Source organism: Schistocerca cancellata, chromosome 4 (genome assembly GCF_023864275.1).
Source record: "Schistocerca cancellata isolate TAMUIC-IGC-003103 chromosome 4, iqSchCanc2.1, whole genome shotgun sequence".
NCBI classification, from domain to species: domain Eukaryota; kingdom Metazoa; phylum Arthropoda; class Insecta; order Orthoptera; family Acrididae; genus Schistocerca; species Schistocerca cancellata.
In genome coordinates this window covers 668,220,190-669,373,622 of record NC_064629.1, presented here as the reverse complement: position 1 = coordinate 669,373,622, position 1,153,433 = coordinate 668,220,190, and the positions used below count along the sequence as shown (strand labels likewise).

The window sequence follows — 1,153,433 nt, the reverse complement described above, 5'->3', positions numbered from 1 at the left end:
AGTTGTGGACTGTGTGACGGTCCCGGCGGAGGTTCGAGTCCTGCCTCAGGCATGGGTGTGTGTGTTTGTCCTTAGGATAATTTAGGTTAAGTAGTGTGTAAGCTTAGGGACCTTAGCAGTTAACTCCCATAAGATTTCACACACATTTTTTGTGTTTAAATAACTTGAAATTAAATAAATATTCCTACAGCTGGACCATAAACACGCTCTAACACACACAATTAAATACATAAACAAATTAAATAAACTTATATCAAGGGAATAGAAACAAAAGGTAGGCCACTAGCCTAAAGTCTCAGTGCTTTCTAAAACATAGTAAATATTTGACCAATTTCTTCGTGAATAGTATATATTTGATATAAACAAAGACGAATAAATATATTTATAAGCATGCTGCTACCGTATTTTCGTGTAACTGTGGAGAACGTAAGGCTTGACACGATTAATAGTAACTGGCCACTTTGACCTCCAATAACTCAGGTACTATTCAAGTTACATGCCTGTAATTCATACCAATTTAGGTTTCCATTAATAGATTTCTAAAGACACGTCTATCGACGAAATCGGATGAGCCGTTTAGATTTTGGAAATTTGTTGCAGGGTGTTACTTGTATAATTTACTGTCAGATACTAAACTTTAAACTCATTAACTCTATCTGGCTACTATTATTTCCTATAGGAACTGTGAAATGTCTGCCATGGTGGTTTCACAAAGTCCGCCATCTTTGGCACTCTCGGCATACAAGTCTCTTTCATCGACACAGAGTCACCAGCCACGTGGTCGGCCTGGACCCCGGTTAACGTTCGGCACCATGCGGCCGCCGACAAGCCACCACCTGCCGAGAAGCCCCAGCACGGCCACGCCAACTCCGAACTTAGTTTTTGGGCGTCACAATTCGCCCGTTACCTCACAGTCACAAAGTTTAATTTACTTTTTGAAGTCCCCTTCTACAAATCGCGTAGGGACCGCGAAAAACAAAATAACAGAAATTACTGTTCGTACAAGGGCAGGGCCGGTTTAAGGCACAAACAACACAAGATGCCACTTGGGACGCAACCTTATAGGGGCACCAGTGACGTTACAACTATAGCATTTCCAGTGATCTCTAGACTACCAGGATGTTGAAGTTTAGCTGTCTGATCGTGCCAGCCACAGCTGCTCATATTTCGTTTCTTGCCAAACTACAAATGGCTGCCAGGAAATGTCGCTAGGACACGAAAAGAAAATACTTTTCGATTCCCCTCCTACATCAGCCTATTACATCACATGTTGACAAAAGTTCAAAACAAGAAATCAACCTGCAATTCTTTGTTACGTACAGACCGATGAAAATTTGTTTGCCGAATTACAACATGACGGACGATACGAAGCACGTGAATCCGCAGACACGCTACAGTTCTGTTCTCTACATTCAGGTTGCGTAGAGGTCATTGAAGATTTCTGTACACTTCGGAGTGTATGACAATCAGTAGCGGCTGCTTGGGGACCCAAGATGGGAGGAGCGCCCAGATACTAAATTTGTACGCACTGCGTATCACAATTAGTAGCGAAATCTGACATGAGTGAAAGTGAACAAGGGAAAAGGAGAAGGAGGGCGGCAAATGATAGTCACTTGTGTGGAGAAATGTCCTCGAACCGACCCTATGCGAAGACATACAGACATACAGGTTTTCCTTCGCTTTGTTTGCGAGTGGAAAAGGAAATGGGATGACTAGTAGTGGTACAGGATACCATTCGCCATGCTCCTTTCGTGGCTTTCGAAGTATGTACGTAGATGTAGAAGGACAAGAGTGCGACAAGATGCGCGTGCTTAATAGCTAATATTGTTGGTCGGAATTGTTTTATGAGCATCAACGTAGATGAGAAACAAATGATGTAATCCAAAACGCAATACACCTCGTTTTAACCTAATGTTTACAAGTAATGTATTTACAGTCATCTGCATTAAAATAAAAATAGAAAAATTTACTTGACTTGTACGTGAGGGAGAATGAGAATACAGACGGTGAAACTCAGCTGCAACAAATGGCTAGTCTCTAATTCGTCCGAATTGGTTTTCTCCAGTTCGGTGCTCCCTCTTATTGTGTGATGCTGTTCCTCAAAACATTCTCGCGACATACGGAAATACTGTAAAACCTGAGTGAATTTTCACTCTGCAGCTGAGTGTGCGCTGATGTGAAACTTCTTGGCAGATTAAAAGCGTGCGCCGGACTAGTTTCATTCTCAAACCACTACTTACATTACAAGACACAATGCTATTAATAACGCATGAAATACAACATTTTCAAACATTTTATGTGCACAGATTACAGTAGTGCAATAAATATTTTATGACATACCTGCATCTGTTATGTTTTATCATACATAATACATTTGTTTTTACATCAGATCGATGTAACAAATGTTGCTTAACAGTATAACGGTCGTCTTGATGCATTCGAAGTTCGACAGACGTCTTTAGTTATTTACATACAGAAATTTCACTGGAGCCTTTAGTTGTTTATTACATCTCCATATGCTCTGTCTCTCAGAGATTATAATGTTAAACTAAATACATAGATGCTGTATTAATAAATATCTCAGACATCATCTCATTACTTTATAAATTACTGGTGTGTAACCGCTTCACAGAATCCTGAATCACTTTCAAAACGAGCAAAACAGCTTTTGTATATAAATGTTTTAAGCTTCTTTATTTCTCTTTATATATTTCCCATTATTCAAGTTGGCCCAACTTCATTCCTTTAGGTGCCACGGGTAAAATTTTCATAGTACTCTCAATAGCACCCGCTATACGTTAATAAATTACAAATATATTGAGCTGCTGATCCTGATACCAACACAATGTTGGAATTACGTAACATTCATTCTATAAGTTGTTTTTAAAACCAAGTGTAACGTTTCTCCTTTAACAACATTTCCTCTTTTTCGTTATATTTTTACAAATGCCCTTGGCTGAAGAGCGGCGTATTGTACCATTCCCATATCGGGCATGGGCTGTTAAATTGCAGTAAAAGGGAAAAAGCTAGGGAAAACGAATTTATTGGCAAAATTATCCTGTAAGAGTTCCATTTTTACCGAAGATGTACGGAAATCTAAAGCGCGACGACATGCAAATGCGATTCTTTAACTTCCGTTGCGAAGCACGGGCGTATAGATAGTTTCAAAAGAACTGTGTGCCGGCACACAGTTTTAATCTGCCAGGAAGTTTCATATCAGCGCACACTCCGCTGCAGAGTGAAAATCTCATTCTGGAAACATCCCCCAGGCTGTGGCTAAGCCATGTCTCCGCAATATCCTTTCTTTCAGGAGTGCTAGTTCTGCAAGGTTCTCAAGAGAACTTCTATAAAGTTTGGAAGGTAGGAGGCGAGGTACTGGCGGAAGTAAAGCTGTGAGGACGGGACGTGAGTCGTGCTTGGGTAGCTCAGTGGTAGAGCTCTTGCCCGCGAAAGGCTAGAAAAATATTGTTTGCAACTCTGATAGAAACATTAACTAATAAATTACAAAGATGAATTTTGTTGGTGTACATAAAACATTAGCATAACTTCCTTTTTTAATGGAAAATCAAAGGACAATCAGACAGACACATACGAGAAAGATGAAATTCATCTACGAAAAAGCATTGCACTTTCACTTAAAATCTGACGGATCTGCACTAGAAGAGAAGTATTTCATGGTAGAGAATATTTTCCATAGAAGATGACAAGTGTGGGTAGAAAAGATAGGGTCTGCCAGGAAGGAAACTATGCAGATGAGGGTAGGTGTTGCGGTGGGTAGTGGGAAGACAGGGGGAGAGGAGGAGTTCAGTGTGTGGATAGGACTGCGGCATTAAGAGGAAAGAGGTGGGGATAAACGGAGAGCAAAAAGGAGGTAGGGCCCCTGGCGTGTAGTGGCATAGGTGCGGGAGAGTTAAAGTCGGTGGAAGGGAAAAATATTGGGGCGGATTTCATCATCTGGGAGAGAGAGTTAGTTGAAATTGCTTTGGGAGAGTATGTGGAAGGTATGTAGGTGTTAGCATTGGTGGGGACTGGCGGAGAGTGTCGGTAGAAGCGCAGCAGCATATGAGGATTGGAAAGTAAAGGGGAACCGATAGGATTATTGGAGTGGAGTTTGCAGATGGTGTAGTTTATGCAGAAGTGTTCAATATGAGTGAGGAGACGCGGGAATATAACGAGTTGGTAATGGTTCCTCGTGGGAGAAGGTTAACGGATGTGGAAAATGAGGCAGAGTGCATGGCTTTTCAGGATCTGGGGGAACTTACAGTACTTTAGTGGGATGGGTATCTATGCAATATTTGCATAACAAAAGGTGTCCTTTTTTAGGTGTGGAGGACAGTGGAGGGATGCAAATTCCAAGTTCGGTCAGTTAGTAGTTTTATTCTATTGTGGGCCATTTTCTGGCTGGTTATTAGTTGTGGTTTCCACATTAGTAACCAGTCAGTGGTTAATCCAAGATATTTTAGTGTATCAGTTAACTGGATGGGACAGTCGCAAATGTTAAGGTAGAAGCCATGGAGGCAGAAAGTGGAGGTGGTTCATCCTACAATTATTGCCTGTGTTTTGGAGGGAATGATCCTTAGGAGCCACTGGTTACACTAGGAGGTAAACTGATTGAAGTGGATTGAAGGGATCCTTGAGATTTCTGGAGTATACGGTAGAGGGCGAGGAAAGTAGTGTCGTCGGCATACTGAATGAGGTGGCCTGGTGGGGGCGGTTTGGGCAATCAGCAGTGTAGAGGAAATAAAAGAGAGGGGAGAGGACAGATCCTAGGGCCACTCCTGCAGTGGGATGGATGGTATGGGAATTGGTATTGTTAATAGTGACACAACATTGGCGATTAGACAGGAAGAATGCAATAAGACCGACACAGTTAACTGGAAGTGCTCTGTCTAGAGAATGAAAAGGAGACTGGAATGCCAGACACAGTCGAAGGCTTTCTGTAGGCTGAGGGACACAAAAATAGCAGATTTATGGGAGTTGAGTTAGTGGGATAGCAGATGGTGAGGTGCAGGAGCAGGTCATCAGAGGAGACACTGGGACAGAAGCCATACTGGTTAACTGGAAGATGGTGGTATTGGTTCAGGTGTTGATGGGTGTGTTGGGAGAGGATGGACTCAAAGACCTTGCTAATCACTGAGGTGAGGTAGATGGGGTGGTTTGAAGGAGGTATCAGTAAGGGGTTTGTGTGGTTTGAGGAAAAGTAGGATTTTGGAGGTTTTCCTCACTTCAGGATAGTAACCTGTGGAGAAGATAATGGTATAAAGGGTTGCAAGGGTGACAAAAAAGCAGGCAGGGCATTCTTTGAGGTGTTGGCAGGTAATGCGGTAGTGAGCAGGGCATGTGTTGCGTTTTCTGTGAACTACTGGTTTTATGTCATGTGCTGTGACTATGGTGTTTAAATCTGTTTTTGGTATGTTGTCCAAGTACTGGTAGCTGGGAGCCAGTGATGAGAAGGTGATATATCTGCGTTTGTGGATGAAAGGGAATACGGAGTAATCAAAGTTAGTATCGTCAGGTACTGAGAAGATGTCAGAGAAATAGTGGTTTGTTTTGCTCAGGTTGTCAGGTAAGGGATCGTTGTTGTGGAGGAGTGGGTAGTGAGGTGTGGAATGATTGCCAGTGAGTCGGTGGAATGCTTTACAGTACTGCCAAGAGTTAACCGTGGAACGGAGCATTGAGTCTGGTGCATAAAGCCCCTTTTACATCATGCATGTAAACTGTACACCTATGCACCAGCGCCCCAGCCGAGCATACCTGTAACAACAAGCTGGTTCACGTAGACCTATTATACCATCCACTTGGGATACACCTGGCGCACATGCGCATAGACGTTAGTAACGCGCGAACGCAGACAGAACTGTGTAATCTCTTGTTAAGGCTAGGCGCTAATTGAGACGCGTAGTTTTTGTAACATCACAGGTTCAAATGGGACCGCGCAAATTGCGACGCGACGCGACTGGGACGCGCTATGCGCCTGCGCCAGGTCGCGCGGCGTTGTGGTTGTGGCATAGTTCCTCGCGCCGCGCGTCGCACGTGCCTCGCTAGCACCGTGGGAAATTTGATGCGGGGAGCGGAAAAGTAGCCCGGCCATACGCTCACACCGGAACGGCGCATATGAGCAGTGGTAGTATTTATTGCCCATACGATAAATTTTGCCTTACTGTGTACTAAATTTCATTGCCTTTGGATAGCGTTTCGTTTTTCGTCATTTAAACGCTCCAGCTTCCTTCGTTAGTACATCATACTTTTCTGTTATTTATATCTGTATAGTTTTGTTTTGTTTTTCTTCTGTCAAGAAAAATGCATACTTCAGTAACTGATGAGCAATTGGCCGCTGGAATTGTATCATATGCCTCCCCGATGTTTTCAGATTGCAAGAAGGGACAATGAATAAGGAAGCAAGGAATATTATAAAATCATGTGATTAAGAATCAAAGTAAGAAAGTAAAACAAGATTATCTTCTCGCTGCCTAGTATGCTGGGGTATCTGTACGATCTGTTACAAAAATGTAGAAAGGGATAATCTGCACAGGTGTGATCCCTTTGTGCTCCTGGTAAAAAGCGTCCAAGATCTGAAGTATAGAAGTCTCACTGTGGTTACTCTGATATGGATGTAATAATGTAATACGACACACTGTACTACATGCATGTGAACATCACATTTCCACTGCAAGCTAGAAACAGTCGAAAAGCAACCACAAATAACAATGTTTTAATTGGTTCGCCGTGATGAGAAAAAGCATTTCAGTTGTTGCATGCACATTATCAGCATTAATAAACTAATTATACAACAGGCTACACAAATGAAGAAAATGGTCGGTATTATTACGAAAGTAGGAATATCCTAAAAGAGTATTATGATTAGATATATTTATTTTTGTTGAAATGTACTGCTGACAAAGGCAGATCTACTTTCATGGCAATGTTTTTCGAACTCCAACTCACAAGGCACACATGGCTAGCTTGTGTGTTCCTGTTGCGCGCATTATCCTCCGCTGTTGACAATACACTGACCACTGTGTTGTGCGACAGATCATTTTTTTATTTTTATCAATAACAACTATTTTATTCGAGATCACACATTGTCAGTTTGGCAATCCCATGGTGAGTAACAAGTATCTGGCATGTGCCTATCATTCTGCCTGAAGGAACGCTCGTCATTGTTTTAATACTGCTGAGATCAAGAGAAGGAATAAAATCCTTTGGTAAGTTTCCATTCCAGTCCCCCAGTGTTAAAAATACGCTGGGTTACGGGGATTCCACCAAAATTCCAACGGAATTGGCAATCTATTTTTGTGTGAGTTGTTAACCTTTTCTCATTCGAAGAAGCACCACCGTTTGTGAGTAACGGCCACATTTCACTTGGTGTCTGGTTTAACTGTACAGTACTTCCTTTGTCAGAGTGTAATTTGCCAAACTCATCTCACAGCAGCTATTGAGACAGAATTCTGAAACAGACTGCCTCATTAAACAAGTAATTGGCAATCACAGAGCTCAATAGCTTACGAGAAACTTCATAGTGTCGGTTTTCAATAGCATAAAAGAAGAAATTCATGTTTATTTTCATACTAGGAAGCTCTTGTTTCGCTAGCTGTCGATAACTCAAAAAAACTTACAGTCACTGGAGTGAAATAAATAAAAAAGGAAGTATAAGTACTGATATATCGCCATAGATAAGCAAGTTTCGTGTGTTTAAGAATTAGCAAAACACTCTCCCCTTGTGTGCTACCATTCGCCAAACTTTCGTTTCGATGTCTCGAGGGGTTTAGGAGATATAAGAGCTGTTGCAGGTATTTCATTCTCGCCGGCGTCAGATCGGAAGTGAGCGCGCTACATGTTATCCATTTTCTCGAGATCGGAGACAGATAGAGACCTCCTCCCAAGTCTAAACAAAAATTCAGCATGTTAACTAAATTTCATACGCAGCAACATATGGTGTAATACGCACCAAACGCAAAATCATAGCGAGCCCTAATTTTCGTTGCAAACTTTTTGAGTTTTGCGTAGTGTCTTACTAAAATGTGCACATCACAATAAGAATGGTCATTAGCGAGGTGATGGGCACTTCGTCACGAAGCTGACATACAACGCTACAAGTAAGGCAAAAATCATACGTTTTCAGTGAATAGTTTCTGTAAAATCGTTTGAGAAAGGTAACAGGTTGCGCGCGCATCGGTTCTGTCAGCGCAGAGCGTGGCCAGTCGGTGCGTGCGAAGTACGGCGTATGCGTCGCAATATGCGCTGCACCAGCGCGACTTGTGCGGCACGTGCGTGTCACGCTGTGTTGTAGTGTCACGTCACATGTGCTATACACGTCTCAATTTGCGCCTAGCCTAAAGTCCTTCATTCTACTGCGTCAAACACAAGGGGGATTGTGTGACGAATTGGAACGTCATTCGTTCAAATTATTTATGTGAGCTCAAGGTTCCTATCTAATAAGAAATCGTTTTTATCATTATTTATTAAGTAATTGTTATTCTCTTATGTAGGTTACTACTGTTACAGATTCAATAGTTAGTTTTATATTACGACACTTGTTCGCAAAGGTGTATGTATTTATACAACATTTTGCACATGGAGGACCCACTTCTTTTTACAGCTATTGCCCTGGCAGTGACAGTAAATCTTCAGATTAGGGCAGAACGACGACGAAAACGAAAAGCCCGACGTTGTTGAGTTCGATCCTGGCTGAAAAGAAGGGACGAAGGTAGGGGATTGTACTCACTGCTTATGAAAGAACTGAGACTCAAAGACCCGCAAGAATTTCGAAACTTCGTGAGCATGGACATGGCCTGTTTCTAGAAGCTGCTGTCTATGACAGAAAATGGAAGTAAAAAGTGTGACATAGTCATGAGGGAGGTTGTCCCACATTCTCGAAAGTAAGAATTAAATCATATGTTTATACGTTTTGTGATCATGCTAGCTTAGATCACTGATAAAATACCTGTAAAAACTCTGTTATGTTGCAGGTTGGTTGTAACGTTACATTTCCTGGCGACTTTCTCCCCTACCACTGCATCTGGCATGCTGAAATACCACAAGAGATGCAATCAAATCTAACATGAACTATCGTAATTAAGGCATTACGATAAAAATTGAAAATCGCCGTGTAACGTTATATGCATATTACTCAGAAAGAAACGATTGTCGATGTACCTTATTATGATACAACAGGTCGTACATACACCTTTCCTCGCTATATACCTGAATTAAGGCGCTTAACGCCTCTTTGCGCCATTTCATTTCTAGAATACGAAGCAATCAACAGACAAAATGCTTTCACAAACTCATAGTATATAAGAGCCTACCGCCCAAAAAATTTTTCTGCATTTATGAAACTCTCTATTGAAAAAAATGCGGGAAAATCCCCAACACTAAAATCTGAAATTAGTCAATAGCCACCCAACAATAAGCAAATAACAAGCCGAAAGCACTGCAGTATCCCTCACTGCGCATGCGCCAGTTATCGCTGCCTAGTGCGCATGCGCGAACTGACTGCAGTTTAGAACTGCTCTCTCTCCTGGCGCGCGGATAATGTGTCTGCTAATTTTCGTAGTTTCACCATTTCTACCGCTAGATGACTGGCACGCTAGACCAGTCCCTGTATGTTTTAGCATTGTTAGCATTGAGCAAATTCCTGCAGTGTCTCTGTATTTGTCAGTGGCATGTGGGTGTATCCCAGTCATGAGTCGTTAGGAGGAGTGGTATAGGAAATGAGTTTCTCGGAGATGGAGTAGGGCTTGTGGGGGAAGAGTGGGATGATATGGATATATAGCATTGGCAAGCATGTGGGGAGATTTAGTGTGAGAAAGGGTCTGCTGTAGGATGTTCATGGCATGGAGTAACATCATCGAGTTGCTGGAAGGTTAGGGAGTGGCTTCCCATTTGGGTATCTATGGATTCCCAATAGGCATTCCACTTGGCATGGGAGTAGTCATGGATAACTTTTGGATGGATTTTGGGAAGGGGAGCGTGGAGGCAAGGTAGTGTGCAGACGATGGTGAGTAGAACAAGTAGATGCTCACTTGCAATTTGATAGAGGACCTCTGCAGTGAGGTATCCAAGGAAGTTGGGAGATGTTACGACGGCATCTGTGATGGTGCTACTTTCTGGATGGATATGCTGTTGGATGGGGACAATTTCACTTTGGAGGGAGTCTGCAAATTGACGCCTCCACTGGAGTTCTGAAGAGGGTCTACTATAGATGTAGATGTTGAGCTCAGTGGCAATAACATAGGTGGGAAAGGGATTACTGAGTAAAGCTTGTGGCCAGATGAGTATGTTTTTGTGGTAGCTGATTGCAGCTCCACCTCTAGCCAGGGGAAGGAAATTATCTTGAAACGTCCCCTTTGGAAAACTATGAATTACTGTGCTGGTAAACTTCTACGTTATTTGATACAAAGACAGCTGAGTAAAACTGAACGTACTCAGACAGTTCTCTCTTTACTTATTTTGATCATCACTAAACTGACACACGATAATTTTCTAGCTCAACGCAATCTGAGTTTCAATAATCCCTACAAAAGAATGACCCTGACTAACAATAACCTGTACCTTTCATGAATCACTTACCTTACAAAAATCTTCGTTACTCGAGCTACTGCAATACAGCGAGCGCCAATACTGCCAGCTAAATAAAAGATTGTAACTACTGAAGGCACCAACTACTGATAGGCATAGTTAGCAAATGAAAGATTTTGATAGAGAACAAACAATGTATTTACCTTAATACTGTTCAAAAGTCACCATATATATATATATATATATATATATATATATATATATATATATATATATATATATATATATATATATATAAATTCATGACATCCATCTTTACAAATTTCCTTTTTCTGGCGGACACATGTCCAGATCGTCCTTTCTCAAAACTCTAGCATCTCTCTCTCCACATCTACCTCTGCTGGCCGTTCACCTCCAACTGCACAACGCTACATGCTGTTCACGTGCAACTGCCCAACACTACAATAGCGCCGGCCGCGGTGGTCTAGCGGTTCTAGGCGCGCAGTCCGGAACCGCGCGGCTGCTACGGTCGCAGGTTCGAATCCTGCCTCGGGCATGGATGTGTCTGATGTCCTTAGGTTAGTTATGTTTAAGTAGTTCTAAGTTCTAGGGGACTGGTGACCACAGATGTTAAGTCCCATAGTGCTCAGAGCCATTTGAACCATTTGAACCACCTTCCCTAAACGCGGTTCCAGACTGTAGCGCCTAGAATCGCTCGGCCATCCCGGCCGGCAAGGAAAGTGGTACCTGTGTCTTTGTAGACATAGCGGACTGTGCAGATTTCTAAAGCACGATTGGAATTCAGTTCAGAGAGCACCTCCTCTGCCATGATCTCAGGACTGCCCTTCGTTATTATAGCAGAAAGGGTTGGGAGATGGCAAGAAGGCTGGGGTTGTTTAGATGGGGAGTGTAACGCCCCACGGGCAGAAAACCCCAATTAACAAACTTTGTGGAAACAAAGAAGGGAAGTGAGTCATCTTGACAGCGACGGCAACTATTGACGATAAAATCTACACTGGTAATATTTTGATTAACACCTATATTATTCAAATACTGAGAATAGCATACAAAAAGGGGAGATAAAAGGGAAGGATTATCATAGATTCTTTATCAAACATCTATAAAATAAATTCAAAATCATATGAACGAAGGTTAAATCCAAGAAAGTAATTCAGTCAAAGGTAACATTTACCATGGAAGACAATTGTAGCCGCATCGAAAAGGAAATTCAATACGACTACAATGCAACTCGGATATGGCAATGTTCAGTTAGTTAGTTGCTCTTGAGTCGCTCTAGAGTACTTTTGCGATAGTTGTCTGGACGCAAACGCTATTGGATTGTTTCAGTTTTTGAAGTCTGATAATTCGTGAGGTAGAGACTGAAGTATAGCTCAGTCATTCGACTGATGAAAGTTAATCTTTACCGTTATCAATGTGACGGTATAGTAAGACGAGTGTTAGACTTCAATTGAGTGATAATGGTTTATCGGACTTAGCCTTCGTACTGATGAACAGTTACAAACTTTGAGAGCAATGGATCAACGACAGAAAAACAATTCGTAGTCTTGAGTAGGACACAATAAAACGAAGACACGAAGAAAGACAAGTACGCCCATTAGTCAAAAGTTGTCGTCAGCGTTACGATTACTGAACTGAACAGAAGTTAATCTTGAATGACATATCGGTGTGCGTGTGTTGTAGGGACAAACAATTAATTACCGAAAGAACAATAAAATCTGAATCAAAAGATAACTCTTATGTGTCGCCTAACTCTTTAAACATTTTAAGTGATTAAGTGAGTACATGAATAATGGACAGTGAAGAGTGATTAGTTTAAATCAGTATTATGGCGTATTAAAAAAGAAAAAAAAACATTTACTCCAACGTAAGTTATCTCTGGAGTTACAGGTACTGCTCCACGTCACACCGACGGGGTCGAACATCGTTACGAGTCGCGTCTCCTCCCGGCGAGTGAAGAAGGAGGTTCAAATGGTTCAAATGGCTCTGAGCACTATGGGACTTAACATCTGTGGTCATCAGTCCTCTAGAACTTAGAACTACTTAAACCTAACCAACCTAAGGACATCACACGTATCCATGCCCGAGGCAGGATTCGAACCTGCGACCGTAGCGGCAACGCTGTTCCAGACTGAAGCGCCTAGAACCGCACGGCCACACAGGCCGGCCGAAGAAGGAGGGAAGGGACGTCACAGGAGGTAGAGTTGAAGGGAGTGGGGGAGGCAGGAGGGCCAAAGGTAATGCGTGGGATTTTGAGGAAAGGTCTGTGTGGAAGTTGGGAATCGTGGATATGATGAGCATTGAATATGGGTGATGAGAATGTGAGGGACATACTTCTTGATTTCAGTAGTGAGAATTTTGACATTTAGGAATTTGGGGTCGGGATGGGATAGTATGAAAGAGTGAAGAAGAAAGGAAGAAGGTGCAGAGGAGGGAGCAGTGTTCATTTGTTCTGTGGGATCAGGATCTGTTTCGATTTTTTTGGTTACAGTGCTGGAAGTAACATCTGCATTAGGGCGCTTTGGAGCTTTTTTGGAGAAAAATGGTTGGAGTGTTGATTGGGGGATTGGTCAAGATGGGATATGGCCTGGTATAAGTTCTTCCAGCTGGACTGAGTAGGTTCGGCTCCATGTTGATCGTAAAGTGGTTCCTGGCATTGCCACTGTAACTCGCCACATTATTATTTTTGCTGGAGTTGCAGGGGAAGTAGTTGGTCTTGGAAAACTTATAAGTGGGGGATAGGCAAAAGATGTGGCAGAAGGTGTGGAAGATGTTGTGGGAAAGGTAGGGTAGGCGGAGGAGGTGACTGCGTATGGGGACGAGGCGGTTGGAATGGGAGGATGAACATAGGGTGGTGGACTGGAGGAAATAATCCATATAGTGATACATAGAGCAGGGGAAGAGGTGGAATAACTGATGAATGTGGTTGGGGTGTCCATTGTGGGACAAGAAAACAGGGAACTGACGGTTGTTATGCTTACTGTCTGCGCAGTGACTCCGAGCTTAAGGGATGAGAGCAGTGACATCCGGATGATGTGATGACAGCAGGTGAGGATGATGGCGGCGACGACGAAGACGGAGGCGGCGAGCAGACTGCAGCGCTGGCGACGACGGCGATGAAGACGAAGACACGGAGACGACAGTAGTGGCAGCGACTGCGACGGCAGGGGGAGAACTGTAGCGGCTCAACAAAATATTTTCGCATTCGGAAGAGTAAGTTGGTGACTGAAATTTCGTAAATAGATCTCGCCGCGACGAAAAACGTCTTTGCTTTAATGACTTCCATCCCAACTCGCGTATCATATCTGCCACACTCTCTCCCCTATTACGTGATAATACAAAACGAACTGCCCTTTTTTGCACCCTTTCGATGTCCTCCGTCAATCCCACCTGGTAAGGATCCCACACCCCACACCGCGCAGCAATATTCTAACAGAGGACGAACGAGTGTAGTGTAAGCTGTCTCTTTAGTGGACTTGTTGCATCTTCTAAGTGTCCTGCCAATGAAACGCAACCTTTGGCTTGCCTTCCCCACAATATTATCTGTGTGGTCTTTCCAACTGAAGTTGTCCGCAATTTTAACACCCAGGTACTTAGTTGAATTGACAGCCTTGAGAATTGTACTATTTATCGAGTAATCGAATTCCAACGGATTTCTTTTGGAACTCATGGGGATCACCTCACACTTTTTGTTATTTAGCGTCACCTGCCACCTGCCACACCATACAGCAATCTTTTCTAAATCGCTTTGCAACTGATACTTGTCTTCGGATGACCTTACTAGACGGTAAATTACAGCATCATCTGCGAACAGCCTAAGAGAACTGCTCAGATTGTCACCCAGATCATTTATATAGATCAGGAACAGCAGAGGTCCCAGGACGCTTCCCTGGGGAACACCTGATATCACTTCAATTTTACTCGATGATTTGCCGTCTATTACTACGAACTGCGACCTTCCTGACAGGAAATCACGAATCCAGTCGCACAACTGAGACGATACCCCATAGGCCCGCAGCTTGATTAGAAGTCGCTTGTGAGGAACGGTGTCAAAAGCTTTCCGGAAATCTAGAAATACGGAATCAACTTGAGATCCCCTATCGATAGCGGCCATTACTTCGTGCGAATAAAGAGCTAGCTGCGTTGCACAAGAACGATGTTTTCTGAAACCATGTTGATAACGTATCAATAGATCGTTCCCTTCGAGGTGGTTCATAATGTTTGAATACAGTATATGCTCCAAAACCCTACTGCAAACCGACGTCAATGATATAGGCCTGTAGTTCGATGGATTACTCCTACTGCCCTTCTTAAACACTGGTGCGACCTGCGCAATTTTCCAGTCTGTAGGTACAGATCTATCGGTGAGCGAGCGGTTGTATATGATTGCTAAGTAGGGAGCTATTGTACCAGGAAGTACCCTAGCCGATCTAGTCGGTTGGAGCTGGAGGAGGATTTGTCATCTTCAAGAAATAAAATGCAACTGAAACTTACCGAAAGAAGCAGAGCAATGTTGTTAAATTTATAATACACAAAGCGAAATCAGTCAAATTTGTATATTCCAGCCACGTAAATTAAGTGTTAGTTTGTACTCATAAAGGTATTAGTCGACCGCAATATTATTGCACTTGGGAGTGAGGGCGCGTCGGTCGGCTTTTCTTTAGTTTTTATCGTGAGATTTCACGAGGACACGATAAACCACTTAACATTACACACACAACTATCTTGAAGTCATTCACAGCGCAATGCGTTTTCAGCGGTCTAAGGCGCTGCAGTCACGGACTGTATGGCTGGTCCCGACGGAGGATCGAGTCCTCCCTCGGGCATGGGTGTGTGTGTTTGTCCTTAGGATAATTTAGGTTACGTAGTGTATAAGCTTAGGGACTGATGACCTTAGCAGTTAAGTCCCATAAGATTTCACACACATTTGAACATTTTTTGAGCAATGCGTTTTCCTTGGTCACCACTACACTGTAGCGTCGCCGATAACAGCCAAGGGAGGTTCAAATGGTTCAATTGGCTCTGAGCACTATGGGACTTAACTTCTGAGGTCATCAGTCCCCTAGAACTTAGAACTACTTAAACCTAACTAACCTAAGGACATCACACACATCCATGCCCGAGGCAGGATTCGAACCTGCGACCGTAACGGTCGCGCGGTTCCAGACTGTAGCGCCTAGAACTGCTCGGCCACCCCAGCCGGCAGCCAAGGGAGGCCAAGTGCAATAATACAATGGATGGGTAATAAGTCTGCGGTGCTTAATTCTGACAGTGACGTACACTTTCGAAAATACTTATGTCGCTGAGGTAAAAAGCAACTAACAGCGCCAAGTACTGGTATGTTGGCGTACTACGAAACTAACACCGCCATCTATTTGTTCATTAATATACATGGTGAACATTAATGAAACCGACAACCTGAAGGGACGATTTTTTTCTGGAAAAAAAAGAAAGAAGGTCCTATGGACATCTGTCCGGAAATGCATCGTTGCCACCGTAGATGGCGCTGACGAATGACAAATCCTGTGGCAACCTGTCGTGTGTTGCAGGCTGTGTGACTGACACAGCGTATTGTAGGGAGCCATTCTGGTAAAGATTGCTTCATCGGTAAAGAGGACTGATGACAGAAATCTCATAATTGTGATGGTCTGGTCTAAAAACCATCGAAGAAATCCTTCCCGTAGAGGGAAATCCGCTGCTGATAATCCTTGCACTCGTTTCAAGTGATAGGGATAGTAACGGTTGTCATGAAGAATGCACATATTCGCAATTTGGCTTACACCATGTTGCCGGGCGACTTGCCTGGAGCTTGTACTACGGTTCGTCTCAAAATCTTACAGAACGTGGTCCTCCAAATACGGTGTACGCACAGCCCGCAGCCTCCCTGCACGTTCGTCTATCTTAAAGGATCCATGACCGCAAAAATGCCCAAAAAGGGCTTGAAATGATGTGTTATGTCGTCGGTGTCTGTGAGAGTACTGGTTTTGGTATAGCCGAGCTGCCTCTCTACCGTTTCCATCCGCTTGGCCGTACACAAACACCATTTAGGTTATTCCCGACATGAATACAGCACCATTCTGCTTCTTACAGTATGCTGCACAATCTCAAAGCATGCAACACACAAGGAACACACGGCAAGTGGTCAGAGGAAATGTCATTCTACATCTATGTCTACATCTATGTCTACATCTACCCAGTTACTCTGCAATTCACACTTAAATGCCTGGCAGAGGGTTAATCGAACCATTTTCATACTACTTCTCTACCATCCCACTCTCGAATGGCGCGTGGGAAAAAGGAACACCTAAATCTTTCGTTCGAGCTCTGATTTCTCTTATTTTATTATGATGATCATTTCTCCCAATGTGGGTGGGTGTCAACAAAATATTTTCGCATTCGGAAGAGTAAGTTAGTGATTGAAATTTCGTAAATAGGTCTCGCCGAAAAGAAAACCGCCTTTGTTTCAGTGACTGCCACCCCAACTCGCGTATCGTATCAGTGACATTCTCACCCCTATTGCGCGATATCACGAAACGCACTGCCCTTCTTTGCACTTTTTCTATGTCCTCCGTTAATCCTACCTGGTAAGGATCCCACACCGCGCAGCGCTATCTACCGTTTCAACGATGCATTTCCGGACACATGTTCATAGCACCTTTTTTCCTCCATTTGCAGTCAGGAATACGTCCCTGCAATTTGTCGATTTTATTAATGTTCGCCCTGTACTACGTCGTCACTAACGTAAACATCCGAAATACTTAGCTGAGCAGACTTAAATCACGATGTCTTTTTTTCGTGATACTATTCCGATTGAAAAAATACCGTACTTTGCCCCAAGCAACGCTCAAGTTACTTTCAAAACCCCACCAACTTTCGTCAAGTGGTTATCGAGTTTAGTGTGTTCAAACAGACCTGTGCATAGAACTAAAAGCTACATCACAAAATGGCTCAAATGGCTCTGAGCACTATGGGACTTAACATCTATGGTCATCAGTCCCCTAGAACTTAGAACTACTTAAACCTAACTAACCTAAGGACATCACACAACACCCAGTCATCACGAGGCAGAGAAAATCCCTGACCCCGCCGGGAATCGAACCCGGGAACCCGGGCGTGGGAAGCGAGAACGCTACCACACGACCACGAGCTGCGGACTGACCTCATAGCTACACGCCGGAGGCCGCTATAAGTAAAATTTGCTGAAAATTGTCTATGTACTTTAAAGAAGTGATTCGGAAAGGGGATGTCACTCGTACTTTAAATATGAAGTTGAAATTTAAACCTTCAATAGATCTTTATTGCCGTTAAGCAAGATCATCAGCCCACATTTACGAAAATTACTAATGTTTCTGCTCACAGTTATCACCATACCTAAAACAGCCAGAACTTTTACCTTCCCAAATTCCGAAACCAATTACTTGTAAGATAGTCAATGATCGGCCAATTACTTCTGCACACGATATTCAGTGGTTGTCATTAGTAAAAGCTTATGCTCGCCATAAAATACTCAGTACCGCCACGCTACATAATTCGAAGTTCACTCGCGATTTTTGTCGGAACGAATTATCACAACGCTATATAGTTTGCATAAACAGTTTCTGGTCACTACCAGATACCATTAACACTGTACCATAACGCGGAAGTCATCCCAAGACTTCATCTTAAACATAATGCGAAAAGTCACATCCAGCATAACCGCCTCCAATCAAAGCTAGCTCGCGACTCCCCCCTCACTCTCCCACACTCTAAACTATATCTCCTCGCTAGGCGGCCAACCGTCTTGCTTCTCATTGGCTGTCAGTACTTACGGCCAATGAGAACTCACTTCTAAAGCGCGGCTCGCGCCAAAATCTAGCAAGCACCAACCACTTCTCAAGGCTCATTGACGTCATCAAATTAAGTAACACAAAACTCTCTAATTAAATAAACAAAACAAAATTAACTATAAGCTTTACTGTACATCTGGAAATTTATTATGTAGTCGCGAATGTTCTGGCTGTCTTATACATAAGCATACATACTTGGACATCCGACATTCACTAGCAGGGGAACCACTAGTGGCTTCGTTCCCACGTTACAGAGTTGGAACACTTGCCAGTTCCTGTAGAGAATTACATGAATGATTTTTTTTTAATAATGCCGAACGTCCCACATATTCTCACGCAAGCATTCTCATTCACACGCACCCTAACACACAATACACATATGTACTTAGAATTCTTGGAATTATTATTATAGAAAAGTTACAGAGGTTTTCTGAAACTAAAAACTTTCCAAATTTATATATGAACACTGAATGTGTTATCAGATCATCGTACATAGTCACTGAAGGTGAACTATTACATCACTGTATTTATTTAAATTCTTCACTGTCGGAAAATTACGTTTTTTTTTTTTTTTTTGGAATTTTACTAACTTCCAAAATACCACTATTTTTAATCTCAGACTTTGACATCTTGTTTGTTTTCACAACAGAAGGTTGTACATCAAATATGACGTTCCTCAGGTTATTCCTTTATTAGTTATTAATATTTTTAGTTTCGTATAATGTAAGTGGCCTGCCAGCGCTACTCCACTGCTTTCAAGCACGCAGCAGCAACAGATGGTCGTGACGTCAGTCTGCAGGACACAACTCGTCCGTTACTGACCGTGTAATACTCTACTGGCATACATTGCAGCCCACATACATTCTGATGTAAGGCTTTTAATAGACAAATGGGCGATCACGCACTAGTTGCGACGCCACAGTGCGTTCACCGCGATGTCGCCAAACACGGATGCGACCATCATGATGCTGTAAACAGAACCTGGATTCATCCGAAAAAATGACGTTTTGCCATTCGTACACCCAGGTTCGTCATTGAGTACACCATCGCAGGCACTCCTGTCTGTGATACAGGGTCGAGGGTAACCACAGCCATGATCTCCGAACTGATCGTCCATGGTGCTGCAAACGTCGTCGAACTGTTCGTTCAGATGGTTGTTGTCTTGCAAACGTCCCCATCTGTTCACTCAGGGATCGAGACGTGGCTGCACGATTCGTTATAGCCATGCGGACAAGATGCCTGTCATCTCGACTGCTAGTGATACGAGGCCGTTGGGATCCAGCACGGCGTTCCTTATTACCCTCCTGAAATCACCGATTCCATATTCTGCTAACAGTAATTGGATCTCGACCAACGCGAGCAGCAATGTCGCGATACGATAAACCGCAATCGCGATAGGCTACAATCTGACCTTTATCAAAGTAGGAAACGTGATGGTACGCATTTCTCCTCCTTACACGAGGCATCACAACAACGTTTCACCAGGCAACGCCGGTCAACTGCTGTTTGTGTATGAGAACTCGGTTGGAAACTTTCCTCATGTCTGTAAGTTGTAGGTGTCGCCACCGGCGCCAACCTTCTGTGAATGCTCTGAAAAGTTAATCATTTGCATATCACAGCATCTTCTTCCCGTTAGTCAAATTTCGCGCCTGTAGCACGTCATCTTCGTGGTGTAGCAACTTTAATGGCCAGTAGTGCCACTTTAATAAACGTGAACCTGTAATAACACAAAAATGAAATATACATAACAAGTCTGTTGACGAGGCCATCATCCGCAATAAGCACAGCAATATTCGTTTTGTAAACAAGAAGATATGTAAAGTGAACACACAGTAGTTACGACTTTAAATCACAATTTTCGGTAAAATGTCTACAATTAGTGACAAAAGACTAATAGTGCTCCGCAACAATTAGTGCAAAGACAATGAAAATTCTGAAGAAAAAAGTTCTTAACATGAAAATGTACTTATGTTTCATAAGTGAAGTTATAATGCGACCTCCAGCTTTTGACCAGAGGAGCGGAAACACAGATACCAGCCAAAAACTCGAACAACTATTCCACCAAATATGACTTAAAGCAAAAGGCGAAACGCGTCTGGAACAAATAAAATACGCTGCAGAAGGAAAAAGGCGGTTTTTATTTACAAAACGAATGGAAGATACATGTCCACTCAGGAAAAACATCAGCTTATAAAAGTTCACCAAATGAAACAAACTCACTCCTGACAGAGACACTCACAACCTTTCAGAAAACAGGAAGACTCTATCGCGGTGCCTCAGCCAACTACGTTATACCGAAACTCTGCTTCAGTCAGCCTCGTTTTCAGGACTTTAATTACTTAAATGCTATTTGGATTTAATTATAGCATATCTTAACAAGAAAGTCAAGTTTTCATGAATCTTAAATGATTCGTTACCTTAACACAACGTACTCTCATAACACGCGAGTTATAACCCGAATATAAGTAAATATGAAAATTCCTTAACCACCAATGTGACGTTTGCCGTCATCATATTACAACAAATCCTACCAATAGCGATTCGTTCTCGAGACATTCAACGTGCTGGTGGTCAGGAACAGTATATATACATAGAGTGTAAAGTATAACATAAAACCCATAGAATATGAGCTTCTGCTGAACCCGACAAATACAGTATGGCGTCCGTCTTGCTTTCAGCTTGTGACGTAGGGAGTGCTATTGCTTCTTAATGGTTCAGTACATAGACAATTTTCAGCAAATTTTACTTATAGCGGCCTCCGGCGTGTAGCTATGAGGTTACAGTTTCCTCAACACTGCTTTTCTGTGATCTCGTAAGTAGCTGCAGTCAGGAGTTTACGTGTGAACACCTACCGCTGTAAAGAGGTAGGTGAACAAAAATTATAAAAGAAATTGCATTGCAGCAGCAACGTATAATCCGTCGCAATTGGTGCATCGCACGCACGAACGTAAAAATCCGTCGCAGCACATTGGAAGCGTGTATTCGTCATCGCCATACTGGCGTATCACCCGACGTGATGGTATGGGGTGCCACTGGTTACACGTCTCGGTCACCTCCTGTTCACATTGACGGCACTTTGAACAGTGAACGTTACATTTCAGATGTGTTACGACCCGTGGCTCTACCCTTCATTCGATCCCTGCGAAACCCTACTTTTCAGCAGGATAATGCACGACCGCATGTTTCAGGTCCTGTGCGGGCCTTTCTGGATACAGAAAATGTTCGACTGCTGCCCTGGCCAGCACAGTCTCCAGATCTCTCACTAATTGAAAACGTCTGGTCAATGGTGGCGGAGCAACTGGCTCGTCACAATACGCCAGTCACTACTCTTGATGAACTGTGGTATCGTGCTGAAGCTGCATGGGCAGCTGTACCTGTACAGGAATATCGCAGAACTTGTTTTGTGTTTCCCGTGACGAAATCGCTTCTAGAAGAAAAATAGCGGGAAGTGACGTCACAAAACTTGTAGAGCGCCACGTCAAAGATAGCTAACTGGTCCCGTGTGCGGACGGTTTTCTCCCGTACACTTCCACCAAGAACTGCATCAGAATGTTTCCAGAATAGTGTACATTTCTATCAGTTCGACACAACAACAAATCCCAGGCAACCTGAACTTCTTCTCCGATGTTCTTTTACTCATGAATGATTCTTCTCAGACAAAGGACAGGTAAATAGACTGGGGTGACAAAAGTCACGGGACACCTCCTGATATCGGGTCTGAATTCGTTTTGCCTGGTTTAGTGCAGCAACCCGACGTGGCATGGACTCAACAAGTAAGCGGAAGACCTTTGCAGAAATATTGAGCCATGCTGACTGTATAGCCGTCCATAATTGCACCAGTATTGCCAGTGGAAGTTTTTTGTGCACGAACTGACCTCTCCATTACGACTCCATAATTGTTCGATAGGATTCATGTTGGACGATCCGGCTGACCAAATAATTCGCTCGATCTATCCAGAATGTTCTTTAAACAATCGAGAACAATTGTGGCACAGGGACACGACGCATCGTCACCCGTAAAAATTTCATCCTTGTTTGGGAACATGAAGTCCATGAATGGCTACAAATGGTTTGTTGCCACTGACAACTCTACGCAAACGCTGCTGCTCTCTGTCGTTATGTGGAGGCCATCGGCTACTGCGTAGTCCATGGTGAGGGGAAATTCCTGAAATTTGGTATTCCCGGTATACTTTTCACACCTGACCACCTTTGATGTTCTCCCCCTTTCTGTGCCCACAACGGATTACTGTACTATAGTATGGTGCTAAATATACCTATTTCTAAAAATGGATCAGTTGGGTCTGAGCACTATGGAACTTAACATATGAGGTCATCAGTCCCCTAGACTTAGAACTACTTAAACCTAATTAACCTAAGGACATCATACACATCCATGCCCGAGGCAGGATTCGAAACTGCGACCGTAGCAGCAGCGCGATTCCGGATTGAAGCGCCTAGAACCGCTCGGCCACACCGGCGAGCTAGCTGTTTCCCTTTCTTATTAAATAAAATGTTGTGTTTATGATGCAGTTCCTAGTACCGATATCTTCGCATCGAAGAAAGTTACAAGAAAGGCAGTCATACTGTTTAATATCCCATGGTAGCTGAACAACGTTTGCTTGATACCCTGGTTTTCTACGAATGGTCTCACCCACATTTTTAAAACGACATAACATATTCAGTTCTGCATATTTATAGGTGCTACACGAATGATAAGTGTAACACTTGATGTGAATTTGAAATGGAAAAAGCACATTCTAGAACTCCTAAGTTCAGCCAATTTTCACTTAGAATCATTGCAAATATTTGGGAGAGACAAATCAGAAAGCTGGCATATTTCGCATATTTTCATTCAATATGTCGTATGCAATAATTTTCTGGGGTAATTCATCTTTAAGAAAGTCTTTATTGCTCAAAAACGTGCTATAAGGTTAATGTGTGGTGCTCATCCACGATCATCCAGGATTTGGGAATTCTGATTAATGCCTCACAGTATATTTATTACCGCATGAGTTTGTTGTAAATAATCCATATCAGTTCAAAAGGAACTATGATGTACATAATTACAACACCAGAAGGAAAAATTGCGTTCATTACACCAAATTAAGTTTGTCTTTAGCACAAAAAGAGGTGTGCAATGCTGCAACTAAATTATTTGATCGCTTACCCAGCGATATAAAATGTCTGACAGACAGGGAAGTAAAATTTTAAAACAAACTGAGAAACTTTCTCCTTGACATCTTTCTCAGTTCCCAGTTCCGTAGAAGTATTTCTATTATGGCGATGTGTAAAAGGTGGTGGGTAGGATTTTCTGACTCAGATCCATATATTATAAAGATTAAGAACAGAGAACAACCTTGTAAGTGACAGCATGTAGTCATATTTACAAATTAATTTGCGATGTGAATGTAAAATGACTCGTTCCACATAATTACGATTTATCGTGCAAAATGATCAATGGAACATAGAACTTAACAACTAATTCTTTAATTTTCTTCTGTCCAAAAGTCATTTCGGGGGTGATCAAAATACATGGAACTCCGTGTGTAAATTGTATTTCGGCCCGTTTCCTTCTTTAATTAATATGTTATATATGGGCTATTGATCTCCACATATAAGAAATGAGATCTTCTGTCGACTTTCTTACTGTAGGCCCTAATACCTGCGAAATAACCCGAGCGTTATCCTTACAAGAGACTTAAACATCATTGTTTGAATTGTTATTGTGTCAAAAAATCGTATTGCCTGTAACTTTTAATTAACCTATGAAACAGTAATTAGGGGACTTCTGTCTACACTAGTGATTTATAACCGAGACTGAGCTTAAAAGTATCCACACATCTAATATCTGCAGACGACGGTAAATGCTAAACAGATTTTCCACGTATGTGCCGAGCCAAAATAGAGAAGATTTCACGTAATAAACAAAGTAAGTAAAAGTTGCAATAACCCCGTTTCACTTACACAGTCAGTGACAGTAGCATATTTTCGCACGTAAAACTCATACACAGATTAAGAAATAAATAGTAATTCGAGCAGACAGTGTATCAAATTACAACACAATAAATATAAATACAACTGTATGACTGTTCTGCATATACAATAAAATGCTGAAAAAGGAAGTATTTTACATGGCATGCAACATCTACAAATCTACGACGACCCAAATAAATAAGCACTGAAAGAAATATTCCAAATAATACTCTGAGAAGGAATATGATTTCCTGTGGACAACTAGAAGCATTACGAGAAAGTTAATAAATCAATAAGACTGTGAACGGCTTCAATATATAACGGATAAATTGTGTACAGTGTGCTTTCTTGCACTGTTATGGAGTTCGTGCACAAACACATCTGGGACGCGACCAAGAGTGATCAATAGACGCCATTCTGTTGTTCAAATAGTCAGTTCATTCAACTAATTGTCGATTAGGCAACTTCTCAGTTCATGGGTATTATCATTTTGTAAACGTATTTCTCTTCTTCGCTCCAGTGCACACTTTTTGACTCAATTATCAACATATGGGAGCTAATAAAGCACTATGTGCTCTGTACAGAGGCAAATCCGTGTAAGCCGAGCCCTTTCGGTAATATTAAATTGATGCGTGTTGCACTCCGGATCACTGCACGTTGGTGATATAGAAATATTCGTGACTCATCAATGAAGAGAGCTGAAAATATTTGCACCTCACCGGAGAATTTCTTTTTTCTTCCTGCAGCTGCGTATGAAAAACAGACGCCTAGTTGAGGAGTCAGTGCTGTCTAGAGGAAAATCCACCACATGGTTTTTGGTTGCCATACGAAGGGTAGATAGACTGGATGAATCGGCCAAGTTTTTTTTTACATGACAGAAAATTACAACCTTTAATTGTAGATATGATGTAAGGGTTGGCGTCACCATATTTTGAAACATCTACTGGAGTTAATATAATAAGCTTTCGCGGTCGAAGTCAATTTCATCAAATTCTCCAGGGCTGTAGACCGCGTTTGTAAGCAAGACAAATTTCATGGAAACATTTCTTAAAAGTTATTATTTCTGTTAAAGGTATTAGGATTATTTTATAAAAGGGGAAAACAGGAAACAGAGGTAGCACCGACTTCAAATTCAGCAAACATTTTTATACATCAATGATTTTCCATAAAATGTTAGACATAGGAAAAAATTCTTTTTGCTGATGACAGCAACATTGTAATCACAGATAGAACACCAGAAATCCTAGTAGAGAAAGCCAATGAAACCCTCAAGGATGTTTATAATTGGACATATGCAACAAACTTACACTAGATTAGATTAGATTATTTTTTGTTCCGTAGTTCCATATTGAGGAGGTTCTCCAGGATGTTGAACATATCAGAAAAAAAGGAAACGCTATAGATGTTTACAGAGAAACAAATGTATGCTAATGTGACTTTCACAGATCTTAGTGGAATAGCCCTTATAGATATGAACTTAGTCAAAAATTCTTAAGCATTTTTCATTTAAGCTGAAATAACAAACTTGTCGCAAAACATGTAAATGATTTTTACACTGAGGAGCTCGTGGTAATTCTTTGGCTATTGTAGCCACACGTGATCAAATAGAAAAATTATGTTACAAAACTTATTTACCTTCGTCCCATTACTGCACTTAAATTGTACATACACTTCTGTCTCTTCTACTAAGAAATTTGTCACTGGACTAGGAGTTGGCCACCAATAAATCCTTTCGGCTGCCCTTAAACTGAGCTTTATTAGTAGTTTAGCATGGATTGATGAGTTACCCCAAAAAATAATCTCGTATGACACTGTAGAATGAAGCTAAGGGAAGTGTGCCTTTTTTTTAAACTTTTATATCACCTGTATCGGACATCATTCGCATTGGAAATAAATATTTGTTTAGGCGCTTCAGAAATTCTATGATATCCTCCTCTCAGCTGAATTTGTTATCAACCTGTAACCTCAAGAATTTAAGATTGTCAAATTTTTCTATCTGCTTGACATCATATTTTATGCATATAGTGGGGGGGGGGGGATGGGGGTGAGGGGGAGGGGGAGGAGAATTTCTTACAAGCTCTGAACTGCACATAGTGAGTTTTCTCAAAGTTCAATGACAGACAATTGGCTAGGGACCATTTATTAATGTTCATGAAAATTTCATTAACCGACCTTTCTAAAACTATATTCGATCTGCTATTTACTGCAGTGTTTGTGCCATCTAGAAACGAAACAAACTTGACCTCTGGTAATATTACTGTTGAAAGATCATTTACACACACAAGAAAAAATAAGAGCCCTAAAATGGAACCTTGTGAGACATCCTGTCAAAGAGATACAATTTGAACCATTTTGCAGCATTTTCTGTTAAACTGTAATATTTTAATTTATCTAAAGCGATATGATAATATATACAGTCAAATTCCTTTGACAGATCACAAAATATACCAGTATATTGTAATTTCTTATCTAATAAATGAAGTAAATGCTTGGCTTCTCAATATCAGAACCTTTTAGGACTCCGAACTGTGACTTTCACAATGTATTATTTGTTGTCTGACGAATAAGAAGCCGATTACATATTACCTTTCATAAAATTTTCGGGATAGTTGGTATAAGTGAAACTGGACGGAAATTTTGTAGTATTTCTTTTTCTTTCTTACATAAAAGATGGTTACAGAAATAACTTAAAATGTTACTAAACTCAGAATCAGACTTTTTACCTAACTTTGTTGATGCAGTTTCAAAGCAACTGGAATTTTTTTGATTTTAAAACTTGTATGTTGGATCCACTTCTGTTGTTGCAGCGAGGGTCATAGTCATGTTACTTACTTTAATTTGCGTTACTCTACGGTATCAGGCCCAAAGGGCTATGCGCAGTTACAAAGGTTCTTCCACTGGAATCTGTTGCCTGCTTTCTGCCGCCAATCACCCTCTATACCGATCTGCAGCAAATTATCATAGATTTCACCTCTCACATTTCCTTTGGGCTCCTTAGTAGTATTCTTCCGCGGGAGGTAAAATTCCATGGATTTCAAAGGCCATCCGAGTGACATGCCCTGGCCAAGCTGTTTGATTCTTATCTTGTCTACAATGTTTGATCTGTTGTAGATATCATCCAGCACCCAGTTATGTCTGATCCTCCTTCCCTAGTGATCTCATCTTGTACTTGAACATAGATCTTCCTTAATACTTCTCGCCCGAAACCGGGGAGGTTATTGGAGTGGTCTCTCAAATAAGCGTGCGTTCTGTTCATCACTTGGTCTTCGATTCATTCACAAGGAGAGCGCTCTTGCTCGCTGCCACCTCGACACTGTCGCTCATCCACACCAGTTCTTCGTTACATCTGGACAACAGGGTCACGTCATCGGCAAATACAAAATGTGTGATTTTCTCACCTTGTACCTCATTCCCTTCAAAACTGTTATAGAAATCTTCCATCATTATCCTTTCGAACACCAATTTGAACAATATGAGTGACACTCCATCTCCGTGTCTCATCTGCGTCTTGGTTCGCGAGCTTCACTTTGCCATTTGAATCAGTGAGACAGAGTCGCAGCAGGGTGTCGAGTTTCTTTGGTATTCCAAACTAGGTTAGGCGGTTCATCAGGCTCTCCTGGTGAACGCAGTCGTATACCTTCTTAAAATCTATGAGCTGTCGCACTATATTGATTTTGTCTGTCGTCGAAAGGCCCTGATATTCACTAATCACTTCTTTTGCAAATGGCTCAATTATATCCAGTACACTGTTTGACAAAATCTTCTAGCAGACGTTCATAAGGGTGATTCCCCTATAGTTGGTGCAGTCCATTCTGTAACCTTTCTTGTGTAAAGGACAGATAAGCGCTGTCTTCCAATCTTATGGGATTTTCTGCACAGTTCACATCCTTTCGACTATGTGGTGGATTCTCTTGTGTAGTCTCTCTCCTCCAGCTTGAACGACTTCTGCCTGGTTTCATTTTCTCCTCGACTTTTTTTCATTCATTTGTATTAGTATCCGTTTCCTTATTTCCCCCGGTGTAGGTGACGGATAATCTAGATCTACAATGTCATGAGGCTGGAAATTAAACAGATCTTTGAGTTCATTAAAGTTCAGGAGCGCCTGAAGTACTGTTTCCTTGTCCTTGACGAACTTTTGGCGATTCTGGAATCCCTTCTTAAAGAAGTTTACTTTACGATACATCTTTTCAGCCTCTTTTTCCCAAGCAGTTTTGTCGAGCCTCCTCTACCATTACTTTGATGTACATTCTCTTTGCTTTCTTCGGGCTTCATTGAGTAGCTATCCGTGCTTCTTGGGACTGTGCTTTGCCTTGTGCAAATCTGTGCCTCTTCTCGGGCCCTCTTCTCTTGGCTAATGACTTAATGCATTAGTCCCCAGACAAACACTTCCTTCACCCGATCAGCTTCTTAGTTCAAATGGGATTCAAATGGCTCTGAGCACTATGGACTTAACATCTGAGGTCACCAGTCCCCTAGAACTTAGAACTACTTAAAACTAACTAACCTAAGGACATCACATACATCCATGCCCGAGGCAGGATTCGAACCTGCGACCGTAGCAGTTGCACGGTTCCGGACTGAAGCCCCTAGAACCGCTCGGCCACAGCGGCCGGCGATCTGCTTCTTGAGGACTGCATTTTTTGCCTTATTTACAACATCCCTGACTCCTCTCCAAAGTTCTACTGGATTCTTTTGTGAATCCTGTTCCTGTAGAATTTCAAAGCGGTTACTGCGCTGGTGCGTCAATCATGTTTCTTTGTTGTGTCGTTGAGCGTATCGACGTGGTAGTGTACTACTTTCTTAAGATTGCTCCTGACTCTGGGTTGGGTTGTACTGTATCCAGATTTTTACTATAAACCGGTCGTTCCCGCATTCCGCACCCCATACTGTCTTTACGTCCATCACAAACTGTTTTGCTATGATGTCAATTGCAATGTAATCTACTCGTATCTCATTAACTATTTTATCATCTGGTGACACTCAAGTTCCTTTGTGTATATCCTTCCGTTGAAAATTTATGCTGCTGATGAAGATCCATTTCGATGTTGCAAAGGTGATGAAACAGACGCAGTTGTCTTTATTGAGTTGATGTAAACTGCGTCTTCCAGTTGTTGAATGGAATCCATCATCTCTTTCCACTTCAGCATTCATATCACCCAATAGGACTTTGCAATTGCGGTTTGGAATGGCATCCACTACTACTTTTAGTCCCATATAGAATTCGCTCTTCGCTTAGGGTGCGGCTTCTTCTATGGGAACGTGCCTGTTCACAAACAACATTCTATACTTCTTCGTGTCTATTGTTAATACCGCATAGAATTTGTCCTTCGCCTGGGATGTGCTTTCTTCTGTGGACGCATGACAGTCCATAAATCACATTTCACATCTCTTCAAGCCACTGACAGAAACCTAGATACAGTAAAAGCTAGAGCCTTATTGACACAAAATACTATACCTGATTTGCGTCCTGAATCACACCTTCCATAAAAGATGGTACGCGTTTCTAAATCAAGCGTGTCAGTAAGCTCCAGCGAAATACCTCTAAAGTGACTAAATCCATTCTGTACATTTCGATATCCTTCTCTAGACTGATTGAGTCACTTGTTATATACACTACTGGCCATTAAAATTGCTGCACCACGAAGATGACGTGCTACAGACGCGAAATTTAACCGACAGGAAGGAGATGCTGTGATATGCAAATGATTACCTTTTCAGAGCATTCACACAAGGTTGGCGCCGGTGGTGACACCTACAACGTGCTGACATGAGGAAAGTTTACAACCGATTTCTCATACACAAACAGCAGTTGACCGGCGTTGACTGGTGAAACGTTGTACTATCACGTTTCCGACTTTGATAAAGGTCGGATTGTAGCCTATCGCGATTGCGGTTTATCGTATCGCGACATTGCTGCTCGCGTTGGTCGAGATCCAATGACTGTTAGCAGAATATGGAATCGGTGGGTTCAGGAGGGTAATACGGAACGCCGTGCTGCATCCCAACGGCCTCGTATCACTAGCAGTCGAGATGACAGTCATCTTATCCGCATGGCTGTAACAGATCGTGCAGCCACGTTTCCATTCCTGAGTCAACAGATGGGGACGTTTGCAAGACAACAACCATCTGCACGAACAGTTAGGCGACGTTTGCAGCAGCATGGACTATCAGCTCGGAGATTATGGCTGCGGTTACCCTTGACGCTGCATCACAGACAGGGGCGCCTGCGATGGTGTACTCAACGACGAACCTGGGTCCACGAATGGCAAAACCTCATTTTTTCGGACGAATCCAGGTTCTGTTTACAGCGTCATGATGGTCGCATCCGTGTTTGGCGACATCGCGGTGAACGCACATAGGAAGCGTGTATTCGTCATAGCCATACTGGCGTATCACCCAGTGTGATGGCATGGGGTGCCATTGGTTACACGTCTCTGTCACCTCTTGTTCGCATTGACAGCACTTTGAACAGTGGACGTTACATTTGAGATGTGTTACGACCCGTGGCCCTACCCTTCATTCGATCCCTGCGAAACCCTACATTTCAGCGGGATAATGCACGACCGCATGTTGCACGTCCTGTACGGGCCTTTCTGGATACAGAAAATGTTCGACTGCTGCCCTGGCCAGTACCTTCTCCAGATCTCTCACCAACTGAAAACGTCTGGTCAATGGTGGCCGAGCAACTGGCTCGTTACAATACGCCAGTCACTACTCTTGATGAACTGTGGTATTGTGTTGAAGCTGCATGGGCAGCTGTACCTGTACACGCCGTCCAAGCTCTGTTTGACTCAATGTCCGGTCGTATCAAGGCCGTTATTACGGCCAGAGGTGGTTGTTCTGGGTACTGATTTCTCGGGATCTATGCACCCAAATTGCGTGAAAATGTAATCACATGTCAGCTCTAGTATAATATATTTGTCCAATGAATACCGGTTTATCATCTGCATTTCTTCGTTGTGTAGCAATTTTAATGGCCAGTAGTGTGTAAACTACGAATATCCCATGTTCCATATCGTACCCTTTATTCTCGCACTTTTCGTCGATTTTGTATTATGAAATTCCGAGGCTTCCTTGTAGTCTGTTTACTGTTACCATGTTTTCTGTGATGGGGTGGTAACCCATCGCCAACACCTAACCTGGAGGACCAGGGTTACTGATTTTCAATGAACCTCCCCCTAGATGAATTGCTTTTAGTGCAGCTGTCAAGGTTCATCTCATCCTACCTAAGAATGTGAAGGGATAAAGGGCAGGGAGTGAGAAGATAGGATGCTGTGAGACATACTTCCTTTGGATCATTGACTAAGACCTTCCTGGCTTCGGAAACCCTGCCAGTTGCTATGTACCGCGAACATAGCTTTTAGTCTCATGTGAACACGCAAACCTCTCCGCCCGCACGGACAGTGCTACTTCAATTTGCTATCCCTAGGGGAGGTCATTTTTATATCTCAGACATACCAGCACAAATAATTTCATATTCATACATGGTCCACTCACATTAATGTGACCGGCACCTATGTTCGACGTAAACGATCAATAATCCCTCACAGATGGAAGGTGGCAGTACTAGCAGTGGACGGTATATAAAGCTCGTCGGGTAGGGGGAGGGACGGGAAAAAAGCGCAGTCGTTGTCGTAATACGGAAACAGAGCGACATATGTGACTTCATAAGGTCATGGACATTGGTTTTCGGGCCAAGGTTGGAGGCATTTCCTTAACAGCAAAGAATGTAAAGTGGTCGTGTGCCGCTGTGGTTAAAGTGTACTGTGCATGGCAGATTGATGGTATCGAAAAACGGCGGAGAGGCAGCTATGGTGCATCACAGGCCACAGGTGACAGAGGTAAACGATGGTTGCAGAGATTTCGACGGGCATTTAGACGTGCAACTGTTGAGCATTTAACACCCAGATGAACGAAGGAGCTACCAACAGTGTCTCCTCGACAACCCTTCAGCGAACGTAGCTGCGTATGGGCGCTTGGTTCATGCTGTAATGCCGACCGCTCTTCATAGGCTACGAAGGCTGCAATATACATGCCAGTTCCGAAACTGGGTGTCCACTGAGTGGCGGCAGGTGACCTTTCCAGATGAATCATATTTTATGGTCCATCGGACATACGAGGTGCGACAATAAAGTAATGAGACTGATTTTATTTGCAAAATGTAGCAACTCTGGAGGCTTGCGTAGGCACAATATCTTTGACCTTGTTCTATAAGCTGCTTCTAGTCCAAGCGGTACATCGATGCAACTGCTCAGTCGTGATTTGTGCTGTAATAAGTTAACACGTGTTTGTGTCTCTTGTCACGGAAATGGAACCGCATAATATTGCCCAACGGTATGCCATTTCTTTTTGCGTTAAATTTGGTCAAAACGCGACGGCAACTTTTGGTAAGCTTTAGAAGGCTTTTGGAGAGGATGTTATGTCAAGAGCTCAAGTTTTTCGTTGGCATAAAATGTTTAGTGAAGGCAGAACGAATATTGAAGATTGTGGTGTGCGTACTGTAAGACCTTCGGTACACACACCATCAGATTATTTGACTTGTCGCTCTAACGAAGTAGGCGAGTGTTAGCAATATGTCTCGTGGTCTTATTGTGGCGTGTTTATCTTCTGCCGTTAGGTAAGACGATAGAAATGCCACTTGCACACTTAGAGTAGCAGATTGACGGTGGCCAACTTTAAACAGAACTTGATTAATTTTCACACACATTTATTAAAATAATAAAAAGGATAGACATTACGTAACTTGATTCTGGATGCCGTTTACAATTGACAATCTGAAGTTCTTTGGTCTTGGTACGTTAATCTTATTCTCACATATCTCTTATACTTGACAAAGTGTCTATACATTTCTCTTCATGGCTATGTACAGGAATATGATAATCTTATCAGGTGCAGACTGAAACTTGACTACAGACTGGTGCAGACTAATGCAGACTGGTACAGACAGGTGCAGATAAATGCAGACTGACTAATCGGAGGTCTGTACACTCGTTATAATACCTCGCACGTTCAGGTACCACTGCGCGAGTGTGATCCGCGAGGAGAAAAGGTTCTACGTTAGCCACAATGTCATTGGCTGCGTTACATATTAATACACAGATCGGCGGAAGCAGAATCTGGTCCGTCTCTAAGACAGCGCCATCTCGTAGTGGGGAGATGGACGAGCGCTGCGCCTGCGCTGTTGTGCTTAGCGGGGCGCGCTCTAGTGGGAAAGTCGTGTACGCGCTGACTACGCGGAACTATGTACACAACAAAGATGAAGACCGCAGTGGACGACCATCAACCTGCTTGTGTGCTTCTCTGATATCAAGGGAATTGTTCATAAAGAGTGGGTGCCTCCTGCATAAACAGTTAACCAATATTACTACAAATAAATTTTAGAAAGACTTCATAAAAGAGTTCTTCGTGTCCATGCCAACATTGCTGATAACTGAATTGTGCAAGTCCCGCAGCTCGTGGTCGTGCGGTAGCGCTCTCGCTTCCCACGCCCGGGTTCCCGGGTTCGATTCCCGGCGGGGTCAGCGATTTTCTCTGCCTCGTGATGACTGGGTGTTGTGTGATGTCCTTAGGTTAGTTAGGTTTAAGTAGTTCTAAGTTCTAGGGGACTGTTGACCATAGATGTTAAGTCCCATAGTGCTCAGAGCCATTTGAACCATTTGAATTCTGCATCATGATAATGCGCCATCCGATACTGCTCTGTCAGTACAGCAATTTTTAACCTCAAAAGAAATTTCAGTACTACCACAGCCAACTAATTCACCAGATATCGCTCCGTGCGCCTTTTTTCTATTTCCAAGAGTCGAAACGGCGGTCAAGGGACACCATTTTCAAACAACACAAGATGTCCAAAAAGCTGTGACGAGGGTCTTGGAGAATATTACAGAAGATGAGTTCCGGAAATGTTACCAACGATGGCAGAAGCGCTGGAAAAAGTGTGTGCAGTCAGAAGGGAACTACTTTGAAGGCGACAACACTAAACTTGACTAAAACGGTAAGCAACATTTTTTTTCCACATCAGTCTCATTACTTTATTGTCGCACCTCGTATGGCCGTGGGCGTCTATGGCGTGAGAAGTCAGAAAGCAAATACACTGCAACAGTCGTCGGAAGCGTCCAGGCGGGAGGAGGGAGAGTTATGAGCTGGGGAAAGAGTATGTGGTATTCCCTGGGTGTTATTGTCATTCTGGAAATCACAATGGATCAACACAACTATGCATCTGTTCTTGGGGACCATGTATACACCTACATGCAATTTGTTTTCCTTTGGCACGATGGTATCTACCTGCAAGACAATGCAATGCAATGCAATGCGTGGTTTGAACAGCACCAGGATGAGTTTACCGCACTCCACTGGTCACGAAACTCCCTGGTTTTAAACGATATCGAGAATGAGTACAACGCCCCACAGATCCTCAACTGAGGAACTTAGAACAGCTGGCCACGGCTCTGGAGTCAGCATGGTTCCACATCCCTGTCGTCACCTTCCACAACATCACTGACTATCTTCCTGCATGTCCCACAGACTTCTGTGCCACAAAAGTTGGTTATTCAAGCTTGTGACAGGTGCTCACATTAACATAACTGGCCACTATATTACCGAAGTTATTTGTAACGGTCGGTCAGAGATATTTCATGGCAGTATAGTCTGAACCTGATAACCCCATCTTTCCAGTAACAGTAAAGAAATGCTTATCAAGAAGTTTTGCAACACTGCACACATTTGTTACAGTGTATCATTAGGAGCTATATCAGGACAGTTCTGGTGCCAAATAGGTCATCGATTACATCATCGATTAAGTCAACGATTATGAGATTTCCCCCTTCTGAAATATCTTGTAACCCTATGTATAAAATGGAAGAAATTCAAATTTTGGTGGGGCATTCTAAAAGAACCCTAATTGGACTAGTGTGTTTCATGTAGGAACAGGGCTATTGTCTGAAGTATAAACTGGCAGGAAATTCAAGACGATGTATTATCATTGTAGCGGCACCACCATTTAGGATAGTGAAAGTTAGTTTTGTGCAATATTCTGAGCACAAGTTACAGCCAAGTGTGGGCCAGATTGCAGTGAGTTACACATAATAACAGTTTCAAAGTAGAATAGAGGCCACATGGCCATCAAATTGCTGAAAGTGTATATGTAGTGGTTTTGCATGTCGCAGATCACAGGCAGAAGGGGCCCACTGGCCAATCTAGCGTGTTATGAGTTTGTGACACAAAGCGGTGCGTATGGCAAAACAGAGGCACACAGCATCGTATAAATAGGTGCAGGTTTCTAACGAGATTCACTCAAGTGTAGCAGCTCTCCTGGATGGCAGGACGTGTCACACCACGAGCTACACGCAGCAGCAGATGGGGTGCCAGCGTTCCAGTCAACAGCAGGTCGCTGGTTCGACCCTCTGAGGCTGATGCGGGGTCCGTAGCCAGCCAGCAGCAGGCCACTCCACGGCTCGCTACCATAGCCAGTTGTCAGGGCTTCCAATACACGCCAGTGGCATCCCGAGGCGAGCGCCGCAGATTCGGACACCGGGACGCAGGCGCTTGTTGTCGCCGCGTCCTAAGCCACGCCGGCAAGGGAACACGGCGCGGACCATCTTGCAGTTGTCACTAGGCCGCTCGGCAGCTCCTTGGAGCGGCGCTGAGGCAACGAGGATGCGGACAGCTGAGTCGGCAGCCGGCGCATCCTGACGCCATCGGAACTCCGCAGCTGGCCAAGCCCAGCTCGACACAGCATTGCATTGCATGGGCCGCTGGGGTGATTCCTCAGCATTGCGGGGCCTTGTAACGCAGACCGAGGTGTACGAGGGCACTCTGGTTGGAAACAATAAATCACTTGGAAAGCTCGGATGAGTCTTAATACGGTGCCTTCTACCTCTTCCCACTACATTTGGTCATCCTGATACATTCGGTGGCAGAAGTTGCCACTACATCATGATTGATAACTTGGAACATTGGCCCTGGCTCTATGAAGTCAAAATTTGAGTCTTGGAATAGAAGCACCAGCCTAACTATGATATGAGAATCCGAGATGGCTGACCTGGAATGCAGGATGACGATCGAACATGGTGCCGGGGCATGCTGGCACAGCCTTATGACATCACAATACAGCTCAGCTCAGACCTGTTGGGCTATTTACAGCACAGCAGAATTCCATCATAGAGCCTCAGAGAAGAGATACTGGGACTGGTTCAATGACATCAGAACCTGGGTACCAAAGTACTCACACTATGAAATCTGAGACAAAGGATATTTGTTAAAGTGCAATTGTAGGTGTGGCTCCAGGCCTGTCTCCTGACCTACATGACATGTTTTCCCTGGTCACTGATTCTCCTAGTTCTAAGTTTTAGTCTCTCTCTTCATTTAATCAAACACTGGGGGGGAACAGACCTTCCAGACACAGCCCCCTCGATTTATTCATCTAAGTTAAAGTCCAAATTGTACACCATTTATAAGGAACACTTCTGTCTTTATTTAAACAAATACCTTTTCAAGGAGAGCGTCCTTTCTAGAAGTCGAGAAGTCCACCATCGTGCACCACTGAAGCTCCCAGAAGATTGGGCAGAGCTGTCAACCTCTGTGTTTACTGTGTTGCTTAAGACTAAGAGTCTGGCAGCTGGTAGTCAGCCCACCATGCGTCAGTGACAGCTCTGGAGAGCGACGGGCATCGTACACATACTACCAATTCGATAATGTAACACCAAATGGAGTATAGAAGCTCCGATTCCAAATGCTGTGGTGGAAACTTGTGCGGTAGACTTACGCCAAAAAACAAAAAAAAGTTATTGTGCTATGCTTGTAATATTCATCACAAAAATAAACTGCATGTGGAAGGTTGGTGGCTATTTTCCGTCAATAAAATAACAAACATCACAGAGGAACCTTGTTTATCTTTATTGTAATTTCATCCCCCTGCACTATTTATGGGTGGGGAGGAGGGAGTGGGCTGTCAGGGGTACAGGCAACCCACTCATCAGCCAACTGAGAAATAAATTAAATGAGATGGAAAAGAGACAAGAAACAAATAATGCAGATATCTGCACTGAAATTAAAACTTTTTAGAGGTGAAAAATAAAATGTTTTTAGATGTACGACGATAGAATTCTGGTAGATAAAAACAATAAAAATAAAAGGTAAAAAAAACACAATAAGTGCACATTTAAAGACATTTAAAACCTGGTGCCGAAATACTGATATTTAAAAGAAGCACTTCCCTGTCACTAAGAACTGGAAGGATCTGCCCTGGGATAGGGAGCATGTTGTTGAACAGGGAAAGATTGGGCGGTGAGGAAGGTAGGAAAGTGGTGGCATAAGGATGGATGACGGGTGCACAGCAGCAATGGGGTAGGAGTGGTTGTTGGGACAGAAGAAGGGATGGAGCAGGGGGGAATTGGTGGTGACAGCAACAGTTGCTGGGAAAAGGGGCTGGGGAAAGAAAGGCAGATAGGAAAAGAGATGTTATGAGGAAATGTGGGGAGGGAGAGGAACCTCTCGTGAGGTGGAATGGGTGGGATGGACTTATGGGTGGCAGGGTGAGTAAATGTAAGGGTGGAGTTCATGAGGTTGTTAAAGTTTCTTTGAGAGAGTATGTGAAGGATATGTAGGTGTCGGGTTGGTGGAATGTGTTGGTAAAGGCATGGCAGCATCAGAGAATTGGAAAGTAAAGGGAAAACGATAGGATTATTAGAGATGAACTTGCGGAGGTGTAAGTTTGAGTCAAGAGAGGCGCGAATTTGATGCGTTGGTAAAAGATCCTGGTCGGGGAAGATAAACGGGTGAAGAAAGTTAGGAGGAGTGCATGGCCCTCCAGGATCTCGAGGCACAGAGAGCTATGCAACATTCACATAGCAAAGAATAGGTTGGGTCAACGTGTTTTACATGTGGAGAACAGTGGAGGGGTGCAATCCCCAAATCCGGCCACTTAGCAGCTTTAGTAGTTTCACTCTATTATGGGCTTTCTGCTGGATGGTTAGTAGGTAAGGTTTCCACCTTAGCTGCCTGTCGAAGATTAGTCCAAGGTATTTTAATGTGCCAGTTCGCTGGATAGGACGGTCATAACTGGTGAGGCAGAACTTGCGGAGATCGAAGGTGCGAATGGGGCATCCTATTATTATTTCCTGGGTTTTGGAGGGGTTAATCTTATGGAGCCGTTGGTTACACCATGAGGTAAAGTGATTGAAGCCGATTTGGAGGACTTGTTGGAACTTCTAGAGCATAAGATACATTAAAAAAAGCAGTGTCATCAGAATACTGAAGGACGTGTATGGCAGGAGGTGTTTTGGACGTATCAGAAATGTATAAGAGATAAAGGAGAGAACGGAACATTGGGGCACTCCTACAGTGGCGCAGAAGGTTTGAGAATTGGTGCTGTTAACATTGATATAGCAGAGGCTATTGGTGAGAAAGGATGCAATAAGGCGAACATAGTTAACTCGAAGTGCTATGTCTAGAGACTGAAAAGGAGCCCAGAATGTAATATGCAGCTGCATGCTCTCTCTAGGTCAATGGAGCCAAAGCTGGTGGATTTACAGTTGTTGAGCTGCTCAGGAGTTGATCACCAGCAGAGAAGGAGGAACAGAAGTCACAATGGGTAGTAGGAAGCAGACAGTGTTTGTTCAGATGTAGGTGGATGCGTCGGGAGAGGGTGGATTTAAAGAACTTGTTAAATACTGAGATGAGGCAAATGGGGCAATATGGGGGGGGGGGGGGGGGTTCTGTTTCAGGAAAAGCAGGATGCTGGCTGCTATTCACAGGTCGGGATAGTAGCCTGTGAAGAGAATAGTGATATACAGGATTCAAAGGGTTCAAATGGCTCTGAGCATTATGGGACTTAACATCTGAGGTCATCAGTCCCGTAGACTTAGAACTACTTAAATCTAACTAACCTAAGTACAGCATACACATCCATGCCCGAGGCAAGATTCGAACCTGAGACCGTAGCAGCAGCGCGGTTTCGGACTGAAGCGTCTAGAACCGCTCGGCCACAACGGCCGGCTATATACAGGATTGCAAGGGTGATGAGAAAGAAGAGAGGACATTCTTTGAGATGTCTGTACGTAATACAGTCACTACCAGGGGATGCATTGCGTTTTCTGTAAAGTACTTGTTTTGTGTCCTGTGCTGTGACTGGCGTGTTTAATTGTGTTACAGGTATGTTGTTCAAGTACCAGAAACTGGGCGCCAGGGGTAAGACATAGCGGTATGTGCGTTTGTGGACAATAGGGAACTGGGAGCAGTCGGAGTGAGGATCGTCAGGGAACGAGAAGATGTCGCAGAAATAGGATGCAAATTGATTGGTTTTGCTCAGGTCGTCAGGTAAGGGAAGGTTGTTGTGAAGATCGAACAGCGAAGGATGGGGTGAGTGTCAGGAAATCAGTGGAATGGTTTCCAGTACTTGGTGGAGTGAACTGGAAGTGTAGGATTGACTATAGTGCATGTCTGGCACCAGATATAGATCTCTTTGGTATTGAGTAAATTTCTGATGTGTCATTACATTTCCGGTGGCATGTAAATGTATCCTAGTGACGGGTCCATAGGGAAAAGCAGTATAAATTATGGGATTCTCAGAAAAGGAGTGCAGCTTGTCGTGGGAGACTGCGGTAATGAGGATATATGGCTTTAGTAGGAATATAGGTGGAGACTGCATCTGACAAGGTTTGCTTCAGGATACTGTGGCATGGGTATATCATCAGGTTGCTGGAAGGTTAGGGTGTGGCTTCCTATGTGTGTATCTATGGATTCCCAGTTGCTATTCCAGTTGGCACTGGAGTAGCTGTGGACAACATTCAGGTGAAGATGGGGATGGGGAACATGAGGATGGAGTACCGTGTATGATAGCCGGCCGGTGTGACCGTGAGGTTCTAGGCGCTTCAGTATGGAACCTCGTGACCGCTACGGTCGCAGGTTCGAATCCTGCCTCGGGCATGGCTGTGTGTGATGTCCTTAGGTTAGTTAGGTTTAAGTAGTTCTAAATTCTAGGGGGCTGATGACCACAGATGTTAAATCCCATAGTGCTCACAGGCATTTGAACCTTTTTTTTGTGTGTATGATATGGTGAGGAGGACACGTAGCTGATCACTTCCAGTTGGGTCGAACACTTCTGAAGTGAGGCATCCAAGGAGGCTGGGAGATGCTAGGACAACATCTGGGGTGATGTTGCTCTCAGGACAGGTATGCTGGAGGAAGTCTGTAAACTGATGCCAGCACCATAGTTTCACAGGGGATCTATTGTGGGCTGTGGCAAAAATACAGGTGATAAAAGTACCGTCATTGTGGGTGAGAAAATCATATGGGATGGACTTATTAGTTTGGATGTATATAGTAGCACAGGCAACATGGTTTTGAAGAAGAGGCTAAGGATAAGATATTCGTTGGGATTATTGAGTAATGGCTGTGACTGAGCAGTGATGTTTTTGTGGTGGCCGACTGCAATGGAAGGTTGTTATCTGTACAGTGGAGGATACAGGGAGAAAATCAGATGGTCTGATATGGCTGGAGGAACGTATCGTTAAGGATGAAGTTATCAAGATTGTGTTGGGACAGGCACGCATGAAAAGGGGCTTTTTCACAGGTAGGGTTATGGTATAGGATGATGTATTGTTGTCGCACCATGATGGGAGGTTAGGGAGTGGGTTGCATAGGTGAAGGGTGAAGAGGTTTAAATGAATGTGTTGAAATGATGAAATGAGTGAAAATGAAGTGAACTTGGCTGTGGAAGTAGCTGACCGGGGTACTGAGGTGGGAAACAGAGCAGGTGACAAGAGAAGATTGTTGTAGGGTATGAGGTTATTCGAAAGGGAGTATAGTTTGGAGGACAATGGTGAGCAATCTGATGATGTCTTAAGCATTGGGAGTTTGATGGAGTGAGTTACTGGGATGGATAGTATGATCAGTAGGATGGACGGGTATTGTCAAGCCTGATTTGATGGGTGGGAGTTTAGCCTTGCACTTGGCAGAGTACGTAGTGTGAGCATCATTGCAGTTGTTGCAGATGGGAGGGGAGGCGAGATTAGGACATCGTTTGAGGAACTGGGACTCTTGACAGTGAGGACAGGTGGGGGGGACTTTTACATTCGGTAATGATGTGCTCATTATAAACTTGGAATTTTGCCAATGGAAGGATTGGGGTAGGGGGGGGATTGTGGAACGTTGAACTTTATGATGGTGGTTGTAAATAAGGGCTCTCTCTGTGAGGAGGTGATCAATGGAGCGGTCAGACTCTCTGAAGACTCACATGAGGTAGGTGACACCTGAGTCATTTTAGATATAGTGGGCTGCACGGATTTCTAAAGCAGGATTGGAAATGACTTCGGTAACCACCTCCTCTGCCGTAATCTCTAAGTGAATCTTCGTTATCGTGGCAGTGAAGGAGGGTAGACGGCGAAGAGGCTAGGATTGTTTGGATGTAGAAGTGGTTATGAACGAAGTGAGGGAGGCATGAAGGCAAAGATAATGTGTGTGACTTTGAGGAGTAGGTCAGAGTGGAAGCTGGGATTCATGGATTTGAAAAGGACAGAAACTTTGCACGAGATGATTGGAATATGAGAGATGTACAGGGTGATTATAATTAAAGTTCAGCTTTCAAAACGCTGTAGAATCAACATCATTGGCCAGAATGACGTCAAATTGCAATGGAATATTGTCGAAGAAGGGGAAAACGTATGGCAGAATAAAAAAATGGTGTGAAAATTTATCAATAGATGGCGCTGTATGTGTCAGAATACGTAAATGAAAACACCTGTCATGCGCACGACTCACTCAATTTCGTATAAACACGCCGGGTACACGGCTTTCGCCATGACTGTCTCAATGAAAGATCGAGCTCTGCTTGTAAAGCTGTATTACAAGTCTGATGACCGTGCACACGTCGCTCTGCAGAGTTCCTGACACTGAAGGGTTTGAAAAAAGGCGTTGGTTCGATGACTGCCGCGGGTCTGGAGAAAATGATTCGGAAATTCGAAAAGACGGGTTCTTTTGGTGTGCAACCTGGTAGAGGGAGGAAACAAATTGATTCGACGCCAGTGGAAGCAGTGGCCACAGCAATGCGGGAGGAGACTAGTGGTGGTGTTCAAACGTGTAGTGCACGGAGAATTACACTTACATTGGACATACCCGTGAGCACGGTGCCTAAAATCCTACGAAACATCCTTCTTTGTTAGCTATTCAAAATTACCCATGTGCACGCGTTGCTTCCTGTTGACTTGCCAGCAAGAGAGACCTTTGCTTTAGAATTTCTTGCTGGCATGTAAGTGGACAATGACTGGCCGTGGAAGATTTTGTGGACAGCTGAAAATCAACACCCAAATCAACCAGTACCACTTTATCCTGAAAAGGTCACTGTGTGGTGCAAGTTTACGGCACCATTTATTATAGGGCCATATTTCTTCGAAGAGACAGATGTTTGCGGTCCTGTTACCTGTACCGTCACTGGTAAACGCTATGAGTATCTTTTGCGCAACCACGTCATTCCAGCTCTCCAACAATGTGGACGGAATCATGTTTATGCAAGATGGGGCACCTCCGCACATAGAAAATCCAGTTAATCAGCTCCTGAAGGCCATTTCGGAAATGCTAGAATTACCAGCCGCCATGTCCCTACAGCCTGGCCGTCCCGATCACCTGATCTCAATCCGTGTGACTTCTGGCTGTGGGGCTGTCTGAAAGATGTTGTGTTCAGTGTTCCGACTGCAAATTTAGCTGCATTGGAGGCATGCATTGCGCAACACATTCTGATCGTGACACCGGAAACACTTCGATCAGTTGTGGAACATGCTGTTTCTCGATTTCAGCTTGTTGCAGAAAACGGTGGACAGCATATTGTACATGTTATGCACCAGTCACACGGAAATTAATAATCCGATTTGATTTTGATTGATGCTTTTTATGCGGGTTTTGGCCTCAGGACGATTAAAGACCGATTTTTCTCATCCAGTGTGATATGACCTTGCAGTGGTGGATGGGCTTACGTAACTAACAGCATCACACCTCTTCAGCCACGCACACTCAGTAGTACAGTTTAATGTAAGACTTGCACCTTAAGCGTTGTTGCATGATTCATTTGTCATTTGTTGTCCACCACTATTAAATTATGATGGTTACAGCGCCATCTATTGCCACATTTTGTAACTATTTACTTTCCTTCTGTTATGGATTTTTTCCCCCTCTCCAATAATATTACGTTGCAATTTGACGTCATTTTGACCAGTGGTGTTATTTCTACCCCAGTTTTAAAGTTTAACTTTAATTATAATCACCCTCTATTTTATTATTTCTAGAGTGAATGATTTGGCATGTAGGACTCCAGGTCAGCGTTGTAGAGAAGGAAAGTGAAAACAGTCTGGAGAGAAGTTACAGGGGGAAGGAGTAGTGTCCATGTGTTCGGTAGGCTCGGGAGTTGTTTATAGGTTTCTGATTATGGTTGGGATCTACGTTAGGGCACTTCTGTGGTTTCTTGGTGATTGTGGAATGGGGTGGGGGCTGTAGAACTAGCGGGGTTGGAATGTGGTATGGAGGAGGTCGTTGCAGTAGGCTTGAGTAGGTCAGCCACATGTTGATTGTAATGTGGTTTAAGTCATTGTGATGGTAGCTCAACGAGTCGTTACTTTGGGTGGAGTTGCAAGAGAGGGAGCTAGTGTGGGAAAAGCTGGAAGTGTGGGATAGGCATAGGATGTGGTGGAAGGTGTGGGCACGAGTAATGTAGGGAAAAGAAGCGACTTTGGATGGGGACAAGACTGTTGGAATGGGAGGATGGACGTGGGGTGATGGGCCATAAGAAATGCTTCACGTAGCGATAGTAGGAGCAAAGGAGCGGGTAGTGTAAGTGAAGGAGGTGGCTACAGTATCCATTGTAGGTCAAAGGTAAACGGTAGGACCGATCGTCGATGGCGATTCCACTGGCTGTTATGAAACTGTGCTCTTAGGCGAATGGTGTGGAGTGATACTTCTATTACTACTTCTCTTAGCTATGCAGGATATACACACAATATTGATCACACCAGTATCTTGTATGCTATTGCCTTCACAGTACACAGCATGATCCACCTCCATGCAGATAGGCTGAAAGGCATGGAATACATGTTGTTTTCGTTCTGTCTCCAGAAAGGATATAGAACGTTGTAAGTAGGCTGTTTAGGTTTTTATATTGGTAACTCCACGTAGCACTCTGTATGAAAATCACTGGCTGTGTTGTGTGCAGTCTGAGGCTGGTCGGCATTGTTGCAATAGTCGCTATTGTAGTGTTGGGCTGTTGGCTGTTAACAGCACGTAGCGTTGCGCAGTTGGAGGTGAGCCGCCAGCAGTGGTGGATGTGGGGAAGTGAGATGGCGGATTTTTGAGAGCGGATGATCTGGACGAGCGTCCATCAGAAACAGTACATTTGTAAGAATGGATGTCATGAACTGCTATATATATTATGACTTTTGAACACTATTAAGGTAAATACATTGTTTGTTCTCTATCAAAATCTTTCATTTGCTAACTATGCCTATCAGTAGTTAGTGCCTTCCGTAGTTTGAATCTTTTATTTAGCTGGCAGTAGTGGCGCTCGCTGTATTGCAGTAGTTCGAGTAACGAAGATTTTTGTGAGGTAAGTGATTTGTGAAACGTATAGGTTAATGTTAATCAGGGCCATTCTTTTGTAGGGATTTTTGAAAGTCAGATTGCGTTGCGCCAAAAATATTGTGTGTCAGTTTAAGCACAGTCATGTATAATTTTTCTAAGGGGACGTTTCATATGTCGACCCTTAGCCGAGTATACCTCACAGGAATCTTCTGATTTTTTTTGGTAGTTTGTGTAATTAGTGTAGTTTTTGTTTATTGCTAGCGCGTAATTGTAGAGAGAATCTCCTTTGTAGTTGCAGCCTTTCATTGTTGTACAGTAAAACAGTTGTGGCATGCATGTAGATTTGCACCAAGTATTTCGCAGCAGCGCTTGCAATTAAGCAGATATTATTTTCAGTGCTATGTTAATGTGTTTTCTTATTTCGCTCTTCAAATTGTACTTTTCTGTGTTATCGTGTGAAATACGTGATAATTATGGCGTGTGAAAAACGTAACACTAGGCTCCAAAGTAAACTGAGAAATAATAGTGACGACGAGCGTAGCTTATCAGCACCACTGTGTAATGAATTAACAGACATTCAAAGTAGTAATTGGGTAATTGTGCGTAGGAAAATGGAGCGGGCGGCAAATAATGGCGTAGACAGTGAATCAAATAGTGAACAGGAAAGCATTTTCGATCGATCGGTCGGCAACAGCTCGCCTCAGGAATCCGAAATGACAGGGCACAATCTTGCAAATACTGTAGATTCAGGTTTTGCGTCCTCGCCGTTTTTTCAAATAAGTCAACACACATTTTCTGCTTGTCAAAATGTGAATGTTGCCGGTGCAAATTCACAGCCGAATAGCACTGAGGAACGTGTTTCAGACACCAGTGCATTGTTATTACAATTAATGCAACAAATGGGACAAAAGCTTCAAAAGTTAGGCACAATGGAACAAAATCTTCAAAAGTTAGACACAATGAAACAAAATCAGAGACAAACACAGCAAAAGCTTCAAAAGTTAGACACAATGGAACTAAATCTTCGGAAGTTAGACACCACGCTTGAACAAACACGTGAAGATTTAACTACTGCTTTACATAACATTGAATCGAAATATCAAAAAGTCTGTAATGACGTAAAAACACAAATTTGTGAGCATTTTCAACCTATTTTTTCGCGGCGTGAAAATGCATTACAGAATCACGAAGCAGCCATAAAAGAACTGCAAACTATTGTTCATGAAAATCATGAGACCTTGCAAGCTAAAATTGACTCAGTTGCATCTACCGATTCGGTTACGCAACTTTCAAAAACTCAGGAAAACTTAAAGGACACTCTGAAAACTGTTTCAGAAAGACACATGGAGGAAATTAGTTCATTATCAGAGAAAGTAGTTGAGCTTTCGGATCAGCTAAATAATTTATCTACGAAGGTAGATGATAATCTGAATGACACTAAACCGGTAGTCTTTAATGACACAGAAGAGTGTGAACAAATTAGGAAAATAAAAAAAAATCAGAATCAAATTAATACGCAACACCAAAGAGAAATCCGGGAAGTACAAGATCAGCTGACACAGGTAATACAAGAATTACGTATTTCAGAGGACACTCGCGCTTCAATACGGGAAGAGGGACATAGAAATACAGAACAGCCACAAAGTAATAACACGGGGTACTTCGGAAATTATGAAAGAAATTGGCAAGGTACACCGAATTTTGAGATGGAACCTCCGAAACGAAGTAACAATGACCGATATGCGACTCGCCGACATGATGATTTTGACTATAAGCTGTTTATTACTATACGTAAATTCAAAACATTTAAGAATTCCGGCAACGACATTCATCCACAAGCGTGGCTTCATCAATTATATCATTGTTTTCCTCCCAACTGGTCATTAGAGCACAGATTAGAATATATGTGTGGCTATTTAGAGAATGAACCAGCTGTAAGAATGCGATCGGTCATTCACGACTGCCACAGTGAAGGAGAATTTTTTCAAGCCTTCCTCTCAGCACATTGGTCTCAAGCTACACAAGACTGAGTAAAACATAGCATCATAATGATGAAACATTTCGAACAATCTGAATTCTCCAGTCTTGTGAAATATTTTGAAGACATGTTGCACAACAATCAGTACCTGTCAAACCCATACAGCCCCTCAGAACTCATCCGCATTTGCTTAATCAAATTACCTGAACATTTATGACATATTATTTTGGCAGGACGTTGCAAAGACGACATTGAAGCTTTTCAGGGACTCTTACAAGAACTAGAAATTGACACTGGGGAACGCAGAAACAGGAACACAACAATTACAGGTCACATCCGTCGCAATTCCGCGATGAAAGAAATAATAACTGGACACGACAAGGCTATTCTCACAACACAAATCGTTACCAAAACAGACACCACCCGTTGGCAGAGTAGTAATAATTACAGGGAAAGATCACCTCTCCGCAGTAGTGACTATCACAGAGACAATCAGAGAAACAGACAATATGGGAACCAAAATAATTATTATCAGGGGAGACAGAATAACTTTAGACGCAACGGTCCAGCGCGCAGTTACGATTCAGGGAGAAATTCTCCACCACGTGACCGACAAGAAAGAAACTATCGAATCTACCGACATGACGACAGACGATATGATCGTAACGACAGACCTCAATTGCATCAGAACTGGCGGGATTCAAACAGGGCAGGGCCCTCTCGACAACGTGAATTTGTAGAAGTTAGGTCTCCAAATCCCAATAACGACGCGCGCCAAGAAAGACACAATAGGCAATGACTCATACCGCTGGCAGCCACAAAATGTACTTATGAAACTGACGACGCAGCTGCCGTAGCTAGTAATTACGTAAAAATGGAAGACTTAGGGACATCTTACTCCAGGAACATGACGTAAAACATAACAACATTGCATATCCTGTGATTCACATTACAGTAAATGACATAAAATTTATGGCAGTACTTGACTCTGGCAGTCTCATTTCAGTAATTAGTGAAACAGATTTTAGCAAATGCAACAAATCGAACGATTGCCCCACACTTCCGTTACGTAAGATTAAATTACAACGTGCAACCTTTGGAAAAAGTGTAGATGTACGCCAACAAACCAACTTAGAATTCCTTTGTCAAAGCCACAGCATCTCTATGAACTTTCTTATTGTTCCATTATTGTCCACGGAAATTATATTGGGAGTAGACTTTTTTAATGAATGCAAAGCAATCTTAAACTTTCATGATGCTGAAATAAGTTTAGAGAAGGAAGGTAAGTCAATAGCCTTGAAATTTGAAGATTGGCTCTCAAACCATGACGAAGAAATTAATCGGCTTTACATCCTGTTAGACAACAGTTCGGAATTTTCGACGGAACTTGACACTAACAATCACTCTGCAAGTACTGACAGGGATGATATCGTCGGCGCATTTGATACTAATGAGTTAATTCAGAATAAAATTCAAACAATTGAGAATTGTAATGACACTGATAGGCAAGACCTTTTTGAGATTTTACAAGCACATTCCACAGTTTTTACTCACAAAACAGGAACAATCAAGAAATTTCAATACCAATTTCGTGTTCGTGAGCATACTAAATTTTGTGTTAGACCATACGTAATTCCGGCACATTATAGGGACCGTGTTAGAACAGAAATACAATCTATGCTTGACGAGGGCATTATTGAGCCTGCAGTAAGCTCATACAACAATCCATTATATGTTGTTGAGAAGAAAAATGGATCGATCAGGCTTGTCTTGGATTCGAGACAAATCAATACTATCATCATTCCTGAAACAGACAGGCCGCAAACGTTGGAAGAACTTCTTCAAAATTTTAATGGTGTAAAAGTGTTGTCTACTATTGATCCCAGATCCAGCTTTTATCAGATCGAACTTCATCCAGAATGTAGAAAATACACAGCTTTCCTTTGTTTCGGCGTTTGTTATCAATTTCGGAAAATTCCTTTTGCTTTGAACATTTCTTCGGCAGCGTTCATTCGCGGGCTAAATTCCATATTACCTGATTTCTTAAAACGTCACATCACCTTATATGTGGATGATGTTCTAACAGCGGAAGCCTCATGTTAACGACATAATCGCATCCTCAACAGTTTGTTACGTATTTTTGCAGAATCTGGAATTACAGTTAACTTGGAAAAGTCTGAATTCGGTAGGACAAAGGTGAAGTTTTTGGGACATATTATTTCTTCTGAAGGCATTCATCCGGATCCTGAAAAGTTAGAAGCAATCAGAGCCATTCCAGTTCCATCCACAAAGAAAAACAAGTCCGCAATTTTCTAGGTCTCGTAAATTTTTACCGTCGTTTTCTGAATATGCAAATTCTAGTTACAAGAAAAATTTGTTCTCTCACTGGAAAAAATACTATTTGGAACTGGGACGAACAAGCACAGATGGAATTCAATTCTTTGAAAGAATCGCTACTTAACGCGCCAATACTAGCTCATCCAGATCTGTCACAAGATTTCTGCCTTAGCACGGATTCTTCTAAAGTCGGTCTTGGTGCCCATTTATTTCAAGAAGCCACAGAAAATGTCACTACTGTTCAGAAAACCATAGCTTTTGCTAGCCGAGTGCTAACAATATCTGAAAAAAATATTCCGTTACTGAATTAGAAGCTTTAGCTATAGTTTGGGTATTTAACAAATTCCGTTTCTTTCTTTCTGGTAAGCACGTAAAAGTATACAGTGATCATCATGTTTTACAATTTCTTATGTCTTCAAAATAAAAGCATGACAGGTTAAAACGTTGGGCATTGTTTCTGCAAGAATTCCACTTCACAATAGTCTACATTCCCGGCAAGGAGAACATTGTTGCGGACGCACTGTCACGCGCACCGGCTGGCCTTGAGAAAAGTAACACAGAAGGCAACCTTGAGAAAAATTTCAGTATTCTTTACATAAAGTCGCTTTTGAAAACTTCATCACCACATCTTTAAAGGACATTGCTCATGAACAAGATGTTGTTGTTGTTGTGGTCTTCAGTCCTGAGACTGGTTTGATGCAGCTCTCCATGCTACTCTATCCTGTGCAAGCTTCTTCATCTCCCAGTATCTACTGCAACCTGCAACAAGATAAAGATCCGATTTGGAATGTCTTCAAAAGTAAATGGCATGAAAAGACACACACTCAGATTCGGCATTATTATCTGGTTCGAAACAACATGCTCTTCAAACGCTGCACTGTTGATGACAAGCTATGGGTACTTTGCATTCCAGATGATTTTGTTAATAAGCTCATTTGGTACATTCATTTCAGCTACGCACATTTTGGTCCACGAAAATGTTATCATATTCTTCGAACGACTTGTTATTTTAACAATATGGAAAAGAGAATTCGAAGAGTCTTGTCTATTTGTAAACTTTGTCAAAAGGCGAAACCATCTGCTATCTCACATCGTGCTTCGTTGTTTCCTATCATTCCTTCTAAATTAAAAGAATTTGCTGCTGTTGATCTCTTGGGACCCCTTGTCAGAACATCGAATGGATTTTCGTACGTTCTAGTCGCTGTTGAACTTACTTCAAAATTTGTTTCTTTCACTCCGTTACGTAAAGCCACTGGACGGTCTGTATCCAATGCCTTTGTTAAAAATTTCTTACGTGAAGTTGGCCACGTTGCTAAAGTCATTACAGATAACGGACCGCAATTCAGATCTGCTGTTTGGTCACGCATGCTTCGGAATCATAAAATCAAACTTGTTTTTATTTCATTGTACTCACCACATTGTAACCCGTCTGAACGGTTTATGACAGAAATCAATAAGCTTTGCAGACTTTATTGTCAAAGAAAGCATCAGCATTGGGACAGATATTTACACTTATTTCGAAACGTGCTGAATGAAATGCCTCATGACTCCATTGCTTTACCACCTATTCTTGTACTAAAGAATGAAGAACCACCGAACAGAATCAGAGAGCTTGTACCTTTTCCGAATACACGTAAACTTCGACACAAAGACATAATTGATTTAGCTATTAAAAATATAAAATCTGCAGCAGACAAAAGGAGAAAACTACACGATAAAGCAAATGCAAAGAAATTATATATTGGTCAGAAAGTTCTCATTAAAGCTCATTCATTGTCACATAAGAAGAAACACTTGAGTCACAAATTCTTTCTAGTTTTCACATGTAAAACCGTTTACTGAAAGATAATCTGCTTTTTAACTCAGTCTTTGCCATAAAATTTTTCACTTCACGCTACTAGTACAATTTGTCACACTGAGAAACTGTTAACATGCAACAATGTTTGAAGTTAAATATCCAGTCAAGAACCAAGAGAACTTATTTAAACAGAAATTACGAATGCATTGTTATAGTGAACAGACGGCACAGTGTTATTGTGTATGTACATTCTTGCTTGTTAATTGCACGATTACGTAACGACTATAAGGCTTACATACTTAGAACATATACTGCTAATGAGATTTTAATGCAACATTTTGGTTTAGTTGAAAAGGTATTCTTTATTTGAAGTACTTTCTGTGAGATTAAAGATGACGTAGTATTTGGTTTCTTTGACAGCTACACGATTATATCACGACGCTACTAATATGTGACACAATTTACATTGTTGCTTTTGCGGTGTATCTGTTCTATATCTGCACAGTTTTTCTTTATTAGTCTGGAAAGTAAAACATGTTTTAGTAGTAACTTTTGTGGTATAGCTACAATGAGACAGCCTTTTCCGTACCACAACAATACGTTACATTATAGTACTTTCTTGATCACGGTAAGGTACGTAATGACTACGATATCTATACGCAAAGCATTTCACTTTCGTTTATGATGAGGTAAGTACATTGACTTCAGCAGAACTTTGCTTACAGAGGACGATAACTACGACACTTCCACAGAGATTATCTTACAGCAAGACGCACATTTAGCGCTACAGGACACGCATTTGAGTGATTAATTTTGTACTTAAACCATTTATTTTTCAAGATTTTTGAATTAAAAAGAAAGTTTTCCGTGATACATTTCATTCCATTGCTGTAATCTGTAACTCCTAAGGGTATAATTACATTAATCCTCAGGGGGGTACATGATTACTTTGTGTACCATGTGTTTGGCAAGCACAAGTAGCCCTAGCTAATATGGTATTTGCTTATACAACTTTACACATCGGTACCATATTCCTCTAACACAGAATTACACAGCTATCTGCTTATTTAACAGAGAAAGAAACATTTTTTTACTACGTCAGTGACAGATGTTTACGTAATTACACAGTTGGATAACTTCACACTTATGAAATTGTATTTTGTCTGTACTTTGTGAACTGTTCATATATTTTTTGGAACCATTGTGATACTATGAGAGCTCTGAATGATGTATTTGGTATGGGATCATGATTTTTAAAGTACATTTGAGGTAGATGACACTATTGAAATGTGCAGGGAATTTTTTTAGGTTTTGAAATTATTGCAGAAAGCTACGACGTTTTTGAGATTTGACTGAGGTGTTATGATGTTATTATTACGACGACAATGTGTATTATGCTGCTGAGGTATGTTTATGATCAATAAAATGATGCTACCGTATATGAGGAATTTGATTATGCTACGTATTTCTTATGATGAAATATTGAAGAAGTGTCGACAAATATGTATATGTGTAATAAGGTAAGGAATAATGAGCAGTGGATAGGGACTCTGGTTTGTGAAAAAGGATGTTGGAAACCAAGAATTGTACTTTAAGAGTTATGAAATGTGTGTATATGTGTGAATGTATCACAATGCTGGGAAATTTTTTTGGACGCTGTTATATTTGTAGGATTTTGTTTCTACACATTCGAAACGTAAATTCTCTACCTATGAAATTTTTTTTCTATGAGACTGTCACTGCTGTCGTAAATACTTCGGTAAGAAAGTTAAGTGACCTTCACGTAATGCGTCGTGGACGCCCAGCTGTGCCACCTGCCTGGAGAAAAAGCCATTAGGTGGAAAAAAGAAAAAGAGAGACCATTAACCTCGCTATTGACATTCCTTTGCAGAAAGCATCGCAAATACGACACGCTCAAACTTGAAAATATATGATTACACTGTGGAGCTCTTAACTTACGATATTTACTAAAATGCCTAATGAAATGATGAGAAACATTTTACATCTATTGTCTTTCTAGTTGAGAGTTTTTTTTTTTTTTTGCCTTTGGAGACGCCATTTGCCTAGTGAATGACGTTATATATGTTGCTTTATAAATATGTATATTTGCTCATTTCGTTTAATATCTAGTTTCTAGCTGCACTGCAGCATTGGTTAAAATAAAATTTAATAGATGTACTAATACAGATATTTTATGCCTACAGATCCAGTAAATAACCATTTTATGATCTACTTCCAAAAAAAACGAGGGAGCACAAAAAGACATTTCCCTTCAGAGGAATTACATATATAATTTTTGTCAATGACTGGGTAACTTGTTTCGTAGATAAATCAAGGTGATGCATCACTCTATTGTTAAGATGTGACATAGGTGTTAAACGAGGCCATTTTTACTGTAATATTTTTTCTGCTTGAGCTTTGTCATGTTTAGGTGCAAGTTATTGCATTTGCTGCTGCTGCTTGCCAGGCATTGTGCTACTAAATTTGACTTTGTATTACTCTGTTATGCCAGTTTTACTAATGATTTATTTTTATTGTTTGCTGCACATTGCCTTATATTAGTTGTAATATTGCAATTGCTCTGCTAATTTAGATTTAATGCTGCTAGCTTTGCCAATTTGCATTTCTTTCATTGCTGTTTGTGTTAATTGTTTCGTGTTGCTGCATTGCCTTGTCCCTTAGTTTATGCATCTGAGCTCAGTAGATTTAAGTTAGCTTAAGAGGGGGTAGGCTATATAAGAGAACGAGTTGTGATGAATTGGAAGAAATGCATTCAGAAGCTATAAGAAAATGGTTTGCCCAAAAAAGGATTTTGAAAGAGGATGAATAGAATACAGAAAGCAGGCTTAGATAGGACTTTTTGGGAATAATCATGAACGAAGGGAGATCTCCATGCTGAATACTGCAGTAAAACAAACCCTGTCCTTTACTTTTGTGTTATCCCTCTATGTGTGTGTGTACTCTTGTGTATTTGTGTTTTTCCTGTCTTTATGTGTTTAGTTAATAAGATTTATGTTGTAGAATTTTTCTAGTACTAAGCTACATTCACTATGATGAGGAATACTGATATCTTCAAATATAATTTGCATTTATAATACGTCATTTTCTTTGTAAAGATGTTTACACATTATTAATTCTGTTCTGTTTCAATTCCCATGTGTGAAATTAATGTTTCGAAAACTATTCTCATTATTTTATTTATTTACTTATGTCATAATTCCTGTAACACTGGTGTATATGTCTATTTCTATTCTTTTGTAAAGCCTGTATTCCTACAAATGTTATCTGTACCAATATGTTCTTTAATTATGTATTTTGTACCTTTGTAATTGTATTCTTATGTTGTAAATTTATAATTGTATAGACACCAGTTCTTCAAATTAAGTTACATTTCACTGCACACGTTTCTGTTGGTCATAGTAATGCACAATATGTGAGAAGTGGGGACTATTAGTGTAAATAATTCAGCAAGGGACTAGTTAACAGCATTGCTGGTTCTAAGGACAATTCCAAAAACTTTGTGAGTGCATAAGTGGTGGTTTATGGACTTGCTATATTCTCCGCAGGACTCTTCGATGGTGATTGTGCACCTGCACAGTCGCAACAGATGGCTGTTGGCCGTCTCTACAAGGACTACAGTGGGTCTGCACCTCTGGTGGCCCACCAATACCATTACTTCTACAAGGACTGCAGTGGGTCTGCACCTTTGATGACCCACCAATACCATACTCTCGACCAGGACTACAGTGGGTCTGCTCTGTGATGACCTACCTACCAATATTCTTCAAAACTTAGACTGACTCTGCTGTGGGTTTGCTCTGTTGTGGCCCATTACCTGCCTGCATGTCAAGAGTCAGCACTGTCTTTCCGTTGGAAGGACAACGCTACTTCTTCAAGACTGCATGGAAATCCACTACTTCCGTGTGCATTCTCTTTTACTGCTCAGACTTTGAGAAAAACACTGCAATTTTACTGTGATGAGCGATGAGGACTGTCTTTATGGACTGTGCGAAAATTTTAGCTTTTGACCAACATTGTATCGATAAGTGTGTGCATTTGATTTCTTTGTTATTGTAATTATGAAAAAAATTTTCAAATCTGTATTGGCCACTGCCCAAAACAAATTGTAAATTTTTTTGTGGGGAGCATGGGTCTATGTAAGTAGGCTGTTTAGGTTTTTATATTGGTAACTCCACTTAGCGCTCTGTATGAAAATCACTGGCTGTGCTGTGTGCAGTCTGAGGCTGGTCGGCATTGTTGCAGTAGTCGCTATTGTAGTGTTGGGCTGTTGGCTGTTAACGGCACGTAGCGTTGCGCAGTTGGACGTGAGCCGCCAGCAGTGGTGGATGTGGGGAAGTGAGATGGCGGATTTTTGAGAGCGGATGATCTGGACGTGTGTCCATCAGAAACAGTACATTTGTAAGAATGGATGTCATGAACTGCTATATATATTATGACTTTTGAACACTATTAAGGTAAATACATTGTTTGTTCTCTATCAAAATCGTTCATTTGCTAACTGTGCCTATCAGTAGTTAGTGCCTTCCGTAGTTTGAATCTTTTATTTAGCTGGCAGTAGTGGCGCTCGCTGTATTGCAGTAGTTCGAGTAACGAAGATTTTTGTGAGGTAAATGATTTGTGAAACGTATAGGTTAATGTTAGTCAGGGCCATTCTTTTGTAGGGATTTTTGAAAGTCAGATTGCGTTGCGCCAAAAATATTGTGTGTCAGTTTAAGCACAGTCATGTATAATTTTTCTAAGGGGACGTTTCAACATTTCCCAAAACTGAGTAGGCTACAACCTTTGGTTGTGTGCATCAACTTGGTGATACTTCGCACAATATGTTTTACATTTCTGCTACACCTCTGAACTCGCAGAACAGGTGTATTTGAGATATGGTAGTACTATCCAATGAATTATCACGTTGAGGTATTCGTGTTCCTACCACAGATCAGAAACCACCACAACTTGGAAGCTGAATTTTCCATACACATTTCCGACGAGAAGTGCAATTTTTCAACCAGTAGACCATTTTATAGTCTTTCTTGAGAATCAAACGTATGTACACATAATGCGGTCATCCCGATGTTTTAACGTCATCCATCAATCCTAAAACATACATCTAGCTAGCAGGTTCCAGACTCTGCGATCACAAACTTTACGAGGGTAAAATTGCTACCTTTGACACTAATTATAGCATTGATTCTGTCCAACAGAAAACATTTATATTTTTCTGAAGGTGTATAACAGCAACTGCTTTCGAAATTAATAATGGATTACACTCTGGAAATTATGGTATGTACACATTGTCCCAGATAAAAAGATTGTCAGCAGGGGTAAACGTATGTGACGAAACAGCGACGTCTTAAGATAGTAATAGTCTGTTCCCTTCTTATCCATGACATTTTAACACAAACAACAGTCGCCAGTGCCAGCTGCTAGACCACAATGCTCCCTCTAATTAACACCGACCAGAAGACGGGAACTCTATTTTCATGTTCCAACAAACACTTAACATAATCAAAGAGTACTTATGATATGTAGTTTCTGCATAACGATCCATATTGCAGAGTACAATTCAGACAGGTTCACCACACTCGAAAGCTTAAAGTTACTTGTCAGTGACACATATTTGTTCCCCCATTACTCATACGGAGGTAGAGTAGCAAAAGTGATCGACTAGCAACGATATAAGATGTTCTATACAATGTGCATAGAGTATCTCCATAGCGACCCATATCACAGGGTGCAAGTCGCACAGATTCACAACATATGAACACTTAAAACAACTCATTTGTTATTTCATTGCTCCCTACGCAGGAGGTAGACCAAAAGAGACCGACCAGCAGTGATATGAGATATTTTCCACACATACACACACACACACACAAATGCGCGCGAACGCAACGCACACCAGAAATCGCTCATGATAGCTCTCATTTGTGACGAATTCTATGGGTGCTTGTACAAAAAAATGTGCTGCAATAGTTCATTCAGACATGTGGGGCGCTGTAGGTCAGTTGGTATAGTACTAACGATTGTAGTAGTAGTTGTTGTTTAAATACACGCATCAAAAAAAGTTTTGCATCACCTCGGTTCCGAGAGTTCCGGAACCTGTACAGAAAATTGGAATAGAGATTAACATAAACTTCATTTCCGCCCTTTTTTTTCTCATAAAAACCACACATTGCATGTTGTACCACAGCACAGCGAGACCTTCAGAGGTGGTGGTCCAGAATGCTGTACACACCGGTACACCAAGTAGCACGTTCTCTTGATGCGTGACTGTATTCGTCGTGGCATACTATCCACAAGTTCGTCGAGGCACTCTTGGTCCAGATTGTCGCACTACTCAACGGCGATTCGGCGTAGATCCCTCAGAGTGGATGGTGGGTCACTTCGTCCATAAAAAGCCACTTTCAATCTATCCCAGACATGATCAATAGGGTTCATGGCTGGAGAACATGCTGGCCTCTCTAATCGAGCGATGTCGTTATCCTGAAGGAAGTTATTCACAAGATGTGCACGATGGGAGCGCTAATTGTCTTCCATGAAGACGAATGCCTCGCCAATATGCTGCCGATATGGTTGCACTCTCGGCGTACGCCGCCCCACATAATACCATCCCAAAACAGCAGAGAAACTCCACCTTGCTGCTCTCGCTGGACAGTGTGTCTAAGGCGTTCAGCCTGACCGGGTTGCCTGCAAACACGTCTTCGACGATAGTCTGGTTGAAGCATATGCGACACTCATCGGTGAAGAGAACGTGATGCCAATCCTGAGCGATCCATTCGGCACGCTGTGGGGCCCATCTGTACCGCACTATATGGTGTCATGGTTTGCAAAGATGGATCTCTCCATGCACTTCGGGAGTGAAAGTTGCGCGTCATGCAGCCTATTGCGCACAGTTTGAGTCGTAACACGACGACCTGTGGCTGCACAAAAACATTATTCAACATGGTGGCGTTGCTGTCAGGGTTCCTCCGAGCCATAATCCGTAGGTGGCAGTCATTCACTGCAGTAGTAGCCCTTGAGCGGCCTGAGCGAGGCATGTCATAGACAGTTCCTGTCTCTCTGTATCTCCTCCATGTCCGAACAACATCACTTTGGTTCACTCCGAGACACCTGGACACTTCCCTTGTTGAGAGCCCTTCCTGGTACAAAGTAACAATACGGACGCGATCGAACCGCGGTATTGACCGTCTAGGCATGATTGACCTACAGGCAACACGAGCCGTGTAACTCCTTCCTGGTGGAATGACTGGAACAGATCGGCTGTCGGACCCCCTCCGTCCAATAGGCGCTGTTCATGCATGGTTGTTCACATCTTTGGGCGGGTTTAAGTGACTCTCTAAACAGTCAAAGGGACTGTGTCTGTGATACAGTATCCAAGGCAACGTCTATCTTCAGGAGTTCTGGGAATTGGGGTGATGCAAAACATTTTTTTGATGTGTGTAGATTCAAACAGTAGGTCTCGTGGGGCTTTCGGATTGCAGTAGGTTCCCAGCCCGCTGTAGGATCCTCAGCCTACTGTACTGCAGTGATCTGTACCCTCATTTGGTGAATGACGGTGCTATTTTTTAACTAACACCGATTTTCGCCGTAGGTACTCCTTGGTGTGACTCCAAGCATTCTTTCTATAAACAGAATGTGATCTGATGTCCGGCCTAGCACTATATCTTTAAGTGATTCCTCACACAAATTATTCAGCATGCAGAATTACTCGCAGACTTCAGGTTTTCACTGTCACCATGGTCTCAACCAATCGTCAAACCGCTACCGTTGTTCAGTGCAACTATGTAAGTGTTACTGTTCGCTGCAACAAACAAGTCAAAAGTGAGTGACAGTAAATGAGTATTTGCAGGCATCTCCTCACGCCATGTGTCAAATGTAACGGTAATTTTGGAAAATCCACTATTTAATGACATTAAAGTAGTAATTTCAGACTATGAATCAATTACTTCAGAAACTGACGCAAATAAATGCTAAGTTCAACACTCAAACGCCTCCGGTGCTGCTAGATGGTCAAACAGTATACGTGAGGGCGATCTGAGAACAGTGAAAACATACAACGAGAATACTACACAGTGCATTCACTTTCAGGCATCTACGTGAAGAAACTTCATGTATGCTAGTACAGCCGTCCCGAGTGCAGTGTATGAGCGTGGTGAATGGTGCCCATATGTATATGGATTTTTTGGAAGTGTTTGGCATTAGCTTACACGTCATAATTCTTCAGAGGAAGGCTTCACTACGAATTTCGATGCATACTCTGGTTGAGCGCGCAGTATGTACGACGGATCTGCATCATCACTACCTGATGTTGCTACAGAATTACTTGCATATTTATACACTCCTGGAAATTGAAATAAGAACACCGTGAATTCATTGTCCCAGGAAGGGGAAACTTTATTGACACATTCCTGGGGTCAGATACATCACATGATCACACTGACATAACCACAGGCACATAGACACAGGCAACAGAGCATGCACAATGTCGGCACTAGTACAGTGTATATCCACCTTTCGCAGCAATGCAGGCTGCTATTCTCCCATGGAGACGATCGTAGAGATGCTGGATGTAGTCCTGTGGAACGGCTTGCCATGCCATTTCCACCTGGCGCCTCAGTTGGACTAGCGTTCGTGCTGGACGTGCAGACCGCGTGAGACGACGCTTCATCCAGTCCCAAACATGCTCAATGGGGGACAGATCCGGAGATCTTGCTGGCCAGGGTAGTTGACTTACACATTCTAGAGCACGTTGGGTGGCACGGGATACATGCGGACGTGCATTGTCCTGTTGGAACAGCAAGTTCCCTTGCCGGTCTAGGAATGGTAGAACGATGGGTTCGATGACGGTTTGGATGTACCGTGCACTATTCAGTGTCCCCTCGACGATCACCAGTGGTGTACGGCCAGTGTTGGAGATCGCTCCCCACACCATGATGCCGGGTGTTGGCCCTGTGTGCCTCGGTCGTATGCAGTCCTGATTGTGGCGCTCACCTGCACGGCGCCAAACACGCATACGACCATCATTGGCACCAAGGCAGAAGCGACTCTCATCGCTGAAGACGACACGTCTCCATTCGTCCCTCCATTCACGCCTGTCGCGACACCACTGGAGGCGGGCTGCACGATGTTGGGGCGTGAGCGGAAGACGGCCTAACGGTGTGCGGGACCGTAGCCCAGCTTCATGGAGACGGTTGCGAATGGTCCTCGCCGATACCCCACGAGCAACAGTGTCCCTAATTTGCTGGGAAGTGGCGGTGCGGTCCCCTACGGCACTGCGTAGGATCCTACGGTCTTGGCGTGCATCCGTGCGTCGCTGCGGTCCGGTCCCAGGTCGACGGGCACGTGCACCTTCCGCCGACCACTGGCGACAACATCGATGTACTGTGGAGACCTCACGCCCCACATGTTGAGCAATTCGGCGGTACGTCCACCCGGCCTCCCGCATGCCCACTATACGCCCTCGCTCAAAGTCCATCAACTGCACATACGGTTCACGTCCACGCTGTCGCGGCATGCTACCAGTGTTAAAGACTGCGATGGAGCTCCGTATGCCACGGCAAACTGGCTGACACTGACGGCGGCGGTGCACAAATGCTGCGCAGCTAGCGCAATTCGATGGCCAACACCGCGGTTCCTGGTGTGTCCGCTGTGCCGTGCGTGTGATCATTGCTTGTACAGTGTCCGGAGCAAGTATGGTGGGACTGACACACCGGTGTCAATGTGTTCTTTTTTCCATTTCCAGGAGTATATTTACTTCGGTATCTTACAATGATAAACAAAATTTTAAAACAAATGAGTATTTACCTCTCTAAACTGTGTTTCGTTTCAACAAACACCTCAAGCATATTGTATAGAATATATAATTAATAGGACTAAAGTAAAAATCACAACAAAATTCTTTACTTGTTCAGAAGTCTACATAAAGAGGCAGTCAAGACATATCTCGTAAGGAGGAACTGGAAACATTTATCTATGGCTAGAAGCATGCAAATGTGCGGTAGCTCAAGCTTAAATGAGTAGATCTCCATGCACGGGATACAGACGAATCGAGTTCAACAATTCTTGTTATGAGGGAGAGGGTCTTACCTTCACACTCGAATTATTGCTATAACGAAAAGACTTAAAGCGTTCTACGTGAGATGAATCTTAACAGTTCAACTACAGCAATGTCAGAGAGAGGCTTAGCAGTTCAAAAATTTCCAATTGCTGCCACAGGGTTAGAAGGAAACTTATAAGCTCATTAAGTCAAACAAATCAGTAACAGCTTGCACTGTACCTGCTTGAGCATTGTCCCGCAAAGTGATAGTCAGGTCGTGCAGAGAGTATCATCACTTCTGTCTCTATGCTGTTCATTTTTGGAACACAACCTACGATCAACTTAGAGACAGAAGTGATGACACTTTCTGCAGGACATGACCATCATTTTGCAGGACAATGCTCAGGCACGTGCGGTGCAAGCTGTTACTGATTTGTTAGACTGATGGGGCTGCTAAGTGCTATACCACCTACTGCACTCCCCTGACTTAAGCCCTCGTGAGTTCAACTCTATTTCTAAACTGAAGGAAACACTTCACGGCATTCGCTTCAGAACTGCTACAGATTCGTCGGGCAATAGACCACGCCACTCAAACTGTCGACACAACTGGCATTACTAAGAGTATCCTACGATTTCCACATCGCTGGCAACCGGTTATACACAATGCTTGTGACTACTTTGAAGGTCAGTAAAACTTTGAAACACGTATCCATTTTGTACGAGCTATAAATGAATAGTTGCCATTATTAAAGTTCCAACCATCGTGTATATTCATTTCGGGTCATTGTCTGCCAGAAAATAGTTAATTTTATTTGTCCTTTCTTTCCTTGTGGCGTATTTCGGGCTTGTTTATTTATGTAGTTATGAAAGTTTTTCTCTTCAACTTCACTCTCTTTCAGCTAGTACTGGCTTTTCTCACTTCTAACCATCATCAGGTCAATTCCAATACAAGTTTTCTGTAGCAAGCAGCACCATCTCTGAAAGTCGAAATCCTTTGCCCCTAAGAACCTGAAGATGTCTGTTATATTTCAACACTAACTAAAATAAGGTTTTGGAAATCTAGTTTTTGTAACCTTAGTGTGCTCCAGCCAAATACAACCCCAGTCATGCCAACTTTAATTACTTTTCACAGGATGGGTACTGCAGGTTCGCTGAATCCATTCGAAGTAGCCATAATAGTTTATTCTAAATTTCCCAAAGGCATTTTAGAAAACACGGTGTTCATTTTTCATATTATGTTAATCTGAAAAGTACATGTGTGAAAGGAAAAGCTTTTCATTCGTGCAAAACATTTTGTATACCACAAGAATGTGATCGCTAATATCCACCGAGACATATTTTTTTCGTATTTCAGTCAATGATTTAGAAAGACTATCTCCTGCTAAATGGTCTCAAGTCCTTAACACAGATTTCTACACACTTGTCTTTGTCCTCTTTCAAATACTTATGGCGTGAGGAAACAGCTAGCCAAATTTACAAACATGTCGTAATATACTCCAGGTTCGCAAATGAGAGTAAGGTAACTTTTAACACAATTTGGATTGCGACACACTTACCGATTTATTTGAAGTTTCTCATAAACACAGGACAACTTTTGCCCTGCTGGAGTTGGGTTCCCTTTCGTAACTGGTTTATATTCCCCAATTCTTAATTTCTACACACTCTCCTTTAAGTTTCGTTTGTTCTTTTCGCTGCTCCCACCGTTGCGTTAAATGAGCCGTAGTTGAAACTGTCTGCTCAAATATATTGCTGGCTTGTCACGTTGGATTGATGGCGCAAGCTGTTGTCAGCTGCAGCAGGCTGAACGGGTCCCTCGAAGCTTTAACCACTGTGCTGCAGTACACGTGTATTCTTGAGGCGCCGTTGCGGCAGCTTCAGCCGCTTCAATGGTTGCGGCGGAGATAGGGGCAGGCAGGCTGAAAGGAGAATTTTGTACATCTCTGTATGTAGACGGACGCCATGGCCAGGGTAGTACGATGCAGCTGTACACGGATTACGCGGTGTGTGGAGCGGATCTCCGGAAACAATACCCGGGCTACACAGCGCGCGGCGAGAAAAGCCGGACGCGATACCGACCGCGGCGCCGGCTGGCGTGGCGCGGAATGAGCGAGCTACACAAAGCGCAACGTGGCATCCGCTATCGATACCGGGCGCGGCGTGGAACTGGGCGGCATTCGTGAGGGGAGCAGTCTCTCTCCCTCCCTCCCACAGACATGCTGTGTAGTGTCTCCGTAGATACTTCCAGTTTTTAGCAATTTCATTCCACACACAATTCGCCTCTTCTGGTAGTGGACTTCTAACTTACTCTCTAACATTGTTGCAGCAAGTGGACATTTATAAACTGTTAATTCTCTATTTGACATTGTTTGTTCCTATGGGCACCCTCACTCCCTTCTCTCCCCCTTCCCTCCTTCCTCCCTTTCTCCCCATTCCTCCCCTCCTGCTACCATCTCCTCTGCCATTGGCATCTTTACTCACCCGTCCCCCTCCCCCTTCTTACCCTCTTGGCAGGTCCCCGGACTCGCACACGCTACGTGGATATTCGAGCGCCGAAGATCATCGCCATCAGTTTCTCGTATGTGTGCCATCGTGTTTGTGTTTAGTGTCCGCCGTCACGCTCCAACGTTCACATGTGCCGTCGAAATCATCAGTGTTTGTGCGTCGTGTCGACAGTTTTAGTGGTTTTTCGTCTAGTGTGAACGGCTTCGTGTTTTTTTATGTTCTGTATCTACTGTTTTTTACCCGCCAATTGTTCAATCTCTTATGTGTCTTCTATATATTTTATCATTGTTAACTCTGAGGCTGAAGAGCGGCATAAGGTGCTGCTGCCAGCCTACCTGATGTACAGGTGTTGAAATTACAATACAGGAAAAAAAACAATTTGACATTGCAGCAGTTGAACTGTTAAGTTTCATGTCATGTAAAATGCGTTAAGTGTTTTCAATATAGAAGTAATTGGACTGTAACGTTGAGATCCCCCCCCCCTCCCCCTCACACCAAAAACTCTTGTACTGGGTACACAGGGTGGTTCATTGATAGTGACCGGGCCAAATATCTCACGAAATAAGCATCAAACGAAAAAACTACAAAGAACGAAACTCGTCTATCTTGAAGGCGGAAACCAGATGGCGCTATGGTTGGCCCGCTACATGGCGTTGCCTTAGGTCAAACGGACGTCAACCGCGTTTTTTTTAAATAGGAACCCCCATTTTTATTACATATTCGTGTATTACGTAAAGAAATATGAATGTTTTAGTTGGACCACTTTTTTCGCTTTGTGATAGATGGCGCTGTAATAGTCACAAACGTATAAGTACGTGGTATCACGTAACATTCCGCCAGTGCGTACGGTATTTGCTTCGTGAAACATTACCCCTGTTAAAATGGACCGTTTACCAATTGTGGAAAAGGTCGATATCGTGTTGATGTATGACTGTTGTGATCAAAATTCCCAACGGGCGTGTGCTACGTAAGCTGCTCGGTATCCTGGACGACATCATCCAAATGTCCGGACCGTTCGCCGGATAGTTACGTTATTTAAGGAAACAGGAAGTGTTCAGCCACATGTGAAACGTCAACCACGACCTGCAACAAATGATGAGCCCCAGGTAGGTGTTATAGCTGCTGTCGCGGCTAATCCCCACATCAGTAGCAAATAAATTCCGTGAGAATCTGGAATCTCAAAAACGTCGGTGTTGAGAATGCTACATCAACATCGACTGCACCTGTACCATATTTCTATGCACCAGGAATTGCATGGCGACGACTTTGAACGTCGTGTAGTTCTGTCACTGGGCACAAGAGAAACTACGGGACGATGACAGATTTTTTGCACGCGTTCTATTTAGCGATGAAGCGTCATTCACCAACAGCGGTAACGTAAACCGGCATAATATGCACTATTGGGCAACGGAAAATCCACGATGGCTGCGACAAGTGGAACATCAGCGTCCTTGGCGGGTTAATGTATGGGGCGGCATTATAGGGGGAAGGATGATTGGCCCCCATTTTATCAATGGCAATCTAAATGGTGCAATGTATGCTGATGTCCTACATAATGTTCTACCGATGTTACTACAAGATGTTTCACTGCGTGACAGAATGGCGATGTACTTCCAACATGATGGATGTCCGGCACATAGCTCGCGTGCGGTTGAAGCGGTATTGAACAGCATATTTCATGACAGGTGGATTGGTCCTCGAAGCACCATACCGTGGCATTCACGTTCACCGGATCTGACGTCAACAGATTTCTTTCTGTGGCGAAAGTTGAAGGATATTTGCTATCGTGATCCACCGGCATCGCCTGACAACACGCGTCAGCGCATTGTCAATGGTTCAAATGGTTCAAATGGCTCTGAGCACTATGGGACTTAACATCTTGGGTCATAAGTCCCCTAGAACTTAGAACTACTTAAACCTAACTAACCTAAGGACATCACACACACCCATGCCCGAGGCAGGATTCGAACCTGCGACCGTAGCAGTCCCGCGGTTCCGGACTGCAGCGCCAGAACCGCACGGCCACCGCGGCCGGCCATTGTCAATGCATGTGCGAACATTACGGAAGGCGAACTACTCGCTGTTGAGAGGAATGGTGTTATACGTATTGCCAAATGCACTGAGGTTGACGGACATCATTTTGAGCATTTATTATATTAATGAGGTATTTACAGGTAATCACGCTGTAACAGTATGCGTTCTCAGAAATGATAAGTTCACAAAGGTACATGAATCACATTGGAACAACCGAAGTAAAATGTTCAAACGTACCTACGTTCTGTGTTTTAATTTAAAAAACCTACCTGTTACCAACTGTTCGTCTAAAATTGTGAGCCATATCTTTGTGACTATTACAGCGCCATCTATCACAAAGCGAAAAAACTGGTCCAACTAAAATATTCATATTTCTTTACATACTACAAGAATATGTAATAAAAAATGGGGGTTCCTATTTTTAAAAAAAACGCAGTTGTTATCCGTTTGACCTATGGCAGCGCCATCTAGCGGGCCAACCATAGCGCCATCTGGTTCCCCCTTCAAGCTAGACAAGTTTCGTTCTTTGTAGTTTTTTCGTTTGAAGCTTATTTCGTGAGATATTTGGCCCGGTCACCATCAATGGACCACCCTGTATACTCGTAACAATTACTTCCACAATAACCTGCACGGATTGTGAGGCTCTTCCTATTTCAGACAACATTTACTTGCAATTTTTCGTCTCGTATTTGAACGCTACGTGTGAGATGGATATGTATCCTGTGCGTGAGAACTACTCACTTACCAGGTGTAGAAGTAAGAAACGGGAATTTTCTTCCAATAATTACACGTCTGCTGTTTGAAACTGATAAACAATATTTTATTCAAAATAATCTCCATTGCTATTTCTCCCAGCCCTCCGGCAAGCTATGAATGCCACGTCAAAAAAAAAAAAAAAAAAGAGAGAGAGAGTTCTTCTTTTCAAGCGAACCAGTCAGCGAGCCATTTTTGTACATTTTCATACGAATTGAATCGGTGCTCAGAAAGAGTGTGTCCCACTGATACAAATAGATTATGATCGGATGGAACCAAGTCTGGAGAATAAGCCGCATGCCTTAGTATTTCCCAACTGAACGCCTCGATCGTTTCCCTAACCCGCTTTGCTGGGTATGATAGGGCGTTATCATGAAGCAATATAACTTTGTGTTGCCTTTTTCCATATTCCGGTCGGTTTTCACGTAACGCTCGATTTGAATCGATCATTTCCTGTTGGTAGCGATCACTGTTACCGGTTTCACCAGGTTTTAGCGTCTCAAAATAGATCACACTCTTCTGATCCCGCCAAAACAGAGAATTGTCTCCTTCCAAAGCGATTTGGTCTTGCAGTGGATGTCGATGGTTCGATGGCTTGCCTGGATTCACCCATGACTTACGAAGCTTAGAATTCACAACATATATCCATATTTCATCATCTGTCACTATTCGATAGAGAAACTACTTTCTTTTGTATCTGGCGAGCAGTATTTCACAAGTGGTCTTTCGATCTGCTTGCTGTCTTTCATTCAGTTCATGCGGAAACCATTTTCTCACTTTCCATAGCTTTCAACCGAACAGAAACAACTTTCTGCGGCACATTCAATTGTTCCGCGAGCTCCTGTTGATTCTGAGTATCATCTCCATCCAATAAGTACTGCAATTTATTGTTTTCAAACTTTACGGTGCTTTCCCGCGCTCGTCATTTGTCACGTCAGAATCACCACTTTTGAATTTTTTTGAACCACTCGAAACACTGTGTTTTCCCAAGAGCATGCTCGCCGAAATCTTCGACAAGCATTCGATGATGAGATTCTGCAGTAGTTTTATTCAAATGATAATAGGAAACCAATGCTGTCCGCAAATCGTAGTTCGTGCACACAAAACTCGACATGTTTACGTGTTTGAAACAGATACCGATGTATGGAAATTGGGTTACTATGTGCTGTTACAGGAAGCAGATGGCGCTGCAGACGTAGTTTCACAGGCACTACACTGAAGGCTACCATCATCTAGAGGGAAATTCCGGTTTCATACTTCTACGCCGAAGTGGCCGTGCGGTTAAAGGCGCTGCAGTCTGGAACCGCAAGCCCGCTACGGTCGCAGGTTCGAATCCGGCTTCGGGCATGGATGTTTGTGATGTCCTTAGGTTAGTTAGGTTTAACTAGTTCTAAGTTCTAGGGGACTAATGACCTCAGAAGTTGAGTCCCATAGTGCTCAGAGCCATTTTTTTTCATACTTCTACACCTGGTAAACTAGAGCTCAGTTCCTCTGGATGCTTCTGCCCATAGGTAAATGTTGCCAGTTCCTCCTAGAGAGAGAAGTCTCGCCTGCCCCTTTATCTAGAGACTGAACATGTAAAGAATATTGTTGTCATTTCTACTTTAGTCGCATTTACAACATGCTTGAGGTTTTTTTGTTGAAATGAAACACAGTTTAGAGAGAGAAGTATTCACTCGTTTTCAGTCTTACCTGGTTAGTTTGACACAGTATGGGACAGAAATAATTATAAATTGCCACTTAATTCTCTAGCAGCGTTGGATAGTGATGATGCACTACTTTCATGACATTAAATCGTGGATTTTCAAAATTTACCATTACGTTTGACTAATGATCTGAGAAGATGCCTACAAATACTCGTTTACTGTCACTCGCATTTGACTTGTACGTTGCAGCGAACTATTTTTCCTTAAATCATCAAGAACAAAGGAGCGACGGACGCAACCAGAGTTCACCACCTTATTGCAGGTAACACAGAGCACATTACGTTATTTATTTTTATGTATTGCCACATACTCTATGAGCTATTCTGAGAAGTTAAAGACACATCAGGATACTCTTTGAAAATAAAAACAATGGAATTTAGTGTTCAAAAACACGTATTTCATGTCACAGACACTTTCACTAACGTTCTATTTTGCAGTGAAATTACACCTTATAAAGACAAGTAGAACTGTTGTGTAAATAAACAGTCGAATTGACATTGAACAGATATAATCATTAATAGTGTAGTTGCATTATATTGTCTTATAAGATATCTTCATTCCATAAGTAATTAGACTTTGGTCAAATCTGACTTAGTTTTGCGGGAATATAACTTTCACATAAGGTAAGGACTTTATAACGACAGTGGCCGTGATGGTCTAGTGGTGTTCAAAGACCGATTTCATTTGAAAGTGAGACATGGCTATAGGATGTTGTGAAAATTTCTTCTGAAGATATTATAGGTAGCTATCTTTCAACTGTGAGCAGCGTAGTGTACGTAAAGCTTAAAAACACGGAATTGTGTGAAACAATCGTAGAATTCGGTGTGGAACATCTAAGTATAAACATCCTCATGGTAATATTAGTGAAGTTTGTGTCACGAATGCAGGGTTTCGAAGTATGACTCTTGAGTTACCTTTCGAGTCGTTGGTGAACAGATCAATTCGATGACAGCTCCTTGTGGAAGAGTAATCAGCAATTTTGCAGAAAAGGGTCTTCTGCTCTCAGGTTCTCTATTCTGAACAGAGTTAGGTAACTGCGAGTGGATTTACACAAGCACATACCCTGATACACCAATATTTGCGGTTATCGTGCTATCGTAATATACGATGGGCAGCAGAGAACCTGCGCGTCATGCTGCGCTAAGGTTCGTGTCTGCACGCAATGTATACAACGCCGAGTGGCGCAGCTACCGGCCAATGAAGCTGTGAGACCGGAGACTATGTCAACGCTGCCTTTAACCTCCGTAGCAGCAGCCAACGGACAACGCCCTATACCTCAAGCCCCTGTAATTAACCGGAACGACACGGCTCGTGACAATGCGTTAATAATGTACGATAGCGATTAGATAGTGACAACACAACCGAAGCTTCGAGAGGAAGAACCGAGTGTAATTGTTAAGACGGAGCAAACTCCAGAACAAACAGTCGTTCTTCAGACCGAACAGACCCCAGAAACAAGAAGACACCTGAGGCTCTACATGCTGACAAACAGGACCGTTAATAAGAGTAAAGCGTAGCAACCGTAAAAGCTGAAACACTTACTACACATACTCCTCAAAGAAATTATAAAAAAGAGGAGATGGACACATAAAGGTGCTGAACAACCAGCACCGTCTTTGCGGGAAAAAGCGAAGAAAATCGGCAACAAGCTATCTGAGGAAATACCTGGAAATGTGGTCTCAAGCATGTATTCATTTGATTCAGTGACAGCGGAAACAAACATATCTTGCCCCATGTCATTGACCCATTAGTTATACGAAAAACTGGAGCCGGAAACCACCCACTACAAAGATAAAATTCTTCTTGAGAGTGGAAAAATGGAAAACAATACATCCAAAATTAATAATCACGAAAATTTGGGGTACGTAACGACGAAACGAACCAAGATGCAAAAGTGGCTGACTTTCAAGAAACGGGGCAGATCCCAACCCGACAAGGAAATAAATCGATAGAAAAAACTGCGCCAGAATGGACATGTGGAAAAGGTTATGTTTCCTTCAGCACTTCCTACGACAAATTTTAAAGGTGAGAATGAATAAGAAAACATGAACGCAGCACAAACATACATAATCGCCAAGATGGACATTAATAATATCCGCTCCTCCTTGCATCCATAACATCTGCAAGACTTCCTGTACGCAGCTGACATTGATAAACTACTTTACAACTTCTAATAGATATTCGATTGCCGGCCGCGGTGGCCGAGCGGTTCTAGGCGCTTCATTCCGGAACCGCCTTAATGCTACGGTCGCAGGTTCGAATCCTGCCTCGGGCATGGATGTGTGTGACGTCCTTCGGTTAGTTAAGTTTAAATAGATCGTTCTAGGGGACTGGTGACCTCAGATGTGACGTCCCATAGTACTCTGAGACATCTGAACCATTGAAATTCGATTAGAGACGATAAGTGGGTATGACGCCATGACCAACCCTTGTATTGGGGCGGAGCTGGGAACCGCCATTCTCGCGAAAGAAGGCATTCACGTTGCGCAAATAAATAAACTGGCAAATAGTAGAGGAACTGCGGCAACTGCTGGTAACGCCCGCCTCATCAACGTAACATTAACAGGCGCGCTAGAGCGGATTTATTTTTAAAGTGAGATCTTTCCTCTTTTCGCCAATCATCAAGCTCACATAATCTTAGCTCGCAACTTCTATACTACTCTCAGCCCGAGGAGTTTATGGGCGCTTAGCGACGAGGCTATTAGGTTTCTCAACCCTAAAGATTGTACTCAGAAGTTCATTGATCGAAACATTGGAACATAACCACGGTGTAGCACCGGCTTTATATACTGTATCAGCCATTCAGTAAGTAGAGTGTAAAGCATCTACGTATCAGCCGATTTAAAGAGCCAAGTCCTCCAGTCTGAAGTGTGGCCCACTAGTTTCTCTGATTATTCTGCGTACATCGCCATAGTTAATTTGCAAAAACAAGAGACTTACCGAGTTACGGACATAATCTTCAAGATTAGGAATGTAGTGTGGCGCTTATTAATACATAGAAAGAATGAGAAAAAAATTGCAATTATATAATTCTACTCTAGCTTCGTGTCTGCTGTGTGCAAAAATACGAAAACTGTTGATCGAATGCTGAGCAAGGAAAATTTTTTAGTACAAAAAGACGACTGAGTTTTATTTTAACTGCCTAAGAGACGTGTACACGCAGAACGCTCGAATAACAGAGAATTACACAAGAATTCAGAAAACCAAAGCGGAAGTCCCAGTTCTGAAGCGGCACCCATCAGAAGGTTGTAAAATACGGGCGACAACACAGAGTATCATAGAGGGGGAAGAACCATCAATATATCATGTCATGCAAGAGAATAAGAGAGGGAACAGAAAATTTCTGGCACAAATTAAGCTAACCGGTGGAATAACTACTGCAAAACACAACGAAATCAAGGACGCAGTTCACAGCTACATCTCGAAAGTAATGTCCAACAAACCTACCGACGTCAATGCGTGGCAGGATCTTACAAGGTACGTACAAAGCAGAATGAGCGCAGAGGAAATAAAAAATCTCGTATCTGCGACAGAAGAGGCCGAGCTGAAGGATCTCGTAGTAGGAAGCCCTAAAAACCAATCGCCAGGGCCTGATGGCATCACCATAGAATTCCTACAGCTGTTCTGGACACCTATGAAAAACAAATTGCTAAGGATGCACAATGATTTACTGAACGGAAACGTCGACGTTCGTAAGGAATTTCCAGAAGGGATAATAGTTCTAATTCCCCAAAAACTCAGTAAGCAAAGGAATTGAAAACCAACGACTAGTTACTCTACTCAATAGTGATTACAAGATTATGGCCAGTGTTTTAGCAACAGGAATAAAAATGGTAATGAACTCCATAACTGTTTCTTACCAAACACGTGTGATGAAAGAAATATCCTTCAGACTATATGCGAGTCCAAAAATATAATATCAACTGCAGAAGCCGGTCGAAAAAATGTGCAATAATAACATTAGACATCGAGAAGGTGTTTGGTAGAGTAAATCATCAGTACCCTTGCTAAACCATGGGAGTCGTGGGATTCCCCGTCACGAATCGCGCGGATAATTCAACGAATATTAAGAAACAGTATTTCCGCGACGTTAGCCGAGAGAGCTAATGCACTGCTTCCTGCACTCGGATAGGCTCGCGCCGGCCCCGGATAGAATCCGCCCGACGGATAAACGACGAGGGGTGGTGTGCCAGCCAGCCTGGATGTGGTTTTTAGGCGGTTTTCCACATCCGACTAGGTGAATACCAGGCTGGTCTCCACGTCCCGCCTCAGCTAAACGAATCGCAGACATTTGAAACACATTCGCACTATTTCATGATTACCCTAGACACAGATAGCTGGGGTACACTGTGTCTGTCCCGGGGTGTACGGGGTGGTGACTGGAAGGGCATCCGACCACCCCTCCAATTAACCATGCCAAATCCGTTCGTAACCACGCCGACCCTGCGAAAACTGCGGGACAAAAGCGCAAGCCAAAGAAGAAGAAGAAGAAGAAACAATATAGCATATATAATGACGAACAGACAGCTATGTAAGGTTGTTGAGATGCACACATACCTACAATAAGACTGCGCCATGTCTGTGGCTTCCTAGCCACAAATGAAAATGAAGTAGAACAAACTCCGCAGATCGTCAACAGATACGAACATGCATCTGGTGCTCAGTTAAATAAAACTAAATCCGGCATCTAGAATGTAGGCAGAAGGATACGCACGCACAGTGAGAGACAGCTAACAGAAGTATCCAAACTGAGATGTTTGGGTATTGAATTCAGGAGCAACATCTGACACACTATTGCTAAATGGTTCAAATGGCTCTGAGCACTATGGGACTTAACATCTGTGGTCATCAGTCCCCTAGAACTTAGAACTACTTAAACCTAACTAACCTAAGGACATCACATAAATCCATGCCCGAGGCAGGCTTCGAACCTGCGACACACTATTGCTGATTACTACAGAAAACTAATGAATGTACGAGCATCTGTACAAGCAAACACTTTGAGGCAATTTCGTGAGAGTCAGAAAACCACCCTTGTCAATGTATACATAACTTCTGCACTTAACTACGTTGCACAAGCTTTACCTGTCCCATTAGAAACAGCAAAGAGATTCATGTCGGTGACTGGGAACTCTGTGAGCCAAGGTAACATTTTCAAAGTGAAGATCGACACACTAACACTCCCTACAACAATAGAGGGTTGAACTCCACCGATGTCAACTACAAGTTACGAGCCTTATGCGTGTGCAATACATACAAGCTGTGGAAACAGTCACCAAACAGTGTAAAGGCCGACCTGCCAGGCTACAACAACCGATAGATGTTCACCATAACCCAAACTGTCTTCATCATTTAAAAGACTTTTTAGATGAATATAGTTACATCTTCTTGAGAATACGAGAGCGGAAGATGACAATTGTGAAGAACGTCTACAATGAACTGATGGCAAACAAGAAAGAAATACAATCGAACAAAAATAATCCTACTATAACTGGCAAGCAATTTCGAAAGTCATCCACGATCGGAACTTACCCTCGAACATGAAATCAACATGGCATTTTACAGTCAACATAAAAGTACCGACTAATTCTAAACTGAATGCTATACATTTAGCAAATTAGCATATACGTACATCATGCAGCCCCACTGATACAGGAGATAGATTTGCGTACGCGAGCGTAAAAGACATTTGGCAGGTGGCAAAAGAGAAATTAGTGATTATGAGCAGATCTTCACCCAACGCTTTCACATCCAGAAACTTTCTGAATCCACACGCAGGGACTCCACAACAAAATTAAATGCTGTAAACAGGATAAAAGGGCACACAGTGCATTATAGCTTGAAAGAAGCAAATAAAAGTAAAGAAGATTACTAAATGTATTTCACTACTCAATACCACAAACTCACTCGCACAAAAAGTTACAAAGAAAACTATGGATTTTTTTGCATACATTCATGAACTGAAACGTTTCGGAGCATGTTAAATAGAAAAATACTGATAACAGCATCAAATATTTTACACTGTTATGAACTCTGAATGAAATTTAAGGTTCGATATATGTTACTTTTCCCTTTTACTCCGTTACAAATTTTATGACGAGCAAGGTTTCATTTTTCCTTCAATAGAAGAAATGAAACAGTTTTTCTCTTAATTTCAGAAAATAGAACAACATCTTATCAGAAAAATTTAAATCATATCTATAACTAAATTTTACGTTTTCCATAAAAGAAGATGAATAACTTCTCATTTAGTTTATTTTCGTATCATCAAGCTTTCAACTATTAAACAAAAGAAGGTTAATTTCCGTTGAATATCAACGAGAAAGAGGATTAAAAGAAGAATTAATTTTCCTCTTATAAGAGAAAATCATTATTAAAATAAACGGGGCTTCGCTGAATAAATTAACGTTCTGCAAAAAATTCTGAATGGCGGAGAAGCCAAGCCAATGAGGGTACTTTCAGCGACCTGAAGGTCCCAAGATAGGGACGGGGATTTTTCCTCGTTCCAGACCCTCCAGGGTGGCGGAAGGTCCACTCAGTCTATTATCTAATAAGTACCGGGGATTCTTCCTGGAAGTACAAGGCGACCAAGAGCGATGTGCCCGACACCACAACGCGTCGAACAAAGGCTATGTTCAACCTACAGTTAGTCACAGACGGGTCACGGTTCTGCACCACAAAATTTTGTTAGTAAAAATGTTGTATTTTTCATTCATGTCATCAGCGCTGTATACATCACACCAGCTGGGGTCTTTGAGGAGCTTCCTAAAACAATCAATTTTTTGCTTACTGACTACCCTCATAACCGATATTTACTATAACTTGATCAGTATTAACATTTAAGAAAAGGAAATGCATGTCATGGTTTGTGAAGTCATTGACTGTTGGTTTTGTAATATAATTTTGTTAATTAGACCTTTCTATAAAGATACTATTCATGTCTGTTTTTAAACAATTAGTTACCCTAGTTGGCAAGTTTGTGGTTCAAAAATGGCTCTGAGCACTATGGGACTTAACATATGAGGTCATCAGTCCCCTAGAACTTAGAACTACTTAAATCTAACTAACCTAAGGACATCACACACATCCATGCCCGAGGCAGGATTCGAACCTGCGACCGTAGCGGTCGCGTGGTACCAGACTAAAGCGCCTAGAACCGCTCGACCACTCCGGCCGGTGGCAAGTTCATGGTAGGAATTAAGTTGATCGATTATATTACTACTGCAGTAAATTCTTGCTGCAGGAGTTTTTGCGAAAGTCCATATTAAAATCACCAATAACCACTTTTTTGTTTTCTCGCTATTAAATAGTCCGTTAAAGCTTCAAGGTGATTGTTTTCTTCCTAATTTAATGAACTCTTTTTTGTCTTGATTCACCTTTAGCGCATCCTTCTGTGCGTAGCTGTCCTTTTTCTAGGACATTTCTTTCAATTCATTCTTTGATTCACTCAGTAGTACTACATCTACTGTATATGCGTGACAGTTGAAATTGCCATTCATCTGTGCTCCAGCCCACTTCTGTTGCCTACATTCATTTATTACTTTCTCTAAGATGACAATGAGCAGAACACTTGAGAAGGCTTCCCCTTGTCTGAGACCTGTCTCAGTCTCGAACGTTTCTGATGTAATCCCTCAGAAACGCACTGCTGCCCTTTACCTATCCATACAACTCTGCACCATTCTCACTGTTTTCTCAGGAATTTTGAGGTTACACAGTACGTTGTATAGACTATTCCTGCTCGGTTTGTGGAAATTTTACAGCGCCATGACCAACCAGCGCTAGTCCCGGCGGAGGTTCGAGTCCTCCCTCGGGCGTGGGTGTGTGTGTTTGTCCTTAGGATAATTTAGGTTAAGTAGTGTGTAAGCTTAGGGACTGATGACCTTAGCAGTTAAGTCCCATAAGATTTCACACGCATTTGAACTAACGACAGTAAAAACGGAAGTACAAAATAATGCATCACGTATTCTGACGCACTCCAAATTGACAGATGGGCGTGGCCCCTGTGCAACATTACGTTCATCTTCAATTTTAGAACGAACGGAAAATGAAAATGCCCATAAACTAAACATTTTTTAAATCAGCATGAAATGCTCTTTTCTATAGACCAAGAAATTTTTTTCAAATTTTTGTTCATTTTTCACGAGCATGTCCCCTAATAAAAAATATATCTGAGAATAAAAACCACTTTCTCGGAGAAAAAGAAGAACCAGTTCATCTCTCCGTACGTCGTCTGTAGAGGCAACAAATCCTAAAGACCATGCTTAGCAAGGAGAGCCAGAAGGAGTGTCTATTCCACTGAGATTTGAGTTACAGTCTGTAAGGCTTCACAAACACAACGTGGGGATGGCTTGTTGCATAACATAAAACAGTGGGTCGATCTGGTAAGACCAATCTGGAGGCGATGTAGTGTAGTGGCTCCTTCTCCAGTGCCTACCTAACTAGGATAATGAAATGTATTCACAAACTGTGAATATTGTATCACCACAGCTATACAGTTTACGGGAAAGAAATGGAAATGTGTGCCAAACTGGGACTCGAACCCATATTTCCCACTTTACGCTACCGGTTACCTTTACAACTTCGGCTATCCGAGCACACTTCACAGACAACAATCACTTCATTCAAAAACGTAAATATTTTGTATCAAATGTTTTCTCTACACGGTAGTATGTAATAACAGTTTTACGGAAACGACGTAAAGTAACCCACTGAAGATAGCACAAAGAGTGCTGAAACATGTCTGAGTAAAACAAAACTCCAAATTTTTAGACAACATAGCTGTATTGAGATAAACGGTGATTAATTTACTTATAATGAATTATTCAAAATGACAGTTAAAATCGCATTATTTATTTTGCCGCCAACCGGTTTCAACCCGCGATGGGGTCATCTTCAGGGCATATTTACACTGTAACGTTATAATATTAGTAAGTAATCATGTACGTAAACTACAAGCAATTAGCCAAAGTTACATAAATAAACAGATTTTATACCCATTTGGTCGCTCGCTGGAGTCGTCACCCTGCCTGTGCACGGTGGCTCTCTGCATGAGCTTAAATAACGGCCAACAACACGTGGGCAGACTGTGACGCCTTCCACGGTGACCAACGGTGGTTATATGCTTAAGCAGGAAATCGTAAATTTTAAATTTTGATCCAGTTGTAATATAAAACATAATAAATAATAAATATAACTACTTAAACCTCGAGAAATTTACAATTATTTAAAATTCGGGTAACTTTTGTCCCATTCATTTTTCACATCATTTGTGGATAGAGCAGAGCCCTCTATCTTTTGTGGTAGGGACGCCGTTGCCATGGGTGATAGTATATGTCAAGCGCCCCCTAGCCTATGTGGTGCCAATGACCTTCTCCTTCACCTCACTCATCTCCTTTCCGAACAGCTCAACTCCCATAGATCCGCCATCTTCCTCTCCCTCAATCTTGAGCGTGCTAACGACCGTGTATGGTATTCCGGTCTCCTCTTCAAGCTCAAAACCCTCGCCCTTCCATCAACTACGTTCGTCCGATCGGGTTCTTTCTTTCCCAACGTCCTTCCTATGTCACCATCCATAACACGGATTCCTACACCTTCTACCCCTCCGCCGGTGTGCCCCAAGGTTCTACATCTACATCTACATTTATACTCCGCAAGCCACCCAACGGTGTGTGGCGGAGGACACTTTACGTGCCACTGTCATTACCTCCCTTTCCTGTTCCAGTCGCGTATGGTTCGCGGGAAGAACGACTGTCTGAAAGCCTCCTTGCGCGCTCTAATCTCTCTAATTTTACATTCGTGATCTCCTCGGGAGGTATAAGTAGGGGGAAGAAATATATTCGATACCTCATCCAGCAACGCACCCTCTCGAAACCTGGCGAGCAAGCTACACCGCGATGCAGTGCGCCTCTCTTGCAGAGTCTGCCACTTGAGTTTGTTAAACATCTCCGTAACGCTATCACGGTTACCAAATAACCCTGTGACGAAACGTGCCGCTCTTCTTTGGATCTTCTCTATCTTCTCCGTCAACCCGATCTGGTACGGATCCCACACTGATGCGCAATACTCAAGTATAGGTCGAACGATTGTTTTGTAAGCCACCTCCTTTGTTGATGGACTACATTTTCTAAGGACTCTCCCAATGAATCTCAACCTGGTACCCACCTTACCAACAATTAATTCCCTCTACTCTACCTTCTGTATACGGTGGACATGCCGCCGCCTCCACCCCCCATCCACCTTCTCCAGTACGCCGATGACACCGCCTTCCTTGCCCTCGCCCCCTACTATGCAACGCTCCCAACACCTCCTCCAATCCCATGTTGACCGGTTCACCACTTGGTGCAATCAGTGGTTGCTCAAGGCCAATCCTTCCAAGGCCCAGGCGATCATTGTAGGCAAAACCACTCCTTCCTTCCATCTCCTCGACTTCTATGTCACAATTTATGGCCGTCCTATCACCCTCACCCCCACCCTGACCTTGGTGACCTTGGCATTGCGAGGTGCCGGGGCTAGTAGTGTATTTAACACTAAATTCTTCGAGAATCTTCATATATAAATGATGCTCTAAGCCCCCCCTATTCTAACTCCGACTTTTGCTGTTGCCCATGGATTAAAAAGAAATGCGAACTGACTGCAATCGACCCTGCAAGTGGAGTAGAAAAGAGTTTGGCACCTGCAATAATTTAATTTGATAGACATTAATTAAATAAAGGAAAGTTTCAGTAACGTAGTGAGAAATGAAAGGGTTGCTCTACCGATTAACAGAATGAAAGTTCTGTCCGAAATAACAATTTGATTTATTATGACTAAACTCAAAATCATAAACAAAACACATGAAACATTTACAATACATTAAAATGGATCAAACTGGATACTCAAATAAATGCTGTGAAGGTGAAGTTGTCTATAAACTAGATTGTGACATTTATGACAAGTGGTATGTGGAGCCAATCCCTTGCAACTCAAATCTTAAGAGAAACACACAACCAACCCAACATTAATTGCTGCTACAGTAGTGAGAACTCAGACAATGAACACCCAAGACAGAACAAAGTTAGAAAAAGACAAACAGGCGCGCTCTGCTGAGCTCTGATTATCACAGTGCAAATACCCTAATCTGTCAGTGCTGCGGACATACATTACCAAGCTGCCTTCTTAACTGCAAGGACATGATCTGGCGTCCGAAGCGATGGCTGGTTGCTTCGACGTCCCGTCGTGGTGATGATAATGTCGCGAGTATAGCCCGAAACAAATTGTCCTGGTCTGGTTGTTCCAGACTAAAGACTTCCTATCAATACAAATGCGTCTCTGAGGGAGACGAAGAAGGCTCGCCACACAATCACTGACGGTACAGTGATTGATCTTAACAAGCGAAGTCGCACAATAACTCTGATACAGTCAACTTTAGCCAAAACTACCCAAGACAGACAACATAGGCCGCTTGTACGCAGAACGCTCAATTGCCAACTGAACTCGGAAAGTTACGTTGAAGTTGAAACTTCAGCAACTTCGTTAAACAGTTACAATCAAATAAAAGTATATTAGACAGCCAACGGAAGGCAGGCTGTCCAGAGCAGCGAGAGCTCAGTCTTGTAACCTAATCCGACCGAAAGGCGAGAGCCGACTACCACAAGAGCACCCGTACAAACCAAACACAGAACATTCCCGCCCCCACGACAGTGGCCGTGGTTAAACGTTCCAATCAGCAACTCGAAAACCGGCGGAAAATTCTACTCTATTGCCAAAGCACTACCATTCCACCAATGGAGGTTCTTGGCGCCAGTTTCTGCGCCGATTTTGCTACGTTACGGAGTTATGCCCTGAGCAAGCCAATCACAGTTACGATTTTGCAGAAAACGCGGGAATTTGCCCGCCAAGACTGCCTGGGTACACAAGTCATTCCCACGCCTCGCTGGTAGCCCGCCAGAAAGTGTTTTCGCTAAGTTTCTCTGAAGTAATGGAATCTCTAGCCCAGCCGCTCCTTCAGGCCCCTGCGAGCGTGTCTCTGCCGCTCTACTGACAATGTCGACGTCTGGAAAGCATTCACTCGACTCCCTCATACCCATCCGCTTAACCCTTTCAAGATCACCAGAGCCCGACTGTCACCAGACCACCCGGGTGACGAGAGACGCTGCATGGGAAGTCCGCGTGTGAAGGAATAGCAACTTATCACCACATGCAATTAGAGAGGAAAATCGAATTACTCCGAGTAAGATAGAAATATGAGAGGGGGCTTCTGCCACCTCTCAGCGTCACCCTTGGCCGTCGCCTCTCCTGGAACCCCCATCTCTGGACAATCGAAGCCAAGGCGCCCTCTCGACTCCGTCTCCTCAAGCTCCTTTCTGGGGTTTGGACCCCTCCACCATACACTATAAATCCCTCATTCGCCCTATTCTCTGCTACACCCACCCTGCCTGGATCTACGCCCCTCCTACCTTTTACAAATCCCTTCGAATCCTAGAACGCCATGCGCTCCGCCTCGCCTATCGTATCCATCTCGCCTCCCCCACGCAGATCCTGTGTGACCTCATACCGTTCCCGCACCTCCTCCTTTTCCTCGAATGCATACGGATCCTCTACACCTCCCGTAAACTTGGACCCCCTTACCCGCTTGCCTCTCCCATCCTCTCCCACCCCCGTCCACTGCTGCTCCTGTATTCCCATGTCCCACCTGCTCTCCATCTCTCCACTCTCCATACACTCGCCCAAGGTGGCTTCCACCAACTCCTCCTCCCTGATGATGCCCTTGCCCCTCCATCTACCACTCCTATCAACTTTGATCCTCCCAATCCACCCCCTGTGTCTATTCCCAAGGGCACCCTCTCTCCCTTCTCTCCCTACTCCCTTCCTCCCTCCCTCCTCTCCCATGGGCTTCCCCTACCCCCCTACCTTCTTTCCTCCCCCACCCATCTCCTCTGCCACTGGCATCTACACCCTCCCCTCGTCCTCCTCCCCCACCTTTTCCCCTTTGTCAGGTCCCCGGACTCGTACACATACAGTGAACATTCGCGCTCTGGACATCATCGCCATCAGTTTGTTGTGTGTGCCATCATGTTAGTGCTTTAGTTTATCGCCGCCCACGCTCCATCGTTCACGCGTGTCATTTCAGTCATCTGTGTTTCGTGTACCAGTGCTAAACGCTTTTTATTTTACTACGCCTGTGAACTGCTCCGTTTTTTTCACTCAGTGTGTCTACTGTTTTTTGTCCATCATTTTGTTTTGGTTTTCTATGTATTCCTGTTTCTACTTGTTTTATCTGTGGCCGAAGAGCGGCGTAATATTGGCGCTGCCGGCCTACCTTGTATAAGGTGTTAAAATAACAATAAAGAAAAAAAGCTTGTGTGGTTGGGACGCTGTCGTCATAGTAGCCGCTTCGTATAAGTCGTCTGCTGAAATACCATCTTTTGCGTGGCGTTCGTTGTTATGGTAACGGCGTACCATAACCATGCTTCCGCCACGTTGTTGTCAATTCATGTGGTTTTCTGCTGCGGCGTTATCTTTGCACAGCATGCGTTGTCATGGTGTGTTCTGGCTGCTATCCATAAAAGTTGTTCCTAGTAATTAGTAAAAAATTCAAAATCAGTGTATTCTCCGTTATAAAATTAACATATTAGAAAAAGAAGTATATCAAGTGCCCCTTAGCCTATTTGGCTAGAAGTCCGTCGTCATAGTAGCCTCCTCGTTCGCGTCGTCTGCTGCAGCACGGCATTCGATATCGTAGCATCGGTTTACCACAATCCACCCTTCATCATGCTGCCGTCGATCCACATAAGTCGTTGCATTATGGAAACTCATCCAAAAAGTTGTTTCTGAATTATATATGAATATTTTAGGACTTATATAAGGATATCTTTAACTTTGCAGGTCTTCATTATAAACTTAAAACACTATGATAAAAGTACTATCAATATACATCGTCATACAATATCAATATAGCTGAGAAGGAGAATCAGTATCGTCATGAACTAATAATATTTGCGAAGATTTCAAAATAATTATTATCACAGTTTACTTTTGTATCATTAAGAATTGCCGTTGGATCCTGTGTATTGTGCAGGAAGATCTCTAAATTTTCCAAGCTGTCCATCATGGGTCCCTTCTGGGCCACAAGCAATGCCCTTACATTTCCTTCTATATTAATTTCTGTCTGTTTCTCGGCATCTAGGTGTTGTCCAAATAGCGATTTATTGCGTGCTATTCCCGTGGTATGTTCTTTGAACCTAGTTTTAAAATTTCTCCCTGTCTGTCCAATGCAGATTTTTATACAGTCTTTGCAAGTTAGTTTGTAGACGCCCGATGTAGAGAAGATTTTATTTTTAAAATCTCCTATGCTATGCCTCCGGTTATTTGCTAGAGTGTTCGAGAAAAAGGCTATCGTAACGTCTGATTCTTTAAATAGTCTATTTACTTTACCCGATATCGTCCTCATACACTCCTGGAAATGGAAAAAAGAACACATTGACACCGGTGTGTCAGACCCACCATACTTGCTCCGGACACTGCGAGAGGGCTGTACAAGCAATGATCACACGCACGGCACAGCGGACACACCAGGAACCGCGGTGTTGGCCGTCGAATGGCGCTAGCTGCGCAGCATTTGTGCACCGCCGCCGTCAGTGTCAGCCAGTTTGCCGTGGCATACGGAGCTCCATCGCAGTCTTTAACACTCGTAGCATGCCGCGACAGCGTGGACGTGAACCGTATGTGCAGTTGACGGACTTTGAGCGAGGGCGTATAGTGGGCATGCGGGAGGCCGGGTGGACGTACCGCCGAATTGCTCAACACGTTGGGCGTGAGGTCTCCACAGTACATCGATGTTGTCGCCAGTGGTCGGCGGAAGATGCACGTGCCCGTCGACCTGGGACCGGACCGCAGCGACGCACGGATGCACGCCAAGACCGTAGGATCCTACGCAGTGCCGTAGGGGACCGCACCGCCACTTCCCAGCAAATTAGGGACACTGTTGCTCCTGGGGTATCGGCGAGGACCATTCGCAACCGTCTCCATGAAGCTGGGCTACGGTCCCGCACACCGTTAGGCCGTCTTCCGCTCACGCCCCAACATCGTGCAGCCCGCCTCCAGTGGGGTCGCGACAGGCGTGAATGGAGGGACGAATGGAGACGTGTCGTCTTCAGCGATGAGAGTCGCTTCTGCCTTGGTGCCAATGATGGTCGTATGCGTGTTTGGCGCCGTGCAGGTGAGCGCCACAATCAGGACTGCATACGACCGAGGCACACAGGGCCAACACCCGGCATCATGGTGTAGGGAGCGATCTCCTACACTGGCCGGACACCACTGGTGATCGTCGAGGGGACACTGAATAGTGCACGGTACATTCAAACCGTCATCGAACCCATCGTTCTACCATTCCTAGACCGGCAAGGGAACTTGCTGTTCCAACAGGACAATGCACGTCCGCATGTATCCCGTGCCACCCAACGTGCTCTACAAGGTGTAAGTCAACTACCCTGGCCAGCAAGATCTCCGGATCTGTCCCCCATTGAGCATGTTTGGGACTGGATGAAGCGTCGTCTCACGCGGTCTGCACGTCCAGCACGAACGCTAGTCCAACTGAGGCGCCAGGTGGAAATGGCATGGCAAGCCGTTCCACAGGACTACATCCAGCATCTCTACGATCGTCTCCATGGGAGAATAGCAGCCTGCATTGCTGCGAAAGGTGGATATACACTGTACTAGTGCCGACATTGTGCATGCTCTGTTGCCTGTGTCTATGTGCCTGTGGTTCTGTCAGTGTGATCATGTGATGTATCTGACCCCAGGAATGTGTCAATAAAGTTTCCCCTTCCTGGGACAATGAATTCACGGTGTTCTTATTTCAATTTCCAGGAGTGTATATTGCATTTTCGAGAAAATTATTTTTTGGGGTATTTGGGGCCATGTGCCTGTATTTTCTTTTGTATTTTCTCTTCTATATTGGCATCGTATTCATTGGATATAGCTATTTGTTTTAATACACTACTGGCCATTAAAATCGCTAAACCAAGTAGAAATGCAGATGATAAACGGGTATTCAGCGGACAAATATATTATACTAGAACAGACATGTGATTACATTTTCACGCAGTTTGGCTGCATAGATACGGAGAAATCAGTACCCAGAACAACCACCTCTGGCCTTAATAACGTCCTTGATATGTCTGGGCATTGAGTCAAACAGAGCTTGGATGGCGTGTACAGGAGCAGCTGCCCATGCAGCTTCAACACGATACCACAGTTCATCAAGATTAGTGACTGGCGTATTGAGACGAGCCAGTTGCTCGGCCACCATTGACCAGACGTCTTCAATTGGGGAGAGATCTGGAGAATGTGCTGGCCAGGGCAGCAGTCGAACATTTTCTGTATCCAGAAAGGCCCGTACAGGACCTGCAACATGCGGTCGTGCATTATCCTGCTGAAATGTAAGGTTTCGCAGGGATCGAATGGAGGGTAGAGCTACGGGTCGTAACACATCTGAAATATAACGTCCACTGTTCAAAGTGCCGTCAATGCGAACAAGAGGTGACCGAGACGTGTAACAAATGTCACCCCATACCATCACACCGGGTGATACGCCAGTATGGCGGTGACAAATACACGCTTCCAATGTGCGTTCACCGCTATGTCAAAAAAATGTTCAAATGTGTGTGAAATCTTATGGGACTTAACTGCTAAGGTCATCAAACCCTAAGCTTACACACTACTTAACCTATATTATCCTACGGACAAACACACACACCCATGCCCAAGGTAGGACTCGAACCGCCGCCGAGACCAGCCGCACAGTCCATGACTGCAGTGCCTAAGACCGCTCGGCTAATCCCACTCGGCACCGCTATGTCACCAAACACGGATGCGACCATCATGATGCTGTAAACAGATCCTGGATTCATCCGAAAAAATGACGTTTTGCCATTCGTGCACCCAGGTTCGTCATTGAGTACACCATAGCAGGCGCTCCTGTCTGTGATGCAGCGTCAAATGGAACCGCAGCCATGGTCTCCGAGCTGATAGCCCATACTGCTGGAAACGTCGTCGAACTGTTCGTGCAGATGGTTGTTGTCTTCCAAACGTCCCCATCTGTTGACTCTGGGATCGAGACGTGGCTGCACGATCCGTTACACCCATGCGGATAAGATGCCTGTCATCTCGACTGCTAGTGATACGAGGCCGTTGGGATGCAGCACGGCGTTGCGTATTACCCTCCTGAACCCACCGATTCCATATTCTGCTAAGTCATTGGATCTCGACCAACGCGAGCAGCAATGTCGCGATACGATAAACCGCAATCGCGACAGGCTACAATCCGACCTTTGGTACGCATTTCTCCTCGTTACACGAGGCATCACAACAACGTTTCACCAGGTAACGCCGGTCAGCTGCTGTTTGTGTATGAGAAATCGGTGGAAACTTTCCTCATGTCAGCACGCTTTAGGTGTCGCCACCGGCGCCAACCTTGTGTGAATGCTCTGAAAAGCTAATCATTTGCATATCACAGCATCTTTTTCCTGTCGGTTAAATTTCGCGTCTGTAGCACGTCATCTTCGTGGTGTAGCAATTTTAATGGCCAGTAGTGTATGTTGATTTCTTTTTGTCTCTGCTCTGGCATTAATGGTATCTTATTCAACCGATTTATCATCGTAACGAAATAACCTTTTTTATATCTCATTGGGTGGCATGATTTGGCATGGATTAATGTATCAGTAGTGGTCGGTGAGAATAAAAATCTGTTTACTTATGTAACTTCGACTAATTGCTTGTAGATTACGTACGTGATTACTTGCTAATATTATAACTTTACAGTGAAATTTGCCCTGAACGTGACCCCAACGTGGGTTGAATCCGGTTGGCGGCAAAATAAGTAATGCGATTGTGACTGTCATTTTGAATAATTGACAAAACTCGAAAGGTGTCTTGCATAAGTCCCAATTCCTCATCCAGTCACGAAATTGTGCGAGAAACATGGGAAGTAGACACTGGGACATATTTAAATGAGGGTCTGCCTAGGAAGAGTGCTCAAATAGCGGAAGCGGTTAAGGTGACCGCTAGCATAAAACGGGAAATCCAGGTTCGAGTCCCCATCTGGCACAAAATTTTCATTTGTTTCCAGTAAATTGTATAGCTGTGGTAGTACTGTATTCGCAGTTTGCGAATACATTCCATGATTTAGGACAGCTATAAATCGTCAGCAGTGTCTGTTCCTTCAGGCATGCTGCTCATCGTGTCCGACGGAACATTACATCGAAATATACAGACACTGTCAAATAAAGACACTGCGCGAATGTGATTAGGATGCAGTACGCGGTGTAGTTACATTAATGTCACCACCGCATCTGCTCAACATCAACGCGCAATAACCACTCACAGAGGGAAAGTTGCAGCACTAGCAGTGAAGGGCATGTAAAGCGTGTCTGGGGGGCGTGAAAAGCAGTGCAGTCGTTGTCATAATGCGGGAAAAATGCGTCCAAAAGGGTATGATCATTGGCTTTGGTTCAAGGGTAGAAGCATTTCCGAAGCGGCTAAGTTTGCAAACTGTTCATGTGCCATCATAGTTAAAATATACCACGCATTTCAAAGTGGCGCTATCCAAAACCGATGCGAAGACAACTTGATACACCATGGTCATAGATGAAAACGGCAAGTCGCAGCTGTAGAAATGTGTATGAGAGAACGGAAGTACAACTGTTGAGTAACTGACCACCCAGACAAACGAAGGAGCTGCCAACAATGACTCCTCAACCACGCTTCAGCGAACGTTATTGTGTATCGGCCTCCGTAGCAGGTGCCTGGTTCGTGTATCGATGCTGACTGCTGTTGATCAGCGACGAAGGCTGGAATTTGCAAGCCAAAACCGCAACTGGGCGTCCATTGACTGGCGACAGGTGATCTTTTCGGTTAAATCGCCTTTTATGCTCAATCGGCGTGAAACGTCTGAAAGTAAACACTCTGCAAAAGTCGTCGGAAGGATCCAGCCCGGAGGATGGAGAGTTATGATGTGAAGAATGTTTTCGTGGCACTCCTTGGGTGGTCTCGTCCTTACGGAACGCACATCGGATCAAAAAAAGCACCAGGTGGCCCAAGCAAGCCGTCCTCTGTAGTTTTATGTTTCCCGCATACGTTAGCCAAGAAGAGTTGCCTCGTCCACTTACAGCGAACCTCCACCAGGCGGTGCCGCCATCTGCGTGTGTTTTCCTCCTGGTTCCTCTTTGATAAGATTGCGTGGCCGTCTGTTTGAACGAATGAGGTCTTATAGTATAACAGATAACAACAATGGAATCCACCGAGTACTACATCGATATAATTCTGATCTATGGGGAGACGCACCGCAACGCAGCTCAGGTCCGAAGAACGTATTCACAACGCATTCCAAAGCATTCTGCGCATTTTTTAGATTCACAGAGATGCGTTTAAGAACCGAGACAGCTTTTCAGGTACAAAGTGTCTTGGGAAGACCAGTCCGCGAAGCACCCGATGCCCGGAACGTAATTGAGTATTTTGGATCACATCATATGCACGATAAGCATAGCTTAAATAAAAACAAGGCGTAGGTACAGTGGAGTATAAAAGAAAATGTTATCGTGATATTGCATTTGGGTTGCAGTATAATTTGCACCTACAATAATAATAATACTGTTATGGTAATTATTGTTAATACTATGAAAGTCATTTGATCTTGCCGCTTAATATCTATTTCTCATCGTAATTAGGACAAAGAAGAGCTGCAGTGGACCTGGGAATATCGAAGTCTTGTCTGTAAAGGATTCTGGAGGAACGAAAACGGCATCCATTTAAGTGCACCTGAACCAACAGCTGTATGGAAACCATTTCCAAAATCTGACTTCGATTTGCAGACGTCTCGTAAATGAAGTAGGCGTAAACCCTGATTTCATCAGGCAGATTTTATGAGGAGACGAATGCTATTTCATCAATGATGCCACCGTCAATAGACACAATCTACATTGCTGGGCTGCTGCAAATCCTCACTGATTACAACCACTTCACATGCAGGCGCACTGGGGTGTTAACGTATGGTGCGGTGTTCTGGGAGACCACAACACTGTACCAGTTTATTTGGCTTCCAGGTAACCAGTCTGTTGTATTTGCAATTCCTATAGAATGGAATGAATCTTGGGCGTCTCCTAGAAGACATCCCACTTCAGCTAGCTGTGACGCAACGGTTTTAGCACGATGGTGCACCACCCCATTATTGTAGAGGGTTAGGGAATATCTCAACAATGTGTACCCCAAACGATGGATAGGTCAAAGTAGTTGCATTCGATGGCCATCGAGATCGCCTGATTTAACGGCCTTGGATTTTTATTTCTGCGGTTATATCAGAGGCAGGTTTTACGAAATGGAACTGGAAAATCCAGATTTGTTAAATGAAGGAATACGTCATGCTTACGCTTCAGTATCTGCAGAAATGTTACGAGGTCTCCATGCTAATACCGAGAGGCGCTTACATCGATGCATCCAAAAAGGCGGAAATGAGTCTGAATATTTGTATTATGAATAATGCAATTATAAATACCTGTCAATCTTAAACATAATTTTAAAGGAATATCATTCACGATATTCATTATATACATTGTTCTGTATCGCAATCAAAGATATGATAGAATTTGCCCGCATCTCGTGATCGTGCGGTAGCGTTCTCGCTTCCCACGCCCGGGTTCCCGGGTTCGATTCCCGGCGGGGTCAGGGATTTTCTCTGCCTCGTGATGGCTGGGTGTTGTGTGCTGTCCTTAGGTTAGTTAGGTTTAAGTAGTTCTAAGTTCTAGGGAACTGATGACCGTAGCAGTTAAGTCCCATAGTGCTCAGAGCCATTTGAACCATTTTATAGAATTTACGTAATACTGCCAATTGTGAAACACGCTGTCTTGTTAATAAATTAGCTGTCATATATTGATATGTCTTGAAACAGAGCCGGCCGTTGTGACCGAGTGGTTCTAGGCGCTTCAGTCTGGAACCGCGTGACCGCTACGGTCGCAGGTTCGAATCCTGCCTTGGGCATGGATGTGTGTTATGTCCTCAGGTGAGATAGGTTTAAGTAGTTCTAAGTTCTAGGGGACTGATGACTTCAGATGTTAAGTCCCATAGCGTTCAGAGCCATTTGAACCATTTGAACCATTTGAACCTTGAAACAGATAATTGATATGCTTTGGCTCATGCACGTATTGATTTGGTCGGGTACAATTATTCTTTTACACAGACAGCTTTCTCGAGTCCAGGCATCGAACCCGGCAACCCTCCTGCAGCAAGCAAGTGTCATAGCAACGACCTATAAGACCAGTTATAACTGTAAAGTGTTTTGTCTTCAAGCAATGGTCTTATGTTTAGCAGGGCCTCCTCTCAGTTGGTATGGAGTTCCGTTTACTGTTCTGCTTAGGCAAACCTTTCGGCGTCTGTGGCATCCAGGGTTAACTAACATAAAAATGGAGGGCCGTAAGTGTGGGCCACATGATATGCATCGATCCTTGGGGACCATGACCATTCCTATATGCAGTTTGCTTTTTCTCGGCACGGTGGCTTCTACCGCCAGGACAATGCAACGCCTCACCTAGCTTGCATTGTATATACGTGGTTCGAAGAACACTAGGATGAGTTTATCGTACTCCCCTGGCCATCAGACTCCCGGAATTTAAACCCAATCAAGAATCTGTGGGACTACCTCGATCGAGCTGTTCCTGCAATGGATACTCAGCCGATAAACTTAGCGCAGGTGGCCACAGCACTGGGGTCGGCATGGCTCTACATCCCTGTTCAGTACTTTCCAGAAGCTTGACTCCCTTCCTGCTTGTCTCGTGGTGTTCTGCGCAGCGAAAGATGCTTACTCAGGCTTTTGACAGGTAGTCACATTAATGTAACAGGACAGTGTATAAGGATTGTTCCTGCCTTGACACATGACTGACATGCTAACAGGGCAAGGAGGAGGCTTGCATACCTCGTGTCTTGTAAACCAGTCTCCACGTCCCCATTGGTTTTGTCCTCCGCTGGTCGCGATTCTAACATGTCATCAACTGTGAATGATGGAATGGCAAATGAGAAAGTCGCAACGTTACTTTAGTGAAAGTCTGAAGATAAAAGGGTACCACCTTATTTTTGTGACAAAATAAGGAAAAAATAATCATTAGAGCAGGTCTTAAGTTCGCGGAGATTGATATTCGCCTATCGGCCACCATTTCAAGATCATATAATCATTTCCACACGACTTTAATGATTGTTTGAAGTCGCACACGTGAAAGATTGCATATAAACGTTCTCTGATGCACTTTTAATCTCTAAATAACATTTACGTGAAAATACAATCCACCCACAGACATGTGTGTTACATCTCCAAAAACTAGTCCAAGACTGAGTAGTGGGCTAGCTTATGTTTCGCACCTGCCTGCACAGAGCACGTTTCTGATTGGCCGGTTTATTCGCTTAATGACTGGCAACGTTAAAGAAAATTCTTATTAATATTTGAGCTTTATCTTGGAGTTAATGAAATCATGGGTAGGAAGCTGTCACTGTGCATATTGCCAACTGACTAGTTGGAGGCTTATATAAACATTTAAATAATTAATATTGATAAAAAAAGTTATGCACTTGCTGTCAAGCCTCGCTGTGTGAGGCATCGCATTGTCTGAAAGCTCCAGTAACACATGGCTCTTACTAGCACCTTCGTTCTCACGTTTCGTGACCATCTGTCGTTTTGTGGGACGGGGAAAGCTACCAATTTTAACTGCTTGGTGTCTTGCAGCAGAGCGATCTTTACTACAGTGTATGATGAAATCTAATCAAACGTGGGCTAACATGGGCCATAAATGCCACAACAGGGCGGTGGATTCCTTCCTGGAAGAACGAGAGGAGAAGCTCCATGAAACAGTAGCCTGCTTGATACGTAGTTCGTAGTTAATTAGAGGGGAGAATCGCCCAGCATAAGTTATTCCATCTCTGAGTAAGGTTTAATGTATGCGTCCAGCAGTGTATATATCAACATTCTTTAATGTAACATTTGAATATGTATTGAAACTTAAATTTGTTTAATCCTTTTGTTCATAATTGTGTTATCGTTACATTAACGGGTTGTAAATTAAATATAGTGTACAGTATTTCACATCCCATAACAGTTCATCTAGTTTTTATGTAACCACGACATACACTGATTGTTAAATTCCTAATTATAGCTTCAGATAACTACACTCCTGGAAATGGAAAAAAGAACACATTGACACCGGTGTGTCAGACCCACCATACTTGCTCCGGACACTGCGAGAGGGCTGTACAAGCAATGATCACACGCACGGCACAGCGGACACACCAGGAACCGCGGTGTTGGCCGTCGAATGGCGCTAGCTGCGCAGCATTTGTGCACCGCCGCCGTCAGTGTCAGCCAGTTTGCCGTGGCATACGGAGCTCCATCGCAGTCTTTAACACTGGTAGCATGCCGCGACAGCGTGGACGTGAACCGTATGTGCAGTTGACGGACTTTGAGCGAGGGCGTATAGTGGGCATGCGGGAGGCCGGGTGGACGTACCGCCGAATTGCTCAACACGTGGGGCGTGAGGTCTCCACAGTACATCGATGTTGTCGCCAGTGGTCGGCGGAAGGTGCACGTGCCCGTCGACCTGGGACCGGACCGCAGCGACGCACGGATGCACGCCAAGACCGTAGGATCCTACGCAGTGCCGTAGGGGACCGCACCGCCACTTCCCAGCAAATTAGGGACACTGTTGCTCCTGGGGTATCGGCGAGGACCATTCGCAACCGTCTCCATGAAGCTGGGCTACGGTCCCGCACACCGTTAGGCCGTCTTCCGCTCACGCCCCAACATCGTGCAGCCCGCCTCCAGTGGTGTCGCGACAGGCGTGAATGGAGGGACGAATGGAGACGTGTCGTCTTCAGCGATGAGAGTCGCTTCTGCCTTGGTGCCAATGATGGTCGTATGCGTGTTTGGCGCCGTGCAGGTGAGCGCCACAATCAGGACTGCATACGACCGAGGCACACAGGGCCAACACCCGGCATCATGGTGTGGGGAGCGATCTCCTACACTGGCCGTACACCACTGGTGATCGTCGAGGGGACACTGAATAGTGCACGGTACATCCAAACCGTCATCGAACCCATCGTTCTACCATTCCTAGACCGGCAAGGGAACTTGCTGTTCCAACAGGACAATGCACGTCCGCATGTATCCCGTGCCACCCAACGTGCTCTAGAAGGTGCAAGTCAACTACCCTGGCCAGCAAGATCTCCGGATCTGTCCCCCATTGAGCATGTTTGGGACTGGATGAAGCGTCGTCTCACGTGGTCTGCACGTCCAGCACGAACGCTGGTCCAACTGAGGCGCCAGGTGGAAATGGCATGGCAAGCCGTTCCACACGACTACATCCAGCATCTCTACGATCGTCTCCATGGGAGAATAGCAGCCTGCATTGCTGCGAAAGGTGGATATACACTGTACTAGTGCCGACATTGTGCATGCTCTGTTGCCTGTGTCTATGTGCCTGTGGTTCTGTCAGTGTGATCATGTGATGTATCTGACCCCAGGAATGTGTCAATAAAGTTTCCCCTTCCTGGGACAATGAATTCACGGTGTTCTTATTTCAATTTCCAGGAGTGTATCTTACAGAACATCCATGTAATTCAGCTCTCAGTAATTTGGACTGGGACTTGTCCCAGTTAATCCGAATCAGTGAGATACTACTTAGTCACGACTGAACATGCGTGGTCCTTCCTCATCAAGTCCCTTTACATTGTCTCTCCCAGATGTTTAAATGACATGACTGACTGTAGTTAATGCTGTAGTCTAAGGATACCACACTTTTACGTTTCGTAACGTTCACCACTTTACATTTCAATATATCCTGTAATATCGTCGACTGGAGTAGAACTGTCTTCATTGATAAGTTCTGCTTCGAACTGAGAACTAATGACCAGCGAAGACATGTCGAAAGACTCCCCGGACAGCAATGGGACACCAACCTGACTGTCGCCTGCCATACGGCCGGACAACCAGGAGTGATCGCCCAGAGTGTCATTTCTTTTCATAGCAGGATCCGTTTGGCTGTCATCTGTGGCACCTTTGCAGCATAGCGGTACGTCGACGACATTCTACGCCCCGTTTTGTTGCCCTTCATGGCAAGCCATCCTGGGCTTACATTTCAGCAAGATAACACCTGCCTGCACGTGGCGAGAGTTTCTACTGCTTGCCTTCGTGTTTTCCAAACCCTACCTTGGCCAGAAAGGTCGCCGGATCCCTCCTCCGATCTAATTCGCCAAATGGGTAAAATGTGGCACGATATCCTTCAGCAGGACATCCAATAACTATCGATCAGCGTCAAGTTGAATAACTGCTTGCATAGAGACCAGAGGTGGATCAACGCTTTATTGACTTTCTCAGACTGTGAAGCTCGTTTTCCTGAATCAATTATCCACTTTTCTGAAATTGTAATCATTTGTTTGTCTATACATGTACATCACATCTGCCGATTTCCGTCCCATTCGGATAATTCTTTTGTGGTGAGTCATTATTTTTGCCTTAGAGTGTATTTTGCTCCGACTCGCCCTTCTCTGTAGAATGACTGCAAACATTTTTCAGCCCACTCAATAATTGCCAAAGTATCCATTAATTGTAGACCTGTGGCTTCCAACGATGTTATTGCCGCAGGCAATTGCGCAAAACTCTATTTCATGTAAATCGGGGTTTGCTTCAAAGATGTTTTTCTTGCATGCCACTTGTCCGTCTTTAATGAACGCTGCACTTCATGGGCTGCAAAACTGTCTACGACGAACAACGAAACAAAGAAGTCAGTTACGGGGCAGTACGGTAAGGCTTTTCAGTAGAATGACGCAAACAGATGTTAGCTTCAAAAACCTGGTGGGAATTTACGGTCTCTTAAAGACTTAACTTATTCAAAATTATCACAGTAAAAGATGCAGCATTTATCCAGGTACCCCATACGGTTAAAATATGTTGTGGTAGCAAAGCTGAATCTGGCAGTATATGTCCAAACGTAACAACAAGGACAGGTGCTTAACAGGGAAAAAGTCAATATATGATTTAATTAATGTTGTCAGAATTATCAAACATTTGTATTTTATGCATCTATTTATCTTCTTTGTGGAGGATATCAGCTTATTCATACTGTCGTATTTTAGGCGTGTGGTTTCAGCTACACGATGTAGCGCGTTGGCTAAACGTGTAACGTTCTTTAGGTTAGGATAAAATATTTTACATTTCTTTCTCGCCCTCCATCATATACGGGACAGCATCGCTTAACAATAGGTCCAATTTTATTTGAATTTACTGGTCATAATATTCCTAAAATTCTAAATTACGAGGTACAGTCTGTACACTTTTTAGGAAACCCAATTCCCTTTGTTTGCGGATAAAGGGGTAGGAGCGTAGCGGCTTCTGAAGGTGAGGGGTGGTGCGACAAGAATCAGTTTTTGCCATTTTGTACAGTGCTGGCAACAAACTGCTTCATAGCTCAAGTACAGTAATTCGTACCACTCACAGTAGATAGCAAGGACTGGCAGCAGTGAGACAAGGCATGATGCATTTCGACTTTTACGGACACCTCCGGAGTCGAATTAGGTTCGCTTGAGGTCACTACGAAGTTTACAGCATGTTCTGCACTTCGTCTAAAAACATCAATAAAAGGTGCAATGACGCGTGTTACTGTAATACGTACACTGAAGCCAGAAAAATGGTATACACTGAAACGCGAAAGAAACTGCTATAGGCGTGCCTATTCAAATACAGAGATATGTAAACAAGCAGAATACGGCGCTGCGGTTGGCAACGCCTATATAAAACAACAAGTGTCTGGCGCAGTTGTTAAATCGATTACTGCTGCTACAATGGCAGGTTATCAACATTTAAGTGAGTTTGAATGCGGTGCTTTAGTTGGCGCACGAGCGATGGGACACAGCATCTCCGAGGTAGCGATGAAGTGGGGATTTTCCCGTACGACCATTTCACGAGTGTACGTGAATATCAGGAATCCGGTAAAACATCAAATCTCCAACATCGCTGCGGCGGAAAAGGATTCTGCAAGAACGCGACCAACGAAGAAACGTGACAAATGTAACCCTTCCGCAAATGCTGCAGATTTCCATGCTGGGCCATCAACAAGTGTCAGCGCGCTAACCATTCAACGAAACATCATTGACCTGGGCTTTCGGAGCCGAAGGCCCACTAGTGTACCCTTGATGACTGCGCGACACAAAGTTTTAAGCCTCGCCTGTTCCTGTTAACACCGACATTGGACTCTTGATGACTGGAAACATGTTGCCTGGTCGAACGAGTCTCGAGTCAAATTGTATCGAGCGGATGAACTGTACGGGTATGGAGATAATCTCATGAAGCCATGGACACTGCATGTCTGCAGGGGACTTTTCAAGCTGGTGGAGGCTCTGTAATCGTGTAGGGCGTGTGCAGTCTGAGTGACATGAGACCCCTGATACGTCTAGATACGACTCTGACAGGTGACACGTACGTAAGCATCCTGTCTGATCACCTGCATCAATTCATGTGCATTGTGCATTCCGACGGACTTGGGAAATTCTAGCAGGACAATGCTACACCCCAAAAGTCCAGAACTGCTACAGAGTGGCTCGAGGATCACTCTTCTGAGTTTAAACACTTCCGCTGGCAAGCAAACCTCCCAGACATGAACATTATTGAGCATGTCTGGGATGCCTTGCGAAGTGTTGTTCTCCACCCCCTCGTACTCCTACGCATTTATGAACAGCCCTGCAGGATTCACGGTGTCAGTTCCCTCCAGCACTACACATTAATCGAGTCCATGCCACGTCGTGCTGCGCCACTTCTACGTACTGGCGGGGACCCTACACGATATTAGGCAGGTGTACCAGTTTCTTTGGCTCTTCGGTGTAAAACGCGCTATAAATGTCTATATTCGTGCTACTGTATCGAAAATATCTTCTAAACGTGCATTTGCTCCCCAAATGGCCAAAACATGCACACATGCATGCCATGCATTTGCATGGAAATCGGGGCTCCAATGATGACACTGAGTTACTCATCGTTTTCTTCGATTTTTAATCATAGCTCCACGCAGTGACCCGTAAACAAAATTACCACTGTTCCTGACAAGTTGTCACGGCGTAGATACTTAGTGTTATCGCTGGGAAACCGGAGCAGGTGCCGGCCAGAGTGGCCGTGCGGTTATAGGCGCTACATCTGGAACCGCGTGACCGCTACGGTCGCAGGTTCGAATCCTGCCTCGGGCATGGATGTGTGTGATGTCCTTAGGTTAGTTAGGTTTAAGTAATTCTAAGTTCTAGGGGACTGATGACCACAGCAGTTAAGTCCCATAGTGCTCAGAGCCATTTGAACCATTTTTTTGAACCGGAGCAGGTAGCCAGTTAAGAGCTAATTGCCGGTCTTTGTGCCATGCTGATATTCTCCGAAGTCTATCTGGAAATCGCTGCTATTTTTAACGGATTTTTATGAGTCTAGGTGGCTTAATGGATCGCACCACAAATGAAAATCTACGAGATTCGATCCCTGGTTGGCCCTAAGATATTTTCTGTCATTTATCTCTTGTTTGTTATTGTGAAAAATGAGTTTCATCGTTGTTTGGAGTCCATGTTAAACAGCAAGAACCCTACAACTGGCTGACTGTTAGTTCAGATATCGGAGGTATCTAATGGCATACCCCCACCATTATAACCATGCCGAGGAAAGCATTCTGGCATTCAAACCAAAACTAACCTCCAAGGCGGATACAGCTTAGCTTTACTATCTCCTCATAGATAACTGCATCATCTGGGAAAAGCCTGAGACAGCTGCTATCTGCCAAGTAGTTAACGTAAAAACTGTAGTCAGCCAATTGTCATTCGTCAGATGGCTAGTGTCTGTTCGACGATGGATATAGACGGTCGCTTGTACGAACCTGCTAGAGATACTCGGCTTAGTTTTTGCTTACCAAGCTACAATAACCAGTAGCTATAAGAAGGGGTCTCAAGAAGTAAGTTACACATAATTGTGGCAGCCCAAGTAACTTTTACTGAGTAGTGCACTATACTCCAAAGTGACACAAATTTATTACACTGTTTTTCAACATAGTCGCCAAGACGGAAGATTCTAGTACTCCTTCACTCCCTCGGCGATTGAAATCCACTCCATCAGCACGGAGCTATTCGTGAATCGCTGAGTGAACGTAGTCGTCGTTGGAATATCTGCGATTGCAGCGAATCAGTCTCTCGATTGCCTGGAAATTGCCGTCTGTGGTGGTCTCGATCAGTGTCACCCGCGTCTATGCGGCCTTGGTCAAATTGTTAACACCATTTCACTACCACTGGGCGCTACATTGCGTTACGCACCACCGGAATTTTACGGTGAATATGAGTGCAATTTAGACGTTTTGTTTATAAGAACCGTATTGTCACGCGTTCTTCAAATTTGGAGTACATTTCCAGTTACCTTGTCATTTCATTCCTACATTGTGATGCACCTGTTATCCATACACCTGCAGAACTGTCTGAGGCAAACACCGAACACAAATTCTCTTTTGATAATGTGTCACCCTTGTTGGGCAATGGTCTTAGTGTGGGGCGACACGTGTAACTAACTTTCTGAAGTTCCTACTAATTGGCAATCCTGAATTTTTCTGGAGACTGAAAAGCTGCTGTCCAACTCCAAACTGAAGAGATTCGTTTCCTAACTGCAGTAGGGCCGTTGGCAGGAAAACAATAGCATTGGCGAGGTGCCTGGAGTGAGTCGAGCGCGAAACAACGGAGCTAAGCGGCTAATTGGCTTCTCATCACAAGAGAACTTCCAGTGTGTACGGTCCGAATACGGATTTACGCGTCGTAGCACGAGGAACCGTGGAAATTAAGCGAAGTTTATGACGAGGCTGACGCAAAACGACAGCCACACGTGCTCCATCCCAATGTACATGCTGCATTTTCTGGTTATGAGCTAGCGTACCATTTTACTCCTGACATGCAGGCCACACTCATTGTCTGTGAGCGGCAACTTTCTGATACACGTGTGCAACAGACAAGCGTGAAGTCTGCTCGTGCTTCGTACAGTGAGCATTACTGCACCTCTGCGAACGTGTTGCTCATTAGCGGCGGGTTCCACAAGCTGTCATTCTCCGCTATACTCCGCGATTCTTTCTGCGCTAACCGACAACACTGCCGTAGTCTGCAGACCGAACATTGACTAACGCTGTGCCATCGCATCTATGTGCTGCTTCCAATTTTCCATTTGCTAGGTACCGCAAGCAGGCTATTGCTGCTTGCTAGAGGTTTTAAAAACCTTTGTTCATTAGCATACTGCGTAAGCTCTCTAGCAAAACCTTCTCAGTCGCTATGCGGAATTCACTGATACTATTCCACTATTTCCCAACTTTGTGTTAAATGTTAGTTTGCTTTCATCCGAAACCTTTCTAGTTGTGCGTAACATTTTCTTGTTTACATTAGCAATTTTTTATTTTGGTATTGACCAGCTAGAATCACGTAACAACTTCGGTTCCTCTCCTGTCATTGTTATTGTTTCCTATTTTTCCAGTTCTCTCTCATTTTCTCCCCATGCTGCCCTTTCGTTTCTCTTGTCCCAGTTGTTTCCACTTTCTTATTTCTTCTGCTTGAAAGCCTCCTAAATTAAGTATTTTATTCTCAAAAAGTTTTCTGTTTATTATTTCCGATTTGTTGATGTTTCTTTCTAGTTCTTTCCTTATTTCGGTAATCCATGCTACTGTCGACTTCGTCTTCCATAAATACAGGAATATTTGTTTCTTTTGCCAGTTGTCATTCATTCGGCACATGTGTCAAAGAAATATTGATCTTCCCTTGGCCATTACTTCTGATATTTTCTCTATATTTTTGTAGATCTACTCATTACTTCTCAGTTTTCAACCATCTGTACTTTACATTGCACCCATTATTTTTCTGATAATCTGTCTTTCAAGTACGGTACATCTGTTCTGTTGAGCCTATAGCTCATCGTTAGCCATTCACTTCCATATAAACATTCTGGTCGTACCACTGTAGTATACTGTTTTAGTTTTGTTTTTCTAGATATGCATTTCTTATTGTAAATATTCTTTGTCCAACCATCTGCTCTTCCTATTTCGTCAACTTTTACATCTAATGAAAATTGTTCTAGTCCATTTTGTCGTGTAGCCTCTCCAAGATATTTAAACTCACATACTCGCTCTATTTTACCTGTTTGTGTTTTTATGAATTTTGGTACATTTTTTTATATTTCTCGTGAATTTTGTTTTTTTTTTCAGTTGAAATTTTGAGACCATTTCGGGTTACGATTTTTTTCCAGAATATTTATTTGAATAGCTGCTTCAGATTTCCTAAGTCTTGTAAAATCATCTGCAAATGCCAGACAGTTTACCTTAATTCCATTTGCTTCCTTTCCAGAATTATTGGTTCAGTTTCGTGACCTTTAGCTCCGAACTGCAGATCCTTACAATTTTTTTCTAAAACCCAGTTAAAAAACAGTCTTACTCCAGTTGTTATTTCAAATGGCTCCCTTAAATCTAACTTTAGGTATCGTATTTGTTAAAATTTCACGAATCATTTTCGATAATTTAGTTTTACCACCAAATTCTCTAATGATTTGTTTCTCTGTCTACTGATTCAAATGCTCTCTTGAAATCTATAAATGACACTATTATAGGTTTGCTTATTAACACTGCGTGGCGAACTATTGATTTTAAGTTCAAAATCTGTTTTGTGCAGAATCTTCACTTTTGAAAACCATTCTTTCAGTTGATTGTCTAAAGTTTCTACAGCTCTGTCCAGAATAATTTTTGATAATATTTTGTATTCCATTGATAGAAGTGACACTCCTCTGTAACTGTTACCACTTTCTTTGTCTCCCTTTTCTATGTAGCGGGTAGATTACTGCTATTTTCCACACTTCTGGAATCTTTTTTGTTTTCCAAAAGTTCTCAAAAAAAATTGTAGATCATTTATACCTTTGGTTCTGATCGTTTGAATAATTATACTGTAAATCTGTTTTCACCACTTACTTTGTTATTTTTGAGTGTTCTGATGGCTTCATGAACAGCCGACCGGAGTGGCCAAGCGGTTCTAGGCGCTACATTCTGGAGCCGCGCGACCGCTACGGTCGCAGGTTCGAATCCTGCCTCGGGCATGGATGTGTGTGATGTCCTTAGGTTAGTTAGGTTTAAGTAGTTCTAAGTTCTAGGGGACTGATGACTTCAGAAGTTAAGTCCCATAGTGCTCAGAACCATTTGAACTTTTTTTTTTATTTTTGCTTCATGAATATTTAGCGCTGTTGGTGAGAAATCTACCTCCAGATTTTGTGGTATTGCTGGAAATTCGAGTTTAACTGTTGGAACTGGAGAGCTTAAGATCACATCAAAAATGTTGCTAATATTTCATAATTTTCTTTGTTATTTAATCATTTTTTGCCATTTTCATCTTTGAAACAAATACCTGGTGCTTGATAACCTTTTATTACATCTTTAAAATTTCGGTAAACATTTTTGGTAATATTTTTGGTGAAATTTTCTTATATTGCTATAAGTTGAGATATTCCAAAGGTTCTTCTGATTTCCGGGTCAGTTTTGATGTTTCTTTTCTTTGTTGTTTGAATAGTTTCAAGTGTTCTTTGTGTGAACATCTCCATTTACTCCATTTTTTGGCTATTTGTCCGTGTGCTTCTTCACACTCCTCATTTCACTAAAACTTCTTTTTATTCTTGGCGAATCCTAAAATTTTCTCAGTAACTTTAGTAGTTTGTACCTGTAGTTCATGCCAGTCACCTTTCTTTGCTGTATTTTTTGGTTTAGATGGGAGTAAACGTATTTTATTTCCACCATACTTCTTTTAGATATGGCCACGTGATCCATTTGAAAGTCTCCTTGCCGGCCGAAGTGGCCGTGCGATTCTAGGCGCTGCAGTCTGGAACCGCAAGACCGTTACGGTTGCAGGTTCGAATCCTGCCTCGGGCATGGATGTGTGTGACGTCCTTAGGTTAGTTAGGTTTAAGTAGTTCTAAGTTCTAGGGGACTAATGACCTCAGAATTTGAGTCCCGTAGTGCTCAGATCCCATTGAACCATTTTTTTTAAAGTCTCCTAGGTTCAGACTTAGATATATCCAAGTTTTGTCACTTATTAGTAATTTGCGAAAATGTGTGGACATTACTTTCAACTCGAACATTTTACACGTGCTGGTCAGTGTTTCGCCTTTTCTGTTTGTTCTTTAGTACGCTGGATATACGCCGACAATAGTCTTACATTTGTCCTTCCCGACTTGCACACTGAAGTTGCCGAGAAGTACAGAGTGATTATAATTCAAAACAATGTAAAAATAACACCACTGGTGAAAATGACGTCAAATTGCAAACGGAATATTATCGGCGAAAGGGGAACAGAAGGCGGGTGAAAAAAATTCTTTTCCTCCTTCCACGTCGGTGACTTTGCAGGATCGCGTATTACGAGAATGATGACTGTGCACACGTCGCTCTGCGGACGTTGCCGGCCAGGGTGGCCGTGCGGTTCTAGGCGCTACAGTCTGGAACCGCGCGACCGCTACGGTCGCAGGTTCAAATCCTGCCTCGGGCATGGATGTGTGTGATGCCCTTAGGTTAGTTAGGCTTAAGTAGTTCTAAGTTCAAGGGGACTGATGGTCTCAGCAGTTAAGTCCCATAGTGCTCAGAGCCATTTCTGCAGACGTTCCGGACAATGAAGGCGTTGGTCCAAAGACTGCTGTGGGCTTGGAGAAAATGATTCGGAAATTCAAAAAGACGGTTCTTTTGGTGTGCAACCTGGTAGAGGGAGGTAACGAATTGATTCGACGTCAGTGAAAGCAGTGGCCACAGCAGTGCAGGAGGAGACGAGTGGTGGTGTGCAAACGTGTTGTGCTCGGAGAACTGCCCGAACATTGGTCAACTCGTGAGCACGGTACGTAAAATCCTACGAAACATCCTTCTTTGTTATCTATTCAAAATTACTCATGAGCACGCGTCGCTTCCTGTTGACTTTCCAGCAAGGGAGACCTTTGATTTAGAATTACTTGCTCACATGTAAGTGGACAATGACTGGCCGTGGAAGTTTTTGTAGACAGACGAAGCCCACGTCCATACGACAGGATATGTCAATACACAGAGTTGTTGAATATGGGCAACGGAAAATTCAAAATGGTTCAAATGGCTCTGAGCACTATGGGACTTAACATCTATGGTCATCAGTCCCCTAGATCTTAGAACTACTTAAACCTAACTAACCTAAGGACAGCACACAACACCCAGCCATCACGAGGCAGAGAAAATCCCTGACCCCGCCGGGAATCGAACCCGGGAACCCGGGCGTGGGAAGCGAGAACGCTGCCGCACGACCACGAAATGCGGGCGGGAAAATTTACACGCAAATCAATCAGTACCACTTCATCCTGAAAATGGCAGTGTGTGGTGCGGGTTTACGGCATCATTTATCATAGGACCATATTTTTTCGAAGAGGTGCTTCCAGTCCTGTAACCTGTACCGTCACTGGTAAGTGCTATGAGTGTCTAAAGCGCAACCACATCATTCCAGCTCTCCAACAGCGTGCATATGCGTTTATGCAAGATGGCGCACATCCGCACATTGCAAATCCAGTTAAGCAGCTGCTGAACCGCCATTTCGGAAATGCTAGAATTATCAGCCGCCATTTCCCTACAGCCCGGCAGTCCCGATCACCTGATCGCAATCCGTGTGCCTTCTGGCTGTGAGGCTGTCTGAAAGATGTTGTGTTCAGTGTTCCGACTGCAAACTTAGCTGTATCGAAGGCATGCAAAGCACAACACATTCTGAACGTGACCGCGGAAACACTTCGATCAGTTGTGGAACATGCTGTTTCTCGATTTCAACTTGTTGCAGAAAACGGTGGACAGCATACTGAACATGTCTTGCACCAGTCACACGGAAATTAATAATCCAATTTGATTTTGATTGATGCTTTTTATGCGGTTTTTGGGCTCAGAACAATTAAAAACCGATTTTTCCCATCCGATGTGATATGACCTTGCCATGGTGGATGGGCTTACATAACCAACAGTATCACACCTGTACACCCATACACACTGACTAGTACAGTTTGTTTAACGTCAAACGTACACCTTAGGCATTGTTGTATGATTCATTTTTCATTTGTAGTCTACCACTATTAAATTATGATGCTTACAGCGCCATCTATTGCCACATTTTGTAACTATTTATTTTTCTTCTGCCATCGTTTTCCCCCTTCTCCGACAATATCCGTTGAAATTTGAAGTCATTCTGGCCAGTGGTGTTATTTCTACAGCGGTTTGAAACTTTAACTTTAATTATAATCACCGATGTATTTTAAGGTTGTTCTTACGTGTGTTGAAGGTTTCAGATTCGACGAGATCCAAAAATTAATTTACTTTCTGCCATGATTTACATTTTCTTATAATACGCGTTCTCCAAAATGTGGCCAAAACCTCCCGAATTCTTCACTAATTGTGTTCTTTTTAACGCCAGAATATGAATTCCAGGACACATAAGCGTTTGTGATAGCTGCAGCACCAACAAGAATATGTCTACCGAACGATTAGGTGCAGTGGTTATTAGACACCGGACACGCAGTTCATATCCTCGTCCCTCTACGCAGATTCAGATTCTCCGTGGTTTCCCTAATTTACTTTACCTATTCTGTCCTTACGTAATAGGTGTGCTACATGTAGTTCTTTTCTAGCACAGTAAATAAACTAAACTCTCTGTGCACGATTGTGGCATGTACTGTACAATTCGTGCTCTCTGTGCATCACGTGTTTTTGTTTCTGCAGGTTCCCAGTAGGTGGCAGTATCTGCTTGAAGAAAGTTATTTATCTCAGTGTCAGCATGCCTTCGGGAAATAAAGGCAATATCTGTTTAGTTTTAGTAATTCTTATAGTTTAACTAGAATGTGTTTAGAATATGGTGTAATACGCTAATATACGTGCACCTTCAAATAAGTGATTGTTCATTTCATCACAACAATTTAGCGATATATTTTTCCCCAGTAGCACTAGGTCTGCCTTCGGCAACGATCTATATTTTCACATTCCAGCGGCATTGTTTTCATAACTTTTAGGTGTTTAACGCTGAGTTTTCTGAGTGTAGCATATATTTCAGCTATTTCCTGACATAAATATTATTCACTTGGAACATGTCCTAAAAATTTAGTGAAGCACGTCAGTTTGTTTCAAATTCAGTATTTTAGTCTTATTTTGTCCCATAACAAAGCACTAACCATCAAAATAAACTTTTCATTCATAAAATGTAAGCTCAGGACTAAGGAGGTTAAGGCAAATGCCGAGACGACACATAAGAAAAGGACATCGTCGTCTATTGTGCATTAAACACCAATCTTCTAAAAATATATCTCACCGAAATGAAGACGTTAGGAACTTGAAGCCGGCCGTCGTGGACGAGCGGTTCTAGGCGCTACAGTCTGGAACCGCGCGACCGCTACGGTCGCAGGTTCGAATCCTGCCTCGGGCATGGGTGTGTGTGACGTCCTTAGGTTAGTTAGGTTTAAGTAGTTCTAAGTTCTAGGGGACTGATGACCTTAGACGTTAAGTCCCATAGTGCTCAGAGCCATTTAGGAACTTGACAATATATACACGATCACAACAGTAAGTGATCTGTGGTTTTCATACCACAGAAATGCTCACAGTATTGCAGTGCCTGCGTTGTTCAGAATTACGACGCAATGTGCATGCATGCATGTCCGAAGGATCATTGCATCGTAATTCTGAACAACGCAGGTACTGCAATATCGTATTTATTCGCCGTCATCGGGCAAGCGACTTTCAATTACAATTTCTTCCTTGTACGGGAATATGCACAATGAATGTACCAGCGCAAATTGTAGACACATGATTGTTGATATACGGAAGTTAGGGTCTGGCCGTGGAGCGCAGTCTGTTAACCTCATGGTAAGGCGACCACTCGGGATAAGTGGGATATCCGGGTTCAATACCCTGTGCGGTACACATTTTGATTGCTGTCATTCCATTTTTCAGCTGACGGTTGTGCATATTCGCAACTGCGAATGCATTTTATGTATCAGACATGTTTAGAATCTAATACGAACGTACTGGTCGTGGAATAACTGGTACCATCCGCTCATCTACAAAGACCTACATATTACACACCACAAACAGCCAAAAATTGCCCTCCTGGAGTTTTGCATGTCGAGTTATATTAGAGAATGGCAAGTCATCGGGTTCTAAATCCTTCCTGACGTAGCAGCTGTTGTTAAGTTACCCTCAGTATGTAGGCGTCGAGATCGCAGTTCCCTGCCAATGGCACCCCAAACCATCGCATTTGACGTTTGTCCACTATGTCATTTCATTGCAGCGTGAAGTGTTTGTGTTTTTTGTACGATGGCGATCGACACAATACCGTGGTTGACCCCGTTCCAGACCACAACAGATGACGTCGAGACTTCTGCCCAGACAGGTCCACACCGTTTGCAGTGCTCCCGTACTGCACAACAGACGAAGCTGAAAGGCGTGTTATGACCATTAGACCAATGTGGTTACATATTCCAAGGGGGGGGGGGTACTGTTGAATCCTGACTAGTCGTCAAATATGGGGTTTCTAGGAAGCCTGTTTTCTCGGATCGCTAGACAACAAGTCAGGCAAATCGTATTAATGAGTTTTATTACGAAAAGAAAATGACAATATTTAACTTTGAATATTACACAGATGTGTCGCAAGCAAAGGGCGACAGATAAAATAACCGAGTTTATTCAGTATAACAATTCCAAGTTTGAGCGACAGAGAACGTACGAGCAAAGTAATGAGCTTTGACGCTTCTATTCAGGTCGCTGATCTTGAAGCTCCTGCACAACTGTGCCGCGGCCAGTCGGACGCAGAGCTTATGTTCTCTTCGCATAGAGGCCGCTGCTGTCGCGTTGTCGTCCAGGATAGGGGTCGGTCAACGTGCAATTGGCTGACGTCTTCTTCGAAACCCTCCCTGCTCTCACGTCCCCCATTGAAAAAAAATGGTTAAAATGGCTCTGAGCACTATGGGACTTAACATCTATGGTCATCAGTCCCCTAGAACTTAGAACTACTTAAACCTAACTAACCTAAGGACATCACACAACACCCAGTCATCACGAGGCAGAGAAAATCCCTGACCCCGCCGGGAATCGAACCCGGGAACCCGGGCGCGGGAAGCGAGAAAGCTACCACACGACCACGAGCTGCGGACATTCCCGATTGACGTGCCGGCGCTTGACGTTACGTGCGTGCCGCAGTAGCCGCTCGAGGCACGCTATGATCCTCTTCTGTCAACTGGTTCCACACATTCGTTACTGCCATAAAACCATAATCTGCAAGAACAGAAAGGTAACGGTTTGACAAACCCATTTGTTCAAGATGATCATGCTCGCTCCTTCGACTCACAATATTTTAAATATCAACATTGTACAACGACATTTTCAATGAACTCAGTGCCCCCATCACCACTCAGAAAATCATCACTACACTGCGCACGAAACGCAACACCGCTCCCGGTCACGATCGTGTTACCTGTCGCCACCTCCGAGAAGCTCCCGCCTCCTTCCTCTCCACCCTGGCCAGGTTATATAATGTGGTCTTGTCCACTGGCTATTATCCCGACCTGTGGAAAACCTGCCATATCCTGATACTCCTGAAACCCGACAAACCGTCATCCGCTATCTCCTCCTACCGCCCCATCAGCCTTACCTCGGTCTTCAGCAAGGTCCTGGAATCCATCCTTACCCAACGCATCCACCAGCATCTCCGCCAGCACCGCCTCCTTCCCGCTACCCTGTGTGGCTTTCGGCCGTCCTTCTCCGCCAATGACCTCCTCCTTCACCTCACTCATCTCCTTTCCGAACAGCTCAACTCCCGTCGATCCGCCATCTTCCTCTCCCTCGACCTTGAGCGTGCTTAAGACCGTGTATGGCATTCTGGTCTCTTCTTCAAGCTCCAAACCTTTGCCCTTCCTATCAACTACGTCCGTCTGATCGGGCCCTTTCTTTCCCAACGTCCTTTCTATGTCACCATCCATAACACAGATTCCTACGACTTCTACCCCTCCACCGGTGTGATCCAAGGTTCCGTCCTCTCCCCTCTTCTCTACCTGCTGTATACAGTGGACATGCCGCTGCCTTCACCCACACCCCCCGGTCCACCTTCTCCATTACGCCGATGACACCGCCTTCCTTGCCCTCGCCCCTAACCTGCAACACTCCCAACACCTTCTGGAATCCCATCTTGACTGGTTCACCACTTGGTGCAACCAGTGGTTGCTCAAGGTCAATCCTTCCAAACCCCAGGCGATCATTGTAGGAAAAACCACCCCTTCCTTCCGTCTTCTTGACTTCTATATCACCATTTATGGCCGTCCTATCACCCTCACCCCCACCCTCAAGTACCTTGGCGTCACGTTTGACCGTCGCCTCGCGTGGACTCCCCATCTCCGGACAATCCAAGCCAAGGCACGCTCCCGACTCAATCTCCTTTCTGGCTGCACATGGGGTCTGGACCCCTCCACCATCTTCCACACCTATAAATCCCTCATCCGCCCTATCCTCTGCTACGCCCATCCTGCCTGGATCTCCGCCCCTCCTACATTTTACAAATCACTTCAAATCCTAGAACGCCATGCACTCCACCTCACCTATCACATCTGCCTCCCCTCCCCCACGTGGATCCTGTACGACCTCATTCCGTTGCCACATCTCCTCCTTTTCCTCGAACGGATACGGATCCTCTACACCTCCCAGAAACTCGATCCCCCTCACCCGCTTGTCTCTCCCATCCTCTCCCACCCCCGTCAGCTGCCACGCCCGTATTCCCACGTCCCACCTCTCTCCACTCTCCGTACCCTCGCCCGAGATGGCTTCCGGCAACTCCCCCTCCCTGATGATGCCCTCATCCCCTCCATTTACCCCTCCTACCAGCTTTGATCTTCCCCTTCCACCCCCTGTGTCTTTTCTCTCGGGCACCCTCCCTCCCTTCTCTCCCTCCTCCCTTCCTCCATCGCCGGCCGGCGTGGCCGAGTGCATTCCACAGGTGCCATTCGTGGTCAAATACAACAGCGCCATCTCCATGTTCAAAAATATGCCCGCATCTCGTGGTCGTGCGGTAGCGTTCTCGCTTCCCACGCCCGGGTTCCCGGGTTCGATTCCCGGCGGGGTCAGGGATTTTCTCTGCCTCGTGATGGCTGGGTGTTGTGTGCTGTCCTTAGGTTAGTTAGGTTTAAGTAGTTCTAAGTTCTAGGGGACTTATGACCACAGCAGTTGAGTCCCATAGTGCTCAGAGCCATTTGAACCTTTTTTTTTTTTCAAAAATGGTTCAAATGGCTCTGAGCACTATGGGACTTAACTTCTGAGGTCATCAGTCCCCTAGAACTTAGAACTACTTAAACCTAACTAACCTAAAGGCATCACACACATCCATGCCCGAGGTAGGATTCGAACCTGCCACCGTAGCAGTCGCGCGGTTCCGGACTGGAGCGCCTAGAACCGCTCGGCCACCGCGGCCGGCATGAGGTTCGTGTAAGACTGATCTTTCCTGTTGCGTAAGAGAGGACACTTCTAGCATACCTTAACGCCACCTCTCTGTAGTCTTAACCACTTACGGGTTGTGCAAATTCCGTTCGTTGTTCCAAACCACCATACGAGTCTCTCAGTTCAGCCGCGATTGCGAAGAAATGGTACAGATAGTGTATAGTGTACTGTTCAAGACATCCTACTGTAGACTGTGCTAGCTGAGTTGACCCTTTCATGGATTATCTGAGTGAATCGGCACGCAGGATACTGCTCTCTCTTCTTTGTGAAGCTCATGCAGATGTGGTCTCTCAAAGCAGGTCTTGTAGTGAAACATCCCCTTAGGAAAATTTATGAATTACTGTGCTGGTAAATATCTACGTTATTTGATTTTCAAACAGCTGAGCAGAACTGAACGTACTCAGACATTTCGCTCTTTACTTATTCTGATCAACACTAAACTGAAACACAATATTTTTAGGGAAACGCAAGCGTCTTATAAGCCACTTCTTAAATGGGTGAGTCCCTTAATGTTCTTCCTACGATTCTCAGTCTGGCATCTGATTTTCCTCCTATTTGTTTGATGTGTACAATTAAGGTCGCTGCTGGATAGTTACTCCTAGATATTTCACTGCAGATGCTGTTTTTAGCAGTTTGTCATCAGTAGTGTAGCTGTACAGTAGTAGATTTCGTTTCCTATGTATGCGCAATATGTTACATTTATGCACGTTCAGGGTCAACTTGAAACGTCCCCTTAGGATAATTATAAATGACTGTGCTGAAATTGACATACAATATTTTTAGCGCAACGCAATCTGACTTTCAATAATCCCTACAAAAGAATGGCTCTGACTAACAATAACCTATACCTTTCATGAATCACTTACCTCAAAAAAATCTTCGTTACTCGAACTACCGCAATACAGCGAGCGCCAATACTGCCAGCTAAATAAAAGATTCTAACTACTGAAAGCACTGACTACTGATAGGCATAGTTAGCAAATGAAAGATTTTTATAGAGAACAAACAATGTATTTACCTTGATGATATTCAAAAGTCATCATATATACATCAGTTCATGATATCCAGTATTACAAATTTACTCCTTCTGATGGACACACGTCCAGATCTGCCATCCCTCTCCCCACATCCACCACTGCTGGCGGCTCACCTCCAACTGCGCAACGCTACGCGTTGTTCGCATCCAACTGCCCAACACTACAATAGCAAATATTCCAACAATGCAAACCAGCCACAGACTTCACACAGCACAGCCAGTGATTTTCATACAGAGCGCTACGTGACGTTACCAACAAAGAAACCTTCACAAGATGCAAGCAGCAAACCCGTAATCTTAATTAGTGGGGCGGGTATCCAATTTATATGAAATAGTCCTGGGATGCCATTATGATGAATTTATTTGCGAACACCATAAAATAGCAACAAATTAGTTTTCGGAAATGTTACCCCTTAGGCCGGCCGGAGTGGCCGTGCGGTTCTGGGCGCTACAGTCCGGAGCCGAGCGACCGCTAAGGTCGCAGGTTCGAATCCTGCCTCGGGCATGGATGTGTGTGATGTCCTTAGGTTAGTTAGGTTTAATTAGTTCTAAGTTCTAGGCGACTGATGACCCAGAAGTTAAGTCGCATAGTGCTCAGAGCCATTTGTTTCCCCTTAATAAGGTAACAAAATACGAGATTATAGTTAAGCCGACTATCACGTATTAACAGGCTAAAGAGTACATCCTGTCACCACCTGGCGAGATTGGAGCACAGCAGAAATCTCTTGCTTATATCATAAAACTTTGTGCATCTTCGGTAAGTTAACAATATTCATTTGTTTCTTGGATTTATTGGTTTACTGTGCAGATTTATGACCCGTAGGCTTCTGCTAGTACCAGCTATGTAAAAGAATCACTTTAATCGTTAATATTTAATAAAGTAAAATCAGCGTTACGCGCCAGAACACTAGTGGTGTCCCTACGTATTTACTGCCGATTAATACCTGTTCTCGTGGGTCGCATCCCTCTTTCCTCTCTCCTGATTCACTATTGCGCCATGTGGTCCTGTTGCTACCCCTGCCTCCGTGGGAAACAGCTTTCTGCTTGCTGCCATCTAATTCTATAGCACTGCTTAATGCAGCGATATGACTTCGGCTATCAGCCGAGCTCCAGTAAATGTAAAATTGGATAAATCAATCCCCTTCAAAACAGAGGAAACTTCACAGTTATACATTGTCCTCTCAATCGAATTATTACCACTGACATGGAAAAATGAATATTTATTGAATAAAGCTAGAGACGTGAAATGAAATCAGGCAAGTACGCTCATACAATGCTGCCTTTAATGCAATGAACACGGCGTAACTAATGAAAATTCTGTGCAAGGCTGCAACTCGACCTGGGATCTCCTGCCTGCTGCGAGCAGTCGCCATCAAGTCCGAGCCCGATGTGGATTTTCATTAGTCACGGTTTGTTCATCCTATATAGCCTCCTGGTTAAGATTCGTTCAGGTCATCCATTCTGGATGTTATTAAAGTTTTCACAAGTATTAGTATATGTCTGTGCAGGTACAACACCTCAAGATCACAGTCGCGTTTATGTAAAACAAGAAAAGTGGATGATTTCGAATAGGACATTAACGTTGGGACCCACAAGTCTGGATTGGCATTCTGCCAGAGTGATTTCCCAGTGGTAACATGCCCCTAAATCCGCTGTCACCAATGCTAGCGTGCAGTGGAAAAGGCGTGGGAATGCTAAACTTCATCATCATAGCTGTACACCTAAAATATTAAGTAATGGGGATCGCTGGACAATTAAGTATACTAAACGAACAAAACGTTAATCTTCCTTATCAAATGCGACACTGCTGTCACATACCGCTATTCGATATCAATTTATTTTTCGGTCCCTATTTTGCACTTAGCGTTTGTGGACTTTGGAAATACGTGCTGGGAGAGAAAGTTTGTATCCTGCTTGCGGTTCAGGAGGACCACAATAAGATCTCTGGTCTCCTTTGTCCTGTGGCTCTCATTAAGTCAAACACGTCTCCCTGGTGTACAGAAACGTCTTTGCGGGAGCCAGACTGCGGGCCTGTTCCGTCGTTTTTGTATATACACTGCCGGCAACTGACCAGACGCCGAACAGTGAACGCTAGGCCTGTCTCGCCATGCCCTGGGAATACGAGCGCGACAATTCTGCGTTACTTCTAAGGCCTAGAGATAATGCCGCTACACGGCTAATGTAGGTGTGGCAGTGGCGTTTTCGCTCCAATAATTTTGTTTACCCAGCGACATTGCGTCGCCCCTCCAAGCGCATGACGCGGACGGGTCGACCAATCAAGCACTCAGTCGTTAGGCCACAAGTGGCCCATCGGGACCATCCGACCGCCGTGTCCTCCTCAGCTGAGGATGCGGGGAGGAGGAGCGTGCGGTCAGCACACCGGTCGTTATGATGGTTTTCTGTGACCGAAGCCGCTACTATTCGGTCGAGTAGCTCTTCAATTGGCATCACGAAGCTGAGTGCACCCTGAAAAATGGAAACAGCACATGGCGGCCATGATGGTCACCCATCCAAATGCCTGCCACGCCTGAGAGCGCTTAACTTCGGCGATCTGATGGGAACCGGTGTATGCACTAAGGCAAGGCCGTTGCCCCCGATCAATCAAAGTAACACAGTTTCAGTCCAGTGGCAACCTCGTGATGGTAAAATGTGTATTTTGTATGCAGAAAAGTGGGTTTTTGCTGTCCATTCCCTTATTTTTCGTAAAGCTTCTTACATTTCTTGACCATCCCATTGGCAAAAGCTGGAGTCTGATGTTAGCTCCGCCACAGTTCGTCGCGTGTCCTGTTTTACCATCTACCCAGTTACGACATCCGACATCTGTAATGAGTGGTGGCCGCCCAACCCCACGACGTCTGGAGGTGGTTCCACCACGTTTAGAAGGCACTCACCACAGCACTCCTCGAACTCCAGTTTCTGAAATACTCATGTCAAGCCTCCGGGCTATCACAATATGCCCTCGGTCAAACTCACATACACTCCGGGAAATGGAAAAAAGAACACATTGACACCGGTGTGTCAGACCCACCATACTTGCTCCGGACACTGCGAGAGGGCTGTACAAGCAATGATCACACGCACGGCACAGCGGACACACCAGGAACCGCGGTGTTGGCCGTCGAATGGCGCTAGCTGCGCAGCATTTGTGCACCGCCGCCGTCAGTGTCAGCCAGTTTGCCGTGGCATACGGAGCTCCATCGCAGTCTTTAACATTGGTAGCATGCCGCGACAGCGTGGACGTGAACCGTATGTGCAGTTGACGGACTTTGAGCGAGGGCGTATAGTGGGCATGCGGGAGGCCGGGTGGACGTACCGCCGAATTGCTCAACACGTGGGGCGTGAGGTCTCCACAGTACATCGATGTTGTCGCCAGTGGTCGGCGGAAGGTGCACGTGCCCGTCGACCTGGGACCGGACCGCAGCGACGCACGGATGCACGCCAAGACCGTAGGATCCTACGCAGTGCCGTAGGGGACCGCACCGCCACTTCCCAGCAAATTAGGGACACTGTTGCTCCTGGGGTATCGGCGAGGACCATTCGCAACAGTCTCCATGAAGCTGGGCTACGGTCCCGCACACCGTTAGGCCGTCTTCCGCTCACGCCCCAACATCGTGCAGCCCGCCTCCAGTGGTGTCGCGACAAGCGTGAATGGAGGGACGAATGGAGACGTGTCGTCTTCAGCGATGAGAGTCGCTTCTGCCTTGGTGCCAATGATGGTCGTATGCGTGTTTGGCGCCGTGCAGGTGAGCGCCACAATCAGTACTGCATACGACCGAGGCAAACAGGGCCAACACCCGGCATCATGGTGTGGGGAGCGATCTCCTACACTGGCCGTACACCACTGGTGATCGTCGAGGGGACACTGAATAGTGCACGGTACATCCAAACCGTCATCGAACCCATCGTTCTACCATTCCTAGACCGGCAAGGGAACTTGCTGTTCCAACAGGACAATGCACGTCCGCATGTATCCCGTGCCACCCAACGTGCTCTAGAAGGTGTAAGTCAACTACCCTGGCCAGCAAGATCTCCGGATATGTCCCCCATTGAGCATGTTTGGGACTGGATGAAGCGTCGTCTCACGCGGTCTGCACGTCCAGCACGAACGCTGGTCCAACTGAGGCGCCAGGTGGAAATGGCATGGCAAGCCGTTCCACAGGACTACATCCAGCATCTCTACGATCGTCTCCATGGGAGAATAGCAGCCTGCATTGCTGCGAAAGGTGGATATTCACTGTACTAGTGCCGACATTGTGCATGCTCTGTTGCCTGTGTCTATGTGCCTGTGGTTCTGTCAGTGTGATCATGTGATGTATCTGACCCCAGGAATGTGTCAATAAAGTTTCCCCTTCCTGGGACAATGAATTCACGGTGTTCTTATTTCAATTTCCAGGAGTGTAGATCGCGCGCCTTCCCCGTTCAACACATGGACAGCACGCTCACTGACACTACATACACCGTCATTCCTGGCCAGGTGGCGCTGCTATCCCCTGTACGGGTTTATACCGATAGCACGAGGGTTGTTCCAGAAGTAATGCCTCCTATTTTCGCTCATGGAAACTACAGGAGATACGTAAATCACAACAGCACAGTTAAACAGAGCAATATTTCAGTTACAGACTGTCATTTTTCCGCATAGTCGTTATGTACTTTTGCCAACGATGAACCAGAGCCTGCACGCCGCGCTTGTAAAAATCGGAACCAGCCGAGGCTAACCACTTCCTTACGGCTTTGACAACAGCGTCCCAGTCTTGAAAATGTTAGCCACATTGTCCATATTTCAGAAGCCCAAAAGAGATGGAAGTCTGAAGGTGCTAAATCGGGACTGTACGGTAGATGTGGTAAGACAGTCCAGCCGATTTTTGCAATGAGATTCGCGGTCGCAAAACTGGTGCAGGACCTGGCGTTATCATGTTGCAGGTGAAAGTTGGTCTTCTTCTCTGACTTTACAAGGGAAATTCGGTCTTTCAGCTTAGTCAGTTTCGTTTTGTAGAGCGCTGAATTAAGTTTCTCCAGGCTCCAGGACATCCAAAAGAAATACACCGTGGCAGTCCCAGAAGACTGTGCATATCACTTTGCCTGAGACACCTGTGTCTTGAATTTCTTCTTTGATGGAGAATTCGCATGTCCCCACAGATAATTCGCATGTAGCCATTCCAAGGACTGACTTTCGGATTCCGGCTCGTAGTGATGACACTACGTCTCATCTCCGGTGACGATGCTATTCAGAAAATTGTGACCTTCAACTTCATATTGGTCCAGCAGGTCCCAACAAATTTCCATGCGATAAGCTTTTTGTTCTTCTGTAAGCTTTGGGGGGGGGGGTCCTTCTCGCGCAGACTTTGCGATAACCAAGATATTCCAACATTGCTTCCAGGGTATTACACGCGACATTCAGCTTTACACACAATTCCCTGGTCGTTATCCGCCAGTCAGCATGGATGAGTTGATCAAGATGTTCATTGCGAGGGATGACAGCTGTGTAGGGTCGACCGGACTGGCATGTCGTGCACACCCTTTTCACCACCTTAAAAATGTCGCACCCATCGCCTCACATTTCTCACGTCTATTGCATCGACTCCGTACACCTTTAGCAAGCACCAGTGGATGTCAATCGGCCCAATTTCTTCAGCAGTGTGGAATTCAATCACATATCGCTGTTTTTTGCACGCGTCCATATCAGACTCCAGTTTGGAACACTCCTCTGCTGGCGCCAACTACCGCAGAACAACGGAACCACCTGCAAATGAAAGAGGAAGGTTCAAGCATTAGCACTACACCAACATCTGGCGCAGAGATACAAAGCCAACTCAAAAAAATAGGAGGCATTGCTTCCGGAACGACCCTCGTTCATCGGTGGTTATTCTGGCTTATAAGTGTACTGTATATGGCAGACACAGCACTCATTCAGCTGACACTCAGACAAGAAAATTACGCCTGCGTTTACCCAACTGTCTTAAAGCTTTTCCGCCGGCCGGAGTGGCAGTGCGGTTCTAGGCGCTACAGTCTGGAACCGAGCGACCGCTACGGTCGCAGGTTCGAATCCTGCCTCGGGCATGGATGTGTGTCATGTCCTTAGATTGGTTAGGTTTAATTAGTTCTAAGTTCTAGGCGACTGATGACCTCAGAAGTTAAGTCGCATAGTGCTCAGAGCCATTTGAACCATTAAAGCTTTTCCATTTGTTTATTCGTGAAACAAAGTCAGCATTCCTCCACAATGAAGGAGATGTCAAGTCGAGGAAGATGAAAGATGCCTACTGGGTCATTCCATGAGAAGTGAAGAGTTTGCTACGTCTGTAACACTTCCTGTTCCCTTGCTTAGTGGTAAGTTAACACAGTTAGCGTCATCAAACCTTCGCTGTACATTGTTCTTGTCGAGGCCTATCTATTTTTTACGTTAATATTTCAATACTAATTGTTCAAATGTTACCTCTGTAATTATAGAATGACCGTACAATTATTCGTCACATATGTTTAAGTGTCTCTGTAAATATTTTGATATTCGTTCGCTCTTTACTCTCTCTGGCTACTAGGTTGTACAATTTATTCCCTGGTATAAAATATATTTTTGAGTTTTTCATTTTTTGTTTCTTGGTAAAAGTAAGGCAAGTCTGGCTCTTAGTCAGTGACCAACTACAGAACTGCTAAGATAATAATTACCAATCCTTTCCTCAATCAGGCCGCCAGCTTGGCTGAGTGGTAATGAGTTTGCCTCCCATGCAGCGGGCCCAGGCTCGATTCTTGGGCGTGTTGGAGATTTCCTCCGGTCGTGGACTGGCTGTTGTGTTGTCCTCCTCATCACTTCATCATCAGCAACATGCAAGTCGCCCAATGTGATGTCACCTGAAATAAGACTTGCAACCCAGCGGCCGAGCTCCGCCGGACGGGGCCTTCCGCCCAACAATGCCACACGATCATTTCATTTCATTTTACCTTAAATTGCATAATGGATTGTTTGAGGTAATCATTATTTATTTCTAATTTCTTCCACCAGTCACTTTTTATTTTATGTTTAATCTAACACAATACAACGCGTTTCGAACATGTTCTGTTCATCTTCAGGCGTTTATGCTTACATACATATAGAGAAACGTTATTTAAGAATAAACAGTCTTAAACTAGATTAATCTAGAACTCTTTGTCCATTGTTTGTTACTGTAGCGGATGGTGTGGCATTTGGGGGGGGGGGGGAGGAGGACGGGGGCAGTGGATGGCTAGAAATCGAAATCATCGATGTCTTCTGCTAGTTTTCTTCCTTGTGATTGACTATGTATGATATCTCAGCCTGTATAGGATGCAGATAGATTTGCATCAGTAACACATAACTGATGCAAATCTATCTGCATCCTATACATAGTCAATCCCAAGGAAGAAAACCAGCAGAAGACATCGATGATTTCGATTTCAAGCCATCCACTGCCCCCCTTCTCCCCCACTCCCCCCAAATGCCACACCATCCGCTACAGTAACAAACAATGGACAAAGAGTTCTAGATTAATCTAGTTAAGGCTGTTTATTTTTAAGTAATATTTCTCTGTATGTATGTATGTATAAACGCCTGAAGAAAAACAGGACGTGTTCGAAACGCGTTGTATTATGTTAGATTAAACATAAAATAAAAAAATGACTGGTAGCACAAATTAGAAATAAATAATTATCCCACACAGTCACGGTTCACAGACATAGCTATTGTGGCCGAGAATAATAATGAGGTAATCATATTGTGCGCTTGTAATCACCAATGCTTTAAACAGGTTTTTACCTGGAACCCGATTATTGTTGTTAATTATTATTCTTTTGACAGCTGTTTGTAGTCTGAATATCGTGTACTTATTTTGTAAATTTTATCCCTGAAAAATAATAAGACACTAGTGGTGCATACCGGATGTAAGGACTCCACAGATATAACATTTGCTGTGTTATTATCTTTGTGTCAGCTGCAATTTGCATGAGAATAACGTGAGACGACACGGCCATTTTGATGCTCAAAAATGGTCAAACGGCTCTGAGTACTATGTGACTTAACGTCTGAGGTCATCAGTCGCCTAGAACTTAGAACTAATTAAACCTAACTAACCTAAGGACTTCACACACATCCATGCCCGAGGCAGGATTCGAACCTGCGACCGTAGCGGTCGCGCAGTTCCAGACTGTAGCGCCCAGAACCGCACGGCCACTCCGGCCCGCGTTTTGATGCACATTTAATGACTTTTCTTATGTGTTAACCACACTTTTAGTTTTCCAATAACTTTACCCGTTTCGACTTTCCGTCATTTTCCAAGGCAATGTTATGTCAGTCATATAAAATTGTTCATTAGATACATTGCATCACGTCAACATTCTCGATCACGAGAGGAGTGCAAACTTGTCTCGTACACTGCACTTGTCTCGTGATCGAGAACACTGACGTGATACAATGCATCTAATGAACAACTGTATGTGCCTGACATACCACTGCCTTTGAAAATGACGGAAAGTCGACAATCCTAATGTTGGAAAAATAAAAGTGTGGTCAAGACATAAGAAAAGTTATGAAAAGTGTACCTTCGTGTCTTCGTTCCACTTCAGCTGACAGCCAAATACGTATTTGTTGCATAATCTTTGTCATATTAAAATACGACGTTATTTTTGTACTATTTAAGCTGAAACTCATATTGTCTGTTTTCTCTATGCTCAGTGTTAGTGTGTTGCATATTGAGCAGTTCTAAACCTCCCTGAGGGTTTTATATGCCCTCTCAACCAGGAGTTACAACGTTTTATGTGTAACTACAATGTTTTGAGATCATTTTGGATGTGATAAAAAACTTGTTCTTGGTTCTAGATCTCTGTAATCTTTTTCACGGATATGTACCGAACCAGTTATTTGCTGCGCCTCTTATTTCATATCATTCTAATTTCTTTATAAGAAAAACTACAATTAATAGTGTCAAAGGTCTTGGGTAGCTCTAAAAGGTGCAGGTGATGATGTCATCATTATATGGTGCATCTAGTAGCATTTTTTAATCCCTACTGGGGCTGCATATGTACTTTCAGTACTACAAAAACCAAATTTACTTCGCTGTGGAAATTAAATTTGTTCAGATAAATTAAGTGAGCCGTCAAAGGGGACACGGTCCTATTTTCATGGTAGTGATGATGCCAAGAACTGAATGATCACAGGGATGAATTCGAAGCTTCGCACAGACTGGTACAAACGAAGCTTTCATTAGTTTGTATATCAGAGGAAGAATATTGTACGCGTTGATGAGGGACAGAACGTGATGTGGGACTCAAGTGGCCGTGTGTGTAGCTGGCGATCGTAGGAATTACAGCGGCAATGTATTTCTGTGGAAGCTGTTTTTTTTCCTGGCTTCATATTGTATCGCGCCCATGAAAATAATTTACAGCGCGGTCAGTTCTTCGCGCGGTGGTAACAGTCCGGAATCTGACAAATTCTGTCGCCGAAAGGTAATTGCTATGCCTGAGAAGCAACAACAATTATACTATTATTCGAGGAAAGCCAAGTGGATTTGTTGCACTTTTTACATTCGAATCTACAGAGAAGCTATACGCAACAAGTCTAATCCTAGTTGAAAGAAATTTATCAGGGTGAATAAACATTTACGAGAAACTGGATGGTTCAGACCAATGAGAGCTCCACAAGGTACTCGACAAAGAATTATTCGACTAGTAGAAAACTGACCTGAATATCTGTGGAATAAACTAGAGCTCGGATACGTATTACGCAATTGACCAAAAAACACAGATACGGCAAATAACCGCGCTTAGAGAAAGAATGGAAACTTATTTCATTTTCTTCGTGTCATAACTTAATCGAAAGTCTTACCCGATAATTAAACGCTGTAACGGTAGTATTGTATTGTATGGTAACCGTGGGCCTAGAAACGACGGAGAGGCTCCGTCCCCGCCGCAGCCGCAGTGGTCCACAACCCCACGACGAATACCGCAGTCCACTTCACCCCTCCGCCGGCCCACACCGAACCCAGGGTTATTGTGCGGTTCGGCCCCCGGTGGACCCCCCAGGGAACGTCTCACACCAGACGAGTGTAACCCCTATGTTTGCGTGGTAGTGTAATGGTGGTGTACGCGTACATGGAGAACTTGTTTGGACAGCAATCGCCGACATAGTGTAGCTGAGTCGGAATAAGGGGAACCAGCCCGCATTCACCGACGCAGATGGAAAACCGCCTAAAAACCATCCACAAACTGGCCGGCTCACCTGACCTCGACACAAGTCCGCCGGGCGGATTCGTGGCGGGGACCAGGCGCTCCTTCACGCCCGGAAAGCCGTGTGTTAGACCGGGCGGGCCATATTGAATATTACAAATATGATACAGTAGTACATTTAGTCTATCCACGTTTAATGAATTTGACGTATTGGAGTTATTCATGATGAATAAAGGCAGAACAACTACCGAGTAAGGTGGCGCAGTGGCTAGCACACTAGAGTCGCATTCGGGAGCACGACGGCTCAAACCCGCGTCCGGCCATCCATATTTCGGTTTTCCATGATTCCCTAAATCGCTTCAGGCAAATGCCGAGATGGTCCTTTGAAAGGGCACGGCCGACTTCCTTCCCTAATCCGATGGGACCGATGACCCAATCCGGAAAGCCGTGCGTTAGACAGCACGGCTAACCAGGCGAGTCTAACAGTAGTAAAAGGTGGTACTACGCTAGGTAAAGTTACACGGCTTGCGCCTTTCGGGTGGTCAGCAGTGAGCATCCGTGGACATTTAGCAACATAGCTTATTTTAATTGTCTGCTCGGACTTCACGAGTTCACCGTTGCTGCATCTGGATATTGACAACAGATACAACCTCTGGGAGGTGCGACAACGTGCGGTGAAGCATATTTGCGCGCAACAGTGAGTTAACTGTGGCCTGTTTTCGAGCGCGCGCCAGAGCCGTGATATAGTCTTCGGATGTGGTCGACCGCGAACTCGCGGTCGTAGGAATCCAAGTAGTATCCTGAATTTTCTGGTCTCGTGTCGGAAGAATATTGAACAGTAATTCTCAAGAAGAGAATGTCGTCCAATCATTCATGAAAGTTGAAATTTTATTCGAATCGCGTGGCATGATATTATTTCTTTGATTCAACAATACCTTTCGACAAAGGAAGGAAGGAAGATTATGATTTAACGTCCCATCGATATCGATGTCGTTAGAGACATAACAACAAGCTCGGTCTGTTTCAAGAATGGGGAAGGAAATCGGCAGTACCCTTTCAAAGGAACCTCCCCGATTTTTGCCTGGAGCGATTTAGGGAAATCACGGAAAACCTAAATCTGAGTGGCCGGACGGAGACTTAGGTAGAGCCAAGTTTAAAAACAACACACGATCGTCTGTGACGTGGCCACGGTGGAACTTAACACTGTTTACAGTTCATAGCTGGTTGTTGTAAATGGAGCATTACACAGTGCAGACACTTATTTAATGCGTGGTGTACCACGATGTAGTGCATGGAAAGGCGAACAGATCTAAAGAAAAGCGTTTCTCCACAGGCGTCATCATAATTGAAAGAAATTTATCGCCGAGAGTAAATATTTAGGAGGAACTGTACGGTTAAAACCACAGACACAAAGAATTGCTCGCACAGTAGCATTTCAGAAAATGGTAAAAATATAAATGACGTATGGCATTGTTGGCTGAGATATCGCACATGGTGGCTTAAGCCGCCTGTCCAAGGGTGTTCTTCTTCCATGCACATTGGCCCTTTTTCATGCGGATACGCGAGAACGGTGTCGTATGTGTATTTGTAAAGTGTAGGTGACTGTAATTTAAGGATGTATAGCGCAGTGTTAGATTTCTGTTGTATGATGATGATGATGTTGATGATGATGATGATCGTGATCATGACAAAAGGGAGAGCGTGAAACCTCGTGCCGGCACGTAGCGTACTCCTCGCAAATAGCTCCGAGGGGGGATCCGAGCTAAACGACCCCATCCAATAGACGGATCACTATTAACAGTGTCACGCGCCGTCACTTCGTGAGCCACTGCGGAGAGGTGTGAAATTTAATCCAGGACTTTGGCGCAAAGGCTGTTGCTCAGGGATTTTACGCTAGTACCTCTCCTCCCGTTGCCGGCCAAATACGGGCATTAAAAATTTCATGCACCACCAGGATTCGAACCGGCTTACCTCCGAGCCGAGCTCCATCACACAGGCGTGTATTAGAGACGTCGGCTACGGAGACGTCTTCAGGAGATGGAGTTCGATTGTAATGGAGAAGTTCCAACAATGAACGTTCGCCACCTTGCCAGTGAAATGCGCACTTCAAAAAATACAGTATGGAGAGTACTTGCGGAGCAGCTATCACTCTCTCACCGTAAGCAATGCATACAAGCGTTGGAGGCAAACAATTTTGAAACCAGAGTTCAATTCCCTCGATGGATTATGTTGCAATACATGCACTGAGATTGAAGGTCGTCATTTAAAAAAAAATGTCTATGAGCTGAAATTTTTGTTGTAAGGTTCAAAATGTTTGTTTTATAAAAACATTTACATTTAAATCATACCCCACAAGCCACTTAAAGGTGCGTGGCGGAGATTATTTCTGATACCACTAACTGCGTCCCCTACCCTGTTCCACTCACGAATGGCTTGCTGGAAGAATGACTATCGGTAACCCTCTGTATTAGCTCTAATGTCTCGAATTTTCTCGTCACAGTCATTTCGCGAAATGTATGTGGGAGGAAGTAATACACTACTGGCCATTAAAATTGCTAAACCAAGAAGAAATGCAGATGATAAACGGCTATTCATTGGACAAATATATTATACTAGACCTGACATGTGACTACATTTTCACGCAATTTGTGTGCATAGATCCTGAGAAATCAGTACCCAGAGCAACCACCTCTGGCCGTAATAATGTCCTTGATACGCCTGGGCATTGAGACAAACAGAGCTTGGATGGCGTGTACAGGTACAGCTGCCCATGCAGCTTCAACACGATACCACAGTTCATCAAGAGTAGTGACTGGCGTATTGTGACGAGCCAGTTGCTCGGCCACCATTGACCAGACGTTCTCAGTTGGTGACAGATCTGGAGAATGTGCTGGCCAGGGCAGCAGTCGAACATTTTCTGTACCCAGAAGGGCCCGTACAGGACCTGCAACATGCGGCCGTGCATTATACTGCTGAAATATAAGGTTTCGCAAGGATACGTGTGATACGCCAGTATGGCGATGACGAATACACGCTTCCAATGTGCGTTCACCGCGATGTCGCCAAATAGAGATGCGACCATCATGATGCTGTAAAAAGAACCTCGATTCGTCAAAAAAAAAATTACGTTTTGCCATTCGTGCACCCAGGTTCGTCGTTGAGTACACCGCCGCAGGCGCTCCTGTCTGTGATGCAGCGTCAAGGGTAACCGCCGCCATGGTCTCCGAGCTGATAGTCCATGCGGCTGCAAACGTCGTCGAACTGTTCGCGCAGATGGTTGTTGTCTTGCAAACGTCCCCATCTGTCGACTTAGGGATCGAGACGTGGCTGCGAGATCCGTTACAGCCATGCGGATAAGATGCCTGTCATCTCGACTGCTAGTGATACGATGCCGTTGGGATCCAGCACGGAGTTCCGTATTACCCTCCTGAACCCACCGATTCCATATTCTGCTAACAGTCATTGGATCTCGACCAACGCGAGCAGCAATGTCGGAAACGTGATGGTAAGCATTTCTCCTCCTTACACGAGGCATCACAACAACGTTTCACCAAGCAACGCGGGTCAACTGCTGTTTGTGTATGAAAAATCGGTTGGAAACTTTCCTCATGTCAGCACGTTGTAGGTGTCACCACCGGCACCAACCTTGCGTGAATGCTCTGAAAAGCTAATCATTTGCATATCACAGCATTTTCTTCCTGTCGGTTCAATTTCGCGTCTGTAGCACGTCATCTTCGTGGTGTAGCAATTTTAATGGCCAGTAGTGTATGATACCCGACTCTACCCGGAAAATTGTCTCTCGAAATTTCAATAGCCAACCCCTTCGTGATGTACAAAGACTCTCTTGTAAAGTCGGCCATTGGAGTTTGTTGAGAATCTCTGTCACGCTCTCGTACCGACTGAACGATTCTGTGACGAAAAGCGCTACTCTTCGTTGGATCTTCTCTATCTCTTCCATCAGTCCTAACTGGTAAGGATCCCATATTGATGAACGGTAATCAAGAATCGGTCAGACAAGCGTCTTATAAGCCACTTCTTAAATGGGTGAGTCCCTTAATGTTCTTCCTACGATTCTCAGTCTGGCACCTGATTTTCCTCCTATTTGTTTGATGTGTACAATTAAGGTCGCTGCTGGATAGTTACTTCTAGATATTTCACTGCAGATGCTGTTTTTAGCAGTTTGTCATCAGTAGTGTAGCTGTACAGTAGTAGATTTCGTTTCCTATGTATGCGCAATATGTTACATTTATGCACGTTCAGGGTCAACTTGAAACGTCCCCTTAGGAAAATTATAAATGACTGTGCTGAAATTGACATACAATATTTTTAGCGCAACGCAATCTGACTTTCAAAAATCCCTACAAAAGAATGGCCCTGACCTACAATAACCTATACCTTTCATGAATCACTTACCTCACAAAAATCTTCGTTACTCGAACTACTGCAATACAGCGAGCGCCACTACTGCCAACTAAATAAAAGATTCTAACTACTGAAGGCACTAACTACTGATAGGCAGTTAGCAAATGAAAGATTTTGATAGAGAACAAACAATGTATTTACCTTAATAGTGTTCAAAAGTCATTATATATATATATATATATATATATATATATATATATATATATATATATATATATCAGTTCATGATATCCATTATTACAAATTTACTCTCTCTGATGACACACGTCCATATCATCCGCTCTCAAAACTCCGCCATCTCTCTCCCCACATCCACCACTGCTGGCGGCTCACCTCCAACTGCGCAACGCTACGCGCTGTTCACATCCAACTGCCCAACACTAGAATCGCGACTATTCCAACAATGCAAACCAGCCACAGACTGCACACGGCACACTCAGTGATTTTCATATAGAGCGCTACATGGCGTTACCAACATAAAAACCTAAACAACCTACTTAGAAACTGCTAGAGCCTGCACCTTTCATGAATCCTCTGCAGGTCATTCTGCAAATCGATACTGTCTTCTGGCGTTGCTACTTTCTTGTACACAACCGCATCACCAGCGAACAGTCTTAAAGAGCTTCCGACGCTTCTACTACATCATTTATACACACTGTAAACAGTGTAGGTCCTATCATACTTCCTTGGAGTACTCCGGAAATTATCTTCACATCTGTCGATTCCGTTGTGTTAAAAGCAACATGTTGAGTTCTGTTTGCGAAACAATCTTGTATCCAGTCGAAATAACATCCGATACTGGATGAGCTCGTATTTTATTCACTAACCGGCAGTGCGAGGCGGTGTCAAACGCGTTCCTGAAAGAAAGGAACGCAGCACCAACACGAGCGCCGTTGTCTGCAGCGCTATGGATCTAATGGAGAAACAGAGCGTACTGAGTTCTGTAAGATCTCTGTTCGCGGAATCCTTGTTGGTTTTTATAGAGGATATTTTCATTCTCGAGAAACGTCGTAATTCTTGAGCATAAAATATGTTCCATGGCCCGCCCGGTTAGCCGAGCGGTCTAACGCACGGCTTTCCGGAGTGGGAAGGAGCGCCTGGTCTCCGGCACGAATCCGCCCGGCGGACTTGTGTCGAGCTCCGGTGAGCCGCCCAGTCTGTGGATGGTTTTTAGGCGGTTTTCCATCTGCCTCGGCGAATGCGGGCTGGTTCCCCTTATTCCGCCTCAGCTACCCTATGTCGACGATTGCTGCGCCCGAGCGGTCTAAAGCCGCGCGGGATTAGAAGAGTGGTCTAAGGCGCTGCAGTCATGGACTGTGCGGCTGGTCCCGGCGGAGGTTCGAGTCCTCCCTCGGGCATGGATGTGTGTGTTTGTCCTTAGGATAATTTAGGTTAAGTAGTGTGTAAGCTTAGGAACTCATGACCTTAGCAGTTAAGTCCCATAAGATTTCACACACATCTGAGCATTGCTGCGCCACAAGTTCTCCACGTACGCGTACACCACCATCACGCAAACATAGGGGTTACACTCGTCTGGTGTGAGACTTTCCCAGGGGGTTCCACCGGGGGCCGAACCGCACAATAACCATGGGTTCGGTGTGGGGCGGCGGAGGGATGAAGTGGACTACCGCAGTCGTCGTGGGGTTGTGGACCACTGCGGCTGCGGCGGGGACGGAGCCTCTCCGTCGTTTCTAGGTCCTCGGTTAACATACAATACAATACAAATATGTTCCATAATTCTACAACAAACTGACGTCAATGACATAGGACTATAATTACGTCAGTCTGTCCTACGACCCTTCCTGAAAACGAAAATGACCTGCGCATTTATCCAGTCGCTAGGTGTCCTTCGTTGTTCCAGCCAACTATGATGAACTGCTGCCAGAATGGGAGCAAATTCTTTCGCATAGGTTCTGTAGAGTCGTATAGGTGCCTCATCTGGTCCTGACGCCTTTCCACTACTAAGGGATTGTAGTTGCTTCTCTGTTCCGCGATAGTTTAGCTCTATATCTGCAATTTCGTCTTTCGTATGATGATTGAAAGGATGGACCGTATTACGATTTTACGCTGTGAAACAATTTCGGAAGATCGAATTCAGTATTTTAGCTTTCTCTCTGTTACCTTCCGTTTCGGTGCCAGTATGGTCCCTGAGTGACTTACTGAGCTTACGTAAAACCAAAACCAAATGTTTTCAGTAAGATCGGTTGGAAAATTTTGATTTCAAATTCAATGAACGCTTCTCTCATTGCTCTCCTTACTGTCATCTGGGTTTTTACTTCTCTTGAATCTCTGATGAAACTCTCCCTGTTTACATAGCTATTTTCTCACATGGCTATTAAACCATGGTAGATCTTTCACATCCCTTAAGACCTTGCTAGGAATATACTTCTATAAGGCATATTGAACGATGCTTTTGAATTTTTTCCATTTATGCTCCACATCTTCGTCCTTATCACTGCATATTTGATTCTGACTGCTCATATATTCTGCAGTTTGTATCCTGACCCTCTTACAAAGCAAAAAATCGTCCTACCTTTCTTAAAAGGCCTTGTCAAACCGGTAGTTACAGATGCTATCACAGCCTTGTGCTCATTGATACCTTCCTCTACTGTAATATCATATTAAACTTTTTTACACCCGATCTGCAAGGACGAGCTTTCTCTGAGAACATTGTGGATGATGTAACTTCGATTTTGGCAGGCAATTCGTATCTGATTCCAAAGGGGGAAGGGGTCTGAACAAAATCCATATGTGAACATTGTAAGGTGCAATATTTGTGGTTTACTTATTCTAGGATTGAAGAAAACTGTGTAAGCTGGAATGACATGTTTAATGTTGCAATATTATCACAAAAATACACGCTTTTACACTGTTTCTAATGTGACAACAAAAAACAGTTGTCAGGATAACGCATCTCGTCAGCATCAAAACATGAAATAAGCCTTAACACAACAATATTATATATTAACTCTCAGAATGTTAAATTATCCTAAACACGACAATATTAAAGTTTAAGTACAAGTTTCTTTACAAAATTGTTCCTACACTTACGTTATGATGTTGGTCAGTACTACGAAAATCGTCCGATTCCGGTTCAAAGTTCGGTACTATTTTTAGGATGACAATCAAGTCTACGGTGGATGGTTAGTTATGTGACAAATTGCGCAAAAGATTACCCAAGGTCGCTCGAGTTTACAGTGGACGCAAGCTGGTGAACCACGCGGTATTTACCTTAAGCCGCAAAGAGCTGTCATCTGCTAGGCCGCTCTCCTTCGCTGAAATTCCTATAAAACTAATTACACCTTTGCTGAATTTTCCAGCAGAAACTTTCCCTGTGTTTCTCGTTATGCAAGAGACCATGTACTCATCCCTAGTCTTAGAATATGGCGATATACACGTGCATGGTTGGAGCGGCGTGTATATTATAATGCCCTCTCAGTTCTCGAAAGAACAATTAACTAATTGGCTGGTTCGTTTCTACACAGTTGGAGTTAAACGATGCTACAGCTAATTTATAGCTGGATATCAGCCACTGTGAACGCAGTGTTCACACAAATTACTCCTCTGCGTCGTACAGAGCATTATGCGCTCCGTTCTGCACTTGACGCCAGTTCAGAGAAGAGTCCCCTAAAATTTCCGTCTTGTCTTACTCATAGCCCAACTGTCTCCGCATTTGGGTTCTTTCGTTCTGCACGTGACGGCTTTTTTCGACCAATAGGAGCGTTCCTCTTATTTTGTGGAAACTCTCTCTACTAATCATAAGGTCCCTACCATTAAACTGCGTCGAAACTTTGGTTCTTTTCTCTTTCCTAGCGCGTTTCCGCCAATCGGACGTTTTGTGCCCGTTCCAGACGCCTAAATGCGTACATCGACTCTCTCACATTTCTACCACTCACTGGATACGTGGTCTAAAGTGCGTCACTGTTCTTGTTTTGTATCCATTTGGAATTCCGAAACGCAGTTTTCTAAAAGCTTTCTTTCCTGTCCTCCCTCAGATGGACCGTTATACTCGATTTCCCCATCTGAGTCGCCTGGTCGGTCGTTGACTTTCCGCCTGAGACACCCCATGGTTTCTATGGTACCCCCTGTAGCGCGGCCTTGCCTCTGCCCTCGTCCCTCTGAATTCCAAACGAAAACGCCTCTTGCTGCTTGTTTCACATCCTGCTCAAACATGCATTATAGGAACGGTGTGTTAATTACCGTCGATTGAGTGTCATCCAATTTTGCATTACGTACTGCTAGGCAAATTTGCTCATTACCACCGAATTAAGTTAGATGTCATATTCACCTTCCCACTGCGATGTATAAAGCTCTCATGTAAGGTGCGAATCTGACCTTCATTTATTCTGCCACCTTACGTCACACCTACTCCGCTATCCTAGTAGGCGCTTCCTGGGTGTATTACATGTATGACCCATTAAGGGAAATTTAAGGGGAATCCTACAAATCTGCACTGCAGAGCGGAGGTAGATAAATTTGCATCCGATACCATCGCAGAGTCATCTGAGCCTCTGGTTTAAACCTTCCCCTCTACTTCAAACCAGAGGAGTGTGATCGACCCTGGGTACAGTGCCACAGATAGTTAGCTTAGCCTGCACAGCAGGCACGATGTTAGCTGTCCTCACCAAATTAGCCATCCGCCAAAAGGAACTGAGGATGGCCTCAGAACCCAAGCGGCAGGCGTTATTTGGACACTTATCGTTAGGGACAGCTCGGCCCAAAATGTGAATAACCAGCAATATTTCGGAGTAGCACGAGCCAATAGGACTGTTTCGTTTCGAATGAGCCTGTGCGCAGTCTGTCAGAGATATTTTTATCTTTGGTGTTCTGTGGGTGCTGTGGCAGACAATCAAAACTGAATGTTTACATGTGAAACATTGCGGGAACAATTTGACAGCAAATGATTCGTGGCATAGTCCATTTTGTCACTGCAGTTATTTGTGTGAAAAAGGGGAGGGATATGAAGCTTGGTCCGTATTTTCAGTATGAGAGTGCTCGTGTTTCTAGCTTTTGCTTTTGGAACTTTCACGTATTCTAAAGATTCACCTAAACATTTACTGTAATTTGTTGCAGTCAATGTATTGAACAGCTGTCTTGGCGAATGCTGTTGCTTGCTACAGTTAAGTTTATATTTTGTCTTTAAATGTTCACTTACCAAAACGTAAAACGTAAAGTGTGGAAATTATTATACAGATCACAGTCGGACACCATAACATGAATATCCATTCCTTATTGTGCACAAAGTTCATTGTCACTCGCTGTGTGGTGCGATCTTTCTCTTCACCGCTGAATTTAAGAAATTATTGTTAACAATTCGATCGCAGTTAAATACTTGTGACAAGCCGTTCCATTCGTAGTAATTTAGGCTGTACTCTTAGGTTCCTGCCTAACCACATCCTCGGAAATCACGACATATTCGGACTAAACAGCAAAGTATACGAATAAAATTGCTGTCACAAAATCGAAGGAACTCGTTCCTGAGAGAGTACGTTCTTATATACAGTGTGTCCCATTGATAGTGACCGCTCTAAATATCTCACGAAATAAGCATCAAACGAAAAAACTACCAAGAACGAAACTCGTCTAGCTTGAAGGGGGAAACCAGATGGCGCTATGGTTGGTCCGCTAGATGGCGTTGCCATAGGTCAAACGGGTATCAACTGCGTTTTTTTTTTTAATAGGAACCCCAATTTTTTATTACATATTCGTGTAGTACGTAAAGAAATATGAATGTTTTAGTTGGACCACTTTTTTCGCTTTGTGATATATGACGCTGTAATAGTCACAAACGTATAAGTACGTGGTATCACGTAACATTCGGTCAATGCGGACGGTATTTGCTTCGTGATACATTACCCGTGTTAAAATGGACCGTTTACCAATTGTGGAAAAGGTCGACATGGTGTTGATGTATGGCTATTGTGATCAAAATGCCCAACGGGCGTGTGCTATGTATGTTGGTCGGTATGCTGGACGACATCATCCAAGTGTTCTGACCGTTCGCCGGATAGTTACGTTATTTAAGGAAACAGGAAGTGTTCAGCCACATGTGAAACGTCATCCACGACCTGCAACAAATGATGATGCCCAAGTAGGTGTTTTAGCTGCTGTCGCGGCTAATCAGCACATCAGTAGCAGACAAATTGCGCGAGAATCGGGAATCTCAAAAACGTCGGTGTTGAGAACACTACATCAACATCGATTGCACCCGTACCATATTTCTATGCACCAGGAATTGCATGGCGACGACTTTGAACGTCGTGTATAGTTCTCCCACTGGGGTCAAGAAAAATTACAGGACGATGACAAATTTTTTGCACGCGTTTTATTTAGCGACGAAGCGTCATTCACCAACAGCGGTAACGAAAACCAGCATAATATGCACTATTGGGCAACGGAATATCCACGATGGCTGCGACAAGTGGAACATCAGCGACCCCGGCGGGTTAATGTATGGTGCGGTATTATGGGAGGAAGGATAATTGGCCCCCATTTTATCGATGGCAATCTAAATGGTGCAATGTGTGCTGGTTTCCTATGTAATGTTCTACCGACGTTACTACAAGATGTTTCACTGCATGACAGAATGGCGATGTACTTGCAACATCTACATCTACATCTACATGATTACTCTGCAGTTCACATTTAAGTGGTTGGCAGAGGGTTCATCGAACCACAATCATGCTATCTCTCTACCATTCCACTCCCGAACAGCGCGCGGGAAAAACGAACACTTAAACCTTTCTGTTCGAGCTCTGATTTCTCTTGTTTTATTTTGATGATCATTCCTACCTATGTAGGTTGGGCTCAACAAAATATTTTCGTATTCGGAAGAGAAAGTTGATGAGTGAAATTTCGTAAATAGATCTCGCCGCGACGAAAAACGCCTTTGCTTTAATGACTTCCATCCCAACTCGCGTAATCATATCTGCCACACTCTCTCCCCTATTACGTGATAATACAAAACGAGCTGCCCTTTTTTGCACCCTTTCGATGTCCTCCGTCAATCCCACCTGGTAAGGATCCCACACCGCGCAGCGATATTGTAACAGATGGATGGATGTATGTATGAGTGTTGGGCACATAGCTCGCGTGTGGTTGAAGCGGTATTGAACAGCATATTTCATGACAGGTGGATTGGTCGTCGAAGCACCATACCATGGCCCGCACGTTCACCGGATCTGACGTCCCCGGATTTCTTTCTGTGGGGAAAGTTGAAGGATATTTGTTATCGTTATCCACCGACAACGCCTGACAACATGCGTCAGCGCATTGTCAATGCATGTGCGAACATTACGGAAGGCGAACTACTCGCTGTTGAGAGGAATGTCGTTACACGTATTGCCAAATGCACTGAGGTTGACCAACATCATTTTGAGCATTTATTGCATTAATGTGGTATTTACAGGTAATCACGCTGTAACAGCATGCGTTCTCAGAAATGGTAAGTTCACAAAGGTACATGTATCACATTGGAACAACCGAAATGAAATGTTCAAACGTACCTACGTTCTGTATTTTAATTTAAAAAACATACCTGTTACCAACTGTTCGTCTAAAATTGTGAGCCATATGTTTGTGACTATTGCAGCGCAATCTATCACAAAGCGAAATAAGTGGTCCAACTAAAACATTCATATTTCTTTGCGTACTAAACGAATATGTAATAAAAAATGGGGGTTCCTAATTAAAAAAACGCAGTTGATATCCTTTTGACCTAAGGCACCGTCATCTAGCGGGCCAACCATAGCGCCATCTGGTTTCCCCCTTCAAGCTAGACAAGTTTCGTTTCTGGTAGTTTTTTTGTTTGACGCTTATTTTGTGAGATATTTGGCCCAGTCACGATCAATGGACCACCCTGTATAAATAATATCGAATATTGCAGAATATACTTCTATCGCAAAAGAACCTGTTGCATAAAAATCTTTTGCAAACTTGACAATAGAAAGAAAAATTCTTGCCTATAGCATTTCGCGAATCTGCTTCTTCTAACAGCACAACTACAAGCGTATACTGTTCACATATAAAATTCGGCCTTGGTATTGTTTATCTTAGAATGTACTAAAGGCTTGTTATTGCTGATGTGTCGTTAGTTGAAATTTAACTTAATTATTATAACAAATCATACAGATAACTGAATACGATAAAATCAAATATGGGATCTCCAAAGCAGCAAGCGAACGACGTCACGTGACTCGACCAGAAACCTGTAAAATGCTATTGGTAAATGTTGTTTCGGGCCGAGCTTCCCTAAGTCATTGGGGACGGCACCTTTGCAGGCGGTTGCACTTGTGCGCTGTATAGCCGCCGACAGGGCCTCTTCCACGTCACAGATGAAACCCCCTGGCAAACATACCGAGCGCCCACTTACATTCTTTTCCGCCCTGCATGTTATTTCCTTGAGGGGTTCGATTACCCGCCTGATGTTGGAGCTCCGAGTGACTAGCAAGCCTGTGGCCGAGCGGTTCTAGGCGCTTCAGCCCGGAACCGCGCTGCTGCTACGGTCGCAGGTTCGAATCCTGCCTCGGGCATGGATGTGTATGATGTCCTTAGGTCAGTTAGGTTTAAGTAGTTCTAAGTCTAGGGGACTGATGACCTCAGATGTTAAGTCCCATAGTGCTCAGAGCCATTTGAACCATTTTTTGACTAGCAAACCCTCCCTCTGCACTTGTCCAGAGTGGGCAGAAAAATCGGCCTGTGGCCCGACAAGAGAGAAATCCCGTGCTGGCTCAGATGTATTATCAGCACCGGGTAGCACCTCGTATCTGTTGCTAAGGTGTAAGAAGCCAGCCGCGTGGCCATTTCCCTCCTTCGCCTTCCGCCCAGTGACACGAGAACTCACCACTTTCCGCCATTCTCTCTCGAGTCAGGACGAACCGGCCAGATGTTGCGTATCAAAAGACGCAGCAACAACCAGGTCACCAACGGAGTCCAACGCCACCAAAGGTGTCGCAAGTCTCGTCACCTGCTCCGCGACGTCGCCGCAGTTTGAAGAGTTGTCAGAAGCCTGTCCCGATGGTCAGTGCAGCTTCCAGTTGTCAATGGACAGTAGCCAATTCTCGTTGCTTCCGCTCTCAACAAGCACAGTCCCTAGCCATATCGTACTGTCTCAGAAATTGATATAAGACCTTGTAACGGAACATATTAAAGGCTTTACTGTACCGAAGTATGCGATACCCTCCAAATTCAACAAGTTAAACGAGTATTTATGATTATAGAAAAGTTATTGTGTATGTTAACAATGATTGCGTAACATGTCTCCATAAACAGTCAACCCATTAAATTATACTGAATAACTAACCCACACAAAAGTTAATATCACTTGATCACTGATACAGCAAATGTCATCATGTAAAAACACTGAGTTCATCTTAAATAATTAATATGAAGTACGAAAAATAGTGTACAACTTAGGTATTTTGGATCTCCTTAAATAAAAATCACCCAGTGAAACCTATTTGTTCACTAGGAGCGGTTTCACTTAGTATTCACGAAATCAATCCTGTTTTAGACGAAAACCAATGTATTTCTTAATAATTCATGTTAATTACTTATTTATGCAAATTAGAGAAGTCAATTGACAAACTTCTAAAAAACGGACTTTTTGTAACAAAGAATTATTCTGTCAAGTCAACAAATCTGTCTGTCATTTTAATAACATGTTAAATTATGTCACTCGATGCAAATTAATAACTTTTCTGCACAAATTGTGATAACAGATGTACATGTGACTTGTAAACTATATCTCTTTTTAGTAGTTCTTTGACAATGTTATAAATACGAGCAGCAAGAAGGGTCGAAAGGCAGTCGGAATGTCACTTTGGTACAGTGTGTTTGTGTGTTATTGTTTGAGGTGGATAAACAATGCAAAGAACATGTAAAGGAAGTTGTGTTGTGTCATAGTCTTTGGTGGACAGTGGAATTAAGATGGCCACCAGAGAAATAAATATTTGAAGTTCACATATTTGTTGGTTTCGTTCATCCTTTATCATCAAAAGCACATAAAACAAAACACGGGACCTCATGTTTTTAACCCTAGACAACCAGATATAGAGCCAGCATCAACATCGAGACACAGCAGCGATCCAGCAAGCAGCAGTGATTACTACAATGCATTGTAATGGCGCCAACCTAACATCAAGTGCTAACAAGCTCCGTAAATGGGAGTGGAATAGTGCGATTATAGCAATTAGCAATATCTACGACCAGGCGACCATTACAACCTCTAAAAATACAAAGTAGACGGGAGTAACTTAGAAAGTACTAACAGACAACGCAAAAGAGAAAATTACCCGACTGTGGGGCTACTGAGGTTGCAATATACACAAAATATAACAAGGAGAATAAACAAATGCTAAAATCTGCTCTGAAGGGCTCTCACTAAAGCCTGAGGCTGCAAGATGCATAACTTCTTAAAACAAGAATAAATTTATCTTCTGAAAATGAATATATCAACAGTTACTTTGTACTAGAAACTCTACTCGCACAAAAGCTACTGCAGTAAATAAATATGGAAGCTCTATTGCGTTGATCTAAAGTGTAAGCTGTGTACTTACACGACATTTAAACGCAGTCACGTGAAGTGGCGCTTCTGGAGGCGGAAAAATTACACAAGGATATGCACTAAGATTTATGCAAGAACAGACGTAAAGGAAGTTGGTAAACACTAGTCTCCTCAGTAGAATACACAGATACTGTTCACTTCTTCGCAGAAGTAGGTGATAAAAAAAAAAACAGAAACTAAACTAGATTACTGTGTATCAGACAAATGCTACTGCTGCTGCCGCAAAGGCGCGTACTCTCGCCTCGGCGTCTGCCGCTGCACTAAATATTAATTTCTGATCTCTATAATTTTGTCGCTAAAGGCTTGAGACCGGTGTATATTATGGAGGCAGTAAAAGCGTATCATAGTCAGTGAGAATTACATACTGGTCCGCGAAACTTATCAAACAGTACTAAAGAGTAGAAGATTGCCTCTGTGACTACTTCTGACGAATTAAACAAGCCAGTTGCAATGGTATTCTTATGTCTCTGAGTAGCGTCATGTATTACACCGTGTGCTATTTTTTTAAGTTATTTCATTCTGTGGTAACAGTAGTAATAGCATCGCCGACGAGCACTTTCAGAATGCTGCTTACTAGGATAAGTCATTTACGTTCATTGATAACGTGTTTTCTTAAAGATCTTATTTCTAATGAGATTTTACCGCTCAGTATCACGTTTTTTTCTTCGATTTAGAACAAATTTGGGGAGACAGTCCGTATTGCCTTATCAGTATCCTCTTTTGTCCGCGACTCGTGGTCTAGCGTTCTCGCTTCCCGCACACGGAGACCCGGGTTCGATTCCCGGCGGGGTCAGGGATTTTTCTCTGCCTCGAGATGACTGGGTGTTGTGTTTCTTTCATCATCATTTGATCCTCATTCACTCGCAAGTCGCCGAGGTGGCGTTAAAGAACTTGTGGAGCGGCGGCCGAACCGCCCGGCGAGGGGCCACCAATGCCATACGCTCATTATCATAAGTGTCGTCTTTTAACGGTATTTTGCGATGTTAGACTCTCTTCGCGGTTCCCTGCGTCCACGATTTGCGGAATGTCGTGTGTAGAGACATGAATTGTGTTTCACACGAGTACGAATTTCTTATTCACCTGGGCCTTGTCGCTGCGTGAGAGATTAGTTGTATATACAGGGTGATAACGATATCCACCAACTAAATTTCGGAGGTTGTGCGGGGATATTTCCTGAGTATTTTTGCATAAGGGTCCCGCAATCACCGAGCATTTACATTTTATTTGATAACTAACCTTCCATTTACCTATGTAACGCTACTGCACTGAAAATATCTGCACACCACTGCAAATGTATGCGCTGTGAGTCTTGTTTGGAAACAAAGTTGTTCCACTCACTTATGGTACTTTGTGTTGATAACATTAATGCCCACATACACTAAGTGATCAAGAGTATTCGGACACCCCTATATACGGCGGAACTGACCACTACATATCACGAGTATATAACAGGGTGGGAAGTATTGTGTTGTTAGTAGAAAAGCAGTAACAGTAGACTGGGTCGGTCAGGACAGGTCAACGACATCGAACGTGGACTAGTCATTGGATATCACCAGTTACAAATCCATCAGCTTTTATATCAAACAGAGAGTGGGAAAACGAATGGAAAGGGATGGGTGGAAATTCGTGACTTCTAGCTGCACAGAGCGTTGTGGTAATGCAACGGTGAAAGGTGATAATTTGTACCGGACATGGGCCTTGAACCCCGGATTTTCCGCGTTTCACGAATGGTTGCATTAATCGCTTTAAAAAAAACACTCATTTTGTTCGTTGCAATTCGGGGCGGACGTCTCATGACACCAATTCAAGTTTCAAGTTCATCATTGACTTATTCACTCGGTTTTTTATTACAGAAAGCAGCTAACCCGCTGACTGAACACGCTTTTTTTTTTTTAAATCTCATTTTGTTCTATATTGCTCGTTGACTTTGTTCGTGGCGGACGTCGGATGACACTCGTTCAGGTTGTTCATTGATCCATTCACTCAGTTTTTTTTTTAATTATTATTACAGAGGGTAGCTAAATCCTCTTTTTCTTTTTTCATTTTGTTCCATATAGTTCGTTGCGTTTGGTCTGGGCGGACGTCACAAGCCATACGTTCAAGCTGGTCGTTGATTCCTTGACTCAGTTTTTTTTTACAGAGAGCACGCACTCCTCTGTCCGAACACGCTGAGCTACCGTGCCGGCGTCGGGTGACACTCCTTCAGGTTGTTCGTTGATCCGTTCACTCAGTTTTTTTTTAATTACAGAGGTTAGCTAAACCCTCTGACCCAACACGTTGAGCTACCGAGCCGACTGCTTTGTTATTTCGACACGGTCCGTGACCGATTCAGAGGCTCAGATGGCCAACTTATCGCAGGCTGCAATGCAGTGTATATATATATATATATATATATATATATATATATATATAAGGGCGACGGCTCCTTGACGTTTGTTTTAGTGCGGATAAACCAATATCGTCCGGACTCGTACGGAGATCAATAATTTGTGATTAGGAAGTTAGTGGACGAGTGACACTGCATTTCAGCGTGCGATAAGTTGGAAATCTGAGTCAGTCAGGGACCGATTCCGGATGGCCGAAGCAATTAAGGCAATCGCTTGTGAAAAGCGGAAAATCCGGGTTCGAGCCCCAGCTCGGCACAAATTTTCAGCAGTCGCGGTTGCATTACCATAATGCTCTGTGCAGATAGCAGTCACGAATTCCCGCCCATCCCTTCCTTTCCTTTCTCCATTCTCTATTTCATATAAAAGCTGATGGATTTGTAACTCTGTTGATACCCAATGGCTAGTCCACGTTCGAAGTCATTGACCTCTCCTGACCGACCCATTCTACTGTTACTGCTTCTCTATTAACAACACAATACTCCCCGCCCTGTTATATCCTGCCTGGACCGCCTCGCGCGAGTGTATAGTGGTCAGTTTCGCAGTACATAGGGATTTCTGGATACTCTGGATCAGTTAGCGTATATGGGCATAAGTGTTATATACGAACATATATGATTGTGAAGTGGAAACGCGAAGGAACAACCACAGATAAACCAAGGTCAGGCAAATCTCACTTATTGATGGACGGGGACCGTCGAACATTGTGGAGGATGATCGCAAAAAATAACATGAAATCATCGAAAGCAATGATTTGTGAATTCCAATGAGCTACCAGTAGCCCAGCTAGCACAATGACTGTGCGTAGGGAGCTACGGAGTTAGAAATAATGGGGTACCACGGTCGAACAGCTCCTCATAAGCCACACGTTTCTGTAGTCAGTTCTAGGAAGCAGCGCGTTTGGTTTAATGAATCACGCTGTACCATGAGGCATTCCGATGGAAGCGTCTGGATTTGGCAAATGCCTGGAGAACGCTACCTGCCATCATGTGAAGTGCCAACAATGACCCATAGAGAAAGTGGTGTTACAGTACGGGGGTGATTTTAATGGTTTGTGTCTAGTTGTCCCAATGCCATTATAATAATCGCTGAGTGCGGAAAGATACGAATACATTTCACACCATTGTGTACTACATACAGTAGAGGAATAGTTCGGAGACGTTGATCGTTTGTGTCAGCATGACAATGCTTCCTGTCACGAAGCAGCATCTGTGAGCAATGGTTTGTAAACAGTAAAATTTCTTAAATGACTGGCCTGCTCAGAGTTCCGACCTGAACCCAATGGAACACCTTTGGTGTGAGTTTGAACGTCGTATTGACTCCAGACCCCAGCGTCCTATATCACCTCTCTGATTCGGCTCTTTAAGAATGGGCTGCCATTCCTCGCACACATTCAAACACCTCACTGAAAGTGTCCCAGCAGAGCTGAAGCCGTCAGAAAGGCGAAGGGTGAACACACCTTATATTAATGTCCACTAATAGGAGTCCGGATTCTTTTGATCAGATAGTGTTACTCTTCGCCCTGAAGCTTACATTCAGTGTTGTTCGGTTCTGTCTCGACTTTGTTTTCCCGGAAGTGTTAGTTGTACATCATAAGTGAGACACGGTTGAACGGATGGGTTTTCTGGTGAAGAGTTCGCCGATGCGCGCTTCTTTTATGGTATTTCTGAATACAATGGAAGAGCGACAGAACGATGGTATGTTGAACTGTTCCAGAAGCGACGGCAGTCACATGTCACTTATTGGGCATCTGTTTGAGGATTGTTCCAGTACTCTGTGTTTGCAATGTACGTTTTTCTGTTTGAATTTTACTGACTTTTTCACTGCTATGACAGTCCCCACAGGGGGCTCCCTTCTTGGGAGTATGTGGGTGGCAACCACACAGGCCCTTAGCTAAGTCTGGCATTGCTTTCACTTACTTGAATCAGACTTCAGCTTTCTTCTTTCCTGTCGGCCTCTATTGGTCAACTCTTGCTGCTTCGATTCCGACGGTATTAGGTTGCGAGGCCCGAGGGTGTCTTTCATTTTCTTTTCTAACTCATGGCTGTTAACCGAATGGCTCCCGGTATAAGAAGACCAACCTTACCAAGAGCCAACGGACAGTAAGGGGTGGATGAGCGGGTAAGGAAGGGGCACTACCTTGTCCCAGGGATGAGAAATTGTCCCTAAAGGAGGAGGAACCATTAACATGGTCAACGGCAGGAGCATGCAGAATCCAACGGGAAACCACTGCATTAACGATCCCATACAGGATTCCCAAATAGAAAAATGACAGGATTTTCACAGATACAAAGGTAAATGTTGTAACAAAACCAATCAATCGTAATTACATGAATACTCAGTAGTGAGCCACCGGAGACCACGTGCTCCGTTCAAAAATTCTCAGAAAATATCCCTGATAAACCTTCGAAATGTTGTCGGTGGAACAGGATTCACCCAACATAAGCATGGAAGGGGAATGGACTTCCAACGATTTTGGTGTTGAAAGTAACAGAAAGAACATTTAGTATCAGTCGCCATTATTAGTTTTTAGCAGTTTCAGTTCCACTTCAACACCAAGGAGACATTTCTATACCATCCCTTCGCGAATTCGCGGGAAACTCAAACGACGGAGTGTTGAAAAATCTTACTGCAAAAATGGAGCTTTATATGTAGAGCCCAGAGCCAGATGAACACACATCAAGAATTATCCTTAGGATAAACTATGACTCTTTTGTGAACAAGCTACAGCGACGGCTCGTGGGTCCATTCATAGTTTGTAAGACACTACTGGCGCTTAGTTACAGGTGGAAAATGCATATGGTGAGTAGCTGAGAGTACATAACTACCTCTTTAAACCGATGATACATTATTTGATGGGATATGTGTTGTCCAGAGGATATCACGAGATGTCGGTTCACGGAAGGTGCCATGCTGTCTGGCTGCAGTGGTTAGCACACTGGACTCGCATTCCGGCTGACGACGGTTCAAATCCTCCTCCAATCACCCAGATTGAGGTTTTTCGTGATTTCCACAAATCTCTCCAGGCAAATTCCGCAATGTTCCCTTCAAAGAGGACTACCGATTTCCTTCCCCATCCTTAATAAAACGATCCAGGCTTGCGCTCCGTTTCTAATGACCTCGGTGTTGATGGGACGCTAATTCCTAATCTCTCTTCCTTTTCTGTATGTTTTAGGGCAATCAAGTAAAGGCACTGAACTTTGGCTTGTGGTAGCTCTCACTCGTAACGCAACTGCTTGTTTCCTCTCTCTCTTTTCTACGCTCTGGGCAGCATCCTACACTCGGCAGACTCCGAACTAACTGTGGTCAGTTTCAAAGCTGCCAATGAGCCGCCCATGCGTAATACCATACAAATGTGCTCGCTGTCCCTTCCTGGTAGCTTACGATTCGAAGACTTTGTACGAAATACATACACAACGCCCAGTCGGAACCACCGTACCCAAGATCTCTGTCCACACGGTCTGATGCAGACACACCAGGTGCTGGCGTGACGTGTGCGTCCCATGTCTCCTTGTTCTCCCGCCACAGTTTAGTTCATACAGTACTCCCATCACACAATTTTGTGTGTGGAGCCTTTAGATCCCATAACTTGTGGACACGAATGTACGTGTTATGATTGCTTATGTTGCGATCGTGGCTTTATATAAATGTTATGGGCAGTAAACACACAAAGTGTGAAATTTGGTCCACTCAGCATATCTGTACGTCGTAGTAGATAACACCTAAGTATTTTTTTTCGTTTAAACACTTAGAAATACTGTCTCACGCCATAGCTCAGTCCAGTTAATGGGACACTTTAATTGCACGTCTCTGACAAACTACTACAGTCAGAGCGCCACGGCGAACATAGAAATAGGTCAAAAATGTTGTTTTAGTTTTTAGTGAATTGACTGTTTAGAAGAACTACATGAGTTTTATAAATGGGATGAATGAGTGTTCCATATGTTCGAGCTGCAGCTTCACCCTTGTCGAGGTCAATACAGCCACAGTTTGAAAGAAGCGATATTACTTAATAGTAGCTCGAATGTTAAGTTTTGTATCGTTGTCTGGCATTAACTACGCCACTGCCGCCAAGACAGATACTAATTCGATGGCCGCAAACACAGTCGAGAGCTAACGTTACTACCGTAAGTAATATGAGCCCAAATCAGTGCAGATTACAAAAGCCACAACTGTCTGCCACAGCTACACTCAGTCAGACTTCCAAATCAACGTGCACGTTCAGGAAAGCCTGATAGCAGTTAATTATCCATTTACATAGAGGCTCTTTCGTCAGAAAAACTAAAAGAAAATCCCCATTTGCCTTCCATGTAGCTGAAGGTGAACATCAAGTGACTCACGTAATACACAAATGGTTCAAATGGCCCTAAGCACTATGGGACAAATATGTCACCTGGCCTACAAAGGCAAAATAAATTAAAATTTATTCTCACAAATGTGCATTTCTCAATGGCATTCTAAAACGTCAGAGTTACATCTGAGGTCATCAGTCCCCTAGACATAGAACTACTTAAACCTAACTAACCTAAGGACATCACACACATCTATTCCCCAGGTAGGATTCGAAACTGCAACTGTAGCAGCAGCGCGGTTCCGGACTGAAGCTCCTAGAACCGTTCGGCTACAACGGCCGGCCCTAATATACATCCTACAAATACATCACCTGGCCTATAAAGGCAAAATAAATTAAAATTTATTCTCACAAATGTGCATTTCTCAATGACACTCTAAAACGTCAGAGTTACCCAGGAAGATATTTCTAAAAACCTTCCATAATTTACTTTTCAACCCATATCTACACACACACTAATTTCAGTCCTGAAAAACTATAATACTAATAACAAATAAATCATCATCTTTGTTCTCCCTCCTAACGAATCTAATAACTTTCTAATAAAAACTAAATTCAACTAAACTCCGTCCGAACAGGCCTTCGAAGACCCAACGGTGCCGACCGGCCGTGTCATCGTGAGCCCACAGGCGTCACTGGATGCGGATATGGAGGGTCATGTGTTCAGCACACGGCTCTCCCGGCCGTATGTCAGTTTACGAAACCGGAGCCGCTCCTCCTCAATCAGAAAGGTAATCAGTTTGCCTCGCAAACGCTGAGTGCACCCTGCTTACCAACAGCGCTCGACAGATTGGATGGTCACCCGTCCAAATGTTAGCCAGCACGACAGCGACTTCCGTGATCTGACGGGAACCGGTGTTACCACTGCGGCGAGGCCTTTGGCAATAACTCTCTAATTCCTCTCTATAATGTAAGCCATTTGGTCCGCCTGTATTCATTCTAAAATTACGTCCAATAAGTCAGTTTATAAATAGTAGTTAAAATATATGTGATACTAAATCTTTTATATAAAATGTGCTGCATTACTTTGGTAATCTTCAAAATATTTTTTAACCATTCACTACTGCACTTGGTAAAATAGCCGCACGCACCATTGCTAACGTCACTTTAAAAAACGGCTTGTACAATAACCTAGACCGTCTCAGCACACTGCACAATAAGCAATTTTAATTTTTTAGTCACACAGAAGCTTAAATTAAATTTAAAAGTCATCAGCATTTAATCTATACATCTTACTAACTTCACCAATACTTTCAGAACCTGTAACCGAAGTACAGCTTTGACCTTAGCCGTAATTTCCGATGTAAACTGTCAGTCGGCAACACGGCGAATGCTACGCGTATCAGAAAGAAAAAGTGTTTGTGCCATGCTTACGAATACGGAAAATAGGAGGGAAACAAGCAGAACAGAAAGTAAGCGCATCTAACGAATAATAAACTGTCATTACACCACTCGCTAAACATATTAGGTAATCATGTTGTTTGTTTGACGAGAGGAAAGCAGTCCATATCTTAATGATGCGCCAATGAGAATTTACAGGGTGTTTCAAAAATGACAGGTATATTTGAAACGGCAATAAAAACTAAACGAGCAGCGATAGAAATACACCGTTTGTTGCAATATGCTTGGGACAACAGTACATTTTCAGGCGGACAAACTTTCGAAATTACAGTAGTTACAATTTTCAACAAGAGATGGCGCTGCAAGTGATGTGAAAGATATAGAAGACAACGCAGTCTGTGGGTGCGCCATTCTGTACGTCGTCTTTCTGCTGTAAGCGTGTGCTGTTCACAACGTGCAAGTGTGCTGTAGACAACATGGTTTATTCCTTAGAACAGAGGATTTTTCTGGTGTTGGAATTCCACCGCCTAGAACACAATGTTGTTGCAACAAGACGAAGTTTTCAACGGAGGTTTAATGTAACCAAAGGGCCGAAAAGCGATACAATAAAGGATCTGTTTGAAAAATTTCAACGGACTGGGAACGTGACGGATGAACGTGCTGGAAAGGTAGGGCGACCACGTACGGCAACCACAGAGGGCAACGCGCAGCTAGTGCAGCAGGTGATCCAACAGCGGCCTCGGGTTTCCGTTCGCCGTGTTGCAGCTGCGGTCCAAATGACGCCAACGTCCACGTATCGTCTCATGCGCCAGAGTTCACACCTCTATCCATACAAAATTCAAATGCGGCAAACCCTCAGCGCCGCTACCATTGCTGCACGAGAGACATTCGCTAACGATATAGTGCACAGGATTGATGACGGCGACATGCATGTGGGCAGCATTTGGTTTACTGACGAAGCTTATTTCGTCAATAAACAGAACTGGCGCATATGGGGAACCGAAAAGCCCCATGTTGCAGTCCCATCGTCCCTGCATCCTCAAAAAGTACTGGTCTGGGCCACCATTTCTTCCAAAGGAATCATTGGCCCATTTTTCAGATCCGAAACGATTACTGCATCACGCTATCTGGACATTCTTCGTGAATTTGTGGCGGTACAAACTGCCTTAGACGACACTGCGAACACCTCGTGGTTTATGCAAGATGGTGCCCGGCCACATCGCATGGCCGACGTCTTTAATTTCCTGAATGAATATTTCGATGATCGTGTGATTGCTTTGGGCTATCCGAAACATACAGGAGGCGGCGTGGATTGGCCTCCCTATTCGCCAGACATGAACCCCTGTGACTTCTTTCTGTGGGGACACTTGAATGACCAGGTGTACCGCCAGAATCCAGAAACAATTGAACAGCTGAAGCAGTACATCTCATCTGCATGTGAAGCCATTCCGCCAGACACGTTGCCAAAGGTTTCGGGTAATTTCATTCAGAGACTACGCCATATTATTGCTACGCATGGTGGATATGTGGAAAAAAACGTACTATAGAGTTTCCCAGACCGCAGCGCCATCTGTTGTTGAAAATTGTAACTACTGTAATTTCGAAAGTTTGTCTGCCTGAAAATGTACTGTTGTCCCAAGCATATTGCAACAAACGGTGTATTTCTAACGCTGCTCGTTTAGTTTTTATTGCCGTTTCAAATATACCGGTCATTTTTGAAACACCCTGTAAATAGGTATTACGCGAACTGATTATGGACGAAAACCGAAAGGCATATTAGGATAAAGATAAAAGTATAAAAAGTGGCCGAGTGCCCTACTTCTGAAAGTAATGACGTACCAGTTATATTCAAGAATCGGAATGTCATGATATGTACGGTCGGTCCAGCCCTCGGAACGGGTATTATGAGAGGCGTTCAGTAGGTGAAGCAATACACTTTTTTCTCAGCGAATTTCGGTTGAAAAAATGCGAATTTGTCGTGGGACATCTTGGAATATTTCCATTTCAACTCCTATAGTTTCATGAAGTCCCGATAGGTGGCAGCGCTATACGTACCCTTCAAAATGGCGCCCATAACGGAGGTGCTCAAAAATGGTTCAAATGGCTCTGAGCACTATGGGACTTAACTTCTGAGCTCATCAGTTCCTTAGAACTTAGAACCACTTAAACCTAACTAACCTAAGGGCAACACACACATCCATGCCCGAGGCAGGATTCGAACCTGCGACCGTAGCGGTGGCGCGGTTCCAGACTGTAGCGCCTGAACCGCTCGGCCACTCCGGCCGGCAATGGAGGTGCGTTCCAAAGAGAGAGCTGTCTTTGAGTTTCTTTTGAAGGGTAACCAAAGCAGCACGGGTACTGAATATGCGCTTGTAGAGTATCTACGGAGACCTGGGACTGAACAAAAGCACGGTGATCGTTGGGCGAGGCGTCTGTCATCGTCGCATCGGGTTTTGTAGCCAAAAGAGTGGGGAATAATATGATGTATTGGAATCCTGAATAAAACCGATCTACTTTCAGAAAAAAATGGTTGCGTTACTTATTGAACGTCCCTGTAGAGAGCTAACAGTCATCCCCCTGAAAGTGTTTGCCGCGACCCGTGCGTCTAGTCTTCTTAAGGCGCCTCTCCTGGAGCCTGTCTCCATATGGCTGGAGCTACTGCATTTTGAAATAAGAGAATTTTAAGGAAAATGGAGTTAAGAGACGGAAGGAGGTTCCACGTGCGTTGAATAGAATGTTAGAATGGAGTCGTCCACCATTAGGTAGACGATATACGGCAAAAAATATTGACAACACGCGTTAAGGTCAAAAGCAGAGCATTGTTCATGTCTGCACCAAAGGCGTCTGTCGCTTAGGGCCCGAAACCATCCCTGTTCCTTTCCGAACATTGGCAGAATAGCCTCATTCGCGGGTTCTCTTCATCATCTTTCCTAGAGCAGACCGGAACGGAGTCCTTGTTTTGTTAAGCCGAGAGAAGGCTCAGGTATCTGCGGTTCTTCGATTCCGTGACGCTTCAGACTGCAGACTCTCGGCGTGTTTTGTAGCACTCAGGCTTACAGATTTTCACGGTACATTGGAAATGTCCATAAAGAATGCAGAGTACAAGTCTAGTGAACATTGGGAATTTTTAGGTTAGGTGAAACTAGAAAATCTTCACGAAAGTTTACTGGTCCACGAAAGACTTATGAAACATTTCTTAAAAACGAAAACAGAGAAATAGAAAATTACGATGCTTGGAGCTGCCCTTCGACCGTTTCCATTACAGCGCCAAAATTGTATCTGCAGTAATCCAACAACGTGCACATCATGCAAGCAATTGAGAGGTGGATGAAACGCAAGATAGAAAGTGATGAGTTTTTTAATTAGCCATGAAATGTGTATCGAAAAGATAGGTTAGCTTCCGCGGAAGGTGACGTACTAATTGCACTAAGCAAAAATGTTACGTTAGGTTTAGGGAATCTGCAATCGACTTACACTGCTGACTGTACAGAGCTGATCTGCCAAGATCGACTCAAAATAACAGAGGCCTTTTTTTAAACAACCGCCAGAGTTTCCTGAAAGCGCTCAAAACAAATGCTAGTATAGTTCCTTTGAAATGACGCGGCAGGTTTATTTTCACCATCCTCAATCAGAGCTTGTATTACGTCTCTAATGACATCGCCGTCGACGGTACTTTAAAACCCAATCTTCATTCCTTTTTTTCTCTTGCTACTATCATTTCCCATTTTCGGGCTCCATTCGCGAACGATACTCGAGAAGAACGACTTTTTATAAGACGCCCTATGAACTCAAATTTCTCCGATTTTTCCGAGGTATTCATTTCACGAGATATATTTAGAAGGAAGTAATATGTCGCTTGACTCTGCTTAGAACGACACCTGCCAGACTTTGAACAGTAAATCGATCCGAGAGGCATAAAGTCTCACTTGTGGTATCGGTCACTGGCGTGTGTGTGTGTTGGGGTTTATGGGCGCTCAACATCGAGGTCATCAGCGCCCTTCGGTCACTGGCATTTGATGAGCACTGAACATGCCTTCGACGCAGGACAGCACCCCTAATATCTAATACCGCCGCCACTAACAATTTCTCACTTTCACTTCCAGAGAGCGTTTGTCAGACAATATTGTATCGAGCACTGTTTGACGGCCGTATCCGTCGTACGCTGCGCATGTGTGTGTGTGGAGGGGGGGGGGGGGGGGAGGGAACTTTCACACACAGCAAATGGTGAATTTCCATTACACCTGTGTTTCCATCACGCTGTCAATGCTACCAGAGCGTATTTTGGTACGAAAGTTATGACCGTGCATCATTATTTGTTTCTTTGATGTAGATCCTTCAATCAGTTAATAAAAACGAGTGAGCACTTAATGCACGTACCTGTTGCAAAAGGAAGAAACACTATGGTCTAAAGTCAAGTCAACAAACAGGCCTGTAAAACCGAAACTTCATACAAAATGTAAAGTAATGCTGTCATCAACCCGAAGATCAAACTTGCTTTACTACGTTTGCTCAAATTGGAATTGGTGTGACCGCCTCCCCTCATCTTCCCCCCCCCCCCCTATCTCCTCCACATTTCCTCGCCCCATCCTCCAGCTAAACATAAATCCGAACCATGTGGCAACAAGCCAGTGTTTTAGAATTCGAAGAGAATTTACAAATGCAAAAGTCACGTCAGAGTACTGGAAAAATTTCTCCTTGTATTAACGATGATAGAACTCTGAACCTTTGTACTGGCTGTTTAAAAACGACTATTGTAATTCTCTGTTGCGGAATTTGTAATAAGGAGAACGTCAGGAAGCGCAAATCCTCGTCTAACAAATTCAGCAAACACTCATTTGACATTGTGGTCGACTGAGATACTACTAATAAAAGAACTACAAGATCATCTAATTTGTTTCTTCTCGTTCTAACTGCGTAAGAGGCATACTGGAAGCGATTCTACCGCTCCTTCAAACATATCGAAGTCATGAATAATGGAGAGGTGTTGCTTGATGTCAGCAATATACGTCGAAAACGAAACAGAAGATGACAGCATCTAGTGGATAACGACGGAAGATCCGTGAAGCTATCCGCGAATAATGCCGTTGAATAGAGGAAAGCTGCAACGCTAGAAACGTGAAAGGAAACGTGCACACAGTCGTGACTTGTTGCAGGGCGACACTGTACCCTCACCGTAAATAAATGTAACGTATTGTGCATAAACAGGCGGAAAGCCCCATTACTGTTCTATCATGCTACTGGCGACAAATCACCGGAAACAGGAACAACCGTAACGTACCTGGGACTAACAGTCCGGAGTGATACAAAGTGGAACGACAACATAAAGCTCCGAGTAGAAAGTAGGTGATAGCCAGGCTCCTAAGGAGTTGCATCTTATTCAGGAAAGAAATGTCTTACAAAACACCTACTCGACCAGTTATTCGTCAATTCGGGACCCATTGTACTGTATTGTATCGTATGGAACCAGGGACCTAGAAACGACGGAAAGGCTTCGTCCCCGCCGTAGCCCTCAGTGGTTCAGAACCCCACAACAGGCTACGGCAGTCCACTCACCCCACCGCCGCCCCACACCGAACCCAGGGTTATTGTGCGGTTCTGACACCAGTGGTCCCCCCCAGGGACCGTCTCACACCAGACGAGTGTAACCCCAGTGTTTGCGGGGTAGATTAATGATGGAGTAAGCGTACGTGGAGAAAGTGTTTGCGCAGCAACCGCCGACATCGTGTAACTGAGGCAGAATAAAGGGAACCAGCGTGCATTCGCAGAGGCAGATGGAAAACCGCCTTCAGAGCCATCCACAGACTGGTCGACACCCCGGACCTCGACACTAATCCGCCGGGAGGGTTCGTGCCGGGAACCAGCACGACTTTCCGCGCGGAAAGCGTCAGACCGCACAGCTAACCGGGCGAGCTTTGGACCCATACTATGTAAGACTAATAGTGGATACAGATAAGATCCAAAGAAGAGCTGTAAGTTCAGTCACAGGTTTGTTTAATAATCGCGAGAATGTTGCTGAGCTGCATAACAAACTCCAGTGGCAGACGCTGCAAAAGAGGCACTGTGTGTCACTGAGAGATTCATTCTTGAAATTCCGACAAGGTAAAAGAACGTTCCAAGAAGGATCAGGCGTCATATTGCTTCTGCTCACATACTTCTCGCCAAAATGATTACGACAGGAAAATGAGTTTACTAACAGTTGTTCTACCCCCACATCATTTGGTAATGTCTCAGGAGAGAGGGGAAATAATAGTGATACACAAGGTACCCTCCGTCATACACCATAAGGTGGCTTGTGGATAATAACTGTATATATAGTTGCAGCATAACGTCTCGATGTCTTCGAGGTAACAAAGACGTTGGACAAAAATATGAAAACACAAAAAACACGATACATTTTCGTGTCTAATTCGGTGTAGGAAACACGATGGCATTCAAAACAGCTTCCATTCGTCTTGGAATGGATGAATACAGGTCCTATATAGTTTTCAACGGAATCTCATACTTTTCTTTCTGCAAAATAGTGGCAAGTTCAGGTAATGATGATGGAAGTGGATAACTATCACGCATCCTTCTCTCTAAAGTAGACCACACAGGCTCAACAAAATACAGGTCTGCTAACTGTGGTAGCCAGGGGAGGTTCTGCTAACTGTGGTAGCCAGGGGAGGTCCAACAATTCATCGTCGTGCTCGCAAAACCAGTCCTGGCCGATGTCAACTGTGTGAACAAATGCCCTGTCGTCTTGGAATACAGCATCACCATTGGAGAACACTGAACCATGGGATGATCAGCCAAAGTGGTCACATAATCCATGGTTGTAATGTGACCTTGCAGAGTAACCATGAGGCCCATGAAATACCACGATATAGCTACCCAAATCATCACGGGATCCCTACCATGTTTCACTCTTGAAACAAACTCAGCCAGAAGTTGACAAAGTGTGCAACAAAGATGGTCCGATCAAATGGCTTTATTCCATTTCTCCATAGCCCAAGATTGATGGCTTCGGCATCACGTTTTTCTGTTAAGGGCATTTGCATCACTGATGCATCGTTTTGGAATTCGAGCCCATCCTGCAATTCCCAGCTTATGGAGGTCCCTTCGCGTTGTTTTGGAGCTGACAGGGATCGTGAGTGCGACATTCAGTTCTGTAGTGATTTTTGCTGCTGTTGTCCTGCTAGTTTTCATCACAATCCTCTTCAATGACCATCTGTCTCGATCACGCAACCCGACTTGTGACTTAGCGGATCATGTTTTCCGTTTTCCTCGTATAAATCTTTGATATGGTGCCTCTTGAAATAACCAAGACTTCGGTTACCTTGTTTTACAGGCAACTGTTCTATAATAGAAGAGGGTGGAGCGAATGACAGTAGGGACAACATTAACACTTTAAACATTTATTTTAAAATTAGAAAGTCGCACCAACTTGGTTACTGATAACCTAACAACAGTACTCAATACAGTTATCCGATGCAGCGTAAACACTTCCCATGAAATGATTTAGTTAAGGAAACTAATATTTCATAAAAACATATTACAAACATACCAATGAAATTTACAGTTTAACATCTTAGAAACTGAACCTTTTATGCAAGTCTTTTAATTATTGTTCTTCTTTAGAAATTTCAGTTGCCTTAATATTACTTAAACCAATAACGAAGTGCCTTCTTTCCAACTTACTTACGAGGCACAATAACCAAAGCAACTCTCAAATTTTTAAACTTACGGGAACGTATAAGGAAATAAACAAATCTTGTTTAGGACTTAGAGAAGACTGATTTTAATGTTCACTAACATTACCTTTGATACAATTAGATATGAAACATTGCTTCCCCTTGAGTCACGTCTAGTTGTCACGACCGCTGCTCCATCACACACCTTGTCCAACGATATGCAAAATCCGTCTACGTCTGTCCACATAAATACAAGACAATATCAACTCGTACGCTTGAAACAGACTAGTGTTACAGACCAGAAATAAGGCAAATAGCTTCAACTGCAGTTACTTCATACCACAGGCACTAGTGGCCACTAGTGGCCTTTACCAGCACGACTAGTAATCAACCAGACACAAGTGAGCATCAACTAATTCGGTAATTAGCGACAATCCCCAATTTATGAATCCTCTAACACAACACACTCAAGGAACCGTTTAGTCTCTAAGTCAAGGGCGTCAAAATCCACAGAAGATAAGGCTTTAACCACAAGGACGAGCAACGTGATACCGCCGCACCGAAAGTTAATGTTCCACCAAGATGATGACCTATAATATCGGCGAATAACAGTTCCTTTCGCAAACATTCCATTACCCCAGCGGCTGCGTTAACTCTTCACGTACCTAGTCATTTGAGACACGTTACATGCACTGCTGTGTGCTTTTAATCACCGTGCTTCTTACTTCCTTCGTGCACGACGCTAACCGCCCTTGGCAGGATAGTATCGATCAAGTAAACACCGACACACTCGCTTGGTGCCACGCTTTCCACACACGCCCGTCTCTCCACAACAACCGATCTTCCTCCCTTCAAAGTCTGCCCGTTCCACAGATAAACCCCTTTCCTCCCCAGAGGAATTCTACGCACGTAGGCAATGCAGTCGGGCCAACCCATATCGGCTGGTGCCAACCTAAATCATAGTGCCGTACACGACATACTTGGTTGTGGAAGCACCCAGGATACTACCACCAGCAATTCACTTAGCTCCGACGTAATGCACTCACAACTACACAGAACACTATTATGACCACAGCTGACACCTGCAACGTATTGACGACACTGCACAGGTACCGTTCATGGTCAAATACAACAGCGTAACCTGCAGGCCTGGCAAGCATCTGCATTTATATTCAAGCATGCATTCCTCGCGGTGTTTCCATATTTTAGATCAAACCCCTGTAGCTCAGGTCCGTTGAAGAAGGGGAAACTAACTGGCTGCATTCTGCTGAAGCAGCTACCTAAACATTTGCCTGAAGTAGCTCAGAAAACCGTGGGAATGCTAATTCAGCATGGCCATAGGGATATCTGAAAACCACTCCTCTGAGTCGAGGTCTTGTCTCATCAGCGCACCAACTCGCTCTGTAACGATGTGTATGGCTATTGATTTCAGATTTGGGGTGATATAGGGAGTGATGCGTCAGGAGAGGTTACATATTGGTACGCCGGAATCGACAGTATCCATGCGAACTGCACACTATGCTGCCAGCGCGCTTCACCGAATGCAGCCGAGTACAAATCCAGGCTGGCCGCCAGAGGGCGCTGCGTTCGCCCCAATACCGACAGTTGGCGCTGTGTATGAAGATAGAAGCCGCAACTAACAGCCACGGGAACAGAGGAAATTGTATCGTTCCGTGCCTCTTTATACAGGGTGATTTAGCTGCCCCTACCACTGTTGTTTTATGCACCCCGCAGCGTTATATGTGGGTTTCATGAACCACCTAGGAGATTTTGGTATTCCCTCGCTCGCTATGCACAAACTATTATCCCTAAAGAAAAAATGAACAGGACTCCTTTCCCAGAATCACCTTGATCTTTTTGTCACATGGTGTAACCAGTGTCTCCTGAAAATCAATCATTCCAAGAGCCAGGCAATCATCATAGGTCATACCACTGGCACCTTCTGGCTCCTTGATTTCTCCCTTACCATTTGCGCCCGCCCTGTCCGCCTCTCCCCCACCCTCACCTACGTTGGACTCACCACTGAGTGCCACCTCACCTGGATCCCTCATCTCTGCTCTATCCAATCCAAAGCTACGTTGGACTCACCATTGAGTGCCACCTCACCTGGATCCCTCATCTCTGCTCTATCCAATCCAAAGCCCACAACCGCCTCCAACTCCTCAAATTCCTCTCTGGCTGAATATGGGGGTTGAACCTCTCTACTATCCCTCCACGCCTACAAATCCTCAATTCGTCCCATCCTCTGTTATGCCAGTCCTGTCTGGATATCCGCCCCCCCCCCCAAAATTCTATAAGTCCCTCCAGATCCTCGAGTGCCATGCACTCCGCCTCATCTTCTGTATACACCTCCCATCCCCATGCAGATCCTCTACAACCTCATTCCTTTCCCTCATTGGCTCCTTTTCCTCTCATATCCACATCCGCTACACCTCCCACCACCTTGATCCCCCTCATCCCCTGGTTGTTCCTCTCCTCTCCAATCCCCACCCTCTGCCGCACCTTCACTGTTGTGTCCCCCCTACCCTTCACCTCTACACCCTTCATCTCCTTTCCCAAGGTGGCTTCCGTCGATTCCCCCTCCTGGATGATGCCCTCTCTCCCTCCATTTATCCCTCCTACCAAGTCTGATCCTCACCTTCCCCTCCCTTCCTCTGTCCTTTCACTGGGCACCTCTCTTCCCCCCCATCCATCCTGTTTTCCCCTCCTACCCTGTCTCTGCCTCCCTTCTCTCCCCCAAGTCCTTTGTGCTCTCCCCTCCACTGCCTTTCCCACTCCTTCTCGCGTCTGCCCAGTCCCCCCTTTTCTATGTCCCCTCCCTCCATTGGCTCCCCCCTTTTTTCTTTTCCTCTCCTCCCCACTTTTCCTCCTCATAGGTCCCCCCATCTGCCGCCGTGTCACCTGTATAGTGCTGTTATAAGTGAGTGTTCAGTGTTGTGCATCCCCTGTCAGTGTTGCGCACAGCCGCCATACTGTCGCAAGTTGTTTTTTTTATCTCGTGCTAACAGAAACCAGACTGTCGCCATGTTTTTTTTAATTGTGTCTGTCTACATCTTGTGTGTCTTCATCCACAACGTTACCACAGTGCTTTTTATTTTACATTCCACAACTTTCCGCCATTTTACATTTTTTTCCAATGTCACTGTTTTATCGCCTGTTTTTCTTGTTTGTTTATATTCTCATTATGTTTTTTAACTTTTCTGTAGGCTGTAGAGCAGCATATTATGAAATCCAATAAAGAAAAAAAGAAAGGACTCCTTTGTGGGAAATTTAATGTAGTTAAATTTTGTGCTGGGTTATGGTTTCGCTAGCGGCCGCAGCTTTCTAGTTATTCAGGAAAAACGTACAAAAGTGACCTTCAAACGCACCCACACTTATCCCCACTGGTCAGGATTTCTAGTACGTTGTTCATTGCACTTCCTCCTACCGCTGTACAAATATTTGCGACTGCACGAATTGTTTCCTACATTCGACCCTTTTTTGGTCTTCCTTGACTGGTCTTACTATGCCACCGGCTTAGGAGAGCACTTACAAATGATAAAACAGATGTTTGGATAAATTTTGCCTAATAATTTTGTGAATTTTAACGGCATAAAATGAACAATTACATCGTTGTATTCGCCAGGCCTTCCGATTACCAAACTACTGAGCTTGTAAGGGCTAAATTTGGCTCTAACTGTCAACTAATTACTTTTGACGTAATGTTTACAAAACTAGTTTTTTGTTCATTACCCTCAGGGCACGTTTAAATTAATGATGTTAACGAAATAACCGACCATGCGGGTGGTGTAGTAGCCCAATCAACAGAGACCAAAAAAGGTCGAATATCAGGAACAGTTCAAGTAGTCTGAAATTTTTGTACGGCGGTAGCAAGGAGTGCCACGAACCACACACTAAAAATCCTGTCTAATGAGGAATGACTGTAGGGTGGAGCGTTTGGAGGTCACTTTTATCAGTTTTGCTTGAATAACTCTAAAACCGTGATCTATAGCGGAAACGTATCCCTAAAAAAAGTTCCTGCTCATTTTTCTGTAAGACTACTGTTTGGCGTATCGAGCGAGAGAATATGGAAAATCTCGTGCATGGTTTATGAAAGCCAGATATAACATTGCAGGCTGCATAAAACGTCAGCGATAGGGGCAGCTGAGTGACCCTGTATGTCGACGCATGCAGAGAAGACCCAAGCCACTGCGGTTGTTAGACGATCAATGATAGCAGCACTACCACCAGTTACTGTCGGGGAACGGCTGTATCGTGGGGCAACACGGCGCTGCTAAATACCTGGACGGCACCATCGGTCACCGATTGACATACAGGCAGCACATAGAGCACCTTTTCCACATGGCCTTAACCAGGATGAGAGTTTTCTACCTATTTTTGAATCCACAAACCACACTTATGACTCTGCTGGGCGTCGCCATCTGCCTGACACTAGAACGTCCTATCTTTAAGTATGTGGAGGTTGTCTGGGCAACGTGGCGGACACACACATCGACCGTCTGCAGACGCTACAGACCATTGCCCTCCGTTGGCCCTCCATCTGCGACAACGCTTCCCAACTGACGACCTTCTAAGGGAGGATGTCATTGACTTCGGTCCCTCTAGTATTATGGGTAACTCTAAAATATTTCTGTTTGCTGATGACACTAGCTTGGTAGTAAAGGATGTTGTGTGCAACATTGATTCGGTTTCAAATAGTGCAGTACATGGCCGCAGTTCATGGCTTTTAGAAAATAAACTAACGTTAAATCACAGTAAGACTCAGTTTTTACAGTTTCTAACACACAATTCAACAAAACCTGACGTTTTAATTTCACAGAACGGGCATATGATTAGTGAAACTCAACAGTTCAAATTTCTAGGTGTTCAGATAGATAGTAAGCTGTCGTGGAAAGCCCACGTTCAGGATCTTCTTCAGAGACTTAATACTGCCATTTTTACTATTCGAACGGTATCAAAAGTGAGTGATACTTCGGCACGTAAATTAGGCTACTTTACTTATTTTCATTCACTTATGTCGTATGGTATTATGTTTTGGGGTAACTCTTCCCATTCTAGAAGGATATTTTTGGCTTAGAAACGGGCGGTTCGGGTAATAACTGGTGTGAGTTCACGAACCACTTGTCGATCTCTGTTCACGAGTCTGGGTATTTTGACATTGGCCTCTCAATATGTATATTCCTTATTGTCGTTTCTTGTTACCAATATTAGTTTATCCCCAAGAATAAGCAGCTTTCACTCGGTTAATACTCGGCAGAAATCAAACCTCCATTTGGATCGGACTTCCTTAACTCTTGTGCAAAAAGGTGTGCAGTATACTGCTGCATCCATTTTCAATAAGCTGCCACTCGAATTCAAAAATCTTAGCAGTAATCCATGCCCTTTCAAATCGAAACTGAAGAGTTTCCTTATGGGTCAATCCTTCTATTCTGTCGAGGAGTTCCTTGAAAAATTAAGCTGATTCTTATTTTATTGCTGATAGCGTTTACTTAAACTTAGGGACAGACTTTTTTTTCAGGTTCATGAACATTTATTTTTATGTGTTATTACTTTTGTGTTGTAAGCTCATGTACTGACACGTTCCATGACCTTGGAGATTTGCTCCTCAATTTGGTCCTACGGAACTTGACGAGTAAATAAAAAAATAAATAAAAAAAAATAAAAAATCCATTTTTCAAAAATATTTTTTTTTCTTACTCGACAGAGTTTAATGTATGTTGTGCACAAATTTTATCTTGATAGCAGCGTTTAACTCGGCACTCGCAGCCATGCCCACCTTTTCAGACGTTCGGAAATTGTAATGGTGACTCTTCTTCTTTCGAAGTTATAATATCTTACACATACAATAAACGAGAAAATTGTGAGAGTGGGTGTTAGTATGTTCGTTACTCCTTGATGCTGAAACGGGTGGACGGATCTGGATTAAATTCGGAGGGATAGTTTATACCCTGAATTAACACATACGCTGCCTTATGTATAGTTACTTGTCAAAGGAGTAGGCGTGTGGTTGAAAAAGTAATTTAGCCCACCACGCGCGAATACCCATTCTTCACTCATCAAATATTTGAGAATTAGAGAAACTTAGTAAACTTCAAAAAACTTTGCATATAATATCAAACCTATTCGAAACTTTTTCTCGCTAATAACCCCCATAAAATAGCTTAGTACATTTTTGCTGTTCGGGGAGTAAAACTGTCGCATGAAACATAACGTTTTAATTTATTACTTTTTTACTACTAATTCTATTCGCACCACATTTCGCAAACAGTATTCACATATGTTGCTGAATGTGCCTAGAAAAATATATCATTCTATGACACATAATTCAGGAAATACGGTGTCATAAATACTGTGTGAAAATGAACCTGGAGGGCGAAATTCACTAGCGATACAGGTGAATTATGTGTAGAAACACGTGTGAACTATGTTAAATACATGTTGAATAGATTTGACTTGTGTGTATGAGGCCAAATTCATGGGCAAAAGGCTCATCCTAAACCCCTGGAACGGTTTCAACCAAGTTTAGTAGACATATTAGTTACGACCTAGAAACAAATACTGTGGGAGTAAGATCAACACCGACTCAAAGGAAGGCCTCGGCGCTTGTTCGTGACGTCACGGCAGCTAGGCACGGCGAACACCAGGTCTGTTGCAGGCATACTCATAATAGTGGTGTCTCCCTCTCTGACACAGGAAAATGTGAAACTATTGGCAGTAGTTGACCAACACACATTGTTCTGAGAGATTTCTGCAATCAATTAATTGTGTAATTCATTACACTTCTTAACAAATAGTGTCCTCCTGAACCTAAATTTCCACCTGTTTTAAAGACTGACATACAAAAACAACTTCATGGTCGAGCAGCAACAGAATTCGTGCTTCTTTAACCTTATTTGTAAATCTGAGGAAGTTACGTTTGTACTGGGTTGCTTTTATAAGAAACTGTGAACATATTGGTGCTCTTCTTTATGTATCTTGGTTGACTATGGGGTGAGGAGCACTGAATGTTAATGAAATATCTTGCAATTGTACACGTTGGGGGAGGGGATGAGGGACAGAAGAAGAGGCAAAAGAGAGATACTTGTTTTATCAAACAAAATATTTTTATCTTATAAAAGTTTCTCTTTTCAGTTGCAAGAGGGGAATATTTTTCTTTTCGAATGTGCATGTTTAAAAAAGTTTAAGCTCAGCAGTATTTTCGATGTATGAAGCTATTTTGTTTCCTGTTTAGAATTCCTTTCGTTGAAAACGACTGTAATCTAATCACTGGCAACAGTTGGACATTTACACATGTAATTTAGCTCACATTTCCAGTGACGATGTCAAACGAAAATAAATAAATAAATAAAAGAAACGAGTTAGATGTAAGGGGGTTGGGGTAAGTTTCGATAACAAAATAGATCAAGTAAATATAGTTACTTGAATGTAAAATTTCCGAAGCTTGCAATAGGGCAAAGCATCTTCTCATATTGATCTACGTTTGTTTCGACAGGATTCAGTAATAGAGAACTATGATCTTCATTTGTAGCTTTACGATAGTAAGAAAATCTTTCATCTAAATAAAACTGCAGAATCCAAAACAATACCAAACATTTTGTCCAAAAATAAGAGATTTATAGTGATAAGCACGCCCAGGCGTTTCTGCCTGCAACAGACCTGGCGTTCGCCGTGCCTAGCTGACGTGACGTCACCAACAAGCACCGAGGCCTTCCTTTGAGTCGGTGTTGCTAAGATCCAACAGCCTCCTACTGGGATGGGTGCGATAACTTTGAGACAGAAGGGGGGAGGAGGAGACAGACGGACTTAGAGGAGAGAGGAACGAGGTGGACACAATCAGGTGGGGAAGAGGGTACAGACAGAGAGAAACGGGAGGAGCAGTTGGACAGGGCGAGGAGGGACAAGAAGATAGACAGAGGACCTAGGGATGTTCAGGAGTGTGGAAATCTCGCGTACAGACGTATGATACAAGTGAAGCCCAATCACCTGACCTCGTTAGATGTGCATGAGTGCCACGGAGCGCCCCGTTCTGCTCTCTCACGATGTCGAATGACTACTGAGGTCGCTGATATGGATGTACCTGGCAGTAGGTGGCAACACAATGCACTCAATATGAAAAACGTATGTTTTTTGGGGTGTCAGGATACTTTTGATCACATAGTGCATACACAGAGAACAAGTTTCGGAACGTTGTTTACAGACACTGTACGTATTGCAGCACATTTCTGGCTCTCCATACACATCGGACAACTGTGATCTTTCCCGTGCTAAGCATGTCGCAAACAGTCGTGAAATGATTTACTTCCTTCCCTGACACATATTGTAATTCGGTACTCAGTCGCGCAATAGTGTTTTTCATGGAGTAAACGATAGTGTTTTTCATGGAGTAAACGATTGAGTTGCTAGTGACATGAGTTGCGTCTGCTTTTCCCATCGTCTCAAATTTTTTCTCGTTTTCCGTTGTCGCACTGTTTGCTGGGCCGCAAATGGTTCACGGCGCAAGACTTCCAGGAGAAAACTTCCTTGATGCCGCATGCTCGTGGATAGTGAGCTTCGGCATTAACATTTTTTTTATATAAATTACAGCAAGCTATTGCAACGCCGCGGGACGCAGCTAACAGATGAGTCATACAAAACTCCAATAGAAAAGTTAGAATGTGTTACCCACATTCCAAAGAAGCTAAATAACAGGATTCCTTGCTTACTGAAGGAGAAAAGTGTCTGAGCACTTGCGGATGAAAAACCACTTGTAGGCAAAGACAGGCTTACTCCTAAAGAAAATTATTCTCGTTGGTTATTTTATGGAAGCGCTATTAGGAAAAATACAAATAATCTAGAGGCCAAACACCAAGGCACAGTCTGTGCTGTAAAGACGGTTGCTATAAACACAATATAAGAAATGAGACTTATTCACATAAGCACTCACTACCAGAACCTATTATGAAAGCACTTTAGCAGACATTTGTGTTGTTTGCAAGACTCATTATTCGCGTGGGAAATGTCTTCATGGAAAGACGCAGAATGCGAATGAAAGCCTATGAAAATTAATTTGAATTAGATGGCTCAAATGGCTCTGACCACTATGGGGCTTAAATTTTGAAATCAACAGTCCCCTAGAACTTAGAACTACTTAAACCTAACTAACCAATGGACATCACACACATCCATGCCCGAGGCAGGATTCGAACCTGCGACCGCAGCGGTCGCGCGGTTCCAGACTGTAGCGCCTAGAAACGCTCGGCCACTCTGGCCGGCTGAATTAGATGCTCAAAAAGTACATTCTATGGACAATGTACTAAAAATAGGTGTTATGATGCAGTTTCATATCTTGCTGCGGAAAATACTGGCGGAACTGTAGTTCTGAAGAGGGTTAGTATAAATCTAGGAGTGTATACGGCAAAAACATTTCACACCATCGATCACAGCAGGATCAACAAAGCTAACACAGCACTGCCTGATCTACAATAGAGACCAGACAGAGTAGAAGGGGAGAGAAGAGAAACCGGGTAGATGAGGAATCTTTGAAGTAGATCTTAATCTGCGTTTTCTCGGTTTTATATTTTTGCAATATTGTAAGCATTATATCGAATATTACATGAGCTAACGCAGATCGAAATATGTAGCTGTATCAGTGGAACCAAGAAATATGATATCCCATATTTAAATTCTGATTTACAGGATAGCATATTAGTAAAAAATAATTAATTCTGATTGTGAAGAATTCGAAACTTCGTAAATAATAAAATTTTAAACACAAATTAATGACTGTATTTCAGTGATTTTATAACCCTCTCAGGACCCTAAAATTAAATTTCCAAGTTGACTACAGGTTTAGAATTTCAGTTATGGCTTTTTATGAGAATGCGATTAAAATTTTTAAAAATTAATACTTGCCGCGAAATACGAGGGGCCAATTTCGGTTGAAAAATGTGGAATTTGTTGTGCGACATTGTGGAATATTCCAGTTTCATGTAGTTCCAATATGTGACGGCGCTATACGTAGCCTTGAAAATGGCGTCTTAACGGAGGTGCGCTCCAAACAGACAGCTGTCACTGAGCTTCTTTTGACGGGAAACCAGCCCATGGCAGATATTCATAGGCGCTTGTAGAATGTCCACGGGACCTGGGAGTGAACAAAAGCACGGTGAGTCGTTATGCGAGGCATCTGTCATCATCGCAACAACTTCGCACAAACCTGCCCGATATCTCGCGTGCTGTCCGGCCGAATACAACTGTAACTCCTGCAATGTTGGAACGTGCAGACACTATCATTCGAAGCGATCGATGGATCACAATGAAACACCTCGCTGCTCAACTGGATGTCTCTGTTGGTAGTTCTGATACACTCGTCCACGATTGAAGCATTCAAAGGTGTATGCCCGCTGGGTTCCTCGCCAGCTAGCAGAAGACCATAAACAGTAACGAAGAAGTATCTATGCGGAATTGCTTGCGCGTTATGATCGTGATAATTTTTGTCGGAGATCGTCACAGGCGGTGAAACATGGGTTCATTACTTGGAACCGGAAACAAAACGGCCATCCATGGAGTTTCGCCGCACCACCACTCCTCTGAAGCAAAAGATCAAAGCTGGTAAAGTCATGGTTAGGGTCTTCTGGGACTCTGAAGGGGTTATATTGTTTGATGATTTCCCCCGTATTGCAACGATCAACTCTGATTTGTATGCTACGCTCAGTAAATTAAAGAAATAACTTCAGCGTGTTCGTAGCCACAAAAATGCAAACTAACTTCTCTTTCTCCATAACAAGGCAAGGCCTCAACCAAGTTTGCCCGCCCGAGAGGAGCTCACAAAACTTAATTGGGCTGTTCCGCCTTATCGTCCCTACAGTCCGGATCTCGCACCTTCCGACTTCCATCTGTTTGGCCCATTAAGGATACACTCCGCGGGAAGCAGTACGTGAATAATGGGGAAGTTATTGGTGCAGAAAGACGTTGGCTGCGACGTCGACCAATAGAGTGGTACCATGCGGGGTACACAGGCCCTCCCAGTGAGGTCGTTGCATTGAACGGAGATTATATTGAAAAATCGGGTTTTTTAGCCAAAAGAGTGGGAAATAATATGGTCTATTGGAATCCTGAATAAAACCAAACTACTTTCAGGAAAAAAAGTGTTACATTACTTATTGAACGCCCTTCGTACTTATCCTGAGTCTTTTAATGTAATTTTCCATTAAAATACAGCTTTTTTCAGTTGCACATGCAGAAGTTCAGATATCTACCTTACCGACTTTCAAAGAGATGTTTACATTTTCGGTTTCATCCCTCCTTGAGAACCTGAGAGATATCACCGTTGGCCAGAGATGCCGTTAGACTGCTCGACTGTTCTGACGAAAGACAGAACTGTCTAGCAACGCGCACGTGCGTGCACTAAGCACGTGTCTGCAGAAACTGAACAACACATGTTTGACACCACCACTAAGTGTCTAATCGTTGTCAGAATGAGAAGACCCCGAAACCAAATCGAGCACCACCAAGGACAGACAGAATAACAGGGCAGCAACGCACTACCATAACTTGGAGTCACAACTCGACGAGTTTGAACCTCGCCGAGGCTCGGGGTGTCTATGAAATCCCGTTGTGCAGAGCCACGACGACAATGATCCGACAGTGCGACGACGACGATGATCCGATAGAAGACACGAAAGAGACACAGAGAACCGTGGAGTAGTGCCATCAGCGCCTGCGCCACAAACATCAGTTACTGGAAGCAACTTGTCAAATGGACTGTATTCAGTGAGACAAGAGAAGAAGTTAAGTATCTCTTACTTGTCTTTGCCAACTGACTAAGGGTAAATATTCAAAATGAAATTGTATGAACTTTACCCATGCAACCGTATGTCTTTGTGTTGGTAGCGTACGTACCTCCGACGGTAACTGCAGACACATATACTTGCACATTGCCCACGCCTTCGATTGGGTACGGTATCATGGTTTACTGTATGAATTACTAAAATGACGATTTCCACGGTGTGTTGTCAGATTAACTAGTTCGTATCTAAAAGGCCGTACTTTTAGTATATTCTTTGGTGCCATTGCTTCTGATGTCTACCCTGTAAGCACCGACGTGCCACAAGGTTCCCTTTTAGTTCCAACACTGTTTAATATACACTCCTGGAAATGGAAAAAAGAACACATTGACACCGGTGTGTCAGACCCACCATACTTGCTCCGGACACTGCGAGAGGGCTGTACAAGCAATGATCACACGCACGGCACAGCGGACACACCAGGAACCGCGGTGTTGGCCGTCGAATGGCGCTAGCTGCGCAGCATTTGTGCACCGCCGCCGTCAGTGTCAGCCAGTTTGCCGTGGCATACGGAGCTCCATCGCAGTCTTTAACACTGGTAGCATGCCGCGACAGCGTGGACGTGAACCGTATGTGCAGTTGACGGACTTTGAGCGAGGGCGTATAGTGGGCATGCGGGAGGCCGGGTGGACGTACCGCCGAATTGCTCAACACGTGGGGCGTGAGGTCTCCACAGTACATCGATGTTGTCGCCAGTGGTCGGCGGAAGGTGCACGTGCCCGTCGACCTGGGACCGGACCACAGCGACGCACGGATGCACGCCAAGACCGTAGGATCCTACGCAGTGCCGTAGGGGACCGCACCGCCACTTCCCAGCAAATTAGGGACACTGTTGCTCCTGGGGTATCGGCGAGGACCATTCGCAACCGTCTCCATGAAGCAGGGCTACGGTCCCGCACACCGTTAGGCCGTCTTCCGCTCACGCCCCAACATCGTGCAGCCCGCCTCCAGTAGTGTCGCGACAGGCGTGAATGGAGGGACGAATGGAGACGTGTCGTCTTCAGCGATGAGATTCGCTTCTGCCTTGGTGCCAATGATGGTCGTATGCGTGTTTGGTGCCGTGCAGGTGAGCGCCACAATCAGGACTGCATACGACCGAGGCACACAGGGCCAACACCCGGCATCATGGTGTGGGGAGCGATCTCCTATACTGGCTGTACACCACTGGTGATCGTCGAGGGGACACTGAATAGTGCACGGTACATCCAAACCGTCATCGAACCCATCGTTCTACCATTCCTAGACCGGCAAGGGAACTTGCTGTTCCAACAGGACAATGCACGTCCGCATGTATCCCGTGCCACCCAACGTGCTCTAGAAGGTGTAAGTCAACTACCCTGGCCAGCAAGATCTCCGGATCTGTCCCCCATTGAGCATGTTTGGGACTGGATGAAGCGTCGTCTCACGCGGTCTGCACGTCCAGCACGAACGCTGGTCCAACTGAGGCGCCAGGTGGAAATGGCATGGCAAGCCGTTCCACAGGACTACATCCAGCATCTCTACGATCGTCTCCATGGGAGAATAGCAGCCTGCATTGCTGCGAAAGGTGGATATACACTGTACTAGTGCCGACATTGTGCATGCTCTGTTGCCTGTGACTATGTGCCTGTGGTTCTGTCAGTGTGATCATGTGATGTATCTGACCCCAGGAATGTGTCAATAAAGTTTCCCCTTCCTGGGACAATGAATTCACGGTGTTCTTATTTCAATTTCCAGGAGTGTATATTTGTCAGACATAGCAGACTTGCGACCGATCAACATAGCTTCCTTCGTTAATGATACGTCGATATATTACACTGACAACAACGCACCGAATATTCGTTACAAACTCCAGTGGGCTCTAAAACTACGTGGCTATTACAAATGATTGAAGCGATTTCATAAATTCACTGTTGCTCCATTCATTGACATATGGTCACGACACACTACAGATACGTAGAAAAACTCATAAAGTTTTGTTCGGCTGAAGCCGCACTTCAGGTTTCTGCCGCCAGAGCGCTCGAGAGCGCAGTGAGACAAAATGGCGACAGGAGCCGAGAAAGCGTATGTCGTACTTGAAATGCACTCACATCAGTCAGTCATAACAGTGCAACGACACTTCAAGACGAAGTTCAACATATATCCGCCAACTGCTAACTCCATTCGGCGATGGTATGCGCAGTTTAAAGCTTCTGGATGCCTCTACAAGGGGAAATCAGCGGGTCGGCCTGTAGTAAACGAAGAAACGGTTCAACGCGTGCGGGCAAGTTTCACGCGTAGCCCGCGGAAGTCGACGAATAAAGCAAGCAGGGAGCTAAACGTACCACAGCCGACGGTTTGGAAAATCTTACGGAAAAGGCTAAAGCAGAAGCCTTACCGTTTACAATTGCTACAAGCCCTGACACCCGATGACAAAGTCAAACGCTTTGAATTTTCGGCGCGGTTGCAACAGCTCATGGAAGAGGATGTGTTCAGTGCGAAACTTGTTTTCAGTGATGAAGCAACATTTTTTCTTAATGGTGAAGTGAACAGACACAATGTGCGAATCTGGGTGGTAGAGAATCCTCACGCATTCGTGCAGCAAGTTCGCAATTCACCAAAAGTTAACGTGTTTTGTGTAATCTCACGGTTTAAAGTTTACGGCCCCTTTTTCTTCTGCGAAAAAAAAAAAACGTTACAGGAGACGTGTATCTGGACGTGCTGGAAAATTGGCTCATGCCACAACTGGAGACCGACAGCGCCGACTTCATCTTTCAACAGGATGGTGCTCCACCGCACTTCCATCATGATGTTCGGCATTTCTTAAACAGGAGATTGGAAAACCGATGGATCGGTCGTGGTGGAGATCATGATCAGCAATTCATGTCATGGCCTCCACGCTCTCCCGACTTAACCCCATGCGATTTCTTTCTGTGGGGTTATGTGAAAGATTCAGTGTTTAAACCTCCTCTACCAAGAAACGTGCCAGAACTGCGAGCTCGCATCAACGATGCTTTCGAACTCATTGATGGGGGACATGCTGCGCCGAGTGTGGGAGGAACTTGATTATCGGCTTGATGTCTGCCGAATCAGTAAAGGGGCACATATCGAACATTTGTGAATGCCTTAAAAAACTTTTTGAGTTTTTGTATGTGTGTGCAAAGCACTGTGAAAATATCTCAAATAATAAAGTTATTGTACAGCTGTGAAATCGCTTCAATCATTTGTAATAACACTGTACTTAAAAGATGGTTTACAGCATGGTGGGTCAAGATAAACGTGGGAAAAAGTCAAGCCTCGTTTTATATAAAAAAATATAGGATTTAAAAAATCCACTACAGCTATACAATGAAGGTACTCCTTGGACTGACTCCGCCAAATAGTTTTGAGTTCACCTCGATATACGTTTTATTTTCAAGAAACACATATCAGATGTCGCAAGCAAAGAACACAGTGTATTAGCTACCTTGTCTCCCTTAATAAACAGAACTAAACTAAACTTCGTCCGAACAGGCCATGGAAGACTCAACGGTACCGACCGGCCGCCGTGTCATCCTCAGCCCACAGGCGTCACTGGATGCGGATATGGAGGGGCATGTGGTCAGCACACCGCTCTCCCGGCCGTATGTCAGTTTACGAGAATGATAATATACAGAAGGTCTTCTATAAAAAGGAAAAACAGTCTCCTACTTTGTAAATCGGTAATATGACCAGTCAAGTTGCGTGCCTCACCCATATGGTGACATGTCGCGTCTACATATCTCCACAGACTTCAGGTTGTTCAAAATAAGGCATTGCTCATCATATTAAATGCCCCATGTTTCGATAGGAATACAACGATTCACAGTGACTTACAAATAAACACTTTTGCAGAGGAGATCCGATCCATATGTGAAAGCTTTTATTCCAAATTACGTTCTTCCACCAACACACTGATTCGTCAATTATCCACATAGGATCTCAATGGCCAGCACAAACATAAACTTCCTAAACTGGTACTGTTACCGCGTCGGTAATCCAACCAGAGGCTAACCATTGTTCACACATATTTATGTATTTTGCTGGTCATACGTCATAGTAAAAAATATTTTGTAATAATGTAAATTGTAATTCTGTAATTCTAATACTGTACAAAGTAAATAATGTTTTGCTCTTATGTATATTGTTCAGTACTTACCTATAAGCCTATCAATAATTCTTCCATTACTTACACACTGCCGGAAAAAAATAGTGCATCTGGAAGGACGACGTCGATTTTGATCCGAAGACGGCATACATCACTTGCGGGATATTAGATGTACTGATAATGGCTTCTACGTCGTCCACTAAAAGATATCGTAGTGTCGTGGCCACCAAAGCGCTATCTGATTCAACCCTTCAATAGGGAATGCTCACTGCCAGATGGCTCAGTGGGGTGCAAACGTGTGAAAAAGCAGGAAACCACGGCAAGGGTACGAACTAGTGCTTCCTACAGCTATCTGAGCGTGTTTGAAAGGGGTCAAATTGTGGCCTTTCGAGTGCCAGGATTTTCCTTTCGAAGAATTGTCACACAAGTTGGACGTGCTGCGTCAGTTGTTCTGCGATACTGGTATCAATGGTCACGTGAATATCCTCACACCTGTACATCTACATACACTCCTGGAAATTGAAATAAGAACACCGTGAATTCATTGTCCCAGGAAGGGGAAACTTTATTGACACATTCCTGGGGTCAGATACATCACATGATCACACTGACAGAACCACAGGCACATAGACACAGTCAACAGAGCATGCACAATGTCGGCACTAGTACAGTGTATATCCACCTTTCGCAGCAATGCAGGCTGCTATTCTCCCATGGAGACGATCGTAGAGATGCTGGATGTAGTCCTGTGGAACGGCTTGCCATGCCATTTCCACCTGGCGCCTCAGTTGGACCAGCGTTCGTGCTGGACGTGCAGACCGCGTGAGACGACGCTTCATCCAGTCCTAAACATGCTCAATGGGGGACAGATCCGGAGATCTTGCTGGCCAGGGTAGTTGACTTACACCTTCTAGAGCACGTTGGGTGGCACGGGATACATGCGGACGTGCATTGTCCTGTTGGAACAGCAAGTTCCCTTGCCGGTCTAGGAATGGTAGAACGATGGGTTCGTTCGATGACGGTTTGGATGTACCGTGCACTATTCAGTGTCCCCTCGACGATCACCAGTGGTGTACGGCCAGTGTAGGAGATCGCTCCCCACACCATGATGCCGGGTGTTGGCCCTGTGTGCCTCGGTCGTATGCAGTCCTGATTGTGGCGCTCACCTGCACGGCGCCAAACACGCATACGACCATCATTGGCACCAAGGCAGAAGCGACTCTCATCGCTGAAGACGACACGTCTCCATTCGTCCCTCCATTCACGCCTGTCGCGACACCACTGAAGGCGGGCTGCACGATGTTGGGGCGTGAGCGGAAGACGGCCTAACGGTGTGCGGGACCATAGCCCAGCTTCATGGAGTCGATTGCGAATGGTCCTCGCCGATACCCCAGGAGCAACAGTGTCCCTAATTTGCTGGGAAGTGGCGGTGCGGTCCCCTACGGCACTGCGTAGGATCCTACGGTCTTGGCGTGCATCCGTGCGTCGCTGCGGTCCGGTCCCAGGTCGACGGGCACGTGCACCTTCCGCCGACCACTGGCGACAACATCGATGTACTGTGGAGACCTCACGCCCCACGTGTTGAGCAATTCGGCGGTACGTCCACCCGGCCTCCCGCATGCCCACTATACGCCCTCGCTCAAAGTCCGTCAACTGCACATACGGTTCACGTCCACGCTGTCGCGGCATGCTACCAGTGTTAAAGACTGCGATGGAGCTCCGTATGCCACGGCAAACTGGCTGACACTGACGGCGGCGGTGCACAAATGCTGCGCAGCTAGCGCCATTCGACGGCCAACACCGCGGTTCCTGGTGTGTCCGCTGTGCCGTGCGTGTGATCATTGCTTGTACAGCCCTCTCGCAGTGTCCGGAGCAAGTATGGTGGGTCTGACACACCGGTGTCAATGTGTTCTTTTTTCCATTTCCAGGAGTGTATATACTCCGCTAGCCACCAAGCGGTGTGTGGCGGAGAGCACAATTCGCGGCAAGGTCATATTCCCCCCCCCCCTCCCCCCACTGTTCTACTCGCGGATCGCGCGAGAGAAAAACGACTGTCTGAACGCATCAGTACGAGCTCTAAATTCCCTTATCTTTGAATGGTGAATGGTGATCATTGCGCGATTTGAAAGTTGGTGGTAATAATATATGCTCTACATCCTCGGCGAAGATCGGATTTCGGAATTTAGTGAGCAGCCCCCTTCCGTTTAGCGCGTCGTCTATCTGCAAGTGTGTCCCACTTCAAACTTTCTATCACATTTGAAACGCTCTCGCGATGGATAAATGTACCAGTCACGAATCCTGCCGCAATTCTTTGAACCCTCTCAGTCTCTTGAATCAGACCCAACTGGTAAGGGTCTCATACAGACGAACAATACTCTGAGAGTGGACGAACTAACGTATTGTAAGCAATTTCCTTTGTAGAAGGAATGCATCGCTTCAGGATTCTGCCAATAAACCGCACTCTAGAGTTCGCCTTGCCCGTTACTTGTGAAATCTGATCATTCCATTTCAGATCATTTCGAATAGCCACAGATACTTGACGGATGTTACCGCTTCCAAAGACTGGGCATTTATTTTGTACTCGTACATTAATGGGGATTTTCGCCTTGTTATACGCAGTAGGTTACACTTACTAATATTGAGAGATAACTACCAGTCGTTACACCACGCATTTATTTTCTGCAAATCCTCACTAATTTTTTCACAACTTCCGTGATACTACTTTCCTGTAGACTACAGCATCATCGGCAAACAGTGTAATGCAGCTGTCAATACCATCAACCGTTTCGTTTATGCAAATCGTAAAAAGCAGCGGACCTATCACGCTGCCCTGGGGCACACCTGACGTAACGCCTGTTTCTGTTGAAGTCACCTCATTCAGGACGTCATACTGCTCTCTGTCTGTCAGAAAACTTTCTATCCAACCTCATATGTCATCGGATAGACGGGATTCTGGACTCCCAAGTAGCACAGACGCCCGCCAGGATCGTCGTATTGTAAAGGCAGCTGTGGAATATCGTACAGCTGCCACAGCACAGTTATAAGAGGGCTTGTGAGCCCAGCCGTTTGAACACGAACTGTTGCGAACCGGTTATCAGCACTGCCACTATGGGCACGCACACCTCTATCCCGCCGTGCCCTCACGTCACAGCGTCGACGTGTACGGCTCGACTGGTGGCGTCAGCGGCTTACTTGCTGTTGTTGTGGTCTTCAGTCCTGAGACTGGTTTGATGCAGCTCTCCATGCTACTCTATCCTGTGCAAGCTTCTTCATCTCCCAGTACCTACTGCAACCTACATCCTTCTGAATCTGCTTAGTGTATTCATCTCTTGGTCTCCCTCTACGATTTTTACCCTCCACGCTGCCCTCCAATACTAAATTGGTGATCCCTTTGTGCCTCAGAATACGTTCTACCAACCGGTCCCTTCTTTTTGTCAAGTTGTGCCACAAACTCCTCCCCAATTCTATTCAGTACCTCCTCATTACTTATGTGATCTACCCATCTAATCTTCAGCATTCTTCTGTAGCACCACATTTCGAAAGCTTCTATTCTCTTCTTGTCTAAACTATTTATCGTCCATGGCTATACTCCATACAAATACTTTCAGAAACGACTTCCTGACACTTTAATCTATACTCGATGTTAACAAATTTCTCTTCTTCAGAAACGCTTACCTTGCCATTGCCAGTCTACATTTTATATCCTCTCTACTTCGACCATCATCAGTTATTTTGCTCCCCAAATAACAAAACTCCTTTACTACTTTAAGTGTCTCATTTCCTAATCTACACTCCTGGAAATTGAAATAAGAACACCGTGAATTCATTGTCCAAGGAAGGGGAAACTTTATTGACACATTCCTGGGGTCAGATACATCACATGATCACACTGACAGAACCACAGGCACATAGACACAGGCAACAGAGCATGCACAATGTCGGCACTAGTACAGTGTATAACCACCTTCCGCAGCAATGCAGGCTGCTATTCTCCCATGGAGACGATCGTAGAGATGCTGGATGTAGTCCTGTGGAACGGCTTGCCATGCCATTTCCACCTGGCGCCTCAGTTGGACCAGCGTTCGTGCTGGACGTGCAGACCGCGTGAGACGACGCTTCATCCAGTCCCAAACATGCTCAATGGGGGACAGATCCGGAGATCTTGCTGGCCAGGGTAGTTGACTTACACCTTCTAGAGCACGTTGGGTGGCACGGGATACATGCGGACGTGCATTGTCCTGTTGGAACAGCAAGTTACCTTGCCGGTCTAGGAATGGTAGAACGATGGGTTCGATGACGGTTTGGATGTACCGTGCACTATTCAGTGTCCCCTCGACAATCACCAGTGGTGTACGGCCAGTGTAGGAGATCGCTCCCCACACCGTGATGCCGGGTGTTGGCCCTGTGTGCCTCGGTCGTATGCAGTCCTGATTGTGGCGCTCACCTGCACGGCGCCAAACACGCATACGACCATCATTAACACCAAGGCAGAAGCGACTCTCATCGCTGAAGACGACACGTCTCCATTCGTCCCTCCATTCACGCCTGTCGCGACACCACTGGAGGCGGGCTGCACGATGTTGGGGCGTGAGCGGAAGACGGCCTAACGGTGTGCGGGACCGTAGCCCAGCTTCATGGAGACGGTTGCGAATGGTCCTCGCCGATACCCCAGGAGCAACAGTGTCCCTAATTTGCTGGGAAGTGGCGGTGCGGTCCCCTACGGCACTGCGTAGGATCCTACGGTCTTGGCGTGCATCCGTGCGTCGCTGCGGTCCGGTCCCAGGTCGACGGGCACGTGCACCTTCCGCCGACCACTGGCGACAACATCGATGTACTGTGGAGACCTCACGCCCCACGTGTTGAGCAATTCGGCGGTACGTCCACCCGGCCTCCCGCATGCCCACTATACGCCCTCGCTCAAAGTCCGTCAACTGCACATACGGTTCACGTCCACGCTGTCGCGGCATGCTACCAGTGTTAAAGACTGCGATGGAGCTCCGTATGCCACGGCAAACTGGCTGACACTGACGGCGGCGGTGCACAAATGCTGCGCAGCTAGCGCCATTCGACGGCCAACACCGCGGTTCCTGGTGTGTGCGCTGTGCCGTGCGTGTGATCATTGCTTGTACAGCCCTCTCGCAGTGTCCGGAGCAAGTATGGTGGGTCTGACACACCGGTGTCAATGTGTTCTTTTTTCCATTTCCAGGAGTGTAATTCCCTCAGCATCACCCGACTTAATTTGACTACATTCCATTATCCTCGTTTTGCTTTTGTTGATGTTCATCTTATATCCTCCTTTCAATACACTGTCCATTCCGTTCAACTGCTCTTCCAAGTCCTTTGCTGTCTCTGACAGAATTACAATGTCATCGGTGAACCTCAAAGTTTTTATTTCTTCTCCATGGATTTTAATACCTACTCCGAATTTTTCTTTTGTTTCCTTTACTGCTTGCTGAATATACAGATTGAATAAGATCGGGGAGAGGCTACAACCCTGTCTCACTCCCTTCCCAACCACTGCTTCCCTTTCATGCTCCTCGACTCTTATAACTGCCATCTGGTTTCTGTACAAATTGTAAATAGCCTTTCGCTCCCTGTACTTTACCCCTGCCAACGTTATAATTTGAAAGGGAGTATTCCAGCCAACATTGTCAAAAGCTTTCTCTAAGTCTACAAATGCTAGAAACGTAGGTTTGCCTTTACTTAATCTTTCTTCTAAGGTAAGTCGTAAGGGCAGTATTGCCTCACGTGTTCCAATATTTCTATGGAATCCAAACTTATCTTCCCCGAGTTCGGCTTCTACCAGTTTTTCCATTCGTCTGTAAAGAATTCGCGTTAGTATTTTGCAGCTGTGATTTATTAAACTGATAGTTCGGTAATTTTCACATCTGTCAACTCCTGCTATCTTTGGGATTGGAATTATTATATTCTTCTTGATGTCTGAGGGTATTTCACCTGTCTCATACATTTTGCTCACCAGGTGGTAGAGTTTTGTCAGGACTGGCTCTCCGAAGGCTGTCAATAGGTCTAATGGAATGTTGTCTACTCCCGGAGCCTTGTTTCGATTCAGATCTTTCAGTGCTCTGTCAAACTCTTCACGCAGTATCATATCTCCCATTTCATCCTCATCAACCTCTTCCATTTCCATAATATACATCGCCCTTGTATAGACCCTCTATATATTCCTTCCAGCTTTCTGCTTTCCCTTGTTTGCTTAGATCTGGGTTTCCATCTGACCTCCTGATATTCGTACAAGTTGTACTCTTTTCTCCAAAAGTCTCTTTAATTGTCCTGTAGGCAGTATCTAACTTACTCTTAGTGATATGCGCCTCTACCTCCTTACATTTGTCCTCTAGCCATGCCTGCTTAGCCATTTTGCACTTCCTGTCGATCTCATTTTACAGACGTTTGTATTCCTTTTTGCCTGCTTCATTTACAGCATTTTTATATTTTCTCCTTTCATCAATTAAATTCAATATTTCTTCTGTTACCCAAGGATTTCTACTAGCCCTCGTCTTTTTACCTACTTGATCCTCTGCTGCCTTCACTACTTCATCCCTCAGAGCTACCCATTCTTCTTCTACTGTATTTCTTTGCCCCATTCCTGTCAATTGTTCCCTTATGCTCTCCCTGAAACTCTGTACAACCTCTGGTTTAGTCAGTTTATCCAGGTCCCATCTCCTTAAATTCCCACCTTTTTGCAGTTTCTTCAGTTTTAATCTACAGTTCATAACCAATAGATTGTGCTCAGTGTCCACATCTGCCCCTGGAAATGTCTTACAATTTAAAACCTGGTTCCTGAATCTCTGTCTTACCATTATATAATCTAGCTGAGAACTTCCAGTATCTCCACGCTTCTTCCATGTACACAACCATTTTTTATGATTCTTGAACCAAGTGTTAGCTATGATTAAGTTATGCTCTGTGCAAAATTCTACCAGGCGGCTTCCTCTTTCATTCCTTAATCCCATTCCATATTCACCTACTACGTTTCCTTCTCTTCCTTTTCCTACTATCGAATTCCAGTCACCCATGACTATTAAATTTCCGTCTGCTTTCACTACCTGAATAATTTCTGTTATCTCATCATACATTTCATCAATTACTTCATCATCTGCAGAGCTAGTTGGCATATAAACTTGTACTACTGTAGTAGGCGTGGGCTTCGTGTCTATCTTGGCCACAACAATGCGTTCACTATGCTGTTTGTAGTAGCTTACCCGCACTCCTATTTTTTTATTCATAATTAAACCTACTCCTGCACTACACCTATTTGATTTTGTATTTATAACCCTGTATTCACCTGACCAAAAGGCTCACTTGGAAGGCTCACTTGGAATGGCGCTCCCCGGCTCTCAGTGATGAAAGCAGAGTCTGTCTGCACGCAAGTGATGGTTGTTTGTGCATAGGACGTAGAACAGGTGAGCGCTGTCTCGTAGAGTGCATTCTTTCAAAACACCCTGGCCCCATAACAGGCATTATGGTCTGGGGTGCCATAAGCAAAGATCCTCGTTCCCCTTTGGTGTTTCTGGAGGGGGCGCTGATCAGCGCTCGGTACGTGCAGAATGTTGTCGGACCTGTTCTTTTGTCGTTCTTGCGACAGTAAGGTGATATGCTCACCTACACGCAACTCAGTGTGTTCTGCAACTTCCCTGGGAATGTCTCTGAACATGTCTCTAATCGAGCATGTGTGGGGTATGATGTGACGAGAAGTGATTTGTGCGACAACTACGTGAACAGGTCGAGCAGGCGAGGTATAACGTATCCCAGGACAGTATTCGTCATCTGTACGATCGACTGGATGCCAGAGTCAGAGGCCCGTGGAGGCTACACGACGTACTGATGCGGGTGTTTCAGTATGGGCCCATACCTGGTGCCTCTAAAAGGATGTACTACATTACTGGCCATTAAAATTACTACACCAAGAAGAAATGCAGATGATAAACGGGTATTCATTGGACAAATATTTTATACTAGAACTGACATGTGATTACATTTTCACGCAATTTTCGTGCATAGATCCGGAGAAATCAGTACCCAGAACAACCACCTCTGGCCGTAGTAACGGCCTTGATACGCCTGGGCATTGAGTCAAACAGAGCTTTGACGGTGTGTACAGGTACAGCTGCCAAAGCAGATTCAACACGATACCACAGTTCATCAAGAGTAGTGACTGGCGTATTGTGATGAGCCAGTTGCTCGGCCACCATTGACAAGACGTTTGCAATTGGTGAGAGATCTGGAGAATATGCTGGCCAGTGCAGCAGTCGAACATTTTCTGTATCCAGAAAGGCCCGTACCGGACCTGCAACATGCGGTCGTGCATTATCCTGCTGAAATGTAGGGTTTCGCAATGATCGATTGTAGGGTAGAGCCACGGGTCGTAACACATCTGAAATGTAACGTCCACTGTTCAAAGTGCCGTCAGTGCGAAGAAGAGGTGACCGAGACGTGTAACCAATGAGCCAGCCAGGGTGGCCGAGCGGTTCTAGGCACTACAGTCTGGAACCGCGCGACCGCTAAGGTCGCAGGTTCGAATCCTGCCTCGGGCATGGATGTGTGTGATGTCCTTAGGTTTAAGTAGTTCTAAGTTCTAGGGGACTGATGACCTCAGACGTTAAGTCCCATAGTGCTCAGAGCCATGTGAACCATTTTTTGTAACCAATGGCACACCATACCATCATGCCGGGTGATAAGCCAGTATGGCGATGACGAGTACACGCTTCCAATGTGCGTTCACCGCGATGTCGCCAAACACGGATGCGACCATCGTGATGCTGTAAACAGAACCTGTATTCATCCGAAAAAACCACGTTCTGCCATTCGTGCACCCAGGTTCGTCGCTGAGTACACCATCGCAGGCGCTCCTGTCTGTCATACAGCGTCAAGGGTGACAGCAGCCATGGTCTCCGTGCTGATAGTCCATGCTGCTGCAAACGTCATCGAACTGTTCGTGCAGATGGTTGTTGTCTTGCAAACGTCCCCATCTGTTGACACAAGGATGGAGACGTGGCTGCACGATCCGTTACAGCCATGCGGATAAGATGCCTGTCATCTCGACTGCTGGTGATATGAGGCCGTTGGGGTCCAGCACGGCGTTCCGTATTACTCTCCTGAACCCAGTGATTCCATATTCTGCTAACAGTCATTGGATCTCGACCAACGAGAGCAGCAATGTCGCGATACGATAAACCGCAATCGCGATACGCTACAATCCGACCTTTATCAAAGTCGGAAACGTGATGGTACGCATTTCTCTTCCTTACAAGAGGCATCACTACAACGTTTCACCAGTCAACGCCGGTCAACTGCTGTTTGTGTATGAGAAATCGATTGGAAACTTTCCTCATGTCAGCACGTTGTAGGTGTCGCCACCGACGCCAGCCTTGTGTGAATGCTCTGAAAAGCTAATCATTTGCATATCACAGCTTCTTCTTCCTTTCGGTTAAATTTCGCGTCTGTAGCACATCATCTTCATGGTGTAGCAATTTTAACGCCCAGTAGGGTATTTTTTTCCGCAGTGTATTTACTAATCACGTAGTCCTTGTAACGCAAAACTTGAATTCATCTTCTATATTCATACGTATTTTGTCATCTTGTGGTTTTTTTTTAATGTTTTTCCCCGTTACTGTCTTGTCCTGTCAGATATGTGAATCGTTATAAAGTTGGATTGAGGACCCTTGAGTCAAAATCCTGTAAAATATAAATAAATACAAAATAACTGTAAAAAACTGCAGGCACAACAGATATGCTGCCGCACGAAACTGAGATTAGCGCCTGGGTACCAGGTTAGTTTCAGTTTGGTAGTGGGCAGTATAGGTATAAAATTTTTTCACAAAGATGAGGATAAGTGGAAACTGTGTGATGGTACACGCGGTAGTCTGTGAAGGAAGAGGAGGCAGGTGGGTACATAAGAAGAGGGAGAACGTAGCATCTTTAGCATTTGAGGTATTTTAAATTTCCAGTGGACTTAATTCTCAGTTAGGTTTAAGTAGTTCTAAGTTCTAGAGGACGATGACCATAGATGTTAAGTCCTATAGTGTTCAGAGCCATTCGAACCATTTTTGAGAGCACTTAGTGATTTGCAACAAATTTTACACATAATTCCAAGTCTTTACGAGACTTTTCCCGCTCTCAAGCCCCATAAAATGATTAAAGGAAAAAAGCTTATCGCGTACTACATTTTTGCTGTTCATGCACTGAGACTGCCGCGCGGGATTAGCCGAGCGGTCTCAGGCGCTGCAGTCATGGACTGTGCGGCTGGTCCCGGCGGAGGTTCGAGTCCTCCCTCGGGCATGGGTGTGTATGTTTGTTTAGGATAATTTACGTTAAGTAGTGTGTCAGCTTATGGACTGATGACCTTAGTAGTTAAGTCCCATAAGATTTCTCACACATTTTTTTGCACTGAGACTGTTGCATCACGCATGACCATTTAATTTATTGTATCGTTATTAACAAGTCTATTTCCATCACGTACCGCAGGAATATTGACATACACCAGTGCATGTGTCTACAAAACTATATCGTTGTATGACACATAGTTCAGGAGATATGACGTCTCAAACATTGAGCTGTGCGAAAACGAAATTGTCGGATGGAATTCGCTGGAGCTACAAGTGAAATGTATGTACAAATATGTGTGAAACATGTTAAATATTTGAGACATTTTCATATGCATGCAATGTCGCCAGTACATATCTCCTTCTAAACCCATGCATCGATTTCAACCAAACTTGGTACACACGCTACTTACTATACGGGGAAGGGAAGACAGACAGAGAGATGGGGGTGGGGGGAGAGGGAGGTGGGCAGAGCCGGCCGTTGTGGCCATCCGGTTCTAGGCGCTTCAGTCTGGAACCGCGCGACCGTTACGGTCGCATGTTCGAATCCTGTCTCGGGCATGGATGTGTGTGATGTCCTTAGGTTAGTTAGGTTTAAGTAGTTATAAGTTCTACGGGACTGCTGACTTGAGATGTTACGTCCCATAGTGCTCAGAGACATTTGAACCAAGGAGGTAGGCAGAAAGTAGAAGGGAGAAGGAGATGTGAGAGCAGGGAGGAGTTGATGGACAGAGATAGGGGAGGAGTTGATAGAGAAAGGGAGAGGAGGAGATGGGCAGAGAGATTGGAAGGGAGAAAAGGAAAGAGAAAGGGAAGAGGAGATGGACAGAGAAAGGAAAGACAAAGAGATGGACAGAAAGAAGAGGCGGTGGAGATTGGCACGGGGGGGGGGGGGGGGAGAGGAGGAAGAAGAGGATATAGAGAGGGCAGGAGGAGATTTACAGAAGTGGAAGGAGCAGGTGGACAGAAGGGGGAGGAGCGAGAGAGGGGTAGTAACAAATGCACAGAGAGAGGGCAGAAGGAAATGGACAGCGAGTAGATATACAGGCCTTCAATATCTCCTTACAGCCAATTCATTCGCTTTCCATTTTTTGACCGCTCAAATACGGAGACGGGTAAATAAATATACATAGTGCACTTATTCAAGGAAAATCTGTTGGTAACAGTTCTTCTTCCGAACTTCACCAATATAGGATGCGTGGTGCGCAGTTAAACATTAAGATAGTTCAACTGCGAGACAAATGAGAAATTTGATTTATGGATGAAGGTGGACTATTGCACGCTACAGATAGTATTAGGTGTGCCAATTTTCATCTGAAACCCTCCGACGGATTAAAACTGGATCGTAATAACATAACGTAAAATTTGTAAAATGTCTGGTTAGAAGTAAGAGATTGCTTGACGGTCCTAATCTTGTCAGGAAAATAAATAAATCAAATGTGTGAGTAAAATGAGGTTTCAATAAGAACCATTAGCATTCGCAGATAACGCTCTTACGTACTGTGTTCTGTTGCCAAGACCTTTACCTGCGAAAGACAACAGTGACTTCGAGTTCCTGTCTGACACACAGTTTTTCCTTGAGTAGGCTTACTATGTTTCTTTGGCTCCAACCCAGGATTTGTTTTTGAAATTACTTTAAAGTTTCAACAGTTACCTTAAACATTAAACTTAATTTATTCAGTTGTATTTTTCACTAGCCATGACTTTTGTAATTTACTATTTTTGTTTTACTTACATCACAAAATTTACAATATGATATTTCTGAAATAATTTTAACATTTGTCAGATATGTAACAGTAGATACAGAAAGTCTACCGCTTTCTACAGGCCAAATGCTCCCTATAACTGAAAAATCAGATGGATCTGAGCACTATGGCACTTAACATCTGAGGTCATCAGTCCCCTATAACTTAGAACTACTTATACCCAACTAACCTAATGACATCACACACACCCACGCCCGAGGCAGGATTCGAACCTGCGACCGTAGCGGTCGCGCGGTTCCAGACTGAAGTGCCTAGAACCTCTTCGCCTTGAAAAATCACTCTTAACTGTTATTCCCATCTTTGGCTTTAAAGGAAATCTCTTATGTTTGGTGAAGGAGTAGCTGTTTTTATGTGAACCTCAATGTCACACTTTCCTTTATGTGCAACAGAAATTTCTGTAGTACGTAGTGTGCAATAAACACGTTCATTGTAACTGATTTTACACAGTTCCAAAAATGTGTATTCCTGTCGCAGGTTTACGTTAAACACACGCTCTCTGTCGCCCTTTGCTAAACGACGAGGGAAAAAAAACAATAGATATAAGTTGATCAAATACGTGTAGACGAATTAATTCACACACGAAAACAACATCAACAGATTGCCTTTGTTGTGTTTCCAAAAGACTACGTGGCAGTTGTGGCGGAACCGGTAACCACGCCTCCCCACTGACGTCACCGCTTGCTCCAAGGTCGCCTGAGAGACGCACGACCGTAAGAGAATGTTTAAAAACGCGATGTCGAACAACTAGGTCTAAAATTTAAAAAGAAAAAAAAATCGCCTAATACTCAAGTCGCAGATAATTTTGCTACCTCTGATATTACCGCGGACCACTGGACCTGTGGTAGACCTAAGCTTTAGTTAAGTGTATACATTGCACTGTAGTCTGAAAGAGTTATTTACTTTGGATTTTGTGTTAAATGGTTACGAAATAGGCGTTCCACTGCAGTTGTTTGACAAGCGTTAATCAGTCTTACGAGTTTCACTTTGTTGGTGAGAGTGTGATTAAGACCTGTTCCATCTAAATGCGTGATATTGCGGTTAGAAGCACGTTAAACTGCTCTCGAACTCCTCTTTATCTGTTTCTGACTACTGAGACAATTTAATATTCCTCGCCTACTTCGCTTTGATGGTAATAGACGAATAGAGCTATTTTGTAGGAAATATGCCGTTATGTTACGATAAACAGATTTCCAGATGAGTACAACATGAATCAACATTACTTTATTCTTGAATTAATCGTTCGCTCGAAAGAAGCACACAGAATGCACCAGACCCGTCAACACGTAAAGGAACCTACCATCACACAGCGACACGGCCTGAATTTCACTTTTGTGCAAGTATTAACGCAAAACTTAAGCGTTTCTACAAGTGCGAACGTAAAGCTGATAATATCGAATGAAGCATAATGCATTGGGTACGGGACTGCCCCGACCGCGCATCCCGTCTCTGCGCATGCGCGTGGAGGGGAGCACCTATCTGAATGGTGGGGAGGAGGGGAGGCTTCTCTGGGGAGAGCAGAAAGAGCCGGGCCGGCCGTTGTCATTCAGTGACGAGTCGCCGAGTCAACGGCCGGGAGGGGAGGTAGTTTTCAGCGGCTTTTTTAAAAAATGTATTTTTGTCACATTCCTTCAGCTAAATTTTCAATTTAACGTATGTGCGAGTGTGGTGGGAAGCTTTATGTGGATTTGAAAGATTTCAGTTTGTAGTATACTGAAATTTATACGGTAGTTTACATCTGACAAAAATTGAGAAAGCCTCTAACCAGAAAAATCTTAACCATGCCGTCTCTCTATTGGAAATGAACAGATAAAACGGCCGAAGCGAGGCCCGCACATATGCGTATAAGTAGTGAAATGTGTTTGTGTGCGTGTGATTAATAAAATGGCAAAAATTGTGAAGTAACGAATTTGTGCTCAAAAGTGAAGACGCCGACTTTTCGTATTAATTGTGGGATTAGACAGTTCAACGACAACCTTTACGGCGTGAATTAGTGAGAGGTGCATGCTGGATGTTTTAGTTCTGCAGCTTTAGCCATAGACATTTCTTGCTGGACTGCCGTTCGTCTCAAGGTAAGTTGACCGCATATTGTTTATCATCACAATGTTTTAGTTTACATCTTGTAGTGCTGTTTACTGATGGTGTGAGGTGAAACTTGCGGAGCTTTCCTTCGCTGGGGATAGCCAAGGAACTCTGGTTCCAAGCCAAGGCTTCCCCCACCCCTTTGTCAGAGTGTGTGCGTGTATGTCTGTGTGTGTATCATTGAGAATGCGTTACCCATCTTCCGGCGTCTTTCTCCATACCCATGCATACACCTAGGAAATTCTGGCGATATTACAGTTAATGGACGACCAGTAGTTCCTAGGGTAATTGCTGCCTGACATCACACTCCACGTTTGTAATATGATACTTCACAGTCGCGTTCCACAATTGCATTAAATCCACTCTTATAGTAATAAAATACTATACCGTTCAAAAGAGAACGAACAGTGTCCGTGACGATATTGTTTCTAGTTCAAGCCACGTATTTATTAACCCAAGTGGACTGTGGTTTGAACTGGATTGATTAGAATTGCTTTAAAATACTGATCACCATTTTAGCGTGAAACATTAGCTGCGCAAACGTATATACCGGACAGCAGTTGATATTCTGCAGTTCTTACGCATCCAAAATTTATGGCGTTTTTTAACTACGAAATTATCTTTTTTTTAATTTCTCTATTCAGTGAATGCTGTGCATGACTTTCAAAGACCTGGGACTATAGTTGTGTGGCTTCATGAAACGAAAATGGACAATCTTTTTTTTCCTATAGTTGCAGAAAATAGTTTATCCACTTGGATTATTCATATGATTCAGAATTTTTATGAAGAGGCTTGTCACAGATGAACAGCAGCGGACCGTTAGGGGCGTGTTTTTTGTTGTCTGTGGTTTTTAAATATATTTTTATGGCAATTCCTTGTGTTATCTTATGCGCAATTAAGAAATAATTCCAGGGGCTCTGCAAAACGTTATAGTGTTTACTTTCAGTTGTTTATTTTTGCGTAAGTTCGTGTACCCTGCGTATCACATACCGCGAGAAATACAGACAGTACAGCAAAGTTAAACAAAAGTGGGGAGATAAGAGTTCTGTTCTTACATCCCCTGCAACTTAAATGCGATTACATTTACTTACAGTATTCTAAAAGGCATAAGTGTAAAACACGTTATATACTTGACAGTGCTGGTATCAGGTTCTACCGAATAACAGCCAATTAATTGGAAAAACCAACGTAGTTCGGTCGTGGTGTTATTCTAGGCTCACTGAGGTTACAGGCCTCACTACTTTCATAGCTGCGTCTTTCAAGAAAGCTCTTATAACACTTCTACTCACTTGCTTAATGTTCTATTGTTACAAAAATCAAAAACTTTGCTTTCAAAGCTTTGGGTGATTTTTTTTTTTTTTTTCCAAAAGCATTAAATTTCCTTAACGCGTCTTTTGAAACATTCCTGTGTATACATGTGTAAACACGAATTTATTGGTATTTTTGATCAGTGACTCGATGACTATGTAAATTTATTTGTTATTGGACTTAATAGAACGGACACTGTTGTATCCTAAATTGTGACTGAGGAATCCTAAGGCGGACGCATACAGCTGAATCAGAGTATATTTGTTCATCGTTTTCCGTAACCGACCAACACTTAGATCCTTTTAGGAGTCTGTACCGTATAAACAACAATATCGAGGTGTTTAAATTGTCAAAATTTTCTTTTGTAGTGCGGTTATTACTTCCAGTAGCCAGCTGAGTTCTCCCTGTTGAATTGCGGCTGTTATTTTGTTCGGGGCCAGGGGGTGGTGTAACTTTCCTGATACGGTTGCCTTTTCAATCTCTTCCTACAGAACTTCGTCAAGGACATAAAAGTTCTCGAATTATGTTGCTTCATTCGATTGTATTGTGCGGTTTCGTTACAATTTTTTGTTGTTTTTATAGCGCTAGCGTCTCTACGCACAACAAAGACGGTTTTTATAAGACCTAAAAACTTCTTGAAGCCTTAGGTGCATTTTAAATCCTAATCCGCTGTTATTATTAATTTTTTAATTCCTGTCTAAATCTTTAGGCAAAATTTTTCCATTTCTGCAAGATCCCGGCTGAGTTTTTGCGATTGCATATCGCCCAGTGCGTCGTGGTTTCTTAGAAGTTAAAGCCGATTATATAGATATGACGAAGACGTACTATAAGAGGAGGAAAAAGGACCCTTTTGTGTCGCGTGTCTCCTCCATTCCTGTCAAAAGATTTTATTCACGTGGTTAACACGTGCGTGTCATCTGCCTTCTTCATTATTGTCAAAATACTGGGAATCTCGTAGGCCTAGTTAGGTTACGCTGTAGCCACACATCGGATTATAAATATAGTTGATGTCAACAAATATAGGCGATCATCGGGAATGGCAGAGGTGTTTCAAACTGAAGGCATACAAGTATTTTTAGTTCTGGTGTTTTTATTACATTTGATGAGTGTTTTTGCCTGCATTTACATTTTATGCGACACAGAAAATGAAATATTTTAGATCAGCGTCGGTAACAATATTGAACTAGACTGTAGTGGCCTCTTCCCTCAGTGACAGTATTTTTTGTTCTGATTATTAACAACGCAAAGATATTCGAATGGATAAGTCAAGTGATGTGTAATTAGTCGTGTCTGTTTGGTAAAATATTTGATCGTTTGGATTTTTTCACCAGTTACAGAGTCATATTTCCTATAACTGCCTTACTACACTCATGATTATTTAAATATAAAATAGTTTTTCCTCGTGAGAATAATTGTTTATCAGTCACAACAGTTCATCAGCCTGAAATAGTTCATAAACTAAGCAGAACAAATCAAACAAGCATAACAAAGTTTCAACCACGTTTTATGGTTTTTCTGTTAATTATAGAAGCTGCCATCGCAAACATATGCATGTCGTGCACGTATAATGCTTAATACATTCATATCATACCTACGTAACAGTGTCGTAATTGCTTCAGTAAATTGTAAGTTGCCATTACATTGTGTGCTAGCGTCAGATTGTTTTCATTATTAGTATCAACGAATGATTCGAACATTCGACATAGGAAATTTTAATAGCGTTATACATATACATGTGCTTTTAAATTACAACGCATGTTATCCCTGTAAATCAGTGTACCATGATCACTTTAATAAAATTTTGTTTTCCTTAGACTGTCTTCGAAATATTGATAACAGTAAAATACGAGCGCGAAGTTACTTACTATAACGTCACGATTGGTTGTTTGGGCTCTTCTGTTGGCAACGCTGAAGTCTCATGCATTTACTGGGAGTGCGTGATGTTCTGCGCACATTGATCGACAGGAGTTTGTAAGTAAAAATTTTGCATCCTCAAAGTAAAACAAATTGAAAGATCATACTATATTCTGTAGTCCCGTGCAGTTTGAGAGGTCAGGATAAAACCGTATACATTTCACATTCGATCGCGTACAACAATTATATTATGATTATATACTTGATTAATTTCATTGGGAAAAATGTAGTGGATGATGTTAGTATCTTGCTTCTTGCGCCTCAGAACTATGTATGGGAAGTACAGGAAGACTGTGTACTAAACTGGTGTGTACATTTTGGTTTCGTGGCTGATGCAACGTTAAGTTCGTGTATTTTTCCTGAGTCTAGGTATTACAACATACTCGCATAAGACATCCAAGTAAACAACGTTATTGCAAATTACCTGCATAAAATGCTATTTCAGTAACTAACAAATTTAACCCTAGAATACTACTGGTAGTCGATTCGGCGAACACATTCCGCTTCAATAACCCCCTTCTGTTATGGAGGGGAGGGTTTATGATTCTACCGTTGCGCCGCTTTTTAACAATTTTCCTGGCCAAACCTAGGTGTGTTAGTCGAATCAATGAAGGTATAGGTATGGAAGGAATCAAAATTGGTATAATATTCAAGGATTAATGGTAACGGTTGTACTGCTCGTGCTGTGACACGATCTGACGCTTTATAGTCTTGTAGTGTTTCCATTGCTTGTATAGGTACTTTGAGAATAATCTTCAGATAGCAGGATAGTGATTACTGAAACTTAAATATTACATTCCGTCGTGTTTTACTTGCAGGTACTGCGGCATCAAGTAATCTATGAAAGACATCGATAATTTTCAAGGTTATTTGAGTTTTTCGTATAAAGGGTATTTTAGAATGGTTCTTCCCTGACTTTCGCCTAACGGTTATTCACTGTGATCTGATAACAGATAGCAAGATTGTCTTGTGTGTCAAACGTATAACAGAAATGTGAACTCGCATACAACGTGTCGTTACTGAAGAACTGGTTCACACACTAGGAAAGGGAAGTAGTGTACGGCCTACGTAAAGTGCTCTACATCATTTCCTAGCAGTCACTTAACGACCGTAGCCAGTATATCCACAAAGGAAAAAAAAAATCATTACTTCAGAATTTCTGTGTCGTTCGGTCGAATTTTTCCGTGAATGTTGGAACTGGACGCGTATCTTGCGGAGAAGAAAGTTTCACATTTCGCTTTACATTATCTAATTTAGCGAGACCACTCGCTGTGCAGTGTGCGCCTCTTGTGGAAAGTGGAGATACCAGAAAAGCAGGACGACGGAATTAGTTCTTAGTTCCTTGTTAGCCATGCGTGCGAACTTGTACTCCGTTGCCGGTGGCACATTATGGCTGCTTTCATCTCAGTTCATCTGAAGGTACCACCACAGAGTAGTCAGAGGTATACATTTATAAATGTTTCATTTCAAACCGTCTGGAATAAAATATATGCAACGCATTTACTCGTGACTGCGCTGGCAACGTACGCGGAACATTAAGTCAGTGCAGTGTTCTCTGTCAGTCCAGAGACACATTGAACGGATGATAATACGTCGGTACAGCTCATGTAAAGGTGCGACAGAACGGTGATCTTCGGAAGAAACAAGCCATTTTCGCTAAACCCAGTTGGATATATAATTGCGTAGGCTTTCGCGGGGCTTTTCTAAGCACGCCAGTCAGATATATTTATCGAGCCTGTTTTCGACGGGGGTTGTGCGACAGTTCTCTGCCATATTGTGCATCTTACGTAGGGATACTGAGAATAAGACGAGAGTGCATACAGAGGCATATAGATTGTTACTTTTCCCTCACTCAATATGCGGATTGAACAGGACATAAATTCTTTAACATCACTGCGAAATACCCTTCTGTGGACTGTGCAATGTCTCACGGAGAATATATGTAGAAATAAAACATGAACTGAAGAACAGTTAACTGTTAAACAATTACAGTATTTTGCAGATTTGTTCACAGCGAAAACCGTATTACAGCAGTGCACAATACGCTTTTCTCTCGACTTTACGAAATCTCAATAGTTCAAGCTTATATAACTTAACGGTAAGAGTGGAGTATCGTTCCTACCCATTATTCAAAGGTGAATGTAATCGCGATTGGTAATACAATCGAGACTTCAGCAGTGGGCCAACATTCAGACTAGTCGCTGCTTTTCGTTTTCACGGTGAAAAAAAAAAAAAAGGCTCAAATGGCTCTGAGCACAATGGGACTCAACAGCTCAGGTCATCAGTCCCCGAGAACTTAGAACTACTTAAACCTAACTAACCTAAGGACATCACACACATCCATGCCCGAGGCAGGATTCGAACCTGCGACAGTAGCAGTCGCGCGGTCACGGTGAAGCCAGTGGGGATAACTAGTCGGAAAAGCTCGCTCCTAGTATCAGCTAATTAATCAGAAAGATTCCAACACTAATAATTAATTGCGAGGTGCAGGAAGACTTCAAGATGAAAGATTGTTGATCTATAACGTAAGAAAATATAATGCACTGTATGGTAAAAAAAAAGCGAAAATGTATTGTTTCATTGTACTGTCACAGAGCAGTTATTGGGGTCAGTGTCAACACACACACACACACATGTTTGTGCTTCTCCCAGAAGCAAACAATGGAGGGATGCATATTGAAAAATACTCAGAGAGACAGGAAAATGAACAAATGGATAAGGGAATAGATTGTAGTGGAATACTGTCATTAAATTGAGGTAAAAAAGAGATGTAGCCAGGCGAATGCATAGTAGACAGATCAGGGGAATTCACTGCTAGATTCCTAGTGATAAGAAAAGACAAAGGCCATGGCCAAACGGAATCTTGGCAGTTACTAGAAAACAGATAACAGCAACAAGTATGCGTATGACAGCACACTAATCAATGGAAAAATGTCGGGCAGGACTATATACAGCAGTTAATATTAATCGACCGATGGTCTATCATAAGTGTTTAAGGTGGAAAAACCATATAAATCTAGTATTGGGGAAACAGAGTGAGGAGGATAAGTAAGGGAGATGCACGGAGAATACTTCAGAACTCTTATATGACCCTTTCTTAAGTACTGTTCGTTATCCTAGGGCCTTTACCAAGGTAGAATAATGCAGAAGATGGAAAGATTCGAAGAGGGATTTTGCGATTCGTCACGCGTATGTCCAGTCAGCGCGAGAGTGTTGCAAAGATGTTCAACAAGCAGGACAAGTTTCACGGTAAATCTTCGCCTTAAAATTCGTACTAAGGTATTTGAAAGTATTGGAGCAGTATCTCGTTCTTACTGTGCACGTAGCGCTTCAGAGGCAGTACATTTTTTTATGTAGTCACTCTCCTTTGAAGTTTCAACCTGTATGAAAAAATTTCCAGTATAAGACCGAAAGGTAGCACCGTGAAGGCAGAACTTCAGGTTTATTTTAGAAGTATGTATTATCAGATTACATTGCTGCCTATAAAGTGGTGTAAGTATTTTGAAAACATTTGTGCTTCGAAATTAACGTTAGATACAGTACACAGGCGGTAGTTGGGCGGACGGCGTAACACGCAGGGGCCAGCTACCCGTCGTTTCGGCTTCGCCTCATTGCTTCGCTCAGTGCCCTGAGTCAAGAATTGTTTTTTATTTAGTCAACACGACGAGCTGAAGTCACTTGCGAACCTCTGTTGAAAAGTTGTAACAACAGTTAGTTCAAAACACCACATATGCGACGGACATACAGATAATGGCACGATAATGACAACTGAGATTTTGAACACGGGGCTCTTTGGTAACACAAGCTTTTCTTAGTTTAATGCCTAAACTATTGTTGGAGGGCGCTGCAAATTTAAAACTTCGTGAATCGTCAGTGCCATAGCATCCTGAGAATGTAGCGAATATTTGTGCCTGTATGATGCGGATGCAAACTGTGGATTAAGCTGAAGATTTCTTTGAGTAAAACGATGAAAATGACGGGCTGTTAGCTAGTGTGCAAAGACAAAGGTGCCTAGATATGAGAAGCAAGTGAACAACGGCCGCGGGCGTTACAATGTGTTGACAGTGTTGATGAAAAAAGACGAATATTTATAATCATTTTGACACCCACGGCAAAAAGAACTAACGGGAGAGCTTCACGATCCGTCATGCGCTCGTTTACTCAGCGCAAGAGCGCCACAGAAGTAAGACGCGGCAAGAAAGATGATTTGCATTATTCATAAAAATTTCCAAAATGGATGTCTGAAAAGGAATTCAGATATTTATTGCCTGCTTTTACATCCTTCACAGCTGATGACTGTTACTGTTGTGTAAGGGTAACTCTGTTGTCCTGATGAGGAAACACCCTTGAATGGTCTAGGAAAAGAGCGAGAATGGGAAATATTACTGGTAACCTGCAGTAGACTTCACTGAAACCCCTGCAGTTTTCCTTCAAGCTTTTTCTCAAGCGCTTTATTCAGTTGGTGATTGCCATCGATGGGTTATTGTGAGAAATTATGTGATTACAGAAAACACGTGTGTGGAAATTGTGATAAAAAATGGGTAAAATATTTTGGCGAAGTGTGCTGAAGGGACGTAATGAGAAATGTTTGTAATTATAATTCCTGAATTTCATATTTCAGACGGACACCGCGTGTCTGTTGTGGATAGACCACTGCGGTAATAGTCCATTAGTGGAGAAGAAACGAAACAAAAATGTAAGTTTGGCGCTAGGAAAAGTAGCGTGACTTGAGATCGCCACGACGATCAAGTACACACTCATTCGTTTACTCTCACTGTCACCCTTACGGATGTACGTACAGTGATGCTTTTTTTAAGAAGTGTAATCGATACTGTCTTCAGCCCTTCGAAATTGGAAGTCCATGTCTGATACCTGTTTGTCATGTTTGAGAAGGAATGGTAAATGTTGCAGAAGACGGCAGTCAGGACTTTTTCGACGTAAAAAATTGACATTGTCCTCTGTCCAGTTTTAACTGGCTGTTGGAATGCTATGCACAGGTCAGATCTCATCAAAAATACTCAAGAATACACAAATAGCGTATTAAAATATTATTGAACTCAAAAGGTGCGAATAGTTGACGACAGTTTAAACTCAGTTTACAGAAATTCGACCAGAGAGTTCAGTAAACTTTTCAGCGTACTTCACAACATTGCGTGTTATCCATCCGAGGTCGTCTTGGTGTGTTGTTGTGGAATAGCACTATTTAAAATGCGAACGATCAATCCGTTCTTCTGGCTACATTTTTAGTTTCGGATCTGCTTTTCCGCTAACTTTACAGACATGTTTCTTATAGAGTAAGGCCCGGCAAATCCTGATGGGCCATGAACGTGACCGATGCGGCCCCAGGACTGTTAGATCCACATGCGCTGCCTGACAGATAATTTGTTCAGGATCTAAATCGTGGCGAAAGGAAAATATTCAGCCTTTTATTTTAAAGAATAGCTTTTCAATAACAATGTCAGTTTTACTGAAAGACTTCGCATTGAGCCTTGCGTTGGGTCCGGCCGCAGTGGCCGAGCGGTTCTAGGCGCTACAATGTGGAACCGCGCGACCGCTACGGTCGCAGGTTCGAATCCTGCCTCGGGCATGGATGTGTGTGATTTCCTTAGGTTAGTTAGGTTTAAGTAGTTCTAAGTTCTAGGGGACTGATGACCTCAGATGTGAAGTCCCATAGTGCTCAGAGCCATTTGAACCTTGCGTTGTGGTGCGATAAGACAACTGGCCAAACTGGCAACTGCTGATCATATATATATATATAGAACAGCGAAATTGAAAATTTGCCTTCAGATTTTTTAATTTTTTTTTCCAGTTTTTGTCCCACAACTGATGTGAATTACGGGTGTTGTAGATGGTGTTGCATGTGAAGCCAACTTCATCAGTGAATATTAGTAACATAGTTGATTGAAGATTGGCACTTATCCATCGACCAATATTTAATCATGAAGCTTCATCCCTCAATGAAAATATTGCATTTGTTGTTTAGCAAGGCTGAAAGCTAAATTGACATAACATTTGATGATGTGACCCGACACATACTAAGTTCCTGCTGTGCTTAATGCGGGACTAAGTTGTACAGGCTGAACAATGGCTTGTAATTAATCAAAATTTTGTTCAGTGACAGGTTCTGGATAAATAAGGGTCAGTCTCACGAAGTTAGCTGTATACACTTGAGTGCGGTATTCCGTGGTCAGGCAGTTTTATACTAATTTATTCCTAAACGTTAAGAGCATAGACAGCCTGCGTAAAGTTAAACGGAATTCAGTCAAATACTCCTGATTCCAGAGGTAGTCAGATTGTAACTGCAGTATAGTTTGACTCTCAAGACCGCCAGTTTTTCTCGTCCGGTTGAGATATACGCCCACACACAGGAAGTGTTCGCAAAACTTAAAGTGGCTAATTTCCATCCACGCACGCATCATTACGTGGATTTACTAATTCGAAAGTATCCATACAAGTGGTCCAGTAACGTACGTTACTCCTTTTGAGAGGTAGTTTCTGAGTTGTGTTGTTGTGGTCTTCACTCCGAAGACTGGCTTGATGTAGCTCTCCAAGATAATCTATTCTGTCCAAGCCTTTTCATCCTTGCATGGCTACTGCAACCTACATCTGGTTACTACTTTCAAGCTTTGGTTGCACTCTAAAATTCCCCGCCCCCCCCCTCCTCCCACACTTCCCTCCATTAACAAAAGATGATCCCTTGATGTCTCAGAATGTGTCCTACCAAGCGATCTAATCTTTTAATACTGTTGTCCCATAAATTTCATTTTATCCCCCTGTTCGATTTATTACCTCATCATTAATTTTACGATCTATAATCTACTCTTCACAATACTTCTGTAGCACACATTTCAAAATCTTCTCCCTCTTCTCGCTTGAATTGTGCACGATTCACTTCGACACAAGGTTACACTCCAAATAATGGCATTCAGACATTTATGATCGATGTTAACAGGTTTATCCTTTGCAGAAATGTTTTCTTGCTATTACAGTTCTGCACTTTATATCCTCACTAATTTGTTCTTCGACGTTTATTTTGCTGGCCGAATAACAAAGTTCATCTGCTATTTTTAGTGTCTCATTTCCAAATCTAGTAGCATCACATGAATTAGTTAAAGTACATTCCATTACCCTAGTTTTAATTTTGTTGGCCAGGGGACTTTGCGAAACTTCCGCACTTTCATAGTTTTAGATAAAGACAGTCTTTGTAATAAGGGTAGTTGTGGGAATGAACAGAAGACATCTTTAAAAATGAACCAAACGACTCGCAATAATAATCATGATTTAATGATACATTCTTCTGTATACCTTTCCGTGTATCAAAAACTATATATTGCATTCGGAACTTTCGTCCCAGCTTGTATGATGGGCAGAGACCAGGGACTGTCAGTAGGGCCACATAACCTATAACTTTCTCTCGACAAACATTTTCAGTTACAGTAAGCATGTTACGCCGTGGGAACAATAGGTAAATCACAGTGACAAATATGTTTGTCGTTTCGAAAAGTATATTCGTTGAGAAAAGTCAGCTTTAAGACGGGTAGAGATAATGGATTACTGCAGTAGTCTCGGTTTTATGTATGGCAATGCTGTGCGCAAAGTATCCGGTTATTGAATACTTTAAAACAAATAAAATGTTTTTTTAACACCATATTCGCCGATGACTGTAAAAATCATGTATTTCACAATTGCAAAATCGGCCTTGGGCAGTTTTCAAGTGCTACTGCAAAAGATTTTGCTTCAGCACATGACAGACTTCAAAATCCTCTGACATTTATACATATCATCGTGAAAAATAAGTCTCTTCACCGTAGAAATACAGGTAATACCAACTGTATTTCGATGTAATTCTACAGTGAAAACGCTTAGTTTTGGCGATGGCATGTATACATGTTAGAGGATTTTAAAATCAGATATGTGCTGAAGCAAAATCTTTCAGTACCACTTGAAAATGGCCCAAAGGCCGAAATTGCAATTGTGAAATAAATCATTTCTACAGTCAACGGTGAATATGACGTCCTTCAAAAAATTCTAAGTGACTATGAATCCCGACCGTGAGACGTTAATCAAATAATGTAGTGTTTGTAATAAGTTAATGGGAAAAGGGCGTCTTATTCGTAATTAATAAATTAGCTTCGTGAAATATAGGTAGAAAGCTGGGCATCCATGACGTCCTTTTGCCTATGATAGTTAAATCTCTTTTATGTTAAAATTTACCATAAACAGTAAGTTTTAGCGCAAAATCGGTATGCAATGACAGAAGCAGGCTACAAAACGTTTCTGATGATATTTGATTCATCCCTGTACGATTAGTATCTATGGAGAAAAAGGGATATTAACTTGAGAAATAATATATATGATGATGATCTCACAATCTCTTTTCAAGACACCATCTGTCTAGTTTAACTGCTATTTCAAGTTGTCTGCCGTCTCCGACAGAGTTACCTTGTCATCGCCAAAGATCCTGATCCGTAATTTCTTTTCCAAATTTGTCTTCGATTCTCTTCACTGCTTGCTCAGTGTACCTTTTTCACGCCTTTCTCATGTACTGATTTCTTTTCATGTCTTACAACTGCAGTCGGGTTTTTGTGTTCGTTGAAGATAATGTTTCGTCCCTGTATTTTATCCCAGCTACCTTCCGAATTTCTACAAGCGGATTCCAGTCTAAATTGTTCAAAAATGGCTCTAAGCACTATGGGACTTAACAGCTGAGGTCATCAGTCCCCTAAACTTAGAACTACTTAAACCTAACTAACCTAAGGACATCACACACATCCAAGCCCGAGGCAGGATTCAAACCTGCGATCGTAGCAGCCGCGTGATTCCGGACTGAAGCGCCTAGAACCGCTCGGCCACCGCGGGCGGCAGTCGAAATTGTCAGACACATTCTATAAATCTACGAATGCTCCAAGCGTAGGTTCGCCTTACTTCAGTGTAGAGTAGGTTACATCCGCGCAATACAGCTCATATTTATGGTGTCGTTTTTAGCGTTTTTTGTAAAATGCTTCTAACAGTAAAAGAGCGGATGCTGCGACTGTTCGGCAGACACTGTAATTAAATGTGTGGACAGGCAAATTGTGTCAGGTGCAGCTGTGGCTTTGTTTTCGCCAGATGTGCCGCGCAGTCAGAGGAGAAAGCTGGCGCGGACGAAATGCGCGCGTTCGCGTTGGACCGACCGCAGCCATTTGTTGGCGGGAGAATGGTACGGCGCGATAACTTATTGTTGCGAGAATCCACAGCGGCGTGTTTCCTGCGGAAACGTGGTTGCCGTTATTCCGCTGAAATACGCGTGCTGATGACACGTGTCCGGCCCAAAGCTGTGTCGTGGGCGTTGCGCCTCACTGCACCTGCCGCCTAATGCAGTCGGCGGCGGCTCATTCAAAAACATCTGCTGAAAAGTGACGCCTGTAGACGAATTAAATCGGGAATAAATGACGGTAAAGATGGACAAAACGGTAAAATAATATTCTGTTACACAGTCGCGCGAACAGTAAAGGTATTGGAATCGAATACCTTTGGTCGTACTCAGAAAAGCCTCTGTTAATGTGTTTCAGTCATTGGTGGTCTTCCGTAGTGAACAATGTCTGAAGTCAGAGATTTTTTGAAATGTTCCCGCGACCGCTTCCATCTTTAGATGTGATAATTGATTAATGAAAGTCCGTTTCTCTTGCTGTCTCTGTTAACACAGCTGTAACCATGGTTGTCTATGCCCACTGACATTTACACACAACCTATTGCCATCAGAATATTATTTTCGAAGCAATACAAGCACCGGAGATTCGATCTTTCGTACATCGGCTCTATCACTATGTTACAATTTTTCCTCATCTCTTTCCTTCTGCCCTCAAATGCCCGCAGTTTTATTAAAAGTGATAGTTCATTAAAAATATATTTTTCTTTCACTGTGAGTCACTACACAGTAAATTTGCCACGCCCTAACGCAGCTCCATGTGTACAAAAGAAATCTGGTTGCTTCTCAGAAGGGAACCATCACACATGTGAACCACGAATTTTGACGAGCTTGATGTATGTTGTAGAGGCAAAGGGCCTGGGAGAGCAATTGAACGGAATGGACAGTGTCTTGAAAAGAGGATTTAAGATAAACATCAACAAAAGCAAAACGAGGATAATGGAATGTAGTGTAATTAAATCGGGTTATGCTGCGGGAATTAGATTAGGAACTGAGACGCTTAAAGTAGTAAAGGAGTTTTGCTATTTGAGGAGCAAAATAACTGATGATGGTCGAAGAAGAGAGGATATAAAATGTAGACCGGCAATGGCAAGGAAAGCGTTCCTGAAGAAGAGAAATTTGTTAACATCGAGTATAGATATACGTGTCAGGAAGTCGTTTCTGAAACTATTTGTATAGAGTGTAGCCATGTATGGAAGTGAAACGTGGACGATAAATAGTTTAGACAAGAAGAGAATAGAAACTTTCGAAATGTGGTGCTGCAGAAGAATGCTGAAGATTAGATGGGTAGACCACATAACTAATGAGGAGGTACTCAACAGAATTGGAGAGAAGAGGAGTTAGTGGTACAACTTGACTAGAAGAAGGGAACGGTTGGTAGGGCATATTCTGACGCATCAAGGTATCACCAATTTAGTATTGGAGGGCAGTGTGGAGGGTAAAAATCGTAGAGGGAGACCAAGAGATGAATACAGTAAGCAGATTCAGAAGGACATAGGTTGCAGTAGGTACTGGGAGATGAAGAAGCTTGCACAGGATAGAGTAGCATGGAGAGCTGCATCAAACCAGTCTCTGGACTGAAGGCCACAACAACACACACAGGCACCTTTCGAGCTAGCAGCTTTTCACGCGACGACCCCTAATTCCCGAGAAAATCGATGTTAAAATTTCATGCGTACCTCCTATATCTGGAACGTTAACCATATTTCGGCCCAAGCGAACATAGGGCAGCTGCCAAGGTTCATCCCTAACGCACTGGTGGTACTGGTTCCAATCCTACCTGTATACTTTTTTCTCCTTCTTACTACCGAATATCATTAAATAGTACATGCAGTTTGGAGAGGATTCCAGATACAGACGAAAGTACTCATCGTAATTGTGGCCTCTATTACGTGGTTAATACTAAAGAAACAGTCTGCCAATCGGCGTACAATAGACCCCTTCCGAAACGAGGAGTACAAAACGTCCCTTCGCAGAAAAAAGATTTGAATAGCATTAGTCATTCCTTCGCAGCACAGTATACTCTAACTGCACTAGGAAAAATATTCTCTTATGCATTTTTATATATTCAGCAACCATCCAGAAAATTTGGTTGATTTGTTCAAAAATAGAGTTGACCCATCGATTAAAATATACAATTGCGAGCTGCACGATATCAGGGAAGTTACAAAAGTGCTGTATGTAGAGTTTTCAAAATCTGTCGTTGGTGAACGTACATGGGACAAGAGAAAATTCTTTACATTATTGATTCATGGGAAGGGCACATTGATCACTTTACGATCAAGTCTTCGTAGATGAAACAGGTATTCACCTGCACCGTAAAAATTATCCCACTCAAATGTACTCCATTTTGCCATTCCTGTGATATTTATTTTTACACACAGGTTAAAATTTTCAGGAAAAAAGACAAAATTGCTAAAGACTAGCTTGGAGGGAAGATGCCATGAAAATACGTTCTTTAATTCTGCATCAATTTTGTGCGCCTGCTGTCACCTGATTCTAATAGGACTGAAGAAAGAACAAACTTCTTTTAAAATTTAAACGATCTCTGCTTTCCGGTACAGTACAATAGCGTTCATTAAATTCGTGCTGTGCTCTACAAATATGTTTCCTTTACTTCTACGACAAATAACATCCGGAGTTCTGTTCTAGCACAGTAAGAAACAGCGAGTAAGGAGATTCTGTAATCTACTCTGTAACAAACAGAATGCACAGTGGAAGAAAGTTTGCTGCGATTATTAATTTACTGATGGAATTATCCTGGCGAAAATGAATATTTTTGAATAATTTTGTAAGACATAGAATGTTTAATGGTATTCTTTACGATAAAATTGAAAGAAAAGAAAAAGTACACAGGCAGGATTGGAACCAGTGTCGCTATCATGTTAGCGGTGCCTTAGCTGCAGCGCTACGCTCGCTTCGCCTAAACATGATTAACATTACAGGTATAGGAGGTACGCATAAAACTTGAGCGTCGATTTTTCTCTGGAAACAGGGACAGTCACATGAAAAGCCGCTAGCCAGATACTCGGGACAGGTCCCTCTAGAACATATCTAAGACTCATCAAGATCCATGTTTAATAGGGCTGATGGTCCGCTTATCAGAGAACCATTTTAGGAACGTTATAAAACCTGAGGGAGATAGATGTCCACACAGCTGCCTATGTTGGCTCGTAAGTCAGCGATGACAATGCTTCTTTATTCATGTGTCACATTGACTAAAATATCCTACTGTCGGAAACTACACGTAGGTAGCAGTCGGTCTTTTAATTCGTCTAATTCGATGTTTTTTTTTTGACAGATCATCCCGAGCAGATACCTAGATACGCGTCCAGCGTCACACACAGCGCGGGGAAGAGAGGGAGTTGTGCTGTGCGCTATGACGTTGAATGAAATTCCGCGGATTCAGATGTGTCAAAGGTCAGGGTTTTTGTGGTCTGCACGTTCCAGCGCTCTACAGCGTTGTCAGGCAATCGTTAACAGAGGGCGTCTGCGACCTTGCAGTATTTTGATTCCTGTGGTTTCCAAAATTCGGTAAAAGGTATGCAGTGTCACTCTGTACCTGGTGGCCTAGTTATTGAATAAATAGCGACAAGTTCACAAAATGACCGACCTACCCCAAAACACCAGTAATTGAGATGTGGCAGTGGTCATGGGAGAAAACGTTCAATTAACAGCTGATAGCTGGGCAGCCGATGATGTGAACAGGACTGGCCACTTCAGTACCGATGCTGCTAAGTCACGAGGAACGCTATGTTTTATCTCACTTGTTCACGGATTATATTCTTAAATTTGCTACATCCTTTTTCTTCCCAAACATCGTCGCTGTAGATAGCTGAAATGTTCAAATTTGTGTGAAATCTTATGGGACTTAACTGCTAAGGTCGTCAGTCCCTAAGCTTACACACTACTTAACCTAAATTATCCTAAGGACAAACACACACACCCATGCCCGAGGGAGGACTCGAACCTCCGCCGGGATCAGCCGCACAGTCCATGGCTGCAGCGCCTTAGACCGCTCGGCTAATCCCGCGCGGCGCTGTAGATAGTAATAGACGTTAGCTTGTAGAATTTTCATCCGGATTCTCGTGACGTATTACGTCTCCGGTATCCAGAAGTTTGACCACACATTCTGAGAGAAGAAAATTGACAGCTTAGTGCCCTTCTAAAGCTTGGGAGACAGGGACATGAGACGGCCTTGTACCAAGGCCGCGCGTTCGCTCTGGCCACCAGTTTTAAGAGGAGGGTATCCAACCAGAACAAGAAGTTCTAGATCCACGGTAAGAAAAGGCACAGATGTAGCAATGCTTCAAAAATAGCAGGATAAAACTGCGGAAAAAATCTCCGTGACTTGACGTTTACCGAAATTATTTCAAATGCGATGCTTGTCAAAAGGTATATTCCACGCAGTTTTATTTCTTATACTTCCTCGTGAAGAACAGACCATTGCTCTCCTCTGTCTTTTTTATCTTCATTCGTAAATTTCGCACATCGGTTTTTCTGTATTGTATAACTGATGCTGTGATTTATAAAGTCATCTTCACAACAGATGATAACAGCATGGTAGTCACTGGAGTAGTTCGTTTGTTTTAAAAATTTAAGTGCCCGTGGTAGCTAAGGTTTTTTTTTTCACTGCCTTCCAGTCCCACTGGGATTTTAAAGCAGCTTCAAATATAATAATGAGCAGTATGCTGCCATCCAGCGTGAAGAGAACAGCCGGCCCGTGTGGCCGTACGGTTCTAGGCGTTTCAGTCTGGAACCGCGTGACCGCTACGGTCGCAGGTTCGAATCCTGCCTCGGGCATGGATGTGTGTGATGTCCTTAGGTTAGTTAGGTTTAAGTAGTTCTAAGTTCTAGGGGACTGATGACCACAGATGTTAAGTCCCATAGTGCTCAGAGCCATTTGAACCATTTGAAGAGAACAATTAATTTCGATGAAATAAAATTATATCCTATTCTTGGTAAAAGAGCCAGGAGCCTGATTTCATTCCACGTGTTTCCAATTAATCCTATTTGAAATGAGCTGTTTTTAATAATTTTCCTTTCAGATACACCACAGAAAAATGTGAGCTGCTCCTCGGCTGGAGTATAAACGTTCTATAGCTTATTTCCAAACGAACGCACGTGCGTCCTATTCTTGAGCAGTGTTAAAGAATGTGGGCAGCGAGCCAGAATGGGTTGACGGAAAACGTCGAGCTCACCGTTAGTATCGTAGTGTCATAGAGTTTACGTATCGCCCTCTGCTTTGGGTTCGTGCTCCCTGATCTCATTAAAGACTAAACGGTCCTTGAAGCTTCAAATTTTGGCTTGCGCTACATGTTCTATACAGTTTAATTTTTTTTTAATTTAGTGACTTTCGGTAAATGCCCATAGAGCCATCTCAACCGTGGATTGTGACGATCCGAACGTAAGGAAAACACACAACCCAGTCCCCGAGAGTAGAAAATATCCGACCCGGCCGGCAATCGAACCCGGCCCTCTTCGGTTAGCAGCTCGCCGCGATGACTGCGCAGCTACGTAGGTGGATTTTTCCTACAGCTCGCAAACGTGTCAAACACATCCTTCACATCCTAGCAATGCCGCCATATCTGAATCAGATGAATGTTGTGTTTTTCGCAGACCTTTTTCCATGGGGTGAAGACTGAAAACCAGACGCACATGTCAATGTGGTGATACACGGAAGCTTCTAAAATGTATCGGTAATTAAAAAGTAATATGGGATATACTACGTCTGTTCAATTTAATAAAGGTATTATTTACAACTGACGCGTTTCGCTTTATTTTAAAGCTTCTTAAGTGATAAACTTTCTTTTTTTTTTGGGGGGGGGGGGGGGGAGTTCTACTTCATTTATAATGGTTCTTCTACACACAGGTGTTAGATTTATATCACAGTGCTATCACAGGATACATAATAATTTTCGTGTTTTATAAATTCAAATTTACCTCGTGTTCAAAGTACATTGTGATACATATCAACCACCTACCTGTAAGAAGACGATCTTTAGGACACTAGTACGAGCCAAAGATTTTTTAAAATATAGCGAAACGCGTCTGGTCAAGGCTTCTACTATAGTTGCGTCCCATTTTACTTGTAAAACTGCGACTGCGGAAGACAGGTCTAAAAAGATAACATGTTGGCATTGTTTCTCGACTCATGCTGTCTACGTACGGGAATGAAATGAAGCCTAATATATTTTCAAATGACGAAATTCCCTTTTTATGCGCTCCGATAAGTTAAGGTTTTTTTTTTCCAAAAGTAAAAATATGTTCCAGGGTACAAGTCTTGTACATAGGAACAAATACTCGGTTGAAACTGAAAAGCGTTGCAATTCTGTATCTAATAGTCTATTGTCAGCCGGCCGCGGTGGTCTAGCGGTTCTGGCGCTGTAGTCCGGAACCGCGGGACTGTTACGGTCGCAGGTTCGAATCCTGCCTCGGGCATGGATGTGTGTGATGCCCTTAGGTTAGTTAGGTATAAGTAGTTCTAAGTTCTAGGGGACTTATGACCTAAGATGCTGAGTCCCATAGTGCTCAGAGCCATTTGAACCATTAATCAGTATGTGAAATCAAGTTAAGGACGAGTATTACCAAAAACCAGTTACAAGTCTGAAATGGAAGCTCCCAATAAAAAATTTCGTTTTCAAGACAGGTAAAATTTTTAATGCATTAAAGAAACTAAATTCATTTGCAAGTATCACATGTTCCATGGTAAAAACCTTCTGTTTCAAGGACAAGATGGTGCGCGACCGACGAAGTGTGGCTTAACTGTCCACTTGTTATGCAAACAGTTCTAGAAATGTATAACATTTTGCTCAGCGTAAAATTATACAGCTGAAGAATTAACAATATATTCCAAATGCTTTAAGTATATAATACAGCATTTAAATGCGTAGAACGCGAAATATTTATAAATGCTGCGCAAAACACAACCTCATGTCTAATAATAAAAACTGTAGAAAACTGCGGAAACTGCTTATTGTGGTCTGTAGTGCACATTCCTTCGTGTGATTCCAAAATCAGTCATTAGACTGAAGTATCGATCGACAAACACAGTGTGTTCCTAGATACACTATGTACTAGGTACAGTACTCTCCCCTACAATTAGTCACCTTTCTTTTTATTATAAGTAACAAACTACACACTGATTTGCTAATAAAAGAATTCCAGATATGAATCTGCTGCGTCACCACCACCACCACCACCACCACCACCACCACCAGCAGCGGCCATTTGTCACGCAACGTTGCAAACAGGCTTCTTCCAAACATCATACACCAGTCTGCAACTTGATGCATACAAGTTTGTCCTACTTATTCTTTATTTCATCAATCCATCTTCCATCAAGTTGTCCTTTCAGCCCATCTCCACTTCAGTTTCTTTAAAGTCTTCCTTATATCCTCTACCCACTGCTCATTGGACAACTCAGTTTTTAACTATCTGCGCATTTACCGTATATTTCGCATTCACAAATTAGTACTGACAGTATATACTTGTAACAGACTTCGCAAGTATGACATATTGGCAGTTTTCTTCCGTTTAGCTTCGTTGATAACCTGCTAGCCATTTGTCTGGGTAGAAAACGTTTATTAAACGGTAGTTGAAGGACACGGTCATGGCAAAAAAAAAGACGTCCGTGAGCAATATCTACCACGTTTAACAATTACAAATGATTCAAATGGCTCTGAGCACTATGGGACTTACCATCTGAGGTCATCAGTCCCTTAGAACTTAGAACTACTTAAACCTAACTAACCTGAGGACATCACACACATCCATGCCCGAAGCAGGATTCGAACCTGCGACCGTAGCAGTCGCGCGATTCCAAACTGAAGCACCTAGAACCGCTCGGTAATAATTACATGATTGTCGTGGGTCCATCCCACATCAGACTATTTACCGAAGTGTAATAAAGTCGCAAACTAATGTTTAGAATGAGTTGCTTTGATTAATATATTCACTCCAACAGCCACATTCTTCACATTTTTTTGCTCTATCTCACGTGGAGTTGCTGTACATTGTAGTGCTTTAGGCCGCCATATACGATATTTTGTAGCTATTCCACGGTTCCAGAGTGTATACGTAACGTTATTAAACAATAGTTTCACTTTCAGTTATTTGTTGTAATTTGGGGGAAAATATGAAATTTGGGTTCTGCGTCCATATTTACACTGTACAAGCCGCTGAATAGTGCATGGCGGGGGAAGTACGTCGTGCCAACATTGTCGATTCTCTTTTGCATTCCATTCCCGTATTGGGCGAGGGTAAAATGATTGCCCATATGCGTCTGTACGCACCATAGTCTCTTACCTTCATCACATAATCCCTATGCTAGATATACAACGTTGGTAGCATGATGGTCTTCGAACACGGCTTCTCCAAATTTTCACAACAGGATTTCGCGAGAGTTACTTCGTCTTTTTCCCAATAACTTAAATTGAAGTTCCTCGAACATAATAAAAATACTACTACTACTAATAATAATAATAATAATTATTATTATTATTATTATTATTATTATTATTTATTCTGTTTCTCTTTTGTATGTGCTGGGCCGACCTGTTAAGATACTAGCAATCCGTCTGTGAATATGTTTGATATCTGTTGTCATACCTACTTGATAAGGGCTCCATACACTCGAACAATACCGTAGAATTGCTAGCATTAGCGTCTTGTCTGTGATTTTCTTGACAAATATATTGCATTTTCGCAGAGCGCTTCCAATAAATCTTTCATTCGCATTGCCACATAACTGATTTTACGTGATCGTCCTTGCCCGCATCTCGTGGTCGTGCGGTAGCGTTTTCGCTTCCCACGCCCGGGTTCCCGGGTACGATTCCCGGCGGGGTCAGGGATTTTCTCTGCCTCGTGATGGCTGGGTGTTGTGTGCTGTCCTTAGGTTAGTTAGGTTTAAGTAGTTCTAAGTTCTAGGGGACTGATGACCATAGATGTTAAGTCCCATAGTGCTCAGAGCCATTTTTTTCGTGATCGTCCTATTCAGCAAAGGCGTGGATCTTTTCAAATTTAACTAGCTGCCGCCTCCACCTTTAATGTGTCAATAATAATAATAATAATAATAATAATAATAATAATAATAAATACAAAATTTTAATATAATATTAGTTGACATGAGCGCTTAGGATATCCCTTTACTATCAGTTTCAGATAATTGTATTTCGGAGAAATTGTATATTTTAAAAACATGCGTTTCAATATTAGAGAACTATATGTGTCATAAATCGAATGAAGAACTGAAACAGCAATAAAGACGGTCTTCGTAACCGAACGGTTAACGTCGCTGCCGCAGGTGCGGAAGAATCTGGATTCGATTCCCAGTGCCTTCTTCGATCTTTTTTCTGAGGTAGGGAGATATGGAACGGGATCCACTCAGTTTTGTGATTCCAAATGAGGAGCTGCTTGAATAAAGAAGCAGCGGCATCATCTACTGGCAATAACGGCTGGAGGGACCGGTGGCATGATGATCACATTGCCCACCATCATACATCGCTCGTCGTACAGCCTTGTAGGCAACAGTCGACCTCTGGGAACTGACATAAAGCCTAAGCCCTGAGTGGAGTTTACTTTTATGTTTTAAAAACAACAAATTTTGTACTAAAACAGCGAAATCTATACGATATAAAATTGAAGTGTATAGTTACAATTATCAGTATTTCACTTGGACTGAACACAGGTTTGCAGGCTATTGCTTTGCAGGTATGTAACTGAGGGGAAAGCTGTTTCGGCCATTATATTATATTAGGGAAGTCAGTCTTCCTGTCACTTTTTTCTTAGTTGGGGGTTGTAGGGTTTCTTTCACTTTCAACGCTGTCTTTACTCGACTTCGTACCGTTTATCGGTTCTATCTTTGACGTCACGAACCGTGTCGGGTTTGTTGCCGGCAGCACGTACACTCAGCTTGTGAATGGGTGCATTTACTTGAATGGAATATTCTCCACAGCTGTTCAGGACGGGATCCCATCCACGTGGACGAGACTGTGAAAAATGCTCGTGTTAAATATACAGTATAAGGGGGCGATCAGAAGTTTACGTTTGAGGGCGTTGCTGCAGTGTATATGCAGCGTAGCCCGAATACGCTAGGGTAAACAATCAGTGACATGTTGGCAGAGGATTAGTGTGGCATTCGTGTCCTTCCGACGTGCGTGCAGCAAATGTGGAAACGTGAGCGCTGGCGACGTTATTATCAAATGCATCCAAACAGAATCAACGTGTTACTGCTTCATGATAACGTACGTCCCCATATCGCAAATGTCGGAACGCAGAAATTAGGCCAATTCAAGTGGGAGACATTCGAGCACCCGCCCTGTAATCCTGATCTCTCCACATGCAATTATCACGCCTTCGGTCTCATAAGAAAGGCCTTGAAGGGTCACCGACTCTTGTCGCACGAGGCAGGACACGATGTTTTACCAAATGGGTATCTTCAACCTGGTGCGTCGTTGGGACGATTGCCCCAGTGCTCACGGCGATTTTGCCTCATTGACGTACCTATTCTGGGCTGTACCGCCTTCGGACAGAAACGTTTTCAGAATGAGATTTTCACTCTGCAGCGGAGTGTGCGCTGATATGAAACTTCCTGGCAGATAAAAACTGTGTGTCGGACCGAGACTCGAACTCGGGAACTTTGCCTTTCGCGGGCAAGTGCTCTACCATCTGAGCTACCCAAGCACGACTCACGCCCCGTCCTTACATCTTTACTTCTGCCAGTACCTCGTCTCCTACCATCTAAACTTTACAGAATGACTCCTGCACACCTTGCAGAACTAGCACTCCTGAAAGAAAGGAAGTTTCATATCAGCGCACACTCCGCAGCAGAGTGAAAATCTCATTCTGGAAACATCCCCCAGGCTGTGGCTAAGCCATGTCTCCACAATATCATTTCTTTCAGGAGTGTTAGTTCTGCAAGGTGTGCAGGAGTGCTTCTGTAAAGTTTGGAAGGTAGGAGACGAGGTACTGGCAGAAGTAAAGCTGTGAGGACGGGGCGTTACTCGTGCTTGGTAAGCTCAGATGGTAGGGCACTTGCCCGCGAAAGGCAAAGGTCCCGTGTTCGAGTCTCGCTCCGGCACACAGTTGTAATCTGCCAGGAAGTTCCAGAAACGTTCTGATTGTTCCTTCAAAAATTGTTTAAATGGCTCTGAGCACTATGAGACTTAACATCTGAGGTCATCAGTCCCCCAGAACTTAGAACTACGTAAACCTAACTAACCTAAGGACATCACACACACCCATGCCCGAGGCAGGATTCGAACCTGCCACCGTAGCGGTCGCGCGGTTCCAGGCTGTAGCGCCTAGAACCACTCGGTCACTCTGGCCGGCAGCTGACTATCATGCGGGGAATGTTTGTTCGATTCCCGCTACTTCCAGGGAATTTTCATAGTGGGAGGATTGGAAGGGGGTACACTCAGTCCCGTGCTACCAATTCAGGAGCTACTTGACCGCCGAGTAGTAGCGGCTGCAGGTCACGAAAACTGACAACAGTTTGGAGAACGGTGTGCTGACACAATGCCGAGCCATATCGCATGGTGAGGAAGACACGGTGGTCGGTCGGTACCTGTGGGGCCTCCAGAGCCTGTGGACGGAGTTCACGTTTCTACTAAAATAAAAAAGCTTTGGAAGAGATCGTATCCCCGTGACCACACCTCCACATCACGCCTCTTGGATTCGCGTCTGATTCAGCATCCCCCGAAACGATAGCGATGTCGCAACTGGCGTGTGGTGTCACCGGTTTGGTATGCACGTAGCAGCAGTGTATGTGAGCTCGTGCTGCAGCAGCAGCAGCAGCAGGTAAGGGTGCAGCAGCGGGGAGGCTCGGCGAGGGTGTCCCGGGCTGCCCGGGCAGCGGTGGCGGCACCTGTGGCAGGGCCCACCAGGGCTGCGGCGTTGCCGCCCCGCGTTTCGCCGCCGCCGCCGCCGCCTCCACCCCCGCTCCGCCCGCGCCTATATTAATAGCCGCTCTGAGGAATCCACGCCGCACGTCTTGACACGCCCCCGCGCCGCGTCATCTCCGTGCTCGGTACGCCTAGGCTGCGGGTCGCAGCCGACCTGTGCCCGATATTTCTCCACCGTAGTGTAACGGGAAGCGGTTGCAGGCCCGCCGCTGCAGCCAGCGCCACTTTCCCGCTCCGTGGCCGGACGTGGCCGTGCCCGGCGGAAAGCGCCCATCGTTTCTCACCGACGGATGCCGTCGCCGCTCCCTATACTGCTTTCACTTACCGGCGCGTCGAAATACGGCTGGCGAGGGAAGCATACACGTAATGTATTTTTCTAAGTTTTCGCACGAGTGCAGCACATGTTTCCAAAGGGACCGCGCTTACTCGTCATTGCCAATTTCGTCCAAATTTGTGGTGTATGTCGGTCAGAAATGAACGTTAACAGAAATGGGATCTCCATATGTCCAAGCGTTTGGGAGAAACATAGCATTTTTGCGTAGGTCGGGCGAGGAATGAACTATTTCCGTTAGTGAGAGTTCGAGGCAGCGAATGGTCCAACGGTTAGACTAAACAACCGTAATCGAGATTTTATGCGGAAAATTCATTTTAATACGTTACTTACATTGGGCACAGGCCTTGCCGCAGTGGATACACCGGTTCCCGTCAGATCACCGAAGTTACGGGCTGTGGGGCGTGGCCGGCACTTGCATGGATGACCGTCCGGGCCGCCATGCTGTGTTGCCATTTTTCGGGGTGCACTCAGCCTCGTGATGCCAATTGAGGAGCTACTCGACCGAATAGCAGCGGCTTCGACATAACAACCGGGAGAGTGGTGTGCTGACCACACGCCCCTCCTATCCGCATCCCCCGGGAGGATGACACGGCGGTCGGATGGTCCCGATGGGCCACTTGTGGCCTGAAGACCGAGTGCTGGGCTTACTTACACTGCAAATCGACCGAAGTAATGGTCAGTGAATTGTATTTATCAATACTTTCGTGAAAAGGAAATGTACAGGAAAATTTGGGATTGCAGACAAATTACCAGAATCTCACACGAGAATCTCGGAGATAGAATTTGATAGTTTTATTATTTTACAGTTAATGATTTACATGTGCTGGGGTGATATTTATCATAAAAACAGTAGAAGCAGTAGTGGTTAAAATGGCTCTGAGCGCTATGGAACTTAACCTCTAAGGTCATCAGTCCCCTAGACTTAGAACTACTTAAACCTAACTAACCTAAGGACATCACACACATCCATGCCCGAGGCAGGATTCGAACCTGCGACCGTAGCGGTCCCGCGGTTCCAGGCTGTAGCGCCTAGAGCCGCTCGGCCACTCCGGCCGGCGAAGCAGTAATCTTTAAGGTATATTGCACACGCCATAATCACTGCATTTTTGGAATTACAAGGTTGGCTTAAAGCTTATGTAGAAAAACAAACGTGGTTTACACCCATAAAGCGATCTCTCTCATCAGACAGTGTGACAGTAAACCACACTAAAGGAAGTCCTCTAGCCGGCCTGAGTGGCAGAGTGGTTCTAGGCGCTACAGTCTGGAACCGCGCGACCGCTGTGGTCGCAGGTTCGAATCCTGCCTCGGGCATGGATGTTTGTGATGTCCTTAGGTTAGTTAGGTTTAAGTAGTTCTAAGTGCTAGGGGACTGATGACCTCAGCAGTTAAGTCCCATAGTGCTCAGTGCCATTTGAAGTCCTCTACCGTTGAATTACAATCAATCCCTTCTTGGAAAGTTATTTGCAGAGATTTTGTGGACGCTGTAAGTGCAGTCGCATCCTGCAAATTTATTTGTAATCCCAATTTTTGCTTTACCTTTCCTTTACATGATTTTTACGTTAATATTAATAAATACAATATCGCCAACATTATTTTGGTTTGTATGCAGTGTAAGTAATGTAAAAACTGAAAATAAAAAATGTTTCCGCTCACGTCTCCGACCCTACATCCCTCCGATTGCTGTCCTGTATCCTTTCCGCTGCGCCAGCGTCTGTCTGGAAACTAAGTTAACATAAATGAGTTTCGTCTTGCCCGATCCGTGCCCACATTGCTATTTTTTTTTTTTTTTTCGAAAGGCAGTTTCATTTTTGGCCTAGCCCTGCATATGTCGTAACTTTGGACGAAATTGGCGATAGTGTGTAGGCGCGGCCTCCTTGTTAGATGCAACCAATGCTGCTGCTCTAGCACGATGCGCTTGTCAAGCATTTTCGCCAAATCGAGGTGAAAGTTTTACGAGCATATTGAAAACCACACAAGAACTTTTGTCGTCGAGCAGAGCTGTTCGCGGAACGGCGACATGCAATACCCATTTTGGGCTAACAAAATTATTGACATTTATTTGCTTTTTGCTTTTAGCCTGCTACCGAGATACAAGAACAGACAAGATGCTACGTATGAATTCTGGTATATGAATATAAAACACAATTTTTAATGTAATTTCAAATGTGTCATTAGAACTAAGCATTACGGTGTTTAAGGGAAAAAAATGTACATAAAATACCTACTTTTAGAAAGAATACAAATAATTTACAAATTTACATACTACCCTTTGGTCATTTGGCGCACAGATACGCGTTCATCTGGGATCCAGAAGGCACATACTTTGGGTCTAGCGTGCTATGTTAAATCACAAAATTTGTGATTTAGAGACTACACTACATCTCTCTTCTTTGTATCAGCACCAAACTAATTTGCTTATTTTGCATGGATAATTTGCCTCTGACACGCTGAGGCACAACTCGAGATTCACAGGGTCTGTACAGCCGTGCCATCCGAGGTGAAGAGGCTGCGAGCTGGGGATGAACAGCTAGTTGTTTACTAAAGACTGAAAAGAGCTATCATAGCAACAACCAAGCAAAGAACGAGCTTGATGGCGCCATTGTCATCTCGCTTTGCTGACAATTGCAACCGCTGACGTAACTATTGTGATTCGCTTTCGTCATCTACTTAGTTTCTTTCAGCAGATTTTTTTTTTAATATAATACGCAAAATAATGTCTGCGGCGAATTCAAAATTGTGATAATATGGGATTGTGGGCCCGCTTTGATGCAAAACAGTTTTGTCATTTATTTTGTTCCCAAACTAATTTCAGCTACAATATCGCAATTTTCGGTGGGTTCTTTAATTCTAAAACCTGCAAAATAGCATACTTACAAACATTGTAAAACGTTGTCACATGTGTACTGTTTGGTTCCAAATATTTTTTTCTGTGTATAGTTTCATAATACCTTATTTATTTTACGTCACAGCATGGCTTTTACGATTTTTGCCGCTGTTTCCCGCACATTTTCTGTGTTTCTTTGTTACCGGTTTTCTCGGCATATGTCATGTCACTTGCAACTGTATGAGTGGCTGTTACTAAACAGATATGAAAACGTGAACTTACGTGCACTACTACAGTAGTGTCGTGGATTCAGTTTTGGTGTGTACCAGCTTGTGACGTAGTTTGTCATGCACTCAAGTTCGTTGTATGGCATGGAGTACAAATGTAATAATGTTTTACATGTTTACAAGTATGCTATTTTGCATGTTTGATGATGGCGATATTGTCGCTGAAACTAGTTAGGGAATAAAGAAATCAAAAAAATTGTTTTGCATCAAGGCGCATCCACAATCCCATACTGTCGTTTTGATGCAAACAGGGACCAATGGAAGAATTTCAATATAAAATTGTAAGCTGTCGGGAAACGTACGAAGGAATTCAGTACTGAATTGCACAGGCCGCAGTGATATTGGACATGTGGATAACGATGAACCGACAGTCACCTTCCGTGTCTGTCCCCGAATTTTTTTCTTAGGCTTAGAGTTCAAGTAACATCTTTCTTTTGCATTGATGATGATTGACAGCTGTTCGAAATTAGATCGAAATAAATTCGCTGTATGCGAATGACTTGGTATCAGCTGTATTAGGTGCAGGTGTTCTACCCGTTGCTGACATAGGGTCTATGAAAATTTGTGATGCAGCGGGACTCGAACCTGCATTTCCTGCTTATCGCGAGCAGTCACCTTCCCGCTAGGCTACCCGTGGATACCTCCCGGACCAACCCAAACCCGCAAGATGTCATCTTTCATTAAGCTATCTGTGTACTTCTGCCTCACCAACCCAAGTTTCCATATGTCACACTTTCTATACTCCTATACCGTAGTCTGATACATTCATCACTGAATGCCCTCACCTCAATTCTGTATTCCCGCATCAGTGAGAATAAGACTACAGGGGATCGAGAACTGTGAATTACCTTCTAGTGCCCGCACACTGGTTCAAATGGCTCTGAGCACTATGGGACTGCACATCTGAGGTCATCAGACCCCTAGAACTTAGAACTACTTAAACCTAACTAACCTAAGGACATCACACACATCCATGCCCGAGGCAGGATTTGAACTGGCGACCGTAGTGGTAGCGCGGCTCCTGACTGAAGCGCCTAAAACCGCTCGACCATCCCGGCCGGCTTGACGCCTGTATCACAATGAAGTAATACCCGGCTAAATCTGCTTCGAATAATATAAACCGTATTTACAATATGCAAATGAATGTAGCGTTAAATAAATGTTCATTTCACCACGGTTTCTTATTATACCTTGCCAAGAATGTACCACAGTGGTTATCATTGTCCGTACCACGGGTTGCTGCTTTAACTCTGGAGCCAGGGGAAGTCCTGGTGATAGGGCTCGAATTTTCATCTCCACTATTCGACAAGACTAGGAGAAATGGAGGCATATGCGTTCTAGACCTTGCGTTGAGGTTCTGCGCTAAATCTTTAGGCTCTACGTTAATATAAAGACGACGTTAATTCCATTGGCTTACTAATTGTTTGAGAGCAAGAGATTATATACTTATACACAATTCGTCCGTCATCTCTCCATTCATTTGCGCTCTCATCTTGTGTAACAAGAGAGAAATTGTGCTATATCTTACAAACACCCCTTAGCCACCCATCTGACACAGCTATTGATTCGAAACGACTTTTTCCCTGGAGTCGAACCCCTAAACTGCGCGTCCTACGAACAAGTACTGACGGTTTTCTGAAGTGCCTATTGGTTTTTACAGAGTTGCTTTAGCGAGCAATAAATTTCTGTGTAGTATGTGACATTTCTGTCTAAAATATGAAATACACTGCAGAACTCTGTACTGGCGTAAGCACTGCCTTCAAAAATAAGTGGAGGTAGGAGCGCGACAAGTGTGGAGATGGCTTAGTTAGTTCCTCTTCATGGCAGAGCCACAGTAGGGAGTTCGTAAATTATTTGTAACGCTTACATTTTGCATATCGCGAAAATATATCGTGGGAAAATATATTAGGTCAGAACTTCTGTTAGTGTCGTGCACTCAGAGAAGTAATAGGCGGCAGGTTCACGATAACAAGGCATCGGCAATGGACTGGACTGCTTAGTATTCATTTTAACCCAACTGAACGTTTATATCACATTTCACGACGCCGACATGACGTCGTATAACTTTTATGCTCTGCAGTGATTGATCCGGCATTTCCAAGAAAATTATTGAGCATCACATGATGCGAGTGCTCCAGAGAGTGAAGGCTATCCGAAGGTAGACTGTATACTTGTCTAGTACCAGACGCCCAGATCGAGTCATGCGCATAATTCGGCAGCAGTTTCATGTGCATGTCAGCAAACATAAAACAAATGAAATGTAACACTCAAGTTACTATTACAAGCAAATTTAGAGCTGGCTAATCTTTGCAGGCCAACACAGAATAAAACTCCAAAAGTAAGATAAAGTATGGCAGGTAACATCAACTTATATCTCAAATTTAATTTAATAGGCATTTTATTCGTAGAGAGAAAAACATTAATGATTTTACAGGTTGCCTGAGGTAACACAATACTGTTATAAAACAAAGATAAAACAGAAACGCGTTACAGGATGATAATAATGACAACATAAAACACGTTTCGGTATTGACTTGCCCGAACAAAAGCGAAGACTTGCTCAGGGCTCTATTGTTGATTGGGATTAAACTGAGAAACAAAGGATATGTTATTCAGATCGTAAAGAGTTTTTTTTTACTTTGTTATTAATGTTTTTTATTTCTCGGCTTCTGACATGTTGTTAGAATTTACAGTCAATATACAATAGTAGAACGTTAACGAATGTGGTGGCAGACGCATGTAGGTTCTGTATTGGCGATGGAAGCTTTTGACATTTCAGGCAGTCCTCGCTGCCTCTCCCCTCAACCCGGAGTCTCTCCCGCCGCCCCTCCCCCCCCCCCTCCAACCTCCCAACCATCAGAAATCACCTCCGCCATCCCCTGGCACCTCCCTTTTGGTTCAGTTCTGGGGAGGGGAAACGCCCAATCATGATTTTGCTTTTCTTCAAAGTCCTGCTAGGTCGCAGGGGTTCCGCGAATCCCTCTCTCGTACACTGATTGTCATTTTGCAAAACTTGCCCCTTCGTCTTTCCCTGGCTGCATTCTTTGTTTTTCCCCCTGGCTTGTCGCCGGCTCAGGTCGTGTGTGCCAACGTTAGAAATTCCGTCGCTCTGCCTAAGTTAAACGCTTCAGAAAACGTAAATGTATTAATATGGGAATTGGGTTCCGCTTGAGTACGCAAAAGAAAATCTTGTTATTGCCTGAACAGATTCGGCATGTTTTTGCCATCATCAATGGATCTTATTTTATTGAGCTCTGAAAATATATGTTTTACAGAATAATTCCTTAGTGGAAAATTAGGCCTGAGAAAATTTTCGTTTCTATTGTAATCTTAATCACGATTGTGGATTTAAAGAGATCGAACATCTGAGGTCATCAGCCTCTTATTCATCCCACACGATGGAATCTGTGTACTGCACCTACCAGCGTCGAGAGTAAAACAATTGTGCGTCAACGTTTACTAAATGTTCACATGTAACGGAGACTCGACACGTGTACCAGCCCGGTATTCACCTAGTGAGATGTAAAAACTGCCTAAAAACCACAACCAGGCTGGCTGGCTTAATAGCATTTGTCTGAGTTAGGCTCGCCTCCCCATGTACCCGAAGCGGCGCGTTAACGCTTTCGGTTATCCGGGCGTGTTCTATTACTGTCTTCACTGTAATCGCTAGAAGTTAACAACAAATATTAAGAAAGGTCTTGGCCTACTTTTCTCTCAGGAACTGTACTTTCAGATCCCGATAAAACAGCGCCGAGTGGTGATGGCAGAAATATGGCGAAACATCTTCGGGCAGTAAGATGATTCGTTGCGCGCATTATCAGACATAGCCTAGTTCCAGCATCAAAAAGCAAAGGATGATTATGTAAAAACATAGAATTTACTTAGATTAATGAACCAAAAGCTGAATCAGTAAAGCAATACAGCCATTCCGAAGCAACACTGTGTCACCTAAGCCCGCCCGCCGGGGTGGCCGAGCGGTTCTAGGCGCTACAGTCTGGAGCCGGGACCGCTACGGTCGCAGGTTCGAATCCTGCCTCGGGCATGGATGTGTGTGATGTCCATAGGTTAGTTACATTTAATTAGTTCTAGGGGACTGATGACCTTAGAAGTTAAGTCCCATAGTGCTCAGAGCCATTTGAACATAAGCCCTAAGGTATGTGCGCACGATGCCTCTTTCCTCTTGCACAGTCGCAAACAAACGCATAGGAATAAAAGCACATGCGAGGAAATTACTAGAAAGAACGCATGTACGCATGCGTGTTCTCGTGTCCACTTCCCCCCCAGGGGGTCCACAACTCTTTTGTGGATACGTGTGTGGCGAGCACGGGGCCCCGAGCCATTGCAGCCTTCTTTCTCTCCCGGGCTGCATTTCCTTTCCCTTCCCCTCCTTTCCCCTCCATACCCCTTTCCCCTCGCCCTCTCCTCTCCCTCTATTGGTGTCCTTGCTTATGTTGGCCCTCGCTATCCTCCTGGTTCTGTTGGTTTTACACTCCGGCTTTGTTGCGTAATCATCTCCTCCTTTTGGCATTCCTTGGTCCCCCTCTGGGGTTTGACCTCCATTCCAAAACTTCTCTTCCGTAGTGTGAGCCATTTGGGGAAGAGCACCTTACCTAGTGTCTCCGACGTGTGCCCTTCTAGTACATTCCACCTTTTCTTTTACGTCGTTGTCTGATGCTAGGGTGCATAGCCAGCACGGTAGCCAGCCCGTGTGGTGGGGTCGCTATGTACCCTTTTGGTTGAGCCCCCTGAACACACAGGGATCACACTTCTGATACCTGAGCTGTGACCTCCTCATGCATGCCTTGGAGTGGTTGCTCGTCATCCTGGAGCATCGGAACTCCCGGCAATGGCCGCCGTGCCAGACGGCCCTTGCTGTGGCTGGGTGGCGCCCGTGAGGAGAGCCCCTGATCGGAGTGGGTGGTATCAGGGCGGACGCTATGCAGATGAAACGCATACGGGTCCAAACCTCTGGCCGCTCTTCTGCGGCCGTCTCTCTGCGTGGTACTGATTCCTCAAGTGCTGCTTCTCTTGCTCCTTCGGCCTTCCCTTCCGTGGCTACCCCCTGGGAGGAGGGTCAGGCCCGTCGTCTAGGGGCAAAACCTTTCCCCCGTTATTTAGTTTGCACTAGGACTGATGGAGATACTTTCACCAGTGTCAAACCTTTATTCTTTGTGGAACACATTGAAGACAAGTTCGGCGAAGTGGACTCCCTGAGCAAGATGCGGTCGGGTTCGTTGCTGATAAAAACTGCTTCGGCTGCCCAATCTGCGGCCCTTCGTGCCTGTACCCACCTTGGCACAATTCCCGTGTCAATTACCCCTCACCAGTCTCTAAATATGGTACAAGGTGTGATTTTTCACAGAGACCTCATCCTTCAAACTGATGAGGAACTTCGGGACAATCTCGGACGGCGGGGTGTTCACTTCGTCCGGCGTGTTCAGAAGGGTCCTAAGGATAATCGTATTGATACTGGTGCCTTTATCCTGGCCTTTGAAGGGGATACCCTTCCTGAGAAAGTTAAGATTATGGTCTATCGCTGTGATGTGAAGCCGTACATCCCACCTCCTATGCGGTGTTTTAAGTGCTTGCGTTTTGGCCACATGTCTTCTCGCTGTTCCCAGGACCCCCTCTGTGGTGACTGTGGACGTCCACTCCATGAGGGGAGTCCCTGTGTTCCCCCTCCTGTATGTGTAAATTGTCATGGTAGTCATTCTCCACGTTCAGCAGATTGCCCAGTCTATAAGAAAGAAAAAAAGATACAGGAGTATAAGTCCCTTGATCGTTTAAGCTACACAGAGGCCCGTAAGAAATATGCACGATTGCACCCTGTGTCCATGCAATCTAGTTACGCCTTGGTTACATCTTCATCCCTTCCTCCCCCTTCCTTACCCCCATCCCGGACCCCTCTCCTTTCCCCCTCCCCTGCGGCTCCCACCCCCTCTCCTCTGGGCGCTGCTCCCCCTCCCCAGCCGGAGAAGTGTCCCACTCCTTCGGCGTCTGCCGGTCAAGGGCGCCTCTCCCGGGATGCCCCTTCCCGGCACCTTCCAGGTCAGAGGTCTGCTGCAGCGCGGCGACCGCGAGAGCCGCGGTCTATCGGCCCCCAGGTCGCCCGGTCTCTTTCTGTTCCTGATCTTGCTGCAGCTGGCTCCATTATGCCACACAGCCCTCCTCGATCTCAGCCTGAAAAGAAGAAGAAACATAAGTCCCGGGACAAAGAGCCTCTGGTACCACCGGAGGTCCCTTCCCCGACTTCGCAACCGGATTCTGACCTGTCTTTTATGGACGTCGCCCCCTCCTTGTCGGTGACGGGTGGGGACCCGGCAGTATGACTGGATTCAGCATGTTCAGCCCTCATTTAAACCATCGTTCTGTGGTTCTCCAATGGAATTGTAATGGCTATTATCGTCACCTTCCGGAATTGAAATCCCTTCTCTCGTCCTACTCAGCAGCTTGTGTGGTTCTCCAGGAATCTCATTTTACTGATGCTCACTCACCGACCCTCCGTGGGTTCCGTGTTTTCTGTCGAAATCGGGTCGGACCCTTGCGGGCTTCTGGTGGCGTTTGTACGTTGGTCCGTACAGACATTGCTAGCACGTGGATTCCTCTCCAAACTACATTGGAAGCGGTTGCTGTTAGGGTCCACTTAGACTCTGCAGTCACAGTATGCAATCTTTATCTCCCTCCTGACAGGACTTTCACACCTGCTGCCTTAACCACCCTTCTTCAGCAACTTCCTCCTCCCTTCCTCCTCCTTGGGGATTTTAATGCTCATCATCCTTTGTGGGGCAGTGCCTTTCCATCTAGACGAGGTCTTCTTATCGACCAATTTATTGCAGACCACGACCTGTGCCTTCTTAATGATGGCTCCCCTACTCATTTCAGTGCTGGTCCTGGTACCTTTTCTGCCATTGATCTTTCTCTTTCTTCTCCCTCTCTCCTCCCTTCATTACACTGGTCGCCACACGACGACCTTTGTGATGGTGACCATTTCCCGTTGATTATCACGCTCCCTTCCCGCTCCCCGATGGATGGGTTACCTCGTTGGTCTTTCCACCGCGCCGATTGGCCTCTATACACTGCACAGGTCGAGTTTTCTCCCTCTTTGTCGGGTTGTATTGATGACGTCGTACGTGACGTGTCTGACGCGATTGTTCGCGCGGCTACCCTTGCTGTCCCGCGCTCATCTGGCAAATTTCGTCGTCGGCCAGTCCCGTGGTGGAGTACGACCATTGCCATTGCCATCCGTGATCGCCGTCGAGCTTTGCAACACTTCAAGAGGCACCCATCTGTAGCCAGCCTTTCTACCTTTAAGCGCCTTCGCGCTAAAGCCCGTTATTTAATCAAACAGAGCAAGCGGATATGTTGGGAACGATTCGTTTCTTCCCTTGGTTCCACTGTCCCTCTGTCGCGGGTATGGGCTACACTTCGTTCTCTCCAAGGTTGCCATCGGCAGTCCACCCTCCCAGGCCTTCACCTCCCAGATGGCATTTGTACGGACCCATTAGTTCTCGCAGAACATCTTGCGACACATTTTGCCATGGCATCGGCGTCGGCCTCCTATCCAGCTGCTTTCCTTCATCAAAAACAGCAGGCTGAAGCTGTCGCCTTATGTTTCACCACTTGTGCGTCAGAATCTTACAACGAACCTTTCACTGAATGGGAATTTCTTTCTGCTCTATCTTCTTCTCATGATACGGCCCCTGGCCCCGATTCCATTCATAACCAGCTGCTTCAACATCTCAGTGCTCCACAACGGCACCATCTTCTTCGGGTGTTTAACCGTATCTGGCTCCAGGGTGACTTCCCTTCTCAGTGGAGGGATAGCATTGTGGTTCCTGTCCTTAAGCCTGGTCAGAACCCCCTATCTGTTGACAGCTATCGGCCAATTAGTTTGACCAATGTTGGCTGTAAGTTACTTGAACGGCTGGTAGCCCGTCGGCTCACTTGGGTCCTCGAATCTCGGGATCTATTGTCCCCATACCAGTGTGGCTTTAGAGAGGGACGATCTCCAATCGATCATTTACTTCGCTTGGAATCCGCAGTTCGGCAGGCTTTTTCCCAGCGCCGCCATTTGGTTGCAGTGTTTTTTGACCTTCGCAAGGCCTATGACACGGCCTGGCGCCATCACATCTTACTAACCCTTCATCAGTGGGGTCTTCGGGGCCCACTCCCGATTTTTATCCGCCAGTTCCTGATCCATCGGTCATTCAGAGTTAGAGTTGGTACTGCTTTTAGTTCTCCACGGACCCAGGAGACGGGCATCCCACAGGGTTCTGTCTTGAGTGTCCTTCTTTTCCTCATTGCTATCGATGGACTTGTGGCCTCTGTCGGTCCCTTGGTCGCTCCTGCCCTGTATGTGGATGATTTCTGCATTTGGGTTAGTTCCTCCTCGATAGCATCTGCAGAACGGCAGCTCCAGGTGGCTATACGGCGTGCCTCTGCATGGACCCACTCACACGGGTTTCAATTCTCTCCTTTAAAATCGCGGGTGGTCCACTTCTGTCGCCGTACTACGGTCCACCCTGATCCAGAGCTCTATCTTGCTGCACAACAATTGCCTGTGGTTCCACAGTTTCGTTTCCTGGGTCTTCTTTTTGACAACAAGCTCACTTGGCTGCCCCATATCAGACTCCTGAAGGTAGGATGTTTCCGTAAACTCAATGTCCTTCGCTTCCTTGCCCACTCCTCTTGGGGTGCGGACCGTTCCCTCCTCCTCCGTCTTTATCGTGCTCTAGTTCTGTCACGTTTGGACTATGGTTGTCAAGTTTATGGTTCAGCTGCTCCTTCCACGCTGCACGTGCTGGATCCGGTCCACCATCGTGGTATCCGTTTAGCCACCGGTGCCTTCCCTACTAGCCCTGTTGATAGTCTCCTGGTTGAAGCTGGGATCCCCCCCCTTTCTGTTCGGCGGTCCCAGCTTCTGGTGTCTTATGCCCTTACTATCCGTTCTTCTCCCGCTCATCCTTCCTATTCTATCTTATTTCCAGACCATGGACGTCGCCCGCCTGACTCCCGCCCTCGGGCGGGTTTACCGGTTGGGCTGCGCCTTGCGTCTCTTACCCGTGATTTCCGGCTTCCTTCTTTGTTCTGTCTTCCTCGCTCCCTCCCCTCCACCCCTCCTTGGTTAGTTCCTCGGCCTCGAATTCGGATGGATCTCCGCCGCGGTCCGAAAGATTCCATCTCCCCGGTGGTGTTCCGTTCCTTTTTCCGCCAAATTTTATGGGAGTTTCGGGATGCTGTTGTTTTTTACACTGATGGCTCTAAATCTGCTGATCATGTTGGGTATGCCTTCACGTCCTTTGTTGGAACGGAAAATCATCTGCTGCCACCCTCATGTGGGGTGTTTACCGCGGAATTGATGGCCATATCCCGGGCCCTTACCTTTATTAAACAATCCCAACACAACCGCGTTTTGTTATGTACGGACTCGATGAGTGGCCTTCTTGCTATTGACCGGTGTTTTTCGCGCCATCCCTTGGTCTCTGCCATCCATGACCATCTCGCTGATCTTCACCGTGCTGCTTGTTCCATTGACTTCCTATGGGTCCCGGGCCATGTGGGTATCCCGGGTAATGAGCTCGCTGATCGTTTGGCTGGGGGAGCAGTTACTTACCCCCCGTTTTCTGTAACCCCTCCTGCAGCGGATTTACGGCTTCACATCAAATCCCACTTTGCACAGTCATGGGCCAGTTCTTGGGAGGCTACTCCACTGTCTAATAAACTTCGTGCCATTAAGGTGAATCCAGGCCCATGGCGTTCTTCCTTTCGCCTCTCCCGCAAGGACTCGACCACACTGTGTCGTCTCCGCATTGGCCATACCAGGCTGACCCATGGTTTCCTTTTGCGTGATGAGCCACCCCCGCTATGTGGTTGTGGAGCCTTCCAGTCAGTGGCCCACATTTTGGTTGAATGCCCCCTTCTTTTGGCTCTGCGTGCGAAGTACAGACTCCCCCACACTTTACCTTTGATGTTGGCTGACGATTCCCGGATGGTCTCTCTGGTTCTAGGTTTCCTCCGGGAGAGTGGTTTTTATTCTCAGTTTTAAAGTTTTTAATCTCCCTCTGGTGTTGGGGCAGGGCGGTGAGTGTTTGGGTGTCTCCTACTGTAGGCGGTGTTCAGAGATTCCCGATTCACCTCCCTGCCTGGAATCCTCTTTTCTTTCCCTTTTACTCTGTTTTTACCCCTTCTTTTTAAGGCTTGGTTAGTTTTTCTATTCCCATCCGTACTTTCTGCATTATAGCGGTTGTCCCTTTTAAGTCACAGGTGGTCTTGCCTATGCTGCTTCAGCATAGTGTTGGGTTCGTTCTCTTGCCAACTTCCCTCGTTTGTTTTTACTAATGACAACGTGACTGCCCTTTTACGTTTCCCCTTTTTCCGTTTTATTGTTCTGCCTTTTCTGAGATGTCCCGTTAGCAGCATGGAGTCTATTTGAAACAAGGGACTGATGACCTCGCTGTTTGGTCCCTTTCACCTCAATCAACCAACCAACCATCGTGTCCACTTCCCTCGTTGTTCGAGTTGTCTGTTACGCATGCATTACTTTGCTCGGCAGTTCGTGCTGCGTTTATTGTGATGAAATGCGACAGAAAACGAGAATACTAAGGCGACTATGGCTTACACAGTATTACACAACAGAGGTACGAGAAATATAAAATGACGGCTACGTTTCCTTTGCAAATTCCAGGAGGTGGTCACAGGGAGATTTTAGATTTTATGCTTGGAAAACTGCACTGACAGGGGACAGGGCAACATTTCGTTAGCTGGCAACTGGAAACTTACATAGCAGTTTGAGCTATGTACTTCGCGTTTCAAAACAACGCGTTGCAGTGAATTTTCCTGAAACTGCGAAATACTCAAGGGAGGTTCATAGACTTTATGCACAGGTTAATTGAGTATCAATATACCCGCCAGGTTAGCCGAGAGCGCTAATGCACTTCTTCCTGGACTCGGGTAGTTGCGCGGGCCCCGGATCAAATGCGCCCGGTGGATTAACGACGAGGGCCGGTGTGCCGGCCAACCTGGATGTGGCTTTTAGGCGGTTTCCACATCCCACTAGGTGAATACCCGGCTGGTCCGCACGTCCCGCCTCAGTTACCTCACTCGCAGACATTTGCAACACGTTGGCGCCCTTTCATGATTTACACTAGATACTGACAGCTGGGGTACACTGGTTCCGTCCCGGGGGATACAGGGTGGCGGCAGGAATGCCATCCGGCCACTGCTTCAAATTAACCTTGCCAAATCCGTTTGTAACCACGCCAGCCCTGCGCAAACTGTGGGACAAAGGCATCAGCAAAAGCAATTGAGTTTCGATATGTCATTTATATTTAATTTAAAAGAATGTGTTTATACAACTTCAAAAATGGCTCTGAGCACTATGGGACTTAACATCTGAGATCATCAGTCCCCTAGAACGTAGAACTACTTAAACCTAACTAACCTAAGGACATCACACACATTCATGCCCGACGCAGGATTCGAACCTGCGAGCATAGCGGGCGCGCGGTTCCAGACTGAGGCGCCTAGAACCTTGTTTTGTTCGATATTGTTCGTTGCGTTTGGTCTGGGCGGACGTCATAAGACATCCGTTCAAGTTGATCGTTGATTCCTCTACTCTGTTTTTTATTACAGAAGGTGTGCAGCCCTCTGACCGAATACGCTGATCTATCGTGCCGGCTCATGTTGTTCGTTGAATTTGTTCGGCGCTGACGTCCGATGACACCCGTTCAGGTTCTTTGTTGATCCGTTCACTCAGTTTTTTTATTACAGAGGTTAGCTAACCGTCTGACCGAGCACGCTGAGCTACCGTGCCGGCAAACCGCTCGGCCACACCGGCCGGCTATAAAAGTTCAGTCAAAAACGAGTGTATATGGCTAACGTCCTCGGACAGTACAATTTCTGGAATGCAATAATAGACCCCAGAATCCGCTAGAACGGAGGTTGTGTTTTCCAATATTGCACGGTTTGCATCATCAATATCCTTCATTTCAAATTCGAGTAGCTTTTTGATGACCTCCACCTTTTGTTCAGATGTCAGTCTCCGCTGTTGTTGTTCTATCAACTCTTCATAACATGAATCTGTCCATAGCTCTCATATGCACGTTTTATAAATTTGTAGACTTCGCCTTCTCTGTTCCTATTCTTAGAGACTTATTCTTTATAGCAATATGACCAGACCCTTTTTATCTTGTACTTCCCGCTCGGGGCATCACGTCTGCATATTTTTTTAAAAAAATTTCCAAATAATCCTTAGAGTCAAGATTCCATGACATCTTTTCGTGTAATCAACTGATGAATTTTAGCGTGCTCTCATTGGAGTCAGCAGACGTTATTGCACACAATAAATCGCCTTAAAGCGTAACCTCTGTACACAACACACGAGGCACCACCTGCCTGTCGTCTGCTAAACTGCTCAAGAGATGTCCGACGACCCCGGGAAGCAATGCGCCATGACGCACGCCCTCCATTTCGAAGAAATAACGCATGCACAAATACGCACGGTTGCTTGCGCTGTTGGAAATCTAAGCGCATGCGCAGAGTTGAGCAGAAAAAAGGTATGGTGTGAACGCACCCTAAGTTGTTAGTGCATTGTGCCTGGGCAGAGAGGAGCGCGGCGGTGAAAGACGCGGAGGCCGTCCTTGGAGCCGAGTTCCGCCTGCCATCTGGTGCGCCGGCAGCCCCAGACGCAGCCAGCTCTTCCCTTTTTTTTTTTCCTTTTCCGGCAGGGCGTGACTTGATGGGTGCGCGGCTACTGCCTCGTGCCCTAACACCAGCGCCTCGGGCGGTCCGGCCGGGGCGCCGGGCTACCCGTCTTGCGGATAATACCCACCAGTCAGGCTCGTCAAACTAAAAGGCCCAACACAACCATTTTGGTCACACCGAGTAGCCAGCTGGCTCAGGTCTCCGGCTCAGTTCGTATCCGGGTGCTGCGCATTCTCCTTGGGACGTCAGAGGTTTCTTGTTTCACGGTTTCCCTGAACCGCTTCAAGCTGTCACTGTGGTTTCTTTCACGCCTTCAGGGAAGCTGAGCGGTTTCTCTGCTCCTGTACCCTCCCTCCTGTACGAAAACCAGTACCGTTTTTGATACACAACAAGTCGATAAAGTGCCGCCATCATTTCAAAAAATTGTAACTTAGAAAGTATAACAGATGGAGCGTCATGGTTTGTTGTAAAACGTTTAACAGCTCTAAGTTTTTTTTTAGCCAGAAATCGTCACTTGTAGAACATAAAGGCCTCACTCGATTTCCTCCCACGCAGAGGTCAGCAAAGCAGCCGCATCAGTTGTTCGGATTGTTTCATTGATTCGTGCACGAAGAGTAACACTGTCACTGATTTCGTGTCTACCCGCGGTCCTTGTAGTAACCTAACAAAGAAGTATCAAATGTTGTGAGATCAGGAGAGCGTGGAGGGCATGCAATGGATCCATACGACCCATCCTCTTTCCATCCCGCACGTTCAGACTGCAATATGGAGGTGCACTATAATGATGCAGGATGATGGTCGGCAGCAGCTTTTCGATCTGTGTCAGCAGGATGTTCGAGCATGTCCAGGTAAACATTTCCCTTTATGGTTTTCTCTGCGAAGAAAAATTCCACTATCACCACCCTATTTTGCATTACACACCCAAATTTAAGCTCCAGACTATCACTGGTGTGTTCGTCTGTATCTTCATGACTACTCTGCAGTTCACACTTAAGTGCCTGGCAGAGGGTTCATCGAACGACTTTCACACTTTTTCTGTACCGTTCCAATCTCGAGCAGCACGCGGGAAAAACGAACTTTTAAAATTTATCCGTGCAAGCTCTGATTTGTCTTTGATTACCCTTTCTTTATTTCTCCCTATGTAGGTGGGCGTCAACAAAATATTTTCGCATGTGGGGGAGAAAGTTGGAGATTTAAATTTCGTGAAAAGACCTTGACGCAACGAAAGACGCCTTTGTACTAATGATTACCACCCCAACTCGCTTACCATACCCGTGACATTCACTCGAACGTTTTTGATGTCTTCCGGCAATCCTATCTGGTATCCTTTCATGCGGCACAAAAATACTGTAGCAGAGGACGGTCGAGAGTGGCCAATAAAACGCCGTTTTTGGTTATCCTTTCTCTCAACATTATCCAAGTCATCGTTCCAGTTTAAGTTGTTCGTAAAAGTTATCCGTAGGTATTTATTTGAATTGGCAGCCGTCAGATTTGTGCAAGTTATACGTAACCTAAATTTAATAGTTTTTTTTTTTTTTTTAATTTAGAGGACCTTCACACGTATTACTCTACACACGTATCTGATCTAAATCATTTTGCAGTTAGTTTTGATCACCTAATGTATCTACTAAACGGTAAACGACAGCATCATCTGCAAACAATCTAAGAGGGCTGCTCAGAGTGTTTCCTAAATCATTTATTAATATCTGGAACAGTACAGGGCCTATGAGACCACCTTGGGGAACGCCAGAAATCACTTCCGTTTTACTCGATGAATTGCCGTCAGTTACTACGAACTTTGACCTTTCTAACAGGAAATAATTAATCTAGTCGCACAACTGAGGCGATGCTCGATAGGTATGCAATTTGATTAGAAGCCACTTGTGAGGAACGGTGTGGAATGCCCCCTGGAAATCCAGAAATATGGAATCTGTCTAATATCGATATTACTCATAACTTCGACAGAATAAAGAACGATATTTTCGGAATCTGTGCTGACTGCGTGCGGTGTCTGGGTTTTCGGAGCCTCAGATACTAACGTTGTACCGATTCACGTATCCAGATGTGCGGAACGTCGCTTCTTCCGAAAACACGCACTTTTTTCGGGTTGTAATTGTTGGAATCTACAGTGGCGAGCATGGAACACGCGAATGCATACCGCATAGGGCGATCGATTGTTTGGCTGCAATGCACATTGCGCCTTCTCTTGGTTCGTCGCCATTGTGTTGCATTTCAAGTCAAATCTGCAACAAAGTACAAACGAAAAAAAACTTCGAAAGCTGCTAAAAGCTTTATAACGAACCATGATTCTCTCTCTCTAAATTATGAATTTTTGAAATGATAGCTGGTTTTCGTGAGCATCTAGTGCAGGGTGGAAATCATCAACCTCCCAAGGTCAGAGCTTTGGACGGGACGTCGTACCAAGCAAAATTTTCGTAATAACAAGAATTGCAAATGCAGCGTTGTGGAGTTACACCAACGAAACAACCAGCGATCAGCATGCGGAAGTGCGTCCATTAAGCCAAAATGTTAGAGTGTGCTGTTTTATCCGACTGAGCTGACTGTGCTTTTTAGAATAAAAGTTCATTCATGCTATCTGTATATTAGCAAAAATAAATACATTTGACCTTTAGATTTAATTATTAACAACATCGCACCTTACGGTACCAAATATGGACTACTTTACTGCAGAGCAGATTTGCAGTATAACTTATTATCGTAACAAATTAATGACACTGCGGTGCTTTAAGCGTAGTTGATTGGCTAGTAAATCTATATGCAGTGAACATCACAGGAAATTAGCATCTAACGTAACTAGCCATAGATAGAAATTTAAAGCTCGCGTAGCTTTGACCGTTCATCAGAAAACCATTATCTTCAGCTAATTTAATTAGTAATTGCGCTCTTTACCATAGAAGGTATTAGCTGGGGTGCAAATTAGTTTAAATGCACACAATGATTGATGTTTTATCGCCGTATTTCCACAACGGTGCATTTTTAACCTATGGTTATCTGAAAAATTTTGCTCTTAGCGACGTAGCCCACCAAGCTCTGACCTTATCAGGGTTTTTTCCTCCAACCTTTATATAAAAGTACCCTTTCTTATATTTAATCCATCCTTTTAATGCGCCGATAGAGGTGGCATAGTGATGCCAGCAAGGGACTCGTATTGGTAATATACGGTATTTATATAACCGCTCTTTTAAAGCGTCAAATAGGTTTTATTCTCTTTCATTTCGTAATGTAATCTAGTGCTCTACGTACAATTACCTTTTTGTGGATATATCGTTAAACTCTTTACCTTTCCATCCTGTTAGTGGCCGATACTAAGATCCGTTGCCCTGCAGATAGCCAGACGTCAGTATACGTCGTCCTTCGGTTTCATACAATCGTGCTGATTGTGATCCAGAAAAAAATGTACAAAATAATTTATACTTCAATTCCCGGCCGGCCGCGGTGGCCGAGTGGTTCTAGACGCTTCAGTCCGGAACTGCGCTGCTACTACGGTCGCAGGTTCGAATCCTGCCTCCGGCATGGATGTGTGTGATGTCCTTAGGTTAGTTAGGTTTAAGTAGTTCTAAGTCTAGGGGACTGATGACCTCAGTGTTAAGTCCTTTAAATATCACTTTGAGCTACATGATAATCGTAAGGAGACGCCAGTGAATCCTACTTTTGTTAAAGCAGTTTTAAATTCCGGACAATAATAAATTTATATGCTTATGTTAGATACAGTATTTATATTAATCTAAAAATAAAAGTGTGATTGTGCCAGGAAATAAAAATAATTTTAACAAAGATCAGGTCGCTAGTGTGTTCAAAGTATGTGAGGAATAAAAATGAAAAAAAAATAATAAATTCCGTGCTGCATACGTGTAATCTCAATGAAAAGGAAGTTTCAGGAAATGGGCCAGCGTACTGAGAAAACGTGGCACTTTTAGGAGAAGAAGATTACAATTTTACGGTGACATTCGCAGAAAGAATTACTGGCTGACCAAGGGATTTCTCAGTGTTTTCATTTCAGTGAAAGTTACGAGCAACTAATTACTTGAAAGTGGCAGATCTCTTCAGGAGACTGGTATCTCACGTTGTTTCGTCCGAGATAGACCTTAATTCAGAAAACTTTTCGAGAGTCATCAGTTTGCAGGAAGACCGAGAATGGGTATTATCAGAACCCGGACTGAAGAAATGAACGTTCTTCGACAAAATGAGATTTTGAGAGAAAGTAAACTCATTACCTAAACAAGTTCCGTCGTGTTCCTTAGTTGAGCGTAACAATGTAAAATCCAGTATTATTATTTCGGAACCCGCATGCCTGGCTATTAGCAGTAACATACGCTTGTGCGGTGGCGCTCGACGAGGTGTACAGTTGTTATCACCTGACTGTAGAACAATAATTGTGTTCAATTGCAAATGTCTCCTCAGTCTGTCGTGTACTGAGAATATGATATACAGCTGATAGCTGATCCGTTGCATCGGAATGTTCTACACGAAGGCTGCCTTGGCGCTTTTCAATCAGAGCGACGTACGCGCAGACAGTGGATTTCACTCTAATTCTCTCTTATCTGCACCTACATACATACTCCGCAAACCACGGTACGGTGAATGGCGGAGGCTACCTCGTACCACTACTAGCCATTTTCTTTCCTGCTCCACTCTCAGGGCCGACCAGTGTGGCCGAGCGTTTCTAGGCGCTTCAGTCCGGAACCGCGCTGCTGCTGCGGTCGCAGATTCGAATCCTGCCTCGGGCATGGACGTGTGTGATGTCCTTAGGTTAGTTAGGTTTAAGTAGTTCTAAGTCTAGGGGACGGATGACCTCAGATGTTAAGTCCCATAGTGCTTATAGCCATTTGAACCATTCGCAGGTAGAGGAAGGGAAAAACGACTGTTAAGTCTCCGTACAAGTCCTACTTTTTCGTATATTATCTTCATGGTCCTCAAACGAAATGTACTTTGGCGACAGTAGAATTGTTCTGCAGGAGGGCTCAAACGCCGGTTCTCTAAATTTTCACAATGGTGTCTTGCGAAAAGAACATTGTCTTCCTTTCAGGGATTCCCATTTGATGTCACGAAGCATCTCCATAATACTTGCGTGCTGATTGTACCTACCGATATCAAATCTAGCAGCAGGCCTCTGAAACTGCTTCATGTCTTCCTTTAATGCCACCTGGTGGGGATATGAAATGCTCGCACGGTATTCAAGAATGGGTCGTACTAGTGCTCCATACGCTGTCTCCTTCGTGGATGAGCTACACTTTCCCAAAATTCTCCCAATAAAATTGAGTCGAGCGCTCACCTTCCCTATTGCCAACCTGACGTGTTCATACTGTTTCATATCGCATTGCAGCGTTATGCCTAGATATTTCATCGAAGTGATTGTATCAAGCTGTACCATTACTAGTGCTGTATTCGAACGTTAAAAGACTGTTTTTCCTACTCATCCCTATTAACTTACATTTTTCTACATTTAGAGCAAGCTGCCATTCATCACACCAACCAGAAATTTTGTGTAAGTCATCTTGTATTTTCCTACAGTCGCTCCTTTTCGTAGGCATTCGTAATAGCATAGAACATTAAAATTATAACGTACAGTCACTCACTAGCCATCCAACTATACTGATTTTCGCCTGACATTTCTGAGCAGGTCAGCGGAGTACCAGAGAAACAAGTACATACGTTCTCGATTTTGCGTCGGACAGCAGTGCATTGGAGTCCTGTGCTGTACTGAACACACTAACACCGAGCGTGAAGGCGCAGTAATTAAGACGCTTGACTCGTGTTCAAAAAAGGTTCAAATGACTCTGAGCACTATGGGACCCAACTTCTGAGGTCATCAGTCCCCTAGAACTTAGCACTACTTAAATCTAACTAACCTAAGAACATCACACACATCCATGCCCGAGGCAGGATTCGAACCTGCGACCTTAGCTGCAGCGCGGTTCCGGACTGAAGCGTCTAGAACCGTTCGGCCACAACGGCCGGAGGACGAGAATTCAAATCTCTGTTCGGCGATTCGGGTATACGTTCTCCGTCATTTCCCTAGATCGCTTAGGGTGAGTACTGGCATGGTTCCTTGTAAAGGCCCAGCAAATTTCCTTCCCTCATCATTACCGCACTCAGTCCGAGTTTGTGCTTCGTCTCTGATGACATAGATGTCGACGGGACATTAAAACACCGAGCTTCTTTTAACGTAGGACAGAATTTCATTATTGTTCTGGTTGAAGTTTTCAAACAATTGAATGTGGGCAGAATCTTCAAAGCCTGGAAACATTGTGTGGTTCGTGATTATTTCCGATTTTCCGGACTGCTACAAAGTCAGATGCGGTGGTGAGGCGTGGCACTGTTGCCACGTTTTAGCTCTCGAGAGGTCACCTTGCACCGCGACCTATGGGAATGCGCCTTCGGAAGAAGTATAGCCGCTTCGTGTTCGATTGCCCGCTCGAGCGGTGCCGGCGATGTGGCGTTGCGAAACGCCAAGGACAGCCTCGCGAGTATCCCGTTACCGTGGGTACAAATATTTATGGAATCGCTCTGCGCCGCGAGCGCGGGAACTCCTGGTCGTGGTGACTCCTCTGAGAGTGGGGAAAAGTATCGTTTTTATTTTGGTAGTGGGAAGGTGGTATTGCTCGATTTGCATCTGGCGCGGAGAGAGGCGAGACCGTGATCGGCGGCGTGTTTCCCACGCCGGCGAAAGCTGGCCTCGTTGCGCGGCCTCCTGTCAGCTTCCTCCCAGATCGGTGCCACTCTTAACGTAGGCGCGCACTATTCTGCTGTCATCTGAAAATAACAGAAGCTGCATTAGTGCGTCTTTTAGTGGGGGGAAGAATAGGATTTAACACCCCGTCGGCGACAAGGTAATAACAGTCGGAGCACATCTGCGAAGGAAGTCTGCCATTCTCATACCAGAGGAATTGTTGTGTTCACCAAAATACACAAGGCCTCTAACAAAAAGATGGCAGGAAGAGAACCCCCTATCGCAGGAAGTACACTACTGGCCATTAAAATTGCTACACCAAGAAGAAATACAGATGATAAACGGGTATTCATTGGACAAATATATTATACTAAAACTGACATGTGATTACATTTTCACGCAGTTTGGGTGCATAGATCCTGAGAAATCAGTACCCAGAACAACCACACCTGGCCGTAACAACGGCCTTGATACGCCTGGGCATTGAGTCAAACAGAGCTTGGATGGCGTGTACAGGTACAGCTGACCATGCAGCTTCAACACGATACCACAGTTCAGCAATAGTAGTGTCGGGAGTACTGTGACCAGTCAGTTGCTCGGCCACCATTGACCAGACGTTTTCCATTGGTGAGAGATCCGGAGAATGTGCTGTCCAGGGCAGCAGTCGAACATTTTCTGTATCCAGAAAGACCCATACAGGACCTGCAACATGCGGTCGTGCATTACCCTGCTGAAATGTAGGCTTTCGCAGGGATCGAATGGAGGGTAGAGCCACGGGTCGTAACACATCTGAAATGTAACGTCCACTGTTCAAAGTGCCGTCAGTGCGAACAAGAGGTGACAGAGACGTGTAATCAAACGTTGTCGAACTGTTCGTGCAGATGGTTGTTGTCTTACAAACGTCCCCATCTGTTGACTCAGGAATCGAGACGTGGCTGCACGATCCGTTACAGCCATGCGGATAAGATGCCTGTCATCTCGACTGCTAGTGATACGAGGCCGTTGGGATCCAGCATGGCGTACCGTATTACCCTCCTGAACCCACCGATTCCATATTCTGCTAACAGTCATTGGATCTCGACCGACGCGAGCTGCAATGTCGCGATACGATAAACAGCAATCGCGATAGGCTACAGTCCGACCTTTATCAAAGTCGGAAACGTGATGGCACCCATTTCTCCTCCTTACACGAGGCATCATAACAATGTTTCACCAGGCAACGCCGGTCAACTGCTGTTTGTGTATGAAAAATCGGTTGGAAACTTTCCTCATGTTAGCACGTTGTGGGTTTCGCCAAACTTGTGTGAATGCCCTGAAAAGATAATCGGTTGCATATCACAGCATCTTCTTCCTGTCGGTTAAATTTCGCGTCTGTAGCACGTCAGCTTCGTGGTGTAGCAATTTTAATGGCCAGTAGTGTATTTCCCCGTCCTGTGTCTAATTCACGGTATAATCATACACACTGTCAACAGATGTCCATACGATCATGTTCTGCACAGAAGGCGGCTTTCCGTTCAATGGACAACCACGCCAACAATGACGTCAGGGCACCTACCAAATGGGATAGTGTTCACTGGGTAGTCCTTCATCCACAATCGGTGTGTGCAGTCACAGACGATGCAGTATGGCATAGAGAAGGCCCTTACCAGACTCTTGGCGGTGGAGGACCATAAGAAGAACGGAAGCAGGACAGTCGCAAAGTGATGTCGCCTGACGGCTTAATCGGAATCTTTCTGTTGCTTCTCGGATGGGGCGATAGTTTGTAGAGACCGAAACTGTATTACGAAGACCAGGGCAGGGCTGACCCCGTGTGACATCAGAAAGAGAGGACTGTCACTTGGCTGTAAGGGCATGACGGAGCCGCCTCAGTACTGCACGGCAACTGGCATCTGACCTCACAGCATCCACTGGACGTGTTGTAGCGAGGCAAACGGTGTACAGAAGGCGTCGGCAGAGTGGCCTTTGTCGGAGACCTGCTGTCTGTTTACCTTTGGCGTGTCTTCACAAAAGGGAACATCTAGAATGGAGCTCTCAGCATGCCACGCGGACGGTCGAACAGTAGACCAGTGTTCTTCTCACAGATGAATCCGGATTTGGTCTGGAGAGTGATTCTCGACGGATTCCCATCTGGGGCGAACGTGGATCACGATTTCGGGACCTAAGCAGTCTGGAAAGAGGCCGATATAGAGGAGGATCCCTAATGGGTGGACAAGTATTATGTTGACCACTCGAACAATTGTTCAACTGCTGTCAGGTATCGTGAGGAAATCTTGGGACATCGTGTAAGGTTGTTGCGAGGTTCTGTGGGGCCAGACTTCGTACTGATGCACGATAATGCCGATATCATAGAGAACGGACGGTTGTTTTCTTGGAAACGGATTGCACGTATGGCTTGGCTTGGTCGCTCTCCCGATTTCAATCCTATGGAGCATGTCTGGGGACGGGTTGCATCACATCAGCATCCACAATCGCTCTCCAAGACTTGCGAGCAGCTCTGCTGGAAGAATCGGAGGTATTGCCTCAACATGAGATTGATGGTATCATTCACAGCATGACCCGTCGTTGTCAGGCCTGCATTGCTGCCAGAGGTGGTCACATCCCATACTGGGCACATAAATCAGTTTTCGGAATGTGTGTGCAAATCCGTGAAGTTGCAAAAAAACGAAGAACAATTTTTTCTACCATTATGCATGTAGCAGTTGTTTACATTCTGTATTCTTCACAATGGTTCTACTTTACTATCATTCGTTTATGGTGTTTTGTGGCAAAATAAACGCAATCTTCCAAAATTTCCGTTTGCTGCTGTTGTATTGTGGTAGGTTGCTAAGCACGCAGCAATATTTTCGATGACGATACAACAAGGAGAATTTGTTAAAACTTTGTACAGTACATAACTTGAGGATGAAGATGACGTTTGGCAAGTTTGTTGAAGTTAATATAACTACAGAAACTGGCCTGTTCCTGAATCCAGTGGAAGATGAATAATTAAACTTGAAGAATTTCCAGTCTTGGCTATGCTGGCGGTGACAGTGGATAAGTGTTTTGCACGCACACTACGACTGACGGTCAGACACTGGCTGAGTGGAGCCTTGCGTCCGCTTAACACAATCCGGACGGATCCCGTATTTCGCGCGCCATCCGTCACGGACGGATCTCGAAATAAACTATGTTTTCTACGCGCTGTTTGTAGATGCCGCCTGCTGTGATACATTTTAACTACTTTGTCTATTTAGGTGTTTACACCAGTAGTCAGTTTATCAAACTTTGCCTTCATGTACTTTTTGCTTATTTAGCACTTCGACTACATTTTGATATTTCAAATAGTTATCTTTTTCGTATTGAAGTTCATCCAGCTTTTAGAGGAGGCCCTATTCAGAGAACGGAAGGAAATGAATGATTCTGAAATACTTTCGGTGATTTTTAACGATGATTATTCAAATGTTCCTAGTGAAATAAAGATCCGGGTGGACAGTGTGAGTAAATGTTTGTATGGCTCTGAGGACGATTTTAGTGACAACAGTATCAGTGACATCATTACGCCTGGTGGCAAGGTGGCAGTGTTTCCAAGTGATTCTGACAGTAAAGATGAAGGTGATTCTGTTCTTGTGACTAATTCGTTTCGTCATGATATTAGCCCTTTCGAGACGGCGCCCGAGTCTCAGTCGAGCGCTGATTATGCCAATGCCCCAGTAAAAATTGAGCGCCGTCTGCAATGTGTTAAATCCACACTGGGCAGATGAATGTTGATTTGCGAACAATTTTCAGGATGATGATATCTTCTCGGGCTTTCAGTCGGGTGGCTGCGTCGAAATTCCACGACGGTTTTTTATTTTTATTTTTTTTAATTTTTTTTTTTTTTTCCATCTAGCCACGCCGTCTAGGGGCCTTGCCACGGTTCGCGCGGCTCAGCCGTCGGAGGTTCGAGTCCTCCCTCGGGCATGGGTGTGTTGTTGTCCTTAGCGTAAGTTTGTTTATTCTAACTTAAACTGTGTGTAAGCCTAGGGAGTGACGACCTCAGGAGTTTGGTCCCATAGGAACGTACCACAAATTTCCAAAAATTTCTCATCTTCTCGCGAAGACAGAAGATGAATTTCGACGCAACCACTCGGATGATAGCTCGAGAAGTTTTAGTCAGTAGTATACGCCGGGAAAGTTTACATTCACATATTTGCGTGGTGTCAGTCAGATGCATGATACATGTGATTTGCGCCCTCCATAGCGTCGGAGCGGAACTACTGCGGATGCATAGGACAGTTGAATTACGTATGTCGAAAACATAATACAGTCCGCTGGATGCACCCCTCTACGGCGTCTGACCGTAACTATGTGGCGCCCTTTCTGGATGGCTGTCAAACGTATCTACAGATGGACACCACGGAAAGGCTAACTATGCATGGCAAGACGGAGATATGAACAGTAGTTAATGCCAGACGAATATTTGGCGTCGAAGGGAAATTAACTAGTCAGGAGGCGCTAGAGACCAGTGACACGACTCGTTCTCTGAGGGATCATAGTGCTGTATAACAACATAAATATTGTATTTGAGGGTTGTGTGGGACATCGTCGATGCCCACCTCATCGTGCGTTGATGGTGTGTGCCAGCAAGCGCCAATGCGTGAAGTAAGAGATGTACTTACCGTTACATTAAATTTATTTTTGACGGAGCACACACATTTTGAGTCCGATGTTCGGCAGTTTCTGCTTCTCATAGGGAACAGTAGATCGCTTAGAATCTCCGCTTCGTATACTTTCGATAGATTTGTGCAGAATCTGTCGGAAGGTGACATTTAGTGCATCTTATTGCAAAGACATTCTGACGCACTGGGAATGGTGTGCAGTGTGCTTTATATTCATAATAGAACAGCCGCCTTATAATACGTCCGTAGACATCTACCAGAAGGTTGCGACATGTACGTTAACGGTAATCGTTTGAAGTTTCAGCGTTCGGTATCAAGTTCACGTTTTTTGATGTCTCTTGAACCAGATTTTGTACGTTGCACAGGAGCAAATTTTCAGCGATTCTGCTTGTAAGGCACTGTCGTTCCGTGTTCGAAAAACACTCGTGAGCGTTGGAGTGTCTGCTCATAATCCACATTTATGTTCCCCTACATAGCTTTTCCTTCTCTCTCCCGCCCCTCCGTACACACACACACACACACACACACACACACACACACACACACACAGTATATGGTATTTGTACAATTGGGTTGTCTTGTCACTCGTGTTGAATAAGCGCTTTTCTGCACTAAAAAGTTGTAAGTACAGGTAGGAACGAAGCATCGAAAGAACAGTTGGAAAACTGAACTGTACGTAACAGTACTGACATGGGAAGATGACGCGAACGCAAACCTCAATGTATGTACATTCTCCTTTTTGCGTTTTTTCTTTGCTGTCGCGTGGTCTTTTTTTCCCAAATATGCTTATGGTGACGTTCCGCTCTCGGCTTCTCTCACGGCGCCATGTGACCATGAGACATGTGCACGTCGTACGTCTACGAATATTATAAGGAGAAAATGGAACCAGCTCAGCATTCAGATAATAACCGGAAAGCCAAGTAGAGACTGTTTGGAGCGCGAGGCTATAACACTGCCAATTAGACATGCGGCTTTCATTCGCATGTGGGTCATCTTCCACGATTTCACAAAACCATCTGTTTCTAGAAAAACCTGAAACCGCAGTAAAATCAGACTGGAGTGCCTGAGACAGAGTTCGACTCGACCGTGTTAATACGAAATTAATCTCTGAATGTAGCGTCGGCACGATCTGCTCTTTGAGTTGCTAGAGACATGCTACTCTGGTGGACTGTAAATTGTAAGTACGTAGCTTGCGTTGGCGCCGACCAGTACAAACAATCTTACGCAAAAAAAACACTGCCTAGCGTTAAGTGGTTCGAGACTGCAGATACCTTATCGCTGTTAAAAATGCCGCCAAGTGTTCACTGCGGAAAAGTAAAACTTGATACTTCTACTGCGGGACTATAACAGTTATTTCCAAAAGAGCAGCCCTAATACATCGGCGTAGCTAATGTGGTCACATATGACGTTAACGATCGTAAAACAACGTCTTCTTTATGGCGAGTATTGCATGGTATCCTCTGCTGTAACCTGTATGGTAATGGGCTTAAATACGATCTCATATAGCGACTGCAGCTCAAAGTTCCGTCATATTTTTGTTAATAACGAGCAGCAGAGGAGAGTAATAACAACAGGAGTTAAATGGTATTCTTCAGCTGACAGGTTTATTTTGCGGCTTACTTTCTTTAAGCGTCGCGAATGTTTACGACGTTGGGTCAAGCGCGAAAGCTTTCGCTATTGTTAGTCGGTGAGAAGAAAAGAACGAGACCAGTTTTATCATCATAGAGAACTGCTGTTGGATAAAGAAGTGTTGTCGGTAATGTCCGCATGCTAGACATTTCAGTATCAGCTATTCGCAATAAAATTCAGGCTGTAAGTACTTTAACAGCTATATATGTTCTCGCAAACATTCCTGTTAATGAAAAACGTTCACGGAAAGAATCTCAAGGTAACAAAAAGCACGCTTTTCCGGTAAGTTTTTGCTTTCTTCTCTGTTATTCCATAAATATTCCTAATATACCGAGTGTAATGGCACCTGGTTCGTAGGTGACGGCGGATTTTATCCCTCTGCATTTATGGCGCCGAGATTCATTATAAAACTGCATTTTCATATTTTCTCGGTCGCTACGCGCAAACTACTAGTTCTACGGAAAAAATAAACAAGACGTTTCTGTAAGAAATTGAATGTAGTTATTTTTTGTACTGGGATACGTTTTCGTTAGAGGCCGTAGATGTAGTTATTCAAGAAAATCTACAAACGTGACCTTCAAACGCACTTCCGTCCCACTCTTAGTCCCCACCGGTCAGGATTTCTAGTACGTTGCTCATGACACTCCCTCCAACCGCTGTACAAAAATTTTAGACCTTTATTCGTCTTCATTGAATGGCCTTATAACATCACCGGTTTAGTCGAGCACTTATAAATGATAAAACTGAGATGTGTGTAAATTTTACCTAACAGTTCTGTGAATTTTAACAGCTTAAAATGAACTTTTACGTCGTTGCATTCTTCAGGCCCTCTGACTACGAAGTAACTGTGATTCTAAGGGTAAATTTGGATAGACTTGTCAACGTGATTAGTTTTAGCGTAACGTTTACAAAGGTCTTTTCTTCATTTCATTGCCCTCACGGGCACGTTTAATTTAATAATGTTAATGAATTAGCCGACTATGCTGGTGGCGTAAGAGCCCAATGACTAGAGACAAAGAAAGGTCGAATGTCGGCAGTAGTTCGCGTATTCGGAAGTTTAGATGTAGTGGTAGGAGGGAGTGCCACCAACAACATTCTACAAATCCTGACTGCTGAGGGAAGTGTGTGGGGATAGAAGTGCGTTTCAAAGTCGCTTTCGTAAGTTTTTCTTGAATAACTCGGAAACCATGGCCCCCAGCAAAAGAGTATCCCAACACGACATTGAATTTCCTACAAAAAGGTTCTCTTCTTTTTTTTTCTGTAGGGCCGATAGTTTGAGCGTAGCGAGCGAGAGAGTATGAAAATCTCGCACCTGGTTTTTGAAGGCCAGATACAACACTGCGAGCTGCGTAAACGACATCCGTAGGCGCAGCTGAATCACCGTAATATCTATGAAGTTCTATAAAGCTCTGCTGTAGAACTATCAATTCTGGTACGTACGTCACGCAGGATGAACCAGATGAGGGAAGTAGTGTATCGTCGGGGGTATAGCGTTACCTGTTGTTATAGGGTGTGTGTGGGGGAATTGTGAGGGGGGAGTAAATTACACTACTGGCCATTAAAATTGCTACACCACGAAGATGACTTGCTACAGACACGAAATTTAACCGACAGGAAGAAAATGCTGTGATATGAAAATGATTAGCTTTTCAGAGCATTCACACAAGGTTGGCGCCGGAGGCGACTCCTACAACGTGCTGACATGAGGAAAGTTTCCAACCGATTTCTCATACACAAACAGCAGTTGACCGGCGTTGCCTAGTGAAACGTTGTTGTGATGCCTCGTGTAAGGAGGAGAAATGCGTACCATCACGTTTCAGACTTTGATAAAGGTCGGATTGTAGCCTATCGCGATTGCGGTTTATCGTATCGCGACACTACTGCTCGCGTTGGTCGAGATCCAATGTCTGTTAGAATATGGAATCGGTGTGTTCAAGAGGGTCATACGGAACGCCGTGCTGGATCCCAACGGCCCCGTATCACTAGCAGTCGAAATGACAGGCATCTTTTCTGCATGGCTGTAACGGATCGTGCAGCCACGTCTCGATCCCTGAGTCGACAGATGGGGACGTTTGCAAGACAGCAACCATCTGCACGAACAGTTCGACGGCGTTTGCAGTAGTATGGACTATCAGCTCGGAGACCAAGGCTGCGGTTACCCTTGACGCTGCATCACAGACAGGAGCGCCTGCGATGGCGTACTCAACGACGAACCTGGGTGCACGAATGGCAAAACGTCATTTATTCGGATGAATCCAGGTTCCGTTTACAGCATCATGATGATCGCATCCGTGTTTGGCGACATCGCGGTGAACGCACATCGAAAGCGTGTATTCGTCATCGCCATACTGGCGTATCACCCGGCGTGATGGTATGGGGTGCCATTGGTTACACGTCTCGGTCACCTCTTGTTCGCGTTGACGACACTTTGAACAGTGGACGTTACATTTCAGATGTGTTACGACCCGTGGCTCTACCCTTCATTCGATCCCTGCGAAGCCCTACGTTTCAGCAGGCCAGTGGTGTAAGAATTATAGTTAACTAACGTCTGGTGGGGCTCTGCGTATTGATTCTGTAGACGACATAGAGCATCAATCCGCTCCATTAGAATGGTTATATAAACAGGTTGCAGCATCGGCTGCGCGACCTTGTGCGTACGTGGCTTTTCGATGGCGTGACGCACAGCGGCCGACTGCATTCCAGGACGGGCATGGGCACCAGCGCCGGCAGACTTTCACTGCTGTCTGCAGGACTCCACAAAAACCAGCTGCTCTCTATCACTGCACACTTCGCAGCGCTTCGTTATCGACAGCATTTGGTGCTGTCGCGGCATTAATGTGGTGGAAAAAAACGGAGATATTTGCTCCTCGTCGCGTATGACAGATACGTGGCAGTGTTGCATCCTTTTAAAGCAAAACTTGCCGGGAAACTTCAGTGTTACACGTCTGGCTGTTTTGTGTAACAAGTACATCTCAGAAAGAATTCCTTTTATAGGAATTGAAAGAGGTCGTTCATTTTTCTGATGGCGACCGAGTCTACAGTTCTCATCTCTAGGGCCATCTCACTGTGACGCACAGTTGACCATAAATAACGGTACTGCTCACTTGTCAAGGTCCTTTATCTCCAGAAATGGAGTATTGTGTAGTCAAATTCAGGTTTGAGAATCTCTACGAAAGGCGCATACGTTTCGGAATCGTATTAAAAAGTGTTCTTTTTTCTTTCCTTTTTTTAACTCTGTGGTTCCAGTGAAACTGATTAAAAAAGTAATTTAGGGACTGATCAACTATACGGAATACTTATTCATCCCTTTATGGCAAGTTAGTAGAAAGAGCAAGGATTGCGGAAGCCAAGAGATGAATGAGGAATGGGTCAGAAGCCTCCATATAGCTTTTGAACATTATTATTATTATTATTATTATTATTATTATTATTATTATTATTTACTTCCTGAAAGGTGAAAATGTGTGCCACCCCGGTGCTCGTACCCATAGCCTTGTTTTTCGCAGGTAGTACTTTTACCAGCTGAGCTATCTAAACAACTTATGACACTCTTCTGCCATTGCTTTTAGCATAGTTCCAAAACCTACCCCGCCCCCTCCCCCTTTCTCTCACTCACTCATTCGCGCGCGCACACACACACACACACACACACACACACACACACACACACACATTCACGACGATTTTAATCTGCCTGAAACTTTCAAAAGATCACGTACTTTGGTGAAGAGTTCAAGATCTATTCTGCAGAATGTTCATCTACGCTTATGGCTGTCACAAGCTTCATTCATTGCAGTTACAACGTCCAGTGATCACATTATCAGACTCATACAATAGGTGTCATGATATACACCGTTAATCCTTTAGGTGAACTGAACGTGCCGGGACCACACACGGGAGTGACAAACAGACGAATGAACGGCGAAAATAACAAATCATCTGAAAGGGTTTGTAATCCTGTCACCAAGGAGGTAAAACTAATTAAGAAATTCGGGTGTTACGCTGTTTTCGTCGGTAATTCGTGTCATTGCCGCCATTGTAATTAACTTACAGCATTAGCAGTGCTTGCTATAGCAAACCTTTTATATGCTTGATAAAAAATTACTCTGAATTGCAATTGCTAGCAATAAAATTCTTTGACAGCCATAAGAGTAAATATTAATGTACAGAAACGACCGAAGCAATCCACAAAATAGCTTTACAATTTTGTGTTTTACTAAGCGACCGAAGGATATTATTTGTGGACAAACATGCTGTTGATACAGAATCCGCAAACCGAAGAGACTAATAGAGTTCCTTACGAAGTTTTGCAAAATTATAAGCGACGTGTTCCACATATAAGAGATTAAAACGTTGGCGGAATAACGACAACCACCACTACTATCACCACCTCCACCACCACAACAACAACAACAACAACAGGGTGTAACATGCGTAGTACAAAATATAAAGCAATAAAATAGCTCTTGTCTCCAGTCGTGTAAATTTCCTCCTTTGTTGCTTAAAACAAATAGTCAGACGCGACCTACAGAAACAACGAGGCTATAAATGTGGCCTATCCGTGGGATAACAAGAGAAGAGAAAGCGGTGAGGACAATCCCTGGGCTCGTAGGACAACTAATGCCCAGGCAGATAGGCGCCGCTGGTGTTGATAAAGCGACACCATCGCCACGCCCTGGCGCCACAGGCTTGTGATAAGAATCAGAAATTTGTCCTTAGCGTGCCACCTCCGTATCGCAGTCGCTGGATCTGCCGCTGCATTTATCCATTGACTGAACTCTACTGCGTTTACATTTCTCACTAGTGAGTTTATCGATGAGTGGATGTTTGCGACATTGTTTTAATTTTCGTGATAGTCCGCCTCAGTAGCTGCGCGGTCATCGCGCCAGGTTGCTAACCGAAGGGGCCCGTTTTGGATTCCCGGTCGGGACTTAGATTTTCTCCGCTCGAGGACTGGGTGCTGTGTTGTCCTTTTCTTCGTAGCGTCATAATTGACACGAAAATCGCTCGCGTGGCGTCAGATGACGAGTTTAAGCCTAGATTGCAGCTTGGCCCTAACGAATGTTCGGAATGTCGAAACACACTGTCATAACTTCCATTGTTGAGATGGCTGTATGGGCACGTCCCGAAACCCAGTTAAAAAAAAAAATCGTGATAAGTAATAGAGGAGAAATGGTTCGGAAAACATGCACTATCATTTCCTCTAGTGATTCGGGCACTTAATAATAAAGTGAGAACCAAATAGTTCTCGTTACACTTGCGTCAATTTTTTGGTGTAGATCCGTAGGTGACAATATTCATCATACGGCACTGTTCATGTTTGTGCCCCCGTCAGTACAGTACGTCTTGGTCGAACGACCTAACTGTCAAACATTGATTTTTCTAGCATTCTTGATTTGTGTGTGGCATTTAATAAAATTAATCGTCTCCTTTTCCTCCATCCTCCAAGGAATGAAGGTTTAGTCTGTCCAGTAGAAGTTGAACGTATTCGAGACGAAGCGCGTACTAAGGTTAAGAAATACGGGCATGGAAAACGTTAGCGGACCTCGTGGAGGACCATAGCAGCATTCGCATTATATAAAGTGCAGAAACTTGAAACAACGTGGTTCGATGTTATTTTGAACTCTGCTCGAATAAATTCGAATCTAGCGCTTTTACTGCGTCACCCTTAATTGGCAATTAATACCTTATTGTGACTTAGGAAAGTAAGTCAACCCGTATTCTGTTACAGTTCATATACATTTCTGCAGGACAAAACAATCAAAGTATAGAGCCGTGTGGTGATGGTTCAAGGCTTAAAATACGGAATTCGTTTCCGGGAAAAGCGCAGCCGTTTAGTGATAAAAATGCGAGCTTTCCGGGTAAACGACCACATTTGATTTAAGACTTCCTTGGAAGCTAAATTTCTGGAGTACGCCAGGAAATTGTGGTATGACCGTTACTGTTCACAATGTACATTGGTGTCCAAAATTAAAGCAACGAACCGACATTTTGCAAAGTTCCGTTTATTTTGCTACGAAACTGGATAATCTGGTGAAAGTAAAGTAGAAACAATATAAAGAATACCGAACGTAAACAACTGCAACATGCGTGACGGTAGACAAAAATGTACTTCGTTTTTTCTAACTTAACGAATTTTTACACATTCCGACAGCTGGGTTAATGCGCTCAGTATGGGGTGTGACCACTTCTGGCAGCAATACCGGCCTGACAAACGACAGGGCCGGCCGCGAATGATTTCATCAATCTCGTGTTGAAGCAATAACGCCCATTCTTCCAGCAGCGCTGCTCGCAAATTTTGAAGAGCGGTTGCCGGATGCTAATGTGATGCCACCAGTGTCCCTAGTGCATCCCAGACGTGCTCTATGGGATTCAAATCGAGAGAGCAAGCAACCTACGTCATGCGTGCAATATCTTCCATTTCCAGGAAAACATCAGCCACCTATGGTCTATGAGGTCGAGCATTATCGTCCAGCAATACGGAGTCTGGGCCCATGGCACCTCGCAACAACCGCACATGATGTCCCAACATCTCGTCACGATACCTGACAGCAGTTAAACCTTGCCGATTTAACCGTACGCCATTACGGATCATCCTCGATATCAGTCTCATACAGCAGGTCTCTGACAATAAAGGCCACTCTGCCGAAGCCTTCTGTACCCAGTTTGCCTCGATAGAACACGTCCAGTGGATGCAGCGAGGTCAGATGCCATCTGTCGTGCAGTGCTAAGGCGGTACCGTCGTTCCCTTACAACCAAATTTTTTGATGTTACACGTGGTCGGACCCGCTCTGGTCTTCGGCGTACAGTTTTGATCTCTCTAAACTGTCGCCACATTCGGAAAACTGCAGAACAATTCACATTAAGGCATCGGGCCACATCAGTTTGCGACTGTCCTGCTTCCATTCTTCCCAAGACCCTCCACCGCAGATAGCCTCGTAGGCGTCTTCTCTGTGACACACTACAACGTCTCTGGCTGTGTACACAGCGATTGTGGATGGGGGACTACCCGGCAAACACTATTCCGTTTGATAGGCGTCCTGACGTCATTGTTGGCCTGGTTGTCCGTTGACCAGAATGCCATCTTCCGTGCAGTACACGATAGTACGGACACTGTTGACAGTTTGTGCGATTATTCGTGAATTACACAGGACGGGGAAATAGTGAGTTGTTGCTTTAATTTCCGATACCAGTGTATACTGTAAAACTACACAGTTCATGACAAAAAGCTGGGAACAGTGTCAACCGTAAAGTATCTAGGAGTAACTATCCAGATTGTCCGTAAGTGGAATGACCATATGAAACAAAAAGTAGCAAAAACAGGTGCCAGATTGAGATCCATGGCTTGTTCGACCGATACTTGCGTATTGCCATCTACTTGGAAGCTTTTCAAAAAATGGCTCTGAGCACTATGGGACTCAACTGCTGTGGTCATAAGTCCCCTAGAACTTAGAACTACTTAAACCTACTAACCTAAGGACAGCACACAACACCCAGCCATCACGAGGCAGAGAAAATCCCTGACCCCGCCGGGAATCGAACCCGGGAACCCGGGCGTGGGAAGCGAGAACGCTACCGCACGACCACGAGATGCGGGCAGGAAGCTTTTCGAGGTGGGACTCAGAGAGAGAGAGAGAGAGAGAGAGAGAGAGAGAGAGAGAGATAAGGGCGGCGCGTTTCGTATAGTCTGCGCGAGAGCATTGTAGATATTCTCAACAAACGCCAGAAGCAGACGTTACAAGAGAGAACTTATGCATCACAGAGACGTTTACTGCTGAAATTTCGAGAGAGCACTTACCTTGAAGAGCTGGACAACATATTGCTTCCTCCCACATTCATCTCACGAAATGACCATGACGAGAAAATTCGAGAAATTAAATAGAATACAGAAGCTTACCAACAATCATTCTTCCGACGTGCCATTTCCGAGTGGAACAGGAAAGGGGAGATCAGGTGGTGGTACCAGAAGTACCCTCCGCCACACACCATTAGACAGCTTTCGGAGTACGATGTAAAAATAGTTGTAACTGAGTTGCTGTTCCTGCCTGGCCATCCATATTTAGGTTCTCCGTCGTTTGCCCGAATTATTCCAGGCCACTGTCAATTTCCTTTCTAGTCCGTCTACAATTCCACACCTACACTCTGTTTATCGTGAGAATAAACCTGATGTAAACATTACACTATGTATCCTTCCGCGTTTGCTTGAATCTCCTTGGATTTCGTTTCACGTGGGGCGGAAGCCAAGTTGTGTCGAGTACAGTCAGGTACGATCATAAGGATACGTGTTATGCAATGTTACCCGCACACAGACTGAGCGATAACGAGGGACAAGAGCATTACTGGAGCATTTAACTTGGACACGACTGGCCAGCCATCTGGTCCAACTAACCAGTAATGATGGTTCAAAAATGGTTTAAATGGCTCTAAGCACTATGGGACTTAACATCTGAGGCCATCAGTCCCCTAGACGTAGAACTACTTCAACCTAACTAATCTAAGGACATCACACATATCCATGCCCGAGGCGGGATTCGAACCTGCGACCGTAGCAGCAGCGCGGTTCCGGACTGAAGCGCCTAGAACCGCTCGGTCACAGCGGCCGCCCACAGCCCACCCCTTCAGAAGTTGTTGTGGATGTATGTACGGCAATTTGCCGCACTTGAAAGGACCAATACTTAAAGGTGTACTTGTTATTTTTCCAGGTTTTGAATATACGCCGGCCGCGGTGGTCTAGCGGTTCTAGGCGCTCAGTCCGGAACCACGCGACTGCTACGGTCGCAGGTTCGAATCCTGCCTCGGGCATGGATGTGTGTGATGTCCTTAGGTTAGTTAGGTTTAAGTAGTTCTAAGTTATAGGGGACTGATGACCGCAGTAGTTAAGTCCCATAGTGCTCAGAGCCATTTGAACCATTTTTTTGAATATACGGTATATAAGTGCCAGACAGAGTTTCAGTCCTCGTCTATCGCACTGGGCGGAACTGCACGGACTCTGTCGCCTATCACTGCCAGTTCCTCTTTTCTGGCATGCTGAAATAAACATGAGATGCAATCAGAACAAACATGTACTTCCATAAGCTAAGGCATTACGATACAAATCGGAAATCACTGTGTGGCGTTATATGCATATAACTCAGAAAGAAATGATTGCTGATGTATCGTATTATGATACAGCGAGTCATATGTACATCTTTCCTCGATCTGTGCCTGAATTAAGACGCTTAACGCCTCTTTGATCCATTTCATTTTTAGAATACGAAGTAATTAGTAGAACTAATACTTTCACGAACAGCTAGTATAAAAGGAAGTCTACTGGCAAAAAAAAAGTTTTTTCTCTGCATTTATGAAAACATGCTTACTGAAAAAAAAACGCGGAAAATCCCCAACACGAGAATCTGAAATGAGCTACTAGCCACCAAGCAGTATGCAAACAAGCAGAAACAATGTGGTATCCCCTTCTGGGCATGCGCGCGTTATCGCTACATAGTGCACATGCGCGAATTGACAGTAGTTTAGAACTGCTCTCAATCCTGGCGCGCGTATAATGTGTCTGCTAATTTTCATAGTTTCACCCGTTCTACCGCTAGACGGCTGTCGTGACAGACCAGTACCGTTCGCGGCGGATCGCCGTGTAATACCCGCTTAAAGAGCAACGAGTGATTTGGAGTGATGAATTATCCTGTGGCAATCCGAGGGAAGAGTTCGTGCTTGGCGAATGCCTGGAGAAGGTTGCCTGCCATAAAGTGAAGTACATCATGGTTAGGATGTGGTACCCTTATAGCGCTTAAGAAAATGCTAAATGCGGAAGGATATGAACACATGTCATAGCTTTGTGTACTGCGTACAGTAGAAGACCAATTGGGAGATGATGACTGACTGTATCAGCATGACGATGCACCCTGACGTACAGCAGCATATGTGAGACAACGAACTGTGGATAGTAACATTCCTGAAATGGACATGCATGCCCAGAAGTGACGACCTGAACCAAAGGAATACAACTGCTGCGAGTTAGAACGTAGACTTCGCTCCAGGAACCCGCGTCCAACATAACCATCGTTTAGTTTCGGCTGTTGAGGAAGAATGGGAACCCATTCCTCCACAGATGTTCTGAGAGAGTTTGTAACGTCCCCTTAGAAAAATTAATGAATTACTGTGCTGATAAACCCCTACGTTATTTGATTTTCAAACAGCTGAGGAAAACTGAACGTACTCAGACATTCACTAAAGTGACACACAATATTTTTAGCGCAACGCAATCTGACTTTCAGTAATCCCTACAAAAGAATGGCCCTGACTAACAATAACCTATACCTTTCATGAATTCTTACCTCACAAAAATCTTCGTTACTCGAACTACTGCAATACACCGAGCGCCAATACTGCCAGCTAAATAAAAGATTCTAACTATTGAAGGCACTAACTACTGATAGGCATAGTTAGCAAATGAAAGATTTCGATAGAGAACAAACAATGTATTTACCTTAATAGTGTTCAAAAGTCATAATATATATATCTCAGTTCATGACATCCAGTCTCACAAATTTACTGTCTCTGTCCAGATCACCCGCTCTCAAAACTCCGCTATCTCACTCCCCACATCCACCACTGCTGGCGGCTCACCTCCAACTGCGCAACGCTATGCGCTGTTAACATCCAGCTGCCCAACACTACAATAGCAAACAACAATGCAAACCAGCCACAGACTGCACACAGCACAGCCAGTGATTTTCATACAGAGCGCTACATGGCGTTACCAATAAAAAAACCTAAACAGCCTACTTACAAGTTGAAGCCATCATAAAGACGAAGGGTAGACAGGCCCAGTTGTCCGGATGCTTCCTATCAGAGAGTCTCATGGCGGTGTCGACCGAAGTGATGTAATGGTTAAGACACTGGACTCTTGCTTTAAGACAGGTTGTCCGATCCAAGCCAGGCGAGCTAATTTAGGTTTCCAGTGTTTTCCCTGAATTTTTCCAAGCAGATGGTCGGAGATTCCTTAGAATTGGCCAAATTGTTTCGTCATTCTTGTCCAGTTGAGCGAGTGTTCTGTCTCTAGTGATCGCGACGTCGGCGGATGTTAAACTATAGCCTTCCTTACTCCCTCGTTAACATTTGTGACGATGTATAGTGCGATACCCGCGAGATGGAGTAAAGCCCCGAGTGAGGGAGGGGTTTCGGGTGTTGTGTCCGCTGGAAGGCGTGGCCGCATTCTTGTCCGCCCACCGCAGCTGCTGCCGCCACCGCCGCTGGCTTTGTACGCTGCCACTCCGCCATTACATTCGAACGCCGTATCCACTGGCTCGTGCGCACAGCACCGAATTGTGTGTTTTCCATCTCTCATTAAAGTGGCCCACAAGCTCTGTTAGTCCCCGTACTAATCTAAGTACGACCCGATAGCTCATAATCCAGATGGATGGCGCGCGTCGGGTGTATTTGTTGATTCGACGGCGGGAGAGCCATCTGCGTTCACTGACGTTATAGCACCGAGTGCAAACAGATCCATTTCCACCAGATGTACCACGAGTGTGCTTTTCCATTGCCGGAGACACCGTCGCTGACGTTTTATTAAACCGTCTCAGAAGAGTCTACTAAATAACTGGGTACTGCAAAGGGACCTGAAAGCTGAGATCGAGTGGGGAAACTTGGGCGCAAAACGCAAAAGTGTATCGCCAGACATTGTAAAGAAGTAGTGAAAAATCAGATTTTGTAAGAACTCATTGTCTTCGGGCACATTAGTTACAAAAACTGTACCGTTGTTACATTGGCAAAAGTCTGCTATTAACATAGGGGAAAAATTAGCTGCCACTTCTTTACGAATGTCGAACTTACAGAAAGTCGCAATGTACACTACTGACCATTAAAACTGTTATACCACGAAGATGACGTGCTACACACGCGAAATTTAACCGACAGGAAGAAGATGCTGTGATATGCAAATGATTAGCTTTTCCGAGCATTCACACAAGGTTGGCGCCGGTGGCGACAACTACAACGTACAGACATGAGTAAGGTTTCCAACAGATTTCTCATACACAAACAGCAGTTGACCGGCGTTGCCTGGTGAAACGTTGTTGTGATGCCTCGTATAAGGAGGAGTAATGCGTACCATCACGTTTCCGACTTTGATCAAGGTCGGGTTGCAGCCTATCGCGATTGCGGTTTATCGTATCGCGTCATTGCTGCTCGCATTGGTCGAGATCCAATGACTGTTAGCAGCATATGGAATCGGTGGGATCAGGAGGGTAATATGGAACGCCGTGCTGGATCCCAACGGCCTTCTATCACTAGCAGTCGAGATGACAAGCATCTTATCCGCATGGCTGTAACGGATCGTGCAGCCACGTCTCCATCCTTGTGTCAACAGATGGGGACGTTTGCAAGACAACAACCATCTGCACGAACAGTTCGACGACGTTTGCAGCAGCACGGACTATCAGCTCGGAGACCATGGCTGCTGTCACCCTTGACGCTGTATCACAGACAGGAGCGCCTGCGATGGTGTACTCAACGACGAACCTGGGTGCACGAATGGCAAAACGTCACTTTTCGAATGAATCCAGGTTCTGTTTACAGCATCATGATGGTCGCATCTGTGATTGGTGACATCGCGGTGAACGCACATCGGAAGCGAGTATTCGTCATCGCCATACTGGCGTATCACCCAGCGTGATGGTATGGGGTGCCATTGGATACACGTTTCGGTCACCTCTTGTTCGCATTGACGGCACTTTGAACAGTGGACGTTACATGTCAGATTTGTTACGACCCGTGGCTCCCTTCATTCGATCCCTGCGAAATCGTACATTTCAGGAGGATAATGCACGACCGCATGTTGCAGGTCCTGTACGTGCCTTTCTGGATACAGAAAATGTTCGACTGCTACCTGGCCAGCACATTCTGCAGATCTCTCAACAATTGAAAACGTCTGGTCAGTGGTGGCCGAGCAACTGGCTCGTCACAATACGCCAGTCACTACTCTTGATGAACTGTGGTATTGTGTTGAAGCTGCATGGGCAGCTGTACCTGTACACGCCACCCAAGCTCTGTTTGACTCAATGTCCAGACGTATCAAGGCCGTTATTACGGCCAGAAGTGGTTGTTCTGGGTACTAATTTCTCAGGACCTATGCACCCAAACTGCGTGAAAATGTAATCACATGTCAGTTCTAGTACAACATATTTGCCCAATGAATACCCGTTTATCATCTGCATTTCTTCTTGGTGTAGCAATTTTAATGGTCAGTAGTGTATGTACGAGGTGACTTCAAAAAGTAGGGAGTACTCTATTAGGGCAGGCCAAGCAAATTTTATTTCATGCTGCACTACACATTAAAGTGACACAGATGCAAGATACAGAGTTTCAACATAGTGATCAATTATTAAAAAAATTTTCACCGGGCCAGCCGCGCGGGGTGGCCACTGGGTTTGAAGCACCATGTCACGGATTGCGCGGCTCCTCCCGCCGGAGGTTAGAGTCCTCCCTCGGGCTTCGGTGTGTGTATTGTTGTTAGCATAAGTTAGTTTAAGTAATGTGTAAGTCTAGGGACCGATGACCTCAGCAGTTTGGTCCCTTAGGAATTCACATACATTTGAACATTTTCACCAGGCCAGTCGAGAACCGCTGTACGAATGTGCTCACCGACGGCAAACCTGAGGCTGTTGCGAATCATTTTCTCGATTGCCTGGATATTGCCGCGTATGGTTGATGCTGATCGGGAAGGAAGGCCTTAGACATCACCCACGTCTGTGCGACCTTGATCAAATTGTTGGCATCATTTCACTACGGCTGGATGGGACATTACATTTGGTCCATAATCTGCCAGAATTTCACGATGAATCTGTGCCTTTTGCCCACAAGAACCGTACTGTCTCTTGTACTTCAGTTTCGGAGTAGGTTTCCAGATGCCGCGCCATTTGCTCGTGTGCTGTGGTGCACCTGTTACCCGTACCTTAGCAGAACTGTGTCTGCACGAAGCACAGAACACGTACTTTGTTCTGACAGTGTCCCACTCATGTTGGTTGGTGGTCTTAATGTGGCTCGACATGTATAGCTTTCTTTCTGAAGGCCCTATGCACGTGCACCAGTTAAAGACTACGTACATCAGAAAATCGTATACCATTACAGCTTCTATCAAATAATATACAACATTATTTTAGATATCCCACGTAGAAATAGTTACGATAACAGAACATATTAGGACATGAACACAAAATCAGGTGCGTCACGAATTGAATGGCTAACATAAAATGACTGAAGAAAGTGCCATCGTATGATGAAAATTTTTCTCGATGCCACTCATGGTTCTTAAGGTAAGAACCAAACAAATGTAGCGTTGCCAGTTATTTTTTCCACTTTTACAATCTAACTGCCTAATAATTTGCGTAGGTTTTCCAGCATTTAACAAAATGGAAGTGTTAGTATTGCTTGAAGTATGAAGACATTAACCCCGTTGGTCCTTTTCTAGAGTAATGAGCTACGTTGCGATACCGTATTATCTCCTCTACCCCTTCTGAAAAGAAACACAGAACTTTCTTTCTAGAGTACTGATGGTAGACACCAACTCTGAATAACTGCACGTCTCAAGAGGAACCTCCCCACATGGATTTATTGGAAAGTTCTACAGTTTTATAGCAGTTTACGCCTTAAACAAATGCATTAAGTCTTTTCTGTCTTACCCCATACAGTCTGTGATGTTTATGGTGTGAACGTTTCTTTTATTCTGCGACCTTCTGTAGAATGTCTATTCACGGTGAACTTGAAGTTATTACGCTCCCCGAACAACTGTCAGACTACAGCAGGGCATGGAGGAGTTCCAAACCATGAAAGCTACTCGTAATGATTTTCCCATATTATATTCCTGAGAAAATTTTATCAGGACTCAACTAAGTATGTTGTAAACATAAAAAGAAGCTGCAGTCTGGAAATTGTCCCTCTGACGGGACAGTGAGTTCTGTCCAGGGTATTATGAGCGACGTGGCAATCCTATGAAGCGATTTGAAAAACCGAAATCCTGTCCAAGCGGAGATTCGAATCACACTTTTGTTGAATGTGAGCCATGCGCTTTAGCCATTGAGCCCCCTAGCTGTGTAATTAGTTTTAGATAATATCCACAATCATCCAAGGCGAATATGGAGACGTCTTCCAGTGATCTTGTGACTTACGTCGATGTAACATTGAACACCTTTCACAATAAAAGAATGTTAAATCAGGACTAATGACAAACTGCACTTTGCAGTAATAGGTATGAATAATTTCATGATGTTTTAATGCTATTTGTAGTAACGTTACCAGTATTATTTACAGTGTTGCACTCGTACAATTTTTATGTTGTCACGGTTCATTCTTCAAACTTAGATCTAAAGATGATCCGCTAGGTAGACTTAAAGTGGTCATCATTAATTTAAAAAAATTGTGATCAAGACGATATATTTTGTTCATCATACCAACGGATATATGGTTTTCTGAGGAAAGTCGTCAATTATGAAAAATTTTAAGTCAGTTCATACGGCGGTTGAAACATTGAAAATGAGAAGTGGATAATTAAAAATAAATATCTTATAAATATATCCGTTTTATGTTTCTAGAAACTGGACAGTATGCAAAATGAAAGAAACTGACAATTATGTGGAGAAGATGTACTAACGCACACTTTTTATTATCTACTTGTTCTGAGGCATAAATGTTGTAAATTATTACATTTGGTTTTTAATAAAGTGTCATTAAATATATGCATCAACTGCCACCGTGTTCCAGCGCAACCTTGGGTTCGTTTCGTTCCTGAACGTCGGGAAAAAGTACTCTCAAACACAGCACAACGTCCGTTGGATCAGTCCCTCAGTTTTAGTCATTGATGAGGAACCAGTACTTGGTTAAAATATTAAATAACTATCTACTTTATAAACGAAACTATAGTATCTAGTTGAACCTTCACGGCTAAGGTATAGTGACCAACCGGTGGATTTCCTTATTTCACGGCATTCGGGAGGACGACGGTTCAATCCCGCGTCCGGCCATCCTGATTTAGGTTTTCCGTGATTTCCCTAAATCGCTCCAGGCAAATGCCGGGATGGTTCCTTTGAAAGGGCACGGCCGACTTCCTTCCCTAATTCGATGAGACCGATGACCTCGCTGTTTGGTCACTTTCCCCCAACAATCCAGGCCAATCCTTATTTCACGGGTCGTGGCTCCTGTGACAGTGATCATGTGGCCTTTATTTTGGTACCAGGTTTATTGAGCCATGCAAACAAATTACATATATACTAAAAAGTACTCAGATCCGGGGCGGACCTGCAGAAACACTCGCAAAACAGTTTTCACGACCATACAAGAGTAATCAAATCGCGGACAGTCACGAGCAAGATGTATACGGCGTGGTGTCTTTTGACAGTGAGGAGTATTGGCGGATTACGCCGTGGCTGTTTGCGGTCAGTGTGGTCCATCTAGACACGCGGCACCGCATTCCTGGTCAGCGAGTCGGCAGCGGAAGCTACGTGGATGACTAGGTGGATTCGAGGGCACGACGGTCCGGGAAGTGGCGAAGGAAAGTCCGGCGTCCGCTGGTGACGTGGACTTCGGATGCAATCGCACAGAGTCGGCGCCACACAAGCAGAGTTAAGCGACATCGGGCACAATGAGATTGTGCGCGTGGCGGTGTTCACCACGTTGTCGTGTTGACGAGACATAGAGCGAGCTCCGTTGATGATTATGATGATGATGATGATGATGATGAAGATGATTATGATTATTATGATGCGACCACTAATATGCAAGGCACAGGACTCCACATTGCGGTTTCGTCCACAGTTGACGAGACCTGTAACTTAAAGTCGATTACAGTTCGACCGTATCGTTGAGCAATGGTTGAGGAGTGCGACAATTTCGAAAGATAAATAAAAAAGATGATTTTATATGATTTTATGAGAAATGCAGATACCAGCCGCAACTGGACAGTGAATTAAATAAAATGGCGACAAGAGCGAAAAATTGTGCCTGACTGGGACTCGAATCCGGATATCTCGCTTTATGCGAGCGGCCGCCTTGACAGTTTCGGCTATCCGGACACGCTTTCCGTCCCAAATTCTCAACTTATCGCGCATTACACATGTAGCGTCCGCCATCCGTAACCCCCACTGTTCGCAGCATTACTTGATACTCTCAAGAGTTCGGACATGGTGTGAATCCGGCCTGAAGTTACCATTACCTTCAAGGCGCATATATGTTATTTACATGTGTGATGTCTGTTCTGTCGGACGTGTCCGACATGTAGGAAAAGCGTGTCCGGATAGTCGAAGCGATTAAGGTGACCGCTCGCGTAATGCGAGATATTTCTCTTAAAATATATATAGAGTCGCTGTATCAAAAATGGTTTTGTATCTAATTGCTTGGAGTCCTATACACCACTATCCAAGCAGGAAACCAGACAGATGATCTGAAGCAAGCGATGAGTGATTCCTGAAACGTTTACTTGTCAAAAGAGTGCCCAATTTCTTCCTAAAAAATCTTACAGTATCTGTTTTACGTGTCGCGTAATGGATTAGTCGCTGAGTGTTAGGCTACAAGGCTCGGACGTCGGCCAACGGATTCCATCAGGGCCTGGAGCTTTGTTCAGTTTTAACGATTTCAGTTGTTTCTTAACAACACTGGGTCGTAGGATTTTTCTACGGCAGTTAATCTTTTGGTGGTGCTTCGTGAAAAATGGCAAGCTGCACCACCTCAAAGTATGTGTGTAAGTATTACGATATGACACTGACTAGTAAATAAGCTCAATGGACTAATATTTTGTCACCCGCTTTAAAGGGTGCACAGATCGCTCTGGAGCGTTGTAGATTATCAGACAGCCATGTGACCTTCCTCCACAGACGTAAGGCATAGCACTGAAGTGATGTGTATGCGCTTTTCGGTTCTATGGAAGCAGTGCAGTAAGATGGTTCGCCGGGAGGGGGGAGGGGGGGGGGGCGGGCGAGAAAGAAAGAGCAAAAGGAACTATCGTGTCTGATGGTGCTCATGACGACACCGTGAACGAAATCTCCCGATCTGTTGGTGTATCCCACCGTGTCCACAAGGAATGGCCTACTACTCGCAACCAACTTTTTGTCCAATGTACTTAACCCTGGTGTTCAAACAAACTTCTAAGCTTGTGACTGCTTTACGTATACCTTTAACATAAATATGATCAGACATTTGCCAACGGCCTTGCCGCAGTGGTAACACCGGTTCCCGTCAGCTCACCGAATTTAAGCGCTGTCGCGCTGGGCTACCACGTGGATGGGTGACCATCCGGTCTGCCGAGCTCTGTTGGCAAGCGGGGTGCACTCAGCCCTTGTGAGGCAAACTGAGGAGCTACTTCATGGAGAAGTAGCGACTCCGGTCTCGGAAACTGACATACGGCCGGGAGAGCGGTGTGCTGACCACATGCCCCTCCATATCCGCATCCTGTGACGCCTGTGGACTGAGGATGACACGGCGGCCAGTCGGTACCTTTGGGCCTTCATGGCCTGTGCGGGAGGAGTTCAGTTTCTTTTTAGATCAGACATTTATTATTCGAATTATTCGACCTTGATGTGCCGAATCTATAGTGAAGGAAAAGTTATAGTAAAATTATAGCTACTGAACGCACAAAAAACAGAACAGCATACCGTTTCACAAGACGTAGCATCATCTTACAGATCATGAATAAGACACTGAAGCTATTAGTAAATATTTTAGAAACACCAGATCACATTCGCCGACGAAGTAACCTAAGTCACCGTTGCTAACAGTGCGATACGGGCAATAAAGTGAAATATAACGAGCCCAAGAACTGTTGCTCGGGAAACTAAATCATCTTCCTATGCCGATAAAAACTTTCTCACTCCAAGCAGGTGAAATTGTCTTACTTTGTCTACTTTTCCTATTTGTTGTGGTGTGGAATAGCACTGAGCGAGCAGGTGAATTTTTTTTAACCTACAGACAAGCTGCAAAAATCATTTGTCTAGTTCAGTGATCGGGTGGTAAAGTGTGCAGAATGTAACGCAGATTGAAATTTTTGTAAGCTTGATGGCTCCACAGGTATTTTCCAGAGTGCAAACACAAGGGCTTGGTGTCCAGTCTTCGGTAGACCATGTTAGTTTTCTTATGTCAGTAACTTTCACCACTGGAATAAAGGGCAAGTTGCTTCGCGTCTCAGATGGCGAGATAAACTTGTAGGTCTTCTAGAACTATCGGCGTGACCTAGGTTCACAGGACAGAGGAAACGAGGGCTGACCATCTGGAATACATCCATGTCCGGCGAAGCACTTTGAATCTAAAACCACTCTCGCTTTGCTTTTCGTGTAAATACAACAATTTAAAAACAGCGTGTTCTGCCCTACGATTTATACTGGTATTTCAAACAGTCACACTTTGAAAACATTTGTAGCTGTATAATTCCTGGCCTCCGTGGTCTCTTGAGTTGTGTCCGAGCCTCGAGAAGAGAAATGAAAGTTGGGGGTGTGATTCTACCACTCCAGCTGATAAAGGAAAGAGAGGAACAATCATACGTATGCTTATATTTAGATACATATTGCACACATCTCGAAAATTTAGTTGAGCTGGCTAAATGGCGCCGTAAACGGAAAAAAATAAAAACGTATATTTTTATGATCAAGAGGTTTTAGCGTATTAGGAAAGTTTATTTTAACACGGTATATTATTTGCTTTTTAAACCGGTTGCTGCGTAATATTGTCAGTAAATAATCTATTAGTACTACACCGCAGCAATTTGCATTGGATTATTCGAATAAAACACTGATCTGTAAGTACTTGTCCGGTAGCAAGTAAGCTACTGAACCGTTATATGACTGATGAATGACCGTAACATCTAGTGTAGTCAATTTAATAAACAAAAATGTAAAACCTACGTCTAGAGCTACTTGCCTATACATACCTATATTTAGTTACGTACAATCACTTAAATCCCAATATAAATAAATGTGATCAGGGTGGTTACAATTAAACTTTCGCTGCTTGAGAGGGCCTCATGAAAAACGCGTGATCGTAGAAAACTGTGCAGAAGAGAAATAACAAACTATTGAAAGAAACACATTTTCATTCCCACATGAGATGGTAACATTTGTTAATTACGTACCATGTTTACGCTCCAGTTTGAAAACGTTGCCCATTGTGACGACAGCCTGAAACTGCACTAGAGATTGCCATTACACAACTATTCACAGCACTTTTCGAACGGTGGGCCATGGAATCTTCAACTGTCAGACACGGCTCGTGTTCTGCTTCAAGATTGCACATTACGTCCCGTATTGTTAGCCATGGCAACAATAACTTCTTCAGCAGTTTGTGGCGCAATTGGCCGTCAGCCTGTCCCAGGAGTAGTTTCCAAATCGCCAGTTAATTCGATCTGCCGAATCATGTTCGTCAAATCCGGTGTGGAAAGAGGACCGCTCCGTATTTTTTTAATGCGTCAGTATTCACGAGAAGCAGCAAGACCACTGTTGTTGTTTGGATAAAACAACTTCACGTGTAAAGTCCAGCTCATCTTGTCCAGATCCATGTTGAGTCTCTGCAACTGTGCACTGAGGCTTGTGTTCAACCCTACCAGTACCAGCGCCTAACGACTAGACATGACACTACAAACAACGCAAATCCCGCAGCGCACAGTCTTACTGCTGTAAAGTTAGGTGCCCATGCGGTACATTGTTTTCCGTCTATACTGGCTCAAATAGTGAAAGTTTAATTAGAGCCCTCCCCCCAGTATTCAACGTTAGGCAGTTCCAAGTGTCTATTCGAGGACGATGCAGTGGTGTGGAGAGAAGTCGCAAAGCTAGAAAATCGTAGCGGCACGATAGCTGCTAGAATAATATGACGACATGAATGGAACACGGGAGAATATCACAACTACTTGTACGAAGTACCCTCCGGTGTGCACTGTACAGTGGCTTACAGAGTATTTATGTAAATGCAGATTTAAGTCCGTGATGCACATCCAAATGCAGTAGCAGACATTACAAGACAGGCATTATGCATCACGATGTGGCTTACTGTTCAGATGTCTTGAGTTCATATTCCTAGAAACTCGACCAACAAATTGTTTCATCCTATAAATCACTAGCGAAAACGCGAAGTTAAAATTAGATATATGTTACAAAGACAGCCATCAAACGACTAACTTGACATTTTTCTTCAACAAATTTCATGCAAAAAATAAACTACCTTAAGGAAAAACAGCAACTAGTTATTAGCTGGTAGGTGTTTTATAATGCATCTCCTAATACAGCCACAAGAGTGACATCTAGTGATAAAATAGCTTTAAAACTCGTTTTACTTAAAGAAATACAGCAACCATAAATTTTACATACTTTTATTTAAGCCAAAACGCGTTTCGGTGGTACACAGACCTTCAGTTGGCGTAATACGTATTTATGTCTTCAATTCGTACAGACATAGACGGCAGTTCGGATGCAGCAGCTGTCATGTGTAAAATACTATTGCACTTTGCGAGTTGCATATTTTCAGTATATTACTCATTAGATGAAGTTACCTTCAATTCTGCTTGTTTTAGCTCCAATCCTCGCATTTATAACCATAGCACAAACACTTTGTCTTTTTACGTTGCACAAAAACAGCGCTTTAACCGCCATGCTGCCCACTGACAAGTTTGTTTGTATCGGAAAATTATGGTTTTCGTCAGAGCAACATTATTTACGACGTGCGGTAGTGACTGGATAACTAAACTATATTGAATATTACAAATATGATACAGTACATTTACTCTATCCACGTTCAATGCATTTGACGTATTGGAGTTATTTCATGATGAATAAAGACAGAACAGCTACCGAGCCAGGTGGCGCAGGGGATAGGACACTAGACTCGCATTCGGGAGGACGACGGCTCAAACCCGCGTCCGGCCATCCGCATTTGGGTTTTCCATGATTCCCTAAATCGCTTCAGGCAAATGCCGAGATGGTTCCTTTGAAAGGGAGCGGCCGACTTCCTTCCCTAATCCGATGGGACCGATGACCTCGCTGTTTGCTCCCCTCCCCCAACAAACCAACCAACCAGGAGAACAGCTGACTTACCTAGTGCAGAATTACTATTTACAGTGGATGATCTCATATTGGGTATGACAACATAACTATATGGTCTTCCATTTAGTTATTATTCAAATGGTTCAGATGGCTCTAAGCACTGTGGGACTTAACATCTGAGGTCATCTGTCCCCTAGAATTTAGAAGTACTTAAACCAAACTAACCTAACGACATCCACACATCCATGCCCGAGGCAGGATTCGAACCTGCGACCGTAGCAGCAGCGTGGTTCCAGACTGAAGCGCCTAGAACTGCTCGGCCACAGCGGCCGGCATTTATTATTAGTATTATGTTTTTTTCACAACTATCCCTTACGGGGGACATCGTTTGGTTCACCGATGGGTCGAAAACAGATAAAGGCGTTGGGGCAGGGTTGAACGGGGTTCAGCCAAGACTGGAGAGCAGCATCTCTCTAGGGAAACTGGCCTCTGTATTCCAAACCGAAATTTCTGCAATCAGGGCATGTGTGGAGGACAATATGAGTAAGTGCTACAATGATCGTAGCATCTACATCTATTCAGACAGCCAGGTATCCCTGAAATCATTGACAGCTCCTGCAACGAGATCTAAGATTGTTGCAGATTGCCACAGGGCTCTGGTGGAGCTAGGGGAAACTAATAGGGTGTACCTAGTGTGGGTCCCTGGCCACTCAGGGATCTGTGGCAATGAACAAGCCGATAGATTGGCTAGGATGGGGGCAACAACTCCATTTATTGGACCGGAACCTGTCTTGACGATCACCAAGGCTATGATAAAATTAGAACTACGGAACTGGCTTAGGAAACAGCACGTAGGATATTGTACCAAGATCCATAAACAAAAACGTGGTAAGGTAATGATGCCCAAGCCGTGTTTTAAAAGAAGCTCTGTAATCCTGGGATTGAACAGGAAAGAGATCAAACTCAGGATTGGACTGATGACCGGTCATGGGAACTTCAAAAAACACCTTCACAAAATGGGTATAATGGAAGAGGACCCTAAATGTAGGATCTGTGATGAGAGTGAAGAAACGGCATCACACCTATCTTTGAATGCATGGCATTGTAGAGTAAAAGATACAGAATCTTCGGGACAACTAGACCTGAAGGAATTGTGTCTAACAAAAGCAGGTAGAGGGACTCCTCGCACTATTTAAGGGCACTGGTTGGCTTTACTAGATAGATAGTGAGCGATCCCGCATAATAAACCTAGTTTTGGTGTCGTCAGTGGCGGGATAGACCTAAGCTGTTCTATCTCTCCTGTTAAAATCAAATCAAATAAAAAAAAATCAGTTACAACTATACTTGATGTGTGGTGTGGTTGTATTATGGTCGTTTAGTATAAACATTTTGTTGGGTAGCATTTCGTTAGAATTTCAGTTGGGGATGCACATATGTGAGAAAAAATGTCAGTTTCTTCGAGTAGGTTCATTCTTTTACCTTTGTTCACCAAGTGAAGTACTTGTAGGTTGTAATTAGTGTTACTCACTCAGAGGCTTTCCCGAGCATTATACGCGTCTTGGAATCTGGACCGTAAAGGTGGGAAGTGACAGTAGTACAAAAAGCACCGTCGCCCATACACCGTAAAGTTCCTTGCGGATTGTAGATTAAGATGTAGAGTATGGACGTAAATGTTTTTGTAAGTAGTGCTACAGAACACGGTCTGTCAAGTAAATAATTTGTATTCTTGGCTGAGGACGTTTTCCCGACGGTCCTCTCGGATGAAATGTGCGGAATACGTGCGTGACGACGGAGAGGGGAAGGAGGTGGTCGGAAGAGGGTTGCGAGGGGTAGCGCGTGTGCGGTGGCGGGGCGACGAGATGCAGAATGGTTGTCGGTGGTGTGAGGCTGCGGCCTTCGGTGGCAGCGTGGGCCGCGCGGGCCCGCCCGGCCGCGTTGCCAAGTCTGGCGGCGCCCAGGTGCGGCATTCCTCGCGGACAGCTCACGCAGCCTCTCCAGCGCCGTTCTCCAGCATACGGCACCCAACTGCGGCAAATTTAGCGCGGCCCACACCGCTCCTCTCCAGAGGCGGAAACGCCTTCGCACTACGATAAGTAATAGGCAGCTATGACACGGCAATACGTCGAGCAGTCCGCGGACTCGTCAGAACATCTGGAACGTAGTAGAAACATCGAACATCGTGCACAGCTGGCCCCGTACCACTCAACAGCTGCCCACAGCTCACCCGGGCCAGACGGTGCTGTGTCCACGACGTACCAGATTGCTGAACACGATTGTGGCCGGGTGAGCGTAGGAGGTATGGAAACGCACACGTGTTCGTGAAATGTTCCTCCAACCAGTTTTGACGCAGTTGGGGAACGATGGGATGGTGTTTTCTCTTGCTTTGAAAGACCTAAGTCGAAACAAGGCCCCAGGAGTAGACAACATTCCATTAGGACTACTGACAGCCTTGGGAAAGCCAGGCCCGACAAAACTCTACCATCTAGTGAGCAAGTTGGATGAGACAGGCGAAATACCCTCAGACTTCAAGAAGAACATAATAATTCCAATGCCAAAGAAAGCAGGTGTTGACAGATGTGAAAATTACCGAACTATCAGTTTAATAAGTCACAGCTGCAAAATACTAACGCGAATTCTTTACCGACGAATGGAAAAACTGGTAGAAGCCGACCTCGGGGAAGATCAGTTTGGATTCCGTATAAATGTTGGAACACAGGAGGCAAAATTGACCCTACGACTTATCTTAGAAGAAAGATTAAGGAAAGGCAAACCAACGTTTCTAGCATTTGTAGACTTAGAGAAAGCTTTTGACAATGTTGATTGGAATACTCTCTTTCAAATTCTGAAAGTGGCAGGGGTAAAATACAGGGAGCGAAAGGCTATTTACAATTTGTACAGAAAGCAGATGGCAGTTATAAGAGTCGAGGGACATGAAAGGGAAGCAGTGGTTGGGAAGGGAGTGAGACAGGATTGTAGCCTCTCCCCGATGTTATTCAATCTGCATATTCAGCAAGCAGTGAAGGAAACAAAAGAAAAATTCGGAGTAGGTATTAAAATCCAGGGAGAAGAAATAAAAACTTTGAGGTTCGCCGATGACATTGTAATTCTGTGAGAGACAGCAAAGGACTTCGAAGAGCAGTTGAACGGAATGGACAGTGTCTTGAAAGGAGGGTATAAGATGAACATCAACAAAAGCAAAACGAGGATAATGGAATGTAGTCAAGTTAACTCGGGTGATGCTGAGGGAATTAGATTAGGAAATGAGACACTTAAAGTAGTAAAGGGGTTCTGTTATTTGGGGAGCAAAATAACTGATGATGGTCGAAGTAGAGAGGATATAAAATGTAGACTGGCAATGGCAAGGAAAGCGTTCCTGAAGAAGAGAAATTTGTTAACATAGAGTATAGATTAAAGTGTCAGGAAGTCGTTTCTGAAAGTATTTGTATGGTGTGTAGCCATGTATGGAAGTGAAACGTGGACGATAAATAGTTTAGACAAAAAGAGAATAGAAGCTCGATCACATAACTAATGTGGAGGTATTGAATAGAATTGTGGAGAAGAGGAGTTTGTGGCACAACTTGACAAGAAGAAGGGATCGGTTAGTAGGACATGTTCTGAGGCATCAAGGGATCACAAATTTAGCATTGGATGGCAGCGTGGAGGGTAAAAATCGTAGAGGGAGACCAAGAGATGAATATACTAAGCAGATTCAGAAGGATGTAGGTTGCAGTAGGTACTGGGAGATGAAGAAGCTTGCACAGGATAGAGTAGAATGGAGAGCTGCATCAAACCAGTCTCAGGACTGAAGACCACAACAACAACAACGTACAGGACGCACGCCGTTTTTCTCGTCCTCCTCCTCCTCCTCCTCCTACTCGTCGCGTTGTACCGTAGTCAATTTCTGGATTAATGTCCGCCAGCTGTTCCGATCCATGTCCCTCTCAGACGTAATATATCTGTCGATTGCTCCTTTGGTCTTTCTCGTGGTTCTGATCCATCCGAACTGTGGAGTACCGACCTTCCTATTGCCTTGTGCTGCTCTCTGTACATGGCAATTACCACCCAGTGTGTCCCTTTCGCATCTAGCTGATAGGCACTTCGCTGTCCTGCAGTCTGATGGTGCTGTTTTTTATGCTGTCAAAGTTACTGACTTAAGCCCGATTTACACGAGTGACTTTCTGGTCAAAACAGACTACTCGAAGTGCGTGCGCCGTCCGTGCCTGCGTGTAAACCCACCACGACTGGAGTGCGTTTATTATATCGATGATCTATAGATTGTGACAAGTGTGGAGGTCTAAATTTCCGAGTATGCCGGACCCTGCGCATGCGTAGAGGCAAGGGACTATGGCGGCGTCTGCTAACATCAGAAGTTATAACCTATTTCGATCGAATTCACTCTTATTATAGAAACGCATTTTGTGCTTTCGTGTCTACTTAATTTTTATGTCGGTTGCTTTGTTTTCGTGGCACATTGAGAAGTTACACAAGGTCGTGGTATTTTTTCCTACTAGTATTATCCTAAAAGAGACGAAGTATCTGAAAGCGTAAGTATTTATGTTTCACAGAGAAAAATCTAAACTATGCGTAAATAAGAACGTAAATATATAAACGTCTTTTAATGAACATTATTTCAACAGTCAACAAGATACAAAGGATAAAACAAAGAGGCGCTATTTACTGCGTTCTACATGTTGTCTGATGGTTTGCAAGTATATATGTTCTTGAGTAAATAAGTGTATATGTTGTGAAATATTTGGATGACACATTTCCTATTATTTCAGATCTCAAGAATGTGAAAAATTTACTACACGACCTTTGACAAGAAATTCCACTATGAATTCTGCGTTCGTCATTGATAAACTCTATTGTCGTAGCTTATTCCTACTTTTTGTTACCATATATCGTTTTTACCGTAAAACACGTAGTCCCTCCTAACCTCACTTTCACCATTCACATGCCGAAATGCACAGCAAACAGCTCTCACAATACTGGAAATTTTGGTGCTGACTTGTAAACGAAAATTACTACTCAAAACAGACAAAATTCAGTACGAGAATAAAACGCCACAGGGGCTGCAGTAGACGCACTTGTCTCGGGTAGTCTGTTGAGACAAGAAAGTCGAACGTGTAAAATTGGCTTTAAGTTGTGCCATCGGGTACTCAGCTGAGCTATTCCTACTTTTAGGGTTCCGTGTCTCAATTGCTAAAAACGAAACCCTTAACCCTTATAGGATCACTTTCTTACCCGACTGTTAACGACACATTTTTCTCAGGAACGGGGGGGGGGGGGGTAGTCAAGTTTCAAGTTGAAATTTACGCCACATACTACTAAGGTGTACGGTATGTTGGCGATGTGAAAAAATTTAAGCTTTAATGTCAATGCAATGCAGTCAAAACATACGCCCATGTACGTCGGATGTTTCGATGCTTGCAAACACACCCATCAAAACCTATACAGCATTGCCCGTTTCCCTAGACGCATGAAATTTAACAAGCAGCAAGGTTTCGTAGTAAACGCGAAGGAGAATTTCGTAAAATTGTTTAATTTTAAGTATATGACATTTTTTTGCCATTCGTTGTCCGTCCATGCATGCGTCTGCTTGCTGAAATGTGTGTGAAATTCTAAGATCTACGGTAACTTGCCGGTGTAAATAATTTAAGCTTCTAAGTCAATGAAATCAAAATACACTTTTATAGAAGTATTTCGGCACATGAAAAATCCTTCATGAAAACCTATAGATGAGCTATATAGGTACACGTCAGGCCTGGTGGTCTAGCGGCAAAGCGCGTGCATGGAAACCGAAAGGTCGCAAGATCGATTCTTCAGTCTTCGTTTTAACCTAGCCTTCACCTCTCACCGATGTGAGGGGTCGCCAGAAACATGTGGTTCGGATTCCACATGAAATGTTAGGTTCCTTTTCCCCGGTTTGACAACTGGGAAGGTTAGGGACGCACAACTCGCCGAAATAGCGTCCGCAAGAAATACTTACACCATTCATGCCATTGAGCCACACGAACTTATTATTATTATTATTATTATTATTATTATTATTATTATTATTATTATCATCTATATACACAATTAAGTTTGTACGGAACCCTCAGAGTGCGTGTCCTACTTTTTTTTATACACAGTGATAACCTAATTAAGGAATACGTACAAATCAAATTGTCGGAAAACATAATAAACCAGGGCAGAGATTTTGGTTTATACAAGGCTTTATGAGATTTAGTCGGCTATCTCGTCCACCAGAAGTAGGAAACGCAGAGAGAATGTGGGTTTCGCCGAATAACAGTGCGGGCACTGTAAACCAAATAAGCGTCGAAGGACATAGCGCGCGTTGGGAGTCAAACTGGGCTATAGCTAGCAGTGTGCACCAACAGTGCATCTCTGTCTGGTTGGAGTCCACACGGGAAGGACGCACAACACCACAGCTTGTTGCACCTGAAGCAAACAACTAGGTCGGTCATCGAAATAACGTGCATAAAAACTGCACCAACAGTTCGGCTAAACATAGGAAAACACCATAAATCAATCATGCCGAGAAAACCCGAGAGATCACAAAGTACTCCTATTACCTGACGCAGAATGAGCATTTCCATTAACACACAAGAATTCTTTGTCGGGTTTGGTATTGGCCATAAACAACAGAAGGTCGTAACATTGTCTGATACACAATGCTTTGAAGTTGGAGTGAAATTCTCTGTCGCAGTCACTCTGGCTCGTGCTTCATTTGTGCCACCATCGCTTTGCAGGTACCTATTCTAGTATGATATCGCTTTATGTAATAGAGCCAGGGATTTGCATGGTTCTCAAGTATTTCGAATTGTGAGCGTTTATATGCAGGAAGGATTTTTGGAATGAGTTACACTTTTCAGTTTATTTTCGAGAAAATTGCCATGATAGAGCGATGGTGTAGTGTATTGTCACGCAGAAAATGTAAGTCACCTGCGATATTTATTGGCGATGGAATGCATATGACCGGAAAGAAGATTCGTATACCTTTTATCGATTAGTGACGTACGAGGGAGTTCTATTGCATGCCATGTAAACATCTGCCGCACGAGAATATTTCCACCACCTTCCTGAACGGAGCCCCTTTGGCAAGCAGCATACATCGCGTCCCAGTTAGCAGCGCTTTTCCGCGAATGGAGAAACACTCCAGTACGCAGAGGCGCACGAGAAGCTCGGCACCTGAATAACTCCAGAGGCGGAGAGACACACACGTCGAGCACTTCCTATCTGGTCGCGATATCATATACTGATATCCAGCGTCTTGATATCCACGCACCGGTGACGCGTAGTTCACCGAACACGAGAGGAACGCGCCGTCTGCAACACACGAGCTGAAACTGCGAAAGGTCCACGAAGAAATTGTATGACGTACAACTTGAATAAACAGCATAGTTCGGAACAAGTACACTGGAATGGGAAAAATCTGATTTTTAGAAATTATTTTTTTTTTTATCTAGACGAACTGTCCCTCTGTTTGACACTTTTTGTAGTTCGCGTCGTGTGAACCTGACAAAATTTGATTTATTTAACCTGATTCGATTTATTTAACCTGATCAGATTAGGACCATCAGGCCCTCTCTTACATCGGGCCAGTGTTCCACACATGCAGCATTTCACACATCAGAGTTACATCATGGCAATAGTTTAAATAAGAAAATTAGATTACTCTAGTGACAATATGAATAAAGAGTAAAGTAAATTCTGGCAGTATTTTTACAACAGGTGCTATACATACAAATTATGATAAAAGCAATAATAATAACAGTAAAAAATCAAATAATAATGACAAACATGAGAAAAATTGGCAATAGTAATGAAGATTTGTGCAGATGTACATTAATATCTTGGTGTGTAAAGTAATGAGTATAGCGAGTTTTGGGGAAGGGAGATTTAAGGAGGGGGAAAGAGGGAAGTAATGAGGTGAAGTGCATTCATACAGAGGAAGGCATTACTGTTGCTTAAGTAGATACGTCATTAACTGTTTTTTGAAGCCGGACATGTTTTTTAAGTTCTCTAACATAACGAGGGAGGTTATTCCAGATTCGGGTTCCCGCTACTGTAAAGGACTTGGAGAAGGTGACTGAGCGATGCAGTGGAACAGACAGGATTTTGTTATGATGGGAACGTGTGTTTCTGTCATGTTGTTGCGACATAAGCGTTAAGGACGAGGAGAGATATGAGGGACAGTGTACATTTGAGGCAGTAGATGAGACAGAGTGTATGGAAATCTCTGCGTTTCTCTGCACGCAGCCAGAACAATTTTGCATATGCTGGTGAAATGTGATCAAAAAGTCGAACGTCACATATATCGGACGCAGGCATTCATGACCAGTTACAGACATCGCGAATTTTCCTGAGAGAGGCCTTGTAGGATAATATCGCAGTAGTCAGATCAACGTAGGAAAAAGTACTGGTTGTGTTAGATGGGATGAGTTGGTTAAAAAAAAAAAAGCTTCCGAAAAACACATCCAAGCTGCCCAATGGACTAGGCGAATCGTCGTCAGCTGCCTTTGAGAATCGACGCACATCTTACAATTTTCCGTGTGTGGTGAGGTAAGGCTTCACGCGTTTGACTGTACGCTTAGTTCCGTTTACGTGCTGAAAAAATGTAATTAAAAAGGTGAGACGTGAGTTGTTAAACTGCAGAGCGCATACTGAGACGCGTCATGTCTGTTAACGGGACTGTACTGGAATAGAAGTGTGGATCAGTATCATACGTATAAGTGTTTTTCAGTCTCGGACACGTTTCATTATAATAAGACTTCTAGATATTTAATAATATAAAATATTTGCTTCTTAGTGTCCCACTTAATCGTGACGTGAAATAATGGAAACAGTCTGGTCTTTGGACTGAGTACCACACTAGATCTAAAGTGTGCGATACAAACTTCATGTATAAGTAATTTTCGTAACTTTTTATTTGAAGGAGGTATGACCCGACAATACAGTCTGTTACTTACCTTACAGTTCTGTCCTTGCATTCTGTATGACGACATATTAATCCTGACTATATAGTAGCTATGTCGTTATGACAAACTATAACAGCAATGACGTGGCATATCCAGTTCCTAGACAAGCATCCATCGTGATGAGTATTACGTAATTTGGAAGTTGTGAAGTTGTGAAGTGATCGATTTTAAACCTTGCAACTTTTCTAATTGACATTACTGAATTCCTTGTGTGTGTGTGTGTGTGTGTGTGTGTGTGTGTGTGTGTGTGTTTTGCTCAAGTATGGTTCACAATTTGTGCTAGACATGCTGTGTAGGCAATGAGTTAATTTTAATTTGAATCCTATGGTCAAGTGCACTGTAATTACTTCATGATCGCTTCGAAATGTCTCTCTATAGTTTAGTGATACGTGTACATTCTTCTAAATATACGTAGCGCATTATTTACCTGTGTGTAATATTTGTAGCATTAAAGTACCGCGTGTTTGTCTCCCTCATCCCAAATATCCCAAATGCTGCTCCCCCTCTCTTCCCCTCTCTCTCTTTTTCTTTTCGTTATCCCTCCTTCTCTCTCTCTCTCTCTCTCTCTCTCACTCACACACACACACACACACACACACACACACACACACACACACACACGAACCAATAATCCCAGCGCGTAGACCAAGCTAATGCGAAAATTTTTTATTATCGAGTAAGCAGGGCGAAGGGGGGGGGGGGGAGAGAGAGAAAGAGAGAGAGGGGAGAGAGAGAGAGAGAGAGAGAGAGAGAGAGAGAGAGAGAAGGGAGCGGGGAAAGGGTCGTCGTTTGGCTTGTGTATATATGGCGCCAGCGCTGAGCGCTCCCCTACTTTCTGGAGTGGTGGGAAATGCGATATGGTGTGCCCTCCCTGTCGTGTGCAGGTAAATCCGCCTGCTAAGCCGCTAGGCGTAGACAGGGGGAAGCCGCACCGCTGCTTGGTCAACACGTTCCGAGCTTGCCACCAGCGTTTGCTTCGAGAGTTGTCGGGTCATAAGTCGGCTTCACTTTATCTGTTTGGAAACGACTGTTATCGATGCGTTTGTATACTTGCGCCGTAGTCTCAAGCTTTGACTTCGGTTGATACACTATCCTAATATGTAACGGTCATTTAAACTACATGTTTTTCGCAGCTCTAATTTTTCCGAATTTGAAGACAATATTACTGTTCAAAACAGCAGGAGGATAAGACGCCCAATTTTAATCTTTATTTTTTAGCCCCATCCTAAAAAGGGTCCTCGTTAGCACAGTTCTCACCACAGAGGATTATTTCTATTTCCACAACACCCAGCTGTCATTTCTGCCTTTCAGTCCTAGTTTTTGATATCGTATATCCTTGAACATGCAGCAATCTCTTAAATATGTATTGTCGAGACAGTAACATAACACGTCAGTCACTTTTATAATAGTTAACTTTTAAGTGAATGCTATTTTTAGTTTCACTTCATATCTAGATTTATCAAGATTTTTTTTTTTTTAACAGATCTGAGGTGATTGGTGGTGACAGCTGAAACCGGTAATTTTGTATGATTTTTGTCTATAAATAATACATATTTTAAAATGAACCCTATTACGGAATACTTTTCCGTTACGACATAATGTCTTAATATAAAATAATTCCCGAATTTAGTTTTCATATTGTTGCGTACTTAAATTGTAGGAGCTGTGTGTGTGTGTGTGTGTGTGTGTGTGTGTGTGTGTGTTTAAATTGTGACGATGAACATAACGAAGTCACCTTTTTATTTCGTTTATCGTGAGTATCATGAGAAATTTGGAAATATACAATAAGTGTTCATGAAACTATTCTTACTTACATATAATAATAATAATAATAGTAATAATAGTAATAATAGTAATTGTTATTATTTCAAGAATGGATTTCCATATCAGACTTTTATTAGTGATTGCTCCGAACAACAAGAAGAAGGAGGAGGATAAGGTATTCCTTCAAGTTCTTAAGCTATCACTGTTCACGGAAGCCGTTTCGCATCTGTTCCCATGGCACTGACTGACATTACTGACAAGCAACCACGGTGCTGTTTCTTCCACAAATAATTACTCGTACATTCCCGCGAATAAATCAGATCATAAATCACGCTTACCCCATAAACTGACGTAATACAAACTTCTCATCAGCAGTTTCGCATATTCTTCTAACAATTTATTTGGGAACCCAAACGACGACTCCCTGTTCACATATTATACGCTGAAACTGACACTCGGAGCGGTGGTTGATGGGAGCGACCCTAATGGTATTTCCTCCCACATAACGGTCGCTCCCATTAACCACCGTGCCGTATGTCAACTTAGTTTGCGCAGACAGCAGATGCGCGTAGCCAGCAGCGCTTGGGCACTGGTGACGTCAAATAGCAAGACAATGCCCCCGCCAGAGAAAATGCGCACTCTCCATTGGAAGATTCAGAAACCAGCGATATGTAAGGAGTAAGATTTCCTACGTCACAACACCAAAGTCAGCAAAATTCCTCTCAAAGTTCCATTCGGAACACTGTCTCGAATAAAAACTCTTAAATATAGGAAATTCGCAACCATTCCCGTTCTCAAGAGAGTTCTGTAGACTATCTGGTGCTGATGACCTAGCAGTTGAGCGCTCCAAACCAAATAGTCCTAACATCATAGCAAGTAGCCTATACCTATGATATCACACAAACCTCTCTCGTTTCACGGGCAAGAATACGAAATATTTCACAATTCACCTACACGCACATCTGGTTCTTGTTCATTCTCTTATTCCGTCTTTCTGACGACAATACGAAATGTGCTTTAGTAACGGTTACTCAAACATCAAAAAATTTGATTCAGCTTAGCAATAATGTCAATGTAAGTAATTTGTCAAATGAAACTTCCTAGCAGATTAAAACGGTGCACCGGACAGAGACTCGAACTTGGGACCTTTGCCTTTGGCAGGAAAGTGTTCTACTAGATCTGTAAGTTTCGCAGGAGAGCTTCTGTGAAGATTGGAATGTAGTAGACGAGGTACTGGCAGAATTAAAGCTGTGAGGACGGGTCATGAGTTGTATTTGGGTATCTTAGTCGGTAGAGCACTTGCCGAGAAAGGCAAAGGTCCCGAGTTCGAGTCTCGTTCGTGCGCACAGTTTTAATGTGCCAGGAAGTTTCATATCAGCGCACTCTTCGCTGCAGAGTGAAAATTTCATTCTGGAAGTTGTCGAATGATTGTAAGTTAATTCTACAAAATTAACTGCTGTAGAAAATTCATAGTAACTAGAAAAGACTAATGACTGGGAATCACAAATTCTCGTTAAAAGCCGTCAACGACGTCGCACTTGACACGCAAAAAGCAGACAGCAAGGTCTGGTACTAAAGAGGCGTCGTACTTGAAGCACACTTTATGGCTTGCGTTCCTGAAAATGCCATACGTTTTTCACGGTTCTTAGCCTATAGTCCGGCAGGCCTGCACGTGATAAAAACGTGAATGCTCACGAGTATATCTGCACAAGAACGCGACCGCTCGGTTGTCATTCTGAAAAAGAAGTGATATATTTTAATAGGTGGCGAAAAAACTTAAGTTAATAGGTTATTTTTAATTTGCAACTAAAGGATCTGTATGTCGTACCTTATTCAAAAACGAAGTAATAAAAGCAGCTGGTGAACTGTTCTGAGGAACACCTGTCCAACATGATGTTGACCAGATGGGCGCTTAAAAGGAAATTTTGCAGTGTACTTCGGGGCGAACAGTAGCAATTAGTTTAGTGACCAGTACAAATGATTCATGAAAAATCGCTACTAGAAATAATTGATGCAAAACATCGTTCCTGCTGGAGACAAGTTGCATTCGAAATGCAAGGAACGTAGTAACTTATGTTTACATAATAAGAAAGCTATTAAATAACTTTTTTCCGAATGTAAGCTTGTGTAGAATGTTGTGGCGTAGTAAATCGTACTCCTTATACATGGCTGGTTGCCGGCAGCTGTGACCGAACGATTCTAGGTGCTTCAGTCCGGAATCGCGAGACCGCTACGGTCGCAGGTTCGGATCCTGCCTCGGGCATGGATGTGTGTGATGTCCTTAGGTTAGTTAGGTTTAAGTAGTTCTAAGTCTAGGGGACTGATGACCTTAGATGTTAAGTCCTACAGTGCTTAGAGCCATTTGAACCATTTGGTAATACAAGAGTGAATGAGGCACGTCATTGTTAGGGACTGTGTTGTGTGACTAAAGGACAGTAAAACGAGGTAATATGATCTGTACTCCTATTATTTAAAAGTTGCATTTTTCATTTCATGATTGAGGAACTTCACTATTTGACGAGAATAAGAGAAATATGTTCGTTTTAGGCGACACGGGCAGGTTTATATAGCAACAAAGCTTGTTCTCTCTGTAAGGCTTCCGTACTCGAATCCGACAGCTGCAAAGTTAAGGAACTAAATACGTTAGAGCTGTGTACCAAATAGGCCCCAGCAAGCGTACGTGCATTCTTAGAAAAACCGGACTACTCTCATCACGAGGTGTTCAAACCGCCAGTCAGCTAAGCTTTATGCGATGTTGTTTTTTGCTGGAGAATTCTTCTCCGTTTATGCGTCGCCATAAATGTCGTTCAGCTGTTCACCCGTTGCTTGTGTGTCCACTTTATATGCGTAGCTATGTATTACAAGGATTATTCATTTTATGTGTGTAACGACCTTGCCAAGAATCCGCAAATGACGACTCGTAAGTCGATCCCGCAACGACTGCAAGTACTATGCATCATTGACGGACGCCCAGAATGTGGGCTGCCATTGTTCGGCGAGGCGGCAACAGAAGCTGGGGATATATTGCAGTGCTCCTGTGCGGGAACAAGCCGGCGGGGCTGCAGCGTTCGTGAGCAGAGTGCGCAAGCTGACCGTGTCGCAAGAGACGGCGCGCTTGCCTGCACGCCCATGTGTGGACTGCCGGCGCCGTGGGAACGCGCCAATGTCAGCCCGGCTAATCTTTCTCTGCCTCGCTGGCAGTGTGTTTCGTCTCGTGTACTGCCATTTCCTTCGTAGCACACTGACCCCTTCAACAGATGACCAAAGGTCCAGGTGGCGTGTCCTCGCTTTCTTCAGGTCTGCGGAGCCTGCAGATTTACTTACAAGGGAACATCCCCATCGCACCCCCCTCAGATTTAGTTATAAGTTGGCACAATGGATAGGCCTTGAAAAACTGAACACAGATCAATCGAGAAAACAGGAAGAAGTTGTGTGGAACTATGAAAAAATAAGCAAAATATACAAACTGGGTCGTCCATGCGTAAGATAGGCAACATCAAGGGCAGTGTGAGCTCAGGAGCGCCGTGGTCCCGTGGTTAGCGTGAACAGCTGCGAAATGAGAGGTCCTTGGTTCAAACCTGCCCTCCTCTGAAAATTTTGCTTTCTTTATTTTCGCAAAGTTATGATCTGTCCGTTCGTTCATTGACGTCTCTGTTCCCTGTAATAAGTTTAGTGTCTGTGTTTTGCGACCGCACCGCAAAACCGTGTGATTAGTTGACGAAAGGACGTGCCTCTCGAATGGGAACCGAAAACATTTGATCGCAAGGTCATAGGTCAACCGATTCCTCCACAGGAAAACACGTCTGATATTTTGTATACGACACTGGTGACAGCATGTGCGTCACATGACAGGAATATGTTGTCGACCCACCTAACTAGTACACTTGGCGAATGGGTGAAAAGTTTCTTCTACCTTGCCCGATTTAGGTTTTCTTGTGGATGTAATAATCACTCCAAAAAAAGTGATGAAAACATATGAGTTTTTCACATAAACTGAAAATAAAAAGTTAAAATTTTCGGTCGAGAGAAGATTTGAACCAAGGACCTCTCGTTCTGCAGCTGTTCACGCTACCCACGGGACCACGGAGCTCCTCGCCTCACATTGCCCTTACTATTGCCTATCTTACGCATGGACGACCCAGTTTGTATATTTTGCTTATTTTTTCATAGTTCCACACAACTTCTTCCTGTTTTCTCGATCGATCTGTTTTCAGTTGTTCAAGGCCTATCCACTGTGCCAACTTATAACTAAATCTGAGGGGGGTGCGATGGGGATGTTCCCTTGTTAGTGCTGCAGTCAGGCTTCTGGGAGGGGCATTCAATAAGTAATGCCCCCGGCAGCTGAGTGGTGCCGCGGACGTATTTTCAAAGTCAAATATGACATTCTGATGCTCCCTACGAAATGTGGTGGGTTAAATCGCACCGATATCAGCAAAAAAGCGCAAGCCTTATACCTTTTTACCACATACAAACAATGGAAAGAACCACGTGGCACCCTTGCTGCACATTTGTTAAATGAAATAGCTCCTGCTGACATCAGTGCACCTATAAATGTCCAACACATACCCAGCGGACTATATCACTTGAAATACTTTTTAGTGGAATACAGCTACATACAGGCAAGGATCGCTGAAAAAGACATCATGAAAGTGAAAGAACTTTACAATAACTTGATGAAAGACAAACCCAGAAACGACGTAGAACAAAAGTATCCTTGTTATAACTGGGAAACAATATGGGAAAATATTCACTGCCGCAACGTGCCAACGTATGTCAGATCGACCTGGTATTTTGCTGTAAACAGGAAAATTACGACAAACTTTAAACTTCTCTATTCGATTGGGCGAGTCACCGCTGTGTACATGATGTAATATACAAGATGCCGAAGAGCATAGATTTTTATGTGACAAGGTAAAAAGACATATGGCTCTACATAAGACAAAAGATGGCGAGCGTTAGCAGAACTACGCCCAACGCCGTTACGCCTGCTGAATTTTTAAACCCTGACGGTATACCTTACCCTAAAAAAAAAAAAAAAAGAAACGCAATCAACTGGTTGAAAAGCCAAACGATGCATTACACCCTAACAAGATAATCAATCAAAAGGGAGGACTTCTGGGTATACCTTACAACTGAGCACCACAAGTTGATGTGTACTAAAAAATACAAAGCAAATTACGCAAATTTTTTAAATAAAACAACACTGTAACCAATAACAGTGCGTAATTTACATTAACCATCCAAGCATTTCGTATATTAGACGAATGCTTTGTGGTACAAAGTTGTTCTACACGTAGCAGGAGGAGGATTTCCAACAGGAAGTAATCAGAGAAGATCATCAATATTCACCAGTTAAGCCTGTATGTATATATTACTTTGTTTTGCGGGAAGCATACGACACAGTGATGAAACTGGTATATACCCTTTATTTAGTTTCTTTCTTACCTTCCTTCTTTTCACAGGAAGACATATTTATGTTATTTATGTGTAAAATGAAGCAGCAGAAGCCTACTTTAATTCATTACCTTCCTGAAGAAGAGAATTTTACTTATCAGCAATAATGAGTTTGCTTGTTTCCGTTTTTCCACGCACGGAGAAAGAGAGTTATAGATGCAGTTACTTTTCCATAACAATTATGTGAATGCCTTCTCAATGGATTTTACATTTATTTTTATTCAAGTCATGTTGCAAACAAAGGCAGCAGAAGGGGCACACTTAGCTTGTCGTTCAGAAGAAGCGCGTTTCCACATCATCATGTTACATTCTCTCTGTAAAGGGCGGAGAAGCCGGGCCGAGGGGGCAAAAATTGGCGAGCGTAAAGAACGGGTTGAAGGGGAGGAAGGAGACCCGATTTTTATTTTTATTTAAGAAAAGGAAAAGAAAAAAAAAGATAATAAAATCCAAAAGAAAAAAAGCGAAGAACGAACAAAAAAAAAACAAAAAAGAAAAAAAGTGTTCAGCGCGATAGAATGTCAATCCTGCGGGCCTGGGTTCGATTCCCCGCTCGGTCGGAGATTTTCTCCGCTCAGGGACTGGGTTGTCCTAATCATCATCATTTCATCCCCATCGACACGCAAGTCGCCAAAGTGGCGTCATATCGAAAGACATGCACCCGGCGAATTGTCTACCCGACGGGAGGCACTAGTCGTGCGACATTTACGTTTAGTAATGCAACACATTTTTTTCTGAAATCAGGTTGGTTTTATTCATGATTCCAATACACCATATTATCCCCCGCTCTTTTGGCTACAAAACCCTATTGTTCAACATAATCCCCGATCACTGAGATGGCCTTAGGCAACCTGACTGACAGGGCCTGTATGCCCACATGGTACTACTCTCCTGGTCGACGTCGGAGCCAGCATCTTGCTGGACCAATGTCCTCCCCATCATCCACATACTGCTTCCCGCGGAGTGCATTCTTCATTGGGCCAAACACATCGAAGTCGGAAGGTGCGAATTCCAGGCAGTACGGTGGATGAGGAAGAACAGTCACAGTTTTGTGAGCTCCTCTCGGGTGCGCAAATCCGTGTAACGCCTTGTGTTATCACGGGGAAGGAGAAGTTCGTTTTCTTTTTTGCGGCGAGAACACGCTCAAGTCTGTTCTTCAATTTCCTGGGGGTACCACAGTACACTTCAGAGTTGATCGTTTCACAGCGCGGGAGGACATCAAACAGAATAACTCCTCCAGAGTTTCAGAAGACGATCGGCATGATTTTACCGGCTGAGGGTGCGGCTTTGTACTTTTTCTTCGAAGAAAATGGTTCAAATGGCTCTGAGCACTATGGGACTTAACATCTGAGGTCATCAGTCCCCTAGAACTTAGAACTACCCAAACCTAACTAACCTAAGGACATCACACACATCCATGCCCGAGACAGGATTCGGACCTGCGACCGTAGCGGTCGCGCTGTTCCAGACTGTCCTTGGAAGAAGAGGTGTGGTCCCACTCCATGGTTTGCTGTTTTGTTTCCAGTTCGAAGTGACGAATCCATGTTTCATCGCCAGTGATGATGTTCGACAAAGAGCAACGCGCAACCAATTCCTCACAGATGGTCGTTTGTTGTTCTTCATAGTCTTCTGTTAGGTGGTAAGGGCCCCAGCAGGCACACACTTTCGAATGCGCCAACTGGTGGAAAAGTGTGTCAGCAATACTAACATACATCCAGCTGAGCATCGATGTGTTCGACTGTGGTCCGTCGATCACCTCGAATGAGTGTGTGCACGTTCCAACGTTGCAGAAGTGACGGATGCGTGCGATCGGCCGGCACGTGTGAGACCGGACAGGTTTGCGCGATCTTGTTGCGACGATGACTGATGCCTCGCACAATGAGTCACCGTGCTTTTGTTCACTGCCATGTGTCTGTAGACATTCTGCAAACGCGTATGAATATCTGCGCTGCTGTGGTTCTCCGGAAAAGAAACTCAAAAGACAACGCTGCCTGGAACGCTCCCCGTTTACTGACGTGAAGGCAACTTGCAGCGCTGCCACCTATCGGAACTTCATGAAACTAGAGAGACTAAAGCGGGAATATTCTATGTTGTCCCACAACAAATTATGCATTTTTTCAATCGTAATTGACCGAGAAAGAACTGCGTTCCATTACTTACCGAATGCCCCTAGTACTTTCTTCCGATCCTTCATTTCCTCCTCCTACTTTTCTTTTAGTGTTCCTTCTGGTTACTTTGCAACTAAAGTGACTATTGTCCTTGTTGTCTTCAGTCCGAAGACAGGTCTGACGCAGCCTCTTCATCTCCGAATGACTACTGTAACCTACATCCACTTGAATCTCTTCGCTGTATTCAAGGCTTGGTCTCCCTCTACTGTGTCCTATCAATCAACCTCATCTTTTAGTAAAGTGCTGCCACAAATTTCTCCTCTCCAAAATTCTATTCAGTACTGCCGTATACTCATCTAATCTTCAGCATTTCAAAAGCTTCTTTCCTCTTCTTACCTGAATGCTTATCTTCCACATTTCACTTCTGTACAAGGCTACATCCCAGACAAACAATTTCAGACAAGACTTCCTAACACATTTACATTCGGTGTTAAAAAAATTTCTCTTCTTCAGGAGCGTTTTTATTGCCGTTGCCAGACTAAATTTTATATCCTCTCCACTCCCACAGTCGACAGTTATTTTACTGCTCAGATAGCGATAGTCATTTACTTGCCTCAGGAGACCATATACTGGCTTTGACATCCCTCCGTGCCGAATCAGCGCAAGTATCCAGCCAGGGTGATAAGTGGACACATACTGCCAAGTTCTTTCTAAATTTCACTCGATTCTGTAATCACTGAAATAACGTAGCATCATCCGGCGAAGTTCCATTGCGTTTCATCCTCCCCTCCTCGGTGCTTCACTTTTTTTTGTCATGCGGTATATGTTGTTTCGGTGTTAGAAATTGTTGCTGCGATAGAGATCAAATGATGACCTACTCGTATATTGTAGTGCACAGCGAGCTAACTTGCGAGACAGGAAGATGATACATACCCGAATCGAATCTGCGTGGTGGATTAACGACCGGCCAGCCTCAGTGTCGTTTTTAGATCCGACGCTGCTTTAGGCAAGTGCTAGCCTGAATCCCAATTTGTGCCTCAGAAAATACGATAATCAAACACTTAAGTACCATCATACACAAACAAAATTTACGTCTGACGCACTAATTTGCACAGGTCGTACAACACTCGAATCTAATTTCAGAAGAACTGAGTTTGTGTTCCCGTCCAGCTACCTCGCGCTTCTTTCACTGCTAACAATGATATTTTAAAGTGGAAAAATGCCGAGTCGCACCGTGATTCGGAGTCGATGTTAAAGTATAGGTCCCCCTGTAAGTGGCTGGATGCATTATTTCAAAGATCGGATGAAGGCAACGGCATATCACCTCCAGTTGGACCATGCCTCGTAAAGCACTCTGCTTTCAAACCAGCCTTCAGGCTGAGAAAACTTTTTTTATGGTTTCGTACGTCAGTCGGTAAAAGCGGAACCCTTCTAGGATGACTTTCTTGTCCCTATGTCTGTCCCAGTGTTAAGAACCTATTCTTTCAGGAACGGGTAGAGGTATGAAGTTCAAGTTTATATCAGTTACTATCTTCCACAGCCTCTTCACGATGTGCAAAATTTAAGCTTCTGAGTCAATGCAATCAAAAGATCGGCCATTCAAGTCACAAATTTCATTAATTTCAGACTCAATCATCAAAACTTACAGGGCACTTCCCGTAGACCTATAGTCATGAAATTTGACTAGAAGCAATATTTTACAGCAAAAACAAAGGAAAAACTCCGAAAATTGTTAATCTATAATTATATCACATATTTTTTCTACTTGTTGCCTGTCTGCCTGTTCGTTTGTTAGTCTGTTTGTTTGTGCGTCTCTTAAGACCCCTTTGTTCTCAGGAACGAGCAGAGGTATCAAGTTGAAATTTATATCAAATACTAGGTCTAGAGATCCCTTGGCAGTGTAAATAATTTAAGCTTCTAAGCCAGTGCGATCAAAAAATATGGTGATATATGCCACATATTTGGACACACGCAAACTCACTCATTAAAACTCATAGATGAATTAACTATAGTCATAAAACTTTGAACATAGCTGCTAAGGTTCAGTGACCGTGTCAGAATTATATTAGAACAAATAAGCCCTCGGTCACAAACATTAAGTCAAAATTGACCAGGTTTCGACGCTACTATGAGCGTCGTCTTCAGAATTAGACTGTTCTTGTTGCAACCCTTGTTCACTAAAGTACGAGTAACCCTTAGCGGCTCGCCATCTTACAACTATTCATGACGTCGCGTTTCCGGCTTAGATCTTTTTTAATATGTGACTTGTAAGTACTGCATCTTTTTCCAGTCATAACAAAATTTAATTTTGTTAATGTATTATATACCTAATGTGTTTTAGAACAGTTAGTCTAATTCTGAAGACGACGCTCATAGTAGCGTCGAAAGCTGGTCAATTTTGACTTAATATTTGTGACCGAAGGCTTATTTGTTCTAATATAACTATAGTCATGTCGGGCCTGACTGTCTTGCGATAATGCGCGCGTATAAAAACAGAAAGGTCGTGAGATCGAATCTCGGTCGCACCAGAGACTTTTCAGTATTCGTTCTAACCTAGCCTTCACCTCTCAACGATGGTAGCAGTCGTCAGAAACAACACGTGCTCCGGATTCCACGTTTCTCCGGTTGGATAACTGGGGAAGGTTAGGGATATACAACTTAGCGAGTTGATTACATGTTTGTCTTTGGTATTCCAGAAGTCAGTCAGCCGAATGCCGTGACTGTTCCTTGAGCGTGCTTACTGCTGTTTCCGTATTTGTCCTTATCCAAACGAGATAGTTGTCTGTCTGTAACGAGCGCGATATCGTTTCAAATGTAACCTTCCCTCCTTTTTTCTTCGTTCTTTGTGCACCTCTCTACCGATGTTTTCCGTACCCGCTAGTTTCACGAACTTGCTGTGACTCAGCCTTTGTTGGTCTCACTTCTGACGTGGCTATCATTTTCTTTTGGAATTTCTTACATGCTGTTGTCGTTATAGCTTAGGTAATTTACTAGCTGGCGTTCTTGTAGAGGAATACGTAATGGATGCCAGAGGTTGGGAACTGTGCTTTCTTGGTCTTCAAGCCGCCTGCCTGCGTGCAGAATCGGAACTGAAGTTGGGTCATGCAAGCTAGAGATCCTTTCCCAGCACTGCTTACTTGCGTAGTTGTGTTCGACACGGACGATAGGCTGCTTTTCCATAGATCAATAGTCTACTAAAACACACACACACACACACACACACACACACACACACACACAAGTAGGCGCGCGCGAGCAAGACATCATTTACATCAGGGCTTCCCAACGTGTGGTCCGCGGACCTCTTAGGGGTCCGCCGGCTCTTTCTAGGGGGTCCGCAGCCACCTTTCACCAAATCGTGTGAAGTAATGAGTAAAATTATTGAATAAAAATGTGAAAATCAAATTCATCACAATTTTTTTTCGTGTGAAAAACATGTACTTTTACTTCAGGCCGTATTCCCAAGCAGCCTTTGCGGTTCCTAAGTAAGAACGCATACACAGTTTAGTGCCGGAGAATGCGGCTTCTTTGATCGACTGTTTCGCAACAATACGGGGGTCGTTTGTGCGCCGGCTAACGGCGCTAGATGCGCTGAAACTTTTACGCATGCGCGGAGCGAGCTTTGTTGACCAATCGCAGCGCTCGCTGGCACGTATGTGGCCCAGGCATCGTTAAATGTTAAACTTGCTTTGTCAGTGCACTACCTATTTCATAAGCCGATTTTTGACCAGTTTATTACTTCTAACATGGATCCGTGGCTGAAGTCAGGATCATTGAAGAAGGGTGCGGTTTCTCCATCGCCTTCACAACAAGGGAAGTTCCAGTTGAAATGAATGAGCAGGGAGGACGACCAAAGGAAGAACAATCACAAGAAGCTCCAAAGACTATTGATACTTCAGGGAGGGGGGGGGGGGGGTTCATTGGGAACATGGCACTTGCATTAAGAAGCTTTCAGCTCCCATGGGTTTCGCTCTGAAAGTTAAAGTTATTCTGCTCTTGATTGACTAGGGGTCCGCCAAGGATTTTCGATTGTAGAAGGGGTCCGCCAGCTGAAAAGGTTGGGAAGCCCTGATTTACATCATAACATAGTAGAAGGTATTGCAACAGCGTTACATAACGTGCGGAACGTCCTCTCTGCACTGACAAATACAAGACATCGCCGAAACTAAACTGAAAAGACAAAAAATAGCCGAGACTTACGGGAATAAAGCACTGGTGTAGTTTCCTGTGCATCCATTCAGTCCATCAAAAAGTTCAGACACGTGTTCAGTTATTAAAAAAAAATCAACAAACAAATAAAAATGCTTTATTTTGCATAGGTCGTTTTATTTCTCCGCTCGCCATATTCAGTTATTTTCAGCCGCCGAACACTTTGAAAACACACAGACTGATTGCCAGTATTTATTACATTGCTCCACAATTGAATTAACTGACGCTACGATAAAAAAAGTAGAAAACACGTGTGTGTGGTTCGGTAGCTTTTAAATTATTAAAAATGTTTGTATGTATAATTTAGAGCTGACAAAACAGATATGCTACATAGAATATATTATTTTTATGCAATTGAACAATTATTATGGCGTTATTTTTACTTTCACAGAACAGGCGAAGAAAAACAGTAATGCGACTGCTCATTCCAAATTCATTTGAAATATTTGAAAAGAAATTCGTCTAATAATTCCAAACACTTTCCTCATTTGGTGATTTTTCTTTATACCTTTACTTATTTTATAAACAATTCACTTTGGTTCGGGTCGGGTTCTCTTGTTAAAGGGCCCACATTTATACACTGTTCTTCCGAAAAATAGATGGAACTCTTTTAATTAACAAATCTATAATTAAAGGCCGTTCTTAAGTTTAATTTTCAACCTTAGGTTGGACGATCATGGTAAGAGACCGCCCTCAATGACGCATTCTAACAAGAAACAGACGTATTTACAGTTGGTTTCGTGACTATTATGCGCTTTGTACATTGTTTCTCTTCTGGTGTCAATTTTATTACAGGAAAAAAAAGAAAAAATGCAGTGGGGTGACCTGTATGTTTGGACGGTTACTATAATGCTCTCTACCTATAATCTTCTAAGATTCTCAAGAGCCATACTTACCGTCATACTGCAAAACTGTTGTGTGCTTGACGGTGACAAGTACTACTATGTTGGTTATTTCTTTTTATTTTCTTTGTCCGATGTGAGAGCACTGAGATCAAAACAAGCTAATATGTTTGAGCAATATGTTAAAAGGCAAAAATCGTGGTGTTCTCTCCCTTCCTCCCTCCTGTGTGTGTGTGTGTGTGTGTGTGTGTGTGTGTGTGTTAGGAAAGAACATGGTCCGTAATCTTTTGAAAGAAATCATCTCGGCGTTCGCCTTAATCGAGTTAAGGAAACCACGAAAAACCTAAGTATATGTGCCTGAGCGGGAATTTGAACCTCTTTAACCACTGCAAACCTTGTTTAGTCAAGGTAAACCACCAAATCATTTTGACCAATGACTATAAATTAGAGACGACGTCACAACTCTTAAATAACTTTACCAGTTAATCCACTTGTGGTTCATCTATTTAATTCGTACGTGTATTATAGATCAACTGCAATGCCATCGTGGATACTGAACGTTCTTAAGCCGCTGTATCTCTTCCACTGGTAGACGTCCCTAACGTCTGGCGAGCTCCGCCTACCTTATGATAAGTACAGTTGCTCTATGAGGTGACGTTCTCACACTCACTCACTATAAGTATTTCTGAAATAGAGCTCTGTTTTAGGCCCATTTACTAAGGCATCCCAGCACGACTGGGCGAGGTAAGGCATTATTAATACGTTTTTCGTAAAGAAGCAAGTCCAAAGTAAGATTCCACCATCCCGTTTTTTACATGAAAACATACACGTAAAAATTACCGAGGTCCTTTGCTGAATCTGGCCGATATTCTTGCGGGTGACATAGCTGTGCGAGTCTCTGGTGCACCGTCTAATGTTGACTTCACCCCGGTTTTGCAGCGAAAATTCACCACGTTTTTGACGTTCCTTTTAGATGCCTAAGACGAAACGATTATTATATCTCACGAAACAACCTCACTCGAAAATCCATAAAGCGTATTATCACACAGTCGCCGGTACTACAGAAAGCATGTCTTTCTTGGTAATCACTCAGCTTGGTGGTCTTTAGTTTCACATATAACTGGAATAACAGCATGCAAGTAAATGCAATTAGTGCCACACACAAAACTTGATTTCCATTCGACAACTACTGGCTTCAAATTTCGGTTCCGTAATCCTCATTTCGGTTCTCCAAATAATTTCAGACAAATTCCGAAATATTTCCTTTATTGTGCCACGGGTGTAACCTGCCCCCTTCGCCTGTCTCCTTTTCGAACATCCAATCGCCTGTACTTTCTTTGATCACTGGCCGTTAAATTATAATTAAAGGGTTTGTAGTGCCCCAAAATGCTGACCGGAATATCGAAACAGGAGCAAGAACCAATGGTGATGTCCGCTGTGAAGAAAACAAGAGTGCCTATAAATAAGCGTAATTAGAGACTATATAGCACGAAAGCGCTAATATGTCTTTCGGCATTGGCCGCTGTGTACAGGAGATAAATACCAGTGGATACAAACAGAGTTCATGTTTCCGGCGCTTCAGTCCGGAACCGCGCGACTGCTACGGTCGCAGGTTCGAATCCTGCCTCGGGCATGGATGTGTGTGATGTCCTTAGGTTAGTTAGGTTTAAGTAGTTCTAAGTCTGGGGGACTGATTACCTCAGATGTTAAGCCCCATAGTGCCCATAGCCATTTGAACCATTTGATTTGAACCACCACGATCGGGCTGTTCGCTCCATGGACCATCAACCGAGAGACGTAGCACAGCTAGCCACGGCACTACACTCGGCATGGCTCCAAATCCTTGTCGTTACCGTCCAGAATCACACTGACGCTTTCCCCGCGCATGTTGCTGCCGTCCGCGCTGCGAAAGGTGGTTATTCACGCTTTTGACTGGTGATCAATGGGAAATACTAGAGCGTTGCTTAATTGCAGGATTCTAGTAATTTAAAGTTTGGATGTGAAGAGATGACGATACGCTGAAACGTCAAATCAATTACAGAACACCATTGTATCTTATGGCGTCCTCCTTAGAATCTACTGACGATACAGATCAGTAATCAAGCTTGGGCAACTGAGGACGTGAAAAAACTCTGACACTTTCACAAGATCATTTCGATGACGCCAGGATAAAGCGCACTTGGTCTGGCTCGTAGATACCGATTCGAATCTTTAACAAGCGACCGTTCTGAGTTAACCGGAATATGCTACCGGGTACTTTAGTATACCTGTTGAAAGCTAGCGTCAGAATGTTCTGCAGGTTTGTCTGCCTCGCATTTGTGATGGGGATGTTGAAACATGTAACTCACAAACACACACACACACACACACACACACACACACACACACACACACAAAAGCGCGCACGCGCTCACCCACCAAAATTCCGCCATCCTTATACGTTCAGTGAGTCGTAGTCTTGGTGTTACAGGTTACACCACGGGAGGTCTGGCAACTCGGTGATAAAGTAGAAAGGGTGGGAAAGTTGCCAGCCACGCAACAGGCGAGGAGGGCACGTACAGATTTGATAACGGAAGAAAAGGACGATGTGTTTTTGTGGGAGCCATGGTGGGCTTTACTATTCAGCTCTGTACAGCCGGAGTTAGTGGAAGGAAGAGCAGATTTCGGATCGAAACCGGTCTATTGTACAGTGACATCGTTAATTTCTTAGCCGTCTCATCACTTCAGAATCGGCTTCTTCTGTCTTTCTTCAGAATTTGGTGCTCATGCGGCTAGGTTTGCTGCTGATAGGCAGACACACGTCCTCGATTTGACGATCGCTCCTCCTTTACTTTTGTGAGCAGATGTCTGTCTAGTTATCACAGGAATTTGCTTACCCTAAGTCGTGTGCGCCATCTTTCCGCAAAGCGTGTAAACTTCCTCGAAATTTGTATTGTTTTTGTGGTGTTTCTGAGGCAAGACGAGACGTCAACTCATGCTTCATCTAGAAAAGTGCGTAAAAGCTCAAAGAAGCCAGCCAGTGCTCTACACAACCGTCGTTAACCCGATGCGCGGGTGTGGTTCAACACCCTTTCTCGCGGTCAAGTTGTACAGGCAGGCTATTGCTTCACATCCCTTAAAAGTGTCTATTCTGACCCTCTTATTTTATCTGCATTCGTTGTGTGGGACTTGGGAAATCGCCGGCCGCTGTGGTCGAGCGGTTCTAGGCACGTCAGTTCGGAACCGCGCTGCTACTGCGATCGGAGGTTCGAATCCTGGCATGGATGTGTGTGATGTCCTTAGTTAGGTTTAAGGTGTTCTAAGTCTAGGGGACTGATGATCTCGATATCAAGTCCCATAGTACTAAGAGCCATCTGAAGCATTTGAACTCGGGGAGTTGCTCTAGTCAGAGTGAAAGTCGGAAAGTAACGCACAATAATTCGTAGAAGTCCGTTTGATTGTAGTATAGCCGTCTGCGGACTGCTGGTTTCATTTCCGCGTGTGTCGCAAAGCGTTGGCCGGCTAGGAGTTCCTTCATGAGACCAAACACATGAAAGTCCGACGGTGCAAGGTCTGCACTGTCTGGTGTATGCTGGAGCACCTCCCACCCAAATTTGGCGATTTGCTCAAGAACAGGAGCAGCAGTATCGGGGCGAGCATGAAGTCTGACACCGTCAGCATCAATGTCGTAGGGTTTGTCACGAAAGGCACGACGCAACTTAACCAAAGTTTTAATGTAGGCTGCAGCATTCACAGTGGTCCTGTTTTCAACAAAGTCCACCAGTAAAACACCATGCATATCATAGCACACTGTCACAAGTACTTTCCTAGAACATAGTCACTTTGAATTCTTTTCGTATTGGGGAACCAGCATGTTTCCACTCCATAGACACATGTTTGATTGCGGGCGTGTAGTGGTACGCCCACGACTCATCACCACCGACGATTCCTTTCAGAAAGTCGTGCCCTACTGCGGGGGTAACACCTTAAGTGATCCAAGATTGTCATCATTCGCTGGACCTGGTGGTTGTCTGTCAGGTTCTTAGGCTCCCAGCGAGCACCAATTTTACAAAATTTCATCGTGTCGTGTCTTGGACAGTATCATATACGGCACCATAGGAAATGTTGAAATGCTGCGATAAGGTTCCCAGTTGCACGCGCCGATCGTTCAAAATTGCTCCCTAAATGGCTTCCACATTCTGAGGGGCTGCAGTCGTTACTACTCGCCTGGAGCGTAGCGAATCCCTAAGGTTCACACGGACCTCTGGGGGAGAATGCAGACCATATGGAGACATTGCTACGGTCCATACTGTCATCCCCACACACGCCACGCATGTCCCTGTGAATTCCACTTGGTTTATGCCCTTTGGCCCACAAGTATCGAACTACACTTCGTTGCTCTTCACTAGCTGACAACCGTAACATGCGCGCCATGTCTGTTTCGTAGTTCTGTCTTCTATTGCTAGAGCTGCACATGAACACAAAATAGCCTCTGTAGCGCAAACTTCAAACTACATTGTCGTGAAATTTCAACATTCCAGCTGCAGTACCCGGGGGAAAAAATATATTGTGCGTTACTTTCCGTTGTTCCCGCGTGTTAAGTGCATTCGCATACAAATGTTCGGTTGAACAGCAGGAGAACATGTAACGTTGCGGGAGATACCGACCAGCAGTGGAAGCTGTGCGATATACTGAGCGTTTTAGAAATATTCATCCGATTTCCCCACTTCTACGTGAAGAGAGAAGCATGGGATAAATTTTAGCGTATGCGTAGTACGTCAGAGTATTTACGTACGAAAAGAATCGTCCGGTTCTACAACGGTACACCTTTTACATGTATGCACATACAACCTTCGGGTAGTTTAATATTTAAAATCAATATTTTCATTTTCCTCACACAAACGTTCGATGTTCCGCGCACCGGTCGCACGGCGAAAATGCAGACGACAATCATACTTGTTCCATCCATTTCGAACGTATCTCCTGTTGCTATGCGGCGTCGCAGCTTACCCAGTGCTGTTGGAAGGGTAGGTGCGTAGACGGAGACTTCGTACCACCACCCTTAAAAATCCATAGTGTTCAGTGATGCAGTGCGAAATCTGTATGCTTCTTACGAGTCGATATACCATTGATGCAGCCAATTGGTAAGAAATGCTCTTACATGCAGGTGTCAGTGCGGTGTTGTTACGTCCTGTTGAAAGATCGAATTCTGGAATGTTCTGGTAAATATGTAAAGCAAGATTTCAAGAGAAACAAGAAACTCGGTCGCAATTGAGCACCGAAATAAGTTCAACCGTGACTAGTGAAAATTTGTGCCGGACGGGGACTCGAACCTGGATTTCTCGCTTTAGCGAGCACTCATCTTAAACGCCTCGGTCATCCGTACACGCTTCCCATCCGACCCAAATTTTCAACATACTGCGCGCTAGGAGATCCTCTGTCCATTAACCCCTTCGCTCGCGGCTTTCGGCTGAGTACCGCGAGAGGTCGGTGTATGTGAGCATAGACGGCTCACGGTAATGTCAGTGCGGACGCACACTACGTCCAAACTCTTGCGGGACTCAGCCAAAAGCTGCGAAAAATGGGGTTAAGAGACAGTGAACGGTACTAGCGTGTGACAAGATGAGAACCTGGGTCGGCTGGGGAGCGTGTCCGGATGGCCGAAACGGTTAAGACCACCCCTCGCATAAAGCGGGAAATCGGGGTTTGAGTCCTAGTGCGGCACACATTTTCACTTTCCAGCGTTGAATTCGTTCCAAGCCCAATTCTGGCCGTGTTCTTCGTTTCCCTTAAAGTATTGTGTACATATAAATATGGCATCTGCATCCCAGAGTGGTGTCTGACACCACTCAGATGTGTACTAATTCTGTAACTAATGAATGGATGAAAGAGCGAGCTAGTTGCACCAAGGAGACAACTACTGACAGCCCCGTGAATCGGCAATTTAATAACTAGCGCCAAGATAAACTTGCAGTTGCGGTGCTTAAGTCATGGACTGTGCGGCTGATCCCGGCGTAGGTTAGAGACCTCCCTCGGGCATGGGTGTGTGTGTGTTTGTCCTCAGGATAATTTAGGTTAAGTAGTGTGTAAGCTTAGGGACTGATGACCTTAGCAGTTAAGTCCCATAAGATTTCACACACATTTGAACATTTTTTTTCCCCCCCAACTGTCGACGGTCTCTGCAGTCAACAGACGAGGTCGGCCTGTACGCTTTTGTGCCGTTTCCACTTCACTATAACATCGGAAACAGACGTATTACACAAGTGACACCCAATCACCTGACCACGTACGAAGTCCGTGAGTTCCGCGATGCGCCCCAGTCTCCTCTCTCACGATGTCTAATGACTACTGAGGTCGCTGCTATGGAGTACCTAGCAGTAGGTGGCCGCACAATGCACGTAACATGAAAAACGTATGTTTTTGGGGGTGTCCGGATACTTTTGATTACATCGTGTACCTCATTTCATACTAGCGCTCTCAAAGGAAAAATTGTTCTAGGTCTTCAAATGGCGCTGAGCAGTGTGGGACCCAACTTCTGAGGTCATCAGTCCCCTAGAACTTAGAACTACTTAAACCTAACTAACCTAAGGACGTCACACACATCCATGCCCGAGGCAGGATTCTAACCTGCGACCGTAACGGTCGCGCGGTTCCAGACTGTAGCGCCTAGAACCCCTCGGCCACTCCGGCCTGCCTTCTAGGTCTTCACTGCCTGCCATTGCAACATACGCCATCCGCAATAATCAACCACATATAGTACTTCGTAAGCACTGTAGACCCGCTGACTCTTTTATCTATGACTGACGCTCTTGCTACGTACAGTGCCATTTCTAACGCATGTGCGTTTACTCCACGGTGTTGCGTAAAGTGATTTAAAAGTTTTGTGAACGACTAACCTTGAGTGTGGTTGATTTTTCAGACGCAATATCGGAACAAAAATTAATAATACCCAGGCTGCACACCCCAAAAATGATGGAATGTTAATTAGTCTGTTTGCGAATCTATGTTTGAGAGCAACGCCTCTTGTTTTGGAAAATACAGCTGTACGAAACGCTTTTTTTATTATAGTATGGTACAATTAGCGTCACAAAAGATTTTGTCGTTTGTACAGTGAGGGCCGATACTGAATGGATTTCCGGCTGACCGGGGTGGCCGAGCGGTTCTAGGCGCTACAGTCTGGAACCGCGCGACCGCTACGGTCTCAGGTTCGAATCCTGCCTCGGGCATGGCTGTGTGTGATGTCCTTAGGTTAGTTAGGTTTAAGTGGTTCTAAGTTCTAGGGGACTGATGACCTTAGAAGTTAAGTCCTATAGTGCTCAGAGCCATTTTTTGAACTGAATGGATTCATTAGTATAAAGTTTGATTTTTATTTTTTCACTTTATGTTCGTCAGTGCCTTCTGCCTGGTGGTATGCTGCAGCGTCTGTCACGTTGCCCAGAACCGGATAGAACCACCCTAAAACTCACGTGTTGAACCATCAGCAGCTAAACTCACGTGTTGCTGACGAGGTAACGCTACCGAACTACGCGTCTTACGATCTGACCGACCAATAGGGAGGCTTGGAGGTGGTGAAGTGGGGGTGGAACCGCGGCCGGCTGCCGGGAGCGGACACGCCGTTCGCTCTCTTCCGCTGGCAGCTTCCAAACCGATCAGACGCCCTCCTCACCTGCTCTCTTGTGCGGCTGCCCATTCGGTCTCGGCGGCTACTCCAGGCCTGCCTTTCTTTACGGCATTAAAACGTCACAGGTTAAACTATGTTTTATACACTCCTGGAAATTGAAATAAGAACACCGTGAATTCGTTGTCCCAGGAAGGGGAAACTTTATTGACACATTCCTGGGGTCAGATACATCACATGATCACACTGACAGAACCACAGGCACATAGACACAGGCAACAGAGCATGCACAATGTCGGCACTAGTACAGTGTATATCCACCTTTCGCAGCAATGCAGGCTGCTATTCTCCCATGGAGACGATCGTAGAGATGCTGGATGTAGTCCTGTGGAACGGCTTGCCATGCCATTGCCACCTGGCGCCTCAGTTGGACCAGCGTTCGTGCTGGACGTGCAGACCGCGTGAGACGACGCTTCATCCAGTCCCAAACATGCTCAATGGGGGACAGATCCGGAGATCTTGCTGGCCAGGGTAGTTGACTTACACCTTCTAGAGCACGTTGGGTGGCACGGGATACATGCGGACGTGCATTGTCCTGTTGGAACAGCAAGTTCCCTTGCCAGTCTAGGAATGGTAGAACGATGGGTTCGATGACGGTTTGGATGTACCGTGCACTATTCAGTGTCCCCTCGACGATCAGCAATGGTGTACGGCCAGTGTAGGAGATCGCTCCCCACACCATGATGCCGGGTGTTGGCCCTGTGTGCCTCGGTCGTATGCAGTCCTGATTGTGGCGCTCACCTGCACGGCGCCAAACACGCATACGACCATCATTGGCACCAAGGCAGAAGCGACTCTCATCGCTGAAGACGACACGTCTCCATTCGTCCCTCCATTCACGCCTGTCGCGACACCACTGGAGGCGGGCTGCACGATGTTGGGGCGTGAGCGGAAGACGGCCTAACGGTGTGCGGGACCGTAGCCCAGCTTCATGGAGACGGTTGCGAATGGTCCTCGCCGATACCCCAGGAGCAACAGTGTCCCTAATTTGCTGGGAAGTGGCGGTGCGGTCCCCTACGGCACTGCGTAGGATCCTACGGTCTTGGCGTGCATCCGTGCGTCGCTGCGGTCCGGTCCCACGTCGACGGGCACGTGCACCTTTCGCCGACCACTGGCGACAACATCGATGTACTGTGGATGCTTCAGCCCCACGTGTTGAGCAATTCGGCGGTACGTCCACCCGGCCTCCCGCATGCCCACTATACGCCCTCGCTCAAAGTTCGTCAACTGCACATACGGTTCACGTCCACGCTGTCGCGGCATGCTACCAGTGTTAAAGACTGCGATGGAGCTCCGTATGCCACGGCAAACTGGCTGACACTGACGGCGGCGGTGCACAAATGCTGTGCAGCTAGCGCCATTCGACGGCCAACACCGCGGTTCCTGGTGTGTCCGCTGTGCCGTGCGTGTGATCATTGCTTGTACAGCCCTCTCGCAGTGTCCGGAGCAAGTATGGTGGGTCTGACACACCGGTGTCAATGTGTTCTTTTTTCCATTTCCAGGAGTGTATTTACCTCAACGGGTGCCTACCGCTTTCCCCTCCTGGCCAATCCTGACGCATTAACACGTTGAACCAACTTGTAGATTATTCTTCTTCTGCTTTGAATGTTAAGATCTGAGAGCAGAAAGTGTGTGCTGATATACAGGTGACTCGGCGGTGTGAGGCAGCTACGTCCGCCGCTGGCTGAATGACTCACGTGAGGCTCGCCGCCGCTGACGTCGTGCCAGTTCCTGCTGTGCTCGTCACCACCGTGCGTGGAGACGCGTACACTCGTGTGTATCATCAGAAGGCTGGTGGGGGCTCTAAAACTAAGACTATGCCTTTATTTCTGCGTAGCTCATGTGTAAGGCGGCAATCAAACGAAAACGAGACAGATGGAGAAGGAAGTAGGTAAAGCGTTCATGATTTCGGAGGTAATCGCCGTAACTGTTAATACATTTATCCCACTGTGAGGAAAGACATTGTCCGTCTTCATGGGAAAGTGTTGGTGGCTGCTTACGGAACTATGATTATTCCCAGGCGTGCATCTCTGCGTCCGAGCAAATCGACTGTCACGAATGTCTTTCTTTAGGTCTCCAAAAATATCTAAATCGCATGGGGAGGGATAAGGACTCCATACAGTGAGGGCTTTCCAGCGAAACCTCTTCAGCGTAGACCAAACAACCTTGTTAAAATGTGGGCGGGCATTGCCCTGCAACAGAATGATGCCGTCCGTCAACATTCCTGGGCTTTTGTACGTCATGGCGCGCTTCAATCCTTGCAAAGTGTCCGTGAACTACTGTGCGTTAGTTGTTTAGTTGTGGCGCCGTGTTCCAATAAATCAATGAGCAACGGCTTGACTGACGGCATGATGCCGTTGCAGGATAATGCCCGCTCACATGTTACCAAGGTTGTTTCGAGTATGCTGCAGAAGTTTCACTGGGAAAACCTTATAATCCTGCAGAGCGATTTCCATGTCTTTGGAGCCCTGAAGAAAGACATTCGTGACTGTCGATTTGCTTCGGAAGAAGAGGTGCACGCTTCAGTGCAGTCTTGGTTCCGTAGGCAACCGGCAAACATTTTTCCATGTAGACACTGATCGTCTTCTCTCACAGTGGGATAAGTGTATTAACAGTTACGGCGATTACTTCTGAAATAACGTCGCGCGGTTTGAGGTGCCATGTCACGGATTGCGGGGCCCCTCCCGCCGGAGATTCGAGTCCTCCCTCGGGCGTGGGTGTGTGTGTTCTTAGCTTAAATCCGTTTAAGTAGTGTGTAAGTCTAGGGACAGATGACATCAGCAGTTTGATCTCTTAGAAATTTACACGCATTTGAACATTTGTGAAATAATAAACAGTTTACTTACTTGAAACTTCCTGACAGATTAAAACTGAGTCATACGAAAGTAAAAAGAAGAGATTTCGAATGAGCTAGGAAACGTAGTATGCGGACCATAAAGAGTGGAAGAAAGTGTATTTCAGGAATGAAGCGAAAATCGAGATTTTTTGGTGGCAGGAGGAGGATATTTGTTCGTCGATCTGAAGGAGAAAGGGTGGCCCACCAGTGAATTCTATGTACAGTTAAATGTGGTGGGGGTTCTACTATGGTTTGGGAATGTTTTGCAGAAGACAGAGTAGGTGACATTGTGAAAATAAAATGATGTATAGACCGGAAGCGCTACCATCGCATACTTCAATATCATTTGATACCATGTGGATTGCCCGTGATAGGGAAAGGCTTCACATTACAATAGGATAATGAGCCAAAACAGTGGTCGCCGTTCTGTAAGAAGAAATTTGCATCAAAGGAAAAATAGAAGGTATTGAATTATATGGCGCGGCTGTCCCAAAGCCCTGATTCTAATCCTACAGAAATACTCTGCGATGAAGTGGACAAACGTACCCGGAAAGTTCACATAATAAGCAAGGAACATTTCTGGAACATAGTTAAAGATGTGTGGAGTCACACAGGCTCGTAATACTTCCAAAATGTTAATGACTACATGCCTCAAGTTTGTGGGGCAGTCGTTAAATAAAAGGCAGGATGCTTTGATGAAAGTAAAATACAAATTTACTGTTTGTATTACATATAGACATAATTTTTGGAGAAAAATAAGTTTTGTTTGTGCTCATATTTGATATATTAGACATATCATATATCAGTCACGGTTTATTGAAATTAATAGCGGCACTGTACCTGCACCAGACAGACCACCATTGGCTCCCATGTAAACTGGCAACTTAAAACTGGCGCCAAGGTAAATTTTAGTTCGATGCGCAAGTTAAAATTCGCTGCAAGTTTCTGTCCTTCTTGACGTGAAAGATGTAGTCTCGTGAATTCTGTTGAATCTGTTTCGGAGAGCCTATACTCCCTGCTGCATTTCTTGCCGTCGTCGTCTTATTTCCGACGCACTAGTCAGTTACTCCTATGAGTGATTTCCCGACACTTTCTTTCATATTGAATACATTGTTAAGCCCCGAGGAAATAAAATGGCTTGCTTAGTAGTAAACATTGTGTAGAGGTAACAATGAAGATAATTAAGATCACTTAAATATCTCACAGCTGATTTGCCGTTGAATCCGAGAGCAGGACACGAGCGTACGCTGTGGTTGTGTTATATGGATGAGACTGCCGTGTGGCAACCACAGGTACTGTGGAGCTTCGACTCATAGTGGTCTTGAGTCACGAACGCTTTTATCTACTGGTGCCACCTACATACTAAGGCCGCCGCCTGCTCGTTTCGTCACTGGGAGTTCCGGGGCTTACAGTGTCCTTGCACTAGTGGGACGATGCGAGAACCAGGAATACTGTCAGGCGCCAAAAAATCACATACGTATGCTCATCAGAGCCACACACTGGGGCGAAGAAAGTGGGAAATCAGAAGTAACCTCATAACTAGGGTATTTTAGGTGTTCGGAAAGTGCGTTTGAATGTTTGATACCGTAAGCAGTTGCACGGAAAAGGGAGGGGTAGGTGAAAGGAGACGTATTATGGCTATGAACCACCTGAAACTATACAGAAACTATTACTGAATCGTAATATGATTCTATATCGGCACAGTTTTCTGTCCACAGAGCGTACCTGGAAGGAAAGAATTTTGCAAAAATATCCTTCACTCTTACAGTATGAGAAAAGAAGTAGAAACAGATCATTTAACCTTGTAAAGAAAAAGAGACGAGAAATAATTCCACACAGCACATCAGAACTAAAAAGAGGAAAGCCCCGTCGACAAGCCAACGAGAGAAATATAAAGAATGCGACTCCAGCCCAAATTGGGAAATTCGTTTCTAATTTTAGCGTTAGTGTGTATATTGCCCTGTCGGCGATAAAACTTGTGTTTATAGCCGCGCCGAAGTATTGTGACATGCGGCCTCCAAGAGTATTTATACACATCCGCTTGAGATGTCAGCATCGCCTTTGCTACCGTCACTGTCTTTGTGTTATTTCAGTGAGTGTGTCTACTTTGTAACGTTGCACTGAGACTACTTTTGATAAAGCCCGTTACAAATAGGAGTAGAGTAGATGAGCAAGTAGGGTGTAATCCAAAAATCTCACACGAAACTACCGAAAGTGTGGACAATATCCCTCGAATAATGAATGGCTTATCCTTTTACCATCAGAATAATAAATTACCGCCACATTCACAAGAACTAGAAATGTGAGGAACCGTTTGTCGTCGTTCCACAAGAAACCGGTTTTTTAATCTGTTCTGGAACACAATGCAAATTCTGCAACACTATACTGTACGAGGAGAGTAGAATTTTTGGGAATAATATGTATCGGACCTTTTTATATAGTAAATAAACTAGTAAAAATCTTACACATTTACTTCCGTGTCGGATAGTAAGTAGCATCCATAAAGATAAAAATGAAACCTTTAGAGATAATTGGCTGGACTGAAGTAAGACAGTTATTGTCTCTTAAGTAATTCTGAGTTGTAATGGTTGCATTACATAGAGTACCTTTAATCCTCAGTGTCAGAATTTGTATCATTGACGTTAGTGTGGAGGTACGAAAATAAGACTGATATTAACATGGCAAGTTATCTAGAATTGTATATGTATATAAACACAGTTCTAAGAGTGGGTTGTGGCGAAGTGCAACTCAGTGAGCAGTTAAAGCTGCTTCGCTTCGACACCGAGAACTTCAATTGGCTTGAATTAAAGTGGGTGAATTTGAAATGAATCTGATCATACTGTGGGAATGGTTTGCCAAGAGACTCGCCTACGAGGTCGGAGACACTCCAACACCTCCCACCCCCCGCCTCTCCCCCTTCCCCCCCCCCCCCCACACACACACACAAAATGTCCACGACACAGCACGCTTTGCCCCTCGTGTATGTGGCGCTGGAGTTCGAAAAGTTGCGGGCTTTTTTCAACAACCTCTCCTTTGCCCGGTTCATCTTACCGTAATCAGCGCTAGAATTCTTCCAACGCCTCCTGTGTGTGTGTGTGTGTGTGTTTTAGTAGAAAGGAGATGGGCAACAAGGCATTTCGTAGATGAGTGTGGAAAAGTGAAAGAATTGTAACTCAGTACTTAAACGAGCTACCACCTCCCAGCCAGTGTCGAGTCTTTCCAATTTTCAGAGGTTTTTGGATTCCTTTGAATTGCGTCCACGTCATAAGAAATAGAAGTACTTCCCAAAAACGTATGAAAAGAGTGTAGCTGATAATTTGCTTCAGGCAGTATCGATCAATACTCACGTTTTTTCGCAATGAGGACAAATTCGAGCTCCGAAGATGCTTTATAAAATGATACAGCGTACGCAAGATAATGTCCTTTTGCCAATATGTTAATCGTGAAGCAACAAATAACTTGCTATGGAGCTTGTAGTTGTTCTTAACACGTGAAACCAATATGAAAATGGGAGAGCGGAAACTTCATTTCTATGAATTTCATTACACGCCACAGTGAACATTCTTAGAGGCTATCAGTTTAAACAGATTCGTCAGAGCTCATGGTAGAATCATTAGTGATGTTGCCTAAAGATACGACAGCTGCAACTAGCAGCTCTAAAAAAAAACTCTTTTTTGCTAGCGAGCTAGCTAAGTAAATTTTCCTTTTTTTCACATGATGATAATTTCTCAACATAATTTTACAAAATATAAATAGTGCCATTTCTAGTGTATCACCAAGTCTACGGGTCTAGGCGCTACAATCTGGAACCGCGCGACCGCTACGTCGCAGGTTCGAATCCTGCCTTGGGCATGGATGTGCGTGATGTCCTTAGGTTAGTTAGGTTTAATTAGTTCTAAGTTCTAGGGGACTGATGACCTCAGATGTTAAGTCCCATAGTACTCAGAGCAATTTGAACCACAAAGTCTACGGCATTGAAACCGCGATTGCCGTGTCTTTAATAAGAACTGAGGTAATAGTTACGATGAGCCATCGTTGTAAAATAATTAGGTAATGAGTAGGTACTGATAAACTGACTGCGTTAAATGTTACTTTTCTCCCACAAAGAATTGCTGTACGATGTCTCTCACTGTTTACTAATACGCAATTTCAGTGTTAGTTCATTAGAGGCAATACAACTACCGTGATTTTATAGATTCAAACATTCTAAAATATTTGTCTCTGACGGGCCGAATTCAAGTGTGAATGGCGCAGAACTTTGGTCTACTTGAACATAACGTGATTGTTAATACTTCACGTGGCTAATTCAGCTCGTTTTAAACATAAGGCTGTGTTCTGCCCCCCAATAGAAAGGAGGACTTAGTAAAAATTGTGAAAAGTAAGATGGTATGCTGATAGGACGAGGTCACCTGCAGGCGAAGGCGGACGAGGGCAGTGGGCGTGGCACGTCGTGCGCATCGCTCTTCGCTTCGAAGTTGCGCAGCGACTAGGCAAGTACCTCAGTACCCCACGGCTAGGCTCACTCCCTACACCACTCAGCTTTTACTTCCATTACCACAATGCCCATCACAGTTACTGCTGCGTCTATAAAACCTCAACTACATAATTCTACTTTACTCTCTTATTTTTTGCAACGGCGGCTGACTTTTACGGCAGAGGATCTCTAGCTTTAATTAGCCAAAATTTGGTAATTGCTGCCATGCTCCATGGTCGATGTTTGCACTAACATTTTTCGTGGGACACCTAAATCGCAGACAAATGCAACGATGGCATCGTAGCCCGTGGACAATCCAACGTTCTTCCATCTGATTGGATAATAGTGCAATGGTAGTAACACACAGCATAACAATCACTCGTCCCAAAAATTCATTTGTTGGAATAGGTACATATATACTCTCTGCACTTCGTCTCAGTGATCTACTCGCACATTATTAAAAATTTCGTAGAAGTTCATCGTTCTGGGCTGAAGACAGCGTAGACGATCAGTGCGTTGTGACTTCAAAAACTGAATTATTATATATATATATATATATATAGTGTGTGTGTGTGTGTGTGTGTGTGTGTGTGTGTGTGTGTGTGTGGGTGGGTGGTGTAAACACACTCGCAAACAAGGTCTGTAATTTCTTTGTGTCTTGAATAAAATTGTTAAACTGATGGAATAATAGCGGACGTTGGTTCAAGGGATGTACGTGGAGTGTGACGAGAAATTGAGTACCTCATAGTTGCAAACTGTTTAGCTTTTGCAGTGTCGTTTTTATTTCAGATGGGATTTGTGTTGCCATGAAGAACATCATGTCTCACCGCGTATTTAATCTGCACAACTGATAATTTAAAATCCATTTCATCCATAAATCTCAAAATTCACTGTTAGGTCAGTTTTGAAGAATTTCTAATGATTCGTAGTAATAGTACACGGTTGCCATAGTTTCCTTCGCGTCAGGGGATTGTGCAGTTTTTGTGAAATTCAGCGAGTAAAATTCTCCCTTTGCTTAGATTTAACATCCTGCCGACAGTTATGTCGGTAGTTCGCAGTGTTACCTACGTACCTCAGTTGGACAACACTGGGAAAAGGAAACTCTCGTAGAATTGCTGAAGAGACACTCGTTCAAAACGCGGAAAAAAAAAATCATGATGGGGATAAAGTAAAGTTTTTTCACGTAACATAAAGGAGCCGCAATGATGAAAGTCTGTGGCACTGCTGTTGGACTATACTGTATAGAACTAACAAAGTTCACGCTTGAGTTCGTATCTGAGCATCATTGATTGTTGTTGCCCTAATGCTGTGAGCTCAGGAGTGCTTAAACTCCTTTGATTTCAGGTATATAGAGGGAAGTAAGCAACTGTTAAGACAATACTGACAAGGGGATCAAGCATACTCGTTATCACAGATTTCGTCCAAATTAATGGCATACGTAGGGCTTGGCCAGAAATGGAAGAGAGATTTTGGAACTCCAGAGGGCCGAGTGTTTAGAAAAAAAATAGCGTGTTTGGCGTGGTTAGGCAAAGGCGTGAGCCATTTATATTGGCGTAGTTTCAGAAGCTGCTGGTGCACCGGAAAGAGTACAGACGGCAATCAAAAAGTCGCGGGATCGAGCCCCTATGCGGAAGCTGTTTTTATTTTCAATTTTTACGTGACTTTCTCTGCAAATAGACCGAGATGATGCTCAAAATATTATATTTGATGTGATGGGGCTCTGTGTTCAAGAGACAAATTTCTTCTGTTAATTGACTCGCAAGGGAGACAAACAAATCCACAATTACAGGAGATTTTTGAATATGGAGGAGGATTTCCATCGTGCAATATTAAGGTGGTTGTCTCCCCACCCCCTCTCCTCCTCCCTCCCCCCCCCCCCCCCCACGAAAAAAAAAGAAAGCACTCCGCTAGTGCAACCCTGCGATGTCCAACTTTACAATCAGCTAAAGAATCTGATCAAAAATCTTCAAAACTGCTCCTTCCTCGGTGAGAGAAAAAAAAATCACTTTCCGAGAAGACTGCACCAAAATAAATTCCGTTGCACATCGCCAGCTATCCTCGCCTATATTTGGCGACATGATGCTTTCCCCGTTGTTTTACCAAACATTGCAGTGGGAGAGAAGCTTTTATGAATGTAATCCAAATTCTTGTATAGAAACTCCAAAACAACTACGTGGTGGTAAAAAAGCGCTTATAGCATGTACAAGATGAGAGAAAATGTCTGCTTCCCCTGTTTCTTCGGTGAATATTACTACAGCATGTGCAAATTAATAAAAGTATCTGATCTCGTGCATGTCTCACAATACCTTCCTAGAAATTTATCTGCAATTCCAAGTTTTCCTTTGCATTTCTTACGTGAAAATATTTTAAATACAGTATAATGAGCATTTTTCAGTTTATTTGCGGTGTAAGTAATGAACAGCCTAAAAATAAAGGTACATACACCATCTAGGCTTATCACGCAGCCTGCAACACACAAGGAACACACGGTACGTGGTCGGAGGAACTGTCATTCGTCAGCACCACCTGCCGTGGTAACGGTGTGTTTCCGGCAACATGCTCTTAGGATTTTTTTTCCTCAATTTCCATTCAGGTATCCGTCCCTGCAGTTGGTCGGTTTCATTAATCTTTACGCTGTATACAAAAGCCTTCCTCGTGAATCAGTGTATCTCTCAGTTAAAACCAGTTCAAAATGCCCACAGCAGTTCACGAAATTAGCCTGCATGTACAAATTGATGCGAGCAAGCGACGTCGGATTATATATAGAAAGCAGCGAAGAGATAGAATATTCGCTACACATTTAAGTGTAACAAGTCAGGATATTATCAAGTTTGTTGCGCGATCTTCGTGTGCGCTTGACTAACGCACCACTTACGATAATCTTGTTGATACGGCATCACGCTGTGAATCACTTGAATGTTATCTCGCAAAAACTGTACTTTGTACTATCAGATGCTAAGGACTGTTCAGACGACGAAAACACAACTTGTAGTATGTCGTTCCCGGTTTGGAGAAAGGGTACTATGATAGAATGATGCAAAATTTAACTGCACTGGGATGTTGATATAATTCAGCGGCTGCGTGCCGAGTCCCTGCCAGTGTCCGTACCTGGCACGCGTATTCACTGACATGTGGGCTGACCTGTTGCTAGCTGCGTTCCTCTGGGACGGGCCGGTTTTGTTGTGACTTCCGCTTCCCGCATTTTTTTTTTTTTTTTTTTTTTTCGTGCGGACCAAATGCGGTGGTCCACAGTGCTTTAGCGTCAAACTTTTGAGCTTGTCTCCAACGGGAGTTCCGTTGTTTAATATTTAATACGCTGCTTACTGCAAAAGCGCAGAGAGGCATCAAAGCTAAACTCTTCCGGAAGCGAGTGAGCTGTACTTGTTTCAGAAATATCTTGAGAGAGGAAAAGGGAGAGGCCAATCAGAACGTATTTCTGGAGCGACACAACTCCTCTGAGGCGTACCGCCATTTAAAAACTCTCGTCAAATGACGGAAATTGCGGCCTGTCTGGCACGACAGGCTGTTTGGAGGATTAAGGCCCGAGCAAGCGAGCCGTGTGCCCTTGGTTGAATCGAGCAAAACTTTTGAACTTTCGGCTTTCAGCTTACAGTTGTGAACCACTCGGCCAACTCCAGTGTGGTTTTTCGTCCGACAACTCCTGTATTTTGTGAGTTAGAAAAGTACAGATGAATGACACACACACACACACACACACACACACACACACACACACACACACACAGAGAGAGAGAGAGAGAGAGAGAGAGAGAGAGAGAGAGAGAGAGGGAGAGGGGGGGGGGGAATCACTAGCTCTTACTACCTTCTTGGCGTAAAATGGAAATATACTGTACTGTCATACAGAAGGTGAGTCAGGAGGGAAAGGCATGTTTTGAGGGGGGGATAGTACTGATGATTCTGAACAAAGAAATTCAAATGAACACATGCCTTTTCCCTAACCGTGTCCGACATCCGCTGTTCGAAAATCAAGGGCGTCAGTCGCATGTCCTTCTTCAGCACTCAAATTCCGAACACAATCAAAGCGACATTAGGCTACGTAGTGTTGTCTTTACTGAACAGTTCAATGCGCAGTTCACAAAGGAGGAACTTCTCGCTCGTGCTTTATATGCGTGTGCTCAAGTAAAGGGCCGTACGAACGAGCTCGCATCAGCAACAAAAGTGCCTAAAAGAGCTGCAAAATGCATTGCAACTATCGGTGGACTGTTTCTACATTTCCTTACAAAAATGTTCAAAGTCAAACAAAACACTAGGTCACAAAGATTCATTTACTATCACGTGCATTGTCCTGTTCCCCGTTGTTTTCGGAAGTTTCCTCGTAAACGGTTAATAACAGGATATACATTCATATGAGGTTTTTTTGTTCACAATCCACTAATACTACACTACTGGCCATTAAAATTGCTACACCAAGAAGAAATGCAGATGATGAACGGGTATTCACTGAACAAATGTATTATACTAGAACTAACATGTGATTACATTTGCACGCAATTTGGGTGCATAGGTCCTGAGAAATCAGTACCCAGAACAACCACCTCTGGCTGTAATAACGGCCCTGATACGCCTGGTCATTGAGTCAAACAGAGCTTGGATGGCGTCTACAAGTACAGCCGTCCATGCAGCTTCAACACGATACCACAGTTCATCAAGAATAGTGACTGGCATATTGTGACGAGCCAGTTACTCGGCCACCATTGACCTGACGTTTTTAATTGGTGAGAGATCTGGAGAATGTGCTGGCCAGTGCAGCAGTCGAACATTTTCTGTATCCAGAAAGGCGCGTACAGGACGTGCAACATGCGGTCGTGCATTATCCAACTGAAATGTAGAGTTTCGCATGGATCGAATGAAGGGTAGAGCCACGGGACGTAACACATCTGAAATGTAACGTCCAATATTCAAAGTACCGTCAATGAGAACAAGAGGTGACCGAGACGTGTAACCAATGGCACCCCATCCCATCACGCCGGGTGATACGCCAGTATGGCGATGACGAATACACGCTTCCAATGTGCGTTCACCGCGATGTCGCCAAACCCGGATGCGACCAGCATGATGCTGTAAACAGAACCTGGATTCATCCGAAAAAATGACGTTTTGGCATCCGTGCACCCAGGTTCGTCGTTGACTACACCATCTCAGGCGTTCCTGTCTGTGATGCAGCGTCAAGGGTAACCGCAGCCATGGTCTCCGAGCTGATCGTCCATGCTGCTGCAAACGTCGTCGAACTGTTCGTGCAGATTGTTGTTGTCTTGCAAACGTCCCCATCTGTTGACTCAGGGATCGAGACGTGGCTGCACGATCCGTTACAGTCATGCGGATAAGATGCCTGTCATCTCGACTGCTAGTGATACGAGGCCGTTGGGATCCAGCACGGCGTACCGTATTACCCTCCTGAACCCATCGATTCCATATTCTGCTAACAGTCATTGGATCTCGACCAACGCGAGCAGGAATGTCGCGATACGATAAACCGCAATCGCGGTAGGCTACAATCCGACTTTTATCAAAGTCTGAAACGTGATGGTACGCATTTCTCCTCCTTACAAGAGGCATTACAACAACGTTTCACTAGGAATCGCCGGTCAACTGCTATTTGTGTATGAGAAATCGGTTGGAAACTTTCCTCATGTCATCACGTTGTAGGAGTCGCCACCGGCGCCAACCTTGTGTGAATGCTCTGAAAAGCTAATCATTTGCATATCACAGCATCTACTTCCTGTCAGTTAAATTTCGCGTCTGTAGCACGTCATGTTCGTGGTGTCCAGTCGTGTATTATTCTTACTTCTGAAGACATGACTAGACACAGAATGGAAGAGTAAAGTTGTATCTGAACGTATAATAACTAAAGTGTTCTGTTTGCAAGGCGAACGAGTTTCTTCGTGCGACTAATTATAAAAAGTAACTCAAATCCGTAGTATGTAAAGTTAAGAATCCTTGAATAAGGACATAGTAAACGTATTATAATGTAGCAGACCAGAGTATAAATGTGGTTTCGATATGGAAAATTAGGTTTAGACCTCAACGTCTCGTCTATGATTAGGTCACGAGGGACCGAACACAAGTTCAGTTGTTTGGAGGAGGGGAATTATGTTGTGTCTAGACAAGACAGCCTAGACACAATGAGAGGAAGCCGAAAGGCACGCGCTTAAACTCACGCAGGCTGGCGTTAGGTCTGAAACAGGATACGTAATGAATGCTATAAAGAAAAGTACGTAGCTTCTGGAATACTTAACTTTAATCCACATTTGTAGAACATCGCTCTTGATGATACATTAATAGAATCTCAATATCAATGGAATACGGCGCCTTGCTAGGACGTAGCAAAAGTAGCTGAAGGCTGTGCGAACTATCGTCTCGGCAAATGAGAGCGTAGTTGTCAGTGAACCATGGCTAGCAACGTCGGCTGTACAACTGGGCCGAGTGCTAGGACGTGTCTCTAGACCTGCCGTGTGGCGGCGCTCGGTCTGCCATCACTGACAGTGGCGACACGCGGGTCCGTCGTATACTAGCGGACCGCGACCGATTTAAAAGCTACCACCTAGCAAGTGTGGTGTCTGGCGGTGACACCACAAATTAAATTGTCCGTAATCCTTCTAAGACATCAACTTCGTCTTCCCCTGAAGTGAAGTGATTCAGGGAAATCACGGAGAACGTAATTCCGGAATTGATGAAGAGGACTGCGTGTGGCGGTGACGCCTCTCAACGTGCCCTCCCGGACGGTGCGCGACTGAGCGTTGACGCTGTGGGCGATACCAGAGGCCGAAAAGTCCGTCCTGCACGACGGTGGGAGTTTCCCAGCCCTCCACAAGTTAATTACGACCGCACGACGAGGGCTCCGCGTACGATTAGAGTCAGATGGACAGCTCGCCTAATGAACAAGCCTGCGCCCGTCGCTGCAGCCTTGTCGAGTTAATTGCGCGGGGATCCTCTCAGCTCCGACATTTGACACAGCGGGGTGGCTGGGTCCAGTCCGTCGATAGGTAATTATTGCATCTCAAAATAGGTACGGACCAGAAATTCCCAGCTAAAACTACACAAGTACCTATTGTGTCCACGTTTACTTCGACGAACAGGTTAATCTGAAGAACTCGTGTCAAATAAGTCTTCTGCAGCAACTCTGGCGTGTTATTCCAGCACCGAGTCTCACCTGTCACGAAGGTCTTTTTTGTTTACGCGACGCCAGAATAGCGTGTGTTGTGAGAGCTGTAAAGTTTGGCTCCGGAACGGTGAAACTGGGAGAGTGAGCGACCATATTTCTTATAGAAAGTCTAGATAAAGAAACAGAATTAATGAACTCTCAATGACAGCAGAGCTGTTAATGTCCAAAACAAAACACGCTGTGGATGTTCTCGAGGAAAGTCATACAGTAAATGCACCACTCTGCGCACTCATTCTTCTCTCTGCACACTCAAGAAGAATAGCACTGTCATCCGAACATTTCGAAACATCATCAGTTATTTGTTCGAGAAAATATATAATCGCAAATGCATCAAAAATATTTAGAATGCAGTAAATAGCGAATAGATCCATCGTGTCTTGGTTTCTTTTTGAGTGCCAATTAACATCGAAAATCATTTTTCTGTTTCAATAGATCTGACTTCTTCACTGCTTAAAAAAGTGTCATTAAAACGTTTATTTACGTTCATGTTTATGCACGGTGTAGGCTTTTTTGTGAAAGTATTGTAACCGAATATGTGATGCAATCTTCACAAAGTATCACGAAAACAATCTCTATACTGCACATAAAAATTCAACCTGTGTATGTTCATGCTTGCAAAACTCGAAAAGTAGTAGGTCGATGTACTTAAAATTTTGACACAACGTTGCATTCGAATACGTGCGTGTTTTATCTAACTATTTTTAAATATATGTAATATATAAATAAATATGTAATATAGAAAGGGGAACATTGTTACCAAAACCACAAAAATTTTAGCAATATTTACTTAAAATTATTTACATTACTCAAATGAACATTGAGAGGAGCAATTGGTTACATACGTTTTAATGGCATATAAAAATATGTGTAGTATATAGGGTGATTCAGCTGTCTCCACCGGAAGAAAAACAACTTTTGTAAACGTTACGCTAAAACTAATTAAGCTGACAAGGCGGCCCAAACTTATCCTTAGAAGCACAGTAGTTTCGTAGTCAGAAAGCCTGACGAATTCAACAATGTAATTTTTTCTTTAGCGCTGTTACAATTCACTAAATTGTAAGGTAAAAATCACACAACAGTCAATTTTACAAGTTCTCACATAAGCAGGGAGCCTAATAATGCCATCAGTGAAGACGAAAAAAGGTCGAACGTAGGAAGTAAATCGTGCAGTTGCAAACTTTTGTACAGTGGTAAGAGGGAGTGTCATTAACAACATACTAGAAATCCTGACCGGTTGGGACTGATTGTGGGACTGGGGGAGAGTTTGAAGCACACTTTTGTTCGTTTTTCTTGAAAAACTCTAAAACAACGGCATCTAGCGAAAATGTATCCTAGTGCAAAACTCAACTGTATCAGATTTCCTACAAAAATGTCCTGTTCATTTTTTTCTGTAGATCTGATAGTATGCACGTAGCGAGCGAGAGAATATGAAAATCTCGCGCATCATTTTTGAAAGCCAAATATAACATTGCGGTTTACATAAAACGGCATCGATAGGGGCAGCTGAATCATCTTGTATAAACGGGAAACATTTTACCAAAAATCTCAAAGTAATTGGCCGATTTGCTCAAATTTTTACATGTTGCTCCACTAAACGTTTGGACGAATGTAGGCTACAAATTTGTAATATATAGTAGTGAAATGTTGTTAACAAAAATCTCGAAAACTTCGTGGACGATTTACTTCAAATTTTAAAACCCACTGCAAGAAATGAAATGCTCTGTTATGTTCAGATGTAAGAATGTAGTGTTTTCTTCTTCCTCGCATCCTGTTTCAACTGCGATACTCGCATTCGGGAGGACGGCGGTTCAATCCCGCGCCCGGCAATCCTGATTTAGGTTTTCCATGATTTCCCTAAATCGCTTCAGGAAAATGCCAGGATGGTTCCTTTGACAGGGCACGGATGACTTCCTTTCCCATCCTTCCCTAATCCGGTGAGACCGATGACCGTTTGGTCTATTCCCCAAGATCAACCCAACCCAACTACGATAGTTGGGCATTTAAAGTGTTACACAAATTGTTACTCCCATATATATTCCTTCTCATCATATGTATTTTAAAACATAAATTGTGTACACAACAATGTGCTGTTTCGTTTTCTTCGTCGCAGACGGTCGACTTAGCAAATTTAGCTGATTGTGATTAGAATACTAGTAAAAAATTCGAATTTGCAGTAACAATATACAAGACTCAATGCCAGAGAGTTGGGGAGGGGGGAGGAGAAGATCGACAGAGCGGAGGGACAGTGGAGGGGAACGAAATGAACGAAGAGAGCGGAATGGTGGAGATGGACAGAGGAGATGGATAGAGACAGGGGTAGAAGGAGATTAGGACGTATATCCAATTCCTATACATATTACAAACGTGTGCATCCGCTTTTCTTTCTTTTCCATTTAACCAGAATGAGCCACAGCAACGTCACAGCTAGAAAGTACAAATAAAGAAGATATATATAATCACAGAATCCATTACTGTAACGTAAGCGAGCATCGGTAAAATCGGTGCTGGGCCCTGAAAGTTGCTTTGGGCGGTATTGCTGACACTCATTGTTAACAAAATAGTAGTAACAAATATTGAATGACTACGAGTAGTACTTAATTCTTTGGTTGATAAGCAGTGACGATGGAAGCTGCCAGTAGGATGTTGACAGTAATACGATCCATACTGCCACATGTAGCAAACTCCAGTTTCCGGCATAATGCTAAGAGTGACTGTGCAGAATTCCGCACGTGAGAACCGACGACGAGTCTGAAAAGGCTCGGAAACTAGTCCATGAAAGTAAATACAGGGTGAAAATTATTGAACTATATGAAATAAAATCGTCATAATTGTGAAGGATTTGCGTTAGGACGTTCAAATTGCACCGTTGGCCGCGGGGCATGATGGGAATCAGTATGCGGTATGGTTCGGTTTAGCGACGAAGCCCACTTTCGTTTGGATGGGTTCGTCAATAAGCAAATTTGTCGCATTTGGGGGACTGAGAATCAGCATTTTGCGATCGAGAAGCCTCTTCACCCGCAACGGGTGACTGTGTGGTTTGCAATGTCCAGTCACGGGATAATCGGTGCGATATTCCTTGGTGGTACATTGACTACCGAACAGTACATGAAGATTTGGAAGATGATTTCATCCCCATTATCCAAAGTAATCCTGATTTCGACAAGATGTGGTTCACGCAAGACGGAGCTCGACCCCATCGAAGCAGGAAAGTGTTTGACGTCCTTGAGGAGTACTTTGGGGACCGCATTCTAGTTCTAGGGTACCCAAAGGCCACTGGCATGGCCCTCGATTGGCTGCCATGTTCTCCGGACCTGAACACATGCGGCTCCTTTTCGTGGGGCTATATTAAAAACAAGATGCACAGGAATAACCACGAAATCATTGCTGAACTGAACTGAAAACAGCCACTGAGGAAGTCAACGAGAGCATCGATGTTCTGATACTTCAGCGGGTCATGCAGAATTTCGCTATTCGTCTATGCCATATCATCGCCAGTGATGGCAGGCATATCGAACATGTCATAACCTAAATCCGAATATATGTAGTGACGTGTGCGTGTTGAATAAAGTGTGTACATGCCATAATTTGTAACAAATTTACGTTTCTTTCATATAGTTCAATAACTGTCACCCAGTAAATATTTCATAAATGTCTAGTCGCCACTATCTGTGTTCATATTTGATTTAATATAGTTACGCCGTTCTGCAATATTCGCCATGGATAAGCTTAACTAGTTTTAACGCTGTGGCCAGCTGCCTTTCCTACCGCCACAGTTGACAGTTACCATGAAGGAGGGAAAGTCGTGAGCGTGTAAACTTTGTACTGTATGTTATCATATTTTCAGTTTTTTACTATCGAGTTTTCGGGGAGGGAGGGAGAGGCGGGTATTGGGAACAGGCCGGCATTTGCGTAGACAAACTTTGAGAAACCACCTGAAAACCACACTCGGACTAGTCGGTGCGCCACACCAACTGTCGTTAATTACGCGCACGTATTCGATCCCAGTGTGGCTCACCAGCTTTCTTAATCCAGCACGCTGTGCGATAAGCTGTACGAAGCAAGTCAGAGCTACATATCCGTCGATGGGAGGTAACGATGACCTTTGACCAGTACGTGCTTGGGGTTTGCTGTGACGATCTTCAGATCTGGTAGTCTCACGGGGCCTTCCAAACGCTCGTGCGTTCCATCACGTTCTCGCCGCTGCCAATGCTACAGAACAATGTAATCGGCTCATCCCAAGTAGCAACCAATTAGCCGAAATAAGCAGCCAACTTATTTCAGTCGGACGATGTCCCTGCACGTCTCTAACAATGATGACGTGCAGAAGAAAGACCTACGTCCTGATTGCGTCCGGATGATCTCCCCCCGCCGCAATTTCCGGAGATACTGATTACCATTTGGCCACGGTGATTCCATCCACAGTCTTGCGGCCGCTATTCTATCGACGGATACCGGCGCAGAAAGATTGCCTCTTCTACTTCGAGCGTCCCCTGGCGGAGTCGACAATCTCTCTGACGCTTATCTGCCCACCCCTCTGTACCTGTTAGAAAGAGAAAGATAAAGATAACTCTGTAGGAAGCTGCAATATATTCAGGTAATGGAAGTCGGTCTTCTGGCCACGGATGAAGCAATGTCACGAGCGAGTGCTCTCGCCCGTGCTTTTCTCTTCGTCTGTAAATAGAACTCTGGGGATGCCAGTACGACGGACGCCGGAAGGAGAATAGGTTTCGTTACCGCGCGGGCGTGAAGCTTGTTACGTATGCCCTTTTGATAAACTATTTTAATCTGTAGGTTTGGGACCAGTCCCTGGCCAATCAGATGAGTTTTTCTGGCGCTTAACTTGATTGCAAGTCCTGGCAGTGCCTTGCAGCCAGAGCTTGCCAGGTTGCACTCTGGATCGTACCTCGAATTGCCGAGTGATGTGGCGCACTGGTTAAGTCAGCTGGACTTGTATTCTGAAGGATTCGGGTTCGGTTCCCTGTCCGATCACCCATATCTAGGTTTTCTGTTGTTTCCCTTAATCCCGTAAGGCAAATTCCAGGATGATCAGCCGGCCGCTGTGGCCGAGCAGTTCTAGGCGCTTCAGTCCGGAACCGCGCTGCTGCTACGCTCGCAGGTTCGAATCCTGCCTGTGACATGGATGTGTGTGATGTCCTTAGGTTAGTTAGGTTTAAGTAGTTCTAAGTCTAGGGGACTCATGACCTCAGATGTTAAGTCCCATAGTGCTTAGAGCCATTTCAAACACTTTGAACCGAAATGGTAAGAATTCTTAATATACGCGAAGTGCATATTTTGTATATATTTTTTATTATTAATATGAATACCACCATTTTGATTCAACACTCTAAAATTAAACCCATCTTCTGATTAAATACATAGTATTGAGCTCCGAGCACTATGGGACTTACCATCTATGGTCATCAGTCAGATACATAGTATTTAGCGAGCTGTTAACAAGAAACAACTTTGCTCGTATACCAATAATGTTTTCACCGAAAATTATGAATATGAAAAAAAAAATCATGAATACTGGGAAGATCCTGCTGGATAGCAACAAAGAAATTAGGAAAAAAATTCCAAATTGTTGCCCTTCAGTGTGGAGAAACAGAATTATTCTTGAAAAATCACAGTATTTCCAATCGCGCTCGGCAGTGCAGGTGTTTCTCTAGAACCGCACAGACAGTCTACATCTACATCTACATTTATACTCCTCAAGTCACCCAACGGTGTGTGGCAGAGGGCACTTTACGTGCCACTGTCATTACCTCCCTTTTCTGTTCCAGTCGCGTATGGTTCGCGGGAAGAAAGACTGTCTGAAAGCCTCCGTGCGCGCTCTAATCTCTCTAATTTTACATTCGTGATCTCCTCGGGAGGTATAAGTAGGGGGAAGTAATATATTCGATACCTCATGCAGAAACGCACCCTCTCGAAACCTGGACAGCAAGCTACACCGCGATGCAGAGCGCCTCTCTTGCAGAATCTGCCACTTGAGTTTGCTAAACATCTCCGTAACGCTATCACGGTTACCAAATAACCCTGTGACGAAACGCGCCGCTCTTCTTTGGATCTTCTCTATCTCCTCCGTCAACCCAATGTGGTACGGATCCCACACTGATGAGCAATACTCAAGTATAGGTCGAACGAGTGTTTTGTAAGCCACCTCCTTTGTTAATGGACTACATTTTCTAAGGACTCTCCCAATGAATCTCAACCTGGTACCCGCCTTAACCAACAATTAATTTTATATGATCATTCCACTTCAAATCGTTCCGTACACATACTCCCAGATATTTTACAGAAGTAACTGCTACCAGTGTTTGTTCCGCTATAATATAATAATACAATAAAGGATCCTTCTTTCTATGTATTCGCAATACATTACATTTGTCTATGTTAAGGGTCAGTTGCCACTCCCTGCACAAAGTGCCTATCCGTTGCAGATCTTCCTACATTTCGCTACAATTTTCTAATGCTGCAACTTCTCTGTATACTACAGCATCATCCGCGAAAAGCCGCATGGAACTTCCGACACTATCTACTAGGTCATTTATATATATTGTGAAAATCAATGGTCCCATAACACTCCTCTGTGGCACGCCGGAGGTTACTTTAATGTCTGTAGACGTCTCTCCATTGATAATAACATGCTGTGTTATGTTAGCTAAAAACTCTTCAATCCAGCCACACAGCTGGTCTGATATTCCGTAGGCTCTTACTTTATCAGGCGACAGTGCGGAACTGTATCGAACGCCTTCCGAAGTCAAGGAAAATGGCATCTACCTGGGAGCCTTTATCTAACATTTTCTGGGTCTCATGAACAAATAAAGCGGGTTGGGTCTCACACGATCGCTGTTTCCGGAATCCATGTTGATTCCTACATAGTTCCTACATAGTAGATTCTTGGTAGTGTCTTGAAAGGAGGATATAAGATGAACATCAACAAAAGCAAAACGAGGATAATGGAATGTAGTCGAATTGAATCGGGTGATGCTGAGGGAATTAGATTAGGAAATGAGACACTTAAAGTAGTAAAGGAGTTTTGCTATTTGGGGAGCAAAATAACTGATGATGGTCGAAGTAGAGAGGATATAAAATGTAGACTGGCAATGGCAAGGAAAGCGTTTCTGAAGAAGAGAAATTTGTTAACATCGAGTATAGATTTAAGTGTCAAGAAGTCATTTCTGAAAGTATTTGTATGGAGTGTAGCCATGTATGGAAGTGAAACATGGACGATAAATAGTTTGGACAAGAAGAGAATAGAAGCTTTCGAAATGTGGTGCTACAGAAGATTAGATGGGTAGATCACATAACTAATGAGGAAGTATTGAATAGGATTGGGGAGAAGAGAAGTTTGTGGCACAACTTGACCAGAAGAAGGGATCGGTTGGTAGGACATGTTTTGAGGCATCAAGGGATCACAAATTTAGCATTGGAGGGCAGTGTGGAGGGTAAAAATCGTAGAGGGAGACCAAGAGATGAATACACTAAGCAGATTCAGAAGGATGTAGGTTGCAGTAGATACTGGGAGATGAAGAAGCTTGCACAGGATAGAGTAGCATGGAGAGCTGCATCAAACCAGTCTCAGGAATGAAGACCACCACAACAACACAACAACAACAATAGATTCTTGGTTTCCAAAAACGACATGATACGCGAGCAAAAAACATGTTCTAAAATTCTACAACAGATCGACGTCAGAGATATAGGTCTATAGTTTTGCGCATCTGCTCGACGACCCTTCTTGAAGACTGGGTCTACCTGTGCTCTTTTCCAATCATTTGGAACCTTCCGTTCCTCTAGAGACTTGAGGTACACGGCTGTTAGAAGGGGGGCAAGTTCTTTCGCGTACTCTGTGTAGAATCGAATTGGTATCCCGTCAGGTCCAGTGGAGTTTCCTCTGTTGAGTGATTCCAGTTACTTTTCTATTCCTTGGACACTTATTTCGATGTCAGCCATTTTTTCGTTTGTGCGAAGATTTAGACAGTCGTTGCTAGAAATTGGAGAAAATTTTTTAATAAATATAAAGCAAGGTTTATATTGTCGGATCGCCGCCTGACCTGACATGGTTCTCCCATTGAACTGATTCGCGGTACCGTATAATTTCCCTTAACAGTTAACTTAAATCCCGGGTAACGTGTTAACTGTCATTCCTCATTCCTGTTGCGTGCACAAAGGAACTTGATTTTCCTAGGGTGGGGCATTCATTCTGACCGTCCGCCGCTCGTGGTCTCGCGGTAGCGTTCTCGCTTCCCGGCACGGGGTCCCGGGTTCGATTCCCGGCGGGGTCAGGGATTTTCACCTGCCTCGAGATGACTGGGTGTTTGTGTTGTCCTCATCATTTCATCATCATCCAGGAAAGTGGCGAAATTGGACTGAGCAAAGATTGGGTAATTGTACGGGCGCTGATAACCACGCAGTTGAGCGCCCCACAAACCAAACATCATCCTCATTCATTCTGACCCCGAGTTCATCGTCTTTTTCCGTAGGAAGCTTTTCCCATTGGCTCACCATCCGGCGTTTTTAACTCGCCGCCCTTGCGCGTTCCAGCAGTAGTGCATACGATAGCGGCTTTCTGCCAACAGGCAGGCATTCTGTTAAATGTGGTGTACCGTTACGCTGACGTCAAGGCGACAGTGAAACGACTGCCCGGCTGCCGCCCTCCGGCTGACGCCTTGTGAAATCTGCAGGTCGCTACCCGCCACGAGAGGAAACTGGCATCAGCTGCTCTCAGCATTGCACTCCTCATTTCTCGCTCCTTCGACACCGACGAATTTGGAAGCTATTTTGATACATCAAGCTATATTAACGACTAAATTTTCTCTCTTGACTTAATTTCAAGTAATATAGAAAGGTTTAAACCTCCATGATCGGGTGGATTTACATTAGTTAGTATGACATTTGTGTTACGATTTTTTGGAGGAACTTGTGGCACTGTCTAGTGAAGAAACAAGACACTATTTCAGAACATGGTTTTGGGTTTCTTCTGACAAAAATTAAACTGATATCTAACGGCAAACATAAAATAAGTAAAATAGAGTACCTCCAGTGTTCACAGGTTCCTTTCGGTGTCGTAACACATCACTTGTATACTGTCATATTTGTAATCAAATATGGCGTGTGGAATCTGCTGGGTGCAAGGTTTGTATAGCAAAAGAGAAGACATAATCGCAAAGTACAAAGAATATAAATCGTAACAACATTATTACAGAATAATTATTTGAAGGATTTGGAGGTGTTTGTTGAATACATGTGTGTGTGTGTGTGTGTGTGTGTGTGTGTGTGTGTGTGTGTGTGTGTGTGTGTACAAGTTAAAACAACTTGAACTTCAAACTCGTTTATACAATCAGGTGAAATGTTAAAATGGCTTAAACTTCATACTTGTTAATGACAATCAGGCGAAATGTTACAGACTTTCGGTATAATAATAATAATATTGGGTACAGCAGTAAAATTATACATAAAAGACGATACTTGATTGGGATTAATAGACAGATGTGGCAGGCTGGAGGCAGAAGGAGAGGAAGTGAGAAAGAGAGAGAGAGAGAGAGAGAAAGGAACCTGTGACCAATGGAGGTACTCTATTTTACTTATTTTATGTTTACCGTTAGATATCAGTTTAATTTTTGTGAGAAGATACCCAAAACCATGTTCTGAAATAGTGTCTTGTTTCTCCACTAGACAGTGCCACAAGTTCCTCCAAAAAATCGTGACACAACACATACACAAATGTCATACTAACTAATGTAAATCCACCCGATGATGAAGGTTTAAACCTTTGAAACGCGTCGTGGAAATAAATAAAACGGTGGCTGGTAACAGTAAACTTGTTGTTTCATTTAATGTCAATAACAGTCACGGTAAAGCCTAACCTAAAATGTTCGCATTTAAACATAGAAAGGTCTTTCGGAAGGCTATTACTATTTTCTTCAGAGATAGCATCCACTGTAATTTTTTATCTACAGGTCATTTTTTTAATCTTTGCTTCCAGAAGAATAGACAGTTAAGAATCAGTTTCCACTTTCAGTCCTATTTACTATGTACGCTATGCTGTGGACCGGCCTAGGCCCGTGTTTTGCTTAATTTTCTTCTGAGGTAAAGAGAGGAAGAATGTAACACCCACTTCATAAAAAAAATGTAGCTATCGTATGCAGCTGTAGTTTTTGGCAGATTTACGTACAGAATACTGTCGATGAGAGTAGTGCTTGGCAAAATGAAAGGCAAATAAGAGTGACTGGAAGCGAAAAACATTTATATTAGAAGTAAATCTGCAGGAACTATGTCGCTTCCTTTGATGGCACCAGTGAAGTACACCTAAGCCAAAGCTGGAGAATACGCGAGTCATGCCCTACAAGTGGGGCAGTTTCCCATGAATATGAGATATATCAGGAGACATTAATTTTTGTCCGAAAATGGCGTGATTTAGCGTTCAGTATGCAAATTTGTGAATAGATTCACATCTCTTTTGTGTCCTTCAAAAAACACAACCGTAACAACAGTATGATTGATTCCATTCATAGATTTGTTTTCCGTGCGTGGGTACTAAGACGACAGCAAAAATGGCTCTGAGCACTATGGGTCTTGACCTCAGATGTTATCAGTCCCCTAGAACTTTGAACTACTTACAGCTAACCAACCTAAGGACATCACACACATCTATGCCCGAGGCAAGATTCGAACTTGCGACCGTAGCGGCAGCGCGGTTCCAGACTGAAGCGCCCAGAACCGCTCGGCCACACCGGCCGGCTAGACGACAGCACTCACTGGTTTTGTCAAATGGACAGTTTTTAAGTTTAGAAATACGCTGTACTGCGTAAAACCTAACCAACATTCAGAAAACTATGCATGAGGGAAATTCAGTAAATAAATAAAACAGAAATATGTCTTGGATATTTTTGTTGGTAAGAGATAGAAGTGAAAAGTTAAGTATTTTTGAGCTTGTTAAACGTTTACGAGCAGCAAATTTAGCATTACGGGTGACAGAAGAATCTGTTGTGAGCAGCTGTTGGACGTACTCATTACAGCCTCGGATTACATTTCAAATCAGTCGCAATTGCAAGACAGCAGTATAATTCATAAATATCATTAGAATAACAAATGACTCACACTGCCCATCACGGCCTTAATATCACATAGAAAGGGGTAAAATAAATAAGTAATTACTTACAGTTTGTTGGCATCTGCGTTTCCACTCATCTGGTTTGGAAGTCGCACTACGACTTTATTTCGAAACATAAGCACAATTTTGTATTCCTGTCTTTTTCTTTCACACTGTTCACTATGTATCTCCTTTTTCTTTGTGGTTCACTATTATTTTTTTTACCACTAGTTACAGCTATTTGCTAACTAGTGGCAAAAGAATAATAGTGCACCACAAAGAGGAAGGAGAAACATGGTGAACAGTGTGAGAGAAAAAGTTTGGAATACAAAATTGTGCTTATGTTTCGGTAAAGGTGTAGTGCAACCTCCACACCAGATGAAAGGAAACGCAGATGCCTACGAACTGTAAGTAATTACGTATTTACTTTTTAAAAAAACGCGACGTGGGCTGTTTGATAATCTAAAACCAACAAAACTGTATCGTTCTTGATCCCACTGAAGATCCCTTAGAGTAAGAAAAAGGCGAAACGCGTCTGGGAAAAATAAATTAAGTTGCATGAAGAAAAGGCGGTTTTATTCACAAAAGAAGCATTGCTTAATGTTTTAGAAATTGGCCATATTGCGCAGTAAGTTCGCCAAGAAAAATGGCGATAAAGTGAAAATCATCAGCAAAAATATGAAATGACTTTTTTTTACTTCCTTCGAACGCCTACGACCTCTAATAAATGCCGTTCCTTCCGAACAGGTCTCGGAAGGCCCAACGGTACCGACCGACCGCCATGTCATCCTCAGATGACAGGAGTCACTGAATGCGTATATGTTCCCCCTAATATGGTTTTATATTTGGTAGTGCTATTTTTGTCAGCTGGGTTAGGTCTGCAAGCAACTTAACTGATCAGTGATTACATGGTAGTGGCTAACATCAAGGCTCCTAATCATGAATGTGCCTAACTGAATTAGTTTAAAATAGTTAATGTACATTAATGGTTCAGTGAAACTGTGGATGTACGTGCGTCATTGACTTACATGTCTAATTCGAATATTAATTTGGTAAATTAATTGAGGATTCTTTCGTGTGAAATGTAATGCACACTACTCCTATAACTTACACAGGGAGAGAGCTGACAGGGTAGTTCAGATAATGCACACGTAATAGAAGTAGGGTCCAAAGGACTGCATTGGACGCATTCTTTTGTGCACATGGTCTACTGAAAAGCGCGACAAGCACTGGCATAACGTCAAGTCGAAGAGCGGTTCTTAGTTTCTCCAGGCCAGAAAAGCTTTGTTACTAGAAAAAACTGTTTCATTATTTCAGCTGTTTAAGCTCTATTTAGCACTGTAGTATCAAACTGTATCCATCAGTCGCGTTATGGCAATAGGCTTCTAATCTGAGGGTCGGAAACGGTTCATTTATGACGTCGACAGAATTACATTTCATGAAGTTTCATAATGGTGGTAGAACGACATAAACTGGTTACAAGAACGAAGAAGTAGCTGAAGTTCCACGGTTAAATCCGGGGAACCATGCAATGCTGCAGACCGATCACTTCTTTCCCTCTTTTCTAAGGGTGTCGTTATATAACGAGGAGCCGTAAAATCGAGTGGTTGTCAATTACTGTGCGAAGCACCGCCAGCTTGCGGACGACGACATGTCTGAGCTGCCACATTTAAACTTTTATCAAAGGTGGCCCGTAGTCACATAGTTAGACCTAAACGAGCGAGGCCCGTTATAACTGTGCATGTCTAATAATTAAAACTGAGGCGCATTGACGCATTTTAAAAGAATAAGTTAGCCTTGAATTAACCTAATAGTCTGGCAGTAGGAACTTCGGTGGTTTGAGCTACTAGCCACGGAATAATTCACTTACGTACAGTTAGTTTCATGGCTGTTCAGAAGCCTAATAATCTGACAATACGAACTTCAGTGGCGTAAGCTCTAACCAGGGAATAATTCACTTACGTCCAGTTAGTTTCATGGCTATTCAGATGCCTAATAATCTGGCAATACGAACTTTGGTGGTGTAAGCCAGTAGCCACGGGATAATTCACTTTGTACAGTTAGTTTCAAGGTTTTACAGAAGATGCATTCACTAAGCGGATATTTCTGCTCTCTCGACGTAAAATAGCTCAATAAAACGGATTTTTTAGGGTCTCTTAATTATGCAGTCGTTAACTTCTCCCTCGTCGAATCGAACTGAAGTTATGTTACGTCACCATCAGAAGCTGTACCTAGTAAATTTTACTAGAACTGCAACGTTGCTTCATTAAGCACCGAAACACGTTAGCTAAAACGCATATTCACTATTCATTTGAGCAGTAAATTCATGTATCAAAGTTCCATGCTAATGACACCAGTGAACAAATAAAATATTCTTGTATTTAATAGGCAGGTACAAAACTAATATCCTATAACTACATAGTATGTAAGTGAACAAAAACAAGGAAGTTGTCTAAAATAATTCTGTCTTTGTATGATAACGGCACATAATATTCTAGTAAAGCAGAGAAACTTTTAAATTATTTTTATTAACTGCTTCGAATAGTGTAAGAACTTCTTTTTTAACGTCGGGATCAGCTAAGTACGAAGTGCACAGTGAATTCTGATTATTCTACATTTAGTCACTTACGACTTCTGAACTGAAGACTTAAGCAAGACGGATGGAATGGTTTTACAAGGTATGACGGTGTATCAGCTTTTGCTACTCCAGCAAGTGGCCAGAGTTACATAGACTGAGAACGATAGTGCGCTCGCTAATGGAGTTGCGTGAATCTGGCTCATCTGAGACGGACTATTCTGACTGGGCTCTTCTCCATCATCTCGATTAGCGTGTAGACTGTAACGACAGTCTTCTAGCAGGTAAGCGTTGACGCATAACTTAAGGCATGTGCATTCACGATGACTGTCGTCCTGACTCATCTCTTTTGCGCGATAGTATACGAGTCAACAAAATAGTGTTATATTCGTGCCTATAATAGCAGAACCTTTGCGCGCGCGCGTGCCCCCCCCCCCCCCCACACACACACACACACACATATATATATATATATGACTTCTACGAATACGTCAGCGCAACATGGTGTTGCTTTTCAAAAATTCATTTATCACAACAACAAACCGAAAAAAGTATAAACGTCATGACATGTGAGAGAGAACACAAATGGACGATGTTATTCGAGGGACATGTCACTTCAGCACATCAGTGTCTTGGCAGTTTCCTTTAAGTTCTACAAAACTTACTGTTATAAATTACACCATTCTCTGTGAGGGTTTTGTACAGGACAACAATAAAAAAAAGAACTTCGCGGTTCATGTATCGAAAACACACTTTAAACATATCAAATAATTATGTCGTTTGTTAATATACACTATGTGATCAAAAGTATCCGGACACCTGACTGAAAATGACTTAAAAGTTCGTGTCGCCCTCCATCGGTAATGCTGGAATTTAGTATGGTGTTGGCCCATCCTTAGCCTTGATGACAGCTCTCACCCTCGCAGGCATACGTTCAATCAGGTATGGAACGTTTCTTGAGGAATGACAGCCCATTCTTCACGGAGTGCTGCACTGAGGAGAGGTATCGATGTCGGTAGTTGAGACCTGCCACGAAGTCGGCGTTCCAAAACATCCCAAAGGTGTTCTATATGATTCAGGTCAGGTCTCCGTGCAGGTCAGTGCATTACACAGATGTTATTGTCGTGTAACCACTCCGCCACAGGCCGTGCATTATGAACAGGTGCTCGATCATGCTGAAAGATGGAATTGCCATCCCCGAATTGCTCTTCAACAGTGGGAAGCAAGAAGGCGCTTAAAACATCAATGTAGTCCTGCGCTGTGATAGTGCCACGCCAAACAACAAGGGGTGCAACCCCCCTCCATGGAAAACACCACCACACCATAACACCACCGCCTCCGAATTTTACTGTTGGCACTACACACGCTGGCAGTTGCCGTTCACCTGTCATTCGCCATACCCACAACCCATCGGATCGCCACATTGTGTACCGTCATTCGTTACTCCACACAACGTTTTCCACTTTTCAGTCGTTCAATGTTTACGCTCCTTACACCAAGCGAGGCGTCGTTTGGCAATTACCAACGTGATGTGTGGCTTATGAGTAGCCGCTTGACCATGAAATCCAAGTTTTCTCATTTCCCGTCTTCTGTCATAGTACTTGCAGCGGCTCCTGATGCAGTTGGAATTCCTGTGTTATGGCCTTGGTAGATGAGTAGTTAATCGGAAAGGAAGAGACTTGCACAGGATAGAGTAGCTTGGAGAGCTGCATCGAAGCAGTATTCGGACTTAAGACCACAACAGTAATAATAATAAAAGTATCAAGACCAGTTTCTTGACATTTTCCCAGTAATTATAACTATAAATGTGTCTCTAACGACTATAGACATGTATTTGAATAAAGGACGTATTTCTTATCTGCCCGTCCACTGTAGCACGAATGTGTCGTTGTGCGTCGCCCCTTGCAGGCGGTGACCGTGACATCAGCAGTAGTACTGTATCTGCTTGCGTTGTAGGAATCTGACTCCAGTGCACTGCTGTGGAAAGCAGCCTCTTCGCCTCAGCGTTCTGCTATCACTGTGATGTACTTCTGCATTTGGGAGACGGCTCCAATATCACTAATTTATTTCGATCTGATTGTGCCTGGGTACACTTTCCTTTGGGCCGTCGTTGGAATGTGTGCGCTCAGCCTTAATTTTCTTGTTAGTCACGTGCCTTAAAAAATTCAGTTCCTCGGAATATTGTAGATATTACTGTTAGATATTACATATGATGGTAGAGGCTTGGTTTCTGAATTTTTTTCCTGTTTCCGTGACCCACTTCGTCACTCCCGCCTTTCTCTTAAGTCATCCAGTAACTGAGTTCCAATTTATCCTCTTCCTTTTCAACTTCTTCATCGGACTGGGCTCCTTCCCTGTTTTCTTTCACTGACGTCGAGGAATAGACATTTCCTTCTAAATGTGTGTCCTATCCAGTTAATTATTATCGTGGATATTATAGCTAGAGTCGGAGCAACAGAAAGTCTCGTGAGCATCTTTTCATTTGGTGTGTAGCATTTTACAGTTTTTTGGAACATTCTCATAACAATCACCTCGGTCCAAGTTTCTGAGCCATGAAACACTATGTCCCAAATGTAGTGTCATTTAGGTTGTTTCTGTAAGTTCAGGACTTACTCGGGTGTGCAAAATTAGACGCAACAAGTAGATAACACCTCTTTTTCAGATCAACGTACACATACGTACTCCGAAAGCCGCCATACAGTGCATGGCAGTGCAATCATTCCCTTTCTTGTCTCGCTTGCATATGGAGCAAGGGAAAAACAACTGTCAATATATCACCGTAAAGCCCTAATTTCCCTTGTCTTCGCGGTACTTACTTGAGATTAAATTGGTGGCAGCAGAACTGTACTGCAGTCAGTCGTAAATTCGGTTCTCGAAACTTGCTCAGTAATGTTTCGCGGAAACAACGTCTTCTCTCCAGGGATTCTCATTTGATTTCACAGAGCATTTCCGTGATACTTGTTTGTTGATCGAACCTACCGGTAACAAATCTAGCAGCACGTCTGTGAATTTCCTCGACGTTTTCCTTCGCTCCAACCTGTTGGGGCATCTCCATCACTTGAACAGTACTCAAAAATGGGTCGCACATGTGTTCGTTCTATACGCCGTCTCCTTTATAGACGAGCTATACTTTTGTAGACCTAACAAGCCGAAGTTGGTCATTTGCCTTCCCGTCAAACGCCCCTATGCACTCTTTCCAGTTTATATTGTTTTACAACGTTGATTTTTTTTATATATTTTTATTTTATTGACGTGGCTGTGTAAAGCAGTATACCGCTAACGCTGTATTCGAACATTGTGGGATTGTTTTTACTACTCATCTGCATTAAGTTAAATGTATCTACATTTAGAACAATCAGCTATTCATAACACCAACTAGAAACTGCGCCTCAGTCATCGTGCATCCATCTAGTGACTCAACTACACTTTCCCGTACACTACAACGTCACCGAGCGAGGTGGCGCAGTGGCTAGCACACTGGACTCGCATTCGTGAGAACGACGGTTCAATCCAGCGTCTGGCCATCCTGATTTAGGTTTTCCGTGATTTCCCTAAATCGCTCCAGGCAAATGCCGGGATGGTTCCTTTAAAAGGGCACGGCCGACTTCCTTCCCCGTTCTTCTCTAATCCGATGAGACCGATGACCTCGCTGTCTGGTCTCCTACCCCAAACAGCCCAACCCAACCAACACAACAACGTCATCAGTAAACAGTCACAGATCGTTGCTTACACTATCCGTCAGATCGTTTACTTATTTAGAGAACAAAAGCGGTCATGTGACACTTCTCGTGAACACTCCAACGATACCCTTGTCTCTGATGAACACGCGCCATTCAGGACAGTGTGCTGGGTTCTGTTACATAAAGAATCTTACATATCTAAGGGCCTACTCCGTACGATCGGACTTTCGTTTACCGTCTGGAGTTTGGCACCATGTCAAAAGCTTTCCGGAAATCTAGGAGTATGGGATCTGCCTTTTGCTCTCAATCCGTTGTACGATATCACGTGAGAAATGGGCAAGCTGAGTTTCGCACGAGCGATGCTTTCTACATCCGTGCTGATTTGTGGACAGAAGCTTTTCTGTTTCAAGGAAATTTGTTACATTCGAACTCAGAATGTGTTGAAAAAACTCATCAGCAAACCGGTGTTAAGAATATTAGTCTTACTTTTCGGGTCCGTTCTTTTACCGTTCTTAAATACAGGAGTCGCCTGCGCTACTTTCCAGTCGCTTTGCTCTGGGCGAAAGATTCACAATAAGTACAAGCTACGTAAGGGGCCACTGCCGAAGAGTACTGTCTGTAAAACCGAAAGAATATTTCCTCCTGACTTAGTGACTTGCTGTTTTTTTAACTGTTTGAGGTGCAAATCAACGCCAGGAATGCATACTTTTATGTCCTGCATACAGGAGTCAGTGCGACGGACGAACAGTCGGATGTCTGTGCGGTCCTCCTGTGTGAACGACTTTTTAAACGAGCAATTTGAAACTTCAGCTTTCCTTTTGATGTCTTTTGTGGGCGCACCAGACTGGTCGACGAGTGACAGTAGAAGCCTTCGACCCGCTTAGTGATGTTACGTGGTGCTAGAATTTTCTCTGGTTCCGATCAACATCGGCTGAATCGCACACCTGAAACGATATTCCATAGGTACGCAATGTGACAAGAAGCTGCTTGTGAGGAACAGTATCAAAAGCCCTCTGGACATCTAGAAATATGGAATTATTTTGAGAGCCCATGTTGAGAGCACGCATTGTTTTGTGCCAATAAAGAGCTAGTTTTGTTTCACAGGAACATTATTTTCTTAATCCGTGTTGACTGTGTGCCAGTAGACCAATACCTTCGATGTAATTCATAATGTTCTAACACAGTACAAACTCTAAGCTCCTACTGCAAATCGAAGTCAGTGATATGTATCTTTTCAAATGTCTCTGAGCACTATGGGACTTAACATCGGAGGTCATCAGCCCCCTAGAACTTAGAACTACTTAAACCTAACAACCTAAGGACATCACACACATCCACGCCCGCGGCAGGATTCGAAGCTGCGACCGTAGCGGTCGCGCGGTTCCAGACTGAAGCGCCTAGAACCGCTCGGCCACATCGGCCGGCTATGGATCTGCAATTAAAATAATTACTCCTCTTTCCTTTCTTGAGTACTGGTGCGGTGTGTGCAACTTTCCAGAGTTTTAGTATGGATCTTTTGTCGAGGGAGCAGTTGTATAAGACTGCTAAGTGAGGGGCTATTGTAATAGCGTTTTCTGAAAGAATTCTAACGGGTGTACTGTCTGGACCAGAACACTTGTATTTATTAAGTGATCTAAGCTGCAACGCTACACAGTGGATATGTTATGTTGGCAGCTGTTCTTGATTCAGCGGCAAAGGATTTTTCCCATAGAAGAGCGTCACGAAGACTTGCACAAATTGAAATGATAGATAGTTGAAAATGACGCCACTTGTTCCGTGAAAGCATACTAACAGAATTCCAAGAATCGGTATTAATTAAGGAATCTAGGAATGTACTATAGCGTCTTACATATTGCTCCCGTAGGAACCACGAGGGTAATTAGACTCATTACGGCACGCACTGAGACATGTTATCAAACTCTCTCTCCACGTTCTATACGCGAATGGAATGGGGAGATGCATTACTATGTGGTGCAGTCGGAAGTACTTCCTGCCGCCCACTTCAGTGGTTTGCAGAGTTTGCATATAGATGGAGAGCCAGAATGTGGCTGGTTCGGAATGCGTGCTATTTTCCCTAGCGCCACGTCGCTGGTATTCTCCCACAGTCATAACTTCCGAAACTTTCGCCTTCCGTATAACGTTTGAGTGAAGACAGTCCGTCCCGAGCGATGCCTGGCCACTGAGGTTCACATGTGCCGGGCTGTTTTTCTGTGGGAAACGGACAGAACTGTTGGGAGTTTTCAGGGAATACTGAAAATACGGCTGTCGTCGGCATTCCACTGTGTGAAGAAGACAAAAGACTGGAGCAGCGGTGTAGCGTGGTTTGTTTTGCTTGGGGCGCCCTGGGAGTGGACGGCTGGACGCGAGGCGCTGCTCCGTTACGCGCCGGGCCGGCCAGCGGCCTTCAGCCTAACTGTAGGTCGCCGCCGCGTTGCCACGTCAGCCGCGCACCACGTGGGCGTGCTCGCCAGCCTCCAGCTCCGTCCTGTGCGGAAATGGCCCACGCCTTGGTTGACATCTGCTGCTCGTATATCTTAATACTGAACTCGCAAACAGCGTCTGGATTCAAATCTCACCCACTTTGTCCGTCCAGGTCTAGGTTTTCAGCACTCTCCCGGAATTGCTCTAGGCTAGTACTGTATTGGAATGAATTCTTTTTTCCAAACTGGTAGCCGACTCGTCCCCTGTTCTCCTCACAACGGCGATACTCGACCGTGGATAATGACCGGTAGGTACCACTTTTACAGTCGCCTATCCGATACAGATCGGTATTTCTACCGGGTGGCGATAATTGAAGTCAGCTGCTCACGGAGGTCTGGTGTGCGCTATAATTATAGTATGGCAACGAAACATAGTACATACGCTAATGCGTTAACGCGGAACCGATTTGCACTGGAAAAAATTAGTTCCAATTTCGGCCACTAGATGCAAATCTGGCACTCCACAGCATCTCATCGACGTCTCCAGTGCGCGTGTTGAACAAATTGTGCAATTGAAGGTTAATGATAAAATCAACATTTTGCCTGACCCACTTGTTTGAGCATTTCTGCCCGTGTCCCGTTCCCAATCTATTAAATATGGAAACGTTTCTATACGTCTTCCTTTCATTTGCAGCGCCAGATTTGCACCTGGTGGCCAAAATTGAAACTATTTTTTTTTTTTTTTTCCAGTGTAAATCTGTCCCGTAGTAAAGCATTCGAGGATCTACAAAGTTTCGCTGCCGTACGATAATTACAGCCCACACCTGGACCTCTCTCTTCCCGGCCGGCCGGGGTGGCCGAGCGGTTCTAGGCGCTACAGTCTGGAACCGCGCGACCGCTACGGTCACAGATTCGAATCCTGCCTCGGGCATGGATGTGTGTGATGTCCTTAGGTTAGTTAGGTTTAAGTAGTTCTAAGTTCTAGGGGACTGATTACCTCAGATGTTAAGTCCCATAGTGCTCAGAGCCATTTGAACCTGGACCTCTGTGAATAACTGCACTTTAATTATAACCATTCCGTACATCCACAGGATACTCTGCAATTCACACGTAACTGCTTGGTAGAGGGTTCATTTATCCACAGTCTTACTACTTTTCTACTGTTCCACGCTGGAATAGCATATGGGGAAAACGAACACTTATAGCGTGCGCGCTCCGATTTCTCGTATTTTATTGCAGTGATGATTTCCGTCTATGTTGGTGGGTGCCAATGAAGTATTTGCGCATTCGGAGCAGAAATTTGCTGGCTGAACTTTTGTGAAAAGGTCTCACCGCAACGAAAAACGCATTTGTTTTAATGATTACCACCCCATCTCGTACATCGTATCCGTGACACTCTCTCCCCTAGTCTGTTTGAAGTTTTTTGATGTGCTTCCGGCAATCCTATCTGGTAAGGATCCCATACTGCGTAGTAATACTCCAGAAGATGGCGGACAACCTTACTGTAGGCAGTATCTTTGGTGGAATTTTTTGAATCTTTTAAATGTTCTGCCAATAAGGCGCAGTCTTCCGTTCGCCTTCCCAACAACATGTTCTATCTTATGATTCCAATGTAAGTTGTTCGTAATTGTAGTCTCTAGATATTTAATTTAATCGATAACATTTAAAAATGTATGATTCATCTTGTAAACGACGTTTAATGGACTCTTTAGTACTCATGTGGTAGGCCTCACACTCTTTAATGTTTAACGTCAATTGCCACTTTTCGCACCGTGAGTATATCTGATTGAAAACTTCTTGTAGTTGTTTTTGATCTCCTGATGATTTTACAAGACGGTGAACGACATCATCATCTGGAAACTAAGAGGGCTGCCCAGATTGTCTCCAAAATTGTGTATAAATAGCAGGAACAGCAGAGGGCCTGTAACACTTCCTTGAGGAACGCCAGATATTACGTCTATTTTACTCGATGACTTTCCGTTGTTTACTACGAACTGTGACCTTTATGACAGAAAATCACGAATTCAATAGCACAAATGAGATGATACTCCATAGGCTGACAATTCGTTTATAAACCGCTTGCGAGGAACGGCGTCAAAAGCCTTCTGGATATTTCGAAATATATAATCTGTTTGAGATCACGTGTCAGTAGCACACATCGCTCCGTGTGTGTAAAGAACAACTTATGTTTCACAATAACGATATTTTCTAAATGTTTGCTGACTGTGTGTCAATAGATTGTTTTCTTTGAGGTATTTCATAATGTTGGAAAACGGTATATGTTCCCAGATCCTACTGCAAATTGGTATCAGTGATACGGGTCTATAATTCAGCTGATTACTTCTATTCTTCTGTATTAGTGTGACTTGTGCAACTTTCTAGCCCTTAGGTACGGATCTTTCGTCGACCGAGTGGTTATATTTAATTGCCTAATATGAATCTGTTACAACAGCACATTCCGGAAGGCACTTAGGTGGCGCAGCGCGGGGTAGCCGTGCGGTCTAGGGCGTCTTGTCGGAATTTTCGGGCCTGCGCTGTGACTTCGAGGGCGAAGAGTGAAGGAAACGAGGGAACCAGCTTGACCGAAATTTTAGGTAGTTTTCAGTCCCCTGCCGTCGAAGGAAGATAGGGGTTTAACGTCCTGTCGACATCGAGGTCATTAGAGATGGAGCGCAAGCTCGGATGAAGTCCAGAATAGGGGAGGAAACCGGCAGTTCCTTTTCAAAATAACCACTCCGGCTTTCGTCTGGAGCAGTTTTAATGTAAACCACAGAAAACCTAAATCTGGATGACCCGACACAGATTTGAACCATCGTCCGCCGGCCGCCGTGGCCGAGCGGTTCTAGGCGCGTCAGTCTGGAACCGCGCGACTGCTACGGTCGCAGGTTCAAATCCTGCCTCGGCCATGGATATGTGTGTTGGCCTTAGGTTAGTTAGGTTTAAGTAGTTCTAAGTTCTAGGGGACTGATGACCTCAGATATTAAGTCCCATAGTGCCCAGAGCCATTTGAACCATTTTGAACCATCGTCCGTCCGAATGCGAGTCCAGTGTGCTAACCACTGCGCCATCTCGCTCGGTCTCATCTTATAAACCGCTGCAATAATTTCAATTAGGAGTCATTTCGCCAGCATACAGTACGCAGTACATTTTTCCCTTGCAGATAAACCGGATGTATCTTAAACTGCCAGCGGTGGCCTTGCTGTCGTCGAAACACCAGCCGCTGGGAAAAATAAAAACTGCTGCTAATGCACGCTTTCCCGGTGCTGTTTATGGAGGTGCTTCTCTCGACCTGTGTGAGCAGATTCTGGGACCAGACATTAATGAAGGTCATGGTCGACGGGTTCTCCGCGACCTGGAGGGTCGAGACCTTCCCCCACCGAAGTCCCTCTGAGATGGGCTCGCTGGGCATTAGACGATAAATTGCAGAGTACCACTTACTGCTTCCAGATGGAATAAGTTTGCGCAACAGACCTCGTGGAAATACTCGTATGTGTAATCCCACTGTCATCGTTCAAGTGTATCACGAATGTACAAAGTGTGTGATAAGAAGGGTCTTCTATTCTCACAAGACTTGGTACGGATCAAAACTAGAATTTATTTATTTTATTTAGCATATGGGTACATCACAAACAAATGGTGATGTAATTGTCTCAAACTGCAGACTGATATCCAGGCTACGGATATGGTCTGTTGATCCCTTCGTTATCACCAGGGAAATGTTGGATCGCCAAAGAAAGCGGTCAGAGGACATTATTGAATGACTTGGCGAACAGCCTGCTTTTCAGTGCCACAGTCACAACTTGGTGAACCTATTTTCTTTCACTTGGTTCTTATTCGGTTAAGTACGAACAAGATATTGGGTGACAATTCAAAGCCATGCGACTTGGTCGATATGCATGACTTCTCAAGTTGTTCGTACATTTTGAATCCCAGAAATTATTTAAAAAATACTTTTAAAATTTTTCACAAAATTGACAATTATCATAGTAAACACAGAGTAAAAGATGAAATTGGCAAAAAGTAAACCATTAGTTGTTTTAAAGTAGGGGTTTCGCTTTGGAACCACCGGGACATTCAGTTCGCGCAACCCATCATTTAATGATACATTTGAAAGCAATTTCGCATTTTTTCCTAAACACACTCTCTCACTTGAAACTTCCATGAACTCATAATGCCAGAAACAAATAACAGTCCTATATAACAAACAAACATGGGTTTAAAGATTAATAAATTAATATCAGATGTACACAGTGCTCCAGTGGTTTCATTTCGAAACCACCCGCAATAGCAGTAGCACAAACTCAAGTTTACGTTACAGTAACTTTAGATTGAGTCACTCTCAATGTCAATGATGTTCTCAATATGATCACTGTTAAACAAAAAAAGAACATTTCTCAATCTCCTAGAATCACGTAGCACGATCTCCGCGCCGACTGCTGCTTTGAACATTGTGACAGCTACAATGCGCAACATGCCTAGAAGTACCTCAGTGAACCACTAGATGTCTCTATCTTATAGTAGCATCGGTGGTTTCATGCGAAAGGCGCTGGTACTTCAAAAAGAAATCAGTAAAATGGTCGTTTCAGGCAGAAAGTGTTAATCTGCCATGTGTCTCCAGCAGTCATCAGTATTAAAGCCGTTTCCAACTACCATTCCTGCGGTTTCCAGTCGTGGGTGACTACAGCGAAACCTGCCTTCTCTGATGGTTTGAATGTCTGCGTGATCAGTCATTATAAACATATGTCCGAAAATACTTGTTGAGATGTGGGTTATTTTACTTGTGCTGAGAATGATCAGTATTCAGTGATTTATGCTATATTCATGTGCCTCATTTCTTATTGGTTGTGTCTGTACTTAGTCCTCTGCTTGTGACGCTGCCGTCAGACATAGCACGGTTGTGTCTTGGATCAGGCATTCTGTACCTATCATTTTGAGTTTGTGCTGCCATGAGGACAACATTGATTCCGCTGAGTGTGAACAACGTAAAGAATGAAACAGAATCCTGTTGTCTTACGCGGGAAATGGCAGACGTATTATGTTGCGATTATTTAGTCAATGGCGTTAATCGACTGACATGCGTCATGTACATTAAATGGCATCCTCAATGTCGCATTTCATTTGGAAAAATATGTCCAGCAAGTTCTTCGAGGGACTTGAAGTCACAGGATCATTCGCGGCAACAAGGGATCGCGATGGATCCCGGACAATTCGCACAGTGAAACACGTCTGCAAAGCATTGGAGCGGATCAAGTTGTAAACCACGCTCTTGCGTTTTCAATTCTGGCAGTTCGCTTGTTGTGTAGGGTGTCCCAGGAGGAGTGGTCAGTATTCAGGGAAATGACAGAAACGCTCATTTGAAATAAACTTTATATGGAGAGATACCCTATTTCGAAAGGTTCCCGAGATAGAACACATTTACTGTGCTTTTTTTGGGCCTGTGGTGCGCACGTATGCGTCTTACCCACCCAATCTCTTCGACGTCTTATTCTAGCTCAGGCTACCTCGTTGCTTTCAGCCTCTTTGCACTGTGCTTCCAGCATGATTGAGCCCCTCCCCGTTTTACCAGACGTGTGAGAGAACATCTCAAACGCACGTAACCTGTACGCTGGATTGGTCCTGGTAACACAATTAACTCCCCAGCAAGGATGCCAGACCTTATGCCATTACAGTTCTGTTTAAGGTTCAAAAAATGGTTCAAATGGCTCTGAGCACTATGGGACTTAACTTCTGAGGTCATCAGTCCCCAAGAACTTAGAACTACTTAAACCTAACTAACCTAAGGACACCACACACATCCATGCCCGAGGCAGGATTCGAACCTGCTACCGTAGCGGTCGCGCGGTTCCAGACTGTAGCGCCTAGAACCGCTCGGCCACTCCGGTCGGCGTTCTGTTTAAGGGGTTGGATGTTGTGTGAGGTGTGCAGACGAAAGGTGAAGCACGAGATGATTTGGTTGGTTGCATCATGGACGTTGCTGTCCTCTTTAGGGAACGTACAGAAGCACTCAGACAAGCAACACATGTTCTCCCAAGAGTGCACAAATGCATCGAAGTTGACGATTTTTTCGAACATTTTTCTGGAAGTGTAAAACAGCTGTAATGTGATGTGTACGATAATGCTTCGCGTACGATAGTGGTTGGAGGTAAATGTGTTAAATAAAGTTTTTCAACGGATACTTTGTAAGTAAAAGAAAAGTTGTTATGTTTAATAATCCTTGTAAGTGTGTGAATCTGTCAGTGTACTAAAGAACGCACAAAATAAATAATATGTACATTCAGTGTGTTCTGTGTCCGAAAACATTCGAAATAGAACCTCCAGTTTCCTCGCGACAAATTAACCGCGCTACTGGAGAACGCTACCCCGGCAGAAAGGCAACGGATGTGGTTTGTGCGGCGACGGGGTAATTTAAAGCCGGCACCAGATAGCATCGTAGGTATGTTCTACAGGATTGATACCCGGCAAATTCTAGGGTTAAGGCAACAAATGGAATTCAGCATCATGCCCCTCAAAGAACCGTAGCATGAGTCTAGCTTCATGGCGTGGACTGCTGAAAAATAAAATGACCGGCGAAGGTACAAATGGTAATCATTACATAATTCGAAGCGCATGCTGTAGTCACAGGTACCCTGAGATGTCCAGTGAAATGTCTCCCATATCGCATATCGTCATTACCACCGTACGTATACCTTGCGCCGCAAGTGCCGAGTTTAGAAGGGGCTAGGGGCATATTCTGTCATATATCCTCTACAGAATGTGACAGGTGACAAAATTCATTCTGACAGAACCGCGTAGTTGTCAGAAACGGAGTCACATTGTTACTGAATCCAGTATAGACGTTGCTCGCCGAACACAGGTACCCGTACATGTCGTCTGTTTTTGAGCATCATTTTTAGCAACATGCTTCAAACACTTTCTCTTTCATCAACTTTTTCATCCGCCCTCATTTGCGCAACACGCAACAAATTACCGCCTCTTCGTCTGCCCAGCGTTCTCAAGCCATCGACGTCCGGAGCACAGATGCCTAAGGATTTATACATACACACTGCACCTGGTGCACAGGACGATTTTAAATTATTCTTATGAATTTTTAAGATTTGTAGATGGTGCAGTCTAGATCAGGGGTTTTCAAACTATGCGCCACAGCGTTACAGTAGAGGCGTTCCGGTAGTTTCATAAATATAACAACTTGGGTTATTTGCTTGGTAAGTGGATAACGTGTGCTCTAGTAGTGACTTCTAGTGCGCTGGCAAGTAAGTGTTGTTACTACGGCAGCAGTCGAATATTACCGAGGAACTCACTTTTTTTTTATTCAGTTAACAACCACTTTGAAGCCTGATTTTGTCTAATGAAGATACCTTTTTAATTGTTGATGGTTTTCTGCGATTTGCCTTTGTCGGCAGGGACGAAGTTTTAAATGTAAGTACAAAACGTGATATTTCACATGTTTCATGCTGTTCTAGGTACATGAATAGACGAAAATGCAGAAAGTTTGGTAACAGTTATTTGTATTTCTGGTGTAGGTGTACTGCAGCTGGAACTGACGAACGACCACAGTGTCACTTGTCTCAATGTCGTAGGTACTGAAAACATGTTCCTAACAAAATGAAACAACATTTGGAGTCAAATCATGATAGTTTGGTAAACAAACAACGAGAAACTTTTCCAAAAGTTGAAAGAAATAAAAAAAAGTCCCCAAATAATTTAAGATACCTACAAAGGCTCTTCCTTCATCTTACCTCCCGTGACGCAAAGATTAGGAAACCTCAGACCGTAGCGGAACATCTTATTCTACCAGCTGCTCTGGACATCGTATCTATAACGACACGCGATATGAGAGAGACGTGTCATGCAACAGGCAAGTCTGTGTTTGTCAGAGAACTCCATTAGTCGTCGAATACTCAATATGGCTAACGACGTTAACGATCAGTTGGTTGAAAACCTCAAAGGTAATGCTGATTTAGCTATTCAGTTGGATGAAGCTACAGATAACCACAATGGTGCACATATAATTTGGTATGTGCGGTTTATACAAGACAACAGATTTCGTGAAGATCGTCTTTTATGCAAGAAAATAACGCTCGGAACGAAAACAAGAGAACTCTTTGAAATACTGCACTCTTTCACGGAAGAAAACAATATTAACTGGGAAAACTGTAAGCGTGTGTACAAATGGAGGTCGTAGTATGACTGGCTGTTAAGCCGGATTGCAAGCTCTGATCCGTAAAGAGACTCCTCATCGTATTTAGACACACTGTTTTATTCACCGGAAAGTAATGACATCAAAAAGGATGAGCCCTGTCCTTTGTGAGATTCTTCAGAGACCTAAGTGATAAACTTCATTAAAAGTCTAGCACTTACGTAGAGATATTTTCAACATATGTTTGTTGATATGGAAACTGAGCACATTTCCTTTATTTACTATCGCAAATCTCGCTGGCCTTCGCGTGTAATATCTTGGAAACTGTGTATGAACTCGGGAATTAACATTAATCGTACCTTGTTAAAGAGAAACATTTGAGTTCCGAGAAGTTCGTTGACAGTGACTTTGTTTTGAAGCTGGTGTATCTTTGTGACATCTTTGAAAAACTCAGTTCATTGAATGTAGTCCATCGAGGTACTGAGACTAACGTTCGGCAGCCACACAAAATTGCAGCCTGCAGAAATAAACTAGCATTGTGGAAGAGAAAGTTAGATGATGATATGTACTGTACATTACGCTGTCCTTGCTCTTTACATTGTTTTACGGAACAATGACACGGTTTCAGAAGACATGATTTTCAGTTAAGTGAAGAATTGAACTGCGCGTTTCTGACAAGGGGAGGCCGCCAATTGTGAAATTCAGATTCGATTCATACTGCGCAAAATAAAAGCTCATGGCCAGAGGTGTATTGTGGCAAAGCACCAATATGCACTTCTCAGCCGTTGTCGAGAAAATCTACAGTTAAAAGAAACCGTTGCAGTGAAATACTCTCTACGATTTATAATTTCCTACCGCGTCGTGGCACAGCGGTAAGCGCTCGGGTTCGTAATCCGAAGGTCGCCGGATCGAATCTCGCGCCATGCAACTATTTTTTTTTTAGTTTTTGTTTTTCGTAATTCATATATATATATATATATATATATATATATATATATATATATATATATATATATATATATATTCCCGGCAAGCAGTTGCAACAATTATGCATATAATAAGTTGTTGAAAGTCGTTTGTCGTGGAAAAACTGGCGACTTCGAACATGATTATGTTTTCCGCAAACAAAGTTGTATTTCACAAATGTTATTAATTGTCTTCATAATGTTTACACGTGTAGTTAACGGAAGGCGTAGAAACGATATTCCGAAACGAATACGTATAGTGTAAGTCAAACGTTCGAATTAGAGCAGAGACCCCACGAGATATATATATATGAATTACAAAAAACAAATACTAAAAAAAAGGGTTGCATGACGCGAGATTCGATCCGGCGACCTTCGGATTACGAACCCGAGCGCTTACCGCTGCGCCACGACGCTGTAGGAAATTATAAATCGTAGAGAGTATTTCACTGGAACGGTTTCTTTTAACTGTCGATTTTCTCGACAACGGCTGAGAAGTGCATCTTGGTGCTTTGCCACATTACACCTCTGGCCATGAGCTTTTATTATGCGCAGTATGAATCGAATCTGAATTTCACAATTGGCGGCCTCCCCTTGTGAATCATTTAACGGTACACGCTGATTACGTTCTGAAGTGCTTTCCAGAAGTTCATTAACACAACTGGATCAAAGATCCTCTCAATCCAGAACTTCCACCCACATTTACCACTGAAGGACAGGAGCAATTTATTGATACTTCTTCATACTCCACATTGAAATGGAAGTTCGTTTTATCATCACTGCTAGAGATTAGGTTTCTGGTGAAGCAGGAGTATCGGCAAGTGTTTAACAAGGCCCCAGAAGTTTTGATACTTTTGCAGTATCCTACTTATGTGAGGTAGTATTTTTAGCATTGGCAGTCATCAACACGAAATATAGATCACGAATGAATGTGGAGAAACAGATGCGATTCAGTTTTTCCAGTCTGGTGCCGTAATTTGAAGAACTGATGATAAAAAAGAAAGCGCATCCTACCCATTTATTTCTTTGTAAAAATAATATCAATAATACTAAAAGTTGATTAAAATGTGATATATCGGCGATTAATAAAGAAATTACTCCTATTCAATTTTTTTCGAGACTTATGTTTATTTACTTCACACTTCAAGTCAGATGTCCATCACGAAAGGAAAGTGTTGTTCAGATCAAGGGAGCCGGAGACTCAAACAATTTGAAAACTACTGGTATAAGTAATGATTAAAAAAACTATCTTCTGAGCCGAGCTGTTTCAGTGCTACAGGAAGAGGTAGATAAAAGAAATAGTTTTCTTCTCTAATGTCCACTGGGTAAAAACGCGGTAGTAATTTTCTGTGACATGGGATAGTTTGTACATTTATAAGCAGCTAAGTAATGCGGTTAAAATTCCCAGTGCTTAGGAACATACAAAGCGTACGTTATTCGCGTGTAGCATTGTGCAGTTAGCGACTCATATCTGATGACGGGCTGCGCCCCATTCAACTGTACCAACAGCAATCATTGTTAGTAGTAGTTATCACAAAATGTAATAATTATTATCAGAGTAACCGTAAATTGCTATCGCTCTTTCATCGAGCGGACAGGACATAGTGGTATCTATTTTGTAACACGTTTGCTCGTATAGAATGCAAACGGTAGTTTCCGAACATTGGTGTCTCTTAGGAACGGTTTTGTATCCAGCGCTGCCTAAGCGTCTTGGGAAGTTGTGGAAATTGAGGAACACCCTGTATACGTTTTGTACCTGGAGAGACGCCCTGCGCGTGACCTAAGCGTGTTCATTCCCACGGTACAGGGAGTGGAAACAGCGTTCTGACTGATCCTCGTGCGTGCGTGTGTGTGTGTGTGTGTGTGTGTGTGTGTGTGTGTGTGTTCGCTGAAAATAAGCGACAAAGCAATAGAGGAAGAGGCGTGCCATTGCGCTCTCTCTCTCTCTCTCTCTCTCTCTCTCTCTCTCGCTGTCTCTCTCTCTCTCCCCGTAAAGAAGTGCTCCACATACTGTAGAACAGGGGCGGGCAGGAATCCTGCACATGTGCGGTGCACTTGCACGCGTGCAGTTAACAGGTGTTCCGCGTGCACACAGGGGCAAGCTGGCCACCCGCTTATCTCCCATCCACACCATACCTTCTGTCCGCTCCTTCCTCTGTAATGCGTTTTGTTTCCTAGCTTGCTTTATTGAGTGAATGAATAAGGTTAGTAGGAGTGCTTGAAAGAAATCATGGTTTGAAAGAGTACCTATTACCTACGATACGTTTTATTTAATTATCACAGGTGGAGTTTACAATACGTCTAATATCTGGAACAAAATTTCTACATACAGACAAACAAAAACAGTTACGTAAATTTTCATCATTGATGTTTGCTCTTAACCAAGACTTATTAATTCAGCAAATGGTTTTCCAGCTCTCGCTATATTAAGCGCAGTCTTATAACTTGCACATACCGCTGGGCTATTATTGTTGTCGTCCTGAAAACTTGAAAACAGTGCTCCATAAAATTTTAAATCAGTTAGACGAGAGACATGACGAGAGAAAGTCGCAGATCTCTCGTGACAACAGCAACTACGACAAATTCAAATGGCTCTGAGCACTATGGGACTTAACTGCTGTGGTCATCAGTCCCCTAGAACTTAGGACTACTTAAACCTAACTAACCTAAGGACATCAAACACATCCATGCCCGAGACAGGATTCGAACCTGCGACCATAGCGATCGCGCGGTACCAGACTGTAGTGCCTAGAACCGCTCGGCCACTCCGGCCGGCCAACTACGACAGATTTATCTGGTATCGTCAGATCGCTCTTCTTAAGCTCAGTCAATTCCCCATCCGCTCAGAATCCGACAATAAATTGTACTCGTCCTTGTGAAATTTATTATAATGGCCTTCAATACTAAACTTCCGTTGACCAGCGAGAATACTGCCACATATTAAACATTTCGAATTTTCACGTTTTTGCACAAAGAAAAAATGATTCTCCCATTCCTTTTTAAAAGATAGCAAATGTACACTTATCCGTTTCTTGAAATACAACGTTCACTACATAGTGCTCGCTTCGCATCAACGTCCGCAGCTTAGCCTGGCACTACACTGCCGCAACCTGTCGGCTGTCGCCACAGCCCCGGTCGACGCCTGCACGCGACCAGCACACGTGCAGCGCTGTGCGCTCGTGAGCCGCGTGCAACGTTTGCCCGCCCCTGCTGTAGAACATTGATATGTGTTTGGTGTTGGTACGAACATAAGGGCAGGTGTTTCGCAGAATGGACTAGATTGATTTTACCTGTTCTTATTTTAGTGTGTGATCTTTCAACTGGTATGCCTTTCCTTCTTATTCTCCATCCTAGACAAATATTGCCACCTTTACGTGTCGACTTACCCAATTTAATGATCTCTGCTACATGCTACATCCTTGTCATCGTGTAAGCATTTTTTTCTGTTTCCGCCATCGTGAAGGTACGCAGTCATGAGTGGCTTGGGTTATGACGAACCAATTTGGAATTCCTACGGTTAGGATTTTTATAAGAACGTATGCACTCACCTACTCTATTACCCATTAAATTTATCCGTTTCATTTCCACAATATATTTAATATCGATACCAAATACTTAGGTTTAGTTCACATTCCGCACGAACCGTAAGAGAAGCTGTTTGAGAAAATATTTTTGAATTGACGGTAATCCTCCGAACGTCCCTGTTAAAGAGGCATGTGGAAAGAAAATGCTCGATCTGACAAGCCGTAAGAGAGAGAAAAACAACGCAGAAATACAAATAAAAGTGAAACCTGACTGTCCACCTGTTTGGAACGACGTGCGTGTGCTAGTGTGTAATACTTGATGATAGTCAGTGCCTCGAAAGATAAGGTCTGAATATATCCGTGCTGTTACTATCCCACCTTCACCATATATCAAAAAGGACTACAGAATAATTTGCAGAGGGCTTGAAATTCTGAACACGAAAGTTGTTTGTCCTTGGGCGCTTAGTAGCGAGCAGGCAGGCAGGCAGGCGAAAACACCGTAGTCCTCTTCGCTTCCCATAGCCGCGCGGTCTGGGGCGCCTTTCACGGTTCGCGCGGCCTACGCCGTCGGAGGTTCGAGTCCTCCCTCGGCCATGGGTGTGTGTGTTGTCCTTAGCGTAAGTTAGAATAAGTAGTGTGTAAGCTTAGGGACCTATGACCTCATCAGTTTTGTCCCATAAGACCTTACCACAAATTTCCAAATATTTTCTTCGCTTCCTCCTTGCCTCAAAGCCTAGATGACGATTATTAGTGTTTTAGGGCTCAAAGCCTAGATACAGTGGTGTCACACAGTAAGGAAATTTTCTTCTACATTAGCCGCAACATGTCTGAACGCTTCAGCTAACACAGTCGAAAGAACAATTCTCTGGGATCTCACCTATCTTCCATTCTTTCCGAGCAGGTTTTCGGTATTGGTAAATCACTAGTGACGCAGATGAGGTATTTTGTGGGAGTTTGCACTCGCTAATAGCTCTATAAAGTAGATTACAACTATGAATGAACTGCAGGGTGCTCGCAGAGAGGAAGACAGCATTCGAAGAAAAAACTCAGTTTAGTTTTAGATCATTGTAGACATTAAATACATCGTGTTCCTCATGGGTGCCAGCATGATACCTAGAAATAAATCGTAGTGTGGCAAATGAAGTTTTCGTGGCATATAGTTGCTACAAAAGCTTCTAAGGTTTTCAATCGCTAAAAGAAAGTATAGAGCGGTTATGATTAAATTTTCACTACTTGAGAGTGCCTCCATGAAAAACGACGCCTCGTAGGTTCAAATGGCTCTGAGCACTATGGGAATTAACATCTGAGGTCATCAGTCCCCTAGACTACTTGAACCTAACTAACCTAAGGACATCACACACATCCATGCCCGAGGCAGGATTCGAACCTGCGACCGTGGCAGCAGCGCGGTTCCGGACTAAAGCGCATAGAACCGCTCGGCCACAGCGGCCGGCTCATCGCAGGACAATGGTAATGTGTTGAAACGTTTGTAGAAACATTTTTAAGGACACGCCGAAGAGAAATGAGGAAATTAGCCTATGGAAGAACGCATTTTAATTACCACACGAGAGGGTAACATTTGTTGACTGCGTACCTTGTTCACATGCCAGGTTACAAACGTTCCACAGTGTGAAAAATGTTCAAATGTGTGTGAAATCTTATGGGACTTAACTGCTAAGGTCATCAGTCCCTAAGCTAACCTAAATTATCCTAAGGACAAACACACACACACACACACACACACACACACACACACACACACACACACACACACGCTCGAGGGAGGGCTCGAACCTCCGCCGGGACCAGCCGCTCCACAGTGTGACGACCATGTGCATCCATGATAGCTTGGAACCGCACTAGAGATACCATTTCACAATTGTTCGTAGCATTTCTCGAATTGTGGGCCATGGAATGTTCAGCTGTCGTGACACGGCCCGTGCACTGCTTGAAGATTGCACATTAGTTCCAGCACTCTCAGCAGCTTCAACAATTTGTGGCACAGTTGGCCGTCGGCCTCTGCCAGGAGCAATTACTAAACCACAAGTTAATTCAAACTTCCGAGTCATGTTCTTCAACTTCGATGCGGAAGAGGACCTCTCTGTATTCCTTTAATGCGTCGATACTCGCGAAGAGCAGCAACACTTTTGGTATTATTTTGGTAAAACAGCTTTATGAGCAAAGCCCTGCTAATCTTCTCAAGACCCATGTTGACTGTCTGCAACTGTAATTCACGCTGATGCTTGCGTTCGAACCCCACGTCACAGTACCAGTACCGGCGCCTAATAGCAAGTGATAACACTAACACTACTAACAGTGCAAATCCTGCGGCGCGCACTCTGATCATCGTCCCTATAAAGTTGGGTACGCATACGGTATGTACGAGGGGGAGTTGGAAAATAAGTTTCCCCTGTCGACTGTGGGCAGAGTTGTGTGATATGGACTAAAGACGACACGGCATGTGAACGCGCACGCACAATACACCGATACACCATTGGGTAGAGGTCGACCGCGATATGGCGCTGTCACAGTGCCTGCGCAAAGGGGAGTCCAGCCGCTCGGTCTTTTCACGGAACTATGGAGAGAAGGTGCGTTCTGGAGTCGTGGTCAAAGGCGGAAGTGAGAGCTGTTATCCGCTATGAATGGGCGCGTGGAGTATCAGGCACAGACATTCATAACAGTCTTGTTGAGGTGTATGGGTCAGGTGAGATGTCGAGGCAAATGGTGCGAAGATGGTGCCAGCAATTCAATATTGGACGTCAGCAAGTGCAGGACATACCGAGACCTGGTCGGACGCGCACGGCCACTACAGTTGTAAATGTCAGGAAGGTGGATGGCATAATTAAAGCGAACCGGAGTATCACCATCGATAGAGTAGCGGCAGAGCTTGGAATCGGACATGAGCGAGCTCACAAGATCATCCACGACATTCTTAGATACAAGAAGGTGTCAGCACGATGGGTGCCCCGCCAGCTGACCCCGACGCACAAGGAACAACGTATGGCGTTCAGCCTGGAACAGCTCGTGCGTTACCCTGAATCTGGCAATGACCTTCTGTTTCGGATTGTGACGGGGGATGAAACACGAAGGCCGCATCCGTGGAGTGGAAACATTTGTCATCACCTGTCCGAAAGAAGTTCAGAAGCACTCTGTCTGCAGGTAAAGTGCTACTCGCCAAAGGAGTTCTGCTGCGGGACTTTCTGGAGGATGCAACCATCAATGCTGTGCCACTCTGTCGAAATTGAAAGAGGTGATTCGGAAAAAGCGGCCTGGCCTTTTCAGATCTGGCGTTCTCCTGTTGGATGGCAATGAGAGACCCCACACGGTGACGGCAACGCAAAACCATATTGCAACTCTTGGTTGGGAGCGCCTTACAGTCCGTATCTCGCACCAAGTGACTTCCATCTGTTTCCTGCTTTGAAGAAGACTCTCGGCGAAAGGCGCTTTGTTAGCAATGCTGACGTCAAACAAGCCGTGCAACGCTTCTTCCGTATACAACGCTCTGATTTTTTCCTGGAAGGCTTTTTGAAGCTTATAAAGCGGTATGACAAATGTCTCAATGTCCTTTGAAATTATGTGGAAAAATAAAGATATGTCTTATCTTTAGTGTCTCATTCTCTTTTTTTTCCTTTCACACAGGCGACAGGGGTAACTTATTTTCCAACTCCCCCACGTAGTTTCCCTTCTACACTCCCTCAAGTAGCGAAAGTTTAGTCACAACCATCCTGTAAGAGTGCAACGTTCCGCCACATTAACAGTGTACTTCCTCAGGTAGATGATAATGAAAATAAAATCTATTATATTCATAGGGACAGTTATGCTATTCATGAAAAGTGTGGAAAACCTGGAATCACTAAGTCAAAATGGTCGAACAGGGATTTGAACCCAACTCGTTCCAAATAAAAATTCAGTGTCTTATACATTCCTTCAGATCGTTCGGTTTCTTGACGGCGTCAATTTACAGGATACCCACTTGGTTTCGAGAAGATCATTTCTATTGGAAACGTTGCGAAAACGCTACGAAATTCGTGACTAGGAATTCCGGACAGCTTTCGTAGTAATCATCGTTGGCTGGTTGGCACCCGCAGATCTAAAGTGCTTTCGGCGGAAGATGAGTGTGCTGCAAAATAATATCGTAAGACTTTTAAAAAAGGAAAGAACTTGGACATAAATATCTAGTGCAAGAAATTTAAGTGATAAGAATCAACTTGTACGATATTGGGAAGCTAGTTTTACTAATACTTCTAAAATGCTATGCGTTAACATTAAATATGCTTCGTTGTTGACTCGCTGTGCTCATTAAAAGTGTATGTTTGGTTAGCGTTCCGCGAGGCACGACTTATTTCTTACGCGGATAATGGCCGTAAAAGTTTGGGAACCGCTGATCTAACCAGTACCAATTATTTTTTCACGGCGCATTACAGCCATAAGTCCGAGGTCTCTCATCTCAGCTACGACCAAAATATCTTTAACCTTGCGTCCCTCCCTTAACGACCTTACTATCAATGGAACGTTAATCTTCAAACAAGAGTAAACTGAGGAAAAAATACGACACAGTGGACCAAAGAGCAGAAAATTGTTTGTGCGAGAGTCTTGTTTGCTCCGCTTTAGCAGATTTTTTATGCAATAAGGCAAATGTAGTTAGGTTAGTGTTTTTTTTAACGTCCCGTCGACAACGAGGTCAATTAGAGACGGAGCACAAGCTCGGGTTAGGGAAGGCTGGGGAAGGAAATCGGCCGTGCCCTTTCAGAGGAACCATCCCGGCATTTGCCTGAAACGATTTAGGGAAATCACGGAAAACCTAAATCAGGATGGCTGGAGACGGGATTGAACCGTCGTCCTCCCGAATGCGAGTCCAGTGTTAAGGCAAATGTAAACTGCTAGCGTACACGCGAACAGGTATTTTCATTACTATCATTATTGTTATTGGTTTCCTTGTTTTCAGCAGTAGCTACTGCTGTGCAGACATTACTCTGTTTAGAAAGACGACAAGAAACTGCTCCCAGATGTGCAATTAGCGTGCTCGTGAATTATTATGTGAGCAGTGTGCAAACTGAATATCTCTGTCACTTAAATGAGTGTCTTTTGCTACGCCCAGTTCACAGCTGCGGTCGTTCCTGTTATCGCTACCGTTTTTGCGGACTTGTGGAGTCCTCGCTGGTGACCGCATAGTCGACGATTGCTGTCCTTTTTGTGTGTTTCACGAGATGCAGAGCTAGCAACTGGAAATACATCAAGCAGATATCGGCACACTTGTGAAGTGAGTCTTCGCTGTCGCATGGGCGGATTTATGTGCTTGACCTTTTCGTAATGCAATTTAACCACGACGGAGATTGTGGCTGGCATAGCTCCCGGCTGGTGTGGCCGAGTGGTTGTAGGCGCTTCAGTGTGGAACCGCGCGACCGCTACTGTCGCATGTTCGAATCCTGCCTCGGGCATGGATGTGTGTGATGTACTTAGGTTAGTTAGGTTTAAGTAGTTCTAAGTTCTGGGGGCCTGATGACCTTAGATGTTAAGTCCCACGGTGCTCAGAGCCATTTGAACTAGCATATTTACATGGATATTTTAAAATAATCAAGACATTCGCTCTTACATTCGTAATCGAGACGTAGAAAATGGTAAGGATGTCACAGTCCGAAGGTAGCTTACACACTATAGTGCGTCACTAGCATGTTGGTATTGGAAGTGATATGCCGTTGCCTTCCCCCGCCCTTTGATCTGACTTACCTAGTCCGTTCAACACGGACTGCGAAACACGGTGCGACTTGACGTTTTTCATATTAACAAACATTGCCAGTTGCGAAACAAGGGATAAGTAACAAATGAAAATCCTAGAACTGACTTTATCTTTAGCTCCGTAGTCAGTAGATACGTAACGGTAATATCAAACTGCAGGGACTCAGCAAATAAGCGACACATGTGATTCAGTCTTCAGAATTCTCGGGAGACCGACTGTCTCCTGTGAGGAAGCCAAAATGGGTTGCGAGGACCAACGAGATCGTATGAAAGCCAGCTGACTCTGTTCGTCCACGAGACCCAGAGAACAGCAGATACAGGCTCCCCGGTAGATGTCGTGGTCCTTGGCTTCCCGAAGGCATTTGATTCACTTCCGCACTGCCACCTAATGAACAAAATACGGGAGTACGGAATATCAGACCATCTGTGTGGTTGAACTGAATAGTTTTTGGCAAACAGAACACAGCTTGTCATTCTAAATGGAGAGAAGTCTTCAGACATATAAGAAACTTCGGACGTATCCCAGGAAAGTGTTACAGGACCAAGAAGAGCAGATAGAGAAGTGACATAATAGATCACGTCGGAAGTTCCATGAGGCTTTCGGGGGATGATGCTGTTCTGTACAGAGAAGTTGCGACGTTATAAAATTGCAGCAAAATGCAAGAAGACTTGCAGAGGATCGACGCTTGCAGCAGGTAGTGAATTGGCGCTCAACATATACAAATGTAAAATAATGCGAATATGTAGAGAGAAAGACCCTTTATTCTGATATTGTATAATCATACAATAATCACTGGAAGCTATTACTTCCATAAAATTTCTAGGAGTATGTATAGAAACGATCTGAACTGGAAGGACCACATAAAATTATTTTTGAGTAAGGCAGACGCTAGACTGTGATTCATTGGACGAATCCTCAGGAAATGCAGTCCATCAGCAAAGGAAGTATGAAGCTTCCTGACGGATTAAAACTATGTGCCGAGCGGAGACTCGAACTCCGGCCTTTTGCGTTCCGTGGGCAAGTGCTCTCTCGCAGGAAAAGTTATGAGGTACTAGCGGAAGTACAGCGGTTAGGATGGGTCGTGAGTCTTGCTTGGGTAGTTCAGTTGGTAGAGCACTTGCTCGAGAAAGGCAAAGGTCCCGAGTTCGAGTCTCGCTCAGGCACACAGTGTTAATCCTCCGGGAAATTTCATATCAGCGCACACTCCGCTGCGGAGTGAAATTTCCATTCTGGGAACAAAGGAAGTAGCCTACAAAACACTAGTTCGACCAATACTCCAGTACTGCTCGTCACGTCAATCAGGACTGATTGAGGAGCTAGAGAAGATCCAAATAAAAGCAGCGCATTTCATTACAGGCTCATTTAGTAAGCACGAAGCAACCAACTCCATTGGCAGACGCCGAAAGAGCGGCGTTCTGCATTACGGGTGTTTCAGTGTTAAATATCCGAAAGCGCACGTTCCTAGAAGAGTCTAAAAATATATTAAATATATTGCTCCCTTGACACGAACTGTTCGCGACTGGAACACGAAAAAAAGGTGGTGGTTTGGGGGGGGGAGTGACATTGGTATAGGAAGTTACCCTCCGCCACACGCCACAAGTTGGCTTGCGGACTATAGATGTACACTCCTGGAAATGGAAAAAAGAACACATTGACACCGGTGTGTCAGACCCACCATACTTGCTCCGGACACTGCGAGAGGGCTGTACAAGCAATGATCACACGCACGGCACAGCGGACACACCAGGAACCGCGGTGTTGGCCGTCGAATGGCGCTAGCTGCGCAGCATTTGTGCACCGCCGCCGTCAGTGTCAGCCAGTTTGCCGTGGCATACGGAGCTCCATCGCAGTCTTTAACACTGGTAGCATGCCGCGACAGCGTGGACGTGAACCGTATGTGCAGTTGACGGACTTTGAGCGAGGGCGTATAGTGGGCATGCGGGAGGCCGGGTGGACGTACCGCCGAATTGCTCAACACGTGGGGCGTGAGGTCTCCACAGTACATCGATGTTGTCGCCAGTGGTCGGCGGAAGGTGCACGTGCCCGTCGACCTTGGACCGGACCGCAGCGACGCACGGATGCACGCCAAGACCGTAGGATCCTACGCAGTGCCGTAGGGGACCGCACCGCCACTTCCCAGCAAATTAGGGACACTGTTGCTCCTGGGGTATCGGCGAGGACCATTCGCAACCGTCTCCATGAAGCTGGGCTACGGTCCCGCACACCGTTAGGCCGTCTTCCGCTCACGCCCCAACATCGTGCAGCCCGCCTCCAGTGGTGTCGCGACAGGCGTGAATGGAGGGACGAATGGAGACGTGTCGTCTTCAGCGATGAGAGTCGCTTCTGCCTTGGTGCCAATGATGGTCGTATGCGTGTTTGGCGCCGTGCAGGTGAGCGCCACAATCAGGACTGCATACGACCGAGGCACACAGGGCCAACACCCGGCATCATGGTGTGGGGAGCGATCTCCTACACTGGCCGTACACCACTGGTGATCGTCGAGGGGACACTGAATAGTGCACGGTACATCCAAACCGTCATCGAACCCATCGTTCTACCATTCCTAGACCGGCAAGGGAACTTGCTGTTCCAACGGGACAATGCACGTCCGCATGTATCCCGTGCCACCCAACGTGCTCTAGAAGGTGTAAGTCAACTACCCTGCCCAGCAAGATCTCCGGATCTGTCCCCCATTGAGCATGTTTGGGATTGGATGAAGCGTCGTCTCACGCGGTCTGCACGTCCAGCACGAACGCTGGTCCAACTGAGGCGCCAGGTGGAAATGGCATGGCAAGCTGTTCCACAGGACTACATCCAGCATCTCTACGATCGTCTCCATGAGAGAATAGCAGCCTGCATTGCTGCGAAAGATGGATATACACTGTACTAGTGCCGACATTGTGCATGCTCTGTTGCCTGTGTCTATGTGCCTGTGGTTCTGTCAGTGTGATCATGTGATGTATCTGACCCCAGGAATGTGTCAATAAAGTTTCCCCTTCCTGGGACAATGAATTCACGGTGTTCTTATTTCAATTTCCAGGAGTGTAGATCGAACTGTGAACGTGGCAACCTGCTGGTGATGACAAGCAATAGGAGCTTAAAACAGTAGACGTAGAGCTTACCTTTCGTTGGTTCTCTTGGTCTTAGTATCCGCTTCTTCCCAAATTCTAGCCAGTTGCGTTGCTGACGGAGCATTGTCGTAGTACTTCCAGGTACTTCCTGCCGTGATTAATGTCATACAAAGTATGTCTTGTTAACTTTCGAACCTTGATCATTCCAGCACCACGTAGTTGAGACCACCAAAGTCAACTGGGTGAGGACGAAGATCAGAGCTCTTTTCGCCCTGTACAAATGTCACGAGTAACAATCCTTGTCCCAACCTAATGGGAATTCTTGCAGATGTATGGTGTTTAGGTTATCCTGTTTGAGAGGATATTGGTTTTTTTCGTGATGTGAGACTGAATGTTTGCATATGTCAACCTTTGCTAGATAATCTAGTATCTTTCAATGAGGGTCAAAGACAACAGTTCGATAAACATGTTTCATAGTTGTGTAACCCGTCTCTGGGGAGGCACAATGATTGTGGTCGAAAGCCAAGTGGTTACTTGTGGCCTTACAAAATTTAATGGTCAGTTCTCGAATAGACAGCAGTGTTTTATTCATTTTATGGGAACCAGAGACCAGGCGTCGACTAGAAATACAAGTCGAGGGAAGACAGCGAATACAGAAGAAAAAAATTAATAGCCGGTTTCGTTTCCATGGAGCAAGGTAGAGTAATGTACTTACAGTAAGTATATTAGAAAAGCAACTGACGCTGACAGTTGGCATGGTATGAGGTTCACGTAAAATATCAAGACAGTGAATACGGGTATGGCAGGAATGGTACATGTAGCAAATCCCAGCAGTTCTGTAACCGGTTCGACCGTGTTGGCAAATACAGAGACTTCCAACTAAAGACAAATTTTGAAGCTAGATGGCTGCACGAAGTGATTACATGTCGATAAGGAAATGCTGCCGATGTTACGATATCTCTGGTTCTCCATTGTCTTAATTCTCTCCTGCTCCCTCTTCTCTAGTTCGGATACAGAACGTTAGAGACGAATCACAAGCTCAGATCAGATGAGCTGTAGCTTTGTTAGTACCAACCCGGTAATTTTCTTAAGTGATCGGTTGAACATTTAAATATCTTCAATTGGAATAAGAGCCCGGTTATTTAATTAAACCACCTCCTCACTCGGTATTTTGCTTCAAATACAACGTGCCCACTAATTGTGTATTTGGAATAGTGTGAAAAAATGGTGCTTAGCAACGAGAAGCCGTCAGTCACATTAGTAGATCGCAACGGGAAACGGAACTCTGATGTAACAATAACTACCAGTGAATGTTTTACATTCAGTTGTAAATTTCGTGACAACTTAAAGGAGAAGAAAATGCCATACAATAATAAGCTTCACCTTAATTATCAGTGATGATGCCCACATACGAAGCAAAAGAAATTAGTAGAGCCTTTACAGAATGTGATTTCTAAAATCAGTACTATGTTGAAACTGTCACAGTTCTGTAGTGTTGTGACGCTAGACTGGGAGGGAGAGAGGAAGGGAAAACAGATGTCCCTATAGCGTACGTGTACGCGTGACTGAATCACTCAAACTGTAGTGACACGTTGTACTAAGGAAAGAAGACAAAAGTTCCGGGATCATTAGACGCAGAGGACTATTCGAATTGTAGAATGATGGGGAGAAGGAACTGACCGTAACCATCTTGGTATTCGCCTTAAGTGATTTAGAAAAACGAACAACAACCTAAATAAGGCTTTCCAGATGGGGATTTGAACTCACTTCCTTCTGAATATGTACAAGCTGTAGTGTACCAGGCCGAGATCAGACATCTGAAGCACTTTTTCTCGAAAATGATTAATACCTCACTTCTCTGTAGTGGATCCCTGAGTTCTCATGGGTTTCTCAGGTTGGGATGACGCAAATAGCAAATTCATGTCCGAATTATTACACTGGAGACAACCTGGCGTCAACTATGGTCCAATCTGGTTTCCACGTTTAGCTTCCCGTATTGTGCTGGACAATACATTTATTGCACATGTTACGAGACTAGGGCTGGAATTAAAGTAGAGAGAGAGAGAGAGAGAGAGAGAGAGAGAGAGAGAGGGGGGGGGGGGCATGTACCTGCCTAGCACTGTATTATAAAATAGCCAACCGAAGTGAAACGCAGAGACAACGGAGTTGCACCATTTTTGGGAGGAACGAGGACTAACTGTACGCTGTAGGTGTTTTCCAGTCGTGGCGTCAGATTGTGGCGCGAGCGAGTTTGCATCCGCGTCAGCAAACTGTGCTCTGCATTCGCGGCCGCTCCAGTTCTGCCAGTGTTTGCAGCGTTAATCGTATTAGCGCGCACCACGGTGGATCGTAAATGCGCCACATTTCATTGCCCGTAAAACGGAGGGCGACTCCGGTGCGCTATCCTACTGCACCAACAGCGGGATACTAAACTCAGCCCAAGCGACTGATTTTTCAGCAGCACGCACCACTGCGCCGCGTAAGAGCGACGCTTTTTAATTTCCCAGTGCGGTGCTCCAGCACACCTGGCACGAATTTAATCTGTTTCTCGCCTTCTACCTTCGTTGCTACAATGATCAACGCACCGTATACTCCGCTTTGAGTAAAAATAATTGCGTCTCACTTCGTTGGCAATTCATTGGCGTTGTTCACTGGTAAATATAAAACATTGATTGGGCCGTAACTTTAACCGCAGGTTTCAGACCAGTGCATATTACATAGGGTAGTGTTACGTGAGAAGGACAAGTTTTGAATGATACAGTCCGCTAAGTGCTTCTACTTACTCACGATGTCCCGCAGTTCAATACAGAAATCGTTAGAGTGGGATCCAACTATAAAAATTCATAAATAATATGGGTTGCTGAATATGTATTGAGAGAAGTGTAGCTTTCTTGGAATGGACCCTTGAATGCCAGTGTATGCAAAGTATCGACATCACAGGGTCATTTTTATCAAAGAGGAGGAATGTTGTGAACACCACCTTTGTGTTCGTTGGGAGGCGAAGGCAAGGAATCAGAGCAGCATTAACTTCAACATGTGAGGTCATTTCCTGAAAAACAAGACTCAGATTGACTGTCTTTAATCCGACGTGCGAATTCCACTGGATCTGGCTGTTCTCCGTCTCACACAAGATTTCACTTTACACGATGTTATAGTTGACGACGACGCACGACGACGACATGATGATGATGATGATGATGATGATGATGATGATTACGGTTACGATGACGGTGATAATGATGCTGATTACGGCGTCTTTGGTGGTGGAAAGAAGAAGCATCTTAAATTGTATTATTTCGTTGTTGTTGTTCTTGTTTTTGTTGTTGCTACTGCTGCTGTCTTCCGTCTGGAGTCTGGTTTGATGCAATTGGGCATGCTAGTTTATCCTTTGCAAGCCTTTTCACCTCTGTGCAACAGCTGCAGCTTAGATCTATTTGAACCTGCTTACTGTAGCCGAGCATCGGACACCGTGTACTATTTGTGCCCCATATGCCTCCCACCGTAACCAGATTGGCTATTCTAATGCCTTAGGGTGTGTCATCTCAACCGATCCGTTCTTTTAGCCAAGTTGTACAGTAACACACTTTCCTTCACAGTTCGTTTCGGTGTCTCTTCAAGCTGTGGTTTCAGTGAAACCCCCAATAGCCAAGATGGAGAATATAATTTTATTGATTACTAGCTTGGCTTATCGACCAGCCATCTTCAGATCATAACAAAATACACTGATGAATGTACAACTGCCAAACTGCGGGACACTTCGCCATAATTTGAGAGAGTAGTGTCGTTTGTTGTACAATCCAAGGGAACAATGACGAAAATTATCCCAGAATAAAACGTCGTCATATGTAACGCACACGGACATAATCAGTTTACATATGTGGACATGGAGATCATGGTTGCCATTTTACTTTATTGTAAAGTAACGTCAGTGGCAGCGATTGTTATGGACTCGTTAGAACGAGAGGACTTTCCCACACCGTAAAGTAGTGGAGGTCACATAGCGTTAGTTCCTAGTGTGGAACAGGCATCTCTTTCTACAGAGTCAATGTCACCGCTTCTGACGTTACTTTAGAATAACGTAATGTGGTAAGCATGATCTGAGCTTCCACATACGTCAACTGATTTCATCCGTATGTATTACATACGACGACCTTTTATTCTAGAATAATTTACATCATTGTTCCAGTGAATTAAGTAGCAAACGATCTTGATCACACAAATTACGACGATGTGTCCCGCCGTTTCGCAGTTGTATCTTCATCAATGTATTTTGTTATGATCTGAAATGTCTTGTAGATAAGCCAAAGTAGTCATCAATAAAATTATATTAGCAATCTTGACTATAAGGGGTTTTCTGAATCCACAGTTTTAACGCACCTGATCGCTTACCTTCAAATATGGCGATGTCAGATAATAACAATGTATCTTCATTTGTTACAGGATATACATATCCAAACTTCAGTATTATCCTATAGCACCATATTTCAAAAGCGTATATCCTTTTCTTGTTCGTACTGTTTATCGCCCACATTTCACTTCCATATAAGTCTTCATTCCAGACAAATACAATCTGGAAAGACTTCCTAACATTTAAATTACCATTTCATGTTAAAATATTTCTATTTTTCACAAACACAGCTTAAGATCCATAGGGAAAATTCTTCAGTACGACGCTGACGTTCGTGTCTCATTTGCGCTTACAATAACTTCATCGAATTTCTTTGCACTGTCTGTACTGACGTCGTTTGTTTGGGAATGGGCAGCTTGTACGGAAAAACGTAATATTTGTATACTGAGGGGGCTGTAGTGTTAGTGACTCGTTTGCCACGGTCATCGGCGTTTAGAAAGTGATCAGCAGGCCTGTCTGTGCGCCCTCCGTTTTGACTCTGCAGCAGTAGCTGTGCTGAGTTTGGAAGTGAACAATGTGTGCAACATTCATTCTCTGTACAACCATGCACCGCCGACTAGCACGTACTCGTGCTGACCAACTTCAACCATTTAAACGGGGTCGCATTGCGGGCCCGCAGGAAGGTTAATGGACGTTTCGACGGATCGCTGCAGAGCTTGGGCACAGTATATGGCTGGTGTGTCACTGCTTTAAGCAGTAATCTTTGGGGCATGACGGCACGTCAAGATCGATGCATTGTACGAGCACCTGTGACCGACCGGTCATCATTCGAAGGCGAAATCGGGGTGCATGTTGCACCTGCGGTGTCGCCAATCAGCATTGGGAACAGTCTGCTTGCAGTAGGACTACGACAACGTGTGCCTCTTCTGACCAGGCTACCACTGACGTAACGACGCCGCCAAGCACTGCTACTATGGTGCCGTGGAAGAGTCGACTGCAGAATGGAACTGCAATCAGTGGCCTTCAGTGACGTGAGTAGGTTGTGTCAGCATGCAAGTAATGGACGTATACGAGTACGGCCTAGACCTGGTGAGCGGCCTATTCCGGAGTGCATTCGCCCACGACCCAAAGGTCCCATCGCAGGAGTCATGGTATTTTGGGACGGGCGGCGGCATCAGTTACAACTCGCGGTCACATTTTGTTGTTTCTGAAGTGTAAAGTAACCAGTGCCCGCTTTATTGCGTAAGTTGTTATCCCCATGCTATTTTCATTTCTTCGACGGGAAGGTGATGGGCTCTTTCAGCAGGACAGTGTACGTCCTGCTGTGGCCAGAAAGATCGTCAGCTCAGTGGCCAATTGAATGTGTATGGGACATAGCCAAGCGACAACTAATCCGTTCTCCAGAAGCTGCACGAACCATTGTTGAATACGAACAAAAGTTGCAAGAAGTTTGAGATAGTCTGTTGCAAAATACCATTCGACATCCTTATTTTGGTTTGCATGCGAGAATACACGTCTTCGTTGCCGCCAGAGGGAGGAGTGAGGGTACACTTTTTATTGACGGGACTTTTCAGATACCCTTTACTGTGACATACGAGTTTCATTTAGTCTAAATTTGTTACCATATTCTCGTAACAAGAATGAACTACGTGTCACATCACTAGTCAGCAAAATAACCTTGTGCTTGAGGATGTTGCAACTTTTTTCGGTAGTGCGTATTCTACATAACTTGAATATAAGTGTATGTAGTCTCTCTAGGGAGTTCTTTATCGTCCGGCCGCTGTGGCCGAGCGGTTCGAGGCACTTCAGTCCGGAACCGTGCTGCTGCTACGGTCGCAGGTTTGAATCCTGCTTCGGGCATGGATGTATGTGATGTTCTTAGGTAGCCGGCCGGAGTGGCCGTGCGTTTCTAGGCGCTGCAGTATGGAACCGCGTGACCGATACTGTCGCAGGTTCGAATCCTGCCTCGGGCATGGATGTGTGTGGTGTCCTTAGGTTAGTTAGGTTTAATTAGTTCTAAGTCTAGGGGACTGATGACCTCAGATGTTAAGTCCCATAGTGCGTAGGGCCATTTTAACAATTTTGAAATATTTATCTTGGCGAAAAGAATGCTTTCTGATTTTATTATATTTTCTTCCCGATAAGTGCTTCTGTTCTGGAGAAGGGACACTGGAATATTTCAATTATAACTCGTTTTCCAGGTCTCGTGCAAACTCAGCTACAGTACTGAATAACTTTAATCCCAACCCTCTCCTAAACTGATCTGACCAAAATAAGGAGAAAATTTAATTTCATCACGCGTCATAGTAATGAAAAGTCGGTCTTTCATTAGGTGTAAATAGGTACCTGGATTTTAGAATTTGGTCTAATTATACATCAGACCTACAGGTGCCGTGAAACGCTGTTTCCGTGTCGGTTGGCAGAGTAGGCGTCTGTCAGAGCTACGGCCATTACTGCTGCCCAGAAAACAGACAAGGTCTACTCAGGGGTAAAATATCCTCCCGGCGCAATGGCCGTACTTCGGATCTCCAGGCGGAAATTGCTCCCACAGGTACCGGGCTGCGTGGGAGGAGAACGGAGGGAGTCGTGAAATAACGATATACGTACACGCGATGTCTGGGGGAATGAGCAGGTCGAGACAATTTCAGACGACGGAACTTCGTATGAGAACGAATGAGATCGTTACTGAATAGCAGGCGTCGCGGGTACTGCGAGCTCCCTGTCGACTACTCAGGTGTCAATAAGTTCTGCAACTACGTTCAGGTGTCAGATTTGTTGCAAAGGGTGACAGACGTAGCAGTTTAACTCGTACACTAATTTTCCCAGTACGATACCAAGATAATACACTATTTGATGACGAAATAGAGCCAGTGATTTGGAGAAACGTGGACGAACAGTCTCTTCAAATGGTTCAAATGGCTCTGAGCACTATTGGACTTAACTTCTGAAGTCATTAGTCCCCTAGAACTTAGAACTACTTATACCTAACTAACCTAAGGACATCACACACATCCATGCCCGAGGCAGGATTCGAACTTGGGACCGTAGTGGTTGCGCGGAGCCAGACTGAAGCGCCTAGAACCGCTCGACCACACCGGCCGGCGTTGGCTGTACAGTATGGTCTTCTAGTATGGTGTTCTGTGTATAAAGTAATCAAATCTCTCACGAAAAAGAATGTTGGTTTCAACACCGAAGTGCTCTAGAGTTCCTTGCTATGAGTTGTCAAATTAAAAAAAAAATTCGTTCTATTGTAGTCTTTTTCTCTAACTAAGTCGTAAGTTGAGAGGGCGGTCTTCTGCCGACAGTGCGCCACGCATTCACCAAACCATGAGGCGGCTGGGTTCAGAAGTCCGTGTCGGTGTGTTCCACGCACTGGCTAGCGAGGTCAGTGCACGCTCTGTTTGGAGGCGAGCTTTCCACGTGCCCTTCCTTCCTTCCTTCCTTCCTTCCTTCTTTCTTGCACGAGCGTTGAATGTTCTCCATCATAATGTGCGCCGTGCGCAGCATTACGCGCTCTAACGTTCAACATTCCAGAGTCAGCCGTCTTGGAGCCTACGGTTTTCTGGCGTTAGCTAGATGATACTTTCGTTGTGTGGTCTCATGGCAGACAAGAACTGGAAAAATTACTTTGTCATTTAAACCCTTTACATGAGAACATCAAGTTTACTATGGATATTGAGAAAGATTGTACTTTACCCTTTCTAGATATGTTAGTACACCGTAAGAATGATGGGTCTTTGGGACATTCGGTGAATAGAAAACCCACATATACAGATCTATATCTTCAGGCCTCCAGCTGCCATCACCCCGCACAAACCTCCGGTTTTCTTAATACTTTAATTCATCGGGAGCATGTAATATCGGTTGCTAATAGCCTTCACGAAGAATTAGTGCATCTGGAGAAGGTTTTTAAAGAGAATGGCTATACTTCGCTGCAAATACGGAAGACCATGCACAATTATAATAACAAGAAGCAACGCTCTGAGGAGACTGATGACGACTATAAATCAACTGCGTTCCTTTCATATGCCGGGAACGTGTCTTCTAAAATAGGCAAATTGCTCAGGAAGAATAATATTAATGCCATCTTCCGTCCACCACCAAAGGGCAGGGCTTTCGTCACTGTAGAACGTTTGATTTCGTTGACAGAGCCATAACATCACCTCTGCTTCCACCAAAGGTGTTCCTTTTGAGTTTTGAAACACATGAAAATTGGATGGAGCCAAGTCGGGACTGTATGAAGGATTATTGTTGACAGTGGACACAAGGCGTCGGATTGTTCCAGATGTTTCAGCGCTCGTATGATCTGGAATTGTCTCGCTGAATTAGAGGGTGCTCCATGTGTGGAGGAACTCTTCGAATTCGTGCTTTTTTCTGAAGGTACCTCACGCACCGACATAGTTACTTTACACACCATCACGTTACAATTGGGAACTCTCTTGCGGCACGGAGTTGGAACATGCATCAGCGAAGCGGGAAAGTCGACCGAGTAATACGCTACTGGCCATTAAAATTGCTACACCACGAAGATGACGTGCTACAGAGGCGAAATTTAACCGACAGGCAGAAGATGCTGTGATTTGCTTATGATTAGCTTTTCAGAGCATTCACACAAGGTTGGCAGCGGTGGTGACACCTACAACGTGCTGACATGAGTAAAGTTCCCAACCGATGTCTCATACACAAACAGCAGTTGACCGGCGTTGCCTGGTGAAACGTTGTTGTGATGCCTCGTGTAAGGAGGAGAAAGGCGTACCATCACGTTTCCGACTTTGATAAAGGTCCGATTGTAGCCTCTCGCGATTGCGGTTTATCGTATCGCGACATTGCAGCTCGCGTTGGTCGAGATCCAATTACTGTTAGCAGAATATGGAATCGGTGGGTTGGTTGAGAAGGGTAATACGGAACGCCGTGCTGGATCCCAACGGTCTCTTATCACTAGCAGCCGAGATGACAGGCATCTTATCCGCATGGCAGTAACTGATCGTGCAGCCACGTCTCGATCCCCGAGTCAACAGATGGGGACGTTTGCAAGACAACAACCATCTGCAAGAACAGTTCGACGACGTTTACAGCAGCATGGACTATCAGCTCGGAGACAATGGCTGCGGTTACCCCTGACGCTGCATCACAGACAGGAGCGCCTGCGATGGTGTACTCAACGACGAAACTGGGTGCACGAAAGGCAAAACGTCATTTTTTCGGATGAATCCAGGTTCTGTTTACAGCATCATCATGGTCGCATCCGTGTTTGGCGACATCGCGGTGAAACGCACATTGGAAGCGTGTATTCGTCATCGCCATACTGGCGCATCACCCAGCATGATAGTATGGTGTGCCATTGGTTACACGTCTCGGTCACCTCTTGTTCGCATTGACGGCACTTTGAACAGTGGACGTTACATTTCAGATGTGTTACGACCCGTGGCTCTACCCTTCATTCGATCCCTGCGAAGCCCTACATTTCAGCAGGATAATGCACGACCTCATGTTGCAGGGCCTGTACGGGCCTTTCTGGATACAGAAAATGTTAGACTGCTGCCCTGACCACCACATTTTCCATATCTCTCAACAATTGAAAACGTCTGGTGAATGAATGGTGGCCGAGCAACTGGCTCGTCACAATACGCCAGTCACTACTCTTGATGAACTGTGGTATCGTGTTGAAGCTGCATGAGCAGCTGTACCTGTACACGCCATCCAAGCTCTGTTTGACTCAATGCCCAGGCGTATCAAGGCCGTCATTACCGCCAGAGGTGGTTGTTCTGGGTGCTGATTTCTCAGGATCTGTGCACCCAAACTGCGTGAAAATGTAATCACATGTCGGTTCTAGTATAATATATTTGTCCAATGAATACCTGTTTATCATCTGCATTTCTTCTAGTTGTATCAATTTTGATGGCCAGTAGTGTTTGTATGACATGCGATACCGCAACCAAAATCGAGATCAGAATTTAAAAAAAAGTCGGAGGCATTAGTCTTCAGCACGCCCTCCCACTCCGACCCAGAATCTCCTGCTCTGAATGGTAGTACTTGAAATAAGTAAACTTCTGTAATTGTTTTTGTCTTCTTCTCCTCTGTCGTACCTTGTTATATCATATAGTTTCCCTTCCCATTGCTAGCCGTTGTTATGGCTGTCTAGGCGGCTAACACAGTGTCAAATGAGGCTTAAAAACTCAGTGCCCGTATGAATGTATTTCGTTAGTTATCACTCAAAGTACAGTGTCATTTAACAGCACGACAGACAGAAACTAAACTGCACCCCTCGACCAACAGAGTAAGCCAACGCACTAAAATTGTAATTCCATTTTTCTTTAATTTTTGATTTTGATATTTTTTTCCTCTCGTAATAGCGTTTCCTGTGTGTTAACGAGACGAGAAAGAGAGTTAAGAAATAGTCTAGTCCTTCAGTCAAGGTGTAAAACTCACTCAGGATTAAGTGACCTGAAGCTGAAATCTGTACGCTAATTCAAAGGCAAGAGAGCTGCCGTCTGTGTAATGCGGACGATGCAAATAGCTCCACAGTAAACAGGATGTCGAGTGAGCTGAAGAGAACCGAAACGGACGGGACGACCGCAGACTGTGTGACGTAGCTAAACTCGAAACTGACGTAGAAATGTCTCGCTGAGAGTACACGGGATATTCCGCGAATTACCTCATCGTAGTGCAGCGCTCACTTCTTCGCAGTTCGCTAAGTGACCCGTCTTCTTTGGAATATGTACTCTTGCTTTCTTGATGTCAAGCTATGTTTGCCCAGACTGCCTCTTCTGGAACTTGGATGGCTGCTGATATTTACAGAATAAAACAGTTGAGATGATCACGTACGCACTGCATAGCGTGATCATTCCAAAATCGCCGAACGTTGGGATAGCTAAGCTCATAATCCACTGCTCTGCAGTTCATTGGAAGACAATCAAAGTGGTGAAGCGAAGAAATAAGCGTCGGACTGGGCTGCTGATTAGCAGAGATGGAGAACGGGGGGGACATAAATCAGGAGGGATGTTCTGTTACTGATTGCGTGGGGGACGGGATGCTGAATCACCTACCGAGAGGGAAGGGTTGTGCGCTTCGGTCGACACAAAAGCACTACACACAGTGTGTGCTTGCAGCTCGGCCCCCAATCCTCGATTTCGAGTAGACAGTCAACGGAATAACTACTAACGTAATGTTGCACATCGAGCACGATCTCTGGCCACGCTTTGCAAACGTTCAAAATACTTGACCAGATTTACTTTAAAACCAAGCCATTACCAGAGTTCATTTAGAAACATGCTTACATTTAAAATTTTGTTAATGGATGCTTCAGCGACAGTAAATGACTCTGTTTTATATCAGGCCATGATCCGTTAACTACCTATCATTGCGTTTGCTGTACAGAGTATGCTAGAATCAAATTAAACACAGGGTGCATCAGAAACACACGACGGTTTTGAAAATAAAACAGCATTTCAGAGGAAAGTGTAAATACTTATTTTGTATTAGAGAGACATTGATTTTTTTTTGTAATGGAAAGTTAGTGTGTGTCGCTGTTTATTGAAAATAATATTTGGTATGTGTCCACCATGCTGAACAACGTATTCATGTAGTCTGTCTCGAAGAGAGAACATAACTCGCCACACCATGTTGTTGGGAATTTTCTTAATGCACTCAATAAATCTATCTTTTAGCTCGTATATGCTGGTTGGGCGTTGCTCATAAACTTCCCGTTCAAGACTGCTCGACAAAAAGTAATCAGGTACAATCAGGGCGAACGAGCACGCCAGTCAACATTTCGTTCAGTGCTCCATCTTGTGAGAACCATAGGTAACGATGGGGATTGACTTCATGGCGCAGAAATGTCTGCGACATGGCTGTGTAACGCTCAGAATTTATTGTTACAGTGTGGCACTCAATTCTTTTTTTTTTTTTTAAAAAAAGAAGGATCGATAATGCGCTCCGAGGCAAAGGCGCATCATACTACCGCTTTTGCTCTGTGCGATGGTCGCTGCAGCACTTCACACGTGGCGTGTACTGCCCAGATCCGACAGTTTCGTTTGTTTACAGACAAGTGGAAAGGGTCCTCACCTGATATCAGTAACCTGTTCATAGTATCCCCTTCAACTTGCAGAGACTTGAAGAACTCGGTGCAAATTTGAAGTCGCGTCGTCTTGTCCCTTTGAGTAAGCTAATGGAAAACTTAGATCTTGTGCGTAGGGTAGTGAAGTTCTTTGTGCAGGCTGCGGCGAATGCTGGTACCCACCAACCTAAGTGCGATAGCTCGCTGCCGAGCTGACTGTTGAGGACAGTATGAGATCGCGTCCTGTACACTGTTCGCGTTTTTCAACGTACGTAACTAACGAGGACGTCCTACTGGTTTACTGTCCTTCACAATTCAATATTGATGCCACTTCGATACCCATAGCAACAGAGTATTTCGACTGGGGGCATCACGTCGACCAAATTTAGGTCGATAGTTACGCTGTGCAGTTATGATAGCCACTTTCTTTATGAACTCCTCTGCCACCGCAATGCGCTGGTCACAGACCAGCGCTTTATCTCTGCTAAATTCCAGAGAACGTGCCGAACGTGGCACGTTGTACTTGTATTACAGTGACGCGTCGTTGGTGCACTGCGAATGAAAGTTTAAAAGCCTCTGGGTGTTTCTGGCGCACAGCATCCAAATTAATTAATTAATTAGAAATAATTCTCTTTTCAATCATACATTTCCCACTAAGAAGATTTTCTAAGGCTGTATAATCAGTTGTTGGTAGTTTAGATATGATTACCCTGATCAGCCACAGCTTTTTAACCCTCTCTTGTTCAAGTTTTTCATCGTAGTAACAGTATTACGTGCAGTTGCCAAGTATTAATTTTGTATGATTTTTCTCCAATAACAGCAAGAGCGGTTAAAACAGAAGTAATATGAAGAATATAGCAGATTTTTAAGATGACTCGTCCGGACAGCCGCGCGTGTTAGCACTCTGCTTCCGCGATTCGGGGAGGCGCGCCGGCCCCGGATCGAATGCGCCAGGCGGATTGATGAACAACGAGGCCCGGTGTGCTGGACGTGGTTTTTAGGCAGTTTCCCACATCCGAGTAGATGACGGCTGGCTTGGTACCCACGCCCTGGACGCAAACATGTGGGTCCATTTGTGTGTGGGGGAGGGGGGGAGGGAGACAACAGGATGGCAATCCAGCCACACCTTTCAGTATTAATATTGCTAAATCTAAAAATTAACATGCCGGTCACTTGAAGATAACGGTATGAAAGACAGGATAAAGAACGAGAATAGATTTTACGATACCTATATTTTAATTTGGAAAGTGTCGATTCTTCAACAAAAAACTATAATTATTTTGTTTTTTATCTTTGTCACGTTTTCTTATTTCTTCGAGCACTGAGTGGAAGCTCCCATAGGAGAGTTCGTGTGCTTCATCGGATATTATTTCTTATGTCACGCTGTTGGATTCTTCAAAGTGGGAACAAAGAATATTTACAGAGGTATTTTTCTGGTATATGCATTCTGAAATAGTATTTGTATTGCGACGCGGTGCTTCATACAATTGCTGCATTGTGCCTGTTACACGGAACCACGACTTATGCATTCTGTATAGCCTTTCAGAAAGTTTTCAGCATCTCTGCAGCGCCATACAGTTAAAGATAGTTTGCTGGGAGTTCCTTGTAACGCGCACACGCGTAATATTTCATAAACCTCTCTGGGCTATCACAAAATGATTCTTCGATAAGTGACGGTACACAAAGAAGTGAGTAATTTTCTGTTTTGTTAAAAGTACGAAGTTCCATTTTTTGAAAAAGGCAACGGTTACTAGTTTTAACAACATATGCCTTCTCTTGATTTGAAGAGTACAGTAATACAAAGTTCGAGAAATGATTACAGTGAAAAAGTAGTCGGAAAAGATGTTGCATTTGAGTTGGCAGGAGGCACCTGTCAAGCCCATTATGCACTATTAATGTGGAAATGTCCGCCCCTGGTTGCTGAGTGGTCAGTGCGACGGAATGTCATACCGAACGGCCCGGGTTCGATTCCCCGCTGGGTCGGAGATTTCCTCCGCTCAGGGCGTGGGTGTTGTGTTGTCATCATCATCATCATCATCATCATCATCATCATTTCATCCCCACCGACACGCAAGTCGCGGAAGAGGCGTCAACTCGAAAGACTTGTACCAGGCGAACGGTCTACCCGACGGGAGGCCCTAGGCACACGGCGTTTCCATTTATATGGAAATGGATGATGTGTACTCAGGGAGTGACATGTTTTGTTTGCCCATCACATTAAGTTACTATGGCTAACGAAATGTGTCTGTTAGGACACTGACTTGGGACAACTGCATTTATTTTAATTCCGATTTGAAATTGTTTTTTGAGAAGTGAGTGCGCCAGCTGTCCTGCCGAAATGAATATTTCTGAGTGTCACGTGGCTGGGGTGTCATCAGACCTTATTTATATGTCGGCGTGACTGTCACGCGCACGATGGACAAGACGCGCGACATCAGAGAGTTTGAGCACGGCCAGACCGTGGCTGCCCAACTGCCAAATACGAGGTCATGCAAAAACTATGCTCTTCGCATGCCACCGTGTCAACAGTGTTGTGTCGTTTCACGATTCGGGGAAAGCCGTCGCCGTCAGTCACAACCATGGGCAGCTACATATTAATGACAGAGATGAGGTTCGGCTGTTGCAGATTGTAGAAGCGGTGGACAGGTACAGTGCAGCAAATCACGCACCAATATAATGCTGGGACAACGGCATGTGGGCAGCCTACCACCCAGGTTCACAGCCAGTATAAGGTGATCAGCTGCCACCGCTCCACAGCCCACAGGAGTAGCTCTGTTCTCCGTATGACACAACAGAACGCAGAGTTACGGGCGCCAGAACAGCGCCATTCTGTTTGCCAATAGGGCACCTTTATAACATGTGGTGAAGGTATTTCCACGTGGGGGATGTATACTGAGAAGATATGAGGCTCGTGATATGTATGCTATCAATCCTCCCAGACGAACAATGCAGGATGATACAAGATGATTTAAGACAAAATTTCTAGTCGGTATTATGAATGACAGCTGGTTTTAAATGTAGAAACATGTATATTAATGTGGATGAGTAGGAAAGCAAACCCGTAATTTTCGGATACAGCATTATCAGTGTCCTACCTGACACAGTCACCTAGTTTAAATATCGAAGCGCAACGTTGCAAAGCGATATGAAATGGAAAGAGCATGTGAGGATTGTGGTAGTGAAGGTGAATGGTCGACTTCCACGGAAGCATATAGATATTCGATTTTGCTCACTCTATATGCAAGTACAACAGGAAAGGAAACGCCTATAATAGTGACGGTACAGGGTACCCTCCGCCACGCACCGTACGGTGGCTTGCGGAGTATGTATGGAGATGTAGATGCAGGAAGTCGCTGTTCGATCATGTGCGTCCGTTCTTTTGCTTGTACCACCCCATAGGCGACCTACAGTGCAACGCCCTACCAATCTGACTTGTCAGAACGGTTTGATGCACACGTAAATCCTGCTCCAACCAGTGACACAGTTGAGAGCGGCGGATGAGCGGTCGTACATCAAGATGGCTTCCCAATGCATGGGATCCCGTGGAGTCCATGCTGCGACGTATCGCCGCCGTCAGGCTATACGCTACTAGGTAAGCATTTCTGACAAAATATTAGCCCCTCCGCCTTCTCTCATTAAAACAGCACTCTGGTCGCTTTGGAGAGCTGCAGATGGTGTTGCACTGGAACCAGGCGATCATGTGACCCTCCACCGCTGACTTAAATGATGGCAGTGAAGTAGTATCTATGTGTCAGTCGGTTATGTGAAATCAGCGCAGTAAGTTGGGACGACGTCGCGATGTGACAGAATGGCAAAAAAAGGAGCCCCATGATATCTTGAATCTAGTTGCGCGATTGGTTGTATCAACAATGACTGTCCGGCATGTCTGCAAAATATGGTGTAACACGGCGTAAGAACGATGTTCGAATAGATATACTTACTATCAGGGACTAGATAAGTGTCACCCTATGTCGATTTCAAACACAACAGGAATCTCTACCGCCAGTGAATGCAGGCCCATCTCAACGAGTTTCCGAAGGGACCTGAGTGCAGTGGAGATTTGGAGATGGTAAAAAGCCATCAGGCCCTGAAATCCAGGCGATAGTCGACCGACCGCCGTGTCATCCTCTGTTATTCATCATCGGATGCGGAACATAAGGGCGTGTGGTCAGTGCACCACTCCCCCGACCGCTGTCGGCGTTTCGATCTTCTAGCTGCTACCTCTCAATTAGGCAGCTCGTCAGTTGGCTTCACGAGGCTGAGTACAGCCCGGTCCCATCCTTCCACTGAGGGTTAATCCGTGGAAATACAGGGAATGGAATGTGGGACCCCCACTTGGTAACCAAGTGTTGCACTGTCCTCTGCATCTCCATGATGGATATGCTGTGGACGATCGTCTTCCAGAATCACAACAGTCGTGTTCACCGACTCGCACGGATACTTTCAAGGTTTGCCGTATCACGACTGCCTTAATAAATTACTCGATCGTAATTCCATAGATGGTGTTGAGGGACGATATGGAACGAGGGAGTGAGGGTGGGGGGGATGGGGTTTGGGGGTGGAGGAAGTGTAGGAGACTAAATCTCCGCAATTTGTTATCTCCATGGGATCTGATCAACAGTGAGTCAGTGGCCTAAGCCGGCTATAACGCAACTGCGGAATGTTGTTGAAGCTCTTCCTCGCCGAAAGGCTAGAGGTGATGTTAGGTGGTATTAACGTGGTGGTTCTGGAGGCGACTAATTTCTTGACCGCTGTGCTTAGGTAAGTGTTCAGTTGATATTAACTCTGTGTCTTTTTCGGCATCCATGTTCTGATTAATCTAGTACAGTGCCTGCAACAGGTGTGGAAAACTGACATTAGAAACGCTCATTAACATTGTTTTGTTTTACAGGTAAGTCTCGAAATTTGCGGTACAATATTGTTTAACGGATAACTTCCAGAAGCGCGCGTTTTGCGGCTACTTTCGCTGCCATTAAAGAGCGCAGCTATTTTCATTTCTATTCAGGAAGGTTTCTTCCGTGCACTGTAGGTGCCCAATTACTATAACCACTATCTCGCTCTAGGCGGATCGCTTCGGCTGCCCTTATATCCTGTGGCAAATCACGCCGTTAGTAATTACACCACTGTGTGCGCATTAGAAACTGGAAGGACTTCTATTTGTTCTCAGAAAAAAACTGAAGTATGATGATTCTGTGGCCATTACAGTAGACATTAAATACCACACCGGAGTGTATCATCGTAATGTAAAGGCGTGAGAGACCTCGTGAGCTGTTTTTAATTATGTAGCTGAAGACAGATACAGATTGAAAGCAGGCATCTTATACAGTAATGGTTCAAAGAGCAATGTTACTTCTTAGCAATTTGAGGTTAATGGGATTTCGGATCGGCTAGTGGAAATTAACATGCAAAATGTCAGAGTTCCCTATCTGAGACATAGTCAATTTCAGAAGACACGTGGAGTGTAGGAAAGGAATTGAAAGTCTGCAGGACTTATTAAATAACACTAATTCCTTCCGTAAGGGGCTATACGTATAAAGTAAGGGCAGCCAGTACGAAACTGCGCATGTAATCTGTTACATTAGCGATAAGAGCGTTTATTGCGGCGACTCCTGGGGTAGACCAAATAAAAGCGACGACAACTACCCGGAGCAAATAAAAAGCCGGGCAGCGCTACGATAAGCGGAACTGGTATTTCATGGTTCTTTTTTTTGGGGGGGGGGGGGGGAATATGAAAAGAGACTTCTTGTGTGATTTCTTGAATGAGACTAGTTGGTACATCGTTAAATGCTAAGTATTATGCTAGTTAGACTACAAACTTTTCAAGTGCATTGGCTAGTGTTCGAAATTTGTTTGTGTGGTAGAATGTGGTGCGGCATCGTAATCGACCAGCAGATAATTCGGCGAACCCAGGTGAAACTGTAGTCGGGATCGCCGTGTAACGCAGGAAGATATACTTCAGGCACGTCTTTGTAAGAAACATATACGAACTGTTGCATCAGAGTATAGAATGCAGCAAGGAAACGAAATATAACAACGACGAATAAGGTCTTTTTTTTAATTACTTGGAACATTTTACAATCGTGAAGTTCCTAAAGTTGAGTTACTATAGTATGGCGAGCGCAAGATAAAAGAAAAGCCGTATCTGAATACAAGTCACCATGAAACGTAGATAAAGCAAGTAATCCCTAAGAGTGAAACGTTTACTAGAAGAAAGTAACAGATCTCCAAGGATGTGTAACACTTCGCCGATTATATTGTGTAAGTATAACCGCAGGACTCTGCAGAAGAATGGGTCTCATCTTAGAAAGAGGATATTGTCATCCACGTGAGATCAGCAGCTGATTCGAGGACATAGTTTTCGCGAAGATCACTAAACTGTGCTATTTAAAACGGTCGCTTTATCACATCGAGGTAGGATATAAGGCCAGTGTGTAAAGTTTCCGGAGGCGGAGCATTAGCACATACTGACGGGAAGGAAATCAGCCTTCCGTACTTACGTGAACCATTCCGGCATTCGCCTGAAGGTATTTCGGAAAATCGCAGAAAACCTAAAGCAGGATCGGCGGACGGGTGTTCTTATATAACATCTGTCTCAGACTTTACCACATCACTTACTGGGAGAACAGGTGTCGATAGCACACGCAATTTTGAAGCTAATTAGTGAGTTACTAGGAGAGGTTACACTTGCAATAAAAGAAGTCAACTGAAAATATTTTTCTTTTGGCAGAAATGGGGAGTTCTTGGGAAACCAAAATATTAGCATATAGAGTGTTTCCAGATGTTGAAGAAATGTTGAAATAAAGTCTTTATCAGTCTTTCATTTCCTCACGGGAGATGGCCCTTCTACATACAAATGCAGCAAGGGGAAACAGGCGATATCAACGAAGGACTGTGGATATAAAACAAGTACTCCACGAAATATCACTTTCGAATACCCCTGGAATAATGAGGTTGCTCACTGGTGAAAGAGGCGAAAAGCAGTTTATAAAGGTCAACGTGTTATCCAGAACACTACGTCGCATGTGTAGACAGGCCACCAGGTTTCTGAACTGGCCCGTGCACTGCTGATACGATGCATGAATGGACGTTGGTTGGGAGTTACTTACATGAAGATATTGTTCGCGAATGTAGAGAGGGCTCCAGAACGTAATGCTCGTTAGATACAGTAACAGACAAAAAAAAAGTTCCTAAGACTGCATAAAGCTGACAGTTATACATCCACCTAGCTGAACTCCGCTAGAAGGCTGTACTCTGCTCATCTGAACTTGTGTGGGAGAAGACAAGACGAAAGATAGCAAACCTCTCCAAAAGAAAGAAATAAATGGACTACACAATCAATGAAGCCTGTCGCAGGTTAAAGTAGGCTGCTTGTTTTTCGGACTTATTCTCGCCCACCCGCGATCTGGCACCTGGAACATAAAATGTAACTGCAATAAGAGAAACGACGACTCTATGTAAATGTCGAGTATGGTAGGTAAGGAATTTGTGCTACAACTGGAAGCATCTGTATCGTTGCAAAGACCATTATACGACGGTTGGAACTTAAATAGTGGCAACTATTTATACACAACCCATACAAAAGAGTTACATGTTTGCGCCTGTTACTGTCCCGCAAAGTGGTCACGAGCATTGTGTAGAACCCGTTGTCAGCGGTGTGAAAGGCGTAATATACTGTTAGCAGAGGCTGTTCTGTTGATGGTGCGAATGGGGCGGTCTACTGCATGTCGAATCTCTGGAACAGTTCTGAAGCGAATGCCACGAAGTAGTTCCTTGATCTTCGGAATCAAATCAAAGTCACAAGAACTTAAGTCCGGGGAGCATGGTAGATGGTACAGTACTTCCCAGTCCCATCGACCGAACAGAACAGCGACAGCTTGCACTGTATGCGCCAGCGCATTGTCGTGCAAAATGATGGCTGGGTTGCGCAGAAAGTGTCGCCGCTTCTTTCGCAAAGCTGCTCGCAGGTGATGCTCCAGAAACGAACAGTAACACTGTGCGTTGACGGTCTGCCGTGGAGGGACGTAATGCGTTAGGATAACACAATCACAGTCGTACACGAGAATCACCGTAACTTTCACCATACTAGGGCTCTGACGCACTTTAGAGTTTCGCGGCGACCCATAATGCTTTGCGAAAGAAGCGGCGACACTCTTAAATAACAAGTCATTTAAGCTGAGACTTCTATTGGGGAAAAGTGCTTTTGAGCAGTTGGAACTAAGGCGCAAAGACTATCTAATGAAGCCAATGAAATGAAACCAACCACTGACTCCAATGTGCATGTTATTGTTAACATTAAAATTTTACCCCACAGGAACCTTTCGAATAGTGGTTGGTGATCTGTTTAAAGCAGACACAGCAACAGCTTTCAGAGCTGTCCATAAGGTATCGGCCTTACAAGAGAATTAAAGTCAACAGCAATTTCTCTGCCTGCCTTTTCCTGCTTGGCCACAGTGACTTCATCTGCTTTTTTGCACTCAATTATATCTTTGTACTGGCCCAACACAATCTCTAGCAGCAATTCTTTCTCGTTATGAGAACAGTTTGACGATTACTCCTAAATCTCTCTATATGCTCCCATGGTTATAGCACTACACCTTCGATAATAACTTCTGCGTATCTACGATGTACGATAAATATCTGCTGTCGAACCACAATAATCGTGTCGATAGCCGATTTTAGCCGTGTTGCCAAGCACGTTAAATGCTACCTAAGATGAAATCTGAAACCGCTTCCGTGGATCCAAGTTTAGCGTTATACAACAGAGCTGAGTCCTGAACATAGTTCACTTTCTGATCTGATGTCAAATTTGATGTCCGGTCAGCGATGTTTATACTGTCGACTCTTAGTGTCAGTTGTCATAGCGTAGATAGCGCAAGAGACTGCTCAGCCTTCGGCTCGGGTTCGATCCTTACTACCCTCCCATGGCCAATTTTTGTATCGCAGTGTTGTTTGGTTTTAGGAAACCAAATGAAGAACACTTTTGGCGACCGCTTGAATTTGTGCGTCCTGATTGGCTAACTTCAACGCTAGTTAATTCGATAACGGCACAACGTATCGAACTTTTTTCTTAACAATTATTTCTCAGTACAACCTGCCCTGCAACACTCTTACAAGCTTTTCAGACTGTTTCTGTCCACCCTTAATAATGTAATGCAAAATAAATCACTTCTGGACAGGATGTGAGTCGAATATAGCTTATACTGCCTGACATGAAAATCAAAGCAGAACAGTAGAGTTCAGGAGTATGGCTCATTTTAGATACTAGGCTGTGGGCTTTAATGTAATCATCATATATGCAAAAAAGGGAAGACAGTATCTCAGTCGAAGGCTATGCGGCCTAGAAGCAGAGACCCTCATTGACACCGCAACTGTTGCATAGCATAGATCTTGATATGCGGTTTCTGGATTCGGCTTTACGTAGAGAGCCTTCTCGCGTCATTTGAGGCAAAATTGGATGAACAAATTACATTACACTTCCCTTATGACACTCCCTGTATTGCTGTAAGTGCAAGAGTGGTAATGGGAGATGTGGGAAGAGGGATCGCCAAAATTCATTGCATGCCGAAAGTGGGCGGTGTTCATCAACAAGTGTCTCGACTTCGCTTTGTTGCCGCTAATTGATTTGAATATCTTCGTAAGCAAGTCCTAATTCTCGTTCTATATATGTTGCGCATCTTCCAGCCCCTCCCTCTTTTTTTCCTTCCTTCTTCGAAAGTTCCACCTGCACCCTCAACTTAAGACTGAGGGTTTCCGTTAACGTCATATGACTATTAATGTACACCATTGTGAATAGTCCTCTTTTTTGTAATCCACTGTCAAATGTTATATCTCCTTAAAGATACATTTAGTCAGTTTGTTTCCCTTGTAGTGCGGATTACAACAGTAATGACAACGTTAGAAGTCTAACAATGGCTGTGGCGTTACAATTCAAGCTCTAAGGTTACCCAGCTCCTTTGTTTTTCAGGTAACTGGCTCTTCTGAAAATGTGGTGTGCCCGGTTCTGGACTTTATGGTCTTGGTATCAGCCCCAGATAACACTGGGAAGATTCGTCGTATATAGGTCCAAACAAAACGCGCTATCCACGAACTGCCTAAAATTATAGTTACGGGAAAGGATATGAAATGTAAGTACACGTGTAACAGTAGATAGCGATTTCGCTTTTCAGACTACTTACAACGTTCTCTCTTATGCACGAGAAAGCAGATAGTATTCGCACCCTATTTTCTTTATAGAACGTTAGCTCCAGGACCTTTTGAAATTCGAGAAACGTCGATACGTGTAGTAAAAGGAGTATTTTTCTTTTTGTTTCAGACTCGTGAACTGGAATTTTCCGGAGACGACAGCGGCCTCTCAGCCTCCCGAGGAGAGACTGGAGTAAACTAAGTAAGTGCAGGTTAGACCATTATTACAGTTGCTTAAATAAGATATCACTTCGGAGCTCTGTCGGCTGCTGTAAATGCAGACTGAAATCACAACAGTTACAGAGAATGCGAAACTAAACACGCATGTCCACAGTATGTTATGCTTCTGAATTGGATACATGAGAATTGCATGTTACATGTGACTTTAAATACATATGAGTCACTCAAACGTGCCAGTGCGATTATTATATTATTCAGCATGTGCAGAAATATTTCAACAAAGACGAAGTCAGTCGTCAACCTCACAAGAAAACCTTTATTTGGTTCACTTTACCGGTTTCGGCAGTTTTAACTGTCGTCTTGAGAAGTGAAATAGGCTCAGATCATTGGTAAGCCAACATTAGAACAAGAATCAGACGGTAGTGTCCTGTGCTACAGTATCAATAAAACAGTGACATCACTAAAACTTTATATTTGCGATGAGTGGCAAACAGTTAACTATCAAATCTCCCATCGTACTTAGTATTTTTCGAAAACTCTGTCGATTATAAGCGTACTTGTTTAGGTTTATCTGTGTAGAGGTGACAGTAAATGACCTGTGTTGAGCAATGAGAACTTATGGAAGAAAGCAGAAAAACCAAAGTTATAATTATATGAAGAGAGAATTTTTTCTGTTTCTTTGAAGTACAAAATTCCATTAAGAGATTTGTGCCATACAAGGAGCAGTTAGACGATGAAAATAAGAAATTGTGTCCTGATACAAAAGGAGTGGATTCAGTGAAGCAGAGTAAAACAAAATCAGAGTAATTGGTTGGTTGGTTGATTTGTGGGAGGGGACCAAACAGCGAGGTCATCGGTCCCATAGTATAAGGGAAGGATGGGGAAGGGAAGAAAGTAGGCCGTACCCTTTCAGAGGAACCATCCCGGCATTTGCCTGAAGCGATTTAGGGAAATCATGGAAAACTTAAATCAGGATGGCAGGTCGGAGGTTTGTTTCGCCGTCCTCCCGAATGCGAGACAGAGTGGTAACCACTGCACCACCTCGCTCGGTAAATCGGAGTGATCCCATCAAGACTTGTTTCCGGTTCCTCTCAAATATGAGACTATTACTGAGTGACAGAACGCAGACGTTAAGGCGTTTGGGCCTCATTCCAGAAAAGTAAGGTTCAAATCCGCGCCCGAACATGCGGAATTACATGTATAGAATCATTTACCGAAATCGATTAAGGCTAACGCTGAGTTGGTCGCTTTAATAAGGCCAAGCGCGATTTCGTGCCGCGTTCTTGTCGATTCCGAGCCGTGTACGTCTCTAATGACCTCATTGTCGACGGCACGGTAGACATTAACCTTCCTCCTTCTTGCTATCAACAGGCGGTTGTCTTAGCTTTTGCACAACTTCCCTCGGCATGAAGGCAGGAGACCAGGGTGCTGAGGGCAAATACACGTGAATGCAAAACGCTTTCACTGATGTAGGTAAAGAAGCAACAGTAGCGTGGAGAAAGATGGGCCTATAGTGTAACAATACGGAATAAAAATTAAGGAGAACATAATGAAGCAGTAGTAAATGAGGACACCGTTACGCCAAATGTACCTGTATGTAGTTAAAAGAAAACTGTTGACGAAATTAGGTTTTGCTGCGATGGATTTGAATCAGCTAAACGAAGTACAATCGATAGGTATAAAAAGTATGCATTAGTTGACAAACCCGCGAGAAAGTGTTGTAGCTTATCCACGATGTTATTTAGTCTGTACTTGGAGCAAGCGAGCAAAGGAAACCAGGGATGAATTTGGAAAGAGAATTCAATTCATGGAGTCCAAATAAAAATTTTAAGGTTTGCGGCTGCCATAATTCTGTCAGATGGCAGAGGACTTCGAAGGTCACTTGAACAGAATGGATGATGCCTTGAAGACAGATTGTTGTTGTTGTCTTCTTCAGTCCTGAGACTGGTTTGATGCAGCTCTCCATGCTACTCTATCCTGTGCAAGCTTCTTCATCTCCCAGTACCTACTGCAACCTACATCCTTCTGAATCTGCTTAGCGTATTCATCTGTTGGTCTCCCTCTACGATTTTTACGCTCCACGCTGCCCTCCAATACTAAATTGGTGATCCCTTGATGCCTCAGAACATGTCCTACCAACCGATCCCATCTTCTAGTCAAGTTGTGCCACAAACTCCTCATCTCTACAGTTCTTTTCAATACCTCCTCATTAGTTATGTGATCTACCCATCTAATCTTCAGACAGATTATAAGACGAAAAGCAAGAAAAGTAAAACAAAGGTAATGGACTCAGATTATGCTCTGTAGTTAGGTTAGGATATAACACACTAAACGTAGAAAACGAGTTTTGTTATCTAGGCTGCAAAATAAGCGATGTGACAGAATTGGAGGAAAATAATATGCAGTTCGGTAATATCAAGAAAAGCGTATGTGAGAAAGAGAAATTTGCTAACATCAGATACCAATTTAAGGGTTAGGAAATCTTACCTGAACCTGTAGCCTTGTGCGGAAGTGAAACACGAACAATACACAGTTCAGACAAGAAGAGAGGAGAAACTTTTTAAACGTGCTGCTACGGAAGATGGGTAGTTCGAGCAATTAATAAGGAAGTCCTGAATCTAGATGTGAAAGGATGAATTTATGACACAACCTGACTAATAGAAGGTATTGGTTGATAAGACACAGCCTGATGCGTCAATTTGATAATTCAGAGGAGTAAAAAATGATGAGAGAGGCCAAGGCTTCTCTGCAATAAGCAGATAATTGTCGGTATACAGCCTCAACCATTTTAACATCACTACGCGTTTCGATGGCCATATCAAAATCTTCAGGTGGGTTAGAGTATTTTTGCATGGTCTAATTTGAAACTACCTGGAATATTAAAATTGTGCTACGGAGCAGGAGTCGAAGCTGAGACCTTTACCTTTTCAAAAGTAGGAGAGGAGGTACTGGCAGAAGTGAAGCTGTGGGGGCGGATCGTGAACCGTGCTTGGTTAGGTAGTCCCTAGAGCACTTACCCGCGAAAGGAAAATGTTCCAAGTTCGAATCTCGGCCCGGCTCACAGTTTTAATCTGCCAGGGAGTTTCTGATCGACTCTTCTGCAGAGTGAAATTTCATTATAGTAGAGTTTGTTTCTGTTTTCCACACGTGTTGTCCGTTCGGAAAATAGCGCTGTTGATGATGTTTGGAAAAAAAATAGTGACTGAAGTAGTAAACCAATAATTAATTGTATCTAAACAGTCGCAGCTCTTAATAAGTAGTTCATTATGGACGACATATTCGTTTGCAATAATCAGGTTCAAATGGATGCAGATTGCAGTCGTTAAGCAGAGGTGGAGAGGTTTGAATAGAATATATTAGGTCGGTGCATTAGTTCGTAGCGTTTAATACACACAAGAGATAGGGAAAACAAGAGACTTCAGTCATCAATAATATATTCTCCTTCACTATTTACAACAGCCTGCCAACGTTGTGGTAGCTTTTCGATTCCGCGACTGTAGAAATGACGTGGTTTTAGGGTCGGAGAACTCGTCGAACGATTTTCGGAGCTCATATTCATCCGGAAAGGAAGTGCCGTAAAGATTGTTCAGTGGAGATCGGAGGAAAGTTAAAAATCTGAGGGCGCAAGATCAGGTGAATAAGGTGACTGCGGAATGACTTCCCAACCCAACTCTTGTATAGCGTGTTTTGTCAGTCTAGCAGAATGCGGTTGGGCGTTAACGTGGAGTAACATCGCTTCACGCAGTCTTCTTGGGCGATGTTCTTGGATTGCGTGTGCAAGGCTGGTTCAAATGGCTCTGAGCACTATGGGACTTAACATCGGAGATCATCAATCCCCCGAACTCATGACTACTTAAACGTAAGCAACATAGGGACATCACACACATCCATGCCCGATGCAGGATTCCACACTCGATTTTTAAACCTTTGCCATTCCACGAAAATGTTGGACGCTGGTGGAATGATTACAGTTCATCACATTTGACAGTTCTCGAGTTCACTGGCGTGCATCATTGTGGGTTAATGCATTTAAACGATTTTCGTTAAATTCCTGTGCATGGAGAGTCACTAATGTCAAAACGAGAAAACCATTTTCATTGCCGTGCTCTGTCCAATGATATAATCTCCATACACGGCGCAAATGTTTCTGGCTGCCTCCGCTGCTCTCACCCCTCTATTGAACTCCAACAGAAGAATATATCGGAAATGTTCCGATTTGTCCACTTCGCACAGTTTTAATTTTTAGCGCCCACAGCTCCATTCACTATCTCCAAATGACAATATGTAAACTCTGATAGCAATATTTATCTATAAATAAAAAATGACAATCGATAAATAAACTCGTAGCAACCGGAATAGCAACATGCGAAACAAAAATGCTACGAACTTACGCACGAACTGTATACAAAGTGGGTAGGACGTGATAAGCTTTTGGCAGCCTTGTTTCATGACAGTTCGTGAATACGTTGTTGTAGGTGAACGTAACATTTCTGTCACTGTATGTGTGTGTGTGTGTGTGTGGGGGGGGGGGGGGGGCGCTTGCGCGAGTGGCAAACCGAGGTATTCTGTAGCTAATGTAGCTCGTAGCGCACCCGGAAGTTGGCCGGTGGCTACACTCGCTGGCCGCGCGCTTTTGTATACAGAGCGCCGGCTGCATCCCATTCGATGATCAAACGAACTTTTCGCACTTATCCAGTCGGAACGGAAAACTGCGACCACGTGAAGGGCAAACGCGGGTGCAGATGGCCGGCGAGTGAATGGTCAAAGCGAGCCTTCCCTGTGTGGGGACGCTGCACCACGGCGCAACACGCTCTGCAAGGTTTGCTTGCCAACCCGCAGGTAATCAAACCGCCTCTTTCATAAGAAACGGTCGACGTTTGCGTGCTGTGCCGTGTAATGGCATTGCGTGCATTATTTCTGATAAAGTGATCGTAACCGCTATACTGATGATACTGCAGTATTTGCTGACAGCTGAAATAGTCTTCAGCCTCTTCTATTTCAAAATAACAAAAAGTAGTGTGCGTTGTGAGCTAGAAATCAACGTAAGTAAAACAAAGAAAGCAAGAAAGACATACCAAATTCTCATCCAAACAAAAAGGTAAACTTATTCCACAAGTAAATACACATGTCAGGAAGCTAACCTTAATAACCAGTGGAATTACTCGCAAGAAATTAAATTCAGTATCGAGAAAGTCAGAGCCGCATTTTAATTCAGTATCGAGAAAGTCAGAGCCGCATTTTGTATAATGCCTAATGTGCTCAAGAGCCCTCATCTTTCAATCGAAACAAAATTAAGATTTCTGCGTTGCTATGCGTTCATCGTCCTTTTCTATGGAGATGAATCTGGGACTTGGACCGAGACGACGGGCAAACGACTTGAAGTATTTGTGATGTGGCTGTACAGGAGCATGCTAAGAGTTCCATGGACAGATAAAATTACTAACAACGACATCCTCCGCAATATTACGAAACAAAAAGAAGTCCTAAACACAGCAAAATGCAGAAAAATTCAATATCTCGTTCAAGTAATGTGGAATGGAACAAGTACAAACTGCTGAGGAACATACTTCAGGGTAAAATACCTGGAAAAAGAGGACGACATGGAAGAACATCATCTTGACTCGGAAACTTAAAGGGCATCGACGTCACACACGAGCGAGGAACTTTTTAGAATAAGGAAAATTGTTATAACTATGATAGTGATCAACATGCGAAACGGATACGCACAAGAAGAACAAGAATAAGAATCTTTGTCTGTGTCGATCGTAGTTGGGCGGCGGGAGGAAAGAGAGAGAGAGAGAGAGAGAGAGAGAGAGAGAGAGAGAGAGAGAGATGCTGTCAGGAAATTGAGCGGTGCAGTTACATGATGATTTACTCTGGAAGAAAGACGAAACGAAAAAAATATGTCGGCTGACATGAAATTTCTCAGGACAGTCATAGGCTGCACGCTGATGGAGAAAATACGAAACAAAGAAACAAGACATGAGCTACAGATTTTAGATTCCGAAAGCAAAATTTAAAAAAAAAAATATGTCAACTGTTGTAACTGTTCAGGAAGTATGCAGCAAGATCGTCTGTCTAGAATGGTCATGAACAACAAACCCACTGTACAGTGAAATGTTGCGCATGCACAACAATGGAGATGACGCTATAGGATCAGTATGGCGCAATAAAATTCTGCGTTCGTTTAAACCATACAGCCACTGAAACTTAGCACGGTAAAGCGCCATTACCTAGCGAGACAGAGTTTAGGTGGTTCGAAGACTTCAAAGAAGACCGACTTCTCCGTGTTAAGCTGGGTGGGCCTGGCGTTTCGGTTTCTGCTGTAACTGAAGTGCCGGCCGAAGTGGCCGAGCGGTTCTAGGCGCTACAGTCTGGAACCGCGCGACCGCAACGGTCGCGGGTTCGAATCCTGCCTCGGGCGTGGATGTGTGTGATGTCATTAGGTTAGTTAGGTTTAAATAGTTCTAAGTTCTAGGGGACTGATGACCTCAGATATTAAGTCCCATAGTGCTCAGAGCCATTTGAACAATTTTTTGTAACTGAAGTCAACATCAACACAGCTGCTGCGTTTGTCCGTGAGAATCAGCGAATAAAATTACGTAACCCCAGTAAAGCGTTGAGAATTTCGTATGGCAGTGTCTTTAAAGATCATCCATGACCATTTTCATATAACCCGTGTTTGTGTCAGTTGGTTTTGCGAGTGGTGACAAGTCGTGAGACACTGCGTCAATTTGGTGATGGACGGAATGCATTTCTGGAATCGATTATCACCGACGATGGGTCATTATGATCCTGAAGGAAAACGAGCCAGCACAGTGTGTAAATCGCCAGGTTCTCCAACACCATAAAACGCGAAAGTTGTTTAATCTGCAGGGAAAGTGATGGTGATCACATTTTTTGACTATCATGGAATGGTTTACCAGCATGCAGTTCCCTCTCACGCTACTGTTACAGGATCATACTACATGTCAGTACTGACTAAACTTACGAAGCACATCGCAAGGAAACGACGAGAACTTTCTCGAATTCGATAGCGACTTCTTCATGACAGTGCGCGGCCTCATGTCGCAAATCAAGTCGTGCAGTTTCTGGGTATCGCATCCGCCTTATAGCCCCAATATTGCAACCTAGGATTATTTTTTAATCCCATCATGAAAGGCAAAGATTCGGGGCATTCGATTTGAGAACTCTGAAGCAGTGCTCAAGAAAAGTGAGGCGATTCTCAAGGTAGTGACGAAGGTGGCTTGCACTGGTAGAGACGCTAAAAAATGTGCATTCAAATGAGGGGAGAACTTTGAAAAGGATCATGTAAGCATTGGAATGGAATAATAAACATGTGTGTCTGCTGATCAGCCTTCGTAGACAGATGCTCTGCTGCTGTTCGAAGCCTACGTCTATATTCCTCATTACACATGTATGTAAAACGCGATAGATGAGGTCAGTCCTTGCTGGCATTTGTGAGACTAGGTTTCGGTATTAAGCGAAGTCGGTGAACAGCAGTGTAGCGGGGAAACAACACGGAAGTGAATAATCCAGTGCCCAAGGAAGGTTTCGTAGAGGTGCTGTGTCACTGGTCACCAGGAACTGGCAACCGTTCGCACCGATTTGCTATCACATAATAGTCCAGCTTATCTTAGGAACATCCTCCAAATACTCTGGCAAATAGATACGCAGAAACTGCAGGTACTATAATCCGTTGTGTAAAATTGCTGGACTAATGTGCTCCTTACCATTCATGCTACGTGATTCGCCAACTGCAAAACACCACCAAAAAATTACTTTCCACATTATTGTTATCATTTTTCAACTGTTAAGGTGTGAGGTATATACTTTCAAGCGCTCAACATTATAAACGCAGTGAGGTTTGGATTACTGTGTGTTGGAAATATTTGAGAATAGAGCAAAGATTTATATGATTTAAATGATAATTTACTGCACTAGTTGCGTTTTATCATGTGTAGCACAACTCGTTTCGAGAACTCGTCACAGTTTTCAAGTGTTGTGGGAGCCAGCCGGTGTGGCCGTGCGGTTCTAGGCGCTCCAGTCTGGAAGCGCGTGACCGCTACGGTCGCAGATTCGAATCCTGCCTCGGGCATGGATGTATGTGATGTCATTAGGTTAGTTAGGTTTAAGTAGTTCTACGTTCTAGGGGACTGATGACCTCAGATGTTAAGTCCCATAGTGCTCAGAGCCATTTGAACTTCTTTTTTGTTTTTTTTTTGTTTTTTTTTTTTTGTTTTTTGTGGGAGTTGATAAATATTGGATGTAATATCTGCTGTACGGTGTTCTGCCCCCAGTTTTCTTTTTATATTCGGCATGGACTGCAGGGAAAGAGAGGTACAAAAGCACACAAGCAAACATCTCATCGAGTGCCTATGTAAACTCCTACAGACTTGTAAATGGGAATACATACTTCAAACGTGTCGTGCCACAAATGAAAAAAAGTAATTTCTGCAATATTTTATCAATCGAAACATTATTGACGTAGTTGCAGGCGTTCAAAAAACGTCATTCGTAATGGAGGAAGTTACATAATTGTGTTAATTTTTAAAAAAAATGTCCGTAATAGAAATCTTCTATCACATGCTTCTTTCTTTCTTTCTTTCTGAAACGCCACATATTTAATCCGTGCTCGTTTGTAAAAGAGAGAGAGAGAGAGAGAGAGAGAGAGAGAGAGAGAGAGAGACGATGAATGTACAGAATTTTCACAGAATGCACGGAGCTACTGTGAGAAGAGATTTCATCAACGGGTGGATCCTAAAGTAGCATTTGGAAGTAAAGACGTTTTACAGCAACCGGCTTATTTCAAAATACTGAAGTGCGTTTTCTAAGTTGCTGCTTCAATTTACGTCATGACTCTTACATTGCCACGAAACCTTGTGCACATGCACAGGAAATGATGCGCGAAAAACACATCATCGGCGTCCTAACTTGTTCTCCGCCCGCTTTTGTGCATCGTACGACGGAGGTGCGTGATTAGGGTATAATTTGCGCCTTCCTCTTTCTTCAGTTCGTCTGAATGGGTATCATTACTTTTCTCGAATTATTGTTATTAGGCTTTCACGAAACGTATTTAAGGGGGACCGAAGTTGCAGGCAGCCCAATCATGCTTAGAAGCCTTGCATGGAATACCGCAGTTTTTTTTTCTCCGCACAGCATGGGGTGCTTCCTTAAGATCTTTCCCATGTGCAACTAGTGTCACCAAACGTAGGCCACACTGACCGTGTAACTAAGCACAGAAGTTTTATTTGCAGTTGATAATCTCACTTGTCTCGCAGATGCAGTAATAATTTTCTTCATGTGATGTACCTCAGCCGAATATTTGTTAAAGGACATTTGTGAAGTTTTCCTTCTCGGCTCTTTTTTTTTTTTTTTTTTTTTTTTTTTTTTTTTTTTTTTTTTTTTTTACAAGTACTCATTTTATTATATCTTGCACTGTTGGCCAATTTCAGCCTTACAGGCCATTTTCGAGCGCAGTAGGTGTGTATGTATTGTACAATTAACGTGTTATTAAACAGCGTATACAGCCAATCAGAAAGCGAGTACATAACATGCGTCAGAATTAATAGAAGAAATCTTACTGCGTGCAGTAATAGACGTCTTTATCTATAACTGCATGCAGTAAGCTTTCTGATATTAATCCTTAGGCATGTTATGTATTCGCTTTCTGATCCGCTATATCCGCTGCTTAATAATATGTACAACACATAGACACCTTCTCCGCTTGAAAATAGTATGTAAGGCCGAAATTGGCCAGTCGTGCAAGCTATAATAAAATGAGTACTTGTGAAAAACACCTCAGATGGAAAACTTTAAAATCTCCTTTAGATCAACTACAGATACCGCACACACCTTTTCGTAAGTAACGGCAGTCTGCTTCTTGAGGTTCCCATTTTCATTTCAACTTAGAAATTAAGCTAAAGAATGGCAAAACTACATTTACAATGTTTGTGCATAAATGAAGCTTTTGTAAATGTTTACAGGAATAAACTCATCTAAAATCTGAAGGTAGCAACCGATAAAATACGGGGAGCGAAAGGCTATTTACAACTTGTACGGAAACCAGACGGCGGTTACAAGAGTCGGGAGTACATGAAAGGGAAGCAGTAATTGAGAAGAGGGTGAGGTGGGGTTGTAGCTCTCCCCGATGTTATTTGGTGTGTACATTGGCCAAGTCGTAAAGGAAACGGAGGAGAAATTCGGGGGTGAAGGACCAGGGAGAAGAAATAAAAACTTGGAGGTTTACCGATGACACTGTAATTCTCTGAGGCAGCAAACTACGTGGAAAAGCACCTGCACGGAGCGGATGGAGTCCCGAACAGAGCTCATAAGACGAAAATCAACGAAAGTAAAACAAGGGTAATACAATGTCGTTGTATTAAATGATTCTGAGGAAATCGATTAAGAACTGAGACGCCGAAAGTAGTGAATGAACAGTAAAAAAGTAACTATAGCAGAGGTATAGAGTGCATAAAAGGCAAGTAGCAATAACAAGAAACGAATTTGTGAATAAGAGAAATTGGTTAATATCGAAAATAAATTTATTAAGGTGTATGTCTTGAGTGTAGCCTTGTAAGGAACTGAAACATGGGCTATAAGCAGTTGAGACAAGAAGAGAATAGAACCTTTTGACACTGCTGAAGATTAGATGGGTTGATCAAATAGCGTAACCAATGAGGAGGCACTGAATCGAATTGGGGTAGGGGCAGAAATTTGTGGCACAACTGGATTAAAAAGTGGTGTCGGTTGATACTGATAACAAACATGAGCCATCAGGGAACTGTCAGTTTGTAATGGAGGATAGTGCGAGGAGGGATGGGGGTAAAAATTGCAGAGAGGGTCAGGGCATCAGCACAGTAAGCACGTTAAATTGAATGTATGGTGCAGTTGTTACGCAGAGATGAAGACCTTGTACCAGACTGACTATAGTGCAGAGCTACATCAAACCTCTCCTAGGATTGACGACGGCGACAACAACAACAACAACAACAACAACAACAACAGACATCTGATATCAGCATCTGTAGCCTGCTGGGAAGGACAGAAGAATTAAGAGTTTAACGTCCTGCTGACAGCAAGGTCATTCGAGATAGAGCACCTGCTCAGTGTGACAAGGATGGAGAAAGAAATCGGTAATGACTTCGTTGAACTATGCAAGCATTCACTTGAAACCACAAAAACCTTTATCATGTTGGTTGGATGGGAATTAAAACAGAACTCCTACTACTTAAACACTATACAACCCCATACTGTTTCATTAGACTTAAATAAGCTGCATATAAGTTTTGTAGCACTGCTTTATCATCCCTGTCCCATCTCTTTTGACTTGTCTGTGCATATTCTTTGTACAGGGTGACAATTGATGAACTATATGAAATAAAATCATCATAACTTCTGAACGGTTTGCGTTAGGACATTCAAACCGCACGGTTGGGCGCGCGGCATGATGGGAAATTAGTATGCGCATGGATGGTTTGGTTTAACAACGAAATCCACTTTCATTTGGATGGGTTCGTCAATAAGCAAAATTGGCGCATATGTGGGACGGAGAATCAGTATTTCGCGATCGAGAAGTCTCTTAATCCTCAGCGGGTGACTATGTGGTGTGCAATGTCCAGTCACGAAATAATCGGTGCGATATTCCTTGGTGGCACGGTGACTACTGAACGGTACGTGAAGGTTTTGGAAGATGATTTCATCCTCACAATCCAAAGTGACACTGATTTCGAGAATATGTGGTTCATGCAAGACGGAGCTGAACCCCATCGAAGCACGAGAGTGTTTGATGTCCTGGAGGAGGATCGCTTTGGGGACCGCATTTTGGCTCTGGGGTACCCGGAGGCCACTGGCATGGGCCACGATTGGCCGCCATATTCTCCGGATCTAAACAAATGAGACTCCTTTCTGTGAGGCTATCTTAAAGACGAGGTGTGCAGCAATAACCCCAAAACCATTGCTGACCTGAAAACAGCCCTTCAGGAGGTCATCGATAGCAGCGATGTTCAGACAGTGCAGCGGGTCATGCAGAATTTCGCTATTCGTCTGCGCCACATTATCGCCAATGATGGCGGCAGACATATCGAACATCTCATACCGAGGTCCGAATATCTGTAGTGATGTTTACATGTTGAATAAAGTGTGTGCACCCCATAGTTTGTAACTAATTTACGATTTTTTTCATGCAGTTCAATAATTGTCACCCTCTATCTGTTTTATGTACGTTGGCAGAATGTCGTCCAAGATAGTTTTGAGAGTGACATATTATGATGTAGAGAGAGGTTGAAAGTTCAGAACAAGCAGAAAGTCAATATCCTGTGTATTTCGAAACGTGGAACGCGCATATGTTCTCGTTAGGCACGTGGCCATCACTGTTTATGGTGTCGGAAATTGGCGATCAGCACAAGAACGTGAACTGAAGTATATATGACGTTCCGTAACAATACATTCAGATAATGCGAGAATTACGCCAAATCCAGCATGCAACACATTTAATCGCTTTTGGGTTACAGCGAGGCGGACGACGCTAAGCAGCTAAGCTTTGGTGATAGTAATAATATTGGCAGACTGAAGCTGTGAGCCGGTACATGGATCGTGTCTGGATAGCTCAGTCATTTAGAGCATTACCTGCGACAGCAAAGGGTTTGAGTTCAAGTTCCAGTGCAGCAGGCAGTTTTAATTTGTGAGGAAGTTTCACAAGAGGACACACTCCACCCCAGAATGAACGATTCATTCTGAATAATAAAAATACTGTTAGTAGTACTTACGTCGTTACCATAGTGGTTAAGATCCAGTGAACAACAATTAATGACTCTGCAATTGCTATTCTTCCGAAAGGGGCATTGATAAGAAACACCTGTTGTAGATTAGTTTACCCCTAAACAGGACACCACACACACACACACACACTCGCGCTCTCGCTCTCTCGCTGCAGCCCGTTCCAATCACGAACCTTGTTCCTCTTTCGCCTTTATGTCAATACTAACCCTATTAGCAGAAAGTAACTACACCTTAATCAGAGTGCTATTCGCCTATTGCTAGTCTCTTTCTTTCTCTTCGTACGTTCGTTTGTGTAGGTCTCTAATCTGTTGTTGCTGTCTACGGAGTAAAACAAACAAGTCGCTGAAAAAGGAGCAAACAAATCGACACAAAGCCGCATAGTGCAATTTGTCTGGTTCTTACTGAAGAGTCGTCTCTTCAAAAAGCCTACTGTATTGTTGACTTCGTGTGAGACATTATTTCGTTGTGTTCTGTAAAATATTAATGAGAAATACAATTAAAACTGACTTCTTTCAGCACAGAGAGCAACCTATCAATCCAATAGAACTGTGACACAATGGTGACGACTGCTGTAGTATCAGCAGAAAATATTCCTGTGGCCAATCAACTGCATTATTAAGTCTTCCCCCCCCCCCCCTCCCTCACTCCCTTTGTCACAAAGAATGGTTCAAATGGCTCCGAACACTATGGGGCTTAACATCTTAGGTCATCAGTCCCCCTAGAACTCAGAGCTACTTAAACCTAACTAACCTAAGGACATCACACACATCCATGTCCGAGGCAGGATTCGAACCTGCGACCGTAGCGGTGGCGCGGTTCCAGACTGAAGCGCCTAGAACCGCTCGGCCACTCCGGCCGCCCCATTATTAAGTCATTCTAGATAGCATCAAGCTGATACCAGACCATGTAATATACTGGACGAGCTCGATTGCTGGTGGGAAAAGAAAAACACACATTCAGCCATCTTAAATCTATCCTTATTTGCAGCAAGAAGAGAGGCAATAGTGTTTACACTAAATGGCACTTCAGTGTAGCAGAGGCACAGATATCGAAGACAGTTCTCCTGTTTTTCCAATGAAATTACAGAAATTTATCCGTAGGATAACAGTTCTAACAGTTCTTATCTAGACAAGCCTAGTATCGAGTCGTCATAATTCGAAACGCGAGAGATTGGTCCCGCGAAAGACATTGCCTAAATGCAGGCGACACACACAATAGCGCAGCTCATGAGTGGGGAGTTTTTCGTCTAGGCCCGCAGTGTGAACGAGAATGTGTGAAGAGACTATGAACTTGGCCAACAGGAATCAAATACTGCTTACTTCCTGAAACACTGACTGTTCAAGTAAACAGCTGTCCGATTAAGTCTTTATAAGTGTATCACTCCACGTTTGTCGGGAATGTGCAAATGCTACTGACAGTGGGTGAATATTATCTTTCTGGTCGTAATAGGTTTTCTACTTGTGCTTCATTGAACTTTATAACTGAGAACACAAAGTTTTACAGATTTTTCCATTATGTGTTGATGAAATAACCGACTAAACATGAAATTTGTTAAGGATGAAATCTGAAATGACTGTAGTTAGTTTAACACGTTCTGTAATTTATTCAACCTCCTGATATTTTTTGTCACAGGAACCATATGTTATCGAAATCATAATGTGGCAGCTTAAAAACATTAAACGGATTTTTAACCTCCAGCTGAAAAAAAACTTTCAATCCAGAGAAAAAGGGAACAGATTCATTGTCGATTACTTTCTGCACTTGTGTATGATATTAAGAACTCTTTTATTACGTTTGCTAGCGGTCTGTTTCTAGCGCGTTACGCGATTCGTACCAGTAACAACCATTCTCCGAATGATCTTCCCATACAGCCTTTTTCCTTTAATGTTTCAGGTCGTCGAACTTCCGATGAAGAAGCTTTCCCAGATCATTCCGTCTTGCTTTCTATGTTTTTGTTCAATTCAATCTCCCTCTCCCTCTCTGGTCATTTCTATATTCCATCGCGTTCCTACTAAATTTTATTCGATCTTTCGATCTAATTATGGTATGATTGTGGTATTATAACCTTACAGCATATGTCGACAATATAAGGGGTGCCGCCCGGCCGGGGTGGCCGAGCGGTTCTAGGCGCTACAGTCTGGAACCGCGAGACCGCTACGGTCGCAGGTTCGAATCCTGCCTCGGGCATGGATGTGTGTGATGTCCTTAGGTTAGTTAGGTTTAAGTAGTTCTGAGTTCTAGGGGACTGATGACCTCAGAAGTCAAGTCCCATAGTGCTAAGAGCCATTTGAACCATGTTTTGCTCTTTACGGTCTTCCGTTAGGCAACGAGAAACCCAGTAGGCACACACTTTTGAGTACCCCATCTGGAGGACGAGTGTGTTAGCACTATCAACAGAGACGTCCGGTTGTGCAGCGAGGCGTTGGATCACCTCGAAAGAGAGTGTCCGCACGTTCCAACATCGCAGGAGTAACAGCTGTGCGCGGCTGGCCGGCACACGGGTGTTCGGACAGGTTTGCGCGATCTTGTTGCGATGATAACATCCGCCTCGCTAAACGACTCACGGTGCTTTTGGTCACTGCCAGGTGTTCGTAGAATTTCTGCAAGCGCTTATGTGTATGTGCGATGCTATGGTTTTCTGCCAAAAGAAACGCGATGACAACTCTCTGATTGGAACGCACCTCCGTAAAGAAGCAATTTTGAAGGCTGCGTATAACACCACCTCCAATGGGAACTACATGAAACAACAGGGACTGAAGCGGGAATATTCCAGTGTGTCCCACAAAATACACTACTGGCCATTAAAATTGCTACATCACGAAGATGACGTGCTACCGACGCGAAATTTAACCGACAGGAAGAAAATGCTGTGACATGCAAATGATTAGCTTTTCAGAGCATTCACACAAGGTTGGCGCCGGTGGCGACACCTAAAACGTGCTCACATGAGCAATGTTTCCAACCGATTTCTCATACACGAGCAGCAGTTGACCGGCGTTACCTACATTTCTGCAGGATAATGCACGACCGCATGTTGCAGGTCCTGTACGGGCCTTTCTCGATACAGAAAATGTTCGACTGCTGCCCTGGCCAGCACATTCTCCAGATCTTTCACCTATTGAAAACGTCTGGTCAATGGTGGCCGAGCAACTGGCTCGTCACAATACGCCAGTCACTACTCTTGATGAACTGTGGTATCGTGTTGAAGCTACATGGGCAGCTGTACCTGTACACGCCATCCAAGCTCTGTTTGACTCAATACCCAGGCGTATCAAGGCCGTTATTACGGTCAGAGGTGGTTGTTCTGAGTACTGATTTCTCAGAGTCTATGCACCCAAATTGCGTGAAAATGTAATCGCATATCAGTTCGAGTATAATATATGTGTCCAATGAATACGCGTTTATCATCTGCATTTCTTCTTGGTGTAGCAATTTTAATGGCCAGTAGTGTACTCCGCATTTTTTGAACAGACACTTGCCGAATGTGTTGCAAAACATGTTGAACGCCCCTCGTACATTTGACAGTAGTATCGTACACTACTTATTTTAAAATTATTATCGATTGCTATATTATATGTGGAATGGAGACTAAGAACTCACTACAATGAAACTTACTATCCTGAAGCTCAAAGAATGTCCCTGTTTGAGTTAGAGCTGCTTCGTATCACGAGAAACAGCAACCAGGGAGCCCTGAGAATTGTCGTGATGTTCTTGTGAAAGCGTTTACAGTGGGGGCAGCGTTCTGTGGCGAGGTTTATCTCCGTCCCGGATGTGCGGGTGGCCGTATCGCTATCGCCTGCCCGAAGAAGCTCCACCGGGCCCGGTATCTGCCCTGCCCGGAAGCCAGCCGCACGCAGCCGCCGTCTGTACCACACTAGCCAGTTGCGAGCATTTCATCCATCTTCTGCAAAATATCTTCGCGGAACCAGTTCGCCATTTCACTTCCCTACCTAGGATACTAATACCGGGTGCTGAATTCTAATCATGTAAGAATGGTTACAAGCAGGAGTTTCACCGTCGAAACCAGTAACATGAAGATTAAACTGTACATACACTCTAAAATTTGTACAGATACTACAAATAAACACTTGCAGGGGTGTACCACTTGCCCCAAGGTCGAACAAGTTTGTTAATGCTGCAACTGTATACCAAGGCATAATGTTAATTCACCCATAGTAATCCATCTTCACCCGTTTTCATTGGATAAATTAAAATATTCACATAGGATCTCTCATCTCTGCAGCAAGTTAATGACTACGAGGTGCGATTATTGGCGAACGGAAGGATGGAACAGGGATGAGGCACGTCGCTGGATCGTTGTTCAAAAATGGTTCAAATGGCTCTGAGCACTATGGGACTTACTTCTGAGGTCATCAGTCCCCTAGAACTTAGAACTACTTAAACCTAATTAACCTAAGGACATCACACTTATCCATGCCCGAGGCAGGATTCGAACCTGCGACCGTAGCGGTCGCCCTCCCAGACTAGCGCCTAGAAGCGCTCGGCCACTCCTGCCGGCTTGGATCGTTGTCTCTACTCAAGTAGCTTGCCGAGCTTAATATCCCCAGCAGACATACAAACCGTCATCAAATATGTTTCAACACGATCACTGCAATATTAGCGACAGAGCTACATTACTCCTTCTCTCCCAAACAGTCTGTCCAGTCGGTCTAGTTGTAGTAGATTCATTTAGTCGAACAAATATGTTTTCCTTCAGTAGCAGTTTACGGTATAGACAATAAAAGATTTAGCTGACAATAATTAACTACGAATCGTTAACTGCAATGCCGAGAAAAAAATCTAACACCCTCCAGCACATGGTCATTTTATGGAGAAGTGACATAAGATGTATTTGATCATTGTAGGAGTATACGATTACAAATTCAGACTAACTGAGACACGCGTCAGTACACAATGTACCACCCTCCGGCGGCAACGCGGGCGTGCATTCCCTCGTGCAAACGTTCATAAAAGTGCCGAACGACATCTTGCGATAGATTGTTTCAAACACCTTGCACTTTTTGTTGCAATTCGGCAATGATTCGTGCAGAACTAGTTATTTCCCGCTTCACCATGTACCATACGCGTTCAATTTGCGCGTGAGTTGATCCTGATGGCCAGGGCAGTTGTTGCACACCGCGGAAAGCACGCTTCGTCGCAGCAGCTGTATATGGACGTGCATTATCCTGCTGAAAAATCACATCACATTTTTGTTGAAGAAATGGCAATAGCACGGGGTTAACAACCTGTGCAATGTAGAGAGCACTGGTCACTTTACCTTGCAGAAAAACCAAATGTTTATGCGAGATGTAACTGATGCCCCTCCTCCCCCTCCCACACACACCACGAAGCCTGTGGTGAGACCTGTGTGTCGTGGACGAATATACTCAGGAAGAGAACGCTCACCAGGTCTACTCCGAACACATGTACGTCTATCGCGTGCTTACGGACAGAACCCATTCTCACCACTGAAGACAACGGTGGCTATTCTGCTCTCCAGTCGACTCTCTCACGACACCAGAGTATCCATGGTCGGCGATGTAGTTATCAGGAGTAGCGTGGCCAGAGGCACACGTGATCTCAGTCAAGCTGCAGGCAGACGGGTCCCAGTGCTCCTTGGTGACGTATTAGGTGCGACATGTACCCAGATTTCTTCCCTGACCGGCCGACCATCGCTGCTCTCTCAGTGCGTCGCTCTTCATGTGCTTCTGCACTACATGGACGTCCAGAACCTGGCCTACGGATGTGGGAATGTTCTACAGACCGCTGCTGAAAGCAGTGACACACCACCGACACAGTGCCCAACATGGGCAGTACCCTGTCGATATGTCTATCCGGCTTCCCACAGATACATATTGTGACCCTGTTGAAATGGCTGAAGTACAACAGGAATACGTACTTGTCGATGGGCATGGTTGTACCCTAGAATGATAGTTGCGCACATTGTTTACCTCTAAACCCAGCAGAGTTACTGCCTGCAGAGTCAGAAAAGAGAGCAGACGGACTGGCTTCCAGAGTGCCAGCTGATCGCCGATGACCGTGACAAATTAATCACTAACACGAAAACCCCTCAGTATACACATATCTAATTCTACATCTCCATCTACATGATTACTCCGCAAATCGCACGTAAGGTGTGTTCGATGAGCGTGAAACCATGGTCTAGCAAGCCAAGCCAGCAGTAATGCAGTGTAGGGTACCTAGGAGCTATTTTAGGACTGGAAGTAAATGTTCTTCCAGAATGGTTTGTGGGCCAGCTAGGATGTCACTTCACAGCTACACGAATTCGGTCGTCGTCTGTATCTGGATGGAGTATGTATGGATGCGACAGCCACTCAAATTGTACGCACGAACGTGTAATTCATACACGTGCAGATAAGGAAATACTACACGGCCCAGTCAGATTAATGTGACCAACTGTTAGAAGCAGGACGAAGAACCTTTTGCAGCGCAGACATGCAGAGAGAGTCGGCGAGGTTCTGGGAGGTACAGACAGGTTCGTGGAGCCATGCCGACTCACGTGCCGTGGCTAGCTGTGCTAGGTTCCTCAGTTGAGGACCGATGACGCGAATAGCCCTATCAAAGTGGTCCCACGGATTCTTGACTGGGTTTTAATCTGGGGAGTTTGGTGGCCAGGCTCTATCTCTAAGCACGATGGGACTTAACATCTGAGGTCATCAGTCCCTTAGACTTATAACTACTTAAACCTAACTACCCTAAGGACATCACACACACACACACACACACACACACACACACACACACACACACACACACACACACGCACACGCACACGCACACCCATGCCCGAGGCAGGATTCGAACCTGCGACTGTAGCGGTCGCTCGGCTCCAGACTGTAGCGCCTAGAACCGCACGGCCACTCCGGCTGGCAGTCCCATAGTGCTTAGAGCCATTTGAACCATTTTTTGTAAGCACGGCGGCACGCGAACAGTTTACAAACTTAGCCGTTTCCGAATTGATTCCACACTTGCCTCGAAACCAATGATGATACCCATCTGGACGTCAGATTAATCGCTCCGTTTCCGCATTACGACAACGACTGCACTGTTTCCCGCGTCTCCACGACGCGCTTTATATACCCTCCATTGCTAGTGCCGCCACTTTCCATCTGTCAATGGTTATTGTACGTTGACGTCGAACATAGGCAATGGTCACTTTAACGTGACTGGACACACTATTTAAGTGACGACAAGAACATATTACTGGTCCACGCAGGTTCGCTCACAAATGCTGGAGCATACCTCTTTGTGATGGAAAACGATTAACTGCGACTGGTTTTTGCTTTAATAATGATGAGATGATGTCCTAAGCTAGTAGTTTCCAGAGGCTCTCGGCAGCCTTAACGATCCGTGTCCTCCCCTGCTCCAAGTGCCTTGCGCAGTTTAGGGAAAACAGGCAGAAATTGGGTTAGCTTGCTGAAAGTGGCCAGGATCCCTTTTAGAGTATGAGGGCTCTCTCTCGTTAGGGGACACCCTTTTGTTTAAAAAGCTATCGAATACTTCCGTGTGGCATGTTACATGCTTATTCACTATCATTTTTCACGATTACACTGATTAGACTGACTTATTAAGCGTTTCCCAGTCGTTTAAATCAGTCTCCTAGAGTAATCGGACGCTTGCCAATATCGAAGAAATGTAATCAGAGACAAAACATGCTACAGTGAAATTCATAGCAATGTCTCTGTTGTTCATCATTCCATTATACAGGTAGGAGTACAGCGAGCAGACAAAACTAACTCGAGGATTGGCCAGCACAGCTTGTTGCTAACAATAGCTCCCGACTTCAGTAATTTTATCTTTTTCCCCTACTTATAATTGACAGTGTGAGTAATACAAACATTTTTATTTATTCTAGCAATCAATTTACAGATATTCATTGTTGTTCTGAGATTGTTTATGACTAATATAACTTTGTTTATTAAAATTAGTTGTAACTCTTCCTGTGTCAGAGTTACGAAGTCTTTCTGAAGTCATATGTGTAGAGTGTAGCGTAGTGTAGAAGTGAAATATCGACGGACGACAGTTCAGACAAGAAGAAACTGTAAGGTTTTGAAATGTGGTGCTACAGACGAATGCTAAAAATTAGATTGGTGAATTGGGCAACTAATGAAAATGCACTGAATCGTACTGGGGAGAAAAGAAATTTTCAGCCCAACTTGAGAAAAAAAAGGCTCGTTTGGTAGGAGACCTCATGAGGCATCAATAAATTGTCGATTTGGTACTAGAGGGAAGTGTGAGAGGTAAAATTCAGAGGAAGAGAGAACGGCTCGACTGCAGTGTACAGCTTCAAATGGATGGAGGTTGCAGTGGTTCCACAAACAAGAGGAGTCTAGCACAGAGGTGCAGGGCTCATCAAACCAGTCTTCGGAAAGGAGGCTACAACAATAAGAACAACAACAACTCTTTCTTAAGCGTGAATGTGAAACACTTGGACTGTCTGCTGTGTTCAAGCCCAGATGTCGTCCAACATAAATGTGAGGGGAAGAGAATACCCTACCACTGAAAGTAATTGACGCTTTGAGATGATTTACTTACACACAGCTCCTGCACACGTGCGTCACAGGACGAAATAGGTCCAGATCAACTGTGGCAAAATGAGGGCAACAGTGATAAGCAACAATTTATAATAATTTATGGATCATCATCAACAACACAGGTCATCGTGCTCACAGCTGAAACAGAGAGGGGTAGCGCAGTGGCTAGCACACTGAACTCGCATTTTGGAGGACGACGGTTCGAACCCGCGTCCGGCCATCCTGATGCAGCTTTTCCGTGATGTCCCTAAATCGTTTCAGACAAATACCGGGATGGTTCCTTCGAAAGGGCACGGCTGCTTTTCTTCTCCATCCTTCCCAAATCCGGGCTTGTGCTGCTTCTCAAATGACCTCGATTTCGACGGGACGTTAAACATTAACCACTTCCTCCTCCTCCTCCTCCTCCTCCTCCTCCTCCTCCATGAACGAAGTCTGTCTATCACGGACGGTTACCAGCTTCTCTTAGATCCGGCTGATGAGGTAGACAGGATATCTTTGATTTGATCTATCCATCTGTTCGCTGCGCTTCCCCCCGGTCTTGTGACGTCGACATTTCATTTCATGATTATTTTCTCTAAATTTTCTCCCATATTTTCTCACAACACGGTCAAAGAACTAGAGGATTTTTGAATTTTTTGGTTGATGCGAGAAGAAAGGCGCCAGGAGATAGTGAGTAGCTCAAAAACTTTCTTCTCTCGGGCCACTTTATGTTCAGCAACCTGCGGCAGCACCGAGGTTCAGATGTAAGGTTGATACGTGTCAGTTTAGCTAAATGTTCAGTTGCACTTGATCTCTCTCTGAACACTGGTCTAGGCCATAATCTAGTGAACTATTATTAATATGCACACATCAAAAAAAGTTTGCATCACCCCAGTTCCCAGAACTCCTGAAAATAGACGTTTACTGTGGATATTGTATCACAAAAACAGTCCCTTTGACTTTTCAGAGACGTCACTTTACCCGCCCAAAGATGTAAACAACCATGCATGAGCCTATTAGGCGGCGGGGGTCCGACAGCTGATCAGTTCCAGTCATTCCACCAGGAAGGAGGTACACGGCTCGTGCTATCTGTGCTTCAACCCTTCAAGCATGCCTAGACAGTCACTACCGCGGTTCGGTCGCGTCCGCATTGTTACTTTGTGCCAGGAAGAGAAGTGTCCAGGTGTCTCGGAGTGAACCAAAGCGATGTTGCTCGGACATGGAGAATATACAGAGAGACAGGAACTGTCGATGACATGCCTCAGTCAGGCCGCCCAAGGGCTACTACTGCAGTGGATGGCCGCTACCTACGGATTATGGCTCGGAGGAGCCCTGACAGCAAAGCCACCATGTTGAGTAATGCTTTTCGTGCAGCCACAGGACGTCGTGTTAAGACTCAAACTGTGCGCAACAGGCTGCATGATGCGCAACTTCACTCCCGACGTCCATGGCGAGGTCCATCGTTGCAACCACGACACCATGCAGCGTGATACCGATGGGCCCAACAATATGCCGAATGGACCGCTCAGGAGTGGCATCACGTTCTCTTCACCGATGAGTGTCGCATATGCCTTCAACTAGACAATCGTCGGAGACGCGTTTGGAGGCAGCCCGGTCAGGGTGAACGCCTTAGACACACTGTCCAGCCACTGCAGCAAGGTGGAGGTTCCTTGCTGTTTTGGGGTGGCATTATGTGGGGCCGACGTACGCCGCTGGTAGTCATGGAAGGCGCCGTATCTGCTGTACGATGCGTGAATACAATCGTTAGACCGATAGTGCAACCATATCTGCAGCATATTGGCGAGGTATTAGTCTTCATAAACGACAATCCGCGCCCCTATAGTGCACATGTGGTGAATGACTTCCTTCAGGATAACATCGCCCTACTAGTGACCAGCATGTTCTCCAGACATGAACCCTATCTAACGTGCCTGGGATAGATTGAAAATGGCTGTTTGTGGACTACATGACCTACCAACTCTGAGGGATCTACACCTAATCGCATGTTTGGGAGTGGGACAATCTGGACCAAGGGTGCCTTGATGAACTTGTGGATAGTATGCCACGACGAATACAGGTATGCATCATTGCAAAGAGGACGTGCTACTGGATATTAGAGGTACCGGTGTGTACAGCAATCTGGAACACCACCTCTGAAGGTCTCACTGTATGGTGGTACAACATGGAATGCATGGTTTTCATGAGCAATAAAAAGGGCGGAAATGATGTTTATGTTGATCTCTATCCCAGTTTTCTGTACAGTTTCCGGAACTCTCTGAACCGAGGTGATCCAAAACTTCTTTTGATGTGTGTATTTCATAATGAGAATGAATATATCGAAACCAAACTAGCGAATAAACAAACGACAAAGGCTTAACAGCAGCTGTTTATGAATTTATTTAATGCGTTTCTGAACTGGTTCCGTCGCGGTCCCTTAAAAATATAAAATGCACAAAACATTGATGTTGTCAAGAGGTTTACAGATAATCACTGAAAGAAGCTCGCGTATTATGACTTTCTTGGAGACCGAAAATCTCCGTTGTAGGGACCAACAAGGGTTCCGAAACTAGTAGTCGTCTTAAACCCAGCTCGCTGTGCTTGTCCACGAGACACAGAAAGTAGTAGATGTAGATGCCCAGGTAGATACTGTTTTCCGTGACTTCCGAACGGCATTTGATACAGTTCCACACTGCCACCAAATGAAAAAAATACGAGCGTATGGAATATCTGACCAACTGCATGACTGGATTGAAAAGCTTCTAATAAACAGAGCACAGCACGTCATTCTGAACGGAGAGGAGTCTTCAGACGTGTAAGTAGCTTCGGGCGTGCCCCAGGGGAGTGTAATAGGACCATTAATTTTCGTAATATATATAAATGACGTAGGAGATGATGTCGGAAGTAGCATGAGGCTTTCCGCGGATAATGGTGTTGTATACAGAGAAGTCGCGCAGCGAGAAAATTGTAGAAAATTGCAGAAAGACCTGCAGAGGATCGACGCGTGGTGCACGGAGTGCCAATTGAGCTTCAACATAAACAAATGTAACGCCTTACGAATGCATAGACAAAAAGATCCTTTGTTGTATGATTAAGAAACTGCAGAACAATCACTGGTAGCAGTCACTTCCACAAAATTTCCAGAAGTATTTGTACTGAGCGATCTGAAGTAAAACGACCACATAAAACTAATCGCGGGTGAGGCAGATGCGAGACTGGGATTCACTGGAAAAATATTCAGGAAATATAATCCAGCAACAAATAAAGTAGTTTACAAAATACTTGTTCCGTCAACACTGGAGTATTGCTCGTCAGTATGGGATCGTTACTAGATATGACTGATAGATGAAAGAGAGGAGATAGAAAGAAGAGAAGCACGTTCGTTTAGTAAGCACGAAAGCACCACGGAAATACTCAGTCACATCCAGTGGCAGATACCTGAAGAGAGGCGTTCTGCATCATGTTCTACCGTTATAGAGCGTACATTCCTGGAAGAGTCAAACAATATATTGGTTCCCCCCTACGTATATCTCGCGAAAAGACCATTAAGATAAAATTAGAGAGATTTGAACCCACAAGGAGGCTTACCAGGAATCTTTTTTCCCGCGCACATTCGGGACTGGAACAGGAAAAGTGGGAAATATCGGTGGTACACAAAGTACTCTCCGCCACACACCGTAAGGCGGCTTGCAGAGTATAGATTTAAATGTAGAGGCGGCGAGGATTTCATCTTTAAGAACGGTCTTATGCAATAGATTCTAACACCTGGGGACACGTGACTGTGAAAAAGAAGAAACACGCAGAAAGATATGCGATGGCCGGTTCGATGAACTGTAATGCACAAGCCCTGCTGGCACTGCTGCCAGGGACGTTCTCAAGAGACTTCAGAGTACTGTGCTGAGAGATACTGCCTCCAGAAAATGTTGGCTCAAGTTCGGCGTACGTAACAATGAAATGAGGGAGCACCTGAGGTGTGTTTTAAAGGCACCGGAAGCTCGGGATTGCTCATATTACAGAGAGCTTGCCAGTAATCTGGTTCCTCTGTCCCTTTCGCTCTCTTCTGCGCTAAGCCGCAGAGATTGAATCCGCGCGTAAGGCTAGGCTTTGCCTCATATCTCCGGCTCTGCGGCTCATCTTGCCGCTTTCTGAATCTCCACCTCTCGCTTATTACACTGCTCTTCTCCGCCTCCTTCTTCCTCGTCTTCCACCATACCACATTCAATCGAGTCACAGCGCTCTCGAATTTCTTCCGTGCCTTTTAGTTCACGGGAAGCCTCAGCGTTTATCTGTTTTCCTTACAGCGTCATACGAAATATAATTTCGCCCTCCGCACGACAGTAATTGCATTTCGTTCTTGACTTCCTTGAATCTTTCCACCGTAACCACAATTTCTCCAGGATTCGTCACCTGCAGACGACTGAAGCTAGATCGCCCTGAATAAGTTTAGTGAACAATTTTCAGTTCTCTTCTACGCGAATTATCGATAACGACCATTTTCTTCTTACTTTTCAGGTCTTACCTCCACATACGCGTTAACAGAAATCGTCGATAAATGGGAACATTTTTCCTAAAAAAAAATAAATTAAAAAATATTCTCTGCATGGTAGTCAAGAGCGGGGGCGAACCAGTTGTCGCTTATCTTTATAGAGCATTGCAGAGAGCATACCGTGTAGTTACGACAGAGGTCAGTACTCAGTACGTCAAGAGGCAACAGCACTTTTAAAGACCAGTCTTCAAAACCGAAAGAGTTAAAATATACTAGCAAAGTGGCACTGGAACCGAAGAAAACAGGTTCGAATACAGGTAGTTGGAAATAATTTAAGTTAATAATATTTGGCGGGTGGCGAAGACGTGAAGTTGCGGATCAGTCTCTGTGACATATCCTTAGTTAAATCCCAAACCTCATTGCGGTGTCACCATTTCTGGCGATGTGCCTATAGGTTGTTCTAAAATCGACTGTCCCTTGATGCTGTATGGGCTCTCTGCTGGGATCACGTTTCTTCTGTTTCCTTCCATCTTCCCTCGTTAGCCACTCCGCAAACCTTACACTAAACTGTGCCTGCGCGAGTCACAGCCATCTACAGTAACTAACTGCATTCCAGACACAAAACGCTGCTCACGAAGGAAAGGAACCAAAGTGTTTGTCAACCTGTCGCTCGGGGTCTGTGAGCCCAGAATGCCATTTATACGAATATAAAGAATCGCGTCATCTCTCTGTGGACCAGAGGAATGACGTCTCGTGGAGTGAAGAGTCATGGTACCCGATGTAACACTCTGATGGACGTGAGCGGACGGTGATAGCTACTAATCCATAATAGTTAAATGTTTCAAAGCTTTCGCAAGTCGTGTGCAGTCAGTACAGTCCGCACCGTACCATGTATATTCAGACAGTTCAGTTAACATTTTCGCAGTTTCCCTGCAACACTCCCAGCCAATACTGATGTGTAGCATAGCCAAAAACTGCGCGCAATTCATTCTTCGTAAATCATTCAGACTCCAGCCATCGTGATCTGGCTGCAGTGATGATGTTCTGTCGGCGTAACGTTGACTACCGACTTCAAAAGAGGAAGTTCATGAATGATTGAGTAGAGCGACAATGTTTGTCGCGCGCTAATGGCAGTGGCCGCGTACTGAGACGTGGCTGCGGCAATCACAATTTCCCATTGTACTGATACAGCACTGTGTAGAGGCAAAAAGGCAGCTCGATAGCAGCTTTGCGCGGTGAAATAAATATTTAGGCAAAACATGAGGAGGCGGCAGAGAGAGGCTGTTTATTTGGCTTACAGTTTGACGGCCAGATCTCTGTCTTAAAGTTGAGCTTTTAATTACAGACAGATTGAATTTGGTGAAAGACGATGTTACCGTAAGCGTCATAACAATCACATCTGAATCGTTTGTCCCTTAAACACGAAGAACGCTTCTCTCGAAACCAGCGATATTCGGCGTATTAATGGTAGCCTTAGAGATCGTACGTTTCACAATTCGTACCTCAACTTTCAAGTTTTTCGTATTTGTATCATTATAAGGGGATATCGAAACGGTTCCGTGCAAGGCAATCCTATTTGAACCAAAAGCAAATGCTATGTCTGTAATGACTTTGGTGTTGGTAAGTCCTAAGAATAAGTAGCATAAAAAAAGGGAGCATTGATTGCTGTATTCTCTCTAAAAAACAGACACAGTTTCGGAAGAGAAAATATTATATTCAATTTAACAAATGCCAAAAACGACCGAGGAGATGCCTATGGATACTAACTTAATTGATATAGCGAATACATGAATAACATTAAATAAAGAGGCTTCACGTTGTTGGGAAAGGTTGGACAGTGATAAGACTTCGAACTCGCATTCGGGAAGATAGCACCGTAATTCCCTGTACGCCATAAAGGTTTACTTTTTTTTTTATTCCTATAAATGCGTAAAAGCCAACACTTGAGGATTCCTTTGGAAAGGACACAACAAGTTTCTTTCCCCAGTCCGTCCTTGTCTTCCGTAATCATCACGTCCACGGCGGGACGTTAAACCCAGTCTTCCTTTCTGTCATACGGCGAATCTCTACATATGACGGGTTCTTGTAGACATGAAATGATGATGGTCCCCAGACACCACAACACTGTTGGCATAAATGGTTTCGAAGGATTGGGATATTAATGGAACATAGTTCAGAATATTTTAAAAGTGAGAAAAAGAGGCGGGGTTGTTGTGTTGTCAGTAAAGAGGCAGCAACAGCCGAGTGGGTCATTCAGGAGTGCTCAGGGAATTCGAGCGTGGACAAGTCACTGGCTGTCACCTGAGCAACAAATCCATCAGCGGCATTTCAACCCTTCGCAGCTGCCCAAGGTCGAATGTTGGTGATTATGAAGTGGAAACGCGGAGGAACAATCACAGCTAAACCAAGACCAGCCAGACCTCATGCACTGACGGGCAGGGAACATAGATCATCGGTTGTAAAAAAAAAAAAAAATTACTTGCGATTTCCAAAGTGATACCAACAGTCCAGTTAGCACAATGACTCCGCGCAGGTCGAGCAGTTCCTCATAAACCACACATTTCTCTAGTCAGTGCAAATGTCGCTGGAGGTGATGTTAAAGAGCGATGTCACTGGACAGTGAATGACAGGAACCGAGTGGAGTGGTTTGGAGTAATGAATCACGCTGTACTCTGCTGCAATCCGATGGGAGGGTTTGCATTTTCCGAATGACTGGAGAACATTACCTACCACCACGTGTACTGCCAAAAGTGAAGTGCTGAGGAGACGGGTGTTACGGTATGAGGCTGTTTGTCGTGGTTTAGGTATGGACCCTTATTGCCTAGCGTCCAATATTACTACTGTCTCTCGTTTCGGTTCTTGAGGAAGAATGGGCTGCCATTCTGTTTGAAAGTGTCCCTAACAGAGTTCAAGCCGTCATAAAGTCCAGGGGCGGACACATTCCATATTAATGTACACTAATAGGGTCCAGATACTTCTGATCATATAGCGTAATTTTGCGGTGATGGAGTTCGTGAGGTATCGGGTTGCCTGGTAGAATTTTTTCATTTTCTCTGCTTCAGAGCATACGAACACTATGTTTTTCTCAAATGTATGAAGGCTCCCTCTGCCTGTGGTTTATGCACGGTGTCCCACCTAACTCTTTCGGGTTCAATAACTGTGTAATTTTTTTCTGACAAGAAGATGGTATAGACAAAGGCTGTTGCATTCAAGAAGCTCTGTCGCGGTCAGCAGACATGAATGACCTTTCGAAGACTGAAATCTGAGAAGAGACTTCTCAGAACATCAGTCGTACTCACAACAACAGAGGAAATAGCCAGGTTAAAATTGTGGGGAAACCCTTCCCGCTGGTTCAAAAAGTGTATCTGAAACTCCTGATTATGACAAGGGATAGCTGACATGGAAGTCCTTGAACAGATCCAGATCAGGAATTTGCAGATCCAGGGTTAATATGGAAAGAGGGGGCTACAACAAAGACGGCAATGTCAAGTGAGTCTGCGGTGAATATCGTACAGTTAAACATGCGCTTCAGTGTCCACTGTGTCCAAACTCCTACACTCCCTCTGTTAACCGTTTTGTTTCTGTTTCTGAGACAATAATAATAGTAATAATAATAATTAATAGTACTAATAATAAAAATAACCTCGCGCGGGAAGTACCACACTACCATTAAAAAATGGTAGTGACCGTTGTATTTTTTTATAATGTGTCATTCAAGGCATCAGTTAAGGCTTCTGAAACAAATCAACTTTTGTCTGAACAATTTTCTGGTCACATGAAATTTAACATAGTTATGGTTGACGGCAAAGGTAGGTGGGACACTTAGCATATAAAACTAGTACAGTGCACAGAAATGTTCATATTGAGCGCGAAATTCACAGTTATTTTGTACTATGGATCGGGGAACACAGCAATACGAACGTCATGTCGCTTCCATTATTTTATTGGCTTAAAAAAAGTAACGAATCAGTGGAATATGAATAGGGAGTTGGCGCAAAGGTCGACGCTCTGGTATCGGAATCGGCAGCAAAGGAATCAAACCACCTTTGCGCCATCCCGATCACAGTGTTTTCCGTAAACTATATCAGCGTGATGCCGGAATGATAGATATAGGAAGATGGGGTTAATTCCATCCTCATATCTGTCCATTTGAGCAAATGTTCTGTCTCTAATTAACTTAATGCCACTGGAACATTAAACACGAACTAACGAACGACAGGTATGTCTCTACCTAGTTTCTTCGACAAGTTTGATTCATAGTTTCAGACTCAACAGGCGGCTTGCAGGAGACATTCACGAAAGGTGAGGTATTGGGAGTAATATAAAACAGTAGTTATCAGGGAATACAGAATCGATCCTTTTATGATTATCAGTTTATAGGATTTGGATGAAATTCACTCACAGCTTTGCAAGACGCTATTGCCTCCGTCGACAAATGCAGAAAACAAATGAACTGTGTACAACTGTTCGATTCGAAGTTCTCAAGAACTTCTGCGTATTCCTTCCCACGGGAAACAATGTCGTGCATTGTGCAAAAAAACGCATTTCTGAACATCTCGAGCAGATGTTCGCAGATCTGTATTATCGTTCTTTTTCCTAGAATCAATTTTAACCATAGGTTGGTTAAGAACACAACTTTAAAATGGTGGTACGGCCTGTTTATAGATTATGTAATTGGTGCTTTTCATCTGAGTTAATGGTGCGCCGAGGAGGTTTAAAAATATAATGCAATTCCGAGCTGCTTTTAATTTGCAAGAAGAAAGGCTTGTTAATAGTTACAGCGCAGTAACTCTGTATTAACCTCGTCTAATTAACATTAAGGTGAAAAGAAAGGCAGTAAATGGTGTTAAGAAGCGAGGTCGCTTCATATTTTGCAACAAAAAGTGAGGTAAACGCTGCATCATAAATAATGGTGAGTTCGAAAGCAAGACTGAAAAGACAAAATGTGCGAGGGACGTTAGAGGCTGCTAAAGATTCCTCACGGTTTTCAGCTCCAAGGAATGTCTACGGCAGAGCGTCGTCTTTGTGTTGGCATCGACAGCTGCGATTTGTTTTTAGCGCACAGAGTTCAGATAATTTGCTATGTCGTCCATGAAGGCAGTAGCAGCGTAACAAAAAGTGAACTACTTTCGAAGAACGAGCAGAGTGGAGGCGATGCTTATTGCGCAAGTCTAGTGCGCGTTTCTGAGTAGAAAAAGGCACGAATGGGTTTTTTCCTTTCTTTTTTCCATTCTGCGTCCGGTTCTGTATCTACGTAAAGAAAGCGCTTTCTGTGTTCGTTATACCGAACATGGTTTGTCAAGGCAGCTACGGTAGCGCAACGGCGAAAATTATTGTTTCGCGATTCTGTATGTCTTTTAAAGCGAACCACCATATGTGAATGTGGAAAAAAAAACTCACAATCAACTGAGACGCCCCCAAGAATACGTTCTAAGCAAATGGAGAACCATAACCATTGAAAGGGGAGAACATAATTAGTTTTATGGAAGCCATTGACAAATATTGTACGACATAGTCATATAACCGTCCTCAGTGGTATATAAAGGCTGAGACGCAAATTTGCCAGAATCGACATAATATGACTCCCATCTTAACGCGTGGGGTGTAATTGTCGCCGATCGAAAAATTTGACCCTGTTTCCCCTCACCACCGCTCTGTGTCACCTGATACTTACCCCAAGTCGTTTGAATAAGACTAATAAAATGGTTCAAATGGCTCTGAGCACTATGGGACTTAACTACTGAGGTCATCAGTCCCCTAGAACTTAGAACTACTTAAACCTAACTAACCTAAGGACATCACAGACATCCATGCCCGAGGCAGGATTCGAACCTGCGACCGTAGCGGTCACGCGGTTCCAGACTGTAGCGCCTAGAACCGCTCGGCCACCCCGGCCGGCATAAGATGATGATGATGATTAGTGTTTTAGGGCGCACAACAGCGAGGTTATCAGCGCCCGGCCGGCATAAGACTAATAGCTAGTCGTCCAAGTACACTAGTGGCCATTCAAATTGCTACACCAAGAACAAATGCGGATGATGAGCGGGTATTCATTGGACCAATATATTATACTAGAACTGACATGTGATTACATTCTCACGCAATTTGGGTTCAAAGATCCTGTGAAATCAGTACCCAGAACAACCACCTCTGGCTGTAATAACGGCCTTGATACGACTGGGCATCAAGTCAAACAGAGCTTGGATGGCGTATGCAGGTACAGCTGCCCATCCAGCTTCAACACGATACCACAGTTCATCAAGAGTAGTGACTGGCATATCGTGACGAGCCAGTTGCTCGGCCACCCTTGACCAGACGTGTTCAATTGGTGAGAGGTCTGGAGAATGTGCTGGCCAGGACAGCAGTCGAACATTTTCTGTATCCAGAAAGGCCCGTACAGGACGTGCAACATGCAGTCGTGCATTATCCTGCAGAAATGTAGGGCTTCGCAGGGGTCGAATGAAGGGTAGAGCCACGGGTCATAGCACATCTGAAATGTAACGTCCACTGTTCAAAGTGCCATCAGTGCGAACAAGATGTGACCGAGACATGTAACCAATGGCACCCCATACCACCACGCCGGGTGATACACCAGTGTGGCGATGACGAATACACGCTTCCAATGTGCGTTTCACCGCGATGTCGCCAAACACGGATGCAACCACCATGATGCTGTAAACAGAACCTGGATTCATCCGAAAAAGTGACGTTTTGCCATTCGTGCACCCAGGTTCGTCGTCGATTACACCATCGCAGGCGCTCCTGTCTGTGATGCAGCGTCAAGGGTAACCGCAGCCATGGTCTCCGAACTGATAGCCCATGCTGCTGCAAACTTCGTCGAACTGTTCGTGCAGATGGTTGTTGTCTTGCAAACGTCCCCATCTGTTGACTCTGTGATCGAGACGTGGCTGCACGATCAGTCACAGCCATGCGGATAAGATGCCTGTCATCTCGACTGCTAGTGATACGAGGCCGTTGGGATCCCGCACAGCGTTCCGTATTACCCTCCTGAACGCATCGATTCCCTATTCTGCTAACAGTCATTGGATCTCGACCAACGCGAGCAGCAATGTCGCGATACGATAAACCGCAACCGCGATAGGCTACAATCCGACCTTTATCAAAGTCGGAAACGTGATGGTACTCATTTCTCCTCCTTACACGAGGCATCACAACGACGTCTCACCAGGCAACACCGGTCAACTGCTGTTTGTGCATGAGAAATCGGTTGGAAACTTTCCTCATGTCAGCACATTGTAGGTGTCGCCACCGGCGCCAACCTTGGGTGAATGCTCTGAAAACCTAATCATTTGCATATCACAGCATCTTCTTCCTGCTGGTTAGGTTAAACTTCGCGTCTGTAGCACGTCATCTTCGTGGTGTAGCAATTTTAATGGCCAGTAGTGCATTCCCTGCTGCCAATGCGTCTCAGCGACTGAGGCATGGGGGTCCACCTTATATTGTACGTAGTGATTGTGGACACTTACGCACTACATGTATCGTAGCAAATGTGCTTTCTGTGCTAGTCACATAGAAAGGGTGCAATATTGTTCTATTTCGAGTCTCTAATGAAATACTCGCTGAAAACTCCGTCCACTGTGCCCCTTTGTTTTATCAGTTGAATACGTTTGACATATTTAGTACATAATATCTATGGATAAGCAACAGTGCTGCCGTCTTAAAATTCACTGCTTGGCAGTTGCTACGGAATAATTGCCAGTTGCTACTGAACAACTGCCAGTCACTGCCCGATCAATGACAGCAAATGGAAATGCAGACTTTGGTATGTGTTAACTGCAGCGAAGAGAGTGGACGAACGTTTTTGTATGAATTTGACAGTTCATGCAGTACGGTGTTTAACGAAGGATGTTGTGTAACCGGTAAGCGCGACATTCCGTGTGGTACTGCAACATGTCTGCAAGACGACATTTGAGTGCTTACGATTATGTACGAGCAGTTAGTTGGACGGCTCGAAGCCGGTCAAAGTGTCACTACTGTGGGTTCGTTAATGGGTGTGTCCAAAAGTGTCATTTTCCTATCAAAAAAGGCCGCTGAAGGTGAAAGTGCTATGCGGAAGCATGCCGGTAGTTGTAGACGGATCACCACACAACGAGAGGATCGATACGTAGCCCTATTAGCTATAAGGACAGACATCTCACTCCTAGGGAGGTCACTGCGGATCTTGTGACCGTTACCGGTACACATGCCTCCACCAGAACTATTTCGCGGCGGTTAAAGCAGGCTGCTTTGTATGCTCGGAAGCCTGTTAAGTGCGTGACACTTCAGCCAAGCCACTGTTCGTTGGTGTAGGGACCATGTTGGTTGGGGTCAGCAACAGCGGTGCAGAGGGATGTTCTCCGACGAATCCCACTTCACTGTGGCAAATGATTCAGGATACTAGTTAGCGTAGAGAGAGAATAAAGCACGTTGCACACCGTGGAATGTTAACAGACATCATAGGTATGGCCTGAGTTTTATGATATGGGCAGGCATTATGCGCAGTGGCCGAACACCGCTGCATATCTTTCCGCGAAATGCTGTTACAGAGCAACGGTATTACAGGGCAATAGTTCTGGATAGTGTCCGAATGGTTATGGGTGCGGTAGGCGTCAAGTTTTTTTTTTTATGGACGACAGTGTCCACCCACACAGGACACACTGGAAGGTGAAGATATTAAACGTGTGGAATGAGCTACGTACTTCGCTGCTCTAAACCCTGTGTGCCTGGATGCCGTTGGCAGACTTGTTTTTCAACGGACACCCTCTCCCCAAAACCATGCAGGACCTAAAAACCGCCTTGAGACACGAGTGGAACAATATCCCTGAATAACTCCTCGAGAACTTGGTAGTCAACATGTATAAAGGTGCAAAATGTGAATTAGAGCTCGCAGAGGCCACATTCCTTACTGAGTGCCCAATATCGACCTTTATGTTGTAAGTCTGACCAGCGCCAAACATGAACGTTATTTTTGTCTGTTATCCTGGTTTCCCATGTGGTGAAATCTGAACTGTTTTCCGTTATAAATATATCACTTCACGTGTATTACGTATTTATTGTTTTTCATGTCGTCTGTCATTGTCTATGATTATCCCTATCCAACAACGTCTCTCTTCCTTAGCAATTGCCAAGCGGTGTACTTGTGCTGTGGAATTTGTGTTGAGAATTTTAAAAAGTCATCTTTATGTTTGAAACGTATTCTGTATAAGAGGTTGTGCACATTGCACACAAAATGAATAAAATAAGGTTAAGAATGAACAGCCGTTTGACAATAAGGCCATGAGACGGAACATAAGATTAGGTTAGAGAAGATTACGTAAGGAAACCAGTTGTGACCTCTTTGAAGGAACCATCCCGCCATTGGCTTTAAAGCGGTTTGTGGAAAGCCAGATCTGGATCTCTGGGTGCGGATTTGAACCTAGCTCTTCCCTATTACGAGCTTTTGACCGCTGTATTGAGTAACACGTGTGTAGAGATGGAATTTCTTTCTTTCACATTCGTTGGATTCGCCACTTCACAAACTTGGCAGAAAAACCTAAGAAATTTTGATCTGATGTCAAAGCGGTAGGTGGATCAAAACAAAATGTCCAGACACTCTGTGACCAAAATGGTACTGAAACGGAGGATGACAGACTAAAGGCCGAAATACTAAATGTCTTTTTTCTAAAGCTGTTTCACAGAGGAAGACTGCACTGTAGTTCCTTCTCTAGATTGTCGCACAGATGACAAAATGGTAGATATCGAAATAGACGACAGAGGGATAGAGAAACAATTAAAATCGCTCAAAAGAGGAAAGGCCGCTGGACCTGATGGAATACCAGTTCGATTTTACACAGAGTACGCAAAGGAACTTGCCCCCCTTCTTGCAGCCGTGTACCTAGGGTCTCTAGAAGAGCGTAGCGTTCCAAAGGATTGGAAAAGGGCACAGGTTATCCCCGTTTTCAAGAAGGGACGTCGAACAGATGTGCAGATCTATAGACCTATATCTCTAACGTCGATCAGTTGTAGAATTTTGGAACACGCATTATGTTCGAGTATAATGACTTTTCTGGAGACTAGAAATCTACTCTGTAGGAATCAGCATGGGTTTCGAAAAAGACGGTCGTGTGAAACCCAGCTCGCGCTATTCGTCCACGAGACTCTGAGGGCCATAGATACACGGGTTCACAGGTAGATGCCGTGTTTCTTGACTTCCGCAAGGCGTTCGATACAGTTCCCCACAGTCGTTTAATCAACAAAGTAAGAGCATATGTACTATCAGACCAATTGTGTGATTGGATTGAAGAGTTCCTAGATAACAGAACGCAGCATGTCATTCTCAATGGAGAGAAGTCTTCCGAAGTAAGAGTGATTTCAGGTGTGCCGCAGGGGAGTGTCGTAGGACCGTTGCTATTCACAATATACATAAATGACCTGGTGGATGACATCGGAAGTTCACTGAGGCTTTTTGCAGATGATGCTGTGGTGTATCGAGAGGTTGTAACAATGGAAAATTGTACTGAAATGCAGGAGGATCTGCAGCGAATTGACGCATGGTGCATGGAATGGCAATTGAATCTCAATGTAGGCAAGTGTAATGTGCTTCGAATACATAGAAAGACAGATTCCTTATCATTTAGCTACAAAATAGCAGGTCAGCAACTGGAAGCAGTTAATTCCATAAATTATCTGGGAGTACGCATTAGGAGTGATTTAAAATGGAATGATCATATAAAGTTGATCGTCGGTAAAGCAGATGCCAGACTGAGATTCATTGGAAGAATTCTAAGGAAATGCAATCCGAAAACAAAGAAGTAGGTTACAGTACGCTTGTTTGCCCACTGCTTGAATACTGCTCAGCAGTGTGGGATCCGTACCAGATAGGGTTGATAGAAGAGATAGATAAGATCCAACGGAGAGGAGCGCGCTTCGTTACAGGATCATTTAGTAATCGCGAAAGCGTTACGGAGATGATAGATAAACTCCAGTGGAAGACTGCTGGAGAGACGCTTAGTAGCTCGGTACGGGCTTTTGTTAAAGTTTCGAGAACATACCTTCACCGAAGAGTCAAGCAGTATATTGCTCCCTCCTACGTATATCTCGCGAAGAGACCATGAGGATAAAATCAGAGAGATTAGAGCCCACACAGAAGCATACCGACAATCCTTCTTTCCACGAACAATACGAGACTGGAATATAAGGGAGAACCGACAGAGGTACCCTCCGCCACACACCGTCAGGTGGCTTGCGGAGTATGGATGTAGATGTAGATGTAGATGTAGATGTAGATGTTCACTGACGACCACCTGCGAAAATCCTCTTATCCCAGCAAGATCCCCGGGCTCCGCAGAAGTCACTCTACACAAGTGTCGCAGCCCGCCCTGTTAGGAGCAGAAGCACGTTGTCGCCGGGATGTCTTGTCCAGTCACACGTAGTGAGCGCGAATCGTATGCAGCTCTTAATAATGACGTGTTTTTAATTCTCATGAAGTTCTGAGTGTACGACTATGCGCTATTCTAATTGAAACCAACATCTAAAATTACTAATAGACCAGTGTCAGTTACAACTCCACATAGGATAATACGCTATAAAAAAGACAGATCACGTATAGGTGTCGACGGAAAATGCAAAATTGTTAGCTTTGGCAGCCTATGGATGAACGCGTGACGCTGCAGCGCAATTTCATCGCGCAGCTGGCAAGGAATGAATTTCAGTCCGTGTACTCAGGTGCACAGTAGCTGTGCCTCGTAGACAGGCGCGTGAACAATAGACGCAGATGTAAGCATTTGAGAGAGGACGAGTAATTGGGCTCAAAGAAGCCGGTTGGAGTAATCAGCGAATCGCTCGGCATTTGAATAGGAGCGATGCCACCATTGGACAGTCATAGCAGGAACGGGTGAACCACGGCCGAATATAGCGTCGAGAAGGAAGCAGTCGACCTAGAGACACGACAGAACATGAAGACCGAGCAGTCGTCAGAGGGGCACTCAGATCCCCAGATTCGTCACTATCATCGATCCGACGTGTAGTTGGCGCTTCAGTGACCACAAACAAGGACCGTCAATAGGCGGCCTACAGAAAGAGGACTGAGCTCACGGCGCCTCTGTAAACCAACAAACCCGTTTCCAGTGGTATCGGGCACATTCAGCCTGGAATCTCATTGACTGGAGTAAAATTATCTTCAGTGGTGAGTCGCACTTCGGCTTGAGCCCCGATGTCCAGAGAAGACGCGTCCGGAGACGCTCCAGACGATGGTGGGATACCAACCTGACTGTTGCCCACCATACGGGCCGACTACCAAGAGTCTGTCCGCCCCTGGTAGCTGAGTGGTCAGCGCGACGGAGTGTCATATCTAACGGCCCGGGTTCGATTCCCGGCTGGGTCGGAGATTTTCTCCGCTCAGGGTCTGGGTGTTGTGTTGTCCTTATCATCATTTCCTCCCCACCGACCCGCAAGTCGCCGAAGTAGCGTCAACTCGAAAGACTTGCACCAGGCGAACGGTCTGCCCGCTGGGAGGCCCTAGCCACACGGCATTTCCATTTTACCAGGAGTCTGGGGTGCCATTTCATTTCATAGCAGGACCCCTTTGGTTGCAGTCGCATCACAGCGTTGTCGACACTATTCTACGCCCCGCTTTGTTGCCCTTCATGGCAAGCCATCCTGGACTTTTGTTTCAGCAAGATAATGCCCGTCCCCACACAGCGAAAGTTTCTACTGTGTGTCTTTGTGCTTGCCAAACCTTGGTCAGCAAGGTCGCCGGATATCTCGCCGATTGAGAAAATTTGGATCATTATAGGCAGGGCGCTCCAGCGATCTAACGCGCCAATTGGACAGAACTTTGCACGTATCCCTCAGGAGCACATCCAACAGCTGTAGCATCAGTGCCAAACGGAATAACTGTTCGCATAATCTCGAGAGGTGAACCAACGCGTTATTGACTTGCCTAATTTGTGAAGCTCTTTCTTGTGAATATTTCACCAAGTTTCTCTGAAACTCAAACTGAAACTGTTTGTCTGTACATGCGCATCACATCTACCGATTTCTGTCCCATTCGGGTAATTTTTTCATGGTGCGTAGTTTTTTTATCTTAGTGTATTTCTCCTTGCTCTACAGTTGCCACATTCGTGAATGAATTATAAGCATTTAAACTATGCGTGTTATGATAACAGCTTGTAGAGTAGTGATAACGTGGAAATAACTACAACTAACAGTAAAATTTCAGATGATGATTTACGAAAAAAATGTTAGCAGTACTAAACAACACAGGCAGCAACGTGAACAACCAATATACTGTTAAGGAGGAAAAGAGTGAAATCCACTTACCATGGGGAGACATGAATGGGAAAGCAGGAAAAGCAGGAAATTGTGTATTGCTCGAGTCGGAATCCTCAAAATATATTTATTGCTCAAACACGGACGCAAAGAGTGAACTTCCTGGTTGTGATGATGGTGGTGGTGGTGGTGGTGGTGGTGGTGGTGGTGGTGGTGGTGGTGGTGGTGGTGGCGGTGGTGGTGCCCATTGGGTCTAACCTCGGAGCCGCAAAAAAGCCAGGCGATGCCTAGCGTATAGACAGGACCCCTTAGGAAGTTCCTATGGGACCAAACTGTCGAGGTCGTCGGTCCCTAGGCTTACACACACACACACACACACACGCCCGAGGGAGGACTCGAAGCTCCGACGGGGGGAAACGCACGAACCGTGGCAAGACGCCCCTGACCGCGTGGCTACACCGCTCGGCTTCCTGGAGGAAATGACCTCGAGATGAATGTTTAGTAATTTATTACTATTGTGCTATAAGTAGAGTTTCACTTGTGTGATCATTTCCAAATTGTACATACAGTTTTAATAACGTAAAGTTGGGTCATTGAAATATATTGCGTAAGCTATCCGCCTCATGTCATATGTACTTCATTGATGGTTATCGTTTAATTGAATCTGACAACGACGTGGAAAGTTAGGCCCTTACGAGCGTTTTATACGTCCTATGTAAAATTTCTGTGGACAGTGCACGTGGGGACTGCACAATAAGTGTGTAGAACCTTGCTGAGTCGGAAATTAATCCCTTATCCGTCACAGTGTTTGTAAAATGCAACAGTGAATAGTTTAGTAACCTCGTGTTAGCTCCCAGAACGCCATATTTATTCATTGTACTAAAGAGTTTTCTCTCAGCGCATATGGTGCGTGAATCAATGTGGATGTTAGACGGATTAAGCTAGCTATTATTTACGCGTGATATTTCTCCGATCAGCACGCTGCATCATCTCTCAAAATAAGCCCATTGGGTCTAACCTCAGAGCCGCAAAAAAGCCAGGCGACGCCTAGCGTATAGACAGGACCCCTTAGGAAGACGTTTAGTGTCAAACTACCTCCTCTTCACGCGACTGTGAACAAATTCCTTAAAGTTCCGTGAACAAGTTACACAAACTTCAGACGTACACAGAACACCATTTTTTTGTATTAGTTAGCGCTAGCTGATATTTACATAGATACCTGTGCGTTTGTAATAATAATAATAATAATAATAATAATAATAATTATTCCACTGTAAAAAAAAATAATTTATTTTGGACGTCCTTGTTATGCTTCATAACAAGCAATAAATAGATAAATGCCGCAAAAGGTGTTTTCCCCTCTAATATCACCACAGGCACATTGCACAATTAATAGCGTGTTTTAAACGGGACAGCTATGAGTGCTGAGAGTTCGTGTGTAGATCTCAGCAAAAATAGATGGCATTATATTATTCTGTTACAGTAGCTAACAGAGAAAAATTGAAATATCACTGTGCCAACTCCTCTGCAGTTTAAAATGCGTTTCTGACGCGCTTCAAGTTACGCCATGTTCTGTTTAGTAGTTTACTGGTTGATTGTAATCAGATGCTATTTTCACCTATCGGGAACATTTTTGGGGGGTTTTGAGACATAATAATCACATTTGTCGCGATGTCTCAAAATAATATGCGTACGAGCTCTGCAGCATTGATAGCCGCTTTTTGTTAGTGGTGTGTTTTTGGCCTGTTTGTCTTAAGAACACAGCCACGGTAGAAGGATAAGAGGAAAAAGAAGCCTGTGTGGTGGAAAAGTGTCGATGTTTCTGTAGGAATTTAGCGTGTACCTCCGCTGATGACCGATTACACGTTTACTTGGAAAGGTACGTAGCACGAAAGTGTAAAATCACTGTGGCCAAGAGCCGTCATGTTCACAGCAAGAATGGTGTCTGTATGAAGCACCAGGTAAGAGTGGTAGCATTCGGCACACACAGACCCACCACATCGCGACTCTCGAGTCGGTATCATTGACTGTCATGATGTGTCCATAAAGCAAACGACGATGTGGTCTAATTACGTCTGGTTGGCAGCAAAAATAAATAGGTTGCCATTACCCTTGTTTTTAAATTCAAGTAAATGTACAACAGGATTTGTTCTTCCGTTCGTCGAAACGCCAAACTTGATAGATTTCCGATTGTGTCGAAAAATACGTATTTCTTACAAGTAAATTTGTAAAGTATGTTTTTTCTTCTCTGCTCTGTCTTTCCGATTTCCACACAAACAGATTTTTCATATGTTACATCGTCGTGAGTTAATGCCATCAGCAATGCTGTGAAATCTCTGGACGATTTTGCAAATGCTGATAGATGTTTCTCGTTGCAATATTCGAAATGTATACTCTAATTGGTCCGCCGATGTCCTGTACATATGAGGATAAACTGAGAACACAGGTAAATTTCTATCAAATAGCGAAAATGTTTGTTAAACTACGTCGGTGCTATTTTGACGCTTCAAAAAAAATACAAGGTGCCGTTGTTAGTCGATAGTCCTCCAACGTAGTCTGTGTGTGTCAAGTAGCGCGGAAGACTGAAATACACGATTTTCGTGTTTGTTATTAGCCTCCTTGCGAGACAAAACCAAATTGGACTAGAGTCATAAATACCCTGGACTAATGTTTAAGAATAATTATGTCTGGATTAATCATTTTACAGATGTACGCAGAACAGCAGCATTCGATGCACGTTTGAGCCTCTCAGTTGTCATCACACAGTATACCACTGACGAAATGTTTGACATGGAAATAGGAGGTCGCAGAAGAAAATGTGCGAGATGTAGCGGATACTTCGGGGATCTCATCTGAAACACATACTTCACTAAAAACTGGCCATGCCAAAGCCCCTCCTGGACTGGCTTTCACAGTTGCCTACTTTCGAGAAAAAAGGAATGCAAAAGAACGTTTTAACGCAATATTCGGCACTATTTAGCTGCAATCCTTACAATTTTTGCTCACATTCATGACTGCTGGAAAATTCAGGATCCATCGTCACCTGAACCCACCTAAGTCACCAAAGCCATGGACAAAGATTTACGAAAGATCTCTGGGGAAGGTGAAGAACGTTTTATCGGTTGGGAACGTGATCCTTACTCGTTACAGAGTTTCTCATTATATGTAATGCTGGTATACTGGTCGGAAAAACTGCTCCCAAACTACCCAATACCTTTCTCTACTACTGAATCGCTGAAAATAGAATTTGACTAGAAAAGACTCAAATTGGCAAACAAGAAAATGCTCTTTCACAGGGACTAAGACAGATCCGCCGCCGACACAGCAACTGTTATAATGGCGAATCGATGAGATTCCAACTGGCTCCTGGTCCATCTTAGTCTAGGGACTCACATCAAAATTATTTATCCCTATTACCTAATTTGAAAATTTTGTTTGATGGGAAGAAATTTCTGTCAAACGGGAAGTGATCGCTTTCATAGCAAATTATCTTGTGGAATTTGACAAAACCTCCTTCTACAAAAGAACGAAAACATTGGAATCTCGTTGGACGAATTACACAGGCGTCGAAGTAGACTGTGTTGTAAAGTAAATTCACAATTGTTAGTTAATTTTTGCGTGACATATCAATAAACTCTCGTATTTTAAAGAAATCAAGCAAGCTTAAGAGGCAATCCCATTGTACCGTTAACGCCAAAAACTCGTTATGGCGAAAGAAAAAGACCATTATGTTTTAAGAAACTTTCGCCGTTATTTAGATGGCGAGGACAAGTCTTGACGTTTAATTGCAGTGTGCAAGTAGAAACGTGAGTGCAGTTCTGAGTCCGGTGGTCACACCAGCACTAGTGAAAGTACAAAGGACGATCAGAAGGATTTTTATATTACGTGGAGCATAGATATGTATGACGTGAAGGCAGTGTCCAGCCTCACCAAGGAATCTGACGTACTGTAAGATAACGTCGACGGTTCCTCTTGCTGTCGGTCGTGAACTTTGCATCGATTATTTCCAAAGGTATCAACAGCTTGGCGTAAATACAGTTGATACCAATGATCAGAGCATGTTTATACACATATTTACAACCCGCCATGAGCTGTCGTGTACATTTTAAAGCCAGTTTTCAAGAAATTTTTCTGTTACTGACTTACTGAAGAAATATTTTTATTATCGTACACAGAATCAGAATGATAGGATAAAAAATGCGACATGGTCAGAATTAAGATCCTTAGATCCATGAAGGTTCTTCGTACTGGTTGTCTGAGTTGATATCTACTCACGCATAAACTGTCTCGTAGGTAGCTTCTTTTTTAAAACTTTTCGTGAACAGTGTCAGGTTTGCGCTGAACTAACATGATTCACAAATTGCCGGCAAACATACTACATTATCCATGTGTCTCCGTCTGAAACGGAAACCTTTAGTAGCGTGTTGGTCAACTGCGGGAAAGTGTTCCACGGATACATTGTCTGTGAAATTATTGGAAAGCTTGTATCAGTTTTTTTTTTTTTCAGATAACGTTCCACGATAATCTTAAGTCAGTAAGTTTTCAGAAAATGAATTAAAAATACTCAGAATTTACCTAAATACGAAATATAAACGCCATTTTAAACAAGAATCTGTCTTCGTTTTACATAGTTTGCGCCCCCATTGGAGCATATGAATAAGTCCGTATACAGTTCAGTCTTTCAGGGAGAGATTTGGCTTTTCAGCTTCCTCTTCTGCGCCCAGCGCTTTCTCATTCATTCCGACCAGGCTGCTATTTCTTCTTTAGTTACGTGTATGATTTTCGTTTAAAATGTCTTTAGTTCAAGTCCAGTGTGTGTGTGTGTTCCACAGAATCGTCTTTTCTTCTGTGTTTTTTACGTAGTGCACTCTTACATTTAAAATTTGTAAATCATCGTGGACCTCTTTAAAACCTATTATTCCAGTTTTTGTTTTTCCAAAAGTAGTTGTTTCACTAATCTGGTTTCTGTATATCTCGCTATACGGCAGAAAAAGTAATCCTCCAATTTTACGTTGTATCCATTACTGACGCATTTTCCGGATACACCACTTCATTATGGTTACGAAGTCTTTCGGGACGGTGTCCTTGAATAAAAAGTAATAAGTAAACTTGCCACCTCTAATGCGGTTAAAATCCCAAGCTATCGATGAATGTCTCTATCATAGCCTTCAAGGATGACATTAGGCAACAATCTGCATTACCGCTATGGTGTTTTTCTGCTGATGATTGTTATGATGATTCTTCTGTCTGTCTTCTGCAGTTGTTGTTGATTTCGTGTTCAACTTGAATAATGTTTCGCTTGCTTACGTTGCTTCAGATTTAACAACGTAGTCGTAGTTTTCGAATTTGATATCCATCGGGAGATTTCTTGTTGTTTGACCACGTGTTTCGTTGTGTTTCAGATTATAAGCGGTGGTGAAACGAAAAAAAGAGACGGATGGAAAAAATAAGTAAATATTTTATTATTTGAAAAGTAATCGCTATAACAGTTACTACATTTATCCCACTGTAGGACGAGACGGTCAGAGCCTTCATGGAAAAATATTTGCGGTTGCCTTGCGAAACCATGATTATACCCAGATGTTCACCTCTTCGTCCCAGGCAAAACGACCACGAATGTCTTTCTCCAGTTCTCCAAAAATGCGAAATCAGGACTGTATGGAGGATGTGTTACGGCTTCCCACTGAAAATTATGCAGCGTGTTTCAAACAACCGAAGCAACATGTGGGCGGGCCCTGCGGAAACACATTCGTGGTCGCGATTTACGTCGGACGGAGAAATGCACGTCTGGGTACAGTCATGCCTCCGTAGACAACCGCAACCGCATTTTTCCATGAAAGCGCTGAGTGTGTTGTCTATAGTGGGATAAATGTAGTAACAGCTATGGTGATTACTTTTGAAATAACAGTTTTATTACTTTTCTTCCATCTTTCTCGTTTTTACATGACTGCCACTTACAATTTTTCCCTTTGTTTTCGGGTTTCCAGGTTTTTATTCCACATAGATTTTTAAATTAATTAACAATCTTATTTTGTTAGTTATTGGTCAGTCGAGGAGCTGGTGTTTCAACATTGAAAACTGGCTTCATTTCCATTTTTGGAATGAAATCTGAAATGAAAGTTTTTGATATTATTTCGAGTACTTCAGATTGAAGAGTAGCCTTGAACACATCATTTGCCAGTAGTGCCAGATCTTTTGCGAATTGCTAGTATCTACTGGTTTAGTAAACAAAAAAGCAAAAACTGAAATTTTTCGTCGTTTGCAGGGACCGGCTCTTTTTAAAATGTGTTGGTAGATACGATTATGACATTTCTAACCTTGGAATATAGAAACTTACTTTAGTACAATTATTGCTGATTGTGTATAGGTTTAATTAATTCTACATCTACATGATTACTCTGCAATTCACATTTAGGTGCTTGGCAGAGGGTTCATCGAACCACAATCATACTATCTCTCTACCATTCCACTCCCGAACAGCGCGCTGGGAAAACGAACACCTAAACCTTTCTGTTCGAGCTCTGATTTCTCTTATTTTATTTTGATGATCATTCGTACCTATGTAGGTTGGGCTCAACAAAATATTTTCGCATTCGGAAGAGAAAGTTGGTGACTGAAATTTCGTAAATAGATCTCGCCGCGACGAAAAACGTCTTTGCTTTAATGACTTCCAACTCCCAACTCGCGTATCATATCTGCCACACTCTCTCCCCTATTACGTGATAATACAAAACGAGCTGCCCTTTTTTTTTGCACCCTTTCGATGTCCTCGGTCAATCCCACCTGGTAAGGATCCCACACCCCACACCGCGCAGCAATATTCTAACAGAGGACGAACGAGTGTAGTGTAAGCCGTCTCTTTAGTGGACCTGTTGCATCTTCTAAGTGTCCTGCCAATGAAACGCAACCTTTGGCTCGCCTTCCCCACAATATTATCTATGTGGTCTTTCCAACTGAAGTTGTTCGTAATTTTAACACCCAGGTACTTAGTTGAATTGACAGCCTTGAGAATTGTACTATTTATCGAGTAATCGAATTCCAACGGATTTCTTTTGGAACTCATGTGGATCACCTCACACTTTTCGTTATTTAGCGTCAACTGCCACCTGCCACACCATACAGCAATCTTTTCTAAATCGCTTTGCAACTGAATTTTATATTGGAAGTGTGGATGTGTTCCAGGTCCTATGACGTGACGCACGCTGTGAAGATGAGAGCGCTGCTAGCGGTCCTGGGCGTGGGGCTGTTTCTGGGGCTAGGCGGCGCCGCGGCCAACATCGTGTGCACCTTCAGCGACGACGCGACCGAGCGCTTCAACCACCTGGTCGTCGACAAGAACACGGGCCGCGTGTTCGTGGGCGCCGTCAACCGGCTGTACCAGTTGTCGCCCGACCTGCAGCTCGTCATGAAGGACGTGACGGGCCCGCAGGAGGACTCGCCAGAGTGCTCCGTGCTCGACTGCCCGCCCACCGTCGTCAAGAAGCTCACCGACAACGTGAACAAGGCGCTCGTCATCGACTACACGACGACGCGCCTCGTCGTGTGCGGCAGCATCTTCCAGGGCATCTGCTCCGTGCGCAACCTGCACAACATCTCGGACGTCTCGCAGGTGGTGCGCGAGGCGGTCGTCGCCAACAACTCGACGGCGTCGACGGTGGCGTTCATCGCGCCGGGGCCCCCGAACCCTCCGGTGACGCAGGTTATGTACGTGGGCGTCACCTACACCGGCAACTCGCCGTACCGGTCCGAGGTGCCAGCCGTGTCGTCGCGCAGCCTCGACCGCGACAAGATGTTCATGATCGCCGAGACGGCCGTCACGACGGGCACGCGCATGTTCGTCAACTCGCTGGCGCGCGAGCGCTACCCCATCCACTACGTGTACGGCTTCAGCTCGGAGGGCTTCAGCTACTTCCTCACGACGCAGATGAAGCACACGTCGCCGTCGCCCTTCATCTCCAAGCTGGTGCGCGTCTGCCACGACGACGAGAACTATTACTCGTACACAGAGATCCCCATCGACTGCATCAGCGAGGGCGGCAGGCCGTACAACCTGGTGCAGGCCGCGTACGTGGGCAAGCCCGGCTCCGACCTGGCCTCTGACCTGGGCATCAACGCGCAGGACGACGTGCTGTTCGCCGTCTTCTCCGAGAGCGACCACAGCGAGGGCGAAGTCTCCAGCAAGCCCGCCGATTCCAGCGCGCTCTGCGTCTACTCGCTCAAGGCCATCCGCCGCAAGTTCATGCAGAACATCAAGAAGTGCTTCAGCGGTAGCGGAAGTCGCGGGCTCGACTTCATCTCTCCCAGTCACCAGTGCGTCCTAACGGTAAGTCCCTATTTATCTTACTAAACTGTCATTGTCAACATACTGTTACTGAACTTTAAGGTTGAAGTACTCACAAGGGAACCTCCCCATCGCACCCCCCTCAGATTTAGCTATAAGTTGGCACAGTGGATAGGCATTGAAAAACTGAACACAGATCAATCGAGAAAACAGGAATAAGTTGTGTGGAACTATGAAAAAAATAAGCAAAATATACAAACTGAGTTATCCATGCACAAGATAAGCAACATCAAGGATAGTGTGAGCTCAGGGACGCCGTGGTCCCGTTGTTAGCGTGAGCAGCTGCGGAACGAGAGGTCCTTGGTTCAAGTCTTCCCTCGAATAAAAAGTTTAAGTTTTCAGACAATTATCAAAGTTCAGGCACTCACACATAATCAACTTCGCTCTCCAAAATTCCAGGATATGTTCAAATTTGCTTGGACATATGCAGGATTTGACGATCTACACATGGAAATATTTGAAAACGTTAAAAGCACATGTTTTGACAGAGCACAGGGAAAACTGTGCGACTGTGAAACTGTTGAATTCATTTGTTGCAGTTCATGTGACAAACTCTTCTGTTTTCATGCCCTAAATCGGGCAAGGTAGAAGAATCTTTTACCCATTCGCCAAGTGTACAAGTTACATGGGTCGACAACATATTCCTGTCATGTGACGCACATGCCGTCACCAGTGTCGTATAGAATATATCAGACGTGTTTTCCTGTGGAGGAATCGCTTGACCTATGACCTTGCGATCAAATGTTTTCGGTTCCCATTGGAGAGGCACGTCCTTTCGTCTACTAACCGCACGGTTTTGCGGTGCGGTCGCAAAACACAGACACTAAACTTATTACAGTGAACAGAGACGTCAATGAACGAACGGACAGATCATAACTTTGCGAAAATAAAGATCGCAACGTTTTCACTCGAGGAAAGACTTGAACCAAGGACATCTCATTCGGCAGCTGCTCACGCTAACCACGGGACCACGGCGCTGCTGAGCTCACAGTATCCTTGATGTTGCCTATCTTGCGCATGGACTACTCAGTTTGTATATTTTGCTTATTTTTTTCATAGCTCCACACAACTTCTTCCTGTTTTCTAGATTGATCTGTGTTCAGTTTTTCAAGGCCTATCCACGGTGCCAACTTATAACTAAATCTGAGGGGGGTGCGACGGGGAGGTTCCCTTGTCAGTAACAACCCACTGTCTTCGTCCACTGTACTGTGTGTCCCTCCTAAGAGTCGTCAGGCGCATTTTCTCTGTTTCGTCCGACATTTGACTTCGTAAGTAATGGAACCCAGTACGTTGTCCTCGTTGGTGAGTGTTCATCGGAGGTGAGGGTATCATCTGACGTGCCCCAGGGAAGTGTGGTAGGTCCGCTGTTGTTTTCTATCTACATAAATGATCTTTTGGATAGGGTGGATAGCAATGTGCGGCTGTTTGCTGATGATGCTGTGGTGTACGGGAAGGTGTCGTTGAGTGACTGTAGGAGGATACAAGATGACTTGGACAACATCTGTGATTGGTGTAAAGAATGGCAGCTAACTCTAAATATAGATAAATGTAAATTAATGCAGATGAATAGGAAAAAGAATCCTGTAATGTTTGAATACTCCATTAGTAGTGTAGCGCTTGACACAGTCAAGTCGATTAAATATTTGGGCGTAACATTGCAGAACGATATGAAGTGGGACAAGCATGTAATGGCAGTTGCGGGGAAGGCGGATAGTCGTCTTAGGTTCATTGGTAGAATTTTGGGAAGATGTGGTTTATCTGTAAAGGAGACCGCTTATAAAACACTAATACGACCTATTCTTGAGTACTGCTCGAGCGTTTGGGATCTCTATTAGGTCGGATTGAGGGAGGACATAGAAGCAATTCAGAGGCGGGCTGCTAGATTTGTTACTGGTAAGTTTGATTATCACGCGAGTGTTACGGAAATGCTTCAGGAACTCGGGTGGGAGTCTGTGGAGGAAAGGAGACGTTCTTTTCGTGAATCGCTACTGAGGAAATTTAGAGAACCAGCATTTGAGGCTGACTGCAGTACAATTTTACTGCCGCCAACTTACATTTCACGGAAAGACCACAAATATAAGACAAGAGAGATTAGGGCTCGTACAGAGGCATATAGGCAGTCATTTTTCCCTCGTTCTGTTTGTGAGTGGAACAGGGAGAGAAGATGCTAGTTGTTGCACGAGGTACCCTCCGCCACGCACCGTATGGTGGATTGCGGAGTATGTATGTATGTAGATGTAGACATTTGCAATTTCGTTTTTGCAGTGCATACTTGGAGTCAGCCCAAACAAATACAGCTCATCACGTCTTTCGTGCGAAGTCCAGTGTCGACGGAAATCGTCGGTTTCTTTCTCGTTACAGACAAAATGAATTTAAAGCTTAATTTTACGTGCCCGTTCGATAGAGTGCTGGCAAATTCGTCTAGTTGCATATTAGTTTTAGAGGGACAACAGAACGCGAAGAACGACAGTAGTCCAGTAGCGACAGCACCGCTCTGTCTGCTAGGGCCACGCAGCAGCGCTGCTCAATCGCTGCTGGACTACTGATTATTCTTCGTGTTTTACTCTCCCTGTTAATACACATCGATAAAAAAAATGAACTAGACGAATTATGGGACCACTCTATCGATTGGGCACTTAAAAGTGCCGTTTTAAACATACACTATTGGCCATTAAAATAGCTACACCACGAAGATGACGTGCTACAGACGCGAAATTTAACCGACAGGAAGAAGATGCTGTGATATGCAAATGATTAGCTTTTCAGAGCATTCACACAAGGCTGGCGCCGGTGGCGACACCTACAATGTGCTGACATGAGGAAAGTTCCCGACCAGTTTCTCATACACAAACAGCAGTTGACGGCGTTGCCTGGTGAAACGTTGTTGTGATGCCTCGTGCAAGGAGGAGAAATACGTACCATCACGTTTCCGACTTTGATAAAGGTCGGATTGTAACCTATCGCGATTGCGGTTTATCGTATCGCGACATTGCTGCTCGCGTTGGTCGAGATCCAATGACTGTCAGCAGAATATGAAATCGGTGGGTTCAGGAGGTTAATACAGAACGCCGTGCTGGATCCCAACGGCCTCGTATCAATAGTAGTCGAGATGATAGGCATCTTGTCCGCATGGCTGCAACGGATCGTGCAGCCACGTCTCGATCCCTGAGTCAACAGATAGGGACGTTTGCAAGACAAGAACCATCTGCACGAACAGTTCTACGACGTTTGCAGCAGCATGGACTGTCAGCTCGGAGACCATGGCTGCAGTTACCCTTGACGCTGCATCACAGACAGGAGCGCCAGCGATGGTGTACTCAACGACGAACCTGGGTGCACGAATGGCAAACCGTCATTTTTTTGGATGAATCCAGTTTCTGTTTACGGCATCATGATGGTCGCATCCGTGTTTGGCGACATCGCGGTGAACGCACATTGGAAGCGTGTATTCGTCATCGCCATACTGGCGTATCACCCGGCTTCACGGTATGGTTGCCATTGGTTACACGTCTCGGTCACCTCTTGTTCGCATTAACGGCATTTTGAACAGTGGACGTTACATTTCAGATGTGTTACGACCCGTGGCTCTACCCTTCAGTTCGATCCCTGCGAAACCCTACATTTCAGCAGGATAATGCATGACCGCATGTTGCAGGTCCTGTACGGGCTTTCCTGGATACAGAAAATGTTCGACTGCTGCCCTGGCCAGCACATTCTCCAGATCTCTCACCAATTGAAAACGTCTGGTCAATGGTGGCCGAGCAATTGGCTCGTCACAATACGCCAGTCACTAGTCTTGATGAACTGCGGTATCGTGTTGAAGCTGGATGGGCAGCTGTACCTGCATACGCCAACCAAGCTCTGTTTGACTTGATGCCCAGTCGTATCAGGGCCGTCATTACGGCCAGAGGTGGTTGTTCTGGGTACTGTTTTCTCACGATCTATGCATCCAAATTGCGTGAATATGTAATCACATGTCAGTTCTAGTATAATATATTTGTCCAATGAATACCCATTTATCATCTGTATTTCTTTTTGGTGTAGAAATTGTAATGGCTAGTAGTGTAATTTTGTTTGTAACGGGAAAGAAATCAACGCTTCCTTCGACACTGTGCATCTCAAGAAAGATGGGCTGAACATTATGTGTTTGGGCTGACTACAGCTACACACTGAAAAAACGAAATTGCAAATATCAGCCAACATCAGAGAAAATACGCCTGAAGGGCCACAGGAGGGACACCCGGTATGTATACGGGATGAACTCTAACTCCGGCGACAAAATTTCTGAGGTTATTCCGAGACAAATTATAAGTATTTTGGTGTAAGAACTCATGGTCTGTGGTGGATCAGTTGTACTCTCTGAAGCAAGGCTCGTGCTCAACAAAAAAGGGAAGAAGGAAGCGAATCCCTACCAAAAGAGACTAGTTGCTGACAAGGTTGCTTGCTTGTACGCTAGCAACTGTTTTGGTCACAGAGCGATGTTTACTAGAACGCAGATAAGATTAGCAACGGAGTGGTAAACAAGTAAATAGTATTAGTTAAAATAATTCAGTTAGATACTCAACTTTCAGTGATGTACGGGTATGATACATGGCTCGGTAGTTACAGATGTACTCACTAATCAAACCTAGCACAGTGAAGGAGAACTATGTAATCTGTAGAAGTTGAATTTGGATTACTGTAACTAACAGTTTTTTGTTCAGGCTTCGAATACGAATTTTCACACTAGGCGTTTACTGCCTGACGAAAACCCGTCGATAGTGGCTAGCTATAACGGAAGCAACTTAATCTCGTTGGTGACTGATGAATATCTGCAATAGTTTCTGGAGATGAACCGACAGAATGTGGCTGTACGCATCCATGTATCCACCTACGGTGTGATGATGTCCATATACGATCTATAATGGGCAGTCAAATGAGGGCCGAACACCAACCACAATGGGATCATGGATGGTTCCATTCAAAAGTAATCACACACTCCTACGACAACAAGGCCTCTCTTGTCGTCGAGTTCCTCGAGTGTGGAACAACAATCAATGCGCAGCTCTATGAAGACACTTTGCAGTAACTGCGACGCGCCATAAAGTCAAATCGTCCAGGAATGCTCTCGGACGGAATCATACTGTGTGCAATAACACCCTCCCCCCCCACCCCCTCCCGCCTTCACACTGCCAATCGGACGAAGGCTTCGATTCCGCGATTTGGTTGGGAAACACTCCAACATCCTCTGTACAGCCCGGATCGTTCACCGTGTGATTTTCATCTTTGGCGACTTGAAGAAAGACATGCGGGGACGTTGGTTTCAGTCAGACGACGAGCTGCAATTTGATTCTTTGAAGAATCGGGGGTTTACTGGCCTTCCATTCTTACACGGAAGGATTCGCTTTCGCATAGGCGCCTATGAACTTAGATGCAAAAGTGCTATTATGTGACGGCTGTTGCTGCGAGAACAACTCAGTATAGCGTCCCAGTTCAATTGTCAATTGTAGTATATGAGTTGCACATCGTCCAACTCTTAATGAATAAAGATATGAGTAGTGCTGTTTATCAGTGTTAACTTACAAGTAATGTTGTCGGAAAAAGAAACCTGTGGCAGAACCGCGCAGCTTGGAATGGAAGCGTGAGGACGATGAGTAATAATGGGCATTAGTATTGTCAGCGCTAAGCACCATGTCTGAATAGAGGCATGTATCCAAATAAGACACAAGTTACTCTGTAACTAACTGCCAGAGAACTCGAGCGTCTCTTTCCAAAATACTTCCAAACTTTGTCGGTTGAGTCGAGTTCGTACTTTACAATTTTTACGGTATTCGACCCGTTTCGGAGTTGAAACTGGTTTCTGAGGGCTTAAAGACTGGCTGCAGCAGTTTATCCACTTCAGTTGCTCAATACTATATATTTTTAGGTACTTGCTATTGAAACGCGTCGTTAATCATAGATACAGTGAAATTTATGTTGACAGGCAGATGGTGTATTTCTATTAAATGCCAAAGTAAGAGCGCCGTAATAAAGTTCCACGAGATTTCGGTGGCGTTCTCTGCAGTCAGTGTCAAGTGGAAACTCACTGCCGTATCGTCGCGCGTCTGTATATAGCCTTGATGCTGGCTCTGACGTCGCTGCTGCTCTGCCCATCCCCGAATCATACAATATTCACCGGTGACGTCACGACATGCCCACGGCTATATGAGGTCGAAGGTATCGACACTACAGTGAGTTCCTATTTGGCACTGGTCGAAGAGTATTGAGCCGAAAGCTCGTAGAACGTTGAACAACTTGTAGCATGTTGTAGACCGTGTCAGTGCGAGAGGATGCGTCCGTATAAGAGTACCTGCTTGCTTATTTCTTGACCTGCGTTATTCGCGTCCTGTGTTTTGCGGTCATTGTCAGTAAATATCTGTGGACTGCATATCGTACCAGACTAATTTGAGTTTTCTCTATCGACTGAATACAAAACGAAACAATATAGACATTTTGGTTGAAAAGCAGCATCTTTCGGTAACAAAGGACGAAGTATGAAACGCCAAATTAGCGATCTTTCAGTGGACTGACCCAAAATACACGTAACAGAAACGAAGGAAGGACACACGTTATTTAAACTGTCGTGTTCTGTGCTAGATCCCTCGCGGTCTGAGAAAGAACACTGTGACTATTTTTCTCTAATTTACACAACAATTCCGAAGGCGTAATCTTGAATAGCGAATGTTAAAAGTTGATGGGGTCGTACGTCAAACAGAAATAGTTCAAATGGCTCTGAGCGCTATGGGACTTAACTTCTGAGGTCATCAGTCCCCTAGAACTTAGAACTACTTAAACCTAACTAGCGTAAGGACATCACACACATCCATGCCCGAGGCAGGATTCGAACCTGCGACCGTAGCGGTCGAGTGAGTTAGTGCTTATATGTGTAATAAAATTAACGTACCGTGTATCTGAGACGGAAATACAGGATTACGTCATTCGCTGAAGGGAAAAAACCGTCAAAGTGTCAGGTCTTTAGTTCGGCTAGTCCTTCGATTTAGCTTGGACAAGTCTCTCTTTCGTGGGATCAAGTGCGTGGCGCATTTCAGTATCTAATTAATTGTAAGACAGTCGTAGTAAGATGTTCCTAAATCTCATATTGACGGAGAAATATGACCCTATCGCTTGTATGACAGCTCATGCCATGAGTCAGTTGGCGATTTGTCTGGAGTCTGAGGGAAGATAATGCGCGACATTACAAGACGCCGCTCAGCTGATAACACAGAAGCCGGCGTAAGACAGGCGCCGTGGCGTCCGGCGGGGAAATAGTGGGTTTGGTGGGGGAAAGGGTGGGGTGGTGGGGGGAGTTGAGGTTGTCGGCGGTCGGAGCTTTTATCTGCGGCGCGGCGGCAGAGAGGGAAAGGCGGGGGCCTGATAAGATGCCTGCCGGCGTGGTCGCCGGCCGTGCTCAGGGCTTTACCGCAACTCTTTCCGCCGTCTGCCGAGATGAGGTCGTAACGGAATTAATGCCGTCGCCTCGTTTCCAAACTTCGTTACAACAATTTCTCAGGGTTCTACAACCACTCAAGCAACTTAAACTCTATTTTAGCGCATGTATAATTTTGATATCGAAGCGGCCCTAGATATCCATTCACATGTAACACATTTTCAATGCTAAATACTGTCTATTTTACAAAACTGTGCTCGGTCGGAGTTGCAGGTTGCCTAGCTAACAGCTTCCAGGGACAACAAAATTTTGACTTGCAGTATTTCGTCTAATAATTGACGGAATTCAAAAATTTAAAGTGCTGCCATGATCTACTCATTATGAGTTACATAAACTTATTTTTTTTTAAAAAATACTTTTCCCTTATTACTGTCCATTTGCATCCAAATACTAAGAAAAATACTGCAGGGATTTTCTTTTTTTGAGAAATTTCAAATTTGAATCCGATGCCCAAACGGAGATTTGTGTCCATAGTCCCCATGCAAATTGCATTGACATGAAAAGAAGTGCTAATACCGTCATCAACGCTCACCAAGAAACAACCAAAAAATCACGAAGACCAAAATAAGTCTCGATCTGCAACATATGATCTGCCTTCAGAACTCACGCATTTTTGATAAGAGGAGCGGGAAACAGGGTGGCTACTCAAATTTGGAAAAAAAAATTCCCTGATTATTTCAGATGTGTGGAAGAAGATGGTGTGAAGAAGCTCCTGATAAATTAATAGTGAGGGTGTGGGAGGAGGTGGGGGGGGGGACTTACTACAGTAATGATTTTTCTTTCCTTTTTGCTGAGCTATATACCAGCCATAAGCAGAAGTTTAACCGCAGTTTTTAAACATCGTTAATTTATGCGGAATAATGTTCACGTAATTAACAGATTTTGAGACATTATGCATTTAAAATTGGTGATTTATAGAATGCAGCAAAAATAAATTTCAATAATAGGTTAAAACGCAGAATTCCCTTAAATTTATAAAGTTCCTGAAATTCCCTGAGATTTCCTTGAATTTTTCCAGGTAAAATGTAATTCGCACAGAATTCCAGGTTTTCCAGGAGAATCGCCACCCTAAGCAAGTATATGCTGAACACGAAGCACTCCCGTGATCACCACGACATCCTACGGAAGAATTAAACGACCTACTTTTCTCCTAGACAGACAAATGGCATTAAGAGGCGGGTTAAAGTATGTGATCCCCCATGGCAGCCAATGGGTTAAGTTAAAAGGTTTAACACCACCGAGCGATGGATGTAGCACAATAGTTAACACACTGGACTCGCATTCGGGAGGACGACGGTTCACACACGGGTCCGGCCATCCAGATTAAGGTTTTCCGCGATTTCCTTAAATCGATCCAGGCAAATACCGGGATGGTTTCTTTGAAAGAGCACAGTTGATTTCGTTCCCTAATCCGAGTTTGTACTCAGTCTCTTTTGACCTGGATGTCGACGTGACGTTAAACCCAATATCCTTTCGTTCCTTAAAGGCTTAACAAAATAAAACAAGTAGTGCAGTTAGAAAGTGTGTGTGTGTGTGTGTGTGTGTGTGTGTGTGTGTGTGTCCAGGCAGTGTAACTGACTGCGTGAAAATTACCCAAACTATATTCATCAAGTATTTCTGAAAGAGAGCACACGCCGGGGTAGCCGAGAGCGCTAATGCGCTGTTTCCTGGGCTCGGGTAAGTGCGCCAGCCCCGGATGGAATCCGCCCGGCGGATTAGTGACGTGGGCCGGTATGCCGGCCAGCCTGGATGTGGTTTTTCGGCGGTTTCCCACACCCCACTAGGTGGGTTGGTCACCACATTCCGCCTTAGTTACACGGCTCACAGACATGTGAACACGTTCGCACTATTTCATGGATTACGCTAGATGCAGACAGCTGGGGTACATTACTTATTTCCCAGGGTTCAGGGTGCGGCAGGAAGGGTATCCACCCACCCTCCGCAACTTGAACCAAGTGGTTCAAGTGGCGCTGAGCATTATAGAACTTAACATCTGAGGTCATCATTCCCCTAGAACTTAGAACTACTTAAACCTAACTAACCTAAGGAAATTACACACATCCATGCCCGAGGCAGGATTCGAACCTGCGACCGTAGCGGTCGAGAGGTTCCGGACTGAAGCGCCTAGAACCGGCGACTCCTGCGATGTTAGAACGTGCGGACACTCTCATTCGAGGCGATGGGCGGATCGCATTCAAACACCTCGCTGCCAACTGTATGTCTCTGTTGGTAGTGCTAGCAAAAATGGCTCTGAGCACTATGGGACTCAACTGCTGAGGTCATTAGTCCCCTAGAACTTAGAACTAGTTAAACCTAACTAACCTAAGGACATCACAAACATCCATGCCCGAGGCAGGATTCGAACCTGCGACCGTAGCGGTCTTGCGGTTCCAGACTGCAGCGCCTTTAACCGCACGGCCACTTCGGCCGGCCTAGTGCTAGCACACTCGCCCACGAGTTGGGGTGCTCAAAGGGGTGTGCCCGCGTGGTTCCATGCCCCCTACAGAAAACCATTAAGAGCAACGAAGGACCATCTGTGCGGAATTGCTTGCGCGTTGCGAGGATGATTGTGACAATTTTTTTGTGGAACATCGTCACAGGCGATGTAACATGGATTCATCACTTCGAACAGGAAGCAAAACAGCAATCGATGGAGTAGCGCCACACCACCTCTCCTCCGAAGAAAAAGTTCAAGTCCACACCCTCAGCCGTTAAAGTCACGGCGAAGGTTTTCCAAAAATGATTCAAATGGCTCTGAGCACTATGCGACTTAACTTCTGAGGTCATCAGTCGTCTAGAACTTAGAACTAATTAAACCTAACTAACCAAAGGACATCACACACATCCATGCCCGAGGCAGGATGCGAACCTGCGACCGTAGCGGTCGCTGGGTTCCAGACTGTAGCGCCTAGAACCGCACGGCCACTCCGGCCGGCGCGAAGGTTTTCTGGGAGTTCTTAAGGGTTATTCTGTTTGATGTCCTCCCTCAGTGTGCAACGCTCAAGTCTGATGTGCATCTTTTAATGGTTGGCCGAGCGGTTCTAGGCGCTTCAGTCCGGAACCGAGCTGCTGCTACAGTCGCAGGTTCGAATCCTGCCTCGGGCATGGATGTGTGTGATGTCCTTAGGTCAGTTAGGTTTAAGTAGTTCTAAGTTCTGGGAGACGGATGACCTCAGAAGCTAAGTCCCATAATGCTCAGAGCCATTTTTTGAACGGTGTGGTACGATGTGCTCAACAGTCGGTAGAAGTCAAAACGTTGTCCGCCTTTGCACCTCCAGCATGGGGAAAACGGGACAGAGAGAAAGTGAGAGAGCAGGAACAGATTGAACGTTATGTATCCTTAATTAGCCTGTAACAGAAATTCCAAATGTGGGCCCTTTCACAATTGAAGTACAAATAATATCTCGGAAATGCAGCAATACGACGTATTCTTATAGACAGCCAATTGGTAAATTGATCTATGATAAGACTTAGGAAACAAACACGTCGCCGACCTATCTTCTCGTCGATGTTCTCCAGAGGGAAAAGAATAGTAGATTGAAACAAGCTTGTAACAAAACAGCCGTTTGTTGGTTAGTCAATTCATGGAGATGTAAATTTCTTCTGTACTTCCAAAAAGTGGCGGGAACAAATCAGACAGTACTCGACAGTTCTTGGTAAAATCACGCTATCCGTCTTCATACGCCATGTAAAGAAAAATTAAATTAGCTATTGGCTGCTCAGCACTGCCGTCACAGTTATCACATGCTGTATTTGCGAAGTCGTCTTTTTTTTACATTGTTGAGATACGTATTTGTATTATATTCGTCACACAAATGTATAACCTTGTTCTGTAATTGTTTTGTCGCTCCGAAGGATGCATTCAGTAAACTAAACCCGCACTCACACCCATGCCCAAGGCGGGACTGAAGACAGTGACCTCCATCGTAGGGGGCACCTTTGGGAAGTTTACCTTGATATCCGATATTCTATGTATTACGAGGCAGTACTTACTTATTATCTCTTTTCTTGCGAGTATCGGAATAAAATACGCTTACTCATGGAAAGCGACGCTAAATCTATATAATTCACAGCCTACTTATTAAAAATAAACGACAGGAAAGCAAGTTTTTGATCTTGTACACGGAAGACGTATGCACCAGTGAAGCCTTTTAACTTAAATTTAAGTTTACCGCTAGTGTCGTCCACTTCTACAGGAACGCAGATAAAAATGGAGCGTTTAAAACAGAGTACACCTCTCTGCGCTTAAGGTAGCGTCATTCAGTCGCAAATCTCTGTCTCTGTGGGGTACACCGAGAGCTCGCTTTAGTGCCATTTGAGCCGAACTTGAGGATTTTCGCCACCATTCCGGTGAACTGAGGACGTTTTATGGAAGTCGCTTTGATTCGTAACTTACGACGACACAGCGTGCAGCATATTTTGAGCATGTGGCTGAATTGTCTAAAGCGCCTTTGGCAGCAGCTCTCAGAGTATCGCTTCTCTGTGGGCGATCCCTTTGTCACCCACGCCCAATATCTCTCTCTCTCTCTCTCTCTCTCTCTCTCTCTCTCTCCGCTTCCCCTTCCCCTACCTCCGTCCGTCCTTCCACGCCACCCCATGTTTACGTTTCCTTCGGCACTATATCGGTCGTCCCGAGTCACACTTTACATCAAATTTATTGCCTTGGTCGTACGAATACGCCGCCTGCCGGCTAAAGCAGCTGAAGCGCCCCTTATTTTTAATTTACATACATATTACGACCGCCTTTGGCTATTTATTGGTACCTGTCGGAGTGTTTTGAGAGCAGACCCGTCGTCTGCAGAGAGATATTTACGGACAAAAGCCTTCCGCATTCTTCCAGGATGCCTAGTAGCTCTTTCATAACATACTACGCAGAAGCTGGATGATAAACCGAAATACTTTGTGATTTTTTTCGGAAAATAGGTATGTACTCGAGCAGTTCATATCGGAGATTATTTCTATCGCTTGTTTCAGCAAAAGAATAGATATCTTGGCGATATGACGCTACTAAAATGCAAAAATCCACTGCTATTTCGAGCTAATAATGCCTTTCTCATGTTGCTCCCTTCGATTTTCGGTCTCTTCCAGATTTTCAGAAAAGGTGGTTATTAGAAAATTAAAAATGCACACTATTTTTTTTCGAATGAAGTCTGAAACGGCAGATTTTAACTAGAGAATGAAGGCTAAATTTAAATGTTTAGTCGATAACTAGATTAAAAGAGATGAAATGATAGCTTATTGCCTAGGTGACGGGCCGGGGACTTGACTTTGACCTTATTCAAGAAATCGTCCAGGCAATAGCTTCACTGGCCTAGTCATCGGCGGGAAGTTGAACCCTAAACTTCATTTTGAATCTGATTCTAGTCATGAAAGCGTATATTCGTATGCTGTGCGTCCTGCTAAAATACGGAAACACACTTTCAAAAACATATTAGAGCTTATATTTTATCAGGTGAGCTAGGAGCATGAAGATTTAGCCAACCCACAAAATAAATATTTGTGGTAACCAGCTTGTGACGGAAATAGCGATAGTGAGCACATTTCATGTCTGTCAGTAACTATGACTCCCGCACAATCCAAGATTCGAGAATAATTTTCTAAAGGATATTTCTGCATGGAGCAAGAAAAATAAGAAAATCTTGTCAGTGTTTCTAAAAGAAATCGACTACACCGAACAGTGTTAGGTAAAGGATATAACCCGGCCCTGCATTGCTCTTAGAATATTTTCCTGAAGACGCCAGCACCTAATTTTCCAGTGCACAAGAGCCGAAATAGGAACTGACAGTAAGCTGAAAAGACTATGTAAAAAGTATGAGGTGTGGCGGATTGAATTATTAGGTTACGCATCGTCACTATTGGCTTCGTCTCGTTATTACATACCTCACTTTAAATGCGAACATTTTAGGTTAGACTTTACCATCACTGTTATTGACATCGAATGAAACAAGTTTACTGTTACCCGTCGCTGTTCATTTAGTTCCACGAAGCGTTTCGAAGGTTTAAACGTCCATCACATTGTGGATTTACATGTGTTGGTATAACGTGTATGTTGTGTTGCGATTTCGGGGTAACTTCCTTCCTCTGTAGTAACACATCATATGTAAACTGTCATATTTTGTAAACTAAGATGGTGTATGGAAACTGCTAGAAGTAGAGAAAGAAACCTGTGACCACTGGAGACAATGCCACAAGTTACCCCAAAATCGTAACACAAAACACACACATACAAACAAACAAACACAAGTGAGTCCTCTTGATATTGGACGTTTAAACGTTCGAAATGCCTCGTGCATAAAAATAAATAGTGACTGGTAACAGTGAACTTGTTGTTTCATTCGAGATACCTGACTGCCGTAGAAAATACTGGTTACAAATATGGTAAATAAGATAAATAGGATTATACGAATATTCACTGTATTCAAAAAAATTAAAGAACTGTATGCAAAAAAACGCAATATTGTTACAAACATGTAATACACAAAAGTATAGTGATGCTTGCGTGAGGCCATACCTTCAAACGCTTTACATTTTCACACATAATAAGCATCTGTTTGTAGCCTCAGTTTTTCGGCTACAGCTACAGCAACTGCATCGCCAGATTAAGTTGCAGCGGGTCTGGTAGCCGTCGAATGCGTGTTCAGTTGAGCTAGATGGGATATAAGACACACGCCCCCCACCGTTCAGGGGGACAACCTCATAGTTTTCTTCGAAAGGTGTCGTGTGCGTAAAAATAGTCTTAGGAATTCCAGCCGTTTAGCCCATATCTTATCACTGTTTTTTTTTTCTATTTTCGTTGTAGTGTTTTCGGATATCTACAATTACGTTGTGTAACGTAACTTTAAATGACATATGTACCGGTTCCAAAGACCTGAGACACTTTCTGTTACGTTCTAAAAATACCTTAGGCCTGCCGTTACACTCCACGGCGAATCGTTTGGGATTGCAGCAATATCGTTTAATCCCACGGTTCTGCGTTTCGTTACGTGCATATTCCGCGCGTTTTAATAAAGTAATCAATATTTTAATTAAATTTATATTTGCAACTTCTTGCAGATAATGAAAACATGGATTAAATAATTAAAATATGAGGATTATTATCTAATTTTGTTTTAAATACGAGTATAATTAAATGACAAACAGATGAGCTCCAGCATCAAAAAGGTTACATAATGCAATAAATAACCAAATTTCAGGTGATTATTTGTGGTGTATTATTGGATTATTAATTTAGTCATTTGCTGGGTGAGTACCTTACACCGTTAGTGTAAAAATAAACACTCGCCCATTCGCAATGGAGAACGCGCCAGCTTATTCCATGATCAGCATTTGCCTTCGGCAATCGAATAATCTGGTTTGCGAGTGAACTCAGTTACTATAATTAATCGTGTCGCCAAGGTCGCCAGTTATTTATAAATACTAGACCAACGTGAAATTGGTGTCAAGGCAGCAACCTCATCTTACGCACGAACTCTGGAACTGAGCTATTATCAGGAGTTTTAAATATTTCTCGAATGAATGTGAGTAATTGGGTCTGTTTACTCCTAATGAAGTGCCAGGAGGGTCCAGATGTTCACTTATTAGTCAGTTGCCCTAACATGCCTAGATTCTGATAATTGGCCGCCAGCGATAGCATATCTTTCATCAGCCCCTTGAGAAGAATTTATCTGCCTGTTAGTAAAATGCCAGGCCGTGAAGACAGGGGTTCCTTTTGTCGCTCCCCGTTGTATCATTACGTAGCTTACGCAAATTTTTCGCTAATTGGCTCTTCTTCAATCCAAAGCGCAGAAATACGTTTTTTGTAACAACAGTGTGAGGGGGAACTTCGAGCACTAAAATGATTAAGCACCGCTATATGTAACTGTCATAGGGTGTGCTGCGTAACAGATTCACTTATGATGGCCCGCTACTTAACAGCGTTTAATTTAAATGATCATTAGCTCTTCTTTCAGATTAGGTGGCAGTATTTCTTCAACTGCTGTCGAGTCTGGTGATTTTAATAATGCACGTTTTACATTTTATGAAAACTGGCATAATAAGTTTTTATATCATTTACACTGATAAGCCAAAACATTATGACTATTTCCCAGACTGAGATTTTCACTCTGCAGCGGAGTGTGCGCTGATACGAAACTTCTTGGCAGATTAAAACTGTGTGCCCGACCGAGACTCGAACTCGGGACCTTTGCCTATCGCGGGCAAGCGCTCTACCATCTGAGCTACCGAAGCACGACTCACGCCCGGTCCTCACAGCTTTACTTCTGCCAGTATCTCGTCTCCTACCTTCCAAACTTTCGCAGGAGAGCTTCTGTAAAGTTTGGAAGGTAGGAGACGAGATACTGGCAGAAGTAAAGCTGTGAGGACCGGGAGTGAGTCGTGCTTCGGTAGCTCAGATGGTAGAGCGCTTGCCCGCGAAAGGCAAAGGTCCCGAGTTCGAGTCTCGGTCGAGCACACAGTTTTAATCTGCCAGGAAGTTTCATTATGACTACTGCCCACCGCGGCGTTGGATGCCGCCTGGTGGCACGTGATGCGGCAACAAAAGTATGTAAGCGGACCAGACACGTGCAGGGCATCATCCTAATGTAAATGGGGAAATCCAGTGAGATAAGCGACTTTAACATAGGCCAGCCGACCGCTGTGACCGATCGGTTCTAGGTGCTTCAGTCCGGAACCGAGCAGCTGCTCCGGTCGCAGGTTCGAATCCTGCCTCGGGCATGTGTGTGTGTGTGTGTGTGTGATGTCCTTAGGTCAGTTAGGTTTAAGTAGTTCTAAGTCTAGGGGACTGATGACCTCAGATGTTAAGTCCCATAGTGCTTAGAACCATTAGAACCATATTTGAACAAAGGGCAGATTATTATTACGCAGAGCGTGTGGAAGAGTATTTCGAATAGGGCGAAGCTGGTCCAAAGTTCACGTGCACGACTCTTCACAGAACATGAGGTGCTCTATAAAGTTAGATCGATTGTGATCCGTGGCATCTGTCCCGAAAGAGCACAGTACCCGTGCACTCACAAGTGTTTCGGAGCACACCGTTCACCGTACATTGTCGAACATGGAGGCTCACAGCAGACCACCTCTACGTGTGGTTCGAATCCTGCCTTGGGCATGGAAGTGTGTAATGTCCTTAGGTTAGTTAGGTTTAAGTAGTTCTAGGTTCTAGGGGACTGATGACCTCAGAAGTTAAGTCCCATAGGGCTCAGAGCCATTTGAATAACGTCTACGTGCAGTAGCCACTGAGACCTCATTCGGCAGCACTAGGAGTGGATAGTATGCAAAGCGTGTCGGGAGGAGGAAAGTGCAGTCGTTGTCGTGATGGGGAAACAAAGCAATGTATCTGACGTCCAAAAGGGCATATCATTGGCTTTCGGGCCAAGGGTGCAAGCATTAACGAAACGGGTAAATGTGTAAAACTGTTAGCGTGGCGCTGTGGTTGAAACTCGCACTCTCGAAGACCGCCACCGAGGCAGCGGTGGTGCAAAATGGTTCAAATGGCTCTGAGCACTGTGGGACTTAACTTCTGAGGTCATCAGTCCCCTAGAACGTAGAATTACTTAAACCTAACCAACCTAAGGACATCACACACATCCATGTCCTAGGCTGGATTCGAACCTGCGACCGTAGCTGTCGCGCGGTTCCAGACTGTAGCGCCTAGAACCGCTCGGCCACCCCGGCCGGCGTAGTGCGTTCAGTTTTAGCAATTTCAGCTGCTTCTCAACCCTCTGACAGAAGTATCGTTGTCACGCCTCTTGGCAGTTGTGCGAGAATTATAGTGTTAGTACTCGGCCTCTGTAGCTGAGTAGGCCGGCATGATAGCTCAGTGTGTTCGGTCAGGAGACCAGCCACCCTCTGTAATAAGAATAATAATAATAATAATCATAAACCTGAGTGAAGTTTTCTTCCATGATGTTTGAAGGGTGTCATTCGACATCCGCACAGGACTGCTACGATAGACAGGCTGATTCAGCTATCCCTGCCGATGGGTTTTATGCAACCCAAAACTTCTTCCAATACCACGCGCAGGATTGTCATATTCTCTCGCTCGCTACTCTCAAACTTACCACAGCAGGAAAAATGAGCAGGACCATTTATTAGGCAATATAATGTTGTTAAATTTTATACTCAGATGCGTTGTCGCTAGAGGCGCTAGTTTTCGAATTATTCTAGAAACACAAAAGTGGCCTTCAAACGCGTTTTTCTTGAATTACTCGGAAACCGTGGCCTCTAGCGAAAGCATATCCCAGTACAAAATGTAATTATATCGTATTTCCTACAAAAGTGTCCTGTTCATTTTTTTCTATAGGTGTAATAACTTGGCGCGCAGCGAGTGAGAGAATACGAGCATCTTGTGCATATTTGAAGGCGTCGCAGGCCGCATGAAACGCAGCGGCAGGGACAGCTGAATCGCAATGTATATGACGAATAAACAGATAAATAGAACTAGAAAAGGTAGGGGTTTGTACGGGGGTCAATATGTACCGATGCGCCCGCCAGGGCCTGTGACCGGAGTTTAAGTTAATTAGTACTCCAGTACAAGCCTTTGTAAAGGAACATTTTACGGAGTTCGACGTCGACGCCGGCATGATAGTAAAGGCCCCGCCATATCGGCGCTTTTGATGGGGACCAGGACGTGGGTACACCACAAAAGAGCAATTAGAGTATATCCATTATGGGTGACGAACTGCAGCTGTGATTTGAATTGGCGTTTTATATGGGAATAAATTTGCAACCAACCGCTTTCTTGGACTTCTGATGGGACTTAATGTACCATTAACTTATTTTCGAGCCATTTTAGCCTCGTCACCAAATTAAGGTGTTAGAGAAACGTCATGTCGTATACCAAGTGTAGTTACAGTCTGTGGTGATGATGCACACAAAAATGACGGAAACTTAGTTATCGGTGGCGAAGCGTTTAGAAAGTGGAAAAGTTACGTTTTGGGCACTTTTCCGTTTTACAGTCGTTCCTTCACCGATAGCTAAGTTTCCGTCATTTTCGCCAGCACCATCACCACAGCATGTGGCTACACTTGTTCCACGATGTACGATAATATTCCGGTGACACCTACAGTAATGGAAATAAGTATTCATACACTAGAGCGTGGAAAAGTAAACTGCCTTTATTGACAATATGAAACCAAAAACACTGATTGGATATGCACTATACACATTAGCCAGTCGCCAATGCAGCTATGCTGGTATATAGAACGAGAATGAACAAGCCTTTACAAAACAAAATACAAAAACGTCTGCCAAGTTCTCTACTGCGCTGGGAATTAAGTATTTATATACCAATAGAAAATGACACTTCTAACAAAACCAGAACATGTTTAATACTTTTTATGCATACCCCCTTCGATTTATTACTTCTCGCAACCTCCGTGGCATGGAATGAACCAATTTTCTTGTAGTTTCCGACGTGATACTTTCCCATTCTCGAATGAGAGCCTCTTTCAAAGAGACCTTACTACGGATGTCGTGTTTTCTCACTCGTGTTTCCAGCTCACTCCACAAGTGTTCGATGGGATTCAGGTCCGGACTCTGAGCTGGTGTTTTAAGAGTGTGCGGAGTGTTGTAGAGCAACCACAGCCGGACAATTTGCGCCTTATGTTTGGGATCATTGTTCTGTTGGAAGTAATAATTTCTAGGAAGACGCAAGGCGCCAGCACTCTGTTGTAAGTTCTGTTTGAGAATGTTCATATACACAAATCTGTCCATGATACCTTCCACAAACACTAATTTTCCGACACCGGAGGCTGACATACAGCCCCATACCATCACTCCACCACCTCCGTGCTTCACCGTGGACTGAATGTTGTTTCGGTCGAGGTCTGTATTCGGTCTTCTCCAAACCAAGATCCTACCATCATTGTGCACGATATTAAATTTGCTTTCATCACTAAACAATACAGTATCCCAGAAGTCTGCTGTCTTGGACACATTCTGTTTCGCGAATTCCATCCACCACTTCCAGTTCTTTTTGCTGATGTAGGGCTTTAGTCTCTGTAGCCCGAACGATTGAGAATGGTACGAACTGCGCTTGGAGTGACGTCCTTTCGGAAGTGGTCATGTACATATGCGGATAGTGCCGACGCTGTCGTTTTCGGGTTTTTTGATGATTCTTAGTAGCGTTATGGTCTCTCTTGTTGTAAGCTTCTGTGGACGACCGTGTCGTTCACTGTTTATTACTACATGTCTGTCCTTCTGGTGCTTAATGATAGATTGTACAGTCGCTCGGCTTCGTCGTGTGATGTTCGCAACTTCGGCATAGGACTTGTGTTGAAGATATTGGGCGACAACGATGTTTCGTTCCTCAATGGTCGTTTCCTGCCCCTTGCGGCCCATTCTGCTGTTCCACGGTACCCACGACCGACGTGATGTTGCTTTACGGCCGCCACACGACTACACAAGTGTGGCATGCACTCCGGGTCTGCGTCAATCGTTTGTTTGGTTGAAAGTAGTCCGCTGTATGAATACATTTTGCCCTGTCGTACACAGTGTGGAGTGTAACATATTTTATTTTCCCAGAATAGATTCATGGCATACGGGAATCTTCATTACCAAGAACATTGTTATCTGACGCTACATCATCGTACTTATTTTTATCAGCGCTGTGGGTGATATACTATCCCAACACACCATCGTAGTTTGTCACCACCTACTGCATGAATACTTATTTCCAAAACTGTACATCTGTGATGAGTGTGCAGTGGCTCGAACATAAGTTAAAGGTACAATAAGTCCTATCAAAAATTGAAGAAAACAACTGGTTGCTTAATTATTCCTACATAAACAGTGAAAAGAACCAATATCTGGGAGACACCCTCCCATAGGTCAAGGAAACCCGTGACCATTTTTGCCACCTTTCAGTATCTACAGTGTAGGCTCCCGCGTTATTCAGAGCTTAGTGTGTGGTCTGGCAGCGAGAGGAGAGCTCGCGTGCGGCACCTGCGAGCGCATCCTGTACGCAAGTGCGTGTGTCGCGGCATGCGGCGACACGCAGGTGTGAGCGCGTCCAGGCCTTGCCGGGAGACTGAGCGACGTGGCGCATCTGGCAACAGCGACACGGCCGGCATGCGCACGCGCTTTCACTCGCGCCGCCGCCGCCGCCGCCGCCGCCGCCGCGCCTACACGCTCTACACGCCAACAACAAACGCCGTATATCGAATCCAACTGCTCTCCCCCTTGTGTGCTTCCTCGTTTTCACAGCGCGTAATTTCATTAAGGCCGACGAGCCCCAGTAGCACCCAGCTGCGAGTTTCCTAGCGAGCTGAACGTAAGAATTACTGATGTGCTACAAACAGATGTCGCGCCAGGTTATTCTGCTAGGTGCACTGTCACACGTCTCTTAAACAAAGCAGTTTCTCAAGAAAAAATGTTATACGATAAAAAACATCATTATAATATTTAGTCAAAGTCCATTATTAATAAAATTTCAGGCAGCTGCAAAGACTGACTACTTTTTGTTCCTTTTATTATTGTGATCAAGTCCGATGCAGCCCATTTAGATAGTCTATCTTGTGCAACACTCTGCATGTCTGTGTAACTACTGAAGCTGACATTCACTCAACTAAGGTTATTTTACTTTACTGTACAGGACATCAAATAATTACAATACTGGTAGAGCATTAATAATATAGATTCAGAGATTAAGTGAAAGGGGTGATCAAAAAGTTTCTGTTTGAGGGCACTACCCTCAGTGGCTCACACGGATAGAGTATGTGGTATGTAATCAGGAGGTTCCGGGTTCGAGTCCCGGTCGGGGCACACACTTTCAAATCTCCCCGTTGATATTTAAGGCGACACGGTAGCTCAGCGTGTTCGGTCAGAGAGCTAGTTGGCCTCTGTTATAAAAAAAAACTGAGTGGAAGGATTAACAAACGAGCTTGAACGGATGTCATGTGACGTCCGCAACGACCAAACACAACGATCAACAACGAACAAAATAATAATTAAAAAAAGGAGTTGCTGCCGCGTGTATACGACGAAGCGCGCTTCCGATACGGGTATATAAGCACCGACATGTAGGCAAGGGATTAATGCGACATTCGTGTTTTTACGACGTGCGTGAAGGTAATGCGGAAATGTGAACTATGGCGACGTTATTACAAAATGCGTCCAACAGGACCAAAGTGTTGTTTTTCTTTCCTGGCTCACGAAAGACAAACACGGGTAGACATCCATCGGAGAATGAAGAACGTGTACGGGGCAGCATGTCTGTCGAAAATCACCGTTGTGAACAAGTTATGGTGCTGTTTCATGGTAACGCGCGTCCCCATTTCGTAAATGTTGTAACGCAGAGCCGGCAGCGGTGGCCGAGCGGTTATAGGCGCTTCCGTCCGGAACCGCGCGACTGCTACGGTCGCAGGTTCGAATCCTGCCTCGGGAATGGAACTGTGTGATATCCTTAGGTTGGTTCGGTTTAAGTAGTTCTAAGTCTATGTGACTGTTGACCATAGATGTTAAGTCCCATAGTGCTTAGAGCCATTTGATTTTTGTCTCACAAATCTGAATATTGCACGATTCGACCAGCCGGTCAATTAGAGCCCAACACTGGGGCTCTTTCAAATTTTACAATTGCTGATAACGCTGTCTCATACGAGTATACAGCATATCCGTGTCCTTCAAAGTTATCACTCTGACGCTCTTTACGGCTCTTATACACCCGACCAAGCCTGGTGCAATATTATAGACGAACAACACTAACGCACTCCGGTGGCTGTCCTGTCACAGAGAATTGCAACTGTAAAAATTTACATACCCGCAGATGGTGTGTATGTGTACGAACTTACAACCACATGCAACCTTTTATCTTCTAGGTGCTTCACTTTTTTTGGGAGACAATATAATTCAGAGACGCTAGGATGATAACAGGACGGAATACCCCCTCCCCCCCCCCCCCCACCGCCACCACCGCCCTTTTCCCTGATGAAAGGGTAACAGATAAGCTCGAAGGAATGAAGGTGACGTCATTCTCACCAAACATGTTTGGTTAACTTGGAGAACCTGTGATCGAGAAAAACTGCGCAACCATTCTGATGCCGCCATCGCATATCTCGCTTACATATAATGCGAGTAAGATAAGAGATATTAGGACATGTACGTAGGAAACTGTTTCATTTGCTCAATGCGCGACTGGAGTAGAACACAAACTCGCTAATAAGGTTCCAAGTTCTTTCCGCCATGCACTATACAGCGTAGTTGTAGATGACATGAATGCGTACGCGAACGTAGAAGTGGACACAGACGGGATTTCCAGCTTGGTTGGTGAGCACTCAGAAACGCCCACACGGTGCATACTTCGCAACGTGATCTGCAACTGCTGACCTCTCCAGCCGCAGTTGCCGATTACATTTGGTGCACCAACCACACAGATCATGCATCCGGAAATGGAAAAGTCTGAAATATACGCGTGTACCTCATTACAGATTTCGAAGATCCGGGGAGAAAACCCGAAAGTACATTGTGTCAGTGGATTCAAAGCCGCTTAACATGTTGAAAACAGACCAAAAAAATACTGTTTCCTCATCTTCGAAATATCGTTGATGATGTAATATATTTGAACAAGTAACAAAGTTTCGAAAATTTCAACCAGTTAAAAATTTGAATATTACAGGGAACGATCGAAAACTTTCCGTTTGAGGGCGCCGCTGTAGCGTATATGCAACTGAGCACTACTGCAGTGCGGATACAGAAGCATAGAGATTTAGGCAAGGGATTGGTGTGGCTTAGAGTCTTTCCGGTGTGCGTGCGATAAATGTGGTTCAAATGGTTCAAATGGCTCTGAGCACTATGGGACTTAACATCTATGGTCATCAGTCCCCTAGAACTTAGAACTACTTAAACCTAACTAACCTAAGGACATCACACAACACCCAGTCATCACGAGGCAGAGAAAATCCCTGACCCCGCCGGGAATCGAACCCGGGAACCCGGGCGCGGGAAGCGAGAACGCTAACGCACGACCACGAGCTGCGGACGATAAATGTGGAAACATGAATATACCTAGGTTATTATCAGATGCGTTCAAACAGAACCCACGTGCTGTTGTTATTTTCTTGGTTGCCCAAGGACAAACATCGATAGACATTTATCAGAGAATGAAGATTGTGTATGCGGCAGCATGTATGCCGAAAACCACCGTTGTGGAATGGTGCGCCGAAGGGGTGGTGCTTCTTCATGCACGTCCATATATCGCAAATGTCTAACGCAGAATTTACGCCAACTAAAGTCAGAGACACTCGTGCATTCGCACTATAGTCCTGATCTCTCGCCATGCGATTATCACACTTCCGGTCCTTTAAAAAAAGAGGTGGAAGCATCGACTACTCCTGTCGACGAGGATGTGCAGCTGGCAGTTGCGGATATCTTCAGCCTGGAGCGTGGGTGGGATGGTTTCCTCAATGCTCACGGCGGTTTTACCTTACTGACATGCTGATTCTGGTCTGTACGGCCTTCGAACGGAAATTTTTTGATCGCCAGTTACACGAGGAGTAGACCGTACGTCTCCGTCTTAAGTAGTAATCTTTCCATTACGCTACCTGTGTCTGTATGAAGGTTCTCATCTGAGTGATTTTCTCATCGTTGTAGGCGCTCATACCTTTCAAGTTTCTATTCCTACATGATCAGTGGGGATGCACGGTGACACTGGTTGTGTAAAACGTTTGGAGTATCTACAGGGTGTTACAAAAAGGTACGGCCAAACTTTCGGGAAACATTCCTCACACACAACGAAAGAAAATATGGTATGTGAACATGTGTCCGGAAACGCTTACTTTCCATGTTAGAGCTCATTTTATTACTTCTCTTCAAATCACATTAATCATGGAATGGAAACACACAGCAACAGAACGTACCAGCGTGACTTCAAACACTTTGTTACAGGAAATGTTCAAAATGTCCTCCGTTAGCGAGGATACATGCATCACAGCCGTCCACAATACGAGCACGAAGAGTCTCTACATTTGGTACCGGAGTTGCGTAGACAAGAGCTTTCAAATGCCCCCATAAACGAAAGTCAAGAGGGTTGAGGTCAGAAGAGCGTGGAGGCCATGGAATTGGTCCGCCTCTACCAATCCATCGGTCACAGAATCTGTTGTTGAGAAGCGTACGAACACTTCGAATGAAATGTGCAGGAGCTCCATCGTGCATGAACCACATGTTGTGTCGTACTTGTAAAGGCACATGCTCTAGCAGCACAGGTAGAGTATCCCGTATGAGCGTAGGTGGAAGAACATGGGGCCCAATCAAGACATCACCGACAATGCCTGCCGAAACGTTCACAGAAAATCTGTGTTGATGACGTGATTGCACAATTGCGTGCGGATTCTCGTCAGCCCACACATGTTGATTGTGAAAATTTACAATTTGATCACGTTGGAATGAAGCCTCATCAGGAAAGAGAACATTTGCACTGAAATGAGGATTGACACATTGTTGGATGAACCATTCGCAGAAGTGTACCCGTGGAGGCCAATCAGCTGCTGATAGTGCCTGCACACGCTGTACATGGTACGGAAACAACTGGTTCTCCCGTAGCACTCTCCATACAGTGACGTGGCCGATCAATTGCTTCGAACGTCTTCCTGTCGCGACACCTTCGTTCTGGAAATCTGTCTCGATACAAACGTACCCCGCCACGGCTATTGCCCCGTGCTAATCCATACATCAAATGGGCATCTGCCGACTCCGAATTTGTAAACATTGCACTGACTGCAAAACCACGTTCGTGATGAACACTAACCTGTTGATGCTACGTACTGATGTGCTTGATGCTAGTGCTGTAGAGCAACGAGTCGCATGTCAACACAAGCTCCGAACTCAACATTACCTTCCTTCAATTGGGCCAACTGGCGGTGAATCTAGCAAGTACAGTACATACTGACGAAACTAAAATGAGCTCTAACATGGAAATTAAGCGTTTCCGGACACATGTCCACATAACATCTTTTCTTTATTTGTGTGTGAGGAATGTTTCCTGAAAGTTTGGCCGTGCCATTTTGTAACACCCTGTATTCAGAAGTGTGGTAGCACGTTTAACTTTGTTACAAAAAATGTACTCAAAACGACGCTTTTCTGTATATCTTTAACCCTCCTATGCCTTCAAAAAGCATTTTTTCATAGCACGCAAATTCTAACACAAGAGTCCCACCAAATATAGCACTCAAGCCTTTCAAGGCTGTGTTCGAGTAGGGAGTCTACGCGCTTCAATCTGTGACGTAGAAAGTGATGTACCGCATTGGTTCACGTTTCGTGGAACACTGCCAGAAATTGACGCGATTTATTCTGTACGTGTCGTTCGTGAATGCTCACAAATTTGAAACTCCCCTGGTGCTAACGAAATTATCCGTGTGCCCCGGCCTTCGCGCTATGACGTCACGTATCCCGTTTCACGTCCACGTACGCATTCACGACCGTTGTGAGGACAACTGTAGAATTAGCTGATATCGAGGGTATTACTTGTGGATATGAATGAGTCGGTTGTTTCATTAGACAAGGATAAGGAAGAAAATTGACAACACTGTTTCTGTAATTCTTGCAACGGCACCCGTTTGAAGTGTTGCGAAGAAATGGAGAATCTAAGTAACGATAGCCGAAACGAGACTTCAACACTCCTCCCGAGTATGGCACCATTGCCTTAATCAATGCGATATCTTTTTCGGCAGTCACTGACGTATACACGACTCGTCCTCCGATAAAATCTTTCAGATCTGTTCATGAGCGTTGAAGATGAATTTTAGGTTTTGTACGTACTTGGTATGAGGTGAGAACAAGGATCCTGATTTTGTAATTGACAGAACTGCATCAGCGGGTAGGTGTTTATCCTGCCTCAGTGTTTCTGTGAAACAGACAACGAAAAATCGCACAGTTAGTGGTTCTGTTCCTTTAGTGTTGTTTCCGCTTATGGTGGAGTCTTACTTGATTGTAATTTTCGCGAACCGAATGTACCAATCAGAAAGACTATTAATATTAAACCTAAAAGTTTTTATATTCAGTTATCATTCCTCGCCATACCCATCATTAAGGGGGCCGATCTGTCGGAGTATTCCATGAGTCTCTATGTTTCCTGTGGAAACACGTCAAACCTTAATATTCTGGAGATATAATCTGTTAAATGAGAACATTAAAAGGAAGATTGAGGTAACCATATTTCTTCCTCCTGGGATTTAAATTTGATTACGTTCGTTAAATCAGATCACTGTTCACATTGGCACAAATTCATTTTTTACTATGAAGATTGGAGATATTGGGGAGTTTTTGCTGCTACGATTGTGAGAGGTGCACCCTTAAGAAAGTTGACGGGGAGAAAGTTGTTACAACTGAATTTTGGAAATTTGTGGTCTGGACTATGGGACCAAACTGCTGAGGTCATCGGTCCCTACGCTTACACACTACTTAATCTAACTTAAACTATCTTACGCTAAGGACAACAAACACACACACACACACACACACACACACACACACACACACACACACACGCCCGAGGGAGGACTCGAACCTCCGACGGGGGGGGAGCCGCGCGAACCCTGAGAAGGTGCTTTAGACCGCACGGCTACCCCGTGCGGCATTTGAATTTTGGTTATGGCAGTTACTGCTAAGGATATTGTACTCAATAAAAAGCTCTTTCGTGTTGGAAATGTTCGCATATTGAGTATATGTGGGCGAAATGGGAAACACCGCGGTGTTTCTTGGAATTTGTGTGTGCAACCAATGAAGTGCAGATCCAGGCTGGCCAGTCTAGTTCTGGCTTGTATTCCTGTTTCGCAAGTTGTTGTTCTACGTCTTGCGCTACTGAACACGGTCAGACGCCCAATTTCAGTTGAGCTTATAGACAAAAAGGCATCCACCGTAAGAAAACGTGTTGGTTTTAGTATCTCATCAGCCATACGAACGATAAATTATGCAATTACAAAATTTCTCGACATTCTGTATTAATGCTGCTCACTCAAACTTAATATCCGATTCTTCAATTCCAATTACAAATGCCGACTTCCGCGAGTGGACGTCATGTTTGCTTTCTGTAATTTTTTCCTGTATTACTTATACACTCCTGGAAATTGAAATAAGAACACCGTGAATTCATTGTCCCAGGAAGGGGAAACTTTATTGACACATTCCTGGGGTCAGATACATCACATGATCACACTGACAGAACCACAGGCACATAGACACAGGCAACAGAGCATGCACAATGTCGGCACTAGTACAGTGTATATCCACCTTTCGCAGCAATGCAGGCTGCTATTCTCCCATGGAGACGATCGTAGAGATGCTGGATGTAGTCCTGTGGAACGGCTTGCCATGCCATTTCCACCTGGCGCCTCAGTTGGACCAGCGTTCGTGCTGGACGTGCAGACCGCGTGAGACGACGCTTCATCCAGTCCCAAACATGCTCAATGGGGGACAGATCCGGAGATCTTGCTGGCCAGGGTAGTTGACTTACACCTTCTAGAGCACGTTGGGTGGCACGGGATACATGCGGACGTGCGTTGTCCTGTTGGAACAGCAAGTTCCCTTGCCGGTCTAGGAATGGTAGAACGATGGGTTCGATGACGGTTTGGATGTACCGTGCACTATTCAGTGTCCCCTCGACGATCACCAGTGGTGTACGGCCAGTGTAGGAGATCGCTCCCCACACCATGATGCCGGGTGTTGGCCCTGTGTGCCTCGGTCGTATGCAGTCCTGATTGTGGCGCTCACCTGCACGGCGCCAAACACGCATACGACCATCATTGGCACCAAGGCAGAAGCGACTCTCATCGCTGAAGACGACACGTCTCCATTCGTCCCTCCATTCACGCCTGTCGCGACACCACTGGAGGCGGGCTGCACGATGTTGGGGCGTGAGCGGAAGACGGCCTAACGGTGTGCGGGACCGTAGCCCAGCTTCATGGAGACGGTTGCGAATGGTCCTCGCCGATACCCCAGGAGCAACAGTGTCCCTAATTTGCTGGGAAGTGGCGGTGCGGTCCCCTACGGCACTGCGTAGGATCCTACGGTCTTGGCGTGCATCCGTGCGTCGCTGCGGTCCGGTCCCAGGTCGACGGGCACGTGCACCTTCCACCGACCACTGGCGACAACATCGATGTACTGTGGAGACCTCACGCCCCACGTGTTGAGCAATTCGGCGGTACGTCCACCCGGCCTCCCGCATGCCCACTATACGCCCTCGCTCAAAGTCCGTCAACTGCACATACGGTTCACGTCCACGCTGTCGCGGCATGCTACCAGTGTTAAAGACTGCGATGGAGCTCCGTATGCCACGGCAAACTGGCTGACACTGACGGCGGCGGTGCACAAATGCTGCGCAGCTAGCGCCATTCGACGGCCAACACCGCGGTTCCTGGTGTGTCCGCTGTGCCGTGCGTGTGATCATTGCTTGTACAGCCCTCTCGCAGTGTCCGGAGCAAGTATGGTGGGTCTGACACACCGGTGTCAATGTGTTCTTTTTTCCATTTCCAGGAGTGTATGTTCATAGCGCTTCCGCGCTAAATGTGAATGAAACACTTGTCTCATCCGTTCTAAGGAGCTAATTGTTATGTTGTGATTATTTATCAAGCCTTATGACTCAGTTGCGGATACTCTCCATTTTCTTTGTAAATAGTCTGGCGATATTCATGGTGCGCAAAAATAATAAGATGCGTGCGAGCAGCAAAAAGTGAGAGCCGAAGTCAGTACCAGAGGGCAAGGTCTCAGATTATCAAAGAACAGAATAGCTGCTGTAGGCAGAATTGCTTCGAAGCCGCAAGAACTCACATTTTCCTTCCGTCATACGGTTTCCCGAAACTCACTGTACACAGTCACGTTAATCCTGACTTTTTAAATTGCTATTCAATTGTGCGTAATAAAAGATAGTGGCACAATGATAGAATATGACAGTTCTCCGAATCTTAGGAAGAGAAGCAGCTCTTAGCGACGATTCTCTTGGCAGAAACAGATTATTCTGGCGACGCTATAGAGTTGTCGCTCTGATACTTTCTTTTTGGCCCGGTGAAAAAAGTATTTCGTTGACCAAGCGCGTTTGTTTAACATGTGCTTAAAGTTTAACGTACGAGATAAGCGTAAATTGATATAAAACGTGAATCTTTCCGTAATCACTAGAAACCCCGACTACTTGGCGTTCGGTCTCTATTAAGCTAGGCTGCCGCTTCCCCGCGGAAATAGACTCACATACTCATTTAACTAATGAGGAAGTATTGAATAGGATTGGGGAGAAGAGAAGTTTGTGGCAAAACTTGACCAGAAGAAGGGATCGGTTAGTAGGACATGTTCTGAGGCATCAAGGGATCACCAATTTAGTATTGGAGGGCAGCGTGGAGGGTAAAAATCGTAGGGGGAGACCAAGAGATGAATACAGTAAGCAGATTCAGAAGGATGTAGGTTGCAGTAGGTATTGGGAGATGAAGTAGCTTGCACAGGATAGAGTAGCATGGAGAGCTGCATCAAACCAGTCTCAGGACTGAAGACCACAACAACAACAACCGGGTGATTTTGCCAAACAGGGACAAACAGCAGGGGCCGATCGCTGACGAGGATATGGCTCTGAGCACTCTGCGACTTAACTTCTGAGGTCATCAGTCGCCTAGAACTTAGAACTAATTAAACCTAACTGACGTAAGGACATCACACACATCCATGCCCGAGGCAGGATTCGAACCTGCGACCGTAGCGGTCGCTCGGTTCCAGATTGTAGCGCCTAGAATGCACAGCCACTCCGGCCGGCTGACGAGGATAAGGAGCAAAAAATGTCATATGGACAAAAGGCCGGAAATACGCTCCAATGGAGGTACATCGACATCAAGTTGGAATAAAAAGATCTCTCACAGTGACCCCTGTATCAGCAACAGGCAGGTGTCCAGTCAAATGGGGTAAGCTAGTCTGTCGTGTGGAACATTGTTCACAACAGCTGCGGCTATCCTTATCACTTACAAGGCGTGCAGGCCTTAATTATCTACGGACCTCTGCGACAACGATTTTGTCGCTGGTTCGTCGCACAAACCACCATGAGGGTGGGATTTCTGTCATCCATCCTATTCGCAGATTAGGCTACCTTTACGAGGGGTGGTACCGTCGTCCTTCACAAAACCCACCTGCGGGCCACGGAGAATCACCATTGCATGGTGCCAACTAACACTGAGCACAGGTGCAGCCACATTGTGTGGGCGGGGATTATTGGTGACCGCTTCGTGGAACCAGTCATCCTTCCGCAATCCCTCATCCACTCACAGGCGAGGCTTATCTGCACTTCCTGAGCGTTACCCTCCCTCCGATGCTGGAAGACGTCAGTGTGCTGGTACGCAGGATAATGCGTATATGGTGCTATAGCCCTCTTGAGAATGGAGCTCAAACACAAGTACAGGCAGAATATTCCCACTTCTCATGCGTCTCGTTGAAACCCACACTGTTAAAAAAAAATTTCTCTCCACTTTCGAGTGGATGTACTTCCTTGGAACGGATTTCCAGCAGTATGTGCATATGAACGTTTTTGCTCCTTTTCCTCTCATGGATCCTCCATTTAGCAAAATCACCCAGTGTACTGCGAATACCGGGAGAGATCGTCGGTATTGCAGCCTACAATGAGTGACAGCGAATGTCTTACTGTTTCGGGTGGTCTGCTCTAATGGGCAGATACATCTTTCACACGTTTCATTCACCAATACAATACAGATACGTATTTGACACTTCATAAGCATCTCGAAGAAAGGTAGCAGAAAAATCTACTCTTCTGACCTGAGTGGACAGTCAGGTCACATAGTGCTGCAAGTAAAATATTAAGTACCAGATTTCATTCAATATAGATCGGTCTTAACACATACCTTTGCGTTTTCTAATTTAAGACGTCGATACTTTGTGCAGTTGCAGGAGAAAGTGTTATAATCCATCAGAAGAGTTAAATGAGATAAGCAGTGCATTGGTAAGACACTGGCCTCGTATTTTTATCGTATTATTCTCATGAAGTAACGAGTGCTATCGACAGGGACGTCAAATTGATTCCATATTTGTGTATTTCTGGAAGACTTTTGGCACAGTTCCTCACAAACAAATTCAATTAAATTGCATATCTACAGAATATCGCCTCAGTCGTGCGACTGGATTCGTGATTTCCTGTCAGAAACACCACAGTTCGTAGTGACTGACGGGAAGTCATGGGATAAAGCGGAAGTGATATCTGGCGATCCCCAAGGAAGTATGATAGACCCTTTGTTGCTACTGTTATACATAACCGATTTAGGAGTCAATCTAAGCAGCCGTCTCACATTGTTTGCAAATGCTGTCATTACCATCTAATAAAATCATCAGATGGTCAAAACAAATTGCAAATTGATTTAGAAAAGATACCTGTATGGTGCGAAAAATTACAGTGGGCTCTAAATAATGAAAAGCGTGGAGCCATCCCACGTGACTACAAAAAGGAATCAGCTAAATTTCGGTTACATGATAAATCACACCAACTAAAGGCTTCTGGAATATTGCTGTGCGTTATGAGATTTGCATCGGATAGGATTGCCGGAGGACATCGAAAAATTTCAAAGAAGGGGAGCCCGTTTCGTACTATCGCGAAATAGGGGAGCGGCGGATATGATACACGACTTGGGGTGGCAATCATCAAAAAAATAAAAAATAAAAATAAATAAAAAAAATTCGTTGCGGCAAGATCCTCTCATGAAATTTCAATCACTAACTTTTTCCTCAGAGTGCGAAAATATTTTGTTGGCGACCACCTGTATTGATAGAAATTATCATCATAACAAAATAAGAGAAATCAGAGCTCGCAGGAAAGGACTGAACTGTTCGTTTTTCTCGCGCACTGTTAAGAGTGGAACGGTAGAGAAATAGTTTGAAGTTAGGGGGATGAACCCTCTGCCAGGCACTTAATAGTGAAAGCAGAGTAATCACGTACACATAGATGTAGACGGTGCTTTAAATCTCTGTCCAGCCAACCTGAGTTAGATTTTGTATGGTTTGCCTCAATTTCTCAAGGCAAATGCCGGGAACGTTTCATTGAAAAGGACACGGCTGATTTACTTTCATACCCTTCCTCCATTCGGAGCACGTGTTCCTCAATAATGACGTCGTTCTCGAAGCGATGTTAAACCTTAATCTTCCTTCTTTCATCAGCAGAGACTCGTGAAGCAATCTAGACTACTAGAGTGCATGGCGCAGTAGTGATATGAAGAGAATGCTCTAATAATGCGCCTTGTAGTTCCAATATTCAGTGCGTTGGGAAAGTTGACGTGTATGGTGTGAGTGACGTCCACAGGCGACTGAACAAGTCTGAACCTGCTTAATTTTATTGAAAAACTTTCAGCGGATCTGATAGTGATACGCTACTCTTGTACGCACTATTTCAGTTTTTGTCACAGAGTGTGCGTGGGCGATGTATACACTCGAGATTTTGCTGTTGATGCAAGAAAATAGTCTGATGGAGTAAGGTCCGACGAGTGAGGGGACGATAGATGTTTTTAGAGATGACACGTTCCCCAAAAAACGCTTCCAGAAGACGCATAGCGTTGTTAGCTGCAGGGTGACAATTACTGGATTATATGTGTTGGATGTTGCCCACTCGTCTCGTATAAGGTGCCTAAGGGATGCTGCATTCTCGGAATGCTATACAACAATTCAAGCAAATAACATTAGTAGTTTGTACTTACAAAGGTGTTGCTAACGAATGGCGACATGAAACCAAGTCAGAGTTCATGCAAGTTTGTCACACAGTTTGTGGATCACCAATACTGAATTCGTAGCACTCTCTACTATGCTCCGTGAATACGTTCCACTTATCTCCGCATCTGAGCACTAATGTCCGTTCTAGTGATGGGGAGCTCGTGAATGAACGCTTCACTCCAGTGAAGTGTGAACTAACCACTCAATTTCAATGAACTGGTACTTCAAACTCTTCACAGGTAGCACAGTCCACATTTTTTTCTAGTTCACTCACTCTCTTCCCCTCTCCCTCTCCCACTACATCGGCGCTACGTCACTCATTCTCTCTTCACTTCAGTCCCCCCTCTACTGTCTGTCGACGAATCGCACGGTGTTTGTGAGGAATTATAGGTTTCGGATGGGTTGGGGACGTGAGGGGCGAGGGGAAGGCAGCGTCAGCTGCTTCCTGCAGTGCTGACAACATTACTCTTGACTATTTGTGCAGTTATACTTCGCGTCCACGGGTAGCCTACCGTTGGCAACGCTTGCAGACAAATGAATATTCAAGATACAAACGAAGAGGCTGGCTGTGTGAGCACGCACAGCCAACATGAAAATAAAATGCTTACTTTGTGAGTGTGCAACTGAAGCATGTGTGGAATCCACCCTTGAAAGATAATCGTTCAGGTAGGAATGTTTATCTCGTACACATTACTGAAATAATTACACTAAATGTCAATTTGAGGGTTGTCCTAATTAAATTTAAAAAAATATATTTATAAATAAACACCAACGGATTTGGCGAATGTTCAGAGATTTCCGTTTAAAAACATGATTTGTTTCACTTTTTTCCTGTCAGGCGATTTCTTCTGTCAGGTATAAGGTGTCCTGCCTTCGAGAACACTCTTTCACACTGCGTGGAGGTTGCAACAATACACAGTCGTATTTTTGCAAGTTCAAAGAGCGAGGGGTATACTGACAGCCGTTCAGACCACCACTGAAAAGGATTGCCTTGTCTCTGTAGCAGGGGCTCTTGAAATATTTGTCCACTGCCACTACTGCAGCAGCTCTCGGGTGTGGATTACTCTGCAGCCTGGAAAACACTTCATCAAATTCGAGCCAGAGACTAGAAGTAGATTCAGTGGTTGCAACTGAGATTGTTGCAGTAGCAGTGGATGTGTTCGTCACAAATTTCTCACAGTGCATGATCTGGTTTGATTTCACCTTCTCAGCAGAATTTTTGTGGGAAAACCATGTAATTTGAGCCGAGGATCCAATGAAGTTGCTTCTGCGAAAATGAAATTTTCCTCTATATTTCAAAGTCGTTGTTTTAGATCTTGAGCTAACTTTTCGACCATCCGTTGCATGTCTGCATGAATTTCAGTGTTATTAACAAACCTGCAATACCATTTTTTCAACGAGCGACTAAGGAGTGTAACTTTAGAAGCAGTGACAACATTTTCTCTTTACATTTCCTCGGTGCAGTCTTTGAAAACTTTCAATAGGTCACAGGCTTGTGTTACACTTGCAAAGTCTCTGCAGTCAGATTTGGAAGATCCGAACATTTCAGAGTGATAACTGTCATTAGGGAATTCTTAACCTTGATTATTCTTCGCAGCATATCATAGGTTGAATTCCATCTTGTAACAGTGTCATGTTTTAGTGTCAGAACTGGCCCTTTTAACTCTTCCTTCATATTTTTCAGATTCGTGCAGGCCTGCGAACTTCTATAAAAAAAATCAACAATTGTTTTTACTTTATTCAGAATGGGTTGAATGTGCGGAACCCAATTCTGAACAATTAAATTGAGTGTGTGTGCAAAGCAGGGGATGTGTGTCCAGGCTGTGAGTCTTATAGCTGCCACAATATTAGCAGCTTCGTCGCTAACAACACACACGACTTTTTCTTGACTGCCCCATTCCCTTGTGACATGTCGCAGTTCTTCAGAGAGTTTTTCTGACGTTGTCTTTCGTCGTATTTAAAAGCACTCTAGGAGGGAAGACGCCAGCTCCATGTCTTTAAAGTAGTGTGCTGTCACCGACAAATAACTCTCATTCGTGGTTGAGGTCCACCCATCCACTGTCAGCACAACCGCTTCTGCAGAATTAATTTTGACTCTCACAATTTCTTTCATCATGGCGTACTGTTGTTGTTGTAGTGTATTGGTCTTCCGAGCTGGCATTCTGTAAGCACCATTCAGTTTGCCTACAAAACTTCGGAAATGTTTGCTTTCCACTATATTGAAGGGCAAATAACCCTTTACAACAGTCTCCAGAAATGAGAATCTATCTCCTGATTTCTTTTGTTCAAAAGAGGTTTCGGAAAATACATAGGTAATGTTCCGTGATATTGATGTCTGCTGTCTGATAATGAAGTGATATTGTTATTTTCTGGCACCGACGTCTGTTCGCTTCTGGCAATTGCTGATGTTGGTTCCGGATTGTCCGGGTTATTTGTCCAAGAAATATCGAACGATGCAGGAGCAGGGGGGCGCTAAGCGCCTGATTGACAATGACACTGTTGGATGCAGCACTCCAACATGACGCACTAGATTAAATGTATTTCCTCCTTTATATGAAATACACTTAGAACAACAGTTGCACTTTGCTTTCCCATCACCTAAGTCGGCAAAGAAACCCCTAATTTCACTACTTTTACAAAAATAAAATCTACAGGAAAACTTCCGAATAATTACTTAACGTAGGTATATAGAGTTTGTGACAGTGGTAAACATGCTCATTCTATTTTGGATTAAATTTTAAAATGAACATAAAATTGGACTGCATTTTGTTAGTAGCCCTAGTTTTCAGTCCATGAATACAACAAATAAGGTTTCACTTGTCAGATAAAGACTTTTTTGGTCGCTTCATGAGGACATGTCGAGCAAGATTAAATGTAATACCTTCTTTATATGTGACAGGCTTCTCTGTTTATCTTTCCTTTGTCCCATTCGACCATATGCTGTTTAAGTTAACTCATTGTCAGACGCTGTAAGAGCGTAAAACGATGCGTGCACGTTACTGCATAGTTCGGCCATCTGTTGGTAAAGTTATGAAGTATTACGAAGCTTTATTGTACCAGCGAGGCGAAGCGAGTGTAGCCGCGGCTGAGCGGCGAAATGGGCAACTTCGCCAGGCTTCGGTACTTCATGGGTGAACTACTTTACTTGAACGCTTCACGGCAAAGAGTGAAATGAATGAAGTAGTTCACGGGAATGAAAGAGTTCGACCCATCTCTAGTCCGTTCGAGGCTGGCAGGAGCGGCGCTTATATTCACTTCTTGCAGGTGTCGCACCTGTAGTGGCGCGGTCCTATTCAACCCACCATTGGCCGACGTTGTTTCACCGCCTTGTCTGGTCTTGCCTTACTTCGTCTTCGTTCTGGAGCTTGTGGTTACGCCAGAACAATATCAAATATAATCGTCATAACTTCTGAACGGTTTGCGTTAGGACATTCAAACTGCACACATGGCCGCGGGGCATGATGGGACTAAGCACACGCACGCGCTTGTTATTGTCAGCCATTTGCACGTGAAAATGTTCGTCAATAAGCAAAATTATTGCATTTGGGGACTGAGAATCTGCATTTCGCTATTAAGAAGTCTCTTCACCCGCAACGGGTGACTGTGCGGTGTGCAATGTCCAGTCATGGAATAAATAATCGGTGAGATATTCCTCGATGGCACGCTGACAACCGAACGGTACACGGAGGTTTTGAAATATTATTTCATCCCCATTATCCAAAGTGACCCTGATTTCGACAAGATGTGGTTCATAAAAGACGGAGCTCGACCCCATCGAATCAGGAGAGAGTTTGATGTCCTGGAGGAGCACTTTGGAGACCGCATTCGTCTCTGAGGTACCCAGAGGTCTCTGGCATGGGCCTCGATTGGCCGCCATATTCCGCGGGTCTGAACACGTGCGACTCCTTTTTGTGGGGCTACATTAAAGACAAGATGTACACCAATAACCCCAAAACCACTGCTGAGCTGAAAACGGCCATTCAGATCATCGACTTCATCGATGTTCCGGCACTTCAGCGGGTCATGCATAATTTCGCTATTCGTCTGCGCCACATCATCGCCAATGATGGCAGGCATATGGAACATGTCATAACCTAAATCCGAATAGCTGTAATTACGTTTACATGTCGAATAAAGTGTGTGCACGCCACAGTTCGTAACTAATTTACATTTTCTCATATAGTTCAATAATTGTCACCCTTTATGTAATCTTATATGTATACACTGTAATTGCACTCCAGTCCTGGATTTAATAGACTGACGAAGAGCCCATCTCTACTGAGCACAACGTGTGATTTGTAGTCCCCGTGTTGTGTACATAATGTCGTGCTCTGCCTCCTTTGCCTACTTCAATCTCACATTAAGCCTGTAGTAATTTCCTTTATTATCTTGAATAAAATTCGTGATATTATTCTAAATTAAGAGCTGGCTTTGTATTCAGTGCAGCCAGGCTAGGATCTCGGTCGAGTGATATTCATTTCACACCCTTGGCGAATTGGACAAGAACGTACTCCCGTGCTAGTGACATAGGTTAAATATGGAATAGGAAGCAAAAGAATGTGATGTGTACAAAACGTCAGACAGTCGGCTGTACTCCACTGTAAATGCTTGCGCACTGGACAGCTGACAACGGATGACACTCTTTGTTTTCTGTTGGCTGTCGCATTTTTCAGGCGCGTAGACACGAGCTAAGCCTTTGTCGTTCTAGATCTGGAATTACTAGGGAAAAGAGTGCATGTTTTTGTCGTTTATCTCTGAAATCGCCGTACATCAGACCGACGCGGACGGCAGTTAATCACGGTTTAGGCCGGGACGCGCAAAACCCCGCAGGAGAGAGAGAGAGAGAGCGGGGCTTTTGATCGCATGTCAGTCGCACGCGCTGCCGCCTTTCTCTTCCTAAATCAGTCTTCGCTCAGTTGCGCCGGCCGGCTTCGCTGCTTGACATTTCTTTTCAAAACGCGTCCGGTTTTTATAGAGACCAGCGCGCGTATATCGGTGGCGTCGATGGGCGACAGATTTAGCGGGTCTGGTTTCAGCGAGTTAGTTCGTTATAGACCTGTAGAAGGACAATAGATCCCCTTCTACAGCATTTTCATGTTTGGTATGTCGTGCTAAACAAGAACTATGACACTCGAAACGTGTTGACACAAGTAAAATAAACAAATTTTGACAGAATAACTGCCAGCAAGTACGCTTGAAGCGTAGGTCAATGTGTTACTGCCACTTTCTGCATCAGTTTGGAATCCTGTTAACACAAGACAGAAATATATTGCTGCTTTAGAGGGTGATTCTTCTTAACATTTAAAAACACTCGAAGCGCCGTAGATACCGCAACGACAAGTACTTTAATAAAAGACACATGGGGCCGCAAATGTCGGGAAATACACCAAAAGCGGAAGACAAATGCTGAACGTGTGACGTCACCAGTTGATGTATCTCGTCGGATTGGCCTTTACGGTGCTACACTCGCCGGCAGGAGGCAATGCTTCATACTGCTGCACAATGGTCCAAATTTCGAACAGATTTTTTTGTAAATGTGATCCTTTGTAAACGTAGAAGTTACAAAATTACTGTCCTCGGTTGAACCCAACAAAATCAGTTCTTATTTTGTGTTTCTTTCCTTTTGCTGCTGCTTTTTTGTTACAGACTTCATGTAGTAAAGAAAACATCGGTCGTTGACTGGTAAAGACTAAATTCGGAAGCTTACACTCATTGACTTTTGAAGTGATACGGCAGGTTTTGTTGTGCAGTACTTTCCAATAAACCAGCGGAGTCTGCGCCACCGTTAAATAAAATAACAAATCTTACCTCAATGTAAACACGCAACTGTCTAATGCAACGAAATAAATACTGCCTGCCACACGCATGACTCGAAGCCTGAGCTCGACGCTCTAAAGTAGCGCACTTAGGCCCGGAGTCACTCAGGCTTGGGTTATCTCGTGCCACAAACTCATGGGCTCAATCGCTGCACGTGTGCCGACGTATCTCATGTTCAGTATTTGTCATTCACTTTTAGTCTATTTCCCGACATTTGTGGCCACACGTGTATTAAATTAAATTACTTGTCTCATTGCCATCTACGTCGCTTCAGACGTTTTTAAACTTTAATAAGAATCACCCTGCATATTCTCACTTTCCGAATCAGTTCTGAATCCTGTTAACGCAAGAAAGAAATATATTACTCTATATTCTGTCCTCTCCTCTCATCTCATCACATCTTACATTATGATGGCTTAACTTACTTAGTGTTACAGAAATAGCCCGTCAGTATGCGATCAATCATAAAAAATGGACAAATATTTAAAAAATGCTCGCTAATCGTGTTTTTGTATATTTACTCACTAAATTTCAAACACTCTTTAACTGAAACTTAAGGTAATTTATAATGAATTAGTTGCACTCATGGGTTTTTATTGGCATTTATTTTTCCATGATGAGATTTCAAGATGCCTCACATCCATTCTTCCGATGTTTACCTTATTTGCTAGTCATGAACTTCGTTTCTTTACTACCCGCATTGTAGAATTTTGAACCGGAAGTTTTTCGGACAGTTATTGTAAAACATCGTAAGTAAAGAAATAATGATAACGACACGAAAATAAGTGTGAACATCTGATTATGGGTGAATTTAAAATGAATGTAGTCTCAAAAACGCGTGTTTTGAGACACACATTGTTGTCGTGGCATGGCGGGAAAGGAGTGTTATTCGTATCGGTGCGTTACCCCATTAAACATAAACGGCACGGGCGCTACAGTTTTGATTTTATGCGCCAGGAGCGCTACTGTCAAGTCACGTGACGAGCCAACCAGCGGCTCACCAAAGTTTGCCCACGCCTGCAATTGCGTATTTACTTATATCTTCGCAAAAAGTAAGTCAAGCAAATTATTTCTGGCCTAAATTTGCAGTTACCATCATTCCAGTAAACAGTCAGTCGGTTTTTATTTTACCCGCAACTTCACTGATACACAAACTCAGTTGTATTCTTTTGAGACCTTGTTTGTCGGTGCATACTGTTGTGATACTTTTGTTCCCGCTTCTATTGTTATTTTATTCTTTATTTCTCTTGTAAGTTATTTCAGCTCTTTTCTAACATGTCTACTGTTCTGTTCACCTGATGCTCTTAATCCTTTCTACAGTCCTTGACATCACTCCAAATCAATATTGTGACAATTTCCACTGACAGATTTCACTCCGCTCTATTTATGAGTCAAGTTGCTTTTTGTGTCTATCCTTCGATATAAAATCTCTAACTTCGATGACTTTATTCACACTAATATCATACTCCAAATAATTGGAGAGACGAACTTCTTCACGAGTTTTGTAGCGAAAAATGTAAATGTCAAACGTATCGGTGGTGAGACGTCAAGAACGTGAATTTAAAAGTGAAGTAATGTAGGGCTTTCGATTTACTGGCGGGAGGGTTTTTTTGTTATCAAGGAAAGTGCGTTCCGTCATAGAATGGAATTGCACTGAAACAGCTACTCAGCCTTTGCTGAAGCACTCTTTTCTTGTGAGACACTCCTGATCACGGTAAACTAAAGAAATCAGCCAAGTACAATGAAGGGCAAGAGACATGGAACAGGGTTTTACAATCGATGTGAAGGCTTCGTAAAAACACACTATCCAAGCAACGAAACCGTGGGGCGCTAAAGATAATGCAAAATCATTGCTGCTATTCACATATTTGTCTTAACACGACTTCAAAAAGAAAACGAAACAAAACTCTTGCTGACTTATATAAGCTGTTTTTGTGATCCGCTATCACGCAGTGGATCAAAAACGAGGTTATTGCTCTGTATGCATACACCGGGTTTCTTGTGACTGCCGAAGATACACAGGAGAAATAAGTTACTTGAAGGCTCCTTCGGAATTTTCAAATTTTTATGGAGGCTACACTAGAATTAATTCGAGACTGTTCGTTATAGCGTGAAACCACAAATGTGCAGCAATATAGGTGAAGAATGTTATTCTTTTGCTAGTTATGTACAAAATTTGCCTCGTGACTCACTCTAGCCGAACACTAGGGTCGCCCGTCGAGTAATGCGTTCGCAATTGTTTGTGGCCTCGGCGTTCTCCCGGAACCGAGAAACACCACCTTTCATTTTCTCTTTTCCTCGGAGGACTGGTCCCGGATCCTCCCATATCCGAATCCATTTCCGTCGGTGGTTCTGCGGTCTGGTTAATTCGCACTGAACAGTGGAGCTCGGTGCACGTAAGTCTGGCGGAGCGATGTACCCTACACCATACTTGTCTTGTTCGTGTTCACCGGCGCCGATTTCTAGGTTTTGCTTTCGCCTCAGCGATTTTGTGTGGTGTTCTGTCCGGTAATTTTCCCAGCCATTTTGTGCGAAGAGCTGTAACGCTCGTTGAGCATAAACAGTCTCGGTCGTTAAGTCGGTCTGAAATTAAGATTTCCGCGCCATTAACTCGAAAACTTAAGGGTTGCAACTTCGCGCACTTGGCCCGTAGCAAATTGTACAGCACCTGGCCTACCTTGTCTAGTTACGTCACAAGATTGGGTAGATTCACGGTGGCTTCACCTACTTGAATCGGCGGTGTTAACGTGACTTCACGCCTTCAAATACATAGAGAATGAGAGATCGCAAATTTCTAAAGCCTCTGGGCAAAGTCTCTGGGAGTCGCAGGGTATCGAAGACTGTGGGGCTGCACTACCCAGCGTTACTTCTACATCATCTACGTCATTACTCTGCTATTCACAATAAAGTGCCTGGCAGAGGGTTCAATGAACCACCTTCAAGCTGTCTCTCTACCGTTCCACTCTCGAACGGCACGCGGAAAAAAACGAGCACTTAAATTTTTCTGTGCGAGCCCTGATTTCTGTTATTTTATCGTGATGATCATTTCTCCTTATGTAGGTGGGTGCCAACAGAATGTTTACGCTATCGGAGGAGAAAACTGGTGATTGAAATTTCATGAGTAGTTCACGGCGCAACGAAACACGCCATTGTTTTAATGATTGCCTTTCCAATTCACGTCTCATGTCTGTGGCACTATCTCCCCTATTTCGCGATAATACAAAAGGAGCCGCCCTTCTTTGAACTTTTTCAATATCATCCGTCAGTCCCACCTGGTACGGATCCCACACCGCACAGCAATACTCCAGAATAGGGTGGACAAGTGTAGTGTAAGCAGTCTCTTTAGTAGAACTGTTGCACCTTCTGTAAGTGTTCTGCCAATGAATCGCAGTCTTCGGTTTGCTCTACTCACAACATTATCTATGTGATCGTTTCAACTTAGGTTATTTGTAGTTATAATCCCTAAGTATTTAGTTGAATTTACAGCCTTCCGATTTGTGTGACTTATCACGTAATCGAAATTTAGCGGATTTCTTTTAGTACTCATGTGAATAACTTCACACTTTTCCTTATTCAGGGTTAATTGCCACTTTTCGCACCTCATACATATCTTACCTAAATCATTTTGCAATTCATTTTGGTCATCTGAAAATAATCTAAGAGGGCTACTCAGATTGTCTCCCATGTCGTTCATATAGATAACGAACAATAGAGGGCCTATTACACTTCCTTGGGGAAAGCCAGATATTACTTCCGTTTTACTCGATGACTTTCCGTCTATTACTGTGTACTGTGATCGTGTGCCGTGCATGTGATCATTGCTTGTACAGCCCTCTCGCAGTGTCCGGAGCAAGTATGGTGGGTCTGACACACCGGTGTCAATGTGTTCTTTTTTCCATTTCCAGGAGTGTAGCTTCAGTTACAGCTTGAACTGATGCTTCTCTGTCTTATTTTCTGGTACTATTCTCATGTTCTGAAATAACTCTTATTCTTATTAAGTTGTCTTTCTTGGCCAAATATATTTTTTTATTATTTCTCTTTCCCCTTGGTTCTGCAGCATGTCTGCCTAACGTGAGCGTCTTCGTGTAATGTCATACTGTATTCGTCGCTGTTGCCATGTAGTGTTTCGATATATGCTTCGGTTGAGACTTTCTCCGTCTTGTGCACTTCTCTGTTACGGTTTTTCACCTCTGAATAACAATAAGGCAGACGCACTCTTAAAAAGCAGTGAAAGCCACTGCAGACAAATGCTTTGACAGATCTCCGCTGCTATCTGAAATCGTAGTGGCTCTTCTACAGACGCTGCGGTTACTACTGATGTCACCAAGTGATCACAATAGTCTGGCTCGACAGTGTATATATTCTTTTCTGAACAACCTAGTTCACAGGGAAATGCTAAAAAGATAGTCATTTCCAATCTAAATTTGTACCCTGTCCTAAATCGATGCTACGTCATTGCTTTGCACATTCTATTCAGTATCGAATATTTTTCGTCGCCCTCTTGGTTCATTGAAGTTTTCAGTTTCATGCTTCGCGTCAACTTCTCTTCGGGGTCTCTGCGTAAGATCTCTGGAGCTCTGCATTGTGAATGTCGTTTGGCTGACATGGACTAGACGCAGAGACAACAGACGTTGAGGAAACGACAAGGCTGTCGAGATTAGGACTGTGTAATTACGGAAGCAATAGAAATCAGGGTGTCTAAACGCCTCATTAGTGACAATATGGGCTATAATTTTGGTAGTTGAGCCCAGTTCTGGCGACGGCTGCGGCCTGAAAGGCCTAATTCCACACCCTCGGAGTTGCCGATGCTTGGCGTGGCAGCCAAATGGTAGTTGCAGTGGCACTGCACACACGGTTTTTGCCGACAAGTCGCTCAGCCGTACATGCAGATCGATAATGTAGCGTCTGACGTATCTGTAATCAGCTCTCCACAGCTTCACACACGAAGAAAGAGACAAACTACTGCATTTGCTAATCAGTCTTAGACAGAAACTAGTGTGGGCGCTACTACACTACTAAAATGACGTCGACATATCAAAGTAGGTACGGCCCTTTTTTAAGTCATCTCCTCGTATTTAGGTAAGCGAGAGAACGCACAGTTCGCCATTTGTTCCTGAGACATTTCACAAATTTTATCAATATCACGAAACACCCCGTGTTTCCATATGGTGTCGTCACTGGTCCTTCAGCTAAAATTACAGTTGAACGAGGTCCAGCTGTTGTGAATACTGGTGGACCGTCTTGCGTCAGAAAAACTGGGGCTCGAATTTTTGGTTGCCCTGTCGCGCTTACACTGCCTGTATGCGAACTACTATCCGGTACGCATACAGAACTCGAAGCAAAGAGAGTCAGACTCCGTTGTTTGACTAGAGGAGTTCTAATGGAAAAGCAGCAGTAAGGTAAATTGGTACAGTAGTTGTCCCAGATCATCTAGGAGTGGTCATTCGAAGCAAAGAAGTTCCTATGAATACATTCTCGTCCACCAACTTCTACGTAATTTCGCAGTTTCAAGAGTATATGCATCACTACGTTCGTTGATCACAGGCTGTCTGACTGATTCATACAGGGCGTAGATTTAGAGTTCCTACAACGCCAGAAAATGTTACATATGTAAACTGAAATAAGGCCCTCATAGCCAACGTGACAACTTTAAACAGAAGTGTACGACCGTATTTTACACGAAGGACGGCCCCATAGAAGAGTAGAACGATGAGAGGACAAGTTTCCTCCATCAATTTCATTAAGGAGTGTAAGGAATGGAGTGTCACTGATATTAAATCACAGAATATTAATACCATATACAGCCAAGTAATGCTCTTGTAGGCTACGCGTATGCATGTTTAGTCATTCGACAGAAAGAGAAATAAAGAACAAGAGACCTTACCGCCCAGTCAACGTCAGTGACGGTAGTCGGAGTACCAAATCGGGATCAGGCTAGTATGGGGAAGAAATTCGGTTGTGCTCTTGGCTAAGGAACCTTCATGGCGCTGCGTGAAATGATGCCATGCAAAATTTAAAGTTTGCAGGCTAGATGGAGAATTTGTGAATAAGAGGCCGTTGTCATAAACCTAATACATATCGCTCGGTCTGTACCACTTGCTTCTCAGGAGTGTTAGCTAATCACGTTATATACTGGTAATTCATTTTAAGCGGAGATATCTGTGAAACTTCATCCCTGTGGCAAAAAAAAAAAAAAAAAAAAAAAAGAGAATCAGAAAATTTATTTCATGAGATATCTTGGCGTCCTAAATTTTGTGGGCAAATCCAATTTGCTAAAGGAAAATTTTTTCATCATTTTTAAATTTTTGAGTTTTGAAAAAGTCATAATTTTTTCCAATCCATACTTGGTTTTGTTGCTTCACAAAAATGTTTTGAGTCAAAAAATTTTAATACTGACGGAGGAGTAGCATTTTTTCGTTTCGAGCATTTTGATTTTTTCAAAGAAATTGAAGTACAGTTTTTTTTTAACAGTAGATCCTATATACATACGAAAAGCGTAAATTAATTATAAAAAATTTTCTCTTTGTGGTACGTGTCAAGAATTTAGCGTAAAATAGAATTATTAAGATAACATACAATTTGTGGCCCAGCGTGAAGAAAAAATAAATGAAAGACGACTTGATACGTTTGAAAATTGTATTATCTATTTTCAATTTACATATTACATTACTCATTCCTGTCTCCGCTGCGTCCGCATGGGCAGGCCGTCGACAGTAGGTATAGCTGGCCACGCGGAATAAAAATGGCTCTTTTCTGCCCGCCAGGACACTGTCGTCGGTCGCCGCTCTTCAGCGTCGTGTTAGAGTTTATCCGCAGGAGCATTACCGCTAGAGTCTATGTATGTACTGTGGTATGAATAAAGTTACATAAAGTAACTAAACTGTATTCGAATGTTGATTACCTTCTCGACATAAGAACCTCAACACCCCACCCATCCTTGACCACAAGCCTTTATAAATACTGTATTTACTGTCCAGTTCACAACTGAGTCTGCTGCGAACGTAATTCCGCCGGCCTGGAAATTGCGAAAAGAAGTAAGCTACAGTGACACCAATTTACTTCGATTTCGGATGTACATAGAGGTTAGACACATGTATGTACACGATTACAGATGTACGTACAGTTTATGCACATATGCAGACATATTCATATAAAATCAATGTTTCAATTAAATTTCTGCACTGTACATACCTATCTACTTGTAGAAAACTAACTATACTTCAACTGAAGAAAAAAAATCGGAATGGCCGCAATAAAAAAAATGCTACTCCTCCGTCGATTTAAAAAATTTTTGGCTCAGACGTTTTTGTGAATACATTTCGTGATAAATAACGACTGCAGGTATGGTTTTGAAAAAATTGATTTTTTCCAAACACAAAAATTCAGAAGTGATAGAACAAATTTTATTCAGAAAATTGGATTTATCCCCTCAATTCAGCATGCCAAGATATTCCATGAAGCAAATTTTTCAGTCTCCTATTTTTTTTTTCGACCAGGCTGAAATTTCACCGTTACTTCCCCTTAACGCACTGACATATTATGCTATATTGAAGGTCTAGTTTAAACATTTACCTTCCCTGAGCTGTTGATGGGCGGAAAGGAATGATATTTCATTGTCAAACTCGCTTAGGATTCGCAGTAATATGGATACCTTAACAGGATTCTTGGAAAAGTGAGAAAAGAGTGAAAAGGTTATTCAGAGTAAAACAAGAATAACCAGATGATATAGGCTTCCTGAACATTTTTTTCGTCGCTAAGGTTCCCTCCTGCTTCTCCTCGGAGCGCCAGTAGTTGGTAAACTATTTAACACGGCTGTACGTGTTTCCCCTATGCTCTTACAGATCGCAGCGTGGTCTGGGGCGCCTTGCCACGATTCGCACAGCTCCCCGCGTCGGAGGTTTGAGTCTTCCCTCGGGCACAGGTGGGTGTGTGTTGTCCCTAGCGTAAGTTAGTTTGAGCTAGATTAAGCAGTGTGTAAGCCTAGGGGATGGTATCTGGAAAAGACATAAACCGTACGTCTTGGTAGTTCATTTGAGGCCTCAAAACTGATAGCGGTAGCGCGCTGGTTTGAATGTGGAGTCCACTGGCAGTCGGTACTCTGTTTGGGTTCGTATCCCAGAACCTCGGCATACTCTATGCATGTCGCCATCAGAACAAGAGAAGACAGTACATCATCCGGATCTGAAGTGCCTGAAACTGCAAAAGACAAAAGTTCCTTAATCATATCCTACTGATTACAGAGAAAGCTGCGGAAAGAGGCTGTTAATAATGTTTATCAAATAATTATTATATTGTTCTCTGAAAACACTCTCTCCCGTAATGTTGAGAAAACTCACTGTATTCAGTTCTGCACAAAAAATAGTCCCACTAACTGTTGATGTAGCACATGAACAGGAGACCGTAAATTGGGTAGAATGCTCCAGATTTTTATGTGATTAAAACCTGAGCTCCGGTGTGGCCGAGCGGTTCTACGCGCTTCAGTGTGGAACCGCGCGACCGCTACGGTCGCAGGTTCGAATCCTGCCTCGGGCATGGATGTGTGTGATGTCCCTAGGTTAGTTAGCTTTAAGTAGTTCTAAGTTCTAGGGGACTGATGACCTCAGCAGTTAAGTCCCATAGTGCTCAGAGCCATTTGAACCATTTAACCATTTTTGAATTAACTAACTGATAAACATTTAGACCTATGTGCTAAGCGAAAAGGCGAATGTGCATACCTGCCAGAACGGACGAAGTAACAGTTTCCGAACCGACGAACTGTACACGTGATCTGCAGCACGTATGAACTGGGGTTTATGGTTTGCGGATTTAGTATTGCTCTTGTTATATATATATATATATATATATATATATATATATATATATATATATATATATATATATATATATATATTCTAGCCTCAGGATGGGGGTTGAATGGGGGTTGAAGTATTACTGGAAGTATTTTGAAACATATATATATCACCACAACCGCTCAACGGTTTCTACTGTGTACGTCTCATGTGTAAAAGCGGCTTTTTTTTTCTATTTTCACTTCACTTTCCGAAAAAAGCCTTTGTACTGGGGGCATTCAACATTATGATACAACTCATTTTTTTATGAAAGGAGGTTGGTTTTACTCTGGATTCCAATACACCACATTATTCCCCACTCGTCTGACTACAAAGCACGTTCCGACATTGCAGGAGTCACAGCTGTGTGCGGCCGGAGATCGGCTAAGTTTGCACTACCTTGTTGCGATGATGGCAGACGGCTCGCCCGAAGACTCACCTTGCTTTTGTTCGATTCCAGGTCTCCGTAGACATTCTGCAAGCGCTTATGAATATCTGCAATGCTGTGGTTTTTCGCCAAAAGAAACTCAATGCCATGTCTCTGTGTGGAACGCATCTGTATTAGACGCCATTTTGAAGGCTACGCACAGCGCCGTCAGCTATCGGAAATTCGTGAAGGCCGGCCGCGGTGGCCGTGCGGTTCTAGGCGCTCCAGTCCGGAGCCGCGCTGCTACTACGGTCGCAGGTTCGAATCCTGCCTCGGGCATGGATGTGTGTGATGTCCTTAGGTTAGGTAGGTTTAAGTAGTTCTAAGTTCTAGGGGACTGATGACCACAGCAGTTGAGTCCCATAGTGCTCAGAGCCATTTGAACCATTTAACCAAATTCGTGAATCTATAGGGCCTGAAGCGGGAATATCCCACGAAATCCCCCGACAACATTCCGCATATTCTTCAACCGAAATTTGCCGAGAAAAAAATATGTTGCACTCTTATTGACTACCCTTCGTACACAGAGAAATTGGTAAATCGCACAATAGTTCAGATTTCAACGTCATAATGTCGCACTCGTTAGGATTTTGTGTAAAACTATATAGAACGTGTGGCCTAAGTTAGCGAGTTAACAGAATTCAAGGACTGCTTTAATTCTTGCAGTACTTTGACAGCTGACGTAAGTTTTTTTTGATATGTTAAAACATTATCTCTTTGGTAAATGGGGGGTAATGCATTTTGTCTGGAGTTAATCTGTGTGAAGTTCTTGAGTAAATATACCGACACTAAAAATTGGGTGGGCAATAAACGCACTTTGAATGCGTTGCAGACATTTTGCAGCCGCGCTATATGGCGGGCGGCGACCTCTGACCTTACGGCACACGTGCCTCCAAAATGTCTCTCTCCTACATGTCTGGCATGTGTACGCGCTCTTGTGTTACACATTTACCGGCGTGGTAGTGCCAGGAGGGCTCGGTAAATATTGTATAGCACTCTCCCACTGACACCGCGGCACAACGCACGAGCAGTTTGGTTGTGACAGGAGAGTTGCTCCACGCAAACTGTGAAAGACTCCATAACCCATTTGGTAACATGATTAGCAGCCCAAATGTGCTGCAGAATGTGAGAAGTTATCAGGAGCTGGACTGTGTGGAGCTGTTCAGGAGAAATTGTAGTGTGAGGATAAGGGCAGTTCTGAAATACCAAGAGCTTGCTAGTATCTGATGATTAATGTGAATCTCTAGTGCCTTAATTGCGTTGTTGCCGCAAGTAGAAGCGCATTATAATGGCAGATAAGGAATGTCCTGGAAATAGCGTCAGGGTAAAGACAGGAAACTTACATCTGTTGACAGCATACGAGTTTGTAATGGCGACGCGAAGGTTAGACATCGATAAACTTGAGCGAGAAACTCGTTAAAAAAAGTGAAAAAACTTAGACACATGTGTTTTAGAGGCTGTTAGCGATCATAAGACAACCCTGAACAGAAAATTCGCTATCAAATGTAGGGCAGCTTGCCACGTCGGAGCTTCAGTGTTGCGTCAGGCAGTTTCCGTACTCGCGGTCACGTACCAGATGACCTGACCTCCAAGCGACCCTTCATACGCGTTTCCAGATATCAGAAAATGAAACATGCGCAAGGAGCAGTCTCTTTGTGGCAAACAGCTGTATAACTTTCAGTGAGGTTTGTATACATTAAAACAATCTCTCTCTCTCTCTCTCTCTCTCTCTCTCTCTCTCTCTCTCTCTCTCTCTCTCACACACACACACACACACACACACACACACACACACAATGTCACTCTCACACTCAGGGAAACGCCTTAACGAGCTCAGAGAAAAAGTATATTAATATTTATTCACCAGTGGCATAAAATTGATGCGGATTCCTCATAAATGCAGAACTGGCGGTGACATGTACGTAACTTTTACAGGGAAGGGGGATAGAATCCGATAGATGTTGTAAGTCACAAATAAACTATTCTTTGGTTTTTGATGCTCTAGAATTAGAGGTGTTTCGCAGAACAAACTTAACTCATAGAGTGAGAATATATACGTGGAGTTTGAAGCTAGTGGTTAAAATCGAGATTTGCTAGTAGAAAAACGTGTAAAATGTTTTTTGTGCCTCTATAAGCAAGAGAGGAAAGTATGCATGACGCGGACAGAACGTCGAAATAAATTATGATAAGCTATTCAGTTAATGAAATTCCTGTAAACCCTACCCAACTAGTTATTATGGTCTCACAAAGGGCGGCCACGACATTCGGATCACGGATTTACTCCACACATTGAACAGTTTTGATCATTCATTAGGACAGCATAATGTGTATGTAGAAAGGCGTGCTACTTGCGCTGATTCAAGAAAAACGCAAGAGAAGTTCAACGCGTACGTGATGTACCGATGCGTTGCGACCCGGAGATGACATGGGGTTAGCGTTCAAGCTCCGTAATCTGTGGGCTGCTGGATCGAGTCCCGCTCATGTTCTTTTTGCAATTTATATTTTTTCAACACTAGTCATATTATTTCATACATGTTACATTTGAAAGGTAATATGATGAAAAGACACGTGTATTTGCAGTAACTTTCATTGAATTTCCAATGTAATTTGACTGTTTACTAATTTTCATCATTACAGCAAATATGACGCGACTTTTATTTCTATAGGCAAGTTATAAACTTTATCAAGCGCCTTCAGACTTGTTCATATTTAATTGACAACGAGCGAGAAATTGCTTCTCGTGACGGTTCTATTAAAACACATTCAGTCGTATATAGACAATTTTCGGCACCGATATTTACGAATGGTTTGGATCCAAATTGTGGAAAGAAAGATAATTTTTTCAAAATGTCAAAGACGTTCGTTTTTGTGTAGAAACAGAATTCATTATGACTGCAGGAAAATTGCATTCATTAGATAAGGTATGTCCCGTTTTAATTTATGTTTACCATGTCTGTGTGAAAAATATCATCCTGTCACTTGTAACGTCGAAAGCACATCAGACGATTAATCGCCTATTACCCGCATATTCTCGTATATTGTAACTCATTGTGTTATTAAATAGAGTTATTTCCACTTTTATTTATATAAGTTTGACTTTGGGGTTCGAAGCCTGGCCCTCGTCCTTGAAACCTGTATCTGCAGATCGAAGTGTACAGGTGCAAAGCAGTTCTCAGTACCTTCCCGGTTGCAGGTGTAAGGGATTTCTGGAATCACGGCAGTTACATTTTTTTCAGAAAAACTTTATGCGTTTGGCAGTTTATTTGCTGGTAGTTATAAATATATTTGTTGTCATGATAAAAATTAGCAAACAACTAAATAACGTTGGAAACTCAATAAAAGTCTTTTCATCATATTACCTTCCAATATGAAATAATATGACTTGTGTTGAAAAAATACGAATAAAAAAACATGAGCGGGACTGATTCAGCGATCCACCGATTACGGAGCTTGAACGCTAACTATATGACCGCCGCCATCTCACGCTCGTAGTTCCAGCGCAACGGTACATCACTGACACATAAAATCAAATAAGTAGCACGTCTTACTGCTTCCACATTATGTCGTTCTAACTGACTAATAATAGCGTACAAAGTTTGAAGTAAATCCGTGATCCGTACGTCGCGGCCTCCCCTGTTCAGTGAAATAAGAACCCACTGATTGAAGCACAGATGCGCTAGAGGATGTTTTGAGAAGAACCTAAACGTCAGAAGAATTTTAGTTTGGTAAAAAACAAACAGATACCAATCTTGTAATGAATAAACTGACTCGCTAGCAAACTGTTGGAGCTACATTATTTCATGTCGGTGGGGAATACCTTGTGTAGTTAAAAAGTCAGCAGAGTATTAATGGAACGAACTTTTCTCGTTAGTTAATTGGGCTACAGAAGCAATGAAGATGCACCAAACCAGTAATCAGGCAATGTTACTGACGTTGTGGAACGAGCCAAACTGCAAAAGGAAATGTCACACAAAGGATGTTATACTTTGCCACAGACCCACCATCTAAGTACGAGAAAGTTGGCACAGGTTGTAGCTAACCGAGCCAAACCGTTGGGAAGGCGTGAGATTTCCAGAAGTTAAAGCGCTTAGTATTTTCGTGTGAAACTTAGCGATCACTTTATCTGAAAGAAAGTAGTATGCCTTCACCGGGCCAGTCGCACGAGGTTTCACATCACGCTGTTGGGAAAGGCTACCCGAACATGAAGTGTCTACTAGAGTATAATCCAGATCATTAAGAAATCGAGCAAATTTAGGAGAATACTTCCTAAGGAATACAATCTGAAGAGCGACGAAGAGGATACAAGGCATGCGTGTATGTAAGGAAAGTAATGTGGTAACTACAGAACCTGAAGAAAAACAAAGGAGAGACGCATGAAAAACGATTTCCAAAATCCTTCTGTATTTTTTCTAATTTCCATGATTATATTGTCCTCATCGTTTCACAGTTTGTACGCGAGAGGTAGAAATCTTTATAGACTCGTTGACCATAGATTCTCGTAGCTTCAGAGGTAAGGCCCTCAGCAGTGCACTTAGTTGTTGTTGTTGTTGTAATCTTTTCCACTGGTTTCCCATATCTTGAGAATTTTTCTAACGCTCTCCTTCTGAGCTAGAAAATCTGTGATATGTAGCTTTCTTTCATCAGTAGTATGTGGTAAGGATCCCATATATGATCATAGCGCTCAAGAATGGGATTGATTTCACAATCTGCCGTTTAATTTCTACGCTACAAGATTGACTTTCCACAGCCCCTAAAAATTTACGGCTGTGATAGAAATCATTCTAATTCTGTTACCTGCCAATAAAATAATTTCGTCACTTCAGGTGTGTCATACTACTTTATCTTATGGTGAGTGGCAGCCGAGAGCCTTTATGCGTGCTGAGGGATTTAAAAGTGATCGAGGGCGCAGATCGAGTCTCAGATTCGGATTAGATCACTGTTTGATTACCGCAGTCAGGGTTATCCAGACTGTCGTTGCAGTTGCGTTATCACTAAAGGGGCATGATATGTAGCATTTCAGAGTGCCTTTCTCCCACGGGATTGAACGCTAATAGAAATTGCTGGAGCTTTCATTGATTCCTGCGACCCAGAGCCTTTTTTTTCTTTTTTTCCGTAAGTCATCATTCAGAAGTTATGGAATCTGGTGTTTTCAGATTGATCTTGAGTAGGACAAGTAGCCGTCACGCACACTTTGGACGGATATGTGTGTACGTGAATGCTTCGATACGTTTCAAAAGAACCCTTCACCGACTATTTCCAACAGCTTCATAGATGTTATTAAAAGTGAGTCTGGGCGGTGGATATTCGTTAAAAGGTAGAACCGAACTGTCTTCATTCGTCTTCAGTTTCTTTTATGAAACCATTTAACGTCTGTTTTTCGATATGTCTTGTAAATGTTAAACACTGCTTTCATTATGCATGTAAATCTTCACTATTACTCTACAGTTCACACTGAAGTACTTGACAAAGGGTTTATCGAACCACTTTCACTATCTTCTATTGTTCCATTTTCAAATGCCCCGTGGAAAAAACGAACACTTAAATCTTTCAGTGCGACTTCTTATTTCTTGCATTTTATTACGACAGTCATTTCTTAATATGGAAGTTGGAGTCGACAATTATCTTTTTCTCGGAGGAGGAAGTTGGTGATTGAAAGTTTGTGAGAAGATCTTACAACAACGAAGAAATACCTAGTTTCAATGAATGCCACCCCAACTCGCGACCCATATCCGTGGCACTCTCTGCTCTATCTCCCGATAATGCAGAACGAGCTGCCCTTCCTCCAGCTTTTTCGATATCCTCCGTCAATACTCCCAGGTAAGGATCCCATACAGCTCAGCATTACTCCGGAAGGGGATGGACAAGCGTAATGCTGGCAGTTCCTTTAGTTAAATTTAATGCATTAAACTATATATTTTGGGGCTTTCGGCTCCATTTTTGGTTTAACCTGTCTATTTACTGTGCTTCCTTTGCTTAAGAGCTCGGTATCCAGGTTCAACTGTGAAATCCTGTTAGGAAAACCAATGAAAGTCGTGTAAGGACTGAAATTACATCTGAAGATACACCACACGGCGTGATGTGCATCGTGTTGTGCTATAAGATACATAAATTTGTGACTTTTTTGTTTTTCACGTGTTATCCAAGGTTATAATATTACAATTTAAAACTTGTAATTTTGTATTTAGTTTGACGTTATCGAGATCGCTGTTTTACTTTATTTTCTGTTTGAAGAAAAGTATTTTTTGGTCATTAATATTTCATTCAGCAACTGAGTGTGCGCTGGTTTGAAACTTCTTTTCAGATTAAAACTGTGTGCCGCGTCGGGAGTCTACCTCGGAACCTTGCGTTGTGCGATGGGATTTTCTCTGGTATAGCGCAACCGCTAACATCGTAACTATCACAGGGCAAGAATTCAGAGTAGAGTCCCGGTCGGCTCATAGTGTAAATCTGCTAGCAAAATTCCAAAAATCTTTTTAATTTTGCTCATAATGTCTCGTGCTTTAATATTTTGTGATCTCAGGCGAGAGTTTAAACTAAATTCCTCGATGTTCTAGACTATGATTTTATTAGTCCGGGCTCCTTTGACGCAATGCCCCACCTAGAATTTCTGTTCGGTGTGATAAAGGCAGCTTTCTCTAAATGAAGGAAAATGTAAGTTAATTCAGAGGAGCAGGAAAAACAGTATTGTAATGATCGAATACAGTGTTAGTGGTGTCCCGCTTGACCAGTCATGTCGATAAAATATCTAGGCATAACGCTGAAAGCGACAAGGAATTGAAGAGCACTTAAAGGCGGTATGGACGGCAAATGGTCGACTTCGGTTTATTGGTACAATTTTAGAGTGTGTAGCTCATCTGTAAAGGAGACCGCGTATAGAACTCAAGTGCGACCCATTCTTGCGTACTGCTCGAGTGTTCGAGATCCCCAACAGCTCGGATGAAAGTAAAGACAATGGAACAATTCAGAGGCGTACTGCTAGACTTATTACCGGTAGGTCTGGTCAACACGCGAATAAATACTCAGATACTTCGGTCACTCAAATGGGAATCCCTGGAAAGAAGACTGCGTTGTTTTCGCGAAATACTATTGAGAAAGTTTAGAGAATAGGCATTTGAAGCTGACTGCAGAATGATTCTATTGCAGCTAACGTAAATTCCGCGTGAGGACCACGAAGACTGCTAAGAGAATTCGGGCTCGTACAGTAGACGGTCAGTTTTATTTCGCTGCATTTTAGTGTACCCTCCGCCATGCTGCGTATGTTGGCTTGTGGAGTATGTATGTGGATGTATTATTGTGATCCGTAGGCGAGATATACTATGGCGGCAATAGAACTGTAGCCTTCCTTCAATTTATCCAACAGAGTTTCACGAGAAAAAAACATTGGTTTTACTCTATGATCCTAGAAGCGCACCTTGAATTCGTTGAATGCCCTCCGTCACGCCTGCGTGGTAAGAACTCTAGAAGCGCTCGTTCTAATGCCTACACAGATGCACAACACATTCCCGGAACCCGTCTTACAAATCCGAATTTTCCATCCGCCTTCGCTACTATTGATTTCTGGTGCCAGTACCATTTCGTATCGCCTTTTAGTACTATCTCTCAGTATTTAAATGGTATGCGTAGGCTCCAGAAGATTACGACTAACCTTGTGATCGGAGACCTCCCTGCCTGGAGAGCCTGTTCTCTTTGTCGGAGACAGTCACAGCCGCCGCCATCGGCCGAGTTGGCTGGCTGCCACGTAAAAATCGTAATTAATTACTCGCATTATGCCTTACACGGTCGCATCGACCGCTGCAGGGCGGCGCAGGCTTTCTTTCCGTTCAGTTTTTGTTGCTCTTGCTGCTCCTGTTGTGTACCTAGCCTCTCACTGTTGTTCGTGTTCCTAATGCCGTTTCTGCCTCGCCTCATCGTCTTCTTATCCATCTCGCCTTCCTTTCGACAGCTGTATTGATGCCGAGAGTATTATATTGCAGTCTTTTATTGGTATTTTTATTTCGTATTACCAGGCCGTATGGGCTGCGTGCTGATTCTACATGACAGCAGCTTGATAGAAAGCAAAATGGTAACTGCTAACTTAACACGAGACATTCACTGGGATTCATCAGTGTATGAGTACATCAGACGTCAATTTAATACTGACTGCGTTTTTCTCCAATGCCATTAAAGGCGGTTTTGTGTGTGCAGGGCTACATCTGTAAAAGGCGATGTTCCTTTACTCTAGGTCTCTCCGGCGGTCGAAAGGCAATTACCTCCCTGCCACAGTATAATACATACAGTTCCGTGTTAAATTCCTGTGTGAGAATCAGAAAAACTCGTTTTTCGCATCAGTGTACACTTTGACTGAATTCCTACCCAAGACACAAAGAAATTACAGTACATTGGCTGCAGGTGGGCATTGATTTAAATCAATGGGGAAACCTGAAAGTTTGTGCTGGAAAGGGATTCGAACCCGAGTCTCATGCTTACTAGGCAGATGTTCTGACCACTAAGCCATCCGGTCACAGTGGTCATCGCAACTCGACGCACTACCGTATCACGCCTCCCTTCAGACCCAAATCCTCAAGTTATCCACACACTACTAATGTAGTGCCCTTTGCCCATTATCCTCACTACTTGCGGCCTTCCGCCGATTCCCGTAAGAGTTGGAGCCCGGTCTGCATCCGCACTCAACAGATCACTGGTCGTCCTCGTGTTAATTGTATATATGTGGTGTCTGTTCTTTCGGACAAAATGCGCTGACTTACACGTTAATCTCAATCTCTGACAATGCGACCAATCTTGATATTTTTTCCAATCTAGTTCATTGATGACGATGACGACGGCGGCGGCGGCGTTATTAAGTCCGTATCTTTGTATGCATGCTTTATCTTACACGGAAAATGTGTGCTTATTGAATTCGAGCGATCAGAGAGAGACGCTACACAACGTAGTTGGCCCAGACCGGAAAAAGAAGCGGATATACTAAAAGACAGCTGAATAAAATATTTTTAAAAGACGCAATTGTCTAAATGGCTGAGCAACTAGAAGCCAGTAAATACATTTAAAACAAAGAGCTGCCAAAGTTGCAGATTCAAAAGTACTGTCATGCGATCGCCGTCACTACGGAAACTGTTCAGCATATCGTCTTCGTGTCGCTCTTCCATTGCCTTCAGTGAACCGATACTCACAAAATGTTCCTGAACAGCATCAGAAATTTTGTCTGTTGAATTCGGGTTTACCCCGTATAAAAGAATAAGCCGTTCTGACCTGCTGAAATAAAAATGAAATGCTCGTATAGCATTACTGGCAGAGAAACCTCGCTTGTGATTGTTCGGCCGCGTGCTGAATGACTTTCTATTTGACACCACTACGGCGACATGGGTGCCCATTAAGACGAGACGAAATGATTAGGTCAATACAAACATCCTATCTAAGAACGAAGAAAATCTCCTACCTTCTCGCAAATCGAACCCGGAGCCCACGATCTAGACGCAGCGTTGCTAACCACTTTTCTTGACTTCTTTCGTTCGATCTATTTCTTCGTAGTTTTTCATCTGTGGTTCTGTACGGACTTCGCACGACATCTTTCAAATACAGTTGATGAGTTTTATTATTATTATTATTATTATTATTATTATTATTATTATTATTATTACACATGGTGACAACTCCCCTGACCTAGTTGGTGTGATGAATGGCAGCTGGCTCCAAATGTAGACAGATGTAAGTCAGTGCAGATGAGTAGGAAAATCGAACACGTAATGTTTGAATACAGTATTAGTAGTGCCCTGCCTGACACATTCACGTAATTTAAATATCTGTGAGTGACGTTGCAAAGCGATGTCAAATGGAACGAGCTTGTGAGGATTGTGGTAGGGAAGTCGACTTCGGTTTAGTGGGAGAATTTTAGGAAAGTGTGGTTCATTTCTAAAGGAGACCGCGTGTAGGACCTATTCTTGAGTACTGATCGAATATTTGGGATCTCCACCAGGTCGGATTATAGGAAACCATCGAAGCACTTCAGAGGCGGGCTGTTCGGTTTGTTACCGGTAGATTCGAACAAAACCCAAGTATTAAGGATATGCTTCGGGTACTCAAATGGGAATCCCTGGAGCGACGGCGACGTTATTTTCGAGAAAAACTTTTCAGAAAATATAAAGAACCGACATTTAAAGCCGATTCTACTGCCGCCAATATAAATCTTGCGTAAGGGCCACGAAGATAAGATACGAGAAATTAGGGCTCATAGGGAGGCAGATAGATAGTCGTTTCTCCTCTCTCTGTTTGCGAGTGGAACAGGAAGGGCAATGAGTAGCAGTCGTACCCGCCGCCACGCACCGTACGGGCGGTGTATGGATGCAGATGTAGACGTAGAACACGCTGAGCTATCATACCGACAACGGTAAACACAGAATGGCGAAATGTAAAATAATAAAGGACAGGAAATATCCATCCTGGTTGGTAGAACAGTACGAAAACGGAAACTGAATGCTCGTAACACATTCCCTTGGATCGCTGTTGTTCTGTTAGGTAAGCGAACCGCCCAATTCTCAGCCGCACTGAGGCTGGACGGCTATAAATAGGCGTCGCTATTCTTCTGCGTCACATCTACTGCATTTCGAAGCGAATTACGGAGGTATACGCCGAAGCGCTTTGTCGGACTGAAAGGTGTAAAGGAGAAAACGTGGACTAGCGTGCAGTTGCAGTTATGGCTCTGTGAGGGGGCGATGGACAATGCTGACCGATGACGTGGGCGGCTGGCTTGCCGGCCAGGCGCGCGCCGTGGCAAATTATCGATTCACGCCTCGCGACATACGCCGCATACCTGGCGTCGCGCGGTATGTGTGTGTGTGTGTGTGTGTGTGTGTGTGTGTGTGTGTGTGTGTGAGGGAGAGAGAGAGAGAGAGAGAGAGAGAGAGAGAGAGAGAGAGGCGAGGACGGAGCGTGGGCCGGTCGGAGCGAGAGATGGGTAGGGGGAGGGAGCCGGTGAGCATATTAACAGACGTAAAATGTTAATTCCCTTATCGCCGCCTGAACAGCGCTGATTTCAAACTAGATATTCTTTAATCTAGTTAAGCAGCGAACTGGTCGTTTTTAAACGCTGAACAAGTTTGTATGAACGCTGTTTAATTTTTTCGGTGCATGGATATGAGATCAGGATAAATCTGGTCAAAAGTATCCAAACACGTCCATATAACGCGGAATTGAGTACCAAATGTCACAAGAGACAGACCCGCCAGCACGAAGGGAGGCGGGGTATTTTTAATTTTGTCAGTAGACATGCAGTGACAGCAGAATGGTAGGTTAGGAGAGGTCAGTGACTTCGAACGTCGCCTTGTCATCGGATTTCACCTGAGTAACAAATCCATGAGAGATTTCAACCCTTTTAACATGCTCAAGGCGACTGCTGAGATGTGATTGTGAAATGGACACGCCAAGGAACAATCACAGGTAAACCAATACGAGGCAGACCATGCACTGATGGACAGGAGACGATCGACCATTGCGGAGGGTGGATGTGATCGCTTGAAACCAGCGGAAGGAATCACTCCAAAGTGCTGCCAACAGTCCAGCTAGCATAATGACTAGCGTCGGAATTTAAAATGTTGAAATGTGTGTGAATTTCTAGGGAACCAAACTGTTAAGGTGATAGGGCCCTAGACTTACACACTACTTAAACTAACGTATGCTAAGAACAACACGCACACCCATGCCCGAGGGAGGACTCGAACCTCCGGCGAGAGGGAATTAAAAACAATTGGGTGCAACGGTGGAGCAGGTCTTCATAAGCTACACACTTTTGTAGTCAATACTAAGCGACCGTGGCCCTGGACAATGGTTGACCAGAAAAGAGTGATGTGGAGTGATGAATCAGGCTACACCCTGTGGCAATCCGATGGAAGGATTTGGGTTTGGCGAATGCCTAGAGAAATTTACTTGCCGTCATCTGTAGTGCTGGCACTGAAGTACGGTGTCATACGGAGGTGTTTCTCGTGGTTAAGATGAGTCCCCTTACTGCACTTAAAACACATTGTGTACTGTCCACAGCAGAGGAGAAAGCAACCTCTGTGAGACAATGGTATGTAGAGAATAACATTCCTGAAATGGAGTGGCCTGTCCAGAGTCTTAACCCGAATCCAGTGGGACATCTTTGGTACGAGCTGCAACTTCGATCAACCCCTCGTCGAAAGTGTTGCTAGTAGAAATGGTTAAAATGGCTGTGAGCACTGTGGGACTTGACATCTGAGGTCATAAGTCCCCTAGAACTTAGAACTACTTAAACCTAACTAACCTAAGGACATGACATACATCCATGCCCGAGGCAGGATTCGAATCTGAGACCGTAGCGGTCGCGCGGTTCCAGACTGAAGCGCCTAGAACCGCTCGGCCACCGCGACCGGCTGTCGCTGGTAGGGTTCAAGCCGTCGTAAAGGCGAAGGGTGAACACAGCCCATGACAATGTCAACAAGTTGGTGTCCGGATACTTCAGAGAGTATAGTGTTTAAGTGACAATTAGAAATAACTCGGTTCTTTCGCGGGGCTAAATTTACGCCTACTGTACACATAAATAAATAATCGTGTCGCTGTAACCAGTACAGAGGTTTGAAGTTTCTGCACATGCCTTAGATAACGTGATGAGATTATCGTGTTAATACATTTGTCTTGGTGCGAGATCTCTTGACGCCAAGCCTTCTCAAGTAGGTGCGCTGTGTTGCTCACCATTACCGTGGAAATGCGCCACTTTCGTTCTGATAATGTCGCAAGAAGCGGAGGGATATATACGTAGTCTTCGATGTAAGCCCACAGTAAGAAATCGCAAGCAGATTCACCTAGCCAGCGTACAGAAGGCATGCCTGAATACCTCACTTGAAACTGTCGATTTGGGTACTCCAGGACCCGCGTATGCCATCTAATGGGTCACCATCTTGCTGGAATATCCCTCTTCCATGTTTTTAACAGTCATCTCAACAGTGTAATGTCAGTTACGACGACACGAATGTAAGGACAACGCAGCACCCAACCCCAGAGCGCAGAAAATCTCCGACTCGGCCGAGACTCGAAGCCAGGCCCCTTCGCTTAGCAGTCCGTAGCGCTGTCCTCGCAGCTACCGAGGTGGACACACTCTTCCTCATTTGCCATAGATTTCGCCAGTAAACAATATTTCAACGTTTCGATACATGTCCAATGACGATCCTCTCGAAGAAATAATAGATTAAGCACATGTGTTTACAAAGGGCACGAAGGTGTGTTGTGTTGAGTTGTTACTTTCAAATCTAATGACACCGTGATGTTCCTTTAGTCCCTATAATTGAAATCTGCACCTGTCGACTTTGACGTATAAGTGGATTGGAAGTATCGTTTTACTGCTCATAATTTATTCACTCCGGCAAACCTTATCGCTGTTCGGTGATAGCTATGAAATTTGCGCTAAACATTTGAGTATTTCCAGTATCATTAGGTTGTAGTTTGTGTCAGTTGGATATAGTACTGGATTAACTGGCTTTGTTTCCTTAAAATCTTCGTCGCTGCTGATGTAACTGCGGCTGCCGGCTAGCTTAGCTCAATGGTTTCTGCCGCTAGTATTCTCTACCTCAAAATAGGCGGTGGGCAAAGTAAAACATCCTCTAATGTGGGGTGATATACCACACTGATAAGAGGTCTAGAGTTCCTGAAGTAGAAGTTATGGTTGTTTCTTAATCGATTACAAATATATGAAAACTATAAATACAGCTGAATAGAAGGAAAAGAGTTTGCCGGCCGATGTGGCCGTGCGGTTCTAGGCGCTTCAGTCTGGAACCGCGTGACCGCTACGGTCGCAGGTTCGAATCCTGCCTCGGGCATGGATGTGTGTAATGTCCTTAGGTTAGTTAGGTTTAAGTAGTTCTAAGTTCTAGGGGAGTGATGACCTCAGATGTTAAGTCCCATAGTGCTCAGAGCCATTTGAACCATTTGAAGGAAAAGACGTTGTTCTCCCGTAACGAAATACACTCCTGGAAATGGAAAAAAGAACACATTGACACCGGTGTGTCAGACCCACCATACTTGCTCCGGACACTGCGAGAGGGCTGTACAAGCAATGATCACACGCACGGCACAGCGGACACACCAGGAACCGCGGTGTTGGCCGTCGAATGGCGCTAGCTGCGCAGCATTTGTGCACCGCCGCCGTCAGTGTCAGCCATTTTGCCGTGGCATACGGAGCTCCATCGCAGTCTTTAACACTGGTAGCATGCCGCGACAGCGTGGACGTGAACCGTATGTGCAGTTGACGGACTTTGAGCGAGGGCGTATAGTGGGCATGCGGGAGGCCGGGTGGACGTACCGCCGAATTGCTCAACACGTGGGGCGTGAGGTCTCCACAGTACATCGATGTTGTCGCCAGTGGTCGGCGGAAGGTGCACGTGCCCGTCGACCTGGGACCGGACCGCAGCGACGCACGGATGCACGCCAAGACCGTAGGATCCTACGCAGTGCCGTAGGGGACCGCACCGCCACTTCCCAGCAAATTAGGGACACTGTTGCTCCTGGGGTATCGGCGAGGACCATTCGCAATCGTCTCCATGAAGCTGGGCTACGGTCCCGCACACCGTTAGGCCGTCTTCCGCTCACGCCCCAACATCGTGCAGCCCGCCTCCAGTGGTGTCGCGACTGGCGTGAATGGAGGGACGAATGGAGACGTGTCGTCTTCAGCGATGAGAGTCGCTTCTGCCTTGGTGCCAATGTTGGTCGTATGCGTGTTTGGCGCCGTATAGGTGAGCGCCACAATCAGGACTGCATACGACCGAGGCACACAGGGCCAACACCCGGCATCATGGTGTGGGGAGCGATCTCCTACACTGGCCGTACACCACTGGTGATCGTCGAGGGGACACTGAATAGTGCTCGGTACATCCAAACCGTCATCGAACCCATCTTCTACCATTCCTAGACGGGCAAGGGAACTTGCTGTTCCAACAGGACAATGCACGTCCGCATGTATCCCGTGCCACCCAACGTGCTCTAGAAGGTGTAAGTCAACTACCCTGGCCAGCAAGATCTCCGGATCTGTCCCCCATTGAGCATGTTTGGGACTGGATGAAGCGTCGTCTCACGCGGTCTGCACGTCCAGCACGAACGCTGGTCCAACTGAGGCGCCAGGTGGAAATGGCATGGCAAGCCGTTCCACAGGACTACATCCAGCATCTCTACGATCGTCTCCATGGGAGAATAGCAGCCTGCATTGCTGCGAAAGGTGGATATACACTGTACTAGTGCCGACATTGTGCATGCTCTGTTGCCTGTGTCTATGTGCCTGTGGTTATGTCAGTGTGATCATGTGATGTATCTGACCCCAGGCATGTGTCAATAAAGTTTCCCCTTCCTGGGACAATGAATTCACGGTGTTCTTATTTCAATTTCCAGGAGTGTATTTAGAGCTCTATGGAAGCAGCTTCTGTTAGATTCGACATGACTGGTTTTGAGCGACAGCTTCGCTCACTTCTTTCTTGTGTTCTCTGGTTTTGCAACTTCTTTTACAGTTTTTGCTGCGCTAATTGCGTAATATGTGGGTAGTAATGTGAAACCAAATGTACTACACGAACCAAAATGTTTATTCTTCAGTGGGCCTTCAACACTTCGTCTGGCGTTGGGCGATACGGCCTAGGCCTGGCATTATCTGGGGATAGAAAACCTCGTGACCCTTATTATCATGGAGTTGGATGGATTACATAGTGGAAGAAACCTGAAAAAACGGTAAGAATACTACGCGTTGACCACAGCAGAAGTCTAATGCTCTATTTTTCTTGTACTGCGACGCAAACAAAACAAGGGAAAAGTGATAAATTCTAGAGAAAGTGAAAAATGCCACACAACACTTTCGTCTCTTCTCGACGTTCGTACTTCACAATTTTTAGCTCTTAGTGGTGACCGAAGTCGCATTCCTTGCTGCCAACCCCTGCTCAGTTTTTATTTTAGTGTAATTTTTAAACGAGAATCACGTTAGTCTATGAGAAGATACATTGCTTTTTATATCTATTACAAGTTCGTAATTTATGGGTATTGGTGGTTCTTGTATCTATATTTATCTACCTCGTACCACTGCATTTCTTAACTCGTGGCATAGACATTAATTACACAGCCCAGTAAAAAAGAAAGGCACCATTTCTGAGATTGCTGGTTTCGAACAATCTGTGGTGCTGATTAGCAGATGGCTTCATACAACAATTTTATAAAACTAAATTATACTCCTAAACCATCTTAAACACCGCTGGTGGCATTGAACTATGGCAGGGATTTTCTGTCTTCTTTAATTACCATAGTTATGTGTGTCCCTCAGATCCATGATTGGTGTTCTTTAATTGTGCCATATGGTGGCACGTCGTATTGCATGGTGTTTGAGGCATCGCATATTCATTGTTCACATTTACATTGTTCGAGCTTGGTTACCTGTTAAAGGTAAGAATCATTTCCGAATAATTTCACTTCAGTTGTAGGTGCGTCTATGCCGATCTCTCAGGAGCATCCCCTACTGAATATTGGGCTATAATGCAGAGATCGTCAGCGTAATGCTGTCAATCCTTTGTTCAAAGGTGCGCGGAAGGACCAGTGTCCATAGCTGCGAATGTCAAGTGGTGTCATTGCAAGCATCGGAGAGAAATAGATCAATATATTAACATATGTGCCTTATTTTATTTCAGAAATTGAATGATCTTATACAGTAATTAATCTTTAAGAAAGTAAGTTTTCATCGCAGAAAAAGTGCCGCAACAATATTTGCGGTGCTTAATTTTGATCATCTCTAGGTAACTGATAGAGTAACGTAGGTATTTTAACGGTAATCGCAGTAAAAGTACTTTCTCATTCACTTTGTCATCGGTAAGGTATTAAAGCTGAGCAGGAATAATTATTCCCATAGTCAAAATATAACTGAAAAAATAGCCTTCATTTGTCTTCATTAAAATTGACTTTAGCCCAGAAGGGGAGGGAGGTGAATAATGCTGCTATCAAAATCTTTGAGCACTTACCTAATTATGTAAAATGGCTTGACAGATCGGGGGGGGGGGGGGGGGCGGCGAGATTTTATGAGCAAGGTTTCCTTCGGGGGAGTTCTTGTATTTGATAGAAGAATTTTTATTTAGGAAACTGTGGTCTACGCGTTGTTTTAAAATTAAGTGCTTAATACTGTTGTTAAACGAAATACTTTGGACTGTTACACACCTGTGGGTAAGGAGCATGCAACCAAAAATAGATCAGTACTAATAATGTTAAATTACCTGAATACTGAATCGTTCGATATCACTTCGATACGTTGTACAAGTGATATACATGTCTTGCAACCAACCAAACTAAGATCGCTACGTGTTTCAAGATTTCCGCTTCCCTCAGCACTACCACCATAGAAATTAGTCTCACCGTAGGGATAAACTAATGGTCGTCTGTGGGAATGATCTTGAATAATTTAACAATTTAATAATTTAACCCAATAAATACAAACTCATGACCAGTATAAAATAGTTGTACTATTTCATAAATCGACAGTTTGTTCAGATATGTCATCTAGCTGTTAGGAATTCACATTTCTCTCCTTTTCACGTGTAGGATCTCTCACACATCCGCGCGAAAACATCTTGTATGTGATCAGCATCTCATGTGCGATGATGACAAGCGCTTTCTCGTTTGCATGCACAATCATCATCAACGAATGCCTCACGCTAACATTAAATATGCTTAGGAGGAGGCGAGCGCCTGTTAAACAGAGAACGCAGTTCAGTGTGAACAATACGAGTACATTAATATTTCACAGATAGCGGCATACGGAACAGTTTCTCCTATGACACCGCAGTTTTGATGTTAACAAGAAATCTCACCACAGTGGTGAAGCAACTGTAGTCTCTTGACGGGCGTTGAACATTCTAGATCCCTGATATCTAACCTGATCTTGCCGACGCGCAGGAAGTTGATCTGTTTGTAATAGTATGTGGGATTTAAAAACTGAGTAAGATGGCGCAGTGGTTAAGGTAGTGGGCTCGAATTATGGAGGACGACAGTTTAAAGTGGCTCTGTGCACAATGGGACTTAACATCTGAGGTCATCACTCCCCTAGAACTACTTAAACCTAACTAACCTAAGGACATCACACACATCCATGCCCGAGGCAGGATTCGAACCTGCGACCGTAGCGGTCGCAGACTGAAGCGCCTAGAACCGCTCGGCCACTCCGGCCGGCGACAGTTTAAATCTGCGTCCGACTATGCAAATACAGGATTTCTGTGATTACCTCAAATCGCTTAAGGCAAATTCCGTGATGGTTCCTTTGAAAAGGACACAGCCGAATTTCTTCCCATAACCTAGATTGTGATCCGTCTCCGATGACATCGTCGTCGACAGGACACTAAACCCGTATCATCATCTTTTGCGGGGTAAAAACTTAAGTAGATTCATTTTTTTTAATAATCTAGTGTAACGTGATACTGCGCATGAACCGAAATGTCTGAGGTGGAAATGGAGCTTTCGTCAGTTACCCGGTTTTCAAAAATCATGTACGTCAGAGACAGACACCTGTCAATGAAACGTACAAATAAAACCGAACAATTCGTTTCGTAAAATCCATTTTCATTTATACTGGAATATCACAAATAGGCGCAACAATATCCCAAAGTGTTCCACATTGGCAGGACCCTGCAGTCACAGAAGCTCATCATGGGGATGTATCTCATATAAATTTCGTTAAGATGACGTTCAGTGATAAATCAGCAGTGAAATTTTTCACGGCCCACAAATGCCCTTGTAAAACAAAAAATTTCAGATTTTCGATTCAGGATAGGGGAAATGTTATGAGTATAGTGTTGTATCGGCATAAGCTCTTACTGTCATGCCGGTATGCAGTCTCGTCGGCTGTTGAAGTTTCTCATCTGTCCGCAACATAGATCACGCATCGCACAATTTTTACGAGTATTGCACTCATCAGATTCCGCTGTTTCTAAGCAATAATTGTTTTGGATTTCAGGAATAATTACCAGCAGCGCATTTTCCAAAATTGTCACCACCATCTTCCACACATGGAGAGAAAATTATTTTAACGAGTTAAGTTGTTTTCGAGATGTGACATAATAAGTTCAAAGCAGTTTCCCGGACGAGAAAATTTCAGCAGTTTTTTACATAATTAGAGACACTAGAGATCTATCGTGTAAGTGAATTTCAGATCTGTTACGTGATTTTTGTAGGCGGCAGACTTAAAAGCGTTTTTCTATCGCCTACCAGCAGAGACTACCTGTCGTAAGCGTCGACCGTAAACGACAGGTGCTAACTAATTTGAATCAGATTATAATGGCATACCCGGGGCGGTCATCTCTCTCTGTTTTTACCAACCTTCCTTCCTTCCTTCCTTCCAGACGCTGTGGAAGAAGTTATAACTATGTAATGTGACGTTTCGTTTCAGGTAGAGCTACCTGTTGATGAAGTTACCTTGAAAGTATAAAAACATTGGTCTACAGTGAAAAGGCCGACTGCTTGCGAGCAAATTTTGAAACCTTCTCCATACGGGCCGTGCATTCGAACATAAACCTTGAGCGGGCCAAGCTCAACATGCCGCTGAGCGCTCAGAAACGATGCGGCTTGAGCATACGGTACGCAGGTCTCAGAGTGGTATATCGCGATCGCAGCACATAATAGCGGCAGTTGGCTGTATCTGGTCCGCAAATCACACAGTTTGTTTGCGAAATGGACGGACTTAAACTTCCTACGTTAGCTCTACTAAAACTCACATCTCCTCCCTTGTGCATATGCTAGTCGTGCTGTTTTTTCTGTAGTACACACAAATAAGAACTTCAATACCCGTGAACCTGTTATAAAGCAAAAAGGAAAGTTCGATATACAGCAATCGCCTAGATAAGAACGATTTCATCATTCTCTCTTTTTAGTAAAACCCGAAGGTCATTCATATTTTACCGCTGTTTCCTCCCTCCCCCCCCCCTCTCTCTCTCTCTCTCTCTCTCTCTCTCTCTCTCTCTCTCTCTCTCTCTGAGGGAAAGAGAGAGAGAGAGAGAGAGAGAGAGAGAGAGAGAGAGAGAGAGAGAGAGAGAGATAAATTTGAATATAATAGGCGCGAACCTGCGATACATCACACATCACTTCGGAACTCTGCGTCTTTTTCATTACACCACACAGAACTTCCGTGACAGGCCACCGTGTCTTGTGGGCTACTAGCTTCTGAAGGCTTCAATCGTAGATATGTTGTTAACTTACATTTAATTATAACAAATCGTATACAGGAAAAATGTTTTTTGATGGAACTTAAGTGTGCCTTTACCTCGAAAACGGCGTACTTTCATAACACGCAAGTTACAATTCGAAAATTATTTTAACTCCAATATGACGTTTCCCGTTATTTTATCACAACAAATCGTACCAATAAACGACGGGTTTTCGGCAGATCAGTTTGCTAGTGCTCTGAAATGGCATATCTTCTTAGGACGTAAGTAATAATGCAAAACTCACAAAATATGGGCTTCAACTGAAAGACAATATGACGTCTCCAAAACTACTGGAAAGAGATGGAGTGCATGTGACACAGATGGTGTTCTCCCATCGCAGTGATCTACGTTCAAACGCACGTTCACAATATCTTTCATGCTTGATATTGCTCTACACGGCAAGAAACACTTCCCAAAGTGCTTTTTCCACGCTATGATGTTAGAAACTCCGCACTCTCAACGTTGAAGTTCGAATGCAATCGTGTGCTGACGGCTTAAGGAAATGCACGCCGGCACATTCCGAGCTGTAGAACAACGTCAGACAGGCGCTGATGTCGCTTGGACGCCCGTTCCGCACCGGCAGCGAAATTTGGTAATCCTTGCTCCCGCGTCCAGCAAACACGATGTCACAGACGTGGCAAACAGCGGAGGCGTCTGCTAACGCGCTCTGTACTGGATTAGCAGTACAAATACTCGGTGCCCGCACTCTAGCGCTTGCGAGTTGACCTTTCACTTTGCGAGGTGCGCAAACACAAAAGCTAGGCAACAGCCAGGCGAGATTTCGCCCTCAATCGTGTTCTGCTTCGTCTAATTGTGTTGTGCCCTACAACTAACCGCCGGCCGCAGCGACCGAGCTGCTCTAGGCGCTTCTGTGTGGAACCGCGCGACCGCCACGGTCGCAGGTTCGAATCCTGATTCGGGCATGGATGTGTGTGATGTCTTTAGGTTAGTTAGGTTTAAGTAGTTCTAAGTTCTAGGGGACTGATGACCTCCGATGTTAAGTCCCATAGTGCTCAGAGCCATTTGAACCTACAACTAACCAAGCTGCTGGCACGAAACATTGATTAGTATTTAACAAACTCTTTGGTGAATTCAATGGAGCGTAATGACGACAGCAGGTTTAAGTTCTCCATTGCGTACCTAAATCGATAAAGGCTAATTCCGGGTTGCTTCCTTTCCAAAGAACGGGACAGATTTCTTTTTCTATCCAAACTTGATATATAATCTCTCTCTCTCTCTCTCTCTCTCTCTCTCTCTCTCTCTCTCTCTCTCTCCCTATCTCTAACGATGACTTCCTCGGCTTGTTTTTGATCCATTAACACCGGACCCGACGACCGTGACATTCGTTACAGAACAGTCTTGTTTTGTAATACAAATCTAAGAAACGACTGACGTGACACAGACAAGGAATAGAACGCTTGTTGTCAGAGTTCCAGCAAAAGAAAAACCGTTCATCAAGGGAATATTTTTTCCTCCTCCTAAAATGATTGTGTTCGATACCTTTTTTTCCACTCTTATTACTCAAAGGTCACTTTTGAAGCCGTTCAGCGTTCTTATGACTTTTTCCTAAGGTGAACATTATGAAAGTCTCACACAATAGGACAGTTTTTCGTGGTACGCCAATGAACATTCGCCTTTCGACTTAGAGGATAACAGATCGACGAATGGTCTTAGTGCAATTCAGATTATCAGTAGTTGGCCTGTAATCTCTGATGACGACATCTGGTTAGTTTCCGTGGATTCCCCTCGTATCCAAAATGGAAGAAAGTTCATTGTTGAAGTCTCCTCTGTTTGGACCATAATTAGTGGCTACCTTCGAAGAAACATAGGAAAACGATATTGGATGGCGTTTTCACTCTTAATACATTTCTGTTTCCGCTCTCTCTCTCTCTCTCTTTACCCTCGCCCCTTCCCATCGCTTCCAATAGCTGTAGATCTAGATTATAACTTAAGCTGACAATCGGACGCAGTGGTGTGGTGGTGCTGGCACAGAACGGCTGACGATATGTGACGAAGAAAAAGAAACGAAAAATAAAAGAAATTGGTAAAGCGCGTGACCAGAAAAGCAGAGGTTCTAGGATTGAATCCCGCTCGAAACATCGAAATTTTTCTATCTGCCCTTAACTTAGCCTTCACGTCTCTGTGAGTTGATGATTCACTAGGAACGATGTTAAACTGTAGGTACCCTTCCTGGATAGGATTCCGGGGGTAGGTTAGGGACGCAAATCGCCGAAGTTGGCGTCCAATTGACTAGCTCCAGCCACACGAAATTATTATTATTATTGTTATTATTATGAGTTAGTAATGGAGTAACAAAATACACCAAAAAGAAGGCAACAAGAATACGTTACGGAGAGTATGCGACGTATTATTCGTAGCAAAGTATACGTCACGGTAGTAAGCAGTATAAGAGTGTGAAGCAGGGAAAAAGAAGGGAGAGTATATTACGATCTGATAAGCTAGTGTGCTAATAAGCACTGCGTTGATGCATCTGCGGGAGGAGAGAGCTGCGTTTCTACGTGGGTCAGTTTCACTTCCAGTTTTCTCCGTCCTGACACTTAGGGAATAGTCCAAATTTTATCGATAGAGTTCACAAAAATTTCGATGTTTTTCATTCCAGAACTGTCAACAAACGCCCGGTTAATTCGAATTCTTTCGTATCTTGGCTTCGTAGGATTATCTTACGTAAGAATCACGCTGCATGAAGGAAATTACGCGATGTTAACACTGGAAGTAGAACATCTATACACCTGTAACTCCTGATTTTCTGAAAAGAAAAATCGAAACCATGATTGATTAGTGTTTCCCAGAAGTCTGAAAATTTCATTATTCATAGGCATAAATAATTAAAAAATCTGAAATGGAAATGACTAACTTGAGAAAAATGACAATCATCTATGTAGCGCTAAATCAGATAGCATCAGTATAATCTTTGGTATTCCTGGGCCAGGTATACGTTCTCTAGAAAGGAGAAATGATAACCTGGAGAGTATATTTTCTTCTTTAATGAAGGTAGTGAGGAATTCTCTCGCAGCTACCATACTTAAACAATAGAAACCTGAATTCGTTGGTTCTTTCGCTTATGATATTGTACTCAGTCTTGTCGTTGTTAAGTCATTTACCCACTGATTTTGTGGCAATCTCTCTGTGGCATTTAGTGTATACGCTGCTTTACAATTTTTTTTTTAATTTCAGTTTCTTTACTTTCGGCTCGTGCCCAATGAGCCATCTCAGTAATGGACAGATGATACGACAGTTACGACGATGCGAACGTAAGGTCAACACAACACGCGGTCCCCGAGCGGAGAAAATCTCCGACCCGGTCGGGAATCGAACCGGGGGCCCCTTCGGTTAGCAATTTGTCGCGATAACCCCGCAGTTACCGAGGCGGACGTATACAAAACTTCAGGGATCCGTACCAGATCGGGTTGGCGGAGGAGATAGAGAAGATCCAAAGAAGAGCGGCGCGTTTCGTCACAGGGTTATTTGGTAACCGTGATAGCGTTGCGGAGATGTTTAACAAACTGAAGTGGCAGACTCTGCAAGAGAGGCGCTCTGCATCGCGGTGTAGTTTGCTCGCCAGGTTTCTAGAGGGTTCGTTTCTGGATGAGGTACCGAATATATTGCTTCCCCCTACTTATATCTCCCGAGGAGATCACGAATGTAAAATTAGAGAGGTTAAAGCGCACACGGAGGCTTTCAGACAGTCGTTCTTCCCGCGAACCATACGCGACTGGAACAGGAAAGGGAGGTAATGACAGTGGCACGTAAAGTGCCCTCCGCCACACACCTTTGGGTGGCTTGCGGAGTATAAATGTAGGTGTAGATGTAGGACGAGATAGATGAAGTAGCATATGAACTACTCCATGGAAACGAATGAAAGTGCGGGAGCATGTTGCTAGAAGTCTCCCAGTCGTGCACAGAAAGTAGAATCTCACATAACGTGATGTCAGCGTGACTTTAGCGCCAAATGGGGTTGGCACCGCAACACAGGGCAGTTGAAGGAAAGGGAAAAGACTACACGTGTCAGTTAGCGAGCAGTTAAGGTACACTTTGGCCCGGAGACAACATTTAGATGACCGTTTGCGATGGTGCCAAGAGTATAGGGACTGGCCGACGGGGAGTGGGGTCACGTGCTCATCTCGGATGAGAGCAGATTCAGTTTGAGTTGTGATTCAGGACATACCTTCACAGGGCTGAAGGTGAGAATACGCAATGCACCCAGGAACATTGTCGAACGTGATCGTTGTGGTGGTCCAGGAGTTACGGCGTGGGGAGTCACACGGTTGCAAGGTCGTACTGACCTGCAATCTTTGAGCTTTGTACACTAGCCGGTCAACGTTGTTGTGGTACTGCAGTCGTTCCCCACGTGCGTCTTTCTTCCCTGCCTATTTCGGTAAAAAGGAAACCCTTATATCGGAACACTTCGTTGTCCATCCGTCGCCTGTTAAGACCCCCTTTTTTTCAGGAATAGGTAGAGGTATCAAGTAAAAATTTATGTTAAATAGTGAAGTTCACGGCCTCTTGATGGTACAAAAAATTTAAGCTTCCAAGTCAATGAAGTAAAAAAATACAGCCATTTACGTCTCAAATTTTGATATTCGCAAACTGACTCATAAAAACATACAGATGAACTACCTGTATACATGATTTTGTACAGAACCCTCAGAGCGCAAATCCTCCTCCTCGCACTTGTCTGTATATATAATATGAATTGAAATGTGCGTATTGTATAGGCCTATTTGGCCGAGTGTCATTCTATGGAATGACCTTACTGTCACCAATATATTTTTTCGCAATTGTAGGCTGTTGGTTGTGTGTGATTAATCGTTCGCAGTTGATACAGCTGTTGATGACATGATAAATATTTAGAAAAAAAGACCTATCATGGTGAAGTGAGGGATGTGGCGTCTCGCACGTCAGTGAAAACTAATTTTGTAGCACGAGTGCTATATGTCGCAATATCCCGCTAGCTTTTCTAACATGTGACGAGCCACTCAAGATACTGCTGCACTGTGGTTATATTTGCAGCATTACATATGCTTACCGTCGAGGTGTTAATACGGCATCCCGCACAGACTAAACCGTATCTCCAAAATTCCACCAATTTCCTCGGCGCCGGCCGGGGTGGCCGAGCGATTCTAGGCGCTACAGTCTGGAACCGCGCGACCGCTACGGTCGCAGGTTCGAATCCTGCCTCGAGCATGGATGGATGTGATGTCCTTAGTTAGGTTTAAGTAGTTCTAAGTTCTAGGGGACTGATGATGACCTCAGAAGTTAAGTCACATAGTGCTCAGAGCCAATTTCCTCGGCGGGAAATGACCACGCCGACCCAATGAAGTAACACTGGACTTCAGTCTTGGATGCAGACTGTCCGCCAATCATACATCCAGTTTCCGGTGGATGCAAATTTCGAGCTTTTCTCATGCCGCACCACATATTTTCCTATCCTGGTACAACTTGAACTTGCTGCCCGCTCCGTCTCTAATGCCTTCGACATCCACTGGCGGTTACATTTTAACTTCACTTTTTCTTACGAAGACGCGTCACTTACATTGAGGGTCATTCACTTAAGCATTTGTAGTTGATACAGCTGGGCATTGTGTCATTGGGATACGTGGTCTACGTGCACGATGAAATTCCTCGTAAGACACTGTGTAAATCGGTAGTTGTGACATTGGTAAAATGGTTTCTTAAATTTCGATGTCGAGATTCATGTCACTTTTTCTTCATTGTACCAATGATGTCCTCAGACGAGAGATATTTTGTCACACACACACACACACACACACACACACACACACACACACACACACACACACAGAGAGAGAGAGAGAGAGAGAGAGAGAGAGAGAGAGAGAGAGAGAGAGAGAGAGAGAGCGCTCGGTTGACTTCTTTGTGGGCACAAGACATCCGGCAAATTTCTTTTGAGTAATGGTGGCAGCTATGACTGAAGAGTCTACGCCGGCACCTGCTTCATAAAACAGTCAGTATGATATATCATCCGACCCCGTTTATTGCGACACTTCTTTTCGGGAGGGGCATTGTGCCTTATTGCTTCGCGCATGTTACGTATTTTTTCTTTCGGTGCTACGTTCCAAGCCCACTCTGTCGGTGATAATAAATTTCGGAAGCAGGGAGCAGGATGGGGCCTTTCTTTCTGCGATTATTTACGCCTAGGCTACAGGAAGGTGGTTGTGCCGGCTGGAAGCGGGGCGATTGTGTGGCACCGGGTAATGATTTCGCTCCGCAGCACGAAATTGAATATGGATGCTACCGGAGAGGGGTCGGGGGTAGGGTGTAGCAATCACACACTCGTATAGTAAATCAGAGACTGCACTCTGATATAAAGTAGATCATTATCCGCTTTTTTTTCGCAGATGGAACGATATGTCCGAAGGGGCAGTTGTCAACGACAGCAGAAATCACTTCTTCGCTTGTCACGGAATGTTCTCATTGAGGAGGGATCAGTTAATACTAGCGGCAATATTTCATCTGTGATTGTATCTTGACATTTAATTTTCAGCTAGATTCTCTAAAGTATCTCGGTTTTAGATACTGCTTCAGTAGCTACTTCTCGCTACGGTCGCAGGTTCGAATCCTGCCTCGGGCATGGATGTGTGTGATGTCCTTAGGTTAGTTAGGTTTAAGTAGTTCTAAGCTATAAGGGACTGATGACCTCAGATGTAAAGTCCCATAGCGCTCGGAGCCCTTTGAAGTAGCTACTTCTACGTAATAGTATTTGCTGGAATGTGGTAAATGATTCTTACCGTTTGTAAATTCCTCTTTTTGTGACAACATTATGTCAGTATAAATAACGGTTTACATCTCAGGTAAGTATTCCAGTGGCGAAAATGGAGGCAACACTCAAAGTAGCCGATGCTTCGCAGCGGTAGGCCTAAGTATGTACGCCCAGAAGACTCGTTTATAATATGTGATGATATACCCAAACCTTCCTCGTGAACCGTTGTATGTATTAGTGACAACCATATCAAAATTCCTACAGTAGTTCCTACAAAATTTGGTGTCTTCAGTCTAATATTACTGTATATAGAGGAGACTAATACAAAATCATTTAAATAACATTCAGTAAAACGTTTAAGATCGCTGTTCTCGTTGCTCGATTGAGGTGTGTGGAATTTGACGTGGCGGTCGTCAACATGTATTCAAATTTTATATTGACACTCAACTATCATATTTTAACGTTTTGTTACTGTTATCCGTGACAAATCATTGTCTAAGATGCGACTAACGGTTAGAATACGAATCTAGGGAGGTGGCACAGTGATAGGACGATGAATTCGAATTCGAGAGGGTGGCGGTTCGAATACTCGTCCAGCCATCATGATTAGGTTTATCATGATTTCCATACATCGCTTTAGGCATATGCTGGATGGTTCGCTTCAAGGAGGTCACGACCTATATCCTTCCCCGTGCCGTAGCACGTGCTCCGTCTCTAATGACGTCATCGTCGATTGCACGTTGAACCATAATTTTCCTTCCTTTTTTATTGGAGTAAATGGAAATTCCGTGTGGCTAGGGGCTCCCGTCGGGTAGACCGTTCGCCTGGTGCAAGTCTTTAGTGTTGACGCCAAGTCGGCGACTTGCGTGTCGATGGGTATGAAATAATGGTAAGGACAACACAACGCCAAGTCTCTGAGTGGAGAAAATCTCCGACCCAGCTGGGAATCGAACCCGGGCCGTTAGGTATGACATTCCGTCGCGCTGACCATTGAGCTACCAGGGTAGGAATTTTATTGGAGTAAGAGTTGCTGCGCAGCAGAGAGCAGCACTAGGCTGATGTAAGTGTCGCTGCAATGCCTGTGTTATTAGTTTTTCGGAGCTTATAAATCGCAACTTCATAACAATTACATCATCAGTAAAGGGGAAATGCACAAAGATTTGACAAGTAGACATACAGTGAGACCTGCTTTCTATCTACATGATTTATCTACTATTAACGGTAAAGTGTTTGGCAGAGGGATCATAGAACCCTTTCAGATTGCTTATTTCCCGGTCGTTCCACTATTGAACAGCATGTGGGAAAAATGAACAACTAAATATTTCCGTTGAGCTCTGATTTTTCCTATTGTTATTACGATTGTCATTTCCCGTGTTTGTGGCAAACAACAAAATATTTTGGCATTCAGAGGAGCAGTTTCATGACTGCAATGCCGTGAAAATATTTCGGCGCAAGAGAAAACGCCTTTGTTTTAATAACTGCCACACCATCTCGCGTATCGTATCCGTGACATTCTCTCCTCTGTTTCGCAATAACATAAAGCAAACTGCACTACTTCGCCTCCGTCAATTCTTTCTGGTAAGGATCCCATACTGCGCAGCAATACTCCAGAAGAGGACAGACGAGCGTAGTGTAGGTAGTTTGTTTAGTATAACTGTCTAAGTGTTCTGCCAATAAAACATCATCTTTGGTTCGCTTTCCCGACAATATTATCGATGTGATCGTTCGAATTTTTAGTTCTTAGTAATTGTCATCACTAGGTATGAGCTGAATTTGACAGCATTTACACCTTTGGGGCAGGCCCAACGCTGCAGAATAAGAACTTTCGGTGCCAATGTTCCTTAAAACTGCGGGAAATATGATCGGAAACGCAAAGACCTAGTCATCCTGCTAGTTTCAGAAATATTGACAGTAATAAAACAAATGAAAAGAAGTCTCAAATGAATGGCTGGAAAGACGCTAAAGACAAGAGATTTACTTATTACGGCTTATTACTGACAGAAACAACGATTGACCAACTAGTGAAATCCTTGATGGCAGAGGCTGGGAATGGTGCTGTATCCCGCAATTGAGAAGATGACTAGAGAAATAAAACTTAACCGGACACCTTTAGACAGGTACACAGAAGTGCCGGTTGTGACTGTGTTGTAGGTGGTGACTGAAAGACGAGGAATGATTTACTAAGACCGTGACAGCCACATTGTTGCGAGTACCTGAAGCCTCAGGACTCCTGGCAAGTGATTGAGACAAAGACATTTAAAAAACAAGTCTTAATTGCTCCAATTAAGAATCATACATGTAAAAATAGGCAAAATGCGTAATATAATGTTTATTGTAGAAACTAAACCGTTGCTAGTGAAGGACTGTCGTAAGTTTCACTGTGATGCCGGTATGGTAATTAGTAATACGGTGCTGAAGTAGTTAATATCTAGTGAAACATACAGATTTCTTGAACGAAATGCCGATGACTAGTTTACCACACCAGAAAATTATATTTTTACGATGAAATATAACAGTAAATTTCGATTATTAAATAATGTGTAGCAACATTATATCTGATTAACAGGTCGCACTTTAATCTGAGAATAAAAAAGTAAATGCTTTCGGAAAGTTGTTTTTCACGACGAGCGCCATTGTGCAAAAGAAACATAGATCTGTTTTTGCGCTTGTTGTTAAAGTGAAAGAAGAAAACACAGCATCGCTGTGAATAAAATTGAAGCGTGGAGACGCTAGGACATTCGCCCTTGGGACCGCACTCATCAATGGAGACTGAAGGCTATTTATCTGCGTCTGAAAATTCCAGCCCCCTCAAGGCAAATATAAGAGATGGCCAATTACCATCAGCGCTACGGTATCGGAGATACTTCATCGTTCACCTCGATCGCATTTTTAATTCTTCCCCTCTCTCTTTTTCTCTCTCAACCCTCCTGCTTCTTTACTCCGTCTTCCCTCATTCCCAACAGTGTTGTCAACAAAAATTAGAAAAAAAGAGTCTCACAGATCGCTACCCACGCGCTCAGAGAGCTTTTTATTTCTAATTTTTTTCTGTGTGTCTGTGCCATTAGTAGGCGGAATCAGGGAGAAAGCGAGACGGTGGAATTGGTGTTCCCAGCGGAGCTGAACGCGGAGACTCCGTAAAGTAAGAAGCAGCTCGCATAAAGAAAGCCGGTCGCTATGCAGCTAATTCGGCGGGGTAGCGGGAGCAGATGTTTACGAGGTCGTTAGAAGGGAGCACACTTTCTACATTTAGCTCGGCTAACTGCGGGCGGTGCCTTTGTACTTCACCTTTCTTGCCGGCGTCTCAAGAAATCACTAACAATGCGACAACAGCTGTTGCACGCCGCCAGTGGACAAGGTGCATCGTGCGAAGTGGAACGGAACTTCTCTGTGCACACTAAAGTGAGAGAGACCTGCATTTCAAAACAGGTAACGTGATACACTTCTGAGAAAGATTCTGAATATTTGACTTTAGACCTCCGATATAGTACACTAATCTGTTTTCTCGCTACTACTGCTGGAATGTCACGTAAAATTCGAGGGTAACCGTTATGATTATTACAAAAGTTGAAGATTTCTCACGTAAAAAAACCAAACTAGAAGAGAATCGAACTGATGATGGTTTGTGGGGCGCTGATCTGCGCGGTCATCAACACCCGTACAAAGTCCCAATTTTTCACCGTCCAATTCCGTTACGCAGTCCATTCTAGCCACTATCACGAATGATGGTGATGGTGGTGGTGGTGGTGGTGGTGGTGGTGGTGGTGGTGGTGGTGGTGGTGATGATGATGATAATAACACAAACACCCAGTCCCCAGGCAGAGAAAATCCCCAACCGGGCCGGGAATCTAACCCGGAACCCCGTGATCCAGAGGTAGCAACGCTAGCTAATAGACCAAGAGAATCGAACTGTTTGGAATTTCGTTCTATAGAAGAATGTTGAAAATTAGGTGGACTGGTAGAAAAATGACGTTCTCCATACAATCGATGCGGAAAGGAATACGGGGAAAACACTAACATGAAGAAGGGATAAGATGGTAGGACGTGTCAAGATATTTTGCAGTAACTTCCATGATGCTAAAGAGAGATGTAGAGGGTAAAAACAGTAGGGGAAGAAAGAGATTTGAATAAATGACGTTGGGTGTAAGTGCTACTGTGAGATGTAGAGGTTGACACAGGCGATGAAGTCGTGGCTGGCTGCATCAGACCAGTCAAAAGACTGATGGAAAAAAAGAGGCACGAGAGATGGGTTGGTGTATATATTGGAGTCTTACTCCGATAATAAATTTAAATGTTGTAGCGCGTGGCTGGGAAGTCCCCTAGGCCCTAGGGGTTCACTTCAACCCTCTACACTGCGGCGTGCCCTGATTGTACGCCGAACCAGCACCGTGTAAAACTTCCGGCTGTGGAGGCTGGAAACTCGGCACATAGTATGAGTCGGCTACTCGCTTCTGCAAATTGTTGGGCACTGGCAAGATGCTGTGTGGGCTGCTCACTCAGGAATCTTGTGCCGGAGCAGATACACGAGGCGGGAACTGGACGTCGTTCAGTACAGGCACAGTTGTAGCCTTGCTAGTCTCTGTGCCCGCTCACTCGGGCGTCTTATGTCTCCACAGCCGAGAATTGCCAGGCGCCGTAGACTATACAAGAATCGCAGCTGACTTATCAGTGCGCGTAGATCGTAATGCTGCGTTTGAATTTGCGACGAAGATGAGACAGAAAAGGGAAAAGGTGGAAACCCGCTGCCCCCCATCCCCATTATGTAGCTTACGCCTCTCGAATAAAATCAACGACGCTGTTAAACGTCCCGTCTCCATCTGACCGATCACCATTGGCAGTGTCTAAAGCCATCATCCTGCAAGATCCTACAGAGAGGGCTGTAATTTAACACGAGGCATTTGCATATAGCCTTATGGTCACGAATTGCACGCATTTACACCTCGTTAACTTGTTAGAGAAATAATGGAGATCAGAAGTTCTTCCTTCACCAGTATTCGAACCGGTTAATTCTGCCTGTACCTGCGACAATGAAATCACACATCAAATTGAATCTAAATCGTTGCTTTCTGCCGCATTTTGAAACTTATGTGCTAAGTTTCGTTCCTTTAGCGCAAATTCAAGGTGTCTCGTAGGAGTATATTTCCAAAGAATAGCCCTTTCGTCGACGTTATCCTTTACGGTAGTGAAAAAATACTGACACGAGTAGCTCTTTTGATGTACATACTTTGTGACTGCAAAACTCTAAGACTTAATTTTGACAACCTTCACTTGTAAAAAAAAAAAAAAAAAAAAAAAAATAAAAAAAAAGTATTGCATAAAAATGGATAGTTCGGTGACGTTATTAATACAATCTGATACCACATTTAGCACGATTTCGGATGGCGAGAGGTTGAACGAGCAGATATGTTACTATTGCAACGTCAGATGAGATGCATAAGATGAATATGCTATGCACGATGCAAGTGATTTTCGTAACTCTTCACATTAGACGCAGAAAGAAACTGCTTGTCCATGTAGCTCCAAAATTTTTCATTTGACACCAGATCCAGAGGCCTTGCATAACTATCATCATGTTAAGCTCTTCCGTGGCAGTCCAGAGACACCCCTGCTGTTTGTGGATGGTCAGACATATGTCAGCATATTCTCGAGGGAGGGGAAGACCTAAGATTTGACACTGCCTCAGTTCGACTAGTAATGGAAGGTGGTGTAACGGATACAACGAAGGCGCCGACCGTTGTGACCGAGCGGATCTAGGCGCTTCAGTCCGGAACCGCGGACTGCTACGGTCGCAGGTTCGACTCCTGCCTCGGACATGGATGTGTATGATGTCCTTAGGTTAGTTAGGTTTAAGGAGTTCTAAGTTCTAGGGGACTGATGACCTCAGATGTTAAGTCACATAGTGCTCAGAGCCATTTGAATCTTCCTTCAAAAACCGACACTAAAGGCCGCGAGAGCGGTATTCTCACCGCAACGGTAAGGTCCTCCCCGTATTTTTGTTCAGTGGCGCTTCAGTCAGAGTATGAAACTGCACTCATTCGGCGGAGTTAACATAGGTAACTACATGGAGCTAAAATAACAGCAGCCTACGCTTTTTATACATACAACCTCCATCCGAAAATAGCTCGAGAACGTTCCGCTTCTTAAGGAAGGAAGGAAGATTTAGAGTTGCACGTCCCATCGAAAGCGATATCACCTACAGACGGAACAGAAGCTCGGGGCAAAGAGAGATGAGGAAGGAAATCGGCTGTGCCCTTTACAAAGGAACCATCCCGGCATTTGCCTGGAACACTTTTGGGAAAATTGCGGAACACTTAATTCTGGATAGCCGAACGAGGACTGGAACTATCGTCCTCCCGAATGAGACTCCAATATGTTACCCGCTTCGCCACTTCGCTCGGTGTTCTTTACGAGCGTTATATATGATTTCTGTCACAGATGAAAACCCAAAACTCACAAAGTGTTTTTACGCTACTATGTCCTTAGTGATTGTTGCCACATGTATTATGAACGGTTAAGAATGTTGCTTAAATGCTGACACATAAATGTTATGCCTGATGTCCTCTCGTATTCCAAAACCGGTAGTTTTTGTATTATTCACTCCAATGATTTTATTAACGATCTTCATCACATGTTAGCTAGCTAACTACCATCGCTAGGTGGAAAACACCGAATTTAGTCCCTGTTCGCTGTTGGCGCGGGCTAGCGTGCTCTTCGATCAGCTAATGGAACTGTACTTTCGGCGTCCATTCTGCGCCATGAAAAGCTAATAAGGTGCCCTTGGCTCTCTGTTGGGGTCGTTTGTAGCTCGGTTTGCTGTCGTGCAGCCGCGAACCTGCAGCCTATCCACGGGCTATATAGCCAGCCGTCGTTAACAGAAGTCCTTGTGATTGCAACACACGCGCCGGAATCCAAGTGTCGTGTGTATGCGAACGAAAGTTCCGCCATGGTCCGGACTCTAGGGTAAACCTTAGATTCCCCTCGAAACTGGCAAATGAGCAATTCGCGACTCGTAGGAATGTAACTGCATACTATCTATGAGTATAATAAAATCCTACCTTGTAAAATGCCTAGCTTTGACGATTGCTTTACTTAGCCATTGTAATACTTAATGTAATACTTGGGTTACAATAAATTCAGTGTTTTCGTTGTGTTTAATCATTGCGGTGTTTTGATATTAAAATGAAAGCCTCGGGAAACGCAGGTAGACGTTCCCCTGCTCTTAACATAGCGCCAGCAGATCGACCGCTTTCCATAACATTGACAGCGTGCTAACGTGTCCCACTGGTACACCAGATGAATAGACGACGAGAATTACGGTTCATACCAAACAAGGACTTGTCCGTAAACAGCGTACTAACGCCCCGTTTCTCAGCTCACCCACGGCTGGCAAGGCGCTACATTCGCCGATGCACGTGCTACATCTGCGAGGACAACGCGTCTGGAGGATCTCTGAGTGTACACAGCCACTTCTCGAAGCAGAAGATACACAGTCTGGCGGGAGATGTGTAACCTAGACGCTGCTCCATGGCTGAGTTTTGGATACTGAAAGCAAGATCAAGATTATGGTTCTGAGCTGCAGGCCACGATCGATTCATTCAATGTTTCATCTCTTGGACACTCTTCTCCAGAACTGCGAATTGACACCTAAGTCTCAGCTCATCCCACACTGAATGTGGTAAGTTCCAAATCTGCCAGTGATCAGTTCGAGCGTAATATCATCCAAATGTGTTCACTGTGCCGGTCGTTGTGGCTGAGCGGTTTTAGGCGCTTCAGTCCGGGACCGCGCGACTGCTACGGTCGCTGGTTCGAATCCTGCCTCGTGCATGGATGTGTGTGATGTCCTTAGGTTAGTTAGGCTTAAGTAGTTCTAAGTTCTAGGGGACTGATGACCTTTGATGTTAAGTCCCATAGTGCTCAGAGCCATTTGAACCATTTTTTTGTTCACTGTGCCATACTGTTACACTACGACTAGAAACTCTGTGTGAAACACACACACACAACACGCGACCAGAGGCATTGTACTCTATACTACTGCTTATAGGCACTCTAAGCGGTCTTGTACTGGCATATCATTGTGTGTAGTCCCACCACAATTTAGTCCGTAAAGGGTAGCCATGACACAATGGTTTTTCGTGCATCCCGAAGATCTCTAACCTTATGGACAAGAACATAGTTCAGAAGCAAAGATAGTTTTGTTCCACGAAGTTATTACGGTTTATTTTCACTTTTTACAACCATCGCCAAGTCTTTTTCCTCTGTAAATTGAATCTTTAGCTGGCTGACAGCGCAACTATGTCACACCAGAGTGTAGCCTACTAATATCCAGCTGGGCCAAATAACAACAACACTCTCACATTAGAATATCAGTACGGCCGATGAACACACGCCTTGTATAGGGAAAGTAACAGAGATTAGGCGTAACCCTCACACATGAAGAATAGGCCCACCATCATTCCGTGTTTATAAAGTTATAAACTGTCGAAAATCAAAATTTTCTGTAATCCGACAGGGCTCAGAACTTACTCTCTGCGCTACATAAGAGCATGCGACAGACAGCAAATCCCTTGTCCCAAGCTGGTGCACGAAATTGATATTTCATCCAATCAGCGTTATGATACGACATGGTATTGCTGAGAACGATGCAGTATTCCTTCGGGTATGCATGCATACGTCTGCGAAGGAACATTAGATCATTATTCTTAACAAGACAGGCACTGCAGTATCGTATTCATCCGCCAATACCAGGTAGCGATTTTCAATTAAAATGCCCTTCCCCGTGCGGGAATTACATAATGTGTCAGCCAATCAGCGTCATGATACGATACGGTATTGCAGAGAACGATGCAATGTCCCTTCGGGTATGCAAGCATACGTGTCTAAAGGAACATTAGATCGTTCTTCTTAATAACACAGGAATTGCAGTATCGTGTTTATCCGCCAATACCAGGCAGCGGTTTTCAATTAAAATGTCCTCCCCTATACGGGAATTACATAATATGTGTAAGAGTACAGACTGTATCGCAGGAATTTTTGGTCTGACACTGGGTCGTTCAAAAATGGTTCAAATGGCTCTGAACACTATGGGACTTGACATCTGAGGTCACCAGTCCCCTAGAACTTAGAACTACTTAAACCTAACTAACCTAAGGACATCACACACATCCATGCCCGAGGCAGGATTCGAACCTGCGACCGTAGTGGTCCCGCAGTTTCAGACTGAAGCGCCTAGAACCACTTGGCCACTGCGGCCGGCGCAGTGGGTCGTGTACGGATGGACACAATGGTTAAGGTAACCGCTCGCGTGAAGTGTAACTCAGAGTTAAAGTCTCGGTCTGACAAGAATTTTCAATGTCGTCATTCCCGTATGCAGCTGATGGTTGTTAGAATTCGCAGTTACGAATACGTTTTATGTAATCAGCGTTATGGTACAGACTAATAAGAGTTGACCTTAGAAACGAACTGAGCTGCTGCTTCTGTTGCTAATATCACAGCTCTGCAATGTACTGTCGCCTGACAGGACCGATAGTAATTCCAGTTTTCATAATAACGTAAGTAGTATTCTGACTGCATGGGAAACATGGCTAAGTCTGCTCAGAATTGTCGCCTGGTTACGCTGTGGGTAGTTTCATTCTTCAGGAAGTCCGAGTGGGAAGACTCTACTAATCTACTAATGTTGGCAGATAGAGGGACCTTAAACCAAGAGTTCTGTGCACTAATTTAGGCCTGCCGTGAAATTTACAACCCTGACTTGCTATCAGTTGGAAACATATGCTGTGTGCATCTAGCGCCCGTAGAAGAATCAATAGCCAAATGAAAAGATATATTTGTAAGTAGTTAGAATATTTAAATCTGGTGCTAGGAAACACGACAGATCTCCTAACAAAATAAATAATTTTCTTTTTAGTACAGACAACTCGTGATGCCTAGTATGAATAGGCGAAGCGTGATAGATTAGAAACAAAGTAAACACTCAGTTGTAAACGAAGGAATTTTCCTAATTTACGTGATAAACATAATTATACACTCCTGGAAACTGAAATAAGAACACCGTGAATTCATTGTCCCAGGAAGGGGAAACTTTATTGACACATTCCTGGGGTCAGATACATCACATGATCACACTGACAGAACCACAGGCACATAGACACAGGCAACAGAGCATGCACAATGTCGGCACTAGTACAGTGTATATCCACCTTTCGCAGCAATGCAGGCTGCTTTTCTCCCATGGAGACGATCGTAGAGATGCTGGATGTAGTCCTGTGGAACGGCTCGCCATGCCATTTCCACCTGGCGCCTCAGTTGGACCAGCGTTCGTGCTGGACGTGCAGACCGCGTGAGACGACGCTTCATCCAGTCCCAAACATGCTCAATGGGGGACAGATCCGGAGATCTTGCTGGCCAGGGTAGTTGATTTACACCTTCTAGAGCACGTTGGGTGGCACGGGATACATGCGGACGTGCATTGTCCTGTTGGAACAGCAAGTTCCCTTGCCGGTCTAGGAATGGTAGAACGATGGGTTCGATGACGGTTTGGATGTACCGTGCACTATTCAGTGTCCCCTCGACGATCACCAGTGGTGTACGGCCAGTGTAGGAGATCGCTCCCCACACCATGATGCCGGGTGTTGGCCCTGTGTGCCTCGGTCGTATGCAGTCCTGATTGTGGCGCTCACCTGCACGGCGCCAAACACGCATACGACCATCATTGGCACCAAGACAGAAGCGACTCTCATCGCTGAAGACGACACGTCTCCATTCGTCCCTCCATTCACGCCTGTCGCGACACCACTGGAGGCGGGCTGCAGCGTGAGCGGAAGACGGCCTAACGGTGTGCGGGACCGTAGCCCAGCTTCATGGAGACGGTTGCGAATGGTCCTCGCCGATACCCCAGGAGCAACAGTGTCCCTAATTTGCTGGGAAGTGGCGGTTCGGTCCCCTACGGCACTGCGTAGGATCCTATGGTCTTGGCGTGCATCCGTGCGTCGCTGCGGTCCGGTCCCAGGTCGACGGGCACGTGCACCTTCCGCCGACCACTGGCGACAACATCGATGTACTGTGGAGACCTCACGCCCCACGTGTTGAGCAATTCGGCGGTACGTCCACCCGGCCTCCCGCATGCCCACTATACGCCCTCGCTCAAAGTCCGTCAACTGCACATACGGTTCACGTCCACGCTGTGGCGGCATGCTACCAGTGTTAAAGACTGCGATGGAGCTCCGTATGCCACGGCAAACTGGCAGACACTGACGGCGGCGGTGCACAAATGCTGCGCAGCTAGCGCCATTCGACGGCCAACACCGCGGTTCCTGGTGTGTCCGCTGTGCCGTGCGTGTGATCATTGCTTGTACAGCCCTCTCGCAGTGTGCGGAGCAAGTATGGTGGGTCTGACACACCGGTGTCAATGTGTTCTTTTTTCCATTTCCAGGAGTGTAGTAGCAACTGAGGAAGAATGGCTGCAAATATTAACAGTAATACTCATTATTATCGATTGCTTGCATTGCAGAAATAGACGAAAATCATAATGATGTATAGTTGGATTTTCCTGAGACGTATTGAGCCTCACCTTTAGCAGCGATAATGATGTAGGCTGAAGCAGTGAATTCAAATTTGTACCAGCGCTAGGTTTAAAATGAGAATAGCAATGGACCGAGACGAGAGTTGGAATTTGTATCAGGGAGGGGGACGTACTAAGGTAATGGGTGCATTGTAGTAGCTGGAATGCCGGTTTGGCGTAACGGCTAGCGCATCTGCCTCGTAAGCGAGAGACTTCGGTTCGAATCTCGACGCTGGTAAAACTTTAATTCATTGCTTCGACCTACATCATTATGTTGTTGTTGTGGTCTTCAGTCCAGAGACTGGTTTGATGCAGCTCTCCATGCTACTCTATCCTGTGCAAGCTTCTTCATCTCCCAGTAACTACTGCAACCTACATCCTTCTGAATCTGCTTAGCGTATTCATCTCTTGGTCTCCCCCTACGATTTTTACCCTCCACGCTGCCCTCCAATACTAAATTGGTGATCCCTTGATGCCTCAGAACATGTCCTACCAACCGATCCCTTCTTCTGGTCAAGTTGTGCCACAAACTTCTCTTCTCCCCAATCCTATTCAATATATCCTCATTAGTTATGTGATCTACCCATCTAATCTTCAGCATTCTTCTGTAGCACCACATTTCGAAAGCTTCTATTCTCTTCTTGTCCAAACTATTTACCGTCCATGTTTCACTTCCATACATGGCTACACTCCATACAAATACTTTCAGAAATGACTTCCTGACACTTAAATCTATACTCGATGTTAACAAATTTCTCTTCTTCAGAAACGCTTTCCTTGCCATTGCCAGTCTAAATTTTATATCCTCTCTACTTCGACCATCATCCGTTATTTTGCTCTCCAAATAGCAAAACTCCTTTACTACTTTAAGTGTCTCATTTCCTAATCTAATACCCTCAACATCACCCGACTTAATTCGACTACATTCCATTATCCTCGTTTTGCTTTTGTTGATGTTCATCTTATATCCTCCCTTCAAGACACCATCCATTCCGTTCAACTGCTCTTCCAAGTCCTTTGCTGTCTCTGACAGAATTACAATGTCATCGGCGAACCTCAAAGTTTTTATTTCTTCTCCATGGATTTTAATACCTACTCCGAATTTTTCTTTTGTTTCATTTACTGCTTGCTCAATATAAAGATTGAATAACATCGGGGAGAGGCTACAACCCTGTCTTACTCCCTTCCCAACCACTGCTTCCCTTTCATGTCCCTCGACTCTTATAACTGCCATCTGGTTTCTGTACAAATTGTAAATAGCCTTTCGCTCCCTGTATTTTACCCCTGCCACCTTTAGAATTTGAATGAGAGTATTCCAGTCAACATTGTCAAAAGCTTTCTCTAAGTCTGCAAATGCTAGAAACGTAGGTTTGCCTTTCCTTAATCTTTCTTCTAAGATAAGTCGTAAAGTCAGTATTGCCTCACGTGTACCAGTATTTCTACGGAATCCAAACTGATCTTCCCCGAGGTCGGCTTCTACTAGTTTTTCCATTCGTCTGCAAAGAATTCGTGTTAGTATTTTGCAGCTGTGGCTTATTAAACTGATTGTTCGGTAATTTTCACATCTGTCAACACCTGCTTTCTTTGGTATTGGAATTATTATATTCTTCTTGAAGTCTGAGGGTATTTGGCCTGTTTCATACATCTTGCTCACCAGATGGTAAAGTTTCGTCAGGAATGGCTCTCCCAAGGCCGTCAATAGTTCTAATAGAATGTTGTCTACTCCCGGGGCCTTGTTTCGACTCAGGTCTTTCAGTGCTCTGTCAGTCTCTTCACGCAGTATAGTATCTCCCATTTCATCTTCATGTACATCCTCTTCCATTTCCATAATATTGTCCTCAAGTACATCGCCCTTGTATAGACCCTCTATATACTCCTTCCACCTTTCTGCTTTCCCTTCTTTGCTTAGAACTGGGTTTCCGTCTGAGCTCTTGATATTCATACAAGTGTCTTTCTTTTCTCCAAAGGTCTCTTTAATTTTCCTGTAGGCAGGATCTATCTTACCCCTAGTGAGATAAGCCTCTACATCCTTACGTTTGTCCTCTTGCCATGCCTGCTTAGCCATTTTGCACTTCCTGTCGATCTCATTTTTGAGACGTTTGTATTCCTTTTTGCCTGCTTCATTTACTGCATTTTTATATTTTCTCCTTTCATCAATTAAATTCAATTTTTCTTCTGTTACCCAAGGATTTCTACTAGCCCTCGTCTTTTTACCTACTTGATCCTCTGCTGCCTTCACATCATTGTAGAAAACCGTAATATTAACATTCGCACACAGCTCTAACCACGGGCTCAACGCTGTATCTATCGTCACGGGCCGCAGTACCAGTATACCAGTCTGTCGTGCAGACTGTCATATTGGCGATATTCGTACATGCTTTTATAAAGAACAGTTTGTAGCAGGGCAGCGAGACAGCAGTGTGTGACTGTTGGCGCAATAAGGCAAGCACAGATGCGCGAAACGGCGGCACCAGATTGTGACCTCCTGCTAATTGAAACTCGCGCTAACTTCTCTGCTTCGCCGCGTCATACAGGATACCCAGCAGCGGCCTTTATTGGCCAACATCATTTCCGTCGCGTTTTTTATTGTCCTCTGTAATAGCTGCAACCGACCTTCAAGCCAGGTATGGAGGCAAGTCTCGGACTTCGGAAAGAGGTCATCGCTATAAAACTTTCACGCCTAACGTACTTGACGAATGATAGGGCACTTCTTACCCGAGGCGTTACCCCTACCTTCTCAAGTCCAGACCGCTCACTGACATATTGTGTTATCATACTGCTATTTTCGAGCAGACTAAAGTTGGGGAGCGAATGAACTTAATTACATATTCCGTCGATCAATTGAACGATTTTTCTGTTGTAATTACATGGAACGATTTACTTTACAGCATACAGCGTGTCCAAATAACACCGACGACGCTTAGTTTGTAGTGCGGGAAGGCGCACTGATAGGTTTTCAGTCAGGAACCCATATCCGGGAACGCACAGCTTGGGCGCTGGAGAGCGTCGAAGCCTGTGAGTTGGGTGTGCGTTCCACATTACATCAATAAAGCCAACATGAGTAACACATCATGCTGTCTACATTACAAACGGTCTTCGAACTGAGTTCCTCCTACGTCAATGTGGACCTTACATCGACAGTGCTGAGTCTCACGCAAATGAGCCAATACGTGCGGTTGTCTTTGAAGTATTTCAGTCGCTCCGTGGACTCGAGCAATAAGGTCCTTCGCTGATGATAAAGGTGTGCCATATGCCATACTCTTCGTACTACCGCACGGAAAATAGTAGAAAGGTGCCAGATCTGGCAACCATGCTACCAATGGAACTATGCGACATTGGGATGATCCCGCACATCGATATCAAAGTGTACTGGAGCTCCGTCCAGCCACATATCCATCCGAACATGTAATTCAAATGGTTCAAATGGCTCTAAGCACTATAGGACTTAGCATCTGAGGTCATCAGTCCCATAGACTTAGAACTAAGGACACAATACACATTCATGCCCGAGGCAGTATTCGAACCTGCGACCGTGGCAGCAGCGCGGTTCTGGACTGAAGCGCCTAGAACCGCTCGGCCACCACGACCGGCGAACATGTAGTGCATATCCATTGTGGATGACGATTTGGTTGAATAAATCGTATCAGGAAACTAATCGCCAATTTAGTGGCACTACATACCATAGGACAGACAAAACATCCTTAGTAAGTGTGAGATAGATCGGTCCTGTTAGTCTGCTTTGCAGCAGATATGGCCCTGTAATATGGTCATCAGTTATCCCGGCCCAGATGTTAATACCGACCCCGTGTTAGTGATTTCGGATCACAGGCGCACGCGGATTTTCGCCCGCCCAAGCATGCATGTTGCATCTATCCGTGAATAGCACCAAGCTCGGGAATTGCGGCTGGAGTATGCATTGTAATAAAAACCACTGCGCAAACTGTACCCATCGTGGGTAGTCCTCTCGTAATGTCTGGACACTGTACAGATGGTATGGATGGAGCCGATGTTCATGGACAACACGCCACACGGCACTTTTACCCGTGTCAGTCCCTGTGCCACTTGCCGAGTGCTGGTAGCTGGGGTCTCGTTGAACATTGGCGACACGTTCTCCTCCAACTGTAGTGTTCGAGCCGAGCGTGGACGACCCGCAACATGTTTCGGCTCCTACCAGAGGACAAACAGTACACTGGCGGTAATATTCACAAGTACCAAACACAAGGTGCTACTACTTTACTGTACAACGGACACACCTCAGGCAGAAAATAGCTGCGTGCAACGTTCTGGCTTGTCTGATGCGTTTCTCGGTGGCCGTGAATGTGGAATTATTTGGGCTACGTCTGTTGGGTAATAACTTCCCCATACAGTCTTGCAGCAGTTTGTCACTGTGATCCGCTTTACTGGATGCAACACGATGTCGGTCATTTCCTCGGCTGTGTACTGTTACATGTTGTACTGCTGCCAACAATGTTACTGCACTGACAGACTACACAAGGTCCGCAGTAGGATGCGCACAAGGGCTTCGTAAAGGAATGTAGCGCATGCGCAGGAATGTCATTAGCCTCAGGTCTTCCATCCTCAGTACGTAAATGGTTTAAAGGTTGCGTATTATGCGTATTCAGACACCAAAAAACTAATCGGAACCACTCGTCAAAATCATTCGTTCTCAGACTACAACGCTCTCCAGCGCCCAAGCTGTGCGTTTCCAGATACGGGTGACATCTTGAAAACCAATCAGTTTGCCTTCCCACACAACATACTATGCGTTGTCTCTTTTTTCTGAGGGCTATTCGGAAAGTAAGGTCCGATCAGTCGCAAAGTGCAAACCACTGTAAAAATCAAAAATATTTTATTTACAACAAACTTCTAGCTGCTTAGCTACACAGGCATCCTAGCGTTGTACCAACTTTACATTACCGTCGTCATAGAAGACAGCTGCCTGTGCTTTCCACCAGTTCTCTACGCTGGTCTGTAGCTCGTTGCCTCTGCCACAAGGTTGTCTCCATAGCCAGCGGTTCAAGTGAGCACAGATGAACGTCAGGGGGAGCCAATTGTGGGCTGTATTGTGGGTGATCTAACAGTTCCCATCGAAAACGCTGCTGCAGCATCCTTATTGCCCCTGCAGAGTGCGGCCGAGAACTGTCTTGTAGAACGAAACGCATGACAGGTATGTTATGTGGGTTGCATAGCTTCAGGGGAAATCTTTCAACAGGGCCTCATACTTCGTGGGAGACACCACATTCTAGCCGTCTTTACGTTCTCACGGTGAGTTCACGACTGAAAAGAGCTACGTGCTGCGATCGACAGGCCTACTACAGACACTGCCAAACACACATGTGCAAAGCTTCATCAGATTTTCACTGCGATTTCCATTTGGCGCCCGATCGCGCCCTACTTTCCGAATAACTCTCGTATTTACAAAATGATTTTCGGTGGATGGCTTGATGCTGGGCATTAGCAAGTTCGTAAATGGCACATTGGCCTAAATTTCATATTAACATTTTTCTGTCCCACTTGTGCATCTACATTTGAAACAAGCATTTTTCTCTTTTGGGCTACCAGTGTTCAACCCTTTCACTACAATTCGGACGTAAGTGTCCTGCGATAAGTTATCAGGGAACCAGTGGGAATTTACCATATGTTATTATAATTATATATCGATGTCCCACTGATAAAGGGAAGCCTGCTAGTAGGTTACAGAACCCTACAATCACAGGTTGCACCTGTAGGTAGTGCTGTCCTGATGTTTCATTGTTAATCCTCTGCTCCGTTTTGTCGTATCGAATTAGTTCGCACCTGCATAAAGGCAACTCAATGAACAGATTTGCAAAGCGGGCTGTCGTCACGCCTATCCGGAAAATTCGTGTCAGAGAATTGCATAAACTTTTTTGGCATTTGCCGCATCACAAAAGGTGCCCATGTTGAGCAGCTGTAGTGTGACTCAAGAACTTGGAGAGATGATATACCCACTGATCTGTGTCTGTTTTCTGTACGTGTTGTAGTTGTTCCGAAACCAGAGGTTCCTATAAATAATCCTGATGCCTCACCCCCTTCCTGCATTGGGAAACGGAGCGGCGGGAAATATTTTTTCATATTGTTACTTCTGACTAAGACATAAATTAAAACAACCATACATTTCACTTTGAAAAAGAATAATTGGTAGTGAAAGGGTTAAATCAAATCCGTAAATTCGTGTATGGGATTGGAGGAGTTCTGCAGAAGAAATGATATTAGATGAAATTTAAAACTTATTTTACTACCTGTCGTAAATTTTATGATATTGAGCGAATGGGCAGAAATTTTTTTTATGTATATTCAACTTTTTTTCTGAGACACTGACAGTTTATGAGTGGAAACCTTAGTGACTTTCTTCATCTCTTGAGATCTGACAAAGTGTTATCGAAAATTTAGTTCATTAAATTTATTACTCTCTACATAACATCATTATGTTGAATACGTATTATTACGACCATCAGCTAACGTCTAGAATACCCGCCGTTTGTTGCGCACGTCGCTCCTCCCACCCCCACCTCCCACCCACCCCCAGAACACAGTCACACATAGCAGCAAGGCGAACGTGGTGGCAAGTTTCTACGTTATACGAGGTGGAGAGAAAAAAAAACTGATAATAAAGTCAAGGTGGTGGAGTGGCCGTCCAGTCGGACAAAATTTTCCAAATAGCTGTATGTGGGAAATGTACCATTTCACAGTTTCCAAACTTGGACATAATAGAAAAAGTGATTTAAAACCCTACAAAACTATGTTCTTTTTAAATTTATGTTGTTGGGAATACGAATCCGATGTGAGAATTACAAAACTGAAAAATACCGGACCCAATATGGCTGAAGTAAAATTATAAATTTAGCGTATTCGAGTAAAACTCTAGGTGTAGGGTATTTTGAGGTCGCTGATGACAAATTATAAGTCGAAACTGTTGAAATGTTTCATTCCATCGAAATCGCAGTTACACTCATCTCTTCCGTCATTATCGCTGCCGGAAGGGTCGCTGTCGGGTTGTCCATGGGAGATGGTTCGAAAGACAGATCTTTTACCTTATGTGGTATGTCCTTATCTTCCTCAGTTGCTGTTATCTGGAAACTCGAGATGAGTGGAACCGAAGATGCCAAAAGCCGATGGAAAACATCGTGCATAGTCTTCTCACGGAAATATTTGCGCGTAAAATCTTTCCGGTAACTCTGGATATCATTATTCTGGGCTTCCTGCGATCTTCAGATAGCCTACCATTCGCTAACGGAGCATCTTCGATTTTGACATATCGGTGCATCAAAACTATGTGGACTGGTATTGGCATCGGATCATTCAAAATGTTCATCACAGAATTATCCCCAGTACATTGTGTATTGACTGTTGATTAATTTATTAACTACCGTGCACAAAAAACGCGCAAAAATACGCACGGAAGTACATTCAGTTTGTTTACTATGCAGTTACGGAAGTAGGAGAGCCATTTTGAAAAGTGCAGCCACGCAGAGGACGTTTTGTAGCCAACGAGCTCGGATAATGTTGGTGGCAGTTTGGTTTCAAGTCGATACACGTCATTACACCGACTAAAAATGTCTTAAACATAACTTCTGTAGCGCTGCCTATCTTATTTTATCCTGACAACTCGGCAGTTCGCAGTCACACATTAAACAGGCTTCAGAAACAATATCTAAAAAGAAAAAAAGTGTAATGGTCCGATTCACTGTTTACCGGCAACTGTCGCGGCAAGTATCAAATCGCAGCATTGGACAAGTATGCTCCAGTCCCATCTGTACAAGATTTGATCGGACCTAAAGTTGGAACGCGCACCTTTTCTATTTCTATTCCGGCCAGGTTTTGAAACAAGTTGGCCAACTGTGTGGTGTGTTAGGTTTTCGGTAGACTCTACTTTTTTTTTATGCGGACACAAACTTGACAAGAAAGAACAGGCAGGATTTATAAAAAGCAAGCAAGCACCAAAGACAGGAGATATAATACTAATAGTTAGACTCGTAAACCTATCTGTCACTTAATTCTTTATTTTTTTCTCAGCTGTAACAAAAATGCACTTAAATGGTCAGCACTTTGGACTGTTTCAGTCTTCTATTTTTGGCATTTTAGTTCTTTACTAAGCATGATATTATTATAGGTAGTACGCACAGCCAGTTATACGTGGACGTACAGCTTAACGCTGATCTTTGATCGCTATTTTTTATTTTCAATTAAAAAAAAATAGCGATCAAAGACTGAAATGCCGTATTTTTAAACAGGGTGCAACTTGGCGTCTTTCACCTTATCAAATCATTGGTAAGGATGAAAGAACCGACAAGTGACAGAACAAAGTCTTAGGATCAACTGAGTCTTGAGCACTGGGTTATAGGATTCATCGTCTGACACACGCTCAGCCACCGAGCCACGGAGTAAAGGGATGCAAATTCCCCTCCGGCGCTCCTGATTTAAGTTTTCTAAAGTTTCCTAAAAATAACATGAAAAGAACTGCCGGGAAGGCTCCTTCAAAAGGCAGGATCGATTCTTTCTCGCTTGAGCTAGTAATCCAATTCTGGCCATTTTCTCGTCGATGAGGCGCTAAAACTCTATTCTGTGTTCCTTGCTAACGCATTTGACGAGACCCTATAAAAGACTTACATATTTTTATCGATTTATTTTTGTTGCATCCCGTGATAAACTGTGCAGTTTCCATGAAATAGGATTTTTATTTTCTTTCCTCGGTTGTCACTGTGTGTCAGACAACAAATCCAAACGTTTCGCTGTTCATTTGTCAGTCGGTCGTAAGTATTGTTTTGTGACACTTACCGCTTGTTTCACCTTCGGCAAATATTTATGCAGTAAATGTTTAAAAGCATCCAAATATCCCTGTGTAATGCGAAACTGTCCACACGCCAGTATAAAATGAGGCAGGCAGTATTGTGCTGTCAGTAGAGAAGCAGCATCGGCGGTTCAACCTTCTAAAGTCGCCCAGATCGTCCGTTGGTGATAACTGTGAAGTGAAAACGCGAAGGAACGACCATGCCTAAACCAAGACCAGGCAAAACTCTGAATGCCTGTTGGTGGACAATAATAAGGGGTGTGTCCAGTCTTCACCTTTATGACGGCCTGAACTCTGCTGGGGACACTTTCAATGTGGTGTCTGAATGTCTGTGGAGGATTGGCGTACAATTCATCCTCAAGAGCCGACATCAGAGAAGGTAGTGATGTAGGACTCTGAGGTCTGGATCAACGTCGATGTTCTAACTCATCTCGAGGGTATTCCATTGGGTGTAGGTGGGGCTCAGCGCAGGCAGGAATGTTATTGCCCACAAACCATTGCTGCGTTACGACAGGCTGCGTTGTCATGCTAATACAATCAATCATCCCCTCCTAGCTATTCTTCTTCTGCCGTACATTGTACACAATGCTGTAAAATGTACTTCACTGTTGGAACTACAAAAGATGTCGGTAACGTTCTCCAGGCATTCGTCAAATCCAAAAGCTTCCATCGGGAGGACTATGGTTCAATCCCGCGTCCGGCCATTCTGATACAGGTTTTCCGTGATTTCCCTAAATCGCTCCAGGCAAATGCCGGGATGGCTCCTTTGAAAGGGCACGGCCGGCTTCCTTCCCCGTCCTTCCCTAATCCGATGAGTCCGATGACCTCGCTGTCTGGTCTCCTCCCCCAAACAACCCAACTATACCTTCCATCGGATTGCGCATATCGTGGCTGATCTCTCCAAGTTCCTCGTTTCCAGTCACCCCATGTCTAGTGGCGACGCTCTTTAGACCACCTCAATCGTCTCTTAGCATTGACTACAGATACGGTATGTGTCTTATGAGGCGCTGCTGTACATTGAACACCATTATTTTTTACTCTCTCTTCACAGTCATTACTAGCTGGACTACTGATGGTATTTTGGACCTCAAGAAAGATCGCGATTTTTTACCATCACCCCCCGCAGTGCTCTAAGGTCCCTGTCTGTCAGTACACCCCTAGTCTTGCTTTACTTTTGGTTGTGCCTTCACTATTCCACTTTACAGTCGCATCACCAAGAGTCGACGTGGGCTTCTTTAGAAGGATTGAAGCGCACTTGGTAGATCACTCGGGCGACATCCAGTGATTATTCCACGTTCGAAGTCACTGATCTCTCCGGACCCACCATTTTATACTGCCGGGTCTGCCTATCATGACATTTAGTGCTCGATTTGTTATTATATAAGGGTGTCCGGAAACTTTTGATCAGATAGACTAAATTGTTTATAGAGGATGTCAAACACCTTTCAGCCGTCAAATTTCCAACCTTATTTTATCTGGCAACCAGATTCAGATCCATACTACTCCATCTTCAGGCCCCTGACCGACGTGTAGGAAGAATCTACCTCGGTTGTGATCTAATCAGGGGCAAGCAATACTTGTATTAGTAGATAATGGCTACAGTGATCACTTCCACTTAGATCAAAACCGAGGTAGAATCTTCCTGCACGTCGGTCAGTGGCCTGAAGATGGAGTATTATAACTCTGAATCTGGTTGCCAGATAAAATAAGGTTGGAAATTTGACGACTGAAAGGTGTTCAATTTGACACCCTCTATCGAACAGCCGAGTCCTGCGACCGTCTCTAAAAAGATGGACATACAGCGGGGTAAATTGTTCAAACAAATATCGGGCTTGCAGCCGGTCGTCGTTCAATACTTCGCACGATATTTCAACTGGGCACCTGCCAGACATCTTCAGGTGAGCCGTCGCGACGGCTCACCTGAAGAAGACTGGCAGGTGCCAAGTTGCAATATCGTGCAGAGTATTGAACGACGACTGGCTGCAAGCCCGAAATTTGTTTGAACAGTCAATTCGCCGGGAAAATTTTAAATTCACAGCGGGGTAAATTGTTTATGTACACTGAGAACAGCCGGCCGGTGTGGCCGACCGGCTCTAGGCGCTGCAGAACCGCGCAACCGCTACGGTCGCAGGTTCGAATCCTGCCTCGGGCATGGATGTGTGTGATGTCGTTAGGTTAGTTAGGTTTAAGTAGTTCTAAGTTCTAGGGGACTGATGACCTTAGAAGTTAAGTCCCATAGTGCTCAGAGTTAACCATACACTGAGAACCTTAGAGGTCCTAATAAGCTTTCTCGAGGCACACACACGTTGTTATTTTTCGTTACTGTGGAGCATTCGCCGTCCAGACTTGCTTCTATCACTCAAATATTCCTCGATCAGTCACATATTTGCAAAGGTACGATGATACGGAGTGTCGCGCTTAGTAATTGACAATGTGGGACTGTACCGAAAGCCTGCTACTGTCGCGGTACGTAGGCAAACGAGCGAAAGTTGTGAGCAGAGAAAGCGATCCTTTTGTAGAGGCTGAGTAGCGCTCGGTGCGGTGGCAGCTTTGGCAGGCTCGGCCCGCGCATTGGCTGTGCTCTCGACAGGCTCTTGCCCCCGACACCCGCCTCCTCGCGCACTGATCGTTTCCCTCCTCCGCGAGCGGCCGGCATTGTCCTGCGCAGCTGCTGCCAGCACTGTCCGTTGCACGCCTCGAGCCGCTCTCTGTGGCCCACACAGCCGGACGCCGCTGAAATATACACCGCTGTCGAAGCCTCTCGGGCCTGTTCACTACATCGACACAAGAGGCTAGCTGTTGCTAACTACCACCTAAATTTTCATGGAAGTTAATGGATTCGCTGCTATCACTGCCGAACGGACAACCTCGGTATTAATCTTTCTTTCTACTCTGCATCACAGTAAAGGCAACAAACGCCAAATTGGCGTGAAGTTTATTACAAACCTGGCTGTGCGAATGAGGAACGTTTCAGCATCGGTAGATGTAACGCAATTTACATTCTGTATATCTGGAAAGATTACGCGGTAGGTTACTAACTGAGAAATTGCATCTGAATGTCTGTGAGAAGGGCGTGTTACGTCTCGTGGAAGACGTGTACCAGCTTGTGTCGGAATTCGACGTCGGCAAAAGTCGGAATGTCATGATTCTCATGCAAATGTGGAATCGATGAGTTGAGGTCCGTACCCCGATGTCGCCCACAGTGGTCTCACGCGTCTAGCGCCCGAGAGGACAGGAACGACAGAATCAATATAAAATGATAGACAACACGTCACTTACTGCAATACTTGTATACGTATCCTTCATTTTCCAGTAGACTGTATTTCAGTGTGTTAGTCGTACAATAATTTCAGACCTTGCACGTCCAATCAACCTCCACAGTCCTTGTGAAACATATATCGCACATCAGTTTTTTTTTCTTTACTAGCTCAGATAATAGACTAAAATCGCTGTGTCTGATTATGGTATTAGTTCACATCATTCAGTGCATCACTTGGCTTCATTTCCTTATGCCCCCAGTAGGTGGCAGCATCTACTTAAAGAAAGCTATTTTTCGCCTGCCGCTGTGGCCATGTGGTTCTAGGCGCTTCAGTCCGGAACCGCACTGCTGCTACTGTCGCAGGTTCGAATCCTGCCTCGGTCATGGATGTGTGTGATGTCTTTAGATTAGTTAGGTTTAATTAGTTCTAAGTCTAGCGGACTGATGACCTCAAATGTTAAGTCTCATAGTGCATAGAGTCATTTGAACCAAAGCTATTTTTCGCACTGTCAGCATGTCTGTGACAGAGATAATTTGAGTTTATTTTTCTAGAATGTGTTATGAACAGCTGTAAATGCTACAATACCCTACACTGTCGAATAAGTGATTCTTTATTTTCTCTCAGCAATATAGTGATATTTTGTTCCGTCGACGTATCACTGTGTGGCTTGTCCCGGCCGAGGTTAGAGTCCTCCCTCGGACATGGGTGTGTGTGTTTGTCCTTACGATAATTTAGGTTAAGTAGAGTGTAAGCTTAGGGACTGATGACCTTAGCAGTCAAGTCCCATAAGATTTCACACACATTTGAACTTCTTTTTTTACGTATCATTGGATCTACATTCGGCAGCGACCGATACTTTCACATGCCAATGGCATTGTTTTTGTAATTTTTAGGTGTTTAAATTGAGTTTTCTGAGTATTGTACTTTTCACTTGTTTTTCAACGTAATATTGACTTTGAAAATGTTCAAAAATGAGTAACACCAATTTTTTTTAAAATTTAGTCTCTTAATGGGTATGCATGCGACAGGATGTGTGCCTAACATGTTCCAAACCGCCGCGCATAAGGGAACCAGTGGAAAAACGCTCCTATAGGAGCAAAAAAATGGAAATATGTTCCTGTTTATTCAAAAGACTATCACTGAAAAGTGGAGGAGTATCAGCTGCGTCATTCTACCTTCCTCAGCACCTTTAAAAATGTTCCCAATACTTTTGGTATGCAAACATATTCGCGCTTTTTTATGCCGAGAGAGAAGAAGACAGTGGCAGTGGCAAATAGACGGAAACGAAATGCGTACTGGAAGATGGTAGACAGTGGTTGTGGAGTAGAAAGAGTGAAGGGGACGATGACTGTGTGAGAGAAAGAGAGGGACGCAGTGGCAGTGGAACATAGTTGACAGTGATAGAACAGTGCTAGGAGCAGTGGGAGAGGAACAAGGAGAAGGAGAAAGTGGAAGTGGGTGAGGGCTGGGGATAATGAGAGACAGTGTGAATGACAATGACAACAACACCGAGGAAGTGAGGGATAATGATAGTGAGAAGAGACAGCAGCAGTGGGAATGAATGAATGAAAGGGAGACTAGCAGTAAGAGAGAACAAGTTACAGATAGGGGAGTTCGAAGTGAGTTGCATGTTGGAAGAAAGAAAAAAAAAAAACAAGTATGTTCGCACACCAAAATTTTGGGAAGTTTTTTAAAGCTGCTGAGGAAGGTAGAATAAGGCAGCTGGTACCTCACCTTTCAGTCTGTCTTTTAAACAGACAGAAAGATATTCGCACTACTCATATGTTTTGTGCATACATAGGATCATTTTTCCGCTAATCATATTTTGTACCAGAAGAATTTAATGATCACCAGTACAAAGTTCTCATTTATAACATTTAAGCTCAGGACTGAAGAGTTTAAGCTGTTCGTAGCATGACATTTTCCTGTTGAAAATGCTACATGTACGTCGTAAATACAAAGCACCACGGCTAGTATTTCATGTCAAACTGCAGAAACTGGTAACTGGCAGGGTGACTGAACCGGCCCACACAAGGAGGCAAGAGGGTACCGCCTCCAATAGAGCCTCGCGTACTGAAGCACTGTGCTGTTGGAAACTTCTTTCACGTTGACGACTGCTTTACTTCCCGGTACTCTAGCAGAATTGAAGACAGTCCAGTCTGTCAGTCGGCACGTTATGTACGACGCCCTTAACAGTATCACTTAGTGTTCTCATTCCCTATTACAGATACTGCTGCTGATGAGAGCACACGGTTAAATTACTGCACGACCTCACGAAGCAGAAGCAACAGAGGAAAATGTGCACCGCTGTTCGGATTGAAGTGAGGCAGCGCAGAAATGATTTAAAGAACATGAGGTGATACGGGAAGGGCAGCAGCAGGCCGCGAGATTTGCATTTAAAAGCCATCTCGCGGCTTCATTGAGTGCGCGCGACGTGAATGGCGGCTTGGCAACGCGGCTACGCGCCGCCGCCTCCCCTGCCCTCACCAAACATACAGTTGCCTCGCCACAACGCAGCTACACTGTCCGATATAAGAGCTGCACAAAGTCCGACGCATTGCCAGGGCTCTGCCCGAGGCGTCACTGAGGGGCAGTGTAGCAGGAGCGTGAGGACACTACTCAGCTCTCCACGTCGTTAACACGGCTTTCGAAATACAGTGCCGGAAAAAAGTACAACTGGAAAGAAGACGTCCATTTTGGTCCGATGACTGCATATGCCATCTGGAGGATAGTAGTCGTACTGATGATAACGTAGTGGAATAGCTACCAGAGTGTCATCTGTGTTTACCCTTTAATAGGGAATGCTCACAACGAGAAGGCTCAGTGTGGTGCAACCGTATCATGAAGACGCACTCGTGCTACCTACAGCCAACTGAGCGAGTTTGAAAGGGGTCAAATAGTGTCCTTCAGAACGGCGAGATGGGTCCTTCCGGAGAATTGCCACACACTTTGGACGAGTTGCGGTAGTTGCGCAGCGACGCTGGTATCAGTGGTCACGTCAACCTCCTAACTTGTGTAGACGAGATCCTGAACGCCCATGCAATACAGAAGCCAGCCAGGATTGTCGTATTGTAAGGGTAGCGGCGGCAGATCGTACAGCTACCACAGCACAGATAAGAGGGCTTATGAGCCCAGGCGTGTCAACACGAACTGTTACTGACCGGTTACTACCAGTGGGACTACGGGCATGCACGCATCTTGCCCGTCATCCACTCACGCCACAGCACCGACGTGCACGCCTCGACTGGTGCCGTCAGGTGATCGCTTAGAAGGTGGAATGGCGCGCGCCTGTCGTCTTCCCGATGAAAGAATATTCTTCCTCAACGCAGGTTGTGGTCATTTAGGCGTACGACGTAGACCTGGTGAGAGCTGTCTCGTAGGGTGCATTCACCTAAGACATACGGGCCCCACTCGAGACCTTACCGTCTGGGGTGCGATAAGCTACAACTCTCGTTCACCTTTGGTGTCTCTGGAGGGAACGCTAACCGGTGCTCAGTATGTGTAGAATGTTGTTATACCCATTCTTTTGTTGTGCTTGCAACAGAAAGGTGATGTGTTGTTCCAACAGAATAATGCTCTCCCATAGACTGCCCGTAAAGCTCAACTTCTCTGACCAGCACGGTCCTCCAATCGAGCACGTGTGGGTATGATGGGACGAGAAGTGAATGTCACTCGTCAACCAACAACTGCTACAGTACTACTTGAATAGTACGAGCAGTCGTGGAATAACGTACCCCAGGGCACTATTCACCATCTGAACGATCAACTGGACGCCAGACACAGCGTCTGCGTTTCCTCCCTTGGAGGCTACGCCACACACTAATACGGATGTTGCAGCAAGGGTTGATACCCATTACCCATAACCGCTAATGCTGTTGGCCTGTAAATGAAATCATTTCATGTACTCAATATACACTGTTGCGACAACCAATCTTAACTGAATTGGAAACCTCTAAAAGGGTGGGCCGTGCGGTTATAGGCGCTCCAGTCTGGAACCGCGTGACCGCTACGGTCGCAGATTCGAATCCTGCCTCAGGCATGGATGTGTGTGATGTCCTTACGTTGGTTAGGTTTAAGTAGTTCTAAGTTCTAGGGGACTGATGACTACAAATACTTCCATAGTGCTCAGAACCATCTGAACCATTTTTTTTTCTAAAAGGGTGTACCAATTTTAAACTGTTTTGTCAAGATCCTTCTATCACATTGTAACTTTTGTCGTCTTGAAAATATTGCTTTCTGACACAACCAGTCGTCAATAAAGCGCTGTATACACTATGTGATCAAAAGTATCCGGCCATCTGGCTGCAAATGACGCACGAAGTTCGTGGCTAACGCCCTCGGTAATGCTGGAATTCAATATGGTGTCGGCAGACCCTTTGCCTTGATGACAGTTTCCACCTTCCCCTCTCGCAGGCACACGTTCAGTCGCAGGAAGGTTTCTTGGGGAATGTGGCAGCCCATTCTTCAGGGAGAGCTGCACTGAGGAGAGGTATCGATGTCGGTCGGTGAGGCCTAGCACGAAGTCGGCGTTCCAAAACACCCCAGAGGTGTTCTATAGGATTCAGGTCAGGACCTTGTGCAGGCCAGTCCATTAGAAGGATGTTATTGTGTAACTGCCACAAGCAGTGCATTATGAACAGATGCTCGATCGTGTTGAAAGTTGCAATCGCCATCCCCGAATTGCTCTTCAACAGCGGAAAGCTGGAAGGTACTTAAAACATCAATGTAGACCTGTACTGTGATAGTGCCGCGCAAAACAACAAGGGGTGCAAGCCCCCTCCATGAAAAACACGACCACACCATAACACCACCGCCTCCGAATTTTACTGTTGGCACTACACACGCTGGCAAATGACGTTCACCGGTCATTCGCCATACCCACACCCTGCCATCGGATCGCCACATTGTGTGCCGTGATTCGTCACTCCACGCAACGTCTATTCACTGTTCAATCGTCCAATGTTTACGCTCCTTGCACCAGGCGGGGCGTCGTTGGGCATTTACTGGCGTGATGTGTGGCTTATGAGCAGCCGCTCGACGGCGAAATCCAAGTTTTCTCACCTCCCGCCTAACTGTCATCGTACTTGCAGTGGATCCTGATGCAGTTTGGAGTTCCTGTGTGTTGGTCAGGATAGATGTCTGTCTATTACACATTACGACCCTCTTCAATTATCGGCGGTCAGTCAACAGACGAGGTCGGCCTGTGCGCTTTTGTGCTTTACGTGTCCTTTGTTTCCACTTGACTATCACATCGGAAACAGTGGACCTAGGGATATTTAGGAGTGCGGAAATCTCGCGTACAGACTTATGACTCAAGTGACACCCAATCACCTGACCACTTTCGAAGACCGTGAGTTCCGCGGAGCGTCCCATTCTGCTCTCTCACGATGTCTAATGACTACTGAGGTCGCTGATATGGAGTACCTGGCAGTAGGTGGCAGCAGAATGCACCTAATATGAAAAACACATTTTTTGTGGGTGGCCGGATACTTTTGATCACATGTTGCATTTAAAGAAATTCATGGTGGTAACATGAATTTCTTCAAATGCGTTAGGGCTGTGAGGTATGTTGTACAAAAGATATAAAGAATTATTCTTGCGACCACGCTGGCACCAGCCACAAGCAACCATGCTCAACAACGACGCATACTGATCAACAGTGCTGTTACAGACAGCTATTGTAACTGTGCTGGCTTGCCTAAATGACAGTGGGGAATACTCTTGTGGTCTGCTCCCGACTAAAAGCAACATAATCCACTGGGCACCGAGTTTCTGATGACGTAAGTGATCATACGCCTGGAGTTCACTCTGATATTCCTCGGAAGGTCTAGGGTGTAGTCTCAGTATCCACAAAAAGTTACCGTTTATGCGTAGAAACAGCAAAACAATTGTGCGCTTATGAACTGGCAGACCACAGTTGAGGTGCCAAAACATTGCGCATGAGATCTGAAAGCACGACTTTGGCTGATGCTGAATTACAGCTTACATAGTAAACTGAAAATCAGTTTTATAAGGAACATCTTTTTAATCTGAGGAAATTCTTTGCAGGAACAGGTAGAATTTTGTGTAATGTATAAAAACATTATCCGGGAAATCGTAAATAACGAGATATCTAAACTATAATTCATAGGCTGCGTTAATTTATGAACGTGTGAGTGAGATCCGGGAGAAAAATAGGTGGTGTGACAGCTCCGTAACAGTTTCCTTCGCTCTGAAGCTAACGTGTTCTCGTCCAGTTCAGATCGGTGGCTGTTGTGAGACAAAAAAAGCCTGCCCATACACCATTTCTTCTTATGGAACCGTAGAATATTTTTTAATTTGTGCCTTGTTAAGTGTAATCTTCGAATTTCACGTCCAGATGGTTACTAGCTGCGTGAACTCAGAGTAAACTGGTAGAGTGCCGTGGAACATGGAAGGTATGTACTGAAACATTGTTCGTGAGGTCCGTTGAATCGTGTTATTTTGTTTCTTGACTGTTAAAAATTCTGACACGTTGATAATGTGCTGTTTTGTTTTTTTCTGTACCTAATTTTCACAACTTGGTCTATTTATAGAATAAAAAAAATATATTGCCTTTTGCGGAAGGCGGATTTTTAAAACCCCAAATACTTAATACAGATTCTAACGCGTTATCATTGTAGTATCTATCCAGTTCAGATTTGTATTTTAGGGAGGGGATAAGGCTACGTAATGGTGAGAGGTAGGGGTGCCAAATCCACTTCACGCCAGAAGCGCAAAAATTCTTGGATCTTGGCCTGTCTGGCGATAACGCAGATGAAAGCGGGCCTCCGCTTGGTAGTCGGGTACGCTGCCGCCCAGCCACGGAATGGACTGCAGTAAGTGATGACACAGAGTAACGGTGAAACTTACACATTCTTTCTACCTGCGGAGAATCAATATTTTGCAAATCCACCCGATCCGTAAGAACAGCCCTTGTGTTAAAGCGGCTTCTTTGGAACATTTTCCTTACATCTTCTAGCGTACTTCACGTTTCATTGGTACGTACTGCAGCAACCTTCTTTAATGTGTCGCCCAGGTTATTTTATGCTTGGCATCTCTCGCAAACTAGCGACCTGTGAAGATGGGACACCCGTCGTACTGAGATGTTCAGGGGGCTATAGGAAATACGCGACTCCTGTCTCCACAGCCAGCCGGAGTGGCCATGCGGTTCTAGGCGCTTCAGTCTGGAACCGCGCGACCGCTACGGTCGCATGTTCGAATCCTGCCTCGGGCATGGGTGCGTGTGATGTCCTTAGGTTAGTTAGGTTTAAGTAGTTCTAGGGGACTGATGGCCTCAGATGTTAAGCCCCATAGTGCTCAGAGACATTTGTACCATTTTTGAACTTCTGTCTCCACAATTATTTGGAGGTGTGAGAAGGAACGAATATTAAAAGTTTAGCGTCCTGACGAAGCTGGTGTTGTTTCAAACGTAGCGTTGCACAGTTGGAAAAGGGTAGACAGTAACGGGCTTGCTCCTTTGGAAGGAAAAATAACATCATTCGCGTCAATTTAGCGAAAGGAAGCTGTTCAAAATAATTCAGCTTTATAGACACTTGCATGATGTCCACCTGCGGATGTGTATGTACGATTGTGGAAAATGTTTCAACAATAGTTTTAAGTATTTTTCGTTATATGGTAAAAGTTTCTAAAAACCTTTTGTCCACGGAATAGGGAGAGTTGATAAGAAAGGTTTTAATTTTTTTTTCAGAGTTAAAAAATACTGTGTATCATGTTAGAGATTTTTACGTCTTTGGCTAAGGGTAAAGAGGTGCACTCCTTGAGTCGCGAACGAAAACAGCGATGAGTGGACGCCGGTCGCGATTTGATCGAAATGCAAAATTCTTTCCCGGAAAAAGTCATCACGGCTGACGAGGTTCGCTTTTTCCAGTATGAACCTACCAAAAAGCGACAAAGTGCTTCAATTCCCGTGAAGGATGAACCTTTGACGACAGAGCCGACATTCAAGCCAATGTAACGCGGGAATTGAAAAAAACATCGCAAAGAAAGACTTTTCTGACTGTTTCACATGATTGTATGGACGTTCTGTGGTGTTGTACTCAACTGGGGGAGACTACGAAGAACACTTGAATCGTTAAAGCTATCAACTTAAGTTCATTGTATTTTTTATTAATGTAGTCTTCAAATTTGTGGACTGACGGGCGTATATCAACAGTAACGTAGGAGAGTTAACTGTTGCCCTGATGACAGAAGTGCTCTACAGTTTTCAGAGTTTTACGCAGAGATATGTTGTTAACTAGATATTTTATGCAGATTTAAATGAGCAGCGCAATTACTTGTCATTGTGCTCATCTAGGTCTAAGCAGAAGGGCTGTCTTGGCTGGTGTATGGTGTACCCCGACTGTGTCGTCAAGACGAGTTTATCAAACGAATTTACTGTACTTTGTACAGAGTTAATGCTATTTTGTGGCTACTGAAGCAGACGAGACGTGTTCGTCCTGGGACGTCCGTCTTCCGGAATTAATCTTAAGCTGTACATTTCATGTTCTCACATGTTGTAGAGAGGTACAAAGTATCCTGAACATCCTTGTCTGCCTAAAAAGGATGTTTTAACAGATCAACTTTCTTATCCAAACATACGTGAGGACGCTAATTTACAGCCGATCTGTCCTCTGTTTTAGCAGACGAAGAGATTAATGTGAAATAAAATTTTAAAGTTTAGTCAAGTATCAAAGCCGTTTCCTAAACTGTTGATGAGAAGAGTTGATGATGTCAGACTGGTTGTTTCCTTACTTCATATTTTAGGCTTCATTATGTTATTCTACGCAGGATATTAGCACAGTTTTGTATATAGACAGTGGTTATAGTCTGACTTAGATTTGATTTACTGAGAGATAAAACATCAGTGATCTTAGCCCTCTGCTGCCCATACAGAGTCTGAGTTTAGTGTGTAGTTTCTCCCTCTGTCATGCGAGTAAAGGCAGCCAGCGCCCATAAAGAGAAGTGAGAGACCACTTACTACGTCTTTCTTCAAATGGTTCAAATGGCTCTAACCGCTATGGGACTTAACATCTGAGGTCATCAGTCCCCTAGACTTAGAACTACTAAAACCTAACCAACCTAAGGACATCACACACATCCATGCCCGAGACAGGATTCGAACCTGTGACCGCAGCAGCAGTGCGGTTCCGGACTGAAGCGCCTAGAACCGATCGGCCACATCGGCCGGCAGGTCTTTTTTAGAAAATATCGTTAGGAATTAATGACCCAGATATTCTGTATCTCTTTTTTTTTTCCTTCAGTGCTTCTCACTGGAAGATTTAACTGCGGCGCGGTTCCAGCCTGCACACCACATAGTCTGCACTTCAGGGCTTCTTTCTCTGCATCCGCCATGTGCTAGTGTTTTCTGAAGTTCTAATGGCCTGTCGTTTGTCCTATCACGAGATTAATCTGCCTGCTGTTCAAGCCCAGGATTGTAGACCTCTCTTAAAACAGGGTTCGGCACCATGATTACCTTTTTTTTTTTTTTAATCATAGTCGTGTATACCGCGAGGTGCCTCCTGATCCAACTACGTAGTTTCGGTTTTACCATCGCTTTCATGATAGTGAAGACAGTTCCGATCCAATAAATGGAGTTGCCGCTCCTCTCCTGGCCAGCCTATCAGGGACCCACAACAGGTTTATCCTCGTACTTCTCCCCTAGCCTTACTAGTTTCACGTAATGGTAGATAGCATGTGACGATTGGCATTTTATATTATGTATTTCGACTTTTACCCGTTTACCGCAATCGTCTGATTATTTTAACGTGAAATAAATCACACACACACACACACACACACACACACACACACACACACACACACACACACACACACAGAGAGAGAGAGAGAGAGAGAGAGAGAGAGAGAGAGAGAGAGGCGCGTGCACTAGCGTACATTTCCATAAAATTTACTTAAGTAAATTGCAGGGATGGTTCCTTCCAGCCCTCGGTAATCGCCCTCCAACTGAGCTTCTGCTCAATCTCTGATCTTGAAATCGACCGGTCGTTAAACTCTAAACCTTCCTTCCTGTATCTTGTAGGAAATTCCTGCTATGAAACAACATTCAGCGACAACGTGATTCGATACCAAAGTATTTATCATGTCATTTAAATGAAGTGCGAATTGGTAACAAGGGTCCTGTAACACGTGCCTGATATACAATAGTTTTATTCTAATTTTTTGGTGATAACTGTCATTCACGAGTTTGGATTTTCAGTGAAAAGTCATGCAGACCGATAAAATATCGACACTTTCGACATCTAGCTGAAGAGAACAGCCCTTCTCGAGAACACGTCTAACGCGTAAGAGGGCTGTTTCTCTGGCAAGAGGATAACGAGCTTGCGGATTCGAAGCTGTGCATAATGAGGCTCGTTGGCTGCAAGGTGGGGGTCGCACGTCGTCGGTAGGTTGCAGAGTATTGATGCAGATGTAGACGCGTGAGGCGTGGGCTCGCTGAGTTATTGAGCGGGGGTTTTTTGGGAAGCCGTGTAAATGCCCGGGCAGCGCCCGCTCGAAGCCGCCAGGCCTGGGAAGAGCAGGCGCATGCGCGATGCGCTCCCGCCGCCGCCGCCGCCGCCGCCGCTGCAGCTGCACGCCTGTCGCACCCGTCCCGCGGCCACAGCTGCCTTTTGTATCGGGGGCATCGTTTCTGGCGGGGAAAGCGCGCTAGCCAGCCTTAACCGTATGCCCCGGCCCGTCCTGAGCGAAAGCGAAACGATTACGGGTCATCCACCCTGCGCCCGTAACGTTGGACGCGCCTCAGCTGACTGCTGACGTACCGCGGAAGGGGCCATGCGTTCGCAGCCTTGGCGAAGGCCGAAGCGACGAGCGCAGAGGCGGGGACAACACCGCCTTGCAGACACACAATACTTACCGTGGGTGTCCCACGCAACGAGACACGCCTAACATTTCATAAACGCTTCCGGTTATTAGAAATATCATCTTGGGTATTAACAAACCGCTTCAGCTGTATTTAGTCCTTTATTATTGGATCGCCGGCCGGGGTGGCCGTGCGGTTCAAGGCGCTACAGTCTGGAACCGCGGGACCGCGGTTCGAATCCTGCCTCGGGCATGGGTGTGTGTGATGGCCTTAGGTTAGTTAGGTTTAAGTCGTTCTCAGTTCTAGGGGACTGATGACCTCAGACGTTAAGTCCCATAGTGCTCAGAGCCATTTGAACCATAAGCAAAGATGCATAGCAACAGTGCTTCGCAGCTGATACACTGGTCGACTGCCCGACCAAACAAGTGACAAACACAGTGCTAATTGCTAATTCAAGAGTAATGAAAAGACCTAAACACGTAGGCACTGCCACACTGTCCAGGTCTTTGCTATGTCGGGTAATACCTGACCGCGCGGGATTAGCCGAGCGATCTGACGCGCTGCAGTCATGCACTGTGTGACTGGTCCCGGCGGAGGTTAGAGTCCTCCCTCGGGCTTGGGTGCGTGTGTATATCCTTAGGATAATTTAGGCTTGGTAATGTGTAAGCTTAGGGACTGATGACCTTACCAGTCAAGTTCCATAAGATTTTACACACATCTGAACATTTTTTTGGTAATACCTGACACGCCGCTTTTGTCCTCAAATCCTCCTGCCGACAGAAGAGATGTGAAGGAAATCAAGTGCATCTCTTTATTGATTACTTTGACCAACATCAGTTTTTAAGCTGTTTCTTCACGAAAAGTTCAGGAGAAATGGCCCTACAGGTGACCAGATTTTTTAAAGTTATTTGATCAATGAGTGACAAATAAGTTTTCTTCTGTAGAACAAAATTTATCGTGCCGCTTGTCATACAACGTGATATATTAAACGTTGTCTTGGAGACAAGGAGTGCCAGACGCGCGGCGGATCCGGTCGTTGGATTAACGATCGTTGGCGGGGCGCACCAGCTGCTTCACGTGTTTCCGAGCCGGCTCTCGGTACTCCTGTAGGCTGATAACCCGTTCATTCCTCTCTTCCACGATATATTAACGACGCGAAAAAATCAAAATACAAAAATATACAATGAAAGATGGTACGATTCGCAGACATTGTACGAGCGCGTGCTGAAAAGTAACGTCTCCAATTTTTGAATGTGAAAATGCTTAAACCCTTCTGAATAAAACAAACGTTGTTAACATACTACATCATTATTCTTCATGTCTACTTATTTGCAGTCCTCTGCCGCTAGACGGCTCCGAATTGTAGCGTGTAACATGTCGGTGTGTTACGTAATTATGTCTGTGCGTGAGAAACAGCGTTCTGTAATCGAGTTTAGAATTCGTTCACACATAGAGCACCCTCACCTTCAGCGTGACATTTCTACCACACACGAGCGCTGCGATATCTGCAACCATCCGACGCCTTTGATTCACTGTCATCGATCATTCTCCATACAGTCCCGATTTGGCCCCATCCTCTTTTTCATCTGTTTCCAAAACTTAAAGAACACCGTCGAGGACTTCACTTTAATAATGATAAAGCGGTGCAAGCAAAGGTGAGGTTGTGGCTCTTTTAATCGAATAAAACATTGTACAGTGACGGTATCAACAAACTGGTCTGTAATTGGGAGAAATATGTTCGTCACCAGGGTGACTATGTTAAGAAATAAATATGTAGACATGAAGAATGAAGATGTAGAATGTTAATAACGTTCGTTTTATTTTAAAAACGTAACAGTTTTTGGATAAAAAAAACCCGGAGGCATTACTTTCCAGCACCGTCTCGTGTATACATTGTCATATTGTCCACAATGGCCGGCCGGGGTGTCCGAGCGGTTCTAGGCGCTACGGTATGGAACGGCGCGACCGCTACGGTCGCAGATTCGAATCCTGCCTCGGGCATGGATGTGTGTGATGTCCTTAGGTTAGTTAGGTTTAAGTAGTTCTAAGTTCTAGGGGACTGATGACCACACAAGTTAAGTCCCATAGTGCTCAGAGCCATTTGAATTTTGTCCACAATGCATGGCAAGACGATGTAACGTCGGAAATCGAATCCGACCAGAGTAACAAATACCAGAATCAACGGCGAGAATGAAATGCTACCTACATGACGATGTTTGAGAGTTCCGTCTCACCGTTATTTGTTCCAGGTAACTTCCTCTAAAAATTAGCGGCATAAATCATCTAAGTGATAATTTCCTCTTTTACAAATGCCAACTTGTAATCCGTACCACAAACGATTAGTTGTATTTGGAAAACACCCACAGTTTAGGAAACTTCTAAGGAGCTCGAATGTACCGAAATCAAATGATGCATACTTGCTCGAAGAAAGGTGTTTACTTTTCGTCTTCACGGATGTCATCAGGAAGTGCATCAGCTCGCAAAGATTTGGAATGGGGAAAAGGAACTGCCCATGGTCTTGTTGAAATGATAATCGCAGCACTCACCAAACTAATTTAAGGAAACAAGATAAAAACGAATCGTCGTCGGGTAACCAACTTTTGGAACGCTGCTCATTCCAAGAGGAGTCGAATGTCTTTAACAATTGCACAGCCTCTATGTCAGCTGGAACGTATAAAACCTAATAAAAACCGCTGAAGGAGCAACGTGTAACATACGATTATGACCAGCTGATTCACACGCTGATCAACACTGTAGTACTCAGAGAATCAGCTTCCTGAAGGAGAAGTTGCGTCGTCGCATGTTCTTCAGTTATTCGTTACCGAAATGCGACTGTGGAGTTGCAGTGAAGTGATTAACCCTTTCGCTACCGTTGGGCCGTACATGTCCCACGGTAGGTTCAGAGAACCAGTGGAAATTTGCTGCATGCTATTGGTATGTGTGAATGGCCCACGTAAAGGGAATCCTGCTGATGGTTAGCAGAATGCTTGTAATTACAGCTTGAACGTACAGGATGTGCTGTTTTCAATTTTAATTGTTAACGCTTCGCTCCGTATTGTCGCATCGAATTAGTTCGCGCCTGCATATAGGCAACCAAATGAACAGTTCTGAAAAGCGGGCAGCTGTCACAGCTACCCGGAAAATTCGTGCCAGTGAACTGTACGCACGTATTGACGATGTTCGCTGCGTCACAAACGGTGCCCATACTGAGCACATGTAACGTGATTTAGAGAGCTGCTCTGTCCACTAATTTGTGTCTGTTTTCCGCGCGACTTGCAGTTTTTGCACAGTTTTCTTCGAAATCACCAGAGATACTTATGAATAACCATGTACGTCCCACGCCTTCCTGCGTTGCAAAACGAAGCGGTGGGAAATAAGTTTTTCGTATCGTTACTTCTGGCTAAGACACTAATTGAAATAACCCTACATTCATGTCTTTCACTAAAAACTGTTTATAAAAGAGTTAAAACATAGTAGAATAGAACAACTCGCGGCAAAGACCTGGATAATGTGTGGCACTCGATATTGGACTGCTGCAGTACAGATGCATCAAAAATTATCCAGCATGCCCACGTGTTGCTCTTGTCAAATGAGCATAATTGTCTACTCTGCTTTCCCGGTGCTCCAGAATCTCCTATGCACTCATAAACTTTTTACGTGACATCTTCTCTCAGTATCAGCAAAAGGTGTGTTTTGCATCAGTTCATTTCTGGCTGCGTAGCCGCACTTATTGTCGGTGATGCCACCAGTGGAATACATTGCGTGGAATGTCTAATGTTGCGTCGTTTTTGTTTCTCTCGGAGGAAGGTAAAAAGGTTTCCTCCGGTTTGCTCGCCCACGGCTCACGGGCACTGTTAAGGGCCGTGCCTTAGGCTGAGCCGTCCGATGACAAGGCACGCTCCCTCGTCCGTAGAAAGATTAAAAGTGTTGCGAGGACCGGCAGTCGAACAGCTTCCACGAGCAGTGGTAGCCCCCCCTCTGTTGCAGCGCCCATCTCACGTCCTCCCCCGCCACCTACGCCCCTCGGTTCCAATCTCTACGGTGGCCCTTGTGCAGCCTACACAGGACGAGCTCCCCGGGGAGAAAGTATAAAGTGAGCATGACTCAGCGCTCTCCTCGTTTGATTTGAATGAGGGCCATTTAATTCAGTGCTCGTGAGGCAGTATTTGATTCCCTCTCGGGTAAGAGGTCCTGTGATTGGTGCTCGACTGGTGTGAAAAGTTACTATAGATTGCCCAGGCTGGCGGGAAGAACAATAAAATAATGATATCGACAGCTTGGTTGCGGAAACATTATACGTTTACCGATTGTACCGTCATGAATTTATGAAAGCAGTTGCCATGTTCTGTTATCGCGCATAACGATAGTTAATCTGCAGCGATAGGACAAATTTTGTTTCGTTACTATTACTTCTGGTGTCGACGTAGATGAGAGGCTACATCGAACAGGTTCACAGCGATGATGTGCCTACTAATTACGCCCGCTCTTTTCGATAGTTTCGTTACACATTATTCGACTGTAAGCTAAGCCCACACTATTCCGTTCGGCGCGGACACGGAGCAAAGTACGATTCAGAACGAGTACGTATTAGAGGTAATTCTTGCCCCCTTTCCACGAGTACCGGACTTTCGCCTCATTTACTCTGTAGCAAGTGTAAACTATAAATGGTTGTGGCCTACACGAGTTGGGACACTTATTTATCATCATCATCATCAGTTTTCTGCTATATTAGAACGTCCTTTGACTCCCCATTTTTTGCGATGCATTGCTTCCTTCTTAAGACTGCTGTATATTGTACCGTGCATCACGTCATCCAGTATCTGAAATCTCTTTCTTCCTCGCTTCCTTTTCCCTTCTACACTACTGGCCATTAAAATTGCTACACCAAGGAGAAATGCAGATGATAACCGGGTATTCATTGGACAAATATATTATACTAAACTGACATGTGATTACATTTTCACGCAATTTGGGTGCATAGATTCTCAGAAATCAGTACCCAGAACAACCACCTCTGGCTGTAATAACGGCCTTGATACGCCTGGGTATTGAGTCAAACAGAGCTTGGATGGCGTGTACAGGTACAGCTGCCCATGCAGCTTCAACTCGATACCACAGTTCATCAAAAGTAGTGACTGGCGTATTGTGACGAGCCAGTTGCTCGGCCACCATTGACCAGACGTTTTCAGTTGGTGACAGATCTGGAGAATGTACTGGCCAGGGCAGCAGTCGAACCTTTTCTGTATCCAGAAAGGCCAGTGCAGGACCTGCAACATGCGGTCGTGCATTATCCTGCTGAAATATGTAGGATTTCGCAGGGTCGATGAAGGGTAGAGCCACGAGTCGTAATACATCTGAATTGTAATGTCCACTGTTCAACGTGCCGTCAATGCGAACTAGAGGTGACCAAGACGGGTAACCAATGGCACCCCATACCATCACGCCGGGTGATACGCCAGTATGGCGATGACGAATACACCCTTCCAATGTGCGCTCACCGCGATGTCGCCAAACACGGATGCGACCATCATGATGCTGTAAACAGAACCTGGATTCATCCGAAAAAAATGACGTTTTGCCATTCGTGCACCCAGGTTCGTCGTTGAATACACCATCGCAAGCGCTCCTGTCTGTGATGCAGCGTGGAGCGGTGGGCGTGGAGCGCGCGCCCGGCGGCGGCAGCAACACGTGCTTGGGTCGCGCGGTGTCGATCGTCGGGAATCCCAAGCGGCGCCCGCCGCCCGCCGCCCGCACGCCGCAGCTACCGGGCTGCGTGACTGAAGTCACCGGTTTATTTTAGAACACTCGCCGCCGTCCTTGTGGCGGCCGCCGTGAATCACTGCACATTCGTATATCGCAATCGAATTAGCCTCTCCAGGCGCCTTTTTCTTTCCCGCTCGTTTTGTGTTCAGCGCTGTGTTTAGTCTCCCTCCGACTTCAGAGAGCGCCCAGCAGTTATATTTACGCACGCTTCTGTGTTTTGAGTCCTCGCCGTACTGCTCTGTATTGGCAGACACCAGACAAGATAGCTGTTCAAAGTCTCTCCCAACCACCGTAATTGATCATTGCTGCTTGCGGAAATCATCAACTTTTTTACTTGGGCAGCAAGGGCTAATACCAGAATTACTACGCTACGCGCGAACTTCGGATTATTGGCAACTGACCCTTAACATAGACAAATTTAATGTATTGCGAATACATAGCAAGAAGGATCCTTTATTGTATATGATAGAGAAGCAAACACTGGTAGCAGTTACTTCTGTAAAATATCTGGGAGTATGCGTACGGAACGATTTGAAGTGGAATGATCATATAAAATTAATTGTTGGTAAGGCGGGTACCAGGTTGAGATTCATTGGGAGAGTCCTTAGAAAATGTAGTCCATCAGCAAAGGAGGTGGCTTACACACCACTCCTTCAGCCTGTACTTGAGTATTGCTCATCAGTGTGGGATGGGACGTCCGCCGCTCGTGGTCTCGCGGTAGCGTTCTCGCTTCCCGAGCACGGGGTCCCGGGTTCGATTCCCGGCGGGGTCAGGGATTTTCACCTGCCTCGAAATGACTGGGTGTTTGTGTTGTCCTCATCATTTCATCATCATCCAGGAAAGTGGCGAAATTGGACTGAGCAAAGATTGGGTAATTGTACGGGCGCTGATAACCACGCAGTTGAGCGCCCCACAAACCAAACATCATCATCATCAGTGTGGGATGCGTACCAGGTTGGGTTGACAGAGGAGGTCGAGAAGATCCAAAGAAGAGCGGCGCGTTTCGTCACAGGGTTATTTGGTAAGCGTGATAGCGTTACGGAGATGTTTCGCAAACTCAAGTGGCAGACTCTGCTAGAGAGGCGCTCTGCATCGCGGTGTAGCTTGCTGTCCAGGTTTCGAGAGGGTGCGTTTCTGGATGAGGTATCGAATATATTGCTTCCCCCTACTTATACCTCCCGAGGAGATCACTAATGTAAAATTAGAGAGATTCGAGCGGGCACGGAGGCTTTCCGGCAGTCTTCCCGCGAACCATACGCGACTGGAAAAGAAAAGGGAGGTAATGACAGTGGCACGTGAAGTTCCCTCCGCCACAAACCGTTGGGTGGCTTGCGGTGCATAAATGTAGATGCAGATCTATTTCTGAGGCCGGCCGGTGTGGCCTCGCGGTTCTAGGCGCTACAGTCTGGAACCGCGCGACCGCTACGGTCGCAGGTTCGAATCCTGCCTCGGGCATGGATGTTCGTGATGTCCTTAGGTTAGTTAGGTTTAAGTAATTCTAAATTATAGGGGACTGATAACCTCAGCAGTTAAGTCCCATAGTGCTCAGAGCCATTTGAACCATTTTTTGTATTTCTGAATAGCTCCAATCGATTTCCCCGTTCCGCTCGTAATGTCACTATCATCAGTGTGTTGCAGCCAATGGCATTTAGTTACTTCTTATAAGCACACTCAGGTCTTTGCAGTGAAATAGGAGGGTGCGTCAAACAAAAACCTTAAATTTGTAATAACAAATCGAAATTTCGTGCCGTTTTCCTGTAAGTTGGTAAGCGTGCTATAAACAGCGTGCAGAATGGCCTGTAGGTGGCACCATAGTCCAGATGCACACATACCGTCGCAGTATCAGTATAAAGATGGCCGCCCCACTTGCGACTTGCACCAGGGAGGAACAGCGTTCCGTTATTCAGTTTTTGCGTAGCGAAAGTGTCAAACCTACACTACTGGCCATTAAAATTGCTACACCACGAAGATGACGTGCTACAGACGCGAAATTTAACCGACAGGAAGAAGATGCTGTGATATGCAAGTGAGTACCTTGTAAGAGCATTCACACAAGGTGGGCGCAGGTGGCGACACCTACAACGTGATGACATGAGGAAAGTTTCCAACCGATTTCTCATACACAAATAGCAGTTGACCGGCGTTTCCTAGTGAAACGTTGTTGTAATGCCTCTTGTAAGGAGGAGAAATGCGTACCATCACGTTTCTGACTTTGATAAAAGTCGGATTGTAGCCTATCGCGATTGCGGTTTATCGTATCGCGACATTCCTGCTCGCGTTGGTCGAGATCCAATGACTGTTAGCTGAATCTGGAATCGGTGGGTTCAGGAGGTTAATACGGAACGCCCTGCTGAATCCCAACGGCCTCGTATGACCAGCAGTTGAGATGACAGGCATCTTATCCGCATGGCTGTAACAGATCGTGCAGTCACGTCTCGATCATCCCTGAGTCAACAGATGGAGACGTTTGCAACACAACCACCATCTACACGAACAGTTCGACGACGTTTGCAGCAGCATGGACTATCAGCTCGGAGACCATGGCTGCAGTTACCCTTGACGCTGCAGCACAGCCTACGATGGTGTACTCAACGACGAACCTGGGTGCACGAGTGGCAAAACGTCATTTTTGCGGATGAATCCAGGTTCTGTTTACAGCAGCATGATGGTCGCATTGTTGTTTAGCGACATCATGGTGGACGGACGTTGGAAGCGTGTATTCGTCTTCGCCATATTGGCATATCACCCTGCGTGATGGTATGGGGTGCCATTGGTTACACGTCGCAGTCACCTCTTGTTCGCATTGACAGCACTTTGAACAGTGGACGTTACATTTCAGATGTGTTACGAGCCGTGGCTCTACCCTTCATCGGATCCCTGCGAATCCCTACATTTCTGCAGGATAATGCACGACCGCATGTTGCAGGTCCTGTACGGGCCTTTCTGGATACAGAAAATGTTCGACTGCTGCCCTGGCCAGCACATTCTCCAGATCTCTCACCAATTGAAAACGTCTGGTGAATGGTGGCCGAGCAACTGGCTCGTCACAATACGCCAGTCACTACTTTTGATGAATTGTGGTATGGTGTTGAATCTGCATGGGCAGCTGTACCGGTACAGCCATCCAAGCTCTGTTTGACTCAATGCCCAGGCGTTTCAAGGCCGTTGTTACGGCCAGGTGTGGTTGTTCTGGGTACCGATTTCTGAGGATCTATGCACCCAAATTACGTGAAAATGTAATCACATGTCAGTTCTAGTATAATATATTTGTCCAATGAATACCGGTTTATCATCTGCATTTCTTCTTGGTTTAGCAATTTTAATGGCCAGCAGTGTATTGAAATTCATCGACGAATGAACGTTCAGTACGGTGATGCATGTTAGTCACAGCAGCAAGTCTACGAATGGAGTAGGAAGTTGGCAAATGGTGTGACTTCAGTAGAAGATGCTCCTCGTCCAGGTCAGGCACAACGAGTTGTGACTCTACAGAACATTGCAGTAGTTGAAACCATAGTGAAGGGAAACCGCCGAGTGACACTGAATGACATTGCAGCATGTTTACAGATTAGTCATGGGTCAGCACACCAAATTGTGCATGATGTGCACCAGTTTCACAAAGTGTCTGCAAGATGGGTGCCACGGCAGCTGACTCCTGAAATGAGAGAACGTGTTGATGCTTGTGATGAACTTCTTAGGCGCTTTGAACGAGAAGGTGACGGCTTACTTGCAAGAATCGTTACTGGGGACGAAACCTGGGTTCACTTCCACCAACCGGAAACGAAGAGAGCGAGCAAGGAATGGCGCCATTCCTCATCACAAAAACCAAAGAAGTTTCGAACAGAACCATCAGCAGGGAAGGTTATGCTGACTCTCTTTTGGGACCAAAAAGGCGTCATTTTGGAGCATTACATGCCTAGAGGGACCACTGTCACCATTGCGTCATACACAGATCTCCTAAAAAGTCATCTGCGGCCTGCAATCAAATCGAAGAGACGTGGATTGCTGTCAGTAGATGTCCTTTTGCAACATGACAATGCAAGGCCCCGCACAGCCCTTACAACAGTTGCAACAATCACAGACCTGCATTTTGAGTGTCTTACTCATCCACCATGCTCATCAGACCTTGCCCCAAGTGATTTCCATATGTTTGGACCACTCAAAGACGCAATGGGAGGAAAGAAGTTCCGTTCTGATGAAGAGGTACGCCACGCAGTGCATTAGTGGTTGCGCGGACTACCAAAAGAATTTTTTTGTAAGGGAATTTATGCACTTTATAAGCACTGGAGGACTTGCATTGAGCGTGGGGGAGATAATGTTGAAAATTTATACAGCTTTGTACCACTTCTGCACAATAAATAATATTTAAAAAATATTTAAGGTTTTCATTTGACTCACCATCGTATTTTTCTGGGAAACAAGTGGAAACTGTTTTCAAACTAGAGAAAAGGGCCATCAGAACAATATACAAAAAATTGTTATCTGGTGTATTGTAAAAACCGTTCAAAACATAGAGGTTTTTGCGTGCACCATGTGAGCAGCTTTATCAATCAGTTGTTGTTGTTGTTGTTGGTGGTGGTGGTGGTGGTGGTGGTGGTGGTGGTGGTCTTCATTCCAAAGACTGGTTTCATCCTAGTCTAGTCTGTGTAAGACTTTTCATAGCTACTACAACCTACATCCATTTCAGTCTGCTTCGTGTATTTAACGCCTGATCCGCCTCCACAGTTTGCGCCCCGCCCCTCCACACAAACACAAAACTTCACTTCACTACAAAACTGACAATTCCTTGATGCCTCAGGACGTGGCCTCTCCTCCTCAATTCGACTCAGTATTACCTCATCAGTGACTCGATCTACGCATCTGAAGTTCAGCATTCTTCTCTAGCATCACATGTCAAAAGCGTCTGTTCTGTTTTTGTCAGAATTGTTTGTCGTCCGTTTCACTTCTGCACAACGCTACACTCCAAACAAATTCCTTACGAATCCGTTATACTTAAATTTATATTAGATGTTAAAGACATTTTTATTTTTTCAGAAATTCTTTTTCTTGTTATTGCCATTCTATAATTCATATCTGCTCATCTTCGGCTATCATGACTCATATTTCTACTCAAGTAGCAAAACTCATCTTCTGCGTGTTATCTCTCATTTCCTAATGTAACTCCTTCAGCATCTTTTCATTGAATTCAACTATATTGCGTTACCCTTGTTCTAATTTCGTTGGTATTCATCCACAACCTATTTTCAAGACACTATGCAGTCCATTCAAATTATCTTCAAATTTCTTTGCCACTTTTTCCAGAATTGCAATGTCACTGACGAAACTCAACGTTCTTATTTCTTCTCCCTGAAGTTCAGTTCCTGTTCCGAATTTTCCCTTCGTTTCCTTTACAGCTTGCTCACTGTACAGACTGAAAAATTCGGGGATACGCTACAGTCCTAGCTTAGGTCAAGTATAGTCTCGCGTATTGCTTGGAAATCCGAATTGATCTTCCACTGGATCAGTGTCTGTACCAGTTTTCCCGTCGTTCTGTAAATACTTTGTGTCAGTATTTTGTAATCACAATTTTAAGAAACGGGTATTTCAGTACTATTTACATCTGTCACTGACTGACTTTCTTGTAATTGGATTTACTACATTCTTCTTGAAGTCTGAGGGTACTTCCGTGTTTAATATACTTAGCGCACTAGTGGTGTTGTTTTGTCATGGCTCGCTCTCCGAAGTATAGTAGTAGTTCTGCGGGAATCTGTCACTCCAGGGGCGTTGTTTCGGCTTAGGTATTACAGTGCTACGTTACATTCTTGTCTCGGTGTCGCATCAACCATCTCGTTTTATGTACTTTCTCTTCCCTTTTATAATACTGTCTTAAAGTTCGTTTTCCTAGCATAGCCCTTCGGTACATTCATTCCACCTTTCAGCTTTCCCTGCTTTTCTTATTACTGGCATCCCATCTGAGTTATCGATATTCATACAGCTCATTCTCTTTTCTTTTAAGGTATTCTTAATTGTCCTATAGACGGCATATATGTTTCTGCTAGACATAGATGATTCTACTTCCTTGTATTTGTTTTCTTGTCACTCCTGCTTAATCATTTTTCATATTCTGTCATTCTTTTTTTTATACGTCTTATTACCTTTTTACCTTCTTTCAGTATAACTCCATAAACAGCTTAACCCATGACCTTGGAACAAGATCTATATTGAACCTTAATTTACCAAGAAAGAATAAATATAAAATGTAGAACATTTTCTAGCAAAGAATAAAATCTCGGCCAGTGTGGACGAGCGGTTCTAGGCGCTTCAGTCTGGAACCGCGCGACCGCTGCGGTCGCAGGTTCGAATCCTGCCTCGGGCATGGATGTGTATGATGTCCTCAGGTTAGTTAGGTTTAAGTAGTTCTAAGTTCTAGGGGACTGATGACCTCAGAAGTTAAGTCCCATAGTGCTCAGAGCCATTTGAACTGGTGCAGAAGTTATATTATATATATCAGTTGGTTCTACTGAGAAATTCATCAGTGGAATAGAAGGAGTTGGCCACCAATAAATCCTTTAGGCTTCTCTTAAACTGAATTTCATTGGTTGTTAAGCTTTGTGTGTGTGTGTGTGTGTGTGGGGGGGGGGGGGGGGATCGCTATTGAGGAATGATGAACAACACTGTACAAGCTTTTTACATTATCAAATATCTTCTGTATTAGAATGTGTAAACTAATCAACATTGTACACCAGGGACAAACCGAAGAGACCGGTCTCGTATTCCGAAGTATGTTGGCCCTGATGCCCTCCCAAACATCCAGATTTAGGTTCTCGTGGTCTCTGTGGACTGCTTCAGGCAAATGCCGGTATAGTTCCTACTATAAGGCTGCGATCAGCCACGTATTTCATCCTTTTCGAACTACACCTGTAAGTATGTAAATTGTTGTACATGTCCTTGTGAAATGAAATGATCCACGGGTTAATAAAACTACTGCTGCTATGTTCATTATAGTTTAATGCAAAAGTTCTAATTTCGACTTGCGCTTTTGCGTGACAAGTGCTATCGTCACGTGGTGAGCGTTTCGGAAAGATAATTTTGAGGCGTTAAATAAGGGAAGCGCTGAAATGTGACGACGACAATGATACGCAGAAAATACACGCTCGGGTTGCTAGGTTAATATGAGGTGCGCAGGTGAGGCGTCGCTTCTACAGAGAAGCCGTATGAACGCTTCCGGGGAATTGGAAGGGCGGAGCACGGCGCTACTGTAGCGCAGTTGACGAAACACACGCACCTTCCGCGGAAGGAATTTCTGTAATATTGTCGCGTCAGCTACAAAGCAAGCTTGCTGCTATTAATTCTTGGAATTGTTCCACACTTCTCATTTGTGCATCCAGCCTTAATGAGTTCTCTCCCGTATACACTGTGAATAATGAGAAACTTCATATATTTTCTATCTTTTTTATTGATGTGCTTACAGTTTTAAAACGTTTTACGTTTTATTTCAGTTCCAGAGCTATTTTTCACTAGTTTATTAATTCTTTGGTACAAAGAAACGACACTGTTATGCAACTGTTTAAGCGTAGGAATCAGTATTATCTGATCATTCTTTCGTAAGTATACAAGAACACGTGATGCAGCTATCTTTCAGCTCAGATAGGTATTTGGGAGAACCGTGTCCTTGTTTCATTTTCTGTTATTGATCACTCGGGTGTAGTTAGCAACGTGGAAATTACAACCCTCCATTTTCTGAAATACCCAAAAACATTTTTATGCACTCCGTCTTCAGGACGCAAGTGGCCCATCGGTACCATCCGACCGCGGATAGGAGGGGCGTGTGGTCAGCACACCGCTCTCCCGGTCCTTATGATGGTTTTCTTTGACCGGAGCCGCTACTATTCGGTCGAGTAGCTCCTCAAATGGCATCACGAGACTGAGTGCACCCCGAAAAATGGCAACAGCGCATGGCGGCTGGATGGTCACCCATCCAAGTGCCGGCCACACCCGACAGCGCTTAACTTCGGTGATCTCACGGGAACCGGTGTATCCACTGCGGCAAGGCCGTTGCCACCCAAAAACATACACATTTAATATTCATTTCCGCTCGTGTATCACATTGCCGTTGTGAGAAGTGCTCAACACCACGAGAAGATGCATTATACGTGGGCTTGCTTCATTAACATTCTACATCTTTATTCTTCATGTGTACATATTTATTACTCAAAATAGTCGCCATGGTGACGAACACACTACTCCTAACGAGAGACCAGTTTGTTGATACCGTCACTGTAAAAATTTGACTTTACTGACGGGGCCGCCGGCCGCTGAGACCGAGCGGTTCTAGGCGGTTCAGTCCGGAACCGCGCTGCTGCTACGGTCGCAGGTTCGAATCCTGCCTCGGGCATGGCTGTGTGTGATGTCCTTAAGTTAGTTAGATTTAAGTAGTTCTAAGTCTAGGGGACTGATGACCTCAGATGTTAAGTCCCATAGTGCTTAGATTAATTTGAAACATCTGACGGGGCCACATCGTCACCTCTGCTTGCAAAGCTTCATAGAAGTAAAGTCTCGAAGGTGGTCTATAGGTTTTGGAAACAGATGAAAATCGGATGGAGCCAAGTCGCGACTGTATGGAGGGTTATCGATGACGGTGGCCCTAGGCGTCGGGTTGTTGCAGATGTCGTAGCGCTCGTGTGTGGTCTGGCATTGTCGTACTGACACGTACTTGACGCCGACGTACACAGGGAGAAACGATCACCACGATAAAATAAGGGAAATCAGAGCTCGTACGAGAAGATACAGTTGTTCGTTCTTTTCATGCGCTATACGAGAATGGAATAACAGAGAATTGTGAAGGTGGTTCGATGAACCCTCTGCCAGGCAATTAAATGTGATTTGCAGAGTATCGCTGTAGATGAACTCTCGAATTCATGCTTTCAGTTCTCTGGAGATCCCTAACGCACCGAGATGGTTACATTACACACCGCCGTGTTACTCGGTACTATTCGGAGCCGTCTAGCGGCGGATTGTTGCAACTTGAGTCAGCGAAGCGACGGAGTCGACCCAGTAATATGCATGACATGTAATACCTCAACCGATACTGAGAGCAGAATAGAAAATTCGGGGGAATTACTTTCCAGCACGTCATCTCGTAATGCGCCTCGGTCAGAAAATAGTTATCGCGGAAAAGTAAAGAGTTCCTATTGTTTAATTGATGATCTCACCCTGAATTCAAAGAGTGAAATCTTTGAACGGGTGGAACTAAATCTAAACACTGCTTTGGAAATTAGATAAATACGATCGTAAAAACCAAACAAAACCATATCCCAGCAAAACACTAGTGTGCGCGTTCCATCTGAACGACAGACAGGCCCTCAGGAAACTTCAAGTGGCTCGGAGAGGAGTGCAGATACAACACAGTCCGCAGCTCAGGTATGTTGTGGCCACACATCACCGTACATTAACTTTCAAGTGGCACTGACGGAATGTAAAACAAACAGTATCTGCAAGAAACAACATACTGCACAGAATAATGGGAGAATCCTGGGGTTCCCCAGCAAAATAAGTTAAAACTATAGGTCTATCTTCGCGTTAGGCTGCAGGTGAATATGCTAGTCCCGTTTGGTATAGTTTTTCCCACGCTAACAAGTGAATCATCGTTTTAATGAGTCGTGTAGACTAATTATCGGAGGTCTGAAACCTACACCGCAGGATGAACTCTACCATTTAGCTGGAACTGTCTCTCCAGACGTCAAGCGTGCGATAGTTGCCTGCAGAGGAAGGTATAAGGTATCTACGTCCTATAAACACTCAGTGTATGGTCAACATTCCCCTCCTTAACAAATTATGTCTAGGAAAGTTTTCGTGAGGACAACAGAGAACATTGCCCAACAGACGTGTTGTCAACTTTCTGTGTGCAAAATGAGGTCTGATGGCTCTATCGGAAAATCTAGCTACTAGTTCCACTAAATAATGCCCCGTGTGGTAAACTCTGAACAGGCTCAGAACTGGGTGGCAAGGTCAAAAGACACATAAATAGGGTTATCCCACCTTATTAACCCTCTGTGAGTGTGGAGACAAACGAACCACGGCGTACTTACACCAATGTCCTGCAAGAAGTACCATTGATGACCTGAGATCAGAAAGCTCTGAAGCACTTGTGATTGCCAAATACCGGAGAACGGTGTGATGCAGTGCTGACTATCGCCCGCCATACGATCCGACATCCAGGAGTGATTGTCAGGGGTGCTGTTTCTTTTCATAGCAGGACCCGTTTGGTTGTCATCCGGGGCGCCCTTACAGCACAGTGGTACTTCGACGATATTCTACGCCCCGTTTTGTTGCCCTTCATGTCAAGCCATCCTGGGCTTACATTTCAGCAAGGTAATGCCCGCCCGACCATGGCGAGAGTTTCTACTGCTTGTTTTCGTGCTTGCTAAAACCTACCTTGGCCAGTAAGGTCGGGTGGAGCTCTCCCCAATGGAGAGCATTTGGAGTATTATGGGCAGGGCCCTCCAACCAGCTCGGGATTTTGACGAGCTAATGCGCCAATTAGACAGAATTTGGCACGATATCCCTCAAGACGACAGCCAACAACTCTGTCAATCAAGGCCAAGCCGAATAACTGCTTTCGCAACGTAGAGAAGAATAAGAGCACGTTGGTCCTGTTTAGACGCATTTGGTAATAACGTCGCCATAGTTCACGTTTCCGCATTTACCGCATACATGTTGGAAAGACACGAGTGCAACACTTACCCCTTGCCTATGTGTCGGTGCTTGCATACCCGCATCGGACTGGCGCTAAGTTGCATATACACCACAGCAAGGTCTTCACCCGGAAACTTTTTTATGGCCCCATCTAGAATCCTACACAGTTACGACGATGGTACATGAGAGAGAGAGAGAGAGAGAGAGAGAGAGAGAGAGAGAGAGAGAGAACTATGTGTGTTCCCTGTTTCCGAGAATAATATTTAATAGACAATCTTAAGCTGCAGAAAGTGTAAACGAGTGGCGATGCTGGCCGATTAATCGGTGTGCGACCTTGCCGTTCTCGGCGTTTAGCTTTAACTGGCGTTAAGAAGGACTTGAATGTCTGCCAAGTGGCGACCTGGCAAGCTTTCCACGTCTGGGGTGGTCCTTTTGCTTCCCTGACAGCCACAAGACTCTGACCTCATAGGTGTCTGCGACTTCTACAAAGCCGTGAGAGCAAACGGTGGTGTTTTTCCTCGCGCTTGTTTGAATACCTGCCGTCAGATACTCACCTCACCGTACGTAGGCGCGCGCGCACACGCACACACCCGCGCGCGCCTTTTTCAGTGCAGTAGAGTAACTAGCTTCGATTTTTCTGGGGACTTAGAATACACAGCCCACTACATTTAACTAATCCCTAACGAGATCCTGCAATTGTTAAAATCCTAGACTTGTTCATATTCTCTTCCAGTTAGACACAGATTTTGCGAAGATCACTTCACGCAAACTAAAAGATGAATCCCTCAGAAAGACCATGACCAATCTCTTATCCAATCTTGGTCAAACTGAGCTTATGCTCCACCTCCGATGACCCCGATGAGGATGGCAAGTTGATCTCCAGTCTTCAAAAAGGCCAGCATTACAAATGTTGGTCGAGTTTGTACGTATTTATAGTTATGTTTCTCCCTTACCTTTTGCTTTACTTCACTTATTCTAAAATCCGTTTATACTCCCGTAATTTTTTTTCTATTTCTATTTTACTTTTAGCATTATACCCATTGCAGGGGTCTTCTTTCACCTGTTGCAACGATCTTTGTGTGTGAAAAATACCAAGTTGCTGTGTAGTTCAGATTTCCTCTATAACTGGCTGGTTTAGTCAGTTGACACTTCTGAGATAGGCAGAGGCACTTAACCCTACGGTAAACAGTACTATGACTAGTAAGTACTGTGATGATTAAAACATCATTTGAACGAAGGTCAGCTTTGCTTTACTCATCGGAGGTGTTAAGAACCTAAAAGCGCAACGATCAGCAGTTCACTTTGTGACGAGTTACCTTGGCGATTCTACATGTTGTTGACGCACAGCTCATTGTTAGTTCAGCTCAGTGTGAGAAGAGAAACTCTTGAGGTTCAAATGTCCGTAACTGTAATAAATAAAATCTGTTTACTTTCTGCGTTGCTGCTTCAAGCTGTATGAAACTGTAAGAAGCGATCAAAAAGTTTCCTTTCGAAGGCTGTACACTTTTGAATCGGTATGCTAGTCAGGCAAAATCTCCATGAGCATCGAGGCAATCATCCCAAAGATACACCAGGTTGAAGATAGTCGTTTGGTGAAACACCGTGTCCTACAGCGTGAAGAAGTGCGTAACTGCCTGCTGCGCATTCTCGCCCGACACGAATCGTCGACCCTGTGTCAAAGCGGCCAAAGAAGCGAGCGTCTGTTACACGATATGAAAAAAAAGATAAAATTCCGTCATTGGTCCGTCCAGTTCTTGTTCTCTCTCTCTCTCTCTCTCTCTCTCTCTCTCTCTCTCTCTCTCTCTCTCTCTCTCTCTAGTCCGGAACTGCGCGGCTGCTACGGTCGTAGGTTCGAATCCTGCCTCGGGCATGGATGTGTGTGATGTCCTTAGGTTAGTTAGGCTTAAGTAGTTCTAAGTTCTAGGGGACTGATGACCTCAGAAGTTAAGTCCCATAGTGCTCAGAGCCATCTCTCTCTCTCTCCCTCTCCCCCCCTCCCCCCTCTCTCTCCCTCCCACCCCCTCCCCCCTCTCTCTCCCTCTCACCCTCTCTCTCTCTCTCTCTCTCTCTCTCTCTCTCTCTCTCTCTCCCCCCTCCCCCATACCCCTCCCTCGCCACCCTCCTCCTTCCCCTCCCCCCTTCAGTGGTTATTTTATTATGTGCAGTCCAAAAATACTCGTCTTCTTTCAGTCTGGGCCCAGGAAGCTAAAACGTTGGACATACCTACTTTAAGGCCTTTTTCAAGGGACCGAAGGCGTGAAAATCGCATGAGGAGAGATCAGGACAACAGGGCGGGTGCTCGATTGTCTTCCACTTGAGTTGGCCTAACTTCGGCGTTACGACGTCTGCGATATGGGGACGTGCGTTTTTAATGATCTTGGCGCACCATTCCACAATGGTGGTTTTTCGCAGGCTCGCTGACCCATGCACTTCTTCATATTCCGATGAATGTCTACCGGTGTTCGTTCTTCGGCAGCCAAGAAAAGAACAACAGCACATTGGTCCTGTTTGGACGCATTTGGTAATAACGTCGGCATAGTTCTCGTTTCCATATTTACCTGAGCTGAAGTAAAGTGAGGAATGTATGTGGTTTTCCTTCAATAGCATCAGTTTATGCTATTCATGTAATCAAAATAAACCAAAATGAAGCAACCGTGAGCAGAAGCCTTGACTGGTTGGGTCACTATTATTAAGCTCATACTGTTGCTCTGAAATTTCTGTTACGAATGTCCGATGCTGAGAATGCCCAACGTAAATTAATCAGTGGTACGCCTTTGACGGTCACACAAAACGTAACATATAAGAATTTTGCTGTACACATTCAGCTCTAAGGACAATCATTCCAGGAATGTCTTCTTGCATATTGAAGTTGTTGTATACTACGTTCCTTACATGACGCCAAAAGAACGTGTTAATTAACTTCGTTTGTAGAACTGAAACGAATATTAAATGTCCATGATATTTTCACGTAATATTTTCGTACTATTATTTGTTATTAGTCCGCCTCCGCAGCTGAGAGGTCAGCGCGGCTGGCTGCCATGCAAAGGACCTGGGTTCGTTTCCCAGTACTGCTAGGAATTTTTCCTTGACGAGAGGACTGGAACGGGCACAACCCAGCCTCGTGATGCCAACTTAGGAACCACGTGACCGAGTAGTAGCGCCTCCAGGTCACCAAAACCGGCAACGGTCGAGAGAGCGGTGTTCTGACCACACGCCCCTGCATATCGTATCCAGTGACGCGACTGGCTGTCGGTGTGTACAGATGAGGCCTCCAGGCCCTGTGGACGGACTTCACCTTTACGTTACTTGTTATTAAATGTGATAAGAGACCCAGTACATAATTATCCAATGGATAACAACCATCCATCACGAAACTATTATGTCACTGTATTAACGTACAGAGTAATTCCTTGCTGTTGGTACAAACTTTCAGTGACAGTGAAAACCCCTCTTATGGTGCAGGACTTAACTAAAATGTTAGTTAAACTTTGAACATCGTTTTCCACAAGTTCACTTTTTTCCATATAAGGAATATTTTCTCCTAAACTTCAAATTTTCAGGAAATGTAAACAGTGCCAAAATTACCTTCTGTCATAGCCCTTTTGTGATTCATAATTGATGACAGATTTTATTTCAAAGATACTATGCCAAAAAGGTCAATTATTTTCAATAACATAATAATTAATATCCTCCCAGAAAATAACAATTAATTTAAAAAATGGCTCAAATGGCTGTGAGCACTATGGGACCTAACATCTGAGGTCATCAGTCCCCTAGAACTTAGAACTACTTAAACCGAACTAACCTAAGGACATTACACACATCCAAGCCCGAGGCAGGATTCGAACCTGCGACCGTAGCGGTCGCGCGGTACCAGACTGTAGCGCCTAGAACCGCTCAGTCACCCCGGCCGGCAAGTGCATTTCAGCTCTTCGTTTCTGTTTCACTGCATTCCCTATATATTTACACGGGCTGCTTGTATCTGATCCACCATGTGCCACTGAACGAAAGGCAGCTTGTTTATGGGTCACTAAGTGTTGAGAATCGATCGCAATTACCATATCAGTGGTGGTAGGCTTCCTAAAAATTTTGAAAGTGTGAATACGGTCACATGTTTATGGTTAGATCTAAATAATTTATGCAGTTACCCCCAAACTCCATTGTGAATAATACACTAGTGTTGTCTGTACATGAAATGTATTCATAGTTGCGAATATCGACAACCAATGGAATGACAAACCGGGACTCGAACCCGGATTTCTCGCTTTTCGGAAGCGGTCACCTTACCATTCGGCTATCCGAGCATGACTCACGGCCAGATCCAAGCTTCCATATGTTGTCAACCATGTGTCCACAACCTGTAATCATTCTTTCATTTTGTATATTCCCGTACGTGAGAGACACTGTATTTGAAAGTAGTTTGCCCGGTGTCGGCAGATAAATACTGTATTGTAGTGTGCGTGTTATTGCGAATTCCGATGCAACAGGCACTGCGGCGATCACAGGCGTTATGAAATACATGAAATGTATTGGCAGTTGCGAATACGGACAACCATCACGTGTATAATGGAAAGATGACAATGAAAATTTGTGTCGGACTAGAACTCGATTTGGCGTACAGGAGAGACATTGCACTTGCAAGTCGCTTGTCCGATATCGGCGGATAAATACGATATTGCAGTGCCATGTGGTTCAGAAATACGATACACTGTTCCTTTTCTGCATTCATGTCCAAAGGAACATTGCGACGTAATTCGGAATAACACAGGCACTGCAATATCGTATAATGTTGCGTGTGTTTCCTTCATAACGTTACATTTCGTTTTTTTGAGGATCGACTGCCAGTGTCTGCACCATTCGTCGATCCTCTGCAGGGCTTCCGGCTTTTCGCTACAATTTTCTAGCATTGCGACTTCTCTGTATCTTCCGCGAAAAGCCCCGCGGAACTTCGGACTGAAAACAACAACAACTGAAGGTACGGACCTGTCTGTATGTAGACTCCCGAGGACGGAAATAAACGCTGTGGGCTGAGAGATGAGTGTAAGGTGAGGCGCGTGTGGTGTGGAGTAGCGGTGCGTGCGGCGTGCGGCGTGCTGCGTGGCAGTATTGATCTGCCCGGGCGCAGCTCTCGCCGGGCCGTGGCCGTGGGGCAGGTTAGGACGCAGCTCCGCGCTCCCCGCGTCTCCCATTATGCCAACTGCTCGCATTATGCTCTTCCGACGCCACCGGCACACCCAGCTCCACCACACCTGCCTACCATACCGATCAATCTCGGCCTTAACGGAGCAAAACTGACACCCCAATCGAATCTGATAAGGCCGTAACTGTCTACGGCACGAGGTGTGTTTAAGAAAAGACGAAACTTTTGAAAAAGCACCTCAATTGGCAGAGGGGGCGCGCTGCGGCTACCGAGAACGTCTAGTGTAAGTTTAGACAACAGAATGCCGTTAGCGTCGTTCAGCTGTAGCTGTTAGTTGCCGAACGGAAGCCGCTGAAATGAGCACGTCGCTGGATTAGTGGCAATGAAAGGGCTTGAGGAACTCCAGGCGCGCGCGTTTGTGTGTGGGTGTGTTAAAACTCTTAAAGACATTCGAATGCTTAGGCCACGGTTGGGCAACCGACGGCCGAATTCGGCCCGCGATTGGTTTCAAACCGGCCCGCGGAAAAAATTCTTGGGAGAGTGAGAGAGAGAGGCGTTGCAAAAAAATGCAACAGTAGTTTATAAGACAGCTATCGTCAAACACCATAAGTAAAGAAACAGTGTTCGCGACACACAAATAAATGTTTACATCTGAAGGTCGGGTGAACGTAAAATGCCGGCCCGAGTGGCCGAGCGGTTCTAGGCGCTACAGTCTGGAACCGCGCGACCGCTACGGTCGCAGTTTCGAATCCTACCTCGCGCACGAATGTGTGTGATGTCCTTATGTTAGTTAGGTTTAAGTAGTTCTAAGTTCTAGGGGACTGATGACCTCAGAAGTTAAGTCCCATAGTGCTCAGAGCCATTTTTTTGAACGTCAAATGAATGTACGTACTCTAAAAAAAACGCGTGTTTCGGGGCATAATTTACTCGCGTATCTGTACGGTATAAATTTGCTATTTGTATCGGTGCGTTACCGCATAAACATCGTCACCGACGCTGTAGCTTTGACTTGGCGTGCGCTATGGGCGTCGCACCACGTGATGCGGCTGCGAGCTTAGCTAACGAGGAGAACACGGCATGTGCCTTCACCCGATGTGGCAGGGGCTTCGCTCAGTGGAAGAAGAGTCGAAATAGCGAACACGTGTCTTGGCTTATCCGTAGATACTTGACCATTTCTGAAAAACCGACGGTCAAAGTTTTCGAGGTACTATATGTATGCCTTTTTCCGCGCTATATCCTCAGACGAAATGGTGGCTCAGTGGTTTCTTAATTTTGCGCCCCGTGTTCTAAACCCAATTATTGTTTCTGTTTATTTTATTATGTTTTTATTGTTTTCGTTTGTCTATGTCCGTAGAAGGTTACTACACGAATGTTTCTCGTCAAATTATGGGCTATAATGGCATTATATTATTTGTAAAATTAAAACTGGATTTCACAGTAAGTGTATCGCATTTATTATAAAATATATATGTGTGTATGGTATGTTGAGGGATTACTGTCGTTTGAAATTATCATATTCTGATATTTCGTTCTCATATTAATCCTTACATTAATTCTTCTGTTTTATTCATATGTTTATTCTTTAAGAAGTTTGGTACATTCCGTTGGATGATACCAGTCGTAGAAATATTTGAAACAAAGAGCATCACGCCACGAGCATCGTGCGAAGAGCAGGTTCGCCACAGTCACTGGCATTTCTTAGTATGAGTCTCACTCTGGAAATAAACATCGTTAACATTGATGAAGGTTTTGCTCATTGGCAATAATCTTGCGGAAAACCATGCATTGCGGATCACTTTTCCGAAAAACTGGCTCTTGCAGTTGTTTACCAATTAAGTAGATAATAGGAATTTCACCGAAAACAATTTCAAATAATTTTCTCTTTCTTCTTTTTTATTTTTTTGGATTCATTCATCTGAAATTGAATTAGTAGACGAATAAGGACAACGTTATATCAATTTACACTGGAAAACATGCGTGAAGTAATCTTCTACAGACGTGGGTATATAAGAAGATGCCAGGCCGAGGTTCATTGGGAGAATTTTCAGGAAGTGCAGTTCATGCACGAAAGAAGTGGCTTGCAAAACACTTGTTCGACCAATTCTGGAGTATTGCTCCATCATTGTGGGACCCTTACCAGGTTGGAATAATACAGCGTTAGCGTTTTCAGTTAAAATTTCACTGCTCCAGCTCTAATACTTCTTGAGATTTAATGTTTTTTTCCGTTTTGAAAACCCAGCCGTGCGGTTCTAGGTGATGCAATCTGGAGCCGAGCGACCGCTACGGTCGCAGGTTCGAATCCTCCCTCGGGCATGGATGTGTGTGATGTCCTTAGGTTAGTTAGGTTTAATTAGTTCTAAGTTCTAGGTGACTGATGATCTCAGAAGTTAAGTCGCATAGTGCTCAGAGCCATTTGAAAACCCAGTTTTCCTACTAAAATGTTTTCTGGCTGTAAATTGCTAGTCCTACAGCTATGAAATTTTTACTGCCGGTTTATTACAGCTTAGTAATCATAAACATAATAATTCAACCTGAGGAAAAAATTCCTATTCATTTGGTCGCCTCTCAAACTAACTTTTTCTCCGGTTAACTCGGTGGCAAAATTTGTCAGTTTAATTCCACAATAACTCGCTATTAGCAACACTTAGACTAGTTCTGAGGCGCAGATGGTTTCTCTCTGTCTTGTTTGTGATTAATCCGCAGTCAGAATACGTATAAATGATGCTAATCGGTAGTTATCGCGGAAATAAACTCACCAAATTTGTCAACAAATTTACCTTGGAAAAAATTTGTTTGGGAGGCGACCAAATTAATATTATTATGTTTACGATTGAAATGCTGTAATAAAATTTCATGCCTGTAGGGCCTGCAGTTTCAGAGAAATAAAATATTTTAGTCAGAAAAAAACTGCTACTCATTTGGACGCCTCCCGAACTTTTCCCTCCAGTAAATTGGCTGGCGAAATTGGCCAGTTTAATTCCGTAATAACTCTCGATTGGCAACACTTGGACTAATTATGAGTGCGCAGTTATTTAGCCGTATTTATAAAACGGAAAAATATTAAATCTCTGGAAGTATTAGAGCAGTGAAATTTTAACTGAAAACCCGTAATTGGGTTATCTAATAACATTATGTCGATCACTAACTGAAATGCTGTCACTTTAGGGACACATGCGGATTCAGCGAAATTTAGAACTGCCTATAAACTTTGTGCGAGCACTGTAAAAGAGATACAAAAGAGCCAACGAGGAACAGCGCTTTTCCTCGCGCTGTCTTCACCTAAGCCCAAGAGCGTTACAAGTCGCTCTACAAACTCCAGTGGCAGACACTCCAAAAAGGCGTTGTGTATCACTGAGATATTTGATGCTGAAGTTCGGATAGTAGTTCACTGAGAATCATGCTTCCCACGCGACTTTCGCGAATGGAACTGGGTGGAAGGATCTGTAGTTCGCGAAATACCTTACGTCACACACGGTAAGGTGGTTTGCAGAATATGGATATGGATGTACCACTAATGATTGAATGTAGTTTGTATTTGTGAAGTAGGCGGTGCTGTTATTGGTATACGCAAGCGCGCAGAAAATACAAGGAAATATCAGAGGAATAGTGTGTAGGCCAAAATAGAACCTGTTGTGTACCTACAATTATCAGTGAGCACCTGATTTCGGGTGGGGTTCACTTTTCCGTGGCGGGAGAAAGTGTAGCAGCAGGTCCATCTAAGAATTTTGCACGAATACAAACCACCACCACACTTGCAGAACGAGTGATAATAGCATGGTCTTTTGAAATTCTAATCAGAGAGTCAAATTTCGTTATCGAGTATAATTACAAATTTGTCGAATGTTTCTGGCAAGTGAAAACCATGCACTGAGCATTGTTATGAGGCGAGATCTTTAAACTGCGCTGACGAAGCTCCGACAGCTAAAACTAAAAAGACCATGGAAACGAGAAAGAATCAGCATTGGTGCGATGATTTTCTTAATAATCTTGGCCGCGATGGCACAGCAGTCGTCTAGTGGATTGTGATGAGGTGGTACAGTGTTTCTTGTGCAACGCATATGTAGGTGTTTGATTCACTGTACGAAAGAGTCATGGAGGCTCACGAGAGCACCATCTCCACAACAGAGTGAACATTTTGTTTATTAGTACTCACACCAGTGGAACTAACGTACAAGCTTTCTTTGCTAACTGTGGTAGGAAATAAAAATAAATTTATATACTTCTCTAAATATTTGTCAGTCCTCATAATTATTGAAGTCCTGCACTATTCAAATTCGTCTTTTTTGTAGACATCCTGAGAATATTACAAAGTGTACTTTTAGGCTGAGTTCTGTGGATGACGGACAACCTGTATGTTTGTCTTTGTGTCAGCAGCACACATCCGGGTAATTTACAAATGCTAAGAGTATTCTAGCGGATGTCGCTCCTAAGAGTCGTCAGGTGCATTTTCTCTGGTGTTTCTGCAGATACTTGCAATTCCTTTTTGGCTTAGTGTAGGCGAAGTCGGCACAAACAACTACTGCTCGTCACGTCTTTCATACGATGCCCAGTGTCAAGAGAAAGCGTCGGTTTTTTCCCCATTACAAGAAAAAAATTTAAATCGTAGTTTTACGTGTCCAGCCGATAGAGCGCCACCAAATTTGTTTCATAGATGTTTATAAACAGGAAAAGAAAAACTCGAAAAATAACCAGTACTCTAGCGGCGACTGAGCAGCGCTGCCTCGTAGTGGCAGCAGTGAGCGCGGGCCAGGGTAGTGCCATCGCTGGTGGAGTAATTCTTATTTTTCAAGTTTTACTGACCCTGTTAATACATCTCAAAAAAATTGTTCAAATGGCTCTGAACACTATGGAACTTAATATCTGTGGTCATCAGTCCCCTAGAACTTAGAACTGCGTAAACCTAACTAACCTAAGGACATCACACACATCCATGCCCGAGGCAGGATTCGAACCTGCGACCGTAGCGGTCACGCGGTCCCAGACTGAAGCGCTTAGAACCGCACGGCCACACCGGCCGTCTCTGTTAATACATATCGATAACAAAAATATCGTAGACTAACTGCTCGGGCAGGTAAAATTCCACTTCAAAAATAAATTTATTTGGAATGGGAAACAAACTGACACTTTCTGTTGACAATGGACGTCGCATGAAAGACGTTATGACCACTGTTTGTTTGGGCTGACTCCAACTAAAAATTGCAAAAACAAAATTGCAAAATCTGCTGAAACACCAGAGAACATGAACCTGACGAATCCTGGGAAAGACACCCTGAATGCAGCTTAACACACGAACTGGGTAAAATTATGTAAGTCTGTCGATGATTGAGATTAAAATTTAATAAACTGTATATATATAAAATAGAGATTAAATTAGTGCATATCAAAATTTCAACAGAAAGACTTATGCACAATTTCGGCACATAGGATATTAGGAAATGTGTGTGTGTGTGTGTGTGTGTGTGTGTGTGTGTGTGTGTGTGTGTTGCGCGTTTGTGTGTTTTACAATGACATGAGAATAAGTAGAGCAAATTCGGTGGTGTAATGAGAATTAAAACTGTGATTAAGTGTTAACGCTATAATGAGGCTTTCTTTCTTTCTGTCTCTCTTTTTATTATTTATTTATTTTTTAGAGCTGTATGACATACTTATGCTGTGTTGGTCCAACTTTCTGCTACGTAAATGGTTCAAATGGCTCTGAGCACTATGGGACTTAACATTTGAGGTCATCAGTCCCCTAGACTTAGAGCTACTTAAACCTGACTAACCTAAGGACATCACACACATCCATGTCTGAGGCAGGATTCGAGCCTGCGACCGTAGCAGTCGCGCGGTTCCAGACTGAAGCGCCTAGAACCGTGGGGTTGCTACGTAAATGGCACTGATACTGTACGCCATGTATTAAGAATATTACAGAACTACTAAACGGTAATCATCGTTACATTAAGTTACAACTATTACAAATGGAATTTGGAAATATTGTACGCTGGAGACAAATACGTTTCTAACTGCTCTCCGCTGTGATTTGAATGGATTGCCGGTTGAGGTTAATACAAAACGGGAAAAGAATGGCTCTGTAACAAACGGTGTATTAGAAAATTTTTTTGTTTCCTACTAACAAAAGGGAAGGAAGGAAGATCAGTGTTTAACGCCCCGTCGACAGCGAGGTCATTAGAGACGGATCACAAGCTCGGATTAGGGAAGGATGGGGAAGGAAATTGGCCGTGCCCTTTCACAGGAACAATCCCGGCATTTGCCTGAAGCGATTTAGGGAAATCACGGGAAACCTAAATCAGGATGGCCGGACGGGGTCTGAACCGTCGTCCCCCCGAATACGAGTCCAGTGTACTAACCACTGTACCAAATCGCTCGGTTTCCTACTAACAGTAAGAACGTTTCAGACAGCAGTGTAGCTGATAATTCAGGATGAAAGATGGATTTCGTAGTAGTTGATCCACTGAAATCTGTAAGGCATCTTTCATACGAATCAGTTGGTTTAGGAACTAGAACTTCAAATTAATCGTGTAATAACCAGTCCCACTGATTAAATTCTAAACCGACAGTGATTCTCAGAGTCAGACTACTGTCACACACCGTCCATCGAGCCCTTAATATTGCCGTACTGTGTACTTAATAAACATTTACGCTGTATCTTATAAGAATAGTCAATCTGGTTGAGAGGCAGAATTAGAATCAAGAGATCATCACTCACTGACTTGTGTCACGTGGAGTTACAACTACAGATACTTCCTTGTTTCTTTGACCACTGTGCCTTCCCACCCTCTTTTGATGGTTTCTCTGTAACTTTTATAATCTTTCGAATACACACATACCTTTGTCTTCATACCTTCGAAATTTGCGTATCGAATGCCTTGTATAGAAGGTGCCAGACAACTGACAGTGCGTGCGATAGCAGGCCGTACACTTCCGTGTTGGCTGCAGTGTGTTTTGACATGCAGGTCGTCAGGTGCACGAAAGGATGCACACAGAGGGCGCTCTGTAAGAAAAATATATTTATTACACATTTCCTTTATCTGCATCAGCGGTATTTTCTTTCGCCTTTATACGATAGTTTCAACGACAGTAATAAGGAAACGGGCTCCTCCGTGGTCAGTGCTGGAATGGTGCCACGTGCATTTGTCATGGACGAGCTTCCGCACTGTGTTTAAATCATCCAGAAAAATAACTCGAGAATATTCAAAAGGCGCGCTGCGTACCAAGAAAAAACTAAAATTTCTGTTGTACGAACCTAACAGGTGTGCAACAACCACGCTTGCGGGTCTTCAAGACAGTCATGTATTTGTATTTCCTTTAGTTAATGTGCATCTTTTTTGTTTTGTTCTTTTGCTTACTGGCAGTTCAACACATACTGTGCTTTCTAAAAGGCAGCATTGTTGCCTTTTAGTGTTAAAACTTTTTATTCATAAAATCCGCTGACGCAGTTTCGGCTGTTTCGCCATTTTTAAATGGATCACAGCAAAAATTTTGTGCTTCAGCAAATAAAGGTACAAATTTTAAAAATATCTTACGTATGTATATATGTCATCATAACATGCGCAGGCTGAGTATTTAACGTTGATGGTATCTGTTGCATAAACAACATGTGTAGTGATTTAATGTAACTTGTACAAAAAATGGCAACAGCGTTAAACATTATGCCCATTCATGTGATCATGGCATGTACATATATAAGATATTTTTTAAATTTGGACTTTTGTGGCGCACAAACATTTTTCTGTACTCCATTTGAAAATTGATAAACGATCAAAACTGAAATGCTGGATTTTACAGATAAAGAATTTTAACAGTCGCAGATGACGATGATGTCACAAAAATTTTGTATGACTGAGAACTCGCGCCTCAAAAAGATTCAACGTTGTGAGGAGTCTCGGAATTCAACATAGTCATCTAAGTTGCTCTGGGAGACACTAAAAACAAGAGTAGAATGCTAAATTCGATGTTTAACTCTAACGCTAATGTTGTTCTTAATTCTGTATTTCCTGCACTAGCTACGCGAATGTTGCTATTGTTTAAAATTATCATTAACAGCTATTTTTAGAGATAAGCGTATTTCTAGGATTCACACGTGCGGATAGTGATTATAGCATGGTTTGTGAGCTACTTTTTAGCAGGGAAGGATAAGTTGCTTTACCAAAACAGTGGAATATCCCAAAATAAGAAGGGTTCGTTTCCTTGTCTCGCAAAAACCTACGAATGGAATGTGAACTTTCGTCTGTGTACATTAACTGCAAGTTTCACCCTTGTGCAAAGGAAATTACTGGTACGATGATCAGTCCAATTCTTGCCAAATCGCTACCGTATGTTGATAATTTTTACTTTTGGACAGTCTGATTACAACTGAGTGAAACACAATTTTTATGCAATACGCGTTTCTCCATTATTCTTTGCAAGACATCTTTAGTGGCAGATTTCGTAGATGTTGTTCTATATGTTGCCTTTTTTTTTAACATTTTTGACGCTGTCGTTTTGCTTATAATTACCGTTTGAAATTTTGTTTTTCAGACTTCACAGCACTAAGAACTGAACAATAATTTTGATGCTAAACAACTTTTAGCGATATGCCTTTTATTGGCCTACAAAGAAAATTGGCGGGGAACTCTTCGGTAGGTGAACATTGCAGCATCTGTTGAAGTTACAAGGTTAAGAAATGTTGCTTCGAAATATACAAACTTAGTCACGTGTTTGGTACACGTTAAGTATTTGGTTGGTATTTATTAGATCGAGCAATGTAAAAAGGGAAGGAGAACCCGTACAGAATATTCATTGAGTGCTTTCCAAACGGCGAAAGAAAGGTAAAACGAGAAGAAAAACTTGGCGTTCTTGACGCACGATGTTTTAGGGGTGCCAGGGTTTGTGGCAAAACGGCGTTATACGGACACGGTAACTGCCTCACACGTCAAAATGACCGCTGGAAGAATTCAGGCTAACGAAAAGTTGCACCAGTGATACACACCCGGTGATGTATACTATATCATTATGGGGCACTGCAACTTTTATACCTACACAGCCATTTCGGAACGCGCCTGCCATGAATTGAGCTTTATACTCATCTTCGTAGCGCCAAACGCCACGCAATGTTCCGTGCTGATTGAATACTATTCACCAAATCTTTCATTTGCGCAAATAACCGAATGAATTGGTACTACGAAGCGGCGCACCGCAGAAAACGTTGGGAAAGCTCGAAAGTTCATTGATGACGACTTTCGAACTCTGCGTTTAAAAGATGTACCCAATGTGAAGGCTTCTGTCGAAAGCTTAAGCTCGCGTTTTCGATGATCATTATCTTTTTGCCGTATGTTGCCAGGTATCAGTTGTTTAGTACATTAATGTCTCCAGTTCATTGCATTGTAGTACAGAAGGTTTACTTTTTACTAATTTGAAGGGTGTAGATATCAGCGATGGTTTTAATTAAGAATTAATCGTGTAAGGTGAAGGGCACAGGAGTGCGATCCGTTTGGTCCTGAGCCGCGAGGAGAAGTGCGGAGGATTGCAGATGGCCGTTACCGGGCCACGCGGCTGCTGCTTTGTGCGCATGCGCGGACCGGGGGCGTGACAGCGCCGGAAGTGGCGGCCGGGGGGACGGGTAGACGCCGGAAGGCCGCATTCTTTTTTTCCTTTTGCCGCCCCGCTGCCGAGGCTTCCCCCGGCGCGAATTTGTCAGCGCCAACCTGATGCCAAAGGCGCAGCATTGCGAAAGAGACCTCGCCTGCGCTTCTCTGCTACCTCTCCCACCGGCTCGAATGTAATGCGAAGGCACTGTGCGGCGACAAAACAACTGACAGAAGGAGCTGCAAACGGAATTACGTACCGATTATAGAATTTAGCTTCTTTCAGTTTGGCCGTTCTCGGCAGAATGTAGCTACTAATAAAATTTTTAATCGCGTTGGTTAACCGTTAAAATACGAATTCTTACAATTTTTCGTCTGCTGTGCTCCGTCTGGTATTTATCGGCGTTCGAGGTGAAAAGCAGCTGAAGAATCCAGCAACGGTGACTGCGTCACGCCCGAAAAACGAAGGTCGTCGTACCTGTAGGGTAAGGTAGAGCAATTTTAGCTTTTTAAGAACGAAATTGTAAATATGCCTGTTTTCCTGTTACTGTTTAATGTCGCCAGCAGCCTTTTGCATTACGAAGCTGTTTTTAGGTAACAATTCGTAAAGAAAACGTAACTGGTGAGGAAAGAACTGCAATAACCTTTGGACGTGAGAGATACATCAAAATTTGATTTTAGCGCTCTCGTAAGACCAAACGTAGTATTTCGTGAAACTTTTACGAGAAACAAATAGTAATAATTTAGGATCAGTAAACCGAGATATACATAAACTATAAGGAAGCACAGAAGACATGACTGACATTTGCACGTGCAACAACGACGGCACTGCGTTAACAGAGGATACGTGAATCCGAAGTGCAGTATCTGCAGAGAAGGCAATAGCGAAATGTGTAGCATCTACTGCAAGTCAAGTGCTCATGTATTACCAAGCAAAAGTTTTCCACATAATTGACAGAATTGTACTTAGTAGACTGTATGAAGTCGGAGTAGAAGCAACTGGCCGTAGACAGTATACAGGGTGTCTCAGGAGGAATGGTCAATATCAAGGGTTACGACAGAAGCAATCATTCGAAGCAAAAAAGTCTAGTAAACATAGACACTAAAAGGCATACCTAAAAACATATGGGCACTTTTTCAGGGCCTCTCCAGTAACAGTCGTCAGCGGCATTTTCCTTGGTGTTTAGGCAGATATTTACAATTCCTTTTTTGCAACGAGTAGCCGGTGTCAGCCCTAATAGTGGTAATCACGTCTTTCATGCGACGCCCATTGTCGACGGAAAGCGTCCGTTTGTTTCCCGTTACAAAGAAATTGATTTTCGTAGCGGAATTTTTCATGCCCATTCGATAGAGCGGTCCCTGATTAGTCTGGTGCAATATATGTTTTATCGATATGTATTAAAAGGGACAGTAAAAATCGAAGAATATTCAGTACTTGACTGCCATCGCCAAGCACGCAGCGCTACTGATTCGCTGCTGGATTGTTGTTTATTCTTCGTGTTTTACCGTCGCTGTTAATATCACACTAGACTATTTTGGGACAGCTCTGTCGAAAGGGCACTTAAAAATACCGGTTTAAGTATAATTTTCTTTGTAATGAGAAACAAACTGACACTTTCTGCTATTAATCACAGCTTCCAATGTTTAACTTAAAAAAAGGAAAGAAAGCTGTTCCTATTATCACAATATTACCAGATACACGGAAAAAAATCGAATGAAGAAAGCTGCTACCATGAATCAAACAGACGAGCAATTTCGTATGTAATACCTTGACCGCTCGATCACCGTTCTCGCGCTATTAGACTCGTAAGTTACAGCGTGAAAACACAAAAACGCTAATAATTCGAACATTATTAACTTTGGACCTGATATTATAATTAATAAAAAAGTTCGTTTTTAGACGATCTGTCGATGTATAGCACTGAAAATACGATTTTCCGTCATCAACTTTGAGCTAGATTTTTCTTTTTTTTTTAACTGTAGCAAAAAGACTAAACACGTCTCTCATTATTGTCAATATAGAACGTCCTTGCAAAACCTGATCAAAGTCGTTAACCCGCATGTCAGATCCTCCCTTTGTGAGTGTTAACATAACCAGCCTTACGTGTAAATATGGAAGAAATAAGAATCCAAATGTTTCGCTACAATTTGATTAAAAATCACTGGTAGAAATAAACACGAGCAAAATGATCGAGAAGCTTTAAAACTGAAAATTTTTAAGCGTGAATTATTGTATTTTTTGGTAATGTTGTGACACGACTAGCATTGAATTCCAAACTTGCACAGCTAACACGCGTTGCGGTATTGTCCAATTGTTCTGCAGGTTATCTTTCACTTGAGCAATGTTTTCTGATTTCGTTCTCGTTCCGGGTAGTTACGTAACGATTCCCTTCCTATTTAGCCTACGTTGTCACGAAATGCTGTAAACTTGGTGCATAACACTTTCATTTTGGCTACTCAATAGGAACAAGTCGCTTACAGAAATTTGGTGAGGTATCAGGCACGCAGTTGTCTGGTTTCGGAACAATGGCAGTTGTAGGGAATGGAAAGTACTGGAAAATGTCTAGAGCAAAGTCTTCGACTTCGGAATATGTTAGAGACCGTCCTGAAGAGCAGCTTTGTATTTGTAATGGGCTGCTACACGTAAGTCTCTTGATCACTTCCCTGCTCCCCACATACGACGTGAGCTACACTGTCAGGCCTCTGCTACCGGATTTTGCAACGCGGCGTACCAGTAACGCATGTGTTGCCATTGTTAAGTGCCTAACGGTGTACACAAGTCACGCGCTCGTGGACAATGTCGCATAGCTAACCGCCCTCCGCCAGCATCCATAATGCTGCGCCGTCAGCGCCTTCAACCTTACCTGCTGAACTGCTCTGCTCTCCAAACTGGTGCACGTGCTTGCGTTGCTCTAATATACTCGTAGATGTTACATATCTTAGACCAGCACTATCGATTTATATTTCCCTTGAACTCCACAAACCTCACTCTACCGACTCATTCTTGGGTAGAGTTAACCAGCTTGGAATCCGTAGCGGTCTGGTTCAAAAATGGTTCAAATGGCTCTGAGCACTATGGGACTTAACATCTATGGTCATCAGTCCCCTAGAACTTAGAACTACTTACACCTAACTAACCTAAGGACATCACACAACACCCAGTCATCACCGTAGCGGTCTGGATTAATAGAAGAGGTACAAAGAAACCTATAAACGCATTTTTCCAAACAGTCGTATGTAATCTGCTCCGCCTCCGAAACTAAGTGGTCAGCGCGGCTGACCCACGTTCTATTCCCGGTACTGTAAGTGATTTTCTTCTTGGTGAGAGAACTGGAAATTGGAGTACTCAGTCTCGTGATGGCAGCTGAGGAGCTACTTGACCGAGTCCAGGTCACGAAAACTGACAACGGCCGGGAGAGCGATATGCAGACAGATCCCACGTCCTTCCACACCGCATACAGTGACACAATTGGCAAAGGGTGACACGACGGTCGATCGGTACCGATGGACCCGCCAGATCGTGTGGACGGAGTTTCATTTAGCCTACGTAAGATAAATTTCCAAATTCAAGAGGTGATGTTACAAGAAAATTGTTGAGCATCGCTGAGAAAAGACAGCAAACATTTCTCTCTCTCTCTCTCTCTCTCTCTCTCTCTCTCTCTCTCCTCTCTCCTCTCCCTCCCCCCCCCCCCCCTCCCTCCCTGTCTCCGTACATGCATACCGCTGTATTTTTTTTATAACGGCAAAATTAAGAAAAGTTCTGGCGTGTAAAGATGTGTACTGACATTCGTTCGTCCATTGTGAACCATGCGAGATGGCGAGTGCTTCTGGAGATTTCCATGTTCATGCTTACCATATCCGCAACTGTCCTCAGGCTCGTTCTTCCTTCTTTTTTGTTCAAATAGAATTTAAGATTTAACCGCTGCTTTAATATCTGTGCACACACACATTTATAATGCCAGTCATGCAAAATAATACATACCCGCCAGGATAGCCGAGAGCGCTAACGCACTGCTTCCTGGCCTCGGGTAGGCGTGCCGACCCCGGATCGAATCCGCCCGGCGGATTAACGATGGCGGCAGCTGTGCCAACCACCCTGGATGTGGTTTTTAGGCGGTTTCCACATCCTACTAGGTGAATACCGGGCTGGTCCCCACGTCCCGCCTCAGTTACACGACTCTCAGACATTTGAAACACATTCTCACTATTTCACGATTTACACTAGACGCAGACAGCTGGGGTACACTAATTCCGTCCCGGGGGGTATGGGGTGGCGGGAGGAAGGGTATCCGGCCACCCCTTAACCTAACCATGCCAAATTCGTACTTAACCCTGCCGACCCTGCGCACAATGCGGGATAAAGGCAGTAGCGAAAGAAAGAAAGAAAGAAAGAAAGAAAGAAAGAAAGTCATGCAAAATAATACAGCAGTCATTTTGCATGCTCTTAAAATAAGTCTGTGAGTTCTAAATCCAGCACATGTTGTAATCTCCTGTAAGAAGCAAACGCACATTTCGCTAAATGTTAGTGTTCAGTTATATTCATCACGAAGATCGGAACAAATAGCTTTGTCGTCTTTTTCAACTCAGCTGTTTTTACTCCAACAAAAAAAAATGGTTCAAATGGCTCTGAGCACTATGGGACTTAACTTCTAAGGTCATCAGTCCCCTAGAACTTAGAACTACTTAAACCTAACTAACCTAAGGACATCACACACATCCATGCCCGAGGCAGGATTCGAACCTGGACCGTAGCGGTCACGCGGTTCCAGACTGTAGCGCCTTTAACCGCTTGGCCACCCCGGGCGGCTTTACTCCAACATATTTCACCTATTCGTAATTAGGCATCATCAGAGATTTTTATGTTTCCTATTCTTTTCGCGTACTTATTGGCTCGTGTAAGCCGCAGTTATGAATTTCAATGGCAGTAAAGTTGCATTCTGTACACGGTTTTTGGCCTTGCTACAGGGTTTAGCTCAAAGAGTGCTTACACAGCAGCCAGTGGGCACATGAGAAGCATAGGAAACATACTAGCTTCTGATGACATCTAATACCAATCGGTTAAACATGTTCGACTCGAAACGAAATTATCATTCAGTTCCAAAACCTGTAAGGTTTTTTGTTCTTATGTACATGACAAATGTAATTGAAATAGCAACTGAGGAAAACCGTCTACAAATATTAACAGTCTTAGTCTGTGTTCAACTGTTCGTGAAGAAGAAGAAGAAGAGGGAGAAGAAGAAGAACACAGTACAGTGAACTCGAAATTCGTGGTGCGAATATAAAAAAAGAAGAAAAGTGAAACGGGTGAATAAGTGTGTGTATTTTAGACAACTGAAGCATTTTTATGCAGTCACTACTTAAAATAACAGCTCACACTCACTTTTTTATTTCCGCCTCGGCCTAAATGATGCGTGTTATTAACAGATTCTGGGAAAAGAGACATTGTGACCTTGTCGAACTGGTTTTCCGTGGTGGTGGGTCGGAGATGGTTCCAATCCTCCTTCGTAAGTCCGTGACTCTTTCTCGATTCTCGCCTCATATGCTAACAAGGGAACCTCCCCATCGCACCCCCCTCAGATTTAGTTACAAGTTGGCACAGTCGATAGGCCTTGAAACACTGAACACAGATTAATCGAGAAAACAGGAAGAAGTTGTGTGGAACTATGAAAAAAATAAGCAAAAATACAAACTGAGTAGTCCATGTGCAAGATAGGCAACATCAAGGACAGTCTGGCCTCAGGCGCGCCGTGGTCCCGTGGTTAGCGTGATCAGCTGTGGAACGAGAGGTCCTAGGTTCAAGTCTTCGCTCGAGCGAAAAGTTTACATTCTTAATTTTCGCAAAGCTATGACCTGTCCGTTCGTTTATTGACGTCTCTGTTCATTGTAATAAGTTTAGTGTCTGTGTTTTGCGACCGCACCGCAAAACCGAGCGATTGTTATTGAAGTCGCGAGCTATATTTGCTGGTTTCATATTGCCCACGGAATACATCTCACGTATTTAATGCACTCTCGTCCAAAGTAGCGAACAGTCAACTGCCAGCCAGGGAGCCTCGTTAGCAGGAATACTCTTTTCCGTGCGCTGTAGTCGACTGACGTCGTGTGTTTCGATGTTTGTTTAGGTGTAGCGTCCCCATACTACGGCGCAGTTACCTCGCATCGGACGGACGGACGGACGGACAGATAATAATTGTCTGAAAATAAAAAATTAAACTTTTCACTCGGGGTAGGACTTGAACCAAGGACCTCTCGCTCCGCAGCTGCGCACGCTAACCGCGGGACCACGGCGCTCTTGAGCTACCGCTATCTTTGATATTGCCTATGTTACACATGGACTACTCAGTTTGTATATATTTTGCTTATTTTTTCATAGTTTCACACAACTTCTTCCTGTTTTCTCGATTGATCTGTGTTCAGTGTTTCAAGGCCTATCCACTGTGCCAACTTATAACTAAATCTGAGGGGGGTGCGATGGGGAGGTTCCCTTGTAAGTAACATATCCTGCGACAAGGTCGAGCACGTGGCGCAGATATTGAGGCACTGGACTCACACTCTGAATTAGCTTTGTTCAGTTCCTCGTCGAAACATCAAGTTTCAGTTATGGGGTTTCTCTATCAAGGCGACCGTACCTACAGGAAGGGCTTGGCCAGAAATGAAAGTGACGAAAATGGGAGCTGAAGGCGGACAAGCGGTTAGAAAAAATAGCATTTTTGACGCGGAACAGGCTAGGTATGAGCCATTTATGTTAGCGTGGTTTCCAGGCAGCCGGTGACGCAGCGGAAAGGAATACAGAACGGTAATCGGAGGGTCGTGGGGTCGAGTCGCTATCCGGAGACTTCTTTTTATTTACTTTTTTCGATTTTTACGTCACGTTCACTGCAAACAAACTGAAATAATGCTCAGTATATTATAATTCTTAATATTTTCGCGAAAGGCATGAAAATTCACAATACGTATAAATGACCTAGTAGATAGTGTCGGCTTTTCGCGGATGATGCTGTAGTATACACAGAAGTTGCAGCATTAGAAAATTGTAGCGAAATGTAGGAAGATCTGCAGCGGATAGGCACTTGGTGCAGGGATTGGCAACTGGCCCTTAACATAGACAAATGTAATGTATTGCGAATACATAGAAAGAAGGATCCTTTATTGTATGATTATATGATAGCGGAACAAACACTGGTAGCAGTTACTTCTGTAAAATATCTGGGAGTAAGCGTACGGAACGATTTGAAGTGAAATGATCATATAAAATTGATTGTTGGTAAGGCGGGAGCCAGGTTTAGATTCATTGGGAGAGTTCATCAACAAAGGAGATGGCTTACAACACTCGTTCGACCTATACTTGAGTATTGCTCATCAGTGTGGGATCCGTAGCAGGTTGGGTTGACAGAGGAGATCGAGAAGATCCAAAGAAGAGCGGCGCTTTTCGTCGCAGGGTTATTTGATAAGCGTGATAGCGTTACGGAGATGTTTAGCAAACTCAGTGGCAGACTTTGCAAGAGAGGCGCTCTGCATCGCGGTGTAGCTTGCTGTCCAGGTTTCGAGTAGGTGCGTTTCTGGATGAGGTATCGAATATATTGCTTCCCCCTACGTATACCTCCCGAGGAGATCACGAATGTAAAATTAGAGAGATTAGAGCGCGCACGGAGGCTTTCAGACAGTCGTTCTTCCCGCGAACCATACGCGACTGGAACAGGAAAGGGAGGTAATGACAGTGGCACGTAAAGTGCCCTCCGCCACACACCGTTGGGTGGCTTGCGGAGTATAAATGTAGATGTAGATGGGAAAGGAAAATTTGAGATAGCAAATAAATTTCCAGGAAGGGCCTGTAATTAAACCGTACACGACAACTTCTCATATAACATTAGATACTTCTATTATTTTACAGTTCATGATTCGTCGTAAGAACAGGGTAAGCAGTAATTACCTCGGGATCTCTCACACGCTATAAACGAGGAATTTTTTTACAATTTCATGGTTGTTTTAAAGTTTCTGCAGGAAAACACGCTGGGTCTACATTCATGGAAGATACTCCGTTATCGTAGTTTGGCATCAAATCACGGGAAATGCATCACTTCGGCTAATACTATTGAGGATAGCAGGTGATTTTTACCTATACCGGGAACCTATTGCCGGCCGCGGTGGTCTTGCGGTTCTAGGCGCTGCAGTCCGGAACAGCGGGACTGCTACGGTCGCAGGTTGGAATCCTGCCTCGGGCATGGATGTGTGTGATGTCCTTAGGTTAGTTAGGTTTAAGTAGTTCTAAGTTCTAGGGGACTGATGACCTAAGATGTTAAGTCCCATAGTGCTCAGAGCCATTTGAACCATTTTTAGGAACCTATTGTTTGCGCGCAGCTGCCAAGTGCTGTTCGGAGGTCAAAATGAAAACAACGGAATACGAAGTCCTGTACTCTTTAATTACAGCCCCTCCTTCTCAAGTGATTTGTAGAGTGGTCATGGACTCTATAGCTAAGTGACAATCCCTTAATGCAGTCGCAAAATTTTCCCCTACCTGTCCTTTCCATGTCTTTTACGAAAGTATTAAGAAAGACAATATAATCAGCGTTATTTCGGTTATTTTCTGTGTAACTTAAAAAAACGAAAAATCGAAAAATAAAAAATAAAAAAGATAAAATGTTTCCGCATAGAGATTCGACCGTACGACCCTCGGATAACAGTTCTGTACTCTCAATGCTGGACCAGCGGCTTCCTGGGAACGACGCTAACATAAATGGTTCATGCCTTACCCAACGTGCGCCAAAAATGCTGCTTCATCTAAACGCTTCGCCATGTGGAGCTTCCACTTTTTTCACTTTCATTTATGGCCAAGCCCTGCATGTACCATAAATTTTGAACGAAATCGGTGACGACGAGTATAGACGGCCCCTTGTAAATGAAAGTGTAGCTTTGGAAATGAGGACACGGTTGAGTTCGTTTCGCACCCTTGTCCGGTCCGAGTATATGGTCTGTGTCTATTGAGCACGTAGTCCACGAAGCAACAATTTTTCTTCCTGTGATACAGCAAGCCATGTTTCACAAAGCAGAGGTTACCCTACTTCGTCCAGTTATGTAAGACTACGTTATTCCGTGTCGCTCTCGACGTGACCTCGAGACCTAAAGGAAAAACTTAGTTTTCAAAACAGGCTCCCGCGGGCAGAAATGAACTGCGGAAGTTTCGTCGGTGATTCCGACACGAGTATGCCAGAGTCGCATCAGGACCGCAGCTGAAATTGCTGACGGATTTCAGAAATAGGGATTTCTTTCACGTATTAAATAACGTCTGCCGGTGGGTACGAGCACGGAATGATTAAAATTTCCGGGATGTCCCAGCGGTCCCTCGATGGCGGCGACCCGCCTCTACCCCCTGCGCCGATGCGCCGACACCGCGCGACGTCACTGAAAGGGACGCTAATAGCAAATTATTTCTCCCTGAGCAGAGCGGTTTATATCGCTACACGGAATTCTGAAACACTGGGAACGACCGCTTTCATCGATCACTGCCACTTAATCTTCGTCCTTCCCCTCCCTCTATGTCGTTTCGCATTTTCCTAACTATACCTCGGTTCGTGGCTTTACGCTTGTACACGATTTTTTTTTTTATAGAGAGCAGGAATATGCTCTGAAAATTCTTCATTTCGATACAGGAGCCTGATTCGCACCTTTTCAAAGTTATTTAGTTTCTGAAATTAGTACTGTGACTGCTATTTAACACAGACTGGGGTTTATTCCTTTTGGAGCCCATTTCTGCAAGGGCGGTCTCACCAGGCATATGCACACGGTTCAGTCCAGGGGGTCACAATTCTCTCTCCCTCTCTAACCGCCCCCACCCCCCACCTCTCTCTCCCCTCCAAGTATATAATTTGCTTTTAGCCCCACGTTTGACGAGCCACAGATGACTTGAATTTTCATAATAATAATAGTAATAATAATACAGTGCTTTAATATAATATAATCGTAATAATTTATGTTCATCAGCGTTTCGTACAGCGGTGTGCTTTTCGAGGGAGGGAGGTTCACGCTGAGACAATCTGAGCATCCCTCTTAGATTGCTTGCAGTTGATGCTGCCGTTTACCGTCTCTTAAAGTCATCAGAAGATTAAAACAAATAGCAAAGTTATTTAGACACTATGGTGCGAAGAGTGTCATTTCACACTAAAAATTACAAGTGTGAAGCCAGTCACATAAGCACTGTACTAAAATTAGTCCTTTGTTTCCGGTTACACTATAAATGATGTGAAGCAACAGACTGCCAATTAAATACTTACTGGATTAAAATTACGAACAACTTAAATTGGAACGATCACAAAGAAAATATTGTGGGGAACGCGAACCAAAGACTGCGTTTTATTGGCAGAACACTTAGAAGACGCAGCAGGTCTGGTAAAGACACTGCCCACCATACACTTGCCCGTCGTCTTCTGGAATATTGCTGAGCGGGATGGGATTCTTACCAGATAGGATTGAGGGACATCATCGAAGCAGTGCAAAGAAGGGCAGTTCCTCTTTTATCATCGCGAAATAGGGGAGAGTGTGTCACGAATATGATAGGCAATCGTTAAAATAAAGGATTTTTTCGTGGCGGCGAGAACTTCTCGCGAAATTTCAATCACCACCTGTCTCCTCCAAATGCGAAAATATTTTGTTGACTCCTGCCTACAAAGGGAGAAATGATCATGGTAATAAAATAAGAGAAATCAGAGCTCGCACAGAAAGATACAGTGTTCGTGTCTCCCACGTGCTTTACGAGAGTGGAACGATAGACAAATAGTCTGAAGGTAGTTCGACGGATCCTCTGTTAAGCACTTAAGTCGAATTGCGGAGTAGCCCGCCCCTCTCCCCCACCCTCTGCTGGATCCACGCCCGAGTCTTACAAGATGTATTCTGAAACAGTCCTAAAAAATGACCGCCGTTTCGTTTTGCCACGCGAGGTGGGGTTCATATGTTTGCCACTGGTATTTTGACGTGGGACCTGTCCCAGTGGTGATGAAGATTTTTATGATATTTATATTTCAGAAACGCACTTGAAAAGTATTTATGATCGCAAAAATTAGACGTTTCGGCAGATTATTCCAAATGTCAAGCTCTTTATCATTATATGTTACCTCGAGTGTGTCAAGTGACAATCACATCGATCCTAATCCTTGTGATAAGGTGTGAAACAGTTATGCATAAAGCAGTTTGCCACATTATACATTGCAATAACATGCAGCCAATTCCCACTTGTGCTCTGATAATCTATCGTGAGACACATACGTTCTAATGATAAAGAAAGGAATAAAACTGTGAGAGAACCGGGACTGGAACCTAGGACCTTTCCCTATCCAAAGATATCAGGATCTAGGCGCTGTGCGGCTCACAGTTTCAACCGGCCATGAAGTTGCAAATATGCATACATTCAGCTACAGGGTGCAGATTTATAGTGGCAACAATCCCTCACACTGTGGCTAAGCCAGTTCTTATAAATATCACTTCGTCCAGGAGAGCCAAGTCCTGCAACGTATGCAGAAGAACTTCTGAGATATTTTTAAGTTAGGAGAAATATACTGGCGGAAGTAAAGCTAGGAGGGCGGGTCGTGAGTCGTGCTTGGGTAGCTCAGTCGGAAGAGCAGTTGCTCGCGAAAGGCCAAGGTCCCCGGCTAGAGTCTGGTCCATCACACTGTTTTAATCTGCCAAGGTGTTTTTTTAATTAGAAAAGGATGCCTCAATGTTCGCATATCTGTTATACCTCCCACAACATATTTTCTCTCGTCAACATTAACATGGGGTCTCACAAAGGCTGTTTATGCGCTACATACATTTATTGCTGTGGTGTTGGTTTACGCTTTGCTTTGTGAGCCCCTGTTGCTGTAGTAAGACACACCGTCTCTGTTATCACATTTCTGTATATTTCATGCTTTACTGTAATTAACAACTGTTTTCATTTGTGTTTCAGGTAAGCATCATTACCTAGAGTAGCTGCTCGATCCTTTTCGGTAAGTCGACACATATTTCACAGCATTATAGTGTCATATTTAGAGTTTAGAGCAGTAGATGAAGTTGCGCTTCTCCATAAGCAAAGTAATTGTCCCAGGCCTCAAGTTATAAGCTGCAGTCACTGTTCATTTTAAAATTAATTGCGATAACTGTTAATACATTTATTCTACAGTGAGACAAGACGGTCATTACCTTCATGGAAAAATGTTTTCTGTTGCTCACAGAACCATGATTGTAGCTAGACGTGCACCTCTTCGTCTGAAACAAAATTTCTGCCAAGAATGTGTTTCTTACGGGCGCCAAAACTACGCAAATCGCATAAGGAGAAATGTGTTAGTGCTTCCAACTTCTGCAGCGTACTGGAAACAATATTGGCAACATTTGGGGTGCCTGGGAACAATCATTGTTCCGTAGGGAACAGCAAACCTTTTTCCATGAAGGCATTCACTGTCTTGTTTCACAGTGGGAAAAATGTATTAACAATTATGGCGATTACTTTTGAAATAATAAATGGTTCACTTACTTTTTTTCGCATGTCCCGTTTGCATTTTACTGCCGCTGATAGTTATTGACCATTCGTAGTGTAACGTTTGGGTGTTTTTCCTCATACCTTCAGTTGTCAGTGAATCTGAATCACAATCTCTATTCCGCACGCTGTCTTCTTACGCTGGAAACCATCTCAAGCGCCAAGTAGCGTGCGGTTAGTCGCACGTTGCGCGCGGTGGTTGGTAGCATTACTTCCTGTAGGGCGTGCAAGTGGCAGACGCGATAGGCTTGTCAGTTCGCACACCGCCAACTTGACAGGCGTGCAGTGCCCGGCCAGAGAAGCGCTCACGTCAGCCCGAGAAAACGCCCTGCTTCAACCAGCCGCACGTTAGACGACATACCCGACACGTAGACGTGATTGTTTGCGTCATATGTCGGGGATAATTTGTAGATTTATAAATTTAATTATATATTTATAACTGAACTGCTGTTGGTTTTTATAAATAGAATGAAAAATTCACAGGCCGGCCGCGGTGGACGAGCGGTTCTAGGCGCTTCAGTCCGGAACCGAGTGACTGCTACTGTCGCAGGTTCGAATCCTGCCTCGGGCATGGATGTGTGTAATGTCCTTAGGTTAGTTAGGTTTAAGTAGTTCTAAGTTCTAGGGGACTGATGACCTCAGATGTTGAGTCCCATAGTGCTCAGAGCCATTTTTGAAAAATTCACATAAATACACTGTCTGATGAGAAGTATCCGAACACCCCTATGTAATGCGCAGTTCACCACTTGACGAAACGAGTCAGACCCGGTAGTATAAAGGGAAGCGGGGCAACTGTGTCATCGTAGAGAAAGCAGTAACAGCAGAATGGATCGATCAGGAGAGGTCACTCACTTCGAACGTGGACTAGTCATTGGACGTTAAATGAGTAATAAATACATCGGGCACATCAACCCTGCTAAAGCCGCCTACGTCGACTGGTGGTGATGAGATTGTGAAGTGGAAACATTAAGGAACAACAACAGCCAAACCCAGACAAGGCAGACCTTACGTACGGACGGACGGGGACCGTCGAGCATTGCGGAGAATGGCTGTTAAAAAAAAACTCGAACGAGCAGAAGGGATCATTCCGAGTACCAAAGTGCTACCAGCAGTCCAGCTAACGCATTCGCTATGCGTAAGAGAATTAAAAAAGAATGGAGTAAAATGGTCGAGCAGCTCGGCGTAAGACACGCATGTCTATAGTCGGTGCTAAGCGACGTTTGAGATTGTGTACAGAGCTATGCTAATGGACAGTGGATTCGAATAGAGTAATGTAAAGTGATGAATCACGCTATACCTTGTGTCAGTCAAAAACAAGGTTCAAATGGCTCTGAGCACTATGGGACTTAACATCTGAGGTCATCAGTCACTTAGAACTACTTAAACCTTACTAACCTAAGGACATCACACACATCCATGCCCGAGGCAGGATTCGAACCTGCGACCGTAGCGGTCGCGCGGTTCCAGACTGAAGCGCCTAGAACCGCTCGGCCACACCGGGTGGCATGTGACAATCCGATGGAAGTATTTGGGTGCAGCGATGTGTGGAGAACGTTACCTGCCATCTTTTATAGAGCCAAGAGTGAAGGCGATATTACCGTGTGGTGTATTTTTAGTAGTTGTTGTAAGTTCCCCTTATTGCGCTTAAGAAAATGCAAAATGCGAAAGGATATGAACAAGTCTTACAGCATTGTGTACTGCGTGCAGAAGGGGAACAGTTGGGAGGCGACGACTGATCGTATCAGCATGACCCTTTTCATAACACAAATCTGTGAGGTAATGGTTTGTGGATAACAACATCCCTGAAATGAAATGAAATGGACTGGCCTGCCCAGAGTCCCGACCTGAACCCAATGGAACACCGTTGAGATGAGATAGAACGTCGACTTTGCCCCACACGCCCAGCGTCCAACATCGCTACCGTCTTTACTTTTAGCTCTTGAGGAGGAATGGGCTGTCATTCATCCATAGACATTGAGAGACCTCATTGAAGTGTCCTGAACAGATTAGAGATGGGCAAAACTGTTCTTTTCAGAGATCGGATCAGAACAGTTCACTCCCTGAAATGAACTAGCTCTTTTTCATGACTCACCACTCATTCACAATAGAAAATAAATGGAAGGCACATTGCCCTTTAAACTTGGTTTATTCCAGTACTATACCTGTACTTTGATCTTATGTGATCCTATTTTGAAGTAACACAGATAATGAGTAAGAATTTTGTATTGTTTATTGAAATTTCCATGATATGACAAAGTTTTTGATTATTGATTTATTTTGCACTATCGTGGTTTTTTGGGTGATCGGAAAATGTTGTAACTTGAGATTTACATTAACAGTGTATTTGGCTATAATGTATTAAAATTTCATTAACCTCGTACAAATACATCGCAAGCCATATATTTTTAAAGTGAACGTTTCCTTCCGAAGACTCCTAAAATCGCAAAATCCGTACCAGAATAAGAAAAAAATATATAAATTTGACTGTAAGACTAAAGTGCTGCATATAGCCTTACGCAGAATAAAACAAGGAAAATATTGGTGTATCACATTTTGCGATACGTTTATCGGTTCGCTCGTAAGTAAAGCGTAAATTCGAGTGTCCATAATAAAAATCCTATAGTAAGAGGAGTTGTCAGGAACCTAATCTGATCAGTTTAAACAAATAAAAATAAAATAAAAACAAATGATGTATACATAACATAATAATGTAATATACATAGCGGTATTACTACGAAGAACAATATCCAGTAGAGATGAACTCCGATGCAGAGGCGCTGAGTCGAGTAGGTCGAGCCGCGAGCTGTATTACTGCGTGAGCTAAGACCGCAGAGACCAGAGTGACACCTGAGTTGCTTTGCTCAACGCTCTGGCTAGAGTCGAGAACGGTGGGGTGAGCGTTGAGCGGGCGAGTTCCGAGGGTGGGGGGGAGCGGTGAACGGCCACCCGCTCTGAGACAAATCGTCCGCTCTCTTGCGAGCAGGTTGTTGCAAGTAGTTCTTATGTTCTCCGCTAGGAGGCTCTCTGTCCTGTTGCTCGCATCAACTGCCCAGAGGGCAGGACGTGCGACTGAAACGATCGCCGACAGAGTGCGATGCTAAGTTAAGCTGCGCCAGACACTGCACTCAGCAGAGGACGCACAGAGACGGCACGGAATATGTGAAACACAAAATCCAATGGGGCACTGCACAATGCAGGCAGCCAAGGTAGAAGCAGGGCAGAGGCCGGCGCCGGCTGTGTTGTGTGGCGTGCACTGTGCTCTGACCAGCAGAGGCGCCGCTGATATGCTCCATCTCTCTCTCTCTCTCTCTCTCTCTCTCGGGAAACTTTTGGAGCTACCGTTCTTTTTTTCTGAATCACTGATTGTTCACTCCTTTGAAAGATTCAACTCTATGAATCAGTTCAGGAGCGGATCCCCCATCTCTAGAACAGATCCCAAGTCTCCATAAAGGCTAAGGGCGGAAACAACCCATATTAATTTCTGATAATAGGTGTCCGGATACTTTCGATCAATAATGTATGATTTCACATGAATGTATGAGATGTAACCATATTTTGGCCCCCTTTCGCTATTGATTTGCGTCATTTAAATGTTCAAGTATAGTTTGTATACACGTAGGTAAAACGTGTAATTGCAGCCCCTAACAGATTGTTCCCCACAGTACAGAGAAGTATCCTGAAAAAAAAAAGGGGAAAAAAGGTATCTCCGTATCTCAAAGAGACCGTCAGTTTCTCTGCAGGTGCATATGCTCTAGTGAAAATAGTTATCCATTTCTTCTGTTTGTACCTTTATGTTTAATTGTTGCCGTCCGGAGTGGCCAAGCGGTTCTAGGCGCTTCAGTCTGGAACCGCGCGACCGCTACGGTCGCAGGTTCGAATCCTGCCTTGTGCATGGATGTGTGTGATGTCCTTAGGTTAGTTAGGTTTAAGTAGTTCTAAGTTCTAGGGGACTGATGACCTCAGAAATTAAGTCCCATAGTACTCAGAGCCATTTGAACCATTTTTTTTAAATTGTTGATTGACACTGCTATACATTCTTATGAAGTTGAAAAACATATGTTTCGGGAGTCATGAAGGAGATCGAAACGTGCTATTCGTAGTACATTTCAGGAACGTGATACGCAGGTAATACCGTCGATATCGTTTTTGCTTTTGACGACGGCGAACATGACGGAATACCAGAGCTGATGTCTCGTCAGCATACTTCTCTAACCCATACTGGACTCCTGTTATGGAGGGTGGCGGTTCACACCTCGTATCCGACTATACGGTATTTTGTGGTAAAGGCTGGGATTGTTCATTTGCAAAGGACATGGCTGACTCGGTGCTCCGATACGAACTTCCACTCTGGCCTTTATGACCTCGTAGTCGACGGGACGATAAACACTAATGTTGCTTGCATTACGAAATCGATGGATTGGAACGCGTGTAGTCGTATTCGAAACGTCGCGGGTTCAAAACCGCGTGATACTTGCTGCACGCGATTGGTCATCTCAGCTTGTTTCTATCCTTAGAGACATTGTGCATTTCGACGGTGTGTGTGAGTATCACAAATATGTCACTTGCTCGAACTTATCGTGAGAGTGCAAGCAGTCTCGTTCACTCATTACTCCCGCAACCGCAGGGGAGACTCAAAAGATAAATATGGTTAAATGGCTCTGAGCTCTATGGGACTCAACATCTGAAGTCATCAGTCCCCTAGAACTTAGAACTACCCAAACCTAACTAACCTAAGGACATCACACACATCCATGCCCGAGGCAGGATTCGAACCTGCGACCGTAGCAGCCGCGTGGTTCCGGACCGAAGCTCCTAGAACCGCTCGGCCACCGCGGCCGGCCTCAAAAGATACATGAAATGTATTCGCAGTTGCGAATACGAACAACCGTCAGCTGTATAAGGGAATGACGACAATGAAAATTTGTGCCGCAACGGTACTCGAACATGGTTTTTCCCGCCTTACGCGAGCAGTCGCTTTAACCGCTTTGGCTATCCGTGCACGACTCACCGTCGTTCCTGCATCACGACCTGTACCCGTACATACATTATGTAATTCCCGTACAGGGGAGGACAGTTCAATTGAAAGTCATACATGCATCTCCGAAGAAACATTTCGTCGTTCTTCTTAGCAACGCAGGCACTGAAATATCGTAGACAGGTGAGAGGCTCAAACAATGCGGACTGGGAGTAGTACATAGAAGATGAGTGAACGTGGGAAGAGAAGAGGTAGTAACTTGCGGAGGAGGGAAGGAAGGAGGATTTACAGTTTCTGTTTGGTAAATTACACGCTTCTTCAGGTTATTCAAATTCCACTGGTTTTTATTGTTGTGAGTAATAATTTGCGATTGTTATTCCACACAAATACATTTGTCACCAGCGAAGGGAACTATCTGTGCAAACGTGAAAAGAGCAGTTGAGTATATAAATGATACGAAAGGGTTCGGCATGCTCCTAGACAGTTGTAGAAATCACAATAACTAACGTCTAAGATGTCTCCTCCATTGGAAACCAGTCCCTTGAATTCACGGAGACTAGAACGTTCTGAGTAATTCCGAACCAGTAATGCGTGAAGTAATAAGTTCCTAGTGGGCCGATGCTGTGGTGGCACTGACTTCACTCTCCGGCAGCACGTAGGCATCGCGTTGGCGAACCGACTGTGCCGCGTAGGCCATACAATTGAGAGACTTACTCTGCATGTAGGCGATGTGCTCAGCTGGACGACTCACTAATTGACATGTGAGCGTTTCTTCTTTGATTGGGACTCTGCTGCCATTAAAGTGAAACGGTAGCAATTTGAGCGAGTCCCCCCCTCCCCTCCCCCCCCCCTCTCTCTCTCTCTCTCTCTCTCTCTCTCTCTCTCTCTGTGTGTGTGAGTGTGTGTGTGTGTGTGTGTGTGTGTGTGTGTGTGTGTGTGTGTGTGTTACACTACTGGCAATTAAAATTGCTGCACTACGAAGATGACGTGCTACAGACGCGAAATTTAACCGACAGGAAGAAGATGCTGTGATATGCAAATGATTAGCTTTTAGGGCATTCACACGAGGTTGGCGCCGGTGGCGACACCTACGACGTGCTGACATGAGGAAAGTTTACAGCCGATTTCGCATACACAAACAGCAGTTGACCGGCGTTGCCTGGTGAAACGTTATTGTGATGCCTCGTGTAAGGAGGAGAAATGAGTACCATCACGTTTCCGACTTTGATAAAGGTCGGATTGTAACCTATCGCTATTGCGGTTTATCGTATCGCGACATTGCTGCTCGCGTTGGTCGAGATCCAATGACTGTTAGCAGAATATGGAATCGGTGGGTTCAGGAGTGTAATACGGAACGCCGTGCTGGATCCCAACGGCCTCGTATCACTAGCAGTCGAGATGGCAGGTATCTTATCCGTATGTCTTTAACGGATAGTGCAGCCACGTCTTGATCCCTGAGTCAACAGATAGGGACATTTTGCAAGACAATAACCCTCTGCGCGAACCGTTCGACGACGTTTGCAGCAGCATGGACTATCTGCAGTGAGACCAAGGCTGCAGTTACCCTTTACGCTGCATCACAGACGGGATCGCCTGCGATGGTGTACTCAACGACGAACCTGGGTGCACGAATGGCAAAACGTCATTTTTTCGGATGAATCCAGGTTTTGGTTACAGCATCATGACGGTAGCATCCGTGTTTGGCGACATCGCGGTGAACGCACATTGGCAGCGTGTATTCGTCATCGCCATACTGGCGTATCACCCGGCGTTATGGTATGGGGTGCCGCCATTGGTTACACGTCGTGGTCACCTCTTGTTCGCATTGACGGCACTTTGAGCTGTGGACTTTACATTTAAGATGTGTTATGACCCGTGGCTCTACCCTTCATTCGATCCCTGCGAAACCGTACATTTCAGCAGGATAATGCACGACTGCATGTTGCAAGTACTGTACCGGCCTTTCTGGATACAGAAAATGTTCGACTGCTGCCCTGGCCAGCAAATTCTCCAGATCTCTCACCAATTGAAAACGTCTGGTCAATGGCGGCAGAGCAACTGGCTGGTCATAATACGCCAGTCACTACTCTTGATGAACTGTGGTATCGTGTTGAAGCTGCATGGGCAGCTGTACCTGTACACGCCATCCAGGCTCTGTTTGACTAAATGCCCAGGCGTATCAAGGCCGTTATTACGGCCAGAGGTGGTTGTTCTGGGTACTGATTTCTCAGGATCTGTGCACCCAAATTGCGTGAAAATGTAATCGCATGTCAGTTCTAGTATAATATATTTGTCCAATGAATACACGTTCTTCTTGGTGTAGCAATTTTAATGGCCAATAGTGTAGTATATGGAAAAAGATCTCGACAGTAGATGCCATGGTATTGTTTTTAATTCTGAGAACAAGCAAATTTCTCCCGTTGCAAAAAAGACTAGAGTGAGACGGTGAACAATGATGCTGCAGAGTAGTTGTTCTCTGTTACGTCTATGCCATAATGTGAGCACCAAGGCATACTGCCATCGTAGAGATCTAGGATGCAAATGTCACATTCCATCGAGTATAAGGTTCTCTTTTGAGTCGAAGAGAAAATTTCAAAGTGTTCCAGTTAGGCCGCTCTGGATAAGGGGTTATGAGTTTTGTTCAGGGAATAATAGCAAACATCCACTGTCAGACTCCCCAAACTTCGTAAAAAATTAGTGATGCCTTTAAATTCTTGAAATGTAAGCAGATACACCATGACGTGCTGAAAAGTAATGCCTCTGATTTTTTTTTGGGTGAAAACTCTTAAAGCTTTTTAAATGAAAATAACGTTATCATCATACCTCGTCCTTATTCTTTATCTTTACATATTTATTTCTCAACATAATCTCCTCAGCGACGAACACGTTTCTCCCAAACAGAGACCAGTTAACGGGACCAGATCCTCACCTGTGCTTGCAGCCCGTCATCACTAGCGAAGTCAAGGCTTCGAAGATGTTCTTAAGTTCTGGAAGGCATCAGATTGTTGCGGTTGCCGGCCACGGTGGCCGAGCGGTTCTAGGCGCTACTGTCTGGAACCGCGTGCCCGCTACGGTCGCAGGTGCGAATCCTGCCTCGGGCATGGATGTGTGTGATGTCCTTAGGTTAGTTAGGTTTAAATAGTTGTAAGTTCTAGGGGACTGATGATGAACTCAGATGTTAAGTCCCACAGTGCTCAGAGCCATTTGAACGATTTTTTTGTTGCGGGTATCGCAGCGCTCGTGTGTGGTCTGGCATTGTCTCGCTGAAGGAGAGGGTGCTACATGTGTGGAAGAAATCTTCCAATTCGAAACCCGATTATAGAACGCTGTTTCTCCTGCACTGACATAATTACTTTCCTCACCTCCATATTACACGCTACAGTTCGGAAACCTCTAGTGGCAGACGGTTGCAAATATGTAAACGTGAAGAATAAAGACGTAGAATGTTAATAACATTAGTTTTAAATAAAAAAGCTTAAATTCGGATACAATACATTTGAGCACTCCCTCGTATTAACTGCAACATTCATCAGCAGATGTTAGAAATACTAGCAGTTTTCATTCATTCATTTATTCTTTTCATTTTCATATGAAAAACTGTGATTTGAAATGTGCTGAGCATGTGACTTTATCGCAGGAGACTGTGGCAGTTGCATCAGAACATTTCTTTATTACATAAATCAAACTAATTTGTAGATACATGCGCTTCAGGACATTGTATAGGTTCATTTGGAGTCAGTATTTCGCTTGGCAGCCGACAGCAAGAATTTCCAGGAGACGGTAAGTGCTAAACATGCCTCTAGAGAGGTGAATAACCGTTTTATTCATCGTTATAAAGAGAAATCCTTTCCGTGTCACCAGAAATTTAGGGCCTCGTACGTTTTTATTGTGCGGTGCCTGTACTGTGTGGGTGGTATTCCGAGAATCTTCCTTATAGCGAGTGGTGTTGTCGGATGCATTCTCGAACACAGCTTTTCCTGTACGCCGACAAAGCTCGTGGCGCTATCTCCGTTTCCGGAATCTCCCTCCGCCCCACCCCTTCCCCGCCGCTGACTCTTCTTCGTAGCCTCCCACCATCGCGCGTCCCGTAATATCTCATAACAAGGTCCACCACTCCAAACTGTCCTTTATGCATGTTGCTGATTGTAGCTGTGGTCTGTTTACTCTAACCGTCGTTGTAATTCAGAACGTTCACACACACACACACACACACACACACACACACACACACACACACGAAATTCGTATCTTAGTTAAATCCCCAGGTTTCGCAAGAAATTGATTAGTGTATACAATGACCATTCTTACCAAAAAAAAAAAAAAAAAAAAAAGTGAAACTGTGACAAATTGAGTGTAGTAGAAAAGATACCTGTTAAATAATTCCATAATTTCACTCAGTTATTCAGACTATCAAATCTTTTTTTTTTTCCCTTAACACGTAGGATATTGCCCGTGGAAATCGCTAATATTTTATTAAAGGCTCAAGATGTCGGTACAGAGTTATCGACTATTGATTGTATGCACAAGGACAAGTGTATCGTAGAATGTGTAATACTTGTAACGCTGTTCTGTAAGACAAAGAAACCGCCTTTTGACTATCTCAGTCGCAAGTTATGAGCTCTGATTGCAAAGAAAAGGTCACCTGTTTGCGGACTATCGTTTTGCGGAATACTTACTGTGCTAAACTGACATATTTTTGAAATATGTGGGATGGTCTTAGTGCGTCTTACACACACTGTACACAATCGTGTATCGAAAACACATGAACAGTTTTTACGGGCATGTTCTTCACATTCGCCTGGAAGTACTGTCCATTGTACTTTTTTAGGAAAACGTTGTATGTGTTGAAAATTCCTGGTGGATGAAAATAGTGTCCCGGTTTGGGATCAAACCAAGGTTTTAATGTGCCAGGAAGTTACGAATTAGTGCACATTTAGCTTCAGAGCGAAAAAATCATTCTAATAATTTTATATGTTGTTACAGATTACATTCAGCCAGTTGAATTCCACCGCTAGCAGTGCATGACGGACATTTCGATTCTCTGGGGCTCACGTCTAATGCGACAGATGGATAGGTTGAGGGGTTGGCTCGCAAGTTCGACCCTCGTCATTTGGATTGTTATATGTAGGTGCACCTAAGAGAAATAGATTGTGCATGTGATATTCCACATCTATGTGTAAGTGAAATTTTGCGAAAGATCGTGTACCGAATGTTTTAACCTTTTGGAAACGCAAGACGTTGTCTGTAAGTCTCTGAAGTGAGGTAGTTTGTTTTGAAGACGTGCGTCACTACACAATGTTACTTCGGTTATTGTTTTGACATCGAACCTCTTTATTTTAAGGGGGGATAGTGTACATAAATTATACAGGGCAATCATAAACTGTCTGAAAAGCTTGTAAGGGTGTTGCGAGGGAGGCTGTGCTGAGAAATAACTGTTAAAAAAAATAGATACTTTGCACCGTTTCAGAGTTATTTAGCACTGAAGTTAGTCAATCAGGTAGCCGCGCGCGCAAATTCAGGCAGCCTGCCAGAGGCTTTGTCGCCAAAGGTGTTCTTCATTTGGTTTCCTCAGACCGAACAAATGTTGCTTTTGCTCACCAAGCTTGAATTTAACACTTCTGAAAAAGGCTTATTTTAACTGGTAATGAGCATTTCAGCAAGTGGTAACTCACGGATCCACTGATGACTGTGCATTACCGTAGTTCAGTACGTGCAAGTGCTTCAATTTCCGCGCGCAACGACGTGATTGGCTAACTTTAATGCTAAGTAACTCGGAAATAGCTCAACGTATCGAATTTTTTCTTAACAATTATTTCGCAGCACATCCTCTCCTGCAGCACCCATTACAAGCTTTTTAGACTGTTTCTGACTGCCTGTATATGTGCATGTGTTTTTGATACGTGGTGTATCTGCGCAACTGATGGTTGTGTTATTTGGCCATAGCATCAGTCTGCAGCTGAGCGTCTTCTTTTGACGACTTCATCATCTGAACTATGAAGAAATTTTATTTTTTCGTTTCGTTTACATCTGATCTGCATCATAGAAGCAACTATATGTTGTGTTATTATTATTATTATTATTATTATTATTATTAGTGTTGTTGTTATTATTATTAGAATTCACTGTACACTAACGAAATCAAAAAAATGGTTCAAATGGCTCTGAGCACTATGTGACTTAACATCTTAGGTCATCAGTCCCCTAGAACTTAGATCTACTTAAACCTAACTAACCTAAGGACATCACACACATCCATGCCCGAGGCAGGATTCGAACCTGCGACCGTAGCAGTCCCGCGGTTCCGGACTGCAGCACCTAGAACCCTAACGAAATGGTTTCCTTGCATACATAGTTATCACTGCAGCCCCGAAACCCAACACCACATTAGGTCTGTGCTACTTAAGCCGGCCGCGGTGGCCGAGCGGTTCTAGGCGCTTCAGTCCGGAACCGCGCAACCGCTACGGTCGCAGGTTCGAATCCTGCCTCGGGCATGGATGTTTGTGATGTCTTTAGGTTAGTTAGGTTGAAATAGTTCTAAGTTCTAGGGTACTGATGACCTCAGATGTTAAGTCCCATAGTGCTCAGAGCAATTTGAACGCTACTTAACTATTTAAAAACAATAAAATGTTTAATGGAAAGGAATTGATCCACAGGAGGAGGAAGGGCAGAGGGGAAGCGAAGAACGAGATTGGGAAAAGCAAGGTTCTATCTGACTACAATCAAGTGTTAAAAGCAGTGAAAAGCAGTGAAAAGAGGTTACCAGTAATTGTAGAAATGGTTAGGAGATTAGTGAGATAGTGCAACGTTTAATTAGTAATTGTTCGTAGCTTTGTTATTGTTCTTTGTGCATCCGGAGCGGCGTTGGAATCTGTAAACGTGGACTCTTTCATTCTGGCAGATATTGACGCCGACTGGTCTTCCTGTTTTTGGCACGTGGGGTGCCATCTACCGAATGTGTTCGTGATGCTCCCCCTTTTCCGGCACTGCCTCTTGACGTGATTCGCTGTCCTACCTTCCTCTGCTGGAGTGCGCACAAAGCTGGAACCGCTGGTACTCCACAGGATCTGAGGATTCCAGACTCCTGGTACAACGTTGGAATGTCATGCGCTTGGTGCCTAAGTAAGGCGCCTATAAGTTCCAGCTGATGCATCCGCCAATATTTTTCCCAGAGCTCTGAAGTGTAAAGTTTCTGTGGTGCTATAGGATTTGCGTCACGACACATTAGCACGAAATTACGAGTGGTTGTGCTGCCATAAACTGTTCTAACCATTCTAGAAGTGGAGTTAGAGTGGTTCGTTTCCCAGAAGATTCGGAGATAAGAAAAAAATGGGCTGTTAATCGTCGTCGCGAAAACTGGGAACCAGGACGGAGCGCACAGTTACGTATTGTAACTGCTGTGTCTATAGGGTTAGTAGGCCTGTAGTATGTAGGGCTCTACTGGTATGTATCAATGTCCCACCGGTAAAGGGAAGCTTGCTACTAATGGTTTGCGGAGTTGTTATAATTCAGCTTGTATCTGTAGGTTGCGCTGTTTTAAATTTTCGTTGTTAAACCTTTGCTCCGCTCTGTATTGTCTCATCGAATTAGTTAGCACCTACAGATCGGCAACCCAGTGAACAGAACTGAAAATCCTGCTGCTGTCGCGCATCCTCAGACAAATTGTATCAATGAATTGCACGCACATATTAACGTTTGCCACGTCATAAGCGAGACCTATGTTGGGCACCTGTAATGTGAGTTATAAACACTTGGAGAGATGCTCAACCCACTGATTATATCTGTTTTCTGTATGTCGTCTTCTGAAACCACGGGTTTATGAATAAAACTGCATGTCTCAGTCTTCCGCACGTTGGAAAATGAAATGGCGCGAAATATTTCTTTCATATTGCTGTTTCTAACAGTTACATTAATGAAAATAACCATACTTTGTCTTCTGCTCCGAAGAAAAAATTGGTAGTGGAACGGTTAATAATAAACAGTATCTCCCTGAGTCATTTATGAGGCTTTGATCGAGGCGCTCTATCAATTCACATGCGACAGCGTACCTATCTAATAATTTACAAACCGCCGCGCGTAAAAACTGGTTTCTTCCGGGGCTCATACCTCAGGTTTTGTTGATAATGGAAAGGTAGGGTCAAGTGTTTTGGATAGCCCTTGTGCTAGAGACCATTTGTATACCCAACAGAACAACCGTTTTAATGTCACTATCTTACAGTACTGGGTCAACGTATGAATGACACATTTCCTCCTGCTTTGCCTTTGGAGCAAATCGTTTGATGCTTTTTGCGTTTGATGTGGTCTATGGTGCGCTTTGAGAGACTTCGGAGGCACCATTAGTTCATGGGCGTTTCCTTACAAATCCCTCCCCCCCTCCCCCCAAAGAAAAGGGTTTCTTGCCTTTTTTTCGTACCAAAACCGAGCCGCGGATTCCAAGGTGGCTATGGACAGCAAATGACTAAAAATTTTACGGTATATTCCTAAGATCCCGATCTCGAACAACCATGAAAATTTTCTTGATGTCTTTATCTGTTTCCGATAGAGGTTCAAAGTTACCCTACTTCTACTCGTAAAATCCGCACGCAAAATGTATGTCAGGCGAAAACATAGTTTATAAAGTGACGTAGCATGGAGAAATAGGCTGTAAAGTGTCGCCATTATTATCGAAAGGTTTCAGGAAACTACATATTGTTGTTGTACTGAAGCACATGTAACAATTTTGTGTACTTAAAGTCCGGTGTAGGTGTAAAATGAGTTTTGCGTTATTTCAGTTTCACATCAGTAAACTATAAAAATTTTACTGACCCATAAAGTTATTTTCAAATGATTGATATGTCCTGCTGTGGCAGGAAAAGAAAGGAACCAGAGATAAAGTGCTACTATCGGAGCACAAAAAAGGCTCATACGCCCCATTTTAAAAGAGTTAACAGATAAGTGGGGTACAAGCTACCTCATTCTTCCTTCCTCAATACCTTTAAAAATTTGGCATGCGAACATATCGCGCTTTTTTAAGCCGAGAGAGAAGGAGACAGTGGAATTGGGAAAGAGACGGAAAATTAATAAATACTGGAAGATAGTAGACAGTGCTTGTTGTATAGCGACGGAAACAACGCCAGTGTGAGAGAAAACAAGGAAACAGTGGCAGTCGAATATAGTTGACAGCGACAGAACAGTGCTAGGGAAAGTGTGAAGGATACAGCGCCTTTGGGAGAGGAATAAAGAAGAGGAGAAAGTGGAAGTGTGTGAGAGCCAACGATACTGACAGGCAGTCTATGACAACAACGAGGAAGAGAGAGATAGCGAAAGTGAGAAGAGGCGGCGGCGGCGGCGGCGGCGGCGGCAGCAGCAGCAGCAGCAGCAGCAGCAGCTAGGAAGGAAGGACGAGATATTAGCAGTAAGAAAGAGAGAGAGAGAGAGAGAGAGAGAGAGAGAGAGAGACAGAGACACTGAGATGAAACTGTAGTAGTAGGACAGAACGAAGGGGTCTGTGGCTGTGACACAGGAGACGACAAAGAGACACAAAGAGATAATGACAATGGGTTGGACTGAATGAACGGGTGAGAAAGGGCAACTGGGAGTGAATGGGTATGAGAGCCTTACAGCGATGGACTAGTGGGTGTGAGTTATAGATAAGGCAGCTTGTGGGAATTTGAGGAGGGGGAGGTTAGTGTTCAACGTCCCGTCGACAACGAGGTAATCAGAGACGGAGCACAAGCTCGGATTATGGAAGGTTGGTTCAAATGGCTCTGAGTACTGTGGGACATAACTTCTGAGGTCATCAGTCCCCTAGAACTTAGAATTACTTAAACCTAACTAGCCTAAGGACATCACTCACATCCATGCCCGAGGCAGGATTCGAACCTGCGACCGTAGCGGATTAGGGAAGGACGAAGAAGGAAATCGACCATGTCTTTTCAAAGAATCATCCGACCATTTGCCTTAAGCGATTTAGGGAAATAACGGAAAATCCAAATCTGGATGGACGGACGCGGGTTCGAACCATCGTCTTTCCGAATGCGATTTCAGTGTGCTAGGCACTGCGCTACCTCACTCAGCATGGGAGTCTGGGGTGAGTTGCATGTTAAAAAGAGCACGAAAATGTTCGCATGCCAACATTTTTGCAAAAAATTTTAAAGGTGCTGAGGAAGGTACACTACTGGCCATTAAAATTGCTACACCAAGAAAAAATGCAGATGATAAACGGGTATTATTTGGACAAATATATTATACTAGAACTGATATGCGATTACATTTTCACGCAATTTGGGTGCACAGATCCTGAGAAATAAGTACCCAGAACAACCACCTCTGGCCGTAATAACGGCCTTCATACTCCTGGGCATTGAGTCAAACAGAGCTTGAATTGCGTGTACAGGTACAGCTGCCCATGCAGCTTCAACACGATACCACAGTTCATCAAGAGTAGTGACTGGCGTATTGTGACGAGCCAGTTGCTCGGCTGCCATTGACAAGACGTTTTCAATTGGTGAGAGATCTGTAGAATGTACTGGCCAGGGCAGCAGTCGAACCTTTCCTGTATCCAGAAAGGCCAGAACAGGACCTGCAACATGCGGTCGTGCATTATCCTGCTGAAATGTAGGGTTTCGCAGGAATCCAATGAAGGGCAGAGCTACGGGTCGTAACACATCTGAAATGTAACGTAAACTGTTCATAGTACCGTCAATGCCGCATCTCGTGGTCGTGCGGTAGTGTTCTCGCTTCCCACGCCCGGGTTCCCGAGTTCGATTCCCGGCGGGGTCAGGGATTTTCTCTGCCTCGTGATGGCTGGGTGTTGTGTGCTGTCCTTAGGTTAGTTAGGTTTAAGTAGTTCTAAGTTCTAGGGGACTGATGACCATAGATGTTAAGTTCCATAGTGCTCAGAGCCATTTGAACCATTTGAACCAATGGCACCCCATACCGCCGGGTGATACGCCAGTATGGCGATGACGAATACACGCTTCCAATGTGCGTTCACCGCGATGTCGCCAAACACGGATGTGACCATCATGATGTAAGCAGAACCTGGATTCGTCCGAAAAAATGACGTTTTGCCATTCGTGCTCCCAGGTTCGTCGTTGAGTGCACCATCTCAGGCGGTCCTGTCTGTGATAAAGCGTCAAGGGTAGCCGCGGCCATGGTCTCCGAGCTTATAGCCTATGCTGCTGCAAACGTCGTCGAACTGTTCGTGCAGATCGTTGTTGGCTTGCAAACGTCTCCATCTGTTGACTCAGGGATCGAGACGTGGCTGCACGATCCGTTACAGCCATGCACATAAGATGCCTGTCATCTCGACTGCTAGTGATACGAGGCCGTTGGGATCCAGCACGGCGTTCCGCATTACCCTTCTGAACCCACTGATTCCATATTCTGCTAACAATCATTGGATCTCGACCCAAGCGAGCAGCAACGTCGCGATACGATAAACCGCAATCGCGATAGGCTACAATCCGACCTTTATCAAAGTCCGAAACGTGATGGTACACATTTCTTCTCCTTACACGAGGCATCACAACAACGTTCCACCAGGGAACGCCTGTCAACTGCTGTTTGTGTATGAGAAATCGATTGTAAACTTTCCTCATGTCAGCACTTTGTAGGTGTCGCCACCGGCGCCAATCTTGTGTGAATGCACTGAAAAGCTAATCATTTGCATGTCACAGAATCTTCTTCCTGTCGGTTAAATTTCGCGTCTGTAGCACGTCATCTTCGTGGTGTAGAAATTTTAATGGCCAGTAGTGTAGAACGAGGCAGCTGGTACCCCACATATGAGTCAGTCTTTTAAAAAGGAGCGTATTCGCCTTTTTTGTTCTCCATTAGGAACATTTTTCCACTGGTAGCTGTATGTTAAAGTGTCCCGTTGGTATGAGTTGTTGCTTCTGATTGTGACTCTATACAGTTAATTAAGGTATGGTCCGTCAGCAAGTGAATCATCAACGTCGAAGGAAGTAAGACGACTCAGCTATGTGTTGCCTTAATTCTTAAGAATTGAATAATCATATTAAAAAGGGAAAATGTCGTAGATTAGTGCTCTTCGTCGCATGTGTTTGGAGCTGAACTATTCATTATTTTCTTCGAACGCCCCTGCGGAACTGCGAGCCGGCGTTGAAAATTTGCAGGAAAATTGGCAATGTTCGGAGAATTGTAGCGTGTCTCTGTACGTGGGGACATAAGGCCGGTGAATTTGCAACACGGCGAGCTGGTCTTACTCAGCGTTCATTGAGCGGCGACGCGGCGGCCGTTTATCGCAGTTACGGGAACAAGAGCGACGCACTCGCTGCGGACCACCAAACGAAGATATGTGGCGCTCGCACGCGAGACAAATTGGCGCCGGCGCCGGCCGCCACTTCCACACAATTGCGCTCGAGGAGCCCTCGCCTCGCAAAGGAAAGCAAAGCAAATAATAAGGATAGCGCGCGCGCACTTCCACCTCTCCAACAGTCTTGTAAATCTCGATATCGAGATTACCAACCGTTTTGTTGCTTCGCAGTAGTTACTCCGCAAATTTACACCTTTTTCCGCACCTGATACACACTTGCCACCAGAGACATTGGAACCAATTTACGCTCGGCCCACCACCCAACCCCACACCCAACTCCTCTCTCTCTCTCTCTCTCTCTCTCTCTCTCTCTCTCTCTCTCTCTCTCTCTCTCCCCCCTTCCCCCCCCCCTCCCCCGCCCCCCCCCCCCCCCCCCCTTTGTTCTAACATGTTGCACTATATAAGCAAATGTTGCGTATCCTGTGCTATACAGATTTTAAATTTGCCTCTTGTAGTGCTTGGCTCCAACAAACAAACACACACACACACACATACACACACACACACACACACACACACACACACAGGAAAAAAACCGTTTCATTTTTTTGTGAAAGTAAATTGTAAGTCTGGTTATACAGATACTAACACTGTAGTTCTATTTTGTAAACTGTTTTGTATCAAGAGAGAGAGAATGGTGTCTAAAGCAATTTTGCTCTGTATAGCGGTAGGGAATGTCCAGTGCGTGATTCTACTAATGAATTTTGGTAACACGGATATCTATCAAAGAAAATTGAGATGCCATGGCGTGAGAGCGATCGAAAAGAGGTGGAAGGGGCAGTGAAAATATGCATACAAAATGTAGTTAGAGACCATCCTGAGCGATGAAAAAGAGGCTAAATGAAGTTATTTTCAATTTCGAAAGCAAAAGGTCATAATCTGATATAAGTAAAAGACTGACAGAGTAGAAAAAAATGGCTCTGAGCACTATGGGACTTAACATCTGAGGTCATCAGTCCACTAGAACTTAGAACTACTTAAACCTAACTAACCTAAGAACATCACACACATCCATGCCCGAGGCAGGATTCGAACCTGCGACCGTAGCAGTCGCGCGGCTTCAGACTGTAGCGCCTTTAACCGCTCGGCCACTCCGGCCGGCTGCGCGAGTAGAGCCATTAATGTTACTGTACTCCATGGAGTCACCGCTTGAAGAATGCTTGCAGTTCTGGAGATACAGTGGTCCGTTTGGTACATTATTTTATTCAAAGAAAAATCACAGTGTACTGGGTTGCTAAAAGGACTCATTTCTCTTACTACGATTTATATGCATAATAGCTTGTGATCTCGTTCTGGAGTTGGTCAAATGCAAAAGTAATAAGTACTTGTCAGTGCAAGAATCAGACTTCCATAATTTATCTGCTATTAAAATAACTGAACCATCTTTAGCTTATCTGCATACGTTACATGATTATACTCAAAAGTTAATTAACGAAAGGAAAGCTTTGGTGAGGTAACTAAAGATAACCGTATGTGCTTCACTACAAGTACATTACTGTGACACTCATTTCCAATAATCGTGTGAAGAGTGTACCGGTTCCTGTTAGATCACCGAAATTAAGCGCTGTCGGGCAGGGCTAGAACTTGGATGGGTGACCGTCCGGTATGCCGAGCGCTTTTGGCAAGCAGGGTGCACTCAGCCCTTGTGAGGCAAAATGAGTTGCTGCTTAATTAAGAAGTAGCGGTTGGGGGTCTCGTAAACTGACATAAGGCCGGGAGAGCGGTATACTGACCACATGCCCCTCCATATCCACATCCAGTGATGCCTGTGTGTTGAGGATCACACGACGGCCGGTCGGTACCGTTGAGCCTTCATGGCCTGTTCGCGCCATTAGTTTTTAGTGTGAAGAATGTGCGAGTAAAGAAGGATGCAGAATCTATCAGTAGTTAAAGGACATGTGTAAAGTTTCTAGTCGACTTCAAGTTTAGAGATAGCACTGCTCATTTAATAGTTGTACTACAAAAACTGTCCGCCCCGATAGCTGAATGGTCAGCGTGACGGACTGCCGTCCTAAGGGACCCGGGTTCGATTCCCGCCTGGGTTGGGGATTATCTCCGCTCAGGGACTGGGTGTTGTGTTGTCTTCATCATCATTTCATTCCCATCCGGCGCGCAGGTCGCCCAGTGTGGCGTCGAATGTAATAAGACCTGCACCAAGGCGGCCGGACCTACCCCGTAAGGGCCTCGCGGCCAATGACGCCATTTTCATTTCATTTCCACTACAAACACTCATTTTATGTTATACTTTGTTACATAGTTATTTTTCTACATTAAGTGTGCTACGACATTTATGTGCGCAGGTGATTATGTGTACTTGGCGAACTATTTTTTCAGATTTAGTGACTGCGTTAGAAACTTATTAACCAGCAGAAATGAGGATGAACTATGCTACAAGCCGGCGGTATAATATTTCTGCAGTCAGCCGCCAATGCCTGTTCTCTAAACTTTTTCAGTATTGTTTCTCGAAAAGAATGTCTTCGACCTAGAAATTCTTACTTCACTGCCCGAATCATCTCCGTAATAACTTGTGTGCTGATCGAACCTACCAGTAACAAATCTAGCAGCACGCCTTTAAGCTGCCTTGATTACTTCCCTTAATCTAACCTGGTGGGGATCCCAAACAGTCTAGCGGTACTCAAGAATGTGTCTCACAAGTGCTCTGTACGCTGCTTCTTTATAAACGAGCTGTACGTTCCTAAAAATCTAGCAATAAACCGGTGTCGCCTTCCATTTCATGTCGATTGACAATTTTACGCCGAAGAATTTAATCGATGTGACAATGTCAAGCAGTACATTACTGATATCGTATTCGAACTTCATAAGATTGTTTTTCCTGCTCATCTGCATTAATTTTGTTTTTCTACATTTGGAGCAGGCTGCCATTCATCACACCGACCGAAGAAAAGTTGCGAGGGCTGTTCGTGAGTCTGCCTGGATAGCTCAGTCGGTAAAGTCACAGCCCGCAAAAAGCGTTCATGGGACACAATTTTAATCTGCCATGGAAGTTCGTTTTTTTGCTAACATTAGATGGTGGGACAATGGTGTGCCTCTCAGCCACTAGGATCAGCATTTTAGCGTGAGATCTGTTGGGCAAACTATCAGTCAGACACGAATTCAGAAAGAATTGCGAGGGGGAGGAGGAGGAGAAGGAGGAGGAGGAAATTAGTGTTCAACGTCCCGTCGACAACGCGTCATTAGAGACGGATCACAAACTCGAATTAGGGAAGGATGGGAAAAGAAATCGGCCGTGGCTTTTCAAAGGAACCATCCCGGCATTTGCCTAAAGCGATTTAGGGAAACCACGGAAAACCCTAATCAGGATGGCCGGACGGGGGTTTGAACCGTCTTCCTCCCGAATGTGCCGGCCGCGGTGGTCCAGCGGTTCAGGCGCTCAGTCCGGAACCGCGCGACTGCTACAGTCGCAGGTTCGAATTCTGCCTCGGGCATGGATGTGTGTTATGTCCTTAGGTTAGTTAGGTTTAAGTAGTTCTAAGTTCTAGGGGACTGATGACCACAGAAGTTAAGTCCCGTAGTGCTCAGAGCCATTTGAACCCCTCCTCCCGAATGCGATCCCAGTGAAAAGATGCGAATGATGTTCCTGCAGGTAACGTGCTTTCTGGATTACACACAACGGTTCTTTGCTACTTTTATGCATTAGGTAGACCACGTGTCATATTGTAATGTCACTGCGTAGTATTTGAGGTCCGTCTTGAAGTGAAACATAGTTCTTCGTTCATAACGCAAACTCTCACCGTCATCTGACTGTTTCTGCTTGTTTTCTGTTTCCACGCTTTATCGCTATTCATTTTAAAAATAATACAAATTTTTTGCCGATAGGTAGAGCGGGGGTCTTGTGTTACTTGTTCGTTAGAGTTAACAAGCTTTCGTTTATTTTAATACCTGCGGAATAGCGATATCAATTAACTGCCAGATATTTGCTCCTGTGTGTGTGGCCTCACAAACAAAACGTATTTGTTGCGATGCGTGCCACCACATCTTCTGGTCGTTGTTTCAACGACAAAAAATGTTTGTTCCGATGCGTACCACCACATGGCAGATTTGCAAATCCATGCTCAAAACATACAAGAATCAATCAGAGAACAGCTGAAGTGTGTAATAGTTATTTTAATTCCACGACACTCAGCGTGACTTAACAGGTACTATTGCCGATTATCTCTGTTCATGACCTTTACTGTATAATAGCGCCAGTGCAGATTTACCTTCAGAGAATTATTGTCAATATACCCGTAACAGCATGTCTACGCCTGTTGTCCGCAAGCCACTTTACGGTATGTGGCGGAGGGTACATCGTGTACCACTGACACTTCCCCCATTTCGTGCACCAGTCGCGAATGGTCTGCGGGAAGAAAGACTGTCGGTGGGCCACCGTGTGAGCTCGAATATCTCTCATTTTATCTCCATGGGCGATTCTCGAGATACACGTTGGCGGAAGTTTTAAGGGAGAAAGTGGTTAGCACCCTCTATCTATAGCGGAGTAGCCAAATTATAATAACTATGCATCTGACTGATATCTGGCGCCACCTATGAACTATTTAGTAAATATGATGAACAATATACTTATTATGTTTTAATAAAGGGAGATATAATATAAAAATAAATATATTTAAGCCATATCAACTAATAGGTGTATACAGCACGTGTCTTCTAGTGTTTTATAAATTTATATATATAAAAAAATTTTAAAAAGTTTTACCCACCTGACGTAATTTAAATGTTCTAATAATAATAACGCACTCACAAGGAGTGAACTTGGAAATTTTTTTCACTTGATGGTAAATAAGAAACAAGTCGGACGACAATTTAGGAATTTTACTTACGTTTGTTGTTCAAATGTGTGTGAAATCTTATGGAACTTAACTGCTAAGGTCATCAGTCCCTAAGCTTACACACTACTTAACCTAAATTATTCTAAGGACAAAAACACACACCCATGCCCGTGGGAGGACTCGAACTTCCGCCGGGACCAGCCGAACAGCCCATGACTGCAGCGCCTGAGACCGCTCGGCTAATCCCGCGCGGCTTGCTTGTGTTTCATTTTATGTAATTGAATTTGAAGCGATTTACTTCCCTTGAAGTTTATACGTAGTTCACATAGATGGCGCCATGTAACCAACCGATGTGTTCTGCATACAGCCCGCCTTCCGCAAACGGTAGTATTCAATGAACTGTGGATGAAGCCCGACCAACAGGCATTACATGCATTGATCAAAAATGATAGTGGTGTGTAATATACAAACCATATGAGTTAAGCTATTAATTGCAACTTTTTATGACATCATCTATGTACCTCTTGTATTCTTAACATTGAGAACGACTAGTTTCTAGCTGAAATCTAGATCTGCCAATAAAATTTAAAAAGGACGACTGATAGCTGAGATCTTATTATTTACAAGCATTATGTGAGTTGGCTATTTTAGGAACATGAGCTTCCTGGGTTATAACAAAAAATACACCGTGATGCAGAACGCATCTCTTGTAGCATCTGTAATTGAACTTAACTTAGCACTCCCGTGACGTTTTATCGTTTACTAAATAAACCTATTAACAAACGCGTTGCTCTTCTTTGGATTTTCTCTGTTTCCTCTAACAGTGCTATCAGGTACGGATCCCAGACTGACGAGTAGTATTGATCGAACGAGGGTTTTGTAAGCTACCTCCTTTGGAAATGGATTACTCGCTTCCTGAGGATTCTTCTAATGAATTTCAGTTTGGCACTAGCCTTGCTGCAATTAGTTTTATGTGACCGTTCCACTTAAAATCGCTCCCTACGCATGCTCCTAGATACGCTGTCCAGTCCATTAACGTGAGCAGCTGTCAAAAGAAGGTATAGTATCCATGGCGCGAAGAGCCTAGTATAGGTGGTCCCATAATTCTCGATTGGGTTTAAATTTGAGGAGTTTGGTGGCCAGCGGAGTACGGTAAACAGACACTGGTCCTCTTCGAACCACGCATGTACTGTGCGAGATGTGTGACACGTTGCTCTATCCTGCATGTAGGGATTGACATGGTCCCCAAGGATAGACGCATACTTGTGTTTATCCATTGTGCCATCCAGAATGACGAGATCACCCAGGGAATGTCACTAAAACATTCCCCACACCATAATGCTCCCTCCTGGTTACAGGGTGTCTGCTTTGACGTTTCACGCCGTACACGTCAATGGCCATCTGTCCGATCGAGCTTACAACGTGACTCATCTGAAAAGGCCACCATTCGCCGCTCAGTGGACGTAGAGTTGCGGTATTGGCGTGCAAATTCCAGCCTTCGTCGGCGATGAACAGCTCTCCACATGGGTGTATAAACAGGCGTCTGCTGCAGAGGCCGTACGCAGCAACGTTCGCTGAACGGTTGCTGAGGAGACACTGTTGTTAGCCCCGTGGTTCATCTGTGCGGTCAGTTGCTCAACAGTCTCTACAGCCGTCGTTCGCCCGTGTCATAAAGGCCCACGGTGAACCAAAGTTGCCTGGGTGCCTGTTTTGGGTAGCGCCTTTTTGCCCTCCATGGTACACAACCACCACGGTGGCACGTGAGCAGTTTACAAACTTAGCCGTTTTGGAAATGGTTCCACACCTCGCCGAATGCCAATGATAATGCCCTTTTCGACGTCAGATTACTCGCTCCATTTCTCCATTTCTGCATTACGACAACCTGCACTGTTTTCCGCGTACCCCAGACACGCTTTATATACCATCCACTGCTAGTACTGCCACCTGCCGTCTGAGAATGATTATTTCACTCTGACGTCGAGCATAGGTGATGGTCCCATTTATATGACTGGATCGAGTATATTGTTGATGTCACTGCTTCCAACGACTGTTGCGCTATCCGGTAATCAGACAGTAACGGGTCTTTCTGCCTATTTATGCGCAGTACGTTGAACACTACTGGCCATTAAAATTGCTACACCACGAAGATGACGTGCTACAGGCGCGAAATTTAACCGATAGGAAGAAGATGCTGTAATATGCAAATGATTAGCTTCTCAGAGCATTCACACAAAGTTGGCGCCGGTGGCGACACCTACAACGTGCTGACATGAGGAAAGTTTCCAACCGATTTCTCATACACAAACATCAGTTGACCGGTGTTGCCTGGTGAAACGTTGTTGTGATGCCTCGTGTAAGGAGGAGAAATGCGTACCATCACGTTTCCGACTTTGGTAAAGGTCGGATTGTAGCCTGTCGCGATTGCGGTTTATCGTATCGCGACATTGCTGCTCGCGTTGGTCGAGATCCAATGACTGTTAGCAGAATATGGAATCGGTGGGTTCAGGAGGGTAATACGGAACGCCGCGCTGGATCCCAACAGCCTCATATCACTAGCAGTCGAGATGACAGGCATCTTATCCGCATAGCTGTAACGGATCGGGCAGCCACGTCTCGATCCCTGAGTCAACAGATGGGGACGTTTCAAGACAACAACCATCTGCACGAACAGTTCGACGACGTTTGCAGTAGCATGGACTATCAGCTCGGAGACCACGGCTGCGGTTACCCTTGACGCTGCATCACAGACAGGAAGGCCTGCGATGGTGTACTCAATGACGAACCGGGACGCACGAATGGCAAAACGTCACTTTTTCGGATGAATCCACGTTCTGTTTACAGCATCATGACTGTCACATCAGTGTTTGGCGACATCGCGGTGAACGCACATTGGAAGCGCGTATCCGTCATCGCCATGCTGGCGTATCACAAGGCGTGATGGTATGGGGTGCCGTTGGTTACACGTCGCGGTCACCTCTTGTTCGCATTGACAGCACTTTGAACAGTGGACGTTACATTTCAGATGTGTTACGAGCCGTGGCTCTACCCTTCATTGGATCCCTGCGAAACCCTACATTGCAGCAGGATAATGCACTACCGCATGTTGCAGGTCCTGTACGGGCCTTTCTGGATACAGAAAATGTTCGACTGCTGCCCTGGATATCACATTCTCCAGATCTCTCACCAACTGAAGACGTCTGGTAAATGGTGGCCGTGCAACTGGCTCGTCACAATACGCCAGTCACTACTTTTGATGAACTGTGGTATCGTGTTGAAGCTGCATGGGCAGCTGTACCTGTACACGCCATCCAAGCTCTGTTTGACTCAATGGCCAGGCGTATCAAGGCCGTTATTACGGCCAGAGGTGGTTGTTCTGGGTACTGATTTCTCTGCGTAAAAATATAATCACATGTCAGGTCTAGTATAATATATTTGTCCAATGAATACCCGTTTATCATGTGCATTTCTTCTTGGTGTAGCAATTTTAATGGCCAATAGTGTATTTGTTTACGTTGAGGAATGATGATAATCCGATTCACAATGAAGACTAAGCTCACTCCATGCCTCCTTGAAAATCCATGAAGTTCTGGTAGTTATGATACAATGGTTTCGCCTTTCTTAACTGGTTTAAAACAAGAAACAGAAAAAAGTGTTAGCTGGTGACAACATTTCGCTCTGATTACAATGCCCTTATCGAAACGGCACCGTTTGTGCTCGGGCAAGCTTTGAGTGAGCCACGTGGGCGTGTTTAGCTGGCTGGGCCCAGGAGCGGCGGCCGTGCACTTGCAGCCTCCCAGGCCTTCCCTGCAGCTTGCAGCCCCTGCCCGACGCGATCGATCAAATGATTAAACGTGAATGGGCGTAGCACAGGTCGGCGGCAAGACGCGGCCGCGTTTCGCAGCTCCGCTGTCCTGCCCCGCCACGCTTCGCTTCGCCTCGTTAGCGCTCGCAAAGGAAGCAGCCAGTTTAGTCAGCTGCAAGGGAATTATTTCTGTTAGGAGTTTTGTTCAAATGCTAGCGTTGTGCGATGCTAAAAGTCTGAAGGAACAGGGGCCTGATATAACGTGGATTGTGTTGCGTTCGTGTCTGATTGGAACAAGCTTGGCCTAACATGAGGATAAATTAAAGGTAGGAATCCATGATGTAAGCTACTTTCCCGGTTTGAAATAAATCCGCTTTCCACTTTGCCCTTAGTGTGGACTGATGTCACAGTAGACTTACTTTGGCAGGCGCCACGCATCAGGAACTACTGCTTAGATAACGACTTGCACAGTCTCATGATTGGTGGCGGGTCTGCTCTTTTTGAGATATGTACCTTTTTCCTTCTTGTGTGCCTTGCAGATATAGCACTCATTGGCTTTAATTAAAGTGTTCACGTAGCTGGCTAACTACTTGACGTGCGGGATCAGGTCCAGTCGTCTCAAAATAGTAAAGGAATGCCATTTCTTTTACATTGAAGCGTCAAAGATACTGGTATAGGCATGCGTTTTCAAATACAGCGATATGTAAACAGGCAGGATAATGCGTTGCTCTCGGTAACGCCTATATAAGGCAATAAGAGTCTGGCGCAGTTGTTAGATCGTTTACTGCTGCCACAATGGCAGGTTATCAAGATTTAAATGAGTTTGGACGTGGTGCTATAGTCGGCGCACGAGCGATGGGATACAGCATCTCCGGGGTAGCGATAAAGTGGGGATTTTCTCGTACGACCATTTCACGACTGTACCGTGAATATCAGGAATCCAGTAAAACATCAAATCTCCGACATCGCTGCGGCCGGAAAAAGATCCTGGAAGAACGGGACCAACGACGACTGAAGAGAGTCATCCAACGTGACAGAAGTGCAACCCTTCCGCAAATTGCTGCAGATTTCAATGCTGGGCCATTAACAAGTGTCAGCGTGTGAACCATTCAACGAAACATCATCGATATGGGCTTTCCGAGCCGAAGGACAACTCGTGTACCCATGACTGCTCGACAGCTTTACGCCTTGCCTGGGCCTGTCAACACCGACATTGGTCTGTTGATGACTGGAAACATGTTGCCTGATCTGCCGAGTCTCGTTTCAAATTGTATCGAGCGGATGGGCATGTACGAGTATGGAGACAACCTCCTGAATCCATGGACCCTGCATATCACCAGGTGACTGTTCAAGCTGCTAGAGGCTCTATAATGGTGTGGGACGTGTGCAGCTCGAGCGATAGAGGACCCCTGATATATCTAGATATGATTCTGACAAGTGACACGTGCGTAAGCATCCTGTCTGATCACCTGCATCTATTCATGTTGATTGTGCATTCCGACAGACTTCCAGCAGGACAATGCGACACCCCAGACGTCTAGAATTGCTACAAAGTGGCTCCTGGAACACTCTTCTGAGTTTAAACACTTCCGTTGGCCACCAGACTCCCCAGACACGAACATTATTGGCCATATCTGGGATGCCTTGCAACTTACTGTTCTCCATCCCCTCTTACTCTTACGTATTTATGGATATCCCTGCAGGATTCATAGTGTCAATCGAGTCCATGCCACATCGTGTTGCGGCACTTCTGCGCGCTCACGGGGGCCCTACACGATATTAGGCAGGTGTACCAGTTTCTTTGGTTCTTCGTGTATTATTAGAAGTAACCAGCTGTACTGTCCCCTGAACTTCCGCACTATACAATGCCTGAACAAAAGTATCCGGACACCTGATGTAATATAGAATTGACCACAGATGTCACGTTAGGCGATGCCGCCAGTACAATGGAAGGCGGGGAGTATTACGTTGTCAGTAGAGAAGCAATAACAGCAGAATGGGTTCGCCAGGAAAGCCCAGAAACTTCAAACGTGGACTCGTTACTGAATGTCACTCCAGTAACAATCAGGATCACTTCAACTCTTCTAAGGCTGACCAAGTCGAGTTTTGGTGATGGGATTGTGAAATGGAAATGCGACGAAACAACTACAGCTAAACCAAGACCACGCAAACCTGATATACTGACGGACAGGGACAACATTGCGGAAGCTGGTGTAAAAAATGTCGCATGAAATCGGCGGACGTAATCACTCATGAGTTCCAAAGTGCTAGCAACAATCCAAGTAGCACAATGACTGTGCAGGGTGAATTACCAATAACGGAGCATATTGTTCCTGATGGAAGGCTTTGGGTTTGGGGAGTGCCTGAGGAACGCTACCTGCTATCATGTGTTGCTATGACAGTGTAGCACAGAGGAGGTGATGTTACGCTACGTGATGTTTTTCGTGGCTATGATGTGTTCCTCTTATTGCGCTTAAGAGAACGCTGAATGTGAAATGATACGAACACATTTAACCGTACTCTGTACTGTGTGCATAAACAAACAGGTCGGAGACGTTGACACTCTGTATCAGTATGACAATGCATCCTTTTATAAAGCAGCATTTGTGAAGCAATGGTTTGTGGACAATACCATTTATGAAATAGACTGATCTGTCGAGATTCCTGACTTGAACCCAATGAGACACGGCTGGATTGAGTTGAACGCAGACTTTGCTCCTGATACCAACTTCAAAACACCAATAACTTTTGTGCCTTCAACTCAGCAGAAAGAAGGGGCTGACATCCTCTGTAGACATTCAGAAGCCTCACTGACGGTATTACAAGCAGAGTTAAAGACGTTCTAAAGGTAAGGGGTGGACACCTTTTATTAACGTCGGCTAATAGATAACTATTAGTTATCTAGATACTGTTGATCAGATAGTGTACGACGTGGAGTCTTGAAGTTTTACATATCACCATGGAAAAATAAAGTTACTCATTCAGTTTTTCGTTTGTTTGCAAGTTCATGTCTACAGCCCTGGTATATGTTGCTATCTTCGGGTCAGTACCGTAGCACGCTGGAGGGGCCAGAACGTAATGGTGCTGCCCAATGATATTATCGTGTGGTAATTCGTTTTCGGCAGCAGAGGAAATTTTGCAGCTGTTTTGAGCCAATACAGACAGCTGAAGAAGTAATCTTGGTTGGCCTGAAACATGCGCAACGTTTCCCCTGCTGCCAAAAACCAAGTACCGCACGATGCTCCAATTTATCAGCGGAAACCTCATTTTATGGTGGTTACTGTAGCCACTAAGGTATTGTGAACCGTGTGTTTCAGTGACTACTAGGACTGCAGACATGTCCCTACGAACCAAACCAAAAATTAATTAAGTAACATTAATTTTTCGAGGTTCTAAGTAAAACTTCGTGACTAACCCCATACATACAATTCATTCCCAGATAGAAACTATTCATAATGCTGAACTTCTGAACATATTGAATCACACATGGTGTGGCCCCAACCAGATCCAAACGTCGACCCACTTGAAGGCACGGAAAATTCCGGTTCTATACATCTGGAAATCTTTGTGACATTTTGGACCGTTTCTGGACCGGTATAGCGCCGGCAATTTTATTAAAAAAATCAGTTTTATTGCACTTACAACAGGTTGTAATGTAAAAAAAAGTATTAAGAGATTTAATCCTCGGCCCTTCTCTACGGCCGTTGCCTAGCATGGATGCTATTTGGTAATAAAGTACTAAAACTTCTCGCCTAAACGGCGAGAGTAACTCATGGCAATGGTTTTTCCCCCTCTTGACTGCAGCCTTGCTTGCGTATCATACTTAGAAATCTGTACAATATACTAGGGGTGTTCAATAATTAATGGAAGAAATTTTTTTCTGATAGCAAGGTTGATTTTATTCATGATTCCCATACACACATTACTCCACACACTTTCGGCTACAAAACCTTGTTTTCCAACATGTTGGGTTCAATGCGGCGGTAGTACGCCACCGCACTGGGAGGATCTGTATGCCCACATGCTACCGCTCTACTGGTCGACGTCGGAGCCACTATCTAGGTGCATCAGTAACCTCCCCATCACCCGCGTACTACTTCCCGCGGAGTGCACCCATCTTTGGGCCAAATAGATGGAAGTCAACGGTGCAAGATCCAGGCTCTTGGTGGATGAGATAGAACAGTCCAACGAAGTTTTGTGAGTTGCTCCCGTGTGTGCAGACGTGTGTGAGGCTTTGCGTTGTCATGGAGAAGCAGAGGTTCGTTAGCATTTTTATGAGGAAGAACACGCTGAAGTCGTTTCTTCAGTTTCCTGAGTGTAGCAAAATACATTTCAGAGTTGATCGTTGCACCATGATGGAGGACATCCTTCAGAGTCTTATAATGCCGTCGCCATGATTTTTCCGGCTGATGGTGCGACTTTGGACTTTTTCTTCAAATGATTCAAATGGCTCTAAGCACTATGGGACTTAACATCTGTCATCAGTCCTCTAGACTTAGAACTACGTAAACCTAACTAACCTAAGGACATCACACACATCCATGCCCGATGCAGGATTCGAACCTGCCACCGTAGCAGCTGCGTGGTTCCGGACTGAAGCGCCTAGAACCGCTCGGTCACAGCGGCTGGCCAACTTTTTCTTCTGAGGAGAGATGGTGCGACGCCACTCCATGGATTGCTGTTTCGTTCCCAGTTCGAAGTGATGAAACCATGCTTCATCGTCCGTGACGGTGTTCGACAAATTCTTGTTAACGATCAACCTCTTAACGCGCAAGCAATTCTGCACAGATGACTCATCGTTACTCTTTATGGTTTTCTGTTAGGCACCGACAAACCCAGCGGGCGCACGCCTTGGAGTACCCCTACTCATGGACGAGTGTGTTAGCACTACCAACAAAGACGTCCATTGGAACAGCGAGATGTGTGTGATCCGTAGAGCCCCTCGAGTGATAGTGTCCGCACGTACCAACATTGCAGGAGTCACAATTGTGGGCGGCCGGCCGACACGCGAGTGATCGGACCGGCTGGCGCAACTTAGTTGCGATTACGATGGATATCTCGCCCAACGACTCACCGTGCTCTTGCCCACTGCTATGTCACCATAGACATTCTACAAGATCCTGTAAGTATCTGTGATGCTCTGGTTTTCCACTAAAAGAAACTGAATGGCAGTACTCCCCTTGGAACGCACCTCCGTTACAGACGCCATTCTGAGGGCTACGTATAGTGTCGCCACCTGTCGGAACTACATGAAACTGTAAGGGCTGAAGCGGGAATATTCGGCAATGTACCACAACAAATTCCACATTTTTTGCAATCGAAACTGATCGAGAAGGAGATTGTTGCATTACTTACTGATGGCGCCTCTTGCAGCGGACTCCTTTATCTCAAATAAAAGCTCAAACTAGAATATTCAGCGCGGTATGACGAGAACCTTCACAAAAATCTGACAAAGAAACGTGCCAAGTGGACACTAACGAGGATAGACTCGTCTTTACCTGGTCTGATCCGGCCGTCCGATGTTTCTGTGTCCGCGGAAAGCGCTTACTTAGCGCTTAAGGCCCTTGCCGCCTTGTCTGCGATTCTATTGCCACAGAATATTGGCGTGGTGCAGAGCAGCAGTGTTATCCCACTCTTAAAGCCACCGAGGAAACTTACGTTGATTTCACTGGAAATGGAAGAAATGGCCGCTGTATGTAACAAAATCTTTTGGTTTTCGTGTAATTTTTGGATGGTAGTAAACCTAATTGCTGAACATGGTTGCAGAAAACGGTTGAAAACAAGTAAAATCCCTACTTCGAGCATTAGTGCTTATGAGGAAGAGATTTTCGTCTCGAGACGAAAAGTTATTAACGAGATAAAGAAAACAACTTCGCACTGCAATATTGCTCATGAATGACAGAGACAATAGCACGAGCAAGAAGAGGACTGGCGTGAAAAGGTTTCTTTGGTGGACTACAGTGGAGACATCAGTTCTATATCCACAATTTCGGTAGGTTTCGTGGATAACTAAAGAATTCAGTTTTCCCATGAAGCGGAGAGTAACTTACTAAATGGGGCATATTGAAGGGTGCATTATTGGTAACTAAGGATATCTGCAGTAATAAATACTTATGGATTAAAATGTCAGTATTATGTCTTACCTCTATTTGCGACTATGCGATCGCTAATAATAATTTGTTAACAATTAATTTATTAATAACTGAGTCACTGTTATCACCCATTTGGGACCGAGTGCCGCTATACTGCTTCCATTACGGAATGTCCTCGATGGTGTAGACGCGCTGTTGGCATATGTAATAGATAAAGATGGCAATATTGCCTTCTTTTGGGTTTTGCGCACACTTACACCTGCATCCTGTTCCCCTGGAAGCAGCAGCTGACTTACATCTGATTAAATGATGTTTTGCTTACTATAAAAGAGGCCACTTACGCACCAAAGCTCCCACAAGGCATCATGAAGGGCTCCCCTAGGATTCTCCAGCTATTGAAATCTTCCCTTTATGATCTGACACCTGTTTGTGTATCACATACGGCCCAAGCAATGTTCGATACGAAATCAGTGAATTTGTTTACGTTCAGCAGTGTGCAGTACTTGACGACAACTTCTTACACGATATCATTTAACTTCCCAATATTGCGGAAATATTCCGCAGACAGTTCCACAAAATCCATTTAATTAATTACTGGCACAACAGAATGTCGTCACTTATGGAACGTACCAACAACATGAAATGCTGTGTTGCACTGTAAAGTGATTCTGATCGGTCACTACGTTCTTGGTCAATGGAATGTTAATCACGATATTAGACTTCAGCGGACGTAAATTTAGGTCAGTGGCAATCTGTCAGACCTCCGGCAGACCAAACGGATTAAAATGGTTTACAATATTTTAATATGTGCGAATTCCGATAAGGCTTTAAATTGCTGATGAGCTATTTCCGGATGCAGATCTCTCTTCTCTTATCCCTGCAGCCTTGAACTGTAGTAGTGGGTGAGGAAAGTACACTGGGGAGAGGGTGACCCCCCCAGCTGGAACGTGACACGCTGTGGCAGCACGAAGGCTCCACAGCCCATGCCACCACGGCTGTTAGCGTTCTCATCCTTCACCCCTGTGACCGGCGGTAGGTCTCAATTAAAACCTGGACACCGCTCTTCATTAGCGGATTGCAGTAAATCTCTCTCTCTCTCTCTCTCTCTCTCTCTCTCTCTCTCTCTGTGCCTCTTGCCCAGTCGTTAGCGCATTACGTTGCGTTTAATCCGAAGCGTTGGTTATAAACCAGCGGGTCGTACGTATCTGAGCCGTCAGCCACCTGAAAAGGTAATTTAAGTTTACCCCACGTTTGCACCATAGACTTCTGAGCAGAGTAGTAAATTATTGGCACTTTTTTGTCATTAAACGCTTTACTGAAGTGGTTCAGTAGGTTACCCCAGGTTTACAAATGCAAATAAAATGACCGAAGTTCCAGTTGGAAAAGCCCAGATTCCGGTTGTGTCAATCGAGCGACGCCCTTTCTTACCACACTGATAACAGCAAAAATCTTTTTAACTTCCTTAGGCAACTAACCTTCCTCCCAACACCGACTACCGTCGTTAGATTGCCATTTGGTAGCTGCACCTGGTAACATCACCCATTTGTTTAGTTTCCGTCGGATGTCCCAACAATCACGTGAAAGTACGAATAATTGAGAGTAGCATAAGACTGTGTTTGAAGCAATCCGTTTTGTGCAGTTCCGCGAAAAATAAATTATATTTTTTGGAATGTTTGTGTCACTCTTTCTTTTATGTGTGTTAGAAAGTTATTAAAATATAATTTGTAAGAAAAAAATGGTTCAAATGGCTCTGAGCACTATGGGACTCAACTGCTGTGGTCATAAGTCCCCTAGAACTTAGAACTACTTAAACCTAACTAACGTAAGGACATCACACACATCCATGCCCGAGGCAGGAGTCGAACCTGCGACCGTAGCGGTCGTGCGGTTCCAGACTGTAGCGCCTTTAACCACTCGGCCACTCCGGCCGGATAATTTGTAAGAGTCTGGACTGAAGTATAAATCAGTATTACTGTACTCTGGCCCACTACATAATACTTTAAGCGTTTCATGTTCTATGATAGTGTCCTAGTGATCATGGCAACAAAATAAGAGTTTCTTAACAGATATATCGTATTATCTCTATAAATTTTACTTACAAACATTTGGACATTTAAAAGTTTTTTTCATTCCTCTTACGAGCACATTGTAACAAAGTTAGACAATTCATGTGTGGTATAAAAGATTAACCAGCTAATCAGTGTATAAGATTTTATCAAATTTTGGATGTTGTAGCTCTTCTTATTTTTTTTAAACCTTCTCCTGTAAATAAGAGAAACGGAGGAGAAATTTTGCCTAATGCAAGACATCGTTTCATAGTTTTGTTATTGCCCAAATATGTTTCAGTACTTTATTTGCTATCTTTATTGGTACTTTTATTTTCTTTCAGAAAAATTAGTATTACGTCCTAGCCTCGTGTGTGGGTTATATGAATTTTTGGATAATGACATAAACACTGTCCATCCACAAATATAGTTCACCATTGAGACACAAGCAAATGAAAGATGTAATTTCTTAGACCTCACCACACACAGGGGAAACAATAATCATACGTTCCTAATATACATGAATCCCACAACCACCACCACAGTCATCCACAACCAATCCAGTCGCCCTATAATACATAAACGAGGCAGTTTCAGATACTTACTAAGACAGACTGAACAGAACACCCGTGAACAGTATGATTACATAGAACTGAATATACGAGGGCAGTTCAATAAGTAATGCAACACATTTTTTTTCTGAAACAGGGGTTGTTTTATTCAGCATTGAAATACACCAGGTTATTCCCCAATCTTTTAGCTACACAACACTATTTTTCTACGTAATCTCCATTCAATGCTACGGTCTTACGCCACCTTGAAATGAGGGCCTGTATGCCTGCACGGTACCATTCCACTGGTCGATGTCGGAGCCAACGTCGTACTGCATCAATAACTTCTTCATCATCCGCGTAGTGCCTCCCACGGATTGCGTCCTTCATTGGGCCAAACATATGGAAATCCGACGGTGCGAGATCGGGGCTGTAGGGTGCATGAGGAAGAACAGTCCACAAAAGTTTTGTGAGCTCCTCGCGGGTGCGAAGACTTGTGTGAGGTCTTGCGTTGTCATGAAGAAGGAGAAGTTCGTTCAGATTTTTGTGCCTACGAACACGCTGAAGTCGTTTCTTCAATTTCGGAAGAGTAGCACAATACACTTCAGAGTTGATCGTTTGACCATGGGGAAGGACATCGAACAGAATAACCCCTTCAGCGTCCCAGAAGACTGTAACCATGACTTTACCGGCTGAGGGTATGGCTTTAAACTTTTTCTTGGTAGGGGAGTGGGTGTGGCGCCACTCCATTGATTGCCGTTTTGTTTCAGGTTCGAAGTGATGAACCCATGTTTCATTGCCTGTAACAATCTTTGACAAGAAATTGTCACCCTCAGCCACATGACGAGCAAGCAATTCCGCACAGATGGTTCTCCTTTGCTCTTTATGGTGTTCGGTTAGACAACGAGGGACCCAGCGGGAACAAACCTTTGAATATCCCAACTGGTGAACAATTGTGACAGCACTACCAACAGAGATGTCAAGTTGAGCACTGAGTTGTTTGATGGTGATCCGTCGATCATCTCGAACGAGTGTGTTCGCACACTCCGCCACTGCAGGAGTCACAGCTGTGCACGGCCGGCCCGCGCGCGGGAGATCAGACAGTGTTGCTTGACCTTGCGGCGATGATGACACACGCTTTGCCCAACGACTCACCGTGCTTTTGTCCACTGCCAGATCACCGTAGACATGCTGCAAGCGCCTATGAATATCTGAGATGCCCTGGTTTTCCGCCAAAAGAAACTCGATCACTGCCCGTTGTTTGCAACGCACATCCGTTACAGACGCCATTTTAACAGCTCCGTACAGCGCTGCCACCTGTCGGAAGTCAATGAAACTATACGAGACGAAGTGGGATTGTTTGAAAATATCCCACAAGAAATTTCCGGTTTTTTCAACCAAAATTGGCCGAGAAAAAAAAATGTGTTGCATTACTTATTGAACTGCCCTCGTAATAAAGCAAATTGCACAGCAGAGTGGCTATTGTGCAGAGGCAGTAGGTAATATGAACAAAATAATACAGAAACAGACAACACATAAGCAGAGAACATACACACAGATGATAAAGCACAGCACACAACAAATCAGCAGACGTTAAGCAACAAAAAGCTCATAATGAGATACAAAACAAAGTCATGCAGAGGGTGGGCAACATAATGCAGAGACAGGGCTCAACATACCATACCGAACAAACAACACAATGCAGAACAGACTTGGAAGACAAATCATCAGCACTGACAAATATAGTCAATCTGTATTATCAAACATTTAAGGGTTTTAGAAGCAAATATACAGAAAATTTCACAGCATTAAAAGGTGATAGCATCCGCTCAACATTAACTGATCACCTGATGGCACAGTATCACCACTCAATGAACATAGAACTGATTTAAAAATTCGTAAAACCAGCAACAGATTGTACAAAGAAAAAGAAGTACCACGTACATAAACCAATCTATCAAGGTAAGAAGGCACTAAATGAAAACACATCACTTCGCAATAAAATACAATTGGCCCCTGCCCCCGGCCCCCAAACAGCATGTGGTTTCCTTCTATATTAAATTCTCCTCTCTCTCTCTCTCTCTCTCTCTCTCTCTCTCTCTCTCTCTCACACACACACACACACACACACACACACACACACACACACACACACACACACGAAACGAAACAAGTGAACTTCACATAGCGATAACAACATGTGAAATGCAAAACTGCCCATTTTAAGTCTGCAGATCGCTTCTCTTTATTTTCAAATAACCACAAATGACAACAGCAAAAGAAATGTGTGCTATAACACATCATAAACAACGGAAGCAAAACCACAATATAAAAAATGTAAGAAACATGCTAAATAACGATATATACTTCGATTCTGAGTCTGAAATGGAGGAAAAACAAAAAACTCTGAGGTATATGGTAGACACAAAACTATCATCATACACAACTAATAGCGTCGTTTGAGGTATGTGAACAAATACATAACCGTATTATTTCCAAATTTAGTATCCTAGATCTAAATCTTTGAGCTTAGTGTAAGTGTATAAATAAAACTTGATGACATATGCTCTTAACTGTATATGTAAATTAATCTAAAATAGTTTACATCTAACTATCGCTCCTTTTAGCCACACTTTCATATAACCTAAAAAGAGGTTAATCTGTAATAATAATTTTTCGGAAATAAAATAAACAAAAAATGCACTGAAGATGGCACATAAAATTCTGAAACGTTTGGGTAACAACAAAACTACAAAACAATGTCTGGCGTAAGGTGGAATTTCTGTCCAGTTTATGGATAAATCTTGTTTGTATCTAAATCACATTGTAAGTAAACAAATATAATAGATCGATTAGTAAAAGATTATCGCATGTTGCACCCAGTGGCTCAGTTCATTCCAAAAAATGGAGAATATTAACAATACTGTTTTTTAACAACCTATCCGGCTGGTCCCGGCGGAGGTTCGAGTCCTCCCTCGGGCGTGGGTGTGTGTGTTTGTCCTTAGGATAATGTAGGTTAAGTAGTGTGTAAGCTTAGGGACTGATGACCTTAGCAGTTAATCCCCATAAGATTTCACACACAACAACCTATCATTTAGTACGTTCTGTATTGGTAGCGTAAGGAAATTCTGATAATGACAGAAGATCTGAAAACAGGATCACAAGAGATTTTTTTGGTGGCTGGAGAAAAAGTAATGTCACAGCCAAAGTTACTCTGTTTACAGTACCAGTCAAATTCGTTGACCTATTCCTATGTGTGCGCTAAACAGAATGGTAGGTACAAATTGATATGTATAGTGAAAAATGGTGCATACGTTCTGAGGAAGAAATTTATTCAAAACCCAGTCTCACATCTCTCCCTATAATCCGCCTAAATTGCATCAGATGAATGCCAGGACGGTTCTTGGAACAAGACTTTTTAAATTTCCTTTCTCATATGCTGATAAAAGCGGTGTCTTACATGACATCACCGTACGTGCAGCTTGAATCAGTGATGATGATGATGATGTTGATGATGATGATGATAATAAGAAGCAGCAGCTGAGCAGTTAGTTTCTTCTGCCGCATTTCATTTTATCATGCAAAATTACATCTTTTGTAATTTTTCGAAACCGCGTTGTGGAAACAGAAGTCGTGATCAGTTGGGATCACTACCGCAGAGTCAAAGTCCGGCACGGCGTTCACTTTACCTGGGAGGATAATTTTAGAACGGCTGTTACCTAAGACGACACTTAGTTTTCTCCATTATAAAACTTACACAAAATATGTGTGAGATCACAAGCAGACTATATTAGTTTGTTCCGCCTAATAAATTATGATACACAAACAGATCGCGCACACTACTGTCCACCTTTAGGTTAGGATTATCCGATCACAAGTTTAAAGTAAAAAAAAATAAATTTGTGAAGACACTGATAAACAGTGGATTGCCTACGTCTGGGTAAACTCTTGGAGGGAAATGGACACACACACACACACACACACACACACACACACACAGAGAGAGAGAGAGAGAGAGAGAGAGAGAGAGAGAGAGAGAGAGAGAGGCGGGGGGGGGGGGGAAGGGGGGAGATGGAGGGAGGAAGGGAGGGAGAGCGACACTTGCGCAGTGGAAGTGTGACACTTCTTTACGATACTGAACTAACGTTCGGAATTTCTAACGGCATACGAGGCAGGAAAGTAGATTTGTACTAGACGCGACCAACGTCACGACTACTGCATTACTCTCTCACTTTCGCTGCAGAAGTAGGCAGTTTGTAACACGCTTTACCGATTAACATCCTATCAGTGCGACTACTATTTACTGAGCAGTGTTGAGTGAACCGTGTTTCGAGGAAATATCTGGGTTTAACGTCCCGTCGACGATGGAGATTATTATGGACGGAACACACGCTCGGATACGATTGGTTGAGAATGGAATTCGGCTGTCTCCTTCTCAAAGGACCCATCCGAGCAGTCAGGTTAATTGATTTAGGGGAATCGAGGTAAAATTGAATCTGGCTGGCTGGACGTAGATTTAAACCCCGCATCCCCCCCGAATGCGAGTCCAGTGCCTTTACCACTGTGCCGACATACTGTAGTCGACATGGTCACCCAGGATTATTATTTAAGCCATCTCAAGCCAATACAAAAATATAGGATGATAATGTAACTATGGATTCCCTACTACCTTGAGTTCCTTATAGGAAACCGCGTGGTGTAGGGCGTCCTGCACGGTTCGCGCGGCTCCCCCCGTCGGAGATTCGATTCCTCCCTCGGGCATGGGTGTGTGTTTTGTCCTTAGCGAAAGTTTAAGTTAGATTAAGTAGTGGGTATGTACAGTGATCGATGACCTCAGCAGTTTCGTCCCATAAGATCTTACCACAAATTTCCAGTTTCCTTATGGGAAGAGGTAGAGATCCATCGCTGCTAGGTATGCGTTTCAAAAGAGGGATTCGATGTCTTATTGTTCGCTAATAAAGAGGGCCAGGTTAGTGGGAAAGGCGAGCGTGTATTACGTCCCCTTTTTTGCATTTGCAAACTTCAGTTACGCTGTCTGCACACGGGACGAGGCAGCTAATGTCGACGTTACAGGCAGGATACACAACGTCACAAGACACAGTGTCGTCAACACACGGGACGATCTGGTTAATGTGTTTTTGCGCTCTCTGCGCTCTCCAGCGGCAGTTGTCGGCTTTAGTTGGCTCGCAAGGCGCAAACAATAACTTTGTTCACGAAAATGGACGCCCGTAAAATTCGTACGTTAGCTCTATTAAAACGCACATTTTCTCCCTTGTCCATATGCTAGTCGTGTCGTTCAGCCTGTGGTCTACCTAAATAAAAACTTCAATATTTCTGAACCTGCAGTAAGACAAAAGGAAAGATTCATGTCCAGTCAGTAAGGACATCAGCATATAAAAGTGCACGACATCGAACAAATTCACTCTCAACTGAAAACACAGTTACATTTTCACAACATCAAGTATTACAGAAATTGTTTCTATTAATTTCGTGAAGAAGTTCCACAACCCTTTAGAAAAGGAAAAGGTGAAAAAAGAGTATCAGATGTAGTAGGACTCGAACCCTCTACCATCCAAATCTCACTTCCATAACTTGGCACCACAGCTCACTATGCTAAGCTGTAGCTTCGTAATGATTGACTTTGTATTTTATCTTATAGACTTTATAGGCTGTAATCGCCGAAATGTTTTTAATTTACTTTTAATGATAACAAATTATAATAAGAACGACACGTTTTTCGTGAATCTTTGCTCTAAAACGGTTCACTCTCACAAGACGCAAGTCATAACGCGATACTAACTAAAAACAAAAATTCTTTATCCAGTAATATGACGTTTCCCGTCATTTTGTTAAAGCAAATCGTACCAACAACGATTCGTTCTGAAGACATTCAATATGTTGGTGCTTAGAAACACCATGTATTCATGGGGTGTAAGATATAAAATAAAACCCATTTGCCTGCCGGAGTGGCCGTGCGGTGCTAGGCGCTACAGTCTGAAACCGAGCCACCGCTACGGTCGCAGGTTCGAATCCTACCTCGGGCATGGATGTGTGTGATGTCCTTAGGTTACTTAGGTTTAATTAGTTCTAAGTGCTAGGCGACTGATAACCTCAGAAGTTAAGTCGCATAGTGCTCAGAGCCATTTGAACCACTGAACCCGGCAGCCATGATATGGCGTCTTGCTTGTTGCGGGCCACAAGCTTTCTTTTTGCGTTGTTGCTTCCTACTTTACATGAGACGTCGCCAAAATATCGCAGAACTCGTGTTACACGTGATGACATGGATCCTCAACGTGAAATAGCAGGAAGTGCCGTCACAAAACTCGGACAGCACCACGTCAACGTTCTCTAACTCGTCCTTCCTGCCGACGGCTTTAGCATCGGTACAGAATCCATTGATATTAAGAAACCAGTTCCACTTTAACCTACAGCTTATCTTGAGGAGCCACGGATACTGTGCACCTTGCTGCTTTGACCAATTTTCGATCCTTCCCGCACATCAAACCTTTATCTACTTGGCCCGTAGTTCAACGTTATGCGGTTAACCAGTATTACTTTTTATATATATATATACTGACAGGGACAGAGAGAGGAATGTGTGTGTGTGTGTGTGTGTGTGTGTGTGTGTGTGTGTGTTTTTGGATGCTAGTAGTATAGCTAGACGTGGACGTCACAACCTCACGACCTCCTATAACATCGCAGCAAATTTTGCCTGCAGAGAGGGGGGCGGGGGTGGGGGAAAGGGGTTCAAAATGGCTCTGAGCACTATGTGACTTAACTGCTGTGGTCATCAGTCCCCTAGAACTTAGAACTACTTAAACCTAACTAACCTAAGGACATCACACACATCCATGCCCGAGGCAGGATTCGAACCTGCGACCGTAGCGGTTACGCGGTTCCAGACTGTAGCGCCTAGAACCGCACGGCCACTCCGGCTTTGCGAGCAGAGACCAAACAGCGATGTCATCGGTCTCATCGGATTAGGGAAGGACGGGGAAGGAAGTCGGCCGTGCCCTTACAAACGAACGATTTAGGGAAATCACGGAAAACCTAAATCAGGATGGCCGGACGCGGTATTCAACCGGTTTTTGCCTGCAGAAAAGGTTTCTTCATTAGATAAAAAATTCAAAATATTGCTGGAATGTTAAGGAATATACAGAAATTTAGCTTTCCAAAGTGCCTCACACATATTTCACGGTGAAATTCTAAAGCCTTTAGAGAATTTAAGGCTTAGGTGAAAGTTTATGAACTGAAACAGTTACGTCAGCAGCGTGGACAGAGATTTAAATGCAGGATGAAACATCCCCAAAGCATCGGATAACACCTCCCCATTCGCCCGCCGTTTCTGGCCAGATTTTCTCTACAGATTAATCATTCCAAATTTAGCATCGCAACTGGGAGACTATAGAAGTCGAGGTTTCCGGTCATACGACTTAGCCACAGACTTTCCCTATTGCAAAAATCTCCTCTACGCGGACAAACAGCAGGACGTAGTGTTGGAATAATTGGAGGCGACGTGCACACGACAATGGGCAGTAGCGACAGATAGACTCGTAAAGCGGGAAGCGGCAGAGGCACGCCGCTCGGCCGCGCCTGCGTCTGTAGAGGCCGCGATAACGACTCGTGGCCCGGCAGCGACGAGAGGAGGCAATTAACTCCGGCGTTACTCGCTGCTCGCGCTCATTAAAGAAGTGAACACGTGGCGCCTTGCCTTGCCCGGATCATCGATCAGCGCAGCCGGCCGGAAATTCCCTATAACGACGTTACGGGAAAAATTCCCACCCGCCCCCATTGCCCTAATTAACCGGAACAAATGAGGAGAGTGCTGACGGCCCTTCCACATTTAATTCCCGGCTCCCTCTACCGTCCCCGGACACTCCCTGTGCATAAAAGCTGCGACTGTAGCTCTCACCAATTAATTAGGATCTCCTGAAATGTTAACGCTTTTGCCAACGTTACACTCGCGAGCGAAGAGACAGCATTTGTATTCCGAAAAATATGATGGCTTCCGTCCAACCGTTTAGTTACATTTGACTACGTAATTTTTCAGCTACTATTTTCATTTTGGTTTGGTACAGTTGCCACCAATGCTCTTCTCTAGATAGTTGACTATACTATCAACCGAGCACACGTGTTTTACAGCAATATGCACTACTGGCCATTAAAATTGCTACACCAAGAATAAATGCAGATGATGAACGGGTATTCATTGGGCAAATATATTATACTAGAACTGACATGTGATTACATTTTCACGCAATTTGGATGCATAGATCCTGAGAAATCAGTATCCAGAACAACCACCTCTGGCCGTAATAACGGCCTTGATACGCCTGGCCATTGAGTCAAACAGAGCTTGGATGGCGTGTACAGGTACAGCTGCCCATGCAGCTTCAACACGATACCACAGTTCATCAAGAGCAGGGACTGGGATATTGTGACGAGCCAGTTGCTCGGCCACCATTGACCAGACGTTTTCAGTTGGTGACAGATCTGGAGAATGTGCTGGCCAGGGCAGCAGTCAAACATTTTCTTTATCCAGAAAGGTCCATACAGGATCTTCAACATGCGGTCGTGCATTATCCTGCCGAAATGTAGGATTTCGCAGGGATCGAATGATGGATAGATCCACGGGTCTTAAAACATCTGAAATGTAACGTCGACTGTTCAAAGTGCTGTCAATGCGAACAAGAGTGAACGAGACGTGTAACTAATGGCACCCCATACCATCACGCCGGGTGATACGCCAGTATGGCGATGACGGATACACGCATCCAGTGTGCGTTCCCCGCGATGTCACCAAACACTGATGCGACCATCATGAAGCTGTAAACAGAACCTGAATTCATCCGAAAAAATGACGTTTTGCCATTCATGCACCCAGGTTCGTCTTTGTGTACACCATCGCAGGCGCTACTTTGATGAAGCGTGAAGGGTAACCGCAGCCATGGTGTCAGAGCTGATAGTCCATGCTGCTGCAAACGTCGTCGAACTGTTCGTGCAGATGGTTGTTGTCTTGCAAACGTCCCCATCTGTTGACTCAGGGATCGAGACGTGGCTGCACGATCCGTTACAGCCATGCGGATAAGATGCCTGTCATCCCGACTGCTAGTGATACGAGGCCGTTGGGATCCAGCACGTCGTTCCGTATTACCCTCCTGAACCCACCGATACCATATTCTACTAACAGTCATTGGATCTCGAGCAACGCGAGCAGCAATTTCGCGATACGATAAACCGCAATCGTGATATGCTACAATCCGACCTTTATCAAAGTCGGAAACGTGATGGTACGCATTACTCCTCCTTACACGAGGCATCACAACAATGTTTCACCAGGCAACGCCGGTCAAGTGCTGTTTGTGTATGAGAAATCGGTTGGAAACTCTCCTCATGTCAGCGCGTTGTAGGTGTCGCCACCGGCGCCAACCTTGTGTGAATGCTCTGAAAAGCCAATTATTTGCATATCACAGCATCTTCTTCCTGTCGGTTAAATTTCGCGTCTGTAGCACGTCATCTTCTTGGTGTAGCAATTTTAATGGCCAGTAGAGTATTTGGTGCGCAGTAATCGCACAGCTTCTTCACTACGTGTTTCATTGTAATCCCACTTTGGAGACGAGAATGACACGCATTGTAAATTTTGTATTTACTATTTTTCTGCGAACACACCATCTACTCCTCCACACTGCTGTCACAAACTCATGAGATCAACTAAAGACCTGAACTTCCTGGCAGATTAAAACTAAACGCCTGACTGTTGCTCGAACCTGGTACCTTTTTTCCTTTTTGGGCAAGTGCTCAATCGATTGACCTACCCAAGCACGACTCGCGACCGTCTTCACAGCTGTACATTAGTTTCCTTTCGAAGCGCAATACGCAACAATTCTGCCCTCGTGGCCAGGATCACAACGATCTTGAATGTCCTTCACAGAGAACGCTTAAACGTTGCCCGACACATTTCTTCTGCAGCAGTCTTCTAACACTGTTGCATTATTTGCACTGCCAGTTAAGAATGCGCGCTTCATTAAACGGTTGAAATATATGCACGGTTATGTGCAGCTACAATTAGGAACTCAGTTGGTTTCTAGGGTAAAATTTAGAAGAAGAGTACTTACTGCTTTTTACGGGATCAGTACATTGTTCTTTCACGGTCAACGAGGTGTTCGATACAGTCTTCTCTTATCTTGCATGCCCTTCCGAACCCAGCCTTTGACAGAGAAACTGGTTGCTTCGAACAGAAAAGTAAAAGCCTGCCGACAACACAACGGCAGTGAGGTTAACTTCTTTGCCTCCCCAAAGATGATTACAATCGAAATACGTACACTGCAAAATTTATTTCTGTATTCATTGCTCGTTGATCAGTTGAACGTATCTGGTAATAGTCCGGTAAGATGGCTTGTAAAGAATTAAGTGGGGGAAGTGAAGTGTAACTGCTGAGGCTGATGACGTGCTATCGTGATTTTTTTATGTACTTGTGCCGTTAAATAGCATGTTTTGTCGTATGCCCCAAAATAAAATATTTTAGAAAAATACGGAAAATCGAAATTATGATTGCCGGACGGGAATTTCAACCCTACTCCTTCCGGATGCGAGTTCAATATCTTAACCACTGTGCTGCTTGTACGTTGCTAACATTAATTAATTCCATTTCTGTTCGGCATTTATGCGTGACATCTTTCACAAAGACTCACTTCCTTGGCTTAAATACAGACGCGCCGTTCAATATGCAGCAAAGCCTTGGTGATGGTGCTCTTCGAAATCCGTAGTGGCGCTAAATATTAGTGCTGGTTCAAGACAATCGATAGAATTCACTACTTTACATAAGATTTATCTCTTCCTCTTTCATGTTTCAAACACCTGCGACTACTAGAAGATTATTTGTACCTCCACCAGTTGACTCTGGAATAGATGAGTTCGGAAACGTTCCCCCTCCATCTTCTCCTCCACACTGCTCTCACAGACACATGAGATTAACTAAAGACCTGAAACTTCCTGGCAGATTAAACTGTACGCCGGACTGTGACTCGAACCCGGGACCTTTTCTCCTTTCGGGGCAAGTGCTCGATCGATTGACCTACCCAAGCACGACTCGCGACCATCTTCATAGCTGTACTTCTGCCAGTACCTTAGAAAAGCTGTAAGGACGTAACGTGAGTCGTGCTTGGGTAGCTCAGCGGTAGAGCACTTGCCCATGAAAGGCGAAGGTCCAGGCTTCGAGCCTCGATCCGGCACACAGTTTGAATCTTCCAGGAAGTTTCATACCAGCGTACACTCCGATGCAGAGTGGAAAATTCGAATCTTCAGCTGAAAATCTATTTGGAGATATATACATCGAACTTGTCAAATGGAAAGAACTGCATTCGTAAGCACGCTAGACACAGATTTAGTCGCCTCCACGAGACGTCACGTTAATGCCATGCAGATGCGCCTCTTAGCCTTGCGAACGGCCTCGATCCGGCGAGGAAGGATGTCCACAAGTTTGTTGAACTATGGTATATCCAACCCGTTGATTATTAGATCCTGTAGAGCTACCAATTAACGGGGATGTTGATTGTTATATTTTACCCTCTGTTCCAAATATTCAATACATTTTCTGTGAGATTAAGATTGGTGATTCAGCGGAATAGCTGATGTGGAATAGGTTTCCTGAATGTTCGTGAAACTAGGAAAGCAAGCGTGCAACACTGTGAATACGGCTGTTTTCGTTCTAGAACAGGGAGTGTGCACAACATACTCATAATGAAGGTGTAGAAAAAAGGGCAACACTTTGTTTCGGAGAATGCTGAAATCAACAGCCTGAATGAGTGGCCTCAAGTCATGTTACGAAAAACACCCCAAAACAACACATAGCGACTACTGGCCTGAACTGTACCCTCCACATACTGCCGAGTAAACGCCACATTAGGCCGTCGGTGCTCTGGACGCATCATTTGAAAAGTGCTAAAATCGTCATTCAGCACTGTTACGATGACTACGAACGAGTCGTCGCCAATGTTGACTGGGGCCAATGCTAAACAGAAACACACAAATCACAGCAGGTTTGTCAGTAACGTCAATATGTTGCTGGCTGCATGGTCTGGATCTGCAACGACTAGAATAATTAGAAGTCGTTGGTAAAAAATAATATATATTGTACTTAACTGGTTGTACAGGACTCTTCTTGGCTGCATACATATAATTATAAACAGACAGCTATTGAGGTCTCACTTAGGCCATACGTTACTAAGCGCCTTGTTAGAGGTTGCTTCCTATGAGCTGAAGGCTATGCTAGTTTACTGCTTGACGTCCCGACAAGAGTGGACGAGAGCTCGCTAGAAACTTGATACAAGCCACGGAGCGGCGCTGGTCGCCACTCGCGGGTCCAATGATCCTAATACGGACCGCGGTCGATAACTGCAACCCCTAACAAGTGTGGTGTCGAACGTTGATACCACATTTACTATACTCACGTCTTCAGTCGGCTGCTATCCAGTTTGTGAGTTATTTGACCCACTGAAGATGGGCAGATTTGTGTTGCTTTAAGCAGCAGCCTTTTGTGAGTTACCAGACTTCAGTGTTCATTGCATGCAGCTCCCTTCACAATGTTCGCTCGGAAACTCGTCTCCTGTTCGTTAGGACTTTTTTCTCTCATGCGTTACAGTATATGACAGTGAATGGTACACCATTCTTTGTCGCCGCATAGAGCGGGCCTCGTTGATACACCAACAAATCGGACAACTTAATTCACGCTGTGGTCACGGGCACGTGCAAATCCGATAGTTACTTTGTGTCGTGTCGACCCATCTCGCTGCAGTCATTCGATACAACAGACTGGCGCGTACACACTCGATACCACTGCCACCGGCGTCTCACAGCTGGCGACGGATATGCACGTTTCCGACAGACGCCGTTAGTGGTCGCGCAGGGACCCGGCAGATTCAGTGACGCACGCCCACTGAGCCACGCCTTCAGCGTCTCGGAATACGAGCGCCCTCTGTCGCCGCGTTATAGGATGGCAGGCGGCAACTACACTGCCGATTCTCAGTCTCAATCTTTGACAGTCTTCAGTCTTATTCAGCCTCCAACAGTTCACTCGTGCATTAGTAGTGGCAGCCTCACACTGCACGTTTGCTTCCTGTAATAGGCAGATTTTATTTCTGTTATTTCTTTTGTAAAGTTTCTTCGTAACGCATTGAGAAATCGACCAGTTAAGTAAAATTTCCGTTTACTGTATTTACGGGTTCGCTAATTATTTTTGTTCCTGTCCAGCTTCGCTACGACCACAGCTGCTGCACCACTTGTAGCCCCATCACTCCTTACCGTTGTGTACGAAGTACTACACAACACAAACCACTTCACTGCTGAAAGTAAATGTGGAGGGTCACATGACCACCTGGTACCAGTTCTACACCATGTACAGCTCTCCAGAGCGACCAGTGTGCTCTTATAAGGGGATGACTATTACATTGTCCAGTGAGATTATTTGTGTACTGCCACAAGTTCCTGTTTAGCAACGCTGATAATATTTTCAAGAACAAGCTAATTTGATACCACGCTTGTAAGAGTTTCCTATGGCCTACACGCGGTATATAATCCTGAACTAACGCACAAACGGCTCTCAGTGGCTGATGAGGCTGTAAGAGCTTTTTTGTACAGCCTGCCGACAAGGGACAACCAATTTGCGGAGTGTGATGGCGCGAGATCAAGCAGGCAGTGTCTTCGCGGTGGGCAGCGTGCGGGCGGCGGCACTTTGGTTAGCATTCTATTTTCACGAGGACAGGATCAATATGTATCAGCGCCGGCATCTCAAATTGCCGCCGCAATCTCGGGCGCAGGCACGGCGGCTCCCCACACGCATACGCCGTCTTTCTCCACTCCCACGCTCGCCATCGCATGCAGGTAACCGGGGAGCCCATATAGCCCCGGTGGCCACTTTCGCTGTCGGCTACTGAATCTCACAGAGAGAGATAAAGATCACATTCTGCCTAAGAGTAACATGGGCACAATTATCATATTGGTCCTACCACTGTGGTGAATCCGTCAAGATGTTTTTTGTGTCTTTGTAAAACAAGCTTTGACTTACCAGAAGGAATCTTTCAATGTGAAGCGGAGTGTGCTCCGTTAAGAAACTTCCTGGCAGGTTAATACGAGGCCGTTCAATAAGTAACATAACACATGTTTTCTGAAAACGGGTTGGTTTTATACAGGGTTCCAGTACACCATATTATTTCCCACTCTTCTTGCTACAAAACCCTATTTTTCAGCATAAGCTCCTTTCAGCGCGACGGCCTTCACGTCACGTTATTGAGAAGGCTTGTATGCCCGCATGGTACCATTCTGCGGATCGATGTCGGAGCCAAGGTCTCGCTGCAACAATAAGCTCCACATCATCCACGTATTGCTTCCTCCGGAGTGCATCCTACATTGAGCCAAACAGAGGTAAGTCGAAGGTGGGGAACAACAGTCCAATAAAGCTTTGTGAGCTCCTCTCGGGTGCGCAGATCTGCAATTGAGAAACGAGGTGTTTGTGATCCGTCGATCACCTCGAATGACTGTGTCCACACGTTCCAACATTGTAGGAACCACAGCAACACTATGTGATCAAAAGTATCTGGACACGTAGCTGAAAATGACTTAAAAGTTCGTGGCACCCTCCATCGGCAATGTTGGAATTCAGTATGGTGTTGGCCCACTCTTAGACTTGTACGTTCAGTCAGGTGCTGGAAGGTTTCTTGGGAAATGGCAACCCATTCTTCAAGGAGTGCTGCACTGAGGAGAGGTATCGATGTCGGTCGTTGAGACCTGCCACGAAGTCGGCTTTCCAAAAGATCCCAAAAGTGTTTTGTATGATTCAGGTCACGTCTCTGTGCAGGCCAGTCCATTACACGGATGTTGTTCTCGTGTAACCACTCCACCACAGGCCGTGCATTATGAACAGGTGCTCGATCGTGTTGAAAGATGGAATTCCCATCCCCGAATGGCTCTTCAACAGTGGGAAGCATGAAGGTGCTTAAAACATCAATGTAGGCCTGTACTGTGATAGTGCCACTCAAAATAACAAGTAGCGCAACTTCCCTCCCTGAAAAACAGGACGATACCACACCACCACCGCCTTCAAATTTTACTCTTGGCACTACACACGCTGGCAGAAGACGTCCTTCGGGCATTCGCCACACTCACACCCTGCCATCGGATCACCGCATTGTGTACCGTGATTCGTCACTCCACACAACGTTTTTCCACTGTTAAATTGTCCAATGTTTACGCTCCTTACACCAAGCGAGGCGTCGTTTGGCATTTACCGGCGTGATGTGTGGCTTACGAGCAGCCGCCCGACCATGAAATGCAAGTTTTCTCACCTGCCGCCTAACTGTCATAGTACTTGCAGTGGATCCAGATGCAGTTTGGAATTCCTGTGTGATGGTCTGGATAGATGTCTGCCTTTTACACATTACGACCCTCTTCAACTATCGGCGATCTCTTGTCAGTAAACAGACGAGGTCGGCCTGTGCGCTTTTGTGCTGTACGTGTCCCTTCACGTTTCCATTTCACTATCACATCGGAAACAGTGGACCTAAGTGTGGTTAGGAGTGTTGAAATCTCGCGTACAGCCTTATGGCACAAGTGATACCCTATCACCTGAACGCGTTCGAAGTCCGTGAGTTCGGAAGAGAGCCCCATTCTGCTCATCCTCTGGCATTGATGCATACCTGTATTCGTCGTGGCATACTATCCACAAGTTCATCAAGGCACTGTTGGTCCAGATTGTCCCACTCCTCAACGACGATTCGACGTAAATCCCTCAGAGTGGTTGGTGGGTCACGTCGTCCATAAACAGCCCTCTCTAACCTGTCCGAGGCATGTTTGATAGGGTTCGTGTCTTGACAACATGCTGGCCACTCTAGTCGAGACATGTCGTTATCCCGAAGGAAGTCATTCACAAGATGTGCACGATGGGGGCGCGAATTGTCGTCCGTGAAGACGAATGCCTCGCCAATATGCTACCGATATGGTTGCACTATCGGTCGAAGGATGGCATTCGCGTATCGTACAGCCGTTACGCCGCCTTCCATGACCACCAGCGGCGTACGTCGGCCACACATATTGCCACCTCAAAACAGCAGGGAACCTCCACCTTCCTGCACTCGCTGGACGGCCTGACCGAGTTGCCTCCAAACACGTCTCCGACGATTGTCTGGTTGAAGGCATATGCAACACTCATCGGTGAAGAGAACGTGATGCCAGTCCTGAACGGTCCATTCGGCATGTTGCTGGGCCCATCTGTACCGCGCTGCATAATGACGTGGTTTGCAAAATAAAATAATGGTTCAAATGGCTCTGAGCACTATTGGACTTAACTTCTGAGGTCATCGGTCCCCTAGAACTTAGAACTACTTAAACCTAACTAATCTAAGGACATCACACACATCCATGCCCGAGGCAGGATTCGAACCTGCGACCGTAGCGGTCGCTCGGTTCCAGACTGAAGCTCCTAGAACCGCTCGGCCACCCCGGCCGTCCGTGGTTTGCAATGATGGACCTCGCCATGGACGTCGGGAGTGAAGTTGCGCATCATGCAGCCTATTGTGCACAGTTTGAGTCGTAACACGACGTTCTGTGGCTGCACGAAAAGCATTATTCAACATGGTGGCGTTGCTGTCGGGGTTCCTCCGAACCATAATCCGTAGATAGCGGTCATCTACTGCAATAGTATCCCTTGGTTGGCTTGAGCGAGAAATGTCATCGACAGTTCCTGTCTCTCTGTATCTCCTCCATGTCCGAACAACACCGCTTTGGTTCACTCCGAAACGCCTGAACACTTCCCTCGTTGAGAGCCCTTCCTTTCACAAAGTAATATTGCGGACGCGATCGAACCGGCATGATTGAACTACAGACGACATGAGCCGTGTACCTCCTTCCTGGTGGAAGGACTGGAACGGTTCAGCTGGCAGACCCCCTCCGTCTAATAGGCGATGCTCATGCATGGTTGTTTTCATCTTTGGGCGGGTTTAGTGACATCTCTGAACAGTCAAATGGACTGTGTCTGTGGCACAATATCCACAGTCAGCGTCTATCTTCAGGAGTTCTGGGAACCGGGGTTATGCAAAACGTTTTTTGATGTGTGTACGTTTGGGCGGTTTGTTGTCAGCCGCATTTCTCAACTCCCCGCCCGAAAGCTGAAGATTAAACACCACTAGTCGAATCTGAAATCAGCGCCTTTTTACTAAGCGCAAGTGAAACAACACGCTGATGTCAAAAGTTCCGTTTAGATCAATGTAGGGCCACAAAGATTAGTCAACGTACTACTCTGTTGGTGGTTTTCATCTTTCCAAGTATAAGTTTCTACAGACACTTATGCGAGACAACTCACCATTGTTAAAATATTTAGTGCATCCATAGTGTCAGAAATGAATATGAAACATGACTTCTCTTTAGCCAACTCCTTTTTTTTCTTTTGCGTTTATGCCATACCTACACAGGGTGGCATGGTAATTATCGTATATGGCATTGATAATGTCAGTGTGTTGCCGAACGCCCTTCCTTTCGCCACCCCTTTGACCCTGGTAATGGAATTTCGTGCACCAGCTGTCTGCGTGTAGTGTTACCCACGTGGGAGTGTGCGAACGTGTTCTAAATGTATCAGCCTGGTATTAACATAGTTGGATGTGCAAAACCGCCTAAAAACGACATCCAGGCTGGCCGACACACCAGCCAAGGTCGTCAAGCCCCCGGGCGAATTCTATCCGGGGCCGGCAGTCCGAATCAGGGAAGTGGGGCGCTATGACACGCAAATATCCGGGAGGTTTAACTACTCCTAGAGACATCATGGTGTAATATTTGTTAGCGCTTCTTATTACTGACTGTCACTTAAGTTAGCTTCTTTACCCGCCGAGCTTTCTAGAGAGCGGAATGCTTGCAATCTCAGACGGCCGTTTTCGAAAAATGTCAAAGAAAAATGGGTCAGTACTAGGAATCGAATGTGAAAATTTAAAAAAAATGTGCTCCTTGGTGGCAATTAAGGTTCATTCAGTGCAGAGGCAGTCTTCGCGCGAACTCTCGTGGGAATCAGCGTGAGGCTGCGAGCCGTGAGGGTAATTGACAGGGGACGCTACGTATGTAGTGTGCTCTATGTTGGGATCATGGCATGGATGTGAAGCGTGGTCGGATAGCCGTTGCGGTTAAGGCGAGCGCTCGCGTAAGACGGGATATCTGGGTTAGGGTCCCGGTTCGGCACTAATTTTCACTTGTCGCTACTGAATTTATTTCATTACACAATTGCGGCTAATGTCGGAATTTCAATTTCGTCAAGATATCTGTTCGTCACATGGCGTGGTTAATAGCCGTACATGTACGAGTCTGTAGGCTGAAAATCATCTTTGACTTCCGCTTAATTTGAGGAATCGGTGATAATCCGTGGATAAGTTTTGCTTCTTTGTAATCCTTGCTATAAGTTACAAGTTGCTTCAATTGTCAATTGAACCGAATCGAATGTACTTTTATTTATTTGCTCTTCATTAAGGCGTATTATCTAGTATTTTACAATAGGTCCTTTTTCTTTTCTGTCTACAACTATGTTTTATACATATATAAGGGGCGATAAAAGGTTTGCGTTCGAAGACGTTCAGTCCAGAATTGGTAGGTAAATCAGGAAAAACCGGTGTTAGCAATGAGGCAAACAACCCATCGACGTGGCAGGTTAAAATACCCGTTCGGTAAAACACGGTGACCCAGTACGTGAAGAAGTCCGTAACTGCCTGCTGCAGAACCTTGTCCGACAGGAATCGTAGAGTCTTTTAGACCTTTTTAACGGACCAAAGCCGTGGTATTCGCGTAGGGAGCGACCAGGAATAGGATTTGAGGCCCAGTTGTCAGGGATACAATCAAAATGGCTCTGAGCACTATGGGACTCAACGTCTATGGTCATCAGTCCCCTAGAACTTACAACTACTTAAACCTAACTAACCTAAGGACATCACACAACACCCAGTCATCACGAGGCAGAGAAAATCCCTGACCCCGCCGGGAATCGAACCCGGGAACCCGGGCGTGGGAAGCGAGAACGCTACCGCACGACCACGAGCTGCGGACTCAGGGATACAATCAATTGGCTGTTATTCGCTGAGAGAGAGAGAGAGAGAGAGAGAGAGAGAGAGAGAGAGAGAGCGGAAGGAAAGTATTCATGTAAGGTCGTAATTCAGTAGAATGAAATATTCACAAAATGCGTGCGGAAGTAGGCGCAAGAAGAATTTTCAGAATCGAACGAAGTTGCATAACGGTTTATAAAATGATTCGCTCGCTGCCTCATCGAACGCGATTGTTAAAATATGAATTTTCGGGCTATTAGATTTAGTTATTTACAAGCTCCGTAATTCTAATTTTTTAGGCGACTGTTTGGCAAATAACGGCCCAGGTTAGCTTTAAACTCGGGGACCTTAATTGTAAATAAATAAGCAAACAACTGTGTAAAGTCCCGCATGTTTGTGAAAGTAACGTCCAATATTTTATTCATACCGCAGTTTTTGTTTTCTCGTTGAAGGCCTCAAACTTCCAAGCGTTATAACGGTACATGCACACAGATTATCTCAGTGGCACAGTGCTGAAATTAATCATTGTGTGTATAGCAGAAACGTCTCAGAGACAGATAATGGCGAGTACTGTTCAAAATTCTTCCATTTATTTCAAGTGCGTGTGCCATTACGGTTAGCATTGTCTAATCATATCACGACTAATTCCTTCGTCTCATTGTTGTGCTGTTCTTACACTATCCGTTCATATTATTTCAAGGAAAGGTGAGTGTCACTTTAAGAGTTTCTTTTCACTATACTGCCAGTCTTTTTGCTGTGATTTGAGCGTTTTCGGAAGGCGGTAATCCAGATAAATTAATGGAGTTCATACATCACTTCAACTCCATTCATAAATATATTGAATATAATACGGAAATAGAAATAAAAATGGTAAAGTTTTTTCTTGGACACGCAGATATGATGGCTCTCTGGGTCTTTCATTTTATCGTAAACCCACTCATACCGATATATATTTACAGTTGTCGAGTTGTCATCATTTATAGCAAAGTATACATATGCTTAAAACATTTCCAAACATAGCTCACACAGACTCTGATCCACCTGGTTTGCCTAAAGATCTCGCCCACCCAAAAGACTGTGTCAGGGAAGATGGCTGTTCTACTCGCCAGATTAACAGGGCAGTATCAGTTGAAGCCAAATACCAGGAAGTGGATAAAGAGGAGATTAAACTGGCTATTCTTCCGTTTCTCGGCAATATTCCGTTCAAGGTTGCTAAAGTTCTGCAGAAATTTCATTTAAAAATGGTTTCTCGTCGACCATCTAACGTCACAGGTTTTCTGGGATCAATGAAGTACGATTCGTTGTTGCAGAAGGCTGGGAGTTAACAAAATACTTTGCCAGTGTGGTTGGTATGGTATCCTGAGAGGTCAGACCACACGCACCGTGGAAGAACACTGCACTGAACATCAACACTGGACGGTGCTCTCGCCTTTTGTAGCCAACCGAGTCTGCTATTTCTGAGTACCGTATCTTCACCGGGCATTGAATGGTGTGTGATGCAACAAAACTTCTGGCCAGAATAACTTTCTCTGGCTACGTTATTAAAGAATCCTTGGAAATACGTATGGCGGAAAATCTGATGAACCGTGATACCTGATACCAGTTCTATAATGCGTTAAACCTCACCGTTTTCAAGATTTGCATTAAACGAAGACCACGCCGAGTGGCAGCCCTGAGAACATCTGAGCTTGTAATGTTGTTACTTTAATTTGTTGTGAAAGCGGTGCTGATAGACAATAAAAGCGGGTTAAAAGTTGTGAGCTGTCTGGGGAAGTTAACCTTGCATTACTGAGCAACTGTTTCACCAGGTATCCAGTCTAGCTTACCAAATTCCCAACCAGACTAACATTAATTATAATCTTTTAATCGTCATACGACAACCGGTGTTTATATATATATATATATATATATATATATATACGAGAATTTAAATAAAAAGAAATAAATCAGTTTATATTTGGAAATTTATTTTAACATTGATCATTGAAATTTCAGCATATTAAACTTGATTCATAACTAAACTGGTGCCTTATTTAGGATTGTGAAAATATGAGTTTGTAATCTTACGGAACACATCAAATAGGGAGCCAAGATTGGGAGACTACATACAACACTGCATTCATAAAATAACACACGAAGAACGTTGAAACATATCCAAGAGGAAATTAACCACAACCAACCGACTCAATTTTCACCCAAAGAAGTTACATTCGTAGCGCAATCCTGTCCGTCATGTAATTACCACACACTGGTATACTAAATTCATACTAACTCTCTGTGAAATCTTCCCAAAAAGAATAGCTGAGGGCTACTTTGATGCTTACACCACATGCTTCACGTGGTCAACTTGGTTTACAAAAAGAGTGTAACTCCACAATAATTTTGATAATCAAAATAAATTACATCGAAACGCAATTTACAAAAGAAAAACCTCGAACTGGTTACTGTCGTCTTATTATTAACCTGATGGGTCAAACAATTGTATTAGCACGTGGTACTGGTCTCACAAAGTACACCCCACGTGGGTTGAACATAAAGAAAAGTTGCTAGATTGAAAAATATTGTCAAGACGAGACGTTATAATCTCACGCACATTCGCATTTAATATTGATGATCTTAGAGTTACTGATCAACATGTGGTTCCACTTTACTCACAAAGTAGTGACAAAGCAACTACCGGAAGATATTCTGAACTTCACACTCGAATTACACTGCGTTGCAATTTAAGATAACATTAGATATTTTAGAGCTAAACCTGAAATAAAGGTGATTAAATTTTCAGTTTGGCTGAACTTAAGAAATCCATTGTCCTACGGACTTAGCAGACACGCGCTTAGCCGGAGATCTTACCACTTCAGACGCTCGCCGCGGACCGACTGCCGCTTTTAGAAAGCGTCGCTACTTGTTCCGACGTTGGTCCTACTGTTCTCTAGCAGACAGTCTTGTCTGCTACCATCAAGCATGCAACTAGAAATACATTTGCTCATTCATCCTCAAACACAGAAGGGAAGGGGGATGACAGTATCTTATCATATACAGTATATAAAAGAAAGCGGATGTAGGTTCCGTATGAGACTGTGTGACATGAATTAAATATAAACTGTGTTTTAAAGTGTAGTAGTGTGACAGATCGTTCTTGTTTATGTGTAAAAGTAACACGTTTCACTGCTCAGTCTCCTCCCAGATAGTCAGAAACACCACAGTAAATTTAGAAGAGGAATTTATGCCGTAAATAACAACAGATTTAAGAAATTAACATGAAAGGAATCCAACAGAGACCTTTCAAGCTTCGCAATTCCACCTGCGACGGGTATTGTTGTTTGTTTACCATGATCTTAACGCAGGCGACGAGTACATACAGCGCGCTAATAAACCGCGAGACGGGGAACTCTTCGCCACCTCCATTTCATGTCCATCCTCTCTCGCTGGAATTTCGACCCTCTCTCACTCACTAATGATGAAGCCCGTCGCGAGGTATACCTTTCTTTTCAACCCTTGTCGGAACGCTTCACCTCGCACCATTCTTTCCGTTTCTCTCTCTCTCTCTCTCTCTCTCTCTCTCTCTCTCTCTCTCCATTCCTCTACCTTACTGAAGCTTAGTCGCTACCTGAGCTTCCATAGGACGCCATAGTCATGGGGGTCCACTGGAGGCCGAACCGCACAATAACCCTGGGTTCGGTGTGGGGCGGCGGTGGGGTGGGTGGACTGCTGTGGCCTGTTGTGGGGTTGTGGACCAGTGAGGGCTACGGCGGTACGAAGCCTCTCCACCGGTCCTAGGTCTCCGGTTTAATACAAACATAGATACAAGGTACGTTAATTCCCCGGTCCGGCTGCTGCTGATCTCCCACCAATAGTACGGACGACACAGAAGCAGGACGTCCATTACTTGTTCTCGGGTGGCTGGCGCAGATGTGAAAGGATTACGATGTGCTTTGTCAACAATACGCGGATCCTCCGTGGTGATCGTTAGATGTCGAACGGAAACTTGACAGCGAATATCACTGCCCTCACTTTCCCATGCAGTCCAGCATACGGCCACCTATTACCTCTCAGTGCCCTACAAATGTGGATACTGCACAATTAGACCAGCCACGCAAATGGAGACCCACAGTGAAACCCCTCCCAAACTGTCAGGTGCTGCTAACGTTGTATCACACAAGTAAGCCGCACCTCCGTGTGCTTCTCAGCGATCACTCAACACTAGACGCAGTTGACGTCACGTATATACCCTATCACGCCTATTAACAACGCTAAATACGAAGTACGTTAATGCACCCTGGTGGCTGTTATTTACATTCCCGCTGATGGTTGTGGACGTGTGCGAAGTCACATTAATATTCGACCATGTCTCGTGGGCGCACCTTTTTTTTTTTCAGGCAGCTTATTTGTTGTAAGGAGTATTCTGTTCCTTGATTCATTCTGGAACGTGGGCTCGTGGAATTTTGTGAGTAAGGTTGTCACTGCAGTTTGTTGAACACTTCCGCGACACTTTCATGCTGACTAAAAACGAAAAAAAATATGAAACTACCTGGCAGATTAAAACTGTGTGCCGGACAGAGACTCGAACTCGGGACCTTTGCCTTTGCTGCTGGTAGAGCACTTGCCCGCGAAAGGCCAAGGTCGGGAGTTCGAGTCTCGGTCCGGCACACAGTTTTAATCTGCCAGGAAGTTTCATATCAACGCACACTCCGCTGCAAAGTGAAAATCTCATTCTGGCTACGAAAAAAGTAGATAATTGCGCAGCTCTCCGTTGAACCTCTCTGTTACTCCAAGTTGGTAAGGGTTCCAAATAAACGAACAATACTCAAGAATGGGTTACTACCTTAAATAGTTAGTTGACGAATCGTGTGTACCGCTATGCCTGTTTCTCAGCCGCTTGAAAAGTCTGCATGCACCATTGAACCCTTGGTGTGTGTTTGAGAAATTCAGCGATTTAAACTGCTTCCCTTTTGTTGTTGTCGCTTCTCTTTAAAACAACATCGAGCGAGGCGGGGCCACATAATCTTCCATTCTGGGGACAAGGTTTCTCCCAGAGCTCGGGATTTGTTGCTGTAAGACTCTTAGTGCTCTAATTAGAAAAGTAATGAGATACTTCCTTGTATAGCGAGCGCTACTGGTTTCAACGTTTAACGTTACATTTGGTGCTCGTGGCCTGAATCTCGTTTCCTGTAAGCAGTCGGTAGCTGTGATCCGGCGCCGTGGCTTGATGTATCAGACGAGGGAGGGCATTAGAGAGCTTTCTGGTAAACAGGCGCAGCGCGCAGCTCCGGGGGACGCGGCTCACAAATTACACTGCGCAGGCACGCGAGTCTCCTTACACACTGTTATTTTCCCTTGGACACGCTACCAGACACACGCCTTGCTTTTTCAGTCCTCTCTCGGGTGATATTAAGTTCGTGCTTAGCCGCACGCGTGGGTGTGTCGTAGTGTATGTAGCAGTCACCAAGTAAGCGGGAAGATGGCTGTAGGAAATGTTTTTAGGAAACCAACTAGTCCACTGCAGCGTCGAATAATCAGCACACGTGTATTACAAACAACACTACCCGAAAAAAAAGGACATAAGTCACACTTGGTCACAATGAAAAGAAAAAATAAGAGCACGAAAGTTAAGAGTTTAGCGTCTCGTTAGTGGTAAGATCGTTAGAAATGAAGCGCTCCTTCAGTTCACACGGTGTACGACGAAGAAGGGGTTGTGAATTTTTAGGGAACCCTCCAGGAATCCTACCGAAGTGATTTAGGGCAATGTACCGACAGCCATGCGAGGTCAGTTTCTGCTGTGTACGAGTCGATTGTGTTACCGTACCGCCTCACTAGATAATAACGAGACAGTTAGTTCAAATGGCTCTGAGCACTATGGGACTCAACATCTGTGGTCATAAGTCCCCTAGAACTTAGAACTACTTAAACCTAACTAACCTAAGGACATCACACACATCCATGCCCGAGGCAGGATTCGAACCTGCGACCGTGGCGGTCACGCGGTTCCAGACTGAAGCGCCCAGACAGTTAGTAATAAAATTTTGTCCAGCTTCAAAGCACGAGCTTTCGAATAAGTGCCCTTCGTCCGCTGTCAAGTGTAGCGTGGGCACCAGTGATGTCACAGGCTCTAGCTCGGATGTACAAGGTTGGAAGCTGCAACCACACTACAGCAGCCCTGGGCAGTTTTCGGAGGTTTCCCCTGGTAGTCATGTGAATACCAGAGATGTCTCCAGTACTCTGCTCCATATAAATTCCCAGCTTGGAGATACAAATTTCACTCAGGCGTCACAGACAATCAAGACGCAAGCAGAATAACCAAAGCCCAGTGGTTGTAAAGAGCACAAAAGACGCTCTCGAACAGCCCGCCTTCCTCCCTAAGAGGAATGATTGGAAAGTAATACACTTTATGATCAAACGTACCCGGACAACTAGCTGAAAATGACTTAAAAGCTCGTGGCGCCCTCCATCGTTAATGCTGGAATTCAGTAGAGTGTTGGCCCACCGTTAATCTTGATGACAGCTTCCACTCTCCCAGGCATACTTTCAATCAAGTGCGGGAAGGTTCCTTGGGAAATGACAGCCCATTCTTCAGGGAGTGCTGCACTGAGGAGAGGTATCGATGTCGGTGAGACCTGCCACGAGGTCGGAGTTCCAAAACATTCCAAAAGTGTTCTATAGGATTCAGGTCAGGACTCTGTGCAGGCTATTACAGGGATATTATTATCGTGTAACCACTCTACCACAGGCGGTGCATTATGAACAGGTGCTCGATCGTGTTGAAAGATGCAATCGCCATCCCCGAATTGCTCTTAAACAGTGGGAAGCACGAAGGTGCTTAAAACATCAGTGTAGGCCAGTGCTGTTATAGTGCCACGCAAAACAACAAGGGGTGCAAGCCCCCTCCATGAAAAACATGACCACACCATATCATCACCGCCTTCGAATTTTTCTGTTGGCACTACACAAGCTGGCAGATGACGTTTACCGGGCATTCGCCATACCCACACCCTGCCATCGGATCGCCACAGTGTGTACCGTGATTCGTCACTTCACACAACGTTTTTCCATAGTTAAATCGTTGAATGTTTACGCCCCATACACCAAGCGAAGCGTTGTTTGGCAATTACCGGCGTGATGTGTGGCTTATGAGCTGCCGCTCGACCATGAAATCCAAGTTTTGTCACCTTCCGCCTAACTGACATAGTACTTGCAGTGGATCCTGATGCAGTTTGGAATTTCTGTGTGATGGTCTGGATAGATGTCTGCCTATTACACATTACGACGCTCTTGAATTGTTGGCGGTCTCTGTCAGTCAACAGACGAGGTCGGCCTGCACGCTTTTGTGCTGTACGTCTCCCTTCACTTTTCCACTTCACTATCACATCGGAAACATTAGACCTAGGGATGTTTAGGAATGTGGAAATCTCACGTACAGACGTGTGACACCAGTGACACCCAATCACATAACCACGTTCAAAGTCCGTGAGTTCCGCAAAGCGCCGCATTCTGCTCTCTCACGACGTCTAATGTCTACTGAGGTAGCTGATATGGAGTACCTGGCAGCAGGTGGCAGCACAATGCACCTAATATGAAAAACGTATGTTTTTGGGGGCGTCCGGATACTTTTGTACGCACGACAGTCACTAGTTGACAATGGCCGAGAAGCACGTGTCCAAAAGCTTGTGGATATTTAACCACTTAACGGGGCTGTAGGCTCGTGAAAAATTTGTTAATTTTTATCGACGTGAGACCATGAATTCGTAAAAAGCAGTTTTCCCCTGCAAATAATCATTGAAAATCTGAGAAACTATGTGGAATGTTAACAAAGAACATAATCACGCAAGAGTATAGGACGAACTGTTGAAAGTGCGACGACTGAAATGTTATCACCTTTATACGTTATACGGATTTTCTGTTTTTGTCTGTCTTCTCTTATGGCTTCTACGCTGATGAGGAGCCTCTGCACTTTTCTGGCCTCCAGGTCGCAATTACGTGGCATAGGCGGCTCCTAGTCTAAGCAAGTAAGCATCGTTAATTCACTGACTTGCCTTGTGCAGCGTAGAAGCTTTACCTCACCTCAACATACCGCAAATTTATATATTTTTGCTATTCACGCTCGCGTTTGTTTGTACTCAAAACATACGAAGTCATCAGATTTCTCCAAATTGTTAAATAATTAGAGATTACATCTCTGTTTTTTAGGTGTAAAAGTAGCTTCCTGTGGATTGATCCTGTGCAAAAACTTCCATTAATTTCGTGTTTTGATGATTGTGTGGCAGTTCAGCGGACGAGTGAAAACGTATGGATTAAGTTTACTGTCACTCATTTACCTGCACGCCGTCACATGGCACTCTTAATGATTTTGCAGCGGTCTCCTTAAGCTACCGAGAATTTGAAATAAAAGTAGTTACCTTTAGGATTTTCCCTTTATGTTCCGAGTTTAGCAGAACTTCCATAGATCTCGCAAACAATATAGCGGAAGTAGCTGAATAGGAAAGAAGTTAGATCCTTTAGTTGTGGAAACTTCTTGGGCGTCCCACTAGAAGTACTTCTGACGTCACGTAACTCAGTTTTAAGTAAGGTAACCCCAGCTAAGTTCTGTTAACGTTGGATATTCATTATGCAGGCTCTTTACAGTTGTCACTGAGGAGACTTCCAATTTAGACGTAGGAAAACTGAATAAAGATGTCACGAAAACTACCAACAATGGTATTTCACTATTTTAGGCCCGAAAGTGGGCTCTCTCCCTCTCCCTCTCTGAGGAAAGAACAGAGGACTATGGAACTGGGGATCTAGAAACGAGGGAGAGGCTGCGTCCCCGCCGTAGCCCGCAGTGGTACACAACCGCACCACAGGCTACAGCAGTCCACTCACCCCACCGCCGCCGCACACCGAATCCAGTTTTATTGTGCGGTTCGGACCCTAGTGGACCCCTCCCCCCTCCCCGGGAACGTCTCACACCAGACGAGTGTAACGCCAATGTTGGCGTGGTAGAGTAATTATGGTATAAGCGTACGTGGAGAAAGTGTTCGCGCAGCAATCGCCAACATCGTGTAACTGAGGAGGAATAATAATAAGGAACCAGCCCGCATTCGCCGAGGCAGATGGAAAACCGCCTTAAAAACCATCCACAGACTGGCCGACACACCGGACCTCGACACAAATCCGCCGGGCGGATTCGTGCCGGTCCCCTTCCCGCCCGGAAAGCAGTGCGTTAGGCACGGCTAACCGGGCGGGCCTAAAATAATAGTAACTCATCGTGTGTAAGTGTATGATGATACTCGTATGTACAGTTTAGCACAAGTGTCATTTCGAAGGAACAAAGACCAATCAGCTTATGCCAAGACGATTCCACCTTAGGAAATTCGAAGTGAGCGTGGTAATGAGTTCCAAACGAGTGGGATGTTATATTCAGACACAACAGATAGCACATTCGTCGTCAACAATTTCTTCACGATCGTGACCAGCGATGACTAGCAAGAATTTTGCAAAGCAATAGGTATGAATAATGTAGGATTGGAATTTAATGTAGATGCAAGCAGACGTGTTCCTTGGAATTTAATGCAGATGCAAGCATATGTGTTTCTTGCAAGGCAGGCAAGGAGTGTAGGAAGAGTAGATTTTAACGTTCCGTCGATGACGAGATGGTAAGGAACGGAACGGAACGGAACGTAAGGTTTAAATGGGAAAAGAATGGGAAGAAAATCGGCATTGCCCTTTCGAAGGAATCGCTCCTGCATTCGTCTTAAGCGATTTAGGGAATTTGCACAAGGCAATGAGACACATTTTACCCTCCATAAAATGTGGGAGAAGACGACCAACCAGAATGATTATTTTGAGACGACCGCACATAATGTTGGGGGAGCGACGAGTGTCGAAACATATTTTCATGGGACTGTTGCATGCTTTTAGTGTCTTGGTCATTAACTTTTCACGATACGAATCCAGCAAAGCATTGTTAGCTCATCAGAGTTTTACATTCCCGTGATATCTCCCTTCCCGCGCACGCTCAAATACTAAGGCGTTGTGGACACACATCTACAAGGTATGCCTTTGTATACAAGAAGTTTCTGTGATTATCATAGAGATTTTCATCAGTGGTGAAAGCGGTCTAGAGTATCTATTTGAGCTAACGAACCTCGGAGCTACAGTGACCGAGGACGACGATATGCCATATGGACTCTCGGCTTAGACAGTGAGCTTATTCACTCTCGATCAGTGGAAATTTTACCCAGTACTACACAGCAGATATGTCCCTACCATTCACAGAAAGTATTGGGTTTAACTCCTGATGACCGCAAAAATTGCGCAGTGTAGAGACAGTAGGTATTGAAGCGCTGTTTGGTCGATTCTCACTTTCCGCTTTTGTACATTTCTCAGCCGAATCCTGTTTCGCTAGAGACGTAGAGCGAAATATTCGCAACAGTCATTTATGGGGCATTCAGAATCTCCACGCTACTACGAGAGTTATTCAGTAAGTAATGCCGCAAATATTTTTTTCTCACAACATATTTATTGTTACGAGTCAAAAATTGGTGACAGTATACATCAACATGTCTTGCCGATGTCCTATTTTTCTACATAGTCTCCATCACGTTCTGTGGCCTTACGCCATAGTTGTGGAAGGGCATGTATTCCCTGCTGGTAAAAGCTCTTGTCCTGTAGGCGTAGCCATGTTTTGACTACATGACTGACACTCTCGCCATCTTCAAAGTGTGTTCGCCGTAGAGAATCTTTAAGCGGCCCAAAGAGATGGAAGTCTGAGGGTGCCAGGTCTGGACCTCTTTGAATATCCAGGAGTCTCGATCATTGCAGACGCACTTCCAATACTGACCGACAACTGTAGAGCCAATTGTCGAGTTGTGATGCGCCGGTCGGCACGAATAATGGCATCCGCGTGATTCAACATGTCTGGAGCAGTGGCTGTGACAGGACGTCCCGAGCGTGGCTGATCATGGAGCTCTGTTTCTGCGTTTCCCGAGGCAGTAATTTTCTTTGCCCATCGCTTAACTGTACTGACATCAACTGCAGCATCACCGTACACTGCACACAAACGTTTATGGATGTTCACCACGGTTTCTTTTTCTGCACGCAAGAATTCTGTAGCAGCACGCTGCTTGTAACGTGAGTCGAATGTAGACGCTATTTTGACGCTGTACTACGGCTCTGCCATATGCCAGAACGGTTCGAAACTTCACCGGCGCACGGGACAAACATAAAAAATGAAGCACCAGCGACGACGTTTGTCTATGTATACGAATGGCTTTTTTTAAAAAAAATGTGGGGCATTACTTATTGAAGGACCCTCGTATTATGAAGAGCCGTCGACGCAGATTTCCAAAGAATTTATGGTCGTGAGTAGTCAATAACTGGTTAAAAGATGCGTATCCGCTTTCTTCCCCCCCCCCCCCCCCCTCCCCCGTAACTACAACACCATACACTGTGTTTCTGAGAGATGTTATCTGCACGTTGCTGGAAGATATCTCTCTTCATCTTCGTATATGAATGTGGTTCAGACATGGAGCCCGAGGTGAACAACTCGTGAACATCTGCGTCAGTATTTGTCGGAATGATGGCTACGTAGTCTTTCGCGGCTAACTCGTTCGCCTTATCTGATTCCAAGTCATTTCTTCTTGTGGAGTCATGTAAGAGGTCCTTTGCACGAGCCACCAGTCGAGACTGAAGAGTATCTGCTGCCAAGAATTCGAGCAACACTTTGCACGACTACGTCGTGCTGTAAAGAAGTTGGAGGCGCTACTTTGAACAACTTGTAACGCATCATTTGCGAGCCAGTCAAAGACGAAAGAGAACTTGAAAGAGCAGTTGAACGGATTGGCTGGTGTCTCGAAAAGAGTAAAAGAATGTGATACGATTTACTCCTCCGAAAGCAGGTTATACTTAGGGAATTTGTCTAGGAAATGAAACTCTTGGTGTCGGAGTTTTTTTATTTTGGACAGTAAAATAACAGACCATGGCAGAAATAGAGAGGATATAAAATGCAGACTGACAACAGCAAGAAGAGCTTTTCCGAAAAAGAGAAACTGATAACAACGAATGTAAATTTAAGTTTTACGGAGTCCTTTCTGAAGGTATTTATCTGGAGTGATGTCTTACAGGGAAGTGAAACATGGATAATGAATAATACAGACAAAAAGAGAAGATAAGCTTGTTAAATATGATACTACAGGAGAATGCTCAAGATTAGGTGGGTAGATCGGAAACTAATGAGGAAGTACTCAATCTATCTGAGGAAAAAAGAAATTCATAGCACAGCTTTGCTAAAAGAATAGAGGCATCAAGGAATCTTCAGTTTTGTAATGGAGGAAAAGTGGGTAGGGATAAGGTAAAAATCGTAGAGGAGACTAAGCTTGACTACAGCAAGGTGGTTCAAATGGATGTAGGTTGCACTAGTTACGGAGATATGAAGAGGCTTGCACAGGACAGACTAGAGTGGAGAGCCGCATCGAACCAATCTTCGGGTTGAAGACCAAATGGTTCAAATGGCTCTGAGCACTATGGGACTCAACTGCTGTGGTCATAAGTCCCCTAGAACTTAGAACTACTTAAACCGAACTAACCTAAGGACATCACACACATCCATGCCCGAGGCAGGATTCGAACCTGCGACCGTAGCGGTCGTGCGGTTCCAGACTGTAGCGCCTTTAACCGCTCGGCCACTCCGGCCGGCAGGTTGAAGACCATGCCAACACAACAGCAACAGGGACGAGTGTTCCGAGAAGCAACTAACAGATGCGGATTTCTATTGTGGCAGTGATTTTACATTCATTCGAATTTGACCGAGGAGCCGGCCGTGCAGTGGGACACGTTTTCTGCTGTGAGTGAGGTAAGAACACAATCCATTCGAGCTCGCGCAAGGTATCCGGGCGTGTGGACGAAAGGTATTGCTTGTTGTCTGCACAAGGGAACTGACGGTTATTTATCTGTAATCTGTTGAAGTAAATCCGCAGCTTGTGGTCCTGGGTTCGATTCCCGGCCCGGTCGGAGATGATTTTCGCCCGGGGACTGGATGTTTGTATTGTCCTAGTCATGTCCTCATCGTTCGGGGAAAATGGCGAGACTGGTCTGTGAAAGGATTAGGAATTTCTACGGGCGCTGAAAACTGCGTCGTTGAGTGACCCACAAACAATCATCATCATCATCATCATCATTTGTTAACGTAAGTCTTCGGGGAGATTGACAGTGGCTCTTAAATTTTGTGGTGGAGTCTGCTAGGTGCTTGGTGCTACAGACTTCGGGTGACATCAGGTGTTCACCTAGTAACTGGAAAATAATAAAAGTAGATTTCTGCCGCCCGCATCTCGTGGTCGTGCGGTAGCGTTCTCGCTTCCCACGCCCGGGTTCCCGGGTTCGATTTCCGGCGGGGTCAGGGATTTTCTCTGCCTCGTGATGGCTGGGTGTTGTGTGCTGTCCTTAGGTTAGTTAGGTTTAAGTAGTTCTAAGTTCTAGGGGACTGATGACCATAGATGTTAAGTCCCATAGTGCTCAGAGCCCAGATTTCTGCCAGGAGACTGTACTTCCCTGAAAAGCGTGGTGTAAGATTCCAGTCCAGTGGTAGGACCTGGAACTCTTTATGAGTACATTTAAATTTCTATAAGGTATTTGTCATTGGTACTGTACTAGTGATTATTTTAACCAGGTTTCAAGGATCTAAGAGAGGCTAGCGACCTTTATTAAAAGTGTTCTGCAAGTGTAGTATTGCCGAGAATTGAACCGGACCCACAGGCATAAGGTCCCTTTTCTCATCAGTGGCACAATATTTAGCATTGTGTGGATAGTGCACTGCACATCGATTGTGGAGGGTGGGGATTCCGGTCACGGACCTACGTGTTGCCGCGACTTGTCACAGAGGACGTAATGGGACATTAAAACTGTTGTGAATGCAGGAATTATCACAAAAATTACTACTTAAATTTTTACCATCCGCAGCCAAAGGTAAATAGCGAAAGAAATGGTGCCATGGTAAGACGAGGACACGCATCCGGGAGAACAGCGGTTCAAATACCCGTTTGGTCATCCAGAATTTGATTTTCCATGGTTTCCCTAACTCAGTTAAGATTGAGCCGATATGGTTTGTTCAGTAAGGCATGGCCGACCTCCTCCTAAACCATACTTCTACACCGTCTCTAATAACTTACCAACGTTAAATTTGAAATTTTTTCGTTTACGCTTATAAGTGTCATTCATTTGCCCATATCCATCACCTTGAAAGTTACTGATTTCAATTGGATTTGCTTCACTACGTGTAACTGCGGGAGAACCGGGAGTTTGGTTCCCGTGTCATGTCATATCAGTGTAATACGTGAAATGATCAGTGTCTTGAAGTTACTTAAAAGTAAAGCTGTATGAAATAATTGACCGATATCTTACGATTGAGGTTTTCAGCACCTCCTAACTGTAGCGGTTAACCACTACATAAACCGAATTAATACAGTGACGTCCTAAGACTTGTTTCTACGAGGGGACTACACAAAGTAAGTTACACATTATTATGGCAGGCCAAGAGACTTTCATTTAATGCTTCATTACACTTCAAAGTGACACAAATACATGACACTATTTTTCGCTATAGTCACCAAGTCTCTGTAAACTGTGGTCGGAACGTTTTACCAATCGTTCAGAGCCATTCGCGAACCGCGATGTGAACGTGCTCATCATTGGAGAATCTTTCTTCCCGGGTGTTGTTTCAGTCTGTCGAAACAATTGCGTGGACATTGTCGTCTGTGGTCGTTGTCGATGGCCATCTTTCCCGATAACCATCACCAACATCGTTGCGGCCTTGGTCAAACTGGCGGCACCCTTTTACTACTGCGGCTAGACGCAACATTGCATTTGGTCCATGTACCGCCAGAAATTAACGGTGAATCTGTGTGCAATTTTTGACGTTTTGCTTAGAAGAATCGTACATTCCTGCGTACTTTAACTGTGGTGTATGTTTCCAGTTGCCGCGTCGTTTCACTTGCGCCTGTGATGCACCTGTTATCTGTACCGCAGCAGAACTTTATGTACAGGAAATCCGGAACATGGTTTCTCTTCCGACAGTTCGCCATTGCGCAACTGTCTTACCTTGGTCCGACATGTATATGTAATTTACTTTCTGAAGAGTCTACTGCGTACGAGACTGACTCGTGCGTGTTAAGGGTAGGATAGAGGTTTCTGAGATAAGGAAGAGAGTGAAATCTAGTGTAGGCACATAGACCTCTCAACTTCTCAGACGGAAGGATTACAATAAATTCTCTCATGAACCATTATTATGACACTGCTAATAGGTTTGAGATTTAAATAAAGACAGTGGCACGAAGTGTAGTGATTTGGAACTTTCCGTTATCACCACGACGGCCAGACGAGGTGAAATGGTTCCTCCACTGAGATTCGAACTGGCTACCGTGAGGTCGAGAGCAAATTCGGTAGCGAGCGTTACCGACCACGACTATGGGGACACCTGAAAGATAAGACATGGTCCGCGGCCTGCGACTGTGGATAGGTGCGGCTACCTGCATTTCTTCCCCGCCTGTTCCTTTTCTTTCATTGTGGTTCTATAAGGCGCTGCCCTTACGCCCCCGCTCTTGGTTCCTCCAAGGCACACGGCATGCATTTTTTAGCAGCTCAGTTAGATGCCGCCTCTTGGCCTCACAAGCGTTCACGGGGTCTCGGAGCGCTTACAAACGGCCCAGCCGCGCCCGCAAATATTTATAAATTGTGCAGCCGCTCAAATACTGCGGAACGACTGCCAAGGTTACGGCACCAGTGTGTGGAAATATTGGGCAGAGAAGTTGCAGACGTCAGCTCGTAACAGCCAACGAAACTCTGTAACAGTTTGCTGTACTTCGAGGCGCGGCAGTAGCTAAAACGAAACGGAAACGGAAATGCGCCAGAAAAACCTCAAAGATAACCTTCTTTCAGAATTTTAGCCGTAACAGATCTGGCAATATGAAAGTACAACGTCTTAGTGAAAGGATCAAACCCGTAAATCTATTGTTTCTTCCCATATGAACAACCGCGAAAACGTAATAGCAGAGTAATGCTGATAACATTATCTGACCGAGCGGGGTGGCGCAGTGGTTAAACACTGGACTCGCATTCGGGAGGACGACGGTTCAATCCCGCGTCCGGCCATCCTGATTTAGGTTTTCCGTGATTTCCCTAAATCACTCCAGGCAAATGCCGGGATGGTTCCTCTGAAAGGGCACGGCCGACTTCCTTCCCAATCCTTCCCTAATCCGATGAGACCGATGACCACGCTGTCTGGTCTCCTTCCTCAAACCAACCAACCAACCAACATTATCTGAACCTCTTTAAGCACTGATGAAGTGTAATGACACCGCGGTTTAGCGGACCGTGGAAGAAACAAGTACTCCAGTGACATGCTTCTTACGCCGTATTAAGACTGTTCCCTAGGAATGCTATGCGAATTTGCAGGTCAGCTTTGCCCTATTGCCTTGAAGCTGTTGGGGGTTAATGTGTACGTATTGAATCAAATACACATTTAAATGAGTTTAAAACTGTTACGTCACCGCCAGACACCACACTTGCTAGGTGGTAGCCTTTAAATCGGCCGCGGTCCGTTAGTATACGTCGGACCCGCGTGTCGCCACTATCAGTGATTGTAGACCGAGCGCCGCCACACGGCAGGTCTAGTCTAGAGAGACTCCCTAGCTCTCGCCCTAGTTGTACAGCCGACTTTGCTAGCGATGGTTCACTGTCTGCATCCGCTCTAATTTGCAGAGACGACAGTTTAGCATAGCCTTCAGCTACGTCATTTGCTACGACCTAGCAAGGCGCCATATTCAGTTACTATGAATGTATTCTGAACATATAATATTGTGAATCATGTACCGTCAAGAGCGACGTTCATCATTAATGGATTAAAGTTAAGTATCAAACTAATTACGTCCGCTTTCTGAATTCTCATTCCTTGTCATGTTCCAGACCTCACGTCAGTATAGTTCTTCCCTCCTCACGCCAGCCTGCGTGAGCTAAAACGCGTGCATTTCCACCTCCACTCGTAACACGGTGTTGGCTCCTTCTGCTAACACACACAAAAAAACACTTTCATCGTGTATTGTTGATTTCGAAGGTGTCTTACGAAATAACTCCACTCTAGAAAACTGGTGCCTTAGAGCGTCATTGCCGCACATTGCACAGATGCGAGAAAACAAGCAACGAAATTTAAAGTTTTAGTAATCCATGGACAAACGTAATTAGATGATGCTTATTCCTCGTCTTATGATAAACTCCATGCTTGTATTTATTGTTCCACGTCTTATAAAACCGATCGTGTTTACCGTATCTTTCCCGAGGTTAACTTGTGGAAACCAGTGGTATAGAAGCGAAACATGAAAATTTTATTGGAAATACTTCCAGCAGGAGAAAGACGACCATGACAAGTCGAGATGCCTTCTGGGGTCGTTCCTAGCGATCTCCAAATGCTTCCGATGCCGCAGATGCCCAGTTCAACCATAAAGTTAGGAATGCAGATGAGAGATTCCTGCCCGGTGCGTGTACAGCCTTACCAGTTTTTCTTCCCAAGGCTAAACAAGTAGAAGCCCGATTGCTGATCATCACAGAGATGGAGGCCACTATATTCTTAGGATCTGCAAACCTCAGATAACACTGTCGTGTGTTCCACTTGAAGGCTGTCGTTCGCGCATGCGCAGAGAACACAACCGACTTCTCAACCAGTGATTCCCAACATTTGTGAGACCATTATCCATTGGTGCAATCAGATATTATCTAGTAACCTCCCCTTCCCTTTCCCCAATATCATCAACCTCAGCGCCCGGCCAACCTTCAGAAAGGAACAGAATTTTCTTTACACACCTTCAATTTTAAAATGACGAAAGGTTAATGATATTTCGTTTTTGTAGATTTTTTTATTGAACCATAAACTAATGAGTCAATGTGACAATTGGTTATGTTTATTTCTAACAACCCTTTTTTTAATATATAGAATGATGAAGCAATTTTCGGTCATAGCGAGTGCTACCTACATACAACTCCCTCTATGAAAAGGAATTTAACTATTCGCACTGAGAGGAGACATTTGTTACAAAATATGCTTCCTCGCTACCACTCCTCTCCCTAGTGACACTTTCTTCACCCAACCCTGCACCCTTATTTTAAATAAACAAAACTGAAATGTGCTCATTATTGTTATTTTTCTTAAATCACTTGATTGCTGGACTCCTTACTTCTGAACTGGCAGAAATGGGAAGACTTAAGACAGCTAACGCTTTGTATCTGACCACTGCCTATAACAATAATAATAATAATAATAATAATAATAATAATGTGTAGGCCCCCACAACAATGCAGTATTTGCTGCATAGTTACTGTTGGGTTGTACTGTCAATTAGTTAGTTTGTCCATTACTAAATGAATACTGACGCAATTTCTGGTTCATTGTGGTAATTTCCTACAACTTGGAGAAAGTATTTTTATAAGATATTTAAGCATTTGTGATGTATATGTTTCAACCTTACTGCAATAGAAGGATCGCACGAAGTATGTGTGTGGTGGATGGAATGTGTGAGGAAGGAGTTGACGTAGATTCGTTTCACGAGCTGCAAACTCCTCATTGAGTCACGCGTTTTCTAGCATCTGAAAAAAAATGTAATTGTTCTTAAATTACATAATCAGTGCTACAATATTCTGAAATAGGGATAATAGTAAAATAGTAAATAATAGCAAACAAAAAATACTCTGAGGGATATACACCGAATCGCGGTTGAGGAGTGGGACAGTCTGGACCAACAGTACTTTGATGAACTTATGGATAGTATACCACGACGAATACCGGCATGCATCAATGCAAGGGAACGTGCTACTAGGTATTAGTGTTACCGGTGTGTACAGCGATCTGGACCACTACCTCTGAAGGTCTTGCTGTATGGTGGTACAACATGCAATGTGTGGTTTTCATGAGCAATAAAAAGGGCGGAAATGATGTTTATGTCGATCTCTATTCCAGTTTTCTGTACTGGTTCCGGAACTCTGGGAACCGAGGTGATGCAAAACGTTTTTTTGATGTGTGTATTATCTTTGTTGAAACTTCCTTAAATATGTGATGTTTTTCTGTGCTGTTAAAGATAACTCGCACAAACAAGTCATATAAGTAATCTTCGAAAATGTGTTCAGCATAATGAAAAACATAGGACTAAAAAGATTATGCACGGAAAATAAATTGTAACGTCCTTGTCTTGTAATTGTAAGTACTAACAAAATATTGCTACGCATTGTCAAATGTATCAATTATTTTTTGTTTAATTGCGGAAAATGTCGGTCGGCAAATTTAGGGCTCGCACCAGGTGGCAGAAATCCACGCTACGCGCTGTCCTACAGACATTCTTCATATCCCGATAGATGTCTACCGGTATAAGTCCTTCGGCAATCCAGAAAGGAATAACAGCACGTTAGTCCTGTTTGGACGCATTTGGTAATAACGTCACGTAGTTCGCCTTTCAGCGTTTACCGCACGCATGTCGGAAAGACACGAATGCCGCACCACTTCCTTGCCTACTTGTCAGTGCTTATACACCCGCAGCGGAGTCGCGCAAAGCTGCATATACGCTGCAGCAACGCCCTTAACCAGGAGACCTTTGATCATCTCCTTATACTAAATGCTTCTCACACAGTGGTGTTGATTTAATCCATTGTCACTCCTGCCTCACATCGTATGAATTCAGAGTTAATCTTCCGAATGTTATACACCAGTCGGCCAAACACAGCGCTGAGATGACGAATAGTCCGCTAGCTAACATTAATATTTATCTATTTTGAAAAAAAGTCTACGCTTGTGGTAAATATCTACTTACATAACTGATGTATAGTGAAGTTCTCCATAAAAATTGCTTTTAATGTCTCACAAAGTTAGCACTTACAGGAAGGAAGCCTCAATCGAGTATGAATTTTCACTTTGCAGCGGAGAGTGCGCCAATTACAAAATTCCTGGTGGATTAACCGTTTCACTACCACTTTTTTTTCGTTATGAAGGACGATAGTTCCGTCGTCAGAAGTAACAATATGGAAAAAAAAAAATATTTCCCGCCTCATCGTTTTCCCACGCGAGAGGTGCCTCTGATATGTTGACGTGGGGCCTCTATGTCCCAGTGGTTATGAAATGAAGATCTTGCATTTTCATTTATTATACGTACATTTCAGAAAAGCAGTTGGATCGTATTTATGGTTACAAAAATTAGACATTTCGGTAGATTATTCCAAAGCTCTTTATCATTACATCTTAACTTCGTGTGTCAAGTGACAGTCACATCGAGCCTCCTACTTACGGTACGGTGTGAAACAGTTTTTGCATAAAGCAATTTGCCACATAGTACATAGCAATAACAAGCAGCCACTTCCCACTGGCTCTCTGACAGTTTACCGTGGAACACACATGTTGCAAAGGTAGAGAAAAGGTTAAAACTATGTGCGGAACCGGGACTGGAATTTTGAACATTTCCCTACACAAAGGTCTCAGGTTCGAGTACCGGTCTCGCACAGAGTTTTAACGGGACAGAAAGTTTCAAATAAGCATACATTTCTATTTTAGAAACAGGCTGTGGCCATGTCTATTCTCTGAAATATGCTTTAGTTCAGAAGTTCAAAGTCCCGCACCGTATGCAAAACAACTTTTGAGCAGTTTGCAAGGTAGGAGAGATACGCTGGTGGAAGTAAAGCTGTGATGGAGGGTCGTGAGTCGTGCTTTGATAGCACAGTCGGTAGAGCACTTACCCGCGAAAAGACAAGATCCCAGTTTCGAGTCTGGTCTGGCACACTGTTTTAATCTGCCAGAAAATTAAAAAAAAAGACCTCAATGTTCGTATATCTTTTATACCTCGCACAGCGTGTTTTCTCCTCTCGACATTAACATGCGGTCTCACATAGGCTGCTTGTGCGCCACTTAAATTTAGTACTGTGCAGTTGGTTTTCGCTTTGCTGTGTGAGCACCTGTTGTTGTGCTAATGTTTTCATGTTTGTGTGTATGTTCCATGGTTTGCTGTTATTAACAACTATTTTTATTTGTGTTTCAGGTAAGCACCATTACCTAGAGTAGCTGCAAGATGCCTTTCGGTAAGCTGACACCATATTTTTACTGTATTATGGCGTCATATTTGGAGTCTAGAGAAATTGATGAAGTTGTGAGCTCTTCTCTATAAACAAAGTAAATGTTACAGGTTTCATGATACAGTCCGTACCCTAGCAACACACGAGAAGGAGAAATTTGTCGTTTGGCTCCGAAGATGAGCATAGATATTATATTTAATAATTATTTAAATAAAAATGAATTTCTAATATACCACGCCACGCGGGATTAGCCGAGCGGTCTGGGGCGCTGCAGTCATGGACTGTGCGGCTGGTCCCGGCGGAGGTTCGAATCCACCCTCGGGCATGGGTGTGTGTGTTTGTCCTTAGGATAATTTAGGTTAAGTAGTGTGTAAGCTTAGCAGTTAAGTCCCATAAGATTTCACACACGTTTGAACATAATATACCACTTTCAAATCGAACTAAGAATTTGAAAAAAAAATTCTCCTAGCACCATACACATTCCTAACCCCACGCCGACAGTCCTGAAAATTTGTTATTGTGAATTTCTTATAGCTTTGAAAATTTTGGTATGATCTAAAACGAAAAACGTTGGGCGCGTACAACACACACTGGTAAGGACGGGAACTAGCCTAAGGACATCACACACATCCATGCCCGAGGTAGGATTCGAACCTGCGACCGTAGCAGCACCGCGGTTCCGAACTGAAGCGACTAGAACCGCTCGGCCACAGCGGCCGGCGTTTCGCGATCGAGAAGTCTCTTCACCCTCAAAGGGTGACTTTGTGGTGCGAAATGTCCAGTCAAGGAATAATCGGTGCGATGTTTGTTGATGGCACGATGACTACCGAACGGTACGTGAAGGTTTTGGAAGATGATTTCATCCCCATTATCCAAAGTGATCCTGATTTCGACAAGATGTGCCTCATGCAGGACGGAGCTCGATCCCATCGAAGCAGGAGAGTCCTGAAGTAGGACTTTGGGGTCCGCATTCTAGCTCTGGGGTACCCAGAGGCCACTGGCATGGTCCTCGATCGGCCGCCATGTTCTCCGGATCCGAACACAGGTGACTCCTTTTGTGGGGCTATATTAAAGACAAGGTGTACCCCGAAACCATTTCTGAGCTGAAAACAGCATCGATGTCTCAACACTTCAGCAGTTCATGCGGAATTTCGCTATTCGTCTGCGCCACATCAGCGCCAATGATGGCAAGCATACCGAGCATGTCATAACCTAAATCCGAAAATCTGTAATGACGTTTACATGTGGAATAAAGTGTGTGCATGCCGTAGTTCGTATATAATTTAAGTTTTTTTCCGTATAGTTCAGTAATTGCCACCCTGTATGTTACTACCCCCTACGTAGATCTTGCGAAAATACGATGAAGGTAAACATAATAGAGACTCGAGCTCACATGGAAACCTACCAGCAATAGCTCTTCTTGCGAACCATTCGTGACTGGAAGAGCAAAAAGGGAATTGACAACTGTTCACAAAGTACCCTCCATCACACACCAGATGAGAAAGCGAGTTAGTGATGCATATCATCCAGTTGTGAGATAAAAATTTCAGGTCTCTAACTCATAGGGAAGTTAGTGTAAAATCAGTTGCAGAAACTGAGCCGTGTCTGCCCAGTCGCTCACCATCTCGAACGCATTTCGATATTACCCACACAACACATTGGTCCTGCAGGGTAGCTGAGATGTCGGGCATTACCAAACTTTCTCACCTTCTCCTCCACCCCAACATCTACCGAAAAGACCAACATGAAATGAGTTAATATCGCATTGTCATCGAGTTCTGAGCTACGAATTTCAAGTCTGTGTCCCATAGAGAAATTAGTTTAAAACCAGTTGCAAAATTTCTACCAGACTGACATACAGACAAGAAAGCGACCTGATAAAAACGTGTTAATAAAATACAAGTGCTCCACATTTCAATAAAATAAAGAATGAATATTGGAACTGTTTTCGTGGCGACGTACTTGGATAAATGTTTCTCATTGCAGATGGGAATTCCGTGACTGTCACGTCTGCATTAACATAATTTGGCCAACTAAATAAGAAAGTATGGTTGCCTGTTAAAACGTCAGCTAAGTTCTGATGATGATAACAGAGGAAACCTTGAAAGCTTGAATTTACATACAAATCTAACGCGGGAAGAAATGCGAGAAACATTTAGCCAAGGAACCCATGTTTAGAGGCTGCAATTGTCTTGAGGTTAGAATACTATTAAATGTAAGTTAGTTGTCAAGACTTCGCCGCGTGGCCGAGCGGTTCTAGGCGCTTCAGTCCGGATCCGCGTGACTGCTACGGTCGCAGGTTCGAATCCTGCCTCGGGCATGGATGTGTGTGCTGTCCTTAGGTTAGTTAGGTTTAAGTAGTTCTAAGTTCTAGGGGACTGATCACCTCCGATGTTAAGTCCCGTAGTGCTCAGAGCCATTTTAGTAATATCAGTAAGGCAGAATGATGACATGGTTGTCTACCGATGGTTACACAATTTTATTCCAAGCGATGGGTCCTATGTTGGCAATGAAGATCCGTGGTCTTCCACATTGCACTCACCGTCAAACATGCTATAAAAAGACAGAAAAATGGAACGAAATCCACTCTCGATTATAATAAGTTCCAAGAGACGGTCGCCAAGCTTTAGATCAAGTGGTACGTGTTGTGGCGGGTTGTTTTCGTAAGCTACCTAGTTCATAAGTAAGACTTCTGTGATAGGAGAAGATAACATTTTACCTTGCCGTGTAAATATTTGCAAACCTAGCCGTGTGTATGAAAGGTGTGAAGAATAAATTTAATCCAGTTTCTAATGTTGGGAACCGGGCAGTAGCTGCATAGGGCATACTGTGATGCGAGTCACTTATCAGTTCCAGTTACGTCAGATTCAGCTTTTAGAAAGAGGAAAACCGTGCCTCATTTTTTCCGTATATTAAATCCTATCTCTTTCGTATAAACACAAGCGCGCGCGCGCGCGCGCGCACACACACACACACACACACACACACACACACACACACTCTCTCTCTCTGTAGGTAGTTTGTGATTCCGGGCGATTTCATAGTCATAGAATTTTTCCGTTTATTATCTGTATAGGAGTGGAAATATATTATTATTGTAATAATGACACAGTTTATTGTTAATGATGCCTTATAATCGTGACTGTAATGGAGTCACGCGGATGCAGAATGCATAAAAAAAAACCAGCGACTAGTAAATTATTCGAAATTTCAGAGCGTCTCTGGAACGTTATGGTGTAGTACCCGTTGTCGTATGCTTTTTCTGCAAAAGAAAATTTTTGTTTTTTCAAGCCTTTCAGAGTGCCCTTGTGGCATGTATTTGATGGGGTCGTTACGAATAATGGTGTACCTTTCTTTCTCGTAAAGTACCATTTTAAAGGATGTCCATGTTTGTCACAGGTTTTGAGGTATTTTCAGATATTTCCAAGAATTAATATAAGTTTTCTGTGGTACTCAGTAAGTCAGTTCTATTATATCTTTCCTGGAAGTTCCGTGAAACGCATCAGCTTGTGACGAAGCTTTAATAAGTTCCCGGAACTTTCCGAACTCTGAAGGTAGACAAATTAAATGTGAAAGAACGATCAGATAAGCTTTTAAAAGCCACTTTTTCTTAGTAAAATGTCTCAGTTTAATTATCTGCAACAAAAATCACTAATTTGTTATTAATCACCGTTAACTCTACTGAAACGAAACAGCTTGACCCAATTCGTACGCGTTTGGTATAAATGACTGTAAGTGTGGCAAAGGAGGTTAAGAGTACGTACCTAGAGGATTTTTGGTGATCTCTTGAATACAGAAAAGGTATTAAGTTTATATTTTTACAAGGAACAATATCGCAAAATGTTAATTTGTAAAGAATCAGTTTGTAATAAATAAAATGTAATAAACAAACAACAATCAATTGCATAGTCGTGGCCTACTAGGAAGCTACAAGTGTTCACAAGTATGTCACAAATAAATGAGCTGCTGCCTTCATAAATGGAGCATCCCTTGTGCCACTACTCGTTTCATAAACTTTAGTACAGGTTTTTCAGAAATTCACGGTAAAAAACTTCTATGACTTGTAGAAGGGAGTGAGTAGATAATATTTTCAGTAGGAACCTGTGCCCGGAAGCGTACAAATTCCGTCACACGACGGTTTCAGTTCAGATGTGTAACGCGTTCACGCCTGCTGAAGGAAAGAGGCAGGTCTTAGAGTTGCTTGTCGTGATATGCAATAGGGTTGAGAGGGTGACATGTATTCTTTCTTGTGGGATTAATTCACGACTCTCCTGCAGAGACAGAGAAAGATCGGCTGGCACGAGTTCTGCACTAGAAATTTATGAGAAACCAGATGGGACGGAGAGTGTGTACCAGAACATGCTTCGTAGGTACAATGTTTGTGACAACGTGGGTGGTCGCCACATCGAGCGGCTGTTGTAATGCATCAGTACTGCTCTGTACTTACAGTATGCTGGGTTCTATTTTGTTTTGGAATTACGTAAACACGAAATGTTCAAGTGTTAATATACACAAATGTGCTCGAGTGATAAATGGGTGTTTAGTTGTGTCTCCTTTCGAATTGTTACGTAATAAGTGTACTGTGTGGTGTTTAAATCAGTTCCTCAAGCGGAAGTGGATGAACTGAAACCGTCGTAGAACGGAAACGGTACGTTTCCGGACATGGGTTCCTATTCAAAATATTATGTACTCACTCCTCCCTACAAGACCTACAAGTTTCTGATATGAATGCCCACACCTTAAGAAAATTGTGGATTCGTGCTCTTGAACTACTTCTGTGTTAATTCAGATTGTATCAGCTTCGTCACGGCTGCTTTCTTTCTCCTCTCCCTAATAATTTTACCATCTGTATCCGCATTTTCCTTCTGAATTTTTTCTACCATTCTTTCAATTTTGTGTTCCTTAGAATTCGTCTTTTTCTTTTACGTAATTTTTAATGGGGAAGAGGCGATTGTGATTTCTGTGTGGGTCTTCCTTTATGATACCTCCCTTTTTTACCCCGATTTGAGGAAGAGGAAAATGGTGCAAATACTTCAAATAGTCAAATGGTGTCTGAACTCCTATTTCCCAAACGACTCGATTGTATTTGGTCTAAGGATTTGTATATTTCAGATCTTTGGTTGCAGGTTTAGATGCAGTTTCATTCGGTTGTGCGGCATATCAAGTAAAGCTTCATTAAGGTATTTTGTAGTTGCGTGCTACTGGCATCCCATCCAACATTTTAGAGAATCACTGCTCGGCGTCACCATCATTCAGACAACGAACTTCTACTCTTGTAATTCTGTTGCAAATCAAATGTAGGCCACTGCTCCGTGGTATGTGCCAAAAACTTATTTTTCATACAGTCCACTCTGATACGCAAGGGTTCAATTTCCAGAATTTGTATACAAACGATAGAGAAACATATTTTACTCTGTGAATTTTACTATGTGAATTTTACAACAAACCGGTGGCAATTTGGCTTATCCAACTGCAGCAAGAACTTAACTGTAGCTAACTGTAATTCATACCTTGAGAAGTCTTCGTATAAAACATTCACCCGACTAAGTTTTAAGTGTTGTTGTTCGGTATGGAACCCTTACCAAGCTAGTTTCCCAAAGAGACAAAATACGTCATGGATTTATGAAATCACTGTGAGAGCATCACAAAAAGGTGGACAAACTCACATTCGAGAGGCAGAAGAAAGACCTGTACCACACTGAAATTGCGAAAGAGAACGTTCCGTGAGCAGCTAAGGAACATTGCACTCTCCCACTTGCATCTCGCATAAAGCTCACGACTTTGAAGCTAGCGAAATCCTAGTGAAACATTCCCAAGGGGTTTAGGCGGGTGGAATATATGGACATTGTGTCCCTTTCAACACACTCCGTACGGTGCTTCGCCGACAGCAGCTGCAATAGCTCGAGGGTGGATTAGTTGTGAAATAAGACCACCACTAGCTGCATCACTTAAGCCAAAATTCATCGGAAAAAAACTCCATAAAAATTCATCGGAAAAAAACTCCATAAAAATTCAAAGACGTAATGTGAAGCAGCTAACAAATTCCACGAGCTGTATGTACTGGGTGTTTTACAGGCTTGTACGGTTTTCACTTCCTGAAATCCTAATGACATAAAGTATTCACCCAAACTACAATAATAAAACAAAATTGTCTGTCCACAGCCCTGACCTCGCCCGGAGAGAGCATATATGGGATAAAGGAAATCGCCCGTTAATGTTTTTGCCGTGTACCTTAGGAAACAAGCATTTACTCCACGACACAGGAGCAATGAAGACATATTCCTAGAGCCGCAACGGAAGTGTTTATTAGAAGGGTAGACGCTACTGAAACGGGTTGAGGAAGAACTTGGCTTGTACTGACATCCTAGTCGATTCGGATAAGAGTGTTTCCTCCGGGTGTCCGCCCATTAACGACAGGATGCTGTATTCAAAATAGATTTTACGGAGAGAAGTTGAAGGGAAAGAAAAGGTTTCGTACAACCATTCTGATAGGAGAAAAAGGTCGACATTCTTAATCGTATCATGGTTTTTGTTGCTTTAGAAAGATAAGACATCCGGACTGACTAAATTTTCGAAGTCGTTACTCACGTGGGCGGATGCTACGCACATGTATTTTGCAGCTGGTTGTGCAGTGTTGACAAGGACGGAAGCAATGTTGGCCAAAGAACCAACGGTATTCTAAAGCCCACTTCTCCCTCCCCCCCATCTCTCTATCCCTTCCTCCCCCCTCATCTTCTGTGCCTCTGCGCGCGCGTTTGTGTGTGTGTGTGTGTGTGTGTGTGTGTGTGTGTGTGTGTGTGTAGATATTTTGTTAATACTGTTCGTTCACCCTCATTTCTTTTGATATTAGTTACTTTCTAGCTACGATGAAATCGCATGTTAAATTTTTATATGTTTCATACTACTTTAGCTTTCTTGAGTATTGCAGTTTATTCAGAAAGTTGGGGTATACAACACTTGCGACTTCATAGTTTTCTTTGAATGGGCGATCGGTAAAATTCTTTAGAAAGAAGACAACTAAAAGCGCAGCGGTACTTTTACTTCAGCGCTTTAATCAGTAGTCGCTTATGTAATAAGGAATTATTTTAGCGCTTTAACCAGTAGTCACTTACGTAATAAGGAAATGCCACTTTTCCGCGTAGCTCATATAAAGGAGAATAAACTTGTCGTTACGGTCAATGAACATTTTTGCCTGAAGGAAAGAATGTTACTGAAGACAGGTCTAGCCCTTAATTTCATTTTTGATAGATCCGCTGTAATGTAACTCTGCTTTCAGTGGGTCCAACGTGATGGTATCTTCGGCGCCATGTGTGAGCTATTCGGAGAGCGTGGAAAAATTTCAAACTGTATGTTTGTTTTTAGTGTTTCTACTAATGTTCGAGAACGATATTGAAGCGAACCAAAAACACTGTTTTCTTTTCTTTTTTTTTTCTTTTTTTAAAAAAAGAAAAGTCGTTTGTTGCGAATAGCAGGGACGAGACCAGTGCACAGAAAATGTCATATTAACTCTTTGCATATGTACTGTTGCACATGGCTGTTACGTTGTGAGTGTGCGCAACCGAGGAACAATGTTGTCTTGAGTGGCTCACGACCAGATGCTGAGTATTTCATTTTCTTTCGTGCAGCTCCGCAACGCTCCAGTGGTAGGCGTTAATTACTTACTGTTAACGTGCAACGTAATCTACAGTGTCCTATCTTCAGGGGTAGTTGCAAGCTGTCATTATAAGAACAAAAGTCCAATATAGTTAATGTCGCAACTCATTCGAAAATGAGCGAGACTTGCGTGAGCAGATGGCACTGCAGATACGTTACTAGCTGTTAAGATGGACGCCAGGTTGTGAGTCTGACTACGCAACGAGCGCCTGCAGCGCTACCAATACGGCGTCGTTTGCTTGTGTAAAGCACTGCGCTTCTCTCCCACGCTCCACAACATTCCAGTTCCGCCCTGTGTGACCTCTTCCGTTAGGTGAAAGTGACACAGATGGATGCGAAGGTCGCACGCCTCCCAGAAGATCCGGCCACAACTTCTGTAGGTCATGCTGTCTGATCACGACACAAAACACTGAAAGGAACTTAAAAGCGCGTCAGGTGACAGGTTTTACGAGGTGCTGAGACTGCCTTTCTTCAAACGATACCATAGCGCTACTGACTGCACCAGCTACAGAATGCAGCGTCTGTTACGACGTACCAGGAAATCCCTCAGCCCCTATTCTTTAAAGAATCGAACAGCCATGTACAAGACGCCATATCTCCCGAACTGTGTGTCGCACAAAGATATAATTTTGTGGTACATTCACTGGTGTATATGGATTATTGACTGAAAATCGTGTTGCGAATGAGAGAAATCATAAATTAAAACGTCGAGCCTGATGCTAGAGCCGGCCGATGTAGTCGGGCGGTTCTAAGCGCTACAGTCCGGAACCGCGCGCCTGCTACGGTCGCAGGTTCGAATCCTGCCTCGGTCATGGATGTTTATGATGTCCTTAGGTTAGTTAGGTTTAAGTAGTTCTAAGTTCTAGGGGGACTGATGACCTCAGAAGTTAAGTCCCATAGTGCTTAGAGCCATTTGAACCTGATGCTAGAGGTTGACTGCAGCAACAGCGAAAACTTAGTAAGCGATAAACTTTTTTACTTCATCATTTTGTGGGGTTGTCAGCGCGAAAAAAATTGTAACGGTTTGAATTTATATGTAAAGTTTGTGGGAAGTCCTAAGTGCAACATTCTCAAATACTGAATGGATATAGTCTCGGTAATTTGCGCGCCGTGAGTTACGCTGCCTAAAGACACAGTTGTAACCACACTACTTCTATTATTGTATTACGCCTTTAACAAAAAATTATAGCTCTTATCGAGTAGATGATTTCATCACTATTATCCAAAGTGACCCTGATTTCGACAATATGCAGACTGAGGTCGACCCTATCAAAGCAGGAGTGTGTTTGATGTCCTGGAGGAGCACTTCGGGGACCGCATTGTAGCTCTGGGGTATCCAGAGGCCACGGGTATCGTCCTCGATCGATTGGCCACCATATTCCCCGGATCTGAACACATGCGATTCCTTTTTGTGAGCTGTATTAAAGACAAGGTGTACAGCAATAACCCTAAAAGCATTGCTGAGCTGGAAACAGCCATTCAGGAGGTCATCGGCAGCATTGATGTTCCGGAACTCCAGTGGCTCGTGTAGTATTTCGCTATTCGTCTGCGCCACATCATCGTCAATGATGGCAGGCATATCGAAGATGTCGTAACCTAAATCCGAATATCTGTAGTGACGTTTACATGTCGAATAAAGTGTGTGCACGCCCTAGTTTTACAAACTTACATTTTTTTCATATAGTTCAATAATTGTCACCCTGTAAATACTTTGGAGTTAAGGGCCACTCACCGGAAAGCAGAAGCGTTGATTTGTCGATAGGCACACACAAAAGAAAGAGAACTTACTAGCTTTCGAAGTTACCCTTTGACGAACAAGACTAACACGCACACACACACACACACACACACACACACACACACACACACAAGCGAGCGTACGGGTGCATGCGTATGCCTCTACAAAGTGTTTATCTGTGTGTGTGTGTGTGTGTGTGTGTGTGTGTGTGTGTGTGTGTGTGTGTGTGTGTGTGTGTGTGTTTGTTTTACTCTAGCTCGTCAAAGTTGGCAAGTTTCATTCTTTCGTGTGAGCTTAGCGACAACGCGACGCTTCTGTTTGTTGGTGAGTTGTCTCCTTCAATCCCGAAGTATTTACGCTGTACAAGAAGTTCACATAAATATTTCTACCATCGTAGTGCATAGCTAATCGGTTCTTCCCTTCTTTAGCTCAAGGATTAACGTTCTTGTTATTGTCAAGTAGTTGTTATTGTGTTTTCTCTCATTCTGCTTTTGTCTTTCGCTGTGTAGGAAAAAAATTAGAAAAAAAGGAACACGCTGCAAGAAATACTGCTTTTAAACGAACGTTTCACCGCGAAATAGATTGACGTAGTCACACGGTGAACAATCCCTGCATCTCTGGCTATGCTGTTTCTCCGGCTTATGCTTTCTCTCCCGCAAAGTTTGCAGGAGAGCTACTGACGAGATCGGAATGCAGGAAAGAGGCGGACCATGAGTCGCGTCTGTACAGCTCAGTCGATAACACTGTCGCGAAATCGAGGGTACAGCACCCAGTTTTATTATGTCGGAAAGTTTCAATATTGCTTTTTGTTTGGAGACGTCGTCGTTGTTGTTGTTGTTGTTGTTGCTGCTGCTGCTGCGGAACAACGATTCGTGTCCACCTGCTGTTAAAAGTTTCGTTTCAATGTTAGAAACTACATCATGCAATACACAGCTCCACTTTTTATCGTTTTGACAATGTATTTCGTCCACAACGTGACCATCCTCGGGCCATCTGCACCAAATGAGAATGTCTGTATAGAGTGAGCATGAAGTCTTTCCTGGATTACAAAATCTTTTTTCTAAGAAACTATACTAGATACAGATCTGTTGCAAATGGTAGCTTAACTCATAATGTTTTGACGAATACATTTCAACACTTGTTGCGTTTGTTGCCACTAGAAGGTTCAGGCGATACTCAGTCTCTCTCCATGTCTTTGTCAACATCTCTTCCGTCACTGCCTCTACAGCGTTTTGTATTCGTACCGTTTGAGTTTGCACGTCAGGATCTGGTGAACTGGACGCTTTATTCGAAACGTAATCCCCCCCCCCCTCTCATCCAAAAGAAAGTCAAGAGTGTTACTACTGGTCACTGTGTTAGCCATGATGTTGCACTGTCTGTTGCGCCCCATCTGTCTGGAAAGGTCTACGAACTGGCGAACAAATAACCCCCATCTTGTTGAAATACTACATATGGTTGAAATTCCTGTAACTGAGGTGCAACGCCAAGTTGTGGAAGTATATATATATTAGAACTTCATGACTTAACCTACAATTTGCAACAAGCTTTATAGCTTTATATAGATTACGTCCTTAGAAATAAATTTTTGTAATCTGGGAGAGGCTTAATGTTCATGCTGTATATCATGTGCAGACAAAAGCTGTACATAGTGCCTCATACAACATTTTGTATCGAGTATACATGCTTTACACACAGTGTTAGTTACACGATGTGGGCAAACTGGAAGTGGCACGGAAATTATTTTTAGGCAGCATTGACCCTTCTTAATGATGGTTACGGCTTTTATTCGCCACAGAGCTTGTTTCACGCCATTTTATTACTAAGTTTTGTATTGCAGACTTCGCTGGAGGTTTTGGCAAAACATTTCCAGTCTTAAACTCGTGGCGAAACAGTTCTACACACGTTTTGCACGAATTGTGCTTCGCATAACACTCGACGATGAACACACATTATTCCGAGCTAGTTTTTTTTTTTTCTTTTTTGCCCACGCTTAACAGAGAATAATATACTTACAACATAGGTATTTGTACTTCGACATTCTAGTGTAACCTATCGGAACGGAACAACCCCAATTCTTTGTCTACTACTACCACTGCCCAAAGACCTTAAGTCGCAGGCTCTGAATTTTCGGAACATTTTGACTGGCGATATGTTCTGACCAACATGTCCAGGACGCCATATGGCTCTGAAATTCACTAAATTATAGCAGGAGCTAGACTTTAACTATTCCTACGTAAAATAGTAATGATAATCAACATCAAAGTGTTACAATACAATCTGTAAAAACATTTAAAGTATACAAGTGTAAAAGCGTTTAAATAATAACTAATGCAAATACAGGGTAGTTATAAAAAAGAAAATACGAAAACGTACATAACTTAAAATTTTATGCTTGTAGACAGCTGACAATGTACTTACACCATTTGTCCATAAAGCTCCGTGACTGATTCGCGCAAACTAAGTTGACACTCGGCTCGGTGGCTGATCTGAGCGACCGTAAGCGGGAAATGCTTTTACGGTCGCTCACATCAGCCGCTGCGCCGTATGTCAGTTTGCGCTAGTAACAAACGACATCAGCGCATTAGCTACACTTGTAACTCGGATTGACAGATGCGAGTAACAGATGTTCATTCGACCAGTCTGTTGTGGTAAGGTAGTGTTCAGTATCGAACGTGCGGCCGTAGTGTGTTAACGTCGTTTTGTCACAAACTGTAATGGAGAGCCGGCCGGTGTGGTCGAGCGGTTCTAGGCGCTTCAGTCTGGAACCGCGCGACCGCTACTGTCGCAGATTCGAATCCTGCCTCGGGCATGGATGTGTGTGATGTCCTTAGGTTAGTTAGGTTTAAGTAGTTCTAAGTTCTAGGGGACTGATGACTTCAGATGTTAAGTCCCACAGTGCTCAGAGCCTTTTTTTTATATGGAGAAATATTTTTAAGTCAAGTGTTAAACACATTCTGCACAGAAGTGCGTGAGAAGTTTGTACCACACGCCTACACTTCCGAAGAAAAACAGACACTTGGACGCCTGCCGCGACGTGATTGACATGCAAAACGCGGACAGTTTGTTTCTGCAAAGATCATCACAGGTGACGATAGTTCGTGTCATCAGTACGAATCTCCGACAAAACGGCAAAGTGCCGAAATTCACATGAAGGGTCAAGGCTTTTGTGACATGATCGACATTCAAGCCAATGCGACACGCAAGTTGTAAAAGACCCCAAAGAGGGAATGTTCTGGCATTTCACGTGGTATTATTTTCATGTGGAGGGAGGGTGGGAGAGGGGGGAAGACTATGGAGAACAGCTGAAACATTAACACTACCATCTTAATTCTTCTCTCTCTCTCTCTCTCTCTCTCTCTCTCTCTCTCTCTCTCTCTCTCTCTCTTTAATGTAGTATCGTAACTTTTTGGAGTGCATGGGTATGTATACAAGTTGAACAGTAATCCCCAGTGGAGAACTATAACAGAATATTTTATAGTTCACTATATATAATACTAGTGTGGCTAATTTAATGGTCCCAGGTTCGCGCCCCGGTCCGGCACACAGTTTTAATCTCGCAGGAAGTTTCAATTTAATGGTAGTTTCTCAGGAAACAAAATTACTAAATAATAGAGCATTGTTAAAATGAGATATGCTATAAATTTGCGGTGGCAGATACGCAGTCTAGTGCACATAGGTTATCAGTTTTTTGGTCCGTATTTCCAGTGAACTGACTGCAAGAAATTACTACAGTTTTTTTTTCCCAACTGTTACTACAAAGCGAAACGGTAATTAATCTTCTTGCCTCACAACTCAGCTCGTCAGACAGATTCCCCTTCCCCGTATTGGTGCTAATGTGTGTTGAAGGAACTTGTGCTTACTCCTCTTTCATATACATATCTGTATTTACAACACACAAATACTTACTCAGCACCGCAGTTTTCGCTCATTTTTAATGTCTAATAGTAGGATTAAAAGCAGTGATTCTTCAGCCACTGCCTGCAATTGCAGTATGGGTGTGAAAAATATGCTGAAGCGCTACTGTGCTGTTTGCGCTAATCTGCTTTTTTACTGCTGTATAATCTGTCCCCGTATCATCTGTGTAAATTAACCAACAAAGCGTTATCCTACGGGATTCCGGATGTTAGCGCAGTCCTTAAAGATTCGCCTCTGGTATTAACATTCGTGCACAGCTGGAAAACATGCACAAAGCTTTATAACAGGACTAATTCGGTGATAAATGGGCTGTGGAATCCTCCTTGTATGAAATGATATCATTATACGCGTCACACAGTCTCGGCGAACAACAACGCACGAAAACGATGTATTTGTCCTTTTACTGCAATGCGCTGTGAAATACAGGACTACGGTTGCGTGTTCTTTTAATCGCTTGCCTTATTTATAATTATGCTATTAGGGAGTTGTGGAGGAAGGTCCTAGTAGTTTCGGCAGTTTATCTTCGTATCCACAGAATTTAATCTTTCAGTTAGCGTGGATGACTGTGAACAGTCAGTTACAGTGGATGACAAACCAGGCTGCATACAGGAATTGAAACCATTTATTCCTTCTTCTAGATACTTACTGGTCCTGTTTTCTACACTAATAAGCTTCAAGTAATTGAGGGGTTGGAAGGTCCGAAACTATTTAGTCGTGAATTTGCACAAGGAACCACCCGCCCATTCACCTCGAAATGTCATATGACAATTCTTATTTATGTTTACTTTGCGTGCCGTAACTTACTTCAGTTGAATGCGAAGTATTTAAATATCATTGTGATCTCCGCCTTTTGCTGGTATCGCAATTACTACGAAAGGAACGTCCCCTCAGACATCTCAGAGGCACAACGGCACTCAAATACTGCCTTTTTTGTGTCAAAAAATAGTTTGATTTCGCGAGGCTTCGCTGCTCAAGCTTGAATTTACAGCAGCGTGTGAGAAAAAAATTAAGTTAAACGCGCATGTGACACCTACACTTACCGCTCTGATAAATTTCAAGATTTTAATCAAACACGAGGGGTACCGACTACTTAAATTCTCAAGCACTAGAGCATCAAGCGTAAATTTTATTGACAACGCCATGAACTGTGTAACATAGTGCAGTTATCTGAAGTTGGACATAGGTGCCAGAGATCCGTTATGGCTTATATAAAAAAAGACTTTTATAGTATAATTAAAATTGGCTCTTTTCTTTTCAATTATTCACAATGAAGGTGCATAAAATATGTCTGATGATCGATACTTCTGGTAACATTGCAATCTATTGTTGGTATTTAAAGGTTTCATTACGCTGCAGATTCAGCATATCTGAAGACTTTACACTGATGTCATTTTACCGGCACCTTCATGATTCCATCCCTTTCGATCGGCAAGTAAAGAGGTATGGTATTGATGATGATGATGATGATGATGATGATGATGATGATGATGATGACGATAATGACATTTGGTTTGTGGGACACTCAACTGCGTGATTATCAGCGCCCATACAAATCCCCAGTCTTCTCATTGTCCAGTCTCGCCACTTTCCCGAATGATGATGAAATGATGAGGGCAACACAAGCACTTAGTCCCCGGGCGGAGAGAATCCCTGACCCGGCCGGGAATTGAACCCGGGACCCTGTGATCCAGAGGCAGCAACGCGAGTCGCTACACCACGAGCTGCAGACTTTTTATGGTATTGTTGGCTGGGACACCCCGAGGGGTAGGTTCAACGACGTAGTCGGAAGGGGTTTTCTTCCTGTGCACATGATGGTCGCCTTTTCTTGAAGATATATAAGAGTTGTGTCATGTGTGTATATGTTGAGTATAGGTGAGTGTAATGGATGTGTGTATAGCATGGTGCTATATTTGTGCTGGGTGGTGGTGGTGGTGAGAGAAGGTGCCAATGCATAGGCTACTTTGTTTGTTCGACGGACGGATCACCGTCAACAGTGTCACATACCCTCGCTTCATGAAACATTGTGGAGGGGTTTGGAATTTCATCCATTACATTGGTGCAGAGACTCGTGAATAGTAATTTTACGCCAACACACGTAAATACAACTCAGACAATATTCCATAGGCACGCAATTTGATTATAAGCCACTTATGAGGAGAAGTAAGAAAACCTTTCTGGTTATCAAGAAATGTGGAATCAGGTTGAGATCCCCTGTCGATAGCACTCTTTACATCGTGTGAATAAAGAGCCAGTTGTGTTTCACAAGAACGATATTTTCTGAATCCGTGCTCACTATGTGGCAGTCACCGTTTTCTTAGAGTTAATTCATGATGTTTGAACACAGAGTATGTTCCAAAATCCTACTGCAAATTGACGTCAGTGATACAAGTCCGTAATTTAGCGGATTACTTATGTTTCGTTTCTTATATATTGGTATGAACTGTGCAATTTCTCAGTACTTAGATACTGATATTCGTTCGAGCGAGCGGTTGTATATGCATTATTCTCTATTTATCCATTTCCAAGACTAGTAACCTGTACCTAGAATGAATGTTTCACTCAGCAGCGGGGTTTTCGCTGTTTCGAAACTTCGTGGAAGTTGAAACTTTGTGCCGGACCGCGGCTTGTAACCTTGTTTTTCGCAGGTGACGCTCATACCCACTGAGCTATCCAGGGGCGACTCAAGAAGAGAGACTGTGGCGGAAGTGAATCTGACAGAGCGGCTTGTGAGTCGTGTCTGATCAGGTCAATTGGTATGAGCATTACTTGTGAAAGACATGGTTCCGGCCGACACGCACTTTTAACCTGACCTGTATGTTTCGAACGGCTACTTTTAGAAATGGATGTGCTCCTTCATTACTACTCATGCAATATGGAACGTAGCCGATAAATGACAACTTCGTACCGCGCAGGATTAAGCTTAGCCTCGGAATCCGAAGGTGGACAAATACCCAATATTTCACGTCTGCTTGCTGATTACTATACTCCACAGGCTTAATGAGCAGGAAGTTTATTCCTGAACAGTAACGGGCTTGGCCCAATCGTGTTTCCACAGAAAGTGAATAACGCGCGTAGAATAGCCGCCTGTTCGGCCCTCTCTTTGTGGTGGTGTAGTAGGAGGTAGTGTCGTGTAATGTTTGTAGTAGAGGCGGTGGAACCTTGCTCAAAGCCGACAAATAGTCCACTAAGGTGAAAGAAGAGGCTAACGGACGGCGTCGCGTTACGCTGGAGGAAGGCGACACGCGAACCAAATTGGGTTTCCAGCGGAGTGGCCAGGCGCCGCTGCTCGGGTTGCAGCCGGCTGTGCTTCGTTGCCCAGATCGCTCGCACCCACACAGCTTTCCGGGTAATCTGAACAACTGCAGAACACGGCGTACTAATTCAATGTCATTGATAGAGGTGGCTGCGGGCCCAAACGCCACAGCTGTCTACTCAATCGCTTCTCCTTTCCATATTTCTAAATTTTTGTGCTCATATGTTCGTCTATACGCAAATATGTCGCCCAACTTTCCCTATAATCTATTTTGCATGTCTAGTCGTTGTCCTCCCGTACGTTTACCGAGTAGTAGTCATAAAATCTGAATCATTACCCCGAAAAAGTCAAGTTGCGATAATTAAACTTGGTGGTGGTGTTAATCTTTGCCGGCCGGGCTGGCCGAGCGGTTCTAGGCGCTACAGTCTGGAATCGCGCGATCGCTACGGTCGCAGGTTCGAATCCTGCCTCGGGCATGGATGTGTGTGATGCCCTTAGGTTAGTTAAGTTTAAGGAGTTCTAAGTTCTAGGGGACTGATGACCTCAGCTGTTAAGTCCCATAGTGCTCAGAGCCATTTTTTTGTTAATCTTTCTGTGCATATTCACACTTCACTGCGACACATTTTTTTCCAGTGATGGATGAATTAGCGGAGTTTCGGTCGTACATTGCCTGACTGAGAGAGCGAAACACCAAGTAGACATCATCGGATGTCAGTGTAATTCGTACATGTACACGGCTTCGCGGGTATGTAAATGATTAGAGTAGCAGTTCTCTGCTGCAACTAGAACGGCCACCAGAAAGTATTAGTTTTGTTCGTGTTAGTGTTGTTCACGAGGACGTGTAGGGTGTATAAAGGGCGTGAACAGCGTCAGATAATCCGCCCCCGATAGCTGAGTGGTCACCGCGACAGAATGTCAATCCTAATGGCCCGGTTTCGATTCCCGGCTGGGTCGGAGATTTTCTCCGCTCAGGGACTGGGTGTTGTGTTGTCCTAATGATCATCATTTCATCCCCATCGACGCGCAATTCGCCCAAGTGGCGTTAAATCGGAAGACTTGTACCAGGCGAACGGTCTACCCGATGGGGGCCCTAGTCACACGACATTTCGTTGTCAAACAAATCTGAGACAGCGTTATCAACTCATGACAGTTTGAAAGGGATCTCATTGTGAGTTTCCACTTGGTTGGCCGATTGGGTCGTGCAATAGCAATATTTGTGGGTCATGCGTATGCGACTGTGGTCCGATGATGGACTGAGTGGGAGCGTGAGGGCAGGTATATTCGTCTTCACGGTTCCGCTCGACTACGTTAGCCACCACAAGATAAGCCCGAAGTTTTGTGCATCAAGCATGTTACACCCCTTCACATCTGCGTCTCCCGTGCGAGAATAAGTAATGGACTCCCTGCAACATTCTGGGTCATGTCATAACAATTGTGAGACACTAGCAGTTGCAAGACTAGAGAATTATCGTCCCAAGTGTAAGTTGCCGTCAACTTCAAAGTACAGACGGCTGCTTTTGGAGGGGTGTGAGGAACGGGAGGCACGGTCCGTTAATGAATGGTGTCGCATTGTGTTCTATGATGAATCGCTGTTCTGCACTACCTCGAATATCCATCGTCGGCGAGTATGGCTGCGACGTGGGATGTGATACCATTCTTCTGATGTTTTGAGAGGCACAGCGGTGTCATAGTGTGGAGTCACCGTCTGTGGCTTCAGGTCACGGCCGATACTGACCGAGAAAACTCTCACGGCACAAGATCGTCACGGACATCCTGTTTCCTCATGCTACAGCATCGACGTTCCAGTTTTCAAGAGTATAATGCTCGCTACACACGACATGTGTTTCAGTGAACCGTCGGCGTTATGGTGAGGTACTCCTCTGGCCAGCAACATTCACAGATCTGTCCCCGATGGAACATACGTGGAACCAGGTTGGACGTCAACCCCGTCGCAGTGCCAGTATACGAGAAATCAAGGACCATTTGCAACAGCTTTATGACGCCCTTCGGAACGGAATCAGTGCATGCATCCAGTTCAGGCGGGGGGTGACATTGCACTGCTGCGTGGGTTCATACTGTCAATTGCTTTGTGAATTTGACTAGATTTTATAATCACTGATGCAATATCACGTCCCTCTCAGTTTCGTTTCGTTTCCTCCTCCCCTTCTGGGTGCTTCACTGTTTTTTTGTCAGGCACTGTAGAAGTCTGCATATTTTTCTGTTCAGGATAGGATGCATCTCGAAAATCACATCATCATGTATCTTGAAAATGCTGTCATCAGAAGCAAGGGAAGAGGTCACAGGATAAAACGTCAGAAGAATACGCGACGGGAAGGGCTGTAGGGGAGGCGCAAAATTTGATAGCCCGAAGCGGGAGTCTGTGTGACTGTGTCCTGTGTCAGTGAACTGGGACGTTATCGTGCCGCAGACCCCATCAGGCGACCACCTTTGTTACGTTCAAAATGTTGAAAACTAATCCATGACTGATCTTCCACTTCTTTATCCGCTATCGCTTCGATTGTGATATGCTTGTCTTAGAACAGTAGGGCCTGCACTTCTGTACCGAGTCCCTGTTCTCTATAGACAGATGGCCCGCCACATCATTGTTCGTCATGCAGGCTTGTTTGACCGCAGTGTCAACGTGGATTGTTACAGCATTGTTCCCCTTCAAAAGCAGAAAACGAATTACTGCGTGAACCCCAATTTATCAGTGGGCTGCGCCATTCTGCTGTGGCTCCCGTAGAGGCGTTAGCGTCACTGTGGCGCTGGGACTAAGGCTGCAGATCTGGAAAAGAAATATAAAATACATACTTCATTTCAATTCATGGTCATAATTAACTCTTACTACTCCTACGAGCACGAAGTTAAATATTCTTCGATCTCCCAGCAGATGTCCCACTAAAGTCGCTCTCTCACGGGACGTGGAAACGCAACAGCAAGAGGAGCTGGTGACGTCACAGCGTGGAGGTCCACGTTCCACTACACTGTTGAGCGTGAAACAATCAGTCTGGCACGTCAAATTTTCGCCTCGTAGAGAGAAATGTGTCAGATGAGATGCGACATCGGTTTACGTCACAAGCATCACATACGAGCCGCCATATTGTATGGCGTTAAACATCGTATTTTGTGGATTTTCTTTCTCGTAGAGTACGATGTACGAATACGAGGGCTATCCAGAAACTAACAGACAAATTTTTTTATTATATACATTTTAAAGGTATACTCTTAACGCTATTTTTCTACATTATCGCCACACATTATGGCACAAGTTTTTCAGTACCGTCTCTGTAGAAATCTACCACATACGACTGCAACCCCTGGTTTATACCAGCATGCAGTTCGGTGTCCGTATCAAAGCGTTGTTTAGCGAGTCAAGTCTTCATTGTTGGCAAAAGGTGGTAGTTGCTGGGCACCAAATACATGCTGTGTGGTGGATGATAAAACACCTCCCATCCAGAACCTCGCAGGAGCTCTCGGGTACGAATGGCCGTGTATTGACGTACGTCGACGTGAAAAAACAAAATCTCCCAGGCACCTCTCCTGCCTTAACTTCGTCAATGACTACACTGAGTCAACTGTGGTGTCACGTTCGAGGAAATCATCGAGAATCATTGTTCATCTATCTGGGATCCCTATCTGGTAGGGGTGATAGAGGAGATAGGGAAGATCCAACGAAGAACGGCGCGTTTCGCCACGGGATCGTTTAGTTGGCGAGAGAGCGTTACGGAAATGCTAAACAAACTCCACTGGCAGACGTTACAAGAGAGACGTTGTGCATTACGGAGAGATTTACTACAGAAATTTCGGGAAAGCACTTTTCAGGAGTAGTCAGACAACATATTACTTCCTCCCAAATACATCTCGCATATCGACCACGAGGGGAAAATTCGAGAAATTAGAGCCAGTATAGAGGCTTACCGACAATCATTCTTCCCACGCACTATTCGCGAGTGGAACAGGGTTGGAGGGATCAGATAGTGGTACTGAAAGTGCTCTCCGCCACACACCAATAGGTGGCTTGCGGAGTATGATGTAGATGTAGAGAGAATTACTCCCTTAGAGCCCCAAAACTCATTGGCCATGATGTTTTTTGCTGACAGCGTTTGCAAACACTACCTTGGTTTCCTGGGAGAGTTTGTGTGTCCCCATTCCATCGACTGCCTTTTTGTTTCACAGTTGACATGCTTCATCCAAATCTCGTCACGTATTAAGATACGATCGATAACTTTGTTACCACTTGCCTCGTAATCTTCGAGAAAGGTCAGTGCTGCAGCCCGTCTCCGCTTTTTGTGGTCTTCTGTTAGGATTTTCAGAACCCACCTAGCACAAAATGTGTAGTAACGAAGCTTCCCCGCCACGCTTTCATGCACCATACTCCGTGAAATTTGGGGAAAATGTTGCGAAAGTCCCGTAATCGTGAAACGACTATTTTCACGAATTTAGTCGTTGATTGTCATCACCAGTTCGTCAGTCACAAGGCTAGACCCACCACTGCGGTTCTCATCGTGAACATTGGTACGGCCATTTCTAATATCAGTGCATCATTGTCTCAGTCGGCTTTCATCCATTATTCCATTTCCGTACACATCAGAAAAGTCGCTATAAATTTTAATTGGTTTGCAGTCTTTCGCCAACAACTACCTAATCACAGAACACACCTCACAAGTGGGGGGGGGGGGGGATTTTATATTGCAGCGCATATTTCGACACGTCACAGAAAGCAAAGTAGCGGAAACACGGACCACACTCTAGCACAGCAGGTTGCGTACTGAGTGTAGGGACGTTATGGCACCAAAGATGGCCTATCACTCCGACTAACCAAAACGTCTGTTACTTTCTGGATAGCCCTTGAATAAGCTGTTTCAAAGCCTCGGCAAATTGAGGATCTGTACAAAACGCGTCGTTTTAGCTATGGTTTATTATATTAAAGTGACAGTAAACTACACATCGGCAGGTAAACGCTTCCTCTACATGATGTTTTTGGTATTGTAACTTTGTACTACAAAGGTATAGTTTCAGTGTTGCGGTGCATTGACGATGTATCAGAAAATTGTATTTTTGGCACAGTTTGCTCATTAAATATCAAATAATGTCATTTGAAGATAGCCATTCGACAGTGTACGCTGTAGACGGCGGCCTGCTTGGTATGTCGAAGCTGTAGTGCAATTGAGAGCGTTTTGTGAAGAGAAAGGTAGCACTTTCGCGTCTACCTCATTCCAGTTTCTTTAACCTTTGATTTTGTAAAATATTCTGGGTCTTTGTTATTCATTGAATAGAAGTTTTGTCTGAAAACTCGATCTCATTTATTGTAAATTATGTATTTTCTGCAGTTCTTGTTGCAAATGCCAACGACTTGAATGTTTACTCTGTGGCCAGAAATCTTAACGTGACTGTCTGAAAGTAAACAGAAGTTACATACTGGAAGTTATTGCTATTATAAACCTTCCTGTAAAATATAGATACCCATCTGTGGGTTTATGGACTGGCTTATGTTTGTATCTTTCTGGTAAATATCTTATTCATTGACGGTGAGAGCTTCGAAAAAATCTCCCATTCCATTTGAATGAAATTACGTAACGAATCTCGATCATGAAATCTGTTTGACGAAGTGCGTTATTGTGTTTGTAGTCAATGCAGCATCGAGAATGTGGATATTATGCACGCGCAGACTGACGTTAGACACTACACCTTAACTATATTAAATTTAAAACCGAAAATGGGATGAAAATTCCATTGAATTAACGAACAACTTCTACTAGTATGCATCTCAGATTGTTGTACAGCATTTCTCTACCAGAAATTCGCTGTTAAAGAGATCGACAAGTCCAGAATCTTCTTTGCGATTTTCTGCGATCCTATTCGATAATAGCTAACACAGTTGACGCAGGTATTTTGCGCGCTTCCATTTTCGTAAAGAAACTGTGTGGTTTGCGAGCCAAATAGAGCCGACATCGGCCGCTGGAGGGTGCTGTGAGCGTAAATCACGTTAACCAGTTCGTTCCATGTGCCGATGGCGCTGTGGGTTCTTATGTCGCGTCCACGTCAACGTCAGTCGCCTTGTCCCTTCCCGTGTAAGGACGGCTTAACCTGTGCCAAAGTAAGACTTCTCCATAGGTTTCTTTCCACGCGTATTCTTTTTCGTAGCTGCCTTCACCATATCTGCCTACTTGGTTTCTAAAGGAAGGAACGTACAGTAAGATTTATCGCCCCGTCGACGACAATGTCATTGGATACGGAACACTAGCTCGTATTAGGGAAAATGCGAACCGAATTCGCTCGTGCGCTTTTTAAAGGAACCATTTGCACGAAATGTTGTAAGGAAATTACGGAAAAACTAAATTTAATAGCTGATGTTCTGCTACGTTTTCATGTGGCACAGACTGTTACGTTCATTTTCGATTTCTCGTCGAGAAAGATACGTTGTGTCCTACTCGGCAAGACAACCTCGCTCCAGTCGCAATTCTCATCGAATGGGTTAGCGCAACATTACAAGTCGATAGGTTTAGGGTTCGACTGTATGAGTTTTCCTGGCGCTAGTATGGAATTCGGCTCTGAAAATACTTTTGTACCGGCAGCACCAAATTGTTTTTCCGTGTGAAAAAAAAATGGTTCAAAAGGCTCTGAGCACTATGCGACTTAACTTCTGAGGTCATCAGTCGCCTAGAACTTAGAACTAATTAAACCTAACTAACCTAAGGACATCACACACATCCATGCCCGAGGCAGGATTCGAACCTGCAACCGTAGCGGTCGCTCGGTTCCAGACTGTAGCGCCTAGAACCGCACGGCCACTCCGGCCGGCTTTCCGTGTGAAACCATAGGTTCCCATTGTAACTGGCTATGTGAGTTTTCTCAGGTCCCGTGGAAGGCAAGTGCTTACCATCAACAACTGACTTATGCCTGTAAAGTACTGTGATACGCTAACCAATTTTTTTGAGTTAGCCACTGCTTTAAATCTTGGGCGACACTTGAACAGAAGGCATCTAGAACACCAGAAAGTTTGCATGCGCTCTCTGTCGTAATGTAAAGGTTTCCTAAGTCTAAAAATAACTGTATCCATATCTTTGACATACAGTATACTTACTTCATTATTCGTGAGTACGATTAGATTTCTTAGCTCTAAGAGGGCCTCTCGAAAGTAACGTTTCTGCTATTTGAGGCGTTTGTCACTTGATGTGGACTTTCTGTTAAAAATCGTTCAACGCTAGCTTTTGTGACCATTACAACTTTGCTACACTAACTTCTTAAACACAGTTGAAAATCATTAGTATTAATGATCGTATTTTTCCTCAGTATACACGGGAACGCTACGTGGGATGGAGATCAGATTGCCGATCTTGACAGATTTTTTTTGTTACCTTTAGAGTCCGTTATGCGAGCGCGTGCTAGAAAGTAATACCTATGTATTTTTTATTCTGTTACGAGTCTCGGTTGAGGCACTACATGCGGTGTATATTACTCCGTCGACTTTGCCGCTTCGCTGACGCAAGTTGCAACCCTCTGCCGGTAGACGTCTCTAAACTGCAGCATGTAACATGGCACTGTGTGATGTAATTGTGTCGGTCCGTGAGAAACAGCGTGCTGCAATCGAGTTTCGAATTGCAGGAGTTGGTCCACACATGGAATACCCTTTTCTACAGCAAGATAATGCCAAGTCTCACATGAGCGCTGCGATATCTGCAGCAGTCCGACGTCTTCCTCCATACAGTCCCGACTTCGTCCCATCCAATTTTCACATGTTTCTAAAACATAAAGAACGACTTCGACCACTTCTAGTCCGCAGCTCGTGGTCTAGTGGCTAGCGTTGCTGCCTCTGGATCACGGGGCCCCGGGTTCGGTTCCCGGCTGGGTTGGTGATTTTCTCTGCCCGGGGACTGGGTGTTTGTGTGACTGGGTGTTTGTGTGACTGGGTGTTTGTGTGACTGGGTGTTTGTGTGACTGGGTGTTTGTGTGACTGGGTGTTTGTGTGACTGGGTGTTTGTGTGACTGGGTGTTTGTGTGACTGGGTGTTTGTGTGACTGGGTGTTTGTGTGACTGGGTGTTTGTGTGACTGGGTGTTTGTGTGACTGGGTGTTTGTGTGACTGGGTGTTTGTGTGACTGGGTGTTTGTGTGACTGGGTGTTTGTGTGACTGGGTGTTTGTGTGACTGGGTGTTTGTGTGACTGGGTGTTTGTGTGACTGGGTGTTTGTGTGACTGGGTGTTTGTGTGACTGGGTGTTTGTGTGACTGGGTGTTTGTGTGACTGGATTGGAGTGGGAAAAATATTGGACTGTGTAAAAATTGGGACTTTGTACGGGCGCTGATGAGAGCGCAGTTGAGCGCCCCACAAACCAACAAACCAGACATCATCGACCACTTCACTTCGATAATGGGTTGGGTTGATATGGGGGGGGGGGGAAGAGACCAAACTGCTAGGTCATCGGTCTCATCGGATTAGGGAAGGAAGTCGGCCGTGCCCTTTCAAAGGAACCATTCCTTCATTTGCCTAGGGGATTGAACCGTCGTCCTCCCGAATGCGAGTCCAGTGTTCTAATTACCGCGCCACCTCGCTCGGTACTTCGATAATGATGAAGCGGTGCAAGCAGAGGTGAAGTTGTGGCTCCGTTAACAAAGTACAGAATTCCGCAGTGACGGTATCAACAAACTGGTCTCTCGTTGGGAGAAATGTGTTCGTCGCCTGGGTGACTATGTTGAGAAATAAATATGTAGACATGAAGAATACAGATGTAGAATATCAGTAACGTTTGTTTCATTTGAAAGTCTTTAAGAGTTTTAACGTAAATATTGTGAGACCTTACTTTCAGCATGCCCTCGTAAATAATGCCAAAATAGATTGTCGTTGCAGACTGCTACCCCCATGTTCCCCTGCCCATATGCTCTGAACATAACTGCTACATTTATATTTCATTACTGTCTGCGCTAAGATAATCCTGATTGGAACGCTAAAAAGATGCATGCTGAAGAGACAGACATTAACAAACGAAAATTCGTGATCAAGAATATCAGAGAAAAATCTCCACTTAAATTACCGGCGAATCTCACAAATAAAACTTACGGGACCCCTAAATTCATGTAACTGTAGGAATTTTACGATACTGCTGGATGTTGGCGAGGCGATTTGGCGACGGCGAAGACTTGCGTTGGTCATGACGAGCCTTTTAATGGTTCGCAATTTGTTGCATGAGCGAAAGATTACGCAGTAAATTTAGAAGACGTATGAAGGCCACTGGGTTGCCATGAGCGAAATATGCAGCTGGACCAGTATGTTAATTTGGCGAGTCCGCGAGCAGCTAAGTTAGTACCAGAAAGCGCAGTAGCAGGATCATTAAAGGACGAAAAAAACCTATACCCAAGTTACTTACGTTCATGTTATGCAACAAACGTCTGCAATGATGGTACAAATCACGAAGTGGCCACTTCTAGGGTTCATTTAATGGGTCTATTCGTAATGTAAGAGTCGTCGATCGTGACTTTTTTAGGGATATTTGATAAAACCGGTCACTTAGTGCAAATAGTCATTAAGGGAAGTGTTGTCGGAAACTTCATAAGTGAGCTTAAACGTCGTGTTAAAAGAAGTCTTGAAAGGTGAACATTTGACTTTCGGCAGTCTTCTTTCGGCAGTAGTTCGAAGAATAGCACAGCGCAGAAACTAGAAGAGAATATTATTTCTCAGGCCCGACTGCCACTCTGTAACTAGCCTATTGGATACCTTCGGGACGTAAAAATATCTAATCTATTTGCTCTTTCTGTAACAATATCAAGACGTATGGGAACAACATTTTAAATATTAAATGTGATTAGGGTTGTTTAATTGCGTCACTAAGTATGAAAACGGTATTTTACGTGTGCAGGATCACCCTCTTGAAGGAACTATCCCAGCGTTTGCCTTTGGTGATTTCAGGAAACTACGGCAGACCAAAATCATGAGGGCCGAACGGGGATTTGAACCAGCGTCCTCCTGTATGCGAAGACAGTCTCCTACTCGTACCACTGCGTCACCTTGCGTCGGTATGCCCGCCTCTCTCTCTCTTCTCTCTCTCTCTCTCTCTCTCTCTCTCTCTCTCTCTCTCGCGCGCGCGCGCCATCTCCACCCCACCCCCCACCTCCCTCTCCCCCCTCATGTATGGTATGTCCTTGCATCAAACGTTAGGCGTGATAGATCACGCCATAGGGAACAACTTACGTTAGAGACAGTATGTTTGCTGATGAATCCTGGAGACCCTAGACATCCGTTTCTGTTCTTCAATAAAATTCTTCAGGGTATCAGACCGCATCGTCATAATTTAAAATGCGCCAACGTTTCGGCCAGCGTTGCAGCTAGCCTTCATCAGGGCCCTGATGAAGGCTAGCTGCAACGCTGGCCGAAACGTTGGCGCATTTTAAATTATGACGATGCGGTCTGATCAGGGCCCTGATGAAGGCTAGCTGCAACGCTGGCCGAAACGTTGGCGCATTTTAAATTATGACGATGCGGTCTGATACCCTGAAGAATTTTATTGAAGAAGACAACGGCCGCGGAAGCCTACGCTTACATCCGTTTCTGTTGTTTATGCCCCTAACGAGGATAATACGGCAAGTTCCGTAACCCCATTTCTCGGAAACTTCGTCAGTGGAAGAAGATTCAAAATAAGCAAACACGTGTCTCGTCTTATCAGTAGATATTCGACCGTTTCTGAGAAACCGACGTCAAAGTTTTAGATGTAATTTGATGCCTTTAAACGCGCGATAACCTCAGCCGAAATGCTGGCGCAGAGGCTAGCGACGCGGCTTCCCCCTTCCTCGTGTTCGAAACACGATTATTATTTTTGTTTATTTATTTACTTTATATTTATCTACCCATATTCGTAGAAGGTTACTACACGAGTATTAGCTTTCATATTAGGGCATACAAGGGCGTTATATCATTTGTAAAATTAGAACTGGGTTTCATAATAGATATCATACGTTTACTATGTAATATACGTGAGTATATTATTTTGAGGGTTTACAATCTTTCAAAATTCTCATATTCTTATATTTCATTCTTATACCAATTCTTAAATTTTATTCTTACGTTTATTCTTCAGGAAGATATGGTGCATTCTCTTGGATGATGCCGATCGTAGAAACATTTTGAGCGCAGATATTCCGAACACCCCAAGCATGTGCGAGGGCAGGTTTGCAACAGTGACCATTCTTCGTATGAATCTCACTTGGGAAAGAAACGTCGTTAATGTTGTTGAAGATTTCACTTGTTGGCATAACGGATCAGTTTACCGAAGACTGGCGGTTGCAGTTAATTATGAATCAAGATACACTATAGGAATTTCACCGAAAACAATTTCAAGTAGTTCTCTCTTTCACTTATATATATATATATATATATATATATATATATATATATATATATATATATATATATATATATATATTTTTTTTTTAATTGATTCACAGTTAGTAGACGAATAAGGGCAACGTTAATTCAATATACACAGGGAAACATTCTGTAGTAATCTTCCACGGACGTGGGTAGATAAATGAAAAAGGAAAATGTAAGATTCGAGTTTCGAACACGGGGTGCGGAAGTGTGAAGCCATTGAGCCACCACTTCTGCTGAATAATATAACCGCTAGAAAGCATATAAAATACCTCGAAAACTTTGATCGTCGTTTTCTCAGAAACTGACGAGTATCTACGGATAAGCTGAGACAAGTGTTCGCTTATTTTGATTCCTCTTCCACTGAGCGAAGTTCCTGGGAAATCGGGTTATGGCACTTTCCGTGTTCTCGTCGTAAGAGGCAGCACGGCACAGGCACTGCTGCGTGAACATGCAATGTGTGTGGCCTGTAATCCAGTCATCTGTTCTGCATAACCAAAATTAAAGTTTCACATTCGCTTCTAGTAAATCTTTCTCTAATGACGAGCTTCTGCGTTTTCAGCTGAGTTGTTGTTTACATTTTCTGACAATATTCCCACGACCGGCCCAGTCGTGCTCTTCAGGTGCTGCAAGTTTTGCTATTACGTTTGCTCGCAGGACATGAAAAAGGCGGCTGAACATCTCAAAGCTCACTATTAATCAGTAATGTAGAGAAACCTGAAAGATGAAATTTATCTCTGTTTAGAGACACTCATTCTTACGGTTTGCCGGCCGGAGTGGCCGAGCGGTTCTAGGCGCTACAGTCTGGAACCGCGCGACCGCTACGGTCACAGGTTCGAATCCTGCCTCGGGCATGGACGTGTGTGATGTCCTTCGGTTAGTTAAGTTTAAATAATTATAAGTTCTAGGGGACTGATGACCTCAGAAGGTAAGTCCCATAGTGCTCAGAGCCATTTGAACCATTTTTTTCTATACCTCAAGATAAAAATCGAAATTTTAAGACCAGTTTGTTGATACCGTCACTGCGGAATGCTGTACTTTGTTAACGGAGCAACTACTTCACCTCTGCTTGCACCGCTTCATCATTATCGAAGTACCGAGCGAGGTGGCGCGGTAGTTAGAACACTGGACTCTCATTCGGGAGGACGACGGTTCAATCCCCCAGGCAAATGAAGGAATGGTTCCTTTGTAAGGGCACGGCCGACTTCCTTCCCTAATCCGATGAGACCGATGACCTAGCAGTTTGGTCTCTTCCCCCCCAAATCAACCCAACCCATTATCGAAGTGAAGTGGTCAATGATGTCTGGTTTGCTGGTTTGTGGGGCGCTCAGCTGCGCTCTCATCAGCGCCCGTACCAAGTCCCAATTTTTACACAGTCCAATATTTTTCCCAATCCAGTCAAACAGTAGTAGTGCCACAAATACAAATTAGTAATAGCTTTTTCACCAATTCTGAATTTTGACGTATTATTCATCTCTTCAGTTTCACAAAAAAAAAAAAAATGGTTCAAATGGCTCTGAGCACTATGGGATTTAACATCTGAGGTCATCAGTCCCATAGAACTTAGAACTACTTAAACCTAACTAACCTAAGGACATCACACACATCCATGCCCGAGGCAGGATTCGAACCTGCGACCCTAGCGGCCGCGCGGTTCCAGACTGAAGCGCCTAGAACCGCTCGGCCACTTCGGCCGGCTCAGTTTCACAAAAGTAACGCTAAATTGCGCTCTGTGATGTTAACCAGTGCGTACGTAAACATGGTGCGATCATACCGTGCAATGTGATGACCTTTAACAAAAAAGAAGGGAGATTGGGTTTAACTTCCCGTCGATATCGTGGTCATTAGAGACGGAACACAAGCTCGGACTGTGTAAAGGATGGAGAAGGAAATCAGCCGTGCCCTTTCAAAGGAACCATTCCGACATTTGCCTGTAGCAATTTAGGGAAATCACGGAAAACCTAAATCTGAATGGCCAGATGCGGGTTTGACCCGTCGCCCTCCCGAATGCGAGTCCAGGGTGCTAACAGCTGCGTTACATCGGTCGGACCTTTAACAGTGTGGACAAGAAATAGAAGCAATGAAGTTCGTGCCAACAGTTCACCACGATGTATCTCCGCTAGCACATAAGAAACGGCGAAGCCGTTACATTCGAGTTCAGAGCCAGTAGCTTCACCAGCCGAACGAGATGGTCAGCGTTAGCGAACAGGCGTTCCGTAAGATACGGACTCAAATCGTAGTTCCTTAACTTTGAGTTGAGTATTCTGAGGTTCTCGATACAACTCGAAGTGAAATTCGGCATTGTATCTTCAACAATCCCAAGCGCGAATGCTTCGGCACTCTTCTCTAATTTATTTAGCTCTCCGTTGTTGATGAGTTCACATGGGTAGGATATTAAAGCCTAAACGAAATAAAAGAAGAAAAAATTCCTTACCAGTGTGTCGGCATGCGACGCACTGCACCAAGGAAAGCGCGCTGGAACGTACGACAAACAGTGTATTATCATCAGCATTCTTGATATCACTGAGAAATGCACGCAGAAGAAATATTTTATACACACATATAATTGGGTTTCTTTCCTTTCTTTCGATGTTTGACTTTGTATGAACTGTTGGTAATCAAATTTTGATTGCAAGTTACTAGAGTCATTGCCACTAGGGAACTGGGCAGTATTTGTAGTCTACACACTGAAAAAAAATTCTTGCGTATTTTTAAGTGTGTTTAAAAGCCAGTTCGTTCTGGCACCTGTAAGTCATATTCGTGTCACTCCATTTGTATGTGGTCGATTTATCCACTATTACATCCTAAAATAGATGACACACGCGCCAGCAATATTATACAGGAATCGCAGATGTTGAAAAAGTATTGTATGTAATCTCATCGACAGAAATGAAGCAGTTTCCCACAACCCTGTTACAGATGCGCCATCTTCAGCTATGGTTTAATCTATGTTATTGTCCATGTCATTTCCATGCGGTTCGTTTCTCTCAGGTATTTGTGTGACGTAACTGAATCCAAATATGGCTCTTCAAATGTTTTATAAAAGGAATCTACGCTTTTATATTGTCACGTGTGTAGCCCATTCTAATCCGTAGTGTTCTTGGAAAATGCTTCTAAACAGTGTCAGACAATCATAGAATAATTTTTCATTTATTATGCTAACACAAAAATGTGGCGTATTTAACAGATAATTGTTAATTTGATGCAGCATAATCAGGGGCTCACTTTCAATCAGCTTGGTCAACAATCGTAGCAGAATATCCTAAAATTCGCCTTCAGAAAAATATTTTTGCTGTCATTAGCAGACCGTTAACTGGTGCTCCAGATCGGTCAGACGCCAACTCGTAACATTAGTTTAATGCCACAGTTCTTATCGCTGCGTTCCTCTGCTGGTGAGTGAGAGAATTTCTTTGGAATTGATGGCAGCTCAGCGAGTTAACTGCCGGAATGATGCGCATCTCGAACCGAAAAAACGAAGAATGATACGCGGATGGGGTAACCTTTTATTCGTAAATATTTACGACCGATTTCCTCTTACTCGATCTGCTATAAGCTAGAAGACGCATTAAATACAGAAGGGTCCGGCAGCTGTTTCCTTTTATAGCATGAAATGTATCGCGACATCATTCCGATACTTCAGCTTACATTTTTGTCCCGAAGTCTATGAGTAATACCTGCAAGCATCCGAGTATTTTTATCGGAAGGCAGTAAGCAACGAAGCTGGTAGTTAAAGAGCTGCGTTTAGATATCGCAAGCGCATTAGTTTCAGCATCCCGCAATCCTAAGCAACTGACGTGATCGTAATTATTGTGCTCTAAAGAAGCCAGATATAGTTGCTGACGTCTTTCTTCCTTCAGACCAACAATTTGTGTTGTCGAGATAGAGTGAAAATGATTCCTCTGTGTCCATCATTAAAGGCTGTTAATAATGTGTTAGTCGTACCAATAAAACACGAAACTCGTACGGCTTAAAAAATAAAGCTTAAAAATATACACACTACGAAGATATTTGAAACTGCCTGTCATATTCAACTGAAACGTAGGTACAACACTTCATCTTCCCGCTTCAAATTGTGTAGTAGTAATTTTGCGTTTCCTCTTCATTTGACATAAATATTTTCTAATTATAATACGTTAAAAGGAGATAAAGCATGTTCTAAAGAAAAAGTCTTAAATGTCAAAGGTAAGTTTCGGAAAAGAGATTCTTAAGAAGAAAGTGATGAGTATAATCGTGTTTCGTGTAGTGACGGAAAATAAAGATTGCTTCATTCACGGAGGAAGTATGGAGTTGAGCTGGAGGGGCACGGAAAAACTAAGTAAAAGCTACTGGAGTTTAAAAACAAGCGAACTAACTGGCTGAAGCGTGATGTGGGATGGCTCTACAGCATTCATGTAATAATAGAACTAAAATTTATTGCGATCACAATTTCAAGTATTCCTGATTTTAAAGCAACTGGAGTATGCCAATACCTGTTAAATACAGAGGTTGATAAAAAAAGGCATATTTCTTTTCATGAAACTCTGTATTTAACAAATATGTAGTACGCTTTCAGTTGCTCGAAAATGAGGGATACTCCAAATTGCAATCTGACTAAATGTTTTGACAGCTGTAAGGGGACAAATACCATGTTTAACAATAATTGCAACGCGTGCTCTTTATGGTAGCATCCGCTCCTCAACTGTTATTTGACAGCCAGCAGAGAATTCAGAGCGGTTGATTTTCCTTGACGCTAATCGCACCTATGGCTTCCTTTTCAGATAATCTGGTACTCGTGATAGCATTCCTTTGGCGAAAGTTGGCATGTGGTGCCAGTGAGTCCGACAGAAAAGCACTTGGAGAAGATAATAAACAGAGTTTTTGTAGGTGATGGCCTACACAGCCTAATGGCGGGGCGCGGGCGAAGAAGGTATGTTTAGCAAACCGGTTTGAGCGAGGCTATGAGGTCGTGGGCTGTATGCGATGCAGCTGTTCACGATCCAGGCGGTAAAGCATCATGGATAGCGGAAATGTACGCACAAAAAATGGTAGTAAAAGTCTTTCATAATCAGCTTTCAAGATAGTCTGAGAATACCTTATTATCTCCGAATATATAATGCCATATTCTTGTTTCTTTTAACACACAGCAATATTTTGCTATTTTCCAGTGTTTAGCTCGTAGCAACCCGCATCTGGCAAATATTTTTTGAATATTAAGTCAGTTTTTCTATGTACAGGCTATTGAAGTGAGCAACTATGATGTATAGCGTAAAACACACACACACACACACACACACACACACACACACACACACACACACACTTGGAACGAGGGGGAAGGCATCGCCCTCCTCCTCTAGTCCTTACCGTGAGGTTTACTTACTCCTTTGCACTATTGTCCTGTATGTCATTAGACAGCGTACTGAGACTGCTTCGTACAATTAAGACATCACTCGCTCAATCATTAATATCGGTATTCCAAGTCGGGACCACTACGTTTCTTTCGGTTCGTTCCCCACTAGTGTTCATGAGCTTGAGTGGATTGTAGTCGAGTCCACTAGGCGTAGAAATGTCCGTAGTATCTGGTTCCGAGAGAATTACACACAATTACCACGAAGGAGGACTAAAATTGCACTACAGGATGACAATATCTGCCTCCTTGTATTGAGATCGTATGTGCTTTTTGTACAAGAAGTGCGGTGAATGGTCTATGAAAATAAAGGAAACAAGAGATACTAAAGAAAATACCTATACTGACCGTGAGAGTAATCACCATTAGATACAACATAGCTCTTACATCGGTTGTAAAGCTGCTGAAAACTGTCAGCAAATGCTTCGTATGCAATCGCTTGACGCACCGTGAGCACACGTTTTTGGGTATCCGCATGATTACAGTACAGGATATGAATCGTGGTGCTATCAATACGATCCGGTGACCAAGCGACAGCCAGTGGCATGATGTTAGTCTTCCCCACCTGCCTCGGGACGAAATTCGTGATGGATCAAACCCTTGCTGTCGAAAAAGGCTATGAACATCGTCTTAATCTTGGATTTTTTCAGCCGACTTTATATGGGAGGCGGGGAAGACGATGATCACCATGTCATTGAATGTCGCTCGGTCTAAGGATCCTTTTGGTAGCAACCTGTCTCATCTCGTGTAGTGATGCAGATATCCAACAGTGCGTCACCACGGTGCCCCGAGCGATTCCACAAGAAGTGTTTGATGACAGTTTCCAACAGCTATACAACCGATGTCAGAACTGTGTTGTAGTTAATAGTGATTACTTTGAAGTCCAGTAAAGGTATTTCGTTCGTAACTCTTGCTTCAATTATTTTCTGAGACCATTCACCGAACTTGTCAATTGCACGTTGTATATCTGTATACACAATATACCGAGAGGAATTTTGGCCCCCTTCCAGTGTTTGTGTTGATGTAGATGTGACCAAAGAACCCTTTTAAAACCGCATTTGAAATTGTCTGGATAAAATCGTCTCGCCAAATGTGCACTTAATAAGTGTATCATCTAATAACACCCAAAGCGAATTCTTGAGTGTTTTAAAGTTATTAGAATTGTTCAGGCAGATCTTGTGCAGATCCGTCGCACAATTAAACACAGTATGTTTCTTACGAGGTGTGATCCCCAAGGGGTATGAAAGCAAATTGTCTCCGAATGTCATCTTGAGCAATTTCTCATCATGTTTGAGACACACGGCAGTTTGTGAAGATTACTGACTGGAGACTGGTCTGAAAGTATACATCTTCCGGTCACATCACAGATATGTTCAATGAGTGAAAAATAAGGGGGCTCGACCGACTAGTTAGGATCCGTACATTCCTCAAGACGTTTGTTGTATGATCTGCAGTGGGGGGTCTTGCGTTATAGTGCTGGAATATGTCATTTGGTAGTGTGGTCTTGAACGGTTTGACTACAGGCTTCACCATTTTTGTCACACACTGACGAGCATTCATCTTCCCTTCGATAGTTACCAAATCAGTCGTGTTGTTTTATCCAGTAGCTCCCAACACCATGGTTCCAGGAGCTGGAGAGATATCGGTCTGGGGAATGAGCATTTCCTGTGATCTGTCAACAGGTCATGTACAGTGGACACACTGGCATCGATCTGACCGTCACAAAGAGAAGCGAGAGTCATCTCTGGGCACCACAGTATGTCGCTCCATGTCGCGGTTGTCTCTGGCTCGACACCATACAAGTCTGTGTATGGTGTCAGCGGAAAGCGGCGCAAGGCAACTTGTGATTTCAACCGAGTTCTAGTAATCTGTTCCCGACAGTTTGTAGTGACATTCTGCCTGTAACGCTTGCACAGATTTCGCATAATGTCGCCTATCAATTCGTTAGAGCCTGTCGAACAATCATACGATCATCTCTGGGCTTAGTCCTTCTGGAAGGGCCCATTCATAATCTTCTTGCCACTCTGATGTCCTTAGTTCAGCTTATCTTGAACTTTTGCTGGCATTGCTCTACAGTAAACTGCCTGTGTGATTTGTCGGTAAGACCCTCCCATATACATCATGCCAATGATTCTACCTTTCTCAGATTCCGAAAGACAGAAACAACCTTCCACATGCACGTCCTATGGGCATAATGTGTTGCGATTTCCACCTGAAAAGTTCCAGTAACAGGAGACATACACAACAACCACAGTGCACTCTCGCCATTCTTCATTCTGTACTGGAAACAATCTCTTATAAAGATTAACTGTTAACAACATATCCGCCGGCCGCTGTGACCGTGCGGTTCTAGGCGCTTCAGTCTGGAACCGCGTGCCCCCTACGGTCGCAGGTTCGAATCCTGCCTCGGGCATGAATGTGTGTGATGTCCTTAGGTTAGTTAGGTTTAAGTAGTTCTAAGTTCTAGGGGACTGATCACCTCCGATGTTAAGTCCCATAGTGCTCAGAGCCATTTGAACCAACAACATATCCCGCACCATGTAAGTTCAAACGGCTCTGAGCACTATGGGACTTAACAGCTGTGGTCATCAGTCCCCTAGAACTTAGAACTACTTAAACCTAACTAACCTAAGGACATTACACACATCCATTCCCGAGGCAGGATTCGAACCTGCGACCATGTAAGTACTGGAGGATCAGTTTAAAGAGTACGGTTAAAGCATTCGTGGTGTAACACTTTCCAGTTTCGTCAGTTGATATAGAGAAGTGTGGAAGCTGCATTAGTCTAGCAGTTGACAGAAGATTGATGATGATAACGATAATGACGATGATTGTTTTGTCTGATGCTGCTTTTTGGTTCCATTACCATGCAGCCAATCATAGTTTCCACGTATTAGTAACGTCTGTCAGTTTTGACTGTTACCCTTGTACAACATATCAGTCCATTTATAGCAAAAATGTATATTTTGTATAAAACTAGTATGTATATACTACGCTTATGTAATTACAAAAATTAAACTGAATTCAGTTACAACAAAACGAATATTTGATACATGACACGTATTCGCAGTTACGAATTCGAACAACTATCAGCTGTATAAGGGACTGGCGACAATGAAACTCTGTCCAGGACAGGGACTCGAACCCGGATTTTCCGATTTACGCGACCGGTCGCCTTAAGAGCTTCGGCTATCCGTGCACGACTCCACTGCAATGTTGGAGTGCATGCATATCCGACGGAACATTGCATCATTCTTCTCAAAATCACAAGCTTTGTAGTATCTTGTTTATCTGCCGATAACAAAAAATGGTTCAAATGGCTCTGAGCACTATGCGACTTAACTTCTGAGGTCATCAGTCGCCTAGAACTTAGAACTAATTAAACCTAACTAACCTAAGGACATCATACACATCCATGCCCGAGGCAGGATTCGAACCTGCGACCGTAGCGGTCGCTCGGCTCCAGACTGTAGCGTCTAGAACCGCACGGCCACTCCGGCCGGCCTGCCGATAACAGACAGCGATTTTAAATTAAAATGTCCTTCCTTGTACGGGAATTACATAATGCGTGTAAGAGTACAGGTTGTGACGCAGGAACCACGACATAGGGAAGCTTGGGTCTGGCCGTGAGTCATGCACGGATAGCTAAAGCGATTAAGGCGACTGCTCGCGTAAAGCGGGAAATCCGGGATCGAGTCCCAGCCCGGGACAGATTTTCATTGTCATCAATCCCCCATACAGCTGAAGGTTGTTCGTACTCGCAACTGTAAGTACATTTCATGTATTTCATAACGGTTGTAGTTGTCAAGTGCCTGTTCCTCTGGACATGCATCCATGTCCGAAGGAACATTGCACCGTTCTTTTTAACAACGCAGGCACTGCAGTATCGGAAAAGAATAATACTAGCAATTAAAGAAGTTATACATGTACATTACACTTGATGGTTTGTGTTCGATTTGTCTTCTGGCATGTTGGGTAATTTGGGTCCTTGCTGTAGGCTTTATTCCCACCGAATGACGGATCTCCCTTATGGTCGCACGTTGGTGGTCTCTTGTGCGTATAAAACCATTTGCCGGACGCTCCTAATTCCACGACAGCTGTGTATATGAGTTTATACACCCGGACGTCTGTTGTTCCCCCCAAAAAAGTGACTCGCAGTGAGGTCCTTTATACCCCGTAGCACTTAGGTGATGAGTGCACGATCTGTCCGTGGAGGAGATGGAAAGGAAAAATCTGATTAAAGCCGCCAGGGTTGTTAGGAGGAGCCTGCAGCACGCGCAGCCTAGATAGATGGAGGCGATGCTGGGCACGCGTGCTATGAGTCAGGTAGCGGCGGCGCGCCCGCTGAATATGCGATGGGCCGCCTGTGTCAACTGCAGATCGTTCGCTGATCAATACGGCGCCGGTATTAGCGTCCGCCGCCGCCTTGTTGCTCACCACGTGGGACCGTGCCGCCAACGCCCCAACCACAGTCTTCTGGCAATTTTCACCAGCCGCGCCCACAACTGCAGTCTCGTTCCGGATGTGTCTTTTGGTGTTTGCGCTCCGGTCTTAAGCTAGAGTTACAACCGGGGGAAAAACTGCATTCTGAGATACTGCTGAGAAACGGCACTGTGTAAATTACGCGTGCAACCTCTCGTTGGATGCCCCTGAGGAATTTGGAAAGCCACTCTTTTCTCCGATTATGATAGTAACTATAGCGACCGTCACGAAATTAGACATTTCAAGATCACGCCAACTGCTTGCAGTCCGCCGGCGCTAAACGCTGCGATTCTTCCGCCTCATAGCTTTGTTACCGCTTGTACACTAACAGTGCATTAGGTTAGTGCCAGCTGAATGTTTCGCGCTTCCGTGCCACATCGTGTGTTCACGTGTGCTTTCTGTCTTCCGTGGAACGGTGCATTGACATGTTTGGTAGTGGGCGAAATGCAGGACCGATGGCCTATTTGTAGTGCTAGGCCGGTCTGTGTGTGTAAAGGGCGGACAGATATTCGAAAACAATCTAGAATTGTCGTATCGAACATACGTTTTTTTTTTTTTTTTGTTTTGTTTTGGCCAACAATGAAGCAGCCAGGAATAATACAAATTTTGTGCAAGTTGATAAAATGACAACAAAGCTGGCCAGAGTGGCCGAGCGGTTCTAGGCGCTTCAGTCGCAGGTTCGAATCCTGCCTCGGTCATGGATTTGTGTGATGTCCCTAGGTTAGTTAGGTTTAAGTAGTTCTAAGTTCTAGGGGACTGATGACCTCAGCAGTTAACTCCCATAGTGCTCAGAGCCTTTTGAACCATTTTTTTGACAACAAAACCCTATGGTATTTCCGAATCGACCGTATTCCGTATTAACAGTGCAGTAACGTCGGCAGAATTTCTAAGTGGGAACACGTGTTTAAATTCTCCAAGAAAGCGATATACATGAAAACAGAAGTTACGGAATTCGACGATTTGGACTAAAAGTTATTGTTTTGATTTGTATTTAGATACTACGATAGAGGAGAGTGTCCTACGGCTAGAAAAATACAGACTGATCTCCGTAAAAAAAATTAATTATTGTGGCTCAGAGATCTCCGTTCTTTGCCTTCTCCGCTCACTTTGTTTTTGATTCAGAAAGTATAATAATGGAGAAATTTTTTTAAGAAATGCAGGGAAATCGCAGCCGCAAGAACGAAGTTTTGTGTAAAATGCACTTACTGCATACTGAGGACAATAGCCTTATAGTATACGTCGATAGAAAGTGGGTTTCACAAAACAAAACGTAAAACTATATTTTGCTCGACTTCCACGGAAATATTGGCCTGAAACTACCTACATTAACTTCTGTATAACGTACATCGACGATATGGGTCATGGGTATAAGGACGAAGCAACAGTAAGAACTACTAATAAAAAATTTTCGGGAGGCAGGCAATACTCTCGGCCGTATTAAGGCGATCCGTGGGAACTACAAGCCTGGCGGCGGCCCACAAGTACTCAAGCGCTGTTGCGCACGAAGTCTATCGTGGATAAAATGCGTTCATACGTGGTACGATACAGCAGTGATGCTTTAGAACTTACGAAAATTAATTTCATAGTTTTCTCAACGGCTTTTTCGCTGTTACTTGCTTCAGGGTCCAACAGAACGCAAATTCATCAGCGATGACATTTTTCGTTACACAGGCGGAGCAGTTTCACATTTCTAACGATGTAATGACATGAGGGAGTGCCTAGAACAACGTACTCGTAGTAGAAATCATATCTATTTAGGGATGCGTGTGAGGTGGAGGTGCGTTGTAGGCCACTTTTGCGCGAGTTTCTTGATAAATCGAAAATCGAAGCCACCAGCAAAACCATATTGCAGTACAAAATTTAACTACATTAAATTTCCTACAAAAAAAGTCCTGCTCATTTTTTTCTGTAGCTTGTAGCGGGCGGGAGAATATAAAAGCCTACGCGTGGCTTATGAAGGCCAGTTATAACATTGCATACTGCATAAAACGACAGCCGTAGGGGCAGCTGACTCACCCTGTATAGTTCCCTACTTCCGGAAATATTTCAAAAATCATTAAATATCGTGTATTACACACTTTCTACAGTTGCATATGTCCTTTCTCACCGTTGATGCTACTACCGTAACAGATTTCATCAACACCTGTTCAGCGGTTTAATCGTGGAAAGGTAACAGATAAAAACGTTTTCTCATTTACAAAAATTTTAAATCACAATATTTTTTTTCCGTGATCGATTTTTATAAAATAAAGCCTGCAGGTCGCCATAAGCTGCACTCACGTTACCTGTGAAAACCAAATGAGAATTCATCTAGTAGCTGTAGGGATTAGCCTGTTCAAACAGAATGACGCGACAATTTTACAGTATTATTATTAGTATAGATTATCTGTAACAGTGTAAAAGCACTCGGTGTACGCTTTCACGCTACGCAGCTTGACACAAATCGCGGATGGCAGAATCTGAACTCTACGTCCCTGCTACAGTGTGTTTCATTATCAACTGTTTTAATTTAGATCTGTTCGTATAGCATAACGCGCAATAGGGTAGCTTGCGAGACGGTGAGGTGAATCAGACCAGAATCGAATCCGCGCGGCGTATTGACGGCCGTGTGCTGGTACACCGACCAGCCTGAATGCGATCTCCGCCCGTTTCCCCTGCTCGTTTAAGCAAATCCTGGGCCGGTTCCCAAATTCCGCCTCATAGAATGTAATACATAATCATTTAAAATACGATAACACGCATAACAAAGGCTGCACGTTTCACAGAGATGGCGCACACGATTCCCCTCCCTTAGGTAACCATGATTACTGTGGCGTCAGGAAGAGCATGTGACTATATAGTTAAATAATGAAATAAAATTTACCATATCCTAATACAGCAGACACTGTAGTAGACGGCATAAAAGCTGTACTATTTTCATTTTTCCCGAAGGCAGGTTCAGTCAAATAACTATTCATTATGTAACTTATAATACCAGACGTCCCTGAAAATCCGCTATCATTTCACAGAATCATAGCTCGCAAACTACTAGAGATAGTTTGTTGTTTAACGTGTAGCAGTTCTCAAAATTTTTTTCTGTAATGGCAGAATTTCAATCTATGCCTCACTCGTCGCCCGTAGAAGAGCAAGCCGATATTAAGGGTTCTGCCCATGTACGAGTCAATATAGCAGCATCAGCAGTTCTGATTGCTTCATTGATTCGTGAACAAGGGATAGCAGTGACATTGACAGGTGTCGTGTACACGCGAGGCTTGACGTAACGCCACAAAAAGAAGTGTAATAGCGTGACATTGGGAGAGCGCGGTGCGAAGTGATAGGTCCATCATGACCCATCCACCTCCCAGGAAATAGGTCGTTCGCCACATCCCGCACGTTCAAACTCCAATGTAGGGGGTGCACCATCATGCTGCAAGATGAGGAACGGCTGCAGCTCTTCGATCGAACAAAAACAGGGGTATCGCCCTATCACGCATAAGGCCACACCAAACATTAACCCTCGGTGTATGATGGATATTGTGTGTTTTCGGAACCCCAAATCCTAATGTTGTGGCGATTCGCATGTCCAGAAATGTGAACGTTGCTACATCTGAAAACAGGAACTTTTTTAGGTAGTTATTGTCAGCACCATGCGAATGCATACCGCAGAGGACGATCGTTTGACTGCAGTGTTTGGACCGTTTGCACTTGGTACAAAAAGAAGCGTAACCGCTTATGTAACGCTTTATAGGTAATTGATCTTGCTTCATGCAATTCACGTGATGCACAGCGATTTTGCTTCTGGGGGCCGCGATGAAATTCAGCATGCACTCTGTCAACACTTGCTTAAGACACAGGGGAACGTCCACTTCAAGGTAGGTCTTCGAAACTGCCTGTCTTGTTACAGTTTTTGAATCAACTCATTATGATTGTTTTCGCTTGTGATGCCTTCTCATACTGGCGTCGATAACTCCGCAATACCGTTGCCATAAATGTGGCTTCTCTTGCTCCGTCGACATTTTGACCTTCTCCAAGTCAAATCTGAAACAAATGGCAAAGCAAAAACAAATTTTGAGAGCTGATTAACGTTTTACAACGTATCACGATTCTCTGTTTTAATACTTTCCAAGTTACCTTCTCTTGAAATGACAACAGAACTTTATGAACAGCTTTTAGTTCGCAAAGGTTCTGAATTTGCACAAGAAGATACATCCGATTTCATGAGACTACACCTTCTACATGACTGAAAATATAAACTTTTGTTAAATTTAACTTGTGCATCGAAATTAAACTGTTACGTGGGTGCTAGATGTACGTTGCCGATTCGTATGGTTGCCGGAAGGTGTCTCTTTGATATAGCTACCTGGCTCGTCCCTTAGTACAGTTGCGCTGTACCAGAACTACCGTTCGGTAATTTGGTAGGTTACATAAATAACGGAGTAAATAGTACGATTACCGGTACTACTGACAGAAGGATAGCGAAAGAAACAAATGAATTTGTAAAAGAGAAAATGGGAGGCAACGACTTCTCTTTGTTTGTTTGTTTGTTTGTTTGTTTGTTTGTTTCCCTGTTTTGCACATAATTAGACCCGCACATCATTATGTATTTCACATACTTACAGAATATAAATTACACTTTATAAGTAACAAAAATTAGTTGATCACATAAAAGCTGCGCTGTCATGTAACCAAAGCAGTTGTTGTTGATGGCCGGCCGTTGTGGCCGTGCGGTTCTAGGCGCTTCAGTCTGGAACCGCGTGACCGCTACGGTCGCAGGTTCGAATCCTGCCTCGGGCATGGATGTGTGTGATGTCCTTACGTTAGTTAGGTTTAAGTAGTTCTAAGTTCTAGGGGACTGATGACCACAGGTGTTAGGTCCCATAGTTCTCAGAGCCATTTGAACCATTTATTTGTTGATGCAACTATGGTTTACATACACAAATATATATATATATATATATATATATATATATATATATATATATATATATAATGTTATAATATACGGAACAGAACATTCTTCATCATGATTAAAGACAAAAGTTTCTTGTTACTGTTGATAAACGCGAAAGTTGTTTATTAATAACAAAAACACGTATATAAATTCGTTGAAGTATTGAAGCGATGTTTGATTTTTTCGCTTTTTTTTGTTTTTTAATTTTCAGTGTTGATGTGATTGTGTTTTCTAGCGCTTTATGATAAATCTGTTGTTTTCTTTATTGTTACTGCAACATCTCTCTGTTACACGCTACAAGTCTACAATTTCCAAATAAAACCTGAATTAAACGCTGACAGTTCGTTTTGCTATAAATATATTTTGTTTCTAAGTAACAGACAGGAGGACAACCATCTAGAGCAAAAACGTTTCATCGGTTACCTGGCGCTTGTAATATCCTCCCACAGTTTCTAGACGGTGCACCGTGTGAACGGTGTATCATTATGAGCAACAATGCGTTGACGGCTATCGTGGATGATAAAGGCGAATAGATGGGGCTAAGAGCATGAAATCAGTTACCAATTTAGTACTACCGTGAAACACCTTGTTACTATGGTATTCAGAACCCGCCACCCCATATTTCACCAGACGTTACAGAGCAAAGATATTTTTACGCATGAACGCTCTAAGGGTGGAAGAAATTCGCCTGAACTGACGAGCCACGGTAAAGATTACTGCACGTAGGTGAAAGTATACGAGTCAGCCGAAATCCTTATAAAATGTTGCGTTTTGCTTTCCAATAAGGCACCGTTTGCTCGGTTGAGCGTCTTTTGGTTCGGATGAATTTGGGTCCCTAGTACAACGAATGGGCTAGTAAAACTTGCTACGATCGATAAAATACTGTAACAGAAAGAAGTAGATAAAAATTGCTTGTTGGTCAAGGGAACGCAGTAGATCCAACATGGAATGCCCTTATTTGTCACGAGCGTATAAGACATTATCCGTCCAAAAAGATATGAGACTGATTCTATTCCTGGCGTCTCAGCGACGTCAGCGCAGTAACTATAACTGCTCCTTGATCTAGCAAATGCAAACAACAGATATGCATTCGACAATTCAGTTGTGTTAAGTAGTGAACGTGCGGCCGCAGTGCGTTGACGTTGTTGTGTCTCAAATAGCAATGGTACAACATCTCTAATTCAAGTGATCGAAACTTTCTTCGGCATGTTTTGAAGAAGAAAAAAAGTGTGTGCAAAGTTTTCCCCACATACCTTTACTCCCGAATAAGTTCAATATCATCAAGAAGACAGGCTGTCCCGACAGTTTCATATGGTTGTATGAATGCTCAGTGCGTTGTACTCCAGTGTGGGGATTATTCTAAAATAATTATCATGGCGAAACGAACACTTGAATATTATGTAACAGTTGATTCTTATCGTACAAAGCATCCTAAATACACGGTCCATAGTTAAATGTGGTCACCGCCTATGCTCGAAGTCAACGTGCAATAAGCGTTCACAGTCGCCAGGTGGCTGCATTGGCGGTAGAGGGTATACGGGGTAAATGACATAAAACTTGCACCGCAAACATTGCGGAAATGAGAAGTGCTGTTGCCGTGCGGTTTTCACAGAATGGATTGGTGGTCAGGGGCTCAGATTGTAATAATAATAATAATAATAATAATAATAATAATAATAATACACTACTGGCCATTAAAATTGCTACACCAAGAAGAAATGCAGATGATAAACGGGTATTCATTGGACAAATGTATTATACTAGAACTGACATGTGATTATATTTTCACGCAATTTGGGTGCATAGATCCTGAGAAATCAGTACCCAGAACAACCACCTCTGCCCGTAATAACGGCCTTGATACGCCTGGGCATTGAGTTAAACAGAGCTTGGATGGCGTGTACAGGTACAGCTGCCCATGCTGCTTCAACACGATACCACAGTTCATCAAGAGTAATGACTGTCGTATTGTGACGAGCCAGTTGCTCGGCCACCATTGACCAGACGTTTTCAATTGGTGAGAGACCTCGAGAATGTGCTGGCCAGGGCAGCAGTCGAACATTTTCTGTATCCAGAAAGGCCCATACAGAACCTGCAACATGCGGTCGTGCATTATCCTGCTGAAATGTAAGGTTTCGCAGGGATCGAATGATGGGTAGAGCCACGGGTCGTAACACATCTGAAATGTAATGTCCACTGTTCAAAGTGCCGTCAATGCGAACAAGAGGTGACAGAGACGTGTAACCAATGGCACCCCAATACCATCACGCCGGGTGAAACGCCAGTATGGCGACGACGAATACACGCTTCCAATGTGCGTTCACCGCGATGTCGCCAAACATGGGTGCGACCATCTTGATGCTGTAAACAGAACCTGGATTCATCCGAAAAAATGACGTTTTGCCATTCGTGCACCCATGTTCGTCGTTGAGTATACCGTCGTAGGCGCTCCTGTCTGTGATGCAGCGTCAAGGGTAACCCCAGCCATGGTCTCCGAGCTCATAGTCCATGCTGCTGCAAACGTCGTCGAACTGTTCGTGCAGATGGTTGTTGTCTTGCAAACGTCCCCATCTGTTGACTCAGGGATCGAGACGTGGCTGCACGATCCGTTACAGCCATGCGGATAAGATGCCTGTCATCTCGACTGCTAGTCATACGAGGCCGTTGGGATCCAGCACGGCGTTCCGTATTACCCTCCTGAGCCCATCGATTCCTTATTCTGCTAACAGTCATTGGATCTCGACCAACGCGAGCAGCAATGTCGCGATACGATAAACCGCAATCGCGATAGGCTACAATGCGACCTTTATCAAAGTCGAAAACGTGATGCTACGCATTTCTCCTCCTTACATGAGGCATCACAACAACGTTTCACCAGGCAACGCCGGTCAACTGCTGTTTGTGTATGAGAAATCGGTTGGAAACTTTCCTCACGTCAGCAAGCTGAAAAGCTAATCATTTGCATACCACATCATCTTCTTCCTGTCGGTTAAATTTCGCGTCTGTAACACGTCATCTTCGTGGTTAGCAACTTTAATGGCCAGTAGTGTAGTTGTTCCTTCGCGTTTTCAGCTCGTACTCGCATGATCAAAAGTCGACTTTGGCTGCTTTAGGAGGATTGAAATATTCCTGATGGATTTGTTGCTTATCTGACATCCAAAGACTAATTCACATTCGAAGTCACTGAGCTTTTCTGACCAACCCATTCCCCTGTTATTGTTTCTCTAGTGACAAAATAATACTCCTCTCGCTTCCTTTTGTACTGGCGGGTCCGCTACTAGTGACATATGGTAGTCATCTGCGCGCCACATAGGCGTGTACGGTTGCTTTTAATGGGATAGTGTATTTGATGGCAGGTAAATACTGCAATCGAAAAAGTGTTTGCTTATTTTCTAAGGGTTTCAGAAATGGTGATTCGAATCGAGTGACATTCGCTCTTCTCGTCCACGTAAAATGTCAGATACGACTGGCTGACCGAACCGGCGGACGTCACAACGACCCCCACGCGTCTACTCTTCAATATGATCAACAGTGGGAGTGAAAAAGTAGGCCAAAAGGTTGGAAGCGTAATCCGCGGGCAGGCTGGGCGCGTGGCAGGCTTGGTGGGCGCCGGCCGCGATCGACCCACAACCACTTGTTAACAGTGGCCTTTATTCACGGTGATCAATATGGCGCTGTAACTTGAGTGAGCGGACGGCCGCTTCTCTGATTGACCCGTGACGAGCCCGGCGCCCACGTGGGCCGCCAGACTCTTCCCAAATCAATCCGCCGCCATTCACTCCCGCCGCTATTCAAAACAGACAAACGGCTGACACGTGTCCAATAATCCGACGTCCGAATAGAAAAGCCCCGAATGCCCCCAACTCCGCTCAGAGAATTAACGTGTAAATACATTTAGTCACCGTGCGAACCGGCATTAGCGGTGCAGTGATTAACGTGCGAGAATGGGAGTATGTCGATGCGGCCTTTGCAACGCGACCGTTACCTGAGTGCGTATTACTCGATCCCCAGTGGTGAAGAAGCGCCCGAAAGAGAAAAAACACGCAGAGGATAATGTTCTCTTGATAAGTAAAATGTAATTTTTAAAACGTGAACTTTCACCGGTGGAAATTTCATACTAATTACAGTATTCTGGGGATTAGGATCTGGTCGAAGGAATTTCTTAGAGAATCGCCACATCTTTTCTCACCTGCAGAAGACATCTTCAAGGGGGCTATGGAAGAGATATAGGTTCCTCCAAGAAACTGGTACTATCATCGATTGAAACAGAAGTGATTTTTGGCGATCCGCAAGGTTGTGTTATATGCCCTCTGTTGTTCCTTAGCTACATAAACGATTTAGGAGACAATCTGAGCGGCCATCTTAGATCAATTGCAGATGATGCTGTCATTTATCGTCAAGTAAAAGTCATCAGAAGACTAAAACCAATTGCAAAAGATTTAGATTAAGATATGTGTATGGTACGAAAATTGGTAGTTGACCCTAAATAACGAAAAGAGTGAGGTCATCCACGTGAGTACTAAAAGGAATGTGTTGAGAACTTCGGTTACACAATAAATTAATGAAATCGAAAGGCCGTAAATTCAACTAAATACTTACGAATTATAATTACGAACAACTTAAATTGGAAAGAACACATGGAGAATGTTATGGTGAAGGCAAACCAAATTTTATTGGCAGAAGACTTGGAAGATACAACAGATCTACTAATGAGACTGCCCACACTACGGTTCTCCGTCCTCTTCTAGAGTACTGCTGCGCTGAGTGGGATCCTTACCAGACAAGGTTAACAGAGTACATCGAGAAAGTTCAAAGAAGGCCAGCACGTTTTGTACTATCGAGAAATGGGGGAGCGAGTGTCACGGACATGATACAAGATTTGGGGTGGAAATCATTAAAACAAGTACATTTTTCGTTGCGGCGGGATCATCTCACGAAATTTCAATCACCAGCCTCCTCCTCCGAATGCGAAAATATTTCGTTGACGCCGAACTATATGGAGAGAAACTATCATTATAATAAAATAAGGAAGATCAGAGCTCGCACGGAAATATGTGTTTGTCTTTTCTACGTGCTGTTCGAAAGCGGAATAATAGAGAATTAGTGTGGAGGTGGTTCGATGAACCGTCTACCAGGCACTTAAGTGTGGTTCAAAAATGGTTCAAATGGCTCTGAGCACTATGTGACTTAACATCTGAAGTCATCAGTCCCCTAGAACTTAGAACTACTTAAACCTAACTAACCTAAGGACATCACACACATCCATGCCCGAAGCAGGATTCGAACCTGCGACCGTAGCGATCGCGTGGTTCCAGACTGCAGCGCCGAGAACCGCTCGGCCACCCCGGCCAGCACTTAAGTGTGACTTGCGGAGTAGCCATGTAGATGTAGATGCAGAAACCACGACCCAATATATTTTAGTAAGTGTGAAAATTCAGTTTCGAAACGAAAACAACGGAAAGTAAATACGAACAGAGGTTAACGTCCAATCGACGTTATTAGAGATTGAGCAAAAGCTCGAACTAAGATATGGGAGCCGGCCGTTGTAGCCGAGCGGTTCTAGGCGCTTCAGTCTGGAACCGAGCTGCTGCTACGGTCGCAGGTTCGAATCCTACCTCGGGCATAGTTGTGTGTGATGTCCTTAGGTTAGTTAGGTTTAAGTAGTTCTAAGTTCTAGGGGACAAGTGACCTCAGATGTTGAGTTCCATAGTGCTTAGAGCTATTTGAACCATTTAAGATATGGGACATAAATCGGGCGAGGCCTATTCAAGGGATCTGGTATTCTCCTGAAGCGGATTAGAGAACTCTTCTTGTCTACACAGCTCAAATTCCACATCATGCTTCACGTGTTTCGGATTAGCATCATCGACAGGTTGATGGAAAAGCAACAGCAACGGCTGGAAATATATCGAATATATAATGTTGCAAAACAGATATAACACCCGGAAGCCTACAAAAATACAAAACTGAATATTTCATTTGGACATGATTATATCCTGTTTTGAAATCTCGTGGCAAATTAAAACTTTGTGCTTTACCGGGACTCGAACCCGGAAACCTACCTACACTACGTGACAATATGAATCACAATCTACACCTAAATGTAATAAGTAGTTAGGAATGTGATCAGAGAGATATTTCACAATGCAGTCTTGTAGTAAACGTATCATTCGTAATTGGCGGATGTGACGTCAGATAGTAGGCGCGGGAAGGGGCTCTAAGAAGTATTTTTTTTTTCTCCCCAATGAAGGCAGTATCTCTTACATGCAATAGAGACCTGTAGGTTCAACAAATGTGTTCACGACAAGTGGAACATTTATTTCAACCTATCACAACAAATCTACTGTTCTTTTTTCCTGGCCTTTATCCACATCTTGACGGCATCGGCATGTTAATTTGGATTTGGCAACTTTAGTGGTATAGAGTAGCCAGATACCCTTTCCGGCGCCAAAGTCCCCACCCTCATCCTCCCACGCGACTGAAATTCAGCGCCCCTTATGTTTGCGCCTAGTATTATCCACGAGGAAAATTTGATAACGTTTTCGAAATGTTTGTGACAGCCCGGTTTTCATGTAGCCAGATGTGGAAAGCCACCTAAAAACCATATCTGTGCTGGGCGGGCACACCGGCTCTCGTTGTTAATCCGACAGGCAGATTCGATCAGGAGCCGGCGAGCGTCCCCGGAGGCTGGAATCCGTCTGCTAACGCGCGCGGGTAGCCGAGCAGTTCAACCTATCGCGAAAATATTCAATCATAAAAAAAATTTAACAGTTATTTTAAAAACTGTACTGCAACTTCATAATCCATACAGAGTATCAGGTCATATAATACAGGGAGTACGGCCAAAAGTGCCTATTAACATGGCCTGATAATCGGTAGGTTTACTGTTTTATGACGAACACACTGCTTTGCCGATGGTGTACGTCATAGTAGCCGCCAGGAGAAGTCCTATTAGCAACCACGCAGCTAAGCTAACCTCAAACCTCGCAGATAAACGAAAACCAATCATCTCCGAACGTTTCTATAAACGAATATAGCAGAGTATTTTGTAATGACTGAAAGTTCTTTAGAAACATAGGCTGCACCTCCCATTTGTGGTGTCTCCCAACGGTAGCCAGTTTTCTTTGGCGCTTCCGTATCGACGATGACGTTGTTAGTGACGGAAAGGTAAAATCGGATAAGTTACCGGGGCAGAAATAAAAGTGAGCTGGATTGCAGCGCCATCACAAAATACTTCGAAAATGTGGCTCAAGCTGAGAATTGGCCTAGTTCTCTTGTAAGCTGATTCAGCATCCACAAAGCTATTATATCTTCACAAAACAGTTTTGTTAATACTGACATTTTTTCTGATGTGACGCATTGGACAGTGAAAGACGACATGCTGGAGGTACACAAAAATGAACCTGAAGGCGACAAATTGCTCGCCATCTTTTAACTTTTTTGTGATTTTCGACATTATGCTCGTCGCGTAATGACCACCTAAAAGTCACTAAATTGGCTTCGCTACCGTCATTTTGACATAAATGAAAAATTCAAGTAAAATTTAAGCATGTACAAACCTTATTTACCATAATTCAAGGGCGATATTCTCTAGTTGGCAACTACACAACGTAGCGGGTGTCAATTACGCTCCTAAGTCTAGTGTCTTGTGGTATTCCTGCTCACCTTGACTGGTGGGTAATTTTAACCTGCAACGAGCCACTATTCCTCCATCTCCGTCTAGAGTTCATTGAAAGTAACTATCGGTCTGAAATAATTAAACAAAAGCTATGAAAACTTGAAACAGCTTGACGGCGAAGAGTTTATTATACAAAAGAGTTTATTATACCAAACTATAATGGGAAATCAAAAAGCTTCCGTTTGAGGATGCTGCTGCAGCGTATATCCAATGTAGCACCACTCCGATGAGGGTATATAAGCACCGACATATAGGCTTGGTGTTAGTGTGGCATTCGTGTCTTTCCGACGTGTGTGCGGTACTCGCCGAAACGTGAACTGAGGCGACGTTATTACCAAATACGTGTAAACAAGATCAGCGAGCTGTTACTCTTTTCTGGTTTGCCGAAGGACGAACAGGGTAGACATCCATCGGAGAAAGAATATGTATGGGCAGCACGTCTGTCGAAACCATCCTTGTGGAATGGCGCGCCCTCGTGATGTCGTCATTCTGCTGCTTCTTGATAACGTGGTATGTCCCCATATCACAAATTTCGTAACGCTGAAGTTAGGCCAACTCAAACGGGAGACACGGTCTTCATCTCTCCCCATGAGATTACCATGCCCTCAGTCCCCTAAAAAGGCCTTTCAAAGGTTCGAAGACTGCTGTCGGACGAGCATGCGCAGTAGGTAGCTACGGACTTCTTCACGCAACAGGACACGGTGTTTTACCAGCGGGTATCTTCAATATGGTGCGTCGGTGGGATGAATACTTGAATGCTCACAGCGATTTTGCCTGATTGGCATATCGATTCTGGACTGTAAGACCTTTGAACGGAAACTTTATGATTGCCCATTATAGCTCAGTTGAAATACATTGTCCAGTCTCGTTAATAAGCCCACCTGTCAAACGCCTCTATAAACACATTTTGCAGCGCGGAGATGCGAGCATGCCATGTCGTCATTATGGTGGAGAATATGCAGCACGTTACACATAGATTTGCCGGCCGCGGTGGCCGAGCGGTTCTAGGCGCTTCAGTCCGGAACCGCGCGACAGCTACGGTCGCAGGTTCGAATCCTGCCTCGGGCATGGATGTGTGTGATGTCCTTAGGTTAGTTAGGTTTAAGTAGTTCTAAGTTCTAGGGGACTGATGACCTCAGAAGTTAATTCCCATAGTGCTCAGAGCCATTTGAACCATCCTCAGCCCACAGGCGTCACTCGATGTGGGTATGGAGGGGCATGTGGTCAGCACACCGCTCTCCTGGCCCACTGTCAGTTAACGAGACAGGAGCTGCTACTTATCAATCAAGTAGCTCCTCAGTTTTCCTCACAAGGGCTGAGTGCACCCCGCTTTCCAACAGCGCTCGGCAGACCGGATGGTCACCCATCCAAGTGCTAGCCCAGCCCGATAGCGCTTAACTTCTGTGATCTGACTGGAACCAGTGTTACCACTGCGGCAAGGCCGTCGTCACACAGGTTTGTCAGACCTATATAAATGTGCTGTGTTGTCTTCACGAGAATGGCTACATGGCATGAGTCATAAACTCATAATGGAACACAATTTATAACTAAAAATTTTTTTTTAAGGTTAGAAGATAACAGTTTAAACTGCCCAAACCGGTCGTGAGTAATAAACTGTAATTAATGCGACTTGACTATAAAAAGTTTTTCAAGGAACATTTTTAAGCAAATATGGTATATACCTAACTCAATCTTTGTATAAAAATTCTGTGGGAGTAAGGTACCCCTACCACCGCTAGGACTGGGGATGTGGTTGAGCAGGGTTGGCGAATAAGTGTGTTCGAAAACGAGCTGTTGGTATTTCTTTCCTGTATTTAGATGAAATACGTGAAATATACTGTGTGAAATACGCGGCTACGAGTACGCTGGCAAAACCGCGAGCAAAAAAGCTGAACTGTATATAGGCGTCTAGCTCGCAGAAGGCTTCGAGACGTGATGACGCTATTTGTCACGCCATCGACGGCACGGTCGAAGCTTAAGAAGTGCAGGCGTGGGAGTACGTAGGTAACGCGGCGGTCGGATGGATGTGTGCGCCGCACCTGTGGCAGCGGCCGACGCCGGACGTATCGGCGCGGCCTCATTTCCGGGGATGGCTGGTTACGCGCCGCTATCGACCATGGCCACCAGTGTGGCCATTACTGCCGAATTAGGGCTGCCGCCAGCGCCCCTGCCGCCTGCCGCCCGCACCACGGCCAGCTGTCGCCCGCACCACAAAACCTGCACCACTGATGGCACTTCAAAAATGAGTGACTTGTTGTTGGTAATCTCTGTAATAAATTTATTGCTTTTGTTTCTTCTGGTATTTGTGAAAGAAATGTACTTCATAGAAATCAGTCCTGCAACAAACTGAATATTTTTCTTCGTTTGGTCACTAAATAACATTGGGCGAAGCGTCCCGTTCTGTGCGACTGGTTTTATAAAACATACAGCAACGACGAAAATGAAGTTCGAAATTTTACTCAACGTACAATTTATTGACAGAAAGAAAAGAATTCTTATTTACTTTTTTCTGACAGTAAATAGTACGTTGATCAAGATTTCGAACTTCATTTTTGCCGTTTACGTATGCTATACAAACCAGTTGCTTTTTGAATCTGCTAAGATTTATCGTACCATTAATTAGTTTCCGAGCCACTGCAGACTCACAAGAAGGAGATGTTAAAGGAACATCATTCTCTGAACCATGTGCTGCTAGAGGCTACGATGTGGGTGCGGCACTGACTCGTCATGTCTGTGACAAAAATAAATGGTTCAAATGGCTCTGAGCACTATGGGACTTAACTTCTGAGGTCATCAGTCTCCTAGAACTTAGACCTACTTAAACCTCACACACACACACACACACACACACACACACACACACACACATAGGGTGGTCCATTACAATCTCTCTTCGATAATGAGTTACTGATTACTGGAATAATGAGGTTTTCACAGACGGTTGGCATTACGAGTTTCTACATTATCTACCATCGATATACTACCTATCAGTGCCATATGAAACTTTGTGCCGGTCTGGGACTCGGACCTGGATTTCGCGGGAAATTGAGATTCGAGTCCTGGTCCGACACAAATTCTCGTATATCACTAACAAGTAGTATAAACCTATCGTCCCGCGGGATTCGCCGAGCGGTCTAAGGCGCTGCAGTCATGGACTGTGCGGCTGATCCCGGCGGAGGTTCGAGTCCTCCCTCGGGCATGTGTGTGTGTGTGTGTGTGTGTGTGTGTGTGTGTGTGTGTCTGTGCGGGCGGGCGCGATGTAAGCTGCTGGAAGTGTACGTTATCGGAATCAATTTGTTATCTACATGACCAGTCAGTGCCATCACCACGACGCTAGCAGAACGTGGTCCAGAGAACAATGTTTCTGTAACATCTCCATCTGCATGGAGAGTTTGCAGCGACTCGAAAACTAATAAATGGTACGATAAATCTTACGGTATTCAAAAAGCGACTATTTGCATATTATCTCCATACACCGCCAATTTAAATCACAGTAGAAGTTTGTCATCCACATTGGATATAATGAATCGAGCTTTATTTTTTTAGGCACAAACTGAAAAACAAACTCGCATTTGCTAGTTTAGGCCTAATAGTGAATATGTGGCTGAAGTTCTGCTAAACTTACCTTATATTTTCGGAAATAAACAAGTGAACGTAAGATCCGTAACGTGTCTGGGTTAAAAAAAGACGATAAAGGTATAGCATTTTTCACAAATGGATCACCAGGTATCAAATTTATTGTTAACGCAGAAAAGAAGTTCGGGCTCTTATCGCATTTCTAAATCTACACCTACGTGATAACTCCGCTATTCACAATAAAGTGCCTGGCGGAGGGTTCAGTGAACCGCCTTCTAGCTGTCTCTCTACCGTTCCATTCCCGAAAGGCGCGCGGGAAAAACGAGCACTTAAATTTTTCTGTACGAGCCCTGATTTCTTTTGATTTTATCCTGATGATCATTTCTCTCTATGTAGGTGTTTTCGCAATCGGACGAGAAAACTGGTGATTGAAATTTCATGAGAAGATACCATCGCACAGAAAAACCCCTTTGTTTTAATGATCGCCACTACAGTTCACGTATCATGTCTGTAGCACTATCTCCCCTATTTTGCGATCGTACAAAACGAGCCGCCTTTCTTCGAACTTTTTCGATATCATCCGTCAGTCCCACCTGATGCGGATCCCACACCGCACAGCAATACTCCAGTATAGGGCGGACAAGCGTGTTGTAAGCAGTCTGTTTAGTAGAGCTGTTGCATCTTCTAATTGTTCTGCCAATGAGTCGCAGTCTTTGGTTTGCTCTGCCCACAACATTATCTATGTGATCGTTCCACTCTATGTTATTTGTAATTGTAATCCCTAAATATTTAGTTGAATTTACAGCCTTAAGATTTGTGTGACTTATCGCGTAATCGAAATTTAGCGGATTTCTTTTAGTACTCTTGCCGGCCGATGTGGTTTAGCGGTTCTAGGCGCTTCAGTGTGGAACTGCGTGACCGCTACGGTCGCAGGTTCGAATCCTGCCTCGGGCATGGATGTGTGTGATGTCCTTAGGTTAGTTAGGTTTAAGTAGTTCTAAGTTCTCCGGGACTGATGGCCTCAGATGTTAAGTCACATAGCGCTCAGAGCCATTTGAACCATTTAGTACTCATGTGAATAACTTCACACTTTTCTGTATTCAGGGTCAAATGCCACTTATCGCACCATACAGATGTCTTGTCTAAATGTTACAGATGGATAATAAGACAGACGAACTGTTTTTTAGAACAATGGAGATCCTCGTACGCCCACACTTTCCATGATGATCATCACGAATTTCTAATGTCAACTTTACGAAACGAGTAGTATTGCCAGGAAATAAGAGCTGTTCCTACCCCTGAGTATGGTCACCCATTATGGTCCCATTTGGGATATACAACACAGAAATTTTTGAAGGCTAACGATTGTGGGCAAAGAGGGAAAAGTGCTACGGTAAGCGGTTAAAAACAGTCAGCAGGGCTGTTGGCGGATATATACGGCTAACAGCGTCAGTTCTTGGAAGGGTGCAAGAATTGTTAGTGTTGGGCATCGACAATGTGTCCTCGGCCAGCCGCAGCATCGCGATCCTGTAACACGCCAAAGTCGTCATCCGAGTGGTCAGTTGTGACCTTAAAATCAGCCGCTCATTGTAGGTTGTCGTTGGGATTGTTCGTGATTCTTGTGTCGTCAACTTCGCTGCGCAAGCTACGTGACTGGCTGTTTTTAATAGTAATTAACAGATAAAATGAGACCTGATGTGATACAGGAGTTTACCTACCTGTATTTTTCAGTTTGAACTGTCCATAGGTTATCAGTTTTCTGCGCTGACGACTGCTTTTGGACCGTTATGCTCACACCTGTGGTTGTAATAGATCGAACACTAACTCATTTAGAGGAAGAGGGTAGATGAACTGGACAAGTCTCTCCAAAGGGACCAACCAAACATTCATTGGAAGTGCTTTACGAAAACCCCGAGAAATAAAAACTGTGTGACAAGAACGGCATTTCGGGTCTCGAAAAGGGATCCCGTGTGTCAACTACTAAGACATATTCGTCGTATTGTTAGAACTACTGCACCAGACGATGTTTAATCATTGAAGGAAGCATGTATTGCCGGATGTCCTGTGTTAAGTAAAGTTGTGCTTTACTACGGTTCGCTAGTTTTGGTACACTACATTAATGACGTAGTAAATGGTACGATTACGTATAGTACAAACAGTATTGATAGGGAAAGAAACACAAATGAATGTGTAAGAGAGAAACTGGGAGCCGACGACTTCTCTTCTTGCTTGTTTCGTGGTTCGCTTTGCACATAAGTAGAATCTCACATCATTCATTAATATATAAATTGCATTTTATAATTAATAAAAAATTTTGATCACGTAAATTCTGCTCTTTTATGCAACCAAAGCAATTACTTTCGATGCACTTACAATTTACATGCACAAACATCAACAATGTTCAAATGTGTATGAATTCCTAAGGGAGGAAACTACCGAAGTCATCGGTCCTTAGACTTACACACTACTTAAACTGACTTAAACTAACTTACGCTAAAAACAACAAACACCCATGCCCGAGGGAGGACTCGAACTTCCGGCGGGAGCTCAATCCGTGATATGGCGCCTCAAACCGCGCGGCCACTCCGCGCGGCGCACTTGATGTATTTTTGTTGAGCTTTTTTCTTTTACTTGACCCTTTTGTTAAAGAAACTGTGTTTTCTAGCGTTATGTGATAAATCTGTATCGTTTTCTTTATTTTCACTATAACATCCCTCTCTTTCACGTTACAGATCAAAAATTTTCGAATAAAACCTGAATTAAACATCACCATTTTCAGTTTTGCTATAAATACTGTTTATTCTTAAGTAACAGACAGGAGGATAACTGGTTACTCGGCCATTTATATGTCCTCAGTCATTCTGTACATTATTCACCGTTTCCGCATATGTAAAGAAAAGGATCGTTATGAGGTAACGCCCGATAGGTATGCAACCCATTTATCACAAGGTAACACGGGTACGACCGTAACTGACCAAAGCTGCTAGGGAAACTACCGTTGTGTACCCTTACTTATGGTAGTCTGCTAGTCTACGTTAACCTATGGTAGTCGTGCAACTCTGGTATTAAGTCGTTGCGTAAGAATTGAATAGTTAAGTGCCGTCCGCAGATAAGCAGTTACACCAGCTGCAGACATTATGTACCAGTATAATTTTTCCGAGAAAATTCTTGCTATACAGTCCGTATTTCTGCTAACAATAACTGTGTGGCGGACGATACCAGTTGCAGAAATGACCTAGAATGGCCCTCGGTGATGGTTTGCGGTTCATCATTGTGAGACGCGTCAAATGGATAGAGAATACAGGAGCACTGATGAAATAATGTGAGGAAGCAAGAGTATAAACATCTGGATTACTCTGAGGTTAATGCCGTTAACATTCGCCAGTTTCTGGCGAAATGGATGTATTCACTACTGGACGCGTTCACAGAATCTTCAGTGTATTCGAGTCATTCATGGTGGACCAGGATATTGACGATTATCTAACGTGTTTCATGTTCTCCTCCAGTAAATATCCATTCTTCTGCAAGACATACCTGCTTTATAAAGATAGAGAAACACTGCCAGTAATAAATAAATACTGCCGGTAAGCTTTTTTTCGCCTGATACCAACCGTACGCGGCCATTCCGAAAGAACTCTGCGGTTCAGCGCCTGCCCAACGGTTTGGTCCGCACCCGCATTCGATGCCACTCAAGCGTGACGGCCATTCCGACAGCACTCCGCCGCGTATGCTTTCAATGGAACAAGTCAACTGGCGACTCACTGTCACTGGCTGGCGTCGTGCTCCTTTCCACTTCGTCAGCTAATTCGAAAGAATGAGATATACTCTACGCTAAGTACGATTTAAGTGCAAAAAGAACTCGTACATCGTGACTGTCACACTTTACACTTACAGAGTATTTGGCGATCTAGATTACATATGAAAGCACTTGAATGATTAACCATGTGATTGCTAGCCTGTCGTACGACCATTTATTCTGAGCACACGCGAGCTTAAGTGCTGTTGCTGGATTTGTAAAATTGCTGTAGGCTGCCGTAGACTGTCATAAGTAAACGCAGATTGTGGTAGTTTAGCTTGTAGCTTTTGTCAGCTGCAGCTGTATTCGCGTTACCTGTGCGGTATGTGTGTTGCATATCTATCGGACGTTACATCACAGCGATCAGTGTCCTAATAGATTCCGCTAGAAACCGGCCGACTAGAAGCTGGTTGAGGATATAAAAAAGGGCCGGCTAATCTGCAGAACATGGTTCTACATGGTTAATCGCCTGTCTGTTACTTATGAATAAACAGAATTCATAGGAAAATAGTAAATGTCAATTTTTAATTCAGGTTTTATTCGAATATGGTTGATTTATAACGTGAAACAGAGGGATGTTGCAGTAAAAATAAAAAAAAATACAGATTTATCATATAGCGCTAGAAAACGCAACAAAAACTTCGTCGAACTTATATAAAACATGTTTTTGGTATACAAAATCAACTTTCGCATTTATCAGTAACCATAGGAAGCTACTGGCTTTGATAATGATGAAGAACGTTGTATTGAGTACAAAATAATAATAATAATAATAATTATGTACATTTTTTATGTTTGTGCATGTAAACTTTACCTGCATTAAAAGTAATTGCTTTGATTACGCAAAAGGACAGAAATTACGCGATCAACTAATTTTTATTACTCAGAAAATGCAATTTATATTTACGTAAGTGTGTAAAATACACAATAGACTAGCACTGGATGATGTACGGTTCCAATTTTGTGCAAAGCAAGCAAACAAAAAAAGAAAAGAAACCAAAGAGAAGTCGTCGGCTCCCCCTTCCTCTCCTACACTTTCATTTCTGTTTCTTCCCTACCAGTAATCTTAATATTTTCTACGTTATTTATGTACCGTAGTTGTGGTAGAGCGCCACTCTTAGCTGTTACTCTGTCTTTAAGAATTTAAATTTGACCATAGTGCAACCAACTTTAGTGGGAGCAACTAAACCTGGAATCGATCCAGTGCAATAAATGAACACCGATGATTTTCAAGAATTTCCAATTTTCCTACATTGCCCACGAAAACTTATCACCTGAACCTAAAGGCAGTGTCCGTCGAGAACAAATGACAAACAATAATGAGGTCTGCCCACGATATTGTTAAGCCGGCTGCTGTGTCCGAGCGGTTCTAGGCGCTTCAGTCCGGAACCACGCGGCTGCTACGGTCGCAGGTTCGAATCCTGCCCCAGGCATGGATATGTGTGATGTTCTTAGGTTAGTTAGGTTTAAGTAGTTCTAAGTCTAGGGGACTGATGACCTCAGCTGTTGAGTTCCATAGTGCTCAGAGCCATTTAAACCATAATATTGTTAGAAGTGAGTAGGGTTATTTGAGTTTCGTGGTATTTAGAAGAACCTCGATGACTCAACAAACTGAGTACATGAGTTGCCCATGGAACGAATGACACCTCACTAGGAGTATGGATATCTCCACTCTGCCAGAACAAATGGTTCAAATGGCTCTGAGCACTACGGGACTTAACTTCTGAGGTCTTCAGTCCCCTAGAACTTAGAACTACTTAAACCTAACTAACCTAAGCACATCACACACACCCATGCCCGAGGCAGGATTGGAACCTGCGAACGTAGCGGTCGCGCGGTTCCAGACTGTAGCGCCTAGACCCGCTGGCCACCTCGGCCGGCTCTGCCAGAACAGAGTAGTGAAATAGGATGATAAGTATAAGATCGCCTATAATATACAGCACTTTACACAAGTACTAACAATAGATTCATTCGAGGAAGGTTACCTAATAAACTCAAAAGGCATCCCACTGGCGGAGAAATATTTTGTAATACCTCGAGAATATTTTCAGTTTCGGTTATTCGGAGTAGTTTTGTGCAAAATACTAACGAAACGGGAGTAGCCGAAGATTGCACAGCATGCGTCAACTTAAGTGAAGACATGCTCACACTGTGAAAAATTATCTTAACAGTTGGGCAAACCGGTTGCAACAATTCTCCTAGTCGTCATTTTATATATTTCAGGAAATGATTGGCACTAAGAGTAACGTGATAATTTTATAGTCATACCAACAGTTCAGCTTTTTGTATTTTATGAGACCAGATTAAATTTATTGGGCCACATTAATTTCCCAAAAGGCCATGAACCGACCTCTTCTGCTGCTATTACTACTCCACATGTTTAAAGAACTTCCAGATGCTCTTTCCGGATTATCACTTTGCCTACCTCACTGCTGTGGTTGACCGCCACATTATGCTGCTTGTAACAACCAGACAGTAATTAAAATCAATTTACTAAGACCATGCACTGGAAGTATTTATAGGACTGTTGCTCTGGAAGTTATTGAGTATTTAAGTCGATATGAACTGGAAATTAATAACATGCCTTCTAAATTCTGACATTTAGAAACGGCTTCGATGTGACATAGTTATAGTGTCGCTTGTTAGTTGATTTAACAAACATCTGCGTTTGACGCATGTGTGACTGAAAATGGACGTAACGAGACAGTTATCTGTAAGGGACAGTCAGGTGCAAACAAGACAGTGGGAGGGAGAGAAAGTAAACTGTTTATTTCCAGAATGAGATTTTCACTCTGCAGCGGAGTGTGCGCTGATATGAAACTTCCTGGCAGATTAAAACTGTGTGCCCGACCGAGACTCGAACTCGGGACCTTTGCCTTTCGCGGGCAAGTGCTCTACCAGACGAGGTACTGGCAGAAGTAAAGCTGTGAGTACCGGGCGTGAGTCGTGCTTCGGTAGCTCAGTTGGTAGAGCACTTGCCCGCGAAAGGCAAAGGTCCCGAGTTCGAGTCTCGGTCGGGCACACAGTTTTAATCTGCCAGGATGTTTATTTCCAATCTAATCGACCTGAGTGCTAATGCATTTATCCCCTTGTGAGACATGACGAACAGTGCCAATATGCCGCCAGAATTGTTGCGACTACGAGTTCTACTGGGAAGCCCTTACACATCATCTACACAGTCCCGCTCCCTCTTACTGCGATTTCCTGTGCGCTTCCAGTCGTTCTTCAGTTTTTTTCTTCTGCGAAGTGCAACCGTGGTGAAGAAATGTATCTTCAAACTCCTCTGAGATTAGAGGTTCACGAAGTTTTCACGTGATGCATGACCTTTTACAGCGTCTGCCATCACAATTAGGTGAATATGTAAAACTTTCGCGCCAGCTGACAGTACACACACTTGAGTGAATGGTTTCTGGGACGTGATTTGCGCTGAACTACAGTGTGCCATCTCGAATAAAACAGCGTTCCACTGTAAAATTTTCGTGCGCATTCGGTGGCGTCCATTCGATTTTTACGTCAGTCGCTTTCTCCCCTGAGGAGAGCGCCCAGCTTCCCTGTTATACACAATAGCGCGAATTTTTTCGTACTAAATTAGCCAAATTGTGGACTAATCAGTAGGGACTAGCAGGAACGCACAACAAAAAAACAGACGGCGAATGTTCGGCGCAACTTCAAAAGCACGAGAGGAACTCCAGTGGATTTTTTTTCCACCCGGAATCGTTAAAATGGTTCATTGCGTCGATTGCGCGTCATATTGTGCGTTCTTTTTTGGTACTCCAACCCACTCGGAACATCACTTTTAGCAAAATCGCTTCGTTTAGCTCGTCATCAACTCGAGTGCTGAATACAAGCGCAGTTTAGGGGAATCCTACGGCAAGGCGGACTGTTCACTCGTGTAGTCGTTGATTTCAATTACAGTGCATCTTTACATTGGCTACCTGCTTTCCAGGTCGGAAAATAATTTATTTCGGTTTACTGATTGCTGTTAATTGATACACACTTTCTAGATTAAATTAGCCGCGTTTCAGACAGAAGTGATTAGAAAATTTCCAGAATCGTGAAAAAGAAATACATTTTTGGAGTTGGGGTGCAACCATATAGCAATATAGCAAGCCGCATTATTTCCATTCGTAGTCGTTGGCGTGTTTGCCACCGCAAATCGCTGTATTATCCTGCTCTAGACGTTTGTCGAGTACTGTTTTGCGGTTAGGTTTCCTGTTTTGTTACCTAGTTGCTGCGGGCATATATAAATTTCAAAATAAAACAAAATACCACTTTGTGAATAGTTCAGAAATTTTATTAAGTAAATTACGTGAAGTACTAGTTCAGTATTTCTGAGAGCACTTGGAATAATTACAGAGAATCACTTCTGGCAGTGCCAATAGCTGTACCCCGTCTTCTGCTTTAGAGGACATTTCGAATGTTTCCATGGTAGCTTGCAACTCTATAGCTTTTCGTGGTAAATTGAACGTGAATAAAACAGCAAACAGCTGTTAATTGATGATCTATTCACACGACCCGTGTTACCTGAAGATACTGCTTTAACGCACCGAAACCGGTCAGTCCGCAGCTCGTGGTCGTGCGGTAGCGTTCTCGCTTCCCACGCCCGGGTTCCCGGGTTCGATTCCCGGCGGGGTCGGGGATTTTCTCTGCCTCGTGATGACTGGGTGTTGTGTGATTTCCTTAGGTTAGTTAGGTTTAAGTAGTTCTAAGTTCTAGGGGACTGATGACCATAGATGTTAAGTCCCATAGTGCTCAGAGCCATTTGAACCATTTTTTGAAACCGGTCACGTGAATAAATTATCAATTAACAGCGCTTTGCTGTGTTATTCAGGTTCGGTTCACTATGAATTTCAACGGCTGTGGCTTCCCATGTAACCAAGTTGTATGTCTGTAGCGTTTTGTTCCTTCTGCCAATATCACTTTTGTCGATGATATACATTTAAATTATGTAGGTTTGTTCGTAGAAGAAATCGATCTGTTAATTCGCTCGATGCTGGAGATAGTAAAATAGGACAGAAATGGAAATAGTGACGTAATTGGCACGATTGTTAAGAAAAGTGTGTATAGGAGGTAACAAGGTATGCCCTTTAGGAGTCAAATTCCTCAACTACGTTAGTTCCTAATTAATCTTGACTAACTCGGCCCCGCTACCCCCTCCTCCTCTTCGTATTAGCATCAAAAACTTCATGGATTCGGAAGCAAGTTGACGGTGTCCTCCAGTATTGCCTACTTCTCCACATGTGATAGAATAGCGACTCTAGGTGCATTTTCCCGTGGGGTAGCACAGTAGTTATGCACTAAACTCGCATGCGGAAGAATTGTGGTTCCACGTCGACGTTTAGGTTTTCCCTAAACCGCTGGAAGCTTTGAGTCCATCCGGAAGGCGTGCGCGGGTAAGGTAATTGGTAACTCGTGTCGAGACAGACTTCTGGCTAAGCGTTCTGTTCCGGCCCATCCTATTAACGTCTTGTTATGTACAATCACTAACATTTCTCTTCCACACAGGAGCACCCGGACGTACAGGGGATGGACAAAAATTTGGAAACACAACACATTAATATGCCCAGTACGGTGTAAGAAAACCATTGGGATTAAAAACAACTTCCAGTAGTCTCGGGACGGATAAATACAGATCCTGTATGGTTCTCGAGGGAATTTTTTGCCATTCTTCCTGCAAAATAGTGGCAAATATAGGTAATCGTATTGGAGGTGGATAACGGTCACGCACCTTTCTCTTCAAAGTACACCACAAAGGCTTAGTAATATTAAGATCTCGTGACGTTGATGGCTGGCGGAGATACGGCAACTCACCCTCGTGCTAACAAAGCCAGCCAGCATCACCCCCGCTGGAACTAACATTGTACCATGGGATGGACCTGATCAGCCAAAATGGTCACATAATCCTTGGCAGTAACGCGCCTTGCAGAGTAACCATGGTCCCATGGAATACCACGGTATGGCTGACCAGATCATCGTCCAACCCCCGCCTTGTTTCACTCCTGGGACGTAAGCTGGAAGCAGTGTGATTCAAGACTCGTCCGACCAAATTACTTTCTTCCGTTGCTCCGAAGTCCAGGTTTTATGGTTTCGGCACCACGTTTTCCTGTTACGTGCTCTTTCCGTCAGTGATTAGTGGTTTTGGAATTGCAGCTCGGCCTGCAGTTCACTTCTTACGGAGCTCCTCCCTTACTGTTGTTTTGGCGCCGACAGGGTTCGCGAGTACGACATTAAGTTCTGCAGTGACTATAGCAGCTATTGCCCTCTTATTTTTCGTTATAATCAATCACTCAGTACGCGCTTTCGTCAGAACTGTAACTTAGCGGATGATGTATTAATCTCACGTACGGTGCATACAGAAACACCTTTGTTACGGAAGAACTCACCATACGAGCACGAACGGTTTGCTTATGTTAGAGTTCAGTTATAGCTAACATAATGCACTCTCAACTACGCAGAATACTGTTCTCACCCAGCCTGCCACCTGCAATGTATTAAGGACATTGTCCAGATGCCGTTGGTGGTAAAATACAACAGCGCAACTTGTGGTCCTGGCAAGCACGTGCATTTATATTCAAGCATGCATTTCTCGCGGCGATTCCATATTTTTGGCCAACCCTTGTACGGACATCTGTAATTTCTACTTCTGGGTAAATCGGATCCTAATTGCAGCATAGCGGTTGTGGGTCACTTTGTCCTTTCAACATTATGTAGGTAGACAGCTGAGGAGCTACTGACAAGTTTGTCTGCACAATTCCTGGAAAGTCTGCAGTAAATATGTCTTGTTCATTTCGAATTGTAATCTGCTGTTTCCTTTGGCTGGCTGCAGATCATCAACATACACCGTGAAGCCCATTGGGTCAGATTTTTTTGTGAATAGTGTGGAATAAATTCGAGATTTACGTCTTAGGTCGCAGTCCCAAAGATTTCGCCCTATGGACTGGGTTTGGTTAGTGCTTCGGTTAATTTTCTAGGACTGGACAAAGTAACCCCACTATGGTTATAGTAGCATAGTAAGATGATTCAAATGGCTCTAAGCACTATGGGACTTAATATCTGAGGTCATCAGCCCCTAGAACTTAGAACTACTTAAACCTAACTAACCTAAGGACATCACACACAGTCATGCCCGAGGCAGGATTCGAACCTGCGACCGTAGCAGCATCGCGGTTCCGGACTGAAGCGCCTAGAACCGCTCGGCCACAGAGGCCGGCCAGACGAGGTCGGCCTGTACGCTTTTGTGCTGTACGTGTCCCTTCAATTTTCCACTTCACTATCACATCGAAAACAATGGTCATAGGGATGTTTAGGAGTGTGGAAATCTCTCATACAGACATGTGACAGAAGTGACACCCAATCACCTGACCACGTTCGAAGTCCGCGAGTTCCACGGAGCGGCCCATTCTGCTCTCTAATGACTACTGGGGTCGCTGATATGGAGTACCTGGCAGTAGGTGGCAGCACAATCCACCTAATATGAAACACGTATGTTTTGGGGGTGTCCGGATACTTTTGGTCACATAGTGTATGCATAATTCTGAGTGTGACGAACAGTAACGGGGAAGTAAAAAATTGTCATGTTGCTGTGAAATTGTCACTCGTTCAAAAGCAAAGTTTTTATTTGAAGAAGCATAAATGCCCACCCATACTTCAAGACGTAAGTCTAGAATATCAGCAATGAATAGTAAGGCTTCATTTCTTTTCTAATAATTTCGATGCAAATTACTACTTCGCCAGTTTCTCGCAGTGTCTTCCACCGTGACATTTTGCATGTTCTCTATTGGCTTAGACTAAATTTAACAATCCGAAATGATAATAATAATTGTAGACGTTAAATCCAGTGCCATTTTCTCAGTGTAAATTATGTTTTATAATAAACATTTCAAATTTATCTGCAGTACCTGCGTTACAATGTTTTGCGATAGAACATCATTTCTTGAGCAAAAAAATTTTTTTTGTCGTGTATCTTGTTTCAAGTTCTGGCTGAAGTTTAAGTAATCACCAATAAGTTACGTATCAACTCAAAAACCCGTGGCTATGCAAACTAATTAAGTAAAACTTGGTCTCACATGGAAGAAAATTTATTCAGGGAAACATCGAATTTAGCTTAAATCTCAGGGAAATTTTTATGTGGGAAAGTTCTGATTGAGTGTAAATACTTAGATTTAAAGGAGACCACTCACGGAAAATCAGAAGCGTTGGGTCGTCGACAGTCGCACGCAAGAAAAGAAAGGAAACTTGTTAGCTGTCGGATTAATCCTCTCTCGAGCTAGAGTACACACACACACACACACACACACACACACGCACACACACACAGGGATGCCACTAGATGGCGCCGGCGCCTGTACGTGAGTCAACGCGTTTCGCGCTGTTGGAGGAACGTTGTTTACTCTCTTATTTAGTCCATTAACATTATTGGTTGGTCGAAATGCAAGTCCACAATACCGTACAGAAGCCACCAGGATCACGTGGAAGGCGGTGTTTTAACGGCCGCTCGCTGCGTCAGTGCAACAACGGGCCCGCACGATGGAAAGTGCGAGAACACACGAGAGATACTGCAAAAGTCAACTTAAACAATCTGATCGACGCGCTGGCTGTTTGGGTGGCTTCTTACTCCGCTTTGCGTGTAAATCCCCGGTAGTATGTTCAAAGATTATAAGGCTACGGTTGTAGTTATCAATATTGTAAGTAAAGTGGGGAAGAGACAGGGATCCAGTATTAGAATTTAAGAGAGCTTCGGAAGACTTAAGATCAAATAAGGAAGAAGGAATAGATAACATTTCATCGGAATTTCTAAAATCATTGGGAGAAATGGTAACAAAATGTCTATTCGCGATGGTGTGTAGAATGTATGAGACCGGCGATGTACCATCAGACTTTTGGGGAGCACCATCCACACAATTCCGAAGCTAGCAACAGCCGACAAGCAGCTTGACTGCTCATGCTTCCGAGTTGCTGACAAGAATAATACACAGAAGAATGGAAAAGAAAATTGAGGATATGTCAGAAGACTATCAATTTGGCTTTAGGAAATATATAGTCACCAGAGAAGCAGTTCTGATGCTGCGGTTGATGATGGAAGCAAGACTGAAGAAATATGAAGGCAATTTAATAGGATTTGTCCAACTGGAAAAAGCTTTCGACAATGTAAAATGGTGCAAGGTATTCGAAATCCCGAGGAAAGTAGGGGTAAGCTATAGGGAAAGATGCGTAATATACAGGGTGTTACAAAAAGGTACGGCCAAACTTTCGGGAAACATTCCTCACACACAAAGAAAAAAAAATGTTATGTGGACATGTGTCCGGAAACGCTTACTTTCCATGTTAGAGCTCATTTTATTACTTCCCTTCAAATCACATTAATCATGGAATGGAAACACACAGCAACAAAACGTACCAGCGTGACTTCAAACACTTTGTTACAGGAAATGTCCAAAATGTCCTCCGTTAGCGAGGATACATGCATCCACCCTCCGTCGTATGGAATCCCTGATGCGCTGATGCAGCCCTGGAGAATGGCGTATTGTATCACAGCCGTCCACAATACGAGCACGAAGAGTCTCTACATTTGGTACCGGGGCTGCGTAGACAAGAGCTTTCAAATGCCCCCATAAATGAAAGTCAAGAGGATTGAGGTCAGGAGAGCGTGGAGGCCATGGAATTGGTCCGCCTCTACCAATCCATCGGTCACCGAATCTGTTGTTGAGAAGCGTACGAACACTTCGACTGAAATGTGCAGGAGCTTCATCGTGCATGAACCACATGTTGTGTCGTACTTGTAAATGCACATGTTCAAGCAGCACAGGTAGAGTATCCCGTATGAAATAATGATAACGTGCTCCATTGAGCGTTGGTGGAAGAACATGGGGCCCAATCAAGACATCACCAACAATGCCTGCCCAAATGTTCACAGAACGTTCACACAAGCATCGAAGTCAACATTATCTTCCTTCAATTTGGCCAACTGGCGGTGAATCGAGAAAGTACAGTACATACTGACGAAACAAAAATGAGCTCTAACATGGAAATTAAGCGTTTCCGGACACATGTCCACATAACATCTTTTGTTTATTTGTGTGTGAGGAATGTTTCCTGAAAGTTTGGCCGTACCTTTTTGTAACACCCTGTATAATATGTACAGGAACCAAGAGAGAACAGTAGGAATAGGAGATCAAGAATGAAGTGCTTGGTTTAAAAAGGGTGTAAGACAGGGATGTAATCTTTCGTCCTTACTGTTCAATCTCTACATCGACGAATGAATAATGGAAATAAAAGAAAGGTTAAAGAGTGGGATTAAAATCAAAGGTGAGTAAATACCAATGAGAAGATTCACTGATGACATTGATATCCTCAGTGAAGGCAGGAAGAGTTACAGGATCTGTTGAATGAAATGAACAGTCTGAAAAAATGGAAATGAGCGTATGGCATCGTTGGCTGGGAGGCCCCATCTGGGGAAGTTCGGCCGCAAAGTACAGGGTGATTCAAAAAGAATACCACAACTTTAAAAATGTGTATTTAATGAAAGAAACATAATATAACCTTCTGTTTTACATCATTACAAAGAGTATTTAAAAAGTTTTTTTTCACTCAAAAACAAGTTCAGAGATGTTCAATATGGCCCCCTCCAGACACTCGAGCAATATCAACCCGATACTCCAACTCGTTCCACACTCTCTGTAGCATATCAGGCGTAACAGTTTGGATAGCTGCTGTTATTTCTCGTTTCAAATCATCAATGGTGGCTGGGAGAGGTGGCCGAAACACCATATCCTTAACATACCCCCATAAGAAAAAATCGCAGGGGGTAAGATCAGGGCTTCTTGGAGGCCAGTGATGAAGTGCTCTGTCACGGGCTGCCTGGCGGCCGGTCCACAAACACCCATTCTCTGTAAACTGTTTATACCAACGTTTAATACACCACCTGTCAGGAGGTTTAACACCATACTTCGTTCGAAATGCACGCTGAACAACTGTCGTCGATTCACTTCTGCCGTACTCAATAACACAAAAAGCTTTCTGTTGAGCGGTCGCCATCTTAGCATCAACTGACGCTGACGCCTAGTCAACAGCGCCTCAAGCGAACAAATGTACAACTAAATGAAACTTTATAGCTCCCTTAATTCGCCGACAGATAGTGCTTAGCTCTGCCTTTTGTCGTTGCAGAGTTTTAAATTCCTAAGGTTGTGGTATTCTTTTTGAATCACCCTGTGTTATTGCAGTCGACGCCACATTGTGAGACTTGCGCTCCAGTGATTAGGATGAAATGATGACGAGGACAACACAACACCCAGTCCCCGAGCGGAGAAAATCGCCAACCCGGCCGGGAGTCGAACCCGGGCCTGCTTGCATGGGAGGCGGGCACGTTACCACCCAGCTAAGCAGGCGGACAATGAACAGGCTAATGAGTACAGAATACGAATTGAGAGTAAATCGAAGAAAGACGAAAGTAATGAGAGGTAGCAAAAATGAGAATAGCGAGGAACTTAACATTAGAACTGCTGATGACTGTCTAGACGAAGTTAAGTAATTCTATTACCTAGGCAGCAAAATAACTCATTAGGGATGGCGCGTGGAGGACAAAAAACAGTCTAGCCCTGGGCGGACATTCCTGGCCACGAGAAGTCTGTCACCGTAGGATTTAATTTGAGGAAGAAGTTTTTGAGAATGTAGATTCGGAGAACAGCATTGTATTGTGGTGACACATGGACCGTAGGAAAATCACAGCAGAAGAGATCCGATGCATTTGAGATGTTGTAGCCGGCCGGTGTGGCCGAGCGGTTCTAGGCGCTTCAGTCTGGAACCGCGCGACCGCTACGGTCGCAGGTACGAATCCTGCCTAGGGCATGGATCTGTGTGATGTCCTTAGGTTAGTTAGAACTACTTAAACCCAAGTTCTAGGGGACTGATGACCTCAGCAGTTAACTCCCATAGTGCTCAGAGCCATTTGAACTCATTTTTTTTTAGATGTTGTACTCGAGAATAATGTAGAAAATCAGGTGGACTCGTAAAGTAAGGAGTCAGAAGGCACCTCGCTAATCGGCGAAGAAAATAATATATGGATAACATTGACAAGAAGGGACAGTATGATGGCATATGTGTTAAGACATTAGGGAATAACTTCATTGGTAGTGAAGTGAGATGTAGATGGTAATAACTGTACAGGAAGACAGAGACGGGAATACATGCAGCAAATAATAGGAGACGTAGGGTGCAAGTGCTATTCTGAGACGAAAAGTTTAGCACAGGAAAGGAATTCGTGCCGGGCCGCAGCAAACATCAAACCAGTCAGAAGACTGAAGTGAAGTAGTGAGACAGCGTGATTAGTTATCTTTGACGTCTCACGTCCAATCCGTACCCGAACTTGGCCATCGTATCTGTTCGGGGAACTGTAAAAAGATTATCGAGCTATCCCTCGCTCCGAATCCACTGGAAGCACATTCCTTTCTGCTGTGCGGCGTTTTTCAGTTCGTGTGCCAGTGAGCTGCAACAGTAGGATGGGTTTCGCGGCGGTGGCTTCCACTCGGTTCCCCAGCGTGGACCGGCCTTTGTTCCGCGGTAACTGTGTCGAGCGCTGTTTGGCGGGTCCGGGGGCCGCAGATGCGAGGGAGAATTCGATCACTCTCCTCAAGTGCAGATGCAAACGTTCGCCCCGAGAGCTGCCGGTTTCGGGCACAGTGGAAATAAAACAGCAGAGGCCTCTCCGCTCGTAACCCGGAGCTGAATTTTCTCGCTGGCGATGTAGCGCTCCGGGCGCTTGACCCTTCGTTCGCCCCGCGCAGTGTTGCGCTTCCGGGTTGGTTTACCACCAGGCCGTTGTAAATTTTCCCCATGTAATCTCCGGTAAACAGTGAGAGCCCTAAGCGTAACGTCTCCACGTTTTATACCGAAGAAGTGTATTTGGTCACGTGAAATGAGAATCAAACGTGCGCCCACGGATCGCTTCCAAATTGTGTTCAGTATGAAGTTCTGCGAAACATTGTTCTGCCTGCTGGACATATCTCCCCCCCCCCCCCCTCTCTCTCTCTCTCTCTCTCTCTCTCTCTCTCTCTCTCTCTCTCTCTCGAATTGTTGAAAGGAAGATTTCAATTGTACACTACTGGCCATTAAAATTGCTACACCACGAAGATGACGTGCTACAGACACGAAATTTAACCGACAGGAAGAAGATGCTGTGATATGCAAATCATTAGCTTTTCAGAGCATTCACACAAGGTTGGCGCCGGTGGTGACACCTACAACTTGCTGACATGAGGAAAGTTTCCAACCGATTTCTCATACACAAACAGCAGTTGACTGGCGTTGCCTGGTGAAACGTTGTTGTGATGCCTCGTGTAAGGAAGGGAAATGCCTTCCATCACGTTTCCGACTTTGATAAAGGTCTGATTGTAGCGTATCGCGATTGAGGTTTATCGTATCGCGACATTACTGCTCGCGGTGGTCGAGATCCAATGACTGTTAGCAGAATATGGAATCGGTGGATTCAGGAGGGTAATACGGAACGCCGTGCTGGATCCCAACGGCCTCGTATCACTAGCAGTCGAGATGACAGGCATCTTATCCGCGTGGCTGTAACGGATCGTGCAACCACGTCTCTATCCCTGAGTCAACAGATAGGGACGTCTGCAAGACAACAACCATCTGCACGAACAGTTCGACGACGTTTGCAGCAGCATGGACTATCAGCTCTGACACCATGGCTGCGGTTACTCTTCACGCTGCATCAAAGTAGCGCCTGCGATGGTGTACACAACGACGACCCTGGGTGCATGAATGGCAAAACTTCATTTTTTCGGATGAATGCAGGTTCTGCTAACAGCATCATGATGGTCGCATCCGTGTTTGGCGACATCGCGGTGAATGCACATTGGAAGCGTGTATTCGTCATGATGGTATAGGGTGCCATTGGTTACACGTCTCTGTCACATCTTGTTCGCATTGACGGCACTTTGAACAGTGGACGTTACATTTCAGTTGTATTACGACCTTTATTCGATCCCTGCGAAACCCTACATTTCAGCAGGATAATGCGCGACCGCATGTTGCAGGTCCTGTACGGGCCTTTCTGGATATAGAAAATGTTTTACTGCTGCCCTGGCCAGTACATTCTCCAGATCTCTCACCAATTGAAAACGTCTGGTCAATGGTGGCCAAGCAACTAGCTCGTCACAATACGCCAGTCACTACTCTTGATGAACTGTGGTATCGTGTTGAAGCTGCCCATGCAGCTTCACCTGTACACACCATCCAAGCTCTGTCTGACTCAATGCGCAGGTGTATCAAGGCCGTTATTACGGCCAGAGGTGGTTGTTCCGGGTACTGATGTCTCCGGATCTATGCACCCAAATTGCGTGAAAATGTAATCACATGTCAGTTCTAGTATAATATATTTGTCCAGTGAATACCCGTTTAACATCTGCATTTCTTCTTGGTGTAGCAACTTTAATGGCCAGTAATGTATTTCAGTAACAATAGCTTAAAATTCAAAGTTTTTCGTGTAAAAGAATTTTTACACATTTTACTGAAAAGCTCCGTCTACTGACCCTGTCGGACCATTCGGTATCGACCGGCCACCATGTCACCCTTTGCCAATGATGTGCCGATGTGGTACGGAGGGACATGGGGTCAGCGTACACCCCACCGCTCTCTTGGCCGTTGTCGGCCTTCCAGATCTCGGAGCTGCTACTCCTCAATGAAGAAAATGCTTACCTGGCATCTCGAGGCTAAATGCAGCCCGTTCCAGTCCATTCTCCAAGGAAAGATACCTGACAGTACCGGTAATCTAATCCGGATCGTCCGCAGAAGTCTCTTGAGACACTGCAATCACTACAATTTATAAGCGCTCTGAACTGTAATCTCAGGGACTAATTATAGCGGTTGTCGCTTCTTGAAACAAAACCAACTTACAAGGGATTATGGAGCCTACTCTGGGTAGGAGCGGTACCACACGCACCAATCACTCTCCGTAAGCACAGTCGCTGCGGACTGAGGTCTTACGACCCCGCGTGCCAGGAGAGAAACCTCGTGTCCACGGAGTGTCTATCCACCCAATCTGGCACTAAAAAGCGCCAATGGGATGGCGTACTGTCTTGTTGAACGTACATCTCTCCAGCTGAGTACCGTGGGCAAAAGTATGTGCGTACATAATCAGTCAGCAGGCCCTCGTATCGTTCTTCTGATGGAGATCAATACAGTTGTACGAAGGTACCCATTTCACCCCGTGTGTATACTGTCTTATTAGATAATACCAACAACAGTCTGATGTATAGCTTTCTACAAAGAGGAAACCATTACTTCGTGTGCTTTACGGCACAATGGGACCCCACATTTACTCCACACTGTGAAACTATTTCCATCGTAAAACATGCGCTTAAAAAATTTCTGCCAACAGAGATGCAGGCTTTTGTATTCCATAACAATGAGGGCGTGTTGCCCAAATGGTGTTGTCTCCCAATTCTGAACTCTCGAGTCTTTTGGTACAGTGCGGTCCATTCATCCACGATAGCAATCCAAGCCCATTGGTGCATACTGAAGCGGCTACTTTCCTAGAATTAAAGTACTTACGGTAAACCACTGACACGTTCATCCATGACGTGCCTGTTGCCTAAGTAACTTCAAACGGAACTACCCCTAGTGTTAGGTCCGATACCCTCTCCGTGTCAGAGATATGGTGTTTCAACCACCTTGTACGCCATTACCTATAAAATGCCCAGAACAAGATCTAATGACAAATGTTCACGACACGAAGAACCTCCCCGGGTGAAGCGCCGCACTAGTAACAGATTTGGTGAGCGGCGGTTTATATCCCCATTCGGCATCGAGATCTAAGTGTTTATGTAGTTTCTCTTACGGCAAATGGCGGACTGGCTCTGTTAGAGAGGACAGAGCCAATTTCCCTCTTCAACCTTCCACAATCTGAGCTTCAGCTCAGTCTATGACGATCTTGTTTTCGACGGGACTTTAAACCTACATCTTTCTTTCGAGGAACCTTCACTAGCCGAAACACTCCTCCAATTTAACGTGGCACCTGTCCCCTAGCAATTGAGGCGTTCTCTGGAACAATGACTTGACTGAACATCAAAGCAGTCAGTAATTGACATATTACACTATCATGTCATATATTCTGAAACCATAATATTTCGTTTTTATTTGACTGAAAATTAGTACATGTACGAGAGATTGAAATGAATAAAAAAAATCTAAAACTTTTGATGCTCTTTATCTCGATCTCAATCTATTTCAGTTAATTTGTTGTTCCTGAGAACGCCTCAATTCAGTGTACATATTACGAGCATCACAGGCGTGGTAAAGTTAATTAATGCTGGAGTGGCATATTTCAAAAACCTGTTACGAGACGTATTATAAAACTTCTCAGACATTCCCATTCAGTCCAGTCTAGTTTGGTTGGAGTACATCGCAGCAATTTTCGTAAATTACACTGTAGAAAATACTGCAACCAGCCACAAGTTTTCTTGAAATGATTTTATTATACCTTTTCTAGTTTCGGGGCCTGAGGCGCCCGTCAGATGGTAGCTTTGACTTATTTTAGATTTGTGTCCTAAAATATAACAAAATTTTTGGGATCCATATTTCACAAAATATTTTACATTTGCGTCCTTAAGTTTAACATAGTTTTGTGATTACATAGTTTTACACTTACATATGCTCCATACATTGCACCTACGTCCTGAAAGTCCATCCTCTACGTATTATAGGACACACGTTTGATTTTCTTTTCCAATCCAAACTCATCAATGAAATGAAATAAAACCAAAATGGTTAGTTCATTTCATTGATCAGTCTGGACTGGAAAAGCAAATTAAATCTCTGTCCAATAATATGTAAAGGAGTACTTTTCATGGCGCAAGTACAATGTATAGAGCCTATCTAAGGGTAAAACTATGGGATCACAGAACTTTATTAAACTTTAGGAGGCAAATGTAAAATCTTTTGTAAACTATGCTCCACAAAAATTTTGCTATATTTTAGGACACAAATGTAAAAGAAGTCAACGCTACCATTTGACGATGAGCTCAAGCCCGAAACTAGTAATGGCATAGTAAAATCATTTCAAGAAAACTTGGGGCTGGTTCCAGTATTTCCTACTGATAATTTGCATTCAGATTACTAGCATTCATGATAACTTACATTTGATTGACGTTTCATTTTATGAATCTAAGCAGCAATTAGGAGCAGTTACTCTGCTGACGTTAAGTTTCTCCGCAGACCTGTGTACTAGAAACGACAATCAGGAGTAACAATATTGGACAGCCCATAAGTTGGTGGAGCGATTGGGTATCATTTCTTTGTCCTGCATGCCGCAAAGTGGCGACTCTGTCGCCACACATAGAGAACAATTTCGGCTTCCTGGAGCGATGCGTCATCGAGATTACAGCTGCCTCTACTTTCTTTATTCTGAAGCAAGAAAAAAAAATGAAGGGTGCATCACCCACAACGGCACGCAGCGTGGTTTCTGTTAGTGAGAAGAGGTACATACGGTTTTAATGAAGGATTTGATTGTGTTTTACACCAGAAGTTTCTCATTTTTATAATTACAGTGTAGTTCTGAAAATAACACGAGGTAAATTAACGATGTACGCAGAAAATTGTGTTATTGCTCTATGTACAGGAGGGACGCGTAAAACACACACACACACACACACACACACACACACACACACACACACATACATACACCTACACACACGGTGGGGGGGGGGGGGGGGGGGAGAGAGAGAGAGAGAGAGAAAAGAGAAACTTCTGATGACAGACCGTTTCACATATTTAGATGGGAAAATAATTTAATGCATACCAAACGTTGTACTTTTAACTACATGCAATCAAAGAGAGACAAATTCAGCATGTATTATTTACATATCCATGATATGCGGCAGTTGCTGTTTAGTCAGTAAATTACTCGGATAATTTTGTCAGTAAATATAATATTCTTCATTTATTCAAATTCTCTGAACCGATTGTTAAATCAGCTCACTATTGCATGAAATAATGTTTAAACCAACAGCTACACAATTTTTGGGGAAAAAATAAATAAATTTTGCAGCCGAGACTAACCTTTGACAACGTTCTCTATAAACAAATTGGAATTCGTTATTGGTGGGAAACTGAAATGGAGAGAGATTCCAGAAAGAAGCAGAAATATGCTCACTATACTAACATAAATTCTCGCCATAGAGGTGAATCATGCAGTGTGAAGTATTCATTACTACGTTACAATCATTATAGACGTACGGTAGTTTTTTCCTTTTCAGCAAAAGTTGACAAATACATCTAAAAAGTAAAGCAGTCATAATAACCCAAAAAGAAACCGTCGCCAGTCATTAGGTTGGTTCGAACGTCATGATGCTTTGCTAAGATCATGCTGTTAATGTTAGGTTGACGTTATTTTCACATCTGGGAACCAGCTCATTCCGGCAATCATCATACAATAAGGATTTCGTGTGATTGTATGGCCTGGAGCAAATCTTTTCAGTTGGGCTCCACTTCAGCGACTTGCATAATCCTAACCTATCAGAGTAATCCTATCGAAAGAAAGGGACCTACTATTTAACGTGGAATACGAACCACGTCTTGTCCCTGGCGAATCCTCAATCACTGAGAGGCGTAGGTTCGGTTAAGGAGCGATTTAAAACGTTCCGTGATTCGACCGGGAAAGAAACAGCGACCTGCAGTTCATAGTGTGGTACAAGAACCACGGAGCAAATAGGCATTTTCCACTCCGGATCTTTTGATAGACACTGGACGACTGAACAACACAGAGACCTGTTACAGCATGGGACGTGCACGTGGCGTCTGCACACTGTACACTTGCGCATGCGCGATTGCCTGTGAGCTGAATCTAAGAACTCGAAGGAACGGGAAAGCAAATACGATGACAGAGTAGAGTGAAGCGAAGTCTCACAGCTTGATGGCGCTATATGGAGGGTGGGAAAAAAGCACACTGCTGTCTTCTCTCTGAAATTCTTGTTCTTGTTGTTCTTCTTCTTCGTCTTCTTCTGCTATTGCTCTATTTTTCTCGTTTCTTCCTCCCACTACTCTCTTCTTCGTAACACCCAAGGTCGCTGATTCAGGTGGTACTACATCGCAACTTGAGTCACCTGCCGATAAACACTGACATTCCCTAGCTGTGACTCATCATGCCGTGCAAGACTGGCAAACACCATACCGGACGTTGCCTAGTGATACTGAAGCCACAATGTCGCAGTTTCAGACAACAGTAGCGTTACCTATCAATATCAAAACCAACAGAATCATTCAATATGGTACTGGTATTAAATGGACAGCAACACCAATTTTATAGCAATATTAACATCACACGGTTATTATTTGCTGCAAGACTACGGAATTTCTGCCGCAGAATATGCGTATGAGTCAGTTTAAACCCCGTTCTGCGCCGCGTTTTCCAGCCACTACTGAATCTCGTGTACTGTATGAGTGTTGAAAGTCAAGACTGAAATCATTGCAGAGTTCTGTTACATACTACAGTCGTGCTATGACCTCGTGTGCTAGGACCGGAAGATGTCGGCAGCGTACTGACTGGCAATCAAGGGGAGGGAGAAGACTATTCTGGACACCCATCCGCCGCCCTTATCGTAGTGAACGCATTTAGTGAACTATCGATGTTAGTCCCAAATAAGTAAAGCTCTTATTACATTATAAAGACAACTGCTCTTTAAGAAGCCCAAATAGTGATTTATTTTATTTGGTAAACAGTTTCAGCTATATGACCATCTTGAAACCAATTTATCGTCCACGGTGAGACTGCAGCATCAGATAGTCACAGATATACAACAAAATATGGCTCCCCATGTCTTTCAGATATCAACAAGACGGTATTACTTTGTTATTTTAGCTATGTTGGATCTTGTGAACTCTGCGGCCGTTGCTGATAACTAGTGAATAACGCAACCACACACAAATAGTTTTTAAATGTTTTATTTTAGTGCCATAACCTGTTTCAGATTACCATGACGATCTTCACATGAGTAATATTTTCACTTATACAGATGTTTTGACCAACAGCACGTCGTCTGCTCCCACACTGCACAAGAATATCTGAGTATTTAGTGCCATTTTATAAAGCGTTTCTTTAATAAAAATACGCTAAAGTGCTTGCATTTATTTATATATGAAGCGAAATTTGTGTTCACTTTCATAAGTTCCAGGAGATGCCGATTTGTTTTGTTGTGGTCGATGTGTTTTTCCAAGTCGATGTATATGTTGTTGAATTCCACGCAGCCACAGTAATTTATTTACAATATGTGTGCTTCGTGGCATTCAACAAAACATACATCGATCTAGAAAACCACTTGGGCCACAAAAAAATAAATCGCCATCTACTGAAACTTATGTAAGTGAAAAGGACAAAGTTTGATATTTTTATAAATAAATGAAAGCACTTTGACGTATTTTTATTAATGAAACAACTTCTTGTGCAGTATGGGAGCAGACGACATGCTGTTGGTCAAACCATCTGTATAATTGAAAATATTAGTCATCTGAGGTCGGCATAGTAGCCCGAAACAGGCTATGGCCTAAAATAAAACATTTGAAAAAATTTGTGACTGGTTGCATCATTCACCAACTAGATATTACTTTGTCGATGCTGCGATCAGTGCTATACAATAAGTATTTGTCAAAGACTATGATGTTGCAAAACGAAAGTATCCTAACATTATCTGCTTTAGTTATTGCTCTAATTAAAAAAACTGAGACGAAAGAACTAATGAAGTCTTCTAATGGAGGGTGTGTCACTCATTGTCGTTTTACTGGCTAGAAGATAGAGATACCAGCATGTTTGCGGTAGTTCAACAAGGGACGTAAGACGGAACTGGTTTTTCGTACTTGACTTTTTTAAGACAAATATAGCACTGTCTTTTTGGTGAACGGGTGCAAAAATAGTTACTAGCAAAGGTAGGGAGTCAACATCGTATGTGGTCCGAAATGGAACAGCGAATTATTAGAGAAATGGTACGTAAGTAATTTCCTCAGTGGACATGGCCTTCTTGCACATTAAAGCAGACTCAGTATTATACTGGTTGGGCAAAATAAAACTGCAATGCTGAAAGTTCCAAAATAAAACTGGATCAGAATTCATAAGACTGACGCGAAACTGATCTTTATTAATGAAAAGGAGAACTGAGCATCACAGAAAATGCTGGAAAACGTGATTTGGATGCACACGTTGGTTGCTGTCATGAGTGCTCGAGCACATACTCTGTCCCGAGTATTCACTTTGTCGTTACGTTTGAGTGACTGAGAGGAGCAGTCCTGTTTGGTGACCAGTTTAATGCAACACAAAATGGTGCTCACGATAAAACAGCGTGTTTTCATTGTCGAGTATTATGCGAAACACACTTCGTGGAAAACGTGTACGAAACTATTTGCGCAAGAATGTAAGCCTGGAACCGTTTGTACAAAACCTCCAGCATAGTCTGCAATGCAAAACTCAGTGGCAGAATGGTACGTAACTGGCTGTGTAGCGGATAAAAACAGTAAGTATTCGTTAAAGTTCGAACACCAGAAACGGTTATAGAGTGAACGAAAGCCTCGAACAAAGTTCGACGAAATCTCATTATCGTTTATGTCTGTAAATGAGAACTGTTAGATTGTCATGGGGGACAGATTATTGAAAAAGACCTGAATCTGTATCCTTACAAATTTACTATTTTGCATGAGTTAAAGCGTCCAGACGAACTTTTGCGTGGTGTTCTGCCGGTGGTTTTTGATTGACATGGAATCAGATTTTCTGGATATTGAGTCTTTCAGTACTTCAGATGAAGCCTGGTTCAACCTGTCAAGATATGTGAACACACAGTACATGTGATATTACGTATCAGAAAATCCCCATCAGTGCTTTAAAAAGACGTTATATACTACCAAGATTAGTGTTTGGTGAGCAATATCTAGTGTCCACGTAGAAACACAATTCTTTGAGCAAGCTGTTAATGCTAACTAGCATGTCCAGAAACTCTGTATTTCATATGTGAAGCAAATAACAGATGATGATCGATTGCATGGCTGTTTTCAACTAGACGCAGCAAACGCTTATGACAACCTAGCTGCGAATGCACGAGGTGTTCTGTCAGGAGAGGACAATCAGCAGAGACAGTGCGATCCCTTGACAACCTCGACCGCCTCATCGCACTCCCTGTGATTTTTGGATGCGGTACAAAATGTAGATTGGATAAAACTGCAAACATTTTATGCCATAGCAAATTAACTTGCCAAAAAGTATGATAAGAACTTAAAATTTTAGCCAGAGTATGCTCCAGAATTCCTTGTAAGTTGGTTTTGTTGCAAGAAGCGACAACTGTTATAATTAGTCCCTGAGATTACAGTTTAGAGCTCTAATGAGCGTCTATACAAGGGCGATGTACTTGAGGACAATATTATGGAAATGGAAGAGGATGTAGATGAAGATGAAAGGGGAGATATGATACTGCGTGAAGAGTTTCACAGAGCACTGAAATACCTGAGTCGAAACAAGGCCCCGGGAGTAGACTGCATTCCATTAGACCTACTGACAGCCTTGGGAGAGCCAGTCCTGACAAAACTCTATCATCTGGTGAGCAAGATGTATGAGACAGGCGAAATTCCCCTCAGACTTCAAGAAGAATATAATAATTCCAATCCCAAAGAAAGCAGGTGTTGATAGATGCGAAAATTACCGAACTATCAGTTTAATAAGTCACGGCTGCAAAATACTAACGCGAATTCTTTACAGACGAATGGAAGAACTAGTAGAAGCTGACCTCGGGGAAGATCAGCTTGGATTCCGTAGAAATATTGGAACACGTGAGGCAATACTGACCCTACGACTTATCTTAGAAGGGAGATTAAGGAAAGGCAAACCTATGTTTCTAGCATTTGTAGACTTAGAGAAAGCTTTTGACAATGTTGACTGGAATACTCTCTTTCAAATTCTGAAGGTGGCAGGGGTAAAATACAGGGAGCGAAAGGCTAGTTATAATTTCTACAGCAACCAGATGGCAGTTAAAAGAGTCGAGGGGCATGAAAGGGAATCAGTGGTTGGGAAGGGAGTGAGACAGGGTTTTAGCCTCTCCCCGATGTTATTCGATCTGTATATTGAGCAAGCAGTGAAGGAAGCAAAAGAAAAATTCGGAGTAGGTATTAAAATCCAGGGAGAAGAAATAAAAACTTTGAGGTTCGCCGATGACATTGTAATTCTGTCAGAGACAGCAAAGGACTTGGAAGAGCAGTTGAACGGAATGGACAGTGTCTTGAAAGGAGGGTATAAGATGAACATCGACAAAAGCAAAACGAGGATAATGGAATGTAGCCGAATTAAGTCGGGTGATGCTGAGGGTATTAGATTAGGAAATGAGACACTTAAAGTAGTAAAGGAGTTTTGCTATTTGGGGAGCAAAATAACTGATGATGGTCGAAGCAGAGAGGATATAAAATGTAGACTGGCAATGGCAAGGAAATCGTTTCTGAAGAAGAGAAAGTTGTTAACATCGAGTATAGATTTAAGTGTCAGGAAGTCGATTCTGAAAGTATTTGTATGGAGTGTAGCCATGTATGGAAGTGAAACATGGACGATAACTAGTTTGGACAAGAAGAGAATAGAAGCTTTCGAAATGTGGTGCTACAGAAGAATGCTGAAGATTAGGTGGGTAGATCACATAACTAATGAGGTATTGAATAGGATTAGGGAGATGGGAAGTTTGTGGCACAACTTGACTAGAAGAAGGGATCGGTTGGAAGGACATGTTCTGAGGCATCATGGGATCACCAATTTAGTACTGGAGGGCAGCGTGGAGGGTAAAAATCGTAGAGGGAGACCAAGAAAGATTCAGAAAGATGTAGGTTGCAGTAGTTACTGGGAGATGAAGAAGCTTGCACAGGATAGAGTAGCATGGAGAGCTGTATCAAACCAGTCTCAGGACTGAAGACCACAACAACAACATGAATTTTAGTAATTGCAGTGTCTCAAGAAAGCGCAGTTTAAGTAACTAGTGTCAGTGTTGCCAATAAGTGCATCGTCTAAAGTAAGACTGAGAGGGCTACGGCGTTTTGATAAAAATAGTTTTAGAAATTTGTCACATACAGTATAGATACATTCTGCACAGTAGAGTCTACTTTCGTTTATTTATTGTCGGACTAGCATAGGGCGCCCATGCATACCGTGCAGGTGCCGCTGATAATAAGTATGTGCATTCGCCAATGCGAAAATAAAACTAAGCTCTGTTGGGCAGCTTACATTTTATATTAACAATATTCGCAAGCTGCAGAGCATCAAAAGTACAAAACGAAGTAGTCCTAATTTTTAAGAAGTTCTCATGCGATGCTTATATTCCGAGATATTTCGCAGATTCAAGTCACTAACGTGATATATACATTGAACAACACAGCAACAGAAGCATGTGTGTTGCCTGAGCATCTTTGTTACTCCCGCTGTTTCTTATTAGTTCTCGAAGTTATCTGTTCCTGCATGCATTATAGTTAAGTCTTGAACCCGTAAGCGGTTGGTTATTCATTTGGAATATTATAATTAATCTATCACTCCTGAGACTTCATAAGTTGCATCTATTAACATCCAGTTAATCGATAGAGATCATGGGTGGTGGGTGGTGGTGGGTGGTGGTGGTGGTGGTGGTGGTGGTGGTAAGTTCCTTTGGGACCAAACTGCTGAGGTCATCGGTCCCCAGGCTTACATACTACTTAATCTAACTTAAACTAAGGACAACACACACACACACACACACACACACACACACACACACACACACACACACACACACACACACATATATATATATATATATATATATATATATATATATATATACGCCCGAGGGAGGACTCGAACTTGCGACGGGGGAGCCGCGCCAACAGTGGCAAGGCGCTGGGACCGCGCGGCTACCCCGCGCGTGATCATGGGTTTCTTACGCGTAACCTTTCATCAAATCATCTTATCGGGAACGTTGATATTCTGCCTCGTTCATGTTTCAAAATGCTTGAGTTCGTTTCCATTTTCAGAACCTCATTCTGTCTCTTAGCTCCTTTGATAGGAAACAATGCGTATTTTTTCCGAATCATAGTGAAATCTATTTTCCCGTTACACAGTCCCTTAAATGCCAGCTTTGAAGACGACACATAAACAAAATACTGCTAACAATCAATAAAAGATAAGACATCTTTGGGAGGGATCCTCGTTTAGCTTCCAAACTGCACGATGAAAAGGTGTGGGCTATGACTGGAGATGCTTGTTATTAGCGGCGACTTGGCGCGAAACCACGCAGAGGGCGAGTTGGCAGTCTCCGCGAGTTTGCTGCCCGTGGGAAATCGATTGCGGCTGCAACCACTTGTTAACTCTTCCGTTTATTAGCACGGCCCTACTGTCCGATCAATTCATCACCCGACAACTGCTTCCGAGATTCGAAGAATCGGCGCTGTACATTCTGTACAAACAGCATTGTCACGCTCTCACTCGCATCGCACATTCCTTTTCAACTGCGAAAACTGTACTGAACGGCCATGTGATACTTAGGAGTTGTGGAAATAAACTAAGAAAAGAACATTCGAGGTGTTCTGCATATACACCGACCAGGAAAAAAAAAATTGCTGGATCGTTATGTAAATCGTCAGCAAAACATGTAATGCCCCAGATCATTACTGAGGATACAAATAAACGATTTCACTTTGATGGGTTCGAAACCGGATTATTGGCAGGAATAGTATTTTCTGAATCTTCATCAGACTGCAGGAAAATCATTAGATGTATACTGCCTGCTCCACTGCACAGTTTATTGGTACTCGCTGTCAGAACACGTGATTTGCTGGTTACTGTCTGTATCAGTTGTATCCGTGGTAGCTGCTCCTCCTGCCCTCATTTCGTTTTCCCTTTTCCTTGGAGATTTTTAAGGCAGATTACAGTTTATGATTGCTTTGTTTCATCTCTAAAGGTTAACGATTTTTCCAGTTGTCCGTTAGGAAAAAGGATCGGAATCAAATTAAGAGCACACACATAATTACGTTTAGTATCCCTAGCATTTTGGTCCCCTGGCTTTATGTCCAATGCTTTGGCCACGAGGTAAATTAAATTGATATTGTTATGTATTACATATTTGTTGTGCATTGTTTCTCTTACTGCTACCCTCAGCCGGTATTCCAGAAACATTATGAGACCATCGTTATTAACGACATCCATTAAGCCGGCCGCGGTGGCCGAGCGGGTCTAGGCGCTTCAGTCCGGAACCTCGCGAGTGCTATGGTCGCAGGTTCGAATCCTGCCTCGGGCATGGATGTGTGTGATGTCCTCAGGTTAGTTAGGTTTAAGTAGTTCTAAGTTCTAGGGGACTGATGACCGCAGATGTTAAGTCCCATAGTGCTCAGAGGCATTTGAACCATTTGAACATCCATTAACAGAACGACAGGTTTGCTGAAATCGACGAATTGTGACACAAGCCTTGTTTAAATTTGTTGCCAAGTAATACTAGTAAGATTTTTTTCCTAAATACATCTATATCTAGATACGTACTCCGTAAACCACAGTAGGTGCATGGCAGAGGGTACCTTATACCACTACTAATCACTGCCTTTCCTGTTTCACTCGTAAATAGACCAAGAGAAAAGCGACTGTCTGTTAGCCTCCGTACAAGCCCTAATTTTTCTTCTCTTGACTTCGCCGTCGTTACGCGAAATGTACGTTGGCAACAGTAGAATCGCTGTGCAGTCGGCGTCAAATGCAGGTTCTCTGAATTTCCGCAACAGCACCTTGCGAAAAAGAGTGTCATCTCACCTCCAGGGATTCCCTTTTGAATTCACAAAGCATTTCCGTAACACTTGCGTGCTGATCTAACTTATTGGTAACAAATCTAGCAGCACGCCTCTGAATTGCTTCGATGTCGTCATTTAATCCGACTTGGCGGGGATACCAAATACCGGAAAAGTACTCAAGAATGGATCGCACTAGCGTTGCATACGCTGTCTCATTTACGGATGAGCTACACTTCCGCAAAATTCCCCCAATAAAACGAAGTCGAGCATTCGCCTTCCCTACCACCAACTTGACGTGCTGAGCAATTCGTAGGACAATGCGTCCTAAAAATCAGTTCTTGCGGCATAAAGTAGCGAAATTAACTCTCCCACTGGAGAACGGTGGTACGTTGCAAAAGCCCTTTGTTGTCTTGTTTCCATTGTCCCGCGCATGAGGTCGTGTAAAAAGTGCTTGAATTGCACAACTACTTTGATGGCCAACCAGAGCAAACAATTTCAACGAGACCTTATGGTAAATAAATGTGTGTAAACGGAAACGGAAGAGAGCAGCAGGTGCAATCCTCCACTATGCAACGTAGTTAGAGTTGAAGGCAGCCTGCGCGTTAAGATTGTACACTGATGGGTCAAAACAGTATGACCACTACCCCACAAGAGATTGGCATTGAGGGCACGTGATGCGGTGAGGAAAGTAGATAAGAGGAACAGAGACGAATTGAGAATCATTCTAGCGACGATACAGGCCGCAAATGGGGAAACACAGTCATTAGTGACTTTGACAAGGGGCCTGGCCGGCCGATGTGGCCCAACGGTTCTAGGCGCTTCAGTCTGGAACCGCGTGACCGCTACGGTCGCAGGTTCGAATCCTGCCCCGGGCATGGATGTGTGTGATGTCCTTAGGTTAGTTAGGTTTAAGTAGTTCTAAGTTCTAGGGGACTGATGACCTCAGAAGTTAAGTCCCGTAGTGCTCAGAGCCATTTGAACCATTTGTTCGCGTGCTAATGTCATCAGCACCCCGAGTAGGTGACAAGGTGCGAAACGTCCACCCCTCATCGCAGAATGTGGAGGTCGCAAACTTCCCCAAACTGTAAGCAGCGATATGTGGCAGACGACACCTACGTGTTCCCATGTTGACACAACATCGTCGTAAAATACTATCGCAGTGGATACGGGTTCATCGAGACTGAACCGTGGATCAGTTGAAACGTGTCGCCTATTCGGATGAATCACGTTCCTTGTTACGCCGGGCCGATGGTCGTGTCCCGGACAAGACGTCATCCAGGCGAACGGCTTTTGAAATATGCCACTGGCGCACGTCGTTGAGTATAGTGTTATGCTGCGGGTGACATTCACCTGGGCTTCCGTGGGTCCTGTGGTAGTAGTCGAAGGTACCATGATTGTTGTGGCCTACGTGAATATGATCGCGGATCACCCTGCATCCCTTCATGCTTGATGTCTTCGTAGACGGCGAAGGCATCTTCCAGCAGGATAACTGTCCCTGCCATAAGGCCAGAATAGTGTTACGATGGTTTGTGGAGCACGATAAAGAACTCACGGTTGATGTCTTGGCCATCAAATTCGCCCGATCAGAACCGTATGAAACACATCTGGAATTCTATCGATCGCGAGCTCCCACCCACAAACCACGGGCCCGTAATTTATGGGAATTACGTGATCTGTGCTTGTACATCAGGTTCCAAAAATCTCCGGAAACATACCAAGGATTTGTCATCTACATGTTATGCGGAATCGTTGCTGTACAGCGTTCCAAAGGTGGACCAACAAGCTTACTGTGGTATGAATGGGACAGCGCTCAAATGGTTTAAATCATACCTAACTGGAAGAGTGCAGAAAGTTGAAATAAGCAGTTCACATAATATGCAAAAAACTGGTGATTTCTCAAACTGGGGAAAAATTAAGAATGGGGTGCCGCAAGGTTCGGTCTTGGGTCCTCTGCTGTTCTTAATATATATTAATAACTGGCCATTCTATATTCACGAAGATGCAAACCTGGTACTCTTTGTCGATGATACAAGTATAGCTATCACACCCAACAGACAAGAATTAACTGATGAAATTGTAAACGATGTTTTTCAGAAAATCACTAAGTGGTTCTCTGCAAATGGGCTCTCATTAAACTTTGACAAAACACAGTATATACAGCTCCACACAGTAAATGGAATGACACCATTAATAGATATAGACTTCGATCAGAAATCGGTAGCTAAGGTAGAATATTCAAAATTTCTAGGTATATGCATTGATGAGGGGTTGAAATGGAAAAACACACTGAAGATCTGCTGAAACGTTAGAGTTCAGCTACTTAAGCTATTAGAGTTATTGCAAATTTTGGCGATATACATCTCAATAAATTAGCTTACCACGCCTATTTTCATTCTCTGCTTCCGTATGGCTTCATATTCTGAAGTAACTCATCATTGAGTAAAAGAGTGTTCATTGCACAAAAGCGTGTAATCAGAGTAATTGCTGGAGCTCATCCAAGATCATCCTGCAGACACTTATTTAAAGAGCTAGGGAACTTCACTGTAGCCTCACAATATATATATATTCACTTATGAAATTTGTTATTAACAATCCGAACGAATTCAAAAGTTGCTGTACATGGATACAACACTAGGAGAAAGGCTAATCTTCACTACTCAAGGCTAAATCTAACTTTGGCTCTGGAAGGGGTAAATTATACTGCCACAAAAGTATTTGGTCACTTACCTAATAGCATCAAAAGTCTGACAGATAGCCATATAGCATTTAAAAGGAAATCAAAAGAATTTCTGAATGGCAACTCGTTCTACTCATTAAATGAATATTTGGATATAGTAAGTGGGTAATTTCCCCATCCCCCACCCAGAAAAAAATTGTCATGTAATATTTTGTGTAATGTAATGTCTTGAATAGACACCTTTTATTAACCTGACACGATCCACATCATTACGAAGTGTCGTATTCATGATCTATGGAACAAGTACTAATGTAATCTATTGAGCAGGTAGTCACAATGTTTTTGGATTATTTCTCTCTCTCTCTCTCTCTCTCTCTGTGTGTGTGTGTGTGTGTGTGTGTGTGTGTGTGTGTGTGTGTGTGTCTCCAGACATGGAATTCGGATCTCGCAGGCACTTCGGCTGGCCATGTGACATAATTATAAATGGCAGACTAAAGCATGTAGCATTATCGTTTATGTGTCTGGTTAACTTAGTACATGGAATATAACTTACGAAAAGCAGATGTCCAATTGACAGTACCTGCCCAGTGAACATCTATAGTAAGCCGTAAAAGTACTTCCTGAAACGTTATCAGTAAATCAACTGTAGTAGAATAACGGTAGTTGTGTTACTGCGCTGAATACTATTACCGATTTTCTAATCTCATTTTACCGAGTAAAGTGACGCAGCGTTTCAAATACTGGACTCGCTTTCTGGAACAACGGGATTTTGGTGCACGACCAGATGCTAAAGGTAATTAGCAGTGGGCTATTCGAAGGAACCTTTGCAGCATTTGCATCTGAATGGGTCACAGCTCCGTCTCTAATAACATGCACGAGGACTGGACGCTAAGATTGAAAGCTTCTTCTGGTTTAATTCTGTAGCTATCTGACAAGAAATAACTGAACGAAAACTGTACAGTTTTATGCAAGTGGCATATTATATAGCGTTTCGTAGCTGTATGCGAAAGGCAGAAAGGCGAAGCCATAGACAGCCGATTGCTTCAGCAGAAACGTGGCGGACACTCGAAATAACTGGTTTATCCGTTTGGACTGCTTATACTTGACTAGCCTGATATAAAAACCATTTAGATCCATAACAATTAACCCTAGTTTGAAGTGTTACTCCTTTCGTCGAAGATGCGTCAGAAAAAAATTATTCCACGTGAATACACTGGTGATGGGCAAAATTATGATTATCTTTTGCTCCATAACACAGATCTTTGTGAGTGATTTTACTGAGGGTTCGTGATGTACAGCTGCTGGTTTTTCTAGCTGAGAAAAGCTAACGAGTGCATTACGTATTAGTCTTTGTAGTAGTGGAGGGGCCTCATTGGGTATTGATTGTGAGGTGACGTCACAAAAGAATATAATAATCAAAAAATTAAGTTGTAATTCTTCATGCTTTCCCGGCGATCTTTTGACATCTTGGATATTCGGGAATCCAGCCAGATGTTCGCGTCGTTCTCGCACGATATTTCAACAGCGTGCCTCGCTGTCTTCTTCAGGTGCTACCTGGACTCGATCGACCCAAGACCAGTCTTAGGTAGCACCTGGAGAAGACAGCGAGGCACGCTGTTGAAATATCGTGTGAGAACGACGCGAACACCCGGCTGGATTCCCGAATATCCAATATGTCAAAAAATTAAGTTATTAATGAAACTTGTAAGTTTTGTGTGCTTGCTGGCCCTGTTAACTGATGAAACTTTTGTGAATATAAAACAGTGCTAAGTCAAACCGGCGCAGGGATAAAATCATAAACCTCAGTTTGGAAGGTGAAAGGATACAGAAACGAGTCATCCGATATGTTTAGAATTTACAATGCTGCCTCTTCGTATTCCTTTCCTCCCGCCATCACAAGACTGTGCTACTGCTCCGTCTCGCCGCATTGAGTACGTACGTTAAGATCTAACCAGAAAGGTAAGACGTGTATTGTTCCTCAAGTTTTCAGCATTTTTCCACTCTTTAAACTCTTCTAGAGGGTTGCGTTTCGACAGTCTCGCGTTTGTCTGAAATTGCGTTAACGACCGTATAAACAGGCCTTGAATTTTATGAGTCGCGTACAACATCCTTAAATAGTCACATATTGTGTTAAATCTCGTGCGTGATACAAATGAAAATGTGGTAACGAATAATGAAAATTCATAAGGTGTAAAGATTTCTGCTGGTATCGCAGCAAATTATAATTTGAAAAGATAGTGCCTCGATATCGTTTGCACTGTCCTAAAAGTTTCTAAGTGTTTTGGACACTTATCAGTGCATTAAGGTTTTTTAACGTACCACAAGTAGAAATTTTGGGGAGTGACTTTGACCTTCCAGGTATTTAGTAGTGGAACTTAATTAATCAGCATTTTCGTCTAATTTTACATAGTACGTTTTTGTGATTTGTTAGTCCGTTGGCAGAATTTCATGTCCATTTTTTATACAAGTCATGAATATTCAGTTGGTTCGTTACAATATTAGAAATGTTTGCAACTGATGTACAGCTTTACTGTTAATAAATATGCAGTCCTCAGCTTCTAACGTCGCTTTCATCATCGTTGTGGGTATAAAAGCTTTCTATTCGCATACCGTATGACGACTTTTTGAACCAATCTACGCATGTTTGTGGTAGATATCTTCAAAGGTAGTATACCTTCCGTTTGTAATATGCTGCTAATTCTCAATATTCTGCATGATTTCTTCTAACAATTGTAATTGTGGTAGCCTGTAGCTTCTTCATGCTGTAAAGGACCCATGCTTGAGTAGCCGAAATTCCACCATCGAATGGTACATTATCCTCCAGCGATGTTCTAATGTGCTGCGCCTCCTACTGAATTTGTTCAACCTCCTCCTAAGTCACGTAAAAGGGCTTAACCTCTACGGCGCCGCCGCGTCATTATTAAACCTTTTGTATATCCAGAAAACTTTTTTATCTTGTGAATTTGCGGTTTTCTTTCAAGAGTAGTGCTCCTCGCCTTGTAAAACTAGTAACATTTACTAAAACATAGGCCTGTACTATGGCTGAAAAAACAGGTCGTTTGTGTTATTATACTTTAGTGTGTAGTTTTACTTCCAACAGAAGCGGGATTAGATAGTGACAGTGATACTACTGCGGTTTTTGATGAACTGTTGTATGTAGATCAGCTTCCATTAACATCACTAAATCTTGTATCTTTGTTAAATCATCTAATGCTGTTTGTCCATTAATTGCTGGTGCAAAAAAAAGAAGTATTTTAGACGAACTTTGCTAATTACTTTCGATAGTGATCATTCCTTTTTCTGACCAGCAATTTCTGTTGGAATTGGAGCCCATTTATTGTTTTCAGCGCTGAACTTCACTTGCAAATGTTCCTGTTCAAAGGTAAATCAAAGAGTACTGCGGCAGCTTGATTCTCACGCCACTCGAAAGATGAGTTACACAGATGTTAGCATCAGTAGCATTCAGAAATAGGTGAAATAGCTAAAATTGAAAATATCTCTAGGGCCCGACAAAATCCCTATCAGATTCTATACAGATTTTACATCTGAGTTACATATGAAGAAATCAAAGCTCACACCTGTCTTCAAGGATAGAAGAATTTATCAACAACGTTCCCATCCAATATCTTAGACTCCTGTGTGTTGTTGAATCTGAGAACATATTCTTAGTTCAAACATTATGAAGTATCTCGAATACAACGACGTCTTCCATGAATTTCGTAAAACATCGGTCATGCGAAACATAACTCGCGCTTTCCCACATGACATCCTCAAAGGGATCAACGCAGACGGTCTTTCTTGATGAAAATCAATTGACTCCGTACCACACCAATACTCACTGACGAAACTGCAACCATATGGGGTATCAAACGAAATTTTTGATAGGCTTTCCTACCAAGAACGGCGCATCATGTTACCTTTGGTGGAGAGCCATCGACAGATGTTGAAGTAACATCAGGTGTGTCCCAGAGAGGTATATGGGGACTCTTGTTGTTCGTGAAGTTACGTTAATCACCTGACGGTATGAACATTAACATCATACATTGCGGAAATGACACAGTCGTATATAATGAAGTACTGTCTGGAGAAAGCTGCACGTATTCATTCAGATCTTGATAAGATTTCAAAGTAATACAAAGATTGTCAGCTTGCTTTACATGTACAAAAAATATAAAAATATGCACTTCCAAAAACACAGGAAGGTAGTATCCTAAACTGAAGCGGCAAAGAAACTGGTATAGGCATGCATATTCAAATACAGAGATACGTAAATAGGCAGAATACGGCGCTGCGGTCGGCAACGCCTATATAAGACAAAACGTGTCTGGTGCAGTAGTTAGATCGGCTACTGCTGCTACAATGGCTGGTTATCAAGATTTAAATGAGTGTGAACGTGGTGTTATAGTAGGCGCACGAGCGACGGGACACAGAATCTCCGAGGTAGCGATGAAGTGGGGATTTTCCCGTACGACCATTTCCCGAGCATACCGTGAATATCACAAATACGGTAAAACACCAAATCTCAGACATCGCTGCGGTCGGAAAAAGATCCTGCAAGAACGGGACCAACGACGACTGAAGAAAATCGTTCAACGTGACAGAAGTGCAACCCTTCCATAAATTGCTACAGATTTCAATGCTGGGCCATCAGCAAGTGTCAGCGTGCGAACCATTCAACGGAACGTCATCGATGTGGGCTTTCGAAGCCGAAGGCCCACTCGTGTACCTTTGATGACTGCACGATACAAGGATTTACACCTCGCCTGGGCCCGTCAACACCGACATTGGACTGTTGATGACTGGAAACATGTTGCCTGGTCGAACGAGTCTCGTTTCAAATTGTATCGAGCGGATGGACGTCTGGGGAATGGAGACAACCTGATGAATTCGTGGACCCTGAATGTCAGCAGAGGACTGTTCAACCTCGTGGAGGCTCTGTAATGGTGTGGGGCGTGTGCAGTTCGAGTGATATGGGACGCCTGATACGTCTAGATACGACTCTGACAGGTGACACGTACGTAAGCATCCTGTCTGATCATCTGCATCCATTCCTGTCCATTGTGCATTCCGACGGACTTGGGTAGTTCCAGCAGGACAATGCGACACCCCACACCTCCAGAACTGCTACATTGTGGCTCCAAGAACACTCTTCTGAGTTTAAGCACTTCCGCTGCTCACCTAACTCCCCAGACATGAACATTATTGAGCATATCTGGTATGCCTTGCAAAGTGCTGTTCAGAAGAGGTCTCCAACCTCTCGTACGTTTACAGATTTATAGACAGCCCTGCAGGATTCGTGGTGTCAGTCCAATCCCTTTCAGAACTACTTCAGACAGTCGGTCCTTGCCACGTCGTTTTGCGGCATTTCTGCGTGTTCGCGGGGGCCCTACACGGTATTAGGCGAGTGTTCAATTTTCTTTGGCCTTTGAGTGTAGCCGGACAGGGTGGCCGAGCGGTTCTAGGCGCTACAGTCTGGAACCGCGCGACCGCTACGGTCGCAGGTTCGAATCCTGCCTCGGGCATGGATGTGTGTGATGTCCTTAGGTTAATTAGGTTCAAGTAGTTCTAGGGAACTGATGACCTCAGAAGTTAAGTCCCATAGTGCTCAGAGCCATTTGAACCATATTTTTCAGTGCATTAATGCAATATTAATGAGTCACAGTTGGGATCAGTCAGCTCACACAAAACTTGACTGCAGCAGTTTGTATAGATACAAACTGACTGAGCACACAGGCTCAGTTGAAAGTAAAGCAGGTAGAAGACTTTCACTGGTTCATTCGCAGGATGCTGGGAACGTCCAGTGTGTCTATGAAGGAGACTAGTTACAAAACACTTGTTCAACCCGTCGTAGATTATTGCGTAAGTGTGAAGGGCCCGTACCAGATCTGACTAACAAGGAATATTGGACATGTACAAAGAAGGGCAGCACGAATAATCACAGATTTTGTTGACTCGTGGGACAGTGATACAGAGTTGCTGAAATAAGTAAATTGCCAAATGATTGTAGATGCAGGCAAAATATCCCGTGAAAGCTTGCTTTGTAAGTTTCAAGAACTACTATTGATTGAATAACCTAGGATGTACTTCAGTCCCCTACGTATCTCTTCCGCAAGGACCGCGAAGACAAGATACGACTAACCGCAGCGCATACATAGACGTTTAAGCGGTCATTTTTTCCACTCTTCATACACAAATGGAATGGGAATAAACCCTAATTTACGGTGCAGTGAGACGTACTCGCTGCCATTAACTTCACCGTGGTTTAGAGTGTGTGGATGCAGGTGTAGATAATGTGACTGTGGAACATAACCGGGCAACGCGGAAGGACAGTGTCGTCAGTTAACTACGCTAGTGTTGTGCGACGAGGTATGAAAATTTCGTTAACGTGAAAAGTGATTAGTAGCGGTCACAATTAGTCAAGTGCGCAGAAATTGATCAGAATTAATCATTAATAGCATCAGAGAAGGTTTCCCTATATTAAAGTTGTGAATCAATTTGTTATAGCATATACGGATCATCATTTGATTATTGTTTCGCAAAGTGTGTCTAGATTCTTCGTGGTTTTCCTAAATAAATTGAGCTGAATTCCAAGCTTCTTATTTCAAAGGCCACTTAATTCCGTTGATTCTTATTTGACCTGAGTAAATGGTCGGCGATTATCCAGGTACCTATCATACGGGACACAAATGGCGCGGAGAAACAGGAACGTATGAAGGTGATGTTGGCAGCCCTGCAGATGTTCTGTAAGTGTGTGTTGGGAACGCAGGTCTGTCGAGTAATAATGGAAATTTAGTTGCAGAGGATCAGCAGAGCGTGTGATCGCCGTGAGTGCATATTGCTGGCGTGGTGACTGTGTGACAGCTGCCCACTGTTTCTGCGTCACTATGAGATCCCGCCCCGCGATCAAGGCTTCTTCACACGCAATCGACACGCAGGTTCGTAGCTTTCAAGAGACTGTTTCAGCTTTGAAAAAAAAGCCGAGTGGTCGTGTATTGTCTCTACGCACCCCAGAAAATACTAATACTACACAAGCTGTGGTGGTAAGGATTCCCCGTCATTCGCTACGATAAATTGCTTCATTATTGGGGACAGGAGCGTGGAAAAAGTACTCCGTGCCCTTCACTTTAATCCTTACAAGCTTTAGATTTTTCAAAAACTGAAACCTAATGATTCTGTATTGCGCATAAAACTTTGTGAAGTTGATGAGAATGATAACGTCACTGAAAATTTTTGGGTGTCGCATGAAGCCCATTTTCATTGAATAGGCATAACATACGTTACTGGGCAGAAGTAAATCCTGCTGTGCTTGACCGGTGTCCCTTACAGTGCGCTAAAGTTACTGCAGCGTACGCAGTGTCGTGAGTGGTGTTACATGTCCAAAGTTCTTTGAAGATGAAGGAAGCTCCCCTGTCAATGTGACATCTCAAAGTAATATTATCATGAGAGAAACATTTTGGTTCCAAGACTCCATCCACTTCCCAGTCTTGACAATCAGCACACCTACTTTCAACAGCATCGAGCTACCTCGCACATTGCCCGACTGTCTATGGCTGCTGTGAAACGTTTGTTTGGGGAGTCGCATAGTTTCAAGGAATGCTGACACAGCTTGACCGCTCCGATCTACAGACCTCTGTCTGTGACTGCTTTTTATGCGGAAATCTGAGGAACGTTGTGTACCAGACTATACAAGCAAACCTTGCCTTGCTCAAGATTCAGATTAAAGAAAACATCGCCATCATTCTGGAGAACACATTGCGCCGCACTGTTCAAAATCTTCAGAATCAACTTGCTGAATGTGTACGGCGAAATAGACAGCACTTAAATGACGTAATTTATAGTGAAGCTAAAGAAATTTCCGCTCGTGCAGAACACACACGTCAGCACAGAACAGAGTTTTGTGAGTATCCGTTTTTTATAATTATTTCAAATTTTCTCGTCTTTCTTCACCACCCTGTTATCAGATTTCATACACTTTGAGAACAGTTTTCTTAAACCGAAACCGAAAATCGTCTAGTTGCTCTAAAATGCATACCTTAAGAGTTATGAGCGTTTATTGAGTAGAAGAGATGCGCTTCACAGCAGCGAAGATGAACAAGTATTCATAACTCTTAAGGTAGGCATTTTAGAGCCCACGTTTACTAGACTTTTTTCCTTGTTTTGGTGTAAGGAACCTATCCTTAAAGTCTGTAAACAGAAATTTTGTTACATCCTGTATACAAACGAACAAAGAAGAGCAAATGTAGCAAATTAACTTAAATTCATTGTTCTGCAGATCTCTCTTGTATTGCAGTAGCGGCTTTTCACCTCCCGCGCCGCGTGTTCGCCGACAGCGCCACAACTGGAAGTATTGGCGATGTCGCATAAGCGGCTCATGAGTCCCGTCGTCCACCATCTTGTTAAGTCGGCCGATCCCGCATTTCTGCTTCCCATGGCCCAAGTTCGACGTCCAACTTGGTCCGCGGCCTCGCGGTGAAATGATCCCTCGAAAGCTAATTGCGCCGAGGTTAACTTTGTTGGCGGAACTTTGGCCTGGAAAAGCGTTTTAGTTCTTAATTAAGGATTTTGGCGTTATTTCGGAATTATTTGAGCTTAAAAATCACTTACGAAACGAATTGCGGCCAATTTTTATTTGCGTAAATTATCTAAGCTGCATTACAGTTATCTATGTATCGGTATCTGCTGGCTTCAACAGACTTGACGTATTACAAAGACAACTGGCATACGACATTCTCTGTGTCATCTGAGGTACTGCACATCGTTACTAGTTCACCACCTGGGACGCTTATTGATCTCTTTCTCTCCTTCTGGAGGCGGAGTAACATCACGCACAACTACTCAGGCGGCCATGAAGACCTTGTCTTTGTAACTAAGCCACCAGCTTCATGTAATGGAAGGGCATTCAAATTCGAAAAAAAAGAAAAAACTCCAGAGAATCTCTATCAAAAAATACAATATTGTTGAATATTCCGAAAAATAATACAATGAATAATGAACTATACTTTTAATTTATTTTTATTTCAGTCTTGTTTTTGTATAGAGGAAAGGAGAACGAGGAGTGTTGACGTCCTGTGAACTTCTTAGTTATCATCTGTTAGTCTCAGAAGCACAGTGAATGTAATACCTAACTGTGGTGGTAGACAAACCGCAGCACCATTCGAACGGAATTATTTACAAAAACAATTGAAAACCTGAACTTTGTTAACAGGATACAAATCTTAAGGCAACCACTCCCGCTGCAGTAACGAGAGCGTTAATTTTTTCGGTCTTGCAGGTGAGTTATGGTGCTATGCCAAGCTGTGCAACAGTCGCGACGTATTCGCAACCACGAAGGGCGTTCAATAAGTTATGCAATACATTTTTTCTCGGCCAATTTCGGTTCACAAAATGCGTAATTCGTTGCGGGACATCGTGGAATATTTCCGCTTCAGCCTCTACTGTTTCATGAAGTTCGGATAGGTAGCAGCGCTATACGTAGCTTTCAAAATGGTGTTTGTAAAGGTGGTGCGTTCCAAGTGGAGAGCTTTGGTGGAAAAGCAGAGCATCGCAGATGTTCATAGGCGCTTGCAGAATGTCTCCGGAGACCTAGCAGTGAACAAAAGCACGGTGAGTCGTTGGGCGAGGCGACTGTAATCACAGCAACAATATCGCGCAAACCTGTCGGATCTCCTGAGTACCGGCCGGCTGCATACAGCTGCTACTCCTGCAGTCTTGTAAAGAGCGGACACACTCATTCTAGGTAAATGGTGGATCGCAATCAGATTCCTAGCTGCTCAACAGGATGACTCTGTTCGTAGTGCTGACACTTTCGTTCACCAGTTGCAGCAGTGTGTGATTTGCAGGGGGGAATGGGGGGATTTCCTTCCCTCTGCATCAGATCATCCCCTCCTCTGGTTATTGTTTATGCATCCCAACCTGGGATGCTTATTTCCCACGCACTGGAGTAAAACTTTACATATAATTTAAATTTGTGGAGCCGAACACTGAAAGTTTTTAATAAGTCTTACTATTAATACTACTGATTTATTTCAGTTTTCTATCATCAGAATAAGTACAGCTTTTCACAAATGTGGCTCTACTTTTTTAATTCCCCTCGTATACCTGTATGTAGATGATTTTGTAAATAAGCTTTACCTATAATGTACTTTTAAAGATATAACAAGGGATGGCTTTTCTGATAGTGCATACGCGTGAATAGTGAGTTTCGACATTAACATCTATTTATAAATAGCTGTTTAACCATGCGTAACGCCACGGTCCAAGCTAGTAACATATGTAATTCTACTAACCCCCTAAGACATTCCCCCCCCCCCCCCCCCCCACTGGTCAAAGCACAAATAGCACCCTGATTTGCAGTACTCCAAGGTATGTGCCTGCTTGGTTCCTCGCCTCCTTAACAAAAGACCATAAAGAGGAACAAAGGACCGTTTGTGCCGAATTACTTCCGCGTTACGAGGCTGACAGTGACAGTTTTTTGTCGAACGTCTCACAGGCGCCGAAGCATGAGCTCATCACTTCGAAAAGGAAACGAAACAGCAATCCATGGAAGTGGAGTCACATCATGGAGCCGTACCCTCAGCCGGTGAAGTGATGGCAACAGTCTACTGGGACTCTGAAGAGGTTATTCTGTTAGATGTCCTCCCTCATGATGCAATTATCAACTCGGAAGTGTACTGTGGTAGCGTCAGGAAATTAAAGAAATGACTTCAGCGTGTCCGTCGTCGCAAAAATGGAAACGAACTTCCCCGTGACAGCGCAAGGCCTCATACAACTCTGCTCACCCGAGAGAAGCTCACAAATCTTCATTGTACTGTTCTTTCTCACAACCCACAGCCCGGATCTCGCACTTCCCGACTTCCATCTGTCTGGCCCAATGAAGGATGCACTTCACGGGAAGCAGTATGTGGATGATGGGGAGGTTATTGATGCAGCAAGACGTTGGGTCCGACGTCGACTAGTAGAGTGGTACCACGTGAGCATATAGGCCACCCCAGTAAGGTGGCGTAGGACCGTTGCAATGAACGGAAGTTATGTTTAGAACTACAATTCTGTTGCCAAAAGAGTGGGGAATAATATCGTGTATGAAAATCCTGAATAACATCAACTTGCTTTCAGAAAAAAAGTGTTGCATTACTTACTGAACGCCCCTCATAGATCGTCGGAATTCCGAACTGTCCTGGCGACTATTTTTAGAGTTTCTCGCCGTTTCCACAAATCGCTGAGAGTCGGTACTGTAATAGTGTCCCGAGTGACGTCGCAGTAAATGTCCTTCAGGGTGGTCGTGTTGTAAGACTACCAATAAACGCCGAGACGCTCGTTTACTTTTGGATGACGGGACGCTTAGTGGCAGGCAGAAAATTTCGTATCCATCTGGGGATGTTAAATACCTTCCTGTAGCACAAGTACTGGTGTTCAGTATTTCTCTTAAAAGGCTGTGGGCATATAATTGCTGGGCAGTTTCTTCCGTGCAGAGAACGAGTCGCTTGCAGCATATTATTTCAGGTCCTTGCAGCTGTCGACCTCTGCCACCTTCTTGCCTGTGTGGCTAAAATGTTTCTCCGCGGTTTTCTGAGAGTCTCTGTCCGTCCCGTTTCTGTTGGGGTCAGTGTTGAATCTTACCTTGTAATCGTCGCTTGTTGATGTCTTGATCTGTTGTGCTATAAAGATGAGGGAGGCAACTGTCGAAGGGCATTCATTAATTTTATTGTGAGGTTACGTGGAGCAAGAGCTGACTTACAAATTTAATTTTAACATCTTTTGGTGTACTGAGCGTTAAGATGAATACTTAGTCTGCTCAGTTGAGAACGATTAATGGTATTGTACTATGCTACGGTTCGTTTCAAAAGAATAACCTACCAGCCTATGAGTTGGAGGTCATTCATTTTCAGTAAATTTTCGTAAAAATTAAGGTACAAGAAGGTATAGTTGTATTCCCCCCCCCCCCCCCCTCACCAAAAAAAAGAGGTATACTATTTTACGGCTTTAATGTTAGCAGAAGCCGTTTCTACTGATCTTCATTCGTTTAGATTTTCTGTAAATAGTGAAGTATTTAGTCAGAAATCAATGTACTTCTGTTAACGTTGAAGTTTGTGATCGTATGCAAATAGCCTCGAAGGTAGCCTGGATCCAAAGACAGCGTATCTACAACAGAGATTTTCTCGTATTCAGAAAATAGTCCTTTGTAGGTACGAAAAAAGCATTCTTGCCGGTCATGGTTATGGTATTCGCTTTTTAGGTCTAGTTTCGAAGTTCAGTAAATAAGAGCCAGTACCTCCAACCGTGTTTCAACGTGAAGCATAATGCGTGGCTTGTTTTTCGAATTTCATCAGCTTAACGGTTAGCAGACATAACGCACCGCCTAGTTCCTGATAAAATTTAAGTCGTCACGTGTAAAACGCTTCGCCATCCATTGCTAATTGATTTCACTTAGTGTGGCCGAGCGGTTCTAGGCGCTTCAGCCTGGAAACGCGCGACCGCTACGGTCGCAGGTTCAAATCCTGCCTCGGGCATGGATATGTGTGATGTCCTTAGGTTGGTTAGGTTTAACTAGTTCTAAGTTCTAGGGGACTGATGACCTCAGATGTTAAGTCCCATAGTGCTCAGGGCCATTTCAACCATTTCATTTCACCACCTGTGACCATAACGGCATCGAAAAGAAGACAGAAGGCCGAAATACTAAATGCCTTTTCCTGAAATTCCTTCACTGACGATGATTCCTTCTTTAAGTCGTCGGACGAACTTCAAAATGACTTGTCGAAATATGTGACCACGCAATAAGAAAGCAACTGAAATCGCTTAACAGAAAAACCGCCACTAGACCTGATGTGATAGCAATACGGTTCTACATGTTGTTGTTGTGGTCTTCAGTCCAAAGACTGGTTTGCTGCAGTTCTCCATGTTACTCTATCCTGTACCAGGCTCTTAATTTCCAAGTAACTACTGCAGCCTACATCCTTCTGAATCTGCTTGCTGTATTCATCTCTTGGTCTCATTCTACGATTTTTACTCACCCCCCCCCCTCCTCCCGCTTCCCACCAGTATTAAATTGGTGATTCCTTGATGACGGTTGTACATAGAGTACGCAAAAGAACTTGCTGCTCTTTTAACAGCAGTGTACCGTAGGTCGTTGTATGAGCGAAGCTTTCCTAGTGATTGAAAAAAAGAAAAGCACAGGTTATTCCCGGTTTCAAGTAAAATCATCGAACTGACGCACTATATTTTAGGTGTCTCTGATGTCGGTCTGTTGTAGAATTTTGGAGCATACCCTGTGGCATTTTTTAAGACAGTAAGTTTTGTCTTGTAGGAATGAGTATGGCTTCCGAAAACAACTATCATGAGATATCAAGCTCGCTCTGCTCGTCGACGAGACCCATAAAACAGTAGGAAAGGCGCCCAGGTTGTGCCGTGATCCTTGACTTCCGGAAGCCGTTCGGTACAGTTCCGCGCAACCACCAAATGAACACAAGAGTACGGAATATCAGATCAGCTGTGTGTCTAGTGAAGAGTTTCTAACAAACAGAACGCAGCATGTCATTCTCAACAGAGACGTAAAAGTAATTTGAGGTATACCGCAAGGGAGTGTTACAGGATCGTTATTTTTAACAATATGTATGAATGACATCGGAAGTTCCACGAGGCTTTTCGTGGATGACGCTGCAAAATACAGAGAAGTCGCAATGCTAGAAAACTGCAGCGAAATGCGGGAAGATTTGCAGAAAATCGGCACTTCCTGCAGGGATTGTCGGTTGAACGTCAACGTAAACAAGTGTAACGTGTTCCGCAATAGGCAGAAAGACCAATTATTTTATATTACACGCTTACCGAAGAAGCGCTCTAACCAGTCACATCCACAAAACATCTATAAGTATGCGTACGAATAAATTTAAAGTGAAATGGCAACATAAAACTAATGGCAGTAAAGGCAGATTCAAGAGTGAGATTTAGGAATCCTCAGGAAGGGTAGTGCACTAAGAAAAGGAGGTAACTTACAAAACATTTGTTCGATAAGTACCTGAATATCGCTCGTCAGTCTGGGATCCGTAGCAAACACGATCGACAGAGGAAATAGCGATCCATGAAGAGCAGCGCGTTTGGTTAGAGCTTCCTTTAGTTAACACGAAAGCGTCACAAAGATGCTCAGTCAACTCTAGTGGCAGACGCTGCAAGAGATGCGTTCTATATCACGGTGTAGTTTATTGTAATAATTCGGTGCGGGTATGTTTCTAAAAGAGACGAATAATATATTGCTTCCTCTTACGTATATCTCGAAAAAAGACCATAGAGACATTCGAGCTCACTCGGAGGTATATCAACAATGATTCTTGCCGCGAAACATTCAGGAATGGAACAGGAAAGGGGGGAAGTAACATTGGTGGGCAAAGTACCCTCCGCCGCATACTGAAAGGTGACCTGCAGTGTATAGATGTAGATGCATTTGTTCTGATAATTATATTACACATATATCTTACCTGGCAAGATTAGAGCCATCAGGTCCTGTCTTACATCTAACCAGACATTCGATTTACATTACATATATTACATTACATATATTACGATAAGCATGTTGCACTACATTTAGAAATTAAAAATTACAATCGTGCATATAAAACACACGCACAGGTTGTGTTCGTTCATGATCAGTACTACAAAAAATAAAAATTACGGGCAGTCGGGTTCTAATTATGAGCGCTAGCAGTAATTAGCTTACGTGGTAACACAAAGGTGATGAATATACGGGGAAAAGAAAGTGGCCTGCATAACAGAATAGAGAAAGGAATGAAGAAAGAGGCCTAACTTGGAGAATATAGGAGCACTGGCTTTATTCTAGAATGAAATTTTCGCTCGACAGCGGAGTGTGCGCTGATATGAAACTTCCTGGCAGATTAAACTGTGTGTCCGACCGAGACTCGAACTCGGGACCTTTGCCTTTCGCGGGCAAGTGCTCTATCAACTGGGCTACCCAAGCATGACTCACGCCGTCCTCACATATTTACTTCTGGCAATACCTCGTCTCCTACCTTCCAAACTTTACAGAAGCTCTCATTCTAGAAGCTTTCATTCTAGAAACATCCCCCAGGCTGTGGCTAAGCCATGTCTCCGCAATATCCTTTCTTTCAGGAGTGCTAGTTCTGCAAGGAGAGCTTCTGTAAAGTTTGGAAGGTAGGAGACGAGGTACTGGCAGAAGTAAAGCTGTGAGGACGGGGCGTGAGTCGTGCTTGGGTAGCTCAGTTGGTAGAGCACTTGCCCGCGAAAGGCAAAGGTCCCGAGTTCGAGTCTCGGTCCGGCACACAGTTTTAATCTGCCAGGAAGTTTCACTGGCTTTATTGTTTTATTTAGGAAAAATTGGAAATACATCTTTATTTTTGGGGAAACGTTGTGAGGTTGACTAAAGCAAATTCCTCCGTTTTTCCCGAAGTACAACAGGAAATCATTAAATTGTAGGCAGAGTGCAGGGCAGTTTCTTCCAGAGGTGGACAGCAGCATCAGAGAAGAAGTCTGCGAATGTTTTTCTTTTATGGGTGCAGCAAGGACACACTAGATAGGTGGATACTTGTATTCCTATTGTGATGAGACGACAGATATTCAGTCTCTCATGCGTAGTGCTGGGGTATTTGTGCACTGAGAAACCGATGAAGTAGACATAACGTATGGCAGTCAAGTAAATGGTGTGACCGCAACCACCTTAACTGAGGGCGTGGTCATACAGGTGACTGGTGCAGGTGTAGCGCACACAAAGCACTCATAGTTTGTTCTAAACCCCCTGTTACCACTACTTGTACTTTGTTGCATTACTTCACAGTAGTGGAGGTTCGTTAGAACTTGAGATAGGGCGCAATTAAATTCTGGATTCTTGCCAGTGCGCTCCTACAGCATCGGTTAACGTCTGGGAGTCTCCGAGAGCATTCCGTACAGTCGTTTTATTTGCCCGCGTAAGAGTAATGCAAGACGGCGGAAATAGCATTTTCGATGACGGCGGCGGCCGCTCAGAGGTCTAGGGGCGGGTGGGATGCGTCGTGCACTACTTGATTCGCCGTTGCCCGTTGCCACACGTGCGTTTTAGACCGCCTCTATAAAGTTCGTGGTCCTCCTGCTTCATTCATATGAGGACACCGTGTCAGTCCCGGAAGTCGGTACTTTTTTCCTGAATATGATGGATGTGACAGCTGTCGAAAGCTGAAAATTTTTATCCGATTGGGCGAGGGATGAAAAGGAAGAGGATTTAAATCACTAATGCCGCACAAAGGACACACAACTTTAAAGGAGATATACTCATACTTTCTTGAGGATTTGGTTAGGACAGAGCTGTTAACTTTGACTTTCCAAGTAATTTCTAGAACCGTGATGTAATGTTTATCCAGCGTTATTGATAGATCGCTTATATTTCCCGGAGGAGCAGACTAGTCATGGAAGAATCGAGAACTTCTAGGAACGGAGCACTGTGTACTCTAAAAACAAAAGGAATCGAATATACATTCGAGAACACACAATTTACACGAGCACAGCCTAGATGCTAAGGACAACGAACATTTCAGCCGCGCGTGTTGTGAAGTCCTAGCTACTTTGCGCGAATACTATGTAATTTCTTGTCATCTTCTCCGGCCTAAAGAAAACAGATTTACGTAAAGGTAGCAAAGCTGCATCTGTTCTTGGAGCTAGTTTTTAGGATAACGACCCAACTGTTCGCCTTCCCCGCTCCGTTCTAATTCACTGAACTGCGACGTAAGCTGTGGACGGCCTTGATGCAGTTTCTGTTCATTTACAGTTCATATTCATTTCAAATTTTCAATTTTATCCACGTTTATCTGTCAGTAAAATAAATTTATAATTTTTATTTCTGTTGCAACAAACCGTAAAGTGTTTTTTGAAAACTTCTCTAGAATTAAGTTGAAAGCTAGTTAGATATTTCTATGAGGAATTGTTTCCACAATATTTTTTCCTCTTAAATCTTCATAACCATTCTTGTAAATTAAAGTAACTATTCTACGCTAATGTCTGTGTGTTTATGCTCATGTAAATAGTGGGTGTTTGAAAAAGTGTCACACGTTCCTGCATGAGATAGTACTGGTCAAGACTAGAAGATAAGTTCCTGTAATTATACTTCCACAAACCAATACCTGTTGAGACATGGACCAATATGTTCTCTCACTCCCATCTGTTTGTTACATAAAAAGACACTAAGACCTTGCTGCATGTGGCGACCACACATCCTGACATCCAGCTTTCTTTTGCAGTGATTCACGCACAGTTCCAAATACCCCTGACTCCATTCGGATTGCTTTACATGCATTGGTCACACACATTGTCGATGGTCTGGGCATAAAACGATGCCTTTTAATGTCCGCATAGCCAGGAATTCCGTCAGATTGAGAACTGGTGAACGGTGAGTCCGTACTGCCGGACATCGTCGACCAATCCATCGCTCTTGAAACGTTGGGGTGAGGTACCGTAGCTCGATCAGCAGAAATTAGGGTGGTGCCCCGTCCTGCATAAAATACAGTCGTTGCCTTTGTGCAAGGGTAACGTTCTGCAGGAGCGCCGGCAATCCATATACAACAGCTGTATAGCTGTTTGGTAAAGTTTATGGCCCTAAGAGTCCGTCACCGACAATTCCTGCCCATACGGTGATACTGAATCGATCCCGGTGTCTCACCTCCACGGTGGCTCGAGGATTCGCATCTGCCCACATGTGCTATTGTGGTAATTTACGACGTCAGCTCTTGTGAATCCTGGCTGATCTTTAAATACTACATTTCACACGTCACAAGTAAACCGGCCCATATGTCAACAGGTGTTGGTTTCCTGACATATAGTTGTAGGTACTTTTAGACTAGTTTTGTCTGACGCTATAGGAATGCCGTAGGAATACGTGACACTTTAAAAAAAATCATGTGTAAGAGATACATGATCTGATACCGTTTTTAAAATTCATCCTTTTTTGTATGGTAAGTGTGGGCAAGCGAAGCAGTTTCCCGAGTTCTCTTAGAGATCACTGAAAAGAAAACGCGTGCTCATCCGAGAACTTAGTACGAAAAAAAACAGGTGTTCACATTCTGGTTTCGAGTGCTGGCGATACGAGTCGATGTACAGCGTCGAATAGGCGCTCGTGTTCTCAGGTGTGATATTCGAATATTCGACAACAGTAATCAAGAACAGCGGAAACACGTTAATCTCGAGTTCTTACCAGTTCTCAATTCTCAACTCCGCAAGCGCCTGTACAGTGTATGGCGGAGGATACTTCACACCAGTGTTAGCGATATTCTGTCCTACTCCATTCACATATTGAGCGAGGGGAAAATGATTGTCATTATGGTAGTATGCCCACTAATCTCCCTTATCTTAGTCTCATGATTGCTACGTGAGATGTATGATGATGATGATGATGATGATGATGATGATGATGATGATGATGATGATAGCAGGACAGTCGCACAGCCTGCCTCGAGTACAGGTTCTCCAATTATACCCAACTGGGTTTCCCTTACCAATGCCGCCCATTTTTCTTTCCATTTAAGTTCCCCGAGCATTTCTTTTACGCTTCCTTATGACCTGCTCAAACCTATTACTATCATAGCAGCATCTCTCCGAATTCGTTCTACGTCCATGATCATTCTTACTTGATAAGGATTCCAAACGTTGCGACAGTACTCTAGAATTGGCCGCACAAGCGTCTTATACGCGATTTCTTTTACAGATGCATTGCACTTTTCCAGAACGCTTCCAACAAATCTAATTTTTTTATTTACCTTCCCTAATACTATTTTTACGTCTTCGTCTCATGCCGTCCCACTTCCTAGTATCAGCCTTAAGCAATTATAAAATGTGACGAGCTCAAGATGTTCACCACTAATCGTTTAATCGGATACTATCGTGTTGTGTCTCTTATTTTTCTCGAGTGGCCCAACACGAGATTAGGCTCCACTAGCGGAGGCAGTTACCATTGTTCGATTTACCGATGAATGAATGTACAAGAGGATCATTTCAAACTGTATACTGCAGGATAGGGATTTTTTGAACGTAGTCAAATTCCGTAAGAATATTTCCCATAGTTGTTTTAGAACGGATATGCTGCTACAACCTCTGATTACCGATGCCATCTGGAAACAGCTCCAAAATCACCCATTTCATGTGGATCGCCCTCGTTCCAGAGTTACAAAGAAGTATGAAAACCAATTCAGAAGCTCTTAATGGCGCTACGCCCGTGAACCGGAGAAACCTTAGAACTGAAGGTTCCGTCGACGGAGAGATAGAGACGGAGCTCAGGTTCGATGACGATGGGAACGTGGTGGGGTAATATTGCACATCAGAATGCTCGTTTCAAGGAGCAACTTGAGTTGTCATTGAATGAAAATAATGGGAAACTTAAATTATGATGGTCGAACGGCCGTTTGAACTGCGCTCCATCCATTATGCAAGTCCAGCGTCTTAATCACTGCTCGCTGTACCCAACAAATGGGGTAGGAAACAAAAGAAGCTCGAGGATCTCAACTTCGGAACGAACTGTGAATGTATTCATTGAAAACAACGAAATGCGCGCTCCCCCAGAAACAAAGTTGTAGCACAATATGAGATTTAACCATAAAGTTTTAATGATCACCTCGAAAAAAAACCAAGTTATGACCGCGGATGGTTCAAACGGCTCTGAGCACTATGGGACTCAACTGCTGAGGTTATTAGTCCCCTAGAACTTAGAACTAGTTAAACCTAACTAACCTAAGGACATCACACACATCCATGCTCGAGGCAGGATTCGAACCTGCGACCGTAGCGGTCTCGCGGTTCCAGACTGCAGCGCCTAGAACCGCACGGCCACTTCGGCCGGCTATGACCGCGGAACTTAGTCCTTCTCTGTACAGGGTTGTCAGAAACAGTCTGAATAACTTCTTAGTATATTACAGGGTCTGTTGTGCTGAGGAACAATTCTTAAGGAAAAATTCTGTATGTTGTGTCATTTCCGAGTTAATTCGCACTGAAGTTAACTAATGAGGCCGTTGTGCGCGCAGATTCAAGCGGCCCGCCATCACGCACAATTTTTGAACAGAATTTCAAAAAATTAGACTCAGTAGAAGAATACAGGTGTTTTTTTTTGTAGTATTCAACCACTTATCACTTTTCAGAAAAGAAGCGTGCGGTTGGCGGGCTAATGTTTTTTTTAATTATTTGCCTATTTAATTTAATGCTTTGAATATGTGTTTCTTGAAACTGAGTGAGTCGAAATTTTTCACTCTGTTTCATTTCTACATTTATTACAGGAAATAATAAGAATAAAAACCCGGAAATCGGTTTTTTTCAGAAATAGGTTATTTTGAGCGGTTTTAAACTGGGAACGAAAAAAAATACAGTATTACCGAAAAGCGACTGTTTCGGCGCCAACCGCCATCCCTACACAGCTTCGTGTGATAATGTGTTGTTGCCGTACGCTTCCATGAATACAGCATGGACTGTGGCATTGTTGTTTCCCTTCAAGCGTACAAAACAAATGACCGCACGATGCTGCAGTTTATAAATGGGCTGCGCCATTTTGTTTTGGCTCCTGTAGCGGTGTGCTGCAGTACTGTGGCGCAGGGATTTCAGTGTTCATCAGGACTGCAGACCTGTAACTGCAAACAAGCCGGCACATAGTTAAAAAAGCTGGCTGAAGTGTCCGAGCGGTTCTAGGCACTTCAGTCTGGAACCGCGCGACCACTACGGTCGCAGGTTCGAATCCTGCCTCGGGCATGGATGTGTGTGATGTCCTTAGGTTAGTTAGGTTTAAGTAGTTCTAAGTTCTAGGGGACTGATGACAGATGTTAAGTCCCATAGTGCTCAGAGCCATTTTTTTGCAAACAAGCAGCGAACTCTACAGTTTCGAGGTGACACTTAAAATTCTGATTACTGCTCGTACATAGTAGTCTCCAGGAAACCAAAAGTTGCATCGCAAGACACTACAGGGTGGGAATGAATGCAATGTTGGTTTTCATATCCATGTGTTCGAGGCAACCTTGTACTACATGGTGGAAGCAATCGCGGCGATTGTGTGACCAGCGAAAATCTTCAGGACGTCTTTCTTGACAGATTGTGTGTCCAGTTATTTGTTTAGTTGGCTTATGTCATAATTCAGGAGAATTTTATTACTTCAGAAATAAACAGAAAAATAAATTTAAGTCTAGGGACTTCTAATTTTCATACAGCTGATTCTCAGTTCTAGTTCCGATTAGTTGTACTTATGTTCAAATGTGTGTGAATTCCTATGGGACCAAACTGCTGAGGTCATCGGTCCCTAAACTTACATGCTACTTCAACTAACTTATGCTAAGAACAACACTAATACACCCATGCCCGAGAGAGGACTCGAACCTCCGGCGGGAGAGGCCGCGCAATCCGTGACATGGCGCCTCTAACCGCACGGCCACTCCACGCGTCTAGTTATACTTACAGTGCAGCTGCTCACAGAGGTCCAGTCTGGGCTGTAACGATCGCATGACCGCAGAACTTGGTACATATTCTGATGCATTAACGCGAAAACGATTTACGCCGAAAACAAATTAGTTTCAATTTTGGCCGCCAGATGCAGATCTAGCGCTGTGAATGCAAGAGAGACGTATAGAAATGTTTCCATATGTAATGGATTAGGAACGGGACGTGGGCAGAAAAAGTCAAACAAGTGACAGAGGCATAATGTTGATGTTATTATCAACCGCCTCTTACGCAATTCGTTCAGTGTGAGCACCAGAGACGCCAACAAGATGCTGTATATCGCCAAATTTGCATCTGGTGGCCAAAATTGGAACTAACGTTTTTCCCCACCTTAAATTGCTTTGAGTATCTGTAGTACCACAGTTGACAGCCCACACCGCACCTCTGTGAGTAACTGTGCTTTAATTATAACCACCTGGTACCATCGGAGTAAACAATAAAACAAAGTGTGTTCTGCAACTTAGCGTAAGGGTTCCAAGAGACGGTGGAAGTGTTTTGGGTAAGCTGCCGCAAGGCGCTGGGACGGCCGGCTGCGCTGGTTAGTCCATTAAGCGGCGGAGGCGGGCAGCCGTGCCCATACGCGTCACTGGGCCATCAGCCTGAGAGGCGCGCTGAGTGCGCATGATTGCGAGCTTCCCCGTTGATAACATCAGCCGCGTCCTCTCCTCTGAGTGCTGCCGGCCTCTTCAGATATTGCGAGCATTCTTCCGCGCTTTCCGGCCTTCCCTCTCTATTGCAGAACATCCGCTTTCCAGACGCCTCTTCAAGCTCTCTATTTACCGAAACTGTTATCCCAAACCGCGAGGACTTCTTTTTTCACGCACATGAGCCCGGCGGTTCGTCTTCGACAGCGCTGCTCTGCTTTCAGCCGTACTTCTTTGCTATTACATACAGCGTCGTTGGATGCTACTGCTTTGTTCGTGTCCCCTTTTTTCAGTAAATTTCGAGAACGAGTGGAGAAATCCAAAATGGGGAAAAACTCGCTATGATAGTTTTTTCCGCTTTTTATTTTGACCAACTGCAGTAAACTTACCCTCCCCCTAATATGTTGCGATGGCAGGAAGGACAAAATACAGGGTGGCGCACGAAATGTGTTACCATTTTGTTTTTGAATATGAACTTTGTCAGTGCAATCTGAAAGGAACATATACTACAATGAAGAGCCGTCCATGGAGATTTGTTCTAACTCAACACATGCTCAATATGTCCACCATTTCGTTTCCTAGCTTCCTTCAAACGAACACTGAAGTTAGTGATTACCCTACGGCACTGGACGTTTCGGGAAAATTTTTTCCTTTAGGTACCCCCAAAGAAAAAAGTCACATGGATGGAGGTCTGGACTATTGGGGGGCCAATTTTGTCCGTCATTGAAGCGACCTGGAAACCTGAGTGAAATGATCCGCATGTCGAAATGCTCGTGTAAAATCTCCAACACAGTGTTTGCAGTATGTGGCCTTGCCCCATCTTGCATGAACCACTGTGTGTTGAAGAGCAAGGCAGTAGCAAGAAGCTGTGGAATGAAGCTATTGCGAAACATGCTCAAATAACGCTCGCTGTTCACAGTTTCCTCAAAGAAAAAGGGTCCAATAAGTCCGTGACTGGAAATTGCTGCCCACGCTGTAATCCTCGGAGCATAATATTGTCGTTCATGAAGCACTTGTGGGTTTTCAGTGGCCTAAAAGCGTACAATTTGTTTGTTAACCACACCGTTTAAATGAAAATGCGCCTCGTCTGAAAACTAAACGTTGTTGAGAGTTTCTTCCCTATCCTCCGCCCAATGAGCAAACACTAGTCTCTGCTGCTTGTGGTGTTCAGTGAGCTTCTGTGCACAGGTCATCTCGTATGGGTACATATGGAGGTCACTTTTAAGAATGCGTTGAACGGAGCGTCTGGATATTCCCAGTTGCACTGCTGCCTTTCTACACGATTTCCCGGGACTTCTCTGTACAGCAACTCGTACCGCTTCAATATTCTCCGGCGAACAAACAGGCTTAGGCCGAGGCCGCTTCGCTTCCAATACTGTTCCTTCCTGTACAAATTTATCGAACAACCTGTGGATGGTCTTCTTGCAAGGGACCCATCGTGTGTTAAACTGTTGCCGAAAACGCCTCTGAGTCACAACAAGGCGTTTCGATTCACGAAAAAGTAACACAATTGCCGTTGCTGTGTCGTCAGTCTTCCATTGTCAGCCATTGCTGCTTACTAGTCTCCTAGCGGCAGTATCGTGAATTACACGTTATTTCGTAACTCATTTGTTTTTCCAAGCTCTGCTGGTACTGCTGTAGAGATCCCAGCGGGATATCTAATGTGCGTCGTAAATTGTGAAAGAAACAATTGGTAACACATTTCGTGCGCCACCCTGTAGAATGACTGACGTTTAGAGACTGAGCAAAAGATGAAAAAAGTCATACGTTTTTGGGAGTGATATAAAAATTTTGTATGCTTGTCCACATGTTCGGCGAGACTGATATTATCTTGAATACCCTCTCGTGAAATTTTATACCATTGTTGGTGAAGTGTGCCAGTCACTGTTAGTATCGTCTGAATGGGAGATTTTGTTTCTTACTTTGATACCTAAAAGTAGTAGTGGATTATTAATACCGATTTCTGGCAGTTTCGAGGATCTGTGAATAAGCCGAAGTCATGTTTTGAGGGACAAGAAAACAATGGATCATGAAGCAGACTGGAGTTCGTAACGTAATTATGACCGCAATGAAAATGAAATGGAGGTTGAGGAGCATGTAAACAAGGGAGTCGATGGCAGATGAACCAAGGAAGTTTTTCGCTGTATTCTAAGACGTAAGGAACGACAAAGACGCCGATTTAATGGCAGATGGTGTGACAGACTCTTTCACATGGTTCAAATGGCTCTGAGCACTATGGGACTTGACCTCAGATGTTATCAGTCCCCTAGAACTTAGAACTACTTCAACCTAACTATCCTAAGGACATCACACACATCCATGCCCGAGGCAGGATTCGAACCTGCGACCGTAGCAGTCGCGCGGTTCCTGACTGAGCGCCTAGAACCGCTCGGCCACTGCGGCCGGCAGATTCTTTCAGTACAGATTGTATTTGCAATGACACATCACCATACACATATTTGTCATTTTGCGTAAAACTGAAAGTCGTGATGCCCACATCCATAAATTGTATAATATGGTTCCTAGCTGGTTCTGTGGTACGTTGTCATCTAGCTATGATTATTGGCACAAGCATTGTCAGTTCGAAGAAATTACATAAGAAGTTTAACTTGGATTAGCTGCGTAGTCCCAGCTCGTAAATAATGTAGTGTTCCATTAAGGTTTGTCCTTTGTATTTTTAATAGCAAACAAGCAAACCTTTCACAATGATAAACCAACTTACACAGAAATACACCTCCCTACGCCCATACAAACAGGTCTGTCTCCTATCAGTCCAAACACGTCTCGCTATTACAGGCAACTCTACATGACACAACCGGCCTGAGTGGCTGTGCGGTTCTAGGCGCTACAGTCTGGAGCCGAGCGACCGCTCCGGTCGCAGGTTCGAATCCAGCCTCGGGTATGGACGTGTGTGATGTCCTTAGGTTAGTTAGGTTTAATTAGTTCTAAGTTGTAGGCGACTGATGACCTCAGAAGTTAATTCGCATAGTGCTCAGAGCCATTTGAACCATACATGACACACTGATAAACAATATCTTCCCGCCAAGCGCGAGGTACAGAAACGGAGAGACTACAGTTGTGAGCAAAGAGTCTATGCATCTACATAGCTGGTGACGAAAGTATTTAAATAACTTCATACAAAATGGGGTTTTCACTCTGCAGCGGAGTGTGCGCTGATATGAAACTTCCTGGCAGATTAAAACCGTGTGCGGGACGGAGACTCGTACTCGGGACCTTTGCCTTTCGCGGGCAAGTGCTCTACTAACTGAGCTCCCCAAGCACGACTCACGCCCCGTTCTCACAGCTTTACTTCTGCCAGTACCTCGTCTCCGACCTTTCAAACTTTACAGAAGCTCTCCTTTCGCAGAAGAAATGTGCTCCATACTTTTGATGTGTTGCACTGCCTGGCAATCATTATTACTCCCACCGACTTAGTGCACCACATAGTCGACAGAAATGAATGACGCTTGAATATAATAGCAGAGAATCCACAATTTGTTGATGGAGAACTGCGCACCCCCATGTGGTAGGAAACCTGGATTAACGGGATCAGTATTGGGTCTGGTCCTGCGCTGGCTAGCGATCCTAATATGTATACCATTATTATTCAGTCTGCCCGTGAGTAATCGCTAGTTCGTCGCGCAGTAAATATTGTCATTCTGTGTCTTGTTTTACTAGACCCTACGAGTACATGTCTGTTAGATACTCTTGCAAAGATTCCTCTAGCAACAGATGCGCTCTTTTGGGGTTTTCGTATCCAGCAATACTCAGGCGCGTTTAAATTCCTGACACATCAATTGTTTTGAGGTGCCATTCTTCCGTTCTTGCAATATCGTTATCAAGTACGGCCATAACAGTAATGTTTTGTTCCATGCTCGTGCATTACCCTTTACCCCGCGAGACAGTACTAAACAAGATAGTCGTATGTGGTTTCAGTCTGCAACCTTATTGGCAAGTTAGGCTCGAGCCCTCTTCTCTTCTCAGTAATACAGTTATGTGCTGTGCGTACTGCTAGACAATCACATCGTATATAAGGTACTAGATGAATTAACAATTGATCAACAGTCAATAAACTACGATACTGACAATGCAAGTGGTGGGATGGCACCGCATAGTGCTATAGTCAGTATAGTCAGTAAAATCTACAGCAAAATTATTGCAGGAGAGAGGAAGAGTTTGAACATTTGCTGTCATTACAGAGCATGTGCGGAAATAAATATGTCAAAAGAGTAAAGGCAGCTCTACGCATCAGTTACTAGAAACCATACGTACCCTGCCGCGCGGTCTGGGCGCCTTGTCAGGGTGCACGCGGTTGCCCCCGTCGGAGGTTCGAGGCCTCCCTCGGGCGTGTGTGTGTGTGTGTGTGTGTGTGTGTGTGTCCTTAGCGTAATTTAGCATAAGTTAGGTTAAGTAGTGTGTAAGTCTAAGGACCGATGACCTCAGCAGTTCGGTCCCATAGAACCATACCATAAATCACCATACGCACCACAAGCTAAACATGTAAATGATGTTGCAGATACCTCCATCGTATGAAATACATGAGCAATATACGTGTAGTTGGACTCTGTATGACGAATAATAACTTTATTCAGTGTACCATAAAGTGCAAACGATCCTTTGTTTCTCCAATTGGTTCGCTGTGAAATCACACCAATGAAAATATTGTAAAACACTTTTTTCTGAAAATACTTCTGCTTATGTTAATGTGACGGGTGCTTATTGATTGTATCTACGTTAATAAAATATTAATTCAATACGGTTACAATGTTAAGGGCGCTTATGTGACGTTGCTCAATGCGTAGTTAACAGCTATTCCTGCAGTATTTGCACCTTCAATCACGATAAAAAGCAAAGCAGTGAAAAATCTGGAACTGTAAAAAGTCGATAATGAATTTAGCCGTCCTAATGAGAAGGATGATTTGAAATTACTGATACACACGCTTTACAGTGAGGTTCGTTCAAAAACTCATTACCGCGCTACAGTTGAAATTTATTCATAAACTGATTTTCTTCTTCTTGTTCCTAGCGTTGCCTCGTGGTAACAAAGTTCGCTTTCATTTATTTTTATGATTTCGCAATTATTACTTGTTTTACTCTGCCTGACGCCACAGCCGTCAGTCTTGCCTGCCATCGCTCTGTGAATCATATAAATTTCTTTCTGTGTGTTATCATGTTTTATCTGTTTGTGCACCATGCTTCTGAGGCGTAGATTAAGGTGCAAACCGACATTTGTCAAAGCGAGTGTGGGAAAAGTGCCTAAGGGCTACATGCGGTTAACCAGTGTACGGAACCAGTAATTGTTAGTCCGCTATGTGAATTTGATCTTCGTCCGTTCCATTTCGTTGTCACGTAAACTAGGCGCTGTGCGATAAGCAGTGCCAGCTGGCCATTCATAAAACGATACTGGTGTAAAAAAAATTAAAAAAAAGGAAACATCCAGTTACTTACGATCACCTATTAAAACAAACAGTGTAGACGGTGAAAGAATTCAGAACGTACGAACACTGCTACAACTTAATAGCATGAGCACAAAAGCAGCTTCACCCCGATAAACTGACCATCTTTTTTTCTGAAACATGCAGCGTTTTTCCCGTTTTTCAATAACAAGAGTTACGAATGGTTTAGGCTCGCTTCAGTGTCGTTTTGCAAGTTTCCCAGAGAAGTCTGTGGCGTTTCGAACCATATTTTTAGCGCTTTTGTTACGAAACTGGCTACTATTAACCGTTGGGGGGTATCGTCTCTTACAAGAAATTAAAAAAAATAACAATCTTCTTTGAACGGAGCATTTTGAGTTGTGAATTGACTAGAGTTGCTGCTCTATGTTAGGTCACGCATCTGCGTTGGTATGTTGTTACGACGGGCAGTTCGCGAAAGGTCATCCTCTGACCTTAAGCTTCCTCGAGATGTAAATCTTCGCCTTATCTGTCCTCCACGTGTAGTTCGCTCGGAGCTCGTACCGCCAAACCGACCTCTACTGCTAGCAACACTTGCACAGTGCGTATTGTGCAATTTGCATACGCGTAGCTGCGATGTCAAATGTAATTTTGGATTTTAGATTAAAATCTAGTGTAGGTTTTCTGAACTCCATCTGCAGCTCGTTTAAGAGCACTGAGACACGATATGGTAGTCTTTATTAGTGCTTCGAATGTCAGGCATATTGTATGAATAGGAGTATTGAGCATTATTCGGCCATTCATTGCCTGCAGAGAGATTCAGTACAGGACATAAATAGTCTCTCCTGGTGCTGCATTAAATAAAGTTATTTTTAAAGCATGATAAATTTGTTACTGAGAACTACCTGGGCGGATAAATGCGAAACACGCAAAAATACGCTTGGCTGGAAAGTTGTTTATTGCCAATTTTTCTTGGAAACGATACTCTTGTATTAATTAGCTTGCCCTCAATGCGATTAAAATCTTTATTAAAAGAGTCGTGTACACCAGCATTCTGTGCAATAAGACGCTAATGAACTGCGAGGAGTACAAGAAGTCAGTTCACAGATAGCTTTCGTATAGCGGCGTAAGGTGGATATTCCTAAAATGTTTAAAGTAAGCTAGTGCAAACATAAATTTTGGTTCCAGTTTGTAACTTTCTTTTACTCGTATCATAAACATGGTTACCGATAGTTAATCTTTGAGGCACATTTTATTTCTTTTGAGGAAGAAAGATTGCCCTGGAATTTATTTCTTGATTTTCTACAGTTCGCACTCATATTTTCTATTGTAGCTTCCTTGAAAATATATCGCATACATCCCTGTATTGGTGATTGTATTAGAAAGAGAAACAAAGTCTAAAACACAATGAAAAAGTTTATCATCCAGTGGGCTCGCAGGGTAGATTTCTCTTAGCGACATTATATAATAGTTTAATAGTAGTTTAATAGACATTATATAGTAGTTTAATAGTAGTTTAATGATGCATTTCTTGTGATGGATCCATTTCGACTAAGCTGCCATCATAAGAGCATCTCAAGGTTATTTTTATTATAGTTTTGGTTGAACTTATTTTCGGGTATACATATTAGATACTTGCGTCCATACATCATCAGTGGTCACCGTCACGCTATTGTATTAAAACATGTTGTAGGTTTAGAACTCGCATTCTATAAGCTGTTTTGTGGTTTGCTCCTGTTGTTAATGGTTATTTCTCGTAATTTTTATAATTTGACGTTTTTATCGTCAGATTTGACAGATTAAAAGTTTTCACAGTTGGCCAAAGATGCTATGATCATACATACATGTATGATTATACGTACAGCTCGAAATGATACATTGACACACCATAGCAACTGTAACACTATCGCATCTTTGGCCAACTGTCAACTTGTCAGATCTGACGATGAAAAGCCAGATTATAGAAATTACAAGAAAGGGCCATTAACAGGAGCAAACAACAAAACAGCTAATAGCGTAAGAGTCCTAAACCTACACCACGTTGTAATACAATACAGAGTGACAACGACCACTTACTGTCTATGGAAGTGAGTACCAAATTTGTATATCCGAAAATATGATTAACCGACATTATAATCAAATAAAAATGCTATGTAACTTTTGCAGATAGTCTGAAGACGGCAATCTAGCCGAAATGGATCCATCACTAAAATACATCGTTAAACCAAGCAACCTGGATTTTATTGCACATTACACAATGAAAAAGGTTCTAAATGTAATGACAGAGACGTGGATTTCTGTAGAACTGTGTTTCTCCTACGCTAAATACGGAATTATAGCTTTCAGAAGATTTCCTTTTCCTGTCTGACGCAAATAATTTATTATGAAAAATAGAACATCTGGGAAACGTACTTCTTCCAGAATAAAAACACGGGAATTTGTCAGTGTGACATACTGGCCTTGCATTCGGCAGAAACACGATCCAAATTTTAAACCAGGAATCCAGATACTCGTTTTCCGTGCTTTCCCCAGCAATCTTAATGTAAATGCCGGGGTGGTTTCTCTGAAAGGACTCGCCCGATTTCCTTCCCGAATCCGAGCTTGTGCTCTGTCTAGAATGACAATGTGCAATCACTGCCATTATTCGTAAATCTACCTCGACATCGAGAATGAAATTAGTGTTTCACTTTACCACTGAAAATAGGTTTCATTCCTTTGAGAAATTGTACAAATACTCGTAAATCCCTGTAAGGAGAGTTGCAAATTTTTAATATCATTCGTTATTAGCTGAGATAAGAGGTACTTCAGTGTTGGAAAATTTGCATCCAGTTGGCGAAGCGATTTTAGTAAAAGCAACCAAAAACCTTTCTTAGGTGGAGCAATTTCTATTTTTAGTTTAGTTTTCTGTAGTCCTGCCATACCCATCACATCTTTAAACAAACATCATTGGAGAATGGTCGAGAATCCGTGTAAAAAAGTGTTTCCGCGTTGTTAACAGATTGACCCGTATCAGGTTTACGGAGAATAATTGACTTATCGGTATAACTGACTTATCCGCTGTCAAGGGCGGACTAGTTATTATATACGAAATATGTAAGTTCCTTGCAGCCTGCAGCGTCATAAAAGAATTATTGGTCCGTTAATGATATTGTAGCTACAGACATGATTTACAGCACACACAAGAAATTTTGTGCCTTTTTAATAATGCATCCATGTTACACTAGGACTTGTGAGCTGTTAACAGCAACCTTGAAGGGCCTCCTCATCACGAGAAACATTAATCAGGTTAAAGGAGTAATATGCATCGTGTATCTGTTATGGTGCAATAACAATTAGATTAAGTGTGTAAGATGGAAATGCAGTTTAAAATTAGTATATATATTTGCTTACATGTCCCTTGGAACATGTTACAATCGGTGAACCTTAAAACATTTTATGTCCTCTTCTAGTGGGCTTTTTCAACGTACGTAGATGAAGAAACAAGCGCGTAATCTCTACTTTCTCCGTCTTTCGACGCAGGGAAATAGCGGTGAAATGTAGGAGTCCGCTCAGAGGTGAATCAGATTGAAAACCTGCAGGTGAAGTAAAGAAAATATTTCTTGATGGCTGTGCCAGTGAGGTTATGTTCCCAATTTTATTGCCGGTGTCCGGAAGGGTAAATTGATTTTAGTGTATGCCATTATCTATATTGTATGTTTGGATGACGAAATGACACATTTACGTACATCTAGGTATACATTCTTACGTGGCACATGGTTGGTTGGTTGTTTCGGGGAAGGAGACCAGACAGCGAGGTCATCGGTCTCATCGGATTAGGGAAGAACGGGGAAGAAAGTCGGCCGTGCCCTGTGAAAGGAACCATCCCGGCATTTGCCTGGAGCGATTTAGGGGAAATCACGGAAAACCTGAATCAGGATGGCCGGACGCGGGATTGAACCGTCGTCCTCCCGAATGCGAGTCCAGTGTCTAACCACTGCGCGTGGCACATGCAGCACAAGAATAAACACGCCACCATCGCTCCACACATCCACATTTACTAGGAATAAATACATTTTTGTGTACGGATATTTCCATATAGAACATGTTACACAGTGTGACTATTCAGTATTTATTAATTTATTCATTTAGATTCAGATTTTCTTGTATGAGCTTAGCAGTTGAAGACTCCTTAGCATGTAAACATCTGTATGAGAAACTATGAAGTGGTAGCATTGTCTTTGCACTGTTTGCCGTACGAAGATATATTTTCGTAACATGTAATTAAAGATATCATTGAGATTATTTGAATGTACAACAACATATTGGTGCACACTACAATTAATACCTCTGGACAGAGGCAATAATATTCGAACATAATCTCGTAAGCATACCCAGCGAACAATCTCCACATGAAATTGTAATTAATAGTTTACGTATAAGTACCAATCACGCACATAATGATTGCAACACGCTGCCAAAACTCGTTCTAATAATATTGGAAAGTAAACGTGACTCAATTGAGAAAGTGTTCTTTCGTAATATAGTCGCAGACGTCTGCAAGTTCAGTGCAATGTGGACGAATTTAGGTTTAAAAATGCTCTATATTGTTATAAAAGTATGGTAAATGATGTGGAAGAGGCTAAAGTTCAAATTGAAATAGTAGTAGAAGTTGGTACGCAAATATTTAAAAAACCAGGAATGATGCCAAGCTTAAAGTTTGAAACACCAGCTGTTCGACTGAAAAGTAGCAAACATATTAACACTGTACATTAGTTAAAGTAGCTAGGTGAAATCACAACCTGGAACTCAAATGAAAACACTGCAACAGATAGCGAAAGACTCGGTCAACCCTCAAGAAGAAATAGATTTCAACGAACTTCAAAGCCGCGCGGGGTAACCCCCATCGGAGGTTCGAGTCCTCACTCGTGTGTGTGTGTGTGTGTGTGTGTGTGTGTGTGTGTGTGTGTGTGTGTGTTGTCCTTAGCATAAGTTTTAAGTCAGATTAAGTAGTGTATAAGCCTAGGGACCGATGACCTCATCAGTTTGATCCAATAGGAACTTACCACATGCACCACCACCACGAACGCCAAATGCAAACACTACTACTAACACACGCAAGCGAAACATTGTTGAACACCGAATCAGCAATAGATAATATGCACAAGGCAGGCAGAAGAGTTATCAGAACACAATCATCAACAAAAAACACCAAATAGAAGGACAATAGAGGTTGCTGTATGTCAGGAAAGTGAATCAGTAATTGATACAATGCGAAAAACTTACCGCCTTTTCCTGCCGAATATGGGGTTTGCCAGGAACTAGCCTAGTGAAACAGCTGTTCATCTACCTTTGGTAAAATAAAGCCAAGAACAACTGGTTCAAATTTGCCCAAGATGGTTTGGAAGAGTTTAGTACAACACTTATATGGATATGGTGTCTGTCCTTTCGGACATGTCCGAAAGAACAGAAACCATATCCATATAAGTATATAGTTCTGGCAATACCGGCCATGACCTCCTTCTTCTGTGCGGATGCACACACATTCCGCGAACTCGTACGGGACTTGGTAAGAATGTCTTCCACAGTGAGTGTGTTGGAGTGGGACACTACGAATGTAGTGTGTGGACATACAAGGTGAGAATGTGGGTCTCGCGGGAGGCGTGCGCGAGATAGTCCGTGCAGTCGCGCTATCCTCTGTGCCCTCGGTGGCTCAGATGGAGAGAGCGTCTGCCATGTAAGCAGGAAATCCCGGGTTCGAGTTCCGGTCGGGGCACACATTTTCACCTGTCGCCGTTGATATATATCAACGCCCGTCAGCAGCTGGGGGTATTAAATGGTTCAAATGTCTCTGAGCACTATGTGACTTAACTTCTGAGGTCATCAGCCGCCAAGAACTTAGAAATAATTAAACCTAACTAACCTAAGGACGTCACACACATCCATGCCCGAGGCAGGATTCGAACCTGCGACCGTAGCGGTCGCTCCAGACTGCAGACTCCAGACTGCAGCGCCTAGAACCGCACGGCCACTCCGGCCGGCTGGAGGTATTAATATAATTTTAGTTTCATTTAGGTATAACAGTGCAACAAATTGAAAAAGAGAGAAGATAGTGTCTCTGAAGAACAGAGACACTAGACTACATTTAAACGAAAACATTGCACCATAACCGACGAAGGAAGGGCAGCCAGGTCGGAAAGAATGCGAAGGTTTTTGGATTAGAAGAGGAAGCTGAAAAGTGTAGGGTAAACTTTGTGAAAATTAAGAGAATGCTTGTCCCAACGTTTATAAAATACGCTCTTTTCCGTAGTAACGTTGTTAATGTACTACATTTGCTCTATCCTTTTTAAAGTGTACGGAAAAGAAATGGACGCGCCTACCAGTATGTGGAGGTGTTGGCGTATTGCCGTCTCTGTCGTGCCCAGATTTCTACCCAGCTGCAATACCCGGCGCCAAAGCTAGATGCGCGAAGCGCGATCACTCTGGCAATCTGCACTGGGTTATGGAATTACGTTATTATGCGTGCCACATCCTGGGCAGTACCGGCCGTGGGAACGCGCGAGGGCGGACAGTCAGCTGTACCGCAACAGCGGCGGCGGCGGCGGCGGCGGCGGCCACCGTCCGCAGCAGGCGGCCGCGTCACATAAATACTGCCTCTGCTCTCCGCGTCGCATGTCTCTTCCATCATTCAACAAATCTGTCACCGGAGAGACAAATTTATGACGTCAGATATCCTCTATTGGCGCTGCTCACTACTATGGAGAACGCGTAACACCTCCGCCATCAACTGCATTCCGCCTCTTTATAGCAAGGGAAAACCAGTCCGCGGATGGCGCTAGGCATGCTCCGTTATTGCGTCTCTGCACGACTGACTTCTTTCTGCCCTGCATTCGAGAACTCGATAAAATAAAATAATTAAATAAAAGATAACACAGATTTCAAATAAAGACGATGTCGTTTGGAAAGGAACTGTAAAACACTGGATCACATGCGGTAAATGACATTAGAAACTGATGGTGGAATATCTAACTTCAGGAATTATCTGCAGTATAAAAACAAATTAATTAGTCGAAATGCCTCTTCAGTGAATCTAATTATAAGTATTATTAATGGGAATAGGAGGTCAAACGGGCCGTCTTGGAGCAGGAGAGACGCTACAGGACATTTTAATTTCCACTGTCTATACTTTTACGAATAAATTCATAAAACTTTGTCAGCATGACCAGGAAGGATTCAGGATTCACAATCATAGCAGTGGAAGTTCAAAAAAATTACAAAATAAAATTTTTACATGCGAAAGTTCATCATTTTTTCACTTCTATTGGCTGCGTTTGTTGCTATAGGTACACGTTTCTTCATAAGTAAGAGAGATTCTTCGATGAATTTTGCACAGCATACAAACCATACTTACAGGTGTATCAAACTCTAGAAATTATTTAATTTATGAAAAAATGAATGTGCTGTTACATTTTAAACTTCGTGCTTAGAAAAAACTCAAATTTTATAGTTAATTATCCCAATTTTTACCACAGTTTTTAAGATTTGGAAAATTCTAGAGTTTCATACACCTGTAAGTGTGGTTTGTATGCTGTGCAAAATTCATAGAAGAGTCTCCCTTACTTATGAAGAAAAGTGTACCTATAGCAACAAATGCAGCCAATGGTAAGTGAACAAAAGGTGAAATACAAATGTTAAAAACATAAATTATTTTATTATATTTTTGAACGTCCACCACTGTAAGGGTAAGTCCTGAATCCTTCTGGTCATTCTGACAAAGTTTTATGAATTTATTGTTAAAAGTATAGACAGTGGAAATTGAAAATTCCTGTGGTCTCTCCTGCTCGAAGTCGGCCCGTTTGACGCCCTATCCCCCTTTATGCTTTTCTCTTCACAGTGATTGCAAAAACATCATTTAATAATCATTAGCACACCCGCACGACACATACAACTTCATGGTACACTGAAGCGCCAAAGAAACTGATGTAGGCATGCGTGTTAAAATACAGATATATGTAAACGGGCAGAATACGGCGCTGCATTCGACAACGCCTATATAAGACAAGTGTCTGGCGCAATTGTTACATCGGTTACTGCTGCTACAATGGCAGGTTATCAAGATTTACGTGAGTTTCAACGTCGGCGCACTAGCAGTGGTACACAGCATCTCCGAGGTAGCGATGAAGTGGGGATTTTCCCATACGAACATGTGTGCCGCGAATACCAGGAATCCGGTAAAACATCAATCTCCGACATCGCTGCGGCCGGAAAAAGATCCTGCAAGAACGGGACCAACGACGACTGAAGAGAATCGTTCAAAGTGGTAGAAGTGCAACCCATCCGCAAATTGCTGCAAATTTCAATAGTGGGCCATCAATAAGTGTCAGCGTGCGAACCATTCAGCGAAACATCATCGATATGGGCTTTCCGAGCCGAAGGCCCACACGAGTACCCTTTATGACTGCACGGCACAAAGCTGTACGTCTCGCCTGGGCTCGTCAACACCGACATTGGACTGTTGATGACTGGAAACATGTTGCCTGGTCGGACGAGTCTCGTTTCAAATTGCATCGAGCGGATTGACGTGTACGGGTATGGAGACAACCTCCTGAATCCATGGACCCTGCATGCCAGCAGGGGACTGTACAAGCTCGTGGAGGCTCTATAATGGCGTGGGGCGTGTGCAGTTGGAGTGATATGGGACCCCTGATACGTCTAGATACGACTCTGACAGGTGACACCTACGCAAGCATCCTGTCTGATCACCTGCATCCATTCTGCATTCCGATGGACTTGGCCAATTCCAGCAGGTCAATGCGGAACCCCACACGTCCAGAATTGCTATAGAGTGGCTCCAGGAACACCCTTCTGAGTTCAAACACTCCCGCTGGCCACCAGACTCTCCAGACATGAACATTATTGAGCATGTCTAGAATTCCTTGCAACCTGCTGTTCAGAAGAAATCTCCACCCTGCCCCCCCCCCCTCCCCCCTCGTTTCTCTTAAGGATTTATGGACAACCCTGCAGAATTCATGGCGTCAATTCCCTCCAGCTCTACTTCAAAGACTAGTCGAGTCCTTGTCATGTCGTGTTGCGGGGGCCCTACACGATATTAGGCAGGTGTACCAATTTCTTTGGCGCTTCAGTGTAGATCGATGGAGAGAGATGGCAAGCCACTACAACCTTTGTCCAATACAGCAATCTGGCGTCGTCACTTACGCTCATTGGCAAGTATGGGTTCGACTCTGACCTGTTACTGTCTTCGTTACACACTAATATAAGATGATGTGACAAGAAACATTAGGCATAAATCGTTCTTGTATAATTTTGGCACGATGTTCTCAGTGCAAACAGTCTGAAAAATAACTTGCAAACATGGTCTGAAAAATAACTCCCTATACTCTGCTCGTCAGAATGAAGGCCTGCGTGTGTGGCAGATAGTTAATTGAATGTGTCTAGAGTTCTGAAAATACATAGTGGTATTCTTAGCGGTAGATAGTATTTGCCAACTCACTTCTGGGGTGGCAAACACCGAGGGCACTCACTAATTACAATTACAGTTCCACACTTCCTGCTAATGAAGAAAATAAAAGCGTGCGGAATATCAGACAAGCTGCGTGGTTGGACTGAACAGTTATCTAGAAAACAGGAGATAGTGTGTGACACTGTCAATGGAGAGAAATCATGAAACGTAAAAGCAACTTTGGACGCACACCAAGGGAGTGTCACAATCTACAGGATGATCAAAACAGTTTGAACACGTTGTAACAGGGTTTCAGGGTAGGTTAGGCTGAGAAAAAATTGTTCAGAAAAAAAATTCAATACGTTGCGCCGCTCCCGAGTTAATTAGCGTTGAAGTTAGCCAATCAGGCAGTTGCGCGCGCAAATTAAGCTGCCTGCCAGATACAATTTGCGCCAGTTGTTCCCATAGCACAGATGCTAGCGCGCGATACTGGTCAGTCGTTGGCTCGGGTTTGATCAATTCCCATGTCCAACTTTTGTATCGCTCTCCTCTCCTGTTCGGTTTTAGGAACCCAAAGAAGAACACGTATGGCGACATTGGCTTTGGCGGCCGCTTAATTTAACGATAATTAACTCGGAAACAGCGAAACGTATCGAATTTTTTTTCCTAAAAATTGTCAGCACAGTCTATCCTGCAACACTCTTACAAGCTTTTCCTACTGCTTCAGAGCACCCTGTATATACTCGTAAATGATCTAGGGTATAACGTCGGAAGTTCCGTAAGGCTATTGTATACAGAGACGTCGCAACTCTCGGAAATTCTGCCGAAATGTAGGAAGACCTGCAGGTGATCCATGTTTGGTCCAAGGATTAGCAGTTGACTATCAGCATAAGCAAACGTAACGTATCGCGCATAATTAGGCAGATACACCCATTATTGCATGATAACGTGAGTGCAGAACCATCACCGAAGGCAGCGACAGTCGTATCCAGGGCTATGCGTGGTATACTGTTAAAAGCGTACGTTCTTACAGGAGTCAACAAATGTGTTGCTTCCTCCTACCCACCGTATATCTCAAGAAAAGCCTGTTTGCGTAAAATTAAAAAGAGCCGATCTTACAGGGAGGCTTACCGACAATAATTCTCCATGTGAACCATTCGCGATTGGAACAGGGAAGGAAGGCCGTGACTGTGGCTCACAAAATACCTTCCACCATCCACCGTGAGGTGGCTTTAAGAGTATAGATATAATTGTAACTAGAGCTGTTACAAACATTTTAAATGTGTCCTTAGTAGATTGTTTGACAGCTTCTGTTATATCCTTCTGTTTCCTTCTTTTTTTCTCTCTATTAATTTTCATACGTTACTTATTTCCATTTGCTACGTGAAGTGTCCACGGCCGACTTATTTCACATGACAAACATATATTTAATAATGGGTAAAGTACCACGACAAACTGGGAATGAGGTTGCGAGGTGGGCAGCAGAAACATGACGCCTAGTAGGCAATAAGAGGCAGTTAACTCATCTTCTGCGTTGAGATTTTCTTCGTACAACTGCATCTACAGTATTTACGCTGTTTTGAAACATTTCTCACCTCCTAATCCGTTTGCAATGTCATACGGGAAGAAAGATTGTCCGAATCACATTGTACATGCATGATTTTCTATAATTCTACCTTTATGATTATCGTATGAGATCTATGTTGGAGGAAGAAGTGTCTCCCTTCACTTGTCGTGAAATTATGAGAATGAGGCTACAAACTATGCACAACGCCATTCTTGTAGCGTCAGTCACTGCATTTTCTTGTATTTTTCAGCGACGAATCGTGCAGCTCCTCTTTGAATCTCCTGTATCTTCCGTTGACCAAATTCGGTTAAGATCCCAGACGGACGGTTGCTAACAGCGCATTGATCGAGCGGAAATTTTTGCAACTGTCCTCCTTGGTGGGAGTATTACACTTCCCGGACTTCTCCAATTTTATCACTGTCTGTTATTTGCTTTCCTTACTGTTAGGTATTCGTGGTTGTTCCACCTTAAATCGTTCAGATTAGGTATCCTTAGTTGAAACATTTTATGTTTGCTTGCTGCGTCAAATCTGTTTAAAATCTCTAGCTTTCAACGAAATCCTACATTTTCTTTGCCAGCAACAACTGAATGAATGTAGTGGATGCTGGTGTTGCGACCATTTGTAGCCCATAGTCTGCTTGTGATCGGCCGTCATACGCAGTCGTTAGCCAGTGTGCTCTCGTAGGAACGTAAAAAAATTCAGCGCATTTCTGTGACTCTTCCCGGCGTCGAGAGCTCGTTTCCACAGACAACTAACAAGAATACCACCCGGCAGTCGGATTTTTGTAATTTTTCCTATTTACGGTCCGTCGAGGTCAGAACTCAAATATCATCAAAGCATTTGAAGCAGCTCTGAAAAACTGTCGCGATAGTCGACTTCGAAGTTTTGCGAGGAATATTTTATAAAACAGTAATGATTTTGGAATATTTTTCAATCCAAACAATCTTTATTAACGAATTTTATAAAATAAGGACAGTTAATAATTTACGCTGATGCGCCAAAACATTATGACCACCTGCTTAATAGCTTATCGGGAATCCGACAGTTGATTGGTAGGTTTGTGGAGGTATGTGGCATTAGATGTCCACCCACAGTTGCAGTAATTCTCGTAAATAACGGGCCGTTGATTTCCGTACGCTGTAATGCTCCTCAAACCACTGCAGCACGGTTTTGGCTCCGATATGTGGACAGTTACACTGCTGAAATATGACATCGCCGTCGGGGAAAACATCGGTCATGAAGGGATGCAGGTGGTTCGCAGCTGTCAGCGTGCCTTCGATTAGTACCACAGATCCCGTGCAAGCACAGGAGAATGTCTACCATAACATAGTACTGCCCCCACTAGCCTGCGTACGTGGCACGCTGCACGTTTTGAGCCGCCGTTCACCTCGATGACGGCGTTTGTGGGGACGACCGATGACCTAGTATAGCAAAAATGTGATTCACCCGAAGAGCCGATACGTCTCCATTGATCGACGGTCGAATCCCGATGGTCCCATGCTCACTGCAATCGTAATTGACGATGTGAACACGTATGGGTGGTCTACTGCGGTGCTCCCTGTTCAACAATGTACGATGAACGGTGTGCTATCCTACTTTACAGAGCAGACTCGCCGCCGAAGCCCACGTTCTGTGGAGAGTCGTGGCCATTTAGCGCGTAGTGGTAGTTTCACTGTCCTCCTACCCCTTTCCGTAGATGCTCACGACAGTAGCACGTGAACGTTCGACAAGCTTCGCCGTTTACGAGATACGCGTTCACAGGCTTTGCGTAATAATGATCTGCCCTTCTCGCTTATCTCAATGGAGTTCCTCGTTTCCAGCCCATACCATCGCTAGGGTGATCCCTCGTTCGTGTCTGCTCCGCTTACATGCTTTTGTTACCGCGTCACGTGTCCGTAACGTCACCAATCGGCATCCAACGTCGCGTTGGGCAGTGGACATAATGTTTTGGTTTATCGATGTATATTTGCAATGCTTGTGTGATATGTAATGAGAAATAACAAGTAGTGCACTTTTCATAAAAAGTGATTATTAGATATGTGTTAATTAGCATGTGTTTGACAACTTTTACATTTAAATGGTGTAGATGTTCGAACTGACTGAAAATATAAACAAAAAAAATATTATTGGGAGATTTGAATTAGTGATTCATTGATTACCCAATTATCATTTTCCAATGCTACAGCCAGCCGCGCAGCCTATCGTGGAAAATAACGTTAATTTTAGTGAATTAAAGTTCACCGGAAAATCTCGAAGTCGGTTTTCTGGACAGTTTTAGGGAGTTGCTTCGAATGCTTTGTGTAACTGATATTTGAATCCTGAACTGCACGTATCGTAAATACAAAAAAATTACAAAAATCCGATTTCCGGGTGGCCTCCTTGTAAGATTACAGCCGCTGTCCCGGTTTGAGTTGTTCTCGAACATTCTAATTTCCACCGCTTCTTTAATAATAGAAAATCAGTAAGCAGAAGTTTGGCACAATATCAGGTTCATCAAACGTTATTCTGTGTTTATTTATGAGACTGTGATCAGATGCGAGGTCTCTGGCTGAGAAGTCAGAATGGTGTGCTGATTGTTTTTTGTTACTATGAAAGCGCTGGCGATTGTGCAGACTTGGACACAGTACTTACCAGCATGATGTAATATTGACTACACCGACCAATCCAGGTCGTCTATTGGCTATAACTTTCACCGCATCAGCAGCCACGACAGGCAGTTGTTGTTGACGAAGACGATGGAAGATTTCGTCGGAAGCTGAAGATTTTACCCAGATTTGACACGGAAAGTAAACAGAGAACGTTTCATATGAGCATGTCGTCGTGAGAAACTTTGATCACATTCCACTACATACTTGACGGTTGTGACATTCAAGTAACTGATCGCTGCCTACTTACACGTATAACAATATATTTATTTTTGTGCAGCGTCTGCTGCGTCTTTGCACAAAATGGTGACCTCCTGTAAGTCTGACTGCATTTTTTAATTTTTTAATGAAATATTTTCCTTGTAACACAACTGTGTCGTCCTAAAATAATTAAAATCGTTATATTCGCGATTATCTGTCTATATTATAAGTAGTAACAACCCACTGATACTTTCTTGAAGTACTCCGGACGCTTCCTCATGCCGTGCGGGATTAGCCGAGCGGTCTAGGCGCTGCATCCATGGACTGTGCTGCTGTTCCCGGCGGAGGTTCGAATCCTCCCTCGGGCATGGGTGTGTGTGTTTGTTCTTAGGATAATTTAGGTTAAGTAGTGTGTAACCTTAGGGACTGATGACCTTAGCAGTTAAGTCCCATAAGATTTCACACAAATTTGAACATTTTTTGCTTCCTCATGGATAACGATTTTCTGATTTCATATTACTATAAAACCTACAGTTAAATCACATACAGTTATATATATAACTTCAGAACATATTTTGTTTGATAGGCGAAAAACGCAACATGAATCTATACAGATTTGTATCGAAGACTTTCCGAAAGTCATAAAACGTGTGTTTCGCCATCTATAGCCTACTGGATCTAAAAAACAAGCCAGATTTCAAAAGATCGGTGCTTGCGGACCCTGTATTGGCTCCTACACAAGAGTTGCTCGGTCTCAAAAAATGACATCACATCCAGACGCAAAATATCATGGAGATCAAAAAGTTTCCATTTGAGGGCGTTGTTGAAACGTTGCACGACTCCGATGCAGATATACAGGGTGTTCATTTTAAATGAAGACATTGAAATATATCAAAAACTACAAATGTTATGATTACTATCTGTTTGTCTCGGGAGGGTACATCCAGTGATACCACACTCCACACCTCAACCCACTCCGTGCGTGGGTGGTTGGGGGCAACTTTGAAATCTTCAACGAAAACCCCCGTTTTCTGTTGGAGATTGCGATTCTACGGCAAAATACACATACATTTTGTCTGAAGGATTTTCTTCGTTTCGCCACAGATGGCGTTGTAATCAGAGGAATAGAAATGGGTACACAATCGTAGTTTACGACATGAGCGCGCCAACGCGCTGCTTCCTGGACTCGGGTAGGCGCGCCGGCCCCGGATCGAATCCGCCCGGCGGATTAACTACGAGGGCCGATGTGCCAGCCAGGCAGCCTGGATGTGGTTTTTAGGCGGTTTTCCGCATCCCGCTAGGTGAATACCGGGCTGGTCCCCACGTTCCGCCTCAGTTACACGCGTCGCAACATTTGAACCACGTCCGCACTATTTCATGATTTACACTCGACACAGATAGTTGGGGTACACTGATTCCGTCCTGGAGGGTACAGGGTGACGGCAGGAAGGGCATCCGGCCATCCCTAACACTAAAGCTGCCAATTCCGTTGTAGCTACGACGACCCTACGATCGCAGCGGGACTGTAGCGTCAGTGAAAGAAAGAAAGAAAGTAAGTAGTTTACGGCACGCTATTTAATGGCCCTTGAATATCCAATGGCACCTGAGACCACACCTCCATGCTGCGAGGGTAGTTTTTTATAACTTCAAATTGGAAATCCCTTTCGCAACATTTTATTCCTCCGACATACGGAACAGGGGACTACCCGCCACGCCACTGTGGCCGTACAGCGAACTACGACGTATCATAACAGGCAGTACACTGCGACCGGAGCTTCACGTATCGGACAGACGTAGAACAGATAGCGGCTTTAAACATTACAATACTTGCGCTGCGTTTATTGCCTGCACACATACCTATCATTTGAAGAGGAGACGTGCAAGTAGACGATGGGCGTTGCAACCACAGAAGAAAAAACCGAAGTGATCTTGATTGACGACGAATGTAGGAGAAATGTTGAGGCTGCTGTTGCCTTGTATGTCGATCGTTTTCCTGAGAAAGCTCACTATCGTTCGTTCTTTTACAAGCTTGTGAACGCATTTCTATCAGATAGCAGCGTACAGACCGGCAGTGTGTAGTTGTCGAGACATTTCAGTGTCATCGGTTCAAATGGACACTGTGTATAAGCGCCGAAACGTAGGCAAGGGATCAGTGTGGCGTTCGTGTCTTTCCGACGTGCGTGCGGTTAGTGCGGAAATGTGAAGTATGGCGACGTTGTTACCAAATGTGTCCAAACAGGACTATCGTGCTGTTATTCTTTCCTTGGCTACCGAATGACAAACACCGGTAGACACCCTTCGGAGAATGAAGGATGTGTGTGGGCCAGGGAATGGTGCGCCAAGTTCCGTGCCGGTTGCCATTAACCACAAGATCTGGGAAGCCAGCGTCATCCTTAATAGACGGCCAGGACCCTGGTGTCTCCGTCACTGGAAAACTTACAGCGTGCAGTAAGGCGAAAACTTCGGAAGAACTGCGACAAGGGATGCTGTTGCTTCATGATAACGCACGTCCCCGTATCGCAAATGTCGTAACGCGGAAGTTACCTCAACTCAAGTGGCGGACACTCGAGCAGCCGCCCTATCGTCCTGGCCTCTCCCCGTTCGTTTATCACGCCTTCGGTCACTTAAAAAAGCTTTGAAGAGTCGACGGTACCTATCGGACGAGGATGTGCAGCAGATAGAGTTGTTGAACTGCCGCAGGCTACCATAAGGAAGCGTAGACTACGGTAGTTCTCCTAGTAGCTTTTGTCAGTTCAGTTCGTACCCGCGTTGCCTGTACGTAGGTGTGTTACATATCTGGCGGGCGTTACCTCATAACGATCTGTTTCTATATGTATGCGATCAGTATCGTACTAGATTTCTATAAAAACTGGAAGCGGTGAAGTGTCTATAAATTGAGTGAGGATACATAAAGAGCCGGGTAACCTACCTAACATTTTTGTGCTGCGTAGTTCACCTGCTATCTGTACCTTAAAAGTAAACAGTATTTGTAGCAAAACTGAAACTGTCAACGTTAAAAAAAATGGCTCTGAGCACTATGGGACTTAACGTCTAAGGTCATCAGTCCCCTAGAACTTAGAACTGCTTAAACCTAACTAACCTACGGACATCACACACATCCATGCCCGTGGCAGGATTCGAACCTGCGACCGAAGCGGTCACACGGTTCCAGACTGTAGCGCCTAGAACCGCACGGCCACCCCGGCCGGCTTGTCAATGTTCGATTAAGGTTTTATTGGAAAACTGTTCATTTATAGCACGAAAAGAGAGATGTAATAGTAAAAATAAAGAAAACAGTACACACACACACACACACACACACACACACACACACACACACACACATATATATATATATATATATATATATATATATATATATATATATATATATATATTGTGTGGGCGCGCTCATGTAAACAGTAATTGTATCAAAAGTAAGTGCTTTGGTAACATAAAGGTGCAGAAGTTAAGTGATCAACTAATTTTCATTACTTACTAACTGCAATTTATATTTTGTTAAAACATAAAATACACAATGGACTAACATTGAATAGTGTGTAGTTCTAATTGTGTGAAAAAAAAGAGAAGTCGTCGACCCCAGTTTCTCTCTTAAAAATTATGTTTCTTTCCCTACCACTGCTACCAAAACTACCTAACCGTAGTTTTGGTAGAGTGCAACTCTACAGCTACGGAGTTCTCACGCAGCAGGACATGGCGTTTTACCGAATGGATATCTTCTACTTGGTGGGCCGGTGGGATGACTGCTTCAACGCTGACGACGATTTTGCCTGATTGGCATACCTACAGTATTCTATACTGTACTGCCTTGGAACGGAAACTTTTTGATTGTATCCTTATGTGCTCCTATTATTCCACAACAAAGCCTTTTCCAAGTAGGTGTGACTTTATTTTGTTTCAGAAGCCTTCAATAAATTTTTACTTGAAGAGGTAATTTTTTTCGCGTATTCCGCATAGAATCTTCCGTGTATCGCCACAGATCCAGTGGCCTCCTCTGCATCGAGCAACTTCAGAAATTTTCAATTGTGCCCCAATTTCTTCTTATACGTGTTACTTTCATACTCGTACGACAGTCAGAAATACGATTTTTTTTTTTTTTGCCCTCGGCTAAGCATTGTCCAGAGTCTATCGATTATTTCAGCATGCATTTTATCACCATCCATCTCGTTGTAATAATAATCGACAAGTATTCGACTTCGTGTTAACATGCATATGGTTTCGTAAGTAACCAGATCGTATGGCGGGGAGAACTTGGATGAATATCTGCTCGTGGAACGCTACGCTTCTCGCTAGACAAGGTAAGGGGCTGCGGATACGCTAATTAGTCTGAAATGTGGGATGGTAACAAGCTGGAGCACCCGGTAATGGGAGTTGCTGTTATGTGGCAGCTCTTCAGTGAGAATACGAGAGAAGCTCAGACGCTGCCCACGCAGACGTTATACGACTATACAAGTGATGATCAGCTTTGCCTGTGTAACAAATACGAAACAAGCTCAACAGTTTTTCAAGACTGTTCGAGTATAATGACTTTTCTGGAGACTAGAAATCTACTCTGTAGGAATCAGCATGGGTTTCGAAAAAGACGGTCATGTGAAACCCAGCTCGCGCTATTCGTCCACGAGACTCAGAGGGCCATAGACACGGGTTCACAGGTAGATGCCGTGTTTCTTGACTTCCGCAAGGCGTTCGATACAGTTCCCCACAGTCGTTTATGTAACAAAGTAAGAGCATATGGACTATCAGACCAATTGTGTGATTGGATTGAGGAGTTCCTAGATAACAGGACGCAGCATGTTATTCTCAATGGAGAGAAGTCTTCCGAAGTAAGAGTAATTTCAGGTGTGCCGAAGGGGAGTGTCATAGGACCGTTGCTATTCACAATATACATAAATGACCTGGTGGATGACATCGGAAGTTCACTGAGGCTTTTTGCAGATGATGCTGTGATGTATCGAGAGGTTGTAACAATGGAAAATTGTACTGAAATGCAGGAGGATCTGCAGCGAATTGACGCATGGTGCAGGGAATGGCAACTGAATCTCAATGTAGACAAGTGTAATGTGCTGCGAATACACAGAAAGATAGATCCTTTATCATTTAGCTACAAAATAGCAGGTCAGCAACTGGAAGCAGTTAATACCATAAATTATCTGGGAGTACGCATTAGGAGTGATTTAAAATGGAATGATCATATAATGTTGATTGTCGGTAAAGCAGATGCCAGACTGAGATTCATTGGAAGAATCCTAAGGAAATGCAATCCGAAAACAAAGGAAGTAGGTTACAGTACGCTTGTTCGCCCACTGCTTGAATACTGCTCAGCAGTGTGGGATCCGTACCAGATAGGGTTGATACAAGACATAGAGAAGATCCAACGGAGAGCAGCGCGCTTCGTTACAGGATCATTTAGTAATCGCGAAAGAGTTACGGAGATGATAGATAAACTCCAGTGGAAGACTGCAGGAGAGACGCTCAGTAGCTCGGTACGGGCTTTTGTCAAAGTTTCGAGAACATACCTTCACCGAAGAGTCAAGCAGTATATTGCTCCCTCCTACGTATATCTCGCGAAGAGACCATGAGGATAAAATCAGAGAGATTAGAGCCCACACAGAGGCATACCGACAATCCTTCTTTCCACGAACAATACGAGACTGGAATAGAAGGGAGAACCGATAGAGGTACTGAAGGTACCCTCCGCCACACACCGTCAGGTGGCTTGCGGAGTATGGATGTAGATGTAGATGTAGAATATGTGCTACCTTTCTGAACTTTGCCATAAAAACGATATGGAGACTATAATTATTGTATTAATGTTTTGTTAAGCGTCTTTTCATAAATGAAAAGACATTGGCTAAAACTTTTACCCATTGTGGATGAAGATCATTGTGACAGAGAAGAATAAAGGTTTCTTGAAATTACTGCAACCAGTCGCTTTTTGTTTTGTTCATCAATTTTATCCCATTACCGGTTTCGAAGCGCCTAGCAGTTCATTATTAGATAGTACATATTTATTGATCGTTTACAACAGTGTGGGAGTCGTGTAGCTGTGACAAGATGAATGAACTAAACATGTAAGCACTGAATTTATCGAGAATTATTCACATTATGAGATCGATTTTGTTGCATTACTTATAGTTATTAGTATCCGTTGGTTGGTCGTTGGTGCACACAGTATTCTGGAAAACATAATGACTGTTTTTCAGTGACGTTACTTGTGGCTACGCGTGTGAAATGCTGTAAAATTAACGTCACTGTAAAACATTCATTATGTTTTCCAGAATTCTGTGTGCACCCAACAATCAACAAAGGATACTAATAACTGGAAGCAACGCAACGAAATCGATCTCATAATGTAATTCTCGACACAATCAGTGTTTACATCTTTCGTTTATATTTCTTACCACAGCTACACGACGCCCACACTGCTGCAAACAATCAAGAAACATGTCTGATGATGAATCGCTAGGCGCTTCGAAACCGGTAATGGGATAAAATAATAATTGAAGAACAAAACAAAATGTGACTGGTTGCAGTAATTTCAACAAACCTTCAAAAAAATCGGATGTATGTAGAAAAATGATTTTACATGCAGCGAATTTTCTTACGAGATGTGCTATTTGCACCACTGTTGCATGCAATAGATACTATTGGAGCATTACGTACAAAACGAAGATCGCAAAAAAAATTAGTTTTGTATTTTTAGTCACCTTTTTTCCTGTATTGTTCAAAGTTCTAGCGCCACTGAGATTTGAAACGTAGGGTGACACGGGAGATCTAGGAAATTAACCAGTGTTTTGCTTCCGTCACCTTTTCCTCCATGTTTGCTGTTTGCTTTTTGCTTCTAACGAGCTACGCGCGAAAAACTTATGAGCTAGTCACCCGTACAGGAAAGCAGAGATTGAGGCTCGCTTGGACAGGGCGAGTATCGACTGGCGTCGGCCTATGAAGCGGTTTTTAATCGCTTTAAGGCAACACCGTTTCGTCCCCGTAACAAATTCCCCACCCTCTTCCGCTCCGCTCATCGCTAAATGAAGCAAATAGCTTGGCACCCGATTACCTCAAAATTTACTAGGTTAGATGGCAGTGCGGTCGCTTCATTACGCTGCTCCACCATCTCGACGAGCGCACGGAGCCACGACAGTGCTGCCATCACCGGCGGTGACGGACCGCGTCACAACCTCCCGGCTCATCACGTATCATACTGGCAGAGGCGGCTTTGTACAAGGCAGCCGTGGGGCCATCTGCAGACGAAAGGCTTCGTATTACGTGGCACTCGCTCTTCCGGCCGAAGGTTTTGTTAGCCACTTAACACAAGTGCCTGAAAGCCGCTTTAATAAACGCCTCCGTCATCTGCTACCAGTGTCCGCTGCTGTTGAATAAGCAGTGTCCCGCCGTATGTCTTCTGTCGCATTATTTTTCATGAACGTACCATGAAAACCACGGTTCTTTGTGAAAGATTCATCCGATTTCACAAGACTATATCTTCTACACGAATGAGGACAGGAACTTAGAGTAAATTTTAACTTTCGACTACAAAGTTTTTATTACCCATGGAATCATTCAGTTTTACATGCATACACATAATATCTTGGATTACTTTGTACAATTACGTTTAGGGTAATTGAAAACTACTTTGTCTTGTATCAGCACCATTAAGGGCTTTTAGCAACTGAATCCTGAATGGTTTGAAAAAGAAACGTCGCCGCGAAACATGCAAGACATCTGAGGAATCACGACGAATAGAATTGTGTAGATTAGGTGCAAAACTCTGTTGAGTGCTCTCTGTGTCTCTAACGAGCACAGGGGCGCAACCTGTGGATTTCCCCTTACACATACAACTAGTTTCTTGCAACTTCTGGTGCTATAGTCGAATGCTTAGAGTTGTATGACGTGCAGTGTCGTAGTCTCAACGAAAATGACGCTGATTTGCACCTGTTGGAATGGAGAACGAAGATCGCATTTCGTTGCTGTGCTATTGTCATATCGATTCGACACACACTGCATAACGAATGCACGAGCGAATAGCGCCTGGGAGACCTCTACCGGCAACCACTTGTACCACCAAGCTAACAACTGAGGCGAAGGTGAATTTTCAGTTTCCATGCGCAAGTTCAAATTCACGCCCAGTTTCTATCTTCATTCATGTAGAAATTATAGTGTTGTGAAATCGGGTGAATCTTTCTCTTAAACAGCTTGTACGTACAGGGGGCGGACAAAAATTAAGGAAATGCTGGAAGCACAACACAGTACTATGCTTAATACGATGTAGGAAAACCGTTGGCATTCAAAATAGCTTCGAGTCGTCCTGGAATGGATAAATACAGGTCCTGTGTGGTTTTCAAGTCAATCTTACACCCCTCTTGCTACAAAATAGTGGCAAGTTCAGGTAACGGTGATTGAGGTGGATAGCGATCAGCCGCGCTGGATTAGCCGGGCGGTCAGAGGCGCTGCAGTCATGGACTGTGCGGCTAATCCCGGCGGAGGTTAGAGTCCTTCCTCGGGCATGGGTATGTTAGGATAATTTAGATTAAGTAGTGTGTAAGCTTAGGGACTGATGACCTTAGCAGTTAAGTCCCATAAGATTTCATGCACATTTGAACATTTGATAACGATCAAGCACTCTTTTCTCCAAAGTGGACCACAGTGGCTCAGTAATATTGAGATCTAGTGACTGCTGGTCCGGGGAGATGCGGCAGTCCTCGTGCTCATAAAACCAGTCCTCAGGGGCCGTGTCGTTTTGGAACACAGCATCACTGTTGAGAAGAAACACTATAGCATGGGTGGAACTGATCAGCCAAAATTAGTCACATAATCCTTCGCAGTAATGCAACCTTGCAGAGTAACGATTGGGGCCCACGGAATACCGCGATGTGGCTGCTCAAATCATCATCGAATCCCCGCCATGTTTCACTCTTGGGACGTAAACTCGTCCAGAAGTTGGAAACAGTGTGAAACAAGACACATCAGACCAAATGAAGTTGTTGCATTGCTCCAAAGTCCAGGTTTTACCGTCTCTGAACCACATTTTCTTGTTATGGGCTTTTGCGTCATCGGTAAGTGGTTTTTGAATTCCAGTTTGTCCTGCAATTCCCTTCTTACGGAACTTCCTTCGTGATGTTCTGGTGCTGACAGGTTTCGCGAGTTAGACATACACTTCAACAGCGACTTTTGCAGCTATGGTCGTCTTATTTTTTGTGACAATCTTCTTCAATGACAGTCCGTCGCGATCACACACACACACACACACACACACACACACACACACACACACACACACTCACTCACTCTTCCGTCCTCGTTGTGACAGCGGATGATGTTTTTCCGCTTTTCCTGATGCGGAATAAATCTTCCATGTGGCACCTCTTGAAACACAAAACTCTTCGGTTACCTTGGATTGGGAAGCACCAATCATCGATTTGCTCACGTTCGAATTCACTTGGCTCCGAAAACGGAAATTTGTGGTAAGATCCTATGGGACCAAACTGCTGACTTATCGGTCCCTAAGCTTACACACTAAGTAATCTAACTTAAACTAACTGACGCTAAGGACAATACACACACACACACACACACACACACACACACACACACACACACATGCCCGAGAGAGGACTCGAACCTCCGACCGGGTGAGCCGCGCGAACCGTGACAAGGCGCCCCTGACCGCGCGGCTACAAAGCGTGGCACTTAGCTCCGACATAATGCACTCACAACTATATAGATTACTGTTCTGACAGCGACTGACACTTGCAACACACTGAGGACATTTCTTAGGTGTCTGACCAGCATCTGCATTCATGTTCGAATATGATCGTCCCGTGGTGCTTCCATACTTTTGCCCAATGCCTGCACCTTATGAGTGTCTTAAGAAGTCGTGCCTTTTTTGTAGTATTTTGGGATAAATTCTCAGTTTCGTTTTTGGAAATGAATGGAGTCAGTCTAAACAAAGACTGTTCATCAGGTGCTTCATCGTACACCCTGCGTCTACAATAATTACGTTTTTGTTTTAGTTGAAAACAAAACGTTACTTGAAATATAATTTTTTGCGATTAATCTTAGTCACCTCAAGTAAAGCCTGTTGTGCTATTCAGTTGAAGGGTAGTACCGAAGGTGACGGAGATAATGGTCGTTTCCATTATAGACGGAATAAAATTGCTGTATGGTAGTAGTGCGAAGACGGCATGAACCGTGTGTCGTAAAGAGAATCAGAACATTTCCCTTGGCTGTGGGCGTCGTTTGAAATAACCGATGAACAGTCATGTGTAGGTTGACTAAACTTACGTATTAACTCGAAATATCATCCGAAGATAAACTGGTACGACCAAATCAAATATTTGCGCGCACGTCCAGTAATGTGGCCATCTTTCCGGCTCTGTTCCGGCTTACTAGCTTGGTGATGCTTTCGTGTGATGAGGAAGAGCGTAAAAAAGTTCTTTCAGTCCAAGCCTAACGGCCAAATTGTTGTAAAACGTGGAGATTCCATTGGTTATGCAGATACGTTATTTGGTTGTAATACGTCATTCGAGGCATTGCTGGTAAGTGCCAAGTGATCAGCGTAATGTTACACATCATCTGCTCCTGCGCGATTAATAACGTATTTATTTCAGATATCGTCCTGAAAAATCGTCGTGAAACAGAAAAATTTATGGCGACGTCTAAACTAAATGGTAATACCAGACCAGGAAATGTGTGATAGCAGGTCTGCAACAAAATTGTTGTTCAAAACGGAACACCTAGTTACTGCCTTTCCTCGAGGCACTTTTACAGTGTTTCGAGACGCTTGTTCAAAATGGCTGGAAGAGAAATTGTTTCAAATGGCTTCCATCAAGCGCTGTGCTGCACTTACTTAACGCCATTATGTGGTTTCACACAATACAGTAGCTGTAAACAATTTTCCAACAAGTATTTGCCATCGACAACTTACTTCTTGGATTCCTCTTTAAGTGCGTACTGTCTACGTCCATACTTTCGTTTCACTGTAATTGGTGTCAAAAGGCTGTGGTTTTACCGTCATCGTTGCACAGCATTTCCTGTAGCTAGATAGGACAAGTTTGCCATTTTATACAGTGTGTGTGTGTGTGTGTGTGTGTGTGTGTGCGTGTGTGTGTGTGTGTGTGTGTGTGTGTGCGCGCGCGCGCGCACGCGTAGGAAATATTTATTAGAACCTACGTCTTCAGATACGCTTTCACGGACGTAAATGAAATTGTCAGTAACAGTCCACAGGTGCCTGCACTCATTACGACAATCATACAGTGCGAGACGGTGTTTAGGACACGTCGACCTTCGATATCATACCGTTTCGAGTAAATATACTCTGTTTGTCAAACTCACAAATGCCTCAGCACGAACAGCGTAACTCCGATCGTAATCGTCGCCCCGCAATTAGGACAGCAATATTACATCGGCGGTAATAATTACGGCGTCCGCCATCACCAAAATTGCAGTCGTGATGCTTATCGCTGGCAGTTAACACGTTCGCCTCTATGTGGCTGCGGGCAGGTGCGCAGTACACAGTCCGTATCTGTGGCTTCGGTGATCCCGGACGCCGATGGGTCTCTAGCTCGAATCGGGCAGTGAATGTTTTGCCACTGTCGTCTTCGTTACGTTTATTTTTCTCTTTCTAAATATCATTACAGTCACCGCTGGAATTTCTCCTTTGGACTTTCGTTGCCTCCACCAAGTCATTTTGGCGGATGACTGGACGCTTGCAACCTATCGGCTGCGACCAATTTCGTGCCCCATCTTTGCTCCACTGAGGTTGTTCTATGTCTCTCATGACCTAGCTATCGACGGCACGTTGAACTTCCTCCTTTTCTTCTTCCAGCACTTCACATAATTGAATTTCGCTGTCATTATTATGTAAGAATCAAATATCTACTACTTGATTAAAAATAGTCACAGTATCATGTACCTTAAACATTGCCCGTCAATTCCATGAAGAGACAGTACTCAAAATTTGCGCTCCCTCTGGTTTATATCAGATACACTACTGCATTGGAGCACTCAATCCCCCTTTATAATAAAGTAGTGTGTTTGACTCACAACGGTAGCACCTTCCTCACTAAAAGCTACCTGTGTCATCTGTGGGTCTACTGCGAATCCAGTTGTTCATAAACTTCCCGAATGTCCTGCGGACTTCTGTTTAATACGCACTTTAGCTTGTCAAAAAATTTGAAAGGCCTGAAAATGGCAGAAAGCTATTGTGAAGCAATATTTCACGGATAAAAAACACGAACCGTAAGGTATTCCAAGAAGATAAGGAAGAAGGCAGGAAAATGAATGGTCGGCTAATACAGTAGCACGACGAAGACTTATGGCTGTCATTTCTAGTGTCATTAGCGCAGTAGTCACTGTAATTACGGACAACCAGCGTCACCACCGCCCCACAGCGCCCGCACCAATCATAATTCCCTTGATTAATTGCAGCCTTAGTGGCTGCTACTCAGTGCAGCTCCAAAGGAGACGACGACAAGACACTTTCGCAATCTATTCCTGAGAAATATTCAGGTATTTGGGGTCCCTGCTAAGTCGAGGTACAGAAGAAGAGCGGGGCATTTATGAGATCTTCTGCAAAAAAAAAAGCATTATTTTTTTTGAAACTGTATTGGACTCATGATTCTTCTGCTTGTATCTTGCCTCTTTCGGGGAGACCACCGAGTCAGATGGCGCAGTGGTTAGCACATTGGACTCGCATTCGGCTGGACGACGGTTCAAACCCGCGTCCGGCCATCCTGATTTAGGGTTTTCGTGATTTCTCTAAATCTCTCCAGGTAATACCGGGATGGTTCCTTTGAAAGGACACGGCCGACTTCCTTCCCCATCCTTCCCTAATCCGATGGGACCGATGACCTCGCTGTTTGCCCCCCCCCCCCCCCCCCCAAAAAAAAAAAAAATCAACCAACCAAACAACGGGAAGACCGTAATTACAAGATTAGCGATAGTGCACACTCAGTTATCTTCTCCTCCGTACTCCATTCACTAGACAAGGAATGCAGTGGACACCGTCGTCTTAAGTTGATACCGTGTTCCTTGACTTCCGAAATGCATTCCATAATCAGATATGCTTCGTAACTGCTTTGAGAGTTCCTATCAAATGGAATACAGCGTGTCGTTCTTAGCTGAGAGAAATATCCAGACATAAATTTAAATTCATAAATTTAAATTCGGGCGTACGTCAAGAGTGTTACAGGAAAACTCCTGTTCCCAGTATATGTAAATGACCTATTGGATAAAGTCGGAAGCTACATGAGACTGTTCGGGAAAAATACTGTTGTATATAGAGAAGTTGCAACGCTATAAAATTGTAGCTAAATACATTAAGACGTGGGGGTTGTCGATGAATGGGGCAGGGATTGACTGTTGACCCACAAAATAAACAGCTCGTATGATCAAACGATTGACGAACAATCACTGGATGTATTCATGTTTATTGTACATAGAGATTTATTTGAAGGCAGCGATCTGAAGTGGAACGCTCACATAAAACTTACCGCAGGTTAGGCAGATGCCAGATTGAGATTCACTGGAAGAATTCGCAGGAAATTTAGTCTATTCACGAAGGAGATAGCTTACAAAACCTTCGCCGTACCTATATTCAGTATTGTTCGTTACTTGGGTACCCTTACCGGATAGGTTGATAAAGTAATAGAGAAGGTCCGAAGTAGGGCTGCACGTTTAGTCACTGGTTCGTTTAGTAAGCGCGAAACTGTGACGGAGATGCTCATCCATCTCCAGTTTCAGACATAACAAGTCAGGTGTTGCGTATCAGAGTGTGGTTTACTCTTAAAATGTCGAGCGTACGTTCCTGGTAGAGTCAATCAATATACACTCCTGGAAATGGAAAAAAGAACACATTGACACCGGTGTGTCAGACCCACCATACTTGCTCCGGACACTGCGAGAGGGCTGTACAAGCAATGATCACACGCACGGCACAGCGGACACACCAGGAACCGCGGTGTTGGCCGTCGAATGGCGCTAGCTGCGCAGCATTTGTGCACCGCCGCCGTCAGTGTCAGCCAGTTTGCCGTGGCATACGGAGCTCCATCGCAGTCTTTAACACTGGTAGCATGCCGCGACAGCGTGGAAGTGAACCGTATGTGCAGTTGACGGACTTTGAGCGAGGGCGTAAAGTGGGCATGCGGGAGGCCGGGTGGACGTACCGCCGAATTGCTCAACACGTGGGGCGTGAGGTCTCCACAGTACATCGATGTTGTCGCCAGTAGTCCGCGAAAGGTGCATGTGCCCGTCGACCTGGGACCGGACCGCAGCGACGCACGGATGCACGCCAAGACCGTAGGATCCTACGCAGTGCCGTAGGGGACCGCACCGCCACTTCCCAGCAAATTAGGGACACTGTTGCTCCTGGGGTATCGGCGAGGACCATTCCCAACCGTCTCCATGAAGATGGGCTACGGTCCCGCACACCGTTAGGCCGTCTTCCGCTCACGCCCCAACATCGTGCAGCCCGCCTCCAGTGGTGTCGCGACAGGCGTGAATGGAGGGACGAATGGAGACGTGTCGTCTTCAGCGATGAGAGTCGCTTCTGCCTTGGTGCCAATGATGGTCGTATGCGTGTTTGGCGCCGTGCAGGTGAGCGCCACAATCAGGACTGCATACGACCGAGGCACACAGGGCCAACACCCGGCATCATGGTGTGGGGAGCGATCTCCTACACTGGCCGTACACCACTGGTGATCGTCGAGGGGACACTGAATAGTGCACGGTACATCCAAACCGTCATCGAACCCATCGTTCTACCATTCCTAGACCGGCAAGGGAACTTGCTGTTCCAACAGGACAATGCACGTCCGCATGTATCCCGTGCCACCCAACGTGCTCTAGAAGGTGTAAGTCAACTACCCTGGCCAGCAAGATCTCCGGATCTGTCCCCCATTGAGCATGTTTGGGACTGGATGAAGCGTCGTCTCACGCGGTCTGCACGTCCAGCACGAACGCTGGTCCAACTGAGGCGCCAGGTGGAAATAGCATGGCAAGCCGTTCCACAGGACTACATCCAGCATCTCTACGATCGTCTCCATGGGAGAATAGCAGCCTGCATTGCTGCGAAAGGTGGATATACACTGTACTAGTGCCGACATTGTGCATGCTCTGTTGCCTGTGTCTATGTGCCTGTGGTTCTGTCAGTGTGATCATGTGATGTATCTGACCCCAGGAATGTGTCAATAAAGTTTCCCCTTCCTGGGACAATGAATTCACGGTGTTCTTATTTCAATTTCCAGGAGTGTATTACTTCCTCCTACATATATTTCGAGAAAAGGCCATGAAGATAAAATCAGAGAAATTCGACTTCTGACGTAGGCTTAGTAACAGTCTTCCTTCCCGCACACCATTCGCGACTACGACAGGAAATGGGTGTAAATGACAGTCGAACACACAGTTCCCAACGACACACACTGTAAGATGCTTTGCGGAGTACAGATGTAGATGTACACATAGAGGAACAGGAAAGGTATGGACGAATAATCATATGGGTGTTCAAAAATTCAGTGCCAGACTGCCCAATATCACGACGGAGCCGACGACAGATATATTTCATTATGCAACCGTCTCTCGGAAACCCGTTTTGAATGAGCACTAAGCATACGCAAGTACGCCGTTAGTGGGGAAAGATATAAACAAAAAATACGTTCTTCGGACGTCCATACGCCAGTGTTAATTTGTGGAACACAGTGTTGTGAGGTCACGACGTTCACACTGAGCCAGTTAACTCCATGTAGCACTGTAGTACCTGCTTGACGGTCGCAGTACTGAACACGGAGTGCAGTGCTACACATGGAGAGAACTGCGAGACATGCACCACATTGTACCCTGTGGACTAAGGCAGGGAATTACTTGTAAAAACTCTTGCAGTGACCGCCTCTCTCTCTCTCTCTCTCTCTCTCTCTCTCTCTCTCTCTCTCTCTCTCTCTCTGTCACTCACACACACACACACACACACACACACACACACACACACACTTTTCCATCGAACACGGGACGCTATGTTATGTCGATACTGGCTCTGCGCTGAAGTTAATGTTGCTTATTTTGAACATTTATTATAACACTGATCAGAAAAATAAAGGACTGAAACAGATTTAACATTGAGAATGAATCAATTACACCCAAAGACCTCCTGAATTTTCTGTACTCTCTCATTATGCATAGCCGACACAAGGTTGCTTAACGAAATATACACTGCGTGATAAAAAGTGTGAAGCGCCCGGAAGACGCATTGTGATCTCATGTAATGTACACGTACACATAAATGCTGTTTTCTATGGCTGGTAGAAGGGCCACCAATGACCATTAATGTTGTTCTTGATTTCTGTTCTTACCAGACCTGGGGTTGGGTTGTTTGGGGGAGAGACCAAACAGCGAGGTCATCGGTCTCATAGAATTAGAGAAGGAAGTCGGCAGTGCCCTTTCAAAGGAACCATCCCAGTATTTGCCTGGAGCGATTTAGGGAAATCACGAAAAACCTAAATCGAGATGGTCGGACGCGGGATCGAACCGTCGTACTCCCGAATGCGAGTCCAGTGTGCTAACCACTGCGCCACCTCGCTCGGTACCAGACCTGGTACAGTATATAAGACGCGTGAACAGTGTCAGATGTTAAGTAATTTCTGTGAAGGACACGGAGATACCACGTACTGGTGTGAGAAAGCGTTATCAGCATCTGACAGAGTTTGAGACGGACCTCATTGTTACATCCATTTGGTCGGCTGATCGTATCGTGCATTCGGATGTAACAGTGGCATGATGTTGGACTGCAGGGGAACGTCCGGCATGGTTCCTTTGCAAGGACACGGCTGATATCCTTCGCCATTCTTCTTTAATCCGAGTTTCTGCTCTGTCTCTAATGACTTCGTGGTCGACGGGACGTGAAACACTAATATTCCTTCGATTGTATGGGAACGTGACAGCAATCATACTCCCCATCAAGCATCCGATGGACCACGTCTGACCGCCACAAGGAAGGACCTCCTCATTATGTACCAGGCACATCGTAACCCCTTCACGTCTGCGCATGCTATCCGATAACAAGTAATATTCTGCTGCAACCCACGCCATCGGTCGGAGACTAGCAGTTGTCGGACTAGAGAATTACCGTGCCATGAAGAGGCTGCCGTTACCGCAACTTTTCCGTTACCTGGGAGCGTGGACTACTAACAAATGGCGTCGTATTGTGTTCCATGATGGATCGCTGTTCTTGCCTATTCCGGATGACCACTGTCGACGAGAACCAGTTACCTGGGAAGAAGTCGGATTCTTCCGATATTCTGGAGCGTCATACTGCCAAGTTCTTCGTAAATTTGACTCGATGTTGTAATTACTGAAATGACATCACATTCCCTCCGACTAATGAAGTTTCATTTCGTTTTCCACTCCCCTTCTGGGACTTCACTTTTTTGTCAGGTGATGTATTCGTTATTATCTCTCTCATGATAACTGTCAGTTTGGGCATTGAATTTTTGAACAACCTGTATACAGAACATCATCAGCAGTCCAGTGGTAGTGTTCGCGCGTCAAAGACCGCCTTACGGCGATTGCCGCGGAAAGCGCCCGGAGCGGAGGGGCTGCGAATTTAATTAGAATGTATATCACGTCTATCGATGGAATAATTATGACGGAGCGGTGGGCAGGCATTAGCGATGCAGGGTGTCTACGCGGCCGCAGCGCAGCCCGCGCCGAATATTTTACGAGTAGTAGTAGTAGTAGCAGCAGCAGTAGCGGTGGCGGCGGCGGACGAGTGCGGAGCCTCCGCGCATGCCGAGTGCCGACATCTCAAAAACGCGGAAGCGTTACGGCACAAACCTGACCCGCTAACCTACCAGAGGAGCTCAATGCTAATGAACTGCCTTTCTAGACCGCAGATTCACGACGCATGCCACGGAATATCTATTTTCGCCATCGTACGACTTACCTCCTCTGCAGCCTTCGAAAGCTTTTGGCGTAAACGAATTCTTAGAAAGCCTCAGCATGTGTTACCCCTCTGTAGACGAGATTTCGAATTACGGCTTGACGTAACCTCGGTACTTCTACATCTACATCCATACTCCGCAAGCCACCTGACGGTGTGTCGCGGAGGGTACCTTGAGTACCTCTATCGGTCCTCCCTTCTATTCCAGTCTCGTATTGTTCGTGGAAAGAAGGATTGTCGGTATGCCTCTGTGTGGGCTCTAATCTCTCTGATTTTATCCTCATGGTCTCTTCGTGAGATATACGTAGGAGGGAACAATATACTGCTTTGACTCTTCGGTGAAGGTATGTTCTCGAAACTTCAACAAAAGCCCGTACCGAGCTACTGAGCGTCTCTCCTACAGAGTCTTCCACTGGAGTTTATCTATCATTTCCGTAAAGCTTTCGCGATTACTAAATGATCCTGTAACGAAGCGCGCTCCTCTCCGTTGGATCTTATCTATCTCTTCTATCAACCCTATCTGGTACGGATCCCACACTGCTGAGCAGTATTCAAGCAGTGGGCGAACAAGCGTACTGTAACCTACTTCCTTTGTTTTCGGATTGCATTTCCTTAGGATTCTTCCAATGAATCTCAGTCTGGCATCTGCTTTACCGACAATCAACATTATATGATCATTCCATTTTAAATCACTCCTAATGCGTACTCCCAGATAAATTATGGAATCAACCGCTTCCAGTCGCTGACCTGCTATATTGAATTAAATGATAAGGGATCTTTCTTTCCATGTATTCGCAGCACATTACACTTGTCTACATTGAGATTCAATTGCCATTCCCTGCACCATGCGTCAATTCGCTGTAGATCCTCCCGCATTTCAGTACAATTTTCCATTGTTACAACCTCTCGATATACCACAGCATCATCCGCAAAAAGCCTCAGTGAACTTCCGATGTTATCCACAAGGTCATTTATGTATAATGTGAATAGCAACGGTCCTATGACACTCCCCTGCGGCACACCTGAAATCACTCTTACTTCGGAAGACTTCTCTCCATTGAGAATCACCGGCTGCGTTGTGTTATCTAGGAACTCTTCAATCTAATCACACAATTGGTCTGACAGTCCATATGCTCTTACTTTGTTCATTAAACGACTGTGGGGAAATGTAACGAACGCCTTGCGGAAGTCAAGAAACACGGCATCTACCTGGGAACCCGTGTCTATGGCCCTCTGAGTCTCGTGGACGAATAGCGCGAGCTGGGTTTCACACAATCGTCTTTTTCGAAACCCATGCTGATTCCTACAGAGTAGATTTCTAGTCTCCAGAAAAGTCATTATACTCGAACATAATACGTGTTCCAAAATTCTACAACTGATCGACGTTAGAGATATAGGTCTATAGTTCTGCACATCTGTTCGAAGTCCCTTCTTGAAAACGGGGATGACCTGTGCCCTTTTCCAATCCTTTGGAACGCTACGCTCTTCTAAAGACCTACGGTACACCGCTGCAAGAATGGGGACAAGTTCCTTCGCTTACTCTGTGTAAAATCGAACTGGTATCCCAACAGGTTCAGCGGCCTTTCCTCTTTTGAGCGATTTTAATTGTTTCTCTATCCCTCTGTCGTTTTTTTTTTTTTCGATATCTACCATTTTGTCATCTGCGCGACAATCTAGAGAAGGAACTACAGTGCAGTCTTCCTCTGTGAAACAGCTTTGGAGAAAGACATTTAGTATTTCGGCCTTTAGTCTGTCATCCTCTGTTTCAGTACCATTTTGGTCACAGAGTGTCTGGACATTTTGTTTTGATCCTCCTACCGCTTTGACATAAGACTTAAATTTCTTAGGACTTTTTGCCAAGTCAGTACACAGAACTTTACTTTCGAATTCATTGAACGCCTCTCGCATAGCCCTCCTCACAGTACATTTCGCTTCGCGTAATTTTCGTTTGTCTGCAAGGCTTGTGGGGGCGTGTAGTCTGAAATAGTATAACAGTTGCGTTTCCGTGCTGGAAAAAGCTTAAAGTAGTTAATTTTTTTCCGTTTCTGTCTCCGAAAGACTGTATGACCGATGTGGCCGAATCTGTTGGCCAGTTGAAATAGGCTATTAATTTAAGCCTACCTATGTCGATTACTATTTTCCGTAGCAGTTCTCAGTAGGATTCATTTTGGATCCTACTAGACCTGATGTTTTAGTTTGTTGCTATTAGATTGCATTACATTGGATATACACTACTGGCAATTAAAATTGCTACACCAATAAAAAATGCAGATGAACGGGTATTCATTAGACGAATATATTATACTAGAACTGACATGTGATTATATTTTCACGCAATTTGGGTGCAAACATCCTGAGGAATCAGTACCGAGAACAACCACCTCTGGCCGTAATAATGGCCTTGATACGCCTGGGCATTGAGTCAAACAGAGCTTGGATGGCGTGTACAGGTACAGCTGCTCATGCAGCTTCAACACGATACCACAGTCCATGAAGAGTAGTGACTGGCGTATTGTGACGAGCCAGTTGGTCGACCGCCATTGACCAGACGTTTTCAGTGGGTGAGAGATCTGGAGAATGTGCTGGCTCGGGTAGCAGTCGAACATTTTCTGTATCCAGAAAGGCCCGTACAGGACCTGCAACATGCGGTCGTGCATTATCCTGCTGAAATGTAGGGTTTCGCAGGGATCGTACGAAGGGTACAGCCACGGGTCGTAACACATCTGAAATGTAACGTCCACTGTTCAAAGTGCCGTCAATGCGAACAAGAGGTGACCGAGACGTGTAACCAATGGCACCCCATACCATCACGCCGGGTGATATGCCAGTATGGCGATGACGAATACACGCTTCCAATGTGTGTTACCGCGATGTCGCCGAACACGGATGCGACCATCATGATGCTGTAAACAGAACGTGGATTCATCCGAAAAAATGACGTTTTGCCATTCGTGCGTCCAGGATCGTCGTTGAGTACACCATCGCTGGCGCTCTTGTCTGTGATGCAGAGTCAAGGATAACCGCAGCCATGGTTCCGAGCTGATAGTCGATGCTGCTGCAAACGTCGTCGAACTGTTCGTGCAGATGGTTCTCGTCTTGCGAACGTCCCCATTTGTTGACTCAGGGATCGAGACGTGGCTGCACGATCCGTTACAGTTATGCGTATAAGATGCCTGTCATCTCGACTGCTAGTGATACGAGGTCGTTGGGATCCAGCACGGCGTTCCGTATTACCCCCCTGAACCCACCGATTCCATATTCTGCTAACAGTCATTGAATCTCAACCAACGCGAGCAGCAATGTCGCGATACGATAAACCGTAATCGCGATAGGCTACAATCCGACCTTTATGAAAGTCGGAAACGTGATGGTACGCATTTCTCCTCCTTACACGAGGCATCCCAATAACGTTTCACCAGGCAACGCCGGTCAACTGCTGTTTGTGTATGAGAAATTGGTTGGAAACTTCCGTCATGTCAGCACGTTGTAGGTGTCACCACCGGCGCCAACCTTGTGTGAATGCTCTGAGAAGCTAATCATTTCCATATCATAGCATCTTCTTCCTGTCTGTTAAATTTCGCCTCTTCTTGTGTGTCGAGATATCGGTTATGGCAGAACTTGGGTATTAGACTGTTTACTTTGACATCGCACACATTACCACTGCGTTATTCAATCACTCAATCATCTCATTACTACTGAAGCGACTAACAGAGCACAGATAAACGGCCATCTAATTGTAAGTTAGGTGACTTCCAGTTTATTTTGAGTGACTTAATGGATATTCGTTGCGGAATGTTGTTGCAAACAGTGACAAAATATTCGAACATATTGAATTCGGAATACCTTGATTTTTTTCATTACGTTATGAGAATTTGCACGTCTACTTGTTCAAGATATCGTTTATAGAAATGAAGAGCTAAACAGCCCAATCATATCTGATAAAATAATCAGACGCCTGTTGACTTAGAATGTTAACGCTGTTCTTCTGTAAATGAAATTTGGCGACGTAAAGATACTAAACGATCAGAAAGAACAATTCATTTTTTATTTTAACAGAACATAATACGATAATCATTTGTTACCAGTTTCAGAAAGATACCTGAAGTGCAACAGAAATTCTCCGTCTGTAATGACTCCGACCTCACTGAGGAGTAACCATCTAACCACCCTGAGCAAACTCCAAATATTTGCATTCAATATGCATGTTTAGGACACTATACATTTCTGCGCAATTGGCATTCTTACGTAGCACTGTATTTAATGATTATTAACGAGGGTTATTCGAAAAGTAAGGAACGATCGGTCGCGAAATGGAAACCACTGCGGAAATCCGATGAAGTGTTGCACAGATGTGTTGGACAGTGTCTCTACTACACCTGTCGATCGCATTACGTCGTTCTTTTCAGTTCTGAGCACAAAGGGAGCACATAAAGTTCAAATGGCTCTGAGCACTATGGGACTTAACTGCTACGGTCATCAGTCCCCTAGAACTTAGAACTACTTAAACCTAACTAACCTAAGGACAGCACACAACACCCAGCCACCACGAGGCAGAGAAAATCCCTGACCCCGCCGGGAATCGAACCCGGGAACCCGGGCGTGGGAAGCGAGAACGCTACCCCACGACCACGAGATGCGGGCGGAGCACATAAAGATACTTAGAACAATAGTGTCTCCCACCAAGTACGAGGGCCTGGTGAGAAATTTCGCCTGAAGCTATGCAGCCAACAATACATAACTGTCGTGAGTTTTCTTCTTCAAGACAATTCTCAGCCGTATTCTGCAGGGGCAATGAAGATGCTCCTTCATCGTTTTCAACTGTAAATATTTGATTACCCACAATACAGCCTGTAACTGTCTCCCTCTGAGTTTCATCTCTGCTCACATGAAGTGCTGGCTATGAAGACAACATTTAGCCACAGACAACGAGCTTTAGGCCAGCGTAGAGAATTGGCGGAAAGCGCTGGCGGCTGCCTTCTATAACAAGGGTATTGGAAAGTTGCTACAACGCTACGACAAACGTCTAAGTCGGATCGGCGACTATGGAGATAAGTAGCTGGAAGCTGCAGCTAACTGTTACAAATAAAATAGTTTTGATTTTCACTGTCGTTTCCATTTCGCGACCTATCGTTCCTTACTTTCCGAATGGCCCTCGTATAATTTACTGGGTTTGTCCACAAACTTTTATCGTAGTACGGTGGGTTGGAAACTTGAGTATTTTCTGATCGATTAGAGTACATTATCTCACGTTGTCGGCCATATTAAATTAGAGTGCAATGGCGTTATTTACTTTTTAGACGAATATAAGGAGGGCATAGACTGACAAGAGCATGGACTGATTGTGTGAATGTGACTTTAGAGAATTAATTTTTTGATAAATCACTAGGAACTGGTGACCGTTGTTGGATTTCTGGCACCGCTCCACGTGTGTATTCTACGTAGTCTCACGGGAAACTCCTACGTACATTGTAGCTCTGTTGGTCTTTTAAGGTACTTAACTCACACCCAGTTAGGTTATTAGTAGTCTACCGGGTGTAGCCGCAGGAAACTGTCCTCTATTATGCTAGGATGAACATGGGTCTTCTGCTAGTTTACAAAGCTCTCCTATGCTGTTGTCTCTCACAGACCTCATTAGCAAATGTACAGAACTCGACTTCTCAACGCAGCTTAACTCTTTTGGATAATAGGTGTCACACCGTGCTTTGCTGGATGGAATTACTTAAATTTGTCTGTCACTTTCCTGCAGGTGGACTGTTAAATTTCAAGGAAAGAAGGAAGAAATTCAGCTGAAATGCCGTGTTCATTTTCCAAACCACTTTCGAAGCGGTGTTTTGGTCTAACTTTTATCGAGCATAGCTCCTCTACCTTCCACGTCAACACACATACTCCGCCTGCGCACAGAACGGTGTGCGGCGCAGGGCACCTTCTACTACTGATTGTGTTTCCATTTCTTTGTACAGTGAGCAAACAGCGGAGGAAAAATAACACTCCACCGTACATGATCTCATACGAGCCCTGATTTCTGTTGTCTTGTATTCGCGGTCTTTACGCGATATGTACAGTATTTTGGTGGCTGTAGGATCGTTCTGCTATCTGTCGCAAATACCGGTTTTATAAACTTATTTATTGTTTTGAAAATAGTCACTACATGCGTGTTGGGTACTCAGTCGCTTCCATGAAAAATATATTTCTATGATTTCTAAATTTTATTCTTGTAATACTTAGCATTATTCTTGTCTGTAAACTTACTGTAGACTTTTAGTGCCAATGAGCCGGTTGTTTTCTGTTCACATTTTTTATTTGTCCTAAGTTTGATCCTAGTGTCATATTTTATTAAAAATTATTGAAACGTCTTTTTCTGTTTCAGGTACGTATTTCTCGACTTTTTGAAAAACTTGTCCACTACTCCGGACCATCTATGTAAGTATGAGAAACGTTCTAAACATATGTCGTGCAGCACTTTCAAAATAATATTTTCTTTTAGATGGGGTGCTTTGGTTTACTCAAATGGTTCTGAGCACTATAGGACTTAACTTCTAAGGTCATCAGTCCCCTAGAACGTAGAACTACTTAAACCTAAATAACCTAAAGACATCACACACATCCATGCCCGAGGCAGGATTCGAACCTGCGACCGTAGTGGTCGCGCGGTTCCAAGCTGAAGCGCCTAGAATCGCTCGGCCACCCCGGCCGGCTTTGGTTTACTCCTCCTTAGGGGTGGATAACGAAGATTGTGAGATCACTTTACGAAGCTCTTACAGGAAAGCTGTTCTGCGCTAATAAAGAAAAAGACGAGAATGGTTATTAACGTTGAAAGTGGTTTTATCAATTTTTCGGTGTTGTGCAGGGTGCGCAAGAACATGTGTTATAGCCTAGAAACTTTTGACCATCTTGAGAGTCCGAAAAAACCACAAGCTTAATGGAAAGAAGTAAAACTGCGAGAGATTTCCACCAATGCGTGAAGTTGCGTTTGGCATGCATTGAAGCAAGGTACCTGTCAACGCAGATTACTTGCTATATTTTCTCTCCGTCTTTCTTTTTGGTTAGATTGAATTTTTTCATTTTGAGAAGACCGAAGAAGTGGTCTATTCTACTCGCTAAAAGCATTCAACAGCAAAGATCACATAAACATTTCATTATTTAAAACAACCGGTTTGGACAGACTTTGCTGTCAATTTCGGGTCTGTAACAAAGTGCATATACCTGTACATGGAATATGTCTCAAAACATTAGTTAAGACGTAATATTTGAGAAGAATTTTAGTTTCACATTACAAAAAACGGAAGTGGAACTGTATATTTATATCCCTTAAAAATCTTTTTATTAATGAAAGTGAACACGTTTCATTACAAAAAGATTTTTTAAGGTGGGTAAATGTACGGATTCACTTCGGTTTTTTGTAATGACAAGCTAAAACTTTTATCTCAAGCCGGCCGGAGTGGCCGTGCGTTTCTAGGCGCTACAGTCTGGAACCGCGTGACAGCTACGGTCGCAGGTTTGAATCCTGCCTCGGGCATGTGTGTGTCTGATGTCCTTAGGTTAGTTAGGTTTAAGTAGTTCTAAGTTCTAGGGCACTGATGACCTCAGATGTTAAGTCCCATAGTGCTCAGAGCCATTTGAACCATTTTTATCTCGAATATTGTGTCATAACTCATATTATGAGACACATTCCATGTCTATGCACTTTTTTACAGACCTGAAGATCACAGCAAAGTCTGTCGAAACCGACTGTTTTAAGTAAAGACCAAAAAAACAAAACTGATAAAATCAGGAAACTCACAGACAAACAAACCAGACTGCAGACGAGAATCAACAGACAGACAGTAGGAAGTGTGATTTCCGATGAAGAAAGAAGGATGAGATCCGAGAGAATGAAGAAGTACTGGGCTGGCAGGAAACTGAAAAATTCTTTGTATAAAGTTGGCTGGAGTGGTCCAATGAAGTCCATAAAATGTAAATAATAATAATAATAATAATAATAAACTTATTTATTCGATCTTGGGTCTTGAATGTTTTTTGTTTCAAATTTCGAGTTCGACGTGCTGTCGTCAATGTTATCGAACGAAATGCTTTTGTAGATCAGTTTCGATAAGGATAACGGGAACCGACAATATACCATTGTTGTTGGACCTCATTTGGCGCGCGGTCTTCACCGCTGTAATTTCGAATTTTTAACGCTGCACCATCTGTGTCGCTATTCTAATAACTGATCGGATAGTTAAGCTTATCCAATTTTGGAAAATGAATAGATAAGAACTAGAAAATACATTTGGAAATATTGGTACTATTTTACGGCATCGATGTACCTTGCACATGTTAATCGAATTGGTTGGTGCTTAAACATTTTTATACATAAAATACGTATTATAAGATACTTCATATTGACTGAATTTCGCAACACACTAAATTCTACTATTCAAGCATTTTGATGAAAACGGAAGTTCAACGTATGTTCTTGAATCATGACGATGTATTGTTATACATATATGGTAAGTTTGAAAGTGAAACTGGTGAGAGTGTAAAAATTTCTTCCAACTGCTTATAGAAAAATCTTCATGCTTGGCGGAAAACTACGTGTCTTCGGTAAACCACGTGTAACACGTGTCCTGGAAGAAGTTGTACTGAGTTGTTAGGTATTGCAAAGGCACTAGGCGGTGTCTCGACTGCAAGACAGTGCGCACATAGCAAGATGCCGGTGTCAACAAACGATGTAATTGAGTGGGGCGCGAGCTATCGATTTGAACAGGCCGCCCCCTGGCCGCCGGCCCGGGCGCGTCGCTTCGGCTAACTTCGGCTGTGGTCGGCGATCCCGGGACTGCAGGTTTCTGATTCCAGCTCACGTGAAATCAATAGCGCGTGGCGACGTTGCCGCCTCCTCATTCTTTTGCCGATTTCTACGCTGTTATGGGGCATAGTTCTGTCCGTGCGACACTCGTTTCCGCGTCGATGACGAAATTCCTGCATTTTTCTTCTGGAGAATGTCGCATAACGCTCTGGTGTCGGAGAGAGATGCAACACGCGCTTGCTATACGAAAATGCTACCCACGTCCTTATGACACACTTTTCCATTTCATGTTCGCCGAGAGGCTACATTCAGAGCAGACGTTTCAGACAGTGCACGATATTTGCTTGCTGTTGTTAAGTGATAAGCTCTATTTATGGAGCCCTTTATAAGAGCACACGCAGCAGTCGGATTCTATTGGAAGTGGTGTCGCCAGCAACAATTACATACCTGTAGAATGCTTGTGTTAATATATTGTTGCCATCAAGAGGCTTATGGAGGAAAAAAATTAATTGTGGGATAAAGCTGTGTTTTAGAAGAACGCCACTAAATGGAACGATGGATTTATTATTATTCTGGTATTTTTTTTAAGAATGATCAAAGTATAGTAATCGAAATCACCCTCCACACCCCTCCTTTTTCGTGTCCCATAGATCTGTCGACCAACACGTATTCCCATCATTCGGTCGCAAGTGACCATACTGCAGAGAGGGGGAGGGAGGACACACACACACACACACACACACACACACACACACAGGGGGGGGGGGGGAATTTAGAAGAGCAAAAATAATTCTTCACATCACAAATCTGAGCTGCTAAGTTAAGTCTCCATACCTAAAATAACCTGTGTGTTGCAGTGGTGTTGAGTGGGTGATGGTGATAGATCCCATTTTATTGTCTGAATTATGCTTCGGAAGCCGCCTAAAAAGAAGCGTGCATGCTTAGAACGCGTCTCATGACGCTAAGGGTACTAAGTATTGTTTACTCTCGATCTGCTCAGCTGACTGTACTAGATTCCGACATGTCATTATCGGTCGGTATAGGGCAGCAGCTGTCATCCCAGTCCATTCGCCTGCGAAAAAAGTTCCTCGCGATACTTGACCTACCTCAAGAAGAATTAAATGTTCACCTCGGATCGTAGTATAATACCAACACAAAGTTCGAATTCGTAAACATGACTTAAATATGTTAGTGTCCACATAGATTCTGGGTTCTCTAATACGGACTAACGTTAGTTCATATACAACGCTCCACCAGTTTTGAAGGATACCTGTCGTACGCTTCAAACTGCGATTATTGGTATTAATTTGTCGCTGCTGCTATCTCTTTTGTCAGTGATGTGAACTAGTTACAGGCGCAGGAATGGACCCATGTCTCGCTGTCTGCTCTTACATACAACAACTGTGGCAATGTCATCATTCGTACACTATTACCTGTTCATGTCGGAAACTGATATTCGCCTTTCTGTAGCATCATCAGTATATGCTCTGCACCTCGTTCATCATAAAATGCGTAGTATGAGAAACATGCGTTCACTGGGCTGACAAAAATTTCTTATTCACGCGGATTACTTTTTGTACTAACGTACATGTCTGTTCGAATATCTCCTACCAGGACCCTGCTGCCAACAATCAGAATTGGTCGTTAGCTACTGCACGTGTTCAGCAACTGCGTGTGTTTTAAGGCATTTTTTTCTGGGTCGGCTCCAATGTTTAAATAAGTAAACATTACTTCATGCGCTGTAGAGATGTACTGGGTGTGGTCATACTTTCAATCCACACAAAAGTTAACAGGAAAACAATGCTTAGTCAATGTGATAACGCGTAAGCGATTTTACGTACGATATATGTTTATAAACATGGCGCTTATAATCTAGCATTTGTGTAGCTAATGCGGTTCCCCGACATAAAACACCTCAGAATTGTCCTCTGAATGTAGCATATATGTAGACAGCTGAGAAATGGACTTTCCTCGTAGTTAGTGGCACAACCTTCAACTGTTGGAGAGAGAAAAAAAATTCCTGGAGAAGAAAATGGGCAAAATTAATAACCAAATGTTGACAACTTTGTTACACTACACTGAACTAAATTAATTCTTGTTAATAATGACAATGCCTCCATTTTGTCAAAGAGTTAACGATAACAGAACTATCTAACGCCAAAACAAACCTGAGAGGGGACGACATTAAGTAACCGAGAGGTTTGGAAGATGTGTTTTTATAACTGTAACGCGTGGAACGAATGGCTTGGAATTCCGGCATCAACGTTTTTGTGTTGAAATTAGTAGTAAAATGAAGGATAGTCAACAGGTTCAGACAGCATAACACACGAAACGACAGGGAACGAAACGGTAGACAAAAAATGCGTAAATACAGCGCCGACGCAAATACAAACTTTTGGCATTTAATTTCAATGTAACAGAAAAAAATATACATGCGGTTTCATCGATTCATTCAGTACAGTCGACCACTGGATTGCCAGACTATAAACAAAGAAACGAAATATATGGATTAGAAGATAAGCAACAAACAAACGGGAATCACATGTACTAAACGAGGCGAAAAAATTTTACCCAGTGAGTACTGAATGTAAAATATAATTGCCGGAGAAAAAGACGAAGAGGTCTAGTGATCCTGACTCGAACACTGACAGGTGTCCAGTTTAGGAAAGGAAATAATAAAATATTCTGTAAATAAGAAGGATCTTCTATAATCGGAGACCACCACTCTCTCTCTCTCTCTCTCTCTCTCTCTCTCTCTCTCTCTCTACTTATAAATAAAGCCAGTGACAGTCAGTGTATTGTGATCTGCACCTGTAACTGAATCTTTGTGCCTTTTCATAAGTTGCATTTGTTTATCAAATTTGCAGATTTTATGTCATGGGTTTTGGCCGTTTTGGCCGTCTTGTTAACCATTTCAGTGCGCATTTAGTTGGAGCGGCCGCCCGTCATGCGCGTAATTTTCGAATGGTGCGTATATATAGGACTGTAGCAATCTGTTCTTATTAATGAGGAAAAAATTAAGACGCAAAATGCAGTATTATTGTGTCACATTGTTTTTTTAAGTTTTATAGAGAAACACTTATTTTTTTCAAAAAGGTACTTTATTAGGAGAAAGAAATACATTTATTATTAAATTAGTAGAAATTCAAAGTGCGGTATCTTTCGAAACACAAATTCAAACATAAAGGTGCATTACATTTTATGCAAATGTCTCAAGTGTCATTTCGTTTGCCGAGTGCCTTCATTTCTTCATTCTTTTTTACTGTTTCTGTCATTGTCTAGAGGAGACAAATCGATGTTAACATCACAGAGATGGTTCAGAACGAAGGACTAATCTTTCTGAAATGTCGCCATCAAATGCACATTCTTCAACGTCTTAAAAATGCATACATTAATCTCAGTTACTTATTTGATGAGTTCGCCAGCTGTTTAGAAACAGCCTTAACAATAGTGTTGGAACGGCCGGTGATAGATATGCCAAGCAGCTGGCAAATTACATCATGATCTTGACTATCGAAAACGTAACTGGTCACTGAACAAAGCAGTGTTTGGGCACATCTTTACTCCCTTCTTTATTTTCATTCCCTCTTCGTAGCCGGGCCCCTGCTGGATTTGTAGACGAGTAGACGGCTTACTAAAGGTGTGTCGTTGTGTATTACGACAACGGAATCTGCAGGTCTGTGGTATTTCCTTCCTGGAGGGCGTATTTTGGTCTCGTGCTCTGTTTTTGTCTTAATTCAGCAGTGAGCTTTTTCGTGGCGGTCTCTGGAAATACTCCAGCCCCCTTTTGTAGCGCTAAACTTGGCCTTGCTACTTACTACGTCGTAGACGGGAATGCTCTGTAGATTTCGTCTTAGATCTCCCGAGAGAGAGAGAGAGAGAGAGAGAGAGAGAGAGACCGCATTTACTGAAAATCTGAAAATTGTAGCAGCGCACAACATCGACATTGTAGTCCATAATATCAGGTATTCGCTCTCGTACGAACATACCTCAGAAAAGATTCGAAGTTGTTAGAAATAAAGTGGTGAATATATTGCTTCGCTATTATAATTTCCTTCGTGTTCTTGAGAGTCTGTCATTTTTGATAGCGCAACTGTGGCACCTTTTTTTCTTACTTAGGTGATTTCTCAAACTATATGTCTGCAGTAGCTTCTTTGGCTACCACATTTTTCAGAGATTGCTTAGTATATAATTTTCTCCCTCTGCTTCCTCCCCCCCCCCCACACCCTCTCTCTCTCTCTCTCTCTCTCTCTCTCTCTCTCTCTCTCTCTCTCTCTGCGTGTTGTGTTGTGTGTACGCCGGCCTTGGTGGCCGTGCGGTTCTAGGCACTTCAGTCCGGAACCGCGTGACTGCTACGGTCGCAAGTTCGAATCCTGCCTCGGGCATGGATGTTTGTGATGTCCTTAGGTTAGTTAGGTTTAAGTAGTTCTAAGTTCTAGGGGACTGATGACCTAAGATGTTAAGTCCCATAGTGCTCAGATCCATTTGAACCATTTTTTTTTTTTGTGTGTGTACGAGCGCGCATGTTTTCCCCTCCTATTAAATATTCGCGACGGGCCTGTTTTAAGGATAAAGGATGAATGCAGTAAAGGACTACCATCCAAGTAAATGTTAGTACAAACCCTCTTGAAAGAAATGTATTTTTGTTCCAGAAAACTGATTCGAAGTCAAATGTCACACTATGTAGCTCAGTCGTCCATTCTGGTTGGGGTATGTACTCTGTCATTGCGATAAATTATCTTGAAATGATAATTAAATCAAGACCCTACGCTCCCGCCAGGCGTTGATACACATCAACGGGGACAGTTGAAAATGTATGCCCCGACCGGGACTCGAACCCGTGATCTCATCGCAGACGCTTTATCCATTTGAGCCACCGAGGGCACAGAGCATAGTGCGACTGCAGGGACTTATCCCTTGTACGCTCCCCGTGAGACTCACATTCCCAACTTACTGTCCACACACTACATTCATAGTGCCCCTACCCATTACACTTATTACCCGCGGCAGACAACGTTACCGAGTCCCGTAAGAGTTCGAGCAATACGTGTGCATCCGCACAGGAGGACGAGGTCAATGGCCGGTTAGCCTTAACCATATGGAGATGGTATCTGTTCTTCCGGACATGTAGTGTGTGGATATTAAGTTGGGACTGCGGGTCTCACGGGGAGCGTGCAAGGGATAAGTCACTGCAGTCGCCCTATCCTCTGTGCCCTCGGTGGCTCAGCTAGATAGAACGTCCACCATGTAAGCAGGAGATCCTGGGTTCGAGTCCAGGTCGGGGCACACATTTTCAATTGCCCCGTTGATGTATATCAACTCCTGTCGGCAGCGTAGGGTCTTAATTTAATTATAATTTCATTCTAGGGCGCTGCATGGTCACCATTTTCTTTCGGACATGTCCGAAAGAAAATGAACTGATACCATCTTCACATAAATTATCTTTGTTGGTAATGGAACGTTGAATAGTAAAGCAAACTTGACAGGAAGAAAATAAAGGGGCTGATTGTTTGGCCTGAATACTGACACTACTTCTTCGATAAGGCTCGCCTGTAGGTGATTTACAGGTGTATTCCTCGGTGCTGTCAGTATATTGTCAAGTGATAGGCGTGGTTGTGCAGCTTAGTTTTTTTTTCTTTTTTCAGACGCAATGTACTACAGGCAAAAGATGCAGGTCAACTTCCTTGATTTCCACGTGGTAATTCACATTATACTGCGTTGTCAAATGATTACCGAAATTCGGCTTTACATAGTGTCTTAACGAGAAGATAATTAGCTTAGAATAATTTTTGAGCAATAGAGCCCAATACATTAAGCTGGACGGCGAATCTTTGACAGAAGTGAAAGTACTTAACGGTGTTCTACAGGAAACCTTATTGCAACTGTTACGTTCTTAATATATTTGAATGGTTTATCAGTGGGATGGTAGTACGCTCTGATCACTGTAGATGCTGTTGTCTATAGGTAAGCATCGCCACTTCATGAGCGTAAGAAAATGCAGACAGTGTCTCCGCTTGATGTACTGAATGAAGCCCTGTTTAAATGACCGTAGAGAGAGAGAGAGAGAGAGAGAGAGAGAGAGAGAGAGAGAGAGAGAGTACCCGATTACAAGAATAGTGGTAAACCCATGGTGCCTGTGACGTCCTTTAAATATATATCGGCGTAGTATGTAGCGATACGAAATGCCATGAAAGCGTAAAATCAGTAGTAGGGAATACAAATGAAAGTCACCGATTTGTGAAGACGGTCCTGAGAAAGTGCAGTTAATCTGTAAATGAACTTTCGTGTCACGGTAATGTTCAAGGAACTGAAGTGGGAATTGCTGGAAGAGGAGACGCATGCGCGTTTACTCCACAGTGTGTAGTGATTTAAAAATTGCTAGCATCTCATCTTGATAATGGCTGAAATGTTGCCAGCCGAAATATCGGAGCAAGAATTAAAAATATCTCGGATGCACGCCCGAAAAAAATGTAAAATAGAGGCAAAGTTGTTTTCGTGGAACTCTGTTGTGTAAATTTAAGGAAATGACACACGCAGAAAACTATAAACCTACGTGTTTTCCACCCTCTGTCAGCTACTTAGTAGTGAATTGCAGAGAAATCATGTAGATGCAGATGTAGATCATACCCACACCAAAAAAAGTTTTGCACCACCCCGGTTCCCACAACTCCTGAAGATAGACCTTGACTGTGGATATTATATTACAGACACAGTCCCTTTGACTATTCAGAGATATCACTAAACCCGCACAAAGTTGTAAACAACCGTGCATGAGCGGCGCCTATTGGAGGGGGTCCGACAGCCGATCAGTTCGTCATTCCACCAGGAAGGAGGTACACGGCTCGTGTTGTCTGTAATTCAACCGTACCTAGAAGGTCAATACCGCGGTTCGATCGCGTCCGTATTGTTACTTTGAGCCAGGAAGGGCTCTCAACAAGGAAAGTGTCCAGGCGTCTTGGAGTGAAGTGATGTTCGGACACGGAGGAGATACAGATAGACAGGAACTGTCGATGATATGCCTGGCTCAGGCAGCCCAAGGGCTATTACTGCAGTGAATGACCGCTACCTACGGATTATGGCTCGGAGGAACCCTGACAGCATGTTGAATAGTGCGCAGTAGGCTGCATGATGCGCAACTCCAGTCGCGACGTCCGTGGAGAGGTCCATCTTTGCAACCACGACACCATGCAACGCGGTACAGATGGGACCAATAACATACCGATTGGACCGCTCAGGATTGGCATCACGTTCTCTTCACCGATGAGTGTCGCATATGCCTTCAACCAGACAATCGTCAGAGACGTGTTTGGAGGTAACTCGGTCAGGCTGAACGCCTTAGACACACTGTCCAGCCACTGCAGCAAGGTGGAAGTTCCCTGCTGTTTTGGGGTGGCATCATGTGGGGCCGACGTACGCCGCTGGTGGTCATGGAAGGCACCGTAACGGCTGTACGATACGTGAATGCCATCCTCAGACCGATAGTGCACGTCTTGTGAATGACTGCCTTCAGGATAACAACATCGCTCGACTAGACTGGCCAGCATGTTCTCCAGGCATGCCTGGGATAGTTTGAAAAGGGCTGTTTGTGGTCGACGTGACCCACCGGGCACTCTGAGGGATCTACGCCGAATCGCCGTTGAGGAGTGGGACAATCTGGACCAACAGTGCCTTGATGAACTTGTTGATAGTGTGCCACGACTAATACAAGCGTGCATCAACGCAAGAGGACGTGCTACTGGGTATTAGAGGTACTGGTGTGTACAGCAGTCTGGACCACCACCTCTGAAGGTCTCTCTGTATGGTGGTACACAAGAAATGTGTGGATTTCATGAGCAATAAAAAGGGCGGAAATGATGTTTATGTTGATCTCTATTCCAATTTTCTGTGCAGGTTCCGGAACTCTCGGAACAGAGGTGATGCAAAACTTTTTTGATGTGTGTGTGTGTGTGTGTGTGTGTGTGTGTGTGTGTGTGTGTGTGTGTATCAAGCGTAGAGTGTAGAGTTCACGAAAAGTGGAGAATATCGATTCGTGGGCGTGTTAAGGATTACAGTCTGTCGTACTTCCTTCACTCCATAGACGAATTAAATAAAATAGTAAGTCGTTAACATTACTATGAAATCATCTCTTGTATTCGCTGCAGTGTGCAGACGTAGTTGTAGAATAGGATGTTCGGATGTGCCGGTAAGTTCCGGCATTCCGTCAGAGGAATCACGGGAGTTTCAGCTGTCCCGGTTCGGCGATGTTGTTATAAATAAATGTCTGGTAAGCAGTAGTCCGTGTGGCTGTCGTAAGAGATAAACGAGTGGGGACTTCTGACCTCCTAAACGTACTGCTTGATTCGATCGTAAGACATCCTTGGCCTTCCGTCGCAGCTCACTAGAAAACTGTGAAATAGAATAATCTGTCGAAAGTGATAAAATTTAGTTTCCATTGTCGTGCTGGTGACCAGAAGACAGAATGCACGATGTCTGTAGTATTGTAGAAGAGCGTTTTATTGAGTGAGAGGCCAACGTGGTTCCTATAGCCCTTAGGTGGTTATGTACAAACTTGTCTAATAGTACGAGGCTTGTTCAGCATGTAAGTGTACTGTAACCGTTACGGGCTGTGGTTTTTTTTTTTTTTTAGGGTTGGCAACACAGATTGGTAGATGGTTATCCTCTAACCGTAAGGAGCATCACAGGAACACGGTAGTACGTAAACTCAACGTTGTAGTGTCTGATTGCGTAAATGATGTGGGTAAGAAGTTACACCAAGTACGTGCTGTGAAACGTTTCCTACTCGCGGACGGAATAACACCTACCGAAATTTTTTCGCAAATCCGATCGGCTTACGGCGAAGGTGTTACGAACAGAACTAAAGTATTGAAGTGGTGTAGGGAGTTTAGTGGAGGCAGAACAAATGTTCGTGACGAACAGAGGTGTGGAATACCTTCCATTCTGACTGATGAGTAGCTGCAAAAAATCGAAGAAACTGTTCGTGAAGACAGTGGAGACATTTCTCCGATGTTTCCAAAACTCTCCCGAATCCACTTACACGAGACTCTCACAGAAACGATGGGATACCAGAAATTGTGCGCAAGATGGATCCCAAAACAACTGACAGATCAGCACGAGAAAAACCAGTTCGATAGCTCCCGCCAGTTTCTTGAGCGACTTTAATTGAGAGGTGAGGATTTTCTGAACTCTGTCGTGGCTGGAGATGAAATGTGAGTGGCTCATAACACGCCTGAGACAGAAAGACAGTCCTCACAGTGGCGTCATAAAAAGTCTCCATCTGCCAAAAAATTCAAATTACAATTCCCGGTAACAAAATCATGGCCTCAGCGTTTAGCGGACCGAAAAGGCATCGATTTTGCAAGACGCTGAAAAAAAGTCAAGAGGAACATTCAAAACAAAAGGAGGGGGATGCTTACGAGATGAGTGTGCATGTTGCACGACGACGCAGACTGCAATAGCCTTAGCCACCAGGGCTTTGGTTGGCTGGGATCTTTTGAACCACACCCCACATTCCCCTAAGTTGGCGCCTTCAGATTACCATCTTTCCACCTGCTTGAAGGCACACATGAGCGGAATTAAATTTTCGACCGGCAAGCAGGTGCAGAGAGAGGTTTTGAAGTGGGGGAAGCCGGCCGATGTGGCCGAGCGGTTCTAGGCGCTTTAGTCCGGAACCGCGCCGCTGCTACGGCCGCAAGTTCAAATCCTGCTTCGGGCACGGATGTGTGTGATGTCCTTAGGTTAGGTAGGTTTAAGTAGTTCTTCGTCTAGGGGACTGATGACCTCAGATGTTAAGTCGCATAGTGCTTAGATGCATTTGAACCATTTTGAAGTGGGGGAAGGAGCTGGTGGAAGAGTTTTGAAAGGAGGGCACAATGAAGCTTGCGCCACGTCTCGTTACGTACACTGAATTGGATGGGGATTATGTGGAAAAATAGTCAGCAAGTTTATCAACAATATCGTAACTTTTTTGAAAAACACTTGCTGTAAAAAAAATAATAATAATCCAGTGCACTTACTTTCTGTACGTGCCTCGCGCTGACAAATGTAGGTTGAGGCAAAAGTGAAGTTTTCCGTATCGGCACGATCATGCTAATAGCGCAAACTATAAGGAATATCGCATTGGAATGCGAAGAAAATCAGATAGATGCAGTCCTCCTCAAAACGAAGACCTGCACACTATCGCATATTTTAACGATGAAATAGGAATGTCTCCGGTTCTAAACCAGGCAAGAAGTATTATTCATGTTTCAGAAAAAGTGGATATATTTGTTTGTCTGCAATGCACCAAAATTTAATGGAAGGCCTCCCTCGCTGTACCATTAGCAAAATGAAGTAAGACATTGGACTTCCGCTCGGACAGGTGCTCAGACCCACATCCAATCACCCAGACTTAGGGTTTCCTTGCCGTTGCCAAATTTATTAAGGCGAATACTGGAATGGTCCCAATGAAAGGCGCATTGCCGATTTTTGCCCAGTCCAAGTTTTTGCCCGTCTGTCGTGACACCGTTGTCGACGGGACGTTAACCACTAATCTTCCTTCCTCGCTTTTAGAAAAATGAAGTCTTTGGCGAAATTAGATACATAGCTAGCACCATTGAAATGCTCATCAGTAGATTTTCGGATAGGGCCGGCAATATAGCGTGTGTAGTTTAACAGACGGTATAAAGGAGGCCGCTGTGGCCCAGTGGTTCTAGGCGCTTCAGTCCGGAACCGCGCTGCTGCTACCATCGTAGTTCGAATCCTGCCTCGGGCATGGATGTGTGTGATGTCCTTAGGTTAGTTAGGTTTAAGTAGTTCTAAGTTCTAGGGGACTGATGACCTCAGATTTTAAGTCCCATAGTGCTTAGAGCCATTTGAACCATTTGTGGTACAAAGGAGTTGTGCATCATGGAGAAGTTTACTGTTGAAATTCTGAGAGCCTACGGTCCAAGAAGAATCGATCAACGTAATAGTTCCTCCCTTTTGCTTCTCATGAAGTGACGAAGGAGAGAAAAGTAGAGAAATTAAAGCTCACACGGACGTCTTTCGACAGTCGTTTTTTCCCACGCCCCATTCGTGAAGGAACAGATAAGGGTTAAATGATAGTAGCACCAGAAGTACCCACCACCACACACTGTAAATTGGTACGAGGTGTGTAGATGTTTGTATTGTGTGATCAGCCAGTTTTGGTTACCTTCGAATTACTCTGCACATCCTTATATCGCCTGCCGTACATAGTCATGACAGTTACGACATGGTTTTGTTGCACTTTTGTCGCGATAGTATCATTATACAGGGTAATTACAAATGATTTATCGGATTTTGGATGAATATACTTCTCAAAGTATTACATTCGGTATAAATATGATTATTCAATATTTTGGCCGGGAGTTTGGCCGTCTGGTGCAAGTCTCTTTATTTGACGCTACTTCGGGTACTTGTGTGTCGATTATGATGAAGAAACACGGCACCCACTCCCCGAAAGGGAGAAAATCTGCGACTCGGCCGGGGATCTAACCCTGGCCTCTCACACAGCATTCAGCCGCATTGACCACTCCGGGTATTACACAAAAAATAGTGAATGACATTTTGTCTGGAAAATCACAAACTGTAAGGTCTGTGGAAAATCACAAACTGTAAGGTCTGGAGACCTTGAGGGCCACCTGAAAACTACCAAATCATCCCGTGCCCAACGCTCAAGCCACTGATTTGGAAATCCCTTGTTAAGATGGCGACGCAATACTGTATGCCAATGAGGCTACTCCGTCTTACTGGAATATGAAATTTGGAAAATCAGTTAATAGTTTGGGAAACAACCGGGCTCGCAGCACGTGTAAGAACATCGTACCCATCACAGTTTTTCCGTGAAAAATGTAGGTCCCGTACACTTTGCTACGTGAAACAGCACCGAATATATTCCTTCGGAGAATCTCTTTCAATCTCCACAAAAACATGGGGATTTGCTGTGCCCCGTATGTGGACGTTCTGACGGTTCACTTAACCATTTATATGGAATGACGCCTCATAAGTGAGCTCAAGTGACAAGGGGGACGGGAAGGCAAAGTTATCATCTTTCATTGCTCATTGTCCGTAAACGTTGCAGCAGGATGCGACATAGTTCCTCTTATAATTGCTGCCTCAGAATCTTCCACGCAGTAGGCTGTGGAATGAAAAGTTCGTGACTTGCATGTTGTATAGATTTCTTTGGGCTACGGAGAAACGCCTCTCGGACACTCCACTGTTTCAACGGCAAAATCGAGTCGTCCGAAGCGTATTCCTTTCAAGAGGCAACATTTGTCCTTGAACTGTTGCTTTGGTGGGTTGTTATTTGTGTGCTGTCCGCACGCTGCACGGTAGTGACGGATTCAGTCTTCTCACATTGCACGCAATATACTTTGTGTTGATTAGTTGCCATTTTCCAACCTGCTGTCGCCGTGCCGCCTGGTTAATCACAATGAAACTTGCAATGACATGAACATTGCTCTTTTCATTGGTAATTAGTGCAAAGAGAACAACTTGCACTAATTGTATCTGACACGCCGCTTGAATTTGCGCGTGCGACGGCCTGATTGGCTAACTTCAACGCTAATTAACTCGGAGAAGGCACAACATATGGAATTTATTTCTGAACAGCTATTACTCAGCACAAGCTACCGTGCAACAACTTTGCAAACTTTTCAGATCGTTTCTGACCACCCTGCGTATTTGAAGCTAAAGTCGTCAAAACTCTGTGAATCACTTACAATCACCATGTACTATGGACAAATAGGGTGTGGGTACTACAGCGTGGAATGTTTGATGGTAGATGGTAAATAGAACAGATGTGGCATCCTTTGAAGAGCAACTTGTTTTTGTCAGATCTGGGACCTGCTACCACTAAAGACGTTGGAAGTCCACGCTGAGTTTTCCAATCATTCCTGCACTAGGTATGCACGATAGCGAGATGAGTTGTCGTCTTGAGACACAAAATCTGCGTCTGGGAATAATCGGAACACAGACAAATGCATCCAGACACCAAGGACATGATCGCAATAAACGAATTGTACGTTCCCCCAAATGAAACCGAGGTTAATATTTATGCGTGTAAACACGTAAAACTGCTGCTATCAGCTTGCATTGTGGGCGTAGTGCTGGGTAGATCGACATATTCGCGCAACTTTTCAACACGCGCGCACTCATATCTACAGAGTGAAACAGAAATCGAACTTCGTTAGGAGATTTTTTTTTAATCTCTAGTCGTAAACAGTCCAGTAATTGCAGTTGGAGAGTGTTTACTGACGAGGAGACCGCGTGAAATACTGGCGATCGAGTGGGCGTGTTAGAATAGCCGATACGTGGGACAATGTGACCATGCTATTCTGGGATGTGCTTTTGGGTTGACCGCTATTGGGACAGTCGGATGTTCCACACAGCTGCGTCTATCGACACCTGCCAGTTGCCTGTCGGTGCTTGCCTCGAGCATCAGCCCTTCTGTCTTTCACAGATTTGCCGACAGTTCAGTTCGGCCGTACTGCCAGCAACACGAGTACGTTTCATCTGCGTCGTCTCTCAAATGTCTCGTAAGTGTAATTCTCAGTTCGACGCGTTTATTATTTAGGAAGGCGATCATACTTTAGTGATCACTCAGTGCCTCTCTTATAATAAAATTATAATTGCTGTAATATTCCTGCAAACATAAATCATTTGTACGAACTTATTTGGAGATACGTTGGTAATACGACTGGAAGATCCGTAATTGTAGAAGTATTTCCACCAGCGAGATGCTGTTTTCATAACATCATAGGATTTTTTTCAACTAATGAAACATGTTTTGCCACTATAGTAGTATTGCTCCTATGCGACGGGTAGTCATTAAGTTTAAATAATAGACTCGAAGAAATAAAGTTACGTAATCAATTTTCTGTTTGCGTGTGTATCTGCAGTCCTAGCATACATTGAAATTCCCACGCCACAGTACCGTAACACGCCGTTAGAGATAAAAAAAAAAAGTTGGGATGACATACAGACTTCGTGGAAATGAGCATGTTGACTGAGAGCTTCCAATATACGTTCTAGAAGTAACTAAATGCCCAGTTCAGCCTATGGTAAGCAAATTGTGAGACTTTTGTACGGAGTATCGCAAGTGAAAATATACAAATTTACTTGGTGACGCTGTAACTGGAGCTTCTGAGGAAAATTATGAAATGTACTCGAAAACTGCGAATACGATTATACAGCAGCTATACAATTTACTAGCAAAATGAAAATCTGTGCCGTAACGGGAATCGAACTAGGGATGCCGGTTATCTCTGAAGCAACCGATTTTCGGTTGTATCGGTGTTTTACACTCCAGTTTAACCTGAATGTTAAAACCGCTCGAAATAAGCGGTTTCTGAAATAACTGATTTTCCGTTTTTTATTCTTATTATTTCTTGTAATAGACGTAGAAATCGAACAAAGATTGAAAAATGTTGCTCTCTCTGCTTCAAGATATTTAATTAAATAGGCAAATAAAAGAAAATTTAATTCGTCCACCGTTGGCTGCTTTTCTCGAAAAGTGATAAGTGGTTGAATGCTACAAAAAGTCACCTCCATTCTGCTATTGATTCTAATTTTGTGAATGTCTTCTCAAAAATCATGTTGTAATCAGGGATCATACTTCAGTTTGCGCATTGTGGATAGTCAGTTCTAGGGGGTAAAAACTGAGGTTAATTAGTCTGTTTCCAACGGCCACAAGCAGATAGAGGCATATTATGTAGACACAGGCTCCATATCCGCAAGTCTCTATTTTTATTGTGAACTATGAATGAATTGTTCAAATATGTATGAATTCCTAAGGGACAAACTGCTGAGGTCATCGGTCTGTAGACTTTCACGCTACTTACGCTAACTTATGCTAAGAACAATACGAATACCCATTCGCGAGGGAGGACTCGAACCTCTGGCGCCGGCCGAAGTGGCCGAGCGGTTCTAGGCGCTACAGTCTGGAACCGCCCGACCGCTACGGTCGCAGGTTCGAATCCTGCCTCGGGCATGGATGTGTGTGATGTCCTTAGGTTAGTTAGGTTTAAGTAATTCCAAGTTCTAGGGGACTGATAACATCTGAGGTCAAGTCCCATAGTGCTTAGAGCTATTTGAACCATTTCACTTTGAAAAAAAATATTTCGAGACTAAGGTAGGTGCCATTCAGCAATACAAACGGATGTCCGGGGACTTCAGCGAGAGAGACCAGGTGGGGGCGAGCCTTTCACACTACACGTACACTCGAATCTTAAGCCACGACACACAGCAACAGGAACGTTGTCTCAACAGCGCTACAGCATTTCTTATGCCACGTGTTTGGTGCTCGTTTCCCTCGGCATTGTTATTAAAATACAAGAGTTGCCCAGAAAGTAATGCACTGAATTTTTTTCCTCATAAATTCTATATTTGAACTTAATGAGAATTGTTGTTGTTGTTGTTGTTGTTGTGGTCTTCAGTCCTGAGACTGGTTTGATGCAGCTCTCCATGCTACTCAAGCTTCTTCATCTCCCAGTACCTACTGCAACCTACATCCTTCTGAATTTGCTTAGTGTATTCATCTCTTGGTCTCCCTCTACGATTTTTACCCTCCACACTGCCCTCCAATCCTAAATTGGTGATCCCTTGATGCCTTAACACATGTCCTACCAACCGATCCCTTCTTCTAGTCAAGTTGTGCCACAAACTTCTCTTCTCCCCAATCCTATTCAATATATCCTCATTAGTTATGTGATCTACCCATCTAATCTTCGGCATTCTTCTGTAGCACCACATTTCCAAAGCTTCTATTCTCTTCTTGTCCAAACTATTTATCGTCCATGTTTCACTTCCATACATGGCTACGCTCCATACAAATACTTTCAGAAATGACTTCCTGACACTTAAATCTATACTCGATGTTAACAAATTTCTCTTCTTCAGAAACGCTTTCCTTGCCATTGCCAGTCTACATTTTATATCCTCTCTACTTCGACCATCATCAGTTATTTTGCTCCCCAAATAGCAAAATTCCTTTACTACTACGTTGTGTCTCATTTCCTAATCTAATTCCCTCAGCATCACCTGACTTAATTCGACTACATTCCATTATCCTCATTTTGCTTTTGTTGATGTTCATCTTGTATCCTCCTTTCAAGACACTATCCATTCCGTTCAACTGCTCTCCTAAGTCCTTTGCCGTCTCTGACAGAATTACAATGTCATCGGTGAACCTCAAAGTTTTTATTTCTTCTCCGTGGATTTTAATACCTACTCCGAATTTTTCTTTTGTTTCCTTCACTGCTTGCTCAATATACAGATTGAATAAGATCGGGGAGAGGCTACAACCCTGTTTCACTCCCTTCCCAACCCCTTCTTCCCTTTCATGTCCCTCGACTCTTATAACTGCCATCTGGTTTCTGTACAAATTGTAAATAGCCTTTCGCTCCCTGTATTTTACCCCTGCCACCTTCAGGATTTGAAAGAGAGTATTCCAGTCAACATTGTCAAAAGCTTTCTCTAAGTCTACAAATGCTAGAAACGTAGGTTTGCCTTTTCTTAATCTAGCTTCTAAGACAAGTCGTAGGGTCAGTATTGCCTCACGTGTTCCAATGAGAACTACACACACGAAAGTGTTTTGTCTACACACCTTATTTTTCCCCGCAATCTCCATCCCGTACTATGGCCTTCCTGCAGCGCGAAACAAGGGCGTTTATACCCTGTCTGTACCAAGCCTTGTCCTGATACTGGAGCCATTGCTTCACTGTGTGAACTTCCTTTGCTGATTTACAGATGCAGCGCAAACTGCCGAATCGTAATGCGTCTGCCCTCGCGAATGACAACATCAGCTCGCTGCAACATATTAGGTGTGACAGCCGTGAGTGGTCTTCCCGACCGGTGCAAATCGTGGAGCTCCGCCGAATCGCCTTCTGATGACCTCACCCTCCGTGCCCAGCGACTAACTGCACTTCCATTAACAGCAGATGCTCCATAGACTTTGCACAAGCGTTTGTGAATATTCCCCACAGTTTCTTTCTCTGCAGTGAGATACTCAATGACGGCACGTTGCTTGTAACGTACGTCACCTACAGACGCCGTTTCGAAACTGTCCTGCAGCTACGCCATCTGTCGGAAGTGACGGAAACTTGGCGCGCTCACTCAGGAGACTTCAAATAATACCGGGTGATCAAAAAGTCAGCATAAATTTGAAAACTGAATAAATCATGGAATAATGTATATAGAGAGGTACAAATTGACACAGATGCTTGGAATGACATGGGTTTTTATTAGAACCAAAAAAATACAAAAATTAAAAAAATGTCCGACAGATGGCGCTTCATCTGATCAGAATAACAACAATTAGCATAACAAAGTAAGACAAAGCAAAGATGATGATCTTTACAGGAAATGCTCAATATGTCCACCATCATTCCTCAACAATAAATGTAGTCGAGGAATAATGTTGTGAACAGCACTGTAAAGCATGTCCGTAGTTATGGTGAGGCATTGGCGTCGGATGTTGTCTTTCAGCATCCCTAGAGATGTCGGTCGATCGCGATACACTTGCGACTTCAGGTAACCCCAAAGCCAATAATCGCACGGACTGAGTTCTGGGGACCTGGGACGCCAAGCATGACGAAAGTGGCGGCTGAGCACACGATCATCACCAAACGACGCGCGCAAGAGATCTTCCACGCGTCTTACAATGTGGTTTTTTTTTTGTTCTAGGAAAACCCCATGTCATTCCAAGCATGTGTGTCAATTTGTACCTCTCTATCTACGTTTCCGTCGTTTATTAAGTTTTCAAATTTATACTGACTTTTTTATCACCCGGTACATACGTATCGTTTGTCATTCGTAGCATTGTTTTCGGCTGAGAAAAAAAAAATTGCGGTTCATTGCTCTCTGGGAAACCCTCGTAGCACTGATAACTTTTCCCATTTTCTGTAGTAACGCAACATTTCAAACGAATGCAAATTAAACACACACAAATTACTCCTTTTTAAAAGAAAGTTTTATTGAAAAACTCGGTTATAACTTAAAAATAAGAAACACCTGTTATAAAGGAGGCAAAACAAATACCGAAAAATACCGGTTATTCAGAACTAAAATCCCGGTATCGGATTTAACCGCTCAGTTTTTTCCAACCCTAACTCGAACCCGGATTTCCCTCTTGTCGCGAGCGGTCGCCTTAACAACTTCGACTGTACGAGCACGCTTCCAGGACCAACTCAGATCTCCGTATGTCCTGGTGTCTACATCACGTAGTGCTCGCACATAAATCGTGTGATTCTCACGTAGGGAGAGGCATTGTTTTTTTCGTCAGGTTGACTTCCTTTGGCATGAAATACAATAGCGCAGCGGCGGTATTTAACAGTGTCTGTATAGTTCGATACGATGTTCCTTCGGCATGCATGCATATACGAAGGAACATTGTATCAAACCCCGCAGGCACTGTAAAATACACTACTGGCCATTAAAATTGCTACACCAAGAAGAATTGCAGATGATAAACTGGTATTCATTGAACGAATATATTATATTAGGACTGACATGTGATTATATTTTCACGCAATTTGGGTGCATAGATCCTGAGAAATCAGTACCCAGAACAACCACCTCTGGCCGTAATAACGGCCTTGATACGCCTCGGGATTTTGTCAAACAGAGCTTGGATGGCGTGTACAGGTACAGCTGCCCATGCAACTTCAACACGATACCACACTTCATCAAGAGTAGTGACTGGCATATTGTGATGAACCAGTTGCTCGGCCACCATTGACCAGACGTTTTCAATTGGTGAGAGATCTGGAGAATGTGCTGCCCAAGGCAGCAGTCGAACACTATCTCTATCCAGAAAGGCCCGTACAGGACGTGCAACATGCAGTCGTGCATTATCCTGCTAAAATGTAGAGTTTCGCAGGGATCAAATGAAGGGTAGAGCCACGGGTCTTAACACATCTGAAATGTAACGTCCACTGTTCGAAGTGCCGTAAATGAGAACAAGAGGTGACCGAGACGTGTAACCAATGGCACCCCTTACCATCACGCCGGGTTATACGTTAGTGTGGCTATGACGAATACACGCTTCCAATATGCGTTTACCACGATGTCGCCAAACACGGATGCGACCATCATGATGCTGTAAACAGAACGTGGATTCATCCGAAAAGATGACGTTTTGCCATTCGTGCACCCAGGTTCGTCGTCGAGTACACCATCGCAGGCGCTCCTGTCTGTGATGCAGCGTCAATGGTAACCGCAGCCATGGTCTCCGTGCTGATAGTCCATGCTGCTGCAAACGTCGTCTAACTGTTCGTGCAGATGGTTGTTGTCTTGCAAACGTCCCCATCTGTTGACTCTGGGATCGAGACGTGGCTGCACGATCTATTACAGCCATGCGTATAAGATGCCTGTCATGTCGAATGCTAGTGATACGAGGCCGTTGGGATTCAGCTCGACGTTCCGTATTACCCTCCCGTACCCAACGATTCCATATTCTGCTAACAGTCATTGGATCTCGACCAACGCGAACAGCAATGTCGCGATACGATAAACCGCAATCGCGATGGGGTACAATCCGACCTTTATCAAAGTCGGAAACGTGATGGTACGCATTTCTACCGCTTAGACGAGGCATCACAACGTTTCACCAGGCAACGCTGGTCAGCTGTTGTTTGTGTATGAGAAATCGGTTGGAAACTTTCCTCATGTCAGCACGTTGTAGGTGTCGCCACCGGCGCAAACCTTCTGTGACTGCTCTGTAAAGCTAATCATTTGCATATCACAGCATATTCTTCATGTCGGTTAAATTTCGCGTCTGTAGCACGTCATCTTCGTGGTGTAGCAATTTTAATCGCCAGTAGTGTACATGATCTGCAGTACTATATTTTGGGAAAAGATTGGATTCTAAATCAGTGAGACGTGTATGAGATAGTGTATATGGGATCAGTAGCAAGTGGACCGACCTGAAACCGTATACAGCAGGGTAATAGTTTAGGTGCGGAGGGCAGCAGGAGGCGGTGGCAGCGGAGCGCGCACGTAGCCGCGCCGTCATTATGGTAATGAGTGGTACAGCTTTGTGCGCGCCGGCACAGCACCTGTGACAACCAGGGAACACCGCCCTAAAGGCCACTTGTTGATCCGCGACGCGACACGCTGCTTCATTTCGCCTCATTTGCTTCTCCGCTTTTCGCAATTAACGTTACTTCGTATATCAAAATTGCAGCTTACTTTTGCGCCGTCAGTACTCTATACACAAAGGAAAGTAAGCGGTATGTGCAACTGGGTTTCATGTTATCCCAACGGATGTGATATACCCTAGGAAATAACGATGGCAACCGTGTTATGCAAAACAGTCTACCCTGTTCACATCCAGATTTGCTTTACGTATGGAAGCAGGCTTGAGCAAGCCACCTCTAAGGTGAGTCAAGTACAGTATCAACAGAAGTTGATTAAGGCGCCGTCGCCAGCGAGGCCACTGAAGACGAAGCAAACGCTCCTTGGAACAAGCGAGGGGAGAAATCGCTGCCCTTTCTTTATTTTTTGTAAAGGAACAATGTCGGAATATGGCTTAATCGATTTAGCGAATAAAAAAAAATTAATCTGTATGAGAGGATGGAGATTTGAACCTGATTCTTTCGAATTCAAATCCAATGTCCTAAATGTTCAGACATCTTGCTCGTTTGTCTGGCAAGTCCAGGGACCGTGAATACAAACAAGGTTTACGTATATCCTTTCCCCCGGGTACTGATCCCTCAGAGCCCCCAATTTTTTGTAGAATGCAGGTCCCACTCATCCCGCAAGCGTACTCACAATATTGAAAACTGCGCTATAATCTGAGGTCACGTCAAAGATGGCGAAGCACGGTGCTTCTACAGGGTGGTCAGAAACAGCCTTAAAAGCTCGTAAGGTTCCTTCACGTTAGGCTGTGCTGAGAAATAATTATTAAGAAAAAAATCTGATACGTTGCCTTGTTTCCGAGTTAATTAGCATTGAAGTTAGTCAATCAGGCCGTTGCACGGCAGAGACTGTGTCGCCAAACGTGTACTTCGTTCGGTTTCCTAAAACCGAACAAGAGAGCGATACAAAAATTGGACTTGGGACGGTACAAAGGTCGAACCAGAGCCAAAGGCTAAGCAGTATCGTGCGCTATCATCTACTCTTTGAGAACCGACACTAGTTGTATCTAGCGAGTAGTTTGGATTTGCACATGCAACGGCCTGATTGGCTAACTTCAGTGTTAAGTAACTCGAAAATGGCACAACGTATCGAATTTTTTTTCTTACCAGTTATTTCTCACCACAGACTACCCTGCAACACCCTTACAAGTTTTCCAGACTGTTTCTAACCACACAGTATATGTTGTAGTCTTAACATAGTCTGTTTCCCCTGTATTTTCTCAGACTGTATTTTCCTCAACTGGAAGTAGTTTATCTCTTGAAAGTTCATTCCTCTACTCTTTGTGAAAATTGCTATCCGTGGAACGAATCACACTCAGAAAATAGGGAAATTAGAACGCATCCAAAGCAGGTTACGACATGTCAACCACTGGAATCAACAAAAGCGATAGTATATTCTTTGGCTCAACAAAGTCCGCTGAACGACAGTGTTTGTCTTATATACCAGTGACTGTAAAGGAGTGTCGAATATTTTCTATAGTTGACCTCCAGTGTTGTTTGAGAATGAACAGTGCCTAGCTCCGTGAAGGGGCGCCACGAGCGAATTCTGAAAGATGCGGGTGCTCCACCATGAACGTGGTAAAACTACAGACCAAACAACTCTTGATGCAACTAAAAAAAATATAAATGTGAAATTGAAATGACATTGTTGTTTCGTATGTCACAGTATGGATCAACCACCTAAATTGGTGATGTCTTCTTTATTTACACTTGTTGAGTACATATTCGGCCAACGGCCTGGCCGCAGTGGTAACACCGGTTCCCGTCAGATCACCGAAGTTAAGCGCCGTCGGGCTGGGCTAGTGCTTGGATGGGTGACCATCCGGTCTGCCGAGCGCTGTTGGCAAGCGGAGTGCACTCAGCCCTTGTGAGGTAAACTGAGGAGCTACTTGATCGAGAATTAGCGGCTCCGGTCTCGTAAACTGACATACGGTGCCCCTCCATCTCCGCATACAGTGACGCCTGTGTGCTGAGGATGACACGGCGGCCGGTCGGTACCGTTGGGCCTTCATGGCCTGTTGGGACGAAGTTTGGTTTTAGGGTACATATTCGTGCAAAGTGTTTGTACGTCGTGCAGGTTACTGGTGAATGTAGGTATAGTACAGTGGCATAGTTGTGATGATGATGATGATGATGATGATGATGATGATGATGATGATGGAGAGAAGAGAGAGGCTGGAACTTAGTGTTGAGCTCCGTAGAAGATCATGTAATCTGCATAAGGTGATAGACACGTCATTCACATGGCACTGGTGGGCTAGATAGCTACATCTCGAGATACCTTTGTTCAAACCATAAGTAACTACTAAAGCCAGAGTCTGTCATATTCAGAGATAAAAATCGCTTTTAGCCGGTTTACAGTGTTCACCGCACACGCGCAACGTGCTGCTGGTGTAGACGCCAACTCGTGTGCATTACCCAACGCTAAACGGGCCGAACAAACGGAGTGATGGCCTGAAAAGCCGTTAGGTACCATGAGCGATTTCAGCTGCTCGATCAGATACTGTCCAGAGCGATCGCTAGGTCATTTGCAGAGACCGGAGTGTTCCCTGGGAAACTGTTAGAAGAAATATTGATTGCTGCTTCTTTAGATCACAGACACATTTCTTTCCGTGTCAGGCCTCGAACATGTCTGAGATATTGGCTGGTGACTCCGACATCTGGCGTCGTAGTGTGGCGAAACACATGCCACTGCGCCTGCCTGTTGACGAAATAAAGCTTCTCAGCACATAGCATTATTGTAATGCTCTGTGCGGTCAGTCGCTTTTTTGTGTCACTATAGCAGGTTTTATACGCTCTCTTTGAAATTCTTAAGGTGGCAGAAGTAAAATACAGGGAACGAAAATTTACCTACAACTCGTACAGAAAATATTCTTCAATTATAAGAGCCGAAGGACATAAAAGAGAAGAACCGGTCGAGAACAGTGAGACAGGGCTGTAGCCTATCCACAGTTTTATTCAATCTGTACATTATCCTAGCTGTAAAATGAACCAAGGAGAAATTAGGTAAGGCATTTCAGGTTCAGGGAGAAGTAGTAAAATCTTGGTGGTTTGGCGGTGACACTGCAATCCTGTCAGGGACAGCAAAGGGCTAGGAAGAGCAGCTGCAAGGGACGGTGGGCGTCTCGAAATCACGTTATAAGACGAATACCAACAAAATTAAAGAAGTGTAGTGTAATCGAATTAAATCAGGTGATGCTGAGGGGACTAGATTGGAAAATTAGACACTAAAAGTGATAGAAGAGTTTTGCTATTTGGATATCAAATAACTGACGACGGTCGAAGTAGTGAGGACGTAAAAGGCATTAGCAAGAAAAAGCGTTTTGAAAAAAAGAGAAATTTGTTAACAGCGAATATAAATTCAAACGTTAGGAAGTATTTTCTGAATGTATTTGTCTGGAGCGAAGCCTTTTACGGCATTGAAACATGAACAATAAGCAGTTCAGACAAGAACAGAATAGAAACTTTATAATCGTGATGCTGCAGAAAGAAAGTTGAAAATTTGGTGAGTGGATCGTATAACAAATGAAAAAATGGTTCAAATGGCTCTGAGCACTATGGGACTTAACTCCTGAGGTCATCAGTCCCCTAGAACTTAGAACTACTTAAACCTAACTAACGTAAGGACATCACACACATCCATTAGAACCGCTCGGCCACTCCGGCTGGCTATAACTAATGACATGGTATTGAATCGAGTTGGGGAAAAACGAAATTTAATACATAACTAGACCAAAAAAGAAATCTGCTGGTAGGACACATCGTTAGACATCAAGGTTCGAATAGTTGTAGTTTGCAGTTGTTGTACAGAGATTAACAGGCTTGATCGTAATAGGCTAGCTTGGAGAGCAGCATCAGACTTACAGTAAAAACCGTGTGCTTTCATTCAGGAACGCTGTAATGATACAGTTAAGCTAAAACTTCTCACTTATTGATAATTACTTGCATTCGGCAGCTGCAGAATTGATATCCTCCCAGCAATACCGATTTAGGTTTACCTAGTTCGCCCTGCCTCGTTTCGGGCGAATAATGGGCTAGTTTCGAATGGATGAGGAAGGAAATCTGCTGTGTCCTTTTGAAAGGAACCAACCCAACATTCACCTTTATAGATGTAGGTAAAGCACAGAAAACCTAAAAGTGAATGGCCGAATGGATATTTGAACCTCCCTCTTTCCAATTGTGCCTTATTCTCAAACAAATGTGAAACTCAAATCTTTCTTCGTCGGGGTAATTCAGTTATCGCACCGTCGAAAAACGCCCTAGACGTTAATAAATTAACGACCTGAGTGGCTGGAGTACTTCCACAGTCGTATGACGGAAATGGACGAGTTTTGTCTCACATTAAAGATAACTTTCGATTGCTAACGTATTGTGAAGAAACAGGTAATTCGTCAGACTTCGAAGCACTGGAACGCATCCGTAATTGACAACGGGAGGCTAGGTCTTAGTTACTTGTAAGCACACGTGCGAGGGAAGTCGTGCCGCGATAAATAACTTCTTGCCATCGACCTCATAATTCCCAGCTACGAGAACCTGGTGTTCATTTTGAAATATATAAGTGGTCGATGCTGTGGGACGCAGCCAAAACGAGAATATATGGTGGTTTCAACTCGGGCTACACTTCGCTCGTTTACTTCCGAAAATACTCCGTTTTAGCCTTCTGATCTTCTGAAATTATATATTTCTTATTTCGGCGATCAAATATGTTTATAGGATGTCCATTGCCTTCTAACTTCTGTTACATCATTTTTATAAATAGTACGCCATGAATGACTGGAGAGTATATTACGCATCCCTAAGGGGGGAAATATATTGTTCGCCCTTGGTGGATGTGACAGTCGATTATGTTGGTTTGTCGGTTGAATACTGTCTGTGCGATTGTTCTGAGTTGTGAGTACTTAATAAACTGGCGTTCCTGTAATGATCATACATTGTGCTTGCCGTTCGTCTTTGCTTTCCGTTGATTTGTGTTCAGTGATAGCATTCACTTTTGTTCGCCTGAACTAATATTTGCCAAAGATTAGGTTCATGAGTGCTGTATGTTCTTCATTCCGTCTATTGCTTTAGGCTGCATCGTCGTTATATTTATAAGACTTAATTTCAGTGTTTCTGTGGGAGTTGTTTGTTGTAGCATTTGCCGTGATCAGTGTAGGAAACTGATGCTGAGATAGGAGTAGATTCTAATATAGGCGTCGTGAACAGTTCATATCATTCCTGCCGATGTATCGTAATGCGTGGTATTTGCGGTAAATTTTGAGAACACACTGGAACATTAATGTGATGAGCCATTACTACACAATCACTGTGGCGAATAATTGTTATGAAATATGTACACAACCAAGTTCTCACAATTTAACCCTAGCAATATGAATCGGTACTTAATGCCCACATTTTGTAACTATTGTAATCTAGTCGTGCACTTTGTATTTTAAAATCTTTTAAGAAAATATTGATAGTTTTCAGTGAAACTTCCTACCAGATTCATTATCTGTTTTATTTTTTTCAGTTAAACTTAATCCAGAAATTGATGTCTAATTGATGCGTAGTAGTAGATGAGGCTTTTCCAACGAATGGCATATTCAGTATTTCCAGACTCTGGACCCTACTTACATACCAGTGAACCTGTAAAAAGTATGAGCAAGCGAAAGTCACAGAAAACGCGTTGGTATTAAGACGAGGTATTGAATTCAAAGAGGTGGCTCTGGCGAACGTGTACGTGTTTCAGGAAACCATAAGAATTTACAAAACTTAGGAAAGCACTTAGCGCTTATCTCTTGTATTGTCAACAAATGGTATGCAAAAAATCTCGTCTACAAACCCACTCCGGTTTCGAAACGTATTTGTCCTCGCTGCGCCTCAGAGGCTCTGTTCAGTAGAGAGAGATTCGCGGATAAGGAAGTTTTGAATAGATGAAGCGGCAGAGCCGCCTACACGAGAAGGCAAAAGTTAGCGTCTGTGCTTTCGTGATAGACTCCGTGCCTCATCTTTCTTTCTTGAAGTTCACAACAAACCGTCTCCTTCCTCTTTTGATCAACTGGCAGGCATCGCTAACGTATCTCACGACTGCCGGCAAACCGACGAAAGAAAGGAAACTTCCAGCCCTCTCCCCCGAAACTTATTTCGAGATGGTGAGCATGGCAGTTGTTAATAATGTAAACACTTGAGTCGCGAGGTAAAATTTTCCCGCATTAATTGTAAAAGGGTAGTGTGGTTAGGAAAATGTTTTTAGCGCCTAGTGTCAAGAAGTGTTGTTTCAGGAAGTTGGGCCGTTTATGTCTTTGTTCTGTCACAAACTTAATCTCTTCTAACAGACATAGCGTGTTACATAAACAACGCATTTATGTTACAAAAATGTTTACACTTGCACAAAGACGTTAAAGGTATTTATTTACCTTCATAACATCATTTCAAAATCTTGGCGACAAGAAAAGTTTTTCACTTTTCGTCTGCATGCATAATTGAGCTGCTTCTTAGTAATCGTTTACCATGTCTGCAGTTGAATTTCAGATCGTCGTAATTAAGAATTTTATTTTTTAAATGTACCACTTGGGCCACAGTGGTGATGTGGTGCCAGAAGCTCTGTAGGAATGCCCTCGTGTACCGTATAATGAACATATGAAATCACAGGATTCTAGAGAAGGTTCGACAAACGCATTTCAGTATTGTGAGCTTCTCCCGTCGCCAGAACTGGGAAATGTTCGTAAGAAAGATAACCAGAGTTCAAAAACGTCATTCCAGACTGGTCTTTTTGTTAGGAAAACGTAACTAAGTGTTCCACAAGAGTGGGGCTAGGTGCCGCGTTTGAGAAATGAGATGCCATTAGGGAGACATGTACTCGTGTAACCAATTTTCTCTCCTCTCGGTTAGGATCGCCCCATCCAGTATTTCAGTTGGTTAGTAGCCAGTGCAGGAATCAAGGACTGCTTCTGCAGTATGCAAGGCTTTGAGTTGCTTATTAAACTAACAGACATATTTGGGGGGGGGGGGGGGGAGAGGAAGAAGAGGCATTCTTCATTGAGCCCAAAAGAAGCGTTCAACACTGTTAAGACGTTCTCTTTCGAACGAGTCGTGCTCTTTGCAAACCTGGCTTTCCACGACGGAGACGTTACCTGTAAAGGTAAGAATTTATTTCTTTGACTGTGATTCAGAAAGGAAAGTAGACATCAACCAGAAGGTTTATTTTAGAAACAACAATGTTTTATAACAGGCGTTAATGTGGTGTCCGAACCAGACTGGAAATCTACTATTGTTTTCAAGTACATTGAGGATTTTTCAGGAATATAAGATACGTTTACTGCCAGATAAAATCTTAGAAACAGACGTATTTCGAACATGGGTTCTCGTTACTTGTAATATGACGTCGCACAGCAGTTAATAACAACAATGCCGTAATGACATCGCCGTCAATACCACGTTAAGCTTCTATAATCCGTATTCTTTCTTCATTTGGTGTTACAGTAGAGTCTGCCCTAAATGTCGCTAGCGTCCGTATGAGTTTTTAATTGGGAAAGCAATTATTTGAAATAATAAAGACACTCACTTCTTGTTAGGAGCAGAAAAATGAGCTTAGAGACTTTTCAGTTGGAAAACAAAGGAACACAGCTGAGACATTGGATTTATTTTCGGCAGAGGGGACACAGTCACCATATTACGGCAGCTTGACACGATGTCAAACTGAAGATATACGTCCATGTCAGTCCAGAATGTTTATAGTCTGGATTAATAATTAAAAAAAAGAGAAAACCTAAGATGGTGGTTTTAGTGTTTCAGTTGTCCTACATAGTTCCCCGCACTTGAATACAACGCACAGAACGTTCATATAACCATCTGAAACTGTCAGAAAAATCATTCTTTGGGATGTTACTCAATTCGCGCGTTACATTGGCCTGAATGTTGATTATGTCGTCGAAGTGTCGACGCTTCATGTGAATTTCTGCAGCCGTCGTTTTGTTGTAGGTCCGTATTGATAACGAAGTGTCGTCACCCATGATGATTTTTTGCAAAAAACAATAGTCCAAATTTTGCATTTCAGTCAAGTCGCGGCAGGTTCGGGTGTTAATGTGTGTGGGACAAACTTTCAAACAATTTTCTCTTCTTCAAAATATACTGGGGAGTGCCTTGAATGACACAACAACAATAACACACTGCTGCCACGCGTCTGCTACTTAACACTGCCTGCCCACAACTGAGTGGTCGAATGTACATCGCTTGTACACAGTTGTTAGGTCAAGATACCACCGTAGTTACTACGCTGACGTCACTTATACGTCAGGAATAAATCCAGTCTCGGAACTTTCTAGATGGACAGTGTATGTCATAGGCAACTGTAATTTTCTTATTTTTTCTAAATCTGTAGTCGCATTTGGGTTTATAATGATTACCGTTTTCGTTCCATTTCAGAACGTTTTCAGATTTATTTAGTTCTAGAGCAACCCATCAATTATGTATGGTGGCCCTCACGGAATTCCGCAAAATCACTGGAGATAAATGCTGCTTAGACGAACAACGGCCTGTGTCTTCCCCATCTTTTATAATGCTACCCTGTTCTCAGAATCCTGTTATTAGCCGTCGATAAAACGTTAAAAATCTAACCCTTCTTCAAAACAATGAGGAGAAAACCCTCTAGAGTTTTACATGAAGACCTGATCCTATTTAGCGTCCCACATTTCTGGTGAAAGGTCTTCTTCAACGAGAGTCGTATTTAGCAACTCCATTGCCGTGTAAAATTGTATTCCAGCATATCAAAATATGTCCTATGTACACCTTGTTCTACGGAGGCTCTTTCCTGTTTATCTCTGATCTAAGGCTTTCTGACATTTAAACAATGCTTAAGTGCATGTACCGTGTTAGCCCTTATTTTTTCCTCTTTCTCTCACACGTCTTTACTTAGAATAAGTATCCATAGTATCGCTCTGAAAACGATTTTAATTTTATCGGAAACAAAATATCTCCGAAAGAGTTTCGATAGTGTGTACTTTACTTGGTGTCGTAGTTTTTCTGAAACAGGTTCAGTCTAATTTTAGTGTCGAAGATCGTTGGAAAGCCGATTGAAGTGATAATATACGAACCGCACCCCCACCCCCCTTTTCCTTCTTAAGTGAAGTGTTTTACCCGATCAGGGTACTTCATTTAGGTATGCAATAGCAATACTGACCACTACAAACTCTTATTACACTCACAAGACGAACGAAGGTAGGCGCTTTCATCTAGAGAAGTCAGAGAAGTCCCTATAAGTCAAAATAGAACGCTATAAAAGTGCTCGTCCAATTAAGGAAGCATTGGCAGAGCCTCTTGAGGAACGCTTGTGCAAGGCAACCAGTAACGTGTCTTGTGCTGCATAACTGGAGAGTACTAATGCTGCAGTGCATTGGTGGTGATCATGTGCAGAAAGCGCCACAAAAGCAGGCGCGTACCTTGCAAAATACGACAGCGGCAATCATGCCGCGAGAAGAACTTGAAAGATTTGCCACACTTTCATCGGAGTGAAGTTTCTGAAATAGCATGTTCACTGATCTGAGTGGTATGCAAGCGTCATACTGTTAAAGGATACTCGGCCGCTGTATGGCCGAACAGCTGGGCACTTGTTGGACCGCTGCCAGATTGTTTGCGCCGTGGGGAAGCGAAGACGTCTCCCGGGCAGCCGTTGCCGTGAGCCCCAGTGTCAGTCGGAGCTTAACTACTTGAGCCTTGATGTCATCTCCTTCGATTTAGTGGCTATCCGTGTGCAAATTGTTGCTGCGAATTGTTTCTATCACTTGGTATAACTGCAGCAGTTAATAGTAGAAATAGTTTTGGAATCTTGGTACGTGTATCTTTCCACGTTGTTACGGTGTAAAGTCAAGCGCAGGAACGCCAGTCGGAAACATTAGAGCAGAGGGGGTGTGAAGCCAATTGCACGCTGACGGACCCCTTTTCAGGACGACAACGCGACGGCAGCGCCCTCTATGTGAAGAGGACAAAAGCGCTGTGCCGACTAGTCGCGGCCCAGTTCTACAGAAGCGTCAAGACCAGCTACAAGGATAGAAGCATCCACTGTATCACTTCACTTCCACCGGAATCGTTATACTGAAGGACATTGATTATATTGCATGCGCCCTTTGCTTGCGACACATCTATGTATTTCTCAAAGTATTGTCATTGTGTGTGTGTGTGTGTGTGTGTGTGTGTGTGTGTGTGTGTGTGTGTGTGTGTGAATTCCTAAGGGACCAAACTGCTGAGGTCATCGGTCCCTAGGCTTATACACTACTTAAACTAACGTATACTAACTAATGCTATATGCTTCAGAGATGCAAATTTATTTAAAAAATCAGTTTTTTCATCAGTTTCAACCAGATCCTCTTCTTACGAGGTGCATTCAAGTTCTAAGGCCTCCGATTTTTTTTCTCCGGACTGGAAAGAGATAGAAACATGCGCATTGTTTTAAAATGAGGCCACGTTCATTGTCAATACGTCCCAGAAGTGGCAGCACCGTACGGCAGATGGAATTTTACCGCCAGCGGCGAGAATGAGAACTGTTTTAAATATTTAAAATGGCGACGTTTTCCTTACTTGAACAGCATGCAATCATTCGTTTTCTGAATTTGCGTGGTGTGAAACCAATTGAAATTCATCGACAGTTGAAGGAGACATGTGGTGATGGAGTTATGGATGTGTCGAAAGTGCGTTCGTGGGTGCGACAGTTTAATGAAGGCAGAACATCGTGTGACAGCAAACCGAAACAACCTTGGGCTCGCACAAGCCGGTCTGACGACATGATCGAGAAAGTGGAGAGAATTATTTTGGGGGATCGCCGAATGACTGTTGAACAGATCGCCTCCAGAGTTGGCATTTCTGTGGGTTCTGTGCACACAATCCTGCATGACGACCTGAAAATGTGAAAAGTGTCATCCAGGTGGGTGCCACGAACGCTGACGGACGACCACACGGCTGCCCGTGTGGCATGTTGCCAAGCAATGTTGACGCGCAACGACAGCACGAATGGGACTTTCTTTTCGTCGGTTGTGACAATGGATGAGACGTGGATGCCATTTTTCAATCCAGAAACAAAGCGCCAGTCAGCTCAATGGAAGCACACAGATTCACTGCCACCAAAAAAATTTCGGGTAACTGCCAGTGCTGAAAAAATGATGGTGTCCATGTTCTGGGACAGCGAGGGCGTAATCCTTACCCATTGCGTTCCAAAGGGCGCTATGGTGACAGGTGCATGCTACGAAAATGTTTTGAAGAACAAATTCTTTCCTGCACTGCAACAAAAACGTCCGGGAAGGGCTGCGCGTGTGCTGTTTCACCAAGACAACGCACATCGAGCTAACGTTACGCAACAGTTTCTTCGTGATAACAACTTTGAAGTGATTCCTCATGCTCCCTACTCACCTGACCTGGCTCCTAGTGACTTTTGGCTTTTTCCAACAATGAAAGACACTCTCCGTGGCTGCACATTCACCAGCCGTGCTGCTATTGCCTCAGCGATTTTCCAGTGGTCAAAACAGACTCCTAAAGAAGCCTTCGCCGCTGCCATGGAATCATGGCGTCAGCGTTGTGAAAAATGTGTACGTCTGCAGGGCGATTACGTCGAGAAGTAACGCCAGTTTCATCGATTTCGGGTGAGTAGTTAATTAGAAAAAAAAATCGGAGGCCTTAGAACTTGAATGCACCTTGTAAGGAGATGAAACATAGTTTGTCCGGCAAGCTTATTTTCAACACGTGTCTTAGGTACTTGTCACCTGCCGCGGCTCATCAGTTCAAGCGACCATCTAGTGGCAGTGTTCTTACGCCCATGTCTGCTCTGTGACCTACTGATGAGCCAAAACATTCTGACCGCTACGCACAACAAAACTGAATGCGACCTGGTGAGGTTGTGGGCACGTCAGGCAATAAGGAAACTGTGTAAGTGGATCAGAAATGGAAGTGCCTTGTGGCTAGGGCCTCCCGTCGGGTAGACCGTTCGCCTGGTGCAAGTCTTTCGAGTTGACGCCATTTCGGCGACTTGCGTGTCGATGGGGATGAAATGATGATGATAAAGATTCAGAAGGATGTAGGTTGCAGTAAGTACTGGGAGATGAAGAAGCTTGCACAGGATAGAGTAGCATGGAGAGCTGCATCAAACCAGTCTCAGGACTGAAGACAACAACAATACAACACCCAATCTCTGACCCAGCCGGGAATCGAACCCGGGCCGTTAGGTATGACATTCCGTCGCGCTGACCATTTTTTTAATTTCATTTTGTTCAGTATAGTTCGTTGCGTTTGGTCTGTACGGACGTCACATGGCGTCCGTTCAAGTTGATCGTTGATTCCTTTCCTCAGTTTTTTTATTCCAGATCACAAGCGGCTCTCTGACCGAACACGCTGAGCTACCGTGCCGGTGGACGAATGGGGAATCATTCTGGCCATAATACGGGACGCAAATGGAAAAATCCAGTGACAAACATGACATTGACAATGGGCGGATTGCTATAGCCCGAGGCTGGGAAAGCGAACCTCAGAAATGGCGAAGCCCGTCGGCTGTTGGCATGATACTGTCGTGAGCATGTATGAAAAGTGGTTTAAGGACGGTCACACCAGCAGTAGGGGACAAGGTGGTTTACCTTCACGCCTTAGCGCAGAACGTGGAGGCTTTACCGCTGTGTCAAGTGGGACAGGCGGCGATCTGTTGAAGATCTGACTGGTGCAGACACAGGTATTTCGGAGCTCATCATTCGGCTCAGGTTGTTCAACGTGGGGCTCCAAAGCAGCAGCCCCTGTGTGTTCCTATGTTGACCTAACGACAAGCACTTCGCCGCGGACTCAGGTCGGTGGGGCATTATACTGCTATGGCGCACATTCACGTGCGACCCCGTGGGACCTATGGAAGCAGTCGACGGCTCCATGATTGCTGTCACTAATTGAACATATTTGCGGACCGCTTCCATCCATTCATGGGTGATGTCTTCTTCGGCAGCGATGGTGTCTTCCATGAAGATAAATCTCTGTGCCAGCTCACCAAAATCATGCTGCAGTGGTTTGAGGAGCATGATAATTCACACACGTCGATGTCTTGACCACGAAATTCGTCTCATCTGGACCCGATGGATGAAACCTTGGACGCTTTCGGGCGCCATCTTCACGCTCACAAACTCCTTTCCAATAATGTACGGTGATTTTGTGACCTCTGCGTAGCTGTCTGGTGCCCCATCTCTCTGGAAACGTACGAAAGATTCGTCGAATCCCCGCCACTTAGGATTCGTGTTGTACGACGTTGCAAAGGTAGACCAACACCCTTTTAAGCAAGTTACCGTAATACTGTGTTGGTTGGCAGAGATGCGAGATGATGGCTTTTTTAGCCGATGGCGAGGTTGTCTCTCGTATTGGTATGGTTGCTAATCATTTGTTGTTGACCAGCACTGATCTGCAGCACTTCGGCTAGTCTCCCCACTTTTACACAATTTACGCAAGTGGATAGCGATTTCAGTCATCTGGACGTAGTTAACGGCTGTGTTTGACTCCGAGATCAGTGTGTGTACGGTGCACCCTCGAAACGGTGGCGCCTGAGAAGACCAGTGGCTGTGCGACCATCTTTCTGCCCACTATCAAATGCGTTGATATCGGACGCCTTTCCCATACCCCGCACGGCTGCCACGCCTAGGCCGATACGAGGTCTGACGACATACAGTCACTTGACACGCAGCGACTGGAGCTCTCTCTCTAATTGATTTCCTTATAAGTGTATAACTTTCTTAGAAGACAATGAAAAAAAGGCAAACCTACGTTTATAACATTGGTAAATTTAGAGAAGGCTTTGTCAGTGTTGACAGGAATTAGCTCTTCGAAACTATGAATGTAGGAGGGTTAAAATACCGAGAGTGAAACGTTATTCACAACTTTTACGGAAACTACACGGCAGCTATAATATGAACATTGTGCAAGCAGTAAAAGAAAGCAAAGAGAAATTTGGAAAAGGGAGAGGTGAGATATAAACTAGAGCTTAGCCGATGACGTAATTCTGCCAGAGATGGCAAAGGAGTTACAGCAGTTGAAGAGAATGGATAGTGTCTTGAAAAGGGCTGTTAGATGAATATCATGAAAAGTATAACAAGAGTAGTGGAGTGTAGTCTAATTACCATAAATCAGCGATGCTGAAGGAATTAAATTAGGAAATAAGACACAAAAAGTAGTCAAAGATTTTTGCTATTTCGGCAACAAAATAATTGCTGATGGCCTTAGTAGGGATGATATAAAATGCAGATTAGCAATAGCATGGAAACGTTTTCAAAAAAAAGAGTTATTTGCTAACATCGAATATAAATTCAGACGTTAGGTAATCTTATCGTGAGGTTACTGTCTGGAGGTGAAACGTGGATGATAAACAGTTTACACAAGAAGAGGAGAGAAAAGAAACTTTTGAAATGTGATGCTACAGAAGAATACTGAAGAATATCTTATTCCAATTAATGAAGAGGTAGCGAATGAAATAAATTTATGACACAACTGTACTACGGGATCGGACACATCCAGTGGCATGAAGGAATTGTCTGTTTGGTACTGGAGCGAAATGTATGTGTGGGGAAGGGGTAGGGGAGATAAAATTGTAGAGGGGTACTGAGACTTGACTAGTCAGGATTAGGCTGCAGTAGCTATGCAAGGATGGAGTGGTTTGTAGAGGATAGAGAAACTTGGAGTACTGCGTCAGTTCACTCTTCCATGTCAAGGCAGCAAGAACATCATTTTACCTGCATTTATAAGTTAAAAGTGTGGGCGTATTTTGTAATGTACCTGCCTGAATGAATAAACTTCACTGGTTAGTGACGGTTCAGCACCGTAACGCGTCAAATTAGTCCTCAAAGAAATTTGATGTCCACTGTTCCAGCTCGTGTACTTTTTATATGGGTTGCTAAGTGTAAAATGAAGCAATAGTTGGATAAACTATCTTCGCGTACAGACAAGAAAAATATATGCTTGGGAGACGCTTGTTAGAAAATATACATTTTGCAGAAATTCTCTCTTCCCCATTATACTTCATACCGTTCACTTTTTGTTTTTTATTGAACGAGTGGGCTGTGACGACCGTAGTATGCAGTCTGTTCCCGCTAGTTGCATAGCGGATGCAGTAGCTGTGCCACAGTTTCTGCATTTTGTGTGTGTGTGTGTGTGTGTGTGTGTGTGTGTGTGTGTGTGTGTGTTTATATGTTTGTAATTTTACGGTTTACACTCACTGCACTTCTGTTGTACATTGGGCTTCGCTTCATTTGATGGCCCTCCCACACTTGTACCAGTATAACTAATGTGAAATATTCGTGTAAATGGCTCTCCTGATGGGTAAATATTAGCTTCCTAGAATTGAAGCGCGAGATTGAAAGCAAGGAAAAAAAAAACTTCCTACCGGTAGGTGTGTATCGTTATCTTGCTGGTGCATGAAGCCGGAAGCCTATAACTGTGGTGTGTGCTGGCGATATGAGCGGGTGGTACGGTCGTCGAATTTTCATTGGCTGCGGATCATGTTTACACTTCTTGCTGTTGTAGAACTTCAGTTTGAGAATGTGTCATTGCAGTGTTCTACAACCGATTTGTCGGCCGAGACCAGCGCATGGCAGCCTACAAAGATTGTATTATGGGTAGTATAATTTCATTCTGAAAATTTGTTCGCTTCTGCTACCCGACAAAACGTACTTCAGGAATGTTGCTGGAAATTTTGGTGTAGCCAATTGTAGAAATATGTCTAACCAGACACAGACCGCAGTCAACTCAGCGAAACTGAATGTGCTGCGGAGTGTCATTTCTGAAGGCTTTGGCGACACAACAAATATTCGTTGTACGTCAGTATACGGTCGATCAAGAGTGACTACCCAGTGACAGAAACAATATCGAGCCTTAATTGCACGATGGAGTCTAATGATGCGTACAAGACAATTGTGTGTGGTTTGCAGCTGTCTAAAATTTGCAGTTTCTCACCGCGCCGGAGAATCAGAGCAACTCGTCCCTATACCAAAAGTAGAGCGAGGTGGCGCAGTGGTTAGCACACTGGACTCGCATTCGGGACGACGGTTCAAATTCATGTCCAGACGTCCAGATTTAGTTTTCCGTAATTCCCCTAAATCGCCACAAGAAATTGTCGGGATGGTTCCTTCGAAAGGGCGTGGCCAATTTCCTTTCCCATCCTTGAAACAGTCCCAGTTTGTACTCCGTCTCTAACGACCTCGAAATCGACGAGACGCTAAACCCTTGTCTTCTTCAAGGACAGTTTTTAAAATCTTCAATGCATAATCGATTTTGGATCTGCCAATCCCTTCTTGGAAAGTTATTGGCTGAGCCCTCGTGGACGCCGTTATTAGGCTACAATCCTTTCTTGGAAATTGTTTGTAGTCCCAAATTTTGTTTTGTCTTTCCCTTATTAATAAATACAATATATTGAGCATTATTTCGGTTTATTTGCTGTGCAAGTAACTTAAAACCTGAAATAAAAAAAGTTTCCTCCTAGAGACTGGCCGCATGACCTTCGTTTTACCGTTCTGTACTCTTCCCCAAGCGCTTACGACGGTACTTGGCACTACGCATTGAAGTTTGAATAGTGTTGCTCGAGCCCCCACGTGCAATGGCACGAAAATATATACTTTTGTTACACTCAGCTTAATTGAGTGGCCCAGAGATTTGGCTGGTCTTTGGCTACGCTTTTCGTCCTAGGTTGCCAGCTCACACGTGTCGTAAACTCAATTTTTAAGCTGAAATAAAATATAACAAAACAATGCAGGCAGGTATTGCGGTGAAATTTAAAATACTGAATCACTCACGTTGATTTATAATTTGAACAAGTAGTTTATTTTTCTTCAATATATTCACTAAACACTTAAAATGCAGTCTGAGGGGCTTTTACGTAAGGGCGGTCGTTAAGAACTGATGCTGCAACAGTTCACTATAAAATTCATATGTCGCGATCGCGACACTCGACATGTTGACACTTCACAGAATACATTCTTGTCTGCTGTCCTAAACCTCTATATTGCGCTCCACTTGATCGCTTTCGAACGTGGCTACCAACCCACTACTACCCCTAGATACGCGGTACGTACGGCTCTTAGCGTCGCTCAGAACCAACTGTCCTCAAAGATGGCCGCCCTATCCACCCTCGAAACGACTGAGTAACTCAAAACAATGTTTGACAAAAATTACGAATATTCTAAAACTAAACACAAAAACACATATGATATATTGAAAAATATGGAAATTCTTCCGAGCAATAACAATGTAAAATCCAATTTTTTGTATCTGCCACCGTTTTTTCACAAATAATGTTCTTGTGGGGTGATTTTGCTTATCCTAGATTTTTACACTAAACATAAATAAACAAATAAAAATACATACTTAATTGCTCATCTACCTCTTTTAACTTTAGAATGCTGCCGCTAGTTTCGTCTGTTTAAACTTATGTATTACCAAAAACAGTTTCTCTTTGTCGAATCCCGTATTCCGACCTGTCATTCGAAAATGGTACACACTATGCTAAATCGGCTATGACTGCTCGATGCAGCTGTACTAGCCGTATCCGTAGACACTTTGTTCATATAAATCGGCCAAAGCATTGCCGAGATATTACCTTTTGAACGTCCACAAATTTACAATTTTTAAGACAACAATAACTTTTAAACTATTATATAATTTTGTTGCGCGTCTGGATAATTTAGCTTTACATATTTTTCTGCCCATGAGTGCCAACTCGCACCTCCGTGTCTCTTAGATTTGTTTTCATAAATTTTTCAGTGGGATATAAATTTCTCCAAAAGCGCAAATAAGGCCATATGCGTCCCTGCCAAGCGTCCGCTCGGGCTTTTCCAAGGCTCCGTAAACGCTAGCAGCTCGCAATGTCCCCATAGCAACCGGCAGGCACGGGATCTGCGGCTGGAAACTGCCGCTCTAATTTCTCCCCACAGCTTGTACGGTCACACGCTAACCAGTGGCTCGAAACTACGTTAACATAAATGGCTCATGTGTCGCCCAACCCGCGTCAGAAAGTTTTATTTTTCTAAATGCTTGATCATCGGGCACTTGCACTTCTCACATTTCTGGCTAAGCCCTGCATATACCATAAATTTGAGCGAAAACTGTGATAAGAAATAGGGGGGGACTCATTGTAAGATGTAATGAAATAGTTTTATTCCAAATGGACAATATTAGTACTTGGCCTATAACTATTAGTAATTGTGATTTCGTGTATGACTTACGCGCAAGGACTTCAATCTTATTTTGTAACTGGTAGGCTTGACAGCCTGTAAAAATATTAGACGAGTGATGCTGTTATGTTGTATATGCACTGATGTGATGTAATTTTTCGAGAATTTTGCCATGTGAACAAGTTCATCTGAAGAAGGGACTTGCAGTCCGGAAATCGATTATCCACTAAACAAATTAAAAGCCATCCTTGCAGCCAGAGGCTTATTTACTTACAATTGCAAAGATGGTAATGCCTTAATGCACAGTCGTCGACGATGTAGTTAGAGGTGGGGTGCAAATTCGGACTGGAGAAGGATAAGTGAAAGAAATCGGATGTGCCCTTTTGAAAGGAACCACCTCGACATTTTCTATAAGCAATTTAGGGAAACCACTAAAAACTTAAGTCTGAACACGCTGTTGTGGATCTGAACCGATGTTCTCCCGAATTCAAGCCCAGTCTAGTACTACTGCACTATCTCGCTCGGTCTCTTTTTAGGAAAATGGATCAGCGATGGAAATAGCTCAGTATGATTTAGGTCTTCGGTAGACGTACATACTACCTGTTGTCGAGCGTAATGTTGCTGGGAAATTATGCCAGGATGCTATCATATCTAAGATAAAATTACGTTAGTGTAAGCAGGAAGCCTATGACGTATCGCTTTTCCATCGACAGTCCCATGAATGAGTGGTTGGTCTAATTCAGCCCACAGCAAGTCGTTATCTTTACTCCACAACATTGACGGAACGCTTTACCCGTGACGGCGAGATATGTGCTCATAGCCGTCATCTGTGGTCATTCTGAAAACAAATTCATCGCTGTAAATTATGTGACACCTGTCAACACGTTATGAACCCATCTAAGTGTGCCTGTTTGTGCTCCAGCGTACTTGCGAGTTTTTCTTATTCATAGCTCATCCGTTACCAATGTCCGGCCATTGGTATGGGGTGACGCGCTTGCACGAATGCAGTACATTTGCTTGGCGCGTAGTATATCAGCCTTCCACTGATGCATCCAACTACTACTACTACCTGATCAGGCCCAGTGGACCGCACGCATCTACAAGTTTCCTCTTCCACTGTATTCTGTCCATTGCTGCTATCCGCCATCCGTTCACATCTATTGACACTTGGTTCAAATCTTCATGGAGTCCATCCATCCAACGCTTCTTGGGTCTTCCTGGCGGTCTCTTTCCTGTCGGTGTGAAATCCAGGAGCTTCCGAGGCCATCTGTCATCCTCCATCCGGGCCACATGGCCGGCCCACTGCATTCGTTTGGCTTTGACATAGGCAGTTCAGATGTGCTACACAGCTGCATTGTGGACAACATCCTTCAGACAAACAATGTGCCGCCTTTCCAACTTTATGAGAAGCTGATCCTGCTGTGTATAATACGTCTAAAATGCGTTTTGGGTATTTTCACAATTTAGTTACTATCGGATGAGCTGCACATACTTCATGTGCTCTTCATTAGGAACTTCAGCCTCAACACGCAACCCACTGACGCAGTTACATAGCAGGAATGTGGATAGAGTGAGCATTTTGCTACGTACAACAGGAGTTTTGTTGTTAACATGCATTGCTTTCAGGTTATTTGGCTCAAGTGCTGTGTAAGATTTGTCGTCAAGAGCTCTGTAGACATTGAATTTCATTAAATCGCTGGTGCAAAGAAATCCTGTTCAGTACTATTACTGATTTTGTGTACCACGTTTTATAGACACTAACAGTTGGCACTGGATATCTGGAATGAGTTTGGCTTAAAGCTTTGAAGAGATTAATGCGAGGGCATTTCACTTGTTTACGACTAGTGACGCAGCGCTGATGTTGGTAATTTTTATTAATAGAGAAGACCCGATGGTCACTGAAATTTTTGTTTTATGCTGAACTTTATTGAATCGTCTCGTCTGTGATTTAATAAATTAAGATATTGTGACAATATGAAACTGATTCCTAGTTCGCTAAAGTGAAAGTGTTTCCAAAAAATATTGGTTTACAAATACCTGGGTGTAACAGTTGTAGAGATAAGAGATGGAACGATCACATAGGCTCATTCGCAGGCAAAGCAGGTGGCAGACTTTGGTTCATTGGTAGAATACTAGGGAAATACAGTCAGCGTACAAAGGAGATTTCTTGCAAAACACTTGTGCGACTTATACTGAAATATTGTTCAAGTGTGTGGGAGTCATACCAAATAGGACTGACAGGGATATTGGACGTATACAGTGCAGGGCTTCACGAATGCTCTCAGGTTTGTTTGACCCTTGGGAGAGCGCCACTAAACTGGCATATGCCCGAAGACGGGCGCAAACTATCCAGATAAAGCCTACTTTAACCAAGAACCAACTTAAATGATGAATCTAGGTATCTATTACAACCATCTACATATCGCTCTCGTAGAGATCACGAGGATAAGATTTGACTAATAACAGCGCACACAGAGACAATCATCTTTTCCCGCCCTCCGTACGTGAATAGAACGGGAAGAAGCCGTAATGTCTGGTACAATGGGAAGTACCTTCTGCCATGCACTTCACGGCGGTTTGCAGAGTATGGATGTGGGTGCAGATGGGCAACCACACAATATTATTTCACATTTTAACGTATTTATTTCGTGCACTCTGCTGCTTAAATCTGTCCACAAAGTTACAGAATAAATATTACCTGAAAAAATTCAGAGAGGTGAATAAATATACAAAAAAGTCAACCAATACTTTTAAAAAAATCTGGCTCTTGCTGCGCGCGCCTACACACACACACACACACACACACACACACACACACACACACGAACAACAAATATCTGTAAACATCTCCCTTTCAAAGCATTCTTCTGTAAACTGTTCAGAGGAGCACAGTTTGAAATATTTTTAATGATGAATTCATCCGTTTTTATTTTTGGTATCATACTGTTCATCTTTGTTCATCCTTAGGATAACTTAAATATTTCTATACAACGTAATGAATCTCACATCATTAGGCGCTAGTATAGAATAGTTTCCTATTGTGACTGTTTCAAAGTAAGCAAAGTTGTATGAAAACCAGTATTATAGGGAAGAACTGTTAATGTCATATATAATGCACCACATTATGCTTCCACATCCGCGTGTACGACCCGTCTAAACATGGCTTTATCACTAATACAGGATTCTCCCAATTGTTTCTCAGTATAACCTTTGTAGCTCTTCAGAATTCCACGATTTGTAACATCTGGACCGACCACCAATCACTTTGTCATCTACAATATACAGGTGTACAAAATGATATTCCAACTAGACTACTCGTTCCCGATGGCTGTCTTAATACAGGGTGATTCAGAGTTCCTATTACAGGCTTTTAGGAGTTGTAGAGGGGGCTTAGGATGAAGTTGTGATAGGGAACTCTTGTTCGGATATGTACCTTTCAGATGTAAAATCAGTTTGAGGATCGGATCACTTGCAAATCGCCCTCTTCATAGTACGCACACAGCAGAGATAGTGAGCTGTGATCTGTGTGCTATTAGGAGCACATGGCATGGGCAATGTTTTCGAGTACTCGCCCTCCGGTTCTCGTGGACGTGACGAGCGAGGCAGCGCAGTGGTTACCACACTCGACTCGCATTCAGGAGGATGACTGTTCAAACCCACGGCCGCCCATCCTGATTTAGATTTTGCGTGATTTCCGTAAATCGCTTTAGGCAAATGCCGGGATTGTTCCTTTTAAAGGTCACAGCCGATTTCCTTCCCCATCCTTCACTAATCCGATGGAATTGATGATTTCACTGTTTGGCCGGCTCCCTCAAATCGACCAAAGTTGAAGGTGCTGCGCATCCGTGGAGTACCACAGGCAGTCCTCCCAGTTTCAGATGTAACAATTTCTCGCAGACGATCTTGTAGTCGGACGAAGGTGTTACGTGATTTCATAATCACAACAGAGACTCACGACGGCGCTGTCTTCCCAGTTTGTGTGCGTACCGTGAGGCGGGAGATTGGAAAGTGATCCGATCTCCAAAGTGATTTTACATCTAAATTGTACAATTCCCGACTTCGGTTCGTTGTGAAAACTTCATGTACTAAGTCATCTGTACAACCCCTAGAAGCCTGTAATAGAACTATTGAATCGTTCTGTATTTCAGAGCCCGTGCTACACGATGCACAAGCAAGTGAATAATTTCTAGGACGCATCTGGGTAGCATAACAAGCGCGTAACTGTCAAAGCGCGTAACTGTCCAATACGCACGATTTTTGGGGTGGTCTGCGTGTTTGTTGGTCAGCTAGCACGCTAGATATACTGTCCGGTTGTAGATTACATAATTACAATGAAACGAATACCCCTAGCTGCATACAGGCGTTGATATACGTTAACGGGGACAGTTGAAAATGTGTGCCCCGACCGGGACTCGAACCCGGGATCTCCTGCTTACATGGCAGACAATCTATCCATCTGAGCCACAGAGGATAGTGCGAGTGCAGGGACTTACTTCTGGCACGTCTCCCGTGAGACATACGTAATTATTCAGTGGAATTACTCACTCGGCCGTTCATCATTGGCACGCGCTTAACACATAAGCGTATTGTAGGAGAAAGACGAGAGAGGGAACGGAGAGGAAACAAGAGAGTGGGGTACTGACCTTCGTTATCTCCTCCTCTTTATTTTACTTACACACACACACACACACACAGACACACACACACACACACACACACACACACACACACACACACAGTGTATTACCTGTAATACAAGAATGGCCATAGTCTTATAAATCGGAGCTGCAAAAAAGCGTATTTTTGTTCCATTACCACATGTAATCAGACTCGCAATTAAACTTAAAAGGCCATGGAGTTACGTTACGGCTTTTGAGAGCAAATGCAAAACAAGGAAGAAAAGCCTAGCTTTGAGCGAACTCAGAAAAAAAGGGAGAGCAAGGGCGTTTTTGTAACATTTTTTTACTGTGGAGTGGTTCTGGTATGCATGAGGATAAGATTTCTTCCAAGAGAGGTCTAAACAGCACACTTAGATTCCATTCTAAGTAAAATGCCCCACAGATGACTTCGTGAAAATATTTTTGAACAATTGCTAGACTTTCTATATATTTCCATGCTTTCTGCTCGTGCGTTCCTCATTCGTGGCCGAGTGGAACGAAGACAGGAAGAACAGAGACGGACTTAGGAATGAACTTTCTAGTAATTTGGCCGTTACCAAGAATCAACTGCATTTTCTGTTCGTATTCAGCAGTATTCCATAGCACAGCAACATGAAATTTTCATGTCGATGATATTAAGACAGATAAGAGAGCTTTCACCACATGTTAAACTTTTATATCACTTGGAACGATAATGACCATGTATGGTGGAGTAGTCGTTGATCGAAGGTAGTCATAGAAACGTTAATGTAGAGAACTGAGAGCAAGTATTGCGAAACATAAAGTACACTACCTGCAGCACTAGTCCGTTACAGTTTTTCACATATTGCGTGATACAACGTAAATTGGAAGCGTCGTCTGTACATGGCGGATAGATAAAGTTACAGTGCCAGCGATGAGGTGCTGCCTCAAATTCCTAGAAGGCTGCAGTAGCAGGTGGAGACAGCGAAGCTCATCCGAGCAGTACATCAAAGTCCGGCGGGAGCACCGGCAGCTGTACTAATTAGAAGCTGTCATGAACACCAGCAAGCGGCTAGCGGCGACTTGCCCGCGCTCCCGCCAATAAGCCACTGTACCAACTTCTACATCTGCCCGGGAACTCGTCGCTCTGCCTATAAAAGCATACTTCACCAAGCCGATCTACGGTATGTCTATTATTGCTGTTAAATGACGTCACTAAAGTATTTGTTGCCTGTCACATTATGTCCCTTCTGCATCCGAGTCTCTCTCTCTCTCTCTCTCTCTCTCTCTCTCTCTCTCTCTCTCTCTCTCTCTCTCTCACACACACACACACACACACACACACACACACACACACAGACACAGACAGAGTTGAGTCTTTCATTTGCAGTGTTACGTGGCTTTATGCTTAATTACGGACTTACTATTTTATCAGTTGATTTGTTTTCACCACGTAACGCCCGATGTTTACGTCCTTCTTAGTTGCTGAGCGATGTATCTCTTTTCGTTCTGACGCCGCAACTCTTCCTTTCCTATATCTTTACTACAGGAAATGTTCAAAATGTCCTCCGTTAGCGAGGATACATGCATCCACCCTCCGTCGCATGGAATCCCTGATGCGCTGATGCAGCCCTGGAGAATGGCGTATTGTATCACAGCCGTCCACAATACGAGCACGAAGAGGCTCTACATTTGGTACCGGGGTTGCGTAGACAAGAGCTTTCAAATGCGCCCATAAATGAAAGTCAAGAGGGTTGAGGTCAGGAGAGCGTGGAGGCCATGGAATTGGTCCGCCTCTACCAATCCATCGGTCACCGTTGTTGAGAAGCGTACGAACACTTTGACTGAAATGTGCAGGAGCTCCATCACGCATGAACCACATGTTGTGTCGTACTTGTAAAGGCACATGTTCTAGCAGCACAGGTAGAGTATCACGTATGAAATCATGACAACATGCTCCATTGAGCGTAGGTGGAAGAACATGGGGCCCAATCAAGACATCACCAACAATGCCTGCCCAAACGTTCACAGAAAATCTGTGTTGATGACGTGATTGCACAATTGCGTGCGGAATCTCGTCAGCCCACACATGTTGATTGTGAAAAATTACAGTACATACTGACGAAACTAAAATGAGCTCTAACATGGAAATTAAGCGTTTCCGGACTCATGTCCACTTAACATCTTTTCTTTATTTGTGTGTGAGGAATGTTTCCTGAAAGTTTGGCCGTACCTTTTTGTAACACCCTGTATAAATGATGAACTATTGGTTTTGCCGATTAACAACTTTTTAATAACTGTGGAAGTATTACAGACATCGGGTCCCACCTAATGTGTCACATGAACCTTTAAATACTCGATTGATCTGTTTACCAAGAGAAAGCAGAATATCTCTTCCTTTGACGTTGTCCAACAACGACCTAGGAAGCTCGACGCCCTCGCGGCCCAGGCTCTTCCATGGCTCGCGGTAGTTTGCAGCATTCGTTTTATTCCTTACCCACTTGCCGCTACGTCGAACTTTCGTGGTGATCGTTGGGCAACGTCTTCCACGTTATCTGCAACATAAATAAACTTTCTTCCCACAATATTTCTGAAAACCCAAAAAGAACGTAATAATAATAACTGTTCTTACGATTATTCGTATAAGTCTTGGTCGATTTAATGAGGGGTGAGACAGGCCTAAGCCTTGTGACACCACACATTCCGTTTGCCTTTCACTAACAAACGCGAATGCTCACGCCCTGCGCTCGTGTTTTTGCGCACTCCTAGATATTAGGTTAAAATTCAATGTGCTACTTAACCAAACTGTCATCACCATTACGATTGTCACTGGAGTGATCACCACCAACCACTAGACGTGGTTTCTGAGGTCAGCTACGACTAGCGCTGGCCGGCAGAAATCCGCTGGTCAGCACCTTCACTTTCCTTCGCTCCTTCGTTGGCGTGACTTCTAACGCCCTTCGATACCCTCTGCTGTTAAGTTTTTGTGGCTAACAATGACCTTGCCAAGCGAAAACGATCCTAGCAACTGTCGCTGCTCCGTACCTGTCCGTTGTAATAAGCATAACTCGTCAGCTTAAGTCGTGCACTCAAGACACGGGAGAAGTTATAATAAATTCAGTTTTATCGGTTTTTCTGAGACAGTCGCAGCTTACGGTGTGGGTCACTTGATACAAGTTTTCCTGTTCCTCCTTCCATAGTCCAAGAAAGGAGTAAAGTGAATAGTACTACTTGAGTTTTCGTTACGGAGAAACATGCGTGCGTCGGAACGAATAGAAAACATTTAAAGGTACGACTAAAATCGTCTCAAAGCCCTTTTCTACTGAGCCATCATCAAAGAGAACGGTGAGAGGACAATATACCATAGATGTGAGCAATAACCGTCGTTCTACAAAGTTAGTCTTCGATAGTGTTACGTTAATCACGAATATTAGAGTAAATTTTGGCGTACACACGAGCAAGGCTGAACTCGATACCGTATTCTTAAAACACTGAATTCTTATCTCAAGACCGATCCGATTCAGCTCCCAGTCTGCCAATTCTCGTTTAGGCTTTCACTAAATACTTTAACCGCTTGTCAGTTGCAGTGGGATCATGGCAGTTTCTCTCTCTTATCAACCTCTGTAACACTATTGATTCCAGTGTCGACCGCCTCTAATCAACTATCCGAGGAAGACTTCGTAATCACATACTAGCGAGGTTAGATGTTATTTTAGATAGTTATTGACAGTGTACGAGGATGTCGAGTCAATTTCAGTTCGGATGCAGGCACAGGGAATACTGGAAGTGGATGGTTCACACTAGCTATCGTCCGATGTGAGAACGCTTCTCTACCTGGACTGGAATCATTCGCCGACCGAGATGTCATCGCGTACAAGACCTGGCATTGTGGAATAGATGCTAAGTCCCAATCTACAGTTTTCGTACACTGTACGAAGGTTGTTCCCCAGCTAACATACTGTGTTTAGCTCTTCAGCAAAGTACATTATTGTTGTACTCGCAGGCTTTGGCTATTTCATTATGGCAGTCAGGATAACGAAGACTGTTTCTTGCCTGAAGCTCTTCACTGGCTCATTTTGACGGCTGATGTAGCATCTTTCGTATCTGGAAAAACAAGTGTGTACGCAAATACAGAAGGTTGTGTAAATGATAGAAACTCAGCATGTTTATGAGTTGGTAGCACTGGTTATTCTTGCTGCACGACTGTCGTTTGTTGCAGTGTGGAAGAAAACCTGTCTGTAATACGCTATAATGTGTATTCGTTATTTTCCGGCCAAATGTCGAATCAAAGAGGCAAAGCTTTGACTTTTAGTGAGGACAAATTGTTGGACCGTGTAGTAGTCCACATAAGTTTATCGAAGTCTGACAATATGCTAGAGACCCGCAGTGGCGAACACGATGATGTACACTTTTCCCAGCGGAGTACCAAAAATTAGTCAGTGACTGGAATCGCTGAGCATTAAAGAACACACACACACACACACACACACACACACACACACACACACACACACACACAAGCCAACATAGAGCTAATGAGACAAGTTCAAAAATGGTTCAAATCGCTCTAAGCACTATGGGACTTAACATCTGGGGTCGTCAGTCCCCTAGACTAGAACTGCTCTTCCAAGTCTTTTGTCTTGTCTGACAGAATTACAGTGTCTTCTCCCTGAACTTCAGTTCCTTCTTGAAATTTTTCTTCGGCTTCTTTAGCTACTTGCTTAGTGTACGGTTTGAATAACGTAGGGCATAGACTGTAACCCTACCTCACTGCTTTCTCAACCACGGCTTCTCTTTCTTCGCCCTTGACTCTTCATAACTGCCATCTGATTTCTTACAGGTTGTAAATAACCCTTCGCTCCCTGTGTTTATTTCAAAGAGTTCATTCCAATCAACATTATCAAAAGCTATCTCTAAATCTACAAATGCTCTAAACGAAAGTTGGCCTATCTTCAAGCAACCTTGTAAGAGAAGTCGTAGGGTCAGTATTGCCTTGCGTGTTCCATTTCTCCGGAATCTAAACTGAAATTCCCCCGTTGTCGGCTTCTACCAGTGTTTTTCATTATTCGGTAAATAATTCGTGTCAATGTTTTGCAGCCATGATTTATTAAACTGATGGTTCGGTAATATTTACACCTTTCAGAAGCCGCCTTCCTGGGAAATGAAATTACAGCATTACATAATTCTTGAAGTCTGAGTGTATTTCACCTGCCTCATGTATATTGAACATTAGTGAGATAGTTCAGTCAAGGCTGCGTATCCTAAGGATCTCAATAATTCTGAAGGAATGTCGCGTACTCGAGGTGTCTTGTTTCGACTTTGGTCGTTCAGTGCTCTGTCAAATACTTCTCGCAGTTTCGCTCGTTATTTATGAAACTTAATTTTGATATTAAAGTTGCTCATAAAATGAAATTACATGAAAAAATGACAACCTTGTACAAAGACTGGAATCCATAAAAAGTTAGCTGAAAACATGTAAAGTGCCAGAAGACGGATGAAAAGGACTCAGGTTCCATCCGAAATCAGTTCTAGGATATCTATTTGCTACTTGTGAGTTGTTTCACCTCTCACAGTATTTGTTAATGTGAAAAATGACGCATCATGGTTTGGGTTCAACGTTGAATTCTATGTTGCTCCATAACTGACTATGGCAACGGCCTTGCCGCAGTGGATACACCGGTTCCCGTACGATCACCGAAGTTAAGCACTGTCGGGCGTGGCCGGCACTTGGATGGGTGACCATTCAGGCCACCATGCGCTGTTGCCATTTTTCGGGGTGCACTCAGCCTCGTGATGCCAATTGAGGAGCTACTCGACCGATTAGTAGCGGCTCCGGTCAAAGAAAACCATCATAACGACCGGCAGAACGGTGTGCTGACCACAAGCCCCTCCTATCCGCATCCTCATCTGAGGGTGACACGGCGGTCGGATGGTCCCGATGGGCCACTTGTGGCCTGAAAACGGAGTGTCATAACTGACTGGAGAAGTCGGTCCGAAGGCACCTCCAGTAGGCGTTCAAAGCAGCCTTCGGGTTGGTAACAACGTTGCCTTTTTCATTACGGACGCCGTCAAATTGACTGTGTCACTCTGCTCACGTATGCTTTTACGAACAAGTTAGTAAACTCCTTACATGTCGCATCGGCCGCATAATAATCCTTATTGGACACTGTAGAGCGTCTATATTAGGCCTTAGACCAGAGAACACTACACAGACTTCCTTCCATTCGCTGACGTCCCCAGAAATTGGTAGAGAATTCCTCTAGAAACAAGCTACTTGTTTTATGCACCCATTGTGTATCGGACCACAGTTATACGATGAGCTACGGGCGAGTTAACACGGTAATTACTCGTTCGGGACAGGTGTTTTTCCTACATCAGAACTGTGTGTGGGTGTGTGTACAAGGGAGGTAGCGCGTAATATTAACGGAATTAAATTTAGTTCCGCTAATGAACAGCGCCTCTTCTGCTGTCTTGTTTGCAGTGTAATTTAATGTCGTGTAAATGTTCATCAGATAGCATTAGAGGCCATGAATACACTGTGCTTACCAACAGCCGAATGTTTTGTACCTATACTCATCCTTCATAACCGAAAGTACAATGGTGTGCAAAATTTAAGGACGACAGTAACCTTCCCATGATGTGTAACTGCCCAGTAACATAGCTCGATGAAACTTGGACCATACATAGAAAGAAGTGATGCAGGATACTACAGAACGTAATCGAAATAAATACACAATGAGACGAACAGGAATCACACTTTTATTCAAAGACTGTAATTGCACTGAAGTCACCGCGATTTACACTACTGGCCATTAAAATTGCTACACCACGAAGATGACTTGCTACAGACGCGAAATTTAACCGACAGGAAGAAGATGCTGTGATATGCAAATGATTAGCTTTTCAAAGCATTCACACAAGGTTGGCGCCGGTGGCGACACCTACAACGTGCTGACATGAGGAAAGTTTCCAACCGACTTCTCATACACAAACAGCAGTTGACCGGCGTTGTCTGGTGAAACGTTATTAGGATGCCTCGTGGAAGCAGGAGAAATGCGTACCACCACGTTTCCGACTTTGATAAAGGTCGGACTGTAGCCTATCGCGATTGCGGTTTATCGTATCGTGACATTGCTGCTCGCGTTGGTCGAGATCCAATGACTGTTAGCAGAATATGGAATCGGTGGGTTCAGGAGGGCAATACGGAACGCCGTGCTGGATCCCAGCGGCCTCGTATCACCAGCAGTCGAGATGACAGGCATCTTATCCGCATGGGTGTAACGGATCGTGCAGCCACGTCTCGATCCCTGAGTCAACAGATGGGGACGTTTGCAAGACAACAACCATCTGCACGAACAGTTCGACGACGTTTGCAGCAGCATGGACTATCAGCTCGGAGACCATGGCTGCGGTTACCCTTGACGCTGCGTCACAGACAAGAGCGCCTGCGATGGTGTACTCAACGACGAACCTGGGTGCACGAATGACGAAACGTCATCTTTTCGGATGAATCCAGGTTCTGTTTGCAGCATCATGATGGTCGCATCGCGGTGAACGCACGTTTGAAGCGTATATTCGTCATCGCCATACTGGCGTATCACCCGGCGTGATGGTATGGGGTGCCATTGGTTACACGTCTCGGTCACCTCTTGTTCGCATTGACGGTACTTTGAACAGTGCACGTTACATTTCAGATGTGTTACGACCCGTGTCTCTACGCTTCATTCGATCCCTGCGAAACCCTACATTTCAGCAGGATAACGCACGACCGCATGTTGCAGGTCCTGTACGGGCCTTTCTGGATACAGAACGTGTTCGACTGCTGCCCTGGGCATCACGTTCTCCAGATCTCTCACCAATTGAAAACGTCTGGTCAATGGTGGCCGAGCAAATGGCTCGTCACAATACGCCAGTCACTACTCTTGATGAACTGTGGTATCGTGTTGAAGCTGCATGGGCGGCTGTACCTGTATACGCCATCCAAGCTCTGTTTGGCTCAATTCCCAGGCGTATCAAGGCCGTTATTTCGGCCAGAGGTAGTTGTTCTGGGTACTGATTTCTCAGGATGTTTGCACCCAAACTGCGTGAAAATATAATCACATGTCAGTTCTAGTATAATATATTTGTCCAATGAATACCCGTTTATCATCTGCATTTCTTCTTGGTGTAGCAGTTTTAATGACCAGTAGTGTATGATAGTCCCCTGGACATTGAAAAACGCGGGACATGGATCTTACAAGGGAACCTCCCCATCGAACCCTCCTCAGATTTAGTTATAATTTGGCACTGTGGATAGGCCTTGAAAAACTGTACACAGATCAGTCGAGAAAACAGGAAGAAGTTGTGTGGAACTATGAAAAAATAAGCAAAATATACAAACTGAGTAGTCCATGGGCAACATATGCAACATCAAGGCATATCTGGGCACAGGAGCGCTGTGGTCCCGTGGTTAGCGTGAGCAGCTGCGGAGTGAAAGGTCCTTGGTTCAAGTCTACCCTTGAGCGAAAAGTTTACTTACTTTGCTTTTGCAAGTTATGATCTGTCCGTTCGTTTATTGACGTCTCTATTCACTGTAATAAGTTTACGGCCTGTGTTTTGCGACCGCACCGCAAAACCGTGCGATTAGTAGACGAAAGGACGTGCCTCTCCAATGGGAACCGAAAACATTTTATCCAGGAAAACACGTCTGATATATTCTATACAACACTGGCGACGGCATGTGCGTCACATGACAGGAATATATTGTCGACCAACCTAACTTGCACACTTGGCGAATGGGTAAAAAGATTCTTCTACCTTGCCCGATTTAGGTTTTCTTGTGGATGTGATAATCACTCCGAAAAAAGTGATGAAAACATAAGAGTGTGTCACATAAACTGCAACAAATGAATGCAACAGTTTCACATTCGCACAGTTTTCTCTGTGCTCTGTCAAAACATATGTTTTTAACGTTTTCAAATTTTTCCCTGTGTTGACCGTCAAATCCTGCATATGTCCAAGCAAATCTGAACACGTCCTGGAAATTTGGAGAGCGAAAGTGATTGTATGTGAGTGCCTGAACTCTGATAATTGTCTGAAAATAAAAATTAAAACTTTTTGCTGGAGGGAAGACTTGAACCAAGGACCCCTCGTTCCGGAGCTGCTTACGCTAACCACGGGACCACGGCGCTCCTGAGTTCATACTATCCTTGATGTTGCTTATCCTCCGCATGGACTACACAGTTTGTATATTTTGCTTATTTTTTCATAGTTCCACACAACTACTTCCTGTTTTCTCGATTGATCTGTGTTCAGTTTTTCAAGGCCTATCCACTGTGCCAACTTATAACTAAATCTGAGAGGGGGTGCGATGGGAAGGTTCCCTTGTTAGTAGGGAGTGTGATCACCACGGACGGCATTGAATGCTGCGCAACGAGCTCCTATGCTGGCCTCACGGTTGATAAGAATTTGTTGCTATAGCGCATTCCATTCCTCCACCAGAGCGATTAACAACAGCTGGATGGTCTTGGATGCACGTGAACGTGGTGCATTACGTCTCACCAACGCGTCCCACACGCGGTCGATTGGATGTAAGTCAGGGGAACGGGCTGGCCAGTCCATTCGCCGTATATCCTCTCGTTCCATTGGCCTCCTCCACCTAAGGTGTTCGCTGCGATTGCGCTTTGTCATCCATAAAAATGAAATTGGGGCCGAGCGCACCCCTCAAACGACGCAGGAGAGGAGTACAGTATCACAATAACGTTTAGTAGTGAGTGTACCGTGTTAAAGATTTGGAGGTCAGTACGCTCATGCAAGTATTATACTTTATCACACCATAATACGAGGGTTGTCCACAAAGTAAGTTCCGATCGGTCGCGAAATGGAAACCACAGTGAAAACCAGAAACGTTTTATTTGCAACGGTTAGGTACACCTTCCACCTACTTCTCTACATAGTCGCCGCTCCATCTTCGAGTTTTGTCGTAGTGTTGTATCAACTTTCCAGTATCCTCGTCATAGAAAGCAGCCCCCCATTCTTTCGGCCAGTTATCTGCACTGCTCTGCAGCTCGTTGCCTGTGGAAAAATTTTGTCTTCATAACCAGCGGTTCTTGTGAGCAGAGATGAGACTCAGGGGGAGCCAATTACGGACCGTATTGTGGGTGATCAAACATTTCTCATCGGAAACGCAGCAGAATCGTCTTCATTGCCCCTGCAGTGTGAGGTCGAGAATTGGCATGAAGAAGGAACTGCTCGACAATTGTGTTATGTGGGCTGCATGACAGGCGAAATCTCTAACCAGGCCCTCATACTTTGCGGGAGGCTGTTCCCTACGCATCTGTACGTGCTCACTGTTCACTCAAAACTGAAAAGAGCGACGCGACACGATCGACGGGCATACTAGAGACACTGCCCAACACATCTGTGCATAGCTTTACCGGATTTTCCCAGTGGTTTCCATTTCGCGACCGATCTGAACTTACTTTCTGGACAACCCTCGTACTTGGACGACCAAAACGATCTTGTTCGACAATGTTCCTGGTTGCATTACGCGTCCCCACGTCTCCTCATATGACGGCAGGTCGAGAATCACTACTGAGTCTCCTCATTCTAGAAGATTACGCGACCACATTCCTCTTTGGTCCTGCCTCTGTGCTGTTCGCACCATCGCAAACGGTACTGCCGATCAGCGGGTGTCATCGGAAGACAGCGTACAGATCATCGGGCAACGGGACCGCCCCTAAGCCATCTCCGTGCCATTGTAAAGCGCGAGACTGGGTGCATTTCATTCTTGTTAAATTTTGTTGCAATTACACCCGCTGTTTAATGTTAGTCCCTTTCTGTCTGTTGCACAATGTAGCGTTCATTTGCTGCTGTAGTTGACAGTGGTTGACCACCTCCTCTCCTGTGATTGAGAACGCTCCCCGTGCGCGTGAGCAATACAATACTCCTGAGCAACACTCATCACACTTCGTGCTTCTTTCAGTTTCCGGATGATTCTTAGTGCGAATACAACCAAATGTTGTCTCCTCGCCATTTTTTAACGAAGAACACCACATAGTGCACCGTAACTGCTCGCTGATTGACGCGTATTGCCTTATCCGTTCCTTCAATTGCCACGTTTTGCAGGGCCAGCCCCGTTTTGCTCTATAGTCCAGCTGACCTCACGCCACGTGACTTTCAGCTTTCTGTGCACGATTGGGAGACCTCTCCCACACTTCGGGTTCATTTCCTCCGAGTAGTTAATATTTTATGTTACTTCACCTATCTCGTCCTTCAGTTTAGCAGAGCAGTGTAGGATGACGTTTAGTAGGGGTACAGAGATGTGCCGGCGGATGAGAGGGAAGGGCTCGAGGCACAGCTGACAGGAACAGCGAGCAGGAAGAGCGTCGGCGCCTTAAGAGGCTGTGAGCGCAGAGGGCCTCAATGCGTTTGACCTCTGGTCGCCGCAGCGGGCGCGCCGCTGCCGCGTCTCGAATAATGGAGCCAGGCGACGGCTGGCGAGGCGCCTGTCTCTCACACACAACACGAAGGGGGCCGACGACAAATCCTAATATACACTACGTGATCAAAAGTATCCGGACGCCCCCAAAAACATACTTTTTCATATTAGGTGATTTGTGCTGCCATATACTGCCTGGTACTTCCATATCGGCTGATCCCGGCGGAGGTTCGAGTCCCCCCTCGGGCGTGTGTGTGTGTGTGTGTGTGTGTGTGTGTGTGTGTGTGTGTGTGTGTGTTTGTCCTTCAGATAATTTAGGTTAAGTAGTGTGTAAGCTTAGGGACTGCTGACTTTAGCAGTTAAGTCCCATAAGATTTCACACACATTACATCCATATCAGCGACCTCAGTAGTCATTAAACATCGTGGGAGAGCAGAATGGGGCGCTCCCCGGAACTCACGGACTTCGAACGTGGTCAGGTGATTGGGTATCACTTGTGTTTTACACCTGCACGCGAGATTTCCACACTCCGAAACATCCCTAGGTCCACTGTTTCCGATGTGATAGTGAAATGGAAACGTGAAGGGACACATACAGCACAAAAGCGTACAGGCCGACCTCGTCTGTTGATTGACAGAGACCGCTAACAGTTGAAGAGGGTCATAATGTGTAACAGCCAGACATCTATCCAGACCATCTCACAGGAATTCTAAACTGCATCAGGATCCACTGCAAGTACGATCACAGTTAGGCGGAAGGTGAGAAAACTTAGATTTCATGGTCGAGCGGCTGCTCATAAGCCACACATCACGTCGGTAAATGACAAACGATTCCTCGCATGGTGTAAGGAGCGTAAACATTAGACGATTGAGAAGTGGAGAAACGTTGTGTGGAGTGACGAATCACGGTACACAATGCGGCAATCCGATGGCAGGGTGTGCGTATGGCGAATGCCCGGTGAACGTCATCTGCCAGCGTGTGTAGTGCCAACAGTAAAATTCGGAGGCGGTGGTGTTATGGTGTGGTCGTGTTTTCATGGAAAAGGCTTGCCCCCCCTTGTTGTTTTGCGTGGCACTGTCACAGCACAGGCCTACTTTGGTGTTTTAAGCACCTTCTTGCTTCACACTGTTGAAGAACAATTCGGAGATGCCGATTGCATCTTTCAACACGATAGAGCACCTGTTCATAATACACGGCCTGTGGCGGAGCGGTTACGCGACAATAAATCCCTATAATGGACTGGCCTGCACAGAGTCCTGACCTGAATCTTATAGAACACCTTTAGGATGTTCTGGAACGCCGACTTCGTGCCAGGCCTCACCGACCGAAATCGATACCTCTCCTCATTGCAGCACTCCCTGAAGAATGGTCTGCCATTCCCCAAGAAACCCTACAGCACCTGACTGAACGTATGTCTGCGATAGTGGAAGCTGTCATCAAGGCTAAGGGTGGGCCATCACCATACTGAATTCCAGCATTACCGATGGAGAGCGCCACGAACTTGTAAGTCATTTTCAGCCCGGTGTTCGGACGTTTTTGATCACATAGTGTATCTTTACCTCATTTGTCGCCGTTTCATTGCTTTTGCTTAAACTGTCGGGGATGATCTTTTCAATAACAGTCCTCAATAGATGGCAAGTTGTGCATTTTCGTAACAGGCTTACGGGTCTGTTGAATCATTGGCAGCGCTTACGCTTTTAACTGGTGGTACGAATCGCGATGCAATGTGTTCAATAAAGACCCTGGAAAGCTACATGCTTTTGCGAGGATGATGCTAAAAAAGGATATTCAAATATGTTAATGATAGACACGTAATTTCTAGGCACCCAGGGGTGCAGTAGAGTTCTCAGTCGGTTGTATTAATGACACTGTCTTAAGAAAATCTTTGCGTATCGTAAGTAGCATGCACTGAAAACGTTTTAAAGTGAATAATAAGGAATCGGCATTGCGAAACGAGAAACACTGCGAACTGTTTTGCGTGTGACGTCTGCTGTTCGCTTTCTCACAGCACTTGCTGTACTGCAAGCAATGCACTAGCACTAATGAGGTAGACATTACCTGTAACGCTTTAACAAATACAGTTTACTTAGCTTGCAGCTTTCTATTTCACGAGTGTGAATTATACATGAGCGAAGATAAAACGAAATACGTGCATAAACGTGTTACCTACCATTAAATATGGATGCACTGAACATTCGCATTCCACATTTGCAAGTTTTGAATAATAATTATGCTGCTGCTGATAATAATAATAATAATAATAATAATAATAATCAGCTTCTTATACAGGCGAAACCTTGTTCCTGAGTGACTCTAAAGATCTCGCCAAAGCAATGGAAAAGAGAGAGCGCAAAATCATAAGACAGAAAATGGAATACCTTTATGAGAACAGCACTCATAAAAAGATCCAACAAAGCAGTTTTCAGTCGAGTAGAAAAACTCGCAGAAACTATCTACAAAAGCCGCGCGGAATCATGTCACCTCAAACGAATGGACAGACACAGGATGACCAAGTAGATATTCAACTCAAACCAAAAAACCGCATTGCTTGGTTTACAAGCAGCAGAGAGCAGCCTCAAAAATAGTTGCACCACGTGCATATATGCGAACGTCTGTGGTCTTGGATACAAGGGGAGAAGGGAATGAAAGAATAGGAATTAGAAAGAAACTGCTGTGAAATAAAAAGAGCAGTAACCAAAATAAAAGCAGTCTGTTCGAAAGTGCATATTTTTGCGTTTCTGTAGAATTAAATTTGTTCTGCTGGGTAACATTCAGTATCGTGGCGAAATTGAAATTCCTACATTAGCCGCAACCGGGCACTTAAATAAATTCATTGGCGACAGTGAAAATTTGTACTGACCTGGACTCGAACCTGCATTTCCCGCTTTACGCAAATGGTGGCCTTAACAGCTTCGGCTATCAGAGCACGTTTCCCGTCCGGCCCAAAGTTCCAATTTGTCACGCGCTACATAAAATTGGAAATTTGTGGTAAGGACTTTGGAACCAAACTGCTAACGTCATCGGTCCCTAGGCTTACACACTACTTAATCTAACTTACACTAAGGACAACATACACACACACCCATGCCGGAGAGAGGACTCGAACCTCCGACGGGGGGATCCCCGCGGACCGTGACAAGGCGCCGTAGACCGCGTGGCTACCAGCCGCGCGGCGCGCACTACGTACCTAGCGTCTGTAGCCCGTTATCCATATTGCTCTAAGCCTCACGCTGATTCCAGCAAGAGGTCGGACGAAGAATGCATCTGTACTGAGTGGTCCTGTCGAGGCGCCTATGTTTATAAGAGTGGTGTCTTCTTTCGGACATATTCGTTCGCGCATAAAAACAAAATTGTACCCTGTTGTCCCACGGCGAGTTTTGTCACATGCTTGGATTGTTCTTAGCTCTGCCGTCGAAAAGGTAGTTAAATTCTTGCTGCTCGAGCTAGTACCAAGCTTCAACACCGGCCATTCTGTGGTCATACAGTGTGTCAGTAGGGTTCCTTCTCCTCCGGTTTTCAACTGGTCCCAAGCATGTTTGGTCATGCTCATGTCAACAGACACCACAGACGTTTCCATTCGGTTGCTTGCTGCCTATCGGAGGAAGGTTCTCAGGAGGTAGACGCGGTGCTCTCATGCACTATCTTCTTGAAAGACGAATCCATTGCTGAAATGTTGACCGAAAGATTGGATATTGAGCTGGAGGATCCCTTTCCGATACTGAACAACCCTAAAATTACCCTCGATGGCGATGAGATGTTTGACTTAACATCCGACAACATGCTGAACTCGTGAGACCTTATACCTGAGACGTACAGTTGTCCAGGCCCCTTCCATATTCCTTTGCGACGATCATCGGGCGATATAAAAACCGTGCATTCGTCGGTGAAGAGAAACCCTGTGCCTCTGATACAGATTTCATGCCAGGTGTTCCTTTGCCCACATTATTCCTGCACCACGGCGCTGACGGGGAGGTTTGTACTATAATGTGACCACCATCCGTCACGGTCCGCAGCTATACATACAGAGGGCGCCAAACGCCAGGCAATATCTAATAGCTTGGTGCCACAAAGTTATGATCAGTCGTGACGTAGATAGCGCACATAACACGACTCACAAATAATTCGCTCCGTGCGTCAATAGAATGTCAAACACCACAGAGGGCGGTGAGATGAGGGTCTATTTGCTGCATCCGCCAAATAGTTAGGAGATAAAACATTCTTCCACCGATCGCGGATCAAAGCGACCGCACAGCTGAACTCTGCCAGTTGTCGCAGTTCAACAGTTGTCTCACATCAGAAGTTCTCGCAGAATACCAGTTATCTACAGTTGTCGCAGTTATAACCCTGTCGCTATCAACGCACGATTATCGGAGAGTCAATACCGAGTGTCTAAAGCATTTAACTGTACTTCAGTCTGAAGTATAAATTGTCCAACAGCAGTCCAGACGGAACAGCTATTAGATTAGTTAACCAACGTTTACTGAGTTAAGTTAGAGAAGGTTCAGAACCTTTACTGAGGTGGACGCCTGTTCATCACACTAAGATCAGCGTTTGTGTACTTATTCTTTTAACAAATAATGGTTCATTATTATTCAGTGTGTTGCTAACCTTATACATCTACATCGATACTCTGCAGATCACATTTAAATGTCTGGCAGAGGATTCATCGACCCACCTTCACAATTCTCTATTATTCCAATCTGGTATAGCGCGCGGAAAGAACGAACACATATATCTTTCCGTACGAGCTCTGATTTCCCTTATTTTATCATGGAGATCGTTTCTCCCTGTGTAGATCGGCGTCAGCAAAATAGTTCATAATGGTTCAAATGGCTCTGAGCACTATGGGACTTAAGTTCTCAGGTCATCAGTCCCCTAGAACTTAGAACTATTTCAACCTAACTAACCTACGGACATCACACACATCCATGCCCGAGGCAGGATTGGAACCTGCGACCGTAGCGGTCGCGCGGTTCCAGACTGTAGCGCCTAGAAGCGCTCGACCACTCCGGCCGGGAACAAAATAGTTTCGCATTCGGAGGAGAAAGGTGGTGATTGGAGTTTCGTGAGAAGATTGTTGCGCAACGAAAAACACCTTTGTTTTAATGATGTCCATCCAAAGTACTGTATCATTTCAGTGACACTCTCTCTCCTATTTCGCGATAATACAAAACGTGCTGTCCTCCTCTGTATTTTAGTTTATGATCGCCCTGCGATAAATCTAGCTGCAGGCGTGCAAGCACACCACCTAAATACTGCAACTACTTCTGTGGTAGGGGATTCCCTTCCTGCTACCTTTTATGTTGGGCGCCAAAACTGATTGGTGAATCCAACATACTGCAGTTCCTTAATGGACGCCTAGAGGCAAAAGTGATCTTACGGAGACGGTGGTGTATTGTATTAGTCGATACAACTCACCCAGTTGCCTCCAAGAAAGCAGCTAGCTTTTGCTGGAGATACATACGAGTCACAATTTCTAGGTAGCGATCAACTGGTGGTGTTGAACGAAGACGACTACTACCATGGCGATCGTGAATGTTTTGCGTCTCAGGATACCGAATGAATGTAGGAATGACATCACTATGGCGAATGCCGGTTCAACGCGCAACTTCCTGTGCTAACAACCCCTTTGGCCGTAAAGGGACAATCTTCGCATGGTCTGCGTTTGAAGCGGCCCTTCGAGGCATGTTCCCAAACTGATCAGTGTACACAAGTTGCATTGTTCTGTTCACGATTGGAGACACGTTGCGCTCTACTGAATTACATTGAGAATAAAGATGTACATTCTCAGTTACACAGGTACTGTGCGTAACCATTTTATGTGGTGAAAAGAGTGTTTGGAAAGAAATACCCGGTAAAAAAACTATATAAAGTGAGGAGGATGGTTAACAAATTCGTTAGAGTAGTTTATAAAATTCCATTACGTAAACGTTGGTATGAAGCTCAAGAAAGAAATAATGAAACCAAAATACGAGGCACTCATGTGTTCTAAAATTCAGTATTGTTGATGGCAAAGAATTCGGTAACTATTACCCCGTAGGGCTTCATTTCACTGCTATTTCGTTGTTTAATGTCAGGGGTAGGCTTTCACCTCATCGTATAGCGTAACTCGCTGAGCGCTAACTGCCGAGAAAGGGAAGATCGAATCCGCGCGGTGGGCTTGTACACTAGCCTGCCCGAGTGCAGTTTCTGGGCTGCTTCCTACGCACGTTCAGGCAAACGCTGTGTTGGTCCTCGAATTTCGCCTCATAGAATACGATACACAAACAGTTAAAATATGATAACACACATGCAAAGTTTACTCGATTCACAGACAGAGAGCGCACTCGACGTCCCTCCCTCACGTTACGTTGACGACTGACGTCAGGAAGCGCATCAGGCCACAAAGTTAAACGATTAAATTAAATTTACCTAATCCTGAAAAAGCGGGGGCCCGTACTATACGGGATAATGGCTGGGGAAAAGAGAAAGAGAGAGAATCATATTGGTGAACTCATCACTAATTTGTGGTCGACGGTGAATGGAATCAGTTTTTGTTGGACCTGAAGCGCGAGGTAGAGATGTCGCTCGGTTTTTGGGCCAATTTATCGGATAAGTGACCGACTTTCTATTTCACCTTAAAGATCAGAGCTCTGGAAAAGTTTCTCGCGAAGAAAATAGTTGTTATGTAGACGAGAGCAGCCTCGTGGTTTTTAGGATTAGATTTTTTGTATAGAAAAGAGCACCTTCGTGCTGATATAGGTCTGGTTGCAGACTGTCATCGCAATGTGAGAAGCATAATGATGTGGTCTAAAACGCTTTAACACGCACCTGTGTCTACTTGTTACTGTACAAAACTCTTTGTCAAAGACCAAGACAGAAAGAATTATGTAAGTCTGCAGGCTTTCGTGGCCGTTGTCACTGAAGTTAAAACCTTCTGAGTTGTTAGGCTGCGTCATATTTTCTTCTAAAACAATCGAGGTTTCGAGCCCTCTGCTGGGATATTCTTCAGGATGTTTCTGTGCTCTAGCAGTAGTGGGCACCGAAACATCCTCAAGAAATCCGCAGCAGAGGGGTCGAAACCTCTATTATTTTAGAAGGAAATATGACGCGGCCTAACAACCCAGAAGATTTTAACTTCAGGAGGAATTACTCCATGCAGCGCACCATTTCTTCCGCTGTCCATCTCCCACTCCCTCCTCTCTCTCTCTCTCTCTCTCTCTCTCTCTCTCTCTCTCTCTCTCTCTCTCTCTGCGACACCACACACACTCTCTCTCTCACACTCACATCCTTTCCGACGCGACCGACAAGGAATGCGGCTGGTAATACAGAAAGCCGGTTTCACCCCAGACGCACCTGAGTCACACGCTGAATGCAATAATTCCGTTATAATCCTGCCGCAGAGATTTTCTTCTCGGAAAGGGCGTATGCCGGACCTAATCTACTGCCATGGCGGCTGCTTGTACACGTCTCCTTGGTGGTACAGGACAGGTGTCACAAGGGTTCCCAGGAGAATAGGTTTGTACTTGATTCTTACGCACACAGAATTACTTGTAGGGAAATTCTGGTCGAGAGGCACGAAAAACGGGTGAAATTTGTTTTTTTTTCATACAAAGAGTGTTTTTATTAAAAAGGGAGTTTCACCTCTTTCTTATGCAAACATTCGCGTATAAAAATTTTGTTTTGTCTTCTAACAAAAATGGCGGCTGCAGTTCTAATGAAAGTATGCGCCTCGCGGCGCGTCCTGGTTTTCGCGAAGCGTTGTACCGACTCGTGGCTATTTCTGAAACCCATAAAAATAGAAAATTCTTAAATTAGAATGGATTTAGGGGGCCATCCCGATGGGGTTTTGAAAAATACCTCGAAAAAACGGCAGCTGTTTGAAAAACGTGTCAGTTTCTTGGAATTTTTTTCTAGGTTCAATGTTTAAATAAATATATAAAATACATATAAAAATAGCTCTCACTAAGGCCCCTAAATTTAATTATCTATCATTTAACAAAATATCAAATGAATCGGTTAATCTATGGAGGCTCTAGAGCGCTTCGCGCGTTGAAAAATGTTGTTACGAGAAAAACATGTTTCAAATATGTAGTAACAAAAACACTTTGTTTCAAAACTTAGGGTTAATCTGCGATTCCTGCACCATAGAGGCATCTGTCGTCTACCTCAGTCATGCTGTGGTTCTGAATTTGGTGTGTATTTTTTCACTCCGGCCTCTTTTAGCAAACTGAGAAATTCCTCGCTCAGCGGCGGCCACGCGTTTCCTGTCTGGTAACTTTTCGAAGTTTATGCTTCTCGTCCCTGTGACGATTCCTAACACGTTCATGGTCTTCAGAATAGATGAATAACCTTCGTTGAATATACCTGCAGCTATATATGTTGCTATTTCAACAGTTTTTGCCCCACAATGAAGATATTTCTGTACCGGTTTCCAAACGTACGCGTTGAAGCTATCATCATTTTGCGTATGGGGACTGGTGCATTTTTTAAGCAATTCTTCAGTGGAAACAAATTCCTATAGTGGTCGAATCTTTTCTTGAACTAATTCATCGAGCGCCTGCAGCTGCCCATATTTCTGTCGGCGTACAGTTCCATTCAACAGGCGGTAACTCCTGAAATACTTTCACAATCAAACAAATCCTTTTTCAGCCATAATCTGTATACTTCAGGGATGAAAATTATGCAAAAAGAAAATCCAATTTCCATCGGTCTCGACCAAAACCTGCTCTTAAAGCGTACGAAGGATGGTAGAAATTCAGTTCTGTGCTATCCCAAAATTCAAATGGATTGAGATGATCAGCAGATGACGTGGAAGTCTTCTTGACGAACTAATGTACCTTGTGTCCTGAAGTGATGATTGAAGAAGGGATGTTGGTTTGTTGCCAATAACGAGCCAGCTCATTCACGTAAGTCTACTCAAGCGACTGACCAATCGGTTCCGACCTGTGGTACATACTAATATTGCAAAAAGTAGAGTAACGTGTATTCGCTACAGTGTAATCTACGCGAATAACTGCATTAATTTCGCTCGTGAGCAGTGACTTCATTTGTTAGTCTCTCCTTACACTTAATATTGCATGCGTTCGACTCCATTGCAGATAGAATAATGTGAAAATGAATAAAGTGGAATTTAGAAGAATTGAAAATGCTTTAATTCAAAGACAGATAGTGTCGAGAATCATAAACTTCTCTTCATGAATATTATTTTATGAGCAATATCTCCCACTGTATGAAAGTACTCATAAAAACAGTTCTTAAAATGCTGACATACTACATTCCTGTATGTGGTTTCTAATAGCACTTTTTTCAAATCTCAGTTTCTGTTAATGTAAAAAAATGAAATTTTTTATCTTCTCTCTTACAGCCAAAACTATAAAATCAGAGGAAGCTTGTGGGGTTTAACTAGGCATAAAAATTCGTAACGCGTACATTTTTATCAAAATTCATATCAAGTTCTGTACCTTCTTTTCTAACACATTTTAATAAACAAAATATTGCTCACAGTACCAGTGGAAATGTGACAGCTACGCTCCTACATTCATAGTCACAAATGACAGATATTTCCAAACACACTGCAGAGGCCACACAGAAAAATTCATATTTCAGATAGTCCTGTAATCACTTCTGCAGCCAACACGAGGATGCGCATAATTGAAACAACATGATCATTCACAGTATTTGAATCCACACTTTACAAAATCAGTCCAAAATGCTCTTTTTTGACATTTAGAAAAGAAACTTAAGTGCACTGTACAAAGAAACTGATACTCAGTGAGACCACATGTCAATTAATTAAAACAGTGTACATATAGATACAATAGTTCCAACAATGTGTGAGTTTTGTGAATAAATACATAATGTGTTTATGATAAATGATGGTGGTGGCGGTGGCGGCGGTGGTGGTGGCAATGGCCAAAAAGTTGCACCATAGCAGTTCACACTTTCATAGACTGCAACAAGATAACTACAAACACATGGTACAGACCAGCACTTGTATAGAAAATCACAAGATCTTGTTTTAAGCAGCAGCAATACATCAAAAGCCTTCTTGATGCTAGCGAGTTTCCATCTTCGCCTGGAGGATTTCAAGTTGCCTTTTCGCTTCACACTGTGGAAAGTTGTCGAGTGAAACGGAAATAATATGTGTTCGCCAAGGAAGTGTTATAGGCCCTCTATTGTTCCTGATCTATATTAACGACATAGGAGACAATCTCAGGAGCCGTCTTAGATTGTTTGCAGATGCTGCTGCCATTTACCGTCTTGTAACATCATCAGATGACCAAAACGAACTGCTGTGCGGTGTGGGATCCACATCAGATGGGACTGACGGCTGACATCGAAAAAGTACAAAGAAGGGCAGCTCGTTTTGTATTATTGCCAAGTAGGAGAGAGAGTGCTACAGACATGATACGTGAACTGAAGTGGCAAGCATTAAAACAAAGGCGTTTTTCGTTGCCACGGGATCTTCTCATGAAATTTCAATCATCAGTTTTCTCCTCCGATTACGAAAACATTATCTTGGCACCCACCTGCATAGGGAGAAATTATCATCACGATAAAATAAGAGAAATCAGGGCTCGCGCAGAAAAATTTAAGTGTTCGTTTTTCCTGCGCGTCGTTCGAGAATGGAACGGTAGACAGACAGCTTGAAGGTGGTTCATTGAACCCTCTGCCAGGCACTTTATTGTGAATAGCAGAGTAATTACGTAGATTTAGATGGAGATAAACTTCTTTTAAATATTTTTGACATACCACCAACAGAGGAGTCACTAATCAGGGTGATATACCATTGCACTTTTAGCAAGGAAAGCACGAAACGTCAGTGGATTCGGGAACCCTTGCTGAAGTGTAAATTTAGTGATTTCATTGCAAAATCGGAGTAAGTGAATGCGAACATTGCTAGTAATTCTGTAGTTGCGCAGCGGTTGTATGGAAAAACGCCTAGGATTGGCATTGTGACTGCCCATCTTTCCGTTTCATAGCATCACGCAGGCAATAAATTTGAATTTTCTGATTTTCCAGATTCCTTCATGCAGCAGACGGAAATCACTTAATTGGCTCACGTAAAAGAAGTCAGATCCGTGATACCTACCCAAACCTCGACAGAAGAGCAATTTGTATTTCACTCCTTTTCTGTTTCATTCATCGTGACAGTGATACGGTTTGTGAAACCCTGAATTCGAACAGTGCCAACATTTAATGGAAATGCACGGAGCTGTAAAACGTAAAAGCACACGAGTATTCTGAAACGCTATAAGCGGAAACAAACTAAATATATCAGACAAGCGGACTGAAAATGTAACTAGATTGCCGAATCACGGAGCGGGCGCAGTCTAGGCTAATAGCATTGATATTTGCGTCATGTCATTTGACACCTGCGAGCACGGTAATTTCGTTTCTCGCTCCGAAATAAGTTTGTTACGCGCGTCGCAGATACGATTGCACGTGCACATGCTGCAGTTCGCAACTGAGTTCTGATACGGACGGAAAAGGAACGACCAGTTGTCGAACAAGCTTAGCTACACAACGTTTAGCTCTGCGACCTTGGATACTCGTTTTATTTATGCAGTCTGACGAAGTTAACTCCCTTGCCGCATTTGTTTTTATTTCCGTCCACTTTCTTGTCGTATATGTTGCACGAAACTGGTTTTTAAGAACTTGCTACTGTTGGCTAACACCGGCAGTTCTTCCCAACTATCTCTTCCCCTCCTCCCTTCTTACTAACTCCTCAAACATGTTACGAGACTCTGACGAAACATTTTTAATGAGATTTCTTTTTTCGCTGTTAAATATTTTCTTTTCTACTTCATATATAATCCGAGCTGTGTGTTATTCGCGTCGGATAGTTAGAAACTCCAGCCATGAAAACTGTTCTGCCAGTATTGTAAATGGACTTCCTGGAAGGCAACCGAGAGCAAAAAGTCATGACCGAGTACTGTCGGATTTTTGAAGTCGAAAAGAAGCAGAAAGAACTGTGGATCGGCACGAATAATCTGTAGAACGAGTTACGCCGCATGCGGGAACCTATGACCTAACAAAATAAGTTATGTTACGTGAATAAATGTTTTGAATTTTACTTGTTGAATTCCCCATTACCACTAAAGATTGGGCACGTTTTCCGGAACTGTCACACTTATAAGCTCATGAGACACAGTATTATGATTACCTCGTTAATAGCGTGTTGGATAACTTTTGGAACGTAACAGTTATGCGTGGTATGTAGGATTCCGGAGATATGTGGAACCAGGTGTCTATGTATAGATCACACAGTTCTCGTAAATTACGGACCGGAATTTCGTAGGCGTAGAGCTGGCAGCTGATAGTGTCTCAGATGGGTTCCATCGGGTTCAGACAAGACGAATTTTGGGGCCAAGACGTCAACGTGAGTTCAAATCACTACAGCACGATTCTGGTCTTGTGACTCGGACAGTTGTCTTAATTATGCTCAATGCAATCGTAATAATCCATGCCGTTGGTTCAAAATGGGAATACGTATGGGTTGTCTGCTGCGGAGCCCATGTTCATCAACGTGCCTGATCGGTCTACTCTGAAGCACTTGAGCCTGTGCCAGCATTTTACTCTGACGCCAAATGTTCCGCAGATCGCTGTATGTCCTGCTACACAGAGCATGTAAAGACATGTCCTCCACTTCGTGTGAGGAGGTGTTGACGTTCAACACCTTATCGCCTACTCGTAGTCTCTCCGTCCATCAACGACTTTCCATACATGCGCATCACAGTAGCATGCGGAGATGGTCATTCCCAGGAGTCGGGCAATAATTATCTGCCCTTTCGTCAAAGTTGCTCATGTCAGTGGATTTCCTCAGTTGGACCCATATCGTTGCTACAGTGATACACCATTCGTCTCTGTTCCTATCGTGGTCATAAACAACCTGAAAAGAAGGTGCCTGACAGATTAAAGCTGTGTGCCGGACCGAGACTCGAACTCGGGACCTTTACCTGCCGACTGAGCTACCTAAGCATGACTCACGACCCGTCATCACAGCTTTACTTCGCCAGTACTTCGTCTCCTACCTTTCTAACTTCACAGAAGTTCTGAGAACCTGGCAAGACTAGCACTTCTGTAAGAAAACATATTGTGGAGACATGACCTAGCCACAGCCCAGGGGATGTTTCTAGAATGAAATTTTCACTGTGCAGCGGAGTTTGCGCTGATATGAAACTTCCTTGCAGATTAAAACTGTGTGCCACACTGTGACTACAACTCGGGACCTTTGGCTTTCGCGTGCAAGTTCTCTAGGCAAAGGTCCCGAGTTCAAGTCTCGATGCGGCACACAGTTGTAATCTACCAGGGATCTTCATATCAGCGCTTACTACTATGCAGCGTGTAAATTTCATTCTGGGAACAATGTAAAAAACTTTTAAAGGTATTGCAGGGAAGGTTGTGCTGAGAAATAATTGTTAAGAATAGAAGTACGATACTTTGCGCCGTTTCCGAGTTAATTAGCATTGAAGTTAGGCAATTAAACCGTTACGTTCGCTAATTCAAGCGGCCCGTTATACACTTAGTGTTAGTTGTTCTCGAAGCGTAGATGACAGCGCACGAAATTACTACGCCTTTGGCTCGGGTTCGATCCTTCCTACAGTCCCACGTCCAGTTTTGTTTCATTGTCTTTTTCGGTGTTAGGAAACCAAACTAAGACGAGGTACTGGCGAAAGTAAAGCTGTGAAGATGGGCCGTGAGTTGTGCTCAGTCGATAGGTAAACAAAGGACACATTTGGTGACACCATCTCAGCGGGCCGCTTCATTTTGCGCGCGCAACGGCCTAATTGCATAACTTCAATGCTAATTGACTCCGAAACGGCGCAATGTATAGAATTATTTTTCTTAACTATTTCTTCCCTACACAACCGCCGGCCGCTGTGGCCGAGCGGTTCTAAATGCTTCAGACCGGAACCGCGGTGCTGCTACGGTCGCAGGTCCGAATCCTGCCTCGGGCATGGATGTGTGTCATGTCCTTAGGTTAGTTAGGCTTAAGTAGTTCTAAGTCTATTGGACTGATGACCTCAGATGTTAGGCCCCATAGTGCTTAGAGCCATTTGAACCATGTTTGAATCCTACACAACCAACCCTTACAGGTTTTTCAGACTGTACCTGACCACCCTGTCAGTGCGTCACGCGCCCGCAACGCAACCAGGGGGCATTCAGCCTCGCGCTGAACAGTGGTGGTATTAATAGCGTTTTAGCTCACCACTTCAGTCAGTGAATACTAGATTACACAAGTGCGGCCGTCACAAAATTCTTGCATCAAGTAGTAACGCAGGAAGCTCTGCGCTTCAGTAGAAGCCAGTACACTTACTTCAGAATGATTTCTATATTCCAGATCAATAAGATAATATATTCAGTGTACTGCTACTATTCTTCTGTTGTAGTGACTGATGACAGCAAACAACGATTATTGCTAATCCTACAAGAAATAACCAACCGTTCTAGATCGTACTGTCTGACAGGCCATGCAGATAGATAGACGGCAACATCCAACTGCAGTGATTGCGATACGGTTGTGTCCGAAATTTCGCCGTAGAGGCGTGCGTGCCATTTTACATGAATGAACTGTGTGTCAGCCTGATGTGGTGAGCAGGTAGAGGACGTCGAATCGAACAAAATTTTCCAGGTAACCATAGATCGGAAAGCTACGGCGATAAAGCGACAAACAATCAGCGACGAGAGCGAGGAAATATGAGCGTTCAAACTAACTTGCACCAGCTTATTCCTGTTTTTCTACAGAGCGCAGTTACTAGTTTAATTAATTGAAGGTAATTGTTTCACTTGAACGGTCAAAGCCAGACAATTTTTAAATTCCTGTCTACGGCTGTTTACGTCAGACGTGAATTGACGCCATTAATTTGTTAAGATAATAAGCTGTACTGCAAAAACAGCATAGCGAAAGATATTCAGCTGGTGGTGCTCTAAGGAGCAGTGTTATTAGTAATGATTTCTAAAGACCATATGTTTCAATTTCTGCTAATACACACAAAGCATGAATGAATTCTAATTCGAACAAGTACAGTGCATCAGTCTTGAAAAACCACACTGCTAGGCACACTCCAAGACTTTCTCTTACTGGACAGACTTTCGCGTACTAGGCGCTAACTTGCTATCGTTTTAAGGCTGCACCTTTTCCGGCCTGTGGTCATCTGGAAAAGTTTTCCCGTGTCTACGTCTTCTACCCTGCTCTCTCCATATCAGGTCGTTTTTCTCCACCCTGTATTCAGGTGGCGCCACTCTTGATGATAAATCGGTATCGTGGCGGACGGTTCGGAAACAGATCTTATATACGTATATCTCGCGAAAAGACATTGAAGATAAAATTAGAGATGTTCGAGGCCACACGGAGGCTTACCAGCAATCATTTCCGCGAACCATACGCGAGTGGAGCAAGAGAAGGGGGAAATGACAGAAGTGCACAAAGTACCCTCCGCCACGCACCGTAAGTTGGCTTGCGGAGTATACGTGACGTGTTCAGAAAGTAAGTATACTATATTCGTATATTTTTTTTCTAGAAAAAAGTGTAATTGAAAAATTACAAGATATTGTTGATGCCCTTCTTGACTCTTTTTCATCACTATACCGCTCCGTGCATGTGGTGAGCCGTGACACAAACATCCTTATGCCTTATGAACTCTTCCGCCAGCTCCTTCCCCCACTTCAGAACCTCTTTCTATACCTACTCATGTGTTGAAAATTTAATTCCACTCATGTGTTGCCTTCAGGAAGGTGAAAAGATGATAATCTGAGGGAGCCAGCCGCGCGGGATTAGTCGAGCGGTCTTGGGCGCTGCAGTCACGGACTGTGCGGCTGGTGCCGGCGGAGGTTCGAGTCCTCCCTCGGGCATGAGTGTGTGTGTTTGTCCTTAGGATAATTTAGGTTAAGCAGTGTGTAAGCTTAGGGACTGATGACCTTAGCAGTTAAGTCCCATAAGATTTCACACACATTTGAACATTTGAGGGGGCCAAGTCAGGGGAATACGGAGGGTGGTCCAGATTATCCGAACCAAATGAGTCCAAGAGCGCTTTGGTGGCTAAGGCTGTGCGAGGACGGGCGTTGTGATGCAACAAGCACATTCTTCTAGTCAGCATTCAGCTCCTTTTGTTCTGAATAATCCCTTCTGCGCTTTCTTAGTATCTCACAATATTGGGCAGTGATGGTCTCCCGCCGAGGCAGAAATTCGACCAAAATGATGCCTTTTCGATCCCAAAACACTGAGGCCAAGATTTTGTTATCCGAAATTGTGGTTTTGGAGTTTTTGACAGATAGGACATTTGTGTAACGCCACTCTGATCACTGTCTTTTTGCCTCAGGTGTATGATGAGCTACCGACGTTTCATCTCCAGTCACAAGAGTTCAGAAAGTCCTCACATTCCAATTAAAAGCGTTCAAGAAACTCGCGGGCGCTATTGACTGGATGTTTTTCGTGCTGCTCTGTCATCTGTTTAGGGACCCATCTTGCGCACAGTTTCCGGTATCTCAGCGTTCCTGTGAGTGTCTGATATAAGAGAGTTCTGGAAACATCGCAGAAATTTCATCCTCTGTCAGTCGATGGTCTCCGTGAACATTTTCTCGATTTTTAGCACCAACTCCTCAGTCATAATGGAAAGTCTTCATCTCCTCTGTTCGTCGTGAACGTTTTTTCTGCCTCCACTAAGCTCCCTATACAACTTAAACATAGTAGTTCTGTTCATAACACCTTCGCCGTAAACCGTTTTAATTGGCGAAAAAATTTCGATAGGTGTTATTCCTTCCGTGAGTAGGAAGCGGATTACAGAACGTCGTTCGCAATTGACGGCATTCCTTACCGACATCTTTCACGCCAAATGGAAACTACGTCAGTTTAGGTACTACCGTGTTTCTGCGATGCTCGCTCTGATCAGGGGATCCCCCCCCCCCCCCACTCCGCCCTCTACCATTCAGTGTTGCCAACCCACAAACAAACAAAAATAAATACCACAGCCCCTTTATGGTCACAGTACACTAACTTCCTGAACACGCATTGTAGATACAGATGTACAGGCATATGAGCCCATGCTGTAAAAACCGTTTTATTGCTGACACACGATGTCTAACAGCTCATGAAATATTCCTGTTGCGTTAAATACTGATATAAAGTCATTTGCCTGTCCAAACTAGAGATTCTAAAATCGATTACAGAACATTCTATTCCTAGACCCACTTACCCATCACCAGGGAAATATACCTAATATATTGGACCATTACTTCCAGAGACGTACATGAAAAACACGTCTCGTCAGTGTGATTCATACAAGATCTTTCAGATTTCGGTGATTTCTTACACAGGCCTACCAGCAAATCAAGAGAATTGTATATCGTTAACAATTCCTAATCGAGAATATATATCGAACAAGAAGCCGTACTGTGCACATTACTGAACAGAATTTTTTTTCTGAAGTAACATACGGACAGTGTTTTATCAGTAATGCAGCGTATTCTGGGCCTGGAATTCCTTTGTCTGTACTCAGTTCCCATTTTTGGCAGTTTTACGTTATACGTGGTATATTGCTATTGCTACAAAAATATATCTTTTATGGAGCGACTGTAAAAATTCATACTGCTGCACTGATATAGGAAAGTAAATGTTTTCGGTTCCAGCTGTGCGCCATTCATGAATTAGAAAAAAAAAGGAATTGACCATTGCAAGAGAAGGGAGCTGTATGGAACTCGGTTTATTGCTCGAAGGTAAAATACAGGCCTCGGAATGCGTAACGACTGCAGTGGAAATTATTTTACAGTGCCTATAGCCACTGGAATGGTGGCCATATTTTTCTCACAAAGCGGATGGTGTATGTAGAATGGATGAATATGGACAGAGAAGTAACAGCATCAACCGACAGTTGTGGGCTTTAGAATATACAAGGCATTTCACGATAATTTTTCATTTACAGATATTTGACGTTGAAGCATTTGTTTTTTACAGATGGAAATAACAAGAAGATTTCAAGAAAAAAAGATATAATTGTGTAATGCGGGCTTGAATAGTGTATTTAAATTACTAAATGCATGTCTGAAGTATTGATTTGTTATTCTTGTTCAGTTCTCTCGTGAGATTCGCGGAGCGAGTTGGAGTAATAACTAAGACTGCGAGACGCGCAGTTCAACTCCCCATAGCAGACGCATGGTGGTATTTTCCATGTTTCGACAATAGTACTTCAGAAGAGTGACGGACCCGCTCTTCCATCATGGTGACATCCGATATCACGCCCCATTCGTGGCCAGCAGAGTGAGTGCTCTCTCTATAGTGACCTCGCCATCGACACGATCATAAATTCTAACCTATTTTTCGTCCATTGCCTGAGAGATATGTTTCGTAATGATTTTCAAAAGTTCCAGAGGTGGGAAAACAAGATTGATTAATACAGCTACCGACGTCTTTCACTCAGGAGAACGAACTACTAACGAATACGTGACGTATTGACACGGACATAGACATCTAGACTTCACAAGTCACTTTACGGCTTGTGGAGCAGCGTAATTCCAGTATCACTATCAATAAGTATTCTTCCTTTCTCATGGCGGTATTTCTTGCAAAAAGCTGCCAATAAAATAATTAAAAATATGCCATACAAGATGAGCGGATCCGCAACAACTGTGTTACAACATACATCCCGAGCAACTGAAGATAATGAGAAATGATTCGTAAGACTAGGCCACGAAAGGACGAAACCGAGTATAACACAACAATTTGATGCGTGCTACTTTACGAAGATTCTGTTGGCTCCATGTGGCCGAGCGGTTCTAGGCGCATCAGTCCGGAACTGCGCTGCTGCTACGGTTGCAGATTCGAATCTTGCCTCGGGCATGGATGTGTGTGATGTCCTTAGGTTAGTTAGGTTTAGGTAGTTCTAAGTCTAGGCGACTGATGACCTCAGATGTTAAGTCCCATAGTGTTTACAGCCATTTGAACTTTTTTTTGTGACCTCTCAACTCCATCAATTTAAAGACTACATAGTCCAATCACTGGCAATTTATGGAAAAAAGTAATGACGGGTTCTCAATCCGCTAGCAGATCACGGACTTAACGGTTTATCGCTGAAAGCGTTACTCACAGAAAACGCCTTTAAATATGCACCTTTAGCATTATATCACATGCCACCGTACGATATCGATCTTTTCACGCTGAAACTTTAACGTGAACAACGAGGCACGAGTAAACATATTCCAAATGAATTAGCAGTTTCATCATAGCAATGCCTGCCCGCGTATCGTCTCAACCCTACTTCTAGACTCCCACCCTCACACTTCCCTTGGGAGGCCGTTGTATGGAGCATTGGCGTCACTCACGCTTATAATAGCTAGGCAAATCTGCGACTACAGAACATTGCCTTGGTACCGCTCACGGATACTCATCCTATTAAGTAGAACAACAGAGGTTCTGGCGTACATATTTAGTTACTAAGATAGTGTTACTCAGTTAGCTGTTGCTGACGTTAGTCATCTACTGTTGTGTGGTAGTGCCAGTTTACTGTGTGCATTGTATTTCTGCGTAGACCGCCTTTTCGTTCCGCGTCGGAGCAGCCCCGTCCATGCGCAACGATCTCAAGTTGCATTTGTGGCTTGAATATAACGGGGCGCTCGCATGTTACAATATCGGCGGTCTGTCTACTACTACACCCGGCTGCAGTCCCGTATATGACTAGAATATTCGATATGCTGGAAGAAACTCAACTTTCACAGTATATTTGTAGTAAATTAACACTGAGTTTCACATATCAAAATTGTCGGTATCATACTAAAGACATAAATTGCGTTTATATTACTACATTATTTTCCGTAACAGCGTCAAACACGAAACTTAGAAATGTAAATTTTTTTGTCGTACTTTACTTCTCATTGGAAATGGGTCAATGTACGGCATACTCACGGTGCGGGGGTTGGACAGAAATATGAAAACAGCGCGAGAAATGCATCCTTGAACGAAATACGGATGCTAGCCAAGTCTGCCGGTTGGTCATTTTAGCTAATAAGGTCCATCCTATGGTACAATGTTCGTTCCGTAATGGTGATGCTGTGTTTCAAGACAACAGCGACGCTGTTTCCACAGCACGCATCATCCAGGACTTGCTTTGTGAGCGGGAGGTTGAAGTGTGGCATCTCACCTGGCCACCACAGTCGTCAGATTACAATATTATTCAGTCTCTTTGGTCCACTTTGGAGAGAAGGGTGCGTGATCGCTGTCCATCTCCATCATCGTTGCCCGAATTTGCCACTGTTTTGCACAAAGAATTGAAAACCATACAGGAATCGTATTTTTCCGTTTCGAGACGACTAGATGATGTTTTGAATGTCAACGGTTTTCCTAGGCGTGGTAGTGTGTAGTATTAGTGGTGTTTCCATATTTTTGTCCGCCCCTGTAGTTAAGGGGTAGTTGAGGTACACATCTCCTGCGGAATGATACGGCGTACGAACGGCTGCACAAAATCGGATACCAGGTTTGTAGTGTTACGAACGTTTTGATTCAGCACCCCACAGCTATAAGTTTGCGAATGAGGCAGTGTTGCGTATTCGTACCTGTAGTTTGTAAAACGGTCGATGACGTGAGCGAGAGAGATCAGAGGAACAACGTGGTGCACATGTGGTCACACGTGGCCCATGGCTGCGTGCCGGGACCATTTTGTTCTGGGGGACAAGAAGTGACTCGAGGTTGCAGAGTTCAAACTCAGCAAACAAAGCAATCGTCCGTCACAGAACTCGCGTAGAAATCGACCTGACCAGGATATTTTTCTGTCGTATGTGTGTTAAGAATGGGGAAGAAGTGTGCCCATAAACATCTGTGGAGTTGGCAACATGGAGAATCCGAGTGTAGCACACTGTCTGAAGCCAACCGGCGAAAAAAGGGCGACAGATTCCATGGTCGAACAAGAGGCTTCTAGAAGGGCAGCGTCAGTGATGCCTAACGGTGTACGGGAAGGTGTCGTCGTTGAGTGACTGTAGGAGGATACAAGATAACTTGGACAAGATTTGTGATTGGTGTAAAGAATGGCAGGTAACTCTAAATATAGATAAATGTAAATTAATGCAGATGAATAGGAAAAAGAATCCCGTAATGTTTGAGTACTCCATTAGTAGTATAGCGCTTGACACAGTCACGTCGATTAAATATTTGGGCATAACATTGCAGAGCGATATGAAGTAGGACAAGCATGTAATGGCAGTTGTGGGGAAGGCGGATAATCGTCTTCGGTTCACTGGTAGAATTTTGGGAAGATGTGGTTCATCTGTAAAGGAGACCGCTTATAAAACACTAATACGACCAATTCTTGAGTACTGCTCGAGCGTTTGGGATCCATATCAGGTCGGATTGAGGGAGGACATAGAAGCACTTCAGAGGCGGGCTGCTAGATTTGTTACTGGTAGGTATGATCATCACGCGAGTGTTACGGAAATGCTTCAGGAACTCGGGTGGGAGTCTTTAGAGGAAAGGAGGCGTTCCTTTCGTGAATAGAGAACCAGCATTTGAGGCTGACTGCAGTACAATTTTACTGCCGCCAACTTATATTTCGCGGAAAGACCACAAAGATAAGATAAGAGAGATTAGGGCTCGTACAGAGGCATATAGGCAGTCATTTTTCCCTCGTTCTGTTTGGGAGTGGAACACGGAGAGAAGATGCTAGTTGTAGTACGAGGTACCCTCCGCCACGCACCGTATGGTGGATTGCGGAGTATGTATGTAGATGTAGATGTAGATAACGGCCGTCTCCGTGAAAGGTAAGTCGTTGCCTGAAAGGTTATACAAGTTAGTCTGACTTCAAAAGTGTTAGTTACCTGTCAGTAGTGCTTCCATGACGATTCGTGAAAATACCATACGCAGTTGCTGTCAAAATGGTTCAAATGGCTCTAAGCACTATGGGACTTAACATCTGAGGTCATAAGTCCCCTAGACTTAGAACTACTTAAACCTAACTAACCCAAGGACATCACACACATCCATGCCCGAGGCAGGATTCGAACCTGCGACCGTAGCAGCAGCTTGGTTCCGGACTGAAGCGCCTAGAACCGCTCGGCCACAATGGCCTGCTAGTTTCTATCATTTGGACAACATCCGCATTGCAGTATGCATGTCAAATCCACAGCGTAACAAAACTGGGACAATTGTTCCTTTCACATTTCCCACTCTCAAAGGAATTTTGTGACATTCTGTGTTCAAATATTGTTCATTCAGGAAAAATATATGAAACTTTTACCACGCTTTATGTGTTCGTAAATTATTTTCCACGACCAGCCGAATTAACAGATTGTGTGTTGCTGCGAGATCCAATTTGCAGTTGTGAAATCGATCCAAACTCGCAGCACTGCTGTTCAACCATGAAGGAAGATAAAATGGTGTGGAAAACTTAAGGATTGGTTTGGTTGTTTGGGGGAAGAGACCAAACCCCGAGGTCATTGGTCTCATCGGATTAGGGAAGGAGGGAGAAGGAAGTCGGCCGTGCCCTTTCAAAGGAACCATCCCGACATTTGCCTGGAGCGATTTAGGGAAATCACGGAAAACCTAAATCAGGATGGCCGGACGCGGGATTGAACCGTCGTCCTCCCGAAAACTTAAGGACGAAAGTAACTTTCGCATGACGTGTCACTGCCAAGTAATGTAGCTCGATGAAATTTGGACCATACATAGAAAGAACTGCTTCAGTGTGGTATACAAGATAATTCAAAGAAATACGCAATAAGATGAACAGAAATGACACTTTTATTCAAACGCAATTAGTACGTTTAAGTCACGGCAATTCGTGATGGTCCCCACGACAGTAAAAACGGCGGGACATGGTCCATGGTGTATGATCACCGAGGACGTCAGTGTGTGCTCTGCAGTGTACTTCACGCTGGCCACAGGGTAACGAAGGCGTTCTTGTGGTAGGGCGTTCCCTTCCAGCGCGGTTGACAACTGCTGGACGTACCGTCGTATGGCAAGAGGTGAGAGCACCCTGAAACAGTGTCGAGCAGCAGAGGTTTGATGGTCCAGGAGTTACAGTGTGTGGAGGCGCAATGTTGCGTGGGCGTAGTGACCTCCAGATCTTTGAACACGGTACACTCACCGGCCAACGTTATTGTGACTCTGTACTCCTTCCCCCCGTGTGCGTCTTCTCAGGGGGCATTCGGCCTAGACTTCATTTTTATGGACGACAAAGCGCGAACACGTGGAACGGTGCCGATGGAAGAGCTCTCGAGACGAGAGGGTATTCGGCGGATGGACTGGCCTGCTCGTTCCCGCGCCTAAGATCCCATCGAGCACCTGTAGGATGCGTCGGGGACACGTATTTCAGCACATCCATATGCACCAATGGCCGCCGGCCGGTGTGGCCGAGAGGTTCTAGGCGCTTCAGTCTGGAACCGCGCGACCGCTACGGTAGCATGTTCTAATACTGCCTTGGGCATGGATGTGTGTGATGTCCTTAGGTTAGTTAGGTGTAAGTAGTTCTAAGTTCTAGGGGACTGATGACCTTAGATGTTAAGTCCCATAGTGCTCTGAGCCATTTGAACCATTTACACCAATGACCATCCAGCCGCGCTGTTGGAGGAATGGAACCGCCCTACCACAAGGACTCCTTACCAACCTCGTGGACATCATCAGAGCACGTTGCAGAGCGTGCACTGCCATTCCATTGCGATTACATACCCTATTAAGAAACATGTCCTGCCGTTTTCAATATCCAAAGTACCAACGTGAATCTCGGGGAGTACAGTGTAGCTACTGTCGTCGAATAAAAATGTATTTTCTGTAGGTCTCGTTCGTATGCCTTTCGGTTATCCCCTGTCCTATACTGTAGTAGTTCTTCCTATGTATTGTTCCACGCTTCATCGAATTCCGTTAATTGGGAGTGACACATCATGTGAAAGTCGTGTGGCTAGGGCCTCCCGCCGGGTAGAACGTTCGCCGGGTGCAAGTCTTTCCATTTGACGGGACTCCGGCGACTTGCGCGTCGATGGGGATGAAATGATGATCATTAGGACAACACAACACCCAGTTCCTGAGCGGAGAAAATCTCCGACCGAGCTGGGAATCCATCCCGGGCCCTTAGGATTGACATTCTGTCGCGCTGACCACTCAGCTACCGGGGGCCGACCACGTGAAAGTTAATTTCGTTCTTAAATTTTGCACACCAATTTAATGTCGATCCGATACCCTTCGATCCAGCTTATTTCTTCGAATATTATTTCGATTACTATGAGCAGTTACTCTTGCTAAAGAACCATCGAGTAACGTTAATGTAGCGACTGGCTTTCATTCATTTATTTCAACAAGCCACAAAGGTGCAGTTGGTTGAAGTAATCAAAGAAGATCTATTTATTAATTTATCCATTATTCATAATTACAGCCTACTATATGGAAAGCTAAAGTGGTCCGTACACACACACACACATATTTGTGTGTAGTAAAACGTGTTCATAATAGTAATTATTAGTACCTGGTGCTTACAAATATGGCAAAGAAAAAATACCCAATACTTCAACAAAGATACAGAAAAAGAAAGTAACAATTTGTCCGTTGTATTTGGACTGTTGAGCTCCGTGGCCGTGGATAATGATATTTTACTATAAAAATACAGCGACCAGTCACTTTTTTTAATGCGTTTTTATTTATGCCAATATGCATTCCGGGTTTGCACCCATCTTCAGCTGGCAAATTACATGTATCCTCAGTTTCTACAGTGGTACAATAACGACAGCAGTTTGGATGCTGCAGCTGGCATTCTCCTCTCCTTGTTTTTTCTTGGCTTTTCTTCTTTTTTGTAACAGCACAAACACTTTTTGTCACGTATTTTACAAAGGCGCACTGCGTCGACAACATGGCGGATAACGCAGTGCGCATGTGTAAAATATGTAACAAAAAGTGTTTGAGCTGTTACAAAAAAGAAGAAAAGCCAAGAAAAAACAAGGAGAGGAGAATGCCAGCTGCAGCATCCAAACTGCTGTCGATATTGTACCATTGTAGAAACTGAGGATACGTGTAATTTGCCAGCTGAAGATGGGTGCAAACCCGAAATGCATATTGGCATAAATAAAACGCATTAAAAAAAGTGGCTGGTCGCTGTATTTTTATAGTAAAATATCAGAAAAAGAAAGTGACGAAATCTACTTTTTACCAGTAAAAACTGTTATTGTCCCCTTAACACGTTACAAAACTACCGGTAATATTGTCGAGACTACTGCTTTTATGATTAAAACCTGTACACCTCACTTATTCTTCGTTTAGTAGGACCATATTTTCCTTGCAGAACTAATACATCTAAACATCGAATGTTGTTTCCGCTACTAGATCCGCCGTCAAACGACTCCGGTCAATAGCAGCTGTCTGTTGGATTCATCGGGCGTAGTGGATCACGTCAGCAGCGTTTCCACTGTGGCAATCGATTTCCCGAGTCCCTGTAACTTCATAGAAATCCCATTTCCGTAGTCACTTGCACAACGCGGTGTACAGTCGTAAAAGCCGATTCCTTCAGTGGTCGGCGTCCCCCGTTGTCTTCTCTCCATCTGCACGGCACGTTGACTTGTAGGGATGTCAGCATGTTGATATATGGTTGAATTCCTCTTGAAGAACCCTTCAGCCTTCCCGGGTACTGCTGCTGCTGCGTTGTCAAAGATGCGCCCTGACGACTTGTTCCTCAGTGCTGCTTTCGGATCCATCGACCTTAATATCTGACGTTCATTATCCACTGCGTCTTCTTATAGCACAGTGTCTCACAACTTGTGCGCTGGAGTGCCCTCACATAGCAAATGGACCCTGTCCGACCAGGTGAGGGATCTCATTCTCATTATCTCATTCTCAGTACCTCATATTAGGGAGTAATTCATATGTTCTCTTGCCTGTGCTGAAGTGTTTCAATCATTTTCCCACAGTTGTAAAATGTGAGCTTGTATTAATCTTTTCGTATTGCTCTTAATTCCAAGTATTCTTCCTACTTTTCTTTGATCGTCTTTCTTTGATCGTCTTTCTTTAACGAGCACAGCTCCCCGTCGTTTCCTGATTTCCATGTCCAACGAAGAATGGGGTAGTAATTAATCTCAGGCGGAAGTGATGGAGGTACTTCCACAGCGTCAATGGCCATGTCTCGTTGAATACGTCTCTTCTCCTCAGATCACCGAAGTTAATCAACGTCGTGCCAATATTTGGGCTGGTTACCGCCGGGGTGCACCACGTTCTGCTGGCTTCTTTCCCTTTGCCTTCGTGGCAAAGGATAGGAGGGATAGTGACGTAAAGCTCCTGATCACCAGTCTTTGCACCAGTGTCCTGGATTAAATTTCAAATCTTTCTCCACTGTCTCGTGGAATGAAGGCATGTGAGAGTGTTGATTGTGATCCGTCTGTCGGATAGGGACTTCGAGCTCGGCGGCTACCTTGATGATATTCGAGAGGTGTGTACTATGTGACGCCACCGGTTTTCGCCCTCTCCCTTATCCTTATCACCACCATAAACATCGTCATCACCATAATCATCCAGTACAAACATGGCATCACATTACACACCCATCACAGTCGCCTGCAGTTCCCAGATACACTTCAATTTTAAACTCTTACACGTCGCTAAGGAAAAGTGGCACTGTGCGTGAAGAATAGGAAAACTCTTTCCAATTAGACGACTGAACCTGCCCTTGGGGGCGGGGGGTTCTCCCTACCAACAATGCCACATCACTTCAACTTTACTACCACCGTTTCCTGCATCGTTCGCCGGTGATGACGTATTGAGACCTTACTTCATCCCGTACAGCCAGCCCTCGCACAACAATAATTCTTTTACTGCCCGCCTGAAGGATGCCTTGTTGGCAGCGAAGTTCATTGCCTAATGAGATTTCCGACTTACCCGTAGACGGCCGGTGTGGCCGAGCGGTTCTAGGCGCTTCAGTCTGGAACCGCGTTACCACTACGGTCGCAGGTTCGAATCCTGCCTCGGGCATGGATGTGTGTGATGTCCTTAGGTTAGTTAGGTTTAAGTAGTTCTAAGCTCTAGGGGACTGATGATGACCTCAGATGTTAAGTCCCACAGTGCTCAGAGCCATTTGAACCATTTTGAACTTACCCGTATCCCGTCATCAGCGTATGCCCTAACATACTGCTGTTGCTGTTGGCCATCACCGAATTGGTAGGTTATTTTCTGCGTTGTGGCTCCTCTGTCTGCTGTTAGAATGCACGATAGTCTACGGCAACTTCTGTCATAAAAACATCGACTCTGGCGGCAGTGGTTTTTGTCGAATAGAGGTTCTCATGGCCACCGACGTGCAAAAAATCCGGCGACGTATTTGTCACGCAACACTGCAAACTATTGTAGACGGGAGCGTTCACTCTCCAACGTTGCTTGCTATCTGTAATTCAGTTGCTCATTAATAAAACACTACTGACTACTAGGTGAGCTTGAGGAGATCGTCCCGGGTTCGATTCCCGGCGGGGTCAGGGATTTTCTCTGCCTCGTGATGGCTGGGTGTTGTGTGATGTCCTTAGGTTAGTTAGGTTTAAGTATTTCTAAGCTCTAGGGGACTGATGACCATAGATGTTAAGTCCCATAGTGCTCAGAGCCATTTTTGAGGAGATCGGTGTCAAAACTGACCCCCAAATCTCCTGTGAGGAGGCTCCAAGCGCACAAACCTGGGTTCCTTCACGACGAGATATGGCAACATAGGTTCAGCACGTCAAGTGTCTCTGTAAAATTGTTAGGAACACTGGCAATGACAAAGTAGGCTACAAAAATTGCCGAGAAAAACTGCTTAAAACCTGCAATCGCCTACAGTATTTATAATAATAAATCCTTTTCCACCGAAGCCATACTACTCCACTACCAAAGCTGCTGTATTCACGGAATACTTTCGGCGTCAAAGAAATGTGGCAGGAAAGGAACACCTAAACACCGAAAGTATAGTCTGATTAAAATCATCTTGACAGTTGAAATTCAACGTGTTGGAGCTGGTTTCCTTTAATCAGAGCGCTCACCGTCACTCCCGAACCGTTCGTCGTCGCTAAACTGCTTCAACAATTGCTCGGTTCACTTCCAGTTCCCTGTCCGGCTTCATTTCTTGATGTGTTTTTGTCCCAGACCCCTGAGTTTGGCCCTTTTAATTTCGTTTTTCATCGCATATGGTAACTCCTCCCCCCCCCCCCCCTCCCGCCACACACACAAGCTGTGCTAACGAAGTATACGCTTTATACACATCACTAACCAAACACTACTAGTCCTTCCGCATAAGACGCAATTAAGTGTCACATCATCTTTGCGACTGGGTCGCCATAGTCATAAATGTAACAACCAAACAGTACAGTGGTGTACCGCAGTGGTTGACCTGTAAACCTGATGTGTCGAAGGCCGTAGATTCGATTCTTGTCAAATGCACCGATTTTTTTTTTTTTTTTTTTACTTTTATATCTGATCTGAAGATTGACTTATTTTTATTCAGTTAATTCGTTTAAATGTAATTGTTTTTAATTTTTAGTACTTTACTGCGTCATTTTCATCATCGTATTGAATTTTTAATTTTCCCTTATTTTTCTTCCTATCATTGTGTTTTGGTTTGGAATCTGCCTGTGTCGCCTATAATCTGCAACCAAGTGCCAACGAGGACTGACTGCTCATCAGTTGGCAACGCGGCAGCTCGTGTAGCCAGTTTGAGGATCGTTTCAGTTAACTTTTAGCGCTGAAAATTAATTTATTCTGTCTTGTATTTGTTCCTTGAGGTTAGCTTTAACCTCCGTGAACAAAGCGATCGTGGTTTTACTTCTTCCGCAGATTATTGACCGCCTTTTCCTCGATACATTGCACATCACTATGTTGCGGCTTGGTTAGGATATGAGTTTAAATACGGGGTCACGAAATGCGTCGTCTGCTGCAGTTCAATCAGCTGTCGACAGAGCTTCTCGCATTTCCGTCATACCTCGAGGCGGCCATTTCCAACATTGCTCCGTCTTACACGTTAAAAACATTTCTGAAAAGAGACGCGCCTTGTTTCTGTGCCGCTTATAACCGAGTGATAGCGGACAGCCAATGTGGCAACACTGTAGCGGCAAATGAAATACGTTAACTATCAAGTAATTTTGATCGGACTAAAGTTGTTACTGAAGTCACAGGGCGAAGTACGTTTAGCAGACTACAGAAAAACTGAAGACAACACAGATTAGCAACAGTCAATAATAATTTAATTAAAAGAATTGATACTGTATGCATCTTTAGGGTGAAGACGATGCAATATTCTCTTGTACTTATCTATCTGTGAACACTGGTCTAGTCCTGAATCGGTGAACAGTAACTAAGATCACTTGATTATCCTTGGCGGCGACTATAGGCCTATACACGGTCCTGATGCAGTCGTGAGGTACAGTTGATACTGTGCGACACTTGACCGACAGTGACTCAATGGAGGCTTGCGTCTGCTTATATCCACATTTGGTGGATTGGCGTCGACTTAGGAACTATTTGAGTCACGTATGGCGGAAGCAGAACAGTCTGTGTTTTTGTGCGCCCTCTATGGCGTCTGACCATATCCACGTTGTGCTTCTCTCGAGGCTGGACTTGCCATTTGGTGCCGTCCCTGTGTATGGCTGAGTACCGTATCTGCTGGAAGGCACAGCACAAGCACTCTAAGCACTTGAGACATCAATATTAATCACGAGTGTCGATGTCATCCAGAAAATGGAACGACAAATATAGCAAAAAATATATGGACTCAAGATGCAAGACGGTAGATACACCTTTGAAAGTTCAGCATCGGATTCCCTGACAAAGTGGTTAATTTCATTGCACGGAAAAGACGTTTGAAATTTTTTGAACACGCAACGTGAATGAAAAAAGTACAATCAACCAAGAAAATTTCCAGTATCATTAACGGAACCCGAAAAACAAAGTATGAGTGCTAGCCGACACTCCGAAGGATGATGTAAAGGAAGTCGATGGTGACCCACTGTCACCCCCATGGAGTACATACGGACAGAAAATGGACTTTCGTAAGTTCACGTGTAAGCAACATACAGAATGAAGTTAAAACCACATGGACGCTAGAACGATGACAGACCCATATCGATAGGATGAATGTTTGGGAAGATAAGATGGAAATGGGCCTTACTGGAAGTGACCGCACATAAAATGGCAGTAGGCTTCCGACTATTGTGATTCAAATTGCTGTTGTCTTTTGATCTGTGGAGTTACACTTATTAGTTTAGTGGTTGCGAAGTTGGTGAAAACCAATGTGCAGAAATAGTGAATGCCACTGTTAAGTTAAAGCATATGATGGCAGTGGAATAAAAAGAGTAGGGAACTTTGTGAAAGCAGCCTGGTGAAGGATGATTTATTTGTAAAATATTCGCTCTTTTTTTAATTTTAAGAATTATGTTCATAAGAATAAAAATTATGTGAGATTTCTCGATCCTTTTTCTCGTATTTACATATATGTACACACGCAGTTTTAACGACATTTGAAGTAATTGTCAGTCTTTGGAGAGAGGGATCACAAGAGTTGTGAGTCGATTAAAGTCTTGGGGATTCCATCGGCAAGGCGGGGGGCGGTACTTAACACGGCACTAATTGGACCACTTGTTGAACGCGGCTCTCGACTTGGTGTGCGTCACGGATCGAAGTGGGCCAGGAGGCCCCGACATATTGGCAACCAAACAGCGCACCCAAGCAGTCTGTCATGATGAATTCCCTGTTAAGCGGAATACCAGAGGTGTATGGCTGCTTTTCAGATTCGATAATCATTACCACTACGGAACTACAGGGTGTGAGTTCTAATCACGTCTCGAAGTGTCGGTTGTGCTATTTAGAATTCGTCAACACCACTTTAACAATCATAAGATTCTGGTCTATTTACCTGCTTCGTCAGTTTCTTGTACCCACGCCCGGGATTCTCTGCTAGCTGTGGTTACAGTACTTAGAGTCTTCTATCTCGAATAACAGTATGAAACACTTTTGTGAATGGCCATTATTCTAATAGTTACTTCCATCTTCCACATCATTGTAGAAATTGGAGACTGCCACAATACTTTTACCACAGCGATGAAGTGTGATCGACGTTTAGTGCTCAGGTAGTACGAGAATCTGATATTTAGTACCAGACTAATAAATTTTGGGCCGCAAGGTAATTTAATCATTCTGGACGGTATTTATGGAGGCAATATACGAATCAGGGTATCACATAGCGGATAAATTCATTTTCACATCTTTGCCACTTCACACCGAGCGTCTTTCAACTTAGTTCAGTTTCAAGTTAGTCTTGTTAGATGCTAACATGGCACTTGTTGTTGTCTAGTTTTAATTGCGTAGATGTTTGGTCGATTGTAGTTATTCGTTTACAGCTCTCCCATTTATACATAAGGGGCAGTCAAATGTAAATGAAACAGATGGAAAAAAGTTATTAAACTGTTTATCATTTCAAAAGTAATCGCCAGAATTGTTAATACATTTATCCCACTGTGAGAAAAGACGGTCAGTGCCTTCATGGAAAAATGTTTGCGGTTGCCTATGGAACCATGATTGTAACCAAGCGTGTACCTCTTCGTCCGAAGCAGACTGATGACCATGAATGTCTTTCTTTAGGACTCAAAAGCAATGGAAATCGCATGCGGAGAGATAGCGGGACTGTATTGAGAATGTATGAGGGCTTCCCAGGGAAACTTCTCCAGCGCAGTCGAAAGAACCGAGACAACACGTGAGCCATCCTCCTCATTTTCATATAACTGCCCCTTATAGTATGCTAGAGGAGCACCTGGTTTCGCCCAACTTAAGATGTGACTCCGCTGTCAAACGGTATTTTCCTAATGCTGTGTCCTTTTTGTCGGATGCTGTAGTCCCTTTTGTTAGATAACTGTAGTATGTAAGATACTGTCGCACAGTTTCATATCCATAATCTCAAAAAAACAATCATTTTGCGCAGAGGCTTGAAAATTTCTGAGCGCGTAGATACGCAGAAGTGTAGGACAAAGCGTCTGGTGTTTACTTTTATAATGTAACAGTGGTGCAATAGTTTTTTAATTTCCAGAGGGAATCTTTGTTGTCCTGCAGCAGAGTATACGCAGAGATGAATGTTCCTCAGAAGTTTTGACTTTTACAGGCTGGAAGCAGCGAGGCGCGTTGGGATGATTTAGATGGTACGGTGTCGGCTGCTACAAGCAAAGATCCGTATTAGCTTGACAGGAGTATTGATTTGAGCATTGTCACTTTCAGACTACTTCCAATATCGTTTATAAATGGTAGGACAGCAGCAGCCGTTTAACACTTACCCACGGAAACTTGGCACATTCATGATAATACGACAGTCAGGAAATCCTAACTCCAGTAAGACATTTGTACAATTACTCTGGAGAAACGTACTTAGTTTGGCTCTGAGCACTATGGGACTTAACTACTGAGGTCATCAGTCCCCTAGAACTTAGAACTACATAAACCTAACTAACCTAAGGACATCACACACATCCATGCCCGAGGCAGGATTCGAACCTGCGACCGTAGTGGTCACGCGGTTCCAAACTGACGCGCTTAGAACCGCACGGCCACACCGGCCGGCCGTACTTAGTTTACTTAGTGGTAGTGTTGGACTACTCACGAATTAAACTTGACACATGCGAGCGCTAGTTTCCGATATTTCACTGTCATCTTTCTTAAGGAAAACGTTGTTTGAAAGAGGGTGAAGAAAAGTAATTGAATCTGTTAAAATTGGATAAGGCGCAAACACCTGATGTACTTCGTGTTCGATGAGTGTTCTGTAAAATTAGTGCATTTCTCGAGTTGCTTGTATCCGTGATACCACACATAGCAAGAAGTCGTAGGTGGTGTGTCACAGTCTAATATAAGAAATGGAAAAGGCGCTCAAAAGCCCTATTGAACAATGTTTGCATACAAAGTCCTGGAACATTTATAAACTAGAATATACTGATGAACCAAAACGTCATTACCATTGCCCATCGCGAGGTTGAACGTCTCCTGGTGGTGTTGCGGGCACGTGACGCAGTAAGAAAACAATGTAAACTGAAGAGAGGCAAATGGCCAGACATTATAGCGAAGATACGGGCCGCAGACGCGGAAATCCACTGATATAAGCGTTTTTGACAAACGGCACATTAGTGTGGCGCTGCGGCTGGAAACGGGGATCTCTGAAACGAAGCTGGTCGCCTGTTGGCATACTGCTGTTGTGATCACATATGGGAAGTGGTTGAAGGATGATGAAATAACGAGTAGGCCGCATGGTATTGGGGACCACGTCTCATGGAACGTGGAGGTCGGAGGATCCCCCGCCGTGTAATCTAGGACAGCCAGCAATCCGTGTCAGATCTGATGAAAAAATACAATGCTGGTGCAGGTTCAGTGTTACGGAGCACACCGTTGAAAGTCCAGTGTTGAACATGGAGCTCCACATAACACGACCTTTAAGTGTTCTTGTGTTAACCCAAGAACATCATCAGTTATGATTGCAGTGGGCACATCATCACTTAGTTTCCACCGTGGATCAATAGAAACGTGTCGCCTGTCGAATGAAAAGCATTTCTTGTTACACCAGGTCCATGGCCGGGTCCTTACACGCTGCACGAAACATTCACCGCGCCAAAGATGCACCTCGGTGAGGGCAGAATTATGCTGCTGGGTTACATTGAGTTGGGCTTCCGTCGGATATGTGGTGGTAATGACAGCAGTGAACTACGTAAACATTATTGTGGATCAATTGCATCGCTTCATGCTTGGAAGTCTCCCCGTGCGGTGATGACATCTTCCAGCAGAATATCTGTCCGTGTAGCAAGGTCAGAATCGTGCTGCAGTGGTTTGAGGGACATTGTAATGAACCCACACTGATGTCTAGGTCAGCAAATGTGCGTGATCTGTACCCACAGGACCACGTATCGGGCACTAGCTGCGGGCCCGTAAACTACCATCCCGTAATTTGCGGGAACTGCTTGACTTTTACCTAGACCTCTGGTGCCACATGCTTCTGAAATTCTTTCAATGACTTGTAGAATCCATGCCAAGCAAAATCTCTGTTGTACTGTGTTTCAAAAGTGGAACAAAACGCTATTAAACAGGTGGTCATAATGTTTTGGTTTATCTCTGTATATTGACGTCCCATATAAAATTAAAGCTCCATTAAAGAACCAACACAGATTTGGGGGGTATAACCCACGTGAAACACGGCTCACACTCTACAGTTTGCAAATCATGGATGCTGGAAAACACACAGAAATTTTTTTCGTAGGATTCTTGTTCAGAAATGCTTTTCACAATGTATCATGCTGTTTGTTGGTAACATTGCATTAGCTGGACCTCGGTAATTGAATTCGAGACCGAAGAAGTGGTAAATTGAATAAATGTCTCCAAAGTAGTGCCTTATGGCTTGAGCTGCCCGATAAATAAGCGACTAGGCTATATGGCTGGATTCTCGAGGACGCATGTACTGTGCTCACTGTAAAAGATGCTCCGTGAATCTCCAACTGTGTATATGACTAGGCGGCGTAGAAATGAAGCCGACGAAAACCTACTCCATTTACGTACTTAACGCCGTCTTAGGGTTACAGTAGTTTACGAACCATTGTGGTTCGTTTCGTGTATGTGCTCAGTTTTCTTCGTCTGAACATTTATCTATTGTGGATGCAGGATCTACTTTTGGTTAGGAAGTGTGTTTGTATGTGCGATGTTCTACAGCCCTTCTCTCACCACCCCCTCCCCCGCCCCTGCCAAAAAAAGAAAAATTCTTACCTGTTTGTTGCTGCTTTTCTAGTCCAATCGCAGTAAGTTTCCTAAGAACCGTGTGCTTGTGTATTATGTAGAGAGAGCAACAGAAAACAAAGCCCACAGTGCAACCGCTACTCGACTCTCTGAAAGACCCACACAACCAGCGCGACTAGGGGATACTGATTTTTGCTGCCAATCGTCAGATGGTTAGAGTGACTGCAGTATACGTTCGATTTCAGTGCAGAATTGTGAGTGCAGCTGTCCTTCTGTAAAATGTTTTATTCAGTCTGGGAGAGGATACCTATAGGTGAGCCTGTATTCATTTTCAGTCGTTTGAAGAAACACGTCAGGTGTTCGTACAAAAATTTCCGAATGCCAGTATCCGAACGAAGAGGAGCTTGAGCGATTTCGGAAAAAAAAATCAGGACGCACGTTATCCCAACAATCTGGTGCTGAATACTCTTCCTGTCGAAAACTTATTCGTGAATTATAGTTGAAACCATGCCGCGTCACAACTGTGCCACAACTTAAGAAGACAAACAAACCAAAACGAATTGATTATTATAAATATCTTCTCCAAAACATTGTTGGTAGACAGAGAAACCCGAGGTAGGATTTCATGTCAGACGGGGCTTGGTTTCATTTATCCGGCCGTGTTATTTCGCAGAACACCAGGTATTCGATGGCGACGAATCCTCACGAGATATTCGGGCGTCCACTACACGATGAGAAAGATGGTGTTTTGTGTGGCTTTTCCTATAATCGCATAGTGGGACGAACATCTTTTGACCGGACTGTGAATACACAAGATTGTTTTATAATTTTCGAAGAATTCTAGGCGCACGACAGAGTAACGAGTCACATGTCAAACGTTTCCATGAAACGCGTTCATTTAGCTTTCACAGGCTGGTCGGCACTCTGAAGAAGAGTCGAGACCAGTCGTCATTCTTAACCTTATGACCGCGTGCCCCTGAGATTCGGCGTAAACTTCGTAGTCGACCTGATGATAGAAATAATCATGTATAAGTCTTAAACCGGATTTAGACTCAAGTATTGTGAAAATACGTTACAATTTATAGTTTCTGTTCCTGCTTGTAATACTTGACCAAGGAAATGTTTATTTTATGACCTATTCGTCCCTTCGTAAGTTTTCTTTGTCTCGCTGTTTCTGCGATACTCTCACCAGGCGGAAGGTCAGGAAGTGAACGACACTTACGATGGGCTTGTCGAGGCCGAAACGTGGAATCTAATTCAACGACAGTCGCCGAGGTGTCTGTGGGGGCAACCTTTGGTGGAACCATGTCTCCGTTGACAAATACATGCGCCGGCCGTTGTGACCGAGCGGTTCTAGGCACTTCAGTCTGGAACGGCGCGACTGCTACAGTCGCAGGTTCGATTCCTGCCTCGGGCATGGATGTGTGTGATGTCCTTAGGTTAGTTAGGTTTAAGTAGTTCTAAGTTCTAGTCGACTGATGACCTCTCAGATGTTAAGTCCCATAGTGCTCAGAGCCATTTGATCAAAGACATGAGAGTAGGGACAGCGCGGTTCTTTTTCGTAACTGTCTGTTACTCATGACAGGCGCTTATGTTCTTACTGTGGCGTCGCCTTTTAGCATCTGAACTTTACCTATTCTTCCGCGTTGACTCGTGTCGTATAAGTAGTGTTGGATTTTGCGTCTTCATTGTAATGTTTCCTTTGTTTTCGTGACATACACTGATAAACCAAAACATTATGACCACAGCCCATCGCGCCGTTGGATGCCTCCTGGTGGCGTTGCAGGCGTGTGACGGGGTAACAAAAGTTTGTTAGCGGAGCAGAAACGGAAGTGGAATCACCCTAACGAATATAAATATGGGCTGCAAATGGGGAATCCATTGAGATCAGCGACTTTGACAAAGGGTAGATTATTATTACGCAGAGCCTGTGAACGAGTAGTTCGAAAACGGCGACTGGTTGAAGTTTCACGTGCTACTGTCGTGAGCATCTAGGGAAAAGATAGGACAGTGAAACTACAACCAGGCGCAAAATGGTTGGATGTCCACGACTCTCCACAGAACTTGGGGTTCGGAGGTTTGTCTGCTCTGTAAAGTGGGATAGATGGTAACCTGTGGCATGTCTGGCGGAAGAACACAATGCTGGTGCATGCGGAAGTGTTTCGGAACACACATTTCATTGTACATTGCTGAAATGGAGCTCCACAGCAGACGACCTCTACGTGTTCACACGCTGACCCAACGACTTCGTCAGTTACTACTGCAGTGCTCACGGGACCATCGAGATTCGACCGTCGATCAATGGAAACTCTTAGACTCTTTCGGGCGAACCACATTTTTGCTACATTAGGTCAACATCTACATCTACATTTATACCCCGCAAGCCACCCAACGGTGTGTGGCGGAGGGCACTTTATGTGCCACTGTCATTACCTCTTTTTTCTGTTCCAGTCGCGTATGGTTCGCGGGAAGAACGACTGCCGGAAAGCCTCCGTGCGCGCTCGAATCTCTCAAATTTTACATTCGTGATCTCCTCGGGAGGTATAAGTAGGGGGAAGCAATATATTCGATGCCTCATCCAGAAACGCACCCTTTCGAAACCTGGACAGCAAGCTACATCGCGATGCAGAGCGCCTCTCTTGCAGAGTTTGCTAAACATCTCCGGAACGCTATCACGCTTACCAAATAACCCTGTGACGAAACGCGCCGCTCTTCTTTGGATCTTCTCTATCTCCTCTGTCAAGCCGATCTGGTACGGATCCCACACTGATAAGCAATACTCAAGTATAGGACGAACGAGTGTTTTGTAAGCCACCTCCTTTGATGATGGACTACATTTTCTAAGGACTCTCCCAATGAATCTCAACCTTACCAACAATTAATTTTATATGATCATTCCACTTCAAATCGTTCCGCACGCATACTCCCAGATATTTTACAGAAGTAACTGCTACCAGTGTTTGTTTCCACAAATACCGTCATCGAGGTGAACGGCGGCTCGAAATGTGCAGCGCGCCACGGATGAAGGGTGGTGGGAGCAATATTATGCTATGGAAGACATTCTCCTGCGCTTGCATGGGATCTGTGGTAGTAATCGAAGACACGCTGACAGCTGCAAAGCACCTGCGTCTCTTAATGCTTGATGTCATCCCCAATGGCGATGTCATTCTTCAGCAGTAAAATTGTCTGTGTGTCGGAGCCAGAACCATGCTACAGTGGTCTGAGGAGCATTATAATGAACTTACGTTGATGTCTAGGCGACCAGATTCGCCTGATGTAAATCCTATGGAACCCATCTGGGTCGTTATCGGGTACCATCACCGCGTACGCAAATCAGCGGTCTTTTATCTACGGGAATTACTTAAATTTTGAGTTGGCATTTACTGCGACATACCTCCACAAACCTACCAACAAACTGTCGGATCCCTGATACACAGAAGCAGTGACGTATTTCGTTCCAAAGACGGACAAACAAGCTATGAAGCAGGTGCTCGTAATGTTTTGGCTCATCAGTGTATTGCGAAGGTTGTATATCGACTTGATATTTTTCTTTATGGTGTCATCCACAAGAGAGGCCCCAAAATCTGAAACCGAAATATTATCCATGTTTTACAATACCTGGAATAAACTTACACTAGTCCGCACCTCGTGCTCGTGCGGTAGCGTTCTCGCTTCCCGGGTTCGATTCCCGGCGGGGTCAGGGATTTTCTCTGCCTCGTGATGACTGGGTGTTGTGTGATGTCCTTAGGTTAGTTAGGTTTAAGTAGTTCTAAGTTCTAGGGGACTGATGACCATAGATGTAGTCCCATAGAGCTCAGAGCCATTTTCAAACCTACACTATCCGCAAAAAAATGAAATAGGTAATACTTTGAAATGAAATTTGCGTCAACATGTTTGAAGTTTTCTGCGCAATCCATTTGCCTAATCCATTACACATGGAAACATTTTTTTCCAGCGTAAATCGGTTTCGCATTAACTCATCAGCATATCTACCGAGCTTCACTGCTATGCGATAATTACAGCCCACACTGGACCTCTGTGGGTAGCTACATGTTAGTCGTAAACATCAGGTACGACACTTTTACTGCTCTGCTCTGTAAAGCAGAGCACTGCATACAGTGTACTACACGACCATAGTAACATCCGAAGTGAATTTTGATTTCGCCTTTAAGGAACTCTGTTAGTATTGTTAGTTCTTTAATGCTAGTATTGTCTTCAGAGCTGCTGTAAAACAGACAGTTCCTTCAAACTCTGCTTTTGCCATTCAGTTCTAGGGTGAGCGACGTGACCCTACGTTTATTTTCTGCCTACGCAGCCGCAATGTCTTAATGTGCATCTTGACAACGCTGTCACCGTCGGACACGGCAACAGTCGCGACGGCTGGGTGCTGCAGTTCAGACTGACCGGTGACTCCCAGGGGTTGACTGATGTACCTGTGAATTTTTGTGACACCAACTTATTTTCTGCGCGTGACATAAAGGAAGTGACAGGGGACGGGGTCTGGCTGCTTTAAAAGGCAAACGAGAATCTCATATTCTCGGCTGATTCAGAACACGGCCCTGGGATGATCTCACGAAACTGAGGGCTTAACAGTTTCGTATTTCGAGTATACTGGTCCGTGATTAACTCTGCAATATGTGCTCGCAAAGTCCTCGTGTCACATCGGTATGATAAGAATGGGCGTTAATGAGTGTGTAGGCTGTGGTGGCAGAACCTGTGAATGAGAACCGAGTCTGAGGCTTAAAGAATTCATCTGCAACCGTGAACACCGGCAGCGGGGCTGGGTTAGGCCCTGGGGCAATGCCGCGGGGCCCAGAGCGTTAGGACGAGACGTCGTCAGCTAAGTTGCAATCCGACTTCAGTTTTCCACGATAAGACTCGCAACGCTCTGTTTACATTGATACCCGTAGAAGTCGATGTAATCACCATATCTCATCCTATCCCATCTCCTGTTGCTTTTTTCGTATGTTACTCATAAATGGCTTCCGTTTAAAGGTCTCATGTATAACATGAATGTTCTCATCCTGCGTGAGATAGTACACCGAAGTATGAATCTTGAAACTTTAGTTTCTGCTTTCAGAATTTGGCCTTGTCATTTTTTCCTCTCAGCGTTAAGTAATTTATCAGGTACCATTATTATTATTATTTTATTATTCAACACTGTAATATATTGTCAGAAGTAGCAGTGGCTTTTGACCCCGTTACATTTCTTAATACAAGCCACTATTACGTCAGCTATATAAAATAATCTGAGGATTCTCTAATACGACTAATACGCATGCGATATGTGTTGTGCATTCACATTGAGAGTCACTGTAACGTGTGAAGTCTAGTGTACCTCGCTCGTTCGTTCTTTATCTGCGTTGACATCAAGAGGACAGAATGATGTAGCCATAATATTTTCCATGTCGTTATATTGAAATGCAATAAGCCATGTGATTAACAGTGACCACACTGTTTAATTACATTACTGATTGACACTGAGCACTGTTGTCGCTACACTGAGAAGTTATAACGCCCACCGACTTCGTCAGTTGCTTTATTTCACTGTACATGTAGTTCTCTACAAATTAAAATTGACGACAATGCCTTTAGTGCAGCACCATATTTGCTTTGTGTAAGTTTTGTGGAGCCTTGTGTGCTTTACGAAGATTTAATGATGGAAAATAGTTTGAAACATAGAGTAACAAGGTTATCAAGTATCGGAGCATTAACTTCAAAGCATCAAAGCATGAACATGAGACGAGTACATCCGGCCAGAGGAGAAAAAAAAATGCCGGGAGACGATCATTTATCTATGTACGTCTACATTTACGCCATACTCCGCAAGCCGTCTAATGGTGTGTGGCGGAGGGTACTTCTGGAACCACTGAGCCCTCCAATCCTGTTCTACTCACGAATAGCGAGTGGAAAAATAATTCTCTGTAAGCCTGTGTATTGGCTCTACTTTCACGAATTTTTCCCTCGTGGTCATTACGCGAGACGTTTGTGGGGGTGAGAGGGGGGGGGGGGGGAGAGGAAAGTAATGTGTTGTCCGACTCTTCCTGGAAAGTGCTCTCTCGAAATTTCAGTAGTAAATTTCTTCGTGATGCACAACGCCTCTCTTGTAACGTCTGCCAGTGGAGTTTGATGAGCATCTCCGTAAAGCTCTTGCGCCGGCTAAACGATCCCGTAACGAAAGGCGCCGCTTTGCGATGGATCCTCTGTATGTCTTTTATCAGTCGTACCTGGTAGGTTTCCCAGTCAGATGAACAACACTGAAGAATCGGTGGAACAAGCGCCTTTTAAGCCACTTCCTTCGTGCATGTGTTAAATTTCCTTAAGATTCTTCCTATGAATTTGAGTCTGGCATCTGCTTTCCCCACCATTTATTTTATGTGATCATTCTACTTACGGTCGCTCTCGATAGTTACTCCTAGACATTTTACCGTAGATACTGCATCCAGCGGTTTGTCATCAATAGTGAAGCTGTGCAGTAGTGGATCGGTTTTACCAGTATTAATCTAGATAGTATGATGTTACTTTGGTGTGTCTTATGTTACGTACTCTTATGCATTGAAGCAGTAAAGCCATAAACATTGCGAAGACGTCTCATAACAAAACATAGGACGTTTTATAAAAATTATGGATTGTTTAGATTTAAGGAAAACAGTTTCCTCGCGAAACAAGAAGTCCGTAGAAAGAACCGTTACTAGAAGCACTTATTAACAGCATTCCCAGCTTTTCTTAAGTTATTCTCAACGAAGAGTAGAAAAAGAAACGAATGATTGAAGACCTCTTCTTACCTGCATCCAAAACGATCGTTTCCGCAATTGTGAACAATAAACTGTCAATAACATTCCGCTGATTCCGTTCAAGGCTTAGGCTAAAGCGATGCTTGTTTGTTCGAGGGCCTTCCTATACCTAATTCAAATTTACTGCCAGTAACCTATAGCCAAGCATTCTTTGCAAATATTCATGCCGTCTCCTGTTATTTGTTCCGCATATTACTCATAAATGGTTTGACTTTTAAGTTATTATGTGTAACACGAAAGTTATCATCCTGCAAAAGATAGTACACAGCCGTATGCGTCTTTGCTTCTGCTTCCTGAATTCGGCCTTGTCTCCTTTCTACTCTACTGCAACTTCGAAGAAAGAAAAAAAGCTGAACTACCAGTGCGTTAAAAATTTTTGTATGTTTGTTTATTCGTGTTGTATTTGAGATTTCTCTAAATAATTCAGCCTATACATTTAAATTTGTTATACTTTCATCCGGGACTACACCGGCCTGATGTGGAATACGAACTTAACGATTTAAATAAAAAGCTGTCTTTTCAATTCAGCCTAAAGTTTAAACGATGATATGGAGTAACTGTAATTAATTGCATGAGAGTATATCCTGCTGATTACATGACGGACTCGTATCATGAAAGTAATTAATTACCGTCCTCTAGTTTGTCGCGTGGTTTGCGGTTAATAAACTAGGTGTTTGTTATTTCATTTTTACAATAATTGCTTACGACCAGATTTAGTTGCATTTGTTTGTTTTTGTGTACCAAAGATCAATAATAGCGTTGGGATTTACAAATATGTTCTATTTTGAAACGCTCGCACTTTGATGTTGTATGATGCGCAGTGGTTGTATCCACATTTGTTTGCTGTTATACGACCAGGATTTCGGACCGTAAACCTGCGAGCGAGTAAATATCGCTCTCCATTGCGTATCACAGCGCTGAAATGGAAAACTGTTTTTGCCTCGCGTGTATTTGTTGTGGAGTTCTTTCCGCGCGTTCAAATACGCCGCGTATCTCGGGGTTGGTGTTTAATTTCACACGGTGTTTCATCGCCATTGTTGTCCTGGTCAGTTTATAAGCCTGCTATCTTCTCTACGTGTACCTGATTGTTTCATTTTGTCCCGAAAACATTTTTCGCAGATCACAATTTTATATTCGTTCACTCACTGGAAAAGCAGATTGAAAGCGGCGAATGTAATAAAATTTTCTCAGACATAGCTCTAAATAAAAAGTATGGAATGAAGCTGACCCTGCAGTTATAGTTGTTTTATTTCATCGTCTCTACGCCGTTTGGCATGCGTAGCTTTATCTCCGGGTGTTTTTATTTTTTTATGGTTGAACGTGCTGTGGTTGTTAGCGAAGAATTTTTAGGAGCGTTGCGGATAAAAGGAAGTCACAGATTCATACCTCACTTCTGTTGCCATGTTTATTAATTCTCAAAAAACGCCGGAGCTTGACCCCACATACAGCCGATAGGGGTCCGGTTAGTGAAAGAGATTTTCATCGCTCGAATTTGGACGACAAAGGGGGAAAAGAAGTGGAAATAGTAAATGCCCTGCTCACCGGACGTACTGTTACGTTCTGTGGCTTACTCCAACTGTCACCGCGATGCATAATAGAGCAAGGACACAGAAAGCTGTTGCTGTTGATTTAGTCGTCGAATAGTGACGTCAGTCTTTTGTACAATCCATTGTGCTCTTCGAGAGGGATAAAAACACGTAGGCACAGAATTTCATTTCCTCCGTTCCTTTCATTGCGTAGTTGTTCAGAACACAGAAAAACATTACACTACAAAATCAAACATCGTAGCCGTCAATAAGTGCCACACATGGATTTAAATAGTGAGAAACACGATACTCGTACATCTTATCGAGAAGACATTGTGGGGGGGGGGGGGGGGAGGAGGAGGAGGAGATTAATGTTTAACGTTCCGTCGAAAACGAAGTCACTAGAGACGGAGCACAAGGTCGGGTTAGGGAAAGATGGAGAAAGAAAGCGGCCGTGCCAGTTCGAAGGAACCATCACGGCCACAGTGTTGGGAATTTTCTTGTTACAGCCAAAGGGCATTCTTGAGTATGGACTTTATTTTTCCTTGAAAATTTACTGTTAGAAAAAGATACTGTACTATAACATGATGGAGATCTTCACACGTTTAGATACATATTTGGAGTATGTACTTTATTGGATAAAACTGACAAAGGGCCTATAAAAATACTTCAGTAAACTAAGGATCGACTGTCTTTAACGGAATACTGATACGACAAAACTAGGCAGAATTTATGCCACAAATTGCAACTGGTTGGATGGTATGGCCCAGCTTAAAATTAAAATATATACGTGAAAAAAGTGAGCGTTAAATGAGGAGGGAATCGAATTGTGGGAAAAGAAATTTACATCTACATAAATACGCCGTAAGCCACAGTATGTTGCATGGCGGAGGGTACCTTGCACCCTTACTAGTCATTTCCTTTCCTGTTCCGCCGCGTGGTCGATGCCGCCTTGTCACGGTCCACGCCGCCTTGTCACGGTCCACGCAGCTCCCCCCCCGTCGGAGGTTTGCGTCCTCCTTCGGTGATGTGTGTGTGTGTGTGTGTGTGTGTGTGTGTGTCGCCCTTAGCGTAAGTTAGTTGAACTTAGATTAAATAGTGTGTAAGCAGTTTGGTCCCATAAGACCTTACCACAAATTTCCAAATTTTTCCTGTTCCACTCATAAATAGAGCGACGGATAAACGACCGTCTACTGTATGAACTCTAATTTCTCGTATCTTATCTTCGTGGTCCTTACGCGAAATATATGTTGCAGTAGAATCGTTATGCAGTCAACTTCAATTGTCGGTCCTCTAAATTTCCTCAGTGCTGCTCCTCGAAAAGAACGTCGCCTTCCCTGCAGGAATTCCCGTTTGAACTCTCGAAGCATTTCGGTAACACATGAGTGTATTTCGAATACTACAACAAATACAGCGCCTGCCTCTGAATAACGTCTATGTCTTGGTATAGATCCCAAACATTCGAGCGGTACTCAAGAATAGGTCGCACTAGCGTTCTATATGCGATCTCCTTTGCCGGTCGGAGTGACCGAGCGGTTCTAGGCGCTTCAGTCTGGAACCACGCGACCGCTACGGTCGCAAGTTCGAATCCTGCTTCGGGCATGTATGTGTGTGATATCCTTAGGTTAGTTAGGTTTAAGTACTTCTAAGTTCTAAGGGACTGACAACCTCCGATGTTAAGTCCCATAGCGCTCAGAGCCATTTGAACCATTTGCCGCCGCACGGGATTAGCCGAGCGGTCTAGGCGCTGGAGTCATGGACTGTGTGGCTGGTACCGGCGGAGGTTCGAGTCCTCCTTCGGGCGTGTGTGTGTGTGTGTGTGTGTGTGTGTGTGTGTGTGTGTGTGTGTTTATCCTTACGATAATTTAGGTTAAGTAGTGTGTAAGCTTAGGGACTGACGACCTTAGCAGTTAAGTCCCATAAGATTTCACACACATTTGAACTTTTTTTTCTTTTTAAGCAGTTTTGATCTCCTTTACTGATGAACCACGTTTTTCCAAAGTTTTCCTAATAAACCAAAGTCGACCATTCATCTTCCCTACAACATTCCTTACGTACTCATTCCGTTTCGTATCGCATTGCAACGCTACGCCCAGATGTTTAAACGATACGACTGTGTCAAACAGGACACAACTAATACTGTACCCGAACATTACGAGTTTCTTTTACCTATTCATCCTCATTAACATCAGCTAAAAAGTTTGTCACGTTGTATCCTCTTAGAGAAAGCGACTTTGACACCTTGTGCCAATTTATGGCACAACGTGACCAAAAGAAAAGATCGGTTGATAAGTGAATTTAGTAATGAACGGAAGTGTGTGTGTGTGTGTGTGTGTGTGTGTGTGTGTGTGTGTGTGTGTGTGTGTGTGTGTGTGGGTGGGGGGGGGTGGTAAAATTGTTGACGGAGACGGAGAATACAGTAAGCAAGTTCAAATGAATGTAGGATGCGATAGTTGGGCAGAGATGAAATGGGGCTCATAGGATAGACTAGCACAGCGAGCTGCATCAAACCATCAGACGAAAACGACCACGACTACGACGACATCGACATCGACATTCAACAAAATACGACAGCTCATGTATTTGAATTTAGGATAGCATCCTACAGGTTCATTTTCAGTTGTTTTGTGTTACATTATAATACAAGATCGATGCTGACAAGAATATCCAGTGTAGTAGTCTTACTTAAATGAGGACTAGTCCATTGGATCTTGATTCATATCTGGAACCTTTCCGACCGAGATCAAATCAATGCCTAAACCGTACCATAGCTTGACAGAAGATGTAAGTCGTGAGTCGAAGATCATCTGAACTCTGAAACTGGTGACGGTGTTATGTAAATTACATAAGATAGTGAAATTGTGGGTGACTGCTGTTTTTCCGATACATTTAAGAAATTACGTCCGTTTACTACATATCTGTCAGTTCGCTACGTCAGTTTTTAGCAAGAAAGCATCCTATAAACAGGAAGCTTGTTACAAGAAGGAAGGTTTGTAGCGTTGTACACGGTATAAGTCATTATTTTGCGGTGTATGATACGGGTGGGCCCGGCTGCTACTGGCCACAGTGTAAGTTAGTACAGCGCCAGGCTAGAAGGCGTGTCGCGAGGGGAGGAGCCTGCGCTCGAAATACCTGAGTCACAGTGGGGAGCCGCCGGCAATTTACACTTCTTCAGACGAACGCTGGCCTGGCAGCTAAGGCCGAATGAGATTTGTGGCCGGGGGGCAATAAAAGTCAAGTGGATAGGGATTTGTTGCTCAAAAATAGAATGGCGCCTAATGAAACTATTAGTATTTCTTCATTAGTGTACTGGTTTACAGCGCAGGAAATTTGTGTCTGATGCAAACAGCGACGTTGTAACGTATGGCGAGGGACTAACGGAGTGGAGGCGCACTCGTGTCAGTTTGCTGTCAAAGAAGCACTCGAGATGGCGTAAGCAAAAGAGCCTTCCTGTTCCTGGGACCCCAGCCCCTTCCTCCCACACTCACGCGATGTCGGCAGTCGCACACGTAGAGCAAGAAAGGCTACTATACACCCTTTGAATGGGTTGGAGTCAACTGCTGTGAACGGAGTAAGGCTGCACTGTTTTGGAGGTGGCGAAATTAGTCATTTAGACAACCACACTGGTGGCCGAAGTTGAATCCTTCGCACTTAAGCCCGTCAGTTCAGAATGTTTCGGGGCTGGATTAATGAAAAACTGAGAGACGTTGAAGTGGTGGTTTTAACGATTCAGGTATCCTATGTAGTCTCCCCCCCCTCCTTTGAGTACGACGCACAGAACTTTCATATAACCCTGTAAATATGTCACGAAAGTCCTTCTTGGGGGGGAGGGGGGAGGGGTGTTCAACTCGCGCGTCACATTGGCTTGAATTTCAGTGTCGCTTATGTCGTGTAAGCGCTGCCCCTTCGTGTGAATTTCTGCACTTTCTGGTAGGTTCAAATGGTTCAAATGGCTCTGAGCACTATGGGACTTAACATCTATGGTCATCAGTCTCCTAGAACTTAGAACTACATAAACCTAACTAACCTAAGGACATCACACAACACCCGCTGGTAGGTTCGTACTGATAACACCACGCCTCGTCACCCGTGATGACTTTTCCCGGGAATGAACTGTCAGTGTTTTGCATTTGAATCAAGTCGCGGCTAGTGTCCACACGTCGATGTTTTTGTTCTGGTGTCAAAGTGTGCAGGACAAACTTTGCACAGACTTTTCTGTTCCTCAGAAGATTCTGAAGATTGTCTCGAACACTTGTGACGAAACAACGTTGACACACTACGGCCGCACGTTCACTAGTAGCACTACGAATGCACATCTACTGTTTAAAGTTCTCAGTTCAAGGTTCAAATGGTTCAAATGGCTCTCAGCACTATGGGACTTAACGTCTGAGGTTATCAGCCCTCTAGAACTTAGAACTACTTAAACGTAACAAACCTAAGAACATCACACACGTCCATGCCCGAGGCAGAATTCGAACCGTAGCGGTCGCAAGGTTCGAGACTGAAGCGCTAAGGACCGCTCGGCTTAGTTCAAGGTATCACCGTAGTGATTACGCTGACGCCGCTTATACGCCAGGAATTAAATCAGTATCGGAACTCTGCACAGACAATGTATCTGTACTTTGAATACCTTTGATGTTCAAAATTTTAAAAATCATTGCAAAATTGTGCATTGTCTGCAACTGACGTTGATTTTATTACAGATCTTTCGACGTTCTGACTCAGTAATCCCAAACGTAAACATTACAGTGTAAATGTAGTTGTTGAATCTATTTGCCAGAAATAGTGTATTGTCATAGATTAGTGCTGGGATTCGGGTGGTTATTTGATGTCGGTCGGTGTTTTTGCGCTAATTATGAAGTTACATCAAAACGTTTCCGAAAATCTAGAATTACTTGCGTGTTGCGCTCACAAAAAAAATTTCCTGATTGGGCGACACTTGCAGAATCTTTAGTCGGCAACTGCTGCATTTGTGTGTGCCACTTGGAAGGACTAGTATTGTGAAACCCTTTGACTGAAGCCAGTGCAGACTGTTTGACAATTTCCATACATTATAAACCGTTTACGGGGACGTATCATACACCGCAGTTAGACTGTTGTCAGATGTAGGGAAAGAATATAATTTGAGACTATTTCATGTAAGCGTGTTCAGAGCGTCGTTGTGCTTTCTTTTATTGTATTTGTTTTTTGGAAAGGAGAACAGGCTGAACGAAGAAGGTTGTACGTACTGCTTCATTTTTAGTTTTCTGTGAGGGAATTTTTGTGTCCATCGGTGTTCTTCGGAAGTACATTTCAGCTTTCATCCCTAGACACACATTTAACGTATTGGCAATCTCGCGTTCTTACAGTACGTTAGAGACCATAGTTTCTAGTTTCAGCTCCCACTTACAGCTGTTAATTGCTATACGCGTAGCCTTTTCCACGCAGATTTCTCTGTTAACTGTTCACCACCTTCCTAACAGAGGATGCTGATGGCGGCCGAGAGTACTAGGTTCGAATCCCGATTGTAGAAGGAATTCACATCGCTGATGTTTCCCTGAAAAGGGCAGGAGAGGTGGTAAAGTCTAATGGTAACCGTTTTACTCTTCGTTAGTGTCGTGTGCTACATTTGCGGTGTTACCACCTTGCTGGGGATGATGATAGTCAAATAAAAGTAAATCAAAGCGAAAATCTTTTCGAATGTTAATCTTGAAGTTGGATGGATTTAACTCAGATTATTAAAGAAAAATAAAATGAAATGTTAGCATGGATTTAACTCCTTTTAGATGCTCCTCTACAGTTGAATCTTCTTCTAAATTTGTTAAGTGATGATAGGCCAGAGAACACATTAACTCTCTAATAATGCGAAAAATCAAAGAAAGATTCAGAGATAGCCAATTTATTTGACGTTACGTCACACAGTGTAGCTCAAAATCTCATATTGTATTGGCTCTCCCGCTGCAGGATTTTTCGCGGTTCTTATATACTCTCGCAAACAATTCACTCATGTTACTTTTGAATACGTTGTGGGAGTGAACAGTGATCAATGTGTTACAAATATAGTTTTTGATAGTAAAAATTCACTCATGGTTACGTATAGTAATTTCGTTAATTACGATCACAGAAGTTGTTCAAACTTACAGAAAACTTTATCGTTGGGAGATCACAATTAAATACATGAAACAGGATACAAAGTCAAATATATGTGTATAGTTTTCAAGGAAAAATAAGTAAAATAATTATCAAATAATTAGATTCCGTTATTCTAAACGAAAGTGTAGCAAGTTGACAGTAAGACGAACAGATTTGTAGCATTATAAAATACAGTATATTTGTATTTATTTCGTTATCCAGTTGTTTGTAAATGAAAAGCCTTAATTGCAGCTACACGAATCGACAATACATTTTCCTACCAATGGAAAGGCGCAATATTACCTTGTACTTTGCCATGAAGTTGCTTTTTAAATCACATTACAGAGCTCAAAAGGCGAAATTGCGTATATGGATCCTACCTAATGACTTAACAATTAATGAAGCGATCCAAATTAGTTTCGAAATCTTATGTAAAATGGGCTGTTACGTTTACCATTCCAAAACTTTCGCCAATGTGTCAAGGAGCCACTTTTTAACCTTGTCGCGGACAACACATACACATGCAGTCACTGTTTATCTCTGCTAAACAGGTAAACTTAAGACGCAACACTCATAAACAGGAAGGAAGAAACCCTTCCAACAACTCCTCGTCCCCCCCCCCCCCCTCCCCCCCAGCAAAAGTTATGGCATTCGACTCGCTTTTTGTTTGTGTTACTGTTAACTTGAAGATCTAGAAACATGTAATCTAGATAGTCTGTTTAAACAGACGGAAATGTTGAATTAAAAATATTAAAGTACGTACAGTGCAATACTTGCTGTGATATCCCGAGTGGTTATAACTTCAGTGCAGCTACTCACAGAGGTCCGGTATGGGTTATAATTATCACGTGGCATCGAAATTTGATACATAAGCTAGAAAATTTTGATTCAAATTTTGGCTACCAGGTACAAATCTGGCACTGTACGCCATCTTGTCAACGTCTCCGGTGCTCATACTGGAAAAATTGTGTAGACGTTAGTGGTTAATAAGAAAATCAACGTTATGCCTTTATAACTTGTTCGACCTTTTCTCCCCACGTCCCGTTCCTAATTCATTACCCATGCAAACATTTGTAAACGTCTTACTTGCATTCACAGCGCCAATTTGCATCTGGTGGCCAAAATTGGAACTAATTTTTTTTCCAGTGTGAATCGGTTCTGTATTAACGCGTTAGAATATCTACCAGGTTTCGCTGCCGTAAGATAATTACAGCCCCCACTGGACCTTTGTCAGTAGCTACACTGTAATTATAACCACCTGGTACGATACTTTTACTTTCAGTTTCCAGCACTGCATACTGTGTACTGCACGACCGTGGTCAGTAACATCCAAAGTGAATTTTGCTTCCGCCTTTAATACTGTACAAATCTTGTTAGCTCCTTAATGTTGGTATTGTCTTCAAGGCTTCTTTAAAACGGACAGTTCCTTCAAACACCACTTTCAGCATTCAGTTCTAGTGCGCGTGACGCCACCTTACATTTATTTTCTGCTTACGCAGCCGCACTGTCCCGAAGCCCGTCTTGACGATGCCTGGAGCGTCGTATATGGTTACCGAAAAGGCTACTGTCTTGACGACTTAATGGTGCAATTCAGACTGACCGGAGACTCCCAGGGGCTGATGGATGTGTCTGAGCATTTTTGTGACACCTAAACTTATTTTCTGCGAGTGATATAAGGGATCTGACAATGTTGTGGATGGGGAGTGTCTGGCTGCTTTAAAAGGCAAACGAGAATATCAAGCTCTGGGCTGATTTAGAACACGGTCCTGGGACGTTATCACGAAGCAGCAGCCGGAAACTGACGGCATAGCAGTCGTATTAGAATGACGGGGTAGCTAGAAAGAAGTTACATTTCACAAAGGAAAACTTTAGCATTCACCATCCGGTAAATAAAAATCATTATTTTACAACTGCAGTAAACTAATTTCAATGTATAAAGATGAAAATCGTAATACGCAGAGAATTTTGCAAGAGGCTTTTCTCCGGCTCTGGATATAAAAGGCTGGTGACGATGAAGACACGTGTTAACAAAAGTCGATCGGTAGTTCAGAAAATCACTACAACGTACCAGCGCCATGTTTCATACTAATGTTCTGAACAACAAAAGTTTCTCGATGCCGAAAAACAGAGCGTAACTGGTTTTGAAATGGCTGTGTGAGCAACATGTGCTGCATGTGTAGGCATTGAGGCGCGTGCAGAGCTGGGCGGCCAGGGAAGTGACCTGGCTCGCTGCTGACCTTTGGGGCAACTGCTTGCCAGCGCCGGCCCACGCCGCTTCATTTGAAGTCGCAGACCGTGAATAAGTGAGGCCGCGCTGCCCGCAATGTCGCTCTCCCCGCTCCTTCCTTTTAACGTTTCACCCGAGTTTTGCTCCGGCGGCGGCGTTCAAATGCAGCATTCAAGTGCCCGCTGAATTACTGCCACGTAAAAGTTGAATTGCCAAGTTGCTCATAACTCGTAGTCAGCGAGCGACCCTGTATATCCTGCAGTTTAAAGGATTCGCTGAGCATTGACGACTGGCGATTCCACACGATATCATGCTGCACACGGTTAAAATTACTTTCAGCGTCAAATTACACTCGTTATTATAAACCGAGAGAGAAAAATACGAGGGTCGTCCACAAAGTAAGTTCCGTTTCATTATATAAAACAAACGTGTACAGATGCAGAAAAAATATTTCTTGTACAAAAATCTACAACTGTTAAACTACTTTTCTACATAGCTTCCGAAATTTTGTAGGCACTTGTTACAGCGTGGCACGAGTTTTTGTATCCCTTCTTCATACAAGGTTGCCGCCTGTGTATTCAACCATCTGGTAACATGTTAGTTTCAGCTCGTCATCATCGTTGAAGTGTTGACCACCAAGGACAGATTTTAGGTGTAAATCAATCAGCAAAATGCCTTTCCTGTCCCAAAAACCGGTGCACATGACTTTTCGAGGTGTCAAGATTTGCTTAGACTTAACTTTCGTTGGGGATGAAATGTGCCTCCATTCCATTGATTGCCGTTTTGTTTCAGGGGTGTTGTACAATACTCAAGTTTTATCCCCCGCGACTATCCGAGAAAGAAAACCATCGCCTTCTTCATTGTAGATGGCTGCTGTGACCGAGCGGTTCTAGGCGCATCAGTCTAGAACCACGCTGCTGCTACGGTCGTAGGTTCGAATCCTGCCTCGGGCACTGATGTGTGTGATGTCCTTAGGTTGCCAGAATGAGATTTTCACTCTGCAGCGGAGTGTGCGCTGATGGAAGGAAGGAGACGAGGTACTGGCAGAAGTAAAGCTGTGAGGACGGGGCGTGAGTCGTGCTTGGGTAGCTCAGTTGGTAGAGCACTTGCCCGCGAAAGGCAAAGGGCCCGCATCTCGTGGTCGTGCGGTAGCGTTCTTGCTTCCCACGCCCGGGTTCCCAGGTTCGATTCCCGGCGGGGTCAGGGATTTTCTCTGCCTCGTGATGGCTGGGTGTTGTGTGCTGTCCTTAGGTTAGTTAGGTTTAAGTAGTTCTAAGTTCTAGGGGGCTTATGACCACAGCAGTTGAGTCCCATAGTGCTTAGAGCCATTTTTTGAAAGGCAAAGATCCCGAGTTCGAGTCTCGGTCCTGCACACAGTTTTAATCTGCCAGGAAGGTCCTTAGGTTGGTTAGGTTTAATTAGTTCTAAGTCTAGGGGACTGATGACCTCAGATGTTAAGTCCCATAGTGCTTAGAGCCATTTGAACCCATTTGAATCTTCATTTAGCATGTCAAAAACTGAAGTGCACTGCCCATCCGTTGTTTTTTTGTGTTGCTCAGTAAGAATTTTGGATACCCAACGTGAGCAAAGTTTTCAAAATCTCAGTTTTTCAGTAACAACTTCATGAATTAGTGATCGTGAGATTTGCGGAACATCCATAGCAAGGGCACTAAGTGTAAACTTACGGTTGTGCTTAATCTTCTCTTCAGTTGTGTGAACCAGTTCATCAGTAACCACAGACAGGCATCCACTTCGTTCATCTTGCACTTGATCACGTCCTTCATTGAACAGTCTGACCCATCTAACTATTGAAGCACTCATAGCATTTTGTCCGCAAACATCCCAGATTTGCCGATGAATTTTCATTGGTTTAACTTTCTTTGCATTTAGAAAACGAATCACAGATCTGATTTCAGACGCGGCGGTATTTTCAATTACAGCTGACATTATAAAGAAGCACTACAAAGCACACGTCGGTAACAGCTGCCTGAAAATGGCGTACATGTCTTCTCCTTGAGTCAGACTAACAGCTGCGCATACTCGGAACTGCGATCGTAGCGCTGCCGCGAATAGAAATAGAAACGGAACTTAAGTAGACTACGATAATTTTCCTTGTAGCTCGGTCAGTTAAGATAGTACCTGCATTATCTGTACATTAGGTGTGTTGCATACCTATTGGGCGTTACGTCATTTCGATCGCTTTTACTTTCGTATGCGACTAGTGGTTTAGTAAATTCCACTAGAACCGGTAGTGGTGAACCGTCTAGAAACTGAATGAAGATATTGGGCCGCCTAACGTACGGACCATTTTTGTTCGCCATAGTTATCCTCCTGTACGTTATTTAAAAATAAACGGTGTTCAAATGTGTGTGAATTCCTAAGGGAGGTCATCGGTCCATAGAGTTACACACTACTTAAACTAACTTATGCTAAGAACAATATACACACCCATACCGGAAGGAGAACCCGAACATCCGGCGGGAGGGGCTGCGTAATCCGTGACATGGCGCCTCTAACCATGCGGCAAAATAAACGGTATTTACGGCAAAATTTAAATTGTCAATGTTTAATTCAGGTTGTATTCGAAAATTATTGATTTGTAACGTCACACAGACAAAAAAAGTACAGATTTGTCATATAGCGCTAGAAAATGCAATTTCCTAAAAAAAAGTTAAAAAAAACTCCGAACAAAAACATGTCAAACATCGCTGCAATACTTCGTCGAGCTTATTTAAAACATTTTTCTGGTATTACTAAAAAACTTTCGCACTTACCAGTAATAAGAGGAATCTCTTGCCTCTGATCATGATAAAGGCAATTCTGTTGGGTGCAAAAAACAATAATAATTATAAAAATTTTTTGTGTCTGTGCATGTAAACTGTAGCTACTCAAAAGTAATTGCTTTTGGTTACATAAAAGCGGAGAAGTTACTACGCGAACATGTAATTTTTGTTACTCTAAAATGCAATTTATATAAGGAAATAGAATGAACAATGGACTAACATTGAACGATGTGCGGTTCGCATTACGTGCAAAACAAACAAACAAAAAAGAGAAGTCCTTGGTTCCCAGTTTCTCTCCCACACATTCATCTATGTTTATTTCCGTATCAATGCTACCAGTACTACCGGAAAGTCTACCATTTACATCATGCGTGTTCTGTACCAAGAGTACAAAATTTTTTTGTAAGTTTGGTAGAGCGCAACGCTAGTATCGAGAGTACAACGTCTACCAGTAGCAACCCGCCGCCTCCCCTCTCCCATCGCCTCTCTTCTTTTTCCATTCAGGATGGAATGCGGAATGAAAGTCTACATGTACATAGATACGTACATACATACAACGCCTGTCCAAAAAATTCCAAGGCTGGTTTTATTCTTGGCGTACAATCGTCTTTAGCGCAGTAACTACCGTGGCAGCTTCAACTAACAGCTGTAAACAACAGATGTGCATTCGACCAGTCAGTTGTGAGCTGGCAGTGTTAAGTAGCAGACGTGCGACCGTAGTGTGTCAACGTTGTTGTGCCACAAGTCGCGCTAAAGCAACGAACTGGAGATTTCTAAATCAAGCGATCAATACAGCCTCCAGAATGGTTTGAAGAAGGTAAAAGTGTGTACAAAGCTTATCCCGCACACCTCGATTCCTGCTCAAAAGCGGCGACTCGTGGACGCCTGCCGCGACTTGATTGAAATGCAAATCACAGAAATATCTTTTCTGGAAAAAATCATCATGGGTGACACGACTAAGTGTTATCAATACGAATGTACCAGAAAACGAAAAAGTGCAGAAATTCGCATGAGGGGTGAAAGCTCTGACCGACATTCAAGCAACCGCGCGAATGCCACGGTCGCAGGTTCGAATCCTGCCTCGGGCATGGATGTGTGTGATGTCCTTAGGTTAGTTAGGTTTAAGTAGTTCTAAGTTCTAGGGGACTAATAACCTCAGACGTTAAGTCCCATAGTGATCAGAGCCGTTTTTTGACATTCAAGCCAATGTGACGCAAGAGTTGAACAACCTACCAAAGAAAGACGTATCTGACACTTTCACGTAGCACGAACGTTCCATACGTCGTAGTAAAGTGGGGGAAAGACCATGTAGGACACCTGAAACATTAAAACCACCATCTTAACTTACCTCTCTGTTCTTTATTAATCTATTCCCCGGAGTGTGTGGATATATATCGCAAGCCACCATACGGTGTATTCCTCATCGCCCGATGTACATAGGTGGCAGTAGAATCGTACTGCAGTCTCGCAAATGCTGAGTCTTGGACACGCTCATTGATGTCACGCGCCTCCAGAGACTCTCACTTGGATGCACGTAGCATTTCCGGAATAGCATGTTGAACGAACTTACCGGTAACAACCGTTGCAGCACGCCTCTGAATTGCTTCATTGTCTTCCTTTAATCTGGCTTGGTGGCGATCCCAAACACTCGAGCAGTACTCAAGCATGGTTTACCAAGTATTCTATTGGCGGTCTCCTTTGTAGATGAGCTACACTTTGCTAGTAGTCTCCCAATGCGAATCAACTATTCAGCTTTCTTACTAACGTCTGTACGTGATCGTTCCTTTTCATGTCGCTTTGCTGCGTTATGCATAGGTACTCGTATTTAATCTACGTGACTTGTCAAGTAGCATACCTCTAATAGTGTATTCGAAGTATCTGTATCCTTCCATATGTGTCCGAACTACTCTAATTTTAGCCTCGTGGACATTGCATGAGAGATCTATTAGACGAAGTGGTACGTTTTATCACTCGCTTTGGAACGTGGACTCTAGCAAGGCTCTCAACGATGCACATCATCTTTCTCGTAACGCCTGCCTCTGCACTTCGTTGAATATTTCATTGACGACCTCTTGCTGACTAAACAAACTCGTGACATCATATAACAAAGCACTTCTTTTAGTCTGTTCCATCTCTTCTGTTAATCCAATTTGGTAAGCGCCTCAGAGCGACAGACAATATCTATCGGGTAATGTACATAGATATCGTAAACAGCATCTGCCCTATCACACTACCTTGAGATACGGGAGACTCAAGTTACGGTTGCTTCTGACGATGCTTCCCCATTAAGAATGACGTACTGATATGCCTGCTACTAAGCCTTCAATCGAATCGATACTTTCTATTACCAATATTGGAGGTATAAGACATTCTTGTTGTAAAGTTTTTATTTTTATATTTTTCTTAATTTTACGGAACCATTGTATTTAGGTCATTGTAATGCGGAAAACAGTCATTCAGTCGCCGAAACATTCTTAACGCCTCCCGTCTGCTTCACATAACGCGTTCGAAAATTTCCATCATGTGATTGGCTAACTACTTACTGCGCGCTTAAGTAGCACTTGGGTTGTGGAAACTACAAAGCACAGTAATTTCAGCACCTCACTCGTAACTCTACGGAAATCGCGTCTCAGCTACGCACAACGGACTAATGTGTATCTAACGAAGATAAATACCTAAAGCACTTACGTCTAAATATAAAGCTAAACACTGCTGGAAATAAATTAGGCTTTCCGTTATTCTGCAATAATTTTTTTTTAGTGCTGTCCTTTTATACTTAAAGTGGAATTCATTCTCCAGTCGTACTGAAAACGTCAAGTTAAGAGAGATATCAGTTTATTAAAAGTTGAACTCACTCGAAGCCTTTCGTCTAAATTATTCTGTTTAAATTGCTTCAGTATACCAGTTTTATTTGGTCCAGTTTTTTACGTTTGAATTCCATAATTTTTGCGAAGTACCCTTTATCGCAAAATATAAGATAATATTGATGATTCGTATCATATACGAACATCGGAACTGTTAATATAAATAATAATACACCTGGTATCAAAGAATACACATTTAAGCAAGCTTTCACTACTAGGTGGATTAAAAATGAAACCTCTGAAGCGTGCAATGTAAGCTCATTACGGTACGTTGTTTCGTGGAAATGAGTGTTATTACAGACTGTAGGCAGTCATTTAGTCTGTGTGAGAAGGTGAAATGCGGACCGTCTAAAATAATGACAAGTAGTACTGAAGCTTCTGTGTCTCGGTAAATATTCTTGAAGTGCCATTCAGTAGCTTAACTGGATGCTGTAGTATATGCTGGAGAAATTTTCTTTCGGCCCTAACATTAAATGAGGCGGCCAACATTCGTACGTGCCTAAGTAACACTGTTTCAGTGTATGCTTGGGTCTCCCATGAACACAATTTCAGTGTCTATTTATCGTGCCATTAATTTCTTCGTTCAGTTTCTATCATCACGTGGAAGTCAGAAATATCCTCGAGAAAGAGCAACGTAGCATAACGCTGCTCATAAACAACATTGCTGTTCTTTATGTTCGATAATGTTAACTCGTATATAATTGAAGTTAAAAAAAGCAAGGTGTTAGACGTCGGTGTACAAAAATGCGTAACAGGCTTGAGAATTTCTTCATAACTCTACCCCTCTTCAGTTTACAAGAAATGGCTGTCACTGGAACTGCAAGAAGTAGCTAACAGCCTCCAGCTACAAGGCAGCTCTTTTTTTCCCAATTACGTTTCTTTTCTTGCTTCCATAGGTAATCATTCGAATATTGTAGATGTAGAGTGTACTGAACTCTTTAAGATTATTTTTGAAACAGTAGTCGTTGTCTTGTTTTAATTGTTTTATTCCGTTATTCTGAATTTCGAAAACTCGGTTATTGCCTAATGAGTGTCGTAAGCCATTTCCGTTAATTATGTTGTGCAAGATAGTTAAGTTTAGAGGCCTCGCTTTTTAAATTTTTTATATTTTTATATTTAGCTGATAAGCCAGAGACCAAAATAAAGCAGATGACCTTTAAAACTGTATGAAAGGTACGCGCAAGCTGTCAAAATGATATGAGCGAATCCTTGTTTGCTAATTAGACTTCTATAAAAGGCAAATTCTGATGGCTCGTAGCTGTGAACCACATAAACGACGAAAGTCAAACTATCTTCTGGTGCGCCCGCCCTTAATATCTATCGAAAATGGACGATGGCAGCGAAACCGTCACCAGACATCGGATTGGTCGTTCTTGCATCATTTAAGAACGTGGGCATAGGATAGTCCACATCTCTGAAGCAAGTAAAGTCAGAAATCTGGGACCCAACTGACAGTGAACTCAACCCAGAGGAAGGCACAAGTGTTTCGGTAATTACCGTTTGTCGCACATCGTTTGTAATGAGAGCTCTACGCCAGTTAGAACAAAAGATGTGCTTTTGTTGATCCAAGCACATTGGCAGATACGATTAAAGTATGGAGACATGAGGCTTTGAAACTGCGATGTGTGGTCAGGTCTCTCACGCTTGCTGTAGCTATAAGTATAGATATAACCAATTAATATTAACGAGGTTTCAGAATCAGTACAGTGGATGCAAAGATGTACACGGGCGTTTTACACTTTGAGTCAAGTCGTAAATTCGATGATCAACTACAAGTGTGTGTCCCTCGCGGATGCGTCTGTTAGTGTTTCTTGTACACTGTTACATCATCTTGTATATTACGGTATGAATATTTTACGCTGCCATTTCCGAATGTGTGTGTTATTGGTTAGGGTCCGCTCTTCGCTACCGCACGATTACGTCGATCATTGTGTGTATCAGCCCTAGAGTCGTGTGGACGGATACCGCCCTGCATACAGCCACCGACAAGGTGGGGGTGGTCTTTGACTAGCGTAGCTACTCTGTGAGGACATTGCCCTCATACAGCCTTCAAACATTGCTATAGGCTTTCACAGCGTTTGTGATGTAAATTTCCTGTGCTTTCCGTAAACCGAGGCAAGCACAAATCTGAATATTTACTTTACGTCAGTGTTGGTGATAGTGGTTCCTTTGTGGGGCAAACTGCGCTTGTATTGCAAAGTTGCTGTAGACAGAGCTTTGTGCGAACGCCCATCGCATCTGGCGTATGTGAGGATACTGAGCCGCACTCTCCAACTGCGATATACTTTACCACGAAATAGTTCATTTCGTGATCAAAGTACTTGCCTAAAAAAATATGGAGCTGGTAGAAGACTTAATTTGCGCGCGATTAGCTTCACACTGCCCTTGAAAGTAACGAGGGAAAAAAAGCTTATTTTCGTGTGGAATGCACTTCGAAGAGCCGTAAAGGACAGCCAACCTGCAGAAGTGACAGTCTGGATCTTCAGGATATGAATAAATCACGTAGCAACAGAGGAGGATGTCTAGTCGACTGGGAAAATTTGTGGAAAGAAACATAGTAATTTTTGATGATCAACGATTTTTTGACGCTACGCTGAATTGTTAGCTCTCCATACGATGCGTTCTTCTTCTTTATGGACTTAGAAATGTTGTTTTTGTAGCCAGGTTGTGTCCAGACGCCACAAAGTCACCCTAAACTAAGAATGTGGGGAGAGGGTGGGGCGAGGATGTTGTGTAAGACCTATTTACTGAGCTGGGCGTTTGCTACACATGATTTTTATGTATGCCTGAGGATGACAATTTATGTCGGCTGCTTTTCAGGTTATGATGTAGTCTGCGGCGTATTTCGTTTGTTTGCAATTCAAGTCTTCTCTTATATCGTTTGAAGATATTGGGAATTTTTTTGGAGATGTTACCGAGGAAGGAGATGCATGTTGTTTATGTATATAATACAATGGTGGTATGCATAAAACTAAATAACCAAGCTCTAGCAATTGCACTTTTCAATTATTTTTGTACGCATTGTAAACTTATCTCTGACTCGTATAACATCTTCATGCCTAGGAACGGTGTAAACGTAATATACAGTGAAGAGCACATGTAAAAAGTAACAGTATGCAGCATCTTTTCGACTCTACATTCCTTGTAAGTGCACTTTACTCTTGCAAATTGTTTTCTTATCTTCAACACTGCCTTTTCTGGTAAACCAATTTTATCATAATCAAAAGGCGAAACATAACCTGCTTAGTACTTGGTTTGCTGCCGGAAAAAGGCGTATTTGATCAACACCAAAACCAAGACTGTAGAAGCACAATTCTCCACCTGAAGATGATCGTGTGAACCATCATAACGCGTAGTGGGAAATAAAGAATGGACAGATGCAGCGCCGGCCGGGTGGCCGAACGGTTCAAGGTGCTACAGTCTGGAACCGCGCGACCGATACGGTCGCAGGTTCGAATTCTGCCTCGGGCATGGATGTGTGTGATGTCCTTAGGTTACTTAGGTTTAATTAGTTCTAAGTTCTAGGCGACTGATAACCTCAGAAGTTAAGTCGCATAGTGCTCAGAGCCACTTGAACCATTTTGAATAAATTAACGGAAGTGATTGAAAAGTTTCAGAGATGACTGGTGGATTCTTAACGGGTTTGTTTGTCGACGCGACGTCAAAGAAATGCTGGGTAATGCCCCTGCTAGGTATTTCACCAATTCCGTCCGTCATGTCAAAGCTTGTGCATAAAATTCTGAGAGAATAAACTCGAAGATAAACGTAAGATAATGCTAACAACCAAGAGAATGAGCCTGTAACACCTGATTACAAAACTAGTGCTGGACATCTTGGCGTACGTACATCGCGTGAGTATGAAGAAGTGAAATGGGACGATCACGTAAAGTCAGTATTAGGGAAGTCGAATGGAAGACTTCCGTGTTTTAGAAGGGTTCTAGTAAAGTGCGATGCATGTATAAAGGAAATCGGCAGCACCGGAAATTGCGTCTTTGACCCGTTCAGTCATCATGATGGCGGATCCCCCTCCCCCCCCCCCCCCACACACACACACTTTTTATTTATTTATACTCGTAAGCGGATTTCTGTAGTTAACAGCGATCGCATGCCTTACGTCGCTTTTGTATTCAACGTCCAGGCATTTCATTTTAGTGAGTGGTGTCGCGGTAGCGTTCTCGCTTCCCGCGCCCGGGTTCCCGGGTTCGATTCTCGGCGGGGTCAGGGATTTTCTCTGCCTCGTTATGACTGGGTGTAGTGTGATGTCCTTAGGTTAGTTAGGTTTAAGTAGTTCTAAGTTCTAGGGGACTGATGACCATAGATATTAAGTCCCATAGTGCTCAGAGCCATTTGAACCAGCCATTTGAATGGTGTCAGCTGACCGTGGTGCTACAGATACATGTAGCGTTCTATATTTATTTAGCTTTGCTCCTGAGGCAAGTTCGTATTGATTAACGCTCGAAGATCATCCTTGACTAGAAAACCTACGTCGTAAGCGTAGGCATTACAATCAAATTTGGTTCCATTGATGGTTAAACCTCGCAGACTTTGGGTCAACGTGGCAAGCAAGGGTTCAATGGCGACGGCAAAAAGAACCATCGATATTGTACAACCCTGTCCAACCGAGCTATTTATTTTAATTTCTTCACTCAGTTGTACATTAAAAATTACTCTTGTAACTCCTTTACTGAGAATTTCGCGTATTATAATAGAAAACTATAGTGGAAAACCCATAGCATGCACATTGCTATAAGACATTGCTGATCAACTCTGTTGAATACCTTTCCAAAACCAATTGATACTAAAGCACACTTAATATTGCAAGCCTCTCCAGTAGCGATGACATCTCTGTACTCGCAATTCGGCTATCCGAGCACGCTTACAAGCCGACCCAGATTCTCAACTTATCGCACACTACGAAGTAGCGTCCGTGTCCATTTACCTAATTTGGTCGAAGCGTTTCCTTTTCCGAAAGAGGTTCGCGCCCTGTTGTACATCCGCACTGAGACTATCATAACAGTCAAGCGGCGTCTGTTCTGTTGAACGTATCCGAAGGAACAGACATCATGTTTTAGAAACTTCCTGGCAGATTAAAACTGTGTGCCCGACCGAGACTCGAACTCGGGCCCTTTGCCTTTCGCGGGCAAGTGCTCTACCATCTGAGCCACCGAAGCACGACTCACGCCCGGTAGAGCACTTGCCCGCGAAAGGCAAAGGTCCCGAGTTCGAGTCTCGGTCGGGCACACAGTTTTAATTTGCCAGGAAGTTTCATATCAGCGCACACTCCGCTGCAGAGTGCAAATCTCATTCTGGAATCATATTTTAGATATAGCGACCTTAAATGTTGATATTTCGAGGGATGATTGGCTAACTTTAATGCTAATTTACTCTGAAATGGCGCAAAGTATCCAGTTTTTTTTTTTTTTTACTTATGAATTATTTCTCTGCACAATCCAACCTGAACACCCTTACAAGCTTTTCAAGGTGTTTCTGATCACCTTCTTTAGAAATTTTGTATAAACCGGGAACACGACGACACTGGATTTTGTAGTTGTTTGGATTGCAAATGTGCCTTATCTTCTGTTACATTTTGTGTGCCGTGTGCCTGCCTACAGAAATCAGACACAAGTCTATACTAATACAGCATGTCATCTGCAACGCAGAGATGTTAGGACAACGTGTGAATCGAATTTTTGTTTAGAATATAATCTCTAAACTATGTATTCCGGTACAATAGTGGCACATGGCACTACTTGACTCTTTCCTGAGCCATACTTGATTATTATTTGCCCGCTAAATGTGTTATTGTTACAGTGTTTAAAGTGACCCGTGAGCATCGCTAAATTTTCGTAAGGTTTTGTGTGTGTGTGTGTGTGTGTGTGTGTGTGTGTGTGTGTGTGTGTGTGTGTGTGTGTGTGTGTGAGTGATTTCTACTGTGTGTAGTCTGATAGTTCGCGTAGAGCGTTGAATAATATTCTGTGGCAGAATCCTGTTTGACGGTTTTTGAGTTCTTCCCTGCATTATAGCTTCTTGGATGTGATAAGTTTCTGCTATTGTTAATAAGTGGTACAGATGATCACTGTGTTTTAGGATTTGGACGTCTATTTCTGTGCAGCTAGGGTAATGACTGTTTTCAATGAGGTGGTTTGTAAATGTGGAGTGTGTGCTGTTGCTTTTCAGTGTTCTTGAAGTTTCGGAGTGTGTTATTCTGTAATTTCTGTAGGCCTTTCCCACGTATACTGAATCGGAATCTTTGCAGGTTAACAGGCATAAACAAGCTTTGCTTAATATATCTATGGTAGTGTTAAATGAGGATCCTTGGAAGAAAGGTGACGTACTTAATGCGATAAGCTGTGGGTAAAATTTTGAGAATCTATATTCGAGGAAGACTGTAGACCATTATGCTGTCACCAACGTATGTTTCACATTGGGATCGTGGGAATAAGATAAGCGAGATAGGACGCATACAGAGGCATATAGACAGTCGTTGTCTCCTTGCCCAGTATGCGAATTGAGTATAAAATAAAAATGATAGTTTGTTCAGAAGTTTGGAAGATAGGAGACGAGATACTGGCAGAAGTAAAGCTGTGAGGACGGGGCGTGAGTCGTGCTTGGGTAGCTCAGTTGGTAGAGCACTTGCCCGCGAAAGGCAAAGGTCCAGAGTTCGAGTCTCGGTCCGGCACACAGTTTTAATCTGCCAGGAAGTTTCATGAAACTTCGTTGGGGACCACAGTCATGTAGTAGTTCTTGAATGAAATTTCCACAATTTGACTATCTTCTTGAATATTCTTTTATTTCACAGTATTCAGCATTCTAGCCATTACCAAGCGCAAAGTTAAATACCACAATATGTGGATAATGTCAGCCGCACTATTTGTCTTAAGTTGGTCCTCACATCCTATAATGCGAGGACTGGTGTGTATGGTGTAATGTTTCGACGATGACTTGTCATTGACATGTGGACATTTTGTGGTATTTTGCATTTACACTTCATAGTGGCTATAAAGCTGAAATCGCGATTGCACGAAATAAATAAATATTAAACATACAGTCAAATGGCGGAAATTTCATTAAATGCGATACTGGAACGATGTGCTCTTCGCCATGGACTTAACAGAGGTTTGCGGAGTATTTACGTGGTTGTAGAAGAGTTGTCATAAAACGTGTCATTTCTGGAACTCGTGCGACGGCCATAACCCATAAGGAAGAAACGAGGGTAATCAGTATGGGCGGAAGTGAAGAAGCGGACTAAGTTCAGAATGGGACGAAAACAGTTGGGAATACACGAAGGTTTGAATAGAGCGCTGATTGGAAGCATATAGCGCACATTTCGGAAAGAGAACCGGGCTCGTAATGAGCTCGTAGGACGGTGGCTGCGCGATGAATTATGGTGAGCCGCAGGCGAGCGGCTGCAAACCGGTTGCGGCGCCGTTCTTGTCCAACCCAGAGGTCGCCACGTGTCCACGCCCACAGCTTCTGCCGCGCACTCCACTTCGTATTATTATATTTTATATAACCGAGTGGCCGCACGTGCTCTGCATACCGCTACGGAAGAATTTGTTGTTTAACTCTGCACCGCGGTTCGGAGTCCACGTTTAACTTGTAGCTCCAGGCTGTGTAAGTCAGTGTAAAGGTCGATGGAAGGCCTAGGGAAGGACTGTGGTATTTTAGCCAACCTTCTGCTTGAGAACAGTCTTATCTTTAATGTTTTACCTTCTACAGATCATATATTCTTCTCGTAATCGACAAATTAGTACAAAGAAAGAAAAGTCATATGAGAATTCCGATGGGCTGCTGATGCCGTGAATGTATGTATCGGTGAAGTTACATAATCTTCTTCTTCTCCTCCTCCTCCTCAAATTTTCTTGCCCTCCCCACAGTTGTCTTCATTCTTCACCATGGTTCGCCATGTTCCCTATCGAGCGCAAATTCTTCTGACTCGAAGCCTTGACATGAATTGCCAATAATTTTCTTACTGCCTTAACGTTAAGTTTCCAGGAAGACTCATGGAGGCATCGGTGATATGGTTCACGAGGACAGCTAAGGGCGATGACTGAGTGGGTACTTGAGATATCGCAACACTCAAGTGATTTACTGAAATCGCAAAGAAATCCTGTGTTAGTACTCTTGGATATGAGATTGTTTTCTGCTTCTACTGAACGAAAAGTGTCTCCATCGTCATCTTGTAATGGTGCCTGTCGTTTGTTACCTTCGTACTCTTTTTATTCTAGGTGTTTCTGTAGCGAATATTTGTAGCTAAAATGAAGCACAAGATCATTATTCGTCCTTGTGACTTTAAGATAGCATGAGGGTGCACACATACTGTTCGGCAGACCAGACACGCATTCTTTCATCGACAGGCACATCTGAACGACGGCTGCGTCACTCTGTGTTCTAGAAGCCTCATCAACGCGGGGTGTTACAAAACGGAATCAAATATTTGTGTCTCCGTCATTGTAAATTTGTATGTTGTTTGTTGTTGTTTTCCTGGCGCTAAAAGGAAAGCTTAGATGTCCTCATTACGGTGAAAGTTTTTTGGAGCTACGGAGGCTTTTATCTTCCGTCTGTGAACAAGGGACGCGAATCGTCTCAAAGTAAAGGAAACACGTTTGCTGGCATGTGTGCTCCTTAACGAGCTGCTCTGCTAACAGCGAAGGTCCCCCTACCTGTTACACGGAGCGCAAGCAGACGTCGTCTCCCCTGCGCTCACTAGCAAGTCAGTGCACAGAGAACAGATATTTACTTTAACTGAGATGTTAAAAACGCACCGGCTTTCTATTCTTTCAAAGTTACTGGTGACTTAGGTATACACTGCTGGATATTAAAATTACGTCACTACGAAGGCGGCTTGCAACAAACGTCAAATTAGCATAAGCGTACAACATGCTTGGATATGCAAACGATCAGCATTTCAGCGCAACCCCCCAGAATAAGCAGGAGTAACGCCATCTACATGCTGCATGTATGGAAAGATTACACACTGGGTTTCTCATTCAGAAATCGCATTTGAATGTTCGTTGTGTGTGAGAAGATCGTGTGATGCCTCTTGTAAGAAGGAGAAACTTCTAATAGTGCGTGTCGGTATTAGATAGCTGCAGCATCGTAGTATATCGAACACGTGAACCATCGTTCCGCGATATTGTTGCTCGTGCTGGGATCTCGAGGCTGACATGCGAGAATATGTAATTGGATTCAGGAGGGGATATACTCAGCACCTTGCTGGAGTGTCAATGGCCCCACGCGTCTAGCGCCCGATAGGGCAGATACTGTTCACTTGGCCGTGCAGGATCGTATAGCCACGTCACGTAGTTTTATACTCAGAAAATACTAGATTACGGCAGACCATTTTCTTTACATTTAATGTTACAAGGCCGCTACTTGGTTTATTTTAAGTGGGCATTACTATTACTAGACAATGCTACTTTTGATCTGAAGGAATTATATTCTCCTTGAGACATATGAGGCTCAACTTTACCTTTGATAAGGTTGGAAGCCTAAACAATGAATTAAAATTTATGCCACGACCGGGACTTCAACAAGGCTATCCTGCTTACTAGGCAGACTACACCACCGTAGAGTTGTGGCTGAAACAGCTGCATGGACTAAGCCAATCCAGTGCCCTCCCTTCAAACTTCAGTTCCCATCTTTAGAAGGGGAAAATGGTCTGAAAATATGAACTAAGGTTTGTTTTAGGGACGGCACTGGACTGGCGTTGTCCGTGCTGCTGTGGTAGCCGCAATACTGCAGTGGTGTAGTGGTTAGCACGTCTGCCTAGTAAGCAAGAGGCCTGGGTTGAACTCCTGGCCATGGCACACATTTTAATTCATTGCTTCAGCTTCTATCCTTATCAAATAATGCTATTTTTACTTATTTTAGAATTCTAAGACAGTGTATGTTCACTACAGTATTGTTGTTACAATTGTTTATATAGTTGTACACCTGACTGGTCACTTAGCCTCCTAGGCTATGCCTGGGGAGTTACCCGCCCTGGCATGAAGAGTAGGGCCTCTACTGCAAGCCACCTAGGGACTACTACGAACCTTGTTTATGGTACTGTTTCTACATGTTTTTTTTTTAATATTCTAATTGACATTTTTAAACGTATTTAAACTGCGCAACACAATTGAAGAACCACTTTTTCGAAACTCCCTAATTGTTTCCAATTGCGTCTCAGAACTTTGAAATTTGGCTCAAAGGTGCCTACGACGTTCTTCTGTAATGGTGCAAAAGCATGGTGCCCTTCAGTGTCACCCTCGAGCTCGACAGCGGTTCAGACTGCAAAGTGTCAAAACAAGCGAAGGAAAGGCAGGAGCTTGAAAGTTCATGTGAGGTGTGTTAATGATGTCACATTGGCATCAGATTTCACCACAATTGTGACCAACGCCACCGTGGACGTGTCACATGATGGTAAGGTCGTCGCAGCCTCTTCAGCCATATTTTAACCCTTCTTTTGACGCCTCCATGATGGAGGTTAGAACCACGGAGCCTAGCGTTGAGACCACGAGGTTTTCTTATGTGCCGAGGAAAACGTTGCAGACACACAACCGCTAAGAATCGACACGTATAGGCCTCAGGGGGTGGCATAAAAGGCGTCAATGAAAGCACCCATTTCCTAAAGGCGTTGATTCCCACATATTTTGCGGTTGCAAACGGCAGTTTGCTGTGCCATGAGCAACAGGACGACACTGCTGACACCCCTCTTCATAAATGTATCCGCACAGAGAAAACACGTGACGAGAGTACTGGTCGCTTGCTGTTAGGCATGCCAGAACGAAAAGGTGTCAAGTAGTTGCCTACCTGCAGGCGCTTATGACTCGTCATGGGTTTTCTCTGTACATGCACATTCCTAAAATTCTCATCAAACATGGGCAGATGCCACTGAGGGTGTTGCCAAACTGGAGGATCTTTGAGGGACCCTTTGCCGTTTTATTCATGCATGTGTCAATGCCACACCCCTACGTGATCACGCTACAAGAGGGCTGAAGAAGTATATGAACGGTTTTCTGCTTCGGATCGAATTCAAATTTCGTCGAATGGCTTTTAACGATCTCTTGTGGTTACACGCTGTACACCAGAACAAAAATTGCGATTGGACTGCAGTCCAAAGGGGTGCGATGACTTCCAGTGGCTTTGCTGGCCCACGATGTTGTAAGAGAAAGGTTGAAGCGTCTGTGGTGTGTCAAAAGCGTCAAAGATCGTCGTCCTGTTGATAATCGAACTGCAGACTGTCGTCTACGGCCGCAGAATATGTGGGAATCAACACCTCAAGCGAAGGGGTGGTTTTATTGACGCCCTTTATGTCACTCTCTGAGACATTTCCGCGTCGATTCTGAGCAGTGGTGCGTCTGAAACGCTTTCCTGACGACTCATTAGAAAACAGCGTGACTTCAGTGTTGGGTGTCGCCGTTCTGACCTCCGTTGCAGAGGCGTCAAAAAAAAAAAAAAAAAAAAAAAAAAGGTGAAATGTGGGTAAGAGGGGATGTGTCGACCTTCCCATTGTGTGAAATGCCCACGGTGGCGTTGGCCAGAATTATGGTAAAATTTGGAGCCAATGTGATGTCATTAACCCACATTGCACCTCACATGAACTTTTGATCTCTTGCCCTTTTTTCGCATGTGTCGACATTTTGCTGTTTTGTGCGTCGATGAGCCTCAGGGTGACGTTGCCGGGCGGCGCGCTTTTGCATCATTACACAGGAAGGTTATAGGCACTTTTGAGCCAAATTTCGAACTTACACGTCTCAATGGGAAATAATTACAGGGTTTCGAGAAAGTGATCCTTTGTTTCTGTTGCGCAGTTTGGTTCGTGGTCGTTGCCCATTTTAAGCCAAGACTGGAGATTTGTGGTTGGACTTGAGAGGAGGTAGCCACTATCACGAATTCCATTCCCAGGCATCCTCCATCTCCGTCTTTTAGTAGACGGAGGAGTCTTCCTAATGGCCACTCTCATCCCCTGCCTCACTGACTGGTTAGTTCCTTCACGCAGCGGACTGTTCCTACGAACAGCTACTAGCTACCCCTCCATACAGACAGTCTGACGACGTCTAAAGCGCCACCGACTGTCAGCACTGCTCAGTACTGTTGCAGCTTCCCTTGTTGACAGCAGAGAGGGGCGCGCCCAGAGTGGTGCTCCCGATTACATGGAAACAGTTTGGAGGCGGGCTGCTAGATTTATTATTGATAGGTTCGATCAACATCAGAACCCCATGTTGTAGTACTGAAGCACATGCAAAATTTTTGTGCAGTTAAAATGGAGTCTGATGTATAGAATTAGTTTTGAGTTATTTCAGTTTCACGTAAGTAAATAATCAAAATTTTACTGACGCGTAAAGTTTTCTTTCATGTGAGTGACATGTCCCTGCTGTAGCAGGAAAAGTAGGGAACCCGCGGAAAAATGTTCCTATCGGAACACAAAAAAGGCGAGAATGCTCCTATTTAAAGACTCTGCTTCAAAAGTGTGGAACCAGCTGCCTCATTCTATCTTCCTCGGCAAATTAAAAAAAAAAAATCCCCGAAATTTTGGTATGCCAACATATTCGTCCTTTTTTATGCTGTTATGCTGAGAGAGGAGGAGACAGTGCCAGCGGAAAAGAGATGGGAAAGCAATAAAAATTGGAAGATAGATAGACAGTAATTGTGGTATAGAAAGAACGAAGACAGTGATATTGTGAGGTAAAGAGTGGGACATAGTGGCAGTGGAACGTAGTTGACAGTGACAGAACAGTGTTAGGAAAAGAGTGAAGGGGACAGTGACAGTTGAAGAGGAATAAAGAGAAGGAGAAAGTGGAAGTGGGTGAGAGCAAGTGATTATGAGAGACAGAGTCCATGACAATGACAACGAGGAAATGAGAGATAGTGACAGTGAGGAGAGACTGTAGCAGTGGGAAGGAATGAATGAGATAGCAGCAGTGAGCGAGAGCAACAGGGTAACAGTGTGAGTCGGAAGAGACAGTAGTAGTAGGATAGAACAAAGGAGTCCATGGTTATGAGACAGGAGACAGTGACATATATATATATACACAGGGTGTTTCAAAAATGACCGGTATATTTGAAACGGCAATAAAAACTAAACGAGCAGCGATAGAAATACACCGTTTGTTGCAATATGCTTGGGACAACAGTACATTTTCAGGCGGACAAACTTTCGAAATTACAGTAGTTACAATTTTCAATAACAGATGGCGCTGCAAGTTATGTGAAAGATACAGAAGACAACGCAGTCTGTGGGTGCGCCGTTCTGTACGTCGTCTTTCTGCTGTAAGCGTGTGCTGTTCACAACGTGCAAGTGTGCTGTAGACAACATGGTTTATTCCTTAGAACAGAGGATTTTTCTGGTGTTGGAATTCCACCGCCTAGAACACAGTGTTGTTGCAACAAGACGAAGTTTTCAACGGAGGTTTAATGTAACCAAAGGACCGAAAAGCGATACAATAAAGGATCTGTTTGAAAAATTTCAACGGACTGGGAACGTGACGGATGAACGTGCTGGAAAGGTAGGGCGACCGCGTACGGCAACCTCAGAGGGCAACGCGCAGCTAGTGCAGCAGGTGATCCAACAGCGGCCTCGGGTTTCCGTTCGCCGCGTTGCAGCTGCGGTCCAAATGACGCCAACGTCCACGTATCGTCTCATGCGCCAGAGTTTACACCTCTATCCATACAAAATTGAAACGCGGCAACCCCTCAGCGCCGCTACCATTGCTGCACGAGAGACATTCGCTAACGATATAGTGCACAGGATTGATGACGGCGATATGCATGTGGGCAGCATTTGGTTTACTGACGAAGCTTATTTTTACCTGGACGGCTTCGTCAATAAACAGAACTGGCGCATATGGGGAACCGAAAAGCCCCATGTTGCAGTCCCATCGTCCCTGCATCCTCAAAAAGTACTGGTCTGGGCCGCCATTTCTTCCAAAGGAATCATTGGCCCATTTTTCAGATCCGAAACGATTACTGCATCACGCTATCTGGACATTCTTCGTGAATTTGTGGCGGTACAAACTGCCTTAGACGACACTGCGAACACTTCGTGGTTTATGCAAGATGGTGCCCGGCCATATCGCACGGACGACGTCTTTAATTTCCTGAATGAATATTTCGATGATCGTGTGATTGCTTTGGGCTATCCGAAACATACAGGAGGCGGCGTGGATTGGCCTCCCTATTCGCCAGACATGAACCCCTGTGACTTCTTTCTGTGGGGACACTTGAAAGACCAGGTGTACCGCCAGAATCCAGAAACAATTGAACAGCTGAAGCAGTACATCTCATATGCATGTGAAGCCATTCCGCCAGACACGTTGTCAAAGGTTTCGGGTAATTTCATTCAAAGACTACGCCATATTATTGCTACGCATGGTGGACATGTGGAAAATATCGTACTATAGAGTTTCCCAGACCGCAGCGCCATCTGTTGTTGAAAATTGTAACTACTGTAATTTCGAAAGTTTGTCTGCCTGAAAATGTACTGTTGTCCCAAGCATATTGCAACAAACGGTGTATTTCTATCGCTGCTCGTTTAGTTTTTATTGCCGTTTCAAATATACCGGTCATTTTTGAAACACCCTGTATATATATATATATATATATAGAGATAATGACAATGAGATGGGCTGAATGAGCGACTTACAGCGATGCATTAGTGGGTGTGAGTGAGTTACAGTTAGGAGAGCTTGGGGAGTGAGAGGTGAGTTGCATGTTAAAAAGAACGTGAAGCTGCTCGCATGCCAAAAGTTTTAGGAATATTTTTAAAGGTGCTGAGGAAGATAAAAAGAGACCGTTGGTATCCATATTTTCTGTCAGAGTATTTTATACAAAAGCATATTCCCCTCACATGTGCTCAGATAGGAGAAATTTTTCCGTTTGTACTGTATACGCAGAACAAGTAGAATTTCGTTATTTTTTTTCCTCGTGGGGTTGCAGTTTCAGTGCCCAGCAATGTAAGTGTACATCGGTGGTCTTGTTTGTGATCTACACGCATGATTTCGAAAAAAAAAGTATTCCCTTTATGTTGGCAATTTTCTGCTGTAGTTGTCGCTATTCATTTATAACAGTCGGCTGCCAGGTGACTCTCAAAGCATGTTTAATTCCCGTTGCATGCTACTGACATTTTGCTGTTCACAGAAATAGATATGTAGACACGACTTAATTGTGCGGCAGGTTTTTTGTGTGCGCTGAGCGTGTATGCAGATAAGGAATGGAGGGGAAGCGCCGATTGCACAAGAAATAAAAACATGGGGGCTCAGAGCGGACAAAGTCTCAGTAGTTCCGGATGCATGCGTCTGAATTCACTTTGACATGTACGCCGAGCACACAAAGCCGCCAAAAAGATTGATTTAATGGCATAAATGTAAATTAAAGTTATCGATTAGGCAAGCACAGGTCCGAGGATGAGCTCTTGCACTCCCTACAGTATTCTCATCGAGTCGACCGTCCCTCTTTCCGTTTGTACTAAAAGAGGTCGACAAACATTGCCTGAATATTTCCATTTATTAACTTCCAGCGGTTGCAAAAAAGAAAAAAGCTAACAACGGTCTCCGTAGTAGCTCGTTGACATGAAATAGTGACTTGGAGACGCCCGTTTATACGAAGCGCACGCATGTTATACAAGATGCTCGTTAGATGTCCGGCGAATTGACCGATGTCTTAATGGCTCGGAGCAACGCATAAACGATTCTCTCTGTATTACTAATTGCGAGAACAGACACCAGCGACGGAAGCACTGTTGGTGCAAATGTATGGAACAGAAACATGAGAGGAAAATGTATCTGACTCATTCATACGCTTTCGGTACGAATCTAAAACTGGTGGTGAATGACATTCGGGTCGAGCGTCCGCTCGCATAAGCATAGACAACATCAAGCAAGTCTACCGCTGCTGACTTAAAGCTGATCGCTGTCTCTGAGACTTATATCATGGAACTTAGAGATTAGCAAGGATAGCGTTAACGTCATTCACAAACATTCTGGTAAGTGGGAGAGCTGTTTCCTGTTTGTAAAACACAAAATGGCTGACGAGAAAAGACAACGCTGTTGGAAAGGGCTGGGGATTTCACAGAGACATGTGACCAAGAGCCATCTCTTCTATAGATTAAAACTGAGGGGAATGAGAAATGGTGCTCTCAGGATTATCCGGAGGAGAGTAGGAAAAAATCACAGTCACAGTGCACACAGCTGACTGCATCACGTTGTGGCGTACACTTAAAGTCTGCTGTTATTAATGATACGGTCGATTAAAAAATAAATCTTTGCTGGTAGTTTTCAACAGCTTTATCAGTGTTGCCAAACGTTTGTTAATACTACCTGTTGTATTTGATTTATGGTATCATCTAGGAATTTTTTTTAAGCACACTTTGTAAATTTAAGCTGCCTCCTTAGCCCAAAGGTTAGCTTCGTTGCTTCGGGTGCGGAAGGAGTAGGGTCCGATTCTCGGTACATCCTTAGATTTTTTTCCTGGTGTAGGGAGGTCTGGAATGGTGTCCACTCAGCTTCGTGAGGCCAAAGGAGGAGCTGCCTGAATGAAGCAGCAGCTGCCTCGTCAAGACTCGTCTGGTGGCAACAAAGGTTGGAGGTATTGCCGACATTGGCGTAGACCAGCCGGAAGAGGCCTAAGGCCTAATCCCTCTGAGATGATTACATTATGATTTACCTCTCAAATTTTCCTCTACTCATGTTTTGACTCTGTGTAGTGTTCACATTCTATCAAGTTATTTTATTACGCTTTCAGACACTTACGTCGTTTTTAATTACGCCCAACTAAACATAGCACGTGTATTCGTTTCTTAATATAGTCAGTAACTGACGGCAACGTAGATCTATAATTTGCAACGTCGTAACGGTCGACCATATGACGTCGTCTGATGCTACAGGCTCTGTACGAGGGGTGCCCAGAAAAAAAACCGGAATAGCATTGAGCATTGAGGTGGGCGGAGCTTGTGTAGTACGCATTTCTACCGCTAGGCAGGTATAGTGCAACTCATTGCCAGTTCAGTGCTGCCTTTGTTGCCGACCTGGCTTGTTTTGTTCGTCTGCAGTAATTGCTTTTGCTAGCGCTGTTTTATTCTTATTTCGTTTCTTATGATGGCAAGTTTAAGTGAACAACGTGCAGCTGTGAAATTTTGTTTTCTACTCTGTAAAAATGCTACTGAAACTGTTTTAATGTTGAAAACAGCTTACCAAGATGACTCTATGCAAAAACTCAAGTGTACGATTGGTTTGCTCGATTTAAAAATGGTAACATGTCGATTGATTACAAACCTCATGCTGGACGTCCATCAACTGCCCGAATCAACGAAAATATTGAAAAAGTTCGAGAGCTTGTGCTCACAAATCTTCCATAGGCAATTGATCAACTGCCAGAGATTAGTGGGCTATCTTGGAGCTCGGTTCAACGAATTTGTGGCAGACAAGACACTGGCTCTTCCACCAGGACAACGCACCTGCCCACACAGTCAACTCTGTTAGACAGTTTTTAGCTAAAAATGGCAAGGTACCACTTCCCCATGCACTTAACTCGCCTGACATGGCGTCGTGCGACTTTTTCGTATTTCCACTCGTGAAAAGAGGCCTGAGAGGACACCGCTTTGACAGCATTGAAGACGCCAGGAAAAAAATGAGGGAGGAACTGTCAACCACTTCTAAAGATGACTACAAAATATGTTTTGAACAGTGGAAGCACCATTGGGGCAAATGTTTTAGGTGTAATGGGGAGTATTTTGAAGGAGATCAGGATGTTATGTAAACAGTTTGAACATTTATAGCTTTTAAAAAATAATTCCTGTTTTTTCTGGGTACCCCCTCGTATAGGCCCTTTTTTTCTACGTCGCTTGAGAAGATCTGGAAAGGAATTTATAGCTTCTGTTGCAAAAATGCAATAACTGTTGCGAGTATGTTTTTCTGGATGAAGTTCTTCCTGCATCATATTTTAAACCTATTTCGAAGCTTTATGGTGGCTCTTGACACCAGCCCGGATGGCTTCTTGGGTTAGTAAGCTATTGCCGAGGGTTCAGGGAGTCGCGCCGGTCCCCGAGCGAATCTGCCCAGGCGATTAATGACCAGGGCCGGTGTGCCGGCCAATCTGGATATGCTGTTTATGCCGTTTCCCACACCCAACTTGGTAAATACCGAGCCGGTACCCAAGACCCGCGTGAGTTACGCGATTCGAAAAACGTGATTGCTAAATGCAGCATCTATTTCCCTCCCCCGAGGAGGATCATAGGAAGGGCATTCGGCCACCCACTACCGCTAACATTGCGAAATCCAGATCAACATGCTGACCCCGCTAAGATATAGGGTCAGGCCAGGAAATAGGTAATCCTGTCACTTGACGGCAATTTGACCGTTGTGTGTCCGTTACTAGCATATAATTGCTGACAGCAGCATACGGTCCTCTCGATTCATAATTATTTCAGTCTTGAACTGTTTATTTCTGGGGGTTCATTATAAATCTCATTCAGAGAAAGTTGGAGGATCTTTATCACAGATAATACCACACGTGTTTTTTTTAACTTTATCTTTAGACAGAATATATGACATAAAGTTTAAAGAGTGAAAAAAGTGGCAAGGAGAGTGCTAAGTAATGTAGCTGAATGTCCTAAGTGGGTTAAAAAATCTACACCGCTAGCAGGCGTCACTGGAACCAATAGTATACAATACATTCTGCGTTGCATCATTCCTAATTCTTGGTGCCTGTACTTGAGAAAAAGAGATTGTTGCTGAATTTTAGGAAAGAGATTTCTTAAGCTCAAAGTACGAGGGCGTGTTGAAACTGATGCCTCCGAATTTTTTATGGAAAACTCTTAGATATTTTTAAATAAAATAGGCGTTATTAACATTCTACGTCCTTAATTTTCGTGCCCACATATCTACAGCCGTCTGCGGCTAGAGGGCTTCGAATTGTAGCGTGTAACACGGTTGTGTGCAAAGCAACTACATCGGTGCCTGAGGAACATCATACTATAATCGACTTTCGAATTGGAAACTCATGCAGCAGTCTCTCCCTCAGCATGACTAGACACGACCGTTGCGACGTCTGTAACAATCCGATCCTTGGGTTCATTTCGAGGGCTTCATTTCGATAGTTCAAATGGCTCTGAGCACTATGGGACTTAACATCTATGGTCATCAGCCCCCTAGAACTTGGAACTAGTTAAACCTAACTAACCTAAGGACAGCACACAACACCCAGTCATCACGAGGCAGAGAAAATCCCTGACCCCGCCGGGAATCGAACCCGGGAACCCGGGCGTGGGAAGCGAGAACGCTACCGCGCGACCACGAGCTGCGGACAGGGCGTTAGAGACGGGGCACAAACTCGATTTAGGGAAGGATGGGGAAGGAAATCGGCCATGCCCTTTCAAACGAACCATCCCGGAATTTGTCTGAAGCGATTTCGGGAAATCACGGAAAACGTACATTAGGATGGCCGGACGCGAGTTTGAAGCGTCGTCCTCCCGAATGCGAGTCCAATATGCTAACCACTGCGCCACCTCGCTCGGTGTGTGGTTCAGTCAAAAACGGCGCTCATTCTACAGTTACTGGTCTCTCGTTGGGGGCAATGCGCTCGTCGCCAGGTTGACTATGTTGAGAAATAAATATGAAGACATGAAGAATAAAGATGTAGGATGTTAATAACGCTAGTTTTATTTGTAAAGCTGTAAGAGTTTTCACATTAAAAATTCGAAAGCGTTACTTTTCAGCACGCCCTCTTATGCTGTGGAGGAACTTAGAGTTTGTTCAAAAATATGTATGAAAGTTCGAACGTGTGAACTTCGTGGAGAACAAATCTACGCAATAATGCCAATTGATTTGCCAGTAGTTGAGGTGGCCAATAAAGACAGCCAGACGTCTGCAAAAAGATAACGCATTAATAAGCTTATGTGCAATATGTACACTTAATAATTGATATGTACATAACTTTGAAGTGCTGTAGATCCTTCCGTGGTGCTGAGTTGTGTATGATAAGAGTAATGTTCAGCCGGCCGGAATGGCCGAGCGGTTCTAGGCGCTAAAGTCTGGAACCGTGCGACCACTACGGTCGCAGGTTCGAATCCTGCCTCGGGCATGGATGTGTGTGATATCCTTAGGTTAGTTAGGTTTAAGTAGTTCTAAGTTCTAGGGGACTAATGACCACAGCAGTTAAGTCCCATAGTGCTCAGAGCCATTTGAACCATTTTTGAGTAATGTTCCTTATAGAAATAAATAGTCCTGAATTCTTATACATTTGGATAAGCCACTGATAGTAACAATGCTTAGAAGCGTCGTGCTACGTCAGTGCGTTTTTCCTGACTTCAGTCTTCCGTCCTAAGTTGATAAGTCTGAGTCTGGGGCGAAGCGCTGAGTGCGGCTGTTTAGAAAGATGCGCCGGCCAACCAGATTCGCAGGCAGTGAGGCCTCGCGAATTTGCGTCCTCTGGTGACGTGTACGCGTGGCCGCCCCCTTTGGAGGCACAGAGCCACGGATAAGAGAGCTCGTCCGGTGTGAGGTTTTGAAAGAGCCATCTCCCGCGTAACTGTGAACGGCGGGCCGGTGCAGTCGACGAAGACGCTTTCGACACCATGCACCAATGTGCATGACCTCTTATAGTGAAATAAAATAAAGAAACAATATATAGATAAAATATTTGGGCTTTCGATTGGAAAAGTCTGTATCTCACCAGTACCGGGACTAACGTTAATTTTTGGCCATGAAAACTCTGTCTTAGATCACAGCAGTAAGACAAATGTGCTGGAGATCCAGCTATAACGTGTTGCCTGGTTGTGTTTGCAGAAGCTGCAGACCATCGGCGAGGACTTCTGCGGGTTGGACGTGAACACGCCGCTGGGCGGCGAGATGCCCATCGCAGCAGTGCCAGTCCTCATCTTCGGATCTCACCTCACGGCCGTCGCCGCCACATCCACCGGCGACTACACCGTCGTCTTCCTCGGCACAGCCAGCGGCCACCTCAAGAAGGTAAAAGCCGCCTGCATAGCGCCCGCTTACTTTACCATCTTCCTCGGGGTGTGTTGTCAGAGGTGGCACGCCAGTCTACGATCGTTCCAGACAACGAAAATTACAGCGAGTACCAGTTGGCTGAGCAGCTTCCAAAAGACAGTCATAGTTCGGGATCTTTGATTCCTACCTGCCATAGCCACCACGTGCTATTGTTCCCGCAGATCACACACTATTGCTAAACGTTCTGCAAAAAATAAACCAACAGTACATAGCCTTCGCTTCCGAAGGTCAGTGTTTCTGGGGACCTGCATGCTGGCAAGGTGAGAACGGCTGACGTTTCCGACCGAAGTCATTCACTTTGCTTTTGTTGAGGGTATATAAACTCTGTAGACAAGTTTTCGGACGTTTTAGGGTCGAAACCTCCGGCTAGATTAAAATTCTGCGCCAGACTGGTAATGATACCGCGTTCTTGGATTTAGAGGATTGTCAATAGATCCACACAAGTACACTCTGTAGTGTATTCTTCAACTCCTGCTGTTACACACAGCAGCCGGCCAGCGAGAAAGAGCGAACTTTATAACAATTTACTATTTTATACTGTCCATAGACTTCACATCGGCTGCTAGCAGTAAGGCAGAATAATTTAATGGCTGTAGCAGCCTGGACCGAGCAGAATGTTTCGGGAATCCCAAATGGAGCCAACCAATAACACGGACTACTGAGTGCTAAGAGGTATATAGCGCAATGTTTGCGAGTTAGATGGTCTCCAGATGAGAAATGGAACAGCTGCTTAGTAAGCGTGCTGCACGCAATCATTAACAGTTGTGATTTCAGCAATAATATTCTCCTGAGCCTTAGGGTACCAAACACTGCACTACCAATAGTAGGGAATCATAATGTATATTAGCTGAGTACCTGGCATTGCTCGGCTATGTACTTATTCCAGTCTTCTGTTAGTCCATCTCCTCCTTTATACCCTCACTCTCTGTCTCCGCGTGGCGCTCTCCCTGTGCACTTGCTTCCCCCCCCCCCCCCCTCTGTCCATCTCCTTCTTCTGCCTCTAATTCCATCTCATTCTCTCCCCGCTCTCTGTCCATCTCTTCCTCTCCCTGTCTATGTCCGTCTTCTCCTCCTTCTCCTCCCCTCTCTCCGCCCATCTCCTCCTCCTCCCCTCCCTCTGCCCATTTCCCCCCTCCCTCTGCCCATTTCCCCCCTCCCTCTGTCCATTTCCCCCTCTCTCTGTCCATTTCCCCCTCTCTCTGTCCATTTCCTCCTCCCCACTTCTCTGACCATGTTATCACCCTTACCCAATAGCACACTGGTGGTTCCTACCCCAAAGTATTTCTTTCCACATTGTAACTAATGTGTCTATCAAATTTGATTGAAACCGCTCCAGGGGCTTAGGATGAACTTTCTACCTGTGGCATTGCCCGCATACGCACATTTCAATTCTATTAAACATACATTTAAAATATTTTACACGTGTTTGTACACATATTTCACCTGCATCTCTAGTGATTTTCTCCCTGCCGTTTCATTTTCACGCAGGTCAATGTTTATAAGGTGGTATCTCCTGAACTATGTGCTGTACAGTGAATAATGCTTGTAGGTGCAATCAGCGGCATTTGTGGATATTGTCTACGAATTGTGTAGCGAATACAGTTAGTAGCAACGATGTAATAAATTTAAACGTCTTGCATGATGGGGAAGATTTCACATACCTCATTCTTTGACGTCATATCTCATGAACTGTGGGTTGTACAATGATATAATTTTGCGGAGACATTCCATGGTATATGTGAATACTGCCTGCAAAATGTGTCGCGAATACAGTCAGCAGTAAAGAAGTAGTGAATTAAACGCCATGCTTCATTCGGCAGTTTTAATGCATGAAGAACGAAAATGTATTAAGCGATAATTTTTTTTCTACTGGATGACTTACGTAAGAGTATTCGCGCGTCGTGGGCTACACATCTTTTTCACCCCCACCACCACCGTTTTGATGCTCCTCGTATTGGCGTAGACCAGCCGGAACAGGCCTAAGGCAAATCCCTCTGAGATGATTATGTTATGATTTACCTCTCAAATTTTTCTGTACTTATGCTTTGACTCTGTGTAGTGTTTACATTTTATCAAGTTTGTTTATTATGCTGTCAGCTACTTACGTCGTTTTTAATTACGCACAATGATGACGAGATGTAATACGGGAAGGAACTTATCGAGGATTACATACAGGATTTGTATCAATTGGATTACGATGAGGAATAATCTTATCTATTGCATCAGAAGTATTATTCTTTGTATCATTCTTCTGAGCCTTCTTTAGAAGAAGACTAGCACCAACAATTGAACTAGGAATATTATGACCTCCAATAGGAATTCCACCTTTCAATCCTATACAAATTCCATTACTTAATACAGCTATTCTTTTAGCCTCAGGAGTAACCGTAACATGAGCACATCACAGTCCAATAGAATCTAACCATACTCAAGCATTACAAGGCCTATTCTTCACAGTACTATTAGGATTATATTTCACAGTACTTCAAACATATGAATGTTGAGAAGCACCTTTCACTATCGCAGACGCAGTATGTATATCAACATTCTTGTCCCTACAACTATCATTTCCAGACACTAAATGATAAGTCTACCAAGTCTGGTTGAAATCAGTCCAGTGGTTTAGGAGGAGATGCGGAACATTATACAAACATCTATTTTTATAATACTTGTGGACAACAGCCATTTATACTTCAAGGAGGAGAAGAGAAATGAGGTCGTTTTTTTAAAAGCATGAATCAGAGCACATATATTCACACATACACAGGTAACATACAGTATGGACAGTACAGAGTGCTATTTCTCAACCAACAAGAGCTGCTGATGGAATAAACTTTCATTCAACACTAGTTTTTATCAACCGGTCATTATCAGATACCATCAAATTATTTACATCAGCCAGAGAAGGATATTACCACGAGGGAAATAGGTTATGGTACCTGTTGATGATAGGCTGATAGAGGTTTATTTCATCAGAAGCTCTCTGTGGTTCTGAAATGACATCATTGAAATACTTATGAGTTACGAGGTACCGCTTGCAACAAATGTGTTGGATAGGGCGTGTCTCTCAATTATTTATTATTATAGATCGTGTTCTGGTACTATCCACGTTTTATCAGATGTATAACTATAAAACAGTTATAGTCTACAGTCTTTGCAACATAAAATTATAATAAGATGGTAGCAAAGCGCGCGGTCTGAAGTGTAACAACAGACCATTGATGTGTAAGTATTACAGCTCGGGCCGGGTGGGAGAGGGTCAGCTTTGGCTTTGGTTGGATATTGTTTTTTCAGCGTGGTGTTAAGCTTCATATTACTGTCCGACTACCTCTGGTTTTCGGCCTTTTGTTTTTCCTCTCGTGCTCCCATTTCTCGTGAAACCTGGTATCGAAAGATCTACCAATTTGAATGTAAAAGCAGTTAATGTACATTCACTTGCGTACGTATTTGCTGGGTTTAGTACGTTTATTTTGTTGTGACTATGGGGTAATTTCTGCCCAAGTTCCAGCTGTGAATTATGAATCCTAATAACGGAGTTTTAGGATAATGACAGTTCGATTTTGAAATAATTCCTATAAAGTAGACTGTAAAAGCTTATTTCTATCTGTGTACTTGACTGGACATTAACTCAGTTAATTTGCCTGTAAAACCATTTGAAATCAGATTTTAATATTTCTCGCTTAATGAATTTTGTTTTGAGATAATAGTAGTAGGACTACTGTTTTCTAAGAATCAGAATAAAACTACCATTTCATATGTTGTGGTTTGACAAGAACAGTTGTGAATGGTAGAAATATGGAAAAGAAAGATTCGGTGTCTTGTGAGAAGAATCGATGCCATCTTGAATACTGCTGAATTGTGGGGTGTTACGGAACTACCACTGTTCTCATTCCCTTTTCACGATTCTGTGACGATGGGCACTGGATTATCGACGTAGGTCGAAATGAAAAAACCAGGTGGTCAAGCCTGTGGAGAGTCCTACGGCCGACGATAGGTCGTTTACTCAGAAGCTGCCGCCTGGGAGAAGCGCGGCATACAAATAGTGTGTTAGGCGCGCGTGCCGAGTGTATATGGTGGAGAATCTATGCTGTCTGCGGGGTCGCCACCGACGTACGTGGCGTTCTGAATAAAAAGTGTCGGCAGATGCGCAGGGAGCTTTGGCAGGCCGTCGCCTCTGTATTGCCTGCTCTGGCCTGATGGGCTGGCGAACGGTTCTCGTTTACCTCCACGTTTCAGACTTTCATCTGGGCGGACACAAGCTGACTCAGAAATTTTCATCGACTTCTGCCGAACTAGAACCATGTTAACTCATAACAGTATGGCAGGAAACAACACAGGCGACCACAAACGAACCACTGAAGAATGTTTATGTAACACAAGAGCTATTTTTCCACATGAATTGTCGGTGGACGGGACAAAGGTTCATTAAAGGTAAAATATCGATGTACCGATATTATTTCCAGAAAATATCGATATATATCGGCGATATGTACCAACGAGGTGTATCGAAATGTCGAAATAGCAATATGGAATGATAATATTTTTTATTTTATATTAATTTTTTTCGCAGTTTTCGGTGAATGTTTGAAATTGTTCTTTTGAAATTGGAGTAGAAAGTAATTTTACTTTGACTGCGTCAAGGAGTCTTCTTCTTTTTGAGCTTCCATACCGTCCAGTATTTCGCTTTGACTGGGGTTGGCGGTGTGAATGGAATAACATCATTTCCGATGTGAAGAAACAGCACACTAGTTGCGTTAAAAATATTTTTAACTCAAGTAGTATGGTATTTCTTCACATCGCCATTCTCCAAATACAGTTGTTGAAAACGATGAACCAAAATCTAAATGACAAGACTGGTCTTTGCCGTGGACGAAGACATGTGATGGGAAGTTCTGACGTAATCAGCGCTCGGCGCTACCAACAGAAACTGCAACGTTTAACTTCATCACGTAGTTTTGACACTGCAACTGCTAGCTAGGTTTCTGGTGTTTGTACAAATGAAAAAACAGGGAGGTCGACATGAAGTGTTCCGGACAAATCCGATTTGCGACGAAACGTAATGACGGAGCCATGGGACACTTTTTATTGTGCCACGTAGATGGAATTACCACTGTTAGCAAAGTGGTTATCACCATACTTGAACGTACGTCGTTTTACTTTCAGTTCTTGCTCTAAGGAGGATAATCAGGCTCTTAGCTTGTTGATGTACAGAATATCTAATAATAAAACAACATTTAAATATGCAGCTCTAAAACTGCCAGCATATTTACAATGTGCAGACGATATTTTTATAGACCGCTACGTCGGTACTTTATCGTCGATATATCATTATTGCTTCGATAAATCCACGGCCGACAATGATATATTTTTAAATATCGATATCCCTACATTTTTAAAAATGTCAGCAGTTTTACTACATACCTTACTGCATGCTTGATATGCATGCTTGCGCAGGCGTGTTTGCTCAACCATACACAAATTCTTCGCACCTCCACACGGCTTAAGCGTTCTTGTACAAAAATGTGTTTATTTACCAAGAACTTGTTGAAAATGGCTCTGAGCACTATGGAACTTAACTTCTGAAGTCATCAGTCCCCTAGAACTTCTTAAACCTAACTAACCTAAGGACACCACACACATCCATGCCCGAGGCAGGATTCGAACCTGCGACCGTAGCGGTCGCGCGGCTCCAGACGGTAGCGCCTAGAACCGCTCGGCCACCCCGGCCGGCGAACTTGTCGAGCTCAAACAACGCTGTGCTGACTTTGGCAGCCTTTGTGCTTGTGTTGCGGAAGAAAAGAGGAAACTGTATATGTGAAGTAAAGAGTGATCAACGAAACGACAACGTTATTCCCATATCAGCTATTCACGGTAGAAAAGATACGGAAACTGTCTCATAGAACTGCTGTTTCTCTCTCCTTTTCTCCATGTAATAGTGTATTCTTTGAATAGTCCTGCACTGCAGCATAAAACTTTGCACAGAGTGTAATTTTAACAGGAACAAATAAAAATTAAATCAAATCACTAACAATGCTTGCACAAGCCTCCCTATTCTTGGTACATAGGCTCAAGCATGTACACGCTTGAATGCTTGCACAAGCACGCATAATCGAAATTCGATCAAGCATCAAACTGCTTGTATAGTCCTGATGCATACGCAAATTTAGCCCACTTACACACAAGCATGCTTGCGTATGCGTGCTTGTCAAGTATGCAGTTATGTGTATAACCACCTTAATAGAAGCCTGCTAAATTTGCTTTATATAACCATCTGTAACGGTTTCGGTCAAATAAAACGCGCAAATTTTCATTTTGCAAATATCAACAATTTATTGCCGTATCCACATAAAAAGTAGCAAAATATTTGTTTCTTAAATAGGGTACGATGACTCCACAGCAAATGATTTGGATTCTTTTGCAAGATATGCTTACAAGTGAACGTTGAAGTGGACTGGATGTGATTTACAGTTTGGCTATCATACTCTCGCTTGATCCGTCACGCTTACTCTTGGCATGCGTTTTGTGCCTAACTTAGATTTGGCATATACCTCTGTCACTACAATGTGACTTAATTTTCTAAAAGGAAGAGTTTAACGCCTCCTCGGCTGTGATGACACGGAGCTTTTGCTCGGTTGGAGGAGGATGGAGAAGTCGCCGCAGAAAACAGGAAGCAAGATCACGGTTCAACGCTTCTGCAATGGCCAAGTTCCTAGAGCCGGTGCTGAAGCAAGGGAAGAACAGAGGAGAAAAGACGTGTTCTTTTCAAGGGAACCATCCCGACATTCCCAATAATCAGTACAAGAAAACTCAAATCAGAATGGCCGGACGAATAGTTTAACACACTCCCCACTAATACGTGTTCACTGTCTTAACCAATGAACCAACTACCTTGGGTTTTTTTCCTGTAAGAAATTTGTATGTAGGCCACCCTCTGTGTAGTACGAATATGTTTAGTGTGTGCATGTCCTTTTATTGCAACTGTTTGCATTCGTTGGGGGGAACCAGACTACGTAGGGACTTTAGAGATAAGTTACACACGTCGGCCTCGCTAAGATCGATGGACAACATGAGTAGCTCATTGTAAGAAGAGACTACATGTTCTGGGTTTCCTGTAGACACAGTTCAGCTGCGGTACGGATGACAGGTACGTCAGAGTGTGTGATTCAAATGCCGTGGCAACTAGAAACATACCCCAAAGTTGAATAAAGTACGTAGGACATTATAATTCTTGTGACCAAAGCGTCTAAAATGCACAAGGATTCATCGTGAAATTCTGTCAGCATGTGGACCAACAGCAATGTCGCATACAGCCGTAATGAAATGACCAGTAGTGGTACGAGGTAGCAGCCGCCACGCACTGTTCGCTGGCTTGCGGAGTATGTATGTACATGTAGATGAAGAGGTCGCGCAGACCTAGGTGATGCTGATTTGCCATACACTCCAGATCTTGCACCATGAGATTTCCATCATTTCGGCAAGATGAAAAAAACATCTGGTGAGAAATAGATTTTCAAGTGGTTGCGACCTTCACACAGCGGTTCGCGAATGGCTCTGTGACCAGGGAGTGGATATCTATCAGCGAGAAACTAAACTAATGAACGATTGGTAGAGTGTTCCTACCGTTGTTTACGGATGCTTTGTGACTAAGTTCAAAAATAGTGTCGTGTATCTGTTCACTTCGATGTGTAATGCAACATTCAATAATACACTACTGGCCATTAAAATTGCTACATCAAGAAGAAATGCAGATGATAAACGTGTACTCCTTGGACAAATATATTGTACTAGAACTGACACGTGATTACATTTTCACGCAATTTGGGTGCATAGATCCTGAGAAATCAGTTCCCAGAACAACCACCTCTGGCCGTAATAACGGCCTTGATACGCCTGGGCATTGAGTCAAACAGAGCTTGGATGGCGTGTACTGGTACAGCTGCCCATGCAGCTTCAACACAATACCACAGTTCTAGAGTAGTGACTGGCGTATTGTGACGAGCCAGTTGCTCGGCCAGCATTGACCAGACGTTTTCGATTGGTGAGAGATCTGGAGAGTGTGCTGGCCAGGACAGCATTCGGACATTTTCTGTAACCACAAAGGCCCGTACAGGACCTGCAACATGCGGTCATGCATTATCCTGCTGAAATGTAGGGTTTCGCAGGGATCGAATGAAGGGTAGAGCCACGGGTCGTAACACATCTGAAATGTAACGTCCACTGTTCAAAGTACAGTAAATGTGAACAAGAGGTGACCGAGACGTGTAACCAATGGCACCCCATACCAGCACGCCGGGTGATACGCCAGTATGGCGATGACGAATACACGCCTCCAATGTGCGTTCACCGCGATGTCGCCAATCACGGATGCGACCATCATGATGCTGTAAACAGAACCTGGATTCATCCGAAAAAATGTCGTTTTGCCATTCGTGCACCCAGGTTCATCGTTGAGTGCACCATCGCAGGCGCTCCTGTCTGTGATGCAGCGTCAAGGGTAACAGCAGCCATGGTCTCCGAGCTGATAGTCCATGCTGCTGCAAACGTCGTCGAACTGTTCGTGCAGATGGTTGTTGTCTTGCAAACATCCCCATCTGCTGACTCAGGGATCGAGAAGTGGCTGCACGATCCGTTACAGCCATGCGGATAAGATGCCTGTCATCTCGACTGCTAGTGATACGAGGCCGTTGGGATCCAGCACGGCGTTCCGTATTAGCCTCCTAAACCCACCGATTCCATATTCTGCTAACAGTCATTGGATCTCGACCAACGTGAGCAGCAGTGTCGCCATACGATAAAGCGCAATCGCGATAGCCTACAATCCGACCTTTATCAAAGTCGGAAACGTGATGGTACGCATTTCTCCTCCTTACACGAGGCAACACAACAACGTTTCACCAGGCAACGCCGGTCAACTGCTGTTTGTGTACTAGAAGTCGGTTGGAAATTTCCTCATATCAGCACGTTGTAGGTGTCGCCACCGGCGCCAACCGTGTGTGAAAGCTCTGAAAAGCTAATCATTTGCATATAACAGCATCTTCTTCCTCTCGGTTAAATTTCCCGTCTTTAGTACGTCATCTTCGTGGTGTAGCAATTTTGATGGCCAGTAGTGTAGTTACTTGGTCTGCCATGATAACGTGCAACTTACTTTTCCAAGTCCCCTAATAATTTGTGTAATTACGGAGATTTTCATAAGAAGACTCATTGCCATGACGTTTCTGGTAAATAATATGCATCAAATTAGTCAAAACTATCCAGGATCATCATCATTGCCCTCGTCCTCAGAAGATAAAATCCGAACGACATGTGTTTGTTATGGTTTCCGGGCTCAAGAATGGTTTGAGGCAGCTCTCAATGCTAGTCTATCCTGTGGAAGGCTTTTCATCTCTCCATAGCTACTGCCGTCTGTATCGATTTGAAACTGCTTCCTTTAGTCATGCCTTGTCTCCCACTATAATTTTTACCCGCCACACGTCAAATTGACGGTTCCTTGATGCCTCAGGATGTGTGCTACCAAACCCTCCCTTATTTTAGCGCAGCTGTGCTATAAATTTCTTTTCTCGTCAATGCGCTTCAGTGTCTCGTCGTTAGTTTCCGATCCACCCATCTAATGTTCAGCTTTGCTTTGCAGCACTCCGTTTCAAAAGCTTTTATTTCTTCTTGTCTGTACTTTTTATTGTCCACGTTTCATTCCTGTACAAGGCTACGCTCATAGTGCAAATACGATTAAGAAGTTACAGGGCAGCGTAGCATCTATCTGTAATAGTGTACAACTGATGGCAGAGCAAAGTATTAGTAGTAGGCATTCAGTATTCTTCTCTGCGAGTCTGTACTCAGAATGTTTTATTGTAAGAACTTAATGTTAAAATTGATGTTAAATGGAGAACCGATGTCGCAGATGATGCGGACGCTGCAAGGGTTGGTGCCTAGTTTCGGATGAATTTAAGAGAAACAGTATCAAATATTTTAAAACCGGAAGTACTGTGACGGAAGTTCTAAAGCGACACTAACTTTTCATCTCGGTGTGGCATTTCTGCAGTCTTACTTTACTTTTTTCTAGTTTATTTATTTATGAAATGTCAAAATTGCAAATTTATTTTCAGTGTGGCGATTGAGTCAACAACGTGATGGTTTTGCGAAACAGTTTTGATGTAATGAGATCAGCTAAACAGCCCTGTTTTGACTGAGTCATTTACAATAATATACCGTTTTTTAAATTGCTCCTCGGTCACTTTGGCTCGAATCTGTTAGTTCGTTGCTTCGTAAAGAGGCTTTTAAAGCTCTCCGCGCGAGTAAGTTCGCTAAATATCACTACTTACCTGGTAATTGTGTTAGGACCCTAATGATGCTCCTGTAGCGAGACAGAAAACGCCCTCTGATGAGGAAGTCATGAATCAGTGGTCTGATGAACCGGCTCTGCTAAAAGCGGGCGCACGGCTTCTGTCCCTGTCCGTACCTTTCTATGGACTGCGCCGCCGAATTTGCGATCTAATTAGTCGGCCGAGACCTGCCCATTGAGTGTGCGATCGATGACAGGCGGGGCTCGGAAACGGAGTTCCGCGCACAACTGTCGGCGCCGGAGAGTTTCTATCGTGGGGACGTGGTAAATGAGAATCGCCAAACAACATTGTAACAAAATTCCATAATCACATACCGAGCTCTTTGCCGGTGACGATCTCTTTTTGCCGGTTGTGCCTTTGATAGATACAGCGGCAGATTCAGAGCTTTGTTTCCAACAGCTTTAGCGAAGTGTGCAACTGACTACATAGCGTTTACGCTTCAGAAGGTTACAAATGTAGCTGTTCATGTGTTCAGAACAGACTGAAAATAGATTGGAAAGTATTAATCTCCTTTCTGGAGAATAAATGCAAACGAAATATGGGACCATGGGAACATAGTTGTCCTGTCGTTTTAAAATCACTCTTCACCACCCAGGCGCACAAACACTTACTGGTCACAAGTATCCGGAAAACCTTGTGTAAAGTGGAATTGACCGCTAGCTGTCACTATGGCGGTCGCGCCAGTGGAAACGGAGGCGGGGAGAATTTTATTGTCAGTAGACACGATCCAAAAGCGAAGCCACCCAAAACAGCCACGAGACAACGCATCAAAACCATCAGTGGTGCCGGCCGGAGTGGCCGTGCGGTTCTAGACGCTACAGTCTGGAGCCGATCGCCCGCTACGGTCGCACGTTCGAATCCTGCCTCGGGCATGAATGTGTGTGATGTCCTTAGGTTAGTTAGGTTTAATTAGTTCTAAGTTCTAGGCGACTGATGACCTCAGTAGTTGTCGCATAGTGCTCAGAGCCATTTGAACCATTTTGAACCATTGGTGGTAGTAGAAGCACCTCTGTGTTGAGACAACAACAAACTTGGGCGTAATGAGAAGTCCGCAAATGAGTGAGTGAGTGAGTGAGTGAGTGTCATGTCAGTAGGGAACCAGTAACAGCAAAATGGGAAAATCAGGAGAGCTGAGTGACTTCGGAGTTAAAAAGAATGGAAATTTGTGGTGCTTCGGTAGCTCAGATGGTAGAGCACTTGCCCGCGAAAGGCAAAGGTCCCGAGTTCGAGTCTCAGTCGGGCACACAGTTTTAATCTGCCGGGAAGTTTCATACCAGCGCACACTCCGTTGCAGAGTGATAATCTCATTCTGGAATTTGTGGTAAGATATTATGGGGGACCAAACTGTTGAGGTCATCGGTCCCTAAGCTTACACACTACCTAAAAAAAAAACCACTCCGACCGCCGTGTCAGCCTCAGTGGAGGATGCAGATAGGAGGGGCGTGTGGTCAGCCCACCGCTCTCCCGGTCGTTATGATGGTATTCTTGACCGAAGCCGCTACTATTCGGTCGAGTAGCTCCTCAATTGGCGTCACGAGGCTGAGTGCATCCCGATAAATGGCAACAGTTCATGGCGGCCTTTATGGTCACCCATCCAAGTGCCGACCTCGCCCGACAGCGCTTAACTTCGGTGATCTCACGGGAACCGGTGTATCCACTTCGGCAAGGCCGTTGATTACACATTACTTAACCGAACTTGAATTAACTTACGCTAAGGACAACATACACACTCATGCCCGAGGGGGGAGACGAACTTCCGACGGGGGGAGCCGCGCGAACCGTGACAAGACGCCCAGACCGCGCGGCTACCACGTGCGTCTAAAAAGAATGGGTCACGGTAGTTGAGTAGCTCCTCGTTAGCTACACATTTCTGTAATCAGCGCTAAGCGACGTTTGAGGTGGTGTACATAGCGACTCCACTGGACAGTGGATGACAGGAAACGAATGATTTGGAGTGATGAATCACTCCAAATATACGTATACATCTCCATCATTTCATACGTCCCGTCATCTCTGCGAAAAGGAAAGTGAATGCGAAGGATTCTTTCGGTCGCCCTCATTGTCTGTAATATTCCGTCAATTCTGTTGTTATGGCGCCTTCTTCTAGTACAGGGCTTCACAACATACGTGCTCGCGGAGCAAGCTGTGAGCAGCAAGGTGCGAGCACGGAGCAGCGCGAGCACGCGCGTAGTGGGGCTACCGGACCGGGGCACACAACAGCTGCCGCCAGTCAATGTAAATCCGCGGCCACCTGCAGGGATATCACTCACAAATTATTACTGCGACAAATGAAACAAATAAAGGAGAATGTACACATGCCACATAATTTTATTAGCTTAGTGTATGCCTCTACATTCGCATTAATTTGTGAACTGTTACACAATAAAAGGTGTCACTGAAGTGTGGGATTCTAGGTTATCTTGTACTTTTTGCACTTTACAATTACGTCTATGTTCGGAGTAATTGTTCTTGTGCATTTTAGGCGCAGCGTGCAGTTTAAATTTCGATCAGACAGTGCGTTTCTCAGGTACGTCTTGTTACATTTCATTGCAGAGCAGTTGTTCACAAACATACGTGGAACCGAACATTGATATTATTGTAGCCGCCAGTTTGTGCAAACGAGAAAATCTATCCTGAGGGAAGTGTCTGTAGAATTCCAAAATGTTTTTCTTGTTCTGAAAGTTGTCTCTGTATTCTCTGTCACACTGCAGGTCAATAATTTCTTGCTGCAGCTCAGGACGAATCTCTTAAATATTCGCTGAATGTGGAGAGAACAGATCAAAATCACTGTCTAGTGCTGTCAGATCTTGAAAGCGCTGATCAACTAAACTATGTGATTAACGTTCACAGTCTTTGTGAACATCTTGCATGGATGATAATTTAGGAAAATGAGCTAGGTTTCCTGTTTCCAGCTGACTAACGCAAAGTGTCAATTTCATTTTAAAAGATCGTATTCGATCTATGAAATGAGTAATTAGCAGATCATTACCTTGTAGTAAAATGTTCAAAGCATTCAGATGGCTAGTTAAATCTGCTAAGAACGCGAGATCACATTCAAACGTGCGCGCTCATTTCCCCTCCCTCCCCTCCCTCCCCTCCCTCCCTACTCCGCGACCTTGCACCTGCTCGCGAGCACGTGCCTGAGCAGACGCGAGTACTCGCGCTCAAAACCGGCCAGTTGTTAAGCCCTGTTCTAGTATCTTCTCTCTTAATATATCACAAAGACTTGGTCTGACTTGAATAACGGCTTTCTTTAAAAAAAAGTAATCAATCATCTCTGTAAATGATGGACTGACTTGCTCTAGGACAGACTCGTCTAACGCACTCAGATTCGTTCCATAATATTCCGGGGGACTCCTGTATAAGTACCTCTTCTGCAGTGGGAATAAATGTTTTGCGTCTAATGGGACGCAGTCCGGTGGAAGCGTCTGCGTTTGGCGAATGCCTGCAGAAGCTTACCTGCGATCGTGTGTGGTACCGATCGTGAATTGCGGAGGAGGAGGTGGTGGTACGGTATAGGGGTATTTAGAGCGTCGTCTCATTGTGCTTAAGAAAAGACAAGATGCAGAAGGATACGAACACATCACAGAATTTTGTACTGCGTACAGTAGAACAGTTCGGAGACGATGACTGTATCAGCATGACCAGGCATCTTTTCATAAAGAGGCAATGAGGCAATGTTTTGTGGACAACAACGTTACCGAAGTGAATTGGCGTGCCGAAGTCCCAACCTGAACCCAAAGGAAAACCTTAGGTACCAGGTAGAACATTGACTTCACTCTAGACCGCAACCTCCAATATCATAACCTTCTCTGGTTTTAGCTCTTGAGGAACAAAGGGAGGCCATTCCTGCACGGACATTCAGACACTTCATTGAATGTGTACTCAGCAAGTTGCAAGACGTCATAAAGGCCAAGAAGGCGAAGTGTCGGCACAACCCATATTAATGTCTACTAATAGGTATCCGGATACTTTGATGAAATCGTATAGTTCGCTTGCTCGGGCAGTAAGAGTGCATTGCATACATTTAATAGTTGAGTGTTTAGGTCCTTGAAAGAAGACAAACAAAAATTCATATTTTTCGAGTGCGTTATGAGCAAATCCATCTTCCCGAAGGACCAAGCAGTTGGTGCAGCGAACAAGTGTGTGAAATCATATTCGGAACTGGGTATAAATTCCTATCCAGTCATCAAAATTCAGGGTTTCTGTTGCTACCCTAAATCGCTTCAGGAGAAAGTGGAGCCGGCCGCGGTGGTCTAGCGGCTCTAGGCGCTCAGTCCGGAGCCGCGCGACTGCTACGGTCGCAGGTTCGAATCCTGCCTCGGGCATGGATGTATGTGATGTCCTTAGGTTAGTTAGGTTTGGGTAGTTCTAAGTTCTAGGGGACTGATGACCTCAGAAGTTAAGTCCCATAGTGCTCAGAGCCATTTGAACCATTTTTGAGAAAGTGGACAATTTCTTCTGTGAGGACATGCGGATGTTCTTCCCTATATTAAGCCAACTCAGCTAGTGCTTTTTGAATTTGATAACTTGCACTTGTATCGTCTTGTCCTTTCCGAGGGACGTTGGCACCACGAAAAAGTAGAGTTATTATTGCTGCGCCCCAGCAAGTATCTAACTTCCCTGTATTTATGAAAGGCCAACACTCACGTGTAAACCGATCAGTAAAATTGGTTCGCTGTTGAATCCCCCCCCCCCCCCCCTCTTCCCTGGAATAGTCCATGAGACTCAAAGTACGATAATGGCTAGCAAAGATACGACTTTGTCACTGCTCTTGTATTATTTTGCAGCTGGCTAAAAACTAAACTCCATCCGAACAGGCCTTGGAAGACCCAACGGTACCGACCGGCCGCCGTGTCATCCTCAGCCCACAGGCGTCACTGGATGTGGATACGGAGGGGCATGTGGTCAGCGCACCGCTCTCCCGGCCGTATCTCAGTCTACGAGACCGGAGCCGCTACTTCTTAATCAAGTAGCTCCGCACTTTGCCTCACAACGGCTGAGTTAACCCCGCTTGCCAACAACGCTTGGGAGACTGGATGGTCGCCCATCCAAGTGCTAGCCCAGCCAGACAGCGCTTAACTTCGGTGCTCTGAAGGGAACCGGTGTTACCAATGCGGCAAGGCCGTTCGCACCTGGCTAAAACTGCTTACGTAATTATTTTATATCCAAATTTTGATTAAAAGGGATTTGTGTATCGTGTGTGCGACAGTTAAACAACCTAAATTTATCCATTTTCTTTTGGGACATATTCCATGTACTCGTAATCGGTCGTATATCTGTGGATGTCGTTTTGAAACCTCTCTTTATCGTTCTGCTAATCCGCTGACTTATCAGCCAGCTTTGCTGTTCATAGATGTATCGGCAACAGGAATGTTCTCTGATGAACGTATCGTTGGCATCGATGACTTAAAAGGAATGACGCTGGCTCAGGGGGTAAAGAGCTGTGTCATGAATCGGTCATGGACTGGAGGGGGGAAAAAGAAAGAAAGAAAAACTATATCGGGAATCGCTTTAGGAAAGCCATGGAAAACCTAGGTAGGATGCAGATTCCATACCTCGTTCCCTTGGAAGTCATGCACAGCGGGATATGAATATTTTCACAATCTTCTATCGTTACCGGCTTATGAAACATGGGATGATTAACATGTTGCGCCACAGAGAAGCGTTATCGTAAACACAAAAACTGTGACAAGCGTCGCCGGCCGTTGTGGCCGAGTGGTTCTAGGCGCTTCAGTCTGAAACCGCGCGACCGCTACGGTCGCAGGTTGGAATCCTGCCTCGGGCATGGATGTGTGTGATGTCCTTAGGTTAGTTAGGTTTAACTAGTTCTAAGTTCTAGGGGACTGATGACCTCAGATGTTAAGTCCCATAGTGATCAGAACCATTTGAACCATTTTTTTGACAAGCGTCTGCAGATTTAACCCTCCTACCGGCGAAGTCGCCATTTTCTTCTACTGAAGTTACGTTAGGTGAGTTGGAACTGCTACATCCGTATCCAGTGTGACTGTCAAATCGTATTAAACAAACAAAAAGAACTGTATGTTGCGCATTTTAGCTTCTGCCGACGGTGGTGGACTAGGTGGTTTGTGCACGACACATGATATGATCAGAAACAAGAAAGGGAAAATGGGAGGAGTTATCGGCCTATCCTCGTGCAGGTCGTTAGACTTAGCTCTAGTTCAGTTTGACTTGGTTGCGACAGGAATGGACCGTGGTTCTTCTAACACGGAGTGAAAAGTTTACTTTCTTTATTTTCGCGAAGTTGTGATCTGTCCGTTCGTTCATTGACGTCTCTGTTCACTGTAATAAGTTTAATGTCTTTGTTTTGCGACCGCACCGCAAAACCGTGCGCTTAGTAGACGAAAGGACGTGCGTCTCCAATGGGAACCGAAAACATTTGATCGCAAGGTCTTAGGTCAACCGATTCCTCCACAGGAAAACACGTCTGATATATTCTATACGACACTGGTGACGGCATGTGCGTCACATGACATGAACATGTTGTCGACGCACCTAACTTGTACATTTGGCGAATGGTTAAAAAGATTCTTCTACCTTGCCCGATTTAGATTTTCTTGTGGATGTGATAATCAGTTCCAAAAAAGTGATGAAAACAGAAGAGTTTGTCACATAAACTGCAACAAATTAATGCAACTGTTTCACAGTCGCACAGTTTTCCCTGTGCTCTGTCAAAACATATGTTTTTAACGTTTTCAAACTTTTCAGTGTGTAGACCGTCAAATCCTGCGTGTATCCAAGCAAATCTGAACATGTCCTGGAATTTTGGAGAGCGAAGTTGATTATGTGAGAGTGCCTGACGTTTATAATTGTCTGAAAATAAAAAATTAAACTTTTTCACCCGAGGGAAGATTTGAACCAAAGACCTCTCCTTTAGCAGCTGCTCGCGCTAACCACGGGACCACTGCGCTCCCGAGCTCGGCTTATCCTTGATATTGCCTATCTTGCATATGGACTACTCAGTTTGTATATTTTGCTTATTTTTTTCATAGTTCCACACAACTTTCTCCTGTTTTCTCGATTGATCTGTGTTCAGTTTTTCAAGGCCTATCCACTGTGCCAACTTATAACTAAATCTGAAGGGGGTGCGATGGGGAGGTTCCCTTGTAAGGAACCATTCCAGCGTTCCTATGAAGGCAGTTATGATGAGCATAATTGAAGATCGCGTTAAATCCCACTTCTCTGGGTTGGTGAAAATTTCATCTTAGCTGAGAATATTGTTGAAAGCTGAAAATGTAGCACATCTTTTTTTTAAAATTAAGTTGTCGTTTCTTCATTTGTGTCTACAACCGTTAATACGAAGACAACTTACTGGTTCAACGTGACGTCGTCTTGTTTTCCGCTGTGACGCTGACGAACTGGCGGAATACAAGAAGTTGCCAGTTAGGTGCTTTATGAGCTTGTCTTTGACACGTCAGGCTAACAGCTGCAGTGCACTCGTACCGCTGGTCACTCTCTCGGAACTTTAAACAGACACTTCTCCCTACAATTTATCCTCCTGGCCAAATAGATCACGGCTTTGATTAACTATAGGTCTGCCAGCCACGAAGTTTCAGCCAGACATTACTTCATGACGAAGAGTAATTTCTCCAAAGCTTCGTGTGTTGCTAACGGCGAGGGTGTTTGACGGTACCTCCGTACCAGTTATAGCCTTCCGTTGTGAAGACTTTTATTTTCCTACAGGGGACTGCGTACGGAATTTAATAATAACTAAAAGTTGTATTTCTTATAAATTTTGGTTTTCCGTGCTTTGCCTAAAACTATCAAGGTGAGTACGAGATGATTCCTAAAATATTATATGGCCAATTTTTCTTTCCATTCGAAGCAGTGTCCCACCTCAAATACTGGGATGTTACAGCTAATGTGTCTTTCTTCCATTAGCGAAATCTAAACTATATACTGTTTCAGAATAATGTGTCGAAGATTTTAGTACCTAGAGCAAAAGTGAAAAATTGCCACGTCTGTCTAGTGCATAGATGTAAGCTTTTCTGTCCTATGCTCTGTTTTCACGTTAATTTTGTAGAAACAAACAGCTTTGACTGTAAATTTATGAATGTATATAAGAGGGAGATTAATAGAAAACGAAAGGGAAGTGAAATGCCTTAACTTACCTCATGATCTGTAACTCTTCTAAAACATTCGTCTCTCAAAACAGTTCTGCACGAACGTTGATAATCGCGCTGTTACTGGCCTTGCAAGTGACTACTGCCGCCATTATCACCACCATCATCATCTAAATGAAGTGTATGGTTTGTCAATAATCGCGCTGACTTAGTCCGTTTCGTGAAACGGATAAAGTAGTAATATGTAATCACTCCTACACTGAGATGTCTATTAAGCTATGTGAGTCACAAGACTGAGGATCTAAGAATTAAAAGGGATTGAGCACAGTGCGCAACTATACAACGACGGAACCGTGACGAGAGTTCCTGTATATACATTATGCTTCCAAATGTATATTGCGACAGTGACTCATTCCTTGCGACCTGCTCATAATGGCCTTAGTCAAAGACTGACCGTTCTTTTTGAAGCATTATTTAGTGTTACGTTTCTAATGGCTTCGTATACTGTTGGACAGTAAATAGAGATTACGGGTACTAAGTAAGGAAAGACAATTTGAGACATCTCTGCAGTAGAGTATTAGCGCGTAAGATTTCATATTTCCGTTGTAATTGCGGACCAAAGATTCAAATGGCTTTAAGCACTATGGGACTTAACTTCTGAGGTCATCAGTCCCCTAGAACTTAGAACTACTTAAACCTAACTAACCTAAGGACATCACACACATCTATGCCCGAGGCAGGATTCGAACCTGCGACCGTAGCAGCAACGCGGTTCCAGACTGAAGCGCCTAGAACCGCTCGGCCACAACGGCCAGTTCGGACCAAAGATTTTTGGAGCTGTGTACGACACCTGTAGACACGCTAAAACTATCAATTTGGCTCATCTGCGTACCTGTTCTTGGGAACTAGGCTAGTTTAGTGATGTAACTTTGGCACCGCTCCTTTATAAGTATTAGGCCAAGTTAGGACGTGTAGACAACTCAGCAGTGACTCTTAGGAAGCTATCCCACGCATCCAGAATATCTCTATGCCGTATTCGATTTTTAGCATCGTTTCACGCTTCAGCCATCTCTCGAGTGGGCAACAAGCAAGAGGAAGTGCCACAGGCAATGAAAGCCAGTCTACGCTTGTGGAGCGACAGTGCAACCTATCGTTCTGCTCCTGTCTGAGTCATTCCGGATTTGTTATGAACAGGGTTATGTAACAGCAGAGTATTACATAACAACGCTGACATACGCAGCTGTTACATGATTAGGATCAGTAACAGGAAGAGCTTTTCTTATGTTGCGCTTGTCTTAGACCAAGTGTACTGCTTAATTACTGTCGCAGTCTCGTTACCCATGTTCATCCAATAAAATGCTTCATGTCTAATAAGCTGGGCGACGACAATGTGTAAAGCTCGTTGCCTGTACCAAAAGACAGCTCAAAGGGGTTGAAATAATACTGAAGGTACAAATATACAACGTCCCTATGTGATTTGTTGTATCAGGGAAATATGACATGACTGAAAATATTTGTGATAAAACTTTTTTGCTTTTTCATGATCCACGCAAGCTTAGAGGAAGCATCATGCTATTTTCTTAAGAATAAAAATTTAGATTTGCGTCTACTGCCTTTAACACAGGAAACTACCAGTAATGACGGAAAACAATTCTGGCAGTGAAAGCCACTTTTGTGTAATCAATATTCCGTTTATTGCACCTTGTAACGACAGAACCATGTCTGAAATGTGTGTGTTCCGCGGACCATTTGTTGTGGTGGGAAATGCTCATAAATGCGAACTGCCGGTTCACTGGAAAAAAAAAAGCTCTAACCGAAATACGGCGTGCCGTCACGTTCTGTCCACATAATGTCTTCTCGCATACTTAACATGTTCTGCATTTCATCGGTAATCGAAACGTCGATACTAATGACGTCCAGCTTGGAATTGAGGGCAGCTGTCGCTTCAACGCCGAATTCAAAAAGCATTATTTTCTTTCCAGTATTCTGTAAGACCATAACAACCGACGTTAAAGCCATCTTTTATGTCTATAGCACTAAGGTTTTATGTACATTTTTTTCTGCAAGAATCTTTTTTCTGAATTTTGTGCCGTTCGCGCATCGGTATTCTGAAGTTTTAATCCTGACTTGCAGATAGGGCTATTTTTGCAAAAAGGGAATAGATTTTTCAATACCAGTGACTGGTTATTAATGTAAAAGTCTGCGTTTCATATCGTCCGTCCGCAAAAGCAGTATGTATCGCTCCTTTGAAATCATACTGGTCTCATTACGGAATATATTCGCATTTTACGACTATGCACTGACGTCAGCTGTTTGCGACACATGAAAATTTGTGCCGGATCTGGATTCAAACCCGGATTTCCCGCTTATCGCTATCGGTCGCCTTAACCACTTCGGTCATCCGAACACATCTCCACGACCGGTCTAAACCTATACATGTCACGTAGTCACAATTCTTATGCTCGCACAGTTCTCAATATTTACCACAGCTTTAATCGTCAGCGACAGTGTCTGTCCATTCGGACGTGCAGGCATATCTGAAGGACACCGTATTGTGAAGAGACAGACACTTTATGAACACAGGCATTGTAACCGTCGGTGATACACGCTGGTCACATTGTGCTCATTTCCAGCGACGCCTTACCTTCGTAAGTAATTGCTACTATTTTCGGTTAACCATTTTTATCCACTCACCGAGTATTACTCCCTAAAAGCGTGATGGATTTCTCTTGACTGAGCTTGAAGAACTTGTCTGTTCGTCTGCTATAGACACGATAGAAAATTCAGGTGAATTCTAACCCACCCGACAAAATATCGGAGGTTATTCAGAGAGATTTTCGGACGGTTATGTGGTATAAATGACCCATGGTCTCTGGTGACTCATTACACAAAAAAAATGGCTCTGAGCACTATGGGACTTAACTGCTACGGTCATCAGTCCCCTAGAACTTACAACTACTTAAACCTAACTAACCTAATGACAGCACACAACACCCAGCCATCACGAGGCAGAGAAAATCCCTGACCCCGCCGGGAATCGAACCCGGGAACCCGGGCGTGGGACTCATTACACAGTAGCAATGTAGCTGCGATTTAATCGATTTCTTATCCCAGGTACATTTGTTTCAGTAATATGAAATCATCAAAACATAGAACACACAACACATGTTTCCTGTAGGCGTTTGTGTATAGATGCAAAGGTACTGTATTGTGATTGCCATCGCTGCGGGAACAGCGTAGGTTGTACAGCTCTTGCATTGTATTCAGTGAAACCATGCACGAGTAGCATATCGGCGAATAGTGTATTTGACTGTTTTCTGGAAACTGTCTTAAATTATGTCATATTACGCTACTAAAATGCTTTTTTTTCTCTTAAATTTCAGTATTCTTCTATATAATCGGATATGATCTTAAGTTCTAGGGGCTGATGACCTCAGAAGTTAAGTCCCATAGTGCTCAGAGCCATTTGAACCATTTTTGAAGTTCAAATAATTTGAAAGCCCACTAAAACGCTCCATTCGAGTCATGTGATGCCTGTGATGTCACTGTGTATCTCGCTGCTCCTACTGTCATAAAGCTAATTTACAGTGATGTCTTGTTTTGGAATTCACGTTTCGGAAATTGGGTGACAAATGGTGTGTACTGGCATACTGTATAAATACATCTATAAAAACTCTTGAAAAGTCGTTTTTGAGTGTTCCAGAGAATGAGAAGCTGCATAAAATGTGATTGCACAGTACCGGAAAATTGCCACTATGTCGACGCACAAGTTCACGAACTTAATTAAAGTTGTGTTGCACTGTGAAGTTAACATTAATTTACCTCAGAGATCCGCTCTCCTAATGTTAAAAGAAGGATAGCGTCATTTAACGAAATTAAACTCCTCGTGAAAATGGTCGTTTTACCCAACTACACCTCAGCTGTGCGGTAGATCAGTTGATGTAAGTCTAGGTACCGATAACTCACCAGTTTGGTCCGTTAGGAATTCACGCACATGAACATTTCAGCCGGCACGGTAGCTCAGCGCGGTTGGTCAGAGGGTTAGCGTTCCTGTGTAACAAACTGAGATAATGGCTCAATGATGAACTTGAACAAGCGTCATGGGACGTCCGCCCCGAACAAACAGAACGAAAAATAAAGAATAAAATGAGATAAAAAAGTTATTAGAGCGGTAGACTATCGAATTTTACAGGTTGATGTCCCTAGATCGCTGGTTCGAATCTAACCCAAAAGAACATTTTAACTTGTTTGTAAAACGTCTCGATAGTCCTCCCACATGAAAACCGAATCACGATTACAAAACTTCACCACACCGATCAGAAACAGAATATTATTGTGTATTCCTTGCTGTTCACATGTGCTTAGATTTGCAGTCGCTGTTTACACGCTTTACGTTAAAAAAGATATTTTTAACTAACGTGACCACACACTTTTTACGTTATTAGAAACAGTGTTTTTATATTCGTACTGTCCAGCTAGGATTCTTATCGTTTAAACTTTCGCAGTTTCATCATCGTACGTAAAGATGATGTAAGTCTGCTTTTTTAATTTTTTTATAGACGCCAGCGTTTTAGTTCACACTGACAAACATCACAGCCCTTACGTTTGTGTCACCTCCATGTTGTACACACTTTATATCTCTACGTATATCCTCATCGTCCTACACCTCCGCGTATTGTGGGCGTAGGGTGATATCTTCATTATTAGCAATGTTTTCCAAAAAAGTGAATTGTTTGTTCTCAAAATAAATGCGTTTACCCTCCGTTGTCCACTTCTCAGACTAAGCCTAATGTGAAGCTATGTATAATACACCCCACAATCGAAACAACCGCTACAGTCAGTTCTTGCTAACACTATTGTCGAGTTTCGTGTTAAACTTCAAACATTTATGACCCTTGCGAGACTCGAACACCAGACCTCTTTATTTTCACTCGGATGCGTTATCCGTTGCGCCACCGTTCGCCTGCTAGAAACAGTTTCTCTGTTGAGTGTCTTCTACAGAGGGAAATGAGCACTAAGTTCTGCCAAGAATAATTTTCTTGTGCTTTGGGTCGTAGCTCATGACCGATAGTTGACAACTAATTATAATATACGGTGACATTTGCGAAAGTTCTAAAATTCAGTAGTTCTGAACGGGTGGAGCAAAACGCATCAACTTACGCAAGGCTCCCATTGTCAACGTTCACAGAATTCCTTTCTGTTGTTAGGTAAAATTTGTAATTGGGTTTTCTATGACAAAATAGCTAAACTGCTTGCAAAAAAGTACGTAAAAACTTCGTAAGTTCAGCTAACTCTCCTATGACACAAGTATAACTTCGTCTTACTTTTAGCCTGGGACGTCACCAGAGCATCAGCCAGTAATAGAGCGTTTTCGATCACGTGACCAGGTCTTCATATTTAATGATACTTAAGCTTTAATTACAAAAACGTAACAGATATTTTGTGAAAACGTCGACTGTAAATTCTGTTTAAATGTTATAATCAATTGGAATAATAACAATCCGAACCATATTTTTAACATAGGAAAACAGCCTATTATTCATTAGTATTACAACATTGATATTTAAAATGGTAGATGCCAAAAAGACGTGTCGATATTTAAAAACAAACTTGACTTGTAAAGCTTTATACGAGTACATCCAAGCTTTAATAGCAGTGTCGAATGCAAGCTTTAGGGCGAAGAGTAAACTGACCACTACTGTTGTCAACGCCAAAAGCCGTGACGGAATGGAACAAGTTTGTTTGCAAACAGGACACACAGCGCTTAATATCGGCGTTCGCGTTGTTCTGCAGGTATTTACAGTGCAATACAGATGCAAAGATAAATGGGAATTACAAATCATACGAAATGTTATTACTTTGTAGCGAGCCACCATAGACTGTGGGTTCGCGTAGACCAAAATACTGAGAAAATACACGTGAGCAGTCTCCAAAAGTTCGTCGGTGGCACTGGGGTGCGCGCTGTAGAAATTGTTGTTGAGGTTCCGCTATATAAACGGAGACTGTATAAAAAACGAAGTCCCACAGTGCAACAACTCAGCGTGTGTTTGCTAAACACGGATTTCGGCACAAATGTGAACGGTTGTTATTCTGATGGTTCGGTCTGCCGCTAACAGGCCGTTCCGCGCCATCCCCGACGTCAATTACAGTTCGATCAGAAGCTTCACAATTAAACGGCGCCGTTGTCAGTCACTCGGCATCAGAATCATATGGCAATAGGCACAAATTAAATGTTACTTCTGTCGTTTCAGGCGCAGCAGACTGCGTGTTAAAATTGCCGTTACACAACTCCAGGTAATTCCCAAAGCTCTTCCGTTACCCTGGGCCGAATATCAGCTCGTAAACGTAAACGAACACGCCGGCCTATTACATTTATCCGATTTGTGCCACCCAGCGCTGATACACATTTCAACATTTGCCCTGTTTTCACTTTCTGACTTCACCTTACAGCACTCCCAGATGACGAACTTCAGAACGGTACAGCTCCCCTCTCCGAACTGCATTACAACATAATATTTAAAATCGTAGCTGCCAAAAAGGCATTTCGATATTTAAAAACAAACTTAACTTTTAAAGCTTTAATTGTAACGTAGGCAGTAATAGACATTTTGTCCACTCTGCCGGATGATTGTTTCAGTTTATTTCAAATTTCGTCTGGTTGCTTTGGAAGCAAAGTTCGTCGTTTCCATGAGACAGCTATTTATCATTCTTCGACCCTTGTTTTCCTTTCTCTGGTACCCTGTTTCGATGTGATATGTGACAGCTAACACTGAATTTACACGTTATTCTACACTGAGTAGAGGTTCCTCTTTGCAGTTCTGAGCAGAATAATTACTGTTTATCGATTTCTTAATGAATTTGAATCATATAGTAATGCTACATTTCCTGGAATAGCAGAAAACTAAATCTGAAAGCTGACGTTTTCAGTTACCAACTTCTAGACAATCGTCATTTCATTAAAAACTGATAGCCGCTGTTGCAAATACAGTTTCTTCACAGATACGAAATTTGTGATTCTTGAAGTTTTCCCGGCGTATAGAACATGCCATTACCGAAAATACAATGGAGTCTTACGAAATTACTCCAGAAGATTAATAACAAACAGTTTGCTGTGAGGAGATTAGTAATCGAAGTGGAGGAGGGGTGTGTGTGAAAAGCTGCAAAACTGAATCCTTCCATTAAGTGATTTCTTTTTCCACAATATCGTCGAACATTTTTTCACGAATCGCCTGGATAGCAGGATACGTTAATTCGTATTTCGTAAGACGAGCGCACAGAGCCTGGTTCATCATTTCTAATGCAAAGACTCGTCGCATACACACAGATTTTAAGAGATAGGCAGGGACATGAGACAGTGTCCTACGATCTGTTACGTATGCGAGGGGGTAATATTAGATAGCCGCTGCTGGGCGAATGCTACTACGCGCCTAGTAAACTAGGAGAATGCAGGAAAAAGGCTGGGCACTAAAAACAAGAGAAAAAAAGGAAAATATTGCAGGACCGCTAAAGCGAGGAAGAATGACCGTAAGCTAAACGAGCTAACGCTAGGAAGAAGTACATGAGAACGTTTTATCTTCGTGTTGACAGCTTTAGAAAGAGCGGGTCACTGCTGGACACAGCATTCTTTGTAATAAAAATATTTCTCGTTGGATGCGAATTGCATCTCGGTTCCTATAACCACAAAGGGTTTACTAAGCGTACGAAGATGTGATAGATTTATGAATATTAACCTGCGCCGGTTGTAATACTGTTGCGTTAGCAATTCCCCAGGGCTACATGAGATCTATAATGGTACTTCAAAAATTTTCTGTATCAATTACACAGTCGAAAAGACCTGCTCGTAGAGCTTTACGTGCAGTACGCCAGCCGGCGAGAAAGCGCGGTGAGCCAGCACGGATCGAATCCGTGCGGCGTAATGACGACCGTTGCTCTGGTACATTGGCCACCCTCAGAGTCGGTTTTTGGCGGTTTTCCACACACTTTTCGGCAAATGCTGGGTTAGTTCCCAAACAACACTTCAGACAATACGTCACCCAAACAGTTAAATTGCGATAATACACACAGTGCGATATAACGTAATTCCACTATCAATTATCGAAGCAAAGTCGATAGCGACATTCAACAAACATTTTGACACGAACCAAGATTTATATCAAGTAAATTACATTATTTTGTTATACATAATACACATTTATGACAACAGTGCAACATTGCTGATAGCTTGCTGATTCCATTGACACCATACAATCCTGCCGAGGATGTGAACTAGAATACCCATAAGAAATTTCGAAAGTTGAAAGCAGTTTAATTCATCACTCCACACCCCATAATATGCTACGAGGGGACCTCAAAAAGTAAGGTACACATTAGTGCAGCAGTCCATAAAAGTTTTTGGCCTGTTGTAATAGATTTCAAAGTGACATAATCACGCAGACTCTATAAACAACGGTCGGCCCATTCTACCAATCGTGCAGTTCCCCGACGATAGAAATCCGTCCGTTTTGACAGAGCCATTCGAGAACCGTTGTCTGAAAGTCCTCATCGCTAGAAAACGCATTTGCCTCCAGATATTATTCGGCGATTGCCTGGACGTAGTCGTCTGTGGCCGATTAACATCACTCACATCTGTGAGGTCTTGGTCAAATTTTTGGCACCATTTCACGACGGCTGGACGCGACACTGCATTTGGTCCATGTACCACCACGTGTTCCAGGTGAATCTGCGTGAACTTCAGGCGTTTTGCCCATAAGAGTGGTACTGTCTCTCGTACTTTAACTTTCGATTACGTTTCCAGCTGTCACGCCATTTTACACACGTTGTGATGCAGCTGTTACTTGGACCACAGCAGAGACGTGTCCGCAGGAAACCCCGAACATGTACTCTTGTGGCAGTGCGCCACTCATGCTGCGCAGTGGTCTTAGAGTAGGACGACATGAACTGAAGATCAGTAGCAGGTAAAGAGCGTAGTAGGATTATAGGTTTCATGGGGGACAAGCTCATTTGGCTAATTCCAAAATTGCATCACATATTAACAAAAGAAGCTTTTGTGCTATATCAGAATTCTGTTAAGACTCTTTTGAAAAGCAACATTTATTCAACAATGGCTGGAGAACAAATCATCGTATTTACCGATATACAGCTGTAATCCAAACGCATCAAATGATTCTAAATTAGTAAAATATACACTGAAGAGCCAAATAAACTGGTACACCAGCCTAATATCGTGTAGGGCAACCGCGAGTACGAGAAGTACCGCAACACAGCGTAGCATGGACTCGACTGAAGTCTGAAGTAGTGCTGGAGGGAATTGACACCATGAATCCTGCAGGGCTGTCCATAAATTCTTAAGAGTACCAGCAGGCGGAGATCTCTTCTGAACAGCACGTTGCAAGGCATCCCAGATATATTCAATAATGTCCATATCTGGGGAGTTTGGTGGCCAGCGGAAGTGTTCATACCCAGAAGAGTGTTCCTAGAGCCACTGTATAGCAATTCCGGACGTGTGGGGTGTCGCATTGTCCTGCCGGAATTTTTAAAGTCCGTCGGAGTGGACAATGGGCATGAATGGATGCAGGCGATCAGACAGGATGCTTACGTATGCGTCACCTGTCAGAGTCGTATTTAGACGTATCAGGGGTCCCATATTACTCCAACTACACACGCCACACACAATCACAGAGCTTCCACCAGCTTGAACAGTCCCGTGCTGGCATGCAGGGTCCATGGATTCATGAGGCTGTCTCCATACCATTACATGTCTATCGGCTGGATACAATTTGAAACGAGACTCGTCCTACCAGGCAACATGTTTCCAGTCATTAACAGTCCAATGTCGGTACTGACAGGGGCCAGGCGAGGCGTAAAGCTATGTGCCGTGCAGTTATCAATGGTACACGAGTGGGCCTTCGGCTCCGAAAGCCCATATCGGTGATGTTCCGTTGAATAGTTTGCACGCTGACACTTGTAAATGGCCCAACATTGAAATCTGCAGCAATTTGCGGAAGGGTTGCACTTCTGTCACGTTGAACGATTCTCTTCAGTCGTCGTTGGTCCTGTTCTTGCAGGATCTTTTTCTGGCCGCAGCGATGTTGGAAATTTGATGTTTTACCGGATTCCTGATATTCACGGTACACTCGTGAAATGGTCGTACGAGAAAATCCCCACTTCATCGCTACCTCAGATATGTTGTCTCCCATCGCTCGTGTGCCGACTATAACACCACATTCAGACTCTCACACATGTTGATAACCTGCCATTGTAGCAGCAGTAACCGATCTGACAAATGTGACAGACACTTGTTGTCGTATATAGGTATTTTCGGCCGCAGCCTCGTACCCTGCCTGTTTACATATCTCTGTATTTGAATACGCATGCCTGTAGCAGTTTCTTTGCTGCTTCAGTGTAAATCATTAATTTCAAATTCTACATAACTTTGAAGCTATTGCAGACTCGCAAAGTCTAACAACAGTTTCGGAATCAGCATATGGCTTGGTTCAAATGGCTCTGAGCACTATGGGACTTAACATCTGAGGTCATCAGTCCCCTAGAACTTAGAACTACTTAAACGTAACTAACCTAAGGACAACACACACATCCATGCCCGAGGCAGGATTCGAACTTGGGCCCGTAGCGGTCGTGCGGTTCCAGACTGAAGCGCCTAGAACCGCTCGGCCACAGCGGCCGGTGGAATGAGCATAGCCCTGGCGTACACGACTTCACTCTTTTAGGTTAAGCCTGTTGTTGTGACTTTAGGGGCATCCGGCCACAAAGCTAAAATAAAACAACACGAAGAACAGCGGGCTTTGTACGACGAGATAAACGCTCAGAAAAAGACGTATGCAGTTGTAATATCGATGCCAGAGAGCGATCAGTATCCCCCGAGTGACGGTATCTCTTCGATTTGTCAGTATATCGAGAAAATGCGAAACTTCACACCGGGTGGTGTGGTTGGATTGTGAACAGGAGTGGGCACAGTGGCATGACCTTACTTGTACAGTGGAGCCGCGCACCAGCGACGCGCCGTTGTCGACTGGAGGGCGGGTGTGGCCGCCGTCTGAGGCGGAACGAAAATAGCGTGGCGCCGCGACAGGGAGGGAGAAACCGAGAAAGCCGCCAGTCGCAGTCCGCGCCGTTCTGTCATCGGTTACTGGATAGGGGCGGAGCACTTGACAAAGATCGAGGGATAACTTAATTATTTTCCTTGGGTCTAAAAGTCATAGTTGAAGTAAATGATGTGTTTATAAAGGTTTTCGCGGCGTTTCAGTGCAAGAAATAAGATCTCCTCGGGTTTCCTATCGCATAGAGAGGCCCTCACATGTTCAACGATATTCTCAAACCGTCAATATATTGACCATCTGAAGGTGCGTATTGAAGTATTGTCAATACGGAAATACTGGCGAGCAAGACGTAATTTCTAGTTGTGATGAGTGGCGGCTGGATCTAAATGTAGAAAAATTTAAGTTAATGTCGATAAGTTTGGAATCCAAACCCGTTATGTTCGAATACAGCATTAATAGTATCCTGCTTGACACAGTCCCGTCGTTTAAATATCTGGGCGTCACTCTGCAAAGCTGTATGAAATGAAACGACTATGAGGACTGCGGTCGATTTCGGTTTATTGGGAGAATTTTAGGGAAGTGTGGTTCATCTGTAAAGTAAACCATATACAGGAGGCTAGTGCGAGCTATTCTTGAGTACTGCTTGAGTATTTGGGATCCGCATTAGGTAGGATTAAAGGAAGACATCGAAGCATCTCAGAGGCGGGCTCACATATTTGTTCCAACAACACGCAAGTGCTATGGAGATGCTTCGGCAGCTCAAATGGTAATTCCTGGAATGATGTCGACGTTCTTCTCGAGGAACACTTTCGTGAAAATGTAGAGAACGGGAATTAAAAGCTAACTGTAGAACGTTTCTATTGCAACCAACGTACATTTTGCGTAAGGAGCACGAAGATAAGAGAAAGTACTGGCCGTACAGAGGCACATAGACAGTCTTTTTTCCCTCGCTCTATTTGCGAGTGGGACAGGAAAGGAAATAACTAGTGCTACAGGGCACCTTCCGCCACGCACCATACTGTGGCTTGTGTAGTATGGATGTAGATGTAGAATGTAGACGTAGACGGCTCCAAACATATTATCTGTATTGGCAATACGTACTGAAAGTGTGATGTCGAGTACTGACGGTCTGACAATAGTCACCATTCAGATGTTGAAAGAGCTTCATGAACCAGCCACACGGCATTAGTGTGAACTGCTTACGTTTTCAATTAACCTTTGTGTGTATCGTACTTCAGATTCAATTTTCCAAGTAGTCCTTTAGCACAAAACCGTTTCAATATGCCTATGTAGAAAAAGTCGTTGTATATACTACTTCAGGATGCCCAATGGCCGTCCGGTTCTAGGCGCTTCAGTCTGGAACCGTGTGACCGCTACGGTCGCAGGTTCGAAAATGGTTCCAATGGCTCTGAGCACTATGGGACTTACCTTCTGAGGTCATCAGTCCCCTAGAACTTGGAATTACTTAAACCTAACTAACCTAAGGACATCACACACATCCATGCCCGAGGCAGGATTCGAACCTGCGACCGTAGCGGTCGCGCGGTTCCGAACTGTAGCGCCTAGAACCGCTCTGCCATTCTGGCCGGCTCGCAGGTTCGAATCCTGTTTCCGGCATGGATGTGTGTGATGTCCTTAGGTAAGGTGGTTTAAGTACTTCTAAGTTCTAGGGGACTGATGACCACAGATGTTAAGCCCCATAGTGCTCAGAGCCATTTGAACCATTTTTGATGCCCAATGGAGGATTTCCACGGGTTTCTTACTTTATTAATTTGAAAATATAGTATAGCTTGGTAAATTACATTGTAAGTTGGCACAACTCGTCTATTTAGAAAAGTGCGTCCTATATGTGCGATGGCTAATAAGAGATCTGAGGAGTGCATGTCAGTCTCACCAATTTATCACAGAACGTAAAAAAAAAAGGAAAAAAAAGGTTAACGTTGATTTCCTGACTATATCCTTGCTGGACAGTATAACTGCCTCACAGGCTTCCATAACAATTGTACTAATAGTGTTTGCTGATATTACAGAACTAAACTTCAAGCATTTGAATGCTCTGCCAACGGCCAGAAATTTCGAAGTTACTCCCAATCACTCGTCGACAGCGATTGATCCCTCGTTATCGTATTTTCGTACTTTTCATTAATAATTAGTCTTACTGTGCAGGACTAATCGGACAACAATTTATGAAATCCTTTTTGAAAGTCAGATTGCGTTGCGCTAAAAATATTGTGTGTCAGTTTAGTGATGATCAGAATAAGTAAAGAGAGAAATGTCTGAGTACGTTCAGTTTTGCTCATCTGTTTGAAAATAAAATAACGTAAGGGGCTTATCAGCACAATCATTAATAAATTTTTCTATGGGGAGGTTTCAACAGGAGAGAATGCTCGCTTCGACCTGCGGAAGCGAAGGGGCGCGACGTACGCTCCGAAGGCGTGGCTTCGTCCGATGACTGCTTGCAGTTCGCGGTGACACCGGTGGTGATCGCTGCTAGTAGGGGTCCATCTCCGACAGCTGCGACAACTCAATGTCACCGTCGGAGCCGTTCATAGCAAAAGCTGTCTTTCATTCCGAGACTCCACATTCCAAAACCATCGAAGAAACATATCACTCCTTCCAACACACACCTCGCATAATGATAATGGGGCAACGTTGGTGCAATTCGCCATTACGCGGAGCGGTAAACAGACACCATTTCTCAATCCTCTGCAAATCTTTCTGAAAATCGATAGTGGCTTCTGGCGTTGCTGCATTCTCGTAGACAACCTTATTAAAGAACTTCCAGTGCTTTCTACTACATCATGTATATACATTGTAAACAGTAACGGTACTACCACACTTCCTTGGGGTACTCCGGAAGCTACCTTTAGATCTCTCGATTTTTCTCCGCTTAAGAGCGATGTGGTGAGTTCTGCCTGTAAAGACGTTTTGTATACAGTCGCAAATCTGGTCCGATACTCAGTAAGCTCGTATTTTTTTCACTAAACAACAATGCGGCACGGTGTGAAATGATGATCAGCAGTCCGATTTTTCATTCACCTCTTTTGATTTTGTGACAACATGTACAGCTTGAAAACTGGATTTTGTTAGCACGTAATAATATCCTGCAGAAGAACGAGGCAGTGAAACCTGATGTATAAGAAAACTGTTTTACAGTAAATTAATTGGGTCCGCAGCTCGTGGTCGTGCGGTAGCGTTCTCGCTTCCCGCGCCCGGGTTCCCGGGTTCGATTCCCGGCGGGGTCAGGGATTTTCTCTGCTTCGTGATGACTGGGTGTTGTGTGATGTCCTTAGGTTAGTTAGGTTTAAGTAGTTCTAAGTTCTAGGGGACTGATGACCATAGCTGTTAAGTCTCATAGTGCTCAGAGCCTTTTGAGTAAATTAATGGTATGTTGCTGATGAGGAAATTCGCTAATTAAATCGAGTGTGCTACTCGCTGACTGTCGGAAACTTATTTTGCACTTCCCAGTTAAGTTTCACTACATGAGTGATCTAAAACGGCGATTGCTAATCCCAAACATAGTTTCTATTGGTATGCAATGTTGTAGTTTTCCAGATATAGTTCTTTAAATTATATATGTTAATTTTATGGAATGAAACTGGGATGGAAACACGGAATCTGAGCATGCAACATTTGCCCACTTGGGTACGCTTTACATGTGCACTCGTCTTCATTCATCTCTTATGTACGAACACGCCGCCTCACCGGAAGAGGAAATTACGCTTAGCAGGTATCGGCGGACGGGAACTAAATGCTTCCAAATGAGAACATTATACTGCGGGCTGCCTGAGTACTAGTTCTAGAGGATATCTTTCATTGCGAAATTCGATACTTTCACATCGCTCAATGGAAGGTGAAATTCCTTTGGGCGCACGGTCTGTATCCTGTTGGAAAGGCATTTCTACGGTCTTGCGAAGTTTTTTCCTTCCCTTCTTTTCACGGTTGCTGGCAAGCCGTGAGAGTTAGCACGCTCTTTACCGCAGACTATCAAATGAGCTTACTCGCTTCGCCTCCGCCTTGCTGTGGCCGTCTGTTATTACTATTAGTTAGCAAGTTAGCAGCAGAGCACTGTTGGAGTATTCCCTGGAAACATTCACGCGGCGCAACACAGTTCTCAATCGAACGCTGGTATTACGGTATACTTTTACGCGATACTTCCGTCGTCTGAGGTGTATGGTATGAGTCATAAACACTCTAATTTCTCTCTCTGCAAAATGTGAATAAAATTAAATAAAGCAGTATAGAAAAACACATTCACTACCGTCTCATCAGTAAAGTTTTATTATAAACCGCTATGAGTTTAAGCATTTTTCCTTCTGATCCAGGTGTTTACAAAACGGTAACGTATGACTTGTAAGTTACTTCGGCTCGGCATTTACATGGAGCTTCGTCGAGGTTCGCTTCCACACTATCATCCGTACCTAATATCTGTAAGTAATTTAAAAAACAAAACACATTTGATACGACCAAGGAGAACATGATTTGCAAATAAAACGGGTACACTGCAAAGTCGCAGAAAGGAGTAATTTATTTTGATGAACACAAAAGACTTTATATCACGACTTACAAAACGGTGCAACCGTATCAGTGAAATATGTATTCCATCATGAACGCCTACCTCTCCATATCAGTGGTAAGATACTGGACTCGTAATCGGGAAGACGGTGGTTCAAACCCCCCTCAAATAATCATACACTACTGGCGATTAAAATTGCTACACCAAGAAGAAATGCAGATGATAAACGGGTATTAATTGGACAAATATATTATAGTAGAACTGACTTACGATTACATTTTCACGCAGTTTGGGTGCATAGATCCTGAGAAGTCAGTACCCGGAACAACCACGCCTGGGCATTGAGTCAAACAGAGCTTGGATGGCGTGTACAGATACAGCTGCCCATGCAGCTTCAACACGATACCACAGTTCATCAAGAGTAGTGACTGGCGTATTGTGACGAGCTAGATGCTCGGCCACCATCGACCAGCCGTTGAGATCTGGAGAATGTGATGGCCAGTAAGCAGTCGAACATTTTCTGTATCCAGAAATGCCCGTACAGGACCTGCAACATACGGTCGTGCATTATCGTGCAGAAATGTAGGGTTTCGCAGGGATCGAATGAAGGGTAGAACCACGGGTCGTAACACATCTGAAATGTAACGTCAACTGTTCAAAGTGCCGTCAATGCGAACAGGAGGTGACCGAGACGTGTAACCAATGGCGTCCCATATCATCACGCTGGGTAATACGCCAGTATGGCGATGACGAATACACGCCTCCAATGTGCGTTCACCGCGATGTCGCAAAACACGGACGCGACCGTCATGATGCTGTAAACAGAACCTGGATTCATCCGAAAAAATGACGTTTTGCCATTCGTGCACCCAGGTTCGTCGTTGAGTACACCATCGCAGTCGCTCCTGTCTGTGATGCAGCGTCAAGGGTAACCGCAGCTATGGTCGCCGAGCCGACAGTCCATGCTGCTGCAAACGTCGTCGAACTGTTCGTGCAGATGGTTGTTGTCTTGCAAACGTCCCCATCTGTTGACTCGGGGATCGAGACGTGGCTGCACGATCCGCTAAAGCCATGCGGATAAGATGCCTGTCATCTCGACTGCTAGTGATACGAGGCCGTTGGGATCCAGCACGGCGTTCCGTATTACCCTCATGAACCCACCGATTCCATATTCTGCTAACAGTCATTGGATCTCGACCAACGCGAGCAGCAATGTCGCGATACCATAAACCGCAATCGCGATAGGCTACAATCCGACCTTCATCAAAGTCGGAAAAGTGATGGTACGCATTTCTCCTCCTTACACGAGGCATCACAACAACGTTTCACCAGGCACCGCCGGTCAACTGCTGTTTGTGTATGAGAAATCGGTTGGAAACTTTCCTCATGTCAGCACGTTGTAGAGGTCGCCACCTGCGCCAACCTTTTGTGAATGCTCTGAAATGCTAATCATTTGCATATCACAGCATCTTCTTCCTGTCGGTTAAATTTTTTTTTTTTTTGGCCAGTAATGTATTTAATCTCTTCCGTGACTTCCCTAAACCATCTACGGAAAATGCGAATTGGTTCGTTTGAAATAGCACGGTCGATTGCCTTCACCAAACATAGCTCGTTGTGCGTCCCAAATGATCTTGTCGTCGAGGGTACGACAATAGACTGAGTTAACACAGGTCATGGGGTAGCGATACGCACATTTACAGATGGCGGTAGAATCGTGTACACAAGGTATAAAAGGGCAGTGCACAGGTGGAGCAGTCATTTGTACTCAACTGATTCATGTGAAAACGTTTCCGATGTGCTTATGGCTGCGCGACGGGAATTAACAGACGCGAATCGTGGCATGGCAGTTGGAGCTAGACCCATGAGACATTCGGGAATCGTTAGGGAATTCAATATTCCGAGTTCACAGTGGGAAGAGTGTTCCAAAAATACATTTCAATCATTACCTCTCACCACGGTCGATGCAACGGCCGACAGCCTTCACTTAACGACCGAGATCAGCGGCGTTCGCGTGGAATTGTTAGTGCTAACAGACAAGCAACACTGCGTAAAATAACAGAAATCAATGTGGGACATACGACGAACTTATCCGCTGGACAGTGAGGCGTATTTTGGCGTTAATGGACTATGAAAACAAAAAAACAGACGCTAGTGCCTTTGCTAACAGCACGACATCGCCTGCAGCGCCTTTTCTGCGCTCGTGACCGTATCGGTTGGACCCTAGGTATCGTTTGGACCCTAGATGACTGGAAAGTCCTGACTTCAGTTGGTAACAGCTGATGGTAGGGTTCGAAAGTAGCGCGGACCTGACGAAGCCTAGGATCCAAGTTATCAACAACGTCCTGTACAAGCTGGTGGTTGCTCCACAATCTTGCGGGTTTTGTTTACTTGGAATGGACTGGGTCAGTGACTGGAAATGGTTGTGTTCGGATACTTGGAGACCATTTGCAGTCATTCATGGACTCCATCTTCTCAAGCAACGATGGACTTTTTATGGCTGACAATGTGCCATGCCACCAGGCCACAACTGGTCACGACTGGTTTGAAGAACGACAATTCGAAGGAATGATTTGTTCACCAAGATCGTCCGACGTGGATCACATCGGACATTTATGGGAAATAATCGAGTGGTCAGTTCGTGAACAAAATCCTGCACCGGCAATACTTCCGCAGTTATGGAAGGCTAAAGAGGCAGCATGGCCCAATACTATTGCAGGGGATTTCCAATGACTTGTTGAGTCCATGCCATGTCGACCCGCTGCACTACGTAGAGCATCGGGAGGTCTGACGCGATATTACGAGGTATTCCATGACTTTTGTAGTGTCAGTGTATTCGTATCATCCTTCCTGCCTTCTTCATCTCCTTACTATTACTAATATCTACAGTTCTGCTTCCAATTAAATTAAAATACGTTCTTGTAATTTGGAATCAGAGGTGACAATGCATTTGTCTTTGTGTAGTAAAATCTATCAGGTTGATGTGTAGCACAAGCTGAACACGAAGATACTCTGCTCTTATCCTTGAAAAAACGAAATTACGTAACGAGGTGTGGACTCTGAAGAAGCAGAGTCTTGATTCGGGATCGCAGTGATATCCGTAAACGTCCGCCATCGAATGCCAGAATGATTCCAGAAAAATTGCGCTCGCTTTTTTGTTTCCTACCGGGCCAATAAAGGTCTGGAAGCATACCATACGTGTTTCCTCCTTTACAATGATTTCCCCATCCTACACGTCTTAATTTCAGGAAATGAGAGTTTAATGTTCTATAGAAGACTGAAGCTGACACTGTAAACAGCGAGCCACATGTAGATAAGCGAGCTGACAGGAGATGGTGATTTTGGAGCCTTTGATCTCAGATGTTGGGCGACCGCCAGGCTCTGCATTGTTTATTGCAGGAGTGTGTGGTGTGGCCTTTGTCAATAAGCCGGCCGCCCGACGGCCTTGTGTCGGCAAACTAGTTCGATCACTTTCCCGTAAAAAAAATTCCGGTGTTCGCCGTCACTCAAATGTGACAGATTGTACGCCGGCTCTTTGGAGTCAACTTTTCGCTGATCACGACCAACAAAGAAAAAATAAATCATTGCTGCCACTCGCAATTAGTTTCATTCCGCAAGCGCTACGCAAAAACCCGCGGAGCTTTATTGCTTTGTACACCGAAATGCCCGCTTCAATTTTCTTGTTCCCTTAGAATTTATATTGAGAGCCCTGTTGCTGTCAGTACGGGGCCAAAGCAGCATACAGTGGGGTCCACGAAGAGTAAAAAAGCACAACGAAATTACATATGCGCTTCTGATATCCAGAGAGGAGGGAGTGGGTTTTTCAACACACGGTTTGGTTACAGTTTGTCAACATATATACTGAATATTACGTTGCTGTTTGTTAGCACATTTTATCGGGATCTTGATTAAAATAGTAGCAGGTAAGTCGGCTCTGCTATGCGAGTGTTACTGCACAAAGAGATACCGATCTTTTTCGTCCAAACAGATTCTAAAACGATGTCTGAATATGAACGGATTAAAGCAATACTTTCTGCGATGACTGTATTTGAAAATACGGACTTAATATATTAACATGTATGTTTATACTCTCGTTTTTGTCTTATATTGGATTTTCGATTGATAATACAGATTTATTGTTGCTGTTAGCTTTTTCAACTAGAACCAAGCTTAACAGAATACTATATACCACTGCTTTTAACTGAGCTATCCGATTTAGAGTTTAATTAAATCTTGAACTATTTCACGAGGTCAACTTTATCTGCAGGCGAATCAGCTCAAAATAATAACTCGTGGCCGACCCTTAAGATCATTCATTACTATTCTGTCGGTCGACCACCACAGGGCAAAATCCACCAGTTGTTGTGGCCAGAGATGAAGTTTTACTTATGCTCGCAGCTTGCCCATGTTACTGCTCACTAAGCTCGTATGCACATACCGATATCCGAACGTGTTGTGGGAACAGTAACCTTACAAAATATAAGCATAATTTTTGGAAGAAGAAAATTATTTACTTAATGCTGAATGACAGACGCAAATGTCTGCGATATTTATCAACAGAAAAGAATCAACGAGTTCACATGAAAAAGAAATTAATTGCAGAAATGGTATTACCACTGGAAATCCTGATTCGGAGATGTGTTAGTTAGAATTAAGCTATTTACGTTACGGTATACATAATTTTATCAAAAAATGGCCCTGAGCACTATGCGACTTAACTTCTGAGGTCATAAGTCCCCTATAACTTAGAACTACTTGAACCTAACTAACCTAAGGACTTCACATGCATCTATGCCCGAGGCAGGATTCGAACCTGCGACCGTAGCAGTCGCGCGGTTCCGGACTGAAGCGCCTAGAACCGCTCGGCCACTGCGGCGGGCATAATTTACTTAATACTAAGTTACAAATATTGTGATTGTACCGTAAACAAAAGAGCGTGTTAGCACAATGGTAAAGGCGCTACACTCTTATATTCGCCAGGAGCGGTGGTTAAAATTCAGCCAGGTAATCCAGATTTAGATTTCTTTGTGACCCACTTGGATAGCCGAACGCGTTAAAGCGCCACTTCCGCGGTACTGGGAGGCAAGCCTGCCCCAGATCGAATCCGCTGGTCAGCCAGCCGGCCTGGATGTTTTTATGCGGTTTTCCACATCCAACTAGGTAAATACCGGGCTTATACCCATATCCAGTCTGAGATACACGCTACGCACACGTTCATATAACGTTCTTAGACCTGAACACAGATTTATTGTAGACGCAGTCAGATTGCGTACCGATACCGCCTTGGGGTGGGGAAATGTTGGCGTCAGGTAGGGCATCTGGCCACAAGCTACCATTAACATTGCCTCAATCAGAACAGCGCCGACCCCGTAGTAGAAACATACAAAGGCGAAGCATGAGAAGAAGGAGAAAAATCTTAAATTAGCTTTGTTGTGGTTCCGTTACATCACTTAAGATAAATCCTGCTTCGGTTACTTCAACAAATCCACGGTGAATTTTATCTCCTCTCCGCATCCGACTGAGGTAGTGCTTCCGCACTAATGAATACGATGTCAACAAGAGTAAGACACTCACCAGCTTTCCCTGGAGTGACAGCGCAAGACGAAACTGGATATTATCTGCGACACGAATTATCTTGGCAAATGACACAAATATACTCGTGAGGAACGTGAGTTACTATGTAAGATACCGTTTCGTGAAGGAAGACAAAGGAGTTCCACAGACGAAAATTTTCTGTTTAACGAGATTAATGACGGCATATGGACGAAAGCTTTCAAAAACACCGTGTATAGAAGAATATCAGTTACTTGCAGTAAAATCTTCGCGCGTTCCTTCCCGCGTAAGGTCGTAGTAAGTGCGAGACATTTATTGACAGTACTAGTTTCGAGGACTTTCAGTTTATTGAAGCGACACTCTCACCATTGTCAACACTGTCATTTGGCAACGCGATTTTACACGGTTGAGGCGCCGCACGCCCAAACGAAAGTATGAGCCGCAATTAAATAACCTAGAGCTGGCAATAAACAACGAAAAACAGAAAATGGGTCAAAGAATGGGAGTAAAATAGGAGTGATCTGTCGCATGTCAGTTTAATGATTAATGATTATCGCACGTTTCATGTACAGGTTCTTCTGTTTTAAATATTAGGCTGTGTGGAATAGTGTAAGTCAACTTTTATTTCATTAAAATATACTGTTAACGTTTAACCATATTTCATTTATAAACCTGTTCTTCCTATACAGATTCATGATTTTGTGTGTTTTCTTAAATACAGACGCATTTCTTTTGGCTATTACAGTTTGCGTGCGCCATGTCATGCGCCGTAGCCTTTTATTTGTGAGCCGGCGGTATGACCGAGCCGTTCTAGGCGCTTCAGTCTGGAACCGCGCGACCGCTGCGGTGGCAGGTTCGAATCCTGCCTCGGGCATGGATGTGTGTGATGTCCTTAGGTTAGTTAGGTTTAAGTAGTTCTAAGTTCTAGGGGACTGGGGGACTGATGACCTCAGATGTTCAGTCTCATAGTGCTCAGAGCCATTTGAACTTTTTTTTTTCTTCAGAAGATAGAGTTTTAACTCTGATGTGATGCGGTCGGAACACGGTGAACATTTTATACAAGCAACACCCTTCGCCTGTGAATATTTCCGCACTATTCTCCCAATAAATCTCAATCTGGCACCTGCTACCCCACTGTCAGATTTTTTATGTTCGTTCCGTCTCGAATCAATCACAACTGCCGATCGTGTACTCAAACAATGTCGGATGGTTTATGCACGAAGCACCCCTCTTAAATTGAACTAGTTGCATCACTACAGCAAATTTCAAATTTATTCACTTACAGCTGATGATATCTAGTTTTTATAGGGGTACCCCGAACGGTCACACGCGTTTTTGGAGTTACATAGAGAGTGAAATATGGACTGTGTGTTAGTGCTAAATCATTATTAACGAAAAAAATCAGAACTCTCGCTCGTTCTCGTGAGTTGTCGACGTAATTACTATTTCACTGTTATATCAGTACCATACAGTAATTGTCGCTGATTTGTGGCTTTTGATAAGAGGTCGTGACATAACGGATAAAATAAGAGCTCCAGTTGGTATAAATCTCAACTATCTATACCACACACTTCCTTTTATTTTGGCAGGCAGATACCGATCAACTTTCGTAGACAGCATTGCTAACGCATCGTATTGCACCTTTGCTCGGCAAGGAGGCAGCCTGTTCGAATCTTGGCGGTACAAGAAAATTTCATCATCAGAATTTAGCTAGCGAGGTTGGCGCACAATTCCTTCTCATCAGACTGTGCGCCACTGACTGGGCCGAAGTTTCACGCATTTCGGTTCAGTACCACGATGCGATGGCAGATGTTGGTGATAATCTCACACAATAACATATAATCTTGGGATTTTCAGCTATGAGATGCCATTCGAAATAAGTAGATTATGTGCCTGCATTGCACATCACTTACTCCCTTCGTTTCATTCCATACTGATCCACAACGACACAAACAGAACACAACAACACAACCACATCCACATGATTCAGATGAACACTTGATCCTTCACTGACAAATCGTGGCAAACCCATCACCACTAAAACACCTCTAGAGAATTTGGTTTTCTGTTAATGTAAAATCGCCTAACAGAGAAAAGTGTATTTCGATAGTGGTGGTCATTACATATTAGTAGTAGAAAGTTGCTGAGCACCTCTTGTAACGCTACCGTTACGATCATACAAAACGACTTCGAATAACACAGCTCTTCCGATTTCTTCATATACTGTAACCCGTTAAGATTCCCAGACTGACGTGAGGTAGTCAGAGATGGGCTGCACGAAAGTCGTGTTTGCCGTTTGTAGTTCCGGTTTTATATGTTTCTAAACTGGCCAAAACAGCTAGGTGTGAGACGAGATTTTTTGCAAATACAGAATTTTGATTCATTCTGATATTGGACACCGAAAGATATACTCTCAGATGCCGTATAATATACTGGAATAAATCAAATGTGTCCATTTTACGTCGTATCTGTAGGACTCAAGATATTTGACGACCGGTTTTGTACCAGTGAAGTGGTGCAGAAGCGGGCGAAAGACTATAATTGTTATCCCCCAATATGTAGTCAATACTGCTGTATACCTTCATGGTACTGAATTGCGGAGATTATTGGTGAAAGCCTAGGTGCAATTTTACTTCTCTAATGAAGAGAGATCGTTAGCATCGAAACAACCGTGAGAGCTGGTAGCCAAGTTACAGTTTGAATTAAGAGTAATCACGGACACGTTGAAAAAAATGATGTCAGGGTGCTTCTCTGTCTACGGCATTCGAGTGATACCTTCAAGTAGTAGGGATCTGTGTTCAATAAAGAAGAAATAATCGTCAATGGCACTGGCGTGCGATGGATAGAATGTTCGTAACTATACCAACGTTCCCAAGGTTTATATGTCAGAACGTTAACCACTGTTGATTATTGTTCCCACCCCCAGTCCTTCACAGTTGTGCTACTCCTATACTACCATGTTTCTCGCGCAAATGCAGGATTGCTTCTAGTTTCACAGATGTGAGCTCGCCCATTCTCACGCCCGAAGATAAAGGCACGTCAGATAACAAAATACTGTTCCATCATGTTTGCTCCTTTCTATGATGTTCGTCCGATCAGTGCCTTCGAGCAATGTGGAGTCGATTTTATTTATGAGATGAACATCAAGGGCATAGTCGAATAGAGAAAGCCTTCACGTAAACAACTGCGGACTGCTAGTTTAATATTTTTCGCCCTAAAGATAAGTATGAGTCTTGTTTCAGTTCGGCAAAGTTTTGCATTCTATTCCGGCGGGCAGTGAGCAATAGGCAACGATGGTATTTTGGCGTCGTTGGTCGTGAACGATCTTGTCGTGAACTCCTTCGATTTCCTGCCACTGTCTGGAAGTGGGTCCAGAGTTGTAAAATTGGCCGGTAATCTCCAGTGGCATTTGAGATCTAGCGCCACGACTGCCCCTGCCTTGCAGCGGTCTCGCAATCACACAGATTCGAGTAAGTCGAATTTACGAGACACTGCACTGTCTTTACTTGCAAACATGTCGATGCTAATACAGGTTAATTCTTACAATAAAGTGAAAACAGCAACCGGTCCCTGTTAATAATGCTATTTGTCGAGAGCAAATTTATCTGTTTCGGACGGACAGTTTCATCATCGGACGGCTATTCACATTTAAAATTACATAAGTTTATGCTGCGCGCATCATGTTTAATGATTTTCGTTTAGGCGAAAGTTAATTGGGTTGATAGGACCCTACAGGAAAATACGAAGTAGAGAAAACTACTATTTTATTGAACTGGACGTAACAGAGTTAAAACAACATAAACAACGTTCTCAAATAAGACTTGGGTTACGCCAGAGTCTTACCACATCAGTTTTCGATAGAAAAAGAAGTAACACTAACCTGGGGTATAGATGGCTCCCGGAGCTCAAGTGCGTAGGTAATACAGGGTGAGTCACCTAACATTACCACTGGATATATTTCGTAAACCACATCAAATACTGACGAATCGATTCCACAGACCGAACGTGAGGAGAGGGGCTAGTGTAATTGGTTAATACAAACTATAAAAAAAATGCACGGAAGTATGTTTAACACAAACCTACGTTTTTTTAAATGGAACCCCGTTAGTTTTGTTAGCACATCTGAACATATAAACAAATACGTAATCAGTGCCGTTTGTTGCATTGTAAAATGTTACTTACATCCGGAGATATTGTAACCTAAAGTTGACGCTTGAGTACTACTACTCCGCTGTTCGATCGTGTGTATCGGAGAGCACCGAATTACGTAGGGATCCAAAGGGAACGGTGATGGACCTTAGGTACAGAAGAGATTGGAACAGCACATTACGTCCACATGCTAACACCTTTTTATTGGTCTTTTTCACTGACGCACATGTACATTACCATGAGGGGTGAGGTACACGTTCGACGGGCGTTCCATAGGACGTGGAGGACGCATAAATTGGCCAGCCCGTTCTCCTGATCTTACACCACTAGACTTCTTTCTGTGGGTACGTTAAAGGAGAATGTGTACCGTGATGTGCCTACAACTCCAGAGGATATGAAACAACGTATTGTGGCAGCCTGCGGCGACATTACACCAGATGTACTGCGGCGTGTACGACATTCATTACGCCAGAGATTGCAATTGTGTGCAGCAAATGATGGCCACCACATTCAACATCTATTGGCCTGACATGTCGGGACACATTCTATTCCACTCCGTAATTGAAAACGGAAACCACGTGTGTACGTGTACCTCACCCCTCATGGTAATGTACATGTGCGTCAGTGAAAAAGACCAATAAAAAGGTGTTAGCATGTGGACGTAATGTGTTGTTCCAGTCTCTTCTGTACCTAAGGTCCATCACCGTTCCCTTTGGATCCCTACGTAATTCGGTGCTCTCCGATACACACGATCGAACAGCGGAGGAGTGGTACTCAAGCGTCAACTTTAGGTTACAATATCTCCGGATGTAATTAACATTTTACAATGCAACAAACGGCACTGATTACGTATTTGTTTATATGTTCAGATGTGCTAACAAAACTAACGGGGTTCCATTCAAAAAAACGTAGGTTTGTGTTAAACATACTTCCGTGAATTTTTTATGGTTTGTATTAACCAATTACACTAGCCCCTCTCCTCACGTTCGGTCTGTGGAATCGATTCGTCAGTATTTGATGTGGTTTACGAAACATATCCAGCGGTAACGTTAGGTGACTCACCCTGTCTCTAGCTGGCCTGTCTGTCATGGATAAAATAAATGAATTGGGATGAGAATAATTAAAAATAAAACAGTTCTTTGTTGTGAAGTCTTTTCTCTAAATATCAGTCAACAGCTTTCTCCAAAATATTTTGTTGCTCACGCTTACGTAGCGTGGAGATTAAATAAGTGAAGCCCGAGCTCGCTCAGAAAGATTTACGTGTTCATTTTTCCCAAGCGCTGTTTGAAAGTAGAACGTCAGAGATGTAGTGGGAACTGGTGCACTGCACCCACTGCCAAGCACTCAAGTGAGGACTGCAGATTAATAACGTAGATGTTTAAGTCTGAAGGACTGACGTGATAGTGAATCAGCACAGCACCACAACGGTCATAGATGTACCGACGACTCGGAACACTCGTAGGCGTGTTATGTTAGACGCTTACTCGACGAAAGACCCGTATCTAAGGACTGAAAAGTTGCATAGTCACGTCAGTACACAAGAAAGGAAATAGATGTTTCCGGTTAACAATAGACCCATATAATTGACATCGATTTGTAGTAGGATTTTGGGATATATTCTGCCTTCCAACAGAATGAAATACCTCGCAAAAAGCGACCTATTCACTCAGTCAGCACGAATTAAGTATCGTTCTTGTGAAACGCAATTCTTTATTGGCACGAAATAACGAGTGCTGTCGACAGGGGATCTCATGCTGATTCCATATTTCTCGATTTCCAGGAAGCCTTCGACACCGTTCCTCACAAGCGGCTTATAATCATATTGCGTCCCTATGGAGTATCGTCGCAGTTGTGCGATTGGAGTCGTGATTTCTTTTCAGAAGGTAATTTTTCGCAGAAATTAACAAAAAACCACCGACTGAAATAGAAGTCATACCTGACGTTCATTTACCATTTAGTAATGTCATCAGAAAATCAAAACAAACTGCGTAATGTTTTGGACAAGATGTCTGTATGGTGCGAAGAGTGGCAATTGTCTCTAGGCGGTGCAGTGTGTGAGGTTGTTCACATGAATACTAAGAAGACTCCGTTAAATTTTGGCTACACGATAAATCACACAAGCTTAAAGGTTGTTGATTCAACTAAATATCTAGGGATTACAAGTGCGAACAACTTACATTGGAACCATCGCACAGAAAATGTTGTGACGAAAGCGAACGAAAGACTGTTTTATTGGTCGAACACTTGTAATATGCAACAAATCTGCTAAAGAGACAGCCTCTTCTGGAGTGCTGCTGTGCGTTACGGGATACTTATCAGATAGGATGAACGGAGGACATCGAAAAAGTTCAAACAACTTGTTTTGTAATATCGCGAAATGGTTGGAGGAGGAGGGGGGGGGGTGGAAGGGAGAGAGAGTAACGGATATTATATGCGCGCTGGGGTGGCAATTATTAAAACAAAGACGTTTTTTGTTACAGCGACATCTTTTCACGAAATTTCAATCTGCAACTTTCTCCTCTGAATGCGAAAACATTCCTGTGACTCCTGCTTACTTGGGGAGAAACAACATACAAATCTAAATCCACGTCTACATCTACAGTGTGGGACAAATAAAACTGGCCCGGACGAGTGGCAGCATTAACGGAGGAGGAAAGACCTATAGTTACTTCCAACACTATGGAGCAACTGCCCATACAGCCGCCCGAACCTTGGTGCACATTTACTCAATATTCACGCCTGACAGTTAACAGCGGTCAGTCTGGTCGCGGTCCTACCTAGCCACCCAGTTCATCTGCTCTGTCAGTGTGCGATTACTTTGCATGGGAGCCCTCAAGTCTACAGTGTATCGCAACAACCCTCATAGTCTTAAAGAACTGTAGCAGAACAGTTTGGATGAGATTGCAGCAATTCCAGCTGTCCAGCTTCGATCCGCCTTCAGCAACTTGTTGAGCAGGGCCTGCTATAGTCAGTCAGGTTAGTACTGTATTTCCTTTCCACTGCTATGTTTTGTTGTTCCCTGGAACTCTGTTCTCTGGGCCACTTTTATTTGCACCACACAGTATATTCCACAAGCCATGTTACGGTGTGTGGCGAAGGGTACTTTGTGTGTTAGTGTCACTTTCCTCTGTTTCCTGTTCCAGTCGCTTATGGCTCGCGGGAAGAATGATAGCTGGTAAGCCTCTTTGTGAGCTGGAATCTCTCTAGATTTATCTTCATGGTCTTTTCGCGAGATATAACTGTGTTGGACAAATATATTGATTGAATCTTCTAGCAGTGTAAGCTCTCTGAACTTTAACAGTAAATAATAACGTGATACAGAACGGTTCTCTTGCAGCTCCTGCCACTAGAGTTGGCTGAGCATCTTCGCGGCAGTGACGCGCTTTCTAAACGAACCTGTAACGAAGCGTGCCGCTCTTATTTGGATCTACTCTATTTCCCCTACCAGTGCCACCTGATAAGGATCCCTACTCATGAGCAATATTCAAGTAATAAATGAAGAGAAATCAGAGCTCGCGCGGAAAGATTTTGGTGTTCGTTTTTCCCACGCAGTACTCGGGAGAGGAACAGCAGAGAAATAGTGTGAAAGTTATTCGAGGAACCTTTTGCTAGTGCGAATTTCACGTTCAAAATGGTTCAAATGGCTCTGAGCACTATGAGATTTAACATCTGAGCTCATCAGTCCCCTCGAACAAAAAATGGTTCAAATGGCTTTGAGCACTATGGGACTTAACTTCTGAGGTCATCAGTCCCCTAGAACTTAGAACTACTTAAACCTAACTAACCTAAGGACATCACACACACCCATGCCCGAGGCAGGATTCGAACCTGCGACTATAGTGGTCGCGCGGTTCCAGACTGAGGCGCCTAGAACCATTCGGCCACACCGGCCGGCTGCGAGTTTCAGGGTAGTCATATAGGTATAGATGTAGAAGACAGTCAGAACATAAGCTCCAGAAATGGGGTTGGTGCTGATATTCTGTCCAACCCAAGAGTAGCAGTGGCCCTATATCAGTTCCTTACGGCGAGCCTGACACGCTCATTTTCATTGACGGGGCTGCTACAAATGTAGTTACACAATGGCAAGCAGAAGCTGCGGAGGAGAGAGCACGGGTATTGTGGCGGCGAGCCTGCCTGCCCAAGCAAGCCGATCGCCGACTTTCCCTCCACTCTCATTGTTCCGCTGGCTCTCTCCTTTTTTCGTCCTTTAGTAGCACCGCCCTTTTTGTGCTTTCCAGGAAGCGTGGCGCTCTTCTGAATTTATTCGCGAGGCCTATGCAATGAGAGCCACACACACACACACACACACACACACACACACACACACGTCGCTTCATCTGGCACGAATAAAAGAGAATATGACATTCGTCGTGTTTCCTGTCCTTTTCCTTTCTTTGTGCCGGAATGCGTGGCTGCAAAAATCAGTCTCGCTGCCCTTTTGTTTTCATTCGTGAACGCTCTACGCCAAGTCAGCTCGCAGAATATTTGGTTCGAATACATTGGCCTGACGCGTATATTGCATTTTCGGTTCATTGGAATGCGTTCATTTAGTTCTTTCTGTAAAGTATAGCCAGTTTTTGACGTGCAGGAGCACGTATCAGATGACTTCCCGTAAGTGGTCAATGACCACTTTTTGAGGAGCGACATGTATGTGGTGACATCCCAACTATGGTCTAGTAATCTTATTAGGACAATCGCTTACAAGGGCCATCAGACCTGTTGATCATGCGTGCGTGTTAGCCCGAGTACTTGAATAACTGCTTTTTATGCGACGGTCTGTAGCTTCCGAGAAAACCGATATTGAAGTTTTATGCATCCTAACACACCTGTAATGTTTCGACCGAGTGAGTGTAAAGCAGTGGTATAATTTCACGGCCACAATACTGGCAATATGGGTTCAGATCCCACCCCTTTACCTTTTGTTTTAATTTATGGTACAGAGTATCATTAAACATATGTCATGCAAACTTATTCAAAAATAGTCAATTTCACCGTAGTAATTTTATTAATAAATTAATTAAAGCAGCAAATTTTCTTCAAATGGGTATTCTGTTTGTTAAGAACAGATTACGGAATCTTCTTACTTGCTATCGCGGCCGGCCGCGGTGGCCGTGCGGTTCTAGGCGCTGCAGTCTGGAGCCGCGCTGCTGCTACGGTCGCATGTTCGAATCCTGCCTCGGGCATGGGTGTGTGTGATGTCCTTAGGTTGGTTAAGTTTAAGTAGTTCTAAGTTCTAGGGGACTGATGACCACAGCAGTTGAGTCCCATAGTGCTCAAAGCCATTTGAACTCGCTATCGCTTTGCATTACTTGCTGCGACAGAACAGAATTGCGGACAGTATTTGTCGTAGAATCAAACGGAAGACAGATTCGTAGGAGTACCGCGAACATTTAATGAAAGCCTTACAAGACACGGATTTCCCAGAAACGATACCGCCAAACACACTTCGTTTAAATTTAAAAAGATTGTCCTTCCATTGATCAGCTTCGATGCGAACCACGCGTGTTTGATCGTTCCAGTCAATGCGGGTGTACTAAACTGATGCTGAATTTAAAAATGTAATTTTAAGGTATCTTCCCTCGAAGCAGGTGCATGCTTCTCTTTCGTGTACAAAAATTTGATTGTAAATTGTCTTATCGGTCTGTTGTTCCCGCGAATCGATAATGGAAAGAAATTGTTCCTGGCCCACTTAGGAAAGACGAGAGATTTTAAAAACTCTTTGTAGAGCACTTTCGATAACTTACCTTATGTTGTGTGGGTCACAATTACATTTTTTAATTTATGAGTCAATCCGTCAACTCTTTGAACAATCCAATCCAATTTTCTGGATTTTTTAATGCTGCATGACATAAGATAGCGAATACTGTGCTGTGAAGGAAGGACAAATCTTTTACAAACCGTTTTTCTGCACAGGGACGGTTTTTGCTACTTGTTCCACAAGGACTCTGTTGTACGTAGATTGTTACTGGCAGCCAGCTCGATCGGCATTAATTACATAATCGATGTGAAAATTGGGGATGAGTAGCTTTGTTTGTATCTGGAATCCTTCCGCAGCTACAAATACGTCATTCGTTCTTGTGAACTCTTTGGAGCTGTTCAAATACTTGGAATTTAATTACGAACCACAAACAGATTACACATGTGAACAAAGTTTGCTGTAATGACTGATTTATTAGACCTAATGAAATTATTGCGGCAAAAATGATTATCTTTGAATAGTTTTGCATGACATATACTATCTAATAATAGTTTGTAAGATTAAATTGAAAGAAAAAATAATGTATATAAATAGTGTATGAATCCATGCCGTCTGCATGGTAGCCGTGAACCTTACCCTCTGCGCTAGGCTTGCTTGCAAGGAAGGGATGTAACGCTACAGGTAAAGGAGGCACGCGTGAAGCTTCAACGTTGATTTTCTCGGAAACTAGAGGCCGTCGCATGTACTCAGGACAGATTCCTATACAACAACAGCAAAATGTTATTAACAGGTCTGATGATCCCCTTGTTAGATGTGACGCTTAAAGCTCATAGTGTGTTTCAAGTCGCGTGATGTGTTCTGGCAACTTAGCTGCGCAGAAGGGTCAATTGAATGCACAGAGGTTGGAACACTAATAGCACAACAGCGTTCGTGAGAAAATTAGTGGATGAATTTCTTAAATGTTTGGCTCCAAATTCAAAGTGTGTTTTGAAACGGATCGGAGAGCTGCAACTAATGATTTACATTTTTGTTTTGTTGGATACCTGTTTATGACAGAGAGAGAGAGAGAGAGAGAGAGAGAGAGAGAGAGAGAGAGAGAGAGAGCAGGGCGCATGGCATACCACGCCATGCAGCAGCTTTCAGATAGCGTCGCTTCTTTGTAATCTGGAATGTCAGTGCTATGGAACTGAGCAACTCTCCATCGTTTTATTTCTTACACTATCTGCTCGTCGCGCGCTATCTTCCCATCTGCCCCACTCCTTCCTCTGGTTTTCTTACGCACGCACAATAGATGACTTTTTTGCTTTCCTTTTAAGTTGTAATGAATGGCGTGTTGATAAGAATGTTACTGGAAAAATTCTTTGCTCAATTTTGACAAGAATGGACAAAGGAGACGGCCGTAGCGTTATTGGAGAAATAGCTATGGAATTCACCTGCAGCGATGTACCGAAGCTGAGTCATGGGCAAGTTGAACTCTCCACAGCTACTGTACTGTGTTCTCTCTGTGCCACTCTTCACTCAGCAGTTTCCCTTTCGCGTGCGTTACTTAATTTTTCTTTGAATTCTTCCACTCTCGGAACGGAGTGGGATGATCATTTTAGTTTTTTAGGATACGTTTTTGCCTAATCTTGCGTGGAAATATTCAGTACACCTCTCATTATTACCAAAAAGTGATCGGTGGCTAGCATGTGGCGCTTGTTCTCACTGACAGGTCCGAGTTACACAGTTGCACGTATTAACAGTAATTATCAATAAGGGCTATTATTATTTCTTTCAGGGTGTCTTTTCTTTTTAATTTACAGAAAACTGAGTATTGTCAGATAACAGTCGGAAATGGAAGATACTATTATACGCAGCTATTCTGAGTGTGTAACTGCACTGCTCTTAGACTTCGGCAAAGAGTCTAGGAGTAATAATAGATGAAAATCTAAATTGAACTGAGTACATTAGTGCAATGTGCAAGAAGGCGTCAGCATCTCTGCATGCCCTACAAAAATATAGAAAGCTCTTCCCTGTTGACCTGAAAAAGAAACTTGTACAAACACGTATACTTCGAATTATTGGTTACAGCGATGTTATCCTGCAAGGCCTTTCTCAGGAAAGCTCACGGCGCATGGAACTGGTTATGAATGCCTGTTTTCGTTATATCTGTTATGTTCGACTCTTCGATCATGTTTCACCGTCTTATGCACAGCTATCCTGGCTGCGTGCACACAAGCGCAGAGATTGCCATATCCCCGGTCATCTCTACTGTCTTATCAGGGTATACTGTCCCCCCATACCTCTCCTCGATCTTAACGCTATTGTCTGAACAACATGGCAGAAATACCCGTTCCCATCAGAACGCAGTCCTTTCTGACCCACTGCACCGTCCAGCCAATTTCTCATAGTCCTGCTCAGCAACAGGAACCCGACTCTGGAATAGCCTCCCGCAGTATATCAGAGAATTGAATAGCATCTACAGCTTCAGAAGACAGTAAATGACATATCTACTAACGCAACAATAAGGATTGCCATTGTCACTTTACGCACTCGTTACCCTTCTATATCCCTATTTCCAACCTAATATTCCTCTTTTTCCCAGCATTCTTAGCGGATGCAGTTTCCTTAAATTTCCTTTTCCCCAAAACTCGCTATTTCAGAAAACAATTATTTTGTACATCTATAAATTCTTCTTATATCTGCCACTATCATTATTATTGTCATTATTTTTATAATAATAATAATAATAATAATAATAATAATAATAATTACTACTACTACTACTACTAACTTTATTAGTGGCAGTGGCAGCAGCAGCAGCAGCAGCTGTAGTACAAGTGCTGCCAGCATTAACTTTAATAGTTCATAGTCAGTATTACTCGCTCACATTGTCACAACAGTCACTCGATTCATTTTAATATTATTTTTCATATTAAAATTATTTCTTTGGTAACTATCATGTAAGAAGGTAGTGTATGAACGTGAAACCTGGTTCGATGTAAGAGAGGGCCTAATGGACCTAATCAGATCAGGTTAAATAAATAAATATATATTTAATCGAAAGCAGATAAGCTCCTCAGTTGACTTCCCCAGCACTAAAATAGCGTTTCCAGAAACCGAAATGCTTTGATCATGGCAAAGAGTCCAAATCTCCTATAATTCTCTATTTGCGTGACAATTTATCTGCTTTAGTTACACTCTTATTCCATTGACTGGATTATGGAGATCATTTTTGTTATTTTGTATTGTTAGGCTGCTATCTGAAAATAATTTGGACGGACAAGTATGTGAATTATCGAATATCCATGTAGAAGCAACGACAACCAATTTTGATCATGCAGCACTATGCTGGGCATAAACGGTGAGTGAACGGTCGTGGCATTGTGAGGCCGATGGCCGATGCAGCGAAACGGAATGGTCGCCGTGCACTAGCGGGAAGCTGCAAGCACGTAGGCGGCTGATTAATGCGAGGTGAAATTAATTGTGTAGCTTAATGGCCGAGAGAAGTCAATGTCACTTTCTCCTCGCGCATCGTTTTCGCAGATAAAGCCGGTTAAACTCGTGGGCTGTGAAGGATAAATTTTACTTGTGCTTCAAAGACTTTATTCCGATTTATCCCTGTCCCCCCATTCCAGCAGCAGTAATGCGTAAATAATTAAAGGCTCGTGTTCAGGAACCTCTTTCATTTCTGAAGGGGGCGGGGGTTGCAGGCGGAAAAGGAGGAGGGTGGGCTTTACTACCCCTGTTTGAAAATGAAACGCCGTCTGCTTGCTTGCTCAAAGGATGCAGGGATTTCAGTAGCTGATTTTCCACTTGTTTGTCACCGCTTTTCATTTGCAGCTTCCGCCATGCCGGAAATTGCGTGTTAGACTTATTCAGAAGTTGTGCTGCAGTCCCGCTGAGATTTCTTCTAGCTCCTTCGGGAGCTGCCGCCAGGTATCGCCCATTGTTCGCACTCGTTTTAATCGACGTTGTCGAATTTTTCCCCTGCTCACTCTTCAGTGTAGCAAGCGAGGATCTGTTCGTGTGCATCACGAATTAAGATTACCAGTTCCCGTGCACTCCTTTTCTGCGAAGCTGCAGCTTGTGCAAAAATTTCAGGGCTGTGGATACGTTCGTTCCAGAATTACTTTAACTGTGTCTCCCCTTGATTATTCGTCTTTCGTTATCTTTTAATTTCTTTCCTTAATTAAGCCGTACTAGTAGCTGTTGTCGAGATTCATTAGTACATTTAAGCGTGATAGCACAGTAAACGTTTATATTTTGCAGAAGGCAGGAGGAAGGGAAGGAAGGAAGCAAGGAAGATTGATCGGAGTTGAACGTCGCGCCGACGAAGAGGTCATTATTTGTGAAGCACTCGCTCTGATAGGATCAGAATGAGAAAGGAAATCGGCAATGTATTATAGAAAGTAATCTTTTCGGTATTTACCTTAAGTGATTTTAGGTAAATCTTGGGGAAGCTAAAAGTAGATATTTTGAACCGCAATCCTTCCGAATGCCAGTCCGTTATCGTAACCAGTGCCCACTGGTACGTATTTTTTTGGCGGTCCATTGCTATTATTTAAGTAATAAGTGAACTTCTACTTTACTGTCGCTAGTCTCACAGAGCCTAATGAATGGTTTCGCTTTTTGTCCTAGATATATCTTGAAGCCGAGCAAAGAAGCAATCAACAGCGAAAATAGTAAATGAAGTTCCTGTAAAAGTTGCCGACTTGTTTTGCACAAATGAGCTAGCTTTCAGCTTTGAATAAACTACTCATCCAGTTCTGTACTTTCAGAAATATTCCATCTTCTATCAATTTAGTATACCAATAAGGTGAAAAGGTCGAGGTTCTTAGGGGTGCGTATTGGTGAAAACTTCGAATGCGGAAACCATATAGTAGACTTGCTAGAACGTTTACGTTCGACTACTTTTGCATTAAGAATAACTGCCAAGTTTGGGGATATGGAACTCATTAAGTTAACATTTGAGTCGCAGTCTCAGAAGCTCGTACACATTCTCCATACAGTCCCGATCTCTCAATGAAGTTTACATATTTTTGGAGCCCCGATAAAAAGAAATTCGTGGCCGTCGATTTACCTCGAACGAACAGATGCACTCCTGGGACAATCATGATTCCGAAGGCAACCGCAAACATTTTTCCGTGAAGACACTGATCGTGTTGTCCTACAGTGAAATAAATGTGTTAACAGTTGTAACGATTACTTTTGAAGTAATAATCAGTTTACTTACTTTTTCCATCTGTTTCGTATTCATTTGACTGTGTCTTGCATGTTTACTGGAATTGCCACGTTCCATTATTTTCTGGACATGGAGAAGTGTTTCTCATTTGTTCCACATCTTATTATGTCTAGAACCGCTGTATCGAATCTGTTCGCGTGTTTTCCACCTCGCCGGTGTCATGTTGTCAAGTCGAAACAAATGGCGTGGTGAATTATCTGTTAAGCCACGTGCTTTTCGTTCAGTGATCAGCACTAGCTAAGATAAGGCGCTGCCTCCTGTACTGTAGCTTTTACGGAGACTTTTGACTATTCATCTCTCGTATCCACTGAAAGTTGAGATACAACGGAATTTGCCGTCGTATATACGCGTGGTAACACTCACACATAATTCTGATGTGACGATAGCCAGTGTGGTCTGTCGGTTTCATTGGAGAAGGCTCGTCATTCCTCTCAGGTGCCCTATCAGGAGGTACCTGTTCTTGACCACATTAGTCTTTAACAGACGGCGATGCCTTCAGTGACATATTCCCGCTGTGAACATAGTGGAAAGGTAATGAGGTAAATCTGCACATCGATTGGGGTGGAATGTTCCACCCGTCTTGCACTCGCTATAGCGTCATACCGAGCGCGGTGGCGCAGGCACAAAACTGCATTCGCGACGATGGCGATTTTAAATACCCTTTCAACCTCCCAGATTTAGGCTTTCCGTGTTTTTTCTAAATCACTTACGGCAAATGTTGAGATGATTCCTTTGAAAAGGGCGTTCATCATCGTTCCACAACCTGAGCATGTGCTTCGTTTCCATTGACCTTTTAGTTAACGGTACGTCCAATCCTAATATTCATTTCGAGACGTCTTAAGTTTACGTCGCAAAGATATTTTCAGCCTAGGCTTCTTAACAGTTTGCAATGATTCCTCGCTTGTCTACGCACCTCCATGCTAGACCTTAGAATCTTTTCGTCGTGCCATTTGAAACGAAATTACATTTAAAGTATATCACTGCACAGATTTCGTGAATAAATTTAGAAGAGCTTTCTGCTACGGCTTCCATGAAACTCGTGTGAGTCCGCAGTGTCTCACGTGTGCTTCAGAATCACGCAACATTCCAAGTAACAAAAATAGAGTAAAAATGGTGGGAGATTAGTGTTCACTGCTTAAGTGTTCGGGGACTAGTCTGGACTGTGAGGGGGGAGGGGGGTGTAGAGGAGGGGGTGGTGGCGAGGTGTAGGGTGGAACTGCTTTAGAAAACCGGGTAGTTATAATTAAAGTGGAGCCACTCACAGAGGTCCTGTGTGGGCTGTAATTATCGCATGGCAGCGAAACGTGGTAGATATTCTAAAGCGTTAATGTGGAACCTACTTAAGCTGGAAAAAAAAATAGTTTCGATGTCGACCACTAGGTGCAAATCTGGCGCTGTAAATGCACGAAAGACGTAAAAAAAAGTTTCTATACGTAATAGATTAGGAACGGGCCGTGGGCAAAAAAGGTGAGACAAATGAAAAAGGCATAATGTTGATTTTATAGTTAACCACTGCTTACACAATTTGTTCAATATGAGCACCAGAGACGCCGACGAGATGCTATATAGCGCCAGATTTGCACCTGGTCGCCAAAATTGGAACTAATTTTTGTCCAGAGTAAATCGGTTCTGCATTGGCGCATTAGCATATCTTCTAAGTTTCGCTGCCATACGATAATTACAGCCCACGATGGACTTCAAAAATTACAACCACCCGGTAACTTACTGAAAGTTAGATGACAGAATCTCGTACCGTCATCTGAAGGGGAGGGATTGTTAATTTTCGATGTTGTTATAGTCTTTAGCCGAAGACTGCCTCGATGCTGTTCTGCATCCTGCCCTGTCGTGTGCAGATCTTAGTTACATTCCTTACGATGTCAAAAATTTCGTTACCATCTCTAAAGTAGTCATTATCACGATCAGAAATGTGAGTGTCCCTGTGACTCGACATTAAAGCCGTGTTTATCACACTTCGAGGAAGTTCGCTTCATATTCGTCACTGTTAATTTATTTTTTTCTGTTAGGAGTTGTTTTAGTAACAATATAGTTAGAAGAATGAGTGATGACATTAATATTGTTTCGTGAGGTTTAGAACTTGCAGCTCGGAAGTGAAGTGGTTCGGAAGCTTCCTGCGAATTACGCAAGAGCAGCTGCAAGCCTGCCGGGCCGATTTCTCTGGGTCTGACCTCGGGCGAAACGGCCTCTGCAATAGCTTCCTGCACGGAAACCGTTCGGGGCTGCCTGCTCTTCCCCTTTCAATATATACTTACCGACGGCGGAATCTGCTACCCATTCGACCGTTGAATTATGACGACTGTCGCTAGTTTCTCGACAATTCACTCAATTTAAATGTTGGTGAACTGAATGTCACCGCGGCAACAATTTCTAAATGAGGTGAAACTCCATCTGATAATAACGCCCCGTAAAATGATGCTTGTTATCTCTCCCCCTCACCCTACTGCATCCAATGTCTTTTCGACCGGTATGAATAACACGATTGTGCTCGGTTTGACATTCGAGAGAAGAGATTCATCTCTGGAGTTGTTTCACGCACATTCAAGACTCGAAACAGCTGACACAACCGCGTTTCTCGAATGGTATGTCCTGGAATTGGAATCTCACTTGGTTTGTTTCATCAAAGTTGCGCTTCCCCTAGCAGCACTAATTATATACTATCAGAAACCTGCTACGTTTGGCACCTTTGCCATTCCACATGCAACAACAGAAGCTGCGACATGAACCTTGTGGATGTCTCGAATTTATGTAATCTGATATGCGGGAAATAGTAAGAAGGACGTCTTTCTTACAGCTCAGGTATTCGTCAGCAAATGACTAAAGAGAACAGGTAAAAGAAGATAGCACATTTCTTTTCTGTATGGGAGAATTTGTTATTACATGTCGTCATTTGTAGCAATATTGTTCTTATTCAGTGACTTGAAAGGTGTAATTTTATTATTCGTTATTCGCAAGAACTTAAAGCAAATTTCTCTCAAGACGGAAAGTCAAAGAGAACAACTGACAGTGCGAGCAAGCAATTAAAATCGAAAAGTCTTTTTTTATTAGTAGTATTTAATAGATACACCAAGCCTGTTGTCGCACCTTCAGTACACAGTGGAATATTACATGATGAAGATTCAAATGTTACCCGAAACATACGACCTGTGTTCGCATGTTATATTGGCTAATTCATTTTCAAACCTCAGTTATAAGTATCGTGTATAGTTCACGAGCATCCAGCCTCGTAATTGCATCTCCGGAGCAAGAAAATGGGGAAGGAAATTGAAATAGTGTGTAAAACGGGGAAGTTAACAATACCAGGTGACAATTAGATTGCATCCAATATTGTTGTTTAATATCGCAATTTTAGAGCTTAATTATTTGCTTATAGCTGATACGTGGTTGATGGCCCGAGCTACCGTGCCTTGAGCGCTTGCTCAATAAACCCTCTCTCTCACTCTCTCCCCCCTTCCCCTCCGCGCCCACGTTACTCTGCCTTTGCTGCAGGAACAAAAGGAAGGACGCGAACGACAGCCAGTAGTTTGGTTACGTAATCAAGTTGCGCCCTCCTTTCCAACAAGGTAGTTTTGCTACTACTGAAAAAAAAGGTTATAAACAGTATGTTAAATATATAGGAAAGCCGCCGTGAGTAGTGATTTACCATCTTACAACAATATAAACAAAAGATTTATAAAACTTTTTTCCAGTTCATTCCGGGGTTGGTACAGCAACCAGTACGTATGACATGGAGAGACAAGCAGTCTTGGTTGCAGTGTTAATTTTTATTATTATTATTTCCGAATAACGCGTTTCACCTTTGTTTGGCATTTTCGGATTGGCTTACGGAAGAAAAACATAATTCCGTAATAGTGGCGTGACCCGATGTAGTGAGACTGGATTACCAAGAAATATAAAAGAACTTATTGACGTTTGGTAGCGATGGGTACATGGGATATCGCGCATAAAATATCCGAGTAGGTAAATGCCCCATTTCAAAGCAGTAAAAAGCACTACGCGGTGCCCTGTAAAATAAAATAAAACAGATGACTACCGAAAAGCCGCCCGATGTGGCAGAGCGGTTCTAGGCGCTTCAGTCTGGAACCGCGCCACCGCTACGGTTGCAGGTTCGAATCCTGCCTCTGGCGTGGATGTGTGTGATGTCCTTAGGTTAGTTAGGTGTAAGTAGTTCTAAGTCTAGGGGACCATTTGAACCATTTAACTACCGAAAGGTGTTTTAAAAAAAAATGTAACCTGCTTTGTCCCTAAATTGACACCCTACACTAGAAATAAGAAGGAAGCAGCAGATTATCATATTACATATTTTTTAAAAATACCATTCGGTCGTCTTCTGTTTTATTCTATTTTAAAGGACACTGGGCATTGTTTTTAAAGCTTTGACAAGGTGCATTTACCCATGCACCCATCGCTATCAAATATCAGTAAGTTCTTTTATATTTTCTTGGTAATCTAGTCTCACTAATTGAGGTCACGCCAGTATTGCGGAATTTTGTATTTCGTCCGTAGGTCAATCCGAAGATTCCTAAATAAAGGTGGAAAAAAATTTAACACTGCAACCAAGACTGCTAGTCTCTTCATGTCAAAACATTTATAAATAGTGAAATCATCTGACTAAGACGATTTTACTGTCAATTACACTGGCCACGGAGGCCTGTATACTTACACTGTATAAAATACTTATAATTCTACTAAATTCATTTCGAGTGACAAGCTTGTCATAGCACGATGAAAGAGGAAGCTCAGCCACACGACATCCTAATTTTCATGGAAAGAACGATGAATTTCGTGGTTGTGATGACTATTTTAGACAACAACGCTATTGGCCGAGAGAGCATTAAGGAGGTAGACCAGGGTAGACATTTTTTTAGCCTAATTTCTTATTGGCTTAAAATGTTCCTTGGGAGTATATTTTTAATATTCATTCATATAAAGTGTGCCATAAAACTTGAAATACGTTAAAACCAAACCACGATTTACTGCATGGGAGGCTGCTGCATCCGAACGCTCGACTGCAACTAATACTATAATAGCTACCGACGGAGTAGGGGTCCTGTTAGTTTTCGATAGTATCACAGATTGAATTATTATCAACTGAAATAATATTTTCGACAAGAATTTTCTTCGTTACGTGATACGTTTATGGCAAACCGTCTGAAAATACGCGCTTGTCTCGCGTCTGCATAACTTGTCATTTCGTTTTTATTTTTAACGAAGTTAAACGTGAATGCTTGAGGATTGCAAACAAACGTATTTATCCGGATAGAAAAGGTTCGTAAAGTAATCCCAATAGTGCAAAAACGCTTTGATTGGTAAGCTGTAGCCAATTAATCAAATGGTTCAAATGGCTCTGAGCACTATGTGACTTAACATCGGAGGTCATCAGTCCCCTGGAACTAGAACTACTTAAACCTAACTAATCTAAGGACATCACACACAGCCATGCCCGAGGCAGGATTCGAACCTGCGACTGTAGCAACAGCGTGGTTCCGGACTGAAGCGCCTAGATCCGCTCGGCCACAGTGCCGGCAGCCAGTTAATCGCTGTAATTTCGTGAAAATATGTGTGTGTGTGTGTGTGTGTGTGTGTGTGTGTGTGTGTGTGTGTGTGTGTGTGTGTGTGTGTGTTTGTGTGTTTGTTTGTTTGTTTCGACATCTACGAAAAAAAGCCATTGTCGATTAAGGGTCTGTTCAGTTGCAATATTAGAAAACAGAAACTGAAACTTCAGATGCTGTTTTTTCCCAAAACAAGCTATTACTCAAGAAATATACAGGCAGTTATGTTATACCTTACTGTAAATTATGGGTTAGCGCTTGGATTTTTGCGGTATATTTTAATTTCGATTTTTGGTGCACGTTTTATAATGACCTTTTTGTCAAAAAATTGACTTTTAGTTTATAATGCCGTCATTGTGTTGAAAATCATTTTTTTAAAAATATCCTTATGTACTACGTTAGACAGTATCATCAGTTTCAAAGCAGTTTTTGAAACTGTGTGTTTGCCTCATTGCTGTCGGGCTGCTAAACACAAAAATTAAATATATTTGGAATATATTTGTATTTCGTTTGGACATCTGCAATGCATTTTAAAGAATTTCGTCTTAAAAGTTTAAGTCAAACGTACGGACTCTTAAGTTAAGGAGACGAAAATAGTGTTCATAGCTTTCTCAGCAACGACAGTGCCTTCAGGAGCAGTTCGATTCGGTAAAATTGTGGAGAGAAAGAGAGATGTGTGGGGGTGGTTGCCAGGTTGATAGCTTATTATGGACAGCGTGATTAGGAAGGCAGGCGACTACCTTTCCCTAATCCGAACTGGATGGTCCCCATTTCTGGAGTATAAACGGAAGTGAAACTTGCGGTTTGCTGCCGTGCAGATGTGGTTCCGTTCCTTGCCTGGGGCACTCAGCTGCCGTAACACGTCTTAATACGGCCCCTTTGGCTTTCGCTCTCCTAATAAACACCGGACTTGTACGCGTGCTTGCCATATATATTCTTCAAAGCCATCTAGTTACCACCTTTGGAGCTACAGCGCCTATAAAAACCGTTTATATTTCATGTCACACTGTGGCAACAACAGGGGCAGATTTGTAACTATTTAAGTCATGACAGAGCAGTCGAATCTAAGATTATGATCGTGAACATAAACTCAGCTGAGGGATACATTTTCGGATACCCTTGAACCCTAATCGGGATATCAGACGGGATGTTTGGTGTACTCTCCTCCTGGGATAAATGTATGATATTGAATTTAACGCGTTTTAACAGAAGCGACGCAGATAGTTAAAATTCATAGACGAAACACACACTGTGTGTGTTTGTGTGTGTGTGTGTGTGTGTGTGTGTGTGTGTGTGTGTGAGGGGGGCGGGGGGGGGGGGGGGTGAGAGAGAGAGCATACACATTTTAGAATTCCGTACCTCAATCGATAAAACGGAACTCTTACAGTAGAACTTCGTTGTGCGTCAGTCTGTCCGTCCCACTGTTAACACCCCTTTTTCTCAGGAACGGATAAATGTTTCAAGTTGAGATTTATATCACACACTGACGACTACGATCCCGTGGCGATGTAAAAAATTTAAGCTTTTAAATCAATACAATTACAATATACGACCATTTATGTCACATAATGTGATACTCGCAGACTCATTCGTCAAAACCGATAGGGTACTTTCCGTAGACAACAATCATAAATTTGACAAGAAGCAGGGTTTCACAGTACAAGTAAAGGCCGCGCGTAGTGGCCGTGCGGTCTGGGGCGCCATGCCACGGATTCCGCGGCCCCTCCAGCCGGAGGCTCGAGTCCTCCCTCTGGCATGTGTGTGTGTGTGTGTGTGTGTGTGTGTGTGTGTGTGTGTGTTGTTCTTAGCTTAAGTTCATTTAAGTTACGTTAAGTATTGTGTAAGTCTAGGGACCGATGACCTCAGTAGTTTGGTCTCTTAAGAATTCACACACATTTGAACATTTACAAGTAAAGGAAAAAAGGTTAAAATAGTTGATTTGTAATTATATCACACAAAAATATATTTTTCATTTGTTATCCGACTGTCTGTCTTAAAAACCTAACATTTAAACCTTCTCGATAGGCTTGGTATTCCCGGGATCGATATCGTACTAGTATCGATATCGATAACAGGCAAAAATCGTCGAGATTCTGGATTCCCTCGATGGATGAACTTTCTGCATATATAATTAGTTTTGTTCGGTACCCTCAGAGCACAAAGCCTACTCGCACTTGGACAGTTGTTTATTGTGGCCATTAGGGTGCATATACACTCCTGGAAATGGAAAAAAGAACACATTGACACCGGTGTGTCAGACCCACCATACTTGCTCCGGACACTGCGAGAGGGCTGTACAAGCAATGATCACACGCACGGCACAGCGGACACACCAGGAACCGCGGTGTTGGCCGTCGAATGGCGCTAGCTGCGCAGCATTTGTGCACCGCCGCCGTCAGTGTCAGCCAGTTTGCCGTGGCATACGGAGCTCCATCGCAGTCTTTAACACTGGTAGCATGCCGCGACAGCGTGGACGTGAACCGTATGTGCAGTTGACGGACTTTGAGCGAGGGCGTATAGTGGGCATGCGGGAGGCCGGGTGGACGTACCGCCGAATTGCTCAACACGTGGGGCGTGAGGTCTCCACAGTACATCGATGTTGTCGCCAGTGGTCGGCGGAAGGTGCACGTGCCCGTCGACCTGGGACCGGACCGCAGCGACGCACGGATGCGCGCCAAGACCGTAGGATCCTACGCAGTGCCGTAGGGGACCGCACCGCCACTTCCCAGCAAATTAGGGACACTGTTGCTCCTGGGGTATCGGCGAGGACCATTCGCAACCGTCTCCATGAAGCTGGGCTACGGTCCCGCACACCGTTAGGCCGTCTTCCGCTCACGCCCCAACATCGTGCAGCCCGCCTCCAGTGGTGTCGCGACAGGCGTGAATGGAGGGACGAATGGAGACGTGTCGTCTTCAGCGATGAGAGTCGCTTCTGCCTTGGTGCCAATGATGGTCGTATGCGTGTTTGGCGCCGTGCAGGTGAGCGCCACAATCAGGACTGCATACGACCGAGGCACACAGGGCCAACACCCGGCATCATGGTGTGGGGAGCGATCTCCTACACTGGCCATGCACCACTGGTGATCGTCGAGGGGACACTGAATAGTGCACGGTACATCCAAACCGTCATCGAACCCATCGTTCTACCATTCCTAGACCGGCAAGGGAACTTGCTGTTCCAACAGGACGATGCACGTCCGCATGTATCCCGTGCCACCCAACGTGCTCTAGAAGGTGTAAGTCAACTACCCTGGCCAGCAAGATCTCCGAATCTGTCCCCCATTGAGCATGTTTGGGACTGGATGAAGCGTCGTCTCACGCGGTCTGCACGTCCAGCACGAACGCTGGTCCAACTGAGGCGCCAGGTGGAAATGGCATGGCAAGCCGTTCCACAGGACTACATCCAGCATCTCTACGATCGTCTCCATGGGAGAATAGCAGCCTGCATTGCTGCGAAAGGTGGATATACACTGTACTAGTGCCGACATTGTGCATGCTCTGTTGCCTGTGTCTATGTGCCTGTGGTTCTGTCAGTGTGATCATGTGATGTATCTGACCCCAGGAATGTGTCAATAAAGTTTCCCCTTCCTGGGACAATGAATTCACGGTGTTCTTATTTCAATTTCCAGGAGTGTATTTTAAGTTAATTAGATTGTAATTTGACTAGCTGCCTATTCATATGTGATCGCTCGTGGAAGCCTAAATGGAAACAGACACGAAGAAATTAAATGAAGTCGACTTGTCAGGATCTCACACAAGATGACAGAAGACAGAAAAGATCAAATGACGTTGTCAGGTGGGGGACCCCGAGGGGGTAGGATCAACTGCCTAATCGGAAAGGGTTTCCTTCTTCCCTGCACAATGGCTCCCTTTTCGAACGTTGTATGGAAGTTCTGTATTGAGTGTATCTTGATGTACGTGGCGGTAATGGGTGTTTGTATAGTGTGGTGTGGTGTGGTGTGGTGTAGTGTTTGTGTCGTATGACGAGAAGGGAAGGGAGAGGTTGAAACCTGGCGCCGGTACATAGCCTATTCGAACAACACCGAGGGAACCGCCAAACTTAATAGTCCCATCCTGCAGACGAGACACCAACAGTGTCACATGCCCTCATATAATGAGGCTCTGCGGAGAGGTTCGGAAATTAATCCAAGAGACTGGCGCAAAATCCGGTGATCAGGAACTTCACATCGCCACTTCCATAGCATAGAAATGCTTCCAAGTCTCTTCCACCACCGAGATACGCAGTAACTACCTCCGGCTCGAGCGCTACAGCAGATGCCTCTTTTACGCAGGCGAGTGACGACTTCACCGTTGGTGTCCAATATAACGAGTATCCTCTTCGTCTTCCATGTGCTATCTCACTATTGCCACGGCAGGGGTACCGTTACTGAAGCCATAGCATCATTTCTCCTTAACTGAAAGAATATCATGTACGTCTCTGTGTGCGAATAATGTAAACTTCGCTTTGTCGTTTTCGTGTCTAAGCCATCGTATTTTGTGTTTCCAATACAAAGTTCGTCTAAACGGTTGTGGGAACTGCTTGGAAACGGCGCCCAGGCTGGCTTTTTGCCATACCATTGGCCGTCATTATGGCGTACAAATTCGTTCAGGGTGCGAATCAGCTTGTTGTCTCGCTTTAAGAAGGGGGACAAAGTCATCGCAAATAGCTCAACGAAATTGGCTTGTCTAATCGACTGATGACATTGACTGCCAAGTTAGATGGAACTAAAATCGTATGTCTCTTCATTATGTTTGCCTTCGTTCCTAGTCAGCGTAAAATACAAGTAGAAAATCTCAGCGGACGATAAGTATCAGAGTAAAAGACGACTAAAGTGAATGCATTTTACGACGGAGGGTCACCGATAGGTGAATGGCTGAGAGAAAGTAATAATTTTGCATTCAATAGAATCTTTCTTCACCCATATCTAAATCGATATTCAGTGAAATTAGGGAGCATAATTACTCATTCCTGTATATATTTATCTGAGGCCATAATGTGGTTTGTTTCATAGCTGGCTCAGAATTCCTATAAAAGATTTGAGACTAATAGAGGAAGCTCCATAACTTCCATCATGCGCTTTGCTCTTCAGTAAGCTACGATAGTTGATTGATGTAAAGGAAAACCAAACAGCTATGATTTATGACTCTGAAAAGCAGAAGTTGAAAATAAAAGGAATAAGACTCGTTTGCTGATTTCGCTTGTAGTGCATGGTGACTGACTTCGGTTTTCTCAGTCGACTCGCCTTAGTGTGTCCATATAGGGTTTTCTGCATCCGCGTTGCCGAGATCAGGTAACTTCCTTCTACATCTACATTTACGTGATTACTCTGGTATTCACTGTAAAGAGCCTGGCAGAGGATTCTGTGAACCACCTTCAAGCTGCCTCTCTACAGTTCCGCTCTCGAAGGGCGCACGAGAAAAAACGAGCTCTTACATTTTCCTGTGCGAGACATGATTTCTCTTATTTTATCGTGACAATCATTTCTCCCTATGTAGGGGTGCCAACAGAATGTTTTGCAGTCGGAGGAGAAAACAGGTGATTGAAATTTCATGAGAAGATCCCGTCGCAACGAAAAACGCCTTTGTTTTAATGATTGCCACTTCAATTCACGTATCATGTCTGTGGCACTATCCCCCCTACTTCGCGATAATACAAAACGAGCTGCCCTTCTTTGTACTTTTTCGATGTCAGCCGTCAGTCCCATCTGATGAGGACCCCACACCGCACAGCAATACTCCGGAATAGGGCGGACAAGGGTGGTGAAAGCAGTCTCTTTAGTAGACCTGCTGCACCTTCTAAGTGTTCTGCCAATGAAGCACAGTCTTTGGGTGGCTCTACCCACAACATTATCTATATGATGGTTCCAATTTAGGGTATTAGTAATTGTAGCCCCTAAGTATTTAGTTGAATTTACAGCCTTCAGTTTTGTGTGACTTAGCGCGTAATCAAAATTTAGCTGATTTCTTTTAGTACTCGTGTGAATAACTTCACACTTTTCTTTATTCAGGGTCAATTGCCACTTTTCGCACCATACAGATATCTAAATCATTTTGCATATCGTTTTGGTCATCTGATGACTTTACAAGACGGTAAATGGCGGCGTCATCTGCAAACAATCTAAGACTGCTACTGAGATTGTCTACTAAGTCGTTAATATATATCAGGAACAATAGAGGGCCTATAACACTTCCTTGGGGAACGCCGGATATTACTTCTGTTTTACTCGATGACTTTCCGTCTATTACTATGAACTGTGATCTTCCTGACAGGAAATTACGAATCCAGTCTCACAACTGAGGCGATATTCCATAGGCATCAGTTTGCTTATAAGACGCTTGTGAGGAACGGTGTCGAAAGCCTTCTGGAAATCTAAAAATATGGAACCAATTTGACATCCGCTGTTGATAGCACCCATTACTGCATGGATATAAGGAGCTCGTATACTATATGTTCCAAAACCCTACTGCAAATCGACGTTAGTGGTATGGGCCTGTAATTCAGCGAATGACTCCTACTTCCCTTTTTGGGTATTGGTGTGACATGAGCAATTTTCCAGTCTTTAGGTACGGATCTTTCTGTGAGCGAGTGGTTGTATATAATTGCTAAATATGGAGCTATTTTATCAACATACTCCGAGAGGAACCTGACTGGTATACAATCTAGACCGGAAGCCTTGCTTTTATTAAATATTTAAGCTGTTTTGCGACACCGAGGATATCTATTTCTATGTTTCTCATCTTCGCAGTTGTTCTTGATTGGAATTCAAGAATACTTACTTCGTCTTCTTTGGTGAAGGAGTTTCGAAAAACCGTGTTGAATAACTCTGCTTCAGTGGCACTGTCATCAATGACTTCACCGTTTGCTACCGCGCAGTGAAGGTATTGATTGCGTCTTGCCACTGCTATGCTTTATGTATGACCAGAATCTCTTTGAGCTTTCTGCCAGATTTCGAGACAGAGTTTCGTTGTGGAAATTATTAAAAGCATCTCGCATTGAAGCACGCTCTATATTTCGAACTTCTGCAAAACTTTGCCAAACTTCCGGATTCTGCGTTCTTTTAAATTTGACATCCTTTTTTCGTTGCTTCTGCAACAACGATATGACCTCTTTTGTGTACCATGGGCGATCAGTAGCATCACTTATTAATTTATGTGGTATCTCTCTCTCTCAAATGCTGTCGATGCTATCTCTTTGAAATCATTCCACAAGTTTTCTACTCTTACATGATCAGATCGGAAGGAGCGCACACTGTCTCTTAAAAAGGCGTTACGAGCATTTGTATCAGCTTTTTGAAATAGATATACTTTGCGTTTCTTTTTGATGGTTGTAGGAGTTATGGTATTCAGCCGATCAGCTACTGCCTTGTGGTCGCTAATCACTGTATTCGTCACGATACTCACTATTTATCCAGGATTATTTGTTGCTAAGAGGTCAAGTATGCTTTCGCAACCATTTACGCTTCGAGTGGGCTCGTGAGCTAATTGTTCAAAGTAATTTACTGAGAAAGCATTCAGTACAATTTCGGATGACGTTTTATGGCTTCCGCCGGCTTTAAACGTATAATTTTTCCAGCATATCGTGGGTAGATTAAAGTCACCACCGCCTACAATTGTATGAGTGGGGTACCTATTTGAAATGAGACTCAAGTTTTCTTTGAACTGTTCAGCAATTGTATCTTCTTAGTCGGGGATCGTTAAAACGACCCAATTAATAGTTTAGTCCGATTGTCAAGTATAACCTCTACCCATACTATTTCGCAGGAACTATCTACTTCAATTTCACTTCAAGGCAAACTACTTCTGACAGCAATAAATACTCCACGTCTCGGATTCTGAGGTGGTAATAATTCCTAAACTATTAAATCTTGCGAGTAAGACATGTTAACAGGTTCCTCCTTACGTGAAACTCCAGACACCAATGCCATACGACAGTCACATTTTACAGGTTGATTCGGACAAGTGTTAACTACCGAGATATTTCTGAAATTCGTATTGCTTCTCTGACGCTGGATATCGGGGGATTTCAGCTGTGCATTATTTTCCTGTGGAGCGCAAATTCTGTTTTCATTATAATTTTCCATTGAGCGATGACTGTTGTTGATTTTATTTGCGATAGATTTCTAAGCCTTTTATGCCTTCATCTTCAGGAACTTACGCACAGTTATCTAAATATTGTCAAAGGATGCTTTGGTATAGCATCAAGATATATACTGCTTGACAACAGAAGTGAAGGGCGGAGAAGGGGAGAAGGAAACGACACGAAACGTCGCGGGTTGACAGAGTATGTGATGTTATTTCAGTGATTACAAAATCGAGCCAAATTAGAAAGGAATTGGCAGTATGAGTCCACTTCCCTTTGACATTGCGCCTCGTTCGGCCTGGCTACATTCACTAATTCAGTTAGGAAGGTTGTCATGAAGTCGTTGTATCATCTCCTGACGTAATCTGGCCAAGAACTGTTGTAACTGGTCCTTGATATCCAAGGTACTGGCAGTGGGATGGTGCTGACGTCCGAGCTGGTCCCACCCATGTTGTATCGAGGACAGATCTGGGATCTCGTTGGCCACGAGAAAATTAAAACATCACGCAGACAGTGCACACAGACACGTGACGTGTGTGGAGAGGCATTGTCCTGTTAAAAATAGGCACCACGAACTTGTCGCTTGAGAGAGAACACTCGAGAACTAGGATGTCCGTGACCGTCAGTCTCCTCAGTCACTATCAGACTTGACGTGAAACTTCCTGGTAGATTAAAACTGTGTGACGGACGGAGACTCGAACTCGGGACCTTTGCCTTTCGCCGGCAAGTGCTCTACCATCTGAGCTACCCAAGCACGACTAACGACCCGTCCTCACAGCTTCAATTCTGCCAGTACCTCGTCTCCTACCTTCCAAACTTCACAAAAGCTCTTCTGCGAACCTTGCAGAACTAGAACTCCCGGAAGAAAGGATATTGCGGAGACATGGCTTAGCCACAGCCTGGGGGATGTTTCCAGAATGAGATTTTAACTCTGCAGGAAGTTTCATATCAGTGCACACTCCGCTGCAGAGTGAAAATCTCATTCTGGAAATATACACGATGGCTCACCACACCGTATCGCCAGGAGTAACACCGCTCTACCTTTCCAAAACATTGGCCCGCGATGGTCATCCGGGGTAGTGCAGAACAGCGATTCATAGCTGAAGTCAATACAATGCCGTTCATCAGCAGGCCATGTTTCCCTGTCGCAGCAATACTCCAAACGCAGCCATTTTTGATGTGGTTCTAACGGAATCTACGTGTGGGACGGTAGTTCTCAGTCAGGCTGTTGCTGGTCTCCGACCAATGGTGCGGAATAACACACATTGTTACATGGAGTCCATTACTTGTTCTCGGATGGCAGGCGCAGATGTGAAGAAGTTGCGATGAACTTTGTGCACAATACAGTGATCCTCACTTGTGATGGTCAGACGTGGTCGACCTGACTTTTGCCGACATGTGTACCTCCCGTCAACTTCCCATGCTGTCCAACATCGGGCCACTGTCATAATCGAATGACCTACAAATCTGGATATTCCACGATTCAACCAGCTGGCTACATGAAGACCCACAGTGAAGTCCCTTTCAAACTCTGTCTGGGGCTGATAACGGTGTTTCACAAAAGTACGCAGCATCTCCGTGTCTTTCACAGTGATTACTCAACATCTGACGCTGTTCCCGCCCTTTATATACCCTACCGGACAGGGTAACAACACTAAACGTAAACAACACTAATGCACTCTGATGGCCGTTCTACCCGTAGCAGAGAATTGCAACGCACATTTGCATACCCACCAATGAAGTGTAGTTGAAGGTACGTTGACATTCGATCATGTCTCTTGAGAACCTCACTTTTTTCGTCAGTGCACTTGCAAGTGTATACTATTTCGGCAAGTGTGCCTTTAGTCCCTGAAGAAGAAACTGTTAGACGTTTCGAAATTAATTCCAGTAAACAAAACAAAGTTGAGTGAAAATTTGGAACGAAATTTCATGAATTATCCTTAGACTAGATAACTGCATAAGTTTCACAAACTTGTTATTGCATATACCTCGGGATCGTTATTAAAGATAGTATCATGCCGTCGGAACACTGTACGAGTACACGTAAAGTGCTAACAGACTGAAGTCTTAATTTCGTTGTGCCAGATATCCTAGAATTAGGAATTGGAAGGTTTCCCTTGTCAAGAGTTCATGGTGTTGACGAACATCTTTTATGCCTTTTACAAAAAAATCTAACGGAGAGCGCGTGGCTTGAGAACGTAGTACAGTGCAGTGGTGGAGTTTTTGCGAGCACGTCTTCATTTGGCAGCTATCGACGCGTACTTGAGGGGACAGCCGGCTGGGGCAGCGCACGCCGCGTCTAAGTAGGCTGTGGGCTGGCCGGCATCCATTTCGTTGAGAGCCGAGCTCAGCCGAGTCGGCGCGCGCGATCGATGCCTGTGGAGGGGGGAGCACATGTTGCGCGGCCTTGTGACGTCACCGGGGCCGGGCCAATGACACGCGTCTTTGTTCCCATGGTTTCTGTTGTGCATCGCGAAGAGGGCATTATATGTTCCGCTTCACGGATTCGGCGGGCAAGAAATGCGCAGCTGGGTGTTGAGTTTCCATCACGAATACTTCCTATATTTTCTACAGTGAATCCTTAATCTTTTGCCGCGCATAACGTTTTGGAATTGGTGCACACGTTGACACTTGAGTTGATATTACAGAAGACAAAGATGCAATAAAATATTCCTGGGTGTGTGGCCGCATCATATGTACCAAAACTGCTTTAATTTCGGCTGCCCGCAAAAGCGACTGAAACGTTGGTGGCTTTATTAAATTTGACTCAGTCACACGACCAGAAGTATGTTAGTGAAATGGACTCCGGTTGAGGAAGTCTATGACTTCCCTGACAGAGGTGATACGGGGAATGGGTGGTTATGACTTTTCTCTAAAACGCTAAATTGTACTTACTTTATAGCGCTAGAAGTGCCTCACAGTGACTTACTCCTGTGACGAACAAATGAACGTCATAGGCTGCACACACACACACACACACACACACTCACACACACACACACACACCACACACTGTAGCAATATATTTTGTGAAGTTCAAAGTCGTAACATGCAAGTACGGTTCATTAAAAACATTTGCTTGACTTTACTGTGTATTCCCACAATAGATAAGCATACAGATGAGGACAAATACCGCAAAAATAATTATATCAAGCTATATAATACAGAAAAGATCCTACAGAACGTAACATTCTAAAGAAGAAGACTTGAATAAAACGTCCCACTGATAAGGGCACAAACGTGCTGAAACATGTTTGAGCTTAAAAATGTATAATTTATTGCGTTACAGCTGGACCTTAATGCCCATCATTTTATCTGCAGACACGGCTGTTGTTACAGCTTCAAAACCAAGCGATGATGCTTGTACGATATTTATACGGTTTTTCGTGTCTGCTCTACCAAAGGAAGACCCGATAATACGCGAACAGAGATACCTTCAAAGTTCAACCAATCAACGACGTTATGGTCATAGAGATCTCTCAACAGGGGAAAGGCACCTGAGCTGGATACCTGTGGAATCTACAGAGACAATGCGAAAGAACCTGATGCTCTTCTAGCAGCAGACAATCATAGGTCGCGTGACGAACGAAAGGTACCAAATGACTGGAAAGAAAGCTCAGGTCAGTCCCGTTTTGAGAGGGGTCATCCGACTGAGTCAGTCCGTTGTAAAATTACGGTACATATCTTACGATTATGAATTATGATGTATTCTGAAACAGAAAATTTCGTCTATAAAAGCCAAGATTTTTCTGAAACACAGCTCGCTCAGTAGGTCCATGAAAGCCAAAGCGCTGCAACAACGGCATTCCATTGTTTTTAGAAGGCAGTCAATGCAATTCGACACTGTTGTTTAACAAACAAAACACGGGTCTACAGATGAGAACAAATTTGTCACTGGATTCATAACTTTCAAGCAGATAGAACGCGACACATCGTTCCTAACGAGAAGAAACTGACACGTGTACAGGTAATTTCGAGAGCAGGCCAAGGGAGAGTTACAATATCGCTACTGTTTACAATATACAGAGTGATCCACTATTATATCCCTATTTTTATTTAGCTACTACTCACTCATGAACAGTGTTGCATGGTTCCTACCAATTCTGTTATACAATTTCATGTTTCCACACAGGCACCAGTATTAGTAACACACCGTTGCAATTGGGGTGCAAAGTTCGACAGACCGGTGCAACATATCGTTTGGTACCCGCGCACACTCTTCCCTAATGTCTGCTTCTGAAGTGTCCAAGTTAAGCAGTTCTTTTGCAAACTCTTTCAAATACCTCCAGAGGAGAAATATCTAGTGGGGTCAAGTCTGGACCTCTCGGTGGCCACTCGACACTTCCGCGACGTCCAATAACGCGGCCTGGAAAAGCATTGTCAAGCCATTGTCACAAAATCAACGCAAAATGGGGAGGTGCCCCATCGTACATAAAGTGCGCATTGTCCACACCGTCCCAGGTTAAAATAATGGAATGAATAAAAGTTTGTAGCATACGCGCATACCTCTGCGCATTCGTTGATTCACGAATAATGTAAAGACCAATACGAGTGTGCCGGCCGGAGTGGCCGAGCGGTTCTAGGCGCTTCAGTCTGGAACCGTGAGACCGCAACGGTCGCAGGTTCGAATCCTGCCTCGGGCATGGATGTATGTGATGTCCTTAGGTTAATTAGGTTTAAGTAGTTCTACGTTCTAGGGGACTGATGACCTCAGATGTTAAGTCCCATAGTGCTCAGAGCCATTTGAGCCATTTTGAGCATAAGGCTGCTCCCGCTCAAAGCATAGCTACCTTTACCCCGACTTTCTGGAGATTAATGGAATAAATTCGTACTTAATAGCATTGTTAAGGTAATTCCAATGTTATTGTTGAAAATAATCTCGGTGTGCTGTTTACACCATTAAATGGTAGCCAATGTCATAAATTGCGAAGTGTTTTGATCCACATTATGAAAAAACTTCGCAATTTATAATAGCTTTGTAAGTTTCTATGTGTGCAACATCCTTGCACCTCGTATGGCTAAGTTCTTTACCACAGCCTACATGTTTGTGTATGAGCAACTTGTTTACACTACCTACGTCTAACTTCTGTGATCATAGCCTACATGTTTGTATGTCCACACAGTGTCTATCACGAGTGCAAATCGCAATAGTGAAATATGCAGCTAAATTTTATAAAACTGAAACTTGGACGTGAAAACGATAACAAATATGCAACTAAATGGAAAAACTGTCACCACAGCGTAATTATAATAATGATGCTCCATCTTTATGCAAGTACAGATATATTTTCGACAAATGCTGCCTTGCCTCTTACAATTGTTCCACTTGTATCTATGTAGTTACCAGAAAATAATTTTCTTTGTATTATACAGTGATCTCCAGCAGTGTAAACATGTACATGAATGTATAAACACCTGAGGATGGGCACAAGCCCGAAACCGGTCGTGTGACGAATAAATAGTATTTTATTGTGACTGGTAGCGGAAATTTTTCTACACCCTGTAAAGGAACAGTCAGGGGAGTTAAACGGCATCCACTATGGATAAAATTCACTGAAGTATTTCTGGTCTACGTCAGACGGATTGACGTAACAAAGGTCCTCGGAAATCAAGAAAACGTAGAAAGCCCTCAGCTGCACACTCGTCAATTTTATATAAAATATAAAGAGAAAAAGTATGAAGTTTGAAGCAAATGTTAAAGCCCCCCGCCACCAACACAACATGCACACGTGCTCACGCACGCACACACGCACACATTCTGTAATTATTATTTGAATATATTGCTGTGGCGGTTTAAGAATCTGATGGCGCGGAAACTTTTCTGGCTGCAGGGATAAGGTGAAGGAGGTATTTGCGAGCGGTGGTACATCATAGACGAGCAGACGGGCATCGGTGAAAACAAGTCTCACTGTCAGTAACCGCACTTCATGCCGACACGAGTCGTAACACTTGGGTCCTGGCACTCACCGCTTCTCGTGATAGCTATGCCCTTTCATATTTATACCTTATTTGTGAGAATATATTATCTACTCAGCTGTAATTGACGCTAATACTGCGACACTGCTGAGACTGAGGAGGAGTCTGATAACGCGTGGCTGAGAATGTTTATGGTATATACGTACATGAAAAGCGCTCGTAACTACTTCAATCTCATGTTTTTTTATTTATTATAAGGCTTTCTTTTTCCAGTACAAACTTGGCGTCAGGTTTTATTTATATAAGCAGCTATAGTAGATTATCAGTCTAGACGCGTTAATTGCAACTGTAGGTCATAGCCGCGCAAGGATCTTACGGAGAGAACAGTTGCGCGGCGTTTGGCCCACACACGAAATGTCACTTGCGAAGTATAAAAGTTACTTTGAAGCAGCAAGTGAGGCGCAGTAACTCATGGGCTGCATCTGCGTTCGTTGATAATTCATGGCCATCGGAAGGTGGTGCGCGCGCTTCAGCCTGCGTTATTCATCGACGATAAACACGCGCTGGCGCGCTGGCGAATCGATTGCGTCCCAGTCACAACACAGACGCATAGAAAACACATCAAACACTACAGCGGTGTTTGCCATCCCTGCGCAGCTTGACTGTCTAGCTGTAGTCGATTTATTCCTAGAAGTGCCTTATCTTCGTGTAGTATATGAACTCGAGGAGACGGAGTATCTCTCTGTGCGGCGTCTTATTGGGTGAGATTTAATCATTCCTATAGCAAATGCCAATGAGTTTGTATGTCAAGGAAGCTGTTCAGCAAATGTTAGGTTAATTTGGAGGAGGGGCCAAACAGCGAGGTCATCGGTCCCATCGGATTAGGGAAGGAACCATTTCGGCATTAACATGAAGCGATTTAGAGAAATCACGGAAAACCTAAATCAGAATGGCCGGACGCGGGTTTGAACTGTCGTTCGCCCGAATGCGAGATCAATGTGTTAACCACTGCGCCATCTTGCTCGGTATAGCAAATCTAAAATCCGGTTAGTAACATCAGTGGAAAGTATGCAGGGAGTTAAGATTTCGTGAAAATAACAAAGAGCGTTGCGCTCGCAATATTGTGACCATGCAAGCAATATTTCTAACTGAATATTTAATGAAACGTCAGCTGTTCAAATGGTTCAAATGGCTCTGAGCACTATGGGACTTAACAGCTATGGTCATCAGTCCCCTAGAACTTAGAACTACTTAAACCTAACTAGCCTAAGGACAGCACACAACACCCAGCCATCACGAGGCAGAGAAAATCCCTGACCCCGCCGGGAATCGAACCCGGGAACCCGGGCGTGGGAAGCGAGAACGCTACCGCACGACCACGAGATGCGGGCAAACGTCAGCTGTATTTGCCTTCAATGACTCATATCCATTGACACAGCCATCTAATAAATGGCAACTGATGGTTACTCGTTATAAAAGATAGAGTGCTGGTTCGTTTCTATAAAACTCCTACAATCTTACAACTTTAACACTTCGACTTCGCAAAAACGGTGGCGTAACTTCATTCATTCTGCGCGTGTATTATTGTGAAACTTATTTACTACTTATACTCCCATAGCAAGAAGAAAGCAATAATGTCAGTATTATCGTGGAACTGTTTACCGAATGTATTGAAAAATAAAGTGGATTGCACTATGTTAACAACGCTGAGGAAAAGCTGGAATAATTCTGTTTTTACTTTGAGCACTAATGTGATCAGTACTTTCGTAACTTCAGTTTCAGGCCATAGTTTTGATACAGGGAAGACTTCTTACTTAGACTAATCAGTGTGTATCTGTCGTTCATACTATAGTTCAGTCAGGAATGTTTGTACCTGGAACCTGAGGTGCATAGGGCGTCCCTTACCTTACTCTTCTGTGTCACTTACCTGGAGAGAAAAATATATGACTCGCAGAAGTGTGTGATTTTTTGTTTTACAAGAGTACGAAATTAGATCCATCTATGTCCTTTTGTAACAAAACATGGCATAGTACTGCCTTCATAGACGGTACCAGGAAAGTTGTCTTATGATTTTCCGAAAAATTATGCAGTGGCGGGGAAGTGCAGACTGTGCTCTGTCTTCAGGGGAATAACAGTCAGATGCATTCGCCGTACACTCAGACGCCAGTGTATATACTTACGGGCGCAGTGCTTAAAGTGGAGATTAGCTCCTTTTAAAGCGGCGAAAAGCAGCATTACGGATGGGTCAGAAATTCAAAGCGAAGGTCGGACACACCAACATTAAAAAATGGTTCAAATGGCTCTGAGCACTATGGGACTTAACTTCTGAGGTCATCAGTCCTCTAGAACTTAGAACTACTTAAACCTAACTAATCTAAGGACATCACACACATCCATGCCCGAGGCAGGATTCGAACCTGCGACCGTAGCGGTCGTGCGGTTCCAGACTGTAGCGCCTAGAACCGCTCGGCCACTCCGGTCGGCATGATTTTCCATACCAGGAAAATTGTTTTTATGATTTTAGCATGCAGCAGTTTGTCTAACATTTTAGTTTAGCCGAAGTTTAGCCAAAAAGATGGTCATTGTGAGATTGCACCAGCAATCGTATACACCACCCAAAAGTTTGCAGATTGATGGATTTTCGTCTGTCGTTTGCCTACATCAGGGCCGGTTCGAGAACATTTTTCCACATAAAGGACTTTCATTTGTCCCCCTCCTTCCCCCCCCCCCCCCCCCCTTCTCCCTCGTACACTTTCACCCTTGTCAATTTTCGATACCAATTGTGATGGGCACTGTATACGAATCTTGCGCTTGAGCGCCCTCTAATTTTTGTGCCCCAAGCGGCGTCTCATGTCATTTGAGCCTTGAACTGGTTTTGGCTTACATTGATGAACAGAACAATATATTTTTGCACCCTGTATCTCTACAGGTTCTCACTCCGTACAGGCTCGTATAGCTGCCCAAATATGCGTTATTAAAAAAAAAAAATGCTCTCCAGAAGGGGCATTTATATAATTATAGAAAGATCACCAGCCACACTGATTTTGTAACAGCCGTAACAACTACACACTACTACTTTCATCTCAACTACATAAATAGTCTCCTAGAATAAAAGCACTGTAGTTTAATTACTTGCACGCTAACGGAAAAAATAGTAATTTTATTCGTAATAGAAGTCCAGTACATTGAGACAACTCAGGTTATAAAACACTCCCAACCAGAACATTCAACGTGACCAGAACCATTTGTAAAATAAACAGTAAATCAGTCGTTACTTCCCACGGTATGCCATCGTTTAGCGAAAATTCAGCAATCGTCGGTTCGTCATGTCATGTCAGGTCGGTGAATACTGCATTATCATCCCTCTAGGGCATAACGGTGGATCAAATCCAAAATAGAATCGCGACCAGCGAAGACTAACAAGAACTACTTGAAGAAATTGACAAACCACAGATGCTAGACATCGGAATTTATGGAGGCACCAGAGGTTTACACGGCAGGGCAGTGAGACGTCTGTTATATTCCACAAGCTATGACAGCAAAGGACTGAAGAGAAGACTTCTGATGAGTCCACAGCTCAGAAGACGGCGTTTCGGCTGGATTTCTGAATACAAAACCTGCAAAATGTAACTCGTGGAGACAGGCGTTTGATCAAATAGAGTCGAGCACAGGCTGCTTGTAACTCCTTGTCTGGTCGTATATGCCTGAGACCAAGTACACCATGGATCACAAACGTAAACAAGACGCTGTGTTGGTTGGTAGTGATTTAATGTGCGCTTGTTGGTTGTTTATTTAGCCGACTCATCCTTATGGTACAGGTCAATTAATAATGTGGCATTTAAGGACTGTCTCGATTCCATCTGCTTTCTTTTACGCGGCAAAAAGCATAAAGCTAACAAAATGATAGACTATTCTGTTTGGACACCACCTCGTATCGGAAGAGATGTCAAAATTTGGCTCGCTATTTGACGAATTTCAGGCAATGATCTGAGCACCGCATTTCACCCATATGAATCGAGCCGATAATTAATAGACCACTGTTTAGAGATGAATCCTTGTCTAAAATATTTCGCCTATAAAAAGCGAGCAATCGGTACAAGCTTCTCAGAGGATCAGCTTAGATTCAGTGAAAACCTCTCGTGTGCAAACAATACATGTAGTATAACGGACAGGGTCCGTCTTCGTTGATTTCTGAAAGGTGTTCGACACTGTCTCACATTTACGACTCCTAACGAAGATACGATCATACTGATTGGTTCAAATGGCTCTGAGCACTATGGGACTTAACATCTGTGGTCATCAGTACCCTAGAACTTAGAACTACTTAAACCTAACTAACCTAAGGACATCACACACATCCATGCCCGCGACCGTAGCGGTCACGCGGTTCCAGACTGAAGCGCCTTCAACCGCACGGCCACACCGGCCGGCGATCATACTGATTATCTACGCAAATACGGGACTGGTCTGAGGAATATTTGACTAACAGAACCCAGTACGTTATACTATTTGTCGAATGTTTCACATTCAGGCGAGTAATGTCGGTTGTGCCCTAACTAAGCGCAATAGTACATTTAATGTTTTGAATGTATATAAAAGATTTATCGGACAGGATCAGGAGCATAGTAAGATAGTTTGCTGGCGGTGCTGTTGTCTACAGGAAGTATCGTCGTTGAACAATCGTAAGGAATAGCTGAACATTTCAATTTTGGTTTAATGAATGGCAGATGTTTTTAAATGTAGATAAATGTAAGATAATGACTATATAAGGAGAAAGAACCTTACATTATCACATTACAAGGTTAGTGGAGAACATCTGGAGCACGTCACATTGTGTAAGTATTTAGGTGTCATACTAAGAAGTAGTATGAAATAGGATGTTCACGTAAAATCAGTGTCGGTTATGGCGAATGGAAGACTCCTAGATTACCGAAAAGCATGCGCCACTGTGCCCCACTGCAGTCTGTTAACCAAGGTACGAGCGTAGGGAACAGGTTCCAATACAGGGTGTTACGAAAAGGTACGGCCAAACTTTCAGGAAACATTCCTCACACACAAAGAAAGAAAATATGTTATGTGGACATGTGTCCGGAAACGCTTACTTTCCATGTTAGAGCTCATTTTATTACTTCTCTTCAAATCACATTAATCATGGAATGGAAACACACAGCAACAGAACGTACCAGCGTGACTTCAAACACTTTGTTACACGAAATGTTCAAAATGTCCTCCGTTAGCGAGGATACATGCATCCACCCTCCGTCGCATGGAATCCCTGTTGCGCTGATGCAGCCCTGGAGAATGGCGTATTGTATCACAGCCGTCCACAATACGAGCACGAAGAGTCTCTACATTTGGCTCAATGGCTCTGAGCACTATGGGACTCAACATCTTAGGTCATAAGTCCCCTAGAACTTAGAACTACTTAAACCCAACTAACCTAAGGACATCACACACACCCATGCCCGAGGCAGGATTCGAACCTGCGACCGTAGCAGCCCCGCGGTTCCGGACTGCAGCGCCAGAACCGCTAGACCACCGCGGCCGGCTCTACATTTGGTACCGGGGTTGCGTAGACAAGAGCTTTCAAATGCCCCCATAAATGAAAGTCAAAAGGGTTGAGGTCAGGAGAGCGTGGAGGCCATGGAATTTGTCCGCCTCTACCAATCCATCGGTCACCGACTCTGTTGTTGAGAAGCATACGAACACTTCGACTGAAATGTGCAGGAGCTCCATCGCGCATGAACCACATGTTGTGTCGTACTTGTAAAGGCACATGTTCTAGCAGCACAGGTAGAATATCCCGTATGAAATCATGATAACGTGCTCCATTGAGCGTAGGTGGAAGAACATACTGACGAAACTAAAATGTGCTCTAACATGGAAATTATGCGTTTCCGGACACATGTCCACATAACTTCTTTTCTTTATTTGTGTGTGAGGAATGTTTCCTGAAAGTTTGGCCGTACCTTTTTGTAACACCCTGTATATGTGAGTAGCTCAAAGACTTCTGAAGCAACGGAATCCAGCACGCTGTTCTCGACGGCGGGTGTTCATCAGAGAGAATGATATCGTCAAGAATGCCAAAGGAAATGGGACAGGACCGCTGTTGTTTCCTGCATACATAAATGATCTGGCGGACAGGGTGGGCAGAAATCTGCTGCTGCCTGCTGGTGATGCTGTGGTATACGGAGAGGTTAAGTGACTTTAGCAGGAAAATTTCTAGTTGGGGTGATGAATGGCATCTAGCTCTACATGTAGAAAAACGTGAGTTTCGAATACAGCATTCCCAGTGTTCTGCATGACACTGTCACGTCGGTTAACTATCTAGGTGTAACGTTGCAGCATTGCTATGCCATATAAGGCGGAACGAGCACGTAAGGACTGAGGTAAGGAAGGCGAATGTGGTCGACTACGGCTTATGGGGAGTGTGGTTCATCTGGAAAAGAGATAACATATAGGAAACTAGTGCGCCACATTCTTGAGTACTGCTCGCTGTGTAGTAACGACACCAGGTCGGATTGAAGGAATACATCGAAGCGGTTCAGCCGGCAGGAGTGGCCGAGCGGTTCTAGGCGCTACAATCTGGAACCGCGCGACCGCTACGTTCGCAGGTTCGAATCCTGCCTCGGGCATGGATGTGTGTGATGTCCTTAGGTTAGTTAGGTTTAAGTAGTTCTAAGTTCTAGGGGACTGATGACCTAAGAAGTTAAGTCCCATAGTGCTGAGAGCCATTTGAACCATTTTGAAGCGGTTCAGAGGCGGACTGCTAGATTTGTTTACTGGTAGGTTCGAACGACACCCAAGTATTATGGAGGTGCTTTGGGAAATCAAATGGGAATGCCTGGAGGGTAAGCGACTTCTTTTCGAGGAACAATACTGAGAAAATTCAAAGAACCGCCAATTGAAGCTGACTGCAGATTGATTCTACTGCCGCCAACGTATTTTTCGCGTAAGAACCATGAAGATAAGATGCGACAAATCAAGACCTGTACAAAAATTGGACAGTCGTATTTCCCCCGCTCTATTTGCGAGTAGAACAGGAAATGAAATGACTAATCGTGGTAATCGGTACCCTCCGCCATGCACCGCCCCGTGGATTGCGGAGTGCGTATGTAGACATAGATGTATATTTTTTTGAAAGCTTTGGAAAAGTACAATTCATCTGTAAACTGAATCATACATAGTGCCACTAGTTCTAGTGAATTGTTCCAGTATTTGGTGTCCTTATCAAGTAGAAGTGACAACAGACATCAAACGCATTCGGAGACGTACCGATCGGATCGTACCAGGACGATATAGCCCGTATAAAAGTGTAACAGAAATGCACAGGCAACTTAAATCGGACTCCGTGGGAGAAAGACGACGTAGTTCTCGAGAAACCTTGGTGGGTAAATTTAGAGAATCTGTGTTCGAAGAAGACTGTGCTACCAATATGCAACCGCCATAGACTATCTCGCGCAGGGGTCGTGAGAAAAAAAAGATAAGGTTTAGTACAGAGGCGTATAGACAGCTCTTTCCACCACTCAGTACGCGAATTTAATAGAAAAGAAAATCGATAATTCTAGCCCAATGTTTCCTCTACGTAAAGGTAGATCTGTGTCAATAGTCCTCGGTGAGTCGATAGTACGTGGAGCTGGTGTGTTTGTTCAAGTTAGGGGGGGGGGGTGTACCTGTCCCACGGCCTTTGCCCTGAGGCGTCTGAGTCCAGTTGGGTGGAAAGAGCAGCAGCCGTTGCGTCATCGGAAGCCATCCAGGCCAAGGCTGGCGCCGCAGCCACAGCCGCGTCTTAAAGCGGATGAGGCGTCACCACCCGCGCCGCCGCCCACGCTTCCCCAGACTGGGAATTTACTCCGGTATCGGAGCTGTACGCTTTAACACGCATAGTCGTCTGTTGGCTATTACACTCAAGACTAATACCGTAGCAGTGTCGGGGAAAGGTTTTCATGCTTAGAAATCCTTGCAATCGGTTTCGGATTAGATATATATGTACGAGGCACCTTAGCAACCGTGGAAGAGTTCCAGCAATTTATTATTACTTTGTGCGCTTATATGATCAGTTCTTTCTTCAGCGCACAGACTGATTGGGAGTACTTTCTTATATTCAGTTTCAGGCAACAGTCTTGATACAGGACAAACTTTTTTACTCACGAGGAGAACACGGCAAGTGTCATCACCGAATTTCCCAGGAACTACGCTCAGTGGAAGAGGAAGCAAAGTGAGTGAATAAGTGTCTCAGCTTATCCGTTGATACTCGACCGTTTCTGAAAAAACAGCGGTCAGAGTTCTCGAGGTTTAACTTTTACCGCGCAGTATCCTCACAGGAAATGGTGGCTCATCGGTTAATGTTGCGGCTTTCTAATTTTGCGCTCAGAATTCGAAACACGGCGTTTCATTAATTGTAAAATTACAGCGATTTCACAAGAAGTGTCACACATTCATTACATATTATATGTGTGAATGAATGGCATGTTGAGCGGTTACAATCTTTTTAAATTCTCATATTCTGATATTTAATTCTCATATCGATTCTTATATTAATTCTTGTATTTTATTCGTATGTTTAGTCTTCAGGAAGATTTGGTGCGTTCCCTTGGATGATACCGACCGTAGAAACATTCGAAACACTGATATTCCGAACACCACGAGCATCGCGCGAAGGCAGGCTTGCCACAGTGATATTTCTTCGTATCAATAACACTCAGGCAAGAAATTTCGTTAAATTTGGTGAAAATTTCGCGCATTGGCAGTAATTTTGCGGCAAACCACGCATAACTGATCACTTTTCCAAAAACTGGTTCGTGCAACTGATTATGAATCAAGATATACTACAGGGATTCCACCGAAAACAATTTCAAGTAATTTTCTCATTTTTAAAAATTCATTCGTCTGGACAATGGAAAACATCATGTAGTAATCTACAGACGTGGGTGTATAAATGAAAAACCGAAATAAAAATAATTATTGGGTTTCGAACACGGTGAGCAAAATTAAGAAGCCGCGACGCTAACCACTGTGCGATCATTTCGTGAGAGACTATAGCGCGGTAAAATGCACATATAGTACCCGGAAAATACACTTTGACTGTCGTTTGTTCTGAGCCCTCTTTTATTGAGCCAAGTATCTGAAAAATCGGGTTATGGCACTGGCCGTGTTCTCCTCGTTAGACCAAATATTGGACACCTGTTACACTACGTATAATTCAGTCAGGAAAGTATACACCTGGAAGCTGAGGTGCTGTATGCTTATAGCGTCCTTTGGCTTATTCTTTCGTGTTCTTTATCCACAGAAAAAAAAATATGTGGACTGGGGAAGTCTTTCATTTTTTTATTTGCCACGAGTACAAAAGTAGTTCCATTTGTTTCCCTCCGTAACGGAACATGGCATAGCACGTATACAAGCCTCGCATCGATGAATCAGGAAGATGGTGTTGTAATTCACCATACTATGAAAGTAGTTTCTGTTATTGTAGAATGCATTAGTTGATCCAGTATTTGAATATAGCCGAAGTGCAAGGGTGGCACAGAAGTGGAAGAATAGTCGCTTAGAGGTTGTGCCATCAAGCGTATACACCACGTATAGGTTTGAAAATGCACACACCTCCTCCTGTTGTTTGTCTACATCTAGTACATGGACATTTTCACGCATACTCAACAAGTCGTCATACCGTGCACGGAAAATGGTGTCTTGTACTGTCATCCGTTTTCCAGTTCCACTCTCAAATAGAGGAAGAAACGACACTCTTTATGCTTCCGTAACAGCCCTGATTTATCCTCTCTAGTCTTCGCGATCCCTGCTTCTAGATCTACATTTATACTCCGCAAGCCACCCAACGGTGTGTGGCGGAGGGCACTTTACGTGCCGCTGTCATTACCTCCCTTTCCTGTTCCAGTCGCGTATGGTTCGCGGGAAGAACGACTGCCGGAAAGCCTCCGTGCGCGCTCGAATCTCTCTAATTTTACATTCGTGATCTCCTAGGGAGGTATAAGTAGGGGGAAGCAATATATTTGATACCTCATCCAGAAACGCACCCTCTCGATACCTGGATAGCAAGCTACACCGCGATGCAGAGCGCCTCTCTTGCAGAGTTTGCTAAACATCTCCGTAACGCTATCACGCTTACCAAATAACCCTGTGACGGAACGCGCCGCTCTTCTTTGGATCTTCTCTATCTCCTCTGCCAACCCGACCTGGTTTTCCCACACTGATGAGCAATACTCAGGTATAGGCCGAACGAGTGTTTTGTAAGCCACCTCCTTTGTTGATGATGGTACGTTGGCAGCAGTAGAATCGTTCTGCAATCAGACGCAAAGGCCGGTTCTCTTAACTTTCCCAATAGTGTTTCGCGAAAAGAAAATCTTCTCTCCATGAATTTCCATTTGTGTAAACGGGCATTTCCATACTACTCTCGTGTTGATCGAACATACGGTAAGAAATGTATAGACACGCCTCCGAATTGCATCTTTACTCTCCTTTAATCCTGCCTGGTGTGGGATCCAAAACGCTCTAGTAGTACTCAAGAATGAGTCACAAAAGTGTTGTACACTGTCTAACAAAAAGTGAAGCACCCAGAAGTGCAGGAGGAACCGAAATGAAAACTGACTCGCTGAGGCGGTTTGTGACGTTACTTCAGTGATTACAGGATCGAGTCAAATTTACAGGGAACTTGGTAGTATGAGCCCACTGATCTGTATGAAGTTGAACTCCCTCTAGCCTGGATGCATGCACTGATTCTGTTGGAAAGTGTCATAAAGCTGTTGTTCGTGATTGGTTTGTGGGGGCATCAACTGCACGGTCATCAGCGCCCGGTACAAAGTCCCAATTTTTACACAGTCCAATTTTTACACAATCCAATCTAGCCACTGTCACGAATGATTATGATGATCATGAAATGATGAGGACAACGCACACACCCAATCCCCGGGCAGAGAAAATCCGCAACCCGGCTCGGAATCGAACCCGGGACGATCATAAAGCTATTGTATCCTTTCCTGAACTAAACTGGCTCACAACTGTTGTAACTGGTCCTTGGTCTCCTGGATACTGGCACTAGTATGGAACCTGTTTCGCTCACGATTTATCAAGGATGGATCTGGGGAACTTGTTAGCCACCGGAGTACCTGAACATCGCGCAGGTCGTTCACAGGCACACGTGCCATGTCTGGACGAATATTGCAATGTTGAAAATGTCACACCACCAAACTGTCGCTTGAGCGGTAACACATCAGGGCTCATGTCCGTGACGTACCGTTGTACTGTCAGCGGTACCTCAATCACTGCCAGCAGTGACCTGAAGTCATACCCTAGGGCTCCCCATACCCTGACGACAGGACTAACACCGCTGTGCCTCCCCAAAAGAGCGGAAAAATGTTACCTCTCCCCAAGTCGCCGCCATACACGCCAACTGTGTTCTTTCGGAATAGTGCAGAACCACGATTCATCGCTGAACGCATTGCGACGCCATTTGTCAGCAGCCCACGTTTCCCGCCCACGGTACCACTGTAAACGCAGCCGCTTGTCTTGTGTAGTTAACGCCGTCCTACGCATGAGGCGGTAATTCTTCAGTCCGGCTGCTGCTAGTCTCCGACCGATTGTGCGCTGACAAAGAATGTTGCAGAGAGTCCATTGCTTGTTCTCGAATGACAGGCGCGTATGTAAAGGTATCACAATGTGCTTGTGCACTGTACGGTGATCCTACCTTGCGGTGGCCGTATGTGGTCGACCGAAACCGTGGCGAGTATGCCTGCCTTCACATTCCCATGCAGTCCAATTACGGACCACTGCCAAATCCGAATGCCTCACAAATCTGGATATTGCAAGATTCGACCAGCCGGCCACATGGAGACCTTTCATAATCGGTCAGGTGCTAACAAAACTGTCTCATACAAGTACACAGCGCCTCCGTGTCCATCGCAGTGATTAGTCACTATCCGATGCTGTTTACTCCACTCACATACCCTACCAGGCCTGGTAACAGCGTTGATACACTCTAGTAGCCGTTCTAGCTGACGTAGAGAATTGCAGTTCCAATCGTTTACATACCCGCCGATGGAGTTCAAACGGTTTTCTAATGGTTCAAATGGCTCTGAGCACTATGGGACTCAACTTTTGAGGTCATTAGTCCCCTAGAACTTAGAACTAGTTAAACCTAACTAACCTAAGGACATCACACACATCCATGCCCGAGCAGGATTCGAACCTGCGACCGTAGCGGTTTCGCGGTTCCAGACTGCAGCGCCTAAAACCGCACGGCCACTTCGGCCGGCGCCGATGGTGTGTACGTGTACGAACTTACACTGAAATCCGACCAAGCCTTCCGGGTGCTTCACTTTTTTTTGTCAGACGGTGAATGCGGTGTCCTTAATAGAAGAGCTACACACTTTACTAGAATTATGTTAATATAACGAAATCGACCATTCGCCTTCCCTGTACTCGATATTGCGTGCTTGTTCCATTTCACATCGCTTTGCAACTTTAAGCGTAGATGTAAACTTAGTAAGAAAAAAACGTGATACTTTCGCCAAGATAGGTGAACTCACGAAGAATGACCGGTATGTGATAATAGGTATAAGAAGGGCGCTCTATATCTCTACAGGCTAATAAAACGTATAGGTACACTCGACTGAGCCATATGGTCTATGTAAAAGCAAATAATTTCCAAAAGTAGCATTTACGTGTAGAAAAAAATTCGTTATTTGCATTGGATATTATAACAACTGGGTCAGGTTCTCACCACCACTTTCATCGTGGCTGTCAGTATAGTCTGCTAAACGTTCTATGGTTTAATTACTTGCACACTAACAGAAAATTGTGACTTCATTCTTAATAAAAGTCGAATACGCCGAATCAGCTCAGGCTGTAAAATGCTCCAAACCAGAACAATGAACATGCACAGTTTCACTTTCATGCATCTGCATACTTGCGATTGCTGACCCGTTGGGGAGACATGTACGAGGTATGTTACCAACTTTTTGCACCATTATTTGTAGTTTGTGCAGTTTGTGAAGAAACAGGATTGTAATTAATTTTTTTGCTACACTTCAAAAGTACCAAACATAATTGTGCACCGAGAGAGATGGCGCAATGGTTAGCACATTCAGGAGGACGACGGTTCAAACCCGCGTCCGGCCATCCTGATTTAGGTTTTCCGTGCTTTCCCTAATCGCTTCAGGCAAATGCCGGGATGGTCCCTTTGACAGTGCACGGCCGACTTCCTTCCCCTTACTTCCCTAATCCGATGGGACCGATGACCACACTGTTTGGTCCCTTCCCGCAAATCAACGAACCAACCAACCATTATTGTCCAGTGGTGGAGACTACGAAATGGTTTGTTTGTAGTGGCACGACTATGTTTAGAACCAAAAATCTCACGATTTGCGCCTATAATATCTTAAGCGCGAGGTCGTAAGGCATTCGTTGATAATGCAGACTGTTTCATACACGATACAACAGCATTGCGGTAGTTCTCAAGTGATGTGCGGCAGCTGCCACATGGCGGCTTGGCGCATCTTACAGGAGTTGATTATGAGCTAGGACGTAATGTGATAAATTAAGCTTATCCTCAATTACAGGTAATGACAATAACGACCCTCTGCCGTAAGAGCACCCTGATGACTTCTGAACGCATTGGCAAAGGTAGTCTAATTTCGGCTACCGAAATTCTTCAAATGAGAAGGCGAATACTACCTTTTATCTCTTGGATTAGATCTGATCAGAAAGGTGTTAGGCGAGCACGAGCGCTCGCAGTAATTATGCGGGGAAGTGCAGACTGTGCTCTGTCTTCAGGGGAATAACAGTCAGATGCATTCGCCGTAGACTCAGACGCCAGTGTATATACTTACTGGCGCAGTGCTTAAAGTGGAGATTAGCTCCTTTTAAAGCGGCGAAAAGCAGCATTACGGATGGGTCAGAAATTCAAAGCGAAGGTCGGACACACCAACATTAAAAAATGGTTCAAATGGCTCTGAGCACTGTGGGACTTAACTGCTGTGGCTATCAGTCCCCTAGAACTTAGAAGTACTTAAACCTAACTAACCTAAGGACGTCACACACATCCATGCCCGAGGCAGGATTCGAACCTGCGACCGTAGCGGTCGCGCGGTTCCAGACTGTAGCGCCTAGAAACGCTCGGCCACCCCGGTCAGCCACCAACATCAATTTACAACATGTTAGTGCAGAACGCCTAGCTACAGTTAGAACCTACTGACCTACAGTAGCCGGCCGGAGTGGCCGAGCGGTTCTAGGCGCTTCAGTCTGGAACCGCGCGACCGCTACGGTCGCAGGTTCGAATCCTGCCTCGGGAATGGATGTGTGTGCTGTCCTTAGGTTAGTTAGGTTTACGTAGTTCTAAGTTCTAGGGGACTTACGACCTCAGATGTTAAGTCCCATAGTGCTCAGAGCCATTTGAATCGTTTGAACGACAATAGTCACGAAATACAAGTTGATGTCTTTTTAAACTTCGCCTGAAAACGACATCAGCCTGAGGCTACATCAGTCGTAAGAAATACCATGTTTCCTACTTAGCTGTCCCCTGTTCTCCGCTTCATCAATTAAAAGAAATGCAAGTTTCATTTCTCATCAGGGCAACAGTTTTAGAATATAAATTTAACACGAAAGGCATTAATTAGCGATACTTTTCTGTAGAACTAACAAACTGCCGTAGAATAGACTCGTTTATAACAGTTTCTCTTGCCGTGCTGCCTTGTTCAGAGTCCTCCACCCCACCGCTCCCCTTTCACCGCCAGTAATCGCCGTGAGCCGACCGGTTGCTCATTGAAAGGGCGTGAGCGCGAGCTACGAGGGGCGTTTGAAAAGTCCGTGCAAAGTCCGAGAGATGGCACCACCGGCGCGTATCGAGGTCATGTTTAGTTAGTAGCATCTTTGGAAAGGTTACGACTCCTGAAATCATTGGTAAAATCCATGATATGATAATGGACGACAGAAGAGTTACGGTGCGTGAGATTTCTAGTGCTCTGGGCATCTCGAATGAACGTGTACATAATATTTTGCATAAACATTTGGACATGAGAAAGCTATCCGCAAGATGGGTTCCGCGACTGCTCACGCTTGACCAGAAACGGAATCGTGTGAAGTGTTGCAAGGATGGTTTGCAGCTGTTCAGAAAGAATCCACAGGACTTTAAGCGTCGTTTTGTCACTGTGGATGAAACATGGATACATTACTATACTACTGAGACCAAACAAAGAACAATCTAAACAATGGGTTACCAAGGGAGAATCTGCACCAAAAAAGGCGAAGACCATTCCTTCTGCCAGAAAGGTTATGGCGACTCTCTTTTGGGATCCTCATCGACTATCTGGAAAAGAGTAAAACTATTAAAGGTGAACATTATTCATCGTTATTGGACCGTTTGAAAACCGAGCTGCAAGAAAAACGCCGGCGATTGGTCCGCAAAAAGTCCTTCTCCATGACGACAGTGCATCAGCACACACTTCAGCAGTTTGTGGTCGCAAAATTAATGGACATGGGATTCCAAGTCGTTTCACATCCCCCTATTCTCCAGTCTTGCCTCCCTCGGACTACTATTTGTTCCCCAATTTGAAGAAATGGCTGGCGGCACAAACATTTTATTCAAACGAGGTGGTGATTGCAGCAAATAATAGCTATTTTGCAGACTTTTGCAATTCGTATTATTCGGAAGGGATCAACAAATTAGAACTGCGTCGGACGAAGTGTATAACTCTAAAAGAAGACTATGTCGAAAAATAAAAAGGTTTACCCCAAACACGTAAGTAGTTTTTATTTTTGCATGGATTTTTCTAACACCCCTTGTAGCTCACACGAGCAGATCGGTGACCAGGCCTGGCTTCGAGTATACAATAATCAAAAGTACCTGAACACCCACATGTAATGGGGAATTGACCAATAGAGGTAAGAAGCACCTGTTCCCTTCTCCCTACCCCATCCTCTCTCTCTCTCTCTCTCTCTCTCTCTCTCTCTCTCTCTCTCTCTCTGTCTCTGTCTCTGTCTCTGTCAATCCATACTACTTTTCTTAATTTATAGTATAGTCTGCTATGCGCTACTTGAAAATGATTTAACACTTTGATATCACACTGTGCCACCTTTCCACTAGTAACTAGTAGACAGTTCACGGTAAAATGATTCCGCTGCTGTTTAAATGGGATAAGGTGGTGCTTCGGTTAAAGAGAGGGCGTTAGAATCCCCCGCCTTCTCACCTAGATTTAAGTCTTGAAAAGCGACTAAAAGGTTGCACAGTATGCAACTCAGGGAAAGGTATGCTAACATAGTGCCCCGTTGTTGTCTTAATTACTGTTAGATTAGAGGAGCTCATAGACACTGAGACCATCGGAGACTGACCAGAAGCTCAGTATCACAACGATACGAAAGAAAGTGGCTTTCTGTAGTCCCTCCTTGGAGATGCTTAAACAAACATGAAAATGGATATCTTTTATCCGTGTTGGGAAGCTTTAAGTAAGTCCTACACAACCAAAGTACATCATTCCCGTAGCGATCCCTTACTCTCTGAGCACTTTTTAACGATTCTGTTCTCAGAGACAAAAAGCGCACTGTCTTCAGTCAAAAGTAATGGCATTTTTGACACAGTAGAAATACCAGTATACAGGGTGGTCAGAAGCAGTAAGGGTGTTGCAGGGTAGGTTGTGCTGAAAAATAATTGTAAAGAAAACAATTGATACGTTCCGCCAGTTCCGAGATAATTAGCATTGAAGTAGAAAGGATAGAATCGGAGCCAAAAGCTGAGCAGTCTCATGCTCAATCATGTGCGCTATGAGAACAACTGACACTAATTGCATCTGGCGGGCCATTTGAGTTTGCTCGCGCAACTACCTGATTGGCTAACGTCAATGTTAATTAACTCGGCAACGATGGAACGTATCGAATTTTTTTCTGAACAGTTATTTCGCAGCACATCGAACCCTGCAACATCCTGGCAAGTTGCTCATACTCTTTCCGACCGCCCTGTATAATTTCGTATAAAACTACGTGTGGTGTTTTGACAGATATTAATAAAAGAACTTTGAACTATACAAGAGATAATCAGTCTTGATTGCAAAAATATTGTTTAAAATATTGTGTCTTAATGGTAACCCGTTCCAATGTTGACGATCATCATCATCATGCCATTACATATCTGAGAAATATAAATAACATTTTCCTTACAGGGATTCAAGAACAACAAAAAAAATGTGGCTATAACTTCTACAGTGGAAGTTATTTACATTTCACAGATAGGTAATGGTCTGATGATGATAGTCAAGACTGACATCGGTTACCAGCAAAATAAAATATTTTAAAGTATTATTGCGCTCAAGGTTAATTATTTCATAAAAATTCCAATATAGATCTTTTTGCTTCGAATAATGTTATCAAAAATCACTTTGAAATACGTTAAAGTCCCGCGTACATGTGACAATACTTAAAGAAACACGAAAGAGCTAACTATGCGAAAAGATTGCATTCTAAGAAACTGAACAGCATGCAACATTAACGCTGTTATTACCTAATGGATATTTACCAAATGGGAATAAATTTTTCCACCATTTAGGTTCATCTTAAGAAAAACAAATGAAATGAGTACCGGAGAAACTTCGTCGAATTGAATAATTGCATCATCTGTATTGTGGAGATCAGCTTATACGAAATGAAGTTACTGAATTTCCCTCGTGGCCGTGTCTCCTGTGAGCTTAATTTGTACGGAATTCTAATCAACAAATCCACTACGGCAAAGTTAGCCTTTTCGTGGGAGCAGAATGTGACGGTGTTTGAAAGTTCAGGGATTTGTCTAGAACAGTGACGCTGGCGGCAAAAGCAGACTCGATTGAAAAGTTATTGCTCTTCACAATGCAATGCTCGCAGGCAGTATGTGAAACGTAGGAGTGCACCCGCGTGTGAGGAACTAGCGTGCGTCAGCCGAGTCGAAAGCAAATGGTTATACCTCAGGCGCTATTGATTTTCGCCAACCTATCAAGACAATAAGTTCTTAAACAGAGGCTTCAGTCCTTGCCATAAAAAAGTTCAGACCCCTGGAGGAGCGTTTTCTTCGAAACGACACCGGCCGTTCGCTTTTATAGCGGTGTACTGCGCGTATTCGGCGGTATCTTTCAAGCCACGTGCATCATTTTTCCAAAAGGAGGCAGTCATTCAGATTTATATCCAGGCCTCCCCGTCCTTAGGAAACCATTCCCTCACAAAATTTGTCCAAGGGAGTTGTAAACGTGGCCTCAGCTCAAGTATCGGAATGAAAGAAACCGGACAAGGATTTCATTGCCGTGCTGCGTTTGCAACGTCTGCAGGGTTTCAGGTGTGCCTTAGTAAGAAAGTAAAGTGCGATATGCCACATGGTTCTATTCCAGCTCCGTTGCATTTCTTGATATGCATCAAAGATCTGCCACTAAACATCAGTGATGGTTCAAACAATGTTTCTCTCTGCAGAAGACACAACTATTTTTAAGGAAAACTTGGAACGTAATATAAATTACGTAGCTACTAGGCTAGTCGGTAACATCAACGCATAGCTTTCAGACAGCATATTAACATTTAGTTTCTAGGAATATCTGTTCACAGCCTCAATAAATTTTTTAAATGATGTGATATTGCATGTAGCTGTTACTGTTTTTCTTTCACTGTTGCAGTTTTGACATTGTGCCATTTTCAGGCACCTACAAAACACAATACAGCGCATTGAGAGCAATGCAATATCGGTTTAACAGTGTGTACAACCAGTTTTTCAATTTGTTGACATTCATGTACTGATACGATTTTTGAAAAGCAGCTAGACATTAGCCAGAGATTACAACGTAATATGCATGCACGTCAAAACGCATCCAGTCAGGCTGGCCGTTGTGGCCGAGCGGTTCTAGGCACTTCAGTCCGGAATCGCGCGACCGCTGCGGTCGCAGGTTCGAATCCTGCCTCGGGCATCGATGTATGTGATGTCCTTATGTTAGTTAGGTTTAAGTAGTTCTAAGTTCTGGGGGACTGATGACCTCAGATGTTAAGTCCCATAGTGCTCAGAGCCATTTGAGCTTTATTTATAAAACTTTGAGTTTTCACATAAAAATTTCAGAGGCATTACTTTACAGCACATCCTCGTAGGTTTTGTTTCCCATATCAGCACTGTAGCCATTGGTTGTTGCTGTATGTTTTGGTACACGTAACTATTCGGCAGTTTTGCGCTGTTGTGAAGGGCGGTTAATGATTCAGTTGGTCACAGAGTGAAGAAAAGGCATTCTTTTGTATTGATGGGTGGCACGAACTGTTTTGGATAATGCTATGAGTGCAGATTGGTTTCCGAAATATTCCGAATCTGTGGGTGTCATTGTCATTCTTTACCATCAAATCTAAAAAAAAGGAAGTAATTGACTAGTTCTGTAGTAAAAACAATAATTGGGTGTAACAGCTAAAAGCAACATAACATCATTCAAAAAGATTATCGGTTAATTGCAACAAAACACAATACAGAAAGATTGTCTCACAGACTTTTTGTAAAAGTGAAACGTTATTGTCCCACGGTGGTACACGTTCGCGATCTTGATGTAGGCCATTTCCCCTGCCATCGCTCTTCAAATAGTGCATCATGGGGGTTTGTTGTTCGCTACTTTGGCTCATTCAGAAGAAACTAAAATATTCATTCAGTGAGCGTTAGGCAGAAAAAATATTTGCACTGGGGTAACTTTACCTTAAGTACAGTAAAGGAAGCTGTGCACTATTCAGCAGGTTTCATTTTCAACGGCTTTCCAGCAGAACTGAAGAAAAAAAATGATAAACCCCAAATCTTCAAATCTAAGTTGAAAGGTTTCTTGTGATACACTCCTCTATTTTGTGTAGGAGTTCGTCGCAGTAGTTGACAACTCTCTCTGTTGTGTGTTACAATATTGTTTATTTACAAATATTCTGATAAGCATCCTGTAAACTATGTACTGGCTCGTTCCATGGCGGAGCAGATTTAGTTCACATGGTCGTGCGGAAGCTAATACATAAAATAAAAACTAGTTAGCATCAGTAATCTCTTCGTATAAAATGTATTAAAATCTAATGATAGGGAGGGTTGATTTCTATGTGCGTTTGTTAAATAAGTACGTAACTATTTGTTTACAACTATATAGAAAAATACCAAATAAGACGACGGGAAGCACTGCAGCAACCGTTAGCTTCGTATTCACATGGTTTCAACGTCCGTTTTTACCCGCATGATGTCCGCCTCCGTAGCTGATGGTCAGCGTGGCTGACTACCATGGGGCTGCCCGGGTTCGATTCGCGGCGGGTTGGAGATTTTATCCATTCGAGGACTGGGTGTTGCGGTTTGTCCTCATCATCGTTTCATCGTCGCCATCGGTGCACAAGTCGCTGAACTTAATGTCTCTGTGAGTTTTCTATTTTTTTTCTGCTGTTTTACTTACAACCACCATTCAGAGACGCGTTTACTTAAAGCGGGGATGAGAACGATATTAAACTAGTGTGGCTGTCTTAGGTGGAAGACAATGAGGTATAAATTCAACTACTTTACTAGAAATATTTTTCTTTTGTGTTCATTGAGATGTTCTTTCGCGAAGTATTAGTGTTGCCTCGTAAGCCTAGCTACTTTAGTTGAGGACAGTTATCATTACATGTAAAGTGTAGGGTTGTTTTGCGTCCGTGTTGTTGTTGACGGTTAAAGTCGACGAAACGGGTGAAACCTAGTGCCAATAAATAGTCTACACCTGTTTAATAGTTTCAGATGAACAGCCGAAATTAACTTTCCCATTCGACGCCCTGATCGGCATTACGTATACCCTCTCCATAAACGCCTGTGTTAAAGGGTGTCAGTGCAAGTGTTTCAGAACATACTGATAAATGTAATGATTGTAAGCGACAGACTAAAAGTGCACTCAAATTGGGACGCAAACACGTATTCACGGAAACCAGAGAGTGAATGACAGCAGAGCAGCGTACGACAAGCTGAGGCTTTTGGCTCAGTCCGTGTTGCATGCGCGGATGGCGCGGAAGGTAAGCCACTGTACGGGAAACGCAGGGATCGAGATTCGAGTTTCGTTTCGGCACACAGTTTTAACTACAATCGACACAGAATGCACACTTCACATGGTAAGAGAGGTCATTCTCAGTTTATCGATAAATGAAATATTGGTCCAAGTAACTAGGGAAAACGACCGAAGAATCACAGATTGAGGGGAATCACAGATTTTTGAAAAACTGTAAAAAAGCAGATCTGCGGGTTCCCATTTTTCTCCTACTCTTTTACAACTGTGATTGACTGTCAACAGCCAGTGTGTGGTATCGTTAGAGGACAGCGACAAGCGACCAGTGACGTAGGGAAATTTGGAAAAATATCATCGTAGGAACGACACGAACGAATTTCGAACTACGGCCTGTGGGATTAGAAACGAAGAGTTTCACTGCCACTTCACCCTCGATGACATAGAATGATTGAACATTTGAAAATGTGTTTGTTAAGATAGTAGTACCTTTTCTTGTCTATAAAAAGTAAAAAATTGAGATGACTCTGAACAATTTTCTAAACATACGTTAGTTCACCCATGTTTAAAGATCAGTGCCATATTTGTTAAAATGGCGCTTGAGTAATCATTGGCCGGAATTTTTGTTCTAATTGCATTGATCCAAGCAGTTATTTCTGATATGTTGATATTTCTGTTATTATAATAAATCTTTCTCAATGTGAGAGTTAAATAGTCCGTTTTCTGGCTGTTGTGTATGCAAGCAAAATTTACTTACAGATAGTGCCGAATGGATGTACTCAAGCTTTCATTTTATAAGTTGAAATGCCTTACGTATATTTGTTCATGTTCCAGACGCATTTCACATTTTTACGTAAAGGTATCTTCCGTGGGTTTAATCTGAAATATAACAGTTTAGTTTTTTATGTGATATTTACAGATTAAAAAACAGTTCACGCCATAATTGTATATCAGTAAATTATTTCTTGCCGTTATGGTCATAGGTTAGAGGTCGCACAGTCACTTCATTTACAAAACGTCGACTCCTTTTCACGTCACGATTTTTCTCTGAGTGCTAAAATTTTTCCACTCACTTGGGACGCTTTGTTGTTCCAGTGACCTACTGGAAGAGGTGCAATTTCAAACCCTAGTAGACTACTCACTGTGCTTGAATTTGCATCGCAGAAGAGCAGCAACACTGAAAGTAAACAAATTGGTTGTCCTTGTTTCTTCAAAATTTCATAAAGAGGTTGAAAAATGAATATTGGAGTTGTCCAAATCAGTGATTGTCATAAGGAAATGAAAAAAAAATCGATATTTGGTGTTGAGCCGAAGACATACAGTTAATCTTGTCGTTCACTGCATTTCACATGGGCCACCGTTTTAACCGGAAGTGTACGAGTATGAGTGATATACGTACGGTGTGTATGTCTAGAATCACAAATAGCTGACTTACATGAAAGAATGTATAAACACCCTGATCCTCCTGAGGTGATACGGATTAGGTGTAAGGTCGACCACAACGGAAAGCTAGTGCCGACAGCCCCGCTGCACGAACGTAATTACGCTGTCAAATTACAGTGCTGGATACGGAACTGGGGACCTAAGTCGTCCGTGACGACAGCCATAAACGTGGCCAAGTTATCTCCCTGTGTATCTTGTGTTTCGAATCCAGCAATGCTGCCTCGTAGTTTCCTTCGTAGTTACTTCGGAAACAAAGTATTCTGCAATTTCACGTTAGAAGAACTAAAGAACATTGCGTTTTTACGTGGTTTGGGAATTAACATTACCAAACATTTCTGTTTTGTGAGACAATAATATATATATATATATTGTTCGCAAAAGCGTGTAGCTGATTAACAAGTCACAAGTCCACATGGTTTCTCAGAGTGACAAATACAAATGGCTCTAAGCACTATGGGACTTAACATCTGAGGTCATCAGTCCCCTAGACTTAGAACTACTTAAACCTAACTAACCTAAGGACATCGCACACATCCATGCCCGAGGCGGGATTCGCAACTGCGACGGTAGCAGCAGCGCGGTTCCGGACTGAAGCGCCTAGAACCGCTTGGTCAGAACGGTCGGCGACAAATACAAGTAAGTCTCTCAAAGAGTTATCGGAATCAGATGCACTCAATACATAACTATTAACTAGGGAACAACTCTTCTATAATGCAGGAGAGGATGGTAACTTTGAATCTGCAGCACGATTAATTGAAAAGATAATGTTTGCTCCTGTAATCAGCGTCCATTTAACAAAAAGTAAGCCCGCATCTCGTGGTCGTGCGGTAGCGTTCTCGCTTCCCACGCCCGGGTTCCCGGGTTCGATTCCCGGCGGGGTCAGGGATTTTCTCTGCCTCGTGATGGCTGGGTGTTGTGTGCTGTCCTTAGGTTAGTTAGGTTTAAGTAGTTCTAAGTTCTAGGGGACTGATGACCATAGATGTTATGTCCCATAGTGCTCAGAGCCATTTGAACCATTTGAACAAAAAGTAAGCATGCCATGAGCTTTAATTTCACCTCGCGTAAGAATATCATCGCAAGTCTGAACGCAAGGTGATCGCGAGTTAACTTTGAGGAAATGTAGAATGCACTTCTGAGATAACCTCTGCATTCGCCTAATGTTCACCACGGCAAGTAATAGAAAAGATCTCTTCCGTTTTCATTACCGTTGTAGAAACGCCGAATCAGCTCACGTCAACATCAGACAAAGCCATACTTCATCCCAAATCGAACAGAACAGAACTCCAAGCAGAATAGAAACAGGAAACAGAATGACGAATGCTTATTCGAACAAAGACCACAGTTTAGTTCAAAAACCGCGGACGCTTCCCATTGGCTGATGGACAAACCGACCGCCAAAGACGCGAAATGCATCAGTATGGACATAGTGTTTTCTCAAAGAGTTTACTTCAGCTAATCCAACCTGACTATAGCAGAAATACGTAAAGCATTGCAAAGGTAATTTCGCGATTTGGGAAGAGCAAAAAAAAAAATGTGTGTAAAAAAGGAATTGCAAATGAATACGGAACTTTCAAAGTCCTAATCAACACAAGGAACGTCAAATTTATCTGAAGACGTAGTAGTGTGTTGCTTATGCCCACAATCTGTATGGATAGGCCATCAAATAGACTGATAAATATTTTGATTGCTCGGCGACGGTGACGTTTACGTTTCTGATAAGCAGATATTTTGTCAGTAAAATGGAAAATTGATAAAGTTATCTCTACTAAAGATTTACTTTTGAGATAACGAACAGCAATTCACTCTCATTGGTAAGTAAAGGTCATACGTTTGAAATATGGCAGGAGTCAGACAAATTTCAACTTTGCATGTGTGATACGCCCTTTGATCCATTACAAACGATACTACTACAGATAACGGTGCTGAATGCGATATCACTTGTGAGTAAACCGAATAACACGCTCTACTTCTACTGATCGCCATAAGGAATATGTGCGAGCTGTTGTGGATACTTTCCAGTGTTTTGAATCCTAAGAAATCTACCTATAAGTTCAGAGACGCATTCTGGACATGTCATGTTCTCTGATGTATCAGTTCAGCCAGTAAAAGAGAGCTGCGTGAACGATTTTGTCTCTAGAGTGATTTTTCGCTTCCAGCATCTCCCTGTCGAAAGCAGCGTATGGACCAGGAAAGAGAGTTTATTGGACCGTGCACGGAGGCATATGAACAGTAATTATGTTCTGTTGTTTGGTTTGTGAACGGAAGAAGAAATGTTGTACACTCTGTTACACACTTAATAGAAACGGCCGGTGTAAAAGTGTAAATACAAGGCACTTCTAAAGCAAGAAACGATGGGGTACAAAACATGGCTCTATGCGTTTTGCCGCGCGGGGTAGCCGCGCAGTCTAAGGTGTCTTGTCACGGTCCGCGCGGCTCCCCGTCGGAGGGTCGAGTCCTCCCTCGGGCATGGGTGTGTGTGTTACCCATAGCGTGAGTTAGGTTAAGTAGTGTGTAAGCTTAGGAACCAATGACCTAAGCAGTTTGATCCCATAAGATCTTACCACAAATTTACAAAACAATTTATGCGCTGATCAGCTGAGCTTGTGCCGTATCGTGCACAGATAATGTGTGTGTACGAGTACCTCAAACCTGGAACATGAAAATTGTCTGTCTGGATATAGATGAGAATTTAAACTGAAAAAACGCATCTTTTTGAATTTGTAAAACAGCTCAGTTCACCCACATTTGCACTTTGAATCATTGCAAATCTAGGAAAGAGATAAATTAGTAAGTAAATATATTTTGCAGATTTTCATTCAGTAATATCATGTGGAAAGTTGTTCTGGAGTAACTTATCTTTTAGAAAGAAATTTTCATTGCTCAGGAACGTGCTGTAAGAATAATATGTGGTTGCTGCTCACCCACGGTTATCTTGCAGGTATCTATTTAAGGCGATAGGGACTACAATTGCAGCTTCACAGGAAGTTTATACGTTTATGAATTTTTTGTAAATAGCCCCCTGCAGTTGAAAAAGAACACTTGATGTACATAATTACAATTCCATTTGAAAACATGAGTCATTGTTCCACATTAAGTATGCCTTTAGCACAAAAAGGGGCGCAAAATAAAGCACCAAATTCTTTCAAAAAATGGCTCTGAGCACTATGGGACTCAACTGCTGAGGTCATTAGTCCCCTAGAACTTAGAACTACTTAAACCTAACTAACCTAAGGACATCACACACATCCATGCCCGAGGCAGGATTCGAACCTGCGACCGTAGCGGTCTCGCGGTTCCAGACTGCAGCGCCAGAACCGCGCGGCCATTTCGGCCGGCTACCAAATTCTTTGATCACTTGCCTAGTAATATAAAATACCCGACAGACGGTAAAGTTAAATTCGAAATTTTTTTTATTCTTGTGACAAATGACATTCCAAGACGATTTGTGGACGTCATTCCCTCTAGACGTAAGTATAATATAAAATATCATAGTACTGTTACATAGTCCTAGAAGAAAACGCTATATAAGTGTAATGTCAACAGGAACTCTTGATAATGGCACATATTCCGAAACAAGCATGCCGTGAACTTGTCTAACAAACAAGAAATAAACAATTTGCAGCAAATTTTGTTAAAAGGTATAAAGAAGATGCCGTATTGTGACCTTTTGCAAGCAGGCCCAGCAGAGAAGAAGTTGATAAATTTCTACCTGACAACCCCTTCTATTCCGTAAAAGAATTTCTACTATTTGTATAATACATAAAAAGTGGTGGGTACGGATTACTAAGTCACATCCGTATAAAAAAAAGAAAAATAACTTGTAAATGTCAGCCTCTAGCCATATTTACATGTGAATGTGCCATATGAACGTAAAATGAGTCATTCAACATCATGAATCGTGCAAATGATCCATGGAATATAAAACTAACTAACTAATACGGGTTTTCCTTGTTTCACAAATGTGCGTAGATGCCTGCCTCGCTCCCAATAAATTTGGATACAGGGTTTCCCTAAGCGACGCCGGTGACTATGAGGATAATTTCTTCACAGCCAGTTGCGTCGGAAATAAGATAATTCACTCCCAGGAGAACGTCCATCCGGGGACCGTGGCTACGTTAGACCCTTGGAGAGAAGTCGGCTGGAAACTGATGTATTGTATCGCGACGCAATTTGTGTGTTCCATTCTCTTTACGAGTCTTATCCTTTACCTAACTAAGATGGTGCTCCTTAATTAGGGGCGTCGCAGGTGATAGAATGCTAAACGGCTAGCAAAAAAAGGAAAATAGAAAAATAAACATTGTTTTCTTATAATTATGTGTTTGCAGTACAGCTACTGTCGGTCTCCCATTTCAAATTAGTACCGGGCGGAGTGGCGCAGCGGTTAGCACACTGGACTCGCCTGCGGGGGGGGGGGGGGGGGGGGCGACGGTTGAAACCCGCGTCCGGCCATCCTGATTTACGTTTTCCGTGATTTCCCTAAATTGCTTAAGGCAAATACCAGAATGGTTCCTTCGAAAGGGCGTGGCAGCTTTACTTCTCCATCCTTCTATAATCCGAGCTTGTGCTCCGTCCCTAATGACCTCGCCGTCGACGGGACGTTAAACACTAATCCTCTATTTCAAATTGGTCTTTCTGTAATAAAGCTTTCCTCTTTCACAAACATAGAAAGAACCTAGAAGGCGAGGGAAAGAAACAGGACGATTATTTCGCTGAATTTACTATAGCAGTAAAATTTGCTCCACCTCTGTGGCTACCTTTTGATTTGTAGACAGCGTTGTTAGTTAAAGGAATACCTTTTAGCAGCCTCCGGCGCTTTAGATTTGAGGCTACATTTCAGTGCAGAGGGAAGGAAGAGTTTGTTTAAGAAACTACACATGCTTTCAACTTGTGAGACTGTGGCTGAGGTAATGAAAGAAATTTGTTTTGCCGTCTGACGGCTTTCCGCGAGTTGGCGGCTAATTATTTTCCCTGGGATCTGCGGGGCTTCCCTGCAGCGCTTTGACAACAGTCGCCTCCCTCGTTACGGCTCGCCAGCTGAAAACATCCGATTAGCCGCTTTCTTTTTGTGTTTCCAATTTCATTAGCGGCAGCCGTTAATTCGTTAAGTCGGCGGCCCGGTAGCGCCTGCTCCTTACTGATGCTAGCCTGCCCCGCGCCACACTGTTAAATAACGACCCTCTTCGCTAATGTTTACGGCTTAGCTTTTCTCCAGTTTTCCCAAATAATTTCTGCAGTGATTCACACATTCCTTCTTTAAAATTGGACTAGGCGCCTGCATTCGTATTTAACTGGACTGATCTTTGTCTTTGTCTACGGCTAAGTACTTTTGCTACTAGTTTTAATTACCTGGAGCAGTTTTAATTACCTGGAGCGTTGCTCATACAGACTTATAAAGGGAAAAATATACGCATTCTCGCTTAAGAACCAAACTGTTGCGTCAGAAGTGTATGTCTTTTTCTTTTATTGACTTACCTTTAAAAAAAAAAAATCAAAACCAGGAGACAGCGCGTTGCCAACCTTATTGCTGCTGTATCCTGTGTGGCATACGTCACTGGACACAAACAATGGAGGACCATGCGGATAGTACCCCGCTTTCCCGCACATTGTCAGAGCCCCTACGTCGACCTATTATTTATTCCTTTACGTAGCTCTTCATTTACCCTCCCTACGCTCAGCGGACTCTGCTATCGTACTGAAAAGGGAGAGGAGTTCGAACCTGTGTCCTCCGCGTGATTAATAGACTCGCAGATCGCTCACCTACGGGGACAGCTTTTTAATACCAATAGAGTGACATTTTTACGGTCAGCCACTTTCACCAGGTTTCTTTTTTTGTGTGTTAAAAATGGCGTCGAACGCTACCATCTCTTCTGTTACCTCCATTACACTTCCTAGAACAGAGCAGGCAAGCCACTCCTCCAAACTATAAGAATGCGATCGTTTTCCAGCTCTGTATCTACACGTTTACCCTGCAGTTAATACTGAAGTGTTTGCCGGAGGGTTCATGGATCCACTTTCAGACTGTTGCTTGGCCGTTACACTCGGATAGCAGGTGGTAAAAATGAACACTCAAATCTGTCTGTGCGAGCTCTCATTTTATCACCGTGGTTCTAGGCGCTACAGTCTGGGGCCGAGCGACCGCTACGGTCGCAGGTTCGAATCCTGCCTCGGGCATGGATGTGTGTGATGTCCTTAAGTTAGTTAGCCGGCCGCGGTGGTCTAGCGGTTCTAGGCGCTCAGTCCGGAGCCGCGCGTCTGCTACGGTCGCAGGTTCGAATCCTGCCTCGGGCATGGATGTGTGTGATGTCCTTAGGTTAGTTAGGTTTAAGTAGTTATAAGTTCTAGGGGACTGATGACCATAGATGTTAAGTCCCGTAGTGCTCAGAACCACCATTTAGGTTAGTTAGGTTTAATTAGTTCTAAGTTCTAGGCGAGGGGACTGATGACTTCAGATGTTGTCCCATAGTGCTCAGGGCCATTTCAACCATTTGATTAGCATCGGAACATAGTAATAGGCATCCCTGGCGAATATCTCGCCCTGCGCGAAGTGCCAAGCGACTGCAAAAAGAGCGTGTGGCTCCTGTATATAAGAAAGGTAAAATAACGGCGTAACATCGATTTGCTGCAGAATTCTTGTACATATTCTGAGTTCAAATATATTAAATGTACTTTAGACAGAAGAGCTTCTGTCCACAAATAAGCACGGTATTAGAAACCATCGCTCCTGCGAAACTCATTTTGCCCTATTCTCACCTGATATCCTGCGAACTGTAGGATGATCAAAAATAGGCAGATTTTATATTCCTAGATTTCTGGGAAGTGTTTGATACAGTGCCTTACTGCAGACTGTTAACGGAAGTATGAGCATGTGGAATAGCTTTCCAGATATATATAAGTAGGTCGAAATCTTCTTACGTGATTGAACCCAGTATGTTGTCCTCGACGGCGAGTATTCATCAGAGTGTCCGCGCCTCGTAGCTGAGTGCTCAGCGCGGCGGAATGTCATACCTTACGGCCTGCGTTCGATTCCCGGTTGGATCGGAGATTTTCTCCGCCCAGGGATTGGGTGTTCTGTTTTCCTTATCATCATTTCATCCCCATCGACACACAAGTCGCCGAAGCGGCGTCAATTCGAAAGACTTGCACCAGGCGAACAGTCACCCGACGGGAGGCCCTAGCCACACGGCATTATTATTATTATTCATCAGGGACAAGGATATCTTCAGTAGTGCCCCAGGGAAGTGTGGTAGGATCGCTCTTATTCTCTACATAGATAAATGCTCTGATGGACATGATGAACAGCCATCTGCGGCTGTTTGGTAATGATGCTGTGGCGTACGGAAAAGCGACGTCGTTGAGTGATTTTAGAAGGATACAGGATGACTAGTCAGTTTCTATTTGGTGTGATGAATGTAAGCTAGCTCTAAATGCAGACAAATGTAAGCTAATGCAAATTAGTAGGAAAAACAATCCCGTAATGCTCAAATACAGTATCTTGTGTTACCTCTCATGCGGCAGTATCGTGGTGTCATATTTCAACAGGACAATGCTTGACAACACATGGCACGTGTATCTGTGAACTTCCAATTTGATGTGGAGATATTCCCGTGGCCAGAAAGATCACCAGACTTGTCCGCCATAGAAGATGTGCGGGTGCAGCCCCATCCCAATGTCCTTACCCTGGATATCAAGGACCGGTTTGAACAGTTGCGGGCCAGCATGCCCCAGAACGGGATACAACGGCTTTATGACATCCTTCCCAACCGAATCAATGCTCGCATTCTGGCCAGAAGGGATGCATTGTCATAATAATAAGTGGGCTCATACTGCCAACTTCTCTGTACATTTTAATCGATTTTTTTAACCATTTACGTAACATCACACATCCTCACAGCAGATAAAGTTTCATTTCGTTTCCTCCTGCCCTTCACTTTTTGTGTCAGGCAGTGTGTGTAAAATTGAGGACGTGGCACAAGATTTCATACAAGATGCCGAAGCCACTCATGCAGGTAACGTAGCAACTCCGATATTAATGGCAAGTGATCGCTCACCAGGATCCCTTCTTTGCTCCTTCATGTGCATAACCAAGTCGAAAGCTGCTTGTGGTGTCTAATGCGTGGCTGAATTAAAATAAATAATTTGTACTCTTATTCAGAGAAAAGCAATGGAGGATGTGACTGCTACATTGCCTCTTGTCTTAGAATAGATACTTACAGTTTACATGAAATATTACCTGAAGGACTCACACTGATCGTCAGTTTCCTAACTTTTTTTTAAAGATTTCATAACGCCTAAGAATCTGTTAGATGACTGTCATTTTGGTTTTAGGAAAGGTAAAGGCACCATTGAGGCAGTTCATACGTTGCCTTTGATAATTTAAGCAAGAGAGATCAAGAGACATTTGTAGGATTTAGCGACCTAGAAAAAGGCTTCGACAGTGTAAAATGGTATAAGATTTTCAGAATTCTCAGCAAAATAGATGTAAACTATAGGGAAAGAGGATAATTTAGGAGTAGATATGTACAAGAATACGAGGGCAAAATAAGAATTCAGGAGCGAGAACAAAGTGTTCGGATTAGAAAGGGTATAAAATACAGATGTTGTCTTTCGCTCCCTACTGTTAAGTTTACAGCTCGAAGAAGAAATGACGGAAATAAATCACATGTTCAGGAGGGGGGTTAAAATTTAAGTTGAAAGGTCATTCATCGTAAGGTTCGCTGATGATAGTGCTATCCGCAGTGAAAGCGTGGAAAAATTAAGGGGCCTACTAAATTGAACGAACAGTCTAATGAGCACATTCTGGTGACTGAGAGCAAATCGAAGAGTCAAGTAGTGAGGAGTAGTATCAAAATTGAGGACAATGAAGCAGACGCTGTGAACGAATCATCCTACCTCGGAGGTAAAATAATGCATGACGGTCGAAGTAAGGAGGACATAAAGAAGAAGACTGACTCAGGCGAAGTGGGCGATCTTGGCCAAGAGAAGTGTATTCGTATCAGACATCGACGTAAATTTGAGGAAGAAGTTGCTGAGAAAGTACGTATGGAAGGTAATTATGAAGTGTGGGAAAATCGGAAAAGAAGAGAATCGAAGCGTTTGAGTTTGGTAATATGTAAGGATGTTGAAAATCATATGGCCTGATGAGAAATGAGGAGGCTTTTCGCAGAATCGCCGATGAGAGAAACATGTAAAAAGAACCGACATCAAGAAGAGACGGTGTGATTGGACGTGTATTAAGACATCAGGAAATAACTTCCATGGTACTCGAGAGAGGTGCAGCGGAGGACAGAGATTGGAAGTCATCCAACAAATAATTGAAGATGTTGTGTGCAAGTGCTAACCTCAGAAGAGGCTGACACCGGAGAGTAATTCGTGACGTGCCGCTTCAAACAGTTCAGGAGACTAATAACAAAAAGTTACGTATCTGCCGTAGTTTACCCGGCAGCTGTGGCCGAGCGGTTCTAGGCGCTTCAGTCCGGAACCACGTGGCTGCTACGGTTGCAGATTCGAATCTTGCCTCGGGTATGGATGTGTGTGGTGTCCTTAGGTTAGTTAGGTTTACGTAGCTCTATGTCTAGGGGACTGACGACCTCAGATGTTAAGTCCCGTAGTGCTTAGAGCCATTTGAACCATTTTGCCGTAATTTATGTTTTGTGTTAGTCGCTGCTCTTCACTTCACCGAAAAAGTAATATACAGATGAATTAGTATTGTTTCTTTTTTTTAAAAAAAAAATAGTGGGGTCTTGTAAAAGGTCTAGGGGCAAAATTGAGTAACAGTCCTTAAAAAAGCTAAAAATTGAGAGTTGCAGGCGGCATGGGATCATTCAAGACATTCATACTTCAAGACATTCATACTTATTTCGGATCCGGGTTCAGAGAAAAAGATTAATTCCAGCGCTTTGTCAAGCCTAGTGACTAGAGGCTTGCAGAGACAGGTAGCTTTGGTTGCAGCAGTGCAGGACGTGCCTGACACCGACACCGGCGGCGTGCCGGACGAGGTGCCGTAAGCGAGTTGCAATTCTCTGTGAAGGCTACTGCCGCACCAAGGCTGCGCTCTGTCGATGCGTTCCGAGCGATTCGCGACGGACCAGTTGCAGCATTTCCCAAGCGGGAACCCTACAAGCTCTTTCACAGCGTAATTGTCGAAGAACTAGACTTACGTTAAGCGTGACAAATTTCCACATAGCGAGCAGCCGAGCCTAGGGTTGTAAACACCTAGGGCTACGCCTCTTGCGAAATCTTTATTAGCGCCAGCCGTACTCCACATACAGTAGCATTCATTGCAGCAGCGGAGGTCACAGTTATTCTGTGAGTACAGCTGACATTGGATGCATGCTGCATAATCGACACATCCTTCAGAACACGAATAAATGACACTAGAGTTTTAATGGTCTTTCTGTGTCCGTTCCAAGGTTTAGAATTTCTTCTGTGCTGTGCTGCATAGACAGATTTAATTCGCAAGTCGTTACGTACATCTTGGGTTAGTAACTTTATTTCCTCCCTCATTTTACGAACGACGAAGAAATAAAGTGAAGAAGTAAAGTGATAGTATTTTGCTCTTATCATTCTGTCCATTTATTACCTGCAAATCTAAATGACATCCCACAGTTGCTTAAATCTGCTTCATTTCAGTTCTAACGCCAGCTTTTCGCTACAATACCTTTTTTTGTATCTTATCGGACATTTCCGTATTAAATACAACTAGTATGTGCAAAATTTTTCTTATTTGGGTAGCATGCTGTAATCTTCCTCCTCTCCCCTCGGTCAGCTACCCTTCATCGAGATCCAAGTAGTTCTCGAATCTTACCCACTGTACTACGAAAAAGTACAAGGTAGTTCTTAATCCACCATGTAGCACGTAATACTGCAAGCGTAGTAATTACTTGAAATGAACATCTTCAACGTGTTTTGTGACTGGCAATATGTTCAAAACAAAACAATACTTTCCTTTCAAACTAGTTAACTGTTAGTTCTCGGAACGAAAATGTAGGCAATTACCGCGTTTGTGATACCTTTCAGGGTGTTATTGTCACCCAAAAGCTTTCACCTAACTTTGGTCTAAAATAAGCATAGAATTTTCTCTCTCAGACCTTTCGGTGGTGGTGGTGGTGGTGGTGGTGGTGGAATTACGAATCTCATGAATTAACGTCTTCTTCACCGCCTTTTCCTGCAAAGTCGTTTAATGACACACAAATTTTTAGTTCATTTCGAAATTAATAAAACTGTAGTTTCGTTTTTTTTCATATATTGCAGCACGTCAGTGGCACCGGGACATTTAATGTACGTTCAACAAACTGCTTATCAAAGAGAAATATCATGTAAGAGCGAATTTACATCGCCAAAAGAGAGAAATGTTATTCGTCTCTAAACAAATTATCTGAGTTTATTTCACTTTTTATATTTAGGATGCAGTTGTCAATACTTATATTACAATGTGACTTTCGAACTAATGCAGATGTGAATGTAGCCAACTGTGCATTTAATTAGGAAGGCTACCAAATATGAGGGAATTTTGGAAGTCGGCAACAGCTGGAGCACAGCCGAGATCCACGGAACACGGAGTTAATTTAGGAAGTGCTTCTTTGACGTTTCATAAAGTCGCTCACGATGATTGCAGCAAAATCCGGTGCGAGAAGAGAGTGGGAAAAAGAGGTTGATTATAAGACGCACGCAACAGCCGAATCTCTGTCTTCAGATCACGGAAGAGATGGCCCTGCGTTAATACCTTCGGCCCTTCTTGTACTCGCCCACTCGGCCCAAACACCGTTTCCTGAAATCCCTTTAGGCAAGTACCAATTCTTTTTTATTAGGTCACGATCAATCCCATCTCGTAAATTAGTCACACTTGATGCAGTTATGCTCCTTCATTTATGTCACTATCTAAGGTATCTCTGCCGGCCGCTGTGGCCGAGCGGTTCTAGGCGCTTCAGCCCGGAACCGCGCTGCTGCTACGGTCGCAGGTTCGAATCCTGCCTCGGGCATGGATGTGTGTGATGCCCTTAGGGTAGTTAGGTTTAAGTAGTTCTAAGTCTAGGGGACTGATGACCTAAGATGTTAAGTACCAGCATGCTTAGAGCCATTTGAAACATTTTAAGGTATCTCTGTCCCTTGGAAAGCAAAACGAAAAAAGAAATAGTTCCACTTAAGGAGAACTGATTGTTGTGAAAGGAAGTTTAGTGCTCATTTTTGCCAATAACAGACTTGTAGACATGGAGGTAGCAGAGACAATGATACAGTTCAGGGTGACGAAGACACAGGATGGAATCGGCCGGGAGCAAGTTGAAGAAACTAGTATATCAGTCATATGAACTGATGTAGATCAATGTGATATTCCTAGATCTTGAATCAACGCGACTGTTGAAAATTGCGGGGCGGTACTTGGATTGGTCCTTTTGGTCGTTGCCATCCTCTGACCAGAAGATCAACTAACCAAATTAATTATAAGGGAACCCGCAGTCGTTAGTGGATTGGAAACCAAATTGGGTCTCGTAAACAAAGAATTTCTAGAGGAGAAAGTCATATTAACTGACGACAAAATCTTAGGATGAACCTGGGATCGAACAGCGAATCAAAAATGGTTCAAATGGCTCTGAGCACTATGCGACTTAATTTCTGAGGTCATCAGTCGCCTAGAACTTAGAACTAATTAAACCTAACTAATCTAAGGACAGCACACACATCCATGCCCAAGGCAGGATTCGAACCTGCGACCGGAGCGTTCGCTCGGCTCCAGACTGCAGCGCCTAGAAAAACAGCGAATCTCTCGGTGTTTATTCTCACACTTATCAGCGAAGTCATTGAAACATAAGTAAGTAAGAGCAACTGGCCGGTTTTTGAACTACGCAGCTTTCAAATTAGAATGCAAATTCATAACAAATGTATCATCACTTCGCGTGAGGTTTTTGCAAGGGAGCACTCCTTTCGCCTGAATTAGCTTATGCCACTTGCCTTGCATCTTCCCTAATCCGTACAACTGCAGTCTCTTCCGGTTCCGCACAGAACCCTATTGCCCTAAATAAAATAGCTGGCTAGCTAGCTCGCTTTGCAGGAACCAAAAGGGTGTCGTCCTCTGTCGTACGCGTCCGTCGGCAAGCGAGCACTGACGTTCATCATCATGTGTGTGCTGTGGTCTGAAGAATAAAAAAAAGTTAAAACTACAATTCACCCATCCTGTTTGTATCCTAGGATGACCGCTTACATACTTTCAGTAACTATATTATGATGTTATTGGCTTCAAATGGCTCTGAGCACTATGGGACTTAATATCTATGGTCATCAGTCCCCTAGAACTTAGAACTACTTAAACCTAACTAACCTAAGGACGTCACACAACACCCAGTCATCACGAGGCAGAGAAAATCCCTGACCCCGACGGGAATCGAACCCGGGAACCCGGGCGTGGGAAGCGAGAACGCTACCGCCCGACCACGAGCTGCGGACTATGATGTTATTATAATTATGTTATTCCCGCAATGAATCTCGCGCAGGTGTTTAGTCAGTGTGCTACACTACGCATAAATATTATTTTAAGCCTTCTGTGATTACTTAGTAAACTAACCTGCTTTTGACTTCTAGCGTTAGCATGTGAGTTGACGAGTACTGACGGAGTTCTCCTTCGTATTTGAATGCAACTGCATCGACTCACTCCTGTACGCTACTTACCGAGATGGCAATGTAACTGTTTTTTGAGTGTGTTTTCGTTTGTGTGCAGGTGGTGGTGGAGAGCTCCAGCACGGCTCTGGAGTACGGAGACCTGGCCGTCGACGAGCACTCGCCGGTCAACCCAGACTTACATTTCGACGCGCAGCAGATGCACCTCTACGTAATGACCGAGAAGAAGGTAGGAACATTATTCCAGCAGCTAACGACCTCTGAAAATTTTGTGGCTACCCAACATGACTACAATAATTCTTGGGAATTTCTTACTCTTCAGTCCATTTGCATGTTGATACTAGCATGATAGGATTCACGTAGTCGGAGGAAATGCAGACGTACTGTATTATGAGGGCCGCGCTTCTTATTCTTTTTCGTTGGAGTGGAACATGGAAGAATCCCACCCTCCGTCAACCTGATTGTTTTCATGAGTACAAAGCATAGCCAGAAGCAAAAGTAAGCTAATGAGCTGAAAAATTTCGTGGACCAAATGGACACCTAACCGCGAGCGTCTAGTCAACTAGTCTGATAGTAGGAAAAACGAATAGATGACTTAGATTTGTCGGAAGGATTCTCAGAACATGCGGCGCATCTGTAAAGGAAATAGCATACAAGACCTTAGCGCCACAAATTCAAGATAAACTTGAACTAGTACGTAACATTAATCCCGGGACATAGCATTCAACTGTGGTACAATTTATGCACCCACTCGTACAAATTAGGAAATCTGATTCCTAATTTGTACCACTTTCAGACGTTTAAAAAATTAAGCGTAGTTGTGTTTATTTTTCTCAAAATTCTCAAGCTTTAATTCAGATATCAAGAAAACATCCCGTAGTTGAGGATCGCATTGTTTAAATAATTTTGTAACTAATTGGTTAGATTATAATCAGTAAAATCTCAAAAGTGGTACAAATTAGGCAACTCGACCCTATATCTCATGTAGAGCGCATGAGACAACAGTAAGGCAGACTAAGTTTCGTACAGAGGCATACAGATAGTCATTTTTCCCTAGCTCAGTATGTGAGTGGAATATGAAAGAAAATTGTTATGGTTACGATGTATCTTTCGCCATGCACTGTACAGTAGCTTTGAAAGTATTTATGTGGATGTGTAATTAGATGTAGCCCCCAGAGCAACATTTTTTCGTTGAAATCCATAATTACCCTTCCTATTTTTTGTGAAGGCCTTACATAGCACTGAAGTTAATAATTACCGTCTCAGGCTCTTGCAGTTACTGGAGGAGTTGTATTTGTTGCGAAATTTTGTCGTGTTGTCCGCTGGGTTCCGAAGGAGGAACGGAGTATTACAGGAGCAACCCTACGTCTCTCCCACTGCGTAATACGTATGGGAGGAGCCAACACAGGACAGCACTGCTACGCTGCACGAGCTAACAGGGCACCGTACACGACTTGGTGTGGGTCAGAGACCTGCATGCTGGCATAATGAATCACTTAGTGTCTCATACAATGTCCCAAATGCAGTTAGTGCTTTCACGTTTGTTATTACAGGAGTACACGATTACTGGTGAACGTTTAGAGCATGTTTAAATATCTGGGGGTATTATGAAGTTGGCCGAAGATGTAAAATCAGTATTAAGAAAAGCGAACGGAAGACTTAGTGTGTGTGTGTTTTTTTTTCCCGATGGTGATGCTGCGCTCCGAGACGACAGGGCCTGTGTTCACGCAGTTCACATCACCCGGGACTGTTCTTTTGAGCACAAGGTTCATGTGTCTCAATCTCCTCTGGCCGCCACAGTCGCCAGATCTCATTATTATTCAATCTTTGTGGGTCTGCTTTGGAGAGAAGGGTGCGTGATATCCATCGACTTCCAGTCGTTACCTGTACTTTCCACTACTTTGCAGGAACAATGGTATAAGATGACGCTGAAAACCATACAGGACCAATATTTATCTATTCCGAGACCATTGGAAACTGTTTTGAATGCCCTCCCCCTCGCCGGCCGCTGTGTCCTTGCGGTTCTAGGCGCTTGAGTCTTTTCAGAAGTGGCCAGCCTTTAAGCCGGTTGAATAGTATACTTTTCTTAAGTCTCATGCTTTTGACGTCCAAATGTTGTCTTCTTGCTGAGGCCGTGCGAGACAGCCGCACGGTCTGAGGCGCCTTGTCACGATCTGTGCGGCTTCCCCCGTCGGAGATTCGGGTCCTCCCTCGGGCATGAGTGTGTGTGTTGTCTGTAGCGTAAAGTAGTTTAAGTTAGATTAAGTAGTATGTAGGCTTGGGGACCGATGACCTCAGCAGTTTGGTCCCATAAGACCTTCCCAAAAATTTCCAATTTTCTTCTTGCTGAGGGCAATGAACAAATAATGAATTACTTGTTGTTCATTTCCCTATTCATTTCCTTTCACGTAATCGAACATTGACGCTTTGACAGAAGCCGTATCAGCTTCTCGGACTCATGAGTCAATAGCAATACGATACCACACGGTTTCAGATTTTTAGATAGCTTTTTCATAAAACTTAGTATTCTTAGCTATCAGCAGTTTTCATTCTATAAATTTTTGGAATAAAAGGAGTGTGCTTGATTGAGAGCAGTAGTATTAATTAATTGATAAAATGGTTAATAGAAGTTCGTTGGCTTCCACGGCCTGTATGACTTTGAATAAACGTCCTGAAGAGCACCGCAGCATGTCAGTCGAAACGTTGGCAGTTTAGTTGCTTTAGTGTTTTACAATGATGCGGCCTGATACCCAGAATTATTTTATTTAAACTGACTCAGATTCGCGGAAACGATACGTTTATATATCTGCTTGTTTGACTACGCCACTTCAGCTTCTACCTTGGTTCCACAGCGTCCCCGGTTGCTAATGATGACTCAATCACATTTTTGAAAGCCATTGAATTGGAGCTCCCGTAACAACTATATTTTATTTTATACCAAAACCGAGATGGATTTCTGCTCTGTGTAAGTTGGCAGCCGGTGGTGGTCCTCGCGTCACTTCGACAGTGCGTGAGCTACTGAGCCGTGCAGACGACAAATCCGATCCTACTGCATACACAGCTGTAATTGTTTACATTAAATCGACGAAGCGTTGGTGGCTTGGAACTCTGGGATGCGATTAAACCTTAAATACGAGCCATTTTGGATTTAACACAAGTGGATATCCCACAGTTTAGCTTAGTGCAAATGGGCTAGTTCAACTAGCCTGGATTTTTTCTTAATTTCCTACCTTAGTACAAATGGTCCAGGACCGCCATCTTGGATTGTGACGTCAGAGGGGTGGGAGGGGAGGAGTGGTCATAAACATGACAAAAGGGGAATTAGGTCATCGAAAGTCTGCGGTGAAACTCCCCTATACCACAACTCCATGTTGGTGTTTACGGGAAGCGAAATATATAGAAACTTCCAACAGATTTTGTGTGTCGGACTAGGACTTGAACTCGGAATCGTGATGTTTGTAGACAACGCTTTTAACAGATGTCGTAACCGGACATGACACACGCCACTACTGAGAACTCGTATCTGCTAGTACTTGTTTGGTACATGGATAACGCGGCACATTCGATGCACGAGCAATCCCCTGGTGTACAGCGGAAAGCTCCGTATAGAGAACTAGTTGTTTTTGAAGGAGCACAGCCAAGCGGTGGTTGGTTGGTGGAATACGCAGACGCAGCAGTTTGGATCTCCAACAACGTGGCCGCCGCCACAATCAGATTACTCATTACCTAGTCACTTGTTCGCACTACAGCTTGCTTTCAGAAGGCTGTGAGGCAGTTGGTAACTAGTCTGGCTTTGCCCCCGCATCAGACGGAAGGACGAGGCCGCCTGTCTGCTGTCACACCACAGCTCGGAATTCAAGAGCAACGAACAAGTTAACGAACAACTGGATCACGCCACAGAGCACTGTACCTGCCGTGTAAATTGACCAGTAAGCGTGCAAGAGCAGAAAAACCTATATGCAAATTGCTCGGCTTACACGCCAGATACAACACACATAACGAACTCTGATCGCTAGCCCACATGTTAGTTCGTCCAGTATTTTGAGCCTTGATGTAAGCGTTAAAACAACAGAAACACTTCGTAAACAATTACATTTTCATTTATTAATCTCGACGTGTTTCAAAGGCTTAGTTCCATCTTCAGACCGATACCCTTGTATTTTACCTCGATAGAATATTTGTAGGAACGTATGGCTGTTACAGGATCTGCTGTTTTAACCCTCATTTGAATTGTATCTTATGCTGGCCAACTTTGCGGTAGAATTTTAGTGTATTATAATCAAGACATATTTCGAACGATTTTCACAGAGCACTCTATAACTCAGATGAATACTAGCCGTCAGCTACACAGCTGAGTGGAAGAAAGATAATTGACGTCTTTCTGATGACAAGCTTCACCTAGTCCATATCGAGCCGAGAGCGATACAGTTATCTGTACAGGGCATCTAGCGAACTTAAAACTTTTACATGAAGCTGAGAAGCGGTCGGTTATTTCATGCAGTCGAAGCCAAACTGGGTTTTAGAGGAGACGTTTGTGACACCGGTGCTGGAGAAAGAACGTCAAAAATTTTTACACAGGATGTAAAACTTAGAAGAACCAACGAAATACACCATTTAACTGCTAGTAGCCAGTCTGTTTGAGGTTTCTAGTTAGTTTTCATTGCTAAACTGTACGAACAGTGAGTCGACTCCCGAATTGTACTTTAAGTTTAATCTAGGCCTAAATCGGTACGATACAGGATGATGTATCTAAGCAAGTAGACATGCTATCCCAACAGGTGGCTGCGATAGGTAAGGTTTTATATACATACATTGTTTACCAGAGAACCTATCCTGTTTATTTTAAAAAGGAAAGATTCCTGATACGATAGTTAGCGGTCTTCGAACATACCTCATAGCATGACGACGTGTCGCGCTTATAGCCGGAGGAAAATTGGCGCAAATTCTCAGATTACCCTGGTTCATCAGTTTTCACGCACTACTAGTAACACTACCAGTGCATTACCAGCCGATAACATCTTTCTTGGCGCCATATCGTCACTGTTATTTCACGTACAGGAAAATACTCCACTAAACAGCTACACATTTCATTTCCCGAACTATATTCGCAGACCGCTTTAGGAAGGCTTGTTTTCATTCTCAGAGCTGTACGATTCTCTAGTATAACCGCACACTATACACATACTGGTGAATCCTGCAGCTCTGAGAATGGAAACACACTTCCCAGAACGGACCTCGAAATTAAATTTGTAGCTGTTAAGTGCATTCTTTTCTTTTGAAAAACGAATAACACGGCTGCGAACTCAGTCATGTTACCCATCACGAGGAGTTGCATAAATAATTCCCTATTGTCTTTCTCGGATAACTGTAGAAGCTGCAAAAACCATATTCAGTTTTCTTCCCATGTTACAACTGTATCCAGCCCGATCCATGCCGATTTCCTGAAGCATAGAGACAACAGATAACGCCGGACGGTGCGGCCGAGCGGTTCTAGGCGCTTCAGTCTGGAACCGCGCGAGCGCTACGGTCGCATGTTCGAATCCTGCCTCTGGCATGGATGTGTGTGCTGTCCTTAGATTAGTTAGGGTTAAGTAGTTCTAAGTTCTAGGGGACTGATGACCTCAGAAGTTAAGTCCCATAGTGCTCAGAGCCATTTGAACCAACATATAGTGCGAAACGATATGAAGACGCGTTTGCTGAGACACGCAGTGCGTAGCGACTTCACATTTCGTCGCGCGATAAAGACCACTGCGCAACAAGGGTGGCACACTGGCAGAAGAAATTGCATGACCTGTGTTTCGTGCAGACGTAGTCCTGCTGCGGTACTGATAACAGGTGCATCACAGCGTGCGAGTGAAAAGTCGCAACTGGCAACATACTCCAAAGTTGACAGTGAAAAAAAAAACGACTAAACTGCTTACAAGCTCGCCGTGAAATCCTGTTGATATATCGACCAAATTCAGTGTCGCGTCTACTCGTGTAGAAATAGTGCCAGCAATTTGACCAAGGCGGCACAGATATGGATGATGCTGATCGGGAAGGGCCATCGACAGCAGTGTCCAGGCAATCTACGAAGAACATCTGGGTTGGTTCAAATGGCTCTGAGCACTATGGGACCTAACATCTGAGGTCATCAGTCCCCTAAAACCTAGAACTACTTAAACCTAACCAACCTAAGGACGTCACACACATCCATGCCCGAGGCAGGATTCGAACCTGCGACCGTAGCAGTCGCGCGATTCAGGACTGAAGCGCCTAGAACTGCTCGGCCACCGCGGCCGTTAGTTAGATTTAAGTAGTTCTAAGTCTAGTGGACTGATGACGTCAGATGTTAAGCCCTATAGCGATTAGAGCCATTTGAACCACTGTAGTAACAATTTTTCGACACTACTCAAAATTCTGGACACCGAAGGCAAAAGTCAACGACAACAGTGAGTTTAGGTATCAAGCAGCCAGGTATAACGATCTGCTCAAAATCTGACAGATTATTATGGACAGATGTGTCATACCTGCAGATCAGACATGTCATATGAAGCAATCCTACATGAAATCCAAAACAGTTCATGAGGACTGGAGGGAAAGGAATCATACAGGCACGCTCCACAATGGGGGCCCTCAGCAACTGTGAACAGACGGTACAAAACAAAAGACAATGGCGTGGCTCGCTAGAGGCGGCCAAGACATTACATTATGTTGTGTCACAAAAAGTGAGTAATAACCTCCTTGTACGTCCTGTGAAACCCGAGTGTTCTTACAGGAATCCGTTACGCACAAGCGGAAGAAAGAGTAAGTTAGGAGGCAACAGGCGGAGCGAGTTGTGAAGGCCGCGGGCAGTTGAGGCCACGGCAGGTGGTGCCTGGCTTCTAGCACTCCACCTGCAGCCGCGCGCTGCTCGCCGCTACGCACAAGGTCGCGCCTAGCCACGCACCACTGCCCACAGTAATTCTCCGCCGCTGCACGTTTCAAAGATCCGCAACATTGCAGCATACAAATAGTCTTCGGTAATACTATCGAATTACACTCGTCTCCCGAGTAGCACGCAAATTCTGGCTTGTGCCTTGGATTGGGATTGCAATGCACAAGACACGGATGGCTTGGGGGGGGGGGGGGGGGTTTGTCTTGAGAAACAATCGTCGCTCAGAAACAGATCGAGATCTATCGGAGCAGTGTCCGAGACGCTTTCGTCCAACTCGACACGTCAACGCCGTTAACGTAGGGATTTCAGGAAGTCCTCCCACGCCAATACTAATGCGCAACGAAATGGCGCTAAGCACTGTGGGACTTAACATCTGAGGTCATCAGTCGCCTAGAACTTAGAACTACTTAAACCTAACTAACCTAAGGATATCACACACATCCATGCCCGAGGCAGGATTCGAACCTCCGACCGTAACAGCAGCGCGGTTCCGGACTGAGCGCCTAGAAACTCTCGGTCACAGCGGTCGGCCCAGTGCGCAACAAGAGTGGCGCATTGTCACAAGAGAGTACAGTATATGTTCCCTGTTTTCTGCGGAGACAGTTCTACTGCGGTACGGATGACAGGTGCATCACAGTGCGCAAATGAAATGTCGCGATCGATGATAATAATAAGAATGATTTGAGGTGTGCCGCAGAGGAGTGTCGTAGGACCGTTGCTATTCACAATATACATAAATGACCTTGTGGACAACATCGGAAGTTCACTGAGGCTTTTTGCGGATGATACTGTGGTATATCGAGAGGTTGTAACAATGGAAAATTGTACTGAAATGCAGGAGGATCTGCAGCGAATTGACGCATGGTGCAGCGAATGGCAATTGAATCTCAATGTAGACAAATGTAATTTTCTGCGAATACATAGAAAGAAAGATCCCTTATCATTTAGCTACAATATACCAGGTCAGCAACTGGAAGCAGTTAATTCCGTAAAATATCTGAGAGTAGGCATTAGGAGTGATTTAAAATGGAATGATCATATAAAGTTGATCGTCGGTAAAGCAGATGCCAGACTGAGATTCATTGGAAGAATCCTAAGGAAATGCAATCCGAAAACAAAGGAAGTAGGGTACAGTACGCTTGTTCGCCCACTGCTTGAATACTGCTCAGCAGTGTGGGATCCGTACCAGATAGGGTTGATAGAAGAGAGAGAGAAGATCCAACAGAGAGCAGCGCGCTTCGTTACAGGATCATTTAGTAATCGCGAAAGCGTTACGGAGATGATAGATAAACTCCAGTGGAAGACTCTGCAGGAGAGACGCTCAGTAGCTCGGTACGGGCTTTTGTGGAAGTTTCGAGAACATACCTTCACCGAGGAGTCAAGCAGTATATTGCTCCCTCCTACGTATATCTCGCGAAGAATCAGAGCGATTAGAGCCCACACAGAGGCATACCGACAATCTTTCTTTCCACGAACAATACGAGACTGGAATAGAAGGGAGAACCGATACTCAAGGTACCCTCCGCCACACACCGTCAGGTGGCTTGCGGAGTATGGGTGTAGATGTAGATAATGAAGACACACACACACACACACACACACACACACACACACACACACACACACACACACACACACAGTCTAGAGCCGGGGCCACTTGGTCGAGAGTCATCAACACTAACTACAGGATACAGATTCACCGTGAAATTCTGGTGGCGTGTGGACCAAATTCTGGCGGCGTATGGACCAAATGCAATGTCACGTTCAGCCGTATTGAAAGGATGCCAACAGTTTGGCAGTCCACACACAGTAGGGCAGTCCACATCTTCTAGCACGCGATTTCGTCTTTTCTTCAAGCTAAAAGAACGTGTAGGGGGGAGGGAGCAGAAGAGATTTACCGACGCTTGCACAGCGGTTCTCGAATGGTTCATTGACAAACAAGCTTATTTCTATCCTCTAGGAACTGAACGATTGGTAGAAAGTTCCGGCCGTTTCTCACAGAGGCTTGGTGACTGTAATGAAGAAAAGAGTCGTGCATTTGTATCACTTTGAACTGTATTGCAGTATTCAACAGACGTTACTTGGCCTGCCATAATAGGTCTGTGCACGACACCAGTATGTTTCAAAAAACAGCACGGAAAAAATGCGATTTTTCAGGGGATCATATCTAGGGTTCTATTAGTCACAGGGATAATGGGTCAGGTGTTTCGGATAGCCCTTAGCCTTGTATACGTTCGATACAATATTGCAGTGCCTGTGTTGTTTAGAAGTACGATGTGAAGTTTCTTCGGACGTGCATTCATGGCCGAAGGAACTTTGCATCTTCCTTCTGAACGACACATGCACTGCAGTATCGTACTTATCCTCCGATACCGGGCAAGCGACTTTCAATTAAAATGTCTCCCGTGTACGGGAAGATACATAATGAATGTACGAAAACAGGTTGTACACACACGGTTAACGGCATATGGAAGTTAGACTCGGGCCGTGAGGCTTGCTCGGATAGCCTAACGGTAAGACGACCGCTCGCGATAAGCGCGAAATCCGGTTTCGAGTCCCGGTCGGGTACATATTTCCATTATCGTCATTCCATTATACAGCGTATGGTTGTTCATCCACGCAAATGCGAATACACTTCATGTAATTTGTATATCTGTCGGAAGAGCGAGCATACTTAGCTATTCTACAGTACAGGGTCAAAATTTAAACATTTCACACTTCCCCCAATTCGGTTGGTTCTTTTGTTCTAGGAGTGGTCTAGATGGGGTTAGGTGGCTCGTAAAGGCACCATTTGTTCATGGGACGTTCCTCGGAAAACAACAAAAACTATGATTTATGGGCACGGAAAGGACCAATTGCAGGGATTTATTGTGGAGTAGACCAAAGTTCGAGGACATGACGTAGTGTTGCATGGAGAATAAAAAGTAGTCATGAAGTTAAATGATGGTGTGGTTATAGTGACTGTTATAACACCTACTCATGGCACATCGTTGACATTTTTATCATATGTTCCTAAGATGATATTGTCGGGGAACTTCTAAACTTTTAACTATATCATTATCCACTACCGGGACCGAGAGGTTCAAACTTACATACCTATGCGGAAAACCGCAAAACTGGTATTTACCCGTATTTGGACAGTGGGACGCAATTATCTAAATAACTAACCATAGAAAATGGTTCAAATGTTCACTGTATATTCTTTAGACATTCATCTAGAAACGCCATCTTCCCCTTTTCGTAAATATGTATCCATTATTAAGATCCAGCCGAAAAAAATCATCATTTTTCGTTAGCAAAAATACCTATTGGGGATGGTCGCTTCTGTACTTTCTATTCGTAGCAAATCGTCGACATTTTTACCATGTTTTCTTAAGATGATGATTTCTTGGACGCTTGAAACTTTTTTTCGACATCATCATCCGTTACCGAGATTCAGAAGTTCAAAGTTACAGCACGTAATCACGTATAATATACACGAAATATCCGTCTGAGGCGTAAAATGTAGTTTTAACTGAAGTAGTAAACACATGAACATGGTTCTAGGGTCATTGCTAGGGTTCTGAGGTCACCAGACTGTGTTTTTATCAGCGGTTTTCACCAGTAAAACTTTATGACGCACTGTCAACGTATAATGGGCACTTCACGCCTGTAAAAATATGCCCAAAGTGATAAAACATGAGCTAAAAAGCTTCTAACAGGCCTCAAAGGAACTTAAAGTACTACCAAAAGTTATGCACAACTGTAAAAACTGCAAATTAGCCGGCCGGATTGGCCGAGCGGTTCTAGGCGCTGCAGTCTGGTACCGCACGACCGCTACGTCGCAGGTTCGAATCCTGCCTAGGGCATGGATGTGTGTGATGTCCTTAGGTTAGTTAGGTTTAAGTAGTTCTAAGTTCTAGGGGACTGATGACCACAGATGTTAAGTCCCGTAGTGCTCAGAGCCATTTGAACTGCAAATTGACTAAAATACTTCTGATAACTCTTTACTCTTTTAAGATAGAAAAAGTAAGCCAGGCGTTTTCGATGAAATGCGATCGATGAGCAAAGTATCCAGAAAAAATTTTAAGCAAACGAATTTGTGTTAACTTTACATTAAGCGTAATTATTTTTTGTTTATTTATATACTTCGACACATTTATATATATATAAAGTGTCAAAACGTTACTGACCTATAGAATTCGTGTTCTATAAGCAGCACACCCTGTTATAGCAGGGAAAAGAAGGGAACCACTGGAAAAATACTCCTGTCGGGGCACAAAAAAGGCGGATATGTTCCTGTTTAAAAGTGTCTGATAGAGAAGTGGGAACCATTCGCCTCAAACCTCATTCCGCGTTCTTCGCTAAAAATTTTGGCATGTGGATATATTCGCGATTTTTTGTGCTGAAGGAGAGTAGCAGAGAGACAGGGACGGTGAAAGAGAGAGGAGAGAATGCCAATGGCAGAGAAAGAGAGAGAGGAGAGAGTGATGACGGGAGACATAAAGTAGCAGTGAAAGAGAAAAACAGATGACGACAATAGCAGTGGGAGCCAAAGAGAGAGGAGATACTGATGGTCAGTGGAAGATAGTGGCATTAGGGGAGAGAGAGAGAGAGAGAGAGAGAGAGAGAGAGAGAGAGAGAGAGAGATGGATGGAGATTGAAGCAGTGGGAACAAAAGAAAGAGGAGGCAGTGGAAATGAAAACCAGAAATGAGTGAAGACTATACATATGTTCGCATGCAAAAAAAAAAAAAAAAAAAAAAAATTAATGAGAATTCTGGCAGCGTGTTAGCTGCTTTTCTGTCGTTTTTTTTTAAAGAGAAACATATTCGCCTTTTTCATGCTCCGACAGGATTAACGTCGTTTTTGAGGTTCCCACGTAAAAGATTTGACATAGGGCAAAACCTGGACTGGTCAGATACCCTGAAGTCTCTGGGGTGTTATCCAAACAACTCTGAAACAATTTGGAAGTGATGGGAGTGTACATTTGCTTTACGTAAATTTTCTTGCAGGGCACTCTTAATGAGAAACTGGGACACATGATCAACCGGCCTCCGAGAAACAGACGTACCAGGGGTTCCGCTTCAATTCTTCCCCTCCTCCTCCACCTCCTCTTCCTACTACTCTTCTTCTTCTTCTTCTTCTTCTTCTGCACATTCTATGGGATGGTATTGCGTTACATTTTTAGGTAATCTTTCGTAGACAGTTCGCTCCAAATGATTTTCCAGTTTCGTGTATATTTCTGTGCTTTACCATTGAGTGTATACAGGGTGACTCTGATCAATGTTTGAAAAACACCGGAGCGACGTAGATAACGCTGAGACATGGAATTTAATAAAGACACATAGGGCCGCAAATATCGGGAAATATCCGAAAAATGGATGATAAATGTTGAACATGTGACGTTACCAGATGACGTACGGCGGTTGGACTTGAACGTGAAGGGATCACTGAGCGATGCAGTACTTGCAAACGGTGCAAATTTCGAACACCCTCTGTTAAAGTGATCTGTTGTAGACGTAGAACTTACAAATTTATTGTCCTCGCTGCAACCAAAGAAAAGCTGTTCTTATTTTGTGTTTGTTTCTTTTTGTCCTTCTTCCTTTGTTTATAGTCATTATTTAGAAAAAAAAATTACTTGTCTCAGCGTCATCTACGTCACACTACGGGGGTTTTAAAACGTTAAGAAGAATCACCTTGTATATACAGCTATTGATAACTAATTAACTTTAAGTAGAGAAGCTAATAGGTTTGCATGGGTAAGATCCAGACCAAAAAAGGAGTAAGAAATGGTATATAAAAGCAGATGTAAAATTGTCACACGGAGTGTCCGAGGATTAGGTTGTAAAGAGAAAGAATTAAGCGATGCAGTAAAGATAAGTGAGACGAGGATGAAACGTAAGGGAAACTAGTGCTTTTGATGTTTGGAACACGATTTATTGTGGAGTAGCCCAAAGTACGAGGACATGACGCAGTGTTGCATGGTGAATAAAAAGTAGTCATGAAGTTAACTGATGGTGCGGATATATTGACTGTCTGGGGTTGTCGGTCAGTCTGGTGTAAGTCTGTCTATTCGACACCACCTCGGAGACTTGCGCGTCGATGAAGGGGAGATGAAGTGATTAGTACAAAACAAACACGCAGTCCCAGAGCGAAGGGAACGTGACTCGGGCGGAAATGTGAGCCGGTACCCTGCTCTCTAGAGGCGGCGACGCTGACCACTACACCATGAGCTGTGGACAGAAGTAGTCATCAAAGACAGTAATTAAAGATCGCCGTCCAGAGCAATCAATGGCTGCTGTAGTTTGTATTAATTAACCGACAGTCCGGTTCAATCAGGCGAGGCGACAACCGAAACCGACAAATTACGGCAACTGGTGGTGGTTCCGGGATGTCGTTTTTTACGTACAATGCTGCTATGTGGCATTGTTCACAGAAAACATTAAAAGGTTGTAACTTACTGTTATTTAAGTAAATAAATCGCGAACATTGGTGTTCAGTACAGTAAGAAACATGCTTATAACGGAAATTTTGCTCCATAAAGGACAGAAGAATCCACTAAATTCTCTGAGGGTCTTCAGAAATCTGTCTCCAGCACTAACGCTTTAGATTCTTTGTTAGCTAGTGATGTTTTAAATGCACAATTAGGAAACCTTTCAGCGAACGGAATATACATGGAAAAGGAAATGGCATCTAACTGCAACAGTCTGCTGTTTATTATAAATCAAATCTGAGTAGTACACATAGGACGTTTCTCAAATATTAATGATAACTGCTAGAAGGAAAAATAGTATGTTTTATCCTCCATTGAACTTACCTGTGGCACACAAAGGAGTGAAGTACTCAGGTATAAAATACTCAGACAGTCTACCCGTGGAAATAAATTGTCTAACAGACAACGGTAGTGTTTTCAAATTCAGGTCAGAGTTGTTTCCCATTGGGAAAGGCTTAAAGATTTGGGTTTATTCGCAACATTTTCACTGGAATGGAAGCCCACTCATGTAGCTACGCGCCTGCATGATCACATTTGCATCGAATAGCCATGTGTATGGGAACTGTCACACATCAACAATTCCTAAATCATTAACGACAGACGCTCTTCAGAACGAAATTTTGCACTCCGCCAGAGTGACTTAAAATGAGGACTCTTTCAGATGAGCACCTTGATTGACTCATCCTAATTTTGGAGTATCGCGAGATGTGAACAGACATAAAGTAAAGCGTAGCGATGATGCGAAAGAAGTCGGTAAATTGGCAACAAAATTACTTCTGGAATCAAACATCTTGTTTTCTTGAGAGTATTCTCATGACCGAAAGCTCATTTCCGAGAAGAAGTCGAACGCTTTTCGCGGGAGTTGTTCTTCCGACTGAACTATTTTCATATACCTCACACTTACTGACGCCATGCTCCGATTCGTATGTCCAAGCGAGGTAGCTCAGTGATTAGCATACTGGACTCGCACTCGGGAGGACGACGGTTCAAACCCGCGTCCGGCCATTTAGGTTTTTCGTGATTTCCCTAAATCGCTTCAGATAAATGCCGGGATGGTTCCTTTCGAAGAGCACGGCCGACGTCCTTCCCCATCCTTTGCTATTCCGACGGGACCGATGACCTCGCTGATTGGTTCCTTCCCCGAAATCAATCAACCAACCGATTCGTGAGGCTGTATTGGAGGAGTTCTATCCACTGAAGATAGGTTTCTGTATCCGAATCCTGGTCTGTCGTTGCAGTTCCAACGAACCAAGAATGTCCAGCAGAAGACTCATGTTTCACCTGATCATGTTTCTATTCTCAAGCTAGTGCCATGATTTTTCCTGTCCGTAAGTAACGGCCAGTTTCTTGCTAGAACTTTGTCACACCTGTGTGTGCCTCTGTACGTAATGTTCTTACTTGGAATCCTACAGCCATTTGGGGCGGTTAGATATAACGCTTCTTTTTCCCATCCCTTGAGAAAGGTGTTCGGTTATTGAGTGGTATATAACTTTGTCTGAGAAACTCCTTTGATAAATTCTTCAATTAGCAACCTCGTACAATCGTGACTTAAGGGACGGAGGATGAACCTATGACATTATAAGGCGACAAGGGGCGGGGGAAAGGGGGGGAGGGGAGGTACGATGACTTTTCTTGGGGAACAAATCATTCATCATGAACGTGATAAATTTTCGTTACAGTCATTTTTGTACAGTTACACACATTCTCAAGCACAAAGCATTGAATTTGCATCGGCGTTTGTCATCCAGTCAATATGTCATTACAGATCTCTCTGTGCAGTGCTACCCGAATGTAGTACAAGAATGTATCACCCTAGGAGAAAATTCATATGTCACTCAAACATTTACTGAGGATTTGACTAATTGTCGACAAAAAATCCCTGTCCAGTACTGACGTAGGCGCAAATCTCTTCTGAGCCACGTTCGCTTGTTTTGATTGAAAAGTGCGAGACATACTGCATAACTACATGGTCAGAATAGGGAAAGTAATGTAGCGAACTTCCCAGGCAGCCTCGGACTCGAAACTACTGTGAGGATGCCGATGCATACCTGGCCACGGCACGTTTTTCATCTGAGCGCCGCTGCAATGACTCCAGACCCAACGTCGTTACACCAAACGTGGCTCGCCGCTCCTTATAGGACGCTGAAAACTGGCAGCGTATCGCACAGCAGACGAACCCGACTCAGGCGGAAAAGCAGACAGTTGTCACAAAGCACTTTACTTGCTCAGAAACGGAAAGGATTTTTCGGCAGTGGTCTCAATGCACTAACAATAACAAACGTAACAGCTTCAATCGCCTGATTCTTACCGATCTGAACACAGCATATTTCTTCTTTTAAATCCCTTACCATTAAAATTTTCTGGAAGTGAACAATTTCACATCTCAGTAAACTCCCATGATACTTAGAAAGTACTCCCACAATGCCCTATGAGTGTTTTATTGATCTACACTAGTGAGTGTATATCAATGCCAAGAAAAAGGCGAATGTAGTTCTATTTAAACTTTTATAGTGACCGCTGTAAACAAGCCTCGGTAGAAATGTCAGCATACGCGGGAGATCACAACAGAAAATAGAACCACCACCGTCACTATGCATAGTGCCTGGTTGACACACATAATTGATGCTGTCGTATACGTTCTCAATTCCAACCACTACCTAAAAAAACCAGCCGTATCAGAATCAAATTTGTTCAAATTACATCTTTTCAGTTATACAAGGGCATGCTGAAAAGCAATGCTTCCGAAATTTTATGTGAAAACTCTTACAGGTTTATAAATGAAACAAACGTTATTAACATTCTATAGCTTTATTCTCCTTGTCGTTGCTATACCGTACTGTACTCAGATTCTTGGACGAGTGAATTTCAAATTCTCATTGGTTAGGTTTTTCCGGTTGTCAGTCATTTAAGGTTCTTTCGCAAATGCCAGCTCGGCTTGTATTCTTCACCTAATAACCTAATTGTCTAATCTATTCCCTCGTGACTATGAAGTAGCCACACTTTAGTAGTAATTTTCGGGGCTGAATGATAATTCCTTCATTCAAAGTTTGTAAACAAAAACTGGCCGGCCACAGAATAAAGCTAGTCCCATTAGGGACTGAATTAAAGACTGCATACGTATTTAGGAGAAAAAAGGAAAGCGGCATGTAGATAAGAGGCTTCCGTTTCTGCGCTAAACCCTGGATGACGTGTCAGACAAATAACAGGGTCTGCTGCACATGGAGAAAACGTCGGGGCGCGTATTACGTTGCGTATCTAGTGTAACGTGACGACTTGACTGTGACCCGTGTTTTAGTCCCTAAATGCAGTTTTAATTCAGAGATACTACCGGGAGAGCGCGCAACTCTTTAGAAAAAGTCAAATAGCTGTGACACACACTGTTGCTTTATAGTAGCAAGCTAGTATATTTATTTTCGTATAGAAGAAGAAGATGTGAGTAGATGGTAGGCTTATGAGCCTCGAGTATCGGAGACATATCGCACACCGGCAAGAAGAGTGACGCAACTAAAAAATGCAGTAGTTGAGAAAACTCGATGTAAAGAATCAGTTCTATAAAACAAACTTACAGTAAAAGAGTATAAGTTTCCTTTAACTTTCAAATAAATATTCAAGTAAATATTATTGGCACTAAATTCCATTATATTTTTCGTGCACGTTGGCCACTTTTATACGTATTTTTTAGTGACAAAAACTAAAAATTGCCATTTTTCGACTTGATATTTTTCTTGCCGGGGTCAGATTACGTTCCATTGTTTAAGGAGCATGGTAATGACAAACGTCTGGTTGTCTTTGATACCGTCTTGGACTTCTTAGTCGACGAAAATTTCAGACACATTCTGCTTCTACAACACGCGAAGTGCTTGAAAATCGCGCGCCCGTGTCGTATGTGTCAAAGTATACGTACGTACCAAGTAGCTTACACTATTCTCGCCCATCTCTATTCCACTATTCGACATCGACAGATCGAAGAACACTAACCACCCTTCCTATACATTTTGTGGATGCTGTGCAGGAATAATTATTGCCGGTACTAGTACTAATTTTTTCGACACAGTCATTATGTGAAACGTATGCGGGAGCTGTCGCATCTTATCAAAATAAATGTAGTAAATTTTTTTGTGCTGTCATAACAGTTTCGATCATCTTCAATTGGATCTCTTGGTACCAGCATTAAAGTGCTGGACTTGGTGTTTCAGATTCATGCTGATGGCAGAAGTTTCGTCGACAGCGATGTTACTTCACTGAAACGACTTTGTCTTCCTTTCGGACGAAACCAGTGACGATTAATTGAGCGATATTTAGGTACGGTGCATGTTTCCGAAAGTTTTGGAGATTGCAAAAAATCGAATAATAAAGAAGGCTGTGGACAGTGCGTGTGAGATCACCCTGGAGCCAACGAGTCACGTCTAAATTAAGAAACAGTTAAATGCTTTTGTACGCAGCGCACATCATTGGCAGACTAAATATGCAGAAGTCCGCAGTTAACCCGAGTTACACCTCTGGTTGGTTGGTTGGTTGTTTTGGGGAAGGAGACCACACAGCAAGGTCATCGGTCTCTTCGGATTAGGAAGGACGGGGAAGGAAGTCGGCCGTGCCCTTTGGAAGGAACCATCCCGGCATTTGCCTGTAGCGATTTAGGGAAATCACGGAAAACCTAAATCAGGATGGCCGGACGCGGGATTGAACCGTCGTCCTCCCGAATGCCAGTTCAGTGTCTAACCACTTCGCCACCTCGCTCGGTACACCTCTGGAAGTGCTTTGTGTGTGTGTGTGTGTGTGTGTGTGTGTGATAAAACGAAAAGTTGCGCCGTGGTTCCGATTCCACGTTGAACAGTCTCTATATAACGCAGTGACAGGCGGTTTTGAGCCTAGAGGAAGAAGAGGGCTCAGCACTTAAAGTAGAGGCTGTTCTATGGTTTACTACGTTACTTATTTCACGAACTACTAAGACAGTTCGGAGAACAGACGCGCTTTCCGTTGCCCAATGAAGTTATGGCCCTGCAAGTTTTATACATATCACCAAAGTTGTTTAATTTGTACATCGAGAAAGCAGTAAAAGGACCAAGGAGAAATTTGGCAAGAGAACTGAAGTACAGGGGGAAGAAATAACAAATTCGAGGTTTACCGATGACTTAGTAATTCAGTCAGAGTCAGCAAAGGATTTGTAAGAACCGATGAACGGAATGGATAATGTATCGGAGAGAGGTTATATGACGAACATCAACAAAAGTAAAACAAAGATGCATTCGGTTTGATTCAGGTGACGCTCATGGAATTAGATTAGGAAATGAGACACTAAGCGCCGATTGTATAAGGCATTTGGCCCTACATTAACAGAGAAAATTACGTCAGATCACACTGAAATCGGAAATCTGCGTAGTATAAAAGTTATTCCCAGATTATATCGCCTTGAAGTAGGATCATCTTTGACTGGTGAAATTTCGCGGAGCAAGTAACTCTCAGCTGCAACAGTCGATTCACAACCTAGTTGCATTACAAAAACAATGCTTATCTTGTGCGCAAATGCAGGTTGTAGAGAAGTTAATAATAAAAACGTTAAGTAAATACGTGAATAGGCCCTTCTCACAGTGCTGTAGATCGATTTTTCTTTAAGATGTGTAAGGTTAGGTTAAGGAATTGTAGGCTCTGTAAATAATAAGGGCAGATGATAACTGATCTCAGAACAGTTTTTGGCGACGATTATTAATTAATTTGATGTTGTAGACACTTAGTAATAGCTTAAGAAAGGGAAATTCGAAAATTTTGCATTGAAAATTTAAGTACATGCAGTTAGACAGCATTCAGTAACGATTAACACCTCTTACAAAATATTCTCTAGGCTCGAATAAAGAAACTACTCAGTTCGCTTCAAATTTATATTTACGAAACGAGTGCTTCAACTGCTACGCCAGCAGCTCGCACGTAGCAGTAGACTACGCATTGCTCAATTTGTAATTTCTTTCACCTCTCGCAGTGTTTATTTATGTGCAAAATGTTGAGTTGTTTATGTTTACGGCTCAGAGTAAAACCAAATCGTGCGGCACTTTTTATAGCTGCAGCATTTCATAAAAAGGCTCTAAGCACTATGGGACTTATCATCTGAGGTCATCAGTCTTCAACCACATCCATGCCAGAGACAGGATTCGAACCTGCTACCGCAGCAGCCGCGTGGTTCCGGGCTGAAGCGCCTAGAACCGCTCGACCACAGCGGCCAGCACTGCAGCATTTGATTTGCACAGTACAGTATAGCTGTCAGTGCATTCTCACGCGATTCTGACACTGTAGAGTCTACAACAGAATCCTGGTTTTGTGTGTTGCACTTCTTCCTGTAATTAGAGGTTATTTTTAGCTCAAAATACGCGACGATTTGCTGTTACAGATAACTTGCACAATCATTCTTACCAAGTCAACGTAAATGGTTGGTTCAAATGGCTCTGAGCACTATGGGACTTAACATCTATGGTCATCAGTCCCCTAGAACTTAGAACAACTTAAACCGAACTAACCTAAGGACATCACACAACACCCAGTCATCACGAGGCAGAGAAAATCCCTGACCCCGCCGGGAATCGAACCCGGGAACCTGGGCGCGGGAAGCGAGAACGCTACCGCACGACCACGGGCTTGCGGACAGTCAACGTAAATACTCTCTCCTTCTTTCTCATTGTTATCAACGAGGAGAATGAAGACTATGTACGGGGCAGCATGCTTGTCGAAATCCACAGTTGTGGAATGGTGCTCCAAGTTCCGTGGTGGTCGCGATTGGACACAAGACGCAAATGTCGTAACGCAGAACTTACACCAACTCAGGTGGGAGGCACTCGAGCACCCGCCATGTAACCCTATCTCTCATCAGGGGATTATTACGCCTTCGATCCCTTAAAAAAATATTGAAGGGTCGACGATTTCTGTCGGAAGAGGATGTGCAGCAGGCATCTAGGACTTATTCACGCAACAGGACACGGTATTTTGTCAGAAGGTTATCGTCAACCAGGTGAGTCGGTGGGACGATTTCCTCAACATTCAGGCGACTTTGCCTGAATGAGATACCGATTCTGGATTTTACGGCCTTCGAGCGGAAGCTTTCTGATCGGTCCTTATAAATACTGCGTATCTACGATTATATCTGCCGTCAAAGCGCGATAATCGTGTCGATGCCTTATTTTAGCGATGTTGCCAAGCATATTTCGTGCTAATTTAGTTCAAAACTGAACGTGTCTCAGCGGACACAAGTTTAGTCCTACGGGCTACAATAAACTGGGGTCCTGAACAGAATTCTGCTTCTGAAGTAAGGTAAAAAATGATCTCCAGTCAGCGATGTTTGTAAACTGATGTCCAAAAGTTAAGCATAATCACGAGAACATGAAAAGAGATAACACGTTCAATCACACAGCATCACTGTAAATGTTGTCCACCCCCGGTAGCTGAGTGGTCGGCGCGACAGTATGTCAATCGTAAGGGCCCGGGTTCGATTCCCGGCTGGGTCGGAGATTTTCTCCGCTCAGGGACTGGATGTTGTGTTGTCCTAATCATCATCATTTCATCCCCATCGACGCGCAAGTCGCCGAAGTGGGGCCAAATAGAATGACTTGCACCCGGCGAACGGTCTACCCGACGGGAGGCCCTAGCCACACGACCTACACACACACACACTATAAATGTTTACCTACGAAATCTACTTGTTTGCTCTGTGTAAGAAAGTACTCCGGGCTGTGAATAGCGGTGTAACCGAAAGCTAAACACACAGTGCACGAGATCACTCAAGACTGTCTTGTTTGTCCTTTCATAGTGAGCAGTTGGTGAAGTTGACAATCTATTTTGAGTCTTTCGCGACGGCTTAAAGGCACAGGAGATATTCGTCATAGGCCAGTACAATGTCGGCCACAGCAGGACGGATATCTGGCCATAACTGCCCGGCGAAATCGGAATACAAATGCAAGGCAGTTGCCTGCGAGCTTGCAGCTGCCTTAGGAGTTGCATTATCCTGACAATCTTTCTATCGGAGCCTCAGAACAGCAGAGCTGTTTACCAGACGTCCGGCCGCGTCCATCCTGCTCACTGCAGCGCACAGACGGACTCGTGTACTGTGGAGTCGTCAACATCAAACTTGGATCATTAATGAATGGAGGAATGTGCTCTTCACATGTGAAACTCGATTTAATTTTTTTTAAATGATTATCGTCGCGCGTTACTCCGGAGAGAACCCGGTAGCCGATACAGCCCCAGCAACATCGTGTAAAGAGAACGGTTTGCTGCCAGACTCACGGCTTGATTGTGATGGCGTCATGGTGTGAGCAGGCACCATGTCGAATAGCCGTACGGAGCAGCACATCTTCGTTGGTTGTCCGAGAAATGCCGTAAATGTTCACAGTTACAGAGATGAAGTAATACTACCACATTTTCTCCTATTCAGAGGTGCAGTTGGTTCAAGTTTCCTTTTTATAGGGTTCCGTAACTAAGTCGATAAAAACGAAATTCTTACGGGTTCACTTTGTTGTCCATCTATTTGTCTGTTAAGACTTTTTTTCCTCTCAGGAATGGGTAGAGGCATCAGGTTGAAATTTATGTCAAATACTAAAGACTACGGTCCCTTGACGGTGTAAAAAATTTAAGCTTCTAAATAAGTGCAGTCAAAAGATGTGTCCATTTGTCACATATTTTGATACTCGCAAACTCACTCATCAAAACCTATAGATGAACTACGTACACATGTAATTAAGTTCATACGAAACCCACAGAGAGCAAATCCTACTCGCACGAATCCGTTATTTTTTTTTTTATTTCTTTAAGTTTAGTAGTATTTATTTGTAATTGTGATTTAAAATGCAGCTGTTTATGCACTGTGTTGTTACACATAACAAGACAAGGCTCTTCGCAGATTTCCCTCAGCGATTGCTTGTTTAATTTTCAAGAGGAGATGTGGGTCAGTAAGTAGGAACAGTGGTTGCAATATGCAGCCGCATCTTGGCGGTGAAGCGCCGTGACGAGCGCGGGGACACGACGTAATCTGGGGCGTTAACGACGCAATTACAAAGCAGTTTCCTCTTTTCCCTTTTACAGCAGGAAATGAAATGGCGGAAAACCCAATACTGTGGTGCGGAATTACTTTCTCTGCTGGCTAGAATTTAGGTGACTGGGCTTATTCGAGAGACGTGGCCCATTGATTACAGTGGTGGACTGGTATTACAGGTCGTACGGTTTCCATTTCCTGCTTAGCCTATATTGAGTGTATTTATCCAGCTCTTTTTCTCTATTATTTAAAGCGAAGACTGAGAAAGTTTTTCGATTTCTGTGTTCCACACTTTCCTGGCCGATATTTATTGTCTCTAGCATTTTTTACTCACCCCATTCCTCATAAAGTACGGGATAAATCACTGTTACATTATTTTGTTGTAACCAGTTCGCTCCTGACATAATGAAATTTGGATCTATTTTGAAAATCCGTGTCAGGTGCGCAGCAGAAGGTACTACTCTATGCATGACGTAAGTGATACTCCACAGCAATTTTCAGATGCAAAAAAGTACTTGTAGGCGTCAGTGCGAGTTGCAGTAATGTTGTCTTCTCGACTGGTGATGTCCTTCTTCTTTTAGGTCTCTAAATACTCCTTACTCCTTACTTCTTTCCAGGTAATTTTATTGCCCCCTCCGCCCTACAGATCGGGAGGTATTTCCTGAGAACCACCCATCCTACATTTGTTACCATTCCCACCCCAAATTGAGGCTCCAACCCAATTTTTCCTATTTAGCTGTAACTCCAATCCTCCTGCAAACACATACATTCTGCGAACACAGTCTTACAAAAAGAAGTGAAAAACCCAGAAGCAGTGGAGGAAATGCGAGGTTCATTCAGCGACCACAAAATCGAATCAGGTTAACAAACAACTGGGCCGTGTAACCCCACTTACTAATATGTCGCGGTAGGACGACGATTCAATCCCGCCTCCGGCCATCCAGATTTAGGTTTTCCGTGACTTCCCTAAATCGCTCCAGGCAAATGTCGGGATGGTTCCTTTCAAAGGGCACGGCCGACTTCGTTCCGTTATCCGATGAGACCGATGACCTCGCTGTCTGGTCTACTTCCCCAAAGAACCCAACCCCAACTAATATGTCGTTGCGCCCCCTCCGGTCTGGATGCATGCACCTTTCCGGTTGGGAAGGCTGTCACAAAGCCATTGTATCCTCTCGTGAAACAAACCGGCTCACAAATGTTGCAACTGGTCCTTAATGTACTTGATAAAAGCACGGTGGGGGGGGGGGGGGGGGGAGTTGATGTCCGAGCTGGTTCATAATGGTTCAAATGGCTCTGAGCACTATGCGACTTAACTTCTCAGTCATCAGCGGCCTAGAACTTTGAATTGCTTAAACCTAACTAACCTAAGGACATCACACACATCCATGCCCGAGGCAGGATGCGAACCTGCGACCGTAGCGGTTGCGCTGTTCCAGACTGTAGCGCTTAGAACCGCTCGGCCACCCCGGCCGGCGGTCTCACGTTTGTTCTATCGAGGAAAGATCTAGAGATCTTACTGGCCACGGAAATACATCATCACCACCCAGCAGTACATAGAGACACGTCCCGTGTGTGGACGAGCATTGTCCTATTGAAAAATGGCACCACGACACTGTTGCATGAAAATATCACACGAGATGTAATATGTCTGTGACGTACCATTGTGCCATCAGAGTTCCCTTAGTCACCACCAGCCATGACCTGAAGTTATACACTATGCGATCAAAAGTATACGGACACTTCCGAAACCATACGTTCTTCATATTAGGTGCATTGTGCTGCCACCTGCTGCCAGGTACTCCATATCAGCTACGTCAGTAGTCATTAGACATCGTAAAAGAGCAGAATGGGGCGCTTTGCGGAACTCACGGACTTTGAACGTGGTTAGGTGTTTGGGTGTCAATGGTGTCACACGTCTGTACGTGAGATTTCCACATTCCTATACATCCCTAGGTCCACTGTTGAATAGGGTCTTAATGTGTAAAAGGCAGACATCTATCCAGACCATCACACAGGAATTCCAAACTGCACCAGGATCCGCTGCAAGTACTATGACAGTTAGTCGGGGGGGGGTGATAAAATTGGATTTCATAGTCGAGCGGCTGCTTATAAGCCACACATCACGCTAGTAAATGCCAAACGACGCTTCGCTTGGTGTAAGGAGCGTAAACATTGGACGATTGAACAGTGGAAAAACGTTGTGTGGAGTGACGAATCACGATGCACAATGTGGCGATCCTATGGCAGAGTATGGGTATGGCGAATGGCCGGTGGACGTCATCTGCCAGCGTGTATAGTAAAATTCGGAGTCTGTGGTGTTTTTCATGGAGGGGCTTGTATCGCTTGTTGTTTTGCGTGGCACTATCACAGCACAGGCCTACATTTATATTTTAAGCACCTTCTTGCTTCCTGCTATTGAAGAGCAATTCGGGAATGACGTTTGCATCTTTCAACACGAGCGAGCACCTGTGGCGGAGTGGTTACACGACAATAACATCCCTGTAATGGACTGGCCTCCACAGAGTCCTGATCTGAAACCTATAGAACACCTTTGGGATGTTTTGGAACGCCGACTTCGTGCCAGGCCTCACCAACCGAAATCGATACCTCTCCTCATTGCAACACTCCGTGAAGAATGGGCTGCCATTCCCCAAGAAACCTTCCAGCACCTGATTGACCGCATGCCTGCGAGAGCGGAATCTGTCATCAAGGCTAAGGGTGGGCCATCGCCATATTGAATCCCAGAATTACCGAAGGAGGAAGCCACGAACTTGTAGGTCACTTTCAGCCAGGTGTCCGGATACTTCAGATCTCATAGTGTATCTGATGGCTTCTAACACAGTGACGCTAGGAGTAACATAGCTGTCTCTCTCCAAAACATTGGAAGAATGGGATCCGTCCCAAGTTCGCCGTCATACTCGCCGACGATGGTCATTCGGGTTAATGCTAAATCACGATTCATTGATGATCAAGCGTGACGGCATTCATCAGCAGTCATTGCTTCCCGGTCGCGGAACAACTCCAAACACACCCATTTGTATTGCGGCGTTAGCAGCAGCCTACGGGTGGGACGCTAATTCCCTAGTCCGTTTGCTGCCAGTCTCCGAGCAACGGTGCGGGAAGATACAGAATGTTGCAACAGTCCATTACTTGCTCTCGGATTGCAGGCGCAGATGTTTACGGGTTAAGACGTGATTGGTGTACAGTACGGTGATTCTCCAGTGTGGTGATCAGATGTGGTCGATCACAACCTCGACAATGAGTATGCAGTCCATCGTCGGGCCACTGTCAAATCTGGATATTGCACGATTCGACCAGCCGGCCAAATGCAGATTCCCAACGAAGCTCCTTTTAAAATCTATCATATGCTGATAACTCATGCGACCGTTCTACTTGTCGTAGAGAACTGCAACTCTACTCATTTAAATATCCGCAAACGATGTGTGTGTGTGCTATGTTACATTGTCATCTGTCCATGTTTTCTGGATGCTTGACTTTTTTATGTTTCAGTGTAGTTTATATGACTGATTTTAAAGAAAATGTTAAAGAGAAGCAAATTAACCTATTATAGCCGCCCCCTCCACACACACACACACACACACACACACACACACACACACACACTCAATCTCTCTCTCTCTCTCTCTCTCTCTCTCTCTCTCTCTCTCCAAACAATGGTGTACCACGTAGGAGCAGTAACATACACTCTGATTGCTGAATGTTTAATTTTGTAGTATATTTCTGCAAAGTTATTGGCATCTTTAGAGAAGATTTGTAACCCCATATTCACTAAATTTCTGAGAGTTCGCCCAGTGAGCGTAGCAAACTTACGGCTATCTATCCTACCCCTTTTGCTGCTCATCAGTAGCCCGTTGTTTGTGCAACCTGATGCTGGTCCCATCTATTCTAACTGTATTCAGAGTAAAGTCGCCATCAAAAGAGAGGAGGAAGGTTATACGTAAACGTTTGTCGATAGCGAGGTCATTATAAACATAGCACTCACTCAGCCGTGGATTGACAGGGGATCTAAGCGGCCGTCGCCAACACGGAAGGAATTTATTTTTGGAAATCGTATGTCACACTAGATTTCTGATTCACTCTGTTTAGCGGACGAACCCCAATTCTGTTAATGAACTGAAGTCATGCAATTGCTTTTGGGCACAACTGAATCAATATATTTATCCTATTTCGTATTCGTATACGTTGAGATCCTCAAAGATTTTGATTGATATGACGTGAATAGCGACCCCTAGAGTCTAATGCAAAGCTGCTACAATCGTACATTTCGTGGGCTGTCTAGCTTCATATCTTGTAGATTCAGAACTAATGACGAGTCTGTACAACAGGTTCTATTCCTGAAGAGAGCTGTCTGGATATTTTCACGCGTAAAATGGACGGTAACTGCCTGATCTCGTTTCGTCAGGGCCCAACAAAATGTATGTCTATGTCCTTTTAACGAATCTACGTCCGGATAATATGCTGTGGTCTCCCCATAATGAAATACTTAGTCGAATTACACTACTGGCCATTAAAGTTGCTACACCAAGAAGAAATGCAGATGATAAACGGGTATTCTTAGGACAAATATATTATACTATAACTGACATGTGATTACATTTTCACGCAATTTGGGTGCATAGATCCTGAGAAATCAGTACCCAGAACAACCACCTCTGGCCATAATAACGGCATTGATACGCCTGGGCATTGAGTCAAACAGAGCTTGGATGGCGTGTACAGGTACAGCTGCCCATGCACCTTCAACACGATACCACAATTCGTCAAGAGTAGTGACTGGCGTGAATGTGTTGGCCAGGGTATCAGTCGAATATTTTCTGTATCCAGAAAGGCCCGTACAGGACCTGCAACATGCGGTCGTGCATTATCCTGCTGAAATGTAGGGTTTCGCAGGGATCGATTGAAGGGTAGAGCCACGGGTCGTAACACATCTGAAATGTAACGTCCACTGTTCAAAGTGCCGTCGATGCGTAAAAGAGGTGAGCGAGACGTGTAACCAATGGCACCTCATACCATCACACCGGGTGATACGCCAGTATGGCGATGACGAATACACGCTTTCAATGTGCGTTCACCGCGATGTCGCCAAACACGGATGCGACCATCATGATGCTGTACACAGAACCTGGATTCATCCGGAAAAATGACGTTTTGCCATTCGTGCACCCAGGTTCGTCGTTGCGTACACCATCACAGGCGCTCCTGTCTGTGATGCACCGTCAATGGTAACCGCAGCCATGGTCTCCGTGCTGATAGTCCATGCTGCTGCAAACGTCGTCTAACTGTTCGTGCAGATGGTTGTTGTCTTGCAAACGTCCCCATCTGTTGACTCAGGGATCGAGACGTGGCTGCACGATCTATTACAGCCATGCGGATAAGATGCCTGTCATCTCGACTGCTAGTGATACGAAGCCGTTGGGATCCAGCACGGCGTTCCGTATTGCCCTCCTTAACCCATCGATTCCATATTCTGCTAACAGCCATTGGATCTCGACCAACGCGAGCAGCAATGTCGCGATACGATAAACCGCAATCCCGATATGGTACAATCCGACTTTGATAAAAGTCGGAAACGTAATGGTACGCATTTCTCCTGCTTCCACGAGGCATCACAACAACGTTTCACCAGGCAACGCCGGTCAACTTCTGTTTGTGTATGAGAAATCGGTTGGAAACTTTCCTCATGTCAGCACGTTGTAGGTGTCGCCACCGGCGCCAACCTTGTGTGCATGCTCTGAAATGATAATCATTTGCATATCACAGCATCTTCTTCCGGTCGGTTAAATTTCGCACCTGTAGCACGTCATCTTCGTGGTGTAGCAATTTTAATGGCCAGTAGTGTACAAATCCAGTTAGGTGTGCAACATGAACGTGTTTATTTCAAAAGCCATTGACGCGATGCTAAATAAAAAGTTTTCTATAGTTACGAATCACATAATTACACGTAATTCTCTTCGTCTGTGGATTTTAGAGAATTGAACCTTTCTAATGATCGATGTTTCGGGCTCCGAACTCGTGCACCACTGACGATGCATCTTTAACATCAGTCACTGTAAAAGGCTAACGATGCAGGCATGAATTTTCAGTGAGATATAACTACAGAGCGAGCGTAAGTACTGAGGCTGTTGCAGACCACTGGCATTCGCTGAGTGGCCCGCGGCCGGGCATCGGGTTTCGTGGTGGCGTGTGAGGGCGGCAGCGGCACGTACACCAGATACCGAGAACCTCTGGAGGCGAAGCGTCAGATCACATGCACGCTTTGCACACCGCTGTACTTCCCAGGGCACATCAACGGGAGAAGGGAGTAACGGTTTCATAAAGTGATGGAAATACACTTCTTGGTATCAAAACTGCGACATCAGGATGGGCACCATCACGCCAGGTCCTGGTCCCGTAGTGATGCTATAATTCACAGAAACAGTATTCTCCCGAAACTTCTATGGTTTGTTAGGCGAAGCACCACTTCTTGCGTGCTTGTATCTGCTGCCGCGTTAAGGAAAGCCGCAGTAATGGTCGCCGATTGACAGTCGTGGTGCTCCAAACGTCGTCGCACTGTCAGTGTTGATATTTATCTTCTTCCAAACAAGTCCATTTCGTGTTAACGTGCGTGATGTGACTGCAATTCTACATGGCTGAGACAACAATAAAAAGGGTATCCAAAAATATGGAAACACAACACCTTACCATGCCTAATACGGTGTAGGAAACCAGTTGCCATTCAAAATAGCTTCCAGTCGTCTGGAAATGGATAAATCAGGTCCTGTGCGGTCTTAAAAGGAATTTTATACCATTCTCCCTGCAAAATAGGGGCAAGTTCAGGTATCGATGGTGGAAGTGGATAGCGATCACGCTCCGAAATAGACCACAAAGGTTCAATAATATTGAGATCTGGTGACAGTGGTTGCCAATTGAGATGGAAGAATTCATCCTTGTGCCCACAAAACCAGTAATGGACGATGCTAGCTGTGGGAACAGCGACTCTGTCGTCTTGGAGTAAAGTATCACCATTGGGAAACAAACATTGTTCCATGGGATGGACCTGATCAGCCACAAGGTCACATAATCTTTGGCAGTGATGCGACCTTGTAGAGTAACCACGAGGCCCATATCACGATATGGCTACCAAAATCGTCACTGAACACCGACCATGTTGCACTCTTGGGACGTAAACTCGGCCAGAAGTTGGAAACAGTGTGAATCAAGACTTGTGCGACCAAATGAATTTCTTCCATGGCCCCAAATGTGTATGAAATCTTATGGGCCTTAGCTGCTAAGGTCATCAGTCCCTAAGCTTACACACTACTTAACCTAAATTACCCTAAGAACAAACACACACACCCACGCCCGAGGGAGGACTCGAACCTCCGCCGGGACCAACCGAACAGTCCATGACTGCAGCGTCTGAGACCGCTCGGCTAATCCCGTGCGGCTTCCATTGCCCCGTAATCCAGGTCTCGTGGCTTGGGCACCACGTTTTCATGTTACGGGGATTTGCATCACTGATGAGTGGTGGTAGAATTCCAGCTCTGCTGACAGGGATCGCGACAGTGACATTCAATTCTGCAGTGACTTTAGCAGCTGTCGTCTTGTTATTTTTCGTCAAAATCATCTTCAGTGGCCGTCTGACACGATCGCTCAGCACACATTTTCGTCCACGTTGTGACTTAGCGGATGATGCTTTTCCGCTTTTCTTGTAACACCGAACACTTGGTTGCCTTGGTTTCGAAAGCACCCACCGTACGAAGCCAACAGTTTCCTCACATTCCATTTCACTTGCCGTAATGCACCTACAGCTACACGGAACACTGTTCTGACTTCGACTGACACTTGCAACGTATTGAGGACATTGCACACGTGCCGTTCGTTGTCAAATACAAGAGCACAACATACAGGCTTGATTAGCAAATGCATTTATGTTGAAGCCGCATATCTCGCACTGTTTACATACCTCTGTATGCTAGTCCTTTCGGGCGCTAGTCGTGTGAGACCGTTGAGATTCTAAATGACAGTGTGGCGTCCTCAACCCATCGATTCCATATTCAAATTCCAACACGTACTAGTAGACGTTTCTCCTTTTACGTGAAGCATAACACGATTTTGTCACAAACAACCTATATTCAAATGAACTTTCTGAATGAGAAACCTGCTGAGTAATCCTGTCCTTAAAAGCCTATACGGAACGTAGATGGCGGACACCGCCTACTTACTTTCGGCGGTTGCACCGAAATGCTAATCATTTGCATATCCAGGCATGTAGTACACTTAATGCCAGTTTGTCGTTTGTCACATGCGGCCTCCATGGCGCTGGAGATACGTAGCCAGCAATGTAACTTCAGTTCAGTCTCCTGATAATGGGACACGTGTGGTTCTGAGCATTCAGAAAACTTTTAGTTATCGAAGTGACTTCCTCGTTTGCTTAGCGTAAAAATTCGCAGTTTTCAGGAGTAGGAAGCATGATCAACGCAACAAACAAAATGAGCAACATGTTCTCAGAGTAGCCAAAGAAGAATCACAACTGCAAGCTCGTAATTTGCGAGAGGATTTTCTTTTGACGAGGGAATTCTGTAAACAAAGTGCTCTAGTGCCACCTTTTGTAGGGTGCATTTCAAGACTGGAGGAGTAGATTGGAGCAATAATGGTAAGTTTCGCTACATCTACAGCTAGTTTAACGAACACGTGAATGTTACCAACATACCACGATAGCCTTCTTAAGTCTCTCCGTAACCACGTCATTGATATAACTAACTCCCGATGCATTTCACAAGACCACACGGCAATTAGATTGTTGTACATTTTTTTGTATTTATGGTACATGACGTTAAGAACTCGTATATCACTCCCCTTATGCATGTCGATGCAACTGTAAAAACTTCTTGAGAAAATCGACGTTGAACTTTTTCCTAGCGTCTTTAATACCATAGGGCAAGGTTGGTTTTTCTTTTCAGCAGGTGGCTTGGATTTGTGGTAGAATGCCTGCGGCGGCGAAGCAGAAAGGGGGGGGGGGGAAGCCTTTCTTTTAACTGATACTTGTATTACTGTCCTTGTTAACACCCCTTGTAGTTGTCTCATCAATTCTGTTCATATTTTACTTTGCTCATTTATTTAATGAAAACTGGTACACAGCCACTGCTTTGATTATAATGTTAATGTTAAAATGCAGAACCACCACACTTTCAAACTGTAGGTTCCCTCAAACACCTCGATTTTCCTGCATTTATTAATTTCTGTTTATCTTATTGATATTGCTTAAGTTCCTTATGTATTCTGTATTTACATTGATAACTGTCTCTTCTTTTAATTGGTTGTGTATCACTATCCATGTTTCATACCTCCTGATGCAGCCTTGTCTAGTACTAATTTTATTTTATTTTATTAGTTTTGTTTATTAATAGAAACTGTTATGTAGGCATGCTACTCCTATTTTGTGCTTAGGTTTTCCTGTCTACTCCATTGTTATTTATGTACTGTTCAGTTTTTACTTTTTCATTGCAAAGATGTTACTTACTGTATGTTTCTACTTCAGTCTAGGTGTGTTACTTCTCTTCTAATGTTGTCTGGTAACATTTAACTTCTTTGGTGATAATACTCAGTAAATGTCTGAAGATGGCCTTGTAAGCCGAAAACCGGTTAACAATAAAAGTAATGTTGTAGAACAAAAGCAAACTGGTGCTTTTCATTTGTTAACAGTTGTAGGTAGTATGGGACGATCATAATATTTTTATTGTTTCTTTATTTTCCTGCCCCAGTTGCACCGACAATTTTGGTTAACGGTGACTAGTTTCGAAAGTGTCCGTTCACTGTTGAACCATTATCTTGACGTATGTCAGCGTTATACCACAAGATAATGGTTCGAAGGGACACAATAGAAAGTAGGAACTACTAACCCAAATTGTCGCCGCGGTAAAGACAGAAAAATAAAGAAAGAATAAGACTGAACACAGTTTCGGATCCTTCTACCAACATGTTGTTGGAATTCCTCTTGAAGTTCTTAGCAACTGTGGATCCAGGTTCAAAGACACAAAAAATGACTTAATATATCATGTGGTAGTATTCCAGTGGGGTTTGGTATCAAAATCTTTTCGGAAGACAAGGTATTGGATCCACATTTTCATCTGCGTCTGCAAGTTTTGTGAAAAATCGCTTGTGAGAGAAAAGAGTGCTGCATACTGGATGTCCAAAAGTAGAGTAGTTTTCGTTTTTCTTTTTTTTTTTTCAGTCACGGTCAATACGAGGAAAGTTACTGCTGGCTGGTGCGGTCCCAGAAGAGAGGCTGCGGCTGTAGGCGTCGGGAAAAGGGCAACCCGAAAGGGTGCGTGGGTGAACGACTGCAAAGTTTCTGCGAGCACAAAACGCGTACCGGAGCTGTGGCTTACCCGGAGAGCGGCAGGCAGGCGTATTCTTTCAGGTGTGCTCGGAAAAGTAATTTCCATGGCGGACAGCTTGTCCTAGGCGGGAAGCCGGTGCCAGAGACAGTTTCGATTACACTGGAAGCCGGGCAAGCGCGCCACTGGCTGCAGGGGCCGCGGTAACGGTGGCGGTCGCGCCCGCCCGATGAATGGCTGCAGTGTTTCGAACCGACTGACTTTGACGTGTGCGGACACGCACCTCACACAACGGGTCGTATTTTATCAGGCGGGGTCTGTCGCGCGGGTATGAGTTTGTGCGGTGCGTCACAAAAGCTGCGTACACCAGAACGAGAGTTTTCTGTCCAAATTTTTTCCTGTGCGTCAACTGTCTGTCTCTTCGAATCGAAGCAGTGTACGTCTCTGACATTTCGTTTAACTACGCTATGCCGTATACGCTAGTTTGCACATCTGTGTATGGAATTTCACGTCAATTATCTGAAAATTACAGTAGTGGCGAGTCAAAAATTTTTGTTTTGAGATCCTTTGGAGAACATGTGCGACAAAATTATTCCACCTTGAAACCTTCCCGTCTCCTCTACAGGGTGTTACAAAAAGGTACGGCCAAACTTTCCGGAAACATTCCTCACACACAACGAAAGAAAATATGTTATGTGGGCATGTGTCCCGAAACGCTTACTTTCCATGTTAGAGCTCATTTTATTACTTCTCTTCAAATCACATTAATCATGGAATGGAAACACACAGCAACAGAACGTACCAGCGTGGCTTCAAACACTTTGTTACAGGAAATGTTCAAAATGTCCTCCGTTAGCGAGGATACATGCATCCACCCTCCGTCGCATGGAATCCCTGATGCGCTGATGCAGCCCTGGAGAATGGCGTATTGTATCACAGCCGTCCACAATACGAGCACGAAGAGTCTCTACATTTGGTACCGGGGTTGCGTAGACAAGAGCTTTCAAATGCCCCCATAAATGAAAGTCAAGAGGGTTGAGGTCAGGAGAGTGCGGAGGCCATGGAATTTGTCCGCCTCTACCAATCCATCGGTCACCGAATCTGTTGTTGAGAAGCGTACGAACACTTCGACTCAAATGTGCAGGAGCTCCATCGTGCATGAACCACATGTTGTGTCGTACTTGTAAAGGCACATGTTCTAGTCGCACAGGTAGAGTACCTCGTATGAAATCATGATAACGTGCTCCACTGAGCGTAGGTGGAAGAACATGGGGCCCAATCAAGACATCACCAACAATGCCTGCCCAAACGTTCACAGAAAATCTGTGTTGATGACGTGATACAAACGTACCGCGCCACGGCTATAGCCCCGTGCTAATCCATACATCAAATGGTCATCTGCCAACTCCGCATTTGTAAACATTGCACTGACTGCAAAACCACGTTCGTGATGAACACTAACCTTTTAATGCTACGTACTGATGTGCTTGATGCTAGTACTGTAGAGCAATGAGTCGCATGCCAACACAAGCACCGAAGTCAACGTTACCTTCCTTCAATTGGGTCAACTGGCGGTGAATCGAAGAAGTACAGTACATAGTGACGAAACTAAAATGAGCTCTAACATGGAAATTAAGCGTTTCCGGACACACGTCCACATAACATCTTTTCTTTATTTGTGTGTGAGGAATGTTTCCTGAAAGTTTGGCCGTACCTTTTTGTAACACCCTGTATATCTCTTTTGTTACGCAGCCTTCCCTTCTACAATAACCTATGAAACCTTCCCTTTGGATTTCTATCTCTTGCTTAATAATAACAAATGATATCTTCTTTGGAATTAATTCTCTTTTATCAGTAATAATAAGTGCAATCTTCGCATACATATTTAAATGCTGCTTATTAAACGTGATTTGCTGATTATTTCGACGAAACATAGAATGTGTCGTCGTCGTGGCCCTCAATCGTTACCTGCAATAACCCAAAACTGTTCCTTACCTTTTTTGCTGTTACTGGATCGCCATCTGACTGCTACATCGAACTGCGACATGAATATACTTACTCTGTTTTACTATACTCTATTAGCTGCTGGTGGGCTGTCATAATAAGTGGCTGTATTTATTACTAAAGCTGGCGTTATTCTTTAATAGCAAAGCTGACGTTATTCTTTAATTAACTTGACTGAAGTTACGTAATTCATAGTTAAAATTTTTCTTGACAACAATAAAATTTTGCTAAGTTTTTCGTTGATGGTTTTTGGGATGGATTATAATCAGTAATACAACACTGCTGGCAAAAATTGATTACATTCTGAAAACGCTTCTTCAAATATTTACTGCTGGTAATGAAATGATTTTACAAACGTTCATATGAGACTTACTTTTTACAATAATCTTACAACTAGCATTGCGCAAACATACCTTTAGTAGTCGTGAGTGCCTTAAAAAAATTCAGTAATATTAGTTCCTCTTATGATCTATTGTAAATCATAGCTGGTGGCTGGCAGGCACACCGCTCCTCTCAACCTCTCGCTTGAGACCTGCTACCGACTCGCTTCACATCTCGCTTACTACTGACGTCCTACGAATGCTGAAGTGCGGTCTCTCCCGCCAACAATGTTTTTGGTGCAGACAATACCTGCTACCATTACAAAATGTATCAATGCGCGGTCTTTCTCGCTCTTTTCTTAAAATGTATCCATACGCGGTCTCTCCCGCCGTTTTTAAAATTATTTCAATGTGCAGTCTCTCCCACCAACAATACTTTGGTGCAGACATTCCTTGCTACCACAATTATTTCCAAAATGACAAATATTAATTATTCCTACTTAATCCTATTAATAGAAAATAAAAATCTTTCATAAATTGTGGTTTGGCAATAGAAATACACACGTCTTACAACCTGTTATATGGATATTATACAGGCAAAATACCCTCAAGCTGTACGAGGAATATAATAATTAAAATTAGAAATAAAGAATTTGCTGACAGATTTATTGCTAAACTATTAGTTTAATAAGTCATTCTTGAATAACACTAACACACATTATTTGGAAAAATGAAAAAGAATAGTAGACACCGACCTCGGGGGTGATCATTTTGGATTCCGGAGAAATGTAGAAATACGCGAGGCGTTACTGAGATACACTGAGGTGACAAAAGTCATTGAATAGCTATGTGTACATACACAAATGGCGGTAGTATCGTGTACATAAAAGGGCAATGCATTGGCGAAGCTGTCATTTGTCTTCAGGTGATTATGTGAAATTGTTTGCGACGTGATCATGACGGCACGGAGGGAATTAAATCTTTGAATGCGGGACGGTAGTTGGAGCTAGACGCGTGGGACACTTCATTTCGGAAATCATTAGGGAATTCAATATTTCGCGATACACAGCGTCAAGAGCGTGCCGAGAATAAAAAATTTCGAGCATTACCTCTCACCACGCACAACGCAGTGGCTGACAGCCTCCACTTAATGACCGACGGCAGCGGCGTCTGCATAGAACTGTCAGTGCTGACAGACAAGCGACACAGCGTGAAATAACAGCAGAAATCAATGTGAGACGTACGACGAACGTATCCGTTAGGACAGTTCGGCGAAATATGGCGTGAGTAGGCCATGCCGGCAGACGACCGAGTGCCTTTCTGACAGCACGACATCGCCTACAGCGCCTCTCCTGAACTCGTAATTATATCGGTTGGACCGTAGACGACTGGAAAACCGTGGCCTGGTCAGATTAGTTCCGGTTTCAGTTGGTAAGAGCTATGGTTCGAGTATGGTATAGACCCCACGAATCCATGGACCCAAGCTATGAACAAGGCACTGTGCAAGCTGGTGGTGGCTCCACAATGGTGTGGACTGTGTCTTTACATGGAATGGTCTGTGTACTCTGGATGTTCAGCTATTTGGAGACCATTTGGTTCAAAATGGTTCAAATGGCTCTGAGTGCTATGGGACTTAACATCTGAGGTCATCAGTCCCCTAGAGCTTAGAAGTACTTAAACCTAACTAGCCTAGGGACATCACACACATCTATGCCTGAATCTGCGACCATAGCGGTCGCGCGGTTCCACACTGATTTGCAGTCATTCACGGATGTCTTGTTCCCGAGCAACGATGGAATTTTATGGATGACAATGCGCTGTGTCACCGGGCCACAGTTCTTCGCGATTGGTTTGAAGAACATTCAGTACGGTTGGAGCGAATAGTTTGGCCACCCAGATCGGCCGACACGAATCCTATCGAACATTTATCGGACATAACCGAGATGTCAATACGTGCACGAAACCCTGCACCGGCAACACTTCCGCAGTTACGGACGTCTATATAGAAACAATGTGGCTCTATTTCTGCGGGGGAGTTGCAACGACATGTTAAGTCCATGCCACGTAGAGTTGCTGCATTACGTGGGGGAAAAGGGGGTCCAGCACGATGTTAGGAGGTATCTTATGCCCTTTGTAATCGCAATGGATCTCACATGATTGGTTGGAAAAAGGCAAACCTACGTTTATTGTACCGAGCGAGGTGGCGCAGTGGTTAGCACACTGGAATCATTCAAATCCCCGTCCGGCCACCAAGATTTAGGTTTTCCGTGATTCCCATAAATCGCCTCATGCAATGCTGGGGTATTTTCCCTGACAAGAGTATGGCCAATTTTCTTCCTCATTTTCCGCAATCGGAGCTTGTGATCCGTCTTTAACGATCGTGCTATCGATGGGAAGTTAAACTCTAATTTTCCTTCCTTCTTTTACGTTGATAACATTTATATATTTATAGAAAACGTTCGACAATGTTGACTGGAATACGCTCTTTGAAATTCTGGAGGAAGCAGGGATAAAATAAGGGGAGCGATAGATTATGCACAAGTTATACTGAAAGCAGACGGTATTTGCAGGAGTCGAGAGGCATGAAAGGGAAGCACTGGTCGGAAAGGGAGTGAGAGAATGTTGTAACCTATCGCCGCTGTTATTCAGTCTGTACATCGACAGACCGCAAAGGAACCCAAGGAGAAATTGGGAAAGAGAATGAAACTTCAAGGAGAAGAAATTAAAACTTCGGGGTTTGCCGATGACACAGTAATTGTGTTATAGAGAGCAAAGGACTTCGAAGAGGAGTTGAATGGAATGAGTAGTGTCTCGAAAAGATATTACAAGATGATCGTCAAGAACAGTAAAACAAGGATAATGGAATGTAGACGATTAAATCACATGATAATGAGGGAGTTAGATTAGGTAGTGAGAGACCAAAAGTGTCTCTTTTTCTCAGTTTTTCTGTTGGGGCGGCAAAATAAATAAAATTGTCGTTGTAGACGGGATATAAAATGCAGCTAGCGACAGCAAGAAAAGATTTTCTGAAGAAGAGAAATATATTTAACATCAAATGTAAATGCATGTTTTAAGAAGTGTGTTTTTTACTGCTATTTGTCTGGAGTGTAACCTTTTGCAGATGTGAATCGTGTATGATATAACAGTAGAGACAAGAAGAGAGTAGGAGCTACAGATGAATGCTGAAGATTATATGGGTAGTGCGAATATGTAGTGAAGTGGTACTGAATGGACTTCGGACAAAAAATACGTGGGCCGAGCGGAGTGGCCGAGCGGTTAAAGGCGCTACAGTCTGGAACCGCACGACCGCTACGGTCGCAGGTTCGAATCCTGCTTCGGGCATGGATGTGTGTGATGTCCTTAGGTTAGTTAGGTTTAAGTAGTTCTAAGTTCTAGGGGACTTATGACCACAGCAGTTGAGTCCCATAGTGCTCAGAGCCATTTGAACCAAAAAATACGTGGCACAGGTTGAGGTAAAGAAGGGATCGGTTGGTAGGACACATTCTGAGGCATCAAGGAATCGTCACTGTAGTAATGCAGGAAAATGTGTGTGTGTGTGTGTGTGTGTGTGTGTGTGTGTGTGTGTGTGTGACGGAGGGAGGGGGCGGTGTAAAGATGGTAGAGGGGGACCAATGCTTGAATACAGCAAACGGGTACAAATGAACGACGCTAAGTCGCAGTAGGTACGGCGTGGAGATTTGCATGAAACCGATCTCCGGAGTGAAGACGCTACTGCCATTACCGCTACTACTTCTTCTTCTACTACTACTACTACTACTACTACTTCTATGACGACGACGACGAGTAGAGAACTTGTGATCACGAATGCCTGTAAAAATCTTCTCGTGATTGTCTTACAAAGGACAAGGTAAGAATTGAGGAGTAAAATACTGAATATTTTAATGTACCCACTGCATGATGTTTTGCAAACCGTGAAAGCTCCTGCACTTGGAGCGTAACCTCTGTAACTGTACTTATTTAGACAGGAAGGTGAACCGAATTAGCAATGGTCAGCACGCGCATTGTTCTTGGCCGGTCTCTACACGCATTTAGACGAATGCCGGGTTGGTTCCCCATCTGGAACAAGGCACAAAGTCGGTTCTTCTCTCATTTTCTCTTTCCTAGTCCTATTTAAACTGAAGCTGACAATGTTAAAGGAGGTAGAGGGTGGCCAGATGCCCGTCCTGTCACCAGTGCGTTTAGTGTTATCACACATGAAAGTATGAGAACGTTTTCGAAATGTTTGCAAATCGTGTAACTGAAGCGGGGACGTGGGTGCTACCTGGATATTCACCTAATCGGTGGTGGGCAATCGCCTAGAAATCACATCCAGGTTGCCCGATACACCGGCCCTCGTCGTTACTCCACCTACGGATTCGATCCTAGGACGGCGCGTCTCCCCGAATCCCGGAAGCGGCTTGCTAACGCTTGTGCCTATCCGGATGGGTCAAGATACAAATTCGCTTCAAACATGAAAATACGCGGAACATAGTTTGCATTTTTGGCAGACTAGTGGTGTACACGACATTTCTGCACTTATGTCAGGCCTGGCCAAGATATGCATTCCCGGGGCGCGCTGCTCTAGCGCAATCGTGTCCACTTAGTGCTCCTGCTTCCACCACCACTGCGGTGTTCCGAGGTGTGAGTGAGACGGCTATATGGCGGAGGCTACACACGCGGGAATCTTGGGAACACGTGTTTTCAACATAGTGCGACTACTTCCACGTGGCGAATATTGAACCATACCCTTAAGCAGGATTTTATCATTAGTGTTTATTTTCAAATTTCATATTCTGGCAAAACAATAATTCTGTTATTTGATTAAGTAAGTACATTACATTGTGCTAATACAATGAACAGAGCTACAAAAAAGTTACATACAGGCATTTAAAATGTAACTGTGAAATTTATAAATTTATACATATTTCGATTTAGAATACGTAATATATTTGGAACTATGGCCCGTGATTAAGCAGATTAACATATGTTGCACCCTTTCGTTGGTGGAACTTCGTCAACTGCAAAAACAGAAATAATTTCACCCACATATGTTGAATCAAACATTGAAATAACTTCGGCGGCTTGTCTCCGTACCCGAGGATATTGTTTGTGGAATAAGATTTTGTAGAAGTATTGTAAAATCTTGGATTCAGCAGGTCGTTCAGCCGGATGCTACACTGTACATCTGTCTGCTAAAGTTGATGTCATCAATTTAAAGCTGATTTTTTCGTAGGATTAATTTTTGTTTGATAGCATCAATCTTGTTCGCCATATACACTGAAGAGCCAAAGAAACTGGTACATCTGCCTAATATCGTGTAGGGTCCCCGCGGGCACGCAGAAACACCGTAACACGACATGGCATGGACTCGACTAATGTCTGAAGTAGTGCAGGAGGGAAGTGACACCATGAATCCTGCACGGCTGTCCATAAATCCGTAAGAGTACGTGGGGGTGGGGATCTTTTCTGAACAGTACGTTGCAAGACATCCCAGATATGGTCAATAATTTTCATGTCTTGAGGAGTTTGGTGGCCATCGGAAGTGTTTAAACTCAGAAGTGTCCCTGGAGCCACACTGTAGCAATTCTGGACGTGTGCGGTGTCGCATTGTCCTGCTGGAATTGCCCAAGTCCGTCAGATGCACAAAGGACATGAATGGATGCAGGTGATCAGACAGGATTATTACGTACGTATCACCTGTCAGAGGCGTATCTAGACGTATCACATGTCCCATATCACTCCAACTGCACACGTCCCACACCATTACAAAGCCTCCACCAGCTTGAACAGTCCCCTTCTGGCATGCAGGATCCATGGATTCATGAGGTTGTCTCCATACCCGTACACGTTCATCCGCCCGATATAATTTGAAACGAAACTCATCCGACGAGACAACAAGTTTCCAGTCATCAATAGTCCAGTGTCGGTGTTAACGGGCCCTGGCGAGGCATAAAGCTTTGTGTCGTGCAGTCACCAAGGGTACACAAGTGGTCCTTCGGCTCCGAAAGCCCATATCGATGATGTTTCGTTGAGTGGTTTGCACGCTGACACTTGATGGTGGCCCAGCATTGAATTCTGCAGCAAACTGCGCAAGGATTGCACTTCTGTCATATTGAACGATTCTCTTCAGCCGTCGTTGGGCCCGTTCTTGCAGGATGGTTTTTTGGCCGCAGCGATGTCGGAGATTTGATGTTTTATCGGATTCCTGATATTCACGGCACACTCGTGAAATGGCCACACTGGAGAATCCCCACTTCATCGTTACCTCGGAGACGCTGTATCCCATCGCTCGTTCGCCGACTATAACACGACGTTCAAACTCACTTAAATCTTTATAACCTGCGATAGGCACTTCTTGTCTTCTATAGGCGTTGCCGACAGCTGCGCCGTATTCTGCCTGGTCACATATCTCTGTATTTGAATACGCATGCATATACCAGTTTCTTTGGCGCTTCAGTATATATTACCAAATGATTCTCCCCTTGTATTAAGAGACTTAACGAATTCAGATAGTTAGATGTTTGGCAAGGCCTGCCTTATTAACGTGACGTGCCGTCAGGAAAGACATGGCGACAAAAACAAACGCCAAGTCCTCGGTGAGCAAAGAATGATATAGTGTGTATATGCACAGTGAGTGGTCGTGGGAAGAACTCAAATATTTCACAAGTCACAAGATCTATACTAAGCGACAGTCAACAACGTCTGTCAGGAGGGGAAATGGTATTATGGTAATATATGTATATACACTCCTGGAAATTGAAATAAGAACACCGTGAATTCATTGTCCCAGGAAGGGGAAACTTTATTGACACATTCCTGGGGTCAGATACATCACATGATCACACTGACAGAACCACAGGCACATAGACACAGGCAACAGAGCATGCACAATGTCGGCACTAGTACAGTGTATATCCACCTTTCGCAGCAATGCAGGCTGCTATTCTCCCATGGAGACGATCGTAGAGATGCTGGATGTAGTCCTGTGGAACGGCTTGCCATGCCATTTCCACCTGGCGCCTCAGTTGGACCAGCGTTCGTGCTGGACGTGCAGACCGCGTGAGACGACGCTTCATCCAGTCCCAAATATGCTCAATGGGGGACAGATCCGGAGATCTTGCAGGCCAGGGTAGTTGACTTACACCTTCTAGAGCACATTGGGTGGCACGGGATACATGCGGACGTGCATTGTCCTGTTGGAACAGCAAGTTCCCTTGCCGGTCTAGGAATGGTAGAACGATGGGTTCGATGACGGTTTGCATGTACCGTGCACTATTCAGTGTCCCCTCGACGATCACCAGTGGTGTATGGCCAGTGTAGGAGATCGCTCCCCACACCATGATGCCGGGTGTTGGCCCTGTGTGCCTCGGTCGTATGCAGTCCTGATTGTGGCGCTCACCTGCACGGCGCCAAACACGCATACGACCATCATTGGCACCAAGGCAGAAGCGACTCTCATCGCTGAAGACGACACGTCTCCATTCGTCCCTCCATACACGCCTGTCGCGACACCACTGGAGGCGGGCTGCACGATGTTGGGGCGTGAGTGGAAGACGGCCTAACGGTGTGCGGGACCGTAGCCCAGCTTCATGGAGACGGTTGCGAATGGTCCTCGCCGATACCCCAGGAGCAACAGTGTCCCTAATTTGCTGGGAAGTGGCGGTGCGGTCCCCTACGGCACTGCGTAGGATCCTACGGTCTTGGCGTGCATCCGTGCGTCGCTGCGGTTCGGTCCCAGGTCGACGGGCACGTGCACCTTCCGCCGACCACTGTAGAGATGGGGGATCCGCTGTTGAACTAATTCATAGAGTTCAATCTTTCAAAGGAGTGAACAATCAGTGATTCAGAAAAAAAGAACGGTAGCTCCAAACGTTTCCCACGGCAGAGAGAGAGAGAGAGAGAGAGAGAGAGAGAGAGAGAGAGCATATCAGCAGCGCCTCTGCTGGTCAGAGCACAGTGCACGCCACACAACACAGCCAGCGCCGGCCTCTGCCCTGCTTCTACCTTGGCTGCCTGCATTGTGCAGTGCCCCATTGGATTTTGTGTTTCACATATGCCGTGCCGTCTCTGTGCGTCGTCTGCCGTGTGCACTGTGCAGTGTCTGGCGCAGCTTAACTTCGCATCGCACTCTGTCTGCGATCGTTTCAGTCGCACGTCCTGCCCTCTGGGCAGTTGATGCGAGCAACAGGACAGAGAGCCACCTAGCGGATAACATAGGAACTACTTGCAAAAACCTGCTCGCAAGGGAACGGACGATTTGTCTCGGAGCGGGTGAGTTCACCGCTCCCCCCCACCCTCGGAACTCACCCGCTCAACGCTCACCCCACCGTCTCGACTCTAGCCAGAGCGTCGAGCAAAGTGACTCAAGTGTCACTCTGGTCTCTGCGGTCTCAGCTCACGCAGTAATACAGCTCGCGGCTCGACCTGCTCGACTCAGCGCCTCTGCATCGGAGTTCGTCCCCACTGGATATTGTTCTTCGTAGTAATACCGCTATGTATATTACATTATTATGTTATGTGTACATCAATTGTTTTTATTTTATTTTTATTTGTTTAAACTGATTAGATTAGGTTCCTGATGACTCCTCTTACTATAGGATTTTTATTATGGACACTCGAATTTACACTTTAATTACGAGCGAACCGATAAACGTATCGCAAAATGTGATACACCAATACTTTCCTTGTTTTATTCTCCGTAAGGCTATATGCAGCACTTTCGTTTTACAGTCAAATGTATATATTTTTTTTTATTCTGGTACGGATTTTGCGATTTTAGGCGTCTTCGAAAGGAAACGTTCACTTTAAAAATATATGGCTTGCGATGTATTTGTATGAGGTTAATGAAATTTTAATACATTATAGCCAAATATATTGTTAATGTAAATCTCAAGTTACAACATTTTCCGATCACCCAAAAAACCACGATAGTGCAAAATAAATCAGTAATCAAAAACTTTGTCATATCGTGGAAATTTCAATAAACAATACAAAATTCTTACTCATTATCTGTGTTACTTCAAAATATGATCAGATAAGATCAAAATACAGGTATAGTACTGGAATAAACCAAGTTTAAAGGGCAATGTGCCTTCCATTTATTTTCTATTGTAAATGAGTGGTGAGTCATGAAAAAGAGCTAATTCATTTCAGGGAGTGAACAGTTCTGATCCAATCTCTGAAAAGAACAGTTTTGCCCATCTCTAGACCACTGGCGACAACATCGATGTACTGTGGAGACCTCACGCCCCACGTGTTGAGCAATTCGGCGGTACGTCCACCCGGCCTCCCGCATGCCCACTATACGCCCTCGCTCAAAGTCCGTCAACTGCACATACGGTTCACGTCCACGCTGTCGCGGCATGCTACCAGTGTTAAAGACTGCGATGGAGCTCCGTATGCCACGGCAAACTGGCTGACACTGACGGCGGCGGTGCACAAATGCTGCGCAGCTAGCGCCATTCGACGGCCAACACCGCGGTTCCTGGTGTGTCCGCTGTGCCAGGCGTGTGATCATTGCTTGTACAGCCCTCTCGCAGTGTCCGGAGCAAGTATGGTGGGTCTGACACACCGGTGTCAATGTGTTCTTTTTTCCATTTCCAGGAGTGTAGTTCACGCTCACCGGCCATTTGACCATCTTCTTCTGTGTGGATACACAAACAGTGCCCGAACTCTTACAGGAATCGGCAAAAAGCTTCGTTAAACCCACAATTTTTTTATGTCCCCTGCTTAGAAAATTCGTGCTTTGAAAGAAAAAATAAATAAACTTATATTATGGGTCCAACAACCTCCCCCCCCTCCTTAGGCTTCCATGCTATAGAAAATTTCCCTTAGTAGGATTTCGTATTTCTCATCTCTAAAACAAGAGAAGTTAGTTTCTTGTTGGTTGGTATTCTTGATATTCACAACAATCGGTTTACTTTCAGAGGAAGTGATTGTTGATGTCAGTCAGCTGTTATTTATCTTGTAAACTTGCAGTGAGTTAGTGCAGTTCCCAACACGTAGGTCTCAAGGAACTTTGGTGTCCTACACAGCAAAAACGAAACCGAGTAAAAACTTACTGATGTTGTCAACAATGCACCAAGATAAAAGGCACTGTTGGAGGAGAGAAGAATAAAACCGAGATAAATGCATATTATAATTCCACTAAAGGTGGAATTGATACCATTGAACAAATGGCGCGTATGTACACCTGTAAGAGGGGAACAAAGAGATGGCCTCTATCTGTATTTTACTCTCTCATCGACATTTTTGCTATCAATGCAACCACCATATTCATCCCGCAACATCCAAGATGGAATGAAAAGAAACACAACAAACGGAAACTTTATCTTCTGCAAGCTGGGATGGAACTAGTGAAATTGCAGGTAGAAGAAAGAAGTGCCAATGCAACAGGGTTATCTAACCAAATTGTTCAATCAATGGAGACTATTCTACAAAAGAAAATCAAAGAAGTGACAACAGAAGCACTACAGCCTCCTGCAGGGAAAGGTCGGTGCCATATTTGTGTAAGAAAAGCTAAAACAAAGAAGCAGAAGTACAACAATCTAAGTAAACCAAAACAGTATTGTGGACAGTGTCATAAACATGTGTGTAACACACATTCAGAAAAAAATTGTGAAGTGTGTCTCGTGCCTTGAAGTTGAGGACTCAGAGTAGTCTATTGTATATGAACACGTCTGTATTTTGTATTGTAATATGTCAATTTTTTATTCACCCAATCCAATATTTATAACAATTAACAACATTTATAAACTGATGCCTTAGTTAAAATACATAAACCATTTTGAAAGTTGTAATTTTTCGTCAGTAAACTTATTTAATACCTGTGGGCTCGCCGAACCCCCCTCCCTTAGGCATCCAAGTTAGAAAAAAAGGCTTGGGCGTCCTAGGGTTAATGCACCAGGCGGGTGAAGCAGTAAAATGGCAAATGGCCCAGCATTAATTAAGACAGATTTGTCTAGCCTAATAAAAAATTGTTCTCAGGCTGCCAACCGCGCCGGTGCCTAACCATGCGTGTTTAACCTGACCTAGCAGAAAACGCTCTTCTATCTCCATGGACCTTCGTTGACAACGATTAGCGTCCGGTATGCTGTGTCGCCCTATTGTCTTTCCAGTGAAATCGCGATGACGAGGAATTTGCGAAGGCGCCATTCTATGTTGCTCAAATCTTATTTGTCGAAAAATAAATAAATATTGTAACGCGCTCTTATAACCGAGAATAGCCACAGTCGTCAACATATTCGTCTTCGTATTTGCCTCGTCTAAATCCTTCTTCTTCTTCTTCTCCGTCTTCTTCTCCTTCTTCTTCTTCTTCTTCTTCTTCTACTTTTTCCTTCTGTCCCGTCTTCTCGTCTTGCTTTCCTTCCTTGAACACTATTCCTCCAGAATCTGAGTCCAATTCCTTAAACACTTCGCCCGTGGGAACCGGCGAAAGAACACCCAATATCACCTGTTAAAATGCTGAATAACAGTCCGTCTCATAATGCTGGGGACATCATCAGGAGTTGTAAATATGCAGTTAGTATTTTCAGACTTAAACAAGCTCAAAAAACTGAGCTGTTTGTTTCAAACTCTTAACTGCGTCTTCGCCGGCCGGGGTGGTCGAGCGGTTCTAGGCGCTACAGTCTGGAACCGCGTGACCGCTACGGTCGCAGGTTCGAATCCTGCCTCGGGCATGGATGTGTGTGATGTCCTTAGCTTAGTTAGGTTTAAGTAGTTCTAAGTTCTAGCGGACTGATGACCTCAGATGTTAAGTCCCATAGTGCTCAGAGCCATTTAACTGCGTCTTCGTTTATTGTATTATGATTTGTGGAATATCCCAACGACCTGTTATACTAGATTAATAGTGATTCTTAAACATAAACCGCGATGCAAGCCATTTATGTAATAAACGAGTTAAATTTTCTATGCAAGGATTGTTCTATCTCCATTGAATAGCATATAAATCCATAAATAGTTTCTTGAGGGAACATGATATTATTAATTTATTTCATCCCTGAAATGTATAAGACCCTTCATTCTTTTTAACACTCCTCTTGTTATGATTTGTTTCAATCACTGATAACTTTAGTGATGTTGATAACCAAGTCACCATCAACTAACAGTTAAACGCCCTTAGTTTATGTTGCACCTATTGATTATAGTACTTGCAAATAACAGGCAACAAAAATGCGACGAAAGAGTGCAGAGCCGATAATCAGATTCATGTACTGCGACTGATACTGCAGACGCGATGTTTCTTGCTCGACTTCTGTTCTAAGAGCGACTAAAAATATCTCCTTTGAATCATGCTTGTTTCCACTAAATCAGTGTATGTGGTTTTCGTTATATTACACAAACTAATACACTGTGGTAACGTGGTCTGAAGGCCATATCTGTCTTTAAGGTAACATTAGTTCTCCTGGCGTACTGACAATGAGTAACAGGGCCAAGTCATCTACGCTAAAGCTTTGAGGGATGGCTGCGTGTGCGTACACACACACACACACACACACACACACACACACACACACACACACACACACAGAGAGAGAGAGAGAGAGAGAGAGAGAGAGAGAGAGAGAGAGAGAGAATTTTTGTTGTGGAGAGAAACGAAATGGGAACAAGCAAGTATTCAGACTTTGAAATACCACGCGGAACATTGTATTCCTTTATGGTCCCTACGTTCTTGTTATACTTCTTTACGTTTTATCTGATCACTGACACGCTGTTTTAGCTGAAATACAAGAAAACGCACTTTGTGCTTCCAGGGGCTGCTACTAGCTTTTCTACTTGAGTGTCCCATTAGACCCCGTTGCACCAACGAGTGATAGGAGAGCCGAAGCATTCTGCCCTTCATTCTCGTTGCTGAAGTCACACGTCACTTTCGAGGGGACTCGAAAATCTCAATCTTTTTAACGGGGTTAAAGTAATTGTCGAAAGTTCAGGACAAAACTGCTTTGTTGCTGGTGTGTTACATACAGAATACGGTACACATTCCACTAATATGTAGTTCGAAACCCGCTTAACATTTTCAAGGAACTGTGCACCACAGATGAAATGGGATGGCTCCACATTTCTCCAGAGTTGTTTCATCTACTTCCTGAGTTATTTCTATTTCAACAATTTAGAAGTCTCAGACAGCATTAAACAATTAATTCTCGATTTTTCTCATGTCTGAACATAATTTTGTTGTTAGTCAAAAACATGAATTCGTAAATTCAAAGTATTTCTCCTCCTTTCATTAAGATTTTCGTTTGCATGGCTTCAGAATCAACAGTCACTGTTATTTAGCCATTAGTACTTTCATCTGTCTCTTGTGTTAACTTCACCAGATTTTCGTTCATATCTTTGGTAAACTCTGTCCGATCATGAGCAAATTGTTAGGAGACTTATGTCTGCATTCTTGATGCCGCTGATGGGTTAGATTTCAGTATCTTCGTTCCTGCGGCTATCTATAATATTATTCGTTTTCAATTTACTGCTTACTAGTGTTCTGAAGCTACCACACATACTTTTTACATCGTGAATCTTTTTTTAATGACATACCGCTTCTTTTTGTTGTGGGTATTAGGTTTTGCTTGCATTTTACAAGTGTATTTTCCACACTTTTCAACGCTTGTAATGTTACCATTACGTCGGGAAACAGCAGGCTTGTTCTCGTGGCTACGTATTAGAAAATTCATTTTGACAGAGCAGCACCTAAATTTATCAGTGCTATTGGTTATCCAAAAATTAAATACTGGGCGTTACATCACATCTTTGATTTTAGGTTTTTTTTTTTTTTTTTTTTTTTTTTTTTTTTTTTTTTTTTTTTTTTTTTTTGTGCCCCGTCAGTGTAAGTTAATAGACAACGGATGGTAGATGTAATACACACATCCAGCTTTAAAGTTTTTTTTCTTTTTACAGAGTTCTTCTTTCGTGGGTTCAGTTGTTGATTTAAAAGACACTTTCTCACTTAACATCCCTTCTAATGTGGCTTCAGCAACGCAAATGGGTTCCTGCACAACACTACCTTACCACACGTTACTCCGAAAAATGGTCCTAATGGCTCTGAGCACTATGGGACATAACATCTGAGGTCATCAGCCCCCTAAAACTTAGAACTACTTAAACCTAACCAACCTAAGGACATCACAGACATCCATGCCCGAGGCAGGATTCGAACCTGCGACCGTAGCGGTCGCGCGGTTCCAGACCGTAGCGCCTAGCGGCCGGCCGTTACTCAGAAGATCCGTGTAATTTACACTAGTTTTAAATTTGAACCTCCTCCATTACATCAAAATAACATAACCCTTAAGGGTGTTGGTAAACAGCGCCATGGTACCCGAGTGAAGTTTACTTATCTTCGTCCTACACACTGTTTCACACTCCGCGTACCGTGAACGTCAATATTTGTTCGCCCTGCAACGACATTTCACCATACGTATGATACTGATATTGATTGAGCCTTAAACAGAACATGATCTGCCGTCTAAACATTGTGGAATGCGATGTATATGCCTTCTGTCTGTTACACTTAACTTGCTTACATAGCCAGCACTTCATCAACCTCGAAGATCATGTACCAACCTTACAAACTGCCGCTAGTAACTAAGCATTTTAGCTGTTTGCATCTAGTTAGATTCGGTAGTCAGCTGTTATGGGTCCTTAATGGTTTCGCCCATTCATCCCTTCCTGAATCGGCCAAGGAGAGATGTTTCTCCGGGTGTTACCGCCATCACTACTTTCGAACTGTGACTTATGGCACTTGGGCACCATGCCCTATCAATCAAAGTCTGCTTTCCTTCAATTCCTGGACAATGTTTGGTTCCGTTATCAACTGTCTAAATTTGGTTCAAATGGTTCAAATGGCACTGAGCACTATGGGACTTAACATCTATGGTCATCATTCTCTACATTTGGTGTGCCATTATATTCCTCATAACCGAGTAGTGTCCCATATCTTATATATATTACACATTTTAAACAAATGTAGAAAATGACAATTTAGAAACAAAATTTTGACAGGAGGCACGTTGACTTCCCCTGCGGGGACTAGAGAAACTACACTTCTGTTACTCGTCAGCCTGTTTTTACTACAACATTATCATTTATGTTACAGGTGTCCAAAGTGAAAGTGCAGTCGTGCAGTGTTTACAAGACTTGCTGGGACTGTTTAGGTGCCAAGGATCCATACTGTGGCTGGTGCTCTCTTGAAAATAAGTAAGTAATGTGCCAAGTCCTGTGAGACTTTTTATCATACTTGGAATTGATTTTATCATTATCTAGGTTGCAGTGCATTATTTCTCTTAAAATCTAGTTTGCTTCAAGCAAATACAGTATTCTTGTCTTAATTTTAACTAGACCAAACTTTGAAAATTGAATCACTAATAGTTATTGTAACACTACACTGAACTGAACTGAATTTTTTATTGAATGTTAAACTGCCTCTTTAGTACGAATATAGTTTATCTTAAGGTCGCAGATGAAAAAAAAGTCTGTCTACTAAACCCTTTAAATACAGTGCAATGATGTTGGCCCATTAGAATGTCATTTATTGTATAATAGAACCACTAATTATTCAGACCTATTCATTTACGGCTTAACACTATCAGAACTGGAACTAAATTACTGAAATATTTTGCTAGATGTAGCCTCCGCAGTGATTGCCAGGATGCTGCCAAAGACCCACTGTACTGGATTTCCTATAAGAGTGGACGTTGTACAACTATCACAACTGTGACCCCAAACCAGCTGCAGCGAACTACAGCTAGAACGGTATGTACCGTTTCCTACAAGATCGTTTTCTTCTCTGTCTGTCTGTCTGTGTGTGTGTGTGTGTGTGTGTGTGTGTGTGTGTGTGTGTGTTTTGAGAGAGAGAGAGAGAGAGAGAGAGAGAGAGAGAGAGAGAGAGAAATGGATTCAGAGATCATACGTATAAGGAATCAGTTATCTGGTAAATAGCTGTTGACAACATTTTTGGCTAAAGCAAAAGACGTAGGGTGAGAGGCTATTTGCGTTACCACTTGCAAAATACAGTATAACAGATATAGAAGTGGTAGATTATTTGTATTAAGGTAATTCCTTCTTTATTTCACATTACATGTTGCTCACAGTCTGTTAATGTTGAAACTAGGAAACTGATGAAAAGTCATCATCATGATTTGACTGTACACTGTATCATGATTCCTGTATTTATTTTTCTTGCTCTTAAGTCAGGTCATGGATTAAATTTTTGACAGTTGAAAATCAAATGAAAAGAAAGGAAATGAAATCACCAAGCATGAAAATATTTCCATTATAACTGTTGTATTGAATGATGTTCTACAATATAATTTCACATTCTCCAGCAGTACATTCCATGCTTAATTTTCCTTGAATGCGAACTTGACCGAATGAAGGTATCATCACATTTTGTAAGTTGATTGTGTAATTGTATGTTCATAAACACTGATCTGTTTAGTTATGCTTGTGAATGAATCAGCATTTTCCTTTCATTATTATTTTGTTGCTTTGCATGAATCATATTCCATGGATTTTGTGAAGAGAAGTTTCCAGGCTGTAGAAATATCTCTGGGATGTACGAGGGCGCGCTGAAAAGTAATACCTGTAAATTTTTTATTCTGTTCTCAATATTGGTTGAGATATTACATGTAATGCCTATTACTCGGGCGACTTTCCCGCTTCGCTGATAAATCCTCTGCTGCTAGAGGGCCCCAACGTGTGGCATGTAACTTGGTGGTGTGTAACGTAACTATGTGGGCGCATGAGAAACAGCGTGTTGTAATCGAATTTCTAACTGCAGGAAACGTGCTTCCAATTGCAATTCATAGAGAAATGAAAGATGTCTCCGCTTATGATTGTATCTACACCAGTAATGTGCGAAGTTGGGTTGTTCGTGCTCGTAATGAAGGGAAATGTGGTGCTAACCTAATGTTTGTGGCAGAGCTCGAAGTAGGTTGATCTTATACGGCAACCAGTGAGACTCGTTGGAATCCGATTGAAGAACTCATCAGAGAAAATCATTCGATAATACATGCAGCTCTCGGGTAAATGTGCCATATTACGAGTGTGTGTACAGGCCATCATTGTAGAACTGCGGTACAGAAAACTGTGTGTATGGTGCCTCAAATGCTCATTTCTGACATGAAGCATGGGAAATGGGATATCAGTCAACAATTTATTTGGCATTTTGAGAGTGAGGGTGATGGTTTTCTTAATAGCATTGTGACAGGTGATAAAAGCTGGGTTCGTCATTTTGACCCCGAAAATAAGAAAACATCAGTGGAGTTCCATCACGGAGGACCACCAATGCCCAAAAAATTCAAGACCATGCCATCGGCAGGCAAAGCCATGCACAGCGTTGTGTAATGTTCAGAGTGTGATGAATTTGAAATTCGTGTCTAAGGGCACTACCACAAACCCTGAAAGGTACTGCAATACCCTCAGAACACTGAAAGAATGAATTTGAAGAGTTGGTGCACACCCTCTCCTTCAGCATAACAGTTTCAGGCTGCACACAAGCACTGTGACATTTGCAGCAATCTGACGCCTTGGGTTCACTGTCACTGACTGTAGACTCTCGACTTGGCCCCATCCAGTTTTCATCTGTTAGCAAAACAACACAACAAGAACACCTTTGAGGACTTCAGTCAACAAAGTCAAACATTTTACAGTGACAGTACCAACAAACTGGTCTCTCGTTGGGAGAAATGTGTTCTTTGACAGAGTGACTATGTTGAGAAATAAAGGTGTAGATAATGCAGAATATTAATTATTATTGTGCTATTTAAAAAAACTTCAAGAGTTTTCACATAAAAAATTCCGAGGCATTACTCTTCAGCACACCCTCATACATTTTTAGTGCAATGCAATAAAATGGCTTAACTTTACAAAATATTATTGTATTACAATGCTGATATTGATTATATTACAGCATAATACATTAATTTTAAGAATTTCTATGAAGGTACAGTTCACTGGAGTAAGAGTTTTCCAACAGATCTTTAATTCACTATGTTACCCACAAGACATTTAATGTGCCTTGGCACGTTGTTGAATACATGTGCACCTATATATGTGATTCTTTTCTGTGTTAACGTTAAACCTTTGGAGTCTTTTTTATTGTTTTTTTGTGTTATTGGAGTAGTCTGTAAGTTAACTGCAGATCAAGCAGTGTTCATGATGATGAAGTGGGCTTTCCCAGAAGAATGCCCCAACTGCTGTCCTGTAACCCTGACAATTAATTTCTCTTTTAACACCCCCTAGAGGGCTCACAACTCTTTTGTGAATATGTGCCTGGCCAACACGAAGCCCTAGTCCTTGCAGTGCTCCTTTCCTTTCTGTGCTGCAAGTTCACCCTTCTATTATTCTTTCCCCTCTGCCTTTGCACTGGATGGGGCCGACCATGCATCGATGTGGTTTACGATACTGGACACTTGATTTCTTCCCTCCCAGTATTCTACAAATTTTTATTCTTAACCGCATGGTCCCCATTGATGGGTTTGACCAGCTATTCATCTTCCAAATTTTACAGAAGTGCAGATCGTGTGGGAAAGGTTGCTCACTGCAATGTATATTCCACCTTTTGAGCCTTTCTATCTTTGCACCCTTCCTTTCTGGCAAAGGTAATACACCCAAAAACCCAGCACCCAGTGCATTAGTCATTCCACCGGGGGGGGGGGGGGGGGGGGGGATGTAAGTCACCAAGTACCTGCAGGGTGGTAGCCCCCTGAACACGCAGGGAATAAATTATTGGTGCCTGAGCTGGAAGCTCCCTGTGCATGCTAAGGAGCATGTGCCTGCCATGTCTGGGGCACAGGGACTCCAAGCAATCATTTACTGGCCAGGTAGCAATTGCTATGGCTGGGTGGCATCCATGAGGAGAGCCCCCATTTTGAGTGAGTGGTTCCATAGCGGATGACTCACACATGAAGTGAATTAAACTTTCTTCTGCTGGTGGCTGTATGGCCCCAGCAGTGTCTTCCGAATGAATGACATATTATAGCGCAGAGAAATATGGTGCCAAAATGTTTCCTTCCCTGGCTACACTGTGGGAGTATCGTAGGGCTAGGGAAAAAGGGAGAAATACTCTCCCAAATGCTTAGTATGTTCTAGGACTGATGGGGATTTATATTGTACTACAAAGCCATTATTCTTTGTTGAACACCTTCAGGACTGGTTTGGGGAAGTAGCAGTGATTTCAGAAATGAAAAGTGGTTCCGTTCTGATTAAACATAGCATCCTCTGCTCAGACACAGATGCTGCTCCCCTATGACAAGCGGTGTGACATTCCAGTAACTTTCACAGATCCTTTGTCCCAGTATGATGCAGGAAATCAACCTCCACTGTGATCTCCTTTTACAGACTGATGGTAAGTTATGTGATAATTTGGAGTGATGAGGTGTGCATTTTCTGTGTTATGTCCAGCAGGGCCCAGATGATGATAGGGTTGATACTGGGAGCTTCATCTTGGCCTTTGAAGGTGACTCATTGCCTGAAATGCTCAAGGTGATGGGGTATTGATGTGATGTGAAACTGTGTGTCCCCCCTCCCATGTGTTGTTACAAAACCATGAGATTCAGACACATGTCTCCACATTGTAATACCTGCATCATCTGTAGGAATTGTGGATGTCAGTTGCACCTGAACATTCCTTGCACCTCTACTCCCATCTGTGTCAACAGTGGGGATCATCATTCTGCCCTGCTCATTGGATGGCACGGTCTTCCAAAGAGAGAAGAAAATCAAAGAATGCAAGACTCTTGACCAAATCAGGTATCAAGATGCCAAGAAGTAGTATGACCATCTGCATCCTACATGGATGATGATGTATGCTACAGCTACGGCAATGTCATCCTCTCTAGCACTGTACCATTGTCCTCCATGTTTCCTACTTCAGGCCCTTACAGCTGCTCTATTACATCCACTCCCCTGGTGGTTGCAGGGGCCACCTCCTACTGGTTACCACATACCCCCTTTGGGAGTAATGAACTCCCCACCCACTGGGGACATCAGTCTTCAACCCCAGCCAGAGAAGCAATGCCCTCTTCCAGCATCTCTTACCAGGAATGGGTCCCTTGGGGTGCACATTTGCCAGGAATCTGCTGATCTGCAACCAGATGCCAGCCAGTGGCTTGAGGGAGCCACAGGTTGTGGGTCATAGGACTTTGTGTTCCTCCTCTGTCCCAGAACCTAGGGTAGACAATCCCTCATGGACATCATAATCATCTAAAGACAAAAAAACAAAACAAACAAAAAAAAAACTAGAAGAAGCACTCTGAGAAGAAGGAGATTCCAGGGGCCATCATGCCACTGGACATATAGGTGGCATTCCTGGTGCCCCCGTGGCTCTAGACCCCCCTCCACCCCACATCCTGATTCTGAACTATTGTGTATTGATGCCATATCCTCACACCTAGTGGCAGCAGGCACTCCTGAGGCATGACCTGCCTCCTTTGGCCCTTCATTGATGATGCGATCTTTCAATGGAACTGTAGCTGTTTTTTTGGCCACTTGGTTGAGCTATGACACCTCTCATATGTTTCCACCTGCTTTTTACATTACCCCCCCCCCCTCCCCCCAGGAAGCCTGGTTTTCAGCAATGCAGACCCATACCCTCTGTGGCTGTCGGGGCTGTTCTGACTATGGAAGAGCATCGGGCTGTGTTTGCACACACATTCTGGACTCTATCTACAAGCAAACACATGCCACTTGATACAACTTTGGAGGCTGTGGCTGTTAATACAAGCATGTTTCTGGATTTTACTGTCCATAATACATATCTACCTCCTGACAATGAAGTGTCATGGAATCTTGGTCTGCACTGTTCTCCCAGCTCCCCCCTCTCTCCCTCCCTCCTCCCCTCTCACATTCCCTAGTACTGCTTGACTTCAATGCCCACAACCCTTTGTGGGATGGAACAATGACCACTGTCAACAGAAAAGATGTTGAAAGCTTGCTCACAGAGCTTGATCTTTGCGTTTTTGAATACCGGTGTTCCCACGCACTTCATTGTGACATGTGAATATTATTCCCCCATTGATCTTCCCATTTGCAGCTCAGACCTTCTCATCTCTAGCCATTGGAACCTTCGTGATAACCTGTGTGACAGTGATAATTTACTGTTCACCTGGGTGTCCACGTAGATGGGGGGTCTCAACAAAACTGGTTGGGATGCCCTCTCCTCTGCTGTCACTCTCAGCACTCTGCCCTGTGGAGATATCAATGTGGCTGCCCAGAGCCCAACTGGAGCCATATTATATGTATCTGACTTATTGATACCCTGTTCTTCCTTCTCGGAAGAAAGTAACTTGGTGGACCCTCAAAATTGAGATTGTAAATGAGCTCTCCAATGGTATCTGTTGATGGTGCACCCCACTACCTTTAAATGGCTATGTGCCCAGGTCCACTACACGGTAAAATGCCAGAAACAAGAATGCTGAGAACGGTATGTTGCTACCATTGGATTGTGTACTCCTCCTTCCCAGGTTTGGGCAAAGATTTGACACCTCTGTGGACACCAGATCTCCACAGGTGAACTTGGTATCTCTCTGAATGGTGTTATCTACAGTGAGCCAGACTGTCACCAAACACTTCACTTTCCACTATGCTTGAGGCTCTGCATCTGAGGGTTATCAGCTTGCATTTCTTGTACTCAAACAGTGGGTAGCACAAAGTCACTTACCTTTCACTATGTCACCTGGAGCCATATAATCCTCCATTCAGTGAGTGGGAATTCCCTTTGCCCTGACATGGCTCCAGGGCCAGAACACACCCTCCGCCAAATGGTCAAATGCTAATAGGTGGATTGCAATGTCACATTCTTGACAGTTTCAACTATATCTGGAGCGTGGATGGTTGAATTCCCATCTCAGTGGCGAGAAAGTGTGATTGTCTCAGTACTGAAACCAGGTAAACACCCCATTGGTGTGAACAGCTATCACCCAATTAGTCTGACTAGTGTTCTCTACATGTTGCTCAAATGAATGGTGAGCCAGCACCTGTGTTGGTACGTTGAGTCTCAGTGTCTTTTGATTCAGTCCCAAGGAGATTTTTGCCTAAACCATTCTACAGCTGACAGTTTGTTCTGCCAGGAGTCTACTATCTGGTCAACTTTTGCCCAACATGTACACCTTATAATTTTTTCTTTGACTTGCAAGAGTCTTATTATGATGCCACATGGCATCACAACATCCTCGTTTCCCAGCATGAGTGCTGTCTCCACAGCCCACTCCCAATTTTTGTCCAGAACATCTTGTCACACTGTACTTTCCAGGTTCAAGTCAATGCTTCCCACAGTAACCCCCCCCTCCCCCCTGCTCCCACCAATACACAAGAGAATGGTTTCCACAGGGCTCTGTATTGAGTATGCCTCTTTTTCTATTGGATATTGAAGGTCTAATTGCAGCTGGGAGGAATACAGTGTCACTGTCCATGTATACTGATGAGTTTTGCATTTATTATTGCTCCTCAACTAAGGTGTTGCTGAACACTGACTGCAGGGTGCTACACAGAAGGTGCAGTCCTGGGCTCATACCCATGGCTTCTGGTTTTCAGCCACCAAGACATGCATCATACACTTCTGTCACCATCGTACTGTACATCCACAAAAAAACTCAATCTTGATGACCAGCTGCTCAATCTGGTGGAGGCTTATCGCTTTCTGGGACTGCTGTTTGATGCCCAGTTGACCTGGCTTCCCCATCTTTGCCAACTTGAGTGAACATGCTGGTCACATCTTAATACTCTTCACTGCCTGAGTGACTCCAGATGGGGTGCAGATTGCTGTACACTTTTGCAGCCCTACAAAGCTCTGACCCTGGCCTGCCTTGATTATTGGAGTCTAGCATATGGTTTGGCATTTCCTTCAGCATTGCAGATGCTGAACCCTGTACACCATTGGGGTCTAACATGAAACAGGTGCCTTTCAGATGAGCCTTGTGGCTCCTATGGGTAGTTGTTAGCAACTACTGCTTAACTATGCAATACATACTAGCTGCTTCCCTGAGCATCCAAGCTACCATGTCCTCTTTCCTGGTAGGGATATCTACCTCTCACAACAGAAGCCCAGGTCACAGTTCGCATACAGGGTCTCTGCTCTGAACTCCAATTTCCCTCACTGTCACCTCGTTTTAGGGAGATATTGGGGATGCCCCCGTGGTGTGTATCCCATCCTCAGAAAGTCTCAACTTGTCTTTGGACCAAAAGGCTCTGTAGACCTCATGATTTTTCGCCACCCATTCCAGGCTATCCATTGTGGATATCCGGGTTTGGAAATGGTATACAGTAATGGCTCTGCAGTCAGTGGACAAACTGGTTTTTGCCTCTTTGCATTTCGGGTACAGTGAACAACACTCCCTGCCAAATGGGTGCAGTGTGGTCACTACAGAATTGGTGGCTGTAGCTTGAACCCTCACTCAAGACGTTAGTTGTTGCACCAGTAAGATGCTCTTAATTGGCAGTAACTCCCTAAGTAGTCTTCAGCCTATTGACCAGTGCTATCCTGAACATCCATTGTTTATGACTGTCCACCCCGAAACCCAGGTCATGTTGTAATCCCAGGAAATGAATGTCATGACTGGTTGGCCAAGTTGGCTACCAGGATGCTGACTTCAAACATGGGGGTTCCAGAACTGGATCTTTGGTCAACACTACCCATCAGTAGTTGGAGGCTTGGAAGAAGGATTTGTGTGCCCTGGTTTCTCCAAACAAACTGCGAGCAATAGGGGCCTGTGGAGATGTGCCAGTCTCCGTTTTTACTTCTCACAGGGAACCTACTGTTCACTGTCAGCTTCACATTGGCCACACTTGGCTGACCCATGGCCACAACCTATGTGATGATCCACCCACTCTCAGTGGCCTACATCCTACTAGACTTCTATTTTTTGGCCACATTACAGCGAAGCCCTAACCTTGCCTAATCACTGTCTCCGATACTAGTGTACAATGGAAAAGTGTTTGATCCGGTTGTACATTTTACCCATGAAGGTGGTTTCTATTTCTCTCTGTGACATAATGCACATTGATTTCAACAGCTGCTTGAGGGCCTGTAGGGGTGCCTCATCACCTGCACCAACCCAGGGGGCCCATGGCTACCTGTGCTCAGTGGTTCAGTCTGGCCCCTGTCCTTCCAACCTTTTTAATTGTTCTACATATGTTGTTGATTTATTGCCTCATAGTCATTGTTCTCTTTCATGAGAATTTATCAACTTGTCCACGTTTTCTTGTCATAATGGAGGGCGAGGAAGCACCGGTCAGATGCAGAGTTGTGCATCTCCCATCGCGTAATGTGTCCTGGCGGTCTCCTACTGTGTTCTGGACAGACCAACTTACCCAGCTTTACCCTTTTGCCCTTCTCTCACTTCTGTTTGCTTCTATCTCTTAGTTTTCTTGATTATCGTGCACAGTTGGGTTCTTTGTGATTTATGTTTTGTGTCCTTCCTCTCTGGGGACTATTCCTGGTTTGACACCTATAGGAATAGGATGACCTCATAGTTTGGTCCCTGTAACCCCATCAATCCATCTATCCATCCATTTCATTTAACAGTGTAGTGTATCATGTGACGAATTATACAAATTCTGTTTGTGTGAGATTCTTGTGTTATTTATATTAGGTTTAATGATGATACACTGGCCTTTAACCATCTGTTGAAGTTTTCAAATATTTCATTAGCCGACTTTCCAGTAAAATGACTGGTACTAATTTTTATACAGGTACTTCCACTATCTGCAAAAGCAACAGAAGTGGAATCTTCTGCAAATGTAAGTGGATCATTTATGTTCATCAGAAAGTGTTAAAATAGAAACATGTTATACCCAAGTCTGATTGTTTCAAATTCTGACTTCTTATTATCATACGATTGATATGAAACTGATACACTCTTGTCATGCACATAAGATAAAAAACATGAACTTGGTGTTCATCAGACTGACAAATGCTGTGGACAAAACTGTTAATTTTTGGTGTAACTAAGATCATTTATTATTTTTATTTTATTTTCCATGTCCAGAACACCATACATTAATATCTAGTTTAAGTCAACTGTAATAAAATTTAAAGTTTAAATATATTTTGCCCAATAATCAGCTACACAGATGGCCTTATCTTTAGCTAGCTGTAAATCTAGCAGGGTACAGCTTGTGCTGAGGTTTGGGCACATCAGTAGGTGGTCGTCTGTTTGGTCATTCCCCCAGTCACATAATGGTTCCTCATCAAAGCAGCCTCATTATGCAAGGTTATGCTTGCAGTGTGAGATCCTAGTCCACAGCCTGCTGAGCTGTCCAGGTTGTGAAGGATTTGTTACTTCTAGGCACAAGTTCTTCCTTCAGCTCCAAGGTAGTATTTGGTGTTGCCTCCTTCCATGGCTGAAATCTCCTCTCTTTGACAGTGATGGTGATTGGCTCTGACCTCCAGAGGCAGCTCTTTCTTGAGTGAAGCTACCTGGGCTATTATAAGTGCCTGTGTAGAGGATGATGATTATTTGTCTTCTGTTTGTTCCTCTCCACTTTGGCAGATAATTGCCACCATATACTGGAGGGGGGGAGCTATCCTTATGAGAGGGTAGATCTTCTCTGTTGGTGTGGGCCTCAAATATCCTGATATGAGACAACTCATTTATGGTCACATAAATGTGTTTCACATGGGCCAAATTCTTCCACACAGGTGCAGCATACTCAGCTGCTGACAAAATGAGTGCAATGGCTGTAGTTTGAAGCACTTGTGGGTCAGCACCCCAGTTTGAGCTGGTCAGTTTATGTTTATGTGACCATAACATGATGTTATTCCTAACACTGACCTTCTGCTTAGTGTCTGAACAGTGCTGTTTACATGACAGAGTTCTGACCAACATTCTACCTAAGTAGTGGGGAATGTAGTAGTGCTCTAGCTCCTTGTCCTTCCAACTCACATGGAGTTTTCTTTTGGCTTCATTAATCTTCATGTTGAAACTGCAAACTTGCATCTTTGCTGGGTTTGGTAAGTATTTTGGGGCTGCTTGTTAATTTCTCATCCAACTCCTCAAAGGTGCTCCCTTGTGTGAGCATTTCCTCTCCAGCCTCCAAGTTGTCTTCAGAGACTGGATTGATATTGTAAAGGTGCCTATACTTTTATAGGGTTATTTTTATGTTGTCATAAATCACAGGTATGGATTCCCTCCAGCAGCCTCTAGGGATGTGTTTCCAAGATATTCATCTGGTGTACTGTATAAATGTGTCTTAGGAGTTAGCGACTGGAGGTATCTCATCAATCTCGGCATCCAGTTCTTTTGTGAAAAATCTCCAACATACCTTTTTGAAGCTGAAATACCTTTTAAATGAGATGATATCTGGACACACTACAGCTTTTATGGTCAGTGTGATGGGTCCACATTGAGTCCTTGGTAGTGCATTAACTACCGACTTAACAGTGTGCTGAACAATCCAATCTGTTAAAAATATGTTGTCAGGTTTGTATCCACATTCCTATCGTCCAATGTTAAGAGGCTGGTAATTTTGGGTTGTGTATAAACTTGAGTTCAGATCTCTCTGTCCATCTTTCGCCTTCTTCTCCATTGGAATCTGTCTCTGGGTAGCCCCATGTAGTGCTGTGACTATTGAAATCTCTGATTACGATTGTGATTGACTGTTTTCGAAAGTTACTTGGTTCTCTGAATCTGAAATCTACCCCAGGTGGCTTGTCGATGGAGGTCACTGTGCATGTCTTCAATTCAATTGTTAAAATTTCTATGTTATCTATATATGTCATCACCACTGCTTGAACCATAAGGCTAGGCTTTGTGAATATTGCACTCCCATATTGTTCATGCTGTCTTTCTGAAGCTAATATCATGCCTTTGATTTTTGGTCTATGGCTAGTGGGTCCTCTATGAGTTTCCTGTAAGATTAAAATATCACATTTGTGTTTCCTGCACATGCGAGAGAGTAAAAGTTCTTTATTTGCAGATAAACCTTCAATGTTAACTGAAGTCATTTTAAGGCCAAGATCTAAGACTTGACTTCTTCATTGCAGCTGGAACTCGTAATTGAAAACCTGCCAACACTTTCTGGCCAGTTCCTGTGTGCATTCACTGCACTGGATAAGACACTAATAACAAATGCGACTCGTAAACCTTATGGTGTGAACTGCACAACACCAAGGACAGATCTTCTTCCTTCAATACCTCAGGGACAACGTAAGTACAAAGCATGCTTTACAGTTGGCTAATTCTCTCTCATTTCCTTAGCATGTAGTTTGTTGTATTTCTTATTTTGTGGTAGAGACACATTTTTTGGTTAAGAACAGCTATTCTGACCACTATTTTATTTTTGTAACCATTTGATCAATGTAAAATTTAATGTCATTTTCCTTTTGAGATTTTTTCAAGAAGTTGCATAATTTTAAATGACGACATCTGTATATAAGAATAACATTGACAGTTGTTTGACATCACCCACCATTGATCATTTTGATGTCATTGCTAAATGAAAGTTTTATCATAAGAATCATTACACTTGTGCTAAATAATCAAATCTTTTCAGATCATTTCACGGCAAAACTATCTGTACGAATGACATCTGGACCAGATTTTGTTGCAACCAACTTCACGTTTTTTGACTGCAACACATACAGCTCGTGCACACAATGTGTTTCATCATCATTCCCTTGTGATTGGTGCGTAGATGGCCATCGCTGCACACATGACACTGCAGAAAACTGCCGCAATGACATCCTAGTAACTGGTGTCAGTGTAAGTAATTCTCTCTTGTTTGTATAGGAGACAGCTCATTACTAGTAACTGTTATTGTTATGCAGACATTATAGTTGACCAAATATGTTACTTAACAACTCTCTGGCATATATTAATAGTTTTTTAAACTATAATTCTGTATAGTGAAAGCTACTGCATGCAGAATACCATGTTAAATGTGCCATACACTGCTTTAAATGATAGTAATTGCATAGTCAACTGCTGGTACATAATTAACCTGGATTACACAGAGCTGCAACAGGAATGGGAAGACAGTAGGTTAGCTGGTGAAGGAAATAGTATGAAGGTAGTAACTAGTAAACTCACAAATACTCCAAGTAAGGATAAATGAGAGACAAGCTGCAAGACTCTATCTGAAAGTAGAGCCTTATGTATCTAACACAGTGTGCTGTTGCACATGACATGTGAAAGAGGCATTTTGACTGCCCACAGAACAAATATTTCTTGTGCTAGTGTGCCAGTGTTGCTGTGAATGAGTAAGGTTGTGTTGTGGTAAGACAATGGACTCACATGTAGGAGAATGACTGTACAGACCTGGTCCAGCCATCCAGATTAAAGTTTCCTGTTCAAGACAAATGGATGAACTTGGGCTCTGTCTGTGTGGATATCATCATTGATGGTATGTTAAATCATAATCTCTCCTTTCTTCCTTTTAATTGCTCTCTAAGACATCCAATTTTGAGTAGGGTATGTCAGATATTCATCAATGAGAAAAAGTTACTCAATGTTACTCAATGCCTCTCACACTCTGATGTGCAAAAGGCAGTCAAGGCCGCTCAGCTGCCAACTTTCATTCCATCAATGAAGTATTGTGCTCCAAAGGCCAATGTTGGCTCTCAAACTGCGACAGTTACTGAAACATACCAACTGCTTCTGTACATACTATTGCTAATCTTTGCCAGTGATTCGACCAACTAATATGCAAAGGGTTGCTTGGATAGGTGGTAGTGGTAGTGACTTTTGTTCCACCAAGGATGAAGAATACAGCTGCCCCTTCTCCATGTGGGATATGGACTCTGAGTTCTCTGTGACTTACCTGGCTGTAGCGGGATCCATTACAGCATATTGGTAAAGATTAAAAAAACTCCTGTTTATGCTTTTTAACTTTTCATGAATGACAGAAAATTTCCTAATTCACAGAGAATTATTATTTTAATTCTATATTTAAAGCTTGGGTATGACGAAATATGTAGGGTAGTTGTCATAGTGTTAACATAACTGGCTCCCATTATTTTTATTGTTGCATTTACAGTGTCATATATGATCACTTTGGTTGTCAGTGAATCTTATGTTTTAAGTGGTACTGTTTTTGTTGTTTCTATTAACATTACAGCATCCACAGGAATAAGACCTGCCCTGTTTTCTTTATTTTTAGACTATTTGTCTGTCTTCTTTCCTTCCTCTAGCTTCACTGTAGTAACATTTCAGCTGCATCTAACAATTAAGGAGTTGAAAGAATGGATGTAGAATAAGGTTTGAATTTCTCAAATGAGAAATTCATTTTTGTTATCCTTAATTTATCACAACTAGTTTTTAACTTCCCAGGGCTGTTGATGAGAGAGACTGTCCTAAATTTTAAATAATTAGTGATTTTGCTGTGCGTTATGTTTGTTTTTAAGCTTAGTTGATAGCCATATCTCAGGGCCTAAATGTACAGTTCTTAGAAGCTTTGTGTAAGTGATAGTCAAAGTTCATGGGGAATAGACAGAGTCTCTCTGTCCCCTAGCTTTACAGAGTCATCATGCAATCTTGGTTGAATTGAGTCTGTAGGTCTGATGAACAGTTCTACTTAAGAATGTAAATGCATTGTACTATTAGGTAATATCATGCTCACAGTGGTTTTTAGGGCCAGCTTTATTCCCAGGCTATGTACAGAGGCCAGTGAGTCAACACATAACTAAAGGTATTGATTCCTCACAGTTTAGGAAACCTATAACACACTATCCATGCACAGACACCTTCATACCATACTGTTTCTTGCCCACTTGAGGAACAGCTGTGAGCAATGAGGCACTTCAGAATCTGTGCAAAGGATTGCTTTTTACTGTGGCTGTAGTCCGTATCAATGTATTATGCCAAGATTGGAATGGAGCACATCCTTTGCTTCTCTAGAGGCCCAGATTTATTTTAGATTTGACGGAAGTCTGAAAAAGAATGCACTCTTCATGTAACTTTTAAGACTTTATTTCAAAATGTCTTACTTATTCTCCATGATTTTGCTGTAGCATGCTGTTGCATATTGTAGCATGCTCTGGCATATGAGGCAGCATCACAGTAAGAAATTTCACTCCAGCTCCAATTTCCCTACTGTATTACAGGTAATACAACAAATGAACCTATCAAAGGAAATATTTTAGAATGTATAGGGTACACTTGTCTTATACTAACAGGACAACCATGTCTCATTCTGCTGGGTACCAGGACACAATGGAGGAGACCCCTGCGGGTTCGGGGGTTAGAATAGGCCCGCGGTATTCCTGCCTGTCGTAAGAGGCGACTAAAAGGAGTCTCACATGTTTCGGCCTTATGTGATGGTCCCCTCTCGGGTTTGACCTCCATCTTTCTAAATTATTCCGAAGAGCGAGCCAATTGGGGAAGGGCGCCTTACATGGTGCACTGTATCCGTCGTGCAATTAGACCTTTAGCCGTCTTTCTCGTCGTTGCAATGGTGTCCCGCTCGTTTTCGATCTTTTGGGCGATTACCACACTGCACTCTGCAGCGTTTCTTTTAACTGCGACGACGACCTTGGCCATTTTTTGCACCTAAGATCCAGCACGGTAGCCAGTCCGTTGTGGTGGGGCCGCCATGTACCCTCTTGGTTGTAGCCCCCTGACAACACAGGGATCGCTCTACTGATGCCTGCGCCGTTAACTCCCCACGTATGCCAAGGAGTAGATGCCCATCGCCCCGGGGCATCGGGACTCCCGGCAATGGCCATCCTGCCAGGTGGCCTTTGCTGTGGCTGGGTGGCGCCCGTGGGGAGGGCCCTTGGTCGGAGTAGGTGGCATCAGGGCGGATGACCCGCAATGAAGCGTGGTACATCATCTCTCGCTGGTGGGCCACCACCAGCAGTCTCTAAGCGATCGAGGTCTAACCTCAACGGCAGGAAATACGATCCACGATCATTTCCCTCCCTGGCCACTCCATGGGAGGAACGTATGGCAAAAGAAGGCAGTGGAGACTATTCACCCCGGTTCCTTGTGTGTACGCGAGTTGATGGGGAATCGTTTATGTCAACCAAGCCCCAGTTTTTTGTGGAGCATTTAGAGGACAAGTTCGGGGAGGTGGAGGGCTTGTCCAAGATGCGCTCTGGTTCTGTGCTCATCAAAACGGCATCCTCTGCCCAGTCACGGAGGTTGCTCAATTGTGACAAGTTGGGGGATGTTTCAGTTAACATCACGCCGCATAAGAGTCTGAACATGGTCCAGGGTATAATATTCCACAGGGATCTTCTTCTGCAGTCCGACGATGAATTACGCGCCAACCTCGAACGACGAGGTGTTCACTTCGTCCGGCGCGTCCATCGGGGTCCGAGGGATAATCAGGTAGCCACCGGTGCCTTCATCTTGGCCTTTGAGGGTGATGTCTTACCCGAAAAGGTTAAGGTGATGGTTTACCGTTGTGATGTGAAGCCATATATCCCTCCTCCGATGCGGTGTTTTAAATGCTGGAAGTTCGGGCACATGTCATCTCGCTGTACTTCCAGCATCACGTGTCGGGATTGTGGACGTCCTTCGCATCCTGATACTCCATGTGCCCCGCCTCCTATCTGTGTTAACTGCGGAGAACACCATTCCCCCTGCTCGCCGGACTGTAGGATCTTTCAGAAGGAAAGGAAGATAATGGAATATAAGACCCTGGACCGCCTGTCCTACACCGAGGCAAGGCGGAAATTTGAGCGGCTACATCCTGTGCCAATGCCAACTAGTTATGCCGCTGCTGCAACACCAGTTCGATCTCAGCTCGGTCAGCATTCACCGGCCCCCTTGGTTGTGGGGGGCACTTCACTCCCTGTTGCTCCTGCTCCATCTACTTCAGGAGCAACACCACCCCAACCACCGGGGACATCTGTTCCCCCTTCACAGCCGGAGAAGCGTGAGCCTTCTTCGGCTCCTCTCGCTCGGAAGGGGTCCCTTGGGGCCCTCCCATCCCAGGCTTTGCCCAGTGCCAAAGTGGACACCCGCAAGGTTGTCAAACAATCACCGGTCGCTGGTCGTAGGGCGTCACGGTCGTCTTCAGTCCCAGAGACTGACCCAGTGAGGCCCTCCCAGCCAGAACCACCTAAGGCTCAGCGCGCAAAGCAGTCAAAGAAAAAGGCTCCCAAGCATCCTGAAATTGCGGTGGCACCTGTCCCACCGCAACCTTCTCCCTCTGCGTCCGAGGATGAGGTGGAGATCCTGGCGTCCGCTGAGGACATGGATCTCGCCAGTCCCTCGGATGCAGTAGATAGCTGTTGTCCAGGTGGTGACTCAGTAGCAGCAGGGGCCCCGGAGGCGTAATCTGCCTCCCCAGTCCCTTCACGCCTTTCCCATCCATGGCTAATACCATCCTCCAGTGGAACTGCAGCGGTTTCTTCCACCATCTAGCTGAGCTCCGCCAACTTCTCAGCCTTCGCCCTTTCTTCTGCATTGCTCTGCAGGAAACTTGGTTTCCGGCGATGCGAACCCCCGCCCTCCGTGGCTATCGGGGTTATTACAAGAACCGAGCAGCTTATGAAAGGGTGTCTGGTGGCGTCTGCATTTATGTCCTTCACACTCTGCACAGCGAGTCTGTCCCTCTCCAGACGCCTTTAGAGGCTGTCGCTGTACGCGTGTGGACGCCACAGGCTGTTACCGTCTGCAGTCTTTACATTCCACCGGATGGTGATGTCTCGCAGCATGTCCTGGCTGCACTGGTCGCCCAATTGCCGCCACCTTTCTTGCTATTGGGCGACTTCAACGCTCATAACCCTCTGTGGGGGGGGTCAGTGGCAACACGTCGAGGCGCCATCATTGAGCATTTATTGTCGCAGCTCGATCTCTCGCTGTTAAATGATGGTGCCTTCACACACTTCAGTGTGGCGCATGGCACCTACTCCGCCATTGACCTTTCAATCTGTAGCCATAGCCTCTTACCGTCTGTCCAATGGAGTGTGCATGACGACCTGTGTGGTAGTGACCATTTTCCGATCTTTTTGTCACTACCACAGCGCCCCTCTTCTGGGCACCCTAGCAGATGGGCTATGAATAAGGCTGACTGGGACTTGTTCTCCTCCACTGCCGCTTTTGAGCCTCTCTCTACCGATGACATTGATGCGGTGGTTCAATCGGTCACCACCGGCATCGTTACTGCCGCCGAATCTGCCATTCCCCATTCCTGTGGGTCCCCTCGGCGGAAGGCTGTGCCTTGGTGGTCGCCTGAGATCGCTGAAGCGATTAAAGATCGCCGGCGGGCGCTCCAGCGTCACAAGCGACACCCCTCCCTCGACCACCTTATCGCCTTCAAACGGCTGCGTGCGCGGGCCCGCCTCCTTATCCGCCAAGGCAAGAAGGAGTGCTGGGAGCGGTATGTGTCCACCATTGGCCTCCATGTCACTCCTTCGCAGGTCTGGGCCAAGATTCGACGCGTCTACGGCTATCGGCCACCTGCCAGCGTCCCTGCGCTCTCACTGAATGGAGCAGTTTGTACTGACTCCGACGTCATTGCCAATCGCTTAGCAGAGCATTTTGCTATGAGTTCCGCTTCTGCGAATTACCCCCAGGCCTTCCGCTCCATTAAAGAGCGGATGGAACGTCGGAGCCTTTCGTTTCGCACCAACCACCCAGAATCTTACAATGCTCCATTTAGTGAGTGGGAATTTCGCAGTGCCCTCGCTGCTTGCCCTGATACCGCTCCTGGGCCAGATGGCATCCACTGTCAGATGCTGAAACACCTTTCAGTGGACTGCCAGCGGCGCCTTCTCGATCTTTACAACCGTCTTTGGGTCGAGGGGGAGTTTCCGTCGCAATGGCGGGAAGGCATTGTCATCCCCGTTTTGAAACCTGGAAAGCACCCTCTGGAGGTGGACAGCTACCGTCCCATTAGCCTCACCAACGTTCTTTGCAAGTTGCTTGAACGGATGGTGAGCCGGCGCTTGCATTGGGTACTGGAGTCTCGAGGCCTTCTGGCTCCATCTCAGGGTGGGTTCCGTAAAGGCCGCTCCGCCGCCGACAATCTGGTGAGCCTGGAGTCGGCCATCCGTACTGCCTTTTCCCGCCGTCAGCACCTGGTCGCTGTCTTTTTCGACATGCGGAAGGCGTACGATACGACGTGGCGTCATCACATTCTTTCTACGCTCCATGGATGGGGTCTTCGGGGTCCTCTGCCGATTTTTATCCGCAATTTTCTGTCGTGTCGTACCTTCCGCGTGCAAGTCGCGGCCTCGTATAGTTCCTCCCACGTCCAGGAGAACGGTGTGCCACAGGGCTCTGTTTTAAGTGTCTGTCTGTTTTTAATAGCCATTAACGGGCTTGCTGCGGCCGTGGGAAATTCTGTCTCCGCTTCCCTGTATGCTGACGACTTCTGCCTTTATTACAGCTCTACTGGCATTGCAGCTGTTGAACGTCAGCTACAGGGCGCTATCCGTAAGGCGCAGTCTTGGGCTGTAGCGCATGGGTTTCAGTTTTCGGCAGCCAAGACCCGCGTTATACATTTCTGCCGGCGCCGAACAGTCCATCCTGAGCCGCGGCTTTATCTTGCCGACGAACTCCTTGCTGTGGTGGAGACCCACAGGTTTTTGGGGGTGGTTTTTGATGCCCGGTTGACTTGGCTGCCTCATATCCAGCAGCTTAAACAGACGTGTTGGCGGCATCTAAACGCTCTGAGATGCTTGAGCCACACCCGCTGGGGAGCCGACCGCTCTACCCTGTTACGGCTCTACCAGGCGTTAATCCAGTCCCGTCTGGATTATGGGTGCCTGGCATATGGCTCAGCATCCCCGTCTGCGTTGCGGGTGCTGGACCCAATCCTCCACAGCGGGATACGCCTTGCCACTGGTGCTTTCCGCACCAGCCCTGTGGACAGCTTACTCGTGGAGGCAGGTGTCCCTCCACTGCGGTTCCGGCGCCAACGTTTGCTGGCCGCTTATGCTGCCCATGTTCTAAGCTCGCCCGGGCATCCTACCTATCGTCTCCTGTTCCCGCAGTCAGTCGTCCGTCTGCCGGAACGTCGGCCCCGGTCGGGTTGTCCGATCGCCATACGCGTCAAGGAGCTTCTCTCCGGGCTTGGGCTTGTCCCTGTTCCACCTCCTTTCCGGGCACTTCTGCGTACACCCCCGTGGTGCGTTCCTCGCCCTTGCCTTCGGCTCGACTTGGCACAGGGCTCGAAGGACTCAGTCCCTCCAGAGGCCTTCCGCCGCCGCTTTTATTCCATCCTGGCCACGTATCAGGGCTCTGGCATTGTTTACACCGACGGCTCGATGGTTGCTGGTCGAGTCGGGTATGCGCTCACTCTAGGGAACCATTCCGAACAACGTTCTTTGCCGGCTGGCTGCAGCGTTTACACTGCTGAGCTGGTTGCCATCTTTCGAGCCCTAGAGTATATCCGCTCCTGCTCAGGTGAGTCGTTCGTTATCTGTAGCGATTCCCTGAGCAGTTTACGAGCACTCGACCAGTGTTTTCCTCGTTCCCGTCTGGTGATGGCTATCCATGAGTCCCTGCATACTCTTGCGCGTTGCGGCCGCTCTGCGGTCTTCGTGTGGACCCCAGGCCATGTTGGGATCCCCGGCAACGAGAATGTTGACCGGCTGGCGAAAGAGGCGACTAGTGCACCACCTCTGGACGTTGGCCTCCCGGAGACCGATTTGCGGGCGTTCCTACGCCGCAAAATTCTGGACCTTTGGGACACTGAATGGCGCGCCCGGCCTTCACGCAACAAACTTCGGGCCATCAAGGGGGCTACCGGTGTGTGGCGCTCCTCCTTGCGGGTTTCTCGCAAGGAGTCTGTTGTCCTCTGCCGGCTGCGCATTGGGCACACTCGGCTTACCCACGGCCACTTATTGCGCCGTGAGGATGCGCCTCTATGTCGCTGCGGCTCCGTTTTATCCGTGGTTCATGTTTTATTGGAGTGTCCGTTTTTAGCTGCGCTCAGGCAGTCGTTCGCACTGCCTGCCTCGCTCCCTGCCCTTTTAACAGATGACCCGGCTATGGCTGACTTAGTTTTACGTTTTATTCGGGCAGGGGGTTTTTATTCTTTACTCTGAGTGTTTCTGTTTTTATCTTATTGTTTTGTGTTGATTCTGGCCTTTGGCCTCCGGTTTTAAACTGATTTTTTTAATGTGTTTCCAGTGGTTGGCTTTTCCTTTTTTATTTCTCTGGTCGGCCAACCACCGTCACACTCTGTGTGCTTTTAGTTCGTTTTGTCTTGTCTTTGTTTCAGTTTCTCTTGTCCTGTATCGTCTGTGATCTCTTTTGTTCCTCGTTTTTATTCTCTGTGGGTGTTCTTTGTCTTTGGAAAAAGGGACCGATGACCATAGCAGTCTGGTCCCTTTAATCCCCCAAACCAACCAACCAACACAATGGAGGCTGGAGAAATGAGCAAACTGATACAGTAGCCAAGTGAAACTGCAATGTACCATTCCCTTGCAGGCTGCCAGCTCTCTGTTAAGTCGGAGAGCTGAAGCTGTTTAGCGATAGCACGCCTTATACTAGTAAATCTGATGGAACAAAGTTGCCCTGGATAAGTCGGAGAGCTGAAGCTGTTTAGCGATAGCACGCCTTATACTAGTAAATCTGATGGAACAAAGTAGCCCTGGCTTGCTTTGTAATCAGGCACTGTCCATTGTTCTGCCCCCTCTCCCTCCCCTCCCCTCCCCTCTTCCCCACCCACCTGATAATTCTATGGTGCTTGTGGTGTATAAATTATTTTATGCAACATAATTCACTTTACATTTTGAAAAGATGGTAAAAGTAAGTTTTAGCAGGGGCATTCCCTCTCTTTTAAATGATTATGAGAAAACTGTGGTAAAACTTTTAAAATTTTGTGAACTATTTAGACTTCTACCTAGACTTTTAGATCGTAGGTTATTGTGTGCTGCAGAACGTAACTGGCTCATCCAATTATAGTTCCGTGGTGTTCATCCACATTTTCTATGCTGCAAGTGTAAAATTTTAATGTGTGTCTCCTTTACCACACTCATCTCCTTATATTTTAGTATAGGTGCTAAAGAACTCATGCAAATATCATCATATCCACATCATCATCATTACTATTGTCATCATCAAGACAGCTGTACTATAGCATGTGGTATTCCAAAATGTCTTGCATTTCTGTTCTCATATACATAATGTATGACAACGTGAAAGAACTTAATCTTATCAAATAAATGAAAAGAATGTGTAGTTATAAAATATGTGGTTTTTGAGTTTGTACTGTTAAGGATTTACATGACAAAATGGTATTGAAGTAGTCTGTTTCTGTATTTTTTTTACATCAGAGTAATTTCTAATATAGTTGTGAATATACCCTCCTGCATATAAATAAATTTACTTATAAAGAAACAGCAACAAACAGATATGCATAGTTACTTCATTATTAATTATGGCCCTAAGTTGCAATAACCTGAATATAGATTCATGTCTGTGAGTTAACAGTACACATTAAAATTGCAGCGAATTGGTCCAAGCTACCGAAGTGGTCCTGGCTTCTGTCCCACAATTAATGCTACTGCTGGTGGGTCCACAGAAATTCTTGTATCATCTGGTATCAAGAAAAGCATAAGAGTCAAAGTTCATATTATTGGGGTAAGGAATACTTTGTTTTGTAGTAGTTTCAGGACTTCCAATGATACTTCCAGAGTTGTTAAAGAATTATTACCTGCAAAACTAACTGTGATTATGTATGATTTTTCTTTGTACTTTCAAGTTTTACTTGGCTTTTCGTAATAGTGTTTTATATATAGGTATATTTGTTTTTATTTTATAATTATTGATTTGCATGTGGCTGTTTACAGCAATTTATTGTGCAGACCCGCTTTATGTGTCAATTCAACATTGAAGGCCGTGTGACAAGTGTGAACGCTCAGCTGCTAGGTGACACCATATACTGTGATATGATGGAATTTTCATATACATCACGTGCTCCAAATATAACTGCTACATTTGCTGTTATTTGGGGAGGCTCAAAGCCACTGGACAATCCTGACAATATACATGGTAAGCTTGTCATTTGTAATTTACAGCTACTAAAATCCAAGAAACATTTTTGCATGTTAAATATTATTTGTGAGTCAAATATAAGACCAGTCTTAGCCAAGAAAACATTAACTGTCAACACTCTGAATGTAAGGCCTGTGACAGAACCGAAAAGAAAAAAAATTCAATATATTGAGTGATTAATGGATATTATATAACCAAACAAATTATTATTCTAAAAAAGGTAAATGAAATGCATTGAAAAAATGTGAGGATTGTGATAGGGAAAACTAAAAATTCACAGTTTATATCAAGCTTTTGTAAGCAGTATTTTTTATAGGATTAGAAGAAGAAAAAAGGACACAAAAAGACAGTTGAAGGTACTGAAACTGAGGCCAGATCACTCAAACTTTTAAGTTTAAGGAGAGAAATTGGGCTCGGTGTAGAAGGTAAACAACTATAGATGATTTTCTTTACATCAGAGAAATTATGTATGCTCACACAGCATTTTTACTATGTGGAAAAAAAGAGTGCTGCAGAAAAGATAACTGATGTTGGAGTTTCAGTGAGGTGATGTGGAGAAAATTAATAGTACATTGAAAAAAATGATGAGAGAGAAGAAGCTAAAGATGATAAAACTAATAAAAATCACTATCAGTTGCAAATATGGTAATAAATAAATAAAAACTGCAGATTTTATGTGGAGGTATTGGAAGTAGAGAAAATAATGAAATAAAGCAGGTTCTGTGGAGACAAAGAATGAGGTGAAGGAAAGGTTCTCATTAATGATCAGAGAAAAGATGAAGAAGTTGTGAGAAAGGTCAATGTTAAATCTAGTGAGCTGACAGAAGACAGATATCCTTTAAAGATTAAGTTTCAATCTGTGTTTTGAGGGACAGATACAAAATGATAGGTTGGGAAAACACAGGCAGTGAAATCGTGGTCTATTCCTTTTCATAATGCAGAATTGTTGTGCAAAAGCTGGTTGTAACTACTGCACTGCAATGTACAGTTTGAAATAGACCATTGATAATCAGTCTGACATGAGAGACAAGGAAAAGAGAAAACGCTGTATCCAAGCCACAAAGTTCTGAAATGCTGGTCATTAAGGTGGAACTCACCAAAAACAAAACTTCATGTTGCATACTAAATCACAGCGCATCCTTTTTATTAGCAGTTGCAGTTTTACTTACATTTATTTTTCTTTAATCTAACTATCTTTCAGTACTAAAACAATACTGGAAAGTTCTGTGTGGAGTAAAATTAACCACTCACCTTATATCTGAGCAGTCAACAGGTACACGAACTGGACTGAAATCATTGCTAAGTTTTCATCACTAAGCCTTTGGACAATGTTAGTTTTCAGGAAAGTACTTGTCCAAAAGCTTACCAATGATTTCAGTCTCATTTTATGTGCCTGTTGACTGCTCAACTACTGAATTATTTGGTGAGCCATTAGCTTTACTCCTTTTCCTATTCATGTTAAGCTACTATGATTCATCATTAAGAAATATAGTCTTTGCAGAGTTTGTTCAATAATCTTTCTAATCACAGTTCTGATTTTAATTTTTTCCAGTGGTTATCTACCGATGTCGTGACATGGCAGACAACTGTGGTATGTGCCTAGCATTGGCAGAGAAGTACAGTTGTGGGTGGTGCCAAGTATCAGATCGCTGTGAAGTAAAAGAGCAATGTGACCAAGGATCTGGTGTCTGGTTGAATCGCAATCAGACCTGCCCAAATCCTGAAGTAACAGATTTTGAACCACAGCTGGGTCCCTGGGAAGGTGGAACAAATATAACCATCTATGGAATAAACTTGGGAAAAACATTTGCAGATATATACGGTGGTGTGAGTGTAGCTGGAATTCAGTGTGAACCCTATGAGCAGTTATACATAAAGACAAAGCAGATTGTGTGTCGTGTGGATGGTCCAGGGACAAATGAGCCAAGGCGTGGTCCAGTTATTGTGAGGGTTGAGGACTTCCGTGGAGAATCAAAACACAGTTATGAATTTGTGGATCCTTTGATAGAAGCTATTACACCAAAATATGGTCCACGGTCTGGTGGTACAGTGCTGAAGATATCTGGCCGCTTCATGAATGCTGGAAGCCGAATCTTGGCTTTTATTGATGATTTGCCATGTGAAATAACTGAGTACGTATTAATTATAACTTTGAATGTGCTGAAGTATATTGCTGAATATTGTTACATTGTGGAGAAGTGACTTTCTTGTCAGTTGTAGCATTTGTGAATGCTGATATTACTGTTGGTGTACAGCAGTAATACGCTGTGTTGTCACATATACAACATTTTACTTTTGTTAGTCAAGTATTTTTATGAACTGTGGATGTTAACTAGTGCCTTATAGTACTACTGATAGTTAACATAAGTTCTTGTTGTTCTTAGGACAAAGCCAGATGAAGCACTGTGTATTACAAGCACATCAGATAGGCAGAGAAGTGGGAAATTGCGAATGAAATTTGACAAGGGCGACAGAATTTTTGACAAAGAACTGTTTGAATATGTGGAAGACCCTACTATTGAAAGTGTTGAATCTGGTGTTGCAGGACAGGTAGGTGCTGTTTGAGATCACATTACTGTGCACAGATGGCAGTGCAGAATGTTCGTGAATGCTAATGAATGTTAAATATTTGTATTTCAGATCAAAATTCCCAAGGGCATTCCAGCCGGAGGCATAAGAATATCAGTATCTGGGAAGAACCTAGCTTACATACAGAATCCACAGATGTATGTCTATTATGGTGACAAAATGTTTGAGAGTGTAGGTATTCATTTTATTGCTTTCTGTTTCCATCAATTCTTTACTGTTGTTTTAACTTTTTGATGATATTATTTAACAGAAATGTGTTGTGCAAAGCAACTCAAATATGGCATGCTCATCACCAACGATTGAAGTAACCAGTGAGCCGGATGCAGAACACCCTCTCACTCTAGAATATGGCTTTCTGATGGATAATGTAACTGGTGTTCGTAACCTTTCAGTAAAGCCTGGATACAGTCATTTCTTATTGTATCCCAATCCAATTTATGAACCATTTGACGAGGAAGTGAAGTACTACAAGAGTGATTACTTGACAATCAATGTAAGTATATTCTTGTACTCTGTTAAATGTTTTGGATTTGCAAATTTGACTTCTTGTTAACTTCAGTCTAGAAGAATATATTTGATATCACCCATTAAATAATTAGCAATAAGTGTTCTACATGTTAATATTTCTGCATTAACATAGTGTAGGCTCAATTTTTATCACAAATAATTTTATGTAATGAAAAAAAAACCCACAAATATGGGCAGAATTAAATTTGTTTTGTATAATGGAGATAGTTTAGAAATAAACTCAGAAAGCATAGTTTCAGTAAGGAAAATGGATTGGAACTGCTGTTTCTGCAACTCTTACAGATGAAATTTCTCTGGTTAAATGATCGGTTTTCAAGTAGTTAGTTCCATTTTTAAATTTGATGGAGATAAAACATATTTTTCAACCAGAAATTCCTGTATATTCTTCTACTTAATTATGGTCATAGACCTGTCACAGTTGTGAAGATGGATGAAGCTTAAAAACATTGTTGTACCAGGTCCAGTGTCAGATTTGGAACAAGAGAGAGGGGTCCTATGTTGACCACTAGTATGACATTACAATCAGTCATACGGTATCTAACATACATGTGTCTAGTTGACAATCCAGTTTTTATTCCAATCAAATTTGAAAATAGAACACAGTGTTCCAAAAATAATTTGTAAAACAAAGAAATTTCATAAGTAACCGCTGTGAAAACAAAAATTCTTATCCATTTTCATATTTAATAATATCTGCAGATACACAAGAACTATGAAGATGGATAATGTTCTGTAGTTTTAGTTAATGAGGTTTGTCAGTGAATCTAGAAGCTAAATGCATGTTACTTACAAAAGCACAACCATTTTTAAAAAAATGCATATTTTATGTGTGTAATGCAGATTTCAATTGACGTAGGTGTCAAAATTGATTTTAGGAAGTGGATCTTAGTATACACTTTCAATAAGATGGAAAGGTAAATCTCTGTCAGTGCAACAAGTATGGTTATTATGGGTAAAATTGTGTCTCTTGACATTTAATATTCACAATGAAGCAACAAAGACGCAAACTCTTTGGCATCGAACCTGTATATATCCACATATGATTTCCATAATGTAGTGTGACAAATTTGCAGAAATGTTTTGTTTAATTTTACCCAGCTGTATAAAAAATAATAATAAAAACTCTTGTATCATACCTGTAGTGAGTTCTGCCACTGACATCCATTATGCACCTGTCACAGAAAAAATAATTCTTACTATTTTCATGAAAGCTCCAATGTATATTCTATAACAATACATAATTTCATTGAGAATAACACTAGATGTAGAGCTTGTGAAGAATTCGTGAAGCACCAGCTCCTCCATAACTTAACTGGTATCACAGTAAAATACAGTGTGGTCATAAACAGTCTGAAAAGCTTGTAAGGGTGTTGCAGGGTAGGGTGTGCTGAGAAAAAATTGTTAAGGAAAAAAATTTGAAATGATGTACTGTTTCCAAGTTAATTAGCACAGAAGTTAGTCAATCAGTCCATTGCATGAGCAAATTCAAGAGGCCTGCAAGAGATGGTGTTGCCAAATATATTTTTAAAACCAAACTGGAGAGTGATACAAAAATTGGACATGGGCTGATAGTAAGGACTGAACTGGAGCCAAAGGCTGAGCAGTCTGATGTGGTATCATCTATGCTATGAGAACAATTGACATTAATTGTTTCTGATAGGCTGCTTGAATTTGCATGCACAGTGACCTGGCCACTTCAGTGCTAAATAACTTAGAAACAGCACAATGTATAGATGTTTTTTCTTTTTTTCGTAACAATTGTTAGTCAGCACAACCTCCATTGCAGGACAGGTACAAGCTTTACGGACTGTTTCTGACTACCCTGTATGTTTCAGAGATTATATGCATTCTGGATGATCTCTTTGTTGCAGACTTATTCATTTACTAGCAAATATACCAAAAAAGTCTTTGTTTTTCCATGTAATGCCTGTGAAACATTTGACAAAGGTGGAAGCAGTTTCTTTTTTTTTCCAATTTTAATTTTATTTTACAGATTTTGTGATTTATTTTTTCTGTTTACATAGGGTCAACATTTGGACAGAGCCTGCCAAGAATCTGATGTTGTGGTCCAAATAGGCAAAAGTTTTTGTAATGTAACTTCACTTTCTCGTCAGCAGTTGACTTGTAGGCCTCCAGTTACTCAGCCACCAGCACTGGATGATGATGGCCGCCCAAACACACAAGAGTTACCTGAAGTAGTGGTTAGTTTGCTTCCATTTTAATACATTGCTTTATTGCTAGCAGAAAGAAGTTCATGTGTTTTGCAACCACATTTCACCAAAGTCTCTTGAAAACTTCCTTTTCCATATAAAACTCTGTCATGTATACCAATTTTCATACCTTTTAGTGACAGTTAACCACTTGTACGATCAAACTACATTTAGTAATCCAAAACAATGTTAATACCATTGATTCTTTTTTATTTTCAGGTAATTGTTGGTGGTAAACTCAAATACGTTATTGGAAAATTGAGCTATGCTTCTCCGAGTGCTATTAATGGTCCACTATCAAAACCAGCTTTGTTAGGAATAATTATTGCTATTGTTGTATTGTCTCTTGTTTTTATTGGATTTTTAATTGCGTATCGTCGTAAATCAACTGAAAGTAATCGTGTACTGAAAAACATGCAAGAACAGATGGATATTCTAGAACTTCGTGTTGCAGCAGAATGCAAAGAAGGTATGATACTTAATGTGGTCATTAATTTGGATATGTGCAAGCTATTATTGTTTTTACTTTATACTCAACATAATATTTAAAGGAAGTGCCATGAGGAAAAGTTAATCTGACTGCATAAAGAAAGATAATTTTGCTTCCTAACAGCATTTGCCGAGCTGCAGACAGAGATGACTGACCTCACAGGTGATCTAACATCTGGTGGTATTCCATTCCTGGACTATCGAACATATGCAATGAAAATATTATTCCCTAATATGGATGACCATGCTGTCTTGCAGTGGGAACGGCCAGAGTTATTACGAAAAGAAAAGGGTCTTAGATTGTTTGGTCAGCTTATAATGAATAAAACATTCCTGTTACTTTTCATTAGGACACTGGAAAGCAATCGATACTTCTCAATGAGGGACAGGTGAGTTACATACCATAATCTTAGTTTATTTAATAATTGCTGCATCAGCAGTATATTTATGGTATAGTGCAAAACTTCAGTGTTTTTGTTGTTGTTGTTGTTGTTGTGGTGGTGGTGGTGGTGGTGGTGGTGGTGGTGGTGGTGGAGGAGGAGGAGGAGGTGGTTTTTGTTGTTATCATTGTGGTCATTGTATGTAGAGAAAATATTACATTGTTATTTTTCAGGGCAGAACAAGCTGTGTGACATACCTACTTATCCAAGAGATGATCACTTTTCAGATTTCAGAGCTCTAAATTATATTCATTGAGCTGAAGGGAATATTGTGGGAAGCTATTTTGGCAGTGTTAATTTTGACCAGTTTATTGTTGGTTACAGTATTTTATGGCTAGTTGTTTATGACATTTTCTGTGTTTAAAAAACCATGTGCACCTAATGGATTACTGTATTATAAAACAGCTTCAATTTACCAAGTGTTAAGAGATATGTGCAAAAAAGTGTGATAAAATATTGATTTTTCAGAATGAGATGTTTCTTCGTATCATACAAAAGACAAAAAAAGTGTAAGAGAGATATCAAAAGTGTCATCCTTCACATGGGATGTCCTGGCTGACCTAACACTTAAACCCTGAATAGCCTTACACTCCCAGCCGGTCATATCAATTAGTAGATGATGTAACCTATGTTATTGAAAGCTAGAAACTTTGCCTCCACTCTTTGTGTACGTTTCCTGTAAATAGCAACTTTTTCTGCCTAAGTCTAATAGTAACACTGTAGTGACGATTATATTATATTTCACAGTGACAAGTATACTTTTTTTCCCTCTGTTGGAATGTCGTATATGATCTTCAGGATGCACCACTGGGAAAGAAATTAATTTGTTATTTTCTAAAACTAGATGGCAACATTTGTACGTTCTTTCATTTGTCTTCTCATTTTGCGGGTGCTCGTTTTTAGACCATCCAACACATATAAACTTGCCTTAATGCCCCTCCTTTGCCTCCCCCTCCCAATACTCTTCAGCCCCTAAGTTACTGCCACCACACATGCACACTCACAAGAGATTAAATTGGTTACATGAAGACAAAATACGTTACGAAATTTTCTTAACGCCAGCTGGGTGTGCGACAAGTAATAAAGAGTTAGAAACATAGTTTATTTGTTAAAAAGCCCTTTATATTGACTGTATGTAAAGAATATCAATAAGTTGCATTGTCAGGGCATTGTATTTGGCCAGGATGATCTAGCCATGTATCTGCATGTGTGTTACATAGTGAATGGCTCTGACGGTGGAAATTGTTCTGAAGTTCATAAATATTTTCAGTCATTTTCTTATGTCCCTGTTTACTGCTCAATGTCTCAACTATATCACAACTGCTTACCTTTACTCCTTTCGTTACCTAAATATCAATATGTCGGTGAAGTCAGATTGTTCCTATTTTAAGAAGGATCATTTTGAATAAAACAAAGACCAACATTTTGTTGGAGAAACCCTCGCAAGACTTACTGATGGCAGACTATGAAACTGAAATCTGTATTTTTAGTCTTCGATCAAAAAGTAAGTGGCTGAGAGAACAAATGGAATTCAGTAAAAGTAATTATATTATTTTACTAGCATCTCACAAAACATGTTTGCATAAACAGGAAACACACAGTTTACCAAAGAATTCCTGGAATTACATGACAACCATTTGAATTTAGATGTAAATATGTGTATCTGGACAGGGGAACGTCTTGATATAACGAGTTTGAGATTCATTTGTATTTTTGTGTATTTGGTTGCTGTTTCATTCTAGACTAGTCTTTTCCAGACAGATGGCATGAAGAAAATTTGTTTGACAAATAATGGAATTTGTAACTTCAGACTTGAATTTCATGCTGAAAAATGATATTAGTTGATTTCCCTATCAAAATAGTTATATTCTAAAATTTTAATAATATAGTAGAAAGATGGCAGTTAAAGTGATCTTGAAATGAAATATAAACAAAGTGAAATGTCTATCACTATTTAATGTTATCACCATTGTATATACAGTTTTTTTATTCTGCTGCTTGTGTTTTTCAGAGTAAATGTTGCATCATTGATAATGGTTACTTTACAAAGCAAAATGGAATACTGCACTGATATTTTGAAAACCTTGCTGGCAGAACTTATTGAGAAGTGCATGGAAGGAAAGAGCCATCCAAAGTTACTGCTCAGAAGGTGAGTTTCTTGAAAACGTTATGTGAATCGTCAATGGGAATAACAAACAAATACTTTATGGAGATATGCAGTATGTCGGTGATGATTTAAATACACTTTCTAGAGCTCCTGTGTGTATATGTGTAAGGCAGGGTTGTATATTATCGCCACTGATTTTCAACATTTATTCAGAACATATCTTTAAGGAAGCTCTTGATGACGTAGAGATGGGAGTGCTCTTGAACGGAAAATATATCGACAACATGCATTATGCTGATGACACAGTAATATTTTCTGATAGTGAAGATAGTTTGCAGTACCTTGTCAATAAACTTGCACAAAAAAGCTATGAATATGGTCTAGATGTCGACCATAAAAAAACGAAATAAATGATAATCAGTAAAAACAGAGTCTCTGCATGTTACATTAAGATGGCAAAAATCACATAGAGCAAGTACATAAATACGCGTACCTTGGCACTACAGTAAATGGGCAGTGGGATCTTTCTGATGGCGTGAGCACTCGAATTGGAAAAGCCAGGGCTGTCTTTAATAAGATGGCTAACCTTTTCAAGAATCGTGGCTTAGCAGTGACGACGAAGATCAGACTTCTATAATGCTTCTATGATGTTGAAACATGGACTCTGACAGAATTGTTGGGTAAGTGGCTGGAGGCTTTTGAGATGTGGCTGTACAGGAGAATGTTAAGAATACCATGGACAGCGCATGTCACAAATGTTGAGGTTCTACGAAGAATGAAGGAAGAGAAAAACGTACTGGCCACCGTGAAAGCAAGAAAGATCCAGTACCTGGGACCCATCATGCGGAACAACAACAGATACCATCTCCTCCAGACCATCCTGCAAGGAAAAATGCCAGGGAAGAGAAGCATTGGCCAGAGAAGAATATCCTGGCTTAAGAACATCAGAACTTGGACCTCTAAAACATCTACAGAGCTATTTAGAGTTGCAAGTGACAGGAAAAGCACTGCCAAGATGGTTGCCAACATCCGGAATGGATAGGAACCAGAAGAAGAAGAACACGATTGAAATTTGGTGAACCAGGAAAATATTGAAATTTCAAATACTGTACCTCTTGTATCTGATTTTTTACATAAGGAAATTATAATATTTGAAAATCTAAAATTTCTGCAATGATCAGTTTCATCAAATCAATAGGCATGTCTTCGCATATCAGATGGAATTACTAAAAGAGTGTTGTAGTACGAGTTGTAAAACAGGACGGAGGTCTACAGCACACAAGACATAAATCAAACATGCTAACCTGAGGAGCTTGTAGACAAACATACAAATGAAAACAGAAAGATGCTGAAACAAAGTTACTAGACCTACAGAGTCCTTGATTAGGTAAGGAAGGGAAGGTTTGGGTTGAGATAGAAAATGTTATGAGCAAGAAAATTAGAGATGAATGGTGGAGAGAGAAGAAAGGAGATTGAATGGTGGTTTCATTCCAATTATTCATATGGCTGTCAGGAAACTAGAAGACTAAACACTTACGAGCATTGAAGAAGTAGCATAGAATGTAGAGCATATTATATTTTACATCCTTTCCCATTATATATATTGTCTTCCACCCTCCACACACATATACACACATTTGAACAAAAACTTAAGTTTTACATCTGTATATATTAGCAAATGTCAGTGAAGTTTAGTAGTTTGTAAGTGCTGTATATAACTTACATGCAAACTGATGTATTCTGTTGGGTTTGTATTTTAGGACTGAAAGTGTAGCAGAAAAGATGCTGTCAGCATGGTTTACTTTCCTCTTATACAAGTTTTTGCGTGAGTGTGCTGGTGAACCTCTTTTCATGCTATTTCGGGCAATGAAACAGCAAGTGGATAAGGGACCTGTTGATGCCATAACATCAGAAGCTAGATATTCTTTAAGTGAAGAGAAACTTATACGGCAGTCTATTGACTTCAAACCTATGGTAAGAGTTTCATGAACACCTTAGCATAATTACATATTTTTGTATTTATTACTATTGTCAATGTTCTGCAAACACATCAACAGCTGTACTGTTTAAGTTTACATCCTATAATGGTCAGTGCATTCAAGTTATGTATGTATTATTTTTATGATGTTACAGTTGAAAATCTTTTGTGTATATGTGTGTGTGTGTGTCTGCTTAATAAGCTGTGGAATGCTAAGTATTGTCAGAGTGTGACAGTAAAAACTATGCTCAATTTTTTGGAAATGTGGTATATGAACATTACATTTGACATGCATGGATATTTCTAATATTATTACTGTAAGATACACTACAGAGGACACACTTTCAAATTTTTTGTTACTGTTACTTCAGAATTCACACAGTTCTTAGAATTTTACATTATTATGTACTTAAAAGATATGCTTTAACAAGCCATTTGTTTGTTGTTATCTTTCCCAGACTGTGTATGTGTCCATTTCACAACAAGCAGTATTTGTTGGAGGACTTGATCCAAATACTGAAAATGTACCTGTTAAGGTCTTAGACTGTGATACAATTTCTCAAGTGAAAGAGAAATCCTTAGACACAATTTACCGTGCCACGCCATACAGCCAGAGACCAAAGAAGGATGATCTGGATCTGGGTAAATTTTATTACAATCACTGTCTTTTTACTTTATAATATAATCATAAATGCCCAGTATCAAGTTGTATTTGCCTTGGTAACTAATTACAAACTTTGTATGTCAATGTATTTTGCAAAATTCAGACTCCAAACCCATAGGTTTGATATTTGATTCTTTATTGCTCTGATTTTTTCTTGCATATAATGTGATACACTCATGACAGTACGCACTGTAAATGGAAAGGTTCTGTGATACACTGTTATTAGGATTCCATATTTGATTATAGTAATTTTGTAATAGTTTAAACAACCTGATTCAAAGGATAGATGAATAGAAGAGCTTACTACTGTAAAAATAGGCTTATGCTTAGGAAGCTCTATGGTTAGTGATGGTTTTGTTCATTTAAGCTGTACACTAGTTCTGACAGTTAAATACAGAGTTTTTATAGAAGAAAGTATCCCATATTCTTGCAGGAGAAAGCAGTGTCAAAACAATGGATAAAAGATCTTGTAAACGTATGTTCAGAAGTAAATACTTGTTGAGATATGAGCCATATTACTTGTTTAAGAATGGGCAGTACTCAGTGGAGTGTGTGATCTTTCTGTTGCCTTTCCATAATCATTTCTTACTGGTTGTGTTTGTTTTTGACTATGGTGCTGTTGTTGTTTCCTATCCTCATGTTACAGTACCTGACGAAAATGTGCCCCAGTTCATCTGACCTTCATCCTTTAGATTTTGAGCTATGGGACCTTTAAAGACATTGATGTGTTCTGTACCAATTGACGACAAACAAGTATTACAGGAGCATGATTCCTCACAAATGAAAGTTGAAGGACGTACAAGAATGAGTGATAACCACATTAAGTACCTCACTAAGTGTACTCAGCAGACAGATAGCTATCAGAGGACAGAATGGCTCATAACTGACCAAGTATTTGTTTCAGGACATCTTTTTATGGGACCTTTAATAAATAATCGTGTGTGTGTGTGTGTGTTTTGGGGGTGGGGGTTGGTTGGTTGGTGGAGCATATTAAATATAAGGACTTTGACATTATTTGGGATGTGCCAGAAATGTAGACTCACCGAAGTGCAAGAAAAGAATTCCTGTGAGATATGAAAGTGGGGAAATAACTCAGAAATCAAATTCTTGCTAATAGAAGTTTTAACCTGTTTCTTTGTCAAGGAAGAGAGACAGCCAGAAACAGAAATTAAATGGAAATAGAAGCACTGACACTTCAGGAAAGGCGTTGGTTATCTGTCTTCAGTGATCTCTTGTTTGTGAAACATCATCTACTGAATATTTAGTTCCTTTATTCTAACCAACGAGTATACCTTTTAACTATTGTAGTACACATGGTTCGTACTTTGAGCACTGTATTTTCTTGGAGCAAATATGACTGTGACTTAATGATCTTTCTAGTTGTAACTATCCATACCATGATCAATATCTCATTTGCTTTCAGTCTTCTCTTCATCTCAAGTATGTGGTTGGTATATACAGGAGACTTGTGTCTTGTATAGGATACTTACTATCTTGGCATTTTATAATCCTCAAGTGGCATCTTCTCATATCACAATGTATCTAGTATTAGTGCTCCTTTTTATGGCTACTCTCCATTCATTTGGTGGGAATATTTATGTAATTGCCTTTTTGTTGCTTATAAATGTCATTGTACACCTTCCATCACTGTTCAAGTCCCAGTTAATTCTCCATTATTTTTTAGGGGAAGCAGTCAGTTGACTTTTAGGTAAAGGTGATACATAAAACTCCATTATCAAAAACCATTGAAAACAGAAAATCATTCTGTTGTAAATTAGCTTGATACTTCACCATATAACTTTTATCTTTACAACAAATATTTTTTTAGTGAATGGTTTCATCAACATTAATCTTTTGTTTAGTAATTCTTTATGTATTTGTTGTATTTTTGCATCTACACAGGTCACTGTGTTGAATGAAACGAGATTAGCTAGCAGAGTAATCGTAATTATTGAGGCATCTGAGTTGGTGTATCTCCAACATTGGCTACCTGTTTCATTTACTGCAATACTTTACTATCCTGAAAGTTTAATAAAGACTGATGAGGCCACACAGTTTTGAAATTTCAAGATAATGAATGAAAAATTGGTGATTATAATAATATTTTTTCTACATGATGGAGTACTTCACTACAGATTTTTTCAGAGGTGCCATTTATGACATTATGATACATTCATCAAATGGGATTTTTCACCAAAATCTTGTTTTTGTGTGAATTTTAGTGATAACATTGCTTATGAAAAATAAGAATCAAAATAATAAAAGTTGTTGTTTGACCTGTCTCTGTAGCCTGAAGATAGGTTAGCAGAAGTGAAGATCATAAAACTTGGCCTAAAATCCTAAACACCACTCCTGAAGGGGACACACACACACACACACACACACACACACACACACATATATATATAAATCGGGATGTTCTGGGTGCAAAGGAATCAGAAGTTTATAATTTCAGGACAGTGTCTTGAAGCAGCCCATATCTAGGTGGTGACTGTGCACTCACATCACTGCAAAAGAGAAAAGTTGCATTGTGCATGTAGCAGTCAGAAGAAGATTGTATGACATTTCAGTCGCAGCACAAAAGTGAAAATTTCATATATGAAGATAAGTGATGTTTAAGTTAAAAACAAGCTTAATTGCTATACAAAAACAATGGCACGTACTAATGTCAGATTACTTGACTTCCTGAAAGCCATTGATCTTCTTCTGCCTAATTGCTTAGTAAACAAACTGTGTGTAGATAGAATCTCTTAAGAGTTGCACATCTATATATGACTTCCTGAAAAATATAACACACTGTCTTGTCCTTAATGAGATGTTAACAGAAGTGAATACACTATACAAAAGTCTGATAGAGGCATCATTATTCACAGTACATGCAAATAACCAAATAACATTTGTAGTTTTCTAGTTTATGGTTCAAGATTGATGCGGTTGCAGTATGCTGGGAAACAAGAATGTTCATCAGTATACTTTAAGTACGAACAATGTAGTATGCACAAATGAGAAACAAATCAGATATTACTTGTTTTGTACACCAGCAAGAAATCATTACACTTGACCAAAGTGGCTATATTTTAGAGGGCTAATCTTGTGTTAATATTGGAGGACCATAGTGGTAAACATAGCAAAATCAATGAACATGGAAGCTCTCATTTGTGGATTGTATCATTTGTTAATATAGTAAATAAAAAAGGGCAAATGATAGTAGATTCATTACTTATACTCTGTCACAATCCATAGTGTGGCCTCTACAGTGTGTATATTATTATAAGTGTATGCATAAGTTTTGAAGCACCTTAAAATTCCTATTGAAGACAACTAAGAATGTTCTTAGTCACAAAATGTTTTTTTCATTTTTTATTTTTATTAATGTGTGATGCATTTTGGCCCATTTTGATTCATCTTCAGGTACTACTTTAGGTCTTAAATACTTATCGAATAGGCAGTTGACCACGTTTTCACCTGTTGCCAAAATGTTCCTGATTTACCAGAGATTTGAATATACAACTTAGCATGAACTTAATTTGAATATTCATAGGTTCTTTATAAATCTTGTGCTCCCTTCTGGAGAAGGGAGTATTGCTTTTTTCTTCCCCTCACTCATGTGGTGGACATTTTAATTGAGCTTTTAAGTGTGTGCAAAATATCTTTAGTCACATCTTGTTTCAGTGTTGCGTTTAGGGCTATAACAACCCTCCACTCTTTCTCACCTGTCTCATTACCCCCACCTTTCCCCACCTCATACTCCAAATCACTGAATAGGTAAGCTAATTCTCTGTTCAGAGGAAGGCAAAAGTGTACTATCTCATATAGAACCATTAGCCACTGTGATGTCAAACCAAACAATGGCATAATGCCTGCTCTACTTTAAGGACTACGCCAAGCATAAGTCTTGGCTTTGTAACCCACACAAGAGTTCTGAGCAATCACAACTGTGTTGTTAAAGTAAGGATTTTTGTTAGTGAAAAGAGAGTGGTTTGGTTCTTCCTTGACAGTGTCATTGCAGAATGCTTTGTAATGAATACATAAATAATCTGGGTGTAAATGTACCAACTCACTGAATAGTGAAGGTGTTGAGATGTTAGCAGGCTCATAAACAGAACTGAAATGTTTCTTGATTTCTGGCAAGTTCTTTTTGTGTTATCACATTTGTAATGAACATGATGTATGGACTTCATTTCAGAATGGAGGACTGGCACATCTGGAAGACTGATATTGTATGATGAAGATAGTACTACAAAGACAGAAGGGGAATGGAAGAAGAGGAATACATTGAATCATTACAGGGTAGGTGTTTGTTATGACTGGTTGCATCATTAAACAAACAGTGAAAATCTCTCCAGCAAATTTAGTTTCCCCTCTGTTTCTGTAAAGACAGTTCTTGAAATACTTCTGTTGTTGTGTCAAGACTTTGTTTTTTTCTGTTTTTCCTAGGGAGTGATGATGTAGTGTTAATAAAATTTGAGGCTTTCATATTTGAGCTCTTTGTTTGTAAGTTGTCAGAACAAGTCTCAAAATAATAAGTTACACAAGAACACAGGATGATTACTTATGGGTGCAGGGAATCTGCTATTTTCTCATACTATGTATTGACAGGTTTCCTAGTTGGATTTGTTGGAATAATATTGCTAGCCACATGTTCCCTGTAAAGAAACATCCAGAAACATACAGGAAACTCCAAACACATGATGTCAGCTAATGAATTCTGCTAATTATGTACATTGTTCTGTTCAGATACACATACTACAGTATCCTCTGGTGATAAATCACCATAAATAAACTCTATTTATTGGTAAGTTAATAGAATAAAAAAATCCACATCAGCTACCAGAAATTTCTTATTTATTACATGACTGGTTTTGAAGCATAAGGCTTTATCTTTCAATACCACCAAATAATAATGGAAACATGAATGCTGAGCTGTTGAGGTGGGTACCACAGTTTCTGACCATATGCTCCCATGTGTTTGTTTGAAGTAGATGTGATGTCCCATAACTGACTGGCCCAACAGCCACACACATGTGTTTCCATAACTATTTGGTGGCACCTGAAGATGAAGCCTTAGGCTTTAAAACTGGTCATGCAAAAAAAAAAAAGAGATTACTGGCAACTGAAGTGGATTTTTTATTCTGTTAATACGTTCCTCAGTTGCAGATGTTCACCTGATCAAATATTTTGCACCATTGAAAAGTGTTGTTCCTTTGTCACTCAGAGAGAATATACAATATTGTTGCAGTACATATAACCCTCACTCCTTTCATCTTACAACAATTTAGTCCATAATTAACTTTATTGTTGCTGTGTAACCAGATTGTTTTTACCATCATCAAACAATTTAATTGCACTGAAGCAACAGCATCACAGTAAAAAGTACCAAAATCAGGTGTCAACTTTATATATATTTTAAATGATGACTTACTGCCTGAAATGCATATTATCCATTTGGTACTTTCTTCAGTGATGCTTTTACTTCAGTGGAGCTAAATTATTTTGTGAGGGCATAATACTGAAGCTGGTCCCAAAGTAAAAAGAAAACTGTTTAATATTATCAGCTTATATTTGGTTTCTGATGTTCCTTTAGACAATATGTCTAGAACTGTAGAAAATTAAGGAGTTGCCACATTTATAACTGAAGGCCACATATTTGGACACTGGACTCGCATTCGGAAGGTGGCCGTTCAATCCCGCATCCGGCCATCCTGATTTAGGTTTTTCGTGATTTCCCTAAATCGCTCCAGGCAAATGCCGGGATGGTTCCTTCGAAAGGGCACGGCCGACTTCCTTTCCTAATCCGATGAGACTGATGACCTCGCTGTCTGGTCTCCTCCCCCAAAACAACCCCAACCCAATCCCACATATTTGGAAAGAAAGAAACTGATTTTTCAAATGTCTGCACATAGAAGTGTGTGCTTATGGGGTGATAAAAATAATGTATAATATAAAACTTACAAACATAACTGCATTTAGATCCCGATAGGCAAACTTTGTTGGGTTGTCTCTTAGCCAAAAAGAAGCAGTTAACAGTGTGTGATGATTTCAAAGACTTCTGGTTGGAAAAAAAATAACTATAAACATTAGTTGACTTTTAAAATGTTATTTCAGTTGTTAGTTGTGCAACGTATGTGGCTAAAGACATTATTACTCCGATCAACAATACCATCACAGATGTATAAATGTTATAATGCTAGTGGATTTAAGTGCTACATGATGCGCTGCCATTTGCGTCAAACATTATGTGGTTTAGCAGCATTGGAAGATGTCTGTAATGGTCAGTTACATTAATTTAAAACGGCAGGACCAAATATTTAAGAAATAATTCTAATGACATGGGCTGGACGGGAATTTGCAAGGAACCAAATCCTGAAGTACTATGTAATGTCGACAGTTTGTGAAGTTCACCATCATGGTGATATATTGCACAGATCATTCATGAAACATGTAATTAAATGAAACTTGGTTCTCTTTGCAGCTTCACTGCCATTTTTAAATGTTTATTGGGAATAAAATGTTTGTTTATGAGTACCAGAAAAAATTAATTCATGCTATTTCTCTCATCATTCATAGTGTACTCTACAAACAATGTAAAATGTGTTTCTTTATGTTCTAGGTACCTGATGGTGCATCACTGAGTCTGGTTTCAAAGCAATCGTCCATATATAATCTGTCTATTCTTTCTGAGAAGACAGACAAGTCTCATAAATATGAGACACTTAATCTGTCCAAATTCAGTTCAGCCAGTCCTCCTTTAAGTCGTGCAACATCACCATTGAATCATGACCATGATGGAGGGGTGAAGGTAGGTTTATGTCTGCAGTGTTCATAAATATTCTAGACCGTTTTAATTTATATTTAACATTATTACTTAGTGGTACTAAATACTCCTCTTGTACCCATATATTAATAATATCTTATGCCTATTCAGATGTGATCCTTGAAGTGAATTGGAGAAAAAATTCATTTCTCATCAGGTATATAAAGTAACTTCACTGTTTTTTAGATACCTGTCTCATTTTAACATGCAAAAAATTGCTAATCAAAATACTGCTCACCCTCTCCTAACATTAAAGCTATATATTCTACATTTACAGTTATGATGGGAATAATCTGTTTTATTATGTATCTTTAAAGCCTATACTGCGTGTCTGGATTGTTTTTGTGTTCTTTTTTTGGGATAAATGGGCAAGCATCCCACCATTGACATAATAGGGCATGGGTGACTAAGGGAAAACCATGTTCAGATTAGGAAGTTATAAGTTCAATACTAGGCTGTCACAGATATATTGCAGCAAAACTGGTTTTGATAAGGATGCAGGATCACACTCGGGTTATGGTGTGCGAACAGCTTGATAACTTGACAGCATATTTATTCTTCATTAATCAAACTTAATATCTACTGAGACATGTGTACCTGTATTCATATACAGTTTGCACTGTTGTAGTGGTACCTAATTCATTAACTACAGAGCATGTCAGATCAGTGTGCGGGTTGATTAGGTATTGCATTCAAACCAGCAGGCTCCATCTTCACCCTTTATCATTGCACTCAACCAATCATGTTTCTAAATAATTAGAGATTGCCATCACTTGCCTGCTATTCAAAACTGTGTACAAGCTAAAGAGTGACTGTAAGTCCTGGGTGGAATGGGAACTTTAGAAGAGTAAAAATAACTGCTCACAGTATTGTTGAGATATTGGGCAGAAAGCAGGAGCATTAACAAAATTTTGAACTTGTAACTTAGCCTTCACACAATGTCTTCCTTCAGAGCAAATATGGTCATGGTGCATGTTCATTAGAAAACAGCAACAAAAACTCTTAGACCTAATTTGTTGATACATTGTATGTGTGAGCAAGTCAAATGGAGTACACAAGACAGAAAGAGATTAAATTGGAAATACTTTTTTGTCTCATTGGTTCATTTTTACTAAACCCTCACATGTTAGACAAGGGGTTTTCTTATCAATACATGTGCTCTTACATGGTTAGAAGCAAATTATCCTGGAGTTCTTTCTCAATGAGGGATTGCTGATTTGATGAGGGTCACAAAGTAGTTATCGAGAGACCAATTTCCATGGTTGTTGCTATGCCTGCATCCTTTGATGATCATATGTGCGTGACAGTTGCAAATGGTGATAGTGGCATGTGATTTATGACCCGCTGTTGACTATGCCACACTGAAATACCTGCAGCAGGCATATGGTGACAGGAAAAAGCCCACTGTTGCATGCATCCTTGCCCTGTCATTGGTACTACTAAGTGTGGGGTACAAAACACTAAAAATATTGCATGGGTGCACTGACTCCAACTGATGGTGTCTACTTCTAAATTCATGAAGTAGGCACTGTTCCACATTGCTTGGAATCTACATAATACAGAAGACACTGTACCCACAAAGTGCTGAAAGTACTAGAAAAGGTCACTCTGTTATGCACATCACTTGTTTGACATACACGATGTGAACTGCACAATCTCCCAATGTGAGGTCACTTCTCTATCTCTTTTTTGTCATTTGCATCTTTTTTGTACCTCTATTTCATCAGTTGTTCATCCTGGAAATTATATTTTTTTATTGTTTTGTACATGTTGCAGTCTGTCAGGCCTCTGGAAATCACATAGACAATTCCACTGTATAAATGGGACATGAATAATAGAACCTTGAATGGAGCAATTTTTGTTGTTGTGGTCTTCAGTGTGAAGACTGGTTTGATGCAGCTCTCCATGCTGCTCTATCCTGTGCGAGCCTCTTCATCTGCGAATAACTACTGCAATACTCAGAGTCTTCATCCTTGGTCTCACTTTATGATTTTTACCACCACACAATTCCCTCCAGTACTAAATTGGTGATCCCTTGATGTCTCAGAATATGTACTCTCAACTGATCCCTTCTTTTGGTCAAGTTGTGCCACAAATTAATTGTCTCCCCAATTCTATTCAGTACATCCTCATTAGTTATGTGATCAACCCCTCTAATCTTCAGCATTCTTCTGTAGGACCACATTTCAAAAGGTTCTATTCACTGTTTATCTAAGCTGTTTATCATTCATGTTTCACTTCCATACATGGCTACACTCCAGACAAATACCTTCGGAAAATATTTCCTAAAACTTAAATCTATATTTGATTGAACAAATTTCTCTTCTTTAGTAATGGTTTCCTTTCCATTTCCAGTCTACAGTTTATATCCTCTCTACTTCGGCCATCATGAGTTATTTTGCTGCCCAAACAGCAAAACTCATCTACTACTTTAAGTGTCTCGTTTCATAAGTTGATTTCCTGAACATCACCCTATTTAATTGGACTACATTCTGTTATCCTTGTTTTTCATTTGTTGATGTTCATCCTATATCCTCCTTATGAGACACTGTCCATTCCATTCAACTGATCTTCCAAGTTCTTTTCTGTCTATGACAGAATTACAATGTCACTAGCAAACCTCAAAGTTTTTATTTCTTCTCCCTGGACTTTCAATTCCTACTCCAAATTTATCTTTGGTTTCCTTTACTAATTGTGAAATGCACATATTGAATAACATCGGGGATAGGCTGCAACCCTGTCTCTCACCCTTTTCAGCCACTGCCTTCCTTTCATGCCCCCTCGACCCATATAACTGCCATCTGGTTTCTGTTAAAGTTGTAAATAGCCTTTTGCTCCATGTATTTTACCCTTGCTATCTTCAGAATTTCAAAGAGAGTATTCCAGTCAACATTGTGAAAAGCTTCCTTTAAGCCTACAAATGCTATAAATGTAGGTTTGCCTTTCCTTAACCTATCCTCTAAGATAATTCATAGGGTCAGTATTGCCTCGTGTGTTCCCACATTTCTGCAGAAGACAAACTGATCCTCCCTGAGGCTGATTTCTACCAGTTTTTCCATTCTTCTGTAAAGAATTTGTGTTAATATTTTGCAACCATGACTTTTTAAACTGATAGTTCAGTAATTTTCACACTTGTCAGCAACTGCTTGCTTTGGAATTGGAATTAATACATTCTTCTTGAATGTGTGAGTGTCTTCTGCATGTCTCATACATCTTGCACACCATATGGAAGAGTTTTGTCTTAGCTGGCTCTCCCAAGGCTATCAGTAGCTCTGATGGGATATTGTCTACGCCTGGGGCCTTGTTTTGACTTAGATCTTTCAAAGCTATGTCAAATTCTTCTCCCAGCATCACATCTCCAATCTCACCTTCATCTACATCCACTTCCCTTACTATAATGTTGCTTTAAAGTTAATCTCCCTTTTATAGATCCTCAGTATACCCTCAATATGCTCCTTCCACCTGTCACCTTTTCCTTCTTTGCTTAGGACTGGTTTGCCATCTGAACTCTATATATTCATACAGCTGCTTCTCTTTTCTCCAAAGGCCTCTTTAATTTTCCTATAGTTGGTATCGATCTTTCCTGTAGTGAATTTGTCCACATTTTGTGCTTCCAGTCAGTCTCATTTTTTAAACGTTTGTGTTCCCTTTCACCTGCTTCATTTGTAGCATTTTTAAATTTTCTCCTTTCATCAATTAAATTCAATCTCTCTTCTGTTATCCAAGGATTTGTACTAGGCCTTGTCTTTTTACCTATTTGATCCTCTGCTGCCTTCAGTACTTTATCTCTTGAAGTTACCCATTCATCTTCTACTGTATTCCTTCCCTCTCTTCTAGTCAACCACTGTTTAATGCTATCTCTGAAACTCTCAACACCCTCTCGTTCATTCTTCTTATACAGTTCCCATCTCCTTAATTCCCCCCCCCCCCCCCCCTTTTCCAATTTCTTCAGTTTTAGTGTATAGTTCATAACCAATAAATTGTGCTCAGAGTCCACATCTGCTGCTGGAAGTGTCTTACGGATATCCAGTGGAGTAATTAAGGTAATGAAAGTATTGGATTTTGTTATTAAAATGTGATTTTACATAGCACCCAGTCATAAAAAAGTACACAATTGATTTGATTTATGCTATGGGCTTTCTCCTCTTAATGCTAAGAGGAAATTTAATGTAATCAGTAAATATGCTCTCAATCTTCTGCCCAAACAGTAATTCACATGATACTTCTCCTATGCTGGTGGAATTTGAACTAATCATAAACTTTCTGAAAGCTGCTAATTTATCAACCTACAGGTGGTGCTTCCCATAGTGGCCCAGAGTTACATATTCCTCTCAGTTTCACACAAGTGGTAGAGCTCTCCTCAGATTTGATATTTGCTTCTATGAACCTAAATGAAAATGTGACAAATTCAGATGGTGCAATATAAGTGCTTCATATGATTTTGGAACTATCTGTTCAAATACTTTACATTTTTTAGCCTTCCAAAACACAGTGTCTCCTCCTTCAATAATTTCAGCAAGGCCAAATTATTTAAACAGAAGTTGCCCCCAAATCTGTGATAAAAACAACATGGGCTTAAAACAGTTTTTTGTTGCTTCTAACATTGTGTTAATGGAAAATTTTGAATTGACTTCAGTTTAGTGGGGTAAGGGATTGGTGATTTTGCAGACATGATGTGTGTCAAAATATTAATGATCTCATTGCATCTTCTCATTTTTTTTTTTCAAGCGTACAGTGATGCCATATGTGCAGTTCCCAAGTGCTCTTCAGTTACATTTATTGCTTGAAAATGTCACCTATGTTTAGAGTAACTCTTGTTAAATACTCACTTATTAATAACTGGAGGAGGGAAGGTAGATACATTTGGATTTTAAGTCCCATCAATGATGGGGTCATTAGACAAAGAGCAAAAGGTTGATTTGGATCACAGTAGGGAAGGAAATAGGTCATCTCCTTTCCTGAAGAATTATGTCAACATTTGTCTTAAATGATTTAGGGAAACCACAGAAAACCTAAATCTGGATAGCCATATGCAGATATGAAGTGTCATTGTCCCCAATGTGAGCCTACTGTCTTTTCCACTGCGTTACCTCACACAGTTCCCAGTACTTGTTTTTTTTCTTCTCATTATTTAACTGTTTTGCACACTTTGTCAGTTCTTCTGTCCAGTTCAGTTCACTTACATGCCATACTTGAATTAATTTTATTAATTGTTCATTGGCTTTGCAACGTCTTTTTGTATCTTCAGTTGTGGCTTCCAGTATTTTTTATTGAGTGTTACCAAGTCATCTGTATCTTCCTGAAAATCTTCATTCTGCTCGTGTTGTTTTTTCACTGCCTGTACATCAACTACAACCTTTTCACTTGTCAGCTGAAATTCCTCCTGTAATTCATGATTACTCTAGACAATTTTTTCTTTGACTTTCTGTGTGATTTTCCAATCACTCTTTTTAATGGGCCCCTGCAATTTCTGGCACAATTGTACCTGTGATTCTTGTATGGGCCTTAATAATAATTAGAGATTAATAACACTAATCCCATCAGTTCACTAGTTATATCTCAAGTCTTTTGAAGCTTTAATACTCACAGTTCACTATTCTGTCTTGCTTTCTACTTCCTGCAACAACACTACACTACAATTCGTTTGAGGTACTGTTATACATATGCTACAAACTCATCAAAGTTCTGTGTCTTCTGCATTGGCTGTGTCCATTGGTGAGCAGCAGTCAGCGCTGGAAGAATGTTGCCATCATTGAGTTTGTACTCGCCAAGTAAACTGAGAAATTCACTTTCTCATTAAAAGATATGGTAGTAATGACTATAGTACTTCTGCACCCAGTGGTACACACTTTGTAGTGAAAGAGAATAGCAATTTTCTTACCACTTCATGTAATATTGATTTCTTGTTTATGAAAAGTGTCATGAACATATCAAACTCCAGATGTATTGACTGAGTGTTTAAAATTGTTTACGTTCAGTTTGTAAGTGATTTACATTCTTAGCTGTAAACTCAGTTCTTTTTTATTTCAATTCCAGGTGTGGCATCTGGTTAAACATCATGATTCAGATGCACAGAAAGAAGGTGAACGTGGCAATAAAATGGTTTCTGAAATCTATCTCACCAGGTTACTCGCTACAAAAGTAAGTAAATCTCAGTTTTAATAGGTGTGTGTGTGTGTGTGTGTGTGTGTGTGTGTGTGTGTGTGTGTGAGAGAGAGAGAGAGAGAGAGAGAGAGAGAGAGAGAGAGAGAGAGAGAGAGTGAGAGAGTGCTAGCTTCCACTTTCACAATTCTTAATTTTGAGTTGCAAGATAGACAAGAAAATGACTACTCTTGTTTCTGCACATTTAATTCTGATTTATAAATGTGATTGTTCCAGGGTACACTGCAGAAATTTGTGGATGACTTGTTCGAGACAATCTTTAGCACAGCACACCGGGGGAGTGCACTCCCATTGGCCATTAAATATATGTTTGACTTTCTAGATGACCAAGCATTACAGCATGGTATTTCTGATCCTGAGGTTGTACACACATGGAAGAGCAATAGGTGTGTGTTTGTGCTTTACTTTATGAATGTTCTAGAAATTAAACTTAGTAAAAAAATAATTACTTATGTTATATTTCTTTCTGGTAGATAAATGAAATTCAAAGTACATATTGTGTAATCAGAAAGATAATGCCGCCATTAATGACCTGTGGTGTGAGATATGCATGTGAAAGCAGCAAACCAGAGTACACACGATGCATTAATGTTTGGATCTGATTTTTCGTAGAAAGACAGCATACACTACACTTCTTTGTTCTTGTCTGGAGTGTTGCTGTGCCTAGTGAGATCCTTACTACTTGAGATTGGTGGAGGATGTTGAAAATGTTTGAAAAATACAATTTTATTTGTATTATAATAGACTAGTGGAGAGAAAGTGACAAATGTGATAAGTGAGTTTGAGTGGCAATCATTAACACAAAGGTTTTTTTCACTGCAGCAGGATCTTTTCATGAAATTACAGTCACCAATTTTATACTCTGAACTGTAAAATATTTTTTGACTCCCAGCTACATGGGAGGAAATTATCCATGTGACAAAATAAAGAGTGCTTACATGGAAAGATTTAGGTGTTCATTTTTCCAACATACTATTCAAGAGTGGAACGGTAGAGAAATTGTCTGAAAGTAGTTGTGTGCACCCTCTGCCAAAAATTTAAATGTGAGTTGCTGAAGAATTATGTAGGTTAGATGTATATGTGTATGTAGAGTAGTCAAAGGTTAATCCTGACAGCTGATTCACAATTTTAGGTTCCTGCTATCATATACCACAAGCCCATTGTTATGTACATCAGAAAAGGCAAAGATGAAATTTTAAAGTATTCATCTTTATTATGTAACAACTGTATCTAGGGAAAGCAAACTGTTATGTGTATTGCTGTAGGTGAGAACACTATTACACTTAGAGACTGAAGGGTCATAAATGTCATCTCTTTATAATATACTACCTATGTTTTTCCAAGTTTACTACTCTGTTCCAAATGAGCTCTCTTATCATTCTTGATTTCCATGAGCCACTTTGTGACATTACTTGAATTTTGTATGATGATAAGCATGCTGGGCTTCTGGCCAATGTTGGCAGTACAGTTTCCTACTTTCATTGATACAGTGGTGTCTTAGACCTCTGGGTTGAAGAAAAATTGTTGTAGCCTGAATTTGTTCTTTACATTTACGGTGTTTATCATTGAGATACTGTAGTTCTGATGTATTCATCAAAATACATTGCTTATTCACTTTTATGCATCTCTTACAGTGAACTTAGTCACCCCTCTGGTCACACCTAAGAGAATATTATCCACAATTTTGTTTACAATACCTCCTCTTTGTGATAATTAGACACTGTAGACCATCAACAATCTACTTTCTGTAATGACATCATCTTCTTTCATTTCAGTTTGCCTCTTCGCTTTTGGGTTAATTTAATCAAGAATCCAAATTTTGTATTTGATATACACAAGTCAAATATCGTGGACTCCTGCCTTTCTGTTGTAGCTCAGACATTTATGGATTCCTGCTCTACATCAGACCATAGACTAGGTAAGTCATAAATAGTAAGTGTATAAGACAGAGTGAGTTATCAGTTTGATAATGAAATATTATGAAATTGTTTGCCAGAAGTCACCAAACATTTTGTTTTACAATTATAAACCTATCAAAATTTAGGAGCTTTTGTGTCATCTTTAATTCAATTGTATTACAGTGATGACTGTTAAATGTAGCACATATTTCTGCTTTGATTTGCAGGAAAGGATTCACCTAGTTCTAAGTTACTTTATGCCAAGGACATTCCTGTGTACAAAGAATGGGTAGAGAGATACTATGCAGATATTAAAATGATGCCTGCCATATCAGACCAAGATATGAATGCAATGCTTGCAGAGGAGTCTCGGGTAAGTTACTAGAAAACTTTACTAGTTAAAGTTACTTAATGGTAAGATCCACTAATTTTTAAGAAAAACCTGGGCTTTATCAAGACAACTTCTCATATTTAATTAAATAACTGAGATGCATTTTGGAACAAAATATCTGGTTTTATGTTTCTGTGATATCTTTGAGTTATTCCAGTTTCCTCTATGAATTTCATTAGTTTATTTTTGATATTTGTCAGCAAGACACTTTTGCCTTGAAAATGGTATAAAATAGGTATCCTCATCACTGATCAACTGCCAAAAACTGAACTAAACAGTTTTGGAATCCAGATGTATGAGAGCACTGTTTAATGAGAGTGAGTTGATAAACATTACTGAGATACATTATCTCCTGGTTTCTGAACAGAGATCTCTGTCAAATCACCACAGAAAATGCATTAAGAGCTATAACTTATGCACATAATTTTTTTTTATTATGCAGCTATTTACCTTTTACAAAATTTTGTTTATAGATCTAATGTTACAAGAAAACAGGAAAATACACACCTACTGTAAATTAGCCACTCATTTTCAAAGCTCTACATTTTCTATCATTACACAAACAAATATGACAGCTGCGTGAATAGAACCATAAACTCACCAAGTTTGCATTTTGGAGTCTGCAAATGTTCTACAAGTGTCCCTCTGGTTACACAAAACACGTCCAAGCAGTACTCAAGTTTGTTTGGTACCATATGTATCAATATTCTGTCAGAGGTAATTACAGCAACATTGATGCATTCCCTGAGCTGTTCGAATCTTAACAGCAGTGGGGGTACATCTATGTGGTCCTTAATGTACCACTGACAGCAAAAGTCACAGGGCATTAGATCAGGTGACCTGGGGGGCCAGGGGACAGAGCCACATCAGCTTCACCATTATACCCAATGCAGCAATGCGGAAGTTTATTGTAATTTAGGTAGCAACAGACATCAATGCTCAAATGAGGGGATGCTCCACCTTGTTGGAAGATGAAATTCTCTGAATCAGCAGTCACTTGAGAAAACAAACCACAACCACAACTACAACATAAGAAGGTAAAAGGTATCCATCAGATTCTTCTCACAGAAGTAAAATGGCCCACACAGCTTTGTCTGTGACATTGCACAGAAAACTCTTTTCTTGCTTTGTCAACATTTTTCTTATAGCCAGATCAAAATTACTTGATAGTTGACACTTCACACGTTGGAGTTGGTTTCCACCAGATCTTGCAACATCACTCCCGAACAGTTCACCGTTGCCAGACTGCCCGAACAGTTGGACATTTCACTTCCAATTTCTTATCCTGCATTGTTTCTTGATGTGTTTGGATCCCAAATTCATCACAAACGATAACTACTCCAAAAACAACAAATACGCAACGATGCTTATGAAACACACGTTTCATACACGGCACTGACCAAACATTTCTGGATACTTCTGCACAAGACATGATTCAGCATCACATACACAGTTGTCATAATCACAGAGATTGGGTTACATAAGATAAGCTTTGCACATTATATGAAGCCAAATTTTTGAAGGCTACAATTCACCGTTGTGACTGGGTCACCACAGTCATAAGTTTGCTACATAATCCAGTCTTCTGCCATAGCACAATGTTTATCTTATAAACCTGACATACAGAAGACTATGGATTTGAATCTCCTCAAATTAGTGATTTTTTTTTTTACATTTTTAATCTAATTGAAAGAGTTTGATTATTACTTTTATTCAGTTAACTGGCTTAAATGTATTCTTTTTATTTCTAATTCTTTGTTGTCATTTTCATCATTGTTTTGATTTTTTTTATTTGCTCTTATTCTTCTTCCTATCATTCTTTTTTCATTTGGAATCTGCCTGTGTTGCCTATAATCTGCAGTGAAGTGCCAATGAGGACTGCTCATTGGTCGGTAATGTGGCAGGTCATGTAGCCAATGTGAAGATTGTTACAGGTAACCAATGATAGCGAGAAATTGCAGTGTGCTTTTAGTACTGAAACTGACCTTTTTTCTGTCTTGAGTTTGCTCATGTTAGCTTTAGTCACTGTGGACAAAGAAGTCATGATTTTAGTTCTGCCACAAATCATTGATTGCTGTTTTCTTGGACACATTGCACATCACAAGGTTGTGGTTAGCTTAGGAATGAGTTTAAATCCTGGGCTATACATCTTCCAAAGTTTAGTCAGTGGTCACATAGAATCAGCTGTTGCAGAGCATCTCATGTTTTTGACATACCTCACAGCAGCCACTTCCAACATGTTGACATGTTTTGTGAAGTGACCCGCTGTGTTTGTGTGTCACCTATAACTGAGCAGTAGCTGGCAGCTGTGCGGCAACACTGCAGCTGCAAGTGACAGATGTCGACTATCAAGTAATTTTAACGAGACTATAGACACACTCATAATGCCAGCTGGTGGACACAGTACAAACTCAGTGAGTTTACAGTTCTGTTCATGCATCGATCATATTTGTATGTGTAATATTTTGGAAAATATAGAACTTTGAAAATTAGTAAATAATTTATAGTAGCTCTGTACATTGGTAGGTAAGAGTTTGACTGATAACAATAAATCATTCCTGCAGGATGATTTCAGTAAATTTAATCACTGAAAAAACTCATTTTTACCAACTACAATCAGACTGGACGAGAGACTAACCTTTGTTTGGTTTTAAAGTGTTCTTCTGCGCTATTCTTGGAGCCCTAGTGATAAAATTTGTCAAAGGTGTAAATGTAAATGTTGAAAGGGTGCATTTCCTGCTCAAGAAGACCAAACTCTGTGAAGGAGGCAGTATTAAAATTTGAAAAACTGTGAGGAAACTCCTTCATGGCGTGAGTGAAACTAGGGTTGGATAGAGTAGTGGTAGTATGAAAGACTGCAACATACTGTAATTATACATGAAAATTTTTAATGTATGGAAAACAAATGTATAAGGAATTTTATGTTTCATAAAGCAGTTATTCATAGGATAAATGAGTAAATCTGTCTCGTATTCTGAATCAGATGTTCACAATAACCAATGAAAAGATGTGCCAAAAGGGGAGATGCCCATGTATCATAATTGTGCACTGTACCAATGCAGTACTTTACAGAAGTGATAGCTTGGCAACTCTGATCTATGTTGAGAAAACAAGTTAAAATTATCCAGTAGTTGAGAACAGCAGCTACAACTTTGTCTCATTTGTAATATATGATAAGTTTATAGCAAGAAGCCAAACATCTTTTAGTATGAAAGCAAGTACAATTTTTTCAAGAGAGTTCATAAATTTTGTACTAGTTCTCTAACAATTAATGGAATGATTTTATTTATATTTCAGGACTATCTGTTCATTTAATTTAATCAGTATTGTGTGTACAAATTGCCATATACTGCTAAATAAACATAATTTTTGTAATTAACATGCTACAGTCAAGTAACACATCAGTAACATTCCCTTCTCCCTCACATAAAGTGCTAATCTTTCACATTTAACACATTGCTTAACAGTTCATTTGTTTTAACATACGTATTTGATGATGCCAAACACATTGACTCTTTCATGCCACAATATATTTTAGTGTTCCATTATTTATATTCATGCTTGTGGATTGCAAAGGGTTTCTTATTAACTACAACCGACTCTTAAGTATTTAAAAGAAGTGAAAGCCTTCTGAAATGACTATAACATTATCTAAATGTTTGTTTTTCTATCATGTTGATATTTCTTCTGTCTCTTTTCAGCTCCACACATCAGAGTTCAATACAAATTGTGCACTACATGAGCTCTACACATATGCAATGAAGTACAATGAACAATTGACTGTAACACTGGAGGAAGATGAATTTTCTCAGAAACAAAGACTGGCATATAAGTTAGAGCAAGTGCACAACATAATGGCAGCTGAATCGAATCCGTGATGGCAGGCAGCCGGGCCAGACTCGAACTCTGCTTTTGAGGTCCGGTGTTAACCTGTCTGTGAGTGACAATGTGCGAGTGTGAACTGGTCCATTTTTGTGGGAAGAGACAATGCTCGACTGAACAACCACTCACGTCCCAGGAAAGATCCATCCAAAGTGAAGTAATTAAATTGACTGGATCATAAGTGCAAAGATTCCTCTTATCACTCTCTTTGCTCAGTGTCCAGTCAGTACGAGAATTGTAGTGTACAGACAGTCTCGCTGAGTTTCTGCGGTGGGATGTGCCTACGAGGAGATGCAAATTAGAACTTTTCCCTGAAGTGCCTCCAGTAGAAACAGACTGTATAAAAATGGAAAGCACACTCTGTAAACTGCAGTTAATATGCAGTACTTATCATACTGTTGGGCAATGTGGAAGAGGGAGATGATAAATTAAAAAAAGAAAACTAAAAAAAGAACAAAAAAAACTGAGAGTGCAATTCAGTGTTTAATAAAATGAAACTGTCAATCAGCTGTGTTTACTGTATCACATAAAATATTAAGAGAGATACAGTTTATTCTCCATCTCATTCTCAATTTAGGCACACAATTTTCTGGTTGCTTGGTTTTCTTCTGTGCAGCAGTTTTACACCAATATAATTGTTTTCCTATTTGACGATGTATTCAAATGATTTGAAGGTCTTCCATGTTTCCTTCTTGCACAGAGTTTTCACGCCAAACCAGCACAAGAGATGCTTCACTTGTGAAGTTTTGTAAAGTTTTCCTGATTGTACCTCTCATCCAACCTGTTGTTCATACTTGCCATCTAGTGTAGCTGTGTGTCTGTTTAGATGTTGGTGTGACACATCAGTTATCTTTTTTTTTTCTTTTTTTTGTATGCAAGATTTGTGTATGTACAGCACACTACATCAGTGATAACTTTCAGACTCAAGGTGCGATATTGTCACAAGAGCCTCCCCTCCCTTCCTTTCATCTGCCAGTTTTTGTGGCTGATCTGTGTGTGTCGGTGTGGCATGAAAGTAATCAGCAACGATTATTATGAGGACCAAGCAATCGATCTCTGTGTGATTTCCTGTGATGTGTGTTATGGGTATCACGTCGGTTGACTGGTATAACTCTCAATTTATGCTTTGTATAAAATGATTTGATTGTAAGAATGTGTCAAAAACTCAGGAGTTTCTGTGAAGCCACACAAAACGAAATAAATATTTCTAAGACTGCATTTTCTTGAATGTGATGGACCTATAGTGTGGCAAAAACTGCTGAGGGAGGCCACTTTGTTCGGTGCTGAAAATGCATGGAAAGGAACTGTAATGTTGATACAAATATTTTCCTTGAATCTCAGTTGTTGGCTGTCATGAATGTCCTGTATGAGCTTTTATAAATCCTTTGAACAATGTTGGTCTCCCTTATATAAATCATCACATTATAATTGTTTTATTGTATGGATATGCTCAGTGTTTGGTCACTATAATGAAAAGAATTTTTCAAGCACTTTTGTGTTTTTATTGATATTGTCCTTTCCTAATGTTCTTAACCTCTTTATACAGGAATAAATAAAATTAAAAAAAAATATGTGTTTGTGAAAAAAAGAGAGCTTTTCGCAAACTGTGTCAAGTATTTAAAAATTTGGACAATACTTTCACTCATTAACCAAAGAACAAGTTTGCAGATGATGATAATGATTGTGGAGATACAGAAATTCCTTCATACCTTTCTCACCTTAAACAAAGACTTACTAAGGAAACTACATTGTGGTCTCATAATAGGAGCTGACAGTTCAAATCTGTATCAGCTAAAGTGTAAAGGTTCTGTGTAGTTTCCATACTCTGTCAGTAGCATGGCAGTCCAGTTCCATTCATGTCTGATGTGAAAAAGACTTGCTTGTTCCAAATACATTGTGTGGAAGATTCAGTATAAAACAATGAAGAGCTCCTTACAACTTAGATGTGGTGTAGCACTTTGCTCAGTGTAGTATCATTACTTTGCTGGGTAAGTCTCATATTTAAAAAAAATACTGATTTGTCTTTTCTGTAACACGACAAAAATTACACATTTCAGTTTGATGGTTGCTTGTGGGTTAGTTCATATGGTCACTCAATTAATTTGCTCTCTCTCTCTCTGAGTAAAGGTACTGCAGCAACCCAGCCAGTCAGACATTAATTCAAATGATAATTGTTTATTGTGCATTCAGGGGTGCTGGCTACAAGTTTAAGGGGGTTGTAACAGAAAATGTAAGCATTTACTTAAAAAATCATTACAGCCATATTTATTAATGTGCAAATCTAAAATTTTGCAAAAGAGCTGTTTTAATGGGAAAATATAATAAAATATACAGGATTAATATTTTGCCTGAAATCTGAGTTTTTAATTTTTTTATTGTCTTTTTCTATAAAGAGCCATAACTCGAATTCTAATCATCCAATTAATCTGAAAATTTTATTGTAGTGTCCTGAGAAGGTTATAAGACCACTGATACACAGTTACTGATTTATGGTATAAAATTAACAGAGTTTTTAATTTTGCACATCCAAAATTAACTTTTTTTCTACATGCAATCATCTAAAAATCAGAATATAATTGCAGGATCTCGCATTTTTTAGTTACAGGGAGACAGCAACATATTTAGAACAGTTCCTAAAAATTTCATAGCATTAGTGCATACACTTTTTGAGAAAAGGCTTCTAATAAAGTGAAAAACGTAAAACAGAAAATAAGGTTCAAAGATTTTCTTCTCATTCTTGTACATGTAATAAGCTTACCTCAATTTTAAAATCCTCCATACTGATACTCCTCATCCTCCAGGTTTCTCAACTCTCCTCTTCGAATCTGCATGGGTTGTATTTGCAGGTAAGACACTGATCTGTTAGTTTTCTTGACCCTGCTCTCGACGATGGTGTAAAATGCTTTTGTTGTAGACACTCCAGGATCTATACCAACTCTCTTCAGCAATTCAATTCTCCCTTTATTTCTATTATTGTAACATAAAACTGCATCATAGGCACCTATTTTGAGTACTTCAAGTCCACAGAATGTCTATGTCCTTTTTGAGCATCTAATGCAAATTAAGTTACTGAGGCTTTCATTTGCATTTTGTCTCTTTCCATGAAGACACTTCCTCAGTAAATCAGGGTTTGTAAGAAACCTGAATGTGGGCTTAATTGCATTCATAACAGGTTCTGGTAATGAGTGTTTATGTGAATACATCTCGTTTCTGTTATTGAATTTACACCAATCATCTTTCTGACACAGACTGTGCATTGGTGCTTCATCAATGAATTAAAACAAAAAACCTTGGAAGGCCCAATGGTACTGACTGGCTGCCATGTCATCCTCAGCCCTCGGGCGTCACTGGATGCGGATATGGAGGGGCATGACATCAGCACACCGTTCTCCCGGCTGTCTGTCAGGTTACGAGACCGGAGCCACTACTTCAAAATCAAGTAGCTCCTCAGTTGGCCTCACAAGGGCTGAGTGCACCCCGCTTGCCCTTCCCGATAGTGCTCAGCAGACTGGATAGGCACCCATCCAAGTGCTAGCCCAGCCTCACAGTGCTTAACTTTGGTGATCTGACGGGAAGCAGTGTTACCACTGTGGCAAGGCCGTTGGCCTTGGTCAGTGGATAGTTTGTTGAAAAAAAAAATCGCCCACACAGAACACCTCATTGCCTCTAAATTATGTGTATTTTCCTTAATACCTCTCCCATAAAATAACTGAAGAGAATCAATTTCTTTCAGAGTAAGCCTTCGTTTTCTCCTAGTGGGTTTTCCATCATCAAGTACTTCACCTTTCTTCTCTTTCAGCAAGTAACGAAGCCTTCCGCCAAGCCTCTTTTGGATGTAGCCAACACATTCCAACTTTTCTATTGTTATATTGTATGGATTTTTATGTGTTACAGCTTTGAACGAAGAGGAGTCCCCATCACCAAGGTATTTAGAATATCTAACACAGACTGGTCCTCAGATCTGGAGAATATCCTCACAACTGCAGAAGCCTCTATGCCACCACTTGAGCCACTATAATTATTAGAGGATGCTACTGCATGCTTTTCTTGCCACAGTTTCTCACTGTCTTCATTCTTGGACATTTTCCTTGTTACATACTGGTTTCAGTATTTAGACATAATTTCTACATCTAAAACTTTACGCGAGTCAATACCAATAACAGATGCAACTCCATACAGATGTGTGACCCCTTGTCATCCAAGTCCCATCTACAGATGCACACAGGTCAGTAACATTTGTAAGAGATTCATTGTCATGAATATCTACCCCAGGGTCTATTTCTTTTTGGTTTATTTCAACTAATTCCTCCACTGCTTTCTTCATAGAAACTTTGGCAGTATCGCATACAGTATCAGACATTTCTTTATTTTTTCAAACCTTGCACAAGGTGGAGGCATGTTGAGAAAACCAAGGCATCTCAGAGCATATGCTAACCTAAAATTGTTTTCGTAGTTACCAGTGTCAGTTTTTTTGGAGGTAGAAAATGAAAATTCTTAGTCACACGAATTACAAATTAATTTAAAATCACAAGCTATTCCCACTCTTCCTTCTTCAACAACAATAATGCATTCTGTATTTTTGCAGCTAACACATGAACATGAAAATTTTATAGCCTGGCAGAGAAGCTCTAAATCAATAAGTCTGAATCCAGTGGAATCCATATCAACATCGTTCATGCACCTGTACAATCTTCTGTCTCAAGTTTCAATGCTGAAGCTGAGAGCTTATGTTCTTCATTTCGAGCTGCTTCCTCTTTTTTGTTGGTAAACTGATTTCCATGAAACCTCCATTTCCTAAACACAGTTTTTCCACCACCCATTATGGATAAATCTTAACTTCCATGTAAAGGTTTGCGAATTCAACCTTACACCTAATAATATGTGTTAGTATTGTCAATAGGTAAATAAACCACATGCAAGAAAGTTTTCAGGCAAAGATACAGATGTCAGCCAGAGATATAGATGTCAGCCAAAGATATCGAAAGAAAATAGCATTCACACTGACAATAATTCCACTGAAGCAAACAGTTTCCCGGATGTCAGAAAAGGTGGAACTGGCCGCCAGCGCAAAGTTAATCTGTTTAACAATTTAAAGGCATTTCTAAAGCTGCTATCACAATAAAATTCACACACAACATGGCTTAAACTGTGTAGATCAAGACAATAACATTTTAAAAACCAATTTTTAGGGCCAAAATCCGTTGCATCCCCCTTAAAGCACTAATGATAGCAGTATTAATATTGTCAGTTGCATGTGGATTTGAACATTGTTTTTACAGAACGTTTACACTTTTTTTGACAATTTTAATGCCTAAAATCACATTACCATTAATGGACTTACATTTTATTTACTATATTATCTGATTAATGAATCTGAAAACTAGAAAAGTTAAACTTTTATTTGTATCTCATTCCAAGCACTGCAAAACATATAAGTAACTCTTTTGTTTACAAGCACATGCCCTATTGTTCATAAACTGTATTTTCCTGTTTGTTTCACTGTCCTCTTTAGTGAGTCTGGACTGATTTTTTAATAGGCTATTCCCACTTTCCATTCAAAACTTTTACTGTTAAGTAATGTGAAATTCTGATCAAAGACTAGAAGAAAAATTTTTTAGAGTCCTAACCTTAGGCTGCCCTTCAGCTTTCTATCCTATATACTACAGATGATAATACATACACTTATCTTGTAGGCTCTTTTTGCATTCCATTCATGGAGAGAAAATGTTACATCCATCTATTGGTTTTAATATGTGCATTCATGTCTCTAATTTTATCTCTTTGTGCTTAGCATAAGGTAAAAGATGGGAAAAGTAGTTATATTGCGGATTACTTGCTGCCATTAATTTCAGAAAACTTTAATAGTAGTTTTTCTTGGAAAGTTTTAGATGCTTTCTTTAATATCTCATTCTGGCTAAACAAATAAGCCACAAAACATCCTACCGAGGTTAATGGCTAAAGACTGTGAAACCTAAGACCCAACCTTACATCATTGTGTAGGCGATTTTGGAAAATCAGTTTCATCATCTACTGTTTTGGGACCATTGCGTGGCAAATATAGTGTCTGTAAAACATTTAGTGAGCCTAGCCACCCTAGTTCCATTTGGTAGATGTCAGAAGAATTCAATGGACACCATGTCACATTGCACTGCTGCCACTCTTTGCTTAATTTGCTTTAATTTCATATTAATTACTGGAGATAAGTACTTTCCAAAAACTTTGTAGCATTTGTGTGACACTTCTGCCATAGCACATAATTTTCATGAAACACACAGTTCCAGCAATAGCTCATTTGATTCCCTTCCACTCTCCCCCTCCCCCTTCCCAGTTACCATTCAATCCCTGGAGCACCTTTGACACCACAGAAGTTTATGTACTCTTTCTCCTATCCCCACATTTCCCTCTGGGCAAGGCTTACTAAAATTTTGACAGATTGTAAATGAAATGTTTTGTCTCCTATATTTCATTGATAGACTTGTAATATTTAACTATTACAACAGATTAATAAAAATACTATAATTATAATGACATACCGGTAAGCAAAGATGTCAAATGAAAAAAAAAAAGAATAAAAGGAGGAAAAAGTTAGAGCAAACTAAAATGCCCCATACACTGATGAAAATGATGTAGGCAAGGATTCAAAATGAAATAAGAAAAATAATTATACTTAAAACGTAATTATACAGATAAAAATAAAGAACACAGTCATTTTGATTAATATCTTAAGAAAATTAGCGTGCCACTGTAACTGAATACACAAGCTACAGTTCACAATCCTAGAGCTTTGGTCACCTTTTGAAGTGTAACTACTTGAGGTATGCGTAAAATTTCAAGGCCATGACTTGTTGTGACACATGTTACATGTGAGGTGTATCAAACAACTACCAAACAGAAAAATGGTGACTGTGCATGAAATGTTCAACACAAATCTATGCTGTCACAGACTGTTGTGTTGACCTTTTTGGTACCTACAGTTTAGTATAGAATTTAATACTGTAGGAAACACAGTTAATAAGCTGTGTTGACGTAAATGAATGAGTTTGGAGAAAATTTTGTACCCTGTGCACTATTTTACAATATGCAGGCTAAATCCTAACAGTCCCATCAAAATGATGTAATACTAAACTGTAGATCTCAAAAATATAAACATAAAACAACATGATAGCACATGTTTATCTTGTACAGTCCACCCACAATTAGCAGTTGAGTGTTTTGTTTTTGCTGCGCACACCAGCTTCAAATGATGAAAATGATGATTGTGAGTAATCTGTAAAATATAAACAGATGTTATCATGTCTTATGTACTTTACATGTTTTTGGGTGCATGTCAACACAGAAATTGCTGTGCTAGAACATTCCAAAAAGTGAGTTAACTTTTATATTCAAACATATAAGGAACTCAGTAAACAACATAATTTCTGAAAGGTGTCCTTCTTGATGAAAAAAAAAGGACACTTGTTCTCATAACATGGAGTGCTTTGACCTTTTGTTGAGAGTGTAGTTGATATTTGTACCTGTTTGTGAGTGGACATACCTGCTTTCTTATCAAGGATGTTCAACAAATGTAATTTTCAGATATAGTTTTGTCACAGTATATTGTCAGTTGAAAATTAATGAGTCCAGGTGTCCATGTGCTTTCACAGTCTCCCTGTTGGACTAGGTCCAGTCTTAGTCCTCTTGTCCTTTGTACAATGACACTACAGCAGCACCTATCCAATTAATGATATTTTTGAGGATATACTGTGCCACAAGAAACTATTTTTTGTAAATGTTTCACAAAAGAGGGCTTACCAAGGTTAATGGCTAAAGACTGTGAAACCTGAGATCCAACTTTACATCACTGTGTAGGTGATTTCAGAAAATCTGTTTCATCCTCTCCTGTGAGAACTTATTTGCTCTTACACCTGACACAGCTACTGGAACTGGCTTCAGTACAAAATTAGTGTAAATTATATTATGGATGTGTAACACCATCCAATTAAATAGTAGAATTTCATTTTACTTGTGATTTGTTTTCAATTCTATGCATACTGAGATAGCCAACATGCATGGCAGGCCTGTAGATACAGACTGATATTACTCAGGTGGAAGTGCAAAACATAAAGCAAAAGATGGAAAAATAGCTGTTAGCTCAAAAAGAAGTAAGCTGTCTGAGTTTTTTTAATGTTCAGAAAAATGTTGCTGACTCTAAGGAAACTGAAGCAGAAAATATAGAATATGTGCCTCATTGTACAGATGATGGCAGTAGATGAACTATAAAATATTTATTAGGATACAACTCTTTCTGATGTAGCCACAATTTCTGCAAGTCATACTGTAGTGGAACAGATGGCAAGTCCTCCCATTTCAGCCATGTCATTGTTCAACTGAAGAGAAGTTAAAAGCACAGCAAGCCATCTTGCCCTGATACATCTTCTTCATGTCAAAGAAAGGTGGAAAGTGATGCTATTACATATTCTATAAGCCAAAAATGAAACAAAAGTAAATTATATTCCAACGATATTGCTGAATGGCTGAGCAACTTCGCTTGAGATTATTGGATTGTGAATGGAAATAGTGAAGAGCAAATTATGAATAGTAATTATTTGTCTTCAAAGGAATCTACAACCAACAAAATAAACCACAATTCTGTCAAAAATCATTTCTCACATACATACTTAAACTAACGAATACAACTCACATGACTGGTTGTGTTGTTCAGAACCTAAAGGCAAATTTTCTGTTTAGTCTGCAAAATTACGAAGTCAGAAGGTTCATCATTGTTTCAAAAAGATGGATTAGATGACAGGAGGAACACAAATATTTTGTTTCAAAGGCATAAAGAAGGCACATCACATGGACAGGCAATAATTTACTCTTCAGTTCACAAAAACAAGGGTGTGTATGTCAGTTTTCAACTGGAGTCAAAGTGGCAGACACTCCTAGAAGAAATTATTTTGGTTATTACTTTTTTTCCCCCAGAATGAGGTCTTGCATTTTGGGGTACTAATGAAATTATTGGCTCACCTCACGATGGAAGTTATATAGATTTATTAGAATTAATAACCAAATTTTACATTTGTTTGGTCAATATATAAATATTCATGCAAAGGAACATATGTCATATTTGTCAAATACATGTCAGATTCATGTCCAGATATATTGCATGTACACAAACTACCACTGATATTGAGCTGTTTCCTGCCATCAGGACCATTAGAAAGATTTGTAAGGTTCTTTGGCACGGATGGACATACTGCTTAGCAACTTGCAAAAGCTTACTATACCTGTTAAATGAGAATGGCATTTGATATGTCCACTAACTTTGGCACCAAAAAATATCCAGGTAGCAATGATTGAACAAGTTCATTTATCAATGACTAATAGCTCGTCTTCTCTGACATGGACTGAAACAAAACGTTAAGTCTCTTCTCTATATAGAATACTAATACTCCTGGTGACTGAAGGCTGGTTAGATATTCACTGAGTATATGTTCATTAAATGCTCACCTTATAAAAGTCAAAAGTATGAAAGTTAAACAGGGATAAATTTATAAGACACAAAGGAATTACAGACATTGGCTGTGAGTGGGCATTGATAGAAATCAATGTGGAAAGTTGAAAATTTGTGCCATACTGGGATTTGAAGTCAGATTTCCTGCTTACTAGGCAGATGGTCTACATAAGTCCACAAGTCTCCCACAAGGACAGAGCCCCTGTGTTTCTCAGTCAGGCGGCCTGAAACACTGAGTCTACAGCAGGCAGCTCCCAGGATCACAAAATCAGATGTTAATGACAGCAACATCATGGAGGTGGCTCTTGAGTGAGAATCCTGATTGATGGAATCCTCATGGATCAGTGCCTGGCCCAGGAAATTGACTCAGAGTGAACTGGTCTGGTCTAGCTCGAGCATTGCACTAAATACCACTTGGTGCTAGGATACACCTAGGGCCATTTTTGATACTATTTCTTGCCGAATAGAACTGGTCCATGCAGCCCATGGCCTGTAGCAGTGCCTGGATCATCTCCTGGTGGACAGTTGGTGTATGACTGTCTGTCCGGAAAACTGTCCCATATATGTTATGCATCTTCAAAACATTGATGTGATGTTGATTGCTGACACTGCATGAATAAAACCTGGGTAGAGCATCCCTCCCCCCCTCCCCTCTGCACTCCTGCAGCTGGGCAGAGTTGGCAAAATGCATCTAAACATCCCTGGAGAGGCAGAATCCGTACTGGTGGCCAGGGTCTTATGGGGTGGGGGTGGGAGGGGGGAGGGGAGGAGATGCCCCATCCATTGGCAAAAGTCCTGGTGTGGTGTTTGGAACTGTTGAAGGGCCTTCCAGTGAACTGGCCACTGGTAACTGAAATAGCTTTGCAGTCTCTGTGGTGGAGATGGCTGGAACAAAAGAAAGAGGTAGTTTCTCAGTGTAAGAAGAAGGACCATAGGGAGTTCACAGTTGGTGGACATGTTTGCAGAGCAGTGTACCACCCTGAAGTGTAACCTCTGCCATGGCCCTGCCTAAAAATTTGCATATTACTGCTGGAAACCGATGTTGGCATCCCTAAGTAAAAATTATGGCCCACACTGGACCTTTAAGTTAAAAACCGTGGTAGCTAGACTGTCGAGTATAGGGGGCTGTGAATGATAGAAAGTTGGGACCAATAAGATTGGCCATGTAGTTTCTCTGCAGATGAGCCATCCGTCTGGATTAACCTATAGGAAGCCAGTAAAAGGGTGGAAGCCTTCTCCACAGGACGATGATGGTGAAGATTAGCCATTGGCATTTTAAAAGTGCAAATGAAATGTTTCACTATTCCATTTGAGGCAGGGTGGAAGGGTGCTGCATAAATTATGGAGATTTCGTTTTTGTCACAGAAAGTCGAGAATACTGCAGCTGCAAAGATGGGCCAATTGTCTGTGACAATAGTGTCAGAAAGTCCAATGGATAAAATGAGAGATAAGGTTTGAATAGTTTGATTTGTTGATGTGGCAGACAAACAGGAAACACACAGGAACCCACGTGTATTGTATTGAACCAATTGTGGCCTAAGAAAGGGTCCTCAAAACCCAGATGAATCCCTGACCAAGTACTGGAAGAGGCCAGCCAAGGGAAGAACAGCATGGAGGGGTAGCCTTTTTGCTCTGGCTAGTGTTGCAAAATGATACCATTTGAGTAATTGCAGAGTTCATGTCATGTCAGTAGACATGCTGGTGGGCCAGACATTTAGTGAGTACCACATCCCAATGCCCAACACTGATGGAGAGAAACAAGGATGCTTCTGGGAGTAGCCATTTTTTTCCTTGGGGCAGCAGCACATCTTTCAGTGTTGAAAACTTGTTCTGATGGTGCCAGTAGTCTTGGATCTCTGGCTGCCAGATCCATTTGCAGCGTGCAGGATCTTCCTAAGTGTTGGGTTCCCCATGGCAACATATGGGATGAGCTTGGCCACAGTTTCTTCCGCAGGGAAATCCAGGAGCATACACACTTTGAGATCCTTGTCATGTGCCAAGTCCTGGCCCTGGGGTAAGAGGGAAAAAGAGATCGGCATTTGCATGCTATGTGATAGAGCGATATTGAATGTCATGCTTATAACTTGAAAGGAACAGGGCCCACCTCAGAAGGTAGCGTGCGGTTGGTGGGACTATCAGCTGAACACTTGGAAAGAGGATGCAAATGTTTATGTTTGGTGAATAATATGAAATACCTACAATACACTTAATCATGGAAATATGTATGGCCAAAAGGTTATGGCTAATACTTCTTTCTCCACCTGCAATAACTTTACTGAGCAGAGAGATGGTTTTGGACACAAAAGCAATT

At 43.7% G+C, this 1,153,433-nt stretch overlaps 1 protein-coding gene and 2 pseudogenes across 2 annotated transcripts; all 3 read left to right on the top strand.

Moving 5' to 3' along the window:
* The first annotated feature begins 180,099 nt into the window (after positions 1-180,099).
* LOC126183438 (plexin-A4) lies at positions 180,100-1,143,119 on the top strand. 2 transcript variants are annotated; one of them, XM_049925425.1, is made up of 29 exons: positions 180,100-180,607; positions 266,505-266,537; positions 365,466-365,537; positions 411,743-412,883; positions 928,105-928,287; positions 1,038,631-1,038,759; positions 1,088,680-1,088,780; positions 1,089,206-1,089,335; positions 1,100,566-1,100,728; positions 1,101,075-1,101,283; positions 1,110,932-1,111,063; positions 1,111,273-1,111,474; positions 1,113,030-1,113,609; positions 1,113,862-1,114,027; positions 1,114,118-1,114,237; positions 1,114,317-1,114,559; positions 1,116,619-1,116,795; positions 1,117,024-1,117,273; positions 1,117,418-1,117,682; positions 1,119,745-1,119,882; positions 1,121,601-1,121,814; positions 1,122,277-1,122,460; positions 1,126,669-1,126,772; positions 1,129,093-1,129,281; positions 1,135,333-1,135,437; positions 1,135,675-1,135,844; positions 1,137,234-1,137,376; positions 1,137,584-1,137,729; positions 1,141,449-1,143,119. In XM_049925425.1, the coding sequence occupies exons 4-29, from the start codon at positions 411,771-411,773 to the stop codon at positions 1,141,623-1,141,625; spliced, it is 5,733 nt and encodes a 1,910-aa protein (XP_049781382.1). In that variant the 5' UTR covers positions 180,100-180,607; positions 266,505-266,537; positions 365,466-365,537; positions 411,743-411,770; the 3' UTR covers positions 1,141,626-1,143,119. The 2 variants fall into 2 exon arrangements, with proteins under 2 accessions (XP_049781382.1, XP_049781383.1); XM_049925426.1 differs by lacking the exon at positions 266,505-266,537.
* LOC126185829 (5S ribosomal RNA) lies at positions 817,952-818,069 on the top strand (annotated as a pseudogene).
* Positions 844,632-844,749, top strand: LOC126185499 (5S ribosomal RNA; annotated as a pseudogene).
* Positions 1,143,120-1,153,433: the final 10,314 nt, after the last annotated feature.

Excerpts from the sequence above, each read along its gene's own strand:
- LOC126183438 (XM_049925426.1), top strand. The coding sequence starts at position 411,771 with ATGAGAGCGCTGCTAGCGGTCCTGGGCGTGGGGCTGTTTCTGGGGCTA. Across the intron at positions 1,114,028-1,114,117 it reads AATCTGGTGTTGCAGGACAG|ATCAAAATTCCCAAGGGCAT; the intron begins GTAGGTGCTGTT and ends TTTGTATTTCAG. Across the intron at positions 1,137,730-1,141,448 it reads TGCTTGCAGAGGAGTCTCGG|CTCCACACATCAGAGTTCAA; the intron begins GTAAGTTACTAG and ends GTCTCTTTTCAG.